The 1153433-nt window shown below is 47.4% G+C and overlaps 5 protein-coding genes and 2 long non-coding RNA genes across 22 annotated transcripts; 4 read left to right on the forward strand and 3 right to left on the reverse strand.

Annotated features, from left to right (window-relative positions):
* The first annotated feature begins 1813 nt into the window (after positions 1 to 1813).
* Positions 1814 to 136859, forward strand: SH3GL3 (SH3 domain containing GRB2 like 3, endophilin A3). 10 transcript variants are annotated; one of them, XM_047846692.1, is made up of 10 exons: positions 67170 to 67251; positions 85440 to 85508; positions 86796 to 86972; positions 91141 to 91213; positions 93924 to 94060; positions 98070 to 98203; positions 101807 to 101965; positions 108708 to 108811; positions 109960 to 110069; positions 136362 to 136859. In XM_047846692.1, exons 5-10 carry the CDS (start codon positions 93937 to 93939, stop codon positions 136565 to 136567), a joined length of 837 nt encoding a protein of 278 aa, XP_047702648.1. In that variant the 5' UTR covers positions 67170 to 67251; positions 85440 to 85508; positions 86796 to 86972; positions 91141 to 91213; positions 93924 to 93936; the 3' UTR covers positions 136568 to 136859. The 10 variants fall into 10 exon arrangements, with proteins under 10 accessions (XP_047702641.1, XP_047702642.1, XP_047702646.1 ...); XM_047846691.1 differs by having other exon boundaries at positions 67172 to 67251; positions 93917 to 94060; XM_047846685.1 differs by lacking the exons at positions 67170 to 67251; positions 86796 to 86972 and adding an exon at positions 1814 to 2020 and having other exon boundaries at positions 93917 to 94060.
* Positions 136860 to 154017: 17158 nt separating this feature from the next.
* Positions 154018 to 509465, forward strand: ADAMTSL3 (ADAMTS like 3). 3 transcript variants are annotated; one of them, XR_007149622.1, is made up of 31 exons: positions 154018 to 154148; positions 155574 to 155674; positions 201789 to 201908; positions 258051 to 258178; positions 285065 to 285110; positions 294166 to 294402; positions 307068 to 307194; positions 336074 to 336148; positions 343101 to 343258; positions 362161 to 362272; positions 367554 to 367692; positions 368781 to 368831; positions 369301 to 369505; positions 374150 to 374297; positions 375889 to 375973; positions 390426 to 390712; positions 402496 to 402625; positions 416746 to 416938; positions 417018 to 417197; positions 428559 to 428712; positions 438662 to 439733; positions 444734 to 444861; positions 446831 to 446959; positions 474693 to 474875; positions 478176 to 478292; positions 484669 to 484852; positions 488335 to 488539; positions 491266 to 491366; positions 496083 to 496297; positions 497871 to 499556; positions 509433 to 509465. XR_007149622.1 is itself a non-coding variant. In XM_047846695.1 (30 exons), the coding sequence occupies exons 2-30, from the start codon at positions 155606 to 155608 to the stop codon at positions 497975 to 497977; spliced, it is 5085 nt and encodes a 1694-aa protein (XP_047702651.1). In that variant the 5' UTR covers positions 154018 to 154148; positions 155574 to 155605; the 3' UTR covers positions 497978 to 499975. The 3 variants fall into 3 exon arrangements, 2 of the variants coding, with proteins under 2 accessions (XP_047702651.1, XP_047702652.1); XM_047846695.1 differs by lacking the exon at positions 509433 to 509465 and having other exon boundaries at positions 497871 to 499975; XM_047846696.1 differs by lacking the exons at positions 478176 to 478292; positions 484669 to 484852; positions 488335 to 488539; ... (2 more) ...; positions 497871 to 499556; positions 509433 to 509465 and having other exon boundaries at positions 446833 to 446959; positions 474693 to 474853.
* Positions 436068 to 437888, reverse strand: LOC125158977 (uncharacterized). Of its 2 annotated transcripts, XR_007149625.1 has the most exons (3): positions 437550 to 437888; positions 437406 to 437463; positions 436068 to 436376 (listed from the first exon to the last, which is right to left on the reverse strand). It is a non-coding gene; the product is annotated as an uncharacterized LOC125158977 (long non-coding RNA). The 2 variants fall into 2 exon arrangements; XR_007149624.1 differs by having other exon boundaries at positions 437406 to 437888.
* Positions 502108 to 520426, reverse strand: SAXO2 (stabilizer of axonemal microtubules 2). 3 transcript variants are annotated; one of them, XM_047846697.1, is made up of 4 exons: positions 520278 to 520426; positions 517415 to 517594; positions 512135 to 512337; positions 502108 to 504025 (listed from the first exon to the last, which is right to left on the reverse strand). In XM_047846697.1, exons 1-4 carry the CDS (start codon positions 520313 to 520315, stop codon positions 503082 to 503084), a joined length of 1365 nt encoding a protein of 454 aa, XP_047702653.1. In that variant the 5' UTR covers positions 520316 to 520426; the 3' UTR covers positions 502108 to 503081. The 3 variants fall into 3 exon arrangements, 2 of the variants coding, with proteins under 2 accessions (XP_047702653.1, XP_047702654.1); XM_047846698.1 differs by lacking the exon at positions 517415 to 517594; XR_007149623.1 differs by lacking the exons at positions 502108 to 504025; positions 512135 to 512337; positions 517415 to 517594 and adding an exon at positions 519373 to 519912 and having other exon boundaries at positions 520278 to 520415.
* A 38-nt stretch (positions 520427 to 520464) lies between these two features.
* Positions 520465 to 645311, forward strand: EFL1 (elongation factor like GTPase 1). Of its 2 annotated transcripts, none has more exons than XM_047846705.1 (20): positions 520465 to 520584; positions 521360 to 521469; positions 524326 to 524393; positions 525943 to 526027; positions 536502 to 536635; positions 538287 to 538424; positions 539918 to 540132; positions 549023 to 549146; positions 550417 to 550493; positions 551466 to 551602; positions 553301 to 553423; positions 555455 to 555554; positions 562346 to 562497; positions 562734 to 562900; positions 567876 to 568014; positions 615692 to 615823; positions 620252 to 620399; positions 629212 to 630194; positions 637645 to 637829; positions 644998 to 645311. In XM_047846705.1, the coding sequence occupies exons 2-20, from the start codon at positions 521379 to 521381 to the stop codon at positions 645184 to 645186; spliced, it is 3387 nt and encodes a 1128-aa protein (XP_047702661.1). In that variant the 5' UTR covers positions 520465 to 520584; positions 521360 to 521378; the 3' UTR covers positions 645187 to 645311. The 2 variants fall into 2 exon arrangements, with proteins under 2 accessions (XP_047702661.1, XP_047702662.1); XM_047846706.1 differs by lacking the exon at positions 520465 to 520584 and adding an exon at positions 521242 to 521261.
* A 58771-nt stretch (positions 645312 to 704082) lies between these two features.
* Positions 704083 to 709911, reverse strand: LOC125158986 (uncharacterized). The gene is made up of 3 exons (XR_007149631.1): positions 708948 to 709911; positions 708476 to 708834; positions 704083 to 705100 (listed from the first exon to the last, which is right to left on the reverse strand). It is a non-coding gene; the product is annotated as an uncharacterized LOC125158986 (long non-coding RNA).
* Positions 709912 to 711387: 1476 nt separating this feature from the next.
* MEX3B (mex-3 RNA binding family member B) lies at positions 711388 to 714370 on the forward strand. The gene is made up of 2 exons (XM_047846708.1): positions 711388 to 712029; positions 712886 to 714370. Exons 1-2 carry the CDS (start codon positions 711738 to 711740, stop codon positions 714331 to 714333), a joined length of 1740 nt encoding a protein of 579 aa, XP_047702664.1. The 5' UTR covers positions 711388 to 711737; the 3' UTR covers positions 714334 to 714370.
* Positions 714371 to 1153433: the final 439063 nt, after the last annotated feature.

Consider the following 1153433-nt stretch of genomic DNA (forward strand, 5'->3'; position numbering starts at 1 on the left):
CGCGGGGCTCGAACTCACGGACCGCGAGATCGTGACCTGGCTGAAGTCGGATGCTTAACCGACTGCGCCACCCAGGCGCCCTCGCAAATACTTTTACAAAGGAAAACACGTGCATGAAAGATTCTGACGTTGAAACATTATGAGAATATGATGTACAACTCTATACCTGATGAAATTAAGAGATAAATTACCAACATTAACTGGAGTAGGAAATGAATATACTATCAGCAGTGGAAGAAATGCCAAAAAAGTTGTTTTAAAAAATCACTCCCTTCCCAAACGGCCAGAGTTGGATTGGGTTAGGGTAAATTCCTTCAAATCTGTGTTATTTAAACCAGTCGGGGTCACGGAGAAAAAGGGCAGATGAGCATGCTCCCAGGCAGTCCTGAAGTAGCCCAGGACAAAGGGGACCCCGACGCCAGTCCCTGCCCCCAGCTGCCTTTGCCTCAGTGGGTGGAGCCTACTGTTGAGTGGGGTTCAACCCGCCGCGTAGACAGATCACCTTGCTATATTATTCTGATCCTGCTATGTTACTTGTCTGTGGCCGTAGGCCAGTGAAGCCTACGGCACTTACCTAAGTCATACTAAGTAATCCTTGGGATGGCCACCTTTATCTCCCGCACTAAGTTCGTTTTCTCCCGTATCAGAGAAAGGATGCTTCTGCTCACTCCTGTCCACACCCTCTAAGGGAAAGCGAGGAAACATTACCCACTAATCCTCACTGGCATGATGCCAGGGATAAATAAAGGAGTCGAGAGCTAATGGCAAAGGACTTTTTCCGGAGAAGCGCAGGACGCCCGCAGCGAACGCCAGGGCACAGCAGGTATAAACCAGGAGGGTCCTGGGCACACCATGGCTCTTGGTCATCCCAGGTGGGGCCTGTTGAGGGTTCAGAGAAGAGGAGCTCCTTTTTCTTAGGTGGAGCCTGGAGGGGGAAGATGTCTGTTTCATTCAGTGCTAAGCATGGCTGAGAGTTTGCACGTCTTGGGAGCCCCCGGGGGTCCTTTGGAGGCAGGGCTCAGCTCAGATGCCGGCCTGTTGGGGGGCAGCTCAGGCGCAAGAACCCACAGGACGCTCCAGGCCGCAGACTGGGCCTCAGCTGTGCAAAATGACGCTCAGTAACCGACGACACAACTGGTAGGAATCACGGAGGGGGATGGGTCCCGCGTGCGCTGCACTCCCGAGGGAGGGTACGGAGCGCGCTGTTCACAGCTCCCTGGAGACAGGCGCTCTTCTGCAGTTGACAGTGGGCTTGGCGCTCCGTAGACGCGAGCACCACATTTATTAGCAAATTACCCCAGTGTTGCCCCCCTGTTGGCCAGAGTCATGTGGGCGGACTGCACCCAGGGCACCGCGCGGGGAAAGAAGAGACAGCCCCGCCGCCCTCCTGCCGCAGGTCCGCCGTCTGGTCGCATTTCTGTCCCCCTAAGCTGACCTGGGAGCGTCCCTACCCAAATTGCGCCTGAGGGAGGCGATGTTGCCCGCGAGCAAAAGCAGGCTTCGCACCAAGTCCCAAAAGCGCGGAGAGGTGAACCCTCTCCCCGCACCCGTGGCCGCGGTACAGCCTCCACCCCGAAAGAGGCCCCGCGTGGGCCTGCCCCCCACGCACCCGGGAGCTCCGCACGCCCAGCCCCCCAGCCCCGGGCCCCGCTTCCCGGTGGCTCGGCCCCCGGGTCTCCACGCAACAATGAGGCGTGGGCGGCCCCGGCGGCCTCATTTGCATACCGCCTCGGCTCGGCCAATGGGCTGCGCAGGGGCTTTGGAACGCCGTGTTGCCATCTGCGTGCGCGCGTGTGTGCGAGTGTGACAGCGGCGGCGGCCGTGGCCCTGGCCGTGGGAGGCGGGCCCGGCGGAGCCCAGCCGCGCGGGGACCGGCCCCGGCGCCCGCTCCCTCAGCGCGTCGCGGCCGCGCTGACCGGACGAGCCCGGAGACCGCCCCCACCCCCGGCCCCGGCTCCGGCCGGGCGCAGTCGCGATGTCGGTGGCGGGGCTGAAGAAGCAGTTCCACAAAGCCAGCCAGGTAGGGAGGCACGGGGGAGGGCGGGAGCGGGGGGAACCCGGGGCTGCGGTCCCCCGAGGCTTCGGGGCTTCTGTTGGGAGCGCGGACGTGCAGTGGGGGCCGCCTGCTCCCCCCGCCGCCCCCCCCCGCGGCCCCCCGGCTGTCACTCGGAGGGCTTCCGGGGACCGGGGCAGCAGAGGTGGCGGGCCGAAGGGGCTCGCGCGCGGGAGAGGAGGCGTCCGGAGGCCTGCGCGCTGCGCTCGGCGCCGCCCCCCCCCCCCCCCCCGACCCGCGCTGGGCCGGGGCGCCCGGGCACCGCCGGTCGCCTACCTGGAGGTTGGGAGTCCCCCGGGGTGCGTCCTGCAGCCTCGCGGTGGGTCCGGCGATACTGGGCCCCGCGCGCTCCTGGAGGTGGACCCCGGCGGACCGCGCCGCGCTCCGGGGCTCCCCATGGCGGTGCCTCGCCCGCGCGCCGTCCTGGCGGCGCCCGCCCGGCTCCTGCCCCCGGAGAGCGGCGGTCTGGCGCGGAGACGCGGGCAGGCGCGTAAACAAACAGCGTGAGACGCACCTCCGCGCGCAGAGCGCGGCAGACAGCGCGGCGGGGGCGTCCGGGAAAGCTTCCCGGAGGAGGAGACGCGTGGTTTGCGAATTAAGCACGAGCAGGAATTGTGGTTGGGGGTGGGTGTGGGAGGGGAGGGGGAAGGGCGCTCTGAGCCGAGGAGACAGGGAAACAAGAAAACAAGCGGTGGGGGTTGGCGGGGAGGCACGAAATTGCTGTGTGTGCGTGCGTGCGTGTGTGTGTTGACAAGCACATTTGAATTCCAAGATTGCGGTCCCCTCCGGCCCCGAGAGAGCTCAGATCGTAGAACCTGTCCCCCACCTGCAGCCCTGGGTCTGTTGCTCTGTCCCTCCGTCCCCTCCAGGCCCCCAGTTTGGCAAGCACCAAGGTAGGCACATTTCATTCACGACCCACATTTATGAGGAGATCTCATCCTGCTCCTCCCACAGATTGACAAGCAGCTGAAATTAGAGCGTTCTCTCCTTCTAGCCTCAGTCCCAGGCTGAGGGCACTGCTGTCCCCTCACACCCCTCCCATGAAGAAACTGGGCGATGCGCTAATTCTGGTCGGGGACACTGGGTGAACAGTGGTGCTGTTCAGGGGGATAAGGAGCCCTAGGGGAGGGGTCAGCTGGGTGACTGGGGAGATGGTGTATTCCTCGCTGGCCATGGGCCCTTTGAGGGGTCTGTGTGACGTTGAGATGTCACTGGCCTGGGGGCAAGTGCATGTCCTGATCTGGGGCTCAGGGCATGAAGTCAAGATTGGAACTAGACTTTTGGGGTTGTAAGCCCTAAATGAACATGGAAACATGGAAGTACAAGAAAGTCAGTGCAGGATGAGCTAACTATAGACTCTAGGGAGCAGCCACATTTAGGGACAGTGTTTAACAGTGGCCACTCAATAAATATTTATTGAATAAAGGAAACTTTTGGGGTGGAGGAACACAGGAAGGAAAGAGCTGGTGGAAGGCAGGAGGGAGAAGAATGTCATGGAAACCGGCGGGGGGGGGGGTGCATTTAAAGGCAGGAGCTTTCAACAGGTGCTGCTGTGAGCTAAGAGCTAAAGCAAGCTCTCAGCCTAGGCAGCGGGAAGGCTGGGTGCTCCTGTGGGCAGACCAAGGCCAGAGTAGTCTCAGGCTGTGCCTCCTTCACTGCCTTCCTTAGCTCTGGCAAGGAACTGGCCTCCTTTTTTGAAGATTTTCATTTATATGGTATGAACTTCATAGGAGCGCATCTCAGAGATGATGGAGACATAAGCCCTAGGATGATTCAAGTTGGTTTTGGGTTTTTTTTTTTTTTAAGTTTATTTATTTATTTTGAAAGAGAGAGAGAGGGAGGGAGGGAGGAGCAGAGAGGGAGAGAGAGCATTCCAAGCAGGCTCTGCACTGTCAGTGCAGAGCCTGATGCAGGGCTCGATCTCACCAACCATGAGATCATGACCTGAGCCGAAATCAAGAGTCGGACGCTTAAACTGACTGAGCCGCTCAGGTGTCCCTCAAGTTGGTTTCTGACCACTAGCCAGAGTGAATGGTTGAAATCTTAGCAAGTTATTGGCATTGGAGAAATGTCATGCTAGTGATGAGGTCGTTTAGTTTCACCCCCTGTAAGCAGTCCATTAATAAAATGAGAGTGGGTCTAATTTAGGCTTTCTTTTTTTTTTTTTTGGCATGAACTGAGATCTTTTGTGCATTTATCTGAAAAGAAAGGCATCACAGATTCTCTGTGTGCTTTATAAAAACCACATTTTGTGGTCAGCGTGCCCAGTAGATACATTTTTAGCTGTTCTAGAAGTCTTTCTAAGAAATCTTGCAATGGGACAGATTTCATGGAGAAATTACACTGGGTTTAATATAAGACGGAGCACGACATTAAAACATGCCAGACATTCATCTCAGGCAGCGTCGTAACAGCAGGTTTTAATTCATGTAGAACATTCCCAGGGCAGGGGAAAGGAGTCCCAGATGATGTCAGTGGCTTGATAATTCCCAGGGGTCCAGGCCTTACTCTGCCACTGACCAGCTCTGTGACCTTGGGAACGTGACTTAACCCATCTAAACCTTCGTTTTGTCTGTACCTTGGATTAGAGGATTTGGAAGCTATGTCTCTTTTCTAAAATTGATGGCGGTTTTGATTGCGCAGCTCTGTGACTATTCCAAAACCATGCGATTGCATACTTCCAACGAGTGACGTGTATGGTATGTGAATTGCATCTCAATAAATACCTCCCAGTTATGAAGTTCTTTTTTTTTTTTTCCACGTTTTTATTTATTTTTGGGACAGAGAGAGACAGAGCATGAACGGGGGAGGGGCAGAGAGAGAGGGAGACACAGAATCGGAAACAGGCTGCAGGCTCTGAGCCATCAGCCCAGAGCCTGATGTGGGGCTCGAACTCACGGACCGCGAGATCGCGACCTGGCCGAAGTCGGACGCTTAACCGACTGCGCCACCCAGGCGCCCCCAGTTATGAAGTTCTTAATTCACGTAAAGTATGTCAGAGAAAGATGATAAAGTGGATATTTTACAAGTAAGAGAAGAAGGACCGTGGTGAATGGAGATGATTTTACTCAACAACAGGCAAGGTAAAATAACACATAGCCTCCTGATGAACTGATTCTTCCTTCTCGGTGCCTCACCTATCTCCGGGGGAGAAAACTTCCCCTCATTTTAGGATTAAGAACTGTAAACCCCAGGGATTATGCATCATTTTGGCAACACATGGAGACCAACAGGGAAGAAGGAGAAATAAATGGCAAGAGTTCCAGTCGAGTTGATCACAAAATGTAGTTAATTGTTTTCTTCAGCACTTGGGACTTAGAACCCAAGTGTCCCTAGTTCAGAATTAAATGCATTTCTCCTCTTGGAAGGATTTTTTAATTTGCCCTTCTGGTAGGGGTAGAGACTGAGTTATTAGAGAAAAATACAAATTGCTTAGAGATGGCCTTATGGTTTCTTATTAAGCATGGTGCCTGATTAATAAAAATGCAACTTAGAGTCCTTGCATTAGTGTTACCGCTGATTGACTTGTATCAATTATGTTTATTTCATGGTAGTTTTCCTGACAGTGGTTATTGTTTGTGCAGGATGCTCAGGCCTCACCTGTACTTCCTCTGGCCCAGACGCTGCGCGAATAGCCGTGTTCTTTCTCTTTCTGGACTTCAGAAGACTTGTTCCTCATCCAAGGAAAGTCTAGAGAGCAGGTTTTTTTTTTTTTTTTTAATGTTTATTTAATTTGGGGGGGAGGGGCAGAGAGAAAGGGAGACACAGAATCGGAAGCAGGCTCCAGACTCTGAGCTGTCAGCACAGAGCCGGATGCGGGGCTTGAACTCCGGATCATGAGATCATGACCTGAGCCCAAGTTGGACGCTTAACCAGCTGAGCCACCCAGATGCCCCCTAGAGAGCAGTTTCTCATTCCTCTTTTGCTGCTTCTCTCCTCAGATTAACCTTATAGTGATGACCCTGGATGGTGGTGAATTTACTTCTTCTTGCCCTTGTGTGGTGGTGCCCTTTAACCTTTGTCCTGTGACCCAGCGACAAGAGGGAATGTGTGGATGCAACACAGTGTTTTGGGGGTAACTCCCCCCTTTCTCTTTTAATGCATTAACCAGAAAAATGATGAGTGGTCATAAGGGGCCTAGACATTTTTCGTTTGACAACTAACTGCACATATTGGCCATTTATGGGTAAACCCTTCAGAGAAGGATAGTCTTTGTAAATTATGAGAATCTCCAGGGAGGCAATGAATGTCTCTTGTTTCACTGTCTCATTAGAGAGAGAGATAAAAATGCACTTTACAAAATCCATAATGATTTATTTTTTTCTCTTAGATGCATCAGAAAATATATTGAGCTAAAACATTCTTGCTCCTTTCCACATAGACCGCTTGATAAATTCATCTACAAATTTTTGCAGTTTTGTTTTTTTTTTTAAGTCAGGGTGCTAGAATAGATGTCCAAGCCAAATTGATTTTGATTTTTTTTAGACAATGTAATCCAAACATTTCTTACCTCTGGTGACTTTTTTCCCTTTAAGATAAACGTAATTTAGGATCTTACTTGGAATTTGGTTTAAAAAGGCACTTGCAAGCAGGGATCTATTTTGGCTGTTTTTTTCAGATTAATTTTTTAGCTTTATAAACAAATTGAATGTAAATTACATTTCTCAAAGTTAAGTGTGTGTGTTTTGGTGGCGGGGGGGGGGATCTTGTGTATTTGGGGGAACTGTTATTGGCATATTTTATTTTTTATTTTTTTTAGTGTTTTTATTTATTTTTGAGACAGAGAGAGACAGAGCATGAGCAGGGGAGGGGCAGAGAGAGAGGGAGACACAGAATCCGAAGCAGGCTCCAGGCTCCGAGCTATCAGCACAGAGCCTGATGTGGGCTTGAACTCACGAACCGTGAGATCGTGACCTGAGCCGAAGCTGGGTGCTCAACCGACTGAGCCACCCAGGCGCCCCCTTGGCATACTTTACCCAGGAAATAAAACTGCTGGTAAATAAACACTACTCCATTTGGCTAAATAATAGACAAATGTATCCTGGAGATTCTACATCAACAAAACATGGACAGTTGGATTTTGTTTTTCAGTAGAAACCCAGGAAAGTGTTGAGTTGGGGGAAGGGTCTGGGGGAAGCACTGGGGATGGCATTAGGGAGGTTTTATTGCAATTCTAACCATTCTACTTCTGTGAAACTTGCCTTCCCATGCAATTCCCAGGGTCTTCCCCACGTGTTTTTATCACCGCTCCATCGGCAGTGACCTTCCCGGGCCCGGTGTTGTTCCTTCCGGCTTTCTTTCTAGTCCATCAGATGGCAGCGCCTTGCCCCCTGGCCCTGGGTAAATCTTTCTCGACCGCTGATGCTCTCTTTGCCTGCTCAGAGCATTTGTCCCTGGCAGAAGCTGTTGTTGCTCCCGGCTGGATGATTTTCCTCTGGCCTCATCTTCCAGTCTCCACTGCTATTCTCATCCCCCTCTGGACATGCCCGAGGGCCCCAGGGCTCTGGCTGGGGCACCTCTCCTTTTCTTCAGCCTCCACTCTGCCAATGTGTCTTATCCAGTCCCTCAGATATATAGGCAATCTATATGCCGATCACTCTGTAAATTGCATTCTCGTCCGGATGCTCCTTCTGAATACAGACTCCTGGCAAACTCACACGTCTCACCACCTACATCACCTCCCCCTCCTTGCATATTTAAAAGGCTGTCGAGCTTAAGATATCCGCACTTGAACCCTTAATTTTCTCCACCCCAACTTGTTCTGCTGGCGGTCTCTCTCTCAGTAAACCACGCCAGTGCGTGTGTGCTCAGCTGCTCCAGTAGAACAAAAGGCAAACTGAGAGTCCTCTTTGATTATTTTTTCTTTCCCCCCTTGGAAAGGAAGTTCATCAGAAAGTCCTTTCTCTTGGTTCTGTGTTCAGAATATACCCTAGTCCATTCATCTTTCTCGTATCTCCGCTGCCACTCTCCCCTCCTGGTCCTGGCCCTGGCCTCCAGCCTTCCCGGCTGGAGCCTCCCGCCCAGCTCCCAGACCTTTATTCCTACCGGCTGCAATCCTACCCACCGTGGTCAGGATGCTCTTTTTAAATTGTGTCTCACACCATATCATTCTGCTTCTTGCAAATCTTTAGTCCTTCAGTGGCTTCCAGTTGCATTTAGAATAAAACCCAGACTTCCTCCTCTGGCCTGTGAAGCCACACACATCACCTGGCCTCCCGCTTCCTTCTCCTGCCGACGCTCAGACGCGCTGACCTCTCCGTTCCCTTAATGCGCTGAGGTTCTTCTGATCTTGGTGCTTCTGTGGGGTAGCTGTTTCCTCAACCTGGCATGCCTTTCCTTTTGTCTTTGCAAGGCATCTCCTTGTCACTGAGATCACAGCACAGATTACCGGTCTGCCTCATCACATGATTCTTCCCTGACCACCTGATTCAAATAGGTAATATACCTTTCCTATCACATCACCTGGGTTTGTTGTTGTTGTTTTAAAAACACGCATTACAAATATTTTAATGTTTTGACAGTTGAATTCAGTATGATTGGTTTTCATTATAATCCCGTTTATTTTTCAACTTTTTATTTTGAGATGGTTACATGTTTATAAGCAGTCATGAGAAATAATGCCCGTGTACCTTTACAGGTTTGTTTCCTCCCTAGGTGACATTTTGCAAAACTGTAGCACAGATTATAAGCAAGCTACTTACCCTGATACAGTCAGGCTGCAGAACAGATCTGTCACTTTGAAGATGATGGCCAGGGGCGCCTGGGTGGCGCAGTCGGTTGGGCGTCCGACTTCAGCCAGGTCACGATCTCGCGGTCCGTGAGTTCGAGCCCCGCGTCGGGCTCTGGGCTGATGGCTCAGAGCCTGGAGCCTGTTTCTGATTCTGTGTCTCCCTCTCTCTCTGCCCCTCCCCCGTTCATGCTCTGTCTCTCTCTGTCCCAAAAATAAATAAACGTTGAAGATGATGGCCAAACCCACTTCCCTCCTCATCTCGCTCCCCTTAATCCCCGGCAACCATTAATTTCTTCTCCTTACTTTAAATTTTGTCATTTTGGAGGTGAAATAAATGGAACCATGTGGTCTGTAACCTTTCAGGATTGGGTTTTATGTCAGCATAATTCTGTAATCTGGATTACATTAATTGACTTTTGAAAACTGAACCAACTCTGCATCCTTGGAATAAAATGCACCTGGTCATTGTGTGTATTTCTTTTTCATACATAGAATACATTTAGAGGAATACAAGAATTTATTTGCTCATATTTTGTCATGGAATTTTTGGGTCTGTATTCATGAGGGATATTGGTATTTTGGTATTTTTTGGTACTGTGTATATATATATACATACATATATATATATATATATATTTTTTTTTTTTTTTAATTAAGTAGGCCCTATGCCCAAGGTGGGGCTCGAACCCATGACCATGAGATCAAGAGTTGCATGCTATACTGAGCCAGCCGGGAGCCCCTGTCTGTGTAGTTTTGTATCAGGCACTGGCTTAATAAAGTTCCTGAATTGGCAAGTATTCTCTCCTATTCTGTTGTCTAGAGGAGACTGTGTAGAATCGGTGTTAATGTTTTTTTAGACTTTTGGTAGAATTTTCTAGTGAAACCATCTGGGATTAGAAATTTCTTATTTGGGGGTTTATTAGTTTGTGTTTTTCAAGGAGTTGGTCTGTTTTATTTAGGTTATCAGTTTTATGTGTGGAGAGTCAGTGTTCTTGTATTTTAATGTTTATTTTTGAGAGAGAGAGAGAGAGAGAGCGAGCATGAGCAGGGGAGGGGAAGAGAGAGAGGGAGACACAGAATCTGAAGCAGGTTCCAGTCTCGGAGGCATCAGCACAGAGCCTGACGCGGGGCCGGAACTCAGGAACCATGAGGTCATGACCGGAGCCGAAGTCAAGAGGTTTAACGGACCGAGCCACCTGGGCGCCCCTCCCGTATTATAATTTTGATGTCTGAAGGGTCCCTAGTAATACTAACATTGGTAGTATCTTCTCTCTTTTTCTACCAGAAGTTTGTCAGTTTTATTGATCTCTTCAAAGAACCAGGTCTTTGTTTTGTTTTCTCCATTGTTTGGCTGTTCTCCATTTCGTTGATTTTGACTTTTTATTTCCTTCCTCTGCTTGCTTTGGCTTATTTTGTTATTTATTTTATTTTTCTGTGTTCTTGAGGGAAATCGAGTCATTGATTTTGAGATTTTCCCTCTTTTCTAACATGCATCGGTGCTCCACATTTCCCCCTCGGCACGGCGTTAGCTGTATCTCACTAGCTTTGGCATGTTGTATTTTAACTTTCATGCAATTCAGCGTACTTTAAGTTTACTTTTTATTTCTTTTGAGAGAGAGAGAGATAGAGAGCAAGTGGGGGAGGGCCAGAGAGAGACGGAGAGAGAGAGAATCCCAAGGTGATAGCACAGAGCCTGACACGGGGCTTGAACTCGACGGAACCGTGAGATCATGACCTGAGCTGAAATCAAGAGTTGGATGCTTAGCTGACTGAGCCATCCAGGCGCCCCAGTTCAGTATACTTTTTGATTTCCCTTGAGACCTTCCCTTCAATCCGTTGGTTATTTAGAATCGCGCTTTTTAGTTCCTAAGTGCTTGGCATTTTCCTGTTGCATTCCTGTTCTTGATTCCCAGTTTGATTCCATTGTCATTAGAGAATGCACTCTGGGATTTCAACTTTTAAAAATTTGTTGAGGTTTATTTTCTGGCCCAGGATATGGTCCCTCTTAGTGTATGTTCTGTGGGCACTTGAAAATGACATGTATCTGCTCTTGTTGGGTGGAGTATTCTAAATATTGATTAGATCCCCTTGGTCAATAGTGTTGAGTTCTTCTATATCCTTATTGATTTTCTTTCAAGTTCTACTAATTGTTGAGAGAAGTCTCCTTGCACAGAAGTGTAGATTTGTCTTTTTCCTCTTTCACTGCCATCGGTTTTTGCTTTGTATAATTTGCATCTCCACTATTTGATATGTACACATTTAGGGTTGCTGTGCCTTCTGGGTGGATTTACCCTTTTAAATTGATTGTCACTATAAAATGCCCCTCTCTGTCTCTGGTAATATTCTTTGCCCTGAAGTTTCTTTTATCCGCTGTTAATGTAGCCATTTCTGCTTTCTTTTGATTAATGTTTGCATGATACAATTTTTTTCCATCCTTTTACTTTCAACCTGCCTATACTGCAATATTTGAAATGTTTCTTGCAGACACCATATAATTAGGCCATGCTTTTTTTTTTTTAATGTTCATTTATTTTTGAGAGAGAGAGACAGAGCACCAGCAGGGGAGGGGCAGAGAGAGTGGGAGACACAGACTCTGAACCAGGGCCATGCTTTTTAATCCCGTCTTCCAGTCTGTCTTTTAATTGGTGTATTTAGACCATTTACATTTAATGTAATTATTTATATGTTAGGGCTAACGGATACCATTTAATTGTTTTGTTTTTTTGTTTGTTCTGTCTTTTATTTCTTGACCTTTTCCCCCCCTGCCTTCCTTTGTGTTACTTGAAGATTTTTAGAATTTCATTCTGATTTATATACAGTTGACCCTTGAATAATGCTGGGGTTAGGGGTATCCTCACAGTTGAAAATCTGCATATACGTTTTGACTCCCCTAAAACTCAATTACCGATAGCTTGCTGTTTACCAGAAGCCTTACCAATAACATAAGTCGATTAACGTATAATTTGTATGTTACATGTATTATACACTGGAGTTTTACAAATAAAATAAGCTAGAGAAAAAAATGTGATGAAGAAAATCATGAAGAAGAGAAAATACGTTTATAGTACTGTATTTGTATTCACTGAAAAAAAATGTGTACAGGTAGGGGAGAGAGGTACACAGTGGTAGCAGGGACAGGTGCGATCCCAGGATGCTGGTCTTTCACAGCTTAGTGGCCTCAGCTAGGCAGTTGCAGCCCTGGGTGGCCCCTGTGCTGCATCATAGGGCTGGGGGTACAATACAGGAGTCCCATCTGCCTGGAGGTGTACCACTGGCTTGTGGCCACTGGCGGCTATGGGCATGCGCGAATGTGCCAGCCTGGGGAAGGTGACATGGCTGGTGGGAGTGGTCTGCACCTGATGGGGAGGGGCTGAGGTGTGTGGCTTCCCCGGTACAGCCCTGGAGCCCAAGTGTGTGCAGAACTCTGGTGGCAGGAAGGCCAGGGAACCTTCTGGACCCAATCACCCCCTCAGCACACCAGGGGACCTGTAGCCATGCCCGGTTCTAGATCCACAGGGGAGCTGTTAATGGCCTCCACCAGGTCCCCCTACACTTAGGGCAGCAGGACCGACCTCTGCTCAGTCTCTTTGTTTAGGTCCCATAGAGAGTGGGGTGGACAGTTCTCCGTAAACGTTCTGTGGCTTTTGCCGTCAACCCTTAAAAAAATCTGCATGTAAGTAGACCCCTTGCCGTTCAAGCCCGTGTTGTTCAAGAGTCAACTTTATAGTGTGTTTGAGTGTATCTCTTTGTATGGCGTTTTCAGTGGCTGCTCCTGGTATCATATTCTATCGACATAATTTATCACAGTCTCCTGGTGTCATCATTTTACCAGTTTTAGTGAAACGTAGACTTAGCTCCCTTTATGTCCCATGATCCTCCTCCATTTGTAATATAATTGTGTTAAATGTTTCCTCTGTGTTGACTGTTTCCTGTGTATGTTTGGACGCACATCAGTGTCCTGTGATTATGATTTAATTGTTGTGATGTAATGAGCATCAGTGATTGCTTTAATCGTCAGTTGTAATTTAGAAAACTCAAGAGGAGGAGCCTATTTACTCATATTTTTGCTTACTATGTTCTTCCCTCCTCCGTGATGTTCTAGGGTTACTTTTATCATTTCCTTTCTGTTTCGAGAAATTCCTGTAGCCATTCTTTTAGGATAGGTCTGCTGGCAACAAATTCTCTTAGTTTTTATTCATCTGAGGATGTCTTGATTTCCCCTTCATTCCTGAAGAATATTCCTCTGGTTATAGGATTCCTGGTTGACAGCTCCTTTTTGTGTCCAGCACTGAAAATTGTGCCACTTTCTTCTGACCTCTGGGATTTTTGATGAGAAATCTACAATTTGAATGTTTTTTTCTTCTATACATTAGGTGTCATCTCTTTCTCAATGCTTTTAGAATTCTTTCTCTTGTGGTTTTTAGAAGTTTGACCATGCTGTGTCTTAGAGTGGGTTTCTTTTGCTTTATCCTGCTTGGGGTTCGGTGAGCTTCTTGAATCTGTAGGTTTATGTCTTTTGCCAAATTTGGAAGTTTTCAGCCCTTATTTCTTCTAGTATGTGTGTGTTTTGTTTGTTTTGTTTGGTTTTCAGCTCTGCCCTCTTTCCTCTCTCCTTTTGGGATTCTGATGACATGAATGTTAGATCTTTTGTGATAGCCCCACCTGCCCCTGAGCTCTATTCTACCTCCCTCCACCCCTCCCCCCCCATTTATTTCCTCTCTTTTGTTCAGATTGGGTAATTTCTGTTCTACCTTACAGGTCACTGATCATCTTTCCCCTCACTCTGTGGTTGAGTTGAGGGTTGAATCTTTTTATTTTGGTCATTGTGTTTTTCAGTTCTACAATTTCTGTTTTGTTCTTCATCTGTTTCTTTGCTAAAACCATTTATTTTGAGAGAGACAGAGATGTCGTGAGTGGGGGAGGGGCAGATAGAGAGGGAGGGAGAGAATCTCAAGCAGGCTCCGTGCTGCTGGCACAGAGCCCGACCTGAGGCTTGAACTCACCAAACTGCAAGGCCAGGACCTGAGCTGAAGTCCAGTCGGGACACTTAACTGACTGAGCCACCCAGGCGCCCCTGCTGGAGCTTTCAATTTCTTTGCTGAGACTTTCCGTTTTTTCATTAGTTTCAAGCACTGTCTTAATTGCTTATTGGCTCTTTTAATACCTTTCTCACATAATTTTGATTGTTCTGTCATCTTGGTGGTGACATCTATCGATCGTCTTTTCTTACTCCGTTTGAAATCTTATTGGTTCTTGGCACAATGGTGATTGTTTTACATTGAAACCTGTGCATTTTAAGTACTATTTTATGCGCCTAGGTCTTATTTAAATTGTCTTTTGCTACTGGCTTTCTTTTCCACTGCTCCGGCAGGGGAAGATGGCGGCACTGCCTTGGTACCTCCAAGTGGGGGTGGATACCCTGGTTCCCCACTCAAACTCTTGATACTCAGTGTGAGGGCTCCTCCTTCCTGTTGAGCAGGAGTTGGAGTTCTGGCTCCCCACGGGGCCTCTCACTGTCACCTTCCTGGCTGGGACAGGTAGAAGGGCCTTGTGACTGCTCCCCAAGTGGCCTGAGCTAATGCCGTGAGAGTGGGTGGCCTCATTACCACTGGACGGTGGTGAAAGTCCTAACTCTCTACGGGTCTCCCAGCAGGGAGGGATGGGGCACCTCATTACCCCTTGGGGAAGTCGAGGCTCCCTTCATAGTCTACTGACACCAAAGGTGAGAGCAAAGTGGGAGCTGTTACTCCCTGGTGGAGATGAACGTCCCAGCTCTCTACTTGGTCGTATCTGGCATGACCCCAGAGTTAAGGATGGGGTGAGGGTTTGGTCACCTCATTACAGCCTGGCAAAGGTCGAGGCTTCCCACTCACCCTATACTGGTGTGGATGTTGCCAGGGTCCTGGTTCTTTCTGTGTGTTTGGAGTAGAGCTAGAATAGCACGGTTATTATCTAAACATTTTTTAAATGTTTATTTATTTATTTATTTTTGAGAGAGAGAAAGACAGAGTGGGAGCAGGGGAGGGGCAGAGAGAGAGAGAGAGAGAGAGAGGGAGACACAGAATCCGAAGCAGGCTCCAGGCTCCGAGCCGTCAGCACAGAGCCCGACGCGGGGCTCGAACTCACAGACCGTCGGACGCTCAACCGACTGAGCCACCCAGCCTCCCCAAGAACCAGATTTTGTATAAAATGTCCTACTTTTAAAATCTTGGCAATTTAAAAATTTAAAAAGCCGTGCAGGTCAAAAGGAAAATCACGTGTGTTGAATTAATTTGGTCTATTGCCAAACGGTTGGCAACTTTTCCTTAAAGGTCTTAGACCAGCGTATGTTGCTTGAAGGTTTCCTCTACAGGTCGGCTTTTTTCTCGTTTGACTGGGAGATGGGGTGATTCCTGGTTGCCCGTGCCGTTGCCGGGACTTGCTTAGGAGCTAAACGTGGTTTCTGTCAAGGCAGCTCTTGGCTTTTTGTCTGGGGATGTTCCTGGAAAGTTCGTTGGAAGGCGTATTGGGTGGAGCTGAACTCAGCATTTGCCCGTGTGCTGTCGTGTCAGGCTCTCCAAAGGAGCTTGGCTGGCATAGTGTGGGGACTGTGGAATGATCAGGTGCAAGGGCAGAGAGCTGTCGGGTCGTGGTACAGATTTGACAGTGCTGAGTGGGCAGGGTGGCAGAAGGCAGGCTCTGCAACGAGTGGGCAGCCTCACGCGGCTGTGCAAACGCTGGCAAGAGATGAGGAGGAGCCAGTGCCTTGCTTGGAGTGACCTATTTAGGAATATTTTGAGAAGAGGATGCGAGAGAAGGTAGTTTCTAGAACGTTCTAAGGCAGATAAGACCCCTTGTGTGGTGTCCTCGTTGAGCATTAGCGTGTCGTACGTAAAAGTCGTGTATCTCAGAACAGTGGTTCATACATGTTTTGTGACTCATAAAATTTGTTTTTAAAAAAGTTAACCAGCTGGGGCACCCGGGTGGCTCAGCCGGTTGAGCGTCCGACTTCGGCTCAGGTCGTGATCTCACAGCTTGTGAGTTCGAGCCCCACGTCCGGGCTCTGTGCTGACAGCTCAGAGCCTGGAGCCTGCTTTGCATTCTCTGTCTCCCTCTCTCTTTGCCCTGCTCAACGCTGTCTCTCTCTGTCTCTCAAAAAATAAAACGTGAAAAAAAAAATTTAAAAAAGTTAACCAACAGCCTTGAACTTTATCCATCCTTGGATCCCAACTATTCAGATTGATAACTTAGACCAAATGCTTTTTCCAAGTCTAAAACACACGATCATGTCTCATTAAGGGCTAATTTCTCAACATGATGGAATGACGTCTGGGCCATGAGTGATGTTGTGCAGTTAGCATAGAAGACATTTTGGACGGTAAGTAGCATATAAAAGCCCATAGTTTTGGGCATAAATAGCGAGGGTTTGGGCCCTTGGAAGCTCAAGAGCCAAGAATTCACTTCTTTTATTTCTCTTGCTTTTCAGCAGTGGCATCCTGTCCTGGGGACGGCGGGGGGTAGACCCAGCTTTGGGGACAGTGTGGGGAGACCCAGCTTTGCTCTGCCGGCGTAGTAGCGGGAGTGTGTGTGATTAGGAAAATAAAGGAATTTCTCTTTTCTTGCCTTTTTCCCCCTTGATGGCCATTGTTCAATCAAGCATATTAATTGTGCCTTTCATTCAACTACATGCTACAGCATTTGGGGGCTCACCTTCCAGGGCAGAGTCTATGTTGATGTTGGTGGAAAAGCTTGGACGTGCAGAGGCCGGGTGTGTGTGTGTGGGGGGGGGGTTCTGCCCTTGAGTAGCGGTTGTGCCAAGATGAAGGAGCTTCTGGCCCCCCCAGCCTGGGAACCCCGTGAGGGGCGTGGGCCAGAGGGCAGCTAGCAGGGAGCCCCCAAAGAGGGTGGGATTTGGGGGCAGAGGGAACGGGTTTCCCCTGTTTGCCCGGAAGTGTGACTTCAGGGGAGAGTAACTTAACTCCCCTGGGGGGTTGAAGCCCTCATCCCTGGAAGGGAATAATGAGACCCTCTCTCAGAGTCTGTTTATTGAGCGATTTTTGTTTGCACGGACTTTAGGTAGGTACTCGACACACATACATAAGGTTCACAGCAACCTGTTCGAGTGGTTGCTAGTTTCACCATGTTAACCAATGAGAAAAGATGAACATCCTCTCCAGCGCGCCTGGACCTCCTTCCTCCCTGCGTCCCCACGTCTGCCCCGGGGTCTCGTCCGCCTGCCTACCGGATGAGTGAGGAGCCCAGAGAGGCGGAGGCGTGTTCTCAGGCCCACAGAGCTGTCTCATCTCTGAGCAGGGGCTTGAACTCAGCACCTATGAAGGCCTCCGCGGGTGCTGCTTCTCTCCGTGTAAGGAATACGATCTCTTAAGAATGGATGAATTAATGCGCAGGCCCGATAAACGCGTTCTTCTGTGGGATAGGGAGAAAAGGTTTGCAGTATTTTTGTTTGCCGTCATAATTTTTTTGTTTATTAAAAAAAACCTTTTTAATATTTGTTTTTGAGAGAGAGAGACACAGAATGTGAGCAGGTTAGGGGCAGAGAGAGAGGGAGACACAGAATCCAAAGCAGGCTCCAGGCTCTGAGCTGTCAGCACAGAGCCCGACGTGGGGCTTGAACCCATGAACCGTGAGATCATGACCTGAGCCGAAGTCAGATGCTTAACTGACTGAGCCACCCAGGTGCCCCTGCCGTCATAATTTTTAAAGTAACAGGTTAAGGGGCTCCTGGGTGGCTCAGTTGTTTGAGCATCCCACTCTTGATTTCGGCTCAGGTCATGATCTCGCGGTTCATGAGATCGAGCCCCACATTGGGCTTTGTGCTGATAGTGCTGAGCCTGCTTGGGATTCTCTCTCTCTCTGTGTCTGTCTCTGTCTCTCTCGAATAACTAAACTAAACTAAAATAATGGGTTAAGTGAAAAATCGAATCATTTATATGCATTTTATTGTCTGTAGCAAGGTTCCCAGGAGCTACGTAAGGAGCGTGTAGGGCATATTCAGTGAGCGAGCGGTACGACAGGGCGTCCGTGAACCTGCTGCTTTGGCTGATGGCTGTTGTTTCCCACTTACCTGCACATGCCTGGGAGGTGTGGTCTACGTGTGTGTTTTCCTTGCCTCTTTTCTTCTTGTTCCTTGGGTGTTCCTGGCTTCGAAGCTGGCATCCATCAACCCCCTCCACCCTACCCTGACCGCACACACACACACACGCACACACACACAGTGATTATAGACCCGCAGAAAACGCCATCCGTCTCTTCTCTGTTACTTCCGTCTGGAACATTCCACTCCCATCTTTGTAGCCTGCATACCTTCACCTGGCCCGGCTTCCTCATACTCTTCTTTCGTCTCCAGAGCTCTTGCTTGCCTTTACGCTCCCCGAGCCCCGAGGCACGCTGCTCTGCTCCATAATGCCATGTTTATTGTGTTGAAAGTATTTTGGTTACTTGTTGGGCCCCCGTTCTAGATACTGTAAACTGCTCTCACACAGAATTCTTCGGAGGTGCTGGCTGAGTGAATAAATGATTACTTATGTTGCATTCTTTTTCCACGAGTTCGAGCTCACAACTTTTCCAGAAATCTGAGGTTTCTAGATTCCCGAGAGCTGGATAACGGAGGTGTTGTACCAAACCAGAACACCCTTGTATTGTATTACTTTTGTGTTGACCTCTGGCCATCTACTTTGTTTGGAGTTTTGGCTTTTATAAATTAGGAGTCGGGATTTCTAAAAATCTTACCTTCGTATCCAGGAAAAACGATTTGCAATCGACCAATCTAGCATCGCATGAGTATTATTGTAATGCTCATTGAGACTGGCTTTTCTTTGCAGAGGGGCTGGGTGCTGGGCACAGTATTTTTAGAGGCAGGATCTCACTTCATCGCTACTGTAACTCTGTCAAAAAGGTACTTTTGTTATCTCCCTTTTACACAGGAAGGAATGAAGGCTGGGCAAGTTTAAATAAAACTTGTTCAAGGTCACGCAGCTGGAAAGTGGTCCTTGCGGGCACTCAAGGTCAGGCCCGTGTGATTCCAAGACAGGACAGTATTTGTCACCATCATATGAGATAAATCCATTGGTGTCCTCCACCCTCTTCCTCGTGATTTTTAATATCTGCGTAAATTCAAGCTGTTGTCTTCATCCTTCATTTGAAATAGATGCTGTCTCTTTAGACCCTGTGGGCTCAGTACAGCCCATCACCTATTTTTTTGGACAGATTATGAACTAAGAATGCTTTTTATATTTTTGTCACAGCCGAAGAAAATAAAAAGCAAAACAGTATTCTGCGACCCACGATAATTACATGCAGTCCGGACTTCAGTGCCCACAAATAAAGTTTTATTGGCACACGGCCACCCTCCTTGCATGCGTGTTGCCTGTGATCACTTTTGCCCTCTCATGGCAGGGTGGGATAGTTGTGACTAGTGACAGCCCGCAGCAGAGAGCCTGAATTATTACTGTCTGGCCCTTTGCAGCAAAAGCTTGCCAACCTTGGCTCCGAACCGTTAAGTCTGGGGAATGTGCGTCTGCTGGTATGCATGTTTCTGAACACCTGGCCAGAGCATTAAAAACATTGTGTCCGCATCTGCAGTCGGGCTGTGCATCTGCAATGGGGCTGTGCGGGGGTTTTTTTGGTTGTTTTTTTTTTTTTTTGGAAGCTCTCCAAGCACTTAGCAATTCCGATTCATTCCCGCGACCTGGGAAGGGGCTTCGCTCTGGAAATATATACTTACTGTGTGATTCAGGAGGCTCCCGGACCCAGAAGTCACCTGTGCTAATGCCTCCCCTGGTGTCGCGCACCTCTCCCCAAAGTTGACGGCGCTGGAGAAGAATGACCACAGTATACCGGGACGGGGAAGCAGGGACCTCAACGTGTCTTCTGGTTACGGGTTGTTTGGCATTTTGTCGTGCAGCTCGTTGCGATTCCTCATACAGGGAGACTACGCTTGCTCCCCTGGCCGGGCTCCCTCCACTGCTATCATTTCCTTCTTGTTTTAATTATTCCGACTTTCTTTTGCTCCTCCTCTGGTTCGTTTTGAAAGAGACCCAATTTGCTTTTCTTGCTCTCTCCTGACTTCTCGGGCTCAAAAATGATTCTCGAGAGGGATGTCATTTCCATGTTTCTCTTTCTTCTCTAGCACGACTTTGATTAAACGTGTGTATTTTAATGGGTGAGCTGTGTTCTAAGGGAGTCGAACGCTGTATCTCCTCGCAGGGACCGTGGCCAGTCTTTGCCTCAGCTAACCTCGGTTGCTTTGTACAATAGCAGTGGAATGTTCTGGCTTCCGTTGCAGCAAGAGTGGATCATGTATGTTCCATAGGCTTTTCAGAAACCTCATGCAGAAATTATGTGAACCAGATGGTACCCTTTTGAGTTGCCAGACATGCATATTTTAAAGAAATAGGGTGTATTTATTCTCCTTGGGAGACTTGGTGGGGGGGTTCTTCGGAGATGGAAGTCAGCTAAAATTGCCATAATTGAAGAATTTTTGGAGCTTGTCATCAAAACGAGGAGTGTAGTAATATCAGGAGGCCAGCACAGATTGTTAGGAAACAAATATTATTGGATTTATTTAATTTACTTCTCAGAACGAAAGCCCCGTAGACTTAGATAAAAAAGGAGGGTTAATCCATGATGTTTTTTCTTTGAGAAGACAAATGATTTGCTCACTTTGAGCTCTTAGGGGGCTTTTGTGGGGGGGGCCCTGAGAGTAGGGGGTAGGAGGTGGGTTAGACTGTCCGGGTCCAGAGGGTAAGCGGGGAGGAAGGGCCAAGGCATTTAACTGCAAGCTAACGGGGCAGGGTGAGGAGAGGTCGCTCTGAGACAAGACTTGGGAGAACTTGCAGGTTATGGAAGGGGCAGAGCTGATGGGAGGCCCGCCGGGGGTTTCCCTGTGAGCTGGCAGGAGAGGCAGATCAACCGGAGCCCCCCCCCCCCCCCGAGCCCTGACTCTGAGCAGGGACCGCAGGGGGGGAAGCCGCATCCCTCTGCACACGGTATGAAGAGCTATGAAGAGCGTAGTGGCCCAGCCAGCGAGGGAGAGCACAGCCTCCCTGGCTCTCTGCACCAGCACCTGCTGGGGAAATGTTTCCTGGTGCCTCGGTCTTCTTGCCTGTAAAAGGCAGGTGATACTTGGTAGGGCCGATGTGTGTGTGAAGCTTACATTGTATCTGTTGTCATTCTAACTGGTAGGCTGTGGTGAGGCCCAGTCATTACTTATCTAAAGTACTTTGCATACAATACACGGTTCAATGGGAGGTGATTTTCTGATAATGATCACTGGGGCGGGGAGTTGTATAACCTATTGGTGACGAATTTGGGTTCAGAGTCAGGGAGGCCTGCTGGGCGTTCCAGCTCAGCCAGTTAGTAGCTGTCCCACCTTAGACCAGTCACTTCCCTTCCGCAAGCCTCAGTCTCCCTCTCTGTACAATGGGGTGAATAGCAGCTCCGGCCGGGAGGACTTGCTTAGAGGTGACCTAGTGACCTAGTGCACGTGGAGCGATGAGCACAGGGCTCGTACGCGATACACATGCCATGACACCAGCTGTGCGCTTTCTCTGCTGGCCTCTTGCCTGGGACCGAAAACCAAACTCCGCTCCTTCAAGCGAAGTTTGCCCAAGAGTCACCCTCGCAAGCTCCTTATCCCCCGCGAGAACCCTCTTCTGGGTTCTTGGGGAGCAGAAGACCTCCTTGGGTGACGACTCGGGGCTCTCCGCTCCTCCCAAGCCCTCCACGATGCCACAGGTTTCATACTGCGTGTATTGAGTCCCGCACTCACCAGTTTATGATTTAAGGGCTAGGTGCATACTTTTGGGGTCTTTCAAAGGTGAGCACATTTGAGATCGACACTGAAGGAGCACTCCCTGTTGCTTCATTTAAATCGTAGGCAGTGTAGCCTGATGGTTAGAGTATTTGGGGGGGGGGTGTTGGGGTAGTATATCGCTGGACTGTGTCTGTGGTTTCTCTTGGTTTGGAGGTCCCCAAAGGCAGACCTTGAGACCAACATTTCTGGAGAGGTCGTGTTTTTTTTTTTTTTTTTTTTGGTTGTTGTTGGTTTTGAGGTGATCCCAGGAAAGCCAGCGGGAGAGTGGGGAGGAGAGACCACGGGGATAAATGGCTTCCAGTAGGAAGCCACCAAGTTAGTTGCCTGTGAGGGCGCCTGGGCTCGGTCCTGCTGGGGAGGAGACTCCCAGAGACGGCGTGGAAGCCACCGGAGAGGTACCCAGCCAGAGGGAGGAGGCTGGGGGCCTCGATCCCCGACCTGCCCTGGCCACCATTGGCCGAGGGCTGCACGTGGGAGCATTGCCAGTTTGCCCGCCACGTGGGCTGATGCCGTTCACGTAGCTGGGAGAAAGCCCAACGAAAGCCAGCCGAAAAGTTGCAGGTGCTTAGGGGCGCCTGGGTGGCTTGGTCAGTTACGCGACCAACTCTTGGTTTCGGCTCAGGTCACGATCTCGCGGTTCCTGAGATCGAGCCCCGCATTGGGCTCTGTGCTGACAGTGTGGAGAGCCTGCTTGGGATTTTCTCTCTCTCCCTCTGTCTCTCTCTGCCCCTCCCCCGTTCACACTGTCTGTATTTCTCTCAAAGTAAACATTTTTTAAAAAGTTAAAAAAAATTCAGGTGCCTGCAGCAAACAGTCTGGAGCATCTAGAAGCGAGTCCTGGGACCGTGGGCAGGGCGCGCATGGCACAGCCCTCTGCCTGGGAGGCGGAATGTGCCTCTCCCAGCATCTGATCTTGGGTATGCTGTTGATTGTGCCTTGGTTTTTTCATCTGTGAAATGGGAGGTGGTAACAGTACCTCCTTCCTAGACTTGTGAAGAGAACTGATTGAATGGATATGTTCAAGGCGCTTGGTAGAATGCTTGCCATATAGTAATTGCTAATGAAATATTAGCTTGTATTATCGCATGATTTTTCTCCAGGTTTCTCTGGGTTGTTCGTCGGTGTAATTAAATTGGCCACGTTCACTGTGATGTAAGATGAACATCCTCTGAGGGAAAATTAATTTTTAGCTGCTTCCTTGGACATCTAAATAATTTCTCCAATTTTTATTTTAACACTATTGTAACACCAGTGAAAAAAATGTAAGGTTAAAAAAAAAAGCCTCTTTAATCCCATCACCCTTACGCTCCCATTTTTATCTTTCTGTTTCTCTGGAGTTTGTCAATATAAATCCACATATCTACACCATTGTAGCAATTAGGGACCCACTCCGTTTTTATCACTGATCTAATACTGAAATAACAACCATGTATTGGGCATACATTCCAGGCTTTATCTCATCAAGTTATAGCAACTCTATAAAGATGCCACCGCCCCCGTTTGACAGATGGGAAAACTGAGGCACACAGAGCTTATGCAGCTTTTTTCAAAACACACAGTTGGCACTTTGTGGGGCCCCTCATGTTGCGTGAAATAGAACCTACATTAGAAGTGTGTATTTGGGGCACCTGGGTGGCTCAGTTGGTTAAGTGTCTGACCCTTGATTTGACCTCGGGTTATGTCCCACAGTTCATGGGATTGAGCCCCACATTGGGCTCTGTGCTGGCAGCATGGAGCCTGCTTGGGATTTTCTCTCTCTCTCTAATAAATTTTTTTTTTTAATGTTTATTTATTTTTGAGACAGGGAGAGACAGAGCATGAACGGGGGAGGGTCAGAGAGAGAGAGGGAGACACAGAATCTGAAACAGGCTCCGGGCTCTGAGCTGTCAGCCCAGAGCCCGACGCGGGGCTCGAACTCACGGACCGCGAGATCATGACCTGAGCCGAAGTTGGACGCTTAACCGACTGAGCCACCCAGGCGCCCCTCAAATAAATATTAAAATAAAAAAGAAGAGATAGTCACTAGGGCATACTGCCTTTTGTGGTGCCTGTTTATTTGCTTGTTCTGTGTGGATTAAGGGAACGAATTCCTACCACAGAGAGTTGAAACACACTGAAATGACCTTTCAACAGCTGACTTTGCCCCTGACCGAGGCGACATGACACTAGGACGTTAGGTGGGCATTGGATTTCCAGTAACTGGTCCGTGTTGCCCCACTCAGGTGGAGCTGTATTTTGACCACCTTTGATATAGTTCATTTGAGAAATGGCTTAATTTGTTGAGTTCCATTCAACCAGGCAAGCATATTTTCTAAGAACAGAAATCTCAGGCTGGAAAAAGGGAACAGTGCAACATTTTTCTTGAATCACACATTTGAAAGAGCACAATAGTGCATTCTGACGGCAGAACTTCATATCCTAGAGCTGTGTGCTGGAAGGTTCTGGGAGACTCGGGTTGATCGTTTTTTTTTCTGAAGGAAATAACCTCCTTCGACTCTTGCAGAGAAATCTGTGGTTTGAAATATGCGCAAGGAAAGAAAGCTGTCCTTGCCAAATCTGTCTGGCAGGAGTGGTGCTCTCAGAGTTGCTGTTTTCTACATGAGACCATCTGTCTGAGAGACAACACTTGCCCTTGGAAAGGCTCTGGGGCCTGGGGTGGGGGAACCGCCCCCGGAGGGGCACTGGAATCCAGGGTGCGGAGAACCCCTGGAGGGGTGCCAGAGTCCGGGGTGGGGGAGCCCCCGGGAGGGGTGCCGGGGTCGGGGTTGGGGGGAGCCCCTGGAGGGGTCCTGGGGTCTGGAGGGGGGAAGCAGTCACTTTTCTTTTTTAAATTTTTTTTTTTTTTCCAACGTTTATTTATTTTTGGGACAAAGAGAGACAGAGCATGAACGGGGGAGGGGCAGAGAGAGAGGGAGACACAGAATCGGAAACAGGCTCCAGGCTCTGAGCCATCAGCCCAGAGCCTGACGCGGGTCTCGAACTCACGGACCCCGAGATCGTGACCTGGCTGAGGTCGGACGCTCAACCGACTGCGCCACCCAGGCGCCCCAATGTTTGTTTATTTTGAGACACTCCCATCATAAATCTTTAAAGTCAGATACTGGGGTGCCTGGGGGGCTCAGTCGGTTAAGCGTCCGACTTGGGCTCAGGTCACGATCTCACAGTCAGTGGATTCGAGCCCCGCCTCGGGCTCTGCGCTGACGGCTCAGAGCCCAGAGCCTGTTTCGGATTCTGTGTCTCCCTCTCTCTCTCTGCCCCTCCCCTGCTCATGCTCTGTCTCTCTCTCAAAAATGAATAAATGTTAAAAAAAATTTTTTTTTAAATAAATAAGTAAATAAAAAATAAAGTCGGATACTGTCAGTCCTCCAACTTTGTTCCCCTCCTTCAGTATTGTGTTGGCTCTTCGGGGTCCTTTGCCTTTCCAGAGAAAACGCTAGAATCCCTGGGTCGATATACCTCGGCCCCGTCACGTACAATTAACACCATTAACACTTTGCCATCTTGGCTTCGCTGCCTTTTTCTTTCCTGAGCTATTTTAACAAACATCCTAACATTCCATTCCCAAACCGTCCAGACTGCACGTCTCAGACGTTAGGGCATCTTTTCTGCTTAACTGCACAGTGCTTCTCCGTATCATCCGACGCCCAGCCTGCATTCAGACCTCCCTTTGTGTCCCCAAACGTCTTTTGGAGCGGGCCTGAACACACGGCAGTCTAATCAAGGACCGCGTATTGTGTCCAGTCGTCGTGCCTCTTAAATCTCTCTCTTTTTTTTTTTCAACATTTTTTTTTTAATTTTTGGGACAGAGAGAGACAGAGCATGAACAGGGGAGGGGCAGAGAGAGAGGGAGACACAGAATCGGAAACAGACTCCAGGATCCGGGCCATCAGCCCAGAGCCTGACACGGGGCTCGAACTCCCGGACCACGAGATCGTGACCTGGCTGAAGTCGGACGCTTAACCGACCGCGCCACCCAGGCGCCCCTAAATCTCTCTCTTGAAAAGAGTCGGGGTGAGATTCACGTGACACACTTCGCTGGCGTTCACTACCTTCACGGGGTTGTGTTCTGTCTGGTTCCCAAGCAGTTCCCTCCAAGATTCAGCTGCGTGCCCCCGAATGCCGTTACCCTCCAAGCCCTTCCTGCCCCTGGTCCCCGGTGACCACTGATCCGCTTGCTTTCCTTATGGATTTGCCTATTCTAGATACTTCACAAAAGTGGAATTTTCCAACACGTGACCTTTTGTGTCTTCTTTTATTTGCCGTGATATTTTTGAAGCTCATGGCACGTCGCATCAGGGCTTGATTCCGTTTTATGCCTGCACAGTGTTCCATGGTATGTATGTACGTTCGTTTATCCATTTGTTTGTTGATGGACATTTGGGTTTTTCCACCTTGGGCCATCGTGAGTAGTGCTGCTGTGGATCCTTCTCTTTGTTAGCTTGGGCTGCTGGAACTAGGTGCCATGGAGACTGGATGGTTTGTTTGTTTTTTTTTATAATTTTTGTCTGTTTGAGCGGGAAGGGTGGGAAGCAGGGGTGACAGGATCCGCCTTTTTAATTTTGTTTAATGTTTAGTTTTTTTTTTTTTTTTAACGTTTATTTATTTTTGGGACCGAGAGAGACAGAGCATGAACGGGGGAGGGACAGAGAGAGGGAGACACAGAATCGGAAACAGGCTCCAGGCTCTGAGCCATCAGCCCAGAGCCCGACGCGGGGCTCGAACTCACGGACCGCGAGATCGTGACCTGGCTGAAGTCGGACGCTTAACCGACTGCGCCACCCAGGCGCCCCTAATGTTTAGTTTTGAGAGAGAAAGAGAGAGAGTGAGAGCGCATGAACGGGCGAGTGGCAGGAAGAGAGGGAGACACGATCGGAAGCAGGCTCCAGGCTCTGAGCCGTCAGCAGAGCCCGACGTGGGGCTCAAACTCACGGACCGGCAGATCGTGACCTGAGCTGAAGTCAGATGCTTAGTTGACTGAGTCACCCATGCACCCCCTGAATGGTTTCAAGAACATTTATTTCTTACAGTTCTAGAGGCTGGGACACCCATGGTGCCAGCAGGTCTGGTTTCTGGTGAGACCCCTTTCCTTCTTGCTGTGTCCCCACATGGTGAAGAGCCCGAGCTCTGGTTTTCCTCTTCCTCTAAGGGCACCAATCCCATGAGGAGGGCCCCACCCTCATGACCTCGGATAAACCCAATTACTTCCCCAAAGTTCCACCTCCAGATACCATCACACTGGGACTGGTGCTTCTGCATACAAATTTGGGGGGAGATGCAAACATTCAGTCTGTAGCATTCAGCTCCCTTGTGCCCTAAAACTCGTGCCCCTTTGGTATGCAGAATCCATGCCATCACAACAGCCCCAGAAGGCTTCATTGCATCGTCAACAAGTCTATAAAGTCCAAAGTCTCACGTAAATATCCTCCAAATCAGGTGCGGGTGAGACTCCAGATACGAGTTATCTTGACGCAGAATTCCTTTCCAGCTGTGAGCCTCTGAAACCAGGTGCGTTGTGTGCTTCCAAGTTATGAAGTGACACAGAAGAGAGATTCCCAAAGGACGAGATCAGGAGGAGGGAGGGGGTGATGGGTCCCAAGCGTGTCCCAAACCTAGCGAGGCAAATACCATTATATCTTAAGCCTTAAAAATAAGTCTCTTTGGTTAAGTGCTCTGTCTTTGGAAGCCACTTGGGTGCTGATCCCACCTTCAAGACCCCCAGGGTGGCCCCATCTCCCTCCATCCCTCTGTCAGTTAGAGTTGTGCCCCCAAGGCTCCGGGGACTCCCCCCACCATCCCACCCCACGTGGAAACTGAGCACCCCGCCCTCATCACTCTGAATTGCCTTTGGAATCGTTCTTGGGTTGGCTTGCAGACCAGTGCATGTTCACAGCTAAATAGCTCTACGGTCCAGTCCTATAGGATCTAAGAAGCCCCTTCATTTTGACCTTACCCCACTTTGTTTCCAATTGGCGGTGCTCCTGCTGGGTGGCTGACTCGGTTCCTGGTTCACACCCACGCTGATCTCCTAATTAAATGGCTCGTCAGCCACACCGCTAGTGAGCTCTCAGAACGAGCTTTTTCTTTTCTCTTTTCTGTTCCTTTTCTTTTTCTGCTGCTTTTTCTTCTCTTCTCTTTTCTTTTTTCAGTATGGATAGGCTGAGAATTGCCCAAATCTTTAGGTTCTGGTTCCTTTTTTGCTTAACAATGCGTCCTTCAATCAATTTCTCTCTCCTCCCATTTTAACCATAAGCAGTCAGGAGAAACCAAGCTGCTCGTTCAATATTTTGCGTAGAAATGTCAGCCAAGAATCCGCTTTCTTCGCTTACGCGGGCTGCCTTCCACAAAACACTGGAACGTAGTTTCAGCCCCATTTCCTACCACTTTCCATCAAGGACCGCCTGTGCCCACTGCCCACGAACATGTTCCTTCTTTCCATCTGAGGCCTCCCCAGAGTGGCCTTTACTCTCGCTATTTCTGTCGACATTTTGTTCATGGTTATTTCTGTAGCTGTAAGAAGAAAGAACCATCTTTTCTTTCTGAGCTCTTACCAGAATTGCCCGTACGCCCGCATTTCAGTGGGCACCTCAGACTCCTTGAGCCTCGACCCGCCCAGTTCCAAACGTGCTTGCATGTCTCTAGGTATTTGTCACAGCAACACCCCACTTCTTGGTGCCACTGGCTTAGTCAGCTTGGGCCGCGTAACAAAATACCTGTCGACCCGATGGCTTAAACGTCCCTGGCTGGAAGTGCAAGACTCAGTTCCTGGTGGAAGCCCTGTACTGTTCGTCATCTAGCTGTGTCTTCAGACGGAGGAGAGATAGAGCTCTGGACTCTCTGCATCATATGAGGATACCAGTCCCATCTTGGGGAGGGGGTGTCTCACCCTCATGACTTTATCTCAGTGTAATTATCTCTCAAAGGCTCCACCTCCAAATACCATCATTTGGGGGTTAGTGCTTTTAGGTGTGAGTTTGGGTGCGGACAGAAACATTCAGGACACAACAGTACTCAAATGTACGATGTGTAAATGTTTGAGTACCTTTTCAGTTCTTTGGGTATACGCCTACGAGTGAATCGCTGGGTCATTCTTAAATCTCATGATCCAGAAGAGCTCCCTTCACTTGATTTCTTTCTTCCCTCCTCCCTTCTTTCTTTCCTTCCTTCCCTCTTTCCTCCCTCCCTCCCTTCCTTCCTTCCTTCCTTCCCTCTTCCCATCCTCCCTTCCTCCCTTCCTTCCTTCCTTCCCTCCCTCCCTCCTCCCTCCCTCCCTCCCTTCCTTCCTTCCTTCCTTCCCTCTTCCCATCCTCCCTTCCTCCCTTCCTTCCTTCCTTCCCTCCCTCCCTCCTCCCTTCCTCCCTCCCTTCCTTCCTTCCTTCCTTCCCTCTTCTCTTCCTTCTTTCCTTCCTTCCTTCCTGTCTCCTTCCTTCCTCTCTCTTTTACTCTCTCCATTCTTTCCTTCTTCTTTCCTTTTTTTTTTTTTTTTTGTTGCTTTTCTTTTTTCCCTGTGACCTCACTTAATGGAAACGACCAGGTCAGCTGTCCCACCTTTCACCCTGGTCTAATAGTTTCCTCATGCTGCTTTTCAGCGTGTTCCTTGGGCGTCACAATTTCCTGCTCTTTGACGACAGTGTTTTCATTTTCTCTGCCATCTCTGCTTTCCTCCCTCCATTCTGTTTGACAGACTTGCACCTTCTATTTTGTCCGGGGACCGTGTTTGGGGAGTGTGTCCTTGTTTCCTGCCGTGGACCCGGAGCAAATGCAGTAAAGCTCTGTGCAAGGGGGCTTTGCTCTCAGTCCTCGAGGGGCTATTTTTGTCCTCGTATGCTTCAGATTCTGGTCACAGGCCTCAGACTTGTGCTTGTATTGCTTACCCGTGAATAGGCCCAGTGTCGGCTCGGGAACGTGACACACCGTTGGCTCACAGCGCCTCCCCGTCCTCACGACAGGCCACAGGCCGGGGTCTCCAATGGGAGCATTCTGGTCTGCGACACGGCACGGGCAGGTCTTTCCTGGCTGACACGGTTTCTCTCACCGTCTGTTTTCTGACAAGTGATAACACGGATGTGGGCTGTGCGGGACCGGATGGGTCTTTCCTGCCGTGAAGATTTCCACCCGCTTGCAGGCACTCCTTCCGGTGCGGAGGCCCCACGCCCGCCCAGGAACGCAGCCGGCCTGGTCGCCTCCCTCCATGCTGCTCCCTCCACAAGAGCAATAGATTCAGGATGGACGAGGGGTACGAGTTATTGACGAGACAGGGGCTCAGCCTCTTTGGAAGGTGGTTCCCAGCGGTGCTGGCCTGGGGGCGTGGCTTGGATCGAATCCCTTGGGACTTCTGTGTAGCGGGCAGCCGGCGAGGTCGGATGCTAACCCAAGTGGTGCTCTTTTTTGTGAATTAGACCTCAAGACCCTTTACTGGCACGGACCGCCCGGCGTTGTCTGTGCTAGTAGGCGGGTGCTGAGTCGGTCGCTGGTCTGTTTCGTGGCTTAGGAAGTGCTGCTTTCCTCCCGAAACCGTTCTCCAGGCACACGTTACGTCCTGTATGACTCCCGGGAGCTGAGGCTGGCTTCTGAGCGGGTCTCCAGGAATCAGGCTCATCGGTCTACTTTCTCTGATTGTGACGATCCGTACTTACGCGTGAAGAAAATTGAAGCACACAGCGAAGCCGAAAGGAGAAGGCAAAAGACCACCTCAGATTTCCACCATCCAGGGTCCACTGCTGTTACCTGCATTTGCCCGTCTCTGCCGCGTTCCTTGTTTCCAGGATGACTCCCGCTTCCTGTGATGGGCTGAGGCCTTTTCCTAACCGCCCCCTCCCCAAGTCAGTGCCCGCTTTCCTCTCACCCGGGCCTTAGCTGGCGTTTGATGGCCCAGGGGCAACTTCGGGTGTTGGAATTTGCGATTCTCCCCCAGTCACAAACACAAGGCTCCTTTGATGTTGAGTGACTCAGTGGCCCTGGGGCACAACAGTGGTAGATGCCATTGCTGTGTGTTCTTGGGTGAGTCCCGTCACCTCTCTGGGTCTCCACCTCTCAAATGGAGAGGCTGCACCAAAATACCCTTTCCAGGCGAACTCAAGCAGGGAGTTAGGCCTGTTTGAGAGAGAACAGCCTGTGGGGCACATTTATTCCCATCGTCAGTGGAATCTGGTGGGAATTGTCTGAAGCCACGAGAGGGAGAGCTAGCTAGCTGGACAGACAGATCAAAGGGAACTGAACCGTGTCTCTGTGGCTTGGGCATTTCTTGACGGGCAGTGGGGATGGGATCACTGGGGACACGATCGTGTGGTTCACAGTCTGCTGAGATTACTGAGTCTGCTGAGACTGATGGCCTTGTGTGAGAAGCAACCTCCGGGAGAAGGACAAGGTCGGGCCTTCCGGAGGTCTCCCCGCTTGATATCTGGCCTGCCCTTCTCTGTGGGTCTAGGCTGCCTCCTGTCCACTGTGCTGTTATGTAAACACATGCCCGCTGGTGACCGCTGCATGCTTCTTTTGTTGCTGTTATCTTCAGAGGACCTTCCTTAGCGGCTGCTTTGCTCTGTACACATCCTGGGTGACTCTTTTCCTTTTTTTTTTTTTTAATTTTTTAAGTTTATTTATTTGGAGAGAGAAAGAGACAGTGTGAGCAGGGAAGGGGCGGAAAGAGAAAGAGAGAGAGAATCCCAAGCAGGTTCCACACTGTCAGCGCAGAGCTAGACTAGCAGGGCTCGAACTCACGAAACCGTGAGATCGTGACCTGAGCTGAAACGAAGAGCCGGATGTTTAACCGAATGAACCACCCGGGTGTCCCCTGGGTGACTGTTAACATACTGGTCACTGGTGGACAAAGTCTAGAAGGACCCCGGCCAGTCATCAGGCTGGTTCGGTCTCCACATGGAGAGGAAGCCAAGGATGTCTTTCAGGGAGTCTGTTGGGGATAACAGGTTTTTTTGCTTTTGTTTTTCCTGGTAAATGTATTGGGTAGAGAATGTAATTTATAGGTTCTGAAATATCCATAGGCATAGTAAGGAAGGGGACGGTGCTCTGGAGGCAAACAGGAAGCTAGTGGTCACTCCCTCAGCCCAGAAGTAATGCGCTGACTAACCCAGTTCTGCCTAAGGTAGCTGTGTATACGAGTGCCCCTGGGTGTCTCTCTAGGGGGGCTGGCGCCCAAATATCTCGGCAAACAGACCGAGCTCTCTTCAAGAGCAGTACCGGCCTCTGGAATTTGTTTGCCTTTAATTACACCTTAGCCAGGAGTCTTCATGTTAAGACGGCCATCTTCCCGGGAAGGGCAGTGTCATAATTGTGAAGGACTCTCTTGAATCAGACTGCGAACGAATGGACGACATCTCCACCGGGATAACGTGAGAACGGCTGGGCCTGCCGCCGGGTCACGAATGGGTGGACAGAGGTTGCGGGAGGTGTTGGGGAAGATGCATACCCTTCCAGAACCCATCTCGTCGGCCCAGAAGCACTGAAAGGAGAATGGACCTGCGGGCACACCTCACTTTCCCGTGCTCTGCCTCATTCTGCCGCACAGGCGTCGCGTGTCTTCCAGATCGTAGGTGTGCGGCCACCATGGCGTGAGCAAGGCTGTGGCGCCTCCTCTCACTTCCTGTCTCTGTCAGTGTCTAGTAATTCTTGCAATACTTCATACCTTCCCATCGTTAGTTGTTTTGGTAATCGGTGATTAGCGATTATGACTTGCCGAAAGCTCAGGTGATGTAGTTCGCATTTTTTTGTTTTTTGTTTTTTTTTTTTTTTTTAGCAAGAAGTGTCTTTTTTTTTTTAATTTTTTTCAACGTTTTTATTTATTTTTGGGATAGAGAGAGACAGAGCATGAACGGGGGAGGGGCAGAGAGAGAGGGAGACACAGAATCGGAAACACGCTCCAGGCTCCGAGCCATCAGCCCCCAGCCTGACGCGGGGCTCGAACTCACAGACCGCGAGATCGTGACCTGGCTGAAGCCGGACGCTCAACCGACTGCGCCACCCAGGCGCCCCAAGAAGTGTCTTTTAATCAAGTTTTGTACGTTGGTTTTTCAGATATAATGCCGTTGAGCACTTAATAAACCACAGGGTCGCGTAAACATAACTTTTATCTGCGCCGGGAAACCAAAATTCACGTTCGACCCGCTGTGTCGCAGTATTGGCGATATTGCGGTGGTCTGGAACGGTTAACCCGCCCCGTCACCAGGGTGTGCACCTGTCCCTGCAGGCCTGTGTGGTGAACGGGGGCAGCCCTACATTAGCAGGGAGTGATGACAGAGCGAGAACTTAGTGTGCTGGGGCCCAGGCCCGCTGGGGACCGAGGAGAGCGAGAGGTGGTACCTGCCCTTGAGAGGTCGCCGTGCGGCTGTCAGGAGACAAAACAGGAAGTGGGCAATTAGGGTGTGAGGGGAGTGCTGGGAGAAGATGGCAAGGGCCGTGGCGCTTGTCTAGAATGAGCCCCGCTGCACCTGGGAAGGGGCTGTGTTTTGTATAGCAAGGCTTCTCCGTGGCGTGACGTCCTTGGACGTTCTGTAGAAGATAAGCAACACCCAGAGTGTCTACAATAAAATAAAATAAGGAAGTGTTTGATCTTTGTCCCTGGTTCCTGACACACAGCTCCTAAAACCCTTGGAATTTCCTGAGTGACAAGTGTCTTTTATACGCACTTGGTGAGCGGGGGCTGGGAACCCCCGATAGCTTGAGGTGGGGCCGGTTGCCAGAAAGACCACGGTGTGATGACATGGTCGGGGCCTTGAGCCCTACCTTTGACTTTGGCAGGGAGGGGGACAGAGGGGCTGGGGATGGAGTCAATCACCCGTGGGCCACAATTTAATCAATCATGCCTACCTGATGAAGCCTCCATAAAAACCCTGAAATGAAGATGTTTGGAGAGCTTCTAGGTTGGGGAACACATCGGGGGTGGAGTGGTCTGCCCACAGAGGGCATGGATGCTTCCGCCCCACGTACCTTTCCAATCAGGCTGTTCCTAAAGTGTATCCCTTAGAATAAACTAGTTAGTAATAGTAAAGTGCCTTCCTGAGATCTGTGAGCCATTCTAGAATTATCATACCTGAGGAAGAGACTTTGGGGAACTCCCAACTTATACGTAGCCAGCTCGGGCTGAAGCATGGGTACCCCGGTACCTGGGACTGGTGTCTGAAGTGGGGGGCTGAGCCCTCCAACCATGGAGTCAGATGCTAACTCTAGGCCATTACTGTCAGAACTGGATGGAATTGTAGGACACTAGTTGGTGTTGGAATGTGGAGAAATGATTGGAGGAAAAACCCACACCTTTGGGGTCAGAGTGTTTTGAGTGAAAACAGATCAGTGTCTCTAATGGCTTTAAGACGTGGAGACTGGAACGCTGTTGGTCTGGGGTGACGTTGAAGGTGTTGGCCTCATCGGGGAGGTCAAGAAAAACTGTCCCACCAGAGGTCAGCATGGTTCCTAAGCTCATCAACACTTTAGTAGGTGTTTCTTGAATGAGTGAACTGGAGGCAGGTGGAAATGACGTTGGATCGTTAACCAAAGTACAGTGAAGATCCTTCCCAAACCTCAGTGGCTGTGGATATTCCGGATCTTTCACTTGTTAGGGTTGCATGAAGCACCGCATTGGACCAGATCATTCTCTGAATTTAACGTTTGCATTCCTTCAAGAGCCTTAGTCTGCTTCTTTAGTGCGCACTCTGTGGCGTTGCAATCAGCCGGGCAGACTTTCCTTGTGAAATACTGTAGATAAGATTGAGAGCTCGGACTGCCTCTGTGCTTCGGAATTTGTGGAAGCGACGGTGTAAACGGATTCACACGTCCCAGATTCAAAGTCAGAAATACGTACGGTGCTTGCACAGCTCTGGGGTGTGAATTGATCTCACCAGGAGCTTGATGTTTGAAAGGTGCTCTCAGGAGCGAGAGAATAAACGACGCCTTCAGGTGAACGTGCCAAGTCACGAGGACACCTGCTCGAAGTCCGCCCGCAAGGCATCTGGATGACGCCGGGCCTGATTTGTTCACTTTGGATTTGCCTGGCTTCCAGCACGGGGAGGTGGTTGGCCTGCTTGGGAATATGTCAAATGAACCAACCCTACCAACCAATGAAACAGGAGGCAAGCTCGTCTCAAGCAAGATGACATTTAATTGTTCGAGGACCTTCCTGGTGCCGTTGGAGGGAGGCAGCATCACCTATAGGTTTCCTCGTCAGAAGTTAGAATCAGGATCTGATCGACCTTGTAATTATTCAGTTTACGGTAAATACGCAAGGGGACGCATGGCAACCACGCCAGTCTGGGGGTGCAATCTGCCAAATGTAGACTGTGGAAATGATAAAGGATAGAGGACACATGTCTTCAGTAAGTGAGTGGCAGAGAGCCAGACGGGGAGGGAGATGGAGGGGAAGTCGACTTGCAGGACTTGGGCTCATGCAGCTGGTGCTGCCCCCCACTCTGCACCTGGACGGCCTGGGGGCCTGCTGGCTGGGGACATGGCGACCCTCTGCCTGAGGGCTGTTCTCCAGCCTGGCAGAGCATGCCTGGAAAGCAGAGCAGAGCACCAGAGAATTAATGGCCTGGAGAGTTAATGTCCCTCAGCCTCAGCCCATGGTGGACAGGGAGGTAGACAAATACCCCAGTGTCCTTCCCCCCTCCCGGGGTTGGGACACCCTCAGGGGCGCCCCACGCTTACTCCCGGACCTGTCCAGAGGAGCTGTGCTCCATTTGTCCCTGTGGCACACCCCCTTTGTCAGCCTCCTTTCCCTCCCTGGCTCATGTCCCTATTCTCCCACCAGTTTTGCTGGTGTCCCCTCCCAAATGGACTGTTTGCAACCTAAGCCATTGCCTCGGGGCCGTTTTCCACAGGAACCAAACTAGGACAGAGGCGTATCAATCCAGTGCGACTTGCAGACCTCATCTGCGCCCCACATTAAACAGACCATCTGTACAAAAGAGGAAATATGAACACCAACCCGGATGTCAGATGATATTAAGGAATTATGGTTGAATTCTTTTAGGTGTGAAAGTTATTTCTGCTGATGCTGAAAAAAAGAATACTTACCTCTTGGAGATACGGACTGAAGGATTTGCAAGTATTGGGATTTGCGCTGGAATAATCCAGTGGTGGAGGGAGGGGTACGGGGGGAGCTGGCGAAATAAAGAGCATTTCGAACAGTTGTTGAAGCTGAGCGAGGGCTCCGTGGCGGTTCATCACACTGGTCTGTCTGCTTTGGTGATACGTTCAAAAACTTCCAGCATAAAATGTGAGGGTGGAAGCGTGGGAACACCCTTGTGCCCCCCCCCCCCCTCTGTGGCAAGTTTATGCTCTTCCAGTCTTGGCTTTGGTTTGAGTGGGACGGGGGCTCATGAGCTCCCAGCATCTCTGTTCTAGGCCCTTCTCACGCTGGTGATGCTTTTTCCCTACTGCATTTCCGTAGCCAGAATAGAGACTGTGGCACCATCAGACCTGCTTTATTCTGAAATCTTAAATCCCTTCCTACGAGCTTCCGCTCGAAAATCAACCTATTCCTGGGGCGCCTGGGTGGCTTAGTCGGTTGGGCGTCCGACTTCGGCCCAGGTCACGGTCTCGTGGCTCATGGGTTCAAGCCCTGCCCTTGGGCTCTGTGCTGACAGCTCGGAGCCTGGAGCCTGCTTTGGATTCTGTGCACCCACCCCCCCAACCCCTCCCCTGCTCGTATTCTGTCTCTCTCTCAAAAATAAAACAATAAAAAAACTAAAATCAACACCCATCTCTCTGGTCCTGTTATGTCTGCTTTCCAATCTGCAGGGCCCTTTCCACCCCCGTGATGCGTGCGTCTTGACTGTTACATGCCAGAACTGACAGGGTAGGTGGTTGGGTGTGTGTCTGGGGCCTGGGGGGGTCAGGCCAGGTTGCAGGGCTTCTCCTTTAAGGTGTCGGTCAGTAACTCCAACGGGATGTCCGGGAGGATGTGATGAGTTTGACTTGGCAGTACTCCAGGAGAGTCATGGGGAGGGACAGAAAGGGGGATGTGGCACCATGATTCTAGGAGACAGGATGGAAACCCCAGAGGTGGAGAAAGCTAGGGTTGCAGCCGGGGTATTAGCCAAGTGGCCTGGACTTTTCCAGAATGAAATAGCACAATCAGGAAACTGAAGCAGAAGTCCGATCTTGAGGACTGAGCACATCGGTCAAGTGGCGTGTCTACTGCCCAGGGCTTGCCACAGGTAGTCTGTGCTTTGGGGAGCAAACAGAATGGTGGCACTCAGCCCCTGGACGGGTTGGTGCCAGTGCCCCATGGGGCTGGTTTCTGATGGGCTTGGTCACTGGAGCAGGTGCGTTGAGGGTGGCCACGGAGAACATACATGGAGGCTGAAGGCCCTTTATGTTTGTCTTATTTACGGAGAGGTCTCAGCTCTGTACGTAAATAGAAAGCAGCTTTATCTTTGTCCATCGCTGGTTTCTGCTGTGCTGAAGTGAATTCTTCTTTGCTTCTATGGAGGGACCCTGCGGATACCATGGACAGAGCCGTAGCTTTCCTGCAATGCTCAAGTTTTAAGACATTTTTCATTTCTGTAGTCGTGACTTAGCCTGGTTAGAGGCAGGCTCCCAGCTGCTAAGGTGGACGAGGGACCGTGGTTGGGCTTTCTGGTGCTGGGTGCAGGGGCACAGCTGGGAGGCCGAGTTCCCAGTGTCTCCCACCTGGGATGGTGTGTGTGCAGGGTCCCTGGCCTTGCCCTGGGTGAGTGGCTTTGCCCTATTTCCTCAATTGCTGACAGCCCCCTCCTCCAGAGTGATAGCTGTGTCTTCTCCCATTGGTCCCACCAGTGGTATATAATCCCCCCTCTTCTCTGGTTTCATGTCCCATCACTCATCCCTGAAACTACCTGGAGAGCCCCATGGCCCCCCTTCTGCTGCTCCCTGCCTTGTGCCTTCTTGCTGAGTCAAGGGAACTCCTAGAATCTTCTCTCATACCCTCCGAGGACCACAGAGAACAGTACTCCTTCTTTGAAGGCATCTGCTGTCTTTGCATGTGGTTTTCCTCTCCTGACTGGCTTTGGGGAGCGGAAGGTATTTCCATCAGGTTCCCACGAGAAGGGGAAGAAATAAGACAGTCAGCTAACACTTACGTAGTGTAATCGATTTAATCATTGTGACAACCATACTGAGTAGGCATTATTATCTCCATTTGATAGACGAGAAGTCTGAGGACCAGAGTGGATATGTAATGTCCTAGGTCACCCAGCTTATGAGTCGCAGTTCTGGGACTTGAACCCAGCTTGTCTTGCTTAGCTGTTACATGTTGCTCTCACCCTCAAGGGCCCTTCTCCCCACAAGGCCGGCCGCCCCCTTCCTCTTGTGTGTCCTCTCCCTAGATTGATTTGTGGAGTGTTTGGGTGGGAGGTGGGGCAGTTGTCGGGGATGGGGCCGGGGCTGGCATTGCTTGGTAAGTGTGGTGTGGAGGCTTCGCTTGTGGCTGGAAGCTTGTTGGTAATGCTCCGAATGGGGGATATTGTTAGCCTTTGATCTTCAGCTTTGACCTTAGCTGTGATTCCAGTCAATAGGAAAGTTCCACTCAGCTTGCCATTTCTGATTTATCTCAGCAGCATGATGGCCCCTGCTCTTTTCCTGGAGCTCTTTCCCCAGAGCTGGGTATCTTATGGCTTCTCTTCCTCTCCTGCCTGCTTAGCTGCCACGTGGGGCAGACCCCTCCACACACCCCTGCAAACCCCTCCCTGCATCCCCTTTCATGCTTCCTGCAACTCTTGAGCCCTGGAGCAGCCTGACATCTGTCTGCCCTCTTGCCAGGGGCTGCTGAACAGTGCCGGAGAGAATCTTGTAACCGTGCTGAGGTTCCAGACGTGTGGCTTCAACTTCAGGATGAGTCACTAATCCTTATTATGCCCCCGAATGGCTTCCTCTTCCGCTCTCCGTGGTGGCTCTTCCTGACCCCCTACAGCCCTGAGACCTGTGATCATCAGTCCTACCTCGCCTCCTCATCTTCACCCTCTACTTCACAACGCTTAGTCAACCCTTGCTTGACTTGGTCTCCCTCCAGCCCCTCCCAGCTCACTTCTTTCTTCATGCCAGACTTTTACAAAGTGGGTCTCCACCATTGTTTCCCCTTCCTTACCTTATTGTCACCATCAGCCCAGCGCAGTCCACCTTTCCTTCCATTCTCGCTGGAGAAATGCCTCGGTTAACGCTCACCACTGTCTCCCTAGGAGAACCCAGCAGTCATTTGTGTCTTTATCTTGTTTGCTTTATTGTGCACGTTGACGGCTTCCTCCTTGAAACACCTTCTGCTGTGGTTCCCACTGCACCACCCTGCCGGGTAGACTCTTCCTGCTCTGTCCACTGCATTTTGTGGTTCCTCTTTCTCCGTCCATCTCTTTAACCTCCGTGATCACTAGGAGTTGGCTCCTGGCCCTCTGTCCTCTCCCATGGGTGATCCCGCCTACTGTCAAGGTGATCCATGTGACCTCCTTCTGATAATTCCCAAATCTGTATGCCTCCTGACATTTCTCCTGAGCTATAGACAGCCTTCCTAAACATCTCTGCCTGGGAGCCCCACGCACATCTCAAACTGTCCAAAATTGTGCTTTTTTATTCTCCCCCCACCCAACCCTTTTCATCATTCCAGTTCTAGAAACCATGCAACTGTTGTTCCCCTTTGGAAGCTTGATTACCCAGGTTTCAATCCTTCCTTCTCTCTTGAGTGGCTGGGTGAGCTCAGGCAAGTAATATAACCTCCTTGTGTCTTGATTTCCTCAGCTACAAAATAAGCACAGTAAACATTAACCTGCCTCAGAGGATGCATGTAAAGATGAAATTAGGTAATAAAGGCAGACCTCTTGGCAAAGGTCTCAGTGTGTAGTGATGGCATGTTTTGTTATTGTCGCCATGATTCTATTCATCATTCGACATTTGTTGATTTTCCTTATTTACTTGGCACTGTGCGGGGCACCCACTTCACACCCGCATTTCTCCACACTGTCCCCCTCCCCCGCATGCTGTAGATTTTACTTCCTAAGTATTCTAAGATCTGTTAAGCCCTCTCTGTACCCATTACTGCCTTGCTGACTGTCACCTACATGGCTTATATACTTTGCTGTGTTTTCTTCTTCTCCAGACCATCTTCCTTCCCTATGCTTCCAGTAGGATCTTCTGAAAACACCAGTTATGCAATACACCACTAAAAATCCTCCAGTGGCCTCTCAGGGTAAACCTCTACTCCTTCCCATTGCTTCCAGGACTTGCCCACCCTCTACCTACATCTGCTGACCCAACTCTGGTCATCCAGAACCACTTGCGGCTGGGTTGAGTTACCACTTTGGACCATATCCATGCTCTTCTCTCTACTGATAGATGCTTCCCTTCATCTCCCTTCATTGTCTGCCTGGTGATTGTCTTCTCCCCTTTCAGGAACTTATGGAAGCATCACCTACTGTTTTTGTCATTTTTGCCTCTGTTTTCTGCCCCCTCCGTCACCCACTGGGGGAAGTTGGCTGCTCCATTACCAGTGTTCTTACAGCACACACATGTGTATAAATGGACACACCTGGCCTGTTGTGATCCAGGAGCTGTGACTTTCTTGTCCCTTGGTTTTTAATGTCTGAAGGTTCAGAAAGGGAGATTTATGCTGTCTGGTATTTTATCCAGTGTTTGATTCATAAATGTCATCAATGTAAAAACTGTACGTTAAACTTTTAAAAACAGCTTACAAATCCTGTAAATGCATTTGTAAACCTAGTAATATTTGTGTTAAAAAGAAAAGCACTCATTTTATTTGTTCTTTGAATAATGCTCAATTTATAAATTTAACCAATTAAGCCATTCAAACAATTAACACCATTTATATGTTCCATTGGTTAATTTAAACATTTTTTTTTAATTTAAAAAAAAATTTTTTTTTTCAACGTTTTTTATTTATTTCTGGGACAGAGAGAGACAGAGCATGAACGGGGGAGGGGCAGAGAGAGAGGGAGACACAGAATCGGAAACAGGCTCCAGGCTCTGAGCCATTAGCCCAGAGCCCGACGTGGGGCTCGAACTCACAGACCGCGAGATCGTGACCTGGCTGAAGTCGGACGCTTAACCGACTGCGCCACCCAGGCGCCCCTAAACATTTTACAGTATAGCTACAAGTTCAGTGTGTGTAACTTTCATAAGGCTTAAAACTCTGTGAAAGGTAGACACACATACATATATAAAAATGCCTGCAAACATTATTACTATTATTGTACCTTACTAATCATTATATCCGATTCAGAAGCATTCACGCTAGAGATTTCTTTCTTTTAAAAAAATATTTTATTTATGTTTGAGAGAGAGAGAGAGACAGAGAGAGCACCAGCAGGGGAGGAACAGAGAGAGAGGGAGACGCAGAATCCGAAGCAGGCTCCAGGTCCTGAGCTGTCAGCACAGAGCCCGACGTGGGACTTGAACTCACAAACCATGAGATCATGGCCTGAGCCAAAGTCAGACGCCCAACCGACTGAGCCACCCAGGCGCCCCTCCACCAGGGATTTCTTTATCCCAGTTGTGGCCCCCTGCATTTTGAACCCAAATGCAGTCAAGCTCCATGTTACCGGTTGGAGATTGGGGGTATCTGGCCAGAGATTGTGGGGTTTCCTTCTAGAAGGATTATCGAAGCTGGCATCTTTGCAGTGGGCGCCCCTCACTGGTGTCAAGTCAATATCAACAGTCGACAGGGCTTCCCCACCCTATTCCTGTCAGTGGGATCTTGTCCAATTTTATGTGTCAATTTTCAGCCAACGGTTACCTTTTCCTTAAATGACACATCTTCTAAATTATCAGGGACTTGCTAGGCTCTTGGATTCTTAATTTCATTTTCTAGAAGTTTTCTCAGATCTCCCCATTCTGTGCCCAGGCCCTGTTGTGTTGTATAGTTGTCGTGTATTTGTTTGCACCTAAAGCCCTGAATACTGATGGGGTTTCATGTATGTTACTCAGGTTGCAGTAACACTAGTTACAACACTGGCGATCGTTTGCTCAGGTTTATGGTCAGTATCATTCTCATTGTTTATTCTGTGGTCGTTTTATTGATTCTTAATCACCGAATCTCTGGGTCCAGAGCAGTGTCTAGAGCACCTGCTAGGCTTTCAGTCCACATTTGTCTAGGAATGACGTCATTCCTTGAGTCTACTCATTCCTTGAGTAGACTTGGATCTCTGTGAGGAGTGGAATTGTCTTATTGTTTTGCTGGAACCTGGTACAGACTGGGCTGGATCGTGGTAGCTCCTCATTACGTACACACACATGAACGAACGAGGCAGAACTTGCTGAGTGTGATTGCCGACAACATTAAAACAATAGGACAGGGGTGCCTGGGTGGCTCAGTCAGTTAAGCGTCCAACTTGGGCTCAGGTCATGATCTCATGGTTCGTGGGTTTGAGCCCCGCGTCGGACTCTGAGCCTGCTTCGGATTCTGTGTCTCCCTCTCTCTCTGCCCCTCCCCTGCTCTCACTCTGTCTCTCTCAAAAATAAACATTAAAAATTTTTTAAAAATAAATAAAACAATCGGACAGAGTTTTTTTTTTTTTTAATTTTTTTTCAACGTTTATTTATTTTTGGGACAGAGAGAGACAGAGCATGAACGGGGGAGGGGAAGAGAGAGAGGGAGACACAGAATCGGAAACTGGCTCCAGGCTCTGAGCCATCAGCCCAGAGCCTGACGCGGGGCTCGAACTCCCGGACCGGGAGATCGCGACCTGGCTGAAGTCGGACGCTTAACCGACTGCGCCACCCAGGCGCCCCCAGAGTTTTATTTTTTTTTGAAACACAGACCTCAAGCATCTCATGAGATTCTGTCCCTTGCTGACTCCTTTGACCCTCTCCTTCCGAGCACCTGACTGCTGCCTTGGCAGCCCCCTTACAGAGCTCTCAAAGCAGGCTGGCGAACGCAGGTGAAGCCCTGGGCCAGCGTGGCCTTTGGGCCCCACAGGCTGAGCTCTATCAAATGCCAAATCTCCCTCCACGTTTGGTCGTGGGTGAAATGCCACACTGCAGAACACGGGGCCTGCTTCTTGAGTGGCTGCTAATAAGGGCTGGATGGTGAAACCAAAAAGGTTGGGTCCTTGGCTTCCTGTGACGAGCTTCACCAATGGGACACACTCAGAGGGAGCTGCACAAATAAATTTTCCTTTCTTTCTCCCTCCTGTGGGCTACTCTGAGGTACAGCTTGTTCTTACAGCTCTTTATGGGAAAGTCTCAAGTACCAGGTGGATAATACACCTGCCCAGTGGCCTGCTGCCTCTTCCCGGCTTATCTGGGAGACACCCAGCACCATCACCTACTGCATTGCAGACCCCCTAGTATCTTCCCTGGTGACTCTCTCCCTTCTTCCTCAATCTCACAGTCCTGCGTTTGTGCCTCTCAAATAAACTTAACCCTTGCCTCAGGCTCTGCTTTCTGGAAGACACAAGCTAAGAGATACACTTTGGTAAAAGTTAATAGTCATGAATTTCAGAATATTTCCCTTTGCCTTCTCGCTGTCTCGGAAACTTAGCACTCTGGGCGACTGGTTAATGCAGTCAATGACGAGAAAATGTTACCTTTTTTGTTGTTTTCATCTGATTTGTTTTTCGATGTTCTGAAATTGTTATATGCCGATCAGAAACAGGCAGGAGCTCTGCAGTTCTTTGAAAGCCAACGGTTTTTTACTCTGTTGTGGCACAGTTAACAATTTTATGAAGTCTGTGAAAGTAAATTGAATAATTTGAAATTGATGAATGGATAAAGAAGATGTGTGTGTATATAAATATAAATATTTGCAATGTGGATGGAGTTAGAATGTATTAGGCTAAGTGGAATAAGTCAGGCGGAGAAAGACAAATGTCAGATTTCACTCATATGTTAAGAAACACAATAGATGAACATAAGGGAAGAGAAGGAAAAATAAGATAAAAACAGAGAGGGAAGCAAACCATAGGAGACTCTTCATGATGGCGAACAAACTGAGGGTTGCCCGAGGGGAGGTGAGGGCGGATGGGATAGATGGATGATGGGCATTGAGGAGGGCACCTGTTGGGATGAGCACTGGGCGTCGTGTGTAAGCGATGAATCACTGGGTTCTACTCCCAAAACCAATACTACATTGTATGTTAATTAACCTGAATTTAAATAAATAAATTTAAGATAAAAAACGAAATTATTTTCTGAAAAAAAAAAAAAAACCCTGTGGTTTTACATTCTATGAAACCTAACAGTGTAAGCAACCCAAGTTATAAAGGATATAGTTCACTTCTTGAGAAAAATTCTAACTTCATATTTGTAAAGTGCATCATAAGAGTACTTTTTGACCTAATAATTGTTTTCTCCTCCTGACCTACATACTAAAAATTAATTTTGCTAATCTTGATCCCGTTGAATATTCTTGGAACAGTTAGAGGTGGTATTCAGAGTAGGATTATTGGTCACAAGGGGAAGAGACATTCAAAGGTCGGTTTACTCATTTTCTTATTTGAGTGCAAGATCTCAATTACTCATCTGGACATGTGGGAATCTATTTTGCATTTAAGACTTAGCAGCCTCTTTCTGGACAGTTTGTAGGAGAGGAAGGAAGCCCAATGACTCATTAGAAAAATAGGGGTTTTATAAATCATGTTAATTGCAGTATTTCACATGCAGACAACTCCTATAGAGACCAAATTCCTCTCTAAGAATAGTATAAATTTCTCATCTGGAGAATGAGTTGACATCATCACCAGATGTGGTTAACTTTTTAGACGGAGTGACAACTATGTGTCTAAGTTGTAGCTGTCTCTCCTAGAGGCTAATTTACTGTTTCGGGATGACCTTCTCCCGGGTAGGAGACATCCCCTTCACCAGTGTGCAGAAGTGGAAAACCGATCAGAATTGCAGAGCTAAGGTTGTAGAGCCTTTCTAGGGCATGTGATGACCCTAGACAGGTCGTGGTGCTGCCTCAGAGGCGGTTCTGGTGCCCGGGGTGAGTGAGGTCTGTAACAGCTGCTGTTATCGGGAATCTAGGTATAAACCGGCAGGGGAGAGGGTGAAGCCATGACCTCTGTGTTCAGCCACACCTGCTTCCTGAATTCAGTTGGGGTTGATTTTTCTTCTCCATACGTCTGTCTCCTGCCCTGCTCAGGACCGGGGCTTAACCCTTTCTGCTTTGTCTCCTGGAGCACAGGGCTCTGCACACTGGAGGTGACCTGTACATGAATGAACGTGTGGGAACGATTGGGCCTGAGGTTCTCTTACAGGTTGACTTGCTAATTGTCATTCTCCTGGTATAACTCGTTCACGTTGTTTGCCTGTTCACCCGTTGAAGTCCTAAGCCAATTCGGATGAGCTCCCAATATACATATCAGAGGCTTCTGTGACCGGAGGCTGGCAGGAACCTAACCTCTATTTCCACTAGGAGCAATGGCCCGGTATTCCCTAATTAGGGTTGGAGCTGACTTTGTAGAACATGACTACTGAGAATAACTAGAATCCCCTGGGATTGGGCCTCAATGTCAGGGGCTGTGAGGGAGCCAAGGTTGTGTGAGATCCCACTGCTTCGATCAGTGGGCTGCGGTTAAATACATGTACTTAAAAAATGTGACCCTCTCTAACATGTGATGGGGCGCTGAAATTTTCAAACCTGTAGGTGACAACTTTATACCTCTTGGTTTTTCTGTGTGCAGCGTTTTGGATCTTTTAGTTTTTAAATTAATCATGTATTTCACACATATCTTGTTCATTGAAGAAAAATTGTAAAACACAAGGAGAAAAGAAGAAAAAAGGCATCCGCATCTCATTACCATGCATTTATGTTAATGTTCATATTTGGTGTATATTCCGTATGATTACGTTTACATTTGTTTGTGAAAATATAAAAATAACATATACCAGTTTTAAGCCTGTTTTTTTTTCTCTCACCTAACACGTTGTGACCATAGTTATACCCTGATAAGTACAGATCCACATTGTAATTTTTAGTAGCTGTGTAATAGGGATGTCCTATAATTTATTGAAGCAGTTTCTTATTGTTGGATAGTAACTTTGTTTCCAATGTTTTGCTGATAATCGAAGTTGAGTGTGGTGTCAGGTGATGAATTAGGATGTTGCTATGTGTTGCAACCTCACGAGACCAGAGCCGGAACCCCCCCCCCCCCCCCCCCCCCCCCCCCCAGCTAGGATGCTTCTGGATTCCTGAGCCTCAGAAACTTTGTGAGGTAATACCCATTTGCAGTGTTAGGTTGCTGAGTTTTGGAGTAATGTTACATAGCGATGGATAACAAATACAACTCTTCTGACTTTTTATACTAATGATTTCCTGGCTTATAGTTTTACCAGCTATGTGTGTGTGTAAACAATACAGTTTAGTGTGGCATACAACTTTTAATTTTTATGCATGGGACATACTGTGTGTGTGTGTGTGTGTGTGTGTGTGTGTGTGTGTGTGTGTGTAGTAATTTAATGTTTATTTAGTTTGAGAGAGAGTATGCAAGAGCAGGGGAGGGACAGAGAGGCGGAGAGAGAGGGAGACTGAGAGTGAGAGAGATTCTCAAGCAGGCTCCATGCTGTCAGTGCAGAGCCCAATGCAGGGCTTGGTCTCATGAACCGTGAGATCGTGGCCTGAGCCGAAATCAAGAGCTGGTTGTTTGAGCCACCCAGGTGCCCCTCATACTATATTTTTTAATTGGGTCTTCAATATTATGCATATATGTTTATCCACATAGTTTCATTATTTTTTAAAATTATTTTATCTGCAGCCAAGAAATCCACCGTATTTAGGTATCTTTTCTCCTGTTGATGTTCATTTACATTGCTTTCCAGGTTGGTGGGCTGTTATTAACAGTGTGGCGGTGAATATTCTGGACACATTTCCCATGGCACATTTCACAGGTTTTCCTGGTGGTACAATCGCTGGGCTGAAGGGTGTGGGTGCCTTCATGTTTCCTTTAACTTTCCCAGATAATGCCAGATTATTCTAATGCACACTCCCACCTTCAGGATGTGAGAGTTCCCATCGTTTCGTGTCCTTGGCCACACTTGGTATTGTGAGACTTTCAGATTTTTGCCCATCATGTAGTGATGACTCATTGGGATTGCAGTGTACATTTCCTTGGAAACCAAGAGGTTATAAACTCTATCGTTTATGTGGTGGCTACTTGAATTTTCTTTTTAGTGACCTGCTTGTTCAACTATTTTGTCCGTTTTAGAGTTGGCCGTCTTTTTCTCGTATGTGGCAGTTCTTTATAGATACTAGATACTAGTTCCTTCTGTTGTATGTTGTGCATATCTTTTCCTACTCCATAGCTTGCCTTTTCACTCTCCAAAGACAACGACGTCTTTTGCTAAAAACATTTTTTTATTTTAATGTAGTAGGATTTTTTGTACTCAATTTTATTAGTCTTTCCCATTATAGTTTCTGATTTTGAAATTATATTTAGAAAGGCCTTTCTGCTCAGATTACAGGATTACACAAATATTTACCTGTGTGTGGTGGTTTTATTTTTGTAGTTTCATTTAAAAAATGTTCACACCATCAGTTCACCAGGAATCTTTTTGATGCTGGGTTGATGGCAATGTTGTTTTTTCTTTTTTTTTTTTTTTTTCCTCCAGGGTCATGAACATGGTTAGTGAGGTTATAGACTAATTTGACCTCTTGCTACCAATCTTAAATGCTACTTGTATTGTAAAATTGCATCCTGGATGTATTGGCTTTATTTCTGAAGTTTCTGTTTTGTTTGTTGTCACTTTTGCTGACTTAGGCACTCTCTGCTTTTTAAAATTACTGTAGCTCTATGGTACATCTCTAGTAAAACCTGTTCCTATTCCTTGGTGTTGTTCTCCAGCATTCCTGACTTCTTTTTTTTTTTTTTTTTTTTTAACATACTTATTTTCAAGAAGAGTCCTAGGATCCTTTTGTCCATTTTCTCAAAATTTAACATCAGAATTATTGGGGTTGTGATAGATGTATCTGTGGGAAAACGGACTTGTTGGGGATTTTGAATCTTCCTGCTTATGAATGTGGCATGAATCACCATTTACTTTCAAATTCTTTTATGTCCCTCGGTATAAAATCTTGCAGGTTTTATTTCAACATGGGTCTGGCAAATTCTTCAGTATTCCAAGTATTCTTCAGTATTCTTAATATTTTCTGCTGCTGGCCTGAATAGCCCCTTTTCTTCTGAGTGTTTTATTTTTTTATTTTTTTTTAATGTTTATTTATTTTTGAGACAGAGAGAGACAGAGCCTGAACGGGGGAGGGTCAGAGAGAGGGGGAGACACAGAATCCGAAGCAGGCTCCAGGCTCTGAGCTGTCAGCACAGAGCCCGACACGTGGCTTGAACTCATGGACCGTGAGATCATGACCTGAACTGAAGTCGGACGCTTAACCGACTGGGCCACCCAGGCGCCCCTCTTCTGAGTGTTTGCTAATGCGTGGCTTTCCAACCCCTTCTCCCACCAAGACCAAGGGGTTCTGAGAACTGGCTGAGACGCCGGGCACCACCCCAGCTCTGCCCTTACCTGTTTGCCATAGTAGGTTTTATTTGTATAAACAATTCTGTTTAAAGCAATGTTTTCCTGACTGGTTATTGCTAATATTTTAAAATCTATTTTTGTGCATATTATTATTATTAATTTAAAGTTTATTTATTTACTTATTTTTAATTTTTTCATGTTTATTTTTTGAGAGAGAGAGCACGAGAAGGGGAGGGCCATAGAGACACAGAGACACAGAATCCAGAGCAGGCTCCAGGCTCTGAGCTGTCAGCACAGAGCCCGACGCGGGGCTTGACCCCACCACCCCTGAGATCATGACCTGAGCCGAAGGTGAATGCTTAACCGACTGACCCGTCCAGGTGCCCCACCTGTATATATATTATTTTTTAACAAATGACCCTTATTGATTTTATTTTTGTGTGTGTGTGACTCATCTTGGATATCTAGGTATTCATTCATTCATTCATTTGAAGTGTATTTATTGAGTACCCACTGTATACCAGTACTGTTTTAGGTGCTTGGAATGCATCTGTGAACAAGACAGATGAGTGTATTGTGTGGTAAGTTCAAAAGCGATAAGGACTGTGGACAAAAAGAAAACGGAGGGAAGATGGATAGGAGCGTTAGAGGCAACTGTGGGGCAGTCGTGTTTAAGATAGGGTGGTCAGCATAGGTCCCATTGACAAGGTGAGGTCTGAACAAAGACTTGGAGGGAGGAAGTTGGCTGTGCAGGTATCTGCCGGAAGGGTGCCCTAGGCAGAAGGAACAGCCTGAGTGAAGGCCTTGGGGCAGGCGCGTACCCAAGGAGTTTGAGGACCAGGAATGAGAGCCGCTGGAGGAGACCGGGTGACGGGAAGGAGGGTGGTCTGGGAGGATATGGGGGACTCTTCATGTGGGGCTCACTTTAAAGACTCTGATTTCACACTGAGCAGTAAGGGGAGGCTTCTGGAATATTGCAGGAACAAAGTAGATTGACATTTTAAAAAGATCATTCTGGGGTACGTGGGTGGCTCAGTCGTTAAGCATCTGACTTCGGCTCAGGTCGTGATCTCACAGTTCGCGAGTTCAAGTCCTACACCAGGTGAGCATGAGCCCTGCTTCCGGTAAAACACGAGTCCCAGGTGAGCCTCAGTTCTCTCTCTCTCTCTCTCTCTCTCTGCCCCTTGCTCACTTGCGCCCTCTCCTCTCTCTTTCTCAAAAAGATCATTCTGGTTCTTCCATGAAAACAGACTTTACTGGGGCAAAGGTAGAAGCCAGGAAGCTGTTAGGAGGCTGCTGTTGCAAAGACCCAGGATGTTCCTGTGAATCAAACACTTGGCGAGCCTTTATAGAATGAACACTTTGATTTTTTATACACATGGAGTATTTTAGTATGCTTTAAAAATGCCCACACATTAGGGGCGCCTGGGTGGCTCAGTCGGTTGAGCGACGGACTTCGGCTGAGGTCGTGATCTCACGGTTTGTGAGTTCGAGCCCTGCGTTGGGCTCTGTGATGACAGCTCGGAGCCTGGAGCCTGCTTTGGATTCTGTGTCTCCCTCTCTCTCTGCCCCTCCCTCACTCATGCTCTGTCTCCCTCTGTCTCAGAAATAAACATTAAAAATTTTTTTTTTTAAAAAAGCCCACACAGGGGCGCCTGGGTGGCTCAGTCAGTTAAGTGTCCAACTTCAGCTCAGGTCGTGATCTCGCAGTCCGTGAGTTCGAGCCCCGTGTCAGGCTCTGGGCTGATGGCTCAGAGCCTGGAGGCTGCTTTCGATTCTGTGTCTCCCTCTCTCTCTGCCCCTCCCCTGTTCATGCTGTGTCTCTCTCTGTCTCAAAAATAAATAAACTTAAAAAAAAAAAAGCTGCTGAGGATTCAACTCAGTTTAAAAAAAAATAAAAATAAAAAAGCCCACACATTTAAGAAATATACATTTTTCTTTGTAAAGTTTTTATTGATTGATTCTGAGAGAGAAAGAGAGAGGGTGAGCCGGGGAGGGGCAGAGAGAGGGGGAGAGAGAATCCCAAGCAGGCTCTGTGCTGTCAGCACAGAGCCCATCATGGGGCTCAGTCCCATGAACTGTGAGATCATGACCTGAACCGAAATCAAGAACCAGATGCTCAACTGACTGAGCCTCCCAGGTGCCCCAAGAAATACACATTTTTTTAAGGAAAGAGGTGGAACAGAAGAGTGAGGGTAGCAGGGTTGTCTGTGGAACAGGGCATCATGCTCGAGCCTTGTCTTGCATGGGGAACAGTAGGGAAGGGAGCTCGACAGGCATTGGAGGCCAGGAAGCAGGAGGTGTCCCCTGCATGTGCTGGGATCAGAGCCCGGGGATGTTACTGGGGTGAAGTCCCTGTCCCCAGCCCCTCCTGGGGCGTGCCAAGGACTTACTCTGAAGTCCGTGTTTTGCTACCAGATGATCCCTGGATATCAGCTTTAAATTAGTGTTTATTTTCTGCCGTCTCACTTGTCTCGAGCAATTCACCCAGGAGCTCCGAACAGCTCGGTAATTTGTTGCTCAAGAGTGGGAGTAATGAAGAACTTTGTTTTTAAGTTAGGACGCCCTATTTCAAATCCAGTTTTGTTCGTGTGATAAAGGTTAGTTTCTGTTAAATCCCAATAGTTTGGGTCCATGCTGGTGCCTGTTAAACTTAAGAACCGTGTTTACACTTTAAGAAGACGATTTAAACTTTTGGAGAAGGAAAGAGGGCCAACTTCTTTAAAGGAAATGCTGTTTTTATAATGCCTCTGAGATTATCAAGAAATATGAATAATTCAGGGGTTTAACCCTAGAAGGAGTAGAAACTAGCTTTCACCGTCTTAGAGGAGCTCATCATCACTTTGGGGAGCTCACACTTTCCGCCCTCACCTCCAATTTTATTTCACACCCTTGGAAGATACTCAACCAAGAACAGCCTAGAAACATTTGGGGTGCAGTTTCTTTGCCTTGGTCCTTTTGCTGTGGGCCCACACACACTTTCTCCACCCTTCTGGGGCATGCCCCGTGCTAGGCTCGAAGTGAATGCATATGACGTATGGGTTCGCCAATTGGCCTTATGTGGAAGGAAAGACAGAAGAGAGTGTCATGGAAGGCTTAAGGATTTCTTTTCTTCTTTGGTAGTACAAAGTGCTTTTTGTTGTTAATGCATGTGCAATCAGACAGCTTCATCCACAGTGCACAGCAATTCAGTAATATGGCTCTGCCTGGTGCAAAAATACCTCATTTTGTATAGAAATGCAGAATCGCTTCATGTAGATAGAATAGAATCTTTGCTTTATTCACATATGAATAAAACGTCTTTGTTCATGGGAAAGAAAAGTGCCTCTTATTGTTTAGAAGCTCTGTGAATTGTAAATTAAGCTGATGGCCCGCTATATTATATCTTGCAGGGAAAAAAATAGCTTTTCTTCATACGAGTTTGGGCCCTACTACCTAATATGGTGGCATAAAATGATTTTTGCTTTGCAGTTTGGTTATTACATAAAAAGAAAGGCCTTACGCTTGCCTCAGCTATCACCTCTCAGCGAATGGTTTTAGCAAAGTTTTATAATTTGGACTCAAAAGTTATTTTTGTTTATATTCTCTGTCCCACGTAGGATTTGAAGGAGCTTGTAAGAAATTTAAAAAGTAAAATGTTAACTAGAATGATGAATCATGATCAGGGAAACTGAAAATACATCGTGGTAAAGTCAAGGCTCGTGGGGGTCTGTGGGAGTCGATGTATATGTAAACACGTCTGTAAAGAGGTCAACAGAGTTGCTATCGTTGATGCTCAGATTTGATGTTGAGCTTCCTAGCAGCCAAAGGGAAAAGAGGGAAGCGGTCGGTTAATCCTCTCCCTGGCTCTGCAAAGGACTGCTTTCGAAGCATGCCCACCGCCCAGCAGGGGTAAGGCGTTCAGGCTTTCCCAGAAGGGAACTGGCCAATCAGAAGAGCAGAGTGCATAAAAGGATGCCTTGGGCGCTGGCACCCCAGGGTGCATGCCAGCCTTCCCCTCCATAGGAGGCATCTGCTCCGGAGAGCCCCCCGAAGGACTACAGGTAGAAACAGGGCTGGCATGAGTGCCTGGTACCCAGTCAGACGAACTCTCCGGCTCCACGTGTGGATTCCTGCTCTGAAGTGTTCACTGGTCCTCCGCAAAATGAGGAGTTAAAGACAAATACGGAAAAAAATGAGTTTCTGTTGAATCTGAATTTCCTTGATTTCGGAGATCATGATCTACTTATAATTTTAGTATTTAAAGGAAGCAGCAGTAGTTTTAAAAAAAGAAGCATTAAAGTAGCCTTTCCTTTTTTTAAATTTTTTTTAATGTTTATTTATTTTTGAGAGAGAGAGAGAGAGACAGAATATGAGTGGGGGAGGGGCAGAGAGAGAGGGAGACACAGAATCCGAAGCAGGCTCCAGGCTCTGAGCTGTCGGCACAGAGCCCGACACGGGGCTTGAACCCACGGACCGCGAGATCATGACCTGAGCTGAAGTCGGACGCTCAACCGACTGAGCCTTTCCTAAGAATGAATAGTTAGAAACACTTTGTTGTATGGAAACAATAATAGTAAATTATTAATAATTACTGTAATGTCAAATTTATTTATTCTATAAAATAAATACATATATATTTTATAGTACATATGTAATACATTTGTAATAATATATTTTTTATTATTCTTACGATTACTAGTACTACTGTTGTTATTTACTGCCTTTAAAATCCCAAAGTTTTGTGGGGCGCCTGGGTGGCTCAGTTGGTTGAGCATCTGACTCTTGACTTCGACTCGGGTCATGATCTCACGGTTCGTGAGTTCGAGCCCCAGGTCGGGCTCTGTACTAACAGCACGAAGCCTGCTTGGGATTCTCTCTGCCTTCTCTCTGCCCCTCCCCCCAACTCGCTTGCTGATGCTTCTCTCAAAGTAAATACACATTGAAAATGTTTGCGACATTTAAACATTTAAAAAGTTTGCAAACTCCTGTTCTCTTGGGCTGTGAGCATCCCTAACCACCTGCTGTAGTCTCCAGGGTCACGATGAAAGGGCTCCATTTTGCTCTCCCCAGGTGTTCTGCATGTGTGGTCTCCTCCCCACCCCCAATTCATGATGGCTCCTGAGAAGCCACACCCCCTTACCTTTGCCACCTGTCCTAGGATTTTCTCCTAGCACCCCCACCTCAGACCTGGCGGGTGTGGGGTAGTGCCTTTGCCTTAGGGTTGCATTTGGATAAGCTCACGGGGGTCCCAAGGCAAGAGGGGGCTTTGTCACTTGGGGCGATACTGGACCTAAAAGGGGCCAGGCCCTCGGATGGACAGTCACTCATCCTGTGGTTCTGTGTGGTGTCGGCAGGACAGACTCCCAGCCGTGGGAGGGTCACGTGGAAAAGCAGTGATACAGGATCTTCAGACCAGGTCCCACGAGGAGGTCTGGGATGTCCCTGATAGGTCCTCCCCAGGGAGGCAAATGCCACCTGTTCCTTAAGGGACGTGGCCCAGCCCTGCTGGGGGTTTTGAAAACTCCTCAAGAAATCTTACTGCCAGCGTTGGGGCTGTGGGTGAGGTTGCCTTCCTGGAATGAGGGACGTGGATATTAGCTCCGTACCAGCGTAAGAGACGGTCTGTATTTAAGGCAATTAAAAAAAACAACAACCAAAAAACCCACCTTGGGTAAAATGTATTTAATCTTTGCTTTCTTAACAATTCTCTGTTTATTTAATATGAATCTAATTTCTTGCCTTCTCTGAGGTCCCCTGACTCTTGGAGTCAGAAGGCTTCTGGGAGGGGCGCCTGGGTGGCTCTGTCAGTTAAGCATCTGACGTCGGCTCAGGTCACGATCTCGCGGTCCGTGAGATCGAGCCCCGCGTCGGGCTCTGGGCTGACGGCTCGGAGCCTGGAGCCTGTTTCCGATTCTGTGTCTCCCTCTCTCTCTGCCCCTCCCCCGTTCATGCTCTGTCTCTCTCTGTCCCAAAAATAAATAAACGTTAAAAAAAAAAAAAAAAAGAAGGCTTCTGGGAATTTAGGTTCCAAAAAATTTACTTCCAGCAGCACACAGAGCGTGAAAGCGTGGTGCTTTTCTTGTCCCCGATGTCAGCAAAGCTGCTTCTGGTTCTGATGGAAGCTGCTTCGGTTCGGTTTTCAAAACCTGCAGATTGGAATTAGGAAGGTCTTCTGTCTCTCCGTTCCCATGAGGGCAGCCAAACTGTGGTCCTGTGCTGGCCGTCTTCTCCCTGACCTTGGCCGTCTCCTCCCTGAGCTTCACGCCTCTCTCTCTCCCTCCCTCCCTCCCTCCCTCCCTCCCTCTCTCTCTCTCTCTCTCTCTCTCTCTCCCCCTCTCTCCCTCCCTCCCTCTCTCTCTCTCTCTCTCTCTCTCTCCCTCCCCATCTCTCCCTCTCTCCCTCTCCCTCTCCCTCCCTCTCACACACACGCACACCCCGCAATCCTCCTGCTCCCCCGCTTCTGTCTGGCTGTCACCCTGCTCCATTTCTCTCCCCACGAGCTCCCTCCAGACACGGTGTCCTTCTGCGTGAACCCTTAGAGAATACTCATTACCTACACGAAGGAGCCACCAGCAGCATCTTTAAAAAGGTTGTGTCTGGGGTTCCTGAGGGGCTCAGTCGGTTAAGCGTCCGACTTCGGCTCAGGGTGTGATCTCACGGTCCGTGAGTTCGAGCCCCGCGTCGGGCTCTGGGCTGATGGCTCGGAGCCTGGAGCCCGCTTCCGATTCTGTGTCTCCCTCTCTCTCTGCCCCTCCCCCGTTCATGCTCTGTCTCTCTCTGTCCCAAAAATAAATAAATGTTAAAAAAATAAATAAAAACAAAAAGATTGTGTCTTTCTTCCTTCCAGAGCAATGTGAAAACACTCCTCTTTAGAAAAACTTAGACACCACCGGGCCTTACGACACATCCACGTGCCCTTTCTCTCCAGTCAGGTCTCAATGGCCGTGTGATGAGGTAGAGTCCGCAGTACACAGAAGTTGTGCTTTTCCTGTCGTGTGTCTGTCTCCCTTCGAGGGGCGTGTTTGTGATGTCTTCCTTGGCCCACCTCCTCCCGGTGGTCCCTTAATCCCAGCAGAGTTCAGAGGCATGCAGTTGGAGGGAACTTGGAGAAGTTGTTTAACTGAGATACGATTAGGTCAAGGTTTTGAATTTTAAACTTGTAGGGTGTGAGGCACCTGGGCGGCTCAGTCGGTTAAGCGTCCGGCTGTTGGTTTCCGTGATCTCGCGGTTTTGTGAGTTCGAGCCCCATGTCAGGCTCTGCGTTGGTAGCACGGAGCCTGCTTGGGATTCTCTCTGTCCCTCTCACTCTGTCCCTCCCCCACTTGTGCTGTCTCTGTCTCTCACGAAATAAATACATGTGAAAAACCTTACAGGGTGTTAATTACTTGGTGATGGGAAGGACATTTCTTTTTCTGAGAGCACGATCGTGACTGTGGAATAAAGACCGTCAAGTAATACAACATGGCGTCACAACTTTCCTGATCTACCCAAGCCCTCCATTGTTGAGCCACATCGGGTGTGTCACCTTCTGTGCCTAGACACGCGGCACCTGCATCCCGTGGTGCGTTGGCTCATGCTTTCCCTTCACTGGGAATTCCCTTCCCCCTCCTCTCAGCCTCCCCAAACGGCGCTCGGTCTCCAGGGCCCAATGGCCATCCTGCTCCCGCCCAGAGCGCTTCCCTCCCCCTCTGCCCTAGACGTGACTTCCTGTCGCTGTGCTCTTTGGGGTTTGCACGTCTGTCTCTTCCAGTGTATGCTGACCCTGTGTTGATTCCTGCCTCCCACTCAACCCAGGGCACGATGAATCTTTGCCAACTGGAAGTTCTTCCGTGTCATCCCCAAAGTGACCAAGAGCAGAAACGGTAAATGAGTAAGGATCAGAAGGGGTGATCGTCATCGTACGTGGATGGTTATGAGACGGACAGGAAGTACGGAGCGCTGTAGACATGGTGGAATAGCTCTCATCCCAGAGGGGGTTTCCGTTTACTTAGGATTCGCACGTAGAGAAAATAACGTGAAACAACCCATCCCTGAGGGTTGTTTTCCGTTGCTGTTCCTTCTGTGCTGTTCGTAGGCGGCTTTGCTGAGCTCCTGGTAATGGAGGGAGACGGTGCACTGTAGGGACCTGCTCATGAGAGGTCTGGGGACCCAGGGCGTGGGATGAAATAATGGGAAAAATAACTTTTCCGTGATACAGTGAGGTGTGATGCTCCACTTTCCAGAACGATGGCTCATCTTCTTTGAATGTTGGGACCTAAAGAGACTATTTCTCTTGGAAAAGTTTTCCCACCGACATTTCAGCCCAGCAAACTCTTTTAAAAGCTAAAGTGCACAGGGATGTGTTTAGGGGCGAGGGGGGCATCACGTCTGCCTATGTGCTCAAAATGGCTTAGGGAAAAGAGAGAGGGAGGGAGACAGAGGGGCTTGGGGACTCAAAGGAAATGAAGTGACATTTGGGAATTGGTGAAGGGTATTGGAGAGCTCTGTAGCACGGGGGAGCTCTCTGTAAGAGTCTCGCAGCTTCCCTGTAAGCCAGACGTTTATTTTAAAAAAGCTATTTTTAAAAATTGTTTTAGCAAAGCAAAAGAGAGGGGCGCCCGGGTGGCTCTGTCGATTTTGCATCGGACTCTTGATTTGGGCTCGGGTCACGATCTCGCCGAGGTGAGATCGAGCCCCTTGGCGGGGGGCTCCATGCTGGATGTGGAACCTGCTTGGGATTCTCTCTCTCTTCCTCGCCCTCAGCTAAAGAAATAAAGAAATAAAGAAATAAATAAAAAAGCAAAAGAGAATTCTTTGAATTGTTTTCCAGTTAGAAAGAGTGTGGCAGTTGTAAAAATGGTGGTGGTTGTTGCTGTTGTTTTTAATCTACGGTAGTGCCTTGTAATTAAGATAGTTTTTCCAACATCACAAAGCGGTGAACTCAATTCTGACGCAGTCTACCTGCAGGCAGCGTCACACCCCACGGGTGAAGGGCTCCGGCTCACGTGACCGTCCCCTCGCTCCTACTTCTGCCTCCAACTGCAACTCCAGGCTGTCACCTGTGCTCCTGACTTACCAGCTGTACCTAGGAGGTTCCCACACCCCCTTCTTGGGCTCATCGATCTGCTAGAGCGGCTCACAGAACTCAGAGAAACTTTGTACTCACTAGATCACCGGCTCGTTCTGGAAGGATGTCACTCTGGAACGGCCAGATGGAAGAGATACTTGGGACAAGGTATATGGGGAGAGGAGAGGAGCTTCCGTGCTCTCTTCATGAGCCACTGTCCCCAAATCTCCACGTGTTCATCAACCCAGAAGCTCTCCGAACCCTGTTCTTTTGCGTTACTATGGAGGCTTCATTAAGCAGGCTCGACTGATCACATCATTGGCATTTTGGCAACTGATTCTCCCCTCCCCTGGAGGTTGGGATTTGGACTAAAAGTTCCAGCCGTCTGATCACTTGAGCTTTCTGGTGACCAGTCCCGTCCCAAGGCCCCCACCCTAAGTCCTTCATTGGCATAAACTCTGGTGTTGCTCTAGAGGCAGTCCTTATGAATGAATGACCAAAGATGCTCCTATCGCTCAGGAAATTCCGAAGGTTTTCAGAGCTCTCTGCAGAAACCTGGGAGGAAGACCACATACATTTCTTCTATCACAGTAGCTGAACATCTGTTTGTGCCTCTTGTTGTGTTTGTGCCTCTTGTGACCCTGTCTTGGGTCAGACCTCTGCTACCTGGGTGTGAGCCCCTAAAATGTCCGCATCCTAATCCCTGGAACCTGTGAATGTTACTGTATATGGCAGGGGAATTTTGCAGACACGATTAAATGAAATCAAATTAATTAAATTTAATTAAATCAAATCTTGAGAGATGGGGCGATTATCCCCATCTGATGTAGTCGGGGGTCTGATGTAGTCACAGGGTCGTTACAAAACACTGGAAGAACAGAGGAGAAAGTAATGTGAAGATAGAAACAAGAGGTTGGGGTGATGTGATTCAGGGGCCAGGGGCCAAGGGACGCGGTGGCTTCTAGAAGCTAGAAAAGGCAGGGAGAGGGATCGTCACCTGGAGCCTCCAGAAGGAACGAGAGGTGTGGACACCTTGATTTTCGCTCTGGGAGACACATTCAGACTTCTGACCTTTAGGACAGTAAGGAAATTCATTTGTGCTGGTTTGAGCTGCTAAATTGTGGTAATGTTTTATAGCAGCTGTAGAAAACAAGTATACCGGGTGAGGGCTTTTCTCCATGGGGCCATAATTAAGCCAGGAGGACGCCTAAATAGGAGCCTGAGCTCGGATAATCATCGTTAGCATTTCAAATACTCTGTTCTCACACTTCACTTACTCCCTGTGCCTTAATTCGGTCCCCAGCTTTGTGATCACCTGCATGACAAATGGAACTGGAATGAATTTCAGAGTCAACAGGCAGAGAGCCTGACATCACCACACGGAAATGATGCGGTTTATTTGGCAGGTGTTTTGCTTGGGAGGGCCTGGCTTTTGGTGGCAATTGTGGCCCCTGGGGACGACGTGGGGAAGGGGGAGGTGGCAGAGCGAAAGCTGATTCCCAGGCAGGGTTTCTCAAACCCGTGTGAAGGAGGGACCCGGCTTATAAGGAATTCCTGGTGTTGAGTTAAGTTTAGTTTTGTTACGAATATTGTTACTTAACTACGTGTAAACATAAAAGTGAGTGTGAACTTATACTTACGGCTTTAAGGCAACTATGGGGTCCAAAGTTGTTTCGAATTAAATGCAAATAAAACTGCCAACCCAATTTTGCATTTATTTTATTTGCTGAGTCTAAATGGATGCTCTCGACGTGACCTCGCACACACTTGTGAGGTTCTAGCACGCTATCGTCGTTCCAGCGGGACCACGTTTAATTCTCTACAAAGATACTATGTTGGAAGAAGCGTATGCGTCATGGTAATTCATTGATCCGTCGAGAGCAGTTTTCAAACCCAAATGCAAACATTGAATCGATTCCCATTTGTATACAGATCAAAACAGACTGAGGCGAACTGTCGTATTTGCTAGTGTCCACTTCGTGGGTAAAAGTCAGGAGAGTGGCCATCTTGGGGGGGGGGAGATGGTTGTACCGCAAAGGGGTGCGTGGGGACCTTCTGGGTTGCTGTTGGTGTTCCATGTCTTGACCTGGGGTATTGTTTCTTTAGTAGTTTTTTTTCCCCCCTATGCTATGTTTTTAGAGTATAAAACACACGTGTGCAGACCTTTGGATTATTATAAATTGAATAGTCAGAAATCAGAAATAGAACATTACAAGCACCCCCAGAAAGCATGTACTCTGTACTCCTTCTATTTATAGCCTCCTCATTCCCCCTAAAAGTAGCTCCCGTCCTGCCTTCAGTAGCGGTCACTGACTGCTTTTATTTATAGTTGTACAACCTAAGTGGGGACCCCCAAATACTATGGTTCCTTTTACCTAGTTTTGAACTTAAAGAAAACAAAGTCACGTTGTGGGCCGCAGGACAGCTGGCCGCTCCGAATCTGTGCTGTCTGTCTGTCTGTCCACGGTCTCTCAGGCGGTGTCGTACCCTGCGGAGGTGGGGCCGACGGGGCTCTGTGGATGGTGGGGGGAGGGGGGGTACCAAAGAGAGAGGGTCAGGAGGGGAGGAGTCGTCCTCTTCATCAGATCTTCAAATGTGTTGGTGTCCACCCAGAGAAAAAGCCACCATTTAAGACAGGCCCGCATTTCTCTTCACCTGTTAAATGTTCCGTATAAAGTTGACTTGAGAACCTGAAAGTTGAGTCATGGGGAGTGTGGGGCCCAGAATTAGCTGCCTGTCCGGCTGGCCTCTTTCTGAGGTTTTAGTTCCTTGTTACCGATACTGGTTCTTCCCTTTCCAGTCTGAAAACCAGTCTCCTTGGCAGAATAGATGGTAACCAAATGTCCAGACTTCTGCAGTGGAGAGTGAGGTTTTGTGAGTAAGACATGAAATCTGTAACGGGAGTAAACAGACGATCGAGCGAAAGAGATCGTGTATCATTAACTCACGGGGCAGGTAGGCTGTAGGAACCACGCTGAGTTTTTCACGTACGAGGGGTTTCTGCTCAAATGGGGGGTGGGGGTGAAGGAACCAGCATGGAAGCCGGAATCATCTAGAGGGTAGGAACTCAAGGAAGAGGCTGCTGCCTGCAGGGGTGCGGGGCAGAAGGAAGGGGCGGTACTAAAAGCCCCATGCGGTCAGAGGAGAGGAGGGGAGAGGCTGTCCTGGGCCGTGCCCACCTGCAGGGATGGTTTGAGCTGGGACACCAGGTGCCCGAGCTCCCGGAAGGGTGGAGGCGGGATGCAGTGACAGCACCCTTTTCTTCCCTCTGCCTTTGTTTCCGCTGTTGGAACATAACCAGAAGCCCGAGCGATGCAGATTTTGGAGTCCCGTCCCAGAGCCACCAAGCAGACGCAGAGGGTGGGGCTGGAGCGGAGACGAGGTCGTCGTCCTGCCTCAACACGAAGGCCGTAGTGCGCGTCGATTGCTGGTTCCAGAGCATGTGGCCTGGTGGCCAGCTCTCTGGTGTGTGCGCACCAAGTAGTGGCTCCTGGCAGGGGCCGTGTCCGCACTGAGGCCGGTCTCCCGTGGTCAGCAAGGGGGGCTCGGGGGCAACAGTTGCGTCTGATCATTTCCCGAAGGCAAGTTGGATTGGTTTGAGATTTTTGTGCCTTTTCCAGGTCAGAGCAACAGGTCACGACATCCGAGGTCTTGTTCTGGGTCCTCTCCCAGCCCCCTGGGTCTGTGTGGGTCTGGAGCTGTGTGGGCAAGGGGGCAGGGAGAACAGATGCCGGGTGGAAGGGGGGATGAGGGGTCTGGGGCATGTCGGCTTGGACATCCAGGAGGCAGCTGGGTGTGTGCATCTGGATCTCAGGAGAGTGATTTGGGGCTGGAGCTGCTAATTTGGGTGCTTGGTGGTAAGTGAACCTTTGAGAGTGTGCAGAAGTTTCCAGGAGTGTGAGAAGAGGTGAGGGGAAAGTTGAAACCCGACCTTGCAGGACCCCCAGCATTTTCTTTTTAAAAAACATTTTTTTAATGTTTATTTATTTTTGAGACAGAGAGAGACAGAGCATGAATGGGGGAGGGTCAGAGAGGGGGAGACACAGAATCCGAAGCAGGCTCCAGGCTCTGAGCTGTCAGCTCAGAGCCCGACGCGGGGCTCGAACTCACGAACCGTGAGATCATGACCTGAGCCAAAGTCGGACGCTTAACCGACTGAGCCACCCAGATGCCCTGAAAAACTATTTTTTACAGAGCTTAACTAATTACCTTTTTCCCTCAATCATAAGAGATGTTCAGCATTTTAAGAGAAGCTGATATACCCACATATGAATTTATATGACAAATAGAAGGGCGATTTTTGCACCATTAACACCCTTTCATTTTTTTTTAGCAAAGGATTCTTCGATGACACTTTTAAGCCTCTAAAGTAAATTTAAAATGTGTTTTGAATGATGAAAACCAGGTTTCCATGCAATTCAGGGACACATCCTGGAGAGGAAGTACAGTTGTGAAATGTTGAGCAAGGCCGCGGAAGTTTTCATAGGAAGGAAGAGAATGCAGTATTCATTTCTACCTTTCCTTTTCTCTTATCAGCATCTCAAAATAGACCGACCATACATTTTACTGTTACTGTTTCTTTGCTGCCACATCAATGACAGTTCACTTGATTTTAGCCTTGGGCTAAGATGACATCGTGAAAACAAATGAGTATTTATTTATTTATGTATATACTTATGTATTTATTTATAGAGCGTTTGTACACCCAGGAGCGGGGGAGGGGCAGAGAGAGAGGGAGAGAGAAAATCTCAAGCAGGCTCCAGGCTGTCAACGCGGAGCCTGATGTGGGGCTTGATCTCATGAACCGTGAAGTCATGAGCTCAGCCAAAACCAAGGGTCCGACGCTCAACTGACCGAGCCATCCAGGCGCACCCCCCCCCCCCCAACAAAGGAGTATTTTAAGGTGCCCGTCCTTGGAGGAGTTTGGAAGGGCAGGGCTCATGGGAGGGTTTGCTGAGAGGTGTGGGGTGGGTGCCCAGGAGAGTGGCAGAACATGTTGGAATAGAGTTGGGAAGGAAGGTCCCGAATGGCACATGGTAGGACCCTAACTGAGGGTGCCCTGTCATGGGTGTGGATCCCAAGCCATTCCAGACAGCGCTGTTTCCCAGCCCAAAGTTTGGAGTTAGGAATGAGTTCACATCCTCAGTTTTGGGGAAACTTCTACGAAATCCTGGAGATGTTTCTGGCCTTCCTCACTAGGTGCAGACCCAGCCTTAATTTATGCATCTGGGATGGCCCATGTTTTGTTTTTGCCATTATTCTTCTCATCCCTCACTGGCCTCAAATCTCCAAAAACAGCTGACTGTGAAGTCCGAAAAGATTGTCTTCCCGGCTACGAGAGCCACGTGCTGGCAAAAGCAACTGCGGCCCCCAGAGATCACCAGAACCCTCCGGCAGTGAACCGGGAAGGCCAGAGTTGGTGCCCAGCAGTGTTCAATGTAACCAAACAGCAGAGGTCGGAGGGCGTGACCAAGGCCATAGAAAGTGATCATACTACACAGATGATGTCTTCTCTGCCTGTTGGGAAGCTATACTTAAGTCTGCCTATTTTTTTTTTTTTTAATGTTTGTTTATTTTTGAGAGAGAGAGAGAGAGAGAGAGAGAGAGAGAGAGAGAGAGAGAGAGAGAATCCCAAGCAGGTGCTGCATTGTCCACCCAGGGCCCAACTCACGGGGCTCAAACTCACGAACCGTTGAGATCGTGAGCTGAGCCAAAGTCCGATGCTTCACTGACCGAGCCACCCACGTGCCCCAAGCCTGGCTTTTCTGAGAGTCTTGGGGAGTGAGGCAGGGGAAGGTGGCAGTGGGTCACATGCACCGATCGGGAGCTCTGAAGGGCCTCTGTGGCCCCAGAGGCTTTCATTTGCAAGGTGGTAGGTGAACCAGCTTTTTCCCCCCAAAGCTTCAACACGTCCAAGTTGCTTACCTACTGGCCGTTTTCTGTAAAAAAAAAAATCTGGGTTCTGTATTCTTTGTCGTTCCGTTACGGAGGATGTCTCTTCCCATGTCCAAAGAGAAATTGTGTAGCTACGTGCCTTTCACTGGTTATTTTTGTTCAGCTGTTTTCTTTTCATAGGAGGAATTTTTCAAAAAGCTTTTTGGGATTACATCCCATATAACTCGTGTATGCAGATAAAATCATAAATTACTAATTCTATGCTTTTTTCTTTTTTTTTTACTAAAGTTTACTAAACTAATAGGTTTGCTTTCCTTTAGTGAATAGTCATGATTTTCTCTTATTACCATCTAGCAACTCTGTGATGAGATTTTTTTTTTTTTTTTTAATAATCTTTTTAACTTCACTGAAGGTCTCCAGGCCAGGAGACCACATGCTTTAGAGATCTTATGGTTATTTCCTTGCTATCATTCAGGGCCCGATGTCCCTGGACTTTAATTGGAGACAAGTGTCACTAATAGAAATTCAAACAATATCGTTAATGTGCCCTTGAGTGCATTTGGGGGCAGTGGTCTGTGGTCAGGAGTCAGGACAGACCTGTCTGGTATGCACTCTTCTGGTGGTGGGGACACCATGACAAATTAGGCAGGCACGGTCTTGTTTCCAGGGATCTCAGAGGCCATTGCGAGAGGCTAGCACGTCATAAACTGCTGTGTGGGGTGATAAGGGGTGATAAGGGCTGCGTTAGCACTTACTGTATTTTGGTTTTGGTTTATTTAAATCCAAGTTAGTTAACATATAGTGTAATAATAGTTTCAGGAGTAGAATTTAGTGATTCGTCACTTCCATATAATACCCAGTGGGGCGTCTGAGTGGCCCAGTCGGTTAAGCGTCTGACTTTGGTTCAGGTCATGATCTCGCGGTTCGTGAGTTTGAGCCCCGTGTTGGGGTCTCTGCTGACAGCTCGGAGCCTAGAACCTGCTTCGGATTCTGGGTCTCCCTCTCTCTCTGCCTCTCCCCCACTTACGCTCTGTGTCTTTCTCTCTAACAAAATAAACATTAAAAAGTTTTTAACACCCGGTACTCCTCCTGACAGTTGCCCTCCTTAATGCCCATCCCCCAGCTAGCTCATCCCCCTACCCACCTCCCCTCCAGCAACCCTCTGTTTGTTCTGTTTGCCTCCCTCTCTGTTTTTATCTTATTTTTCCTTCCCTTCCCCTGCGTTTATCTGTTTTGTTTCCTAAATTCCACATATGAGTGAAGTCATATATTTGTCTTTCTCTGACTTATTTCACTTAGCATAACACACTCTGGTTCCATCCACATTGTTGAAATGGCAAGATCTCATTCTTTTTGATCGCTGAGTAGTATTCCATTGTGTATATACCACATTTTCTTTATCCGTTCGTCACTTGTTGGACATTTGGGCTCTTTCCACAATTTGGCTATTGTTGAGAGTGCTGCTAGAAACATTGGGGTGCATGTGCTCCCTTCGAATCAGCATTTTTGTATCCTTTGGATAAACACCTAGTAGTGCAATTGCTGGGTCATAGGGAGCCTTTATTGTATTAAGGGGACCCACAGGAGGGGCCCCCAGCTAGGTCTCAGTGATGCAAGCTGGCTCAGTCCAAGAGCCCTGGGCCCTCAGGACCAGCCAAGAGGGTTCTTGGCTTTGCACAGGATAGAAATAAAGTGTGAGCTGAGGGGAAGTGAGGACAGGTTATTGAAGTCATAGAGAGAGTGTAGATATAGACAGGGCATCCGGGAGACTCAGAAAGACCAGAAGAAGGAGTCTCATCTTTGTGTGGGCTCTGGAGTTTTTATTGAGGACGTGGTCCTTCTCAGGCATCCACGAACAAAGATGTCCTCCGTAAGTCACTTGTGCCCTGGAACCAGGGGTCTTGGTGAGTCGGTGGTCTTGGAAAACCAAGAGTCATCATGAAGTTCATGATGACTCTGCCCGGTCATTCCTTATATGTTACCTGTTGTGCTGGAGGACTGCAAAGAAGCTCCGTGACCTTTATGAGGAGGACATCCATATCTGTTCTATGCGGCATGTGTGTGGCAGGGGCATAGTCCTAGCAAGAACAGAGCAGGAAAAGGAGGAACAAAATCAGGTTTTCATGGGGTCCCTTTAGTTTTCCCTGTCTTATCAGGAGGCAGGCCACACATGGCAGTGACACTTGAGCTGAGCCTTGAAGGTTCGCTGGGTGGGAAAAGGCTTGTGGATAATGGAAGCAGCACGTACAAAGGCAGGAAACAACAGGCTACTTTGGGGCGCCAGGGTGGCTCGGTCGGTTGAGTGTCTGACTTTGGCTCAGGTCGTCCTCTTGCGGTTCATGAATTTGAGCCCTGAATCAGGCTCTGCCGCTGGTGGTGTGGAGCATGCTTGGGATTCTCTCTCTCTCTCTCTCTCTCCCTCTCTCTCTCTCCCTCTTCCCCTTCTTCTCTTGTGCCCTCTCTCTCTCTCTCTCTCTCTCCCTCTTCCCCTTCTTCGCTTGTGCCCTCTCTCTCGTTCTCTCTCAAACTTAAAAAGAACAGGGTGCTTCTATGTGACTCAGAGTTTAGGAATGGAGGAGTATGGGGTGCTTATGGGGAGTGGCAGTGAATGAGACTGGAGAGAGGTGGGTGGCGGCCAGATCACGGAGGTCATGGTATGGTGTGTTTAGGAGTGTGGGTTTTCTTTTAAAGGCAACAGGGGCCACTGAATCAGCCTGGGGGGTGACATTACCTGGTTGGTGTTTTGGATATCTCACTGGCAGCCGGTGGAGGGGAAATGGAGGAGCCCGTTAGAATAGTTTGGGGGTGAGGTGATGGTGGCCTGACTGAGGAGGCATTCAAGGGGATGGAGAGAAAGAAATGGAATTGGTGGCTGATTAAGCGGCAGGGTGGGGGGAGAAAGCGTGGGACAAGTGAGAGGGAAGACAGATGGGTAGCATTTCGGCAGCTGCTCACTTTCATTTCTATGAGACACATGCATGCGCGCACACACACGCACGCTCGTTTTTCTGGGAGTCCCTTAGAGTTTCTGTAAAGTCTATGACAACTTTATCAGATTCCAGACTTTATCAACTGTGTGAATGGTGGTTCCACCAGTTGAGAAAGGGACATGGGCCAAGAAGTCAATTTGAAGAACAGAATGATGAGTCTGTTAATTTTTAAATTGTGTGTTTGAGGTGTCTTTGGAATATCCAGAGAAAATGTCTGGCAGACACTTGGGGTGTGAAAAGAATTGAAGTTTAGGAAAGAAGTTTGGGCTGGAGATATAGATTTCCAAGTCAGCAGCATATATAGGCTGATCTAGATGGGTAAATCCATGGGAATGGGTTGAAATACCTGGGGAGATCCTGTAGGGCAAGAGAGAGAGGGAAGGCTGAGGCTGTCATCACGGTCGAGTAACACAAAATCATGAAAGTACTTAAGGAGTGTCTGGGGAGTAAGGGGAGAACACTTAGGCCACGGAGGCCAAGAAAAGGGAGACTTTCCAACAAAGAACGGTCAGTAGGGTCCGAATGAAGGCAGGCCATGTAAGCGAAGCGCTGAGATTTATTTGGGGGATTTGGAAATGAGAAGATCCCTGAAGAGAACAGTTTAACTGGAGCCAGATTGTAAACTGTACCGATTAGGAACAAGTTTGGCTGCAAGTAACCCCAACCACGTACAGATCTGGGTTCATTTTATTCCGATAACGCCAAGTCCAGAGGCGGGCGGCCGCTGGTGTGTGTGTTCAGCCACTTAATGATACCACGGCTGCACGGCTGCAGTTCTTAAAGCCTTTTCCTTGTAGTCCCTACTGGCTGCTGCAGCCTCGGACACCAGGGCTCACGCTCAAGGCCGGAAGAAGGAAGAGGGAGTGTCATCCCAACAGCTCACCTTTACACCAGAGTTTCCCGGAACAGCGCCCGCCCCCCCCCCCCCCCCCCCCCCCCCCCGCCAGCGCACGTCCGCTCGGGTCTCATTGGCCCCATCGGGTCACGTGATTAGCTGTGGTCGCGAGGGATGCTGGGAGAGCGGGGGGCCGGGACGGCACCTGCCGCCTAGCTATCCTCCTCCTGGTTGGGCGCATTGCCACCTGGAGCGAAGCCCGGGCGCCGCGGGCACCGGCGACGGATGGAACCGAGCGGGCGGCCGGCAGCGCGGTGCGGACGGGACCGGCCCGTGGGAAGACGGGGATGATCCGCGTGAAGGCTCCCGAAGAAGCGGTTCTGAGAAGGAAGGGCTAGGCCGGTGGCGTGCGGGGAATGCAGGGAAACGGTGCACGGTTCCGTGGTAGGACGCGAAAGGCGTGAGGACGGTGAACGTCGATTCCGGGGAGCGGGAGACGTTGAAGAGCCACGGTTGGTTTTCACAGCCTGGGCCGTCCGCCGTGAGATGGGGGTCGGGGGAGCCCGTCCTTTGCTTCGCCTTTGTCCGGGGGCCTCAGCGGCCTAGGAAGGAGTGCACACAGGTTGCGGGTGTGGACGTGTATCCCCCTAAAGCTGTCCACCCCCAGCCTCCACGTGTTCCCCTGTGAAGGCCGCTGCTTACGCGTGGCACACGGGGTCAGCCTGGCCGAGAGATCTTGCAGGCCCCTGCGAGCATCGCAGCCCGAAGGGTGCCTGGAGCTGGCTTCTCCCCTAGCCCGGCCGGGGCCGACCTCAGCCGGTCCACTGCCATCCGGGAGGGTGCGCCCCCGTTTTTCTCTCTGAGCCTCCTTCCCCAGAGCTGCTGGCCCCCAGGATTTGGAATGTGCGGTGGGAGAAGGGGACAGCGGGGCGGGGGAGCTTCTGGGTGTTGTGGACGATGCACATGCCTCTTGTTGGTCCCGGACGGGTGCTCAGAGAAGACTTCCTTCACTCCCGGGCCTCTCTGGTTGGTGTTTGCTTGACCCCTGCCAGGAATGCACTTTTTTAATGCTGGTGGCAGTAGCCCACTTTTTCAAGATCCTCATGGGGAGGGTCCCTTAAAAATATATTTTTTAATGTTTATTTATGTTTGAGAGAGATGGAGTGCAAGTGGGAGGCGCAGAGAGAGAAACACACACACACAGAATCCGAAGCAGGCTCCAGGCTCTGAGCTGTCAGCACAGAGCCTGACGTGGGGATTGAAGTCATGAACCGGGATATCATGACCGGAGCTGAAATCGGACGCTTAACCGACGACTGAGCCACCCAGGTGCCAGGGAGGGTCCCTTTAATACCACCGGCCCCACTTCTGGCCCCAGGGTGTGCTGACCTTTGATCTGCCCTGAGTTTGGGGGTTCGGTTACTTCCCAGAACAGCAGTATCTCTTCTCTCTTCCTCATGTTGGCACAGGACAAGGGACTCTGGACCTTTTCTTCTGTCTCTGGGTTTTTAAAAAATCCATAAATTAGTTGACCTGCTAATGCAACTCGCAGGGGCTCCATGAAAACTAAGAAAAACCAACGGGGAAAAGCCACTTGACTTTATAAAAAGAAATTAATTTTTTTTCCAGGATAAAGAGTTCTAAACATGAGTATCAGAAAAAATCCTTCCCTTAGTCTTTCCTCAGTAACGTTAAGTGCCAGAAAATACTATAGCTCGCAACATCTCCAAAGTATTGAGGAGGGAATAGATTGACCTCCAAATATTGTATGTAGCTTGGTGCCTAGCGGGCACTCCAGTGTTTTCTGTTGAATGAATTCCAGAATGCGAAGGTCTCTTCTTTGGGGTGGTTATAAATAAACATGTATAACTTATTGTTACTTTGGTAAATAGAAATGTGTGTGTGTGTGTGTGTGTGTGTGTGTGTGTGTTTAAATTAGGTAAGAGGTGGGAAAAACTATCCCTACTGTTAACAGTGATTATACCTGGGAGTAGGGGGACTTTTGCCCCTTAATTCTTGTACATAAGTCAGATTTCAATTGATAATGTTTTACATTTTGTATTTCTCATTATTTTAATTTTACAAAATGCCATCTACATAAAACAGCGCTATCATAGGTCAGGGCCTAGTTATGCAATTTTAAAATTCAAAACAAGGGGTTCCTACTTACTAAAAGAAACACACAGCTATATCATTTGTGCCAGAACTCTCTTTAGACCGACATTTATTGGTGAGCGTTAGGAATAAAACATTCTCAGCATCAACTTCCTACCTCCTTTTGAAGGTGGTGAAATTTTCCTAGGATGACCCAGGTGGCTTGATAAGAATGAAATACCTTTTTTTCCAGCCAGACTGTTTCATGTGGTTCAAAACGTATTATCTCATCTGATCTTTTGTAACTCCCCTCAAGAGCTATTTGATCCTGTCCTCATGAGGTCTTCGCCTACTTAGGTCAATGTAAAGGATTCGTAACAGAACAAATCAAAAGAAAGGAAAAAAGGAAAAGAGTAACTTCCTCCCGAAGTCCCAGTGGAACTCTGGGCTCCAAAGTGGGCCTGTCTGTGGTCTGGACCCCACGCACAGGGCCCCAGAAAGAGAGCAGCCTTCTTGATTAATTACATTCCTGAAAGACTCTGCCTTAACCGTGCAGGGTCTTTTACAAAGGAAATCCTGCAAGATCACGTTTTGCTCTGAAAGGGATCAAACACAGAATACAGGCTAGAATCCAACTTTTGAAAAGGTCAGACTCATAGAGTCCTATAGCTAATGATCATTGGATTGGGTACATGTGAGCAAACTTTTAAAGAAACATAATGACATTTATGGGGAAAAAATGTCAATCTCATCCATCAGTCCTAATTGAAAATGGCCAAAGAAATATAAAAATGGATGCAAACCGGCATCAGTGCTGGAAATAGAGAAGTCCTCCATTTATATGTCTTCAGCTTGGAGGAAATTATGCCCAACGGAATGCAGACTTTCTCGTTGGCCAAATCATAGCTGTCTCTTCTGAGAAAAAGCGAGGGTGTGCAGAAAATGAGTAGAAGAGATTCTAGTACACTCTGCTCTTAGTGATAGCCTCCAGTTTCTAGGTGTGGAGCTGACAGGGTCAGCCTCTGAACTTACTGGGACCATTTACTCCAGTCAGAACCCCTTTCCCCGTGGTGGGTCCACAATGTAGGATCAGCTTCTGTAGGGAGCCCAAAGTCAAGCCTGGCCCGAGGACAGCAGACCTTCCTGATAGAATGGCTGGGATGCCCAGAAGGGGGGTGGTCCTGGGCACACAGCTAAGAGGGGTCGAGCGAAACTCCTTTCTCCTTCCCATCTCTTGTTGGGTTTTGCTGTAGATTCTGGGACACATTTCCTTGACTCTGTCTTCCCAATAAGCAATTCATATTTCAGCTTTGTCTGTTCTGTGCTCACCCTTTTTTTTTTTTAGGTTTTTTTTTTACCCCATTTTAATAGCTCCTTTTTTCATTGGAGCCTTTTCTTGTTTTATGTATACAGCAACTTCTCAAATATCTCTGTGGGTGTTAATGAGAAGTTTTAGAAGTTCCCCTCTGCACCTTGATCATCTCTGCTTCCTTTGGGTCATAAACTTTCCTCTTTGACACTTCCCCTCATGCTCCTAGTTTTCCTTAAATTTCCATGATTCCTGGCCATTGGTTGATAAGAATGAGGGACGCTGTCCAACACTTAGGTAGTTGGCTTAAGTTTTGTCTATTTGTATATTGGCAGGCAGTGGAAGGACTGAGTGTTGGGTGGGTGTGGCACCAGTGGGCTTCATGCTAGAGTGAGGGCCACAGGACAGCAGACAAGAAGGCTGGAGAAAAGGGTTTTACCCTGGAAATGGAGTTCTTCTATTCTTGGGCAGTACTGCCTCTCCATGTTTCCCCTGGTATCTGTTGGGATGTTTGGAAGGATCTCTTGCATCTCTCAGGTCTTTATACCCACTTTGGGGCCCAACAATTAGAGCAGTCCACTCTCTTTAGGTTCCAGGTTCAGGACAAACACCCTAGCTGCCTGTTTCTCAGTGGTAATATTAATGGTTCATGTTTAAGGAGACTTAACAATGTCAGATGCTTCCCATACGTTAACCTTTATGAGATAGTTACTATTAGTATTTTATCCGTGTCTTGCAGATAAGGAACTGGAGACACGGAGAGCTTCCCTAATTTGCCTGGAGTTACCTCTCTAGTTAGCAATTTGAGCCAAGATGGTGTAACTTCAGATCCTGCCCTCGCGTATAGAGGTGGGCACAGAGATGGGGCTGGAGGGGCTCCATCGATCCTTAATGCTTTCTGTGCAGTTCTTTTATCGTGTCTCTTGCTGATCTCCCAGGGGCTCACTCTCTTCTTTTCATGTTTACGTTACTTAGAGTTGGAATTTCTCTGTACAGTAGTCCCCCTCCCTGCCCCCATCTGTCGTTTTACTTCCTGTGGTTTCAGTTACCCGTGGTTCGCCCTCCGTAATTTCAGTTACCCGCTGTTTCATTTATCCGTGGTCAGCCATGGTCCTCGAGCTGGTGATCCTCCTCCTGACATATTGTGAGCGGGTCACTAGTAGCCTGATGCTGCGTCAAGTGCCTACGTCATTCACCTCCCTTGATCTCATCGTGTAGGCATTGTATCCTCTCACGTCATCACAAGAAGGGTGAGTACAGAACAGTGAGATACTTTGAGACAGAGAGAGAAACCACATTCACATAACTTTCATTACAGCTTAGTGTACCTGTTCTGTCTTATTATTAGTTGTTGTTAATCTCTTACTGTGCCTAGCTTATGAATTACATTTTACTGTAGGTATATACGTATAGGAAAAAGAGTAACATATATAGGTTTTGGTACTGTCTGTGGTTTCAGGCATCCACTGGGGGTCTTGGAATGTACCCCTTCAGAGAAGGGGAGACGACTGCATGGGCTTTGGGCTTGGGAGCAGGTTTCTATGGCGTAGGTATTGCCCTGTTGCTTCCTAAGCTCTCTGGTCCCATCTGCTGTCTGTCTTCTGGGCATTTGTCACCATTTATGACCTACTGCTGGTACCGTTTTTGTTTCTCAGCCCTGTTATGTATGTGTCAGATGCCTCTCTCTCTTTCTGTATGTTTACAAGTTCACTTAAAGGTATTTGGTACAGGGGCGCCTGGGTGGCTCAGTCAGTTAAGCGTCCGACTTTGGATTAGGTCATGATCTCGCGGTTCGTGAGTTCGAGCCCCGCGTCAGGCTCTGCTGACAGCTCAGCCTGGAGCCTGCTTCAGATTCTGTGTCTCCCTCTCTCTCTGCCCCTCCCCTATTCATGCTCTGTCTCTGTCTCTCAAAAAGGAATAAACGTTTAAAAAAAAATTAAAAAAAAAAGTATTTGGTACAGTGGAGTGGAAGATGTATGTATTCAGTCCACGATCTTGATTCCATGTCTGATAGTTCCTTCCTGTATGTATTTTCTCTGCCTCCTTCCCCTTGGCGAGATGAATGAATTTCTTTATTATGCTGCCCTAATAATTAAATCTGAAGTAGCAGCATTTAGGGTACAGAGGACACAGTCACCATATAATAGTCCCTGGGGCTTTTTTTGTTCTTTTGAATATAGATTATTAGGTTCTGTATGGTTAAGTCATGATTTGACTGAGCAGAGACTTCCAGATGCGGATAGTCAGATGTGAATGTTATTTCTACTGGTCAGATGCAAGAGCACAAACAGGCCAGCGTTGTTTGTTAAGCTTCCTTAGAGACAAATAAATCATGGGAAGTGTGACGGGTGCACGCATTGAGAACACCGAATGCAGGGTTCACGGGAGGGTGTGCTTCAACATTTTCTACTGAAATAAAAACACATGCAGGGAAGTGACAGGTCCTGTGGGTGCCACTTGCTCTGTTGTGACAAAGTGAGCACATTCATGTAACCAGTTCTAGACACAGAATATTACTAGCACCCCAGGGAGCCCTCTTTTATCATAACTTAAAGGTAACTGCTACACTTTTATCACCACGAATCAGCCTTTTCTGTGTTTAAATTTTATATGAATGGCATGATACAGGAGGTTCCCTTTTATTTCTGAACGTTTCATAATCAGAATCACACGGCACGAGAGTGTTCCACGAGAGTGTTCCGTGTTCCGTCTGAAATCTACCTATGTGTCGCACGCGGAAGGAGTACTTTCTCCTTTTTAATTGCGATACCGTAATTGCATTTCTAGAAGTAGCTGTCATCTATTCACTCTACCGTCATTTCGGTGGTTTGGGGTTATTGTGAGTAATATTGCTTGTATCTGAATTTTGGTTACTTATAAGGTGTTTCTTTCGGGCCTTTACCTAGGAATGGAATCACTGAGTCATAAGAGTGTGGCTTTTTATATATTCAGTTATAGTAGACTATAGTAGACCGTTTTCCCAAGTCGCAATACCGATGTAAACTCCCTCCAATGGCGTAGGAGTGTTCCTTCCGGTTGCCCCGTTAACCCTTGGAAAAACTTGTATTATTGTTGTTTTAAAATAATTTTAGTTACTCCGGTAACGATGAAGTGTCATCTTCTTGTGGTTTAACTTGCATTTTCATGGATGATCGTGAGACGAAAATGTTTTCGTAGGCCTGTTGCCTGTTTGGATACCCCCCCCCCCTCCCCCGCCTTTGTGAAGTTGCTTCCACAAGGCTTTTTTTTTTTGCCCATGCTAAAAAACAGGAGTATGCTGCCTTCCTCTTAGGGACCCATAGGAGTTCTTTTTAATATCTGAATGTGATTCTTCGTCAGGTAGATTTATGGAAAATATCTTTTTCTACTCAGTGATTTGATTTTTCACTCTCTCAGTCTTGAACGGAGTCTGATATATCAGGCTTTTCTTTATAGTTAGCGTTTGGGAATTGGTCAAGCTGTCTCCTGTCCCAAGGTAATGTTATCTTACAGAATCTTTCAAGTCTTACCTTTTGCATTTAAGGTCAACAAGGAATTGTTTTTGATATATGGTGTAAGGTAGGGGTCTTAAATTATTTTTAAGAATATCATGGGATCCTGAAAGGAAAGAGTTTGAGAACTGGTGCTTTAGAGCTATAAGATCCCCTCTTAAGAAATAGCTCTAGGGGCGCCTGGGTGGCACAGTCGGTTCAGCGTCCGACTTCAGCCAGGTCACTATCTCGCGGTCCGTGAGTTTGAGCCCCGCGTCAGGCTCTGGGCTGATGGCTCGGAGCCTGGAGCCTGTTTCCGATTTTGTGTCTCCCTCTCTCTCTGCCCCTCCCCCGTTCATGCTCTGTCTCTCTCTGTCCCAAAAAGAAATAAACGTTGAAAAAAAAAAGAAAAAAAAAGAAATAGTTCTAGAGGGGCATCTGGGTGGCTCAGTTGGGTAAGTGTCTGGCTCTTGATTTTGGCTCAGGTCATGATCTCATAGTTCATGAGTTTGAGCTCCGAGTTGGACTCTGTGCTGACAGTGTGGAGCCTGCTTAAGATTCTCTCTCTCTGTCTCTCTGCCCCCCCCCCAACTTCATGCACACGCATGGATGTTCTCATTCTCAAAAATAAATAAACATTTAAGAAAAAAATAGAAACAGCTTTAGCTACATCCCACAGTCTTAAATACATCTCTATATTTGGTATTACTCACTTATAAATATTTTCTAACCTTCAAGGTGACTTCATATTTGATTCAGTTAATTTTGACATGTTTAATTTTCAGATAATTTTCGAAGTTTTTCAGGTATTGATTTCTGTGTTAATTTCACTGTGGCCAGAGATCATACTCTGAATGATTTTCGTCTTTGACATTGTTGGAGATGTGCTTCATGACTCAGTGTATGGTCTCTTTTGGCAAATGTGCCGTGTCTACTTTTGAAAACCATCGTCATCGGGGCATCTGGGTGGCTCAATCTGGTGGGCATCTGACTCTTGATTTCAGCTCGGGTCATAGTCTCACAGTTCATGGGTTCGAGCCTTGTGTCAACCGCCCTCCTCCCCTCTCAAGATAAATAAATAAACTTGAAGAAAAAAAGAAAAGAAAACCACCTTTATTCTGCCCTGTTTGCTGTAGTATTCTCCATATGTAAATTAAATTGTTCAAGTCGAGTCAATCTAACTGGTGGGTTTTTTTTGTGTTTTATGGGTTGCAGAGAGATGTATAGAAAAATTAAAATATTTGGAATCATTTATTTATAGTTTTAGTTTTGTAAGGTTTTCCTTTATACATTGAAGCTATGTGATTAAATGCATACAGATTTAGGATTCTTATTTCTTAATTTTGGATTGATCTTGTATCATTTAAAAATTTTTTTTAATATTTATTATTTATTTTTGAGAGAAAGAGACAGAGCACAAGTAGGGGAGGGGCAGAGAGAGAGGGAGACACAGAATCCAAAGCAAGCTCCAGGCTCTGAGCTGTCAGCACAGAGCCCGACGCGGGGCTAGAACTCACGGACCGCGAGATCATGACCTGAGCCGAAGTTGGACGTTTAACCGACTGAGCCACCCAGGCACCCCTACTTTTTATCATGTTTTAATGTCCTTCTTTATTCTAGTAATAATGTTTTTTGTCTAAAAGTATATTTTATATGTTAGTATGAGTTTCTCAGTTTTTTTGTTGTAGATGTTAGTGTTTGATACAGTCCATCTCTTTATTTTCTTATTGTGTCATATTTAATGTGCATCTCTTATTGGCAGAAAATAGTATAGTTTAGTATTTTATGATCTTGGCTGATGCTTTTTATTTTTTACTTGAAATATTTAGTCCATATACATTTAAAGTAATTACTGACATTTTTGCATTAAATCTGTTTTTTTATTTGTCCCGTTTATTCTTGTGTCTTCATTTCTCCTTTTTTTTTTTTTATTTTTATTATTTTTAAAAAAAAAATTTTTTTTTCAACATTTATTTATTTTTGGGACAGAGAGAGACAGAGCATGAACGGGGGAGGGGCAGAGAGAGAGGGAGACACAGAATCGGAAACAGGCTCCAGGCTCTGAGCCATCAGCCCAGAGCCTGACGCGGGGCTCGAACTCACGGGCCGCGAGATCGTGACCTGGCTGAAGTCGGAGGCTTAACCGACTGCGCCACCCAGGCGCCCCGATTTCTCCTTTTTTAAACTTTCTTTTGAATTAATCATTTTTATTATTCCATTTTATTCTCTAGTGTCTTGCCTGTTATATATTTATGATTATTTAAAAGCAACCCTAGAGATTACAACATGTATTTTTTATGTGGTGGAGTCTTTCTTAAATTAGTACCTTAAAACTTCCAAGCACTAAAAGACCCAGTAACAATTTATCTCTACCTCTTTAGTGGTGGCTTTTGTGTCATTGTTTTCATGTTTTAAAATTTTAGATATATTTAAAACCTCATAAGATAATTGTTTTAAGTTTTCAGTATTCATATAGATTCATCTTTCTGGTTCTCTTCATTTCTTGCCTTATTTCCTTGTTTCCATCAGGGATATTTTTCTTTTATTTGAAGAACTCCCTTGAGTGCTTCTTTTGGTGTGTGTCTGGGTCTGCCAATGAGAAATTGTCTCACTTTTGTCTGAATATTTTTATTTATTATTTTGTTAAGGTTTTTTTAAATGGTTTATTTTTGAGAGAGAAAGACAGAGACAGAGTGTGAGCAGAGAGGGGCAGAGAGAGAGGGAGACACAGAATCCGAAGCAGGCTCCAGGCTTCGAGCTGTTGGCACACAGCCCGATGCGGGGCTCGAACTCACAAACTACAAGATCGTGATCTGAGGCATAGTCGGACGCCCAACTGACTGAGCCACCCAGGCACCCTCTTGTCTGAATGTTTTTAAAATTTTGCCTTCATTTATGAAGGGTATATTCACTGAGAATGGCATTTTAAGTTGGCAGATGATTTCCGTCAACATGAAAAGATGTGATTTCATTGTCTTGTGGCCGCGCTGTGTGACCATTGTCAGCGCACAATCTTTTTGTTGCTTTTTTGGTGCATTTTTTTTTCTTTAAGTTTTCCTGTCTTTGGTCTTTGGTAAAAGACTTGTTCGGGGTATGTTTTTCTTCATATTTATCCTGCCTGAGAGTCATAGAAGAGCTTTAATTTGGAGCTGGATGTCTTTTGACAACATATATTGAGTAATTCTTGGCCATCTTCTCTTCAAATATTGCCTCTTCTCAATTATTCTGTCCTCTCATTCTGGAAATCAAAAATACACATATGTTAGGTGTTTCCACTGTGTGTTCTATGTTTATAATATTTTTTTTTGGTGTTTTTAATCGTCTTTCTCTTTATGTTTCAATTTAGATATTTTCCAGTGGTTTATCTTCCAGTGCCCACGTGCTCTCTTTGTCAGCATCTAATTGTTATTAAAGTTTGCTGTGGAACTCTGAACTTCAGTTATTGAATTCTTCAACTACAGTTTTCATTTGTTCTCTTGAAATGTTTTGCAGTGGTATTTTACATTGTCATCTATTTTTAAACTTAGTTTAAGGGGCATCTGGCTGGCTCAGTTGGTAGAGCATGTGATGCTTGATCTTGGGGTTGTGGGCTCAAGCCCCATGTTGGGCACAGAGGTTACATCAAAAAAACATAAAGAAAATTTAGTTTCAGATTTTGTTGTTGTTGTTGAGTCACCTGGTATACCAGATGGGTTTCTTAAATTATTATTTTAATGCCAGATACCTGTGTGCAAAGACTTGGCAGCAATTTAGGTGATGTCTCCCCCTAGGGAGGATTTAGTTTTATTCTGACAGATAACAAGGGGAAAGGCAGTCCTGAACTCCAGTTTTGTCTCTTGATCACTGTGATTTCTGCAGAAATCTCTGCTTAGATGTTTAGCCTTCTAGCAGCCTCCTCACACTGGTATCTTAGCATCCTGCCTCGCGTATGTGCAGCCTAGGAATTGTCAGAAACCTCTAAAGGAAGTTGCATGTAAACTGTCGTGTTCACTTCTTTATGGTCCTGGGATTTTGGCCTCTTAATGTCTTGGTTTCCTTGGTTACAGTGCACTCCAGTTTTCCTCTCCCCAGCCTAGGGAGACTTCTGCAAGTTCTAGGCTGGTGCTTTCTGCTCAGCTTGTATGTTCTGTGTTGTAAGGCAGAAATTTTTCCAGAAGGAAAAAGCAGCTGTAAGTGTCTGACTCTTCCCAGTGCATTTTTCTTCATCAGATCCTGACTGCCTTGTTTGCTCTCTGAAACCTTCAGAGATTAAAAAAAGAATTAATTTTGAAATAATTTAGACTCAGAAAAGTTACAAAACCAGTACAGAGAGCTCGCGTATACCCTTTTCTCATCTTCCCCTGATATTAAACTTACAAATAACAGTTCGTCATTGAGTAATGCCATATTTTCCAAGCTGATAAATTCAGAGCATGACTGCTAATTGTTTGAAAGAAAAAATAAAGGGAGCTAGAGGACAGGGTGACATTTTGGTGCAGGGCTTCTCAAAGTAGATTTCTCAGAAATCTTCTCTGAGATTTTTCCTTGTAAGAGACATCTCCAGTGACCAAACAAAGGTGGAGAATGCTACCTCTTATATGCCCCTCCCCTCCATGGAAATCCATGATGCCATTTTCATTTTAAAGCCTGTGAAAAATGTTTTGGTACAGAAATCTGCCAGTTCTGTTTATCCCAGCATTTCCAAACTAACATGACCAAGGAGTTCTTCTTTTGCTGTGCGCAGCCAGTGTTTTGTGGCCCACAAACTAGAAAGTACTGTCCTGGAGAAGTTTCTAATTTATCCTGGGGTATAGATTTGCTTTTTTACATTTTCTCCTAGGTTCTGGCTTTCTTGCTGTTTAATTTCCTGCTTCATTAAAGGGAAGAAGATGGAGAAGCCAAGAAGAAGGCGGCCAAGGCTGTGTTGACATTCACCACTGAAACCCCAGCGCATCTAGCTGGAAAACCAAATGCAAAAGCTTTGTGCTTCCCAAATACGCATCTTTTACATCAGTGCTGTTGCGGTCTCTGAAAACGCCTTTTGTTTTCCGATCATCGATGAAATTGGAGGCTGCCCGGAAGTAGAGGGCCAGTGAGGGTTCTCTCTGTGGCACGGAGGCACCGTGAGACAGGCCTCGTTTCCGGCATGATCTTTTTCACTGGGGCAAGACTACACGGGCCACACCGACCTGGCCACACGACCGTATTTTAAATTTGCAGCTTCTATCTGGCGAGCCCGGGTCAGACGCGACGTTTGCAATGGGGACGCTGAGTAGGCGAGGGCCGTTGGTGTTTGAAGTTGAAGAAGGTAGTTGGGAGAGTTTCAGAGTCGAATCTTGACACTCTTCCCTAGTCTGCCTAGTCCGCCCCTTCGTGTGGGCATCCCTGGTGATCCCCACATGGAATCTCCCCGTCCGCCCTCTGGTGGCTCTGCAGTGCCCTTCTCCTGTGGGCCACTGGCGTGATCTTCCCGGATGAAAGGCGGACCTATTTGTACCACCCACCTGCTTGAGCGTCTCCACGGCCTGCGTGATTGTGCGTTCGTGTTCTCCTGGGGTCAGTCTTTCGTATCAGTTACCCTTGTCAATTGCTGTTTCCCGAATGCCCTCATGTCTTGTGTCTGAGCTTATGCTGTTCTCTCTGCCAGAAATGCCACTCCTTCTCTGGTCTCCTGGGGCGCACACCATATATCCTTCTAGGCTCTGTTCTTGGCACCTTCTCGTCCATATGACTTGCCTCCTCTGTCTGAGTTCTAATAGCAAATTCCGCATCTGTGTTAAAGGAGGGTACTTCCCTCGTTGTGTTCTGGCCATCGGCTTCTGCTTCTCAGTGGCCCGTGAGCTCTGGCCTGGAGAGTGATCTTCGTATCTCTACCGCATGGATGTAGTCAGTGGACTTTCAGATATCCGTGGAATTGGATTGAATGGCATCGTGTCAGTTTGAGATGCTAAGCTGAAGTGGTTTTTTTGTTTTAATGAATTTAAAGTGATATGCTGATTTCTAAGTACTGACTTTGCTGTCTTCCCACACAGGTTTTGATGGATACGATTTTCATTGTTAAATTAAATAGTTTTTGAAATTTCTTCTAGGGCTTCCTCTTTTTTTTTTTTTTTTTTTTTAATGTTTATATTTGAGACAGACACAGAGAGAGAGCACAAGCAGGGGAGGGGCAGAGAGAGGGAGGGAGACACAGAATCCGAAGTGAGTTCCAGGCTCTGAGCTGTCAGCACAAAGCCTGATGTGGGGCTTGAACCCATGAACTGTGAGATCATGACCTGAGCCGAAGTCGGACGCTCAACGTACTGAGCCACCCGGGCACCCCCGATCTGTCAGTTTTCTGGTAGAGTGGTGGTGAAATCTATGATTGTGGACTTCACTGTTTTCTCTCAGTTTCTGTATTACTAGTTTTTTGAAGCTGTGCTGTTGGGTGCATCATTATTATAACAGAATTTTGGTGGAATGTCCCTTCTATTATTAGATCAATTCTCTATCCCTACTGATGTTTTGCCTTAAAGTCTTTTTGTCTGATGCTATTGTTATGAGCTTTTTTAAAAAATCAGTATTTCCCTAGTAGGTGTAATTTATCTCCTTATTTCCAGTTTTATTTTAGGTGTCTCTCTTAGAAGCTACATGTAGTTGGATTTAAAAAATCTACTCTGGGGGTGCCCGGCTGGCTCAGTCAGAAAAGCATGTGACCCTTGATCTTGGGGTTGTGAGTTTGAGCACCACATTGGCTGTAGAGATTACTAAAAAAAAAGAAAAAGAAAAAGAAAGTTAAAAAAAAAATCCACTCTGTCAATTCATCCTTTAACATTTTCAATTTCATCATTTACGTAGATAATAATTACTGATGTATGTGGACTTATTACCGTCTTATATTGTGGTTTCCATTTTTCATCCCTTTCGTTCTTCTCCCCCCACCCCCGCTTTGCCAAGCTTTTTTTTTTTTTTTTCTTGTTTTGTTTTATTTTGTTTGCCTGGATTGGAAAAACTCGATTTTCCACCAGTGTGCTAGTGTGCGTGCTGTGTTGTAACATGCCTAGCATACATAACCTATACGTGCATTATTGTTTTATACTTTTAGTCGTCACCATTAATTATGTAACCCAGACAATCCTCTATTATTTCAGCAACGTGCAAGTTTGTCCATTTCCCACCTTCGCCTGAACACGGGAGAAACACTCTAGTGCTCAGAGTATCCACTCAACACCCTCCTTCCCATCTTGTTATTACTTAAGGTTGTAATTTCACCCTTTTATAAACTCATATATTTGTTTTTATATATTTGTTTTAAGTAACAGTTGAGGGAGACCCAAAATTCTGGATTTTTCACATTTCTAAACACCTTTGAAACTGATCTCTGGTATCTGCTGTTGCTGAAGAGAAATCTGCTGTTAATTTTCTTGTGGTTTTATTCTCCTGTGGGAGTTTTAGAATTTTTTATTCTTGAAATCTCAACATGTGAATTAATACCTTGCTTAGCACTTGAATGTACTTCCAAACTGTGGGCTCATACCTTCCCTCAGTTGTATACAAGAACACCCCCCCCCCCCCAAAAAACCCCCCCAAAAAACAGAGCTATTAACTCTTAAAATACTGAGTCCCCTATATTCTGTCCTTTTTTCTAGAGTGCCTATCAGTTATAGCTCATCCTCTAAACTGTTTAACTGATATTTCATATTAAAAAAAAAAACCCTCTTTTTTTCCTTTAAATATTTTTGTTCTTTCAGTATATTCCTTAGTAATATTTTCTAGTTTACTGGTTCTTTCTCCAATTGTGCCCAGTCTGGAGTTGATTCCAATTATTGGATTTTTCATTTTCATTTTTGTGTGTGTTTTATTTCCAAGGTTTCTAAATTTTAATAGCAATTAAAAAATTTCCATTTTGTGTAATTATTTGCCTTTTATTCATAGAGGTTATTCCTTCATTTATCATATCGATAATATCCTAAGCATACATATAAAGTTTCTGTCCTATTGTTTCAGAAGGTTATTTTCACCAGAAGTGAATTCATGTTGCAATCTGTGATTTTGTTGGCTTTCTTACTTGGTCTTGCATTTAGTCATGTGCCTTGGAATTTAGATTTCTGGGATTAATTTTTATTGGGGAGGATGTTTTTTCTCTTTAAAAAAATTTTTAAAATTATTTACTTATTTGAAAAAAAATTCTTTTTAATGTTTATTTATTTTTGAGACAGAGACATAGCATGAGCTGGGGAGGGGCAGAGAGAGAGGGAGACACAGAATGGGAAGCAGGCTCCAGGCTCTGAGCTGTCAGCACAGAGCCCGACACGGGGCTCGAACTCACAGACTGTGAGATCGTGACTTGAGCTGAAGTCGGACACTTAACTGACTGAGCCACCCAGGCGCTCCACTGTTTACTTATTTTTGAGAGAGAAAGACAGACAGACACACACACCATATGAGCGGGGGAGGGGCAGAGAGAGAGGGAGACAGAATCCGAAGCAGGCTCCAGGCTCTGCACCATCAGCACAGAACCCAACACAGGGCTCGAACTCATGAACCGCGAGATCAACCTGAGCTGAAGCTGGATGCTTAACCGACTGAGACACCTAGGCGCCACTTCCAAAGGGGTATTTTAAAACAGGGATCTTACACGTGGGCTTCTGCAGAGGGTTTCAGTAGCCGTTAGAAATTACAGGCAACTGAATCAGTCAATTTTTTGCTATGTAACAAACCGCCTTAAACCATAGCGACTTACAATGAAAAACCATTGATTCACAATTTTGTGGGTTGGTACTTTGGGCGGGGCTCACTGGGCTGCAGGGCTCACTGAGCCCAGCTGCTTACTCATCTGTTGGTGGTGAGCTGCCGGGTGAGCTCAAGGCCTGGTGCTCTGAGATGAGTCACCTTGGAGGGTCATCTCTGCTCAGAGTGGGCATTCATCCTCCAACGTGGTAGCTCAGGCTAATTCATGTGGGGATGGTTACCAGTGGACCTCAGAGGGTAAAGTGTCTACACAGATACTTTGTAGCTATAAAGTATTTATAAGACCTGAACTCAGTACTCTCACAGTGTTGCTTGCATTCTGTTCTATTGATCAAAGCTAGTCCCTGGGGAGAAAAATAGACTGCGTGTCCTAGTGGGAGGAGCGGCAAGGCATTGTGGCCATTTTTGCAATTTACCATGCAACAAAATGAGTGTCCCCCCCCCCCCCCCGCCGCCCCCCCCCCCCGGGGTGTGGTTGTATAATTTTCATTAGATTCTCAGAATATCACCTCCAAAATTAAGAACTAATATTTTAAATTATTTCACATCCTATTTTGGCTCAGGTTGTGATCTCCGGTTTGTGAGTTTGAGTTCGAGCCCCGTGTAGGGCTCTGTGCTGACGGCTCGGAGATTCTGTGTCTCCCTCTCTCTCTGCCCCTCCCCTACTCACACTCAGTCTCTCTCTTCTCTCTCAAAAAATAAACATTAAAAAAATTAAAAAAAAATGATTTCACTATTTTTTAATGTTTATTTATTTTTGAGAGAGAGACAGCGTGCGAGCAGGGGAGGGGCAGAGAGAGAGGGAGACACAGAATCCGAAGCAGGCCCCAGGCTCCGAGCTATTGGCACAGAGCCTGATGTGGGGCTGGAGCTCACGAACCGTGAGATCATGACCTGAGCCGAAGTCGGACGCTCAACCGACTGAGCCACCCAGGCGCCCCAAAATGAGTTCACTATTGAACAAAAAGATATTTGGGGGACCTAACTGATGGATACTTCCATGTAAAGACCTTTGTGTATAGCGGTGGGATTACCAGTTGTTCCTGTTGAAGCTTATACCTTGTACCGAGGCCTTAGGACAGTCCTCTCTGACTTCTAGACAGAGCCTGAAAAACCAGAACTATTGTCTAGTGTATCAGCCAGCTTCTGTCGAGTAACAAAGCATTCCAGTGTTTAGCGTCAGACCACCACCATTTATTCGACTCATGTTTCCACGGGTGAGCGGATTAGGCCGGGGGCTTTCTCATGTGCCTGCAGTCCCTTGCAGGTCCTCTGGTCCTGGAGAGTGACTGGTTGTCCTGAAGGGGGTGTTTGGGCCACGTATCTCTCACCACCCAGCAAATCAGCCCAGGCCTGAATTCACTTGGGGGCAGCAGGGTTTCAAGAGAATGACTGAAAGCATGCAGAGTCTGCTAAGGCCTGGGCTTCCGTCTGTGGTTCAAAACAAGCATCAAGTCTGGCCCCGAATCGCTCAAGGGTAGACAGACTCCAGCTCTGGCCAGGAGGAACTACAGAGATCTAGCGACAAAGAGATAAAGAATCGTGGCCACTCTAGTCATCTCCCCCGTCTCCTCTCAATTCTCTCACCTCACATTTAAGTTAGATTCTCTACACCTGGATTCCTCCTATTGACTAGTAATTCTGTGTTTGCGATAGTTGTGGAAATAGTAGCAGAAAGTCACATTTAAAAGAACCTACAATTTTTTTTTTATTAATTGATGCTAACCGCCCCCCCCCCCTTACCACTGGTTTTTATGTTCATATAAGTATTTTATTTATTTATTTATTTTTTAATGTTTATTTTATTTTTGAGAGAGCGTGAGTGGGGGAGGGCAGAGAGAGAGAGAGAGAGGGAGGGACACACAGAATCTGAAGCAGGCTCCAGGCTCTGAGCTGTCAGCACAGAGCCCGACGCGGGGCTCGAACCCACGGACCGTGAGATCATGACCTGAGCCGAAGTCGGACGCTTAACCGACCGAGCCACCCAGGCGTCCCACACATAAATACTTTAAACATGTAAACAAATTATGTTGATGCGATTTTCTAAAGAAGACGATGTACTTTCCCCTTCCAGTCCTCTTCCGTGTTCTCTGATGCAACCCACTCTGCAGCCAGAGCTGCTTTGCTGAAGGTTTCTCTACACCGTGTTTGATAAGGGATCTTCAGGGGCTTCTCAGCCAGACCTGTTAGCTTGGCATTTGAGAATTTGTGTGATCTGGCCTCTCTCCCTTTCGGCTTTTATTTCCCCCCATTCTCCCTCGATCGCTGTTCATTACAGTTAAGGCGAAGGACGCGTTTGCCCTGCGCAGTGACTCCTAAGCGTCCAGAGACCTTTTGCGGTTGTCAGCGTGTGGGTGCCTGTGTGCTACTGACGTTCAGTGGGTGGAGGCCAGGGATGATGTTCAACATCCTACAGGGCACAGGACCGCCTCCCACAACAAAGGATTATCTAGTCTAAATATCAGAGAGGCAAGGTGGCAAAACCCCATCCTACACGTTGCTGTCTCGGGGGGGGTTTCTAAGATGTCTCATGCTGTAAGCAAGGCTCCTTCAGTGTTGCCTGTGGAAATGTCCCTTGTCCTTAAATGGGCAGCTCAAATACCAAGCCTTGTAGGAAACAGGTCCTGGGTGGGTCCTGGGTGTCTCCCCACCTCCCCTCCACTGCAGGCTCTCAGAATCATGTCTCTGAACCACTGAAATGTCTATTACTTGGTATGTTGACAGTCATTTGTATCCAGCACTATTTTGCTCGTATTTTTCCTCCCTTATATTGTAATCGAGTGTGTGTTTATTAACTCTTCTGCCGCGCTCTGGGTTCCCGGATGATAAGGATCTTATTTATCTGTGTTTCTGCTGGAGCACCTTCCATGTGCTTTACATACAGTAGTTGCATAATTAATACCTGTTGTGCAGGTGAAAAATGTGTATCTTCCCATGTCCTTTGATAGGGTTACTCCTTCCAACGATTTTCTTAAAGGACTTGGTAAAAAAAAAAAATGCAATGAGCTGAATGGAAGTTTTTTGTTGTTGTTGTTGTTGGTTTTGCTGGTAATAATTTGAGTCAGAAATTGTGGTAACAAATTATCATACAACGCAATTACTTTGTTTATTTCTGCAGCTATTTAGCGAAAAAATAAGTGGCGTTGAAGGAACGAAACTAGATGACGAATTTCTTGACATGGAGAGGGTAAGAGAGCACGCTGTTAATGTCAACTGTATTACAAACTTGATTTTCACTGTGATATGAGATGTACTGATACTGTAAAGGATATTAGAGCGGCAGCCAGGGATGTAAAGACCCGCTAAGGTGGCGATGGGATATGGGTAGTTGGTGCCCTCTAGTGGACAAAAGTCGGAATGCTCAAAAGACGGTAAATTTTGGCAAACCATTATTGCAAGGAAAAGACCGTAGTAATTGTGATGATTTTGATGATCTATCCTAGAAAATCAAAATATATTTCTGGGACGAGACCATTCAAATACATAAAGATTGATACACCCATGTGGTGTACCAGATTCTGACTCTGTTCCCATGTGTTGTAGTAGCTGTATAACAAATAACATTGATCTGGGTTCTGAGAACTGGCAGCGTGAACTTGGATAAGCTTTTTCCTCTTTTCTGACCAGTGACACAGGTGGATAATGTGTGCCCTGCTTGCCTTACATGGATTTGGGGATAATTATGCCTAAAAATTAATGAAAAATATGAAAGCACCTAGGAAATATGATGAGTTTGTTGCAGAAATGATTGTAACAGTCTCCAAAGGAAGGCTGTAGAATCTGTTGTCCTTTAACCTGTTTCCTGGTCAGCTGTGTGGAATAGCTCGGGTGGAGGTAGAACTGGGACCACTGATGGTTCAGCTTCCTCAGTTTCCTTCCCCTTCGTCTTGGGCCCTTTAACCGTAGCCTTGTTTTAATAACTAGACTCCCCAGATGAGAGAGGGCAGAGAGAAAGCGGAACATCTACCTTCAAGTGTAACATCAAGGATACAGGAGATTGAAGGTTGTAGAGCTATCAGCAGGTACAGGGGAAGAAGTCCAAGCCCAGGCTGTGGCTTGGGAGGTTCCTATCCTCCGGATACCTGGCCCTGGCCAGACCGTCCTCCAGGAAGCTCCTTACTTTCTGGATGAGCACTGCTAAGTTTCTAGAAGTGTTAGCACCTTGAGAGGAAAAAGCACGTTTTGTTTTGCTTTTGAAAAACATAATTTCTAAAAACTGAGAAACGTGGAAATAGTTTAACATCGTTGGCCTACCTGAAATGACTTTTAAAAATCCCTCGGTATGTAAAGATATTATAGGTAACTTTATTACTAAGAAAATGATTCAGTTTAAATGTTAAATTTATAAACACATTTTAGCAATTTCAGTTTCAGTTGATGGACTGAGATCTCTCTTGTTTACTTCCTTTCCCTCCTAAAGCCCCAATGAATGACAGAGGAAATATAAAAGTAATATCTATTTATTTCCTTACAGCAGTGAAAAGCAGGGAAATATCTAACATGTGACCAGAAGTTTTAAGGACTTTCTGGAAGAGATGAGTTAGATGGTATCAGATCCACCTAAAACATGACATGGAAATGACAAAGGAATGGAGATATTTCTTGACAAATCCTAAGCACACAGAAGTAGAGGACGAATAGTAATGTCAAGGTAAAATTTGATGCAAAAAACACTAAGTAGAAAAGGTTATAAAAAAGTTATTAAAAAGATGCAGTCATGCAGTCTGTCAGGAAATTGTAATGGTTATGAATCATTACGCACCATATAACATGGCATCTAAATACGTAAGGTAAAAGTTGTCCAAAATACATGGAAAATTGACAAAGTCCAGAGTAGAAGATTTCGCACACCTCTCATAAAATAACAGAGTAAGTTGACAATGGTAGATTGGCTCATAGATGATTAGTACAAAATATGATTAATAACTTTGTTTATAAATAGATACAGACCTCAAGTTGAGAATCTATATTCTTTTTAAGTCCATTTAGAACAATTAAAATAGTCAATCATACATTAGGCTCCAGAAAAACTAAAAAAATTCCCCAGTAAAAAATCCTAGCACACAGGATTACAAGGAAGGTATACTTTCCCAATTCTGGATGTTTGGAAATTGAAAAACATGTGATTATTCTTAGTTGAAAGAGGAAATGACAAGTAAAATCAAAGTTCATTTATTTGGTCATCAGAGACCAAATTCTGTATGTTAGAACGTGCGGTATATGGCTACATCTTACGTACATTTAATAGAAAATATATGTTTGAAGGAAATGAATAAATCATTTAATCCAGGAAGCTAGGAAAATAACAGCAAATGAAATCACTCTAGGTGGAAGGACAGAATTGTAGAGATCAATAAAATAGGAAACAGTAGCGACAAAACCAGGCACTATTTTGTTTTCAAAAAGCCACCTCTACCAAGTGTGACTAAGGAGCACAAACACATTACATAAGGAGTAAGAAGGAGACAATGACAGCTATGGATTCTTCTTTAAAAAATTTAAAAAGAAACCAGCATTGCTAGCAGCCCTCTAGCTGAGGCTGAGGTCCGGGATAGTCCGTGGCAGAGGATTTGGGGCACCGACATTTGAAGGAAATTCCAGATTTAATCAGCCAACAGAGATGCCTTCACACCAGGTAGACATCACAAAAATAATTTTTACCTCTGTACTCCCACCTGTCTGTCACGATGGTTTGCAGAAGCCATCACGTGGCATTTTGTCAGCTTGAACGACCCCCCCCCCCCCGACATTCTCAGTTATTCTGGGAGGGAAGTTTCTATTCATTCATTCATTCATTCACTCACTCATTCATTCATTCATTCATTCATTCATTTTTAAACCACATGGATTATTTTTCCAGTGTTCGTCTTGATGGCCCATGTTTGTCAAAGTGGTTAGTGGGTGTCCTTTATTTTCTCAAGTGTTCGTTTGCAGTTTTGATTGCTGGGCTGTCCTAGAAGCTGTTCCAGGATGGGCACATCAGGCTGTTAGTTTTTGGCCATTTGTTCCTTGGCTTTTTTTTTTTTTTTTTTTTTTTTTTTTTGCCCCCAAAGAGAAAAGGATCTGAAGTAGAAAGTACCCCTGCCCCAGATCTCACTGTCACCCTTCCGAGATGGCTCCTGGCTTCCTGGTACCTTTTCATGTCTGAAGAGGGTTGGATACATGGAAAGGAACACTTAATTCCTGCCGAATTTCTATAACTGTGGAAAGTTATCAACCTAAAACCTAGTTTTTCTTAGGCTTAAGCTGGACTTACGAATCTTATTTATAAATTTAGTAACTTCAACATAAAAATCATTTTCAGTTAATCTTCGTGTTAGTTTCCATTAAGTCATAGGCTTAACAGGTTAAATCCTTAAACATTTATCTCCAGTTACATAATTAGGCAAATTCCCTTAGACATTGCAAATTAGAATCACAAATGCAATGCATGGAACTCGCCCCAACGTCACATCAGATTTAGAAAAGCGTTTTCCAGAGCACTTAAATGTCTCGAGACTGTAATAATACAAACGTTTGGGTGATCATATTCTCTTAAACATTTCAAAAATCTTCATAAACAATCGAACACACTGAAGAGAGTTCAGAGCTTACAAAACTCGCTACAAGGCCCGGTGCACGTACGCACAGCTGGTGTGTGTGCATCAGTAATACAGGTGTGATTCCTTTCTTCATCATTTACGTGCTGTCTTTTTAAACCTTCCTGGGGCCCCGAATTTAGGCTCTCGGCTAATGGGAACAAATCCATTTTCAGGCTGGTTGAGCTCACTTGGTTGGAAGCTTCTGACCCTGACCAGATCATAGATTTTTGAATTACAAAAATGAATGTCTTGTATTATAAATCACTCTACAACTTGCTTTCTTTCCTTGACAGTGTGCTGTGGGCATCTTCCCAGTACGTATGGAGCTTCCCTTTTTTTTTTTTTTTTTTTAATCTTGTGATTCAAGAGAATTCCTTTATTTGGATGTCTCACAGTTTACCCAGCCAGTCTCTTATCGCTTATAATTCAAGTTGGTTTCAGTTTTTAATAGACATAGAATGGCCTGACATCCTTTTATGTCATTGCAATTGGCTGGTGTGTTTCCAGACGCTAGGTCCCTGGAGGTCTGCCCATTAATAGGTTCTTGTCCCTTGATCCGTTTTGCACTCACAGTGTGTGTGAAAGCGCCCATCCCTCCATACCTGTATGACACCTAATATTGAGTCGGATTAATAAAAAAAAATTTTTTTTTGTCAATCTGTGGAGTGGAAAGTATCTCCTTTTTGATTTATGGTCTTTCTGGATAGTTTGTCAACTGTTTGAACTTGTATTTTTCCCCGTTTGTTTTCTTGCCAGTTTATATTCTTGTCCTTTCCAATTGGGTTGTTTTATTTGCTGTTTTTTTTCTTAAATGGGAGTTTTGAGTATCATGGATGCTAAGCATGGGTCCTTCATACAGTTTCCTTTCTGTTTCATTTTGCCACTTTTGTCAAACTTGGTGTTATTACATCTATTCACTGTTCAGTCTTTAATTTTACAGGGTCAGAATTTTGGGTTTTGTGTTGTGCTTAGAAGATTCTTCCCACCCCTGTATTTCGGAATATTCTTTTGTGTAATTTAGTGCCTTTGTAGACTGTTTTTAGGTCTGTATTTGTGATCCAGTCTGTAGTATGAGGCGTGAACCTAAGTTTGATATTAATTTGCCAAATTGTAACCAAAAAAGAAAAAATTAAAAGGAACATAAGATTTGAATTAATTTTACATGTTGATTTGGGGGAGGACTTACATCTTTGCACATTTAAACTTTCCCGTGTAGGAACATGGCTCTTCAGATAGATGTTGTACATTTTCTCCTTATATTTATTCCTTATTGTTGTGTATTTTTATGTTGCTCTTATGAATGGGATCTCCTTTTCCTTTATATTTTCTTTTTTTTTTTTCAACTTTTTTTTTTTTTTTTTGGGACAGAGAGAGACAGAGCATGAACGGGGGAGGGGCAGAGAGAGAGGGAGACACAGAATCGGAAACAGGCTCCAGGCTCCGAGCCATCAGCCCAGAGCCTGACGCGGGGCTCGAACTCACGGACCGCGAGATCGTGACCTGGCTGAAGTCGGACGCTTAACCGACTGCGCCACCCAGGCGCCCCCCTTTACATTTTCTTTCAGGCTGTGATGGTATGAAATGAAGCTATTGAAACGTGCCTGTTTAACTTTATTGTATATTCGCACATTCGGTGTTGGGCTAACCAGTAGCCAGTGTCCAGAAATGGTTTTGTGGGGGGAAAGATTCAGTCTCAACATAGAAAACCTTTGATATTAACATCTGCCCACAGGACACTTGGGTGTCGATTGTGAGTGGTAATGTTAGGGAGAATGATTCTTTCGTTGTCGGTTTACTGCTGTAGTTTCTAATGTGAATTGCTATTAGGGAGTCCTTATAAGCAGAGACAGTCAAGTACGCCCAGCAAATAAGGAAAGTTGGGCTGAGACATGCCTGGTGTTGGCTGGAGAGGCCTTCAGGTATGGCCAGTAATCGAGTGGAGCATAGTAACTCGTCTGAGTTTTGTAAATAATACATGACCGCTCATTGTATGTTAAAAAGAAAATGAAATGAATGTTCTCCAACATCATGGGGAGGAAGAGCTGTCCCAAATCATACTGAGAAAAATAACTGCTTCTCCCCCAAAATGTTAAAATTCATTTGGATTAAAATCTGTTAATAGTATTATACATATTAAATTAACGCATATTACCTCTGTTTTCCTGTGAATTCGTTGTTTGTCATTTACCAACATTTTTATGTTTGTGTGTGTGTTGTTGTTGTTTTTTTTTTTTAAAGAAAATAGATGTTACCAATAAAGCTGTTGCAGAAATTCTTTCGAAAGCCACAGAGTATCTTCAGCCAAATCCAGGTAAAGTTAGAAAATGTCTTGACATAGTCTATTGTTCATTCGCTGTCATAGACTAACAACCCATGTTTGCTTGGCATATGGCTGACATAACTTAGAAACAGTGTTTTCCGTGTCCAAATAATGAATTTCAGTTTTTTAAAGTCAAGCCGCCAGCGACCGAAGGTAGTTTCAGGGAGTCCTAGCTGATGAGAAACAGAGCAGATAATCCCGTGGTCTATGGTGACATCATGTGGATAGAGACTTGGTCTTGGCAGCAAGGCGCTGCTCAATAAAGACACATTTTAGGAGACGCCTCAGAGACCCACTGAATGTTTGGTATGTTTTCTCATTCAGGCGTCTCCTCTTTTAGAAAAAAAATCTGTCATCCTGCTCTAAAGGTATAATTGAAATTGTAATTTCACATTGTAGCTCAGATGCTGAAGAAATGAGGCAGGAAGAGCAACATGAAAAGGTCCCTTGTTGCATCAGCTTCTCGACAGAAGGTTCTTAATTCCGTGGTTGTGAAGCAGCATCCCTTGATGGGTTTCTCCTGGGTTGTAAATGACAGAAACCAACAGGGGGCAGGGCACCCAAGCCTTGAATTCTGCAAATTTCCCAAACTGCCTTCCTTTTTAGGAACGTATTATTTGCAGGGAGTCGCTGTGACTCCCTTGGGCGTTAGGACTCCCCTACAGACCCAACCGCCTGAAAATCCAGACAGGAACAATTTCAAAACATAAATTTTATAAAAACTGCGTCCAGGGAGGTTGGCGGGTATAGAATTCTTTGGAACTGTGTAGAGGTTTGTAATTTCCAGGGCCGCACTCCTGCCTCTCTTCTCTGGCTCCTCAGTGTCTGAGATGAGCTATGTAAGTTCCTTTTCCCGATAAATCAGCGCAGATTTAGCGAGGGCTTCCTCTTGGCAGAGGGGCTTTCCCGGTTCCTGGGACCCAGATCCCATCCTCAAAGAACTGACGTTGGAATGGGGTAGGAGCGGGGTTGACCAGCAAGGACAGAGGCCTCTGGCCGTTGCCAGTTTAGTGGATGTCAGCCACATGCCTGCCACCTCCCAGTCCCCACCCTGGAAGTGGGAAGGAAGAGCCACGTTTGCATGTGGCTACTGGAGCACAGGGACCAGAAAGAAAACCGCTTTGAAGCTGAGGCAGGCAAGATTCAAACAGGCTGGCACCAGAAGTGTCTGAAGGCTTGCTCCTCAAAGTGTGGTCCGCGAACTAGCTGCCTCAGCCTCACCCGAGAGACTGGGAAACGCAGAGCCTTGAGCTCATCCCAAACAAACTGAACCAGACTTGGCGTTTTAACAGGATCCTCGGGTGATTTGTAGGCACCTTAAGAGTTTGAGAGGCACTGGCCTAGAACACATGAAAACAAGTGTGATTATTAAAGTAGAAGAAAATGAAAGCGTACCTCTTTACTTCCTGGAGTTATCAGAGACGCCACAAGCTGGTACGCGATTCGCTCTCTAGCCCGGGGAATGAAAGCCCAGGTTCTTAGCTTGGTATTCAGTTCATAGTCGTATTTTCCCATAGATCTCTCCTGATTCATCCTGGTTTGGTTTTGTTTTGTTTTGGGGGGGGGCACAAGTGAGCGAGGGGCAGACAGAGGAAGAGAGAGAGAAGCGAGGTTCACTTAAAGCAGGCTCGTGCTTCCCTGATGTGGGACTTGGACTCACGAACCGTGAGGTCATGACCTGAGCCGAAGTCAGATGCTTAACGACTGAGCACCCCCCCCCCCCCAGGCGCCCCCCGATTCATCCTGTTTTAATTTCAGCTTAGGTCAGACTGGCCTCCTCTTTATCTGTTGGTTCTGTACCATAAACATCCCACCTTCTATACTGTTGACATGATATCTGCACTTTGTAGGCACATCTTGCTATCTGTATTCAGCATATTGTTATGGTCACACCACGCTTTATTTGCCCGGTGCATCTCGTATATTCTGTCCCGCAGCGACTAGCTCTGTGCTCCTGTAGGGCAGCTGCTGTCCTGGGTCCCTCTGGAGTCCGGAAGAGTTAGCACTGTGTGTCACACAGAGCCGGGATCAGTAAGCACTGATGGCTTGAGTCGGGGAAGAGAAGTTGAGAAGCAGTGACCGCCCATCCTTTCCCTCGGGGCAGGGGACCTGACCTGCACCGAGGAGCATCAACACAGACTCCTGTTCACTCAGCAGGAGTTCGTCTCCTCCCGTTGGCTCTGCTTCCTCAACAGGAGTGCGCCAAAGCCCTTCATCAGGATATTGAATATAATCACTCCGAATAAATTCTTGGGACAGGGAGGGTGACAGGGGCCTTTTGGTGGTTTGAAACATCCACCTCAGCGATGCCGTCCTTGGTGTTCCGTTGGTCCCTGGGAAGGATCGCCTCCCCGGTACTGGCATCTGGCTCTGGGCGTGCGTGTTGCAGGCCCTGCTCGTGTGTCCCTGTGCAGCGGGGACACTTCTGATGTTCGGAGTCAACGGCGTGTGCATCATTTCCATTTTCCCCTGCTTAGCAACCCCCTCTTCCCCCCCACCGCCCGGCCACTTGGAAAAAGAATCTGGAAAATCATGTGAGAGGTGAAATAGGTCACACAGTCCCTTTCAGATGCTCCAGGTGTCCCACGTTTTGCCCACCGGGGTGACCTCAGTTTTGCCGTCATTTGTTAAATGCGATGTACCTGTCACTCCGCCTTGTCATTTTAAGGAATTACAAATGACAATGTTTTTAAGCATACAGAGCTAAGCTAGGGATGCTGAACACTGTGTCGAAGATCCGAGGACAGGTGAAGACCACCGGGTACCCGCAGACGGAAGGCTTGCTGGGCGACTGTATGCTCAAGTACGGGAGGGAGCTCGGGGAAGGCTCCACCTTCGGTGAGTGTTTGCAGATCGCCTGGAACGCTTTGTATGAGTGTGTGTGTGAGTGTGTGTGTGAATGAAGGGGGAGGGAAGGGGGGAGGGACGGGGAGGGACAAAGAGAGGAGTGGGGAGGCTCCACCTTGGGTGACTGTTTGAAGATTGCCTGGGAGCACTTTGTGTGTTGAGGGGGAGGGGGAGAGGCAAAGGGGGGAGGCTGCACCTTCGGTGACTGTTCACAGATCACCTGGGATCATTTTGCCCCGGGGGAGGGGGCAGGGAAAGGGGAGGGGCAGAGAGAGAAGGAGAGAGAGAAAGGGAAACCCAAGCAGGCTCTGTGTTGACAGCGGAGAGCCCGATGTGGGGCTTGAACCCACGACGCATGAGATCATGATCCAAGCTGAAATCAAGAGTCGGACACTCAACTGACTGAGCCACCCAAGCACCCCACAATACCTTCATGTTAACAAGCTTTATTATTATTATTTTTATATCACCCAAGTAATACACGTTCGTTGCAGAAGGCTTAGAAAATATAAGCTAGTGAAATACAAGAAAGGAAGTGCTGACATCACCCACAGTCACGTATCTGGTGATGGACCTTTTGTGTATTCTCATCCCTAGTCACGTACACCTTCACAGCCCTTTGTGTATTCTCATCCCTAGTCACATACACCTTCACAACGTTTATTCTCATCCCTAGTCACATACCCCTTCACAGCCCTTTGTGTATTCTCATCCCTAGTCACGTACACTTTCACAAGGTTTATTCTCATCCCTAGTCACGTACACCTTTACAAAATTAAAATGGAGTTATGGTATCTCTACCTTTATACCCTTTTGTAACTTGTTTATTTCTATCGACTGAATCAAGATCCATGTCATAAAATGATTAATCTTCTATGATACTGTTTTTTTTTTAACTTTTTTTTTTAACGTTTATTTATTTTTGAGACAGAGGGAGACAGAGCATGAATGGGGGAGGGACAGAGAGAGAGGGAGACACAGAATCGGAAGCAGGCTCCAGGCTCTGAGCCATCAGCCCAGAGCCCGACGCGGGGCTCGAACTCACCGCGAGATCGTGACCTGAGCTGAAGTCGGACGCTTAACCGACTGAGCCACCCAGGCGCCCCTATGATACTGTTTTTAACGGCTGTATAATAACCCGTGTTTCATGGCAGACTTTGTTCAGTCAACCCTAGTTATTGGATATTTAGATACTTTTTTCTGTACGTAAAAAAATTTTACATAGCGTTTATAAAACCATTCTCATAATCTTTAGGGATATCCAAGATTATGTTCGTGGATTGAAATCCCCGGTAGTGAAATTGTTGGGTTGAGAATATGCGTGTTTTTTTCAGATTTTTGAACCATATTCCCAAAGGGCCCTCCAGAAGGGGTGTGCCAGTTTGATACTCTCGCCAGGAGTATGCGAGAGTATGTTTCCCAGCACAGTTATTGATTGTGGGAATTACTTTTTTAGCTTACTTCTGAATCACAGGTACTTTGATACATAGCGTATAAAATTGATCTCTTAGTGCTGTGTTAACTTCACCTTTTGGATTATGTGTAAGGTAGATTTCTTTCCTCTTTGTCATCATTTTTGTGAAATGTATATTTGTATTTTTTGCCTATTTTTTCATTAATACGTTCATTTCCCCCCCTTACTGGTTGACGAGCTCTTTCAACGGTTAGGACATTTGCTCTTGGTCTGCCTTATATGTTAATGAAGTTACGCCCCACGTAGGCATTGGCCTTCTGACCTTGTGGACGGAGGCCACTGAAACGGAGGAGCTTTTGGTTTTCATATAGTGGGACTCCTAACTCTTCCTTTGTGGTTTATGGCCCTGTTGCTTTGTTTAGAAAAAACTTTTCCACCCACCCGCCCCCACAAATCGTGTCAATGTTTATTCATACTTTTCTTTCGAAACATGTTTCCTTTTCTTCCCTTTAAATTTCCAAGCTCCTGATTTTAACCGGCAGATACTGTGCAGTAGGGTCCTAATTTTGTTTTCTCCCAAGTAAGTAGCTGGTTGTCCTAATACTCCATTGAAAAGTTCAGCCTTTCCCCTCTGGAGAGAAACGTTTTGTTACAGACTAAATTTTTATATTTTAAGTTTGTTTCTGATCTTTTTTTTTTTTTTTCTCCTGGTCTGTACCTTGCTTTGCTCCAGTGTCGTATTTTAAGAATTGTAATTTACACGTATATTTCAATATGCCTAACTAAAATCTCCCTTGGTTATCTTATTGTAAACAATACACGGAGATGTTTCTGTCAAAGCCAAATTCGACACTCTGTGGCTTGGGCAGTGGTGGCCGAGGGTCAGAAACAGTACCCTCCATTTCGAACCAGTTGGGCAGGAAAGAGTCCCCAGGCTAGGAAGGGATGTCTCCTCTTTACCTTGGGATGATTTTAGAACCTGACAATGGAAAGCGAGTTAAGGAAACTTAGGAGGGATGAAGCTACCAGTGGAGTTCTGACCAGTGGTAATTTAGCGTAACTAAATTTCCACTTCTAGTTTTCTAGTTCATTTAAAAAAAAAAAAAGGGAGGTGAGGCTTCATCGCTATTGCTGTGTTACAGGTGAATAAACTATGCATGGCTGGACCAGTAGGTGTGATATCTGGAAGGTCAGAATTTGCTAGAAATGTGAATTCTTGGGCTGGCCCCTGAGGTCTTTTTCTAGCCTGGGAGTCGAGAGACCCCAAACCACATTTTCACGAGGTCCATTTGGAAAACTCCAAAACAGGAAAAATAGTTTGCCTTGGTGCCTCATGTCCCAGAGATGCCTCTTAGAGAAACGGCCTCTCGTTCTGCTCCGCTACCAGGATTCCTGCTTGCACATTACTGCGGGTCAGCTGACACTGAGATGCCAGAGTGCAGGCCAGCAACACCTGCCGGTCACAGCCCCCAAGGCCAAGCGCGGCTGGCTTGGGCCTCATCGCAAGAGCAGGCCTTGCCCGTCCCGCTGAAAGGCTGTCCCATGTGACACGGCCAGGCTTTCTTTGACATCAGAAAGGGTAAGGAGCCTCGGAGCCATCTGAAGGCTCTGGGGACTGACCTCAAGATCTCGGAGCTAGAAGCTGACAAGAGGTTTTGTTCCCTTATTTCTATTGTAATCTTTATTGCCTGACACTTAGCCCTGATGAATGAATCCTTTTTAGAGTTTACAAAGCGCGATTTTGTTCTCCAGCTTCTAAGGAACCCTAGGTGCCAGTTCACAAAACTACAGATTTCCCTGCTCTCCGAAAGTAGAGCATTGCCACCAAGCCTTTTGTAAACCGAAATGGCGTAAAGCAGAGAAGAAATTACCGTTAATTTATGTGGAAAATGTTTTGAGCGTGACCAGACCCCCCAAGATAGGCTCTCTTGCTCTTTTCTGACATCTTAGGATACATCTTACTAATGCGTGCACAGAATAAAATCGAGGCAAAGCGCAGATGCTCACGGACGCAGTTCAAGGCTGCCGGGACGGGGGGCTGATGCCAATGTTCTGTACACAGTTCAGTTCTCACTACTTGGGGTCCAGGCTGCCTCTAGTGGCTCACTGCAAACCAGGGGCTGAATGTTTTCTCATTTTCGCCTTTTTTTTTTCTTTTTTGGTGAAGACAGAAATCCTCTTTGGATTTCTTCCAGTTAGCAAAACCAGGTACTAGTTATTGTAGGTCTCTGGTAAACTGATGGGGGTGCGACACAGACCTTCGAAAAGCAGTGTGCCTGTCACCAGTTTGAGAAAGGAGCTTTATCCCCATCTAGTGGCCAAAAGGGTAAATGCTTCGGTCTGTCTGAGCCTCCTACCGTTATTTTGTAGCGCAGACTACAGAACGTAGAGAGGAAAATACAGAAAATAAGACGTTCAGAAAAAAAAAAAATTTTTTTTTCTCTGAGTCAGGATTCAGCAGTCTCAGGGTGATTCGCTTGTTTCCATGGCCCTCCACAAACGTTTGGGAAAGAATGAAGTCAATATCACCGCTAACCTCGAGGACCCTGCTGAAGACCCTTTTTTAATTTGTATTTTCTATTCAAGGTAGTGCATTAATAGAAGTTGGTGAATCCATGAAGCTAATGGCTGAGGTGAAAGACTCTCTTGACATTAACGTAAAGCAAACTTTTATTGATCCACTTCAGTTACTACAAGACAAAGATTTAAAAGAGATTGGGGTAAGTCTTGCGGGCTCTAAATCTACCTGTTGCTACTTAAAGTGAAGTTCATATTTAAAACCATCAGAGTGTTTCTAGGGATTCCGTGAAAGCATCGTCTTGTGGGTGGTGAAAAAAATAACTCCTATTTACCTGGCTCACTGGGAAAGAGACCCGGGGACCTCTTAGCTTTTTATTCTGTATCTTATTTTTTTTTAATTTTTTAGGGTTTTTATATATTTTTGAGAGAGAGAGGAAGAGAGAGAGAGAGAGAGAACATGAATGGGGAAAATGCAGAGAGGGAGAGAGACACAAAATCTGAAAGAAGCTCCGGGCTCCAAGCTGTCAGCACAGAGCCCGACGTGGGGCTTGAACCCACGAACAGTGAGATCATGACCTGAGCCGAAGCCGGACGCTTAACCGACTGAGCCACCCAGGCACCCCTGTTCTCTATCTTATTAAAGCCGGCTAGAAGCCAGGATAAAGGAGCACATTTCCACAGCCACTTCTCACATAGCAAAATGATCCCATCACTTTGTAGTGGATTTTTGATAATGAAAATCACAACTGTGTCAGTCATATCTTTTGATACTTGGCACCAGTAGTGATTATTTTGTGCTGCTTCTCAAGGAAACCAATAAACAGGAATTGACATTTCATGTTTGGAAAACTGTTAGAAGTGGCCTTCCAGAGGGTACATGTGAGCTCTCAGGGACCTGTAGGTGATCATGTGCCTCTTGCTTAGTGGTGTTTGTGCGTATGTGCACAAACAGCGTTGAGATTCCTGCCTCACCGGACTTCTACTCTGGCGGGGCAGCCTGTGTTGACTTTGCGCTGGCGGGGCAGCCAGCTGCCCCGAGGACTTGCCCCCAGGTATCTTCAAGAGTGATCTGAATGCAAGTCCAAGCCAGCTGGGAAGTCATTTGAACCTTGACATACCCCCTTCCTTCCTTCCTTCCTTCCTTCCTTCCTTCCTTCCTTCCTTTTTAATGTTTATTTGGGGGTTGGGGGGATGAGGGGCAGAGAGAGAGGGAGAGACAGAGAATCCCAAGCAGGCTCCGTGCTGTCAGCACAGAGCCCAACACAGGGCTGGATCTCACGAACCCTGAGATCATGACTTGAACTGAAATCGAGTCAGACGTCTTACCGAGTGAGCCACCCAGGTGCCCCGTCCGCTTTCCTCCCTCTCCTTTCTCTGGGCACGGCGCATCTCATGGGGTGGCCTCTGGACCGTCAGCATCAGCATCACATTAGAAAGGCAGATGCTGGGGCCCTGTTCTAGGTTTCCCAAACGGAGAGTCCTGGATGCCTGGAATTCAGGAAAGTTGAATGAAAAACGAAAGCAACCATTCAGGGACTCCCAAGAACATTCTGCTGCCCCCCCCCCCCTCCAGAATGCCCCCCTCAGCCCCTTACTCATGGTCTCTGTCCCATCCATGTCAGGGAAAGCAGTGTCCTTCCTGACCTCCGAGGTCTGTCCTCCACTGGACCCCGGAGTCTGTTGCCACATCCATTGTCCTCTCTCCTGAATCTCCATTCTCTCCCTTTCTATCACCTCCTCTCAGTTAACATCTGGACACATCCACACAGCAGCCCTTGACTCCCGGCACCACACCCAGAGCAGGCTTCCTGAGACGCAGACTGTCGGCAGCTGCCCGCAGGGGAGGGGGACTGAAGACCCACTCCAGCCTCTCCTGCCCTCTGGGGCCCGATTCTCTGGCCTCTCCTGCCCTTTGGGGCCTGACCTCGGCCCCTTCCTACTGTTACCTTTAGCCCCCCGGGGTGTTTTGCCGTGTTCTGTCCCTCTGTTCCTGGCCTTTCTCCCCCTCCCCTCCCCTCCTGGCTAAGTCATGTCACCTCTCGGATCTCAGACGCTCTTCCCTTTGGGAAGCCCCTGCCCTCCCCTCACAGAATCAGGGGCTCCTGCGCTCCCCACGTGATGGCACTAAGCGCCTCGGGGGTGAGGATCCTGCCTCGTCCACTTTTGTGGCCACGATGTCCAGCATGGCATCGTGCTTCCAAATTACTAAAGAACAGATGACTCTAGAGAAGGAGGGGTGTCCTGGGGACAGGGGGGACCAGAACAGCCTTTCCAAACGCCGAACCTTAAAACCAAATGCCCCCTTTGTTGAAAGACGTAATACGCCATTTCTTCTCGTGCTGTCGTCCTTGAGGAAAACCACAAGTCCGCCCCACAACGTAGGTCTTCCGTTTGACCTGCTTCAGAGCTGGCTGTGGACACAAATGTGGGTCGGACTTGTGTGCAAAATCCACCTGTACCTAAGTGTTGGCATTCCCCATGCAGCAAAATGGTACTCTAAATGGCTTCCTTGTTACTCAGCTGCCATCTGATACAGAAATGCTATAAAGCTACACTTAAATCCTAGAACGATCGAGAGTTAAGAGTTTGCTACTCAGAAGCCATTCATAGTCTCGACTGTGCTGCTGCGTCTCAGACCTCAGGAGTGGGGAACCTGCCCATTTAACACACGGCTGACTTCTACCTGTAGGGGGTTTTGTGGGTTCAGTTCTTGGCCCGTCAGCAGCCATCACACCTGTTTTACAGCCACACACGGAGGCACAGAGGGAGTCACAGATCTGCCCAGAGTCACGGAGCACATAGGAAAGATGCTTCTGGGTTTTTATCCCATATGCTCTCTTCACCTCTTCATTATGGAAGTGGAACCAGTGTGTTTCATTCACTAAAGTGCTAAGTGATGTTACCTGCATACTTCGCTGGGATGGCCTGTTCTTGTGTGTACGTTTGATGTCAGATACCTGTTTTCCAAGGATTGTAGGCATAATGCCTTGCCCCATACGGCTGTCCTGCCGACAGTATTTCTGACATGGGATCCCTCTGCTGGAATACAAACTGTGATGGGGGAACTTACTACCACACAAGGCAGCCCCTTCCGTGAATGCACACGTCTGATATTTACAGTTGTTACATTTTGTTAGAGATTCTTTTTTTTTTCTTTTTTTCTTTTCTTTTCTTTTTTTTAAAGAAATTTCACCGTTCCAGAGGTTGTGAGTGTCTGTTTCTCAGTGTGTACATGTTCACTGGTGGTATTTATTCAACTTGTTCTGTAATTGTTTGGGAACTTTATGGGAGACGCCTAAGTATTCTAGGGGCTACTAGAAATTTGTGCTTTTATAATCTCCTTTTTGGCAAGGACTTGACAGTTGTGCCAAAGGAAACATGCTTGTTTTTGGCAGAGTTAATTGGCTGGAAATTATCTGGATGTTTTATTAGAGAACTGAAGTGAGGGGCCCTATAGACAACTTTGGGAAATGGAATGTGAGTGCTGATACTGTGTCTTTATGTTCATATAGGTATTCATTCTGCCATCCATTTATCCATGCATCCATTCACCCACCCTTTCCTCCACCCACCTGTCCGTCCATCCATCCGTCCATCCGTCTAACCATTCCCCATGCCTTGAGGACCGTCAGTAAGGGTAGCCTCTAGTGGATGCTGGGGACACACAGACGTGTAAGATGCATCCCTGCCCCTAGAATTTAGGTCACCCGAAAGCAGTGGCTGTGATCATGGAAATAACAAAAGTTTCTTTGCCCCGTGTTTTGAATGTACAGTTCTCTGAAAGACTCTTTTGTCTTGTTCAGCACCACCTGAAAAAGCTGGAAGGCCGCCGCCTGGATTATGATTATAAAAAGAAGCGAGTAGGTAAGATACCAGACGAAGAAGTCAGACAAGCGGTAGAAAAATTTGAAGAGTCAAAGGAGTTGGCTGAAAGAAGCATGTTTAATTTTTTAGAAAATGATGTAAGTATTTAAACCAACCAGGAGACTTTAATGTGAATGAAAACATTGACCATATGAGTAGGATCAACATGTTGAGAAGCTCTGGAGCCTTAGTTTACGAGAGCTTCCAGAATTTTCCATAACCATTATGTCCTGCCTCAGAAATAGCTTCAGACATTTGGCAAGTCCCAACTCAGACCTCAGATCTCAAGAAGGCCTGTTTATCCCAGGACTGTTCGGAGACATGCTCCAGGTAGCCCCGGGGAGGGGGATGGTTTGGGGACTCGCATAGCAGACCGGCCCTTGTGTTTGGGGCCATAGCATTGTGACTTTGCAGTGGAACGCGGGGCCCACGTCATGCGTAACGTGCGCTTTTGCTAAGACTGAGAGAGGCGTGCTGTGAGGCAGGTGTGTGAGGAGGAGAGGCTCTCCGGTGCCCTGAGTTGTCATCGCGAGCATGCAGGATATAAAAGCGTGACCTGCGTTGTTCAGCTGTACCATAGCGGTGCCTGTGGACTCGGGAATGATGAAGGTCTGGACACACATCCCTCAGAGACGCGAATACCCCGTTGTGCTGTAATTGCCACCACCAGCTTTTATTTTATCTGTTCAAGTGAAGTTGGATTCGGCGTCCCTGAGGGGCATGGCGATCCCCACCGGGGCACCACGGAGGCCGAAGGCCTCCCTTCTTTGTCTCACTGACGAGTCCTTGGGCGTTTGTCGTTACTGCCTTTTTCCACCTGCTTCTGTGTGGCGTCCCTGCCCTGACGCTGGCCTTGCTGATGCCCTGAGCCGTTTTGGCCCAGCCTTAGCTTTGGGCCCCATTTGCTGAACTTTCAAACCCGTGGAGACGAGTCCGAGGATTTATTTATCTGCAAAACCATGTTCTACTTACAATAGTTTATCAAAAGGTACATCAAGGTCTTGCGCTTTTGAGTCAAGTCAGACAGAACGTACGGAGCATCTTTTTTATTTGCCGTGGTGACATGGGGGGCGGATTAGTATGTTCAGTATTAGCAAGACATTAGTCGCGGAGATAACAGTTTGAAAATCCCCGCGTCCATTAAACCCGAGTGCTGAAGAGCACCCTCTATTATGTTTCTCCTTTTAACATTTTATCAGGGCGCTTACATCTTACAGGAAGTGGGAAGAGGTCTACACAGTTGGCTGTTTTCCGTGTTTGTTTATTTTCCCTTAAAAGTAGAACTTGCCTCTTGAGATTGTCCCCAGGCAGTAGGCGATTTTGGTGTTGTCTCCGATTGCTGCATTTGATTCTTTGACGTGTTGAGAAAGTGGGTTTGAAGTGCGGCATGTCAGGTGCACGTCATCCTTACCAGGCGTTGCTGGCGTTGCCCTTCTGGTCCTGTGGCTGTTCGTGGCGGATTTGAACTCTGAAGTTGAGTCTCGTGCGTCAGACGTGCTGCTCCCTCAGCTCAGGGCTGGGTCCACACCTCTGCCGACGGGCTGTGCTGGCTCATTTCGGGGACGGCCTTGCGCCTTCTGGCCTGTCCTTTGACAAGAGCTCCTTGAAACTAGCCGCGGAAGTGGGAGGAGACCGAACTCCTTGGTAGCTGGGACTGTCCCGCCGCCTTGGGACTGGGCTCCTTCCTTTTCTCTGCCCTCCTGCCCATGGCTGCCTTTAGCTGCGGTGGTGAGCCGCGTGCTCTGGTTGCTGACTCTTGCGGGAGTGGCGGTGGTAGTGCCCAAGAGGTGGCTGGTGATGGCGATGCCGACAGTGGCAAGGGGGCCATTTCTTGAGCGCTCACGGTAGAGCGTGTGGGGTCCTAGGGGCGTCCCCTGTGTGACGACACCCCTGCTTTTTCCTTTCCCCTTCCCGGGGTTATAGTTGAGGAAACCCGCAAGTTACTGACCGTGTGAGCCCCAGAAGGCTGCCTTCCTTCTGTTCGTGGGGCACCAGCGGGCAGACCCAGAAGGGGACCGCCCTGTCCTTTTCCGTGTCCGTGTGTCTGGGCAGTCCCTTTGATGAGACGAGGCGTGGAAAATCTTCCCCAGTTCAGCCCTTGGACCTGCCCTGCTAACGCGGAGGTGGTTGTGTTTGGGGATCAACAGCGGGCGACTTGGTGGGGGAAGACGGGGAAACCAGTGCATGGAGGGAGGAGGCGTACGTACGCGGAGCTCTTGGCCCCGTCCTTGGCCCCTCTCTACCACCAGGCCAGGCCCAGCGGGTCTGCAGCCCTCAGGACCCTGACTTCCTGCTCTCTCTGGGTCACCAACCCCACGTCCAACCTTGCCACTTCGCCCTTCGTACCTGTGTCTGCTCATCCCGTAGGAGGTAGCGGGTTGTGCTAATAACGTCTCTGTGGTCAGATGAGTTTGGCGGACCATAGCGGAGACAAAATTCGCAGCCTTCTTTGTCACCAGACTTTTCAGAGTCTTTATATGATAATGTGAAAAGTTAATCTCTACGAGCTTGCTAAGGCAGGATACTCTGGGAAGTCTCTCAAACTTGTTTGGCCACAGAGCTTGTCCACAGCATCATCGTTATTGCTGTCATTTCAAGGGACGGGTGCCATGTGGCATAAGGTACATTAGGAAATTCCGGACTCGCTGAAAGAAAGCTCCCAGCCAGGAGTGGACGACCTGAAATCTGGTTCTGGTCTCACTTCTGCTCAGCTGTTTGCCCCTGGAGAGTTGCTTCGACCTACAGGTATCGGGCCCGACGTGAATAAGTGCAGGCAAGACACCCTTTGGAAATACGAAGTGGGGAACAGAAGTGTAAGAGGCTGTTATGTAGGCTACCGCTGTCATTGGCTTGCTCAGACTTTCTCAGAAACTCTGAATAAAGCTCTTGCCCCACTGGAAAGGGCATCTGTTTGTGATCAGACTCCTTCAGCTTCTCCGAGGAATCCAGAAAGAGTGGAGGTCTTTTTTTTTTTTTATTTAAAAAAAATTTTTTTTTTCAACGTTTATTTATTTTTGGGACAGAGAGAGAGCATGAACGGGGGAGGGGCAAAGAGAGAGGGAGACACAGAATCGGAAACCGGCTCCAGGCTCCGAGCCATCAGCCCAGAGCCCGACGCGGGGCTCGAACCCACAGACTGCGAGATCGTGACCTGGCTGAAGTCGGACGCTTAACCGACTGCGCCACCCAGGCGCCCCTAGAGTGGAGGTCTTTGAGACGACAGAGCAAGAAGTCACTTTGATGATAGCGATTCCTATCGAAGTTGGCCTCCCTTGGAAACGTGCCATTTCGGTCGTGAAAGGGGACGGCTTGTCACGTTCCAGAACAGGTGCCTTTCCCTCATTCAGGCATGCCAAGCACGCTGCAGACTCCAGAGATCTGGGCGCAGGGCATCACCTACTCATCCCCAGTATCTCTCCTCGTGCTGTGGCCCTCAGAACGTGCCTCTCGGCCCACCTACCTGGCTGCTGACCAGTCCTGGCAACTGACTTCTGAAGATTCTGAGGAGGACAGTTCACAGCCCTGCTTCCATACCACCCCCCTCCCCCAAGATAGAGAGCTGCCCTTATTACAGTCTGTAAGCCTTTGAGCCCTTCTTCCTTTGGGTTCAGCCCTAATCCTTTGCCCTTGGCCCACTGGCCAGCCAGTGGCTCAGAGCCCATTCAGGTTTCCACCACCCTGCCCCGCCCTGCCCCGCCCGGGAACCCCTGTATTCCCAGTGCGCAGTAGTATGGGGACGTCTACACTCTGCCTCCATCCCCACGGCTCAGAACCCCCAGCAGCCTCATTGGCTTATAACCGGCCACTGGTTTGCAGCTAAAGAGAGGGTTTTGAGGTAGAGTGCACCCCCGGGCGACACCCAGTCGATGCACGGCCTCTCGCCCCTGGGAAGAGAGCGAGGAACCACGGCGCGGGGTGGAGTCAGCCGTGAAGTCCCCAGGCTCAGCCACGCGGGCACGTTCCCCACGGAGTTGGGTTCCTGTAAGTCTCAAGGCAACGGCTCCCGTCCCCCGTGAACAGGGGACCCTGACCAGGGCTATTCCCATTGCTAGGTTTTGCTTCTTTGGAGAGGAGACTGGAGCAGCTCAGAAGTAGCAGTTTCCTCTTCCTCTTGTAACAGATCACCGCACACGTGTGCCTTCAAACAACACAGATCTACCGCCTTCCAGACGGGAGGTCAGAAGTCCTCACGTCACGACATTGGCAGGGCTGAGTTCTGCCTGGAGGGTGTAAGGGAACCCTCAGCCGTGTCTTTGCCTTTTCCACCCGCCAGAGGCACCTGCTTCTCCTTCAAAGCCCTCCGTTTGGCATCTTCACACCTCTTGCTCTCTTCCTCCCATCACCTTCTGTGACCCTCCTGCCTTCCTCTTCTAGGACCCTGTGATGCCACCGGGCCCACCCAGATAATCCAGCTAATCCCCTAGTTCAAGACCCTAGTTCCAGGCCATTTTCCTGTCCACCACAAGCTCTTCCTGGTTCTGTTCTGGTTCCCCTGGTTGCTCGTGTGGCCTCCTCCTCCCTCACTGTCAGCTTACTGGGAAGTCTGGTCGAGTTTCCTGCCTCAGGTGCCTCACATGTGCCCCCATCTGGACGGCCAGGGCGGTTTACTCTGAGACGGGAGTCAGCTGTCTGGCGGTTCTCCCTGTGTGTGTCGTGGGAACCCTTCCACGGGATGAGGTCACACCTTACTCGCACGGTGGTGCCAGCAAAGGGGTGGCACCGGTCTCAGCGGAAGCGGAATGAAACCTCTTTTCTCATCCCAGTGACCTTCCCCGAGTCAACAGATGGAGTGGTGTGGCCCGTGGAAGAAACGCTCTACCTTCTGGACAGGCCCTCACAGGGCCTGGCTTTATCGCTGCCATGTTTCTGCCTGTCCTGGTGTTTGATTCCAGCTGGGGATGGGAGGCAGAGGCCACCCGCAAAACACCTTGCCGCTTATGGCCTGGAATCCTCTCTGTTCTGGCATAAAGGGGCAGATGGTCCCCTTGTGACACCGCGTGGCTTCGCTGTCAGCCTGAGACTTTGCAGCGGAGTCCCAGCTCTGCAGGAGTTGTGTTGAGCAGGTGCCGTGCCGCACTGCGGTCCCTCCCGGGTTCTGAGGGGCCTTGGGGTTCCTTTCCTTCCCGGAGTCAGCCAGAGAATGAATAGTTCCAAAAGCACCTCTAGATCGCCCAACCTCTTTTAGCCAGCCAGACAGGACAGCTGGTAGTCTTTCCGTCTGCACCTCCCTGCTCCCCATCCCACCCCCCCCCCATTATGTTTCTAGGAATATTCACTTAGCTCTTTCGCTGTTCCTTTGAAAATGAGAAACGTCAAACGTATTTCAAAGTGGGGATTAAAATAGAAACTAACTTTACTGAAGACGGGGAGGTGTGGCCCAGATTGGACCCAGATCGCAGCTCTCCCACCGTCGGGGAGGAGAGTTCCTTCTGCCTCGCGTTCTCCTGTGGTCGAGTTAGAACGAGGCACTGGACTTGTTTAAACCTCAAAGCCAAAGAGGTGAAACTTAAGAGATCCGTAGGATTTTGTAGGGGCCCGGCTGTCTTTGTTTTGTTTTTTGGGTTTGGGGAAATTTAAGGCCTGGCTTGTTGCTTTTCTAGCCACAGGGCGTGGTATGGTCAGTGTAACGCAGCCGGATTTCCTCGTTCAGATGCTGATCACAGTGGGGCACAAGCGGAACGGATGGCTCAAGTGTGCATTTGAACCCATGTTTAAAATGCTGGGTGCGGGTAAGGAAAGTGAACGAATAGGCAGCTGAAGCTTGGTCTGGAACAACAGATGGGAGCAGCTGGGGTCTTTGAAGGTGAATGAATCCATGGCTGGTTTTATGGGGTGAGTATGTAGGGGTGAATGAGCAGGGCAGACTTTGCCCCAGAGCTACTTAGGACATGGAGGTGATACATCATTAGGCTTTGGGGAATCTTTGGAAGAGGGGGATTGATTTCGGTGTGTGTCCTTCTCTGGAGTTCATGGGACTCGTGCTGGGGTCCTCGTCACCTCAACCCAGAGGTCCTGCCTCTGAGGCTGGCCGACATCAGCCTAAGGAACCCTGCTTTTGCATAGCAGCTGCTCAGACACGTTGGGGAAGCAGGGAAGCTCCCAGGCCCCACAGGAGAAGTCTCTTCCTCGATTCATGCCTCCCCAGGTCTTCTGGGCTTTCTTACGTGACTTCGTTTTTTTGACATCCACTGTATTTTGGTCACTAACTTCACGAATGTCGTGATTCATGGGAACGAGAGATGCCAGAGGCTGTATGGTTCATTCCTTCTTGCTGTGTGTTTCAGGGCGATGATTTTGTGCTGATGGCGGAAAAAAAAAAAAAAAAAAAAAACATCTAGGGAGCGGGCAAGCCTTTGCCCTGGTGCACACTCTGTCGCTGATTTCACTTCTTACGTGAGAACAGTTTCATTTACTTAGTTTCTTGATTTGACTTAGCTAGAAAATGCCCGTAGAGACATTTCACTAAGAAAGCAGTTCGTTTACTAAATGTTGGCCTCACTCGTAATTGGAAAAGCTTTATCTCTCTGTTTTCAGATCCATGAACATTAGAGCGCAAAAATCTCCAGGGAGTATCATCTAATTGGAAAAAACAAGCTTTTATCGAGTTAAATCAAATTTTAATCATAAATAAATTTGAACATGGTTTTCCAGAATATATAGCTTTATACCGTGACCTGGGTGATTATTACGCGGGGCTCCGAGATAAAAATGAAATGAAATGAAATGGACCAGAGCCGGGGAGGACACAGGGCTTCCCTGCAAAGCTGGCTCTCTGTTGCTGGTTTCCCTTCTCTCTGAACACTACATAGGCTTTGGAATGATTTTCCACTTTCGCTGCAGGTAGAACAGGTCAGCCAGTTGGCTGTGTTTATAGAGGCGGCTTTAGACTATCACAAACAGTCCACAGAGATTCTGCAGGAGCTACAGAGCAAGCTACAGATGCGGTGAGAACCTTTGCGTTCGTTACAAGCCCGGGCTGCAAGGTTGGACCCCATCAGAATCAATCCCTCTGTCTGTCCGTTCTTCTGCTCCTTCCCACCACACCATCCTGTTTTGAACTTTCTTTAGCTGGCTTCCATGCTTGGGTGTGGGATAGCACTGAGAGAATACGGGGCTCTGGCCAATGGGACAGAGCCGGGAAGAGCAGTCTGGCAGGCTTTCTCCCTTTCCGTGTTTCTAAATCCCTTTTCTGTGACCTGTGTTCAGGGCACCCAGACACAGTTGCTCACCCTACAGAACCGTCCTGGCTTCATGGCTGACTTGGGAACTTAAGCTGGGGATGGCGATGGCTTATACCTCCTTGCCAACATCTAGGGATGTGGAGAAGCGTGACACGATACTCAGAAAATATGTAAAAAGATGTGTTTTTACCTCACCAGTACAGATGTGAGGCCAAGTTCATACTACTGACTCTTAGAGGCGTTGAAAGAGTCCAAAATAACCTTCTGAATGATCAAAGAAAGACTGCTGTTTCTCTTAGCCTTTAATGATGCTGTGTTCTATACTTCTCTGAAAATTAGTAGTATCATACGTCATGTGCCCAGTGACCCTATTAATTAAAGTAATGGGTTAACAAATCTACCCTTTTTCTTGACCGGGTTTTGTAACAGAATATTGTTTTTGTATGAGATTATGATAATGGGAGAACTGGGAGGGATGTTTGCTTAAATCAGTGCCAGAATTCTAGAGGGAAGACACAAGGTGGGGCTGGTCTCTGAAGCATCCAGTTCGGTAGGCGGGGCGTGCGCACCGCGCTCACGTGAGCGTGTTTGCGTAATCCCCTCTCTGTATGAGCAGAAGGAGAGAAAAGGCAACCAACGCTGTGGAGTGTCCAGTGTAACCCTGGCGCCTGACCGATGCCTCAGAGACCCTTACGAGAGACACGCTCTCGCAGATACAAAGTTGCAAAACTCCACTGGGCACCTACACCTATCGCTTTGAGCTACTCACGAATCAGTGCGTAAAAACCACCCCCGTCACGACTGCCACCCGTCACCCAAGTCTGTAGGCTCCTCAAGGCAGAGCAACTGTATGTCTGGAGACTCGGGCTTCTCCCTCGGAAGTCTGACCGGTCTCAAAATGCATATTTCAGAATATCGGCCGCATCCAGCGTTCCCAGACGAGAATATAAGCCCCGGCCCATAAAAAGGAGTCCTAGTGAACTCAATGGGGTGTCCACCACCTCGTCAGCGAGGACAACAGGTAAGATGACCATTGTGTGTTGCTGAGTGTGCTCTTCAAGGAGGTGCTGCCCGAAGCTTTTGCTTACTGCTTGTTGCTGTATTTGGCGTGACCCTGAATTTGACCCTGACTGTTTTTCATTGGCTGTCGGGTGAATCCCCTTTCCCACCCCATTAGTGCCCCTTTGCCTGCTTCCTGGTTTTGGATACTTCTGTCAAGTTTTGAAAACCAGCACCAGGAAGAATTCCATCACTTACTGCCTTCTAATACGTTAAAACCTTGGCCGTGGAACCTTCGTGCTAGATTGTCCTCTGTCTTTACATTTTTAACTCTTTCAAAATATTTCCCTAGTTTTTAGAAGAGTGTGAACATTTCTTGAGCTCCTGCTATAAGCTAGGCACTGTCTGTCTTAAGTGCTGCATCATTATTTTTTAATTAGACAAATGACACATATCTATTCTTGGCTGAAAGGATCCAACGGAGAAAAACAACGTTCAGGTGGTGTAAGTCATGCTGGAGGTCTTTTGGTCACCCCCTCCATCCCTGTCCCTTCCCTAGATGTAGCTGCTGCTAACAATTTGGTATGAGCACTGTCCTGTTGATGCGCACGTATACGCATACACCCGCACTATATACGCACGGTTTTAGATTATTTTCTGTTTCTCAAATACAAGATCTTACTAGGTGTATTCCTCTGCGTCTTGCTTTTGTAAATGCATCGCTATCTCTCGGAGTTATTACTGTGTCATGCGCGTAGATCTGTCTCTGTCCCACAATTTTGTAACGGCTTCCTAGTTTTCTGTTATATGTTACCATGTCCCTATTAGTGGACGCTAAGGTTGTTTCCAATTATTTGCTGAAAACAGTATACTTTCATCTGCCTCCCTGTGCTCATGGCAAGTCTTTCTTGGAAGTGGAATCCTGAGTTAGAGAGAATGCAAATTAGAAGTGATAGTAGCTATTGCCAAATTACCTTTCAGAATGGGCACAGTACTTTTGACGTAGTAATGCCTGTTGCCCCACACCCACATCATTCGACTTCCATTTTTGCCAACCATGCATGGGTAAAAAATTGTATTCTACCTTCCCTGTCGTAAATAGGGAAGTTGAACATTTTCTTCCTCTCTATATTTTAGTTTGCCATTTGTATTTTCTCATGTCTGAATTGTCTGTTCGTGTAATTTATTTGTTTTTTCTTTTAGGTCATTTACTTTGTCTTATTATTCATAAGAATCCCTTACATATGGGGATATTGATAGCTTTTTTTCTGTAGTTTGTTGTTGTGTATGTGTGTGTGTTTCATTTTTTGTTTTTTGTGTTTTGTGTTCTAGATTTTTAGTTTTATTTAAGTGATCTCTGTGCCCAACCTGGGCCTCAAACTCACGACCCCAAGATCAAGAGTCATATGCTATTCCTACTGGGGCCAGGTGCCCCAGAGTTGTGTTTTTAGAGTTCTTTATATATTGTAAACACAAGTCCTTTGACAAATACGTGGTTTGAAAATATTTTCTTTCACTCTGTAGCCTTTTATTCTCTTAATAGGGTTTTTGATAGATCAAAAGTTTTTAATTTTGTGCAGTCCAATTTCTCATTTCTTCCTTTTAGGATCATGCTTTTGGTGTGAAGTCTTAAGAATCCTTTGACTAGCCCAAGATCCTAAAGATGTTCTTCTGTGCTTTTTCCCCACAGTTTCACACTTGCACATTTCAGTCCATGGTCCACTTTGAGTTAGTTTTTGTATGACACTGTAGTTGAAGTCTCATTCGCCCATGAATTTCAAACTTCTCTGCAGCACATCTGCCCGTGGGAGCTACACGGTCTGGATTTTCTTCCAATGCTATCACTATCCTTTCAGATTTTTTTTTTTCAATTAAAAATTAAAAATGATGGGACTAATATGTGTATATAGTCCTAAAAAGAAAATGGTGCTACAAGGCCTTTAATGAAAAGCAGCTGTCTCCCTTTATGCCCTCTCCCCATCTTCATTTCCTGTTCTCGGAGGAAAGCACTTTCAGCTCTTTGTTGGGTATTTAGCTCCATTGTTCTAAATAATATGCTGTTCTTGATTTTTTTGGTTTGGGATAATATCTGTGGTTTCCTGATACGGCAGATGAGCTCTTTGCTCCCTGTCCTCGGCCTCCCATACACTTCCCCGTCCCACTTCCTCCTTCCTCCTTCCAGGTTACTCATAATCACCATTTTCATTGTAGAACCATCACTTTGATCATGCAGAACTCTTACCGTGCCTCCCCTCTGTGCCTCGTTGTTGTGTTCAGTGTGGTGGCCTCTGCTTCTTGAGGGAGACACGGGCGGGCCCGTGACATTTCTGGCTGCTCTTGGGTGACTCACTTGAGTGTGTGAATGCAGGCACACACAGCACTCAGAGCGCTGCCTCATGTAATAGTCACCGTGCCATCTGGATTTGAAGCTGGGCTTCCCCTTCTCAAGCTCTGGCCTGTTATAAGTGTGAAGATTGGTGTCAGGAAAGGGGTTGTAGTTGGCCTCTTCTCTCTTTTTCCGTCTACCACTTCTGTTCTTAAAGCTCCAGGGAGCATATTTCCAGCTCTCTTACAAGTCTTTTTAAATGTCTCTCTCCCTCGGGGTACCTGGTAGCTCAGTTGGTTGAGCGTCCCAACTCTTGATTTTGGCTCAGGTCATGGGATTGAGCCCTGCGTTGGGCTCCAACTGAGCATGGAGCCTGCTTGGGATTCTCTCTCTCTCTCTCTCTCTCTCTCTCTCTCTCTCTCTCTCTCTTCTCTCTTTCTCTCTGTCTCCCTCCCTCCCTCCCCTTCCTCTGCCCCTTTCCCCTGCTCGCACTCTCTCTAAAAAGAAAAAAATCTCTCTCCCATGACTTGTTGTGAAATAAGAAAAACATAAGACATTCCCCTCCTTCAAGCTCTCCAGAGATTTCTCTAAAAACCCTTTCTCATCTCCATCTCCTGACCCGTCTATCGCATAGATGAGTTTGGGGTCAAGAGTTGTGAAAACTGGTTTCCCATCTCTTCTGGTTTGGTTTGTGTGTTTGCAAGTTCTACGTGGCGGTCTCATGGGCATCCATTTTTCTTTTTTACATAGTTCTGGAGCCTTAGATACGACTTTGATTTTCATATCCTATAACCATTTATAATGTCACGAGCATAAAAATAATATTCACAGCAGTATCACATAGTGTTCTATCGTTACATTTCCATTGTCATTCGTATTTCTGTTGTCTTGCTCGCTCTGGCCTCATCGTAAGTCTTGAAGTAGGGCGGTGTTAATTCTCTAGCGTGGCTTCTCTTTCAAAGTGGTTGGGCTGTTCTAGTAGCATTTCCATGTGAATTTTAGCGTCCGCGTTTTCATTTTTACAAAACAAAGCATGCTCAGGTTTTGAATTGGTCGAGGTTGAACCTGTACATCAATTTAGGGGGAATTTACAACTTGACAACATGGGCCTTTCCAGTCTTGAACACAGCCTACTTTATTTTCCACTTATTTAAGTTTTCTTAATTTCTCCAGCCATGTTTTACTATTTTCAGCAGATAGGTCTGGCACATTTTTAAATCAATCTCTCAATACTTCAAAAATGTCATATGATTTTAAATAGCATTTTAATAAAATTTCAGGTTTTAACTTCTTATTGCTAGCGTATAGGTGTACAGGTGGTTTTTGTGGATTGGTCTCGTTTCCTGCCGTGTTGCTAAATTCACTTATTAGTTCCAGCAGCTTTTTTGTAGACCCTGTAGTTTTTCTATAAAGATGATCACGTCACCCACAAATAAAGGCAATTTTACTGGGTGTCAGGATGGCCTTTATTTGTTTTTCTTGCCTTTTTTGCACTTGCTAGAACCTCTGGTATCATGTTGACTAGGGGAGTTGGAGTGGACATGCTTGCCTTGTTCTTGATATGAGAGGAGTGGCATTCGGCATCTCCTAATTAAGTGTGATGTTAGCTGTAGATTTTTCATAGGTGTCTTTTTTCAGATTGAATTCCCTTCCAGGCATAGTTTGCTGGGAGTTTTTATCAGGAACGAATTTTAGATTTTGTCAAATGCCTTTTTTGGCATCTGTGGAGATGATAATATGTTTTTATTTTAGTTTGTTAGCATGGTGACTTCGGTTAAATTAATTAAAGCAGTCTTCTATTCACGGGATAAACCCTTTGTGAGAAAGGTTGGTTTTTTTTTAAAGTAAACTTAATTTTAGAATAGTTATGGGTTTATAGAAAAGTTGCAGAGACAGTACACAGCATTCCTATATACCCGTAACTGTTTCCCTTGATATTTTTCTCCCCTTATTATTAACATCTTACTAGTTTGGTAATCCAGTGAGACTGTATTGATACGTCATTAACTAAAGTCTGTACTTTATTCACATTTCCTTAGTTTTTACCTAATGTCCTTTTTCTGTTCCAAGATCTCCTCCAGGACACTACATTGTATTTAGTCATCATGTCTGTTTACAGACTCTTGACTGACATTTTCTAAGACTGTCTTTGTGTTTAATGAGCTTGGCAGTTTGGGGGAGTAGTGTTCAGATATTCTTTAGAATGTTCCTCAGTTGAGATTTGTCTCGTTTTTTTTTTCAGGATGAGACTGGGGATTTGGATGTGGAGTCAGGGCCACACCACAGAGGCCAGGTGCCATTCTCGGGGTATATTCCATCAACACGAATTATTTATTACTATTGATGTTAATTGTAATCGATGCTGTCGTTGACCCCCTGGCCAACCCAGTGTTTCTCAGCTTTCACTGTAAAGTTACTCTTTAAAATAAATGTTTCCCTGTGCAGAAGTTTTTTTAACCACAAATTAAATTTCCTTATAGGTCTCAGGCTATTGAGGGCATCTGTTTCTTCTGGAGTGAGCTCTGGTAGTTTGTGTCTTTCAAGGTATTCGTCCATTTCATCTAAGTTGCCAGATTTATTGGCATAAAGTTGTTCATATATTCCCGTATTTTCCTTGTAAGCTCTATAGAGTTTGTAGTGATCCCACTGCTCTCGTTTCTGATAGAGAATTTGTATCTTCTCTCTTTTTTTTCTTGATCAACCTGCCTATTGATGCCTCAGTTTTATTGCTGTTCTCAAAGAACCCGTTTTCTGTTGCATTGATTTCTCTCTTGCTTACTGTTTTCTAGCTCACTGAGCTCCACTTCGATCTTTGTTATTTCTTCTCTTTTGGATTTCATTTGCTCTTCTTCATGTAATTTCTTGAGGTAGAAGCTGAGGTCACTGCGTCCTTTCTTCCTTCCTAATCTGTGTGTTTAGTGCTGGTCTTTCCCTCGAAGTACCACCGTTAGCGGTAACCCGTAGCTCTTGGTATGTTGTCTTCATTTTCGTCCTCTTCGGAGTACTTTCTAGTTTCACATTTGATATCGTCTTTAACCCATGGTTTACTTCCCTACATTTGGAGGATTCTCCAGATACCTTTCTGTTTTAGATTTCTAATTCCATTTTGGTCGATGACGTAGTCCGTGTGAACTGTACCCTTTAACATTTTTTGAGACTTGCTTTATGGCCCAGAGTAGAATCCATCCTGGTAAATGTTCTTGACTTGAAATGCACGTGGATTCTATTCGTGTTGGGTAGAGTGTTCTACAAATGTCAATTAGGTCACGTTGCCTGATAACGTAGTTCAAGTCTCCTGTGTCCTTATGGATATTTTGTCTATTCTTTTCTATTAATTTTCAGGTGAAGGGTATTGGATGCCCGACCCTGGTTGTGAAGCTATCTTCTCCTCCTGGCAATTCTAGCAAAATTATGGGAAGATCGGTTATATTCCCCTGCTCGCCCTTAGTTCTCATTGACCCTTTAGATCTGATTATTCATATTGTTTTTATGACGGGAAAAAATCGTTAATGCTTTAAATATTCTTCTCTATTGTCTCTTGAGTTTTCCTTTTTAAAATCCTATTAGATGTTGAAACTTCTGGCTCTTCCTCTTTGCCTCATCGTTTCCTTCTTGCTTTCTCTATCCGTGTTGTTTTCACTCTGCCCTCTGGGGAAATTTCACCTTTTATATTTTGTTTCTTTGACTGTTCTGTACCCATTCATTTATTTAGCCCATCTACTGAATTTCTTTTTCCAAGTGAATTAGCTTCCTGCTGGTAACAAATTACCACACGTTGTATGGCTTGAAGTGACACACATTTATTCTCGGTCTTACAGTCTTACAGTTCTGGAGGTCAGAAGTCTTAAATCAAGGTGTCGGTGTTCCTGGCTCTGGGGGAGAATCTATTGTCTCTTCCACCTTCTAGAGGCTGTCTTGTAGCCTTGGCTTGTGGCCCCTTTTTTATGTTCAAAGCTGGCAGTTTACGATCTTCAAAACTGACTGACTTCTGCTTCCATTGAAGATATATCTCCTTCTCTGACTCTGACCCTCCCGCCTTCCTCTTATAAGGACCCTTACAAGTGATTATGTTGTGATAAAATTGGACTCGCCCTCATAATTCAGAGTTATCTTTCTGTCTCCAGACCTGTAACCACATCCTCAAATTCCCTTCTGCCATGTCAGGAAGAAATCTACAGGTTCTGGGGGATTAGGATGTAGACATCTTATGGGGTGGGGGTGAAATGGTTATTATTCTGCTTATCACCCCAATATTCAATTTTTTAATTTTAAGATTGAATTTTACAAGTAATTAGATTCTTCATATCCCTTTGAGAATATGAATTAAGCTTTTACAAGTCTGCATGTGATGTGTCTGTTAATTCTCATCTCTTTGTACGTTTCTTGGCGTCTGGTATCTATTTTACGATAGATACCATCGTCTCTCATCCGGCACGGATGTTCGTGCCTCTGTGCACAGCTTTTTATGTGGGATTTCATGTCGGTTTGCCCATAGTGCTGTGTCTGTGCCTGCTGGGTCTACTGAGTGAGGTGCACCGGTTTCGGGTTTTGTGGGTGTTTGCACCCTCAGGGCACTGCCCCGACTTCGTGTTCAGGTCCCTGCGCTCACTACTCCTTCCTGGGGGCAGATGCCTCGGCCCCCAGGTGCTTGGTACAAACCCAGAATGGGGGGGGGGGGGAGACTCCCCTGGCCGCTCTTCTCCCAGAAGGCCAGCCGGTCACCCAGCTTCCAGTAGGCACGGATTCTGCTCTTCGGGCGTCTTTGGGGCCCAGTCTGGAGCATCCCTGTTCGGGAACCGTTGTGAGTTTAATTTCTTGCATCCTCCACTTTCCCACTCTCAAAATATCCCTCGTGTTCTTCATCATTTTTGTTCTGCCAGTGGTGTTCATTCTTGTCTCCGAACTTCACTTGGAAACTTAAAACATACCTACTTTGTAATTGCTGGCGATTCGGCACTAAAGCCAGGCTGCAGCCTGTACTCAGTCTGCTGTATCAGCGCAGGCCTCTCTCGGGTTGTGCGGTGCCACACGTCCCCCTAGACGCGTCTTTCTGCTGCTTGTTGCCTAATGCCTGGCGCGGCTCTAGGTGCTGAGTGGTGCAGGCCTAAAGGACCTTGAGTGACACCGTAAGAAAAGCATCCTTCTCTCACTCCTTGACACCAGTTGGTCTTCTTGTTTTGTTTTATCTTGTTAAAAAAAAAAAGGACCCCAAAGTGCAGCCGGTGCTCAACAAAATGGGGTCTTCTCACTGATGCAGCAGCCTAGGAGAACACTCTTAGATGGGCTGTGTTCGCGTCGTCCGCGGAGCCCCCCACCCCCAGGCTGGGCTGATGGCCTCTCCGCCAGCCTCACCGCGTGGCTTCCGCACCGTCCTGGCCGTTGCCACGCCAGCCACCAGGCAGGGGAGAAGGAACAGGCTAGACACTGCCTCTCCAGCCAGCGAGGCGGGAGTGACACACACACCCGCGGTCCTGGGAGGAGACCTGGGTCGGACGCCCGCAGACGGTGGCAGAGCCGGGAGTGTGGTCTCTGGCTGGACAGCCACCCGGTTCCCATGGGAACATGCGGCAGACACTGGTCCTGAGGGATGCGGGGGGACAGGCGTTGCCGGCACCCCATCGCGTGGCCGTGGCCGAGGTCCCTTGATCAGACGCTGGTACTGCTCTCGGGAAGGAGCAGGGGACCTCCTTGGCCCGGGCCCTGTGGTCCCGAGATCTGCCCTCTCCGGGTCCTTCGTATCGTCCACACCCGCACTTCACGTCGGAAGCGGACCGTGGAGCCCGCCCCCTTGCAGAGTTGCGCTCCCTGTGCTTAGGGGCCTTGCGGGGGCCCTTCAGGCTTCAAGAGATGCAGACGTGTTCAGGTTCCACCTGCTGTCTTCCTTTCACGCTTGGTGCCTCCGGAAACTCTGCCTCCGGGCCAGTGACCACCCCTGCGCCCTGCCCTAGACGTAGCTCTGCGGGCCACCTTCTTTCCTCCTCTTCTTGTCGAGCCTTTTTTTTTTTTTTTTTTTTTAATTTAAATTCAAGTTATTGATTGATTGAGCACTGCGGCACCGGTTTCAGGAGCAGAACCCAGTGATTCTTTGCCCCCATCCAACACCCAGTGGTCCTCCCAGCAAGCGCCCTCCTCAGCGCCCATCCCCCATCTAGCCCCTTCCCCTGCTCCCCTCCCCTCCAGCAACCCCCAGTCTGGTCTCTGTATTTAAGAGTCTCTTAGGGTTTGCCTCCCTCTCTCTTTTTACCTTAGTTTTCCTTCCCTTTCCCTGTGTTTATCTGTTGTGTCTCTTAAGTTCCACATAGGAGTGAGATCATATGATATTTGTTAAATCAAATTTCTCTGACTTATTACTCAGGATAATACACTCCAGTTCCATCCACGTTGTCGCAAACGGCCAGATTTCATTCTTTTGGATTGCCGAGTAACATTTACAATGTATACATTTACCACATCTTTATCCATTCATTTGTCAGTGGACATTTGGGCTCTTTCCATACTTTGGCTATTGTCGATAGTGCTGCTATAAACATTGGGGTGCATGTGCTCCTTCGAACCAGCACACCTGTATCCCTTGGATAAATACCTAGTAGTGCAGTTGCTGGGTTGGAGGGTAGTTGTATTTTTAATTTTTTGAGGAACCTCCACGCTGTTCTCCAGAGCGGCTGTACCAGTTTGCATTCCCACCAACAGTGCGAGAGGGTTCCCGTTTCTCCACATCCCCTCCAGCCTCTGTAGTCTCCTGATTTGTTCATTTTAGCCACTCTGACACCGGTGTGAGGTGGCATCTGAGTGTGGTTTTGATTTGTAGTCCCCTGTTGATGAGTGATGTTGAGCATATTTTCACGTGTCTGTTAGCTCTCTGGGTGTCTTTGGAAAAGCATCTACTTATGTCTTCTGCCCATTTTTTCACTGGATTATTTGTTTTTTGGGTCTTGAGTTTGGTAAGTGCTAGCTAGATTTTGGATACTAACCCTTTATCGCACGTGTTGTTTGCAGATGTCTTCTCCCGTTCCGCTGGTTGCCCTTTAGCCTTTCTTAACCTGTGAAGGTTACCTTGAGGCTGTCTGAGTCAACAGGGGACTGGGAGTGGGGAGGCAATACTTTTAACTTAATCCTTGCCGCAGAACTGGGTCCTTCATTTGGTTTAGAGAAGTCTCAGAGTGATTTGGGATAACACCTTGCTCATCAAGCAGTTAGCTTTTCTTTTTTTTTTTTTTTCAACGTTTATTTATTTTTGGGACAGAGAGAGACAGAGCATGAACGGGGGAGGGGCAGAGAGAGCGGGAGACACAGAATCGGAAACAGGCTCCAGGCTCTGAGCCATCATCACAGAGCCCGACGGGGGGGCTCGAACTCACGCGAGATCACGCGAGATCTCGCGAGATCGTGACCTGAGCTGAAGTCGGAAGCTCAACGGACTGCGCCACCCAGGCGCCCCAAGCAGTTAGCTTTTCTAACGCACGGCAATCCAGCCTCGGCTCTTTTCTCTCCTCCCTCTTACTTTTGCTTGCAAACCGGGCAGTTCTTGTTGTCTCTCTTACAGCAATTTGTGGCAGCACCACGGAGCGGCGAACACGCACCAGCGTTCTGTTTTCTCCATCTTTTTTCTTTTGAGCTGCTGGCACGTGATACGCTCTCCGACTGGTCATAGGCCAAAGTGTCAGCAAACACTTTGCCACGACCCAGCGAGGTCGTGGCTTCACGCCTGTTACGCCCGCGTCTTCCTCATCGCCTCCTGCCCGCAGAGTCGGCACCACAAGTCTCGTGGTGGCAAGACCCCACGTCTGGCACCGTGTTGTGTCAGTTAGGTAGTAGTTGCTGTTGTGTGGACACTCCAGGAAGCAGGTGTTCAAAAAAGGTAGAAATTCAGACTGGGAGCCCAGGCCAGAGATTCCCCTTTAGGAAACGAGCCCCACATGGCTCACGTCTCTTCCACTCCCAGTCTGGCAGGAGCGGAGCCCGATAGCCTCACTTGGCTGCAGAGGCTGAGTTGGGGGCGGCGGGGGGGGGGGGGGGGGGTGTGTGTGGGGAGAGTCACATCCTACCTGTATTCGTATTCCTGGGGAAGAAGGGAAGAGTGGGTTTCGTGGTTAGCTCGTGGCTTGTACCACACTCACCGACCGCACACTCGTTGTGGAAGAAGACGTCTGTTCTGTCTCGCTGACCTCCCTGTAGGTCCCACATGATTCATTTCTGTGAGAGTGTGGTCCCGCGTCCGTGCCCACGCTGCTTGTGGGAAGGCGCATTAAGGTAAGCGAGAGCTGGCAGATGTCTTCCGTCGGGGGCCGAGTGGTAAATACTTTAGGCTTCGTGGGCCGTGCGGGCTCTGTTGTAACCACGTGACTTGGTTACAGTGGGAAGCGGCCGTAGACAGCGTGGAAATGAATGGGCAAGGCTGTGTTCCACTAAAACATTATTTGGCCTGCAGGCTATCATCCGTCGACCCCTGGGGTGACTCACTGGGAGATCAATTTAGCGGTATCTCTCAAAATTAACAAAAATGTTTATGCATTCTCAGTGGCTTCATGCCCGGACACGTGTCCTAAGGAAATAATTTAAGCAACAGCATATTCCCCGTTCTGTGACACCACTGTCTAGAGAAACAAAAAGTTATAAGTGAAAATAACCTAATGGCCAGCACTCGTTTATATATATTTGTCTGTAATAGGGCAACGGTACATCAGAGGGGTTGTTATGCAGCCACTTAGACTTGTTACTGTGGACGTTATGCAGATGCATAAGCCTGTGTATGGTCTGAAAACCGGGTGGAAAAGAGACGCAGACTTGCGAGTACCCTGTGATTGCAGTTCTGCTGTGAAGACCCGGTTAGATGGTGGTAGGATCACGGACGACATTTTCCCTTCTTTCCGAGATACTCTTTCCGTTGTGTTTTGATAAGAACATTCAAATAAGAACATTCGGATAAACCTCCAGGAAGCTCGGGGCCGGGCGTGAGCAGAGGATCATGGGGACCGTCAAGGCGACTGCATCTGGCTCACGTGCTTCTCCTCCCCTTGGGCCCCGGCAGCCCTGTGCCCTCATCCGCTCGGGACAGTCCCCGTAAACTGTCCCAAGACGGTCCCATCTCCGTCGCTCTAGCTCAGTTTGTAATAGCGCCCCGCTTTTACTCTCGGACGTTCTCCCGTTTGGATGACAATATATCGTTTCCCTAGTGTTTGTGGCTTTGCTTCTCTACCTCTGGTCCAGAAACACTAGATTCTGAATACGTATATTATTACAAGCCACTTCACAATTTCTGTTTGGAAAGAAGCGGGATATAAAAACCTAAAACCTTTGAAAGTGAGTTCGACCCCAGGCTGCCCATCACCCCGCTCCCCGCCCCCTGCACCGTATCGTGTCTGAGGGAAGCCCACTTAGCAGGAGCCAGGGGCCAGCTCCCAGGATGCCATGCCCTCATTTGCCGGGAGAGAAAACTCAGCTCTCCTTTGCGAGGGGGTGTCCTCGCCTACCCGGAGGATGCTAACTGGACCTCTCAGACTGACAGCGTGACAAGCACTGTACTCTGTGACAGTGAAGGTGGATTTTAACTAAAGCATCACTTGAGGCCATAAGGACGTAGCATTGGCGTGCCAGAAATATTTGACGCTTTATATACAGAACTCACTTCATGAGCGTAACAACATTTCAAGGAAGTGGTAATAGTAGAAAATAAGAGAGTAACAAATAATAATGTAACAACATAGCAGTTACACTTCCTGAGTACGTACTGTGGGTCAGGTAGTGTACGAAATACTTCATACACATTTCTTAGATTGTTGTTATGCACATTTTGCAGATGCGTAAGTGGAGGCTCAGAGGGGTTAAGTGAGAGCTTTCTCAAGGCCACAGAGCCAGTAAGTAGCGGTGCTGGGCACTTTCCCTCACAGATATTTCACTTTATATCATTAAGAAGGAATCCAGGGCAACGTTTAAAAACGTCCAAGAGCATTGGGGATGATTTATTTCCAAGACTCTTGATCGCAGGGACGCTGCAGCCAGCAGGTGGTCGCACAGGGAGTTGGTCGTATGCATCTGACCTGGAAGAAGAAAACGCGGATAGGACAGCGAGTTCCCTGGCTTTCTCGGCCAGACTGTGCACGTCAGTGCTTTCGTCCCCTCCTTCTTGGCCAGTAGCTAGGCCCCTGGGCAGATTCAGTTGTTAGAAGGGCAGTGGTCGGCCAGAGACCAGACCGCAGATGTGCAAGAGATGGTCTCTGGGAGGCTCCGGGTCCAGCCGCCGGATTCTCGGGTGCTGCAGGCTCCGAGTGCCACCGTTCGACACGTGCCTGTGCCTCCCCAGGCTGCCTCTCCGAAATCGCCCCTGGCAGGAGCCTGGGCCCCGGACTCCAGCATCGGGCTTCGGTGATTTGTGGGTGGAATCTGCGAGTGTAAGGGGGTCCTGTACTGTTTGTTTCTGGGGCACGGTTTCAAAAGAAAATGGCATTTTATAGCCTGTATCAATGGGAAATTACTTTCCATCAGGATTCTGGATGATTTGCACATAATGTTTATAAAGTGAAGGAAAAATGTCAAGCATTTCACTTAACAATTTAAAGCGAAGCTCGCAGGGCTCTGCCAGGAACGAATTCCAAGAACATTTTCTCCATCGTTTCTTTCTAAAGGAAAAGAGGGAGATGAAAAGGGTGCAGGTCAATTAGGCACAATCCATCGTGGGACTGAGATGGAATCTTTGATAACATCATTTCTCGATGCTTAAGAGAATCAGTAGAATGAGCCAGGAATGGAGAAGGGGGAGGGGGATGGTGGTGGAAGTCACAGGTTGAGATGATGAATTGCAGAGCCCCGCTGTCGCCCTGGCTTGGAGAAAGCACCGCCCGGCCGAGCCCGTGAGTGCAGGGTCACGACGCTTCACCGGCATGTGCTGCCCCTGCATCCCCAAAGACATGAGGCGGCCAAGAAAGGTCTCCAGGCTGAAACATGTGCCTGGGTTGTTCCCAGTAAACCCTGGGTTTTGCAGAAAATAGTGTAGGAGTTTGTAACCTGTGCTCAAGTATCTTCCTGGCTCATTTTTACCGGGCCCCACGTTGTCACTTAGTGTGTTACAAAGTATAGGGGCGCCTCGGTGGCTCCGTCGGTTGAGCGTCTGACTTGGGCTCAGGTCGTGATCTCGCGGTTCCCGAACTCGAGCCCTGCGTCGGGCTCTGTGCTGACAGCTCGGAGCCTGGAGCCTGCTTCGGGCTCTGCTTCTCCCTCTGTCTCTGCCCCTCCCCAACTTGTGCTCTCTCTCTCTCTCTCTCTCTCTCTCTCTCTCTTTCTCTCTTTCTCTCTCTCTCAAAAAAAAAAGCGTTAAAAAAAATTTAATAACCCTCTAAGTTACAGTAATACTTGGCTGTCCTATCTGTTGGGTATACTTTCTTCAGTTTGTTGTTTTTTCTTCTAAGTTCTCTTTAACATAAAGGTAAGAACGGGGCGCCTGGGTGGCTCGGTCGGTTTAGCGTCTGACTTTGGCTCAGGTCATGAGCTCGCGGTCCGTGAGTTCGAGCCCCCACGTCGGGCTCTGTGCTGACAGCTCGGAGCCTGGAGCCGGTTTCCGATTCTGTGTCTCCCTCTTTCTCTGCCCCTCTCCGGCTCATGCTCTTTCTCGCTCTCTCAAAAATAAGTAAAACATAAAAAAAAAAGACAAGGTATATTTTACGTTTTTTATCAACTCGATTATGTGTGGAGGGTTCCCCCTCCTACTTGGGTTCTTAAAGAGGGTGCTGCTTTACATACTCACGATTTAGGGTTAATATGCCCCGGCCTGAGATGGGCTGAGATCAGTGAACAAGTGTGGGCTGTGAGTGCATGCCGTAGGCGTTTCAGAGCAAGGCAGAATAAATCTCTCAAAGGGCCTATGTGAAGACAGTCCAACTCCCTTCAGGTATAAAGGAGACTTTTATAAAGTTCTTGACGCTTCTCAGAGGGGCTCGGAAATCCTGTCTCGAGTCTGAGTTGTTCCCCCTGTTGGGGCAGAATCTCTGGGATTACGTTAGAAAATAAACATTTCTTCCAAAGTAAAGTGTGAGGCTTGAAACTCGAAGAAGACGAGCACTTTGCAAATAGAAATATGTGCTTTTTTTTTTTAACCTAAATTTCCAAAGAGGAAATTAAAATGTCACTTAACAGCGACAGTGGTGATTGCTTCGTGGGCAGGTTGGTTTTTACTTTTTCTTCTTTCCCTCCCACAATTTTCTTGCTTGTTGCCCTCCCCACACATCCGTTTCTGTATACTATCAGCGGTGGGTCAGTCAGTGCTATTGACAGGAGAGAAATAAACAAGGAAGTGCAGGACTCCTGTATTGTAGCTCAGATCCATGAGCTGTGTGACTTTGGGTGAGTTTCTTAACATCTCTGGGCTGATTTGACCTTGTTCCTGAGTACAAAATGATCGGCTATAACACCTTCCAAGTTTCTTTCCCAGCTCACTCTGTGGCTGTAGTAATTATCTTTTATGAGCACCTAACATTCTTAAAAACTTGAGAAGTATACAGACTTGAACATTTTTGTATGTTCTGTGTTTAAAAAATATTTCTTTAAAAAGGTGAAATTGAACCATGATTCTTATTGTTGATCAGCAGCCATTGATTCGAGAAAGGAGAAAAGCCCTTCTCTTATTTTTCCTCCGAAGGAAGCTTTAGAGGGAAAGGCTCTCTCCCTGCAGGGAATGGTTTCCTGTAATTCTTCGAAAAAGTCTATGAAAAGAGGTTTCCAAAAGCTGTAAGATGTAACTTGTAACTTAGTTGTGGCAAGTTTAATACTACTTGGCTGACATGGTGATACGATTCTATTACCTCAAATGCTGCATATTTAAAAATGTCGACATTTTCCAAGGTGTTTAAGCTAAATTTTAAAATGTCATTATCTAAATATTAATATAGGTACTTATATATTTTTAAACGTTTATTTATTTTGAGACAGAGGGCTGGTGAGCAAGCTGGGGAGGGACAGAGAGAGGCAGAGAGAGAGAGAGAGAGAGAGAGAGAGAGTCCCAATCAGGCTCTGTGCTGTGAGCACAGAGCCCGACGTGGGGCTTGATCCCATGAACCACGAGATCGTGACCTCATGACCTGAGCTGAAATCAAGAGTCAGACACCCAACTGAGCTACCTGGGCACCCTGGTACTTACGTTAAAAAAAAAAGTGTAGAAGTAGATTGTGTCCCGGGTGACACATAGGGCACCCGTATAGCACAAATCCAGGGGACAGTACCTCGGAGTCCTGTCTGACGCCCCCTGGAATTATCCAGTGGGTGTGGCCCCAGGTGCAAATTCTAATGCCAGATTATGAGGATGAGACGCAGGGAAAGCGTAAGAAAACAGTGCCAGGCCGGTGATAAGTGGCTGACACCGGACCTCCAGGACAGGTGCACAAAGCGGGGAGGCGAGTCTAGTCACGGGGACGCCATTGGGCAGTAGCCACTGCTCGGTGCCCGGGGCTGTGGGCCCAGAACAGCCAGCCTTTCTGATTTTTTCAAGAGAAGCCAGAAATCATATATTTATGAGCAATCTCCTGATTTAAAAAAAAAAATTTTTTTTTTTTTAACATTTATTTATTTTTGAGACAGACAGAGAGAGAGAGCATGAACAGGGGAGGGTCAGAGGAAGAGGGAGACATAGAATCTGAAACAGGCTCCAGGCTCTGAGCTGTCAGCACAGAGCCCGACGCGGGGCTCGAACCCACGGACCGCGAGATCGTGACCCGAGCTGAAGTCGGACGCTCAACCGACTGAGCCACCCAGGCGCCCCAATCAATCTCCTGATTTTTAAGTGTTGGCATCTAATCCACACTATACAAAGCGAGGAGCAGAGCAAAGGAAACACATCTGCAGGCTTGGCCCCGTGCCGGCGGCCAGGAAGCCACCTGTGATTAAGGCCACCATTTGTTTTCTGCTTTCCCTTCACTCAGAGTGGTGAAGGGGACCCACAGACGCTGGGCCTGATGGTCACAGAGGGTCACCTCCCAGGCCTGGTTGTCACAGAGGGCCACCTCCCAGGAAGCTTCCATAAGTACAGGGGCCTCAACTTTTGAAATTACATCTCGGGACAAGCAAGGCTGTGCAGGGTGCAGGGCACACACTTTACTGGTCACACCGGGGTGTTGCAGTCTTCATCAGCTGGGGAGGACTGGTATTAAGGGTAAAAGAAATCACACATGCTCGTTTTTATAGACGAGAGTAGAATCATGAAGCTTGAGTTCCGCTGACCAGCAGTTTCAACAAGTCACATCTCCTGTGGATGAACACAGATGTCTTATTTCTAGAAAGACAGTTCATAGACTTCAGTAGATTTGTCTTAGCTAGCTGGGCATCTATCACAGAACACCACAGACCAGGGGCTCAACCAACACACTTATTTCCCACAGCACTGGAGGCTTGAGGTCCAAGGTCAAGGTGACAGCAGATTCCGTGGCCGGTGAGGGTCCGCTGCCTGGTTTTCAGACGGCTGTCTTCTTGTTGTGTCCCGACATGGTGGCTCGGTCCCATTCCTGCGGGTCCACCGTCGTGACCTAATCACCTCCCCAGAGTCCCACCTCCACTTACCACCGCACTGGGCACTAGGCTTCAGCGTATGCATTTGTTGGACATTCAGTCCGTAGCATTAACCACAGATTAAATTGAAAATCAGGGCCCAGAGGTGACCTAATCCAGAGCTAGAAACCAGGGATCTGAAGTCCCTGTCTAATTTATTACCAGCGGACAAAAATAGGATTTTATTTTATTTATTTATATTTTTAATGTTTATCTTATCTTTTGAGGGAGAGAGAGAGACAGAGTGTGAGTGGGTGGGGGGCAGAGAGAGAGAGAGAGACACAGAATCCGAAGCAGGCTCCAGGCTCCGAGCCGTCAGCACAGAGCCTGATGCAGGGCTCGAACCTACGAGCTGTAAGATCATGACCTAAGCCGAAGCTGGACATTCAGTCGACTGAGCCACCCAGGCGCCCCCAAAATAGTGTTTTAGAGATGCTAAACATAATTGGTTTTGTGGTATTTATCATAATCCTGCTGTGTCTGGGTCAGCTAAAGGGAAAGTGTTTAGCTTCCAAAGAATTTTTCTATAAGTGCTTGAGATTTTAGACTGATTAAAAGAAAAAGAAATTAAAACTTGCACCAAATATGCTCATTCTAATTCAAAAGAGGTGGCATCTCCTGGGTTGAGTGTGGTGTCTGGCCCGGAGTGCCTGAGAACGAGCCTGAACTGGAAATAAACTTGGAAGTTTGAAACCGGTTATGCGTCCCAGCCCGTCAAGAGCTGAGCTACCCCATCGTCCGATGGTGGGGCACAGCCACATCTCAGGGAGGTCCTGGTGTGCAGCTGAAACCCCCCAGAGGGGGTGAAGGGTCCCCCATTCCTGCTTGGGTTAACTCCGCCCATTGACAGGAAACTCCCTCTCTGCCCCTTAGCGGCCCCACCGGTAGTGTTGGTGATACGGAAACACCTCTGAGTTTCCAGACTTAAGACCAGGAAGGCGTCAGAAGCTGAGCCCACCCGGCTGCGATGGGTGTCCCCTGCAGTCCTCACTGTCAGATGGGCTCCGGAGCCACAGGAGTGCCCAGACCCTGGCTCTCACCCCGTGCCTCTGGGTCTCGGTTTCACGCTCAAAAGGATGGGAATTAGCACCCTGACCGCACAGGTTTATTTGAAGCTTGTGTAAATCGAGGTGCTGGGCATGCGTAGGGCTGCAGAGTAAGAGCCCACGACCCAGTGGCTGTTGATGTCACCTAATGGTCCTCTGATTTCCTAGCCTACAGCAGACTGGAAGCAGCAGATTAGAGAGGCCAAGGGACAGCTTCGGGAAGGCCCACTCACGGCAGGACAGTGACGGGTCGCGGCCCGACCACAAGGGAGGCAAGAGAGAGACTAAAAAAAAAAGCAGGAACAAAACACTCCAAAGGCACAGAAGTCTGGGGCATTTACTAAAAGACAAAGAACCCTCCTCAGGTCAGTAGCTTCTGGTAGATCCATCGTTCGCCAGTAGGCGCTCACGTCGGCAGCTGGTGTGCGAATCACTTCTCTCTCCCTCCCCTTTCCCCTCCAAACTATAGGAGTTGGGGGGTGGGGTCGTAGCTTGCCTTGCAGTTAGTTGGGGTGCTCTGCGGGGTGGGGGGTTCCGGGTAACGGGAGCCCCAGAGTCGGGGCCAGCAGAGGAGAGAGCAGTGGGGGCCACTGAGGGTCTGAAAACAACCCAGGTTTAAATGCGGCCCAAGATGGCGATGTTTTCGTGCCGCGGAGAGAAGGATGCCCCCCGCCCCGCTGACCGCTCGCTCCCCGTCCCCCTCCACCGCCGGCAGCGGCAGGGGCAGAGACACGGTCCTTGAGGGCAGGCCGGCAGATCCTGGCACGTGAGCAGGCCCGGCTGCAGAATGCCAGGGACATCTGACGCCACGTCCACTCTGGTGGCTGATCTGCCACCTGCGGTGGATGCCAGTGTTTGTTTTGTTTTTTAACTGAAGCCTGAGCTGCTCACTTAGAAGCAGAGGCTCAGGCAGAGGCAAGCGGGACAGAGAGTAAGTACCCAAAGGCCGTCCTTTGAGCATGACTGGCAAGGCGAGGTGGGACCTGGGTGGGCCTCGGAGGACCAGGGAGGGGTTTAGGGGGGACCGCTCCCCAGAGGGCATCCCGGGGCCTCGGAGCTCCCCCGAGCGCGCCAGGCCGAGGACACGTGGGCTCAGCGAGCCCAACGGATGGACCCCGCCCTCCCCGCACCCCAGCTGGGGGTTGGCTCAGAAATTAGGTGGGGATGGACCCACCAGCTGATGACTTTCGGATCGAGGGTGGGCTCCGGACCCAGATGGAGGCGTGCCGTGTTGAACCTGTGTATGCCTTGGTTTCTCCATCCATCCCACTGGGGGAAGTAATGGAACCAAAGTGGGCCCACTGGTACCAGCGAGGCACTTGGGATATTGCCCTGGCCCGTGGTAAACACATGTCACCCCTGTCGCCGACTGGGGCTGAGGACCAGGGAACCACCACTGGAGTAAGATGTGCTGGGCACCTCTGTGTGAGTCGCCCTCCGCGGCAGGGACTTGGGGGCACGAAGGGCTGGCTGGGGGAAGGGCACTCCCTGGAATTTTACTGTTGTTAAAATAATAAGGGGGGACCCAATATTGTTAGGAACTAGGCCAAATTATTGCCTGGAGGGAGGGAAACTTATTTTAGGGAGAACAGGAGCTCCCCACCTGTCGTGTGCTGCCGATAGGGTACTTACTGACCAGCCACCTTGAAGCTCTTGTGTTCCAGCCTCCTTTGTTTCTTTTTCGCCTAGTGGTGTGGATCAGGACGGGAATAATAAATATTTAACAGGGATACTCCCTTCTCTCTGTTAAAATAATCTTTGTTTCAGGGCTTTAACAAGGAAGACTGTGTTTTTCCCACCTCTGCTCTCGTGTTACGTTAAGCCAGGTCTCAGGAGTAAGAGAAAATAAACACAGGCCCCTGGGCCAGGGCGGGGGTGGGGGGAAGGCTGGGCGGTGGGGGGCTGGGGGGTCAGCTGCCTGCTGTGCAGCACACGTGTGCACATCGGCCAGCGAGGTACGCGAGAGCAGCTCCCCGAGGGTCCGGGGCCACTGCTGCGTGTGGGACAGCCGGCAGGTGGGCGTGGTCGAGGAGCACCAGTTGCCAGACTCCAGGGGACAAAAGGCACACGTCGTCCCCCGAGGATGGGACGCTGGGTACGACCCATCTTTTCTCACGCGAAGGTTTCAGCAAAGGTGCCGGCGTCTGACTGTGGGAAGTTGGGCATTCGGGCACCTTGCGGACGTTTGTGGCTGGTCCCGTTTGGGAGACCCCACTGAGGAAACGTGGTCTGTTCTGCCCGGGCCTTTGGGCTCCAGCCCTGGTGATTCTGACTCCTCTTTTGTGGAGAGGGAAAATTCATACATTATCACTTAGGTGGGCAGAAACTTTTATTTGTCTTTAAGTGAACTGAACCTGCCTCCATTTAGACCAGTGGCGGAAACAAGTTAATCTTTTTTCCATTTCTACTGTTGGCCAAAAAAAAAAAAAAAAAAAAAAATTAATCTTTTTTCCATCTCTTCTAATGGTGGAAAAAACCATAATCTTGCCATTTCAAGGTAACTCGGTCTCTTTCAATAGAAAGTAGACTATCCATTTATTACTTGGTCAATTTAGGACTTAAATTCACTTTAAGTCCCTGTCAGGGCTCTTGGTTTTCCACACCGGCCCTCTTCTCCCCACGTCTCGACCCCAAGATGTAGCCCGGATGCCAGGGGAAGGTCACTGGACATCGTGGTGGCCGGCGAGGAGCTTGTCTGGGCCTGACCTGCTCGCACTGTTGAGATGACTTATCACTACAGGCCCGGGCCTGGCTCTGTGGTCCAAGCCTCCGGCTCTGCTTTGTGGGGTCTCTGCATCCTGTGTGCCCACCCCCAGGCCACGCCCGGTCCAGCTGCCCCCCCCAGCACCTCCTTGCTTCCGGGGGGACTTGAGATTCGTCCGCGGGTCACAGGGAGCCAGAGGTGGCTTAATTACACCACCCCACCGTTACCACTGTTTGGCCCCCCACCCCCTGTGGGGCTAGAACACTTGGGGGGGGGTGCCCACCTTCTCCCAGAATTCCAGTGGGAAGTGGGGCCCGAGACCACCACCCCCTGCCCTGGATGGAATCTGGGGAGCATTTCAGCCTTCTTGCCCAGCCTCTTCTCTCTCCGGCCTCCAGAAAGAGCTTGTGTATCCCCTCTGGGTGGCAGGGAACAGCCCTTCCCTCTTCGCGGCTTGTAATAGGATCTCCTTGCTCTGAGTTCTTCACATCCTGGTTCCTTGGACCCCAGGAGTCAGCCTATCTGGCTGTCGGTCTCTCTCTCTGCCTCTTAAATCTCAGAAAAGCCTGCCTGGCGCCGGCATGAAAGCCGCTGCCCGCTGTTCCATAGCTGAAGTGGCATTATTTTGCAACTTAGAACTTGCCACATCGGCTGCACTGTCCACGTGCGGGCTCTCCCCTCTCCGTCAAGTTAGGGAGGCCACCGCCCCTTGGATTAAGGGCCCCAGACCGCGGACGCGAGCCAGCATGACAAGTGCGTGGGATGATCCTCCACAATATCGTCTGCTGCTCGTGTCAATCAGGACGGCCAGCCCAGCTCTAGCCGGGAGGTGTGGATTTACCTGGTGCCCACACTGCCGGAAGTGTGTTCGGGGCCGGGGGCGGCGTGGAGCTGGCCGGAGAGAGCCAGGTGTTCAGGCCTCACCTGAGTCAGGGAACTGGTGTCCAGGGGTCTCTCCACTCAGTGGTCTCAGCAGAGACGCCCTGTTTGGGGCTCATCTGCTGATGGAGTGTGATAGGAGTGCTGGTCGCTCTCCAGCTCTTAGAAAATCTAAGTGGGCAGCGTGGCAACGGCCCCTTGCCTAGAATAAATGAGGCGAGAAGTGAGTAATGTGTCTTTCCCCCGATGTGTTCGGTGTGTGTGCTGGGAGTGCACGCGTCTACACATGCAGCTGGTGGTCGGGGTCAGCGCGTACCTGCAGTTTAGCATTTATTTTAGTCATTGCAAGTAGCTTGCAGAGTAAACGGGAAGAAAAAATACATACACTTAGACCCGTGGTCAGGGTGGTAGCTCATAAAATGGCTTGGCCACCCTGAGTAGCGTCCTGGATCACGTAGGAGGTGACGTCAGTCGGGTAGGTCACAGGCTGGGGTCTGGAGCCCTGGCGTCTGGCCCTGGCGCTGCCATTAGCCCCGGGGCCAGCCTGTTGTTACCTCTTAGAGCCATCACTGTCTCTCCTTCGCAAAGAGAAGGGCCCATGGGAGGACCACCAAAATACCTTTCTAGCGCTGACGTTTCGCGTTCAAGGAAGTGCTTCCCGAGCCTACCTTGTGGTTTGGCAGCTGCCTCCGGCTCCCTCTTTATCGCACTGGTAGCGTGCTGGAAATGCTAAGAGGACGGTAATCACCTCCATAGACCACATTAAAGCACGTATCCATTAATAACGTTGACTGTGACTCAACGGCCCAAGTTGCCATAGATTTTCGGTGCCCCAGCTCACCAGCCAGGCTTTGCGTTTCCAGAGGAGAATGAAAGTTCTGCAGGCAAAACACTCCATTTCCCAGTGCTTTGAAGTAATTGCATGTTATCCTGTTCGAATTCAAGACGATGAGCCGGGCCTCCACATTGAAATCCTCCCAGCGCCATCATCGTGACAAAAGTTGGGGTGGCATGGAGGTCTGTCGTGGAAGAAGCCATCAGAAAGCTAGAAACATCAAGCACATTCTAGAGACCGTAGTGCAGGTGCATCCAGATGCTAAAAGGCTGGTCTACGTGTAAGTCACCACATGGGAAGGAGCTTCCTATCTGGAGAGGGAGAAGAGGATCCCGTTCCCTACCATGACCACTTTCCCTTTCCCCACCGGCTGAAATGCCATGACACTCCCAAGCTCTGGTTGACAAAAGCAGAGGGAGAGGGGAGGGCCATTAGGCTGATGATTTGTAGCCTCCCTTGAACATTGGAATCCCTGAGAAATTTTAAGAAGCCCTGATGTCCAGGCCCCACTGTCAGAGCTTCTGACTTAATCGGCCTAGGGTTCGGAGGGGCTGCGGGCATCCTAATGTGCCGCCGTATCGAGAGCCACGGTAACAGGAAGGCAGTGGGGTCCTGCTGAAGGAGGGCCGCGCCACCAGCCAGAGAAACGGGCAGCGCACGGTGAATTTGCTGCCTGGGACAGAGGGGCTTCTCATTTGGCCAGACACAGAAGCACCCAAATCTATATTCTCTTTATGTGGACGTAAAAGATTCGGTGAGGAAGGAACACAGTCGAGGCAGAAGTTGCCTCGACTCTCAGTTGAAGTGAGAGAAAGGAAACTGTTTCCTGATTATGGAAAAAAGGAAATCAAAACAGAAAGCATGAAAGAGGATGGCAGAAGTGAGATGATCTCGGCAGATATTTCCGTCACGTGCAGGGGTTAAGCTCTTGTGAAAGGACACAGACTGTGGATCCGGTGTGGTCTTGTCCTGGGACACTGCCTCCCGCCTTTGCAGACCTCCCTCTGCTCCTGTGACAAAAGGAAGCTGTGAGGAGTCAGCTGTCGATGGTGTGGAGTCCTCCCTGGTCTCCTTCTGGATGGCCTGCTCTGTCTTCTGGCGGTGGTCTCTGTCCACGGGGTGGTTACCATGTACACGGGGTGCGTGGTTTTCCCGGGGTGGGGCTCAGCTCCCTTCCAGCTCGTTCTTCACGGGGACAGTCACATCTGCTCTGCGTCCACCAGTGGTCCGTGAGCTTGACCCTCTGGTCAGGCGTCACCTCCCCTGGCCGGGGCAACCTCTCTGCTCCTGCTCACCCCCTTGGCTCAGCTCCTCCACAGGGAATCATGAGACTGGCTGAGGCCACGCGTCCCGTTAGAGGCTGTCGTGCCCTGGAGTGGGGCCACACACCTCCTTTGTGGACACTCTTATGTTACTGTCACAAACTATCCAAGAAAGCATTCTATGTTCAGAAACCCATTAGCCTAGATCACTGGGGGCAAACGTTTTCAAACATTCAAGACTGAATATTTTGGAGAATAGAAAACAAGTTTCTGGCATGTTCTGATACCAAAACCTGACCAGAATGGAAAAGGAGAGTAATTTCGCTTTTGAATAGAGATGCGAAAATCTTAGATAGTTAACAAACCCGGTCTCTCTGTCGGATGGAAGTTTAACACACGTGTAAGTGGTTCTTTCAGGGAACACAGATCATCGCTCATTAGAAAACCTCCTAAAACTAGTCTTAATACTTAAAAAAATATGATCCAGTTGCAATCAAAATGCAGTTCTTAAAAAGTAATCTCTCTGCCCAGCATGGGGCCTGACTCATGACCCTGAGATCGAGAGCCACATGCCGTACCGACTGAGCCAGCCAGGTGCCCCCAAAGTGGGATTTTTATTGGGGGGACAACACTCAATACATTGATAGTTAAGTTTGCCTGGTTGAATGATTTCATGAGAATAGGAGATTTTGAAAGATTAGAAAGCGATGAGGAATTTACCTAATTAGTAATTAACATTTACTTGAAAGCCACAACATTTAAAATGATGCGTCGTTGCAGGTGCCTAAATCGATCAATGGGAAAAAAATAGAAAATCCTGAAATACATCCAAGTGCACGTGATAATTAAATATATGGTAAAGGTAAAAGTAATGTTTGAAGTCAGTAGGGGACGAAAGGATCATTTAACAAATTGTGTTGAGATAACCCTTGAGCATTGTTAAAAGTAAATAACACCTCTATTAGCCAAAGTTCAATGGAGTTAAGAGTAAACATTTTCACGTGAAAAAGTTAAATCATTGCTGGGATTAATTTAGTTGAATATGTACATACGCACGTGGAGGAGGAACCTGGGATGCAAAGGTTGATGAACTTGACCTGTATGTATGCCAAAACCAAACAGACCCCCTTCCCTGCCCCACCCTCAGGACACATTCCAGAACAGATTGAAGAAAGCATGATACACTGGGAATAATGCTCACAGCAAAATGACAAAGTATAGTAATTAGTATAGTATAGTATAGTATAAAAGGGGGCTCCTAAAACTTTTAAGACCAAAAAACAGTAGACAAATAAATTGAAGAAAGGGGGAAAGAGGAAGGAAGGACCTTAACTATCCAGCAATAGGAGGTTAAAGAAGTCATGTCATTGGGGCGCCTGGGTGGTTGGTTAAGCCAGCTGGTTGAGCGTCCAACTTCGGCTCAGGTCATGATCTCCTGGTTCGTGGGTTTGAGCCCCGAGTCGGGCTCTGTGCTAACAGCTCAGAGCCTGGAACCTGCTTCAGATTCTGTGTCTCCTTCTCTCTCTCCCCCTCCCCCATTCACGCTCTGTCTCTCTGCCTTTCAAAAATGAATAAATGCTAAAAAAAATTTAAAAAAAAAACTTAAAAAAAAATCGGGACACCTGGGTGGCTCAGTCGGTTGAGCATCCCAACTTCGCCTCATGTCGTCATCTCATGGTTCGTGGGTTCGAGCCCCGCGTCGGGCTCTGTGCTGACAGCTCAGAGCCTGGAGCCTGCTTGGGATTCTGTGTCTCCCTCTCTCTCTGCCCCTCCCCAGCTCACACTCTTTCTCTCTTTCTCTCAAAAATAAACATTAAAAAAAAAATCATGTCATACTGATATAGTTGACAACTGCTCAGCAATTAAAAGTAATCTGGAGAAAAAGTCACAATAATACGTATAGGAATGTTCTTTCATGAACATATTTATGTAAATACATATGCAAATATATTCATAAACACATCTGGAAGCTTCTCCACCAAAACGTTAAATCTCATATTGGTTATTTCTGGGTTAGTGGGTTACAGCTGACTTTCCTCGATTTTGCATATTCTTCTCCCTCCCTCCCTCCCTCCTTCCTTTTCTTCTTCCTTTCTTACCATTGCCATGTTTTAGTTTAGAAATTAAAAAATAACTATTTGAAAACCATTCCGAGAACTTCCTATAATCAGCCCAGCACGTCAGGCTGGTCTGTGAATAGTCTGTTATCTCCAGCATCACATCCTGCCTCATTCCGGGTCCTGGTCACCAGCTCCGAGAAGATGTCCCGACCACACAGGCCTTTTCTGCTTCTTCCTTCTCTGAGCTTCTGAGCTATAAGTGACTCACCACCTCATCTTTGTCCTTCAAATGTTGCACGTGTATTGTCCGATCTTCACAAAGAAACCATAAGCTCCCTGAGGGCAGGGGTTGGGCCTTGTAGTTCTGTGTCTCCCTCGGGCTCCAGGCAGAACCAAGGAGCTGCTTCAGGAAGGTAGGCCGGGCCTGACTCCTCTGGATGGGGGTACCCAGGGGAGAAGCCGTGGGCCCAGGAGGTCTGCGAGGGCGTCATCTAGTGAGGGGCAGCCGGGACAGACCCCAAGAGCGCAGCATCGGTGGGCCGGGCTGAGCCAGCCTTTTGGGGAAGAAAGCAGATGACCTGGTGTTCATGACCCCTCCAGCTCTCCACCTTCCCCCTTCTCCAGAGATCATGTGCCCCATTAACCTGTACTTTTTGTCTCCGTATGACGTGGACAGGTTCTAACGTTCCCATGGACCAGCCCTGCTGTCGTGGTCTCTATGATTTTGAGCCAGAGAACCAAGGAGAACTAGGATTTAAAGAAGGAGACATCATTACGTTAACCAATCAGATAGATGAAAACTGGTATGAGGGAATGCTCCGCGGGGAATCTGGATTCTTCCCCATTAATTATGTTGAAGTGATCGTGCCTTTACCTCAGTAAATGTGTAACTCAAACTTTGGACCTTCTTTCATAACTGAAATGAATTCACTCACACCAGTGTTCTCTCCGTGTGGCGTTCTGTGACATCCTTGCTCTTTGACCCACTTAATGACTTTTGTATGTGTGTTCTCTTTATAATGTATTTTGTATCAATTTAATTTGTATAAATGATTTTCTTGTCTTAGCTACATGACAATATACTTTCCTTTTTCGCTTCGTGTTCTAAAAGTCTTCGGTTGAATAAATGTCCGTGCTTCTCGTTGCTAAGAATAAACCACACCCATCGCAGTTATGTTAATGAATTGCCTATATTCCTCAGCTGCAACGGAATGCAAAATTTGAAACTTAAGAAATGCTAAATATTTTGTTTCCTGACGTTACTGATGTCATCTGGTCTTTCCTTTCCTCCTGTTTTAGCTGACCTGTGAATAGCCCAATAAATATGACGCACCGTGTTGGCAAAAGGCCGTGGTTATTCTTAATGTTGAATTGGCTTTCAAGCGTGGCGGTCCAGCTGTAAACGCCCCCTGTGCCCCGTGGCTGACCGGGGGGCGCCGGCGGGGGGCGCAGTGTGGATGCGTGCATGCTTCTTCCAGACTAAGTCCGCAGGTCTGAGAGGGGGCTTTCACTGTCCCCCTGATTCAAACACAGCACACCCTCCTTCCAGTCCAGTTCAGGGATACGGGACTTTTCCATGCACTGTCAAGTTTATTTATAATAGAACCTAACACAAGCTTCTGCGGCTGCCAAATATCGGGTGGGTTTTTCAAGCAGGTCCCGTTGGAATGCTCCGGAAGGAGCAGAATGGGGAGTTGGGTTGAGTGCCAGTAACAAGATTGCGTAGTTTCAGAGAACCAGCCCCTGGCCTCACCCAGGGTATGCACTCGTCACGTACTTTGATCCAGGGGCGGCCACAGCTGTCCTGGGGGAGGGGGCAGGTATCCTTTCTCCTGCAGAGAGGGAGGCTCATTGGATGGCTTGCCCAGGATCAAACAACAGTGGTGTGAGAGGCAGAGTTTGAACTCAGATTATTCACTGAACCCCACGACTCACTGAAGTGCTCACCCAAGCCTTTTGCAGAGGCCAGGTTGGTCTAAGGTGACCAAAAGCAGATTTCTCAGTCTTCTGAGTCCGTGGTACATCAGAAAATTCCCAACATCCAGGATACTTTTCCTCCTTTCTTTTCCTACCAGCCCCTCTCCCCCACACCTTCTCGAAAACAGTTGTATCTATAGTGTCTGTAATAAAGTAATGGTAACGGCTTTTATTGAGTGCTTACTATGGGCCAGGTGCTACTCTAAGCATCTAAATGAAGTCACTTAATTTTCATAACAGTCCGTTTTGCAGATAAAAGAACGGAGATGTGGCAAGGCTAGGTAATCTGTCCGTAGTCACACGGTCTTTATGAAATGCCACAGCTGGGCTCCTAACCTAGGGAGTCTCCTTGCCTCTCCTGTGCTCCTCACCCCTGCCCACACCGCCTCTCCGACCGCGCGTTTTCCCACATACACTCACAAAGGAGCTTTTTGTACCCCATCAACTTTTCTTTTCCAGCTGCCATATTTGAAATGTATCACACAGAAGGAGAAGTCCAGAGTCATTCTCAATGCCTGTACTGTGCTTTGGCCTCTTGTTTGGGAAATAGGAATTGCAGCTACCCGAGAGCTGTAGACTGGGGGGCTCTTGTGAGGCTCCAGTAAATGGCTCTCCTCTTCCCCTTCTGAGTTCTACAGAAGCTGGGGCGTTAGTCAAGGGGGAAAGCAGAGGAGAACCAGTATGTAATTTGCATTGTAAAGGCCGTGTCAGAAGATGTAGCCGAGGATGAGAGCAAAGCATCTGCTGACTGAGCCCCGAAGGAGTCAGACACACCTGGTCTGGGGGGAGGTGGACCATCCTTACCTCCTCTTACGGCGACAGAGCCTTTAACACCGAGCTTACTGCAGAGCTGGCAGCAATCAAGAATGCACGTTCCTGGGCGTCCAGGCCGCTCAGTCAGTTCAGCGTCCGACTTCGGCTCAGGTCGTGACCTCGCGGTCCGTGGGTTCGAGCCCCGCGTCGGGCTCTGTGCTGACAGCTCGGAGCCTGGAATCTGCTTCGGATTCTGTGTCTTCCTCTCTCTCTGCCCCTCCCCTGCTCATGCTCTGTCTCTCTCTCTCTCTCTCAAAAATAAATAAACATTAAAAAAAAAAAAAAGAATGCACGTTCCCTGCCTGCAGGCCAGCTTCCAGGGAGACGGGGGGGGGGGGGGGCGGCTATGATACTCGTGCCCAGTTGCTAACCCGAACTCAGTTCACTTCCTCAACTAGCTAGGGCTACTTGGAGAAAATCCCTCCTCATGGAAACTGGGAGAATGGGAAAAAGGTATTGCCCTCTAACTCTGGGGAATGGAGATGGGAGCAGACCTCAAAGAAAACTCAAGTTGAGGTCCAGACACACCTATACGAAAGGGAAAAGGGAGACATGTGGAAGAAATACCCTTTATAACTTCTTTAAAAATGAGTGTATATCCGTGCAATAAGGCAAGGAAAACAAAAAAGTGGACTAAAGATTGAAAAGTAAGAAACACAGCTGTCTTTATTTGCAGAAAACAAGATTGAATATGTAGACAATTATTAAAGAAGCTATAAAAAAATCTAGAATATGTATATATACTAATGTATATACTAGTATATATGCTAATGTTTTTTATATATATATATATATACTGTAAGTTTGTCAAGATCCTGAGATAGTATACAAAAACCAATTATGTTTCTATATACTGGAAACAATTATTAAATATCAAATTAATCGTATAATAGTGAAAGGCAATGTCACTTGTAATAGCAGCAGAAAGTAAAAAATACTTAGAAAATATCTGAGCGAAAGATAAGCAAGACCTTGGCCCTGAGAACTACATAGCTTTGCATATAAAAATGGAAGACCTAATAAATGGAGAGAGATACTCAGTATTGTGAGAACGTTCTCCCCAAAGTGATCTATAAATTCAATGCGATTCTAATCAAAACCCCAACAGGCTTTTTGTTTAACTAGCTTCTAGATTCTAGAATTATATGGAAATGCAGTTAGCAAAACAGTATGGGATTAGCACAAGTTTGGGGAAGTAGGTCAATGGAACAGAACAAAACGTCTAGAAATAGGCTCTTGTAAATATATGGTCAATGTATTCTCAACAAAGGTGTTGAGATAATGCAGTGGGGAAAGGAAATCTCTTTTCAACAAAGTAAAAGAAACTTTGATCCTTACCTCACACCGTACATTAAAATCAGTTTTAAATGGGTCATAGACCTAACCATAAAAGCTAAGACCTTGAAGCTTTTACAAGAACACATAGGAAAAGGTCTTCATAACATAACCTTGAGGTAGGCATAATTTCTTAGGACACAAACAGCACTAGCCCCAAAAGACAAAATTGATAACTTAGACTTCATCAAAATTAAACATTTCTGCTCATCTAAGGACAGTATAAAAAAATAATAAAAAGACAAACCATAGGTGAAAGGATTCACAGAATGTATCTGGAAGAAAAAAATCACAATTCCTATCTCTCGACTATAGACGTATGCACAGAATATGTGAAGAATTCTCAAAATTCGATAATAAACAAATAACTAAGAAGCCCAAAGATTTGAAGACACACTTCACAAAACAAGCTATACAAATGCCCAATAAACACATGAAAAGATGCTCAAATCATTGGTTGTTATCAGGGACTGGTCCTTGGGTGGTACCAAAGAGGCTTGGAATTATAGCATACTACATAAGATACCCCCCAGTTGCCAGGCTAGCCCCATTCCCAGAGACATTAGCAAAGTGGCCCAGGGACTAAGACACTTACCACCTAATTTGTAGCAAATAGGTTCTAGCGGTCATTACTGAAAAAGAAACAGTAGTTTAGAGCTGCATACCTACAGGAACATAGGCAAAGGGCAGGGACTGTTGTGTCCTAAGGTTTCTAAATACCTGCCCAAGGTGATACCATCCATAGACGTAAGAGTGGAGCCACTGAAGATAGGCTGAGCGATAGAGTCGTCCAGAATGTTGAAGAAACTCCCGCTGAAGTCTACATCACTGGCACAACAGCAGAAACTGACTAGACATATATTTTAAATATTAAGAAAAGTAGAGGTTCTGGGTGGCTCAGTTGGTTGAGCATCAGTCAGATTCTTGGTTTTGGCTCAGGTCATGATCTCATGGTTCGTGAGTTCAAGCCCCGTGGTGGGCTCCACGCTGAAGGTGTGGGGCCAGCTTGGGATTCTCAGTCTCTCTCTGCCCCTTCCCCCCCCCCCTCTCTGAAAATAAATAAACTTTTTAAAAAAGTCTTTGATTAGCAAACTCCCATGAGGAAATGAATATATTGTGCCTGGGTCCTGATGCTGAACACATGAGCTGCTGGTGACTGCTGGTGGATCCGAAAACGTTACCAAGTCACCCTCACGGAAGCTGTGTTGCTCCCCTGAATACATGGTCAGCATCAACGATGACAACCATGGCCAATACCCCTCCTCCCTCTCAAAATGCAGACGCGCAGGCAGCCAGCTCTGCCTCTCCTGGGCTGATTTGTAGGGTCTGAGCTGGGCAGCTACTCCTGACCTCGTCCCTTCTGTGTTTTACCAGCCACATTTCCTGAAAACCCAACATTCCCGTTAAATTTTGAATTTCACTCCGTATATCTATGCTCTAGATCCCTCACAGTCTAGCACTGCTAACCAGGTGAGTTACGGCCTGCAGCGCAAGCACTCACGTGATGGACCCACGATACTCTCTTGCTTCTGGGATTCTGTGGTTGTCTCAAGGAAATCAATCTAGGGAGGATCTAAGGAAAAGAGTTCATCAGACGAAGTGGCTGCCGCTGACCTGCCCTTGTAAAACTCCCCTATCTGTAGCATGGGCAGATACAGGTGTTCTGCGCCTTAACTCAAGTACTGACCCCTAGGTGCCCGCCCATCGATAGCAGAAAGGACTTTTCCTGTAGTATGAGGAATGACAAGAGGCAAATAACCCAGGCTTCTCCTCTCTCTGATATGTTTGGTTAGGCCAACAATGTAATATAGGGGGTTTTGAGAGGTCAGAAGTACACCCAACATTAGGTGAGGCCAAAGCCGGTGCCCAGCCATGGCCACACGCAGTGTTTCCCACATCAGCCCGTGTCCCTCACGCCATGTCGGGCAACGTGTTCAGACGCAATTTCAGGTGGGACAGAGAATACAGAATATAGAGATTAAGCCTTGGTGGTGACAGTGGGCAGAATAATGGTCACCAAAAGGTATGTCCTAGTCCTAACCGCCCGGAGCCTGAGAATGTGACTTTAACTTGGAAATAGGGTCTTTTACGTGCAAGAAAGGGTCTTTTAAAGTCCAGGGTTTGGGGCGGGCCCTAAGTCTCATGATTGGTGTCCCTACGAGACAGATGCAGGGAGAAGGTCACGTGAAGATCACGTGGAGACAGAGGCAGAGATGTGGGGGGCACAACGGCAAGCCGAGGAAGACCCGATGCCACCAGAAGCTGGAAGAGGCAAGGAAGGATTCTCCCCTAGGGCCATCGGACGCAGCGCCGAATTGCCAACACCTTGGTTTCCGACGCGTGCCCTCCGGGACAGTGAGAGGCCACCTTTGTGTTGTTTTGAGCCACTCACTTGCGGTCATTGGGTATGGCCGCTCCGGGGAGGCTAACGTAGAGGCCTTGGAGTTCGTTCAGGTGTAGTATCATTCGAATTCCCGAGAGTCTTCCAGAAGAAACCGTGTGCTGCCCGTGGCAACACTGCAGCAATGGCCTCCTGAAGACAGGAAGGGGCTTTCTCTAAGCACGCCCCGGGAGTGCTGGGGTTGGGGCTGGTGGCCGATCCTTCTCTACTTCGGCATCTGTGCCACATACAGGCGGCTTTGCTACTTTGCTACGCTGCCCGGTCTGCACCCTCCAGTTCCTAAGTCCTGGGCCCAGAGGGCGACGGAATCAGCCGGTGACTTTGGAAAAGGGGACCGAGGGCCTGGGCAGGGGTCGCTAAGCCCCTCCCTTCCTCTTCTTGGGAGCAGCGCATCAGCAGAGAGCGGACAGATGCCCAGTCACCACGGAGACGCCGTGGTCTTCCCATGCGTTCCTCTTAATTGCTCAAGCTTTGGGCCGAGAGACGGGGGCTGCTCCCCGGTTCCTTTGAACGCGCGCCCTTGCCATAGCTCTTATTTCTGGCTTTAGGCTGGCTGATGCCTATTATCCTACCGTCCTGTCCTACTTCAGTCTACATGTATTCATTCAGTCTACATGGATGCGCTTATGATTGTCGGCACGAAGCCACAGGAGCCGTGAGAGATGAAATTATACGAGGACGCGAGGCTGCCTTGCTCTTGGCCGTCACGGACTCCGCCTCCTGGGTCTCCTGGAGTCTCTCCGACTTAGGAAATGACCCTTCTCCGAGGCCCAGTGACTCGTGAGGGGTCAAAGATGGAGGGGGTTGGCGCTGGGAAGATGACCCATCTTGGTCACCTTGAACCGAATATTTCTTTAAAACCATGGTCTCTGGTTTATATAGCCAAGAGGAAGGCAGAGGAGGAGGCTGGCAGGAAGCAGCTAGGAAGGTACCACACAGGGGAGAGCCCCGCATCACACACACACACACACACACACACACACACACACACACAGACTTCCCTTGTCATGTCGCAGGCCAGACGCGGTGAAGAATCAGTTGATGTTGAATCTCCCACAAGACACCCACGGAGAAGGCCAGCAGAGAGCATCGCTAGCCTGCCTCCTGGCGCTGGGTCGACACCAATCCGCTTCCAATCGACAGGTGCAAAGAAAACCGGGTCATGTGCTTGTGCCTAAGGCTCCCTATCGGCAGGATTTCACGTCCAGAAGTGAGCTACACAATGTGCATCTAGCATTCTTAAAGCTGTTCTGTCTCTCCCAAAGACCCAGTCGCCACATCCACCTTTCCTCGCATTTTCTCCTGATCTCTCAATCTCTGCCCACGGCTCTCCTTGTCTCTCCTCCTGGATCCTTTCTTCTCTGGGTCGGTCCACATAATTTGTTAGTAGAAATCCTTCGGCTTTTTTTCCAAGCCCAAGAGCAGTCTCACAGCTAACCGAGCAGGGAAAGAATCACTCCATCCTTGAAGGCAGAGCGGGGAAAGCAATGTCGCCGACCTGTATCATTTGCTTTTTTTCTTCTGTACTTGTCAAGAACAGTCTCCTTACCTTCCTGGCAGAGTCAAGGGAAGACATTCATGGCGCACGGCTCTCTTCCCGCATCACGAGGGCCGTCGTTGGCAGAGTTACGGCTACTCCTGTGTCTCATCAACCCTCTGCGCCTCAGCGGTGGGGATGATTTCCTTCCCCGGTTTCCAGCACTAATGTAGAATTTTTTTATCCTATCCATTTAGTGGCTTCAGTGGGGGAAGGCATGGTTTGAGGAAAAAATTTGAGCTCAAATCATCTTCTTGGATCAGAAGTCTCTGCCTGACCTGAAATTTCATGTCAGTATCAGTTTTTTATTTTAAATTTTCATTTCCATTTTCTTTATTTATACTTTGCAGAACACGGGACATTGTGTTCTCAATTTTCCCGACTACACACATGAATTTAGGAATATTTGTTTCATGCAGTCTTTTGGTTTCTTTCTTGGTTTTCAAAAACAACAATAAAAATACACTGTTCCAGCACATATTCAATGAAATAGCATTTAGCAATTTCATGGGGAATGCCGAGTAAGTCCCACTCTTGCTTTGATGGTAAACCAGGGACCCAGGTTAGGGTTGAATGTCATACTTGCCTTGGTGGATTCGGGGGCTTCTGGGTGTCTTTCAGGCTGATGTTTTCAATGGAAAAGCAAGAGAACGGAGTTGAGAGAACATCCTTCAGGCCTGAGCCTCTGAACCATATGAGCGAATGATGAAGATAAAGGCAGAAGTCAAAAGTGGCTCAAGATAATTGCTTCTTGGTTTTGTTGTGTGTGTGTGTGTGTGTGTGTGTGTGTGTGTGTGTGAAAAAGACGCAAAACTTGATATTTTCACTGTTTAGGGGAATTATATTATATGCACATTAGAGAATATTTAAAAACTTCTTTCCCCACAAACAGACATATGGACAGATGGTGGATGGGCAGATAGCTGTTTTCATGCACACTATCAACTCCCATGGCTTCAAGGGTTAACCATATGCTGACAAGTGTCAAGTCTGAGTCTCCAGCCCAGGTTGTCCTGATTCTAGGCCACAGGCATTTCTGGCTCAAACTCTTCCAAGTGAAGCCATTGTCTCCGTGCTGCCTCTTCCCACCCAATATGCTCCTTTTCTTATGTTCTCTGTGTTAGTGAATGACAACTGCCACTACCCAAGGCCAGTGTCAAAAACCGGGCGCTCGCCTTGACTCGTCCCTTCGTGGTACCCTACCTTTGAAGTCATTCGCCAAGCCTTATCAGCTCTAACAGCTCTCAAATACACCTGTTTCCTTCTGTCTCCACGACCACTTGGGCCAGGGTATGCCTACGTGAGCTCTTGCTTGGATCGTTGAACGTAACAGCCAGAGCCATCACTACTAAGATCCAATCTTCTCGTGCCATTTCTGTGCCAGATGTTATACTAAACAAGCCCCTGTGCTTAGGGTAAGTTCCAAAACCCCACAGCATGGCCTATGTGCCCTTCACAAACTCGCCCCCTGCCTACTCATCTGTCTATTTAACTTGGGCCAATCCCTGACGATTTTCACTCTGGGCCCCACATGTATTAGTCTGCATAGGCTGGTGAATGCTGATGTAACAAATAAGTAAAAGGCGTCAGAGGTTCAACAGAAAAAGGTGCTTTCTTGTCCGTGTGAGATCGAGCGTAGGTCGGTTGACTCTCCAAGCCAGCCGTCCTTCGTGGACCAGCCACCCGGGATCTTTTCATTTGTGGTGCTGCCGTAACAACACACAGCATCTATGTTCACTGCCCAACTTCTCCTGCGGACAAGCCACAGCAGCTTTCCACCGCCTCGACCAGGAAGAGATACGCCGCAACTCCAGTCTTATTTCACCGGCCAGAGCGAGTCACGTGGCTCTGCAAGAAGGCTGGGAATCGTAGCCTCCGAGAAGGAGGCGTAGGAGAAGGGATTCGGCCAACTGGCAGCCTTCTGTCCGCCACGCCAAACCTTTACAAAGCACGTGGCTGTTGAATTGGAACGTTCATCTTTGGGTCTTTGCACGTTTTCCTTTTTGTCTGGAATTCTTACTTCACACCCAAACCTTCTCATGAATAATTCCTGCCCAGAACTATTTCGGGGAGGAATGCATGGGAATGCCAGGCTAGAACCTCTTTCTCAGGATTATGAAAGCTGGGACAGTACTCTAGAAGCTGGCTTTTAGCTGGCATCCTTGAAGTGAGATATAAATTCTGTCCTTTTAAATTTGATTTTCAAATCAAATGGAAATGTTTATTTATACAGATTTTTCACATCTTCCTCTATGATATAAAGAAGTTATGCTCGATCTGATGTGTTATCCAGCCCCTGTCACACCTGATACCACTGAGAACATACTGGGAAAGAGACAAGAGGTGAACAAGGACCCTTAAGCTAAGGATCCTTAGCTCCTTGCCACACGAGTGTCTCTGTTATTGGCTCACATCATCACATCAGACAAGGGAGAGTCTTCCTGGCAGGAGGGAAGTGACAGTGTTACATCACTTACTCAAAGAAGTGCTGTCCCAATGACTTTGTGAAATTCTTTTTTGTTTAATTTTATGGTCCTATTAACACAAATACAACATGCACATAGACTGCCTGTTCATTTTCTTTGCTGCACAGCCTGGCGTTGGGACTGGGGACTCTGATGGCCGGCGGGGCTCCTCTTTCCACAATGGCTTTGTGGTTCTTGGAGGGGACGTGAGCAATCTCTGAGGCGCAGTACGATTTGTTGCACATCAGCAGCTCTGCAGACTCCTTGATATTGTGGACCAGGAACTTCTGGAAGCCACCGGGCAGCACGTGCTTTGTATCCTTGTCACTCCTGTATCCACTGTCGGGCAGCAAGACCGGGCCCTTCCACGCACCCCGTTGTCAATGCCTCGGGGTTCCCACTGGTTATGCCTGATTTTGATACGGTGTCTGGCTGGTGCTGGATGAACTTCTTTTTAACGATCCTGGGCTTCGTCGGAGGTCTGGGGGTGGCCACGATGCCTAGCAGGAGATGGCTGTCACTTCCGCAGGCAGCACCGAGGAAGAGAGTCCTTTGTCATATTCTATTGCTAGAAGTCACAGGTCCTGTCCACACTCGCAGGGAGGGGATTACACAATGGTGTGCATACCAGGAACAAGGATCATTGGGGGCCCCACTAGAATGTGCCTAGATACTCTACAATGTTCCCACGATTCCTAGTCTGAAGGTGCAGGCATATCACATGTGTGACCATGATGGGAGTGGTCACATAGGGTTTGTCCTAGAGCATGTGATGCATTGAGTCATTCTTTCCTAGATCTACACCCCTCACCCCAGCCATTTATATGGTTTAAAAATGTCTATTTGGAATAGTAGATTGTTTCTCATTGGAGGAGAAGCACAGAAGGAGAGTAGCTTTTTTATTTCATTTTATCTTAATTTTTTAAAGTTTATTTATTTTAAGACAGAGAGAGTGAGAGAGAGAATCCCAAGCAGGCTCCGCACCACCAGCACAGAGCCTGACATGGGGCTCTATCTCCTAAACTCTGAGATCATGACCTGAGCTGAAATCGAGAGTCGGACGCTTAACCAACTGGACCACCCAGGCCCCCCTGTTTTTATTTTAAACCAGAAGATACTGTGCCTGCCTTTAAACTTCAGTTCTCAGCTGAAATATCACCTCTCCTAAGAAATCTCTAACACCCCCATGACTGAATTAATTGCCATCCTACCCAATTCTTTTATAGCTCCCTGTTCTGACACCTCTGGGAACACGTATCCCACCGTATCTCATTTGCTTCCTCGGGGAAGAGGCAACGTCTTATCACACCATCGTGTTCTCAGGACCTAGCGCATGCCTGACACGAAGTAGGTCGTCGGCTAATATACACTGCATTTCACTGCATTGCACTGAAGTTTTCCTTAGGTTTGAAGCTGACCCATAGTGGATGGCGGGATCTGAAGGAAACTGGTTCTTCACCCTCATCCATAGAACGTTTTGGCCTGAGTCTTGGTAAAGAAGGGAGAAAAATGCCTAATTGGCTATCAACACCATCCCAAAGTTAAGTGTGTTTTGCAAAACAATGCTTTTTGTTGTTGTTGTTGAACTTATATGTGAAAAGAGACTTTCAAGTATTTCTCGGAGGCATTTCCAACCCAAATATTGCCAGGCCGGCACAGCAAGGGGCACGTAGGAAGCCGACTAAACAGGCAGGTAAGTGACAGGGGATGTGGCACCAGGAAATAAAGATCTTGAGGACTTGGAAGAAAACTGTTATCACAATGGTAAACAACAGTGCGTACAGAGTTCTTTGCACTCTGTTTTGTTTGTTGTTGTTGTTGTTGTTTTTGGGGCAAATCGATCAATGCTGGAATAAGACGTTGGTCTCCAAGAGTTGCCAGAGGTGATGTTCGAGCTGTGAATTTTTCAGAAGGCTGAGAGCAAAGAGGTAAAGGAATATATATTGCTTGGTTTTGTTTTCTTTTTCATAAATTGAACCTGTTTGTGAGTGAATGTCTTTCTAAAACGTTACACGTACTTCCATACATCCGTAAACAGAAGCTAATGAACAAATGCATTTATAAATAATCTGGACTCGTGGACACAGGACGGTGCCACGACATAGTGATTTTCTCGAGCCTTCTGAGGGGGAACAACACGGTCCCTGACTATGGTGTCTTTTTCACTTCTTTTGTGCCTTTTAAGGTTTTTCTGTAGTGACTTTGTTCATATCTCTTTTCTTAGCAGGCTTTCTTTTCCTTTCAAATTTACAGCTCTAAGTTACTCTTGAAAACTAGAACTATGTGCCGAGAAAGAGTCAATAGTCGAGCGAGACCTAAGTGTTTGCTCGTAGGCGATATGCTTAAATCTGACGCCAGTTGGATGTTCAGAGGCCTTTTCTTTTCTGGCTGTGGTTAGACCCACAGAGACTGCTACAGTGGAGTTCTAGATGGGGAAGGTGTTGCTCTATTATACAAGCAGAGTATGAAGACAATCCTGGAGAGGACAGTGGAAGGACCTGTTGTCCACAATATAATGGAGAAAGCTGGTGCTCAGAGAGGTGAAGCGATTTGCCTAGAACCCCCCAGTTTGTGGCCACAGTAGTGGATTTCCTGATGATAGCTCCATGTTCCCCACTCGGCCTGTGCCTCTAAGGAGAAGATAAGGGTTGTCAAGGGCGGAGTGAAATGGTTCAAAGGCACTAGCAAATCCATCCTTGCCTGGGAACCTGCGGTTTGCTCCCGTTCCACAGTGGACTCTATCGGCACATACATGTATGTGTGTGGGTGCAGATTATTAGAGTATGAGATGCCCACAAAACCGGGTCAGGTCAGCACCTTCCTAGCCCTGGAGGCCACATGGGAACCGGCCTTAGTTTGGGGCACGGAGAAACCCGGTTTGCCGGCCCTGGGAAGGGCCCCAGCACTGTTCCTTTGTAACACTTTGGGGCACCCTAGCCCTCCTTATCACACCCCTAAAGATTGGGAACTTTCTAGAAAAAGTCTGTCCGACGTCACCCACCTGACAGAGAGATCCTAACTGGCTCAGACCTCCAGAGCCGCAGCAGTCCTCATTCCTAAGCTCCTGATTTGCAATCATGGATCCGACTGTTCTAAGAAGTCATGAAATCATGGATCTGGCAACCCGAGGCGCTCCTTGGGGATCTCTGTGCAGGATGAGAGGAAAAACCAAGAATGAGGCTGTGCCAAGGCACACAGCGCCCCTCACCAAGTGGGACTGCCTCCTGTCCCCCTCCTCCCGAGGGCTTTTTTTTGCTTATGAGGCAGAAAACTTGAACACATCTTGTAAAGCAAGTTTCTCTTCCAAAGAAGGACTCCACCCCGCCCCCACCCCCGGCCCCAGGCAGAAAACTACAGCCCGTAGGTGAGCATGTTCCCCACGTGGGGCTAAGGAGACCCGAGAAACTGCGTAGAGCAGATGCTGTTGGTGCGGATGCCCCGTCAGACCCTCATCATTGGCAGGTGCGCCCATCCCTCAGTTTAAGAGAATGTGGCTGCCAAGGGCTCACACCTGACGGCTTCTCTGGAGGGCTGTCTGGTTTATGGGAGCTGCCTGGGGGTTACAGCACCCCGCAACTCTAGGGGAGGCAAAGCCTGACTGCACGTAGATGCCACAGCTCAGTCCTGTTGCCTTAAGACAAGGCACATCTTCGGGTGCCCGGGTGGCTCAGTCGATTAAGCGTCCGACTTCGGATCAGGTCATGATCTCGCGGTTCGTGGGTTCGAGCCCTGCATCGGGCTCTGTGGTGACAGCTCGGAGCCTGGAGCCTGCTTCGGATCCTGTGTCTCCCTCTCTCTCTGCCCCTCCCCCGCTTGTGCTCTGTGTCTCAAAAATAAATACACATTTAAAAAAAAAAAAAAAAAGAAGGCAAGGCACGTCTATGGTGGAGCTCCTGCTCTAGGGCGCCTGAAGTTCAGGCAAAGGTGAGACCGTACCTGGGGCACAGGCTTGCTCTCTGCTCTTACCTCTTCCCTGTCCTGCTCTCTACTCCCTTACAGTTTTTTAAATGTTTATTTTAATGTTTATGTTTGAGATGGGGGAGGGGCAGAGAGAGAGGGAGACACAGAATCTGAAGCAGGCTTCAGGCTCTGAGCTGACAGCACAGAGCCTGACACGGGGCTTGAACTTGCAAACCATGAGATCATGACCTGGGCTGAAGTCGGATGCTTAACTACTGAGCCATCCAGGTGCCCCCCCAGTTTTTTTTCTGTAAAAGCACCCCCTTAGCAGTCTTGCACCCCTAACACACCATGCTCACTTAGCACTCTTGGCCTCTTGTCTCCTGCTGGCTTTGGGTGACAGCATGTCCTTTGCACCTATTGTAGGCAACTGAAATTTCCATAGGATTTGTCCCCAGAAGCTCTTCCCTCCCAGCCTCCAACAGAGTCTTCTTAGGTGTGTTTCCTGTAGGCAGAGAGAGCATAAGTCCTGTAGGCAGAGAGAGCAATTGTCTCTCAAGATTGATGCCCTGAAGTGATTTCCTCTCTCTCCCTCTCTCTCTCAGGACAAAAAACACACATACTCCAACAGCGGCATCGCCAGGAGTAACCTCCCAGGTCCTCCCTGCACGCCTCGTAAACAAATGCTGCATTGTTGTGCTGGTCTGGTTGGGGTCAGCAGGCCAAGCTGGGAGTAGGGGCAGGAATCCCCAAAACTCTCCCAGGGAAGAAGCAGATCCTGTTACTGGGAATGGAAACCAGGAACTCTGGAATATGGATCATCAGGTGAAAACAGAACTTGGTTTCTTAGACCTCTCAGGGTTGGTGACATTGCTCTTGGCCTTAGGTGGTGGGGGATGTCTTGGGGGAGGTGGGGTAGTCCAAGGCCTGAACCCCCAGAAATACATTGGGTGGGCATCTGTGCCCGATGGCCCAATCCAACAGATTGACTTTCTTGGGGGTTCATTCTCTTCTGTTCTTCCCACTCCCCATTCCTCCCCCACCTCTGTGCCTTGGGCGATGTCTTATTGAAATGTTTTGGCCAGATCTCAGGGAATGTGGGTGGGCGACTGAGGGCAGGTTTGGGGTCTACACTTGGGCAGAGTGGTGAAGGAGAGTCCTAATGGGGGGTCAGGCAGGGAGTCTGGGGGCAGGACCTGCGAGGTCCAGCCAGCCCTCCCTGAATGGAGTGTACCTTCCATGGCTCTCTGTTATCCTAATGCACAGTGCCTGAGCCACAAACAGGATGGATTGCTTGATCTGTTCCTCCAGATCAAGGAGGAACTTCTCCATCAGGGTCTCGGTGATGTTTTGTCTTCTTTTCACTCCCAACCAACTGTTTCTTGAGGGGCCGGCCTGATAGGAGATGTAACCCGAGGGAGAGAGGCTCAGCCCTGGCCTCCACACCTGATGCAGGGCACTCCCTGGGGGGTGGCTCAGGAATCAAGAGTGCCTAAGGGAAAATGAGACAGGAGTCCTGCGGAGCCATTAATTCCAGGAGAGGAGCGGCTCAAGGGTTCCCAGCACACCTTCAGATCCAGAGACCTTCTCCGTGCCTTCCTGAACCGCAGGCACCGGGGGCTCAGCTCACCCCAGCTGCACGGGCATAATATCTCTTTGAATTCTCTATTTCATCTTGAATATTCATGTGATTTTTGCAACAGACTCCACGATACATCAGGGCTGGTTTTAGAATAGAACCATGGGACATTCTAGCTGCTAAGAACATGAGGTTAAACCTGTCCACCGTGGTCTCATTTGTAAAATGGAATAAAAACCATACCTACCCCACAGGCCACGGGGATGACGGAGCTAACGCAAGTCAAGTAAGTGCCTGGTGCTCCATAAATGTTCTGAAATGTTATTCTCCTATTGATAGCCTGATAATGAGAAGTGCATACAGTGGGTCCTCATCATTTGCAGATTCCACGTTTGCGAATTCACCTACCTGCTAAGATTTATTTGGGTCCATAAATCAGTGCTTGCAGCTCCTCTCGTGGTCATGTGGCAAAGGGGTGGAACCTGTGAATCGCCTGATCCATGGGACCGGGAGGCGTCCTGCTCTGCCTTCTTGTTTCATGGTCTGTTCAGTGCCACTTTCCATATTTTTGTCTTCTTTGTTGGGGATTTCGCTGTTGAAAATGGCCCCCGAGAGCAATGCTGGAGCGCAGGCTCACTGCTAAGCACAGGCTGTGACACGCCCTGCAGAGAAAAATCCTCGTGTTATATGAGCCTCATTCAGGCAGGTGTTGTACCGCTGGTGGCCGTGGATTCAGTGTCGGTGAATCAATGATACATGTTAAATAAAATGGTTTTAATGAGAACCACATATAAAATGAGGCTGTGCATTGGTTGGTTGATAGACGGGACCAGAAGCTGGCAGGAACCTAACTGTGTTTCAGGGGTTCAGTATTGGTTGTTCCCGTGGCTTCGTAAGAACAGAACTTTGTATGGCAAGTGACGAGAGCTGACGGTACATAGGTGCGTTCTTTGTGGTTCAGCCCGGCCCTCCCTGCCGCTGACTGACTCTTCCCCTGCTTCCTGCCCCTCTGCCCCCTTCACACTGAATGTCCTCTGCTCACTTTTCCACAAGATTCCAGCCCTTTCACATGGGGTGGACGGTCAGGAGAGCCAAAGGAGTCACCCGTCTAAGGAAGGTAAGGAGGGGAAGCAAGGCAGGCAGGGGGTCCACCTCTCTTGGTAAAGCTCTAACACCATCTGCAACGTACCCCCTACAGACAGGCAGGCAGCAGCTTTGGGGATGGACAACAGAGGGACTTTAGAGCGAAGGGTTACCAGCCCCAAACTTGGCTTCGCAACTCACCGTGTGCAACTTATTAATCTCCGGGGCCTCAGCTTCCCCACTGTGAAATGGGAATAACGATCCTAACCAACGCCATGGGGCCCGTGGTGGAGACCAGACGCACAGGAGGAGCTGGGCGCAGCGGCCGGCACACACGGGGCACCCAGGGACACGATGCGGGTGACCGTACTTAGGTGGGGGCATCAGGCCGACTTTGCAAGCAATTCCCCAGCCGCTGGCTTTCTACCGCCGAGGTTAGGCCCAAGCCGGGGACAAACGGTTCGTCTTAATCTCACAAGGAAAGTCACCCCAGTCCCCGGTCCTGACACCCCAACCCTACCCCTCGTCCGGGGCCTGGCACCCCATTACTTGGGCAGCGGCGGAGCTCTGTGCCCGAGCCCGGCTCCCACGAGGCGGCGGCCGGTACCTGGCGCGCAGGCGCCCCTACCCGGGCGCTCGCGGACCCCGCAGCCGGACGTCCGTGGGTGGGGTGAGCGAGCTCCGGGCCGCGGCACGGGGTCGGTCCCGAGCTCGGGACGTGTGGGCCGCCCGGGCCGGGGAGGCTCGCGGCGGCGGGTGGGGGGCGACGGCGGCCCTCCTCCCGGCTCCGGCCGAGGCGGGGCGCCCCGGGCTTGGCTCGCGAGGCCGCGGCCGCCTCTCCCCAGCGCGCCTGCCGGCGGCGGCGGCGGCGGCGGCGGCGGCGTCGGCAATCCCGGCTCTTGGCACCACGCCTGGCGGCCGGCCCAGGGCGAGGAGTGGCTTCCAGGAAGCGGGCGGAGGAGCGTTCCAGCCGCGTCTCGCCGTCGCCGAGGCCCCGCGCGCTCCGAGCGGCCCGCGCCCGGCCCCCTCACGCGCTGCCCCCGCGCCCCGGCGCCCCCCGGCTCGCGCGCAGGGCTGTGGCCGGCCGGCCGGGCGCGCCGTGCACTTGCCGGGCGGTGCAGGTGGCGGCGCGCGCCCTCCGCCGCTGGGCCCCGGGCCAGCGCCGCGCTGCGCGCCCGGAGGGGGCGGGAGAGGCGGGGCGGCCCCCGTCCCGGCCCCATTTAACTGCGCGGCGGCGGCGGCGGCGGCGCCGCGGGCTGGAGGCCGGCGTCGGGGAACGTCCTGGGCCCGGGCTCCGCACGAGGTGCCGCGGCCCGCCTCTCCGCCGCGCGCGCTGCCCGCGCCGCACGTCCCAGAAGCTTCTACGGCGCCAGGTGGGAGTTGCGAGCTCCGCGCGGGGGTCGAGGGGAGGCTGTCCCCGGGGGGCGGGCAGGGACACCCGGGGCAGTGGCCCCCGGGCAAGGTTGGAGGGGTTACCTCGCGGGTCCCGGGGCGGCCCGGAGACCTCGGGCCGGCACGCTCGGTGGGGTCCTGGAGGACCCGGACAGGGACGTTCGGGGCTGCCGGCGGGCGGGGATGGGGGCGCTCCTGAGGGCGGGGGCCCCTGTCCGCGAAGGCCGGGGGAGGGGGGCGGTCCTCGTGTTGGGGCTTCCCCGGCGGAAAACGGGCTGACAGCAGCCAGTGGCCTTGAGCGTCGGCGGGTCGCGAGCGCCTGAAGCGCGGGGTAGCGGGCTGGGGCGGCGCGGACGCGCGGGCGCGGGAGGAGCCTCCGCCGGGCGGCGGGCTCCGGCGGGGCGTGCGGCGGGGCGTGCGGCGGGGCGGCCGGTGCGAGCCGGCGAGGGGGGCGCGCGGTTCCCCGGGCCCGGCACTGGCCGCCTCCCTTCGGCCCAGAGTCGCCGCCTCAGGTCGGAAACAGCAGCACATTTGCGGATCGCATTAGGCCAGGCCCTTAATGCTTTCTCCAGATGGAGAGAAGCCACCGACCCGCCCCCGGACACCGGCTCCGCCAAGGCGCCCGCGAGGCGAAGTGAGAGGCGAGGCGAGTGTGACCTCGGCTTTTCCAGTCTCGGCTCGTACTGATTTCCCTGTAAATCGTCAGGGGGACTCTGCAGGCCCCCTCCCACCCCCCTCGCTGCCCTCCTGGGCTCAGGGGGCCTCTGCCCGTTTGCCCTCACCTACTTTTGGCAGACTGTGCCCGCCGGCGCTGAGGCCGTGCGCTCTGAACCTCCCTGAACTCAGCTCTCAGACCTCTCTGGCTGCAGGTCTGGGGCTTGGACAGTGGCATCTCCTGGGAGAAAAGCCTCAAACTGTTTGAGAACAGTCACCATCGTGCTGTGTGACCTTAGGCAGGTCCCTTCCCCTCGCTGGGCTGCCTTAGTTGGCCTCAGATTCATTTTTGCCTGAAGTCGAAGAAGCTGGCAGGTGCCCTAATCCTTGGCTCCATGCTGGCTTCCTGAGTCAGAAGCCAATCGCCACACCCTGCTGTTGACACATGAGCTGGAAAGTGGCTGGTGCAGAGATGTCTCAGCTTCTGGAGGACTGGCCGTGTGGGTTGCACATGGGAGCCAGGTCCAACTGCCCTCCTGACCTTGATGTGGACGCCTCTTAAAGATAGCCCTCCATGGCCTGTACCTTGAAATAGGCACCCCATCCTGAATCTACACAAACCTTTTCGAGACATTGTTGGCGGGGTGGGGGGTGGGGGGTTCAGGGACCCTCCCTCTGATGGGTCTCTTAAGTCATGGGTGCCGCCACTGGGGACAGAGCTGGTTGGAAACCAACTTTTTGCTCTCTTGTAGGCTCAAGAGAGACTCCCAGGAGACCGGACCCGATGGCTTCGTGGGAGAGTTCCTGGTGGCCGCTGATCTGGATGGCCGTCATGCACTCTGCCCTCCTACAGGTACTGTGCAGGGGAAGAAGGGTGGCAGGCTTCCCTCTGCTTGCTCACAAGCACTGTTCTAGATCACCTAAGATGTGGTATGTGCAGTGTTCATCCTATCCCAGAGAGAGTCTCATTTTCTCCCTTACCCCCGGCAAATGGCATTCTGGTTGACCTAGCTGTAAGAATGATCCAAATCCCTTGGGTCCTCGCGGAGCCCTGAGCAGGGCTCTGAGACCGCTTGGGTGCCATGTACCAGCAATGACTTGGGGGGCTGTCGTGGACCCTGTCTTTTCAGTCTAGAATGGCTGTCTGCATGTGCCCAGCGGAGGCTGGGCTGCTAAAGGCCAGGGCACAATGAAGGGGCCGAGCCCACTTTCTGACCTTCGCTCAGCCACGAAGTAAGTGTTCTGAGTTTACTTGTGTCAACACACATCACACTATTTTGCGGTTCTTTCTTAGGCTCCCGTCTCTCCCACTAGCCTGGGAGGGCCCAGCTCACCCCTTGCGTCCTCATTTGCCCACAGGGCAGACTGAAGTAAAGGTAGCATTGCCGGAGAGACGGGAGGGAGTGGCGGAGACAGTGACAAAGTGGATGGCTCATGCCCCATCTAGTGAGAACAGCCGCTGCCCCACTCCAGCGGAGCCAGGTGGGAACACAGGCCCAGAATTGCCATATCTTCTACTTTTTAAAAGAGGGCTGGATCGTTCAGACTTCCTAGGAAACCTCCCAGGTTTTAAAGCCATGAAAGCCAGACACCTATGTTTGCATCCTGGATTTCGCCTAGCAGTTTGGAGCCCATGGTCTAAAGGTGCAGCCCAAGTCTTAGTGTGATGTCCCCAGGGCCACTGTTAGCCTAGTACAGCACCTCATGTGGGTTGGAACAAGGCAGTCCCTCTCTTCAGGTATAACTTCTTGGGCATATGGCTCAGGGGCCTGTGTACCCTCCGGGTCTAGCAAAGGGCCTGGGCCTTTAGGAGGGCTTTAATGTCTTTTCAACGAGGTTGCACACTTGAATAAAGAGACACACTGTGGGACAGATTGATCAGGCTGAGTCTCAGTTCACTTTCTCGGACATGGTGTTTCCGAAGCCTCTTTCAGCCCCAGTGCCCCACGATTGCGGTGGCTCGTGGAAGCTGGCTGTCAAGGTACGGTTTCTCCCCCGTGATCCCCGTGTCATTGATGCTGTTCCGTAATCACATTCTAATAAATATGTTTCGTTAGCACAAAAATATATATATTTTTAAAATTTTTTTAACGTTTATTTATTTTTGAGACAGAGAGAGAGCATGAACGGGGGAGGGGCAGAGAGAGAGGGAGACACAGAATCTGAAACAGGCTCCAGGCTCTGAGCAGTCAGAACAGAGCTCGACGCGGGGCTCGAACTCATGGACCGCGAGATCATGACCTGAGCCGAAGTTGGACGCTTAACTGACTGAGCCACCCAGGCGCCCCAGCACAAAAATATTTTTAGGGTGATTTTAGGGTTCCTCTAGTCAGTGAAGTGTAGGGTGGTGGCGAATGGCAGAGACTCACTTTTCGGTCCGGTCAGCAGATCTGAAACAGGCTGTGAGAGCTTCGCATATTTCTTCCTGGCTAAATGGGGCTGAGGCTTCAAGGCACAGCGTTTCGTTTTGTCTTCTCGCACCCTATAAAAAATTTAAATGTGCTTTGAGGCAGTCTGCTGACCTTTGGCCAAGGGCAGCGTTTGCCCAGCTTGAATCGCTCAGTGACCTCTTTCGGATTTTTCCATATCTATGTGCCTCTGGCAGGGCTGTTTCCACGTATGGGGCGGCGGGTGCAGGAGGTCGTGGAAGGAGGGTTCAGACTACAGCGCCCTCCACTCAGTCCACCGCTCGAATCCCGGCTGCACTACCTCCTGACCCGTCCACCCAGACTCCTCCGCATCTGTTTCCACATCGGTAGAGAGGGGTGTCTACCTCAGAGAACCATTTGGAGGAGTTAATCCGCTGCAAGTGGAGAGAAGGAGCAGACAAAACAAAAACAGTGTCTGGCGTGTAATAAGTGTGCAATAAACGTGAGCTCTCTGCGGGGGCTGTTGCCTGGGAACACCAGGGTTTAAGGGGTGCCTGCAGTTTCCGCTGTGGTACTGTAGGGGGCGCTCAGGAGGCGTCAGCCGGAGAGAGAAGGTGCTGTACAGGCGGGGAGGAGGTGGGGCCGACCTTCTCAGGGGAGTCTCCCGGCAGGTGTGAGTGGGATTAGCCAGGGCAGTCTCGCTATGTGGGCGGTGGGAGAATGTTCTAGTGTAGGGTAGGTCAGTCCTGAGAATCTACTTGTGGGTTGGACGCTTGGCTGTCTGCCTAAGGTCAGCCTGGGTTTGATTCAAAGCTGCCGCTCTGGGATATCTTGAGAGTTTGGTTCGTGTTTGGGGGGCCTTGAGTGTTCTTCAGTATCTCCCCTTTCTTTGTTTTTGTTTTTGTTTTTGTTTTCTTTTTGAGAGAGAGAGATTGAGAGCGAGGGAAGGACTGGGGGAGAGGGAGAGAGACTCTTAGGCAGGGGCGCGACCCGGAGCTCCATCTCACCTGGGTGAGATCAAGACCTGAGCAGAAATCAAGAGTCGGACACTTAAAGACCCAAGACTGAGCCGCCCGGGCGCCCCTCCCCTTGCCTTGTCAGTGTGGCCGCTAGGTGGCTGGTAGGGAATTAAAAGATGCGAAGCCGAGCCACAAGGAGCAGGGGTGTGCCAACTCGTTTAATAAAAACTAGATTCCCTTTATTAAATCAGCAAAAACTTAACCTCTTATATTCACTGACCGCAAGCAGTTGTGACAGATCGCAGAGCAGACGCATGAGGTTGGCCGCCTTGTGTTTTTCTGACTTGTTCTTGAGTGTTTCTGGAGCCGCTTCCTGTTTCCCTCGCCCTTCTGGGTCAGGGGCCCCGGCCGCGTCCTGTCGCCCCAGGTCCTCTACTTGGGGACCCCGGTCTTCCCTGAGAAGTCAGCTGCCACCGCTCCAGTGCTCCCCTGCAGCCGCCTGCTTTGGGAAGGTCTTACACCCACGCAGGGGGTATAAACACACTGCCAGTCGCCGGCTCCAGCCACGCTTTGGCCCATCCCCCCCATGTCCATTCCTTAGTGACGTCTTGGGCAGATTTACTTTCATTTTTTTTTCATTTAAAAAAAGTCCAGTCCGATTTCAAATTTGGATTCCCCGCTTTGGTTTCAATGTCACCTCCCTTCTGTCTCGTGTAGGCTCCACACGTGGCTCCAGGCATGTGACGTGACGTCCTGCCGTGGTCTTTCTCGTCTCACCTCAGCCAGTGGTGAGGACTGGTTTGGGGATGCTTCTGCTGGGTCCAGCCTTCCTGGCACTGGAAATAAGGAGGGGGGACGGGGAGAAGAGCAGACAGCTTTCTGTGTAACTGGACACCTCTCTCTGGTAGTTGCCACTGCCTGTTGGGCTCTCGGCGACTCTCGTGTCCTCGGGTGGCTGGTGTGAGTTCTTCAGGGGGCTCGGCAGGGCCTTCCTTTCCTGGAGCAGGAGGCCCAGCATGCCCATTGCTGCTGAGTTCTCCTTGCCTAGCGGGCAGCTTCGTGGGGTGGGGTCCAGGCATGCAAGGCGTTGTAAACCCAGCTCCCTAGCAGAACACACGGACTCACCCCGTCACCATCTCGTCCACCTGCAACAGACGTCGCATTGTGTGTCAGCCACACTCCAGTTAAAGAGAGACACCCCAGCTCCCTTTGTCGTTGCCCGCTTGATCCGTAGGGAACGCACGCTTCCTTGCCGTGCAGACGGTGGAGGCATCGGATTCTCCACACCGCCTCCTCTCTCTGTCCTGCCAGCCGCCTTCGGTTCTCCACTTCTTGCTCGGGGAGGCCCAGGGACGTATCAGCAGAGCCAGTCTGAGCGGATGCACATCTGGGGAGTAGAAGGCCAGTCTCGCCTTGCAGCCCCCCCCCGCCCCCCGTGCGTTCTCTGTGAGTGATCTTTTTCTTCAGTGAATCTCAGTTGGGCTTAGAGAGTAGGGAGGTGATGCAGGACTTGGCCTTGCCCCTCCCTGCGAGCTCTGCGGCAGGTGTGTGCCTAATGTTAGCCCCTCTCTTTAGAATGTGAGGTCCTTACCTCCCCTTTGTCACCACTTTGGCCCTTAAGACCAATGTCTTAAGGTCTTGAGGTCGTTGGGAAAGGTCCCATTGAATGTCTTGACTCCAAAATTAGACACTGAGCTCTAGTTAGTGCGAGTCGTGGTGGCGGTGCTGGTCCCAGCGATTTGGGTTTCAGTGGTTCTGGTCTGAAGTTTTAAGGATTGTTCTTTCAGGTGGTTCTTGGCAGTTCTGGTCTCACTGATCCCCTCTGGTGTTATTTCTGGTCTTTGATCCTTCCTTCTGGCTCCATCAGTTCTGGAATCGAGAGGAGTTGTGATCTCAGAGACTCTGGATATTTTGGTGGTTCGGGTCTCAACAGCAGTTTTGTCTGGGTGGCCGTCACCTTGGTGGAGGCCTCGGCGTCTGTGGTGTTGGCTCTCATCTCGGTGTTGGCTCTGGCCATGATGGTGGCTCTTCCCTTCTCTCACCACAGACATTACACCATAATAATTAGACCGTTTGGCCTTCACCCCGTCCCTGTTGCATCAGAAGGCAGAATCCAAGCACAGGTGCAGAAATCCCTCTTCTCCTCAGAACCTGTCCCCTGACCCGGGAGAGGAGGGCGGCAGACTCAGCCGAGGTGACAGGTGTGTCGGTGTGCTCTTGATTGACTTGGGTCCTGCATGGGCAGTGGTTGTAGAGCCACGAACACCTACGCTCACCCTTCACAGTGGCTTCTTACGGCACCACGGAACCCCCAGTAGAACCATTTTCCATCTCTCTTACTCTCACCTGCCTGGTCCCCCACCTTCAGGACTTCCCGGCCAAGTTCTGGGGCACTTTTCCGGCCACTCCCCATCTAGAGAAGAGGTCTAAGAGAATGACAGTGATGAGTCCATTGAGCTCCTTGCCATAGCTTGACATCCTGTGTCGAGCGGCACTGACCGCTAGCGGGTAAGTTATGTGCATAAAAATTTAAGTTGTAGAAAAATAGTTGAGGTAGATAATGAAAGGAAAATCAAAGTAAAAAATCTGCCTTACCCCTACCACCCAGACAACTATCGATGTTTTCATGTGTGATCTTCCAGGCTTTGTCTATGCACCGATGTCATATAAATACACGTGTTATGTTTTGATTAGTGGGATCATGCTAAACACACTGTTAGGCATCATTGTTTTCAGTCAGTATATCATGAATATTTCTCCCTGTCGGTACGTATATGTCTGCGTTTCCATTTGGAATGGCGGTGTTCATTGCACTCATGGATATACCGTAATAATTTGTTTACACACGTTGTTTCTTTGTTGGACCTTTGGATTGTTTCCAAGATGGTTCGGTCGCCTGTGTTTGCCATCAGCTACCTGTAATGGACATCTTACGCTCACGTCTTTGCTTACTTATTTGAATATTCCTTAGAGTAATTTTTCCGTAGTTGAATGTGCTTTGCTACACATTTGGTACACCTCGTGGCGCTTTTTCTCTTCATCCTGTTTTATTCTGGGTGGAGTTCTTCCAGCACCCTGGGTTTTATGTCACACGTGCATTCCCTGAGTGACGTCCCCCCCCACAGTGATTTGGGATGCAGATTCCAAGCTGTGCCGATTGACACGACAGATCCTGAGCAGAAGGACTTAAGCTTGTCCTGGAGGCAGAGTCCGCCTTCTTACCAAGCTGCCCCCAAGGCCTGCACCTGCAGGATGGAGTCATTGGGTAGATCCCGTGAGAATCCAGTGGAAGAATGAAGGGGAGCCCTCTCCTCATTTGTCATTGTGACGCCTGATGCCTTTCTCTTTGTCTCTGTGTCCTTCCCATCTCTGGCTCTTTTTACAAGCTGCTCAGTTCCGGAGTTCTGCACATTGTCTCTTCTGTCTTCATAGGCTCTCCCCAGGCATCTTCCGTCAGTCACTCCTCTGGTTTTCTCTCCAGAGCCTCCTGCCTGGGGCTTATCACCAGGGGACCCAGATCTCAGAGTGATTCAGGCTTTCAAAAGTTCTCTTCAAGTAAGATTCTGCATACAATCAAAAGATAAAAAGGTATCTTCTATTTTACATTAACTTCTAAATGTAAACATTGGAAATAAAACACAAGTTTGGTGAGTCTCTTTTGGCTTTCCTTTCCTTTCCTTTCCTTTCCTCCTTCCTTCCTTCCTTCCTTCCTTCCCTTCCCTTCCCTTCCCTTCCCTTCCCTTCCCTTTCCTTTCGTTCCTTTTCCTGTCTTTTCTTTTCTTTTTCCTTTTTCTTTTCTTCCTTTCCTTTCCTTTCGTTCCTTTTCCTTTCTTTTCTTTTCTGTTTTCTTTTCTTTCCTTTTTTCCCTTTTTTTCTAAACTCAAACACTTCTCCAAAATGGAAGAGGCGCAACATCTCGGAGAGGCTTCTGACTGTCTCTTCCATGAACTGCACATCAATATCCATGAGCTACTAGTCAGCTCCCTAGGATATTCCCTGGGGGCCTTAAACATGATCCTTCTAAAGGGAAGTCCTCAGTGCCCTTCCCCCGCTGCCCCACCAACTCTGTCTCAGTGCTTAGATTCTCCATCATTTGGTCATTTGAGCCAGAATCTTGGGATCACCGTAGATGTGTTCTTTGCTGCCCTGCCCTGTACCCATTCTGCCACCAACTTCCATTTGTTCCATCTCAAAAATGCCTCTTAAATCAGTTTCCACCCCTCTGCTTCCATTGATACCATATGTTTGAAGAGTAGGGTACGTGGTGGCACCAGGTATAAACAAAGGCAGTTTGTGGTCATACTGGATAGGACCTTGCCGGGCAAGTTGAATAAGTCATTGATAAAGAGGGCTTTCTTTGGCGGGCAGCATGGAGTCCTGTGGGTGTTCAGGAGGTGATGGGAAGCACCATTAAGATTCCCTCGGACCACTGGTGACGCACATGAGCAGAGGGTACTCGTGAGGCAGCTGGCACCGGTCCAGGTTGGTAATGAGTCCTTCAACTCAGTTCACGAGAGTGTGTGGGTAGGAGTTAGCCATGGACAAGAGGGTGGGTATGGAAACATTTTAGAACCTGATGAGATAGATCCTGACAAGTGATCGTGTGGGATAGAGAGGGGCGGGGGAAGAATTGGAGATCTCTTCAGGTTTTGAACAAGTTTTAGGGGCACATGAAAATGAAAACTTACCCTGATCTTGTGAAATGGTTGGTGATGGCTGAAGGAATAGTTTCAGGGCAAGATGTCGATTGCAGAAGGTGAGGCACTGAATAAAGGACATGTGTGATGCTCTTTGAGAGGGAAGTAGGATCTGAGCAGAGTGAGCATTTCAGTATATATGTACTCCTCAGGGAAGCATCTAGGAGAAAAGAAGGGATTAAAGATACAAGAGGAAAAAAATTTTATGTAATTGTTTCATAACAGAAAAGTGGGCAGCGTTCCCCCACTACGTTGCTAATGGATCTGAAAGCACCAAAGCTGACATCTTATGGAAACCACATTGCAAGGTTTATGATTGTGATTGCTCTCAGTTTATTTGTACAAAGATGCTAATTTCCATAAATAGCATGGAAGCATAAAGCAATTTCCTCTCCAAGTATTTTATGCAATTACTTTCTGGAATTTGTCAGCACTGAACAGCTCCAGCCAATGTATGCTATAAATTATTGTGATCAAATACTCAGAAATGCATTTGTTCTCCAAGCCTTCGCTTATAAATATAATAGCCTTTTATTTTGAAAATACTTTTTAAAAAGGAAGAATACCTATTTTATTAATAAGAACTCATTTATGGTATTAAAGGACTTTAAATTCTCTTCACTCTTTTGAAATTTCCATTGTATTTTTTCCTGATTTAAAAATATAAAACATGTTTATTAGAAAAAATATGGAGAACACAGGGAAAGACAAAAATGCTAAAAATAACCATTAATTCTACCAATTATTAGGATTTTGTGGTATATATGTATAGCTAATATTCTTCCTGGAATATTAACATGTGTAAGCATCTTTTAAAAAGTGATTACACTGTATTTTGGTTATAACTTTTTAAATATTTAACAGTGTGAGGAATATTTCCATATGTCCTCAAATATTTTTCCTATAGTAGTATTTAATGTCTTCATAATACTGCATCATTTAGATGTCCTATATTTTATTAACTAATTCTTTACTGCTGAACCTTCAGGTTGATCAGCTTTTTGTTATTACAAATAATGCTGCTACAAAAACTCAAGCAGAACCATCCTTGCTCACATTTGTGATTATTTTCTTTGAATGCATTTCTGGAAAAATGTATTCGTTGAGACATAATTTGGGGGTCAAAAGCTATGTGCAGTTTTAAGACCTTAAACTTATATGATCAAATTGTCTTTTCAGAAAGCTTCTATCAATGTGTGTTCTTACTTTGCAAAAGTTAGCAATAGCAGACTTAATTAAGGAAATCTGAGTAATGAGAGATTCTCAACAATACTTTTGGGCTCTCCTTATTACCGGTTTCGTGTAAGGTTTCCTTAAGACGTTAGAAATAGTATAACAGATTTTATCTTCATATTTTTGCCTATATTTTTCTACTGAGAATTTCTTGTTAATTTGTAAGTGTTCTTTATATATAAAGTATATTAACCTCCTGTCTTTCACATGTTGCAAGTAATTTTCCCATTTTGTCATTAATTTTTATCTTTATATTTTGGATACACTGACATAATTTTCAAGTCGTATACTTTGCCTCTGCATCATGCTTGGAAATAACTGAGAGAAAATATATGCACGTCTGTCTTCTTCTAGTCTTTTTTTAAACATTAACATTTTAATTTTGGAATATATTTAGTTAATGAATCTGTCAGTGTCTTCCTGTGCTAATACCATATTTTTTAACAAACTATTTTACTATAGCTTTATGGTGTGTTAAGTATCTATTAAGTCAAGACCTGTCTTCATTATTATAGTTTTGACTAATCCAGAGGTCTTTCAAAGGATTTGGTCAAGTTCCAAGCACAAAAATTCTGCTGTTTTAAATGGGATTTGGTGTAATGGGGGAGTAACAAGGATTTTTTTCCCTCAAAACTGCACAAAACAGACACACAACAAAAAGAACAAAGTTTATCTTCAGTGTAACAAGGAAATGGAACTGGCCTCTCAGCACAAACCGTGAAGCATTTTTTCCTGAGTTCTGTGGATTCTAGACCTGAGTGAGAGAGGATCCTGGAGGTTGACATGTGTCTCCTTGGACTGTGAGCAGGACAGAGATTTCCCCAAGGGTGACTGTCACAAATTGTGCCTATCTAATAAACTTTTGGTAAGGACAGTGGCATTGGGAGCCTTGATGGGGCTCAAAAAGAAGTGGGTATTGTCCCCAAAGAGGCCTTACTTGACATCAAAAATGGCAAGTGACCCAGAGTTGAAGGGGAAAATTCTTGACACACATTTTTTTTTTGTCTAGATGTTCAAGGTGACCTTCTGCCCAGGGAGTCTGCTGAAGGGGAAAGGGAAAGGGGATGAGGTAGGGGGAGGGAGCCGCACTTCCCAGAACAAAGGGCTGTGGATTAGGGGCTCCTCCTAGACCTCACGGACCTTCCAGTGGTGACAGTAAAAGGAAGATATTGTTCTCGAGAAAAGGAGAGAGCTTAATTAGAGGATGAGCCAGACCGTAAAACAGAATTGAAGCACTGGATGGCTCATCCCTCACGTCCTCCCCTCCCTCCTCCCTGTGCTGCTCTTCAGCGGTGCTGACTCCATGAGGAAACAGGAACACAGTGGGTTAAGCAGCTGGGGATGTGCCAGATCAACAGGCGTTCTACACAATGGAATACGAACAAACGAATACGTGATAATAGAAAACTGATGAAAGAAGATCCAACATACGTATAGTTAATATATCTTAAAAAGAAGAAAAAAATCAACAAGTTAAAACATTTCTCACTTTTTTCCTGAGGTCTTTGTAAATATCGACTCCGGGCCTTTTGGCGTTGGATATTACTGAAGAGAACTGTGTGGCCAATCTGATTTTTTCCCCTTGTATGTGCCTTGGTTTGTCTGCCATGATAGCTACGTGATTTCTTTTCTGTTCTGAAGTCCTGTATTTTCATCTGGACATTATATAATTTTTATGTAAATAGTTTTTTTTTTAATCTTTATAAGTGTGTATTGTGTGTGCAGGAAAGGCTTTTTACTGTGATCTTCAAATTTGTAATGGTTTGGGGCACCTGGGTGGCTCATTCAGTTAAGCATCCGACTTTGGCTCAGGTCATGATCTCATGGTTCCTTTGGCGTCGGACCCTGCACTGACAGCTCAGAGCCTGGAGCCTGCTTTGGATTCTTTATCTTTCTCTCTCCCTCTGCTCCTCCTTTGCGCGCTCTCTCTCTCTCTCTCAAAAACAAATAAACTTTAAAAAAGACATATTTGTAACGTTTTTATTTTTTATTTTCACCATTCTTTTTCTAAGCTCACTTTTTCCACGATCTTAAATGTTTTCTTTAAACTTTCATATTTCCACTGAGCTTTTTAAAAGAGCGATCAGGTTGTCTATAATTTATCTGTGGCTGTTGTTCTGAGAAATTTATCTAGTGATACGTGTTCATTGACTACATTTTGCTTATGTTTCTATTTTAAAAAATTGTATTTGTTGACCTTGTGAGGGTTCTGTTCTGATGGGGATTTTTTAGAATGGGGGTCTGCTCCATGTGTCTCTTGTCCCCCCTTGGTGAGACCAGCAGGCTAGCCAGGGGTGTTCCTCTCTTGATGATAACAGACACACACAGGAATAAGTCTGAGTGCACAATGGTCTTTCTTGTGACTTCTACTGGAGCCATTTTTGCTAACATCCCATTGGCCAAAGCAACTCACATAGTAGAAGCCATAGTCAGGGAGTGGGGAGGTACCTTGACCCGCTATGAAGCCTGGGCAAGTTATAAAGCTAAGCCCCAATCACTAGGGTGGGCAGGTAAGCTCCTCCCATAGAGATTATGTGTGTATGAATGTGTGTGTGGTAGTGGGGGGTGAGGGGTAGGAGTGAATTTTTTTTTTTAATGTTTATTTTTGAGAGAGACAGAGACAGAGTGCAAGCAGGGAAGGGGCAGAGAGAGGAGACACAGAATCCGAAGCAGGTTCCAGGCTGTGAGCTGTCAGCACAGAGCCTGACATGAGGCTCGAACTCACGAACTGTGAGATCATGACCTGAGCCAAAGTTGGACGCTCAACTGACTGAGCCACCCAGGTGCTCTGTGAGTATTTTCAGCTAATCTAATCTAATCTGGTAAATCCAGGATTTTCTTTTTTCTTTTTTCTTTCAAAGTTTTTATTTTAACTCCAGGTAGTTAACATACAGTGTTAAATTAGTTTCAGGCATACAATATAGTGGTTCAATAATTCCATACATCACCCGGTGCTCTTTACGGCAGATATATTCCTTAATCCCCATCACTTATTTCCCCCACCCCCTCACCCACTTCCCCTCTGGTAACCATCAGTATGTTCTCTATAGTTAAGAATCCGTTTTGTGGCTTCTCTCTCTCTCTCTTTTTTCCCTTTGCTCATTTGTTTTGTTTCTCAAATTCCACATATGAGTGAAATCATATGGTATTTGTCTTTCTCTGACTGACTTATTTTGCTTAGCCTAATACACTCTAGCTCCATCCATGTCATTGCAAATGGCAAGATGTCATTCTTTCTTTATGGCTGAATAATATTCATTTGCGTGAGTGAGTGAGTGAGTGTGTGTGTGTGTGTGTGTGTGTGTGTGTGTATCACATCTTCTTTATCCATTCATCAACTGATAGACACAAAACCAGGCTTTTCAACGAGTGTAGATAGCTCTGGAGAGCACGCTTTAATCACCACATTTACACCATCATCATCAACTAATATCGCTGAACTGGGAAATTGTAGCAGTGTCTCACTTTGCGATGTAAAGTCAGCCAGGAAGAAGTATACTTTACATCATGACTCAATGCATGTATGTATATATGTGTTCATATTACTGGAACAAAAGTTTCAAGAAACAAGGCTTATTCTTTCTATGAAGCCTTCACGGTGACATTTGCTTTTTTACCCAGTCCATTCCACTTGATCCTATGGGGAAAAAATGGCTGGTTAAGACCTAACAAATTAAGTTCCTGACCCACTAACGGGCTTTGTTTACAGTTTGAGAAAACACCGCCCCGGTCAATAGACCCCATACTCTGCGTCCTTTTGTGTGTATTGATTGTCCTTGTCTGACATTTGGCTGGAGGGAGAGGGTTGATGAGTGAGGCATACTCCTAGTACAACTCCCAGGTCTGGTTACCCCTCACCCAGTGTAGCTCTGGTCTCCCCGGGGTGGTAGGTTCTTCTGCTGAACTGTTGCCAATGGTGTGCACGGAGAAGTGTCATTGCCAGCATGCATGTTATCAAGGCTCTTCAGAATGATCTAGATGCTCATATTCTTTTACTCCTCTGACCTACTAACACAATGAATCATATCAGTGAGCTCCCTAATATCGAATCATCTCTGTGCTCCTGGCATTAACTGAACTTGGCCATGATATATTGTCTTTTTAATATTCAGCTGGATTCGGTTTGCACATATTTTGTTGGAAAGTACGACATCTGTGTTCATAAGTAATGTTGGTTAGTATTATATTTTTCAGGTTTTTATACCAAGATTTTTGTTCACTTCATAAAAATGGGTTAGAGCATTTTCCATCATTTTTTTTTTCTTTTCTTGATCTGTTTAAATAGCACAGGAATAACCTGTTCCTTGAAGATTTGAAAGAACTTGATAGTAAATGGGGCACAGAACCTTTTTGGGAAAGTATTCTCTGAAGGCTTTTTAAAATTTTTATATGATTATTGGAATATTCAGGTTTTCTCTCTTTTTTAATTTTTTTTTTTTTAATTTTTTTTCAACGTTTTATTTTTTTATTTTTGGGACAGAGAGAGACAGAGCATGAACAGGAGAGGGGCAGAGAGAGAGGGAGACACAGAATCGGAAACAGGCTCCAGGCTCCGAGCCATCAGCCCAGAGCCTGACGCGGGGCTCGAACTCACGGACCGCGAGATCGTGACCTGGCTGAAGTCGGACGCTTAACCGACTGCGCCACCCAGGCGCCCCTTTAATTTTTTTTTAATGTTTGTTTTTGAGAGAGAGAGAGAGAGAGAGGTAGAGGTAGACCGTGAGTGGCGGAGGGGCAGAGAGAGAGGGAGACACGGAATCCAAAGCAAGCTCCAGGCTCTTAGCTGTCAGCACAGAGCCTGACGTGGGGCTCGAACTCGTGAACCGTAGTGAGATCATGACCTGAGTCGAAGTCGGACGCTTAACCGACTGAGCCACCCAAGCGCCCCATCAAAAAAAATTTTTTTTAAAGATTTATTAACTTCATCACCCTTAAATCTAGAGAGAAGCAACCGCCTTGGTTTTCAGAGCCTGGAATTCTGAGCGTTGGTGTAGCTCATTTAGGAGTATATTTTAAGCAATGCTATGAAACCGATTAACTATGACTTTATAATTTTATGAAAAAAAGAGGCCCATACATGTTAAAGTCCAAAAATACAGTGCCCGTCAGTTGGGGGAGGGGTGGGTAAAATTACAAGGAAACTTGCTGTTACTCAGTGGGATCTGGGAGACAGGGCTCCAGATGATTCTGGAAAGGAGAAAGCAGGCAGAATCTTCTGCTGGGGTGAAGGCAGGGCTTATGAAGACATCTTCTGCTTGTCTGGTTCGGCTCATTGGTTTGGATTCATGCCCGTTTGCTGGGACTGAGGGTTGGAGGTACCGATGGAAAGACGCCAGCCCGAAGGTGAAGGGCATGGCTGTCCTTCTCAAGGAAGGGTTGCCCATCTGTTAACAATAACTTGTGTTCATCCTTCGCTCGGGTTGGGAGGGAAGAGAAGAGGGGAATGTGTGCGATGGGCATGTTGAAGCGGGTCCAATGCCCTGTGGCTGCTTAAAACAAATTCCTTTCAATGCACTCTTTGCATTTAGAACACAGAGCCTCCTTTCCCCGGAGCGGTGGCCAGTGGAACAGTAGCTACTAATACTCCCTCCTTCACGGTCCTCTGATGAGAGAAGACCTTCCCAGACCCTGGCCAGGCCTTTGCCTCGTGCTTCAGGACGGGCTTTGTGGCCTTGCGTCCTGGCGGAAGCCCCGTGACTGTGAGCTGACCTCCAGGCCCTCCCTCCCATCCTTGGGAGGCCCAGCATGTGGCAGGCGTCACCGTTCATGGCTTCGAGGGGCAGAGGACTTGCACTGCAGGCTCTGTAAACCCTTTCTGGGATGCATCAGCAGCTTCCATTGTGAGAGCCAGGAGCGCATTTGGTGCGGGGAGTAGGGAAGGGACGCGTGGCGTGGCAGGTGGCCACGGTCTGGCGGGCTCCGTTCAGCCCCGGTGGGAGGCCGCTGTTCACCTGGGTGGTGCCCGCTGTGTACCGGGCTGCTGACTGCCGGTGGCTGGCACGTCCTTGGCAATGTACTTAGCGACCTGGCACTTTATTATTATTATTTTTTTTTAATTTTTTTTTCAACGTTTATTTATTTTTGGGACAGAGAGAGACAGAGCATGAACGGGGGAGGGGCAGAGAGAGAGGGAGACACAGAATCAGAAACAGGCTCCAGGCTCCGAGCCATCAGCCCAGAGCCTGACGCGGGGCTCGAACTCACGGACCTCGAGATCGTGACCTGGCTGAAGTCGGACGCTTAACCGACTGCGCCACCCAGGCGCCCCAGCAACCTGGCACTTTAGCAGACAACGGGAGGAGCCCAACGCAGGCTGCAGAACGAGCGAGCCACGGTTGATTATGTAGTTAATTGATGAAGCCAATAAATAGGCACCCGCACACATAGGGGCACACGGTGACACAGACGGTGTGCCGATGCAGGCTCCCGTCCTTCCTCAGTGGGGCATTGGCGAATCCCTTGGGAGTGACAGGCCACGTGTCTCCGTCCTTGTTGACCTCATTCTGGTTGTTTCCTGTGTCGTCCGCTGATCTGCTTTGGGGCCCACCCCAGGACACAGGTGTTTTGAGCAAGCCTTGGCTCCCAGGATTCTTCCTTGGCTAGCCCTTGAGTGGTTTCCTGGAGAGAGTTAACGGATTTTTCCAGTCTAGGAATAGCCAAGGAAGCTTGTCCTTCCAAAGGCACGTGGCACTTAGGACGTGGGCATCTTTCTGTAACTGCCATGTGGATGTACTCACTGAGCTCAGAGCTCTGTTTTGTATTCGAAGACAGTGGGGTTAGCACATAATTCTGAGATTCAATTAACAAGTCCATTGACTGACAGTCCCTGATGAGGTCAAGAAAGAAAGAGATCTTCGTGGAAACTAACAGGAGACCAGAGCTGGCAGTAGAAGTTCACAGGGCAGCCTAATCTGTGTTCCGCATTTAGAATTCAGATATCCTTCCCCGCTTTCTCTTTGATAGAATGGTCAGGATAACGAAGGCGACGTAGCTTCTCTGGTATGTTAGAATTCTCTCTTTGGGGTTGGCTGTTTGCAAGTATTTTTTCCTGGTCTGTAGCTTGATTTTTTAAAATCCTCTGACGTATGGTCTTTTGTAGACCAAAAGTTGTCAGTTTTGATGAAGTCAAGTTTATCCGTTTTTTTCTTTCTTTTTTCAATTGTTTTAATGTTTATTTATTTTTTATTTTTATTTTTTAAATTTAAAAAAAAATTTTTTTTTTGTTTATTTATTTTTTAGAGAGAGACAGAGACAGAGCACAAGTTGGGGAGGGTAAGAGAGAAAGGGAGACACAGAATCCGAAGCAGGTTCCAGGCTCTGAGCCGTCAGCACAGAGCCCGACGCAAGGCTCGAACTCATGAACTGTGAGATCATGACCTGAGCCGAAGTTAGATGCTTAACCAACTGAGCCACCCAGGTGCCCCTCATTTTGTTTTGTTTTGTATTTTTTTTTCATTTGTGAATCATGGTGTTTGTTGTCATGGCTAAGAACTCTGCCCAGCCTTAGGTCCTGAAGATTTTCTCCTATGCTTTCTTCTAAAAGTTTCATATTTTGTTATACTTTGTGTTTAAATTCGTGATTCATTTTGGCTTTTGTATAAGGTGTGAGGTTAAGGGTAAGACTTACTCTTGCCTGTAGATGTCCAAATGCTCCAGCGTCATTTGTTGAAAAAACTGTCCTTCTTCCAATGAATTACTTCTGCTCCTTTGTCTGAAATCCATTGGGAAAATACCTGTGGGGGTTTACTTCCGGACTCTACATTTTGTCCCATTGATCAATATGTCTATCCCTCCTCCACCATGACATCGTCTCTGTTACCGTAACTATAAAGTAAGTATTAAAGTGGAGTACAATGCTCCTTTCCTACTTTATTAACTTCTTTATCAAGATTACTTAAGCTATTCTAGTACCTTTGCATTTCCATATACTTTTTGAATAAGCTTGTATATATACAAAAAGTCTTCCTAGAATTTTGATAGGAATGATGTTGAACCTGTTGATAAGTTTGAGGGAGGATAAACATCTTAGGATATCTTGAGTCTTCCAATCCATGAACATGGTCTGACTTTTTATTATTTACATCAAATTCTGACTTCTTTTGTAAGTGTTTTGTAAAATCCTGAACATGTCTTTTAGATTTGTACCTACACGGTTCCTATTTTTTTGAATGGTTGTAAATGGTATTGGGGTTTGCATTTCATTATCCACATGTTAATTGCAAATGCATAGGAAACAATTGGTTTTTGGGTATTGCTCTTAGAGCCTACAACCTTTCTAAACTCATATATTGTTTCTAGGAGGTGTGTGTGTGTGTGTGTGTGTGTGTGTGTGTGTGCACGCGCGTGTGTGTATTCCTTAGGATTCTGTAAATAGATGATGTGGAGTAAGGTGTAAAATTAAGGCCCGATATTATGTGCTATGTTGATATCTGGGGAAACTGGGAGGGTCTAGAATGGTCTTACTATAGGTTCTCTTCCCCACTCTGCTCCCACAGATATGGTCCCCTAGACAAGCAACCTTCCTTATGTAGAGGGCCAGGCAAGATTCCTGCTTTTTTTTTTTTAATAAATTTTATTTTTGAGAGAGAGAGAGAGCATGAGTGGCAGAAGGGCAGAGAGAGAGGGAGACGTGGAATCTGAAGCAGGCTCCAGGCTCCGAGCTGTCAGCACAGAGCCTGATGTGGGGCTCGAACTCACAAACCGTGAGATCATGACCTGAGCTGAAGTTGGATGCTTAACCAACTGAGCCACCCAGATACCCCTATTCCTGCTTAGATCCGAGTAGTGGATTTCAGTTCCTTGCCAGACTACAGAATTACTCAAACAAGCCAATCACATCCCCCATAAGGAACCAAGAGGTCACGTCTTGATAATACCTGCCTGCCTGCCTCTGTCCCTGCTTGTTTATTCTGTTCCCCAGTGACACCCCCATGTGCCACTGCATGGCATGATGTGTCCTCTTCTCCCCGGGCTATGAGTATGTGATTAGCAATCCGTTGTCTGTCTCATTGGTCCAGTGTCAGCTGTCAGGTGTCTGGCCATTCCTATAACCCTGGAGGAGAATCGCTTCCTCTCCAGTTGGGCAAATTGGAAGTGATTAAACAGATAATCACGTCATCTCTTCCTTTCAATCTGTATGCTTTATTGAGGTTTGTTTTCAGTGTCCCAGAATGCGGTCTCTCTTGGTGAACGTTCCATTAGACGAAAGAATGTATATTCTGCTGTTGTTGGGTGGAGTGTTCGTTAAATATCAGTTACGTTTGGCTGGTCGACAGTATTGTTTACTTCTTCTCTATCCTTGCTCATTTCCTCACTAGTTATTCAGTCAATTACTGAGAGGAGGGTGTTGAAATCCCCATTGTGGATTTGTCTGTTTTTCCTTTCAGCTTTATCAGTTTTTGCTTCACGTGTTTTGAAGCTCTGTTGTTTGGCACATAAACATTTAAAATTCCTGTGTTTGCTTGGTGGACTATTCCTCTGGGCCCCTGGTAATTTTCTTTGCTCTGGAGTTCATCAGATATTAATGTAGTCTCTCCTTTGTAAAAATTGCTCTTAAACATAATACTAGCACAATATAAATTTTCCTTTTACTTAAGTATTCTTTCATTTTCAACTTATCTATATATACCGTTATATCTGAAGGGAGATTCTTATAGAGAGAATATGGTTGAGTTATCTGTCTAGTGCATTCTACCAGTCTTTATCTGGTATACCTGTGTGTTTGGTGTATTTCGATCATTTACATTTAATGTGTTTACTGATATGTTACAATTGTATGTTATGTTAGGACTTTAGCCTGCTGTTATTTTTCTTGTTTCCTCTGTTTCTCTCTCTTTTTAAAACAAAAATTTTTTTAACATTTTTTTTTTTTTTTTAAATTTTTTTTTTCAACGTTTATTTTATTTTTGGGACAGAGAGAGACAGAGCATGAACGGGGGAGGGTCAGAGAGAGAGGGAGACACAGAATCGGAAACAGGCTCCAGGCTCCGAGCCATCAGCCCAGAGCCCGATGCGGGGCTCGAACTCACGGACCGTGAGATCGTGACCTGGCTGAAGCCGGACGCTTAACCGACTGCGCCACCCAGGCGCCCCAACATTTTATTTTTTTTAAGAGACAGAGAGGGACAGAACACGAGCAGGCGAGGGTCAGAGAGAGAGGCAGACACAGAATCCAAAGAAGGCTCCAGGCTCTTAGAGCTGTCAGCACAGAGCCCGATGAGGGGCTCACACCCATGAAAGAGAGATCATGATCTGAGCCAAAGTCAGAAGCTTAACTGACTGAGCCACCCAGGTGTCCCTCTCTCTCTCTTTTTAAAAAATATTTAGTTTTGAGACAGAGAGAGACAGAGCATGAGTGGGGGAGGGGCAGAGAGAGAGGGAGACACAGGATCCAAGTCACATGGCCACACCTGACTTCCAGGGGATGGGAATGTGGACTCCTGCCATGGACCCAAGAAGGAAACTGGGTGTCTTTAGTGAACAAAACATCTGTTCTACCATAGTTCCCCCATTGTTTGCTTGGGTACCTTAGAAATCCATCTTTAAGATTGTCAGGAATGGATCTGGGAAGAGTTATGCAACTACTACCAGCCTGGCCGTAGCCGTAGTTACAGCTGACATCTGATTGGCTGGTGCCTGTGCCTTACTAGTTGTTAAATACTTTAAATACCGTTCTTGATCATATAGTTTCTTTTGTCACAGCTTTATTCATCCAGCACCATTAAGGGCTGACTGTGGGAGCTGGGAGCACAGACCCGTTTTGGTGTGGCTTCTCGCTTTCCCAGCTACCTTTGACTTTGAGCCATGGTTAGAGACTTCCAGTTAAGTTGTTCCTGCCTCCCCTGTCTTTGTTATGGTTCCCAGCTGTCATCCCTCCACATCTAGGAGTGATGTCATCCATCCACATCTAGATTTTGTTTACTTACTCCCATAATGTTCCTAGGCACCACTTCCCTAAGAACGGACGTTTAAAAACCTGCCCTGGGGGCCTGGGTGGCTCACTTGGTTGAACATCCGACTCTTGATTTTCGCTCAGGTCACGATCTCATAGTTGGTGGGATTGAGCCCCGCTCAGTGCAGAGCCTACATAAGATTCTCTCTCTCTCCCTCTGCCCTTATCCTGCATGCACCTACGCACACTCTCTCTCTGGAAAAAAAAAAAAAAAAAAGATTTTCTCTCTCTCCCTCTGCCTCTCTCCCCCACTCATGTGTGCTTTTTCTCTCTCTGTCTCTCTCTCTCTAAGAAAATAACAAAAATAGGGGCGCCTGGGTGGCGCAGTCGGTTAAGCGTCCGACTTCAGCCAGGTCACGATCTCGCGGCCCGTGAGTTCGAGCCCCACGTCGGGCTCTGTTCTGACTGCTCAGAGCCTGGAGCCTGTTTCTGATTCTGTGTCTCCCTCTCTCTCTGCCCCTCCCCCGTTCATGCTGTCTCTCTCTGTCCCAAAAATAAATAAACGTTGAAAAAAAAATTTAAAAAAAAAAAGAAGAAAATAACAAAAATAATAAAAATAAGGATCTGCCCTTAGTGACTTTTTCTTCATCTGGTCCTGCTTGCACTTGATAAAAAAAAATTTTCTTAGAATTTGTATCATATGATTAGCATCATTTCAAGTCTCTTATTCAAAACTATTGGTATTCCAAAGGTCTGTTTTTCTTGGGTCATTTGGGACAGTTTCTGGGTAGGGGAACTTGATCATGTCAGTTACCTGAATGCTGATGTTTTGACCCTCTGGCTCTTGGGGTGGGTTCAGCACGTAGCAGTTTTCTCTGCATGGTCTCTGGCATCATGTGGGGTAGACCAGTTGTGTTTAAAAACTCAGGATAGGAGGGGCGCCTGGATAGCTCAGTCAGTTGAATGTCTGACTCTTGATTTCGGTTCAGGTCATGATCTCAGGGTCATGGGATTGAGCCTGCTTGAGATTCAATCTGTCTCCTTGTGCCCCTCTCCCCCGCTTGCGTGCATGCGCTCTGTCTCTGTCTCTCTGTCTCTCTCTCTCTCCCTCTCTCTCTCTCTCTCTCAAAACAAACAAAACAAAACCCCCTCAGGGATAGGACAAACAGAACACCAAAGATCATGGAGCCCCCAAACCAACCTAACAAGGTCTCGGGACAGGCGAGGGTCAGAATGAAGCCTAGATCCTCTTCTCTAGTTCACTTGGTGTTTTGTACTAGACAACCTACGGCATCAGTGCCAGTGGCTCGTGGCTGAGTCACTCTACCTGGCACTCTCTAGGGCACGTTTTCCTTTGCGTCTTTTCTGTGCTTCCTCTTCCACCCATTTTATCCCTCTTCCCCCACGTATGTCAGGTCTGCCGAAGGAGCCCACCGGTAGAGCTCATCCTTGCTGTTGGCACTGGGTACCGAATAGATTACTATGTGTTGGAAGGAGGAGGCATTTGATGTCTAGTTGGAGAACGTTGGTGTGAAAGGGTAGGGAGATTCAGTATTTTGTTTATTGTACCAGGAAGCGTGATAGTGCTGTAGTCTAAATAATACTAATTGGGCTTTCTCTTGGCTTGGCCTGAATCATGCTGTTCTCCTTAAATTTTCCATCAGAGAGCAGATGTCATCCAATGCCTTTCCTACAACTGTTTGCTTTCTTAGAAGTCGGCTGTGTTTATTTCTGCAGTTACAAAAATGCGTTGTTTATAACTCGTCAAGAAATGTGAATGGATTCTGATTTGCTTCCCATCCGCTTTTCTCACTGGGTCATTGCCCGGCCCGTTGTCAGGTGGACCAACCAGGCTCCATGGTGTGGCGGTGGAGGGAGACATCCCAGGTAGGCCTTCAGAGTTGCCTCATTCATCAGAGGTTAAGGAGTAAAAGGAAGTTGACTGGGCAACACTTGGACTTAGGCCACGTAATCAGTTTCAGGTATTGGCTCAAAAAAACTGGTCATCCTTTGAACCAAGATGAAATCAATGGGAAGAATGAAAGTAAGTAGACAGTTGCTCACACCTTCTATTTGTGGTCATTGAGGAACTGTTGAGTTGTTACTCTGCCTTTGTATGTGGCTCACCATTTCTCCCAAATAGTTGGCTGGTCGTGTGTCCATGCCTCAGCCGAGCTGAACTCCTGTCGTGCACACTTTCTTCTGCTCATTCTCCCCCCTCAGTCCTTTCTCCACGTGCCCCTCTGTTCTTAATTCTGGCTATCTTTCAAGATTCAAGACTATCGCAGAGTCTTTCCCAACCCTCTCGCTTCCATAAATCTCTCCTTTCTCGTGTCCTACCTTGTCACTGAATTCTTTCTATACGTGTCTTTTCCTCCCATTGGACTTCACATTTGACTTTTCTCGCTCATTCCTTGGGGTCTGTGTCTGCTTTCCCTTTGGGCCTGAAGTCTAGCCAGATCCTTGGACATTGGGAGGACTCATTTAAGGACATGCTGTCTGCTTTGGAGGAAGTTCATGTTGAGTTGGGGAGAGACAAGTAGATGACGTGAGAAGCATAGAATGGGTCCTGATGTAGCTTTCCACCTTCCCGGTGTCTGATGCAGCCATGCCCCTGGGCCCTTGCCAAGTTTGGTAGAGTGTCCCTTGTTCCTCCCAGTCTGGGGCCTTTTCCGCATCTGCCCCATACTTTCAAAACTTGAGCCTCCCAGGTGCCTGGGTGGCTCCGTCGTTTAAGTGTCCAGCTTTGGCTCAGGTCATGATCTCACGGTTTGTGAGTTTGAGCCCTGCATTGGGCTCTGTGTTCATAGTGTGGAGCCTGCTTGGGATTCTCTCTCTCTCTCTCTCTCTCTCTCTCTCTCTCTCTCTCTCTGCCCTTCCCCTGCTTGCTCTTTCTCTCTCTCAAACTTAACAACAAAGCAAAACGAAAACAATGAAACTGAGCCAATCATATGGGGCAACCTTGGGCGTGAGACATCCCAAAGGCCTGGCTTAGCCTTTGACAGCCTGAGACCGTTTATTCTAACCTCTTTTGTTTGTATTTTCTCATTCTGCTGTTTGGAAAAACATTTAGAGTTTCTCCCTCATATAATAGTACTTTATGTCCCTGGCTGCATGCTTTATGCTGGTACTCGGATCTTAGGGCTTCCTGGTAGATTGCAAATTCAAAGCGAAGCTTACCTGTTTATGACTTGTCAAGACCAGCATTGATTTATCTTCTGAGAATCCTTGCTTATTTCTTGTAAGTATTGTGTTGTTTTTGAGATTGATGCTTAGTTTGCTAAGATCTTTCTATTGTGTAATAATTAAGAATTAGAAAGGATTAAATAGTAATAATACAGTGCATACTCACGTACCACCTTTTAGTGTAGGAAATAAAATATTGTCAATACAAAGACTATCTTTTTCTTTCCCTTTTGTCCCCACAGGTAATGACTCTTTGAATTTAAAAAAAAATTTTTTTTAATGTTTATTTATTTTTGAGAGAGAGATACAGCGTGTGAGCAGGGGAGGGGCAGAGAGAAAGGGAGACACAGAATCCAAAGTAGGCTCCAGGGTCTGAGCTGTCAGCCCAGAGCCCGACACAGGGCTTGAGTTCACGACCTGTGAGATCATGACCTGAGCCGAAGTCGGACGCTCAACCGACTGAGCCACCCAGGCTCCCCGACTCTTTTGAATTTTGAGTTTATAATTCCCTTCCTTTTCTTTATACTTTTCCTGAATAAGTAAAGGATGTGGTGGTGTTTTATACTTTTTAAGCTTAATATAAATGCAAAGAGACCTTGAGTGTTCCGTAGCTTGCTTTTCTTAGCAGTCTGAGCAGTGAGATTCACCGATGTTGTGAAATGTAGCTTTAATTCATTTATTTTTGTTGCTGAACAATTCTGTACATCTTCTTTTTGGAGATTAGTTTCTCTAAGGTCTATGCCTAGGAGTGGAATTTCTGGGTGAAATGAGGCATCCGTCTTCAACTTTACCAGCTACTGCCAAATTACATTCTCCAAAGTCATGGCACCTGTTTATGGTCTAGCCAAAAATCCAGGAATACGCACACCACAGTAGCTCCAGCCTGATGTGGTCAGGCTTTTTCATTTTTGTCAGTCTCTTGGTTGTTAAATGGCACCCTTTTGATGTTGTAATTCGTATTTTCTTGATTACTAGTAAAATGCTCACCTTTTCATATTTACTGGCATTTGGGTTTCCTCTTGAGAGTTGCTTATTCATGCTTTTTGCTCATGAGTTTTCCTGGTGTTTTGGTCTCACTTATTTGTAGATCGTAGCTCTGTAATCTAGACACTAATCCTTTGTCGCTCACATGTCTTTTCTCAGTCAGTGGCCTATATTTTCACCTTTTATGGGGAACAAAGGTGTCCGTGTGAATTTTAATGTAGCTTCTCCCTAGCGTTATACGCATATCCCTGGAGACTAGGGGTTTTGGTCTCTTTTGTGCGGCGATGTATCCCAAGTGCCTGGAGCAGTATATGGTCGGTGGCTGAGTTTCAGAAATATTAATTGAATAAAGGAGTGGATAAGCATTTATCCCTCTTGTCATTTATAGTTTGCCTTTTTTCTGGGTCTTTTTAGAGAAATCCCTTCTTGCCTCGATGCTGCACAGATACCCTTGCCACAGATCTATATTTTCCTCTCAGTGCTGAGCCTCGTTAATTTTTTTTTGCCCAAGGAAAAATTATTTTATATCCTGTACGGCTCTGTGAAGAGGAAATGAATGCGTTTTCCAGCGGGCTTTGCTGCTTATTAGCCATGAGGGTAGACAGCTCTCTTTACCTCGAGAACCTCAGTGTTGACCCCTTATTTGAGAAAGGGGGAATGATGTGAACTTGCCTTGCAGGGCTGATGTGAGGTTACCTTAGATAGACTGTGCCAAGCACCTGGTACATGCCTGGGACATAGTAGGCCTTCAGGAATGTGGCTGCCCGTTCCTGCTCTCTTGTTCCTTCACTGAGGACAGCAAGGCCCCCGGAACGTGAGACTGTCTTTCCCGGTGACTTCCCCGTGGACGTGTAGAAACCCCACGATGGGCTCTTTTCGGCCTCTTTTTGTCAGCTGGCCCCCTCCCCCCCCACCCCCCCCACCCCACTCCTTCCTCCTGGTCTGGCCTCATCTCCTCAGCCTGGGTTTCTGCCCTAAGCCAAGTAGCAGACGTCTCTCTTTTACAACCTGTCACGAACCCCTGAGTAGATGCAGGCAGGCCTTCGAGCCGCAACGCCGAGCTTCCCTCGAAAACACTTAAAGACATTTTTCATCAGAACAGAACTGTTTCAAAAAAAATTTTTTTTAATGTTTATTCATTTTTTGAGAGAGAGACAGAGAGAGAGAGAGAGAGACAACTGGGGGTGGGGCAGAGAGAGCGGGAAACACAGAATCCGAAGCAGGCTCCAGGCTCCGAGCTGTCAGCCCAGAGCCGGACGCGGGGCTTGAACCCACGAACCGCGAGATCATGACCTGAGCCGAAGTCGGACGCCTGACCGACTGAGCCACCCAGGCGCCCCTGTGCATCGCTTCTAACAGCGGGTGTGAGCTAGGCCGAGGAAAATCGGTGTAGCCACGCTGTTTGTGTCGTGTTCACATGCGGCTGCTGGGAACGGAAGGCGTGGAAGATGCTTCATGTTCTTACGTAGCACGCACCACCACAGTGGGGATGTTTGTGCTGTTTTACGGCTCCTTGCTCAAGAGCCATGTCGAATGTAGTTGTTCGGTTTCATTTTGGCATCAGCGTGCGGGACTTTTGAGGTGCCATCTTGCAGGTAGGCCTCTCACGCTGGTTTGTGTTTGATGGCCGTTCTCCTCAGAGCCAATAATTGAGGCGTGGGTGGAGACCCCTTAGCATGGAGCCTTCGACGCCAACAGGGCCTGATTATCCCTTTCTGAAGCCCCTCCAGGGGTCTCATGGTTAGTCATGGCCCCAACGCGGCCTCTTGGTGAGTAGGGGGCGCCAGAAACAGCCCCCTGTCTTGGGTCAGTGGGCTTTCTTCTCCTCAAAACTTTCGGGGAAGTAAGGACTACTCCAGGATCCTGTCTTGTGTCGTTCAGTAGAGACGTGATGCCAGTCACAGAGGTAACCCTCCACTTTTTAGTGGCCACATTAATAAGTGAAAAGAAACAAGATCGGTTTTCGCAGTATGTTTCGTTTTACCCCAAATACCCAAGTGTTATTTCAACATGTAATCAATACACAACTTCTTAATGTATTGATTTAGTTTTTTTTTTTTCCATCCTGAGTATTTGAAGCCAGGTGTTTATTTTCCACTGACAGCCCATGTCATTTCAGAATACATGAGTCCCCCTCTTATTCCTGGTCACATTTGCCACAGTTTCAGGTCCCTGGCCTCCGCTGCGGCCCTGAGGCAGATAATGCTCTTTCTGATGCGTCGTGAGGTCAGTAGCAGCCTCACGCTACGTCACGCGCCTCGCCTCACCTTGTCTCCTGCTCTCGCACGCGTTGTGTCTGTCACCTTGGCACAGGAAGGGTTATTAGCACAGACCGGGAGGATATTTGGAGAGAGAGATCACAGTCACATAACTTTGATTGCAGTGTATCGTTCCAGGTTCTATTTTATTATTGTTTTTTGTTGTTAATCTCGTACTGGGCCTAATTTGTACGTTAAACCTAATCATAGGTATGTACGTATAGAAAAAAAATAGTGTGTACAGGGTTTGGTGTAATCTGTGGTTTCAGGCATCTGTGGGGGTCTTGGAGCAGGTAAGGGGGGGATGACTGTAGTCATGTTTCAGATACTCAGTTGCCGTGTCGCCTAGTGGCTAGTGGTGTGTCGGACAGTGGGACTTCTCGGGAAGACGTGGGAATCGGCATTCCGTGCCCCGTGTCTCCTGCATCACTTCGACCGCAACCGGCTAATTTCCGGTGTCCTTTGCTCCTTGCAGGGAGATAACCGGGGTGGGGCCGGATCTTCCATGGGCTGGAGTAGGTAGAAGCCCCATTCCCCTTGCTTTTCCGCACCGATTAGCTACTTAGGACTTAAATGTGTTCCGGAAAGTTAATATTTACACACAAATAACTTTGAGTGTTGTTTCAGCACTCCCCAGTGTTAGTTTTTAGGTTGGGAGGTAAAGCAGGCATATAATTAGCATATTTTAAAATTGGCAAAATTTGCCCGAAATGCTCTTATGATAATTGCTTTAGAATATAAATTTCTTGAGGGGAGAATTGTGTCTGTGGCTCTTACTGTCATGTCCTCAGTGCCTCCCGCATGGCCTGGCACAGACCTGCTGCTCAAAAATACTGAAGGAATGCATCCGTGAATGTGCTAAGGTGCTTTATCTTCCCCGGTGTCCTATTTGTATTGTAGGTTTAGCTATGTTAGCTTTAAAAAAAAATTTTTTTTTAATCTTTATGTATTTTTGAGAGAGAGACAGAGTGTGAGCAGGGGAGGAGCAGAGAGAGAGGGGGACACAGAATCTGAAACAGGCTCTAGGCCCCGAGCTGTCAGCACAGAGCCCAAAGTGGGACTCGAACTCACGAACCGTGAGATCATGACCTGAGCCGAAGTCGGACGCTCAACCAACTGAGCCACCCTAGCTATGTTAGCTTTTAAACTTGGATTTGTTTTGAGATTGTATTGGGGATGCAGAATTTTTTTCTGCACATTAAAACATTTTTCTTAATGTTTATTTTTGAGAGACAGAAAGAGAGCACAAGAGGGGGGGAGGGACAGAGGGAGAGGGAGACACAGAATCTGAAGCAGGCTCCAGGCTCTGAGCTGTCAGCACAGAGCCTGATGCGGGGCTTAAACCCATGAACCGTGAGATCGTGACCAGAGCCGAAGTCAGACGCTTAACCAACTGAGCCACCAGGTCCCCCGAGTGCACATTTTTAAAGTTAGGATTGCAGTGTGTTCTTTATTTGAATTTAAACATTTGAAAGTCCAGTTTGTTATATTGTGTTTCAGACATGAACCTTGCCAGCAGTGGGTCGTATTTTAAAAAGTCTTTGCCAATCCGATAAGCATTTGGAATTTATTTTTTATTGCTGGTGACATTCGAACATAGCTATTCATTTCTTCTTTTATGGGTTTCCTATTCATGTTTTTGCCCATTTTTCTATTAAGCTATTCCTCATCTTCTTACTGATTTTTAAAAGTGATTTTAATTAATAGCTAATAGTTAATAACCTTTTCCCTGTTACTTATGTTTGAAATATCTTAATGTTTTATTTTTCACTTAGAAGTTTTTCTGAAAGGAATTTTTTTAAAGTTTTTATTTAAATCCCAGTTAGTTAACATACGGTGTAATATCAATTTCAGGTGTACAGTATAGTGATTCAACACTTCAGTACATCACCGGATACTCATCACAACAAGTACCCTCCCACCTCCCCTCTGGGGACCAGCAGGGTGTTCTCTATAGTGAAGAGTCTTTTTCTTGGTTTACCTCTCTCTTTTTTCCCCCTCTGCGTGTTTTTATATCTTAAATTCCACCTGTGAGTAAATTCATTGGTAATTATCTTTCTCTGAGTTATTTCACTTAGCATTATACTCTCTAGCTCCATCCGTGCTATTGCAAATGGCAAGATTTCATTCTTTTTTTATGGCTGAGTAATATTGTGTGTGTGTGTGTGTGTGTGTGTGTGTGTGTGTGTGTGGCTGCACCAGTTTGCATTCCCATCAGCAGTGTAAGAAGGTTCCCCTTTCTCCACATCCTCACCAACACCTGTTGTTTCCTGTGTTGTGTTGTTAATTTTAGCCATTCTGACAGGTGTGAGATGCTATCTCATTGTAGCTGTAATTTGCATTTCCCTGATGATGAGTGATGTTGCACATCTTTTCATGTGTATGTTGGCCATCTGTAGGTCTTCTTTGGAAAAGTGTCTATTCATGTCTTCTGCCCATTTCTTAATTGGGTTACTCCTTTTTTTGGTATTCACTTTTAAATTTTACCTAAAATTTTACTTTTGACATTAATTCAATACATATTTTTATGGTTTCTGCCTTTGGAGTGGTGTTTCTAAAGATTTTTCCCCCACACCAAGATTTTATAGGCATTAAACATATTTCATTCTGTCCAGTAGCTATACCAGAATCATTTAAGGTCATACAATCATATGGTGATAGCAGATTGAATTGGTTCATGTGACCCTCTCCTCTGAGGCCATTTAAGGCCATCCACCCCTCTGGCAAAGGGGTGATTCTGGGGCTGGTGGGCAGGCTGGTCTGGAAAGAGAGTCCAGGCTGTACCAGCTCCTAATGCAGACTGTGCATTAGGATACAGGCTCAGGGCTTTCTCCCGCTGGGAAGAGAAGGGGGCTCAGGGTCAGCGGCGACGTCTCCTTGTACCGTAGGAGACCTCCGAGTGGCCAGCTGGTTCTCTGGCGCCTTCAGGGACATCGGTTGTGTGTCCTCCTTGCCCTGGCTGGGATGGCAGCCTCTCGGAGCAGACTCGAGCAGCATCATGGATGCAAGAGCACAGAGGCCCCACATTTAATTCCAAAACCATCCAGGGTCCTTAAGGAGATTCCGCGCCAGCCCCGAATGGCTTTCTTAAACTGAAAATAACTGAGGCTTTCAAAGCGAAAATGCAGTGGGTGAGTTGAAGGAAATGCCAGGGGACGAAACGCTGTGTAACACAGTGGAAAACCACCAAGTGTCAACCGTGAGGGAAATGCTGAGAGCCTTGGAGAGCAGACCCCGACCGAGGATACCTGGTGTCCACACGACAGCCACAGCAGGAGAGAGAGGGAAGGATGGAGAAGAGGCCACAGTGAGGGGACTCGAGGGGAGAGCTTCCTAGAATGAGGAGAAGGCTGGAGCCTAGAGGGTTACAGTCAGGGCCGATGAGAAAAGACCCAAACGGAGACCTACCCGTATTCTGATAAAACGTTTGACTTCTAAAGATGCCGATGAGAAGCTTTCCAGAGATGCCCCATTATCATATTTAAAGTGTCTAGTTTTCAACAAAAATTTGCAACCCAAGCGAACAGGAAAGCATGGCCCACACACACGAACAGACAGCCATCAAATAGAAATGGTCTTTTTAGGAAGCCACATTCTTTGACAAATGCTTAAATCAGCTTTCATACATACGTTCAGAAATTCCAGATGAAAGAAGTAATTTACAATGGGAAGACAGTCAGATGGCTGTCAGACCTTTCTTTCATGATTCTTGATTCTAAAAAAAGGTATGTGTGTGTATATATATATATATATGTATGTATGGCAAGATATGTTTGATGTGATGTATTCTATATAATATAACGTATATATTTTAGCCATTATATTTTTCCACATGGAATTCATTTTGGTGCATTGATTGAGGACGAATCTGAGTTTGCCCTTTTTCCTCCTAATTTACCTATTGTCCTAAAGAATTTCTTGAATGAGCCACGACTTTCCCACGGATATAAGAGGCTGTGTGTATTTAGTGTTAAATATAAACATGCATATACTACAGGTCTAACGTAAAACTTATTCTATTATCTGTAAGTAAACACAGGTAATATATCTATAAAGCAACTTACGTAACGTGAGTTTTTCCAGTTTTATTCAGAGGTGATTGACATTCATCACCGTAAGGGTTTAAGATGTGCAGCATAATGGTTTGACTTACATATATTGTGCAATGATTACCACTCTAGGTTCATAACATGATTTTTACTTTATTTTATTTATTTTATTATGTATTTAGTTTTTATTTAATTCTGAGAGAGAGAGACAGAGAGGGAGAGAAGGGCACAGAGAGAGGGAGACCCAGAATCCGAAGCAGGCTCCAGGCTCCGAGCTGCCAGCACAGAGCCCGATGCAGGGCTTGAACTCGCAGACCGCGGGATCACGACCTGAGCCGAAGTCGGGCGCTTCACCAACTGAGCCGCCCAGGTGCCCCTAAGAGTCAGTCTTGATTGTTTAGATTTTTTTTTTTCTAAAATGTTTTTATGTCTCCTGATGTTTCGAACATATTGGCGTAATTTTTTCCTTGAGTTCTGAGACACGTTGTGGCTCAGTCCCCTCTCTGTTCTCATTGCCACCCCTGGTTCTCTAGCAGGTTCTCTGCCTGCTAGTCTCTCGGCCTTCTTCTGTCTGCCCCCCTCCTGTCTCGTCTCCATAGTCGTAGCCTCGCGTCCCTGCTCAGCGTCGGTCATGTGCTTCTGAAGGTTGAGCACTGACTTCTGGATCTGTCAGCGGACCCCCTTTGCCAGCCCACGCCTGTCTCTCCAGCTCTCCCTTGCTTCTCGCTCGTTCTGTGCCGGGCCCCTCGTCCAGCCTGCCCTCTTGTCTCCAGTCTCCTGTTTTGCCCACAGTGTTCGTCATGTCCGCGTTCTTCTAGAAGAGTCTGCTCCCCTCTCCTTCTCTCCATTTCCCCAATTCCTCCTCGTTCTTTACGTGGCAGCGTGGCGGCTCTGGTCTCCAGGATGCCTTCTGTGTGACCTCTGTCCTCGGCCTCATGCGCGTCCCTCTCGCGTGCTCCCGCGGCGTTCTGCTCCTCCTCTCCTGGGAGCCCTCCTTACGGGGCTTCAGGCAGCCTGTCCTGTCCCCACCCGGCCGCGGTGGTGCCCCGGAGGACGTGCCCTGTGCCTCGTGTGGCCTCTGATGGTAACACGGCACCCGCAGAGAGGAGGTCTGTGGAACGCTCGCATTAAACACGCGTTTTGGGGGCTTCGTGACGACAACGCTCATGCTGTCCTACACCGTGCAGCTTCTTAACAATTTAAAGAGCATGGCCATTTGCGTGATTCCATTAAACAGTCACAGCCGTTGGGGAGGTAGGAGGTTTTTACCGCCGCTTTACACATGAGGAAACGGAGTCTCCCTCCGACAGCACAAGTGCACCTTACGCGAGCTCTCTCCGTGGTGGGCGGGGGGGAAGACTGGACTGACGTCTGCAGCATGGGCTCTTTCATCCTGAAGATGTGTCGTGCTGGGTTTTTCTTTAAACGCCGGGCTTCGTGAGGCTGCATCTGAGGGGCCTTTGAGTCACTGAGGGGGGTCACCGTGCTGTTCTCTCCTGGGCCTGCTTTTGCTTTAAGAAAAATGCACTGACTCTTACCCATGAAAGATGCCAGAGTTTTACTTTGACTGCTGGGGATTTTTTTTTCTTTTTCTTTTCTTTTCTTTTCTTTTCTTTTTTGTTTTTGTTTTTTGTTTTTTGTTTTTAATATATGAAATTTATTGTCAAATTGGTTTTCATACAACACCCAGTGCTCATCCCAAAAGATGCCCTCTTCAGTACCCATCACCCCCCATCAGCCCTCAGTTTGTTCTCAGTTTTTAAGAGTCTCTTATGCTTTGACTCTCTCCCACTCTAACCTCTATTTTTTTTCCTTCCCCTCCCCCATGGGTTTCTGTTAAGTTTCTCAGGATCCACATAAGAATGAACACATATGGTTATCTGTCTTTCTCCGTATGGCTTATTTCACTTAGCATCACACTCTCCAGTTCCATCCATGTTGCTACAAAGGGCCATATTTCATTCTTTCTCATTGCCACGTAGTACTCCGTTGTGTATATAAACCACAATTTCTTTATCCATTCATCAGTTGATGGACATTTAGGCTCTTTCCATCATTTGGCTATTGTTGAGAGTGCTGCTAGAAACATTGGGTACAAGTGCCCCTATGCATCAGTACTCCTATATCCCTTGGAAAAATTCCTAGCAGTGCTACTGCTGGGTCATAGGGTAGGTCTATTTTTAATTTTTTGAGGAACCTCCACACTGCTTTCCAGAGCGGCTGCACCAATTTGCATTCCCACCAACAGTGCAAGAGGGTTCCCGTTTCTCCAATCCTCTCCAGCATCTATAGTCTCCTGATTTGTTCATTTTGGCCACTCTGACTGGCGTGAGGTGATATCTGAGTGTGGTTTTGATTTGTGTTTCCCTGATGAGGAGCGACGTTGGGCATCTTTTCATGTGCCTGTTGGCCATCTGGATGTCTTCTTTAGAGAAGTGTCCATTCATGTTTTCTGCCCATTTCTTCAGTGGATTATTTGTTTTTCGGGTGTGGAGTTTGGTGAGCTCTTTATAGATTCTGGATACTAGCCCTTTGTCCGATATGTCATTTGCAAATATCTTTTCCCATTCCGTTGGTTGCCTTTTAGTTTTGTTGATTGTTTCCTTGGCAGTGCAGAAGCTTTTTATCTTCATGAGGTCCCAATAGTTCATTTTTGCTTTTAATTCCCTTGCCTTTGGGGATGTGTCAAGTAAGAAATTGCTACGGCTAAGGTCAGAGAGGTCTTTTCCTGTTTTCTCCTCTAGGGTTTTGATGGTTTCCTGTCTCACATTCAGGTCCTTTATCCATTTTGGGTTTGTTTTTGTGAATGGTGTGAGAAAGTGGTCTAGTTTCAACCTTCTGCATGTCGCTGTCCAGTTCTCCCAGCACCATTTGTTAAAGAGGCTGTCTTTTTTCCATTGGATGTTCTTTCCTGCTTTGTCAAAGATGAGTTGGCCATACGTTTGTGGGTCTAGTTCTGGGGTTTCTATTCTATTCCATTGGTCTGTGTGTCTGTTTTTGTGCCAATACCATGCTGTCTTGATGATGACAGTTTTGTAGTAGAGGCTAAAGTCTGGGATTGTGATGCCTCCTGCTTTGGTCTTCTTCAAAATTACTTTGCCTATTCGGGGCCTTTTGTGGTTCCATATGAATTTTAGGATTGCTTGTTCTAGCTTCGAGAAGAATGCTGGTGCAGTTTTGATTGGGATTGCATTGAATGTGTAGATAGCTTTGGGTAGGATTGACATTTTGACAATATTTATTTTTCCAATCCATGAGCAGGGAATGTCTTTCCATTTCTTTAAATCTTCTTCAATTTCCTTCATAAGCTTTCTATAGTTTTCAGCATACAGATCCTTTACATCTTTGGTTAGATTTATTCCTAGGTATTCTATGCTTCTTGGTGCAATTGTGAATGGGATCAGTTTCTTTATTTGTCTTTCTGTTGCTTCATTGTTAGTGTATAAGAATGCAACTGATTTCTGTACATTGATTTTGTATCCTGCAACTTTGCTGAATTCCTGTATCAGTTCTAGCAGACTTTTGGTGGAGTCTATCGGATTTTCCATGTATAATATCATGTCATCTGCAAAAAGCGAAAGCTTGACTTCATCTTTGCCAATTTTGATGCCTTTGATTTCCTTTTGTTGTCTCATTGCTGATGCTAGAATTTCCAACACTATGTTAAACAACAGCGGTGAGAGTGGACATCCCTGTCGTGTTCCTGATCTCAGGGAAAAAGCTCTCAGTTTTTGCTCAGGAGACTTTTCCTAAATTCATACCAACAATACTCCTTTGATACTATAAAAAACGCAGTAACAGTAAAGAAACAAAATCACTACACCTACATCTTCTTGCCTGGTTTTCCTCCCGTCGTGGGGCATTTTGGAGCTCGCCGAGGCTGGTCCCTGTGTTTAATGATGTGGCGAGGAAGCCCTGGGGACGAGAAGGGTGTGTGGAGAACCACACGGTCTCCTGTGAAGGTGGGCGGGAGCCCGGAGCCCAGACTCCCAGCTGCAAATCCGGCTCCCTTTCTAAACTTGACCGTCTGTCACCAGTTGTAACAGGTGTTTGGTGTTTCCAAGTGTGGCTAGTGTATGAACGTGATCCTGCACGTATCCAGTACCATGAGTAAAACGAATCCTGTGTTTACTCAGGACTTAAAACTACATGCCATTTTCGTGTCAAACACATATGGAATGGTATGATGATGTTGTCATCCCTCAAAAGAAATGTGGCAACTTACACACGTAAACCTGTATCACGACCCACATCTCACTTGGATCAAAGGCTATAGTTTGTATCTCTGTCTGTCGCTTTCTTTTGTAACGAGAGGCAATGTGTTCGTAACGCTTTCTTCTGCTGATTTATGGTTCCAATATGGCTTTGTTACCATTGGGATTGATGTTAGCATCTTCATTTTATAAAAGTAGCACTTTTTGTTTCCAAGAAGTCCTTGGCATTTTATGTGACAGACCCCCCAGTTTTCACACAGTTTGTGGAAATTAGGGGGATGCCCTTTTATACACACGGACCAAAGACACCCTGCCTCTGAATCAGTCTCTTCCTGTGTCTTGCTTGTTTAAGAATTCCGAAAGACAGGAGCATCCCAACAGCGAACTTGGCCGCTCTGCTGACGTGTTAGCGCTGAAAACTTCCTGTCTTGCTAAGCTCAGAAAAACAAACCGGCTTATGATGAATATAAGTGTTTTTCCGAGTATGTGCAAACAGCACATTTCTGTCTTTTCCTTCTCTTGGAAGGCTGCATTTTGGAAGGCTGCATGGTTTCAGCCACACAGACGAGCTGTTTCCTGAAAGAAGTAAAGCCGTAGGGGTGAGAAAGATCTTGAATAAACACGAATATGTCCCTGGACTGTGTCAGGTTGGGTGGTGTCTCATTGCCAAATCAGGAAGAACTGGTAATGCTTTCTGCTTTTTTCTTTTCTTTCCTTTTCTTTCCCTTTCTTTTCTTCCTTCCTTCCTCCCTCCCTCCCTCCCTCCCTCCCTCCCTTCCTTCCTTCCTTTTTCCTTGCCTTGCCTTTCCTTTCCCTTTTCATTCTCCTTCCTTCTCTCTCTCCCTCTTCCTTCCTTCCTCCCTTTCTTTCTTTCCTTCCTTCCTTCCTTCCTTCCTTCCTTCCTTCCTTTTTCTCTTCTTTCTTTTTTTCATGGCTACTGAGTTAATGCAAATTCATACGTGAGGGATACGCACAGATTTGCTGATACTCAGTCATGGGCTCTGAGAGACACCAGGCCTGCTGAGTATTCCCTCATCTTCTAGGGCTGTTTTCTGCACACTTTTATGCCATGCTCGTGTTATTGGGGCCTGCTGCCGGCCGGGCTGTGGCTCGCTGGAGGCAGGAGACCTGGGAACAACCAGGGAGGAGCGCCAGGGCCCCGCCTGGCTGGAGTCGGATGCCTGTGGAGGCAGAGTGGCACTTGGGGCCAGGGAGTCCAGGGTCCCACCGCCGCTGTGGGCAGGAGCAGACGAGTCCCTGCGGATCCCCGCCAGGGTCCTGGAGAATGCAGACAGTTTGAAACCTCCAAGGAAAATGGCAGGTTCCAACTTGTCAGTTCAGAAAATTAGAAAATGAAAACAAGTGATTTCTCAAGGGCACCCTGACCGACCTTGGCCTGCCCTGACCATTCTGTTTGAACCTGCGGTTCGTACTTTTCTCCCGAATCTTTTCCCGCGTGACCTGATGGACACCTTACCTGTCTCTTTTGTTCATTTTCTGCTTCCCCTGGTTAAGTCTATAAGCTCCTTGGGAAAAGGGATTCTCGTCTGTTCCCTTGACTGCTGAACTCCCTGTGTCAACAACAGCCCCGGTCCATAGTAGGTGCTTATTAAACACGTGTGGACCGCGCGTCTGAACCAATGCCCTGGACCCAAGAATTGCTTGGATGTGCCATGCTTGGGGATTACCCCTCTCCGCCACTTTGGTAAAATAAAATACTTGTTCGTACTGTATTCAAAAAGCAAAAATGCCTTCTCTCTGCCAGAGAGATAATCATGTGTGTTAGTGGTGAAGAGGCTGTGGGAAAATGCACCCTCCACTTTCGGATCAAAGTGCAGATCCCACTGGCCACACTGGGCCTGAGGGTGCTGCTTCCTGAATGTCGAGGCCCCGTCACGGAGCAGGGAGTCCATGACCCCCTCATGGACGTGGCCCCAAAATACCAGTTTGCCACGGTCGTTCCCACATAGCACCCTCACCCCACAGTGGCTGCTCCTGGTCCTTAGAAACTGGGGGTCCCCTCCTCTGCTGACTTCTGGGGTGACTGGACCAGGGGGTGGGGTGGTGGGAGAGGGACGGCCTGGGTTAGCGAGTTCACAGTCTAGCCAGGTTTGAGATGACCATGCACCTGGTGTTTTTTTTTTTTTTTGCTTAAAAAAATTTTTTTTCATATTTTCGTTTATATTTGAGAGACAGAGACGGAGCCGAAGCAGGCTCCAGGCTCCATGCTGACAGCACAGATATGGGGCTCAAACCCACAAACCGTGAGATCATGACCTGAGCTAAAATCAAGAGTCAGACGCTCAACTGACTGAGCCACCCAGGCGCCCCATAACATCACTGATTTTTAATGTTTTATTTATTTTTGTGAGAGAGAGAGAGAGAACGAGAACAAGCGAGGGGGAGCAGAGGGCGAGGGAGACACAGAATCCGAAGCAGGCTCCAGGCTCTGAGCTGTCAGTGCAGAGCCCGACGCGGGGCTCGAACCCACGAACCATGAGATCATGACATGAGCCAAAGTCGGACGCTTAACCGACTGAGCCACCCAGGCGCCCCTAGTGTTTTTCTTTACCAGTAGAGCCCTGTTTGGGGGACACAATGTTCAGTGTTTTTCCCCTGAGGTATTTTAGGGCAGAGTTATTTCCATGCGACCTTTTGCTAATTGAAGCTGATTCCAGTGGGTCAGCTTACTTCAAGGTCTTGAAAAATGAACTCTTAAATAAAATTGTTTTGGGGGTGGGCTCCGGCAGAGGAGGATCTGGATTGTGTTTATTGGCAGGGCGAGGCTTTCCTTCCTCTCCAGGCTGAGAGTCATCGTGGAGCTCTGAAATAGCCCCTTGTGAAGGGCCAGCGTGGTATTCAGGCAGAGCATTTTGGTCTTTCTGTGGTGGAGAGAATATTCTGGCGTCAGTCATGCAGGGCCCTGCGGGGGCGGAGGGGGTGACCTGTGTGGCTTTGATTGGGAAAGAAAGTTAATTGTCGGATGTCTTCCGCGCACAAAGCCCAGCTCTGAGCACTCAAGACGGCTGAAAGATGGGGGGAGGGAGTAGGACTCCTCTGCCAGGTTTTCTCCTTTAAGGAGCCAGAGATGAAGTCTGTTCCAGCACGATCTTTTCACCCATGACTCTTGGTTCTGCTTTGTCAGTGCTGTTTAAGATGTGTTCGTCTTTGTGTGTGTGTGTGTGTGTGTGTGTGTGTGTGTGTGTGTGTGTGTGTGTCTGTGTAGGGGGAGAGGGGAGGGAAGGAGAGAAAGAGAAAATTAGAGAGTACATATTTAGAGGCACGATGACTAGTGCTGTGAATGATGTTTATCAGCTCCAAATTCCAGTTTGCTAACAAGAGTCTTAACGTGATAAATTCAGGGAAAGACCTTCTGTGTTTAGCAGCTCATTCTGAATATGCACGCCCAAAGGCACCCCCCTCCCCACTCACAGCTCCAGGAGGGATCCAGGAGGGTCTGCCGTTCAGATTTCTTTGGCAAACGTGACCCAGAGTGATGCTGAAGTTTGAAACTACGTGGCATTTTACCTCAGGTGTACTGAGATATTTATCCAAATGTCCAGTCTTTCAGCCCAGCGATATTAAGAGAACATATTAATTAGTTGCTGGTGAGCGGGGAAGACAAATCTTTTTAAATTTTTTTTTAAGTTTCATTTATTTATTTTGAGAGAGCATGTGCATGAGCAGGGGAGGGGCAGAGAAAGAGAGGGAGAGAGAGAATCTCACACCGACTCCACGCTGTGAGCCCAGAGCCCAACGTGGGGCTTGAACTCAAGAACCATGAGATCATGACCTGAGCTGAAATCAAGAGTCTGCCACTTAACCGACTGAGCCACCCAGGCACCCCGAGAAGACAGATCTTAAGTCCCTAGCATTAATTTGTAAAAACTAACAAAAAAAAAAAAAAACCCCACTAAAACAAATTTTCTTCAGCCCGCTTTTCCAATCCTGCCAAAGTAAATATTATCATATTTAATCAGGGAGCGTTGGGACACCTAAGAGTTTGAAGTCTTGGAATGATGACATCCTCCTTGAAAAAACAAAATGGAGGGCTAACCTTCAGGTTCAAGAAACAAAATGCACGGTGTGCTTTTTGGAATGAAACTGTAGTTGGTATGCTGAGCTTAAATAGTATTGGTTAACCTGATTTCCGCCTTCGTGGGCTTTGGAAGGTGCAAACTGTAAGGTCCTGTGCCATCCAGGCCGCTCCAGAGAACAGAGTCCCTGCAGACTGTCCCCGAGGTCTGGGGGTTCTGGCTGCCGCACCTGCAGGGCACTCTTCTGGACTCATCGAATGTTACCATTGAAAGGCGTGGTCCCAACCTCCCATCCAGGTAGTGAGCTCACACCCGCAGATCTTGGTTGCCATGAATAGAGATCGACTTCCTGTGCACTGATGTTCCAGACGGGAGCCTTGACGGTTTTCTGCTACGCGCTGGTGTCTTGAGGAACCGTCTGTCCTGCATTAGTGGCTCAGGGCTTTGCTTTCGAGGGGTTCGCTTCTGTCCCGAAGATCTGGTGGGATCTCGGCTCTCCCGTGTACCACCTTACTTCGTGGGCTGTATCACTGCGGATGTGAAGCATCTGGCAGGGTGTTTCTTGAATCCCTAAGCGGCCACCATGGAGACATCTGAAATGAAGGGACTGTCAGCCCGGAGACAGGTAAGGGGCCCGGGCACCGACCCTGTTCCTGCTCCGGGTGTGTTGCCGTCAGAAGGTTGCACAGAGGGCGTGCCGCTGAGATTTGGGCTGACACAAAGCCATGCGACAGCGACGTGGCTGTCGGTCAATGGAGCTGGGATCCAAAGCCTCGACGGGCCGGAGGGTCTTGAGAATGTGGACGGCGGGGAACGGTGCGGTCTGGCTGTCAGACTGCGGGGTCGTGGCTTCGCAGTGGCACGTGGCTCAGAGGCTTGGTGGCCTTCACTGAGCGTGAGTCTGTCGAGGTTAGCGGCGTGGCGTTCGGAGGGAGGGAGATGGATGTTCCGTGTCACATGTGTGCTCAGAACAAGCTGGGAGAGGTGCTTAAACAGGAGTCACACTGTGTAAAAGTCACTGCTTGACTTTTGAGGCACGTGGGGCCCCATTCTGTGCTGTAGGACATCCTCTTCCCCTTCTGGCTCTCTCTCCTTCTGGTATGTCAGCCAGACCTTTTGCTCAGTCCTGATAGGCATTCCCCATCCTTATGGAGTACAAACTGAGGCCTGGGACACTGAAATCTGGTTCTTGACTTGCCATCACATATTCAGTCCTTCCTGCCAGAGTCAGAGCCTTCAGCTGGAGGGGGACGGCGGGTGGGGGGGGGGGAACACAGCTGCATCCCCAGGTCTCAGATTCACAGTCCCTGGAGGGGCCATTTGGATTCCTCCTGACCCCGTCCCTGGTGACTCGGCAGCTGTGGACAGTGGCTGGGGATGATGCATTCTGGCAGCTTCTCTCTGGGCCCTGGATCTGTGCCCTGGGAAGATTGCACGCTTCCTGGCCCGGCTTCCCTCCCCCTGCCTTCCCTCTGACTCTCGCTACTTAAGGGCCTGACATCTAGGGTCACCTCGTCCCGCGAGGAGCCACGCACTGCCACCCCCCTGACACGTAGGAAGTCCTCTGCCTTCTGGGCGAGGATGTTGGTGCTGCAGCCGCCAGTGAACTCAACTGGTTCTCCCGAAGGAAGGCCCACTCTTCCGCAGACTGGTTTCCCCAGAGGGAGGCAGGGAAGCCAAGCAGAGGTGAACTTGCCCTTGGGAGCTGGGAGCTCATGTGCCCCCCTGCACAGACCACCTGTCCTCCCGTGTCTGGGTTTCTTCGGGTGAGATGAGGTGAATGGCACCCATGTTGCAGGGTGCATGTGAGGACACAATGAGACCGTCTACACAAACCCTGTCTGACAGCGATGCTCGGTAGGCTTGATTTCCTTCTTCCCCAGCCTTCTCTCCAGAGGGCCTCTAATGAATGCCTTGTTGGACAGTCGGAGATGCGGGCTGGGATTAAAGCATCTCTAAAGTTCCTCGCATTCTGTCATTCTGGCACTCCGATGCTCACTGTGTGCAGACTCTGGAACCCAGCTCAGCATGTGTGTGTTTGGAGGGGAGGTACAGGGGGCGGCTAGGGGAGAGGGCGGCCAGAGGGCAGTGCTGGTGGCCAGGGCACCTCATACCTCCACTGGGGAGCAGTGGACCTCTTCTGACCAGTTGGGCATCTGTGAGCTTGCTAGACTCTGACAGATCCCTGTTGCCTTGGTAGGGAGGGAGCTGCTCATCATGAGAGGTATTCAAGTAGAGGCTGCAGGGCGTCTGGCAGGATTTCTGAGGTAGACAGGCAGGATTAGATCACTGAGAAGGTCGTTTCAAGTGCTGGGCGTTCATAACCCTGGGATGACACAGTACAGCTCTTCAGATGTCAGGCAGCCATGGCCGTGCCCTGTGACCTTGGTGCGGCCTCGTTGCCATCCCAGGGAAGGGACTTGGGCTGTACCAAAGCTGTAGAATCAACTCCGGAATGATTGGAAATTTCCTCAGGAGTAAGGGACTTGATAAAAGGAGTCGAGTGCAGAGTCTTTTTAAAAAAAATTTTTTTAATGTTTATTTATTTTTTGAGAGAGAGAGAGAGAGAGAGACAGAGCGTGAGTGGGGGAGGGGCAGAGAGAGAGGGAGACACAGAATCCGAAGCAGGCTCCAGGCTCTGAGCTGTCAGCACAGAGCCCGACGCGGGGCTCGAACCCACGAGCTGTGAGATCACGACCTGAGCCGAAGCCGGACGCTTAACTGACTGAGCCCCCCCAGGCGCCCCAAGTGTAGTCTTCATTGTCAGTAACAAGGACTGGGATGCGGGTGTGGGTGTGGAGAAGGATCTGCCTGGCCCGGGGACCAGTGACCCTGAGCCCGCTTGGCCCGGGGACCAGTGATGCTGAGCGTCTACAGGTGGAGCTGGGGCTGCTGAGCAAGCCGACCCTGGCCTGCGGGGCTCAGGTCGTGCGGTCCGCCAGTCTTCCCTTCCCGCTGCCCACACACCTACCGTGGGGACACGGCAGACGTGGTAGAGACCCTGTTCCCAGCCTTAGGGAACTTCCCCCAGAATGCAGCACCAACGTGGTCCTGGCAGGAGAGGCAGAAGCCTGGGCAGGAATAACACGTGGTGCAAACATACCTCGTTTTACCCAACCCGAGCTTAAGGGGACAAAAAGAAAGCTCACGAAAGGAGCTTATGAAAGGTCTGTAGATGTTTTGAACAGTCTAGAAACACAGCGATGAATGCTCTGGCTACGGAGGACTGTCGTGGTGTTACAAAAGGAAGCTCAGAAGATTTCAGGGACGCCCGGCTCGGGACGGCCCCACCTTGCCAGCGAAGGCGGCCGGTGGGGAGGAAATGCGGGCCATGCATTCTTTCAGGTGGGGGACGGTTCCAGAGAGGCCCAGGAAACAGCAGCTCTGAGGCCAGAAAGCCTACTTGGGAAGCAGGGTGATAGAAACAGGTGCGTGATCTCAGGCCCCGTTAGAAGGGTGTCTAAGGAGTAAGCCCAGGGAAGACGGAGGGTCCAAGTCAGGAGTCCGCCAGTGCGTGTGGCGTGGGGTAGACTTAATTCGCCTTTATGACAGCCAAGCCTCTCCACGCACAGCGTGGACCCCATTCCTCCTATCTTCTCAAGGGCTTGGCACCTGCGGTGTCTCATCTCCTCCACAGTCCCTCTTACCGCTGGATGATTCCCATAACCCAACAGACGTGCTCTGGTTTCTCCCGTCTTTACCAGTTCTGCCCGTACCTGCGCGTTCCCTCTAGCCGTTGCCCGGTTCTAAGGGTCCCTGCAACTTCACTGTACCTCCTCTTGTCCAGGTCAACAATGACCTCCTTCTTGCCAGACCCAGTGGACCCATCTCTGGTCTCATCTTATTCAGTCTCCCAGGGCCGTTCAAGGTAGTCGGTTGCTCTATTTGATGCTGAACCCATCCATGGTCCAATGTTTGTCTTTTTTCCCCCTTTATTCCTCTCTAAATGATTACCAGTTTTAATCTCTTTGGCTGGCTCCTCCTCTACTCACGGCTAGACATTAGAATTGTGGAGGGTCCCAGACAAAGCCCTCTTGTCTCTTTTCTCTTTCAGGAGGTGTGTATATATGAAAACGTAAACAATGACTTCCAGATCTCTGGCTTCAGGCTGAGACTGCGTTTCTGAGCTCCAGACTTGCATATGACACAGCCAACCCAAGCTCTCCACTTGGATGCCACGAAGGCATCTCAGACGTCACGTGACTCAAACACAGCTATCACCTCTCTGCCCCTCTCTTCCTGCTGGGGCTGCCTATCTATGGTGTTCCTTTATGGCCTGCTGCTCAGGCCAAAACCCCAGAAATTATCTTTGATTCCTCCCTTCTTCTCACCCACCAGCAACTCTTGGAGGATCTACTTCTGGCCTATTCAGCTCTTCCTTCTCCACTGGCATCATTTCGTCCGGGGAGTCATCTCTTCTCACCTGGATTAGTGCAGCCGCCTCCCAGCTGGTCTTTATGGCTCCATTGCTGCCTCCTCTAACCCCTCCTCCATGAAGCAGTCAACCTTTGAGATACTCCTGGTGGTTCTCTAACCCCTTGCCTGGGCCCACAGTGCTCTGAATGTCCTGCCTCTTCCTTCCATTCTCTCTTGTCTCCCCTTCAGCTGCTCTCTTCCTCATCCACACGGGATCAGCCTGACTGACTCTTTCTGCAAACTCAACTTTATTCTCCTATCACCCTGTTTGCTTCCTTTGGAGCATGTAGAACTTTCTTCCTCTTGTTTATGGATTTGTTTACATACTAGGTGTCTTTTCGCCTTAGAAGGTAACCTCCATAAAAACAAGGACCTCCTCTTTCTTGTTCCTCAGTGTACCCAGAGCTCTTAGAATGGTTCCAGGCATATAGTAGGTGCTCAGTAAATACATGTGGAATGTATAGGTCACTAAATATAAATCACCATAGTAGGGGGCCCCTTGTATTCAGGGAGCTGTTTTCTGGTGATGCTCCCAGACACCTCCCAACGACCCCCCCCCCTTTTGGTAACTAGATCTGTGTCTTCACACATAGCTGCTCATGGGTTCTGGGCCTGGCTTCTGCTCTGTGGTGCCAGGCACACATGGCAAGTCTCCTTAGGCATTTAAAATTATCATTCTATGAACACTGAAGGCAAAAGAGCCAAATCACAACTACAGCAACTAATTCTCATGGACTATTCGCTAGGCATTTTAGTAATCAGGTTACCTGAACTGTCTTAAGATGAAATCCATCATTTTCTTGCAGTTATGCAAGATTTCTCCCGAGCTTTACCTAGATGTGTTTTTCTTTGGTGAGAATAATTGATCTTTGACACATATTCAGACTTCCCAGGAAACATACACAGAAGTAAGAAATTATATCATTAAATTCACCTCCTATTTCCACATGGACTTTTTTATTTCCATCTCACTGTTTTTTTAATTAAAAAAATTAATTAAAATTTCCATCTCACTGTTTTTTTTAATTAAAAAAAATAAAAATAAATAAAAAATTTTTAACCTTTATTTATTTTTGACAGAGACAGATTATGAGCAGGGGAGGGGCAGAGAGAGAGGGAGACACAGAATCTGAAGCAGGCTCCAGGCTCCAAGCTGTCAGCACAGAGCCTGAGGCGGGGCTCAAACTTGTGAACTGTGAGATCGTGACCTGAGTCAAAGTTGGACAGTTAACTGACTGAGCCACCCAGGCACCCCTCACTTTTGTTTTTTAAGCCTGATAAAATCGAAAGATTGGAAAAGCAGGTCAGAAAGCAGAAGGTAATCAGCCATAGCTATAATCAAGCTATTTTTTTTCCTATGCTAATAAATACCGAGGAGTGAAAACGTTAGTACTGGAGAGGTTTTTGCTTTTTCTAGTATTTCATGTTGAGAGTCATAAAAGAGCACTAAGATGTGTGAGAGCCATGTTGTCTCTGTGGGGTCTGTGGTATTAGCTCCTCTTCCTTTTCCTTCCCAGGCCACTTAGAGATAATGTCCAGCAGTGATCAGAATGCTGGCTGGCCGGGTGTGATAGATGCAGTCTGTACCTCTGGTGGGGCCTGGACAGACTTCCCTGCCAGACCTTTAACACCCTGGCTTTGCTGCAGGCTGCAAGTGACCCCATAACTTTGGTAACACAGCCTTCCCCACAGAAGCTGGCATAATAGAGAAAACCTGCCCAGAACACAGCAGTGGTCTGAACACTGAGGTGACAGGCCTGTGTCAAGGGAGGCTTTGCTGCTTAACAGAACTTTTACAGGTGATTTTCCTATTTTCCTCACTTCAGACTAGAGTAATCCAGACTCAAGCAAGCCACTCTGAGGGAAAGCAAGGGGGACGTGGGGATGCATGGCTCTGGGAAGATTCCTGTCACCCACTTGGTGCTGCAACCCTCGTGTGAATGAAATTTAATAAGAAAATCTTGAAATGTTTGTGAACAGTCTAGGGCTAACCAAAAGAGAGAATTATCTGTTCTATGTGCCTTCACAAAGGTATCACATACTGATTTCTCTCTCTTTTTTTTTTTTAAAGTTTATTTATTTTGAGAGAGAGAGAGAGCTTGTGAGTGAACACACAAGAAGGGCGGGGGCGGGGGGATCCCAAGCAGGCTCTGTGCCATCAGCACAGAGTCCAATGCGAGGCTCGAGTTCACGAACTGCGAGTTCATGGCCTGAGCTGAAACCAAGAGTCAGATGCTTGACCTGGCGCCACCCTGGCGCCCCTGGTGGTGTTCAAATGGATGTTTTGCTTTAACCAGAGTTCCTGCTTTAGTTTGAGAATGTGACCACTGGGGGAGCAGAGGTATTTGAGGGGTGCTTTTATTGCTCACTCTTCCTGTTTGCAGAGAGTGTTTTCCTCAGAGTAACACCTGTGGCCTCTTTCTTGGATTCTTAACTCCTGCCCAGACAGGGGGAGTGAGGTCCCCTGTGGGAGACGTAGTCCTTGATCGGTGTCCTTGGATCGGATGGGGCTGCACACTGGGGGGTCCCCACCTCCTGTGTCTCTTTCATCCGTTTTCAACAGTCAAGGCAGCGATCCTGGGAGACACCGTGTAGCCTCCAGCACCTTCTCGCTTGGGCTTCCCCAGGCTGGAGGTGATGACAAGTGATGGTAGCAAGTCCTCTGGGTCATTGTACCCAACCCATAGTGTCTAAGAGATGACGTCCTCCCTCCTGACTCCCCTCAACCCTGACGGTGGGGGCTTATGTCTAATGCTTCAGTCGCCAGCGTATGAGCTTTTCCTTGAACCAAATGGAGTCTTCTTGCACGAGCCATGTTTATTTCATCTTGGATTTTTACATAAACATACAAAGCATTAGGAGAAAGTAAAGTCTCAAAGGAAATATGCCAAAACAATTAAACGTGGTTATTATAGGTTGAAGGGATTACGGGGAGCTCTTTGTTTTCTTTTGTGTTCCTCCGTATCTTCAAAGGTTTCTTCGATGAATGTGGATTTCTTTTGTAGTAGGGAAGAAAATTTGTTTCTCACTCCTTCACCAGACAAACAAAACCAGGAAGGAAGGAAGGAAGACAGGAAGGGAGGAAGGAAGCAAAAGAAAGAAAGTCCTAGAAACAATGGATTTGTAACAACAACACTTAATAATCAAGTTAACCGCAGGGCGCCTGAGGGGCTCAGTCAGTTGAGCGTCCAACTTCAGCTCAGGTCATGATCTGTCGGTCTGTGAGTTTGAACCCTGCATCGGGCTCTGTGATCACAGCTCGGAGCCTGGAATCTGCTTTAGATTCTGTGTCTCCCTCTCTCTGCTCCTTCCCTGCTCATACCTCTCTCTCTCTCTCTCTCTCTCTCTCCTTCTCTTTCTCTCAAAAGTAAATAAACATTAAAATTTTTTTTTAAAAATAATCAAGTTAACCACACTGTAGCTGAATCATTGGAGGGTTGTGGGGAGGGGGCCGGTGTCGGGGAATAAATAACCGTGTGCGCCAGCTTGAGGTGAAGCTGTGTGATATCCTAGCCTACCAGTGCCTCAACACAGACACCTGGTGCGTCTCACCTTGGCCTTTACTAAGAGAGGTCACTTCCCTTTTCTTAGTACAGACTTTAGTGGGTACAATCACGGTTTTTCGGGGGTGCTCACTGGAGCCTCGTTTGTAACCAGGTGACCTTGCCTTTCAGACTGCAGCAGAGAAGTCTCCTGGAGCATATTTCCTTCCTGAGTTTGCACTTTCCCCTCAGGGAAGTTTCCTCGAAGACACGACCGGGGAGCAGTTCCTCACCTACCGCTATGATGACCAGGTAAGAACCTCACAAAAGACCTTACCTTTGGCTTTGCCATTTGCCGACGGGCAGGAAATGGTTTCTCAAAAATAACTTCAAAATAGTTGTATTTTCCCCCTTGGCACAGCTAACACAATAGGCCTTCGACTCTCTGGAGGGATCGATCCCCGAGACTGCTGGCCTGCCCGTGCTTGTATACAATTTCCTACGCAATGTGTGGCTCTTGCTCTGGTGGGGAGGTTGGCCTGAGTCACTTTTTCTTATTTTCATCAGAAATATACATGACGGCTTCGTTCATTTTACTCATCACCAAATTTATTATTCAGTTCTGAAGTTGTCCAACGGCACTGTTTTCTGTTTTCTTTCTTTTGGTTTTTTTAAATATAAATTATTGTCAAATTGGTTTCCATACAGCACCCAGTGCTCATCCCAACAAGTGCCCTCTCCCTGCCCATCACCCACTTTCCCCTCTCCCCCGCCCCCCGTCTACCCTCAGTTTGCTCTTAGTCCTTAAGGGTCTCTTATGGTTTGCCTGTCTCCCTCTCTGTAACTTTTTTTTTTTAACCTTCCCCTCCCCCGTGGTCTTCTGTTAAGTTTCTCAAAGAGCACTGTTTTCTGATTAGGCATTAATTTTTTCTCTCTCATAGCTTTTACTTCCTTTCTTTTGACTGTGCCGACATTGATTTTTTTTTTTCCTTCCCAAGCCCATTTTCCAGAAGGGAACAGGGTAGGGGTGGCTGTGTGTGTGTGTGTTTCAAAGACTTCCCGACGGCTCACTGCGGAACAAGGCTGTGCCTGGCGGAGGCGTGCGAGCTGGGCACTGGGCGCCGTGATTCTCTTCCACTCGCGGCTCACGTTGTCACCTTAACGGCGTTAAGGGTCATACACGTCTTTGAGGTCACTCACACCTTGTCTGCAGCAGCGTGGGTCAACTCTGCCAGATGAAGAGGGTTCTAGCCGGTAGGGCCTGAATTCACCGGGCGGTCGGGGAGGGTTTTGGAGGATTTGGTGGATCTTGGTACCCACAGGGCCGGGTGCAGATGCGGAATGGGGCTACACTGTGTTCTCAGGGCACACGATGGGATGGAAGAAGACGGGCCTATGACCGAGGTGTCCTCCTCTGTGTGGTCAAAGCTGGCAAGGTCGGGCTTGAGTGCAGCAGCTGGTTCGCAGGTGGAAGGTGCTCCTCAGGAGCAGAGGCTCTGGCAGCGTGGGCAGATGTGAGACGTGACAGCAGGGAGCGGTCCGGCTGTGGGCAGGCCGTTCCGATCCTCTAAGCTGCTGCTGAGTGTGGCCTGTGCTCGGGACATTTGGCCGTGGGGCTGGGGTTGGGGTGAGCCGCACGGGGACCCACCTGTGGGCAGGGAGCTACCTGGGGGCTCAGGGGCAGGAGTGAGATAAAGACTAATTGTTTTTTTAAGTCTGTTTGTTTTGAGAGAGAGAGAGAGAGCAGGGGAGGGACAGAGAGAGAGAGGGAGAGAGAGAATCCCAAGCAGGCTTCGCACTGTCAGTGCAGAGCATGATGTGGGGCCTCGAACCCTCACACCGTGAGATCATGACCTGACCTGAAACCAAGAGTTGGGTGTTTAACCGACTGAGCCACCTGGCTGCACCGAGACCAATTTTTAATAAAAAATTTCGACATACAATCAGGATTTTCAAGTGTCTCGAGAGATGAGTGTGTGAATAGTTACTGTGGGCAGCAGGGCTGGACAAGGGATGATCCCGTGTTCACATAATGGGGCCCAGTTAACACTTTGGATGGGCTTTGGGGCCTGGTTGCTACGTTCTCATTAAGTTGCTTTCTGCCCTTCTCCCCGGTGGATTTTTACAGGGCCTGTAATTTATGGCTCCTTGTAATCGAGAAATCAATGATCCAACAGGTTTTCATAGGAAAACTTCAGGGAACTAATTGAGAAGGCATTACGCGATAAAAGAGGGCATCTGGAAAACCATGAGCTATGTACTTTTTAAAGAGTGGTTAATGCCCGCTCCAGGTTCTACAGACATTATCCTTAATATAATAACAGTGTACAAGCTGGAGGAAAGTAAGTTCCCTCAGCCTTTTCAAAAGGCCTAAAGAAGACTCTAAAAAAATTTTTTTAATGTTTATTTTTGAGAGAGACAGAGACAGAGTGTGAGCAGGGGAGGGGCAGAGAGAGAGGGAGACACAGAATCGGAAGCAGGCTCCAGGCTCTGAGCTGTCAGCACAGAGCCCGATGCAGGGCTCGAACCCACGAGCCGTGAGATCATGACCTGAGCTGAAGTCGGACGCTCAACTCACTGAGCCACCAGGCACCCCAGGCCTAAAGAAGATCTTAAAAGTGTGTGGCGTACTGTAGAAATGTTGTCCCAAGACATGGTGTTCCAAAAAGCCCCAACGAATAGCATATGAAAACATTCTGTATTCTCCCCACCGTGTGTTTCCCTTAAGGGAAAGGAATAAGGTCACACTAGAACCAGTCGATAACAGCGCCTGCTTTCTGCTAACAAAGACCAAGCAAACAGGCTGCACAGGCCTTTGCACCAAACTCGGTGTATTTCCTGAATGAACTTCCAGAATGTTCTCAGCTAGAGACGATCCATCACCCCATGCCTTGGTTCCCTTTCCTCTTAACGCTGAGCGTGCTGGCCGCATCGTACTAGGGGGAGCCTCTCGGGCAGAGGGACGAGAGAATGAGTCCAACCACGCCCAGTGAGAGAACTCCCCTGGGTCTGCACCGTGCAGTGAAACATGAACGCCAATTAAGAGCATTGCTTTGGTTTTGAATCCCTGTTGTGACACGTGACCGCTTGACTTCCCTTGTGACTCTGGACCCGTTACTTCACTTCGCACGTCACACTTCCTGTGTGAAATGCAGACGTGGATGGTCTCTACCCTGTGGAAATGCATTAAGGCTGAATGGAGGTAATTCATACAGGTGTCTCTGCACAGGGCCTGCTGCATGTAAGCACTGAATGTACATACTGTTATTACTGATACGCTTCGCAGAGGCCCCATTCGGAGAATCTCAGATATGCTTATGCTGCAGAGGAGGAAGAGGCATATTCTCCATTGACATCGGGGGACCTTGAGCCATACTTAAATTAACTTATTAAGGCACGGCACGATATAGGCAAGTGCACGCGTATCTGAAGGGGAGAACTTGACGAGTTTTTAAATGTCTTTATACCTGTGTCGTCGCACCCAGATCAAGAAATGGAGCGTTTGCGACACCCTAGTTTCCTCCCGCTGAAGAAATAACGCCGTTCTGGCTTCTGTCACGATTATACTTTTGCTTTTTATTTGTAATTTTACATGGATGGAGTCGTATAGCACGTACCCGTACGTGTCTGGCCTCCCTCATACGGCATCATGTCGGAGAGATTTGACAAGTTGGCGGGCCCGACATAATTTAGGCTTTGACGTCCCTGTAAGTTGTATTCTTTGGAACAAGTTGTCCCGTACTGGGACACCACGGTGACTTCGGTGGCATGAGGCATTGTTCCTGGCTGAGAAATTCCCCAGCTGTCCCTAAAAGGTTTTCAGGGCTGTCCCTCCCTCACCGAGCCCACATCCGGAGGGTGGTGGGGGGCAGTTGTCTGGTGAACCTGTCACCTGCCTTCCGCCCCCCGCCCCCCATCACCTGCTGGCGTCGCCTGGCTAGGAACAGGTGCGGGTGGGTGCGAGTGGCCGTCCAGGCTGGTGTCTGTGCTGTCACACTTGCAGATTTGTGCAGACGCCCCTTTCTGCTGGGGCAGCGGCCTGAAGCCAGAGTGACACAGAGAGCTTCTGTCCTTGAGGCTGCAGCCTGCCTCTGGAAGTGATAGCATCGGGACTGGGTTCCCGAGGATTGTCCTACCCACAGAGCGCTCGTTTGATAAAATGGGAAGCGGGCAGATGGTAGATCGCTATTTGCCGTCTTCAACCATCCTCGTAGGGCTTTTTCGAGTATTTCATCCTGGCCTACTTTGCACGAAGACCTTTAAGGTCACCCTTCCAATGGCTCCTAGAGGAGGTGTCTGGAAAACGCATAACCCTGAGGCCAGTAAAGCACAGCTGTGATGTAGGCTGCGTTTAATGAGTCACATAAAAGGCGCACTGTGGATCATGCAGGGGCCGAGGCGGCTTCTGGTGCAGGAAAGCAGGGCCGAAGCCAACTGGGTAACCGTGTGGTTCGGGGCAGACCGGCTGGTAGTCAGGCAGCCCTCGTCTTGCTTCTGCTACGAATCAGCTCGTAAGTTAACGACGGTTTTCAGCATCTTTGCCGTCAGATTTCAGCGTCAGATTCTCCATTTGTTTTGAAAAACAAGGTGACTGTGTTGCATGATCCGCATGCCCTTCCACCTTGAAATTGGTGGGTTTTTTGTCCGTTTGTTTTGTTTTTTTAAACTACAGCTAGAATAGTCCACACTGCAGAGTGCTAATTGGATCATTCCGATTCTCAAGGTGGACCTGCCAGCAGCACAGTAAACTGTTACTTAGAGAATCATAGAATTTTACAGCTGCCGCGGACCTTGGCTCAATGCCTCGTTTTACGAGTCAAGGAAACAGAGACTCTGGATGTATAAGTGACCAACTCAAGGACACCCAGACAGGTGTTTGAAAAAACTAACACTACTGCGCTCCGATTTCAGGCTGCCCCTCTGAGATATAGCTGCCTGCTCCTTTCAAGAGAATCACCCAGAAAATGATCTCCTTTCCTCGTAATCCTGCTTCTGCTGTTAAACCTTAGCAGACCGTACTAGACCCAAGGGAATGACTTAATATCACTGAGTTGCTTCCTCAGCTCATTCTTAACTTAGCACCTTCAGGACTTAAGAATTAGCTATGCCGATGGCATTTATACACATGATTATTATCACACTAGGAACGGCATTTTTCCTTCAAAGTCCGGGCGGAACACGATAGCTGATGTTAAAATGGCACCGACTTCCCGTTTGGTGAGCATATCCTTGCAATGGAAGCATCCTGACATTTGGTTGCATCAGTCATACAAGGTGGTTAACCCGTGTTCGGTGAAGGGCTTGTGGTCCAGAAACTTGTTAGCCCGCCAGCCTCTGGGGTAGATTCTTTTGTTATTGCTCATGGTGGTTTTGGAGTTTATCCCAGGGAGGACCTGTTCACAGGCAAACGGCTGAAGGCCGGTCGGTTCTAGGAAGCGGAGTCTTGAATTGTGCAGTTTGTTCTTTCTCTGTGGCCGTTGTGGCGGTCAGTCACGTCGCCCGTGTCTCCTTCTGGGAAGGAGGAAGGCAGCCCTCACCATCCTCACCTGTAATGCACTGAAACTTTAAACTTGGGGCCTCCAAAGTTTATTATGGGGACAGATTTAAAAGTCTGTTCCAGGCTAGTCTTTCTTGGTGGGAAGTCATTTCTTTTTTTTTTTTTTTTTTAAGTTAGCGAAACTTGGGGCACCTGGAATGCTCAGTCCTCTAAGCGTCCGGCTTCGGCTCGGGTCATGATCTCACAGTTCGTGGGTTCGAGTCCTGCGTCAGGCTCTGTGCTGACAGCTCAGAGCCTGGAGCCTGCTTCGGACTCTCTGTCTCCGTCTCTCTCTCTCTGCTCCTCCCCGACTTGCACTTTGTCTCTCTCAAAATAAGTGGACGTCAAAAAAAAAAAAAAAATGGAGACTCTACATTGACAAGAAAAAGTTAGCGAAGCTCTTGGTCTTGCACAAAGTAGTCTTTTATTTTTGTGGGTTTTTGTTGTTGTTTTCGTTGTTGTGTGTGTGTGCGTTTAGCGTTTGTTAGGTGTAGGGAAATATGGAAGGTGTGTCTTCCCAGACCTTGTGGGTTTGCTGGAATATGCTTCCTCTTACTGGCAACCGTCGTGGGATAAAAGGAGGTTACGCACACTTAGGAATCAGCGCCCATGTTCGTTTTCCCGTGGCGCGTGGATGGTCTTCGCCTGCATACGTGCTGGTGTAACGTGTGCCTTGCCACCTTTCGAGGACGAGACACACAGAGGCAGAACAAAGCTTTAGTAACTTGGACTCCAGGCAGGCGGGACAAGGCTGGGTATTGAGTTAGTGGTGGGTTCTGACTTCCCCCAAATTAACCTAGGGTGAATTCCGATGTAAGCGGGTAGCCATGCAGAACACGCCTTGATTTCGTGTTGCAGAGGTCCTTGTGCACCTGTTTGTACCCATCATGCCTTCTCCTCTGTGACCGTCTCAATTAGGTTCAGTTACTACCTTCAGTTAGGTAAGGAGCCCCTAATTTGGCGTGTGTTTTGTCTCTTCACTGCCCACGTTTAAGTGGATTCAAGATTTTTTTTTTAAGTTAAAAATTCTGTTTCCTACACTCTGATCTATCACTTCCCTCAGTGACCAGTTGATTTTCAAATTCTTACTGTCTCTTGCTACTTTTCCCTATGCCCTTTAGCTCTTACAATCTGACTTCGCACACCTCCCTTGCCCTGCCCCAGCCTTGCCTTCGACGGGTGTCCTTTTTAAGAATTTGAGTTACGCTCCCGAAATCAAACCCAGGCTCTCACGTGACTCATTCCGTGTCTGTAAAATTGTGTACTTGTAAAATCCTAAGGCGTTATGATGCTATGGATGGGGTCACAGTTGACTCTTTCCTTTCTTGGACGCCATTGACCGCCTGTTGGTATGATTTCTCAGTTCAAAATGCCTCTCCAACTTGTGTTTTCTCTACTGTTTCCATTGCCGGGGAGGCAGAGGGCTGGGTCTGTGGCCCTGACAGGCATTTGGAATTATAGCAAGTCAGAGTGGGAAGGACATGTAGGGATTCTGTTTTTTCAGGTGAGGAGCCCCAGCCCCAGAGAGGAACAGGGTCTTACCCAAGATCACACAGCCAAGGAGGTAGCAAAGCCAAGTGCCTGTTCTTTGCCCTTAAGCTCAGTTAAGACATTTTTACATCTAATCTGTGGGAAGGAAAAGTATGAGAGAAATGTTTGAATGAATTTTTAATACTAGTAGTAATAATAATATATTAATAACGAAGTCTTTGTAGAGTTTCATTTCCAAACTTCTTTTAAAAGTCTTTTTTCTTAAACCCTTACGACAAACCTAATTTTCCTTCTCCTTAATGTAACTATTGACTTATGCATTTTTTTTTTCCTAAGGAGAAGAAATCTGTTTGCCGTGAGTACATCTTTCTCGAAGGAACTTCTTCTGAACTTTTCACGAATATCTTGGCGATGAGCTTCCTGGTGGTTCAGCTGTTGGCAGGCCTCAAGAAATATCACTTGACATTTCCAAGTTATTTATGTAATCGTTTGTAACTTGGGAAGTGTATACCAACTTCTGAAATTTCTGGTGGAGGAAAATAGACACAGCCCTCGCACGTATAGGGTATTTTCAGCTCCTTCCCCGGTCAAAATGAACGCTCGCGTATTCTCCAGATAGGAGAGTTTCCGTGTTGTTTCTGGCCTGTGTGGATAATGTTTTTAAGCAGCACGCCATTTGAGCTTGAATAGCTCATTCCTTTGTTAGTGAGTAATCTTGGTCAAATGCAGTTATGCTCCTTAAATATTCCAAAGATTTAGCGATCTAATGAGAAAGCGAGCTCATGGTCTGTGAGGAGAAGACAAGAATGTGTTAATTGGAATAACTTGTACTCTGTTCCCAGTCGAGGCACAGAGCAAATACATGAATGTTGTGCATGCGGCGGGACATGCTGTTCTGACCGGCTCTGGCACACGTGAACGCTGAATTTCATTATCATTGAGCTTTTTGCAAATCAGCTGTTTCTCAAGCATGAAAGAATGGGGTCTGTTATTGGAGACTCGGGCTCTGGCTTTTGAACTATGCAGACACTTTCCTCTTCTAACGCTGTCTTCCTAGACTCATTTGGAGAGGGGGTGGGTACTGTGTATTATTATTATTTTTTGTCCCTTTCACCAGGTAGGTTACATGGTGGGTATGGGTGCCGTAGAGGTCAAGACAGCCCCAAATGCAGCTTCCCCTACAAGTCACGAGTGCTGAGAGACGGGTCCCGTCCTGACAATGCCCTTGCTGTCTGTGCTCAGACATCCCTTCTCCCTGAGAGCAGGCTGGTCCCTGCTCAGAGATGCTCTGTCTTCAAGCACCGTGAGACTGGGTCACTTCAGGCAACTCCACTGCGTCACCCTCTCCGCTTGGAAGAAAGTAAGTGCGCTCACCTCTCAACCTCTCATCTCTGCCGCCGAACACGAGTTCCTCTGCAGGGGATGCCAGGGCTGGTATTCTGCTGTGGCAAAGGCAGAGGTCTCGTTCGTGTCTGCCATCTTGGAAAAATGCGGGACTTGGGACAAGGAGCTGTACCGGTAGCCTTCCTGTGAGGATGAAGTGGGGGCTAGAGGGAGCCTTCTCGTTTCTTTCTTTGGTCAAGGAGAAAAACCAGAGATCGAGAGAGCCACAAAAAAGAGGTGAGTTTATGTGCAGGCCAGGGGGGGGAGAGAGAGAGAGAGAGAGAGAGAGAGAGAGAGTGAGCGAGCCATGTCCGGCAAGAAAAGACATAGGGCTGGATGTGGAGGCAATAATGGAATTTATTCCCTATCATGAGGGATTTTAAGCATTATGTTTGGATTGGCTTATTTGGAGTTTGGAAATGTTTCCTTTTGTTGGGCCAATTCTGGCCTACATCGCAGAAGTGCAGGCATGGCTTGCAAAGAGGCTCCTGACGGACTAAGGCTCTGCGAGGCGCGGGTCATTCTGTGGACACACCGTATTTTCTTGGATCTGGATTGGGGGCGAGTCGAGGAATTCTTGAGGGCTTTTTTGGGTGGTGGGAAAATGGCTGTGCCAGGCGGATGCCTGGGGCCAGGTAGAGAAGTTTCTTGAAAGTGTCTGTTGTGTTGCTCTGTGTATTGAATTACTGTTTATAACGCTCTTCGTATGAGTTATGTAAGTTTCTGTAGGGCGGCCAACTGTCCCGGTTTTCTTGGGACCGAGATGGCCCAGGCAGACTGAACGCGTGGTCCTCCACCTTCACAGCCTGGACTTGACTGTCCCCTCTTGGGCTGCGGTTACCAAGTGGGATCTGTGGTCCCGGGGCGGGTGCTGCTGGCTGCTGTACTTGGTAGGACATTCCAAGGGCAAGTGGGGGACAAGCATGTGGCTGTTAGGGATGCCCCACGTGGATGTCCTCTGGGCACTGCCTCCCAGTGAATTTCCGGGCCTGGTTTTACCTACGAAGCTTCCCCGTGTCCTTTCTCGTGGCTCTTCTCCAATGGCAGACATTGCGCAAAGTGTCCCAGTTCTTGGACCATCGCCCTCTGCCTCTTATGCCCCGTGTCTCTCCCCTGTCATTCATGCGAGCCCTTGTTTATGTTCTAGTTCAGTCATTATGTCGTCGGGGGAGCCCCTGATGCTGTCCTTGCCTTCCCTTCCCACCCAGGTGAGACTTGGTGTGCTTGCTTGCTGGCTTCCTTCCTTTAGCATCTTAGGAATTATTTTCTTACAGCATTTCCTGCCTCCTGAGCGGACTTTGACCTTCCTGGGTGGTGGCGGGGGTGGTAGGGGGGCGGGGGCTGAGGAGAGGAGAAGGCGGCTGTGGTCCGAGAGGGCACTTGGGCAGTTTGAACTTCTAGTGCTCGTCTGGGTGGCTCGTTTATCCAAACAGCAAACCCCATGGGGATGCTGCATCACAAACGGTTCCAAGAAACCCAGTCCAGGATCTGAGGTTTGGAGCACTTTCTGCTGAGCCCCACGTCCCCGGGGTCAGCAATGATAGTCCTGGACAGTGACTGATGGCCTTTAATATTGCCTCTTCCCAGAAGTGATTCCAGTCTCTTCGTCATTCTGCACACGCGCAATTGTTTTGGACAGGTTTCCACTTCTGAAAGTTAATAACGTGTGGCTGCTTACATGAATACATTCGAGTTGTGTAGAAATTAACGAACATCACATAACGTACGCCTCCCTTCCCAGGGCTGGGTCTAGCTAATGAAGTACTTTCTCCATCAGTCTTCCCTCATCCCCTTGGAGGTTCTCCCATCGATTACTCATCCTCAGCCCCCAGCACGGCGATAATTTCCTCCCTTGACTCTCCCTCTAGGCTCTGAGCCCCTTAGGGGCAGGGGCTTCTGCGTCTTTTCACCATTATACTCTCAGATCTGACTCACAGCCTGGCACAGAGTAAATGCATAGCGGACATTTATTTGTTGAAGGTTCTATCCCTTGTCAGAAACCTTAAGTGGGCCCCATTTGTGCCCTCCTCTGAGAGTTCAACCCCTGAACAACATTGACGTCCTTATGTAGCTTGGCCTGGGCTACCTGGCTTCTCTTGTCCCTCATTTCTTTTTTTTTTTTTTTCAACTTTATTTATTTCGAGAGAGAGAGAGAGAAAGAGAATCTCAAGCAGGCTCCATGCGGTCAGCACAGAGCCTGGTGCAGGGCTCGATCCCACGTGAGATCGTGACCTGAGTGGAAATCAAGAGTCAGATGCTTAACTGACTGAGCCACCCAGGCGCTCCTCCCCCATTTCTCTCATGTGCCCAGTGCTGTAACCAAACCGGACCTGCCTTCTTGAACCTTTGCCTACGCCGGGCCCTTGGCATGCCAAGCTCATCGGTGAACATCTGTGACTCCTGCAATGCCCACCATAGGTACTGTCTCCTCCATCCGTCTCCAGGGAGGTCGTCAGCGTATAGTGTTTTTTTTTTTTTTTTCCTGCTTTTTGGTGAACAGCAGCTCATTCTTGCTTGGGACCCCAAGGCTTCATTTGGGTTTGTAATTATTTACATGGACATCTTCTTTCTTCTTCTGGATTGAGAGCAATTCTGGAGCAGGCCTGTGTGACTTCTCTGTGTCTCCTGTGGACACAGAGTGAATAGAAGGTCTATTTCCAGGGGTGACGAGACTTGACACAATTCTGATTATACCTTTGTTTCTGAGTTTTCTGTAAGGAATAAGAGAAATTCTTCAAAAATGTTCATTATCCTTTGTCATAACAGAGTCTATCCGGATTTCTTTCTTGTGTGTATGTGTGTTCAATCCTGTGTGTTCAATCCTGTTCTACCTGAAACTGAGGAAATAACTTCTTTCTTCCAAACACTGTTAGTCCAGAGGCTTGGTTGGAGAGTCACATCATTCTCTTTTTGGACACTGGCTGTTCGGCCTCTAATTCTCTGCTCTTTCCACATGGCAGGTCACCAAGGACAGTACTCCTAGTCCACTTAGATGATGCCTTCTCTTGATCCCTTCCCTCTGGCATTTAATGCTGACAAGCTTTTAATTCCGCCAAGTTCAAAATGGTTGAGCAGAGTTTCCTTTCTGATCAGGACAAGGCAAGGTTTTGGACTCAAAATTTTTGCTGTATATTAGGTTTACGCTACATTAAAATATACACGTATCGAATAGAGCAGTGATGTGTTAAATGTATGCATTAAATGCAACCATGCTCCATTTAAAAACCTAATCCCAAACACACTGTGCCCACGAAAAGATAAATGATGCTTTGCACTGTGGCCTTTGTGTTTGGCGTCCGTGCTGGCAGCTGCAGGAAGTCTAAGGAGAGTTATTCATTCAGGGACTCGTTCAGACGTTCCCTCAGCAAATATCGGGGGACTCTACAGCGTGCCAGACGCTGTGCTGGGTGTGGGATGAATAATAATGTGAGAAAGGATTGTCTCCAGGGTACCTCATGCAATTCCAGTTGAAGACTAGAGAAGTGGGGGCTTTTTCTTTTTTGGAGAAGATTATAAGATACAGATAAGATTCTAGTTGCCCTTCAGTAAGTGACCTCCATGTACAGGCATACTGCGTGTGCGTTATAGTTACAGCTACTTTGCAAAACAGTCGTCTGTGTTTGCTCCAGGAGCACATCTACTAAACCACCAACACAGAGAGTATTAGCATGGCCCCTGTAAGGTGAGATGAAATTTGTGGAGAGTTGAAAACAAAACAAAACAAGCCCAAGAGCTAATATATGGGAAGAGAGAGAATAAGGCATAGAGGAGAAGGATGGGAGCTAAACTGCTTCCTATTCATCTGTCTTAGACACTTTACTCTGGAATCTGCAGAAGTTTTTACAAAATTGTAAAATGACGTTAGATTTAAAACGTATAATCTCTACAAATCGAAAATAAAGAAACAAAGCTAAAGAAAAATCTGTGCTTTCAGTTGGTGGCATTAACCGCACAGAGAGAAGAATTGTTCCAAGACCTTAACACATATAAGTTTGACTCTATGTGAGTATATCCAAGGACAAAGAGAACTAAAAGCGATAAAACTTTTGACGGTAATCTTATTGTGGGTGGCAGCATTTGAAATGCTACCCGAGACCGCTGTGTGGGTATTGTGGGATAAAGCAAATGAACAATGCAAAAGTGATCATCCAATATATTTCTGGTATTCTTGAGAGCCCAGCTTCTTGGTGTGGGAGAAATGAGAGATGGGTGTAAAAGAGAAATGAAAACCTGGTAGTCCTAAAGTTGAACTGTAAGTATCTGGAAGAACCCCTGAGGAATTTGATCTTACACAAAAGTAACAAAATAGGATGTGTTTTCTAGCGCCATTCACTGAAAAGTCTTAGAAACAATGACCAAATGACCAGCTTACCTGCAATGGCACCCTTAGTGCCCAGATTATGGTCTCTAAATATCATTTCCCACTTAGCAGGACCTGGGACTCATGGGACAATGGCTCGGGGATGGAAATCTGCAAAATGAGACTGGAAACATTATGTAATTAACTCTGGTAATCAGGATTCCTAGAACTTCATCACAAGGACTCAGGAGCCAACTTAGCATAGGCTCTTACGAGCATAAAATGGGACAGTCTGGGCATCAATAAGAATAAAAACGACATGGCGGCGCCTGGGTGGCTCAGTCAGTTGAGCGTCCGACTTCGGCTCAGGTCATGATCTCACAGGTCGTGAGTTCGAGCCCCGCGTCGGGCTCTGTGCTGACAGCTCAGAGCCTGGAGCCTGCTTCCGCTTCTGTGTCTCCCTCTCTCTCTGCCCCTAACCCACTCGCATTCTGTCTCTGTCTCTGTCAAAAATAAATAAACATTAAAAAAAAAGAATGAAAACGACAAAGGATTTAAATATATGAACTGTGTTTAATTTCCTAAATTAATAATGATAGCGAAATGCATTAATCAGTGTTGGTGGGTGCAGTCGTACCACTGAGTGACCAGTGGTAAACGAGGAAAATATATCTTTACAGAAGTATTCCATCTATTAAAGAAGGGATGATAGAATGAGATGATCATTTTGCAACCGCCAAGGCACTGATGGTTCTAAGCGCAGTATATCAATACCTGCTAATGAGATCACAAAAAGAGACACCTAAACATTGTGTGTCTCTTGATGAAAAACACAATACCATCTATGAAGTACTCTTGCCCTCAGTGGTTCCTACCCCCCCACCCCCACCCCCGCCGCATGTGAAAATCATGGCTCCAGATCTAACATCCAGTTACAAGGAATCCAGCGTTCAGAGAAATGTGTTAAACCAAGCCATGGTTCTGCAACCACCAATATCCAGACAGTGGGAAACCTTACAGCACAAACAGCCCAGTTTCTTCAACAAATATATTTTAAAGGAAAAAAATAACACAGCAAAAAAAGAAAAGAGTAGATGGGGAACTGAAAAGATCAAATGAAACTTAAAAGATACATCAAGCATTTGCAATATATGGACCCTAGTTGGATCCTGACTTTAACTAACTAACTAACTAACTAACTAACTAACTAACTAACTAACAGGAGTTACAATACCATTGATGATATAAGAAGATTGGAAAATTAATATTTTATTGTCAATTGCTAATTTTTCAGTTGCGAAAACAGTATCATGATCGTGTTAAAGAAGAGAATCTTTTATAGATGCCTATGAAAATATTTGCTGATGCAATGACACGATGTTTTGTATTTGCTACAAAATAATGGGGGAAGGTGGGTAGTGGGTGAGTCAGGATTGGCTTTGGGTTGTTGATGGGGGTGCTGAGTGAGTGGCCCTTGGGGTTCCTTATACCATTCTATCTTTACACTTGAAAATGTCCAGAGTAAAAAGTAAAAAAAAAATTAGCAATTACAGAACAAACAACAAGAAAATAAACCCTATGTTTATTTATGAAACCCAACGTTCCTATGAGGTGGTGTCATTGCATTATTAGTAAGGAGCCTGCAGGTCTGGAGGAGGCAATGACCTCACCAAACCCAGGTCTTGCTCAAGGGAAAACATCTTTACTTCTCACTGCCCTAGATCACATACCTAAAATTAAACAATGCAATTTAAACTATATCAGATTCTCAAGAAAATCAATCAATTTAGCAGCAAAACATTTTATAATTAGTTGCCTCTTCTATAGGCGTTTCTTAAATGTGTGACCCCTGACCTCTGCCACACTGAAATATGAGAGAAAATAGTTCTCTGTTTTGTCCAACATTGCAAGTATCGTAAAGTAAAGTTTAATTTTATTCGTATTCCATTGGGCCTGGTAAAAGCATCCCATGATGGTTCACACATTCTGACACGAGCACATGTTTGAGAAGCATTGATTTAGGGGTTGGTGACAAAAGCTATTGGATTGTCAGCATTTACAAAGGTTAGAATGTGTCAGTGAGCCTTACACTCTGAATAGCTATGTTAAGCACTAAAATATTTTAATGACAGAAAATGTGCCCTGCTATTGGCAGTGAGACTGTGTTACCATTAGCATATTTTACAAGTTGAGTCTATTTTGTGTTCTGACTTGAAGCAGCTTCATTTCCTGCCCCATTACAGGATAGTGCTCTTATAACATCAAGTGAGTGTCCCGAATTCAGCCCATTTTAAGGCATGGATTTATAATGCCATGAACTTAGTGTAAACCTTTAGCTAAAATGTTTTAAAAGCATATTTTTTCCTCAGTGTTGAGTCTTACAATATTCTACTCATAGTTTTTAAGTTAAAAAAAAAAAGACATCATTAAACTTGCCAGATTTTATCGTAGAATATTAGAATAAGAGCCTGCAAAATAAATGCAAAAAACATTTGTTCTTTCCCAGGTTCAGATGAGTATAGAAAAATATTTCTGTACAGCTTAGTTAGTGATTTTTATATTTTCATTTTTTTAATTTTATTTATTTAAGTAAAAAAATTTTTTTTAATGTTTTTATTTTTGAGAGAGAGAGACAGAGACAGAGAGTGCAAGCTGGGGAGGCGCATAGAAAGAGGGAGACACAGAATCCGAAGCAGGCTCCAGGCTCCGAGCTGTCAGCATAGAGCCTGACACGGGGCTTGAACCCACAAATTATGGGATTGTGACCTGAGCTGAAGTTGGACGTTTAACCAACTGAGCCACCCAGGCTCCCCATAATGTTGTAATTTATTTAGATGCAGCATATTTATTCTTTAATGTAGCAAAGTGGACTGGACCCGGGATTGGAGCTATTTAGCATCACTGTGGGAGGTTGCCTTGAAGTTCAGTTTTGCCTGCCATGCGTGACCTTGTGGCTAGGCTCTACACCTGCTAGGGCCAACTGTTGCCACATGCCATAGGAAATCTTACTTTAAACAACCAGAGTTCATCTGATCAGCAATATCATTAAACACCTGGCAGGCCTTACCATTCGTGAGCATTTTGTGGTGTTGGACCCAACGGCCATGTTGTCTTATCTATATGTGCACACTGGTGATTCAGACTCACACATTCCTTAGTAAAGGATTTGGGTGAATAAGGTTCCTTGCCCCAGGGGTCTTTGAGAGATCTCCCTTCCCAACTCCTAATTCAGCCACTCGGTTATTACCCAGATCCAGATAGATCAGCCTCTCGAAGAAATATAAGCAAGGAATATCCCCGAACCTACAAAACGTTCTGCAGTTTGCGAGAAGGGGACCTCCACTTCTCTAAACGCTCCTAGATGTTGGCTTCCTGCAAAATAGGTGTACAGCCAGAAACCTAAGAAACATGGGACACTGACTTGTCTTTTTACAAGAGGTTGCCCCTGTGAAACTAGCTTAGACTAGTTTACTAGCTTAGACTAGACTAGGAGGCAGGGTGGCCTGAGGTGACTAAGGCTGGAAAGGGAGAGGCATGATTTCGGGTGAAATCAAGATGCAGGAGAAACGGAGCGTTCTGGAGTCAGCAAGACATCAAAGCTGTGGAGACAAGTGTCAGTAGTCCAGTCACACAAGAAAAGAACAGGGAGATAAAATTGATGACAAGGAGACTGTACCTATGTTGTAGAGATAACGGAGAGCCAACCGATGGACTCAAGAAAGAGGTGCGATGGAAGAGACGAAAAAATGAAGTAAAAGTCTTAAGACATCTTTGATTTACTAAGAGCTCGCGAGAAGAAGAATCCCCAGAACTCACTCACTGTGTTGATCGTGAGATGTATTGCATTGTGATTTCAAAAATTGAAGAAAAAAGAAAAAAACAACTATGAAAAGTGGCATTTTAGGATTTAGGAAACACAGAAATAGAAAAAAAATCAGATAAGGAAATTGACATAGGCCACATTGTCTGAGCCTAATGTGAATAGACATTAGGGGAGATATTTTGAGATACAAACTATAAACGTTTAGAAATCTTAAGATATTCTCTTAAAGCAATTATCGACCAAGGACAAAATAAAAACTACAGTGATACACTGTGTAGGAAATAACAAAAATGAGAATATCTCAAAAGTTATAATGTCACTGGAATCTCTGGTGGAGAAGTGAATATTTTACCTCAAATACTTTCAGTAAATGTGAGCACTTAATATATTCAACAAGTGGTATTGGAACAATTGGTTAACTATTTAGAGAAAGTTAATTTAAACCTTTGCCAGATGCCAAAATAAATTCCAGATGGATTGAAGAGTTAAATAAAAATTAAACCATAAAAATATAAAAAGGCCATAAAAGTAGATGTTTCTCAAATTTCTAAAAATTACAATAAGAAACTCACAATGAAGGGAAAACAAAATGTATTGATGGATTGGTCTACTTAGAAGGCTTAAAATGGGTATTTGTCGAAAAACATTCAGATGAAAAATTGAAGAAAAATGACGTGTCATGGAAGTGATGTGAAACTGCTCACTATACAAAATAAAGTTTTTTTCAGGTAGGCAAGAAAAATGGAAGGTAGTAGATGAATATTTTAAAGGAAAAGAATCCATTCTTCTGTTTGGAAAGCAAGTGGTTAGCAATCCCAAGGAGAGATCCAACTTATAAGCGATACGATGTAAATTCAAGCAGTGACCAAAGAGCATTTTTACCCGTAACATTAAAGAAAAGAAAAAGTATGAAAACCCCGTGGTGGAGTTTGCAGGGGCAGAGATTAGGTGTCTCGTGCTACTGAAATAAATACAGGGCTTTCGATAAGCAGCTTTGCAACATATCAAGACCCTCCAAACTATCTTTACTTTCGGATCCAGCAAATTGCCTTTCCTGGGACTTTTCTCAGGGGAATGTTCTAAGTGAAACAAAATGTTTTATGCAAAAATACATTAATATCATCGTTATTTATAACATGTGAAACTCAGAAACAGTCCAAATCTTTGTAAAGAAATGGCTGAGTAAATTATGGGATCTCTAAGATGGAATATTACAAATTTTTATTATATTTACACTTTTGAAATAACATGGGGAATGTTAATATTACATCCATAACTTAAAAGATCAGGTCATAAAATCTTACAGGTCTCCAATTTTATTCATAACATGAACAGAAAGAAAACATCAAGAGACACCTCAAAATGTTAACAGTGGTTGTCTTTGAATGGTGGAATTATGAATGTTTTAAATTTCCTTTTCAGTGGATTTCTCAGGTTTTCTGCAAGTGAGGATATAATACTTTGATCTGGAGCACATGATAAATACTCTTTCTAAGTGGTGATGAAGGAGCACTCCGGAGGAGTGACTAACCCCTGTGCAGGCTGGGGGCAATTTTCACAAACAGGAAGGATGGGGGAGTTGACCTCTAGGACTTAATACTTATTTAATAGTGTCTACCTTTTTCTGTTTTCCCTTCTAGTTTTTCTTTGAGGAACTTCACTAAGAGATGATGACAGAGCTTAACTTCCCATTTTTCTTTTATGGAGAAAACTCTGTTGTCTTGTGGAACCCCCCCCCGCCCTTTTTTAAAAATTCCTTTTTCAGAACAGGTAAGTCTACAGGATTCGTGCTTGGACAATGCATGTACTCAGGTGTTCATTTTCACCTGCACAAACCCACATGCGCCCATGCCCCTCCTTCTAACGTTTGGGTGAAACCTTTTAGTAAGGTCAATATGAATATTCATCCATCAATACAACACTGGTCAAGAGGTGGTTTGAAATCATAACTTGCTTTACTCCTTAAAGTTGCTCAGATCAAATCATTTAATGGAATATTTTTGTGACTAAAAAAGGTATTGGGGCGCCTGGGTGGCTGAGTCGGTTAAGCGTCCAACTTCAGCTCAGGTCATGATCTCACCGTTTGAGTTCAAGCCCCACGTGGGGCTCTGTGCTGACGGCTCAGAGCCTGGAGCCTGCTTCGGATTCTGTGTCTCCCACTCTCTCTGTCCCTCCCCCGCTTGTGCTCTGCCTCTCTCTCTCAAAAATAAATAAGCATTAAAAAAATTTAAAAAAAATTCACTGGGAATAAATACTGTACCCCTGTGGATCTCCATTTGAAAAAGACCACCCATGACTATGGTTTGGCTTTAATCTCTGAGGGACAGAATTGTCACAGAGCGGGGCACCTAGTGGCGTGGTTGGTACCTGACCTACAGGTCCTAGCCTTTTTCTTTAAGAGATGTATGATGTCTAAAAACCAGAGTTAAAAATCTAATGTTTAAAAATGATGTGGAACTTTGTAGAGGGTGCCGGGTTGCTTATGAGTGCTGACTGCCTGGAGGAGGGCTTGCTGATGAGGCCAAGAGCCCTGGCCACCCACGATGTGCCCAAACGATGGATTTTTCTAGGCGGGAACTCTATGCCTAAAGCCTGTAGGGTTGAATCTGAAATGACATCCAGAGCCTGCAGTGGTAAATCTCTTGAGAAGGATGGGCTGGAGAATCTTCTGTGGAGCGGGGCCCAGGTCACTCCGTGTGGCAAGGACAAAGGAAGGGGAAAAAGGCCATCGGAAGCTGGCATGGAGACTGGGGTAAAAGAAACTGTAGCACGGTTTCACAGCAAAGGAACAACCAACCTCAGGGACTCGGAAGCTTAGCAGTTGGGAACATTTAACAACACAACAAACTTACCCATTGCTTTTATAATAGTGAGTGTTCCCAGAAATGATCCTGAGCACCAAGAAGGTGTTAAATTATTGTCATCCCTGTCTAAAGGCTGTTACCTGTCCTTTCCATTTAAAAAGAGCTAAACTAAAAATGATATTTGGGAGAGCCACCGTCTATTACCTGGAAAATAACTCATTTTCCAACTGGTGTCAGATAAATTATCACTGTATTTTATCTAACAGATGCTTCCTCTGTCAGATCAAAACATACATGAGTCAAACTGGGATTCAAAAGAACAGGTTGGGGGCGCCTGGGTGGTTCCGTCGGTTCAGCGTCCGACTTCAGCTCAGGTCATGATCTCTTGGCTCATGAGTTCGAGCCCCGTGTCGGGCTCTGTGCCGACAGCTCAGAGTCTGGAGCCTGCTTGGGATTCTGTGTCTCCTTTTTTTTCTGCCTCTCCCTTGCTCACACTCTGTCTCTCTTTGTCTCTCTCTCTCTCTCAAAAATAAACGTTAAAAAAAAAAAAAAAAGAACAGGTTGGGATTGATGTTATTCCTTAGAGATGGATTTTCCCAGAAAATTCTGTTCTGTTTCAATAATAATGGGCAACAATAAGAAAGGGCCATTGCTTCTACATTTATTAACGAGTTTGGGTCACGAGAAATCTTCTCGGACTATATTAGAAGTTGTGTAAACAAAGTTCAGCTCTGTTTTACCCAGCTGATTATATTCCATAAAACCATCATTTGTATTCCACTGACATTTCATGGAATTTATTGACTTTTCCTCACTTGTACCAGATTATCTTCCCACTTCTCACGTATGGTTGGATTTTCATCAGAACATCACACATGCCTATTTCTCTCTCTTCGTGGGGAAGGGGTATGTTTCTTTAGAAACTGACAGCTTCAGAGACGGTGTTGCTCTGAATGTGATTCCCGTCAGGTGGCAGTGAGTGCAGGTAATGGATATTGTCATAAATGACATTTAGTTCATTGGAACCCGCCAAAATGCGCTGGAGAAATGATGGCCCCTGGAAAGAGCACAATACCGCATTGTATTGGGAAGCACACTCTTCAGGAATTCCTGCGCTGGCATTTATTACAACCCGCCACATCATTTCCATTTTCTGCGTTTCATTAAATTGACCGTCTGGGTGTAATCACAAGAGTGAAATGGGAAATGTAATGTAAAATGTCTCCTTACACCCTCCTGAACAGAAGTGAACGGCGTCTTTCACTCAATCAAGCAAGGTGAGCGCCTCCTAGGCCCCGGCTCGCAGGGGAAAAAACGAGTTAACAAGACAGGTTCTGTGTCTTAACTGGTCCTCAGCCCAGCAGGGAACCTGAGTGGACACAACCAGTGCTAATGTGATGCTGTGACAGAGGTGTTGATAGAGAGTATCACGGGGGCGAGGGGTGGAGGCAGGGATGTCTACGAACTAGGCACCCACGTGGGTGAGCAGAGACTGTGAGTCACGGCCTCTAAGTGCAATTACAGTTCTGGGGCTGGTGCGAAGTTCATTGTCTTTCGGCATTTTTGTGGGCTGCGCGCATTATACGGGTGGAATTTAATGTCGTTTTAACTCACCAGAGAAGGTTTGTGGGTCTAGAGGTTTGGAAGATAATTCGCTCGGCAATGTGCTCCATTTTCGTGCAAACCTTTCAAACGATTGCGCCGTGCTCGCTAAGCTTTGTCTGATGGAAGCTGTCTTGCTGTTTGGAGGAAACGGCGTTGATTAAATTTACAGGGGGATGACTTTATTTAAAAATCCCCTCTAGTTTGTTGACAGCACTCATGCTTCATAAAACAGGGTGCACGGTCCTGAATTTCATATGAGTAAAAATTTATTAATTTTGGCGTCTATTTTGAATGCTTTAGATCATTTACTTGGCTTAGCGCCCAGCAAAAGCAGGAGAGTGACTCCGACATCAACCGCAAAACAGCCCAGGGACTCCTTCCCACTGGATAGACATCTGGAATGGTACATGAGGAGTAGACATCGCAGGCGGACGCTTAATTAAAGGCTGGTATTCAGACGGAGGAAAGTGTGGTGAGCCTCCTAGCATAAAGGGAATAATGAGTCTCTGCAACAAAAATTAATTTTTTTTTTGTATTTTATACTAATGCTCTACAGCTTGAACCAGTTTCACTGTAAAATACAAACTATGAACTCATAACGACATCAAGTCCAGATAGTAATTTTTACGGCAACAATTTACGAGGCATCTGTGTGGGTTCCTTAAAGGGGAAAATGTCTTTGACGTGTATTTTGCAGTTTGTGTGCAAAAACAGAAAAATCCCCTCTTGGGCGTGGGATCTCTTTGGGATCTGAGTGAATACGGCAATTGTAAGGATTTTATGCAGTCATCTATTAGGCTAATCTGGATATCAGAATAACTGGTGGAGATTATTCCATAGATAATGACACAAGACTAATAATTTAAAACAATGACGTTTTGTTAATTTCTAAAAAAAAAAAATTCATCCTCAAGCTGTCACTAAGCTGGTATGGGCCTAACTGGGGCAGAGCTGGGAAAGTCAGGGACGGGAGTCCTAGCTCCCTGTTCCCGGAGCTGTTCATACAGGGGTCCCACGACCCCATAGCTGAAGCTGTTCAGCATCACAGCACCTGCACACCTGTCTTGTGATAAGCTGTCTCTGCTGACTTACACCTGCCCACTCAGGTACAGGTGTAACCACTTGGGGAGGGCGGATGCTCAGGAAATAGTCCCGTGGTTTCTAGATATGGGCACCAGGCATAAAGGAATTAGAACATCTCTCCTCTAAACCGTGCAGGCACAAGTCATCGTTGGAGCTAAGAAGAAGCGGGTCTCCTTTTCAGACTCCACGGGGCATTAGGCTCAGCCCTCCCCCAAACAATTCCCATCTCACCTTGGGAATGATGCGTCTTTTTTTCTGGCTCCTTCTCTGCTAGCGGGGTGGGCGAGAGGTGTCGTGCTCCATACTGCATCTCTGGTAGGAGGTCATCCATCCAGTGGGGCCTCTACTCCCACTATGGGTTTTCTGTTCGGATTATGCTGTGTTCCGAGCTCTGCTGGTAGTTATACAAGTCAGTTCATCTTTACGACAGTGAAACTCTATCCAGTAGCCTTGTTATGCAAATGTTTCAGAGTAAGAGTTTTTGTTGTTAAAAAGTTACGTCTGATTTTAAACAAGGCAGCCTATAAAGAGCTTGAAAATCTGATCAATACAGGGCACCTGGGTGGCTCAGCCGGTTGAGCGTGACTTAGGCTCAGGTCATGATCTTGCAGCTTGTGAGTTCAAGCCCCGAGTCGGGCTCTGTGCTGACAGCTCAGAGCCTGGAGCCTGTTTCAGATTCTGTGTCTCCCTCTCTCTGCCTCTCCCCTGATCGTGCTCTGTCTCTCAATAAATAAATAAATAAAATAATGTTAAAAAATTAAAAAAAACCACCAAAAACCTTTCTTTAGGAAAAAAACCTCTGATAAATAAACCAGAACTGGCTGCAAAGACAAGGTGAGAGGCACACGATTGAGCCAGGAATAAAATGCACGAAAGATGCACCCCACAGCGTCCCACATACCTGCTATAGGATGGGAGAAGGTTCCATTCTGAGCTTCCTAGCAGACGACGTGGAGAGAGAAACCCAATCAATTACATAATTGACAGAGTCCATAAGATAATAAACTAACAGTGTTTCTCAGGAGCAAAACCAACCGTTGTTTATTTTAAGATGGCAAAAGCTACTGATTTTATAAGCAAGTAGCCTCTAGTCCACAAAGATCAGGATACTTGGCTTTGAAAAAAAAATTCCCGTGATAGGCTTCCTTAACCTTGCTTACCAGATTCATAGCTTCAATAATTATGTTCTAGAAGCTTCTTCCATTAAGAATCTTATAAGTGTTTATAAGAACTTTTTTGGGGGAGATTTTTAATAAACTAAAACATGTTTTTATTTATTTTTGGCATCTCAACAACCTAAAGGTAGGTTGGTTGGTTTCACTACTAAGCGGTATTTGTGACACCAGCTGCTTCATACATTTACTTCATAAATTAAATTGGGTTTGGGTTTGCCGTGACCTGCTGGTGACAAGAAGAGAAGCTTCACCTTAATGTACCTCTACACACTATAGAAAATTGAGGGAGTCTTTGCCTAGAAAGTTTTAACAAGAAAGTTAAGGAGCGACACTTTTTAAAAATTTTAGTTAACCTACAGTGCACTGTTGGTTTCAGAAGTAGAATTCGTCGGTTAAATGCACCACCCCGTACTCATCACAAGTGCCCTCCTGAGTACCCATCACCCATCTAGACCATGTCCCACCCACATCCCTCCATCAACCCTCAGTTGTTTTCTCTGTCGTTAAGAGTCTTTTGTGGTTTGCTTGCCTTTCTTCTCTACGGCCCCCCCCTTCCCATATGTTCATCTTAAATTCCACATGTGAGTGAAATCATATTATTTGTCTTTCTCTGACTGACTTATTTCACTTAGCATAATACATTTTGGGTCCATCCATGTCATTGCAAATGGCGAGATTTCATTCTTGATGGCTGAGTAATATTCCATTATATATATATATATATATTCCATTATATATATATGTACACACATATACACATTATATATATATATATACATTGTGTGTATGTGTGTGTATATATATATATATATATATACACACACACACACACGCACACATATGCACACAGACCACATCTTCTTTATCATTCATCAGTTAGTGGACATTTGGGCTCTCTCCATAGTTTGGCCATTGTTGATACTGCTGCTGTGAACACTGGGGTGCAGGGACCCCTTCGAATCTGTATTTTTATATCCTTTGGGTAAATACCTAATAGTGCGATTGCTGGATCATAGGGTAGTTCTATTTTTAGGTTTCTGAGGAACTGTCACACTGTTTTCCACGGTGGCTGTACCAGTTTGCCCTCCCACCAGCAGTGCAAGAGGGTTCCCCTTTGTCCACATCCTCACCAACACCCGTTTCTTGCGTTGTTAATTTTAGCCATGCTGACAGGTGTGAGGTGGTAGCTCATTGTGGTTTTGATTTGTATTTCCCTAATGATGAGTGATGTTGAGGATATTTTCATGTATCTGTTAGCCATCTGGATGTCTTCTTTGGAAATGTGTCTGTTCATGTCTTCTGTCCATTTCTTAACTGGGTTGTTTGTTTTTTGGGTGTTGAATTTGTTACGTTCTTTGTAGATTTGGGATGCTAACCCTTTACCATCAGATATGTCATTTGCAAATGTCTTCTCCCGTTCCATAGGGTGCCTTTTAGTTTTGTTGATTGTTTACTTTGCTGTGCAGAAAATTTTTATCTTGATGAGGTCCCAATAGTCCATGTTTGCTTTTGTTTCCCTTACCTTCGGCGATGTGTCTAGAAGGACGTTGCTTTGGCCAAAGTCACAGAACTTACTGCCTGTGTTCTCTAGGATTTTGATGGTTTCCTGTCTCACATTTAGGTCTTTCATCCATTTTGAATTTATTTTTGTGTATGCTGTAAGAAAGTGGTCCAGGTTCATTCTTCTGCATGTTGCCACGTTAATAACAGAAAGGATAACAACCATATGATCCTGTCAGTAGATGCAGAAAAGGCATCTGACAAAATACAGCATCCATTCTTGATTAAAAACCCTCAACAAAGTAGGGATGATTGGAACATACCTCACCCTCATAAAGGTCGTAGATGAAAGACCCACAGCTAATACCATCCTCAATGAGGAAAAACGGAGAACCTGTATGGTCAGGAATAAGACAAGAATGCCCACTCTCACTTTTACTATTTAATACAGTACTGGAAGTCTTAGCCTCAGCAACCAGACAACAAAAAGAAATAAAGGGCATACAAATCAGCAAGGAAGAAGTCAAACTTTCACTATTTGCAGATGACATGGTACTCTATGTAGAAGACCCAAAAGACTCTACCAAACAATTGCTAGAACTAATACATGAATTCAGCAAAGTCGCAGGATATAAAATCAACATGCGGAAATCTGTTGCATTACTATACGCTAATGATGAAGTAGCAGAAAAAGAAATCAAGGAATTGATCCCATTTACAATTGTACCAAAAACAATAAGGTATCCAGGAATAGGGGCACCTGGGTGGCTCAGTTGGTTGAGTGGCCGCCTTTGGCTCAGGTCATGATCTCACAGTTTGTGAGTTCAAGACCCACACGAGGCTCACTGCTTTCAGTACAGAGCCCACTTTGGATCCTCTGTCCTTTACCCCTCCCCCACTTTCACTCTTTCTCGAATATAAATAAACATTAAAAGAAAGATAACTAGGAATAAACCTAACTAAAAGAGGTAAAATATCTGTATTCTGAAAATTATAGAAGGCTTATAAAAGGTATTGAAGAAGACACAAAGAAATGGAAAAACACTCCATGCTCATGGATAGGAGGAACAAACATTGTTAAAATGTCTATTCTGCCCAAAGCAATCTACACATTTAATGCAATCCCTATCAAAATACCACCAGCATTCTTTGCAGAGCTAGATCAAACCATCCTAAAATGTGTATGGAACCACAAAGACCCTGGATAGCCAAAGCAATCCTGACAAAGAAAAACAAAACTAGAGGCATCATGATTCCAGATTTCAAGCTATATTACAAAGCTGGACTCATTAAGACAGTATGGTACTGGCACAAAAACATACCCATAGATCAATGGGGATAGAATAGAAAATCCAGAAATGGATCCACAACTATATGGTCAACTCATCTTCGACAAAGCAGGAAAGACTATCCAAAGGAAAAAAGACAGTCTTTTCGACAAGCGTTGCTGGGCAAACAAGACATGACACTTTGGATCAAGATGGTGACCAATAATTTTGCATCTACTTTATTGCATATTGCAAATCTTTTGAAATGCCCTCAAAGATGTGTGAAGAACAAGAACTCAATGGCAACCCCAGAAAAGAAGAAAAAGTTGTGCCAACAAACCAGAAATTCTGGGCAATTACTAACATTAGAAGTAGGAGTTCTTCTAGACCCTAGGAAACTGTAGCCTGCAAAAATACTCAAGAGAAATTCTGTGGTGGAAGGCATTCTGTGGAAGTCCTAAGGCTAGAATTAGCAGATGAAAAGGGGGTGGAAGGAGAGTGTGATGTGGCTCTGTTTCAGCTGAGAAGTATACGGCAATAGTATTTTTTCTTACATAGCAGTAAGTGGAACACTGGGGCCGTAGAATCAGGCTCACGGTCCAGGAAGCCAGCGACCACTAGGAGAGAGGGGATGGGGAGCCCAAATCTAGAAGATAATTATCATTGTGCTCCACAGACCACACATCCTGTCCTAGGTATAATTAATACAAAGTTGAAAAATTAGATACAATGGATAATTTTAATATAAAACCCAAATTTCTACAATAAGTAATAGAAAACATAAACTATAGAAGAAGTTGAAAAAGTGACCGGCTGTCTCTTACTTAGAAAGACACCAGGCCAAGATATTTTTCCATATAAATTCTAACAGCCATTCAAGGAAGCATGTAGTTCCTATTATTATAAACTGTCTAGAGCATAGAAAGAGCTAGAAAGCTTTCTAAAAGGCTAGTATGTTATGGATACCAAAACAGCAAAGATAATCCAGAGAAGGAAAATTATACCCTAGTCTCATGAACCAAATGCTAAAATCCTAAATAAAGTATTAATTAGTGGAATCTAGAGGCTTTTTTTTTTCTTTTTAGGTTAATATATCACAACCAAGTGTGATTTTTTTCCCCCTAGGGATGAAGGAATAGTTTAAAGTTCAGTCATTTTAGATGAAAAATTCAATCATTAACAGATTATAGAATTGTCTCCATATGTTGTAAATATTCAACATAGAATACTAATAAGGACTTTTTTTTTTTAGCATAGTAGGACTATAAGGAACATGTCTTAGTATTATCAACCAGCATAATACCTGGTGTTAAAACATCCTATTGAAATGAGGAAGTGGATGATAGAATCATATAATGATATTAAGTATTAATTTGGAATCCCTGCCAAAGCACTAAGAAAAGGCAAGGCAAGGGATGCCTGGGTGGCTTAGTTGGTTAAGCGCGCCCAACTCTAGCTCTAACGAACTTACGGTTCGTTAGTTCAAGCCGCACATCAGACTCTCTGCTGTCAGCACAGAGCCCGCCTTAGATCCTCGGCCCCCAATCTCTCTGCCCCTCCCCGCTCCGTCTGTCAAAAAATAAAATAAACATTTGAAAAAAGGCAATAAGTAAAGACTTCAAAGAAAGAGACAGAACTATAATTATTCGAGGAAATTATGATCAATCTAAAAATTTAAGAAAACTCCGAAACTATTGGAAATGAAAGGTGAAATCAGGAGGGGGATATAAATTGAAATGAACTCAGCACATTTAATCTAACAGGTTTATACTGGGCTGTATGTTTTCCAAATACAAAATATGTTTTCCTTAAAAAAAAAAAAAAAGCAAATTATGGAAAGTTCCAAAAAATTACCATGTATTAGTTCATAGGGAAAAGTCAGTACGTTTTCCATATTAGAGACATATACCTCATTTCTTATCACAATGCAGTTAAAATCAGGCATGTGCAACAAAAGTAGAAATTTAAAAAAAAATTTTTTTTTCAACGTTTATTTATTTTTGGGACAGAGAGAGACAGAGCATGAACGGGGGAGGGTCAGAGAGAGAGGGAGACACAGAATCGGAAACAGGCTCCAGGCTCCGAGCCGTCAGCCCAGAGCCTGACGCGGGGCTTGAACTCACGGACCGCGAGATCGTGACCTGGCTGAAGTCGGACGCTTAACAGACTGCGCCACCCAGGCGCCCCATCAAAAGCAGAAATTAAATAGATGTAGCCATTTGTAAATTGATGTAAGCCTGTCTCTTAAGCCAGCAATTATTGGATCAAAGAGGAAATAAGATCTGCGATTATAAGTTATTTGGAAAATAATGAAAATGAAAAAAAAAAGCCTCACATTAGAACATACATTAGGAATAACAAAGTAAAATAACAGATAAAAATAATAAAATAGTCCGTGGCCACTATGATTTTTCGTAGCTTGTAACCATGTATGTTTTTCCTGTCTGGAAGCTTATGAGATTCGTTCTCAATCTCTTTATTGCCAAAATTTTGCCTGGATGTGCTATTGTGAGGGTGTCTTTTCAGTGATGTTGCCTGAAATGAACCTCTTCAGTCTCTGGGTGGAGATCTGACTTCAGCTCGGAAAACATTCTTCCTATCACCATCAGCAGCACTGGTTATTTGTTATGACATTGTTCTTTGATGGCCACAAGTATTATTTCCTGTCTTGTTTTAATTTGCTGATCCTTTCCATTAGCATTCTGAAAGAAGCCTTAATATTTGCCTGTTCTTTTGTGATTCAGATTGATGTATTTTATTTTCTGCTTGTTAGCACTTAGGTTCATCTTTAATTCTCCTGGCCTATTACGACTGTCCTTATATGTGAGCTTCATCTACATCCGCTCCCTTTGTTAACAGTTCGTTACCTAATCATTCCCTTTTTATTTCTTCTGCCATTGTGTCTATTTGCCTTGAATTAATTAACTAAATTCAGGTTCGTTAACATATAGTGTAGTAGTGGTTTCAGGAATAGAATTTAGTGATTCATCACTGACATATAACAGCTGGTGCTCATCCCAACAAGTGCCCTCCTTAATGCCCATCACCCATCTAACCCATTCCCTCGTCTCCCTCCCTCTGTCAACTCTTAGTTTGTTCTCTATATTTAAGAGTCTGTTATGGTTTGTCTCTCTCTTCGTTTTCATCTTATTTTATTTTTCCTTCCCTTCCCCTATGTTCATCTGTTTTTTTCTCCCCTAAATTCCACATATAAGTGAAATCATGATATTTGTCTTTCCCAGACTGACTTATTTCACTTAGCATAATACATTGTATTGCCATCCATGTCATTGCAAATGGCAAGATTTCATTCTTTTTGATTACCGAGTACTCTTCCATTGTGTGTGTGTGTGTGTGTGTGTGTGTGTGTGTGTGTGTGTGTATGTGTGTATCACATCTTGATCCACTCATCAGTCGATGGACGTTTGAGCTCTCTCCATAAACTGGCTGTTGTTGAAAATAGAACTACCCTATGACTTAGCAGCTGCACTACTAGGTATTTATCCAGAGGATACAAAAATGCTGATTTGAAGGGGCATGTGCACCCCAATGTTTAAGAGAAGCATTTGCCTTGAATTTAAATGAGAAAAAAGAGGAATCTGACATTACTTCTTTTGACTTTAACAGATGTTTTTAAAAATATGCTTTCCCTTGCCTTTTGAGTGGTATACTCTTTTGGTTTCCCTGCACAAGCATCTGTGTTTGTAATGGGTTTGACATTTATGAAATTTAATTTCTCTGCCTGCCATTGGGGGAGGGTGGGGAGACTAATAAAAGGTAGATGTGAGTTACTAGAGTCTAACATTGTGCCTCAAAATACAACAGATAGCTTATAACGGTTGTATGAGGAGGTTGAGTGAGAATATTATAAGTACTGAATTTTAATCTAGTGTCATAATTGATGTTTATAACAATAACAGATCTAACAAGAAATGTTTCTTCAATGCAAATAATACCTAAAGAGGCAAACTTCCTCTATGTGGAAAGTTCATTTATGTAGCACGGTTAGTTCTAATCATTCTAGAAAAGCAGAGCATTGCTGTATAAGAAAGATTAAACCACATCCATGACTTAATATTTGCCAAGAACACCAAAGATATTTTTGTTCAAATTTCCGTAGTTCAGATTCCACGATTTTCTCCATTTTTGTGTGAAGGAGAATCCTTTCCCCTTCCACCGGATATGAGAGGAAGAACTCCCCCACACTTCTCTCATGGCTGCTCAAGCAAAGGTGATCTCTGAGCATTAACTTTGAATCAGTGGTCTGTCTGCAAGACTTCAGTGCTTGAGATTTCCCACATACGCCTTTCTACAGAAGCCATTTGTAATGTCACAAGGGTGTGTTTGTTTATTATATAAAGTTATTGGCATTAATAAATGAAATGGAAATACATAGAGCGGGACTTGGTTTATGCCATTGGGCAGTATGTGCTATGGACAAATGTAATTTTTATGGTAGCCTACTGTCATGGAAGGAGGGCAAGCTTTGGAGTTGGACAAACCTGGATGTGCTAGGTGTTTTACCAAATGACTTTGATATAATATCTTTTTTCTCTCTCTACGATAATCCTATATCTCTTGAGTATTTTTAGCTGCAAGAACATAATGCCATACCAATAGTTACTTAAGTAAGGCTGGTACGATAGGTCAGTGACACCATCAGAGATCCAGTCTGCCTTTCTGTTTTCCGTACTCAGTGTGTTGTCTCTTCCCCTTGTCCCTGCAAGATGGCTATCGCAGCAGCAGGCACCACACTGAGGTCCTGGGAGGAAAGGAGGGAAGAGGAACGGGACCACTTACGTCCCATTAATCAAAAAAGCGATCTTTGCTCAGCACACCCAGGACAAATGTCTTCCTACGTATTGTTGCCTGGAACGGGGTCGTGTAGCCACCCAGCAAGGGACGCTGGAAAGTGGGAACGAGACTGTCACGTTGGGTTATGATTCGCCACCTGGGATTCTGTTAGCAAAAAAAGAAGGAAGGTGTGGATATTAAGGGTCAACTAGTCGTGTCTGACACAAATCCTCTATTTGTTGTACACATGGCAAAGTCCAGATTCAGATAGGATAGATGGGCGAAAATCACCAGCCTTTGGGTGATGGTAGATCAACAGGGGTCTATTTTACTGTTTAGCCCGTGCTTCTGACTATCATGCGGTAAACCAGGGCCATTTTACGCAGGACATCCGGGAATGTGCGTGATGTTCACGGTATCGGTCACGCGAGGAAGCTGGCCTTGGGTGAACACAGTAACATTTCAGCTTTGAAGTAGTTTTTCATTTTGTTCAACGTGAAGTAAAATAGGAAGTTTCCTTCCCTGTCATTCTGATGGAATGATTAATTTCCGGTAATGTAAGGCAAAGATTTTTGTCATAGATTTTCCGGGGGTGGGGGGGGTGGGGGCGGCGGGGAGTGGATCCAAGGACTCTGGTACTGCCTGAGAATTTCTCTCTGTTTGGACGCCAAGCAAATGGCCAAAGCTAACAGAAGGGACAGGTCAGATTGGGTTTCAAAGGACGCTGCCCAGACAGCGTGGTCTAGGCGTAATTCGGAAACTGCATTATATAAGGAAGTGTCGGGTGGCCCTCTTGCTGCGAGTGCCCGGAGTCCCCCTCAGCTCAGAGCCGGTTCTGACCGTGCCCAGGGTTTCCTGCTTCCTTGGCCCCCTCCCCTTGCGTCCTGTTCCCGTTTGACTTTCCCCTCTGTTCATATTGCACTTCCTCTTTCCTCACTTGGAGAAAGTATAGAAACCACATTTCATGACTTGGCCCCTCAAGGCGGTGGTGGTGTCCCCGCTTTGGACCGTGTCTGCCCTGGCAGAGAAGGAGAAGTGGTTTCGGTACATTTTTCCATCCCCCCCCCCCCAAGCTATCCCCCCCGAGCTGTCCTGGCCTGGCCAGATCTGTCCACACGTGGGAGACACGGGCCAGATGCCGCGCCTCTGGCCAGCTGGGAGCGCTGGTGGCAGTGCACCTTGCTGGAAGCCGGCGTCAGCTTTGGAGTCTCGCCCAGAGGCTGGGGCTTCACGTTCCTTTTCAGGCTGGGCTCGCGTGTCGCAGCATTCGGGCCTTGGCTCTCACTGCCCGAAGCAGGTCGTTGGTGAGTTTTGGTCTACTGCGTTAAGAGTTACCGTGATCCGGTTTTGTTTCAACAAAGACAGACCCTCGTCTCCCGAACACCTGTTGTCTTCCGTGAGAAGAAAACAAGAGGAACGGCTTGGCTTGGCTGTTCAAGGGTGGAGAGGCGGCTCCTCCTTCAGAGTGTGGATCATTCTAGGTGGACGAGGGCAGCTTGTGATGGCGGAGGCAGACTCACTGGCACCAGAGAGGCGGGCTCTCAGCAGGTGTCGACCCAGTGTCATCCAGAGTCGTTCAGGCCTGGGAGAAAGGCCTCGTACGACCTTCTTTCCGTGTCGTTCCCCTTAAACATTTCTCCTGCTTCCCTTTCTCTCCTCCCCTGCTCTGCTGTGGCTCAGAATACAGATGCAAAAGCACTCTCTTCAGCACCTGCTATAAAGAACCAGGGGGCGTCGCCTGGGGGGCTCAGTCAGTTGTGCGGCTGAGTTTGGCTCAGGTCATGAGCTGCTGGTTCGTGGGTTCGAGCCCCACGTCCGGCTCTGTGCTGACCGCTCGGAGCCTGGAACCTGCTTCGGATTCTGTGTCTCCCCCTCTCTCTGCCTCTCCCTGCTCTCTCTCTCTCTCTCTCTCAAAAATAAATAAACATTAAAATAAAATAAAAAAACAGAACCAGTGGGGATAGCAGTACTCTGCTCTCAGGCACCTGTAGTCGGGGCAGAAGAACGGCCCTGGAGTTGAAATGGATTGTCCATTCAGGATTTGTTAACGTCATCGTTATCGCCACCAATGTTACCACGCATCGGTCCTTCACGGTGTACGTGGCGTGGGGCTCGTTCTTGAGGATACAAGCAGGTGCAAAGCACAGTGGATGCTTTTGACACCACGGACCTATGAGGTCCTCAGCGGTAGGGGGCAGTGCCTATGAATGGGACGTAAGTGACAGGGTCTGTATGTGCTACAGAACTTGCGAAGAGTGGGGGCCTGGGGTGTAGACGTTGAAAGAGAACGGAAGCTGGCATTTTACAGCAGGGAGTGTCGCCTGCCGGGTTGTCCGGGGAGCAGGCTCTGAGGAGAGCCCAGCGTGCGAGATGTTTGTTTGGGAGTGACGCCCACGGAGGAAGGGATGGGAGGGAGGGGGGGAGGAGAAGGAGGACAGGCAGGGGGAGAGGTGGAGCTGTAACGCAGCCCACCCCGCAAGGAGCTCTGCAGCGAGGGAAGCCTTTAGAGTTGCCGCAAATTGCACTGAGATGGCCAAGGTCTCGGACCTGCCCTCGGATTAGTCACCGGCTGCAGACTGCCCCTGGGCATGACCCTAGAGAGACGCCTTTCTTCCGCATCTCTTCCAGAAAGGCCGATGGCTCTTTGATAACACACTCCTGCAGCCGAGGCAGTGAGCTTCATCGCTGGGGATCCTGGGCCCCCACTCACGCGTCCCCATAGGCAGAGGGCACAAGCGAATGCAGGCATAGCCTGTGTGATGATCGCTGAATGGTGCCGGCTGTCCCTGCAGTAGGAACAGAGCAGGAAGTCATGCTGATGTGTCGGCAGGAGGCAGCAGGTGGAGGTCTCGCCTGCCCGGGCCAGAGACTTCAAGTTAATCCTGTAGATGTTAGGAATGTACTGAATAGTTTGACCAGCGGGTGAGTGTGACAGATGGGAACCTGTTTTCAAGAGGACACATCCGGCTTAGACATGTAGGATAGATACTCGTGGCAGAAGGTGAAAGGCAGAAAGGCTGTAGATTAGCCGTTCTTGAAGGTGGGCATCTCGGTTGGTGAAGAGTCCCGCATTGCAGGCGGAGATCGGCAGTCCTCATGCGAGCCCGCTGGCACCCAGTTCACTGTGTAGCTTGTCTCTGGGCCTCTGTTTTACCACCTGTAAAAGTGATAAGCCTGGGAGTTCCTTGGCAGCTCTGACCACTTGTGATTCTACGTTAAAGTTACCTATGACTTTGTGTGCCTTAATTGTGTTTTTGAGAAAGATGCCACCAGCTAGTTTAATGCAAAGCCAGACTTCTGGAAGCTTTGGTTTGGATACTGAATGTTATTTGATTCCTTCACACTCATGGCCTTCCAAATACCACGATTTGTTTTTCTTTAAATGTGTATTTGTTTGTTTTGAGGGGGAGGGGGCAGAGAGAAGGAGAGGGAGAGAGAGAGAGAGAGAGAGAGAGAGAGAGAGAGAGAGAAAATATCCCATGCAGGCTCCATGCTATCAGCTCAGAGCCCAATGCGGGGCTCCAACTCACAACCCATGAGATCATGACCTGAGCTGAAATCAAGAGTTGGATGCTTAACCAACTGAGCCATCCAAATGCCTCTCAACTCCCTCTGTTTCTGCACACATTTTCGAAGCCAATGGATTATGGACTCAAGCTGAATCTGAATCCTGTATCTGCTGTTACAAGCCTGAGAGTTTTGTGTCTTAATCAATTATAACATATCCGGTAACTTAGCCCAACTCCACAGAAGACAGAATTAGCTTTCCTGGTTGTACAGAGATGTATGTGATGTCTTCACCTAAGCTTCTGCTTAAATAGCAATGAAAAAAAGAATTACCCTGGCAATTAAAAAAATGAGCCAGTTTGAGCCCACACTCGTTGAGGATTTAGGTAAGATCTGTTTCTTTCTCTCCCTTGTGGGTTCTGTGGCAAAGTTTGGTGTCATGACCAGAATCAAAAGGTCATTTAGAGAATGACAAAAACAAGACAATAAACAAAGATAAACTCACTGATCAGGACTCTGGCCCCGTTTGCCTTCAAAATGGTCCATAGAGAAAATTTTCTATATTGGAGAAATTTCAATTTCTTGGTTCGTTATCTCAAAACATGAATTTTTATCCCTACACATATATTATTGAAAGTATTAACTCTGCATGTGTTTGCCCATTAGCTAAATTACTAATTCATGCATTCCTTTAGTAAATATTTTTATTAAGAGCCTCTCGTATATCAGGTCGCATGTCAATGCTGGAGATATCCTGGCGGATAAAACTCGATCAAATACCGGATTTTATGGAGCTTGCAATCTAGTTGATGAGACAGACATTAACCAGATAATCACATGGTTTTCTTCTTTTTTTTTAAAATTTTTTAATGTTTATTTTTATTTTTGAAAGAGAGAGAGACAGAGCGTGAGTGTGGGAGGGGGAGAGAGAGAGGGAGACACAGAATCGGAAGCAGGCTCCAGGCTCTGAGCTGTCAGCAAGAGCCCGACGCGGGGCTCGAACTCATGAACCGTGAGATCATGACCTGAGCCGAAGTCAGCCTCCCAACCGACTGAGCCACCCAGGTGCCCCCACATGATTTTCTGTGTATAGTAAACTCCTCCCTTATCTATAGGGGATACATTCTAAGACTCAGCGGACACCTGAAACCAAGGATGGCGATTTATACCAAGCCCTGTCCATACTGTTTTCTTCCTATACATATATACCTGTGATAAAGTCTAATTTATAAATTAGGCACAGTAGGAAATTAATAATAACCAATAATAGAACAATTACAACAATATACTGTAATAAAAGGTATGTGAATGCGTTCTCCCTCTCAAATTACCTTATTCTGTACTCACCCTTGTGATGCGGATGTGAAGTGGTCCAATGCCCACGTGAGGAGAGGAAGGGAGGTGAGTGACCTTGACACGGTGACGTAGCGTTAGGCTGCTGCTGACCTTCTGACGCTGCATCAGAAGGAGCATGGCCTCCTTCCAGGCCACGGTTGAGCAGGGTCACTGAAACCTTGGGAAGCAAAGCTGCAGAGAAGGCGGGGAGACTAGTCGCAGGCTGAGGTCTGGTAGGATTCCTCCGAGGACACGAAATGGAGCTGAGCACTGGGGATGAAAGCTTGGTGGACCCAGGTGACCAGTCGAGGCGGGACTGAAGCTTAGAGTCACTGATGAATGTTTATGTCAAGGTCATTAAGGTTTCCGGCACTCTGTTATCATGGGAAAAAGAAAAGAAACACACTATGCTGATTTAACCAAGTGTTGGAAGTCATCCAGTAGTTTAGAAGCAGAGTCAGGTTTACCGTGGACTTGAAGTCATCTCCAGCGACAGGGAGACAGCCATGGTTCTGCTTGGAGCCTCATTGGCTGGTGCGGGTGAATGGTATTTGGAAGCTCCGGGTCCAGCCAGAATCAAGCACCGATGGGGCCACGCCAAACGTGAACCTGTGGGCATTTGTGATTTCTCCCAAGTAGATTTTTCCCCGACATGCTCAGGTCCTTTCTCAGGAGGTGAGGAGCCCTGCCAGGAAAATCACTGGTATGAACAGAAAAGTACACATGGAATTCTCATTCTTGGAGGCGGCATCCTTAGTAAATGCAGAGGAGAAATTGTAGAGGCGATATTGTCTCTTTGGCGTTAATTTCAGTCTTGAGTCACACAACCTGCCCCTCATTCATCGCCCAACCCTAGGTGTGAGGAATGCGCCTCTAGGGTCCAGATGGGAAGTGAGAATCGATCCGCCGAATGAGAGCCTGTCCTACAACATTTTGGGGCAAACACCAGCTCAGAACAGATCACTCCTTGTACAATGGATGACAACCAACAACAGTAACGTGAGAAATGTGAAAAGAAATATTTACGTATTGTGACCTAAAACTGTATCCTAAAAGAGGTAAAAAGGAATGTTTAGAAGGTAATTTATTGCAGGAAATAAATATGGCTTAAATTACGTTTGCTTTGGCAACAGATGAAATTGAAGAAAACATCAAGTATATGAAAATAACAAAATGAGATGAAAAAGGCTTAAAAGTTCAGACAGGTATGCAAACAAATGATGAAATAGCAGAGTTTTGATGGCGCGATAAAGGACAAAATTAGCATGGAAAAAACTGAATCCATGACAGAACATACAGAAATTAAAATGCTCATTTTTGTTTATGCCTACTCTCATTTCTGTTATTTTTTTTTTGCTTTATTCCTTTATCATGTTCATATTTTGGGGGTACGGCCCAATTTTTGGTACATTTCTTTATTTTTGGTACTTTTCTCTCCAGACCATAGTTTGCTTGAATTCATGGTCTCTGATGATTTTGAAAGTCTTAAGTTCTGTAATTAAAAATCCCCACTGGATATTTTTAAGTTAATCACACACATGATTAAGTAAAATAAATGATTGGCTTAATAGTGTAAGGTTGTATCATGCATGCATGCGCGTGTGTGTGTGTGTGTGTGTGTGTGTGTGTGTGTGTACATACTGACCTATACGCTTTGTTTTCCAAGAAAATTTTTGGCTTTGCTTTTAGATTTGTGACCATATTTCCAACAGTCATTTATACCATTGATGTCTAGCAGAACTTTCTGTAATTATGGAAGTTTTCTGCATTTGCACTAACGCAGTAGCCACACGTGTGCACAGCAAGCACTTGTAATGTGGCTGGTGTATTTCAGGTCCTATTTTGAAGTAGATAAAAATCTCACTTACATGATACAGAGCTCTACAAGTGACCATAGTCCTTTGATTACTCTATGTGCAACCCACTCAAATTTATACAAGTATCTCCTCCCTTCCCCACAAATTACAGAGACTCTTTGCTCAGATATTCACTGCGAGGGTTTCATAAACACCTCTTCATCCACCAAGATTCAGCCGGAGTGGCATCTTCTCAGGAAATGCTCCTGACTTCCCACGCTTGAGGGTATTTGTCTTTTGAGCACTCAGTACCTGCTTGAAATCATGTGCTTTCCTTTATCTTGTTACTAGATCAGTCTTCTTTAGGGCAATGACTAAATTAGGCTTGGTGAAGTTTAAGTTTGCTAAACCTGTGGAAACTCTGGCTAACTCTCCGGAAGACTCAATGGACCTGAACGTCAACCATTTAGCAGTGACCTAAACAAGGCCATTGTCATTTAACCCAGGGAGACTCTCCTACCATTTTTAGTCAAGGATTTGTGGCTTTGCCATGAACTCGTCCAGTCTCGGGATGTGCAGAATGTTCCGGTTTCTCTCTTTACCCGCAGTGACATGCCACGCAGGGGTGGCCCAGAGCTTGCAGACTGCCAGCCAATCCCAGAAGGAGAGGCATGAGATAAAAACAACATGCTGGCTTCTTTCATTACTTACTTTTGTAGCTGTCAAATAATATTTCTTGTGGGAGTTTGTTTAAAGCCTGTGCCCCTAAAATGTGGTCTGGGTAATATTCTCGATGAGTTGTTGGCACAAAACCTCTGTTTTTCTATGTGAAATGGCTAACCATGGATGGAAGTAAATCACTGAGAAAAGTCAAAAAAGAATTTTTTAAAAACTTGGTATCATTAAACTTGAAAATCTATGCTGCTTTTTTCCTGGGAAAGGAAAGTCCACTGCGGATTGTCAAGTATGAATGCTTTGAATATGGTTTGAGGTATGTTGAAATTAAGAGCTTCTTAAGGCCATTTTGTGGTTCTTAATGTAGGGAAGGAAAGTATATAAAGTAACCAGCACAAACCTACATTAAATAGGAAGAAGCATTATACAGACGCAGGGTGCGATTTTGTTCCGTGGCGGTGAGCGTAGGTAAAACCCTTTGCGTTGTCTCCGGACAGTGCCAAACGTTGACCGGGGTGGGGGACAAAACTGCCCAGTTTGAGAAGCATTGTTCTAGAACATTTGTTGCAATGTGTGGGGCTGGAAGTTAATAATCTGGAGCATCTGACTGCTGGCCTTTGTCCAGCAGCCTTGAGATGCCCTGAGGCAGTTTCCATAAATACCGCTTCCAGGAATGCCAGCCCCCAACATGGGCTTCTTGGCAAGCGTTCACCGGGGAGACCCTGGGTTTCGAAGCCACAGCGGGGTGACTTCTTTGGATGCAGGTTGGACTTGCTCATTTATCAGAATAATTGACATGTAAAAAAAAATGTTATGACTGCTCTTTAAAAAAAGTCCAGCAGTACAGAAAACTGCAAAGAAAGCTACAAATCACCCCTATCCCACTTTCTAGAAATAACTAGCGTTTGCATTTGGCAAATAGCGTTTCTGGACATTTTCAACACATTACACAAGGAAGACTTTGCATGGGATCAAGAAATTGACATAAGTCTATGAAAATGCTATCCCAGGATGTATGCCATTTTAAGTTAGAAATATTTAATTTCTGTGAATTTAGTAGATGATAAGGAAATTAAGGACTTGATAACCTCGGGATAAATGCTTCACAGGAAATAAATCATTTCCTTAGGGATGTCCCTAAGAACGAGATTATGAAAAACACAAGGAATTTGTGGTGAAATTTCAGATGATATTTACTTGACTTCCTTACGACTTTCCTCCATTCACCCCCCCCCCCGTTTTTGTTATATTTTTGCTCATTTAATATGTTCCGTCCTACAACCTTCATGGCTCCTGATGCTGATTCATGGTTCCATATTGATGTGGATTCAAGACTCACTGTCGTTCCTTTTGTACAACTTGTACAATCCCGTTCTTGACAATTTTGAATCCTCTCCTGGTTGACTAGACTCCTTCGTCAACTTTTTAAAGAAGGGCTCCGTTTTCTGAATTTTTTGCTTTCGTCATTTGAAAATGGTAGTGTTGCTTTTCTTCTTTCTATTTCATTCGGTTTTCCATTTCATGTGGTAAAACACACGTGACATAAAAGTCACCGTCTTAACCATCTGTAGGCGTGGCGTGCACTGGTGTTAAGTACATTCACACTGTTGTACAAACACCCCCACCGTCCATCTCCAGAGCTTTCTTCATCTCACGAAACTAAAAGTCTATGCACGTTAGACAACGATTCCCCATTCCTTCCTCCCCCCAGACCCTGCCAACCACTATTCCACTTTCTGTCGCAGTGAATTGTCTATTCTAGGTACTTCGTAAGTGGAATCATACGCTGTTTTTGTCCTTTTTTTTTTTTTTTTTTTCCGGTCTGGCGTCTTTCACTAAATATCATGATCTTCATGGTTTATCCATGTGGTAGCATGTGCCAGAACTTCATTCATTTTTCAGGCTGAATAATATCGTGTTGTTTGGATATATCACACTTTATTTATCCGGTCATCTGTCCCTGGACATTTGGGTTGTTTCTGTCTTCTGGCTATTTTGAATAAATGCCGCAGTGGACATGGGAGTACAAACATCTATTTGAGTCCCTGCTTTCAGTTCTTTTGGATATATACCCAGAAATAGAATTGCTGGATGACACAGGAATTGTATTTCATTTTTTGAGAAACCACCAGACTGTTTTCCACAGGAGCTGCACCATTTTACGTTCCCACCAGCAAAGTACAAGGCTTCTCATTTTTCCACATCCTCTTCAAAACTTTTTTTTTGTTTTGTTTTTTTCTGGTTTTGTAAAAAAAAATGAACAGTCATCCTGTGGGTCTGAGGGTGGTATCTCATTTTGGTTTTCCTTCACGATTCCCTAATGATTAGTGATGTTGAACATCTTTTCATGTGCTTACTGGCCATCTGTATGTCTTCTCTGGAAAAGTGTCTATTCATGTCCTTTACCCAGTTTTTAATTGGGTGTTTATTTTTTGGTTGTTGAGTTGTTCTCAATATATTCTGAATATCAGTCCCTTATATGATATATAACTTGTAAATATTTCCTCCCTTTCTATGGATTATCTTTTTACTGTTAATTGTGTCTATAGATGCACAAAAATTTTAAATTTTGATAAAGTGCCATTATTCTTGAATAGGTCTTGACTGAGTACAATATATTCTTGGATGGTACTATGTTTATTTATTTATTTATTTATTTTTTAGAATTTTGTACGCATTACTTCTGTGTCTTCTGCCTTAAATGTTGCTGTGGAGGGGCACCTGCTGGGTGGCTCAGTCAGTTAAGCGTCTGACTTCAGCTCAGATCATGATCTCACGGTCCGTGAGTTGGGCTCTGTGCTGACAGCTCGGAGCCTGGAGCCTGCTTCGGATTCTGTGTCTCCCTCTCTCTCTGCCCCTTCCCCACTTGCACTTTGTTGCTCGCTCTCTTTCAAAAATAAATAAACATTAAAAATTGTTTTTTAAATGTTGCTGTGGAGAAGGCAGACTTTTCCCCTTGCAAGTGACTTGCTTTTGCTGCATGAATATCTCACAATTTCTCCCTATCTACATTCTCCAAGGAGTGCTCCCCACCCCCTTTTTCAATTAGAAAAAAAAATCTAAAGTAAAAGAAAAATGCAGAGACTAGTGTAACAGACTCACGTACCCACCATCCAGAATTAATTAATACTAATGTTTTGTCATATTTGGGTCACAGCAATTTTTTTAATCAGTAGTTTACATGTATGTAGTTTAAGAAATTTATTGGGTTGGGTCCTGAGAGGCAGAGCTGAGATGATGAGGATTCATGTCCAAGTGACTTATGGGGGATGTATTTCCAATGGAGCCCAAGAGGAAGTGGGAAAAACGAGACAGGGGAGGGAAAAGGGAAGGAGCACAGCAGAGGTAGGATTTCAGGTGGAGTCCCAGCCTCTGCCTCGTCTTGCAGGGAGCTCTGGAGACCAGTCTGCCGAGTTGGTCTTATCTCAAGGCAAGGGAGCTGGGCCTGCCTCTCAATTTTGAAATATACTAGTATACAGATAACATCCCCCACCCTCTTGTTTTAGTACACAGCCTACGAGACACTCATTTTAGACCCAAGAGCACCTGCAGATTGAAAGTGAAGAGACGGAGAATTATCTATCATGCTGATGGACATCAAAAGAAAGCCAGCGTAGCCATGCTTATATCAGACAAACTAGATTTTGAAACAGAGACTGTAACAAGAGATGAACAGGGGCATTGTATCATAATTAAGGGGTATAGCCATCAAGAAGAGCTAACAATTATAAATATTTATGCCCCCAACTTGAAAGCACCCAAATATAAATCAGTTAATCACAATCATAAGCAAACTTATTGATAATACCGTAATTGTAGGAGACTTTAATACTCCACTTACAGAAATGAACAGATCATCTAAGCAGAAAATCAACAAGTGAACAGTGGCTCTGAATGACACATTGGGCAAGATGGACTTAGCAGATCTATTCAGAACATTTCATCCTAAAGCAGCAGAATGCACATTCTTCTCGAGTGCACATGGAATGTTCTCCAGAATAGATTTGGAGTCACACATCAGCCCTCAACGGGTGCAAAACGATTGAGACCATACCATGCATATTTTCAGATCACAATGCTATGAAACTTGAAATCAACTACAGGAAAAAATTTGGAAAGCCCCCAAATGCATGGAGGTTAAAGAAAATCCTACTAAAGAATGAATGGGTTGACCCAGAAATTAAAGAAGAAGTTAAGAAATAAACGGAAGCAAATGATAATGAAAACACGCAGTCCAAGCCCTTTGGGATGCAGCAAAGGCAGCCCTAAGAGGAAGAAAACATTGCAATTCAGGCCTATCTTAAGAAGCAAGAAAGGTCCCGAATACACAACATAACCTTACACCTAAAGGAGCTAGAAAAGGAGAAGTGCCTTCAGACTCTGTAGTGATGCTCCAGATTTCATTCTTGGAATTGATGTTGAGTGATTTTTCTCTCTCTTTTCTTCAATAGTCTTGCCAAGGAATTTTATCAATTTTATTAGTCTTTGTAACAAACAGTTTTCAGATTTGTTGGTCCTCTTTCTTCTATTTTTGTTTTCTGTTTTGTAATTGCTGTTCTCATCTTTATTATTTTCCTTACTTTCCATGAGTTTTATTTGCTGCTGTTTTCCTAATGTCTTGAAATAATTTGAGATTGTCGATTTGTTCAACTTTCTCCTTTTCAAAGATCTATATTTAAAACTAAAATTTCCTATGTTGTCTTCTAGGAGTTTTACGGTTTCAGGTCTCACATTGAGGTTTTTAATCCATTTTGAGTTTATTTTTGTGTTTTGTGTAAGAAAGTGGTTCAGTTTCATTCTTTCGCACGTTGCTGTCCAGTTTTCACAACACAATTTGTCAAAGACACTGCCTTTTTCCCATTAGCTATTCTTTCCTCCTTTGTCAGAGATTGATTGACCATATAGTTGTGGGTTTATTCCTGGGTTCTTTCTTCTTTTCCATTAATCTGTGTCTGTTTTTGTGCTGGTACCATACTGTTCTGATTACTGTAGCTTTGTAATGTATCTTGAAATCTGGGATTGTGATACCTCCAGATTTATTTTTCTTTCTTAACATTGTTTTGGCTACTGAGGGTCTCTTGTGGCTCCATACAGATTTTAGTATTATCTGTTCTGGTTCTGTGAAAAATGTTGTTAGATATGGTGTATACAAACACACATACACACAATGGAATATTACTCAACTGTAAAAATAATTAAATCTTATCATTTGCAAAAACATGGATAGAGCCAGAGGGTATAATGCTAAGTGAAATAAGTCAGAGAAAGAAAAATACTATATAATATCACTCGTATATGGAACTTAAGAAACAAAACAAATAGACAAAGGGAAAAAAAGAGACAAGCCAAGAAACAGACTCTTAATTACGGAGAATGAACAGATGGTTACCAGAGGGGAGGTGGGTGGAGGAGTGGCTGAAATAGGCCCTGAGAAATGTGTAGAATTGTTGAAATTCCATAACATTTGTAGTTGAATTGTGTCAGTATCCTATACTGTTACTGATTTGTCATCTGTTCAGTAAATTAATAAGAGAGTTGTGTTAAAATCTCCCACCATGATTGTGGATTTTTCTCTTCTTTAAAGAAAACAAAATTTTTTTGCATTTATTTATTTTTGAGAGACAGAGAGACATAGCATGAGCAGGGGAGGGACAGAGAGAGAGGGAGACACGGAGTCCGAAGCAGGCTCCAGGCTGAGGTGGGGCTTGAACCCACGAACCGTGAGGTCATGATCTGATCCGAAGTCAGATGCTTAACCGACTGAGCCACACAGGCACCCCATGGATTTTTCTATTTTGCTTTATACTTCTACAGTTTTTGATTTGTGTATTTTGAAGTTATGCAATTAGGTACTTTTAGAATTTTTGTTCTATCCCAGAGAATTCAAACTTCAAACATCATAAAGCCTCCCTGTTTGTCTCTTCCTCTTAAAGTTTGACTCTGTCAGGGCGCCTGGGTGGCTCAGTTGGTTCGACATCTGACTTCGGCTCAGGTCATGATCTTGTGGTCCGTGAGCTCAAGCCCTGTGTCGGGGGCTCTGTGCTGACAGCTCAGAGCCTGGAGCCTGCTTTGGATTCTCTGTTTCTCTCGCTCTCTCTCTCTCCCCCTCCCCCACTCATGCTCTGTCTCTCTCTCAAAAATAAACATTAAAAAAATAAAAATTAAAAAAATTAAAGTTGACTCTGCTTTGTGTAATTAGACTAAATTTATTTTGTTTAGTAGTCTTGTTGGGTCTCCTTTCTCAATCTTATTTTCAATCTTTGTGGTCATTATGTTTAAAGAATGTGTCTTTTTAAAAAGAATATAAAAGGGGCACTTGGGTGGCTCAGTTGGTTAAGCTTCTGACGTCAGCTCAGGTCATGATCTGGTGGTTTGTGAGTTCGAGCCCCACATCGGGCTCTGTGCTGACGGCTCAGAGCCTGGAGCCTGCTTCGGATTCTGCGTCTCCCTCTCTCTCTGCCCCTCCCCTGTTCGTGCTCTGTCTCTCTCAAAAATATATAAGCATTAAAAAAGTTAAGAAAGCATATAATTGAATTTTAAATTTCACCCTGATAATCTTTATCTTTTAATTGGTACATTTTATTTGATTTGGATTTAAAACAGTTGTTGATATATTTGCATTTAAATCTTACATTTTGCTCTGAGCTTTTTAAATGTATTCATCTTAGCTATGTTCTTCTCTCCGTTTTGCTTTCTCTTGGATTGATTCAGTACGTGCCCTTAATGTATGTTTTCCCATCTATTAATTTGGAAGTTATCATTCTTTTCTGTTCTTTTAGTGGTAATGCTAGAGATTAAAACATGTATCCTTGAGTTACCAAAATCAATTGTTAATTTGCCCTTTTATTGTCTTCCTAGATGATATTGACTTTCAGTATATTGACTGTTACCTACCGCTCTTGTGACGCATACGCCATTGTTATCACGTAGCCTGATTACATATAAATATTTTAAGCCCCATAAGCCATTATAATTGCTGTTTTATGCAGTTTCTCTCCATTTAGGTTTACTTACATGTTTGCCGTTCCGATTTTGATTCTTCATTTCTTTCTGCATTTCCGGGCTTCCTTTAACCCTAAAATCACCTTTTACTATTTCCTTTAAGACTGGTCTGATACTGATGATTCTGTTTTTGTCTGAAATGCCTTTATTTCATTCACAGAGAATATTTTTTCCTTTCTGGTTGCCATCAGTGGGATGTTGATCCACATTACCTAGCCCACCATGACTGTCCATCAGTCTTTTACAGTTGGCAGCATTAAGTGTTCTTTGCTGGTCAGTCTTACCGGATATTGTGCTGGACATGCCTCATGATGGTATCTTACTAAATCTTTCTCCACGTAAAGTACATTTGTATTTAGGAGTTTGTTTTTAACAAAAAATAAAACGAAAACAAACCAAAACAAAGCCGTCATAGTATTTGGGCATTTTTATTTATGTATCTTAACATAGTTGGAAAGGAACTGGTTACGGTTCTTTTCTAACTTGTCCAGTAGCCATGAAAATTGCACTTATGGTGAGAAACATTACCTAGATGTTTGCATCCACAATCTAGGATTGTGCAGGGGTTGTGATGGAGAGGTGGCCCTGGGTGATTCCTGCGCTTCCCGGGGACCGTGGTGTCTCATGTGTTGGTGCCAGCATAGTATCTTCCAAAATATTTGTCTACACTCTGGGAATTTTTATTTGGGCTCTTAAAATACACTAATATTTTGGGGGCACCTGGGGGGCTCAGTTGGTTAAGCATCCAAATTCAGCTCAGGTCATGATCTCATGGCTTGTGAGTTCGAGCCCCGTGTCGGGCTCTGTGCTGACAGTTCAGAGCCTGGAGCCTGCTTCTGATTCTGTCTCCCTATCTCTCTGCTCCTCCCCTGTTCACTCTCTCTCTCCCTCAAAAATTAATAAACATTAAAAAAAGTATAAAAAATACACTAATATTTTATATATAACTACCCCAGAGACAAATCCCTTAGGTGCAAGGGGAGTTAGAGTTTAGACAACGAGCATCATGGAATAACTTCTTACATTCTGCTTCTGTGCACCTTGCTGAACTCACTGTCCAGTGAAGATGAAAAAGTGCCCTTTGTTTTTATTTTAAAGTTATTTGTATCTGTGCTTTTTACTTGTGTTTCTTACTTGTTTCTTACTTTCTTATGTGGTGTTGTTCTGCAGCAAGATTGTAAAGAATCTGACATCAGTTATAAATACACATGCCTATTGATTACCTCCAAACCGACAGTCATTCGTCACCAACAAGCTCCCCATTTGGCCTCCAGGAGCCAAGAAGATAGTGTGAACCCTCATAGGGGCTGGGTGAGGTCTGTGCAAATTGGAAGTCATGGGCCCTTTAGAAATCATGTGGCCGTATCTTGGCTATTGTAAATAATGTTGCAATAAATATGGATGAATGGATAAAGATGATATGGCATATATATTACAGTGGGATATTTTGTTAAGTTTACTTTGAGAGATGGTGAGCATGAGGAAGGGAGGGTCAGAGAGAGTGGGAGAGAGAGAGAGAATCAGAAGCAGGCCCCATGCTGTCAGCGTGGAGCCTGACGTGGGACTTGATCTCACAAACCGTGAGATCATGACCTGAGCTGAAATCAAGAGTAGGACCCTTAACTGACTGAGCCACTCAGTCACCCATATATTACAGTGGCATGTTACTCAGCTATAAAAAAGAATGAAATCTTGCCATTTGCAATGACATGGAGGGAGCTAGTGAAATAAGTCAGTCAGAGAAAGACAGATACGTATGATTTCACTCATACATGGAATTTAAGAAACAAAGGAGCAAAGGAAAAAGAGAGCTAAGGACATACTAAGAAACAGACTCTTAACTACAGAGAACACACTGCTAGTCACCAGAGGGGAGGTGGGTGGGGAGATGGGTGAAATAGGTGATGGGGATTAAGGAGCCACTTGTAATGAGCAGAGGGTGGTGTATGGAAGGGTCGAATCATTATATTGTACACCTGAAACTATTATTACACTGTATGTTGATTATACTTGGGAAAAAAAAAACCCACGCGGCCATGCTTAGTTCAAATCGTTGCCATGCTGGGATGTGGGTCCTATATTGATTTCTTCTTTTCTTTCTCTGAGAAGTCGGAAGTATAGGTTTTTATGTAAAATCTCCATATTTTTAAACATTAGCCAATGAGTACTTTTTTTTTTTTTGGTAAGATACTCAATTACAGTTAAATAAATCACATCGCTTCTTGGCCTTTTGGCTAAGATCAAGTGTACAGTTAAATAAATCAGATATGCAGTCAGATTCCTCCTGGGACCACCGGTTCACTCCCTTTATCTTAGCCGTCATCCAGGCACTGCTTATGTTTTATGCACGAGGGCACTGAGAGTCTCACCTCAAGGGTGGGGTTGGAAGGTGGTTGTGAGGCCTGGAGACGTGTGAGATTCACATGTACCACAAGCCACTTAGTACGGAAGCCCAAGTCACCCTGGCACCCCTTTCTCCCTGCGGCTGGGCAGCTGACACGTCCTATTGATTCAAGCTCCTAAAAGCTTCATGTCTAAGAAAGTCGACCTTCAAAGTTCTCATCCCAAGAAAAATACATTTTGTCTCCTCTTCCCACGGTCCTCCCCCACATCCCTACCAGAGCAATTTTGCCAAAGCAACCATTTGCCGAAGTCTCTTCTCTATTCAAAATCATTCCAGTGAGTTGGGGCACCTGGGTGGCTCGGTCGGTTAAGCATTCGACTCTTGGTTTCGGCTCAGATCATGATCTTATGGTTTGTGAGTTCAAGCCCCTGCATCGGGCTCTGTGCTGACAGGGTGGAGCCTGCTTGGGATTCTCTCTCTCCTTCTCTCTCTCTCTCTCTCTGCCCCTCCCTTGCTTGCATTCTTTCTCTCAAAATAAATAAAATAAATTTTAAAAAGTGTTCCAGTGAGTCAGTAAATTACCGTGCTGGAAAGCCTCCCTCTGCCCTCCATGCCTTCTCTCTGCTGCTGGCCACCATGTGCCACACCCACCCAGGAGGCAGGCCTGTGGGGACCGCATCCATGGTCTCCCTCGCCCTCTGGCTCCTGGCCAGATCTGGCCGCCAGTTGGGTGAGGACTGCAGGGGATTAGCAAGAGGGAAGAGAGCCGTGTATCTGTTTCCTCAGCTCCTACCTTGTGGGGTTGATGTGGGCTGTAATTCTTTTTTTTTTTTTTTTTTTAATGTTTATTTATTTTAGAGAAGAGAGAGGGGGATACACAGAAGCCGAAGCGGGCTCCAGGCTCCGAGCTGTCAGCACAGAGCCCGACGCGGGGCTCGAATCCATGAACCGTGATATCGTGACCTGAGCCGAAGTCAGACGCTTAACTGACTGAGCCACCCGGGCGCCCCTTGTGGGCTGTAATTCTTAACCAAGGCCTTAGCCCCTCTCAGGCAGCCTTTGGGCCCAGCGTCCGCCCGCCCTCGCCCCATCTTTCACGCAAGGCCCAGGCAGATGACAAGAAGGGCATCATTCACAGAGCCGGCTCGGTACCGGCCCCCGGGGCGGAGGGGGGTGCTGCAACAGCTCTGGGGTTTCCCGGTGCCCTGTCCACACCTTCGTAAGCAGTGGGTTTTTAGGATGCTCCTCGAGTGAGCCCCATCTGAGAGTGGCCTCGGTGTCCCCGCTGGGACCTGGTCCTCCCACCTAACACAGGGGACTACACTGCTCTACTAGGGGCTGCCTCACTCTCGCGGGTCTGGACGTGCCCAGCGGGGGCTCCTTCGTCTGCACTTGGAGAAGCCTTGGCTGCCCTGATTGGGGAAGTCTTCCTAACATTTGTGGGAGACAGGAGGTCCAACCACCTCCCAAATTAGGAGTTTGGGGCGAGGGTGTGGACGAGGAGGTGGACCCCACAGAACCCGGCTGACTCGGGGGAGGGGCTAGATGAGGTGAGGAGTTCCAGGACGGGGGTGGTGCGCGGCCTCCCAGGTGCTGGGGCTGGCGGGAACCATCCAGGTAGCAAGGTGCTTCCTCAGAAGCTCTCCTGGACCGCACTGACCCCAGGCTCAGGGAAGACGGCCCGTCTGGCTCTCCGCTCACTGGTCTCCTGCAGAGAGGGCTGCCAGACGAGGAGGGTCTTTGTACCGCTTCGGAGTTGGCCACGGGACGCAGATGTGCTTGTGTCTGGGGAACAATGAGAGTTTTGGTGTGCTTGGATCTGGAATGTGGTGTGAGCCCGAGGCGTGGAAAGGGGGCTGGAGAAAGAGGTAGAGTGGGTCGCGGAGAGCCAGGAGATAGAGGACGTGTGTCCCGAGGGATCGGTGAAGGGTTTGAAGAAGGTGGTGAAATAATCAGGGCCACGTTGTTGGAAACGGTCAACCGAACCCCAGAGGTCGTTGACTGTCGGGGTCATGAGTTGTGGATATTCAGGAGTCTCCCCCCTCCAATCGTGGTTTCGGTCACTGGAGATCAACCACAGCATCACCCTGAGGGAGACGATCCTCCTTCTGACCCAACGCCAGAAGGCCAATAGCACCCCAAACTGCATCACACGCCCACATCTTTCACCTCCCTTCCTCTCCTCAGGTAGGCATCCTGTCATCTCACATCATCACAAGCAGAAAAGGGGAGCGAGAACAAGAAGATATTTTGAGAGAGGCTGCATTCACATAACTTTTATTACCGTGTATTGTTATAATCATTCTGTTTCATTACGAGTTATTGTTATTCATTTCTTACTGTGCCTAACTTATAAATTAAAATATCGTACATCGAGGGTTCAGTACTGTCTGTGGTTTGAGGCATCTACCTGGGGTCTTGAAACGTATCCCCCATGGATAAGGGGGGACTACTGGATACATTTTTCAGTAGAGGGTCCAAAGGGCTGAAAAGGGAGAGGGGAGATACAGGGTTATGGAGCGTTTCTCAATAGTGCCTCGCACACCGCTTTGGATGTGTCCATGTTTAATATATTCTGGCTGAATTGAATTGTTGAGTCTGTGTGACAGCTTGAGTGGCATTTTTATGTCATTTACCTAATTTATGTATTTTAAAGATTTTTGTTGTTAAAGACCTTAAGGTCACATTAACCTGAAAGAATGTATTTACTGTTAACAGAATCTGGGTCATTGGAGATCTCCTTAAATAACCTTTGTGGTCACATTGGAATGAACATTTATTTGATGTCTGGGAAGTAATATCCCAGTGGAACTTACTTTATTTTGGGTTGTTTTTAATATGGAGCTGTCAATATAGCATTTCCAATAAGTGACCTTATATGTGAAATCTGTGTTTAATTACTAACATTTTTGCAAGACTGGTTAGGACTGTACTGTTCATTATAACTCTCAGATTTAAGGACTTGTCAGGAAAATATTTTATGATTTGATTTATGCATGGAGATCCAAGAAAGGCAAGGAGTCCTCGAGTCTTTATGAGATTGTGAACACACTTATTCCTGCAATACTCTTGGCTTTTACCAGTCCTATTATATAATGAGTAAACAATATCTCTTTTGAATTTTTCATCCAAAAATATTCCCCAGCTATAGCTTCACGTAGGAAAATATGATTTCCTAAGAGATCTCTAAGCCTGATAGTTTTAACCAAACAGCACAAGGCACAGTTTACTTCTCTGGATGCGTTTCTATAGGTTTCCTTTTAGTGGTTCCCCCTCCACCTTAAAAAAAAAAAAGAACTTTTATTGGGTGTTTTATTGCATAAACTGTACATGTTCACTGTATAAAATGGGGAAACATAGATGAGCAGAAGGAAAAAAATCGGCAAGCATTGTAATTCTATCACAGTTCCAAAATAGAGATGAAATTAAGACCACACTTGCAATCATGTTGCAAGACAGAGGTGGAAGGGGTGCTTGGAACAGCAGAATTGGTGCATCCTTGGAAAGCGCATGTCCTTAACGGGGTAGCATTGCTTCTTCGTCAGTCTCCTCGCTCTGGGCTCCTGTGTCTGTCGCTGTCGAAGCCCGACGGCTGATTCTGCATCACCACGTCCCTCCGGGGTCTGTCACCTGCTGCCTGGCTGCCCTGTGACCCGTCCAGGCTGGTCCTCTGGGGACACCATGTCTCGAGCATCAGAAGCTTCCATCTCTGTTTGTGTGTGGGAAATTAACAAATGTGTCTGGGTCGTGAGCATGTTAAGAATGTGTGTCGCTCGTGAAATAACCTAGATACGATCAAATACGAGAAACAGAAGCACAGTTCTGCTCAAAACACAGAGGAAAAAAGAGAGTCTGCACTGAAATAGCAGGGGAGCTCTGTGGTCAGGTGGGGCCACAGCAGCAGGTCCGCCGCAGGGGAGTGCCGTGGTCAGGAGGGCCACCGCAGCAGGTGCTCTCACTGCGAGTGACGGTAGGGCGGCTGCTGGATTCATTGGGTTCCTGGTCACAAACGCAGCGGGGCATCCGTGAAGAACACGCAGGCTTGCCAGGGTCAAACAGAAGGGGGTTCCCCCTGGGCTCCGCCCGCGACACCCGACATGTGGTTCTCCAGGCCACAGTTGCTCACCTGTCAGAGGGGGCTGGTAGTACCCCCCTGGAGGGTTTGTGAGGTTACAAGGACTGCAGGGAAAGCACAGACAAGCAGTACTTTCTGGGGGTAGAAACCTATAGATAGGGTTCAGCCAATGGCTTGTAGCGTACTCGCAACATGGGCTTTAGATAATTAGGCAAGACAGTGTATGGAGATGTGGGGGGAGAGGCTGCCTCTTCGGGGTGACCGTCAGGCCAAACATGGATCTGCTCTCCAGCAGTCAGATTTTACCGTCACTGCGTCTCAGAGCTGGGGCTGACAAATGCCCCTTCTCTCGGGAGGCTCACCACCACACTCAGCCCAGGGACATGGGCCCCACCTGATCTAGGTCCCCTGATGGCAGGTTTCTTCCCTCCCCTCCCCTCCCCTTCTTCCGTCTCCTAATATTTGATCATGGCGATTGGTATTGTTTCGTATTTTCACTGTAACATTAAACTGTGTTCACAGATTCCAAGGCTGATTAGTTTGGCTGCTTACTTGGCATTATGGTCTGCTTACTGTTTAAAAAAAAAAGGCAGAAATATGCATTAGTGGAATTCTGTAAGATTAGGAAGCTATGGCCAGCACATTTATCGGGGACTTGGGCGGAACATGGAAGCTGCGAGGCTGAGCGAAATGGCTCAGAGACGGGTGACAGGATCAGGATTCCAACAGATCTCAACAGGCCGGTGTTCTGGGCCAAAAGCAACAAGAGGAAATTCAGCAGTGATTAATGTTAAGGCTTGCAGGAGTAAAAACGGGGGCGAGCTGGCCCTGCTGTGGCTGCTTTGAAAAAGATGTGCTTTTGCAGGATAACAGCTTACGTGTATCAGGACATTCACTTATTACGTTTATTGAGATGATGTGTGGTTCGTTATATATGTGCTATTTTATTTAAATCTTGCTGGGGTGAAGGTTATCATCTCCGTTTTATAGATGAGTTTTACAAGGGTTAAGAAACGGGTCCAAGATTGCACAGCTTTTAACCATTATGTGATACGGCCTCTTTGAGGAGATCCAAGAAGCGGTGTGACTGAAGAAGGAAGGAAGGAGGGAGGTAAGGAAGGAAGAAGAAGGAAGAAAGGAAGGAAGGAATGAAGGGAGGGAAGGAAGGAAAAAGAAGGAAAGAGGAGGGAAGGAAGGAGGAAGGGAGGGAGGGAAGGAATGAAGGAAGAGGGGAGGGAAGGAAGGAAGGAAGGAAGGAAGGAAGGAAGGAACTCAGATTTTACTGGAAGAAAGCTGGAGAGTGGGGCAGTGCTTAGTCTGTGTTATTTTCAGATACAGTGCTGTATTCTGGACTCTGCATTTTAAGACTGAAAATGTACAAACGTAAGTGTGTGCGGAGAAAATATCGACGGAAGAGCTGGGGTGGTTGAAGGCACGAGATGGCTTGAGAACAGTTGGGGAGGGCTGTTGTGTGGAGGTGGGTGGGGGCCCTCTGTCCCCTGCTCTGGGAGGCCATGGGGTCCAGGAAAGAGGTTCGGTGTTGCTGTGAGGACGAACACACGGACGTAAATGTTCAGGAAGGACCCAGGTGGCCTTTGTCCTGCCACAACAGGGCTTTTTTCCGAACGTTTGTGCTGTCTTCATGCTCCCAGCATCAGTGGGGAGTGGCGGGATCCAGGTAGAAATAGGGATGCTCTTGCTGCTGTCTGGGTCAGAACGAGTACTTGAACAGGGAAGACTGGCTAGCCGGCTGGGCGCTGGGGTTTCAGAGCAAAATCCCAACTTCATCTTCACAGTCAAGGACAGGAGAAAAACTCAAGGACCCCTCTTGACATGTGATTTTCTGTTTTCTTAGGGGGAAAATCTCTTACCCAACCAGAGAAACCGAATGCCTGCATTTATAACATGTCTATTTTAGTTATTCTAGAATCCAGATTTTTTTTTTCTTGTAAGTAAAGGTGGAGAAGTTATGGAAACAAACCGGACTCTTAACTATAAACCGAACAGATGGGATGGTGGGAATAAAAACAAATTAAAACAATATTGCAAAGAACTCTCAACTTTCATTTAAAAATATATATGATGATGTTTTTCAACTTTTCACATTCAACCTATCGGTAGATCGAGTGACAAAATGAAAAATCAATTTCAGCTGTGTGTATTTTAAACGCTTGCCTAAATGGTTTGGACTCACCAACCTAAACGTCCAGATGAATGCATTAAACTGACTGTGTTTTTTATGAATTAAAACTTTATTTTATGTTATGTTACAGACAGGACACAGCTCCATTTGGTGACGTTTAGTGTAGAAAATTGAACTGAACAGTGATCTAATTAGAACAGTAAATAGTATGGGTTTAATTAGCCCTTATTCGTGATGACAGATTTGATCAGTTGCCAGATATATATTCTTTCCTTTCACTTGACTGTTCCTGAAATATTGCCTCTAGTAGGGCTTCTTGCTGTGCTATAAATAGGTAGCTTGGCAGAAAGCCATGAAATCCACTGACTGGTGAGTCTTCGGTGGAAGTTATTGGGAACCCCTCCTCCCACCTTGCTTCATTATTTCATTTCAGTTTTGAAAGTCCTTTCTACAGATCCCCCTCTTAATTTAAAAAAATTTTTTTTCTGGTCGGATGAGGTCATGTGGCCTAAGGGCTTGAGGAAGCCTGGGCAGTGTCTCGTTCAGCTGTACGCTGTGGTTTATTAGCATTAGGGTTGCCTTCATAAGTGTTCATTGACTGTGACTTAGGGCTTCCCTGTTAAATTCCCCCTGACTTGAACTTTTCTGCCTGTCAGCAGGATGTGTTCTTTGTTCGTTTGACTGCCTGCATTTAATTCAAGTTTGAAAGTGTTTGCTTTAAAAAAATTTTCTTTTGTTTTTTTGTTTGCAAAATGCAGAGAAATAAAAACTAAAGAGGACAAAATCCTCCAGAGTCCTTGATCCCGGAAGTAGCCACGGCGAACATTTTAATTAACTCACTTCTTTCTCAATGCAGGTACCTGGTTACCTGTATGAAGAGTGACAGAGACTTACACTGTGCTCTGAGGATTATCTTTTACCCCCTCCATTAAAAAAAAAATTTTTTTTTAAAAAGGTATTTCAAAAAAAAATTGCAAGTTCAGATACAGCTAATATCTGTTATAACACTACGTGGCTTCATCAGATGTAAGGTTTTGTCATATTGGCTTCAGATCTTTTATGAGGGTGTAGGGGATAGAAGACATTCAGTCAGCATCCCTTCTGTGTCTTCCGTGAACAGCCTTGGCTCCTAGCCCCACATTCTCCATTCTCAGAGGCAGGTGACTGTCTTTCTTGCAGCCCGTATACTTGTACTTTATGCATTTTGTGGGCGTGCTCACATACACGCACCTTTATCTGAAGGTGAAGAGACAGGAAAGGCCTTGTGTGTTCGCATTTTAGTGTGATTAAACCTTCCTGCCTTTTCCTTTGTGGTTTCTACTTTTGTTGACCTATCTAGGATGGTCTTGCCTACGTCAAGTCTCTACGACTGTTAATCTATAATATTTCTAGTATTTTATAGTCCGAGTGTTTTTAATAAAAATTTCTCATATATCTGGAAGTCATTTTTGGGTATTTTGTGAATGAGTCATCTATGGTTTTTGTGTTGTTTTTAAATACCTTCACGTTGACGTGTGGTCCCATCCTATGTCCTTCTATTTGAGTCTGCTTCTGGACGCCCTCACCACCCCCCCCCCCAACCCTTTTTTTAATTTAATAGATTTCAAATGCTTATTGCTATGCCAGTTCTCTACTCTTAATTGAGGCAATTTCCCTCCAATTTCCCTTCTTTTACAGTTTTTGTCTTGGCTCGTATAGACATTTATTCCACTAGATGAACTTTGGAATCATTTTGGTGGGTTCCAAGAAGGTTCTCTTGGGGATTTTGATTGGAGTTGTTATACATTTATAGATTAATTTGGAGAGAATTAACATTTCACAGTACCAAGTTTATCCATTTAGGACCACGGTACATTTCTCCGCTTATTCTGTGGAGCCTACCGTAGGCCCTTTAGTAAAGTTTTGTAACTTTATGTAAGCATTGCACATCATTTCTTTTCACAGCTACATTTACGTATGTCTATATATTTTTAACTTCTAACTCTCCTCTTTTCTCCAGAGTATTCCAATATAAGTCAACAATGGCAATTCCAGAAGACTAATTAAACCAAAATGTATTCATAATGGGCCCTTCTCTGTTTTCTTGGATCCCCAAGGCTTTGTTTACTTTGTTTTCTTGGGATGGAGCCCTTTTCGGGAGAGAGAGTCCACGAATCCTTGTGCAGAAGCATTTCCTTGGAGCTGGTGCCCGTCTGTCTGATGGATAGGCAACTCAGAATTTCAGTGGTGAGAAAGTGTTAGGTGCAAGGTGTGACCCTGCTGTGTAGGTTATAAAACATGATTTAATCTATTTAAATTTTCGAATGATAAAATTTCAGACTTAAAACTGAGCTTAGAGAGGCACCTGGGTAGCTCAGTTGGTGGAGCATCCGACCCTTGATGACAGCTCAGGTCGTGATCCCATGGTCATGGGATTGAGCCCTGCATCAGGCTCTGTACTGAGTGTGGAGGCTGCTTGAGATTCTCTCTCTCTCCCTCTCTCTGCCCCTGCCCTGCTCATGCGTGCATGTGCGTGCACACTTTCTCTCTCTCTCTAAAAATAAACAAACATTAAAAAAAATAAAACTGAGCTTAGAAGCTTCCTGGACCAAACCTTCATAAGGTGGAAAAATACTCACATGCCACTAGTTTCCATATAAAACTACCATGTGTGTGTGTGTGTGTGTGTTAATGTAGTCATCAAGGCAAAGCATCTTTAGGCAAATTTGGTCTCTGTGAACAGCTTAGAATAAGACTCTGGGAAAACTGGGGAAACTTTGGAATATTTCTAGCATATTTGTCTACAGTGTATCGTGTTTTTTTTTTCACGTTCTAGACCTCAAGAAATGCTCGGGCCGAGGAAGACAAAGACACCAACTGGGATGCTTGGGGCAGCTGGAGTGACTGCTCCCGGACTTGTGGGGGAGGGGCATCATACTCTCTGCGGAGGTGTCTGACGGGGAGGTAAGTGGGGGCTGGTTGTGGGATGTCAGGGTCTTTGAAGGGTGGGGCTGGCGAGACAGCTCGGCTTCCGGCCTCGGAAGGTACTTTGATGGTGATGTGATATCTGCTGTGTGTAAATATTAGTTATCCTCAAGTTACCATAGTTAAATAGTAATGGTCCCATTTTCACGAGTGTGGCCATAGTCCATCCACGTGAGACCCCCAGCTCAAAGGAGCCTGGGGCACTAGGCGCTTTAAGCTTTGCAGGAGGGAAGGCCTGGCGTGTTAAGTTACTGGCCCCACATTGTCAAGATTAGGGATAATGGCTCGAGTCTTTTGGGTGCCACCCTTGAGTTATTTCACTTTTAATTCATTTCTTGTTCACTTTCTCTGAGCATCCCATCCATTAAAGAGGTAAAGCAAGTTCTGTTTTCACACCGTAGGTATGCTTATATTAAATAACGTGTTAAAATATAAGATTGGCTTCTTAAAAAAAAAACACATAAAGTTTGTAAGAAGCCCATAGTCATCACTGCGTCTGAGACAATTTGAGGTAACCCTTCATAGGGCAGTTTAAGTCCCAGCCAAGAATTCATCTCGGCTCTCAGAGAAGACAGAGCCCCAGGTTGATGGAACCTGATGTCCTGGTCCTAGACCAAAGGAAGGCTCCAGGATTATGGCAGCCATCATCAGATTTGGGATATTGTCAGGCAGAGGGGTAACTTGACGTTCCCTGAATAGTGTCAAGGTGTAGATCAGAAATGCAGGGAGAGCATCCTGTGTCTGGCTCAAGCAGGGTTTTGTTGATGTTGCTGTTTTATGGGATATTAAAGAGTGACCACATACGTCCTGCAGTTTTCTTGAGACAGTGCACAGCGGGGCAACTGGGAGATTGTGATGTGGCCTTGGAGAAGGAGGATGCTTAGTCCACCGTCGGACAGCAGGGGAAGGCTATTGGAGGCACTGTCGGTGTCACTGCCCCCAGGCTGAGTTCCCGCTCCGAGCATTGACCCTAAGTGCGTGGTTGCAGGACTAAAATCTAGGGATTAGTCTTGCACAGACAGATGGGCTTACCTACACCCCCTTGCTGTTGACGTGGGGAGGAAACGAAGGCTCTGTTACTCTGAGTGCGTCGTGCACTGTGCAGGGATGGTAGGGTATGTGCTGTTTGGCGCGTATTGATGCCGGTGAGGTCTGCAGCAGGAGGGCCGTAGGCCTGTGGGCAGGGGTCAGGGAGGGACTTCTCATGTGTGGGATAAGATTTTTCCCACTGCCGTTCAGTCACCTGGGGGAGAAGTTTCCAGCCTAGAGTCTGATGTGTGGAAGGTAGGACTTTGGCTCCACTCTGTGGCCTCCAAATCTGGGGGTCTGAATAATTTGCATTCAGTGGTGGGGTTTGGATGGGAAAGGAGTGGGGGTTATTTGTGTTTGTCCTTTTTAAAAAAAAATTTTTTTAATGTTTATTTATTTTTGAGAGAGAGAGAGCAGGGGAAGGGCAGAGAGAGAGGGAGACACAGAATCCGAAGCAGGTTCCAGGCTCCGAGCTGTCAGCACAGAGCCTGACGCGGGGCTCGAACTCATGAGGCATGAGATCATGACCTGAGCCGAAGTCAGATGCTTAACCAACTGAGCCACCCAGGTGCCCCTGTCCTTTTTTTTTTTTTTTAAATGCACTTTTGTTTGTTAAAAACAATTGGGGGAATATATTAACGACCATGAATGACCACTTTAATTCTATTGTCATACAACCAAAATGCTCATTTATTCGTTGATTATTTTATTAATTAAAAAATAACCTTGACTTGGGAATATAATTTTGGTAATTGATCTATCTCCGTGTGTGTGGATTTGCATCTTCCCTCTCCTAACTGGGGCCAGCTGATCATTGAACGCGTCAGATAAGGAAGGGAGGTGGCCGAGTTTCTTCTGTCTTTTCTGCACCTTCCAGGAAGGGAAATTTGGGATGAGGACAGCAACAGGAGAGGAGAGGTCTGCCTTGACTGTAGCGAGCGGGCCTCGGTGCTCTCTGCTTCTGCAGGTGTTTAAAGCTGGCTGCTTCTGTTGTGAACACTTGGATGGATTTCTCTGAGACGCCGTGTCCCCTTTGCCCCCAGTCCCTTGGCCTGTCTTGGCAGCAGTTCCCTCCAGATGTGTGTTCACAACCCCGTCTTGCTAATACTGCTCCTTCTTCGGCTCTTGGACAGCTGGGCACCCTCCAGGCTTCTTCCTGTTGATGTCTATCCTCACCCCTTGGCGGCCATCTTGGTAGGTTCCTGAGACAGCGCCATGCTGCCTGTGTCGCACGCGGCCCGCGTCTGGCTCACCTGAAACCGTCTTGCCAACTTCGCTAAATGAACTCTCGAAGCTCAGTGAGCCGGTGCGGCAACAGCTACTCTCCGTACACAGGTGCTGCGGCCAGTCTCTCTGCCCTTAAATTTCTCAGGTATGGATTAGCCACCAACCAACGGCCGGAGGTACAGATTGAACTCTGTAAGTGCTGTCCCTAACATTTCTCCCCCTTGATTTGGGGTTAGCAGATTGAAGGCCTCATCCCTTCTCTTTCTTGGTGGGGCAGAGGGAAAGGTAGGATTTCTCAACGCTTCAGAAATCTTTCCACTCTATCTATAATCCTCCACTGATCTTTCTGTCTCCAAGCACCGGACCCTTTTAAAAATTTATCTGTCTGCATATCTGTCTAAATTCCAGTTAGCTAACGTATAGTTGTATTAGTTTAGAGGTACAGTATAGGGACTCAGCAATTCTGTACATTACTTAGTGCTCATCAGGGTAAGTGTGTTCTTAATCGCCTTGACTTATTTCCCCCAACCCCCATCCACCTCTGGTGGTCACCTCTATAGTTAAGAGTCTGGGTTTTGGTTTGTTTCTTAAACGGTATTTGTCTTTCTCTGACGGACTTATTTCACTTAACATCATACCCTCTAGATCCATCCCTGCTGTTCCAAATGGGAAGAATCTCATCCTTCTCGATGGATGAGTACTATTCCAGTGTGTGTGTGTGTGTGTGTGTGTGTGTGTGTGTGTGTACCAAATCTTCTTTATCTGCTCATCCCTCAATGGACACTTGGGCTGCTTCCATAATTTGGCTATTGTAAATACTGCAGTAAACATAGGGGTGCATATGTACCTTTTCAAATTAGTATTAGTATTTTCATTTCTTTGGGTAAATACCCAGCATGGAATGACCAGATACTATGGTAGTTCTATTTTACATTTTTTACAATTTTTTGAGGAGCCTCCACACTGTTTTCCACAGCGGCTGCACCAGTTTGCATTCCCACCAACAGTGCACAAGTGTTCCTTTTTCTCCACATTCTTGCCAACACTTGTTGTTTCCTGTGTTGTTGATTTTAGGCATTCTGAAAGGTGTGAGGTGGTATCTATTGTGGTTTTGATTTGCATTTCCCTGATGATGAGCGATGTTGAACTTCTTTCCACGTGTCCGTTGGCCATCTGGATGTCTTCTATGAAGAAATATCTGTTCGTGTCTTCTGCCCATTTTTAACTGGATTATTTGGGTTTTATTGGTGTTGTGTAAGTTTTTATATGTTTTGGATGTTCACCCTTTTATTGATGTGTCATTTGCAAATATCTTCTGCCCAGACCCTTTTTATATCTTGACGTACGCAAGGAGTTTAACAATTGTGAAGGACGCTAACACAAAGTCTGCCCTCATTGTTCTCATAGGGGAGGGATATGGAACAAAATATTCAAAGGGTGGGAGCAGCATGTGTAAAAATGCTGGAGCAGGAGATGAAAAGAGGCTTTTATGCTTGGAGAACAATAGAGAAAGGAGAAAACAGAAGGGGCCAGTATTGAAGAAGGAGGTAGATCTGTAGGCCAGGATTCAGAATCTGGTTCTCAGACTTTTGAATTTCAGACACTTGTAAAATTTCACAAGAAGCGTATTTGGAATTGATATAGGTTGTCAATTTTTTATTTCATTAAATAAGGACAAAAACAACAAGGAACAAACAGAACGCAGCCATGGTCTTCCATCACAGCCTTTTCAAAAAAGAATTACAATCAGGGTCTTTTCATTTTAGCATCTAAAAGCAGGGCATACTCTTAGATTTAAAAAACCTGCCTTTAAATTGAATTCACTCAGCTTTCTGAAAATCCACTGTTTATCTCTTATTTGTCTCACTTCACTTTGGACTAATATAAACTATCGCAGGTATTAACAGCTCAGCGATGGGCAATAGGGAAGCAGAAATTGAGAAGTAAACATAGGCATGGACTCAGAACTTGAGATTCTAAGATCCCTAAAGGAAGCAATATGCAGAAAAGTGACTTTATCTGAGCCATATTTTTCATCCACGCATTCACTGATTCTTAAGCAATGAGAGGTAGAAAAGCCAAGCAGAAGGCAGTTACAAAGAGGCTGAGAGGGTAAGCAGATTTATTGACAGTCTCATGGTCCTGGGACATAAAAATTGGGGTTCAAAGCCCTGGTAGACACTTCAGTGATAAGCTGGTATCCCTGAAGCACTGTACCCTAAAAGTAAGGGGAAAAACCAGTTCTAATTAGACTAGATGTTGCTAAGACTAAAACTTAGTCTTGAATGATCTCAACCCCAATTTGAGTGATAAAATTTGTCACTATTCCACCTGCCTCCAAGAAGCTTTAAAAAAGACCCTAAAATACCCTGGAGATTACACGGATTTTCATAGATCATGCCCATAATGTAATAAAATTACCAGTCTTACCATGAGACAGGATCAAGATGAAAAAGAGAATAGAAACAGGTACTGGAGCTGTTGGATCTAAGTGTTGAAAAACACGACAAAACAAAAATGCTGTAATAAATGTGTTTGGTACGAACAGATGACAAAATACAGGATCTTACCAGAGAACTGGGATCCATGAAATAGCATCAAATGGAAATTCGAGAACATAAGCATATGATAACTAAAATTGTGAACTTGGGGTGCCTGGGTGGCACAGTCGGTTAAGCGTCCGACTTCAGCCAGGTCACGATCTCGCGGTCCGTGAGTTCGAGCCCCGCGTCGGGCTCTGGGCTGATGGCTCAGAGCCTGGAGCCTGTTTCCGATTCTGTGTCTCCCTCTCTCTCTGCCCCTCCCCCGTTCATGCTCTGTCTCTCTCTGTCCCAAAAATAAATAAAAGTTGAACGAAAAAAATTAAAAAAAAAATAAAATAAAATTGTGAACTTAACCACAGATTAGAAATAACAGAAAAGAGGGGCGCCTGGGTGGTTCAGTCGGTTGAACGTCCGACTTCGGCTCAGGTCACGATCTCGCGGTCCGGGAGTTCAAGCCCCGTGTCGGGCTCTGTGCTGACGGCTCCTGGACGTCCAGGCTGACGGAGCCTGGAGCCTGCTTCGGATTCTGTGTCTCTCTCCCTCTCTCTGCCCTTCCCCTGCTCGCTCTCTCTCAAAAACAAACATTAAAAAAATTTAAACAAGCAAATTTTAAAAAATAAGGATATATGTATATGCGTGCGTGTGTGTTTTATTTCTGAGTCCCTCTACTCCAAATAACAGGGATCTGGATTTTTGGTCAGAATGTGATCAAGTCCCTAGTTAATTCAGTTCTGGATCGCCATGGGAAAAATGCCCTTCTGTCTGGGTAAGAATCACTGTTCTAGATGTACTGCATCTTTGGGTCAGTATCTCCATACTGAAAGATCAACAGGAAGCGTGGTTGGACGGCATTCATGGGAAGGAATATTGCCTTTCTGCTAAATGAATTTCTTTTCTATGATTTTCGTGGCTTGCTTTTATTTGGAGATAGTATTTGTGGTACCTATACTTTATGTAACCTTTCCAGAGTACCCTAGCCCGTGTAGGCACTGAGATATCACAGGGACCTCCATCTAGTGGGATCTTAGGTGTCTTTTGCTAGTTACCCCCATCCTGTTATTTGCAAGGAATTCTGGCTACATCGTCCACTTTAATTTAGTGGGTAAAGGTAGGTTCTCACTTAGCCTCACTTTTATGTACAGTGAATGGTATATTTGTGCACCCCCTTTAAATTGTTAATTTTTTTAATGTTTATTTATTTTTGAGAGAGAGAGAGAGATAGAGCATGAGTGGTGGAGGGAGCAGAGAGAGAGGGAGACACAGAAGCTAAAGCAGGCTCTAGGCTCTGAGCTGTCAGCACAGAGCCCAACGTGGGGCTCGAACTCATGAACCATGAGACCATCATCTGAGTTGAAGTCAGATGCTTAACCGACTGAGCCACCCAGGCACCCCCACCCCCTTTAATTCAGACTTGCTTACATTATATCTTGAAGTTCCTGGTTTGTGTACAGCCTCTGTGAATTTCCACGTATAATATAGAGATGTCCACTTATTAATGTACTAAGGTGGTCATTTCACTAGGCATTTGTAAGGAAAGGAATTCAATATATGTGCTCAGATTACTATTTCTATTTAAAATCTTTCTCTTTTTTCCTTATGTTTTTGTCTGAAATTTAACCAGAGGTTAAATTTCAGACAAAAACATAAGGAAAAAAGAGAAAGATTTTAAATAGAAATAGTAATATATTTAAATAGAAATATATATATATATTTCTATATATAAATAGAAATATATATATATTATATATATATTGCTGCCGATGAAATTGAAGATGTTTGAAAGCCATATTTTAATAATTACTTTATAGCTACCAGTGCCAATGCCAACAATAAAATAGGTTTTTTTCTGATTTCTCCCTGTACAGACGATGAATATTTTATGCTTTTCCTCTTCACTTCCACCTCTTGGGTTTTGTTGTTATTATTTGAGATTTGACGTTTCAGTGTATTGGCACCAGTATTTTGCTTTATAGCTTTTCTTTTATGATCATATTTCAGACCTTTGTTGAAACTTAATTGTGTGTGCGTGCGTACATTATTTCAGTGCTCATTATCTGTCTTTGTAGTTTCTTCATTTTGAATCATCACTTTGTTGGCAGGGATGTGTTTTGAGCAGTGCTTCTGGAATTTTAATGTGCATATGAATCACCTAGGGATCTTGTTAAAATATAAACTTTGATTCAGTAGGTCTGGAGTGGGGCCCAAGAGCTTTCATTTCTAACAAATTCCCAGGCGATGTCAATGCTGCTTGTCCATAGACCACACTTCAAGCAACAGGGCTTTATAGCCTTTTTAATTTCGGGACAAAGCTGTGGGTCTTATACTTTACGAGTCCTGATGTATCTGAAAATGTCTTTTTCCTGCTTTCACACATAAACAGTGAATGGCTTATTTGGGTATAAAATACCCAAGACACAAATTTCCCTTCTCAAGGCCCAGAGTTCTTTTTCCATAATGTTTGGTGTCCGTGTTGCTGCTCATAGACCCCTCAGGCCAGCTTGGTTGTTTTTGTTGTTGTTGGTCTTTGTAGATAACCTATTTGTTCTGTTTGGCAGCCTAGAAAAGACTTAGGGTTTTTTTTTTCCTTCATAAAGTCAAGAATTTTATAAGATTGTGTCTAGCTCTCACTCTTTTGAAATTCATTTCTCCTTGGCACATAATAGCTACTTGTGCAGATTTTCATCCTTATTTATTGGAGGAAAATTTTTCTTCTATTATATCATTCACTGTTGGTTCTTGCCCCTTTGTCCTGGCCTTCATGACCATCAGTTGTTTCTGTCTGTGTTCCACTTTTATTGTGTTCTCACCAATCACTTTTCATTGCTTTTTTCTTTAAAAAAATTTTTTAATGTTTATTTTTGAGAGAGAGAGAGAAAGAGACAGAGACAGAGACAGAGAGACAGAGCATGAGCAGGGGAAGGGCAGAGAGAGGGGGAGACACAGAATCTGAAGCAAGCTCCAGGCTCTGAGCTGTCACCACAGAGCCCGACGTGGAGCTCAAACTCATGAACCGTGAGACCGTGACCTGAGCCAAAGTTGGTCGCTTAACTAAGCCACGCAGGTGCCCCACTTTTTTCTTTTTCTGTATATTTGAGAGCGATTTTTCAAGATCCTTGCCACTTGAATTTGTGTGTGTGTGTGTGTGTGTGTGTGTGTGTGTGTGTGTGTGAGAGAGAGAGAGAGAGGGAGAGAGAGACAGAGACAGAGACAGACACAGAGAGAGAGACAGAGATCTGTTGACTTCTTTTTTTTTTATTTTTGGGACAGAGAGAGACAGAGCATGAACGGGGGAGGGGCAGAGAGAGAGGGAGACACAGAATCAGAAACAGGCTCCAGGCTCCGAGCCATCAGCCCAGAGCCTGACGCGGGGCTCGAACTCACGGGCCGCGAGATCGTGACCTGGCTGAAGTCGGACGCTTAACCGACTGCGCCACCCAGGCGCCCCAGAGATCTGTTGACTTCTAATGAAGTTTTAAAATGCTCCTGTGGCATATTTCTTACCTTACACTCTTTCCTTCACATTAAACCTGGTCCTTTTGTGTATCAGTTGCCTTAATCACTTGCATCGCATCAGGCAGACTTTTGTCTTTTTTTTTAAGTATGATATCTGGCTAGTTCATACTTAGTGTTCAGGGTCATCCTCATTTAGGAAGTCTATTTTGATGCCTTGCTGTAGCTTTGATGTTTGTCTTTTGTGCCTTTTAAATTGTTGGCAAAAAGGATTCCTTTTAGGGAAGGGTCAAACACTTCCCCACTCCAACGCCTAACGTAGTATCTGACATAATATTGGGACCCAAACAGTGCTAACTGAATGGGTGGGTGAATGTGAGCTCACTATCAACTTTTTTGTTTTTTTTGGTCAATGCTCCTTCTTTCTGACTAAAGCATCTTTTTCTCCTTTTCCTGGTTGACACATAGCCGACCTTGAAAACGCCTTTGAATCCTCGTTTCTTCCGTTAAGCATTCGTTGGCAATCCCTACCCTTTCCTGGGTTATGTGCACCTCTTCTGTGCTTCCTTGGGATCTTGTGAGTGTTTTTATGAGAGTGTTTCTTCCACCGTGTTGTTTTATTTTTCTGTTCTCCACAGTCGAGACTAAACTGACGTGGTGTGGATTGTTTCTTTCAGCCCTTTACTTTATGTTCCGTGTTACTGCTGACATATATTGGAAATTTAGTAAATTTTATTTTACAAATAAATAACTGAATTAATAAATCCCAGGGCTGATTTAGAAAAAAGCCTGTTTGACTATAGTGCAGGTCTGTGGGATGGGGAAGCGTGGTTCATTTGGTGAAGAATATTGACAGCTGTGTTGGGGAATATGGACTTTTTACAGTGAGATTTGTAAAAAAGCTTATACATGTTTATTTATTTTTTCAGAGATGTACAGGAATATAGTTTAAACAGCCAAATAGCTCATCTAGGCTTGAGGTGAAAAGCAACAATCTCCTGGTCCCCTTCCTGCCGTTGTTTGATTCCCCAGGGGCGGCTGATTATTTTTATATTTATTCTCAATTCCTAACGCTTCTTTTGCAACTTCTTGATTGTTCAGTTGTGGGCATTATCTCTTAGCTTCTTATTTCAGAAGATGCGGAATTTAGCAATGTTTCACATTTCTTGTTCCCGGACTGTGCATGTACATACGTTCGCATGCACACACACACGTGCAAATACTCTCTTTTAGTTCCTCGTCTCAGTGTCATGTGCAGCTTTGGCTAGACCACTGTTCAGGGTTTAAATTATTACAACTTATGGGGCACCTGGGTGGCTCAGTCGGTTGAGCGTCTGACGTCAGCTCAGGTCATGATCTCACAGTTCATGGGTTCAAGCCCTGCAACAGGCTCAGAACTGACAGCTCAGAGCCTGGAGCCTGCTACGGATTCTGTGTGTGTGTGTGTGTGTGTGTGTGTGTGTGTGTGTGTGTGTCTCTCTGTCTCTGCCCCTCCCCTGCTCACACTCTCTCTGTCTCTCAAAGGAAAAAAAAACCAAAAAAACGCTAAATAAAATAAATTATTACAACTGTGATCTTTCTACTACTCACAGCTGAGTGATGTAAAATAGCATGGCTATTTTTCCTTTCCAGAGTGTATTTTTCTTTTCTCTAGAATCCAAAATTGGCTCATTTGTTTTCTTAGTTTTGTACATTTTTATCACTAATTAAAAAAAAATAGTTATTCGGATTTTCACTCATTTTTCTAATTTTCATTCTCCTTCATCTTCTTTCTCTTGGATTTCCCTCCTGGAGAGTTCCTAACAGCTTTTTAAGCTGAGCTAGTTGCCTCTATAGCTAGGAGCTCAGGGTGTCCTGCGTTTCATCGTACTGTCATCCCGGGAACGCCATCTACCTCTCTCCTGGGTTAGATCTCCTGTTCCCCCATCACTTCTCTCTCTTTTTCTCTCTTTTTTCCCCCTTAACTTCCTCGTTCTTTTTAATTAGTACATTTTTCAGGAGCTCCCTGGATATTTGAAAATGTCTTTATTTTACTCTCAAAGTTGAAGGATGATTTTCGAGAAATAGGATTATATAAAAATTATTTTCCCTTAGAAACTCGAAGGCATTGCTTCACCGTCTTCCAATATACAGTGGTGATATTGTGACATCCGAAGGCATCCTGATTTCCTGTTCTTTTTTCCTCCTCTCTGGATGTGTAGAGAAGCATTTGTCTCCTAGTTCTCTGAAATGTTATCATGCTGTATCTTGATGTGGGTCTGTTTTGGTCCGTTGTATGTACTCACCATGGATTCTTTCACTATGAAAATTTATTCCTTTCAGTCTTGAATTATTTCTTTGATGATTTCTCCTCTTCATTTTTTTCTGTTCTCTCTTGTTGAAACTCCTATTATTCAGATATTAGATTTTTTATTTTCTTCTCTTTGTTCATTTGCCCTATTTTCTGGGAAATTTACCTAAACTTATTTTCCAGCTTGACAAGTATTCTAAATGTATATGTATATGTGTGTGTATACACACACACACACACACACACACACACGTATATATATATATATTCTAGAATATTCTATATATTATATATAGAATATATGTTCTATATTTTATATATATACATATATATATGTATACACACACATATTCTCTCTCTGTTTTCTTTTTCTGAGATATTTTTTGTTCCTCGAGTTAAAAAGAATATAGCATTCTGTCCCTGATTTCCAGATGCAATATATTTTCTTTTGTTTCTGAGTATATAAATAGACTTTTTGAGGACAAAGTTTTCTTCTCACATAGCCTTAGTTCCTTCCAAATCACAGTTTTCTATTTCATGTATGTCATTGTGGTTCATGTTAGAGACTTTTGTAAGATTTCCGGTGATCCTTATTTGTTCATATTTAAGAAAAATAATTGTGAGCTTGATTGTAGGGGGTGTGGCTAATCTATCTTATTACCTAATGATGCTCTAGGTGTTTTATTTTGGGCTGGTCTGTCTTGTCAGATAAGGATCTTTTTTTAAAATGTTTATTATTTTGAGAGAGAGAGAGAGAGATCATGAATCCCAAGCTGTTAGCACAGAGCCTGAAATGGGGCTTGATCTCATGAATAATGAGATCGTGACCTGAGCCAAAACCAAGAGTTGGACCCTTAACTGACTGAGCCACCCAGATGCCCCCAGACAGGGATCTCTTGATTCCAATAGTCTGGAAACCAGTGGAGCTGAAAACTATGGTCTTAGCACTAAATAGATGAATTTTTAAATTTAATCCTTGTTTTCAGTATGGTTACCTTTGCCCTTAATTGAACCCAGTTATCTCTCAGTCTGGAAAACTTTTTGTTTTACTGTCTTTAGATAATAACATGCAGCATTTTGCCAAAGGAAGGAAGGAGAGCTGGGAGTCTAACTGCTCCTTGGGCAGACTTTCAACGAGTTTTACTGTTTTTGGCCCCAACTTTATCCCACTTCCAGAAATATCTGATGTGCCTTTTCTGGAGCCTTTTGTGAATTCTGCAGAGCAAATTGAATTGCTTTTAAAAATTCCCCACTGCTGTCTTTGGATTTTCTTTCTTCAGTCTGTGAAATCCAAACATATCCTTAATATGAAGGAATATGTAGCTCCATAGCTATTATGGAAATTGAATTCATAATGTAAAAACTATGTACCCCCAAAAAGTCTCCAGGCCAAGATTGTTTCACTGATGAATTCTACCAAGTGTTTAAGAGGAATTTACACCAATTCCACACATTTTTTTCCAGAAAACAGAAGAGGAGAGAATACCTCCCAATTCATTTTATGAATATAGTATCACTCTGATATCAAAACCAGGTAAAGACGATACAAAAAAATAAAGCTACAGACCAATATTCCACATAAATATAGGTGTAAAAATTATTTAAAAAATACTATCAAATAATATTTAGAAATGTATAAAAAGAATTATACACTATGACCAAGTGGGGTTAATTTCAAGGATGTATGGCTGGTTCAGTATTTGAAAGTCAGTCATTGTAACCAACTTAGTTATCAAGCTAATGAAGAAACATTCAAGGTGCCTAGGTGGTTCAGTCGATTAAGCATCTGACTTTGGCTCAGGTCACAATCTCATGGTTCGTGGGTTTGAGCCCCACGTCAGGCTCTGTGCTGACAGCTCAGAGTCTGGAGCCTGCTTCAGATTCTGTTTCCCTCACTCTCTCTACCCCTCCCCTGCTCTCTCTCTCTTTCTCTCTCTCTCAAAAATAAATGAACGTTAAAATTTTTTTTAAAAAAGAAGAAAAACTTCATAGAAGCATATCAGTTGATGCAGAAAAAGTATTTGATAAAAGTCAACACCAGTTCATGATAAGGAACTCTCAGAAAAATAGGAATGGAGGGAGCTTCCTCAACTTGATAAAAAAGTATCTAAAAATTATACTTAATACTGTATATTATGATTGATGGTAAAGACTCTCTAAGATCAAGAATAAGGCAAGAGAGTCTATTTTCACCACTCTGGTTCAACCCAGTACAATAAGGGAAGAAAATAAAAGATGTATCAGTCCAAAAGAAGAAAATGAAACTGTTCTTATTTGTCTATGTAGAAAATCTCAAGGAATCTACAAAATAATTCCTAGAACTAAAAAAGTGAGTTTGTCAAGGTCAGAGGATGCCAAATAAACATACAAAAATCTATTTTATTTTTCTTGTTAGTGATGAGTACATAAAAAGTGAAATTAAAAATATAATACTATTTACAATCACTCAAAAAAAAAAGTTAAATGCTTAGTTGTAAATCTAACAGAATATGTACAGGACTCGTATGCTGAGCACTGCAGAGTTCTGAGGAAAGAAATCAAAGATCCAAACTAATGGAGAGGTTATGTTCATGGGTTGGAAGATTCAACGTAGGAAAGATGTCAGTTCTCCCCAGATTGATTTACAGGTTTAACCTAATTTCTCTCAAAATTCTGGGAGGATTTTTTGTAGATTATTCTAAAATAATTATTCCAAAACAACATTATTCTAAAATTTATATGGGAAGGCATAGGCCCTGGAATAGCTAAAACAATTTTGGAGAAAAGAAAAAAACAGAGTAGGAGGATTCAGTCCACCTGATGTAAAGTCTTATTATATAGCTACTAATTAAAGCTGTGATATTGTCAGAGGGATAAACATATAGATCAGTGAGAGAAAATATTTGCAAACCACCTATCTGACAAAGGACTAGTAATCTAACTTAAGAACTCTTAAAAATCAATGATTAAAAAAAACACACAATCCAATTAGAAAATGAACAAAGACACAAACAGATGTTTCACCAAAGAGGATGCATGTATAGCAAATAAGGACATGAAAAGATGCTTACCATCACTGTCTATTAGGGAAATGCAAATTAAAACCACAATGAGATATCATTACATATGTAGCTTGGCTAAGAAAAATAGTGACATCTTGAGATGCTGGCAAGGATACAGAGAAACCATATCACTGATACATTGGTGATGGGAAAGTAAAATGGTATAGTCACTGTGAAAAACAGTTTCTTTAAAAAGTAAACATACAACCCATCAGGAGTACTCCTGGGCATTTTTAGCAGAGAAGTGAATACTGTGTTCACACAAAAACTTGTACATGAATTTTTTTTTTAATTTTTTTTCAACGTTTATTTATTTTTGGGACAGAGAGAGACAGAGCATGAATGGGGGAGGGGCAGAGAGAGAGGGAGACACAGAATCGGAAACAGGCTCCAGGCTCTGAGCCATCAGCCCAGAGCCCAACGCGGGGGCCGAACTCACGGACCGCGAGATCGTGACCTGGCTGAGGTCGGACGCTCAACCGACTGGGCCACCCAGGCGCCCCAGTACATGAATATTTATAGCAGCTTTACTCATCCCAAAAGAGGAAATAACTCAGATGCCCTTCAGTGAGTGAATAGTTAGAGCGGGGTGCTTTCACACCATGGAATACTATGCAGCAATAAAAACAAATGAGCCAGTGATACATGCGACAACCAGAATGAATTAACACAGAAATTGCTGAGGTAAAAAAGCCATTCTCCAAATGTTGCAAACTATGTAGTATTCTTAAAATAACAACAACAACAACAACAAATAGAAACAGAGAACAGATTAGTAGTTGCCAGGTATTAAGGAGGAGGTAAACATGAGAAGAAAGAAAGTACTACAGTTATTAAAGACAACTTGAAGGATCCTTGTGGTGATACAAACGTTCTTTATTTTGACTGTATAAATGTCGGTATCCTGATTATGTTATTGTTCTATACTTTTGCAAGATGTTAACATCGAGGGAAATAAGGTCAACTGTACGTGGGATCTCTTTTCATTATTTCTTACAAATGCATGTGATTTACACTTATTTTTAAATAAAAGATTTAATTTAGTTAGAAAAAAAAACTCCTGGAAATGCCAGGTAAAATAGAATATAAATCTTTTAAAAAAATAATAAAACCGAATGAAGAGTTATTCCATGTTCATGGATAGAAAGACTTAATAATGTGAAGATGTCAGTTCCTCCCAACCTGGTCTATAGATTCAGTGCAATCCCAATCAGAATCCCAGCAAGTTATTTTGTAAGATATTGACAAACTGATTTTAAAATGTATGTGGAGAGGCAGACCCAGAATAGCCAACAAAATATTGAAGCCGAAGGACAGTGTCGGAGGATTGACACTATCTGATGTCTAGATTTACTCTAAAGCTGCCATAATCAAGACAATATGGTATTGGTGAAAGAATAAACAAATAGGTCAGTGGAACAGGATAGAGAGCCCAGAAATAGATCCACATAAATATAGTTAAGTGATCTTTGACAAAGGAGCAAAGGCAGTACAATGGAGCAAAGATAGTCTCTTCAAAATATGGTGTGGAACGACTGGACATTTTCATACAAAAAAAACAGAATTTAGACACATATTTGCATCATTCATAAAAGTTAACTCAAAATGGATCATCCTATACATAAATATAACACAGAACTATATTCTAGAAGATAGCATAGGAGAATATAAGGATGACCGTCAGTATGGCAATGACAATGACTTTAGATACACTACCATAGGCACTTCATTGAAATTAAAACATTCTGCTCTGCAAAAGACAATGCCAAGAGAATGAGAAGGGAAACCTCAGACTGGGAGAAAATATTTGCAAAAGACACATCTGATAAAGAAATATACAAAGATCTGTAAAAAGATTTTCTTCAACGATAAGAAAATGGACAACCTAATTGAAAAATGGGCCAAATTCCTTCATAGGCACTGCACCAAAGAAGATATGCAGATGGCAAATAAACATGTGGAAAAATACCACCCATTGTATGTCATCAGAGAAATGCAAATTAAGCAACAGTGAATCACCACTACACATCTATTAGGTGGCTAAAATCTGAAACACTGACAACACCACACGCTGGCGAGGATGTGGGACAACAGGAACAACACGGTGGCTGGTGGGAATGCAAAATGGTGCAGCCACCTTTGAAGGTGGTTTAGCAGTTTCTTGCAAAACTAGACATACTTTTACCACTCTATTGGTATTTACCAAAAGAGTTGAAAGCTGATAGCTACTCAAAAACCTTGGTATTTACCAAAAGAGTTGAAAGCTGATAGCTACTCAAAAACCTGCACACGGATGTCTGTAGCAGCTTTATTCATAATTACCAAAACGTGGAAGCAACCAAAATGCTCTTCAGGAGAGGAATGGATAAACAAACTGTGGTCCATCCAGACAATGGAATGTTATTTATTGCTAAAAAGAAATGGGCTATTAAGCCATGGAAAGACATGTAGGAACCTTAAATGCATACTCCTAAGTGCAGGCAGCCAATCTGGAAGGCTTCATACTGTGGTTCTAACTGTATGACATTGTGGAAAAGGCAAAACTATGGAGACTGTGGTTGTAAGGTGTTGGGGGTGGGGGAGGGATGAATTGGCAAGGCACAGAGGATTTTTATGGCAGTGAAAATGTTCTCTGTGATGCCATAATGATGGATACATGTTGATATACTTATGTTCAAACCTAAACCTACTGGATAAACCTCAAGAATTAACCATAACATAACCTATGGACTTCGGGTGATTATAATGTGTCATTGTAGATTCATCAGTTGTAAAGAAGGTACCACTCTGGTTGGGGATGTTGATAATCGGGAAGCTATGCTTCTATAGGGGCAGAGAGATGAGTATGGGAACTCTCTGAACCTTCCCCTCAATTTGCTGTGAACCTAAAACTGCTTTAAAAAATAAAGCCTTCTCACCAACAGTGCTTGAAGTTTCCTTTTTCTCCACATCTTCGCCAACACTTGTTACTACTTGTATTTTGATTTCAGCCATCCTGACAGGTGTAGAGTGATATCTCATTGTGGTTTTAATTTGCATTCCCCTCACGATTAGCCGTGTTGAGCATCTACTTAATGTGTCAGCCATCTGTGTGTCTTCTCTGGAAAAATGTCTATTCAGGTCCTCTGCCAATTTTTAATTGGATTATTTCTTTTTTTGGTGTTGAGTTGTGTAAACTCTTTATATATTTTTGGAATAAGCCTCTTCTTGGGTATATCATTTGCAAATATGTTCTCTTATTAAATAGATACCCTTTTTGTTTTTTGTTGATGGTTTCCTTTGCAAAAGCTTTTTAGTTTTTTGCGGTCCCAGGAGTTTAGTTTTGCTTTTGTTTCTCTTTCCAGAGGAGACATATCTAGAAAAATATTTCTATGGCTGATGTGGAATGCTAACTGTGCAGTTACTGTAGAAAACAGTGTGGATGTTCCTCAAAAAAATTAAAAATAGAATTACCATATGATCCAGTAATTCCATACTGAGTGATTTACCCAAAGAAAATGAAAACACTAAAAATACTCCTCTGTTTGTTTCAGCATTACTTATAATAGCTAAAATATGGAAGCCACCCAAGTGTCCATCTATAGATGAATGGCTAAAAAAGATGTGGTACATATAAAAATAGAATAGTACTCAACCATGAAAAAGAATGAAATCTTGCCATTTTCAACAACATGGATGGAGCAGGAGGGTATAATGCTAAGTGAAATATGTCCATCAGAGAAAGACAAATAGCATAATATTTCATTCGTGTGTGGAATTTAAGAAATATAACAGAGGAAAAAGACAAAAACAAAACAAAACAAAACAGACTCTTAAGTACAGAGAACAAACTGGTGGTTGCCAGAAGTGAGGAGAGTGGGGGATGGGTAAAATAGATAATGTGCTCCTCCTGGTAACCATTGAGTAATGTATAGAATTGTTGAATCGCTCTATTGTATACCCAAAACTAATCTAATGTTGTATGTCAATCATACTTGGATTTAAAAAAAAACATAACATTAAAAGTTTTAATGAAAAAGTGAAGGTGAACCTACAAGAAATAAAGGAAATCAACAGAACCAAAAAAAACATAGAGGTACCTGAATGCCAGACCAGTCAGTGCATACCTGATTCTATGCCTACGTGAAAATGGAGAGGGGTTCTGTTGGTCTCCAGAACTCAGGCTGTTGAGTTTTAATTCCTTCATTTTCACAAGAGATCAGGTCTTGAGTGTATATGAGGCACAGTGTAGGAACTCCAACCATAATATAAAGGCAGGACTTTTGAAGTACATATGTTTACTAAAAAGATGGACTAGGACCCCCCCAGCCCTGCAAAAAAAAGGGGGAGCCATATGCCAGCAGAGAGAATTTTAGATTCTTGGTTTCAACACTGAATTTAAAAAAGTTTCCACTTTGGAACAATAGACCTGTTCTTCCAAGAGTTTGAGGTACATGCATATTGATTTACATATATCGGGTATATTGAATTAATGAATATATCCCATATTATTGTGGAAGCTTTGAGGTGAGAAATTAATGTGAAAAGTGGTCTTGTAACCCTTGATAGTATGAAGCTACTAGCAGTAGTAAAAGATATGGAGGGACAGACCACCAAGGCAGACCATATGGGATTCCTATTCCTATCAGTAGATCCCTTATTTAAGATTAGCTTGCAATCCTAAAATACATAATACAAAAGGAAACATTTGCCATGAGTAAGCACCATCAAGCACAGCATTGATGATATAAGAGAAAAATTACAGTTATCTAAATCCATGCAACTTTTTTAATAATTGAGAAGAAAAATTTAGCAAAGTAGAAATAGAGGTGTGCTCTTTTGGTCTATGGTAAATATCCTCCTTCCGAATAAAATGTTACTGTACTTTCTCTGATATTAGGTATAAAATAAGGATGCTTGGCTGTCATTGTTTATATTTGTTATTGTATTTGGGGTCCTAGTCAGTGTAATAAGGCAAGAAAAAGAAATACAAAGTATTGGAAATACTTATTAGTATAAGAATTAGAAAGGAAGAAATAAAGTTCTCATGATTCAGAGACTACCTGATTGTCTAAGAGAACATCTAAGAATATCTCCACATTAAAAAAATAGGACTAATAAGGGTCCCATTACTGGAAACAAGATTAATGTACACATAACAACTGTATTCTTGTACAGTAGCAAGAACCAAGAAAGCAAAATTTCAAAAAGATGCCATTTATACTACTAACAAAATATAAGGTACCTTGTAAAATATTCAGTAGATGTACAAGACCTTTTTGAAAAAGTTAAAATCTCATCTAAATAAATGGTGAGATGTAATATGTTCATAAATAGAAAGTCACATCATAAAAATGCCAACTTTCCCCCTAAAATTAATCTTTAAATTAAGTGTAATACCAATTCTAAGAATCAAATGGAGGGGCGCCTGGGTGGCTCAGTCAGTTGGGCGTCTGACTTCGGCCCAGGTCATGATCTCGTGGTTCACGGGTTCAAGCTCCACATCGGGCTCTGTGCTGACAACTCGGAGCCTGGAGCCTGCTTTGGATTCTGTGTCTACCTCTCTCTCTGACTCTCTTCTGTTTGCGCTCTGTTTCTCAAAAATGAATAAATGTTTAAAAAATTTAAAAAAAAGAATCAAATGGAAATGCAAAGGTAATGAAAACAGTTTTTCAAACAACACAATGAGCAACTTGCCCCGATACTAAAATTTAAAATATTTAACTACAGTAGTAGCCAAGGCACAAATAATAGCAAAATGTAATGAAATATAGCAAAATGGAGATGCAAGAAACAAAAACATGCATATATAGAAGTTTGCTATATATTAGAGGTGGCATTAAAAATTTGTGGAGAAAGGGTGGATATTCAATATATGGGGATCACCTATGATTATTGATATACAAAGTGAAAATATTAGAAAATGTCAATGCACATAAAAAATACATTCTAGGTTTGTTAGAGTCTACGTATGAAAAGCAAAGCTTGAAAATATTTAGAAGAAAATACCAGAGAATGTCTTTATGATCTCTGGGTAGTGAATTATTCCTTAATTAAGATACAAAGAGTTTAAGTTACAAAGGAAAATATTGATAAATTCAAGCACACTACACAAGCACTTCTGTATCATAAAAATGTACTATAAGCCAAAAGAAAAGCCTAGAGTAGGAGGCTCTTGACAGTGAATATAGCCAATAAGGGACTGGTGTCTGAAATATTTAAATAACTTCTACTTAACAGTAAACCGAAACCAAAGCTGTAGAAAACTGAAGAAAGGATGTGAATGGGAAACTCTGCATCGTCAAAAACAAATGACAAAATTAACCTCATTACCAAAAAGATGCAAAAGAATACAAAGTGAGATATTTTATGTTCTTCGTATTGGGAAAAACTTTATAAGTTTTTAAATGCCAAATATTGGGGTGCCTAGGTGGCTTTAATTGATTAAGCATCTGATTCTTGAGTTTGGCTCAGGTCATGATCTCATGGTTTGTGAGTTCAAGCCCTGCATTGGACTCTGTGCTGACAGTGCGGAGCCTGCTTGGGATTCTGTCTCCCTCTCTTCTTGTCCCTCCCCTGCTTGCTCTCTCTCTCTCTCTCTCAAAATAAATTAAGATAAAATAAAATAAAATGCTGAATATTGACCTAGGCATGTAAAAGCTAGAACCTTTCTGTGCTACAAACTGGGGTGAAAATTAGTATTCTCACTTTAAAGAGCAAGTTGTCAATATCTAGTAGCAGTGAAGCTGTAAATGCCCACAACAGGGCGGTCCCACGCAGGTATATATCCCAGAGAAATACGTGCAGATATGCCTAAGGTGGTTGTGTGAGATTGCTTATTGCAGAATCTTCAAAAACTTTAGGAAAATTGATCAATAGAAAATAAAAAGAATTGATAAATTAATGGTGGTGTATTTATACATTGGGTTACTATGGAACCATAAAAACAAATAAATTAGAGTTGCATCTATCCACGTGGATATTTTCAAAAACATAGTGTCTATACAAATTTTAAAAATCAAGCTGTGGAAGATTATGCACACTGTGATACCATTTAATTAGTTGTCTCTGCAGAGGGAGGCAGGGAAATAGGATTGAGGAGGATTGGCAGAGAGCATCTCCCATATTTGTAATGATAGATTTCTCAAAAATAAATCCAAAGAGAGACGCCTGGGTGGCTCAGTCAGCTGAGCGTCTGACTCTTGATCTCAGCTCAGGTCTTGATCTCAGGGTTGTAAATTCAAGTCCCTCGTTGGGCTCCACACTGGGCATGAAGCCTACTTTAAACTAAGATAGATAGGTAGGTAGGTAGGTAGGTAGGTAGATAGATAGATAGATAGATAGATAGATAGATAGATAGATAGATAGATGATAGATGCCTACTATAGATAGATTAGATAGATAAGATGGATGGATGATAGATACCTACTATAGATAGATTAGATAGATAGATAAATAAGTGATAAGTAAATCTGAAGAACACTTTAAGAAATGATGAAGCTTGCTGGTGTATGTATGAGTTTGTATCATTCTTTTATTGTGGGCTTAAAACATTTCATAATAAAATACTTGTAAGAACACAAAACAATTCAACCCTAAATATTGCTACTATGTTTTGAGTGCCCATCTCCAAAGTAGTACTTACTTATTTTTTTTCATTTTTTTAAGGATTTTAATTTTTTTTTTTTTAGTTTATTTATGCACAAATCTTAGGCTGTATTCTGAAACTTGCTCTTAGGCCTGAGAATCTCCACATTTGTTTATTCCCTGAGCTCATCTAATTTGAAAAAAATAGGTCAGGCTAGAAAAGATCCTAATCAAATATTAAAAAAATTAAATGGGGGGGCGCCTGGGTGACTCAGTTGGTTAAGCACCCAACTCTTGATTTTGGCTCAGGTCATGATCTCAGAGTTTGTGGGTTCAAGCCCCATGTCGGGCTCTGTGCTGATGGCACAGAGCCTGCTTCTCTCTCTGTCGGCCCCTCCCTCTGTCTCTCTTAAAACAACAACAACAGGGGCGCCTGGGTGGCGCAGTCTGCTAAGCGTCCGACTTCAGCCAGGTCATGATCTCGCGGTCCGGGAGTTCGAGCCCCGCCGTCAGGCTCTGGGCTGATGGCTCGGAGCCTGGAGCTTGTTTCCGATTCTGTGTCTTCCTCTCTCTCTGCCCCTCCCCCGTTCATGCTCTGTCTCTCTCTGTCCCAAAAATAAACGTTGAAAAAAAAAATTAAAAACAACAACAAACAACAACAACAACAACCAAACTTTAGAAAAACATAAAAAAGTTAAATGAGAGAATTAAATATAAGATAAATGCATGGCAATATATGTCCTGTTCCAGCTTGGTTCCTGGTATGGGGGCAGGCCGATGGCACACCCACTCGCTCCGTGTCTTCCATAAGAACTGGGGACAGCAACGTTATTTCTCTGCATAAAAATTAAATTTGCAGCGGATTTGTTACTAGTTCACTCATCCCTGCTCCCCGTCTTTCAGGCAGCATCAAACTAATCACTCGTGACCCACTCACATATTAAGAACTTTTACTGTCGTTTTGAAAGTACTCCGAGGTGATTGAGAAGGAAACCTCCTTCCCTTGGAAAGCTTATCAGGTCTTTTTAGCCTAGAACAGCCTTAGAGAGTTGTTAAGTCTTCATGAATATTGAGCTCTGTGGTCAGTTTTTCTTGGAAAAGGAATATGGAGGTGGTTACATACAAAATCAAACAAAAAGCCATCCCAAAGCTTTTGAAAGCATTTCAGTGCCCTCTGTTGTTATCGGGGCACTTATTGAAGTGAATTAAATTCATGATTTAGGGAAGGGGATGAATGTGGCTCTTTTGCTCATTTATTTTTTGTGGATAATTTTTTTTTCAGACTTTGATTATATTTAAATACACAGTCATTTCTTTTGCACTGCAAAGCGTGCCCCAGCCAGAATGTCTGTCTTGCAGAAATTTGTAACTTGATATTCTAGTCAACTGCCAGCCATGGGGAGCACAGATTTAAGTTAACTACTATTTAAAAAATTAATATATTTTTATTCTTCAGACACATGCTTCTCAGTCTTTAAGACACTAGTGTTTGAGTCAATATATCATCAAATGAATGTAATAAATTATCCTGCTATAAACTCCGGGGAAATTTTATTAATGTTTTTAATGTATCCTCCTGTGGAATCAACATATGTTTTTTATATATTCATAAATTTATGGCTTCAAAAATCTCCAATTTCAGGGTGTTATGAATGTTGTAATGGATAGAAAATACATAATTGTGAAATGATGTTCTTGAATTTTCATATACTCCTGATAACCATTAGCTCTTGCATATAATAATTAGAATGAAATTAAAAACTTGGAAGCAATATTTCTGTAGCTCAGTTGCTGCAGGACAAAGGAATTATTTCCAGAATAAGCTGGCAGGTTCCTGCTTGGGGAATTAGGACTCCAGTGTCCTTAACTTTAAAATAACTTGCATTTCATGTTATGCCTGTTTCATAAAATGGTGATTCATTTTCATGCTAAATTGTAACCAAAGCCACATCAATAGAGACCAGTCAGCGAGTTTACTGTGTGCTAGGTAGAACATTAAAAATGTTGGCCAGATGGTTGGGTTAAAAAAAAAAAAAAAATATATATATATATATATATATATATATATATATATATATATATATATAAAACTACTGGGTTAAAATATATATATATATGTATATATATTTTAACCCAGTAGTTTTATATATATATATATATATATATATGTATATATATATATATATATATATTTTAACCCAGTAGTTATATATATATATATATATTTTTTTTAACCCAGTAGTTATATATATATATTTTTTTTATATATATATATACATATATATATACATATACATATGTACATACATACATATATATACATATATACAAAATATATATATATTTTTATATATATATATATACATATATATATATGTATATATATATATAACTACTGATGTGTTAGGGGAATTGAGAGATAGTGTCCCTGAATCTTTATATCCACATCCTGGTACATAGTACTTCCTGGTAAGAAGTTGCTGGAGAAGGATGAATCCGGAATGGTCCTTTATATTTTGAGAATTCATGCGGTAAAATGCTGTTTCCATACCATTTTGCTGCTGTTGTGGTGGGATTTGTAGTGGAGATACACTGATGTTTCACATGTAGGTTTTCAGGCTCACCAGTTGGGGTACAAGTTCATGCCTCCTGGATGCTAGGCTTATAATCGGGACCGTGGGGTGTGGACCATGACTATATGGGCCACACAGCAGACCTGAGACACAATCATCAGCTGTTTTCACCTCATAGGCTCTTTCCTTTTAGTTTTAAACTTCTTCTCAAAGTAATTTTGTTTTTCATTTAGATGGCTGAAGTCAAGCAGTTGGGAAAAATGCATCTGGGATAATTTTTTTGAAGTCCCAAAACGCTTTTAGAGAAAACTCCATGCTTCCTAAGTTTTGACATTTTTTGGATATCAGTATTTAGATCAATTCAGATACTCTCTTAAAATGTGTCTTTGCCATTTTCCTGCTCTCTGGAAATGAGAATTAAAAGCTTTTTAGGGTTCCAAGTCAGCATGGTTCAAAAGTTTTGGTTATCACTTCCCTAATCTATTAGCTGCTTTCCTCATTCGGGGCCTTTCCAAAATAAACAGAGTACTTTAAATTACCCTTTCACTTTCTCTGTAATTTATTTTCTTCTTTTTTTCCACACATAAAAAGCACAATGAAATAAGTTATGTAAGTACATGACCTTGTCCACTGGCATAGCTGTTGTCTCCCAGGAGAATGGCGTCACTTCCCCTTGACCAAGAGAGAGCCTTCTCCACCCTAATACTGTTTTCCCGCCAGCCTCCCAGTGTGGTGCTTCTTGAATATTTAAAGTTTGATGTAGCCTCACTGAAGGTTTAATAAATTTCAGAGCCATATACCTATGACAAGACACACAAAAAAAGGATATAGGAAGTGTTACAAAATACCAAGACCGGATCAGCCTTTTACAGTAACATCTGGGAAGGTGTTCTCATCCCAAAGTCATGAGAATTACATTAACAAGGGGCAACTAATCGGATACCTTGTCTGCCTTCAAGTTCAGAAATTTAACTATCATGTAGATAATGCTTTCGGAGGCAGCTATGATGCTTTTATTTTTTCACCCCCAGACTTCCTCCCGTATGCCTTCTCACTTCCATGAGGGGTACATTCTGCAAATGCAACAGAAAGGAACATGAATATGATATGAGACATAAGTGGGGAAGGGGCAGTTTGAGAAGGATGGCAAAGGAAGGAGAAGTGAAACGCGGGATCAAAACTCAGGAGACATAATAAAATACAAAGTAATCGCTACGTGAAAAGCAAACGAGTCGGGGGAGGGTGGATTTGTAAAACCTCATAAAATTGTACACCGCCCCCCCGCCAAAGTGAATTTCACCGTATGTAAATTTAAAAACTACGGGGGGAAAAGGAGGCAGCATAAATAACCATGAAAGGTAATGTTTGTATTACAATATGGATATACTTAATGCTGAGTTGTAGACCTAAAAATGGTTAAGACGTAAATTTGTGTTATGTGGATTTTACCACAGTGAAGAAAACTTTAAATTCAAAACTATAAAAAGTGTGATGTCTGCATAATGGACTTTTATGTAGTTCTTAAAAGAATTTCTTCAAAGAATTAGTAGTAAAGCGGGAGGAATGTTTGCTATCTTAGATCAAAACTAATACAAAGTTGAATTAGTAGTATGCTTTCACATCTGTCAGTAAATCATGCAGAAACACTGGATGATTGGATGCCAAAATATGGAGAGTATAAATCTTGGTGATGGGATTTGGAAAGATCGATCATCCTCCTTTATACTTCTTGGCATGTTATTAGTGTTCACTTACTCTTTTTGTAATCAATAAAAATAGAATCGTCAGCGTGTGCCGTGAATTGTATATTGCCGAAACAGATTGTGAATCATTTCATATAGGCTCTTATTTAAGCCATACCAGCAAAAAATCAGATCCACTTGGTAAAGATTTCTCTTCTTCTAGGGCTAAATATTTTAAAACAATTGAAATAGTATCAGTTGACTTTTAACACAAGGTGATGAGTGAAGCCTGTGGTTAGCTTTCTTTGCTGCAAATCTGCCATTGAACTGACCAGGAATACCAGAGGTAAAAACACGTTAACTGAAAAGTTGGGAGAGGTGCCATTAGTGGATCGGATAACTTTAAGGAGTTAATAATATAAACTATAGACCAGCGAGCGCTGACTGGGGAAAGTTCCTGCCACAGGGAACTTCAAACATCCAAGGAAAAATCTGCTCAGAGAATGAGTGGCAAAGTTCTAGAACCAGTGCCTGGAGGGGAGGATACGGTACGCGGTGATCCTTTCTAGAGGATTCTCAAACCTGTATGTGACTTCAGACCCTACGGTACTGGTTTCCCGAGAAAGCCCCCCCGGACCCTATTTCGTAGTATCCATTTGGTAAGGCCAGTAGTCGAAATCAGAAGTGGACGCATCGCCTCAAGCAGATTTCTCGCCGAGATCATCGTATTGATTAGAGAAGGAGGTCACGGAATGCGCGGCTGACTGAGGTTGCTTCAGTGAGTGGGGGGCGTGGTGCCCAAATGCTTCTACCCGTAGTTCAAGTATGCACACACGTTCATTTCAGTGGTCATATGGATCCCAGAGTAAACACTGCACATAAGTAATTTCATTACATTAATTCAGCTCAAGAATTCACTCTCTTTAAAAAAAATTTTTTTTTTCAACGTTTATTTATTTTTGGGACAGAGAGAGACAGAGCATGAACGGGGGAGGGGCAGAGAGAGAGGGAGACACAGAATCGGAAACAGGCTCCAGGCTCTGAGCCATCAGCCCAGAGCCTGATGCGGGGCTCGAACTCCCGGACCGCGAGATCGTGACCTGGCTGAAGTCGGACGCTCAACCGACTGCGCCACCCAGGCGCCCCAAGAATTCACTCTCTTTAAAGTGACACTTTCATGAGACTTTTTTTGCCCTCCTGATTTCTGAAAGTTATTTCTTAGAATTTAAACTTTGAATCTCTGAGGTGACACGAACAATAAAAGTTTTATCGGTATCACCTTGTATTTATTGTTCTTCCTCCCTCCCTCCCTCCCTTCCTTCTCCGTCCTTCTTTTCTTTTTTTTAATCTTTCCTTTCCTTCCCTTCCCTTCCCTTCCCTTCCCTGCCCTTCCCTTCCCTTTTTTTCTTTTGTGCTGCTTGCCACTTCTATGAAATCATTTCTTTGTCCCCTTTTTTCCTCTAGGAATTGCGAAGGGCAGAATATTCGATACAAGACGTGCAGCAACCATGTAAGTTCTATAACACAAATGTATAATCCAATAAAATAAGTTCATGTTTTAAGTTAGAATATTATAATGTGTACTATAAAGCTAATGGCTTCTTGGTACCCTTTGTGGAAAATTTAAGTATTTTTTAATTGGCAACAGATTTTTGTATATCTCGTGCTTTCCATTTCTACTACCTTTTGAGGCCATTTCAAATGTATAAACTTATTTGGCAATTATTTAATAATTTCTGAATTCATCGAAACAATACCTAATACCTGTAAAACACCTTCAGAGTTCAAAGTGCTCTTAGGTACGGTATGTCATTGGACCTTCACACGGTCTCTGAGATGTAGGCAGATGAGGTGTGGTTATTTCTTTTTTGCAAATGAGGGGGCCTGGGGCTGAGAGAAGTAAGATTATTTTCCAAGGGTGTCAGAGGAAGAGCACAGACTTGAACTGGTCTCTGCTTCCTTTCCCTGCTCCAAACCACCTGTCCCGCCCACTGCAAAATGTGTTAAGAGCGCTCTATAGGTGATGCAAGAAAATCCCACATAGGGATGGGTTTAGAAACCTCACTCTTATTCTTCAACGCTGAGCACTTAAAAACAAAATGCAGACATTTTGCTTGACAGATCTGAAAATGCAAAATAGATATCAGAAGGAACCAATCCTATTTCCACTTAAAACATTTCCCTTGTTAGCGACGTGTACCCAAATCAAAATGAAGGGAAATAAAAGGAAACTATGAGAATCTGGAAATCTAAGTGAGATTTAGATTTTCTGTAAGTCCATTTTCCTCCCTTGGTTGTGATTAATTTATTTAAAAAATTTTACTCACTGGGGCTTTGTCCCTGTCTCTCCCTTCTCTGTCCTGGGCCAGTGTGAGACAGAAGTCTTGTCTGAGTGCTTGTCTTCCGCAGACCAAAACTTTTCCTGGGGGAGCAGCCCTGGGCACACAGTGTGAGCGAGACCTTCTGGCTGCGGGGCTCAGCCGTGTTTGCGGTTTTTATCAGTGACCAAGCAGAAGTGTTTTTCTTTCTCTTACAGCTGGTTTCAAATTTAAGTGGGTAACATGGGCACTTATTTATTGGGCAAACTCCAATATCACTCAGGCCTTGGGCGGCCAGATTGGTGTCCATTATATCCTCGGAGAAATTTTGGGTGACAAGGCAAATAGATTTCACATGTCCTACGACCAGATAGAGGTCCAAGGAATCGGAACACACACGTGTGCATGATGCTTAATTCAATGAGCTGAGGTCCAGGTTGGGGCACCAAAGGCAGAGAGATTGACCTCGGCACAAAGGTGGGCACGTGGATGCAAACCCAGTCTAGCATTGTCTCCTATACAAGCACGTGAATTCATTAACAACCTAAGGGTTTTATCTAAGAGGCAGTTAGGTCTACTGCCTTTTGCCTGGGTGCCTATTTTTTTAAATTGTTTTTTATATTTAGGTTTTTTTTTTTTTTTGAGAGAGAGAGAGAGAGAGAGAGAGAATCTTAAGTAGGCTCTACACTAAGTGCAGAGACCGATGTGGGGCTCAATCCTGCAACCCTGGGATCATGACATGATCTGAAATCAAGTGTTGGGCGCTCAACCAACTGAGCCATCTAGGCGCCCCTAGGAGAATTCATTTTAAATGCCCAGATCAAGGTGTGGCAGTTTGAGGTTTCATTCTTGGGTCTCTGTGTGCGTGCGTGTCTGTGTGTGCTCTGTGCTCTCGCGAATTCCAGGAAGGCATCTTCTTCAACACAAGTGTTACGAGGGTCTGGGAGTGTCGGTCATACAATGTGGGCACACAACGTAATCTACTACAGCCTACCACATCTCAGGTACAAGGGCTAGGACTTTGGTGCACTCGAGTGAAGATCCCATGCCCCTGAGGCTCCGTGGGACTTGGGGCCCCTCAGTGGTCTCTAACTGAGGGCCCCTCTGGGAGGATCCTGCAGGAACCTTTACCAGCTTCTAGGCTGGGGAGAAATACATGTGTAGAAGGTGGTGACCAGCAGAGAGGAGAGCAGTGTGAATGTTGCTCCTTGTAGTTCTCAGCGTTGGAGTCCTTACAGAGATTTCATAAGAATGTGGTGTTGATCTCCATGCCTGCCATCGCAAGCTCAGAGTTTTTCCACCGAATTCCTTTTAGGCAAGGAAGGGGGGTTGTGGCAAGTCCTTCACGGCCGTGGGGTGCAGTCGTGCGTGCTCAAGTCCTCCTGCAGACCAGAGGGGGTCCGTGCAGCCCCAGCTGCTGGGGATCTCTGAGGAGTCTGTTCTTTTGCGGGAGAGATATACAGTACGTTCCTGGGAATATACATAGAAACGTCACAAGGAGGTCAAGTGCCATAAGTGAAGTAACCCCATGAACTCGGGGCACAAAGATAGTCACGTCTTTTCTGGAGTTGCTTCCTGCTTTATTATTTTTTTATGTTTATTTATTTATTTTGAGAGAGACGGTGAGAGCACCAGTAGGGAAGAGGCAGAGAGAGGGAGAGACGGAATCCCGAGCAGGCTCCGTGCTGTCAGCGCAGAGCCCAGTGTGGGGCGCGATCCCATGAACTGTGAGATCGTGACCTGAGCCGAAACCAAGAGTTGGATGCTTGACTGCCCGAACCACTCAGGTGCCCTGCCTCCTGCTTTGTTAATTGGGGTTTAGAATCTCCCTTTTGAAATCGCCACTTCTGTGTCGCGCAGGGTGGTGCAGAGGGCAGGAGGGGGACCAGTCTATGACCTACCTCCAGGAGAGAGGGAACCGGGCTCCCATCAGTGCACCCCAGCTTCTCGCTGTCATTCAGTGTCCCGGCTGAAGGCGGGCCATGCTGGCACGGCAGCCAGTGGCTTCCCGTGTCCCTGGAGATGGGGCCCGTCACCCACTTTTCTGAAGGAAGCTGCCTTTTGTGATTCCATGATAAAGCCCTCTTATGAGGGAGATTTGCCTTGTGGTTCAGAGATGTCCACACCTATAGCTCTGGGGCCTGAGAGCCTATCCCATCGGGCCGCGAAACCTCCCATTCCCACCAGAGGGAACTCACCATCTCAGTGATCAGGGAGGCTGCCTCCGTGGAGGATCAGAGGTCACTGCCAGTGAGCCCCAGGGACCTACTGTTCCATCCCATCCCGGAGATGGCTCGTACTTCTGTTCCTCCTTGTCTGAAGCCTCAAGCTCTCAGCCTCAGAACCACAGAGTTTGTCATCTATGTGCAGAAGCTTTTTAACTGTTAGCAAAAATCACTAATGATAATGATAATGATAATAATAGATCACACTTATTAAGTACTTCCTAAGTGCAGGCATTACTCTAAGTGCCCGACCACGAACAAACCCATGATAGTCCTCATAGCATCTCTACAAAGTAGGTATTATTTTTATATCCACTCATACACAGGGGGAGATTTAGGTAACCTGCCCAAGGCCACAGAGCTGAATTAAAGCCCAGGCAGTCCACCCCCAGGCTCTGGGGTGCCAGCGTTAAGCACTCTGCTACACCAGCCTGCCTCTTGGAAAGGAGCCTGAAAGGTCTTGAGCTTTGTTAGGGGATGGGATAACACTACGGACGGTGGTTTAAGACATGGCTGCTCTTCCCGACCCACTAACACATGACTGACTGGCAGGGGCGGTTGCCAGAACGTTCCCCTTTCAGACACTGTTACAGAAGCTGCAGGAGAGACCTCCTGAAGATTCACAGTCGGCCAGGGACAGAGATCAGGGAACAGCAGAGAAAGGACGAGGAGAAGCAGCTGAGGGAAGTCATGGAAATGAAGCCCTCCGTGGCATGGGCTTTCCACTTCAGTGGCCCAGGGGGTCCCCGGCACAGGGGAGGATCTGGCTTGATGCGGACGGACCCCGACAGCCGCGTTCCTGACTTGTGCCCACTTCAGTAGAAGATATCTGAGAACGACAGGCTCCAGGCGCTCGAAGATCGAATATCCTTTCGTTATGAAGTGTGGATGCATTCGGCACACACATCAGAGGCCCTAGAAGGAGAGATTCCACTCCCCGTGTACAGGAACAGGAGGCATGGCCAGGAAACGAGGACCACGCTGCCCTCCCTGAAAAATCAGGCTGTGGTTCTGCGGCTCTCCCTGGCTTCATTCTGTCAGGGAACATGGTGCTTTGGGCTGAGGGCCTGTAGGATTAGGGGAGCATCCCCTAATCCCAGCTACCTGCTGTCTTCATAGATAACCCTCCAGTCGTGCTCAGCAAAGACCCTCACAGCCAGGGCCAGGCCCCTGGGGCCTCGGGAGAGAGTTTTCCTTATCAGGCGTATCCCAGAACCAGTGGAGACTTTCCAAAGGAAGTCATATGCGTCAGCAAGGAGTTCTAATGCTTGAATTTGACTACTCGTTTTTTATTAGTATGGTACCAAAGGCAATGCTGGAAGAGGGCAAAGGGAAAATACCTTTAAAAATGAGTCTATCATAATTGGCTGAGAGTGGTTTTGCAAGCATGAGCGCATTTTTCTGTGAGCGCAGATGGGGAGAAATGGTTAACTCAGCACCGTGGGGTCCCTGGTGGCTTTCTAGACGAGGCAACATTTGATGTGACCCTCGAGAGACTCTTCCTACCATGGGTCCTATGGATGGCTAATTCCTGGCGGTTTCCCCTGAGAGGTGTTCTTTGCTTTCTATTGTCGCGGCTCCTACCCCCGTCCATCGGCCATCACACCGGCCCTCCTAAAATGCCGTGTTTTCTGTGCCAGTCCCCTCCGTGAATCCTTATTGCTTTTAATTCCCCTCACTTGCTTTCAGGGACTTCCGGAAACTGGTTAGACTTTTCCGTATTGAGCTCGTCACTTCTACCCTCACTGGACAAGTCCCTTCCCTGTCCCTCATAGCCACTAAATGTATTTCTGCTGTTTCTCTGTCGCTTTTGTAGTTTCCCGCGTGTTGTCCCATTCACATCATGCCATCCCTTAAATCTCATCTGAAATATCATTTTTCCATGATGCGTCATTTGCTAACTGCGGCTTTTTATAACGGTCACTCGCAGTAATTTATTTCCGGGCTGGAAATTTTGGCATCAGTTATATAACAGGATCCCCAAATTTACCTCCTAGTACAGCTAGTACAGCTTGGATATGAAGACAAAATAAAATTTTAGAATTTGCTTACAACAGAAATCGCATTTCCCCTAAGTCCCTACTCACTGGTTATCTGGGAAGAATTACCTAAATATATAATCCAAATTAAAGCTTGGTTCAGTCCTATTATATAAATCATCCCCTAGGTAATGGTCTATCTCTTTTGCATAGAAATGCTGTGTGTCTTAGGTAATCTCCCTGTCTTGGCGTTTCTCCCTCAGTTGTCCATGAGAATGGTTTATGCATTTTCATAGCTTTAGGAGGGAGAAGCGATCTCTGTCTTTAGGATGGTCCTTGAATGGGTGCTAGTTGTTACCCGTTTTGTCCTCCATTCCTCTCCTTCTTCCTCTTCTCCTCCTAATCTCTGTCCTCCTGCTCCCCGTTTTCTGTGCTTTTCAGTCTGGCTGCCTACTCCTGTTGGAGTCAAGTCTTCCCAATGTAGGATCTCTTCTTTACTTATTCCACTCAGTCAAGTTTTCATTTAACACTTGGACAGCAATTTTATTGCTTTCATTGCAAAGCTGTACTTATGAATCTATAAATACAAACAATGCACCAGTGTATTTCATGCATGTGGATGCTACATCTCCAAGATTACAAGCTCTCTAAATGACAACGGTGGGTTATTGTTTTATGTTGTCCATGGCATGTAACATATGCAAAACCCATAAAGTATACTTAATAAACACGTTGTCTTAACTGATAGGGAGAAATGCTTCTTAGGGAAATCCCTAAGAATGTTTAGCATTCAAGCTTCCTAAAGGTCAGCTAAACTACTGAAGACACAAGAATCCCTACGTTGTCTTGCACCAGGCAGGGAACCCAGCTGAAGCCGACCAGACAGGCTTACTGTGGACACTGGAAGAATGCCAAGTAAAAGGAAGCATTTAATGTAAATCCTCAATGTCTCCCAAGATTACCAGAAAGTGGTATCATATAATGGAATGCTTGTTACGTTGGGAATCAGTCTTGGCCGTGTCATATTCTAGCTGTGTGTCTTTGGACTAGTGACCGAAAACTTCTTAGATCACAGTTTTCTCCATTTCTAAAATGAAGGAAATGATAATTCTGACCCACCTCCGTCAAAGGGGGGTGGTAAAGAAAGAATGTCAGTGATGATCCCTGATAAACTAGAGAGCGCGACGCAGATACAAGGGTGTCTTTCTTCATCAGGATCATCATTTGCCAGGAACGGAGGCCACTCTAGCTCAAGAAAAATGGGATTCACTGGATGGATGTGCGGATATTTACTGGAATTTGGGTATCAGCACACCTTGAGGGCCTGGCGCCAGGAATCAGACAGTGAGAAACCCAGGTTATGTACTCCTGGTGAAATACCTGGTTTGTCAGCCTTCCTTCTTTCGTGTCTGGTGCATTCTTCTTTGCTGTGGGAACTGGCTGGCTTCACTTCAGCAGGCATCTCAGGAAAGAGACGGCTAGCCCCGCCCCACAGCCATGGGAGTCCTCAGCTCTGGCTCTTCTGTTGCCATCCCAAATTCCTGGCCTGGACCAGGTGTTTGCCTCCGATAATCAGCTGTGGCCAAGGAGGCTGGGTCCCTTGTCCGAACCTGGTCACCCTTTCACCAAGGACTAACTGTAGGCTGGCATCTTAGGCTGTCTGTTAATTAAGCCTTGTGAATTTGGGGAAACTTCATTGGTTTATGGTGTCGAAGGCAGTCAGGAGTCAGACAGCAAGAAATTTCAGTCCCTAAAGCATGCTTGCCACACCAGTGAGCCTAATGCAAGGGAAATCATTTTCACTCTGCTCTCTTATACCCTTTGGCATGGGTTTCGAAGAGTCAGATACAGAGAAGACTGGCCATGGTTAGGCAGAAGGGAGGCCATATAATTTTATCAACTGATTATCTTCCCTGGGGCCAGCTAGAAAACACGTTTCAAGAGAGAAAGGTCAACCGCGTCCAGTCTTCAGTTTGACTCTTCCATCCGTGTGACCTGTGTTAAGGTTTAATCTTGCTGAAACAGGAAAAATGTGGATACTCTACATTCCAGGATTTTGGAATGATTCACAGCAAACTAATACAACCAAGCCCAGGGGAAGTTTATTTATTATATTTTATTTATTCCCTACCTACTTCCAAAAAGGATTTGAAGCAGATTATGAAGGCCAAAAGCATAAACACCGTAAGACACAAAAGTCAAGTAGTAAAAGGGGGAGAAATGAAAGAAGTCATATTTTAAGATCCTGCCTGATAATTTATTAATAACTGTTTGTAGAAAAAATAAAGTTAGGTTTCTACCTTACACCATCCATCAAAGGAAATTCCAGACGTAACAAAGAGTTAAATATCATTGCTAAACTAGAAAGGAACTAGAAACATGCATTTCAGTATTTATCTGTTCTTAGGCGGGGGGTGGGAAGCATTTCTGAACTCACGAATGAGGGAAGAAGATGTAGAGGGAAATATTAATAGAACTGACTACATGCAACATAGAGTTTCTTGACTTATAAAGCACCAACACCAAAATCAAATGGGAAAAATATTTCCAGTGTAAGATGATGGAGTTGATAACCTCATTAGGAAAGTTGATAGTTTTATCTGTTAAAAATAATAAAAAGGCAAACATTCCACTAGATAAATGAAGGCGAGAAAACAAGAAATGTTTGAAGAATGAATACAAAAGGCAAATAAACATGAAAGCTATCAGACCTAAATAATGAGAGGAAATGCAAATTCAAGCAATGAAATGCTATTGAACACGGACGATTGGAAAATGTTTAGAAAATGGTAATATCCAAGCTGAGAAGAGAGACAGAGAAAAAGGGAATTTATGGATCCTGGTGATAATAAGGAGGGAAATTCCTGGAGGCCAATTTGGCCATATTTTGAAAAGCTCATGAAACACACCCTTTTTCTCAGAAATTTTATTTCCAGAAGTTTGTTTCTGGGGAATCATCAAGGATTTGTGTAAAGATTTAGGTACAAGAAACTTTGTTATTTATGTTTTGTTTTTCCATAAAAACTATTTGTCAAAAGTTTTTATAAGGGCCATTGATTACTTTTGTAACAAGAAAAAAATATATAAAATAATGCCTTTCTGTGTCTGTTCTTTTTTAATTGGGAAATTAGTATAGGATTAATTAATTCCCATCAATTGGGAAGTTTATGCTCAGCTTTGAAGATTAAAGTAACATTTTGTCAGCCAGCATCTGGCTTTGGAAATAGCAGATGGGAGGGATTAGTAATTAAGTGAAAAGATTTCTGAGTCATCAAGCCTTGCCCAGACACTTTTTACTATTATTAGGAGAGCTCCCCGGAGCATTTACTTAGAATTTCCTTGCTGTTGTTGTAGACAGAAATTGAAAAGGCTGTGTTTATCTTTCCATCGTAGATCCAGTTGAAGGCAGGCACCAGGTTCTAGAGAAGAGCAGTGACTGCCCACCCCCTGCCCCCTTCCCCCCAAAAGGGAAGAAAGGCACATGAATTAAACGACAATCACAACAAGCAGAAACAAAGAAACAAACACAAATTCTCACAAAACACAAGGCTTTGGGGGCCAGTTAAAGTAAGGGCCAAGTAATCCTTCATGCTGAAATGGTTCTTGAGGGCACGGATGATAATTAATGTTCCCTATAAAGACCTTGAGTCACCTGGAAGAATTAAAAGCGTTACGCGTCCCTTGTTTCAAGAAGAAGATGACCGTGTAACGCGTTTAAAAACTTATACCCGAGGTGGTTAAAACAGAGCAAAATTTGGCATTTAAATATGATGGGCTTTATTTAATTATTTGGGGGAAAAAAATACCTGGGTGGAAGAGCGATCAGAATAAATATTGTCTCCATTATCACGGAGCTCCTAGTAGAACTCCACGGCTATAGATTCGGTCTTGAATTCGGAAGGACAACGGAAGAAATGACGGGACTCCAAGGTGAGAGGCACACGGTAGGATCTGGGCTCGTGAGACTTCTTGGAAACTCGTTCAGCCCCTGTTGGCTTATCTCCCTGAGTGATGTGCACGTGGCCTTTCTTCTCTGCTTCCAGGACTGCCCTCCTGATGCAGAAGACTTCAGAGCCCAGCAATGCTCCGCCTACAATGACGTCCAGTACCAGGGGCGTTATTATGAATGGCTTCCACGATACAACGATCCTGCTGCCCCCTGCGCGCTCAAGTGTCACGCACGGGGACAGAACTTGGTAGTGGAGCTGGCACCCAAGGTACTGGATGGAACTCGCTGCAACACGGACTCTCTGGACATGTGTATCAGCGGTATTTGCCAGGTAAGCCGCACCTGCTGCCAGGAGGGGCCACGCCCACTCTCAAGACAGAGACTCGTTTCTTTACTTTTGTTCATGCAGGTGGAATAGTGTCTTTGATAATTTTCACGCAAAAAACATTTGAGAGAGGATTACTTGCCTTTAGATTATGTGGTACTTACTGAAAAGAGTGTAGACCTTGTCCACGTAGAATCAAAAGATTGCAATATATGACATCTTACAACTCCTCTAGGTCAGTGGTTTCTCCAACTAGAAAATGCGTCAGAATCACCCTGAAGAACTTGTTAAAACACAGGGTGCTGGGCCCCTGCCCAGAGTTTCTGACCCAGTAGTTCTGGGCTGGAGACTGATAATTTGCATTTCTAGTAAGTTCACAGGGAGATGCTGATGATGCTGGTCCAGGGATCCCATGTTGAGAACCTTTACCTTGGAAGGGTAACCTCGGTAGGTTCTTAGAGCCTTTTAACTCATTGTTTTCTTAAAGTTAATTTATTGTCAGGGCACCTGGATGGCTCAGTCGGTTGAGCGTCCGACTTCAGCTCAGGTCATGATCTCACCGTCTGTGAGTTCGAGCCCCACGTCAGGCTCTGTGCTGACAGCTCAGAGCCTAGAGCCTGCTTCCCATTTTGTGTCTCCCTCTCTCTCAGCCCCTCCCCCGCTCATGCTCTGTCTCTCTCTCTCTCTCTCTGTCAAAAATAAATAAACATTAAAAAAAATTTTTTTAAGTTAATTTATTGTCTTGGGTCTTTGGGAGCGTGATTTATCTCCTGCAAATTTAGCATGAATGCATTCCAGCAGGTTTTTCAGAGTAGAGTTCGCAAAGCTGTGATGCATGGAACTGACACCTATCCCCTCCTCAGCTTCCAGGCTGTTCTCTTAATCTCTGGAAAAATATTTTAAAATAATGCATGTGTAGTATTCCATCTACCCTATTATGTTTGTAACAAAAACAATATTAATAACAGCAAATGAGCAGCCTAACCACCCACCAAGTGTAGACACTACCAGCCCTCTCAGACATCACAGAGACGAACCATGATCTTGCTATTCAAAGTAGCTTCTCTTTCCTCCATCCGCTTATCTAGAAATTGGCCTCCGCAAAATGTGGAGTCATTCTTGATTCTCCTCTTCCAACACACGCATCTCATCCGTTGTCATTCTGCCTTCAATGTCTTTTTTTGAATCCCCCATCCCTGCCTGCATGACTTCTTTCTTAGTCTAAGCCTCTGTCACCTCTGACCTCAGCTATCACCGGCCTTCTCTCCTGATCTCCCAGCTTCTACCACAGTCCCCCTCAGGTCCATTATCCACACAGCAGCCCAAGTGATTGCTTTGAAAGGTAAGACAGTTTCATTTTAAGAACTTGTCACTCACCGACTGAAATCCCTCAATGACTTATCATTGCATTGATGTTGAAATCCATGATCCTGGCTTGCCTTTTTGTTAGGGAGTACATTTATTTTCACGAGAAATGTTGGCCTGTGGTTTTCTTGTAACATCTTTGTCTGGTTTTGGCATTCATGGTAATGCTATCCACGTAGAATGAGTTAAAAAATACTCTCTCTTCTTCTATTTTCTGGAAGAGATTGTAGAGATTTGGTATAATTTCTTTCTTAAATTCTTGGTGGAATTCACCAATAAACCCATCTGTGTCTGGTGCTTTTTGCTTTATTAATTATCGATTAAATATCTTTAATAGATAGAGACTGATTCAGATTGTCTTTTTCTCCTTGTGTGAGTTTTGGCTGATTGTGTCTTTCAAGGAATTGTGTCTTTCAAGCCCGATGCGGGACTCGAACTCACAAACTGTGAGATCATGACCTGAGCTGAAATCAAGACTGGGATGCTTAACTGACTGAGCCACCCAAGCACCCCTCTTTATTATCTTTTCAATATCCATGAGGTCTGTAGTGATGTCGCCTCTTACATTTCTTCCAAGAGTAATTTGTATCTTCTCTTTTTTCTTAGTTAGCCTCGTTAGAGATTTATGAATTTATTGATCTTTTTAAAAACCAACTTTTGGTTTCATTGATTTTCTTTATTGATTTCCTGTTTTCAATTTCACTCATTTCTGTCTGCCCGTAGTCTTTGTTATTTCTCTTCTTATGATTATTTTGGATTTAATTTGTTCTTCATCTAATTGCCTAAGGTGGAAGCTTAGATGACTGATTATAGATTTTTCTTTTTTTCTTATATATGCATGAAATGCTATAAATTTCCCTGTAAGCACTGCTTTTACTGCATCCCACATATTTTGGTAAATATTATTAATTTCATTTTCCTCAAAATATCTTAAAATTTCTCTTGATGTCTCCTTTGACTCATGTTGTTTAGAAGTAAGTTGTTTAATATCCAAGTATTTTGGAATTTTCCAGCTGTATTTCTGATAATTGATTTCTAGTTTAATTCCAATGTGGTCTGAGAGTAGATGGTGTATGATTCCATTTGTTTTTTTTTAAGATTTGTTAAGGTGTGTTTTATGTTCCAGAATGTGGTCTGTCTTGGTGAATGTTCCATGTGAACTTAAGAAGAAAGTGTATCTTGTAGTTCTTAGAAATAGTCAAGAGATGGGGCGCCTGGGTGGCTTAGTCAGTTGAGCGGCCAACTTCGGCTCAGGTCATGATCTCACGATCCGTGAGTTCGAGCCCCGTGTCGGGCTCTGTGCTGACAGCTCAGAGCCTGGAACCTATTTCAGATTCTGTGTCTCCCTCTCTCTGACCCTCCCCCGTTCATGCTCTGTCTCTCTCTGTCTTAAAAATAAATAAACGTTAAAAAAAATTTTTTTAAATAAAAAAAAAAAAGAAATAGTCAAGAGATATCAATTATATCCAGTTCTTTTGATGATGCTGTTGAGTTCAACTGTGTTTTTACTGATTTCTCCCTGCTGGATCTGTGCATTTCGAATAGAGGGGTGTTGAATTCTCCTTACTCTGGTAGTGGATTCATCTATTTTTCCTTGCTGTTCTATCAGTTTTGTCTCATTTTTTTTTTTGGACATTCTCTTGTTAGGCACGTACACATTAAGGATTGTTAATGTCTTATTGGAGTATTGATCCCTTTATCATTACATGAATGCCCCTCTTAAACCTGATAACTTCCCTTGCTCTGAAGTCTGCTCTGTCTGAAATTAATATTCTTTTTCCTGTTTTATTTTGTTTAATGTTAGAATGCCCTATCATTTGCCATCCTTTTACCTTTAATTTATTTATGTCTTCAAAAGAGGGTTCTTGTAGACATTGGATAATTGGATCTTGTTTTTTTGATCCACTCTGACAGTCTTTGCTTTTAATTGGTACATTTAGATCCGTGGTGTTTAAAGTGATTATTAATATGGTTGGATTAATATATACCATGTTTGTTCCTGTCTTCTATTTGTTACTCCTGTTCTGTATTTCTATTTTTCCTCCACTGTTTTTCTTCATTTTACAGTTTTTGTTTTAAATTTTATTTTAGAGAGAGAGTGTGTGTGAGTGGGGGAGACAGGCAGAGGGAGACAGAGAGAGAATCCGACGTGGGGCTCAGTCTCACGACTGTGAGATCATGACCTGAGCCGAAATCAAGAGTCAGACGCTCATCTGACTGAAACACCCAGGAGCCCCATGCGTTTTGCAGTTTTAAATGAGCATTTTATGATTGAATTTTCTTTCCTTATGTGATACATCAGTTATAATTCTTTTTTTAGTAGTTACCCTATAGATTGTAGTATACATTTACAACTAATCCAAATTTACTTTCGAATAACGCTTGACTTCTTCACTATAACCAAAAAATTCTGATTACTCCCTGCATCCCTTTTATCACTGCTATCATTCATTTCACTAATGCATAAACACATACACACACACACACACACACACACACACACACACACATACAAGCATACACAATTGAGCGCATTGTTGCTGTTACCATTTTGATAAACCATCATCTTTTAGACCTGTTAACAATGAGAAAAACTAATGTTTTTATTTTACTTGCCTTTATGCATTCTCTGATGCACTTCCTTTCTTTATATAGATCCAGTATTCTGACCTATATCATTTTCATACTCTGAAGAACTAGGTCTGCCAGCAAAAAAAAATTCCCTCAGTTTTTGTTTGCCCGAGGAAGTCTTTATTTCTCATTCACTTTTAAAGGATAATTTCCTAGGGTACAGAATTCCAGGCGGGTGTTTTCATTCTCTCGGCACTTGACGTCTGTCCCTGCACTGTCTTCGTGCTTGCATGTTTTCTAAGGGTAAGTCAGATGTAGTTCTTATCTTTGCTCCTCTGTAGGTAAGGTGTTTTATTCCCTCTGGCTTCTTTCGAGACTTTTTCTTTATCTTTGATTTTTTTTTTTTTTTTTTTTTTTGCAATTTCAATACGATATGCCTATGTGTTGTCTTCTTTTGGCAGTTGTCTTTCTGGGTGTGCTTTGAGCCTCCCGGAACCATGGTTTTGTGTCTGACATTACTTTGGGGGAAATTCTCAGTTGTTATTGCTTGAAATACTTCTTCTATTCCTTTCTCTCTGCTCCTTCCGGTATTCCCACTATGCTCACGCCACACCTTTTGTAGTTGTCCCACAGTCCTTGGATGCTCTGGTTTTTATTTTTTCAGTCTTTTTTCTTTTTGCTTTTTTATTTGGGACGCTTCTACTGACCTCTCCTCTAGCTCAGAGACTCCACTCTTCTCCCTTTTGTGCTGCCTTTCCAATTCTGCCAAAGGGGCGGAAAGCTCCTACACATGCTGTCCCTACCTCCTTCTACCTTTGCTCCTGGCTGCTCTTATTATCTTCATGGTGTCAGCTTAATATCACTTCCTTCAGAGGTCCGCAGGGATTACTCTACCTAAATTAGGCCTCCTTTTCTATTTCGATACCTTTTCATTGCACTGATGCTGTTCCATAAGGACACATTTCTTTGTGTGATCATTTGATCCTGACATTCTTCCACACCAGAATGTAAGTCCTTTGAGGACAGGAATCACACGTATCGTGCTTTCCGCCACGCCCCACAATGCCTACGCTGTCTGGCCTCTGCCTACCCTGCTGCATGAATGAGTCTTATCCACGTGCAAATTCAGAGGTTATTCATGTATCTCGGTCTCTCTCCTTTATTTCTCTCTCAATTTTCAATCCTGCATTTCTAGCTCAGTTTGAAGTCCATTGTTGGAGATTCCACAGATTGCTTCAATTCAGATGCCCCCTCCTCTGCTCCACATGAACTAGTATTGTTCTTCCCAGATCTACTAGTTATCCTAACTGCTATGCCTACTCGTTTCTGTTTCTGGCTCCACAATTCTCAACCTTGCCTTCCCGAATTCATATTTGAGTTAATGTATTTGCTCACATGTGCTCTCTATCCTGCTACTTCTATTAGCTATCTCACGTTTTACTGTTTTTTCCCCCTTCCCCCTTTTTACCCCTCCAGTTCATTTTTGGGCTCTTTCTCTAAATGCCAAGAGAAGCTAATCCCTCATCAGCAGAATTATTCTTTTTCATTCTCCAAGTTTTTGACAATGAGTATGTGTTGCTTTCATAACTAAAAAGAATTGTTATTAAAAGTAATTTAGGGGGCGCCTGGGTGGCGCAGTCGGTTAAGCGTCCGACTTCAGCCAGGTCACGATCTCGCGGTCCGTGAGTTCGAGCCCCGCGTCGGGCTCTGGGCTGATGGCTCGGAGCCTGGAGCCTGTTTCCGATTCTGTGTCTCCCTCTCTCTCTGCCCCTTCCCCGTTCATGCTCTGTCTCTCTCTGTCCCAAAAATAAAATAAACGTTGAAAAAAAAAAAGTAATTTAGCTTGAGCTGAAGAATACTCTGGACAAGGTAACGTTTTGACATTGAGGTCTTGAAAAGTTGAACAGTACTTATGTAAACCGAGGTGAGAAAGGGAATCACAAGCAGAGTGAATAGCACTGGAGAGATATAATAATAGTAGGTACATTTAAGGACCAGCGACTCATTCTGTAGAGTTGAGATGGAAAATACCTGTGCAACAATGCTAAAAGTTGAGGTTATGGGCATCGGTGGAAACCAGTCATGAACATTCTGAAAGTTACAATAGGAGTCAATGAAGAATCTTAAAAGGAGTAGCTCAGTTGGGATTGTCTTTAGAAAGGTCACTCAAGTGGCCACATGGCAGATTATTTGGAGAGGGCACGGTCTGGCCAAACAACAGAAGGTCAAGTGTGGGATAACCGGAGCTTAGGGTAATCCAGAGGGAGGCTGAATGGAGAAGATAACAGCGAATTGTAAAGACTAACGAAGGAATCTTTTCAGACTGGGTGTGTTACTGGATGTGGGGAATGAGAGGGAAGCTTAGCAAGATGTCTGGATTTCTGACAGGATGATGAAGTAGATGATGAGGCCATTCCTCAAGACAGAAAATATTGGGTGATATATGAATTTAGAGCTTAGGAGAGAATTCCAAATGAGAAACATAGATCTGGGAGTCTGTGGGTCACAGGGTTAAAGCTCATGTATGTCCTTGGAGTCTGAATAAGAGAAACAGGTTTCCAATGACGGAGTCCTGGCCGCCTCATTTTAGGAGGAAGCCTTGGAAGGGGTACACTTGATGGGGCAGAATTTCTTTGTAAGTTTTGGGTGGTTGAGTGTTTAAGAAGAAAAGTTAGCAGCGTCCAATACCGCAGAGATATCAAGAGAGATAAGGACAGAGAGATGCTTGCTTCATTTGGACCAGACAGATACATACTGGTGATCTCAGCTTGGGGGAAGGGGGGTCTCAGTGACACGGTTGGAGTCGACGCTGGTGGCAGAATGTGCTCATTTACTGTGGCCGCTTACCATAGCTGAGCTTTGGTCTTTTCAGTATGAAAGAGGAGGTATTATTCTCGATGTAGGTCCTATTTTAAACTCGTTCCTTCACAAACGCATTCCAGGAGCCCAGCCCAGAAACAGTCAGGCAGGAGGCCTGCAGTCAGCACAGGCTGCCTCTCCCTGCCTCCCCCCTTGGGCTCACTGACCAAGGCCCCCTCTTCATAATAGTTGTCTCAGATGCATAATTTGCTCCAGTGATTTCCCAGGCTTGTAGGGGCTTGCAGGAGAAATGTGATTTTCTACACCCAATTAGTTCATCTTCAAAGCGCGCTTCCCATCACGTTTTTGTGATGCTGATGGGGAAGCCGATGCCTCAGGATACCCTGGTTGCCGAAAGCTGAGTGCTCTTTGGGCAAGCCTATTTGGAAGAAAAGGATTTGTATGCAGTCTCTTCAGAAGTGACTGAGACACTCTCAGGAGAATTCAGATCTTTCCCTCAACAGGATAAAGTTGACCTGCATTCCCTTTCTTGGACGATGTGGCCGTGGCCTTCAGTGATAGCTAGGACCAGAGAGAAGAAACTGTGTGTGTGATTCGTGCCGCTTGCCTGAGGATAAGCAGACTGAGCCCTGATGTTTCCTTGGCACGGACTACAAATAACCTGTGTGAGTGTGTTTACAGCAGGCTCATTTAAATGAGCACATCACTGTGCTCCTGGGAACAACCTGTTGGGAATCTGAGCCCCACAGACAGCGGGAGACAACTACGCTCCCTGAGTGAAATTACCTTCCGTTTTGCAGGTCTGAATTTTATGGGAAACGGGACCTGGTTCCAACCAGTCTGACTTACCGTTCATGTTTATTGAATTCCCTGACAGCTGGGTGGATGAAGAAACCACTTGTAGTTACAGTGAAACTAATAGCCACGAACATTCACTGGGTTCTTGATAGGCATCGTCTAAAGCACTTGGCTGTGTCAGCTCGTCACACGTATGAGGCGGGTAGTCATTAGCCCCACTTGGTTCGCGAGGAAACTGGGTGTAACGGGGCTAAGGAACTTCCCCCAGGTTGCATAGCTAGAAATGGGGATAGCTAGACTTGGACCCATGCACCGAATTCCAGAATCTGTTTCTTTAACCGTCACACTATACTGGTGGTATTTGTACTTTTTGTATTGCCCAAAGTATAGCTGAAGTTTGTAATGGGAAATAAGATGTGGTCTGGTAAAGGATGGCCGGCACAACAGGGGCTTATGTGCAGACAGCAGTCACGTGTAGACAGACTCAAGTATCTCCACACCTGTCCCAGACAGAAAGTAATCGGGTGGAGTCATGCTGAGCCCGAGGGCTGTTGAGACCTGGAGAATTGCTCCTTGTGAAGGGGGCAGCTACGTCTAAACACACCAGAGTCTGTTTGTCAACGGGAGCCAGAAATCTGGATTAAAAAAATTTTTTTTGAATGTTTTTATTTATTTTTGAGAGAGAACAAGACAGGGACAGAGAGAGAGAGGGAGACACAGAATCCGAAGCAGGCTCCAGGTTCGGAGCTGTCAGCACAGAGCCCTACGTGGGCCTCGAACTCACGAACCGTGAGATCGTCAGATGCTTAACCAACTGAACCACCCACACACCCCTAGAAGTCTGGATTTTAGTGTGAAATGTCCAATTTGAAATAACACCTTGCTGTTAATGACCTTCCTGTGTCCATTAATGGTTAAATTGTGACGACCTTCCTCTTTACAACACTGGCTAGGCTTTCCTGCAGTAACTAGCCGCCGAAGCTGAGTGTCTTACAACAATGGAAGATGACTTCTTGTTAACGCGCCCTGTCTGACACAGGGTCCACGGGGGTCTCTGCTCTTGGAACGTCCCAGTGATCAGACTGAGGGGGGCTCTATTAGAGCACAGGTGTTACATAATAACTATAGTAGTAAGAAGGGGAGCATGTGACTCATTCACTGACCCTTAAAGCTTCTCACAGAAGTGACACCAGCACTTAGACTCCTATTTGATTGGCCCAAGACAGTCAAGACCACACTCACCTTCTAAGGGGGTGGGAAGTACCGTCTTCCATGGGCTGAAGGAGAAGTCCCATAGTTTAGAATATCTCTAATGACTACCGTAGCTCCATGCACTCAGGTTTTCTAGGCAGGAATCTAGAAGTTTTTCTAAGGTAGAATCCAGTTGTCGGGGATCTCAAACAGAAGTTGACTCAAAAAATTGGCCGTTGAAAGAGTAAATTAGACTCACCTAAAACGATTCAGATGTGGCTTCATATGGAGGAATGCCGCTTAATTCCAATACTATCTTCTTTTAGTTGGTTAGGAAGTCGTGTGCAGAAACTGTGACATAATCCTTAGCTGAAGTGATGATTTATGCAGGAGAATTTCTCCCCGGAAGCGCTGCTCATATACTTTAAATATTTGTTTAAATCAGATATCTTGTGTAATTTGTCTCATTAACTGCACTGTAGGATATGAATCTTGTTAAATTATTCCCCGTGGTGCCTGGCTCTACAAAAGTTGGTTATTTAATAGATGTTAATTTATTGATATGTTTTCTCAGTTAGTGGTTTATTAAATCATTACGATTAGAGGTCTTGACCTCAGGAGATGTCACCGAGGTTGAAAACACCCCAGGCAGTTTTTCAAAAGTTGCTTATTATTGGTTTGGATGAGATCTGAGAGCCCAAATTTAGTAGTCCCTTACTTTCTTCTTTTTTTTCTTAAAATAATTTTGTTTTTAAAATTTTTGAGAGAGTGAGCAGAGGAGGGGCAGAGAGAGAGCGAGATCCAGAATCCAAAGCAGGCTCCAGGCTCTGAGCTGTCAGCACAGAGGCCTACGCGGGGCTCGAACTCACAAACCACAAGATCATGACCTGAACCGAAGTCGGACGCTTAACGGACTGAGCCACCCAGGCGCCCCAGTAGTCCCTTACTTTCAGGGGCAGTTCTGACTTATACCCCATGAATCATAAGGCAACCAGACTTTCTTTTCAGGTATTTTTTTTTTCTGTGATGTTTTCACATGCTTTTTTTTTTGGCTGTAAGTTTTGGATGAACTGTCACTTGAAAGAAAATTCTAAAACGAATGTAAGTGCTCAGGGAGGTACTTGCTCGCCTAAGATCTTACAAGGCGCTAAACACTCTTCAAAACAAGCACATCCTAGCTCCTAAACCCACACCCTTTCTGGATGACCAGATAGAGAGTGGTGGTCATTCTCATGAAATGCAGGGTGCTCAGGGACATGAATTGTGAGGACAGAGCTTGGCTCGGAAACAGTGTTTCTATAACTTCATGGTAGAATTATTCCCCTTGGAGAACGTTGCATGAACACAAGTTACTCATTGATTGAATCCCAACCACGCAAGTGCGTTTCCAAAATCAATCACCCTTAATTCGTTCCACATGTACTTGTAAATATTCATATAATTGCCTGTGTGACTCAGTTCATTGTGGTCCGTCTGTCGGTGTAAAGATGGGGAAGGTGTGGCATGGTGTGAAGATTCTGGGATCAGTCGACCTGGTTTTCAGGCTCTTCCTGATGATGCTATTTACCAGCTGTGTGATACTGAAAGGCCAGTTGACCTCAGTAACATTCAGATGCCTTATTTGGAAAATAGGGGTAGAAGACATCACCCGAGTCATCAGGTTGCTGTCAAGATTTAATGAAATAATACACGTACGGTGCTTGGCATGATGCCGGACATGTGGCAGGCATTCGATAAAAATCAAATATTACCATCATTCTTTCATTATTAGCCTGAGAAAATCATCTAATCAGGATGAGAGGATCTCAAAAGTCTTTGGAGTTAGCTACTCCTCGGATAATTTAATCCCCGCACCAGTTTTCCCATCCTGCCTAGCTCCCGGTTGAATACCTGTTCTTGGAGAACCCTGGCTTCTCAAACTTTCCGATATTGAACTAAACTTAGACTTAAACCTGTAGCTTCCACCGTTTGGAAACACAAAGAACAGATGTAAACCCTTGCCTCGTGACAGCCCTTTGTGAATTTAAAAATATCTTTAATCATGGGCTTTTCCTTAAACTTCCTTGGAACTTTTCCTACCTCTCCCTGAAATTTTATTTGATCTTTCTCCTTCCCTTCAGCACCGAAACTTTGGAAGGAATCATCCATAGATGTGGTTTCAACTCCCTCCAGTTTTATTTTGTCTTCAACACCTTGGATACAGTGTCTGATTCAGCAGCTCCCCATGCTGGTGGGGGGGGGGGGGGGGGCGACATGCCCAGGAGTCAAAACGAAATGAAAGCCAGAGAAATGATAGAAGGGACCCTTTTTTATTGAGCCTTTTGAAATGTTCTAATCCCTGTACTGAGAGTTTGTACATACATTTTCTCATTGTATCCTTACCAGACCCTATGTGAAGTATGTATTATTATCTGTATATTACTACTCATTTATTTTTTTATTTTTATTTTTTTATTCTTGAGAGAGAGAGAGGGAGGGGCAGAGAGAGAGAGAGAGAGGGAGAGAGAGCAATTCCCAAGCAGGCTCCACACTCAGCACAGAGCCTGATGTGGGGCTTGATCCCATGACCCTGGGGATCATGACCTGAGCCGAAATCAAAAGTCAGACGTTCAAATGACTGAGCCACCCAGACGTCCCTCTTATCTCTATATTACTCTTGAGGAAAATGGGTCTCTTTGAATTGTTGGTCATCCTGCATCTTGAAAGCATTGGTGGGGCTGGGCAGGGAGCTGTCTGCCTCCAGAGCCCCTGCATAAACACCAGGTATAGAAATACAAATAAAGTTGAGTGAGTGTAAGGAGGGTAGAGATAAAATCTCTCACTAGGTAATATCAGCGGGCACATACTATGTAGAAGATGTATTTGTAAATTAAAAAGAGACGTGGCGTAGCCCTTCGCCTCATATACAGAAGCTCACAATCGGGTAAAGCCCCACACATGCACGCACACACAAATTGCCCACAAAAATAATAAGTCACAATTATGAGTAAGGACTAAAAGGTAGCAGTATAGGCATATGCGGTGAGACATCTCTCCCATTCATTCCTTTCTTGCATTTAAAAATGGTTTATAGGGGCGCCTGGGTGGCTCAGTCGGTTAAGCCTCTGACTTCGGCTCAGGTCACGATCTCAAGGTTTGTTGAGTTCAAGCCCAGTGTCGGGCTCTGTGCTGACAGCTCACAGCCTGGGGCCCGCTTCAGGTTCTGTCTCCCCTGCTCTCTCTGCCTCTCCCATGCTCACACTCTGTCTCTGTCTCTCAAAAATAAAGAAACATTAAAATAAATAAATAAAAATGGTTTATAAAGATACGTACGTGGGTATAACGGCAGAGGAAGGACCCAAGGTGTGGGTATAAGTAACGATAAACAGAAGGAGATGTAAAGATATACAATAGAGCGATGGGTATGTATTGATGTTGAGATAGTGTGGAAATGGAGATAAGAACAAAGAAAAAAGTGTTCAAAGCAAAACGGTGGCCCAGAAGGATATAGCGGACTTCAGGATGGCAGTCGTTTTGGGGAGAAAAGGAGAGAAAAGGACCAGAGTAGGGTCAGAGGAGAGAGGGGAGGGGTGGGGAGCCGGGTACCCAGCGGAAACAGTATCTCTAGCGTTCCGTTCAGTTTATATACGTACAAGTCTATGACTCAAATTAAAAATATACATTAAAAAAAATGAGTAACAATGTGCAGGGAGGGGCCGCGTCGGTTCCCCCCTTTCCATTAGATGGGGGCGCGTAAGAGCCCCCCCCCCAGCCCCCCAAGCGATATCCTGCAAGGCTTTACGGCTTGCATAGTTTGCAAACTCTGTCCTCGTGGAAGAGAGCCCCCTCCTGAATCCAGGAAGGCTCCCACCGGGAGGATGCTTCTGGAAGCGTCTAGAGCTGCAGCCCCGCGTTCTCACGCTCCCGTCGCCCGCTTCTGTCCGCAGGCGGTGGGCTGCGACCGGCACCTGGGGAGCGGCGCCCGCGAGGACAGCTGCGGCGTGTGCGCCGGCAATGGCTCCACCTGCAGGCTCGTGCGGGGACAGTCCAAGGCGCACGTTTCTCCGGAGAAAAGTAGGTCTGACCCCCCGCGCCGCTGCACCGCCCCTTGCCGGACACCTTTTCCTATGGCGGAGAGCGCTTCCGACCCGTGCTCCGCAAGTCCCATTTCTTCGGGAAGGTGTCTGTCACATTCTCGGTTCGGTGAACTTCTCTGAGACCCCCGGTTGCTTTGAATCTTTACCGAGACAGGTTTTTTTTTTTTTTTCAAGATTTGCCATTGTTTTAAGGTAAAGCATGAAGTAGTAATTTTTTTATTTGCCTCCCATGCTTGCTAACAAGGTAGAGAACACCGCCTTGTATTTCTTACCCCATCTTTCCAGACCTTCTCCTCTTTCAATGAACCACAAAAGTCACCTGTGCGTTTTTCCGGTTGGATGTTGGTCTCTTCCGCCAGGGTTTGTTACGTCACGAGTATGAACCGCTTGCCTGTTAACTTTCAATTTTTTGGTGATACCTATTTTGTTTTATTTTTATATTAAATATAATTTATTGTCGCATTGGTTTCCGTACAACACCCAGTGCTCGTCCCAGCAGGTGCCCTCCTCCGTGCCCATCACGCACTTCCGTGACACCTATTTTAAGTATTGGCTTCGGTTTGTCGTTTGGCTTTCAATATTGTTTGTGTTTTCGATAGTTTCTAAGTTTTACGTCCTCAGAAATTTTCATCTTTTTTTTTTTTTTAATCTCAGTGATGTCTGCCTTTTGTAATCCCACGATTTGGGGGTCAGTAAGCATTTTGGGTAAAGGGCCAGGTAGGGTTTTAGGGCTCAGCAGGGCGTATATGTTCTGTCTCAACTACTTAGCACTGCTGTTGCAGCACCCCCCCCCCCCCCCCGCACCCCCAGACAAGGCCGAAGCACAGAGCATGGCTGTGTTCCGATAAAGCTTTATGTGCAGGGGTAGCAGTTCAAGCTAGACTTGCTGTAGAAGTCAGCCATGGAAACTGGGCGTAGCGGGAAGTACCCCAAGGCCCAAAGACGACCATGGCAGCAAGCGACAGTGATGGGAAAGGGCCCGAGGCCGAGTGGCCTGCCACCTGTTACTGACTGCAGGAGGTGGGGAAGCCGGCGCCTTGAAGGAGGTGCGGCTGGTGACCCACGGGCCAGTCTGTCACATCCCTGCCTCCTTAGCGCGCATCCCGGCGGGGAAGAGGTTCCGCCAGACAAGCTGGTGCCGAAGCAAGTGAAAGCTTTGAGGGCGGAGGCCACTCTTCTGATGCCAGAGAGACGCTAAAGCCGGACTGCTCGGCCGGTGTGCATCCAGGGACCTCAGCCCTGAACGTACTAGCAAGGACCCTTCCCAGAATACCACGCGCAAGAATTGCGGGTCGCCCTGGACAGCCCCCATCGTGGGTGCCGTTATCCTAGGTTTCCCGCATCTTATGGAGGGGACCTTGTTGAAGTCTGGAGGGGTAACCTGCCCGCCCCCCTCAGCGGTGACTGTTTCGGAGGCCGCAGTGATGTCCTCCTCTCAGATCCTGCTGGGTGTGTTCTTCCTGCTTTGGCACCCACGTGGTGGGACAGCCATCCAGCCCAGGCCTGGGGCCACGCCCTCCACCTCCCAGAGCCTTCCTCCCAGAGCACCTGCTCACTGTTTTGTGTCCTCCCCAGCGTTTCCTAGCTTCTAGTTTCCATGAGCACCTTTATGTTGCAAAACCATCTTTTTTTAAATTTGAGAGAGAGAGAGAGAGAGCACGCACACACAAGTGGTGGAGGGGCGGAGAGAGAGGGAGAGAGAAAATCCCAAGCAGGCTCCGTGCTGTCAGCACAGAGCCCAACACGGAGCTGGATCTCATGAACCCTGAGATCACGTCCTGAACTGAAATCAAGAGTCAGATGCTCAAGCGACTGAACCACTCAGGTGCCCCTCAAAATCTTCTCTTATAATTACAGTCCTTATGTCCAAGTGACATTATCCTTTGGTAAAAAGGCTTGCTTTTCAATACTTTGAATGCACATTAGACATTCATAACAAAGCAGCACACTTTGGTTTTAAAGCTTTTCTTTTTCCATTTTTAAGTAAATCTGTATCTATATAACAGATAATATAGATAATAGATATAGATATTTATTTCTGATCAAAAAAACTAGACTTGTTATACATTCAGGAGATTAAGTATCATCTGTCTGGTATTTAAGCAATGTCTAAACATCTAAAAGAAATATATAAGCATATATCCAAATATATAGAAAAAAATGAAAATGAAATCAAAATGGCTTATAAAAAATTAGTTAAACTCAAAACAGGGTAGTAATGGAGGGGAAAAATACAAGGCATGCAGAAATTTTATTTATTTTTATTTTTACTTTAAGTTTATTTATTTATTTTGAGAGAGACAAAGAGAGAGAGAGAATCCCAAGCGGGCTCTCTACTGGCAGCACGGAGCCTGACGTGGGGCTCGAACTCGTGAACCATGAGATCATGACCTGAGCCAAAATCAAGAGTTGGACACTTAACCAACTGAGCCACCCAGGTGCCCCCAAGGCATACAGAAATTAAAAAAAAAAAAAAAAGAGGAAACAGACCTTATTTACAAAAATAGGCAGCAGGCTGAATTTGACCCCTAGATTGTAATTTGTAAACCACTGCCTTAAAAGGAAAAAATCTATTCCTGTGTATTTTCTGCCAGCACCCCTATGGTTCTGTTTTCCTCACGTAAAACCTTCCGTTCATTTGAATTCATTTTGATGTAACTTATGATATAGGGATTTTACTTGTTCTCCCCAGGTGGGAGAACACCATGGGAGGGTGTAGGGTGGGGAAGGTTTTCCAGGTGGAGGAAACCCAAAGTTGGTGCCATGATGCTCACGAAAAGCCGAGGCGTTCTTGAGAAACTGTTAACATGTTGCTCAGGCCTGAGTCCTGTTCCGCACTGGACGGGATGAAGGAGGAGACAGATGGCATTCAGGAGGCAATCATAAGGGCCTTCCTTGTCGTGCCCCACACGTCACTTAGGTGGAAGTTAGGCAGGGGAGTGACGTGGTTAGATTTGTGTTTTAATAAAATAATCTTAGCAGCATGTCGAGGCTGGACTACCTGTGAGGGGAGCCCGGAGGCAAGGAGTCCGTCTGGGAAGCTTTTTGTAAATGCTTCAAAACTACTTTTGGTAAACAGAGGGTGTTTGAGATAATGAGGCCTTAGTCCAAGGAAGTGTGATGGGAGACAGACCAGAGAGATCTTTAGGACATAGAATTTGCAGAGTCCGATAATCCTCGGAATGAAGACCACAAGAGAGAAGAAGAAGCGAGGCTGATTCCAGCTCCCAGCCTGAGCAGAAGGGTGGATATGCTCGCTGTTCGCTTGGGTGAGGGATTCACGCAGAGGAGTCCCATACCGACAGTAAAGCTCACCTCCTCGGATTTTCCTTCTCTTGGGAGATTTGGCCCCATGAGTAATAAATACGTCAGAATCTTTCTGGTACCTTCAAAGAGATGTTGATTGTATTTTGTTTGGGGTTAAAGGATTGATCTGAAATACTCCAGTCCAGGGGCATCTGGGTGGCTCAGTCGGTTGGGTGTCCAACTTTGGCTCAGGTCGTGATCTCGTAGTTCACGGGTTCAAGCCCCACACTGGGCTCTGTACTGACAGCTCAGAGCCTGGAGCCTGCTTTGGATTCTGTGTCTCCCTTTCTCCCTGCCTGCCTCTCCCACCCCTGCCCTGCACTCATCTTCTGTGTCTCAAAAATGAATAAATGTTACAAAAACTAAAAAATGAAATACGCCAGTCCATTGTTGTCTGGTAGCAAAATCCCCTTATTGGTGATAAATAAATTAGGTAAGTCCACCCAAAGAGAGTATATAGAATATATCCCGAGGCTAAGAATTGCATCCTGGGGAGCACCTGAGGTCAAGGCGTTTAGCCAGCAAAGAACTTTAAAGGAACCTGAATGAGAGAAGATAGAAAGAATAGGTAAATGCAGGACTTGGCAAAAGCAGTATCATGGACGCCAAAGGACTGAGTATTTCCAAAAAGGAGGTGACGGTCAACCATGTTAACCGCTGCTGTGATACCAACTGGAATAGGAGTCCAACATGTGCTCTTTGGCAATTCAAAGACCACCCGTGACCTTAGCAAGAGTGGTCTCAATGAATTTCAACAGAAGCCAAAGCCTGACTGCAGTGGGTTGAGGAGTGAACAGAAGTGACCAGAGATTATATAGACAGAGGATTTACCCGGGACAAAAGGAGGGTGCACACCCGTGCCATGTCAGGAGCTGGATAACTATACAGGCAGGGAACATGGACAGGAATTAGCAGTATTCTAGAATATTGGATTTTTTTTTTTTTTTTTGGTACTGTTCATTAAGAGGTGAGAGCTCTGGAAGAGCGAGGGCTCTCAGAGACTTGAGAGTGTTCCCATCAAAGAAAGGAGGGGAAGGAACTTACCAAAGACAGTAAAAAGCTAGAGTGATCTCTGTGAGGGCTCCCTGAGATGGGGGACCATGAATTCGTAGAGGTTCCCACCGGTGGACGTCATGAAGGAGCTGGCTTTGAGCGCTGGTGCACCAGTGAGGAAGGCTTTATCCTACATCCCATGGAAAACCCAACTTACAAATACAGGATGGTCTGCAGTAGACAGCCAAGGTTGGAGAAGCCGTTCTACTGTGTCTTCAAGGAACCAGACTCGTCTCTGTCTCCTTCATCGTCATCATCTGCATCATCATCCTTAGAGTGTGGCTTTCGTCTCTGTCAGTGCAAAGTCACTGTTCAACATTCACACCCATCCACACCCAGACAATAAAGGAGGTAGTGCAAAAACCATTCCTCGAATGCAGTACCCTTTGTTCAGGAAGGGAAGTCCTCCCTGGGGAGGGCTGCCTCATCACCCAGAACTGTGGCCTGCACGCACACTGGCTTCTACAGAGCTGGGAAACCACAGATACAGCTTTCTACCCATTCCGTTATTACTGACATTGATACAGTGCTTTCGAATGCCCGGAATTGTCCTCAAGCATGGCGTCCCACTTAGTTCCACTACCCCCCTTACGTGATAGTTTTGATATCGTCAAACCCACCTCACCGATGAAGAGACTAAGGACCAGAGATGTTAAGGACCATCTCTCATAACTAACTACGAAAGACACTGCGGGGAAGTGGCTAAGAAGTTGGGTTCTGGGGTCCAGACAGCCTGGGTTTAAATCCTGGGTTCGTTGCTTACTACTGTGTATTTGGTTTTCTCATTTTAAACTGGAAACAGCAATAATACTGCCTTTGTAGAGGTGATGTCAGGATTAAGTGAATCAATCGTGCTGAGCATTGCAAATAGTGTCTGGCACCTGGAGAGTGCCCAGTGAATGCTGGCAGTGTTTTTATTAGAAACGTGACTCATTTGGGTACCAAAAGATGTCACACCTCTCACGTACATTAAATGTAAATGTGAATATTTATAAACAGACGTCCCAATCAGCAGTCAGTCGGTCTGAGTGGTGTTGTTGTTTTTTTAATTTTTTTTTTTTTTTTTTACATTTACTTATTTTTAAGAAACAGAGTGAGACAAAGCGTTGAGCGGTGGAGGGCAGAGAGGGAAGGAGACACAGACTCCGAAGCGGGCTCCAGGCTCTGGGCAAGCAGTCAGCACAGAGCCCGACGCGGCGCTCGAACTCACGAACTGTGAGATCATGACCTGAGCCGAAGTCGGACGCTCAACCGACCGCGCCACCCAGGCGCCCCAAGCACTGGCTTTGAAGAGCCTGGAAGTCTCAGCAGAAAGAGACGCCATCTTGTCAGGGTCCAAGAGTGATTAGAAATCGCGGTAATTCTAATTGAACCAGGGTAGACGCTGAGTGAAATTGGGTCAAGAAACCAGTCTTTTGGAGACATGAGCCGAGGAGGCTGTGAAATGCGAACGGATGGGATGGGGTACAGTTTCTCACTCTTGGTAAAGGTAGAACAGATTCTCTCTGTCTCTCTCTCTCTCACATTGATTTTGGTTTGTGGATTAGGGATCCCTATGAGACTGTATTGGAAATTGTGTAGTTTTTTCTCCAGGAAAATGCACTTGTAACCCCAACCCCCAAATTTGCCATTCTAGTTTGTTTTGGGGGGGGGGGGGTGTCTCAGACCCCTGTGCCAGTTCAGGACATTCCGGGTCAAAAGCCCCTAAAAATCTAACCGTTTTGATTAGTTTCTACAAAGAAAGGGCAACCGGCATGTAGGGACAGATTGTCCAGCACGGCGGGTGAGGTGACGTGCTAAAGGCAGGGGCAGCCGGGATGTCACCCAGCTCTGTATGTTTGTGCCTGGGCTGCGGGGAAAGTGAGCAGATTCCTGCCTGCGTGAAAACATGCTGCTTCTCGTCCTTGACTTTCATTACAGCCCCTTCAAGTCTGTTACTGCTCTGAAACTGGCCAGCTGAAGCCGTTCTTGGCCGGGATTTTCCGTGGGCCATATGGAAGCACTTCCCTATAATCATGCTTTGTGTGAAAGAAATGTGGGGAGTGAAGCCATGTCTCTCCCCAAGTGTGCATCTCCGGGCCTGCGGAGTCCACGAAGTTCCTCCGTCCTCCCCTTGCCAAGCAATCATTCCTGTCTTCCTTGGGAGCCCCACCGAGCGGTGGGGGGAACACGGCCGTGAGACGCCATTGGCACAGCCTCACTCTGGACAGAGTGCTCAAGGTTGCTCGCACACTGTCGTTTCCACCAGGCAGCGAGGCAGATTCAAGGTCGAAGCTCCCAGGGCCAAGACTTTCGCTATGAGAAAAATCCGAAATCAGTCCAGGTCCAACACATACGTTTCCTGTTCCGCGGGGCAAGGGGAGACGCTCAACTAACGATGGCACAGAGAGCTTTGGAGGTTGGAACAGGGAGGCAGAGGCCACTCGGTGTCAAAAGAGAGGAAACTCCGTACACAGAGGAGCAAGCACGTCTATTTGGAGTCTTGGTTTGGACTCGGGGGGCTCCGTTGTGTTTCCAGATTCGTCCATGATTTGGGTCTTGTCCACATAAAGGCACACGTGGCCTAAAGGGGAGTAAATAAGCTTAGCTTGTCCCGACTGGGCTCTTTGTACGTTTTTACCTGGTGCATCTAAGCCTCTTGACACAGGGATGTCCGAGGCCGACCTGGAACACCAGCATTTCGCTGAACTTTTGATGTCAGGCCAATAACCGCACCCTCTTGCCAAACATCCTGTGCTTGATCCTGTTAAGCACATCCTATCTCCTGATGGAAGTAGAATCCTGGACCTGGCTTCTTATTACGAGGACATTTTCCCTTTGACTGTCGCTTCCTAAGATAACCTAGAAACCGAACTCAGTCCGTAACAGGGAAGACCGCATCAGCTGTGACGTGGTAAACAGACCGTCTGCTCACATCTCTCTTTCTGCCTCCCCATTCGTCTTCCCAGGGCAAGATGCTGACCGATAGTGTTCCTGTACCAGAGCTGTGTGTGGCTGAAGGAATATTTCAATCTAGCCCCCGACCGTTGTCATGGGATATTGCCCCCCATTTATTTATTTTGAGAGAGGCGGGGAGGGGCAGAGAAGGAGGGAGAACGAGAATCCCAAGCAGGCTCTTGCACGGTCAGTGGGGCTCCATCTCACGAACCATGAGACCGTGACCTGAGCTGAAATCAAGAGTCAGACGCTTAACCGACTGAGTCCCCCAGGCGCCCCCTCCCCATTTAATTCAACGAGAGACGGCATGGAGTGGTAAATGGATCCTGAGACTGAACACCTGGGGCCCGAACTTCCCGCTGCTCCTGGCTCTGTCACGCATGTGTTTGTGTGTGTTCTGTGTCCTCTGCATGAGGAGAAGCAAGGGCAAAATGATATGCAGCCTCCGTTGAGAAGTGCTGTCAATTCTGCTTTTCACGGAGCGCTCAGACCGACCGTGAATCCCCCAGCCTAAAACCTCCCCATGGATTGCCTTCCCACTTAGGCTAAAATGCATACCTTTCCATGACCTTCAGAGTCTTGCACGGCTGCCTCTGTGTCATGTCACGTGTGCCCTTTGGCCCCTCATGCACGAGGCTCCAGTCTTACTGTCTGGAAGATTCTAGAGTGCCGAGTGCCCTTCCTGTCACGGGCTTTTGCACTGGCCAGTCCCTGGGCCTAGCATACACTTCCCCTGGCTCTTAACATGGTTGCCTCTTTCTCCACCTTGAGCTCAAGGGTCAGCTCCTCAAGGAGCTTTCTCTGACCAATCTACCAGTCTGCCAAGCTCTTCTCTATTTACTTCCTGTTTGGCCTTTATGAAGCATGTCCTAGGAGCTCAATACATGTTGAGCTAACAAACACAGGCACTTTGCTAGAGACGATTCGGCTTTCCGTTATGGTTTCAGTGGGACTCAATAATTGTGCAACAGAACTGGCCTGGAAGCCAGAGACTGGGTAATAACCTCAGCTTGGTTGCTCACTCTCTGTGATCTTAGGCAGAACCACAGGGCCCTTGGCTTTTTCATCTGTATACTGAGAGCCTCAGCACAGATGATTTCCAAGACCTCTTCTAGCTCTGGGAGTCTATTAAGTATATCTGTAATTTATTTCTTGTTTTAAGAAAAAGCAGATCTTGGGTTGGAATGGAGATCATAGAAATAGACCCGGGATCTTATAGGAAGACATGTTCCAAAGCTTTAACGAAAAGGTTCAACAGAGGTGGCTTACGTTTATTCTTAAAGGGCCCAGGAAGTTTTCCATACGCGAGGGAAGTGAGTTGGTTTGAAGTCTCCTCGAATCTCCCGTGAACCACTGCTTGGGAACCTTTTACATGCTACCATCACGACCTGCGTGGGAGGGATTTTGTGTACGCGCTGAGCCCCTCACTGGCATGTGAGCTCATCGAGGGCCTTTCACGCCTGGCCCAGTACCTGGCACCTGATGTGTTTGCTATAAGGGTGTATTGGCTTGCCTGGAACAGGATTGCATAACCCACTTAGACCAGCTGCCCACGTGAATGGAAAGCGGAAGTAGCCTGTTGGTGGCCAAGCCCTGTCACACCTGGCGTCACCCAGGAGAACTGACATCCACTAACCATGGAGTGCTCTGGGATCATTAAGAATAATAATAATTATCGGGACGGTAATAATAACAGGGGCCTCCATAGGCTGTACACTTATCTGTGGGTGCTGTGCTGAGTACTTTTATGTATGATACGGTTTATACCTCACCATAACCCTACAGAGTAGGTACTATTTACAGCCTCCCCTTTGACAAACATGGACAGTGACCCAGGGGCTCAGTGAAATGCAATGCCTTGTTCAAAGTCTCACCCCAACAAGTCAGTGCCCCAGCGGGTCTGACTTCAGAGTTCATGTGCTCCCCAGCCTCCTGAGAGGTCTTCCCAGATGAGCAAGAAACGTGCACTGAGGTCTAGAGGGATGGGGTCGGAACACAATTAGCACAAAAATGGAAGCAGAAGTGGAGCAAAGGCTGCCTCAGCCAACCTGCCCATCGTCCCCCCATCAGAGCCCGCCCCCCCATCAGAGCCCGCCCCCCCATCAGAGCCCGCCCCGTGGCTCGTACTGCTGCATGCACATCAGGACCCTCTGGGGAACTTGGTCCGTGTTCTAGCCCTCAGGCCCTACCCTAGAGTTTTGGGGGATAAATCTGGACAGTTCCATGTTGCCAGAGTCTCCAGGTAGTGACTCTCATCTGTGCCTCTGGTTAATGCCTCTGCTTTTCAGCCTCTGACGTCCCTGCAGTGCAGGAGAGATCATCTTCCCTCTACCCTTCCAGGTTCTTGGTTCACAGCCCCTAGTAATAAGAAGACAGAGTAACAGGAGAAAAAGAAATCTAATTACGTGCGTACATATGGGAGCCCCACAGAGACAGGAGACTCAAAGAAGTGGCCAAAGCGGGAAGCTCTTCTACCTTTTAAACAAAGGAATGATAGATTCGTGGAGCATTGACAAGACAAGGGGATTGGGCTGTGGTAGTAAATGGTGAAGTAGTTACAAGGTTTACCCATGAAGCCTCCTCAGTCCTCAGTTCCCTGTCTCTGGAGAGAAAGCTGCTTCTAACCCCCTGGTCCAGGGAGGAGACCTTTCTCACAGGAGATTTATTTTGTGCATTCAAGAGGACAGAGGAGGGGCAGAGCGTCCCTCCTGCACCTGCTACTTCGCATGTACCTTTAAATCAAAGTAATCAGTATGCCGGGGCGCCCGGGTGGCTCAGTCGGTTGAGCGTCCGACTTCAGCTCAGGTCATGATCTCACAGCTCGTGAGTTCGAGCCCTGCGTTGGGCTCTGTGCTGACAGCTCGGAGCCTGGAGCCTGCTTCGGATTCGTGTCTCCCTCTCTCTCTACCCCTTCCCCGCTCACGCTCTGTCTCTCTCAAAGATAAGTCAACATTAAAAAATTTTTTTTAAATAATCAGTATGCCGAAGTGGCGTATTTGGGGTGACATATCCTGCATCCCGACATCCCACCAGAATCAGGAGGCAAATGACCATCTAACCCCCACCAGGCTCTTGATTTCTTAGATGCAGTATAAAGGGCAGAGGGGAAAGTTATGCCAGGTTGCTGGGCAGCATCTGGACAGAAGGTTGTTGCCTGCTGCTTATGCGTAACGTAGCCCCCGCCCCCGCCGCGGCATGCCGTTCAGAGTGAGTCCTGGAAGTGAGCACGGGAGGGGACACTCGCAGGCACCCTGCCTGTCACCACGCTCTTTTGAGGGAAAGCCGTCTGAGGCCAGGAAAGAAGCGCAGCTCCAGGTTGGGAGCTGATGGTTGTGCATAGACACAGGGGCTGACGGCCGAGGACGCTCAGGTGCAGGTGCAGGGATACTAGACTCCCGTGATGGAGCATGGAGTTAGCTCACGGCAGGACCAGGGATGTCATAGCAGGGCAGGTGTGGGTACGAGAGGCCGTTTATCAGCTTGCAGCTGGTTGTTCTTGCCAAATCAAGTCTCCAGCGTGTCCCTTCTCTACATTTATTTATTAATTTGTTTATTTAAGTTGATTTATTTTTGAGAAAGAGACAGAGCATGAGCTGGGGAGGGGCAGGGAGAGAGGGAGACACAGAATCGGAAGCAGGCTCCAGGCTCCGAGCTGTCAGCACAGAGCCCGACGCGGGGCTCGAACTCACGGACCGCGAGATCATGACCTGAGCCGAAGTCGGATGCCCAACCGACTGAGCCACCCGGTCGCCCTTCCTCTCTACTTTTAAAAAGTGGTTGTTGATTTCTGAGTTTGACTTTCCCCTGTCTTTGCTCCTGGCATGTCTCATTTGTCCCACCTCGAGCTACAAAAGGCAGCCTGGATGGCGGTCCAGCTGCAGGACCGGTGTCTCCACACGCTGACTTTCCGGTCATCTGCCTCCTACAGCCCTCTACTGCACACACAGAGCGGCAGGTGAACTTGAATCAAACCCGACTCCCTGACTTTGGAAAGTTATCGTCCCCTGCTCTGCACAGCGTCACACGACTACCCCCTTCTAGTGTAAAAGACACCAAGCAGCGATCCGTACGTGAGAGCGTTCACAAGCACCATCGTTTCTCAGTTTACAGAATGCTTTCACGGCCACTGTCTCTTTCGAAAGAAAAATAGGTATTCTTTCCAATTTTTCCATAAGGTTGTTGTTATAATTTGCCTTAGCATTTATTGGGATGCCTTTCTTCCTTTTTAAAAACACTCCTTTGTTCCTTGGGAATGGAGACTGGGGGCAGGATGTGTGTGTCAGTTTTAGCCCAAAGAAATAGCTCTAGAGGGGCACCTGGGTGGCTCAGTTGGGTAAGTGTCTGGCTCTTGATTTTGGCTCAGGTCATGATCTCACAGTGCATGGGTTCGAGCCCCACGTCGGACTCCGCACTGACAGCGTAGAACCTGCTTGGGATTCTCTGTCTCCCCCTCTCTCTGCCCCACCCCTCAAAATAAATAAATAAACATTAAAAAAAAAAGAACAGAAGGAGACATAAATGTGCAAGGTCCAGAAAAGTAACAAGTAAAATACCTGACAAAAAGTTTTGTCCAGCAGAAAAGCCAACCCACCAAATTAAGAAAATAAAAAAACAAAACAAAAAACCGGGAGTGGGAGTGAGGTTGTCAAAGCGAACATAAAACTTCTTCTCTTTTCCCATATTACCGTGGAACGGATAGTTTAGGTTGGTGCAGTTCTAGTTGGACTTCACTGTGAAATAAACAATCTGCTATAAATTACAGTCCTTCTGGGCTGACCCTGATGTTTATTGATTAGTTAATATTGTGTGGACAGTTTATTTCCCGTACATCTTGCTACTTAGTGGAACTGCGATCTGTAGCAGGAAATGAGACATACAAAAAATATGATGGAACAGCTGGGGTTGAGCACTTATGTGTGGGAGGGAAATCCGTGGAAGCAAATTTAATGGATCCTTAGGTCAGCCCCGAGATTGCAAAACAAGTGAAACCCATGAAACAGAAAGTCTGTGCTGCACAGGCTTCTGACGAGTGAGTTTGGGTTTACACAATTATACTTTGGTCTCACAGTAGAAGAGTTAAGAGTAACTTTTGGTTCTGACCTCAGCCCAAGTGCCTTGGAAATCTGTGATCTTGGCAAAGTCATTTCAACCTGAAAAAAAAAAATCCAGTTCTCTGAACTGTAGAAAAGTTAATAAAAATTTTATTGTAACTGTATTAGAATAAAGGAGGTAATTTATCTCAAGTTACCTGGCATTCTGCCTGGGGACGTAGTAAGTGCTCAGCGAAGTTTGAATAACTTACCCTTCCCCAGCCCTTCTGGTGGTTAGGTTCTCTTCTAAGCCCTGCGCGTAACTTACCTCATTGAACCTCCTCAAAACTCCCTTGAAACAAGTATGCTTATTATCCGTATTTTACAGATGCCTCTGAGGCTCAGAGAAGGCAGGAAACTTGCCCCAGGTCACACGGCAGTCCCAAGTGGCAGCACTGGTATTCCAACCCAGGTCGTGTGGCCCCAGCACCTGTGACCCTGACCCCCATCCAGATGGCCTTTCCCGATAGTTTGTAGAGTAAACATAATGCAGGTGACATTTAATGTGTGACAAGAAGCAGCCCTGGGAAATGGCCCAGTGAGTAGCAGTGTGAAGGATCTTCTACTCCAAATTTAAGAGACACATATCCCGATTTCACTCATATGTGGAATTTGAGGCCCACGACAGATGAACATAGGGGAAAGGAAGCAAAAATAAGATAGAGACAGAGAGGGAGGCAAACCATAAGAGCCTCTCAAAGACAGAGAACAAACTGAGGGTTGCTGGAGGGGAGGTGGGTGGGGGATGGGCTAAATGGGGGATGGGCGTTGAGGAGGGCACCTGTTGGGACGAGCACTGGGTGTCACAGGTAAGCGATGGATCACTGGGTTCAACCCTTGAAGCCAAGACGACACTGTACGTTAACTAACTTGAATTTAAATGTGAAACACGTTTTGGAATAGTTCAAACACTGAAAACGCTCAGCCAGAACCGGTAATCTGTCACCACCACCGCCGTCCCCACCACCACCAAATCTGAGTGCTCCCAGACGTGGACCTATTGCCATCATATTGTAGGATGGGACAGAGAAGGAGTCTTCCCTCCGTGCGCTACGTTCTCAACCATTGGATCCTATGCCATTAGAAGGTGTATGTTAAAGCGGCCTCCGAGTCAGATCTGATTGGTGGTCTCTTTTGCAAACTTGTGATAAGACACGTTAAATGGTCTGTATGTAGCGTGCCCGGAAACACGAGGATCAGCTTGCTCCCACTGTACTTAGCCTCCTCCCTGCTGCACGATCTCCAGCTCTGGGTGGCTCCAGACTGAAGGGGAATTGACCAGGAGGACTGTGATAGACCAGACAGACAAAGCATGATTGCCGTATTTATATCAGAGCGAGTAGAATTTCAGGCAAAAAAGAAAATAACAAAGGTGAGTACTTTAGATCCATCGGTAATCAAAAATCAGTTTTCAAAATTGCAAACAAATTGCAATCAAATTGCAAAATTGCAAACAAATTGCAAACAAATGCCGTTCCGTCAAAATATATAAAGAAGAAAAAAAACCCTTTAAATGTGTAAGAAGAAATTGGAAGAAGTAACTACTGTGAGAAACTTTGACACACAATGTAATTATTGTTACACGAACGGGTATTTCTGGACATTGCATTTGGAGGGAATATACTGTCTTTTCAAGCAGTTATGGGCCATTTAGAAAAACTGATTGTATGCTAGACTCCAGAGAAGATTGTGAAGAACAGAAACCACCCGAAGAGACCTCGCCCTGCAGCTGTGTGCAATCATGCCTTGCTGCCTCCTGTTCTAGAAGCACAAGGGTCTTTCTCTCCAGGGCTAATTAATCTCTCCATCTGTGTTCTGGATTCCAGCCCCTCTGCTTCCTCAGAGATCTCACGCCGCCCCTGATCTCCTCTCTCTCCTCTATCTTCCCTCTCTTCCTTTCCCATCAGGGTTAAAAGAGACCCCAGATTTCTCCCACTTTAAATGCAAGTATAATTTTTTATCCAATTAACACAAAGTGGTATATTTCAGGTGTACAATATAGCGATTCAACAATTCTGTACACTTCTCAGTGCTCATCACGACAGGTGCACTCCGGGTCCCCATACCCTAGTTCACCCACCCACCCCCGCCTCCCTCCCCTCCGGTGGCCATCAGCATGTTCGCTGTGTTTTCGAATCTGGGTTATTTGTTTGTTTTGGTCCCTTTTCTTTGTTCGTTTGTTTTTCTTGAATTCTTGAATTCTTACATATGAATGAGATCATATGGTATTTGTCTTTCTCTGTCTGACTTGTTTTCATTTAGCGTGGCACTCTCCAGCTCCATCCACATGGTTGCAAATGGCAACATTTCATTCGTTTTTATGGCTGAGTAATATTCCATTGTATATACATCGCCTCTTCTTTATCCATTCATCAATCAATGGACGCTTGGGCTGTTTCCATATCTTGGCTATTGTAAACAGTGCCGCAGTAAACATAGGGGTGCGTATATCTTTGCACATTAGTGTTTTCACTTCCTTTGGGTAAATACCCAGGAGTGGAATTAGTGAATTATATGGTAATTCTATTTTTAATGTTTGAGGAACCTCCACGCTGTTTTCCACAGTGCCTGCACCAGTTTGCATTCCCACCAACAGTTCACGAGGGTTCCTCCTTCTCCATACCCTCCCCGGTACTTGAGATTTCTTGTTTTTGATTTTCGCTGTTCTGACAGGTGCACAATCGTCTCTCACTGTGGGTTTAATTTGCATTTCCCTGAGGATGAGTGATGTCAAGCAAGTATAATTTTAACGATTGTGTGTGCATCACATATAAAAATACAGGTATTTTAAATTCTCCACATCTTCCGCTGCTACCCTAACCCTTCACCTACCTTTACTGACAGCTTTTGGCAAAACTGCTTATACTTCTGCTCTGCTCTTTCATTGTCGCTTCACTTCTCAAACCACAGCCTCCTGTGCCCGCTACTAATTGAAACTGCTTTTACAAAGCCCATTGACATTTTTTTTTTCCTAGTGCTATGGACGTACTATTGTACTGTTGGTACCTCCCTCCTCAAAGTCCTCTATCTTACTAGACTTCTCGCTGCATTTCTGGTCAAAGGTAGAGCTCTGCCATTTCTGCAGGAAAGGTGAAGCCATGCTGACAAGTTTGTGACCGTGGCACAGGCCTCCCTTACTGTCATCAGGACCGGCGTCTCCCCTCTCTCCGCCCCATATCAGTGCTACGCACAGCAGGGCTCACAAGCGTGCAGAATCGGCACCCCTGGGAGGCTGCGAGATGGGCACATTCTTGAGTTCCACCCTTTGCTTCTGGGTGAGGATTTCAATGGCTGGGGCAGGAATCTGTGCTTTAACAAGTCCTCCAGGTGCTTCTGGGAGGTACAACCCTATAAAAGTATCATCGAGACTTCCTCAGATGTATCGCGCTGTCCTGGAGAGTTACAGAAATGATAGGAGATTGCCCCTTGGGAGAAGGTGTTTAACACTGGAAGTACAGGTTTCTTTTCCCGTAATTCTAGGGACCTTAAGTCCTTAACACTGGATTATAGGTTGTCCCCCATCCCTACCTGTCCCCTGTCCCGGCTGCCCTACAATGCCCGCTTCTCTCCAAGGTTAGTACTGTGAACAACTGGGGATTCGTTGCCTTCTATGCAGCAGAACATTTGTTCCCAGGTTTGAGCTCTTCTGGCTAAAATCACATGCCACGGGTTCTGGTCTGAAAGGTTTCACTTGAGTGTGTAACAGTCAGTGGGTGGTGGTTAGAGCACGCACGCACACACATGACGAATATCAGTAGTGCCAGCCCCTAAAGAATGGAATTGCTTTGGAGTTGGTGAGGTCATAGAGGGTGACTTACCTTCCAGAGTTTCTCCTTCTGTCCCTTTTCATATTTTTAGAAAAAAATATTCCTTAATGTTTTAACTAATTAATTAAATGATACCATAATATTAATTAATGTTACCATGAGTTATTAATATATATTATACATAGTCACCAATTTCCCAGCACCCCAAGAAGAATACACAATAATATGGTAACATATCGGTGTTGTGACTGATTCATGACATGCTTACTTCCTTTGCCTGGATGCTGTAAATTTTGTACAGTACACAGATAGCACATTTTATATGCAATAAAAGTTTGTTCTGAAAATGCATGTAAATTAGAAGGCTTTCCCCGAGCTGACAGAAACCTATTCGGGCACATCACTTGGGCTGAGCACTCTTGCAAAATCTTTACGAGCTTAGGCTGTTGTGTCTTATGAGTCGTGTTTGTCCTGTGTGAATAACATAACACAGACCTTCACACACGTATGCATTTGAGAGCCATACAGAACCGATCATTAAATATAATTTTTTTTACAACTGAATTTTATCACTGAGGTTTTTCCTATTAGTTCTCAAAAGTCTGCTTTATCTTTTTAAAGTGATGGCCTAGGAAGACGTGCCATGATCTTTTTAACCAGACTCGTATTAATGAACATTTAGGGTTTTTTCTTGGTTTTGCTATGCTTGTTCACCTTTGTACAAGTGTATCTTTGATTATATGTTTTTATTTTTCAAAGACACTGCTAATTTTTCCTCCCATAGGATTTACCATCATCCTCACAAACAGATTAAAATTTTCGAGAGCATTTCACTTTTACTAATGGGATAAGTGAAATGTATCTTGTTTTCAGTTTGCATTTCTGTGATTACCAGTGAGTTGGGAATCTTTTCATAATCTTCTGGTCATTTTAATTCTTGGGGCACCTGGGGTGGCTCAGTCGGTTAAGCGTCTGACTTCAGCTCAGGTCACGATCTCATCGGTTCGTGAGTTCGAGCCCAGTGTCGGGCTCTGTGCTGACAGCTCAGTCTGGAGCCTGCTTCAGATTCTGTGTCTCCCTTTTTCTGTCCCTCCCCTGCTAACACTCTGTCTTTCTCTCAAAAATGAATAAACATTAAAAAATTTTTGTTTTAAAGAATCAAAAGATATGGGGCACCTCCATGGTTCAGTCGGTTGAGTGTCCCGAGTCTAGGTCCTTTCTCAGGTCATGATCTCAGGGTTGTGCGTTCAAGCCCCACGTTGTGTATTATTGTCTTATTATTAATAGGCATTTTCTCCTATTTCTCCTTATGTTCCTATAGATTTTGCTTCATATATTTCAGTACCATTTATCTAAAGCACATATGAAGGTCATGATAGCTGAATTATTCCCTAGATTATTATGAAGTGCTCTTCCTTTAAATATTTAATGTGTTTTTCCCAGTTAAACTTTGTCTGACAATCATATCATGATTTCTGTTTTATTTTTTTATATATTTTCCAGGGTATTAAGTTTAAATTTTTTTTTTCAACGTTTATTTATTTTTGGGACAGAGAGAGACAGAGCATGAACGGGGGAGGGGCAGAGAGAGAGGGAGACACAGAATCGGAAACAGGCTCCAGGCTCTGAGCTGTCAGCCCAGAGCCCGACGCGGGGCTTGAACTCACAGACCGCGAGATCGTGACCTGGCTGAAGTCGGACGCTTAACCGACTGCGCCACCCAGGCGCCCCTAAATTAGGACTCTTTAAAAACGTAATCACAAAGCCATTATTATATCTAAAAATTAACACTAACTAATCCCTTAATATCATCAAATATCCAGTCTGTGTTCACTTTTCTCAGATCATCTCATAAATATTATAGTTTACTTGTTCAGTTTAAATATGATTTCCTTTAGTTCTTTGAGCATATTTAAAATAGCTTGTTTAAGGTTTTTGTCTAAAATTCCAACTCTGGGCTTATATAGATACAGTTCCTATTGGTTGCTTTTTTTTAATTTAAAAAAAAAATTTTTTTTTGTTTTTTTTCAACGTTTATTTATTTTTGGGACAGAGAGAGACAGAGCATGAATGGGGGAGGGGCAGAGAGAGAGGGAGACACAGAATCGGAAACAGGCTCCAGGCTCCGAGCCATCAGCCCAGAGCCCGACGCGGGGCTCGAACCCACGGACCACGAGATCGTGACCTGGCTGAAGTCGGACGCTTAACCGACGGCGCCACCCAGGCGCCCCTCCTATTGGTTGCTTTTATTTTTCCTGTGTATGAGCCATACTTTCTTATTTTTTTTTTTGTAGGTCTTGTAACTTTTTGTTGGAAAGTAGACATCTTCAATATAATGTTGCATATCTGGAAATCAAATTCTCCCCGCCCCACCCCACCCCAAGTGTGTCACTCTTGGTGGCTACTGTTTGTTTAGTGATTTTCTCGGACCCAATTTTGTGAGGTCTGTATCCTTTGTCCCATGTAGCTACTGAAGACTGTGCTCAGTTGGTTTAGTGGTCAACTAGTGATTGGATAGAGACTTAAAATGTCTGAAATCAACAAGTCTTTGCTGAAGGGCTCTGTGTTATGTGTGGAGGCACAGTTCAACACTCAGCCAGACATCTGACAACTCTGTTATAACCTACACTTCCTTCTTGTCGCAGAGCCTCAAGGTCAGCCAGGGGTGAGAACGTAGGGCCTTTTCAGGTCTTTTCTGAGTATACTCACAGCCCTGACGTGCACATAGCCCAGCCTGTATGTGTGGCCTTCTAGATTCCCAGGAATATGATGGAGCTTTCCAAAGCCCCCTGTGGACATCTCTATTTCTCCAGATTTCCCCTTGAAGCTTTTTGGATAGCTTATGGTTTTTTTCAGCTGTTATCTACCACCTTGGGCAGCCTCAATGTTAACAAATTGCCTCTGATTGTTTTGGACAAGCGCCCCTCAGGAAAAGGCTTTTTGTACTGGGCAGGCCCCTAGGTACGTAAAATAAAGACAGCTTTGTGAGTGAGGCCCTCCAGGGAACCACTGTGCAAGTCAAGCAATGACAGTTGAGAATTGGGGCTTTGAAGGAGCTCCAACCATATTCTGCCCCTGCAGCATCTTCCGGCATCTTCTGGGCTGCTGATTTTCACAGTGATAATGCTGTTGGTCTTTAAGGTTACAACAGAGGCTGAGAATGGGGAATATGGGAACAGACTATTGAAAATGCCACAGAATTTGTGGTTCTTATCAGGGGATTTTCTTTAATCAATTTTTCTCAGATTTGAGCTCAGGCTTTGCTCTACAAGCCTTAAGTTACTTTCCAGAATTTTGAAACGGTGAATTCTGACAGTTTTTTCCTAGTATTTTCATGAAAGAGTGGCTTTCCGAGTCCTTACTCCATCATTTTTGCTTACTTATTCAAGTTAGTCTCTATATAAGGTCTGTATGTTCATTTGGATGTTATGTCTCTATGTTATTTTTTAATTAGAAGTATGTTCTTCTCTCTTTTTATTCTTAATTATGTTTAATTCATTTTTCATTATAAGCACACCCTTCTATTTTTTTCCCTTGAGATTTATTTGTTAAGGAAACTGTTTATTTGTCTAACAGGTTTTCCCATAATCTATATTTTTCTCATTACATTTCCATGATGTGGTATATTATGTTCCTTTGCACTATACATTTCATGTGAATAGGTAGTTAGATGTAAAGGCTTGATCATATTCCGATGTATTTGCTTGTTCTGGTAAGAATAGTTTAAAGCTGGTGTTATGCATTTCCTATCACATCATATTAGGAGGCACATGACGTATGGTTTTCTGTCTTATTGTGATGCTATAGCCATCAGTGATAATTAATGTATAAATGATAATATTATGTAAGTGCTTCATTTATCAGCTTGGATACTTCTATAAAGAAAAACTATACCTCATAAACTATTTGGTTTCCCTGAAGTGTAATTTGTGTGGAAAGGCATGGTAAATGCATTATTCTTTTGTCTTTATTTACCATTTTTCAAAATAATGAGTTGGCTTGTAGCATCCTCAAAATGTGACCAGTGATTTTTTTCCAGTGTTAGTATGAGCTTAAGGATTTAAACATATTTCATGTGATCCGCTCCATTGCAGTTATTATTCTTATTAATGTTCAAATTGTCACATTTTTGCCCAGTTGGATACTCTCATGTTGACTCCCTTTCATGTAATTCCAGTTCAGTTCACATGACTCATGTCTTTGAGAGCTCCCATACTTTTGTTATTCCATAGTGTTCTAGGATTATCTAGTTCATTTTCTGAGCCAGACCTGGACGGAACCATTTCTTTAAAGACGCGCTGGTTCTTTTTAGTGGGAAATGGTATTTGGAGACACCATATGGATGCATGGGTGTTCATTGCTACTGAGTTGGTTAATATTTTTTGGATTTTCAGGAGACAGACTAGGAATAAATACTGGAGTGTATGTATATATATGTAATATTGTATATTAATATATTAACCTTTTAATAAGTATAATATATATTATCTATAAAATATCATTATAGTATATAATTAAATATTAATTGAAATGCAGGAAAACAGTTTATTTAATATCAATACTTTCTGAATTTTGGGGGAGTTATAGTGTTTTTCCCCAGTTGTATTGAAAAGTAAATGGCAAACATCACTGTATAGGTTTGAACCATACAACATGACTTACATATTTTGTGAAATGATTACCATAGAGGTTTAGCTAACATTCATCTTCTCATATGGACACAATAAAAAGAAAAGAAATAAGAAAAGGAAAAAGGAAAAAAAAATTCTCCTTGTGATGAGAAAATTTCTCCTATATGTTCTATATCACGGTTAGCTATCGTCATCATGCTGTACATTACATCCCTAGTCTTAAATTTCTTGGAAATGGAAGCTTGTACCTTTTGATCACTTTCTTCCAATTCCCCCTCCCCTCTCCCTCTGTCTCTGGTAATCACAAGTTGGATCTCTTTGTCTATGGATTTGTTTTTTGTTTTGTTTTGTTTTTAGACTCCGCATATGAGTGGAATCATACAGTATTTTTTCCCCATCTGACTTATTTCACTTAGCATTATGCCTTCAGGGTCCACCCATATTCTTGCAGATGGTAGGATTTCCACATTTTTTATGGCTGAATAATATTCCAGTGTGTGTATGTGTGTGTGTACACATACATTTATATAGACATAGACATAGACATAGGCATAGATTGACTTATATCTGCTCATCTATTGATTTCCATGTTTGAATTTTGTAAATAATGCTGCAGTGCTCATGCAGGTGCAGATATCTTTCTGGGTTAGTGTTTTCATTTCCTTTGGATATGTTCCCAGAAGTGGAGTTGCTAGATCATATAATTGTTCTAGTTTTAGTTTTTTGAGGATCCTTCATACTGTTTTCCATGGTAGGTGTTACAATTTATAATCCCACCAACAGTGCAGAAGGGTTTCCTTTTATCCACATCTGTGCCAGCATTTGTTATCTCTTGTCTTTTTGATTCTGGCCATTCTGAAAGGCATGAGGCGATGGCTCATTGTAGTTTTAATTTGTATTTTTCTGATGGCCAGGAGTGTTGAGAATCTTTTCAAGTACCTATTGGTCTTTCATATATCTTCTTTGGAGATACGACTATTCATGTCTTTTGCCCATTTTAAAATTGGGTTTTTGTTTGTTTGTTTTGCTATTGAGTTGTATGAATTCATTATAGCTTTTGGATATTAACCCCTTATCAGATATATGGTTTACAAGTGTATTTCCCATTCCATAGGTTGTCTTTTCACTTTGATGATGGTTTCTTTTGCTATGCAAAACCTTTTTAGTTTGATGTAGTCCCATTTGTTTATATTTTATTTTATTGCTTGTGCAATAAAAATGTTGACAAGACCCATGTCAAGGAGCATCTATTCCTATGTTTTTTTCCAGAATTTCCTGGTTTCCCATTTAAATCTCTTACATTTAAATCTCTAATTCATTTCAGGTTAATTAAAAAAAATAATGTTTATTTTTGAGAGAGAGACAGAGATCAAGCAGGGGAGGGACAGAGAGAAAGGTGGGGAGACACAGAATCCGAAGCAGGCCCCAGGCTCTGAGCTGTCAGCACAGAGCCTGAGGCGGGGCTCGAACTCACAATCTGTGAGATCATGACTTGAACTGAAGTTGGATACTTAGCCAACTGAGCCACCCAGGTGTCCCATTTCAGGTTAATTTTTGTTAATGGTGTAAGATATCGGTCCAGTTTCATTCTTTTATGTGTAAAAATCCCATTATTCCAACACGTTTATTGAAGAGACCATCTTTGCTCTGTTGAGTATCCTGGGCTCCATTGTCAAGTATTAGTTGACTGTATGTGCTTGGGTTTATTTCTGGGCTCTTAATACTTTTTGTTGGTCTGTTTGTGTTGTTGTTATTATATACCACACTGTTTTAATAAGTGTAGCCTTTTAAGTCTAGCTTTGAAATCCATAAGTTTGTTGCCTCCTGCTATGTTCTTCCTTCTCAGGATTTCTTTGGCTATTTACGGTCTTTTGTGGTTCCATGTAAATTTTAGGACTATTTTTTCTACTCGTGTAAAAAATGCTGTTGGAATCTTTTTTTTTTTTTTTAATTTTTTTTTTCAACGTTTATTCATTTTTGGGACAGAGAGAGACAGAGCATGAACAGGGGAGGGGCAGAGAGAGAGGGAGACACAGAATCGGAAACAGGCTCCAGGCTCTGAGCCATCAGCCCAGAGCCCGACACGGGGCTCGAACTCACGGACCGCGAGATCGTGACCTGGCTGAAGTCGGACGCCTAACCAACTGCGCCACCCAGGCGCCCCATGGAATCTTAAAGGGATTGTATCAAATCTATAGATGGCCTTTGGTCGTATTGACATCTTAACAACACTAATTCTTCCAGCCCATGAACTTAAGATGCCTTTAGATGTATATGTATCTTCAGTTTCTTTCACCATGGTCTCACAGTTTTCAGAGTAGAGATCTTTCACCTCCTTAGTTAAATTGATTCCTAAGTATTGTTTTTGATGCTATGGTAAATGAGATCAATTTCTTTACTTTTTTTCAGATTTACTTTTAGTGTATAGAAATGCTATTGATTTTTGTATGCTAATTTTGTATATTGCAACTCTACTGAATTTGTTATTAGATCAACATGTTTTTGGTCATGTCTTTGGATTTTCGAGATAGTTGACACTTGAACAGCAATGGGTTTGAACGGCATGGGTCCACTTATATGTGCATTTTTGTTTTGATAAATACAGTCCAGTCCTGTAAATGTATTTCCTCTTGCTATGATTTTCTTAATATTTTCTTTTCTTGAGCTTACTTTATTGTAAGAATGTAGTGTATAATACATGTATCATACAAAATATGCATTCATCAACTGTTTATGTTTTTGGTAAGGCTTCTGGTCAAGAGTAGGCTATTAGCAGTTAAGTTTTTGAGGAAGTTATAGGCAGATTTTTGATGGCGTGAGTGATTGGTGTCCCTAATCTCTGCATTGTTCAAGGGTCTTTATATAAAATCATGTCACTTGCAAATAGAGACAATTTTACTTCTTCTTTTCCAATTGTGATACCTGTTATCTCTTTCTTGCCTTGCTACTCCAGCTAGCACTTCCAGTGCTGTGTTGAATACAAGTGGTGAGAATGGGAATGTCTGTGTTGTTCCTGATCTTAGAGGAAAAGCTTTCAACCTTTCACCATTGAATGTGATGCTAGCTGTGGGCTTGTCATATATTGCCTTTAATATGTTGAGATATGTCCCTTCTATCCCTAATTTGTTAAGAGTTTTTATCATGAGTGGATGTTGAATTTGTTAGATGCATTTTCTCTGTTTCTATTGAGATGATCATATGATTCTTTTCGTTTATTCTGTTAATGTGATGTATCACATTGATTGTATATCGAACCATCCTTGCATCCTAGGAAAATAAATCCCACGTGATTTTGGTGAATGATCATTTTAACGTGCTGCTGAATGTGGTATGCTAGTATTTTGTTGACAATTTTTTCATCTATATTCTTCAGGAATATTGACCTGTAATGGATTTTTCTTCTTGAATTTTTACTTAGACAATTTATAAATAATGGCATTAAAAATTTTTCTTTCCAATATATATTTTTATATGTTATTTGTTTTCTAATTACATTGAGTAAGAAAGTGATCCCCAGAAGAGTATGTGGAAAAAAATGGTGACGATAATCCTCATTTTGTTCCTGACTACATGGAAATAATTCTAATGTTTCACCACTAAGTCTGCTCATGCTTCTGATTCTTTATTAAATTAAGGATGCTTCCTTCTATTCCTGGCTTTAGTAGGAATCTTATAATGTATGCTGAATTTCATCAGATACCTTCTTATATTCATTTAATGATCATAACATTTAACTTTTTTGATCTCTTAATATAACCAATTATATTAACAAGTTTTTATCATGTTAAATCAATGGTTTTCAGCATATATTCTGTTTAGTCATGGTACATAATTCTTGTGATACAATCTGTAATTAATTTGCTTTGTTTTAGTTTTTATTTTTATATCTATGATCATAAATAAGATTTGGTTCATCTGTTTATTTTTGTGCTGTGTTTGGTTTGGGTATCTGAGTTATTTTAGTTATATATTACTGAGAACCTTTCCATCTTCTTTTTTTTTTTAATTTTTTTAACGTTTATTTATTATTGAGAGACAGAGAGAGACAGAGCATGAACATGGGAGGGACAGTGAGAGGGGAAGACACAGAATCTAAAGCAAGCCCCAGGCTCTGAGCTGTCAGCATAGAGCCCGGTGCAGGACTCGAACCCACAAACTGCGAGATCATGACCTGAGCTGAAGTCAGATGCCCAACAGACTCCACCCAGGTGCCCCTCAGTCTTCTTTTTATGTGCAATGTACCTATTTACTTAAGGTTTTCCAAAACTCATCCGGTAAAACTTTTTGGCCCTGGTCCTTTTTTTTCCTTTCCAGTTTCTAATCTTCTTTTGTAAAAAATGTTACTAGCTTTATAATATTGTATTTGAAAAGTAACTCTTCAGTACATTGCCATTATACAAAAGTAAAAAAATACAGAACTATGGTCTTCTTCAGTAATTTCTGGAACTTTCATCCCTTTCCCCAGTTAACCACTGTCAAACAGTTTGGTGAAAACTCTTCCATGAATTTAAAGGATTAAATAATTAAAATCGCACTCTGTTATTTTCTGATATGCAATTGCACAGTGCTATGCATTCTCATATTATTATGTTTATACCATGTTATTCCATGTATCCATATACAACACAATGTATTATAATATATACATGTATATATTGCTATAAGTTACATATACACGGGGGCGCCCGTGGGTGGCTCAGTTGGTTGCGTGTCTGACTTTGGCTCAGGTCATGATCTCACAGTTTGTGCGTTTGAGCCCCACATCGGGCTCTGTGCTGACAGCTCAGCCTGGAACTGTTTCCGATTCTGCGTCTCTCTCTCTCTCTCTCTCTGCCCCTCCCCTGCTCATGCTCTGTCTCTCTCAAAAATAAATAAACATTAAAAAATTAAAAAAAATTACATATACATGAGAATGCAATACTTAAACACAGGTACTTTATAATGAGTTTGTGTCTTACACATTTTTAATGTGGTAAATTATGCATAACCTACAATTGATCATGTTAATCACTTTTTAATTTTTTTTAATGTTTACTTATTTTTGACACAGAAAGAGACAGAGCGTGAGTGGGGGAAGGGCAGAGAGAGAGGGAGACACAGAAGCAGAAGCAGTCTCCACGCTCTGAGCCATCAGCACAGAGCCTGATGCAGGGCTTGAACCCACAAGCTGTGAGATCATGACCTGAGCAGAAGTTGGATGCTTAACCAACTGAGCCACCCAGGCTCCCCAGTCATGTTAATCATTTTTAAGCGTATCGTTCAGTGGCATTAAATACGTTCACGTTGGTGTGTAACCATTATTACCACCATCTGTCTCCAGCCTTTTTTATCTTGCAAAACTGAAAGTCTGTACCCACTAAACAAACAAGAACTCTCCATTGTCTCCTACCCCAACTCCTGACACCCACCATTCTCCTTTCTGTCTCTGTGAACTTGCCTACTCATACGAATGGAATTATACAATATTTATCCTTTTGTGACTGGCTTATTTCACGTAGCATAACATCTTTGTGGTTCATCCGTGTTACACAGCATGTGTCAGAATTGCCCCCTTTAAGAACGAATACTATTCCATTATATGTATTTACCACGTGGTGTCTTTCCACTCATCTGTGGATGGACACTTGGGTTGCTTCCGCCTTTGACTATTGTAAATAATTTTGTAAACACGGGTATGCAAGTCTCTGTCTGAATCCCTGCTTTCAGTTCTTTGGGGTTTGAACCCAGACATGGAATTGCTGTATCATGTGGTTGTTCTGTATATAATATTTTGAGGAACTGTTCCTTCTGGTGGTAGAACCATTTTATATTCCCACCAATGGTTCATGGGTATTCCGATTTCTCCTCATCCTAAGGATTATTTTCTGGTTTTATTTTATGTTTTTTTTTTTATAATGGCCATCCTAATAGGTATGAAGTGGGATCTCATTGTGGTTTTGCTTTGCATTTCCCTAAAGAGTAGTGATGTTGAGCATGTTTTTATGCACTTAATGGCCATGTGTATATTCTCTTTGGAGAAATGTCTGTTCCAGTCCTTTGCTCGTTTTTACGTTGGGTTGGTTGTTCATTGTTGAATTGTACAAGTTCTTCATATGTTCTGGATATTAACCCCTTATCTGATATGTGATTTGTAAATATTTTCTCCCGTTCCGTTTTTACTCTTGTTCATAGTATCCTCTGATGCACAAAAGTTTAATTGTGATATAGTCCAATTTATTTGTTTTTATTTGTTGCCTGTGCTTTTGGTGTCTTATCCAAGAAATCATTGCCCACATATATTGTTTTTTAGCTTCCCTTTTTTAGTCATCAGTATTTATGTTGGCTTTAATTCCACATCAAGTCCTATAGCTTCTTATCTTTACTTTTATCAGGTGTAGAGTATTCCTGAGTATGTGTGTATCACTGTTTGTTTCACCTCTCCCCTTAATAGTGGACATTTAAATAGTGTTCATTGTTTTGTTTTGTTTTGTTTTGTTTTGCACCTATGTATATTAGGAACAAACAAACAAAATCTGGAAAGAATATTTATCCAAGTGTTAGAGGTGATAATCTCTGGGCAGCAGGATTAGAAATGGTTTTATCTCCTTACTTGTTTGCATTTTTTTCAATTTTCCGTAATAAACAGGTATTTTTATGTAATGAAAACTTACAGACAAGTCAGCAAACATAGTAACATCCTTTGATCCAACCGTTTTGTCCCAGCATTTATCAAAAAAAACAAATGTGTTCTCTGGAAGTTACACAAAAACAGTATGTGCTCCAAGTAATTCATATCAATGATAACAGGCTAATATCGTGGAGTAACAGACTTAATGTTCAAATGGGGGACTGCTGGGGTAAAATTTTATACATGAGCCCAGATTATCATGTAGCCGTGAGAATTAATTTCAGAGTGCGTAACAGCATGGAAGAAAAGAACATCTCTAAAGACTGGGATAAAGACACAAGGTGATTACCTAGGCGAGGGATCTTCAGACTTTTTTCTGTGAAGGGCTAGATAGTAGAGAGATTAGGCCTGTGAGCCTTGCTCTCTCGCTTACAACCACCCAATCCTGCCTTTGTGGGTAAAGGACATAAGTGAATGAGTGTGGCCAGGCTTAGCCCGAGGGCCCTAGTGTGTGGGCCACCCCCCATCAGAGCACTTGAATGAGGCCTGGAGATGGAGGCTGAACAGGTGGTACCATTGATTTTAAACTTTAATTTAGTCTTTTAAAAATGCATTTAAGGGGCACCTGGGGGGCTCAGTTTGTTCAGCATCCAACTTCGGCTCAGGTCATGATCTCGTGGTTCTTGGGTCTGGGCCCTGTTTTGGGCTTTGTGCTGACGGCTCAGAGCCTGAAGCCTGTTTTGGATTCTGTGTCTCCCTCTCTCTCTCTGCCCCTCCCCTGCCTGTGCTCTTTCTCTTTCCCCCTCAAAAATAAATAAACATTAAAAAAAAGTTTTAGGGATGCCTGGGTAGCTCAGTCGGTTAAGTGTCCGACTTCAGATCAGGTCATGATCTCACAGTTCGTGAGTTCAAGCCCTGCCTTGGGCTCCACACTGGATGGTGCAGAGCCTGCTTGGGATTCTCTCTCTCTCCTCTCTCTCTCTCTCTCTCAAAATAAATAAATAATAACTTAAAAAAATTCTTAATGCATTTAGATAAAATTATGAGTAGTATTTTTTTTTTTTAAATCTTTTTTTTTTCAACATTTATTTATTTTTGGGACAGAGAGAGACAGAGCATGAACGGGGGAGGGGCAGAGAGAGAGGGAGACACAGAATCGGAAACAGGCTCCAGGCTCCGAGCCATCAGCCCAGAGCCCGACGCGGGGCTCGAACCCACGGACCGCGAGATCGTGACCTGGCTGAAGTCGGACGCTCAACCGACTGCGCCACCCAGGCGCCCCAAAATTATGAGTAGTATTAATATGCCTTCCACACAGTAAGTGCTTTCCAGAGATTGCTTGATAATAAGACAAAAGTGCGGTTGAAGAACCCTTTGCAAATACCCCCAGTTTTCACTGACTTGCTTATGTTGTTAGGCCTTCCACGCACAAGGTTTACTGTATCTGTCTTGTGCTCTTTCCCAGGGGAAGAAAATGTGATTGCTGTTCCTTTAGGCAGTCGAAGTATAAGAATTACACTGAAAGGACCGGCCCATCTTTGTAAGTGCGATTTAATCTTGACATGTTTTTATTTCCTGACAGTTTATGTAGCCAAAACAAAAATCTTCCATTGTGTTCTCAGGTAGGTAGGCAAACGTCTCAAGGATTTTGCCAACCACTCTGAAATCGTCTCCATCACTAGGGAATGATCAATACCCTGAATTTTTCTGTTCTCCTGCCCCAGTGCACGGAAATATACCAGCCGGAATTAATCCCCTTGTGGGAGAAGAAATGGAGCTACAATGAGGATCAACTATTTTTACATGGAGATCAGAATGGGGTTCAAGAGTTTTCTAGAGATTTCAACAGTTTGGGACAAAAAGAATTTTTTTAAACACAGAACCATGTCAGTGATTATGGCTGAAAAGTATAAGCTTTGTTGCTAGCGCATCACAACATCGGGTCCAGGGGCTGCGAGAGTAAACACTGGTTTCCCAGAATACTGAGTTTGAAATGATAGAAGATGGCCGCTATATTGTTTCTTTGGCCAAAGTCAGATGGCATCTCCTCTGTCTTTGTCTTCTGTTCTCTTAGGACCTCAAAGAACAGGAAATACCAAAGTTTGCTTCTTTCCCAAGGTCTCCTTGTGGCCAGAGGCAGGACTTCCTCAGTCTTATTCTCAGGAGAATGGGTTTGTGCCAAGACTGGCTCCCTGGCCTTGAGGAAGCTTACTGAGTTCAGCAATCTCTTTCCTTAAAAGTACAAACCAGTATTTATAACTATTTTGAAGGTACACAAATCAAGGTCCACTGGATCCAAGTGCTACACAGTTTTTGCCATTTTTCTTCCGAGCCGCTGTCCTAGATTTTTGATTATAAAATTTTCTCTGGGCCACAAGCATCTTACATCTTTGGTAGCTTTTAAATGTGTGTGTGTGTGTGTGTGTGTGTGTGTGTGTGTGTGTGTGTGTGTGTATTTTGAATTCATTCAAACCAGAAATGTTCTCTGAGAAAAGGTGATGTCAAAATGTTTAAGTAAACATGTTTAAGATCACCAGTAATATAGATTAAAATCTTGAAAAGAAAAAAACCCAAGAAATTCTGCAGTACATTATGATCTAAATCAGAGAAGCAACAGAATGTCTTTGGGGCAGTAAGGGTGAAAAATTGTTTGAAAGGGTTTTTTTTTTTTACCCTTAACTTCATTTTATGAATTATGGCCAGAAGAGTGTGACCAATATTTTTTAACTAAAATACCAAAATGTTTACAGTCATATAATGGTTACCTTATTCAAGGCTTTCTCTGCAAGGAAGCATCACAACATTCTCTCAGCTTCTTTTTAAAATGGCTTACAGCCTAGAGCTCTTGATGAGAGTAAATCTTCATCCTCACAAATGTGAACTTGGTTTTTTGAAAACAGGTAAAAATCGTTCAGATCCAAGTTTTGTGGATCATTTGAGGGATCCCATTGTGACATACAATTCTGGATTCAAAACTACAAAGTGCTGAGTGTTAATAGTAGCGTTATTCATAATAACCATAAAGTGAAACCAGCCCAAATGTCCATCACCTGATGGATGGATAAATAAAATGTGGCGTATGCAGAACATTACTTTGCTGTAGCAGACAACGAAGGACCGACCTGTGCTACAATGTGGATGGCTGTTGAAAACATGTGAAAGAAGCCAGATGCTAAGGGCCACATATTATATGATTCCATTTATGTCTAATGTCCACAATAAGCAAATCTATGGAGACAGAAAGGAGACTGATGGTTGCCTGGGGCGTGGGGGAGTCAGATTCGTGGGGACATGGGGGCATGACTGCTCGTGGGTACAGGATTTCCTTTGGGATGACAAAAAATGTTCTAAACTTAGATCATGGTGATGTTTTCACAACTCTGTGAATGTACTGAAATCGTTAAACTACAGTTTAAATGGGCAGATTTTATGGCATGTGGATTTTATGGCGTATCAAAAAGATGTTTAAAAAATCTTCAGCAACTGGGCCCAATTTTCTCATGATGCTCAAGGCAGTTCCCCAAAATTCAGCTGCGAAAAGCAAAAATGGGTTTGTAACTTCCAAAACCAGAATAGGTAGATGGTAAACAGAATAAGTAAAAATGAATACTTTGAGGGAAAATATTCATTTACATGCAAATATGTTTCTGGCATACTAAATATAACTTTATACTCAAAACTGGCACTGTTCCAAGAACAGGGCTCAAAAATGTTCCCATTTCTCCCAAGGTGACAGAGCTGTTGTTTGGAACATTTCTCCTTCTGAACAGTCTTGCAATTGACTCTGGAAGGGTTTCTGAAAGTTCTCGTTCTCTGCTGACGATTAGAACTGGCTTCGTTTACAAAGGATTTAGTTAGCATTTCTGAACAGCTAAATATAGAAGTGGTTTTATTTTCTTGATTTATACAACTGTTTTCTTAATTTTTTATTTGAAACAAAGATACATTCCTGAAATAAAGCTTACTTTGCTGAAATAAATCATTCTTTGAAGATCTGCATTAACTACAACCTTCCAAAAGGCTACATCATTAAGAACTGAGAACACTCAGTAATGTTACTGTCAGTCTCTTTGCTGTGGAATGGAATTTAATTACAGAATGTCTGCCTTACCTACTGCCTAGAGGTGTTCAGATCCTAAATTTCCAGTCCTGTCCAAAGCCTGGCCCCAACATAGTCCCCCATTTCCCTAAAACATCAAAAATGGAAGCAATAAAAGGATTCCTGGGAAGGAGATTTTATTATAGCAAAGCTTTGGCATTAAATGTGTTTGACTAGCAGTAAATGTGAGAAGGCATGGTGCCATAAACTGAAAACCTGCATTATTGGTAAAAAGAATCATTTTTGACCATGTGTAGACATGTACAGTTGACCTTGAACAATGTGGGGGTTAAGGGCACCAACCCCTGCACAGTGGAGAATCTGCGTAAAACTTTTGACTCCCCCCGGATTGAACCACCAACAGCCTATTGTTGAGCAGAAGCCCTACTGGCAACTTAAATAGTCAGTTAACACATATTTTATATATTATCTGTTTTATATACAGTATTCTTACAATAAGGTCAGCCAGAGAGAAGAAAATGTGATTAAGAAAGTCTTAAGGAAGAGAAAACACATGGACAGTACTGGGACTGTGTTTCTTGAAAATAAATCCCTGTTATCAGTGGACCTGTGCGGTTCAAACCCGTGTTGTTAAAGGGTCGACTCTAAAAATACAAGCGTAGATGCATAGTGACCAAAGGAAACGACTAGTGAGTCTGGTCGCATGTACTCTGAATGCAGCACTACTCGAAACCTAAGTTTGATGTATTTCTGACTGCCATAGCTGTGTGAACGCTCAGTATGTTTACCTAACAGGACTTTAGTGGCCTTGGAATTTAAGGAGACCTTTTGAGGATGGTTAGCAGAAGGCTAACCTCTTTTGAAAGAGAGATGCCTGGACTGGTGCTTCTCCGTGCACACCCTTCCGCTGGAAGCAGCTAGAAGCTTCCATCATCTTTGTAGATATCTCTCTGATAAACAACTGGAATGAATCAGAATATTTATTTATTTATTTATTTATTATTTTTTAGATGTTTATTTATTTTGAGAGAGAGACAGTGTGAACAGGGGAAGGGCAGAGAGAGAGAAAGAGAGAGAGAGAGAGAGAGAGAGAGAGAGAGAGAGAGAGAGAGGGAGAGAGAGAGAATCGGAAGCAGGCTCCAGGCTCCGAGCTGTCAGCACAGAGCCTGACATGGGGCTGGAACTCACGAACCAGGAGATCATGACCTGAGCCAAAGTCAGATGCTTCACCAGCTGAGCCACCCAGGTGCCCTGGATCAGAATATTTAAAGGCACCATCATAGACTTGAGCTGTGAAGATTTGGGGAATTTGAAAGCATCTTGACTTCTGATTCTACTTTTATCTGTTGGAGACCGCACATCATCTTTTTCTTCACTCTTCTCTGCAACCCCCCACCGTTTTAAGCCTGAGGAGGAGAAAGAAGTCAGCGGTAGACAGCAGGGCTGAAGGCACACACCCTCTGCCTTTAGTGGTGGGTATGTTTAGGGGCTTCCTGGTCTCCACCCAGGACAAGCCCTCTTGCTGCAGAAACCACGGAGGGTTCCGGAAAAGCTCTATCAGCTGAAGGGCCGTGTGCGTTTCTTAGTAGCCACGAATCGTACATCATCACAACATAGGGCTGCAGTCAAATACAGCAGAATGCTCAAACTTAATAAACACTTAAAAATGGATGTATAAGTCAACACATCATCTGAATTGTTGCTTTCCACCGGTCTCCACCTCGCCTGTGGATTCATCACAGTGGCTCTGTTAGTCCATATGATCTGAATCACTTGTATCCATGATCTCCACTTTCATGAAATCCCTTCCGCTGTCTTTAGTCGCCCACTTTTGACTCCTACACAGTAGCGATCGGAGAACCTGCCTTCCACAGGCAGTCCTACCTATGCAGCCAGCATTTGCAACCTGGAGAGCTGGAAACCTTCTGGAAAAAAATGCCATAAAGACAGTTTTTTCATTAGCATATATGTGTCAGTGGAGGGAAAGAGTGGTTTGGGTAATTCACCTGCCCTTGAAAAAAGGGAAAAAAGAGTGGGTTTGCTCCCTGAAGTTCTCATGCCCTTGCCACTAATAGTCCTGGACACCGTCCAAGTAATGGAATAGATTTGAGAGCAAAAAAACCCAAAACACCAGAACCAGACGAACAGAAACGCTGGCCTTTGGTTTTCAAGGCTGGATGTCCGACCGGCCTTCCCCTTCCTCCCAGATTCCGGCATCTCTGCTGTGACTCCGCATCCCGATGACACTTAGGAAGCTGTGATCCTAGCAGAGGCTAACGCAGTGCTGAAGCAACCCCCGCACAGCCGTGGAAGCCGCTGAACACTATCTGCATTTAACCTCAACTCATTTCAGGCTGAACCTCCGTCTAGAAGCTCGGTGTCTTTCAAGCCCTCCGTGTGGATGGATTTTGTCCAGTTTCGCTGTGTGTTTTGATGTTTCCAGAATGCTCATTGTTGCTCCTCCTTTACTGCAGAGGGATAATCCACGCAGTGTGGGGCCTTCTTACTATCTCTAGTGTCCCATCTTTGTTTTTCTGACAGCTCACTTTGTAACAGTTTTATGTCTTCATTGGAACCAGGAACTGAATTTAATCCCACGCTTTCCAAAAATCCACTGCGGTCGTAGCGATCAGGGCCAGCGTGGTTGGGGTTTTGTGTGCCTGAAAGTAGCCGGCAGTGTTCTTCGACCGCTAATGACTCCTGTAGATCAAAGAGCTCTGAATTTTCCCAGAAAAGTTCCCAGCCTGCCTGTCAGGCATGATCAGGGACGTCTCCTAATGCGTGTCATGCAGTCTGTCCAGGGCTCTTGGATTCCCACAGATGCTCCAGAGAGCAGAGAGAAATCAAAGGAAAGCAGCCAAACACAGCCGCGTGCAGATAGCAGCCCCCCATGCCAGACAGTTTTGTTGTGTTTTCTCAGCTTTCCTGGGGCTCGGGTTCTGTCGTGTCCTTGGTTCAAGGTGGTCGAAGGGCCATTGAATATGCATGAATCAAGTATAGCTTTCAGAGCAGAAGATGTGATATTGTCTGTTCTGACTCCACATTTTAGAAACAAGACAGTGAAAACCCAAGGCAGAGACGGAAAGAGAGCTGGGGTCAGAAATGCATGTGTCCCGGTCCCTGGCCACACATTTTAAAAAAATTTTTAGCATTTATTCATTTTTGAGAGACAGAGAGAGACAGAGCATGAGCAGGGAAGGGACAGAGAGAGGGAGACACAGAATCCGGAACAGGCTCCAGGCTCTGAGCTGTCAGCACAGAGCCCGACGCGGGGCTCGAACTCATGGACCGCGAGATCATGACCTGAGGTGAAGTCGATGCTCACCCGACCAAGCCACCCAGGCGCCCCTGAATTTTTTTTTTTTAACCTTAGACCAGAAAGAAATATCCTTTACAAAAAGTAGAAATGCTGTTTGGTTCAACTGTTGACATTTTTCTGTAGGAGGTCTAAAAGCCCTTCTGTTCATATAAAAGCAAATGTGAATGAAGAGATAACATGCGGGGGAGAGATCTTTGTGGTGATGAAATAGTGCTGTGTCCCCATCCCGGTGATGTGTGAAAAAATGGCATAGGAATGCACGCATTTTACCGATGTCGATTTCCTGGTGTTCATACTGCAATGTAGTTATTATATAAGATGTAACTGTTCCCTTGGGTAAAATGGTGCCTAGGACCTCTCTGGTATTTTTGCAACTTCCTGTGAATCTATATTTCAATATGAAAAGTTTACTTGAAAAAAGAAAAAAGCAAGTTCAAAATTCACGGTGGTTTTGTCCAAATGAAAGACTGGGCTTAAGATCTTCTCAATGGATGATCAAATGAGTAACATATCTTTACTTTGAATAATAGCGACATCATGAAAAAGTAGGAAGGAAGAGATGTTTCCTCTTTCCCCTTATCGCGGGAATGGCTCCAAATTGTTGCATAGACCCAATTGGACCTCACACCTTTGTGGATGACTAAAAAGCTTGCATATGTATCCCACCAATCTGAGTCCATGTAAGCTAAGTGGCTATGTTGATATTGGGTTGATATCATTGTGGTAGGGTCCCCTCCCTAAGGAAAAAACAAAAACTCAAGGCAGCCTGGCTATACGTGTATGTGACAACATCCCTCACGACCTTGTAACATGAGACCGCTTAATCAGACTGCATGTTTGTGTGTTATCATCTATGGGAGACAAAGAAAGAGAAAAAGTATAAGAACCTCTGCCTCGTGGCGTTCGGGGCTCAGTTCTTCAGGTATGAACTCAACTGAGAGGTGCTGGCACAAATAAAGTTAATTCCTGGAAAGAAAGGCCTCGCTGTCACGACTCTCGGTGCGAGAATCCTGCTACTTCCTATGCTGGTATACGTGTAGTGAAATAATTTTTGAAATAGAACGAATGCTTTCAAGATAGTTCTCTCATTTCACTTCTGTTTTTAAATTTTAGTTATCGAATCAAAAACACTTCAAGGAAGCAAAAGAGAACACAGCTTTAACAGCCCTGGAGTTTTTGTTGTAGAAAACACCACAGTTGAATTTCAGAGGGGCTCGGAGAGGCAGACCTTTAAGATCCCAGGACCTTTGATGGCTGATTTCATTTTCAAGGTACGATGCGCCTTTTCTCAAATGTCCTGCATCTGAAGCTCCTCACATCTTGAATTTTTGAAACGCTGCGTTTGTTTACCAGGAAGTCATCAGTGATTGTTTCTACACTGAGCGCGTATCATGAGTCTTTCCATCTTGGCAGCGGCTTCCTAAAAATTGTTCATCTCCCTCTAGTTTCTGCTCCTCAACCCCACCAGTTAAGAACAGACCTCACTTTTTTTAGGGGAGGGATTGTTTTTGCATTTATAGACTCTGGTTGTGTTCAGTTTCAAACCTCTAGGCGGAGTTTCGTGAAAATGGCCAACGGTTCAATGCTGCATGTCCTAATGTGTTGTGCGTGCTGTCTCCTTGCAGAGAAAATGGGGGCTCATCCCTTTCCTTCCTGGTTTGTTTCCTCAGTTGTATCTCATCACATGCGCTCGTTGGGCACGTCATAGGGGTCCTTCTAAGAACTCTTCTTGTTTCTAACCCTGAGCCTCTGTCCCCTCTCTGGGCGAATCAGGGTGCATCTTTCCTCAGTCAGAGGATATGAAATAGAGTGGCCAATATATTTCCAAGGTAACACAGTGTGAAAATTCTTCTGATGAAACTGAAAATACCCAAGACATGAAGAAAAGAAAGGGCATTTCCGTGGGTGGTTTTGTCCCAACCCTTTTCAGAAACTCATTCCAAACGAAAATGGAGAAAAGCAAGTAACGGCCCGGAAGGGCTTTCCCCGTGCACTCAATGCCTTCGAAAGACCTGTCCGTGTACCACATAATTATCTGTCACAGAATGTTCCTGGTTGCACACCGGTGTCCTGTGCTCCAGATTCAGCCTGCAGTGTGGCCAGCCAGGCGTTGAACTGCACAGTGTTGTTTCTTTGAGACGGAGTTGTGCATAGTCGCCATTTAAAAATCAAGGACTTTAACATAAAACTATCAGCTATTTTTATGCTTCTCTTTAAAATGGGAAGATGGAGCTCCTAGTTGACATTTGGTCCTAGCAAGAACTGGCTGCAGCAGGTTACCAGGGGCGTTCCCATCAGGGCACACTCTGTCCGCGCCGTGGTCCCCGCTGCTCCCTGTTGCGTTCCTGACTTTGAAGGCATGAGCGTCGGTTCACAGACATGTAGGTTGCCTTTCACAGACACTCCTTGCTGTTCACAGATGTGTGAGTGACTTCTGTGTCAGACCCTTAAAGCATTAAGCCTGTGTTAGTTTTGGACAATCGCATTTTTAAAAGGCTTTTGGGAAGTATGATTGTCATGTTCCTTTCCTTCTATTCTTTCTCTCGGGCGTATTGTTATGCCAAAGTTCTGTGCTGCTTTCGCCCCTGAGGGTTTTCCCAGTTGATTCTCAAGTAGTTAAAGTACACCCTTGCATGCACGCGCACACACGCACACGCACACACGCACACATCTGCACACACGTGCATGAACACACATGCATGCACACATCCACACACATGCATTCACACATGCACCCACATGCGCTCACATCTGCACACACATCTGCACACACATGCATGCACACATGCACGCACACATCCACACACGCATGCACTCACACATGCACACATGCACACACATAGGCACCTTTTCTTTTTTTAGTCCTGTTTTCATTCCTTCTTAGACAACGTGTGTTCTTCTCAGGTCATCTTGGAGATCTCTGCGTGGGAGGTCCTTGTAAAATGATGGAATGGAAGGAATAGCCACAAAGGTCACCCTTTCCAGATATTGTTTGGTTGCAGCATCAGCATGGAAAATATACTTTTTATTGTCACCATGCATAAAAAAACAACATACACATAAACCATATATTTCTACAGGTTGGTGTGTGTACATTTTTTTTTTAAGATTTGAGAGGATGTGGGGCACCTGGGTGGCTCAGTTGGTTAAGCGTCAAACTCTTGATTTTGGCTCAGGTCATGATCTCATGGTTCATGAGATCAAGCCCCACGTCAGGCTGTGTGCTGACAATGCAGAGTCAGTTTGGGATTCTCTCTGCCCCTCTCTCTCTGCCTTTCCTCCCCACTCTCAAAATAAGTAAACATTAAAAAAAAAAGATTTGAGAGGATACTGAAAACATAAAAAAACTGAAAACATAAACGATGGCTATTTTATTTTATTTTTTATATTACCGTTTTTGTCATTTATTTCTTTTTTAAATATGAAATTTATTGTCAGGAAGTTTATCCTGAGAAACGATGGTTATTTTATTTATTTTTTTCAACATATGAAGTTTATTGTCAAATTGGTTTCCATACAACACCCAGTGCTCATCCCAAAAGGTGCCCTCCTCAATACCCATCACCCATCCCCCCCTCCCTCCCACCCCCCATCAACCCTCAGTTTGCCTTTTTTTTTTAAATTTTTTTTTACATTTATTTATTTTTGAGAGATAGAGTGAGACAAAGTGAGAGCGGGGGAGGGGCAGAGAGAGAGGGAGACACAGGATCAGAAGCAGGCTCCAGGCTCTGAGCTGTCAGCACAGAGCCCGACGCGGGGCTCGAACTCACAGACCGTGAGATCATGACCTGAGCCGAAGTCTGACGCTCAACCGACTGAGCCACCCAGGCACCCCTTACCTCTTTTTTTTTCCTTCCCCTCCTCCATGGGTTTCTGTTAAGTTTCTCAGGATCCACATAAGAGTGAAACCATATGGTATCTGTCTTTCTCCGTATGGCTTATTTCACTTAGTATCACACTCTCCAGTTCCATCCATGTTGCTACAAAGGGCCATATTTCATTCTTTCTCATTGCCACGTAGTACTCCGTTGTGCATATAAACCACAATTTCTTTATCCATTCATCAGTTGATGGACATTTAGGCTCTTTCCATCATTTGGCTATTGTTGAGAGTGCTGCTAGAAACATTGGGTACAAGTGCCCCTATGCATCAGTACTCCTATATCCCTTGGAAAAATTCCTAGCAGTGCTACTGCTGGGTCATAGGGTAGGTCTATTTTTAATTTTTTGAGGAACCTCCACACTGCTTTCCAGAGTGGCTGCACCAATTTGCATTCCCACCAACAGTGCAAGAGGGTTCCCGTTTCTCCACATCCTCTCCAGCATCTATAGTCTCCTGATTTGTTCATTTTGGCCACTCTGACTGGCATGAGGTGATATCTGAGTGTGGTTTTGATTTGTATTTCCCTGATGAGGAGCGACGTTGAGCATCTTTTCATGTGCCTGTTGGCCGTCTGGATGTCTTCTTTAGAGAAGTGTCCATTCATGTTTTCTGCCCATTTCTTCAGTGGATTATTTGTTTTTCGGGTGTGGAGTTTGGTGAGCTCTTTATAGATTCTGGATACTAGCCCTTTGTCCGATATGTCATTTGCAAATATCTTTTCCCATTCCGTTGGTTGCCTTTTAGTTTTGTTGATTGTTTCCTTGGCAGTGCAGAAGCTTTTTATCTTCATGAGGTCCCAATAGTTCATTTTTGCTTTTAATTCCCTTGCCTTTGGGGATGTGTCAAGTAAGAAATTGCTACGGCTGAGGTCAGAGAGGTCTTTTCCTGTTTTCTCCTCTAGGGTTTTGATGGTTTCCTGTCTCACATTCAGGTCCTTTATCCATTTTGGGTTTATTTTTGTGAATGGTGTGAGAAAGTGGTCTAGTTTCAACCTTCTGCATGTCGCTGTCCAGTTCTCCCAGCACCATTTGTTAAAGAGACTGTCTTTTTTCCATTGGATGTTCTTTCCTGCTTTGTCAAAGATGAGTTGGCCATACGTTTGTGGGTCTAGTTCTGGGGTTTCTATTCTATTCCATTGGTCTGTGTGTCTGTTTTTGTGCCAATACCGTGCTGTCTTGATGATGACAGTTTTGTAGTAGAGGCTAAAGTCTGGGATTGTGATGCCTCCTGCTTTGGTCTTCTTCTTTAAAATTACTTTGGCTATTCGGGGCCTTTTGTGGTTCCATATGAATTTTAGGATTGCTTGTTCTAGCTTCGAGAAGAATGCTGGTGCAATTTTGATTGGGATTGCATTGAATGTGTAGCTTGTTTGGGGCAGTATTGACATTTTGACAATATTTATTCTTCCAACCCATGAGCATGGAATGTTTTTCCATTTCTTTATATCTTCTTCAATTTCCTTAATAAGCTTTCTATAGTTTTCAGCATACAGATCTTTTACATCTTTGGTTAGGTTTATTCCTAGGTATTTTATGCTTCTTGGTGCAATTGTGAATGGGATAAGTTTCTTTGTTTGTCTTTCTGTTGCTTCATTATTAGTGTATAAGAATGAAACTGATTTCTGTACATTGATTTTGTATCCTGCAACTTTGCTAAATTCATGTATCAGTTCTAGCAGACTTCTGGTGGAGTCTGTCGGATTTTCCATGTATAATATCATGTCATCTGCAAAAAGTGAAAGCTTAACTTCATCTTTGCCAGTTTTGATGCCTTTGATTTCCTTCTGTTGTCTGCTGATGCTAGAACTTCTAACACTATGTTAAACAACAGCGGTGAGAGTGGACATCCCTGTCGTGTTCCTGGTCTCAGGGAAAAAGCTCTCAGTTTTTCCCCGTTGAGGATGATGTTAGCTGTGGGCTTTTCATAAATGGCTTTTATGATCTTTAAGTATGTTCCTTCTATCCCGACTTTCTTGAGGGTTTTTATTAAGAAAGTTTGCTGAATTTTGTCAAAGGCCTTTTCTGCATCGATTGACAGGATCATATGGTTCTTATCTTTTCTTTTATTAATGTGATGTATCACATTGATTGATTTGCGAATGTTGAACCAGCCCTGCACCCAAAACGATGGTTATTTTAGAAGGGATAGGTGCTTTGGGGGGAGTGATCTTAGCTTTATTTACAGTATTCTGATACTTAAAACAATTCTTTTTAATACAACTTTTTAAAATGTTTTTATTTTTATTTTTGAGACAGAGAGAGAGAGAGAACATGAGCAGGGGAGGGGAAGAGAGAGAGGGAGACACAGAATCCGAAGCAGGCTCCGGGCCCTAAGCTGTCAGCACAGAGCCTGACGCGGGGCTCGAACCCACAGACTGCGAGATCATGACCTGAGCCGAAGTCAGATGCTCAACCGACTGAGCCACCCAGGCGCCCCTAAAACAATTCTTAACGAGAAGAACACAGTCATATATCACTTGCATAATTAAAAATTCTTTTACACCTTCTGGCCCAAATTCTGTGTTCACCCCCTAATAGAATATATTTCAGTGACATGTTGCCCCAGTCTGATTTTAGTACTATTTTCTGTTTTCCTCTCTGGGTTCTGGTTTTCTCAGATTTAATAAACAATTCTGGGCTTTAACTTCAACTCCTGGAAAGCTTTTGATCTCTCTTGACGGAAAGGTTTTTAAATATATATATATATTTATATATATATGGATATATATATATATATATCCATCAAAGAAGGTGTTGCATACAGCTGTCTGAGTCACACATAACTGGAGCCTGAATTTCGTGCCTGTGGCCATTTTCTTTCATAAATGTGGCGTGCGCTTGGTGGGAGAGAATTTGGCAAAATCAGACACCGTGATGAAGCAGTATGACTCTGGTGTTGTTTTTTCCCTGACTTATAAGCTTGTCCAAATAATGTGGGTTTCTAGGAAATATACTTTTCCATCGGTTACTTTTTCTATTCTTTTTTTCCCCCTTTTTTCTTTCTTCTTCTTCTTTTTTTTTTTTTTCCTGGGAACACTGTACTTTTACCCAGCCTGTGTTGTCGCTAAGCGGGGGGAGCTCTGGTTCCGCTCACATCTTCGCGGCTCATCATACCATCGGGTGTGGCTGCAGTTGGGGAAGCTGAAAGTGCGCATGAGGTCGCCAGCGATGGGCGGCAATGTGTTTTGCTGTATCTCTTCCCATTCCCATCAACCGAGAGCAGCTGGTCTAAAAATGGAACATCTGACTTCAACCCAGGCTGTAGAGAGGAGACCGGCTCTGCCCGCTCAGTGCCAACAGAGCACAGTCATGGGTGCGCCCGGGGATACTGAGGCACACTCTTTCATACGGGCACAGATTAGACCTTACTTCTTGGACTGGTAATAAACAGACTGTTAGAAACCATTATATTCTGACATCACGAGTAACCTCTGAAGGCCTCGGTGGGATGTCAGATTCTTCTGTGGCTCTTGTTCAGATTGTAAAGCCTAGCAATCCACTGCACCAGTGAGACCAAAAAAAAAAAAAAAAATGTCTTTCTCCTTTTTCAGAAGCTATATTTTCATGATTGGACCATTCTTGAAAATGACACTTTTTTTTCTTTCCCAGTGGATTTATGTATTTTTGTTTTCCTGAATGACCTTTTTCTCATGGATGACCTTCATCACGGCGCTACTGGGTCACAGTATTTTGTGTTAGCGCCCCTCAAGTGTTCGTACTTCGCTTTTCGAATGTGTGTATGCTGCCACCAGGTAGCAGTAGAGAGTCCTGATCGGGTACTTCATGTCTAGGCCGTGTTGATTGGAGGGTACCGTAGGCACTATCTGTTCCGGGAGGACTTTCTGAACAGTTGCCTCTGTGAGTAGATGTTTGTGAATATCAATTTCAGGAGTATGCCCATGAGAACAAAACGAAATGGTTTTGGTAAAGACCTCTCTTTCCATGGTTCACCACTTTGTGCTGGTGGCTTCCCTCTCTTTTGCAACATATCCATCTTAAGGGAGGGGAAAAAAAAGCTCTTCTTCCTTGTGGTCTGCAACCTTCCTCTTTATTCCAGATACCTGTCATCTTTCTCCCACTCAGATATTTTGTGTGTCTGCGGGAAAAGGTTTTCTGATATCTCTTCCCACTCATTTTCAGCCAGGCAAGCCTCTGCCGTCAGTTTCCCCCAGCCTCAGCTCTAGATACATGTTGTGTTCTCTCCTTACACTGTCTCTCCTTTCTTTATGGGCAGTTATGAAAGCACCTCTGCGTGATCCAAGGATGCAAAGATTTGAAACTGTCTGTCCTCCTTTATTGCAAAGAGCAGGTATCTTCAGTGTGGTGCAGACAGTGACTGAATTTGCACATTCACAGGTATTTCAGAACACAGCAAGACACAGTTGTGAGGGTCAGTGCCTGTGCTAGGTTCCCGAGGCTCTTGTGAAAGCACCTTTGTAAACTGGGTGGCTTGAAGGACAACAGATAGTCATTGACTCCCAGTTCTGAAGGCTACACGTCCAAGATCAGGGTGTGGGAGGATTGATTCCTTCTGAGGGCTGAGGGAGAGTCTGTTTCATGCCTCTCCCCAGCTGCTTCTGTCCTCGAGCATTCTCCCTTGGCCTTCTCTGTCTGGGCATGTCTGCCTCTGCACCCACATTTCCCCTTTCTCTGAGGACACCAGACATTTTGGATTGGACCCACCCTAACGACCTCACATTCACTTTACTAGATCTGCAACGACCCTACTTATTTCTAAATAAGATGTATTCTGAGGTACCATGGGTTAAAACTTACACGTATCTTTTTGTGGGGGAACCCAATTCAGCCCATACTAGTGCCCAACAGAAAAGAAAATTTACCTATTTTCATCATGTCCATCGATCAGAATTCCCTCTCGACCTGAGCATTTGCCGTTAACCACAGAGGCAGAGACTTGAAATCTCACCTGATGTTTGCCGTCATGTGATCTGTTGAGAGAAATTTCTCGGTGAAAGCAGTTCAAATACTGTTCCAGTAGTTACCAGAATTCACAGCTAAATTATATGCGTAAACTGGATACACACATTTAAGAAAGAAAGAAAGAAAGAAAGAAAGAAAGAAAGAAAGAAAGAAAGAAAAAGAAAGCAAGCAGAGTTTTGTATAAATAGCTAGTCTGTAAATTTTGGAAATTAATTTGAAGTGGCCAAGTAAGGTAGTTGAATCTGAGTTTATTTTTCTTACCATTGTTAGAAAATCATTTTCTTGTTTTATTTTTTTTTCAACGTTTATTTATTTTTTGGGATAGAGAGAGACAGAGCATGAACGGGGGAGGGGCAGAGAGAGAGGGAGACACAGAATCGGAAACAGGCTCCAGGCTCCGAGCCATCAGCCCAGAGCCCGACGCGGGGCTCAAACTCACGGACCGCGAGATCGTGACCTGGCTGAAGTCGGATGCTCAACCGACTGCGCCACCCAGGCGCCCCTGGAAAATCATTTTCTTAATGAAACGCAAGTAATATACTTCTGCACATGTTAATAGGCACTTCTTCATTGCTGTTCTGTGTACTTGACCGTGTGCCTCGTCAGCAGAGCAATCGGCCCTGGGGGTTCGAAAGTGGCAGTTGGTGATTCGGGTTTGTTAGCAGGAATGCAGAGAACGAGCATTGATGTTCAACTTTCTATTATTAAGGTAGGATCTGGCAGGGATGTGCAAAGAGACAGGCTGGAGGAGGTGAGGCCAGGAGACATGTCATGACGGCGGTCACTGTCCAGAGCAGGGAAGCATCTTAACTGGGTTTCAAAGCAAAGGCAGAAAGGGAGCTTATGCTCCACTGTTCATCTAGAAGCCCCAGAGGAGGAGGCCCCGTAAGGTATTTACTTCTGTCAGCAACAACCTGGGGGGGGGGGGGGGAGTCCCGTTGGAACAGAATTGGCATGAGTGTGAGTTGAGCTCCCTGGAGGCTTCCTCGGCCCCCACGTGGCATGGAAGGGACCTGGGACATTCCCTGTACCCTTGACTGGGCAACCTTGGAGGGGCTGACACAGTGGGGGCAAAATGACCCTGCGGCCGAGGGGTAAAGGTAGAGCTTCCGTGCCTCTTACTTTGTTCAGGAAAGACCCAGTTTGTGCCTGTGGCTCTGGCTTAATTCTCAGTGGCCCTTCCTTTCACTCTCAGAATCGTCCTGGCTCAGGCAGTAAAGCGTATAGTGTCCTAGGTAAGGGGCTCGAGGCCAGGCCAGGGACTGGGCGGGAGTGGCAGCCACACCACTGACAACCTGCCGCACAAGAAGGGCGTGGACCAGGCAGGTCACCAGAGGAGTCCACCATCCCGTGGCCAGGAAACAACACAGCCGAGGCCACTGGGTCTGCAGCTCCCTGCGGTCCTCCCAGTGGCCAGAGGACCCGGCGACAGGACGAGGACCTTCACACACGGATCCAAGCTGTCCCTCCTTTCCCGACTCGGGCGTCCCAAGTGGAAAAGCACCATGGAGGCGGTCGGTCTGAAGGACAGGACAGTCGAGAGGCGGGCCACTTCCCCGCCTGACATGACAGGGCGTGGCCTAAAGAGACGCAATGTCAGGTGTCAACTTCTAAACAAATGAACTGGCTTGTAATTGCCCTGCATTCAGACTGGAAAGCCGACGTGCAGAGAAGGCCTTGTCCAGACGCTCAGGAGGGTTTTTTATTTCTTGTGAACCTACTCAGCAGGGAGAACTTTTCTCAAGAGCTCTGCAACAGACCTGTTACCCGTCTCGTTGACAAGACTTGGGTCATGTGCTCGCTCTCAGCCTTTCCCTGGGCGTTAGTCCTTCTGGGTTCATCAAGAAGCAGATGCCCTCTTGAAACCAATGTTGCACTGTATGTTAAATAACTAAAATTTGTTATTAAAAATTAATATTTGTTTATTATTTTTTTATTAAAAAAATTTTTTTAACATTTATTTGACACAGAGAGAGACAGAGCATGAATGGGGGAGGGTCAGAGGGAGGGAGACACAGAATCTGAAACAGGCTCCAGGCCCCGAGCTGTCAGCACAGAGCCTGATGCGGGGCTCGAACTCACGGACTGTGAGCTCATGACCTGAGCCGAAGTCGGACGCTTAACCGACTGAGCCACCCAGGCACCCCGATGTCTATTTATTTATTTATTTATTTATTTTTTAATTTTTTTTTTCAACGTTTATTTATTTTTGGGACAGAGAGAGACAGAGCATGAACGGGGGAGGGGCAGAGAGAGAGGGAGACACAGAATCGGAAACTGGCTCCAGGCTCTGAGCCATCAGCCCAGAGCCTGACGCAGGGCTCAAACTCACAGACCGCGAGATCGTGACCTGGCTGAAGTCGGACGCTTAACCGACTGCGCCACCCAGGCACCCCTATTTATTTTTGAGAGCGAGAGAGATTGAGCAGGGGAGGAACAGAGAGAGAGAGGGAGACACAGAATCTGAAGCAGGCTCCAGGCTCCAAGCTGTCAGCCCAGCTCGAACAGGCTCCAGCTGTCAGCTGGGCTCGAACTCAGGAACTGTGAGGTCATGACCTGAGCCAAAGTCACATACTTCACGGACTGAGCCACTCAAGTGCCCGACTAACTAAAATTTAAACTAAAAAAAGAAAAGAAATGGCTTCAAAACAAATAAATAAAAAAATAAATAAAAATTTAAAAAAAATGTACCAGTATTGATTCATCAATAGTAACAAATGGACCGCACCAATGCAAGATGTTAATAATAAGGAAACCGGTGTGTGTTGGTTTTATTAGAAGTGCTGTACTTTCTGCTCAGTTTTTCAGTAAATCTAAAATTGCTCAAAGAAGGAGGAGGAGGAGGAGGAGGCCGAGGGGGAGGGAGAGGGAGAGGAGGAGGAGATGCCAAGACAGGACTAGATGTGCAAGACGTTTATGAGCGGGATACCCACGAGGAAGAGGCAAGATGGCACCAAGAGAGGCCAGGAGAGCTGTCCGGCGGTAGTGAAGATCTGACTTCAGAAGCAGAGGAGAGAGGGAAGGAGAGAAAGTCGGGTGGGAGCATCTTAAACTGAAGGGTGGTCCTGGGGGATTCAGCAAGGCTGCAGGGGAGGCCCTGAGCCAGAGTCCTCTATCACATGGTGCAGTGTCTCCCAGGAAATGGCCTGCTTCGGACCATGGGGTGGGAGCAGCCCACGGGGACCTTGACCTGCCACAGGCGCTGCCGAGCCGTTACAGTCTGCAGTTGTGCGAGGGAGAGGCGCATTCTCATGGGTCCCACACCTGCTAAGGCAGCTGTGACCGCCATGGTCACATGGGACAGTCAGGCGCTAAGACACATGGGGGAGGAATGAACACCGGAACAGGCGTGAGCCTTTGGCGGATGGGAAGGGGAAGTGGATATTGGTCAGCAATTAAATGCATCTGCTCCAGTAAGGGCGTCATCTCTTTATGGAGAACATCTGGGTTTAATGCCTTTTCTGTCTTTTTCTTCCTCTTTTTTTTCTTTTTCTTTTGGTGATAATGGTTGGGACTCAGAAAACTATTTTAGTCCCTCTTAGGCATATTGATTTATTTAGGGTTCTGTTTTTGAGCCAAGTTTGAAATTTATATTTTGCTAGAGAAATATCCAGTTCGTCCAAGTCTTCCAACTCTTCAAAGGTAATCATGCTGCGTTCCCTTATCATTAAAAAACATCTCCATTGTACCTGTAACCATGTCTCTTTCATTCCTAAACTTGTTCACTGGTTCCTTATCTAATTTTCATTTCATTCAGATCATCCAAAGATTTGTCTCTGAGACAGCCAAGAACCAGATTTTACTTTTCCTGATTAACTCAGAGTGTTACAAATATTCAATTTATGTAAACTTTCATTTTTCTTTCTTTTATCTTTACATTAATTTATTTTGGTATTGTATTTTTAGCTTCTGGAGCTCAATTCTTAATTCATTTTATTTTCAAACTTCTTTTTTCTCTATTACATGTATTTAGGGCATTCAGTTTTCCTGTTCAGAAGCTCTTAATTTTGTTGTAGTGCAAGCTATAGATTTTTAGCTTCATGATTGGACCATTTGTATTTTGGTTAGGAAATCTTTGCCTCGTTCAGGATCAAGGGTTATGAAACTATTCTTCTGTGTTTTTTTCTGGAAGCCTTATTGTTTTACTTGTCATATTAAGAGCTGTAATCCACCTAAAATTGATTTTTGCACATGTTGTGAACTATAGTCATTATCTTTTAGCACATCTATCCACTGACCCAGAACCATTAGGTGAAAAGATGGTCCTTTCTCCATTTGTCTTAAATTCAAAACTATATGTGTGTGGGGGTCTGTTTCTGGAGTCTGTTGTGTTTCATTGATGTGTCTGTGGGTACCATTGTGACTTAATTACTGTAGCTTTGAAACAAGTCTTGATATTTGCTAGTGTGTGTTCTTCCACTTTGTTCTTTTAATTTTTTTTTTAATGTTCATTCACTTTTTTGAGAGAGAGAGACAGAGCGTGAGCAGGGGAGAGGAAGAGAGAGAGGGAGACAGAGAAACCAAAGCAGGCTCCAGGCTCTGAGCTGTTAGCACAGAGCCTGACGTGGGGCTTGAGCTCACGAGCTGTGAGATCATGACCTGAGCTGAAGTCGGACACTTAACCGACTGAGTCACCCAGGTGCCTCTCCCACTTTGTTCTTAAAGATGATCTTTGATCTTCTTGACTCCTTGCACTTCCATAACAATTTTTAAGTACGCCTGTCAAATTTTATAAGATTCTTTTGGATTTCAATTAGAATTGCATTGAATCTATGTGTCAATTTGGAGAAAACAGAAAACTTTCCCATCCCAATTTTTCCAATCCATAAATATGGTATCCCCATCCATTTATTTAATTTAAAATTTTTTCTCTCAATAACATTCATAATTTTCAGTGTGTAAGTCATATATTCTAAGTTATTCCCAGTTGTTTGCTATTTTGGTGTTATTATAAATGAATTTTTAAATTTTTCTATTTATTTGTACTAAAGTTATGGAAATCTAACTGATTTTTGTATATTGGCACTGTATTCTTGCTATATTAACACTTATTAATTCTAATAGTTTATAGATTCTTTTGGATTAGGTATACGCAATTCTGATACCTGTAATGATGATAATTTTGTTTCTTCTTTTCCAACCCGTGTATATTTTATTTATTTTTCTTGCTGTATTGTACCACTTAGGACATTTGGTATGATATTGAGTAGATTTAGGGACAGCAACTATTTTGTCGTGCTTCTCATTCAGAGGCAAAGGGCTCTGTAATTTTTCATCATGTTTGATGTTTGCCCTGAGGTTTTGATAGTTTATCTGATGAAAGAAATCTTTTTCTAATTTGCTTCCATTGTCACATACAAGCGTGGAATTTTTTCAAATGCATTTTCTACATCTTTTGAAGTGATCGTATATTTTTTCCTTTAAGATAGTGAACTGTTGATGTTTAAATGTTAAACCCATCTTACCTTCCTGTAATAAACTTCACTTGATTATTATCATTAGTATAATTTATTAGTAGCATTTACTTATATTTATTGTTTTATTATTAATAAAAAGGATTATCCTTTTATGTATCACTGGGTATAATTTTAAATTATTGTATTTATGATTTTTTTGGTGGCTTTGTTCTGGAAGAGGTTTTCTTTCTAATACTGTATTCGTGTCAGGTCTTGGGTATTAATTTATACTGGCTTTACAAAACAAGTTTAGAAATATTTCCTCAGTTTTCATTCTTTGCAATGGTTTGTTTAAAATTAGTGTCATTTCTTCTTTAAATATTTGGAGATATTAAAGCAGTAAATTTTTAGAAGTATGCATTCAGTGTCTTTAAAATATACACAACTATTCATACTTTTAGTTTCCTTTTGTGTCAGTTTTATTTCAAGGACTTTGTCTACGGGTGCACCGTATTTTATTGCACTTTGTAGATTTTCTTTTTTCTTTTTTTTCTTTCCTTTTCTTCTTCTTCTTCTTTTTTTTTTTTACAAATTGCCACAAAGATTTATGACATTCCTGAGTTGAACAAGTGTAGAGGTGCAATTTTTCCAACATTTGCTCATTTTGTGTTTCTGTGTCACATTTTGGTACTTCTCACAGTATTTCAAACTTTTTTATTATTACTATATTTGGGATGGCGATTTATGATCAGCGATTACAAGCCGCTGAAAGCTCAGATGGTTGTTAGCATTTTTTAGCAACAAAGTATTTTTAAACTAAGGTACACACGTTGTTTTCTTAGATCTAATGGTACAGCACACTTAATAGACTACAGTGTAGTGTAAACATAACTGGGAAACCAAAAACTTCATTTGACTCGCTTTGCTGTGGTATTTGCTCTGCTGGTCTGGAAGAGAACCCACAATATCTCCAAAGTTCAACTAACTTTTTTTTTTTAATTTTTTTTTTCAATGTTTATTTATTTTTGGGACAGAGAGAGACAGAGCATGAACGGGGGAGGGGCAGAGAGAGAGGGAGACACAGAATCGGAAACTGGCTCCAGGCTCTGAGCCATCAGCCCAGAGCCTGACGCGGGGCTCGAACTCCCGGACCGCGAGATCGTGACCTGGCTGAAGTCGGACGCTTAACCGACTGCGCCACCCAGGCGCCCCTATCAACTAACTTTTTAAAGGTTATTGGCAGAGATCTTTTCATATTATCTTCTTACTGTTTCTTCATTGTCTCCAGGATCTGTAGTGAGTCATTTTTTCTCATTCCTGAGACCGATTATTTGTCCCTACTTTCTTTTTAACTTGATCAGTCACTTTGGAGGGCTATCACTTTAATTAGACTTTTCACAGAAACACCTTTTCATTTACGTTATTTACATTTTAGTGTAGTTTCCTTTCCATATCATTAATATCCAGTCTCATCTTTGTTCTCTCCGTCCTTCTTCTGTCTCTGGATTTAATAAGCTGTTACCTTTTTATCTTTTCTAGTTGGATGTCAGGTCATTGATTTTCATCCTTTTTTCCCCCATAACACATGTATTTAAGGCTATGAATTTCACTCCAATCATTCCTTATATTTTATGATGCAAATGTTGATATGAAATCTTTTCCATCATCATTCAAATTGTATTGTAGTTTTCATAGTGATATATTCCTTGACTTAAAGAATATTTAGAAGTGTACTCTCCAAGTATGTAGGAATTTTGCAGTAATCTCATTCTTATTTCATTTTATTTTAGAGAGCATGAGCATGGACAAGGGAGAGGGCAAAGGGGGAGAGAGAAAGACAGAGAGAGAATCTTAAGAAGGCTCCATGATCAGCGAAAAGCCTGACGTAGGGCTCAATCTCGTGACCCTGAGATTATGACCTGAGCCGAAATCAAGAGTTGGACTGAGCCACCGAGGCACCCCACTCATTATTACTTTACCGCTTCATTCTACTATAGTCAAAGAACATATTCTATATTATGTCAACTTTTTTGAAATCTGTTAAAACTTAATTTGTGGCTCAGAACATAGCAAATATTAGAAGATATGATGTGTGGTCTCCTGTTGTTGGGCACAGTGTCCATACGTCAATGTGGTCATGTTTATTAATGGTTTTACTAAAAATTGTAACCTTACTGGTTTTTGTCTGCTCATTCTGTTAGTTACCACAAGACATATGGTAAAACTACCACTGTGACTGTTACCTTTATCTAATTTTTTTTCTATTCTTGTTAATTTCAAATTATTTATCTTTGAGGCTAGGTTGTTAGGTCCGTTCACATGTAGAGTCATTACCTCTTCTAGTGACTTGACCACCTTACCATCACGAAACTATTTTCTATTAGTGCACTGTCTTCTGGCTTCCACTTACTCTTAAGAAGCCAGCTGTCAGTCTTATTTTTGTGCCTTAGAAGGTAATGTGTCTTTCTCCCTGTCTGCTTTTCAGTGTTTGCTCTTTGGTTTTCATCAATTTTTAAAGATTGTTTATTTATTTATGTATGTATTTATTTATTTAGCAAGCACACACACAAGCTGGGGAGGGGCAGAGAGAAAGGGAGAGAAAGAATCCTAAGCAGATTCCATGCTGTCAGCACAGAGCCTAATGTGGGGCTCGATCCTGTGAACCATGAGATCATGACCTGAGCTGAAATCAAGAGTCGGACGCTCAACTGACTGAGCCTCCCGGGTGCCCCTGGTTTCCATCAGTCTGACTGTGATGTAATTGGTGACTTTCTTCTGCTTGAGGTTTGTAGAGCTTCACAGCCATGGCTTGATATCCACCATCGGTTTTGGAAGATTCTCATTGATTACCTCTGCAGATATAGTTTCTATGCCATTCTCTGCGTTCACTTTCTCTGGGACTATACTTACACCTTCACCTGTCATGTCTACTTTCCGCTTCCTTCTTCCGTGTCTGTTTACTGATTCTCTCTTTAATTGTATGCAATCCAGGGGTCAGCAGATCCTGGCCAGCACGCAGAGTGGAGTGTTACCAGAACACAGCCACAGCCATTTGTTTACAGGTTGTCTGTGGCTGCCTTTTCCCTGTGCCAGCCAAGTCAAATCACTGTAATGGGGACTGTATGGCCTGAAAACTATGTCTGCCTTCTGATTCTTTACGAAAATATTTGCCGAGCCCCAGTCTGGTCCATTGTCAAGTCTGTCCATTGTGATACTGATTTAAGTTACTGTGCCTCGTTCTCCTAGAATTGCCATTTTATTTTTGTGGCCTCTCTGTTTCTAGTGAAATTCTCCGTCTTGTCACTTAACTTCTTAAGCATTTTCACCATCCTATCTTCGTCTAGACTTTCTAAAAAACAAGAGCCCAAGGAGGGAGCCGTGTGCTAACGCTGAGCTTTTAAGACCCTGGCACCGTATGGGGTATTGTGAAACACGACCTGAAGCCAAAGCTAGAATTTCAGGGGTTGGTAGCTGTATAACTAGGTGTTTAAGTTTCTATCTGGTGATGCCACTATTTGGATATTCTGTAATTCCATTTATAGCATATTCCACCTTTTCTGTTGGTTGTTAAATCTTATTTTTTGTGTGTGCCTGGTTATTTTTAAGTTTTTCTATATATAGTGGGTGAAAGATTATAGATACGATCTGAGACTGGATTAATTTCTGCTTCTGGAAGACAGGTTAGCAGCCAGGTACCTTCAGCCAACAAGCGATTGAAATAATTGGAACCTGGCGTTCATTCCCTTTGAAAAGTGGCCTGCTTCCAGTTCATGCTTCTTACTAGGATACAGCTTTCTGGGCCTCCCAGTTGGGCACGTGAAGCATTTACTGGTACCCCCCTCGGCTTGGTGGGCCTCGAGCTCCAGTGTTTGTTCTCAGACTCATGAGTCTGATGACAGCTCTGCTCAGCTTCTCAGCCACTCAGTCACCACTTGCACGATGGAAAATGCCGGGAGCAGAAATGTGGTGCCAGGGGTGGTGCCAATGTCACGCTCGCCTCTCTGGGCTTCCTTTGTGTCTGGGGTCTTGTCCCTGCAAACGCTCACTGGCGTGGTCGTTCTCTGATGCCTTCAGATACATCAGAAATACATTTTAGGCGGAGCTCTCACTCTCTCTGGCAGGATTCATCAGAGACCAGCCATTCTTCCACAGCCAGAGCACAACCCTTTCGAAGTGTTTCGTGCCTCTGTGACGCTGTGCATCCTGCCCTCCCTCCCCCCACCTCTCCTCCCCCCCACCTCTCCTCCCTCCCACCTCTCCCCCCCCACCTCTCCTCCTCCCCCACCTCTCCTCCCCGACAGCGTCTCTTGCTAGAGTGTTTTACCGTTTTATGATCAAACACATCCAAATATTATCTTTTAGTCAACTCTTACTTATGTTTATGAATCAGCTTTACTGACTGATTTCATCATTACTGCTGCTTGCATCTACTCCCTCCTGCTTTTATATTCGCTCTTGTTCAATACCTTTTCATAGTTTTTTCCTTTTTTTTTTTTTCCAGTGAGGGTCTCAAGTGGTACCGTTTCAGTCGTTCTGTGTCTGAAGATATCTCTGTTTCCCTGGTTCTGATAGATAATTTGATCATCGCTTGCTCACAGATTGACCATTGATCTTTGATTGTTTTTTTTTTTAATTTTTTTTTCAACGTTTATTTATTTTTGGGACAGAGAGAGACAGAGCATGAACGGGGGAGGGGCAGAGAGAGAGGGAGACACAGACTCGGAAACAGGCTCCAGGCTCCGAGCCATCAGCCCAGAGCCTGACGCGGGGCTCGAACTCACTGGCCGCGAGATCGTGACCTGGCTGAAGTCGGATGCTTAACCGACTGCGCCACCCAGGCGCCCCTGATCTTTGATTGCTGATTGACAGTTTAGTTACAAAATTCTAGACAAAAAGTTATCGTTGCTCGGCACTTTGAAGGTGTGATTTTGCTTTCTTGCATCCGGTATTGCCTATGAGAAATCGGATGCCAGTGTGATTCTCACTGTTTCATAGGTAATCATTTTTTTTTCCTTTCTGACAACTTTTAAGATTTTTCTTTATCCTGGTTGTTGCACTTTTTAAAAATGCCTGCCCAGAACATTTTTAAACTGAGTACACCTGTCTTTCTCAAGGTCTAGGAAATTCTCCGCAATTATATCATCCAACATTGGCTTTTCGTTATGTCCTCTATTGGGTCCCCCGCTTGAAGTCCCCATGGGCTTTGGCATTTCTGGACGGATCCTGCGTGAACTCTATTTCTTTTTCTCCTCTCCTTGCATTCTGGGAGTTTCCCTTGGTTCACTCATTTGTTCAGTCGGGAGGGCAGAAAAGAAAAAAGGAGGAGAACGTGCTCATTGAGTGTCATCCCTCAACAGTATCTTCCCTCTTCCATCCGCTGGCTCACGCACGGTTGTACCCCTTCTCTTTAGTTAGATGCTGGGACGCTCGAGTATGAACACCACGTATTTGTGTGCATTTGCGTTTCTCCAGTTGTGCTTTCCAGAAGGCCTTTTCAGAGGGATTTGCGTAAAGATGAAAGTGTAAGAATTATTGCAACTGTAAGAACTCCAGGCATGTGGCATGGTGCAAAGAAACCCAGACTGTCTCAGCCCCTGCTCTCATGGAAATTAAACTCAGATGTATCAGGTAGAAAAAAAAAACAGAAGTTACGCGAACAAACAAAAAAAGGCCACCTACACATTTGAGAACTCCCTTCCAGGCATGGAGTTGTCTGGAAAAATGACTCTGGGGAGCCTGGTTGAAGGTCTTCTGAGCCCCCCTCTGTGGCAACCCCGAGTGAAGTGTTATCACATGTTAGAATTTTTGGAAACTTCATGTGCCGGAGTTGGTTGTGAAAGATCTGAAGATCTGAGATTGCATACCTCAGTGAAGTACATTGATCTCCTTCGGAAAGCCGTGGGAAGTGTTCAACCGTTGCATGTAGATGCGTCACCATGGTTCTCTGTGTCCAGACCAGGTACACGGTGGCCAAGGACAGTGTGGCCCAATTCTTCTTCTATCAGCCGATCAGTCATCAGTGGAGACAAACCGACTTCTTCCCCTGCACTGTGACATGTGGAGGAGGTGAGGCACAGACTTCGTTCCTGAATGTTCCGAGCTCAGAGTTAGAAAAATGACGTACCTGTGTTTTTTTTGAAGCTGACTGTAACGTTGGTGTGGTGACGGGTGATGAGTGATCACGCGGCATCCTGCCCAGCAGCCTGGACCGCAGTGGTGTGAATGGATGTGTGTTTGCCTTTATTCTTGGAGACAGGTGCAACAGTCTAGACAGACTTCTAGCAAAAAGCTGGAGACCTGTTTATGTGTGTCCTTGCGTTTCTTGTCTTAAGTGTCTGTAAAGCATGCATTATTTTTTTTTTTTAATTTTTTTTTCAACGTTTTTATTTTTATTTTTGGGACAGAGAGAGACAGAGCATGAACGGGGGAGGGGCAGAGAGAGAGGGAGACACAGAATCGGAAACAGGCTCCAGGCTCTGAGCCATCAGCCCAGAGCCCGACGCGGGGCTCGAACTCACGGACCGCGAGGTCGTGACCTGGCTGAAGTCGGACGCTTAACCGACTGCGCCACCCAGGCGCCCCAAGCATGCATTATTTTTAATTTTCCATGGGAAACCTGAAAAACAGACCAAGCAGCTTGGTGAAGGGGTCGCGTTGGTTCTAACATTTAGATTTCCACCCCGTCCTCCCTCAAGGTAGGTGCCTTAGCGTAAATTACCAAAAGGAGAAAGGGTAGCCGCTGAGTGGTAAGGGGAAACTCTTGCCCGCTGCTCGCTTAGTTCAAGGATTTCACAGACAGTGAAGGGAGGTTCTGGGCTCCACACACGTGCTACACGTATTTACAGGCTCGGGTGGCGGGAAACCGGCTGTTTAACATGGAGAAAGCGTCTGCCTGGAGGAAAGGAGGCCGCCAGAGCCTCCATTGTAAGTCTCTTTTAATAAACTGAACTTTAAAATTGAAGAATAAATGGTTCTGAGCTCGTGCCAACACATGAACCGTGGTTCCTTGAATTGCTAGAGGGCCTTATGTGGATAACTTCCCCTAAAAGCACCAGGCAGCAGTGTTGGGCATTTTCATGTATCAAGCCACGTGGTGGGGTGTTCATCTTCACATTTATTCTTGCAAACAACCTTAAGAAAGGTCTCTTTGCGTGGCTGTATTATGTGTGAGCAAACAGAAACATATTAGATGTAAAGGACGTACCCCCGTTTGCTCAGCTGGTGAACAGCTCCCTCTGAGCCCCCAGCTGAGTGTCCCCAGTCACTTCTGCCTTTCCTCCTTTAAACTCCAGGCTTCGGGTATCAGGGACGCCTTCGGGTTCCCGGGAATCTGTATCTCAGGACTCTCTCCTGTGGGATTTAGGCTCCCTGTGAAAACAGCAGGCAGGTGCTTTTGTGGGGAGCACTTAGCCCAGACCCCAGAAGGAGCTTGTGTTGCCGAGAAGGAAAGAGAAACGGTCTAAGGGTTGAATGGGGCTCTGGAAACCAGCTAGAAAGTTAGTCTTCCCAGTTACTTCTTCCTAGACTTGGCTTGAGCAATAGACCACTAGATTATGATTCTACAGCAGTGGTTCTCAAAGTGGGGTCCCCGGGCCAACAGTATCAGCATCACGTGAGAACTTGGTGGAAATGCAGATTCTTGGGCCCCACCCTGGACCTACTGAATGAGAAACTCTGGGAATGGGGCCCATTAATCCTTTTCAACAGTCCCCCCCAGGAAATTAGGGTACACATTCAAATTTAAGAATCTTTGGATATCAGCTGTAGCCATATTAATTACTGCTTTTGCCATATCTGTGTTACCCCTGCACTATTATTTACTTCAGGTTTTTTCTTTAAATGGATGTTTTAAGAAATTTAAATGGAGGCATCTGGGTGGCTCAGCTGGTTAAGTGCCCAACTTCAGCTCACGTCGTGTTCTAATGGTTTGTGGGTTCGAGCCCCGCGTTGGGCTTTGCACTGACAGTGTGGAGCCTGCTTGGGCTCTCTCTCTTTCCTCTCTCTCTCTGCCCCTCCCCCTCTTGCTCTTTCCCAAAATAAACAAAAAATAAATAAACTTTAAAAATGTTTAAATAAACATGTTCACAAAAACAATTTAATTTTACCTCGAGGAGGCAAACTGATCTCCTGCCGTAAATAGAACACGATCACAAAAATAAATACGACTTAAACACAATGCCGGAGATCATCTTTAAGTCCCTGCCAGTGCTAACATTCTCTCGGTTTTTCTCGATTCCACCGAAAGTGAAAATGTATTTTGCTGAACATTACAAGCACTGTTCCGAGGCAGAAGCTCCTTCAGGGCTTTGAGTCACCGACCTTGCGTCAGTGACCGCCAAGGAAACTCTTAAAACACATTTGATCTCGTTGAAAGCTGATTGAGGGAAAACCGTGTTGGGAGTTGAGACCGTGATCTGCATAAATTCAGCGAGTCTCTCCAAACCCGGGCCTCAGACTCACTTTGGCCAAACTCGTTCTCCGAAAATGGCATGACGACATTTCCGTCAAGAGGCAGGGTGGCCACAGAGCTGAAGTTCAGGGACTTGGACTCACTTCTTGGCTTTGCCACTGCTTAGCTCTGTGCCATCTTTGAAGCTCAGTCCGCTCGTCCATAAAACAGGACGATGCCCCTTGCAGTACTGTTGGGGAACAACACGAGAGGACACAGGTCAAGGAGCCTAATACAGTGTCTGGCAGGTAGTGGGTGCTCCGGAAATACCTGTTATGTCCGATTCTAAAGAAACCTGAATTTTGTTAAAAATCCAGCATAATCTCCAGGGTTGTGGCCGCCCCCCCTCCTGGCATTCTCCGGTGGTGGGTTATGAGATACATACATGACTCAGTGCTCTCAGGGTGAGTGGGACATACCCACAGATTCCCTACCTGCATGTGTTATATCCAGAAGCAGAATCCCACCACCTTTGAGTCAAGTGGACCATGGTTCCAGAGATGACCATCTCCCATGGACCCCCAAATAAAAGCAAAGAGCGGGCAGCGGTGGGGGGCGGTGTTATTCTTACTCAGCAAGTGGACAAAGATCTCTTTCTTTTTAATGTCTCCCCTCTCCCACCTGATCACTCAGAGAGACATTCCCATTCAGGCACATGAGAAAAACGAGGAGGTTTTTCACTCTGGGAGGGACATTGGGAAAGGGACTCGGCTTAGTCGGTTGGTTACATTCTTGGGAGGGAAACAGATGTGCCTCATACTCAGGTGCGGAAGGAAAGACAGCCCTGCTGGAGCCATAAATGGGAGCACTCTGGCGGAAACTGTCCGCCAGAGACAGCAGTGGCTGTAAGAACAGAAGGGAAACTTTGGGCTGCTCTTGGGGTTCCCTCTACGGCCTGCCATTTTCTGCACACAGACAGAATTTCAATACATTGGTTCATAACGTAGGAAGGCAACCTGCCTTATTTCCTTCGTTTTCGGTTATCTCTCTACCTCCCTCAAATTAAATTAATTGTCTCTCCTTAAATTGTATGCTTTTTGTCTCCTAGAAGTATGTTTCCATTTAGAACAGAGGTGTCCCTTTGCTTCGAGGAGGTATAGTCTCGTTCTGTACTTGTTTTGGAGGAAATAAACACAACACACATGAAACCCACAAGGAAAGCATTACCAGAGTGTAGTTGCATTACTAATCAAGTCGCCATGATTTGTGTAAATGCCATTTCTGAGTTGTTGGGTCACCAGGCAGGTCAGTTCTCTGCTCCCTAAGGTACTGGGATGCCAGGCTTTTCTGGCTTGCCTGTAATCATCTACGCGGGACTCTGAAGATCAGTCTGGAGAAAGTACTGGACAGATGGCCCCTGCCATCTGATATCGTAGACTTTCTGGCAGATATTGGCACCCGAGTAGCATTTTATTGACTCCATTTGGATTTTCAGTCTTGCGGTTTCAACCTTGCTTTTCATAACGCATACCAGTCTGTCCTTCCCCACGCCGTGTACGTCCAAGCCATGGCTTGCGGAATGCTGTCTAGTGGTTTATAAAATCAGATTCCTCTCGGCAATCAGGCCCTTAAATGTATTTTTAGACCTTTAGACCAACTGGCTGAGGCTGAGAGCTTAGCTTTGAGCCTTTTTTTTTTTTTTCCTGAAGAGCTCATTCTGCTTTTGAAAAATTGCCTTTTTTTTTTTTTCCTTTTAAACTTAGCATGACACTTATGTAGTGACAGGAAGCCTGGGATCAGATCTTTCAGGAAGTAGAAGCATCATTTTGTGAGTTGTTTTTTTAAATCTACGGCACTCATCCATTTGGAACGCTCACTTTCCTCAGAGACTGTGCAATTTGAAAGTCACAGAATCGAGAGTGAGTTTTCATCCCTTCTGCTCCGAAGGATTTTGAGGCAGGGGGCGGTGTAGGGGATGGGCTTTGTTCCTCCCAGTATGGACAGTGCTTACTTCCCCAGTTAGAGAAGTTCGTTGGCATCCGAGGTGCCCCAGGTGCCCCCGGACAGCAAACAAGGAAAACGCAGTGTCCCCAAGCAACAGGATATTGTGCCGTGGAAGGAGGCACCGGCCGGGGCATGTGGGTGGCTCTTAACAGTGTCGTGCTGAGTGAGAAAAGTAGACAATAGAACAAGATTTAAAGTACCTATCTAGTTACAACAGGTGCACACAAGCAACATTGCATAAGGCACAGGCGGATTTGAGAACATGTAAACAAGAAATAGGGGTCTCTGGGGGAGTCAGGATGGGAATAGTAAAAACAGAGTATGGGGAAACAGGGGGCCCATGGCGCAGGGCTGTGGGGACATTCGGGAGACCGGCCAGCAAGTGACCTTCCGCTCCGAGGTCTGAGCATTCCGTAAAGGAGTCCCTTGCCACTTTCTCATTAAAAGTGCTAAGACAGGGCGCCTGGGTGGTGCAGTTGGTTAAGCATCCGACTCTTGATCTCAGCTCAGGTCATGATCTCACAGTTTGTGAGTTCGAGTCCCACATCGGGCTCTGCACTGATGTTGCAGAGACTGCTTGGGATTATGTCTCTTCTTCTCTCTGACCCTCCCCCTGCTTGTGCGTGCTCGCTGTCTCTCTCTCTCTCTCTCTCTCTCTCTCTCTCTCTCAGCCACACATCTTCATCATCTTACAAGAACCTGAAGATCATTAGAGCACACAAACCAACCCATTTCCCGGACTGAGCCACCCAATGTTTCTGCCTCAGTTGGACCGTGTAAGGACCCGGGCACTGCTGTGTGCTAGAAGCTCCCAGCGGTTCCCCTGCATAGTCAGGGATGAGAACCACGGAGTTAAGTTTCTTCTGGGGGAGGAAGAGTCTGTGCCAAGGGATCACTGCCACGGGAAAACGACACAGTGCGATATTCACAGGTGCCTTTTCTTTTTCCCATTAGGCTATCAGCTCAACTCGGCCGAATGTGTGGATATCCGCTTGAAGAGGGTAGTTCCTGACCATTACTGCCATTACTACCCCGAAAATGTGAAACCCAAGCCCAAACTGAAGGAGTGCAGCATGGATCCTTGCCCCTCGAGGTCTGCGTCATTGCCCTTAGTGTTTACTCTAAAAAGAAATCAGCCAACCGCCACCAAGACCAGTCCATCTTTGCAGAGTGACATTTGCATTGTGCGACCTTGAACACACGCAGGTGGCAGCTACCCGCGTTCGTAGCCCCGCTCAGCGGGGACGAGGCTCGCCAGCGCACACAGCCCTGCACTCTCCTGTCTGGCTGTGCGTGCATGTGCCCTGATATTCACCCCTCTGTAAGGACCCTCAGTGAGCATCTACACACACAACAGGGAAGCTCTCTCCATCCAAGTACGATGTCTTGTCCATCTGCCAGTCATAAAAATCTTGAACTCACCGTTTTCACTTTTAAACTGGGCCACCCGTCACCCCGTGCTGACTTTCGAAGCGTTTGCATTAAGTTCAGTATAAATAATGCATTGCTCAAGCAAGTAAGAAGTTTCAATGCCAAGGCAGAAAAGCGATGCATAAACTATCCCGTTGCATAATTTAGTACCTGCTGACTTGGACTGCCTGGGGAAGTTTCCTGGCTTTCCTATAGTATCTTAAAATAACAGCCACAATATCAAGTCCTAGAATCCCCCAGACAGCTGCCAGCTGGCTGAGGCAGAAGTGTGCAAATGGAAAAGGAAGCATTCTCAGTGGATTTCATTTCCTGTCACTGAACTACCCATTTCCTGGAATCCCAGGTGAACATAATTATGAATAGAGACCTTTTCAAAGGACAGCTTCTATGAAACAAAATGTCTTTCTAAAGAGTCTACTAAGATGATAAAATGTTAATATCATCAACATACCAGAATAACCTTCTTAGATGATGAAAAGTAGGTTTATCTGAATGAAGAGACACTCTTCCCTTTGATTAACTCATACCACTGGTTTCTGTAGTTGCGTGTAACTGGAGATGGCGTGTGCCCCGGCTGTTCCCGAAAACCAAAAAAGATGGTGGGAAGTTTTGGGGAAGGGTTCACGGCACTTGTCATGTTTCGTCTTCAGTCTGAAAGGGCTCTGTCTTTTGGGATGTCAAATCTGTATGGGTTAAATTAATATGTCGATTGATTTAGAAATGACACTGTCACCGTGATTTCATTTGTAGCGACGGATTTAAAGAGATCATGCCCTACGACCACTTCCAACCTCTCCCTCGGTGAGTTACGTGTTTCCGTTTTCCACTCTGTAATTTGCTCTAAGTAGTTTGCAAGGAACTGTAGTATCTGTAGCAACAGCCCAAAATATAAGAGGGACAGATACTAGATCCTTTACGGGGAGCTACGGGAAAACAGACTTCAACTCCGTAAGGAAGATGTGTCAAAGAATCGGATGGAATACACTGCCTCAAACGGCCACGTCTCCCGTCACTGGGGACGTCCGACCATTAGAGAGGGAGCTCAGGCCTTGCAGTTGGTCAGAAATTTGAGTCCCCCTTTTATACCTGGATGACTAGTTTCCGACTTTGAGATTCTCCGGTTCTCTAGTAATATTGTCCTTTAGTATTGATGGTCTAGAGACAGCTCAAGGAACGCTTCCGGAAGTACTTTTCGCTGTCGCGTTTGCAAGCTTGAAACAGACAAGCCAATGACAAATAAATAATGTGTTTTTATTTGTTCGCTTTTGAGCTGGGAACATAACCCTTGGACTGCGTGCTCGGTGTCCTGCGGGGGCGGGATTCAGAGGCGGAGCTTCGTGTGTGTGGAGGAGTCCATGCACGGAGAGATACTACAGGTAGAGGAGTGGAAGTGCATGTACGCGCCCAAACCCAAGGTCATGCAGACCTGCAACCTGTTCGACTGCCCCAAGTGGATTGCCATGGAGTGGTCTCAGGTAAGATTCCAGACCGGACACTTTGCTTTTCATTTTTATCTTATTTTATTTTTTTAATTTATTGAGATATAGTTTGTTGTTGTTTTTTTTTTTTTTTAAGCAGTCTCCCTGCCCGGCGCAGAGCCCAATGCAGGGCTTGAACTCACGACCCTGAGATCAAGACCTGAGCTGAAATCAAGGGTCTGACTCGTAACCGACTAAGCCACCCAGGCACCCTAAGGACAGGACACTTTCACTGAAAGCTCAGAGTTGAACGAACATTGACTAGGGGCTATCGATCCTTTTGTCACATACCCCCTAAAAGGTGCTCGCAAAATTAAATACCCCGTCACCTCTATTTAGGTTGACGCCTAAAAGTCTTGATTGTAAGTTTGAGTAAAAAGTATCAAAGAGTGTCATTTCTAACATGTGAATGCTGACATTTTAAAATAAAAGTGTTACAGCATTTAAAGAAAAAAAATGTGTTCAGCCGAATGGAAATGCCATGATGATTTCTGTCTTTGCCATCTTTCCCTTAAAAAGCACACAAAGAGGTCCTTCTTGAACAGTTTGTGGATAGTTTGCATTTTTCCCCCTTGAGCTCACGTTCTGAATCCACTCTCCCCACAGAAATTTATCCCAGCATACTGTACCTTTATGCCGTAGTCTTTTATTGATTACACTATTCTACTTTTTCCAAGAATATATGTATAGCAATTGAAATCGTTATATTTTATTTGAAATTAATTTATTTCAATTTCCTGTGGCCATAGGCTCTAAGTATTAGGAATGTTCCCCCTCCCCTGGATTGTTATTATCACAACGATATAAATATATTTCAAATTTTGGTAAACACTTATTACACATAAAAAGTAAATTTTTTAAATATAAAATTTATTGTCAAATTAGTTTCCATACCACACCCAGTGCTGATCCCAACAGGTGCCTTCCTCAATGTCCATCACCCACCCTCCCCTCCCTCCCACCCTCCATCAACCCTCAGTTTATTCTCAGTCTTTAAGAGTCTCCAATGGTTTGGCTCCCTCCCTCTCTAACTTTTTTTTTCCTTCCCCTCCCCCATGGTCTTCTGTTAAGTTTCTCAAGATCCACATAAGAGTGAAAACATAAGGTATCTGTCCTTTTCTGTGTGACTTATTGCACTTAGCATAACACTCTCCAGTTCCATCCACGTTGCTACAAAAGGCCAGATTTCATTCTTTCTCATTGCACGTAGTATTCCATTATGTATATAAACCACATCTTCTTTATCCATTTGTCAGTGGATGGACATTTAGGCTCTTTCCATCATTTGGCTATTGTTGAGAGTGCTGCTAGAAACATTGGGGTACGAATGCCCCTTACGCATCAGCGGTCCTGTATCCCTTGGGTAAATTCCTAGCAGTGCTATTGCTGGGTCATAGGGTAGATCTATGTTTAATTTTTTGAGGAACCTCCACCCTGTTTTCCATAGTGGCTGCACCAGTTTGCATTCCCACCAACAGTGCAAGAGGGTTCCCGTTTCTCCACATTCCTCTCCAGCATCTATAGTCTCCTGATTTGTTCATTTTAGCCACTTTGATTGGCGTGAGGTGGTATCTGAGTGTGGTTTTGATTTGTGTTTCCCTGATGAGGAGCGACGTTGAGCATCTTTTCATGTGCCTATTGGCCGTCTGGATGTCTTCTTTAGAGAAGTGTCTATTTATGTCTTCTGCCCATTTCTTTACTGGATTATTTGTTTTTCGGGTGTGGAGTTTGGTGAGTTCTTTATAGATTTTGGATACTACCCCTTTGTCCAACATGTCATTTGCAAACATCTTTTCCCATTCTGTCGGTTGCCTTTTAGTTTTGTTGATTGTTTCCTTGGCAGTGCAGAAGCTTTTTATCTTCATGAGGTCCCAGTAGTTCATTTTTGCTTTTAATTCCCTTGCCTTGGGGATGTGTCAAGTAAGAAATTGCTACGGCTAAGGTCAGAGAGGTCTTTTCCTGTTTTCTCCTCTAGGGTTTTGATGGTTTCCTGTCTCTTTCAGTTGGAATCAATCCAGAAAATGAGGGTGGGTGGCTTAAAAAATTGTCCACTCCCAGAATGGGTTCAGACCTTCTTACAGCAAGGCCATTCCGTTCTTGAACTCCTGACCTATGTGCCAAAAGTCACGCTGTGATCTATCATCAGAAATCAACATTTTTACCTCTATAACCTGCAGAGCTCATTTTCAGCTCTTAGAAGAGTCCCATCCGTATGTTTTGTGTTGGCTTTAGAACTTTCATACCACGACCCCACATCCTCATCAATATCGTGACTTTATCATCACTCACGGTATCAAAAGGGGGGTTGCTAACCGAATCATCTCATTTACCTTTCTCAGCTCTTAATACTTTTCATTTGTTTGCAAACATCAAATACATCCTCAGTAACGAGAATTCGTTATCATCAAGGATATATTCCTCCTCCAAAGAGGAGTTCTGGAAATTGTAAATACCGACAGCATTATTAGGGTAAGTGTCCAGCTTCCCGGGGGGGAAGGGGGTGCTATGTGAGAGGAGACAATACTCCTTTGGATTGACCAGTCCTGGTGTGGTTATACCTTATCATCCATCGTACTGTTTTCTTTCTCTTTGGGCAGAGTTCTTGTTTCTTTCTTGGCCGATACGCAACAGCCTCTGACAGTCACATATATTTCAAGTTGATAAATCTTGGGGTAGGGGAATCGATTTCCCAGAAATAGCGTCTAATCTCAAGCCTCACTCAGTTCATTAGAATATTTGTTCAATGGCAAGAGGAAATCAGATAGGTTTCCTGATAGCCTTTTTTTTTTTAACTCCCTATTTTTAAAAGCTCCAGTAGAGTTAACATAGTGTTATATTAGTTTCAGTTGTATGGTGGTTCAGTGGTTCCACATCACTTACTCCCTTTTCCTTATTTCATCCATCCCCTCCCCCCACCGCCCCTCTGGTAACCATCTGTTTGGTCTCTGATGATACCTTCCCTTTTTGGAGAAGTGAGTATGTTAAAAAAAAAGGCCTTCCTGTCCTGTGAAACTTGTCTGTGACCGTGTAGGAAACATCTACAGACTTAAGAAAGAGTCCTTGAGCTCGATGAGTCGGTGGCAAAGTCATGGTTTTGGCAACGAGAGGCTCCAGGATGGGTCCGCTATGCCCCTTGGGAACTGTGTGACCTTGAGCAAGGTCCTTTGGTGGTGGGCTATTTGCTCATCTGTCGAATGGGAATGAGGCTACTGACCTGAAGGTGCGTTGGGACATGAGTACGATAACCCCCACGGGCCGCACCTGTTCATAGTGGATGTCCTAGGACTTTCAGCCCCTCCCTCGGGTGGATCCCAGAATTGGGAAGGCCTGAAGTGTATACAGTTTGGACTTTGAAGAAGAAAGGATGCAAAATACAAAGATCAGGCACCTCAGTGAATTTTTACTCAGAATAAGCGAAGCAATTGCAAAATTTTAAAAAACTGACAATGACCCCCAACGTGAACTCTGAACTTTAGTTAAAACAATACAGCAGCATTGGTTCCTCCGTTGTAATAGTTGTACCACACTCACACAAGATGTCAGTAATAAGGGAGGCTATGGGGGTGAGTGGGGGCAAAGCAGAACTCTGGACTGTCTGCTCAGGTTTTCTCTAAACATAAAATGGTCCTAAAAAATAAAGTCTGTTAATTAAAAAAACCACATACTTATACACATACGTACTCCCCAACATATGTACATAAATTGAAATGATATCCGAGACTTTCATGACAGGAAAATACTCCATTTGTCAGTAAGAGAACCTTCCAAATCATAAATAAATAATTCAAGGGAAAAAACACAGCACAAACCATGAAAATTCAGACAAAATAGCAAAATGTTTATTTAGAAAAGTTTTTTTAATATATTTATTTTTGAAAGAGTGAGACAGCATGAGCCAGGTCGGGGGGGTGGGGTGTGGGTACAGAGAGAGGGAGACACAGAATGGGAAGCAGGCTCCAGGCTCCGAGCTGTCAGCACAGAGCCCGACGCGGGGCTCGAACCCACGAGCCGTGAGACCCTGACCTGAGCCAAAGTCGGAGACTTAACCGACTGAGCCACCCAGGTGCCTTGCAAAATGTTTTTATTAATTTTAACTGCTTGATATTTCTACAGTATTTTTCCTGAGCTTTGTGGTTGAATGCTCTACGATGGCCTCTTCGTGTGATCGCAGTTTTGCAAGATTGATTTCTGTAGACAGAATGGGAAGAAAATCCTTTAGTGTGACTGATCAGAATTTGATTGTTTAACTAATAGTTTAAAAAAGTTTCTTTTTCCCGTGTTCTCAAGTTGTTTTGGATAATGTCATTACAAATTTAATCAAACTTGAGCAAACCTATATCAAGTCTCTTTCATATCGAACAGAAAATTTTCGGGTCGTTTCAGTTTTTCTTGTGCTGTGGCCTCATCTGAAATACTTCTCAGGTTGAGAACTGGACGGAGACCTGGCAAAGGGAGGGGCCCTGAAACGTACGAATCAGGGAAAGCCAGCCTCTATCCCCTTCTTTACCTACTGGTTGTCTAATGGTCTTTTGTGTTTAATACTCCCGTAGATCAGGGGCTCTCCTTGGCTTGAGTCATTCATGCCTTTGTGGATCTCCTCGTGGACAAGAATTTCACTGGCTTCTTGTTTCTTCTTTGAAGTGCACGGTGACTTGTGGCCGAGGGTTACGTTACCGCGTCGTTCTGTGTATCAACCACCGCGGGCAGCACGTTGGTGGCTGCAACCCACAGCTGAAGTTACACATCAAAGAAGAATGTATCATCCCCATCCCTTGCTACAAACCGAAAGGTAAGTTTGTGGTGCATGTTAAAGTTAAATCAAGAGGTGTTTTCCAGCTCTCATTCGAATATCGCAGGATTTACATTTCGACTTAACCGTCTCAGGAAAACCGTCTTACCCACAGATGGCAGTTAGACTGTCCGCCAGGTAAAGAAGCTGGACCCACTTGATACATTGATCTGGGGGGGAAGCTGGGTGCTTATCGACTCAGTACGTTTAGAGTGGCTCCTATCTGTCTGGGCTCACACCGACATTTCTCGCTGGACACGGAATAATCTGATGGAATCCCTGCTTTGAAGAAAAAGAAGGATGAGGAGAAAGAGAAAAAGGGGAAAAGCCAAGGAGAAGGATAAAGAGAAAGAGGAGGAGGAAATTTCCCCCAGGGTTCTCATTCTCTCCCCCGCAGTATTTTCCCCTGGAGTGTATGTCTCTTGAGGGAGGGACAACATCATCTTTATCACGTGTCCTGGTGCCTGCCTACCGTGGAGTAGATGAAGACTTTCGGCTCCCAATGCAGATCTCTGGATGCTTTTTGAATTTCTTCTATTATTCCTATTTGTTCCCCAGGAATGAGCAGAAATGGGTAGCATCCACGGGCAGGAAGTCTTGGCATCATCTCTCGGATACACATTCCTTTCCATACGTGGTTATTTCCATGTACTTGAGTGAGGTATTACCAACCCTTATGACAAGTATTTCCTTTCTGGAAATGGAAAAAGGATTATCCTCACTGGTTGGTCCCGAGAAGTCTTCCTTAGTCCTTTAGAAAGGATGGTACAATTCTCCTTCATTATTTCTGAGTTCATTATCCATACATGGAGCCTTAGAGTCAACCGTTTCACAAATACTTACTTACTCTGTCCGCCCTTCAGAAAAGCCACGTGGTTGCCCCACGAGGTGCAAGTAATGGCCGTCTAACGTCGTCGGTGAAGTCTTTCCTCCTGCCTTGTGCCCTTGATAGTTCTTTCACGGCCACCGCCTCAGGGTCTGTGATTTCCCTGAAGCAGCCCAAAATTTCCTTTCTCATTTCATAACCTAGTGCGTTCCTTTCTTCATGTCTTACGAGGCTTAAAAGCACAGAAAGGAGCACGCATCTTGCTCCCGCGTGATGGGTGTAATCGGCAATCAGCTCCCGCGACAACTACACCAATGAAAGTTTGAGTAAAACCTCTTCCCAGTTTTCTAAACATCTACGTTATTTGATTTTCTCCATCGATCTCTTTATTCTTGGGCAAGGGGGATTTGTGGCAAAAGAGAGCAAGCTGGTACGGTTGAAGTAAGAGCTTTAATGTGTAAACAACAGAGATTGGTATTGGTTTATACAAGGCATTTTTTTTATATAAGAGGCATTTTTATGCTCGCTTGGAGAACATCTTCAACTGTGCTATGGGATCATCTGGTTGCACTGGGATAATGTGTTAATGAAAACAATACACGACAGAAATGTTTGGTTCACTCCAGAAGCCTCTTCAGGTCCTGTGATAAAAAGACTCCACTTTGCATTCGAAAAGCGTGACTGCTTTATTGATGAAACCTTTCGCAAATAACGATCATGTATCCAGCTGCTTTAAGCTTGTTGTTTGTGTTCCCTTTTTCTTAGAAAAAAGCCCAGTGGAAGCTAAATTACCGTGGCTGAAACAAGCCCAGGAACTAGAAGAGCCCAGAAGAGCAACCGAAGAACCATCGTGAGTCCAGAGCCTTTTATGGGTGTAATCAGGGCATAGCCAGTTAACATGATCTATGTAAGTTTTGTACTTATTGGAATACAATGGTACATTTCAAATCCAAATGACCTGAATTTTCAGACTCTAGAGAGCTCGAGCTGGCTGGAAGTCTTCTTTATTTCACAATTCAGCAGTTCTACTTTGGCATTATCTGTGAGAAGCACATAAAAGAACAGTGTGTGTTAACTCAAAGCAGACCCAGTGGTCTGTTACGATTAAGAGATTGGGGGTAATTCCTAGATCTAGATTAACACGTATGATTTGACCAAGGACCATGACAACCTTGTACAGATCAATCAATCATTCCATGGGTAAGTCATGGCCAACCTCTATAAAACCAATTTACTTGAAATGTATCAGGGTGGCCCACGTGATTATAAGGAGAAATCCTGGAGCCGCTGTGGGAAGGAGCAGTGGAAAGAATATGGCACTCTGCATCTTGGAGCCTAGAACCACCACTTTGAACTGTGTGACCGTAGACAAGTCTTTAATTTTTCTGCGTCTCATTCTCCTTACCTATGAAAGGAGCAGGCTGAATTCGATCTCTCCAGGGTCCATTCCTACTTAAAAATCTAATGACTTCTATCCACATGTGATTTGGCAAGTCTGGGGTGGAATGGTGTCAGTGGAAATGGAGAATTAGGAGTAAACCAGAGACATCTTCCGGAAGCCGAGGGTACGGACCTAAAGAGAGCAAGGAATCAAAGACACCCTGAGATTTTTCGTCCAGGAGTCTAGAAGAGCAGCAGGACCAATGACAGACTCGAGTAATTGGACAGGACAGCTGAGTCCCTGTCACATACGTGAAGTCTGTGGAACTGACAGCCTGTTTACCAAGGGGGCAATCCCTAGAGTGTTCTAGGAAAAGGGATCTCAATATGGCTGGTCTCCAGCTCAGAGCAGGTATTTCTTCCTCAGCACCTTCAGCAACAGGCAGAGCTCCCTGCATTGAGAGACAGCTCATCCTTCTGTTGAACCTCAGGAGTTATAAGCAAGAGTTTTTTGCCCCTGTTGAGCTAAATATACCTCCTTCAAATTTCGGATTTCTGAAACAGGAAAACAACCCACAAAAACCCACATCTATGCCCCATCCCACGTGACGGGTTTTCACAAATTTGAAGAAAGCTGGATCACAAGAGTGCAGCCTTTCCCGGGCTCATCACTCTTAGCGTTTTCCAGTGGTTTTCATGTGTTGTTTTTAGATCCCTTACCAACCTCATTGCTGTTTTCAGAACACGCTCATTTATCAATGTCCTTTCCAACTGGGGACCAGCCCAGTGAGCCCCTGAGGAATGTGGATTACTTCTCTACGAGAAGGCACCATGCCTCTAGCAATGCGGGCCAAGAGAACTGGCACATCCCACTTAGGACATGCGCAGAAAGAACTTTTCCACGTGGACTACTGTCGGGCCTGGAAGTGAACCCAGTGGTTTCTTCTGAATGACCCCAGAGTAACTAACTGAAGAGAGAGGGGTTCTGGGCTCATGACTGAAGCTTGGTGATCTAGAGGAAGGGGGGGGGGTGGTCACAAGAAGTAGGTAATGCAGGAGAAGGAGTAATGAGAAGAGGAAGGAGGGGACACAAGGAAGGACCACAGTTGTAAAGACCAAGGCAGTATAGGGTTCAAGGAGAGTCGCAGATCTCATAGAGAGCCAAGGAGAAGCTATGTGGACTGAGGAAATACTATTTAGATGGACAAGAGTCTTTTCCAGTTAATGGTAGGGTAGGATCACTGAAAGGGTAGAGAAGTAATCATTGCAGAGATTTAAGAAACGAATTCCCAGTCAGAAGGAAGTGGGTATTTGACGACTGAAGAACGAGTAAAGATTGGTAGTCAAGTTGACGGAAAGAAGTCGTTATATGTATGTTTGATTTTTAATTGTTTTTATTTGAAGCTAGGATGACCTTAAATATAGTAACAAGGTAATAAGGATCGTACGCAAGTCAGTTAACATGTCTGCGCCTCCCAGCTGTACAAGAAGGCTCAGCGTTACTGGAACCTTCTCCCCACTCCAATCTCCTGTGATTCTGTAAGCGAAGGAAAGAGAGAGATTTGAGACACTCAAAAGGGAGCGTGGTTGTCATGCCGGGAAGGCTATAGAGTTGTCAGACTGGGGTGACACATCCTACCAGGTTCTTCTGTCCCCAGAACACAACGAGATCATGATGGCTACTCCTGTGTGTCCTCTCTTGGCTAATGGGATTGCTGTCCAGTTCCCCAAGCCGCAAGCTTGGAGTCATTCTTGCCTGTCTCTCGTTCTTCCCTTATATGTCGTTAACCACTGGCTGTGCCAGTCATAGCCACCAAAATCTGTCTCCATTCCAGCTCCTTCCCTCCCACCATCCTCTCCAGGTCCTGAACTCACCCTTCCAACAGCCTCCCGATTCACTTCCCCCTCAGTCCCTTCGAACCTACCCATTCCACAGCTCTTGGACTAGACCAGCCAAGGCACAAATCTGATTCTTTCCTTCCAATGTTGCGAATACCCCAGAGGTTCCCCATCACCCAAATATTTACACTCGTTCACAAGGCCAACCAGACTTAGCAGGGGCCATCCCCCTTCCTGGCTCCCGGCCTCATCCCTCACCACTTTCTTGCTTTGCCTTGAGTGGGACGTTCCAGCCACATGGAGCTGCTGGTCGTGCCTGGCCTTCGGGAAGCTGCCACTCACGTCCACGCTCCCCTTGTACTAATTTTCTTATTCGAGTGTAGGTGACGCGCTTTCATCAGAACCACTTGTGGTGCTACGTAATTGCAGATTTCTGGGCCCCGCGTGGCAGACGCTGGGGGGTGGGGCTTAGTCACTAGAACGTTTTCGGCTCTGCCAGATACCTTTTGGTGTGTGTGTGGTAAAACATGCATGACAAAATAGGTGCAAGGGATGAAGAGGTGCAAACTTCCAGCTATAAAATAAACAAGCCACGGGGATGAACAGGGAACAGAGTCCATCGTCGTTCGTAACTCTGCGTGGTGACCGACAGTGCTGATGCCCATCGTGGGCCTCGTTTCGTAACGTGTAAAAATATCAGCCCGCCCTGATGCACTCCGGAAGCAGCTAGAATGTCGTATGTCAGCCGCACTTCAATTTTAAAAATTACCTCTTTAACCATTTCTAAGGGTACGGTTTAGCGGCCTTAAACTACACTGATGCCGTTGTGTGACCAGCCCCACCACCCACCTCCAGAACCGCTTCATCTCCCCCAACATACACTCTGTACCCGTTAAGTGCTAACTCCCCATATCCCCCTACTGCCCCCCCCCCAGCCCCCAGCACCTCGATTCGACTTTCCGTCTCTATGAATCTGCCACCAGCGTTTTTAGCAAGCACCCCAAGTGACTGGGGAGGGAGCATCCGAGTTTGGGAACCACTAGATCAGAGAGTCCGAAGGGTCCCTTTCAAGGTCTGAAAATCCCATCCATTTTCTTCTTTTCTAAATTTTTTATTTTTATTTATTTATGTTTAATGTTTATGATGTATTTATTTATTTATTTTTGAGAGAGAGAGAGAGAGAGAGAGAGAGAGAGAGAGAGAGAGAGAGCGCAAACAGGGGAGGGGCAGAGAGAGAGGGAGGCACAGAATGAGAAACAGGCTCCAGGCTCTGAGCTGTCAGCACAGAGCCTGACGCGGGGCTCGAACCCACAAGCTGTGAGATCATGACCTGAGCAGAAACCAAGAGTCGGACACGCAGCCACCTGAGTCACCCAGGAACCCCCCCCCTCCCCCCCTCCGCCCCGGTCTACCGCCGTTCACTTTATTGGAAGGGGCAATACCATGTAAGCTCCAGGAGGTCCGGGCCTCGTATTCATTCCAAGCTGCTTATCCATCAGTCCGCCTGCCTTTGCTGGTGGTGCCCTCCTCCCCTGACTCCCTGAGCAGAGCTCATGTGCCCTTTCCTGCAGAAAGACCCCACTTGTGTCTCTCCAGCATGGAAGAATGAGCCTGCACGCACCTGTTCCCGGCCTCCTCCCCACTTCCTCTCTCTCTCTCTGTCTCTCCCTCCCTCCCTCCCTCTGTGGTCGCTATGCAATTTTCCTTTATAATTCACGCTGCTGGCAGGTTCTGGCGTGTTCCTGGCTGTCTAGTGCGAAGTTTATAGTTTCCTCCCTCCCACCACTTCTGACTCTGTCCATTCCCTCCATTTCCAAACAGGACCGCAGCATTCCTCAGCTTCCAGTTCATCCCTTTATAACCACTATCCTTTGTGGTTTGGGGATGCTCCCTTGTTGACAACGGAGGGGAAGGCGAACGCAGCTATATTTCAGATCCCTCGAGCAAAGCCTGCCAAACCCGCCTGGAGAAGATAAATATTTCTGCCTCTGTGGTTTTCCGTGGCCTGGGCTCTGAATTTACACAGGGAGTGGATGTTCTAAAGCTTTATTTTATTTTTTTTTTAATTAGGAAAATAAAAATTACAGCTTATAAAGCTAAGCCAGGGGAACTACAGTTTTTTTTTTTTTCAACGTTTATTTTTTATTTTTGGGACAGAGAGAGACAGAGCATGAACGGGGGAGGGGCAGAGAGAGAGGGAGACACAGAATCGGAAACAGGCTCCAGGCTCTGAGCCATCAGCCCAGAGCCCGACGCGGGGCTCGAACTCAGGGACCGCGAGATCGTGACCTGGCTGAAGTCGGACGCTTAACCGACTGCGCCACCCAGGCGCCCCAACAGTTTTGACCTTCTTAGCTTTCCGCTGGGGAACGTGTTGACAGTCGATACGGTTATCCTTGTTCTCAAAGGCCTTCCCGGGAGGCCTGCGACTTTCTTTGGGGTTCGCGATGCTTCGCAGCTGGGTCGCCCCATTCTCCCATTTTTCATAGACGGAAACCAAGGAAACAGGGCGGGTTTGGAGCGCTTTGGGTGTTTTCCTCACTGCTGTGTTCGCTTCTCCATTTGTGGAAGCTCTATCTGCTACCATCCAAGTATGTCTTCTTTGAGACATCTGGTTTTCCCGTAAGAGCAATAACGGCTAATATTGAGGACGTCGTTTGTGCCAGGTGCCTATGTGGCGGGTTAGCTCACTTAATTCCAACAATGTCCCCACGAAGAGGTGTAATTATTACCCTCGCTTTAGCGGCGAAGAAAGCAAGGCACAGAAGAGGTTAGGGAGTTGCCCAGCCCTTCAGGGCTGTTAAGTGGTAGACGGTGATTCTCTGCCCTGTGATTTTAGGAAGCGCTTTAGTTTGCCTTACGTGACCTGACTCCAAGCTGCACGCATCCGTAGGTTGGTCCGAGGACCTGCCTTCAGGACCTACGCGAACTTGAGATGGTCTTGAGATGCACACGGGCATCCGAAGAGCCGCACGTCAAGTACGTGGGATTGTGTGCAGGCCGGCTGGCCACGCCTGGATGCTGACGTCCGGAGTGTGGGGAGGGGCCGGTGGGGGAGAGAGGCTGGTAATGGCAGCAAGGATACAGCGGGGAGCTTAAGCAGGTCTTGGAAAACTTCTCAGTTCACTAAGGAACTGGGACTTCGTTTGGAGAAAGTGGGAGGTTTTCACAAGTGAGGCCATCATGATTACACCCTATTTTATTTATTTATTTTTTAATTTTATTTAAATCCAGACTCGTTAACATATAGTGTAATAATGGTTTCAGGAATAGGATTTAGTGGTTCATCGCTTACATACAACACCCAGTGCGCGTCCCAACGAGTGCCCTCCTCGATGCCCATCATCTGTCTAGCCCATCCCCCCCACCCAACACCCCTCGAGCAACCTTCAGTTTGTTTTCTGGATTTAAGAGTCACTTATGGTTTGCCTCCCTCTCTGTTTTTATCTTAGTTTTCCTTTCCTTCTGTGTTCATCGGTGGTGTTTCTTAAATTCCACGCGTGAGTGAAATCATATGGTATCTGTCTTTCTCTGACTGACTTATTTCGCTTAGCATAATACACTCTAGTTCCATCCATGTTGTTGCTAATGGCAAGATTGCATTCTTTTTTTAATGTTTATTTATTTAATGTTTATTTTCATTTATTTCATTTTATGTTCATTTATTTCAGTTTATGTTCATTTATTTAATGTTTATTTATTTTGAGAGAGAGTCAGAGAGTGTGAGTGGAAGAGGGGCAGAGAGACACAGAATCCGAAGCAGGCTCCAGGCTCTGAGCTGTAAGTGCAGAGCCTGATGTGGGGCTTGAACCCATGAACCATGAGATCATGACCTGAGCTGAAGTTGGACGCTTAACCGACTGAGCCACCCAGGTGCCCCACAAGATTTCACTCTTTTTGATGGCTGAGTAATATTCCATTTGTGTATGTATGTGTGTATATATGTGTGTGTGTGTGCGCACGCACCGGATCTTCCTTATCCGTTCACCATCATGATTACATTTTAGAAAGATCTTTCTGGCTGTCTGCAACTTGTTTCTAATCATTCACTATGATAAAAAAGGAACTGTGGAAAATGTCAAATTACACATCTCTGTGTAGACTGGACACATTTGTTGGGGTGGAATTTCTGGGCCAGAAGGCACATCGAAGGCATTGAATTTCTTTGGTCAAATTGCATTTCAGAAATTCAGTACTGATTTGCCATCCAAAGCAGTCCTGAAGCCCACCCTCTTTCCCACACCTCCATCAAAATGAGGAAGTTACCTGTTTTCAAAAAAAAAAATGCTATTTTCTAGTACAGTTGACTCTTGAACAACATGGGTTTGAGCTATGTGGGTCGACTTACATGTGGATTTTTGCAGTGTGGCACTGTAAATGTATTTTTTTCCTGATGATTTTCTTTCCTTTTCTTTTTTTTTAGAGAGAGAGAACACACATGTGTGCACACACATGCATGAGCAGGGAAGGGACAGAGGGAGATGGAGAGAGAATCCCAAACCAGCACAGAGCCCAGTGTGGGGCTTGATCCCAGACCATGAAATCATGACCTGAGCTGAAATTAAGACACAGATGCTTAACTGACTAAGGCACTTAGGCACCCCCCCCTTATGATTTTTTTAATAGCATTTCTTTCCTCTAGCTTACTTTATTATGAGAAGACAGTACATAATACATAGGACATATAAAATATGTGTAATTGACTGTTTATGTTATGGGTAAGGGTCCATTGGTTAAGTGTTTGGGGAGTGAGAAGTTGTATGTCGATTTTTGACTGTAGGCAGAGGGATGAGGAGAGGGTCAGTGTCCCTAACCCCCGAGTTGTTCAAGGGTCAGCTGTATTTTCTTTTTAATTTTTTTTTTAACGTTTATTTATTCTTGAGATAGAGACAGAGCATGAGTGGGGGAGGGGCAGAAAGAGAAAGAGAGAGAGAGAGAGAGAGAGGGAGAGAGAGAGAGGGAGAGGGAGACACAGAATCCGAAGCAGGCTGCAGGCTCCGAGCCATCAGCACAGAGCCTGACGCGGGGCTCGAACCAACGGACCGCGAGATCATGACCTGAGCCGAAGTCGGACGCTCAACCGACTAAGCCCCCCAGGCGCCCCAAGGGTCAGCTGTATTTAAAAAAAATTTTTTTTGGGGGGCGCCTGGGTGGCGCAGTCGGTTAAGCGGCCGACTTCAGCCAGGTCACGATCTCGCGGTCCGTGAGTCGAGCCCCGCATCGGGCTCTGGGCTGATGGCTCAGAGCCTAGAGCCTGTTTCCGATTCTGTGTCTCCCTCTCTCTCTGCCCTTCCCCCTCATGCTCTGTCTCTCTCTGTCCCAAAAATAAATAAACGTTGAAAAAAAAATTTTTTTTTTTTAAATTTTTTTTTAATGTTTATTTTTGAGAGACAGAGACAGAGAGAGGCAGAGCATGAGCGGGCGAAGGGCAGAGGGAGAGGGAGACACTGAGTCTGAAGCAGGACCCAGGCTCTGAGCTGTCAGCACAGAGCCCAATGTGGGGCTCGAACTCACGAACCGTGAGATCATGACCTGAGCCAAAATCGGACGCTTAACCGACTGAGCCACCCAGGCGCCCCAAGGTCAGCTGTATTTTTAACGTTTTCGTGGTTTACCTTTAACTTTGACCCATGGAGAATTTACTCTGACGTGTGGTGTGTGGTGTTTGTCTAACTTAATTCTCCCTTGAATAATTAACAAGCTGCCCCGCACCATCTAGTGAATAATCTAGTGTGCACGTTGAGGTCACAATACCTTCATTGTGTAAATGGACCACTCCATCGTCAGTGCCAGAGTACAGGAATTACTGCAACTTTTTAGAACGTTTTTCTATCAGGCTCTGCGAGGGCTGTCTCATTGTTATTCCTTTTAAACGGCTCATGACGGTCCTCAACTAACCTCCCATAAAACCTTAGAGTTGTCTTGTCTGTCTCCAGCCTCCTTCCCCCTAAATCGGATCGGAACTGCGTTCATTTGCTAAATCAGTTAACGGGGGACGCACATCTTTAGTGTTGAGTCTTCCCATTCAGAGGCATGTGCTGTTCTGTCCAGTGAATCAGATCTCTGAGGTCAGAACCCCTTCAGTATTTTGTGGTTTTAATCATACCAGCCCTGTGCTTTTTTTTATAGAGTTTTTATTCACAAGCTCCTGTGTTAAGCCTCAGTCTTTTTCATCTGTAAAATCAGGAAAATAACAGTACTTGTTCATAAGGTTGTTGTGAAAATTACATTAAATGATAAATGGAATATTCTTTGCACGGTGCCTGGCAATGAACGCCAGCAGCAAATGTTGGTTGAATTTTGAGAAACCTGGTAGTTTTAGGATAGATGGATAGGGACTTTGTTTTTTATTATTATTTAAGAGAGAGAGAGAGAGAGAGAGAGGGCGCACACAAGTGGGGGGGGGCATAAGAGGGAAAGAGAGAACTTTAAGCATGCTTCACACTCGATGTGGAGCCCAACTCAGGGCTTCCTCTCAAAACCCTGGGATTATGACATGAGCTGAAATTAGGAGTCAGGTGCTTAATTGACTGAGCCCCCCAGATGCCCCATACATAGGCACTGTTTCATTGAACTCGTATTTTTTTTCTAAAAATTTTCAATGAACTATACTGTTTTCCATAGTTATATCATCGTTAAAGAATCACTTCATCTTCTTTCCTAAAATTTGTACCTTTTACCTTTCCTTATCTCATTTTGTTATTCCTTATACTTTTTACATTTCTGAAGAGATTGCGTTTGTATCCCGTATAGATTTTGAAATTAGAGTCGTTGTATTTTAATAGGAGAGTTTAATTCAGTTAAATTTATTATGATTGCCGATAGTTCTGGCCTCCATTTTTTTCTTTTTTTCTCTTAAGGTTTATTTATTTTTGAGAGAGAGAGAGAGCACGTGCGAGAGGGAGAGCATGAGCAGGGGAGGGGCAGAGAGAGACACACAGAATCCAAAGCAGGCTCCAGGCTCCCAGCTGTCAGCACAGAGCCCGACGCGGGGCTCGAACCCACGAACCGTGAGATCATGACCTGAGCTGAAATCAGATGCTTAACTGACTGCGCCATCCAGGCACCCCATTCTGGCCTCCATTTTAAGTTATCTCCTTGTTTCTCATAATTTTCTAGATGATGCGTGTTTTCCGGATTCATTTTCTCCAGTAACTGGAGATCAATCCTTTGTAATTTCATCTTTTTCTGTGTGGTTTTTTTTTTATCACCAACATTCCTTTTCTATTGACTTCTCCATCTTTAAAATGAGTTAAGTTGACATAGCTGGCTTTCTTACCAACCTATTTCAAAGCTCCTGGTTTCTAAAAAGAAGTTTTTAGCCAGGTGTTTTCCTTTTCTATGGCCGCAGGAGCAATTTACCACACACCTAGTGGCTTAATAAACATTTGCTATCTCAGTTCTGTAAGTCAGGAGCCCAGTAGATTGAAGTGGTTCCTCTGCGCTGGGTCCCACGAAGCCAAAATCGAGGTGTCTCTCAGCCTGAGCACCTGTCTGGGGCCCTGGGGGAGAATGTGCTTCCGGTCCTATTCAGGTAGTTGGCAGAATTCAGTTCCATGCAGTTGTAGAATCAAAACTGCCATTTCCTTGCTGGCTGTCGGCCAGTTGTTCTCAACTTCAAGGGGTCGCCTGCACTCCTTGGCTCCTGGCCCCTCCCGTCTCCCGGCCAGCAGCAGCCGGGGTACCTCTCGTGCTCTGAATCTCTCGCGCTCTTTTCCTGCATCTCTCTGACTTCAGCCAAAGAAATTTCTGTTTTTCAGGACCTGTGATTAGATTATCCTGCTAGGATAATCTCCTTATCTCGAGGCCCATAACCTTAACCATATCTGCAGAATTCCTTTTGCCATGCAATATAACATATTCATACATTCTAGAGACTAGGGTGTGGGCATCTTTGGGGTGGCCATTATTCTGCCTAAAACACATAAGTTGTTTTTTTTTTTTAATTTTTGTAATGTTTATTTATTTTTGAGACAGAGAGAGACAGAGCATGAATGGGGGAGGGGCAGAGAGAGAAGGAGACAGAATCTGAAGCAGGCTCCAGGTTCTGAGCTGTCAGCACAGAGCCAGACACAAGGCTTATACCCAGGAACCACAAGATCATGACCTGAGCCGAAGTCGGATGCTCAACCGACCGAGCCACCCAGGTGCCCCTAAAACTCTTTAAGTTTTTATGTTCATCATTTTTTATCACTTTTTCCTGGGAGATAGTGTGCCTTTCCAAGCTGTATTGTAGGCACTTTTTTTTTTTTAACATGTTTTATTTCTGAACACTTTGTCTGTTTGTCTTGTGTTAGAACCTCTACTTGAAGAATCCAGGCATCTTCAATATCGGATTATTTCAGTTTTCTCTCATTTTGTCTCTAAAAACTGCCAGGGTGCCTGGGTGACTCAGTCAGTTGAGGGTCCAGCTTCAGCTCAGGTCATGATCTCACAGTTTGTGGGTTCGAGCCTCACGTCACGCTCTGTGCTGACAGCTCAGAGCCTGGAACTATTTTGGATCCTGGTCTCCCTCTCTTTCTGCCCCTCCCCTGCTTGCATTCTGTGTATCTCTCTCTCTCTCTCAAAAAAAAATTAAATAAATAAATAAACTTAAAAATAAAAACTGCCAGTTAAAAAAAATCCGTTTTGAAGAGGTAGAATTTACATACAGTAAGTGGTGTCTATTTAAAGTGATGAGTTTTAACAGGTGTAAACAGCCACCCAGCCCCAGCCTCAGGCAGGATACCGAACACTCCCATCACCCCCAGAAGGTCTCCTTTGCAGACTGTTCCTCCCTCCCCCTGCTCCAAGTGCTTCAAAAGCTCCCCTCAGGGCGCCTGCGGGGCTCACTCAGTTAAGCCTCTGACTCTGCATTCCGGTCCTAATCTCCGGTTCAGGTCCTAATCTCACATTTGGTGAGTTCGAGCTCCGCATGTACTGACAGCACAGAGCTTGCTTGGAATTCTCTCTCTCTCTCTCTCTGTCTCTCCCCCCACCCCGTCCCCTCCCTGCTCATGTGCTCGCTCGCTCTCTGTCTCTCAAAAAAAAAAAAAATCTTTGCTTCAGTAAGCAATAATGAGGCACCTGGGTGGCTCAGTCAGTTGAGCATCCAACTCGTGAGTTCAGCTCAGGTCATGATCTCATGGTTCATCAGATCGAGCCCCATGTCGGGCTCTGCACTGACAGTGTGGAGCCGGCTTGGGATTTTCTCTCTCCCTTCCTCTGCCCCTCCCCTGCTTGTGCACGTACTCTCATGCTGTCTCTCTCGAGATAAATAAATAAACATTAAAAAAATAAATAAATAAACAATACTAATAATCCATAAAAAATTGAAAAAAATCCACAAAGACCATCATGCTACTTTATACATAAAGTTTCTGTTGCCATAGCTTCCCTCCCCCCCCCCCCCCTTTCAAACCACTCATGGCTAATTTGGACGGTTCTCACATCTGGTTTTTAAGAGGACCCCTAAAAGGGTCTCTGAAAGCCAACTTGAAAGGTCCAGGACACCTTAGGAAAACACTGGATGTGACCATCACTTGCCACGTTGGGAACTGAGGTGAGCCTTTCCTCCAGCCCCATCTTCTAATGGGGCTCTGAATCACAACAGACACAGGGGTTCCCTGTGAATGAAAAGAATCTACATCTCAATTTTCAGTTTTTATCACTAAGGAGAGAGGAGGGGAAAAGAAGAGTGACCTTAAACGTGCAGTGTGCACAGGGGTGCCTGGGTGGCTCAGTCGGTTAAGCGTCCGACTTCAGCTCAGGTCATGATCTCGCGGTCTGTGAGTTCAAGACCCCGCGTCGGCTCTGTGCTGACAGCTGGGAGCCTGGAGCCTGCTTCAGATTCTGTGTCTCCCTCTCTCTCTGCCCCTCCCCTGCTCGTGCTCTGTCTCTCTGTATCTCAAAAATGAATAAACGTTAAAAAATTTAAAAAAAATACAGTATGCACATGGTTAGAAAATGCAAGCCTTTTAAAGCTATAAACAGAAAGTGGAAGCTCCCACTCCACACTCTGGCACGCGCGATCGATCACTTCCAGAAAAGAGACATTGTACACTGTACGTCAATCAGGTACGGGTATGTGTGCTGTAAATGTTATAATTAAATAACATATACACTACATATACATATGCATGCCTTTCTGTGTGTATTTAGACAAAAGATCCCGGTATATGAGCCCTCCCACACTTACTTCATTTAACTCTCTCCAAGAGGAGACTATTCCTTCTGAATTAATAACAGACACACCTCCTTCTTTTAATTGACCTCATATTATTACGTTGTATGTATATTGCATTGTATCGGTGCCTCGTCTTGAATTTAATCAGGCTTTTTCTTTCCAGTTCTACTGGGGAAAACAGCAAGGAGAGAAAAGAGCATGTTCAAATATTATGCCAATACTCCTCTCTGCTGGGAGGTTGGGCGAGCCCTCTCCTGGCCTAGGGGAGGGGAGGGAGTTCTCCACCAAAAGTTTTCAATGCAGTAAATAGAATTTGGAGGGTTTACTGTTTGCATGGCTCTTTACGGGGCTCATGTATCTTAATGGTGTTTCCTCCTGCTGATTGGATTGTGGACAACGGTGATGAAGTCTTGTCCAGGGAGAGAAGGTTGGAGGACTCTGAGAGACCCTTACTACCCGTTCTGAGATTTTGAACATGAACCCTTGGAACTATATCTTAGCCGTTTTCTGAAGTGACTTACAGTACGTTATCCTGTGAACAGAGATCTGCGTTCACTTAAACTCAGGAAATGATGCACGCCATATTCCCCTCTTAGGCATTTATAGTATGCATTCATGTATCGTGGTCTTTGGAAAAGTTTCGCAGTAATTAAACCTGTGGAGCACTCTTGCACCCGTGGTTTCCCCAACTTACATTCGCTGGGCTCTTCCTTGCCTGTCACTTGTGAATATCTCACAATGCAAGTGTTGCTTCGGGATGACTTAACTAAGTATGTCCCTGCTGAGTCTCTGCTTTTCAGTTCAGTGCAGGAATCCGTAAACGTCTTCTGCAAAGGCCCAGATAGTAAAGATTTTAGGCTCTGTGGGCCAAATAGTCTCTGTGGCAAATCCTCAGCTCTGCCATGTAGCATAAAAGCAGTCATGAACAAGAAGTGAGCAAGTGACCATGGCCATATTCCAATAAAACTATAATTATGGATACTTTAATTCAATGTCGTGTCATTCAGAAAATATTACCCTTCTTTTCCACCCCCAACCATTTAAAACTATAAAAGTCATTCTGTAGTCTGTAGAGAAACAGGTGGGCTGGACTTGACCTGTAGGCTGCAGGTTGACAACCTCTGATTTAGTGGATAATAATTCAGAATCAGAAATAAATACTTTATTCAGCCATATTGTGTCTAAGATATTTTCAAGAAGATGAAATTCAGTGTAGTGTAGTTGAGGACAGAATACGAAAGCTTCATCTACCCTGCAGAAAACATTTATTATCTTAAATATTGAGAGGTTAATAAAGTCCTACCTGTTAAAGGATAAGCCTGATAAAGATTCATTGAATAAATATTGATGAAAATTCTCCGTATTATAAAAGAACTCAGATTAGAAATTATCACTACATAATGGTTTATTATGACCAAATTTTTGAAGAGCCTAATTTTAATGATGTTATACAAAGGTGATAGCACAGCATTTGAGTTTTAAAATGGAGGCAAACTTTTGGGGCACCTGGGTGGTTCAGTCAGTTAAGTGTCTGACTCTTGATTTCGGCTCAGGTCATGATCTCATGATTTGTGAGTTTGAGCCCTGCATCGGGCTCTGCACTGTCAGACTTGGGTCTCTCTCTCTCTCTCTCTCTCTCTCTCTCTCTCTGCCCCACCCCTGCTCTCTAAATAAGTAAATAAATAAGCAAACAAATAAATGAAATGGGTGCAAACGTTCACTAGATCTCCAGTGAAAAATCCTTTCTGTTGCTAATAAGATTGGACAATTTGTTCATGACCTAGTTGAGCACCAGGAAAAATAAACAGCGTTTCCAATGTCCCGAATTCCCTCTGAGCGAAGTTATCTCTTCCCTTCAGGGAAGGCCTGTCGCTCCTGCGGGGCCGGCATATAACGGGGACTCCTGGGTCTTCTGTAGGTTCATCCCGGAGCCCTGGTCGGCCTGCAGCACCACGTGCGGGCCGGGCGTCCAGGTCCGGGAGGTGAAGTGCCGTGTGCTCCTGACGTTCACGCAGACGGAGACCGAGCTGCCTGAGGAAGAGTGCGAGGGCCCCCAGCTGCCCACCGAGCGGCCCTGCCTCCTCAACCCCTGCGACGAGAGCCCTGCCTCCCGCCAGCCCGACGCCTCTCCCCAGGAGGACAGCACGATGACCTACCACTGGGAGTACGCTGGCTTCACCCCTTGCACGGCCACATGCTTGGGAGGTATGGGACTCTCTCGGGGGGGGGGGGGGGGGGTACAGCGGCGTCTTGTGTTGCTAATAGTTTGAGAAACCACTGACTTGGCTCAGCCAAACATGCAACTTAGAAAAACCTAAAGGAGGTAAAGTCATTCGAATAACTGAAAACTATGCCTTCTCTGTCCTTATTTTCCATTTCTTCCAGGAAGATAAAGGATAGTGCGGCAGTATATCCTGACCCCCCTCCCCCCCCCCAAAAAATGCTATGCTCCTTTGGCCTCGGCAAATGTATAAATGAGGTGGGGAAAGAGGCCACTGCTTAATATGGAATAAGTAGGGGAATGCAGAACTGGTAAGTCGAGGCAATCTCGCCCTTGAGTCAGTGTTACAAACTGAGGTGGCCTGGGATTGCCATTTCTGATGGGACTCTGTCAGGAGTCACCCTCATACCTGCACGTTGGGCTGGAGGCCAGGGAAGAGCACACTGGTCACTCTGGTGTATGTGCGTGCACCTACGTGTGTGTAATGTGCATAGCCAGTGGGCCTGTTAGGATTAGGAAGTGCTAATATGGCCAGGTGGCCTCAATAGGGTGCAAGTTGGCACCAAGATTATTAAGCCCTCCAGGATCCAAAAGAGAGTTGATGAGCAGAGAGCAGGGGCTCAGATCGTCATTCTCCAGGGCTCTCTTTTTTGGAAAGAAAAGATAGAAATAGTTGGAAAGCTAGCTCTTCTGCCGACGTGAAGGAGACTCATCTGATCAGGACTCCAGGACCCCTGACACCCTGACCCTGGATTCCAGCACTTGTGGCAAACCCTGGTGGCTAAATGTGCTCTGATTTCAGGGGCACCTGGGGGACTTGGTCAGTTAAGCGTCCGATTCTTGATTTCAGCTCGGATGATGATTTCACGGTTTGTGAGTTCGAGCCCCACGTCGGGTTCTGTACTGACAGTGCAGAACCTGCTTGCATTTCTCTCTCTCTCTGTCTCTGTCTCTCTCTCTCTCTCTCTCTCTGCCCCTCCTGCATGAGTTCTTTCTTCTCTCTCTCTTTCCCTCTTCCAGATAAATAGATAAACTTTAAAAAAAGTGCTCTGACTTCAGTCCCAGCCAATGGTGAGAAGAATACAGGAGCTACTGCCTTAGAAGGTGGTTAGTTCAAGTGCATGCTCCAGCCCTCCTGGTGCCCCTGAGCCCATTACTTGGAGCTCCCTATCAGGTATTAGAGCTTGTGATCCTGTCACTGTACCTGAGCCCCTCCCTCTTTGTCCTCCGGGCCCTTAAGTGAATTCCCAGTCCTTCCCATCCAGTCTCCATGACTTGGTGGTATTTGTCTTTGTCCTGTCCTAATTCAACCTCTAAACCCACCTATCCTGACACAGACACCTGTTCTCTGACATTGCCAGCCTGCAGTAGACCCAGAGGAAGTGGCATATGTTTTAGCCCCAGCCTTCAGCTAAGCTACTACCTTTCACATGGAGTTATGCACGTAGGATTTAGAACAGGACACTTGGCTACTCCCAGATTCTCTCTGCTCTCTTACTTGCTTCTCCCTGGTTTTTAGAAGCCCACCCAACTGACTAGGAGCTCAGATTTTCTTACTCACCTGGACCTCAACTGGCTGCTGTGTCTCTTGCCTCCAGGGCACATAGTCTCAGCCCCAAGTCCACTGCACACCTATGCTGCCGCTCAGAACTTAACTCCTGCTCTGAGTTCAGCACCCTGGACACCACCCTTGTTATAGCTTGGAAACCTTCACGTGAACATGCCCTTGGAGAGAATAGGAACTAGTACTTTCCTGATGAGTCTTGAGGACCCCTCCAGAGGTAGTGGCCGAGATGCAAAAATGGTCCCCCATTCAACTGCCGTTATAGATGGCTGGAACTTCCTATGACACTCCTGGAAAGTATCAGCTATCTCCACCACTTCTGAGCCAGCACGTTCCTACAGTATCACCAGGGGCCTGGAGCTGTGTCTTTTATTATGAAAGCAGAAACAAATCCTGCTGTTGCTTGCACAGCCTCAAATCTCTTAGTCTCTAAACTCTTGAACGTTGCCTTTGGTAGAATTACTATTTCATCTAGTACTCTGCTATCCTTGAGTTTAGTTTTTTTTCCCTGACTGGGAAGGCCCCTCGATTTGGGGAAGCATGGCACGTTGGGTCCTCGGAACTAAGAGAGCGTTTGGAGTTGCCCAAGGAAAGAGGACCAGGCGAATTCTGATTCAGTTGGCGGAGTCTGTTGGACCTCATCTTTGATAGATAGATAGATAGATTGATTGATTTTGAGGGGGCGGGGAAGGGAGAGACGGAGAGAGAGAGAGAATCTCAAGCGGGCTCCATGTTATCAGCACAGAGCCCGACGCAAGGCTCAATCTCATGAGCCATGAGATCATGACCTGAGCCGAAATCAAGAGTCAAACGCTTAATTGACTGAGCCATCCAGGCGGCACTAGACCTCATCTTTGAAGCTTGGTACCAAGGTGTTAGAATCTGCTATTGTGCTGTCTACTGAGGTAGCTCTAGGAGGCACCTCCAGGATGGCTGAGCCTATGGGAATGCCTTTCTTTTTTTATTTGCGAATAGTTTTATTGAGATGTAATTCACATCCCATACAATTTATGCATTTGAAGTCTTTATTCAATTTGGTGGGTTTTAGTATATTCACAAGGTTGTGCAAACATCCTCATAATCAGCGTCACAGCACTTTACCCCCACAGAACCCTGTACCCTTAAGCAGGTCACTCCCCATTTTTCCTCAAACCCCCATTTTCCCTGCCAGTGGCAGCCCCTGGAAACCACTGATCTATTTTCTGTCTATTCTGGACATTTCGTATAAGATGAATCACATAATATGGGGTCCTTCGTGACTTTTACTTAGTATAATGTTTCCAGTTGAGGTCCATCCATGTTGTAGCATGAATCAGAACTTCATTCCTTTTTATGACTAATACTCTTCCATTGTAGGGATAAACCACATTTTGCTTATCCATTCATCAGTTAGAAATTTGGATTCTTTGCATGTCTTGGGTGTTATGAATAATCCTACTATGGCCATTCAGGTACATGTTTTTATATGGACATACTTTTTCATGTTTCTTGGGTATGTACCTTGGAGTAGTAGAATGACCTTTGAATCCACTTAAAACATACAAATTTGGGACGCCTGGGTGGCTCAGTCAGTTGGGCATCCTACTCTTGGTTCTGGCTGAGGTTGTGATCTCACGGTTGTGGGATCAAGCCCCATGTCAGTCTCTATGCCAAGTGTGGAGCCCGCTTGGGATTTTCTCGCCCCCCCACTTCTTTCTCTGCTCTTCCCCTGTTCATATGCATGCATGCATGCTCTCTCTCTCTCAAAATAAATAAATAAACAAACTTTAAAAAATACAAGTTTTGCGAAACCTGGCTAATTGAGTTTATCCTTATTGGCCCTGTGGACCTTTGGGCTGACTGTGAGAAGACAGAGCACCTTGAACATGTCAGAAGTGCAGCTCACTGTGCAGATAGTTGATGTGGCGTGCCCGTTTATTGTCTGGCATCCTCTTGTGAACTTGGAACACATTTTACAAGTTTTAACAGAGATCAACTTGGAACTCTTTCAATACTCAGTTAAACAGCAATTTCGCCTTGTGAGAGTGCATTGTATTGTGTAATCCTAGAATAATACCATTTAAGTGAACCTTGGATACCCACTAACCCAAATTTTACAGTTAGGGAAACCGAGGCTCAGAGGCCATCATGCAGTCCCAAGCAGAAAGCAGTTCTCATCTTTTAGAGAGAGCTGGCCATATAATGGGTGCATATAATAAGTCTTTTAACTTGGCAAAAAATAATATTTTCAACTTTGGGGGTTCAAGCTTAAATTTTGCTTTTAAATAAGTAAATTCTGTGAAACGTAAAGGGGAATGCTTGAAACCTGGATCCTCAATAAAGACAGGGAAGCTCATGCGTGCTCTGTGCTAGACTTCATGGCTCTGGGTTCTGGGCTCAAATCGGGATATAAAATGAGTAGCACACAGTCCTTCCTTGACTTGATGGTGCACAGCTTTTGGTTATCTTGCCTTTATCGTCTTGACTGTACTAGCTACATACAGTGACACTTGCCTCTCGGTGATCCATTTTAATGTGGTTTTGGAGGCTCAGCCTCTACAAGTCCACTTCTGTGTGATTAGGAATGTCGGTTTGAACCCTCCCCCTGCACGCGAGGAGAGTGGGTCTGCCATAACTGAAGACCACAGGAAGATAGCATTTCCACAGGCACACAACCGTGTCTCCAGCTTCCTATTTCTGGTAGAAAAAATAATAGATGCAAATGACAGATTCCTGCAAAGATCGTATCCTGATCCTCTGTGTACTTGTATTTTCCAACTAATCTTCATATCATACGAGAAATAAAAATACATCTGTTCGTTGTAATTGTTGGTACTTAGGAATCTTTCCTAAGTGGGCTTTCATTTTGGAGTGGCAACAGAGAGTTCTTTTTTAGTTCCTGGAAACATGAAGAATTCAGACATTGGATTTCCAGCTTCCACAGCGTATATACGTATGCGTGCAGCATAGTATGTGTGCACGTGCGTGCGTATATACGTAGACCTCCCGGAAGATGTGCCTGCCTTTGTAACACCCCCCGTTAAGGTTTTGTAATTTCGTACATCATCAACATTCCTCACCAGAATTTTTCTTTGTATTTTATGTTATTTGTTGCATTTAGGCCCTTTCGTTTTTACTTTTGTATTTTTAAAACAATTGCTTAATGTTTATCTTGGAGGGAGAGAGACAGACAGATACAGAGACAGAGTGTGAGCAGGGGAGGGGCCGAGAAAGAGGGAGACACAGAATCCGAAGCAGGCTCCGGGCTGTCAGCACAGAGCCCCATGCGGGGCTCGAACCCATGAACCGTGGGATCATGACCTGAGCCGAAGTCGGATGCTTAACCCACTGAGCCACCCAGGCGCCCTTACCTTTGTATTTTCTAACAGCACAGGCTAGGAGCAGGTTCATTGACTTTGACGCCTGACCCCACTTTGAACCCTAGCCCTGCCACTCTCTTTGGGCTGTTATAGAAGTTTGTAGAGGCTCATTTTTGCAAAATGAGAGGAGCCATACCTCCTTCGTGAGGATTAATGAGGCGATTAAGTGTCCTCATGTAACAGGATGACGTTGGAGAACTTCTTAATCACAGTGCCTGGCACATGGTATAGAATAAGTGTTAGGGGGATGATTAATTTATAATATAATAACAGCAGGGTGTTCTTTTTATAATGCCGCCATTTTTTCTCTTTAAAAAATCTGATTAAATTGCTGAACCCCCTTTTATTTCTTTTTTTTTTTTTAAGGTTTATTTATTTTGAAATAGAGAACACAAGCAGGGGAGGGGCAGAGAGAGAGAGTCCCAAGCAGGCTCCACACTGTCAGCACAGAGCCTGACGTGGGGCTCAAACTCACAGACTGGGAGATCGTGACCTGAGCCGAAACCAAGAGTCAGATGCTTAACCAGCTGAGCCCCCCAGGTGTGCCAAATTGCTGAGCTCCTTAATGCATCTACCGGTTTTAAGTTCATTCTTACCAATTCTCTTAAGTAAAATAACCATCTCTAATTCATGATGATTTTATTTTTCCCTTTCAAATAGTTATTTATCTTATTTGAGCTTTTTAAATCTTATTTCTTTGTCTAGAATTTCAAGAACAATAATAAATAATGTGGGCAGCGCCAGCCCTGCCACCTCGCCTTTGTCCTGACAGTTAGCAGGCACCTCCCCGTTGTTTCATTTAAAAACATTCTTGGGGCGCCCGGGTGGCTCAGTCGGTTGAACGTCCAACTTCGGCTCAGGTCACGATCTCACGGTTTGTGGGTTCGAGCCCCGCGTCGGGCTCTGTGCTGACAGCTCAGAGCCTGGAGCCTGCTTCGGATTCTGTCTCCTTCTCTCTCTGCCCCTCCCCACTTGTGCTCTGTCTCTCAAAAATAAATGAATGTAAAAAAAATTAAAACAAAATTTCTACAGATATCTATTGCACGTTTCTTTGTGGTAGGCACCGGGCTGGGTGACAGTGACTCTAACTAGTTCCTGCTTTTGGAACTCAAGTCTAGTGGGGAAAATGCACTGATCACATAATCACCCACATGTGTAAATCACAGCTGGTTATAGCAAAATAAATGCATGGTGCTAGGAAAACATATAATAGGAGGAACTTGACCTAATTAGGGAAGTAAGGGAAACCCTCCCTAAAAACAACTACACTTGAACTTAAATATGAAAGATGGGGAATTGCTGAAGCAAAAGAGGCCGTTGGAGGGGGTGGCCCGGAAAGAGTTCCCAGCAGAAAAAAAAAAAGGCAGGTACAAAGTCCCTGGGTGCCAGGAGGGTTCATGGTCCATCCCCAGAGTGACGAAGGCAGGTGCGGCTGGAGTGGTGAGAAAGACAGCGAGGTGATGCTAGAGAAGAAGGCAGGGGCCAGACAATGAATGCCTTGTGGGCAAAGCTGATTTGGCTCTTTGTCCCAAGATCAGCGGGAGACCATTCAAAGAATCAAAGCGGGGGATGCATGATCCAATTTTTCTCTATCTCAGAAAGGTGAGTCGAGCCGTATCGTAAAGAAACAGGTTTGGGAGGGATAAGAGCAGATGTGAGGGAGGCCGTCTACAAAGCTGTTGCCTCGTCCAGGCAGGGACTTGTTCTTGAGCAGTAATGACAGCAGAGGTGGAGGGCAGTGGATAACTCTGAGAAATATGTAGAAGGTGAAAGTCTGTTGGTGGAGGCGTGAGTGCAGGGGAGGTGTCAAAGCTGAGTCCCAGGGCCCTTTTCCGAGATGACGCGTGCTCGGTGGAGGTCCAGCTGGGCACGAGGACATCATGAGTTCCGTTTGTGGACGCGACGACTTAACGTGCCTGCGGACTTGCGAACGGAGATGCTAAGTAGGCTTTGTGAGTGTGTGAATCTGAAGCAAAGCACAAAGATCCAGAATTGAAGTATACGTTTGTGAGTCTTCCGTGTGCGGAGAGGATCGAAGCCAGGGTAGTGGCTCAATCTCCAGGAAGAGAATGGGTGGCCATCGGTGACTCGGAGTCAATTCAGTGGAGTGTTGGACACAGAAGTCGGATTTGCAAGAATGGAGGAAAGGGTGGCAGGTGACAAAATGGAGGTGAATGGATTTTTTTGTGGCAAAATTTATGATAAAGAATGCAGAGAGAGGGAAAAGGCTAGAAGGCGTCATGGATTGACGGAGAGCTGGGTACGTGTTATTTCTTCATGACTGAGTGGCTTGGGTACATTCACAAGGCAGCAACAAAGCTCTCGGATAAAAGCGAAGGGAGAGGTAATCAAATTTCCTGGGAAGGTGGAAGGGAGTGAAATCCAGCAAACTCCTAATTGAAAGAAATAGACAAGGAAAAGGCCAGGATGCTTGTGAGATGGTGGGTCTGTATGCCCGAGGGCAGGAAGTTCCTGGTTGTTTCGTGTTTTGTGTGTGTGTGTGTGTGTGTGTGTGTGTGAATGATTTGGTGAGTGAAGCGATAGATGGTTGAGGTCACAGTGTAATGTTCTTTCGTTGTCCTGCCGACTACCGGGTGTTAGTATTTGATTTAGGGTTTCGCATAGATATATGCAAACCATAAATGAAATACATAGAAATGCTGTTGATGCACGGAAGTATTGTCCACATAGCATGGGGGAGTCCAAGCATGCGTTCCCATGAAAGGGAATGTGGGACTGAAAGCTGAATTGGCCCACCATGGGCTCACACTGGAGTACTCCCTGTGGACATGTGTTCCCGCCACGAAATGTTAGCGGTCCCTATTTCGTTCTCTGCAGGTCCCTTCAAGTCATGACAGGCCCCTAGCCGTACTTTCTCCTTGACACATTCAGTCACTTCCTCTCAGGCTCCAGTGACATCCAGTGATCCCCTTCCTGCGGCCACATGGTTTCAACAGTCCTTAATCTTTACCGGCGGTCTCCTCAAGTCGTTGCTAAAAGGAACCCACCTATTTGCAGTGCGTAAAACTCGGCATTTTAACACCACGGATGATACTGTTCTCCACAGTTCTCCCAGCCCAGAACGTACTCTGCTTCCTCTCCTTCTCGTTCCCTGGGACTTTAGAGTGGCATCCACTCGTTCGCAGTGGCCAGTCAGCTGAGAGAGCAAAAAAAAAAAACATGTATTAACTCTTCTTTTCAATATGGCCCTGGGCTTGTGTGTGGAATACAACACACACTCCTGGTTGCCTCACAAGGCAACACCACACGAGGGAGGTGTGTTCATTTATTTTCTTTTATAGATCCCGACATCAGGGTTACCATCCTTTTGTAAATGTGAGTTGGAGTCTTTTGTACCTTTCAACCATCTTCAGTAGTTTATGTCATGGATATTATCCATCCAAGAAGCTTGAAAGCACTGGTTCCTGCAAGTATCTGAATCTCATTCTTATTTTTCCCTCCCGGGGGCGGGATTGAGGGGAGAGGCATCATGGCTGGATCTTTAACATCATTTCCAGTACCCCCCCTACACCCCCTGCTTATTGTCATATTCAAGATTTTAATTTTTAAGTAAATTCCTCAATTTAGGTTTTCTTGGAGGGAAAAAGTCATCCTTTTCATGACAATATTGAAATTATCATTGGGTGGTTCATCCGGGGGCACCTGGGTGTTTCACTTGGTTAAATGTCTGACTCTTGATTTCAGCTCAGGTCATGATCTCATGGTTCATGGGATTGAGCCCCACGTTGGGATCTGTGTTGACTGCACGGAGCCTGCTTGGCATTCTTCCTCCCCTTCTCTCTCTCTCCCCGCCCCCTCTGTCTAAGTAAATAAATACAAACAAACATACATTAAAAAACAAAAAAGAGTTGTTCATCTGGTCTCAGGTTGCTTTAAGCCTCTCTCCTCTCTTTTTTCTGGTCAAAGATTATGTGTAATCCATTCTGTCTTTCTGACCTAGCAGTTATATAGGGACTGACTTTTGGAAAATTCTAATGGTTGGATTTGAGCGGTCAATTGGCTCCTATTCATTTATCGCTGGACTCTGTTGCGGTCAGAGAATGTTACCTGCTTCTGGCTTTTGGAACTCACTGCAGTTTGCCTTATAATCTGACGTAGGACCAGTTTTTGTTAATGTTCCATTGGTGCTTCAAAAGAGCATATTACATCTATTTCTAGGGCCCAGGGCTACTTGGTTATTGAATTAGCATACTTTTCTTACTCATTTTTTCATATTTATTTTACAACTTGATGTATCAAATACTGCATAGTAATTGAAAGGTTCTGACTAGATTTCTTCATTGTTCTTGGTATTTCTTAGAGAGAGAGAGAGAGAGAGAGAGAAAGAAGGATATAGAGAGAGAGAGAGTGAATAGATTTCTTCATTGTTCTTGGTATTTCTTAGAAAGAGGGAGAGGAAGAGAGAGAGAGAAAAAGAGGGAGGGAGAGAGAGAGAGAGAGAGAGAGAATGACTAGGTTTCTTCAGTTTTCTTGGTATTTCTTAGAGAAAGAAAGAAAGAGGGATAGAGAGAGAGAGTGACTATATTTCTTCATTGTTCTTGGCATTTCTTAGAAAGAGGGAGAGGGGGAGAGAGAGAGAGAAAAAGAGGGATAGAGAGAGAGAGAGAATGACCAGATTTCTTCATTGTTGTTGGTATTTCTTAGAGAGAGAGAGAAAGAAAGAGGGATAGAGAGAGAGTGACTAGATTTCTTCATTGTTCTTGGTATTTCTTCTTCTTCTTCTTCTTCTTCTTCTTCTTCTTCTTCTTCTTCTTCTTCTTCTAGAGAGAGAGGTAGAGGGAGAGAGAGAGAGAATTATGTTATTTGGCATGTTGAATCAGTCAAGACTTGTGAACAAGGAGCCCAACTCACTCTAACCTTCAACAGAAGGAAATGTGTCAGTTCATTCATTGGCTCCATTTCTCTTTTTAGAGTCCCTTTCCCCCCCTCGTCATTAATTCATTTCTTGACGAAGGCTTTGAATATTATTTCTGCTCCAAAAAGACCCTCTCTTCATGATGCTGTAGAAGGTCAAGTGTGAATTGAAGGGTGTTGCTTCATGCTTCCAAAAGGATTTGTTAGGAAAATTACACCATGATTTCAACACTTTGTTTTATAGCTTCTAAACACATCACGATTGTCACCCAAATTTTGCCAAGTAAAAGCTGAAGCAAACTTATATGTTTTTATGTTTACTTTTGAAGGTAAAGGTTTTATCAAGCCTCTTGAAATGAAAAGCCTTTAGGTCGAGTATGCGGGATAGAAGATACTCTTGTGGCTGCCCTTGGAAAACACATTTTTCTAGCCGTGTCCCTTTGTATCTCAAGTTAGCCAGTATTTATTAAAAAGTAGTTCATGGGAGATCCTTGGAGGTTTAAGACTGCATCCTGCCATGGCCGGAAACATAAGATTACAACTATAGAAAGGAGAAAACATAGCAGAAAGCACTGCACATCACACATGTATATTTTATATATTCTTTTGGCCTATTCTGCATTCTGTAAAATATTGTAAGACGGATGAATTGAGACGTGGCATTTGGAAGGAGAACCACAGTCTTCAAACATAATGGAACACACATTCTTGCATGAAACTGAATACATTTGCATATTTCAAATAGTATAGTCCGTTGCTGTTGCAATTTTCATTTGATTTTTTTTTTTCATCAAAACTTTGATTTATATTTCGTTCTCAGTTCTGATTTTTCAGTGATTCTTTTTGTGTCAACAGACAAAGAATAGTGGTTGGGATGCGGGCTTTGGGGTCGGACAGAGCTGGCTGGCCTCCAAGGAAAAACATGCCTGCGGGGGTTCCTATTTGCACAGTCTCTGCCTTGACCGGTTGACTGTATTGTATTTTGGAATCCCTGGAGTACAGAGAAAGAGCACTCACGGAGGAGATAGGAAATCTAACTTTTTTTAATGTTTATTTATTTTTGAGAGACAGAGAGACAGAGCGCAAGCAGGGGAGGGGCAGAGAGAGAGGGAGACACAGAATCCGAAGCAGGCCCCAGGCTCCGAGCTGTCAGCACAGAGCCCGACGCGGGGCTCGAACTCACGAACTGTGAGATCATGGCCTGAACCGAAGTCGGACGTTTAACTGACGGAGCCCCCCACGCACCCCTCTAATTTTTAGTTTTGAGTGTACCATTTTTTGCTGCCTTAATTTCTCTCTAGGCTTCAGTTTTCCTTATTATTAAATTAATGAGATGGAGATAATGATACCGTTCTTTGGACCTCCCAAGATTCCCATGGGCCCAAACGGTGCCCGCGAAAGCACTTCATACACGCCAGAGCGCTTTCCCGATGGGAGGTATTACTGTTGTTTCTGCCGGCAACGGCAATATCACGAAGTATAGTAATAGCGAACAGGAGTTCAGACCATAATGAACGCTGGAGTAAGGATTGTCCATCAAAGTTAGCACGTATGCAGTGACATAGAAAAAATGTCACTCTTTCGTGGCTGACGTGAAAATCCCTCTCTCCGGGAACTACTAGTGTGTGGTTTGGAGAACACTTGGGTGGTTCGGTTGAGGGGACTTGGACTGGGAACACAGGTAAGTCTGCAGGTAGACGGGGAGTCGGGATGTCCTTTCATGTGTCAAGGTGAGTATATTTGGGCGGAGAGGGTAGTGGTGCTGAGTTGAAAAGGTGAGTGAGAGAATATTAAAGACTGGAAGCCTTTGAAAGATGCCCAGTCTGCACGCACACCCTGAAATGCAGCCCACAGCCAAGCGATATACTCAAAAGGCAATGGCTAAAGAAGTCCCAAGACCCTGTTTTCCCCCCCACAGTGAGTTATTCTAAGTCACTTGCATTTTTTTTTTCCTCTTCCCAACCTCCAGGCCATCAAGAAGCGATAGCCGTGTGCTTACACACCCAGACCCAGCAGACAGTCAGTGACACCTTGTGTGATATGGTCCACCGCCCTCCTCCGATGAGCCAGGCTTGCAACCCGGAACCCTGCCCACCCAGGTACGTGCTGCCCTGCGCTCCTGGGACACTGCGCCGAAGGGAACGCCCTCTCCTGCAGAGACCCCCACGTGTGCACAGGGGCTTGTAGGTGCACCCGAGGTAGGTCACCTAGCCTACGTTCTGTATTCGTTGAATGACTGAGTGATCCCCTACTCGTTACCTAGAACTCACCCCACGTTGGTCATTATCCTTCCCACTGACTTGCCTTAGATCGTAGGTTGTGGGGTGTGATCTTGTAAGCCCCAAAGAATAGGAGAGGTTGTCTTATTTTTGGTTTCCTTGGTCTGAAAGGTTGACCCTGAAAGTTAATCTTCTTCCTTGCTTAAGTCTGTAGAAGATCCTGGGGAGGTTTCTTGGAAGGGAGGGTAGATTTTCCTCATGTTGCGCTCTCCCCGGGTGTTGCTGGCTGCAGAGGATTTTGACTCAGCAGCATTAGTTTCTCGCACAAGAACTTCCAGGATCCAACCCCCAGTTTTTTCCTTCTTCTCTCCTAACCCTTTGTTGTCTTGGTCATACTTCCATGATAAGAATCAGTTGCCCAAAATATCTATATTTTAGACAATAAAATAGGGATAAGAGTAATATCTTATTCCCAGGCAGCTCCCCTCCCTCTTTGCCAGATTCTCTGAACCACCTCTTGGTACGTGTCGCCCATCTAATGAGGCACCTTTAGCCCCCAAAGTCAAGTTTGCTACGTCTAGGACTCTAAGTGACTGAAGAAGGTCATTGTGTTCCTCCGGCCATACTGGCTGGCGTAAGGACAGGTGTATTTTATGTCTATTCAGGAAATAAGTCTTATTCTGGAATTCTCTTGACCCTTCTCATATTGATCCCATGAAATGTGTTGGCTGTGATGTAAAAACTCCTGCCTTGATGGTCTGAGGGTGATGGGGTAGGGACGGAATAAGCCAGTGCTCCCTAGGAATCCAGCTCTCCCCATCCTACGGGTGGGCCCTTTCCTTCTGAATCTGCGTCTCCGACCTGCACGCTCTCAGAAGGAGGGCCTGCCCCTGTGTGCGTTTCATCTTCGGTGAGGACACCCCTGCGAAGAGCCAGGCACAGCGTTTCGTACCCATTACCGTATTTCTGACTTCCGTCGTAGGCCGAGGAGATGCCAGGGACTTCCTGACTTGTGTTCCAGCCATCTTGCTGTGCTCTGCTGTGCTCCGCTGGGAAGCAGTTAGGGCCTGGGCCCAGAAACAGCACAGGGAAATCTGCTTCCCCTCTCTCCCCCACCCCTGCCCACCCTGGGCTTCCCGCGTTGTAGGACCATCCAAGATTGCAGAAGAGACGTACAGGAGGGGTTTGGGAAAGGTCTGCTCTAACCGCTCAGGGTGCCCACTTGGCAAAGTGTGTCCAGAGCTTTCCAAGGGCATCGAGCACATCAAGTGGATGTGCCGTTCTGAGCGCACATCCACTTCTATGGCACTTACGCTATTTGTATAAACCCTCAACATCCAAATCACCTGTCCAGGGTTCTCAGCCGTTGGAACCAGTGACTCAGACAGTCTTGGAAAAGCCAGGGATTCTTTTTTCCTTCCCTGACACATCCCTCCCCTGAGGCTCTGTAGGTGGAAGCGGATGGCTGTCTGTCTGACCTGGAGTAAGGGACAAGGGGAAACAGTGAGGGGAAGAAGCGTACTTCACTCTCCCGACATGTTTTCCCCTGAGGCTGGAATCAGGCGCGAGCTCCCCTTTCTCTGCACCAGCCATCTTTCTGGAAAGAGGACTATAAACGAAGTGATTTGGAATTTATACCAGGTTTAAATGGCGAGCGCAGTTTGGCGAATTACACGGCTTCACAGCCATAAACAGAGAAGGGTAAAAAGAAGAAAATATCACCCCCCAGATTTGGAGTGTGCCTCGTTTCTGGTTTCAAGTCTCATTCTGTATCAACATAAGGTTAGTCTTCACCCAGTTGTGTCTTTTCTTTCTAGGCCCAGTCATTGGCAGGTGAGGCCATGGGCACAAGTGGACAGGTGGACAGTTAAGCAGAAAATGGAAACAGGAGGGGTTTGCACAGCACAGAGTCGGGGGCGGGGCTGAGGCCACCGTTGTTGAAACCGGCTGTAAAAACAACCCGGTTCCCGATCTTGCTCTCAAAGTGAAGACAGCCCTGGTGGGTCCTCGTACAAGTTTTTTAGGGGGAAAAAATGAAAATACAGAACAATCCATTCTGTCTTCATTCTACAAATGAGTCTGCCCAACTGCAGTCGCCACCTACATTTGGTTCAGTGTTAGGTAAAAAGTCGATTCCTGACGTATTAGTGTGATTTTTAAAGACTAAATCCAAATCAAACATTTCCCTCTATTTATTCTATTTTATCCTAAAATTTGAGGTCCTTCTTAAAGTGGCTTCACGTTAAGTGGCCTTTTCTGGTTTCATTTCTCCTCTGGTGACACGGACATGATTCATGCTGATTTATCTCCTAACATCTCATAAACTTGTCCTGTCCATTCCTCACTGCCCCTGCCCTCATTCAGCTGTGTTTTGCGTGATCTGTTTCAGTAGTTTCTGCATAAACTCCTGCCTCTCGTGTTTCCTGCTCTGGTCCACGGGCCCGTGTATGACCTTGAAGGATCTTTCTAAGTCGTGGTGACCGTGTCAAGCCCCCAGGTGAAACCCTTGAGCACCTTTCCTCACCTGGGGATTAAAAATCCACACTCTTTACTTTGGCATATGGAGGAGTCTCCTGGGACTACCTCAGACTAGGGGGCTTAATCGGCAGGAACGTATTGTCTCAGTCCTGGAGGCTGGGGAGTCTGAGATCAAGTGCTGGCAGGGTCGACTCCTGCTGAGGCTGGGAGGGAGAACCTGGTCCAGGTCTCTCTCCTGGCTCTTGGTAGCCGCCGGCGTTCCTTGGCTCACAGATGCTGTTCTCCCTGTGTTTCCGTGTTGTCTTCCTCCTGTTTGTCTCTTTGTCCAAATGTCCCCTTTTTATTGGGACAGCCCTCATATTGGATCGGGGCCCATTCTAATGACATCATCTAAGTTGATCATTGGCAAAGACCCTCTTTCCAAATAAGGTCACATTTACAGGTACTAGGATTCAAAGCTTCGACAACTTTTAGGGGGAAGCAATCCAATCCGCTGCAGCCTATAAAGTCCTTTGTGACCCTGGTTTTAGGTTTGAACCCTGTCTCCCGTCACTACCACCCTCATTGCGGGCGTGTGCACACACACGCACATGCGCACACATGCAGAGGAACTTCCTCAGCAGCCATGGTGAATTTTCACCATGACCCACGCTCATGTTTGTTCATGCCTTCAGACCTTTGCACGTGCCAGGCCCACTGTCTGGAGCCCTTTTCTACCATGAAACAAGTTTATCCTCTCCCCGGGGAAGTGATCGCTTCTCACTGGTATAATGAAGTCCAATAGAATGAGAGGTGGGACCCTCATCTGAGACCCTTGTTAGAGGGGAGCTCTTAGGAGTGGAGAGAGGACCGGGGGTGGGTCAGGGGCGGCACCCCCGCTCGACCCCCTCCGGCAGTTTCAGAAGGTGCCTAGCCCTCCGGGCTGAGCTTCTCCATCTGAGTAACGATGGGAGATGCTGCGCATTGTGACCCCCAAGGCCCTTTCAGTGCCAGCCTTTCACTGTAGAGGGCGCTTTCAGGTTGCGTTTTTCGCTCACATCTTCAGAACTATGCCTAGACCCTTGGGTCTACTCATGAGCAGTTGGAAATGCTCAGGGCTCATTTTAGTTCTAAGAACACCAGCCTTCCCTTGACCTGCCCAGGAGGTCACGGCAGGGTTGAGCTCAGTCTGCGGTACTGCTCTTTCTTTGCTCACCGAGCCAGAGCAGGATTTAGGAACAAGTCCGGGCCTTGTTTCTTAAGGCTGCTGAGGGACGCACGCTGGTGTGCCCTGTGTGCAGAGAGCCTCTGTCCCCTCTTTGCTGGGCCTCAGCAACAATGATTGCACGTTATCTTCTCCAGCCACTTCTTGCCCACAGAGCTTCCAAGCTAGGAATAATAGAGCACACGATATGTCTTGGCCTCTTTGCAAAATTAAGAGTCTGTTTTTATGTGGAGGGAAACACTCTTCCTCGCTTCAAAATTGCAAATTTAATAAACTTTTCGAGCGTTGAGAATTATGTTGGAAAAAGCCCAGCAGAGACAAAGGGTCGGTGCCAAAGTAAAGGTAAGTTTACAAAAATGTTTTAGGTTCTAGAAACCAGTGGTGTAGGAATAACAGGAACAGGGTGTTGCGTAATATTTTCCACACAAATATTTACTGACTCCAAGGGCAATAGCAGTAAAATATCACCCCAGGGTGGAACTTACCACTGAGATTGGGTTGGACAGTCAGTGGATCTTTATTTACCCAAAGGCAAATGCATTTGATGTATTTGCCTAGACTCTCCAAGGTGGGGTGTTGTATGTTTATTTGCTCTTATGGGGTTACTCCCCCTGGTCTATGCTATAACTGCTGAGTGTCTGCTATTTATGGAGTTTCCTTTTTCCAGGAGCGAGCCAGCAGCTTGCAGAAACAGGCAAGGTTACATAATGGTCCCACTCATCTGAGGAAGGCTTTCTTCTCTGACAGCAGTCAGCACTGCTAGGGAGGGAGGTCAGAAAGCAAGAGGCAAGAGGAATGTGTTCCTCCACCTACTTGTTACCCAGTTCTTGAGCTTGAAAAAATTCTGTATTTAGCCCATTGTCTGTTAAGAAGAAACCGCTACCCATTTCTTGATTAACAGTGGTTTCATTTCCAGTCCCTTGTGCCTCTGGTGGCTTCTTCTAGCTCCATACTTTCTTGAAAGATGAATATCCGAAGTCACTCCAAATAAGTTATACATCTAAGCCGAATTATAGTGAGACAATGTCCTTTTAGTTACTCACCCATGTGGCTCAATTATCATCAAAATGTGATGTATATATCTACTGTTGGTGATTGCCCTCACCTCGAAAGCTACTGGAAATTTATAGCTAAACTCACATTCTAATTAATAGGTTTCCAACGGAGATGGTGTTTTAATTTTACATTCTGTTCCAAATACAGATTGATGATCGATGCTGTATAAGAACAGGGAAATTAAAACAATATACCCAGGGGAAAGTCATGAAAAGAACTATCTGGGCCAGGAAAGGGACGGAAGTGTGAAGTGATGAGTGGAAACAGACCTGTGGTTCTTGAGGGCTTGAGGCCCCAAAGCCGTTGGGGTACGTGAGAATTCAGTGCCTATGGAGAGGAGGGACTGAATACCTTCCTTTTGATTGATTAAGAAGGAACCACCTCCACTGTTTCTTTGCAGGAAAAAGGTGCTGCCGAGCACAGCCTGAAGCCATTGTGTGAAGGCTGTGTGCTTGGGGAGACAGAGGACAGACACAATGATACAAGCCCAGATTACATGTTAGCTCAGTGGTTGGACCCCCAGCACCCTTGCTGTGCTTTTGTGGCATGTTGTCCACGCAAGACTTGGTTCCAGACTGGAGATCCTGGAGGGCTAGATGGAGACAAGCAAAACTGTAGACAGAGAAGGGTCAAGGGTCAGAGAAAAGGATAAAGGGAGATGAGGAAAGAGAAACCTTCCTCCACGTTGAGCCTGCAAAATGAAATTCCAAAGCACATGAAGAAATCTAATGCTAATGAAGATAGTCACTGGCATCAGCAGCTGAAAGGTGAATTCACTCCAGAAGAAATCAAGATACCAGAACAATCCAAAAAAGATTTTAAGTATTACTAAGGTCTTTGGGATATAAATTGGTAAATAACATCCATGTGAAGAACTGGAAATTACAAAATAGACATAGGCAGAAATGTGGTAAGAATAGGTGAGGCTTAAAAAGAACCAATTAGAGGCATGCCTGGCTGGCTTAGTTGGTTAAGCGGCCAACCTTGGCGAGGGTCATGATCTCTCAGTATGTAAGTTCCAGCCCCACATTGGGCTCTGTGTTGACAGCTCAGAGCCTGGAGCCTGCTTCAGATTCCATGTCTCCCTTTCTCTCTGCCCCTCCCCTACTTGTGCTCACTCTCTCTCAAAAATAAATAAACATTAAAGAAGAACCAATGAGATAACCTAGAATTAATTCTTTTTTATTTATTTTGAGATATAGAGCGTGAGCAGCAGAGAGGCAGAGAGAGAGGGAAAGAGAATCCCAAGCAGACTCCATACTGTCAGCGCAGAGCCCCACATGGGGCTCAATCTCACAGTATGTCCACTTCATTATAAGCAGCTCGAGTCATATGCTTATCTGTTGGATCATGGTCAGATGTTCCACCATAGTGAGGCTTTTAGTATCTAAAAGGGCCCAGGACTAGGCAGGATCTGTTTCTTAAAAGGAACTTTGCAACATTATAAAAAGGTAAAGTTTAAGTTATATAAAGTATATCTCAATAAAGCTGTTCTTAAAAAAGGGAGAATGAAACATTTAATACTTTACTATGGTTGCATTTTCATTTTTGTTTTCTCTGGAGTTTATAATTGCCTTCATTTTTTTTTGTTTTCTTAGTTCCTATGATCCTACCATTAATTTACTCTCAAAATATCTACCAGGGTTTAACTATCCTTGCAGTGCATTCAAATACCTCATGTATTCTGTTACATCATTTTCTTGGGGATATCCCTCTCAGAGCACTTCTTCTTCCTGCTCCAAATTGGACTGGTTGCTCCTTCCTAAACAGTTTTTGTGTCCTTTCACTCTCATATTGAGGGTTCCTTGCATCTCTTTTACATTGGATTCTTTGTTTTCCACCCTTCATGTTCCATGCTTTCCTCTTTCTTAGGCTGTTCACTGTTTTTTGTTGGAGCACATAAATCCAGGAGCTTCCCAAGAAAGCTAGGGATTAAATTTTTGCTCTTGAATATCTGGAAATGTTCTATTACACCTTAATCTTTTGCCTGGGTGTAGATTTCAAAGTTGCATATCACTTCCTCTCAAAAAAAATTTTTTTTGAGACACAGAGAGAGAGAGCAAGAGAGCACATGTGTGTGAGAAATTAGGGGAGGGGTAGAGAGAGAGGGAGAGAGAGAAGATCAAGCATTCTCCATGCCCAATACTGAGCCTGACTCGAGGCTGGATGCCAAGACTCTGAGATCATGACCTGAGCTGAAATCCAGAGTCGGACACTTAGCTGACTGAGCCCAGGTGTCCTCCAAACAATTTCTTGAAGCATTGCTCCATTCACTGAGTTCTAACATCCAGTGCTGCTTTGAGAACTGCTTTGCCACGTAGATCCCTCATCATCCACGCAGACCTGTTTTATTACCTCTGGAAGACAGTGGAACAATGTCATATGCTTTGGCGTAGCTCATTGTTATCTTTTGTGCTGGGACATTGGGAGGGGCTTTAAAATCCTAATACTTCTTTCCATTTTGGGAAATTTTCTCGAGTTATTCTTTTCTTCTGCTTTTTAAATGAACCTCCCATTGTATAATGTTGGACTTTCTGAACTGACCCAACTTTGCATTTCTTCTATTCCTACTTTTTGAGAGTTATCTTTACTTCTATTTCTCAATTGATTGGTTACATTTTTATTTAGTTATTTTTAATTTACACAGGTCTTTTTGGTTCTCTTTAGGTTCCTAGTACCTTTTTCAACAACATCCTGTTTTCATTTCGTGAATACAGTATCTTTTGTTTCTTGAGAATATGAATTATGAAGTTTTTATTTTATATTAGTTTTGTTTTCTTTTGTACCTTGCATTCTGTCTGTTTTCTCCTGTATGCCTATTTTGGTTTCTTTTTTCTTAGATGTTTTAATTAAATATTTTATGTTCCTTGACTGTTCATTTAAGTATGATGTATTAAAAAAGGCAGATTGGAAGCCCTGTGTATATGGACAGAATTTGTTGAGTGGTAGGCTTCACTCTAGGGTGATCTAGATGGGCTGCTTCATAGGGAGACCTTCTGAATTTGATTTTTGCTCTCAAGCTAGTTAATGTTTCTTTTTTTTCTTTTTTTATTGAATATCTTTTAATTTATTTATTTTTTAAATTTACATCCAAGTTAGTTAGCATATAGTGCAACAATGATTTCAGGAGTAGACTCCTTAGTGCCCCTTCCCCATTTAGCCCATCCCCCCCTCTCACAACCCCTCCAGTAACCATCTGTTTGTTCTCCATATTTAAGAGTCTCTTATGTTTTATCCCACTCCCTGTTTTTATATTACTTTTGCTTCCCTTCCCTTATGTTCCTCTGTTTTGTATCTTAAAGTCCTCATATGAGTGAAGTCATAGGATTTTTGTCTTTCTCTGACTAATTTCACTTAGCATAATACCCACTAGTTCCATCCACGTAGTTGCAATGGTAGGATTTCGGTCTTTTTGATTGTCGAGGAATACTCCATTGTGTGTGTGTGCGCGTGTGTGTGTGTGTGTGTGTGTGTGTATAGTGCTGCTATAAACATTGGGGTGCATGTGTCCCTTCGAAACAGCACACCTGTATCGCATGGATAAATACCTAGTAATGCAATTGCTGGGTCATAGGGTAGTTTAATTTTTTGAGGAATCTCCATACGGTTTTCCAGAGTGGATACACCAGTTTGCATTCCCACCAGTGGTGCAAAAGAGATCCACTTTCTCTGCATCCTCACCAACCTCTGTTGTTGCCAGAGTTGTTAATGTTAGCCATTCTGACAGGTATGAGGTGGTGTCTCATTGTGATTTTGATTTGTGTTTTCATGATGATGAGTGATGTTGAGTATTTTTTCATGTGTTGGTTGGCCATCTGGATGTCTTCTTTGGAGAAGTGTCTATTCATGTCTCTTGCCCATTTCTTCACTGGATTATTTGTTTTTTGGGTGTTAAGTTCTTTATAGATTTTGGATACTAAAGCTTTATCTGATATGTCATTTGCAAGTATCTTCTCCCATTCTGTCAGTTGCCTTTTAGTTTTGCTCATTGCTTCCTTCACTGTGCAGAAGCTTTTTATTTTGATGAGGTCCCAATGGTTCATTTTTGCTTTTGTTTCCCTTGCCTCCGGAGACATGTTGAGTAAGAAGTTCCTGCAGCCAAGGTCAAAGAGGTTTTTACCTGCTTTCTCCTCGAGGATTTTGATGGCTTCCTGTCTTACATTTAGGTCTTTCATCCATTTTGAGTTTGTTTTTGTGTAGCCGGTTAATGTTTCTAGTGATGATTTCTCCAACCTTTTGTCGCGTGGGAAAAGGATACAAGTCTGACTGGAAGTATTTTTTCTGAGCCAAGACAGAAGAACTCTAATGGTCTCACCTGGCAATACGTAGATCCTCACTTATTCCTCATTCTTAGTACAGTCCCCCCCTTTTTGCTCTTTGCCAAGTCCTTAAGTAAGTCCCTCGACCTTCTGTCAGGTGTGGGAGAATAAATCGCCTTCATGCCTCAGACATGCAAAAGGATTTCAGGTTTATATAGACTTTAAGTGAATCACTTTCAGTGAATTTTAGCTTCAGCTATGCCCCAGTTTTAGACATGTGTTGTGTCTGATCTTCTCATGGCTTCTTGCTTTTGGACTTTCCCACAAATACCGGCTTAGTTTTCAGAGTTCTCCAGGCTGCTAAGTTAAACATCACTTTCCATCTTCTCGCCAGCTTACAAAATGTTTCAAATGCATCTCTGATAGTCTCTTTGTCTTTGTGGTTATATGCCTTTGTTTGACACCACTTTTATCGCTTTGCTCTCTTTTTAGTGGGTATTTTTGGGAGTGTGGGTGGAAGGAAACAGAAGGAAGCATATGCAATCAGTCTGCTATTTCCTGGATCATTATTAGCCCCTAAGAATAAAAAAGAAAAAAACCCAACATAGTTACATTAAAGTTTTTTAAGACACTATAAAGATAAAGTGAGTATTATATTAAAACCAAATGTGGGAAATAGTACATGCTATACAAGTAGTGCTATTGTTATTTCTATTTCTTTAGGGGAGAATTCTGTCATCTGTTGAGTGTGTCTGCTCGCTTTCATGTCATTAATTTTTTTTCTCCTTGGACCTTTTGGTTTGCAAGCTCATATTGAATGGGAGTTACGTGTTCTTCTCTGGAGTTTTTGGCTTACCTGAATAAATACCTCTCCCCAAGAGCCTCAGATCAGAACCAGGTCTCATATTGCTTCCTTTAGGTTCTGATCCCAGGTGAGATTTTGCAGAACCCTTCCCAGATTATATGACAGTTTGGCGCAATAACCAGGCTCCAGTTATCTCCCTTCTTTTATGTTATCCCAGACAGCTGATCAATTTCAACCACACACACAGGCTACTTTTCTTCAGCCTTCAGTTATGGGTCAGGGAGTCTTGCCCACTGTGTTTCTAGAAACGAGCCTAGCTTCAGTCACCCCCCTCACTGTGGTGCCAGGTGTTTACTTTCCCCGTAGAAATTGGACTCCCAGCTGTTATGGCAAGCTTTCAATTCTGGCATCCACTAAACCTGGATAACCTTAGTCCACTTCAGCACTGTTTCCATTTGATTTATGGTCTACTGAGATGTTTCTTTTGTATGGGAAATTAGCTTGAGCCTTATGTCTTTCATTAACTGTTACTGCCTTTTTTTTTTAAAGAGAGAAGGATACAGATATCTTGCTCTATTCTCCTCCGCTGCCCCCACCACTACCATTAGCTTTTTTGGATGCACTTATTCAGATTAAGAAAGTTCTCAATCATGAATATTGGTGCAATTATCAACTGTTTTTCACCCTCTATTGAAACGATCGCATGATTTCTCTCCTATGTTTTGTTAATATCAAAAACACTGATTGATTTGCCAAGATGGAAGCCACTTTGCCTTCCAGGAATAATCCCAACTTGGTCACGATGTAATATTTATTTATCATTTCATTGGTAATATTTTGTTTAGGATTTATACATCTGTGTTTATGAGTGACATTGACCTAAATGAGTCAGGAAGTTTTCCCTCTTTTTCTGTTTCTGGAGAATTTATATAAGGTTGGAATATTTATGCATTAAATGTTTAGTAGAATTTCTCCAAGGAAGCTGACACTTGAGCTTCTTTTTTAAGTATTTTAAATTACAAATTTAACCTAATAGATATAGAACTATTCATATTTCTCTCCATTTATGTGTTAGTTTGGTAAGTCGGTTTTTGTAGGAATATTTTCAGTCTATGTAAGTTTTTTAATTTATTGACATATAGTGTTTTCCATTACACACTTATTCTCTTTATTTCTATTTTATTTTTTAATGTTTATTTATTTTTGAGAGAGGGATAAAGAGACAGACAGACAGAGAGACAGAGGATCCAAAGCAGGCTCTGCACTGTCAGTGCCGAGCCTGATACGGGGCTCAACCTCATGAATCATGAGATCGTGCCCTGAGCTGAAGTCAGACACTTAACTGATTGAGCCACCCACGTGCCCTGTACTCTTTATTTTTAATGCCTTTGAGATCCCCTCTTAAATTCCTTTCGTTGGTAATTATGGATTATCTTTTTGTTCTTCCTAAATCACCACGAGTTTATCAATTTTATTAGTCTTTTGAAGGGGTAACTTTTGTTTTCTGGTCCATTCGTATCTGTTCTCATGTATTTTGTACCTCTCTTCTACTTTTTGGGGGGGGGGGTTTAATTTACTGTTTTTTTTAACTTCTTTGGAATGGATACTTAGGTTATGATTTTAAGCCTTTCTTTTTAATATATTCATTTAAGGCTATTGATTTTCTTCTAATCATGGCTTTAGCTGCATTCCACAGGTTTTAGCACTTTGTATTTTTATTAGCAAGTATCTAAAACATACTGTCTAATTTCCATTATGATTTCTTCTTTGATCCATGAGTAATTTAGATGATTATTTCTAAGTATTGGGATTGTCTCATATGGTTCCACTGTGGTCAAAAAAACATGCTATATTAATCAGCCCAAGCTGTGATAACAAAATGTCATAGATTGGATAGATTAAGCAAAAAATTATTTTCTCACAGTTCTGGAGGTTGGAAAGTCTAAGATCAAGATGCTGGAAAGGGCACAGTTCTGATGAGAGCTCTCTTCTTGGCTTGAAGACACCTGCCTTTTTTCTGTGTCCTCCTGTTGGAGAGAGAGAAAGAGAGAGAGAGAGAGAGAGAGAGAGAGAGAGAGAGAGAGAGAGAACACTCTGGTTTCTCTTCTGATAAGGCCACTGATCCCATCATGAGGCCCCCACCTCATGACCTCATCTAACTCTGATTACCTCCTAAAGTCCCAGTCTCAACTACCATCACATTAAAATTGAGGACTTCAAATAATTTGGGGGAGGGATACAACCATTCAGTCCACAGTGTGTACTGTTAGTATTGTAATCCTTTGATTAACTTCCCTTTTACTTGGGATTTGTACTTCTCTTTTATTTAGGATTTAGAATACATCATTACATGTAAAACTCTTTATGTATATTTGCAGATTTTGTGCTCAAGCTTTTTCCTAGCTTTGTGATGCATGAGAATATTTTAATCTTCTTTTTTACTTTGGAACTTTTAAAATAACATGGGAATTCTCCTGTTTCTTGAAAATTTGTAGAAACTCAACCACAAAATTAACAGGATCTAGTCCCAATCTTGAATAAAACTTTTTGTAATTTCCCCAAAAGTTACCTACGTCATCAAGCCTTCGAAATGTGTCACTAAATTTACTATATTCTTATTTAAAGTTTGCCTTCTTGATATACCAGGGGCTTAGAGAAGTATTTTATAGCTTTTAAAATTTTTTATTACTTATGCTTCTATTTTCCTTATATCTAACAGCTGTACTTTATATGTATATTTATACTTTTTATTCAGTCTTCATACTTTTATGAGTATTATATCTTCATTGTGAACTTTGCCTTCATAAATGAAAGTTTTCATCTTTTTGTCCCATTTCATTTGTTTCACATACTTTTCATTTTGTATTTTTCCTCTTATTTGCATAAGTAAAACATATTTATTATAGAAAATTAGAAATCAGAAAAACTGAAAGTCACCCTTAGATAAACACTATTTTTTTTCGAAGAACTAACTTCTTTTTTCTAACAATGAATGTTTATTTTAAGGAAAATCAGGGGAAATACTGGCAAGAATAAAGAAAATAAAAATCCTATCATTTAGACCTCATCACTGTTAACATTTTGATGGGTAATTATCCAGGCTTTTTTTCTGCGTGCATTTATAAATGCATAAAACAATATGATTATACAGTATTTTTGACCTGTTTTCTAATAAACATGTATCATGAATTTATTTCAATGTCCAGAAGTATACTTTGTTTTTAAATGGCTGCTAGCATTGTGCTGCATGAATATACAGTTACTTAGTTTACCCTTTATTGTTAAACATTTAGATCGTCTCATTCATTCCATTTTATAAAATTTAATTAAATTGGCTTTTTGTTTTTTGTTTTTTTGCTATTACCCACCACCTAGGAGCAAACATCCTTTTATGTCAATTGTAAGCATTTTAAAATTGTTTCCTTATGATATGTCTCCACTGGTTAAAAATTTGCGTTCGCTGATCATTAAATATCCCCAAATTAAGATAACTATAACGTCCAGTCGTTCACCCATCAGGTGGGCAGGGATGCTGTCCGGTGTGGGTGACAGAAACCACGCTCTCTCACATGCTTCTAGCGGGAGTGTGAATCGAGATTCAAGAGAATCTTCCTTGAATGCAGTTTGGAAATATGTATCAAAAAGCAGCTGCCCTGGGTTTTCATTTTTACAGATGTTTCATGAGAAAACCTGATTTTTCCAAGATCTTATTGGAAAGGAATATACGTACGTGTCGTAAATCCAATCCTAACAGAGAAGAATTTTCTTAGGGATATTCCAAATAATGAATCCAGGTGCCCTGAAAATTTCCTGAAGTGTGCTTTTAAGCATTTAAAATTTCTTCTGACACCCGTATAAATCATGCTTGCCTTGGGGCTCTATTCAAAACAAAACCAAGATTTTATTATTCATATATGGTGGCATGTTAAGAACGGGGAGCGATCTGCTCCTTTTGTCCTCTGGGCTTTCCCAAGTGGGTAAAAAATCTTTAAACACCTTGCCCGCGTTTCTTGCCTGTGCATATTATATGTCTGTATTTTAACCGCCATCTGTCGGTGGGGATGCTGTGGTCTCGGGTCTGCGCGTGGAGTGTGAAATCTGGGCGCCCAGAGAAGAACTTGAAATCGTTGATGCTCGGACCGTTGCACGTGGTCTCACCGGCCACTTCAACTCCCCCGTCCCTTGTGTTTTGGTACAGGTGGCACACCGGCTCTTGGGGGCCCTGCTCGGCTACCTGTGGCGTCGGAATCCAGACCCGGGAGGTGCACTGCCTCTACCCGGGGGAGTCCCCGGCCCCCGCCGAGGAATGCAGGGATGAGAAGCCCCACGCTTTACAAGCCTGCAGTCAGTTTGATTGCCCTCCTAGCTGGCACATCGAGGAATGGCAGCAGGTACAGCAGACCGGGGACCCCACGGTCCGCCACGCCCGTGGCCGTTCAAGCCCCGACCCACCTGCTTCCGTCTCCTCAGTGTTCCAGGACCTGTGGCGGGGGGACTCAGAACCGAAGAGTCGCCTGCCGGCAGCTGTTAACGGACGGCGGCTTCTTGAATCTCTCCGATGAGTTGTGCCAAGGACCCAAGGCGTCTTCTCACAAGTCCTGCGCCCGAACAGACTGTCCTCCACATTTGACGGTGGGAGACTGGTCGAAGGTAAGGGCTGTCCCCAACCTTACTTCCTTTTCGCCCCCTTTTTTGTTTCAGCCTCTAATTATTTCCCCCACAAGATTCTGCGGCATGCGTTTGGGGGGGTGTGTCCTGGGGCCTCCAGTGGGGGTAGAGAGGCCTTCTGACATCAGACTCCATCTCAACAAATAAGAAAGGGCAGTCCCTGACCCGGCTGAGCTTCCCTGAGTCCTCAATCCCATGCCGGGCTCAAAGCCTGTTACAGTCCTCTGGTCGTACCATCCCACGACGGTGCAGGAAGCGGACGTCCCCTCCATCTCTGTGGACGAGGACACAGAGGCGCATTTGGATTGAGTGACTTTCCCAAGGGTAGAGCTAGGATCCGAGGCCACGTTTGTGCAATCCAAGGTTCGTACGAGGGCGTACGTCTTTCATGCAAGAGCGAGGGGTTTTGCTCCAGACGCACCCACGATGGATTCCCAGCTCTGTTGCCTGGACACTGGGCGTCCTTGTTCAGCGTGCTTAAGCTGTCTGAGCCCCATTTCCCGTTACTTAAATGCAGTGGTTGCCGTGAGCTTAACATGAGATATTAGGACAGAAGCACCTGGCAGAGTGGAGCCTTCTCATCTTCCCGAGGGAGAGCGCACATTGTTCTGGCCTAGGGTGGGTTCGCAGTGCCTCTGCCTGCTTGTTCTCCGGCTTTGTGTGTTCCTTGTTTTAGCGGGCTAGCTCAATTAAGTGCCAGTATTCAAACACTATCTTAATTGACAAGCTACCACTTATTGTCCTCATCTGGGCCACTGACAGTCGTCGATACATGTTTCCCTAAACCCTCAGAAAATGCTCAAGAAACAAACCCGTCCCTCCAGGGTCTGCGGGAGGAGCCCCAGGATCCAGCGACCGTGCTCACTCTGTCCAACTCCCAAGGAGCCAGAGCCAACGGGTGGCCGATACTCTCCCCCATGAATTGCTAGGTTGCAGGTCAGAAACACGAGGGGCAGGAAAACCGTTTCCTCCTACAGTCAGGGTCTGGATGGACAGAGGTGGCTGCTAGAGGCGAGGCATCTTTCCGAGGCTAGCGACGGGGAAGGACAGGTAGGAATCTGCCCTGGGGATCTTCATCTGTAAAAGCTGGCTTGCTTTGTTTCCCCTCCTCTGGCCCCAAGAAACAGTGGAAGTATTCCTTTGAGACTGGGTCAGGCGGGGGGAAGTGGGCTAAGGTGTTGGTGTCTAGGGAGGCTGGTGGGCAGACAGTATTGATGGCAGTCACCCAGCTGAGCCCCAGGTGTGAAGACCTGCTGCTCCCCCTTGGAGGAGGTCAAGGGCCCAGTTACCATCTCCACGAGGTTAGGGGTAGAGCTGCAGGGGGCAGAAGGGCCGGGCACTTGTGCGGAGAGCTCTCAGCGCCGCGTGATGCTTCGTCTCCTGGCTACACTAAGGGTGCCCAGATCCGACCACGCGGCCATCTCTTGACAAGCTGGGAGCTCCTGAGAAATGAAGAATCTTGAGCCCCCCCACCCCCACCCCCGGCCCCCAGGCCAGCCCTCAGGATCCGAATCTGCATCTCAACAAGCTCTCCAGGTGTTGTAAAGCACATCAGAGCTTGAGAAGCATTTCCCTACCTGCCCCTCATCCTTATCAGGGTTGCGCAGCCCTCGAGTTTGTGTCCAAAGTGGGAATGGCTCTGGGTAATAGTCTCTCTGGGCAAGTGCTTCCTAACCTGAGGGGAAAAGGCAGGAAGGGAAGGGCAGGAAGTGAGCAGAGGTCACGGAGAAAACAGGCACCTTGTTTTGGATGCAGCCAGGGAGGACCTAGAACCCCTCCCATGCTCTAAAATACGCCTTTCTGCTTCTCTCTTTTCTCCTTTTCCCTAAGAACAGACAGCCCTTGTCAGTTCCATCTTGTGTTCTAGAACAAACTCTTCTCATTGGCCTTTTAGAGTGGAGACTGGGCGTGTGTCCCTCTCCTGTCCATTCTCGATGTGAGCAGTGAATTTGCTGCTCCCGGTTCTGCATCACTGAAGTAACACTGTTATTATGTCCAGTCGTGCTTCCCGTTGGGTCCTTGCTTTTGTCCTCACTCTCAAATCGTGGATCCAGGCCCGAGCTTCCCTCTTCTGTGAAGTCTTCCGCCCCTGAAATCGCACAGCACTTCCCAGCTTGAACTCACAATGACCCAAGGTTTTATGGCATTTCCCTGGGGAGCTACTTCCTGAGCGTGCATATGTTTTCCCGTCTGGCCTACAGTGTCCTTGTGGCCAGTGACCATGAGACCCGTGAGGTCCTGGGGCCCAGCAAGCTCTGAACAGGTAAATACCCTTCCCCGAGAGTCTTTGCAAAGTCAGGGGGAAACGCGGAGTTCTGTTGAAGTGATGACCTTTCGAAAAGCTCAAGCCTGCTAATGAAGACAAGCAAATCTTTCATCGGGAGGCTTGTTGCTGGGAGGAAAGGGAGACAGGAGAGAAGGCTACCCACGCGAGCTGGCTGGGACCTGAGGCTCGTCAGTTTCCTAGGCAACCCCTGGGCAGGGTGAGGGCAGGCTGATGGTCACCGCAAGAGATCAGCGCAGGCACAGGCAAGACCTGGTCCCGCTCCCAGCCAAAGCTGCATCTCTAGAAGTCTTCCCTGCGAGAGCGAGGGTGGGTGTGCTCACATGCCCGGGAAGGCAGAGCCGGCCTCGGGCTCTGAAACCAAAAGCCAGCATCCAGACTCGGGCCCAGTCAGGCGCACGTGTTGGGTTTCCTGCGGGGTTCAGCTTGTCTCCCGTTAGTAGACATTCCCTCTCATCTCAGACTTGCTTTGTTTTGGCAGAGAGTGATGCCAAAATCGCCACCCTCCCCAAAGGTTTCTGCCAGACCAGTCCTTGTGCCACAGGCTGGCTCACTCGGGGGCAGCCATCCATCTTGTGGTTCTGGATAAGGCCTTTCTGCGTTGAAACTGGCCACTAACCCTGGACACAGAAAGGCTCAGGAGCCATGCCAGGATTTCCATCTCTCACCGAGCCAGACCTCTCGGCCTGCAGCCGGAACAGCCCTCTCTCCTGACACTAGCTCTATTCATGGCTGCTGGGGCTTTGTTCGTTCGTTGGCTTGTTGGTTTTTAGATCTGAACTACACGTCAGGCAGAAAGAAGCCTTCGACTCTTACACTGCATTCCCAGTTGTAAGAAGGGAGCATTGACTCCTGCGTGGGGCAGTCTTCCCAAACGGCGGATTTCTGTGATCCGCGGACCCCTTGCTGAAATCCGTTCCTTGACTGAAATCCAGAAACCGTTCCTCATTGTGTACCCTCTATATCTTGATGGAGCGTTTGACCATTTTGTCTGCCTTCATCATTCTCCTTCATGATGTTTCTTGGTGGTTTTTTTTTTCATTTTTCCTGTTTACCTAACTACATCTTGTCTACTGGTTTGTCTTCCTCCAAGTCTCCAAAAAGCTCAACATTTGATCAGATACTTAATGCATATCAGTGCATTTTTCCTCCAGAGCTGATTCTGTGTCCTGACCTCGTCTCTGGCTTCTATAAATAAATTCCCTATCTCCAGGAACAGTCTCTAACCCTCTGTTCAGTATGGTGTCTGCAGGTGTCCAAATAGGATGTGCCTTCATCCTGGGAAAGCAAAGAGACAGCCACTTAATTCCCAACCGCCTCCCCACCTTGCTTCTGTCTCTTGTTAGTATATCACCACCTTTCCAACACTTGTGATCGTCTCTGACTTCTTCAGCTCCTGTGTTCAGCCACCAACGTCTGCTAGCTCTTTAATTCTTGAAATACAGCCATATGCCAAGTATAAAGGAGATCTCTTTAATGAGAACTTTCACAAAGAACAGCTCAAGATATGTCCTGGACACATGGGTTTATAAATACGGCATTCTAATTTTTAATAGACTCATTAACTGTGACTCATGAGAGCAGTGGTGTGTTGGGGCCCATCCATTCCAGCTTGTGAGAACCAGCTGTCATCTCTTAACTCGTTCTCGATTGATAGCTTGAAATCAGCCATGGTGGAAGCATTCACGCACAGAAGTCGGCACACGTTATAGTCAGTGCTGTCTCCCCAAGAACTTGTGAAGCATTTAGCAGCACACAACTGTATGAGAGGGTTACACACACACACACATGCACACACACACACACTTCTCATTAATGAGACACTTTCAGCTTATTGATAGTTACTTGGGATGGTAGTGATCTCAAGAAGTTCCAATGTCTGGGGGCATCTGGGTGGCTCAGTTAAGCATCTGACCTCAGCTCAGGTCATGATCTCACTGTTCGTGGGTTCGAGCCCCACATCGGGCTCTGTGCTGACAGCTCGGAGCCTGGAGCCTGCTTCAGATTCTGTGTCTCCCTCTCTCTGACCCTCCCCCATTCATGCTCTGTCTCTGTCTCAAAAATAAATAAACATTAAAAAAATTAAAAAAGAAATGAAAGAAGTTCCAATGTCTGGACTCTTTCAAAAAGTTTAAGAACCTTTTGGGCTTCTCTAAGGTGTTCTTTATTTTTATCTTCATAATTGGTGTTTGGTAAAGCTAGTTAATATCTTATCTCTAGATGGAAATCCATTCTGTCAGTCCTATCCTTCAGGATTAGTTTGATCTTGATCCAAGGTGATTAATCTAAATACATTAGGTATTCCTTCTATGAATAGAAGAATATTCCAGCTTACAAGGTTTATTCTAAAATCTTCCTTTTCCTCTTTTTATTATGTAGTATTCATTATATGTTTCTTAATATTAATAATTTTGTACATCACCACTCTTCTACTTGAATAGTAATATCTTTTTAGACTTAATATGGTAGTTTGTTCTTACATTTTGACCCACTTGAAATATACCCAGTGCATTCAAGTCCATACACTTCTCTCTGTTCTATTTATGTTAATTAATACACACACACACACACACACACACACTCCTGAATATGCCTTATTTTCTTGACTAGGTTGTAGATGCCAGAGGGGAAGGACCATCTCTGCATATATGTGTCCCACCTGGTGCTTGGTAAATACTTGTTGACTAAAATAAAGAGATTTATAAAAGCTTCTTCTAAATTGAACAGGCCTGATCGGTTCACCAGCAGACATTGACCACACCCTGCTGTATCGATTGCCCTGGGCACTGGGGACCTGGGGCAGCCAAGAAGGAGGTCTTCATGAGCTCACAGTTGAATGAGGCAGATACAAAAAATTGTGACTGACAAGCCAGTGAAGGGCTCCCATCTACAGGACTGTGTGAAGAATGGAGGGGAAACATCCGGGTCTGCGTGGGTCCCGGGAAAGTGTTGCAGAAGTTGCAGGTGTAAAACTGGGTCTTAGAGGCTGAGCGCAGGCCGGGTGGAAATGAGACAAAGGGGGTCCAGGCAGTGGCAGGAGTGCACACAAAGGCACAGGTTATGAGCTTGGCGGTCTTACGTGGCTTGAGATTAGGTTGTAGCAAAGAAATGGAAGAAGGTGAGACAGGCGGAGAGGAGAGGTTGCCACCAGACCGGGGAGGACCTCGGTGTGTGTGGTTGTCTCTGTGGTCATTGAGGGCACGGAGAAGGGTTCTGAATAGGGGAGTGAAACGCAAGGCTTTCAGGCATGTGGTTCTGGCAGCAGTGTGAACAGCTCGTTGGGGGAGAAGGAACCAGAGCCTAGGAGACCTTGTTAGATGGGTTGGAATAAAACCAATGAGAATAAGGAAGCAGTCAGGCAGAGAACAACAGTAGATAGTGTTGGGAGATGTTTCTTTAGCAGATAGAGTGGGCAGATTTGGTGACTGAACTGGTAAGATTTGAGCGGAAAAGAGGGGTGTGGTCAAGGGATGAGAGATGGCATTAAGTTTAAAGTTAATTGGGGAAGGAAAAAGACATTTGGGAGATGACCCGAAAGGGAGACAAAATGAGTTTATTTTGAAATGTGTGTAGTTTGAGGGTCTGTCAAGGCACCAGTAAAGATTTGCAGCTCAAGAGAGATCTGCAGGATGGTTATAATTGGGGGAAGCATCCACGTTTAAGGGGTAGTTGAAGCCATGGACAAATGGATACTGTGACACGTCAGCATATATTGTCCATGGCAGTTCCTCTGAAAATAGTTAGAAAATAGTGAAGAAAAACCACAATGGCAGCACAGCTGTTTAATATCCCCAGATCCCTCGTGGCGAGGGGAATGAAGAGGTACAGACCTCCAGGCACAAAGAAAAGAAGTCACAGTGGTGAGAAGCACAGCCCAGGGAATGGCATCAGCAATGTCGTAATAACTTCGTCTGGTGACAGAGGTGACTCCACGTACTGTGGTGAGCATTTCTTAATGCATGGAGAGTTGTGAAATCGCTAAGTTGGACACCTGAAATGAATATAATACCGTGTGTCAACTATACTTCAATTTAGGGGCTCCTAGGGGTTCAGTCGGTTGAGCGTCTGACCTCGGCTCAGGTCATGATCTCACAGTCCATGAGTTCAAGCCCCGTGTCGGGCTCTGTGCTGACAGCTCGGAGCCTGGAGCCTGCTTCCGATTCTGTGTCTCCCTCTCTCTCTGCCCCTCCCCTGCTCTTGCTCTGTCTCTCTCTGTCTCAAAACTAAATTTAAAAAACATTAAAAAAAAAAACTATACTTCAATTTAAAAAACAACACAGAAAACAGAGCAATGAGAACTGCTAAAGGAAAGAAAAAAAACACAGATGGTCACGTTAACACAAGTGCTATACGTGGGTGAGGCCAAACCATACCCAATAGTGGAGACTGTGCAGGAGCTGTAAGTTTAACAGCTAGACCGACATGGAGACGATAAGAGGCACGGAAGTCAACCATATGTGACCCCTCGGGGTCTGAGACCAGTAAGTGATGGGAGAGGACTCCAGGGCCAGGCTGTGGCTGAGTGCAGGGGACACACGCACACCTACGCGGGCCTTAAGAGGGCTGGAGAGCACGAGGGAAACACACCCCCTTAAGAGTGCGAAGAAATACCCAGCAAACCTGCCGCGATTGTAATCCAAGCTGAGACAGGACACAAAGCGGAAGTGATGGACGCCCGGACCCCTGGGCGTGGAGGAGTCCAGAAGATAGGAATCTCAGGACTGTGGCCACACTGTTGACTACGTCTCCTTAACACCACAAGAGGGAATAGTAAGGACCCTGAAACACTCCCACCCCGTTACACTCTCCTAAAAGTACAGAAAAAAAAAGATCTCATTTAAATAGGGGTGTCAGCACACCCCATACAAAGATGCTGTAAAAGTGTCAGTAACATAGCAACATCATGGAAATGCGGCCTTGATGCAGATGAAAATATAACTTACTATTTTGAAGCGAGCTAAGAGAAGTTAAGAAATACACAGGAACAGATCGGAAATAGAAAAGCCCGGAAATGAGCTGAATAAATAACCGGGGTGTGAAGGAAAGGAGCTAACGTGGTCCAGGAGTGAACCAGAAAACTTAAGGGGAGGGTTCCAGAAATGGAGAGTAAACTAGAAAGAAGCGTAGTAAGAGAAGTGATAGAAAGGAGGGAATTGAAAATAATCAAAGAGAAATAGGAAGAATCCAAGCAAAAAAATATTAGATGGAAGGGAGGGGAAAAAATCCAACGTGTAAGTATTTGCTAGAGTTCCAAGAAAATGAAACCAAAACAACAGGACAAAACTATAAAGAAAATCACCATGTAACACAAATCGCGGTATTGAAAGGGCACACCACGCCCCTAGGAGAAGTGACCTAGTACCGCCAACATCAAGACATCTTCTGCTAAAAGTGCCGGAGTTTAAAGATGAAGAAAAATGTTATTTGTATATCCAGGCGAAAAGGCCAAGTCACTTACTAGGGAAAGAAAGTCGGGTTAACATCAGACTTCTCACCAATGCCACTTCACAGGGGAAAACATTGGAACAACATGTTTAACAAACGAAGAGAAGGGAAATGTGAGGCGAGGATTCTCTAGCCTCCCAAGGTGACCTCCAAGTGTAAAGGTCACAGGTACTTACAAAGTTGTAAGAACTCAGGGTGTGTTGTTCCCATGAGCTCTTCCAAAGGAATCTACCAGATTTCTGTGGCATAAATAGTAGAAGCTTTGGCATATGGTTGCTGCTCTGTGAACTGTAATTTATTGCACTGATTCTGTCACTTTCTCTCTCTCTGAGTTGGGAACATTCTCTAATGGCACCCTAACTTTGAACTTAGCAGACACGAGGTCACATCAGACCTCCATCCCGAAGAGGGGTTTGCAAAGGATGCTCCCATTCATGATGAGGAGGGGGAAATAATCCTGTATTTATCATTAGAAATGGCTTATGAGTGGAGACTGGCAGTGATGTTACTCACTGTTACATGAACCAAAATTTAAAAGTTGACGTTAATTTGTTATTATATGGGAGACTCCTAGATGATGATGTGACTTGGTTAAAAAAAAACAAACAAATCATAACGTGGCAAATGGCAGTGTTAAGTTATTTATTCAAAAGCATACGAAAAGCTTTTCTCTGTACTGAAAATATTAATAGTTTAGGGCTTTCTGTTAAAGAGGACACTCAAGGATTTTAATTTTTTTTTAATGTTTATTTATTTTTGAGACAGAGAGAGAGCATGAACAGGGGAGGGGCAGAGAGAGAGGGAGACACAGAATCCGAAACAGGATCCAGGCTCTGAGCGGTCAGCACAGAGCCCGACACGGGGCTCGAACTCACGGACCGTGAGATCATGATCTGAGCTGAAGTCGGACGCTTAACCGACCAAGCCACCCAGGCGCCCCATCAAGGATTTTAAAAGAAAATTGCATTCCCCTCCTTTGAAACTAACATAAAACCCACAAAGAGAATGGAAGAGAGGGAACACTCCGTCTTCAGTGAACAATGAAGTGGCCACAATCCCAAACTGTAAATCATGGAACGCACCTGCCAAAGACCGTAACATCTGGCCCCAAACGAGAAGGGAGCCTGGCAGAAATCCCTCAGGCGCCGAGTGCAGTGTAGACCACCCCCCCCCCCCCCCGGGAGGACGCGGGACAGCCCTCCAAGGCCCGTTCAACAGTCCTTCGACTACAGAGAACAGACGAGGGCTAGACCCGGAGCTGCCCTTGTGTCCCTGCGGAACCATGGGCCGGGTGGCGCAGAAGGACACGCGGCATTGTAGGCCTCCCAACCCAGGAGGGCGGCCGGAGATGAGGTGGCATGTGGTGGCCGTGTTGTCACACAGGGAGCCGGTCATCGAAGAGACGGTTCTCGGCGTCCCGCCAGCCACTCGAATGCCAAGAGCTGAACAGGCACGCGGGCAGCAGAAATGAAATTGTGGTGCCAGAGCGTCACACACAAGTGAGGTAAACTGCTCATCCCCTGCCCTTGTTGTTCCCAAACAGCTGCACTCATGACTCCAGCCTAAAACCTAGGCATCCCCATCGGGGGATGGGGGGCGAGGAATTGAAGGCGAAGGAGGAAATCAGGTCTCCGGGAAGGGAACAGAAAGCAGCGGTCACGTGAACGGTGGTAGCATCTTTGGGATGTTCCAACAAGTAGAGTTCCAACAAGTAGAGTCTATGTTCCCAAGAAAATTACAGTCATGGCGTCCGGGGCGGAAGGTGGCTTTAAAGTTAGGTTTGAGCTCGAAAGGAGATGGTAGGTCAACAAAAGGAGAAGGAAAGATAACTGGAACATTCATGGGGGGAGGGGTGGGGAACAACAGAAAAGAAAAATTAAGAAGAGCAGAAATACAAGGTTACCTTACAAGCAACAACAAAATTAAAGTGAAAACCGAGATACCGCGTGCAGGCTGGAAGGACTCACGTACAGGGATAGGAGAAAGAGTACAGATGTGAAGTTGGTTTTCAGAGGCAGTGATGGATGTGGGAGACAGAGAGGAGATCACACCCAAGCCCACTGGAATTCCTGAAAAGAGCAGAACAAATGGAACAGAAAATGAAAGAGAATGGGGCACCTGGGTGGCTCAGTCGGTGAAGCGTCAGACTCTTGATTTTGGCTCAGGTCATGATCTCATGGTTTGTGGGTTTGAGTCCCACGTCAGGCTCCGCACTGACAGTGGGGAGCCTGCTTGGGGTTCTCTCTCCCTCTCTGCCCCTCCCTGTGTCACACGTGCTCTCTCTCAAAAATAAACATCAAAAAAAAAAAAAAAAAAGAACAGTCAGCAATGACATCTCAGAACAGAATGTACATATCAGAAACCCTGACGTTACCTGGGCAGCATCATGAATGCTACCTGGAGGTTTGGAAGGAAGAGGTGGCAGGAATGAACGGGTTTATTTCCTCATCTTTCCTAGCCAGTAGATACTCTCCTAAGTCCAAACGTGTCATTAAAAACAATCATCGAAATATCTTGTTGGTTTCTACAATTTTTGTTTTTTTAATTTTCTTTCTTAACATTAGAGGGTTCTTTTTGGGAATTCATTGCCAGGGTGAAAAAAAAAAAGGTCAGACATTCACCTTTTTTTTTAAGAAATTAATTTTATAAAAAAAATGTTTTTAGGTTTACTTATTTTGAGAGAGTGTGCAAGAGGGGGAGGGGCAGAGAGAGTGGAAGAGAGAGAATCCCAAGCAGGCTCCACACTGTCAGCACAGAACCCGACTGGGGGCTCGACCCCATGAACCATGAAATCATGACCTGACCTGAAATCAAGAGTCAGATGCTTACCTGACTGAGCCACCCAGGCGTCCCTCAACATCTCTTTTAATTCTACTTTAGTTCCCTTTTTTTCTAATACACCTAACGAAACTGCATTACATTTTTCAATTAAAATTGCATGTACACACAGTGATTATCAAATATCAATGTTATACACACATGGATGACCAAATATTAATGTGACTTTATGTGAAGCAGTTGGAGCGGGTTTTTTTTTTTTAAAAAAAACACAAACTTTCCTTTTGTGTTTATTTCTTGAAGTCTTGGTTGTGGGTATGTATCTTTTTTTTAAAAGCACAATTATCTTACTTTATAAATAAATAGCTAAAAAATAAGTCAGATATCAATCACAATGCCAAAAAATCCTCATGACGGGAGATTACTGGAAATTAATTGCCATCTCAGGAGGAAGGAAGGAAGAAGAGGAGGAAACTTCCCACATTATAAAAGATAAGTCAAAAAAAAATAGTGGGGATGAAAATATGGCGTAGGGAATGCAGTCAGTGATACCATGAGAACATTGTGTGGTGACAGCAGGGGACAGCACTTGCCGTGGTGGGCACGGAGTACTGGATCGACTCGTCCAATCGCCGTGTTGTACCCCTGAAGCTCATGTAACATTGTGTGCCACGTATACCTGAGTTAAATAACAGAGAAATAAAAAAGAGGAGGCGTTCGCGCCCAGCAACCGGCAGCCGCACGTACAGCCCCCCTTGTTGTCCCAGTGGAGACGTGGCTGTTGGCTGCGTCGTCGGCCGACGCTCCATGTGACCGGTGCACGCTTCTCCTTGCAGTGTTCCGTCAGCTGTGGCGTTGGAACCCAGCGAAGAAAGCAGGTGTGTCAGAGGCTGACCGCCAAGGGCCGGCGCGTCCCCCTCAGCGAGGTGATGTGCAGAGATCTCCCAGGGCCCCCTCTCGTAAGATCTTGCCAGATGCCCGCCTGCAGTAGTAAGTATGGAATGGCCACACTCCGCTGGGTGTGCCCGTGCTGTTCCTCTCGTCCCGATGGCTTCCTTTCCCGTGAAGCAGCACATTTCTGATCTGTGGGTAAAGCAGACCAAGCAGAACTCAGAATTGCTGTGAGCAGCAGCCGGTGCAGTGTTGAGCAGGAGATACAGTTGTAAGGCAAGCCGGCCTTAATATGTCCACCCACCTTGACAGACGGCCTCTGTTCTGTGGCCTCGCTTGGATTTATACTGCCTTCTTCCTTCGCTTGACCACGGTTTCTTCCACTTATGATTAATTCATGAGTATTCCTTGTAGAAGTGAAGCCAAACTAGTCTCCGGTTTCCTTCGCCAAGGATGCGTTCGGATCCATTCTAGTGAGAGTGGAACAGCTAAGTAGGTTTAGGTATTCAAGCATCTCTTCTTGTGTATACAGTAAAACCTTGGACCTCGGTGAGTAACTTGTTCTCCGAGGGTTCCGCAAGACGAGCAAACATTTGTAGTAAATGTTAACTTGATAAACGAGCGTTGTCTTACAATACGAGTAGGACGTGATGCCGAATGTCACGTGATTTATACCTGAGCCAATGGCTCTTGAGTTTTGCTTTGATTATACAAGTGCTTTTGACGACAGGCATGTTTCTGGAGTGAATTATGCTCGCAAACCAAGGTTTTACTGTAATCTGAAACCAGCAAGGAAAACATGAAACACTGCTTCAATTCTAAATGATAAGCTCAGCTTCAGGACTTAATAAGGTAGCTTCATTATATCCAAAAGCTAATATGCATATGTCACATTCCTCTGTATTTTCAGTGTAGATGAGAGAATGTTTACACATGCCTCTGTGGGTTCCAGGTAGGACGATGGGTGGTAACAAGTGAGTTGGGGGCTGGCCCTACAGCAAATGAAAATAACCACCCCAGGAGAGGTGGAGTTCGGAGCTAGGGGGAAAGCCATACCAGGACTGTGCAGCTTCTGGGTCTGTTTCTTGCTTTGTTTTTCACTGTGATCAATGACTCACCTGTAAAGTAATATTAATTACCTCAGGTACCCTCCTGAGCTTATGGTAAGAAAAAAAAAATCAGAAATTAACTATTATGTTCATGCTGCTTAAGGGGAAAAAAAAAAAAAACCTTAGATATAAAATCCAAATTTACCCACAACTTTCTGGGAGAAACTCATAAAACAAAGTTTAAAAAAAACAGTTACAAGTTAAAAAAAAGAAGCGGAGGCTCTTTTTGGCTGTTAATTGAGCATTTATTGGTTGGAACTCCTCGCATGCACTAAGCCATTCAGCCCCCAGCAATTTGTGAGACACATATTATTCCCATTTAGAGATGAGGAACCCAAGACTTAGAGAACGTATGAGGCTTGACCGAAGACCCGTAGCTGCCGGTTGGACGCCTTGGCCTGTTTGACCACAGGTCTGTGTGATTCCTGAGTCCACACCCTTAGCTGCCTCTTTATGCTGATTGATAGACAACGTTAACTTTTTCCCTTGGGAATTCCTTGAGACCAGATTTTCAAACTCTTGAGACTCCAAGTTCCATGGTGTCCTGGAATTTAAGAATGCCTGGGGCCTAGGGCACAGGGTCGTCCTTCAAAGTGCTTATCGACTTGGTTTTTAGTAATTGTGGACAGTTGCACGTGGCGGTGCGCTTAGACCGCAAGCTGCCTTCGAGGAGAGTGAACTTCAAGGCGTCCAGGCGCTTCCTCGAAGATCATCGCAGCATGTGGCGTGCCACGTGGTGCAGGTGAACTTAGAAACTGTCACGGCGTGCAACACAGAGCAGGGTAAAATTACAAGTTTTAGAGAGAGCGAAAAAAGCAAGCAAAAGGACGGTGATACGTCTCTTTCCCCACCCCATTCCCTGGCTTGCCAAACGCATGGGGCATGGAAAGCAGAGAAGGGAGGGGAACGCCCGCTCCCAGCCTCACCCCAGCGGGGCCTCCGCTTCCTCCGTGGCCTGGCTCCCGCCATCACCTGTGCTCAGTGGCCTTTGCTTGCTGAAATCTGGCTTCTCCCTTTGCACCGTGATGGGGCATCCTCTTCTTCCCGGAGCCAGGAGGTGCGCTCAGGGGCTCACGGGTCCTCCGGACCCCTGCGGTCTGGCGCCTTCCCTGCTTCTCCCCCCCCCCCCCCCCCCCCCCGCCCGCCACCCTGAGCTCAGCGCCACCTCTGCCCTTGACGTAGCTTCCAGGGCATCACGTGCAGCGGTTAAAGCCTCACTGCAGTTTTCTTGCTCGCTCTGCACCCCCCGCCTCGATCACCTGCTCACTTCAACCCCGGCTTTACTTTTCAGGTGATATTTGTTTGGCTTTGGGTTCCCCGGTCTGAGCTACTAGGATTTGCTGAAGGAAATAGCATCACGTTCTTCGTGCTCATGCTGATTTACCTGGGCATCGAGTGTTTTTCTTTTCCCCCGTGTTTCCTAAGAATTCCTTAGACATTCACCATAGAAGCTATTGTTAACTACTGCGTTTCCCATTTCTCTGTTAACTACCCCAACTCCTAATTTCCCACTTCTCTGTTGACGGACTCGTCTTTTACTCCACTGGGAATAGCAAGGCCTATCTGCCATAGTGTCCTCTGACTTTCCGCCCCCCTTCACCTCATTTCTGCCCCATCTGCCCCCTGAGATTGGAAATGTGTGGCCTTCTTTGTGGGCCCGACCCCTGCATGATTGGAAGGGGCCTGAAGACGAGAAAGACCGAGTCCACCTGTGCTGTGGTCTTTATTCTCTTTCAAGCCCCCACCTCTCGCTAAGCATCCTAACTGGTGCCTCCAGTTTAAGTAAAACCCATCCTCTTTGTTTATTTTTTTTTAACTATTATTTTTTTTTAATTTTTTAACGTTTATTTATTATTGAGAGACAGAGAGACACAGAGCGTGAGCAGGGGAGGGGCAGAGAGAGAGGGAGACACAGAATCCGCAGCAGGCTCCAGGCTCCGAGCTGTCAGCACGGAACCCGCCTCGGGGCTCGAACTCACGAACTGTGAGATCATGACCTGAGCCGAAGTCGGTCGCTCAACCGACTGAGCCACCCAGGCACCCCATTAACTATTATTTTTGAGACAGGGAGAGAGACAGACAGACAGCGTCAGCTGGGGAGGGGCAGAGAGAAAGGGAGAGAGAGAAACCCAAGCAGGATCTGTGCTGTCGGAGCAGAGCCTGATGCGGGATTGAGGCCACGAAGCGTGATCGCGACCTAAGTCATGATCAAGAATCCAATGCTCAACCACCTAGCCCCCCAGGCATCCCCAACCCATTCTCTTTGGGTGAATGAATTTTGTTGATCTTCATTTTGACCATGTTCATGGGCAGTTGGGTGGAGGGCGGGTGGGAGAGATTTCTTGAGCACCACACGGTCCGGTTATACCCCTGCCTGGGTCCCCCCTACATTCCCTGCCTCCCCCCACTCCAGACTTTGATCGTTTCTCGAATTCTTTCTCCCGCCATATCTAGCAACTGACATTCTTCTTATTCCTGAAAGACCAACACAAACCCTGCCTTCCCCCACGATCTTTCTCAGTGGAACCTTCTCTGGAAGGTAATATAACCCCCCGAGTTACTATCCCAGCCGTTGCCTCGCCCTGTGACATCAGGCAAGTTACCTAATCTCTGCCAGGCTCTATGTTCTCATCTGCAAAATGAGAATAGTAAATTGCATCTACCTTGTACGATTGCTCTGAGACGTAATACCTATAAAGTGCTTAGAAGCAATGCCAAACACTGACTGAAGGCTCAAAATATTAGTTATTTTTAATGCATCCCTTTAATTCCTGTCACAGCTTTGAAGACAGGACACGTTGTGACAGAGCAACTTGTGTCTTCTGTCCCAGGAGGGTGCAGGGTGCTTGTGTGGGGCAGGTACACAGTAGCCCTGGACTTCTCCATCGAGGCCCCCCCAAAGTGCTTATCATGACTTCTACCCGTAGAGACGCTTTTCAAATATCTCGGACTTGGATTCTCTTCATATTGCCATTCGAAGTCTTGTCTTCTAATTAGGGATCCGAAGGGGGGAGAAACATAACGGAAATGTAGTATTTGATTTTAGACTTTTTAAATTTTATTTCGACATTCTTTATTTTTGAGACAGAGAGAAAGCACGAGCTGGGGAGGGGCAGAAAGAGAGCGAGACGGGAACCGAAGCAGGCTCCGGCTGTCAGTGCAGAGCCCGACGCGGGGCTCGAACCCACGAACCGCGAGATCACGACCTGAGCAGAAGTCGGATGCCGGAGCCGACCAAGCCACCCAGGCGCCCTGATTTTAGATGTTTTTTTTTTTTTTTTAATTATGGCTCCAGGTTTCTAGGGTTCCTGAGTTTTGGTGAAACAGATTCGTATTTGTTGTCAAAGTACTGAGATCAGGATGGTTGGGGCAGGGGGAGACAGCCAGGCTGACAGCGTATACACCCATCCCTTCCCAGGGCTGTCTCGAACACACTCATTTCTCTGCAGCTCAGGGTCTCTCCCTGAGACCCTCTCTCCCTCTCCCAAGGCTCTGCCTTGTTAGCTCTCCCGCCTCCCACACACACCTTGGACTCTAGCATAGAACACACGACAGCATTTCCTTATTCTTTATGCAGCCATTCACCAAGTGCTGCTGTGTCTCAGATGTTATGATACAAAGCGGAAGGCACATTCTCTTGTGATTAAGAGCTCATGGTCCAGTGGGAGAGAAATCTGCGTAGAGAAATGAGACCAGGAAAGTGCCATGGGTGCCGTGATAGAATGCGGAAGGCCAATGCCAACCGGGGGGGGGGGGGGGGGGAGGTCAGGAAAGGTTTCACGGAGGAGGCTCCCTTGGGCAGAGTTCTGAAAGATGGGCGTCCATTCTCCAGACCCACACTGGGGAGGACACAGGAGAATGTGGGAGAAGAGAGCAGTGTGGACAAAGGTAGGGGGTGTCAAATGGACTTGTATGTCCGGGGAAACCGTAAGAAATACCGTGAGATTAGAACATAGGTTCAAGGCTATGACAAAAGAGAAAGCTTGAGAACGTAGCTGTAGAGGGTGTTGGGACTCTATGGTAAGAAGTTTAGATTTTATCCAAGAAGGAGATGAGGCGGTCAGGTTTTATTTTGGTTCATTTACTCCAACAGCTATGTGGATACATTGGATAAATACGAGGGTGCAGGCTGGGAGTCTGGGGGTGGGACTCTGGCAGTTTCTAGGTGAGAGAGTGCCAGGGTGGAGCCCCACGATGCCGCAGACATCCCGCCCTAGTACCTGGGGCTGGGGGCCACGGCCCAAGGGCGGGGGAGTGCTTGTATGCATTTAATGGCCAGCTCTGGGGCAGAGGGTGGTGAGGAGGGAGGGTAGCAACCCTTTGTTACCTTTGCTGATTTCTGCCCAGCGAGGACTACCATCGTGGTTGGCTTCCGGCTGCTGATGTGATATGGTTGAATGCAGAGTTGGGGACAGGTAGCAACAAGCTCGCTGACCTGAGAGCCCGTGAGAGGTAGGGCCAGCACGCCGCTGGGCAGGGAGGCATCACACTGACTTTCTGGTTTCTGACTTGGGGTAACTGGGGGAAAGTGATGCCATTCACTCAGGGAGCACAGGAAGAGGAGGGTACTGGGATGGGATGGGAAGCAGACATAATGAGTTTTGATTCTAATGTTTTAAACTCGAGGGCGGCTTAGTCGGTGAAGCGTCCAACCTTGGCTCAAGTCATGAACTCGCAGTCTGTGGGTTTGAGCCCCGTGTTGGTCTCTGTGCTGACAGCTTGGGGCCTGGAGCCTGCGTGGGATTCTGTGTCTCCCTTTCTCTCCGCCCCTCCCCTGATCATGTTCTGTCTGTCTCTGTCTCTCAAAAATAAATAAACGTTAAAAAAAAATTTTTAACTTGAGGTACCAGGAAGAGATTTCTGGGAAGCAGTGAATAGAGGTCCAGGCTAGACAGATAAACTAAACCTGATAATCTAGAACTGACAAACTAGGGCTGATACACTAGGCCTCCATAAACTAGACAGATAGGCCTGATAGACTAGATGTGATCAACTAGACCAGATAAACGAGACCTGACAGATAGAGTGCACAAACCAGAGCAGCTAGACTAGACAGCCCAAAGTTGCTCATTGCATCCGTAGGGTCACCGAAGGAAAAGCTTAGAGAGGGAAGAGAAAGCCACTCTCTGCACAGCAGGTGAGGCTCATACCTGATCAGGCTGGGCCAGACTTGTAGTTCAGGGGTGTGTCCAGGGGCAGGAGGATGCAGTCGCCCAAGGCCAGACCAGTTCTTGCCCAGACGCCGTGTCCGATGATGTCATGCTCCAGGCACTTCTCCAGAGGAACTCACGGGAGTCCCAACAGGAGAGTAGGTCCAGGCTGTGGAACCCGGCAGCCTGGCAGGGCCCGAACCCCGGGTCGCTCCCCAGGCACACCTGCTCCTAATATGCTCTGTACCCAGCGTGAGCCCTTGCCACAGCAGGGTTAGGATGGGACCGGCTGGGGCCACACCACCTACCTTCCAGCAGATGGGCAGGCAGCCAGAGGGAGCAGTTGGCCCTCATGTGGCTCACCCGCCACTTGGGTGGTTTCCTCACCAATGCCGAATGCCGCCTACCACCTACAGGCTCCCCAGGCTGTCTTAGAAGGAGTCAGGGCCCCATCTAGTTTAAGCCTCGGGCTCAGCTGAGGGACATCTGGCCACCAGTGGACCTAAAGGTGCTTAGAACCCCCGTCCATGCTTGCTTCTAGAGCATCGGGGTTCTGTGTGGGTTTATACCAGCCTCAGATCATCCCTTCAGACCACCATTCAGCTACACGGATGTGCTTCCTTTCCACGTGGCCTTCTGCGTCCCAGGAAGCACAGGAATGTCCAAGCTATGACCTCATCCTTAGCAGCACGCTACCCCCCAAATAGTCTCCTCACATGCCTCCGGTGCCTGAATTTAAAAACCTGACTCTAGGGGTGCCTGGGTGGCTCAGTCGGTTGAATGTCCAACTCTTGATCTAGCTCAGGCCTTAATCTCAGGGTTGGGAGCTCAAGCCCCACATTGGGCTCCTTGCTGGGCGTGGAGCCTACTTAAAAAAACGAAACAAGACAAAAACCCTGACTTTGACCCAGTTTGTGTTGTGACTTTGAAGCCATCCATGTGCACATCCATCTTTTCCACTGTCCACCTCCAAGGGACCAGGGACCAGACAGGGTGTTCAAATAGGCCTTTAAAATAATTGTAAGAGCTCTGTATAGGTAGATATACAGATATATATGCAGACATGCACACATATACATACCCGGCCTTGTGACAACAATAGGCCACTGTTACGTATTTATAAAACATGACCAGATAAGTAAAACTAGAAGCATCTAAGGAATAAGAAAGGAAGACAAGGCTAATACATGATTAGGGCTTGAACTGGACTCTCCTGTTAATGCACGAGCACAGATTTGGCTCTATACTTGTCGCCATAACAGCAATCTTGAAAAAGCAGGCTGGTCCACGACACCGTTCTGCATTCACTGGACAGGACACGAACTAATCCCTCAGAGTTAAGTGTGATGATTCCTGAGGCTGAGGCCAGAGAGGAATCCTCCTACAGTCTTCTTCCAGAAGGCTCCGCATGTCGTAAAGACTTTGGCAGGGTTCACGCAGAAAACATGGCTGCTGCCTCTTATCTCTCCTTCCCTCTTGACCAGCACCATCCCATCACATTGTCCTTCAATAAAAGAAGTGGGGTCAGGAACACCTTTCTCTGCTGCCTTGCTTTCACCCAGTGGTAGGCGTGGGGGCAGTGGTTCTCAAACTTTGCTGCACCTTTCAGGCACCTGGAGAGCTTAAAAAAATTCGTAGGGCCCAGGCTGTTCCCCATAGGTCAGAAGTTCTGGGGATGGGTCCCAGGGCATCGAGATTAAAAATAATAATAATAATGGATGTTTCTAGCAGGCTGCAAAGTTTGAGGGCTCCGCAGGCAGGAGCCACCTGACCTCCCCATAATCTAACTATGACGGAGGGGACACTCTGAGAGTAGTGTGACAGCGGGACCCCGCTCCAGCGCTACAGCCGCCGTCGCTTCTGGTTGGTGGCACCCTTGCTGTGCACACTGTTGAGTTTTGGACAGCATCTCTGCCTGTAATAATGGATGAGCTGTAAATGTGAATCCATACATTTTTTTTTTTTTTGCCTGGTTTTGATCGCGGTTGAACAACAGTACGTTCAAAATTCTGTGCTACCACCTGAAAGAACACCTGTGTGCCTCAAGTGGCTGGGGTGAACTTGACACCCTCTGTGGAGATTGTATCCGGTGGGGAAGGCGGGGTGCGTGGCAGGTCGTCCAGTTCCACTTAGACCCGAGCTGACGATCATCCACGGGCAGAGCCCTGGACAAGTCCTCACCTGCTGACTCCATCTCTGTGGGGTTCGCACGCAAGCTCATTATGCCTGTCCCTCACCAAGGACATCCTCTGCCACAGAAATTGTGGGTCCACCCCTGTTGTTTTCCTGATCGCACTGGTCCCACCGCAGCCCAGCCGGCAGCTAGGCCCTCACGGGGCTCATGAGCCACCCAGGAGGACTCCAAGAGTTATTCTGGAAAACTAGGGTCAGGCCTGAGAGGGCCATCTAAGTGGAGACCTACTCTGACTTTTCTCCTAGTGTTTCCTTGCCAGTGCCTCAGCCAGGAGGACCCCTAACCGGGATCCTTCAAGGTAATGAGGCCCCCAATCCCATGTCCTGAATCCAGCAATACCTCTGACCAGAGTCCAGTCTCTTCTATCACTCCCTGGTGCTCCCAATCCTCTGTGTGCCTGTGGACCTAAGTACATCATCAAAGAGGCCCCAGACTTCCCCCCACATCACCCCTCCCTCACTTCCAAGCCATCCCAGGGCACACCGAGGCCTTTCTGTGGGCTCTTCTTCCAAAGGAGAGACCTAAGGTGCCTCCTCTTTGGCTCACGGCCATTAACTGGAGGCCACATCCAGGAACAAGCTAGAGCCAGCCCTATGTCTCATCCCCTCTGGCACTGCCCTGCTGCTTTCTGGCCACACCTCCCATTGTCAGGTGTCAGGGCCACAGTGGTCGTATGTGAGAGTATATTGTGTGCCCACTACTGTGCACGCATTTGGTGTGAATGCCCAACCATACTTTCACACGCCTCTGATGAAGGCACTGGCACTAGTCACGTTTTCTGAATTGTTTTTAATGTTTATTTTTGAGAGAGGCAGAGCATGAGCAGGGGAGGGGCAGAGAGAGAGAAAGGGAGACAAAATTCGAAGCAGGCTCCAGGCTCTGAGCTGTCAGCACAGAGCCCAACGCAGGGCTCGAACTCAAGAACCTCGAGATCGTGACCTGAGCTGAAGTCAGACGCTTAACCGGCTGAGCCCCCCAGGCCCCCTGCCCACGTTTTCTAGGCAAGAAAATTGAGGATCACAGAGATCTAATGACTTGTCCGAGTGGCAGAGCTAAGATCCAAACTCAGTGCCCATTCTCTCTTTTCTTCTTAGACCACGTGCTTCTTCGGGCCCTGCTAGTTTAATGGACCCTCTCGGGTCATCAGCCATTGGCCAGCCTCATAGTCACCTTAAGATCTTTCGGATGCTTTCTCTCACTTCTCCACTCTCCCTTTCTCTCCCATAGCTGACGTGTCTCTGGCCAAGCCATATATTAACTCCCCAAAGGCTCATACCTACCGGGTGGTGATGGCCCAAAATATCAGACATCCCCTTATCAATGGAAACATTTAACATCACAGCTCCCCAAACCAGGGCTTTGCAAAATAATTTACGTGTTTTCATGCCCTTCATCCAAACTTGTGTTCCTTGCTGCTCCAGCACTGCATGTTTGTGCATACTGTTATTTGTGTTGTACTTGTCAGATGTTTTAAAAGAGGAAAGAAAATACAACATTGACTCGTATCAGGCTTGGAAGATTGCTGTCAGAAAGCTTTTATTATTGAGATGTTTGTTCGTATTTTCTTTTCTTTCTTTTTTTTTTTTCCCCTGCAGAAATGAAACCAGAGGCGGAGACAAAACCTGGTGAGCAGGGGCCCCAGATCCTTGGTGTCCAGAGAGTCTATATTCAGACGAGAGAGGAGAAGCGCATTAACCTGACCGTTGGGAGCAGGGCCTACTTGCTGCCCAACACGTCTGTGATTATCAAATGCCCAGTACGACGATTCCAGAAATCTCTGATCCAGTGGGAGAAGGATGGCCGTTGTCTGCAGAACTCCAAGAGGCTCGGCATCACCAAGTCAGGCTCACTAAAAATCCACAGCCTCGCGGCCCCCGACATCGGCATGTACCAGTGCATCGCAGGTCCTGTCCGAGAAACCATTGTTCTGAAGGTCATCGGTGCCGACAACAGGCTGGTGGCGCCCCCGGCCCTCGGAGGGCATGTGAGGGACCAGCCTGGGACGGACCACAACGACGCCAATAGCTTGGGCACCACCTGGCAGAAAATGAGGCAATTGTGGGGTCACACAAATGAGCCTTATCCGGACAACGGCCGAGCTGACAACCAGCCTTTCCTGAGAGCGCTGTTGGGCCACTGTGGCACTTCTGCGGGGAACCGCCACTCCTGGGAGTTTAAGGATAAGCAGCTTGAAGCGGCCGTTAAGCAGGGAGCATACAGCATGGAGACCGCCCAGTTTGACGAACTGATAAGGAACATGAGTCAGCTCATGGAAACCGAGGAGGTCAGTGGTGACCTTGCGTCCCAGGTGATCTATCAGCTGGTGGCCGAGCTCGCTAAGGCACAGCCAGGGCATCCGCCATGGAGGGACGTCCAGGAAGGGGTGCCTCCCGCAGCTCAGCTGAGGGGAACAACAGGAAGTGTGCCCCAAGGCTCGAATGCAGGAAACTCAGGCAAGCTGACATTCCAGCCAAAGGGACCTGTCCTCCTGAGGCAAAGGCAGCCCACCTCGGTTTCATTTAATAAAACGGTAAACTCGAGGATTGGAAATACAGTATACATTACAAAAAGGACGGAGGTCATCAACATCCTGTGTGAGCCCGTCACCCCCACTCAGGCCACATATACATGGACCAAGGATGGGGCGTTGTTAAAACCCTCAGAAAAGTAAGTAAAAGAATACAGCGTTCCGTTTGTCATACCTTCTTAATGGGCATCCCAGTTTTCTTGAAAAGGTTTTCAAATTCCTTCTCCTGAGAATGTGTGTCCAACAGGATTCTTTAGGAAAGAAACTTAAAAAAAAAAAATGTTAGGATGTGCTTTTCACATATAGGCTGGAATTTTAAAAATTAAGCCGTACTATCCCAATCATTGTCATGTAGGGGTGATACAAGACTGGGTAGGGTCAGACTGAAGTTCGGCACGTATAGACTCTCTCTTTGCAGAGCACCGAATGTTTAAAAATAAAATCAATATGGGGCGCCTGGTGGCACTGTGGCAACTCTTGATTTTGGCTCAGGTAATGATATCAAGGTTTCATGAGTTTGAGCCCTGCGTTGGGCTCTGTGCTCATGGCGTGGAGTCTGCTTGGGATTCTCTCTCTCCGTCCCTCCCCCGCTCGTGTGCTCGCGCTCTCTCTCTTTCTCAAAATAAATAAACTCTAAAAAGGAAATAAAATCGATAGAAGGCCTCAAAAAAGTAATCACCCCTGCAGGAACCCCGCACTACGTAGGCACTGCAAAGTGTATCCTTCACTGTCTCTAAGTCTTGCTGTTTGTACACAGGACGGGGGACATTTTGCTTTCCCTTTATTTGCATTCAGAGAGCCCAAGCTGCCTCTGGGGATTGTTGAAACAAAACAGCAGATGTTAAATTGTTTTGCAGACCCAGAAGGTACCTTAAAAATGCAGACTTTATTTTTATCGTGTCTTTTAGTGTGTTGAGCCTAAAATGTGAAACATCAGAAAAAAATCTAGGTAAAACTGAAGTTTTTATAATAAATTACTAGGCTGTCTCTTAGAATGAAAAGGTAGAGCAAATCTAACTTCTTCATTTTCCCCCCCTGGAACTCTGGACACAAGAGCGTTAAGGAAGTTTTCGAAGTGGAATAAACTTTGCAGATCAACTAACTAGCTTGGCAGTTCACAAATCTTTTGGCCTTCGGACCCTTTTGAACCTAAAGAACTTTAAAAACTTCTCTGAGAAGCCCAGAGAGTTTCTGTTAATGTGAGTTACAGCTATCGATATTTACCATATTAGAAATTAAAACGAAACATTTAAAGTGTCTGTTTATTAATCCATTTAGAAATAACCTTAAGGGGGCGGCACCTGGGTGGTTCAGTCGGTTGAGCGTCCAACTCTGGCTCAGGTCATGATCTCATGGTTCATGAGTTTGAGCCCCACATCGGGCTCTGTGTTGTCAGCTCAGAGCCTGCTTCGGACCCTCTGTCCCCCTTTCTCTCTGCCCCGCCCCCACTCATGGTCTCTCTCAAAAATAAGTAAACATTAAAAAATAAAATAAAAATCAGAGGAAAAAAATAAAAGAAATAACAGTAAGGAGTCCATTATGTGTTCACATAAACAACAATTTTACACAAATACAAGCAGTATTTTAAAAAAAATTACTGATAACAATGGCATTGTTTTATATCTTTGCAAATCTCTAATGTCTGGTTTAATAGAACACAGCTGGAGTCTCCTAAATGCTTCTCCATTAAATCTGTTGTGATATGTTGTTTTAATTAACGTTTATAGAGAAAATTTGGCCTCATAAAGACATGTTAGTTGGAAAAAGAAGGAAATTTTTATAGCCTTTTCAGATCATTGTGGCTATTCTTTAACGCTACACTAAAACTGGACAAGGGGTTGTTTCTTAAATGTCAGTTGCCTGAGGAATCTAAAACCATATCAATGAAATTTTGTTACTGTGTTACAATGGAATAATGGCTTATCTTGCACTTAAAAAAATGTTTTTGCATTAATTTTTTTGAGAGACAGAGTGAAAGTGCGAGTGGGGGAGGGGCAGAGAGAGAAGGAGACAGAATCCGAAGCAGGCTCCAGGCTCTGAGGCATCAGCACAGAGCCTGACATGGGGCTCGAACTCACACACTGTGAGATCATGACCTGAGCCGAAGTTGGACGCTCAGCCAACTGAGGCACCCAGGCACCCCTTATCTTGCACTTTTAATGGATCTTTTACCTACACATGATTTTCTATAATATCACACATTAGTCATTCGGAAAATATTGGCTCACCAGTTTATAGAGGTCTTTCAGATGTTGACGCATTTCCTTGTACAATGTAAAAAGTATACATTTTCTGCAGTATCACTACTCATCCCATCAGAGAAGTCTTTGAGTTTTGGGAAAGTGTCAAGTTCACAGTGGAGGATACTAATTTTCCAAAATTTTAATTTTCACCTGAAAGTTCGAATTTGATCATTGCCAACAAATACTGTCAGTTGTTTTCCTTGACTTGGCCAGCTCAATTTAGTTAAATTGTTAAAAATAGCTGCCACATACTCAAGTCTGAATAATCAGTTTGTCTGAGAGCCGTTAAGTAAAAATGGGGTTCCATGAAAAAAAGTGGCTAGTTTAGCTAGGAATTGAAACACGCAGAAGTGTTTGTGTGTACTTCCCGTTTTGTATACAGAATGTTAAAAATAGACATACTTGAGGGGTGAAATTTTGTAAAATTAGTAAGTCTCCCTGCTTCCATTCAGGACATTCTTTTTTTTAAATTTTTTTTTTTTAGTGTTTATTTATTTTTGAGAGAGGGAGAGAGACAAAGCATGAGCGGGTGAGGGGCAGCGAAAGAGGGAGACACAGAATCCGAAGCACGCTGCAGGCTCCGAGCTGACAGCACAGAACCCAATGGGGAGCTTGAATTCATGAACTGTTAAGATCATGACCTGACCCGAAATTGGAGACTGAACCGACTGAGCCACCCAGGCGCCCCTCCATTCAGACATTCTTAAGGGAAACTGTCATTTTTGTTTTTGTGTTAAGTGTGTGTTAGTCAAGAGCTCAGGGACGAATGGCATACCCTGGTGCCAGGATCGTATCCACCACTGTGTTTACTAAGCAGTGAAAATGTCAACACAGCAAAAAAAAAAAGGTTCATTTTACACCTTGTAAGGAAGCAGCGGCTGAGAGAGTTGAAGGGACCGATTCACCTATGGCCACACATGTCCTTCAGGGATGCGGTAGAGCGTGGCCAGTTCAAGTAAATGTTTGTTGAGTTGATTTTAAGTAGTGTGACTTGATCACATAGAATCAGCATGAGCTTCTGAGTCTGAGACTCCCGGAGGTCACCGGAAGAAAGGTTTTGACATGGCACTTCCAGCTCCAATGTATTTCTGCATACTTTAAGGATCAGCTGTTTGATACAGAAGCAATTCCATATGGCTATTAAAAGTTTTTAAGTTTTTTTAAAAATTTTTTTTAATGTTTATTTATTTTTGAGACAGAGAGAGAGCATGAATGGGGGAGGGGCAGAGAGAGAGGGAGACACAGAATCGGAAGCAGGCTCCAGGCTCTGAGCCATCAGCCCAGAGCCTGACGCGGCGCTCGAACTCACAAACCGTGAGATCGTGACCTGAGCTGAAGTCGGACGCTCAACTGACTGAGCCACCCAGGCGCCCCAAAAGTTTTTAAGTTTTTAACAGAATAAACTAGTAAGATCCATTCTTTCTTCCATGTTCTTCCTCAAACTTACCCGATTAATTTGCTCAACTTGCATTTAATTCCCTTTATGTAACAAAGGCTCTCACCTTCGGATATATTTTTCGGAATCTCGCTTTTCAGTTGAAGGAACTCAGAAATGGAATTATATTTTTGAGAGCTGCTCTCCAATGAGAGGAAAGAAAGCGTGTAGGCATTTGGATGCACAGTGTGTGCCATTGTGCTGTTGTATCGTGACCGTTGATACATTCGGTCATCGGAGGCTTCTGAGAACTTGCTGTACAACTGTCACTGTGTCAAGCTCTGAAGATGCACAGCTGTGAATAAGATTTGGTCCCTGCTCTTGAAAAGATCACAATCTGGTGGAAAGAAATAGATATTTCATCAAATAAATATATGAACCAGAGCAGAAGGAGCCCGGAGGGGGAGAAGCTAACTCTAGGAGTATTGGGGAAAGCTTTACAGGGAAAATTATATTTGATCCAGGATTCAGTGGGTAAGTTGGAGTTTGCCAGAAGGAGGGGGTGGGGAAAGGGTACCCTGAATACGGTGAACAACGTACGCAAAAGCTCGGGGTGATGAAAGATCATGGAATGTTCTGGAAACTGTTAGAGGTTCATTATGGCTGGAGCAAAGGGTAAGCACCATGAAATGAGAGGAAATGGAGAAGTGGCCCAGCTCAGCTCATGAAGAAACACAGCATTTAGCGGTCAGAACAGCCCGTATTGCTAAGATCTGGAAAGTGGGAGGGTGCAGGGAAAAAACAGCTCATGGACTACCGATCCAGGTGATCTAGAAGCAGCTTCAAGTCATTAAGAAAAAATTAAAATAAAGCAGAACAGGCACCATTCTCCATTCCCTGAATAATCCCCTTATCGGTCAGGATACACCTGACCCATTTGGGTCCTCGTGGTATTACCTGCAGGTGTTTATGGGTACCAGTAATTGGGAAACCATATGGCGCTCACGCAGTGTAGACCTGATTCTTAACAGCATGCTCAAAGTCCAGGATAACGCGGCCTTAGCATTGCCGCTTCCCCTGACTTCTTCCTACGGCGGTAGTGAGGTAGCAGTTAGAGCCAAGCAGCGTTAACCAACAGCCTGCTCCCTTCCGGGGTGCAAATCCAAGCCGAAAAATCCACACCTGCGGTTCCACGAGGAAGGATTTGGGCCCAAAATGAGGGTTTAACATCCTGCCAACTGAGGCTTGCTAGTTCGTCTTTCTGCAAACGTGGTGGGTCAAGCATTGTGTCCTTCCTCCAAAGTCCACACTCATGCAGAGTGAGACAGGAAGACCGGCTGTCCAAGCACCATCCGGCTGAGTTCCATCAAGCCCACGAGGAAGCCTTTTCCACCCTCCAGTCTCACGGGCGGGATCCTTGCCAGCCCAAAGTCTGATGTCATAGTCTTTCCCTGCGACGTGCCGGGGTCCTGGGGCCGTGAGGTACATTAAATGAATGCACCCCTTCCTAACTGTTCTGCAGGATCATCTTGGATGGAATGGGGAAAATGCAGATACGGAACCCGACAAAGAAAGAACAAGGGATGTATGGATGCTCCGTAGCTAATCGTCTGGGTTCCGACGTGGAGAGGTCTTCTGTGTTATATGCAGGTAATGCCCGTTGTTCAAACCCGAGCTTGGGGTTTTCTTTCCGTTTTTAACATAAAACTGTAGAGCAGCAGTTCTCAAAGGTCAGCAGGAGCACCTGAGGGCAGGTGGTTTGTCAGAACACAGAGTTTCAGGACCCCACCCCCATTCCTGGAGGTTCTGACGCCATAGGTCTTGGATGGGGTCCAAGAGCTTATATTTTTAACACGGTCCCAAGTTATACGGATGCTGCCGGCTTGTGGACCAAGTCTTGAAAATGGCTCCTTTCGAGCTCGCCTTCCGAGAACTGGGAATGAGAATTTAATTAGCAGTGTGGATAGTAGGGCCTTGTCATTTTTTTAAATGCCACCAGCCAGTGAAAGAGAACAATTATCCTTTGAAGATGACCGTGGACCTCCAAAGGCATAGCTCCCAAACCTTAGAAACGGTTTCGGGAAGTCGTAACCATAAATTAGTGTCTTGTCTTCGCGGGAGGCAGACAGTGTCGTTTTAGTATGAAAACGTGCTCAATTGTAAAGGAACACTCTTGGGTGGTAAGTCGTAAGCAGGGCTTCCTTGCGGCGAGCTCCTGTTCTGGGATTAAAAATGGAACGAGACCCGTCCTCCAGCCCTCTGCCCTATGGGCTCTGGTATCTGTGGCTCACAGGGACTGAGCGGAGGAGAGGAGCAGTAGCAGGCATTAGAATCCAGCATGCAGACCGCTAGGCATTGAGCGCGGTAGCAGGTGCACCATAGCTCCACACGGAGAAGGTCGGACCACTTGATTTTAAAAGCTCCTTGAAGCAGAAGGCCTGACTTCCTCCGCTGGCTACATTCCCAAGGCAGGGACTTCAGTCCTCGATTCTCTGCCCCACCCTCCTGGGTTGTTCTCTCCTGTGAGCATCAGCTTCTTCCCAGAAAGCGTCTGTCCCCAGGTTCTGGAATTCCTGGGAGGAATGACAGTCCCCCTTGTGGCTGACAGGTCTCCCCTTAAGCCCGTCCCAGGACGATCCAGTTTCCTGAGAGAGCATGTCCCCTGGATCCTGAACATGTGGTGACCAAACAGTCCACCAAAATGCCATTCTTGAGGGCACCAGGCACAGGTGACAAAACAGGTGAAGCAGACACACCCTCGCCTCCAGCAGCTCACACGCTAATGGCGGAGTAGAGAAGGCACTCGTGGCGGTCGTTCTCCAGGAGAGGGACGCTCTGTCAACACCCCCTCTGGGCTGTTGTCTTCCCTGACCCTCGCAGGCTCCCGAGAGGCGCCTGGGCAACCGGCACCTTCTTCCATCTCAACAGCCAGCACCCTGTCCTCTTGTTTCGCTCAGACGCAAAGTGTATCTCCTGAGTGAGTTAAGGAATGAAGCTGTTAAAAGTCCATGCTTCTCAAAATTCAGGGAAATAAAAGCCTTTGAGCAGGTTCTTGGTTCTTGGCGACCTTGTCTTTGCTTCTTTTTCCATGCAAGTTTTATGCAAGTTTTTTTCTCCCAAGTTTTCCTTCCAGAGAACGAGTCACCTGGTCGCAAGCGCTGGTGTGTTTGACCAGCTGTGCTTCATCCTGCACGTCGGAGACGTGTCCCTGCCCTGCCACGCCTTCCTGGCTTCTTAGGAACTTCTGAGTTCCTTGTCTTTCAATTTGTTGAAGAGGCATTTATCCTCAATTTTGCTTATAAAACCAGAATAGCCTCATAGCATATATATGGTTGTGGCAGTGCACCTGTGGGTACCTCTTTGAGTGCCTTCATCCATCCATCCATCCCTCTGCCTGTCCATCTGTGCATTAAGCACCCCCAGGCTGTGTGTGTGTGTGTGTGTGTGTGTGTGTGTGTGTGTGTGTGTGCGCAAGTCCTAAGGGGACACCATGAGGGATATAGAGAGAGCTGGATTCTGCCCCTGATCTCAAAGAGCTCAACCCAGTTTACCCAACGCTGCACGCTTTCCCAGAGCAGAGCCTGAACCTAACACCGTTTCCCGCTCCCTTTGAATTAAGAGGCGCCTGCCATCTTGGCTATTGCGAGAAATACCAGCAGACGGGAGCACAGCCATCTGTCCGTTGTGGTTGGAGGCACCGTAGAGGCACCCCTGCAAGCAAACGTGACAATCCGCTGTCCTGTGAAAGGCAAGTGTGGGCATTTCCGTTGGGGGCTGGGGGGTGCCCATGGCCAGCCCAGTGTTGCCGGGAGGTGCCAACTGGCAATTTGGCATCTTCGACCTCAGCCTGAGTGGCTCAGAGGTCTGCTTTTCCAGGACACCGACAGGAGATATCTCAAGGGCGAGACCAACCAGGAGCCCGGTGTGTAAAACGGAATGCCCGTTAACCGGTTTCCAGGGAGGACTGTGCCTCCCTGGCACACTGACATGTTCCCACTGGCAAGACCGGAACACAGGACCTACACGGGAGGCCAGCTTCTAGTCGTGGGGCTGCTGGGTGAGCGTAGCGTCAGTGAGGGGACTTGTTGGAAATTGTCAGATGTATCCTCCAGCTAGGCAAGGCCAGGCCTGGGGGTGGGAATGTCAAGGTCCCCTGGCCGACGCTCTCTGTTGTGGACTGTCCTAACGCGAGCGTGAACCAGTCTAATGCCTCGGTGGCCCCTTGCGCTTTGTTTGAGCTGGCAGATGAGCCCTCTTTCTAACCGACTGACTCATTCGTTCCTTAATAGAAATAACACTTTCGGTCTGACCTTGCCTTGATGTCTTTTAATTCTTGCTCTTTAAATCCCAGATTTTTGGGTCTTAACCTGGGCCCATGCATCCCCAAACCGAGACGAGCATTCTGTACGACACCCGTGTCCATTTGAGGGGGTCAGTGTGGATAACTTTGATCAGTTTCTCAGGGAGACCTGTGAACCCTTTACAATTAAGATCTGTTTTAAGATGGCTTAGCATGAGCTTGGGCATCGAGTCACTGCCAGGACGACCGTATTTCCCTTGTTTCCAGCTTCTTCCAGGTTCTTTCCAGGTTCTCGTCAGGTACAGCCACTCGGGATGAGTCTTACTAGGCCGCCGGCCCCGATAGGCAGGGTGACCCGGGGAGTCCTTGCGCTGTCCTGGGTAACACAGTGACCGCGCATGGAGGGAAGGGAGCCTAGGACACACGCGTCCACCTCCCTCCCTCCCTGTAATGGCCCCTTCCTTGCCATGTTTCCAGACCTGCATACTTGGCTCCACAAGCGGTGGAAATTTGCTAACCCCCAAGGTATTATTTTTCACCCCTTGGAAGTCCCTGCGGTGTTTGGCCTTACACAGACTTGAAAACTCCCTCCAGCCTCCCAACTGACTCCACCCACAAATATGTGAGTGTTCTGGCAAAGCGCGGCCACCAGTTACACAATGGGCCGGCGCTCTCTGGCCTCGGCGAGGAGAAAAGCAGAACGAACTTTGCAGTTGCCAAGCCGCAAACGGCTCGAGTTTCTACAGCCCTGCACCTGCAGAAGGTTCTGCAAAATAGATCTGACTTCTATTAAGAGAAACCTCAACGTTTAACATTATTCCTAAATGTCTTACTTCCATAATAGTTTAAAGTCAGGCATCCGGGGGGATGAGCCGTTAAAAGTCGTCGTGGCGGATTATTTGCTGTCGGAAGTCAGGGGCTGGGTCCAGCGGCAAGTGTCTTTGCGAAGGCCATTTACTCCAGGGGGGTTTTATTCTCTGGGCCAGGCACCATCGGCACGTGGGCCATCTCTGACCTGCCCCCGACCCCGCAGCCCCTCTGCCTCTCCCTGCTGCACCCGCTGGGGCGAGGCTCCGTGCTGGGAGCACCCCTCCACCTCCCCGCTCCCTGCTTCCCCCTTCTGGGAGCTGCCTCATTTGGTCTTTTTTACCGGGCAGCCTTCCCCTGTGGACTGGACCCCAGGGACTCCTCGGGAGTCCTTTCCTTCTCCAAATAAAACCGCCTCTTTGTGAGCCATGTGCCATTGCAAATAAACCTGAAGGGAGTTTACCGTGTTTTCTTAAGGGCAGAAGCCATACTAACTGAGCCTTTTATGGAGAGCCGTCTTTTGAAAGACCGATGGGGGAGTTGGTGAAGGGTCAGAAAACTTGGGCTTTCCAGGCAGTTCCGTCACCAGTTTGTATGGGACCTTCCTACCCTCGTCTCCACGGTAGGAAATATACCATGTTAGTGGAAGGAGGGACTTTGGGCTGCGTCGCGTCTAGCCCCTCATTTTAGAGATGAGGGCAGTAGCGTACTTGCAGACTTGAACCCTGCTTCACAAAATTACCTTTTCCTATTGCAAACTGAGACTGATTCCGTGAACCGGTGGCAGGTATAAATTTTCCTTTTGTTTTTCAGTTGCCCTTAAAATATTTTCCGCTAATTATAATGAGCCCACCTCTTTGTACCTTTCAGACAGATTGATAGTCTTTTGTTAAATCCTAGTATGTTTTATTTAATTCATGTATATAGACATCAAAAGTCATGGTCTCTGTTCTTTCTTAGGTGATGTTTCTAATAACTGTATGAAATACTAGAACCTCAAATCTGGATGTTTAAAAGTTAGGCTTTTTTTTTTTAAATGTTTACTTCATTTTGAGAGGGAGAGACAGAGCACGAGCAGGGGAAGGGCAGAGAGAGAGGGAGACACAGAATGCAAAGCAGGCTCCAGGCTCTGAGCTGTCAGCACAGAGCCCAACACGGGGCTCGAACTCACGAACCGTGAGATTGTGACCTGAGCCGAAGTCGGACACTCAACCGACTGAGCCACCCAGGCGCCCCCAAAAGTTAACTGTTGAAACCCGGAAATCTGGATGTTTAAAAGTTAGATGTTTTAAGTCGCAAGAGTTATTCTTCTTGCTCTTAAAAATTTTTTTTTTCTTCTAAAACATGGAGCAAGAATTGAAAGTGTGTCCTCTCTGCCACCTTCTGGTAAGAAAGGAAAAGCTCATCTGAGAAAAATGACCCGTAAATCGTAATAGCTGGGTAGCTTTTTCTTCTAGTCTCCATGCTTAGTGACGACATCCTTTATCTTATGATTTCCTGTGCATTCTGTGTTGCTTGTTTTTCTCTCTCATCAAGCGCATCAGAAGGTGCAGCTAAGCCGAGTGTCTGCTCTCACGTCTTCTTGTGTGTCAGGTTCCTCGTGACACCCCACACTGGAAATTCTTTCTTTTTTTTTTAAATTTTTTTTAATGTTTGTTTATTTTTTTGAGAGAGACAGAGACAGAATGCAAATGGGTTAGGGGCAGAGGGAGAGGGAGACACAGAATCCGAAGCAGGCTCCAGGCTCTGAGCCATCAGCACAGAGCCCGACGCGGGGCTCGAACCCACGAACCGTGAGATCACGACCTGAGCCAAAGTCGGATGCTCAACAGACTGAGCCACCCAGGCGCCCCCCCACACCGGAAATTCTACTTATGAGGGTGGCCCTCTTATCAAGGCAGAGACACAGTTAATAGAATGTATGATGCAGCTTTGTTTGTAATAATAAAGAGCAAAGGGGAGAGGGAGAGATTAAAAGTGAGAGGAAAAAAAAACGTGAAAGAAACAACCTAAATCCCTCTCAGCAGGAGAAAGAGTCCATGAAAATATATTCATCTCCTTGAATTCTATACAGTAGTAAAATGAATAAATTACAGCTACTGGTGTCAACATTGATAAATCTTTAAAATGTAATCTTTCAAGGGGCGCCTGGGTGGCTCAGTCAGTTGAGCATCTGACTTTGGCTCAGGTCAGGATCTCGTGGTTTGTGAGTTTGAGCCCCGCGTGGGGTCTGTGCTGACAGCTCGGAGCCTGGAGCCCGCTTCGGATTCTGTGTCTCCCTCTCTCTCTGCCCCTCCCCTGCTCATGCTCTCTTTCTCTTTATCTCACTCTTGAAAATAAATAAACATTTAAAAAATTTAAATTATAAAGCATAATCTTTCAAGAAGGATACTAAAAAGACTCGAGGGGGGAGAGCATCATCTTTTCCACAAACGGGCTAGTTCTACTGGACATCTGCTTGTGAAAAAATGTGGTGGAAATCCTACCTCAGGTCATATACAAAACATAACTCACAGTGAATTGAAAACCTAAATTTAGGGGCGCCTGGGTGGCACCGTCGGTTAAGCGTCCGACTTTAGCCAGGTCACGATCTCGCGGTCCGTGAGTTCGAGCCCCGCATCAGGCTCTGGGCTGATGGCTCAGAGCCTGGAGCCTGTTTCCGATTCTGTGTCTCCCTCTCTCTCTGCCCCTCCCCCGTTCATGCTCTGTCTCTCTCTGTCCCAAAAATAAATAAACGTTGAAAACCTAAATTTAAAAGCTAACGCTATGAAACCCTCAGCATAAAAACAGGCACAATTCTTTGTCACCTTGGGTTAGGCGGTAATTTCTCGGAACGCAAGTACCAACCGGAATGAGTAGATAAATGGGTTTCTTCAAACTGAAAAACTTTCAAGCTGCAAAGGACATTCTCAGGAAAGCGTCAGGACATCCCACGGAATGAGTGAAAATGTCCGCAAGTCATGTATTTGGTAAGAGAGTGTCCAGAATATAAAAGGGACTCCTGTACCTCAGCAATAAAAAAGACAACCCCATGTAAAATGGACAAATGATCCAAATGGACATCTCTCCAAAAATGTGCAGATGACCAATAAGCACATAAAAAGATGCTCGTTGTCATTAGTCATCATGAAGATGTAAGTCAAAACCACAACGAGATGCCACAGTCCACACCGTGACGGCTGTAATCAGAAAGACAGATGCCCAAAGTGTGGAGAATGTGGAGCGGTCAGATCCCTGTTGCCCCGCGGGTGGGAATTTAAAATCACGCAGCTGCTTTGGAAGACGGTCTGGAAGTTCCCCCAAAAGTTAAACCCAGAAATTCCAGCCCTAGGGGTATATACACCCAAGACCAGTGAAAACACACATCCCCATGAAAACTCGTGCATGGGCGTTGACAGCAACAGGTAGGAGTAACTTCGATGTCCGTCAGCTAACGAATGGATCAACAACATGGAGTATATCCATCCGATGGAATTTTCTTTGGCCATAGAGAGGGATGAAGGACTGATACATGCTGAAACACGGATGGGTCTGGAGAAATAATGGTAAGTGAAAGAAGCCAGACACAGAGATCACATATTGTGTAATTACATTTCCATGAAATGTCTAGAACAGGCAAATCCTTAGAGACAGATAAGAGGCTGCCAATGACTTTCCAGAGACTGGAAAATGGGGAGTGATGACTAACAGGCACGCGTTTCTTTGGGGGGATGAGAATGTTCCGGAATGATAGGTTAGTGATGGTTGCACAGCTTTATGAGGATGCTAAAGAAATCACTGAATTGAACACGTGAAGGGTGAATTTTATAGTCTATAAACCGTATCGCATCAAAACCGTCATTATAATACCCACACTATGATAGAACTACGAAGTTTTAAACCCTACAGCACAATCATGCTATTTATCAGCATATGAGCATATGGCAAAAATGCACAGATATTCGTGGGAAGGACATACTCTAGTGTCAGGATTTTTGGTACTCCTGGGAGAAAAGAAGGAAAAAGTTTGGGGAAGGAAATTTAGCCCGGCTCTAGGGCCTTATTGCTTAACCAAGAACTAAAGCAAATACTAAAGCTCGTCCAATGGGACCATACACTCATTTTGCATACTAGACCTGTGGTTCTCTGTTCTACTGGTACTTTGGATTCCCCTCCCAGCCCTGCCTCTGCCGTGCTGTGAGACATCCAGGCCTGTCACCTACTCACCCTGGCCCGTGGTTTTCTGTTACAGAATAAGGGATTAGGGCATATGATCAGCGAGACCCCTTCCCGCCCTAAAATCCTATCCTGGACCCCTGGTCTTTTGCAAGAATCTGGGACAAGTGGAAGGAAAAATAGGAAGAATGCTTGAACTAAGATGCCTGCCCAGGTAGGGCTTAGCGCTGAGTGCCAACAAGTGTCCTCACCCAGTTTTGGGAAGACGGAGGAGGGAACCCAGTAAGGAAATCTCTCTCTGAATAGCCAAAGGGGAGATGGCGGGGGCATGGGTGACATGGGCGAAGGGGATGAAGACGTACGACTTCCAGTTCATGGGGATGAGAAGTACAGTCGATAATATTGTGATGGGTTTATTGTCCTGAGCATTTCCTAACGTGCATAATTGTTGAACCACCAGGATGTACACCTGAAACTAACTTAATGTTATATATCAACTATATTTCAATTACAACTTTTTTTTTAATGAGAATAAAAGAGGTAGATACGATGTCCCTGTCAAGGACCTCCTTGGGCTGGAGAGCACCAGCCCAAGGAAAACACATGTACCTCTATTATGACTCAGAAGCTATGATTGTGATGAAAAGGAAGGAACCGAATAACGTAAGAATCTGTGGCCTGGTGAAACCAGAATTTGATCATTTGAAAAACGTCTTTCATTTACTTACAAGCTGATGTTTAGGGCAAAACAAGTTAACTAGAGGACAGTTAGTACAGAGGGTGATTTGAAGCAACTTGGGTGGAAACCAGTCAGGCCTTGGTCTCCAGAGCTAAATATGGAGGGACCTTGGAAGCCTGGAATCCAGCCCTTATGTTTTGAAACAAGACCCAGAGAGGAGAGACCTGGTCAAAGTAATGAATCCAGTCCACGGAAGGGTCTCGGTGAGAACCCTAGCACTGCCTCTGAGGCTGCCGCTGCTTCTGCTCTGAACCCGTCCCCTGGTTTGTGTTTTCTGGCCTCATTATAAAAAGTGACACATGCTGGGGCACCTGGGTGGCTCAGTCGGTTAAGCGTCTGACTTCAGCTCAGGTCATGATCTCGCGGTTCCCGGGTCTAAGCCCCGCGTCGGGCTCTGTGCTGACAGCTCAGAGCCTGGAGCCTGCTTCGGATTCTGTGCCTCCCTCTCTCTGCCCCACCCCTGCTCTCTTGCGCGCTCTCTCTCTCTCTCAAAAATAGATCAACGTTACCAAAATCAAAAAAAAAGTAACGCATTCTAGAATAATTAGAAAGCATAACCAAGTATTAAGAAGCAAAGAAACTCCTGTAATCTTATCACCAAGACACAACCATCATTTCCCCTTCGTTACGTTCCCATAACCCTTTCTCATTAAGTCAAAGAAAGTTCTCATGACACTGAGAGAAAATCCCAAGTATCATTTAGTTGCTGCACCACTGAATGTAGCATGATTAAGCCAGTCCCTTATTTAGGGAAACTTAAGCAGCTCATCCGCTTTATGGTTACGTGCAGTGATGTGAGCAACATTTTTGTGTCATTGAGATGAATTTTTTATTTATCTTTTATTTTTTTTAACATTTATTTACTTGTTTTGAGAGAGAGAGACAGAGACAGAGACAGAGACAGAGCTTGAGCAGGGGAGAGGCAGAAGGAGGGAGAGGGAGAATCCCAAGCAGGCTCTGCACTATCAGCACGGAGCCTAACGCGGGGCTCGAATCCACACACCGTAAGATCATGACCTGAGCTGAAACCAAGAGTCAGACGCTCAACCCACTGAGCCACCCAGGTGCCCCAAGATTATTTTTTTTAAACAGATGAACAGGATTGGAATTACTAGGTCGCAGGGCATTCAACATTTTTATAACATCATAAAGCATGACAATTTCTGTAACTCAGAATGCATGTGACACATTGCCTTCTAGAAAGTGAAACCTGCCGGTGATGAGGGTTTAAGCCCTACATCCTTATCACCGTTAGACAGGAGAGGGTAGGGAAGAACATAGGCAGAAGTTACAGAATTAACCCCTCACAGTGTTAGGTACAAGCAGGTGGCGGGACCCTCCGGTGTGACAGGGGCGGGGGAAGGGGGTGCCGGTGGGGTGCTTGGTGCTCCGTAACATGAGTAGGGGGGAAGGATAGCTTCTCGCATCTAAGCAATCGTGGCCAATTTCAGAAGAAACCTATTACATACGTGGGAAGTGTTTTCTTAATCGTGGGATTTTTTTAGGGTTAAAATGGTATGGAGTATCCCTAAAGTTTTGTCGAGTCTAACAGAATTCCTAGCCTTCTTTACCAGGCTTCATAGTTTCCTTTACGGGGGAGGATCTTGAGAAAATTTTTGTGGTGCAGCCAGATTATGTGGTTAAATTCCTATATGTAGTCTCATCTCCCTGATAATTATTTTCCCCCATCAGCCACCGGCTTATATTATACAGTGTGGAATTAAGTGGTAATGATGTAACATCTTTAAATCATAAATCCCTTTGATCCTCTCCAGAAAGAGAACCATCGCTCCAGAAAAAGACATTTACTGACCCAGTTTTGCATATAATTTTCACAATTCTTAAAAAGAAAACCCGAGGATCGTCTGCTTGCTCCTGTTTTAGGAAATGAACATTTTCTTGCTTCTTGTGGTTTTCGAAATGTACTCCCTCTTCTGTATTATGTTGACCTCTTTTTCAAACCATGTACAACTCTTGAAATAGCTAAAGTTATTTGTAAGTGTATTTAAAATCATTTGTCCCACTCAGAAGGGCTAGCCACCCCTTGCTTTTTCCACTTCTGCCTGTGATTCAGAAGTGTTCCCAACACCCTCCTCTCTTAATGCCATATTCAATCAAACAATCAGTCATAGGTGGCGGGAAATTCCATGCATTCTTCCATCCATTCAGCAAGCATTGACTAGGCGTCTACTAAGCCCAATCTAGTTCGTTAACGTACAGACATGAATAATACCTGGTGTCTGCAGCTTTATAGACAAGGAAACTATGATACAAGAAATGCCAACAGCTAAGCGTTTATGAAGTGCATCAGACACCTACAGGAGAGAATAGTTAAAGCTTCTAAAGGATCAGAGGTTTTTACAGAACAGATGGCATTACAACCGAGCCATTTGGAACAAAAAGGAAGGCCGTTTGAATCAGAAGAAACAGCCTATGTGCAAAAGCCTGGAAACACGAAAGCTTCTGGCTTATTTGCAAAACCACAGGCAGAGGCATGGGACTTAAGACAGAGGGTGTGCAGGAGAGTGGGAAGGGGAAGCTCTGGAAATGTAAGTGGGGACCCGATTGTGAAGGACGTTTAATATCAAGCTAAAACCCTTGCACTTCATTTCACTGGCAGTGGGGAGACAAAGTTTGAAGCAGGGCAGTGGCGTGAGCCAATCTGTGTTTTAGAAAGAGTATTCTGCTTCCAGATGAAAAGCTAGAGGGGAAAGAAACCGCATAAAGCCATAAATTGAAATCAGTGGAATTGTATTAGGGTCATTGATTGGATTGTTGGACCAGTGACTGAAGATATTAAATTAAGATTCCATGGTTCTGATTTATCCAAGAGGGAGAGCAGGCGTATCTGGCATCTAGCAATGGATGTGTCATTAATTGAAGATCTGGGACATAGGTGTCCCCAGGCCAGCCCTGGAGTGTTGGCACATAGCAGTTGAGTCAAACACAGAGAGACGCTACCACGCAAAGAGCTAAGGAGTGTGTGCTGACAGACAGCCTCTCATAAGGAGCATATTGAAAATCCATCAAAACTCATCATCAAAAATAAGAATAACTTGGGGCGCCTGGATGGCTCAGTGGGTTCAGCATCCGACTCTTGATTTCAGCTCAGGTCATGATCTCATGGTTCATGAGTTTGAGCCCCTCATGGGGCTCCCCACTGACAGTGCAGAGCCTGCTTGGGATTCTTTCTCTCCCTCTCTCTCTCTGTCTCTCTGTCCCTCCCCTGTTTGTGCTGTCTCTTGCAAAACGAAGTAAAAATTTTTTTCAACTAAAAAAAAAAAAAGAATATCTTGATGTGTTAAAGTGTTAAAGTCTGAACAGCTTATAAAGTGGATATTATTCTATTTGTTTTGCTAACGAGTCAATAGCCTCAGCATAGCCACTTGCCCCAATCTATATACCTAACCAGGGGATGAGCTAGGATTTAATCCCAAGTCCGTGTGACTCCAAGGGAACTGGATGGAGAAGAATCTGGACTTGAGACAAAAGAATGATCCCAGAGTGCTAACCAGAGAGAGGGAGGTCAAAAAAAAAGGCCTGAGGGAGGAATTAGGGAGTGCCACACCTTAGGGACAAAGGTTAGAGGCTCAGGCATAGGGGACAAGCAGGGCCTGAGGTCACCTGGGGAACTGCCCCACAGTGTGAGATCTAGGGTCCAGGGAGGGTACGCTGAGAGGCTGGCTCTTGCTGGCGGGATGCCGGCCGGCGTTGGGTCAGCACCCAGCTGAGGGAGGCCGCCACCCAGACACCCCACCATTACTGCAGCAACCAGAAAGGGATGTGGCAAATTGTGGGCTGCGTGGTAATGATTCTCCAGTCCCTCACCTAACCCTTGGTAGACCTGCCCCAGATCTCTTTGTGTTCGTATTTGGGTTATTGATTAGTGGATTGAAAAGACTCATTTGTAAAACCATTTTCTATTCTTTGAAGATCTGCTGAATCTCTATTCTGAATCCTTCTTGAGCGATGATTTTCTTCTCATCTTTCATCCACATCAGTTTCCCATGTGGAGCAAACATGAGTCTACACAATCCAGAAGGAGCGAGAAATGCTAGAAGAAGGTAGCTGAATATGCACAATGAAAAACAGAAAGGGCTATTCGAGAACCGAACAAATTTCATACTTACTGCTGAAAGCCTCGTGCTTGGGAGTATGTATGTCTGCAAATACTGAGTCATGCCATGTCTTGAAGCCGCCAGACCACAGCTCTTGTGGTCTGGTTCTGTTATCAACAACACCGTTCTCACCATCAAGTGTCTACACCCCGCTTCTGTCTTCTGGCCCTCCAATATGTTTCTGTGCCCTGAAAATGTCACCGACGTCCAGCCCCACGTTAACCTTCCCTTCTTTGCATGGTAAAAACAGACTGAGCCATAAGGCCTTTTATCACATAATTTCTCCTCCTGTGCCCATCCTTTCCCTGTCTGCAAAAAATCTTTCTTCTGTGCCCCATCTGTAGACCAGTGGATCGGCCAGTGGTTTTCCAGCTGTCAATTTCATGGAGCCTGGTCAGGGACCCCACTCTTACCTTTCTATCCTGCCTACCCTCTCCCCCAGTATACAGTTAGCTAAAGGACCTCCATGTTTTAGAGTTTTATAAATTGGACTTTCTTCATCAAAAAAATTTTTTTTAATTGGTTCTGCTAGCAGTGTGTGAGAGCCACTGGTTGGAAGGCTAGAGGAGGGCCTATGACCCATGGCAAATTTCTGCTCCCGAAATAACACACAGCTTCTCCACAATCGTATCTTATTTCAGATTTGAAATAGCTTTCACCTCATGGTTTTTTCAATACCGTATTTCTGATACGAAGACTCATGAAGCCCATCTAAATTTTAATGTTAATATAATTTGCAATTTGTAAAACACATGGAACTGGTGAAAGCCATCTAATGACCCATCCATCTGCGCACATTCCTTTGTCCCAACTGTGCCTTCCTAGAGTACAGCCCACATGACCCGCACCGGGTGGGAACTGAAGGAGAGAAAATCGTGTTGGAATTCAACCCCTAGAAATAAAAAAGCATGAGGGCTTCTTGGTATCTTCTGCAAAAGACATTTAGGACTTGGTGATGGAGGAAAAATAGTCATTGTGGGGAAAACACCATGGGAGCTGAACAGAATTTCAGCATCTCTGCTAACATCCCAGCACAGGTATCCCTCTGTTTTCGCTTATCTTTTCATTTATGTCATTTATCTTTTCATTTATTCCTCCTGGTTATATACTTGATAACACAGCAGTTATATATTCATTTGACACATAATATACTAAAATAATTTTATTATCAGGGATAGTGTCAGTTCAGGTCTAGAATCACCTCCCTCCCCACCCGCCCTACCCCAGAGAGTATGATTTAATGTGTCTGTAGTATGGCCTGAGAATGGGTTTGTTTTTTCAAGTTCCCAAGGCAATTCTTTGTTTTGTAAATTTTTTTAAATGTTTGTTTATTTTTGAGAGAGAGAGAGAGAGAGAGCATGGGGTGGGGGTGGGGGTTGGGGAGCAGAGAGAGAGAGAGGGTGATACAGAATCCAAAGCAGGCTCCAGGCTCTGAGCTGTCAGCACAGAGCCTGACGTGGAGCTTGAACTCCTGAGCTGTGAGATCATGACCTGAGCAGAAGTCGGGTGCTTAACTAACTAAGCCACACAGGCGCCCCTAACTTCCCAAGGTGATTCTAATGCACGTCCAAGGTTAAGAACCAATGCGTTAGCCAGTAAATGGGGCCAAAGAGTCTCCTGGGACTTCTCTTGACTGTTACTGCAAAATGAGAGATATCCTTTGGAAACAGTGGGTAACAAGGAGTGAAGCAGAAGCTGGGCTACACGGCAGGGCCTTGCGTCCATGCTCTGGGCTCATTCCGAAGGTGGATTCAGATGTGTCAACAGCTGAGACCTCAGTGTTCAAAGGGCCACAGAGGAGGCATCAGCTTCAGCCTCAAGGAGAGTCAGAGAAGAGAGGGCCTATGATGGATCTGTAAGAATGAGCAGAAATTTTCCAAGCGGTAAAGAAGAGTACCCAGTAGAGATAACAATCCCCAGTGGAGAGAGGAGCCCACAGAAAATCTTAGCATTACACCCAGTGAGGCATGTTTGGAGAACAGTGAGGCCCCCAGGGCTAGGGGGCTAGCTCTTGTTAGCAGTTGGGACCCATGAATTGAAAGGGCTTTCGTGCCTTTATCCTCCAAGAAGAGGACATATTGTGGAGCTGGGAAAAATGAATCTTACTCCCCACCAGTCCTAGGGAGAAAGGAGCCACTTTATAGAGAAAGTGGGGGCAGCCCAGAAAAACAAGAGAAGAGCAGGATCCTTGAGGGAGGTAGACAGGGAGCCTTGAGGAATCAGCCCAGCCTTGAGATGTCCCCCGAGGAGCTCCCCTTATGGTTTGAATTTGGTGGTGATAGCAGCAGGACCAACTTCATGGTCATGGCGCGTGGCTTCCAAATGAGCAGTACTTTCCATGTACCCTTTAGGGACCTTGTCCTAGCTATTTATTCATCCACATCCGGATGTTACATTGATAGACATTGAAACTTGCTGTTCATCAGGAAGGGCCTCCGGAATGTCCGAGGTTCGTCCCCATCTGAGCTGTAGTTCTGGAATTCTCTGTATCGAAGTGGGTAACTTACACCACTCGTGTATCTTCGGTGTGCATCCTGCACTTGATTTGCACCAATGCTGAGTCTTTTTCTTCAAGGAACCACTGGAGGGTTTCGATCTTGAGATACTATGTGGAACAACTCTCATGGGCCTTGGCTGGCCCATAAACAAGACCCTGGAGGACAGCATCCAGTGGTGGACTGTAGCACTCATGGGATATGACTGGTAAACTTAAAGAGATCTGTCCAGTCCCAAGCAAAGCAGGGCTCCTAAGAGGCCCGGGATGTTGATACCTTCCCTCCATGTTAGAAGGAACATATTTTAAAAGCCTCTGGGGAAAGACGCTTGAATATGGAAATGGGGACAGATGCCGTGACCCACGTTGTTTCTAATTCCTCAGATCAAGTTGCTTGGGGACCTGGTGTTGTCAATCCGTTGACATCATTTTGCTGGAGAAGAGAAAGTGCTTCGGCAGCTACTCAGGAGAGTTTTGTGATGGGTAAAAGCCATAGCCTCTCATTTGTCAGAAGTTCTGGGTATGGCATCAGTGATGGCTCGTCCTTTACATCCAAAAAGCATGGATTACGTATTGCCAAAAAGAACAGAAGAGTGTGCAGTTAACTCAAAATGGGAGCATTTCTTACCATATTTACTACATTGTGAACACTGGCCCCACATTCAAGAAGAGTATATATACTATTTGTGCTGGTCGTGTTGAGGTGTTTGTCTCTGACACGGGGACGGTGAGCTCTTTCCTGTTTCCTCTATTAGTAATGTCTCCCCTTGTGGTTTGTCTATGCTGTGTTCAATTTGCCTCTTATCCTATGAATTGACAATACAACTTCTTCATAGCCCCCCAGAGGTCACCAACGGTAGTTGAAATTTCCCGTCATCACGTGTGAAAAAAAGCCAGAACATTGTCTAAGTGTTGAGTAGCTTGGGGAAATCAAGAAATGAACAAAACCCTACAGGTATAATATCTGTGATACATTGATATAAAAATCTAGCATTTTAGAGCCGTCCGAACAGGCCAAGGATTTTGTAGTGTGGAATGTTCCGTGGGCCTTTCAAGGACGAGGGATATTTGTTTTTAAACAGTGACTATTTTTAAAGACACCCAGAGGTTCAGACTTGCTGCAAACACGTGTTTTACAAACCCTCTGGAGCTGAACTTTTTTTTTACCACCACATTTGCCTTCCAAGAACGATTCCAGCATTGTGGAAACAGAACACGAAGTATCTCAGGGCTGCGTGTCTTAGGGGAATAGCCTGTCTTTGAGGTTAGGTAAATAAGTTTAAACTATTTCTGACATTCTGTCGCTGTTTCAACAGAGCACACATTTGTTATTTTGAAAGACCGTCAAGAGCAGTGGTCAGAAGCATCTCGTCTGAGTTTCCTCCTGCCTCTTCCGTTCTTTGAACGTGTTCACACGGGTAACGACGCTTCTAGGTGCTGAGTTGCAGGGGGTCGGTTTCTTTTTTATCCACCCTGGAGACCTACGTGTCTCCTTTTGCATCTCAAAACCGGCCGGGTTCTGCTTTGCAATCTGAAACTGCTGGCTCAGGGAGAATATCCCTGTGTGTGCAAACCCAGTATCATACCCTTGCTGTTCTGAGGTTGCTCGTGGAGTTGTCTCTGACTCCTGTCAGTTGCAGAGGCTGGAAATTCGGGAGCCTTCTGGAACTGACTTCTGGCAGTTATGGGGGCTTACACTGGGCTGGACCCTCTGCCTCTGGCTTCTTCTTGTACTCACCTACTATGTGCACTCGCTCCCTCGCTCTCTCTCGCTCTCTCCCTCTCCCTCCCTCGCGCGCGCACGCACCCTCCCATCAACCAGGATACAAAACTCAGTTCCTTGACTGCTTTCTACTCATAGCAAGACCTCCATTGTTACCAAGCACTTGACAACCTCTTAAAGCAAGGCTGAGGCTTGAGAGATCATGGCAAAGGCATCCTATCCCCTTGCCCCTCTGCTCCCTATTCTCTCTCATCCCCCCCTCTGCTTTCCCCAACCCCTAGGATTGCTGTAGGGACTCTAAGTTCTTCTCTCCCTGTTATGTGGCCCTTGCCTACAGATGCATGCATCGAAATCTTGCAAGATGTCCTGAAGGAAGAGTATCCACCCTCTTTAGAAGACAGCCGGAGGGGCACCGGGGTGGTTCAGTCGGTTAAGCGTCCGACTTCGGATCAGGTCATGATCTCACAGTTTGTGAGTTGGAGCTCCACGTCGGGCTCTGTGATGACAGCTTGGAGCCTAAGTCTACTTCTAACTCTGTCTCCTTCTCTCTCTGCCCCTCCTCCGCTTAAGCGCTCGCTCTCTCTCTCTCTCTCTCTCTCTCAAAAGTAAATAAACATTAAAAAAAAAAGTTGGAATTATATACAGAAGAAAACAATGTCTCCAGCCTGTAGTCAGTTCTATTGAATTTATTTATTTATTTTTAAGTTTATTTATTTATTTATTTGGAGAGAGATGGAGTGCAAGCCGGGGAGGGGCAGAGAGAGGGAGAGAGAGAATCACAAGCAGGCTCTGCACTGTCAGCACGGAGCCTGAAGCAGGGTTCGAGCTCACCCAGTGTGGGGCTCAAACTCACGAACCGTGAGATCATGACCTGAACTGAAGTCAGATGCTTAACCGACTGAGCCCAACAGACGCCCCTCTTTTTTCCCTCTGTTCATTTGTTTCTTAAATTCCACATATGAGTGAAATCATATGGTATTTGTCTTTCTCTGACTGGCATTTCACTTAGCATAATATACTCTATATCTGTCCACATCATTGCAAATGGCAAGATTTCATTCTTCTTGATCACCAAGTAATATTCCAGTGTGTGTGTGTGTGTGTGTGTGTGAGACACCTTCTTTATCCATTCATCTATTGATGGACACTTGGACTGCTTCTGTAATTTGGCTATTGTAGATAATGCTTCTGTAAACATCGGGATGCCTGTATCCCTTTGGAATTAGTGTTTTCCTATTGTTTGGGTAAATACCCTCTACTGGAATTATTGGATCATAGGGTAGTTCTATCTTCAATTTTTTTTAGGTTTATTTATCTACTTAGAGACAGAGCACGCAAGTGAGGCAGGCTCAAAGCCTTTAGGATAAAAGCCAAATCTTCACTATGACCTGCAGTGCTGTGATCTGAGCCCCCTCCCCACCTGCCACTTCTCTGCCCTTGTCTCCCCCATGTACCTTCCTCGGTCACACCTCTGCAGCCACAGTGTTCTTTCCTGCTCCTCCAAAGTAGGAGTGTACCCTGAACTCCAGGCTGATAAAGCCTATGGGGCTGCTTCTCAGAATAGCATTCTCAAAAGCAGAAAATAAATACTTGGTATTCTAAAGAAAGCCAGTTCTAACCAAAATCTCAAATAAATAGTAAATCAGAAGTGGCATATGATGATATAAGTGCTTTTTCCTGATGCGCTCAATTCCAAGTCTAGCATTGGATCCAATAATTGCCATGATTTCAAAGTAGTGATGGCATACGAGATATTTTGAGAGCTCTGTAACAACCGTAACGTGACACGAAAGTGTTTACCTGTGGTTTCCGTTAGCTGCGTAGTTGGAGATCCTGCCACCTTGTTTTGTTGGCCATGTTCATAGTTGCTGGAAATTCTAAATGTCAGCTAGAGTTAGTGAAAAGGCCATGGAACCTTGACTTCCATCTATGCACCCAGGTGGGGTTAAGGGACTCCATGTGAGGAACGCTGCTTCAGGGCTGAGGCACGTGCTGTTCCTTCTGCCTGAAGTTAGACCTCTACATGTCTCGTCTAGCCTGGCTGAAGGCCTTCAGTAAACCTCTTTTATGTTAGACTTTACAACACTGTTGTTTACACGTTTCTTACCATGGAGGCGTGACAAATAAGCCAATGCATCTGAAACTCTTCAGGGTCTCTCCCCATGAGAGGTTTTATAACTTGAGAAAAACTCCATTTATTTAGACTAATTGTAGGAGACATGTCACAACTAATGGAGATTCTTGAATTGTTATGTTTTCAAACTCACGTCTCTTTCAAAAATGTGTGGTCACTTAAGAATTACTCAATAGGGGATCTTAAAGGACTCTCCTTTAATTAGTAAAATAATTAAATTCACGTGTATGGAAGCTGGTGAAATGTTTGAAGAGGTTTTTTATATGGTTTGCCCTTTTTTAATCAAAATATTGAAGAAGATTATTTGCTTCCTGGCAAGTACAGACCTTCCCTAAATTACCCGGGATTCCAAAATAGTTGTGTCTGAAGGTGTGAGGACTTACCACAGAGTCTGCATTTTACTATCTTCTCTGTTTGGAAGAGAACATTGCCATGAATAACCAAAGTCACGCAGTGATATCTTTGAGATACAATGATTTTCTTCCAGAAGATCTCCTCCCTGTTCATGTATGCATTCAGCAAATATTTATATGTCTGCTCTTTGCCAGACACTGTCCCCACAGCTTACTGGAGAGGCCTGAGATTAATGTGGTAGTGATTCTCTAGGAGAGTGCTGGCCATAGAAAGCACATAAGAAAAATGAGTTGAGGGGCGCCTGGGTGGCTCAGTCAGTTAAGCGTCCGACTTCAGCTCAGGTCAAGATCTCCTGGTTTGTGAGTTCGATCCCCGCGTCGGGCTCTGCGATGACAGCTTGGAGCCTAGAGCCTACTTTGGATTCTGTGTCTCTGGCTCTCTCTGCCTGTCCCCTGCTCACACTCTGTCTCTCTCTGCCTCAAAGATAAATAAACACTAAAAATTTTTAAAAAGAAGTAAATGTTAGTGTAAGTGTTATGTCTCCCCTTGCCCCCCCCCAAAATTCTAGAAAAGCAAGATGAAATCAAAGAGAAATTTAAAAAAATAAGACTGTTAATTTGTTAGTTTATTTAACTGAAAGTTGCTGAGAGAGTAGATCTTAGATGCGCTTACCTCAAAAAAGAAATGGTAACTCTGTGACATGATGCAGGTGTTGGGTAATGAACGGGATGGTGGTAGTCATTTCGCAATCTACAGGTGCATCAAACCAATGTGTTGCACACCTTAAACATACACAATGCTCTGTGTCAATCATATCTCAGTAAAGCTGGGGGTAAAGCCACTAAAAGAGAGGCAGAAATAAAAATCATGCTGGAAAGAATGTTAAAAGCCAATCACAAATAAAGCCAACATTAGAAGCAGGAAATAAAATGCTCCAAGTAAAATGAGGAAAATTCTGAGGCAAGCTCAGAATTTCTTGCAAAATGCAGAGAAAAAGAACAGAGAGCTAAAAACAATGATACCTAGGGCAATGGGCATGGAGAAGAAAGACTAATAATCACATGATTGGTGTTCCTGAGCAAGAGAAGGAAAAGGAGTAGACATAGAATTTAAGACTTAAAGATAGACAGACAGCCGGAGGGATAGATAGATGGATAGGTAGATAGACGGGTAGATGGGTGGTTGGATGGATGGTTGGATGGAGAGAGATAGATATATGATTGATAGATACATAGATGATAGATAAATAGATAATTGACAGATTCATAGGTGATAGATGTATAGATAATTGATAGATTCATAGATGATAGATAGATCATTGATAGATTCAGAGATGATAGACAGATGATAGGTAGATGGTAAATAGATGATGGATAGATGAGAGAGAGAGAGAGAGAGAGGGATAGAGAGAGAAAAGGAGGAGAAGGAAGGAAGGGAGGGGAGAAAAAAAGTTTTACTGAATGGAAGCAGTGACTATAGTTTGTAGATTAAATGCTCAGAGTGTTCCAGGCAGAACTGACGAGCAAGTAATACTATCTCTTGATCGTATCCTGGCAAAGTTTTCGAAAATTTTAGATCACAGAATCCTGCAGGAATCCAAAAAGAAAAAAAGAAATAACGACAACAGATTACCTAAAAGGGAATAAAAAAATAGGCCTGCCTCGGACTTCTTCAAACTATGAAAGCCCCACGTGACAAGGGTCGGCATGAGCGGTGTGGAGGAAATCGCATTACGGCACTCCAGTTCTGTGGCCAGCTGAGCTGTTTCTTAGTGAGGAGAAGAGAAGACGTTCCTGCACACTCCAGGATTCATAATCTGTCCTACCCACTGCCTTCCTACCTTTGTGGGAAAAATACTCCCAAAAGCCTGCCCTGTCAAGCAAGACATGAAGCTTAATTATGATCATGGAGACATTGCAATATTAAGGGAGTCATAATAAACATTGAAACAACTTAAATATAGAATTTAAGAATTTATTTTAGTGACTTAAAAATAGATTGCAAATCTATGGGGCGCCTGAGTGGCTCAGTCAGTTAAGCGTCCGACTTCAGCTCTGGTCATGATCTCGTAGTTCATGAGTTTGAGCCCCACATCAGGCTCTGTGCTGACAGCTCAGAGCCTGGAGCCTGCTTCGGATTCTGTCTCCGTCCCTCTCTGCCCCTCCCCCATATTGATGTTCTGTCTCCCTCTCTCTCAAATATAAATAAACGTTAACAATTTTTAAAAAATAGATGGCAAATGTCAAAAAAATTTAAAGAAGATATCTGATGAAAAATAAAAATGTAAAATGATCAGAATTTCAATCCTATATTCTGTAAGAAGAAAGAAAGGATGAAGAGGAAGGAAAACTTCACATTTTCTCATCCTAGAAGGAAAATTGGAGATCTAGGAGATATGGTTTGAATTTTTTCAACTTTTTAAAATGTGAAGGTAGGTGAGGCATTAAGCAGACATCATATGATGAAAAGTCTTGCTCTCACCTCTGTTCCTGCCCCCTTTGCACCTGTGCCAGGGTATCAACTTTGTTAGATTCTTCTGTCTCTTTGCAAAGATTCTCTATGCAAGCACGAAGACTTATTTTTTCCTCTTTTTTATGTAAAAGCCTATTCAACACAGCATTCTACACCTTGCAGTTTTCAGTTGAGAACATTTCTTTTTTTAAAAAGTGTTACTGAAATATGATTGAGATACAAAAAATTGTGTATGCCTAATATACACAATTTGATGAGGTTGGATACATGCATATACCCATTAACCATCATCCCAGTCAAGGTAATCCACATATCTGTCACCTCCAAAACTTAACTTGTATACTCCTTTTTTGTGATCAGTTGGCCATATTTGCATGGGTCTAATTCTGGGCTCTTTATTCTGTTACATTGGTCTATGTGCCTGTTAGTTTTTTAAAAAATTTTAATGTTTATTTATTTTTCAGAGAGAGAGAGGGTAAGAGGGAGGGACAGAAAAAGAGAGAGACAGAATCTGAAGCAGGCTCTTTGCTGCCATGCAAAGCCCAATGTGGGGCTCAAATCCACGTACTGTGAGATCATGACCTGAGCCAAAGTCAGAAGCTCAACTGTCTGAGCCACCTCAGGCACCCCTATGTCCCTGTTTTTAATGCCACTACCGTTCTGTTTTGATTGCTATAGCTTTGTAATATATTTTGAAATCAGGAAGTGTGATACCTTTAGCTTTGTTCTTTTTCTCTTAATATTGCTTTGGCTCTTTGGTGCCTTCATTGGTTCCATATGAATTTTAGGATTGTTTTCTCTATTTCTGTAAAAAAAAAAATGCCATTGGAATTTTCATGGGTATAGCATCGAACCTGTAGATTGCTTTGTGTAGTATGGACATTTTAAATATTAAGTCTTCCTGTCCATGAAAATGGGATGCCTTTCCATTTATTTGTATCTTCTTTACTTATTTGCATGGATGCTTTGTACTTATCTCTGTGTACATCTTCCGCCTTCTATGTTAAGTTTATTTCTAAGTTTGTATTCTTTCTGATGCTATTATAAATGAGATTACTTTCTTCATTTCCTTTTAGATATTTCATTGTTAGTATACAGAAATGCAACTGATTTTTGTATGTTAATTTTGTACCCTTCAACCTTACTGATTTTGTTTATTTGGGGTGTGTGTGTGTATGTGTGTGTAGTCTTTAGGATTTTTTACATAAAAGATTATGTCATCTGAAAGCAGAAATAATTTTACTTTCTTCCGACCCAATGCCTTTAATTTCTTCTTCTTGCCTAAGTACTCTGAGTAGGACTCCCAGAACCATTTTGAATATAGGTTTCAAGAGTGGGCATATTTGTTTTTCTTTCTGATCTTAGAGGAAAAGCTTTCACTTTTTCATCATTGAATATGATAAGGGTGATAAGCTATGAGCTTATCATATATGGATTTTATTATGTTGAAGTAAGTTCCTGCAATATCTAACTTGTTGAGGTTTTTTACCATGAAAAGAGTGTTAGATTTTGCTGAATACTTTTTCTGCATTTATTGAGATGATTATGTGTTTTTTATCCTTCATTCTGTTCATACGATCTGTATCACATTAATTAATTTGCATGTATGTTATAAGATCCTTTTAATGTGCTATTGAATTCAGTTTGCTGGTATTTTTTTGAAGATTTTTACATCTGTGTTCATCAGGAATGTTGGCCTGTAGTTTTCTTTTCTTGTAGTGTTTTTGTCTGCCTTTGGTATCAGGGCAATGTTGGCCTCATAAAATGAGTTTAGAAGTGTTTCTTCCTAGGGGCACCTGGGTGACTCAATTGGTTGAGTGTCCAGCTTCGGCTCAGGTCGTGATCTCACAGTTTGTGAGTTTGAGCCCTGCATTGGGTTCTCTGCTGTCAGCGCAGAGCCTACTTCAGATCCTTTGTCCCCCTCTCTTTCTACCCCACTAAAAAATAAAAAATAAACATTAAAAAAGAAGTGTTTCTTCCTCTTAAATGTTTCAGAAGAATTTGGAAGGATTGTATTAAATCTTCTTTAACTGTTTGGTATAATTCATCAGTGAAGCCATCTGGTCTTGGACTTTTGTTTGTTGGGAGGCCTCAGATTACTGATTCAGTTTCCTTATACATTAGTCACACCTGTTGAAGTTGTCTGTTTCTTCATGATTCAGTCTTGGTAGTTTGTATGTTTCTATGAATGTATCATTTCCTCTAGGTTTGGTGTATAATTATTCAAATTATGAATAATTTGTGATCCTTTTGGTTTCTATGTCACCAGTTTTCATGTCTCCTTTTTCATTTTTTATCTTACTTATTTGAACCCTTTTATTATTTTTAGTAAGGATGGATAAGGGTTTGTCAGCTTACTTTCTTTTTTCAAAAACAACTCTTATTTTTGTTAATATTTTCTATTGCTTTTCTATTCCTTATTTTGCCTACTTGTGCTCCAATGCCTGTGTTTTTTATCTTCCTTCTGCTAATGTGGGGCTTAGTTTGTTGTTCTTTTTCTAGGTCCTTGAAGGATAAAGTTAGGTTGTTTGAGATATGTCTTCTTTTTAAAAATTTTCTTTTAATTTTTTTTAACGTTTATTTATTTTTGAGACAGACAGAGACAGAGCATGAACAGGGGAGGGGCAGAGAGAGAGGGAGACACAGAATCTGAAACAGGCTCCAGGCTCTGAGCTGTCAGCACAGAGCCTGACGCGGGGCTCGAACTCACGGACCGCGAGATCATGACCAGAGCCGAAGTCAGACGCCCAACCGACTGAGCCACCCACGCGCCCCTTTTTAAAAATTTTTAAATGTTTATTTATTATTGAGAGAGAGAGCACATGCAAACAGGGGAGGGGTAGAAAGAGAGGGAGACAGAATCCAAAGCAGGCTCCAGGCTCTGAGCTGTCAGCACAGAGTCCAAAATGGGGCTTGAACTCAAAAACAGCGAGATCACGACCTGAACTTAAGTCAGATGCTTAACCGACTGAGCCACCCAGGTGCCCCAGATCTTTCTTCTTTTGTAATCCAGGCATTTATTGCTATAAACTTCCTTCCTACTACTGCTTTTCTTGCATCCCACAGATTTTGTTAGGTCCTATGTTTATTTTCTTTCATATTAGGTATTTTCTAATTTCCCTTTTGATTTCTTCTTTGACAATGGTTGCTCAAGAGCATCTGGGTTAATTTCCACATGTTTGAATTTTCCAATTTTCCTTCTGGTACCAATTCCTAGTTTTTTTTCCAGCGCGGTTAGAAAAGATACTTGGTGTGGTTTCAGTCTTCTTAAATTTGTTAAGACTTGTATTCTGGCCTAACATGTGATCTGTCTTGAAGAATGTTTCATGTACACTTGAGAAGAATGTATATTCTGCTATTGTTGGGTGGAATATTCTGTGTCTTTCTGATAGGTCCATTTGGTTAATAGTGTAGTTTAAGTCTACTGTTTCCTTGTTAATTTTCTGTCTGGAAATCCTATCCATTGTTGAAAGTGGGATATTGAAGTCCTCTACAATTACTGTATTGCTATCTATTTCTCTTTACAGATCTGTCAATGTTTGCCTTGTATATTTAGGTGCTCTGATATTGGATGCATAAATATTTATAGTTATTATAGCTTCCTGATAAATTGACCCTGTTATCAATATATACTGACCTTTGTATCTTATAGCAGTTTTTGACTTAATGTTGTCTAATATAAGTACAGACACCCTGCTCTCATTTGGTTACCATTTACATGGAATATCTTTTTCCATTCCTTCACTTTCAGTCAATGTGTATTTGTAATTCTAAAGAGAGTCTCTTTCAGGCAGCATATGGTTAGAGCTTCTCTTTAAATCAATTCAGCCACTGTGCCTTTTGGTTGAAGAGTTTAATCCATTTACATTTAAAGTAATTATTGATAGGTAAGGACTTAGAATTGCCATTTTGTTAATTGTTTTTCTGTCTTATTTGTGGTTCTTTTGTCTCTCTTTTCCTCTATGTCCAACTTCCTTTATGATTTGCTGATTTATTAATACTGGCATGCTTTGCTTTCATTTTTCTTTTCTTTTTCTTTTGTGTATCTACTAAAGGTATATTTGGTGTGTGATTACTGTGAGGGGTTACATAAAATATCTAATAGTTATAATTGATTATTTTAAGGTGATAACAATGTAACTTCAATCTAATACAAAAAACTCTACACTTTTACCTCTCTGTCTTCCTACTTTATGTTACTGATGTCACACTTTACATGTTTTTACATTGAGTATTCTTTTTTAAAAAATTTTTTTTAACGTTTATTTATTTTCAAGACAGAGACAGAGCATGAACGGGGGAGGGTCAGAGAGAGGGGGACACAGAATCTGAAACAGGCTCCAGGCTCCGAGCTGTCAGCACAGAGCCCGACGCGGGGCTCGAACCCACGGACTGCGAGATCATGACCTGAGCCGAAGTCGGCTGCTTAACCGACTGAGCCACCCAGGAGCCCCTACATTGAGTATTCTTAACAAATTTTCATATTCGAAGTCTTACTTCTTTTTGTCTTTTATTTCTTTTGCTTTTAATAATCTATTTATTTAAAATATCCCAGAGTATCACAGAATAATTACATCTTTATTATATTCTTATGTTCACCTAATACATTCAACAGCATATAAAAATAATTATTCAGGGGCACCTGGGTGGCTCAGTCGGTTGAGCATCCGACTTCGGCTCAGGTCACGATCTTGCGGTCCGTGAGTTCGAGCCCCGCATCGGGCTCTGGGCTGATGGCTCAGAGCCTGGAGCCTACTTCCGATTCTGTGTCTCCCTCTCTCTCTGCCCATCCCCTGCTCATGTTCTCTCTCTCTCTGTCTCAAAAATAAATAAAATGTTAAAAAAATTTAAAAAAAAATAATAATTATTCACCATGATCAAGTGGGATTCATTCCTGGGCTGCAGGGCTGGTTCAATATTCACAAATCAATCAGTGTGAGACATCACATTAATAAAAGAAAAGATAAGAACCATATGATCCTGTCTATTTATACAGAAAAAGCATTTGACAAAATTTAGCATCCTTTCTTAATAAAAACCCTCGAGAAAGTCGGGATAGAAGGAACATGCTTAAACATCATAAAAGCCATTTATTAAAAGCCCACAGCTAATATCATCCTCAATGGGGAAAAACTGAGAGCTTTCCCTCTGAGATCAGGAACACGACAGGGATGTCCACTCTCACCGCTGTTGTTTAACATAGTGTTGGAAGTGCTAGCATCAGCAATCAGACAACAAAAGGAAATCAAAGTCATCAAAATTGGCAAAGATGAAGTCAAGCTTTCACTTTTTGCAGATGACATGATATTATACATGGAAAACCCTATAGACTCCACCAAAAGTCTGCTAGAACTGGTACATGAATTCAGCATGGCCGCAGAATACAAAATCAATGTACAGAAATCAGTTGCATTCCTATACACTAATAATGAAGCAACAGAAAGACAAATTAAGAAACTGATCCCATTCACAATTGCACCAAGAAGCATAAAATACCTAGGAATAAACCTAACCAAAGATGTAAAAGATCTGTATGCTGAAAACTATCGAAAGCTTATGAAGGAAATTGAAGAAGATACAAAGAAATGGAAAAACATTCTGTGCTCATGGATTGGAAGAATAAATATTGTCAAAATGTCAATACTACCCAAAGCTATCTACACATTCAATGCAACCCCAATCAAAATTGCACCAGCATTCTTCTCGAAGCTAGAACAAGCAATCCTAAAATTCATATGGAACCACAAAAGGCCCCGAATAGCCAAAGTAATATTGAAGAAGAAGACCAAAGCAGGAGGCATCACAATCCCAGACTTTAGCCTCTACTACAAAGCTGTCATCATCAAGACAGCATGGTATTGGCACAAAAACAGACACAGAGACCAATGGAATAGAACAGAGACTCCAGAATTGGACCCACAAAAGTATGGCCAGCTAATCTTTGACAAAGCAGGAAAGAATGTCCAATGGAAAAAAGACATCTCTTTAACAAATGGTGCTGGGAAAACTGGACAGCAACATGCAGAAGAATGAAACTAGACCACTTTCTTACACCATTCTTTTTGTCTTTTAACTTTTATATTGGAGTTAAGAGTGATTTATACAGACCCATTACAGTATTAGAGTGTTCTATATTTGTGTATATATTTAGCTTTTCTGGTGAGTTTATACTTTCATATGCTTTTGTGTTTTTGTTTTGTGTCCTTTCATTTCAACTTGCAGAACTCTCCAGCATTTTTTATGAGGCAGGTCTGATGATGATGAACTCACTCGACTTTCATTTGTCTGGAAAAGTCTTTATTTTTCTTTCATTTCCAAAGGACATTTTTTGCTGGGTATATTATTGGTTGACTGTTTTTTGTTCTTTTGGTAATTTTGCATATATCAATATTTCATTACAGTGCTATACTACAAGTTAGTTAATGGGTCCCTGTTGGGTACGTGACTTGTTTCCAATCTTTTGCTTTTATATAACTGCATAAATACAGCATTTTTTATGCAGGTATGTTGGTAGCATTAATTCCCAGAAAGGGGGATTATGAGATTCAAGGATCAATGTGATTGTAATGTTGAAAGATCTGGTCAAATTAATGCCAACTAGTTTTTTTTTTTTTTTAAGTAAATTGTAACATTATTGGAACTTTAAACACAGCGTTTAGTTTCCACTTTACAAGACAAAAGGGAACAAAGAAAGGATAAGCAAAAGTCAAAGGCCCATAAAATCAGAAGGTCTAGAACAATGACATGTAAACCTAAACATATGTGTAATCACAATAAATTGGTAATAGGGTTAATGCTGCAAAGACTCTTAGATTGGGTTTCCAAATAAAACCTAATGATATACAATTACACGAGACATTGCTGGAATAGAATTATACAGAAAGTTGTAAAAATTGGACAAAAGTATATTAGGTAGAAGAAAACAAAATAACCAAGAGTGATAATAGTAAAATCAGACAAGATAGGATTTAAACCCTAAAAAAGGATAAAAAGACATCCATTTAAAAAAAAAAAAAGAAAGTAAAATCCACAGTAAAGTGGAGGCAACATGAACTGTCATGTGCTGGATAAGATAGAATACATAACAACAAAAATGGGGAAAACATAAGAAGTGTGGTAAACATAGTAGACGGGAGCGCTTTTTCTGGACGTGAGCTCTCAAGGAGAAGCAGGTTAATAAGGACACATACTAAAAGAAAAGAATAAAATTTCATTCTTGTAAATATTTGAACTTTACACCCTAAAAAGAAATAGCATACTTTCTTTTCAAGTATGCATAGAACATTTGCAAAAAAAAACAAAAACAAAAACAAAAAAACAACGAAATGATTGTGTTAGGCCATAAATGTGCCTTAGAGATTTCAAGAAACAGTTGTACAGATTACCTTTTCTTTTTTTTTTAATTTTTTTTAAATGTTTATTTTTGACAGAGAGAGAGAGCGCGTGCGCGCGCGCGCGCGCGCGCGCACACACACACACACACACACACACACACACACACACACACACATATATGAGCAGGGGAGGGGCAGAGAGAGAGGGAGACACAGAATCCGAAGCAGGCTCCAGGCTCCGAGCCGTCAGCACAGAGCCTGACGCGGGGCTCGATCCCACGAACCGTGAGATCATGAGCTGAAGTTGGGCGCTTAACCGACTGAGCCACCCAGGCGCCCCTCCCTGAAGATTTCATATTTTTTTTCTAAAGGAGGAGCATTTTGTTGGCTGCGTGCAGCAAACAACCTAAAGATTCACATTAGTATTTTTGTTTTCCGGAGACTCCTCTGTGTTAACCCACCTCTGGGAATGTCTCTGTCTCTACCTCCAGCTCCACCAACCCCTCTTCTCCCACCACCCCACTCACCGTCACATTTCTTTCCTTTCCTGATACAGAGCAATCCCGCCCTCTTCGGTTCCCATTGAGTCGCATCCATAAACCAGTCAGGTACACAGTAGCCCAAAGCCCTTTGCTTTAACAGGACCCCCTCCCTGCCGTGGAGGAGCTCCAGACCTAGCAATAAATAGCCATCTCTCCAGACCTAGAAATAAATAGCCATCTCTCATACTTTATGTAATTCAGCCCGTTCGCTGCCGTGTGGTCAGAATGCTAAACGGTATCTGTCCTCTGGTTCTGTGGCCCTATTCTTAAAGGAATTTGCTTTTTGTCATATTTGTTTTTATTCCAAAGGTGTCCCTCAGCCTAATATAACTTGGTTGAAGAGAGGAGGACCTCTGAGTGACAATATTTCCTTGCTTTTCAATGGATCCCTGTTGTTGCAGAACGTTTCCCTTGAAAATGAAGGAACCTATGTCTGCACAGCCACCAATGCTCTAGGAAAAGCTACGGCAGCATCTACACTCCACCTGCTGGGTAAGTGTCGGGTGCTTCCGGTTCAAGTGCTTCCTGTCATACGTACAGAGCAGGACCCGGTTTCTTCCGTCCTGGAGTCGTGGAGGAAACGGGATGGACGTTAAGTGGTTGTAACCCTGGCTTGTCTCCGCCCGCTCACACGCTGCGCACTGCATCTGGCACTTTGTCTTACCAGGTCTTCTCTTAGAAGGCTGTCACTTTCCTGCTGCTACTTCCGTGGCACACAGTTTCCTGCCCAGAATCCAGACCCTTCGCGTTCTGCCTGTGTATTTGCTCATCTGCTGACCCGACCCCCCTTCCAGGCCAGCAGCGAGCTCCGTTCTAGTCGGTGTGGTTTCCTGCGCCATGATCCGCTGGAACCCCCCACCCACACGTGGTTTCCCTGGAAGTACGGCTTCCGGGAGCGCTGCTCTCCCAGGAAGAGGTGTCCGTCACTGCCCTTGTCACTGGATAGATGCAGGGCCAACTTCTGTCACTTACACAGGGATTCCTGTCTCCCGTGTGACTCTGATTTCATTTGACCTCTTTTGCCTGGTCTTACCGTTTGGTATCTGATTAAGTCCTAACACACGTTGCTCTCCAACTGTTTTCCTCTTTCATTTACGTTTCCTCAATTAAATTGCAGGTCCTTTCATGATAGAGACCATGTCTGATACCTTATCTTTGCAGCCCTGAGGATATAATATAGTCTGGGGGCGCACAGTAGGTTCTCAGTAAATACAGATCACTTGAGTCTTAAGACACCTTACCATTGGGTCCATATTGTAATTTGGAGATGCTCATCACAACGCGCCCCTCGACACAGGATGACAATCGGGGATGATATCTGGAGTTCATTCCCTTCCCCTGCGTTCATCTCTTTTGTTTCTCAAATTCCACATGGGAGTCGAATCGTGGTATTTGTCTTTCTCTGACCGACTTATTTCGCTCAGCATAATACACGTTGTTGCAAATGGCAAGATTTCATTCTTTTTGATCCCCGAGTAAGGGAAGGAAAAATAAGATACAGACAGAGGGGGAGGCAAACCATAAGAGTCCTTTAAAGACAGAGAACAAACGGAGGGCTGCTGGAGAGGAGGTGGGTGGGGGATGGGCTGGATGGGGGATGGGCATTGAGGAGGGCACTTGTTGGGAGGAGCACTGGGTGTTGGATGGAAGCAAGGAGTCACTGGGTTCTTCTCCCGAAACAAATACTACACTGTATGTCATCTAATTTGAGTTTAAATAAATAAATTAAAAATATATATTTGGAGTTCAGCGAATTCTTGTCACCAAAATGGGCTTTAAATTGTTGAGATCTGGGGCCCCTGGGTAGCTCCATTGGTTTAGCACCGACTCGAGCTCAGGTCATGGTCTCACGGTTCGTGGGTCCGAGCTCCGTGCCGGGCTCTGTGCTGACAGCTCAGAGCCTGGAGCCTGCTTCAGATTCTGCGTCTCCCTCTCTCTCTCTTCCCCTCCCCTGCTCACACTCTGCCCCTCAAAAATAAACATTTAGGGGAGCCTGGGTGGCTCAGTCGGTGAAGCGTCCGACTTCGGCTCAGGTCACGATCTCGCGGTCCGTGAGTTCGAGCCCCGCATCGGGCTCCGTGCCGACAGCTCAGGGCCTGGAGCCTGCTTCGGATTCTGTGTCTCCCTCTCTCTCTGACCCTCCCCTGTTCATGCTCTGTCTCTCTCTGTCTCAAAAATAAATAAATAAATAAATAAATAAATTAATTAATTAATTAATTAAATAAAAATTAAAAAATTTAAACTGTTGAGGTTTTAGGACTCAATAAATAATACTCCTCTCTCCCGCCAGGGTCTGGAACCAAGTGAGAGTTGCTCACAGAAGTCAGTCAGATGGACTTTAGGGATCGTTCGATAATCCTGTCTGTAGCTCCAGCACCTACCACAGGTGTAGTAAGAGCTAAATACGTGTTTCACAAATGAATGGAATTGAGTCATTGGTGGACATGGTATGAGATTACAATAGGTTCCACTGCTGAACCAAGAGGATGATGGGAAAGAACCTTCTCCATGGTTTTTCTTGTTGGCAGTTCGAGGAGTCCAGGGTCATAATAGGTGGGAGGTGCCCATGTGGGGATTGGAACCACTGTCGGGCACGAAGCACTTGGGTGTTCACTCACTCCTCTGACACAGTAGCACAGGGTTGGGGCAGTCATTTTTTTCTTTCTTTCTTTTTTTTGGGGGGGAGGGGGCGGCGGTCATTTTTAATTCTGGTACATACATGAGGAGACCCAAGAAACTCACAGAAAGTTTTCCTAAAGCCCAAATATATATCCTTCTCTTTTATTTTATTTTTTTTTAGACTTCCTAATATTTATTTATTTTTGAGAGGCATAGAATTCAAGCAGGGGAGGGGCAGATGGAGACAGAGAACCTGCTTCCATGTTCTGAACTGTCATCACAGAGCCCGATGTGTGTCTCAAACTCATGGACCGTGAGATCATGGCCTTAGCTGAAGTCGGATGCTTAACTGACTGAGCCACCCAGGCGCCCCTATAGCCTTCTCTTTGAGCATTCTTCATACTACCCCTCTTGGACTGGCCGTGCTGATCAGGAAGGCACTGGTGTACCTCCCTGTGGCCCTTCCCAAAGACCCCTGTGGTCTTCTAGGATCTTGGAATGGAAGATTCTCAACCGATGGGCTTGACCAAGCCTGTCTGATTGCTGAATGCCTTCCCCATGCTCTGAGAAGCGCCAGCCTTATCCCTCACTTCTGCTCCTCTCCACTCCTGGACCTGCATGGCTGCCTCAGCTCCACCCTGCACACCTCTTCCCTTAGGGGTTCCTCCTGCTGAGCAGCTCATGACTTGGCTGAGGAATCAAGAACATCTTACATTGCCAACACATGGCGTCCCTCTGCCACCCTGCCCTCATGCTCGAGTTTCACTGCCTTTCAGAAAGGCCATCTCCCCCATGTGAAGTCCCCTATAAAACGTCACCCATTCTCCTGCTGCTGAGGTGTCCCTCAAGAGGAGGGGTTTTGCTGTTCTTAGATGCTTCTTCCAGTCCCTTTTGGCATTAGGGGGACTCCATTTTTTCCATCGTCTTAGGCTATAAACCCTGAAAACATGCAGACACCACGTTTTAGCACAGCTGTTCTAACTGAACACCGATAGCACCCCACACACCCCCACAGAACCCCCAGATCTGTGTGGGCCTGAGCATCCGGGACAGAACATTTCATCGGCAGGAGCTGACTTCCTAGCGGCTGTCTTCTTTAAGAACACCCAAGCTGGAGTAAGAGGCAGATAATGTTTAACTGGTAAACAAGTGCCCCTTCTGTCTCTCTTTCAGAACAAAGACGGTTGGACAGTAAACGTGGATTTCCCAAGGACCAGAAAAAGCATAGGCTCCAGGCATCTGACACAGAAACCAGCAGCAGTGACCCAACAGGAGAAGCCCTACCTTCAGGTCGGAGATTTTGACTTCTTAAGGATTTGCCATTCGAGAGGCATGTGCGAGGAAAAGGATTTAGCTACAGGATGCTCCGTATCTTGCCCTTCTCGATAAGTAAAATTATTCCTAGGCACTTGGCCGGCTTTTCCCTTGCCCTCAGGCTTCTGTAGCTCAACTCATTCCTTCCATATCGAAACAGTTTTGAAAAAGAAATCGCTCCCGGGGAAGCCCGCAGGCCTCATGTCCCAGATGTGCATCATTATTTGTGATAAAACAGGTGTTGGTTTTCCAGTTTCTAAACGATGGCCAACTTGGTAAAATATTCACCGAGGGGAGATTTGCTAGGAATTCTGGAAATGATTCCTTCATTCTTCCCTTTTTATAAATTCTTCCCTAGACTTACTAACTTTGTTAGGCATCGGTGTTCGGTCAGGAGAACCTGATCTCAGTATTCCAAGCTTGCAAAACTCTTCAGGAGGCCGAGAGAGAGAGAGGTAGGGTTAAGAAAGTCAGAAATTCCGAAAGCACAGAAGACCAGTACTGATGATCTCAGAGTCTTGTGGCTCAAAAATGGGTAAATCACAGAAGGACACAGAGAAGCTCCTGTTATACTTCATGCTTTAGTTTCTACAGGAACAGTACTGGCTGCTTCATTTCACCCTTTTAAATCTTGAACGAGTGCCTCTCCTTTGCAGAAAGTATCCCAAAGAATAACTGTGTACATAGGGATGCTAAGAATGTAGTTCCCAGGCTCCCACCTTCTCGGATGCAGGAAGGGCCTGGAAGAAGAGAATAGTGCTGGGCCACCCATCAAACAGGCCAGCTCATGTTATTCATGTTATTTATGACATCATTCTCCAGGAGTATTTATATATTCTTCTCGTCTTTCAGGAATACTACCACCATTAGGAAATGCACCATTATCCATTCATGCAACATTTGTCTTAGTCTGTTTGAGCTGCTATAACAAAAACCACAGACCGGTGGCTCATAAGCAACAGACATCTATTTCTTACAGTTCTGGAGGCTGGGAAGTCCAAGATCGAGGCACCCGCAGATCTGATGTCTGGTGAGGACTTCCTGGTTCACAGCCATCTTTTCGCTGTGTCCTCCCATGGCAGGAGGAGTGAAGAAGCTCCCTGGGGTCTTTTTTATAAGGACTCTAGTCCCAATCATGGGGGCTCCTCCCTCATGACCCCGCCCCCTCCCGTGGGCGCCCCCTCCTATGACCATCACATTGGATGTTAGGGTTTGTCATCTGAGTTTGGGGGAGACACACACATTCAGTCTACAGCATTCTGCAAGTGTCTGCCCAGCGCTGGGGGAAAGAGAAGACTCTTCCCCTAGGAAGCTCTTGCCAGGCTGGGGAAAAGAGAGGACCTAGCCCCTGGGAAGCTCACGGTTTGAAGAGGGAGGCAGTCATGTGAACAGGTGTTCTGAAGCGGTGTGACATGTGCTCTAATGGAAGGATGGCCGGGTCCACTGGCAGCACTGAGGAAGGGGCCCTAACTCCCCCTGGAGGAAACAACCAAGTCCTCACGCGGGCCTCAGGGCTGGTCCTGGGAAGAGGAAGGACAGCATTCCAGGCAGAGACACGGGAGGTGCAAAGGCAGATGGGGTTCCATGCAGCAGGGCACATGAGCCTAAGGAACTCCCTCGAATCAATGACTTTAAAAATTGGATATCATGAGTCTGAAACCACTGGGACAGTTGAAGCCTTTGGAATATTTCAACATTGGCTTCACCAATGGCACCTATCTCGTCTGACCACCTGCTACACGCACATACCTACATGCACATAACACAAATACACATCCACGTCTTCACCAACTGGAATATGCCAGCCCTTCGGTGGATCCCTACTTCAGCGTTTCAGAGAGACTCATTTATTAATTTAACGAAGACTGGTTGAGCACCTAATATATAACGTGCCCTGTCCTGGTGGTGAACAGGACAGAAGAGCTCCCCACGGAGTTGGCGCTCTAGTCAGGGAGGCGGACGACGAACAAGGAAACACACACAAGATATTTCTCTGTGGTGAGTGCTATGAAGGAAACAAAATAGGATGATAGCACAGCAATTGCACATGGCCATTTTGGTGAAGAAAGTCACGACCAGCCTCCCAAGGAGGTGATAGTTGAGCCCAGGTCTAGATGATGACATAGAGCCAGCCATTCATGCATAGGGATGAGGGAGGAGCCTCTCCCGCAGAGGGAAGTGAGCGCAAGACCATTAACTGGGAACAAGCTTAATGTGGTCAGGAAACACAAAGAGGGACACCTGGGCGGCTCAGTCAGTTAAGTGTCGAACTTCGGCTCAGGTCATGATCTCGCTGTTCGTGAGTTCAAGCCCCGCGTTAGGCTCTGTGCTGACAGCTCCGAGCCTGGAGCCTGCTTCGGATTCTGTGTCTCCCTCTCTCTCTGCCCCTCCCTAACTCGTGCTCTTTTCTCTCTCAAAAAATAAATAAACATTAAAAAAAAACTTTAAAAAGAAAAGAAACACAAAGAAAACTCACATGATGGGGACACAGGTGGGGGGGAGAGGAAAGGGTGGATGAAACGAAGTTGGAGGGTTGCTGAGGACCAAATCATTCAGGGCTTTGAAGGTCAAGGTAAAGACTAGAATTTATTCCTGTTTTCCCAGCACCATTTGTTGAAGAGACTATCTTTTCCTCATTGTATATTCTGTCCTCCTTTGATCCTGATGTCTGTTTATGTGCCAGTACCTTACACACAAAGAATGAAACCGGACTACGTATACATATACATATACATATACATATACATATACATATACACATACACATACACATACATATACATATACATATACATGCTGTATATGTAAACAGCATATACAAAAATAAACTCAAAATGGATTAAAGATCTAAATGTGAGACCTGAAATGATAAAAATCCTAGAAGAGAGCATAGGTAGTAATATCTCTGACATTGGTCATAAAAACATTTTCCTAGATATGTATTCTCAGAAAAGGGAAACCAAAGCAAAAATTAACAAATTGAACTACATCAAGAGAAAAAGCTTCTGCACAGGGAAGGAAACAATCACCAAAACAAAAGACAGCCTACTGAACAGGAGACATACCTGATAAGGGGTAATATACGAAATACATGAAGAACGTAGGCAGCTCAACATCAAAATAACCTATAGTCTGCCTAAAATGGGCAGAGGACCTGAACAGACATTTTTCCAAGGAAGACATACAAATGGCCAACAGACACATGAGATGTTCAACATCACTCATTATTAGGGAAATGCAAATCAAAACCATGATGAGATATCACCTCACACCTGTCAGAATAGCTAGAATCAAAAAGACAAGAAAACAGCAAGTGTTGGTGAGGATGTGGAGAAAATGGAACCCTTGGGCACCATTGGTGTGAATATTGGTAAATTGGTGCGGCTGCTGTGGAAGACACTTTGGAGGTTTCTCAAAAGCTTAAAAATAGAACTACCAGATGGCCCAGTAATTCCACTATTGGGTATTTAGCCAAAGAAAATGAAAACACTAATTTGAAAAGGTATATGCACCCCTGTGTTTATAGCAGCATTATTTAACAATAGCCAAGATAGGGAAGCAATCCAAGTGTCCATCGGTAGATGAATGGATAAAGAAGATTTGCTGTATATATACACAATGGAGTATTAGCCATAAAAAAACCCACAAAATCTCACCACTTGCAACAACATGGATGGAGCTAGAGGGTATAACGCTAAGGGAAATAAGTCAGAGAAAGACAAAACCATATGATCTCACTCGCATATAGAATTTAAGAAACATAAACAAAGGAAAAAAGAGATTAAAAAAACACTCTTAAATACAGAAAACTAACTGATGGTGGCCAGAGGGGAGATGAGTGAGGAGATGGGTGAAATAGGTGATGAAGATTGAGTACATTTATCTTGATGAGCACTGAATAATGTACAGAACTGTTGAATCACTAGATTGTACACCTGAAACTACTGTAACACTGTGTTAATTATACTTCAATTTAAAAAAATTCTAGAGCTTATTCCTAAAACACACGAAGCTATTGAGAAGTCTTACATGAGAGTGAATGTGATCTTTTCAAATGCTCTTGTATCCAAAATCATTAACCGTAAACCAAAAAACAATTATCAATTGGAACCTCATCAAGATTATTAAAATCTGGTCATCAAGGGCACCATTAAGAATATGGATAAGTCATAGATTGGGAAGAAAGATTGGCAGCACGTATGTCTGATGAGGAATTCCTATCTAGAATATATAAAGAACTCCTACAAGATAATCATGAACCCTCCCATCCCCCAAAAGAGACAATGGGCAAAACACTTGCACAGACGGTTCACAAAAGAAGATATACAGTGGCATGGAAACCCAGGGAAATGACAATTAAAACCACTACTGGAAGAGTGAAAACAAAAACACCGACAGTGCCAGATTTTGGCAAGGATGTGAAGCTGCCGAAACTCTTATACATTGGTGGTTAGTACGTAATCTGGTACAGCCCCTCTGGAAAACCGTGTTGGTGGTTTCTGATAAAGCTAACCACACACCTACCTTTGACCCAGCAATTCCGCTCGCAGATATTTATGCAAGAAACGTGAAGACATGGTCACAACAAAATGTGGCCAAGAATGCTCATAGCAGCCTTCCCTTCATGATGACCATCACAAGGAGAATGGATAAACAAAGCATGGCATATTCAGACACTGGAATATTATTTAGCAATAAAAGAGAAGGGACTACTGATACGCACATCAATACGAGTGAATCTCAGAAATGTTATGCTAAGCAAAAGAAGCCAAATGCAAAAGACTGCATGCATGAAGTCCCAGAACAGGGACACGAATAATGGATACTGATGGAGATGAATTAGTAATTGCCTGGTGGGGGAGGGGAATTGATGAAAATAATTCAGATTAAAATAATCGATTAAAATAACCTAATTAATCATTAACACTGATTCAATTAAGAGGAAACTTTTTGGGTGATGAAGCGTGTTATGCCTTGTTTTGGATCACAGTTACAAATGTACATACAATTGGGAAAACTCATAAAACAGCACATCTGATTTCCGAGCATTTTATTGTATGTGAATTACACCTAAATGCAAAAAAAAAAAAAAAAAAAAAACCCACAAAAACAAAAACCCACGTTTTTAAAGAAATGCACGTGTCCTGCCCTGAAGTGCCAAGGTGTGTTTGTGAAGTATGAACATAGTAGAAAAAGTTAGATGTGGGGTCAGACACACGTGGAGGTCCTTCCTTCTGGTTGTTCCTTCTGGAGGAAGGACCTTGTGCAAAGTCACTTGGCTTTTTTCCCCACTTTGGCAAATAAAACCGACCTAATTCACAAGATGGCCACAAGGATAAGTGAAAAATTGATGGCCAAGTATCTAATTCCATACTCGTCACCTGGGAGGTTCTCCATAAACCCAGCTATTTTTAAAAAACTGTTTTAAATAACTGTGATCCTGGAGGCCCAACTAAAAATATGTCCTGTTCTGTTTTGCCAATGATGCCATATGCAACTTAAGACAAAAATTCAAAAATCAGCAGGAAAATCTGGAAAACAATAAGTTACAGAAATCGCTCTGCTCTGTGAGGGAGTCTGTGGACACAGCTGGTAGCCATCAATTACTTGTGATTGTGACAGGAAAATTTGGCACCTTCTGTGGTCGCACACACGTCTTTCATCATCGTATTGTACCTCATCTTTTTACCGAGCGTCCAAAGGGAAGGGAAAGGCCGTTTGGAACGAGGACTGAAATTAATAAGCCACAACTCCTGGAGGTGGTCAGCCTCAACTTTGCTAAAGGGAACTCCCATTTTTACCTTTCCAGATGTCTCCGTGACAAATTGTTTATGCAGTTCCAGGAGTAAGCTGAGGTTTAGATTAGGAATTAATGGAAAAGTAAGAATGGAACGAAGTGCATTTTTAACCTTACTGCTTAATCCAAGGTCCCGCTAAATGGCCTTCCATTTCTCTGCCTGATCCGCTTTTGAGACACAGAACTGGTGAGAGCAGCCCCTGGAGACCTCCTCCCTCCTGTCCTCTTGGCTCTGCTTGGAGAATGCCGAAGAGGCAGCCCGCTGCCCAGAACACCTCCTCCCTCTCTCTGGGATGCTTCTGGCAGGTCCAGCTGGTCTCCAAGAGCCTCTCTTCCAGCCTGTGGCCCAAGGGGCCCTCGCCGGCCACGGCTCCCACCAGTTATTACAATCAGTCAGTGGAGGGAAAATGGAATGCACTGTGTGATGGGTTTACTCTCTCTGTGCTCCTCAAAGAACCAGACCGGCAGCCCCTGCTGATCTTCGGCCGCGTCCCCTCCAGCCTCATCATCATATCTCATTCGGGGCTGTCGTGACATGTCATTTCCTTTCTGCAGAGCCTTTTTGGGAGCTCGGTAACTGGACGCATTGTTCCGCCAGCTGCGGGCACTTGGGAGCCCGAGTTCGGAGACCCCGGTGTGTGACGGCCAACGGGCAGGAAGTGAGTGAGGCCCTTTGCCATCACCTCCAGAAGCCGCTGGCTGGGTTTCAGCCCTGTAACATCCGGGACTGCCCCTCGAGGTAGGTGTCATTGCTCTTACCAGTACCAGCTTTTTGCTTGTGTTCGAAGGCTCGCTAATTTGGATTTACCGCCGCGATCGCGGAGATGCGTTTAGCTGGTACTCGGTACCAGGCATTCCGCTAAGTGCTTCGTGTGGCTCATTTTGCAGGCACCTCGTTAGTTTCCTGTTTTGTAGGTGGGAAGGTTGCCCCAAGGCCACACAGCTGCAAAGGCCAGAGTTCAAACGGAGAAGGTAATCTGTGTTCAGAGCCTTCGCCCTTGATCGCTGCTCAGGTCTGCTCCCTTGCACCCACAGTGCTACCTCGTCCTTAGTGGAGCTGGTTCTGTGGGTCGAGCCTCGGAGATCGCGTGGAGGTCCTGTTCAGAGTGCCCATCCCTAGATTCCACCCTGGCGGTGAAGACCACTAATGACCTTTCTATGTAATGGATGACAGAAATCAGCAATTTTTGAACATCCAAAATCCAACTGCTGATCTCCACCGAGCCCGTCCCGCCACTAGGCTTCTGGATTCAGTGACTGTGCCCCAGGCCCCCCGCTTTCTCCCACCTGCATCTGTTCTTGTCCATTTCCACGGTTCGTGCGGGAGCTCACACCATCAATGCCCCTCACGTGGACTGCTCCAGGAGCCTCCTGATTCTTATCCCCCACCCCCCCCCACCCCCCCACCCCCCACCCCCCCCCCCCCCGCCCAGAGGGCTCTTCCCACTGTAAGCAGAATCGTCTTTAAAACAAACACTTCTCGTCATTCTTAGGGCAAATGCCGAAATCCCTAGCGCTGGGTCATGTCTGTCTTATGCATTTTTTCACCTTGTGTCTAAAATAGTGCTTTACGTGGGGCACCTGGGGGCTCAGCCGGTTAAGCCTCTGACTTCAGCTCAGGTCACGATCTTGTGATTCGTGGGTTTAAGCCCCACGTCGGGCTCTGTGCTGACAGCTGGGAGCCTGGAGCCTGCTTCGGATTCTGTGTCTCCCTCCCTCTCTCTGCCCCGTCCCCGCTCACGGTCTGTCTGCCTCTGTCTCTGTCTCTCTCTCAAAAGTAAACAGACATTAACAATCTCTTAAAATAGTGTCTAACACACACACTTGCTGCCCGACTGATGGCGTGCGGCCAAGAACAGAAGCCCCTCCGTGCTTGGGTCTCGGGCTGCCACTCCGTGTCACTGCTGGTCTCATCCGGCCTGGTTACCTGACCTCCACTCCACGCCATTTTCTTGGCTCTCAGATGCGCCATTCTCCTGACTCAGAGTCTTTGCACATGCCGCTCCCGCTACCTAGAACGCTGTTCCCTCTCTTTGCACTTAGACGTTTCCGTTTGTCTATTTTCAGGGAGACCGTCCCTGACCTTCCCCTCCGAGCACAGCCAGGGCCCCGTGCTGCTTGGGTCTCCTGCTTCTTTATCATCTGTCTTTATCGCTCTTCCCACAGTCCGTCTCGTTGTCCCGCTAGACTGTCTGCCCTACAGTAAATCCACAGCTGTTTGCGGGACACTTTATCCCAGCACTTAGCACAACGTCCGCCCCATTATGCACCCTCCACAGGTATGCGTGAAGTGAATGAATGGTTTCATTGAATCACATAGTCCCTAGCAGAGAACTGAGCAAATAGCACCAAAGTCTCCAGGAAAATAAAATAATAATAATAATAATAATAACAACAGTAGCATTTATTGAGCACAACTATGCGGCAGATACTATTACCAACCTCATTTTACTGAGGAGAAAATGGAGGCGGTGCAAACGTTAGAGAGTCTGTTGCCCTTGTGCGAATGCCCACGCCGGATCCGCTGACCTGGGCCTTGGAGGAGGTGGGGGGCAGGTCACACCGGGAGGACGTTCTCAGAGGGCCATGGCTGTTGGAGGCCCCCTGGCCGATGTGTCTCCCGGTGCCCGTCATTGGAAGGTCTCTTGGCTGAGTCACCGCTCCCTCAGGAAACAGCCATGTGATGCCGCAGGAAGGTGCGGGGGCTGGGTTGTGTCACCTCTTGATTCTTACAACGTGAAAAGAAATTTATCAGCAGCCTCATTTATTAACTGTTCTCAAGCTTTTGCACATCCCTAGAGTACACACACAGTCATACACTTTCACACCTACAAGAGACAGACAGAAGTCACCCCACTCTGGGGCCCTTCACGTCGAGAGTCCTTTGTCTTTCTGTGCCGTGGATGCCTCTGGGTTGCCTGGAGAAGCCTGTGGCTCCCTTCTCAGAGCAAGGGGTTTTGTTTGTTTGTTTGTTTGTTTGTTTGTTTTAAGATTTTTGAACATCTGTTTATTTTTGAGAGACAGAGCATGAGTGGGGGAAGGGTAGAGAGGAAAGAGACATAGAATCCGAAGCGGGTTCCAGGCTCCATGCTGTCAGCACAGAGCCCGATGCAGGGCTTGAACTCACGAACCGTGAGATGGTAACCTGAGTCCAAGTCGGATGTTTAACCCACTGAGACACCCACGCGCCCCGAGCAAGGGTTTTAAATCTGTAAAACAGAATATATTTGATCACAAAGGAAACCAATTATGCTGAAATACAGTACTAAAATATTTAAAAATTATGATACAATAATAGGTTTGCTTCTCCATTAATACACTAAATGGTAAGATCTGGCGGTACATTAGTTTTGCAGCGGTGATGAATATACATGGTATTTTGAGATGCCTGCTACAATTGTAATGTCATGTAAAAATATCTGTGGTTTCCATCGGTAACAAAATCACACAGGTATCGCTAAAACTACTGTATTTTGCAGCTGAAATTCTTATAACTGAAGGAGGACTCAAATTATATCTCAGTGACAGTGAAGATGTAATTCTTTGCCCATCCAGGCTCGTGGTCCCTTGGAGAGCCACAGGGCTCAGGTTAGGAACCCGTGCTCTGCGGTAAACCAGCCAAACTTCAACATATTTAGTGACACAGCACTCCATCTCAGACACGTCCCGTTCCAAGTGTCCTGTGTCATTAAAGTGTGAAGTTTAGGGTCAGATAAACCTAGAATCCAATCCAGCTCTGTTGGCATGTAGTTTTCTGCGACCACGACCAAGTTATTTACCCCTTTGGACGTTGGTTTCTTCCCTCCAAGAATAGGGATAACATGTAAATCTGTCAGAGCAAACAGCACATCGGTGCTTTGAAAATATTTTCTTCCCTTTGGTTTCAATGAATTGAAACCCACTTTTTTGTTTTTAATTTCCACCTCATTTTGCCCCAGCTCTACTCTCTGGAGCCGTGCAAGTGCTCTTATATACTTGGAGACGGCCCCACCCCACCCCTGTGTTCCTCGTCGCCACCTGCTAATTCCAGTTGCTCCCCTGAATAAAAGAAAAGCTGGGAATAGAGCTGGGAGTTCTCTGTGGTGCTGTCCATCCCCCCAGAGAAGTGTATGGCCCCCAAACGGTCGCAGTGTTAGCATTGTTTTTTTTTTCTTTTCGAGACACTCCCTGTGGTGTCTGACATCCCTGTCCTTCCTAAGCTGCCATAGTTTTTGTTCCCAGGTGGCTCACAGGTGCCTGGTCGGAGTGCTCTGTGTCTTGTGGGGAAGGATTCCGCAGTCGCCAAGTGACGTGCGTGCACACCAGAGCCAACGGAGCCACACAGGTGACGTCTCCGAGGGCCTGCGCTCCCAAAGACAGGCCTCTGGGAGGAAGGCCGTGCTCCAGTCACCCGTGCGGCCAGTGGGTCGTTGGACCGGGGGGCCAGGTAAAGCTGGACGAATCTAGTGTTTTCAGGGTACCGGAATCATCACTTTCCTTCTAATGCATTATTTTCGATTTGGGGGGGCGGGTGGTCTGATTGATCTCTAAAACGAATGTAGGTGCCTGACCTCCAGGATTAGAGCTGGAGTGTCTCTGTGTCTTCTGATACAAAGGCAAATCACAGTCGGGTTCTTAGAATGCAGCCGTACAGGAACAAGCTCCCAGGCTGACGAGCAGCCTCCAAGAAAAGGAGCAGAGGGACATTAGTAATAAGGGCACAAAAGTCTCATAACCCTCCCCCAATACCACCTGGAACAACAGTATAAATAAAAAAATATTCGGGAAAACAATTCTAAAGAAATGTGTAGGAACCTCATTAGCCTGCTACGGCTGCTGAAACAGAATACCACGCACTGGGTGCCTTCAAGAGCAGAAGTTTATTTTCTCACAATTCTGGACGCTGGAAATCCAAGATCGAGTTCTGTCAGAGTTGGTTTCGGTGAGACCTCTCTTTCCGGCTTAGACAGTCACCTTCTCACTGTGTCCTCATGTGACCTCTTCTCTGGAGAGAGAGAGACAGAGAGAGAGAGAGAAAGAGATTTCTGGGGCCTCTTCCTCTTCTTATTCTTTATTATAAGGAATTACCTCATGCAGTTATGGAGATTGGCAAGTCCCAAGAGCTGCAGACAGCTGCTATTGTCATTCTAGCCCAAAGGCCAGCAGGCTAGAGACCCAGGAAGAGCCAGTGCTTCGGTTCAAGTCCAGAAGCAGGAAAAAGCCGATATCCCAGTTCAAAGACAGTCTGAGTCAGGACGAGTTCTTTCTTACTTGAGGGGGAGGGCCAGTCTTTGTGTTCTCTCCAGCCCTTCAACTGATTGGGTGGCGCCCACCCACGTTAGAGGGAACAATCTGCTTTCCCCTGACTACTGATTTCAATGTTCATCTGATCTAAAAACACCCTCCCAGAAGCACCCAGAATCGTGCTTGGCCAAATATCCGGGCACACCGTGGCCCAGCCAAGCTGACACATAAAATTAACCAATAAAGAAAATTATCCCATGAAGACAAATAGAAGACATGGTTGAAAACATTGTTGAAAAGTAGGCCGAATAAAGGAACCCTCTAAACTGTAAAGGTGTCTGCTTCCTTAAATGAGCCGAAACATGTGATATAATTTCAGCTAAGACTACGGCAGAACGCTTTTGGGGAACTTAAGATAATTTTGACATTCACACGGGAGAACAAATGAGCACAGGAAATTTTGGGGAAAATCCACTCACTAGAGGTGCGGAGAGACCTTCTGAATGTGGTGTTTCAGCTGCCGCGAAGCAGTTGTAAGTGAGACAGGACAGCATCAGTGCGGGACAGTAGCCCCGAGTTGCGCAGTGTAATGGTACGACACACGCAGACCCATGTTAAGCGGGTTCAATGTTCAAAGGTAATTAATCACAGGGGAAGAATTGCTTAAAAAGCTATTGTTAAACTGCCAAGGTTTTTTTTAAAGAAAATTAAAGAAGATCTAAATAAATGGAAAGGCATCCCATATTTATGGATCAGAATACTTAACGTGAAGCTGAGAACACTTTCCACATTGATCGACGGATTCAACACAATCCCCGTAAAATCTCCCAGCTGGCTTCTCTGCAGATACTGACGAGCTAATCCCTAAAATTCATATGGAAATAGAAAGGACCCGGAATCACCAAAACCATCTTGAGAAAAGAACAAGGTTGGAGGGCTCAGACTTCTTAGTTTCAAAACTTAGCACAGAGCTGTAGTCATCCAGGCAGTGTGGGTAGACAGGGGATAGATCTAGAGATCGCTAGAATAGACTTTAGCTTAAGGTCGAGAGATAAATTTCTGTATCAGTGTCGGTTGGCTTCCTACAAGGGGGACGAGACCATTCAGTGGAGAAAGAATAACCTCTCTGGCAAATGGTTCCAGACAACTGGATACCCGCGCGCACAGAAGAATGAAGTTGGACCCCTAGCTTATACCGTATGCAAGAGATTAACTCCAAGTGTATCAGAGACCTAAATTCAAGAGCTGAAACTACAGAGGTCTTGGAAGAAATGTAGACATGAATCTTCATGCTTTGGGTTAGCAAGTGGATTTTTAGGTACGATACCGAAAACGATGACAACGTAGTTGGGCTACGTGAAAATTAAACACCCTTGTGCTACAAAGGGCATGACTGAGAAGGTGAACAGGAATAGAATCGGCATGAGGTCAAGGCCTTTGCAAGGAGAAAACAAAGTATAAGGAAAAAGTAATATGCATTAGGACATGAAAATTTAAGAATTGCACGTCAAAAAACTTCTTTTTTTTCTATAACTGAACTCACCTTAACACAGAAGCCTCCGCTTTTGCACAGGGCAGGAAAACCCAAACTTGACAGTTGCCTATGCTTTTAAGCACAGTCCTATCAGGACCTAAGCCCTGTCGATTACAGATTGGCCCTGTTCTTTTCCCTTCTCCCCAGAGATGGTCTACGTTTCCGGGCGGGGGAGGGGGAAAGTGGAGGTGGAAGGTCCTCGGGTGTCTTCTTGGCCCTGAAGGAGGGCTGCCTGGTCCTCAGAGCTGCACCCCCACCCTCCCTGACCTCCCCTGGGGACAGCTGGTTCCCTGTAGCCGACCTTCCCCCGGCAGTGCCCCTCCGTACATGACCTTGGTACCACAGCATGCCTGAGCTCACAAGGTCGTCCGTGCTGCACTCTGCTTTCGTTACAGTGCCCTGCGCGTTGCCTGGGTCGCACAGCGAGGATGCCACAGCATCGCGCAGCTTGTCAAGGCCACAACAGCTCTGACTCGGGCTGTGACGACCGAAGCAGGTACTGGCCCTGCCCTCGGGCGACGCGAAACCTCTCCCGCCTCGGTCAGTGGCTGTGGCCGCCTGGGAATGGAATGATGTCTCCTGTCTACTCCCTTCTCATAATTGACGATTCCTATACCGCCATCCCGGGCAGTATGCATTATACTGAAATATCAGTCATCACGTACTATTACAGTTACAAATCATTTGAACGTTAAACGGGTAGAGAGATACCCCAAAGAGGGGAACAAAATAGAGTAGCAGTGAGAATAGATATTTTTCCTTCCGTACACAAAGTTGGTAAAGCCTAATAACACTGAAGTTCACAGATTAAATCTTCCTCGTGTTTTCAGTGAACTACTTACTGTATTCCTCCGCTTAGAAACTATTTTGATAGTTTTGTTTTGTTGAACTATTTTGGCACAGTGGTTTAGCAGAGAATGACAAAGGCGTTTGCCTTGTTAAGGGGCTTAAACCAGAAAGGACTCTGCTTTCCTCTTAGTAGAAGTCTAAGCTGGTGGATGGCTTGGGGTAGAAGGTGTTGTTCCATGAGGTCACGCAGAGACCCAGACTCCTTCCCCCCCATACCGTCCCAGAGAGGTGAGCCCCAGCCAGCCCAGAGTGAGGGAGAGAGCCGAAAGCACGTGAATGAGAGACTTTGGACTTCTCCCACTCTCGCGTTGTGTGATGGGGGTTACCTGGCCTCCTCGTGTGCGGGAGGGAGCGTTACCACCCGTGTACAATTACAGTTGGGAGGTTTTGAGTAGCTGCTCTAATGTAAAGTACCTAAGAAGCCTGGATCATCGAGATGCTCCACATATGGCTCCTTTTCCCTCCTTCCGCCCTGAGTGTTGCTGGCAAAAATGAGATGACCTTGAAAGCTGGCTCACTTTCCATCTTGAGCCTTCAGTAAGGCTTGGCGACGTAGTATCAGCTGTGGTTCCTATTCCCTGCAACACAACTCAGGCCAGAACTATTTTCCTCAAATGGAAAATGTTTGGAACAGCTGCCCTCCTTCTCAACAGGCAACCTAGTTCTGTCTTTTGCTGAGAAGACAGAGACCACACACAGATTGATATCAATTATCCCAAATGTTTTACTTTGCATTCTCAAAGGAACACTTACAACACAGACACTTAACTGCATGGATTGAGCTTTCTGGGTGTATTTTCCTGACACTTGTTTTTTTTTTCTCCTTATCGATACGTCTTCCCCATCTTAGTACATAAGATTCACTTTGTTCTTTCTCGTTGTTGTGTTTCACATTACCTCATTCCATTGCTGATGGACATTTGATTGTTTGGGGTTTTTTTGTTGTTGTTGTTGTTTGTGTGTGTGTTTGTTTTTGCTATTACAAATACTGCCGTAGGCATTTCAGGACTGCAGTAGGCATATATCTTTCTGCACGAAGGGTTGTATTCTTGGAGGATAGTTTTTGGTATGGAACGGGATTGACAGGGCTGTTCATTCTGATACTAAGTTACCATCAAAATTGCCTATTCCGGGAGTATATGAGAGTTCCCCCCTTTTCATGAACATTTTAATAGGTTTTCAGTCTTTGTAAAAATTTTTGTCAATCTGGCGGGTGAAAAATCACATCTTACTGTAATTCATACTTTTCTGATTACTTTTTATATGCCTTTTGGCACTTTGTATTTTTTTCGCAAACCCATCCACTTTTTTCCATCCCTCCCACGATTACCGGCAGCCAGGCCGTCCAACTGGTCACCCTCCACCTGCTGCTCCTTTCCAGCCTCCACACTGCAGCCTGAGCAATCCTTTCCAGAACCACGTCTGATCGCACCTCCACGACACCCCACCGCCCTGTGGGATTCAAGTCCCGCTAGAGGCTTCCCTTGCTCTGAGTAGGAAGGGTGGCCAAAGTATGCAACGTGGCCTAGAGAACACTGCACAGTCAACTCTTCCCTGCCCTCACCGCCTCATCCCAGACCTCACACACCCGCACTGTTGGCGCTGCAGCCACGTTGTCTTTCCTCCAGGACACGTGCTAGATTCGCCACGCGCTCTCCAACCAATGGCAGCGAAAATAAGATGCCAAGACATACTAGAGAGGATCAAAGGCATGGGGGGGGGTCTATCAGGAGGCTCAGTTGTGTGACAAAGTGGGGTTTTAGGAAAAGAGTTGTGGAGATGAACCGAAACGGTGGAAGCATTTAGAAGAAAGAATAGAAGAAAAATTTCTGGAGCTGGGGGGAGGCGAGGAGGGGTCAAGTTGCCTTTCGTTTTCTCCGTCATCTCTGCTTCCTCCAGGCTTGGCCGCCCTGCTGTTCCATCCCGGTGCTTTTCTCTCGCGCTGTTAGCTTTGCAAAGTTGAGACATTGAGGAGGACGCGTAGAAACAGGGTTGCTTTGCGATTTTTAGCACCATTTCTACTCTCCTGTTTTCTACAGGGAAGCACAGGTGTGTGTAGCACCCATGCCCAGACCGTGTCCCCCTCGCTCAGATGTCCCCCCGTCCCCATCCCCAGTCCTGTCCCCGGCTGGGAGGAGGTGAGATCTCTGTGCTGGACCAACCTTAGGTTCTTTCTCTGGGTCCTCAGTCAATGCCCAGCCTCCAGAACTTCTGCTTCTGTGTTGGTCCCTAGCTCCCCATGTCCTCCCATCTGTCATGGGCTCTGTGGCTCCTCCTGCCCGCCCCTTCCGCTCCCCACCCCGGGACCTGCCTTCCATCAGAGCGGAGATTGGCCCCGTCAGTTTGGGTCCTTCGGGCGCCTGAAACAACAAAAGTCAGCTCGGAATGATTTATGCAGAAAAGGTGGGAGATTTCTCATTAAGACAGGACCGGGGCGCCTGGGTGGCGCAGTCGGTTAAGCGTCCGACTTCAGCCAGGTCACGATCTCGCGGTCCGTGAGTTCGAGCCCCGCGTCGGGCTCTGGGCTGATGGCTCAGAGCCTGGAGCCTGTTTCCGATTCTGTGTCTCCCTCTCTCTCTGCCCCTCCCCCATTCATGCTCTGTCTCTCTCTGTCCCAAAAATAAGTAAAAAACGTTGAAAAAAAAATTAAAAAAAAAAAAAAAAAAAGACAGGACCGCCCAGCACTTGGGCGCAACAGTTTGGTCTCCTTTTAAAACACATGTTTTTGTGCGTATTCGGTGAGTATTTGTTCCACCTTTTTTCAGTAGTAAAAGCTCATCTGTGCGTGGTATGGCCGAGCGGTGCTGGGTCTATGCCCAGTTGTCTGAAACAACTACGATTCATAACCACTGGGGAAAATAAAAGCCCTGTAATTAATAGGATAGCCTCCTCCTCTTCCCATGTAAAATCTTAAAGAGTTTGAGGGGATGGTGTTGTTTAAGTAAAAACATTTTGATGGAGTCTCCCCCTCCTGGCTAATCAAAGTACTGCTTTCAACTACATGTAACATTCTCTCCCCTGGAGATGATCAGGTTATCACAATTTTCTCCATCTTCCTCCATGTCCAGTGGTGTTTCTACTCTCCTTATGGATCATGTGCCCTGGTAAGGAGCCTTTTTAAAACATTTTTTAAATGCTTATTTACTTTTGAGAGAGATAGAGCGCGAGCAGGGGAGGGGCAGAGAGAGACACAGAATCCGAAGCAGGCTCCAGGCTCCGAGCTGTCAGCACAGAGCCCGACGTGGGGCTCGAACTCCCAAACTGTGAGACCATGAGCTGAGCTGAAGTCGGGTGCTTAACAGACTGAGCCACCCAGGCACCCCTGGTAAGGAGCCTTTTATGGGAATATACAGACGTGTCTCAAGAATCCAAAGGGAGAGAACGCCGTCAGACCACAGGAAGGACCGTGACCAAGAAATGAGAAGTTCCTGGGGGTTTTCCCCCTTTGTCTCTGCCGCTTGCTGTGTTTCTGCTTCATTCTTTGTCTCTTCTGAATTTTTTTTTTCCTATTTCTCTGGCCTGTGTGGCACAACATGGCCACCATTGCTCCAGCCTTCAGGTTTATAGGTCTTATTCCAGAAACTTCCAGGCTCACGGAGGAAAGACAGTTCTTGAACCGGCTCAGCCAAGCTAGGGCTGTCTTCCAGTCACCTGTGGGGTGGGAGACATTCCCGTGTAGCGCAAAGATACCTCCCAGGAGCCCTGGCTCGGGGAGCAAGCGCGGGCCCTCTAGGGTGGCTCTGCCCTCTGGGTAAATGTCCTCAAAAACCAGAGGGTACCAACCTTCTGTTCTGTCCTAAAGGGTAAGGAGCCACAGACGGATCCCTCTCCCCAGATGGTCTTTGCTAACTCTGAGCACGAGGCCTGGTGTGGCCATATTGTAAATGGAAGAGTGAGTGCCGTCTCGTAGCAGACAAGGTTGCTCGCACAGATTCGCACTCATGCCCGGACATACCTCCAGGGCTCAGATAAACAAAACTCAGCTTGCCAGCAAAGTGGAGGAAGCATACAGACCGTGAGCCATGCCCGCTTCCTTGCCTAGACTGACCCGCTCTGGCTTTCTCTGGACAGTGTGTCTTTTGGGGGCGGTGGGGGGAGGTGTCTTAACTTGGTGTTAGAAGTGAGCAGAAACACGTGTGTGCTCGCCTCTCACTGTCACGACGGGGCCACCACCTTCCTCATCAGCCAGCCGTGCCCAACACAAGTCGGCTTCCTGGCCAGCAGGGTCCGGATCGGCGAACCTCGAGGACGCGGAAAATAATGGCACGGGAAAAGGCTTGATCTCAGCACGAAGTGACACCCTGCTTCTCCCATTTTCCATTTTTTTTTCCCTTTTTCTTTTCCTTTTTTCCCCCTCTTTCAGACCCACCTTGAAGGGGAACTGCTCATCCGGGGCGTGTGACGCGTGCTGGCGCCCCGGCCCCTGGAGGCCCTGCACGGCGGCCTGCGGCAGGGGCTTCCAGTCCCGGAGGGTCGACTGCGTCCACACCAGGAGCTGCTGGCCCGTGGCCGAGAGACACTGCGTGCAGAAAAAGAAACCGGCTTCCTGGCGGCACTGCGTGGGGCCTTCCTGCCATAGTACGTACCCCTGTCGGGCCCGCCAGCACCCCAGCCTTGTCCCGGCAAGACCCGGGGGTGCCTCCCTCGCCAGTGGCTGGTGGCACGGCCCACGGGCCATCCGGGGTGCAGGTGGCATCTTGGGGCACTGGGAGATTAGCCCCTTGGATGCGGGTACAGCTCGGTGTCCTTTCGGGAAGAGCCGTCGAACCAGCTGGATGTCCGCGGCCTTGGCTCCCACTGCCTCCTCCCGCCTCTGTCAGCCTCACCGCACCCCCTCCTGCCTGCGGCTCGCATCTGCTGGGACAGCGATTCTTAAAGATTTGACCTGTTTGTACGATTATATGTTCACGTAGGCATATATTTTTATGTTATTCGTATATTATAGTTATTATATTATTTTTGCAAAATGTAATCATAAATATACGTAGCCAGGGAGCAGGCTCCTAGCTTGTATCGGTTTGCCAAGGGGTCCACACCCCTGCCGTTCCAAGCACTGAGAGGAAAGACGGAGGCCAGGAGGGCGGCGAGGCCCTGGAGAGCGGCGTGAGGCCGCGCGGCCGGCTAAGTGGGGAGCCCACTGTGCTTCTGAGCCTAGTGCAGAGTCGTGGCTCTAACCCCAGCCTCGTGGGGGCTTTCTCCGCTTTTTAAAATTTGGGTCCAGCTGACACACAGCGCTGCATTAGTTTCTGGCGCAAGACATAACTATGGGACATTTTTGTTTAAAACTTATTCTCAAGTTAGTTAACATAGAGTGTCGTCTCGGCTCCAGGAGTAGAACAGAGTGATTCATCTCTTACCTGTAACACCCAGTGCTCTCGTCCCAACAGGTGCCCTCCTCTACGCCCATCCCCCGTTTAGCCCATCCCCCCTCCCACCTCCCCTCCAGCGGCCCCCGCTTTGTTCTCTGTCTTTAAGAGTCTCTTATGGTTTGCCTCCCTCTCTGTCTTTATCTTATTTTTCTCAAAAGATTTTTTTAATGTGTATTTATTTTTGAGAGAGAGAGCTAGAGAGTGTAAGTGGCACAGGTGTGGAGAGAGAGGGGGAGAGAGAGAATCCCAGGCAGACTCCATGCTGTCAGCACAGAACCCTACGTGGGGCTCGCACTCACAAACCGCGAGACCATGACCTGAGCTGAAGTCGGACGCCCAACCGACTGAGCCACCCAGGCGCCCCTCAGAGGATTTTTTTTAAAACTACATCTCAGGGCTCCTGGGTGACTCAGTTGGTTAAGCATCCGATTTCAGCTCAGGTCATGATCTCCTATGGGTTCGAACCCTGTGTCGGGCTCTGTGCTGACAGCTCGGAGCCTGGACCCTGCTTTGGATTCCGTGCGTGTGTGTCTCCCTCTCTCTCTGCCCCTCCCCTGCTCGTGCTCTGTCTCTCTCTGTCTCTCAAAAATGAATAAACGCTACAAAACCATTAAGGGGTGCCTGGGTGGCTCAGTCCCTCTCTCTCTGCCCCTCCCCTGCTCGTGCTGTCTGTCTTTCTCTCTCAAAAATAAAATAAAAACATAAAAAGAAACCACAGCATTTAAGCTGCGTCGCCCACGAGCTCTGCGTTCCACGGATATCTGGTTTTTTCTTCCCTGCAGGAGCCTGCATGGACACCACCCACTACTGTATGTTTGTAAAGCATCTCAACTTGTGTTCGCTCGATGTCTACAAACAAAGGTGCTGCTGGACGTGTCTGGAAGGGTAAACCTGTGGAAGGGTCGTAGCGCTGCTGTGAAGAAGAGACCAGAAGTGTAGAAGCTCTTTCCCCCACGTAGCCGGTTCAAAAACATGTTATTTCTTTTTTAAAAAAACACAAAAAACACTCTAGATTCTGCATGCAAACAGGTCGATGCAAACTCACCGCTGGTGGCGTTTTGTGCTGTCGTTTTCACCACGGCCGGTCTTTAATTCCAGCTCTTTGAAGCGATGCATCCGGGACCAACGAGCGTACCGTGGCAGGCGTGCCATGGCACGTGGGACCTCCCCGTGTCCTCCTCATCAGGAAATCGCCCAGGTCCCCAGGGCGTGGTCGCATGCTTCCTCCCGTGACGTGTAGGCTAATAGCATACGGCGTCCCGAAGTCTTGAGGGACACACGGCAACCGATGACTTCCTCTTCTCCCAAGCTTTAGGGTTTCAACAGGTTTATAAAGCGTTTACACTCTGGAAGCCCTGGCCAGTCGCCATTGAGATGGCGTGATTGGTGCTAGTGGCATTTTGATGGGTCCCGAAGCCCAGGCTGTGAACGAGAGGCAGTCGCACCGACTGATCCGAGGATCCTGGGGGCGGGGAGCTGTGTCTTGCCCTTACGCTTAGAGAACCGGTGGAAGAAACCACAGAGGAAACCTTGCTGCCAACTTCACGACCATGGAGCTCTATCTGTGACCAAATGAGGCATCTCGGAAATCAAAGGAGAGGGGGAATTCACCTTTTCTGCTGATTTTGAAGTGCCGTCAAAGCTTTCTTTTAAGAGCTGTGAATGAGACTTCTTCTGAGCACTATTCTCTTGCACACAAACAGAAAATCAAAGCCTTATTACGCCTAATTTATGCACACGATAGTATTCCTGAGGGTTCTTATTTCGGGAAGATGATAAGAAAGTAATCTAAGTATGAAACACGGTGGTTGGAAAGACTTGTTTATAGTAAAGCATTGTTTTCCTTCAGACTGATTTGTCGGTAAATCCAAAGTGAATTTGGGTGAGGCTAGAAGTTACAGTTGGGGCTAGAGGTCAGAGTTAGGATTTGGTGAGTAAGTGTAGGGTTCGTGTTAGTTTTAGGATCGGGTTAGCTGAGAATGGAAATTATAGTAGGGTGAAGGCTGGAGTTGGCTTTGGGGGTTGAGGTTAGGGTCGGGACCAGGACGGGTTGTGTTGGGTTGCGTTCGAACTGGGGCCAGTGCTGGTGTTGGTGACAGTGTCAGGCTGGAGGGTAAACCTGGAGTAAGTGTTTCTGCGGAAGTAGTCTGGGGCTAGCATGAAAGTTCGAAAGCCAATTTGGTTATGGCGCCCCTTCCCTTATATCCTGCCAATTACTGCTTTAGATGGCACACAAGCCCAAGTCAGTGGCCGTCCGTGCTTACGTGGCGACCCAGCCACCCGCACCCGTGTGCTGCCCCCAGCGCACCGGCCACGACATCCCCCGAAGCAGGTGGCTCTGGACCTGATCACAAAGACGTGAGCAGCGCGTTTGGTCTTTGGACGTGTCTGTGGACGAGCTCGCTGAGTCTCTCGACCACATTCTGAGCACCAGCCCTCGTGTTCTGACTTTAGCCTCACGGACACTGGTGACAAACACTACTGTACGTGGAGGGTTTGGTGGCCGGGATGGATGGGGATGGGGAAGGGCACACACACCAGCCCGTGGGTTGTTAATCATCAATCACCCTTGATTGTTGAAGGATTTTAAATTAAAAGAAAGATCATTTGTAAAATACTCTTTGTATATATTTATTATATGACTTAAAGGTGCAATATTTTATTTTGTACAGTATGTAATAAAGACATGGGACATATATTTTTCTTATTAACAAAATTTCTTATTAAATTGCTTCACCTTTGTATTTAAAGTCGCTAATTTTCTTGTACTTTTGTTACCATTCAAACGATGTTCCTGTGTACTGTATTTTACTACTGTTTCTATAACATAAGAGTTAATGTTTCTTTCATGACCCTTAAGTGATTCAGAAATAAATTTGATTATTCAGTGGCATCCTTAGACACGTGAGTGGCTTGTTTGTATTGTTTTCTGATTTTGTCGCCTGGGTCAGCCTTCTTGTGGGTCTGGGAGCGGACCTGATGGGTTCACAGGCCTGGATCGTCTTGTGAAATGGGGGTTAGAGGATTCAGGGCGGATCACATAGAAATTCAACTCTCACTCCCTCCCCCCGTCGTTGATACCCTGCGCATTAGAGTGAAAACGATGTCAAGGGCAGAAAGGGTGGAAAGAAGTCCCAAATGGACAGCCTGAGACAGGTTTAGAAGTAGGTGGTGGTAGGAAACCAAGAAGTACTAATCATCTTTGATTTGGGATCATTAAGAGGGTTATAGGGACCGACCGACCGTGTCTGCACCTAAAGACTTTTTGGCCGCGGTTGGTGAGGAATCAAAGTCCCTCGTTTAACACTAGGATTCACTCTTAGCGCTGCCCGAGCAGTTCTTACAAACCACAAGGCCTTTCTTCCTAGTCTCTGGGTCTGTGGGCTCATTTTCCACAACAAGGATCTGCAGGGAGACCCGTGGAGATGGGATGGGGTGAGGCTGGAAATTTCCTACTGCCCCTTCTCTCTGGATTGTCCTCCTTTCTTCATTGGATTCGTCCAAGTTTGGCCTAGTGAGAACTCCTTCTAGAATGTGGCAGGCTGTTAAATATTACAGGTTTCTGGGGGCGCCTGGGTGGCACAGTCGGTTAAGCGACCGACTTCAGCCAGGTCACGATCTGGCGGTCCGTGAGTTCGAGCCCCGCGTCGGGCTCTGGGCTGACGGCTCGGAGCCTGGAGCCTGTTTCCGATGCTGTGTCTCCCTCTCTCTGCCCTTCCCCCGTTCATGCTCTGTCTCTCTCTGTCCCAAAAATAAATAAAAACGTTGAAAAAAAAATTTTTTAAATAAAAAATAAAAAATATTACAGGTTTCTGGTGCTGTTACAATGGGGTTTGTGTGTGTGTCCCTGCACAGCACATATTTCAAGGAGACCTTAAGGCGATGGCAGGTCAGGTGACTCCAGCTTTCCACCACCACATTTGGAACTCTCTCTTGCACAGACTCTGGAGATCACTCTGTACCTGCGTTCATGCTGTTCCCGCTGTCCCGCTTTTCCTGACCTGGCAAGTTCCCACTCACCATTCCAGATTCAGCTCAGCTGTCCTCTCCTTAAAGAAGCTTTCCCCGAATTCCCCGGGCTAAGTGGCCCATGTGTACTCTCTTCCAATGTCTTATTCACGCCTATTATATTGGGTGTTAGATCATGGGGAGACACCATTATTCAGCTCTGTGTCCTCAGCCCAAGTCACATTGCCACGGGAAACCCCAGGGTAAGTTTACTATGGGGAGCCTTTGTCCAGGGAAGAGACCACCCCCATTCGATTACAGAGGGATTTGCATGTCCAGCATCAGAAAATGGGCCAGGATGAGAGTGCTATCATATTTTCTAATTTTTCATTTTGAGTATATAATCATGTTTTTTTATTACAAAGGTAAGAATATCTAGTTATGTACAGGTTAACCTAGGTAAGAGTTCATGACAAAGGCCTCTTTTCCAGAGAAAATTTTGTGCAGAAATGACTTCATGAAAATGCATTTTATTGATGCTTTATTAATGTTGCATAAATACAGAATTCTACAGGTCATAATTTTCACTAATCAATACAAACGTACATACACACGAGCTACTTTCAAATAAACATTTTAACCAAACCAAATAGGTGGACCTATTCTCAAGCACATAGTTTGAAAGAATTCTAAAGCTACAAAAGACTACACTTCATGATAAATCATACTCTCCCCTAATGCAATCACCCAGCAAGGAAAAAATAAAAACAGGAGTTTAATTCGTTAGGAAATTTTCAGCATTTATAAATGCAATATGTTCTTTCTGCTTCACTCACTGACATCATTCTTTCCGTCCCTTCTTAGCGCTTAGCTCACGCTGGAGAAGAAGGACATAATTATGCCCCAGACCGAGCCTGCTGCTTCTTCTGAACCATGACTCCAGGCATGGCAATTAGGTACGTCATGACCCGGGGTTACCCTGAAGATTCTTCAGAGCCATCGGTCATTCCTAAAACTACTCGAACACACAGTGTTTTCCTTCCTACAAACACTGTCTTTCAAACCACGTGACTCTCCTAGTCCAAGCTCTCTATGCTCTGTAACGGGTTCTCAGGCGCTTGATTGAGGACAAGACTCAGAAAGCTTACTCCTCATAAGCCCAAAGCAAATTTGGTCATTTTCCAATCCTTGCCTCCGGCCAGAAAGTGAGTGTTGAGGAGGTAATGGCCCTCGTTTGGAAAAGGAGAAAACAGGTTCAAAAGAGAGACTGAGGGACTTCGTAACAATCTCTGACACTTGTTTGGCGCTTTGACTTTTGGGTTTCGATGAACCATCTGCCCTGATGCTCGAAACGATGTTTGTGAGCTGAGCACAGCAAATGTCCTTTTACACATGGGGACACTGGGGCTCAGAGACACCCGTCACTGGCCTAGGGTGATGCAAATAGAAACTGTTGTCACTGGAACCCGAACTCAGAGCCTTGATTCCCCGCGCGCAGAGCCGTTGTTGGTCACACGGCGGCTCCTCTTACGAACTTGAACATGGTGAGGAGCGGTGCAGTCACCCCTGGCACCGCTAACCACGGTGCAGGGTGTCCACGCCCTGAAGTCTGAGATGAAGACCGTCGTCCCGGATGAGGAATCCACGTGTCGTGGTCAGAGGTGTGCTGGACAGTCCCAGTGCACTTGACACATGATAACCAGGTTGTGAGTGACCATGTAATTGTCGTGATTAAAAGCATAAGTATAAAGGGTAATCGATCAGAGACAAGCGACCAAACGGTAGGTTGGGGATCAAAATAGTTCAGGTGGGAACGCCCGTTATTCAATTTTCAGAATAGCAGAGTAGAGAACAATCTTGGTGAGAGATCAATACAAAATAGATTTTAAGGTCCTCACTTCCAAAGTAATTTTCCAATTTTCTTGTTTAAAATTTTAAAATGATTTCTTTTACCTCTCCCCTCAATTATTTTCACTACCAAAAAATTGGCTTTGCCTTTAGAAAACCAATATCCTGTTAGCTTCCTTTCAAACGTGATTTGATGATTAGGAGGCCTCCACCGTGGGTGTGATCTTGCGGAAGAAGTGATGACCTCGAGAATTTGTATTTTCAAAGACATAACCGGGAGGAGAGGGAAAGCTAGCGGGGCAGATTTCCCGTTTCTTTGGTGTGTACTCTAGACAGTACATGGTTGTGTCATCGAATGGAGCAGAACTCTTCACGGGAGCGTGCACGGGTTTGCAGCTCTGTGTTGGATTCAGCTCATGTGGCACATAGTGAGACCTGAAAGTGGTCCAACCATCAAATTTTCCAGATGGGTTGGGAATCTGCTGCTGCTTCTTAATAAGTCCTTGACGACAGCTTTCCCAGGCTGGAAAATCTTCCTTTGTGGTGCTTTTTCCTTGAAAAGGAAAGTTGTTATTTCTTTTCTGAGAAACTGGCCTGATGGGAACAACACGTTTGGTCTGATAGGGAACGTAGTCAAGATGGCTTGTGCTGTTTAACTGCATGGTGCCTGTGGGAGGGACATACTCTGGTGTTTTCTTGACTGCAGGCGGTGGGATTTCCCAAGGTTGAAAGCTTTCGCGGAATTCGGTGCTTCCTTCAAAATGAGTATTTTGGGTCACTCTGGTGTATGGAGGTCTGCAGAGTTTTGCAGATTCGCCAACAAGGCCCTGAAAGTCATACCGGTGAGTTGTGAGATCCTCAAAGGGTTGGGTGGTTGGCTTGTAAACCTCTTTTGGCCTTGAAAACTTGAATTCTAGCTGATAAGGTACATAGTCCAGGCGGTGACTTGTGTCACCATTAAAAGGGACAGTAGAACGTTTGATCACAGGGCTGGGTTTAAAGCTTTGCCGAGGCTGTATCTCCCGAGGAACATAATCGTCCTGAAATGTAGTTGAATTTCCAAATTTCACGGCGGGGGGATGATAAGTTTGCTCTGGTTTATAAAGGTCCATTTTCTGAATGTCCCAAGCTCTGTAATCATCTTGAAAATAAAAAAGAGAGCATCTTAAAATACTGAAGAAAACAACCATCTTCTAAAAATCATGGCTCACTTACTTCTCTCATTGCCAAACATCTTTTCATTTCCTTCATAAATCTGGACAATAATCGAGTATGAAGTTGCTCAGGTTCCCCTGGTTTGTCTCTTCTTCATGTTCACCTGTCTCTTCTATCATCCCACTTTAGTACATATAACTTTCTACTTCTAGACTTACCTGAATACGCAAAAAGGGAATGGAACATCTGAGCTGGATTGTTGACAGTTTTTGAAAGCCTGTGTTTTGGATAAAGGCAGAGTTTAGGAGATTATGGTTGTGTTTTCCAGGAACTGCTTGGGGTTTTCACTATAACTCAAGAAATGCTAAAGGAAACCATAAAATCTAGGGATTAACATGAAATCAAAGGCCCCGATGTGTGGGCAAAAGTGATGTGGGTGTTATTCCTTGGTTTCAGAGGGACTCCTCAAAGGAGAGAGAATTTCAATTCCATTATACTTTAGGAACAGGACTCCCTGAGCAAAGATACAGAATAACTTGTACTATCGCAGAAAGTTCATTGGATTCAACTTTAACTTCTCAGAAAATGGACTTCACGTCATTCCCCAAAGATAGGGGGCCATCTAGAGGCCAGAGGCCTGAAATGAGTGCTTTCAAACATGTCAGAAATTGTATGTAGAATTTACAAGTGAACCTCAGAGCTAAGTCTGAGATTTAGCATTAAATACCTAAATTCTGCTTCTTCAGCCTACCTAGACCATGGATGGGAAACTGAAGTACTTATATTTCAACTGAGGGTTATTTAGTTTTTCTATTTCTAGATGAGAAACGTAGTAAGATAAGAAATACTGTGGAAAATGGGGTGCGTGGGTGGCTCAGTCGGTTGAACGTCCGACTTCAGCTCAGGCCATGATCTCACAGCTCATGAGTTCAAGCCCCGCGTTGGGCTCTGTGCTGACAGCTCAGAGCCTGGAGCCTGCTTTGGATTCTGTGTCTTCCTCTCTCTGCCTCTCCCCTGCTCATGCTCTGTCTCTGTCTCTCAAAAATAAACCGTAAAAAAAAGAAATACTGTGGAATTGACTTTACCCAAAAAAGATGTACACTGAAGACTAATTTATAAAAGACAGCAGTCATACAAGATAACATATAAGAGTCTAGGCCACAGTCCATGCAGTGTCTATCGGAAAGGCCAAAACTCAAATGCTTTTTATGGGGATACCTCCTTTGGAGAGAAGAATTCCTCATTCACAAACAGTTCTGCCACAGTGGCCAACTTTGGGACCAAACGATCACTTCCATCTCATCAAGTACTGGTGTTTGGATGAGAGTGGATGCCTGGCCTGAGAGCAGATCATCTGTAGGCTAGTAGGGATCTACAAAACAGCCTGGCAAGAAGAGACGAGCTGGGTAAGCAATTCTTGTCCTTGTGAACCCAAATTTGAAAACAGGGAGCCAGATAAAAGCGAGAGATGAATCTACAAGGATGCCATGTAGTGGATAGAATTGGAGAGCTATGGTAAGCCGAAGACTTCAAAATCCACCTGTAGGGCAACAGAATTGATAAGTAGACAGAGGAGCCCAGGTAGTAGAGTGGCAGTCAGACCAGATGCATGCAGAGAAGTGAAGAGGCTGGAATAGAACCCATGGGGCTCTGGCAGAGAGGTGGGGAGGGAGGGAGTAGCTCCGCCCTCTAGCTTCCTCTGTACCCGATGGCTTTCCACTACCAGGTCACGGGAAACTCTCTTTTTCTTGAGGCACCATGAACAAATCTCTGTTGTTTGCAATGTCAAGTATAAAATTACAACACTTTTTCACAAACTAGAAGGAAATCGTAGGGTGCTATTGAAGGTCTGTAGTCCGGCCTTGCTGCCAAAATGACCGAGAAAAAGATGTTAATTTCAAAAAAAAAAAAAGAAACTAAATAGAAGAGGGTAGTTCTCCCTTGCCAAACGAGCTTCAGTTTTCAAAAGGTAGGCAAGAATTTGGAGACCGAAACACAAGACTTCACAGCACACATTACCATGGATATCGGTTGCAGATAACTGCAGAAAATTGATTTTCCTTTTATACGTATGCCTATGCTCATATGCATGGAATATTGATTGTTCATTCTGTGTATTTATTGATAATGTTCAAGCAACACCTTTAAAACGTAATATTTATTAATATAATCTATTTTTTGTGTCTTGTGACACTGATAGAAAGGACAAATGTAGTGCCATGCATATCTAACAGTGCAGTCTGGTCCTTTGGCAACTGTGGTTTTGCCCTGGTTAGATAAGGGAAATTCTGTTTCCTCTGCTCATTCTTTTGATTTCTAGCCACTTTCTCTCTTCTGATCAGCTTTACATCCATGTGTTTGCTCACCATCAATGTTTGAATGTAGAGCTCCATCCCCATCCTTATATAATGAGCTGTTCTAGGTTCCTCTTTGAGAACAAAAGTCCTGAGTTGCACATGCTAGTTCTTTTCCTTGGTACTTTGGAACCTGTTCCCTGTGGCATCTTATTGCACCAAGGACTTGGAAACAACTTTTACAAAGCCAGGGAGCTCCATCCTGAGCATTTCTTTCTCAATTTGTATATCATCAAAGAAGTCCCATGGTTTTAATACTACCTGGAAGCTGATGATTTCCAGAAGTGAATCTCCATTCCAGACTTCCTTTCGAACACCAAACCCACATATACATCTTCCTACTAGATATCCCTATTTCAAGAGGTAAACTGAAACTTAGTATGCTCAAACTGAAAAATCAATCTTGAAGTGTTAATTGAAATTTTATTTCATTTACATTTAATGTAATGAATGGTGTAGTTGAGTTTAAGTTGACTATATTGTTGTTTGCTTTTGATTGTTCCCACATGTCCTTTGTTCCCTTACCCCTTATTTTCTGCCTTGTTTTAGATAAAGGGTATTTTTATTATTCCATTTTCTCCATTAGCACTTTAATTATAACTTCGCGTATTTTTAAAAAATTTTTTAATGTTTATTTTTTGAGAGAGAGAGAGAGAGAGAGGGAGAGAGAGAGAGACAGAGTGTGAGTGGGGAGGGGCAGAGAGACAGAGGGAGACACACAATCCAAAGCAGCCTCCAGGCTCTCAGCTGTCAGCACAGAGCCTGACGTGGGGCTCAGACTTACGAGCAGTGAGATGATGACCTGGGCCAAAGTCAGACCCTTAACCGATTGAGTCACCCAGGTGTCCCAAACTTCACATATTTTTAGAATGAAAATGCATTTTTTTCCTATTAGGGGATCTTTTGGACCTACTTGAACTTAAATTGATATTTTTACCCCTTCTAGAACAGTGGAAGAAACGTTCAACAGTTTAATGCCATTTACACCCTCATGCTGTATTTTGTGCTATATTTTACTTCCATATTTATATAAAAATACATAACATAAATATTATTGTGACTTTGAGAGGTCGGTATTCCTTTATATTTACCCACATAGTTAACCTTTCTGTGTGTTTCATATCATCGTGCATTTCATGCTGCCCTCTAGAATCATTTGCCTTCCACCCGAAGACATTCCTTTACTACTTTTTCTAGTATGGGTCTGTTACTAACAGATTCTGTGAGTTTTTTGTTGTTGTTGTTGTTTTCCAAAAACATTTTTATTTTGCCATATTTTTTGAAAGATATTTTCATTAGATGTGAAAATCTGGGATTCATTGGGTTTAAAGTTCTTGGTTCTTTTTTTCCTTCCAACACTTTAAAGATGTCATCCCATTATCTTCTGGATTCCATAGCTTCAGATGAAAAGTTAGGTATGTTTCTGATTTTTCTTTTTGTGAATAATGTGTAGTTTTGCTACTTTTGAGAATTCATCTTCACTTCATTTTCAGAAGTTTGATGATAATTGCCTAGCTGTGGTATTCTTTGTATTTATCTTTTTGGGGATTTGTTGAGCTTCTTGAATCTGTGGCTTGGTTCTTTCATCAATTTTGAAAATTTCTTGACCATCTCTCCAAATATATTCTGGTTCTTCTTAGGTCTCATATTTTACCAAGTGCTAGATGTCACATATAAGAAAGCCATAGACATTGAAATCAATGTTATTTTCAACAGGAGAAAGCTTGCTTTTTTCAGTGTTATGCCGATCGCCTTGATCCAATCAGGAACTGAGCTAGGTTGGTGCTCAGAGGCACTTTTAGTTAGACATGGTCTTCCTTTAGATACAAGTGTGTCAAGGACAAGAACTGTGGTGTGTTTGTGGTAGAGCCCTCATTCTGTGGGACTTTGTTTCCTAAGCACCTACTCCCAAATACAACTGTGGGATACTTCTGTGGGATTCTTTCTGCCCTAGTCTCCTAGCCCACCATGCCCCCGAAACACTGCAAACACTCCACAAGGAAAACCAGCCATACATCTGGAGGACTTATAGATTCCAGCTTGTCATATCAAGCCCACATATCAGGCGCTCCACTGGATTCCCTTCTCCCGGTAGAGTCTTTCTGCTTATGCCAAGCCCAGTCTTCAGCCTTGGCCTGGATTTGACAAATGGTCCAAGGGATGTAAACAGCTCTCTTAGTTCACCTAGGAAGGCATCCACCATCTCTGGAATTTTAGTTCTTTCCTTCCACAGCTGTCTAATGCCATTTAAAAAAAGTTTTTTTCCAGTTAAAAAATTTATACATGGGGGGCCTGGGTGGCTCAGTTGTTTAAGAGTCTGACTTCAGCTCAGGTATGATCTTATGACTTGTGAGTTCGAGCCCCATGTTGGGCTCTGTGCTGACAGCTCAGAGCTTGGAGTCTGCTTCAGATTCTGTCTCCGTCTCTCTCTGCCCCTCCGTTGCTTGCACTCTGTCTCTCTCTCTCTCAAAAATAAACATTAAAAATAATAGTAACAGGGGCACCTGGGTGGCTCAGTCAGTTAAGTGTCCAACTTCGGCTCGGGTCATGATCTCAAGATTTGTGGGTTCAAGCCCTGCGTCGGGCTCTGTGCTGACAGCTCAGAGCCTGGAGCCTGCTTTGGATTCTGTGTCTCCCTCGCTCTCTGCCCCTCCCCTGCTCGCACTCTGTCTCTGTCTCTCTCAAGAATAAACAAACATTTATAAATAAATAAACAAATAAATAAATAAATAAATAGTTTATACAGATCTTTAGCTGTTGCAGTGGAAATGATGCGGTCTGCCATTCACTATAGCCTACCTGGAAACAGAACTCACCCACTTTTAGTAGCTATGATAAAAATGTTAAGCACCTCAGTCTGTGATCAAGGCTTCACAATCTGATCTCCATCTCCATTTCTAGAATTAGACCCCAATCTCGCATTTCCTCCTCTGATGTTTACCCAACAACCATGGTATTTTTCTGGCTTTCTGCGTTTTTGCTCATTTCACCCTAGTTTTTGTGATGTCCTTCCCTTTCCTGTAGACCAGTACTTACTAGTCTCTGATACATTCCTGGGCTGGCCCGAAGTGTGATGTTGCTCAGTCTAAATTTTTGAAGCATGAGTTGTTCCATCAATTTTCCAGTGAATTATCCTCCTCCCTAGTAATAACACATACATTTTTTTAAGTTTATTTATTTTGAGGGGGTGGGGAGAGAGAGAGAGAATCCCAAGTAGGCTTCGTGCTGTCAACACAGAGCCCAACACCGGGCTTGAAGTCACGAACCATGAGATCATGACCTGAGACAAGTTCAAGAGTCAGACACTCAGCCAAATGAGCTGCCCCAGCACCCCAATAACACATATTATTTATTTCTACTAAAGCTATTTAATTTTTTATGCTACTATTGCTTTTTTTCCTCAACCATAAAGTTTCTACTTGTCAACAACTATGTTTGATTCGGATCTCTGTATTCCCTACAGTGGCTAGCACAGAGCAGAGAAATCCTGAAAACATTTATCAAATCAAACACTGGCCTATTTTCATCATCTATGTTTTAATATGAATGACCTTCTAAAGTGAGGCTTCTGGGGGCAGATGCATTTCTGAGAGTAGCCTGTCTCATAGAACTACATCTCCAGAACTAGATGTTACCCTTCTCGCCACCACCTACAGGGTTTTTTCTTCCTTTCTCTTTATCGTATCCCACTTCTGTCTTTCCTCTGTTGTCTGATTCTCGATGAATAGCGAGAGGGTCTCTTGTCATTGTGATTTCTTGTCAGCTACACACCTCTCCCTAAATAGGTGTCTGTAAAACCTGCAATACAATCATCACACAGAATGATGAGTTCTGCCTCGGCCCTTAATATTTATGGTCTCATGCTCCCAAGCCTGGAAATACAAAAATAACCTCTCCGCACTAGGAAAGATCAGAAGTGAGAAAACCAGAGGGACCCCAGGAATCCTCAACATTGGCTTATGGGGGTGAAAGTATGGAAATGTACAGGAAACCCAGGTAATGAGAAGCTAGAACCAGTGTGTGTGTGAGAGTGTGTGTGTGTGTGTGTGTGTGTGTGTGTTATGTGTAATAGTAACAACCTCAGGGAATATCAATATTAGTGATATTTTTCCATCGATCTTGTAGGAAAAAGAAAAGAAAATCTTACCGTGGTTGTTAAAAGACCCACTCATTTTCATCAAGTACCTTCTACATCACCTTGTTATACAGCACGTGACCTCCACTGCATACCAGTAAATTCAGATCTGCAATCGCTAAATGCTATATTGCATTATAACAATATACTTATTCACCATACACATTGTCTTAAAACTTCGTTTTAATGTTTGGGTAGCATCTTATGTGATCGCAGCTTAAAAGACAGAAAGCACGTTGCCCCCGACCTCCCTACACATAGATCCTAGAGTACTGATAACAGGCACTTACCTACGCATCGAACTGGTGAGGGGGATATTTGAAGAACACATAGACCTTCAGCTATTGCCCATTTATACTATAAGCCGTTGCTTTCATTGTGGGTGACATCACTGTTACAAAGGGGTTTTATCTGAGGACATACCATTCAGCTATATCACCTAACTAACGAAAAAGATATCAGCCTAAAAATGCAATTACGTTATCAAGAAAAAATATGGAAAGAATGTGTACTAACAAGACAGGCTTTAAAAAGAAAGACCCCGTTCCCCACAAGCAATAGAGTATTTTAAAATCAACTTGGTTTTTGGAAAGAAACTAGCCATACACTGTCCAGCCTCTTACTCTTCTAAGTCAGTGGCCCACAGAGAGAAGGTGTCATCACACTTTGTCCCCGCTAGAAGCCTTAGAGGAGTAAGTTCCCTAAGCGGTGCACCACCATTGTCCCCGGATGGATAAGCCGATTTTGTTCTGAGTTCAGTATCAGGAGGCATCTGTGCCCAGATCTAAGCCTTGTTCTTCACCCTAGCCCTTGCCACTCGAAAGGGAATATTTGGTTCTGCATCTGCTCTTTTGCTTTCAGTGGGCTCAGAACTTAAGTGGTGAAGGGCGTCGCTCTTTACTTGACCTTCCCAAAGACTCCAGTCCGCTCGGTAGAGTTTCAGCTCATTCTGGAATTGCAGGAAAGGAACGGTGCCAAGTAACCGTGGCCCAATGCGACAAGGATGGTACAATGCTTGTTCACTGGCAGCCTTTGCTTTTACGCTTGACCCTTGAACAACACGGGTGTTAGGGGCACTGACCCCCCCTGCACAGTCAAAACTCTGCACATAACTTTGACTCCCAGAACAACTAATGGCCTACTGTTGGCCGGAAACCTTAACGACGGTTAACAATAGTTAAGGTTCCTATACATCCACAGTCAATGTATATTTTGTGTGTCACATGTATTCTGTGTTATGCTCTTACAATGAAGTATAAGCCGGAGAAAAAGTGTGATTCAAAGAATCATAAGGAAGGGATAATACGTTTGCAGGGCTGGGCTGGACTGTATTTCTGGAGAAGAATCCACACATACGGGGACCTGGCTCAACTGTATGTGTTTTTAGACAGAGAACGTGAATTAAGTGGCTACATTTGGAAAGAAACCCAGGTCTTTTAACTCTCAATGAGGCAAATGGTCTTTCTTCACTATACAGTGCTGCTCTGACCAAAGCCAAAAAAGGTTCTCCTGAGTCGTGGGAGCTAAGTTTGGCCACACGCCAAATTATGATTTGACGAGTGAGTTTAGGTTTTTTGGCTCCTTCATTTTTGAAATGCCAAGTTACCTTTATAGGTTGGGACAGTGTCCAACTTTCCTTGTTTAGCTTGTTGTCTCTCCAAAGGCCGGACGATGGCCACAGGCTGCACTTTGTAAGAATTGAAATCCCGTTTGTACGTAGTGCCAAGATCAATCTCCCCCTGTTTTGGTTTATATTCTTCTGGTACCTGGCGAGGCTGTTTGACTATTTCGTAAGGACGATAATCCGATCTGAAACATATAAATTTGAAACATAGCCTCACAGTTTCTTAATTAGAAATAATCATTATCTCGATGCAGTATTGAAATTTTCAATGTTTTTTTTTTCATTTGAAAAGTCTAAGAAGATATTAAAATGGTGGCAGCTGATAAACTACTTGAGAGAAATAATTCCTTTATGTCCTATCCAGTGACTAAATATGTTAAGAAAAAATATGTCAAAAATCCTGGTTTTCAAAACATCATTACAATGGATCTTCAGTTGACTGGATCTTACATAAATAAAATCTTTAAGTAACAGAATTTTTTTCTAACCTAGAAGGAAATTTTCGGATCTCATGAATCTAAAATCTACCCCCGGGGTCCACTTTTTCCAAATCCTTATTCGTCCTACTTGAAGACTAAGCTATTTGGGCATGCTTTCTTCTAGATCATAAGATCTTCCTGCTTACTATTGAATCATCAGTTACGTGGATAATTAACACCCGAACTCTGGACTTCAGCCTTAAACCGCATTCATAGTATGGATGTGATTCTGTCTCATCACTGGACCTCCCAGAAGCCCTTGCCACAGATGGGAGCTGTGTGGCGATGCGGCCACCCTGGGCATCACGTAACCTCATGGGGCAGAAGGAGAGCTGCAGACACTTGGGTTGGCTGCGTGGAAGGGAGGTGACAGACCCAGCGTGATCAGACTCCCTGGGTCCGAATCCTGGCTCTGTCGTTCACGAGATGCGTGACCTCGGACGACTCGGTTAACCCGCCTGTGCCCCAGTTTCCTGACATATAAAATGGGCCGATCTTGCCATGTACCTCACAGGGTTATTTCAGAACTGGCACATGTACAGGCGTGCACGCACACATATTTACGAGAGCTTGGTGCCCAGTGAGGGCAATACGTTAGCCACTACTATTTATTATTACTACAAGTCTTCAAAATTGCTTTCTTCTCTTCTGGACTCCCCTGTGTCACTCATTTTAGTTGTTTAAACCATCGTGTACTAATCACTACTTTCTGTGTGTGTCCATAAGCAACACTGAACGCTTGTTCCCTATTTAGCGAAAGGCATCCCGGCGACTCGAGCTGCACAGTCGGAAAGCCAGGACTCACCGTCAGGCCTCAGCTGTCCTGTCAGCGCGGCCTCCGAATCTCTTGCAGACCCCACCATTTCCTCCTCCGTGGCGCTACCGGAACGGCCCAAGCTTTCCTAATCCCTGTTCAAACCTATTAGCTTCTCTCCAGTCTGGTCTCACGTTGCACCCAAAGGAATCCTCTCACTTGTAAGTTTGATCAGGTCATTCCCACCGGTCTCTCCCTCACCCCCTCCAAATGCAAACAGGGGGGTGGACAAGAGAAGAAACTTTCAGCGGCTTCGTGTGGCTCCAAGGACACGGCAAAAACCGCCGGGGGCCTCCTCCGCTAGCCTCAGCACCTGCTTCCTCCTGCAGGGGGAGGAGGCCTTCTCCGGGAATTGCCTTCTCTCCCCTCCCCTGCCCTCCCCTGCCCGCCATCTTTGCCGGGAATGCACTTCCTTACCTACTTAATTCAGTCAGTTGCTTCACACCTGTCAGGATTTAGCTCCCTCTTCTCTTCTCCCTGATAAAGTCAAACCTTTTATTCTGGCTCTCAAGTCACCTTGTGCCTGTCCTTCACGCACGTGATCACTGCTGCGATTTTGTACTTCTTCCCAGTGATGTGTTGCTACCTTCGCTGGACTGCAGAGTCTGTGAGCACAGAGATCATGGCCGGAACCCCATGCTCACCGCTGTGTGCCAGGGACTTAGCGTAGGGCCCGACACCTAACAAATGCTTAGTAAATATTATTTAGTGGATAAGTGGTAGAAATCACATACCTCTTACTCTCAAGACATCGGAGTTGTTCTTTGCTCTTCCCAAATGCCAGCTAGAGGGGAACGGGCTAAAATGCGATCAGGCAGTGGAGGAATCAGGGAGATGACAGAGAGAAAGCGTAGAAGTCTTAGTTCCTCTAGGTGGATTCGCTAAGTGTTAGAAAGTATACCTCCAAACCCAAAGCAGCGGTCTATGGAGACGTGGTAGTGGGTAAATGCACTCTCGGCCATCGGATTGGCCCCATACGACGTGTCTACAATCATACTTCGGGGCGGGCTTCCTAGCTACCCTGGCAGACATCTAGCTGTCCTGCAGCTGTGACGTTGTATAAAGCATCGAAAATCTTAGACACAAGTCTAGACATCTGCTCGTTACAGTCCCGTCCTGTGTTACAGAGAAGTACAGAATGACCCTTTATTGTTCGTACCGGCCCATCAGCTGTTGCTGCTTAGTGGACAGTCAACATGAGGGAGCTGAGGAAGGGTTCTGAACCCCTCGCCTGCGGCCCTCGGAAGTGCTGCTATTCCCAGTCAAGATACCAAGAAAAGATCCAATGTTTTACTAAGTGTACAGACGGTGATTTAAAAAACGGAAATTATAGTTGCCTGGGCATATTTGGAACTTCTGGGAGCTGGGACAGTTTCTTTTTCTTTCTTTTGTCTTTCTGGTTGGTTGGTTGTTGTGTTTTGTTTCGTTTTTACCATTAAGGGATGCTTGATCAAGTCAACTGACAAAACCAGAATTATGAAACAATTGCCTTTTTAAAGGAAGGTATGGCACGGGGCGCCTGGGTGGCTCAGTCAGCGAAGCGTCTGACTCTTGGTTTCGGCTCAGGTCATAACCTCACAGTTCCCGAGTTCGAGCTCCATGTCAGGTGCTACACTGACGGGGGTGGAGCCTGCTTGGGATTCTCCCTCCCTCCCTCTCTCTCTCTCTCTCCCTGCCCTTCCCCCCACTCCTGCTCTCTCTCTCTTTCTCTCAAAATAAATAAAAACTGAAAGATATGGCATGTCATTCTTTCCCAATTTTAACATTTAGAACTAGTCAAATGCGAAACCTTTATTCAACAAATATGCATATTGTGACACTTATTTCAGATCTCCGTTATGAATCATTAAGGCATCAAGGAAGAATGTTAAGGTGCAGAAAAAAATGAGCAACATTCCCATTTGCTCTCTCTCAACTGTTCTATTTCTTCACCTCATTTTCAATAGTTATAGCTTGTTTATTTACTTGAGTTTTTGTTTCTTGACTGCTATCCTCACAAGGCTGTAAGCAACACAGGGGCCAAGTCCCTCATGGCCCACGTCACACTCAGGGACGCCGTAGTACTTGACCCACTGCACTGAATCTGTGGCAACAGACTGAGCAGCAGTGCTGGTTAAAGATGCAGATTCCTGGGACCTGTGGTTTCAGGTGGAACGCTGGAATCTGCAATTTTAACCCTTCTGGATGATTCTAAAGCACACCATATCTGAGGACTATGGAAGATCTTCAAATCTGTGGACGAGCCACACGTCTACAGAAGTCGAGTGCAATCACCAAAGCAGTGCTACCTCAAGGGCGGCCCGAAATGTTAGAGGGACGAGTACTGGCCTGAGAGTTCGAAGGTTTCAACCCTGGCTTATGCAAGGAGAATGGGCTCTAAAATGAGAAGAAAACGGGTAACACTGCAGATTAAAGTGGTTACGGAGCATTTTTAAAACCCCAAGTTACAGAAATCTGATGTGTGTGTTTCCTGACACCAGAAACTTCTATTTATTGATTTTTATACTTAACACCTAAGATTGTGCCTTGAATATGGTGTGCACATTAACATAATAAAGACAAGAATTAACTCACTGACAAAGGTACAAAACAAGTTAAAAAAAAAAAAAAGCTAAGTCTGGGGCGTCTCGGTGACTCAGTCAGTTGAGAGTCCGATTCTGGATTTCGGCTCAGGTCAGAATCTCACAGTTTATGGGATCGAGCCCCGCATGGGGCTCTGTGCTGACAGCATGGAGCCTTCTTGGGATTCTCTCTCTCTCTCTCTCTCTCTCTCTCTCCCTCCCCCACTCCTGCACTTTCTCTCTGTGAAAAATAAATTAACTTAAAAAAACAAAACCAACTAAGTCCCAATGGAAAGTTCAGGGTCAGGAAGACTTCTTTTTGTCTATCCAACACTGAATAAACATGGAGTGTCTACTCTGTGCCAGCAGGCCTCCCACTAGGTTCCTGGAAATAGAACGCGAGGATGAGAATAGACAGTTCCTGCCTGTGTGGGCCTCTGAAATGGAGTTAATGATAAATAACTAAGATGCTTTGAGGCCTTACATAGGGGACTTTTACCCAGCCTGCAAACTGGGTACAGTGTCAGAGTGATAACTGGGTTGAGACGTACAGGCTAAGTGGGCATTAACTGGGGTAAAAGGGAGGGAAATTTCCAGGCAAGTGAAATAATATACTGGAAGGCTCTGTGGCAAGGGAGACCTGAGATTTCTCAAGAAATGAAAAGTGTCTTGTGGGATGTGACATTAAAAGAGCACGGTGAAAATAAATTAGAGAAGCAAGTACAGACCAAACCATAAAGGGATTTTGGTGGCTATTAAATAAAATGGGAAAGCGTAAGTATTTTAAGCAAGGAGGTGATAGGATTAGAACTGCATTTTATTAAAAAAATTTTTTTTACGTTTATTTATTTTTGAGAGAGAGAGAGAGAGAGTGACAGAGTGTGAGTGGGGGAAGGGCAGAGAGGGAGACATAGGATCCGAAGCAGGCTCCAGGCTCCGAGCTGTCAGCACAGAGCCTGTGGCGGGGCTCGAACCCACGGACTGCGGGATCACGACCTGAGCCGAAGTTGGACGTTTAACCGACTGAGCCACCCCGGGCCCCTAGAACTGGATTTTAAAGAGGTCATGTCTGCAGGGTAAAGTAGAGGGAACAGATCAGAGATGTAAACACTAGAAGAGATACAGAAAATACAGGAAGCTACTGCATTCCTCTAGTTGGGAGACAGTGGAAAGCAGCAGATGTTAGAAGAGATTTTAAGTGGTGAAAACAATAAAGCTTTTTGTTGCCCCTTTTCCTTCTCACTGTTTGCCATTCTAACCTAACCTCAAGTTGCGACTCAACTGGTTCCTTGCTTCTGGGGTTGGTTCAACTTCAATCAACTTCATAGTTCAATTTAAAGAATAAAACAACTTTATTAAGCCCAGAAGACTTGGAGAAAAGTAAAGCAAATAGTTTCTGAATATTTACTTAAATGTCGTTATCCCTTCCATTTTACCACGGCATGCTCGAAATTCTGGCTTGGGCTTCAGACTCTGAGGTGGAGGAACATTGCCATATGTAGGATATTTTTCCAAATATTCAGTTGTGGGGCAGGATGTGCCAGAATTTTCATAAATCCTTGTGGTTCCGTGTGGACAATGATGCCGCCTGTGCAAACATAAATAAACTGAAAGATGATTTTGGCTTTCAAAAATATTTTATATAACTGCATCTTAATCAGAGAACTTCGATAAACACACAATCTCTAAATTTAAAAGAAGCTTTACTAATACACACACACACACACACACACACAAAAACCTGTTTATTCTGCAATGGTGTTTACAAAAATAATGAATAAATTATGGTATATCCTTCATGGTGGAAAAAAGTATGGTATTTCCTCTGACAATGATTTAGAGTGTCTTTTTTATTTTACTTTGTTAATGTTTACTTATTTCCGAGAGACAGAGCACGAGCAGGAGAGGGGCAGAGAGAGAGGGAGACGCTATATCTGAAGCAGGCTCTGGGCTCGGAGCTGTCAGTGGAGAGCCGGATGCGGGGCTTGAACTCACCAACGGTGAGATCCTGACCTGAAGTGAAGTCAGACGCTTAACTGACCGAGCCACCCAGGTGCCCCTGGAGTGTCTTCTTATACTAAGAAGCTGAAAAGCTAACATTTCCCAGGCTCTTGGCAGGCAGGCCCCATGTACAATTTAGCTTTCAACTGTTGGGTGTGCTCAGCTGATGCTCTCAGAGAGCACTACGCAGGGAGGCAGGGAGAGAGGCTTGCAGGGTTGTGGTAGAGGCACAGAGAGGCTGGAGCAGGCAGGCGTCAGGCAGCCTTCTGGTTTGCAAGGTGGCTTCCTGTCTGGCAGCTTCAGCAGGAAAGGGTGGTTCGGCAGGAGGAGTGGTTCTGAAGCTCTGTTGCTGTTTCCCGGGTATTGGCAGGGGCAGTGGCTCCCTTGGCAGCCCAGTTCTGAGGTTTTTGGGAATTTTTCCTGAAAAGCTTACTTTGAAAACTGTTTCTTCCGTTCTTCCAACAATTCTGTGAGCTGCATATACTCCTTAATAAATTCTTTTATGCCTCGACTAGGCAAGAGTAGATTATATTGTCCATGACTAATAACCCTGACCAATATATCATATAAGCTAATAGCAGGTAGTTGTTAAAGAGAATAGGGTTGATCTTAAGGCGTGGCCGTTGCCAGACGCGGAGATTGTAAACAGTGAAAAAGTGGGTTGCGGAACAGTATGTATAATACACTCTATTTCTCTTTCCTTCTAAAGAATGCAAAAACAAGTCTTGAAGAACATTTATTATTTCTAGGACTAGGATGATGAGGGATTTTCACTATATTCTAGATTTTTTGCCTTGCATGTTCATACAGTGCCTCATGTATATTCATTTCATTATCAGAAAAAAAACAAAGATAAAGCTCTTAACAAAACAAACATAAAAATCCAAGCAAACAAAAAAGAAAAATCAGCTCCTCGGGTCTCATATCATTTCGGGCTCCGGGCTATGTGTGAGGACTACTAATCCAAGCCCAGGTAAGGTTGAAGAAAATGCATACACTCTGTAGATGAGTCAGAACCGGCGAGGATATCTAGACTCAGTGAACCCCCGGGGAAGAACATAAGAGAGATCAGCTGTTTTGCATGGAGGTTGCTGGACAGCAGGAAGGATTGCAGTGTGCGGAAGGGTGGAGAGGTGGTGTCATGGGCTATTCAAAATTCAAAGTCAGAGGAGTGGAGAGATTCGAGATGACTGGCTGACAGTGGAGGCTTCGGGAAAGTCCTAACGTGATTTAGGACCACAGATGGTCTCTTGGAACAATCAGGGACGGGGAACATAGGTCATGCATAGAGGTTCTGATACAGGTGCACTGAGTTACAAGAATCAAGTCCAAGCTCTGGAATTTCTTATTCTTAGTTTTATTTCTCATGCAAGGCATACATTCACATTGTAACAAAACAAGCTGAAGAGCTTATAAAGGAAACCGGAAAAGCCCGTTCTCCCAACGTTTCCAGTCTCTAGAAACTACTTTCTGACGATCATCTCTGCTTTTTAGTTTTTCTGGAGGCTACATCTGCGTTTTCATTTTTTCTTTTCTTTCTTTTTATTTTTTTAAATGAGCTTTTAACATCTTGATTTATCCGCTTAGATTTACTAACTTTCAAATCCCAACACAGAAAGATTTAATTTATACCGCTCCACTCACTTCCTGTTACATGGTCACTCATGGATTCCGTGGAATCCACATGCTCATAATGTTTCTTTAGCAAACAGTGATCGAATCCTTGGGGCCAACAGTGACTCCGCGTTAGAAGACTGTGTTTACAGGGGATGGGAGGTTGTCACGCAGGGACCCACAGAGCAATTCTGGGTTTCGGGGTGCAGGCTGCTCCCATCTCGGTCGGTCAGATCCCCAAGGGGCACTGCTTGGAGGGGAATGGGGCTACAGCCAGGCTTGGATGGAAAGCTGGAGATGGAAGAAAGCGTGGCGCGGGCTGAGAGTTCATGGACTTGCAGATCGTCCTATTCCTATTCCTTCCTTCCCCCTAAGATGTTGGGGGCGTGCACTCTCCCAGCGGGATCTGATCGCACCCCTTAGCAGGCTCTGGACCCGCCGCTCCCGCGCAAGCGTCCTCCGCCCAGCCGGCCGGCCGGCGTTCAGTGTGCACCTGGCCAGCGAGTCTAAGAGCAGAACTGTTTCACCCGGGAGCCGGCCGGTGCAGACCCGGGGAGTGCGGTCGCCGCTTCCACGTCCCTTCACCTCCGGGGGGCGGCCACCACGGGGCTCCGGCCACCCGCGCCCCGCCCGCCGCCACGCTGCGCGTTCCTTACCCGCAGGTGCAGATCTGACACAGACACCAGCTCCTCATGCTCGCGGCTGGCCGCTGCCGCCCCGCCGGCCGCTCCGCACCTGCAGCTACGGCCCCGCCGCGGCGCCCGCGGTCGTCAGGGCAACCGCGGGGCCAGGGAGACCGACGCGGAGCCGGCTTCCGGCGCGCGCGGGTCAGAGGTCGTGCGCCCGGGAGCCCCGCCCCTAGCGTGCGCGCGCGTCCGGGACCGCAGGGCAGTCGTCGCCGGAGACGCGCGTGGTGTGGCGGGGCCGGTGGCCGAGCGGGGCTGAGCCGGGCGGCCGCAGCTGGTGAGTGCGGGCCTGCGTTGGCTGCCGGCGTCCTCCTCGGCCGGCGGGGGCCCCGGGGGCCGGGGGGCCGGGGCTAGCGTGGCTGGGAGCGGCCGCCTCCCGCAGCCTTGGGCGCCCCCCACCTCCGCCCACGCCGGGGCCGCCGCCTCCCCGAGCCCGCGGACCCGCGATCCTGGAGACCACGAACGCGGGGCCCCAGGGAAGGGAAGGGAAAGTGGACGGGGTGGGGGGGGGTGGGGGCTTTTTCTTTTGAGAGCAAGGAGAGACTCCAGTGCACCTGTGGGGCCAGCGAGCGTGCGACCCGAAACTTTGTTCGGGCTGGGTAGGCGGTCACACAGCCGGTGCTTTGGTGTCGGGTGAAAGCGAGCGGGGGTGCTGGGACGAGGGGCTCGGAGAAGGACCGTGGAGCGGAAGGGGCAGGTGGCCGCGTCTCCCCTCCCTCCCGCAGGCGCGCATTCCCCGCGTAGGGTCTGCCTCTGGGCAGTTAACTGCTGTCACCGCCCCGGCGAGCTGCGTGACTCCTCGCGGCGGTCCAGCCCCGGAAGGGTGAGCCACCTCCGTCCCACAGGCGTGCTGTGGCCTTCGCTCAGAGGCTCGGAGTGGACTTGGATCTGGCCGGGCGAATCCCTTCAACAGGCGTTCACCGGGCGCCTGGATTAAGGGACCTGGGAACTCTTGTCAGTTCCCAACATTACGGGGGGGGGGGGGGGGGGGGGGGATGTGAGGCTTTGGTGTTTAGCCCATGTGCCATTTGTAACACATCCCTAATTTTTAGTCCCAGGAAAGAAAGGACCATGGTGCTCAATAGTCTGGATAAGATGATCCAGCTGCAGAAAAACACAGCTAACATCAGGAATATCTGCATTCTGGCTCATGTCGACCATGGTAAGACTCATTGAGGAACGGCTTATTTTCAGTCGTTAGGGGGGTGTGTCTGCACATGTGTCAGAGCGGGGAGGGGACGCTGTGGGCTGTTGAGCCTGAGGCTTGCGGAGAAGCAAGTATTCCTTTGGAAGGTTGATGTCCGCGGCGCCGGCCATAAAAGCGTTTGAAATGAACACGGGGAACTAGTGATTAGCATTCTTCAGTGGGGTGTATTTCATTGTGTGTTTTTTTTATTTTTTTTAACGTTTATTTATTTTTGAGACAGAGAGAGAGAGAGACAAAGCATGAATGGGGGAGGGTCAGAGAGAGGGAGACACAGAATCTGAAACAGGCTCCAGGCTCTGAGCTGTCACCACAGAGCCCGACGCAGGGCTCGAACTCACAAACCGCGAGATCATGACCTGGGCCGAAGTCGGACGCTTAACCGACTGAGCCACCCAGGCAGGCGCCCCTCATTGTGTGTTTTTTTAAAACGAGACCTTGAGGTTTTGTTGTTGTTGTTGTTGAAATAAGCGTTTTTTTTCTTTGTTTTTTTTTTTTTTTTTTTTTTTCTTGAAATGGCTTTGTAATCTAAAAAAGTCTAGTCTGGACACGGTGTCTCAGAGCCTGTGTGATGTGATTCTGCTTGACTCGTCGGGTGTTTCTTGAACGTCTGCTAGATTCGGGGGGTTTTGCTGCCTGTGTGGGAAGGGCAGAAACTTGTGACCGGGGCAGCAGTGGAGGCCTGGAGGAGATCTGGGGGTCGAGGCAGCACGAGGTGAGGGGCAGAGGTCGGACCCCGCGGGTCTGGAGGGCTGGGAGGGCAGGGATGGGTTAAGAGGTTTCACAACGTAGTTGGTGTTAAAGGTGACCCTCGCAGGGGGACTCAAGATGGCAGGTGGGGACGCACGTTCCAAGTGGGGACGGCGTCAGTAGGCGAGAAGGGAACGCGTGTGACCGAAGCGCAGGACGCGGGCAGCGCAGAGGTAGCTAGGGGATGATGGTGCGCTGCGGACAGATCCTGTCCTTGCATCGCCGCGTTGCTTCCTGCTAAGCGTGCTCTCCCTTTCGCACCCCTTCCTCCTGCCGTAGCCGCAGCCGGCTCAGGGGAGTGGGTGTGGTGGTGAGGGGGTGAGAGGGGAACGTGACCAGGCCGCCTGGGCCGTAGCTCACAGAGCGCTTCGTGCCGCCTAGGACTGGGATCCGGGTGAGCGCCACCCCGCCCTGGAGTGAGACAGCCCGGGGTCGGAACTCCCTTTCAAGTCACCTCGCCCTTGGGAGCGTCAGCACGCAGCGTCTAGACTGGGAAGACTGTGCCTGCCTTACGGGGCGGAGGGGGTCACCTGGGACGCTGGCCAGGAACCCTCGGCAGGTGCGCGCCCTGTCGTGACTCTGGTGGTTAACGTTTGCCGTTGGGTAGCAGGGAGCCACCGGGAGAGCAGAATAAAGCAGGGGTGTTGTAATCAACACCGTGGGAAGATTGGTCCGGCGGGAGCGTTCAGTGTGGATGGAAGGCAGAGAGGTCCGTTAGGTGTCCTTCGCTGTGGGCGGAACAGCCGCAGCGGAGTGACGCCCGCCCACGGGTTTGTGTAGTTATGCTGCCCCCATTGCAAAGACCTGAGCTTTGACCGAAGTGTGGGTGTGTGTCCACGTCTGTGTATTTGCTTCGTGAATTAAAGCACGTGGCAGGTCAGTGGTGTGTGGTCCCAGGGATACAGCCAAAGTGCTGAAACTCGGTGCTTTCTCAGCACCTGACGTCCTCGAGGAAATCTGCCTGCCAGACCTAGAGTGGTACCCGCTGGACGGCGGGGGAGTGACGCCCCAGGCCTGTGCGAACACACAGTATTTACGCGCCACACGGAGAACGCGGCACGTGTGTTCTTCGGTGCTCCCGCTGACTGCTGTCTGGTTTGTACGGTTACCCATTCCATGGCTTTGCTAAAATTCTTAGAGTGTACCAGGGACTTGGTTGTCCTAAGAAGAGACCCTCCGTTTGTCACTTCAGCCCAGCATTCTTTAAACAGTTATCTGTTTGTTGCACTTCAGACTGTGTAGTCTTTGTAAAATCTTGCGTGAAACTCAGTGTGTGCCCGAGTCCAGACTTTACCCCGGAGGAGACCCTGGGGTGTGCGTCCCGGATCTGGGTGGCCTCGGTCGTAGCTGCGCTGTGGCCGATGTTGTCCGCAGGCTTGCCCTCCGCGGGAGGCAAGGGTGAGCTTCTTGGATTGCTTTGCTCATAAGTGTTTCCCGAAGACAGTTTAACTGGCAAGTGCCAGCTCGGTCCATCCTTGGGGACATGTGGCAGGTTATATTGTTGTCCCTTGGTGACGTCGTATGCCGTGTACCGTCCAGAGACGGACATGAGTCTTCTGCCGTCGTGTTGTTCTGGCCACCGAGAGCTTCAGTTTGTGGCATGGCCGTTAGGGCTGTCACACGATGAATGTAGCAGTACTTGATCGAGTTCTCGTAGGACAGGGTTTAGGAGCCACGTGGACGCTGCGCGTCACACGTTCTCTCTTGTCGCCGGCATGGTAGTGTGTCTCGTCACTGAAGAGTCTGCATTTTACTCTGTCGGTTATGCTTCAGTTAAAAAAAAGTTGCTCGATGACTTTTTGGGGGAGGGTGATGAGATCCATGGGTTGGAGCTACAGATTGCCAGCCCTCTGGAGCGTTAGGGTCTGTGTCCTTCCAGGTGACACTCCGTGCAGACAAACTCTTTGAAATGCTTATTATGTCTTAACTTCATTCAGTACAGGTAACTGGGAAATCTTGGCTTAACCAGTTCTTAAGGTCAGAAATTAATTCTGTAGATATGATACATCACCCTTCCTCTTTGGGAAAAGAAATAGATTTGAATTACTGTTGTTATTTTAACAGGAAAAACTACTCTGGCCGACTGTCTTATATCTAGCAATGGGATCATCTCCAGCCGCTTGGCAGGCAAGGTAAGTAGTTGCATTCGATGAAGTCTTGTTGCCTTTCAGTAGGTAGCAGCTGTCCGAGGTGTGATGTATTCGTAGACATCCAGGAAGAGTGCAAAGCCCAGTTTATGTGTCTGAGAAGCTGCTCGTCTATTTAGCAAGATAATATACATGTTGAGAAAGGTATTTTATGTTGCTGTATAGTAATATGTCCTAAATGCAGAAATGAGTTTTTGTAACAAGTCCGGTGACGGCTGGCCCAGCTGTGGAAGCTCTCACAGAGTGCGAGGTTCTGTGGAGGACGAGTGTGTGGTTTGGGGAGATGCCGGCAGGTGGAGGAGCACAGTGGACAAAGGGGATTGGGGCTGATTTGGGTGCTGTCCTCGATTCGGGGGGAGCATTTGCCTGGAGGCCCCGGGAGAGGAAAAGTCCTGGTGGAGAGAATGCCGGATTCCGGAAGAACTTGAAGGCAGCTGGAGTCTGAGGGTCATGATGAAAATAGTGTCTTAGGAAATGAAATTAAAGAGATCTTTGTTTCTAGCTGCGAGTGTAAGTTACTCGCAGTAGAAAAATAGAGCAGTTCCTTCCCCCAGTGAGTTGAGGATATGATCAGTGGAGTTGATCACAGAGCTGGCATTTCCGATCTGTAGAGAAGAGACGAGCCTCTCCACGCATTGTCCTCGGACAGTTGGTTATCTGCGGGGAAAATAAATAAAATTGGACTTCTCCTTAACACCGCACACAGAAATCAGCATGTAATTGAAACAGTCGTATGTGAGAAGCAAAATTATAAAACTTGGGAAAAGAATATAGGAAAGTACTTCTGTGACCTCAAGAGAAGGTTTCGTCAATGAGACGAAGAAGTACGTCCCATTATGTAGGTTTGATCAACTCAAGTACATTGCAACTAAGAACATCTGTTCATCAGGAAATGCCATAAAAAGAGTGAGAAGACAAGCCTGGTAAGTGGGAGAAAATAGTAATAACACATAATTGACAAAGGTCTAATATTCAGGGACTGTAAATAGCTTCTATCCGGAACAGAACAAATCTGTAATATAACCATTAAAAAGATGGACAAAAATCTTGAACAGGAAACTCCCAGAAGAGGAATGCCACATGGCCAGTGTGGCAAACTAGGATACTCAACCCCACTGACAGTTGGAGAGATGTAAATTAAAAAAATAATCATTTATCATCGTTTATCAGTATTTGTTTATCATTGATCATGGAAAAAGGAGTGAAGGCTCCTGATGCTTCTAGAGATCTTCGGTTTCAGTGTTTGCCCAGACTTCGTCAGACAGCCTAGGAGCAGGGAGAGAACGACCGGCCCCCGCGTGCTACATGCCGGGGAGGGCGTGTGGAACCGGAATGCGTGCGGAACGTGGTGCTGTCTCTCGGGGCGTCCGCTCTCTTCCCTTGGCAGCTCACCTTCCTCACCCCCTCCCCATATTAAAAAACTACGAAGGGCTTTTAGTTTAAAAATGATGTGTTTAAAGCAAAAGTCCAGCTCAGGCCGTCTTAGTGTCAACATTTCACTGGGAAGTAAGGATGCGTATGTTGCATTTTACAGTTAAGGTACATGGACAGCAGAGAAGACGAACAGGTTCGAGGGATCACTATGAAGTCGAGTGCCATTTCCCTACATTATGCCAAAGGTAAATCAATCTGTGTTTTTATTTTTAATTTTTTTTTTTTAACGTTTATTTTTGAGACAGAGAGAGACAGAGCGTGAACGGGGGAGGGTCAGAGAGAGGGAGACACAGAATCTGAAGCAGGCTCCAGGCTCTGAGCTGTCATCAGAGAGCCCGACGCGGGGCTCGAACTCATGGACCGTGCGAGATCATGACCTGAGCCGAAGTCGGCCGCTTAACCGACTGAGCCACCCAGGCGCCCCAATCAATCTGTGTTTTAAAGAAAAATAGTTTGTTTCTTCAGTGTCCTCCTTTCTGTTTCCGGATTAAGTGTATGCTTCCGTTTCCATGCTTTGTACTCCGCGAATTTCCTTCTGGCCTCTGATGATCTGATGCCAGAGTCAGGCTGTCCAGACTCAGATGCAGATGGGGACCTCTGACCGGCCTGAGGGTGAAGAGCTGGCAGTTCACACCTGCCCACGTCCCCCCAGGTGATCGTATGGATTTCTCCACCAGGAGGGTCGCAAGGCCTTAGCCTTCCATTCCTGGCTGGATCCTTCTTCTGTCCTATGGCCTCAGTACTGGCTTTAGAATCTTACTCACTCGGGTTGCCACGTTCGTTACAGTTTGCTCTCCCCTAAATCGGGATGTCGTTTTGACAGTAACACTTGCAGAACTGATGTGACAGGAGTAGTCATACAAGTATATGACATATCTGTGAATACTCACCAAAAAGCCTGGGTTAGTAAAAATAATGCCGACAACCTTCGTGTCTGCCTTTGGAAAATGGCCAAGTAAACTGATACATCCGTGCTGTGAAACGCACGCAGCTGTTCAAACCACTGTTTGATCTGTATGTTATCGTGTAGAAAAAATGTGTTGACAAAAGCAAGTTGCAGAGTAAATATGTGTAAGATGGGAGTGTGTTGTGGGAATAAAATACCAAGTGTGCAGATAAAGATGTCTGGAAGGCAACGTACCGAAGCCTTAACGCCAGTATCCGCGATATGTGAAACTTAGTTTTCAAAACATTTACTTTTGTACCATTTGGAAATTTTACACAAAATGTGTATTTTTTTAATTAGAAGAAAATAATAAAGTTCTGTTTCATTTCCCTAATGGATCTGTGGTTCGTCTTCCGCAGTGTTCTATGTCTGACACTGACTCCCAGGAATATTCTGGGAGGTGTGACTGTATTGTCTTTGATGCCGGTCTTTAAAATATTTTTGTGCTAAACCAGCCTTGAAGCTCTTGGGTATTCTTGGTGAATTCCACGTGTTTAATATTTAAAGTAATGCCTTCTGTTTTTAAAACTACCTCTCACGTTTTAAAAGGTATGTCCTCATTCTGTGAGCCAGCCAGTGGGGCAGCGCTCCGTTTATTTGCCACCTCCCCTTATTTTTATAGACCTCACGAGCTTTGCAGCCTGCCTTTTTCCACACTCAGACCGTTAGTCTCTCTTTGTTGGATGATTCCTCTAGGGTCAGCTTCTGGATTCTGTCTCCAGGTCCTCCACCCCCTTTTGCAAGCATGACGGTTTACTTTCTATCGATACCACTCGCCCATTCCAGTGCACTGGTCTCTCTGGTTTAGCGCGGGAGGAGCCCGGCTCTAGGGCCCTGGAGGTTGAATGGTCTGCCCTCCGTTTTGTTCAGCTCTGACCTTGGGCGCCTCACTCCCAGACTGTTTTAGATGCGCTCCCTTGACCACACAGAACCGAGGCTTAAGCCCGCATGTGCTGCGGAGGGTCGGCTTATTGAAAGAATGTGTGTGCTGTGACATTGGAGAAATGTTCCTGGAAACCGAAAACCAGGAGTGTTCGTGGGAGTGACGGCTCATAGAGATTGAAGGCAGACGTTGATTCTGGATCCCAGACGGCCCCGGGTACCGTTGGGACAAGTTAAGGGTCTTCCTTCTGCAGCCCCACCGTGAGGTGCCCTTGGGCTTTGTTCTCCGTCTTTGTCTCTGTTACCCTGTGAGTCTTTTCTCTGTCACAGCTTTTGCCTCCTCTCGGTGTCCCCGTCTGCAGAAACTCCCCTCGGCCTGAACTCTGTTTTTTCACCCTGTTTCCGTTGCTTACCGCTGCTTTCTCTGGTGTTTCCGGTCGCACATTCTCAGGAGCAAGATGTGGCCGGGCTTATCTGTTCTGCCAGGCCCGGGCAGAGGTGGCACCTGTGGATGGGCCGCCCGCGGGTCGGACGGCCGCCTCCTAGTCTGACTAGTGCCGATGGGAGTGCGGAGTCGTAAGGTGTCAGCTGTGTCTCTCTGGGAGCGTGACTGCCTGGCGGGGGCTCTGGCGTAGACATTTGTCACACCTGACGGCTGGTGCGCAGTCTCCTCTCCACACACACAAAGAGTGGGGCACGTGCCCTCAGACACCTCGGACACGAGATACGCTCCTGTCTGCGTCTCAGTCCTGATTCTCTGCATGAGGGTGTTCCCGCCGCGAACGTGGGGCCATCCGAGGGGGACCTCCTCCCGGAGGAGGGAAACCTGATGGTGAAGAAACTCCACGGGTGGTTTTTGTTTCCTGTGTCTGCCCCTTCTTCCTGCCCCCCTCCAAATAACCTCTTAATTAACGTTTAGCACAGAGATTCTTTTCTAAGTGCTTTCTGGTTCTGACACTTGATCTAACCGGCTTTCAAAAATTTTTTCAAATCCTTATTTGGATCGAAAGAGTATTTTTCTAGTTTAAAGTAAATAAATAGGCTTACAAAACCCAGGCATGTATTAGAAATGCTGTTGAAAACCCAAGCATGTTCTAGAAGGTGATACAGTATCACCTTCTATATCGTCCTCCGGGGACCCAATTCTTCCTTGAGAAGAAGATGGAGCCTCCTGTCTTTACCTTTGTCACCAAAGTTTGCTTCAAGGGTCGGGACCATGTTGTTAAACCTTGTTACTTTCCTGTTTTGTACCTCTCTCTGTGTCCTTCCCACAGGGATATCGTACATTTACCCGGTCAAGAGTTAGGACATACTCCTGGCAACGTACTTTCTATAAAAAAAAAATTCTAAGGGGATGTAATTCCTTTGAATCGTTTAGCCTAGAGTTCAGATAAAGATGGGAGAGAGGTCTTTAAGTGGGTCAGATAATTTGAAATTCATGGACTGTTCTTTGAAGAGTCTCAAGGCATTTTTGCTTTCATTTCTGTTCTATAGCCATTCTTTATACCGGTTCATAAATATTGCTGTCCTAGAACTTCTGAAATGAAGTGTTCATTCTAATTCATCTTTTTAAAAATTCTAAATAAATTGGGGTGCCTGGGTGGCTCAGTTGGTTAAGCCTCCGACCATTGATCTGTGCTCAGGTCATGATCTCATGGTTCGTGGGATCGAGCCCCGAGTGGGGCTTTGTGCTGACAGTGCAGAGCCTGCTTGGGATTCTCTCTCTCTCCCTCTGTCTCTGCCCCTCCTCCGTGCTCTCTCTCGCTCGCTCTCTCAGAATGATAAACTTTAAAAAGAAAATTCTAAATAAATTCACACGTTTCACATTTGCGTGTATTATAGAAAATTCTATACATTATGGAACACCCGAATGAAATAAAAATCACTCCAGTTTTACCATGTCATGTTTTCACATTTTACGTCTAATCCAGCCGTACTGGTGTGTGTGTGCATGCGTGCATATATGCACATGCAAGCTGTGAGGTCTCTCACTAAATTTCCCCCCCAAATAATGAACTACTAACTACAGTACCAGACAGATGTGATTATCACTGTATTCCTGGTTCTTGATGTGGTGTTGGTGCGGACACCTCTACGTGAGCAAGGCCATTCGGGTAGGCCCATTAAGGGCTAGAGAGTGAATTGTACCCACCCGTGAATTACCCCGTAACCTCCAGGCGGGGACGGATGCCATTCAGCCGCAGCAACTGATGCTCTGTGGGAATCTTTTTCAAGAAAAGGTGGCATTGAGATTTTGGTAAAATTTTCCAATTTTTAAACTACTGGCAACTTAAAATTTTTTTAAACACCATGTAGAACAAATTGTAGTGGACTTTAATTCTTAGGCTTTCTGTTTGTAATGTGAGGCATACGCTAGCCAACAACCTGGTTCGGTGGGACTTTCCGGATCCAGCCGGGAGGCAGCCACGTGTGGCTCGGAGGCCAAGAATAGGCAGGGCGTTGTGCGGGCTCACCTGCTCTTAATCTCCAGAGACCAGGCCAGGGGAGGGGACTCGTGCCACCCACATTCACATGAGGCCAGCATGCACCAGAAGGTTCTTCTCACTCAGACGCAGTAGCTTCCCTTTCCTTTCGGAAATGTGGACAATAACCCACAGTCCCGATGGTTGTCCTAGCTGTGGGACGGAGGCTGGGAGGGACGGGCTCCGTTGTCCCTCGTTTGACTGCAGGTCAAACATTTTCCTCCTAAGATAACGCTTTTCTTTGTGAAGCATTCCGTTGGTGGCAGGCGTAAGAAAATGGGATCCTGGGCCGGGAGCCTCAGATATGGGATTCTGTGTGATCGTCACGGTGGCTCTGGAGACGCGTACCACCCTCATGTTACATACGTACCGAGTGGGGTTCGTGGAGTTTCAGGAACTTTCCCGGGGAGAGAGTGGCTAGCATGGGGCAGTGGTCCTGGGAACCACGTGCTTATGCCCCCAGCTCGCTCAGCTGGGCCCGGGTCTGGAGGAGGCGGGTCAGTGCAGACCGTGGCCGGCGGCCCCCGAGGCCGGCGGCTCCCGTCCACGAGGGATCGCGGGGGCTACGTACAGATGTCTGGGGCCAGCGTCAACCACGTGCCCGCTGCGCTCGGTCACTGCCCTCCATGGAAGCCCCTCCAGCGTCTCTTCCCCCCGGTCCTGTGGCTTTACCGCCCTCCGTCAGCCTCCCTCCGCTCCTCTCCTTCCCGAAACTTACACGCTGCAGACGTTCCAAGGGAAACCGGCATCCCTGCCTCCTTGCCGTCTTGTCGTTGCCATTCTCTCCGCCGCTTCCAGGCTGTTTTCCCAGGACGCTGCTCTGCCCGTCCTCCTTTCCGGTGAACGCTGCTCCTTCCTCCCACATCTGTCTCTGGGGTGAGACGCGGGGTTGCCATTCTCTTCGTTCCCTGGTCCTAGTTCAAAGCTTAATTCTTGCAGCCTTGTTTTAACACCCCATCTCTTTTGAGACCCATCCCGTCTAACTGCTCTCGTCTTTCTTGTCCTAGTCGGCTCCTGATGACGGTGCCTGCTTGTTAGTGACTTTGGGGCCTGGCTCATAATTTCCCTTTTTACCCAAATCTGCCGAGTTCGCCTTCACCGTGCCCGACAGTGGCGTCTCCGGCAGCGTGGGCTCCTGCTTCTCCACCCGCTCGCTGTCGGGGCTCCTTTCTGGATTGTAGCCTTGCCTGGAACTGCCCATGGTGACGTTTCAGGATCGAAGGCTCCCTTGCCCCCAGTCCTGATTCTCTCCCGCTCTCACCTGTGTGGTCAAGCACCCATTCTCTGACTTGATGATGTTCACGAGTGCCCTTCATTCACTCCCGGCCTCTGACAGCCCGGATTTGTCATTCTGCCGGCAGTCTCTCCAAGGCCCTCGGTGTCTTTGCTCCCTCGGGCTCCAGTCTTATTTCTCCTGGCAAAACTCTGATCCTTGACGCAGCCCGCTCTACACCTTTTCCTCCCATCCCGGCTGGGGTCCCGGCCGGTCTGCGGGGCTGTGGCACTTCCCTCTCTCCTCTGCCGGGTCTCGTGCGTTCTCTCCAGCGGGCCATTTGAACCTCCTTCTGGACCCCCGCCCACCTCCCTTCCCCTCCCTCAACCTCAGCTGGCATCCTTACCTGCTGGGTCCCACAAATGGAAAAGATTCAGCTGCTTGCCAGCTGAAATTTGCCACACCTCAAAACGTAATGGTAGTAGTTTTTTTTTTTTTTTTAATGTTTATTTATTTTTGAGAGAGAGAGAGAGAGAGAGACAGACACAGAATCCAAAGCAGGCTCCAGGCTCTGAGCTGTCAGCACAGAACCTGACGCAGGGCTTGAACCCACAGACCACGAGATCATGACCTGAGCCGAAGTTGGACGCTCAACCGACTGAGCCACCCAGGTGCCCCAAAATGTAACGGTATTAGTATCTTTGCTGACTCTTCTCCTGTTACCACGAAAGGGCCGTGCTCTGGACTTGTGTCCTATGGAGTGTCTTCTCTCCTGTAACTTCATCCTCTCTGCTTCTAAGGATGCTCAAGGCTGCCTCACCTTTAGAAAGATGACGTTCATACACCCTTCTAGCCCCATGTCCCCTGTGCTGTCCTGGTCAAAGGTGTGCTGCTGTCACTCAGCTTCTTGACCCTGGGACCCGCACCTTATTCATGGCACATACGACCAGTAAAATTGAGTAAGAGGCCATGGTCCCTGACCTTCCCTCCAGGGTGAAGTAAACAGATTCCAAGCAAGTTGCCAAGTTTGGAACCCTTACGTAGGTTCCGAGAAACGAACGTCGACCTTTTTCTTATGCAAGGCTTCTTTATCCTGGTTCCTACTCATACGTCCTTTTGAGCGAAAATGCCGGTGATGGACGAATCAAGACGGCGTGGACGTGTCGTTACTAGATTTACTCCCCACGCAGCAGGGTTTCAAAGGCGGAGAAGCTCTCCGTGATGTCAGTTCAGGATGTGGCCACGGGCTGAGCTGCGGTGTCGGTGGGCACACGCAGAGCCCAGGGCCGGTGAGGTAAAGCGTAGCCAGGGGAGGCCCACGTGTGGTCTGACCTGTTTCGTGCTGGGAGGAGTCTGGAGAGGACTTCGGGATGGGCCGTGCGGCAAGAAGCCTCATTTGTTGGCCATTCAGGGTTGCATGTGGATCACTGTTTCCTCCCTCCTCCCTAAACCACCTCACGTTTGACATTTTTGCTGGCGGGGTCAACCACCCATGATCTCTTCCTGTAACAGCCTTCTCATGAGCACACGCTCAGTTCTCCTGCTGGCACCTGTTCCCTGTGTCAGCAGATGGGAGAGAAAATGCATCACGTGGTTCCGTGAAATAAGCCATCTTGGTTGATCTTACATGATTTTATACATTAATTTAAGATATAAAAAGGGACGACAGTGGGATCTCCTGTGGAAGCCTGTGGCTGCCATATAGTTGGGGTAAATTCATGTCCGTGAGTGTTCCGTGTTCTAGGCGATGTCCTCAGAAACACGGTCTCATGGTCCCGGTTCTGCCTGTATTCCCGACACTTCTGTTGTGGGAAGTGGCATTCTCCCGGTGTGCTGGGGCATAAAGACGCCTGTGTGATGCGCACATCACCGTCCACGAGAGGAGTGTGTCTCTTCCTTCGTTTGAAGCACGTTTTCTCTCCTCAGCTTTCCGTGTGTGTGTTGGCGAACATCTCCAGTGTTTTGTGGATTGAATGTGACCTTATGGGAAGTTTCCCTCTTCGCAGGGATCTTTGGCAGGTGCTCGTGACAGATGTGCATCTTCAAATGAAACGATAATCCATGGTGCTTTAAAAGTGGAGGACTCACGGGCAAGGGAGACATTATTTTCCCATAACTCCCTAATGGAAGAAATTTTGTGGAAGGTGCCTCCCATGATTAACTTCAGGTCTTCCAACTTTTTCTTTTCCCCAGTTGCCTGGAACATTAAAAAAAAAAAAAAAAAAAAAAAAAAAAAAAAAAAAAAAAAAAAAAGATTGGTGCTCTGCTGATTAGACCAGTGCCTGAAATGAAGGAGCATATTTTGGAAGGCCTGGGATGGATGGTTTAATGCTTTAGCAGGAGTCTGTCCTGTGCACAGCTCCAGGAGTGAGGGACAAATCAGAAAGATCATTTAGGAGGTGCCTGGGTGGCTCAGTCGGGCATCTGACTTCAGCTCAGGTCATGATACCACATTCCATGAGTTCGAGCCCCGCGTCGGGCTCTGTGCTGACAGCTCGGAGCCTGGGGCCTGCTTCGGATTCCGTGTCTCCCTCTCTCTGCCCCTTTTCTGCTCAGGGAAACAAGTCAGGGAGGCACAGTGTGGCTGAAGACAGCAGACCAGTTGTGCTTACTGGCTTTCTTCCTCTGAGGGACATTGGATTTCTTTTCCCTACTTTTGACATTGAGTTTGAAGGTATTGGGAAAGAGTTAAGATGAAAATAGTTGTTGCGAGTCAGAGACCGGCCCTGTGCTGAGCTCGGCACTCGTCAGCCACGTGACTGAGAAGGGCTCTGGTCTTCTCCCATCAGACACACTGGGGAGGTCGGACAGGCTTCTGTGTTACAGGGCTTCTCGAGCCTTTACTAGGGTGTATGTGCGTGGTGAGCCTCTTCCTCACCCCTCCACCTCGCCAGTGCATTTCCCAAAGGGTTTTGATCACGCACTCTTTTTCCCACGTATGCAAGTGAAAACCCTTGGTGTATCCCTAGCTTTCTGTTGCTTTCTAGATCTGGACTTGCTGTCCCTGAGTGAGTTTCAGGGGGTCTGGATTTAGATGCCTCGTTAGAGGAGTATAGACAGACAGATGGCTAGTAGATAGGTATGTTTGTTTTTTCTGGGTGTTACCTCGAGGTTCTGTAACCCCAGTAAAAGGCAAGAGCCCGAGGAAGGAAGCCCGAGGTTTCTCTGGGAGTGCATTTTTAAATTCTGTAAAGAACCTGACAGCAGACACGGTCTCTGCAAGTTCTGGATCCGGTCCGGGTATTCCCGGGCTTCAGGGTGCTTACGGTTGTCCCACACTGGAGTCTGGAGTTCATCCAAATGAACGAGCCAGGGTTCCGCAGCTGCACAACATAAAGGAGTCAAGACCTCCGTGTCAGACAGACCTGGGCGTGTTTCTGGCCAGCTACTCAGTGACCTTGGGTACCTCTCCTCCCTTTGGGGGCGTGCTTATCTAGGAAATGAAGGGTTAGGCTAGGACAATGCAGAGAGATTCTAGGCGTCTCACGGCTTCCGTTTCACGTGACGGGAGCTGATAGGACCCTGGACTCCCTTGCCGCTGCTCATTTTCCTCTGGCTTATTCTGTAGAGGGCATGGGCTTATCCCAGAGGGTGCTGTGAGTCCTGACAGTAAGGCCCCACTGAGGCCCGGGGGCCACTGCCCCAGGGCCCGGGGTCTTTGACAGCTTTGGTCTTCTTTGGAGCTGTCCAGGTCCTCTGTCTGCTTGGAGCCCTCCCCCGTGGGGGCAGCGGAGCCAGAAATCCGTGTAAAGCAATTTGCACAAGAAGACTGGGAACACGTTGCGGGTGGGGATGTGTAAGAAGCAGCCTGTTGCTTGATGGTGGTCTCTCCCACTGAGCCCCAGTGCACCTTGGAGTCCTTAACCCGGTGCTCAGAAGTCCCTGACCGGTGGGGTCTGGGCAGGAGAGATGACCTTGGTGCCGTCCTGAGTGGGGTGGTTAAAGTATGTGTTTGGAGTCTGCCAGGCTTAACTGCCACACGACCATTTGAAACTCTTTGATCTCAGGCGGTTTACCTTGGATTGCATTCTACCTAGAAGTCCTTGAGAAGGACGCTTAGCTCTTCTGTGCCCGAGTTTCCCGCTCTGTGTCGCTCGTGGTAGCGACAACCTCAAAGGGCGGTGGGCTGGTAAACGCAGGACAGTGTGTGTAGAATGCTTGGGGCGGAGCCAGGCCCTGAGAGTCCAAGGACATGGGCCCTGGCTGTGCCCCTTGTGGTGGTGGTCACTCTTAGCCCCGTCCCCTGGGGCGCAAGGCACGTCGTCAGGGTGTTCCAGCTGGATGGGGGGGAAACGGGTCTAAATGGCCTTCCAGGTGTAAGTCCGGCCCTTGGGTTCCGGAGTAGTTCTGGAGCCTGTGGTTTCTCTAATTGTGATCTGGCGTGACATGTCTGTGCCCTGGGGTGACTCATCGTCCTGGCCTGTCTGGCACTGACTTAGGGGTGTTAATGGGATGTGGGACTGACTTGGGGTTTGATAGAACAGGGACTTTCAGGGCTTGGGACAAATCGCATGGTCATCACTCTCCTAAAAGCTGAATGGTCTTCTTCCTTGTGAGGCCTCAAGGGGGTGATCCGCATGTGCACGTGGCACGTAGCGCACCGCTCGGCGCGTAGTGACTCCCCGGATTTGCGTGTCTAAGTCTCAGATTCACACCCTGCTCTCTGCGAGCTTGTAGGGAAGCAGTGGCCACGTGCTTTGTGTCTTTTTGAGTCGGCATTTCCTGTTTGGGCCCCTCTTGACCAGCTTTTACACCCAGGCGTTGTTTTCTGCCGGTCTCCACTTCCAACCTGTAGAGTGAATGTGGTAATGTTCACCTCATGGGGCCCTGCTGAGGGTTCGGTAACGTGGGATTGCGCGTCCTGAGGCACGTCTAGCACAGTGCCTGGCTCACAGAAGCCCTTAGTAAGTGGCCCCTTCTAGAAGAACGAAGTCCGGCAACGTTAGGGAGAGATGCCCCTTGGGGTCGGAGGTCCGTCGGTGGGAACCCCCACGTCGGGGCGACGGTGGCGGGTCGACCTGTTTGGCTTCTTTAGCTCTTTTGTGTCTCCCGGCCTCTTTCTCATTGTGAATGCCTGGGAGGGAGTGCTGTGTGCCCGCACGACGGAAAATGTGTGTTTTCTGGCTCTGTTGTAGGTGGTGAGGACTACCTGATTAACCTCATAGACTCTCCAGGACACGTGGACTTCTCCTCCGAGGTGTCCACGGCCGTGCGCGTGTGTGACGGGTGCATCATCGTGGTCGATGCTGTGGAAGGAGTCTGCCCACAGGTAGGAGGTCCTGATGTGGGGATCTGTCACTGGGTGAGGAGGGCGGGGACGGGGGGGAGGGACTCCGCACGGACGGCTCTGTGCCATTCTGGACATTCTGCTGACGGAAAGTTGGCTGTACGTTTTATTCAAGAACGTTCTGTGATGGAGTCGGTCACCCACATCTTGAAGGGATCATAGTGACGATGACCGTCCCTTTCAGTACTTGGCAGTGTCTACGATGCCCTCTCAGAGAGGATCCAGCCAAGTCTGGGGGTGTCGAACTTGAGGAGGATTCTCATGAGAGGTCGTTGATGGCAAGAGGCCAATCCAGTTGTCCCCCGCGTGAGATTCTCTTCTGTGGGCTTCTTGGGCGTGGTTCCATCCCCGCCACCCCCCCCCCCCCGCCCCCCTCCCTCTCCCCCTGCCTCAGTGGGAAAGGAGGGGGTGTGTGGTGGGACACCTGGCCTTTACGGTAGCTCTCTAGGCTCGGTTCTTACAAGGCCTTGTTTGGAGGCCTTACGTTTCTTATCTTATAAAACGCCGTCACCTTTGTATCCTACTTCTTAACATACCCTCGTACGTTTTACTATTAAAAAATTTTTGGGGCGCCTGGGTGGCTCAGTCGGTTGAGCGTCCGACTTCGGCTGAGGTCACGATCTTGTGGTCTGTGAGTTCAAGCCCCTCGTTGGGCCCTGTGCTTACAGCTCGGAGCCTGGAACCTGCTTCGGATTCTGTGTCTCCCTCTCTCTCTGCCCCTCCCCTGCTCATGCTCTGTCTCTGTCTGTCACAAAAATAAATAAAACATTAAAAAAAATTAAAAAAAATTTTTTTTAAGTTTATTATTTTTTGAGACAGTGTGCAAGCGGGGGAGGGGTGGAGAGAGGGAGACACAGAATCCGAGGAGGCTCCAGGCTCTGAGCTGTCAGCACAGATCCCGACGTGGGGCTCGAACTCACAGACCGTGAGATCGTGACCTGAGCCCAAGTCAGACGCTTAACCGACTGAGCCATCCAGGCACCCCAATATTTAAAAAAAAAATATTTTAAAAATATTTTTAAAAAAGGATAATAAAAGGTTTAAATTACTCAGATGGAGGAGATTTGATAATTGCAAGAAGTTGTGCTGTAATTGTCCTGTTGCTTCCCCTCCGAGCCCTGAGGGCTCAGGTCCCCCGACTTGCGAGACAGAGCCTTCGTCTCTGTCCTGAAAGGATAGTGGTGTTAATGCACCTGACTTCAGAATAGCAGAGCAGCGGTTTGCTCTGAGAGGGGATGGTGGGCAGGGAGGTGTGCGTGGGCCTTCTGGGGGAAGGCTCTGTTTTTGGGGGCCTGTGTGTTGGCAACATGAGCATTTGTTTTCTAGTTGTTCAGAAAAGTGTGTGTGTGTGTATAATTCCACCAAACTCTGCTATTTTCTGCACAACTTACCCTTCTTAAATAACTTGTCAGTTCCGCAAAGGCAAAGACAGTTTCTTGTCTGTAGCTCTTTCCTTCTGTGTCACAGACACCAGAGTCCGTGCTACGTGCTTAGTGAGCGCTCCTGTGTGAACGGTGTTGTCTGAGTTGTGATAAAGGAGTATGCAAATGAGCTGATTGTTAATCAGGGTCTTTTAAGGTGCTTTAATTATTTCGAATCGTGAGTTTCACACTTTCTTTTCTGTTTTCACCAGACACAAGCTGTTCTGCGACAAGCCTGGCTTGAGAACATCCGTCCGGTTTTAGTGATTAATAAGATAGATCGCCTGATAGTGGAGCTGAAATTCACCCCCCAGGAGGCCTATTCTCACCTCAAGAATATTCTAGAACAGGTATTTCATCCTTCCCTTCCATACTTTAAAACTCGGGGCTCGAAGAAGAGTTGTAAGGAAGTTGGTAAGTTGAGGGTAACGCGTTGCCACAGAGCTTCACTTTTACGCAGCGTTTCCACCTGAGATCCCCATGTGTTGGAGTCCTCGTGCTGCAACAGGGGACACGGGACACGCTTCCCCTCGGGAGCCCCTCCGTCTCCTGGAGGCGTCCTCGGGTACAAAGCGTGGATGGTAGGATTAGTGCTGTCCTTTAAAATCTTGTAGTTTGGTTCCAAACTGAAGCAGTATTAGGAGGCTTTTCTTTTTTTGTTTGTTTGTTTTTTTAGCATCTATTTTTCGATAACATTTTACCCAGTCATTCATTTATTTCCCCAGCCGACATTTACATAGCTGCGTGTTGAACAGTGAATTCTGGGATGTCCTTTGTGTGATAGGGGTGCGAATGTGACTACAGGTCAGAATCCCTGTTTTCGAAGATCTCACAGCGGTGGGGAGGCTTTAAGGAGAACTTTGGAGACCATGCGAAGCCCCAGGCGTGGTTTTGAGGGCCACCACACCCAGACTGGGTCAGGAGCGGGGAGAGTTAGGCAGAGTGGCAGCAGAAGCTTCAAGATGGAAAAAGGTGGGGATATGGCCGGGGCCTTTAGGAAAGAGGGGATGAGATGTGCAAGGTCGTAAACGCCAGAAAGAGCACGATACGCTGCAAATGGCTGGTCCTACCTGGAGAATGAGGTCACGTGCGGCAGAGGCAGGAGGTGGGAGTCGGAAGGAATCTGGGGTTTAGATTATGGCGACCCTCGTGTGCCAGGCGTGACGCTTTGAACTTTGTTCAAGACGGTGGGGCACCCCTGAGGAGGCCAACTGAGAATATTTCTTGGCCGGAGGGAGGAGACGATCAGAGCAGAGCGGCGCAGAAGAGTGGGTCAGTGGATCCGGTGCCCCGTAGAGGCGGACTGGCGTGGCCCCGGGCCAGTGGCGTTTGCAGCCATGAACGGGCTGGCAGGTTGGAATTGGGTAGCTTGCAGGACTTCTGAATAAAATGTTCCATTTTCTCTCTGCGGTAGGAAATGAGGTGGTGACTTGGGAGGGAAAGAGTCGAGGACTGGTGGCCGGGAAGGGGGCCTGACAAGAGTGGAGAAAAGTCCAGGTGTGAGAACTGGCCGGGGAGCGGGGGCTCAGCCTCTGAACTAGCCTGTGAACTCACTAGGGACCGTGAGTCCCTAGTGACGCCAGGCCCGGCGCTAGAGACAGGCCGCAGGTACTGCCCACCGCCCCCTCGTGTCGGCATGACATTCCCAGTCACAGAGGTGACCTTTCCGAAGCTTCCGGTTTAGTCTCGCTGGGTTCGGAAGGAGAGGGCTGTAAGTTAGTCACTGTTGTGCGCCTCACCTCCGCCCGTGGGTGCTTCCCGGGAGCCCAGCGTGACTGCTGATCCTCGACCGCGCGTCTCCTACGCCTCCGAGTGACGTTCCGCCTTTCACCGTCTCTCCTAGATTAACGCGCTCACGGGAGCTCTTTTTACTTCGAAAGTCCTAGAAGAGAGAGCAGAGAGAGAGACTGAGTCCCAAGTGAATCCAGGTTCTGAGCGAGGAGAGCAAGTGTATGACTGGAGCGCTGGCTTGGAGGACACGGACGATTCTCACCTCTACTTCTCTCCGGATCAGGGTGGTGTGGTGTTTGCAAGTGCGGTAGACGGCTGGGGCTTCGGGTAAGTGTCCGAGCCTCCCGAGCTCTCCTCGGGGACTGTGTGCAAGGCTGGTCTTCTCCGTGGAGCTTCTTGTTTGGCCACGATCACCGGCGCGTATGTAGTTGCAAGAAAGGCTAGAGCCCTCCTGTACCCAGGACCCAGTACCCGCCGCCCCGCCCCTGCCCAGCGCTGATGTTGACGTCGATACAGTGCATCACAGCAAAGACCCCCTCACGTACCCACACCCGCTTCCTCGCACCCCCGGCCCCACCTTCACCCTCGCAGTCGCCAAATGTCTTCCATCTTTGTAAGTGTCGTTTCAAGGATGTCATAGAACCAGAATCAAACACTCTGCCACCTTCCAACAATTGGCTTTGTCACTTGGTGTAATTCTCCAGACTTAACTAGGTTGTTGCACGTGTCGGCAGTCGGTTCCTTTTTATTGCTTAGTAGCGTTCCCCGGTGTGGACCTACCACCGTTTAACTGTTCACACTTTGGAGGACACCTGGCTCTTTTCCAGTTTGGGGCCGTTCTGCGGGAAGCTGCCACAAGCGTGCCCGAACGCCCGGGTAGGTAGGTGTTTCGGGGACACGAGTTCTCATTTCCCTGGGGTGAACGCGCGGGAGTGCTTTTGCTAGGTCGTGTGGCAGCCGAGTGTTGTGTGCCTAGCGTCGAGCTGTTTTCCCGAGGGGGCGAACCATTTCACGTCCCTGCCGGCAGCGTCTGAGTGACTGGTCTGGATTCTCCACGTGTCACCACCGTTTGGCGTGGTCACTTTTTTTTTTTTTTTTTTTTTTTAAGCCATCCTGATGGGTGTGTATTGGAACGTGACCGCGGTCTTCATCGTGTTTTCCTGACCGCCGGTCTGGTGGCACATCGTTCCGTGTGCCGATGTGTTGCCGATTTGTCACCCGGGTATCCGTGGGAGAGATGTCTCTTCGTGGCCTTTGCTCGTTTTCTTCTCTGTTTTCTTTCTTTTTTAATTGCGATATAAATGACATACAACATCATATTAGTTGAATGTGTCTCTATTTGTATATACTGTGAAATGTAAGTCTCGATAAGTGTAGTTATCTGTACGTAGTTACAGAACAGGATTGTTGTCTTGCGATCGGACTTTTAAGGTTTACTCTCTTAGGAGCTTTAAAATCTGCAGTGCAGGGGGCGCCTGGGTGGCTCAGTCGGTTAAGCATCTGACTTTGGCTCAGGTGATGATCTCACGGTTCGTGATTTCAAGCCCCACATTGGGCTCTGTGCTGACAGCAAGGAGCCTTCTTGGGATTCATTCTCTCTCTCTCTCTCTCTCTCTCTCTCTCTCTCTCTCTCTCTTTCCCTCCCTCTCCCTCTCCCTCTCCCTCTCCCTCTCCCTCTCCCTCTCCCTCTCCCTCTCCCTCTCCCTCTCCCTCCCCCCACCCTTGCTCTCTCTCTCTCCTTCTCTCTCCCTCCCTCTCTCCCCCCCTTCTTGCTTGCTCGCTCTCTCTCTCCCTCTCCCTCCCCCCCCTTCTTGCTTGCTCTCTCTCTCTCAAAATAAATTAACATTAAAAGTCAAGTCTGAGAACTCTGCATGGCCCCTAGATCCTGAAGATTTTCTCTCAGTTTTTTCTAAAAGTTTTATGGTTTTACTTTCTGCATTTAAGTCTGTGATCCATTCCGAGTTAATTTTCTGTGTAAGATGTGAGACTAGGGTCCAAGTTCTTTGTTTCTGGCTATGGATGTCTGAGTACTCCAGCACCCTTATGCCTCCTCCATTGAATTGTTTTTGTACCTTTGTCAAAATCGGTTGGACATACTTGTGTGGCTGTTTCTGAGTGTTCCGTTTCATTGATGTGTATGTCTGTCTTTCCACCAGTAGCACCTAATCTCGATTACTGTAAGTACCTAGTTAAGTCTCGAAATTGGGTAGATTGTGTCTGCTCACACTCCGCTTTTTGGAAGTGGTTTCTGCTGTTTGAGGATCTGTGCCTTTCCATATGCATTTTATAATAATCTTTGCCTGTATCTGCAAAAAACTTTTGTTAGGATTTATATTGAAAATGCACAGGGAAACCTCTATATCAATTTGAGGAGAAGTGACATCTTTACGACGTTGTCTCTTCTAATGCAGGAACACTCATTTTGTTTTTAGATTTTCTTTGACTTCTTTTGTTAGCATTTTGTACTTTTCATCATATGAGGCTTGTACGTGTTGTATTGGTTCTGCACCTAAGTTTTCATTGTTTTTGAGCGATTATAAATGGTATTATGTTTTTAATTTTGGTGTTCACCTATTCATCCCTACTTTTTGGAAATACAGTTCATTGATTTTTGTATGCTAATCTTGTATACCGTGACCTTGCTAAACTCACATACTGGAATTTTCCCTAGGTTCCTTGGGACTTTCTACAAGACCATCACCTCGTCTGCAAATAGGGACTGCTTTGTTTCCTCCTTCACCGTGCTGCTTTCTTCTTTCCTTGCCTTACTGCGTTGGCAAGAGCTTCCAGGACTGTTGGAAGAGTGGGGAGACTAGACATCCTTGCCTTGTTCTGATCTTAGCGGAAACGCGCTCAGTCTTTCACCATTTCGTAGGTTATTTTTAAATGTTCTTTAGAAAAATTTTGTTTTTAAAAAAGGGGGGGTGCGCCTGGGTGGCTCTGTCAGTTAAGCGTCCGGCTTCGGCTCCCATCTTGATGTCACGGTTCATGGGTTCAAGACCCCCCATTGGGCTCTGTGCTGACAGCTCAGAGCCTGGAGCCTGTTTCAGATTCTGCGTCTCCCTCTCTCTCTGCCCCCTCCCCTGCTCATGCTCTGTCTCTGTCTCTCAAAAATAAATAAATGTTAATTTTTTTTTTTTTAATCTCATGTCTTTGCCTCTTCCTCTAAAGAGGAAAATTCTAGGGGTGTCTGGGTGGCTCAGTCGGTAAGTATCCGACTTTGGCTCAGTTCATGATCTCACGGTTCGTGAGTTCAAGCCCCCTGGAGGGCTCTGCGCTGACAGCTTGGAGCCTGGAGCCCGCTTCGGATTCTGTGTCTCCCTCTCTCTCTGCCCCTCCCCTGCTTGTTCTCTCTCTGTCTCTCAAAAATAAAAGTCAGAAAAAAAATTTAAACGTTCTTTATCAAGTTGAGGAAGTTCCCCTGTATTCCTTTTTTCTCAGTCATCTTTACGGATGTGTGTCAAATTTTGTCAAATGCTTTGTAGCAATTAATATAATCCTATGATTTTTCCTCTTTAACTTGTTAATATAGTGGATTACATTGATTTTTGAATATTGAACCAGTTTTGCATCTCTTTGTGGGTTTTAAGTACAAGTGATTTTTTTGGAACTCTATTCTTTGAATATATTTTAAAATTCCTAAGGTACAAAAATGTGTACATGGGAGATCATGAAAAGTCTCCCACCCTGTCCCTTAGGATTTCATTTCATTTCCCCACAAGAAATTAGCGCCCTGACAGTTTCTGGTATATCCTCTGGAGGTTATTTATGAGCAAATACATTCAGTGTAACGCATATTCCACATGAACTCTGCACTAGCAGGAGTTCATGTGGAAAGAAGCCAACTCTGTTGAGAATGTGCACATGCTCGATGTTGACCGAGTAATTTTGCTTAAATTATTTCATTGAATTCTTAGGATGATCCTTTTCAATAGACGTTATGATTTATTGCCTATGACTAAAAGACATCCAGCAATCGTTTGACCTCACTCAGCCACTAAGTGGAAGAACCGATTGATACCAAAGTTTATGCTTTCTTACTTCCGTGGGCTCTCGGTCCTTCTGAAGGCCCCTTCTGGATAGGTACACACAGGAGCCATGGCATAGTGACGTCAGTTTTAGATTGTGGGAGGCAATAGATAATGTTTCTTAACCGCAACCATTACTGACTCGTGGAATCCAAAAATCCAAACATTAAAGAATTACTACTTGGAGAGAAATGTCTGCGCTTGAGTCAACAGCTGTGGGACCGCACTGAGGTTCACTCTAGTCGTGGGCTCCGTCTTGCACGTACCGCAGGATGACAGAAGCAGACGCAGTGCGCCAGGTGAGAACAGAGCCCATCGCCAAACGTGTCGGTTTGGAAATGGGAGGGAAGAAGGGATCAGAAATGGACCAGAGCGCACGGCTTGGGAGGAGCCCAGCCAACGTTGGCTGTTCTGTCCTCCTTTTCATAGGAACTTGCCCTCCACTCCCTTTTGACAGAACAGATTTTGCCGTGACAGTGAAATCAGGTCTAATACCATGATTTTTCCTGGTTGGTTTACCAGCGGTTGTAGATACCATAGTCCGCTCAGTGCCTGTAAAGGTCATAAGAAAATTCAGAGAATGGATACGACAGACCCGCTGAGAATGTGTACTTTTCACACACGGTTGAGGACTTGGTAGCATCGTCACTTTGGGCCTCAGTTTCCTCTTCTGAAACATAAGAATATTGGGCTCAGATGATTTCTGAAAACTTTTTGAGCTAAAAAGTACAGTGATTGATTCGGTCACATAACCAGTCAGACCTGTTAGTTTCCTGATTCGTAAGCGTTTTGCTAGTGAGCCACAGGGTGGGGGGCTCCTCCTTTCCTTGGAGTGATTTCCATAAATAGTGTTAATGTTTTATGCAAATTTTAGTCTGAATCTCAGAAACTGGCGGAAGCCTACTGTGGAAGGAGAGGGGGTGGAGAGAGGCTCGCGTGGATGGAGGGGGATGGCTGCTGTGTCCCTCACGACCTTGGACATTTTCACGTGCTCTCCGTCAGTGAGCGGGTCGCCCTGTGTTAGGCTGGGTCACCTGCAGACGTCTGTCCGTGCCCGCCGTCGGCAAGCGGATGTGTCGATTTATATAGGAAGCTGGTGGTGGAATGAAGGCACTCGAGATGCTTTCCTGTGGACGTTCCTGCCGCGTGCCAGCGACTAGGGGAGGCGGGCCACCTGGTGTGTCACTGGAGGTGGGGACTGAGCACGTTTCAGAATGGGGAGGTTGACTCTGCAGACTGTCAGGGGCGGGCCAGGATCAAGTGTGACTAGAAGCCGAGCCTGGGCGAGCGGCCTCAGCCTGTCCCGAGACAGACGTGGATCCGGAAGAACACTTTGTGCGGACACAGAGACACTATGGCCGGCATGGGCCGGAATCCGGCTCCGGTTTTAGACAAGTAGAACTGAGGCCCCAACCCTGTAAAACAGGGACAGGAGAGAAGGGCCAGTAAGACGTCCTCCCTAAAGCAGTTTTGTCTGTCCTTGGACACCGGTGTTTTCAGATCCTGCAGCTGAGATCAACCCTCAGGGCGGCTTGACGCAAAAGGGTGTGTGACCCGGTAGTTAGCTCACCAGTTGGCCGTGCTGCCGTGCAGGGGGACGGGCGGGAGATGGGGAGGTCCCGGCAGGCCCCCAGGTCTCTCCCGGAGCTTCGTCTGGAGGTGCTCGGTGGAGGAAGTGAATTAAAATAGAGTCCAAGGATGGAGAAATTGTCATCACTTTAAAATGACGAGTATCTAGGGGCGCCTGGGTGGCGCAGTCGGTTAAGCGTCCGACTTCAGCCAGGTCATGATCTCGCGGTCCGTGAGTTCGAGCCCCGCGTCGGGCCCTGGGCTGATGGCTCAGAGCCTGGAGCCTGTTTCCGATTCTGTGCCTCCCTCTCTCTCTGACCCTCCCCCGTTCATGCTCTGTCTCTCTCTGTCCCAAAAATAAATAAATGTTGAAAAAAAAAAATTAAAAAAAAAAAAAAAAAAAAAATGACGAGTATCTAATGACACATGAATAAAAGCACAAAGCACTAATGGGAGAAGCGGTGATGTTAAGCAGATCTGATGGTAACTATGGGATGAAAAAGAATGGGAAGGATGAGAACCAGGATTTCGAAGGATTTCTGTGCCTGTGTGTAAAGGAACGTGGCCTAGGAAAGGAGTTGAGGACAGTGCTGTACTTGATGATTCCTGTGCTGTACTTGATGATTCTGGTAGAGGTCTGAGGGTGTGGAAGCTTTAAGTTTACCACTTTTCAAGTGGAAAGCAGGACACGTCTCTGACACAGGGTTGGACAAGATAAAGAAGATACAGAAGTCTGGGTACCACAAATCAACATTTTAAAAGAATCCCAGGAGCACGAACAGAAATCACACTAGAGATCCCCCTGATCACAACAGTTAGGACACTAAATGCATGAAATCCCCCACCGAGGAGAGCTTTTGAAAAGAAAGAGATTCAGGGGTGCCTGGGTGGCTGAGTCACGGAAGAGGCCAAGTCTTGATTTCGGCTCTGGTCGTGATGTTACAGCCCTGAGGTCGAGCCTCACATCAAACTCCGCATTGAGCATGGAGCCTGCTTGAATCTCCCTCCCCCTCTCTCCCTTTCTCTCCCCCACTCTTCCCTCTCTGTCCCTCCCCTCTTCCCTCTCTGTCCCTCCCCTCTTCCCTCTCTGTCCCTTCCCTCTCCCTGTCTCTCCCTCCCCTCTCCCTGTCTCTCCCTCCCCTCTCCCTCCCCTCTCCCTCTCTCTCTCTCTCCCCCCTCCCTTCCTCCCTTCTCTCCCCTCTCCCGTCTCCCCTCTCTCCCTCTTCTCCCTCTCCCCCACTCTTTCTCTCTCTCCACCCCCACTCAAAAAATAAAAAATAAGCAAAGGAGATTCCATTTAAAAAAAATCCAAAGGTTTGCTACACAAAATAGATAAACAGCATAGTTGACAGAGGATAAATACCAAAAGTTTTGGTTCAATATGTCAATCAAATGTGAGCAGAAAGAAAGTTCAGCAGTTTTGATGAACAACGCAGAATTTATAACAAATGTATCGTGGCATAAGGATCCTTTTTATGTGGTTAATGGACAGTTTTCAGTAGTGAAGAGGTTCACTCTCTGTCAGTGATCACAGCAACAGAGTGCATGAGACAAAAACAGAAGTGAAGTAGAAATGTGTATGGCTTCGGGAAGATTTTATATCGCAGACTGTTAACAGGTCCAGAGAAACATAAACCATGTGAATCGCATAATAACTGAAGTCAGAACTCAAGTGTCTGTGAAGAATATACAAAAATCGGTCCTGTATCAGGCAAGAGAAAAAAAAAAAAAACACGCAGTTTTGAAAATACTGAAAGTTCACCGTGTTAGTCACACGGTCATTACCTTCAGTTTTAACCACGTAAGAATAGACCCAGGTTGCCAGCATGGGATCACAGGGCGCGCTTTATCCATTGAGGCCCTGACAGGCATCACCATCACCGTAAAGGTTAGGGCTCTCGACTGGAGTCGGGTTGGAGGCCGTGCTGGGACCTCAGCGGTCTCCCTCCTGGGGGTTCCAGAACGGGGCTGCACGTCTGCGTGGAGGTTTGCGCCGTACCCGGCAGGGTCAGGTGTTGATAAGCAGAAAGCCAGGGGAGGTAGGGTCTGCCGACCTGTGTCTGGAAGGGGGGTTCTGTGCCTTGCTCTAGGCGTGCTTAACCACAGGAAGCTGGGGAGGGGGTCCCTGGAGCGGGCAGCAGGACAGAGTCTGTTTCTGTTTGGAGGCTTGGGAACTGCGTGCATTCGGCCCCTGGCCGCCTCATATGTGGAGTAGCCCCTGCTACTGCGAGAGAGGCCACTGCTGCTCCTTCCAGCCTTCCGTGGCGGGAAAGCTGTCGGTCTGTGCCGTGAGGCACAAATTTATGGAGAGGAGGGTTCCCTCCTTCAAAAATAAAAAAAATTGTAATAGTGTGGCAATGATAATATGGAGCGTATGTCTAGAGCGTAGGCAGTTTATAGATATAATAAATGTAAATAACATGACAATAGAAACTAAAGTTTTGGAAAATTTTTTAAAAACTTCAGCCGAACAAATAGCTGTTGGATGAAGCGGGAAATGAAGTTTCTAATCGCCAATTTCTTTGAGGTCGTGGCCCGTCGAGGCCAACTCCGGAGCGTCGGCGGCCTGTAACCGTAGAGCTTGAAGTTTGATTCCCAGTTGGGTATTTTCTCTCCCTTCGCCCCCAGGGAGGGGGGACACTGGGTGTTTATCTTCAGATTCTGTAGCACGTGCTTTTGCTTCTAAGCTGCAGCCTGACCCTCGTCACACTGCCGGCTCCGACCGTAATTAGTAACCGTAATTAGGTCCCCTCTGGCCACCTCCTGCTCGTCCCAGGCCTCCGCTGTCGCCGGAGAGTGTCAGCTAACAGGACAAGGTTGCGGTTAACCCCTGGTTCTGGCACGACCGCGGCTGCTGGCGGATGCGGAAAGATTTGTCCGGAGTGTGTTGCCTTTGGACTCCTTGTGCGGCGAGAGAACGGCAGGCATCTTCCAAGATGCTGGTACTTTGAGAGTTGGACTCACAGCTCACGCTCAATAGGCTGCTCCCCGCAGAGAAGAGATTTTTTTTCCCTAGGTCTTCCGTCCGGATGGCACAGACCTTATATACGGTGCCCTTAATTGTCTGGTTATTGCTCTCACGTGGCCGGGGAGCGAAGCTGGTGCCAACTGGTTTCGCCGCGGGCCCAGGAGAGTTGAGTACTTGTGCATGTGTTTAACCCAGGATGCCAAAAAGCCTTTTCTGGCCGGCTCTGGCGGTTTCCCTTTGTGAGCAACAGGCAGCCCAGAGCCGGGAGGGGCTGAGACAGAGCTTAACGCTACCGCAGCTGCAGGGGGCAGCTGGGGCCCTGTCTCCTCGGCCCCTGTGCCTCTTGCCTGCTTTCACACGTGCGGACGTAAGACGGGGAGCGGCTGCACGCCTTCTGATTCCTGCGAACGAGCGCAGAGCGAGTGCCCGGGGGCGTGGGCAGCCGCGTCGGGTGGTACCTGCCTGGGATCTCGGTGCCACCGCCTTTCCCGTAAAACGCGGGGGTGCCGGTACCAGCTTGTCGGACGGTGGAAACGACTGCGTCCGCGGTGCGTTTAGAGTCCGCTGAACCTGCCTCGGAAACGCTCCAGTGTCAGCTGCGCTCGGACTTGATTATTGTTATCAGTGACAAGAACACTTGATTTCCTTCCAGGATCGAGCACTTTGCCAGAATCTACAGTCAGAAAATTGGCATCAGGAAAGAAGTCCTTATGAAAACCCTGTGGGGAGATTATTATATAAATATGAAGGCCAAGAAGATTATGAAGGTTGATCAGGTGATGTGGCACATGTCCCTCGCGTTCTCGCCCTGTTGATTCTTGCGCGGTAACACCTTTACTGTCCTTGGTTCACGTGGGTCAGTCCACGAGGGGCTTTTTCCTGTACACATTTGGTTAAGGCTCATGTGTCTCATTTCCAAGTGCTGTTCTTTAAATACCAGCTGTTTAAAGAGACGCGCTCTCGGAGCCTGCTGTACCCCGAGGCTCTGCCGAGGCCTCTCTCCCGCCGAGCGCTGGTCACCGCGTGTGCTGACGGGGAGAGGTGGCTACTGCCCAGCCCTTCCTTCTGTAGGCAGAGGGGATGCCGAGTCACGGAGCCTCGAAGGATACTTCCTTACGGCCGGGTTGTTGTTTTAATGTAAAATTCAAGATTTTATAAATTCATTCTCACGGAAGAGCACGTATGTTCCTTTTAGAAAATGCTTGTGAATATAAAGCCACAAGAAAAAGAAAAAAACAGAAGCCAACACTGCTAATGCTGTGGTTTTAATTTTGTGCGTTCTCATAGGATAGAGACATACGTCCCTCAGTTGATTCTGTTATTTACATAACGGAGCTGGTGGTTTGCTTCACATCATACTGTGACCATCTCCCCTTGCCATTAAAAGCTTTTCATAAACAGTATATTTTAAAAAGGAGCCGGCGTGGCGAGGTGGGTCGAGAGTCCGAGTCTGTGGCTGAGTCTCGGCTCTGTGGCCTCTGTCTCTGTTCTTTCCTCTGTGAAATGGGGACAGTAGTTCTTACCTCCTCGAGCAAGGGGGCGTCCGTTTATGTTCCGTCTCCTGTGTGTGTGAGGGCATCCTCCTCCTGGTGCTCTTGCCATTATTTTGCATAGACTTTGTTTGGTAGGGCTTTTTGTTTTTCTGTTACCCTCTTCCTTGAAGTTTAGCGTTTTCCATGTTTAAGAACGTTGTTCGGAAGAAGTTCGTGGAAGGACCTGCACACGCGGAGTGAATTTTCAGCTCCCGGTGTGGGCATCGCGTGTCCCCTGATGGCAGTGGGGGGAGGCGGCGGTCCCAGCGACTTGACCCCCAGCCGGTCTCGTCGTTTGTCGAGTCTCTGGTTCCCAGAGGAAGAGAACAGTGGTTGTTACTGACTGCAGATTATTGGCTGTTTAGTGCATATTTATAACTGCTTTCTGCCACTTTACTGCTAAGTAAACATCTTCTAGTAGAAACGAGACATGTTAATACAACACGTCGAGAATGAATATGTAGGCTGCCTGTTGAATATTGGGAAACTTAAGTACGTGTGTTCTTTTTTACAGGCGAAAGGAAAGAAACCTTTATTTGTACAGTTGATCCTGGAGAATATATGGAGTTTGTATGATGCGGTCTTGAAAAGGTAAGACTGCTATAGCGCTGGGTCTTTGGGCCTGTGATTTGCCTCCCTTCCAGCGTGATGGGTGTCGCTTCACAGAGCTGGGCTGGACGGAGCAAGGGAATGGACCCTCCACAGATGGGCTGGTCCCAGGGTCCAAGGTGGAAGGGCATGTGGTGCAGGTAAAGGTGGTGGGAGGGACTGAGGAGCAGTCTGTGCTTCTGGAGGGCTGAGACGAGGATATAGACGAGATGGGTGGAGGGAAACACTGGACCTTTGTTTGTATAAACCCAGTTTGAGATGAAATCGTATTTGTAGTGGAAAGGGTGTTTGACATCTAGGATCATTCACAGGGAACTTGGGAACCGACTTGCCTGATACAAGTAGAAAGAAGGTTTGCTTTAGTAAATTTTCATTCAGAGTTATCTGGAGTTGGAACTGTGACTTCCAGCACTCGGACATAAAACTGCCTCTCCAATCACCATCGCTCGCTAAGGGGATTGGGCTCGTGCTCCAAGGGGCTCTGAAGAAGGGGTCATTGGAAGGAACGGAGTAGAGATTGAGCCGTCCTCCACTGTGGCTGGAGCCCCTTCCGGGTGTGTCTAGTTTCTTGTAGGAGGAGTACGTTGGGAGGAAGCGTGTCTAGTTCTTTTTTTATTAAAAAAAAAAAATTTTTTTTTAATGTTTATTTTTGAGAGACAGAGCATGAGCAGGGGAGGGGCAGAGAGAGAGGGAGACACAGAATCTGAAGCAGGCTCCAGGCTCCGAGCTGTCTGCACAGAGCCCGACACAGGGCTCGAACTCACGAACCGTGAGATCATGACCTGAGCCGAAGTCGGACGCTCAACCGACTGAGCCCCCCCGGGCGCCCCGGAAGTGTGCCTAGTTCTTGTGGAAGGAGTGTGTCTGGAGGAAGTGTGTCACAATGTGGCATTCCTTTTCCTCTGTGCCCCTTGGTGTCTCTCTGTGACCTCCCTGTTTGTATGTTTCCTACAGGGACAAAGAAAAAATTGATAGGATCGTGACTTCTTTAGGATTGAAGATTGGAGCCCGGGAGGCACGACATTCTGATCCTAAAGTTCAGATCAATGCCATTTGCAGCCAGTGGCTGCCCATTTCCCATGCTGTGCTTGGTATCCTTTGTCCTGATGGTTTTTAATGAAGTGATAGTTTTGACAAAACAGGAAAAACATGTGACTCGCAAACAGGAAATCCTTTGGAAGTAACACATGTCAATCCAGAGTAAGTCTTCTGTGGGGCGCCTGGGTGGCTCAGTCGGTTGAGCGTCCGCCTTCGGCTCAGGTCATGGTCTTGCAGTTTGTGAATTTGAGCCCCGCGTCGGGCTCTGTGCTGACGGCTCAGAGCCTGGAGCCTGCTTTGGATTGTGTGTGTGTGTGTGTGTGTGTGTGTGTCTCTGCCCCTCCCCCACTCACGCTTGCGCGCGCTCTCTCTCTCTCTCTCTCTCTGCCCCTCCTCCACTCACGCTCTCTCTCTCTCCTTTGGAAAAAAATAAACATTAAAAAAAATCAAAGTAAGTCTTCTGTGGTTATTTCATATTCCACCACGAAACTGTATTTAATGCTTTTAAAAATGAATATTCTGATGCTAATTTTTATTCTTACTAATACCAATTCAAATGAATGTTCTTTCAGGAAGATGTGTCTTTTTGTTTAGTAGACTGTGACAACAAAAAATTTTATTTTACTAACATTTATGTGTAACTAGATAGTTTAGATGTGTATGTCAGATCAGTGTTTCATTTTAGTGCCATATTTTCTTAGCATATTGGTATTTGTTATATTACTGATTCGAGGAAGACTTGATTTGAGATACATTTGAGTAATTAAAACAATTTTTTTTACATTCATTTATTTTTGAGAGAGAGAGAGAGAGACAGAGCATGAGTGGGGGAGGGGCAGAGAGAGAGGGAGACACAGAATCCGAAAGAGGCTCCAGGCTCCGAGCTGTCAGCACAGAGCCTGATGCGGGGTTTGAACCCATGAACCGTGAGATCACGACCTGAGCCGAAGTCAGAGGCTTAAACTGACTGAGCCACCCAGGTGTCCCAACTAAAGTAATTTTATAGGTAAACTATCTTCTTTTCATTGATCTGCGTGTCCCAAGCAGCCCCCGGTGGGCTGTGGTACAGTGTCCCGGGCGTGGGCCAGCAGTGGCACCTCAGCCCGGAGCTGGGATGGACCCACACCTGCAGTGACACTGGCTCGGGGAGGGGACTTTCTCGTGTCATAGCCGGCGGCTGATGTTGTTTCATAAAAGTTTGTAGAGACTGAAACCACGTGAAAAAATTTTAGGACAAGCTACTGAGCTCTCCTCACTTGTTCCGTGGGCTGTCAGTGTATTAGGATGTCTGTCTTCAGAGTCCTTCCTGGGACGGGGCGCCTGGTGGCTCAGCCGGTTAAGCGCCTGACTTTGGCTCAGGTCACGATCTCTCAGTTCGTGGGTTCGAGCCCCGCATCGGGCCCTGTGCTGACAGCTCAGAGCCTGGAACCTGCTTTGGATTCTGTGTCTCCCAATCTCTCTCTGCGCCCCCCCCCCCCCCCCCACTGGTGCTCTGTATCTCTCACTCTCAAAAATAAATATACATTAAAAAAAATTTAAAAAAAAAAAAAAAGAATCCTCCCGGGCTTGAGAGAGTCCATGAACTCCCTGAACTTGTGTCTGTATTTTGAGACGTGACGCGCGATGTTTGACAACCGGGCGTTTTGTGCGTGGCTGTCCACTGCTGCCTCAGGAGTCGGCGTGTGCTGTGAGTCTGTGCCTGGGTGGGGGGCACTTGTTCACAACTGTGAGTCCTTAACCGCAGACTTCAGCGATGGTGTGTCAGAAACTTCCTAGCCCCCTGGACATTACGGCCGAGCGGGTGGAGAAGCTGATGTGCGCGGGATCACAGACGTTTGACTCTCTTCCCCCAGAAACCCAGGCCCTGAAAGCAGGTGAGCCGAAGGTGGACGCGGCAGGGGCTTGGTTGAGCGTCCCAAGCCCAGGCTGCGCTAGACCAGTTAGCCAGGTGGCCGATTCCACGGGCAGTTCCACAGAAGGCCCTGTTGCCAGTTTTCTTTTCCTGCCGAAGTCGGAGTTTTGCCACGGCCGTTTTGTCCTCGCTGGGCTGGGAGAGCGGAGGCTCTGAGACGCCTCCCTTCTGCCCCGGTCTCGTCTCCTGATCTCCTGGTGACCCTGTCTCCCGGTCCCTGGACGAGCAATGGTGTGTCCCTGAGCTGCTCTGCCGCCACCATGGCTGGGTCCCTGGGGGCCGCGGAAGGGGTTCCAGGGCCGGGCCTCTCTTTGGCCCCCGCAAGAGGGGACCCGCCGGTCCCAGGCTCCGTCAGGCTCCATGACCGGCAGCTGCAAGGACTCGCGGCCTCCACTTTCCCTCCGATTAGAGGTGCAGCCTCCAGCCCAGAACCACTCGGCTGCTGTTCTCGGGGCCCCTCTTGAGTGTCCTCGTTAAATCCTCTGACCGGATCCGTCACGAGTGTCTGACGGCGTAGATCACTCCTCCCCCCAGGAGACACCGTCTTCTTGTGACTTCGGGCTTCCCCCTGCTTGTGCTTGTCTCCCTGGCCGCCCATCCTTCGCGTCTTTCCTGGCTCCCTGCCCTGACTTTTCCGGGGTGGGACGCCCCAAGCAAGGCTCAGCCTTCAGACCCCATCCGTTCCCTCCCTGCATCCGGTCCCCTGGCGACCTCCTCCACCTCAGGGCTGTCCGCGACAGCACACTCACCGTTGCCACCCACCTGTGCGGCTGCAGCGCGCGTCTGCCCCCCGCCCCACCGCGCTCCCATCGCGGCACCCCACCGCCCACCCCCTCTCCGCTCACCTGCCCGAGGCGCTCACCCCCCTCCCCCCGGCACCTCCCACGCGGGGCTTCTTCCCGCCGCCCGAAGCCTGCCTCCCCGAGTTCCGCCCCACGAGGTCCCTTCATTCGCCCGCCCGCCCACTCCCACACGTGGCCGTCATCCGGGCTCTGTGTGATTCCGCACCCTGCGTGGCCTTGCTCCGCAGTCCGTCCAGAGCGGGGCATTCGGCATTTCTGCGTCTGCCTCCCTGGGCCGCACGGTGATGATCTCTCACCTGCTTGAGAGGACAGCCTTTCGCCCGGGGTCCCTGCTTCTGCCTTGGGTTCCCTTCAGTGTTGTCCTGGTGCGGCGGGGGGCCAGACCCGCCACCCTGCTCCTCCCAGCTGTGCCCCGGTGCCCTAGGCGACACGCCTGGTGTGTGTTCACTTCTGACTTCCTGTGGCTTTGTTCTTGCTTGAAGTTTACTGTCGGCTTCTTTCACTGACGTGCACATTATTTTGGTGTGGGGTGATTTTCTTTCTTTCTTTCTTTTTTTTTTTTAAAGTTAATCAGGGCACCCGGGTGACTCAGTTAAGTATCCCGGGTGACACTTGATTATGGCTCAGGTCATGATCTCACGGTTTGTGGGTTTGACCCCACATTGGGTTCTGTGCTGACAGTGTGGAGCCTGCTTGGTGTTCTCTCTCTCTCTCTCTCTCTCTCTCTCTCTCTCTCTCTCTCTCCCCCTCCCTCCCGCTTGTGCACCCCCCCATGCACCTTCTCTCAAAATAAATATAAGCATTAAAAAAATTAATCAGTGGTTTTATGCCTCTAAGAGGTAAAGAAAGGTGTCAATACGTTGATAGGAAATTGTGTTAGGTTGTATAGGTTTAGGGGAAATTAACATTGTTATACTACTGAGTATTTCTAAGGGTTTTGTTACTGCCATGAAGATAGTCCCTTCCGTTTTCTAACTTGTGTAAGCTGTGTGTATTTTATTAATGAGCTACCTTGTTGACTTTTGACACGTGGGAACATTCCTCAGTGTTCCCCCTTGCTCCCTGGGTCTAGGGAAGAATTTGTGAGGCTTATGGTATGGGGCGGGGGAGGGGGGGGGTGCTTTGCTGGCTTCAGCTCCGTGTATGGTTGACGGGAAAAAGAGTGACATTTTCACTCCCTGTTTGTGTAGCTTTCCTGAAATGTGGGAGTGAAGACACTGCTCCCGTTATCATCTTTGTTTCCAAAATGTTTGCCGTTGATGCCAAGGCTTTGCCGCAGAACAAGCCCAGGTAAGGATGGGGGGGGGGGGGGGGCGGGGCGGGGGGTTGTCACGTTCCCAGGGTGGCGCAGAGGGGGTGTGGGCAGAGCGCGCTGCTGCTTTTCCTCCCCAGCCCCGGACTGCTGGTGAGCCTCCCCTGTGGAAACATACGGTGTGCACCCTGCAAGGTGAAATCAGCTCCGGGACAGTTGGTGTGCATTGATGTGAAGTCTGAAGGAGAATATAGTAACAGTCGTAGCCACGGGTAATTTTTAGGGAGCATCCGGCAAGTTCTCCAAGCCTGGCTGGCGACCTCAGTGGAGATTTATAAGCGCGTGAGCATCTCTGCTGATCTGCGTGGAGGTGGGGCGTTGGCGCCTCCGGAGATGGATGATTTCGCACGGTCCCCGAGTCTTGGAGAATCTGTTCTACAGCATCCGGGTTTTTCCTTCCCGGCCCCGCTCCCTCCCCCTGTAGTTCAGATCCTGGTCCGTTCTTGGGGGGATTACTGGCGCCTCCCGGCCAGCTCCCCTGCCCCGGGCTCTATCGTGTGATGTCGGGGTCTGGAACGAAAACTTGACCTGGGTGCCTGGAGCCCCTCTTGTGTAGTACCCGCATCTCCTCTGGCCATTCTTTGCAGGCATTTTTCCAGTAACCCGAGAGAAGTACCATAAACATGACGTCCTAAGAACGTCCAGTACACCGGGGAGCATCTTAAGTCTGGTTCTTGTGTGCTATAAATAACGACGCTCCCCTCACTGACTGCACGCACCGAGCTCTCCCAGTACTCGCGCCCCACCGCTGACGGGCCGTGCGGACCTGACAGCAGGTTTCCCGTGGGAGAAGTTAGTGTTTCTCTTGTACCTGCAAGAGAAGCCAGGCTCCTTAAGAAGACTGAGTTCCATGCTCAAGGTCACAGAGCTGGAAGGAGGCCACAACAGTGTCTGAGTCCAGGTGTGTCCGCTTTAAAGGCGACAGCCTTTCACTCCCTGGGTGGAGTCTGGCCTGACTCATCCACTGTGGCTTTTCTTTCTTTTCTTTTCAAGCACTTACATTTAAAAAAAAAAATTTGTTTTCATGTTTATTTATATGTGAGAGAGAGAGAAAGCATGCGAGCAGGGGAGGGGCAGAGAGGGAGAAACAGAGACAGAATCCGAAGCAGGCTCCGGGCTCCGAGCTGTCAGCACAGAGCCCTACGCGGGGCTTAAGCACACGAACCAAGAGATCATGACCTGAGCCGAAGTCGGACCCTTAACCGACTGAGCCACGCAGGTGCCCCTCAAGCACTTACATTTGAGTGTGTTCTTCGTTTAACTTTGAAAATGCTGCTGTAGTCAAATATTGAGCCAAAAGCAGCGGTGAGTAGTGAGCTGTGACTCTCCCCTCTCCGCGTGCTGTCTGCACGGGACCCCGGCAGTGAGTGCTGTCCCCTGGCCCCGTGGGAGGTCAGGCAGGGGCCGTCCCAGGATGGTGCCCCTCAGCCTCGCTTCGGGATTTGCGTCACAGGCCACCGGCTCTGCCTGGTGCGTGTCTTCAGCCTCGTCTGCTTCCTTCCAGCAAAGAGTTTGTCAGGAGAGAAGAAGCCAGTTGACCTTAAATTCAGTGATCAGGTGACCCTTTTCCCGTGGACTACGGTAAATTGGCAGGACTTCATTTGTCACACATGTGACGTGTCTGTGCTTGACGGCGGCCCGGGTGAGAGGCCAGGACGGTGGTTCAGTTGTCACGAGCAGACGCTGGCTTTGAGAGCCGCACAGCGTGTCAGCCAGCTGCGCATCCCCACACGAGAAGGCGTCCTCGCGGAGCAGAAACTGCATGGTCCTTGTGGTCTAAAACCATGGTAACGTCTCCTGGCTCCAGTCTTGGTTCTTGGTCCCCTTCGCCATGGAATGTTACCCTCCGGCTGTCCTCATAACCTTTGCAGTGAGAACTTCTAGAATCTTCTCTCGAGCCGTCTTCCTTCCGTTGCCGCTTTCACATCCGTCTAGGGCGGATCCATGCCCCACGGCCCCGGCACCGCACCACGCGCCCCGAGTGTACTGAGCCGCTCCGGGCTCCCTCTTCTGGGTCCTTGCCTGCGTTCCAGGTCCTCCACAGTCGGGCCGCACACCGCCGCGCCTTCTGTCCAGCCGGCCCCACGTTTGTTCTTTGGCAGAGCTGGCGCTCTCATACCGTCACGTCACTCTTCTGAGATACCTGGGAGCGGATGCGTGTCTTTACCTCTCCTTCCTGCCATCGCCCTTCCTCCTCCCCCCGGAAAGATGTCCCTGGGAGACCGAAGCCCTCAGCTGCACCTTCCTTAGTTGCTGTTCTCCTCTGTCCTGCAAGTCTCTCTCTGTAGCAGAGAGCACTTTGCTCTGCCGAAGTTTGAGAAACCTGTGTAAACTTCCGTCCGTCATCTGATTCTTACCAGGGTGGTGCTTCAGGGCCCGTTTCTTATAATTCTTCCCAGTGGCGTTGGGTTTGACCTCCAAAACATCATAGTAAGTGGTTTCTTCCACCATTTTGTGCAGCCGGTGAGCAGGCCCAGGCCAGAGTGAGGAGCGGGAAGGAGGAGCGCGTTGCTGGGCACAGTCCTCGGCTTCTCCCTGAGTGTTCTGGAAAGTTCCGCCTAGTGTGGCTTTTCACCCTTCACTCCTAAATCTAAGCTGGAGGCCATCCAGCTTCCCTGCCCTTTTCCCTTTTAGATTCTGGGCCTTTGTTTTTGCTGTTCCCAGCCGTAGTCTATCACAAGTTCTTACTAACACGTACATGGTCTACATGTGTGCTCAGGAACACTTTACTGGGAATTTTTTATGCCGTTCTTCTCCCCCTGAATGTCTGCATCTGTTGCTTTTGCCTCTTTCTTGAGAAGCAGCTCTTTCTGTAACAAGATGCTGTCTTCAAACAGAAGTCACTCTTTTCTTTTTTTAAAAAAAATATTTATTCATTTTTTGAGAGAGACAGAGTATGAGCGCAGATGGGGCAGAGAGAGAGGGAGACACAGAATCTGAAACAGGTTCCAGGCTCTGAACTGTCAGCACAGAGCCCGGTGCGGGGCTTGAACTCACAAACTGTGAGATCATGACCTGAGCCGAAGTCGGATGCTTAACCGACTGAGCCACCCAGGTGCCCCCAGAAGCCCCTCTTCTGGGTTTGTCGCTTCACATCCTCTCAGCTGCCTCTGTCCCAGCTGCAGCGGCCTTCCAGCCTGTTCTCGGACACCCCAGCCCCCTCTTGACCAGGGTCACAGAGGCCAGAGCAGGAGCATTCTGCTTGGAATCTGGAGGGTGGATGGATTTGTGTTTCTGCCTCTTCCCTTCCCCGCCCCCCCACCAGTTCACCTGCCCAACCTTTGGGTCAACGTGCTCACCTCCGCTCTCTTCCATCTCATGTTAGTAACTGCTGTCCCTTCAGGAAGAGTCAGCCACGGTTAGTCAACTACAGCCTGAATAACTCATCGCCCGCGGCTGTTCCTTGGCTGGTAGAACTCAGCTTTCTTGCGGATAAATTCCTCTTTGTTCTCAACAAACGCTGGATACGCAGTGGGTGCTGGGTGTAGTCCTTGCTGATTTCTGTCTGGCTCTCTGCTGTTGCCCTGCACGCCGGTCCCGGCCCACAGCAGTGCCGGGCACGGAGCAGGTGTTCCCTGGACGGGCAGATACGAGGGCAGATGGGAGCAAGCGTCCATACGTTTGGCTCTAACTTGATAAACGTAAATGCTAACGCTCCCCGACCGTGTCGTGAATTGAGATAGAATGAGGATGTAACTTACGTGAATGGATGTTTCTTTTGACCCAAAGCTAACATCATCTGCTTAATGCGATGATGATTTTATCCTCTTTAATTCCTTCTGAAGGGGAGACATCCTGGGGATAAGGAGCACAGGGTTTGGAGTCCGAGCTGGATTTGAATTTCGGCTCCTCCCTCTATTTTCTGTGTGACTTTGGGTCACGTTAAATTTCCTGAGCCTCTGCTGTATCAGCTGTAAACCGGAGATGATGGTGTCTGTTTCATTTAGTTGTTGTAATAAATATGTACTGTCGTACATGTAGGGGGATTAAGACGATGTCGAGATTCTGGTGATAAGCCCATTGAAACAGACTGTGTCTCTTCACCTGCAAACAGGTGTCTCATATTTTTTTCCTCCCTGTTCTAACAATAACGTTATATTTTGCATTTCTTTTTTAACTCAGATACTCTTGTAAGAGGTTTTAGCAAAAGTCTAGAAACACAGTAAGTCATCCTGGGGCTGACTGAAGAAACAGCTGGAGGGTTTGGCTTGCAGCGGAGCAGGGGGAGAGGGGCCCGAGTGCAGGCCCCCCCGAAAGGAAAGGGGGAGCGGATTTGTTGGATGTCGCTCCGGAGCACAGGACTGCAGCCGCGGCTAGAAGTTGTAAGGAAGGAGAGTCCATCCTGTACTTGAACAGGCTTCTCACTCGTGGAGCTCCCGGGAAAGAGAGGCTGGTCTCTTGCAGGGGAAGCAAGCCTCCAGCACCAGTTCTGGCTGCCTCGTGACCCCTGATCACGCCGCTCTCGGCCGCTCATGTTTTTGTGACCTGTGACACAGCCCCACAGGGACATGGGTCTGACCGAAAGGGGACAGCTCCTAGAACCAGACTCATCCATTTTGAGGGGGAGGTGCAAAGGGAGGTAGGACTAGTGCCCAGTCCTGGTGGGAGACCTTGTCTAGCAGGTGGGAATCTTTCTGCACAGCACTGGACAGTCAGTGATGTAAGCGGTCCCCTCCCCGACTGGCCCGCAGCGGGGATGTAGGCGGTCCCTATCCAGGCTGGCCCACATGAAGTAAGAAGGAGGAAGAGGTTTTAGGCCCCTGGTATAGGAGCTCCGAGAGTATGTGGCCATGTGGAATGCACATGAACGGTGCACTTTCAGAACGGATATCTGAACGGGTTCCAGAGCTTAGGGGAGCGGAGGGGAGAGTGGCATGGCAGTGTGGGGATGAGACCACCTGTCAGGTGTCAGGACAGCAGTCAGGGAGAAAAGCAGAAATCATGGGGAGGAACGGCAGAAGGGAGGCGCAGAGGGACAGGACCACACACAGGAGGGAGGCGCAGAGGGACAGGACCACACAGAGTGGGCAGCTTCCAGAGTTGGAGTGTCCGGTTAGGACCAGAGCACCAGCCCGAGTGTCTGGACGCTCAGTCCCGGAGTCCGGGGCTAAGACACTGTAGTCCCGCCGGCTTCAGGGAGGCGGTTGGTCTTGCCTTGTGCCGGGGCTGAGGGTGCAGGCGGGTCTGCACAGGCCCACACGCGGGCGAGGAGCCTCGTTCTGGGAATCCGTGCACCTGCTTGGCTTCTGCCTTCCAAACTGAAGCTCCCCAACAGTGCCCATTTTTATTCAACTTAGCGCTCCCTTTTCTAAGACCCTCTCTGTGGCCTGATAGACATGAGGGTAACTCTTTAGGAAAATAGCTCGTTCCCCTTCCCCCAACCAAGACTAACCCCCAACAGACAGATAGCCACACACCGCCACTCTGTGCTGGTACTTGGGTCTAACGCAACGGCTGATAATCACAATTTGACCTTTCAGTCCAGCTGAATTTCCAGCGTTCAGCTTGACCTTAAACCCTTCCTCTTGGACCCAGGTTCTTTGTGAACATGTATTCTTTTTTTATATATATTAAATGTAATTTATTGTCAAATTGGTTTCCATACAGCACCCAGTGCTCATCCCAACAAGTGCCCTCTCCCTGCCCATCACCCACTTTCCCCTCTCCCCCACCCCCTGTCTACCCTTAGTACGTTCTCAGTCCTTAGGGGTCTCTTAGGGTTTGCTTCCCTCCCTCTCCGTAACTTTTTTTCCCCCCTCCCCTCCCCCCTGGTCTTCTGTTGAGTTTCTCAAAATCTACATATGAATGAAAACATATATATCAGTCTTTCTCTGCCTGACTTATTTCACTCAGCAGAATACCCTCCAGTTCCATCCACATTGCTACAAATGGCAGGATTTCATTCTTTCTCATTGCCAAGTAGTATTCCATTGTATATGTAAACCACATCTTTATCCATTCGTCAGTTGATGGACATGTAGGCTCTTTCCATCATTTGGCTATTGTTGAAAGTGCTGCTCTAAACATTGGGGTACAAGTGCCCCTATGCGTCAGCACTCCTGTATCCCTTGGGTAAATTCCTAGCAGTGCTATTGCTGGGTCATAGGGTAGGTCTATTTTAAAAGTTTTGAGGAACCTCCACACTCGTGAACATATATTCTTAGGCATTTGTGGGGAAAACCTCAATTTTTTAAAAAAATATTTATTTTTGAGAGAGAGAGTGCATGAGTTGGGGAGGGGCAGAGAGAGAGGGAGACAGAGGATTCAAAGCAGGCACTGCACCAATAGCATAGAACCCGATGTGGGGCTTGAACTCATGAACTGCGAGATCGTGACCTGAGCCAAAGTCAGAAGCTCAACGGACTGAGCCACCTGGGTGCCCCCACACCTCCATTTTTTGCCAAGGCCTTATGCTTGCTTCTCAGCACGGGTGTTCTGAGCCCAGGTATCTCACTCGTTTCCGGCCTGTCCTTGTTGTTTGCCTCACAGAAGAAGGTGGGCATCAGGGTCAGGCTCCGTGCCGTGGCGTGTGGCCGTGTGTGGGGCCGTGGACTCTTGCGTGTCTGTTCGTAAGCTCAGAGTAGCTCACGCGGCATTGTAGAGAAGACATCGCTACTGCGGGGGGAGAGCTCGCAGAGACCGTGCCTGGCAGGGGCTTGGGACCCGTCGCCGTCTTATCCGGCCCCGCTGACCGTTGCCCTTTCCCTGCGCGAGCGGACCCAGAGGTGCTGATGTTGCCAGGTGTTAACCTGTCTATGACCTCCTGTAGACCTCTCACGCAAGAAGAAATTGCGCAGCGGCGTGAGCGTGCAAGACAGAGGCATGCAGAGAAGCTCGCAGCGACGCAGGGGCCGGCGTCCGTGGAGCCCCCGGAAGACGGCGGTGCCCCGGAAACAAGTCCAAAGGGAGAAGAGACGAAAGGTACGGCTGTCCCTAAGTAGGTTTGGTGCGAAACAGGTGTTTTAACTTGGGACGCTCCTCCCCTGACTCTGGAGCTTGGCTTTAACTGTAGCTTTAATCAGTGTTCTGTCATTCTTGGTGCTTCTTTCCTGAAACTGGGCCACATGTCTCCTATTCACCGTCTGCTCTGTGTTTTTAGGCATCTCCTGGACTGGAGGGGGCACTCGTGGCACTCATTGTCCTCTCGTTTCTGGCAGGTGATGAGCACCAGGTGGAGGGCAAGACCCTGAAACCTCAGCCCGAAGAAGGAAGCAACCACGAGTCTTTCGTTGCTTTTGCTCGAGTGTTCAGTGGTGTGGCTCGAAGAGGAAAGAAAATGTTTGTCTTGGGACCCAAATACAGCCCCGTTGAGTTTTTGCGGCGGGTAAGAATTAGAAATAAAATGTCACTGTAAATGTTTTTTGTTTTAAGTTTATTTATTTTGAGAGAGAGAGTGTGTGAGCAGGAGGGGCAGAGAGAGAGGGAGTGTGAGGAGCCCCACGCGAGGCTCGAACTCACGAACCGTGAGATGGTGACCTGAGATGAAATCAAGTCAGGCACTTAACCGACTGAGCCACCCTCGCGCCCTCAAGACGTTAGTGCATTGTTTCACGGTTCTTACATGTTTCCGTATCGGTTGAGATTACCTGATTGGTAGGTTTATTTTGTCTCTAGAAAGGCACGTTCAGATGAATCCATATATCTCCTCTTAATATTGCTTTGGTAACATTTGGTAAATCTGTCTCAGTGGCATTTGGAAAACTGAACCAGTATGTGAACTCAGTTTTCAGGCCTTACTTAATTGTGAGGCTTTCCAAGGCCAGAGGAAAGGGCTGGTTAAGAACAGCTGTCATGCGGGGGCCACGGCAGCGGCAGGACTTCATGAAATACGGAGATCCAAAAACGAGGGGGCTCAGGCCAAGGGGAGGGGCAGTGAGCAGGTGACGGGCCGCGGTCACGGTCACGGCACGGCACGGCACGGCACGTGGAGCCCAGAAATTGATCAGGAAGGTCTGTAAGCAGGTGAACAGCCAGCATCCAGTTATGTACACCTGAGCCGAAGGGCAGAAAACCCCACAGGCTTGAGCGACCTCAGGTCACTTTTGGACGTAAGCAGAGCGTAGACATCGTAGTTAAATCGTGAAGGTCGCAGGATGATGAGGATGCCAGAGGTGCAGGCGGTGAGTCAGGATCAGCAAGAAGCCGCGAGAGCTTGTAAGAGTCGCTGCCTCACGAGCAGAAGAGCGCACGGTCCTCTCCTTGCGGGGAGAGCAGGGAAGCTGCGGACTCGGCTGCGGCAGAGACAGAGGGGCAGGGGGAGGGTCTGCCGTCAACTTGCCTTGCCCAGAGTGCTCTGTTCTGTCAGTTTTAGCTGTTTAATCCTTGGCGAAGACTCTGCTGAGCGGCCCTCGGCGGGCTGTGGCCTGTCGTGCTTTGGCGAGAGGGAGCGTGGCAGCGGGCGTGGGGACGGGGGGGCTCGTGTGTTCACAAACCCGTTTACGCTCGTTGACGCGCTGCTTTAGACATAGTTGATGGTTTGTTACTCACCAGTAAGGCTCGAGTGGTGGCCCGTCTTCTTCCTTCTTTGTTCTCTGTACCGTCAAGGTGAGGAAGAAACTGTTGTTACCTGGCGTGGCACGGAGTTAGTGGGCTTTACGAAGTCCACGGGCCCTCCAGTGTATCTTCTCTGTGGAGCGCAGCTCTGCTCTCGAGGGGCTGGCGGCTGAAATCCACTCGTCCTGTGCCACCACCCGAGGGGCAGTGACGGAACGAGTTGACCGCACGGAGGACTCCGAACTCCGGTAGCCGGAGCCCCGGAAGGTCTCCTTCCCACCTGCTTTTCTAAACTGTCACGGGTATCGCACACCCAGAGATAGACCTCACGTGGACTTGGGGTCCTGTCCGCCGGGTAGCCTGCCTGTTACAGACTACCGCAGATGGAGCAAATCCACGGTCTCCGTGTTTCTATGGAGCGGGAGTCCACGCCGGAGTGTAGACCAGACTGTGTCCTCCGGAGGCTCAACCGGGAAGGGGTCTGCCCCGGGGTGGCTCGGGTTGCTGGCCGAGTCGCATCCCGGTACCTGGAGGGCTGAGGGCTCCACGTTCTTCCTGGCCTAGAGGCCGCCTGCGGTTTCCCGTCATTTGGCCTTTCCCGGCTTGGCGGTGCCCCTTCCAGCTGGCGAGGAGAGTCTAGGCTGAATTTATCAGCAAGACGGTCTCGTGTGATGTTACGCAAGCATGAGAGTGGTGTCCCGCCGCCTTTGCCGAACGCTGTTGGTGAGGAGCAAGCCACCGGCCCCGGTCACGCCCAGGGGAGGGGGTTGCGTGAAGGCGTGAACACCAGGCGGCAGGAGTCATGGGGAGACCACTGTCAGGCTGTCTGCTACTCTTTTGCCTTTTTTTCTTTTTTTTGTAGTTTTACGACCTGTATATGCACTGAGAAAAATCTCTTCTTTTTGAACCTTGTATAGATGGAATCTTACTGTCAGTATTCTTCTACAGCTCAGTTTTTTTTACCTAACATTGTGAGGTTGATCTAAGTCGACACCTGTTCCTGTACTTTGTTCATTGTTCGTTGCCGCATAGTATTCCATTGTGTAGACAAACGGTTTATGTTTCCATTTTCCAGTTACCGTGTATTTGGGCTGCGTTCATTTTTGGCTCATCTAAACAATGCTACCTTGAATATTTTTGTACAGATTTCCTTAGGCACATTTGCGAGAAGTTCTCGGTAATACACCCTTAGAGGGATCCTCTGGGTGACAGGATCTGTACATCTCCAGCTACCTGGTTAATTCCAGATCGTCCTCCAGAGGAGCGTCCCGTGTGTCACCAGCTCCATTTCCACACCATCCCCAAAATGTGCTGTTGTCAGGGTCTTAATTTTTGCCAGTCAGATGTAGATGACCTGGTCTGTTCAAGTGGTTTTAATTCACATTTTCTTCATTACCCTTTTAATATGTTTATTGGTCATTTGTGCCTTTTCCTGTGGAGATATCTTTGGGTCATTTGCATATTTTTCACTCGTGCTGGATATAATTTTAATACTGGTTTTTAGATGTTCTTTGTAGAAGCTGAATGCTAATTTCTTGTCAGTTCTAAGTTTTGCAGATTTCTTCTCCAGCTCGGGACTTGTCACACATTCTATTAGTACATTTTAATGTAAAGAAGTTCTTAGTTTTAACGTGGTGGAATTTACCAGTCTTTTCCATTATCAGTTTTGGTTTTTGTATCTTGTTCAAGAAAATTTAAATTATGACCACACGGAAGCCCAAATTTTTGCCTGTGTTTCCTTCTAAGGTTTATGTTTTGCCTTTCACGCTTAAATGTTTGGTTCAGTATTTATATATTCTATGAGGAAGGCATCCAGTTTTGTTTTTGTCCCCATACAAACACCAGTTGTCCTAATACGATTCATGAATGTCCATCTCGACCCACCACTCTGCCATCTGTCCTAAGTCGTGTTTCGTTTGCACCTTGGTCTGTTTCTGGACGAACAGACTTCATTTTTTCTGTTTGTGTGTCACCGTGTCTGTTGAGTGCTGACTTCACTTCTAAATGTTTTGATCTATCAAAGGCTGTGCCCTCTACCGTGTCTGTCTTTGTGAGTGCCTCGCTTATTGCTAACTCTTTACTCTTCCATATAAAGTTGATGGTCGGCTTGACAGGTTCCATGAAAAGCTCCTTTGAGAGACCGATTGCTTTAAATCAGTACATGTGTTTGGTACGAGTCAACAGTTTGTAATATAGAATCTATCTGTGAATCTATCAGGCATACCTACCTGTTTATTTAGGTTATTTTAAATGTTTTTCGTTAAAGTTTTACAATTTTATCCATAAAGATACCTAATCACTTTGTTAGACTTCTTCCCAGCTATCTTATATTTTGTTGCCGTTCTAAAAGTTACTGTTTAAAAAAATGTATTTTTTCTCTTGCTGACGTAGGGACAGCTAACTTTCGTATAATGATCTTGTGTCTAGCCACCTTGCTTACAGTGTCTTACTAATTATCATTTATCTGTAGCTGGTTCTAACTGGATGATTGTATTATCTATAGATATTTTTTTTTTGTCTTCCAATTTAATCCTTTTTAAAATTTCTTTCCCATTTGTCTTTAGAGCTATCCTGCAGACCTGTCATTGAATCAGAACATGTACGTTTAAACGTAGCATGCGCCCAAAAGGCCCACATTTTCATGGGGTTTCCAAGTTCACCCTAATGTAATAGCTTCTCCCTCCTCTGAGTGTCTGTGAATTTACTTGCCTGTAGTGCTTTTTTGTCACTCACTCTGTTTGTGATGTTAGTTATCTTTATATATGCTGTAACTTAACATTTTTTCTTTTCATAGACAGCAGTAGCACGGTGCCTTGGGCCTGTGGGTACCAAAGGTTAGTTGGTTGATTTAAAGGCCTTTAGGGTACTTGCATTTATATGGAGGTCGCTGAATGATACTGTCTTGAATACTGAATAATTCTTGATGAAACTTAAGATCAAATATGATATGAGGTGAGCACATAAATCTGTTATCCCTGCAGCATATCCCTGCGGTAACTTGCAATGTCTTCTCATCAGTGTCCCCAGTATTCACGGCCTTCCAGATTAACAGCATAGCATGTAATAGCCATGTTTGGCCATTTTCGTGGCATTTTATCACTGGCTGCTGTCCCGCTTGGTCATTTCCTTGTGTAACTCAGTACCAGCACCTGTTCTTTCTGAGTGCTTGCAGGGCATTATGATGAGATTAAAACAATTAAAACAATTTTTTTAATGTTTATTTTATTTTTGAGAGACAGAGACAGAGCACGAGCCAGGGAGGGGCAGAGAGAGAGGGAGACACAGAACCCGAAGCAGGCTCCAGGCTCTGAGCCGTCCGCACAGAGCCCGACGCGGGGCTCGAACTCACAGACCGCGAGACTGTGACTTGAGCCGAAGTCAGATGCTCAACCGACTGAGCCACCCAGGTGCCCTTAGATTAAAACAATTTTAAGTGATAAAAAGTGTGGAAGTAATAGCACAGTGGTACCAGGACTGGTGTGTGGCACGGTTCCCGTAAATACTGGCCAGGGGCTGTGGGGATTTTTGTGTTTTGGCTAATATGGCGGTACTAGGTCACAGAATTTATATTACTTAGTCGTAAAACCGATGACTGTGTCCCTTTCTTGACAGGTTTTAAATACTTGAGAAATTTAGATTTTTTCATAAAGCGTGGCATACTTTCTGTCACTTCAGATTTCCGGGCTTCAGGTTGACGTGACGTGACCGCACCATGTCCCCTGTGGATCAACATAACCTTATCGACACGAACTAACGTTTCTACTTGACGTCTCCTAACTTCTCTCCAATCGTTTCTCTTTGGCCAGGTGCCGTCAGGCTTCTCCACCCCACTGGACGACCTCCCCCCGGTCCCCCACATGGCGTGCTGCACTCTGGAAAACCTGTATCTCCTGATGGGGAGGGAGCTGGAAGGCCTAGTGGAGGTGCCTCCAGGAAACGTGCTAGGTAAGGCGGCGCTGCGGGCCCGTCGCGAGCCTCGAGCCTCGTCTACGCTCCATTCTGAGAGGTCGCCCCGCCCTACCTGCCGCACAGACTTGTGAAATTTTGAAGGAAATGGCTTTGATCTCTTTTTCACTTTGGTTATTTTTTTTTTCTGGCGACCTGAGCCTTTGAGTTTGTGCGTTTGAGCAGTTAGCATGTGGATCCGTAACTTGCTGTGGGTTCTGGAAGTTCTGTTCTTAAAAGTACTGCCTGAGTAATTGGCGAATGCCCTGTTTTAAGCTGGGGCTCCGTTTGGTTGGGAGCAAGAAGGGGGATTCCTGCTCACTTAAAAGTCAGTCTGGTTGAGGGAGGCACTTCTGGTTCTCAGTTATTGGAAACTATTCTGATGTAAAGTTCTATTTAACTCATTTCCTCTGTTCCAGTATTTTTTATCCATTAAATGTTGCTTTACTAATAGTAGTTATCAGGGCAGCTGGGTGGTTCAGTCGGTTAAGCATCTGACTCTTGATTATGGCTTGGGTCACGATCTCACGGTTTGTGAGATCAAACCCCGTGTCAGGCTCTATGCTGACAGCACGGAGCCTGCTTGGGATTCTCTTTCTGCCCTTCCCCCACTCATGCGCACGCGCTCTCTCTCTCTCTCTCTCTCTCTCTCCCTCCCTCCCTCCCTCCCTCTCACACACACATACACACACAAAATAAATAACCTTTAAAAAAAAAAGAGAGAGAGAGAAAGAGGGGTTCCTGGGGGCTCAGTCAGTTAAGCGTCTGACTCTTGATCTCGGCTCAAGTCATGATCTCCTGGTTCATGAGATTGAGCCCCACGTCGGGCTCTGCACTGACAGCACAGATCCTGCTTCGGATTCTCTCTCTCCCTCTCTGTCTCTGCCCTTCCCATGCACACGTGCACACGTGCTCACTCTCTCTCAAAAATAAAATAACTTAAAAAAGGGGCGCCTGGGTGGCGCAGTCGGTTGAGCGTCCGACTTCAGCCAGGCCACGATCTCGCGGTCCGGGAGTTCGAGCCCCGCGTCGGGCTCTGGGCTGATGGCTCAGAGCCTGGAGCCTGTTTCCGATTCTGTGTCTCCCTCTCTCTCTCTGCCCCTCCCCCGTTCATGCTCTGTCTCTCTCTGTCCCAAAAATAAATAAACGTTGAAAAAAAAAAACTTAAAAAAAAAAAAAAAACTAATAGCGTTTATCCGTTTATATCCATAAATACTGTTTGTCAACCCTGCAGTGTTTCTTATATACTTGGCTTCTGCTTCTGTGGGCAGAATTCACGTTTTGAGGTCCTTGGTGAACCCTGAAGTCTCGGATTGAGGGACTTTCCTCGGAGCATCACGGCACCTGAGTGTGTGAAATGCTCTATGTCATGTACTGCTGCTTTCTGAGCCCGTAGGGTGCTTGTCGGCCATAAAGCTGTGTACTGGGTGATTGCTCGGCTGGGAATTCTCTTTATGTTTTAGAGAAATGGTCTAGACTGCGGGTCCACAACAGCTAATGATTGATCTGGATTTTGTGAACTTGAGACCAAGAAACTTGCCTGAGCATTTTGCCACTCCTTCACAGAGACCCATTCTTCTCTTTATGCTTGAATTCTTTTCTTGTGGAGGGGCATGAAATTAGTGGAATTCCTAGCTTCTCATCGAGTGTTCCCCATTCTCTTCCAACCCTTTGGAAAATGCCAGCGGACCTTGACGGTTGGTATGTTTGTGAGCTGCCGTAGCCAGCAAAGTACCGTATCAGGAAGGACATGGGAAGAAGAATGAATAATACTCTGTCTTTGTTTCTTTTTTATTTTTTATTTTTTTCAACGTTTTTATTTATTTTTGGGACAGAGAGAGACAGAGCATGAACGGGGGAGGGGCAGAGAGAGAGAGGGAGACACAGAATCGGAAACAGGCTCCAGGCTCTGAGCCATCAGCCCAGAGCCCGACGCGGGGCTCCAACTCACGGACCGCGAGATCGTGACCTGGCTGAAGTCGGACGCTTAACCGACTGCGCCACCCAGGCGCCCCTCTGTCTTTGTTTATAAGCCTTCCTTGGGTGGCCGTGTTGCTCAAATTCAGCCCATTTTGTTTCTTCAGTGAAAGGTAAGGCGGAGGATCTTGGACCTAACGCTCAGGGCAAGAGAAGGGATTTGTAGAGCGAATGGTATTTGCCATGTCTCCTCCCGTTAAGGCCCGGCATTTGTAGTCTCTGCCTGGTCGAGGTTGGGAACTTGACGGGCAGTCATTCTCTCTTCTGGATTTCCATCTGCCGTCCGGGACTGAGGTTCTGCAGCTGATAAGGAGGGACGCCATCTCTCTCTCATCTGCTTCTCCAGGCAGCCCTCCCCTGCCATCTGCGGCAGGAGACCTACTGTGAGCTAGAACTTTCTTTCTCTTGGAGAAGAGACATGTGCCCCCTTCTCTTCTGATATTTCAGAATGATTGCGAGGTGATGGTGAAGGTGCGTAAACATTTGCTCACCAGATGTAGCGATCTGGAAATAACACAGACGGACGCACCACTTTGGGTCAAAACGCGTGGAGGGGGAAGCCGGATTAATTTTGCCGAAGAGCTAAGCTTGTGCGTAGCTGCAGGTAACCGAAACCCAAACGCACGCTTGTGACGAATTTCACTCACCAGGAAGCCTGAGCACAGACAGTCCGGGGCCGGGGTGACGGCTCTCCTGTGTCCTCAGCGAGCCAGGTTCCTTCTGTCGGCCTGTTTGCAATCCTAGATTGCGCCCCCAGGGAACCAAGGTGGCTCTGGCATCTCCAGGAATCACAGCCACGTTCCTGGCAGGAAGAGGACACTAGGGCCAAAGGCCTTCTCACAGCGCGGTTTTCATTGGGGAAGAGATGCCCGCTTAGTGACTTCTCTGTAGTCTCATTTTTTGTGGCTTTTGTCACGTGGCCGCCCCTAGCCGCAGTAGGTGCAAGGCGCTGGTATCTTACTCTGACAGCCTCCGCAGTTAAGACAAGGAGTTTGGCTTGTGAGTGGCTTTTGACCAGCCGGTCCACACGGCCGCCCGCTTTCCCCCACACTTGTCTAGCGCTGCCTGCGGCCCCTCTGTCAGGATTCTGTTTCTTTGCATTCAGGAGGGCCGTGCACCAGAAGGGTTATGAATGTGGCATTGAAGGAGCTGGAATCCAGCCAGCCACTCTGACTTGCCTTCTGAATGGAAACTAAAATAATTGTTTTCCTTTTATTAATCCAAATCTGACTGAGCCCCGTGCAGGACTAGAAAACACGAGGATACAAAAATTCTGGTCATGGTTTTGCTGGTTATTAGCCTTAGTTATATGGCCGCAGGCCAGTTGTATGACCTTTCTGGACTTGAGTTTCCCCAAATGATTTAGACCAGAGCAGTGATTGCTAACGTTTCGTGTGGTAAAAATAGACTAGCCACTTTAAATTTGTTTTAAGAAGACTACTTGTGGGTTCCCAGGACTTTTATTATATTTCTCGCATACTGTTACACTCACCATACATTCTAAACGCTAAGGACAGAATATTAAATAGCATAGTGTGGCGTACTTTCTTTGGTCTAGCTATAAAATATACACAGAATTACATTTTGTTTGTAAAATACGCACAACGTTGAAGTTTAAAATGGCCAATTATTATGGTAGGTTGACATTTCCGTAAGGACGGGGGGAGGTACAAATTCTTAGTACGTACGTATGTCATGAAAATCTAGAGTGGGTTATATCAGTTTTCCACTGATGAAAAAAAAGTCCAAACTACATTCTCTCTCAGGGCCCGGCTTTAACTTTTCAGGCTTGTGTTTCTTAGAGAAGAACCTTCAGATCATTAGGAATTAGGGTATCTCCCTCCCTGGTGCTCCTTTGGAAGAATACTGGTTACTTGGTTGGGTCAATAACCCATTTAAGTGGCCCCATCGGAACCTCTTGAACCTGGTTACCAGCCTTGGAGTCAGAGTGACCCTTGTCGGCAAAAGCCACTTGCTAATTGGTTACAAAACTGGAGCACTTGTCATAGGAGCAGCAGTTTCAGCAGCCACGTGTTTACTAAGGAACTTTCCAAAGCTGGGAGGAGGTTCAGGGAGGAACAGAGGAGCAGGCCTAGGCCTGCGACGGGTTGAGTGGGGAGAAGCCCTCTGCCAGGAATGGATAGGACAGCCCAGGGGAATGGGATCTGGGCCGCCAGCCCCGAGGCTGCTGGGCCGGGTCAGCTGAGCGCGCAGCGGGGGGTCAGCACCGGTGGGTTTGCTGTGTTAATTGGTTGTGTTTTTCTTTCATTTTTTTTTTAAATGTTTATTCATCTTTGAGAGACAGAGAGCATGAACAGGGAAGGGGTAGAGAGAGGGAGACACAGAATCTGACGCAGGCTCCAGGCTCTGAGCTGTCAGCAGAGAGCCCGACGCGGGGCTTGAAGCCACAGACCGCGAGATCATGACCTGAGCCGAAGTCGGACGCTCAACCGACTGAGCCACCCATGTGCCCTGATTTTTATTTTTTTAATGTTGATTTATTTTTGAGAGAGAGCACATGCAGGGGAGGGGCAGAGAGAGAGGGAGACACGGAATCCGAAGCAGGCTCCAGGCTCCGAGCTGTCAGCACAGAGCCCGATGCGGGGCTCAAACTCACGAACTGTGAGATCATGGCCTGAGCCGAAGTCGGACGCTCAACCGGCTGAGCCACCCGGGCGCCCCTGTTGGTTGACTGTTTAACTTAAAACAAGTTTGTCTTCTTGGGAGATTTCAAGTTAAAAAAAAAATAAGATGGGCAGCTGAATTTGGTGGAAGTAACATACACGTTCCGGTTACCTGTTGCTGCATAATGAAGCGGCCAAAGCCTGAGAGCTTAAAACGAAGTCGGCTGTTATTTTTTCACAGATCTGCAGTTTGGGCATGGCTTAGCGGACAGCTTGTCTGTCTTTGCCAAGGTGTCCGTGGGGCTGCCCCTGGCCTGGGCGCGAGCGTCCCTCACTGGCTGGGGGCTGGTGCGGGCTGGCTGGGACCTTGGCTGGGGCGTGGGACTGGGCCTGAACGCGTAGCCTCCCCCAGGGCTCCTGGCCTCCTCACAGCGTGGTTCTGGGCTCTGCAGAAGCTGTATCAGCGTTCGTGACCTAGCCTCACTGGCTTTGACCTCACTCCACACTGGAAGCGAGTCACCACGACTGGCCCATCTTCAGAGAGAGGAGACTGACTGGCAGACATGCCATAGAATTTGTGAACCTGTTTTAAAGTGACCGCACCACGAACCGCAGATAACTCCTTGTTGTCTTTCATATTTTAGCAGGCCCATGACAGGGCGCGTATCGCAAATTAAGATGTGGCGATGTTTATGGCGATCGGGGCAGGCCTATAAATTGCGTCTATTTTGCTCTTGTTAACTTAGAGAAAAGGTTGTAATTCCTACTTAATAAGAAAGTAACAGAGAATGATATGCCTTATGTCCATATGCTTTTCATCAGAAATGATACTGAGTAGGATTTATCAAATGCAGATGAAAATTTTTGTTGGAGAAGGAAATGAAAAGTCATATGGCATTTTTGCACAATTCAGGGTATATAGTCAAAGTCCAAAGGAAAGTTCCTTTATTGGCACTTGAAAAATGCAGATTTCACATTTGAACTCGGCTATAACTCACTTGGAGAACTTGCATTGACTGATAAGTGCGGAATAGATTTTGTGGTCTGGAAATAGTTGATTTAGAGTCTCAAATGATTTAATTCCAACCTGATGTCTAAAAAACTCAGATAGATGGGACCGCAGAGACCTCCCCATGTTTAACACACAATGGCCTTTTGTTCGGTCCCCTACCAAGAAAGTCTCTGAAAATAAATGTTTGCTACAGGCTCCTATTAAAATGTGAGGGGAAATTGAATTAGGATTCCAAATCTTTAGCCTTGTCTTCTACACTTTCAGATCTCTTCCATATGGCTAAATCTTTAAAATTTCAAGGCCATGTTCTAAGAGGAAATGTGATATTCCTCCTGTCACAACAGGAGGAAAAGAATATTAATTAGCTTTTTTTCTGAACTGACTTTAGTTCTTCATGGTTCGTCGCTGGGTGATAGGAAGTCAGTGAAAAGTGAAAGCTGAACGAAGGGTGTGCGTGTCTGTCCGTCTGCCTCTGAGTCTGTCCGTCTGTAGTCAAGTGGAGCAGTTGAGGAGCCAGATCCTTCCAAGGGCACTACACGCAGATTTGATGTTGTTATTTCAAAGGAAATCTCAACACTCTGTGACTCTTAAGTCTTTGTGGTATTTTTTGTGATACATTAAATTCACTTACTAGTGAATTTCTTTTAAATACACCTTGTTATCAACATTGCTTCACTTGGAAAGAGTCTGTTTTAATCAGTAAATGACCGGAGCCTTACTTAGTGTTAAAAGTTTCAGCTGGTTTTCCTAATTTTCCTTTTACAGATGATAGCGATTTTATTGTTTCCTTATCATGTGTCTTGTTTCTTATTTTTATATCTGCCTGTAAAAATATGATAGGTAACAATGACCGCTGCTGTACTCTGATATTCTGTCTGGTTCTTCCCTAACTTTAATGAAAGTACCCATTTTAGTCTCAGGTTTTGCTGGTACCCATTGATTCATGTCTCTTACTTACCATGCCATCAAGTATGCTTTTCTTTTCCAACCGAGAATAGATACTAAATTTTATGGGTGTGTTCTCAGCAGCTTTTCTAGTCGCCGTAATTGATGTCGTGGATCATATTTAATTATTTCCTGATTATTCTTCATTGTGCTTGCATTCCTGGGGGGGGGGGGGGGAAGAAAAGCAGCCCCTGATCATTGCACGTTCTTGTCACACACCGTTCTGTTCGGCTAACTAGCATTTCGTCCAGATTTTTCTTGGACGGTAAGTAAGTTTGGCTCTTATTTTCTTGGTATTTCCAAAGCAGGAAACTTCATCTCTTACCCCCTCTAGAGCTGCTCCGTGTGATGGCAGTCAGTAGCCTTATGTGCTTTTTAAAATTTAAATAGGTTGGGGGCGCCTGGGTGGCGCAGTCGGTTAAGCGTCCGACTTCAGCCAGGTCACGATCTCGCGGTCCGTGAGTTCGAGCCCCGCGTCGGGCTCTGGGCTGATGGCTCAGAGCCTGGAGCCTGTTTCCGATTCTGTGTCTCCCTCTCTCTCTGCCCCTCCCCCGTTCATGCTCTGTCTCTCTCTGTCCCAAAAATAAATAAACGTTGAAAAAAAAAATTAAAAAAAAAAAATTTAAATAGGTTGGGCTCAAGTAACATTAAAGGTTCCCTCCATCAGATGCACTAGAAACCACGCATCCCTCCTGGCTACCGAACTGGATGTTGTTGTTCTAGGGAAATGTCTGTAGAAGGTGAGAATTATCTTTCGTTTGAAGGTTTGGAAGTAGTTCACATGTAAAATCATCTGGACTCGGTACCTAAAATGTTTGATTCTTTGAGTCTGGTCTGTTGTCTTTCTCCTGACCCGTTCTGTGTGTGCGTTCTCTTTATTTCTTTATTATGTAAGTTTGTCTTTGTATTTTGATGTTTGAGCTCATATGTGAATTCTAAGGGTTATGTTTTAAGTTCTCTGTAGAGGTCGTTTTCAGTATCGTGTAGGCCAAAATATACTAGGTCCATTTGAAATATGCAGATGATGAATGAGCGTTCTCTGCTAGGAGAGGGAATAACCACCAGGCTCTTAATATCCACATATGAACGTTCGTTTCTTAAAATTGTGGTAACAAACATAATGTAACATTTATCATCTTAACCACTGTTACGTGTGCGGTTGAATCGTGTATTTTTGATGTAAAATTAATCACGCTTTCTGTTTAAAACCTGTACGTATATCTTTCAGAGATGATCTTCTCTCATATTCATAGCTTCTTGTGTCAGTATGTTTGCTGTAACTCCCAGGACAGGGATGCACGGGGGTGCAGTAGTGGTGTCTCATTCCTGACGGTGTAGGAGGCCTCAGGTACATTATGCTGTGTTTCCACGGGATTTCATCTGCACAGTCTTTATAATGATACAGTGACTGCCATCACTGTTTCTGTTTACTAGAGTAACTTTTTAAATGTGGGGGTGCCCAGATGGCTGCTCTGTTTGGTGGCTGCCTTCAGCTCGGTCATGACCTCACGGTTAGTGAGTTTGAGCCCCGCATCAGGCTCCCTGCTATCAGTGCAGAGCCTACTTTGGATCCTGTCCACCCCCCCCCAACCGCCCCTCTGCGTGCTCACGCTCTCTCTCTTTCTCAAAAATAATCATTAAAAGATTTTTTTTAATGTACATAGATGTTGACATTTATCAAATGGTCTTTTCTACACCTTTCAGGTGATGTTTTCTCTTTCTTGAGCCACTGACGCCATGAATCACAGTAGTAACACATTTCTTACTATCAAATGAGTCACGTATTCCTGGAATAAGCTATTTGTTGAATGTATTTCAATACGTTAATAAAGCAATGAATTCAATTTGTTGCTGGTTTTTTTCTGTGTAACGTGTTTATGTTTGTAAGTTGGGCTGACCCATATTTTTTATTTATTTATTTTTAATCTTTACTTTTGAGAGAGAGAGAGACAGAGTGTGAACAGGGGAGGGGCAGAGAGAGAGGGAGACACAGAATCTGAAGCAGGCTCCAGGCTCCGAGCGGTCAGCACAGAGCCCAACGCAGGGCTCGAGCTCACCAACTGTGAGATATGACCTGAACTGAAGTCGGATGCTCAACCGACTGAGCCACCCAGGCACCCCTGGCTGACCTGTATTCTTATACATTCTTATATATATTCTTGTATAAGAATATTATGTATATTCTTATACATTCTTATATATTCTTATATATATATACACACACACACACACACACAATATATGTGTGTGTATATATATACACACACATATATTATATATATATGTATTTATTTATTTTAAGTTTATGGAGTTTACATAAGAGCATCATACGAGCTGCATGAGGCAAATTACAAATGAGGGATAGTTTTCACTGCGTTTTATTTTATGGAATAGTTTAAATGGCACAAGGATTTTCTGGTCCTCAAACAGTTTTGACGGTAACACCCGTGAAACCACCTACACCTGGTTGGTCGTCAGTGTACAGATTTGATAATTTTATCAGTTGTTATTCTCCCTTTCAGGTTCTTTTTACCGTTCCTTGTGCTGGCTTTTGTACTTCATGCTCTCGTATTATTTCAGATTGATTATTTAGTTCATTTGCATGGATACTGGCATTAATATTGATTATAATGATGACATCCCGAGTTAGCATCTGTTAGTGCTTACCACGTGCCAGAACCTCCTGTGTCTTCAGGGCTGAGTATCTGATTTCCTCAGGGCCAAGGGCAGTAGATACATTTTATGGTGGGGAAAACTGAAGTTCACAAAGGTCACGTAATAATATACATAGAAAGCTGGGATTTTGTCTGCCTCCGTATCTGTAGTTATCTAACCTTCTTTGTTTCTATATTGATTTTTGTTTCCCTTTCCTTTGATCAGTCTTATTGGGTTGTTTGTTATATTGTATTTTTACTTCTATTCTTAATTCCTCATCTATTATAGGTTTATTTTTATTTTTTTAAGTTTATTTATTTATTTTTGAGAGAGAGACAGAGAGCGAGCAGGGGAGGGACAGAGAGAGGGGGAGAGAGAATCCCAAGCAGACCGCACTGTGAGCACAGAGCTCAATGTGGGGCTCAAACTCACCAACCGTGAGATCATGACCTGAGTCGAAACCAGTAGTCAGACACTTAACCAACCGCCTGAGCCACCCAGGTGCACCTGTTTTTTTTTCCTCAAATGTTTTTATTTATCTTTGAGAGAGAGAGCAGGGGAGGGGCAGAGAGAGAGGGAGGCAGGGGATCCGAAGCGGGCTCTGTGCTGACAGTAGAGAGCCCGACCCGGGGCTCAAACTCACCAACCGTGAGATCATGACCTGAGCCTAAGTTGGACGCTTAACCCGCTGAACCACCCAGGCGCCCCTGTTACAGTTTTTAATACATTAATGTAGCACCTTTATGAAGCCTTACCTCCTATTTATCACTAATTCTCTCGTTTTATTACTATTTTTGAGAAGATTTGGTTCATGTTTTTCCTCCTCTTCAAATGAATGTGTTCATGGCCTGAATCTTAGTATAACCTTGGCTAGATTTCTTCAGTTTTATACATTGTTCTCTTTATCACTGCATTTGTCTGCGTGCCTCCCGGCCTGTGGCCATAGCTGCACTTTACAAATGGAACCAGCTGTGGGTCCCTTCTGCTCCCAAAGCACCGGGCTGTGCGGTGGCTGGAATCCCCTTGTCTGTGACCTCAGGTGAATTGTTGGCATATGGTTTGGCAAAATGCTTGTTCCCCGGGTTAAGGGGTGTCCGCTGATCCTTTTTTCATGGACCGAAGCAGTTGGCTGTAACTGTAACTTCTTTTGAACACATAGGTTATCACAGGTTTATAACCTAAGGATTGTCTGTCAATAAGGTCATTGCCTTTCTAGACATTATTTGAGAGCAAAGGATTATTTGATGGAAATTTCCTTCCCCACCGTCTCGAAGTAGTACATTCTTCTTTTACTCTTAGGTGGCACCTACCAGGTGGAGAGCAGATCTGACCTCTTTTCTTGGTATTTTTCCACGCGTGACGGAATGGGCAAATGACGTGACTTTTGTAAATGGTTTAACGAAGGTTGGGAAGATGTCCTTGTTGATTGGTGTAATAGTCTTCTCGTTGACCAAGCGAGGTTTGGTTTTTTCCCCAGCGGACAGACAATGGGCCAGTTGCCAGAAGGCTCAAAAAACACGCTCTCGTGCCCCTCTGTTGACTGCGTGACTCCAAGGTGCGGCGAGCCCGCTTGCAGGCAGGCGTGTGTATCAGAGAAGCTTTCACGTCGGCTCCAAACGAGGAGACGTGGACAGGCGTGTACTGTTTAGGAGAGCAAAGACAAACAAACCAAAATGGCAACACCGTGAATGTCCGCGGATGGAAGGGTGAGGAAGTAAAATGTGGTACGGTCACGAGGAAACAAATACCATCCCAAGTGAGAGTGAATGACGCTGGGCACCGGCTGGAGTCAGTCTCACGGATACGGCGCATTTGAAAAGCAAGTTGCCGAGCGTTTATGTGGAGGTTAAAAACCTGTAAATAGCAACAGATACATGCATAACAAATGATACACGGAAAGGCAAACCGCAAATTCAAGGCAGTAGCTCCCTGGAGAGAGGGTTTGGTTGAGGAAGGGGGCGCACAAAGACGGGAAATGTCCTTGTTCTTCCCGTGACTCGTAGGCTTGTGTTGCCTGTTCTGATTCGCCTTCTGAGTTTTTCACACCTTGAGTGTCATCAGCTTTACTTTTTTAGGTTAGGAAGGAAGGCAGTGTTAATATCTTTACTTGACATCATTGGTGCCGCCTTGGAGAATTTGTCCCCGCGGGTTGAGCTGAGAGGTGGCCTGGAGTCAGGATGCTTCGGGTCACGCTGCAGCTGAGCGGCGTTTACTTTGTAGTCTTAGGCGAGGCGCTTACCCGCTCTGATCCTGCGTCCTACCTTGCAGATGACGATAACGGAAGGCTGTGGGGTGGCGACCCTTCTTTTGTTTCTAAAAACAGCAAACGGCAAAATGTTAAGCAAGGAGCTTATTGCTGTTAATTTCCATGGGAAATGTCGTTAGTTGACTGCCAGAAGTCACACATGTAAAGACCATAAATCACAAGTGAAGCCCTTAAATATGAAGATTAAAGAACACTTTTCCAATTGAATGTGGCATCTGTTTGAGTGCACTTCCTTTTCTCTAAGGAAAGATGTCCAGGTAGGCCGTCGTAAGCATTTTGATGCTTCCCTCGTTCTGGGGAAGCCCACCTGAAGAATGTTCCAGCGGTCCGTGTAGAAGTCAGAGGCCCTGGCTGTTTCTGAAACTATTTCTTGGCTCCCACTCTTCTTCCTAGGTATTCAGTTACAGAGAATCAAAACTTCTGTCAGCTTCTTCAGGAGAAAACACAGGCTGGCACAGATGACAGGAAGCAAGACGAAGGCACTATCCTTGCGACTCCTGATTGTCCACATTGCCTTCGGACCCCCGCTCCAAACTTGGCATCGGAGCCGGACTCCAGAAGTAGGCTTCTGGGAGAAGGAGGAGTGGCTGACGGGCAGAAGGCTGTGGCTTGCGCCTTGAGGGAGGTGGAGACTTTTCTACCGAGAGGCAGGTGCGCAAGCTTGAACACAGGGTGCGGAAGGAACAGATTCTTCCGTGAGCGACCAGGCCATGTGCCCGGACAGCAAGGCCTTGAGCTGTTGAGGGTGGATTCAGAGTTAAGGTGTGAAATATTTTTTTTTTTTTTTTTTTGCGCAAGACGTTATTAACTATAAACACGGGCATATATTCTTCTAAAGTACTATTCTGAAAAAACCGGGATTCACAACACAGATATAAAGCACACCACAGGAACTGCAGTATAGTTTGTTTCCTGAAAAGGAAGTGCGTTAGGTTTTTAAGCTGTTAATTGCAAGGGAAATCCTTGGTCAGATGTCTGTAATTAGCAGCAGGAGCTGCGAGTACACGGGTTCTGCCTGGAATAAAATAGACTGTGGCCCGCTTCCAGTTTTGTAGCCGGCGAGGAGAGTCACCGCACCTTCAGCAGGGCGTGAAGCCCCTCCGTCCTGGGCAGGTGGGCACCCAGCTCATTCCATCCTGAGACTTCACACAAGCTGATGTGGGGAGGGAGTCCCTTAAGGGGAAGACATCTCTTTAGAATAGTGGACACCTTTTCTTTCCAGTGTAAATATTCTGGAATTTTGTAGCTGAGAGCGAAATCCTTTCCTTGGTCCGAACATTCCTCCTTAAAGGGTATTGGGGTAGTAGCGTTTCGTTTCAATGTGATAGGATTTTTCAGGACCCTGGAGCCACGTCGTCACTTGGCAATCCTTTGTCCCTCCTGCAGTGCGCTGAGTCGAGCTGCGTTTTGCTCCCCTCGGTGCGACCAGGCGTTCTGGGAGGCTCACAGGTGCATCCTAGGCTGGAAAGCACAGGATGTTAGGGAAACAGAGACGTTCTGAGCGTCCGCTCTTTTTTCTGCCTCGGTCCAGTCGAGAGAAGAGCACCGTTCTGCGCTTTGTGAGGCCGCTGTTGGCCCCGGGAGCCATTTGAAGCCCCTTTCCTGTCTCCCGAGCTGAGGGTGCCCCCACCCCCCCACTCCAGCCCCAGGCAGGCAGAACCCAGGAGCTCGTTGTCCAGAGAGCTGCTCTGTCCCCAGTTTGCGCGCCGTTCTCAGAGCTGTGGCCGACGGAGACCCAAGGCCCACTGGTACTTTCCTGTTCTCTCCCCTTTTTAGTCCTCGTGGTCTCCTCCAGATACTTTGTTCTGTTTCTTACTCTGCTCTTATGTTATATAAACCCCATGTGCTCATGTAAGTTCTTCTAGGCACGGACTGGCTTACCCGTAAGCTCCTCAGCCTTACTTTTGTTCCCAGAGGCAAGGCTCTTGGGTCAGCACTTTTATCGTTCAGTTTCCTCCGATGCTGTGATCTCTTATCGGGCTCTGTTTGCGGTTCTGATATATTGTCAGTCTGTAGTGTTTGGTTTTCATGGTTTCAGTAGTTTGTTTTTTAATCTCACTTTATCACTATTTATTCCAGTGGGTTTTTGGCTATCCTTGGACATTTATTTATTCTTCCTTGTGAACTTCAGATCATTTTATTACATTCCAGTACATTAAGTATTTATAGTATGATGTTTTATTTACAGAGGTAAATCACGATCACCTTTCTTTTACTGTAAATAAAGCTCAGTAATATAGAAGACCTCGGCAGTGTGATGTCTTGTAAACATGCATCCGTACGTACACGTGCTCCCGTGAAAGGAAATAACGTTGTGCGAATCTGTAAGTACATTTGGGGAGAATTGGCATCTGTATCCCGTGGAGCCATTTCTCATGACGGGGAGCTCAGGAGGGGGGCGTGACTCACACCCAGCACGACATTGTACCGGCCTCCTAACTTGATTACCACATCACGGAAACAATGAAAATTGTACCGGTGCTGATGTCTTCGGGGAAGAAGCCCTTTCCATTTTTATACAGGGTCTGAGCTGTGGGCCCCAGGCCTGCCTGTGTGCCCCTGAGCCAGCCGGCAGCTGCCAGAATGACTTCTTCTGCCGCAGGGTCTTACCTGAAACGGGTTCCTGGATATTGGGGAGGTCCAGGGTCTCTTATTTTTAACTTCTGGAGAGAGCAGCTTCTCTCTTGGTGGCATAAATTAATTCTGGCAGGCCTGGGTGACCTGTAATCTAGTTCTGGTTTTCAAAGTTTGGATTTGGATTGGACCAAGCATTTGGATGAGATCTTTCTCTGAGCTGACATAGATTTTCCGTACTTTTTCCCTTTCTTCGGGCATTTGAGATTTGAGGGTGGGGGGATTTGGGGAAAGGAGGAGGGGACATCAGTGTGTCTGATGAGCCTCTCTCAGGATCCAAAGTCTCTTAAAAGAAAAATGAGACCTAATTTTTTTTTTAGCAGGTAGTGAGCTGTTGTTTGCTTTAAAAAGACAAACTTTTGTTTGCTTAGTTTATAGACGAATTACTATCTTACATTCATGTATTTTGTGTGTATTATGTATTTGGCTCTGTCCTAGGTTGGGTTTTTCATGCTGGGTGCTTAAATTTAGTCTTCCCAATTATTTACAGATCTTTCACAGATTTGATCCCAAACCAGCCAGTAAGGCAACCTGTGTGTTACGTGAGAGACAACCCTGGTTGGCCGATGGAGACCTCCGGCCAGTCGGCCACTTTGGTGGAAGTCAGGTTGTGTCCGTATGAAGTCAGGTTGTGTCGGGTGATGTCTTATGGCCTTTCCTTCTCTCTTGGTTGGCTTTCCAAGAACCCTCCTACACCTGCCTGGGTTCTCTGACGTCTCTTAGTGGCTCTGCTGTTCTCAGCAGCCTCCCTGCCCTCCTCTCTCTCTGCATTGCTCTAGGTGACATTCAGAAAGCCAGGGTCCAGAGGCCATTTGGCAGTCAGGATAGGAATTTCCCCCCCTAGAGACACTTCTCACCACCAGGAGCTTTAGAAGAGCCGTCGTCACCCTGATTGGATGCATGGGGACCAGGCTGCACGTGGCTGTGCCCAGGAGAGGTCCAGGATGCTCTCTAGGACTTGAGCCATCTCAGAAGCTCTGGCACTTTCTCTGATCCTTATTCACACCAGCCTTGATTTCTGGGCAGGGGCTGCATGGGGCACGTCTGCTCTCAGAAGCCATCCGTCCCCCTGGGATGGTGGACGTGGTTCCAGCTCTTAGCGGGCTGCAGCTACTCCGAGATGAGCACAAGGGGGCGGCCTTTTCCACCGGTTCTCCGAGTATCAGAGGAGAGAGGAACAAAGGCAGGCGACTGTGAACGCCTGCAGGAGCCCTGCCCTGCCCGAGCCGCGTGTGAAACTTGGAACCGTGAACCGTGTGTACGAAGAGTGCTGAGCTGTCTGGTGAGGGGACTGAAGCTCGTTGACCCAGCCGGGGTTCCGGCGTGGCTGCTGTGAACCACACCCTCTTGCCCAGCCCAGGGCCCTGCACGTGGCACGAGGGCACTTTGGACAACTGCAGGTTTACAGGTGTCTGTCACCAAAGCAGGAAACTCAGCCGTGGTTTCCGCTTGGTGTTCGAGCCTGAAACAATCTTATAGCTGCCATTTAAATTTATTTTGGTCCTTCCTCCTTCTCTCCCTTCCTTCCTGCCCTCCTGCCCTCCTCCCCTCCTGCCCTCCTCCCCTCCTGCCCTCCTGCCCTCCTCCCCTCCTCCCCTCCTGCCCTCCTCCCCTCCTCCCCTCCTGCCCTCCTCCCCTCCTGCCCTCCTGCCCTCCTCCCCTCCTCCCCTCCTGCCCTCCTCCCCTCCTCCCCTCCTGCCCTCCTCCCCTCCTGCCCTCCTCCCCTCCTCCCCTCCTCCCCTCCTGCCCTCCTCCCCTCCTGCCCTCCTCCCCTCCTGCCCTCCTGCCCTCCTCCCCTCCTGCCCTCCTCCCCTCCTCCCCTCCTCCCTCCTCCCCTCCTCCCCTCCTCCCCTCCTGCCCTCCTCCCCTCCTCCCCTCCTGCCCTCCTCCCCTCCTCCCCTCCTCCCCTCCTCCACTCCTCCACTCCTGCCCTCCTGCCCTCCTCCCCTCCTGCCCTCCTGCCCTCCTGCCCTCCTCCCCTCCTGCCCTCCTGCCCTCCTCCCCTCCTCCCCTCCTGCCCTCCTCCCCTCCTCCCCTCCTCCCCTCCTGCCCTCCTCCCCTCCTCCCCTCCTCCCCTCCTCCCCTCCTGCCCTCCTCCCCTCCTCCCCTCCTGCCCTCCTCCCCTCCTGCCCTCCTGCCCTCCTCCCCTCCTGCCCTCCTCCCCTCCTCCCCTCCTCCCCTCCTGCCCTCCTCCCCTCCTGCCCTCCTCCCCTCCTGCCCTCCTGCCCTCCTCCCCTCCTGCCCTCCTCCCCTCCTCCCCTCCTGCCCTCCTCCCCTCCTCCCCTCCTGCCCTCCTGCCCTCCTCCCCTCCTGCCCTCCTGCCCTCCTCCCCTCCTCCCCTCCTGCCCTCCTGCCCTCCTCCCCTCCTCCCCTCCTCCCCTCCTGCCCTCCTCCCCTCCTGCCCTCCTGCCCTCCTGCCCTCCTCCCCTCCTGCCCTCCTGCCCTCCTCCCCTCCTCCCCTCCTGCCCTCCTGCCCTCCTCCCCTCCTCCCCTCCTCCCCTCCTGCCCTCCTCCCCTCCTCCCCTCCTCCCCTCCCTCCCCTCCTGCCCTCCTCCCCTCCTCCCCTCCTGCCCTCCTCCCCTCCTGCCCTCCTGCCCTCCTCCCCTCCTGCCCTCCTCCCCTCCTCCCCTCCTCCCCTCCTGCCCTCCTCCCCTCCTGCCCTCCTCCCCTCCTGCCCTCCTGCCCTCCTCCCCTCCTGCCCTCCTCCCCTCCTCCCCTCCTGCCCTCCTCCCCTCCTCCCCTCCTGCCCTCCTGCCCTCCTCCCCTCCTGCCCTCCTGCCCTCCTCCCCTCCTCCCCTCCTGCCCTCCTGCCCTCCTCCCCTCCTCCCCTCCTCCCCTCCTGCCCTCCTCCCCTCCTCCCCTCCTCCCCTCCTCCCCTCCTGCCCTCCTCCCCTCCTCCCCTCCTGCCCTCCTCCCCTCCTGCCCTCCTGCCCTCCTCCCCTCCTGCCCTCCTCCCCTCCTCCCCTCCTCCCCTCCTGCCCTCCTCCCCTCCTGCCCTCCTCCCCTCCTGCCCTCCTGCCCTCCTCCCCTCCTGCCCTCCTCCCCTCCTCCCCTCCTGCCCTCCTCCCCTCCTCCCCTCCTCCCCTCCTCCCCTCCTGCCCTCCTCCCCTCCTCCTGGCCCTCCCACCTCTGTTCCAGGCACTAAAGCCATCGTTTTAGCTGTATGTTTTTTCCCTTCGGTTTTCTCTTCATCTTAGAAACTGAGTTGTGACTCCTTGCATTGTTTCTACTTGGAAAAAGCATTACTATGAAAATATATGCTGGTTCGTAGGCAATGAAGCAGAATATAAAACCTCACTAATATCCATCTCCCATGCAATTAGAAGCACATTGTCACCGGTTTTGTTTTATGTTCCCCAGATGACTGTTTGTTAATTTACAGCGGTTCGGTCATATTTCAAAGGATTCGGGTCTGTTGGTTCAAGCGCAGATTTGAAGCAAGAGTTGCTATTCCTTCACCGTCGTCGTCGTCGTGTGGGAATCCGTCTTACCATTTGAGTCTGGAAAGGCTGCAGGAAATCAGATATGCTTTGAAAATCAAAGGCAAAGCCCCGTCCCCCTGGGGGCGGGAATGCAATAGGCGCATGTTTTCCTTTAGGTTTCTACAGAAGCAGCAATTAGTAGATATATTGTGTAATAATTGTTTTTCTTCAAAGCCACAAGCCTTCAATTTTTCCCAAATGACCATTGTCATTTCATTTTCTCAGCAGTCCACATTTGCATATCTTTTGTTGACCGAGGAGGGAAGCCACATTTGTGAGTGCTGTTGAAGGACACATCAGGCCACCCGACCAGCACTCACTGAGCACCTAGTGCATGCTGGGTGTTAAGTGAGTCACCTCCGTGTAGGTTTGTTCCCAGCAGCCTCACCGGACACCCGAGGGGCACATTTGCCATCTTTGTTTGCCCCTGGGAAGTCGGAGACCGGGGAGGTTTCAGTCACAGAAGAGGACTGTCCTGGCCGCCCCTTTTGAGCTGGATTTCGTTTCCCGCACAGTGAGTTGTGTGGCCGAGATTACGTTAAATACTTCTGCCCCTGGCCCTCCTTGCTTTGTCCGATCTTCTGATCTTTGAGATGCTGTTATGCTGTGATTTGGGAGCTCGGGCCTGCAGAGTCCTTGAAGTTCATCCTTCCCATAGTGCAGTCCTTGCTTCCTGTAAAAAGGGAACCTAAGCCTCGGAGAGACACCGTCTTTTCTCAGCTTGGTTGATGAGCGTGGAAGGTGGAACCCAGGTCTTTCCTTGATAAGGGAGAAAACCGGGGGAAGGACTGGAGGAGGAATCACTGGGCTGCTCCCCAAAGGGAGAAGAGAGAAGCAGACCACTGAGAAGTTGTCAGTTTTCCCTGGTTTAGAAAGAGGCACGGGGCACCGGGGTGGCTCAGTCGGTTAAGCGTCCGACTTCAGCTCAGGTCATGATCTCGCGGTCCGTGAGTTCGAGCCCTGTGTCGGGCTCTGGGCTGACGGCTCGGAGCCTGGAGCCCGCTTCGGATTCTGTCTCCCTCTCTCTTCGCCCCTGCCCTGCTCATGCTCTGTCTCTCTCTGTCTCAAAAATAAATAAAAAACATTAAAAAAAAAGAAAAGAAAGAGGCACTGTATACAGAGGTGAGGTAGTGAGACTCCCGTCCCCGAGGAGATGTCTTTTCCAGTGGCCCATGTACTTCTTCACTGCTGATACCACACCCCAGCGGCCTTGACTTGTCCTGTGTGTGGACCTTACAGAGCCTGCGCCCTCCACTGCACCACACCCCCCCCCCCCCCCCCCCCCCCCCCGCCCAGCCCTGGTGCTGTAGCTCTCACCACTCTTGAATACATCAGGGTTTTTAAGAGTTTATTTTTATTGAGATGTAAGTATAACACTGTCCGAAGTTCATGTGTGCATTGTGTCCATCTGCATCATTTGGATCCCACGGTACGATTCCCCTGTGGCGTTAGCTTCTGCCCGTATCACGTCACGTGATCGTTTCTTTTCTGCGGCGAGAACACATCAGATCTGGTCTCAGGACTTATTTTATCTGCTGGTTGCAAGTCTGTCCGTGAAAACAACATCTCCCCTACTTCCCCCGCCCCCCAGCCTCTGCTGGGCCTCATTTTACTCTCTGTTTCTGAGTGAGGCTTTTTCAGATTCCGCATGTAAGAGAGATCATACGGTATTTGTCTTTCCCTGTCTGACTTGCCTCACTTAGCTTGGTGCCCTCAAGGTCCACCATCCACATTACGGTGAATGGCAGGATTTCCGTCCTTCTTAGAGCTGAATAATATTCCATTATTATTCCGTTATAGTATGACACACGCCACGACTTCTTTGTCCATCCCCCCGTTGATGGACACGTGGGATGTTTCCTACCTTAGCTGCTGTGAATAAGGGGGTGCAGATATCCTGTTCTCGTTTCTTCTGGATCTATACCCAGAAGTGGGATTGGCGAATCACGTGCTAGCTGTGTTCGTGTGTTTTGAGACTCTCCGTGTTGTCCTATGGCGGCCGCCCGTTCGCATCACCACCAGCAGCGTCTGCGTCGGATATTCCTACGTGTGTGTTTCGGCCCGTGCCGTCTCTTCTCCCCTGGGTTCTCTTCTCCTTTGCTGCTGATGAACTCAGACGCACATCCCAGCCCACAAGCCACTTCTCTGAAGCGTTCTCCCGCCGCTCCTGCGCACACACCTGGCCCCTTCCTTTGAATTCCTGTGTCTCTTTTAATACGTCGGTCGTAGAGCAGTAATTGCATGCCATGGTTCATGTTTTCAGTTGGTGTCTCTGAGCTCCTGGGGCAAGGATCCCCCCATCCTGGGGCCTGCTCCCCGTGGTGGTGCGTGACCCGGCCGGTGCGGTTGACCAGACAGCCGCAGACTGGCCCTCCGCGTGCCCTTCTGAGCGCAGGGACGGGATGCAGTTTTGAGCCAGAGGACGAGAGTCTGTGGAAAGCCTGGGAGATGTCATTATAGTCCTTCATTAGTTTGCTGGCATTTCCCTCCAGAGCACGAATGGGAAGACCGAGGTCCTCTACATCAGAAAGGGCGGTGGGGCCCTGCTGACTAGGCGCTCGGTTCCCGCCGGTGACCCCTGGCCACACCCTCTGCTCTGCTTCCCTGTCGCTTCTCGGGTTCAGTGTGTTCACCAGAAGGCGGTTTGTCCCGAGAGTTGACGTCACAGGACGTGCGGTCAGGTAGGCTGGGTGTGGCACACGTGCGACGGTGTCTCTCCTGCGCGGAAATACTCCTGTGCCCAGATGTGAGATGCCTTGAGGCTGTTCGCGGCCTGAAGTCTCATAGCTGTGAGACTACAAGTCATGTAACGGAGGTCGGACCTACATCTTTCTGAATAGTCTCACTTTTTGAGTAACTTTTTTGGATTTGTTTGTGCCATAGAAGTCTAATGTGTTCCTGGTTACTTACAGTAAACTTGGAAAACAGTTCCCCTCACGAGGTTAGACAAGTTTACAACTGAAACAGGTGTGTTAACCTGCTTTGTGTTAAAATACAAAATTGTCATTAAAGACAAAAGCCCAGTGTTTCCAAAACTCAAGTTATGACCAAATTTAAGTGTATGAAGAAAATTTTTGTTTAATGTTTATTTTCGAAAGAGAGTGTGAGGGGGAGGGACAGGGAGAGGCTCCAGGCTCCGAGCTGTCAGCACAGAGCCCGACACGGGGCTTGAACCCACAAACCGCGAGATATGACCCGAGCCAGAGTCAGACATTTAACCTACTGAACCACCCAGGTGCTGTCCCCCCACCCCCCCCCCCCCGCCTTTTTAAAATCTTTCTTTTTTTTTTTTTTTAATTTTTTTTTTCAACGTTTTTATTTATTTTTGGGACAGAGAGAGACAGAGCATGAACGGGGGAGGGGCAGAGAGAGAGGGAGACACAGAATCGGAAACAGGCTCCAGGCTCCGAGCCATCAGCCCAGAGCCCAACGCGGGGCTCGAACTCACGGACTGCGAGATCGTGACCTGGCTGAAGTCGGACGCTTAACCGACTGCGCCACCCAGGCGCCCCTAAAATCTTTCTTAATGTTTTACATTTATTTTTAAATGTAACAAGTTTGTAGTTATGTTCTTTGCAAACAGCACAGAGTATGTGTGTGTGTGAATCCTTGCTTGTTTGCCATTTTCTTCAGTATGCCCACTGACCTTCAGACCCTGAAAACAGGACCGTGGTGGGGAGGGGTATGGGCGGGAGGGGTGAGCCCCAGAGCCCACGACTGCATCTCCGTTCCGTGGGAAAGTGGGCCGTTTATCTTCATACCAAGGGAGACCCCCCCAGCCTGGCCTGTGTGGGTTGTTTGCTTTATGCCTGTTGTCTTGGAGATGTTGTTGTGGCCCCTTTCCCTCCTGAAAATCCTAGTTTGGATGATGGATTGTGTGGTCCACTCCAGTTATGATCGAAATATTTGTACTTGATTATTTTATTTTATGCTTTGATCTTAATGGTTTTTTTCCTGCATTTTTTTATACTATACTTTTGCGTACTGTTGGATTCCTTAATGTTTTAGAAGGCATGTCCTATTTTTAATTGTATGAATTGTTGTCTTTGATTTTTCAAATCATTGTTTCAAGTTAAGAGTCGACACTGAAATGCTGTCCTCTGTATCCCACCGATTTAAGGCTGAGACTATAAATTCCTTCAGGATGGTACCTGACTCCTCTTTGTGATTGACGGGGCCTAGGAATGTGCTTTGAACTAGGTAAGAGCTCACCAGGTGTGTCTGGAATGAATCTTGGGAAGCGGTTTGGGCATGTGGAGTGAAGGCTGAAGTCCAATGGGTCTGAGATCGGAGGGACGTCCCGCCGATGGAGGAGCCAGGTTGAGCTGGGGCTGAGGAGTCCGCGAGCCCCAAGGCACCACTGACCGAACCCGGTTTCGGAAGAGATGCCGTTTATCTTGTTCTGTTCGCCGGGGCCCCCCAAGAAGTTCCCCGTGAACTCTTTTTCAGTTGGACTTGTTTCTCAGAGGTTCCACTGGTGCTAAATAGAAGGACGAAGGAGTTTTCCCTTGCCCAAGCAGAGAGCAGCAGCTCGATGTGGCCAGCGGGACTGTCCGCGAGGACACAGACCGCCGTGAGGACGAGGAGTGTGGGGGGACGGTCACTGCAGAGCCTCGCAAGGAGACCACGGAAGAGGCCAGAGATTTCTCTGCGCATATTCCGCCGATTGAGCCGTGGGTACTTGTTAGGAAAAGCCTCAGCTTCCTAATTTGAAAGCAAGGTGTATGTAGTAACCCTCACTCAGGTTTGAGCCAGAGGAGGGAAGGATGCCCTTTCTCAGAACTTAATTTGTAAAATATGGCTTGTACTTTAATGGGCATTTTATAACACCAGAAAAAGATGAGTCCTTTTAAAGGCTTTGCCAAATTTTACTCTAGCCAAGTGCCTTCAAGTTTAGGCAGGATATAGACAAACCTGTTTACCTGTAATACTATAGACTGTCATGAATAAAAACCTTTGACAATGACAAAGGACAGTAATCTTTGACTTTGTGTGGAGTGTAGCGGTCGCTTATCTGCAAAGCTACAAGGGGATATAACTGAAGGGATGGGTGTGGATAAATTGGGTACAAACGTTCTGTAAGTCCCAAGTTATTAGGTAGCTGTTTACAACATGATTGATGCTCAGCAGATGTAGATATCGTTGAATATTGTTTTCCTCCAGCAAGTGTGTGTATTTGCTCATTGAGTTCACTGTTTCATTTTCAGGATCCACTGGTCACAAACCAGAGCATAATCCTCGGGTGTTTTCATTTTTTTTCAGTGTGTGTGTGCGTGTGTGTGTGTGTGTGTGTATGTGCACACACACGCGGGTGTGCTTAAGATTTGAGTCGTTTTCTATACCTGCCTCTTCTTTGTTGGCAGATGTTACTGGGAGGCTTTCGTTTTGATTTCACTCGTTTGGATTTCAGAGGTTGCACGTGCTGATAGTTAATATCTGGACAAATACTGAGATGTCACAAAAGTAACAGTCTCGCCTCTGCCACCAATTCTTTGTTGTTACCACCAGTAACACATTGGTGTGTGTTCTTCCGTGGGTGTTCCCCATACAGTAACACTCTCTCTCTCTCTCTCTCTCTCTCTGTCTCTGTCTCTTTCCTCTGTTCTCCGGAACTGGTACTCAATATATCATCATTCCGGTGCAGTTCAGCAGACCCGCCTCGCACCCTCGCTCCCCGGGTTGGGAGGGATGTTGCGCGACAGGTGACAGGTGTGTATAACCTGTCCTGTGCATGTATCACGTTCTTCTGACATGGCTTCACGTTCATTACTGCCATCAATTTCTTTATCGATTCACATGAGGACTTTGCACCTTACCGAGCGGTGGAATCCACACGCGAGATGTTTGTTAGAACGCCCCGTCAGGCCTAGAGCAGTAAGGTCTGACCACGAGGGCTGCTGAGCATCATTTATGAATAATTCTAGCTTCTGTAATTCATAAAGGACAAACTGGTACATCCACTTGTGTTTTAACTATTTTAGTAGGTTCTAGACGTTTCCACACCTGGTCTTAGTGCATTTGTTACTTGCAGACCCAGTGTGCCTGGCCTTCTCTGCCCCAGCAGTTGTTTAAAAAAAAAAAAAGAAAAAAATCCCCTTAGCTGTGTCTTTAGCAATTCTTTACTTCCGTATTTGTGGCTGGCTCTTGGCCACATATTCCTGAGTGGATGAGCATAACTCTATAAATGTCTTTCGACCAACACGTGTGTGTTCGAGTCTGAGATTTCTCATGGTTGGTATTCCGTGTCCATTTTCCTGGTGGTGATTTTATCACCAACCAATTAGCTACAGCCAGAGATTGCCACTTTGCCACCAATACAGAGCTCTTTGTCAGAAAGACCACCCACAGCTCCTGAAGACCGGCTTTCACACTGGATCACACAGTTTGCAAAAAGTTTTCCAAGGGAGTGAGCATGATGGGTTCGAGGGCAAGCCTGGGGCGCTTGACCAAAACCCCTGTTTGTGCCCGGTCACATATGGACGGGGTGTGATCGTATGAAGGTGCCTGGCCTGAGGCGCCCCCGGTGCGATGCCGAGCCAGACCTGGAGTAGAGTCTCACTGCTGTGTGCCCACGTCCAAGGTTGAAGGGCGGCGTCCACCTGAATGATTTCCGTTTGGGATTTCACGTCCAAATCCACTTCTAATATGATCGCCTTATGTTTTTATAGCATTATACGCTTTTCAGAATGCTTTGATCTGTCCAGTCTGCTCTTAGCTTCTATATTTCAAAGGCCAGTAATGGTCTGGTTGGAAGTAATACCTATTAGCAGGGTGACTTGGAAAACTTTGAAATCATTTCCAGGTGCGTTCCACAGGCTGCGTTTGAATGATGAAACCGTAAACTTGCTTTCCTGTAAAAGAAAACTTTGCTGCTTTAAGTGATCTTTGAAATTAGCAGCCTCCCAGGTTTCCGTCTTCTTGTTGTTTTCCTCCGTCTTTGTAAGGAATGGATCCAGTTGACGTGGAGAATGAGTAGCTTGTGCGGGGAAGCTGAGGATGTGACCGAGGGGAAATACGGGGCCGAGAAAACTGCCCATTTTCCCTAAATACCTACGGTGCTGGAAATGCATTGTAAATAATTTTCATTGTAGAAAATCCCTCTCACTTTTGGTTTTTGTTTTTTTTTTTTTTATTTTTTTTTTTCAACGTTTATTTATTTTGGGGACAGAGAGAGACAGAGCATGAACGGGGGAGGGGCAGAGAGAGAGGGAGACAGAATCGGAAACAGGCTCCAGGCTCTGAGCCATCAGCCCAGAGCCCGACGCGGGGCTCGAACTCACGGACCGCGAGATCGTGACCTGGCTGAAGTCGGACGCTTAACCGACTGCGCCACCCAGGCGCCCCTGGTTTTTGTTTTTTTGATCACCGTAGGGATACAGACTAGGATGGAGAAAACCCAAGGAGAATCAGAAAATAAAACAATAGCTGGGCAGTATGTTTATCAGGGGACTTTATTCAGATTTTACCTGTGACCCAACGTCCCTTTTTATTTTTATTTATTTATTTATTTTAATGTTTATTTATTTTTGAGACAGAGACAGAGCATGAATGGGGGAGGGTCAGAGAGAGGGAGACACAGAATCCGAAGCAGGCTCCAGGCTCCGAGCTGTCGGCACAGAGCCCAACGCGGGGCTCGAACTCACAGACCGCAAGATCATGACCTGAGCCGAAGTTGGATGCTTAACCGGCTGAGCCACCCAGGCACCCCACCAACGTCCCTTTTTAAAGCGTTCCACAGACTTTAAAGATAGGGTGTGTGCCCACACACACACCCCTGATGTTACTCAGGACGCGAACGAGTTATCATTCGGCACAACAGTAGGACGCCTGTGCTCGCCAGCCCCGTCCGTACCTACAGACGATTGCCTCACCGAGCTGGCACGGTGAGTCTCAGGCCTCCCCTCTTCTCCTGAGGACCCAGGAGTCCCACGGAAGCCCGAGTCCTCTGGTGCAGACGATCCCCCTCCGGAGCGGACACGGAAGAGTCGGTGGACCTGTGGAGAGACGGAACGTTCCACGGAAGAGACCGGTTTGACCAGCGAAAGCGATGGGACCATCTGAAAGGGACTCCTTGTAAGAAACCGGGGAGAACCTAGGAAAATAAACGATCGTCCCGAGGTGAGACTAGCAGGGTGAGGCGCTGGCGTAAACCAGAGCAGATACTCAAGAAAAACAAATGAACTGAGGACAGAAAAATAACTGATAGGGCTGTGGGGTTTTCAAACAGAGCAGTGGAGGGGCCGCTCCAAGACCGAGGAGGCCTGAGTCAGCGCACGAGGAGAAGGCCCTGCAGAAATGCAGAGTGAAGAGCTGGGATGTGGGGAACAGACACCGCGGACTCGATGCACGGCCGTGTGTACCAACGTGCGTTCGCTGTCACACCAGAAAGAAATCCTGGAAGAAGAGTTTCCGGGGACAGAGCACGGAAGGGAGAGACACATTGGAGGCTGGGGCAGGAGCGCACGAGAAGAGACCCCAGGGAAATCTCGAGAATTTCAAGAATAAAAAAAATATATAGGGGTCCCTGGGTGGCTCAGTCGGTTGAGCGTCTGACTTCGGCTCAGGTCAGGATCTCTCGGTCCGTGGGTTCGAGCCCCGCGTCGGGCTCTGTGCTGACACCTCGGAGCCTGGAACCTGCTTCCGATTCTGTGTCTCCCTGTCCTTCTGCCCGTCCCCTGCTCGCACTCTCTCTCTGTCTCAAAAATAAATAAAAACATTAAAAATTTTTTTTCTTAATTAAAAAAAAAAAAGAATCAGGGGGAATTTGGTGGAAGAAAAACTAGTATTAGAACGATGACAAGACTGATTCAGGGGCGCCTGGGTGGCTCAGTCGGTTGAGCGTCCGACTTCAGCTCAGGTCATGATCTCGCAGTCTGTGGGTTCGAGCCCCGCATCGGGCTCTGGGCTGACGGCTCGGAGCCTGGAGCCTGCTTCCGATTCTGTGTCTCCCTCTCTTTCCGCCCCTCCCCTGCTCATGCTCTGTCTCTCTGTGTCTCAAAAATAAATAAAAACATTTTAAAAAATTAAAAAAATATATATATATGTATATATTCCAGAACATCCACATAGTTTAAAGCAGGGATAGATACCCATGAGAAAAAGAAAAAATTAGGTCAGCATCAGGCTTCTCTTCTGGTCCCCAGAATTCAGAGGGGGGGAAACCGTGATTCGTGAATTCTCTGTCCTCCCGGGTCCATCTCAGTCCCTTGTTAGAACATGAGCTTAATTCAGTAGGTGTATATCCTCCCTTTCTGTGTGTGAATTAAATGTAAAAACTGGATTCTAGACTTCAAGCAAAATCCCAAGTCTGCAGAATAGAAACCGCAGAGGCTGTTATATCATAAAATAAACTAAAAACAAAAGTCAGTAATAAAATCTTAATTCAAAATTATTCTCGCCAGTTAGACATTAAAATACCACCTCTTAAGTCACTTTTAGAGCAAAGTGGAGATTAAGTTTGCATCTACAGGGTGTAGTAATCCCTTGATTTGAAGCACTTGAATTTCATGGTAACCAAACGGTGTTAGTGGAAGTTCCTCCCATCTTACAGTAATTTTTTTCCACCACCAGAAGTAGAAAGTGAAAGTGGAAGTTTGACCGTGTATCCCGGCCTTGGCTCCCCTGCTCACTGGCAGGTGCTCCCCCGCAGGAAACTACTGCAGAGACAGCCGGGTTGGGTACCCCCGCCAGCTTCCTTTGTAAGGTGGTGTGTGACCGAGAGCATCTGTGAGATGGCGCTAAAAACAGATCAAAAACAGCTTACGCAAGAAAGTTCAACAAAATATCCAAGGGGTGCGGTGATCAGGAAGCTCAGGGTTCAGGGGAACGGTGAACAATCCAGCTCCAGAAAGTAGCTGACGGCCCTGCAGGCCGAGGTCCCAGTGGGGAGGAGCTCAGCAGAGGACCTGTGTGAGCCCCCGAATTACTGGGACCGGTCCCACAGCGCCGCAGGGGAGAGCAGCGTGAGCCCCCGCCGTCAGAGAGGACCCGATGAGCCCCCGCCGTCAGAGAGGACGCAAGCCCCGGGAATGCTGTTCCTGCAGGAACAGGAGCAGAGCCACGTCATGTCAACAGCCCCCTCCAGCAAGCTGCAGGGGCAGCTCGCGTCTGGAAGAGCTGTCCTGGTCCCTGCAGGGCAGGGAAGAGGGCGCTGCGGGGCTCACGAGAGCCAGGTGTTCAGTTCTCAGGAATTTTGCTAACCAGTTATTACACTCAGCCGTGATTATAAAGTAAATTATATAATTTGTAAGTAAGCTAAATTCTCAAAACTGAAGGTAATAAGTATTCGAAAAAGGATCCAGAAATAAGCTTCTGGTGCTTCTGGCAAAAAACAGTGAAGCCGGAACATCTAACGTTCAGAAATGGTTCCGTTCAGCCCGATCCAGTGTTCGACTACTCAAGCAGCCATTTCCGTTTATTTTTTATGTAAAGAGAGTATATTCCATGCTGGGCCTTACCAGAGAGGCAGACAACGCGGCAAGTACTTTGGAATATTTTTGTGTTATGTTAATGGCCTTTCCCCCTAGTGCCCGGTGCCTGGCATTTTATGGATATTATTTATTTATTTATTTTAATTTTTTTTTAATGTTTATTTATTTTTGAGACAGAGACAAAGCATGAATGGGGGAGGGTCAGAGAGAGGGAGGCACAGAATCCGAAACAGGCTCTAGGCTCTGAGCTGTCGGCACAGAGCCCGACGCGGGGCTCGAACTCACGGACCGCGAGATCATGACCCGGGCCGAAGTCGGCCACTTAACCGACTGAGCCACCCAGGTGCCCCAATTTATGGATGTTATTTAAAGGTAAAAAGGAGAGTACCTACTTGGATTTTGAAATCGACATAAGTAAGATTCTACATATCAAACCCTACAGATGTGGTTCTGAAACCCTGAGTATAAAAAACTACCTTCTGCTTTTATTTATAAGCCAAAAATATCAGTAACTGATTCCACTGAAGAAAGGAGAGAAAGAACCGGTACCAGTATATACATAAATAAGAAAATGGGAAGATATCAATACATCAGAGCTGATAAAGAGCACATAAGTTTGAAAAGATCAGTGTGAGGATGCATTTCTTATTGAGGAGAGGGGGAACATGCGTTAGGAATGGGTGGGAATAGAGTGATACACTTACAGAGACCTAAATTGTGAGGGGATACTGTATCCTTTCCTAGGCCGAGAGTAGTAGGACATTTAGAGCCCTGTACGTGTCAATACCAAATGGTACGGAGTTTTCATTTAAATTTGCATTTATTTTCTTATTAATGAGATGGAGCGCTCCATATCTGTTGGCCCCTTGTGTTACCTTTTTGGAATTGTTTCTTTGTGTCTTTGGCTACGTTTTTAAATTGGGCTGTGTTCATTTTCTCATTTCTTTTTATACGTGGAGGCTACTAATCTTTGTTCTGAGACACACTTTCCGTGGTTTTTGTGTACTTTTTGGTTTGCCTTTTAACTTTCATTTTGCCACGGAGGAATTTTTAAAACGTCTAGGCAAAGGTGAGATTTTTCTTTTCTTTTTTTTTCTCCTTAATTTCTCTTAGGAATTTAGAAGTTGAAATTTGTTTGCTGGTGTTATCTAGCTTTCCGTACTTTATTTTTTCTTTCCTTTTAAGAAGACACACACTGTGGGGCGCCTGGGTGGCTCAGTCAGTTGGGCGTCCGACTTCGGCTCAGGTCACGATCTTGCGGTTTGTGAGTTCGAGCCCCGCATCGGGCTCTGTGCTGACAGCTCAGAGCCTGGAGCCTGCTTCAGAATCTGTGTCTCCTCCTCTCTCTGCCCCTCCCATGCTCATGTTCTGTCTCTCTCTGTCTCTCAATAATAAATAAACATTAAAAAAAAAAATTAAAAAAAAAAAAAGAAGACACACTGTAACAAATTAATAAAGCAGTGGCGTGTCGAGAAGAGTGCTGGTCTCCCCCGCTCTCTGGTGAACATCCCCATTGGCTAGCGTTTGGCGTGGGGGTTGTAGGAGCAAGAACGAGTTCATGTCTCACTCCCTCATCCACCTGGTTTTTACCTTGGCCCGCCGTGTGAGGGGGTGTAATTTTAACTTGGAGTCTTTAGTTTTGAAACTAGTGGTCTGACGTCCTGACCGGGTGGAGGGACGGAGGCCAGAGACAGGCACTGGGCACTCCCGGGGGGGTCACACGTCCTCTGCGCGGCCGGCCGCACGTGTCCCGGGAGTCCCTGTGCGGGCCGCCCCGAGGTGTCGTCCTGCCCGGACCTGAAGACAGGTGTCTTGGTCCTTCCCTGAGGCACCTGCTTGTGTCCGCACAGTCCGGGGAGTCGGGTCTCCTGACTTTGTAGCCACTTGGCGGGCTTCTCATCCACCTGACTCTGCCTTGTTCTTGTCCCAGGGCCTCACGTGAAAAAATTGCATTTCCCTGTTTTCATGATACATGTATTTTGGCGGTGGACCGTTTCACCTCGTTTCATCCAAAAATCCTTTATCTGTCAACCCCCGAGGAATTTGGGAGTCGGGAATTTTCATCTTCTCCCTTACAATCCACCTGGCTTCCATTTTCTTCTAGAAGGTGGCGGGGGGGGGTGCAGGGGGATTCCCCCAACAACAGGAGGGGCACGCAGGGCTGGAGGAGGTGCTGGGGGGGGGGTGTGCACCACCCCACGTCAGTTGCTGTCAGGGCGGGTCTGGCTGGGCCCCGATTTGAGGTGCGGTGCCTCCGACTGGAGGAGGTTGCCGGCACTCAGGAAGCCCACCGGCCCGGAGGTGGGTGCGAGCTCAGCGCTTCCCACGCCAGCCTCATCATCGCAGGCACTCGTCTGGCCCGGTGTTTGATAACTTGGTTGAAACTAACGCGCCTCCGTCACTCTGTGAGGTTCCCGGGAGTGGTGCAGTCCTGGCTGGAACTTTCCGGAGCCCTGCTCCTGTGGGTCCCGGGACCTGGGGTGGCCGCGCACAGCCCCGTCTGCGTGTCTCCACCGTAGACCTTCCGCGTGGCCGTGCAGCAGCTGGCCTTTGCAGGGCAGGCGTTTATAACGACCCTTTGCTAACGGTGTCGAAGGCGAAGTCTCAAGATTCAAAAGGATTGTTAAGCACTGGTGATAATGACAGTGGGGACCCCGAGTGCCTGTTCTTGGCCTCCGTTCTGGCCTCGTTCACGTGTCCCGTCACCTCGGAGCCCTGCAGCGCCACAGCCCCACGGAAAGTAGCCGGGACCCGGGGCGGGACCGCAGGGCCGCTTCCCCCCGAAAGGTGAGCCCCTCGTTAATAACGTGTCCTCCCGGGCTCCTGACGTGACCTGACGTTCTCCCTCTGGGCGGGTGTCCCGGCGCTGTGCACTTTTTCGGGAACCCTGTGCTCGGTTTTGTTTCAGCCTTGGCTTCAGTCACTGCCTCAGAAGTGGGGCCAGCTGCCAGCTGACCCTGGCCACAAACAGAGAACAAGGGGCCTATTGTAAACCAGTGATCATACTCGCAAGACTAGAGATGCAGTGCCTCCGAGCCGCAGAGTACGTTTTCCTGGACCGTCCTTGGAGCGTTGTTATTACTGCGTTTCTTCCAGCTCCTTCTATCAGATTTAGGGAGGGCGGGTGCGGCTCCGCCACACCCGTTCTCCTCAGCTGGCCTCCGGGCCGTCCGTGGGGCGGGGGAGCGGGGACGGGACCCGGGGGCAGTGACCGCTAACAGCGAGGGGCCCCCGGGGGGGAGGGGGATGACCCCACAGCATAAGGAGATCAGCTGACTGAAGGAGCCGTGAGAGCGGCTTCCCAAGAAAGCAACCTCATGGCCACCTCGACTCTTACCGCCATCCCCGCTGCCTGGACAGGTGGGCGGACCCCCGGGCGTGGGCAGCGCCTGCAGTTAGGAAGGAAACCAAGCTTGTGTTAAGGACAAAATCATTACAAAATGTGCTTCTCAGCCTTTCTTTCTCCCCACATTTGAGAAATCGATGCTCCTGGCTCCTTAGTATTCAGCCCGAGGGCGTGTGCGGTAGAATGCCCGGGACAGGTCCTCAGCTCAGCCGTTGCCCCCACAGACCCGGGCCTCCCATGGGCCATCACCGCCAGCCCTCTTTCCTGCTGTGGGACCCCTCCCTCCTGCGGACCTCATCATTGCCTCTGTGTCCAGTGCCTTTGGAAAGATGCCCTCGGGGCGCCTGGGCGGCTCAGTCGGTTGAGCGTCCGACTTCGGCTCAGGTCATGATCTCACGGGTCATGATCTCACGGTTCGTGGGTTCGAGCCCCGCGTCGGGCTCTGTGCTGTCAGCATGGAGCCTGCTTGGGATTCTCCCTCCCTCCCTCCCTCTCTCTCCCTCTCTCTGTCTCTCTTTCTCAAAATGAGTAAATAAACGTAAAGAAAAATGCCCCGTGCCGGAGGGGCTCGGCTCGGACATACAGGGGAACCCGGCCTCCCTCCCGCTTGCTTGTCTGCAAGCTCACTTCACCCCACGTTCTGGCTCCTTGTCCTTTGTCCCCGTAAAATGTGACTTCCCGGCAGCTGGCCGTCCCCTCCTCCCTCTGGACGCACTCAGTTTGTCTCACCTTTCTTAATGGAATGATGCGTCACCTGCGGGTGGCCATCGTGGGGACCCGTGACTTGGTGAGCCGGCATCGTGCTTCGCCGAAGGAAACCTGAGGGGGAGGGAGCAGCTTCCTCAGACTCCGGCTCACAGCGGCCCCGCGGGCGGCACCAGCCGGACACCTCTGTCACGCAGCTAACTGCGGGGCCTGTACCCGGAGGAGGGAGCTGGAAGTTTCTAGGGGTTTCCGTGGAAACAGAAGTGTTGGGGAAGACGTGGTAGCGAAAGGCTTGTGTTCTTCCAGCAAGTGAGAGCGGAGGCAGTGGTGTCCCTCGGAAGAAGGTGACGGAATCCAGCACAGGCCAGCCAGCAGGGGCCTGACGGGAGGCGACGTACGAACGCCCCCCGTAGATGTTCGCGATGAAGGAGTGAGTCCCCACACACGCTCACACAGCCAGAGGCCCCTCGTCAGGGAGGTGGGCTGCTGTGACCTGTCATCTCAGATGACAGTCAGAGGCTTTAAAAACTGTCTTCCTGGGGCACCTGGGTGGCTCAGTCGGTTGAGCGTCCGAGTTCGGCTCAGGTCATGATCTCACAGTTCGTGGGTTCGAGCCCCACATCAGGCCCTGTGCTGACAGCTCAGAGCCTGGAACCTGCTTCGGATTCTGTGTCTCCCCCTCTCTCTGCCCCTCCCCTATTCATGATGTCTCTTTCTCTCTCTCTCTCTCTCTCAAAAATAAATAAACATAAAAAAATTTTTTTTTAATAATAAAAATTGTTTTCCTGGACTTGTGTGCAAAATGCAGAAGCAAATTAAGTCAGGTCTTACTAGTCACCTGGTCACTTTATCACAGTCCGTTAAATCCGGGACCGAATCCTGTAGTGAGTCTCTGTAGAGTGAGCTGTTTGTGAACGGAACGGAAACGTGCTGATGGAATCGTAAGACCCTGGGTGTCGAGAGCTGCCTGAACTTGGGATATCATTTTGTGCACTCCGTATTCTTTGGGAAGGGCCGACTGTAGGAATCTTGTTGTTTTTATGTTTATTCTTTTGAGAGAGAGAGTGGGGGGTGGAAAGGGCGGGGGGAGAGAGAGAGAGAGAGAGAGAGAGAGAGAGAGAGAGAGATCTTAGGCATGTCATGCAGAGCCCGAGATGGGGCTCGATCTCATGATCCTGGGATCATGACTTGAGCCAAAATGAAGAGTCGGACGCTCAACCGACGGAGCCCCCCAGGCACCCCTCGTTGATGTCCTCGACAGTCCGGTGTGCCCGTGTACCGTGTGTATCTTCTTCGTGCATACACCCGCGTGTTGCAGGCGAATCTCCCCGAGTCTCGTGATTCATGGTGTTCTACTCTAGTCCGTTGTTTTATCAGCATATATGCTTGGATGTTTTATTAGTGCTGTATCCCAGAATCTGTTCTCACCTTCCGATTTACTATATTCTTTTCACGGCTCAATAAACTCTATGAATGGACCTCAAGTTTTTTAAACCATTCCCTTTCTGATGGGTAATGGATCATGGCTTTTCCTGTTTCAAAGAATGCTGTACTGACCATCACTGCATTTATGTTGTGTTATTGTTGTTGTTTTTTTGTTTGTTTGTTTTGCCAGTTTAATCAGTTACCGCTTCATTTTAATCAACATTTAACACAAATGCTCATTCGTTTATTTAGCAGATATCTGCTGAGGGCCTGCTGGGTGCCAGGCGTGGCCCTTCTGGTGTGTGTCCAGGTAGAGAGGCAGTGAGGCTATAGTTGGGGGGGTGGGGGGGAGATGGGAGCCGGGAATAGCGGTCCCAGCACAACCAAGTGGTGTTCGATGCGCCTGAGCTGGTGGTGTTGCCTGTGGAGGGTGTGAGCTGTTGGGGGGAGACGGGGCTGGTGTTCTCTCCCGGTTTCTATCCCTGATCAGGCTTCAGTTGTCAAGGCCCTTCTCCCCTCCAAGGTTTCAGCTGATGTTCGTGTTAAAGCAGCTTCATGTGTATGAAGCTGTTTGCAGACAGGGCCTTTGTCCAGCCCTCTGCTCCCTAAGGACGGTCCTGGGTGTAGACACCGGCGTCTCTGGGCGTGACCGCTTCACCCCCTCCGCCCCGCGTACCGCGTTCCCGACCCTGTGTGCTCCCGGTCGTGCGGGAGGGTGGGTGGCCCCCTGCCTCGTCCTCTCCACCATCTCCCTCCTTTCTTCTCCTGCTCTACCAGAGTGGTCATTTTTACTCTTCCTTCGGTGGAGGAAACTACAGGAGCAAGGTTTTCAGTGATTCTGGAAAGGAGCAGAGATGTTATGACTATTTATTGTCCTTGGAACAATAGAGCTCATCTGTCCGAATACATTGCAGAACGAGGGCACAGAGGGAAAAGCCATGGCCTGGGTCGGGAAGCTCGGGCTGTCACCAGGACTGTACCTTGGGATCGGCCTTCCTCCGCTGTGCCCCTCAGATTCCTCGTCTGTAAAACGGATGGGCTCTGAGAACTTGCTGGAGTTGACAGTTTATGTTAAGTCAAGGGCATTGCTGCTTTATAAGCAAGCCATGAAGGTTTGCAGAACTTTAAGGAAGGCCCTGATATCTGAAGCGGTGACGGTTTTGCCGACGAGATGCCTTTACCGGCCCGGACTGGTGATATTGGGTCCGGAAACCTGGCTGTTCCCGGATGCCCTGCTGCCCTCCTTCCTGCCACCTGAGCTGAATATCGTGAGCCCTTTTCTTCGTGTAGGACAGTAACTCGGGTAGTGAACTGCCAGGGTCAGCCTCAGCACGGACCGCGTTGTCTTCTGGGGTTCGGATGTGTTCGGATGTGGGTCATTTCCAAGTGGCTGGTAGAACGGGCCCTTGAGGATGACTGAGGTGCTTCCTGGAAGGAAACCCTCCTAAGGAACAGGAAAGTACACACAACAGAGAATCTAGGAACGAAGCCTTAGTCTCTGGAGGGAGGAACCTTTCGGCCCAGGCCCGTTGCTCCCGTGACCACAACCTTTGGAACGCAAGGGTACAAGCTGCAAGAGTTGACCTCTGTGAGACGTTCGGTCGCGGGTGGCGTCTCAAAGCACCTAGCAGAGCAGAGCGCCCAGAGAGCCCCGCACAGTCTTGGCACTTTCACAGCGCCAGTGCCTGAGTGTCTGTGGCAAGTGTGAGCTCTCGGGCCCTTGAGGGACAGCCCCAGAGAGGCGGGCGGACAGGTCCCAAAGGAGGCCCTGTCGCGACCGGTGGACAGGGAGCCGGCGGGAACTGGCTGTGGCTAATCTGGCCTCCCTGGTAGGCCTGGCTGGGAAGCCCTGAGAGAATGGTTTGCACGGGTCCGTCCTCTGACGCCTCCTTCGTAGACGCTGCATCAGCACTTCTGCTCTGTGCAGTTCTTTGGCTTGCGACAGGTTTCGCTAGGGACAGGGCCTGGTGGTACGTGCGGAAGGGTACTTGTGGCCGTCTGAGGAGACGCACCAAGCGCTCCGGTAGAGTAAAGGTTTTCCTGACATCCCTTTTTAGGGGTCTCCCGTTTGGGGCCAGTTAGAAGTGACAGTCTCACCTCCCAGCATATTTCTGGGGTCTTTGTGAAGAGGCTCCCATACCCAAGGCCACTGTGGACCGTATTATGGAAATAATCGACTCGAAACGACTGTCGCGTTATTTTGCCGACCTACTTTTCACAGCACTCTTTCTCTTTTCCTTAGAACTGGCGTGCACTCCCCATGATGTAAGTGGGATCATTTTACTCTAATGGTGGTTAGATTTCAGCGCTGCTAGTTGGTAAGGGCGGAAGCAGGCTCTCAGAAATTCTTTGTGTGATGTGTTGGATGTTTTCTGTAGATCAGGGCAGCGGTGGAGAATTATGTGATGTTTGCTAGAACTGTTTTGTTTCCCTGAAAAGTGAAGCAGCCCAAAAACCAAAGAATAGTTTTCAAAACCATTTTGAGCATCTTCCAGTGGGGATTTAAAAGGACCCACCTCTAAACAAACCGCAGAGTGGCAGGAACCAGAGGACAGACAGATGCCAGCAGCCAGGAGGGGACGGGCTGCACCGTTTGGGGTCAGGGCGTGATTTGTCACGGACAGACAGTGTTCAGAAGAGTCCACGTAAGATCGCTGCTGTGGAAGACACATTTCATCAGTCACCGGACCACGTGGCGGGAAGACACAAGGAGACCAGCCACGTGTTCTTTCCTTTGCTGCCAATTCCGCCTTGAAGGCTCGGAAACGGTTTACCTTTATTACCTGCAGGTAACCGCGCCTCTCAAAGACTCGGGAGCACTTGAGGTGGCCACATAGCCGTGTAATTTGTGTCGGGTAACGTTTTTAAGTACATCTCGTTTGATGCGTAGCAGACGTATGCCAGCCTTAAACCACAGGTTGGCAGATTTTCCCACACTGAACACGCGCCAGTGTCCCCGGCCTCTGGATTTGGAAACACAGCATAACTGGCATCCCTCCACTTCTTGCCCTCCCCCCTTCTCCCCCCCCTCCCCAAGGGTGGCCCCCACCCTGGCTTCTGATGTCACGGATCTGCTGTACCTGTCCTCAAGCTTGATATAAGCCGAATCACGGAGAGTGTACTCGTGGGTCAGGCTTCTCTCGTTCAGCGTCCCGGCCGTGAGACTCCCCCACGTCACTGCGTGGTCGTGACCTGTTCGTTCTCTTCGCCGTCCCGTGTGTCCACCACCCCTTCTCCGCTCTTCCGGTGGGGGACGCGGAGTTTGTTGCCAGCGTTTGGCTGTTACGAATGTTGTTGCCTTGAGGATTCCCGTGCACGTCTTGTCCTGCGTATTTGAACACAGGAAACGTGTGCTGGAAGAGGAGCTGCTGTGTCGTAGGGTAGGCGTTTGTACAGCCTTAGCGAGCGGACCGATTCGTGCCTCCCCAGGAGTTTGCTAAAAATTCCGGCTGCTCCGTATCTTGGCCAGCGTTTATTTTTGTTTTTCTTTTATTTGAGCCTTTCTGGTGTGTGTGGAGTAGTATCTTGTATTGGTTTCCCTGATGACCCGCGGCATTCAGCTCCCTTTCATTTATTTATTGACCACTGATTTTTGCCCATCTATGAAATGCCTGTTAAGTGTTTACCCACTCTTTCTAAAGTTCTCTGACTTCTTTTACATTGATTTGTAGGCATACTTTATATATTCTGCATTCAAGTCCCTGGTTGGATGCATTGACTGGAGATATTTTCTCTGACTTAGAGAGTTACCTTCTGCTCTCTAACGGTGTCTTTTGATGAACCGCAGCTCTTAATTTTAATATAGTGTGATATTTATTAATTTTTCACGACCAGTGCTTTTTCTGTCCTGTTTAAGAAATCTGCTTACTCCAAAGTCATGAAGACTGTGGCATTCTTCTGTAAGCTTTTCAGTTTTATTTATGATATTTAGATTCGTGATCCTCTTGAAATTGGCCTTTGTGAGATGGTGTGGGTGGGACTCAGATTTTCTGTGGAAACAGTGGCAACTCCACTCTACTGGACCCTCCGCGCATGTGCTGCCCCCTGTGCCGTAAGTCCGATTATACGGCTTACGTTCATTTGATCCTGTTAATGGCAGCTCTTTAAAAACAAAAACAAAAACGAAAAATCCTCAGAAGTTCTTGTAGCTTGTGTCTAACAACTTTTCATGGTAAAAGTTATGTTTTTTATTTAAAAATGGCCACACGTAATTTCAAGCCTAATACCATTACAGTTTTCATTTTTACTTATCTTTCTCTTGATTTAACATCTTGATTTGCATATCATCTTTTCCTCGTAGAATTTTATATTCTGCTTTATCTGTGTCTAAGTAAGTAGGTCTTCGGAAGTTCGGTTTGTAGCAGCCGTGTGGTATCTTACCGACAGGGACAGTGTGTTAGCCTGCTGCCTGCAGTTTAGGGCACTCTTACTTAGAGCGATGACAGCTGTCCCCGTAGACGTCTTACTGAGCTGTCATTGCACAAGGGGGCCGCAAATGAGAATCAATGGACCGTCTTGGGCCCCATCCTTACTTTCACTTCTAAAGCTGAGTCTCCACTACTCCAGCCTCTGTTCCAGACACCTTGGTCCTTTTTAAGGGGTCGATACGGTACTAACCTATTGCTTTCATTTATTATAAAACTAAAACCCCGTAACTACTACAACGTAAGCCTCGCTGATATTTAAAGTGATATATTCTTACCTCATTCATCCATGATCAGTCCCTAGTAACAACTCCTTTGAGAGCCGTAGGAGCTGGCCAGGGTACTGGCTTGGATTAAAATGACCTGCGTTTGCTTCAAGTCTAGTTAACATTCTGATACTGTTTCTTTCTCCTCTTCCGAATTACATTTCATCCGTAGGCTCTGGTATGAAGCGAGTTGTATCTATGCGCTGGTAACTGTGCCGCATCAGGATGCTACTACGGACCAGTAGTCTCAAACAGCTCAAGCTCCAAGGCTCAGGGTTTGGAATAAACTACCAGCAGTCATGTGGCCGACTTTTCCAAATGCTCCCAGGGCGCTCACGGTAACAAAGTGCGAGAAACTTGAATGTGGGGTCTCGGGCTTCGTTTCCTTCTCCTCCATGGTGCTCAGCACCGACCTCTAAACCTAAGCAGTCAGTAGATCGTTGATGACCTCGATCTAAGAAGCACAGGAATTATAGGGAACGTTCCTTCAGCAACTGTTTTGAGCTCTACTCTTAAATAAACCCCAGTATATTAGGTTGTAAGGTTCCATAGGCCCGTCCAGATTCTGTAATTGCTGCATTGACTTTGAAGAAAATACTAACCATTAATAGGCCATCATTACATATGGTAGAGGACACAGGGGTCCTGTCAGGCGACGTGGGCCCACATCTAGTGCCAGGATGGCCTGTGAGGGGATCTTCCGTGGAACTGAGAGTGAACGGGGCCTTCAGTCTAAGGCTGGCAGGGCCCTCACTCTCAGAACCTCGGTCAACCTCAAGAAACATTCCGGCTCCCTGTCAGATAGGAATCCAAGAATCCCTCTGCGGACACCAGGCACCAGAGAATTCCAAGTGTGGCGGTCCAGAGGTGAGGGCACAGTTCCAGCTTCTAGGGCCCAAATGGACCCGTGCAGGTATAATACACGTGCGGGATAACGCCAGCGTTCATTGCTGTGTGGTCATTCCAGCAGTGCAGGCGTCCAGGCACAGAAGGAACCGAAAGGCTTGAAAATGCTCCCGTTTGGCTATACTGACGGCATAATCAAGTCAGCCCCTTGCAGTCGCCGTGGACGTGAGCCTGCAGATGTGGCTCCATGCAGATGGATGGCACCGACGGCTCAGGGGCCGTGAGCGGCTGTCACAGTAAAGTGGCGAACAGCTCATTTGCAGAGCAGGCTTCCTGGAAATTCAGTGTATGTGAAATTGTGAAGAAAGTACTTCATCATTAAAACGGAGTTAGGTTTCAGCTCGGATCCTTGTAAATAGTCTCGTCCAGCAGAGTGCGCAGAAGCCGCATGACCCGGGGAAACTCTACGCGGGAGACTTTTCTACACGTTGCAAGTCCCTGGTCCCTGGCCCTGCCCGCCGAATGCCAGCGGCAGGCCCCAGCTAGACACGCCCCCTCTGGTGACCGGATTGCCTTGATTTGTAGCACTGCTTTGTGGGATGCTGTCAGTACATCCGTGCCCGTGGTCAACACCGTTCGGGACACGTGACTGGAAATCACACCGGCGGGTTGCACTGGCTGAGCGTGCAGAATTGTTCTCCTGCGTGCTCGTGACAATCCTGCCATCTCCAGGGCAGGACACCTTTGCCAGTCCGTGGCTTTTTCAGACAAACACCAATTCTGTTGGTGCGAAAAACTATCTCATTGTTTTGATTTCCATTTACGTGGTTAATTTTTTAGGTTAAGGTTCTTTTTTATATGTTTTCTGACTACTTAGGGCTTCCTTTCCTTTCAGTGTCTTTTCTTAGAACTGCCTATGTTCTTCACTTGTGTTGCTCAGTGGGTTGCCTGTTTTTCTCATTGATCTGTACCAGCTCTTTATATAATGCTTGCTGATCCTTTGTCTGCTTTAAACATTGAGAACATCTGTTTTGTAACTTTTTTTTTTTTTTCCAGGTAGGCTTCATGCCCAGCAACAGGGCTCGAACTCACAATCCTGTGATCAACAGTCAAGTGCTTACCTGACTGAGCCGCTCAGGTGGCCCCTGTCGCTTTTAATCTTGTGCCATATTTGTGATACAGTTTCTATCATATAGTAGGAAGAAGTTACCGGCCTTTAGTGTAGCATCCTGTGACTTGTGCTTTCAACTTGTATGTTTCACGTTTAGGGCTTTGATCCATGTGAAATTTATTTTTCTACGTGGCGTGTGACAGACGGACATGTATTATTTTTCCACTTCATCAGCTGGTTGTTGCAGTGGCGTTCGCCCAGTAGTCCCTCCCTTCCCCTACGGTTGTCCCTTGCTCACGTCCGGGTTCCCACATAGGCGTTTCTGGGCTCTCCATTCATTGTCACTGGTGTGGAATCAGACACCCAGAATGGCTGTGCTGTCTGCACACTTGTTACTTTCTCAAGGAAGGAGGTAGGAACCGACCCTTGTGAATTTGTCTTTAACCCCACCCACAGTGCATGGCTCGGGGCGCTCTGCTCTGGTTTCACGGCACATTCTGGTTGTCCTTCCCTCTCCTTCTCTGATCACTTCAGTCAGAATCTGCTGTGCACTCGCGATGAAGGTGCCATTTCACACAGAAATGACTCCTCTTCCTCTTCCTGCTCTTAATTGGAAATATTTCGAGTTGAAAAGTAAGAGAAATCCGGTCATAACTTCCTGGTTGTAGAAAGCCGTATCTCTTTCCTTTCTTTTTTTTTTTTTTTTTAACCTTAAGACAAATTTCCAGCATTGTTTTAAACTGTACAAGGCATTTTATGCTTCTCCTGTGGCAACCTTTGTTTCCCCATTTAATTAAATCATTTGAGTGGGAATGCGTATCTTGGAGCATCACATAAAACTGTGTATACTGTGTAAATTTAGGTCAGTGGGACAGGAGACAGAGCTCATGCATGGATCTAATTACGAATACAAATTTATGCTTTAAAGGAAGTTATTACAGCCTTCTTTACAATTGACTAGTTAATGGTGTGTATATAAAATTAAATAACAATTCATATCATACACCAGGAAAAACCCTAAACTGATTAACAACTTCTAATAAAAAAGCAGTACAGCCGTGCCCGTGGTAACCACGGCTGCCCATGCTTGCACTGGCCGCGTGCTGACTCTGTGCCTGGGACTCGGACACTCTGCTTCTCAGGCTCACATGTCCCCGTACCCGCACGTGCTGCGTGTGTGTGGTGTGCGTGTGGAAACTAAGACTTGGGAGAACTTAGGTGGCTGGAATAAGGCTTGAGCCAGAGGTAAACTTCCGTGCCTCCGATTCGGGATCCGACGTAACAGGACCGCGTGCTGACCGGACAGAAGAACCAGTGGCAGGTGCAGGGTCCCAGAGAAGTGGAAGTAACGGGGGGACACGTCTCTGCAGTCGTGCTTGCCCCGCCAGGGCCGCTGCGGGTCGTGACCGGTCCCTCACCGGCCTCCGCTGGTGCCCTTCTCCCACCCCCATGCCAGCCTCTGTGTCTTCCGGGAACAGACCTCGTGTTTACTAGGTACGACGTTTATCGCAGCGTATGGTCACACGGGTCCTCCTGTGTCCCCCTCCGCAGTCTCAGCTCTGAGGACAGCAGCGCGCTCGTGTTGACTCGTTCATTGAAGGCACTTGATGAAGTGTCTGTGGGTGCCCCCGCCCTCAAACTGGAATCAGTGAAGAACCAACAGAAGGTTGAAGAAATATTTATCAGTCCTTTGAAAGCACAGCTTTGTAAGCTTTCAAGCCTACACACCAAACAGGAAAGGCTCAGGAAAGGTACTAGAGAGGAAAAGTAGACGCAGAATAAAAGGAGCAGCTCCAGTCCGGAGGAAGGACTGTGAGTTAAAGTGTGTAGGACATAAAGAACGAACACGGCAATGGGAACAGTGAGGCCGAGAGAAGGGCTCACAAGTGCTCTGAACAGGAATCACAGCGTCGTCGTCCATGGCCGAGATGGGGATCCTCGCCTCGCCTCCCCCCGCTTCCCCCTCGTCCCCTCCTCCTGGCTCCGAAGTGGCCGCCAGGGCTCGCAGCTCTGCCTCAGTTCTCACCCTTGCGCGGCCATCCCCGGAAAGTCCACGGCACGGTGACCACGTCCCCTGATGCTCTGTCTCTGTTACGTCCAGCCTCACGCACGTTTGGCCCCGCTGTGCCGTTACCCCGTGCGGCGGGTGGTCCAAAGCCCCTGGGCCCCCAAGCTCTGCGGCCCTCTGTGCTGGGTCCCCCCACCATCCCTTTCTCATCTATTTCTGCTCCACTAGAAAACGTTATTTTATTATTTTTAAATTAATTTATTAAGTGCTACCTCCTTTCCCCCGGGCTGGCCTCTGGAAACCCTTCGGTTTACTTGCTTTGAGGTGGGACCTGGGGCAGCACCGAGTGCCCGGGTCGGTTTCCAGGCCCGAGATGGAATCTCTTCCACTATTTCGATCCTAGACCTCCCGGCCGTGGGAGTTCCCTGAGCCCGCGGGAGTGGGGGCGATCTGGCTCCCTGAGGACTCTTTCTTGGGGCATAAATCGAGACTGCACAGTGTCACCTTTACCTGGTGCAGGACACTGCAGGACAGGTTCCTCCCTGTTCCCTAATACAAAGGCAGCAAGCCTACACATCTCAAAAAATATGTATTACTTTGTCTCCTTACTGTAGTCTCTCCCGAGAAAGGGCCCCAGGTTTTAGTACAACCTGCCTGAGAACTAGTATTAACTGATTATGAGCTCCATCTGTCCTCTGAGAAGGAAACCGTTCTGACCCGGTGGTGTCACTGCTGGAAGGCTCTTCCCCAGGGCCTCCTCTGACACCGGGAAGCTAAGGGGCATTGATCTGACGGACTTGTTGAGCACACTGGAGAAACTCGGCCGTTCCCCCGGATACCTTCGCCAGGCAATATTGGTCTACTTTGGAGCTGTTTATTAGCCAAACAAGCCTGGAAAAGGCCTAGATTATATTTTATATTTATGTTTTACACTCATGTACCTACCTGCGTCCGTGACAAGTTACGAAGCGCGTGGATCCCCTGGGGTACCCTCCGTAGTTGAGTCCAAGGGCGGCAGAATCTGAGTTTGCGGTAAGATACAGAATAAGAACCGAAAACTTTAGGTCGAGGCTATGGGCTGCTTTGGTAATCCAGAGGCAGAAGGACCTAGATTTGAAGGTGTCTTCCAAAACCAGTGGTTCTCTAGATTTGCACCACCCTGGGAACCCGTCCTTTAAAAGCAAATGTTTTTATCCAGGTGATCCTTGAACAACACACGTATGAACCGCGTGGGTCCGCCTATACGTGGATTTTTTTCAGTCAGTGAAGTCCAGTACTGACAATATGTTTTCTTTTCCTCATGATTTTCTTAATAGCGTTTTATTTCTCTAGCTTACTGTACTGTACGAATGCAGTATGGAATACGTGTGACACACAGAATCCATGTAAATCAGCTATGTTATCGGGAAGGCTTCCAGTTAACAGCAGGAGTTAACAGTTAGGAGTTAAGTTTTGGGGGAATCAAAGTGAATTTTCAACTGCACGGGGTCAGTGCCCCTGAACCCCGTGTTCAAGCATCAGCGGCTCTTGTCTGAATCCTCATGTCCCTTCTGAGGTCGTGTTCACTGCTCACACAGGCCTGAGGCTCCGTGGGCGTACGTGGTGTGTAGCTGGCATCCACTGTGAAGATTTAAAGGGATCTGTTAACTCAGCTGTATTAAACAGATTAAGAGGAACCAGTTGATGGTTCTTGAGAAGTAATATTAAAGTTGGCTTGGAACGTTGGCAGTTAGGGACCATACTCCAGCTAGAGCACTAACATTTTGCCACGTTGTTATTGTTCTCTTGTATTCAGATACTAATTTTTATACCAGTGTAGAAAGCGCACTTTCAGAATCCAGATGTCCCTGAAGATAGTAATGCTGTCCTCCGTCCAGACAGCAACGGGCCGTCCGCAGGAAGCAGTGTTAGAATTAAGTGACGGTTTCACCGTCTTCCTGCTGCCAGTGTGAGCTCATCCTGGAGCCATTCAGCCTGTGCACTGGGAGCTGGTCAGAATAGAAGAACGTCGTCCACAGGGGGCCGGTCCATCTCTCAGGCCCCACGGAGTATTTCCGGTGTCAGATCGTAAAAGAGGACACGTAAACGATGCTCCTCAATATTGTTTCTGGAATACTGTTTAAAGGGAAGCCTTAGAGACAGCCTGGAAAAAAGCTGGGGCTTGACAGCACTTGTAACATGCTGATTTTTTGAGTAAGAAGAATTTGAAGGGAGTGGCACGCAGCCTGGCACGGGCCTGGGACGCGGTGCAGGAGGGCCGCGTGTCCCCCGCCCCGCAGCCAGCGGCCACACGCTCGCGCATCTGAGTGCACTTGTACAGAGAGGAATTAGGACCAGAGAGGACTTGGATCGTTGATGTTCAGCCACACAGCAGTTACCGGTGTTTGCACAGAACTGAGCTAGAATTTTGGGTGTTTAGTGCATTGCTTTTACCCCATATTCCTGTTTCCTCAGCCTATTTTCTCTCTTTTGCTTACATCACGTGCCCTTTTTTGATAAACATTAAAAAAAAAAAAAAAAGCTTGTACTCTCTCCAGTCCTTCAACCAAATCAATGCCATGCTAATTTCTGATTTTGTTTTTCTGAACTGTCACTTCTGTCCCAGAAATTCTGAGATGATTCTCTTGAGTGAACATGTCCCTTACTGATCCCCCCCCCACCACACACACACAGACACACACACACACACACACACACACACACACACACACACACACACCCCGCCAGGCTATAAAGTGCTTTAGCATATGTGCTTTCTGTGAAGGAGCTGTTCCCCCATGATTGTCATTGTGACTAAAGCAACCAGAGTAGAAGTTAGCAGATAAAAAGTTACGGACATTATAGCAGTAAGTTATGTGTGCCTGTGGAAGGGGTGGGGGGGCGGGGAGGGAGAAATCTAGCGAAGTGAAAACAGTGACAGTCTTACGATGGCGTGACTCTGGGTACACTTGTCCTTTTTCAGAATTATACTTGATATCATTTTAAAACAGGAAAGTTTTTAAAACTTGTGTTTTGTATGAGTACCCAGTCATACACTTACTAATTATCTGATAGTATTTCAGGAAATTCTCAAAGTGATTTTTTTTTTAAATCATTTCTTTGTGATTCACCCAAGTAACCTTAATGGTCCCTTTCCTGGATTTCGAGATTATATATGTGTTTTTTAATATTTATTTATTCTTGAGAGAGAGAAAGAGAGACAGAGCATGAGCGAGGGAGGGGCAGAGAGAGAGAGACGAACACAGAATCCGAAGCAGGTTCCAGGTTCTGAGCTGTCAGCACAGAGCCCAACGTGGGGCTCGAACTCACGAGCCATGAGATCATGACCTGAGCTGAAGCCAGACGCTCAACCGACTGAGCCACCCAGACACCCCAAGATTATATTTTAAAACAAGTAATAATGGTGTCATGTACAGGTGGTGGATTTTTGACTGTCTTTAGAGCATTGCTTTTTCTATAAATTCTTTTTTTTAAGTGTTTGTTTATTTTTGAGAGAGAGAGAGAGAGAGTGGGGGAGGGAATGAGCAGGGGAGGGGCAGAGAGAGGGGAAGACACAGCATCCAAAGCAGGCTCCAGGCTCCGAGCTGTCAGCACAGAGCCCGGCGCGGGGCTTGAACTCATAAACTGTGAGATCGTGACCTGAGCCGAAGTCAGATGCTTAAGTGACTGAACCACCCAGATGCCCCTATAGAAATTATATAATTATAATCCTATTCACAAATCTGGACATACCTAAGTAGCAAGAGTAGATTTGGTAATTCGAATAGCAAAATGTCGAGCAGAAGTTCAGTGTTCACAGTGTGCTGACCACGTGCAGCCTGCATCCTCGTGATGCACAGGAAGGAGCGGGATCTGCCTTTTCGGTGAAGGCACGTGCTGTGCGTGCAGGCAGGACACGTGCACTGGTCAGAGGTCAAAAGCAGGATGGGTGAGGTTTGAGAGGGAATATTTGCTTGGGGGGGGGGAAGTCTCCCAACCCCTGGCCCCGTGGGAGATGATGTTATTTCTAGTAGACTTGGTGGGAACTCGGCCAGACCCACATCGGTGGGTCTTACCAGTGGGGGAGGGCAGCAAAGCTGTGGCCGGTGTAGACCTTTCTCTGTGCTGGGCCAAGAAGCACAGTAATGAGAAATGGATACCTTGACTGAATAAATGCACGGGATGCACAGGGACTAGACATAGTACCTTGGAAACGTCAGTGTGGAGAGGGTCCCCTGCACACGCAAGGTCTAGAAATCATGTCATGAGCTGAACAGTTAGAGGAGCTAGTGATGTTTAGCGTGAGGCAGAAAAGGCTTCAGAGGGTCTGACAAATGCCGTCAAAGTCCCAGGGGTGCCTGGTGAAAGTGGAAGCAGGTCTTGTGTGCACCCCGGGCACTGTCCTAACGCATCTGGAGGTTGGAGATCGGGGGTAGATGGGTTGGAGCTCTCCCTTGAGGCAGGGAGGGGTGGGTGAGTTCTGGATGCTTTCAGCAGGGGCGGGGGGTGGGGGGGCGTTGCCCAGGCTTCCCCACCATGTGCTCACACTACGAGACCTCTCAGCTGCCTTTAGGTTGTGTGCCAGAAGCTTCTGTGTCAGTTCGCCTCCACCAGGCTGAGCGTCCGGTCGTGCGGTGTCCCGTCCCCCGGTGCCTACCTGACGTCCGTGTGTCGGCCCAAGGAGCAGTGCCGTTTCCTGTCCTCAGTGGTTTCTGAGCCCAGCATAAAGTGCTGGTCAGGGGTCCCTGCCCCCGTCTCCTGTGCCACCTTCCCCTTGAGCGACAGCCTCCCCTCCCGTGCCCTCCTCCATCTTTAACCCCAAAACATGGAAACGGCCCTTGTGCGTGTCCCTTAATTCATTCCAAAGTGTTGTCTGTTCTTCCTCTGGACGTGAGCCTTCGTGCGCCCCCTTTAACCCTCCCGTGGGGCATTCTCCCCCATCTGCTCGAAGACAGATACCCCCCTGGGCAGTCTTATGCAGCCACCCCTGGGAGCCTGCAGTGGGACGGGGACAGGAGAAGGGGCAGGTGGGGGGAACCGATGTCCCCTTCTAAAACTGGGGTACTGTGAAGGGTGGTTTGGGTCAGGAACGCCACAGCAAGCTCAAACTTTGAAGTCTCTAAACGCCCTTGACCCCTGTGTAAGTATTTGGGAAAAGAGAGGATTCCAGTAGAGACCCCTCTTCGTCAAATCAACGTATTTTGAAAACCAGGAGTTATGAGAAATAATTAGTATTTTCAGACACACGTATCTGGACATGATCGCTTCTGGGGTCAGAGTACCTATGTGTTAGCCCAGTTTGCAGTGACCGCACGAGCTGTGCATCTGGAAAACAGGAACCAGCAGAACGCCCGTATTCCTCACGGACAACCAGATAGCATCCAGAGGTGCAAAACCTCCGTGAGGCTCTGCCTCGTTCCCTGCGACATTTCTGAGTGTTTCCCTCTGTGACCTACGTTCTGGGTCGATGTTCTTATTTTTCTAGCGTAAATTCAGAATTTATCATCCTTCGTTGACCGCGTGCATCTTTTCCTCCCTGCAGGAATAGGAGGCCTTCAGGACTTTGTGCTGAAGTCGGCAACACTGTGTAGCTCGCCGTCCTGCCCACCATTCGTTCCGCTCAACTTCGAAGCCACGCCTATCGTGAGGGTCGCCGTGGAGCCCAAGCACCCAAGTAAGAGGACCTCGTTTTTAAAAGCCCGTGACGTCCTTCCCGCTTTCGAAGTGCGTGTATTTCACGCTTGATTCCTCACGATTTGTGTCAACAGTGCTGTGGATTTTCATTCCGGGTGTGTAACAGAAGAGAGCTTCCCAGGCCGGAGGCCCTCGCAGACCAGCTGCTTTTCCAAGGGGGTCGAACCTCCGTCCTGGGAACACGGTGTATTTAGGCTCCTTTGCCTTCCGGGGAAACCGTGTCCTTTGTGGCAGAGATGAGGTCATCTCCTTCCCCCCCGTGACCCTGGCACAGGCTCAGCGGAGCTCATGTTTTATGTGATTGGTTAGGATCTTAGACTCCTCCCCCAAACTTCTTGGTTCCAAATCCATCATACTCTCTTGGCTCTAGGTTCGCTAGATTATCTGGACACCGGGCGTGTCCTGTCTCTTTGGAAAGCACTTCCTGCCCCACCCGGTATGCCGGACGGTGTCTTTACTAGTGTTTAGTCTTTGGTTTGTGCCATTTGCCTGAGCAGGCCTCGTTAACTCTTGTATTTTGCTTCCCGTGACATCGCTAAGCCCGCATTCCCTGTGACTTTGGTGTTCCCAGGGCGTAGTGGTCGTCCGGGGAGAATCTCCTGCGTGCTCTAAGGGGAGCGCAGGGCGGGTGTCGTAACATGGTGGTTCTCTGCGGACATCTGTGGCGCCCTCGTTGCCCCTGCCCGTCTACACCCCATCTCGCCCCACAGCCGGGGCCTCCCGCAGGCTTGTCTCTGCCTCAAGTTCTAAGAGACCTCCTTAGCGTCGAGGGTCCCTGGGAGCCTAGAGCAGACACTCGGAGGACGGCATCTCTGACCTGTGGGCTCAGTCCCGGTAAGCAGCCATCTTGGCTGGGCCCCAGAGACAGGCCCTCTTCCCGGCCGTCACCGCAGACCGCCAGTGCTGGCTCGCTGCGCGGACTGACCCTGTTCTCGATGAGGCCTGCTTCCTCTCCAGGGGCTCGGCCAGGCCCTGGCCCCTCACGGTCGGCTCTTCTCTTGGGCCGGCGTGGCTCCGGCCGTCGCCGGCTGCCTCCGGCCCTGAGAAGTACGCACAGTACGAGAAAGTTCCGTTTTACTGCAGTCGTGACACTCGAGTCTGGCAACTGCGGTTTCTTCTTCGGCATTTCTAGTATGTCTGGCTTCTTCTCTGTCCCATTTAGACCTAAATTTTTAAACCCGAGATCAAAGAAATAATTGCTAATCGAAACCATAATGTTTCTGTAGAGATTTATCATTTTTGGGGTGTGCCTGTCGGCCGCGGGCCGCCCTGGGCTGGAATCCCCGCCGGGGAGCGGCCGGGCCGGAGGGGGGGCCCAGCCGGCTTCCTTCCCGTCCCGCGGCCGACTGTCCGGTCTCCTGCCCGTGGGCGAGGCCCTCCGGTGACGGTGACGGGAGACGCGGGAGGGCCGCGCCGAGGCCCGTTTTCCTCGCGTGCTCCGTCGCGAGTTCCTCAGCCGTGTGGGAAACAAACCAGCGTGGGCGCCTGGGCGGCTCAGTCGGTTAAGCAGCGACTTCGGCTCAGGTCATGATCTCGCGGTCCGTGAGTTCGAGCCCCGCGTCGGGCTCTGGGCTGGCAGCTCGGAGCCTGCGTCGGATTCTGTGTCTCCCTCTCTCTCTGCCCCTCCCCCCACTGGCCCTCTGTGTGTGTCTCTCTCTCTCTCAAATATAAGTAGACGTTGAAAAAAATTTAAAGAAAAACAAACTGACACGGTTAGAAGGGACAGCGGTTTTCTTCATAATTTTAGGAAGTGTGGCTCCTTTCCCACCCGAGTGTGCAGCCTGTGCCGGACTCACGTGCACGCGCCGGGCCAGGTGGCCACAGCGCCAGCGCCCGGTGTCGGAGTTGCCCCCTCGTTCCGTCCGGCACCTCCGTGTGCGCGGGGGATGCCTGGGGTGCTTCTCGGAACCGTGTCCTCGTTCCCGCCAGCCCCCGTGAGCCCGGGGGGCGGTTACTGTGCGGCCCCTCCCCCCGCGGGTCCCGGGCCAGCGGACTGCGGGCAGAGCGCCCTCCTGTGGCCGGATTTCCTGGCCCCGCCCCCGTGAGCGCACCCTGTGCCCCGCGCCCTCTTCACCCCCTCGCGCCGCGGCCCCGGCCGGCTCGCCTGCAGCACCCCCCTTGCTCAGCTTGCGGTGTGAACACACGCCTTTCCACTTGGCTCTCATTTCCGAGACCGGGGTCACAGTACCATGGTGGCCGCCCCTCTGTTCTGTGTCCCCGGGACAGAGAAGCGGAGGTGTCCCAAAGCCGGGATTGCTTCCCTCATCATAGATCCTTGCCACACACTAAGGATTTCACGTTGATTGGTTTATTTAATCCCCTCACTAGCCTTATGCAGTTTTTTATCCTCATCTTCTCAGAGGTAAACTGAGGCTTAGAGAAGATAATGCTTGCCCAAGGCCTGCAGTTAGCGGTCGGTGTCCCGCAGCGTACCGCCAGTCCAGGACACCGAGCGGCTCCTGTGGCCCGGCCTGGGGAGTCACACAGCACTGGGCTTGCTCTGCTGTCTACACGCCCCACCCCCACCCCGGCCAGACCGCCAGGAGGGCACTGCCCCAGGGGGTGTGCATGCCAGGAGGGAGGTCGTCCGGCCCTCCCTCTGGAGGTGGCTGCCGTGGTAACACTTCATTGTGTTGGCAAGTTTTCTCCTACCGGTCGGTGGTGCAGCCGTCCAAGGTGTGCATGTAGTGTCCCTTGACCAGTGGCTCTTCCCCTGGGAAGGGCACCTGACAGACCGTGTGGCCCAAATGGGACAGGTACATCGTGGGCCGCCTTTGCTCGGTCACCGTGTCCACGTAAAACCCCCATTTAGCAGTTGATACAGAAGGGTTTTGTTGAAACCCAGATAGTGAATATTTTTCATGATCTCACTTTTTTTAGATTAATTAAAAGATGTTGACTTTTTTTCATCTTTAATAGATCATTTGGAAGATTTTTAAACAGGAAAATCAGCGTCCAGATTTTAAGAGGTTTAATAGATGCCGTTTCTGGCGACAAAATGACTATCATCGTAAATAAACATTTTCGAACATCCGATTTCAAAATGTCTCCACATTCCAAATTTTGTTTGGAAAAACTTTCTTCTTTGCTCGTTGTTCGGCTCTCGCCTTTACCATGGAGAGAGAGAGATTTTAACGGTGTGTGCCTTTTTTGTTATTTTTAAGGAATTTGTAATTGAGCCAAGGGGGAGCTGGCAAAAAGCTTTTTCCTTTATTATTTTTATTGTTCTCTCTGTGCCATATGTTATTCATGTTATCAGTGGTCTTTTTGCAGGAATCTTTTCAAACCAGGTGAAGTTAGTTAACATGGATAATCTCTGTAAACCCACTTAATTAGGCAGAGGAGAACCACAGGATGCCGGAAAGGAACAGAAAAGACGGCCTGTCAACCCACGCTCAGTGGGGTCCCACTCTGTCTTCCCTCCGAGTCCACGCACCCACATGTGGCTCGTCACTGCCTGACGCGTGCGGGTGCTGGCACCCTCCTGCAGGCTTCAAACCAGTGACTTTGACACAAGCTCTTGGCTTCTCTACCCGCCTCCTCCTCTTTAAAACAAGAACGGTACTCATCCCGGCCACACAGTTAATGAACTCATACCTGTGAAGTACTTGTTGGCACGTGGTTAGCTAATATGAAGTGTTACCACTAGAAAAGTTTTATTTCAAAACTAAGTAGACGTGGAAAAGTAAATCGATACGGAACAGACATACTAAACACCACTGATGGTAGAAAGTTCCCGTGGTTTTGTTTGTCTGGCCTGTTGAAAACCGGGCACGGAGGGGTTGCCGAGCCCCTCCTTCAAACGGAGAAGTGAAGCAGTGACGGGAGACTTCTTCTGCCTCAAATGACAGTTGCCGCTGACTACACGGGATGGGGTGGAAAGGCAGTTAGACCAAGACGGGCATCAGAATCCCGTCCGTGCCCGCAGCTCCGGTGGGCGGTCAGGACACGCGGTCAGGGGCAGAGACACGGGCAGGAAGGGCGTGTAGAAGGCGCCCGGGGCTCGCTGGGCACAGAGGGCAGCTCTGTTCTAAAACCCAGGGTCCTGTCGAGCGTGTCGCCGTAATCGTCTCTTGACTTGAACACCACGTGAGGTGTTTCTCTGTTGGTGATTGTAACTCTTCTCTGGGGAAGAGTTCTGTTGCACATGTAGGTGTATAATACGTGCGTTTGTAATAGCACGTAGGTGGATGCACACGCACAGCGGTGGGCGTTTGTGTTTGCCGAGGATTTGGATCGCTCAGCTTTGCGGGTCCTGATGGTAACAGGTGTCTTGTGGGAGCTGTTTGCCGCATTATCTGCAAGAAAAGTAAACGGGTACTTTTCCCTTCAGTAGCCACGGGCATCGTCTTGCGGTTCGATGAGTCCTTAGTCCGTACTGAATCAGTGTTTCGTTCTGTTCGCCTAGGTGAGATGCCTCAGCTTGTCCGGGGAATGAAGCTGCTAAACCAGGCCGATCCCTGTGTCCAGATCTTAATTCAGGAGACGGGGGAGCACGTTTTGGTCACAGCGGGAGAAGTCCACCTCCAGCGGTGCCTGGATGACTTGAGAGAAAGGTGAGGCGGTGACGGTCGTGGAGCGGTGGTGGCCCCCAACTCGGGGCGGGGGGAGGGGGGGGCCGGTGTGCCCCAAACCAGTTGAACTCAGACAAAAATGAAGTGCCCTCTATTCAAACATGAACTGCTATGGTGTCGCCGACCGTAGATTTCATTTTTAATAACTGGCAGCATCCACTTCTGCACTTGAGTAAGTTTACATTTTCAAGCTCAGGTCATAAAGTATTTTCACACGTAGGTCTTTTCCTTTACGCGTATACACACGCAGCACGTCACAGCAGCCAGACCCTAGTCCTGTGCTGTGAGCTTCGGCTGGGACGGGCCAGACTTCTGTCCTCGTTGATGGAGCGTCCGCGGGGGACGCCTGCAGGGCATCCCGCGGTGTCTCCAGACCACGCTGGTGACGGTGCCGTCATAAAACACGCGTCCCAGGTCACTTTCTGTAAATGCTCCGTAGCTAATGTAAGTTTGGCGGAGCAGTCAGGAAGACACAGCGGGGGGAGAGGCACCGCTGGCTCCCCGCGCACAGGTGACCTCCGGCGGGCCGGGGCTCCTGCCCGGCCTGCTCCGTGCGCCGCGGCCCGTGTCCGCTGCTACCTGCTTGGGCGGCTCTGGTGTTTGGTCGACGTGAACTCCTGGAGGTGGTGTTCCCGCCCCGAAAGTGACTGCCAGCCTCTGCGCTCAGCACGGTTTGTCTCGTTTAATCCTTATGACGGTACGGCGCCGGGCCGCGGTTACTCACTGCATCACCACAGTACTCCCGCCCCCCCCCCCCCCCCGCCGCAGTACTCCTTCCATCACCGCAGTACTCCCGCCCCCCCCCCCCGCTGCAGTACTCCCGCCCCCGCCACAGTACCCCTGCCCCCACCACAGTACTCCCGCCCCCCCCCCCCCCCGCCGCAGTACTCATTCCATCACCGCAGTACTCCCGCCCCCGCCACAGTACCCCTGCCCCCACCGCAGTACTCCCGCCCCCGCCACAGTACCCCTGCTACTGCCGATGATAGAATAGGGCGAGAACGGGTGCGCCTGCGGCACCATCCCCGGGGACCTTGCGGAAGCTCCTGATGGAAAGGGGGCGCGTTCTCAGCTTCGTTTCTCGGTTTAAAATGGCGTTGTGGCTTTTTCCTCCCTTAAGTGTTGTTATAGCCATAATTAGCACAAAACTGGAAGGCACGCCTTCCCTCTCTTCAGTGTTTGTTACCGTTTTCTTATAATTTCTGAAGAATATAACATTGGCTAGAGAATAATGCTAATTCGATAAATTTTAAGGTATGTTTTAAAATAACAAATCTCAAGAAGGCTTTTTAAAAAACCATTGAAATGTCATGTTAGTTTTTGGGGTCTTTGAACTGAATTATTTTCTCTTTTTTAATACTCTGCTACCAATTAAAATCCATGTTAAATAACCGTAGGGGCGCCTGGGTGGCGCAGTCGGTTAAGCGTCCGACTTCAGCCAGGTCACGATCTCACGGTCCGTGAGTTCGAGCCCCGCGTCGGGCTCTGGGCTGACGGCTCAGAGCCTGGAGCCTGTTTCTGATTCTGTGTCTCCCTCTCTCTCTGCCCCTCCCCCGTTCATGCTCTGTCTCTCTCTGTCCCAAAAATAAATAAACGTTAAAAAAAAAAAAAAAAAAAAAAGATAAATAACCGTATGGGGCGCCAGGGCGGCTCAGTCGGTTGAGCGTCCGACTTCGGCTCAGGTCGTGATCTCCCGGTTCGTGGGTTCGAGCCCCACGTCTGGCTCAGTGCTGACAGCTCAGAGCCTGGAGCCTGCTTCGCATTCTGTGTCTCCGTCTCTCTGCTTCTCTCTCTCTCTCTCAAATATAAATAAACATTTAAAAAAATGTTTTTAAATAACCTTACATTTCTCAGGCCATTAACTCTTCTTTTAAAAAATGTCTTTGGGCACTTAGAGTTATATTTCAAATATTTTCCCGTAAACCTAAAATGGATTCTAATTAATGATTACTTTTTTGTTTCTTTTTGAGTCTTTTCATTTTTACCTCCTGGTTTTCATTATGTGTACTTTTTAATCTCAGGAGGAAAACCTAGTTTATAATAAAAGAATTAGTTTCTTAGAAATATGCCCTTAACGTAGCATTAAAATATTTTAATAAATCAGTGTATTTGGGCAGCTACTCTGTGTAAACCTTTTCAGAAAATATCCTCATCCAAATACCTGACAACAATGTACACTTACATTGAATGAGGCTAACAAAACCCAAAACATATCTGCTTTTCAAAATACATATACTGCTTTGATACAATACTTTCTCAACTCTGAAGTGTTTATCTGCTTTTCCTAAAAATTCCAGTTTCTGAAAATGATGACACCTTCCCCTCCCTTTGTGTGTGGCCCTGGTGTGACAGATAAATCCCGTCGAGCTCCGGCTTCTTGTCGTCTGTCGCTCCTCAGAGCGGAAACCTGGGCCCGAGTGGAAGGAGTCTTCTCTTGCACTTGTGTGCTTCGTTAGCAGGGGAGTTGCTAGACCAGGGGTAGGAGAGGACGACAGACAGATGGCTGCATCGGGACCCAGGCAGGCAGCATTTCATGTCACGTGCGACATGGGGACCCCGAGGGAGCTGCCTCAGCAGGTGTTGACAGAGGCCGTTGCCTCCTCATGGCTCCCCAACAGCATGTCGGAGTTCAGGGCACCTTAGGGAATTGGGGGCTGGGTCCCTCATCCTGGGCTAAGAAGCCTAAGAACATTATGAGCAGTTTTATACCAATAATTTTGTTTGTTTGTTCACCTATTTATTTTGAGAGAGGGGATGTGAGCAGGGGAGAGGCAGAAAGGGAGAGAGAGAATCCCAGGCAGGCTCTGTGCTGACAGATGCAGGGCTCGATCTCACGAACCGTGAGATGATGACCCAAGCCGAAACCAAGAGTCGGACGCTCGACCGACTGAGCCGCCAAGGCGCCCCCCACTAAATTTTAAAGGAAATGGGCAAATTCCTGGAAAAATCTGACCCATAAAAAAGTAGAAAGCCTGATAGTCATAACTATCAAAAGAATTCAGAGTTGGAATAACATTAAAAGTATCAATCAATGTGTATTTATTTGCCAGATTAACAGAAAAAAATCATCTCAGTGGACAAAGGAAAAGCATTTAATAAAATTCAGCATTCACACATGCCCAGAGCTCTCAGCAAACCAGGAATAGAAGGAATGTGCTTAAAACTGATGAGAAATATCCTCAGAGTAACTAGGGCACACATGTACTTACTGTCTTTGGGGGTCAGAACTGAAACAAGGGTACCCCCTGTAACAAGGGCTGTTTCAGATCGTACTGTCGGTCTTGGGCCGCGTTGTGAAGAATAAAACATAAAGGATACGGGACTCGAAAAGGGACAGCTGCCACTGCCACCGTTCGCACACGGCATGACGGAGTGCCAGTAATCCCGAAGACGCGGGGAAGTGTTAGGATTAGTAAGTAAACCCAGCAAGGTTGCTCTAGTCAAGATTAACATGCAGAATTGATTGCGTTTCTATATACTGTTAATAAACAGAAAAAGGAAATTATCTTAAGGTTACCATTTACAGTAACAAAAATGTCAAATGCCTAGGAATAAAACGGACTCAAATTCCAGGCTGTCTGCAAAAACTGTAACACACAAAAGAAGGTGTCTGCCACCTTTATGGCTTAAAAAAAATTGTATTATGATGATGTCAGCTTTTCCCAAACTGATCATACATTCAGAGCAGCCCCAGTCACAACCCTGTTCACCGCATGTGTTTGCAGAACTTGACGAGTTGATTCTAAAATTTGTGTGGAAATGCGAAGGGCCAGTAAGGACCAAAACCCTTTAAGCAAGTAGGACAAGGTGGAAGTTCTCACTGCTCTGGAAATCGAAACTTATTTGAAAACTGCAGAAGTTGACTTTGTGCCGTTGACACAAGGATAGACGGACGGACGGGAGGACGAGGGCAGTGAGCGTGGAAGGGGCAGGGTGGAACAGTGGGGGCACCCGCCTCTCCGCAGACGGTGCCGGCAGCTTGGACCTCTGTCTGGGAAAACCTCTGCCTCATCCTGAACTCAGAAACCTATTCCGGGTCTGTTGTGGGTTGAAGTGTAAAAGGCAAAGTCATAAAGTACCTGGAAGATAACACAGAGTATCTTCGAGACCTCGGGATAGGGAAAAGCTTCTTAAATAAGACGTTAAAAACACAAATGACAGAGTAAAGTTTGGTGGTCAGAAGACACGATGAAGTGTAAGAAGGCAAACCCTAGGGTTAGAGAACACATTTGTAATATGCACAGTAAACACGGGACTTCAAGCCCCAGTATATAAAGAATTCCTTCCGGTTGATGAGAGAGGCAGCAACCCCTAGACGGTGGAACAAAGGCTTGAACAGGTGCTTCACATCCCCAAAGTCTAAAGACCAAGAAACATGAAAAGATATTCAGCTCCCTATTAATTACTGGAAGGAAGTTAAAACCAAAGTGGGATACGTCTGCATACCCACCAGAGGGGTTGAAATTTGCAGGTGGCCGTATCAGATGGCGCCAGAGATGGGCAGTAGGAATCCCCCTCCGTGACTGGGGACACTGGGAGTTGGTATGACTTCGGAATACACTTTGGTATTACCTTCGGAGGGAGGAGGTGGGTGCTTGTTACGGCTTCTGGTCTGAGCCTGGCAAGTGTGCATTATGAACGTTCGTGGCAACAAACATTTAAAATTTTTTTTTTTACATTTATTTATTTTTGATAGAGACAGAGCACAAGCGGGGGAGGGTCAGAGAGAGAAGGAGACACAGAATCCGAAGCAGGCTCCAGGCTCCGAGCAGTCAGCACAGAGCCCGATGCGGGGCTCGAACTCACGGACCGCGAGATCATGACCTGAGCCGAAGTCGGCCACTCAACCGACTGAGCCACTCAGGCGCCCCAACAAACGTTTTAATAGTCCCCAAACTGGAGACAACTCCCAACAGTGCAGTGGACAAATAAATCATGATACCTTCTTAGCGTGAAATTCTGTATAGTAACCTCAGTGAACAAGCTATTCGAACATGGATGGATATGTCACAGCATAATACTGAGCCAGAGAACCCAACTGGAAAAAAAAAAAAAGATTTGATCCTGTTTATATATACATGTACAGTATTAAAAGCGCGCCAGATGGGGCGCCTGGGTGGTGCAGTCGGTTGAGCGTCCGACTTCAGCCAGGTCACGATCTCGCGTTCCGTGAGTTCGAGCCCCGCGTCAGGCTCAGGGCTGATGGCTCAGAGCCTGGAGCCTGTTTCCGATCCTGTGTCTCCCTCTCTCTCTGCCCCTCCCCTGTTCATGCTCTGTCTCTCTCTGTCCCAAAAATAAATAAACGTTGAAAAAAAAATTTTTTAAAAAGCGCGCCAGACTGAACTATAGCGGGTAGGGGTTACATGCGGGTTACATGTTCAGGCGGTAAGAATTTTCAAGAAGGGACTAGAGTAAAACCCGGGATAGTGGTTCTATTCTTGGGGTTGGGGGAAGGCATGAGGGTCCTTGGGCTGCTAACGTTCTGTCTCTCGACTCGAGTGGTAGTTTCCGTGGGTGTTTACTTTGTGGTCACTGACAGATCTGTACATTATTGTTTTGTCACCTGTTCCATAGGACTATAAAATTTTACAGTTGTACCTACGTTAGGAGTATACATAAAACTCTAGCGTCTTTTAGCTCTCATAGGACAGAACCTACCTTCTAATACATGAGCTCCCTTTTCGACTTTGACACACATCTTCAGACATACATTACGTGCAGGAGCGGGAGACAGGGGACACCCTGTCGTGTCCGGGCCAGAGAAACCGTCACGGTTCTTAGCAACCAGATCTCAGGAACTCAGAGATGGCAACATCTCCAGGTGGTGGTGATCAGAGACGGCAGGAAGTTGCGGGCGGTCAGAGCCTACTGTGTTCCCGTGGAGGCAGGGGCCGGCTCCGCGTTGCCCGGATTTGGAGGGCCTCTGGCCCCGAGGTGCTCTGCAGGTGGCACAGGATGTGCACCCCCCCTTCGTGGCGTGGAGTGGTTCTCAGCAATCTCAGAGGTGATTACCGCAAGGGGCTTCTTGGGACCCCCGGAAACCGAAGGCCTGATGAGACTCCCAGCCCTTCCTACGTTACAGCACGAGGAAAAAATGTGTTTGCTGTCAGGGTTGCGGTAGCTGTCGCAGTTCAGTTCTAAGAATAAGACCATATTTTCTCTAAATAATGATAATGTTAAGAATATCGTCCTGTGTCTGAGATTTCTACGTGCTTTCATTTTTTTTTTTTTAAGTGAGGAATGGGTATTCAATTTAATTGAATGCGAATTTAGCATTTTTACAGATGGTTCCTTAGATTGGTTACTCTATTTGACGTTTTCAATATGCTGTATCATTTTAACAGATCTCCTAATACAAATAAATTTTTATGCCCTATGATAAAAGCTACTTCGTGTCATGGTGAAGTATTCCTTTAATGTGCTGTTTACTTTGTCACTACAGCATTAACTGGGAAGAGCATGGGTTCTGGGGTCAGACCTAGCTTCGCCACCGACTAGCTCTGTGACTTCGGGCGAGTGACTTCGTCTTTCTTACTTGGTTTTCTCCTCTAGACACGGAGGATACTAATAGACCTACTAAAGATAAACTACCTGTAAAACAGCACACTGTGTCATATGGGATAAGTGATTAGTGAAAAGAAACAGTGCACATACATCCTTTCTCCCCCCTTGTTATTTCAGATCTTATATCTGAATTCTTAGGTGAGATTTAACTGCGGGTTTGTGTATGCTGTCTTTGTCAGGTTCGAACAGGAAAATATATTTTATTTCATTTCTTTAATACGTGAAAATGTGTAGGGCACATCCTGGTTTGCATAGGAAGCACCAAATACGTGTTGTTGTGACTTTAGCTATCGTTTTTATGAGTAGGCACAGCATCTTGAATAAAGTGGTACTTTTTTCTATTAAGTTTTGTGTTTTAATTCCAGCGTAGTTAGCGCACAACGTTACGCTAGTTTCAGGTGTACCATATAGCGATTCAGCTATCACTTTTGTTACTCAGTGCGCTCATCATGACAGGTGCACTCTTAATCCCCATCACACATTTCACAAAGATATTTCAGTACGATGTCAGGAAGACATCCATCCCGTATCTTCTGTAACGATAAGAGCATTGAAATGAGCTAATCCTTGACAGTGAACATGCTCATTGGCAAAACCAAAACCTTTCTCGGGAATAACTTTTTTCACATTGTTATTTTCCTCCACACATTCTGGTCCATTCAGGTTTCCTATTCTAAAATCAATTAGAGGGGCGCCTGGGTGGCGCAGTTGGTTAAGTGTCCGACTTCAGCCAGGTCACGATCTCGCGGTCCGGGAGTTCGAGCCCCGCGTCAGGCTCTGGGCTGATGGCTCGGAGCCTGGAGCCTGTTTCCGATTCTGTGTCTCCCTCTCTCTCTGCCCCTCCCCCGTTCGTGCTCTGTCTCTCTCTGTCCCAAAAATAAATTAAAAACGTTGAAAAAAAATTTTTAAATCAATTAGATTTGGTTGTACCTATTTTGGTAACATACTGTTTTTAGAAAACCATCCATCTATTGAGTTTTAAAATTTAATCAAAAAGAATAAAATCAAATAAACCAGATACCTACCCCAGATCCCCAGAATGTTCTACAGAAACCAGAAACAAATCTAGAATCAAATGCGACCATTTCAGAAACTCTTAGTATTTAGTTGCCTTACTGCATAACATTTCCCAGAGAAAAGCATTGGTCCACGATCCCAAGATTTCATATGACATGTATGTGTGAACAGACACACATACTTGCACATGCGTTTATGCACACATCCATCCACACTGCCAGTGGCAGGTAGAGACCAGCCCAGAGCCTTAGTGTTACCTGGGAATGAAATAGACACAAAATAAAGAAAGATTGGGTGGTTTCATTGTTTTCCGAATCAATCCACGCCTATTTCCAGAATCTGCCCACCGTGAACTTATAACTCATTTGGAAGAAAATGCGGCATGAAACTAAACTTGATAGCATGTGGAAAAAGGGCTTTCTGAATTTGGTACTGGACCGAGGTGCAAGACTCTGTGGCCAATACAGTCGTCCCTGGCCACACGTGGCCATTTAAAATTAAAGCTAAGTGAAATTAAAACTTCGGTTCCTCAGTCACACAGCCGCGTATCGAATGCTCCGTAGCTACGTGTGGCTATTTAAATGTAATTTAATTAAATAAAAAGAAAACTTCATTTCCCCGGTTATAGTAGCCACATTTCAGCTGTCCAGTCATCACAGTGCAGATACGGAACATTTGCATCGCTGCAGAAAGTTCTTGTTCAAAGCGTCTCTCTAGACAAACTCCTGGGTCACGCCAGCCTGGCTGTGAGCATTTATCAAAGCCAGATCCATTGTCAGGAATTGACTAGGTGTCCTCAAGTTCTGTGATTCCTTGTTTAGAGTTGTACTCCTCGAGCTTTTCTTCTCCCGGTTTTTAAATTGGCAAATCATATTGTAAAGAATTCATATGTCAAATCTTACAAAACTAGTTATTTTCCGCTCAAAACCATATTGTCTAAATAGATGGTTGATTTGTTTTGAGAGCGAACAAAGCGGTGAAATTCTAATGTATGCAAAGAACTCCCTGAAGGTCTGTTCCCGTTGGAGGTGGTCCTTTCAATCCGAAATGCAAGTGGTGTTTGAATTTTGATAGAATGTAAAGGAGCGATCTTTCCTAGTAAAATAATTTTCATGTTTCTGTGCTTCTTCAGAATCTTTATTGTGTCACAGTTCTGCATGGAAGTTTTGATGCCATTTTTATTGTGACCTTGTCATGTCTCTTGAATTTGTAGGTTTGCGAAGATTCAGATCAGCGTGTCTGAACCGATTATTCCATTCAGGGAAACAATCACAAAACCGCCCAAAGTCGACATGGTCAATGAAGAAATAGGCAAACAACAAAAAGTTGCAGTTATCCACCAAACAAAAGAAGACCAGAGCAAAATCCCGGAAGGAATCCAAGTTGACTCTGATGGGCTCATCACCCTAACGACCCCCAACAAGCTCGCCGTGCTCAGTGTTCGAGCCATGCCCCTTCCAGAAGAAGTCACACGGATCCTGGAAGAAAATAGCGATCTGATTCGTTCTATGGAGCAGTTGGCATCCTCTTTGAATGAGGGCAGAAATACTCAGACGATCCACCAGAAGACCCAAGAGAAAATTTGTGAATTCAAAAGAAAACTAGAGCAGCACCTGACAGGGAGAAAATGGAGGAACGTTGTTGACCAAATCTGGTCATTTGGGCCAAGAAAATGCGGGCCCAACATACTCGTAAATAGAAGCGAAGACTTCCAGAACTCAGTATGGACAGGCTCAGGCGTCAAAGCCTCCAAAGAGGCCAGTAGATACCGAGATTTGGGCAACAGCATCGTGAGTGGTTTCCAGCTAGCAACCCTCTCTGGCCCCATGTGTGAGGAGCCTCTCATGGGCGTCTGTTTCATTCTGGAAAAATGGGACCTAAGTAAATGTGAAGAACAAGGGGCAAGTGACAAACATAATCAAGAGCGAAGGGACGTGGTACAGGAGGCCCAGGCGGAAGGTGAAGCCTGTCCCAGCAGAGGCGGAAAGGGGGGGCCGCAAGATGGCGGCTCTGAGCCCTCGGAGCAGAAGACATCCCAGAGAGGAGAGTCTTCACTCACTGACTGCTACGGACCCTTCTCCGGACAGCTCATTGCCACCATGAAAGAAGCTTGTCGCTATGCCCTGCAGGTGAAGCCTCAGCGTCTGATGGCAGCCATGTACACGTGTGACATCATGGCCACCGGTGACGTTCTTGGTAAGGAAAAGAGGGTGAGGACCGAGAGGTCTCTGTGGTCAGAAAACTCAAACTCACTTAATTTTTGTTTTTGCAGAAGCTGCATCGTCATCTGGGTCACTAAAGCACTAAGGGCTCTGAAAGCCTTAAATAGTGAAATGGCGATGGGGGAGGAAACGCGATTACCAAAGATCTTTTCGTTTGCAGCAGTCAGGCTCCTTCCTGTCCCGACGGTCTCAGGCGTAAGGTTTGACGTGCAGCGGTGTTCCCGAGTGAGTGGCCCTGTCGGTCCAGGTAGGCAGAGTCTCTCTGGAAACCATTAGAGAGTGAGGTGACATTTGTGCACACCTAAGGCAAAAGGCCGTCTGGAAGTGCCGGGTCCTTTCGGGAGAAGAAGAGCATCGGGGGCTTTGTTCACCACTGACCATTCCGTCAGATCCTCCTCCCGATTTTTCTGTCTCTGGAACGTCTCTGGGATCCTTGGAGACACACAGCCCTGGCATTTAGTAGCTGCTTTGACTTTTGACTATTACTTCACGGAGACTTTGTTCACCTGTAAAAAGGAAGATAACCGACCAGAGGCTGTGAAGATTAACCCAAGAACACAAGTCCGTGCTTTAGAGGGGTGCCTGGCCTGCGGCAGCTCTCCCGTGAGAGAGGCGGTCCTAGAACCGTCTTCAGGGGCCAGGACGGCGCTGGGGAGCTTGTAGGTTCCCTCTGAGGCCCTTCGAGTCAGTGTGTGCTTAGTTTACATTCTTTTTAGTAAGGTTCTTCTGCTGATCAGCTCCTAAAAACAGGCATCTAACTCGTCAGGGTATTTTTTCTCTAAAGAAATTTGGGCTTGCATCCACAGTAGGGTTCCTATGAGACGGGCCAAGCATCCAAAGCAGCATTTCAGAAGCAGCGGGGTTGAACAGTTGCAGGGGGTTGGCCCCGCAGGACCGCCCGCCTGGAGCCCGTGTGTGCCACACACGCGTGCATGGTGTCTGCAGGGTGACAGGGAGCACGCGATGTGTCTCGGCCCCGTTTGGGCCAGCGTATCGTTACGAGCTCATGGGATCCGTGCGTTGGTGGAGGAACACCAGTCGAGACCATTCCCGGACGTTATTCTTCTTTTTCACCAAGAGCTTTCTTGATTTGCGGAGGTGGAGGTGGAGGTGGAATGGGGGAGCCATGCAGGAGACCTGGCTGCTCCGGTTACCCCAGCCCTGCCACGAACCACCGCCACCTGAATGCTTGCCTCGACGGGCAGCTCACAGCCTGTCCCGCGAGGAAGCATCGTCTTCCCTCTGTGGTGGCCTGCTGGTCTGCGGCCACGTGCACCGCCACGCGCCCCCCACGCGAGCACTTCATGCGCCCGAGGAGCATGTGAGTTTTCTGCTCTATGTCCCTGAGAAAACTCTCCGGAGCCTTCCACTGATTTTTCACGGTGGGATTTTTGGTGCCCTTTCACCGTTCCCGGGGCTGTCCTTTGGGGCACCCCTCACTTGCTCCACACCCGCCAGAGAGCAGCCGTTCGTGCCGACCGGCGTGGGCGCCACACGGCCCCCGGCGCGGTAGCGATCTTTCAGTGGGATTTAGCCACCGCCCCCTGTCGTGAACCCCTGGGAAGCCAGCGTGAGCCTCGTTCCCGTTTCAAGATAAGTCACGTCTTCCCACCCGTTCCCCAGAAAGCAGAATCCGAAGTTTGGCAACTGACCAGACCGTAGAGATGACGGAGTCCCGCGAACACGTGTGTTTCCGTGAGCACCGCACACATCTGGACAGTGCAGTTTTCCTCGGGCTTCTCACACACCCAGCAGTACAGGGAGGATTCTGGGAAGTGCCGGCACCACAGCTGTAACACACTGATTGTGTTTTCACGTGTCTGCTCTCGTGAGAACCGAAACTCAGTAAGGGGTGAACTGAGTGGGTGGGTGGAGTGAGGCTCCTTCGTGTCTGTAGGTTCCTCCGATGGTCACCTTGCCAACCGTATGGAAGAAGTAAGCTGAGGTTGGTGAGGTTTTGTGTCAGAAAGTCCATGCGTCTCCAGACGCAAGTAACTCCTACTCGCAGAAATATGTACAAAGCTCTATGATGTTTTCTTAAAACACTGCGGGGAATTGGCATGTGGCTTCCTAGTCTGCAGTTTATAGAATCAGTGTTTTTATCCCCCCAGAAGTTCATTTGTTCCTTACCTTTCGCCTGTACTTCAGCACACCTCCCGTCTCGATAATTTCTCAAAAAAGACAAGTTCTTTAGGGCTGTGAGATGTGACCCTGGCCCCGGAGACGGAACCCATTCAAGAAGGCCAGCTGCCTGCTCGTCAGATTCCCGGGGCTCCTGGGCCCCGGTGCGCTCTCTGCTGTGATTGTTCGCCCGGCCCGTTTGACCCCTGTTCTCCCCAGCGAAGAGAATGCAGGAGACGTGGACACCAGGACGCCCTGCTTTCCGGCGCTTCTCTGTTGACGCCACACTCATTTCTCCACGCTGTGGGCACGTCTCGGCCTTATTTCGAAACTAACGCAGCAGACCGCACTTGGTGGCGTTGGTTGGACCTTTTATTTGGCGGGCTCAGCTGGCTCTGGTTTTAACAGCCCTCCTTCGTCCGTCGTGCGCACCTTCCTACAATAGGCCAGGAGGGCGCAGCAACCTGCCCGCCTTGACCCGACACATTTATTTTGGAGCCACTGTTGTATTTTGGGGTGGGGAGGATCTCTCCTCCTCTTTCTGTCATTGGGATCATTCATGGTTGGTATTTCTCTCTCATTACTCCTGCAAGGAATTTTATCTTAGGACTTGTTATCCCAAAACTTGTTCTCCTTCTCCTCCTTGGTGCATTTGAAATGACCCACCTGGAAGTGTAGGGTCCACGCACATCTGTGCCTATCCCTCCGCCTTCCGGACTCCTGGGGTGATAATAGGAATGCACAGTTCCTCCCCAGATTGCCGTCTCTCCTACATTATCTGTTTGGAGTGGCATCTGTCCGTTGCTTTCTGGCCAGGCAGATTTTCCCACCTAACACCTGAAGCCAGAATCCGTGTTGGCGTTCGTCCACTGAAATTCCAGGCAGACCGTCACGTCTTCCCTGTCGAGCCCACGCTCTGTGCCCGCTTTCCCGTTTCCATTAGGAGTTCACAGGACCCTGCACGTGACCAGGCAGCCCCAGGCCTGTCTTCCTCCTGGCCCTGTCCACCTGGCCGTCAGACTGCGTCCCGGCACTTGGTAGGAGGAGACGTACCTTGATCGTCCGCAGGGTGACTTGCCCCCCTTCTCTCTCAGGAGCGGAGTTAGTCTTTGTCTGGCCGCCTCCAGGTCACTGTCCACTGTGCTGTAGGTCCTTCTGGTCCCTCCGAGGTGGCACCCTTTGCGTGGACTGCTTAGTCCCGGGCTCTCTGTCCCAGGCGCTCTGGCTGGCGTGATACATTTATCCCCAACCAGCTGGCTGCCACCTTACAGAGACCCCGTGTTTCGATTTGGTCTGGAGTCATTTCCTCCAGAGTCAGTTGGAGGCCCTGCTGCTCAGAGTTGAGGGTCTTCTCTTAAGCCCATTTTGGGTTGCTTCAAGGGGTCCTTTGGTAACGATAGCCACTTTCTTGTACCCAAGGTCAGTATAGCCTCCTGCTCGCTTTCTGCGCTTTTCTTTTTCTTTCTAAATCACCTCCTTCATCCGGAACAAGAAATGAGGAGACCTTGGTGACCCTAAGGCCTTTGCTTCCTGCCCAGATACTCAGACATCTCCCAGACTTTGTTGACGGAGGCTTTAATTCTCTAAGAATTAGCACAACTTGAAAGACAAATTCAGGTCTTTCTTATTAAGCAAAATAGTCTCTCTTGAAAACTGAGTTCTTTCTACACAAGGTGGTTAAAGCGAGACATCGTCTATAGGTGGTCAGAGTAGGGCGTTCTGTAGGACAGAGGCCTGTCCTAGATCCCTTCATCGGGGGAAATGGGCCTCTTCACTTACAAACTCTACTTTCTCAAAGGCCCGGTTCTGTTCTCATTTTTCACCCATGAAAAGTGCCCTTCACTTAGCGGACGTTAGAATTGGCTTGTGTTTTTGTCACGTTCATATTTCTTCTTCTGACCTGTTAGCTTCTTTCATTCTTGGCTCCTCACTGTTTTTATCTGGCGGTGACATCACACGTTCCTGCTGGTGTTGGAGTTTCCGCCTTCTGTTTTCAGCTGTAGGGTATGCACGCGCTCATGTTGCGAGAACGTACGTGCCTTGAGGTGTCAGGGACAGTCTTAGTAAGTGCCACTGTTGGCTTTTAAAAGCCTCCTCTGTTCCAGACTTGGGGTCCCTTTTCCATTTCATCAGCCTTTCCTAATTCACTTCAGCAAAACGTACTGACGTGTGTACGTGCCTACACCGTGTCGAAGCACGATCCCTGCTCGGAGAGAGGCGTTAGGCGACAAAGCCTCATTATATGAAACAGCACGGCTGAATTTAGTGAATAAATGTGGTCTTCCAGCGAAATTTTATGAGAAATTGGGATTAGCAGAATTCGAAACAGGGTAGACTTTTCTAAAGTGATAGTTCTTTGAAACGGGCTTTGATGGGTGGAATAATTTTGAGTTGAGCAGCTGAGTGTGAAATTGGCCTTCTTTGTACCACGGCACTGCAGACTGCCACGGAGCTTGGAGGGAACCCGCTCCGACCCGGTTTTATGGGCACTTCTGTTCCGCATTACCATGCCAACGCTGGCCGGTTGGGTGGTTGAAGCCAATGGTAGTAATACTTTGCGTTAACCCACACGGACCTGTGTCTTGTTACATTTGGGTCCTCACCCGGTCACCCTGATGCTGCCAAAGTATTTATTAGCCTTCCGGACCCTTACGTTGCTGGTGACCGTCGTGAGGACACGCAGCCACAGTCAGAACACGGACGCCCGCCTCAGGACATCTTGCCAGGGTGGGCATAACTTGTTGACGTGCGTTTCCTGTAAACTCGTGGCTGGATTCATCTGCACAAGAGCGGCCGGCCCGCCTCCCCCACTCTGTCCACAGTACACTGTAGCTCACGTTTGGTCAAAGCCCATCTGTATCCTGTCGACCACACGTGCCTGATTTAGCAGTCTGGTCGCTCTGTAACAAAAGGAAGAGAGGTTAGCGCGACCTGGTTTATAAGAAGTGCCCACCAATTTCTTTGTGTGTTTTAATTGAAGTTACACCGCAAGGGCCACCAACGATAACAGAAACCACAACATAAAAGAAGAATCTTCCTCCTTGAAAGTCAACCTGTCATTTTCCACTCTTTTACAGTCTTTGTCTGTAATAGTATGTTTCGCATAGCTGTAACCTTATGGTGGAAGCAGTTTAATGTTTTGCTTTTTGCATTTATTACTTCTTTTAAAAGCGTGCTTCCATTTGGCCACTTAGTATTCACAATTTTCATTTTAATCTATGCATAATATCCTATCAACTTGTTATGCTATAATTTACTTCCCATCATCCCCAGATTGGAAATCCGCATTGTTTCCTGTTTGTTTACCATAAGAGAAAACATTGCTGTGAACAGCTGCTCCCGTTCCTCAATTTTGGAAAAACGAAACGAAACATACCTTTAATTGCCGAGCTCCCAGCTCTAAGGATTGTAGAGTCTCCAGACCAATCTTGCTGCCCATCGGAGAAGAAAATATACAGACGGGAATATGTAGTGCCATGAAAGAGATTAGGTTCAATGGAGCCCACATGGCGAAGAGACCGTTTTGATCTTAGGGTACCACAGGAGACTCGGACCAGGTGGTTCCAGATGGACTCTAACTCCGTGGAGTTGGCCGAGATGCACCCTAGATTGGAGAACTGTGCCCACAGCGTGTGCCGTGGCAGCGAGTGCCCTACCCCGGCTTAGGGCAGAGGGTCCGCCCCGCATGCCATGGAGTCTGCGGTCCCCGTGGAGGGTCCGCCCCGTGTGCTGTGGGGTCTGCGGTCTCAGTGGAGGGTCTGCAGCTGTGGGATCTGCGGGCCCCAGAGCTTGAAGTGAGGGGTTGCTGCCGGGTCACAAAAGGCCTTGAATTTGGGTCCAGACGTTTATCTGTTTATCTGGTAGTCCAAGTCCCTCCCTGATCAAAACTTCGCATCGATTAGACTTTTTGTTGCCATCTTTTCCCCAGTGGATGCTTGTGTCTTGGTGCCTTCACGCAGCAGGTGCACCGTGACTTTTTGTCGAGTGCAAGGACAGGTGACCAATAGTGGAGCAGGTGCCCGGTGGAGGGGAGGCCATGTGCTGAGGCCGCAGGATTACGGGTCCTCCTGGATGTGGCTACCATAATTTCCCCGCTGGAACAGTGGCCAGTTTGGAGGGTCTCCGAATGCATCCAAGCATCGGACACAGCTGTTGTGAAAGCCAAGTGCGTTCGGAAGGGTCTCTTTTTAGCGGATTTCCTTTGCTCGGTGATCCATTCCTAGGCCTCAGTTTGGGGATTTCGTTTGAGTGGAATTAAAACCGAATGGCTGAGAATTACACGATGAATGACGTTCGGTCTCCGTTGCAGTACCTGGCCGGAGGCCCCTGGCCTGACCCACGCAGGAAGGGAGGGGCTGCGGGCCTCCATGGTGGGGGCTTACGCCTGGAGGAGACGGGCCGTCTTTCCTCTTCTCCTCGGCCAGCAGGGCAGCCGAGACTCCTTTTTCCAAGTGGCAGGTGAGCGGAGGCCTCAGGGGACGTGCCTGCCGGCCCCGCAGGTTCCTCACAACTGTGTGTGGTTTTCAGTTGTCCGTTCTTAGCAGAGTCGGACCCCCTCATGGCTAAAAGGATTCTTGGAGCACCGGAGGGACCCTTCCAGAAGCCGGCCTCTGTAGCGGGGAGACCTCTCCCTCCCGAGTGGGAGGCGGCATCGGGCCTGACTGCGAAAATGTAGTTAGCCAAGAGAATGTGCGGGCATTCTTGTGATCTGGGTAGACCTTGTCATCAGACGGGAAAGATGCCACACACGGTTTCCAGGGGAAAAGAAATACTTACACCGCTTACGTGTTAACCATTTTTTAAAAACGTGACCAGACATCTCTGTGTGTTGTTTTCATTTGTAGTATCAAAATGTTACTGTGTCTGTTCCTTGCTTACTGGGCCCAAATAGCCTCACGCTGTTCTCATCAAATCAATAATGTCTCATAATTACGAGTATTTCAGTGTGTACAAAGCCCAGGCACGCTCGTCCCCTTGGGTTTCACACCCGGAGACTGACCGTCATGGGGGATGTTGCATCAAAAGGTCCTTTTCAAAGCCGCCCGCTTCTCAGGCTGTGTGAGGGGTCTGCCCTTCGGGCAGTGCGGTTTGGGGTGGTTTCGCCTTTCGTCTCCCGATTTTTTTTTTTGTCGCGTTACTTTTAAACACTTAAGAAAAAAGTTTTCATGCTTGTGTAAACCAGAATCCTCGGGAGCGCTGTTTCTCACAGGTGGACTGTTACAGGGAGCGTGAGCGGTCGCGTGTCTGTGTGGCTCGGGACGTGTCACCGGTCAGTGAATTTAAGAGCCGTGTTGCTTTCGCAGGTCGGGTCTACGCGGTCTTGTCCAAGAGAGAAGGTCGAGTGCTTCAAGAAGAAATGAAAGAAGGGACGGACATGTTCATCATCAAGGCGGTGCTGCCCGTCGCCGAGAGCTTCGGCTTTGCTGACGAGATCAGGAAGAGGACGAGCGGCCTGGCCAGCCCGCAGCTGGTGTTCAGCCACTGGGAGGTAACAGCCCAGCCCCGTCCCGCCTCCTCAGGCGCCGGCGTGCTCCCTGCAGATGACCCCGAGGGTGGCAGCCACCGCCGGGCCTCCGCGGGGCCTCCGCTCAGTCCCTCGCCCGGGAGAAGGCACGGGGCTGTTCTTCTCCAGATGGAAGGGTCCTGAGGTTACGTGGGGCCTGTGACGCACACATACACACACTCATTCTTCACTTTTGTTTGATGCAAAAGTTAAGACGCAGAACGTTCGATCCTGCGTTTCCCTCTGAAGATAGCGGTTAGAATTTTAAGGGAAAAATCACAGACGTGTTGAAAGTGAAGCTCTCGGGAACTTTTCTTCCAGGGGGGAAATACTTCGGGCGTTTAGAGGGGAACGGTCGTGTTGGCAAGGAGCAGCTCTAAGCTTCCGTGCGTTCTGTGGCCCTCAGTCCCCGCCGCAGACTCTGCGGGTTTCCGCGACTTCCTAACCCTAACCCTAACCTTACCCGCACTTAAAACTGCAAACGTGGGTCCGCGTTGTTGGGGGAGAGGAAAAGATGGTGAAGACATTGTTTTTTCACTTTGGGGGTTGGGCCGGGAGGGTACTGACACGGAGTAGGGAGGTCAGACCAGCCTCCCTGATCAGGTCCTGGAGGGAGAGCCAGCCGGGCACCGAGGAGGCGGGCGCCGCGGGACAGGCGGGCGAAGGAGAGCGGAAAAGTCTGGTCACCTTCCAGACCCGTCTCGGGTCAGGAGGAGGGTTTGGAAGCTACGGGATGTAGGAAGAAGGGCTGTTGTGGGAAACCAGCGTTTGTTGTCCCTTTGCAGGGAACAGAAAGCCCGGCCCATGGCTCCCTCTCCCGGGGAGGCCCGTGCCTAGTGGGACCAGCGCTGGCTGTGCTGCCACAGGTTCGGGTTGCAGAGACCCCCTCTGCCGCGTGCTTGGGCAGGCCGGGGGGCCCCCCGAGTGCGTCCCGCCCCTGGGATGGCGTGCTGACCGTGCAGCCTGGTGCCCGACCGCGGGAGGCTCCCGGTGGTGTGGACGCGCTCGGGGCTCTCTCCGCTAGCCCTGCCGAATCACGACGGTTTACTTCCGGTGCCAGGTCGTCCCTTTTCTCACTTTCTGTAGCCAGACGGGCCCCTTTCTCCAGAGCAGGATTGAAAGAAACCGTTGAAGTGCGGGTAAGAAAGGGGAATGTGGTAAGTGAGGGAGAACTTCCTTTTTAAAGTGAATTTTGTAGTCAAGGAAATCAGCACTTCAGAAAGCCGGACTTTGACGGCAAATCTAGTTTTAATCGGGCGGTTCCTGTCACCTAAACGGACACCAGGGAAGTGACTGTCCAGAACTGGCGGTTGTGTCTGCTTTTCTAAAAAAAAAAACAAAAAAACGCACATCTGTAACGCTCGAAAGAACCACGGTTAATGTTCTGGTGTAGTCTCCTTTTTTTTGTTTTAATCAGTATAGTCTTCATCTTAACAGGGATTTACTATGAAATTTTTCTTCATTTTGTCTCTTTGTCTAGAAACTAAATGAAGTTTTGGTGGTTTTATCGGTTTATATCAAAATAGGTATCATTCATTCCATGTTTCACCATGTAGAAAACAGGAGGTCCAAAACATTTATTTATTTTTTTTTAATTTTTTTTTTTAACGTTTATATATTTTTGAGACAGAGACAGAGCATGAATGGGGGAGGGTCAGAGAGAGAGGGAGACACAGAATCCGAAACAGGCTCCAGGCTCTGAGTGGTCAGCACAGAGCCCGACGCGGGGCTCGAACTCACGGACCGCGAGATCGTGACCTGAGCCGAAGTTGGACGTTTAACTGACTGAGCCACCCAGGCACCCCCCAAAACATTTATTTGTTAATTTCTGAACTTAAGTGGGTAGTAATTTCCCACTTACCCAAACTTGGACCTTTTCAGCTTTGGTTTCGGCACTCGATTATTACAGAGGAATAAACACCAGTGAGGGATACAAAGAACGGATTTGTTCAAGCAGCTTCTGAAGAACTACGTCTGTAGTGAGTCTATTAGGGATGATCTTACTGGAACGGTCTCCAGAGTCCTCCCCCGTGTGTTTTAGGGACTAGGCGTGATTACAGGGCAGTGCAGCTGACATTTAGAACCGAAGGGGGGTTTATCCAACTTAGAGCAGTGACCTCGAGAGGGCAAAGCACTGTCTTCATCGGTGCTGCCGTTCCGAGAACCTCCCCAGAACTTGGAGCTCACCCGTCCGAACATCTTGCCGATGACAAGGTGTCCGTCTCAGGAAGGTGGCCTTGATCCCACCAGTGACAAGGCCGGGTTCTGGCATGTTTGACGAGAACAGACAGAGTGCAAGTTCGTGATCCCCGGGGGTCCCGTGTGCGGACAGATCCAAAGCAGGGATTCAGAGCTGTCGTAGGAGCATCATGATTGGAGGAACTGGGTTTCTGAATTCACATATCCTGTTTGCTAAAAATAAGTGATCATTTCACAGTCGGCCTTATCCCTGAAAGTGGTTTTATAAAGCACATTTTTAAAACTCTAGGAAGTTTTCATTGTTTCTTAATTGGCAAGTAAGCAGGTAAGACTGTTCTGTGAAAACCTTCTCAGAGTAGATTGTCTTCTTCTGGGGCGGGGGCCTGGGCGGAGGGGACTCCCTGGTGGGGGGGGGGGGGTTGTGGGGGCTCGCTTGCAGGGGCTCACTGGTGGGGGCGGTGGGGACTCACTGGTGGGGGTGGCAGGGGCGGTGGGGGCTCATGCTGGGCTGGCGGAAGGCGGGGGCGGGGGCCCAGGCTGCTCCAACTCCTTTGTCAGCACGTGGCTTCTGCTGAGGGTCCAGAGTGGCTGCTCTCCCTCGCACCACACGTCCGCATCCCAGGCGGGAAGAACAGGGAGTGGGAGAATGGGAAGAGGAGGGCGCGTGCCCTCCCTGCAGGGACGTGAATGTCCCAGTGCCCACAGCCAGTCGCGTGGCCACATGTCACAGCACCCCCCTAACCAGGAGGTTGGGAAATGGAGCCTGACTAATCAGGAGTCAGCAGACGATGGCCCGTCACCTGTTCCGGTGAACGAAGTTTCCCGGAACACGGTCGTACCCATTCTTAGACGTGTTTTCTGTAGGTCCTGTCCAGAGACCGTGTGGCCTGCACTCTGGTTCTTTACAGAAAGAGTGTGCCTCCCCTCATCCCGAGCCTGAAATACCTGTTAGCAAAGAAAACAGGAGAAGAGATACTTAGGAACAGCAGGTTCTTACCAAATAGGCAATTTCTGTTAATGTGAAAACCACGATGACTTTTCCATCTGCTTTTTCTCTCACTCACAAAAGGCCAGAAATCTTACGTACTTAATAGTAGTTGTTTTGTTTTGTTTTGTTTTGAAATACTAGTTTCTGTCTTAGTTGGTTATTAAAAGTCAGTCTCTTGGTAAATTTAGAGACGAGTGCGGTCGAGAAGAGCCCGCTCCAGTTTTGTACCACCGTCTGCCGGCCCCCTGCCACCTGTCCTAGTCCCCACTCCCGACAGCTTCAAATCTGTGAAAGTCTTGAAAACGACGTTATAATTAAATGTCATTGATGTGATCGTTTTTGGCTGTCTTCGTCCTCCCCCCTGGTTGGGTTTAGAAATAACGCAGTCGTTGAGCTCTGGCTTCTCGCTCCAAGCCACTTTCTTCCATTTGTGTTCTATCACACCATATAATTTACAATCAAGAGCTTTTGAGAGAAAGTGCTTCAAAAAATAGAGAAAATAAAATTACAGGCATTTTCCATGAGGAAACCTTTGAAGTCAGCAATCTCATAATTTCTGTGTTTTACCCCTTCTGTGAAAAGGGAAGAAAAGGAGCTAATAACAGGCACAGAGAGAAAAATATTCCCACCCAGTGGAGTTCTACACGCATGTCAGCACAACCTCAAGCCTGGCTGCTCGATGCCGAGACCACGCGGGGGGCGGGCTGGAGTTCACCCGGGGTGAGGAGGCCGCGGCTCTGAGCACAGTAGCGCTGAAGAAGTTCATTCCGGACGCGGTGTCTCCCACCCGCCAGCCACGGTCCTCGCGAGAGCTGGGCACCGACCTGAGACAGGGCTCCCCACGCGCTTCCCTTCTGGGCTGTTGTCCCCTTTCCTCCTCCTCTTCCTCTTTTTGTTTTTAATGCCCAGGACAGCAGCTGGCACTTGGGAGCCTTCCTTCCCGTGAGCTAGAAAATGCCGTCCCCTCCAGGCTGTGGGGCTGCAAAACAACGTTCTCGCTGTGGGCAGATGAATTCTGGGTGAACCAGTTAGAAAATAGCACCTTTTCTTCCAAACTGATGCGAGCTCTGCCCTGTGGCCTCGAGGGTGCCGTTCTGTAGCGCACGGCACGGTCTAGGCACCCGAGCCCCCCGGCGAGGGGCGGTCTGGAGCGGGACTCCAGAGGACCCCAGGACGGAGGTGAGTGCAGAAGGTAGGCTTCGAGTCTACCCTGGAATCTGTGCGGAGGGCCACACGGAATGGGACCTTTTGAAACTCCTGGTCTTACCGGTTTTGAGACAAGGACCGGTCTGAGTCTGGTGTCTCTCAACTAGCATAGTTCACTTGCTGCTCTATATAAAACGCGTCACTTTAGGGGCGCCTGGGTGGCCCAGTCGGTTAAGCGTCCGACTTGGGCTCAGGTCGTGATCTCACGGTCCGTGGGTTCGAGCCCCGCACCGGGCTCTGTGCCGACCGCTTGGAGCCTGGATCCTGCTTCCGATCCTGTGTCTCCCTCTCTCTCTGCCCCTCCCCCACTAACACTCTGTCTCTCTCTCTCTCTCTCTCTCAAAAATAAATAAACATTTATAAAAATGCGTCACTTTGTAAACAGGATTAACAGCCTCTTCACCGCTACTCCCCAGACCTGCTGAGAACATGCAGCTTCTTTATATGCTCTGATGGGCTTATGTGATGTGAGGGGAGGACGCCAGTAACCAGCTTAAAACTAGTCTCCCGCAGCGTAGACGGTCTGTGGACGACTGCCCGGGGGACGTTCCGCTTCCCGGCTGTCTCCCCAAGGAGAGGGCTTCTGTGGCCGCGTGGTGCGAGGGAGAAGGGGGTCTTCGGGAAGCGCCACCGGGGCCGGCGTGGGGCACCGGCTCCTCACCAGACACTTTTTTCCGTGTTTGGTAGAAGTCGCCCTCGTGCGCGAGCTGGAGCCTCATCGTGGTTTTGATGTGCGTCTCCCTCGTGACTAATGACCGACGTCTCTTCGTGGCCTGCTGGCCATTCACACATCTTCTTTGGAGAAGGATCCCTTCGAGTCCTCCGCCCGTCTTTCCATTGGGCTGCTCATCTTTTCTGCTGGGTTGTAGGAGTTCTTTATCCTGGACGTCGAGTCTGTTCATTTAGGGGGTCTTCTCAGCGGTTCGCTATTTAACCTGCCTGCCGAGGTTCTTTCTTTTGCATCCTTCCGTCTGAATTTATTTCTAGGATTTCTAGCTCTTACTTTTTTACAGCTGCCTCATGTTTTATGGATGCAGTGTCCCCACACGCCCCTTATTTCTTGGAGAATTTTTAAGTGAACTCCGTAACCCTCGGTCACTCCGTCACCTCTCTTACTTGGTTACGAGTGCTCCCTCTGTTGAGTCTGGTTACTGTTGATTGGGGTGGGGGTTCCTGTCGTGCCCTGTGCGAAGCCGTCTTCAGTCGGGTCTTCTCCCCCGCGTCACCCTGGGGCATCTCCGAGTCACCTGTCCCTCCCGAGCGCCACAGCTCTGCAGCTGCTCAGCTCGGCGCCTTCACCAGGGCGGATGGCGCAGGACCGCGGACACGGGCCCAGTACGATCCGTCCCGCCCTCTGTCCCCCCTGGTAGCCACGACCCAGGGCACACGTGGTTCTTCCAGCTCCAGAGAGAGGGCCTGGGCTGTGTGGCTGGGGCCTATCCTGAGCGGGCAGCGGACCCGGCCTGGCGCCCTGTGGGACGCGGACAGGGGTTTTACCCCCATTTACTACTGTGGGCTCCCCTCCTCCCCCTCCCGGTTCACAGACCAGACCCTTCCATTTCTGGTGCTGAAGAGCATCTACTTCCTTTTCCGCCATTTCTAGATTTTAAATTGAAAAGTGTTAGGATTTGAGGCCACTGAGTAAATACCACCCCTTTCTTTCCCGAATGGAGAAATGAGAGAAAACGACAAACCGGATAAGGTGTGTGAAGGCCAGACTCTCACCTTCATTACCTGTCAGGCTGACCTTGGAGAGTGTGGTCTCGACCGTGGAGGGTACGGAGCCCCTGCCGCCACGTTCCAGAACGAGACCAGCCAGGCCGCGGGGCTCCTGCCGCAGGGCCGGGTCAGGGCGGCTTCCGTAAGTGACGCGGAGGGACGGGGCGGACTGTGCACTTCTAGTGGAGAGGGGAAGAAGACCCTTGTCCCCTGGTTCTCTCTCTTCACACACTTACCTGTCACATCCTGGGGGAACCCTTGGCGAGGAGGCAGAGACAGGCCACGAGTGTGCGGCTCGTGGAACCTTCTCTGCCTGCAGGAAACTGTCCGCCCCCTCTGTCCTGGACCTCAGGGAAGTCTGTGTCCAGTGTCGCCATCGCTGTGGGCCTCGTGACCCGGCAGCTGCTCATCCCAGAGGGGCTGGGCACCCCCACGTCACTACTTACAGACCAGCCCCGCCCCCGCCGCCCCCCTCCCCGGGGCCCAGGCTCTGCCCTCTCCCTCCCGTCAGGAGGAGGCTCCCCTGGACGTGTCTCCCTCACCGTGAGGGCGCCAGCAGGCGGGGGCCCAGACCAAAGAGGGAGGAGGGCAGTGCTGACTGCCGCTCGTCCCGACAGAACATGGGCCAAGCGGCCCGGCTCACCGGTCACACCACGGAGTTTGGGAGCAAAAGCTTGGGTGACCAGAAGTGGGCTTACGGGCATTGGTCTTTGCTGGGGACGAGGGCAAAGTGGATGAAAAGACCCCGCTGGTACCCAGATGCATCCGAGCGAGAGGGGGAGCTTTTCCGTCACGATATTCAAAGTTCAGAGTCGCCCTTGTGCCTCGGGGTGACGTCGTGCACCTTACAGGTTTGTGGAAGCTGCTTCCCTCTGTTCACGCGTCCTGTGATCCCTCACGACTGTTCCTTGCCCTTCCCAGCAACTGGCTGTTCGTGGCTTCACTTTGGTTCTTCAGCCTCACGCCAGGAATCTGGCAAGGCTGTTTGAAATCCAAGTATGCTTGCCTGACCTGGCACGTTCTGTCCCCTTCTCTCGCCAGGTCATCCCCAGCGACCCCTTCTGGGTACCAACCACCGAGGAGGAGTACTTACACTTCGGGGAGAAGGCGGATTCTGAGAACCAGGCCCGGAAGTACATGGACGCCGTGCGTAAGCGGAAGGGTCTTTACGTGGAGGAGAAGGTGGTGGCGCACGCGGAGAAGCAGAGAACCCTCAGCAAAAATAAGTAACCCCGCCCCCGGCAGGGCCTCCTCTTTGGAACGGAGGCGCCACCCCAGGCCAGATGCTGGGAAAACCTCTCTGAGCTCACTGTCAATAAATCTGATGCTTATAAGTATTTTAAAGAGGTGCGAGAGAACGTGTTTCCCGAGTGGTTTTGTTGACCCATTCTGGCGCGAGGCGAGAAGTTCCCGGCGTCCCGCGCCCGGGAGAGTTCGCCCCGGCGTGGTCCTAACTGATTCCCAAGTCAGGCCGCGTCCTCGAGAGGCCACTTGCAGTCCGACCCGGTCGTAGCTGACCCTCGCCCTGCTGGTCTGTGCGGCCACACTGTCCCGTCCAACTGGCGCTGGCCTCAAACCTGCTTTCGCACTCCCTCGTAAATCACATCGCTCGTGTTCAGATAGGTGTTGGTGAGAGTTAGGCCGTAGGCCTGTTCTTTAGAAAAATAACCTCTGTAACTTCCTCGGTGGTTTCCTGTTAATCTTCAGGGACGTTAGCTAACGTGACGAGATTATTTCCTTTATTGCCAACACTCTTAAACCTCCTCGGTTGCGCCCTTCGGGGAGATCTCCTGGAAGGAGTCAATGCGATCCGGCCAGAAATAGCTTTTGTAATTTTTGAGGATGCACTAATAATTTTTATAGCCACTTAAACGAAGGATTCTCTTTCAAAACACGTACGACAATCAGATCAGACTTTGTTTTTGAGAGGCTTTCAATGGGCTTTCTTCCTACACACTAGGTCAATAAATGAGGTCCTCATACTAGTTATGGAGACATTATCTCTGTTCGTTGGAGTTACGGAGACATTATCTCTGTTCGTTGGAGCCATGGTCTAGCTGGTCGACTCTAACTGACCCCGACTTTGGCGACAGTGTGGCTCCGTAAGTCACCGTCAGTTTAAGCTTACCAGGTACAGATACTTGAGTTAACTCAGGAGAGTTATTCTGGGCATCGGTTTATCTTGAAAACTTTGATAGGGAGGAAAAGCTGGCGCGTCGATTGGCAGCCTTCGCAAACAGCACCCTTCCGAGCGCCCACACGTGCCGTGAGAAGTACTCTGGGACTCTGCCCCTTCCCGGCACTCGCTCATTTCGCAAGGAGGCGCAGCCCCAGACTTGGAGCTCTCTCGCAGTCCCGTGGGGCCCTACCAGACGCGCCGGCACGGGGGAGGTGACGCGGCACCGTCCCCACGTTGAGGGAGACGGTCACGAGTGGTCAAGTGACCCCGGAGAAGCCGGCCGGGGGGTGCGGCCAGCCCCCCGTGTGAGTCGTCCACCCCACGTGCGCGCCGTGGTGCCCCCCCCCCCCCCCCACTCAGGAACCACGTCCCTGTGCGGCAGGTGTGGGTACTGAGACCGTGTCTTTGCTCGCTCGTGCCCCGGGGCCGTGCCCAAAGCCTAGCCTCACTGGCAGCGGGAGTGTTCCTGTTCTCACGCAGGCGGGGTGTCTGTAGTCAGTTACGGGCAGGCCTCGGGCAGCGGGGGGCCACCAACCCAGGACCCTCGCTCCTGGAGGACTTGGCATTGATGTCTGGGGACAGCCTTCCTGCTCTGGGACGGGCACTGGACAACATGGCTGTAATGCCTTTTCCCCATGACCCTGGAGCACGGGCGGGCCAGGGGCTGGGGCGGGGAGAGGGGCAGAGGGACGAGCTGCTTGGGTCAGTGTCCATAGACGTGAGGGGAGATACCCAAGTCCTGTTGTGATCCCTAGGACACCACACACACACACACACACACGCGCGCGCGCACACGTATACAACAGTACGTGCAAGTGTGTGCGTGCCAGGTAGTAGCTAAGTTCACAGCCCACAGCCCGGGGTCCCGTTTCTCATCCAGTTAACATCTCTTAGTAAGCCCTGTTCCAGGCGCATCACGAAAAGTTCCCAAGGATTATTGCCTGATCTGTGTTAGGACCATCGACAGGAGCTGGGTCCTCACTATGGCAGAGGGAAAGACTTGGGGCATCTTTATATCTATATTTATATTCTGTGTCTCCAGCCCAGTAGGCAGAGCTACTAACAGTAATGGTGTCCAAGTTTCAGAAATATATAATGGCTCCGTTTCTGGCTGGTAAGTTTAGAAAATAATTGATTTCAGAAATTAGGCCAGCCTGTGCACCTGGCACGGAGAGTCGGGCACTGGGTAGGGAATACCCCTTCTCTCCTGTCTGACAACGACCAAAGAAGGCTTGGGGCCTTAGGCAGCTTGTCACAGAGCAGGAGCCCTCCAGGTGAGTATGTTGTTAAATCTGCAAATTAGAAGGTGTTCATTGTGAAACAGTCAAACCCTTTCTTTTCTTTTTTTTTTTTTTTTAATTTTTTTAACGTTTATTTATTATCAAGAGACAGAGACAGAGACAGAGCATGAGCATGGGAGGGACAGAGAAAGAGAGAGGCATAGAATCCAAAGCAGGCTCCAGGCTCTGAGCTGTCAGCACCGAGCCCAGTGCAGGGCTCGAACTCACGAACTGCGAGATCGTGGCTTGAGCCAAAGTCAGACGCTTAACCGACTGAGCCACCCAGGCGTCCCTCAAACCCTTTCTTTTTAAGGCAGAGAGCATTTTAAGCTTTCTAGGATAGAAAAGAAATTGATAAAAGTAACAATAAAAGCCAAGCATTTAGATCAGATTCTAAAAACAAGATTATGAATGTCGACCAAAACACAGGAACCAGACCGCAGAGGTGCTAACACTTTCCTTTGATCCTGCCGGTGGTCACAGAGCCTGCAGCACAGAGAGCGTCTCCTAGTGGCCTGGGAATGAGAAGAGGGAAGAGACCACCCTGCGGTGTATCTGCCCTCTGGTTATGAGCAGAGCCCCGTGCAGCAGGCTCTAGAGAGAGGCAGAGCGGTTCCGACCAGACAAGACGAGCAGGAAGGGAGTGAGGGGGCCGAACAAGTAAGGGTTCCCAGAAGGGCTGGAGTGAAGGGTCCAGGCCTTTCCCAACTTGGGCAGTCGTGGCCCAGGGCTGGAAGGCCAGAGGCTTGAGTAGCGGGATGGGGTTTCTTCCAATGCACATCCCCTTCCTCTGGGCCCGGCTTGATAAGGACATTCCAGAGGGCCAGGCAACTCTCTCTATCCCACACCTCGGTCCCTCCCCCGGCAGGGCTAGAGCGTTCGGTTTGGGGGTTACTTCATTACCCTCTTTGTTGATTTTGCACGTCCCTCCCGGGTCTTGGGTCTGGCTGAGAGTATTTTCTACCTTATAGTAGATAGAGAAACCCTTAAGACTTCAAAAAAATAATAATAACAAATCAAAAATAGAGGTACAGAGGGGGGAAAATCCTTTTCTCGGTGATTAGTTGTAGAAAACTTATAGGCTGAGTTTCTGATGTAATAAAATCCTAACGATCACTTTTTTTAATCACTAAGCCTTTCCACGTGCGTACGCCGTTATTTTAGGCTCGGGAAAGTAAGGGTCATTGGACAGAACACTGATGGACGGAGGAAGGAGGCATTTGCCTGTGAGACCCAGTAGGAGCCAAGGAAGGGAGGGGCAAGCTGTAGGCTCTGGGGCACCGATAAATGGGCCGTTAAGGGAAGAAGGCTGGATCACACCGGACAGCCTTGTTTGAACGTCAGATTTAGATGTTTCTTTTTTTATTTGTCCGAACTCAGAAAAAGTGACCTTATGAGGTCTAGTTTTGAATGTTTACTTCTCTCTCTTTTTTTTTTTAAGTACATCTGGAAAATTCAGAGCTTGTGGACTCCTGTTCTGCTATCAGATGAGATCATTGGAAATACACACTTTTCATCTCATATGCTCCCTTTTCCAAAGACATTTTCTCTCACTAACACAACTTCACTTTTAGGGGCGCCCGGGTGTCCAGCTCTTGGTTTCCGCTTGGGTCGTGATTTCCCACTTTGTGGGTTCGGGCCCCGGGTCGGGATTCTCTCTCTCCCTGTCTCTCCGCCCCATCCCCTGCTTGCTCTCCCTCTGTCTCTCTCGAGGGTAAATAAACTTGGAAAAAATTGTTTAGGAAACTTCCCTTTTGAGAATGTCACTTGGAGGTGAAGTCATTTGGCCGCTTCACGGCGGCCTCGGAGTGTTTTTAAAATTGCCCCCCATTGGGGCGCCTGGGTGGCGCAGTCGGTTAAGCGTCCGACTTCAGCCAGGTCACGATCTCGCGGCCCGTGAGTTTGAGCCCCGCGTCGGGCTCTGGGCTGATGGCTCAGAGCCTGGAGCCTGTTTCCGATTCTGTGTCTCCCTCTCTCTCTGCCCCTCCCCCGTTCATGCTCTGTCTCTCTCTGTCCCAAAAATAAATAAATGTTGAAAAAAAAAATTAAAAAAAAATAAATAAATAAAATAAAATTGCCCCCCACCAAGTAAGCAGCATTTGTTAGCTCCCAGATGCGTAGCACTGAGCGTTTGGAAAGGGTTGGATCCAGACGGAAAAAGCGGTGCTTACCGGTCACATGGTTCTCCGAAGGAGGCAGAAGCCCCCGAGGTCTGAGACCACCCGCAGCCTCCTCTCTCAGAGAGCTGCTTCCCTTCCCCGGACAGGGCTGGCGTTTCTCAGGTGATGTGCACGGAGCCTTCCTCGCGGACCCGGCGTCTGCCCTGCCCGAAGGGAGCCCTGCGCCCATGGCCTGGTGGCCCGGGTCACACCGCTGCTTCCCCCTCGGGACCGCTGGCTCGGGGGGGGGGGGGGGGGGGGGGGGGGGCGTGTCTCACCCGGGCCCGGGGTCAGATCCACGCTCTGCGGGGCGTGACCTCCTCGTCCTCTTCACCACTGCCCCCCCCCCCCGCCCCGCCCCTGCCGGCCGCCACCACGTTCCCTGAGCCGAGCTCCCGCCAGAGCCGTCGAGCTGGATTTTGTTTCTTTCTTCTCTCTCCCTCTTGGTGTTGTCGGAGGGGCCTCGGGGCAGCGGGCCTTTACGTCCCGGGCTTTGTGGCGTCTTGAGCAAGTCAGCCCCTTGGCAACCCGCCTCCCACACGAACAGACAGGTGCCCCCGGGCGTCCCCAGGCTTGGGGATGGATTCAAGCGGCCGTCACTAGTGCGCTCGAGATTATTACCTCCTTCTGTGACTCAGCCAACCGTGTCTGCTGCCTTCCTTTCACGGTATGTTTCCCTCCCAGAAGGTTGTTCAGAATCCCCTACAGATGGGGGCGGGGGGGCGGGGATGGCCAGCCCCTGGCAGCTGCGGGCCGGCCCGGACAAGCAGCTTTGCGTAGTGGTCTCTCCCCAGCTTGGCCGTGCGTGCTAGAATGTACGGTGGTCATACGTGCACCCTGGGCATCTTTCTAGAAACCCCTCCCACGGAAGCATCACACAAACGCACAGAGGTATCCGCACGGGGCCGTGTGGAACGGCCCCCACCGGGAAGGCTCCGAACGTCCATCCGGAAAGAGCTGCCGGCTCCGCGGCTGGTTGAGGGCTGGAAGCTCCTGAAGGGTACGGAATCCCAAGATGCTATACTTGGCCTGAATCCGTTTTTACCACGTACTTAAAACGTGCGTGTACGTCGTTATCCCGCGCTCCGTAGAAACCCGGAGACCTGGCTACGGACCTGTGAAATTTCTTATCGCCGGGGGCGTAATTAACAGAGCGGTTTCCTTTCTGCATTGTTTTTCTGTAAAGTTTTTCCTTTGCGAATCCAGCGTGTAGTACTTTGATGATCAGAAAAAGGCGATTCCCTGGGATGGAAAAGCTAACAAAGGGGTCCCGCACCGCCGCCCGGTTGCCGAGGGCCCGAGGGGCTATGGGTCCACAGTGAGGCGGGTGGTGGTGGGTGGGGACGCGCTTGGTGCCGCGCTGAGAGCCTCGCGGGCCGAGTCGAATGCACCAGACAGGCCAGCACGATGCCGGCCCTGACTTCGGGAGGGCCGGCAGATGCCCGGTCGACCCACAGACAGGGCAGCCCCCGTGTCTGCACCCCCCACGCCCCCCATACAGCGTCTTCGGAGGGGAAGGGCGCGGGATGCTCCTGTCCCAGGAGTGGGCATGTTCTGAACCACGTGGCTACACCCGCAGGTCAGAGATCCAGGCACACTGATGATGGGTCTCAGGAACTTGAATAGGCAATCGGGATCATGAGCCAGCTGGGAGAGGAAGAGGAAGGGAAAGAGAAGACCTCGAGGGGCACCTGGGGGGCTCAGCTGAGAGGTTTTGAGAGAGAGAGAGAGAGAGAGAATCCCAAGCAGGCTCTGTAACCGGATGAGCCACCCACCCAGGTGCCCCAAGCACTCTTGATTTCAGCTCAGGTCATGATCTCAGAGTTTGTGGGATTGAGCCCCACATTGGGCTCTGCACTGACAGTGTGGAGCCTGCTTGGGATTCTCTCTCTGCCTCCCTCTCCCCCGTCTCATGCTCTGTCTCGTTCTCTCAAAATACATACATAAACATTTAAAAGAAAAAAAGACAGAGGTGCCCGTGAGAGGCCTTGGAGGTGGCGGGGTGGTGAGTCACCAGAAGCCCTGTGCTCGGCTCCTGGGACTGGGACCTCGGGCCGCTCAGACCCTAACCACACGTCCCCTCTGCCTCCCTGCGCGGTCCTGAGGCCTGGTCCCCTGGGAACCTCGGGACAGCCGCCCAGCTGATAACCTGTCTGACTTCCCCGGCAAAGCCCTCCTCCGTAGGGAAACCCGAGGGGGGTCTGCTCCCCCCTAAAATGGGTGCACATGGAGTCCACCCACCCCTGGAGCCCCCAGAGTCCCTTCTGGCTGGAGTGCATTCTCCGTGAGAAACCCAGTGTGGAAGTTCCAGTGTAAAAACAATCCAAGTGCAGCCACCCCGTTGGGAGCAGGGGGGAGGGGGGAGGGGAGCCTCAGACCCGGCCCCAGGTGCAGGTGGCAGCTCCCCGAGGCCCCATGGGAATTCCCGGGGGTCTACAGAGCGCATCTGAACACCCACAGCTGTGGGTCCCGCTCCCAAGACGTGCCCGGCATCCCTCTTTGCACGCCCACCCCTTCGCTGGGGCCCCAGAATCGCACATCCATGCACCGTGGCCACGTCCACTGCCACTGGTTGTAGGGCACGGCCCCCAGGTCAGGGGCCGCCGGCTGGTCACCAAGCTCTCGACATCTGCAAACCCCGGGGGGAATTTGGGCGATCAGGTGCACACGTCCCAGGGGTCAGTGGTTCTCAGAGAATCCGCCCCAGACCAGCAGCACCAACCTGACCCGAGAGCCGGTCGGAAATGCCAATTCTCAGGCCCACCCGACACCTACTGAATCAGAAGGAGGGGGTGGTGACCCCCTTCATCTTCCCGGCAGTCCTCACTTCACACACCGGGGGGGCCTGAGAACCGCCACCCCAGACAGTGGCAGGAGAACAGCTCTGAGTTCACCTGCTCTGGAGATTTGTCTCCGTGGGAGGAAGCAAAGCAAAGCCCCCGCCCGGAACACACCTTGGTCTCAGCGCACGGGGCTCCAGAGGACACGGCTTCCTTTCATACGTTGGGCGCCCCACCTCAGAGATGCTCCCAGGGAACTTCAGGGACAAAATCGGGGCCCCTTTCCAAGGGGCAAAAGTCACTGCAGCAGACAGATTGCCCTGCGTCTGTTTCTCCACACTGGTTTGGCTGGCAAAGCTCCCCTTGACATAAATGGTACCTTTTCTGAGTCTTACAGGCTCTGGAAACTCACACACACACACACACACACACACGCTGATTACTAATTCTTTCGTCGACTGGAGCAACCCCTGGTCACCTTCCCTCTGGGTTTTTACATTATTTATGTGCGAGAAATACAGGTCACAGGGCGCAGACGCCCTCACACAGTTCTTAGCTCTGGACAGGGTCACTTAGCATCACAGGGATTCCTTCCGAGATGGGTGCTGGTCTCATACATCACATGCTTACGCTGCCCATGACCATTCAGCATTTTTCTAACAACACCAGTCGTCATGATAACACTCTTTCGGAGCCCCCACCGTGTGCCAGGCTCCACCCCAGCAAGTTGTGTGATTACCCCGGTAAACACCACCGTGATTCCCCGATAGCCCCTTCTGATAGATGAGAAAACCGAGCAGATTGGTTAGAGACCTTTTGCTCAAACATCACACAGCTGTTGGCACACGGTCCATTAAGCTGGGGATCAGAGGGAAGTTTCCTCCGTTCTGCTCTTCTGTCAAGGAAGGCGCTGTGAGCTTCTCAGGTGCCCGATGCTAACTGTTGTCAACCGGATTCTGCTCTCCTAGCGTCTCAAGTCACGGATGCGATGGGGAGCGGGGGCGGGGGGTGGGGACAGGTGTGGCACGAGTGGTCCAGGGCGGGGGGCCTCAGCTCCACACGGCCTGGCCTCGGACACCCCCTTTCCCTGCGGGTCATGACTCGAGGGCCACCACGTCTCACCAAAGAGGAAAGCGGTCCCAACCTGCCTGTAACTTCCAACTTCTCACTGTCAACTGAAAAGTACACTCCCGCTTTGAGTCGAGGACAGGCCAGCGTTATTGACTATTTCACTACTGCTTTTTCTCCGTTTATCTCCAGCTGTGCGGTTGCACTTTTCAAACTGGAGTGAGAAATAGTAACTCCTGCGCAAACCCTGGGTCTCCCGTTCGGCCGCCTGGAATCTTGCACGTACCTGTGGTGGAGGCAGCTAGATCAAGGGGCTGAGGAGGTGAAGACCGGGTTGAGTGGGACGAAAAATTACACCACCACCCGTGGCACGAACAGGTTGACTCGGAGAGCCCCGGCTGCCCTAGCTCTCGGCCAATCAGAGAACTCGTTACAATAATAGCAGAGGCCGTGCGCTGAGCCCTTAGGTGCTGGGCGCCGTGCCCAGCAATTTACAATTAATCCTCCAGAAGCGTTAATATTTTACTCTGTGCCAGGCATTCGCACGCCTCCTGACACTTGTCTAAGGCGTCTACTCATCTTACAGATGAGGAAACTAGATGCGGGGAGATGAAGCCAGCCGCCCAAGGCCCCGCAGCCAGCAGGGGGTGGCGCTGAGATTTGAACCCGGGCACCAGACCCCAAGCTTGCAAACGCCAGGCGAGCCCGCCGCCTGATGGGACAAAGTACGTACTGGTTATATTTCCCATTTACAGACGCCGCCCGAAGCATCGGCGGAGCGTGGGGCTAATCCCTGAGCGGCTGTGCTCACCCGGCACCGCACGGGCGTCTGCGTGCGGTTTCCCTGGCGGGGTCAGGAGGGCCGGAAAATGCACAGAAGCACGGCTAGCCGGGCGCCTTCCGCCAGACCAGGAAGACCAGGCTGCGGAGAAACAGGACACTTTGTCCTCCTTCATCAGAAACACATTGCTTCCAGGAAACTCACCCAATCTGGTTTCGGCAGAAGGACGCGCTATACCCGCCCTGGGATCTGCCCCGGGTGGCCCCGGGTGTTCCCGGGGCGGCCCCGGTGGCCACGGAGGGACCGGTGCCCGTTTCCACCGTGAGAGGCCAGCCGGGTGTGTGCTGAAGGGGACTGAGCTCCAAGGAGTCGCCTCTAAAGGACTCCAGGCTGTGGGCTGTGGGCCGAGAGGGAGAGGGAGGGGGTCCAGTGAGAGTGAAGGATCGGGAGGGAGATCCCTTCAACAAAGAAACATTTTCTGAGCTCCAGCCCCGGGCCGGGTGCCTGGCAGTGAAACAGAACGTCCCCGAACAGGGAGGAAGACGGTCCAGCCATCGAGGGGTAAGTGCCTTTGAGGAAAAGACTTCAGGCCCAAGGCCCTGACCTACTGGGGGTCAGAAAAGCCTCCACTGAGACTGGGGCCCTTGGGCATGTCCAGGCCGGGACGGGTGAGCCCTCTGCTCTGCAGGCCACCAGGGCCTCTACCTGCTCCCCCAGCAGAGTGACCCAAGCTGCTTGCACTTGACCTCCTCAGAGTTTCCCCTGGTCCCTCCAGGCTCGTCCTTTCATTGTCTCCCCTCCTCCTTCTCCTCCTCCTCCTTCTTCTTCTTAAGTTTATTTTGAGAGAGAGAGAGAGAGAGAGAGAAAGAATCCCGAGCAGGCTCCGCTCTGTCAGCACAGAACCTGACGCTGGGCGCGAACTCATGAGCCCTGAGATCATGACGTGAGCCCAAATCAAAAGAGGGAGGCTTCACCAACTGAACCCCCCAGGTGCCCCACCACGCCTTCTTCTTACAGGTGGGCTGTCCGCCCCCCCCCCCCGCTCCCCCTGGTCCCTTAGTCACCACCCTGGGGGGGTGGTGAACAGGAAGGAGGAGGGGGAGATCCCACTGGGCCCCTCGAGGGCACCTGCGGGCACCGGGCACCACACCTGCGCTGCCGGGAGGAAACGGCCCCGTCAGGCGTCTCCACCACAGTGTCCCTTCCCGCGGCCCGTGAGGCCAGGGTCTGGCGCAGCCTCCCCGGCACGATGGTGGGACACCGTGGGACACGGGAGGGACCTGGCCGCTGGGCGTCTCTCTCTGCACCCGCGAGCAGGCGCTCTCGCAGGCACCGCCGAAACGCCTGGTTTGAGGTTCTCCCCAAGCTTGAAACTCTTAGCGGGTGTACATGGTTCGGGAACTTTCCCGACTTTTCAAACCAGTGTCTTGTGGGAGGACCTAGCACAGGACTCCACGGAGGATGATGGGGCCCAGTGCGTGGAGACGCTCCTGTCGTCTGGCAGGTGGAGGCTGGGGATCAGGGGGCAGGCCCCACAACAGTGAAGTGTGCGGACCCCAGTGGGGTCCTGTGATCCACGGTCCTATTTGTCCCAAGACAAGACAACGTGAAGACCACAACATTCCCATCGAGATAAACAGACAAAGTCACGCATGTGCCCCAGGCGCTCCCCCTGAGCACTTTGGTGACGTGTGCCTCTTGCATTGTGGCCAAGAGTCCAGGACGGATTTCGCCGCCCAAGTGGATGGCTTTTCCAGGGCCACCTCGGGGCTGCCTCCTGAGACCCGCCGGAGACAGTGCCCAGCGTCCTGAGCGGTGGCAGAATTTCCCGGCAGGCTTGGCAATGTTGAGAGAAGGCAAATACTTTCCCTGTGGCTCATCGTCTGCTCGTCCGAAGCACGTGGCCTCACCCCCTCGTGGGGCTGCCTTGGGCTTCTGGAACGTACGGGGAGCCCACGTCCGCAGGGCTATTCGTTCCTGGACGCACGCGCCGTCCAGGGCGAGGCAGCTGTGGACAGGACCGAGGGTGCCCGGCGTGAACGGGAGGCGGCCGGCGCTCCCCACGCTCCCCACGCTCCCCGCGGCTAAACACGTGGTCTGAATGAGGCCGTTCGAGATGGTTTTCAAACCACGCCGCTCCGTGCGCAGACTCCGATTGGATCCTGGATCCAGGAGACCAAGCGCAGGACACGTGCTGGAGACTCCAGGGGAAGCCCGGGCGCAGCCGGCGTATCAGGGGATGAAGAAGTCGGCGCTCGTCTTGTGTGCTGTGGTGACAGGGTTTTGGCTTCAGCAGGGCCGTGGCCTTGTTTCCTAGACGTGCAAATCGCAGTGTCTGACTCGAGATCGGCGTGGCCAACTGTGGTTTATCCTCTCCGCAGTGTATTGTCCTGCCCTTCCTCATCTGCTGAACATTTGCATAATGGAAAGTAAAGAACCAGACCAAGGTCCCGTGAAAAAGGAAAAGAAAATGCTCCCACGACGTTGAGGTCAAGGAAAAGCAAGTGTGATGTGGGGAGAGGTCCAGGTCCTTCAGTGAGGGCAGCACCCGCTCCCCTGACCTTCGGGGCTGGACGCGGCTTCCTTCCTGCCTCGGACTCTTCTCCTGAACGTGGAGACCCTGTTGCCGCAGAGACAAACTCCGGCGGGTCCTTCCTCCATCCTCTCGTTGGGCAGTTGGTTCGTTTATCCAGTCATTCAAGTACGCTGGTTTGCTGCTGTCTGTGCTGGGTGCTGGGCGTGCAGTGACGGTGGAAACAGTCCCTTCCTCTCTGGAGCTCCTAATCTGTGGGGGAGGCAGGTGTCAGTCCGAAAGCTGCCAGGATGAGTGTAAGATGACAAGCAAACCAAATGACAAGTGCTATAAACGAGAGTATGGAAGAGGGGCGGGTGGCCGAGCCAGGAAGACCCAACAAACCGAGTTTGAAGGGAAGACAGGGGATGTGCAAAGGCCCTGTGGCTCGGCTGGAGGCAACATGGCCGCCGTGAGGGAGGACGGGGGTACCCGAGAATCGGAGAGGACAGTAGCAGCGCAGGTGGGGATGCTTGGTCTGCGGGCTACTTCGGCTTCTGTCTCCCAGCTTTGGCGATTCACTTCAAGTTTGTCTTCTGTTTTGGTCGCTGACTTGCCCCTACCCCAACTCTCCGTGGTTCTGCACGGCTTCTGAGCATCAGACACACCCTCCACCTGGCCCCTACTAAGATGTGCGCTCTGTGGCCTCTGTGGTGGGGTCCCCTCGCCCCTTACCAGGCCAGGTTGCTGGGTCTCAACCCGAGGTTCTCATCCGCTGGCACTGTGGTCGTCTGTAGGCTGGGGGAGAGCCGGGCAGCCCCACCTCAGGCCTCGTCTCTACCTTACCCCACCGCCCTGTGTTTTCACTCGGCCTGACTGTTCCATGTAAACGTGACAGGTTCCCCGCAAGGGACACTGTCCCCAGAGCTGCAGCCCCAAAGGCAGAGCGCGCCAGCCTCAGCCCATTTCAACACCGACCCTGCCACACCCTGGGGTTAGGCTGGAGCCGGGAAGCCATGGCTTCTCCTCTGTCTCCCTTCCTTCCCGGGCCTATCAAGTGTCTTCTTCCTGTCTGGAAGTTTCCTGGCATACCATCTCCTCGTCCCTGCCCGGGTCCCACACCCCATGACTACTAGGGGTATCTTCCCCACATTCCAGAACACATTCTGTGGACCTCAATCTACAGGTTTGGCTCTAGATATTTCCACAAATAAGAGAGTATTGGTTTGGGGCGCCTGGGTGGCTCAGTCGGTTGAGCGTCCGACTTTGGCTCAGGTCATGATCTCGCGGTTTGTGGGTTCAAGCCCCGCGTCGGGCTCTGTGCTGACAGCTCGGAGCCTGGAGTCTGCTTCGGATTCTGTGTCTCTCCATCTCTCGGCCCCTCCCCTGCTCATGCTCTGTGTCTGTCTCTCAATAATAAATAAACATTAAAAAATTAAAAAAAAAAGAGAGAGTATTGGTTTAAGGTCCCCCAAACCACATCCTCTTAATAGCAGCACATTCAGTGAGTAGCACCGGTTAGGATCAGGCCCCCTCTGGAAGGTTCCTTCTGGACTCCATAGAGCTACTTCCTTTTTGACCTTAGAGCCATCCTGGGCTCGTCCTCACCTAGATGTCTGCCTCTGGAGTCTTCAGTCTGGTGGCACCAGCTCCTGACTCGTGACAGAGCCCGGAAGGGTCTCGCAGAGCCTCTGTGTGCCCCTTGGGTGTTCCTGCTCCGGTGGGCAGGCATGCCGACCCATCCCAGGCCGGGCCCTGGATCCCGGCTCTCTGTCCCCCTCTGGTGGTGCCCTGCCATATTGCCCTGCCTGCCCTGACTTGGCCCTTGCGGGCGGGGCACCAGCGGCCAGCCCCAGCCATTTGGCCCCATGGGAGAGGCGTGAGCGTGGTTAAGACCCCATCAAGGTGGCCCTCGTCGTATGAAACGGTGTTTCCCCCGCTAACTTGTTGCCAGGATAAAAATCAGGGAAGGGTAAAAGCCAAATACTCACGGAGTCCCTGGCACCCGCCAGGCCTTTAGTGACCACGTGCGTGTGTTCCGCAGGAGCGCGATGAGGCCGGTGCCGGTGTGGGCGGAGCCGAGCCGGGAAAGGAGCGTTCCAGGGGCTTGTCTGAGTCAGAACGTGCGTGAGAGGCAGAGCCGGGATACAGGACCACGGCCCGGAGCAAAAAGATGACAGGGAGGGCGCGGACTTCTCCTGCTCTTCGTCCCGAAGGAGGCAGGACGGCAGAATGTCACAGGCTTCCTTCCGACGGGGCGGCCTCCTCCAGCTCGCCCCTCCCCCCACCTGCCCCACGCGCAGAAATCCGCATCCGTCCAGGCCCGGCCCCGCCAGCGAACAGTCACGGCTGTGCTTCCCTGTGTGGGTCCCACGTCCCGAGTCATACCATCCCAGGGCTTCAGTGGGACGCCACCTTGTCCCTCATCCAAGTGTTTTGACTTTTTACCATCCGTTTGCTAGTGAGAACTGGACTTAATGAGGCAGATCTGGACTTCAATCCTGACTCTGCCTTTTACCAGCTACGGGAGCCTGCGACGCTTCACCCGACCTCCGAGCAGTTCGGTTCGACATCTGTGCAAATGGAAATCATGAGCGTGTCGCTCACGTGCTGTCGTGGGGATTAAATGAGATAAAATATACCAAGGGCTTAGCACAGCTCCGGGCACATAGTAAGGGCCCGGTAAACGGTAGAAGGTAGTGTTAGAATAAAGACCACTTCTCTCTCTCTCTCTCTCGAGCTTCAGTTGTGTTTTTGGTTTTTTGTTTTGTTTTTCCGGTCATATTTGCAAGAATTGCATAGATTTGAACCCATAACCACTCCTTTTTCTTAAGTTATTTATTTATTTTGAGAGAGACAGGGTGCACACACAAGCAGGGGAGAGGCACAGAGAGAGAGAGGAGAGAGAATCCCAAGCAGGTTCTATGCAGTCAACACAGAGCCCAACGTGGGGTTCAGTCTCATGAAGTGTGAGATCATGACCTGAGCTGAAATCAAAGGGTTGGAGGCTTCACCGACTGAGCCACCCAGGTGCCCTGAATCCAAAATCACTTCTAATGTAAATATGTTTTGCAATCAACTTTCTCCCTTTACATTTAGTTTGGTTAGATTTCGCTTCTAAAAGATTAACATCTCTGCTGTTAATTCTGTTCGTGTTTTCTTTGATTACTTGAAACCTGAGAAAATTCAGGGCACCTGGGTGGCTCAGTCAGTTGAGCATCCAACTCTGGATTTGGGCTCAGGTCACGATCCCAGGGTCCTGGAATCCAGCCCCGGTTCGGGCTCCAGGCTGAGCACGGAGTCTGCTTAAGATTCTCTCTCTCTCTCTCTCTCTCTCTCTCTCTCTCTCTCTCTCTCCCCCCTGTTTGCATTCTCTCTCTCTCTGAAATTAAAATTAAATAAAGCCTGAGAAAATTCTCATTCCTCCATATGTCTGATACATCACTCTTTTTTTAAATAAATTTATTTATTTATTTTGAGAGAGAGAGAGAGAGAGAGAGAGAGAGAGAGAGAGCTGGGGAGGGACAGAGAGAGAGGGGACAGAGAATCTGAAGCAGGCTCTGAGCTGTCAGCACAGAGCCTGATGCTGGGCTCAAACTCACGAACTGTGAGATCATGACCTGAGCTGAAGTCGGACGCTTAACTGACTGAGCCACCCAAGCACCCCCATCCCTCTTTTATACTCCTTGTCGTGATAAAGCGATATATAAGTGAGCAGTCAGGGAGTGGAGCTGGGAAATACATGAGCTGGTTTCCCCAGACGTATCATGGGGGCCTCCCCTGCCAAGGAGGTGACGGAGATTGATAATGGAGAGGAGGCCCTGGGGCAGGTTTCCAGCTCAGCACTGGAGACATTTGGGGGCCAGATGACTCTTTGTTGTGGTGGTGGGGGGGGGGGGAGCATCTATCCTATCCATGGTAGGATGAAGATACTCACCATCCTGGCCTCTGCCCACTAGATCCCTCAGTGTGCCAACCAAAAATGTCTCCAGACATCGTCAAATGTTCCCTGGGCGGCAAAATCACCCTGGATGGGACCCGGCCAGGCTGACCGTTGCCCTGAGGCCTCAGTCTTAGTGTGGCAGTGCCTCAGGGCACCCAGGTTATCACAACCATAAAATCAGCTGGATGCAGCCGTTGACGGAGCAGAAGGCCTGCTGTGGGCACAGGTGAGTGATGGGGCCGGGGTCTGACTGAGGGAGGATCTCATCGAACATTGCTCGTTAGAAAGTAAATATTGATCTTTTGGGGCAAACTGCTTTCAGGAATTTTTCTCGGTGGTCAGTGTGTTCAGGTGATGCCAATCCTGAAGACGGCTGCCTCGGGAGGTCTAGAAACACAGTGAACCAGGCAGAGGCAGGCCTGGCTGGGGTGGGATGTGGTCTCTGAAGACAGGCTCCCCCCTCCGCCCCTGCCGGCCGCCTGCTTGCTCTCCCCTCCCACTACATGTGGTTTCAGCCATGTCCTGTTGTCCAACACTCTCCACTCTACCTCCAACGGTGACCATTAAACAGACTCGTCCTTTGGAGAATGAGCTCCCTGCCTCTGCTCTCTCCAGCTTAGGCCATGCTCTCTGGATGCCCAGGGCCTCGGGACCATAGCCCATTCCCACGGCTGCTGGTCCCACGCTGGACCTCGGAAGAAAGGTGGAAAGTCACAGTTCAGTGTTGGAGATTCTTGAACCGGTCCCAGCCCCAGGGTTCCTGACTCAGTGAGTCTGGGGTGGGGTCAGGGGATTTGCGTTCCTAACGACTCCCCAGACACTCCACTTTCTTTGATAACCACTACCTGAGAAACGCGAAGAACACGACGAAACTGGGGACAGCTGGGTGATGCGCCAAGCTAGGCGGAAGATCTGGCCCAGGAGGCCCAGTCCGTCTCTGGCCTGAGGGCGCTGCAGGGCCCTAGGGGCAGCTTCTGGCGTCAGGATTCCCATGTGCCGGCGCAGGGGTGCAAGCACCTGCCTTCCAGGCCGGGAGAGCCCAGGGCCCGCGTCCTGACCTGCAGGACGCGGGACTTCAGTGTCACATCTGGGAAAATTCGGGACATACCACCCCGCAGGCGGCTGCCATGGGGTGGGGCTCCACGATGCCCTGCCCATTTGGTGGGCGTGTCGATCCCACAACCACGCCCCTCCCTGCCCCTCCAATCAAAGCTCTTGAGCCTTGGGCCAGCCTCTCAGGGAGGGGCCGGAAGAGGAGGGTGCAGCGACACAGCAGCCAATGGGAAGCCAAGAGGTAGGGATGCTCGGTCAAACTCCTCCAATCACCTGCGGCGTAAGCTCGGGGTTTCACCCACGATTGCAAAGCCGCGAACCTGGGCATCCTCCTCTGTCCCACCCGGACGTGGATGCAGGGCCGGGCTGTTGGGTGTCAGAGTGATTAGTACCGGACCCTGGGGTCGGAGAGCTCAGCGTCCGGGTCCTGAGGCGGCCGTTTGCGAGCTGGATGGGCTTGGGGCACGTGACCTCCCTGGTAGGTAAAAGGCGGTCGTACGCCGGGTCCGCGGCGTGGCGTCGGGGGCACGCGGAGCCGCAAGCGCAGGCCCAGCGCGCTGTCGGGGCTCTTCCCTCCCCCCGCGCTCACCGAGGGCCACCTCCGCCTGTATAGACGACGCGGAGCGTGCTGTGCCCCCAGAGTCCCAGGTTGAAACCTACTTCCCGGTGGGGTGGTTCCGAGGTGGCGCCCAGGGAGGACATGGGGTCACATGGGTGGAGCCTGCGGGACTGGGGTTAGTGCCCTTCTAATAGAGACCCCAGAGAGCCCGGGGAGGGGGGCAGGGTCCCACGTGGGGGCACAGCCAGAGGGGCGGCGAGCGGGACTCAGCAGACACCTTATCCCGGACCTCCCGGCTTCCAGAACCCGGAGGTGCCAGCTGTCACTCGCGGAACCCCGAGGTGTAGACTGTTACCTGAGCCCCCTGCCTGTGGTGTTCCGTCCCAGCAGCCGCGGTGGACTTAACACAACCTCCCCCCGGCCATTGCACCTCCAGCCCAATGCCACAAAACCCCGGGTCACTCCTGAAGAGACGGTGGCCCCGATGGCCCCGGGGACTGATGTGGGAGTGCCTTCCAGGAGCTCGGACATGGAGGTCACCAGGACGTCCTTTCGTAGACTTCCTGGAGGTGGTTTGTGATGAGGGTCCTGAACCAGAAACAGATATTGGGGAACGAGGGGTCAAGTTTCGAAAGGTGTCCCCAGATCTTCCCTGGGGTCCTTGGAAGGTGGTCGAGGAGAACCTGCCACCTCCCCTCCCGGCTCCCTCTCCCCATTACCTCTGCTCTTTCCAGCTCTCACGTCCCCAGGCTACGCAGGAGCCCGGTGTTTGTCTCTGTCCCTCAGGTCAGCACCCACCGAAGAAGGCTGTCTCTGAATCCAGCTCTGGATGGGCCTTTGGGTCCCTCGCCCCTCCCCCTCTTTCAGGTCTCTTCCTTTTGTCTCTGCCCCTTTTCCACCTCGGTTCGGCTCCCTCAGTTTCCCCTCTTCAAGATCCGGTCGGGTTTTGTTAGGAGAGGAGCTGGGGAACCACAAGATGGGGGACCCGGGATGGCCCACAGCTGGAGGGGACGCTGGGCCAGGGATGGGAACTGTGTCATTAGGCTGTAGGGTTAAGACGTTTTTCCTTTCTAGGCTTTCTGACCAACTTTTTTTTTTTTTTTTTTTTTTTATGATTTGTCATTGTTGAGAAGGGACAAAAGTCACATTCAGACTACGTCACATGTCGGTGGTGTTGAGAGGCAAGCCATCCCAGCAAGAGGGGATCCCTCGTTCCCTCGTCCCAAATTTCTTCTCCTTTGCTCGTCACCGTGCCCTGCAGTCTCTGTTCCACCGTCCTGTCCGTGCGTCCCGGGAATAAAAGGAATGACCAGTAAAACCCCGGCTGGCGGGGAGCAGGGCGATAGTGTTTCCGTGTGTGGTGTCGGGCAGGGAGGGTGACGGTAGCTCCCAGATCCTGGACAGGAAATACCACAAGGTTTTGTCCCTTCCGGGCACTGGGCGCATCCTGCTGCCCACAGGGGTGACGAGGGACACGGACCCAGCGGAGCACTGCCCAGGCACAAATGCCATTCTTAGGAAGTAAGTGTCCTTTGTGCCAGGCCGGCCGGGCTGAGGCCTCTGCCAGATGCTCGAAGTGGGACGTCAGTGGTGTCCTGGGAATCTAACGATTGAAGCTGGACTCTGTTACCGTTGCAGCCCCACAGCGGACGAGATGTTCACTGACCTCACGGCCACGGCGGACACGCGGAGGCTGTGTGCGAGCTTCTGGACGCACGGAGTGGCGGGCAGAATGGGAGACCAGGTGAGCAGGGCCCCGTACTTGTTGGTGAGGACGGACACCAAAGGCAGGGGTACGTTTTGAGGAGGACGTTGTTGCTGATGCCCCTGTAAGGCGGGCAGAGGGGGAAGTGGGGCCGCTGGCGGCTCCTGGGGGTTCGTCTGAGAAACTGGGGCGGCCTGGGCCGGTGTCCAGCCGTGGTCTGGGCAGAAGGCTCGTCTCTTGACTCTTTAGCGTGTCTGGGACCAGAAGAGAGCTTCTCTGTTGCCTCTCTTCTACATCAAAATACAGGATCGTGGCTAGGTAATTAGAAACTTGGGGTTTCTTTCCCCTGCTGGACCGCAGGACCAAATTCCTCCCATTCTTAGTGTGGGCCGCTGCTGGGCCATTTTCCCGAGTTCTGAAATGTTACATATTTGTCCTTGCGACGGTACCGTTTGTGGTGGTGAATGTGCAGTTATCCAGGAAGGTCTCGCATTGTTTTCTTTGGCTTTCCATCGCGAGGCTGGGAGGAACTCGGCCCCTCCTACCAAGAGCTGCGCAGTTGGTCTGACAAGTAATTAGCCCGTAGAAGTGAGTAAGAAGCCTGCCTTCCAGGGGCCACAGACAGATTGGAGCGCCCCCGGGGGCACTTGGCTGGGCGGGAGCACCTGGAAAGCAGGTCAGATTATGAGAGGTAAAAGGGTTGGGAGCCCTTCCCGACACCCCTGAGCATTCCTTCTTTGGGCACCTGCTGTCTCGTGTTTTGGTCCCTGTGGGGGTACAGATGTCTGAAGAGTGAGCTTTCAGAGATGAGCAATGATGCCAGATTCCATGTGATAGAATTACAGGCTGTCCGAGGTGGAGGGGCCCTTTGAGAGCAAGCTGACCCCCACACCAGAAGTCCCAGGTACCCAGCTTGCTTGGTGCCATAGCCGGGTGGTGAGCAGAACCAAACGTACCAGCCTGCCAGCTCGTGCTTCTTTCCCACCATCTGCTGTGTCCGTGAGGAGTCGGGGGAGCAGGGGAGGGATGCTCACCCGTACTGTGTGCCGGGCACGGGGCTCAGCGTCGTCCAAGTTCATCGTTCGCTCGGTGCTTCGGGAGTACTTCTTGACCCAGGTTTAAGCTCCAGGCCGGTGGCCTGCAAGTATACATCTAGGGACCTTAGGTGGCTGTTGAATGTCACTCAGGGACTGACGTCTGTGCACCGTGGAAGAGGGAACCCGTGGAAGCACGGTCAGACGCCTGCTCTTCGGGTCCTCTTCTTCCGTCCTGGAGGCTCGGGCCCAAACGTGGTCCTCGGGAGCCCGGGCCACAGTAACAAAACAGCCACGGAGACCAGCACCTCCCGAGCGCCAAGGGGCAGGCGCTGGGCACAGCGTCCCAGTCTGTCCTCACCTCAGCCCTGTTATCATGTCCTCGTTTCCAGAGGGCAAGATCAAGGGCCCACCCAAAGTCACCCGGCGGAGACAGGCTGAACACCACGTCGGCCCGACCCCAACACCGGCGGTCCGCACCACTGACCCGTGCTCTCAGCAGACCGTGCCTTTTCACCGCAACACGGAACACCACAAATTAATTACCAACAGAGCAATTATAGACGTGTTCAAACAAATTGCAAATATGAGTACAAGTGCACTCTATTTACAAAGCCCTGGAAATGCTGTTTGGGAGTTTAGAAAAACACACACTAAGGGGGGAAAAAAAAACAAGGGAGAATTCAAAACCAAATTTACAAATCGTTTGTACAATAATGAGAACTATGTATTATAAACAAAAGATAAAAACTCAGCAGAAAAAGTAGCAAAGGATGTGATTAGGAAGCTAAAGAAAAGAAGTTGCATACATGGCCCAAAATAAATGGAGAAAAGTTCACATTTTTTGACTAAAGAAACAGAAACTGAAGAAAGAAAAGATTTTGGAAAATGACAAAACCCGGTGTGGGGGATGCTGTAGGGAGACAGACGGTGAGGACGACACTTTCCTGTGCTGTAATGGGGAGTGTCAGTGCTTTTGAGGACAAGGACCCTTCAGTGGCAATTTTAGCCTTAAAAATATGTATAACCCTTGACTGTCATTTCCGCTTCTAGGGATTTACCCTCAGGAAATAATCTTTAACGTATATAAAGAATTTCCTATTAAATGTTCACCACATTGCTAATGTCAGCAAAAATTTGGCAAAACGTTGAAATTTGGCAAAACAGTAGGAATTGTTATAAGTAAATATACTGTGCGTATAACGGGAAACTAAGTTATCTATTAAAATGGTGCCATGTAAGAATATTCAAGGCATTCCAAACACCTGTAATAGGTTGTTCAGTGAAAACACAGTTTAAAAACAGCAATGCGGTGTAACCCCCATTCTAAAGCACTCCTGACCTTCCCCAGGTGATGAATGGTAACATCACCGAGGGGGGATAAGCCCATTTCGTGTGCATCAGGAAAGGGTGTACTGGGAACACGCATTCCCCCCTGGGGCATGTGTACCCCAGAATGCATAACCTGAATCATTAACATGACCGTTAACATGATCATGATGGGTGACACCCCCCCCCCCCCCCCCCCCCGCCCTGCCAGCTGCGGGACACCTATGAAATCACTGACCGCTGGCCTGGCTGCTGAGTCAGGAAAACAAGTTACTGTGGAGAACAGTTTTAGGACGATTGACGTCGTCTGAATATGGACTGTGGGCTAGATATCGAGAGATTGGTGTCGATGTTGGCACTATGGTCACCTAAGAGAACTACCTTATTCTTGGGAAACAGACCCTGAAACATTCAGGGGCTAAGGGGCCTCCCGCTTAATTGCAAACGGTCCAGAAAATAAATATCTGTCTATGTTAGAGTAGTGTGTTGTTAGAATCGTCATTTTAATGTTCGCGACCACACGGAATACACTTAACGTGACCGCAACGATATCTGTGGGTCTGTCTCCATTCCTAGGGAGACAGAGAAGAGGGAGCGTAGGTCCGGGTGAGGCGCCCGGGGAGCCCCTTGTACCGTCGTTGGGACGTCTCTGCAAGTTTGAAGCGACGGCAGGACTCACGGTGACAAGAGGCACATTAGCAACGGCACCGTTACTCACCCAAGCGGCAAGAATACTTTCTCCTTGGTGGTGGGATCGCGCTCGGCGTTTATTTCCGTCTCTCTGCAGACACGTGTTTTCGAACATTGTCCGCAGCAAGCGTGTAGAACTGCGTTTAGCTGGTTCACCGAGCAGTCTCAACTCTGGGGGCGTCGCTGGAACTGCCTTAGAAAGAAAACCCCCCGGTCGCAGCCGCGTGCGTTCTCTTCGGGTCCTGGATGGCATCTCATAAACATCTATAAGCTCCACAGTCACTGTGCTTTTTAAAGGACTCTGGCACAGGTCACACCGTCTGTCCCCTGTCCCCCTGAGAGCTCGTATCCTCTTGCCCCAACGCTGGTCTGGCCTCAGCCTGAGGGAGGAGGGGGCATCTCCCTCCACTGCCCCGGTCACCCTCCACTCTGGTCTCCGGCGTCGGGACCCTTCTGGCCGCGTCTCCCAAGGGTCCCTTGTGGGAGCTCTTCGGGAGGCCTTGAAGGGGCTTCCTACCATGGCTGCTGTGCGCAGCCCGTCACTGCTCTGGGTCCCTCAGCCAGCGGGCAGTTCATCCCAGTACCTACCGGAAGGCCCACAGGGTCAAAGTGTCCCCAGCTGACCGGCACCCCCACCCCAAGCTGGGTCCTCCTCTGGCCTTTCCCACCTCGCTGCAGGCTACCACCCTCCACCCAAGTGATCCCTCCGTCCTCACTCGCTTCCTCACCCATGCAGCGTACCCACCACGTCTTGTCTGCTCTGTTCCTGAGTATTTCCCCAAACCACTCAGTTTTCCCGCCTTCTTTTCAGGTCACGCTTCGGTCACACCCCCTTAGTCCTGGTGCCCACAACCTGCGGTGACCTCTGGGCTCCAGCTCTTTAGACGTACCCTCGTCTCTTCCTCTCTGTCCCTCCCAGCCCCCTGGCCCTCTGTCCGTGGCCTGCTTGCCTCCTCTGAAGCTTCTGGTCCCGTGAGCGCACGGCTGGGATGGAGAAGGCCCTCAGGGGCACGGGTCGTGCAGATGGGGTTCCGAGTCCATGGGCGGTCCTGGATGAAGACGGGAAACCATCCCTACCCGCCCCAGTTGGAGGGAAGGGATTTAGGGTGGGTGTGCGGACCGGCTGCTCCCGGGCACGGGGGTCACTGAGCTGCTCCCTCGGTGTCCACAGCCCTGTCTGGATTTGCCCAGGCTCCTCGGTACCTCGTCCCAAAGACAGTCGCATGTGGGGATTCGTGAGTCGGTCGGAGATGCTTTTGGAACTTCTGAGATTCAGCTCCTGCACGTGGTTACTGGTCAGCAGAGGCAGACAGAGCTTAGTGGGGTCTGCAGCTCATGCTTGAGGGGTCCCCCAAGAAAACACAAATTTTCACATCCACGGTGCAGAGCCGTGGGGGACCCCGCAAGCCTAGTTGCCTTAGCTTCCGGGTCAGTTGGCCTTTCTGGTCCGAGGCTACAGCTGAGGACAGCGACAGCAGGGCCACGGGACCCCTGTGGTCAGGGCGGTGCTGAGGTCGCGACAGGCCACAGTTGCGCCAGGACCTCCGACTCGGGTCGGGCAGGCTCGGGGTGCGGTCTAGGCTTTGTGTGTGTCATTAGCTGCGCGGCCGTGGAAGATTGTTTCAACTCGGCACCTCGGGTTCCTCTTCTGAAACTAAGTGGGGTCACTGTTCTAAAAGATTCCCCATTCCCCTTCCAGAAACGCATTCTTACAGCTGAATTCAAATGACTCCAGCCCGTTTTGTGCCAGTGAGGAAAGAACCAAGTGCTTGTAGTGATGATGACCTGGGGGGCCCTGGGTGGCTCAGTTGAGCATCCGATTTTGGCTCAGGTCATGATCTCACAGTTTGTGGGTTCGAGCCCCACGTCGGCCTCTGTGCTGACAGGAGCCTGCCCCTGTCAGAGATTCTGTGTTTCCTCACTCTCTCTCTCTCTCTCTCTCTGTCCCTCTCCTGCTCACGCTCGCTCTCTCTCTCCTTCAAATACAAACATTAAAAAAAACTTTTTTAATTTTTTTTTTAAATCTGTAGCTTAACTATCCCAGGCATGAAAGGCATGGCGTAACCCTCGCTCCCGCCCCACTTGGGAAAAGAGCACTTCGTCGTGGGCTGGGGACTCCCTCTGCTTATCTCGGGAGAGTTCCTGGCCACCGCACTCGCCCTGAGGGCGAGGGCTGCCTCCCCCCCCCCCAGTCTCTCTCAGACCAGCCGGACTGGAGTCCAGCCTCGTTCTTCTGCCTGCAAATGACCAGGTTCCCAGCGCCAGTTATCGAAGAGACTGTCTGTTCCCCCCGAATATTCTTGGCTCCCTTGACAAGCATCAGGTGGCCACTCAGGCACGAGTTTCTTTCCGGGCCCCCCATCCTGTTCCCTGGTCTGGGTGTCTGTTTCTGTGCCAGGTTCTTACCATTTCGATTACCAGAGCTTTGTAATATATTTTGAAATCAGGAAGTGTGATGCTTGGTACCTTCTCAAGACTGCTTGTGACGCTTCCACGGTCTTCTGTGGTTCCATAGAGGTTTTGGGATTGTTTGTTCTATTTGTGTGGAAAATGCCATTGGAATTTAAAAACAAAATTTTTTTTAATGTTTATTTATGTTTGAGAGAGACAGAGACAGAGTGTGAGCGGGACGGGGGCAGAGAGAGAGGGAGACAGAATCCCAAGCAGGCTCCAGGCCCTGAGCAAGCCGTCAGCACAGAGCCCGACGCGGGGCTCGAACTCACAAACCGCGAGATCATGACCTGAGCTGAAGTTGGAGGCTCGACCGACTGAGCCACCCAGGCGCCCCTGGGGTTTTGATCACGATGCATCAGGTCTATAGGTGACATTGGGTAGGGTGGACATTCTAACAATATTAACTCTTCCAGTCCGTGTAGACTGGCTATCTTTCCATTTGTGTCTTTGTCAGTTTTTTTCATCACTGTCTTATGGAGGTCAGTGTAGAGATCTCTAACTTTTGTTTTTAAAGTTTTTAATTACTTATTTTGATAGAGACAGAGACAGTGCAATGAGGGAGGGGCAGAGAGAGGAGACGGGGGGGCGGGGAGAGAGAATCCCAAGCAGGCTCCACCCTATCAGCGCAGAGCCCGACTCAGAGCCTGAACCCATGAAACCGTGAGATCACGACCTGAGCCGAAACGAAGAGTCTGACGCTCAGCCGACTGAGGCACCCAGGGGCCCCGAGATCTCTCACTTTTTGGTTAAATTTGTTCCTAAGGATGTTATCGTTTTTGGTGCTGTCGTAAATGGCATTGGTTTCTTTATTTCTTTTTCGGGTAGTTCACTGTTGGTGGGTAGAAACACAGCTGATTGTTGTGTGTGGATGTCGTGCCCTCGCCGCTTCGCCGCATTTATCCGTCCTGACGGTTACCGGGTGGAGTCTTCAGGATTTTCCTCACGTAAGATCACGTCATCGGCAAACAGATGACTTTCCTTCTTCCTCTCTGGTCTCCGGTCCGTCCTTTCTCTACCCACTTTGTTGAGAGTTTTTATCCTGAAAGGACGTTCAGTCTCGCCAGATGCTGTTTCTGCTTCAACTGAGATGATTGTGTGATCTTTATCTTTCGTTCTGTTACCATGGTGTCCTACACCACTCACAAACAATTAACTTGAACTGGATTAAGGGGTTAAATGTAGGACTTGAAAGTGTAAAACTCCTAGAAGAAGACATAGGAAGAAAGCTCCTTGACCCTGGTCTTGGCCAGGATGGTTTGGAAAGGGCACAGAAAGCACGTGAAACAAAAGCAAAACCGAGTAAGTGCTGCTGGGTGAGACTAGAAAGTTTCTACACAGCAAAGGAAACCATCAACGAAACGAAAGGGCAGCCTACCAAGCAGGACACAGTGTGTGCAAACCATCTATCTGATCAGAGGTTGATTTCCAGAATATATGAGGAACTCCTACAGCTCCATCGTGGAAAGATAAAAATCGGACTTCAAAATGGGCAAAGGATCTGAACAGACCTTTTCCCAAAGAAAGTATGCAAATGATCACCAAAAGCCCAAAAAGGTGCTCGACAACACCAGTCAGAGAAATGCAAATCGAAACCACAATGGGGTGTCACCCTGTACCCCTTAGGAAGGTAGAATCCGAACAAGAGACAGCAAGTGCCGGCGAGGACGCGAGGACGCGGAGAAAGGTGAGCCTCCTGGCTGTGGGTGGGAATGCGAACCGGGGCAGCCGCCCCGGAGCACAGGATGCAGGTGCCTCAAGAAATTAAAAACAGAACTGCCCTCATGATCCAGCAGCCACACTTCTGGGTATTTACTTGAAGAAAATGACATCACCAATTGCAGAGAATATGTGCACCCCCATGTCCGTTGCAGCTCTGTTTTCAGTAGCTGAGATATGGAGACAAGTTAGGGAAGGACCCTAAATGCGCACCCAGGAGCGGATGGGCGAAGAAACGCGAGATACGTTACCTATTATTGTGTGTCATCAAGGAGGAGATCCTGCCATTTGTCGACGTGGATGGACTTCGAGGGCATTGAGTTTCCGGGAATAAGGCAGACAAAGACAGATCCCGTAGGATTGAATGTGTGTGTGGAAGCTAGAGGTGCTGACCTCCCCGAAGCAGGGAGTGGACTGATCGTTGGTCACTGCTGGGGGCGGGGGGCAGATAAGAAGACGTGGGTCAAAGGGTACCGGCTTCCAGTGTCAGATGAGTAAGTTCCGGGGAGCTGACGCACAGCATGGTGACGGGGGCGAACACTACTGTGTTGTGCGCTCGAAAGTGGCTAAGAGGGTAGATTTGAAATGTTCTCGCCACCACAACAGAATGGAGATCATTTGAGGTGAGGGATGTGCTAACTACCCCTTTTGTGGCAAAGATTTTATAACACGCGTGTATTATCGAGTCCTCATATCGCACCCCTTCAACTCACACGGTGTTGTGTGTCAGTTATACCTCAGTGGAGCTGGGGAAAGACAGACGTGGGGTCGGGGGCTGAGAGGAAAGAAAGACAAGAGGAACATGAGGAGAGTCCCCTTTTCCATCCCGGGTTCATATGTGACCCACAAAGTCAAGCGTTGATGTAAGCACAATGGGTCTTGACCCCCTCCCTGTGTGCTTCTTTCTTTCTGGGGCCCCTGCCCTCGGTCCCAGAGGCTTCACATTAACCCCCCATGACCGCCTGGGCCTCCCTGACCACGCACGGTGGCCCTTGTCCCTGTTGCATCCCACACGCGCCCTCCCCGGCCCTCAGTCCCTGTGACGGCAGCTGAGCCGGTTGAAGTAGGGGTTTCATTCTCGGGCACCTTATCCCCGGGGAGTAAGTAGCACTTCTGTGACCCATCTACATGGGTCCCTACTTGTGGGGATATCGGACAGAATAAGGAAACGAATGTGAAAGTGGGCTGAGTGGACGAAGACCGTTTCTGGAAAGGAGGGTCAGGTGCCCCCCTAGAGATGACTTGTATTCATGGCGCCTCCCCTCCACCCCTCAGATCCTCTCGTTCTCTGAGTATTCCAGGCCTCTCCCCAGATGGAGGGGGGCGGCAGGGTCTGGGTGGGGAGGAGGGGGGCAGAGGCTGTTCACAGGTGCGGTTCGTCTGCAGGCTGGATGCCCCCTCGTGAGATGCGGGTCTCGGGGACGGAGGCAGGAGGGCTGGAGGGGGGGAGGCTGAAAGGGCCGGAGAGCCCAGAGCCTTGCTGCCTGGAGGTGACTTCGAAAGCTCTACTGGCCTAGAGCCATGGTGTGAGCTGTTAGAAGTTGCTTTTAAGGGGGCACCTGGGTGGCTCAGTCGGTTGAGCGTCCGACTCCTGATTTCGGCTCAGGTCATGGTCCCAGGGTCATGAGTTCAAGCCCCCTGTTGGGTTCTGTGCTGACCGTTGAGCCTGCTTGGGATTCTCTCTCTGCCCCTCTGCCCCTCCCCTGCTCTCTCTCTCTCTCTCTCTCTCTCTAAAAAAAAAGAAACTTTTAAGAAGGATCCACTTGCTGGGGATCAGGTCTGACTGCCCAACTCAGGGAAGGGAGAGTCACAGCTCTGAGGGTGGTTGTCCCAGGAAAGCAGACGTGGCCAGGGAACACTGGTGCCTTCCCGGGAGACACTGGTGTTTGGAGGGTGGGGAAGAACATTAGGATTCTCGTAATATTGGCAATGGTCTGAGGACTAAGGCTGTCCTCGGCAGGGACGGGCGCAGGCCGACAGGGCGGGGGGCGGGGGAACCACGTAGCCAACAGCTCAAGGGACCCTACGGCACACTCTGCTTGTCACTCACACGTTCCGTGGTGGGTCTGTGTTCATACGGGCACACCCGTGTGTGAATGTTTCCTTCGGGTAATTTCTGAAAAGTGGGGTTAGAGTATCAAAGGGTATGTGCCTTACTGACCTTGGCAAGACCCTGGAAGCATGCTGGAATGAGAAACCGCATTTGATGAGAGTGGGGAGAAGCAGGCATTCCCTGTCGCCGGTGGGATTGGAAGATGCCCCCTTTGTGGAAAGGAACGTAGCAGTCCGGCAGGCTTTGACATCTAGCGCGATCCGCGTGCCTGTCCGGTGTTTCCGTTTGGAGTCCGTCCCAAGGAAGTAAAGTAAAGATGGGCAAAGACGTTTTTGCTAGGCTCTGGGCAGCACTGTATGTGGTGGTGAGAAATGAGCGAACCCCCCCCCCCCACCAAGTCGTGGTGTCAGGGGACTGGTGGAGTAACACAGGACACGTCTGGGCACTAGAGTGCCGTTCCTTCAACGTCGTGCTGTTCAAGTGTGTTTACGGACGTCGGTGGTCTCCACACAGCGCGTGCGCGTCGAGGCTCCTGGGGCTGAGATGTGCCCGCCGCCCTCAGCTCTGGGCCCCCATTTCCTTTCTGAGTCAAGGTCGGTGGTGGGGCTCCACGGGGTCCCTGCGGCCCCTCCCCGGGCCGGATCGGCCTCCACGAGGGCTGATTGAGGGCTGGGTGGGGTACCTGTCTGCTGGGCTCCCTCTCCCTGGGTTTTGGGGAAATAGGGACACTTTCCCCTAGCCGTTCGCAGCACTAACACGCAGTGTCCACCGTTCATCCATGTGGACATCTGGGTCCCGGGGGAGGAGAGACCCGAGGCTCCGGGCTCAGAGCGGTGTGCGGGAAGGCATGCGGGGGCTCCTGGCAGCGTGGGCACTGGCTTCCACGGGCACTTCTGCGCCCCCACCCCCTCGCCGGGACTGATGGACACTCAGCGGTCACAATTTTATCCCTATGTTCTTATCTCCTCTGTACTTTTTCTAACCTCAGGATTGGGGTCGTCTCTAACCCTCCCCGCCCTTTTTTTTTTTTTTTTTTTTTTTGCTTCTGAGAACGTCTCGATGTTTTCCCTTGAAATCTAAGGAAATCGGTGGTGCCCAGTGCCCACACTCCACAGCGTTGGAGGAATTCTAGGACCCGTGGAGCTTCAGGGGCGTGTGGGGGCGTGAGACCGGGACGTCCAGCGGGACCGGGCCTGTGGGCTGTGGCTTCAGTCCCCGCACATCCTTCCCACTGAGGGAGCGAGGGCTGGGCCGGGCGGTGACCAGGCACGCCTCGGTTGGCCGGGACTCGCTGATCTGCGTGCGGAACGTCTTTCCCAGCAGCACCCGTTAGTAGACCGGACGGCAAGGTGCGATTCCTCTTGTTCTAGGACAACTGATTGCGAAGACAGGTGGAATAATGTGTTTGATAATTTGAATTAAAGTAATAACAATAATACTAATAGCCATGACCGTTTGTTGAGAAACATAACATACTGTATGTTACCTGTCAGACACCATATGTTATGCGTTCTGTGCTACATACACGTTAACATCGTTACACCTTACGTGTTACTTTATTATTTAGAATATATCGTGGCCAGAGACTAGCAATTGTATCCCTCCTGCCTGAGCTTTCCTCATTGCTAACTCAAATCCAAATGTGAGTGGTTGGGTCTTGGGGGGCGGTGACGGTGGCCGGCAAAACCCTAGCCGTCAATTTCTGATGATCCGTTAGGGTTTTGTGTTTTCAGGATGGGGAAGGCAGGGAAGTGGCCTGAACCCTGGGCCTGGGAAGAGTAATGAGGCGGAGTTATTGGGCTGGTGGGGACTCTCTGGGTCGGGGGCTGGGAGGGGCACTGTGCGTGCAGGTTGGTGGACCCTCCGGGGTGGGGGGGGGCTGGGACGGCCGCTGTGCGTGCAGGTGAGGTCTGGACAGGGGCTGTAAGTGGCCTTGCTGAGAACTGCGAGGAGCAGGGGACAGGGGGCCAGTGCTCACCAACCAGCAGCCAACGTGGGAGCCCAGGGCCCCTCCTTGCTTGGGAGTTGGAAGTTGGGGCACTTCTTGAGGGGTTATTGTAGGGTTCGCTTTGACTGTCGGTTCGGTTTCCCTGAGGGCCAGGTGAGATATGCGATGACAGAATTAGGGTTCAGGAGAGACCTCAGTGGGCCTGACTGCTGACAGCCGTGTGGCTCCCAGAACCAGGTCCCGGCCAGGCGTCCCGTGCAGCCATGAGAGGGAGCCGGAGAGTGTCCCACTGGAGAGGAGACGGGGCCTGAGCGTCAGGGCGACCCAGATACTGGCCCATGGGGCGTGTCCGGGGCTGGTGAGACCACACCTGGATTTGTCCTTGGCTCCGAGCTCCCCAGATGCCCCCTTTCTCAGCCCCCCGGGGACCCTCTCCCCTAAGCCCTGCCCTCTTTCCTTCCCTCCCCACCTGGGTGGCCCTGAGCCTCCTCAGCCTCCTTGTCCTGCCTCCAGCCCCTGGAGCCCAGCCGGGAGGCTCCACGACCCCCTCCTCCCCAGAGCCCCCCTGCCGGCCTTCACCCCACCGCCAGATGAGTCTCCCTCCGCGGGAGCATCAGTGGATGTGCGGCCCTGCGTCTCCCACCCCCGCCAGCTCTCCGTGAAAGCCTGGCCTGTGCGGGCCGTTCTGAGCCAGGCAGGGAGGTGCGGGCGGAGCGGAGACCGCACGTAGGGCTGTGGCTGCCTCCCCTGCGTGCCACTCCCGGCCCGCCAGCATGCACACGCTCCGTGGACCTTCGCACTGATTTCCAGGCCCGAGTACCCGCCGGAAGGAGACAAACAGCTGTTTTCCGAGGGTGCTCATGAGCGGCTGCTGTGCTCGTGGTCACCCAGGAGACACGACTGTCCGCAGCAGGGCCCACGCACCCCCGGATAGAGGGCACGGCGTGGCCCCGTGGGCTGGCATGCTCTTCCGGGCCGGCTGTCCTGTGGGAGGAACCAGCTGTGCTGAGGGCCTGGGCCGCGCAGCCCCTGTGTCGAGAACTCGAGTGTCCGCGAGCTCCGGACACCTGTCTTCCCGGGGGGGAGGGGGGGGCCCTGGGCGCGCTTCCTCGGACCTGGTGCACCTGGTCCCCGCTGGTCGCAGGGACCGGGTCACCTCTGCGAGCCTCTCCTGGCCCCTGGCATCCCCTAGGACATGCAGGCTCCCACGCCTGTTCCACGCAGACCCTCCAGGAAGGACACGTGGAAGTCTCCACGCTCCCCAGACGCCCGAGACCCCGAGGGGGCCTCCCTCCCCACAGCCGGCTGCCCACGCCGACCGAAGCTCCGTCTCCCGCTCTGTGCCCCGCAGGTGCTCCCATATACCCGCCGGAGTGATCCCCAGGCACACGCGTAGCCTGGTTTGTCTGCCAGTGGCGCGGCCCAGGACGTCCCGGGCCATCACGTATCAGCGGAGCTTCTTTGGGGAGCTGTGGGCCACCCAGCGGTTCCTGCAGGGGGCCACACGCGGACAACTTACAGCCTCCCCTGTGACGTTCCAGTTGGCCAACCTGCCGGGAGGGCTGTCCCCGGCCCTTCGGCCCTTCCGCCCACGCAGCCCTCAGCCTCAGCCACTTTGCTGATTCGCTTCCCTCTCTCTCCCAGTCACCCCTTCTCAACTCCGCTCCTGCGTATCTGCGGCCGTAGAAGTGGCTGGAGGACAGAGGGTCTTGGAGGACCGGCTGCCTCTTCCTCAGAAGGCTACTGTGGTTATAAAAGGCAAAGAAGTCGCCTTCCGTTACAGAGTCAAGTTTAACGAGCCAGGGATTCCCCATCTCGCAGGTTGACGTTGTACACGAGGGGCACCGACACGGTGTGCACGTGGGTCGCTGCGTGGGCTCCTTTCCTGGACTCCCCCCGGGAGTTTGCTCGCTTCCCCACAAGCCTCGGAGCGTGAGGGTGCCTCATTGCCCCCAGCGGGGTCCCCCCCACCTTGTGTGCTGACCGTGCCCTCCCTCAGCTCAACCCTTCATGGAGGCACTAAGGATTCTCTCTTCTTTGTTTTTGTTTTTTTAAATGTTTATTTATTTTCAAGAGAGAGAGAGAGAGAGACATATCGTGAGCTGGGGAGGGTCAGAGAGAGAGGGAGACACAGAATCTGAAACAGGCTCCAGGCTCTGAGCTGTCAGCACAGAGCCCGACGCGGGGCTCGAACTCACAGACTACGAGATCGTGACCCGAGCCGAAGTCAGACACTTAACTGACTGAGCCCCCAGGCGCCCCGAGAATGCTCTTTTGTCCTCCTCCTCCACCTTCCTTGTTAAATTAATGGACTGTATTTTTTTTTTTAACGGAATGGTTTTATATTTACAGAAGTGAGTGAACAGAACGGAGAGCTCCCGGGCACCCCCCTGCTGCCCCACAGACTGCCCCTTCTGGTCATCATCGGCTTGCCTCAGCATCGCGGTACATGTGTTAGAATTCGTGGAACAATTCTGGCACGTTATTATTGACTGAAGTCCAAGTTTACGGGCAGGATTTCCCCTGGCGTCTCTTCTCTGCTCCAGACCCCATCCAGGACACCACATTACAGTCCTTAGTCCTCGGGTCTCCTCAGGCTCCTCCTGGTGGTGACAGTTCCCCGGACTCTCCTTGTTTTTGGTGAGCTCGGCGGGTCCGCTCTTGTGCAGCATATGGCCCTCTGCCGGAATCTACCGGACGCATTCTGCACCATCAGACCAGGGCTCTGGGCTCTGCGAGGAAGGTCACGGGCACCGTCGCACTGTCTTCAGATGCCATCGGCGTCAGTGGCACACGGGCTGCCGACCCTGGCCGGGCCACCCGGCCGAGGAGAGCTGGCAGGCCGCCCTGGGAGGTCGCTCCTTCCTGCCCCTCCGCCCGCCGTGGCGTTTGAGGGGGGAGCACGCAGCCGCCATCAGGGGCCTGGGACCGAGGGTCCTGTCCACCTGCCTGAGGGCAGGGAAGGCACACGAAGCGTTCGCAGCCCTTCCGCGTGGGACACTTGTCTCTTCTCTCATGTATTGCTTTATCCCGTCACTTATTTACAGCAGGATGGACTCAGCGGTATTTATTTTACGCCCCGGCGTCTAATCCGATACTGCTTCGCTGACTTTGTTGCTCAGGTTGTCGGCGCTCCGGCTACGGGGGCTCTCTCAGTCGGTCTCCCGGCCCTTTGACGATCCCGCGTCCGCGCCCTGCGTGTGTCCTCACTTTCCTCGTGGGGCGAGCTGCTCCCTTCGCTTTTTTTCATCCCTGGCCCTGTTCTCAGCTCTCTGTTTTCACAGCGAAACATGCCTCAGCTTCCCCGGGGCCCAGAGCAGGTCCAGCCCTCTCCCGTGGCCGCCCGGTGGCTCTGAGCAGGAGTCACTCACTCCTCCTCGTCACTGCACAGGGACTTGGACAGGGGGAGTCGGCAGAGGACCGGAGTCCGAGCCTTCCCCTGCGGGGTGCGGCCACTTCCTTGCAAGTGGGGGGGGAAGGGGGGTGCCTCCTTAGCCCCCATCTGGAGCAGCCCCCCGCACTACGCTGCCCCCCGAGGGAAGGCGGCCGTGGCCCCTCGGCCCGTCCCGCCAGGACACCGCCCGGCCTCCGGCTCGGCTTGGGCTGTCGGCAGTGCCCCTCCCCACCAGGTAACAGAAACACGCCCTTGGGGGTAACTCCCCAGCAGCCAGCCGTGGCCCCGCGGGCAGCTCTGAGCTCCGCTCCCCCCACCCCCCACCATGGAAAATTGTCCGCTGCGGCCAGGGGGAGGTGTGACCCGTGTCGAGTCGAGGTTACTCACCACAGGATGGCTTTGGGCAGGGGGGGTTTCAGTGACATTCAGCAATGGGAAAAGACACAAGCCTCAACTGCTCTATTTTTATGAGAGGGCGTGCATATTTATATATCGGCCTCATATTTAAATGTTCCAGTTTGGGCTATGGTTTTTTGAAAAAGTACTATTTTTTTTTCCTTTTTATAGAAACAGAGTTCACTTTGAATTGTGGCAGGTTTTTTTGTTTGTTTGTTTTTCAAAGAGAAGTCCGCGTTTGAACTGCACGACAACCACACGAACAGGATTTCAAGAAATCCTACGGGACCCCACCAGAAAGGGAACGGAGGGGTTGTCTGCTGTGTTGCTCACGGCCAAACGTCATTGTCACTGGGGCCTGTGGTCCCGACCACAAACATGTGACCGAGGACACGGATGGGGAGGCTGAGCTGAGTCAGATCTTCCGCTCGCCTTAGCGTTGGCTCTGCAGAGGGCAGCGTGGGCCCCACTCCCGGGCCTGACTCCCCGGGGTCTGACTCCCGGGGCCGGGGAGTGTGGGCCGCGCGTCGCTGAGCCCACCAGGAGGGTGGGCGTTAAACGCTTCTGCGGCCCCAGTGGGGGGCCAGACCCTCGCTCGCGTTGAGCTCGGGAGGGAGGATGAACTCGGGTCTTTGGATGCTGGGGCGAAGAAAACCACCCCGTGGAAGTCCACGTTCCACGGACCGGCTCCCTGACGTCCGGGCCCCACGTCCCGCGCTCACACTCGCCACGGGATGGGCCCGCGGTCGCCCTACCAAGTGCCCAGGGTTGCGGTGTGGCTCCGCGTGCCGGGCACCGTGTCAAGTACGCCGCGGGTTTGTGTGACCCCACTGGAGCCTCGTCCCCGCGTCCCCGTGTCCCCGCGAGCAGGTGACATCGCGCTCCTCCGTCCATAGACCACCGAGCAGGGGCTCGGGGAGGTCGGTGAGCCGTGGGGCTGGGGTCAGAGCCTTCACCTGCCCCCCTGTAACCACGGGTCCCGGCGCAGGAACCAGAAGACCTAGAGCCCGGTTCCGTGTCTGCCCCTAACTGGCCGGCTCGGCGGGAGCAAAGCCACTGGCCACGTGTGACCCCCCGATGCCCTGCGGGTCACAGGGAGCCGACTGCCCCTGCCCCGTGCCCGTCAGGCTGCTCTGGAAAACACACGTGTGTGCACGTGACGTGTCCCCGCTGCCAGTGGTGACGGGCCTCCGTCAAAATGTCCCCTCTGGAGGCACGTCCTGCTCTCCAGGGGACGCTCCCACGTACCGTCCCCGGGGCAGGCCTGCGGGCGCAGCAGGAGAGGCGGCACCTGCTTTGGGCGCCGCCGGGCCCTCGTGCCCCGGAGCTGGTCGGGGGAGGCTCCGTGGCTCATCCTCCGGACCTCACCCCCGGTCAGACTCTGAACTTGCCCTCCTCCCAGCGGGACGAGACTGGGATGAGCCCACCCAGTCCCCGAAGTAGGCTGTCCTCCTCTCCCACCCTCCCCGGCAGGAGTTCGTATCTCCGGCAGCCTGTGTCCCCGCCACGGGGCCAGTGCCCACTGTGCCCTCGCCAAGCCACCCTCCACCCGGCCACGTAGACCCCTGCCCGTCCCCGTCTGTGGCCCACCCCCTTGCAGGGCAGCCCCGTCACCCTGGCTGCCGCCTTCCCCAGCCTCACCTCGCCCCTGCCCCCGCCAGCCTCGCTCAGGGGCTCAGGGGGGCTCAGGGGGCCCCCGCCAGCCTCGCTCAGGGGCTCAGGGGGGGCTCAGGGGGCCCCCGCCAGCCTCGCTCCCTGCTCCGCCTACCCTGACCCTCCCCTGGAGCTCTGCTCCGTTGACGCTCTTCCAGAAAAACCTCTGTTCCCATCACCCCTACTAGGGGCTTCTCCTGGAGCTCCCCCTCCGCCCCTCTTGGACTTTGTACTTCTCCCCTCCATGAGGGCAGGGACTTGAATGGACAGGTCCTCGTGCCTGGTTAACGCCGGCAGAAGGGATGTTCTCGGCTGGGTGGGTGACCGCGGGGCCGGGCACGTGGTGGCTGGGCCTCTGGTTGGACCCTGCTCGTGCTCCCCGAGGCCGTGTGGGGTGCTCCACCCCCTCTCGGGGCCACCCGCGCCCTGACCCTCCCGCCCGTCACCGAGCCTGCAGGCTGGCCCTACGCAGCAGCGCGAGCACAGGCAGGGCCCGCGAGCAGCAGAGGTGAAAGGTGCCAGAGTGGGTGCCCGCTGGCCCCGCGGGTCGGGCTCGGGGAGGAGTCTGAGCGGCTCTCCTCCTTTCCTGGCCGACTCGGGGTAAATCCCCATCGCTGGCCGGCATACAGATAGAAGAAACCAGCTGAAAATCCACCCGCTCCCCTGAGGCAGAAAACCATCGGACTTTACCACATTCACTTGAGCGAAGAAAACGTCAGATTTGCTCAGAACAGGATAGAAAAGTGCGTCCCCTCCCGTGTGTGCAGTTGCAGCCACGTAATGCGTGATCTCCTGTCTTGGGGCAGATTCCTCCCTTAACACAGGTGCCACGGAGGAAGAGCCACGGCCGTGGTACCCGCAGCCTGCATTCTACTGGGACAGGCCTGAGGGCGACGGGCGAGGACAGACGGGACAAGGCCTCCTGCGCCTCCTGCCCGAGACACTCCGTGGGCACTTGCTGTGAGCGGTAACCTCTCTCGTGTCTTGCCACGGACCTGTGAGGAATATAAATGCTGGTGGATGGGAGCAGGGCCCAAGCGGACTTCGTGGACAGAAATGCAACTCTTATGGAATGCAAACCAACAAACAAACTCAGCAAAATTCTCCGCAGTCTAGAATCTTCTGGGAAAGTGTTGCCCTAAATTACGGAGTCTGTTCGTCGAGATGAAAGTCTGTGTCTCAGGACATAATTATTATTTTAACCATTTTGGAAGGAAATGATTCTCCCTGAAGGCTGAGCTCCTTGAAGGCAGGGTTGTGTCTGACTCCCCACATCAGCCGTGGGGCCCGGCTGTCGGGATTGTCTTGCTGGCACCTCTTTCTCGTTTTCTTCCTTTCTCCCAGAACCTCCGCGCTGTTGGGGGCTTTCCTGGGACCCTTCCTTTCCCCCTTCTCCTTGCATATTGAAACGGTCAGGGAGATATGAGCAAGATTAGGTAAACCTTCCACGAGAGCTGTTTCAAAGAGGTCAATTCGGATGGGAAGTATGCCTCCCTGCCCCCAACACTTCCCTTTCCTCCTCCCTGATGACTGGAATTTAGATGTGATGACTGGAATTGCAGCAGCCATCTTGTGATCACGAGGTGACTTTGAGGCTGGAAGCCACGTGCTAAGAATGGTGAACAAGAAAGATAGAAGGTTACCGATGAGATCAAGAGCCACCCCAGTCTTGGACTCCCTACCTCCAGGTTTCCTGTTATGTTGAAGAAACTGCCCCCCGCCCCCACCCTGCCAGGCTTGGTTCAACCGCTTTTGTTTGGGGTCCCTGCAACTAGTGGCCAAAGCAATGGCTAACTAATGTGCTCGCAAAGAGCCTGACGTAGAGGAGGGACTTGGTAAAAGACAGGATGGGCCCATGGTATGGTCTTGTAACGAGCCCTCAAGACCTTGAGGGATGCGAGGCTATTTGTCTTGTAACGTGATGGCCCAGATTTCGCACTGACTCCTCGTTCATGATCCTTCCCGTCGGGACTTTCCGGCATGTTGGGTGCCACTTTCCAGCCTGTGCTGTTGGCACATTCCTCCGTCCGCTTCTAGTTTGTTCCTTCTGATCTGCTATGAGTGTAGAAACCCTCCCTCTGATTGTGTTAGAGCTGCACGTTGAGTAAGAGCACAGGGGCTCTGAGCGAGGTGGACCGAGAGGCTGGCCTTTGAATATGGGTGAGGAGAATGCTCCTGTGGGTGAACTGTGTTTTCGTTTGGGCTGCTCAGAAGCCTTTGTAGTCATTTCTCCCTTTGGCCACATTTCAGGCCTGCCAGTTTGCTGCAGAGGTGGCTCTAGAAGGGTGTGAATCCTGAGAGCTGCAGCCCAAGCTTCTGAGAGCCCGTGCACAGGGAGGGCGGGGTCAGCGTCGTGAACAAATAAATACTCAGTGAGGCTTCGAGCTCCCGTCAGCCGGGCTGACTTTGGAACTAGATCGAAGTTCTAACGAGATAGGTGACTTAAGTCACTGGTGGTTTTCAGGCCTTTCTTCTTTGTGTGCTTTGAAGGGTCCTGCTGAATTGTTCGCTAAAAACAGTTCCAGGGCAGAGACGGATCTAGAAAGAGGCACGGACAGGAGGTGTTGACACAGGAGAGTTAAGAGTGAATGAAGCAGAGACACGAAGACTAACGTGGACATTTCCTAATTGGTCCCAAGTGTGCTTCCACTGACCCCTCCCATTTAGCCCCGAGGGCTCCAGTAAGGAGACCCGTGCAGACAGGGCCCTCCTGCACAGGCGGGGCCGAAGGAGTCCCAGGCCCACGCTAAGGAGGCCCGTGTGCTTGCGGGAGGAAGCCGAAGATGCGGTGTTGTCGGGAGATGCCTGGGCACTTCTTACGGGGTGGAGACAGGTAGTGACCCGTGCCGGGCGGGTCACGAGGCGTGTGCTTGGCATAGCGCGAGCGCCTGTGTCCTCTGCACGTTTCAGTAATGCTGGGGTTCTAGACGCCGATGCCGATAGGGGTCCGTGTGCGGCGTCAGAAGGGGGAAGCAGGGCCCCAAGAATGATACGGGCCAGAGACACAGGGAGACTCCTGCTCAGCACGTGGGACGTGTGCGTGCGCATGCACACGTGTGTGCACGTGGATGGGTGCGTGTGCGTGTGCATACATGTGAGTGTGTGTGTATGCTTGAACACAGTCGGTGACGTGGACCCGGGCCGGGAAAGGGATCAGACGCGATTCCTGAGTGGGACAATCAGATCTCTCGGGGTGGGGATCTTGGGGCCTAAAACTTCAGACTTTGGCCCACTCACCACTCACTGCAGGCCAGCAGCGGGAGGTACCGGAGCGTGGCCTCACCTGCTGTGGCTCCTGCCTGCACATGTGTCCCTTTGGTTGGAGGCCCTGTGGAGGAGGAGAGGAGCAGGTATTTGATTAGATTTTACTTCATCTAATTATAGGCCAGTGTCTTCTTGGTAATCGTTTCATTCAAAAATTAAGACAAATTAAAAAAAATTTTTAATGTTTATTTATTTTTGAGAGAGAGAGAAAGAGCACGAATGGGAGAGGGGCAGAGAGAGAAGGAGACACAGAATCGGAAGCAGGCTCCAGGCTCCGAGCTGTCAGCACAGAGCCTGACGCGGGGCTCGAACTCACAAACTGAACTGCGAGATCATGACCTGGGCCGACGGACACTCAACCGACTGAGCCACCCGGGCGCCCCATCATTCAAAAATGTTTAAATTACAGAGGTTTTCATGTGTGATGCAAACCTTTTAAGCAATCCAGAAGCTAGTGCAGTAAACAGTGAAAATCTCCTGTTTCTCCTCTACTCCCCTTCCCGGTGCAGAGTGAACCCTTATGTGGAGTCAGACCTACACTTCCAGACCTTTCCCTGGGCAAACACACACACACACACACACACACACACACACACACGGACGCAGTGAGATGATCCTGTATGTATCCTAACCTACAACTGAAGAAACCTCAGTCTATCGTGGTTCTCTTTCCGCGTCGATACATGTATATTTAATTCATTCCTTTCTTACCTGCTCTGTCCTGGTCCATTGTGTGGATCGTCGGTAATTTGTCGAGTCACCCCTTATCAGAAGGCACTAGATGGTCTCCGGTGTTCTGCTGTTAGAGACATATTAACGAGGGCATGAGCAGTGAGGTGAGCGACCGGCACTTCGTAGGACACGGTCCTGGAGGAGGGTCACCGGATCAGAGGGTGTCCCGGCCACGGCCGGTCGACAGGCACCGTCGCAGTTCCCGCCCCACAGCGTCTGTGCCCTTGTTCCAACGAGCAAGCGTAGTGAGTAGCAAGCCCGAGCGCGAGCCCCACGCTGAATGCCCGTCCCCTCTCCTTCCCCACGCTCCTTGTTGGCCGACAGTTTGACCTTTGCCGTCACCACCAGCAGCAGCCAGCCCCGCGTGTCGACACGTCTGGGAGTGCAGGCTCCGTGCCCGGGGTTCCGCACGCTCTGTGTCCCAAGGGAGTCTGCCCCACGTGGCCTGCCCCTCGTGTTCCTCCGGACGCCGTCCTTGACGTGCCCGCAGACCCCGCTGCCCCCCACCCCTGCTTCCACCGCGGCACCCACCACGCCCGAAGCCGTTCGTTGGGGTCTTTACCTGTTTCTCCCAGGAAGTCGGGGACGGAGTGCCGGCCCCCCGAGTGTGGCGCACGCTGTCGGACGATCCGATGATGACTTCCGGGTACTTCTCGGTTCACATGGGTGTCTGTTTTCCGGGCGCCCCCAGCCCACCCTGAGGCTGGTGGGTGTTCGGGCCAGGCCGGTTGATCGGCTCAGTCGTTCTCAGGAACGTGAGCCAGAACGGGCAGCCCAGCGGCACGCGGGGGCGAAGAGGTGGCCGTGGGGGCTGGGCAGGGGTCAGCTAGTGTTGTGGGCGCAGACGAAAGTCGAAACCGTGTGGGTTCTTTGGGGAGTGAAGAGAAGAGTTCACAGGGAGCGACCTGACAGGAAAGGCCAGATGCCAGGGGGCTCCTGGCATCGTCAGGGGGACTTCCAGGAGGAAGGGGACTCGGGCGTCAGGCAGGTGCAGGTTTGAGTCCCAGCTCTGCCACTTATAAGCTGCGCGCCCCTGAGCCTGATATTTAATAAGCAGTGCCCCCCCCGCCCCCTGCGCTCCAGGTATGGCGCACTGGGCGCTGAGCAAAGAGTGGGAGTGTGTCTCTGCTCTGCTCAGCACCCTTCAAACAATTAGCCGTGTAAATAGAATTGCTTATCTACTCTCTCCTCTAGAAGGGACCCTAAAAGACTGGCAGAGAGGCATCGGCACTCCTGAAACTCCTTCTCCAGACCCAGCACGCCCGGCGCCCGTCTCCCGGTCCTCCGACCCCGTCTCCCGGTGGTCCCCGGAGGGCGGCCCTGGGGTCCAGTGTCGTGCGGGTGCAGCTGACGAGCCCAGGCACAGAGGGCCCTGCCAGCCCCTCCTACTCACCCCTCGTCGTTAGTGAGCATTGACAGTCTTGCTTTTAATATTCTGGCCGAGCTGGTTGCCTTATAGTGAGCTCGTAGAGGTCAGAAACCCTTACGTACTTACTCTGACAACGTTTTTGCTCCTAGAGAAATCCTTTGCTGCCACGTCCCATCTCGATTGGGTGAGATCCTCCTGGTCGTCGTCTCAGCTTGGTGGGATATCTTGGGTCCTCGTTCCTCTGTCCGGAGATGCCTCCTCGAAGGTGGTGGCTGCGGCCGAGACGATGGTTCCTCACCGTCTTTGCCCCCTTCCTCAGGACGGGAGGACCCCCCCCAGGGCCCCCCCAGCATGCCCCCCCCACGCCTACTGTGTGCTCTTCCCGATGCCTAAGCAGAGTGAGATGCTCTCAGGAGGTGGCCGTTCCTCTTTACTTGTCCAGCCTGAGACTGTGGCCCTTCTTGGCTTCCGCGGTATCTGCTCTCGAGCGGAGTTGCAAGATCTTTCTCCACGTGAAATCTTCCATTCGCAGAGGCTGCCGTCCGGAAGGCCATGGGCCGCCTGGAATGTTTACTGACAGTCAGTCATTTGCCCCAAGGGTGGCCCGAGCACACGCACAACCACGGCTTGTCGTTTCCAAAGTGGAAGCGGGGGAGTCGGGCAGCGTCAGAGCACAGCCCTCCCCGGCTCAGGGGGTGGAGGCGGAGAGATCTCTCAGTCTCTCTGACTGCGGAGCGGAGCTCAGCCTCAAGCCCCAGGGACAGAAACGCAGCGCACTCGCAAAGGTCTGAGCAAACGCGGTCCAACAAAGAGCGTTCCGGAATCGGCAGGAAACGCTTTTGCTCCAGGAGCACCCGTCCTCCGGGCAGGCGTTTGTGGTTCTCACACGCTGCTCGCTGACCGTTCGCTTTTGGCCCCTTCCCAGCCCTGCGTAAATAAAGACGATTTATCGCGTGAGACGCAGGACTTTCCCTTCATAAATCGCAAGAACGGAGTAACGGGAACGACGAGAGGCCGATTGTCTGGGAGAGGCATGGAGTCACCTAACAGCACGGCCGCGAGCCGTAAAGGGAGGAGTTGGCATCAGAACTGTCTGAGGGCACGCTCTGGGGTGATGGAAATGTCCTGTGATGTATGCTGTCCGGTGTGGTGGCCGTCGAGCAGCTGAGAGGCGGCCAGCGCGACACAGGCCCTGAGTTTTTGACTGCGTGGCCTGTTGGTGAATCTTAAGTGGCTGCACGTGGCCAGACGGCGTGGCTCCGAGCCACGGAGCTGCAGTGTCGCTCCCTCAGCTGTTACTCAGGGGAAGTTCTCTGAGCAGCCTCCACCTGCCCCATGGGAGCTGACCGCGTGCGCCTGGTGCGGGTCACAGGCCACGGTCCCGCTGTGCAGAGAGGTTAAAGTGTCTGGGGGCCGAAGGACGAGGAAAGAGACGGGCTGGTGAGTGTGGAAAGTACCAGAACACCGGTGCGCGCACAGCAGGACCCTGAGGGTGTCTGAGGGGCGCCAGGAGGGCTGCACAGAAGCGTGATGTGTAACCTCGTGTTTGGGAAGTGCTCCTGGAGTCCTGGGCCTGGTGCTCGCGGTCCGAAGGGACCCGGAAGCTGCGGCTGTAGCCCTCCCCCCTTTGACCCGCTTTGTGACTTTACATCAGCGTCTGCACACCATACAAACAAACACTTTTGTCTGTTTTGGTGTCGTCCACAAGCCCATTAACCCAATACCGACAGGAGGCGCGCTTTTCCCGCCGTGAGCCCCCGCGCACCCAGTGTCTCCTGGTCAGCAAGAAGGCCCAGGGGGCAAAGTGGTGTCACTGGGAACGCAGATGGGGTCTCCAAAGCAGGGTGTGAGTGGGTGGGCTTCAACAGAGAACAGATGCAGGGCGGCACACGGCGTCGGTTCCCTCCACCCGGCGCGTCCAGGGCAGGCGCATCCGCGGAGGTTTCGGGGGTTGGGAGTGGGGGCTGGGGGAGAGCAAGAGGCAGAGAGGAGGGTCCGAATGGGGTAGGCAGGTTTTCTGCACTGATTATTCCTCTGACTGTCCTCACCTCTAGAACAGGGACCCTACACGTGCCTACTTCAGAGGGTCGCAGGGAGGAATAAATGAGAAAATGCAGAGTGTTTCATCACAGTGCCTGGCATACAGTAAGGGCTCGATGCAGGGTGGTTTTATTATTATTCTTGCAGGTGCTGAGGGAAATGCAGCATAAAACAGTGTTGGCGGATCGCTCCACGCCTGCCGAATAGACACCTGGGACCCCTGCTGCCCAGCACACGCGCAGATCGTAACCCAGTGTGCTTTGCGCGAAGAGCAGCGTGGCAGCGCAGAAGGGCCAGAGCCAGCAAACACGGTGACGAGCTCCGAGCCAGGACTCCCGAGGACGCCCAGGGTCCCAAGTGAGATGGGGCCTCACCCGCCAGGTGCCTCCGTAGTTTAGAGTCAGAAGCAGGCTTACCAACTGTCAGATGAGACGTGTTCCGCCCTCCCTCCTGACAGACTTGTCCAGCACTTAGAAGGCCAGGCTCGGGTGTGAAGTTCTCAGACTCTGGCCCCCAGGCCCGTCCTGTCCCCGGCTCCTGGGTCACCTGGCATTGGGAGCGACCTCGTGTGGCTGCGTGTGGGCAGCCCGGCTCCCACGTGCGGACTCGGTCCGCTGACCCAGGGCGCCTCGGCCACCCCTCACGTCCACGTCTGTGCCTACCGCTGGCGAGAATGGACCTCAGGAGGAGAGATCCAGAACGCACATCTGGAGATGAGCTGGGGGCCACTGGGGCAGGGGCTCCTGGGAGGGTCCCAGGTCCCTGGAAGAAGGGCTGTGGACTTGAAGTGGGCAGGCTCCTTTGGGGACTCGTCATCACGTGGGGAGAGACGCGGCCAGAAGGGGCCGGGGGAACGGTCTTGCCTGATCTGAGTGTGGCTTTGCTTTGATCATTTCCTTAGAACGTCTCTGAGGAAGATAAAGGGGAAGAGTTTGGCAGGATTGAAGAACCCAGGGCACTGCCATATATCTGACATTGGGGAAAACACACAAACAAAAACAACCCAGTGCCCGAAAGGAGGACGTGTTAAGACAGCAGACATGGGGAAGCTATTCAGGGAGATCGTCCACTACCAGTGCCATCGGGGAGCACCCACACGGCAACATGGGGTGATGTACGTGCAGGTGTAAGACAGCTGTGGTACAGGTACACAGCTGCCCACAGGAGGGTCTAGGAGATTTCTTCCCCGGGCTGTCGGCTGTGGCTGGGGAGAGGCAAGGACTTCGGGGTCTGGCAGGTGGGGCCCCGTGGGCAGGAGCCAGCCGGGTGCGGGGTTCGGTGGCTGGTTGTTGGGTCCTGCGGGTGGATGTGGGTTTCGGCGGCCGGTTGCAGGGTCCTGCGGCCGGTTGGGGGGTCCGGCGGCTGGTTGTTGGGTTCTATGGCTGGATGCGGGGTCCGGCGGGCTGGAGCGGCTGGTTGCATCGCTGGTTTTGCGCACTCTGCTCACGGCTGCCGGGATGCACAGACAAGCGTCTGTTGGCAGCCACTCGGGAGCCGAGGAAGCACTTCAGGCCTTCGGCCCACTGGGCGCAGGGGGAGGCGTCGTGAGTCCCCCGGGGACCCCGTTCGGCCCCGCGCCTCCCCCAGATGCCGGCCCGCGCCACCAGCCGTGCCTTCGAGCCTGCCGTGGAGGCTCACGCTGCTCCCTGCCGCACTTACTGAGCGCTTACCGTGCGCCGGTCCGAATGTGCCCGTGTCAGAGCCCCGGCAGCCGTGGTGAGAGCGAGCCTGGGCACCGCAGGCCGGCGGGGAGCAGCGGCCCCACGTCGCACACCTGGGAGGGAGAAGGGGACTTGGAACTGCAGGTTCCAGCTGTGCGCATTCACCCGGAAACCAAAAGGCAGATGCCCCAGCGCCCCTTCGTCCGGAGGCTGGAGGCGGTCGGGGCTCACCCCCCGCGCCGCGTCTCCGCGGACCTCAGACGGGTCAGGCGGTTAAACGCGAAACCCACCGGGCGCCTGGGCGGCTCAGTCGGTTGAGCGTCTGACTTCAGCTCGGGTCACGATCTCAGTTTGTGGGATCGAGCCCCGCGTCTGGCTCTGTGCCGACAGCTTTGCACCCTCTCTCTCCCTGTCTCTCTGCCCCCCTCAAAATAAACACTAAATGCGAAACCCACCAAGCAAACCATGGAACAAGTAAAGAAAAAGCAAAGGCCTGCCCACTCTTGGGCGGGGCCTCTTCCTGCAACCCCGTCTTCTGCACACCTTCCCCTGTCGGTGTCCCGGGACACCAAGGCTGCCGGCCTGCCTCCTACATCTGCGGCCAGCCTCCCAGGCCAGCCCCCTGTGCCCGGCCTCTGCATGATGGAGCCCTGGGGCCTCAGTTTCTCACTTCTTCTCTTTCGTGCTTTCTTCCTATGTGGTCCTCGGGGCTCTGGCCTTTGTCATTATTACTGCTGCCAGCGCCTCCCCCCAGTGCCTGTGACTCCAGCCCTGACCGCCAGCCTGCAGACACTTAACTATTCTCCATGGAGAGACAGGAGGAGTGACAGAGGAAAGGAGGATAAGGTGTGTGTGTGAGTCCGTGTGCCTGTGCAGCTCCTGTGTTTGGAAATAACTCAAAGTTGGGGCGCCTGGGTGGCTCAGTTGGTTGAACCTCTGACTTCGGCTCAGGTCGTGATCTCACGGTTCATGGGTTTGAGTCCTGTGTTGGGCTCTGTGCTGACAGCTCAGAGCCCGGAGCCTGCTTCAGATTCTGTGTCTCTTTCTCTCTCTGCCCCTCCCCTGCTCGCTCTCTCTCTCTCTCTCTCTCAAAAATAAACAAACATTAAAAAATTTTTTAAATTAAAAAAGAAAAAGAAAATTCTCAGAGGAGAAAATGTGATTAGTAATCAAACACAGGAAGACGTTCAGTCTCAGCCAGAATCAAAGCAGCAGGAAACAAGACGAGGAGATACAGAGTCACCTACAAGGTGGGCAGAGACCCCGGAGGGCGAGGGAGGCCCTGGGGGAGGCCAAGTGCAGCAGGTGGCTTCCCAGCTGGAAGCCGTGTGCAGCCTTTGGCCCAGAAATACACCTGTGACACGCTCAACAGAAATCCTACTGTCCACCCAAAAGCAGGTTTTCTAGAAATCACCCAATTTAGAAGCAGGCTAAATTAATCCCTGATAAATTTGTTAGAATTTGGAATTTCCCTGATGACGATAACAGCCACTCAGGCACTTGCTATGTGGCTCCTCCTGCAGATTGGGGCCCCGTCCCTGGGAAATCCTGGTGCGGTCGGGCTGCGGTGGTGCCCAGGAATCTGTATTTCAGAAAGACGCTTCAGGCGATTCTTATCTTCAGGCCACTTTGGAAAATACAGAGGAAATAAAGTGATGTCATTAAAACTGACGTTTACCCAGGGGCGCCTGGGCGGCTCAGTCGGTTAAGCGTCTGACTTCGGCTCAGGTCATGATCTCATGGTTCGTGAGTTCGAGCCCCTCTGTGCTGACAGCTCAGAGCCCAGAGCCTGCTTCAGATTCTGTGTCTCCCTCTCTCTCTGCCCCTCCCCTGCTTACGCTCTGTCTCTCTCTGTCTCTCTCTCAAAGGTAAATAAACATTAAAGAAAAATTGAAATAAACCGAAGAAGATGTAATTAGACTGAGAAATACTTGTGACATAAGCACAAAGAATGACAAGTGTGCGAAATATTTGTCTGTTGGACGAGTACGCATCGAACACCTACTATGTGCTAGGAGGGGAGGAGACAGAACGAAACCAACACCGTCCATCTTCATGGAGCTTTGAGTCTGACGGGGAGATGAACAGTGAAGGTAAGGAAAAAAGAAACTGAGAGGTTCTGCTGTCATCTAACTGTGGTGCGATCTAGCCGTCACACGCGTGTCTCCCTGGCTCGGCCGGGAGCTCCCGGAGAGCCGCTCAGCTCCTCTCTGTGTCTCCATCGCCTGGCCCGTGCTTACTGCTCTGAGGTTTTGGAGGAAAGAGTGTGTCCCATGGAGCGGGCAGGAGGGTAAGAACAACCAGGCAGGAGCAGAATGTCCAGAGCAATTGCCGAATTCTGCAGCGGGGGGCAGAGGAGAGTTCTCTTACGGGGCCCTCCAGGCACCTGCAGACCAAGGTGGGCAGGCCCAGCGGGTGGACAGCAGCCCTAGTCTGGAGAGACCACGAGGGGCCCCAGAAGCCGGTGTCCTGCGTGAGAGGTACAGCACCTGCCCACATCCAGGACCGGTACAGATCTAGGACCAGCCCAGCCGCCCGCAGGGGTAGAGGGCCGCGAGCGGCGGCCTCCCGTTCAGGAAGTGCCTCAAATTTAGACTTGGGGTTGTCTCTCAACGAGGTTATAAATCCGGACACGGAGAAACACCAGTGGGATTGGAGAAAAAAAAGCTTAATGGTTTCGTGCCTGTGTATCATGACCAGACTATATTGCTTCCCACGTATTGTGACACTTTTGTAAATAAATCCTGTCGTTGTCTGGGAGTTACCGTGATCCAGTCGCACTGTCGTTGATTGATGCAAAACGTTGAATGTAGATGTTCTTTTCTTGTATCAAAAAACATACTGGAGTCCTCAAACACGAGTCCGGTTTAAGTCTCTCTTGATTCTGATTGCACGTTCCAGGGCAAGAAGGCTGCCCGGGGCCCTCAAAACTCTGAAGAAGAGGGGCGCATGCTTATTTCCTTCGGGTCAGCTTTGTGTAGGTCGTCTCTGGTGTTAATTTGGCCCTTGTCGACTTCCCAAATTATTAAGGGTGCTATTAAGAAGAGAAGTTGCTGAGTGGGGGAGAACCTTGGGGTCACGCCCCCAGTGTCCCCCCAGGGACCGTGCCTGAGGGGTCAGATTACAGGATGTCGCAGAGCTGGGATGTAGGGGGAGTGCCAGCCCTTGAGTGATCTCCGCCTTCCGACCGTTTCCTCACCCCGGCCCTTCCCACTGGAGATTCCGGAAGGGAGGTTTATGGGCCTGGGGTGGGTGGTCGAGGTCTTGAGACCTGCTGGTCCTGCTGGGGGAGGGAGGTGGGGACTGGCTGGACGCTCTCGGTGACCCCCCCCCCCCCCACACACACACACACACATGTGCAACAGGGAAGATGCCCTGGTCGTCTGTAGCGGCCTGGGCAGCCGGGCATTCCGCTTTGCAGAAAGTCGCCCCGTCCCCACACCGGCCCGTCTCCCTGTTGATGTGTTTCCAAGTGCTCTTTCCGTTTGTTGGGTCCCCGGGGCCTTCATGTTACGTGCAGTTTCCTTCCAGACTCTCGTTCCCACCGGGAACGTACTTCTGTAATCCTGAAGCACGAGTCGAACAGAGTGGCAGACGCCCGTATTCTCGGAGCAGAGCCCCAAGTGGAGACCGTTGTTCACCGTAGTGCTTCCAGAAACTAGGAAGAACTTCGGGAGGGTCTCGTGGGGGCACGCTGTGCCCGGCCGGGGGCGGTCCTGTGAATAGGAACTTCAGTGCAAGTGCGTCTCCAGCTGCTGGGACGGCCGAATCCCCGCTGGTGGTGAGACACACACCTTTCCCGGACATGCAGAGTCCCCGCAGCCCGGTGGCCCCGTGCCTCAGCAGACAGGGACTGGGCCTACAGCACTCTATACAGTGCTATAGACACTCTAGTCAAAACAAAATACCGACACTCGGTGGAAGCCAGTGCACCGGTTGGCCCTGCAAACTTAGTTCTAGTCGCCTGTGTGTTAACTTCGGCCGGATCTGCCCATTGGCCTGGCCCTGCCCTAGCCCTCCCACAGCCGCGGTCCCCCTCGAAGGGAGAGGGTCTCTAGGACCAAGGAACACAACGCCTGAGCCCTGCGCGCCCTCTCCCGCATTTTAGGCCACGTTCTGGGTGCCCGTGATGCAGGAAGTCTCTGTCCGAGTGCCCGAGGCCTGTCGTGAGGACTTGCCCAGCCTCTTCTCCTGAGTCCGTCCTCCTGAGGGCAGAGCCTGAGTGGTGAAGAAGGGGCAGCGTCAGAATGGGGGGGGGGGGGGCAGCGGAGCTCGGATGCGTGGGGGCCGAGATGCTCACCGCTTGTGTGAGGCGTCTCTCCGGGCAGGATGGAGCCGGACAGGAAGGGAAGGGGAAGGGAGGTGGGTCCCCGCTGGCGGCTGGCCCTCCCGCGCCCTCAGGGAGAATTCCAAGCCGCGGAGGATCCCGCACTTGATCCTGGCCTTCTAGGTCGAAAACGAAGATCGCGTATGTCACAGTGGAAGCATGGAAGCACGGGATACGCCGTCTTTAATAGTTTGTGAGCTCGATTGGCACCTTGTGAACGTTTGGACACGTGGCGTGGACCCCCACTTGCACGCTTGCTCTGGGCTGCGAAGTTCGGGCTCGGTCCCCAAGGCCTGGAGCTCCTGCCAGCAACCAAGCCCTGGGCCTCACGCGCTCTCCTGGCTTTCCAGCTCTTGCATCGTGTGAGTGTTGGCTGACGGGGCCGAAACCGACCAAGAACGATGAAAGTAGTTTCTTTCCATTGGGTTGTAGGTTCGACCCCTCTGGCTGCAGAAGGGACAAACTGGCTGAAGCCAAGAAACTGGCTTAGCAGAAGAAAGACTCTCGGGGTCCACTTGCTTCACATGTGTTCGGATTGAGCTGCTCAAACCGCGGCGTCCGTCGATTGTCGATTGTCCTGTTTCTCGGCTCTGCTTTTCGTCTGTGCTGCCTTCATTTTGGGGCAACCACGACGGCCATGGGCAACTCCAGTGGAAAGAGAAAACCCCTTTCCTGACAGGTCCACCGAAAGTCCTGGCTGAGCCTCTCCTGGGCCCCGTGTGGGTCACATGCTCACCCCCTGAACCCGAGTCACAGGGACCCAGTGTCCAGGCAGGTGGGCGGAGTGGAGTGCCGCAGCCTGAGCTGAGCCGCGCGGACAGTGTGGGGCGAGGGGGGCTTCCAGAAGGTGAAGGGGATTCTGAAGCTGGAAGGAGGAGCCGCCGATGATGCCGGGCAGGCAAAAACAGGAGATTCGTCCAACGATGCCTGCCACTTGGGCCCGGAGGACAGAGGGGGGCAGGGACGTGTGCCTGTTTATGAAGGACAGAGCCGGGCAGGGAAGCGACACGGTGGGGGTGCGTGGCCGCGGGGCAGGGGGTCAGGAGCCCCACACTTTGCTACGGCTAACGGGCGGGACTCGAGCTGGACAAAGCAGATGGTCGCTGCAAGAAACTTTGCGACTCAGAGACTCTGGGAGCCCCCGTTAGGTATTTGGGCTGGGGAACCAGGTGGACATAAGCAGAGGAAGGTGGTTTGTGAGAGAAAGAAACAGAGATGTGCAGCGAACGCCGGGGACCAGCAGCCCCAGGGAGACAAGAGTTGAGCGGTCCCTCTCTCCTCCTGCCACCTGGCGGTCCAGCCCCCTGCGGACAAGACTGCACTTCCTGCGCTTGGCCAAGATTCAGGGTCCTTCCGGCAGGTTCCCCTGTGGGGGAGGGGCTGTGAGGGTGTGGGTGTGTTTTAAAGCTGGATTAAGTCTTTTGCTGCTCCACACACACCACACACACACACACAACAAACAGAACAAACACACAAAGGCAGGGAAAGAAGCAAGTCTTCCCTCCTAACTCCACTGAAGAACACAGTCCGGTGTTTCCCAAGAATGTGTTGGTTTTTATCCTCGTTTTCCACAGACCTCAGGAGGAAGGGGCACCAGCAAGGCCTGGCCGTGTTCAAGGTCTGGGACAAGAGGCGGGGAAGGGGGGGACGCACCGGGCAGAGCATCAGGTGGGGGTCTTGGGGACCCTCAGGCCACCGCTGTGGGAGCTGCGCCCTCCCCTGCACGATCTGCGTGCTCCCAAGGTTTCTGTCAAACCCACGGTCATACGCTGAAATCAGATTTCCAGCTCTGAAATCTGAAATTAGATTTCCTACCCTCTGCTGGTAAGTCCTCTTAGAAGCCCTTTGTGAAGCGAAGCACGACCCCTTCCTTGGCATTTGTATAAGATTTTTTTAAGTTTTTTTTTTTTTTAATTTATTTTGAGACAGAGGGAGGGGCAGAGAGAGGGAGAGCAAGAATCCCAAGCAGGCTCCACGCTCCCAGCACACAGCCCCGTGCAGGCGTCGATCCCACGAACCCTGAGATCACGACCTGAGCCGAGACCAAGAGTCGGGCGCTCCACCGACTGAGCCCCCCGGGCGCCCCAAGATACTATTTTTTAAACCAGAAAAAAACGGAGACGTTATTTTTCCTAAAAAGGCAAAGTTAACAGGCCAGGTCCTCTGGAGGCGTCAGACGTCTGCTCCGCGCCGTTTTCCGTGTCGCTGCCGTCGGAGCCACGTTGAGGCCACGTTATGGAGCCCGTGGTTCATGTCACTTAGCAGATCTGTTCCCTGGAAGACTGGGAGCCGGCACTTACTTTTTGAAGGTAAAGTGTGTCTTTAAAGCTCCAGGGGGCTGTGCTATTTAAAGGCACAGGGGGTGAGTGGAGCTCTAACGAGGGGCCCCACTCGGGGCTTTGGCACAAGCAGCTCCCTCTGGGGGCCTTCCCCGGGGCTCGAGGGGAACAAAGACCCTCTGATGGAGACGCTCTTAACCAGTGTCACCTGGGGAGCTGTGGGCCCTGCCTCCCCACCCCTGCTCCAAAAGCAGCATGGGAGAGGTGAGGGGGTGGCCCTGAAGCTCAAAGAGCTCCTGGTGATTCTGCTGCAGCTTCGGCTCAGAAGCCCCCCCCCCCCCCCCCCCGACATGGGGTCTTATTTCAAAGCTTGGGGTTTTACATTCAGCAAAATCCACCGCTTTCAAAGCGGGCCACCCTGGGGCCTGGGGGAGTTGCACACCACAGCAGGACGCTTCCCCGCCCCGCCCCTTGGTGAGCTGGGACTTTGCGGGGGGGGGGGGGGGGGGGGCTTCTCCTGGTGCTAACAGGTTATAGGAGGGAAGGTGGAAGGGGGTGCTGCGTGGGGTCCCTTGACCTGACACCCAGCTGACCAGCCTTTGAGTTCATTTGTTAGGCCAGGTAACAAAGCTCTCACCGAGGGAGAGTTTCTTCACTGAAAAGAGAAGAAGAGAGACTTGAAAACCAGTACTCCCGGCATCATCTGCGCCGAGCGTTATTAATTTTACAGTCAGGAAACGCGTCTGGGTATTTGGGCTACGAGGAAGGAGGGGTGGGCCGGGCTGGGCGTGGGGGTTCAGCTTGCCCTGTTCTGGCCTCAGCGGCCGGCCTGCCCCTGCCAGCGCGCCAGTGGCGGGAGGTGCTGTGTCCTGCGCGGTTGTTCACGGCCATCGCACCTGCAAATCGCTCGCGTCCTTGCCTCCCTGCCATCTGCCAGCCTCACCCCCTCCTGGCCCAGCGCTCCGCGGGCTCCGAGGCCGGCGCGGTGAAGTCTCACCTAGTCTCCCGGTCGCCCGTGCTCTGCACGTGCAGTTTCCTCTGCGCGGAAGATGGACAGGAGCCTCTCCTTCCCTCCCTTTCCTGCGGCCCCGGACTCCCTCCAGTCAGCGGATCAGTCACCCTCCCATTCTTAGTCCAGTGCCTCGTCTCAAGACCGCTCTGGCCCCACTTGGAAGACAGCCTCCACCTCGGGGGATCCCTGGGGGCCCTCGCCTGCCATCATAGCAATCCAGGGGATCGCGTCAGAATTGCCTGTTTCCGCGTCTTTGCGCCCTCAGGGTGCTGGTGGGGGCCTACTGAGTTCTTCCGCGCACCGGGCACCGTGCCAGTGCTGGACAGACGTTCTCAGCCTTCGCCGGTACCCCCATTGTACAGCTCGAGAAACTGAGGCTCAGAGCCCGGTAACCGGCTCTCGTCTCGTAAAGAGAACCCAGGGTCATCCTGCCTCCCGGTCTGAGCCCACAGCGGCAGAGGAGGCCAGGGTGGGGCAGAGATGAGCTTCTGTGTTTGTACCCTCAACGGCCAGCCTAGGGGACGGGCTCCGGGCGACTTGCTAAAAGAAGGAATCGGGCTGCGGGCGCGGCCTCGGCAGAGTCTACCCCGCGCGTCATGCCCCGAGGCCTTAGTTACCTGCCGGCTCCCTTCCTAGGACACCTGGGACGCGGGCCTACGCAGGACTTGGAAGGTTTTCACCGAGGTAACGGGAACCCGAAAGGTTAAAGCAAACCGAGGTGGGCTGCCTAGAGCACCGTCAGCTGTGTGTGTGTGTTTGAAAACTGACTCCAAAAGCTGAGGATTTTAAAATAAATAGGACTCGGGGCGCCTGGATGGCGCAGTCGGTGAAGCGTCCGACTTCAGCCAGGTCACGATCTCGCGGTCCGTGAGTTCGAGCCCCGCGTCGGGCTCTGGGCTGATGGCTCGGAGCCTGGAGCCTGTTTCCGATTCTGTGTCTCCCTCTCTCTCTGCCCCTCCCCCGTTCATGCTCTGTCTCTCTCTGTCCCAAAAATAAACAAACGTTGGAAAAAAAAAATTAAAAAAAAATAAATAAATAGGACTCTACTCCGTCTCTCTGAGCTCTGCTTCTTTTGGATTCCTTCCTCTTTTTGGACTTAAAAGGTGCAGGGGGTGCCTGGGTGGCTCAGTCGGGTAAGCGTCTGACTTGGGCTCAGGTCATGATCTCGCGGTCTGTGGGTTCGAGCCCTGCATCAGGCTCTGGGCGGACAGCTCCGAGCCTGGAGCTGCTTCGGATTCTGTGTCTCCCTCTCTCTCCGCCCCTCCCTGCTTGTGCTCTCTCTCAAAAATGAAGAAACGTTAAAAAAAATTTTGTGTTTTAAAAAGGTGCTGACCCTGTCTGACAACATTGGAATAGGACAGCTGACGTGACGAGAGTGTCATCTGCGTGGGTCACCGCGGTGGGGTCTGCGGGACAGGAACGCTGTTCTCAGCAGGTGCATGACGACGGGTTTAGGGCAGGAGGGCCACGGCCAGCTCGCGGGGTCTCAAGGTGTCAGAAACTAAGCGTGTGTGAGGTGTATACACGTAACACCCGCGGGGAGGGCGGGAGGGGAGACGGCGGTGAGGCCGAGCGGGTACGCGTTACCCACAGACGAGTCTGGGTAAAGAATCTACGTGCGTTCCTTGTACTATTCTTGTGTTTGCCCTTGCCTGGAAGTCTGAAAGTTAAAACAAACAAACAAAAAAAAGACAGTTGCTGACCTGGGAGCAAAGGGACGCCCCAGGGAAGAGGGAGTCGTGCACGTCTTGTGTCCGAAGCGCAGAGCGCAGGGGCCGGGGATCCCGCCGACTGAGCCGCTGGGTGGCCGGCTTCCCTTCCCGGGTCGTGCGTCTCGAGTCCGCCCAGCGCTCCGCCGTCCCCACGTGCACGCTGCACGCACGGCCGTGGCCCCGTGATCCACGTTCTCCACGTTCTCCACGGGTGGCGACGGGCGCGGAGAGGAAGTGGTTTCTGAGGACACAGGAAGGGTGCAGCCGGGAGCGTCGGGGAAGCCGCGGCTTAGCGGGGCTGGGGTGGGGGGTGGGGGGTGGGGGGCGCAGGGAGGTGGAAAGAGCCACAAAGAACACGGACGCGGGGCTGAGGGCGCGGGAGACCCCGACTCGCGGCCGGCCGGAAGGCGACAGGGGTCGGCGCGGGGGGCGTGGCTGGAGAGGTGGCTTCTGGGTGGGGCCTCGTGGGACGAGAAAAATGATGCAGAGAAAACAGTTTTTAAGAGGCGGGCGTCGGGGCGGAGGCGCTGGCGGAAAACGGCGGGCGCTGAGGTGGGGACGGCCGGGCACTGTCCCGGGCACCGTGTCCGCCCGTTTAGGGCAACGGCCTTTCCCTCCCTCGTTCTAGAAACGAGTAAACGGAGCCTGTGCGGGAGGCTGCGCACATTAGTGTGGCAGGCAAGCCCACCGGCTTGAAAAGTGCTTCGTGAGGATAGCTGTAGATGATAATGTGATTGGAGGAGGGGGAGAGGGAGGAGGACGAAGAGGGGGAGAAAGGGAGGAGGGAGAGGAGAGGGAGGAGGGGGAGGAGAGGGAGGAGGGGGAGGAGAGGGAGGAGGGGGAGGAGAGGGAGGAGGAGGGGGAGAGGGAGGAGGAGGGGGAGAGGGAGGAGGAGGAGGAGGGGGAGAGGGAGGAGGAGGGGGAGAGGGAGGAGGGGGAGGGAGAGGAGAGGGAAGAGAGGGAGGAGGAAGAAGAGAGGGAAGAGAGGGAGGAGGGAGAGGAGAGGGAGGAGGGAGAGGAGAGGGAGGAGGAGGAGGAGAGGGAGGAGGAGGGGGAGCGGGAGGAGGGGGAGGGAGAGGAGAGGGAAGAGAGGGAGAGGGAGGAGGAGGGGGGAAGATACTCTGCTTTTACCTCTTGGGGAATATTTGTCTAATTGACCCTTGAGTATGGTAAGGATACAGTGGTTCCTTTCCCAAGGAAAATTTCACAGGGACTTATTTATTCCTCGCGGGAAACCATGAAAACCGTGAGTGAAACGCTCCGAGATCCACAGGCGATCAGAAATCCACGCTGCTGGTGTTCACGGCACAAGTGGATCTTCCTTCGAGGATTCTGTCCCCCGGTGCAAAGCCACTTAGAGATGACCCGTGTCTGGGTCTTCTGTGCCTCAGTCCCACAAAAGGAAGGAGCTGCAGCCTACCCCCCTCCTGCTTTCCACTTGTTGTGAAGTGACCGCTGCCCGCCCCACACCTCAAGGGCTCGCCCACTAGGAACCATCTAGAGTAGGGGACTTGAAAGAACAGCGGCGAAACTCCAGGCGTTATTCATCCCCCCTCTTCCATTTTGTGGTGCAGGGACATCAGGAGCGAACACGAAGGGCTTGGAGACCCCTCGTCCAGCCAACCTTCTGCGTTTCCGTAAGACTCTGGCAGGGGGGTCTCTAGTAAACCTCCCCCCCCACCCCCAGTTGGACGGTTGGCTTTGTGACGCCACGGGCATGTTCGCCTCGGAAAGTTTTGGTAACGTTTTACTGCCGCCATAAAGTAGCAGAGTTGATTTAATGAGCTTCTATGCTCGTAGGAAGCGTCCCCGATTCTGGTTAGCCGTATGAGACGCATCCATTTTGAAGGTTTGTGAAAACACGTAAGGCCCCTGGCCTTAAGAGAAAACCAGATTTACACTCCTCCCTGTCTCAGCAGGGAACCTTAAATCAAAGGCAACCCGCAAATCAACACATGCTTATCTGTCAGTGTGCTTGTCCCAGTTTGTAATTAGACGTGTATTTGTGTGGATCGATGCTGGTCTCCTCATTACGCTGCAGACTGCCCGGGAGCATCTGGCCCGGTTACCCTTGGACCCCTGGGCCCAGGCAGTGCCTGGCACAGGGGCGTCTGAGTGTCCGGAAGGAAAGGAGGGAAGGAAGAGAGGAAGGCAGGCAGGCAGGGGGAGGAAGGAGAAGGGGAGGAAGCCAGGAGAGAGGCAGCGAGGGAGCCGGTCACGGATGGAAGGATTCCTTACAGCCATCCTGTCCGCCGCGCGAGGCTCACTTGTTTTTCCCCCCAGATATAAAATGGAAAGAATAAAGTACTATTTTCAACTGCTACTGTATAACTCAAATAGTTATATGTATATATTTTAAGTAGTCTTATTATATATATATATATATTTTTTTTTTTAAGTGGTTTTAGGTGTCGGACAAGACAGGCCCCATGCTTTCGAGGGTCCCCACTCTTGCTGCCTGCCCTCTGGCTGTGTCTCTCCCCACGATAGGTCACAGCAGGACCTCCATGCCCAGAAGGCCCCACCCCCTTCTCAGGGTCTGGGGGCCTCTCCCCGGACAGTTCCTCCCGTCTCCCACCAGAAATGTGCCCAAGGTGTGTCAAAGGGTGTGGCTGTTGGCAGGGACAGAGCGTGGACGGAGCTGGGGCTCCACACGTGCTCGAGACCCCCTTGTGGTGCGGGACGGGAGGCACGGATCACGGCCAAGGCCAGCTCTCCCCGTGTGGCCAAGGACTGGGGCAGAACCGCACAGAGGCTGGGGGCTCTGAATTCTAACCTGGCCTTCCAGATCATTATGAAGGTCTATTTGTCTAGGTAGGAGGTTACAACATATTATGTACAGCAGGTGATACCTCGACTCATAACTTTTAAATATGTAGCGATATGGTGTGGGAGCAAATGTTCGCGTGTGTGTATAGTTGTAAAATTTTGCTGGCGTCACATCATGATTAAGTGGGAGAAAAGTTTTTTTTAATGTTTATTTTTGAGGGGGGAGGGGAAGGGGCAGAGAGAGAGGGAGACCCAGAATCCGAATCTGAGCTGTCAGCATAGAGCCCGACGCGGGGCTCGAACTCACAGACCTCAAGAGATGGTTAACTGACTGAGCCACCCGGGTGCCCCGGAAGAAATATTTTTTAAGTTCTTTGCCCATTTTTCCATTGGGTTATTGTGTATTTGTTTCGTTTTTGTTTTTGATATTTGGTATTGTATGATTTCCTTATATAGTTTGGATATTAACCTCTCATCAGGCATGTGGTTTGCAAACATCTCCTCTCATGCCGCCTTCTCGTTCTGTTGGTGGTCCCCTTTGCGGTGCAGAAGCCTTTAGTTTGATGTAGCCCCGCTTGTTTGTTGCTGCTTTTGTTGACTCTGCTTTTGGTGTCCTATCCGTGCCTTCGTTGCCAAGACCAGATGAAAAAAAAAAGGGGGGGCTAATGACTCGAATAGACATTTCTCCAAAAACGACACACAGATGGCCAGCAGACACGTGAAAAGATGCTCGACGTGACTCATCGCCAGGGAGATGCAAATGAAAACCACCATGAGATACCCAGTCATGCCTGCGAGGACGGCTCTTCTAAAACAAACAAAGCAAAACAGAAGAAAGTTCTGGCAATTCTATGGCGAGAAAATGTGGCATGCACGTAAATTAGAGCATCGGTCAGGCTTAAGAAAGGAAGGAAATCCGTTTGTGACGACGCGGCTGAATGTGGAGGACGCTGCACTAAGTGAAATGAGTCCATCACAGAGGAGGGAATACTGCGTGGTTCCCCCTGGAGGACTCTGCCAGGGTCAGACTCAGAAGCAGAGAGCGAAACGGAGGTTACCGGGGTCCGGGAGGAGGAGAAGATGGGGAGATGTCCAACGGGCACAAGTTCCAGTTATGCAAGATGAACCCGTTCTAGATTTCTGCCGTGCCCCACGGCACCTGTGGGGAACAACACGGTGTCGTGCGCTCAGAAACTTCAGGGGCTGGATCTCATGCTGTTCTCACCACAGACAAAAGGGACAGCAGGAAACTTCTGGGGGCGACGGATACATCCATCGTCAGGACCGCGGGGACAGTGTCACAGGTGCGTGGACACGTGCAAAGCCATCAAATCGTACACCGCACACGTGTCCCGGTTTCTGTGTCTCCGTTATTTCTCACCAAAGGGGTTTTTAAAAAAGCAAGAGAGCTCGCGCTTGGACGGCTGGGTGTGCCTGCCGCTGGCCAGCTCGGGCTGTTTCCTCTGGGCCAAAGTAGAAGTAAGTTAGTCCCCATTTCACTGGATTATTGACATTATTGAATGACAGCACCAGCATCATCCTAGTATGTAATAAGTGCTCAAAAATATCACATCTTATTCTGCCTTAGTTTACTTCGTGCATGAAAACATCTTCTCAGCTCGTCAGTTATGTACTTTGAGGCCACAGATGAAGTCCTCCGCGTAGCAAGAATTGCGGGTCCCCACTTTGCAAGTTGCTTGCACCACGGTCTGTCCTCCGTGGCTGTTGTCAGAGTCGTGATGTGACACAAACGCCTGTCGGTCGGCTCGTCAACGTGCTGTTCCCTTGCAGATGCCCCACCCTGGGTCACCCCGCTGTGTTCCCCGTCCCCCAGCCCGGTGCCCGTGGGACAGACACGCCGGTATCCGCCGCAGCCTCATACCGTCTCGCACCGGCTTCTGGACGTCCTCTCCTCGGAACGGATGACACACTCTTGTCCATCCGCGGTCGTAAGAGGGGCTAACGTCTGGTGTCGTGACAGCTGCTCCTAGCCCCCCTTCGTTCTTCTGTGATCTTTCAGATGAACTTCCGAAAGATTCCGTGCCCCCCACCTCCCAAAACGGTTGTCTTTTGACTACTGTATAAACTTCTAATTATAGGGGCGCCTGGGTGGCTCAGTCGGTTGAGCGTCCGACTTCGGCTCAGGTCATGACCTCGCGGTTTATGAGTTCGAGCTCCGCGTCGGGCTCTGTGCTGACAGCTGGGAGCCTGGAGCCTGCTTCGGATTCTGTGCCTCCCCCTCTCTCTGCTCCTCCCCGACTCATGCTCTATCTCTCTCTGTCAAAAATAAATAAACACTTAAAAAAATTAAAAAAAAATTTAATTCTAACGATAAATTAATCCTTAAAGAATTAGCCTAATTAGAACATCTTCCCATCCGTCGTTTGTCTCCAGTCTCATTCACTCACATAACCTCTGCATTGTACAGTTTACCACATCTGAGCACCAACTGTAATGTTATTCACCTAACAGTTTTGCTCAGATTGACTTCCTTTCAAAACATACATACCAACTTCCGCTTCTCCTTGCCTTGATCACTGAATTCCAAGGTTTCATATACTAAATATGATTTTGTAACGCAATTAAGATGAACCTATAATAGTTAAAACAGACCCATCTGTGTGCCCCCCAAGGTCACCACTGGCCCGCCTCACACCGGCCAGTCCCGCCCCGGAGACCATGGCCAGGGCCTCGGCAAGGTCAAGTTCTCCCTGAGAACCCCTCCCCATCTCTTTGCAGCGGGCCGAGCAGCCTCCTTGTCTCTCTTCCTTCTGACCTGTCGGTATTTGTTTTATTTGGTTGTTATATACTTTTTGTATGCTTTGTCGTGTTTGGTTTCACGCTTTCCACTTAACGATGCTTCTTAACACGTTCCTGCTTGGAGACCCCATCTTCTTTCTTTTCTTCGGAGTCGTGGAATTTACATCATGGCCTCCGTGTTACTTCTTCTGTTAGGTTGGTGCTCACGCCTCCCGAAAGGCATTCTCGCATTTGTGTTTCTTTGCTTGTTAGAGCCCATGAATCTCCGTATCCTCGAGTATACGTTTTACTACAATGACAGCTGTGGAATTTAAATAAAGCTGTAGATTTGCTTTATCAGCATAACAAAAACGATTCTATTATTAGCTACAATTTTAATAGCTCTGCTGACATAATTTTTATCTTTTGAACTGAAATGCGCAGGGAAGAAATCATTTTAGCATGAAGCTAAGCTGGCTAGTCATTCGGAGTTAGTTGTGAGACGGTCACAGCGGCGTTTCAACTGATTGGCATCTCGACTTGTCACGGTGATGCTGAAAAGGCAAAAATTCTTCAGGTTATAAAGGTATTTCTTTTTTTTTTTTTTTTAAGTAATGAGAACAGAGAAGGTGGGGTCATACAAAATGCTGGAAAAGATTAGAGCTTTAAATCCTTTTCTGCTCTGTGTTCTGTCACTTTAGAAGAGGACGAACATGGAACCCTCGTCCCTCAAGTGTGTCGCCATCCCACTGGCGAGAAAGAAGGGTAGCCCGCCTTTGTTGCCTCAGTAAGGACTAATATTCCTATGTTACAGATGAGAAAACCAAAGCTAAGAGACTAGCTGACCAGTCGAAGGTCAACAGACTGAGGAAAACTCAAAACGTCACCCCTGATCCGGTGCACCCGTCTACGCAGCCAGTGCGTGCAGCCGTTGTAGACGTCCCTGATTAAGTGGTCCTCGCGTTTCTGGGAGGCGGCCCGCCCCATCTGCAGGCAGCTCCCAGCTCAAGGCGGCTCCTGTCCTCTGCTGGTATCTGCCTTCCAGAAGCATCTACCCTTGTCTCCCCCACCCCCCACTGTACTTTCACAGAAGAAGCCTCCCATTGAGAAAAGTTCCTAAGTATCGGAGAACTATTGGTCCCTCCACGTTCAGGGCTTTCCCACTTTTGATCTTTCAAACTCCATTTCCTGAGCACTCAGGATCGTGACCCGCTTCAACTTTTATTTAATTTGGTGTTATTGTTTTCTATCTGTCATCCTCAAGTCTGATGAATAACTACTTTTAGCCCCGAGACTTTCCTCTGTGGCCAGAGGCCTGGCATTTGGTTCGTTGGTTGGTTGCAGTTGGGGGTCTGGGGTCGCTGGGTTCCAATCCTAGTTCCCAGAATGGGACCTTTCTGGAACAGAAACGGCCATCGCAGCTTATCAGTACACCGTGAGAGCTGACACTGTCCGGGTGTTCAGCATGGTGACTGACTCGTGCCATATGTCAACACGTGGTGTTTTATTTTGTTTTTACTTCCATGGCACGGAAGTCCTGCTAGGAGCTTCGTGCGGGGCTGGGGCCACGGAGCTGTGGCTGCCTCACCACCTCCCCCACACAGGGTCCGGCAGCTCCCGGAGCCTTCACCTCGGGGCCCGTTTAGTTCAGGGAAAGGGGGCTGGGAGCGAGGGGGCTGAGACCGCCTTCCTGCAGATGCCTCGCAGGACGGCCCCCACCTGGACTTGGGAGGCAGCTGTCCTGTTCCTCATAGGTTTGACAACAGCAAATGTGACTGAGCCTACCCCACGCCGGCCCAGGACACGCAGAGGGGTGAGCTAGGGGCAGCCTCGATTTCCTTGAGTTACTTGAGAAAGAATGAGCACTTCATGTGGGAAGTGAGGGCTCCGGGTCCCCAGTCCAGACCCACACTGTCAACGAGCCTGTGAGTCTGGGCCAGCCGCTTCCCATTCCTCCGCTCCCTGCCACATAAAAGTTTGGGACCACACACTTGCTGGCATCCTGAGGTTCTAACCACCTGCTAGAATTCATCAGTTCATAGAAAGGGGTTCCACCTGAGAGTCTGGGGTCAAGTGGAGGATTCCACGGGTCCATTTCATCCCCGCTCAGGAAGAAGGGCACCTCCTTCCCGAAGGTCGGCGGGCCTCCGGGCTCCCGGAGTTCCTGTGTATCTTCAAGGTTTTAAAATTACCACCTCTGGTTCCTATTCCTCTTCGACATTGCAGAATGGTTATTACTGATGATTAACCAAACGAACGTTTAAATTTTAGAAGTCAAGCCACTTTTAAAGGCCCATTTTATACAATTTATGACACTTTCTCCCTCTCTACCCTCATAATTCCGAAAGCTTTTATAAGTATAAATGTGTGCTAGGATTCGCTTTAGGTTTTTCCCTTCTATTTACAGCAGGTACGGGTGCTTTTGGTTTTATTAAGCATTTTAGCGCTGTTTAACTTTTAAACTAAGCATGTATCGCTTTTACTTTAAAAAAATTTTTTTTTTTCCAACGTTTTTGTTTTTTATTTTTGGGACAGAGAGAGACAGAGCATGAACAGGGGAGGGGCAGGGAGAGAGGGAGACACAGAATCGGAAACAGGCTCCAGGCTCTGAGCCATCAGCCCAGAGCCCGACACGGGGCTCGAACTCACGGACCGCGAGATCGTGACCTGGCTGAAGTCGGACGCCTAACCGACTGCACCACCCAGGCGCCCCAGCATGTATCGCTTTTAAAAACTAATCCAATAAAGACGCTCAGAACTTGAGACATGAAAATAAAACGTGATCCCGCTATTTAAAGAACCATCATGAAAATGCCGACGTATTGCTTCCCGGCCTGTTCGTCTGCCTCTCCTGATGCTTCCTGCAGATTTAGTAACATACGCGCCTCTTATCTCTTTCTGTTCGTCCAACCCAAGGACAGCATTTCCCATATTATCAAAACATTCTTCAAAAACGTTGTGTCCATGTTACATACATGTTAACAACAGGACATCAAAAACCAAAATGCTTTCAGGCGCCCTCACCCACGTGGGCGGTACAGTCCCGTGAGGGACGCAAGGCTCGAAGTGTTTCCCACCTCCAGTTGAGGATCCACAGCTCAGAGGTGGGACGGAACTTGGGTGGTTCCGCTCACAGGCTCGGGTACCATTTATCAGCTGTGTGACCTGGAGCCCAACAGAGAATCTGAGATTTATTGAGTCTAAAGGTCACGTCACCATAGGGGTCCTGCTTAAGGAAAAGAATAAAGACCTCACTCTTGAAAACTTTACTAAAACGTGATCCTGTGAATAAATTGCTTTCACCCCTCCCATGGCCATGCAAAGGCCCCGTGCACGCGAAGAGCCCAGAGCTCAGGCTTCACTTGCTTCAAGATAAATAAATCTGCCTCCGCCTGGGCAAGAGACTTAACCTACCTTCATCTGCAAAATGGAGACAACAGAAGTGACTTTACCTTTTCTTAATTTGGGACAACTGAAATTCTCGATTACATTACCAGACCACACTCTGCACTCTGCAAGCTCCTTTCTTTTGCTAATAATAATAATAAAACAAAACAAAACAAAACAAAACAAAACCATGGCCACCTCGGGAAGTTCTTGGGGAAAGCGTCCTGTATCGGGAAAAGTAATTAAGCTCTGGGGTCCTAAAGGAGCCTGGGAAAGTCTAGCCAAAAACTAGGGAGGTGGGTCTATTTAAAAACAGAACTGGACTTTGCAAGTTTTATCATGTCTTGGCTTATTAAATCCACTAATTGAGAATTAAATTTTCCAGATTGTTACTTTTATAACAGCACTCGAGTGTCAGAAAATCCCCTGACCCGTCAGCACAGGATACAAGTAGAGAAGATACGAAGTGACTGTGGGTTAAGCACCACCCCACCCCAAACTAAGTACGTTTGCTTAGTGCTTTGTAATTTACAGCGAGTTACCTTTCACCGTCATTATCCATCGGCTCAAACAACCCCCCGAAGGCAGGTGGGACGCTGGATACTAGCCTCTTCTCAGAGACCAGCGTGCTGAAGCTGAGCTCGGCTGGGGGGTCGGGTCTGTCAAACATCACCCTCCTAGACTCTCAGGAGGCCCTTCGATTTTGTGGGCGTCTTCAGAAAACCACCCGATCTTTGCACAGGTGTTCCTGAAGCACTCTGGTCTACGGAGGGCGGCCCGGGCTGCACCTGACCACAGGCAGCTCTCCATGCATCCGTCGGGTCGGAGTTTGAGCTGATCCTCCAAGTGGGCTCAGATGTGTGACTTCATGGAACACCTGCAGTTACGGCCGGGTGCAGATCTGCTGGGGGAGAAGGACACCTGTCAGTTCCACAAAGTGTCACACACACCGTCCTGGGAATGACCCAAGGACCCCAGGGACTCTCAACAACATGGGTTTCTGATTTAACCCACCTGAAATCTTAACACTGCAGGTAGGAAGGCAGGATGTGTGCAGGCCTGTCCCCCTGCAGGAGCAACCCTGGGTGGGGGAGCCCCCATTTACCTGTGTGCGGGCCTCACTAGCAGTGGACGCTGAGGAACAACTTTACTTTTCATGGTGTTGTTTGAAAAAGGAAACCCCACTTGGCCCAATCGGGAGGTTATTAAATTCCTGGAAACGGAGCTGAGAGGCCAGCAAAAAAGCCTGTGGTGTTGGCAACATGTAAACGCGGAGGCCCTGGGAGTCCTTTCCCTGTCTGCCCTGGCCTTTATAGGCCCTGCGCAAGGCCATTCCCGGCCAGGACCCTCTCCACGGAGAACCTCCTTCCTCCGGGCACCCCCTCCTCATCCACAGATGAGTGGGACAGGAGCCCACAAACCAGGTTGAAAAAGACAAGAATTCACTAGAGTACTAGGCGGTGGCTCTCCAGAGGACTTGCCACCGCCTCTGCCCCATCTCTTTCCCTCTCTCTGTCTCACGCACACCCCGGACTCAGGGAAGCAGACACAAACATCCTGACGAAATAACCACTCTGAGCGCCTTCTAAGCCTCATTTCCCCGAGGAAATAATCAGCACCTCTTCTCCAAGACAGCTCCAGGTGAGCAAGAAGGGAACACCTTCCCGTGCTCAAAAGTAAAGGCGTTTGCGGCACTGCCCACTGATTCCCGAGCGCGCTCGCATCTACTGTCACAGTTAATTCTCCGAACCCACGAGGTGGCCGGGGCAGGTACGACCTGCCCCCTCCTTTCACGCATGGCACCCCGGGGCCCGGGCGCTCGCGCTCCTCCCGGGCTCACGCAGGGAGAGAACACCCGGGAGCCTCCGCCTGTGCGCCCTGAGCTCGCCCCGCGGCACCGGCAGGCCCCCCGCGTGGGCCCGTCCGCGGTGGCGGCCACATGGCCGCATTGTCCCGCGCGCGCGTCCCGCCGAGCCGCGCGGACGCCGGCGCTCTCCGCCAACCGCAGCCCCCGGCCGCCCTGCCGAACCGCAGCCCCCGGCCGGCCGGGCGCGGGGACGAGGCGAGCCCGGGGGCGCCGGGAACCACGAAGAGGGGCGCGCGCGGGGCCCGAGGGGGCGTCGGCGCCCGTGCCTGCGCAGGGGGCGGACCGGGCGGCGGCCGGCGGGCAGGCGGTGAGCCCCGGCCCGGCCCCCAAAGCCTTCTTTCTTCCCTCGCGCTCGGAGGCGGCCGCGGGAGCTCCGGAAGGGGGCGCAGCTCGCCGTCCCCCTCCGGCCGGTCCGGGCGCGCCCTCCCTCCGCCGCCAACTCCACCCCGAGAAGCGCACAAAGAACGGCGGGGCGGCGGGCGCACACCTCCCGTCGGGGCGGGGCCGCGGGAGGGGCCGGCGCACGCTCCGCCGCGCCCGCCTTAAAGGGCCCGCCCGCTCCTCGCGCGCACCGCGCATGCCCGGCCGCGGGGCGGGGAGGGACCCGAGAGCGGCGCGCGCACGCCCGCGCCGCCCGCCGGAGCCATGGCCGGCGTCCCCGCGGTGGCGGCGCGGCGCTCGTGCACGCGTCGGCGCCCGCGGGGGCTCGGCCGGCGCGCGGGGCGTGTGCAGGACCCCCGCCCGCGCCTTCCGGAGGTCGCCGGCCGCAGGGCGGGCCAGGCCCGCGCTGCGGCGGGGTTCCGGCTCTCCGATCCGCAGTTTCGGGGCCACTTGGACGGAGTGCTGCCCGGGGGGACCGAACTGCGGGCGCGCGCGCGAGGAGCGATGCGGGCGGGCCTATGCCTTTGTGTCTCCTGCGCTCCCGCGCAGGTGGGCAACCCGCGCCAGGAGCCACTTTGCCAGTGCGCACCGGGACCCCGAGTCCCGCTTTCCGTGTCCGAGGACTCGGACCGCCCTTTGGGGCGGACAATAGACCCTTCTCCCAGTGGCACCGTGGGCTCTAGGGGTGGCTTATTTGGGGACGCTAACGGGACTTTCGCAGGACCGCTCGCTCAGAGCCCGGCCGCTGGCAGCAGAGTTGGGCGCGTTTTCCTTTCTCAATCGCGCGAGGGAGGAGATCTGGGGACAGACTGTCCTCGGCCGATAGGTACGCGCGAGTGTCCCGAGCCTGCCGGTCCCGCATTAGACAACAAAGAGAGGCGTTAGCGGCGGCGGGGGAGGGGCGCGGCCGGGAGGAGGACGGGGCGGGCTGCGGCGAGCGCGGGGGTGGGGGGCGCTCGCTCTCCGCTCGCCCTGACCGCGGCCTCCGCCCGCCCCCGGCCCGGCGCGCGCCAATCGCCTCCCCCAGCGATAGTGTCAGTAGCATTGTAGTGTCAGCTCCCGCCGGTGACGTTGCGCCTCCCTCGTCCCCCTCCGGAGCCGTCTGGCTGCAGAGGCTCAGTCAAGAGGCGGGGAGGAGAGGAGGAAAAAGCGCTGAGTGAGGGCGGGCGGGCGGGCGGGAGGGAGGGAGTGGAGGAGCCGGGGAGGGGCTCCTTAAAGAAACGCTGCTGTCGCTCGCCTGCTCGCTCCTCGCTCGGCATTGTGGCCAGCCAGCCGGGCACTCGGGGGGTACGCGCGGCCGCCGCTCGAGCTTTGCCCCCACCCCACCCGCCGGCAGATCTGGGGTGGGGACCCAGGCGGGGGCTCCTGCAGCCACTGCCCGGCGCGGACCGCACCGAGCGCCCCACTCCTCCCGGCGCCGAGAAAGGAGCAACGGAGCCCTCTGCAGCCGGCCGGCCTCCCCGCCCCTGACCACTCGCTTCCCGGCTGCCTTTGTGGCCGCAGCTTCTCGCCGCCGAGCCGAGGGCCGGCGGGGGCGCGGCGCGCACGGCCGAGCGATGCCCAGCTCCCTGTTTGCAGAGCTGGAGCGCAACGGCAGCGGCGGCGGAGGGGGAGGCGGCGGCGGCGGCGGCGGCGGTGGCGGCGGCGGCGGCGGCGGCGGCGGGGGAGAGACCCTGGATGACCAAAGAGCCCTGCAGCTCGCGCTCGATCAGCTCTCCCTGCTGGGGCTGGACAGTGACGAGGGCGCCTCTCTGTACGACAGTGAGCCGCGCAAGAAGAGCGTGAACATGACCGAGTGCGTGCCGGTGCCCAGTTCCGAGCACGTCGCCGAGATCGTGGGGCGGCAAGGTGGGTCCGGCAGGGATGGGGAGCTGGGGGGGGGGTGGGGGTGGGGGAGAGGGTCTCGGGCCACCGCCCCGCGGGGAGGGCGCGGGAGGGCTCGGGATCCGCGGCGCCCGCGAGCCTTGACGAGAGAGGAAGAGCCGCGCGAGGGGCCGGCGCCCCAGACAAAGAAAGTGCAGGCAGGCTGTCTCCCGGAGCCGCGCCGCTGCCACGGCGGGATGCACTTCATCCTGCTAAAATCACTGCCTTCTCCCCTAGCGCCCCCCACCCAACCCACCCCGGGAAATAGAATTTAAATATAAGATGCTTGGGGGAGGGGGCCTTTGATGGGTCCTTTGGGAGGGGGAGGAGGAGGAGTGAGCATCGGATGGGAGGAGGATTCTGGATTTCTGCAAAGCGGAATGGAGCCCAGAGGAGGAACAATGGGTCCCGGGACTGCCCCCCCCCTCCCATCAGTCCCCCAGCTCTGGTGGTGGGGGGGGGGGCGGATCGCGGCTCCGGCCCTCTTCCCCGGACCCCTTCGCCTCGTCTTCAGGGCGGACGGCGCGCCCCGCTGGATCCTAGCGGCATCTCCCCAGCTGACTTTTTCTGGGATTCTCGGGTTTGCTCGGGACGACTGCAGTCACCGGGGGAGGGCTGGGCAGCCAATGGGCTGTTCCTCGAGCGCCTCGCGGGTGGAACCCGCTTCCCAGCCGGTGGCGTGGCCCGGGGTCAGTGAGGGAGCCGCCCCCTTTCCGCCCAAAGCGTGTCCTGCCGTCCCGCAGCCCTGGGCGCGGGCGGTCCCAGGTCTCCGCGGTTACCCCGGGATAATGGGCGTGTCTGTCTCTCTCTCCCACTCCCTCCCCTGCACCCTGGCTCCCAGGTTGTAAAATCAAAGCGCTGCGGGCGAAGACCAATACTTACATCAAGACCCCGGTTCGCGGGGAGGAGCCTGTCTTTGTTGTGACGGGCAGGAAGGAGGATGTGGCCATGGCTCGGAGGGAGATCATCTCTGCCGCGGAGCACTTCTCCATGATCCGCGCCTCGCGGAATAAGAACACGGCGCTCAACGGCGCAGTGCCCGGGCCGCCCAACCTGCCTGGACAGACCACCATCCAGGTGCGGGTGCCCTATCGCGTGGTGGGGCTCGTGGTGGGGCCCAAGGGCGCCACGATCAAGCGCATCCAGCAGCAGACGCACACGTACATCGTGACGCCCAGCCGAGACAAGGAGCCGGTGTTCGAGGTGACCGGCATGCCTGAGAACGTGGACCGAGCTCGCGAGGAGATCGAGGCGCACATCGCCCTGCGCACGGGCGGTATCATTGAGCTCACGGATGAGAACGACTTCCACGCCAACGGCACGGATGTGGGCTTTGATCTGCATCACGGGTCCGGCGGGTCCGGCCCGGGCAGCCTCTGGAGCAAGCCCACCCCCAGCATCACGCCCACCCCCGGCCGCAAGCCCTTCTCTAGCTACCGCAACGACAGCTCCAGCTCGCTCGGCAGCGCCTCCACAGACTCTTACTTCGGCGGGGGGACCGGCGGCAGCACAGCCGCCACCCCGCGCCTAGCGGACTACAGCCCCCCCAGCCCCGCGCTCAGCTTCGCCCACAACGGGAACAACAACAACGGCAATGGATACACCTACGCGGCGGGGGAAGCTTCCGTGCCTTCCCCCGACGGCTGTCCCGAGCTACCGCCCACCTTCGACCCGGCCCCCGCCCCCCCGCCTGGGGCGCCCCTGCTCTGGGCTCAGTTCGAGCGGTCCCCGGGGGGCGGACCTGCGGCGCCCGTCTCCTCTTCCTGCTCTTCCTCCGCGTCTTCTTCCGCTTCGTCCTCCTCGGTGGTCTTTCCCGGGGGCGGCGCCAGCGCGCCCTCCAATGCCAACCTGGGGCTGCTGGTGCACCGCCGGCTGCACCCGGGCACCAGCTGCCCGCGCCTCTCCCCGCCCTTGCACATGGCGCCGGGGACGGGCGAGCACCACCTGGCGCGCCGGGTGCGCAGCGACCCGGGCGGAGGGGGCCTGACCTACGCCGCCTATGCCAACGGGCTGGGGGCGCAGCTGCCGGGCCTGCAGCCGTCGGACACCTCCGGCTCGTCGTCGTCGTCCAGCTCCTCCTCCAGCTCCTCCTCCTCGTCGTCGGGGCTGCGGCGGAAGGGCAGCCGCGACTGCTCCGTGTGCTTCGAGAGCGAGGTGATCGCCGCGCTCGTGCCCTGCGGCCACAACCTCTTCTGCATGGAGTGCGCCAACCGCATCTGCGAGAAGAGCGAGCCCGAGTGCCCGGTCTGCCACACCGCGGTCACTCAGGCCATCCGCATCTTCTCCTGAAGGCGGCGCGCGCCTGCGCGCACCCCGCGGGGAGGGGGGGGGGAGAAGGGGGGGACCCCCCCCTCCCCTCCCCTCCCCTCCGGCCTCACTCCCCCCACCCCCACCCTGTCCGCGCCCACCCGCCGCCTTGGTGCCCCACCTTCCCCCCCCCCCCCCCCCCCCCCCCCCCCCGCCCTGCTCTCACTCTGAGGTCCAGAGGAGCTTGGAAAGCTGTAGTATCCGCTCATTTTTAAAATGTAATTTTTAAACAAAGGAACTTGCCAGGATATCTGCATCAAGAGTACTGTAGCCTGGGAAGCCTCTGATCTGAACCACCTGAAATGCATGCTCTATAAATAATAGGAACGGCGACATTCTAGTCATGATAGTTTTTACACTGTACTTAATAGGAAGCTTCCAGAAGAAGAAGACCCCACAAGTTTTCCATTTTTCTTAAAGTAGGAGAAAAAAAAAAAAAGAACAATAATTATTATGATTAAGATGGTAATAATAGTGCTTATGGGATGTGTGGACTGTTTTACGTGTGTTCCCCTCTGTGGCTGGGTTCCTCCGATGCTTATTCTAGAACACAGTGGATCCTTTTTGAATGTTGTGGAAGGGCCAGGAGTTCCTGTGAATCCAGGATACTGCAGCTTTATAAAAGTTAAACAAACTGTAACATATCTCTTATATATTAAAAACGTTTAAAAGTTTTAAAGAGAAATTGCATTAATACAGATTGAAGTATTTTATTCTTTTTTGACTTGAAAAATTATATTTCATATTGCAAAGATGTTTACAAGTATTTTAATTTAAGTTCAGTGAACTTTTTTGTAGCTGGGTTAAATCTTTTTATTTTAGTATGGCCTTATGGCAAAGAACACTGTATTATTTTAATAACCACACAATTGTGACGAAATTACAAAACCATAAAATGTGTAATGTTTTGAACAGTATTCTGTTGGGATGGAGATTTTATAGGTTCAGACAAATCTTCTAGATTTGCTTCACCCAGCATATTTTCTATTCAGTGATATAAAGCATATTTTATTCTATATTATTACAAAAAAAAAAAAAACGGAAACGTATAAACACGTCAAAAGGAACTGTGGATGCTTTCTAACATTTGTATAAATAGAATTCCGTGCAAGCTACGAAAATTCTGTTGGGCCACTATAGTTTTAGTATTCCTATTTTAATACATTTGTTTACCACCTGTTTATGTATATGTAGGTGACGTTACTTGAGCTTAAATGTACTTTACTGAGCAAAGTTTAAAAAGCAAAGTATATTTTATTTTATGATAAAGGGCCTTTAACCTCATGGTCAAATACTAATATTATATTTGCTGAGACAAGATTTGAAATTGTATCAAGAGTTTTATTTTTCTGACATTTAAAGTTCTACATAATAAAGGTAAGACTTAAGTAATGGTGCTACTTTGTTTTTTAAGTATTTCTATATAAATAAAATATTGAAGAAAATCTATCTTGTGTGGCGGCTTGGTGTTGTTTTGTTTTTGTTTTTGTTTGCTTGTCTGTTTCTAAGCCCCTTGGAGCCCACCTGTGTAAATCACTTTTAAGTGGCTGGTGAAAATGTATTCATTCCAGGCATATGATGTCAGTATTTTGTCAATAGAATGGGCTTTCAAGACAGGCCAGAGTTGTGACGAGCTGAACGTATAGACTGTGGGTAACTGGATTTATTTTTTTTTATAATTGCACGCTTCTACTGAGTCAGGGCTCACTTCCCCATTAGACATAGCAGGCACGGTGCCTAGGGCCCACGACACTTTTCAGGGGCCCAGCAAAAAATGTTTGATTGCTTTCAAAATCAGAAGAGAGAAAACCCAAAAGCGATGAAATTCTTCAAAGGAAACGTTTGAATTTTCAGGTCCAGGAGAACCTATTAAATTTTTCTGAAACACGAAGGAAATAAAATGTTAAAAGTATTTAAAGTTACATCAAAGATACACTTTAATGTTGATATTATTATGCAGGAAGGAGCCCAGGACACAAGAGTGCTTGGAGCCTGGCAAAGCTATAATCCCGCCCTGCCTGGCCCCTTCCGGGTACAGGGAGCCTAAGGGCTGTGTTTGCTGTTGGAAGTTTCCATGGAGGGTCGCTTCTTGGGGGCAGCTGCACAATGACGGTTTCTGCTTGCAGAGGACCCCGCTGAATGACGGTTTCTGCTTGCAGAGGACCCCGCTGAATGACGGTTTCCGCTTGCAGAGGACCCCGCTGGATTTGAGGACTGGTCTTAAGAGGCTTCTGCTGGAAAGACAAACTAATTGGTGTTGACAGGCTGAGGGGGTTAACTGTTTGTTGTTGTTTGAGAGAAGTTTTTTTGTTTGTTTTTAGCAGACTTATACCTGCTGCCTGGCTGTGGGGCTTTGTCAAATGATGGGGCCACCGTGTTTCACTTGACCTGAGCTCTGTCTTCTAGAGAGTATTCAGACATGACCAGACCGTGCCCCTGAATTCCCAGCAAACTTTCCAGCGGATCCGCTGCCCCCGGAGAACCGTGTCTGCCCATACTGTGGCAGGCTTCTTTCTCTTTCCATCTGTGCGGATGGGTAACATTCAGCAGGTGAGTCCAGACCGTGGGCTACAATATATATTCAGTGGGGGTTCCTCTTTTCCCTTTGTATTCATTTCTATCTGTCCATAAATTTAGCAACGGCCTTGTCCATCGTCGCTCCTGATTTGTTTGGTTCAAATGCTGCCGTGTAAAGGCAGGAGGCTGGAATTTGGGGTGGGAAGGGAAAAAGGAGTGGCCCGGCTTGGGAAATTTCTGGCATCATCTCCAGCCTCTGGAACGTGCCCAGATGGTGTTTACCCCCTGGCCGAGGCCTGGCGAGAAGCAGTGTTACAGTGTTTCCCACCTTTCCTGTTAACTGTTCAGAAATGCCTAGAACAGAACCAAGGTTCCTTTTATACTTACCTCTTCGGCCATGTAACTGCTTTTCTGCTCCAGCAGAGTGATTACAGGGAGGACAAGGAAAACACAAAAAGCCTTGACAGAATTTCTCATGGGCTCTTCCTCACACGTGGAGATTTTCTTGGGGTCCATATGCTGCTTTGGAAAATAAAAAAAGATCAGGTCTTGAGGCTGCTGACATACGCTTTGAGTGGCCCACATACCTTGGTGGGGAGAGGTTCCCCTTGGTTGACATGGAGTTTGGGGATGTATTATTAATAAATGTTGGTTTCTCGGGAGAAAGAACTTTCTCTCTTTTAACCCATTGGTTTCCCCTGCGGGGCAGGCCCTGGTCACCGGCACAGGGCGTGGAAAAGGCTAGTGGGATCAGACTGGCATTAGCTTTTGATCCGAGGCAAGCCTTCTGTCCCATTCCCCAGATCCCCCAGATGATGACCCTGAAGGTGGCCACGGGCTGCGCAGGTGACCGTCCTCCAGCTGGAGAGGCGAGAGAGGCTATATTGGTGCCCCCTCTGAAATCTCTCTGGTCTCTGAAATTCCAGCTGACAGACAGCTTTCCCACGCTATTTCTTTATCTACTGCTCAGGAGGGGTGGGTTTTGCACCCCCCCCCCCATTTAGGCAGTCTCGGGGGACATTTTTGGGTGTGACAGTTGGGGCTAGTGCTCCTGGCATCTAGTGGGCAGTGGTCAGGGATGCCGTGAAATGTCCCACGAGGCACAGCAAGGAATCATGCAGCTCAGGGTTTCAGAAACCCTGGTAGAGACAAAGCAAATGTATCTTTCCTGCTGTTTATTCACCCACCGCCTTGAAATTGGCGATACTGTCCTGGTGTTTGAATGCATCTGGGATTCTCCGCTAGCCAGGGTCGCTCTTGCGGTGTCCGGAATGTGGTGGGGGAGCACTGGGCGTCAACGCGAAGGAACTCTGACCCGCCAGCGTGGTAGATTGCACCCAATTAATAATAATAACGCTCACACGGGATGTTCAAAAGCCCTGTTACCTCCATTCTCTCCCGTGGATCTTACCACAGCGCGGAGGAGGCGCCATTGACATTTTGCAGTGCCTATTTGCGGTAAAATGCAAATACTCGAAATGCAGTCTGCACAAACACAATCCTGGGTTTTCTCACCCGGGCTCACGCTCTTCCTGCCTCGTCAGGCTGAAGTCATTTTATGGAGAATTCTGGGAACGGATCTGTTGTCAGCAGCCTTTCCCCTTTCCCTGCAGCTTGGGTCCCGAGTCGCCTCTCGGGAAAAGCTTCTTTATCTTCGGTGAATTTCAGACACGAGGTAAGCCAGACCTCGTATCTCGAAAGCCTGATCTTTCCAAGAAATATGAACAAGTTTGCCCCCTCTCAATGGGGTTCTAAGCCCGCTGGGCCGCACAGCGCTGGACGTAGTTGTCTGTAAAGCTTTCGGGGGACAAGGTAACTCGGGAAGAGGTGGATGGCTGGGGTCACTGTCACCTTCAGAAGGTCATTTCCTCGCCCGCTAGGGAGCAAGGGCCCTTCAGGTGCTGAATGTTGCCTACCTTTGCCTGCCTCCCTCCCCTGATCTGGTCACAACCTGGCCCTGCCCCCTTACTAAGGGCTCATCCCCCACTGTTAAGGCTTTCCAGAAGGGAGGAAGTGGGGGGGGGTAGTTAAGCACCCCCTACAGGATTGTGACAGTCTATTGAGCCCTCACTCTGAACTCTGCTTGGCGCTCACCCAGCCCAGTGGGATGTATGTGAGTAAACCCATTTCAGAGATAAGGAGACTGAGTTGTCGAGCAGTTCAATGACCTACCTAGGGCCAATAATCCCTGGACCAGGATTCCACCCTGGATCCATCTGAGTCCAAAGCTCCTATCTATACCGCTACAAAAAAATGGCTTTTCCAGGAGAGCACTCATCCATCACATAATAGTCAAGCATGGGAATGATGGTTCTTTCTTTCTTTCTTTCTTTCATTCTTCTTTCTTTCTTTCTTTCTTTCTTATGTTTATTCATTTTTGAGAAAGAGAGAAACAGAGTGCGAGCAGGCGAGGGGCAGAGAGAGAGAGAGGGAGACACAGAATCGGAAGCAGGCTCCAGGCTCTGAGCCGTCAGCCCTCAAGTCCGACGCGGGGCTTAAACTCACGAACCGCGGGATCGTGACCTGAGCCGAAGTCGGACGCTCAACCGACTGAGTCCCCCAGGTGCCCCCAGGTGACATTTTTATGGAGTTTTTTGTTTGTTTTAGACAGGATATTCTGCACTCATTTTATTCTCGTCAAAGACATATTTTTCAGTGTTCCTGTGATGAACGTATTACAGAATTGGCTTCACGTCCACTGTTCGGCTGGTCACAAAACAGCCAGGAAATAACAAGGCTTTGGGAAACACGGCATAGAAACGTCCCCGTGCTCACGAGGGGCTGATCGTGTTCTTGGTCCTCCTCGGCAAGTCTGTGTCTGGCCTGGTGTCATGACAGCAGCTGGGCCCTTTCCCCACTTCTCAAATCAATAAAAGCACTGATCATCAAGAAAGAACCATCATTCCCACGGGGCGCTGGGGGGCTCCATCGGTCAACCTCCAACTTCGGCTCAGGTCACGACCTCGCGGTTCGCGAGTTCGAGCCCCGCGTCGGGCTCTGCGCCGGCAGCTCGGGGCCTGGAGCCTGCTGGGGATTCTGGGTCCCCCTCTTTCTCTGCCCCTCCCCTGCTCGCCCTCTGTTTCTCTCTCCCTCTCAAAAATAAACATTAAAAAAAAGTTTAACAAAAAACGTCCCCTGAACTAACTTAGTGACAGACAGTTGCCCGAACCCTGACTGAAGAGTAAAACGTAAGCAGTTGTTAGCCTCCAGAACGTGAAGCTCTTCGTTTGCTCCCTCCCATTGGCTCCCTTTCCTAGGGCATTTGTTAGGCCTGTGGGGTCTGGGCATGGCCTGAAAATGCTGTGAGGGGTACTGCCCACCCCGTGAGCCCGTGGGTCCCCTTCCATCAGGAATACCTGTCTTCACAGGAGGGTGGGCGGGACAAATGGCAGGTCTGTGACTCAGTTTGCTTGTCCGTGGAAAGAGAGCCGGCTCTCCCTTCCTTCCGGAAGTGTCGGCCGTGCTCAGGTCTCCTTTTGGGCTTAAGGACACCGTGTACCCCCCTCCACGGCAGCACTCGCCGTGCTTTTCACGGTTGTTTCCTTGTCTTTTCTGGCCCCGAGTCTGAGAACGTCTTGTCCTTTCAACTCTGAGCCCCCAACGCCTAATACAGAGCCCACAAGGGTACTCAGCACGCACATTTCGAAAATCAGTGAACAAGTCTCTTTTCCTCGCAATAACCTGCATGCCCATCGCGGGGGGACCTGTTTATCAAGTTCCGAAACCTGCACACGGTGCAATTCTACGCGTCATAGCAAACAGAGGTCCCGCTGGTGTCTGTACAGGCGAAACGCAGAAGACAGGCTTTTCGCACCAAGTGCTGGATGCGTAGAACAGTTTCAGAGGCTGATTCGATGGGCGGCGGCCTTGGAGCGGGTTCATCCCGCCTCCTGGTGGTCAGGCCCAGGGAGGCCCCTCCCCTTGAGGGGGGCTTGCACGTGGTGACTTGCTTCCAATGAACAGGACGCGCACACGGGACGGGATGTCGCTTCTGAAGTGAGGTCATAAGGAGGCTGTGGCTTCTGTGTCCGTCGGACCAGCTGTGTGAGAGGCCCCGGGGACCAGGGACGGGGCAGGGGGGTCTCTGGCTGCGAGGAACTGAGGGGCTCAGCCGAGTGGCCCGTAAGGATTGCGACCTGCCGACAAGGAGAATGAGCGGACACGCCCTAGGCTGGATCTTCGGATGAGACCGCAGCCCCGGCCGGCGTGTGGACTGCAACCTTGCGGAGACCTGGGCAGAGACGCCCAGCTGCCGAGTGTCTAAGTTTTGGGGCGACCTGTTAGGCAGAAATAAAGATGATACAGACGTGCAATTAACTGTTGAAGACTGGTCGCCCCTGGAGAATGATGGAGAAAGTTACTAGCTGGGTCACTGGGGAAAATTGCTGAGCTTTCTCTGTGCCTCAGTTTTATCACCTACGAAATGGGGACGATAATGGGGATATCAGTATTATCCTGATTTTACAGCCCAAGAAACGGAGCTTAAGTGCCTTGCCCGGCAGGGAGTCACTGGTGAAGGGGGGACTAGAGATGTCTGGAAACCAAGATCCTTCCAACTGCACCCGGTGCAGACACGCGGAAAACACCTGCTTTTACGGAACAGCCAGAAATGACTCCAATGCATTATGAGGACATTTAATATATTGCTTACTGAAAATATCTAACCCTCCCACCTATGGATTTAGAGCCCAGTAAAACCCATCTCTCATTAAGACCACGGTGGCCGTGGCTTAACATTCCTTCAGTAATAACTCAGGAGGCACTTCAACAACAGCGCACTGCAAGAAAGCTATACCCCTGAGAACCTCTCAGGACTCTGATAGGTGGGGTTACTTCTCATAGCCACACGGGCGGTATGGGGTACCCCCCGGGTGGGTCACTCATTCACCCACGTTTCCTGCTTTGTAAATTGCTTTGTCCCCTGAGATGCCCCCATGAGAGGAACCTGGAAAAGTTGCGTGAGATCAGACTTCCTGGATCTACCCTCGGAAATCAACACCTGAGGGGGAGCCTGGGAATCTGCAGTTTAACACACTCCCTACATCCCTCAGTAGAGGGTGGTTAGTTCAAGATGTACATGCATACCTTAGGCAACTCTGCAGGATCCTGTGAAAAAGAAGGCAGCCCTCCTAGTTTGTACGGATGTTAAACCAGGATGTACGATTAAGGGAAAAACTTCAGAGGTACCATCGCACCTATAGTATGAATTAAAAAAAACTCACGTATGAATGAATGTATAGAGCTGGATTCACGGAGTCAAAGGTCCCGGGATTCTGCCGGCGAAGCCTCGCGTGGGCCACCGGGCTGGGTGAGCTCCAGGGCCCCTTCCGGAGACGGGTCCAGCTGAACTGGGCAGGGGAAGGTAACTCTGCAAAAGCGGCTGAGACGTGGATCGCGGAGGGCCCGGAAGGCTTGGTTGAGAGCTCCGGGGTGCGTGTTGCAGGCATCCCGGGGACGCAGATTCCATATTGTGTTTTGGTAGCTGGGAGCCGCCTGGCCTGGGCCGGCGCCAGGACGGGCTGGGGGCCCTGGTCCTGGAGGCAGATGGCTCAGGGTGAGAGCAGGCAGAGCATCTGGGATAATGAGAGGAGAGGAGGAGAGGGTTGAAAGGACCCCGCCAAGGTGTTAGACCGTCATGTGACATCTCTGACGTGGGACATTTTGGAGCCACCACAATGGCAGTGTCACATGATTCCACCTCCTAGAATTGACAGTGTGGTGGCAGAGGGGATTCCTGGGAGGGAGGACGGGCAGGGGGATGTGGGGACTTGACATCTCCATGGCTCGGTCACCGTTATTTAAAAATAGAGGAGCAAAGCTGTTTGAGGGGTGACTGGATGGCGGGTCATAGGGTTTTGGAGCAAAAGCCTTTGCTTTCTGCTTCATGAACACATCTTGTGTGTTTGCAGATTGGTGCCTTTGCCTGGACCATTCGTTCCCTCTGCCTAGGAAATGCGTTATTTTAAACTTTTTTTTAAAAAAAATGGTTATTTATTTTTGAGAGAGAGAGTGAGCAGGGGAGGGACAGAGAGAGAGACAGACAGACAGAATCCTAAATAGGATCCAGGCCCTGAGCTGTCAGCACAGAGCCCCGTGTGGGACTTGAACGCACGAACCGTGAGATCATGGCCTGAGCTGAAGTTGGCTGCTTAACCGACTGGGCCACCCAGATGCTCCACGAAATGCATTATGGGAAAAAACAAAGATCCCAGTGGAAGTCTGGTGGGCCAGAGGAAAGGAAGGTCTACCCGAGTAGGTTTATGAAGTCAGTGCGCAGGGAGAGAGGTTCTCAAGGATTTCAAAGGTGGAGAGAGGCATTCTCGTTGGACGTGGTTGGGAATGGGCCTTGGAACAGAGCAGCTCCCTAAGGAACACGCTGTTTTAGGAACACGACCGCGCTGGTCATAGCCAGGACTGGAAAGAGAGATCAGGGGCCCAGGACTGAGGCGGGGAGGGTCCCAGGCCAGGGAGACCGCAGCTGGGTCGGGAGGGCAGGGGAAAGAGACGAAGGGCTTCAGGGCTTAGCAGAATCTCGTGCAAGAAGGAACATCAATGTAGTCTGGTTCCAACGGTACGTCCGCGGATGCTGACGTCGTCTCCTCCACCCACCATGTCTTTGATGAGTTCTGGGGCCGAGGAAGGGCATCCCTCTTGTGCCTTTGGGCAGGTCCACGTGGGACAAAGCTGGTCCTTGCCTGGAGCCAACAGCCAAAACGTCACCCGGCAGCTTTCGCTTTACGGATCGAGTCAGATTTCTCTCCTGCCTGACGACCTGCCCGTCAGAGGTGAAGATACTGACCACGACAGCCCAGATCTTCTCACTTCCATGATACCCCTCTCGAGGGCTCTGGCTTTTCGGGAAGTGTTGTGCTTTGGGCAGGCTCACCCTTAACTCCAGTGATTCAGAGCAGGGGCACCCGCTCTCCATACATTCACTTTCTTGCCGGCCCGGTTGCACCACTGGCCCGTTTCCAAGTCAGTGCCGTCGCAGACCGTGACTCTTGCTGGGGGCGCGTGGCCAAGTTTGGGGAGGACTGGACACCCCCCCCCCCCACCTTGGAGAGGCTCTGTCCTGGGGTCTGGCCATGGGCCAGCTGGCGAGGTGGTCAGGAGGGCCCACATCCGGGGTCCGAACACCTCAGGCCCTGTTGGGGATGAGTAGGGCAGAGGCTGGAAACCACAAATAGACTGCAAGTCCAGAAGAGGCTGTTGAACGCATTTTTTGGAAACCACTCTACTGAGGTCTGATGGACATAAAATGCAGTGCATATTTAATGTACGGATTTATAGACATTTTTATATACACATTTAATGTGTTTCCTTCAATGAGTTTGGGGATAAGTATATGCCTGTGAAACCGTCACCACCATTAAGACCATAAACAGACCCATCACCTCCCAAAGTTTCCTCCTGCCTCTATTATTATTATTATTATTGGTGAGAACATGATAGAAAATCAAACCTCTTACAGAATTTGAAGTATACAATATAGTAGTGTTAGCTATAGACAGCGTGCTGTATAGCAGGTCTCCAGAACTTACTTACCTTGAATAACTGAATTTCTCTACCACTTGACCATCCCCTACCCATCTCTCCTTCCCCCTACTTTTTTAAAAATGTTTTCTTATTTATTTATTTATTTATTTATTTATTTATTTATTTTTCAGAGGAAGAGAGAGAGAGGAGAGAGAGATCCCCTTACTTCTTTTTTTAAAAAACGTTTACTTATTTATTTGTTTGTTTGCTTGTTAATTTATTTTTTAGGGAAAGAGAGAAGAGAGAGAGAGAGAATGAGCAGGGGAGGGACGGAGAGAGAGAGAGAGGGAGATACAGAATCCCAAGTAGGCTCTGCACTGTCAGCACAGAGCCCAAGGTGGGGCTCGAACTCATGAACCACAAGATCAGGACTTGAGCCAAAGTCGGACACTTCACTGAGCCACCCGGGTGACCCCCTCCTGTCCCCCTAATTCCTATTCTACTCTCTGCTTCTAGAAGTCTGACTGTCTCAGATTGCACATATAAGTGAGACCGTGCGGTATTTGTCCATCTGTGTCCGGCTTATGTCACTCAGCACGATGTCCCCCAGGCCCATCCATTTCGTTGCCAATGACAGGATTTCCTTCTTTTATGAGGCTGAATGATATTCCATTGCATACACCTGCACTACATTTTCTTTATCCTTCCACGCGAGGATGGACACTCAGGTCGTTTCCACGTCTTGATTGTTGTGAACGATGCTGCAGGGAGCACGGGGGTGTGGGTGTTGGACACTTCTCGAATTTTCTCATGGAGTCTCCTTCACTTCGTACAGAGACCACCTCAGGTGGGTGTGCAGATTTCCCTCCGCCGTCCTGGCCTCCTCCCTCTTCCTTCTCTGCCATGATCCTCTTGACATTCCCTACAGAGTCGCCCTCCCACAAGGGTTTCCACCCCATCCCAGAGGAGGGATGCGAAGTCCTCACAGTTCTTGTTCTTTTCTCAATGACTTTTACTTACTTATTCGTTCCTTTTATTTTAATTCCAGTTAGTTCACAGACAGCGATTCGACACATCGTGCGTCACCTGGTGCTGATCACAACGGGTGCCCTCCTTAGTCCCCGCCCCCTATTTCACCCATCCCCCCACCCCCTTTCCCTCTGGTAGCCAGAAATGTGTTCTCTAGTCAAGAGTCTGTTTCTTGGTTTGTGTCTCTCTCTGTTTTTTTTTTTTTTCCCTTTGCTCATTTGTTTCTTAAATTCCACATATGAGTGAAATCGTATGGTATTTGTCTTTCTCTGACTGGTTTATTTCACTTAGCATGGTACTCTGTAGCTCCGTCTATGTCATTGCAAATGGCAAGATTTCATTCTTTTTGACGGCTTTGTAATATTCCATTAGAGATCTACATCTATATCTATATCTATGGATATAGATATAGATATACCACATCATCAGTCAGTGGACCCTAGGGCTGCTTCCATAGTTTGACTATTATAGATGGCGATGCTGTGAACGTTAGGGTGCATGTATCCCTTCGAATTAGTGTTTTTGTATACTCTGGGTAAATACCCAGTAGTGCGATTACTGGATCATAGGGCAGTTCTATTTTTAACTTTTTGGGGACCCTCCACACTGCTTTCCAGAGCGGCTGCACCAGTTTGCATTCCCAGCAGCAGCACACGAGGGTTCCCCTCTCTCTACGTCCCCACTGACATCTGTTGTTTCCCGTGTCGTTGATTTTAGCCATGCTGACATGGGTGAGGTTGTATAGTTCATCGCGGTTTTGATTTGTATTTCCCCGATGACGAGCGACGTTGAGCATCTTTTCGTGTGTCTGTTGGCCATCTGGATGTCTTCTGTGGAGAAATGTCTCTTCCTGTCTTCTGCCCATTTTTAAGTGAGATTGTTTGCGTTTGGGGTCTTGAGTTTTGTACGTTCTTTACATGTTTTGGATTCCAGTCCTTGGTCGGGTACATCATTGGCAAATATCTTCTCCCATTCGGTAGGTCATCTTTTAGATCTGTTGGTTGTTTCCTCCACGGTGCAGAAGCCTGAAGTCCTTGCAGCTCTAATACCCCCTACTGGTGGGAGGCACATTTGTGCGGCACTCTAGGAGAGCGTGTCTGAGTCTACAGAGAGCAACGTCGACAAGACCGCCAAACCTTCTAACACTGTCTCAGAGCATAATGTCTAGGTGTTATTTTACTAACATGTCCCCCTGTTTAACAAAGTGACTGTGTTAAAATATGCACAGCACCAAACTTACCATTTTAACCATGTTTTAGCGTACGAGGCAGTGGCGTTAAGTACATTCACAGTGTTGTGCGACCACCCCCACCATCATCGCCAGAACTTTGTCACCTGCCCACATGGAAACTCCGTATTACTTCCCTCCCCCGCTCCTGGTGACCACTCTCCTACTTTCTGTCTCTATGAACCGGGCTATTCGAAGTCATGTCCCTCTTTTTTTTTTTTTTAATACATTTTTGTCCATCACAGAATTTTTTTCTCACCAGGGGAGGGTAGATAGGAAAAAAAGCCAGTCCAGGAAAAAGAAGCTTTTGTGCCTGTGCCCAGTAATATTCTGACTGATAATCAAACCTTCTGAGGCTCACCTCCTGGGCTCTCACGGGAGCTCGAGGAAAAACCCCAGGGAATGGCTGAGTGCGTTGTGGGTGAACTTCAAATAAGGAAAGAGCTGCTCTTCAAGAGGAAGACGGGGACGTGGTTTGTACACAACTTGAAACAATGTGCTTTAGGTTCATCTTGATTACATTACAAAGCCCCTTTCCAAGGGGCAAATTATGCATTTGGAAGCAAAGCTAAGACAGCCAGACAGTCTTATAAACAGGTGAGTGTCCAGAATGAGACTCAAAGTGCTTGCATTTTTCATTCAAAGTTGCGTGCGCGCCCGCGCATGTGTGTGTAGCTTGAAAATGTTTCCTAGCTTTCTTCTGAGTGTGGCGTTTACATAATTGTTCCAACCAATGAGTATACAAGTAGATTATCTGAAAATCTCCATTGTCGACTTATACATATACTGATCCTAATGAGTGACAGGCAAACATTCTGTTTGTGTGTTTTCTGAGGGTTCACTTGCTTCACTTTTTTTTTTTGAAATTAAGTTTAGAAATTCCACATTTCAGGTTAAACATTTGCCACCTATTCTAAAATCACTACAGAGAATCAGAGTGTGTTTTTTCTTTTAATTTTTAATGGTTATTTATTTTTTAAAAAAAAATTTTTTTTTTCAACGTTTATTTATTTTTGGGACAGAGAGAGACAGAGCATGAACGGGGGAGGGGCAGAGAGAGAGGGAGACACAGCATCGGAAACAGGCTCCAGGCTCCGAGCCATCAGCCCAGAGCCCGACGCGGGGCTCGAACTCACGGACCGCGAGATCGTGACCTGGCTGAAGTCGGACGCTTAACCGACTGTGCCACCCAGGCGCCCCATTTAATGGTTATTTATTGATGAAAGAGAAAGAGAGAGACAGAGCACAAGCAGGGGAGGGGCAGAGAGGGAGACACAGAATCGGAAGCAGGTTCCAGGCTCCCAGCTGTCAGCACAGAGCCTGACGCAGGGCTCCAGCTCATGGACCGTGAGATCACGACTTGAGCCAAAGTCGGACGCTTAACTGACTGAGCCACGCAGGTGCCCCAGAGTGCTTTTTTTTTTTTTTTAATACAAATCTTGTGTTTCTGAGCATTGATGTACGCCGTCGAAGGCTGAAGATTTTTAAGAAGCGTGGAACTGTAGCTTCTGAAAATTGGCCTGAAAGTTTTCTGACGACAGCTAAGCTGTGGAAGCCGGGGGAAAAATAATGGTGACACTTTAGAAGAGAATTCGAAGATGAGAAGGAAGATTAAATGCCAAAGCGTAAGAGACGCAAATAATCAGCAAACAATAATTAACAAGGAAGAGCAAAACTAGGTAGCCCTGAAATACAAGACGTTGGGAACAAGAGGCAGACACGTTGAACGCATTCCCCAAACGCTGCACGATGGATAGGCTTGGTCTAGACCCTGAAGTGTGTCAGGGTAAGGACCACTCACAAGGTAACGTGTAAGTGGGTTTATCCACCAAAGCACAGGAAGCCATGCTGTGCATCTATTGGGAGCACATTTGACCCCCAGACTCAGGAAATGTGATAACCGAGAACAAAAACGCATTGCTAACTGCATCTAAATGACGGCAAAGAATAAATAAACACATGACTATTTTATTAGTAACTATTAGGACTTGCTAAACAGCCTATGTTATACTGGATCTGGCTGGGGTTAATTAAATATCAAAGACCGACAGTTGTTACCAGGAAGCTTTTAAGATCCATGCATTATGAGTAGCAGTATTTTAGATCTTCTCTTGTAGGAGCTTGTACATCAGTGTGTTATTGTCATAAAAGTTTAATTTCAAGAGCTCAGTCTTCATTAATACACAGCTGGGATGGCGTGCCAGTCGGATTCCAAACCCCGCTCCGAAGCCAAGATCAAAATGAATGAAAACCTCCAATCCATATTTCCCTTTTAGGGAGAAAAACCACCTTAAATTTCCCTCAAAAATTTATGAGAAGTTGGGGACGGAGTAAATGCTGGGAGGCATGGGATTTCGGATTTACTGCCACAATACCTTGCCCTCTGCTTGGTAAGGCCGGGCCCTGCCAGCTAGCTCACTACAAGAGTGGGTAGGCCAGGAGTGCGAGTTCTCGGTAGAACTCGGCCACATATTGAATTTGGAAACCAGAACCAAGTCCCTTCCAGGGCAACCCAATTAATCCTTCCTTAATGGTTGGAATTGCATCCAAACCAACCTCCAAAGGTAATCAGTCAAACTTAGGAGCTTCTTGAAATAGAGAAGTCTGCAGGGTTTTGGCGCACGGGATGGGAAGGATGAAGAAACACATCCCCCTGGGCCGCTTATCAAATCAGGTTCTGAGAGCTTCACGGCCACGGGCAGTCACGGCCACGGGCAGTCCGCTCAACCACAGGCAGGTTGAGCCGTTAAGAACGGGATGCCCCCAGGGGCCTGCGTGGCTCAGTCGGTTAAGCGTCCGACCCTTTGTTTAGACTCAGATCAGGATCTCATGGTTTCGTGAGTTCGAGCCGCGCATTGGGCTGCATGCCGGCAACATGAAGCCTGCTTAGGATTCTCTCTCTCTCCCTATCTCTCCTCCCCTCCCAACTCTCGCTCTCAAATAAGTAAATAAACTAAAAAAAAAAAAAAGGGGGGGGGATGCCCCCACATGAGAGGAAGGAAGCAAACCCCTGCCTCCTGCTAAGGCCTCTGAGAATCTCCCTGGTTGTCCCGAGGTTCTCGATGGCTCTTCAAGTTTGAATACAATGTAGTGGCTACGTGTGCAGCTCACTGAACAGCCACCCGGACCAGGGAGAGTTTTCCAAACGCTGGATCATATCAGATGACTGTGGAGGTCACCTGTGGGGTGATGCGGGGGAGGGGCGGAGCCGGAGGCTGTCTGGCCGCGTCCTCGGGGACACGTCCAGTTTCAAATAACACAAAACCCTCCTGTATCCCTTTGCCCGGGTGGACAAAGGACCTCAGGCTGAGGGGCTTACATAACAGGAACGTGCCGTCTCCCGATTCTGGAGGCGAGAAGTCAGGCCCGGTTCCTCCTGACGGCTGGGAGGGAGGACCCGTTCCAAGCCTCTGTCCTCGCAGATGGACGGCTGTCTTCTCCTGCCGTTCTTGTCATCGTCTTCCCTCTCCGTGTGTCTCTGCACTCAAATTTCCCCCTTTTATAAGGACACCAGTCATACTGGACTAGGGCCCACCCTGATGACCTCATTTTAACTTGACCTCTGTAAAGACCCTGTCTCGGAATAAGGTCACATTCTGAGATACTGGGAGTTAGGACCACAATACATGTTGTTTCAGGGGACGGAGTTCAGCCTCTAAGACTCCCATAGCGGCTGAAGCAGAGTTTGGATTTACGTATGGATGGCCCCAGAGTAGGCAGGTCCGGGCTGGTCTGGGGGCTCAGAGACATAACCAGGGGCTACAGCTATTTCCACCAAGTTATGTGATTGGTGCCTCAGGGTCCCGAGCTGGCTTCTCAACCCCCCAGGCTGCTTTTCTGTAGTCCTTGCGTGAAGAGAGGGGTGAGGCCCAGGGGAAGGGTCGAGGGGACCACAAAGAGGCACTTTCCCACTGAGCTTTTGCCTTTTCACTCAGGGACCACCTCTCGCTGGCCAGACCCGTCCGCGTGGTGGGGAAACCAAACTTTATTAGCTGTGCTTGGTGTCATCTTGAACAAAAGATAAAGGACGAAGGGGGGGGGGTTGGTAAATGTTGCAAACATAGCAGAACTATTTCAACAGCTGAGCCCGGGGGGCGCCTGGGTGGCTCAGTAGGTTACACGTCCGACTTTTGATTGATCTCAGGTCAAGATCTACAGTCGTGAGATCAAGCCCCGTGTTGGGCTCCACATTGAGCGTGGATCCTAGTTGGGACCCTCTCTCTGGCCCTCTCCCGCTCAGGGTCCCTCTCTTTCTCTCTCTCTGCCCCCCCCCCAATAAATAAATAAACATTAAAAAAAATAGATCCGTCTGAGCTGAGTAAGGACTGGTCTGTGACGGGAAATGGGACCCTGAAGCCCAGAGAGAGGATGAGTAGCCGACCCTTTGAGGACGGAAGGGTTCAAAATAGTCACCTTGCCACTGCGTCCTGTTGGTCTCCTCAAGGAAGAGGGTCCATCCCTACGCTTAGTGCTGAGCTCTGTTGACGCGGGTTGGACATTCAGAGGTGGCCACGACGAGACCGGCCATGGTCAGTGGGAGTCCAGGCAGATGGGCCCATGAAGAGCCTCCGCCGCTCCATTCCATCACTCACTGTGCCAGTTTTGAGGTGGCCGATGACGAAGGCTGGCTAGAGCCAACTGGCCCAGTCGTTTCGTCTAGCTGGTTGCTGTCCACCTCTTCCACGGTGGACGCTCTCTGGTGGGCACTCCTGGGCGATAAAAAATCACCGCGTATTTCGCCCATTTCCATGTTCATCTACTACGCGCCTCTCTGCCAAGACTTCTCGGGCTCCAACCTTCCAACCCTCCTCCTTTTGGGCCCTGTGGCGGCGAGACGGACCGCTGGCCCCTGCTCAGGAGTTTGGATGTTTTCCTCTTGGCCACTGCCCCCTCCACCTTGCCTTTCAGGACCACCCCTGCATGTGGCTCTCATGTGGCAGCTGTCCATTTTCAGCTTGTGTCCCCACACCAAGCTGACCCAGCAGTGAACCAAGCTTAGACCTTTTCTCCCCCTTCAGTTGGTCATATGGGTCCCCTATGAGCTGAGAAAATTGTGGTGGGGGGCTTGGGCACCTGGGCTCCCCACTCATGCACCTGTCTCGCGCCCCTTGGTCCTGTCAGACACAGTCTTGGGTCGGTCATTTTCGACTACCATTGAACTACTGCTGAGCACATCTGATTTTATGACTTGGAGAACCCACCTCGTAACGGACAGCTATGGACACATGTTCACCTGATGTTCCATAATCAAGCACTCTTTGTCTACCAGGGTCCAATTATACATCGTGAGCTTTTCTCGAAAGTCCAGTACCCCTGAGACCCGCTTATGATTTTTCCAATGGGCCTTTGCCATGAACCCCACGCTGTGCTTTCTGCTCCCCCAGACACGTCCAACATCATACGGTCTGCCAGATTGGCCCGCGTGGCAGGACGGCCCAAAGCTCTTTTCCGCTCTGAGTTGCACTTGACGCGGTGACCTTCTGCGTCAACCAGTACGCAGTGGACCAGAGCAGTGTCCCTAGATGTGGCACCCCAAAAGGTCTACCTTCCTTCTTTAGGTGGCTAATATAAGATGTAGCCATCTGTCTTTTACTTTGGAGGTAAAATCCCAGTATTTCCTTGGCATCTTGACTCCAAAAAATTTATCAAAAGAGCAGGTACCTGAATCTTTGTAGGATTTGTCTCCCACCCTGGGATTGCAAGGCTCTTACTAAGGCTCCAGAGTACTCACCCGTTTTGTTCATCCGTTTTGATCATCCGTTTGATCAGCATGGTGTCATCAATGTAATGGGCCAGGGTGGTGTTCCATGGGACGCCCAGGTTCTTCGGATCTCTTAAGACTACATGGCAATAGAGAGCAGGAGAGTTAACATGGCCCTGAGGCAAACTGTAAATTAATACCGTTGTCTGATCCTTGGGAATGCAAACTGTTTTGGATGTTTGTTTCTGGTTGGAATAGAAAAAAATGAATTTGCCAAATCAATGACAGCATACCTTGAACCCAAAGCTTTATTAATTTGTTCTAGCAATAATGCCTCAATCTGCAGGGCAGATGCAACCAAGGTTAGTACTTCATTGAGCTTGTGGGAGTCTATAGTCGTTCCCTAGGATCTGTCTAGATTTTGGAAGGTCCGTGCTGGTGAATTAAGCCTAGATATGATAAGGTCTCCAACCCTGTTGCCCTGAGATCTCTGGAATTGTCCCTGGATCCAATACTGTTTTTGATGAACTGCTAAGGGAACAATTTCAGAGGGTTCTACTTGACCCTCTTCACCATGACAGCACTTGCTCTACAGGCTAGGGACTCAGGGTTGGGGGATGCCAGGCAGAAAGGTGGTTCCTTGAAGATGTTCATATCTTAATCCTCAGAATTTAGGATGATGTTACCTTACAAGGCAAAAGGGACTTTGCAGATGTGACTGAGTTCAGACCCCTGAGGAGGGGAGATTACCCTAGACTCTCTGGGTGGACCCAATATAATCATAAGGGTCTTTATGAGGAAAGTAGGAAGCAGGAGAGTTAGAGAAGGAGGGGCAGTGACCAAGGGGAGGCTGGAGGGATGCACCTTCTGGCGTTGAGGATGAGGAAGGAGTCGTAGGCCAAGGAATGTGGGTGGTTTCTGGGAGCTAAAAAGGGCAAGGAAATGGATTCTTTTCCAGAGACTTCAGAAGCAACACAGCACTGCCGACGTCTTGATTTTGGCCCAGCGAGACCCATTTTGGACAGCTGACCTCCAGAACTATAACATAATGCATTTTTGTCATTTTAAGCTATTTTTCTGGTGGCAATTTGTTACAGCAGCAAAAGGAGACTAATACAGGTGACTCACACTGACAAGTATATTGGTCCCAACTGTGATCTCCGGGACTGGGAAAATGACCACCACATGTGTCCACTGTTCAGCAGACCAGCTTTAAGGTGGACTTCAGCCAGAGTTCCACTGGTTACGTGGTCCCTGTGAGCCCATACCATAACAGTGAGGTCCTGATGAAGCTTCCGGCGTCCAAGTATCAGTGACAACTCAAATCCTGTGTCCACCACCACTTGCAAGGTGTGGGCATTCCCCTCTGGCCAGTGAACGGTGACTGGAGTATTGCTCATAGGTCTTTGGGGGAGGACTGAAGGGATCATTACAATACATACTAGCCGTGGTGTGCAAGGTCCCTTCTCCAGTCCTTGGGCTCTGGGTCTGAAAGTCGGTTCCGGTCTCGGAACTGGAAGAAGGATCATGACTTTTTTATTTGGGTGATCTCTGGCGACCTCTTACTCTTTCGTTCTTGCCTTCTGTTGATTGTAGACGTCTGGCAGACCCATCATTGGCTGCTGATCTGTTCTGCTCCTCAGGGCGCGATGCCCTGTGAGCCAGCTCCACAGCTCCCCGTGGGTCAAGGCCCCTTTGGCCTTGCGGATTGCCGTAACTGTGGCATATCCTGGGAGGCACTACCACCTGGCCTCTGTTCTTTTGGGCCTCCATCATACAGATCTCCTTTAACGAGACCAGCTCTGTGAGCGCCTCACCTGTGGTCAGCTCGGGCCATGGAGAAGAGCCACCAGTGATCGTTTCCTGTCGGTGCCTCTGCCATCAACTTATTCCCGGTGATCTCGGTGAATCGTGGGCCCACCGGGCCTTCCGATGGAACCCACTCCTCGGGGGGGCCTTTCTCTTTGTATACTCTGTCTCCTCCAGCACACCCACTGCCCTGAGCATTCTGTCTCCCTTCCTCTACTGTTCACCAAAGCAACTCAGGCATATCCCCGTCGTTCAGCATGCTAAACATGGGCCATCTCGTTCTGTGGGCTTCTAGCAGCCACCGTAACATCTAGAAAGCGCCCCCCACTGAGACATTTTCTCAGATTACCACCCGCGAAATCGTTACCAGTTAGGCAGCCACCTTGAGCTAGTCCTGTGTCCACACGTCCCTGGAGATGGGGTCCTCCGTGCCAGCCTGGGCGTGCATCATCCAGCCCCAAGACCCCATCTTCTTGTCTGCCTCCTTGGGTCACTCCCGGTAGTCACTGTGTCAGTTTGGACCCTCTAAGAAGCGGACAGTAAGACGGAATTAGACGGGCAAGATATTTACTGAGGGAAAGTCCTGTGAAGGATGAAGGAGAGAGGGAGCAGGCTCAGTGGGCAGCGTAGAGACCCCAGTGCTGACTTGACCCCTGCGGAGGTGGGGGAAGAAGGAAGGAGACTGCTGGAGAGAGGTGTAGCAAAGATTTCCTATCAGAGGGGGCTCGCGTCGGGCGGGAATAACAAGGCTGTAGCACCTCCGCGACACTGGCCCGGGACAGCCCGGGCCTCGGCAGGGATGTTGCAATAGATCCCCAGAATGTGGTAGCTGGAGGCGATCAGCTACCTTTACTGCCCGTGCCAAGTAGCCTCTGGAAGGGACATGCGCGTGCCCGTCTCCCAGGACTGCACATCAGTAAGCGTTTGGACGGAGACTGTCCCGGGGAGGGCCCTGGGCAGGGGCTGGGCCCCCAGGACGATGGGGCAGAGCCGCATGGACTAGAAGTGGGTTAGTGAGGAGGTATTCTGCAAGGGCCTTTTCAGGTCTCTTACGAGCGTGCGGCCAAGCAACAGCAGGCTGCGTAGCTTCTAACCGTTAGTCTATACCCGTGATGCTGATGTGAGAATAAGTAAACAAGTGCAGCGATGAATTTCACCACGAGTCTAAGACACAATTAGCACAGGCCTGTTCCTCAGTGGCCCGTGCACGGGGACCAGCTCTACGCCAAAAAAGGCCCAGACGGGCCCACCGTGTGACACGACTCTCCCCCAATTTATGCTGGTTAAGTACTTTCGCACCTGTATTCTCATTATAAACTTCCACTGTGGAAAAAGGGGGGGAGGAGAAAAATCGGGGACTAAGGAGTGTGGCTTGGGCAGGCGCGATCAAAGACGAGCTCTTAAAGAGCTGGTTGCTGGCTGGCTGCAAGCAAAGCGGCAGAGAGGGGAGAGAAGGCGGGAAGGGCTGGGCGCCCGGGGTGAAGGAAGCCACAGGACCGACTGATCTGCCGGGGGTCTGTCGCAGGAACCTCTTCTTGGGGGTTTACCGTGACGGGGATTCTGTGGCCCAAAGGAGACTCCTCAGATGGTGATGGGTCACGAAGAATCAGAAACCGGAGGGAAGAGGGTTTTATGGGCCCCTAGCGTCTCCCATTCCAGGAGGGAAAGAGAACCCCGTGGTGGCTGGTGCCTGGGGAGGCGGAGACCGAGTGTCTTGGAGAAAAAGCCTGGGGTGAACCAGCGGGGCAAAGGAGCTGAGAGTCAGGGCGTGTTTGGCGGTGGGCAAGATGGCGGCATGGGAGCCCCATAGGAAGAAGTTCTTAGGGGCTGAGGGATCTGACCTCAATGTGAGCACCCAAGGAACCCAGCAGTTCATGGGGATGGGGGGGCAAGGGGGTGGGGCTCCTCAGACACAACCCGGAGGGGCCCTGCTGCTGGGGGCCAGGGTCCTAACCCTGCTGCAGGGAGGACGCGCTTGGGCCCAACAATGCGCTTTTGCGGCCCTCACGCCCTGCTCCCCGTGTCTCCACCTTTCTGGCTTGCCCATCGGTCCCGCACTCGGGGATCAAGAAACTTGCAAGGAAGAGATTCATAGCTTCTCTTATTTAAAGTTTTGCTTTGCAGAAGTCAAGAGTGTGGAATTGCTCGTGCCACACGCACGTCTTCCGGGCCCCTCACCCCGCTCCCCTGTGCTGCCCTCTCTCTTCCTCCACCCCCTCCTCTGCCTTTCTGTCCTCCGGCTGGTCACAGCTCCTCTTTCACCATTGTCTTTCCCTTCCGGCTTATTTGCTTTCCCCTTCCTTCCCCTCCCGATGGATCCCCCCACTTCCTGCGGCCACCCACCCTCCTGACACACCCACATTCGCGTACAAGGCCATCACGCTCACACACGCACACTTTCCTGACCTCTTCTTCCCTTTGGGCTGCCTGGGCCCTGCGTTTGGCTGAGGAATTGGCTTCTGACTTCCAAGTTTTCAGATGTCGATTATCTGACTTCGCTCTAGAGGTTAATCTGGATTCAAGGATTTCGAGTGGAGAGGCAAAGGTGTAGAGAAAGGCAATTTGATTACTTTCAAGTCTGTAGATAACCAGCTGCGTCGCCAAGGGGAGAGGAGAGCACCTCTCTATCGGGAAATCTTGTAAAAGCCTTCACGGGGAGATAAGGTTCATTTTCGTTCCTTAAATACATTTGCTGATGTAAAATGCCTTACCTTTAAAGAGGTCAATATTTCCTCTACTTGAAGTACATAGTACTAAAGAAAATCACATGTTCCTCCGTGGAGATATAACTGTATGATGGAGGTTTGGTAAAGACGTTTTTTCTAAGCTGCTCGGGACTTCTTCACCCAGCAGTCCACAAATGTTTGAAAAACGAAATGCCCCCAGCAAGTTCTATAATACAACTGGAGAGACTAAAAAAAAAAAAAAACCAAAAACAAAAAACACAAATTGAATTGACAGGTGCCCTCCAAATACAAAACACACAACATATGCCACAATATGTATAAATGAGTTATCTTTTTCTTTAAGGTGAATGCAAATTTTTCCTTAGGTATTACTATTCTGAGTCTGTCTGAAATTACACACTTGACTGGATAATCAACCCCAAGCACTTGAGACTGAGAACTTGAAATCAGGAAGGGTAAGGGGAGAGGTTGATAGGGTCTCGCAGACTGCTAGGCTGGAGAGAACCTTATGGATCCCTTGACACCGAAGTCCTTAGGGCGAGAACACTCAAACTGGCCACTACTGACATCTTGGGACAGGCCGTCTTTGTTGAGGAGGCCGCCTGGGCGCTGTGGGATGTTTAGTGGCATTCCCACCCACGACAAGCCAGTAGCATCCCCCCACCCTATGCGACAACCGAGACTGTCTCCAGACATTGCCAAATGTTCCTTGGTGGCGTGTGCATGCGTGTGTGTGTGTGCGTGCACGCACGCGCGTGTGTGTAAAAATTGCTCCCGGATGAGAATTCCTTAGGTTACAGACAAGGCAGGGATCCAGAAACCTCATGATTTCCATCAGCGGGAGGGGCAAGATACTCTTGGCCGGACCCTTCAAACAAAGAATCCCACCAGGTCCAGGGAAGGCCAGTGGGGGGCTGGGGAGGGGGTCCCCCTCCAGGTCAACAAGCCGAACCCGTGGGGGCATTGGAGAAGCCGGTAGAAAACCCTAAGGGAGAAAGCCACTGAATGGGAAACAGAGACCGTGTTTTTTCCTTACGCAGACCCCCCCTCCCCATCCAAGTCTTCGAGCTTGCCTCCCAGAGAAGGATTTGTTCTCCACTGGGCAAAATTAACACAAGAGCCCAGGCGGTTCCCATGGGAGCCTTGAAGATGAGACAGAAGCTGAAATGGCAGAGCTTGTCCCTGAGGTGGCGGAGGAGGAAAGGCCCCGGGCAGTGACCCCGGCTGGAGTAGCCGGCGACTGCTGCTGGCTTCTGTGGCTTGGCCTGCTGCCACGAGGGAAGAGAAAGCAAAGAAAGAAACATGTCCGGTCCCGCAAAAGCAGTTGGGTTGGACAGACGGCAGCTGCACAGGCTGGAAAAACAGCTGGACGGGAGGCAGGGAACAGGGGGCGTGCAAGGAAGAGGAGGAAACCCTGCCCCTAAGATGAGACTAAGGGTCCTCAGCCTGGGGAGAGACATCGGCGAAGCGGGACCTTTCGTCCTCTCTTCTGAGGCTTCTCATTGGAGGCATTTGGACCCGCTGCCCATCCCCCACTCCCGGTTGCCCAGCAGGACTGGCCCCAGTGGCAGGTGCTCTGCCGGAGGCTCAGAATAGCTGACCTTAGAGCGACACCCGCGCCCAGGAGAAGAGAGGTGGCAGAGGGGCCTGATCTGGAAAACAGGGCCCCGCACCTGCTGTGAACCTCACTATGACTCGGGAGAGGAGACGTTTCCGAGGCTGGTGGGACAGCTTCCAGGCACAATGGCAGGGTGTCCGTCCTCGGGTGTGACACCGACCTTTGACCCAGGTCTCTGCAGGGTGGGGAACCAGAACTGCCACCAGGCTGTGTAGACACTTGCGGGGCGGGAGATACGAGTTCACCTCCCCTTCCTTCCTGGCAACCCCTCAGCAGGGAGCAGAACGTGCCTCCTGAGATCCGTGCCAAGGGTTGAGGAGGGCCCGTGATTCATGAAGAAACTTGAACGAGCAGAATCCAAGGCCATTTGGTTTGAAGGGGGTTGATTTTACATCTCCTCCACCCATACCTCCGGGAGAGAAAATCCACTACAATGTCGATCTCTGACTCGTGCCCAGCGCACTGTTTCCGCAAAGGGATTATGCTGGAACGGACCAAGACACTCCCGGTAGGGAAATCCCCTGGGATGAGGTCTGGGACGAGAGACCATGAGTCATCTTGGCCCCACGGTCCAGCAAGGGAGCTGGCGGAGCGAAGGCATCAGCATATGTTTCTAGACGGGGCTGGTGAATGAGCTGATTAACTGCAGGGTGAATGGCTCTTTGCACATGGGAGCCCTGCCGGGCTCCATCCGGGTTCTCTTGCTGGCTTCTGGGCGCTGCAGGTGCCAGATATGGGGCAGCAGGGACCGTGCAGGAGGCTGACTGCAGGGATCCTGCGACGAGGCCAAGGTGAGCCCCAGAGGGAAGGAGCTTGGAGAGCAGATCCAGAGACACATGAATGGGCTCGGCCTGTCACCCAAAAAACCCAGGGACAGCAGGCAAAGGAGGAACCTCCTCCTATCACATCCTCAGTCCCTGGGCTGCCCCGCAGGGAACCCCAAGGAGCTTCGGGGACCGAAGGGTCTGGGTCTAGGCACCAAGGGGATCATATCTGCGGCCGCCCTTTTCATTTGGGGTGACTTGATCAGTTCCGAGGTGTGGTGTCTGGCCCGAAACACACGGTGCCCCGAAGAAATGGGAGAGAGGGGTTGGTTGGGCCCCGGGGCAAGGGGACCATGTGGAGCTTAAAGGAAGGGGTAGGGACGCGCATCCCCTTCAGCGGGCTGCAGCCCAGCAGGTGGTAACGGACGCCCAGGTCACGGCTGTCAGGTGCACCGGGGAGCCCCGTGGCTCTCCTTGTCGGCGACCCTGGCCTTGGGAACGCAGTCTCAGGTGGCCTGGGGAAACCACCGCGGGAGGCACTGGTTTCTGAGGAGCCCGGGAGGAGTGAGCAGAAGGAAACCGCCGAGCGGTCGTCTGCCTGCTGATGACTTCGAACCCGTTGTCGCGCTGAAGGTCAAGCAGGAGAGCCCCGAGGCCCAGAAGTACGGGGGGGGGGCGGGGGGAGCCTGGTGCTTCCGGGGCAGGCAGAGGGTGCCCTGGAAACTGAGGCTGTTCAGCCAGAGTGCCTTCCTCTGGGCGGACAGCTGGCCTCCGTCAAAGCGACGGCCTCTGCGACTCACACTCACCACATGTTCGTCACCAATACTATGATCATACAAGGTGCATCAATAGAATCATTACATATACACTACTTATATATATATATACTGATAATATTATACTTATAATATATAATAAATGTAATATATAATATAATACTTATATATATGTGTGTGTATATATATATATCATACAGTTGTTATAATAATCTCTGTTATTCTGCAGAGATGGGGGAGTTGATTTGCTCCAACACCCAGGGGCACGTCACCTAATACAAGATGAAAGGGAAGATGTACGTTTTCACCCTATTCACTCTGACTCTCTGCTCCTCTGAGAACCGCCCCCCCCTTCCATTCACGAACGGACCCCAGCTCTCCCCCGTAACCCTCACGGGGTTTGGAAGGTCGTCGGTCAGGGCCTCGGGAGATCTGGCTGCGGCCCCGGTCCTGGCCCGTGTCCCAGGCGATGTGACTTTCAGTTAATTTTCAACCCAGTTTACTCATTCTTTTCCCACCGGGGTATTAATAGATGACCCGCTTGTTTCGCTAGGTAAGCGGCGAAACCAAAAGACAGAAGATGCGTCAGGTCGTTTTCGGACTCTGAGAGCGCCGTGCGATTCTTCTGCTTTTGTCGTTGTTTGGCATGAGGACTTTCTAGATGCAGCAACACCACTCTGTGTTGGGCCACGAAGAAAATGGCCTAATCTCCTTCAGGGTTATATTTCCCATCCGTGACAGAAGGACAGATAACCTCGTGGTTACGGATTCAGCGAAGTAACATGCGCCGGGTGCCCGGCAGAGGGAGTGGCCCATAGTAGCTGCTCAGTTAAATGCCAGTTTTGGAATGATCGGTCTTGTTCTGTTCTGTGCAGGACGTTTATTGGCACCTGCTACGTGGATGATGATGTATAGGACACTGTCCCTGTGTCAAGGGATACTTGGAAGCGGAAACAGGGAGCTGAGTGTCCAGGCCCCTCCCCACATACCCGTTCCTCCGTCCTTCCCTGTGCTCCGACCCGGACTGGGGAGTGACTTTTGCTGCAGCCTCCCCTCGGCCAGCTTCGTCCGCGGATGTCCCTCTCCACGTGTGTACTTCTCCCCTCGCTTCGATTTCCCTTTCCCTTTCCCCAAGCTGCCACCCTGCCTCGACACGGACTCTGTCATCCTGGATTTGTCCCCTTCTTTCCTTCCGGTCCGTGCTCCCCCCTGCCGCCCCAGAAAGGCGCTTCCTGCTCCCTACCTGCTGTTTTGGACGATGGGACCAGCCTCCGGCTTCTCCCGTGCTGCGCCCGTCTGTCTGCCTTGATGGAGGAGATCCTTCCGAAACCCAGCAGGTGAATGCATCACTTTTCACACATCCACGGAGCGGTGGCCTTGCGGTTCATCGAGAGGGGAAACAGCTTTCTTATGACTAATTTCGTAAGAGCCCTAACAAAAATATTATCTCTAGTGCTTAAATATAAATCCTGGGGTGTCTGGGTGGCTCAGTCGGTTAACCATCCGACTTCAGCTCAGGTCATGATCTCACGGTTCGTGGGTTCGAGCCCCACATCGGGCTCTGTGCTGACGGCTCAGAGCCCGGAGCCTGCTTCGGATTCTGTGGCTCCTTCTCTCTCTGCCCCTCCCCTGCGCACGGTCTGTCTGTCTCTGTCTCTCAAAAACGAATAAACGTTAAAAAATTTTAAAAACAAATCCTGCTGTACGACGCTATCCCTTACCAACTACGTACGTGCTTTTTGCTCGGCTGTGATTTACTTAGAAAAATCTTAGAATCATCAAGAGAAGTAAAATCCCATTTTGATCATCCCGTTGGCAATTATTTCCAAATTCCGTTACACATACCAGATCAAGGCATCAACTAGCCAGCATTTACGCAAAGAGGAAGGTGAACAGTACAGAGGCCTCGTCCCCAACAGCTCACAGTCTGTTTTACAAATCTGGCTCCAATCAGATTTAATTACCAGAGCCTCTCAATGCCACACTTGAGTCTGCGTAGAGAAAATAACGAAGTTTTATCCCGTTTATTTTGTAAATCGGGGAGGACGGATCGTAACGCGATTCTCCGTTCCTTACTCTGCCGCAAAGCAGCAATTAACTTCCATTTTTCCGTCTTTCTCTTTTTAATCTCTCAGCGCATTCTAATTCTGGGTGGAACAGCAGTTTTATCACATGTCTATAAAAACATATACATATTCTCCATATTACCAGACCTCCATTCTATTCTGATCGAAAATCCAAAAGGGTGCACAGATGAGGGGAAGTCTGCCTCGGAGAAGAGGGCACCCGCAGGCCACGCTCTGGGGGGGCTTGCGCCCGGGCCAGTCCAGAGGGCTCCAGACAGAAGGGGGACACTGACGTCTCGCCTGCGGCTGCCCTTCAGAGAAGCGGGGGGCGCTGAAGGACACAAGCTAACAACCTGGTCTGGAAAGCAGGACGGGCGGCGGGACAGAGTGGAGGGTCGCTCCCGGACCCCCTTTTCCTACTGGACTGCCAGCAGCTGAGCAACCGAGTGACCTATGGCTTCACCCAACTCACAAGGAGCTGCAGCCAGGGGGGAGGCAGGGGACAGCTACACTGTGCATCTGGGAGAGAGGCTGGGGCTGAGCGTAGCTTGTGTCCTTTGGGCTAGATGGTGGGCTCCACGAGAGCGGGGACGGCGTCTGTGTCCTCACCGCGTCCTCTGCCTCTCTGTCGAACGTGCGCCATAGACGCCCGTGGACGGGACGTGAGACCGCCCGATTGCAGCCAGCCTGTTGCCCTCTGCACTGCGGGTTTCCAGGTCTGGGGCATTAGTGGCCCGGGGGACAGGCCTTCCTCGCTCTGCTGGGTGGGACCTACTGTTTTGTGACTCTCATTTCCTCCGACCAATCAGCTGCTTGAACTCCTGAAGGCACTGTCCATCGAAAGGACGGGGGTGTTCAGGGCGCCTGGCGGGTTGAGCCGGTGGAGCGAGTGATTATTGATCTCGGGGTTGTGGGTTCGGGCCTCAGGCTGGGTGAAGAGATCGCTTAAAAACAAAATCCTAAAAAAAAAAAAAAAGAACAGGAGTTCTATTGTCATAGGTCACCTGGGATCACGGATGAGGATCTTGTTGAAATTTTATTTCATTTTAAGTCGCCTGCTTTTCTTTCTTTGGACTGTAGGAGTCTTAGAGTCACTGCTTCATTCTAATAATCTGACAGCTCTCAGAGACATGTCTGGGTGTGGGTCATTTCTCCAGCATCCAGCACTTTCTGGGGTCTTTTCATATTAAAAAAAAATTTTTTTTAATGCTTATTTTTGAGAGAGACAGAGATAGAGTGCGAGTGGGTTAGGGGCAGAGAGAGGGAGACACAGAATCGGAAGCAGCCTCCAGGCTCTGAGCTGCCAGCACAGAGCCCGACACGGGGCTCGAACCCACGAACCGCAAGGTCATGACCTGAGCCGAAGTCGGACCCTTCACTGACTGAGCCATCCAGGCGCCCCATGTGGGGCCTTTTACTTTGAAGGCCAGCGTTTCCCTTAAGCTGGGGAAATTTTCTCTCATTTTTGAATAGGATTCTCCCCGTGCTAATACATCTTTCCGGAGCTTACATTTCGATCGTCTCTGACCTTCTAGATTTGGTGCGTACATCTAGGAGAGTTTCTTACTTGTCTCTTCCCATCCTTCCATCTTAAAAACTTAAAAAAACACATTTTGGCGGTCGGATATTTTATACTCTGAATCGTGCTCTCATTTGTCCACTGTCGTTCTCTGTCAATTCCATTTCGAGGCGGAGGCGGTGGCTGAAACAGGTGCGCTTGTCCGTAAGGAAGGAAAAGGCCGAGACCCCGGGGGTGGCTGCGTGGTTCCACCCAAAGGCCATCCCGGAGCTCGCGGGGGTCAGGTGAAGGACGGCGGGGGTCGGGTGAAGGACAGTTTCAGCTGCCGAATCTCCTTCAAGGAGGGGCTCAGATCGAGACTTTGTCTCAGAACTTAGAGCTCAAACAGAAAGAAAGTATCGGAGGTGGCAGTTCCACAGGCAGCCGGGCTGAGAGAGCTGGTCGCCAGAAGAGACGGGAGCAAGAAGAAAGTAGGCCACGCAGGACAGCCTTGCGGAGGCGGAGACACGAGGTAGCCGGTTCTTAAGGACGACTCTCACAGACCCCTCCACGTGCAGAGAAAACCATAGACACTGGGCTTCGTAGCGGTCTCCATCCGTTGGCACTGAAGACATGTCAATACACCGTCTTCCTCATCGACCCAGATGAGGCACCGACAGTGGGGGGCTCAGGAGAAGGGGCATAGGGAAAAGACAGAACAGCTGACCTCCGAGACCAGGACGGGTCTGGAGAAGGGAGGGGAGCCGGGACCTCACCTGCGGGTTAACGTCAAAGGAGGGTAAGTGTAGACATGCTGTGGGTTTGGAGAGGGGCGGGATTCCGATGGGCAATGGGAGGCTGGCTGGACGAAGGCTCCGGAAAGGCAGTCTTGTCTCTGGTGGGGGGAAGGTGGTGGTGGAGGGACTGGGACCAGGGTGAGGGATCAGAGCCGACAGAGGGCATGGGGGGATTTGAAGGGATGTAAGAAATGGGGAAAATACCTTTAACCAGGTGTTTCCATGTTGCCCTTTCTTCCAAGAAATCCACACATGGAATTATTCGCAGCCACGGAGAAGAGAAGACCTGCAAAATAGTGGAGAGTCTCTTATTCAGAAACAAACAACGCTCAAGGCAATCAGGGTCTGAGGCAACAGGTTCTGCTTTCGAGATCTTACGGATTATCTTCTCGAGCTACAGCCAATGCTCTGGGAAGGGGGCAAAGAGACTATGTTCTAGATGTGGGAATGTTCCAGAACAGGAATTGATAGGAAACTACCTTGGGTGTTTCTCTCTGAGAGGACATTACAGTGATTTGAGGGGTTAAAAGAATATGAGCCAGTTTGGATGAGAGAGAAGAGAGGCTTGGAGATTAGCTGAAGAAGGATGCAGGGCGTATAAGCCTCCTATCGCTGCTGTAACAAATTGCAGAAACTCAGTGGCGGAAAACAACCAAAAAATTATTATCTTACCGTTGTGGAGGTTAGAAGTTGGAAAACAGGTCTTATGGGCAAAAGTCAAGATGTTGGCAGGACTCCACTCCTTTTGAAGACTATGGAGAGTGTTTTCCTTGCCTCTAACCTTGTAGAGATTGTATTCTTTGACTCATGCTTCTCTTCCACCAGTGGCATCACTTTGACCTATGTTTCTGCCATCATATCTCCTTCCCTTGCTCTGACCCTTCTGCCTTCCTCTTATAAGGACCCTTGTGATTACCTTGGGTCCACTCAGATAATCCAGAATCATCTCCCCATCTCAAGATACTTAACTTATTCACATCTGCAAACATCTCTTTTGCCACGTAAAGGATCATATGCACATGTTCCCAGGATTAGAATGTGGACGTGCTCAAGGTAGACGGGGTGTTATTCTATCTACCACACAAGGTCAAGGTAGGAATTTTGAAAAAGAATGGGAGAGACAAGCAGGCTTATTTACTAAAGGGAAAGTGCCAGGAGAGAGAGGGAGAGAGTTCAGATCCAGGGCAGGGAGGTAAAGAAGGATGAAAAATGTTTTCCAAGGAGGTGGAGGGGGTGATGTCAAAGGCACGGGTGTGGGCAATACTCGTGAACAGGAAGAACGAAATGGAGTAACGATGCACAATGGGTACGGAAATAATGTGATTGGTGGTTGGGTGGAAGGGGGCAATTTTCTTGATGGAATTGGAGATGAGGTTCTCAGAGGGGGCGGGGCAGAGTTAAGGATGAAGGTTGAGGCTGGAGAACTCATGAGTAGTATGTAGGGGGATCAAGCACTCCGAGCGCCTCACAGAGGAACATGAGATGGTGATTCCCAATTGTCTCCACCTCGATTCATGGTCATCCATTGTCTGTACTGCAGAGGAACCCAGAGGTTGGGAGCCCAAACTGAATCCAGTCTGCTGTGGATAGAAGAGGAGTCTGATGGGTCAGAGCATAGGAAACTCTGCCTGTTCCTTGCTCCTGGAGAAGCTGGATGGGGATATCTCTCCTTGCTGACTCAGTCTTTCTAGACCTGGGAACCAGTATAGGAAGGCTGGCTCTAGGAGGGGGTACCTCCCTGGTGCGTGCTTGAACTCTCTTCATGGCTCTCATAGGGCTCTCTGACTGCCTCTGAGATTTGAACTTGGAAGATGGGGACCCAGCAGCGGTTCAAGCGGGAAAGCCATGAAACCAGAAGACCCAAGACAGAAGACTACTCGGGCATCAGGAATTTGGGGGCTGAGTCGGCTTACAGGGCAGAGAGGGCATCTCAGGCCACTGCTGTAGCATAAAGTCAGAGGCTCTGGGTGGCCTCGGGGTACCAGGGTCAGTGACCTCCTTCTTCTGCCTGAGAGTTAAGGTGACTCAGGAAAGCCCCATAGCTACACCCACGAAGGGATAGATAGGGGTTCTAGAATGGAACGTTTGTCCACCTGATGGCGTTTTCTGTTTTGTTTTGTTTGTGGGGGGACAGGCGGATGAGAGTTATAGACTCTCCTGTGGCAGGAGAGAGGAGGAAGGAAAGGGAAGGCCTCCAGAAGAGTCCATGCAGGCTCTGGTATACAAAAGAGCCTGGAATTGTGAGGGTGGACAAGGGTTGTCTTGGGAACTCTGGTGGGGGCATCGGGCCAAATCCTATAATGTCTATTTTTTCCGGTAAGGCTGGACCATTCATTAATGCGCTCTACTTTTCAATCGTGGGATAAGGAGTAGGATACAAGAGTGTCTATTTTCCAGCAGGGGCGGTTCCAGAAAGAACTTTGGTAGGAGCACATCTGTTACAATTATTCTTGCTATATGACATCTACCATACGGCCTCGCCCATATGCTTACGGCATCGCTGAAGATTTATTAAGTGCGGCACAATTATTTTTGGTAATTGAGTGTTTCAGGAACCGTACGTTGTCATTTTAAAGGGGCCAAAAGTTTGACATGCTGAAGCATCTGTCTTTCAAGACATCTGGAGTTGGGATAGCAGGCAGGGGAGAACAGGCACTTACGATTGGACGTTAAGAGAATAATCACAGTGTTTCGAACAAAACAAAACAAAACTTCCACGAGGTATTCTCTGTTTGGTTTTCCTCGTCCCCCTCCGCCCCCCTCGCTCCCCACCTTCGGATGCTTGCTCACCACCAGAGATCTCCCTTCTTTGCTGTCAACTTTAAACAGACACGGCTCCCAGATTATCTCTGGCCAGATTATTTTAACAACCTACGAGGGGCCAGCGGATGAAGGTGTGGTGGATAGCCAGGGGCATTCAGAGCCGGAAGATTTGCACTCATGTTCCAGATCTTTTTCTTCTGCTCTGGGGACTTGGATAATCTATAATCTAAGACACGTTTTCTTCCTCTGTGCACCGCAGGTCATAATTACACTCTCTTCCGGAAGCAGTGCACGTGATAGCCCTTAGCGAGCTGTACAGGGCTGTGTGCATGCCTGTGATGGGTTTTCCAGGGATGTCTCTAAAACTGCTTGAGCTGCGCACATTCACAGCCTCTGTAAATATTCTCTTGGGTTGAAACGTCTCTTTCAAGCTACAAGGAGGGCGTCCCAAATCCTGAGCCTCTAAGCTTCAATACAATGGTCTTCGTTAAGGGAGTGACTCTTGTGCACGTATAAGTACATAAAAACCTTTCAAATGCTAAATTAGCAGGAAACTAAAACTCTTCAGAAGCCCAAAGACAAGAATATGTGGGAAGTAAGAGCGATCAGGGCAAGGGCGCCTGGGTGGCTCAGTTGGTTGAGCATAGGACTTCAGCTCAGGTCATGATCTCCCACTCTGTGGTTCGAGCCCCGCCTCGAGCTCTGTGCTGAGTTTGGAGGCTGGAGCCTGCTTGGGATTCTGTGTCTCCCTCTTTCTGTGCCCCTCCCCTGCTCACACTCTGTCTCTCTTCCTCAAAATAAACATTAAAAAAAAATAGAGTGATCGGGGCAAAACACACATTAACCATTTAACTAAAATGACACCTGGTTTAAATAAAGATGAAACCAAAATACCGGTCACAAACTGAGTTAGCCCGGATGGGATTAACCAGAGTTAAAATACACCTCGATCTCTCAAGAGGCGGGATATTGATTAACGTAAGATTTTACTAAGTTACAGGCAACTGTAACTACAGTTGTAGTTATTTACTAAATTACAGGCAATTTTACTAAGTTACAGGCAACTCTCTGCAACTTGTAGAGAAACCACGGCCAGGTAGGAATTGAGCACAGAGCTTTCAAAGTAGTAAAGACAAGACAAAAGAAAAAAAGAAACTCGAGTATTCTACAACGCGCCAAGAAAGGAATCATAATAACAAATAAACACAAACAGTGAGGAAACAGGAAAAGTAAAAAGCACACAAAATCAAAAGGTAGAAAGAAGTCTTCATCTATCATTAGTTTTATTATATGTGGAAGACATAAACCATCCAGTTACATGATAAATGCTGTCCCCCAGGATTTAAAAAAACAGACCAGCCATATTTTGCTTAAAAGACACAGCGAAACTACGTGTTGAAACAGCGAAACCTACAGTTGAAAAGTAACAGCATGGAAAAAGATACGGCAGGGAAACACGAACCACATATCAGTGCAGCAATATTGGACAGACCACACGCGGGTGTAACCGTATCAGACGAAATAAGACTTTCAGGTAAAAAACATTGTGAGAGACACGCAAGATCAATACATCATGATAAAATAGGTCAAGTCACCAGCAAGATGTCACAATTCTGATCTCGCTCGCCCGTAACGACGTAACCTTAAAACATGTAAAACAAAACTTGACAGAATTGCGTGGAGAGGTAAACAGACTCTTCATCACAGTGGGAGGTTTTAGCGCACTTCTCCAGGTTTTTGTTTTATTTTATTTTTTTCACGTTTTATCTAGTTTTGAGAGAGAAAGATAGAGCATGAGTGGGGGGGGGGGTGCTGGCAGAGAGCAAGGGAGACACAGAATCCGAAGCAGGCTTCAAGTTCTGAGCCGTCAGCCCAGAGCCCGACGCGGGGCTCGAACCCACAAACCGAGAGATCGCAACCTGAGCCAAAGTCGGACGCTCAACCGACTGAGCCGCCCAGGTGCCCCTGCACTTCTCCAGATTTAAAATTCAGGGGGGTGTGGAAGAGTCAAACAACACAACTGGTCTAACTTGTGCGTGTAAGACCCTGTACCCAACACCTGCACAATACGTAGCTTCCTCCAACACAAACGAGGTATTTATGAGACCTGACCCCACTCCAGAGCAGGGTGGCTCAGTGCAGCTTCGCGCAGTGACGGAGGTCTGACGTTGAGACCACGGTGCAACTCGAATATGAGGACTGCGCCGAGGAAACCGAATTTGAAATTTCATTCAATTTTAATTAATTTATATTTAAATAGCCATTGTGGCTAGTGGTTACTGTATTGGACAGTGTAATACTGGGTCATAAGTCTTAGCACATTTTTAAGGATTGGTACCATAAGATCATGTTCCCTGACAATAACAAAAAGTTAGTGCCACAATCAGTATTGAAAGATAACTAAAAAAATCTTATCCATTTGGAAATCAGAACCACTTCTAACTAGGGGCGCCTGGGTGGCTCAATCGGTTAAGCGTCCCACTTGGGCTCAGATCGGGACCTCACGGTTAGTGAGTTCGAGCTCCGCGTGGGGGTCTGTGCTGACAGCTCAGAGCCTGGAGCCTGCTTCGGATTCTGTGTCTCCCTCTCTCTGTCCCTTCCCTTCTCACACTCGGTCTCTTTCTCTCACTCTCTCAAAAATAAATAAACATTTAAAAAATTAAAAAAAAAACCACTTGTAAATAATTCAGAGGTCAAAGCGGACGTCATAATGGAAAACCGAATGTATTTGGGGTTGGACAGTAACAAAAATGTAGAAGATGTGAACTTGTGTCACAGCTAAATTTGGTAGAGGGAAACGTAATGTCTTGAATACTTATACAAGAAAAGAAGGCCCAAGTCATGACCCAAGTAATTCTAAGTAGATTAACAAAATATAAACAAAATAACCCCCAAACCCAAAGGAAATATTAAAGGTAAGATAAACATTATTTCAATAGAAGAGGAAGGGACAATCCAGAGGATAAACAGAGTTTGTTGTTTGAAAAGATTAATAATATTGATAAACCATTGGCAATATTTATCAAGAAAATAAAGCTCAGATAAATGATACTAGCAAGAAAAAGGCGACCTAGCTGCATGAATGGCAGAGATTAACATGTGATGAGGTACTGTGACAAATAACTTTATGCCCCATGTTTTAAAACTTAGGAATAAATGGACAAATTCCTAGAAAAACATAACTTATCAAAGTTGACTCGAGAAAAATGGAAGGCATTGATTGTTCTGTAACCATTAAAGAAAGGAATCTGTGCTTAAAAGCTTTCCCCAAAAGAAATACTGAAGTCTAGAGTCTTTATAGGCGGGTTCTAACAAACAATGAAAGGATATACAGTTTTAGACTCACACAAAATATTCCACAAAATGGAGAAAAAAAGGAATTTCCTCCCACTGACTTAATAAGGCGAGTATAACCTCGCTGGCGAAACAAGACAAGGAGAGTAAGAAAAGAGAAAACTTCTGGCCGGTTTCGGTCATGAACAGACGAACAGAAAATTAGCAAGCTGGGTCCAGCAACGTGTAGAAGCGACGATACGTCGTGACCAGTGTGTCGCCGTATCTCAGGAACGTTACGAATAGTTTAACACTAGAAAATCTGTTTGTGCCCCTTCCATCCTCATTGATTAAGCAGAAAAGCACATGCTCGAGTCAACAGATGCAGGAAAAACGTGCAAAGAATCACTCATTTATGGTAAACGTTTAACAAATTCGGAATGAAAGGAAACTTTTTTCAGCCTGTTAAAGATTCTCCACAAAATACCTACTGCAAAGGTGAGTAAGATAAAATTCCTACCCTCAAACGGCTCACGATCCGGGTTGGAGGGGCACAGACACAGTGACAACTATGAACCATGTAATTATTTTTTGAGTCCTCATAACAGACAGGAAAGTAAGATTCACGTCAATGAAATCAGCCTGTACGTTTTAATTTCTTTTGATGTAATCATATTGGTCAAACATTCTCTTTTCTTTTTTTTTTTTTTTAATTTTTTTTCAACGTTTTTATTTATTTTTGGGACAGAGAGAGACAGAGCATGAACGGGGGAGGGGCAGAGAGAGAGGGAGACACAGAATCGGAAACAGGCTCCAGGCTCTGAGCCGTCAGCCCAGAGCCTGACGCGGGGCTCGAACTCCCGGACCGCGAGATCGTGACCTGGCTGAAGTCGGACGCTTAACCGACTGCGCCACCCAGGCGCCCCTTGACATGGCTTTAAAACCGTAAGAATTTTTTTTTTATCATTACGTATCATGCGTACATATAACTTAGCTGCAGCCATGGTTTTAACCATCCCTGTGCTTCAAGGGGACTGGAGGCTTATGAACAGTACAGACACGCAGTGAAGGTCAAGAATGGGTTGGGGGGATGTGTAGGATTAAATAGGGTAAGATGTCTGACTTTACTGAGCAACAAACAGCTTGGCAGCTGAATGTTCTTTGGTCTAAAGGTCAATTGATAAGTACAAAACTCTGATTTCCGGAGCCTCATTGCATTCTGGGGTACAACATCTCCAGAAAACTGGGTGAGGCTTAGGGATGAGGGGACGGTCTCGAATACGCTACTTGATAATAACATGCTTCGAGTTTTGGGGATGACTTTTAAAAATTATATGTTTATATTCAATCATTTTATTGTAATTTCAAAAATATCAGTCCCCAGTTGATTTAGTGGGGGGGGGGGTGGTGGAGAGAAAGGTCTTTCACCCCAGATAGTTTGAGAGACCCGGAAACGGACTCCATTAAAATCAAGAAATGCTACTCAGAAAAAGGCACTGTAAAGACTAAAAGACAAACTACACAGTGGAAGAAAATGTTGGCAACGCATGTAACTGACAAAGACCTAGTATCTAAAACGTATAAAGAACTCATTCAAATCAATTAGGAAAATGGGCACAATCTTGATGAGGCACTTCATATAAAAAGAAAGCCTAATGTCCAATAAACATATTAAAAGGCCTCCACCTCATTAGTCATCAGAGAAAGGAAAATTAAAACCACAGTGAAAACCACATACACAGTCAACAGATTGGCAGAGACTTGAAAGCTTCACGAGCCTAAATGTTGGTGGGGAGGCTGTGCATTACAAGAACTCTCAAGTATTTATTGCTCCTGAGAGTGTAAATTAGTTAAAACTACTCTGGAAAACTTCTTGGCAGCATCCCTAACAATCTCCTGACAACAATACGTGCCACACGACCCGGCAGTTCCTAGGGACCCAACAGACACGCGTTGCGTTATGTGAAAGCACGATGTGTACAGATCGTGAAAAGAACCCAGATGTCCATCAGCAGGAGATGGGACACCTGAATTGCGGGATAGCCACACAACGGAATACTCTCTGGTAGTGGTTCTCAAAACACGGACCATGCGTCGGCCGCAGAACCACCTGGGTACTTGTTAGCATTGCAAAATTCTTGGGTCTCGCTTCAGAGCTAGCCGACCAGAAACTCTGGAGGTCGGGCTCAGTGCTTGTTTCAACAAGCCTTTCAGATAACTTGGATACATGTTAAAGATGGAGAACCACTGGTCTACAGCAAGAAAAATGAATAGCTTATAACGTGGGGCAGCAACCGGAATGAGTTGCACAAACATGGACTGTTTTCCTAGGTTTTTCATGGTTACCCTCAGGGATCAGCAGGCCATTTCAGTGGGTAGACTCTTCTATAAATTCAGAATGGTTTCCCTGTGCCCGTGATAGTTCTCATCCAGATAGTTGGCCCCAACCTGGGGCCAAAGTCTCATGATGGAGAGGGGTAGGTATAGACATAGAGGTCACTGAAGGGGTCTGGAGCTGAAGAAGGGTGCCCTTTGGGCCCAAGGCAACGTTCCACCGCTGACGTGAAGTTCATGGTCAAGCCGGGAGCTGAGGTTGCCAGAAACTTTGCTGGAGTTCTGTGCTAGGACCTCCCGGGCCTGGCTGTGGTTGGAGAAAACAATTCTGCCGATGAACATCGCCAAGGGTCTGAATGGAGGAGGTGTCTGGAGACCAGATATCCCTAGACTGAGAGAGTGGAGGAGGCAGAGGCTCTGGGGAATGTTCTTGGCTCACCCCTGGCTCCGCATCTCTGGCCCTTGGTCATTACTATCGTTGCTGCTGCCCAGACAACTTGGAGCCACACCTGTTGGAGAGGTTCCCCAACTCTGGTTACCATGTCCTGCTGTGGACGGTGTGTTCGGATGTTGCCTCTTTGGGGGCCACGTGAATTCCTGAGGTTCTTGCACCCTTCACTCCTACCCTGTTTTCTCCAGATGGTCCTTAAAGTTTAACAATTCCTTTTAAGGATCACGAGGCAGATGTAAAAGTCAAATGTTCCAAGGTGTCAAGACAATCTCATCAGAGCATTATGTTCTTGTGTGGCTCCTGGCCAAAGGGGAGCTCATGACAAACATATGGTTCTTTGAACTTACCCATCCCTACGGGTGGTGATACACTCTATACACGACTGACTCCCAAATTGATGTCCCTTGCCTGGTCCTCGTGTCTAACCTCCAGATGATGCCAACTGTTCATGTGACATTTTCCCTTTAACCTAAGCAGACTCTCTCTCCATCCACTTTTCACCGTCTCCACTTGGCAAAGCCGCTCCTGCCCCAGCTCGTCACTCACTCAACACCCGGGGCCCGGTACCTCCCTGGCTCCTCAACTTCCCTCCTCGGCCACATCCAATCTACTGGCACATTCTTTTGGTTCTGCCTTTGAAATATGTAGTTTATCCAACCGTGACTTGTATTCTCTCTACTTCTTCTGCCCAAGAACAGACCACAACCACCCCTCTCCTACATTTCTGCGCACGTGTTTTCACGGGTCTCTTTTGTCTATTCTTGTCCCCTTCAACCCACTCTGCGAATAGCATCCAGCATGATTTTTTACAATATGTAACCCGGACAACTTAAATCCCTTAGTTAAATCCACGCTATCGTTTCCCATTGCACTTGAATAGGATCCATATTTCTTGACATACCTAGGACGCGATCTAGTCCCCGCTACGTCTTCAACCTCATCTCTGGCTCCTTTTCTCCCAGTTAGTGGTGCCTTAGCCATGTTGCCCCTCTCGTTCTTCCTCCTGCTGGATGCAATCATTCCTAACTCAGGGCCGTTACCTTCACTTTTGCTTCCTTCTGGAATGTTCCCCCCACTTCCCAGGTGGTCACATAGTTCTCGCCTCATCATTTGTGCCTCTGCTCATAGACATCTTTGGCTGTTTTATCTGTAATATAACTGCTTGTCTCAGTCCTCTTGTTACACGTTATTTTCCTCATAGCATTTACCATCCAAAATTTAATCATTATATTATTGAGTGCTTAGTTGAAAGATGATAGGGCTGGCAAGAATATAAAGCAAAGGAAGAAACACATGGAACAAAGCAATTGGCTTCAACCGAATATGCCCCAGCACCAACTGTGAGCCAGGCACGATAGCAGGCGACAGAGTTAGAAATACGAATTAGATGGGACCTGACCCTCGTGAATCTCAGGGTTTAGGGTGACCAGAGGCATGTTCAAGAAAGCTTGGCAGCACAATGAGTCATGGGCGTTGGGAGTACGTATGGAGGACAATACAGAGAGTTTCAGTGTTTGACGCGTAATTAGGTTTGGGGAGGAGGGACATGGGAATCGACTCGGGTTCTGAGCCTGGAAAGCTCCGTGAGAGTAGTAAAACCAGCAGTTTATGATCAGAGTGGAAAAGGTTGTCTCCGACAATCCCTGATACCTTCGGGAACCCCCTGGCTGGAATCCACGGTGGTCAAAAGCCAACTGTGGTTGTGCTGAGGATGTAGCTGATGTTAAGGAAGCAGCGGCAGGGGAGGTAGTCAGTCGGAGGGTTTGTGGTTAGGATGGCTCTGAAAAGAGAGAGAAGCAGACTGGCTCCTAGGAGGACCTAGATCCCTGGGCGGTCCTTTTTGGATCCAAGCCCTCTTGGGCTCTTTTCTGTAGTGACCTCCTAGGACATAGAAATCTGTCTCTTTCTCTAGAGTCCCAAAGCTGGAGCTCCGAGTTGACTCACTAGAATACATTATGACCTATAGTCTTGAGTGTTGGCCACACTACTTTTCAAGCTATTGTTTGCTTTATTTCACTGAATGCTTACGCTTTCTATCTAGGAGTTCCTGGAAGCCAATGAGTTTTGTACACGCAGGCTTCCGATCTTGGGAAAAGGCTGGACTCACCTGGTACGGGGCGTGCACACACATCTTGGCTCCATCCAAACCCTGGAAAGTTGGTTTCTGAAGCTGTTGTCTACAGCTGCCTCATTGTGTGGATGCTGCGGGCATAAGGTGCACGTTCTAACTCCTAGTCCTCAGCCTCACCTTTCATGCGGAGTTTCTAGCAAAAATAGGCCAATTGGAGTGGTGACTGCTGTACGTAATTCAGGCTCACATTATGGCTCTTTCTGCAAATAGGGTTTTGCCCTAAACCCATCGGCCATCACTGGGGATGATCTGAGTCAAAAGTTCATTTCCGTGATGTGTAACTGGGAAACTTTCCATCTTAAGCAAGATGGTGTTTGTAGTGTCTCAGAAATATTTGACAATAATATGTTCTTCAGTTAAGCAGAAAATCTAAGAGAGACGCTCAGCAAACACTTTTATTCCATCCATGTTGGCCAATTATGACCTGGTTTCCTAGAGAAGAACTATGTTTACTGCCTGCTAAAGAGGGTGCACGACTCAGCTTTTGAAATATTAACCTACTAAACAAAGTGTTAAAACTGCTTTGCATTCTCAAGTTCTCATTCTCACTCCGATCCCCGAAGCCTACATGTTAGCTTAACCCCAGATTATTCTGGATTTTTGCTGCCAGGGATGTGTAACATTTGGTTTCTTTTCTTTACTTACCCACCGGTAATGAGTGGTTGATGGTCTGGAGGAGAGGTCAGCCAGCTTCAATGAAGAGATAACGCTGTTCATGGGGCACGCTGTATAATCTTCCTGAGCACATATACGTGTTCTAGAGAACAAATTACTGAACAAAGGCACCATTGGAAAAGTAGCTTGAAAACACAAGGTCGGTTGATTTGTATTTACACAAGGGATATAAAACACAGGGAGCAGTGACTACCTACTCAGTTATTTTCAGAAGCGTTGCCACCGTGCTTTGCTGGAGGGTGACCGCCCCTTTTCAGAGGGATGATTGGCCCGAAGACGTCGGGTAGACGAAGGAGGAAGCAGCAACGTGAGATGCCGTCTCATAGTGTCGTTCCCTGACATTCTCCCCACCCATCAGTAGATGTTGAAGAAGTCCTTGGAAAAGGGCTTTTGTAGTCCACTAAGTGTGGGAAATGCTGTGTACTTTGTCTCCCGTCCGGAAATTCACAGGGTAAGTAAGAGAGCATTATCAGGACTCCGGGAAAATCTTCAACCAAGAAAACCGACTTCGTTTCAGGGGACCTTAGAAAGCATTTTGGGGGGAAGGGCCCACATTGATGTCGTACGATCGAGGTCTGAGTTCATTAAATCAGAGTCCAGGCGCTATGTGTTTTCCCCACGATTCAGGGGCTCTGAGGTACAGGGCCCCCGTCGCCGGACAGGGGAGGCTGACACCGAGTTTCAGATGGGTGTTAGGAATTATTATTTTTTAAGTTTGTTTATTTATTTTTGTGGGGTGAGGGGAGGGCAGAGAGAAAGGAAGACGCAGAATCCCAAGCAGGCTCTGCACTGTCAGCACAGAGCCCGACACGGGGCTCAGACCCATGAACCATGAGATCATGACCTGAGTCAAAATCAAGAGTCGGATGCTTAACCGACTGAGCCACCCAGATGCTCAGATGGGTGACTATCAGTCAGAACTGAGTGGAGGGACCAGAGACCCACAGTCAGGGCCAGAGGATGGGGGCGGGGGGACAAGTAAGTGGCCCTCACACATGTCCCTCTAGTGTCTAATCACCTCTCCAGTAGGACAGTTCATCAGACACCAGCCTTACTTTATGCTTCCCGTCCCTGCTTGCCTGGCAGTGAGAAAAACAGAAAAAGAGAGAATGACGTTGTGGTAAAGATTGCCACGTGACATGCCACGACTGTTTATTCTTCTCTATGGAGTGTGCCAGCATGAGATACAAAGACGCTGAGTTGGTACATCAGGCGAAGATGTTTTGATTAAAATCAAATTACGGTTAAATTAGCAATCCTGCCTCCGAGAACACATTTCAAGGGAACAAACCTAAACAGGAAGAAAAACGTGCAATGAGATACTCCTCTATTAGCAAAAATACCAGGTACCTAAAGTTTCAATGATAGGGGAATAATTAAATAATCATGGTATACCGATCTGATGGAATGTTATTTAGCTGTTAAGATAATAATTATAGAAATTTTACGGGGCGCCTGGGTGGCTCAGTCAGTTGAGCGTCTGACTTTGGCTCAGGTCATGATCTCACAGTTCGTGGGTTCGAGCCCCGCGTCGGGCGTGCTGACGGCTCGGAGCCTGGAGCCTCCTCCGGATTCTGTGTCTCCCTCTCTCTCTGCCCCTCCTCTGCTCACGCTCTGTCTCTCTCTGTCTCAAAAATAAATAAAACACATTAAAAAAATTAAAAAAATAATTATAGAAATTTTATAATAACGTGGAAATACTCTATTAAGGGATATGAATTTACACATCAAATATAATTCAGGCTATCTAACACAAGCAGGAAATCTGTGCAGAGAAGTAAACATTAAAGCAACCATATCAACACGAACATGGTTGTTACTTGGGTGTTGGGCGAAAGACAGCTTTTTTCTACTTTTGCGTATTTTAAAAAATTCTCTAAAATGAAACTGAATTACCTTTAAAATGAGACATGCCTAACAAACTTCAAACCCATAGAGTTTAAGCTATCACTCAGAGGATTTGGCTAAATCAGGTACCCCAAATCCAATTTACTTGTTTGGAGAGATTACGTATAAAATACTCTATATATTTTCATCGTCTGGATTTAGACGCAGGTGTGATTTTAAGGCACATGTACATTTAATAGCAGATTAAGATATTCCCAGAGCTACTTTTGCAGCTTCATCAAGGATCTTACGTACTTAAGGCGCGTACTTACCTACCGTATTGACCGCAGCTAACCGCGTGAACAATCCATTTTGGCAATAGTCATGGATCTCAGGGCAGAAATTTTACGGTGACGAGTAGACCCGCCTCCTGGAAGCTACCACTCGGGCCTTTGCATTTAACATTAAAAATACTGAATCCCTTGAAAACCTCTCCCTTCCTTGCCCTCCTCAGAACTCAACCAAACCGAAGCAAGGTTCATGACGCAGGCGACGCTCTTGAAGTTGGCGATCCCAAAGCTTCAGTTCTGGAGTGCGGGCTCCAGGATGAAACGTCATCAGGGAAAAATAATTCAAAAATCTGATTCTTCACTCCGCCATACATTAAAGGGATCAGAGTTGTGACCCCCGGTTTTGTCTTCACCTTCGGTCCCCTGTTCTCTTAGGCTCCATGCTCTGGATTCTCTTCTCGGGTCTCTGAAAGTTCTCTGGTGCCATCAGGTCTGTTGCTCCTCTGCCTCTCCTTCCGAATCTGATCAGACGGACACGGGAACGCACACACGTGAGCACCCATGCATCCACAGCCCTCCGTGGAAAGCAGGGAAGGGGACGAAGTTCAAGGGACAAAGCAGACAGTAGCTGGTGCGGAGGGCGGACAGCTGTCTTCGTAGGGTCCACGCTGGTGTTGTCCGTGTGCACCCCCTTTCCACCCGCACGCACCCAGCCGGCCGCAGGTCCTGCTGAGCATGTACATCTTTGGGCCACCTGCCTGCTCGTCCACTTACCCTGGCCCCATTCTCACTCCCTCCCGCCTACGAGGTTTCTACAGGCCCCTGACATGATTCCTACTCTTCTGGTTTAGCCTTCATTCAATGGACATTCTCCCAATTGACCTTCTTGGAGTCCGTGGCACTCCTGTGCCCCCAAGTCATCCACACTTGGGTCTCACGGTAAAGCCCAGCACCTCACAATGACATTCAACTTCCTCCAGGACCTGGTCTGACCCATGTTTCACCCTTCGACTCTCTTCAGACAACTTCCTGAGTATGTCTTTTCTCTCTGTTTCCCACCTGAGCTCCAACCGACACCCACCCTGTGTCTCCACCTGGCACGCCAGTCCCCACCTGATTTGAAGTCTTTCTTACTCTTCAAGCTCAGTTCACAATATTACTTTGTCCATGAAGCCCCCCGGTCCTTCCAGCCAGAGGGACCTTTGTCCTTCCTGTAACCGGATAGCCCTGTTGCCTTCACTTTTACCTTTTAAAAAAAAATGTTTACCTATTTATTTTGAGACAGAGCACACATGAGCAGGAGAGGGGCAGAGAGAGAGGAAGAGGGAATCCCAAGCAGACTCTGAACTGGCAGCACAGAGCCCGACCCAAGGCTCGAACTCATGAACTGTGAGATCAGGACCTGAGTGGAATTCAAGGGTCGGATGCTTAACCGACTGAGCCACCCAGGCGCCCCCTCCGTTGTACTTCTTTTTATCTTGGTTTAGTGATTTGCACCTTTATTTCATCGCCGTGGAGAAAGGATATTTTGTGCGTCTTGCTATCCCCATAGAGCTCAGAACGCTGTCCTGCGCACAGCGGGCACTCGCTTCTTCATTTTTGCAAAATTAAATCCAAAGAGCTGAGAAGCCTTTCTGTTTACGAGAAATACTTACGCTCTGGATATTTGCCCTCAACGATAATCTCGCCCGTTTTGGTCAGCAAAAGGGTACATTTCAATGCAAGCTTCTTAATTTAAAAGCGAGTGTTTTGAGAGCAAAAAGAGTAAAGCTCGGGTAACATGGTACGATAAAGCATTGCATGTTCAGTGAGTCTGGTTTTTACATTCTGTTCTCATTTATCTGCTCTCTGAGAGGGGATGACGAGAGACTGAGACTAGTTTCTCTGCATCTAAATGCCTGACAAATGATCAATTTAGAATTAGGCTACAGCTCTCTGGAATCCATCCATGTGGTTAAGTCTCTCTGGGAACCTCTAAAATTCAGACATTTACTACGGCCCGTGGACTGTTGTTTATTATTATACAAATATTGAAACAATCGCTGTGTGTGTGTATATATATATCTCTCTAATTACGCGGTAATTATACATCCTAGTGGAAAAGCATCCTTCTTATTCTTCATCTTTAGTAATCTTGCAGTAGAACTATTTGCGATATAACTTAACGAAGTAAAAATAGAGTTTAATTTTTAAAGTCCGTTCGACAAAAACTGAACATTATTTTTATCCATTGTGGTGTTGGGAAAACTTTAATTGGTAACAGATTAGCAGGTGCATCCTGCATGTCTGGCCTATGTTGGTCTTGAGTATGTTTTTAGTATGTGATCCGGGGCTGTGGTACCAGACTTCAGAGAACAATACATAATTCATCACCATCGTCATTCTCACAGAGCAGTATTTATGAAGCTTTTCCTTGGGCTTGGGGCCATCTTGGCTGTTTCAGAATTTTGGTGAGCAGATTGAGTGATAATTTTAGGCTTCTAAAATCAGTCTGTGTCCCCTCCGTCACATGATGCCATAAGCAGCTGGTGTTGCCTTGGCAACTTTACAGAATAAAAGTGCTGCTTTTGGTAAAACTTCGAGTCACGTGACCTAGCTCTGTCGCTGGGGAAGACGACACAAAATTATTACTTACTTCTCCACCAAAACAAACCCAGATTCGCAGAGGAGAAAAACAAATCCAGAACTCAAAGTCCCGTGTGAATTAATTACCCGCCTTGCCGACATCTGAAAGCCAAGTTTCTTTGACTTTGTAATTTCAGCATGCTCTGCCCCTTGTGATACTTTGAGGCTCGTCTGTTCCTTTCCCAATCCTCCCTGTGCCACAGGAAGGTGATCCGTTTCTCGGGAATTAGCATGGCCAAGAGAACAGTGACAGACCACGTCGATCCAGAGGGTTCTGGCACCTAACCTTTAGTGCGGTCTTGCGTCATCGCACCAGAGTCCCTTGCTGTGTTGAGTTCAAGCACTGCTGTCACTTTGCTGTAGGATTTGGAGACAGCAGATTCATCTCCTGGGTAGGTCCCTCCTTTTGGGGCCTACTGCCAAAAAATCATGGCATCACTCGGTGAACAGACAAATCAGTCATCCACGAAATACAAACAGCCGACAGTAATCATGTAGATGTCCGCTTTGCATAGCTCTTTAAAGCGATAAAAGGACTTTATGTTTCATTTTTTAGAAGTCCCAGCTTTTAAGAGAATCTGGGAAAGTAGAAAATATATAAAGAAACAGAGTAAAAATTACATAATTCTGGCATTCAGAGGACATCCCTGTTAACATTTTAGAAATTTTCCTCCCTTCCATTTTAATTTTTTTTTCAACATTTATTTATTTTTGGGACAGAGAGAGACAGAGCATGAACGGGGGAGGGGCAGAGAGAGAGGGAGACACAGAATCGGAAACAGGCTCCAGGCTCTGAGCCGTCCGCCCAGAGCCCGACGCGGGGCTCAAACTCCCGGACCGCGAGATCGTGAGCTGGCTGAAGTCGGACGCTTAACCGACTGCTCCACCCAGGCGCCCCAATGACTCTTGTTTTTTTATTTCATCATTTCCATGTTGTTTGGCTTTTCTAATATTGTGCTATTACATGTGATATGGCAAGAAAAAATCTTTGCGCTTAATATAGAGCATCAAATGTGAGAATACGATATCAAAATTTGTGTAAAAAGTCTTCAGCCTGTATACATATTGAAAATTTACTTTCCCGGCAAAGTTGTATCCTTCGCTCCTTCATCAGTAATGGATCAAAATGCCAGTTTTTGCAACACATCCTTCACAGCACTGAATCACGTCAGATTTTTTTTTTTTTAAAGTAATTAACACCTAGTGTCTGAATCTTGGTTTTGAAGTCAGTTCTCCAACTAAAGGAACCAAGGATTGGAGAAGTGACTGATTTTAGGTCTGGCACAGGAAATACGGAAGATGAGCCCAGAGCATCGTGAAGTGACAGAGAGTAAGGAAGTCCTCGGAAAAGAAAGTGATGGAGAACGCCCAAGGGTGGCGGGAACCATTGAAGAGCTCCCGATGGCCAACGTTGGAACGATCTGAACAACTAAATGCATGAGAGTAGCATTTAGATTATAAGCCCAAGTATAAAATAAATATCCACAAGTCCATACTGATATAAATAACGATTGAATAAATAAATAAATGGAGGAGAGTAGACAGATCTCCCACGCAGAATTCCAAACAAGTCATGTGGAAACTCTGCCCTCAGGAGGTGGAGCCTGACTCCCCACTCCTTGAATGTGACCGCTGGAGTGACTTCTTTCCAAAGAGTCCAGCCTGGACACAGGAAAAAGGAGTAACCTGACGGTGGGGGAAACTGACAACCATACCTCGGCCAGGTGACCCCGGTTAGCGTGGGAAGTCCTGCTGACAGGATGTCACGACTTGGAGTGATGCGGAGTCACGGGCACTTCTCGTCTGCGCTCTCCGTCAACGAGGAAAACCAGTCTACTTGTGAGGGTAACAAATCGAAGGGTATTGTACCAAAGAGCTGACTAGCATTTCCCAAAACCGTCAAAGTCATCAAAAGCAAGGATGATCTGAGAAACTGTTAACAGCCAACAGGAGCCCAAGGAAATACGTCAATTACATGTACTGTGGTAATTGTCATTCTCTTGCCTGATCCCTTTTCTTTGGAGACTTAACAAATTCAGACTCTTGGGTGGTATTTTACTTTATTTTATTATTTCATTTCATTTTATTATTATTTTATTTTATTTTTTATTAAAAACTTTTAATGTTCATTTATTTATTTTGGAGAGAGAGAGAGAGAGATAGCGAGCGAGCAGGGGAGGGGCAGAGAGAGGGAGACAGAACCCCAAGCAGGCTCCATGCCATCAGCACAGAGCCCAATGCAGGGCTTGAACCCACGAACCATGAGACCATGACCTAAGCCGAAACTAAGAGTTGGACGCTCAACTGACTGAGCCGCCCGGGCACCCCTATTATCATTATTATCTTAAAACAAATCTGGGATTACAATTGATGTTGGGTGCTTTTTTCAAGGGCTGAAAATTCAGGTAATAAATTTGTCCCCCTCCCCAAAGCAATGGCAAAGCCATGCCTCACACTGACATTTTCAATTAAGTTGAACTTATTTTGGTGTAAGACTTCAGGTACGGGAATGACTGAATTTTCACCCAAGATTACTTGTTATACAATTTATTCTTTCTTCACTGATTTGAAACACTATTATTTCTCATGTCGTCAATTTCTGCGCATGTTTGGGTCCGTGCCGGAGGACTTCTTCCTGTCCCGTACCTCAAGTTAATTCTCTCCATTCTGTCTGTCACCTTGGCTGGACACGCCGTCACTGTTTTCTTCCTGTGTCATTTCAGTAACCCAACTATCCCCTGTGCCCTACTGCTTTTTACCCACCATCTGGTTTTTGCCAGCAACTAGCCTGATGCTTCAAGAACGTGCATCTCATCATGCTATCTCGTATTGCAAATCTGTCCTTTTCATCCGTATAAAATGTAATCCTTACCCGATTACCTTACTGCGCTAACATTACCCCTTGTCAAAATAAAATCCAAACTCCTTCCCATGGCCTGAAGTCTCTTGGTGACCTAACCTCCGTGGTCAGCTCTCCACCCCTCACCTCTGGCCGGCTGTCACGCAAACTCCCCTGAACCCCCTGAACCAATGTTTTCCCTGTTTCAGGGCTTTTGTGCACACTGTTCCCCTTAGGGGGACCCTCTCAGGACGCTTTCCCCACAACTGGCTTCTCCTTCTAAATCTCACCTGTAACTTTATCTCCTTCTAGTTCCTTGACGATCTTTCCTGGCAGGATGGTCCCTGTGTGGTCAGCACCCCTCCTTTTATCCCGTGGATTTCCTCGGCAGGGCTCCTGCAATACAGCCCCACCCTCGGTGTCAGAATATGCCACCCCACGTATCCACGTTAGCACGAAGGTTATTTTGAGCTGAAGGTGACTGAGAAGAAGCAGACACAAGAAAAGCTCTGTGTCCCCTCCTTGCCTCAAAGCGGGGTATGAATTTGCAAAGGTGTCTCCCTTCCTGCAGCGGGAAGAGCAGAGCTCCCCAGGACTCTGGACACTTATTAGCCCAGAGCATGGAGAAGAGTCCACATAACAAACCTCACTAACGCAACCCTCACCTTCCATTGGTGTCCCCCATATGTTTACCTTCCCACAGTGTGCCGCCTCTAAAAGCCTAGACCCCTTCCCCTGGTCTTGCCCCTTCTCTGCAAATTTATTGTTCTTTGTTAAAATGACACGTAAACCCCAAGCGGTAGCCACCCCTCAGAGTTGCTCGGCACGGAGTGGGCCCGCGTGTCTGCACGATGCGCATGTTGTGTTTTTTTCTCTCGTCCGTTTGTCTGTTTTCAGTCGAAGCTGCAGAGCCACAGCCCGCGGAACTAAGACAGGTGGAGGAAAAAGAGATCAGTGTTTTCTGGCCTCCACTCTCTCTTTCCTGCTTGCCCCAGATTTGCTGGATGCCCCCCCCCCCCCCCCGCTGCCCATGAGGGCAGGGACCTTGTGTCCTGTTCACCACCGTATCCTAGCACTTGGCACATCGCCCACGCTACATGCTTCGGATCACATAAATACGAAATGAATTGGCCAACGGGCACGTCTTAGTACTAGTAACATATTTTAGATGGTTGTACCTTTTTTTCCCCCTAGTGGTTTTAATACATTTCTTCCTCCAGAAGAATGTGTGGATTTCTTTTGTTGTCAAGGTAAAAATTCTGATATTTAGTTGTATTTCTAGATTAATTTGGTGATAACCAACATATTTATAATATCAAGCCCTCCCATGCAGAGATACACCTGTCCATTTTTGAGATGTTCTTTTTAAGTCATCCAATAAAACGTATAGCTTTCTTTCTACAGGATGTCTTAGGTTTTTTTTTTTTCTAAGTGTTTTATATTTTTAACTTCAAAAATCAGAATCTTTTGTTTTCATACATTTTATAATTATTATAAATTATACTTCCTAAGTGAATTTGTAAGTACTTCTTACTGGTGTATAGGAAGTTATTGGACTTTTTTCGTAATTAGCCTCTCTATTAAACTCTAGTGTGTTGTAGGAATTTTTCCGTTTATTTTCCTTTATTTTCCAGGCAAACTAATCTACCAGCTTAAGACAATAAATACAATTTTTCTTTTTCTAGATTTAATTTCTCCTTCCATTTTTTATCGTGGCATAATATGCGTAACATAAAATTTGCCATTTAAACCACGCTTAAGTGTATAATTCAGTGACGTTAAGTACATTCACGGGATCATGCAACCACCACCGCTCTACGTTTCCAGAACTTTCTTGTCATCCCAAACAGAAATACTATGCCCACTAAACAGTAAGTCCCAATTTCTCCTTCCCACCAACAGCTGGTCACCTCTATATTCTCTCATGTCCCCGTGCCTTTGCCCTCTCCGGGTACGTCACACGGGCGGAATCACAATTATTGGCCATTTTTGTCCGGTTTGCTTTATTTTGCATGATGTTGTCAAGGTTCACCCGTGTCGTAGCGTGTATGAGAATCTCATCCCTTTCTATGGCTGTGTCTGTACAGACGACGTCTTGCTTAGCTCTTCATCGGTTGATACACCCTTGGGTTGTTCATACCTTTTGGACTTTGTGAGAAATTGGTATATGGTATATTGTGATTCCCGTGTGTGTGTCTAGAGGTGGAACTGCTGGGTCATATAACAAGTATATTTACTTTTTATATGCTTTTCTTGGCATGAATAGGCAAAATCTCTTTGGGGGGATAATGCATATACTTGTCTTGGCCTTCACTTTTCCAGAGTTTTGCCATAAATTGTGATATTTTTTCTTGCATTACTGTGGGCATTTAAAAATGTTAATAAACCTTTCCTTAATTTACTAGCAATACGTATAGATGTACATGTATATATGTATATATTAATGTTTATGTTTGAGAGAGAGACAGAGTGTGAGCTGGGGAGGGGCAGAGAGAGAGAGGGGGACACAGGATCCGAAGCAGGCTCCAGGCTCTGAGCTGTCAGCACAGAGCCCGACGTGGGCCTCGAACTCACTGATCATGAGATCATGACCTGAGCCAAAGTCGGACGCCCAGCCGACTGAGCCACCCAGGAGCCCCTCAAATTTCCCCTTTTAAAAATGAATTTTTAATCTCATGGAAGCTTTATATACAAATATGGCCCATATAACTTCTTCTGTCTGAAATTTATTGAACTTATTTTTCTGCCAATTATATATGATCAATTTGATGCTTCATGAATTTTAGATAAGATATAGTCTGAGTATCAAATTCTTTTGTTCTTTTACATATTAATTTAAAAATTTAATATTAATTTAAAAATTAAATTTAATACTAATTTAAAAAATTCATTTTAAAACTCTATTCCTATTTCTATATTCTTATTCAGTTTCTACCTTCCTGATCTGTCATGGCCTGACAATTATTTTCCTATCATTTTTATTGGTAGTCATGTTTCCTTTTACATTATACCTTCTATACATACACGGGTGCGAGGTTATTCAACACATAAAAATTCCTTGTGGTTACTTTTCTTTTCTTTCTTTTTCATTATGGTTACTTTTTCATTGTATATTGTGTTTTTCGTAAGGAAAAAGAACCATCTTTGTGGTCTATAATGTCTTTTTAAAAATTTCCTTGAACTTTATTTTGTAAACTAAACTGATTGGCTTTCTTTTTGCTTGATACTTTTACTTTTTTCTACCACGTTTTAGGACTGCCTTTTATAAACAGCACTTCTAATTTCCCATTATGGAATCACTCCCATTTCAGAAGAGAGTTTGGCTTAGTTTCAAACATCATCATAATTGATAATATCTGGCCCTCCCTTTTTTTGTGTGCTGTTTTAAAGCTTTTCTTTTCCTTCCTTATAAATGGCTTTATTATTTTTATGTGTTATATCATTTGAAAAAAATATTTATTGTTCTATGGATATCTATATTTATATCTATAATTTGGGTTTCTGTTACTAATTAAGATTAAATTTTTTAAAACTTTCCAGGCACCTGAGTGGCTCAGTTGGTTAAGCATCTGATTCTGGGTTTCGGCTCAGGTCGTGAGCCCGTGGCTTCGTGGGTTCAAGCCCTGCATTGGGCTCTGTGCTGGCAGCTCGGATCCCGCTTGATATTCTCTCTTTCTCTCCTCTCTCTCCGCCCCATCCCCACTTGCACTGTCTTGCTCAAATAAATAAACTTAAACAACAACAACAACAAAACCTTTCCACTTATATTTCACCAATTATCAAATTCAAGAAGGAAGTAATCTCTCGTTTCGGAAATAGAAATTTAACAACTTTATCTCTGCTTTTTTATCTGAAGTTCTAGATCTTGATCGATATTATTACTTTTTTTACCTTTTATATCCTATGTCCTCTGCAAAAAATAATCTTCTTTATTTGCCTTCCATTTTATCATTCGATTTATGACAAGTGCTTAGTCTTATCTCTGTTGAAGTGGGTTTAGGTTTCACCACCACTTCATCCAGGGCACGGTTTTCCCATTCCTTCTCTCTTAATGCTGCTCCTCTCTTTGGAAGTTGGAAAATGCCTTTCAGATTGCCTTCAGGGGTGGTGTATTTTGGGGTCCTTAAACATCTCATATGGCTTTCTGTTACCCTGAAATCCGACCAATACAATTCTTGGGTCACATCGTTTTCCCCTTAAATCTCTGTAGCTATTAATCCATTGTTTTTTGGCAGCTGAAGTGGCCGAGACGATTGAAGCCAGTTTGACTTTGTTTCTTTTTATAGGCACCCTTTTTTCTCTCTGTATGCACACTGGCCTGGTTTTCTTCACTTCTGACATTGGAGCTGTATCCGCAGGGTGGGGGTTCTTTCGCTTGACTTTTGTCTGAGATGTGGTGTCATATACTCGACGACAAGTCGTTGTATTTGGTGCCCACGCAAGAAGACTTGTCTGCCTTTCTCAGTTGGGTCAAGTGCATCCCTGTGACTTATCTCAAGGACTCATGTCCTTTCCAGGTAGAAGTTGAGACCAGCTCATGGTTTGCCAGGCCCCCTTTTCCCTCTGTCACGATGACCAGAAGTTTCCCAACCAGCCTCTGTGTCATCATAAACCTACGGTGTGATTTTGGAGGCTTCTGTTCCCACAGCACGGCCCAAATGATTCTGGGTCACAGAAAATGAACCTTCAGTCAGGCACACACACACATGTTCCTCATCTAAGGCTGTTCCCAAACTTACTGGTCTCAGATTTAACAATTTTTGAGGACCATCTCCTGCAAATTTGTGTTTGTGTGGGATAGATTTACCAATGATTTGCCATATTACAAATGAAAAAATGTAGAATTAGACATATTTTTCTTAATTAATCTAAAATATAATTATTAACTCATTAAATCTTAGCATAAACAGCACATTTTTTTATGAAGACTATATTTTCCAGAACAAAATACAATTCAATGAGTGGCATGGCTTTATAGTTTTGCAAGTCTCTTTACAAGGGGCTAACCAAAAAATAGGCAAATTCTCAGACCTGCTTCTTCATCCACTTTGCTGCATTATGTTTTTTCTTATCAAAAAAAATTTTTTTTAATGTCTATTTATTTTTGAGAGACAGAGAGAGTCAGAGCACAAGTAGGGGAAGGATAGAATCTGAAGCAGGCTCCAGGCTCCGAGCTCTCAGCACAGAGCCCGACGCGGGGCTCAAACCCACAAACCATGAGATCATGACCTGAGCTGAAGCCGGACACCTAACTGACCGAGCCCCCCAGGTGCCCTTGTATTATGATATTTTGATTAAAGTAGATGAAGAAAATCCAGCAACACATGGTTATGTATTAAATATCACAGGGGTGGCTAGGTGGCTCCATCGGTTAAGCGCCTACTTGATTTTGGCTCAGGTCACGATCTCACGGTTTGTGAGTCTGAGCCCTGCGTTGGGCTCTGCTCTGACATCTCAGAGCCTGCTTGGGATTCTCTCTCTCCCTCTCTCTCTGCCCCTCCCCTGCTTGCACTCTGTCTCTCTCTCAGAAAAATAAATAAATAAATAAGCATTAAAAATATTTTTAAAAATCACGTCAGTTCACTCATCAGACACTATCTCATCAGAAAAGCCTCGATGTGTTGGAAAACTGTCAGACTCATGGTGGCAAATCTTAAAAATTATAAGATTTTTAAATCTTAAAACATTTGAATTTCCTTTGAAAAGTCCAAATTTTACCATTAGCAACAGATGCTGTCGGTTGTCCTTGAAGTGACATGTTAGCTTTGCTCATTTTTGAGAAAAAGCCTGCCACGTGTCTGCCCCTGAGTAACTGTAGGGTATCAGTCACTCATTCGGTAAAAATGCTATTTCATGAGAAGAAGTGGCTATTTCATGAAAAGAATTGCCAGCAATTCTCTTGGAACAATCATTGTACTTCTCTGGGTGGGACAGGGCTTCCTGCTTATCTACGAGGGTATACCAAATTATTCCCGAAGTTAGCAGCTTAACACAAACACAGACATCTATCATCTCGCACGGTTGCCGTGGGTCAGGAACCTGGGACAAGCTGCGCTCAGTGATTCTGGCTCAGGGTCTCTCAGGAAGTCCCATTCGAGATGTTGGCTGGGGCTGCATCATCTGAAGGCCTGACTGGGGCTGGAAGATCCACTTCCAAGATGGCGCACTCACGTGCCTGGCACGTTCATGCTGGTTATTGGCAGTAGACTTCGATTCCTTTCCATGAGGACCTCTCCAGAGGGCTTCTTGAGTAGCTTCATAACATGACAGCTGCCTCCCCAGAGGGAGGCATCTAGGACACAAGAAGGAAGGCACGATATCTTCATGACTTAGCCTCAGAAGTTATACTCCGTTATTTCTTCAATATTCTTTTGGTTACATAGGTTACCCCTATTCAATGTGGGAGACTACACGAAAGTGGGACCGTGAGAGATGCATACCACTGGGATGTCTTGGGGGCCCAGTACCATAGTGTAACGCTCCAAATATGAAAAGGCCAAGATTTCATAATGTAAGTACTTGTACTATTACAGCAAGGACATTGTTCAACAAAACTGGCAGTTTAATTTTATTTTTTATTTTTTTTTAAAGTTTATTTATTTTGAGAGAGAGAGGGAGAGTGAGTGGGGGAGGACCAGAGAGAGCGGGAGAGACAGAATCCCAAGCAGGCTCCATGCTGTCAGCACAGAGCCCAATGCAGGGCTTGAAGTCATGAACCGTGATGTCAGGACTTGAGCCGAAATCAAGAGTTGGACACTTAACCAACAGAACCACCCTGGCACCCCCAAAACCGGCATTTTTAAAAACCAACTACATGGGGGTAGAGAATACGATGGCTAGTAATACAGTTTTGTGCCAAGGCTTTGTCTTGAGCTTAGGGGCTAGAATCTTACCCACTCTTGATTTTGTGCTGCAAGTAACAACTCTGTGGAAATGGGCATATAACATCACTGTACTGTTATGAAAATAGTTTCGAGTTTGTGGATTCTCCGAAAGTATCCTGGGACCCCCGAAGGTTTGCAGACCACATTTCAAGAATGACCGACCAACGAGAACCTGTCCTTTACTATATTTTAGGTAATTATTCTCTTATTTAGGGGGGCACGTTATTCAGGAATCTCAATCACGTATACATTGGAGCGTTGTTCCGTTATCTTCGACACATCATTTTATCGTTTATCCCGTTAGTCTCTTCATCCCTGTCTTTTACATCTGTGAATAATTCTCTAGTTTTTTTCCCACTTTACGGATTCAATTTTCTGCACCATCCATTTTTGGGGTTTATTCTCTCCACTGAGGATTTTTATTCTTATGGTTTTTTTCCCCTTTATTTCACCTCTTCCCCCCTTTCTTTGCTTGTTTCAACTCTCTGTTGAGACACAGTGATCTCTATGCTCTGATATGCTGAACTAGTAGAGGATAGGAAACACAACAGCCACGTGTGGATTTCTCTGGTTTTCCCGTGGAAGGACCCCTCGTGGGGACTCCTCCACACCAGACTGGGCGGTGGTGGTGTTCATGTTCTAGTGGCCACCACGAAAACGCTCCCCGAGCACTGCCTAATTGTGGGTTTGGTATAGACCCTGTCTCTTTGAGTCAGACAATGGGAGAAGTAAGACATCACCGCTGCGGTGATATGGGCCACCTGATTAGATGCATGAGAAGAATCCTGGGCTTCCTGTGCGGCGAGATGGTATTTTTCTCAGTTCACCCCCCTCTGCCTCGTGGTCGTCGGAGACCTCTCTCACGCTCCAGCCTGGGCGTGTTTGTTAGACCTTGGTTTTGGGCATCGAGGAATCGTACGTGTTTCTTTATTGAGGTTATAGTGTGGAGGAGAGCTACTATAAACAGGTGTAAAAGTTCATTTTTAAAAATGTTTTGCTCCTCAAAGAACTTGAAAGATTATTGAGATCATTGGGAATTACAAAAGCGATGTAACAGTTACAACATATTTTAAAATGGATGATTCAGAGGCTGCAGCAGTCAAAAGCCCACCGCCTGGTCTGTTCCGGCTCTCCGGAACATTTCATTCCTTTTGTTTTCTTTGATATCAGTTTTTAAAACTTCATTGTAAATGTAACTTAAGGATACAACCCCTGCCCCACATCGTCAATTTAGGGTCTGTGCTGGGCACTCTAAAGTTTTAAGTCCCTTGAACACTTTATAATAAAAAGGTCCGCGGAACGCTGGCAGAAGATGCATTCACATATTAATTGCAGATCTTTCTGAGCAAAAGAATTAAATTTAATTTTCTATGTTATGTGTTTGGTTGTTTCCAGAAATCTCACAAAGTTAGCGGGCTACTTGTTTTATTTTTAATGACACAAGGAATACAGAAAGCCATGTTGGCTGCAAAAAAAAAAATTCAAACAATAGAGAAGAAATCAATTGCCGAAATTTCAATTATTTTTCCAATCTCTTTGTCCTTGACAATTATCAATGGGGTATGAACCCTTTCGATCCTTTTCTGATACAGTCATGCTCTTTATTTTTAATGTTTATTTATTTTTAGAGAAAGAGAGCAGGGGGAGGGACGGAGAGAGAGGGAGAGAGAGAGAATCCCAAGCAGGCTCCCCGTTGTCAGGGCAGAGCCCAACACGGGGCTTGAACTTGCAAACTCTGAGATCGTGACCTGAGCCAAAATCAAGAGTCAGACGCTCAACCCACTGAGCCACCCAGGTGTACTCTTCATTCACCTTCTTAAATGAATAAATGTGTGTTTTGAATAAACTAAATCTCACTGTACGCATGTTTCCGCAGCTTGATTTTTTCCTTTGTTGATATGTCTCGGAAAGCTTTCCATGTGAGTATACGTAGATCGAGATCATTCTTTTTAAATTTCTACCGTACTTCATAATATGGATACAACATAATTTGGCTGATTATCTCCGTATAGATTTTTTTCTGTTTTTGTACAAACAATGGTGCAAACAGACATCTTCATATATGAATTATTTTGCATGGACACAAATATTTTTCTAAGACAAGTAACTAGACTAGGAACAATGGGTCAAAAGACACGGGCATTTCAACAGATGTAAATTGTACAGTCTTGGATTTGGGTGTCAAGAATGCACCTCTAAGCTCTCGTTTCAGCCCTTGGCAGAAAACCTAATGCCCCCAAGTGTGATAGCGTGCATAATGAAAGTGACGGAGGAATACAGAGCCCTTTCTGCAATGGTTATGTCGTCTACACCTGCTGACGGATGGAGGCAGCAGCTTCGGATGGATTTGCTGTTTTCTTTCAGCCCTGGTGCCCCAGAACTCTGCTAAGGCCCTGACCCGTAATTGCCCCCCGATAAAGGAGGGGTGGTGACGGTCTTCTTGGACACACACACACATGGGCTTTAGAAGTACTTCCTTTCCTTTCCTTTCCTTTCCTTTTCTTTTTTCTTTTATTTCCTTTTCTTTCCTCTTTCTTTCTTTCTTTCTTTCTCTTCCTCTTTCTTCTTTTTCTTCCACATTTCTTCCAGGTAGATCAAAACTCTGGAGGGCAGGAAGGCCGGACAGATTGACAGAGAACCAGAGGGCTCTGGTTTCATAGTTACAGTTTTTGTCCACGTAACATGTGATAGAAAACATGGAACAGATCATCATGACTTTTGATGTTCGATATCACGGGCTTACACATTAAAATCAATGCTTGGTATAGAGTGTTGCCTATTCTTTTCCTTCTGGTTTTAAATGAGTAATAGAGCGGTTGATAAATGTCATTGTAGTTTCTAGTAATGAAGATTGACACCCTTATTTTTACAAAGACCTGCCTCGTCCATAAGGTCCTCCACTCCGAACTGACATAGATACAGCCCAGAGGATCTTCACCCCTTTGTTCTTTTCGCTCTTCCTGTTCTTTCCAGGTGTCCTTGAGTCGAACCAAATGAAGTCAGCGGATCTTTGCAGGTTTATATTGGGTGACCTCTTCACCTTGAATTCTCCCCTGTCCATCTTTTTGTGGATAGCATTTTGTCGATCTCTCTTGGTCGCTGGTGATTGCACTCTTCCCTATGGTAAGTTATTAAATTCTTATTATTTTAACAGATACAGTGTCTGCACATAGTACAAACAGCAAAAAGCATAAAAGTGTAGAATGAAAAGTTGAATGCCTTCCCGTCTCTGTCAGTATCTGTATGTATGAATGTATGTATGTATCTATCTATTATCTATCTATTATCTATCTATCTATCTATCATCTCTCCATCCATCCATCCATTCACCTATCTATCATCTCTCTATATATCTGTTTTTCACACATGGCACATACTATCTTTCACTTTGCTTTTTCCTTTATTTTATATATATATATATATATATATATATATATACATTTTACATATATTCTGAAAATTATGTAGAAATGGCTTCTTCTTCTTTTTTTTTTACATAGCAGCTTTGTTGAGAAATAACTCACTTACCATAAAGTTCACCCTTTTCACGTGTTCACCCCACTGGCTTCATATCTAGCCACCAAGTTGTGTGACTACCAACACGCTGTAATTCCAGAACGTTTTCATCACCCCAAAAAGAGTCCCTATTCCCTCCAGCCGTGGCTCCCTACTCCTTCCCCGTCTTGGGCCCCGGCGGTGACGAATACCCTCTCTGTCTCTTTGGATTTGCCTCTTCTGGGTATTTCATAGAAAGGAAATCCCACCCAATGTGGGTTTTTGCATCGAGCTCCCGTCATTTACCATAATGTTTTCAGGGTTTATCCATGTTGTTGTGCCTATCAGTCCTGCATTTCTTTTTATGTCTGGACAATAGTCCACTCTATGGACTCGGCACATTTTGTCAGTTCCTCAGGTGATTGGAATTTGAGTAATCTTCACTTTGTTGGCTGTTAGGAATAATGCCACCATTAACATTTCTGTACAAGTTTCAGCAGGACATATGATTTTGTTTCTCTTGGATATATACCTAGGGGTAGAACTACTAGGTCAAATGATAACTCTATATTTAACTTTTTGAGGAACTGCCAACCTCTTTTTCAAAGTGGCAGCACCATTTTACATTCCCATCAGCAATGTCGGAGGGTTTCGATTTCTCCACATCCTTGCCAACAGTTGTTATTGTCAATCTTTTCGATTCAAGCCATCCCAGTGGGCATGAAGTGGCATCTCATTGTGGCTTTGATTTGCATTTCCCCAATGACTAATGGCACAGAGCATCTTTTCGTGTGTCATCTGTAGATCTTCTTTGAAGAAACGTTTATTCAAATGTTAAATCATCTGCCTATTTAAGAATGCGGGTTGTCTTTTTATTGTTCAGTTGTAAGAGTGCCTTACACATTCTTGATACAAGTCCCTGAACGGATATTTACAAACATTTGCAAATACTTTCTCCCATTCTGTGCATTACCTTTTCACTTTCTTGATGTTGTCTTGTGAAGCACAATTTTTTTTCACTTAGATGAAGTCAAATTTATCTATTTTTCTTTTGTGTCTTGTGTTTTTGGTGTCATATCTAAGAAACCATTGCCTAACCCAAGGTCACAAAGGTTTACCTATGCTTTTTTTTTTTTTAAATCTCAGAGTGTTTATTGTTTTCACTCTTAGATTTAGGTCTGACCCATTTTCAGTTTTTTTTGTACATGGTGTGAGGTAGGGGTCCAACTTAATTTATTTGCATGTAGATATACAGTTGGTCACAGCACCATTTGTTGAAAAGATTATTCTTTCCCCATTGAATTGTTTTGACACCACTTCCAAAAATCACTTGATCATAAAACTGATCAGTGGTGGGTGATTTCTGGACTGCTGATTTTATTTCACTGATATTTATTTCTATCTTTAGGGCAGTATCACACTCTGTTGATTATAATAAGTTTTGAAATCAGGAACTGTGAGTCCTTGAATTTTGTTCTTTTTCTTTTCTTTCTTTCTTTCTTTCTTTCTTTCTTTCTTCTTTCTTTTCAAGATTGGTTTGGCTATTCTGGGTCCCTTACATTTCCGTATCAATTTTTTAGGGTCACCTTGTCAATTTTTGCAAAAAGGGCAGCTGGAATTGTGAAGGTGCTTTGTTCTTTTTAACCATTTTGCAGATGCTCCCTTGTTTGGCTCTTTTTTTTTGCATAAGTATATTTTACCAAATCATTACTAAAATCGCAGACAGAAGACTTTGACTTGTTTTGTCATAATATTATATGTTAATTTCTGTTTTTAATGCTGTTTGAAAAACTATTTTCCCATATAACCTCTGTGGGTAAATTATCTATAGTTATTATTTTTGTTCGATGTTTGTATTTTTTCCTCAGAATTTGGAAGTTTTATACTTGTGTTCTCTAGTTGTTACTTTCCAATGCTAATCTCCAATTTTCAATTTTTATGAGCAATATTGAAATCAGTATATTTCTTCTTATTTTTTCCATCCTCTTCCCCATCTAGTTTTATTGGATTATGGTATTTTATTTTTATAGCTTTATATAGACTTATAACTCTAGTAGCATTATTTCTTGACTTTCCAGCTTATAACTGATGAGGAAAATTAGTATATTCTGTAACCTCCTTTCTTTTGTCCTTCTCCAGATCTCATGGCTTTCTTGTCTTTTATATTGTCAGGGCGTGTACCATTTACATATGTTTATGGAGCCATAATCTCTATATTTTCTTTAGTTGTAGTCGAACATTTAAATGGAGTAAATGTCCAACACCTGCTATTTCAATGTGGTTCCTCCATTTGTCACTTGACTCTTCTAGTAGTTTCCTCAGGAAGGCCTCATGGGAAATACACTCATCTATAGCTTTTACGTGTGAATGACAGTTTGGCTGGGTTTCACCTTCTTGCCCCACATTTCATTCCTTGACCGCTTTGTAGGCATTATTTTATTATGGTTCTTCATAGGTTGAGTATCGCTGTAGGGAAATCTGAGGACACCTGATTTGTCCTCTCTCCCTAATAGGTGATTCAGTCTTTTTATCAGGCTGGCAAGATGGTGATTTGTCTATAAAATCAACTGATTTTACTAGAATTGTGTGTTGATGTTCATTTTGTACCACTTGACTCCTGCCTGCCTTTATCCAGGCTAGGAAATAATACATCTTTCCAATAGTAGTTGATTCAAGGCTTCTTCTGTTTATATCTTTAAATATACTTTTCATGTGGTTCCTTATTTACGTCTTCCGCTTCTGTGGCAATTTTAACCATATCATATGTGCTTTGTCAGTTTTTCAGTTAAAATTAAAATATTGTTTCAACTTTTTGATTGTTTTCATTTCTCAGAATGCATGTTTTCCTCGCTGGTGTGCTTTCCATGCATCACTGAGTTTCCAGCAGTTTCTACCGCTTCTACTATAATCTTCAGGTGGATAATGGTTTCCTTTTCTGTTTTACTTCTTTCCTGAGTTCTACCGATTACTGTCTTATTTTCTTACACGTTTTTTTTGTGTGGCTTTTCTAGTTCTTTGTTCCTGCTTTGTGATCTTGTTTGATAGTTCTGATTGTTCCGAGTTTTGAAAATTCATGACAATATGTTGGGCCACAATTTTCACCTGCTTACGGCACCATTTTTTTCAAGTGAGCATTTTTTTGGGTCATTTATCTTCCTACTTTCTTTACTCATTTTTTGGTGGCATCTTTGCATAAATTAAAAAAAACATTCCTGCTCAGTTTTGAATATGATGAGTTTTTTCCTGAACCAGCTATTTTCAGAAAATTTTAGTGGGGGAGGATCCAGGACGGTTTCAGGCTGGCAGGGACTGTCCCTAGTTCCTCATTTCTCGGGCTTGTACATGTGAATGAGTTCTTTTAGGATTCAAAGTTTTACCTGGTCAACCGAGCTTGGCAGAAATAGGCTGCTTCTAATGCAGATTATTTTTCCTTCACTCTTCTTCAACAATGAACGGCTTCCTGCAAATACATTGCACCTGTGTGTGTGTGTTGTGTGTGCACGTGTGTATGTGTGATTACCATTTTATTCTCGCCTCCTTAGCTTCGCTTCTGCCCTAAATCCAGAGAGGTGCCTAGGACTGGGCCTCGCACTGGACACATCCTTTCAGCCAAGAGCATCTAGGTCATGCCATTTATTTTGGAGGATTCTGTTTTGATGGCTCTTTTCTGAGGTCTGCAGTTTTTGATTTCCTCCTGTACCTCTGGACTTTGACTTGACGTTTACGTTTTCTTTGCTGTCCTGAGTGATTTCAAAGAGATCGAAGGGGCAGAACTATCGTTATCCTGCCATTTAAAAACTGAATGTCCACGGTACTCATTTACGTCAATATCTTCTCCCTCCTATTAACTACTGAAGGGCAGGGGCCATATTTAGTGCATTCCTAATCTTCTGCTTTGTACATAGCAACCATAGTCATGTTTGCTTTATAATGATATAAATATAGAATCCATATGGAGTTAAGTCAGTCACGTGTGTATTATTTGACTCCCCCAGTGTTACTTGGGAGGATCACCAATCATCTTCAGACAAGTAAACCTCTGCTGTACCTTACCTGTATTGGGTTACGTTGAGCTACTCACGGAGAAAGAGCTTCGTTGCAAATCAGTTCTTGAAGTTTGGAACTCATACACGAAGCTTTCTGTCTCCCAGGATCCGCGTGTATTTTTATTTCTCAAGTGGCAGGTACTAGGACATTCTGTTGAACCTTGGGGTTAGCCGGCTCGGGAGACGACCTATCTCACAACTGACCCATACTCACAAGCCACTCAAGTACATTTCAAGGGTGCCACGTACTCCATATTGTGCAGTTGACCACTCCCAACATTCTGTCTTCAATTTGTTGAAAATCTGTCCCGTCTGGTAGGATACAAAAGGCACAGACAGATGGAAAATTTATTTCAGGTATATAGATGAATACTGGAAACAAGACGCCAGTACAGTTGGAAAGCAATGAAATAAAGACTTGTTGGGAGCATCTGCTGGGCAGAGAGGGCCTCCCTGGGGACCGAGCTCAAATGAGAGCATGCATTTCATCACTCGGTTTTTAGCCGGGTAGTTCCAGAATATATGGTGCTCAGTAAATGTTTATTGAAGTAATGACCGAGTGCCATCAAGTAGATCGAGTTGTCTGGAGTGACTTTTTCAGTGACCAGACTTACAGGGTGCTCATGTACAACTCAGAAGGCACATTTTCACGTCGGAAAATTCAGGTACAGGAAAAAAATTTCAACTCACGCTTCTGTGAAATTATGAAGATGAACTTAGAGCACTTAGACTATTTCAGCTGAAGGGACTTTGGAGGACTTACATCTTGACCAAGTGTATAGCCGGGAAACTGAGTCCAGAGAAGGGAAGGGACTTGCCTGGCTTATGCTTAGAAACCCGTTCCCCAGCCTGCAAACCTGCCTGAGCCTTAACCAAAATGTGGCGACCAGTGGCATCTCTTTTCCTCCCTCTTGGATAAAATCCCTTGTTTACTTCCTGCATGTAAACACTTAAATAGGTTTGAAACACGATCCTTTTTGAGTTAACCCTTATATAAAAGAGGATTGCATTTATTTAAATCTCCGACGTTTCTTCTTCTCAGCCATATTCACCCACCCCCTGACAAAGGAACACTGTATCTACCATTCATAAGCATTGCTTCCCTCCTACATTTAAAATACCAAATCTAAAATAAACCTAAAAGTCTTGGTTGAGAGTTTATGGAACTCACACATCTGAAGTTCAGCATCGCTGTGAAACTTACAGGTTCTTCCCTCACCGGCTGGAAATTCACTTGGACCGACATACTCCAGGTCTGCCTCTCTTACCTGGGGCATTTGGGCATTTAGCATTTATAACTTCATCTTTATTCACATTGGCCAAGCTTTTCAGCGTCCTACCATCGCGGTCATTAACAGCAAGGTGGATGTGTTTATTTACACTTGGACGGGAAACGTCCTGAAGTTTCCTGGTGGTCTGGGTCTCACTCCAACACCTCCACTATACTCACCTTAATTAGACTTCACAGATCTGAAGCTTTCTTTTCTTCCCTTTCAGGGGTATTTCTGGAAAGCGCACCAATAGAATTAAGTCATTATAAAAAGAAGACGAAACTCAATTTGTTGTGCTTATAGGTTACTGACTTTTTTTTTCCCAAGGAAAATGTGTTTTGATGATACGCTGCAGCCCTGAACTACAGTGCAGAAAATGACTTTACTCGGCCGCATTCATGGTAAGGAGAAATTAATAATTCCAATAATGAAATAAACATGACTTCTCCAATGTTCGTTTAAAGTCTACAGAGCAGCAAATAAATGACCATGGTGAATGAAAGGAGTAGAACACTTAAGTTGTTATTTTATTTACATATTTAAATGTTTTTCACGTTCACTTATTTATTTTGAGAGAGAGGGGGTGGAGAGAGAGCGAGAGCAGGGGAGGGACAGAGAGTGAGAGAGAACCAAGCAGGCTCTGCGCTGTCAGCACAGAGCCCAGTGCGGGGCTCAGTCTCACGAACCCTGAGATTATGACCTGAGCCGAGGTCAAGAGTCAGACGTTTAACAGACTGAGTCACCCAGGCGCCCCTTAAATTGTTATTTCAAACTGCAGTGAAACACTAGTACCTGGGCTGGAAACAACGCTCAGTGAAAACTAAAGGTCATTCTTAGTTCTTATGTGAATTTTCTAATTTGAAGCCTCTCTTTCGCATCCCGCGTGAGGTCCTTCTCCATGTGAAGCCCTCAAATACTGTAACTGAAGTAACCTGAGAGTCATTAATAAGCCAGGAAGGGTCCTGGAAGATGAAGGCAGCACCATGTATCTCTGGTTCATTTTTAAAAAAAAATTTTTTTTTCAACGTTTATTTATTTTTGGGACAGAGAGAGACAGAGCATGAACGGCGGAGGGGCAGAGAGAGAGGGAGACACAGAATCGGAAACAGGCTCCAGGCTCTGAGCCATCAGCCCAGAGCCCGACGCGGGGCTCGAACTCACGGACCGCGAGATCGTGACCTGGCTGAAGTCGGACGCTTAACCGACTGTGCCACCCAGGCGCCCCTGGTTTATTTTTTTTTTAATAGCAGTTGGAGAAACTAAAAAAGCAAGGAGATTTCTCCAGGGTCACATGGCTAATGTGTGACAGAGCTGTGACTGGAAACACGTTTCCAGACGTCGGGTTCACGCCCTCTGCACTGTCGCCCGCTGTGACCAGAACTCTGCTTTCCTCTCCAGTTTTATTCTTTGCTCTCATGAATCTGGCAGCTGGCCTCTTTCTAGGTTTGTAGGAACCACTTGACTTCTGGTACCGAGCACCCACGCAGCATGCTGAAGACATGGTGGGGTGTGCAAAGCAGAAGAAAAAAAGATCATATTTTATTTTATTTTTTATAGGGAAAAAAGATCATATTGTAGATAAACGTGAAGCACAAAAAGCAGGAGCAAGTATGTTGGGCTTCTGATTATCCTTTTCATTTAGCCATCCATCTGTCCATCCATCCATGTATCTGTCCATCTGTCCATCCATCTGTCCATCCATCTGACCATCCATCCATCATCCATCTGTCTGTCCATGTGTCCATTGTCTGTCCATATGTCCATTCATCTGACTATCCATCCATCTATCCATCCATCCATCACCTATCTATCCATCCACCCATCCATCCATCCATCCATCCACCTATCTGTCCATCCATCAATCCATCTATCCATCCATCCATCCAGCCAGCCAGCCAGCCAACAGACATCAATGAGTGTCAGTTATTTGTCAGGATTTGTGCTGGTCAAAGGAGGAAGCAACAGTGAACAAAACAGGTATGACTGGTGTCTTCAAGGAACTCGCTGACCGGCGAGAGATACAGACATCAGTCAAAGTGTGAATCAGATGCCCGAGTGAGATCAGTGCCAGGAAGAGAACCCACAGGTCCGGGGCAGGGAGTTTTCTCCAAAACAATGCATTTGGTAAGAGGTCTGCAGAATGGGTCGATGTTAACGAGGTAGGGCGAGGGGGGTAAAGAACATTCTAGGCAGAGAGAAGAGCCTGGGGAAAGAAGGAAGAAGCGGGATGCATCTGAGGAACTGACAAAACAACAGGACTGCAGCCATCAGAACAAGAAGGGAAGGCCCGTGGGTGGTACCTCGCTACATACCTGAGGGCTGCGGTGTGGGCTCCCAGGAGTGTGAATGGCGCTCAGTAGGAATCCGGTCTTTATTCTCAGTGCAGTGGGAAGACAGGAAAGGTCTAGGTGATGGGAGTTTGAAAGTGTCCTTTTGGCAGCAGCGTGGGGGATGTGTCGGAAATGAGCGGGACGTGATAGAGGAGGACGGACAGGCCGTGGCGGGCATGTCAGCGAGAAGTAATGGCAGGTGGAAAGAGAGAGGTGGCCACGGAGACAGAGAGTGGAGAAAACGGACATCTATTTAGAAGCAGAAATGTCCAGAGCTGGATGGTGAACTGGTCAGGGTGTTATGGGGGGTGGGGGGTGGTGGTGGTGACATTTCCCTGGTTTCTGGTGTCACAATTATGTACACAGTGGCTTCGACACTTATTAACAGTGAAATAATCTAACTTGTTGGTTCCTTAGTTTCTTTATTTGTAAAATACAGCTAATCATGTACCGACCTTTAGAATTCTTGCGTCAAGTGAGAGATTTACCTACGTCATTTTTAATATGGGCAGATGGCATGGAAAACAGAGACTGTATGTTTGCTCTCATCCTTTTCCCTCTTATTTTATAAATGTTTATTTATTTATTTTGAGACAGAGAGGAGGGAGAGGGCGTGAGTGGGGGAGGGGCAGAGAGAGAGGGAGACACAGAATCCCAAGCAGGCTCCAGGCTCAGCACCGAGCCCAACGTGGGGCTCGATCCCGCCACCCTGAGACCATGACCTGAGCCGAAATCAAGAGTTGGACACTTAATTGACTGAGCCACCCCGGCACCCTGTCATTCTTATTATTTTTGATGTTTACTGAGAGCAGGAACATTTGAAGGGGAGATAACATGTCCAGTTGGGGACATACTGAATCTGAACGATCCTTGAGATATGCGAGCGGGGATTCCAAGTGTTACAATCAGAAAGGCTCTTCTGAGCTCTGAGGAGAGCGCCGACATTTGGATGGGAGCAGGGCCTTGTGCACTGATCCAGTCCCCCGGGGAGGGCCACAGGGTAGTAAGTGGGGAGCCCAGTAGTGAGTCCTGGAGGAAAAATAAAGTGTAGAGTCATGGAAGCCTGCCCAGAGGGAGGGAAGGTGCGGCCAGGGCACCAGGACAGGTACTGAAGGCAGCGGGGCATCATGGGAGCCAAGGGGTGGACACAAGGAGCATCACCAGTCCTGAAGGCCGCTGGGGTCCTCTTAGATGAGGACCCGCTATCAGTGGGGTTTGTGGACATCAGTGTTGGAATGACGGGCCCACAGACCAGTGTAGGGGGTTTGGGAGGGAAGCACAGAGGAGGAAATGTTGCAAAGGAGAAGACAGATGGCTCATCCGACCCCTCCCCGAGCGATGGTCCTTGGTCCCTGGCTCGGTCCCTCCCAATGACTTCAAATAACCATGCACTCTTACAAGTGACATTCTCTTATTGTCTGATGAGTAGTCGTATTTTCCGGTCTGGGAGTATAAGACACTTGAAATGACAATAACCAAAGAGGCCAACTGGGTCTGGACCCACGTGGGTTTGCGGGGAGCCCGCTGCTTCCTGACAAGTGTAGGGGAATCTCGCCCCTTCTGACCTTTTAGGCTGCGCGATCCGCCTTCCGAGCCATTCCTGAGATTGGTCGTGGGGGCCCCAACGACAAGAAGGAACATTTGTCTTATGGGCGCGTGGCACAAACACATCGCTTAACTAACATTTGCCTGGATCTTGTGTTCTTAGAACTATGGGCTCCGGGATGGGGGTCCCACCGAAGCCAGTGTGTTTTGTATCTATAACCTCGCTATAACTGGGGACCCTGTGCTCTTATCTTTGTATGGAGTCAACTAAAAGAATTAAAAGTCCCTTGGAATAACAGCATGGAAAACACTGCCAGTTTTCAATTAGTCTCTTGAAAAATGTCCGAGGGCAGGACGGGAGGCGGGAGCGGGGAATGCTGCTAATGACAGCAACACTTCTTAAAATCCCTCCCACCGTGTCCGCGTCTCCCTCCTGAGAGGCCCCCGCAGAGCCTGCAACCGCTCCCGTGAACCACTCCCTGGACGGTGCCCCATTCGGCACAGACATGCTTGCTACTCATGAGCCGCCCCCCTGGCTGCCAGGACCCCCCCCTTATCATCCATTTGAACTGCTTTCCTCTCAATAACCAGCACTTCTCGCCTCACTCCCTAAGTTCTGATAAATGGAAGATTTATCTTTGGTTATCTCTGCCAAGATCTAGGAGACCTCTAACCTATTGCCTCGAAGAGTAGAACTCCTATGCTGCCCTCAGCAGCCTTGGGAATATATACGAGAGCCTCCCATTTATAGGGAAGAGTATTTGGGGTAAAGAGGGAGCAAAAGAACAAAGATTTTAATCCTGAGCCGTTGCTTCCGTTTGGGGGCCAGGAGCACAAAGCTGGATTCGGACTCATGGGTCTTGATGGATTATTTGCAAGGCTGCTTGCTTGCAGGGACTGCAGGGAAAGAGGAAGGGCGTCTCATGACTGCGCCTAATTGGTACCAGCAGCTGGGATTCTGCACCAAGTCCAGTGACTTCTGCCCCGCAGCTAGCTTGCCTCTTTTCACAGGACACTCGGCCAGGCTGGCTACGTCCCCCGAAGCGCCTCCAGACGCGGACGAGGACTGGGGAGGCCCTGCTCCGTGTCCCAGGTGGCCTGGCTTGCTGGGACAGCCCTGAGGCTCTTTGCCCCTTTCTGTCTCCGGTGGGAGGTTCTAGAGGCACATCTGGGCAGAGGTCATTCATGGAAGCCCTTTTTTCTCTCTCTCTCTCTCCCTGACTAATTAGGGACCTAAATTCCCCAGTCCCCCTCTGCTTTCCAGGAAAGGCTTGGCTCAAACCATACCTGGTTATTTGGCCAAAATTATTACGCAGCAAGCACCGTTCCAAGTACTTTACAAATACTAACGTATTCAATTCGTATTAACAAGCCTGCAAGGTAGGTATGGGTAGGACCCACATTTTGCGGGAGGGCGAAACTGAGGCACAGAGAGGCTAAGTGGTCAGCCTGAGATCACTCAGCCGGTAAACGAGAGAGCCAGCTTCCAGACCTCTCTTTCCATGTGTATTCTGTTGGTCACCACCTGTCACTGCCTGTCAGAGGAAAGCTTTCTCGACCCTCAGATGAGGCGTGAATGAGAGGCATGAAGGAAGCTCATATGGCAGGTGTAATCACAGGACCTGTCTCCCGGGACGAAGTGAGGATCATCAGTATAAACACTCTGCACACTCCTGGGCATATTCTCATTTCTCCATGGCCATTGTTATTATTACTGATTTAGAAACCTGGGGTCCGGGGCGTCTGGGTGGCTCCGTGGGTTAAACGTCCGACTTTGGCTCAGGCCACGATCTTGCAGTCTGCGAGTTCGAGCCCCACGTCGGGCTCTGTGTTGACAGCTCGAAGCCTGGAGCTTGCTTCGGATTCTGTGTCTCCCTCTCTCTGCCCCTCCCCTGCTTGTGCTCTGTCTCTCTCTCTCTCTCTCTCTCTCCCTCTCTCAAAAATAAATAAACATTAAAAAAAAAAAAAGGAAAAAAGAAACCTGGGGCCCACAGGGGCAAAGTGACTCATTCAAGGTCATGGGAATAGTTGGTGACCACCTGGGATAAAGCACTGTTTCCCGGGAGAGCCTGTCTCACAGTCACTCCCTCCATCACTTCCCTCAGGATGTTTAAGTAAAGTCATTCAGCGAAATGCCACCAGATCTCTGAGCCTGCCTGTCCGGTAGCAGGAATGAATTGCAGCGGGCCCCGTGATTATCGCGGTCACCGACGGCAACACGCGGTTTGGTTCGCGTGCACACAGCCCGCGAGGCTCGGGCACACCCGCCTTCTTATTTAATATGTAAAGAATTTTCTGGGACTTAATGCCGCCAGAATGTCAGAAGAGTTAATGGCAGATGTGGTTGTGGAAAACGTTCTGTATTTTTAGACAACCTTTAATTAAAACACTTTGTATGTCTCAGGGACCAAATCATATGCTGCCACTTGAAAGCTGTCAGAAGGGGAAAAAGTATACAAAGCTTCTAGAAGCAGCTTTGCTTATTTTTATCTGTGATGGAGTGAGGGAGCCTTTGCAGGGACAAAGCTATCTCTTGCCGCAAAATTACATGAATGTAATACACAGGGCCCGTAGGCGAACCTCTGAACCTCGGACACATTGTGCTTCATTCGCTACATGTTGTGCTTCATTTGCTACAGTCCTCGGGGTCAGATTGAGGGCAGTGAACTCCACTTTGGACCCTCAAACGCTCCTGACCCCGCAGGACCGTCCCAATAAGCGGATGCAATCGCTTATTGGCCTTGAGCACCCAGACGCCAGGTGACTTGCAAGCCTGAGCTCGAGCACAAGGCAGATTTGCAGGAGTCGCCAGCGGTCATGAACACAGACGTGCGGCCCAAGGAGTGGGCGTCTGGAGGCGGCGAAACGTTTGGAAGCAAGCGCCTTAGAATGTGAAGCTAGTGTCTTCGGGGCCAAGCAATGAGCACTGCAAACTTTGCCGCTGTGGCTCCACTCCTGAACCCCACCCGCTCGGGGGTGGCTTGGATGCACGCGATTTCTTGGATAAGCCTGCTTCCAGAGGTGCCGTCTGATTCCCAGGCCCCCTCCCTTGGGGTGTGGGCTGGACGCGGGGCTCCTCCCCAAGGGGATTAAGAGGAAAGGGCGTGCGACAGAATCGAGGTGGCTGTTTCCGGTCACTGGGGTCCGGGGCCACTTTGCACGCAGCGATAGGCAGCCAGCGTGCATCCCCGACGCCCGGCCTGCCTTCACTTTGGTGCGGCCTGTCGCCCTGAGCCCCGTACCTTCCTCATCATCTCCCGGCCAGCACGGCCACGTCCCCGGCCTCACCCACACTCCAGCAAATGAAACTGCAGCCTGGGGCGGTGGCGGGGGTGGGGTCAGAAACCTGAGGGCCTTCCTTTCCCACAGACTTCGGCAATAGTAACTTTTTTGGTAGACAGACGGCAGGTTTGAAATGTGTTTTAGGGATTTTCACAGTGTAGCCCGGGGGTGGGGGTGGGGCATCAGGCCTCCTGCTTTTCCTGTGATGTCGGTAGGGTAGGCAGGGTGTGAGCTCAGTGCGTGGAGGGAGCTCCGATAATCGTCGTCCTCCCGATCGGTGGCTTTTCTGGGCAGTTTGTCCCTGCCTTAATGGCACCAAGTGGCCATTCTCCACTCTGGACTACAAAATGAGCAGCCTTCCCCCGGGGGAGGGGGAGGGGTGGCCAGGAACGTCCTGAAGATGTTTAAGCCAGAATCCTAAAGTATCTGGTGTCCTCTTCCCCGGTGTTTAGGGTGCAGGGAGGGGGAGATGAGACACAGACTTTGCACCGTGACTGTTTCTTGCCATTGTCCCCCCCCCCCCCCCCCCCAGAGCTGGCTGGTGCCAGGTCATCAGAGGGCCGCACCGAGGGGAGGACTTTCCATGGCTTCGCGGGATGCGACTGGGCACACGTTCCTTGGGAAAGTCCTGTTCCCAAGACAAAGTCCGGTCACACTTGATAGCGAAGAGAAGCCATTTAAAAAGAACACATAAAGGACATGGGGAAGTCTTTGACAGGACGCCAATGATCCCCACATCAAGAAGCAAAGGCTCCCAGACTCCTAGGTTTTTTTGCAGAGGATTTGCATCAGGAAAAACAGAGCCAGCTGAACTGAACTGGGTGCGGGCTTTGAAGCCAACTGAGTTTATTGCCGATTTCTTCCTCGAGGTGAATGGCAGGATAACAGGCGGCAACTGGCTTGGAGCCATCACTCCTGGCGTTTTATAGATGCAGGTAGAGTTAAAAAAAAAATGAACAGATTGATCTGCAGTGAAGGAGGGGTGTCAGAAGTAGGAATCTGAAATACGATCGTAGAGACATAACTTGAGAAAGATACAGTGAGAGGATCAAAGGGTTTTTTTTTTTTTCCGATTTATAAATTTAGTTGATTGGATTTGGCCTCAGAAACGGGTTTCTCTTTTTCAGTTTTCAGCTCAGTTCTCAAGGCAGAGTGGAGTTCATTTCGTGGGCTAATTCAGGGAGCATTGTAGGACGCGCCGGGCAAGCCGCACGAAGACGATTCTGGAATTCATGAAGCGGGAAGAGAACCAAGTCTCCAGGGGAGCGTCGCACGTCTGGTGGGGCAGGTGCCAGGAGAGGGTGAGGCTGTGACAGTCCGGAGCACGGAGAGCATTCCCGGCATGTGTGCGTGAGGGCTGGGGCTGGAGTTTCCCCAAGGCGGAGGGGCCGAATGTCGCTTCGTGTGGGAGTTGGTACTGTAATTCAAGACGTGGTCATGGGACCTTTGTCCTCAGGCCAGCCTAGAACTCAGGGAGCCCCAGTATACACGGAGCGCGGGCGCCTGGCCCTGCCCTCAAGGTTACGATGGGGTGTGTCTGCGGAGGGAATGACAGCTGCTTAAGGACTGGCTTTCTAGGTTGAGGAGGGTGGCTGGACGTTGCTTCTTTTTCCTCTAAACCAGCGGGTCCCCAGAGAGAACACAGACTCACGGAGTGGGGCTGGGAACATAGGACGAGCTTAATGCCACCCCCGTCTTCCCCGGCCCTGGTGGGGAAGAAAGAGGGGGCTCCTGGTGGTGTCCCCCAGCCCCCCAGGGGACCCCCAGGAAACCAGCTCTTTCTCATCGACTCTTGTCTCTCATCGACTCTCTACTCTTGTCACTGGATCTTGGTGGGTGTCAGACAAGTAGCAGTCACCGAACGAGCCTCCGAGCCTCCGCTTTTACAGAATAAGTGGGTGCTGCCCTTGCTGTATTGAGAAGGGGCACGTGCTGTGGTGCTGGGTGGCCCAGCCACAGGGGGGCACCTGTTCTTCGTGGATACCTAACTGAACCCAGTTTACGGTTTACGTATTTCTATTTCAAATAAAGCTTTGAGGACCAAATTTGAAGTAATACATCGGAATCATCCAGCTTTATACTGAAGATCTGTGGACACCAGTGACTAAGGTGAGCTGACAAGAAAGAAAGGCTTCTTATAGGTGGTCCTCCCCTGGGGGGGGCACAAGGGCCCAGGTGGGGGGCACCCTCCGGGGATGTGTTACCAAGACCTAAGGCGATCTTGTGGAAGGAAGAGCCGGAAGAGATAGACAGAGGTGTGGGGGGCGAGATGAGGTGGACCGCGGGCCTTTGGCAATTTGGCTGAAGTTTGGGCTGGGCTGAGAACGTGGTAAGAAAGACAGGGACCCGGGAAAGCTACTGGGCGGCTGCAGAGCATTTGAGACCCCGACAAAGGGGTCTGGATGTCATTCCTGAGGCCTTTGAGGAAGGGCGTGGAATGAGGGTAGTTCTAGAACAGCAACCAGGGGAGGGAAGCTGGAGGCAGCCGGCCACGGGGGTCCCACCCGTGCGCGACGTAAGAATGACGAGTCGCCAAGGCGGGGCCTGTTCGTTTGGGGGAAAAGTGAGTCAAAGGGAGACTCCCGAGTCCCTGGCCTGGGCGACCAGAAGTTGGGTGTGCGTCATGCATGGAAACAAGGATATTGCAACTCAAGCAGATTTGGGGGCAGAGGAGGGTTCCGCTTGGCATGCGGGGAGTCTGAGACACTGGCGAGGCATCGGGGTGACGGTGCTTGGCAGGTCAGGCGCAAGTCAGGACGAGGGAGGGGAAGGCCTGGGAATGTGAATTCAGGAGGCATCTGTGTAAAGCGATAGATGGAGGTCAGTGACTGGCTGGCCTGGTGACCACCTGAGCCAAGGAGCGTCATCGGCGATCTGAGGCGCCCTGCCAGGCCCTGTGCGAGACCCGATTATCCTCGTCGGGAGGCCCGGGGCTGCGCTGGCCCTGAAGATCAGGTCTGTACGACTCCAGGAACCCTCATGTTCCACATCCAGCCTTCCACAAACTAGAAATCATTTTATTTTTAAAAAATGTTTACTTATTTATTTTGAGAGAGAGAGCACGAGCGAGAGAGGGGCAGAGGAGAGAGAGAGAGAGAGAGAGAGACAGAGAATCCCGAGCAGGCTCCACACTGTCAACGCAGCTCCCGACACGGGGCTCGATCCCACCAACCGTGAGGTCACGATCGGAGCCGAAATCAAGAGTCGAACCCTTAACCGGCTGAGCCGCTCGCACGCCCCTAGAAATAATTTTAAAACCAAAATATAGGAAGGACAAAGGAAAACCAAAATAGTGGGCATGTGGCTAGCGGCATTCATTAAATCACCCGAATCTCGATTTTCTCTTATGAAAATGGTAACAGATGAGAGGCCGTGAATGAGCCATGTAACAGGTAGCCGTGCTCAGCAAATGTCTGTATTCTCTCTCCTTCTTCACCTTTTCTGCTAGCGGCGGGGGAGGGGGGGCGGTCAGGGTCCAAGTACTTATCCCTTATTCCAAGGGCACCCGCCCTTCGGGCCCTTTGTGGGTTAATGGGAGGTGATAGGTATGAAGAAGCAGAATTCTGTGTTATTGGGGTGGTAGGCAGAATAATGAGGCCCCCCCCCCCCGCCCCCGAGAGGCCGGTGTCCTAATCCCCAGGGTCTGTGACTGTGATGAGGTAAGTGGCAAAGGGGGGTTAAGGTTGCAGGCGGAAGTAAGCTGACCTTCGTGGAATCCAACGACCTTACGACAGGGAGATTATCCTGCGTCATCCGGGGGGGCCCAAAGCAGTCACGGGAGTCCACGGAAAGGAAGTGCAAGGAGAGACCCAGAGGGATGGCCGTGCGAGGAGGACGCAGCCCGGCATTGCTGGAAGAAGGAGGGAGAGTAAGGAACGTGGGGGCCCCTAGAAGCTGGGAAAGGGAAACAAACCGATTCTCCCCTGGAGCCTGCAGGAGGGGCACGGCCTCGCCAAGTTCACGTGAGCCCGGCGAGACCCAGTTTGGACTTCTGGCCTGCAAAAAGGAACGCGTTTGCAGGGGAACACATCTGCGTTGCTATAAATGTAGCATCGAAGGTAATTTGCTATAGCAGTGCTAGGAAACTCTAACAAACGGCATGCTGGAAGGGACCATGCGAACGGACCTGCCCGGAGTGGCCGACGCGCCCCGTGTGGACGCGCAGGAAGGGATAACCGCGCTGGGCGAGGCCGTGCTTACCTGGTCTGCCCTCCCCGGCTGTGCCTGTCAGTGCGGTGGTGTTCTGATGGTTCCTAGGATCTTCCTGACCACTGACCCCTGAAGGCAGAGCGCGGGTGAAGCCCTCCCCCAGAATAACTGCGCACAGCACCTGCAGGGGTAAGCTAGGTGTGCCTGCCCCAGAATAACTGCGCACAGCACCTGCAGGGGTAAGCTAGGTGTGCCGGTCCTCGCGGAGTCTCCTTTCCCCACGGGTGGGTCTGGAGCTCAGAGCTTTCTTAGGGACTGGCCGGCAGGTGCCGCGGCCTCACCCAGAGCCCTCTGTTTCTCATCTCTCGGAAGCAGCCTTGTTCCGCTTCAGTCTCTCACCCCTTCCACACACTCCCCCCGCTTCCCGTGGGCCACCCACCCTGTTTCTGAACGGTGCGCCCTGGTCCCTCGGCTTCTAGACTCGGCTTTCGGGCTTTTTGCCTGCAGAAGTTCCAACTTTATCTCACGTACAAAATCTTTACTAGCTATATATATATATATATATATATGTATATTTTATACATACATGTTTTATAAACGTAGCTCTTCAGTTTCTGATATGCTACTTCTAGTTCTGTGCACGCCTGAAATTTTGAGGACGTGGGGATGCTTTTCTCTCTCTGCAAAATACTGGCCCCGAGCGGCCCGGGAGAGGCCCCTCCCCCTGACCTGTGTACCCCTCTGCCAGAGGCAGCAGCAGGGACCAAGGGACTCGCGAGCTTAAGACCTGCCTAAACCCTCGTCCGGGCCCGGGACCAACCTCCCGAGTTGTCCGCATGAGCCGTCCGAGCTGGCTCCGTCCACTGGGCTTCCGCCGTGTGGCTGATAGCTCGGTAACCAGGACGAGCATCCTACAAAAGGACCTGCTTCGGCTTCTGCAGAACATTGACTTCTAAGGCCTCTTCCGGTTCGAAATGCCTCATTTCTTGGACAGCCATCCTGCCCCCCCGCCTTCTAACGGAGAGGATGACGCTGGACCGTAACACCAAGGTGAGGAAGGGGCTTTAGACCTTCCGAGGCCTTGGACGCAGCACCTGCCTCCTTGGGGATCAAGCTCGCTCCTGAGAATTGTTTCGACTGTCCCGTTGTGAAAAGTCAGTGCTTCCCCATCGCCAGATTCCCAGCAATGAAATTTTCCCCAACAAAACCATAACACCTCCTGCTCCCCCAAAGCCCAAATGGTTTTATTTAAAAAAAAAAAAAAGGGGCGCCTGGGTGGCGCAGTCGGTTAAGCGTCCGACTTCAGCCAGGTCACGATCTCATGGTTCGTGAGTTTGAGCCCCACGTCAGGCTCTGGGCTGGTGGCTCGGAGCCTGGAGCCTGTTTCTGATTCTGTGTCTCCCTCTCTCTCTGCCCCTCCCCCGTTCATGCTCTGTCTCTCTCTGTCCCAAAAATAAATAAACGTTGAAAAAAAAAAATTAAAAAAAAAAAAAAAAAAAAAAAAAAGACATAAAGAGCAGAAGGAAGTGAAGAAATTTAATCAGATGTCAGAGGAATGAAGACTTTTCATTATATACGGTTTTAATAACAAACATGATATGTTAGAATATCAGTTTTAAAGGTGTCGAGCCAAAAGCCCTGAAGAGTTTTCCATTTGCTTGCCTGTCTTTAAAAAAAAAAAAAAAAGTTATTGTGTTTGTATCAGTATTACATGGTTTTGGTTTAAATTGATGTTCATTCTAAAGATGCTGCATTTTGGGGCGCCCGGGTGGCTCAGTCAGTTAAGCGCCCGACTTCAGCTCAGGTCACGATCTCACGGTCCGTGGGTTCGAGCCCCGCATTGGGCTCTGTGCTGACGGCTCGGAGCCTGGAGCCTGCTTCGGACTCTGTGTCTCCCTCTCTCTCTGCTCTCTCCTGCTCACACTCTCTCCCTCTCTCAAAAATAAATAAGCGTTAAAAAAAAAGTTAAGATGCTGTATTCCTTCCTCCAGCCCTTTCACTCGTGACCCTGTATCCACGTGCTTCTTGGATGTACAGGTGCCTGCCCGCTGGCGTTGGTGATGCGAATCTGGGCTGCAATTCTGCGTCGCGGCTAAGGTCAGTTTATTGCCCCTCGGGAATAGAGTCCCTTCCCTACCTTTCCTGCTCCGCATGAAAGCCACCCTCCCTGCGCTGCTGGGCTGGGGACAGGGGTCCGGGACATTTCTGCCTCTCTTATCCCACGGTGGTAGCTTCTCATCATCGAGGCGCCACGTGGGGTGGGCAGGGGCTCCGGCAGACTCCTCATGGTGGGCGACCCTTCGCGTTCATTTCTGCCCCTTGGCCTCTGGCCCAGAAGGCGGTGAAATAAATAGTTCAGCTTCCCCGCAGGAGCAGGTGGCCAGTGAGGCTGGCTCACCTCACTGGATCCTTGTCCTCTTCTCAGTTTGGGGCTGTTACTTATCGGGTGAATCCTGGGGAAGCGTTTGGAGGGGGGCTGGGGCATTATTCGAAGCAGAAAGAAGGAAGGGTATTCCACGTAATAATGGCTGTTGTGGGTGGAACTGCGTCTCCCCAAATGTGTCACAGTCCTACCCCACGGTACCTGTGAACGTGACCCGGTTTGGAAAGAGGGTCTTTGCAGATCATCAGGTGAAAAGGGTAAGTTAAGGTCGTCGGGGTGGGTCCTGATCCGATATGGCCACACCCTTGTAATAAGGGGCAACGTGGGCACAGAGGGGCGCATGGGTAGAGGAGGAGCACGTGACACAAGCTCACTACCCACAAGCCGAGGGATGGCTGGGAGAGAGGAACAGAACAGCTTCCGCTGTGCCGTTCCTGCGGACCCCTTGGTCTTGGACTTGTGGTCTCCAGAAAGGAGAAAGATGGTCAGTGTCATGTGTTTGAGCCACGCGGTTCGTCGCGCTCTGCGCTGGCAGCCCCAGGACACTTGTACGGTCTTGAGATTGAGACGCAAAGGGTCAGTAGAAATATTCTAAGCAAATAAGGAGGAAAAACACCTGGTCAAGGGAGGCCTCTCGGGCCAAGCTTGGGAGGTGGGAGTGAGTCCAAAGCAGGACAGCCCAAGGAGCTTTGAGATGGGACTGATAGGAGCTGGGAAGGGGAGACTGAAGACCAGGGCCCTTATGTGGAGGCTAAGTTTTGGCCCTGCAGGAGGAAAGGACAAGGGCCTGAACTAAGGCAGGGGTGGTGGGGTAAGCGGGTGCAAATATAACCTAGAGAAGAATAAGAAGGTGGTTACCAGGTATCTGGCTTGGGATTTTGCAGGAAGCGTGGCACCATTCAGAAAAAAAAGGGGGGGGACAAGCTTTAGGGGAACAGGGCTGATGCTGAGTTCTGTGTGCACATGTTGAATTCCAGGTGCCTTTGGACATTGGAAAGAAATAGTCACAGTTAGAGGTCTGGAATTCAGGGACAGATCTGGGTTGGAAATAGAGTCATCGCTCGAAGGGGGTAATTAAAGTCAGGAATGTGCCTCTGTCAACCGAAGAAAGTAGGGTGGAAACAGACGAGAGCCGAGGATGTAATCTAGGGAAAGAACAAAACTTGGGTGATGGATAGAGGAAAGGGAGCCAAGCGAAGGACCCCAAGGAGGGGCCAGCAGGGAGGAAGAAGGAGGCCAGGAGAGGACCCTGGATGGAAATGTAGGAGAGAGCGCTGGCCGACGGGAGCAAATGCAACGGAAAAGCCCAACAGGCACAAGACCCAAAGTACGGTCGGGTTGGGCAACTCGGAGGTTGCTGGTGGCTGGGAGGAGGGCGTCTTCGGAATGGAGTGTAGGACACGGCCAGGTCTGGGGTGGTTGGGGGACAGCGTGGGAAAGGAGAACACGGAGCCATCTTATGGAGACTGCCCATCAAGGAACTTGGCCACGAAGGAAGAGAAGGAAGTCAGATGGCAGCTGGAAGGGGCACAGGAGGCAGCCCACCCATAGAAGGAGAAGGTGAGGTCAGTGCCCAGGGAGAGGCAGAATCCCAAAGTGTGGAGAAAGTGCGGTTGCCACGCTCCAACTGGTCCACCTCACTGGTGTGAGTGCAAACGTTTCCTCTACCAGCCCTGTATCATCGGCATTATTTGGTCACACAAGGTTAGATCTCTGTCATAGGAAGTTTGTAGACAGGGTCCGTGAAAGGCACCTTGGTGACTGGGTTTTGTGGAATGAGGGCTGACCCTGCAAAACAAAGATTTTCAAATTCGAAGCTGAACTTTTAAAAAGTCGTCTTCCCACGAATTATTCAAATACCGAACTGTGTGTTTCGGAATTTGATAGCATTAAACCTTGCAGAGAGGGGGCTATTTTGTCTTAACCTTCCGCCGGCCCCTGCATTTTAGTTTCCAACAGAAGAGGGAACCAAGCCTGTGCCGAAGGCCTGAAATTTGCTACGTGCCATACTAAGGGCATTGACATGGGTTGTGTCATCTGATCATCAAACTATGTTTGCAATAGAGATAGCTTCATCCCATTTTTTTTTTCACGTGAGGAAGTGCTAATGACTTGAGGGAGCTTGGATTCAAACTCAGCTCAGTCTCCATCCATTCCCCACCACCACCCCCTCAACCTTGTTCAGCGGCTTGGAAGCCAAGACCCATGCAAGGTGTCTAAGAAAGGACACCTCAGCAATGCAAAAATATTTCTTGTGCATGAAGAGCAATCTGTTGCAGCATAACCTGACTTCCTTTGATATAGAGGAGGTTCCTGGCAATTTTTGTGTTTGAGGAGCAAACTATGTGGCTCCCATTGCAAGTCCTGCAGAAATTCAGATGTAGGAGAGATCTCCGTGGGCTACTCTAGTCAAAATGACTTCCTGAGAAAAATGAAGCTGGAACTTGGCTTTGGAGGAGGACAGAGAGTTTGGGAAGGTAATAGGCCACTTTATATCAAAGAACAGTATATGCAAATTCAAAGATGGGGGTTAGTAAAAGGTTTCTACAAGATGCTTAGGACACTGACTGGACATCAGTGAAGGTTAAACCATGACGTGGGTTTGGTCTGTTAAGGCAATCAAGCTTAGCTAGCCCCAATATGGCAGACAAGTGGGTGCTCATGCAAAATTTGAGCAGGGGGTACTTTCATTCCTTCCTTCCCTCCATCCAACCATTCATCCACCCACCCACCCATCCATCCATCCATTCATCCACCCATCTGTCCACTCACCCATTCATCTGTCCAACCCATAAGCACTCAAATGAGGATTGCTTATGAGCCTGTCTATTTGGAAGGTAGAGATAAAAACACACATGGCTGAAGTTCTCAGAAGAACATGAGCAAGGCAACTAGAAGGGCAAGATTCTACAGAGAAAGGAAACAATTTCTTATTCGTCTGTTGAACTTCACCATTCACCCTTTATGGTCTGTCTCCTCCCACAGCTGATTCGTCAATGAGAATTACTTTTGAAGACGTCCCATGTCGTTAGCTGGGCTATGAACTCAGAAAAGGCAGAAAATGGATCTTGTTCATCTTGTAAATGCGAACAATTTGCAAATCCCTATGTCCGATAACTAAACTTTGAAGATCTGTTATGCGTCAAGAATGATGCCACTTGCCAGGGGCACATAGTTTTTTATGGAACGGAATTGATATAAAGAGAGGGAGCTCGATGTCTTGAAGGTCCATTCCTACTGCAGCATGCATAGCTTTATGGGTCACTGTTGGGCAAGGGAGAGAGAAACCTTCTAGGCTTGGAGCGGGCACTGAGGAGGCCCAGCAGCCCTGGGGAGCTAGATGATACTTGGAAGGGTGTGTTGACTGTTCGGGTGGGCGTGGGCAGCAGCAGCAAGACTAAAATGGGGAGAGGAGCCCCCGGGCCACACTGGGAGGCACCAACACCCAGGTCTGTTGGGTGCATGCACCGTTTCGCCTTCTTACCGCGCTGCAGTCCCTTCCTCTGTGGATGTGTCATGCACATGGCCCTTTGCATGCGGGGAACCCGCTGGGGTGGGTTGCATCAGTCCCGGCAAGGCTGCGATCCCTTGATTTCTTGCAACGCTCTCTTGGTTTCGAAAGCACCAGCGAACGGTATTCCCTAAGATGCTTAGTCTCTGAATTTATTCTTAGCTCGCACACCAATAAATTCTTGCTTAATGACTGAAAAATAGCAGCAACAACTCTGCAGAGATAGAGGAAGTAAGACAGGACAGAAGAGCATCTCTCTGGGGCATCTTTCTCATGGTGCAATGCCTTACCTCCATTATTTTATTCATTTTAGGTTAGCTATTGAAATGGTAATAGAAAGAACCAGATTTCCCAGTCACTAGCCGTCTGTCGCAGTCGTAAATTCTGAAATCAACATCATGGGATTGAAATCTGCTGGGATGGATCTAACCTGTCACAATTCAGAAACACTTCAAGAAATTAATGTGACCCAGAATATTACGTTTTGTATTTGCATGAGCCAACGTGATTTTATTTTATTTTATTTTATTTTATTTTATCTTATTATCTTATTTTATTATTTTATTTTATTTTGTTATTTTATTTTATTTTGTTATTTTATTTTGTTATTTTATTTTATTATTTTATTTTATTATTTTATTTTATTATTTTATTTTATTATTTTATTTTATTTTATTATTTTATTTTATTATTTTATTATTTTATTTTATTATTTTATTTTATTATTTTACTTTATTTTATTATTTTACTTTATTATTTTATTTTACTTTATTATTTTATTTGGAAAAACAGGCATGTTGAATGGGAGCGTGCATGTCTCTCTACTTGAATGCCAGACCAGTTTCATGTATTATTCTTAAATGTTGCTAATCCTGTAGATATTTCACATCAGCAGATTACATAAATGCACCTCTGCTGAATGACTATATTAACTCAGGTTTCATTATAAAGCCCCTTTATCTGACAATTGCACCTGTCACAGAGTGTCCTCAATTTGCTTAATTGAAAATATTTTTCTGAGGTCATTTGTTTTTCTTTCTAGGGTTAAAGGTTCTGCACAATTTTCCTTTTTACTCACATCTGCAGAGGTTCTCAGAATGCCTGAGAATGAACACTACATGCTCTGTTTTAGAGTCTTAGGTGATTTTCCCCATGGGGCGTATACATTTACTTCTTAAGGTCTTGTAATTCACTTGAAAATGTACATTTACTCACACTAATAAAATTTTCTTCCAGCTATATATTTTCCTGCATTACATCATCTCATTAAGCACTAGAATCCCTCAAGCCTGGATTTCCCCCAAAGATTGTGAGAAATTTGTGACTGGCTCCATGAAATGAGCTCTTATTCTGTGATGGTCTAAAAATAGTTGTACCAAACTGCAAAAACATATTGCAAGTGACTCAGACTAATGCTTTTCTTCTGTGTTCAGGAGCTATTAGGTGATGGGATGGGAAGAAACCCGAGATCATCTGGGCAAGACTTTTAGTTTGCAGATAAGAAAACAGAGTTTCTGAGACGTAAAGTGATTTGCTCATGGTCCTTGAGCCCTGGAATACTCGTCTCTGGATTCCCTACTGTGAAGAGAAAATGTCCAATTTGCATGCTTGGAAAATAGGAGAGTGGGACATCTGGAATCCTACAGACTTGGATTAAAATCTCAACTTGAGGGGCACATGGGTGGCTCAGTCAGTTGAGCGCCTGCTTCTTGATTTCGGCTCAGGTCCTGATCTCACGGTCTGTGGATTTGAGCCCCACGTCTGGCTCTGTGCTGATAGCTTAGAGCCTGGAGTCTGCTTCAGATTCTGTGTCTCCCCCTGTCTCTGGCCCTCGCCTGCTCATGCTCTCTCTTTCAAAAACGAACCTTGAAAAAAATGTTTAAGAATCTAAAATCTTAACTTGATTATTTAGGATCTTTGTTGGCCTTGGGAAATCTCAGTATGTCTCAGTTTACTCATTTCTAAAATGGGTGTAATAGTAGCAGACTTCTCATTGTCATTGCCATGACAAGTAAGTGACGTATATCCATGCAAAGAGACCGACACAATGTCTGGCAGGTAGTAACAGTCCAACAACTGATAGGTAAAATTCCTATTATTTTTATGAGTATAGAATAAAGATTGACTATTTATACTGATAGAATGAAGTGATATGAAAAAAGTGATTGATTTCCATAAATAATCGCTTGAGGGAGAGAATACTGGGTGTGTGGGGGAGACTGAACAACTTCTTGCTGTCATCCTGCTGTTCTGAATTGACGGTAGACGCTCGGAAGTTGAGTCCCGTCCAAAATATCTGCTCCTGCAATTAGGGGAAGGTGCCACTAGGTGGCAGTGGTTTCTCAGTCATGGTTCTGTGATTTTGGTCACCAAATGGATGATTACAGGAGATATATTTTTTTTAAGTTTATTAATTTATTTTGGGTCGGGGGGGAGGAAGAGCAGAGAGGGGGAGATAGAATCCCAAGCAGGCTCTGCATTGCCAGCCTAGAGCCCATAGCATGGCTCGAACTCATGGACTGTGAAATCACGACCTGAGCCGAAATCTGAACCAAAATCAAGAGTCGGTCGCCCAACCAACTGAGCCACCCAGGTGTCTCAAGGAGAGATCATTTGAACATTTTCCTATCTGTATCCATTTTGAAGTAGACCTCCGGATCACCACTATATATCAAAATAGTGTAATCGACAGGACATTGAAGTCAGATATACTCAGGTTTGAAATCATGGACATCATTTGACCACTTCCTGGATCAATTGGCAAGCCCTTGTGTAACCAGTACCCAGATCAAGAAATAGAACATTACCAGCATCCCAGGTGCCTTCTTTGTGACTTCATCAAGATATTTTACCCCTTGGGCCGCCTGGGTGTCTCAGTCGGTTGAGCGTCCGACTTTGGCTCAGGTCATAATCTCACAGCTCATGAGTTCAAGCCCCGAGTCGGGCTCTGTGCTGACAGCTCAGAGCCTGAAGCCTGCTTCTGCTTCTGTGTCTCCCTCTCTCTGCCCCTAACCCACTCGCATTCTGTCTCTGTCTCTCTCAAAAATAAATAAACATTAAAAAAAATTAAAAAAAGATATTTTACCCCTCAAGGTAAACACCATTCTGACTTCTCTCATCATACATTAGTTCTGCCTGTGTTTGAACTTATTATAAATGGAATCTTATAGTATACTCTCTTGTGTTCCTGTTCAAGACTGTTATCTGGGGTGGACTGTTTTCTCTGTTTTAAAATTGATATATAAGTGTTCTTTATATATGCTGGGTAAAAACCCTCTTCTCCCACTCATTGGCTTGACTGTCACTCTTTAACAGTGTCTTTTGATAAATAGAAATTCTTAATTTAATGAAGTTCAATTAATCATTCTTTCTCTTTGTTTGTTTGTTTGTTTGTTTTTTTTTGTGGGAGGAGTGGGGTGTGTTTTTAAAGAAAGATTAGCCTACCACAAAGTCCTGCAGACCGTATGTTCTTCCATGTTACTGTCTAGAAGCTTTACTGTTTTACCTGTTACATTTGGGTCTATGATCCCTGTGGAATTGATATTTGTGTAGGGTTAAGAATTCAGATATTGTTATTTTTCTGGATATTGTATTGATTGACCCAGCACCATTTATTGAAAAAAAAAAAAAAAAAGACAACCATTCTTTCTTCAATGTGCTCCAAGATTGTCTTTGTCATAACTCATGTGAACTTGTATATGTATTTCTGGACTCTCAATTCAGTTCCATTAATTGTTGTTTTTTTGGTTTGTTTTTGTTTTTGTTTGTTGGTTTGTTTAGCTTCGTGTCAGCACAACAGTCTTAATTACTGGAGGTTTATAATAAGTGATCCTGTCTGCAAGCGTAAATCACTTAAACTTGTTTTTGAATGTTGGTGACCCTTTCAAAGGTTCATGTCAATTTTAAAATCAGCTCATCAACTTCTATATGAAGATCTGCAAGATGAACAGACATCCTTATAATAGCGAGTCTTCACGTCAGTGGATGCGGCGGATGCCTTCAGTGAGTTAGGTCTTCCTGAAATTCCTCTCAGTAACATTTTATTGTTTTCTGTACAAAGGGCTTTCACTTCTTATCTGTACATTATTTGGATGTTACATCATGTGTGCATAGTGATAATTATTTCCAAATGTTCCTCAATACTTTGAACTTCCGTTCAGTTTGTCTTGCTTTATTCACTTGTGTTAGTTAACTAGGATCTCCAGTATAATGTTGGATATAGTGGTGGTGGTGGCATCTCTGTCACTCTCAAACTTAGGCACGTGCATTTCTGTATTTCACCACTAATTAGGTTTACTGTAGGGGCACCTGCGTGGCTTAGTCTGTTGAACATTCAACTTTGGTTCAGGTCGTGATCTCATGGTTTGTGAGTTCGAGCGCCGCATCACGCTCTCTGCTATCAGCACAGAGCCCACTTTGGCTCCTTTGTCGCCACCCCCTCTCCCTCTGCCCCTCCCCTGCTCACACACTCTCTCTCTCTCTTAAATATAAATAAACATTAAAAAAATTATGTTTACCGTATATTTATTTTGGAAGTTCCTCTTATCATGTTCAAGAAGTTCCCTTTTATTCCCAATTTGTTAAAGGATTTTTTTTTTTTAATAGTGAATGGGTGATTCGTTTCCCAAATGTGTTTTTTGCATTTATTGGAGAAAAAGGGTTTCCTCCATATTTATGTTCATCTGATGGTTAAGTTTTATTTTTTTTTTATTTTATTTATTCATTTTATTTTTTTTTTTTTGATGGTTAAGTTTTAAATGTTAAACCAAGTTGCATTTGTGAAATAAATCCGACTTGGTTGACCCTGATTAATTTTCTAACATATTACTGGATTTGATTTCCTACTATTTTGTTTTTGATTTTCTTGATTTATGTTCATGAGGGGGATTGGGCTAGACTTTTCTTTTTGTATATACTATTTAAGGTTTTGGAATCAAAGATTTGCTGGATTGAGAATAAAAGAGATGGAAAGTATTCTTGCTTTTTCTTATTCTCTGGAAAAGTTTGTGTAAAATAGAAGTTCTTTTAAAAATATTTGGAAGAATTCACTGTTGCAGCTGAGACTGGAGCTTTCTTTGTGGGAGGGTTTTAAATTATGGATTCAACTTCTTCCATAGATACGGGAATGTTTTAATTTTCCATTTCTTCTTAGCGCCAGCTTCGATAAGTTGTATTTTTTCCAAGAATCTAAGGCTTTTCATTGATATCCGTGGTTTTCCACAAGTGTCATCCTTTATATCATCAAGGCCAATTGGCGATGTAACAGTTAAAAAAAAAACAACCTGGGGCGCCTGGGTGGCGTAGTCGGTTAAGCGTCCGACTTCAGCCAGGTCACGATCTCGCGGCCCGTGAGTTCGAGCCCCGCGTCAGGCTCTGGGCTGATGGCTCGGAGCCTGTTTCCGTTTCTGTGTCTCCCTCTCTCTCTGCCCCTCGCCCGTTCATGCTGTCTCTCTCTGTCCCAAAAAATAAATAAATGTTGAAAAAAAAAATTAAAAAAAAAAAAAACAAAAAAAAAAAAACAACCAACATACGCCACAACTATCTTTATGATTCTTCTCCACGTTGTTGCCCGCCCTCTGCTGAATCTCCAGGTTTTTATGTTGTCCCTTCTCGATTTGAGTTAACTCATGACGTCACATTTTCTTGAACTGAATCATGTCACTGAAGTTAATCAGATTCTATTCAATGTCTGCAGGGAGTTTGCAACGTTCAACACCGCAACTGTAGTCCCACACATGTGTTGGCTGGTTGTGTTGGTCTTACTACGCTCTGAAGATTTGACAACTTCTTACCACCTCCGGTTGTGTCACTTGGGCGCGTAGTTCGACTAATGAGCAGACTCAGTCGAAGCAAAGACAGTATGAATAGTTGCAACCAAATTTGGGCATGTGCTTCGAAACTACGGCGTGTCTGAAAATGATTTCAGGATGTCATCAACCCCAAGTTCAGGGCTGTTTAACAGTTAAAAAATATAACCTGTTGGGATGAGCACTGGGTGTTGTATGGAAACCAATTTGACAATAAGTTTCTTGTTTAATTAAAAAAAAGTTAAAAAATGTATACAACAGAAGAAATATAACAGTTTTTTTAAAACATACTTGTGCTTATCAGTCTTTTCAATTTTCTCTTAGCATATCTTCGTTTTCTCTTATATTTAAAGGAGCTTTTATCCATTAGAAGAATGGAAAAATATAGGCTCTGATTTTATGTTTTCCCAAGTAGTTGTCATAGAGTCTATCACAAAACGCTGAACTACGGATGCCACTGTTCCACGTGTATCAGATATGCCACTTGTTATTTTAATGGGGGTCTAGTTGCCCAAGGTATATGGAAAAGGAAAGAGCAGTTCATTCACATTTCCATACCGCCAGGAAGTTTCCGAATGGTCATTTCTTCTGAGAGTTCCCATCACGATCTTACTCACCCCGTATGCCCCCGGAGCCTAGAATTGACCCTAACTCATGCTGCCACTGAAACTTTCTCTCATGTTCCCTATGGTTCATTGGAAACTCCTGTGGGGCAGGCGAGTAGGAATTGTTACCATCCACAACCACACAAGCTAGAAAATGGTCAAGCGAGGCCATGACTAGAACCAAGCCTCCTGACCACGTATCTCCTGCCATCTCCCACGAAGCCCTCCTTGGTGGCCACGTCACTAGTCTGGGTTGGTCATTTCTTGTTCCTTTCTTCTCACAACACCTGTGCAATAAAGCCTATGCTCTGTGGACAATTAATTCGGCGAACTTTTAGCAGGTAACTGAGGGCATGGAAAGAGGGGTTATTTGTATAGTTGGGCCGAGTTCAGTGATTTTCCAGAAGGCCAAGTTTCCTGTGCCGTCCTTCATAAAACATTTGGAGTGCAGTTGGTGAGTCAGGCCCTGTGATCAGCGCTGGGGACACAGAGAGCGATTACACACGCAGTTCCCGTAGTCCTATAGGAAGTTTTTACTTATCAGATCACTTACCTCATTTTCTGTGAATCGACCCAATTTCCCACCAGCGATGCTCTGGAGGGAACGGTCAAAAATAGGACAGTGCTCTTGCTTTCAGAGTGACTATGGTCTCGACCGATCATGCCATTTGTGCCCCCAAATAAAAGCCCACCGTGATTTCGTTGGTCACGAGGCCATCCGCTGAGTGGGGCGGATGATCTATCACCTGGTGTTGACTTCCAAAGCTGGCTTCTCTGAGCCATTTGGGCATTTGCTTCCTTTAAGGCCAATGACTTGGGAAACTGATGGAGCGGAACAGCTGAGGTCATGTCTGAGGGAAGAGACCTCGGGGCGAACATGACCCCCGATCCCTGACTTAGTTGGGATTCTTTGTTTGGAGATAACGGAAAAACCAACTCAAACTGGCTTCAACGACAACAACCCATGGTTCTCGGTTCACCAGCAAAAGATTTCAAAGGTAGGGTGATTTGAGGATGGGATTAATTCAGTCCCTTAAGTTTCTCAAGGGCCCGGCCCCTTTTCTTGTTTCTGCCCAGCTTTTTGTTGTTTCACGTTTGACTTTGGGGTGACTTCTTCACGTTTAGCAACGTTGCGCTCACTGTCCCAGGCTTGATATCGGTGACCGTGATGCTGAGGAGACAAGCATCTCTTTCCTGGAATTTTTCAGCAAACTCCTCTCACATCTCACTGGGTCTGCTAAGTTTAGGCCAGTGGCTGAGGCTGGGGAAAGCCAGATGCTGGTTAATTTAGGCCACTTCCCCGAATTAACCCCGTGGCACATGGGATGACTCTGGAGTAGACTAATCAGGATCCACCCAGGGCACTGAGGATGGGGTCAGCTTTCCTCAGAGTACAAGGGCTTTGTAAAGATGCCAAGAGCATAGCCAGAATTGGGTGCTGTTAGGGTGCGGCAGAGGTGAGTGGATCCTGGGTAGCTGATCATCAAAAGCCTCTGGCAATGACGCGCACCAAACAGATTATAGAGTCCAGTGGGGAGATCAAATAAATGACCCGTAATCACTGCTGTGAGGAACACTCCAGAAATTGGTAGACCACTTTTTACATGTTTAAAGAATGTTTATTTATTTTTGAGAGAGAAAGATCGTGAGCGGGGGAAGGGCAGAGAGAGAGGTAGACACAGAATCCGAAGCGGGCTCCGGGCTCCGAGCTGTCGGCCCAGAGCCCGACGCGGGGCTCGAACCCACGGACCGCGAGATCGTGACCCGAGCCGAAGTTGGACGCTCAACCGACTGAGCCACCCGGGTGCCGCGACATCGCAGAAATCCGTAAACTCTCCGATTTTAAATTCTGTTGCGTTTCTGTTTCTGTTTGCAATGGACACGTGTCCATCCCTTGGTCGTGTCACCACCTCGTGTCTTGTACCCACGTGCACGTGTCCACATTCCGTGTGTAAACACACAGGTATGCACACACATACACACCCGTCCTCTCCGTCTTGTTCCTACCAAAGGGACACATTTCACTCCCAGCACTAGCAATCGTGCTGAGTGACTTCAGGGAAGATGGCAGGCTGGGGCCGTGGCCTGACGTACTTGAGTTACCCTGTGGGTTTGTGGGTTTTGACAGTTTGAAACTGGACACTCTTCCCTTACCGTCCCCCCACCTGACATAATGGTCAAAATACAGAAGGGGATTCAGATTTCCACCAAAGTTGGAAACCAGAAATATCATTTAATGGCTTACTGGGAGCCAGGAGAAAACGTCTGCCTCGCAGCACTCAGAGGAAGCCCCAAGGAACCGAGTAAGGCCACGTACGGGAAAAGAGGTCATGGGAAATTCTTGGTCCATCCTGGCCCCTCTCTCTCTGCAGCTCCCTACTGGGCTACTATCCTGATGTGTGAAGGGGGAAATGTGAATTCGGCACAGAGTGGAGACAGAAGGCTCTGTTCTCCGTTCGGTGTCTTTGACGGGGAAAGAAGGATGTGTCACTTCAGACGAGAAGCTGGCCAGGCGGCCCCTTCCTTAGGCTGGGTAAATTGCAGATCGCGGGAGAGTTTGGCCGGGCGTGGGCAGTGATGTGAAGTTCCACGTCGGGCAGAGAGGTGGGGAGTGGGGGGACCAAAGCAAAAACCACCCGCACTTTTTATGAACAAGCATCAAGCCCGAGATCTCTCCCTGATCAAAGGGTCGAACGAGGAAGAGAGAGAACACGGGACTCGAGAGGCCGAGGAACGGGGCACTTCGGAAAAAAATTTATTATGGGAAAGAGCGGAAACCTTGTAGGAAATATCTGACTTGAGCTCAATAAACCTCAGGAAGCCAAGGATGAGACGAGAGCGCAATAAGCTTTCATGAAAAGGGAGATCGTTGTGATAAGGAAAGCTTTTAAGAACACCGACATTTAATTACTTTTTAAAACGTGGTTGATAACAGATCTGGATGCAAAAACCAACAACAAAAAAATGCAGAGAATAGTACATTCCTTTTCAATTTATGTGGTTCCCAGGGCTGAGCCCACATCCTGCACCCCTCCCGCCTCTGGACAGATGTGAAATTTGTTTTTTTTTTTAAATGTCTATTTAGCCTTTCTTAGCGAGAAAGAAAATTATAAATTAAGTTCTTTCTTCACTGTTTTGGCTCTTCAAAGAGACCTACCGTCAATGAATGCCAAATGTGCTAGTAAGACTTCTCCAAATGTTAATAGATCTTCTTTGAAAATTGTTGGCCTGTGTTGCCGATTAAATGTGGAGCTCAAGCTTGGTGAAGTTACAGGTGTGCACAGGGGTTGGGGGTCACAGCTTGAGGACGTTTAGAAGGACCCTCACGAACAGCATAAATGATTTTTGCATTAAAAATGAAATCGCGGAATCCAAACCGACAGTGGAAGTGCTAAAGAAGCAAGCTGACACGGCAGAAACTTTAATGGGAAATGCAGAGCCGTGTTTTTCAAACTGAACACGTTATAGGCCCACGGGAGCGTCCCAGAGGCCGGCGTAAAGGGGTGAACGGGTTCGAGGGATCGGGGCCCAGGGCCCCGGAGGCTCCCGCCAACCAGAGCAGCGAATTTGGGTCCTCTTTTTCCTTTAAAATAATTCTGTATAATGTGGGCCCTTGAGGTTCTGTCTGAAATTGTTTTCCATGGCTAGAACCATTTGGAAAGGGATGAATCAAATCGAGGAAAGCTCTCAGAATCTGGAAAAGAGGTACAAGGAAATACAGACGGCAGCAAAGGGGACACAGAGCACAAAGTTGAGCGGGAGCCGTGGGTGAGTAAGGGGACACCCGCGGGTGGAACCTACGGGAGAACCCAGCCCGAGGAAGGGAAAGCAGCGATAAGGAACACGAGGAAGAAGACGTCTGAGGCTGAGTAAGCAGGTGTCAGGGACAATTAAAAAGAAGAAAGACGCGGAAAGATCAGCACATCACCTGTTGTGGTGGCTTCCCATATTCCTACAGTCACCTAGGTAGGGAGTAAGGACACAAACAGAAGTTCATTTTATGTGTATTCAGGCTTGTAGACTTCTCCCAATTAGCGTTTTGAAAGAAAAATATGTTGGCCTCCGAATTTTGTGTTAGCAAAAGTTTTCACAGATGAAGGGCATCCACGAGACCTTACGTGTTCTCTTTTTGGGGGGGCAGGGGAAGGAGACTGGAAGGTGCCATAAGGCGAAGTGAGTCTATGGTCTCTTTGAGGAATATTGCTACACAAAGCAGTTATGTTGGCCAAGAAACGAATCAAGAGGAGTAAAAGTGGGGTTGTGTCTGTACGAAAGCAGGGACTTGGAGAATGAAGTTAGTTGGGTGGGGTCGTGTTCGCTTTACGTACGCTTTGCAAACTCCGTGCATGAAGACAGAACAAATACAAAATAAAAACTGTAACTTAACTGTAACGTGTTTCCGAAAATCCCAAATATAATTTAACAAAACCGGGAAGAAGGGAGGCGAGTCTGACAAAGAACGAAAGCGTGAACTAGATGTGAGATCTCACACAGGAGTCGGACAGAGAGATTTTTATTTTTGGTTTCGATCATTAGAGAAATATATTTTCCAGATGATTTTATAAGACTCCAGGGTAATCACTAGCGTAAGTTTTAAAAATGACCGATTTTTCTTTCACCACAGAAGACCAAATAAATGAAACAGGATGTGAAACTATAAGAAAACACACACACACACACACACAACAATTAAAATTCTCTCAGACCCCAAAAGCATGACATCAATACAATCAAACATACTATCCATGATGGTACATATAAGTACCTTGAGATATTCAAGCAGAAAATTAATCTTCACTTGGGATGAAAAAAAATTAGCCAACAAAATCTTATTATGTTATTCGTAAAAGACTATCTAAGAAAGGAAAGAAGTAAAAAAAAGAAAACGGCAAGATTAAAACAAAAATCTTGAGCTAACAGGTACAGGCAGATAAAAAAGCAGAAATCTTGAATAAAAGACTCCTGTATTCGTACGATATAATTAAGAATTAAAAGGGGGCACCTGGGTGGCTCAGTCGGTTAAGCGTCCGACTTCAGCTCAGGTCATGATCTCACAGTTAGTGAGTTCGAGTTTCTTCTGTTTCTTTCGGAGGTGTAGGAGACTGCTAAAGTCTCTCTCCTCTTCTAGGCTTTCTGCTTTTTCTTCTTGGGTAACTTCTAGAAAGATACCTTGCCATGTGGGTCAATGACATGTTGCTCATTACAAGTATATTCTGATCCTAATGACCAGAGGACACCCTGTTCGTTCTGTCAGAATAAAATGATTGCCATCAATTTTAATGCTTTTATACTTTTAATTTTTTTTTTTATTTATTTTTGGGACAGAGAGAGACAGAGCATGAACGGGGGAGGGGCAGAGAGAGAGGGAGACACAGAATCGGAAACAGGCTCCAGGCTCTGAGCCATCAGCCCAGAGCCTGACACGGGGCTCGAACTCACGAGTCGCAAGATCGTGACCTGGCTGAAGTCGGACGCTTAACCGACTGCGCCACCCAGGCGCCCCTGTTTTATTTTTTAAAAATGTTTATTTATATTTTGAGAGAGAGAGAGAAAGAGAGAGAGAGAGAAAGCACGAGCAAGGGAGGGGCAGAGAGAGGGGGAGACACAGAATCGGAACCAGGATCCAGGCTCTGAGCTGTCAGCACAGAGCCCGACGCGGGGCTGGAACCCACGAACCGTGAGATCATGACCGGAGTTGAGTCGGCCTCTAAACCCACTGAGCCCCCGCAGGTGCCCTTCTCTATGTATTTTACATATGAATCCTGTATCATTTAGTTCATTTGACTAAATGAAATGGGTCATTTAATTTACGGCATTTTTTTGGTAGCTTTGTTGTGTTTTTGATTAATGGAAGTTCTTACCTTAAAAATATTTTGTTCAAGGAAATTTCAGTCGCAGACAAAAACAGAAGTCCTTAATTTTGATGTAGCTGAATGGTAAATATTTTACGTCTCCCTTTGTGAGTTTTATGTTTGAAGAAACCCTTCTTTATCCCCAAGTCACAAAGATATTTGTGTATGTTGTCTTCTAAAAGTTTTATAATTTTCCTCCTGTAATCACCCAGAATTGTTTTTAGTGCACTCAGAGTTGATTTTTGTTAGCCTACTTGGAGTTGAGTTTCCCATAGGTGTGGATCTATCTCTAGACTCTCTAGTATTTTCTATTTATTTCCTTGACTCTTCTGACTGGCTCCCTACTGTTTTCATTACTCGGGTTAATGATATGTGTTGATACAAGGCCTGTTGGCTTGGGTTTCTTCTTCAGTAGTGTTCTGCCTCTTCCTTGACCTTTAACTTTTCCACATAAGGTTTTTATTTTTAATTTTTGAAACCTTTATTCATTTTTGAGAGACACAGTGTGAGTGGGAGAGGGGCAGAGAGGGAGAGGGAGACACAGAATCCGAAGCTGGCTCCAGGCTCCGAGCTGTCAGTACAGAGCTCGACACAATGCAGGGCTCAAACCCACCTGCATGATCATGACCCGAGCCAAAGTCGGACGCCCTACCGACTGAGCCACCCAGGCACCCTTCCATATGAGTTTTAAAATCAGCTCTCTCTCTCTCTCTCTCTCTCTCTCTATATATATATATATATCTGCCTGGATTTTGGTTGTGGACTGCATTGACTCTATAGATAACTTGGGGGAGAACTGATATTTAAAACACTGCCTTCCTATCCAAGAATATGGTGTATTTCTCCAATGATTAAGCTTTAGAAAAAAATCTTCCATTAAAGCCCTCAAACTTACCCCATCAAGGGCTTGCTCATTTTTTGCTAGAATTGTTCCTACGTTCTTATAGTGTTAGCTGCTATTGTAAGGGACATCTTTTTGCTTTTAACCTTACTATATCTTTAGTGTTAGATGTCTCCCACGAAGAGCCAGATAGTTGGGTGTTTTTAATCAGTAATCTTTGTCCCTCTCCTTACATTCCTGGTTGTCTTGAATGGTGTATTGGTCACCTTCCTTGCAATGTCATCGGTGGCGTTCCCTGAGGCTTAGCATAGATGTGCACTCCCCCAGAGGCGTTCATTCACCTATAAAGCACGGAGGGCGTCAGAGCGGTTAATCTCTTAATCACCTATCATTTTGTTTACCGTGAGTGATGCTTTTAGTTTCGAAGTCAATTTTGTCAATCTCCTTTTGGTTAACGTTTTCTTCTTTTGTCTTTTTTTCGTCTTTTTATTCCCCCAAACTTTCAGGGTCCTCATGTTTAAGACCTACATCTCCTGAGCAACATGCAGCTGATTTTTTTTTTTTATCTTTCCTTCCTGAATTTAGTCCATTTACACTGTTTGTGATTATCGACGTGTGTATTCAATTGTATCAGTCCCTTTATTATATATTTACTGTGTGTATGTCTCTGTTTTTTTCCCCGTTCCTTCCTTCCCTTTTACTAGTTAGGAAGTTATAACCTCGTTGTCCCTTAGCCAAGAGGTGATCCATTCATAATACAAGTCAGAACACATCATTCCTGTGCTCAAACCTGTCAATGGCTTCCCTTTCTCTCAGAACAAAAGCTAAAGTTCTTTTGAAAGCTTATAAGGCCTCTATAATCTGGCCTCTCACTCTTCTCTGACCACTGTCTTTCTTGCCCTGTTTGTCCCAGATACCCTGGCTTCCTTGATTTTTTTTTTTTTTTTGAACACCCATGACATACTCCCGTGTGCAGGACCTTTGCACCTGCTGTCCCCTCTATCCGAGCCTTCTTCTCTCTGGCATCTTTGTGGCTCACTGCTTATAATATCAGATCTCTCGTCATTTTCCACCTTACCATTGAGGCCTTTCCCGATCACTCTACATAGGACAACAACCCCACACACTCCCAATGCTCCTCCTAGGCATTTGTCACCCTCTGTTACATGTTATATATTCTTTCCCTTTCTTTCTTTCTTTCTTTCTTTCTTTCTTTCTTCCTTTTTTCTTTCTCTCTCTCTCTCTCTTTCTTTCTTTCTTTCTCTTTCTCTTCCTTTCTTCTTTCTTTCTCTCTTTCTTTCTTTCCTTCTTTCTTTCTTTCTCTTTCTCTTCCTTTCTTCTTTCTTTCTCTCTTTCTTTCCTTTTCTTTCTCTTTCTCTTCCTTTCTTCTTTCTTTCTCTCTTTCTTTCTTTCCTTCTTTCTTTCTTTCTCTTTCTCTTCCTTTCTTCTTTCTTTCTCTATGTGTGTCTTACCCAATAGAATGCAAGATCTGTGAGTGCAGGCTTTTTGCTCATGTGGTTCACCGCTGTATTTCCAGTCTCTGCAGCCTTGTTTTGCAAGGGGTAGGAGTTTAGTATTTGTAGAATGAATGGATTAATCCCACTTGGAAAGTGTGCCGTCATTCAGATTTTGTCTCTCTCCCCTTGCTTGTCCCCTAAATGATCTGGGCCTTCAGTGAGGGTGTTACAAACATCTGTGTGAGTACAGAACCTTGTGCTGACTTTTGTGTCCTGACTGCTCCCCGTTGGGTGTCTGGCCCCGTCCTCCACCTGGATCACTGCACAGTGTCTGCTCAGAAGTGCTGGGCCTGTGGAACTCTGAAAATTTGCGTGAGCACCCAATGCTGAAGACCGGTCTGGGCCATTTTCCTTTGATCCTGATGCCCGTCTTCTGTAGTCTCTGTTCTGGATCTCTCTGGAACCTTCTCTGAGGCACGTGGAACTTGCAGATCGCCATCACGGTTGGGAAATTAGAGGCCTTGATGGCTGCCTTGCTTAGGACTGTCTCCCCATTCTGTGCACGTCAGGTCTAAACGTGGGGCTGTCTGTCTGTCTGGCTAAACGTGGGGCTTTTCCTAGCTCTGCAGCCTTCCCCAGGCTATGTTCCCAGAAGAGGACCCCCAGGCCCCGGGAGCTTGAATTCCTCCAACCCCATCTGAAGACTTTGTCCCTCTACCTCCAGGTTTCATCCTTGGGGAAGTTGGTGAGTTCTTCGGCATCCTTTTTTTTTTTTTTTTTTTAATTTTTTTTCAACGTTTTTTATTTTATTTTTGGGACAGAGAGAGACAGAGCATGAACGGGGGAGGGGCAGAGAGAGAGGGAGACACAGAATCGGAAACAGGCTCCAGGCTCCGAGCCATCAGCCCAGAGCCCGACGCGGGGCTCGAACTCATGGACCGCGAGATCGTGACCTGGCTGAAGTCGGACGCTTAACCGACTGCGCCACCCAGGCGCCCCATCTTCGGCATCCTTGATTCGCCCTTTGGCCCATCCCTCTGCTTCCCACATTCCACAGGCAGAAGGGGTAGGATTCCCCCCTTGGAGATTCCTCCCACTTCATATCCGAGTTCCGTGGTTTATGGTAAAGTGCTACGGGCTGCAAGTTGGCTGGGCTTGCCTCTGCTAAGTCAATAAGTGTTTGGAGTTAAGGCTCTTTATTTATCTCCCCTGCTTCATGTATTTAAAGCCTGGCTTTTGAAACCATTGTCTTGCTGTAGGATCAAAAACTGTTTTAGCTTTTTTTTTTTTTTCTCTTGGCCTTCCTTCTTGTGACAGGGTCCGTAAATACAAATTGACACAAACATGCATGAGCAGAAAATGAATGGAGGAACTAAGAACTTCTGGTGTGAACTCAATTATGTGCAATATAAGTATCTGATACCTACCTGCTCAGACTGATGCTTTAAATCAATGAATGAGGTTTAAATGACACGATGACCTCAACACAATTATCATGGGCCTTGACATGTGTCAAGGTGTGCTTTGTAGGTATGGCTGTTATCTCAATGTTTCTAAAGCCTCCCCAAGTGATGTCCTTATTTGGAAGGTGAGATTTTGCCTTCACCCCTCATGAGACACTTAACTGCACATTGGTTGGCGTCCCTTCTGAACTCTTGGCTGGTGTTACCTCTAACCTGAATTTAACTCCAAGTTCCTTGAGAGCGGATGCCATGACTCACGTCTTCTTGTCTGCTGGTGCATAGTAGGTCCATTCATCCCACATTGTTTGTCTATCCTGAGCCAGGATCAGGCTGCGTGCTGGGAAAGAGGACTGAAATACTCATCAGCTCCTGCCAGATGGAGACCAGTAAGTGTACCCAAGAGTTATGGCTGCTATGATCCAATGCCAAGGCGGCCAGGAAACACTCCACGGAAAAGTGACTGTAAAACTGTGTTTCAAAAGACGGGTAGTGTTTGCCAGGTGGACCAAGCACGGCAGGACTTCCCAGGAGGGGGAGCTGTGTGGACAAAACACCGAGGCACGAAATAAAAAAAGCCAAACTCAGGGAACCACAAACAGTTCAGCGCGCTGAGCGTGTGGCTGAAGCCTTGAAAGATGGCAAGAGTGTTCAGGAAGCTGACAGGGGCTAGCTCAGGGACCCGGGCAGGGGGGAGGCATGGTCAGATTTGCTTTTCAGAAAGACTCCCTTAGCTTGGAGGTGGATGATGGGTTGGAAGGATCCGAGACGGGAGAAGGGAGACCACTTAAAAGACTATGAAACAAAGATGAGTAAAAGGGAAAACAGAAGAATGTAGAATCCATGGAGCATGATTGATTCCCTGGGAAATGTTTGTTTTGAAGGAATGATGGCCGCAATAATAATAATAATAATAGAGCACCTAATATGGGTTGGGGATTCTGATCATCTTTACACACGACAGTTTAACAGTTAATCCTTCCAACTATTCTCTTAGATCAGGACTCTTACGATCTTCATCTTACTGAAGGCACAGAGAAGACAAATAAATTCCTCATCGGCACCCAGCTAGTGAGTGGCAGAGCTGGGATTCAAACCAAGGCAACCCGCTTCCAAGAGCCAGTTCTAGCTCCTTAACAACATATTCCACAGAGAATGAACCTTGGTAAAATGGAGGCGGGGGTGGGGGTGGGGGGTTGGGGAAAGACTTTCAAGGGTTAATACTTCTCAGTAATGAAATCCAGCATAAGACGGAACATAGAAGGAGAAAATGACATTGTGGGAGGGTATCGAATTAGGTTCATAAGCTCTGTGAGTTTGGCCAACACCATTTTATTTTATAGGGGTGAAATAACGTAACAGAAATTTTATCATCTTGCTCACTTTTAAGTGCGCAGTTCAGTGGACTTCAGTACATTCAGATTGTTTTGCAACCAAAATGGAACTCGACACCCATTAAACACAAGCTCCCCACTCCTTCTCCCCCTCCCACCCCCCCACCCCCGCCCAGTCCTTGGAAATCACCATCCCACTTCCTGTCTGTATGCATTTGACCGTTCTATGTACTTCAGATATGTGGAATCATACAGTAGTTGGTTTTCTTGTGACTGGCTTACTCACTTAGCGTAATGTCCTCAAGGTTCATTCATGGTGTAGCATGTGGCAGCATTTCCTTCCTTTTTAAGGTTGAAAATATTCCATTGTACGTACGTACCATATTTTGTTTACCCATTCGTCTGTTGGTGGAAACTGGATCGCGTCCACCATTTGGCTATTGTGAAGAATGCTGCTAGGAACGTGGGTGTGCAAAAAACTCTTCGAGACCCTGCTTTCGATTCTTTTGGGTGTATATGCAGAAGTGGAGTTGCTGCTTCGTATGGTAATTCTATTTTTAACTTTTTGAGGTTTCTGTTTTCCCCTGTGATTTCTTCTCTGACCCATTTGTTGTTTAAGAGCGTGTTGTTTAATCTCCACAAATTTGTGAATTTTCCAGTTGTCCTTCTGTTCTTGATTTCCAGCTTCACCTTATTGTGGTTGGAGAAAATCCTTTGTATAGTGTTTACCTTTTTACTCGTATTGAGACTTATTTCGTGGCTTAACATAATGTCCTGTGTGCACTTGAGAGGAATGTGTGTGTCACCCATGGGCAGAGTGCTGTGCACACGTCTGTCAGATCTTGTTGGTTTACAGTGTTGTGTGAGTCCTCTGTTTCCTTACTTATTGTCTGGCTGGCTGTTCTGTCCATTATTGTGAGTGGGGATTGAAATCTCCAACGGTTACTGTAAAATGATTTTTCCCTTCAAATCTGTCCATTTTCTTGTTCAAATATTTTGGTGCTCTGTTACTAGGGGCATAAATAACTGTTGTGTTGTCTCAATGTATTGAAACTTTTATTAATATATAATGGCTTTCGTTGCTTCTTGTTACCTTTTTTGTGATTTAAAGTCTATTACGTCTGATATTAGTATAGCTATTTCTGCTTTCTTTAGGTTACTATTTGCATGGAATATTTTCTCCCCATCCTTCCAGTTTCAACCTCTTTGTGTCTTTGGACCTAGAATGAGTCTCTTAGAGACAACATATTGTTGGATCATTTTTTCTTTCTTTTCTTTTTTTTATTATTCATTCTTTCAGTCTCAGCCTTTTGATTGGAGACTTCAACCCATTACATTTAAAGTAATTACTGATAAGAAGAGACTTTTGTCGGGGCGCCTGGGTGGCGCAGTCGGTTGAGCGTCCGACTTCAGCCAGGTCACGATCTCGCGGTCCGGGAGTTCGAGCCCCGCGTCGGGCTCTGGGCTGATGGCTCAGAGCCTGGAGCCTGTTTCCGATTCTGTGTCTCCCTCTCTCTCTGCCCCTCCCCCGTTCATGCTCTGTCTCTCTCTGTCCCAAAAATAAATAAACGTTGAAAAAAAATTAAAAAAAAAAGAAGAGACTTTTGTCATTTTGCTATTTGTTTTCTATATGCCTTATCACTTTTTAAAAAAAAACAATACTAGTTTTCATAATGGCCCACGTATTTACCTCTACTAAAATCTTTATCTCTTTGTATAGCTTCAAGTTACTGTCTAGTATCCTTCCATTTCACCTTGCTGAACTTCCTTTCTTGCAGAGCAGACCTGGTGGTAACAAACTCTTTCAGCTTTTGGGAGTTATCTAGAAATGTCTTAATTTCTCCCTCACTTTTTTCAATGTTTGTTTATTTGTGAGAGAGAGAGCGCAGGTGAGGGGCAGAGAGAGAGGGAGACACAGAGTCCAACCTCCGAGCTGTGAGCACAGAGCTCGACACGGGGCCCGAACCTGCAAACTGTACTATCGTGACCTGAGCCGAAGTAGGACGCTCAAACAACTGAGCCACCCAGGCTCTCCAGCTCCTTTACTTTGGAAAGAAAGTTTTGCCAGATATAAGATTCTTGGTTGACAGTTTTTTTTTCTATTAGCACCTTGAAAACATTGGCCCACTGCATTTTACCTCAAACATTTCTGATTAGGAAATCTGCACATAATCTTGATTGTATATTCATATACTTAATGAAACTTGGAAGGTTTTTGGCTATTTTCAAGGAATCTCTCTGCCCATTTTTCTCTCATTTCCTTCTGGGACTCCTGCAATGCATATGTTGGCCCATTTGAAGGCATCCCACAGGACTCCTAGGTTCTGTTTACTTTTCTCCAATCCTGTTTCCTTCTGATCCTCAGACTCAATAGTTTCAATTGTTCTGTTTTAAGTTCACTGGTTCTTTCTTCTTCCTGCTCAACTCTGCCTTTGAATCCCTGTAGTGAATTTTTCTTAAAAAAATTTTTTTTGACATTTACTTATTTTTGAGAGACAGAGAGAGATAGGGCACAAGCAGGGGAGGAACAGAGAGAGAGAGGGAGACACAGAATCTGAAGGAGGCTCCAGGTTCTGAGCTGTCTGCACAGAGCCCAACGCAGGGCTTGAACTCATGGACTGAGAAATCATGACCTGAGCTGAAGTCAGCTGCTGAACCAACTGAGCCACCCAGGTACCACCCCCCCCCCCAGTGAATTTTTCATTTCAGTTCTTGTACTTTTTCGTGCTAGACTTTCTAGACATTCTCTTTTCATTTCTTTGTAGATTTTCAATCTCTATCAATATTTCCATTTGTTCATACATAATTTTCTTGATTTTCTCCACATTTTCCTGTAGCTCTTTAAGACGGTTGTTTTAGGGGCGCCTGGGTGGCGCAGTCGGTTGGGCGTCCGACTTCAGCCAGGTCACGATCTCACGGTCCGTGAGTTCGAGCCCCGCGTCGGGCTCTGGGCTGATGGCTCAGAGCCTGGAGCCTGTTTCTGATTCTGTGTCTCCCTCTCTCTGCCCCTCCCCGTTCATGCTCTGTCTCTCTCTGTCCCAAAAATAAATAAACGTTGAAAAAAAAAATTAAGACGGTTGTTTTAAATCTTTGCTTGGCGAATCATCTGGTGTTTCTCTGAAACGGTTTCTTATGGTTTATTTTTTTTCTTTGAATGTTTTTTTTTTTTTGTATGCCTTCTGGCATACCTTTTTGTATGCCTTTTGTTGTTGTTGTTGAAAACTTGGCATTTGAATCTAATAATGTGGTAACTCTGGGAGTACAATAGATCCTTCCTCTGCCTCAGAGTTTTCTTTTCTTTTCTTTTCTTTCCTTTTCTTTTCTTTTCTTTTCTCTTCTTTTCTTTTTTTCTTTTTTTGGTCTTTTTTGTTTGTTTTTTGATTGTTGTGGGTTCTGTGGTAAGGATCCGCCTATGTGTAAACCTCAGGTCTTCCTGGGTCTTTCTAGCCTAAACATTTCCCTGGCCATGCGAGGTGATATAATTCCCTCTGTATATGCAGTTGCTTTTGAACGACCTGCCCTTTGATGCCTAGTTCCTTAAATCTTCTGGAAGTCACTTTGGCTGGAGGGGAAGGGGCTTGCACAATGATTAGGGTGGGGGGAGTGTAAAAATGGCCACCCGCTTCTGTGTCTGCACCTCCATGACCAGAAGCAGCATTCAGCGATCAGAACATAGACACCTGATTTTTGGAGGACTGGTCCTTTTGTCCACCCAAGTGCTCCAGAAACAGGTGCACAGCCGTGTGCCCTGGGGTGGGGTGGGGGCGATGGGTAAGTGCTGAGGAACTGAGAGCTGAAACTGGCAGAAATCACCCACATATTACCGTCCAAACCTTCTTCCGGCAGTTGCAAGACATCAGTAAATTCCAGAGTTCCAAAATCATTCAGACAGATTCTGCCAGTGCAGTTGGCTAGGTGAGGAGACAGATTCCCGGTGCTTCCTTCTCTGCTGTCTTCTTAGTCTCCAGGAAACCTGCACTTTTGTCCGTCACTCTTGAACATCACGTGGAGGAAAATGACGAAGGCACTAGAAGAGGCTTAGGCTGTAACAGAGGCAGGCTCGTGCAGACTAGAAGAGGATGTTTGAAGGGTTATTATTATTTTTCAGCTCATCCTGTCGACACGTTGGTGTTTCGTGCTGACTTACTTGAAGTTTGGCGTAATTGCTTTGTGATGTTGGGAAAATTTTGATTTGTTGCCATAAGAGCAGACTGAGATGAAACACATGCGTGATCTCAATGAATCCTGCATAAGTCCTCTTTTTTTCTAACTCATATTCTTTCCAACAGAATATATATATATATATATATATATATATATATATATATATAACAGGTTTCTGAATGCATATTTTCCTCCGTCTTCTTCACAGTCATCGTGTTCAAAACCTAATTCTGAATTCTTAAAACATGCAGTGAGCCAATTACCTCAGATTACTTATTTTTTTTTTCTCCCTTCCTCCCTTGGAAGGGAGAGTTAGCCAAACCTCTGTGCATGGTTCTGCTTTCCACCATGGGAGGTGCTATACGGGTTATTTGGTTCCCGGGCAGTTCCTGCTGGGGTGTTTGTACTTTGAGCTCAGCCAACTCACCTCGTGAGTGGTAGAGAGAAGGTTTTGAGACTCAAGGCACCTTTAAAGGCTTCATACCTTGCAAAACCTAATTACTATTTAGAGTGAATGGTGGTGTTAAATATAGTTGTTCCTCTATAAAAGGTCTAGAAACATCCCTTAATTGGAATTGAATGCAGGCTCCAAAAAAATGCATCTTGATTAGAGGGGGGACAGAAAAGCAAATGAGACTAGTTTTTTTTTGTTGTTTTAGTCTGTTGATATAAGTTTATATCTGTATGCATAGCTGCACATGTAGATACACACACATCTCTAGACGTATTGTTTATGTAAGTCAGAGAAGGGATGTTTCTAATGATGATGCAATTGGCTGCCTTCTTGCAATTGCTAATCAGAGAGAAGATAGTAACACAGCCTCAGACGTTGTATTTCGCTCTGCTGTGGATGTTCGGGTCTCTCAACACAAATGGGAACGCGACTCGGGCTCCGTGGAGTTGGAAGGGAGCTTCGAGTGACGAAGGTCCCGTGCTCCCTTCTGCGAAGGATGTTGCACTGAACCACGTATATGCACTACCTCCCGGGGCAATCCTCTCCCTTCCCTGCCTCTCTTTGCAGGTTGGATGCTGTCTCCAAGAAAGATAGCTGCAGTTGGAGTGTGTGTTGCTGGATGGATGGCTTTTCTTGGGATGAATGTCTTCCCAGTGATGTCATCTAATTTTAGACTGCTGCAGATGGAAATGAGGCACCAGACTCACACTCAGGAAGCAGATGTCACAGAATCTGCTTACTCACACTCTGAAACAAAGCTCAGAGCACCACGGAGAGGGATTTCGCGGGGACAAGGAAGGTTCAGAAAGGTGCAAAAGGCACAAAGCCCCACCCGGAGGGAGTGTGGAGCCGGCAGAACCGACCTGGGGCAGCCTCCGCCAGTCCAAGTAACGCTGGGAGCACCTGGGGAAGTGTCAGTACATTCCTGTTCAAATCCCACAGCGACACAGATTCAGTTAGCCTGTCAATACCAAATATCGTTTGAGCATTCATATTGCTAGGTGTAGGTTAAAAAAAAAAACAACAAGAGAGAGAATTGGCTGTGGAAAGGAAGAATTTTATTTAATTTCAATGACTTTGTTAAGTTTAAATATGAAAAAGACCAACCTGGAGACTGCACTGGGTGATTCTGATGCCCAGGAGCATCATTACAATTTTTCTGGAAAATATTTTTGTTAAGAAATGGCGTCCTCGCTCACTTTGATGTGAGAAGCCACCCATAGTTTGTCACTAGTTTTCAAAGTGTGTGTCAGTGGGGTTTTTTCCCCCTATCCTATCCCTCCCGGGGCTCTTTCTCCTTCTCCCTTTTCCTGTCCCCACAGAATCATGACCCCCCCCCCCCCCCGAGGCACAGGTGGCCTCGACTCTGTGTTTCCTCCCAAACGTTACTGTTCTTCAAAACACTGTAAGTGTTAAAGAAAATCAAAAAGAAAAGTAATCATCTACCTACCATGCTTAGTTTCCCATTTTTCTTTCTCTGGAAGGCATGTTTAAAAAAATTTTTTTTAAATGTTTTATTTAGTTTTGGGACAGAGAGAGACAGAGCATGAGCAGGGGAGGGGCAGAGAGAGGGGGAGACACAGAATCTGAAGCAGGTTCCAGGCTCTGAGCTGTCAGCACAGAGTCCGACCCTTGGTCCCTGTAGCCTGTCCTGACCACAGACTCCGCCAGGTCCTGAGACTCTCCAGAGACTCAGAGTGACACCAAGTGTCTCCACGTGGGGAACAGTGGTGTGCCATTCCTGGTGTGAGCAGCTCCCCTTCTCGGTCCACTCCCCTCCCCCCAGACCCCCACACCCTCACATCTCCATCCTGCTGCCCTATTTCCCTGCTGCCCTGTTAACAGGTCCCCTGGAAGTCAGATGACTGGCCACGAGGTCTCAAACCTAACCGAACCCAACTCATCCAGAACTGAGCCGTTGGCTTTATTCCAAGCTTCCTCTTCTGTTGTTTCCCGTCTCGCTGCAGGACCCACCCCCTTTCCAGTTACATAAGCTCAAAACCTACCAGTAATTCTTGTCTCCCTCACCTCTGAGTTCATGACAATCCTGGCCATGAGCTGTGACCTTCACTCCCACAGTCTCTCCAATGAACCCACTTCTCTCCATTTCCATCATTAGCCTGGTCCTCACCCTGCACCTGGACCACTGTGTATAAGCCTTTGTAATTGGTCTGCAGTTCAACTCCCATCCACTCTCCGGCCTGCAGCAGAAAGATCTTTCTGAACATAAACCCCAGGTATGTCACCATCTTGACCATAACCCTTTGGTGGTCATCCAGTTCTCCTGGAGTAAGGTCGAAATTCCACACCGTGGCCTTTGAGGTCCTGCATGGGGTGCCTCAGCTCTTGTCTTGTGCCGTGCCCCCCATTCTCTTGTTGCATTTCCCCCTTCTTCCGGTATGTAAAGTAAATTATAACTTTGTTAGCTGAGTCATTTTTGTACGTTGGTTTAGTTTTTCCTGTGGCTAAATTAGTCTTACGTGTTATGGCTTATGGATCTCTTTGCCATCTGGAGAAGGCGTTCTCCAACTTCAGATGACACAAGTATTCTTGTACGTTTTCTTTCCTAGCTTTGATTTTTGCCCTTGATTTATGACTCCATCTTTGGTCTTATGTATGGTGTGAGGTAAGGTTGAATTCGTGTGTTTTCCCATCTGGAATCGATGATTTCACCTGCCATCTCTAACCCCTTCACTCTCCGGGAAGGGTCGTAAACTAAGTTCCTACATTGTCGCATCTCTGGAGCCACCATTTTGTTCTGCTAATCTCCTTGGTTTTTGCTGCTGACACAAAAAGAAAAGACACCCATGACTAGAACTTCACAATGTGTTTCAAATTCTGATAGAATGACCTCTGCCAAATGGTTCTTACTTTCAAGACTTTCATCATTATTTGTGTGTATTTTTTCTTCACTATGGATTTTAGGTTTCTATGGACTTTCATAGAATTGTCAAATAACCCCAATTCCATGATAAGTCTTGGTGGTGACTTTTATTGGGATTGAATTGAACTCATGGATTAATTTAGGAGATACATTACCATCTTATTATTGCTGATTCTTCCCACTTAAGAACAATGAAGTATTCTTTTGTTTCTTCAAAGTATTGTGGTTTTCATCAGAGTCTTGGTGTGGTTCTCAGTCAGTGTTAATTCCTAAGTACTTAGATTTTTGTTGCTTTGGGGAGGCAATCTCTATTACGTTCTCTATTTGATTATTGCCTGCATATGGGACAGATAGGGAATTCTGTTATTTCTTTATCGTGCGTCTGACGTATTATCGAACTCTCTTTCTAACGTAATGGCTAAGTGGCTGGCTGTGGAGTACACAGTCCTGTCATATGAAAACAATGACTTTTTTTCCCTCTTCTTTTCCAATACTCGTGTCTTTTAATATCTTATTTCTTGTTTCGTTTTATTGTACTGGAGGTTGGAGAGAGCAGTAACTAATAGTGTGTGCAAGAAAAGAAAGTATGTGGGCTAGTTTGATGGATGAAAAGCTGACCTAGGGAGGGATGAACAGGGGAAGGGAGGAAAACAAAGGACTGGCACAGCTTGGAAGCTCATCCCCTGGCTTCCCTTGCAGGAAAGGGAGAAGAGGACCGTGCTACTCCAGTTCTGGGAAAATGAACAGGAAGAGTGTGACGCCCGAATGCAAAGGGAGGAGAACATTCAGATGTTGGGAGAGGAAAGAATGAGTTCGATTCTAGGCGGGTGGAGTTGATGGCCCACGGGACCTTCGAGTGGAGAGTCCACGAGGCATCTGGGTATTTAGGGATCAGCATGGATCCTTATTTCAGATGAACAGCGGCTCCCACTGAAACCATCTGGGTTTGCCCCCCCCCCCCCCCGGCCTCAGGTCTGGGTTGGCTCAGACGGGGCGTCAGATCAGGTGGGGCGCGGGAGCTCTGCAGGGAACATCTTGGCCATCGGGAGGGGGTCACGCAGGCTCACTTGGAGCTGGGGATTTTCGGCGAGTGAGGGCAGGTGTGCACGCCAGCCCGACCCCAGCCGCGTCAGCCCCTGGGATAATCTCAGGACTTAGGTTCTGGATGGGAGCTGGTCAGTGAGCTGGTGATGCACATGCATTTGTATTTCTTATTTGCAAACATCCACGATGTTATTAAACTGCATTTGTAAAAAAAAGCTGGGTGATTTTTTTCAAGTCTAGGAAGGGCTGGTGAGTGCCGATGGTGGGGCAGGAGAAGGAGTGTTTAAGTCCCCTGTGTGTCTGGAGATGAGGCCGAACTTGAATTTTGATGGGAACTGGTCTCGTCCCCTCTGCCACCAGGTAGTGATTTATCTGCACTGTGTTTGGACCTCGGGCCGTCATTATCTCTGATGTGGCTGTTGCAGATCAAAGAGGGAGGCGGTGGGCAGCCGTGTCACCACCCCACTGTCACCTGCACGGGGACCTTCGCGCTGACTTCCAGGGTGCCGGGCTGGGGTCCTGCACATCAGATTAATGAGGACAGATGGGTTTTTGTATAATCGGCCTTGCTGTGCTACAAGTCGCATTGGGTCGCCAGGTGGAATGTTTCAGTAATGAATTCTTACAAATATAGCAACCAAGTCTGACTTAGGAAAAAAAGGAGCTCCGGGGTGCTAGCGGGTGGGTAATAGGGAGGCCCTGTGTTATTTTACGTGAGGTTTGCCAGAGGGCTCAAGACCGGCAGCCTACGGTTTCCGTCCCCTTACTAACAGGTAACAAGGGACGACGTGGGGCCTCGCCCTTCCCTGCTCTCACCGCCTCCTCTTCTTCAGTCTTTCTCGGCGTCCCAGGCTGTCCGGTGGTTACAGCACAGCCACCCCGGGTACTTCCGCGGGCTCCTTGAGCAAAACGGGCGGTACCCAAGCGTGGGGCAATTGAGAAGAGGGGCTGGATGCAGGACCGGGCTGGGGAGAGGTGGGCCTGGCGGAGGGCGGCGAGGGCCGGGGGGCGGGACACCTGCCAGCTCCAGGGGCGTGGCCAGAGCGCCAGCTGGCAGGTGCACCCGTCCATGCTCCGGCGTCTGAGCACCCACCAACTGTAGGTGGGTTTTGTTTGTTTGCTTGTTTGCCTTATTTTGTTTTGTGTTGTTAAGAAATGAGGCCAGGGGGGCGCCTGGGTGGCTCAGTCGGTTAAGCGTCCGACTTCAGCCAGGTCACGATCTCGCGGTCGGTGAGTTCGAGCCCCGCGTCAGGCTCTGGGCTGATGGCTCGGAGCCTGGAGCCTGTTTCCGATTCTGTGTCTCCCTCTCTCTCTGCCCCTCCCCCGTTCATGCTCTGTCTCTCTCTGTCCCAAAAAGAAATAAACGCTAAAAAAAAAATTAAAAAAAAAAAAAAAAAAGAAATGAGGCCAGGGATATCAAGAGAAGCTACCAATTTGCCAAAGGAGGTGTTCAACCTTCCCTATGCTTTTCCTGGTTGCCAGCAAAATCACCCCTTCCCAGCTGTTTCCTTTTTCTATGAATTTGCCTCATTCAAAATAAAAGGAGGCATCTCCCCGCACAAACCCCATCTCCTCACTGCATTTATCGAGTTTACGATGGACTTGTTGTTGTTGTTGTTTTTTTTCTTTCTACCCAGCAATCTGTATGTGCCCGCATGTGAAAAAAAGTGGAATGCAGCCGCTGCCATTTTTTTTTTAAAAGCTTGTGGGTGTGAATATTCATAAGAGTATTATTGATAATGGCTCCAGATGGAAATAATTCAAATGTGTAGCAACCGGAGTATCACTCAGCACTAAAAAGGAATGTGCTACAGATACCCGCTCGGAGGGGGCGAGTCTCGAAAACATGCTCAGCGAGAACAGCCGGACACAAAAGGCCTCCTACTGAAGGATTCCGTGTATAGGAAACCTTCATACCAGCCACATCCGAAGAGAGGGAGGTAGATCAGTGGGGCCGCGGGGAGGGAGCGTGCAGGGCGACTGCTGGGGTGCGGGGTTTTCGTTTGGGCACCGGGATGAAGGCATTCTGAAATTGCAGTCTGGCCTGAACAATCCCGCGAGAACAGTGCGCTTTAAACGGGTGAATCGTGTGACACGCGAATTACATCTCAATAAAACTCCTATACGTGCGTATGGTGACACGTTGGTATGTGTATAATGGTTTTTCCTAATAAGATATATAAGAAATTGTAAACAGGGGTGACCGGTGGCCAAAAGGAGTAGGAGGAGAAAACTCATACTTCCCGTTTGATATCTGTCCATAATGGGAAAGGGTTGTTGTAAATAATTTTTCACACGTTTGTTTATTTTTGAGAGAGACAGAGCGTGAGCGAGGGAGGGGCAGAGAGAGAGGGAGACACAGAATCGGAAACAGGCTCCAGGCTCTGAGCCATCAGCCCAGAGCCCGACGCGGGGCTCGAACCCACAAACCGCGAGATCATGACCTGAGCCAAAGTTGGACCCTTAACTGACTGAGACACCCAGGCACCCCTTAAAGTGTTTTCTTTTTCATTTGAGAGAGAGAGAGAGAAAGAGAAAGAGAAGCAGGGGAGAGGGGCAGAGGGGGAGAATCCCAAGCAGGCTCCACACTCAATGTGGAGCCTGACACAGGACTCGATCCCACGACCCTGAGATCAATGACCTGAGCTGAAATCAAGAGTCTGAACTCGCAACTGACTGAGCCATCCAGGCGCCCCCCACCCCCAGTGTTACAGTGTTTAAGCCACTCACTATATTACTTTTATTTATAAATAAAAACTCACAAATATCTACACTGCTTCTCTTAGCATGTTGCATAATAAATTTTAGGACTCAACTTTTTCCTAAATGTTAGTTTGTTTTCCTTCATGAGATCGTAACATGCCTAAGGACAGGACTGTGCATTCATCTTGTAGAATGTCCTCAAGGTCAAAAGTGGTGGAGAGTGGGCATGTGATAAATGCGTGCTGCCTTTCAAAATATGTTCCCTTGACCCAGAAATTTTTTTGAAAATGAAAGAAGAGATTACCCACAGGAAAAGATTGGGATTTTTATCATTTCCCAGAACCGATATTTACTGAGTATATACTATGGCCATGCATTGTGCAAAAACGTGCTATATCATCTGATATAACATCATATCCAACATATAGTAAACGTAGTAAGCGCTCATCAGTGTGGCCTATAATGAGCAAGAATCTGGAAATTAATGGGCTCAGGGTTGGCTCAGCAGCTTAAAGATCCCCTCAAGAACCCGAGTCCTTTTTGTCTTTCCATTCTGCCGTCTTCAGGGAGTCCGTATTGGATGGCCTCATGGTCGTAAAGTGGCTGCCGCAGCTCCAGCATTATGTCTCCACAGAACAGCATTCCAAGCGGGAAAGAAGAGGAAAATGGGACACGGAAACAGACCTCTCCTTTGGGAAGTTCTCATCATTGATTAAGGATGAACATCTTTCCTAGAAGGCCCCACCAGACTTTCTCTTTATAGAATTGTGTCTTGTGTCCTTCCCCAGACCGAAGCAGTTTCTGGCAAAAAGGGATGTGACTGAGTTTGGCCAATTATGATCCATATTGTGGGGTGGGGCACAAAACTGATGTTCTGTTGCAGGGGTCCAGGGGGAGGACCACCAGTCTCCACTACAAATGAGGTAAGGTAGGGTACTGTTACTGTCCCTGTTTTATAGGGGGATAAAACTCTAGCAAGAGGGTAATTTCTCCATGGTCACACACACACACACACACACACACACACACACACACATCTCTCCAAGCAGCCAGGATTCCAACAGCTGACTTTTGAGCTCTAGCCATCAGGTCTTTGCCATTGCATTATGGTGCCTTCCTCAAAAACCCACCCTGGCCAAGAACCCAGATTGACCTAGAATATAAAAGTTTAGGCGTGCCTGAGTGGCTCAGTCGGTTAACCGTCTGACTTCGGCTCAGGTCACGATCTCACCGTTCATGGGTTCGAGCCCCGCGTCGGGCTCTGTGCTGACAGCTCAGAGCCTGGAGCCTGCTCCGGATTCCGTGTCTCCCTCTCTCTCTCTGTTCCTCCCCTGATCATTCTCTCTCTCTCTCTCTCTCTCTCTCAAAAATGAATAAACATTTTTAAAAAAATTTTAAAAGAATATTAAAATTTAAATGCATAAGATGTAAGTATTTAAAATAGAACGGCATGAAATATAAATACATAAAATAGATAGTATTTGCATTGGGAGGGACATTAAGATTCAATCAAGTGCCGCCTCGACCAGCAATGTCAGCACCACCTGGGAGCTTCTTAGAAGCGCAGATTCTCAGGCCTCACCCCAGACCTCCTGCATTAACACTTCTGTGGGTGGAGCCCAGAAATCTGTGTTTCAGAGCTGACACCTGCTAAAGTTTGAGAACCACGGACCTGTTCCAACCCCTTCGCTTTAGAGCCTGATCCAGTTTCTTCAGCTAGTAAGGGGCAGACGCGGAATTGTAGGTGGGCCTGAATTCTGAGACCGACATTGGGATTCTAGATTCTCCCCAAGCCTGCACGTGGGCAGAGACGTCGCATTTTTTAACAGCCTCAGATGCACACGTCTCATTGACAACGGCGCTAATAAGCAGCCGGCACCACGCGGAGGCATTGTGCTATGCCCTCACCGGGGCTCATCAGGTCCTCCAGCGACCCGGTGACGTGGGCGTTCTGACCTCCGTTTGGCAGATGAGGGAACTGAGCCACAGAGGAGCGAGGCAGACCCTCATTGTCCTCCAGCCGGAAAGCGGGAGGACCGAGGTTCAGATGCATCTCCTCCAGACGCAGGTGTGCGTGTGACCAAGCAGGTGAGCAGGTGGAATCCGAATCTGAGCCTCAGCCTCCCCGTCCCCGCCCTGCCCATGCAGGAGAGAAGCCACCGCCGGGGCGAGGGGGGGGCCCTGTCCTCAGCCAGGCTTCCAGCCGAGGGCAACAGGCAGGGAGTCTGGCCGTCGTGGAGGTTTCCGGAAGCTGTGCGGGCTGTGTGGGCTGCAGCTGTGAGCAGGGCGCTGGCCCAGCTCCCTCCTCCCGCCCTGGGCTGCAGTGGCTCTTTCCGGCCACCCTCGGGAAGCCTCCTGTCTCTCTCCCGCTTTGCCAAAGCTCCGCAGGCCGTGAGGAACTTGGCTTTGGCTTGGGGGCCTGGTACACTGCATCGGGGAGGAGAGAGGAGGAGCCCCCAGCCGCCAGCATCTGGCCAGCTGCTGTCCCTCAGCTGGAATGCCAGCCCGAGCGTCCCTGGGGGCTGGTCCCTGGAGTGTCACGGTGCCAGGCTGTGCCGGAGGGAAATCCTACGACGGCCTGCGCCTGCGCCCCCCCCCCCCCACCTGGTGCCAGCAGTTACTGATCAGAGCGGGTTGTCACAGGATGATGGGCGGTCACAGCCGGAGGGGACTGGAGAGGCCACAGGGCCCAGTGGCTTTCACACTCTTTAACACGGCAGAGCCTTTGCTTCAAAGGAACTCGTAGGCAATGAAAAACCAATACAGAGAGCTGGAGGGTGGAGGCCGCTCAGAGCCCGGGGAGCTCCGTCCACGGGGCCCTGTGGCAGCTGGACCAGCACCCGTTTCACACAGACAGAAACTGAGGACAGACGGTGCGTGGGATCCCAACCTGTGGGGCAGGGCCACGGCCCCAAGCCCGGGATCTCGGACTCCCAGAGATCAGACACGGGACCACACGGGTGTGGTCCAGACACGGGAGCCCCTCGGGGGCGGGACACGGCTGTGCCGGCCGTGGGGCTGCTAGTCTGTCCCGAGATGCCGTGGGGAAGCCTTGTCCGGTCACAGTGGAGAATCTGTGACATTTAGGGGAGAGGGGGGGCCTCCTCCCAAAGGCTGGAGAGGTTTGAGCCAAGACCCCGAGGGTCGCCCCAGGTCACGGAGCCAGGAGGCCTGAGGTCAGCTGGGGTCAGCGTTCTGTATAAAGAAACTTCGGGAATGGAGTGAGGGCTTCTTACAGACATGCCCTTGGCAGAGGTCAAACGTGAACCTTTCAAAGACTGGCTGAAGAGTCTTGGGGGAAGACTGATGGAGGGGCAGCCCCAGGGACGGCCTGGTGCCCTCGGCCCATGGGGAAGTTGTCAGAGGAACCGAGGGGTTGTTCCTGGGGGGGGGGGGGGGGTGTGGTGCTTAGGTGGTGCCAGGCCAGGAGAGGGGAACGAGCCAGAGCCGTGGGGACCACGGTCCTCCAGAAACGCTCCCCAGCTGCTCCCCAGAGGAGACCAGACCTGTACTTGGGTCTAGACTTCACCCAACACCACGAGTCTTCAGGTTTTCTCCAGACTCACCAGTGCCTGGCCCCCAGCTGCCTTTCCGGGCTTTCCATGGACCCCGGACGGACACACCTCGGACCAGGGCTCGGCCGCACGGGACACGCCATGCCCGGCCCTGTTTATCGGATTCTTCCAGTTCTCAAAGCACACGGACCTTCACCCGATGCCATGGACTTTATGTAGCTGCAGGTTTGGGGGTTTGTTTCAGACCGAAGACTTCCTCCCGCCCCCCACCCCACTGAGCTCAGCTCACCGAGCCCAGCCTGCCTGCTCGGCTTTCACCAGGCGTCCGATCCAGCCTGCTGTGTGGCTGGGCTCTCGGCAAACCCTGCGTAAGTCAGTCCTACCGCGATAGACCTTCACGTAGCCATTTAAACTACCCCAGCGTGTGCTTTCCTTACAGACTTTGTGGGACACCTGTTTCTACGTTTCCTGGGTTGCTTCTTATGAATTAGAGGAGGGTTGGTATCCACCCCCCCACCCCCACCCCCGGCATGGGCTCTGGAGTCAGGCAGCCTTCAGCTTTGCAGAAAATAATACCCGCTGGTGACTTCGGGCGAGAGAACTTAACCTCTCTGAGCCTCATTTCCATCATTTGTAAATGCCGCCGCGAGAGAGGTCATGCATATAAAATGCTTCGCACGGCGCCTCGCACACAGCAACACGCGGAGGGCACGGGTGTCAGCGGAAGCCTCGCCGTGAACGGAGCTTGGAAAAGCAGGGTTAAGGGCTCGCGCTGGGCAGGGGGTGAAGGGAGAAATAAAAAGTTGGGTAACTTTCGAACACGAAATTGCTACCTTTGTCTAAGAAGAAATGAGACATACAGCTGTAAACTTATGTAAAACCCCATCGCCTGGCACCTCGGAGGCGAGTCTAGTGGGGACGGTGGCCCCCTGAAAACCACTCCATCTCGCCACAGCTCCTGGGGGGGGCAGGGGCACCTCAGCCAGCAGGGCGGCCTCTTGAGGATGCCCCCCTGGCCCGTCACGGGGGTCCCGAGACGTTCCCCGAGCACCCTGGCTCTGACCCAGCCACACGCTCGCCCTGAGCTGAGCCACGTCTTGGGTTTCTTCTCGCTCACGTGTGTCACCTGCTCTGGAGCCCACGGCCGCTGGCTGGAGGGTCTCAGGGGTGAGGGGAGGGTGTGAGGCTGGGGGTCCTTGCAGAAGGCCGTGGGTCCTGGCAAGGCTTCCAGAACGGGGAGGGCCGGCGTGGGATGGTTACATCACCCGCTAGTGGTTACCTGAGGCTGCCTCTTCTGAGGGTGAAGCAAGAAAGAATTTGCATGAAGTAGTTGTGTGCATTGTGTGCATGAGTGTGCACATGCGTGTGTATATGTGTGTGCCCGTGTGGGCATGTGCGAGAAAAGGACAGAACGATCACTGGACCTGATGGGGCCTCACCAGCGTTATTCTCCTCGAATGCCCTAAATCTTAGAAACGCCGCCCTTCCGCGGGAGCCCCCCACTCGCCCAAACTGGACTCTGCCTCGCCTGCAAAGTCCTCCCTGGAGCTGCCTCAAGGTCCTGGCCGTGACAGGCTAAGATTAATGACACTGGTAATGATAAGCCATCGGTGAGCTCTTATTGTAAGTAGGCAGCGTGCACGCGTGCTTGACCTCTGCAACAGCCCTGAAAAGCAGGCAGTGATTTGAACTTGACAGGTTTGGCAACAGAGGCGCTGGGAGCCGAGGTGGCTCGCCCAAGATCACCCTGGGACTTTGGGTGGTGCTGCAAACCCGCCTGTCCCGGGCCCCCGCGGCAGCGGACCTCCCCAGCACCAGCACGGACGTCCTCTGTCCTGCGCCCACGTCCTTCAGAAGACGGTCCACACTCCACTCTGGCGCAGTGATGCAACACGTGGGGACCGCGTTCCCAGCTCCCATCTGACCTTCCGGCAGCCCGTCCCTCCCCGCTCTTTCTTTGTCCCTTTCTCTCGCTGGGTCGCTCCTTAATTTTGATCTTCCGGCGTTGACCCCTGCTTCTCGAATGGGGCTTTTCCAAGGCCTCGGGCTCGCTCGGTGTGTTCGACACGGGTTGAGCTCGCGCTATTGAAGAAAGCCCCGACTGTGACGATGGGCAAGCATGCCACTTCCCTTTTGCTGCCCGGGTCACGCGTTTTATTTTATTGTCATAATAAGCCTCTGCCTCTTGTCCGCACGGTGCACTAATTGCCTGTTCTCCTAGGAAGAATGCCAGCTACGCTTTGCCGAAACCAAGCAAAATCGTGCAGTAATGATCTGCTAATTTCCTCCAAACCATTATTTATTTATTTGCCTACTTTTCTCTTTATGATGGTGAAGAGACTGAGGGGGTGGGGAAGAAGAGGGAGAGTTTAATTCTCCCAGAGACAATCGCGTTCTCCCAGAGAGACCCTACAAATTCCCACAGGACGTCGTGTCTAACTTTTCATCCCTCCCCTGTTTCGAAACTAGATCCCTCTTTCAGGAAGTTGATACCCAGCTTGGGGTCAGAGCAGGGACCGGCCTGTTCTAGGAGGAGCCTGCGGAGGCAGGGGGGCTTGGGGCCGCCTTCCCCGCCAGGCAGGGGGAGGCACAGTGCCTAGGACACACAAGAGGCCCTCGGAAATGTCCTAATTTCATTTGAACTTAGAATAAAGGCAACGAACGTACTCGAAGCTAGATTATATTTGCCTTTATGTCAACGCAGTTGTAAAATATAATTTAAAAAAATTTTTAATGTTTATTTATTTTTGAGAGAGTGGGGTGAGGCGGGGCAGAGAGAGAGAGAGACACGGAATCCGAAGGAGGGTCCAGGCTCTGAGCCATCATCACAGAGCCCGACGGGGGGGCTCGAACTCACGCGAGATCACGCGAGATCTCGCGAGATCGTGACCTGAGCCGAAGTCGGACGCTCAACCGACTGAGCCCCCCAGGCGCCCATACAATGTAATTCTGAATCTCGTTTTCTGGCGGACGGGGGCCACGGGAGTCATAATTCGGCCTCACGTTCTCTGGTCGCCAGAGGTGGCAGGCTCACTCTCTTCTCCCTGCCTCCTTCCCCCTCTCTCACCCTCTCCTTGCTCATTTCTCGGCGGCCTTCTCGGGATCCGTGTTTCACCCCCAAACAGCAGGTGCCGACCTTCCCGAGGAGACAGACTGCTGATGAGACAGCAGCGCTGACCTGCCCAGGGTCTGGGGTGATGCTACTCGTGTGGCCCTGGACCCTCCCCCGCCCCGACCCTGGATCACCTCGCGGTCACCCCACTGCTGACAACCACCGAATGACAGAAGAGAAAGGGACGCGAAAATCAAGTACAGTAAGTTTCCAAACCATTTTTCAGCGGCAGAACATTACAAAGCATGACACGAAAGCATTTACAGGATCACACACACACACACACACACACACACACACGCTGTGTCAACCACGCAGGAGCTGCCCAAGTGAAGGGACGACCCCCACCTCAGCACCCCCGGGGGCCCCTGGAAGTCTGGGCACGTGTAGGGCCTCCTGTCGCCGCCCCGGCCCAACACGGCCCACCCGGCCCGCACCTCTTCATGTCAGGGGAGACGGGGGTCCCCGGAAGGCTGACTGACGTCTTGCCCAAAGCCCCTGGGCTTGTTAGTGGCTGAGGCCTCGTGAGCCCCGGGTGCCCTTCCGACCTTCCTGTTCCTGGACCACACGCCAGGGACCTTTCCTTTCGTTTGGCTGTAAGGACCCTTCGATGCCCCTTTAGGAAACACAGGTTAACACGGAGAGGAATGTGGGGGCACAGGAAACACCAGAAGTCCAAAACCACACTCCTGGAAACTCGTCTCCACCACAGGACACTGTGAAACAGGCCTCACTTACGGGGTACACGCCGCCAGGAGCCGCGCCCCAGTCCTTCCATATGCTTTGCTTCCTCCGTAGGGAGAGGTGAGCCCTCCTCTGTCCCCTGCAGATGTGACCCCTCCTCTGTCCCCTCCAGGTCCCCCAGCCTGACAGGAGCCTGCCCTTCGGTCCTCGGGAAGCCCATCCTCAATACTAACTGACGAACAGAAGGGCCGATCGTGCCTTTAAAGTCCTGCAAGAATGTTTTCAGTCATAATTCACAGGACTTGGGCTCCGCTCCCAGCAGAGCCAGCAGGAGGCCTAGCCGAGGCAGGAAGGGGGGAGGGCGGTGTGGAGGGACGGCAGCTTCTTTCCAAACCTTTGTCCTGCAGATACGACTCCGCTACAAACACTGCAGGACCTAAGCCACAGGACAGAAGCCGTGCAAAGGCACCGCGGCCTTACGCACCGTGCCTTTGCACGTCTGTATGTGTGTGTGTTTGCCGTACCCTCACCTTGTAAACGTTGCCTTTATAGAAGTGGGGACACATTTACACACTTTTGCGTCACCTGCTTTGCAACTTTCCCACCCTTTATTCGCAACTGTTTCTTGGGGCGCCTGGGTGGCTCGGTCGGCGAAGCGACCAACTTCGGCTCAGGTCACGATCTCCCGGTTTGTGGGATGGAGCCCCACGTCGGGCTCTGTGCCGACAGCTCGGATCCTGGAGCCTGCTTCGGATCCTGTGTCTCCCTCTCTCTGCCCTTCCCCTAGTCCCCTGTCTCTCTGAAAAATAAATAGACGTTAGTTTTTTTTAACGTAACATTTTCCTATTGTGAAAGCTTCTCTATCAGCGTTCTAATCCCCGCATGGTGGTCCTTGCGCCGGATACGCTGTAGTGAACGGAACAGCCTCACATTGTAAATTGTTAGTTTCTTCCCAGCAGCTTTGCTGCCCTGGAGGTGCGGAGTGGTTTGCAAAAGGAGAATCCGGTGTTTCACCTTGGTAGGAGAACATGAAGGGAGGACGGTTCTTTGTGTCTCTTCTCCCCCCTCTGTGCTCTCCCTTCTTTTTAAAAGGAAGCCAAAAGCCTGAGCTGCTTTGCGGCAGGGGCGTGAAGGCACTTTTGTTTGGATAAGTTTCAGTTGATTGAGAGGATTAGGCAAAGTGGCTTTGTCTGGGGAGGAGTTTGGGGTTATGAATGGTGGAGGGGGGTGGCAGGGTGCGTGTGTGTGCACGGGCTGGGCACCGGGAATGCCTGCGGAGGGCGGGCGGTGGGCAGGGATCGCCAGCCAGGCATGGGAGGAGGCAGGGGGCATGGCCAGAGGAGGCCTGGCGGGCTGGGGAAAAGAAACCTTCCATATCTACCCAGACTGGACGCCGTGGGAGATTCCTGATTCCTTTGACTGGAGACCCTGGGAGGAGAGGGGTCTCCCCAGACAGCCAAGACTCCTTTCCTGACACAGTTGGGGGGCGATGCTGCTACCTCTATTTTGATCGAAACGTTCTAAAGTCATACGGTTATTTCTTGCACATCCGAATCCGCACCGTAAGGAATTTACTCCGTGACTAAAGTTTCAGTGCCTGTCTTTGCACCGATCTGCAATCATCCCCGAGAGACTCAAACCTAAACGTGGAAGAACTGGGGTAAAAAGGATACGCAGTTTTTAAAAAATGTTTTTATTGTATTTTTGAGACAGAGAGAGAGACAGGGTGCGAGCAGGAAAGGGGCAGACAGAGAGGGAGACACGGAATCCGAAGCAGGCTCCAGGCTCCGAGCCATCAGCCCAGAGCCCGACACGGCGCTCGAACTCATAAGCAGTGAGATTTCCACACTGCATCTTCTGGGCCCTGTCAGTGATCGAATCCCAAAGCCTTTGGCCGTGAAGCAAGCTTTCTCAGTGGCTCTATTTTCCAGAAGGAACTCCCTGAAGCCCTTTCCCGACTGGGGTCCCATGAGGCAATAAAGCCATACAGAAAATGATGCCAGGGATGATTCCCACTCTCCCAAGGTTGGTACGTAGCTACAACTGTTCTAGATTCCTGGGGAAGAAGTTAATTTGGTGCTGACAAGGGATGTCTTGGAGCTTCAGGGCTTAGTTCTGCCCTGGGGTGGGGGGGGAGCCCAGTTGGGAGAAGCTGCTGGAATCTTGCCAGCCATGGCTCCTAGTTGTACCTTCTGGAAGACTCTTCCTTGAAGGTCCCGGAGGCTGGCGTGGAGACGATCACCTTCTTTGGGACCTTCTCCTGCCCTTTGTCCTAGAAGCACACGTTTTACGGTGAACAGTCAAAAGTCTTTTTTTTATTTTTTTATTTTTTTCATTTTCGACCCTGGGATCATGACCCGAGCTGAAATCAAGAGTCGGACACTCAACCGACTGAGCCACCCAGGAGCCATGCTTTTTCTTTCTAACTGAGTTTCTTTAGCAATTTATAATTCCCTTTAAAACTCGGAAGACTTCCGGGGCACCTGGGTGGCTCAGTCGGTTAAGCGTCCGACTTCAACTCAGGTCACGATCTCACGGTCCGAGAGTTCGAGCCCCGCGTCGGGCTCTGGGCTGACGGCTCGGAGCCCGGAGCCTGCTTCTGATTCTGTGTCTCCCTCTCTCTCTCTGCCCCTCCCCCGTTCATGCTCTGTCTCTCTCTGTCTCAAAAATAAATAAACGCTAAAAAAAAATAAAAAAATAAAACTTGGAAGACTTCCGATTTCTTTTCTTTTCATTGAATGCTGTGTGTCAGCAGCTCTCTCTCTCTCCCCTCAATTTCCATCCTGGTTTCCTTGCTCCCCGCATGCAACGATTCTGGCAGCCACGGTGGAAAGCCACGCTTGAGGAGGACACGCCCTCAAGGCACAGTGCCTGGGGCCACTCGGGTCCCCTGAGCCGTCTCACTGGGTTTTTGCCACTCAGAGCGTCTTGTGCTACTCGGGGTCTAGAAGGATTTGGCTTTTGCAAATACCTTCCCTCCCTCCCTCCCTTCTCTCTCTCTCTCTCTTCCAGCTGATAGAAACTGGCTTTCAGGCCATTTGAACTGAAACAGACAGGGTGTTCTAGCCCTCACCTTTAGTGTGCGACCTGGACAAGCCATCTCTTCTCCCACAGCCTCAGTTTCCCCGTTTGTCAAACGAGAGTTGACAGCAGGCGTTCTGTAATATTCCCCACCAACCCTCCAACAGGGAAGGGCACTATGATTCTAGGAATAGGATCTCTTGTCTTTCTCTTTTCCTCTCCTCTCGATCCTAGAAGGACGCCTGGCATTCTGAGAAAGAATTAGAAAAGGTGAAAGCGATGAAGGCTGGATTCTGCCATGGCTGCAGCCTCCTGCTGTCCGCGGTATACACGGGAGGGGGGCTGGACACATACCGCACTCCGATCTGTAAGAACAGCTGTAAATCCTTGCCCTGGATTCTGAGCCGAGCGTGGATATGAAAGTCAGACCAGCTCCCGGCCTGCGCAAGCTGTTGTGTATCAGCTTGTAAAGCAAGTTGCGTCTCGTGTTTATTTTACCACGCCTTCAGTGGCAGGCAGTCCCGTGTGTAAAAATGAGATGTGTTAGGGGCGCCTGGGTGGCTCAGTGGGTTGAGCGTCCGACTTCGGCTCAGGTCACGATCTCACGGTGTGTGAGTTCGAGCCCCGCCTCGGGCTCTGCGCTGACAGCTCAGAGCCTGGAGCCTGCTTCGGATTCTGTGTCTCCCTCTCTCTCTGCCCCTCCCTGCTCATGCTCTGTCTCTCTCTGTCTCAGAAATAAATAAACATAAAAAAAAAAAAAAAAGAGATGTGTTACCCACCCAGAAATTTGCTCCATTGCTTGAAAAGTGAGTGATTGTGTACCTGTCTTACCTCTAATACCAAAGGGTCAACCCCCTGAGAGCAGAGAGTATAATTTTCACCCTCCCTGGGACCTGCGATGGGGGGACAGCCTGGGGACGTCACTGTTAAGGACGAAGCCTGGTTGGGTCGGCCTGTGGTTTTCCCTGGCTTCTCTTTATTCAGTCTGCACGTCCTTGACTCTCTCCAACTCTTTCCCAACGACACACCTCGTGGGAGATGTCTAATGTGGGAACAACGTAGGGGTCTGAAGATCATGAGTATGATGGCCCAGGCATGGAACTGAGGAGAGCATGCTTAAGAGGCCATGATATTGCGACCTCCTTGTGGTACCCGGACAAGAGTAGCATCACGGTACGTGAGTCTGAGTGGAAGGAATGATGACTTTCTGTACGAGTTGAGAAGATGATGAAAAGGTGCCAGCTGGGAAGATGCCAGAAAGTTGGGCCATTTATAGATAAATACTAGCTCTCGCCTTCTTTACTGCTGGCAGGTCAATCAAGGATCCTCATGTAGGCCTCCGCTACTGTTGAGTATCTTATGAAGGCATCTTCACAGACAAAACAACTTCTGGTGCTTCCAGGGTCAGCTAGGTCTAAGTTTGGGTCTTGGCTGCGCCTTTGCTGACGAGCGTGAACCTGGACAAGTCACGTTGTCTTTCTGAATCTCTGTTTCCTCACCGGCAAAGTGGAGATAGGAGGACTGTTGTAGGAAGTAAAATGTATTTAAAGTACTTAGCTTAGGGGCTCCTGGGTGGTTCGGTCGGTCGGTTGAGTGTCTGACTTCGGCTCAGGTCATGATCTCACAGTTCATGGGTTAGAGGTCTGCGTCGGGCTCTGTGCCGACAGCTCGGAGCCTGGAGTCTGCTTTGGATTCTGTCTCCCTCTCTCTCTGCCCCTTTCCTGCTCGTGCCCTCTCTCTCTCTCAAAAATAAAAAAACATTAAAAAAATAAAGTACTTAGCTCAATATCTGGAACAATGGAAGGTCAGGTATTAAGGTTCCTCTTAAGAACCTGAGAAAACATGAATGTCCAGGGTTTTTAGACAGTAAGAAATCCCTACGGGAGTACAACGCTTTCCAGCTTACAATATGCTCTCACTTTCATGGGCTCTGCTGATCCCCATGAAAGCCTTCTAATTAGGGCTGGCGTGAATTTAAGGAGTTTGGGTGGCTTACCTGGCATTATTCACCACGTAGGAATGCGTCAGGAACCAGAACCAGAACCAGATTTTCTGACGACTTCCCTGTCCTCATCAGTCCCTGGAAGTCATGATGTCCAGATTGTACGTGTAATTTAATTTCAGCCTGTTTTTCAGCCTCAGATTTGAAAAATGTTCTACTTCTCGAGATGATGACAGAAGCCTGTAAAAGCCAGCTGGCCAAATTATAAAATTACATTTGTGTTTCATCACTAATAGTTATCAAATTTTTTTGGTTATTTATTCTATAGGAGCTGTGCGTATAATTTATTCCATCTGGTTGACCACCAGATGCTTCCGTAGTGAGAATTTTTAGAATTTGTCCATGTTCCCCCCTACATGCCTTCGATCAGAGGTAGAGAAACTCCATACTTAGTTCAATCTCGTTTGGTTACAGACCAGTTTTCAAAACCAATGTTCTACCTCTCATGCTCCGGTTCAATTATCCTCAGGAAACATAATCATATCTGCATCTGAAAGAAACTTCCCTGGCCTGAGAAGGGACAAGCATCCAAATTGATGGTATTGGAGGGATATGGAAGGTCATCTATCTTAGTTGTCTGTTCTACGCTTGGTGGCCCGGGGGCCCAGAGAGGGGATGACCGTTCCAGAACTCCTGACTCCCATTTCTGTGTTATTTCCACCACAACAAGCTCTCGACTCCTCCGAGGTCTTCAGCCAGAGATGGAAACTTGGGAGAGATGCTTAAGAGTCGGGGGCAGATCGGGAAGACAGTAGACAGGAAGGTTGAGAAGGCTGTTCCCAGCTGAAAGGTTGACCCCAGGAGCCAGGGAAGACGTTCTGAGGGTTATTTGGAATAATGGCTCGTCAAAGTCCTGGGCACCAGCAAAGGAATGTGGAAGGGAAGTCACCATTTTTTTCTTCCTTTTAATGGTTCATGGAGAGCTTAAGAAAACAAAACCAACATGTTCCTTTTTCATCCATCTCAGCACGTCAGGTTCTCTGGTGCAAGGATGTCGGGTTCCTGGTCCAGCTCGGCATATGGCACATCTCAAGAACTCAGGAATGCTTGTAGCCTGAATATAGTCTCTTCGCAAGCAGGACTCACCATGGCCTCTGAGGTTCCTCCAAAGGGAACGACAGTCATATTAATGTGATTAGATAAGTTGAAACGCTTCACAGCCGCATGAATTTGTCTGGCTGACTCATAGCCTAGGGCTTCTATGTTAATTGTTTGTATCCCCTGGAATAAAAGCCCCAGCCAAGATGGTTCAAGACATTTCTGGGGGTGCCTGGGTGGCTCAGTCGGTTGAGCGTCCGACTTGGGCGCAGGTCACGATCTCACGGTTCGTGAGTTCGAGCCCCAGGTCAGGCTCTGTGCTGACGGCTCAGAGCCTGGAGCCTGCTTCGGATTCTGTGTCTCCCTCTCTCTGCTCACGCTCTGTCTCTTTCTGTCTCTCAAAAAATAAATAAACGTTGAAATATTTACAAAAAATGGTCACAGAACCTCCAGAAGGAAAATGCAAGGGTCACAGGCCTGTGGTTCCCAGTCTCCTTCCCCTGGAGGCTGTGTGTGGACCACTCTGTGTCACGTTGGCTGAGAAATGGTGGCTTGAAGGCTGAACTGTTTAGTAAAGGAAGGGACATGCGGACGTGCATTTCAGTTCGTAGAGATCAGTGGTCATGATGAAACCCACATAAAAGAATCGCAGTCTGTAGAAATATTAACAAAAGCTTTCGGGCACAAATTACACCCTATGCAATAATCTAGTAGAGACTTTTAAATTGAATCCTGTCATTGTTACAAGAGCACAGTTCCTGCGCACAGAATCAGATATGGTGGGATATTCCCAATTAATGCAGGGACGAAAGAATATAGCCTGGGTGCATGGAATTGAAGTAACGTGCCAAATAAGTAACATTTCATACCAATAATTGATATAAGAACTAAAACATTAAATACATAGTTTAAAACATTTAAATACATCAAGGTGACATGTGATCATTTTCAGGCGTTTTGTTAAAACTGGTTTTAACTTTGACTCTGTCTTTCAAAGTTTTCACTTTATCTTTTTTTTTTTCAACGTTTATTTATTTTTGAGACAGAGAGAGACAGAGCATGAACGGGGGAGGGTCAGAGAGAGAGGGAGACACAGAATCTGAGCTGTCAGCACAGAGCCCGACGCGGGGCTCGAACTCACGGACCGCGAGATCATGACCCGAGCCGAAGTCGGACGCTTAACCGACTGAGCCACCCAGGCGCCCCTAAAGTTTTCACTTTAAATGGTAATAACGAAACGCTACGATGCGTCGGACCAAAGGCTGAACCGTGGTCGGTGACTCATATACCGTAGCAATGGCCAAGTCGTAAGGAGTTAACACGGAAGTGTAACCAATTTCAGATTTTCTTCTTCCGCTGCTATGGCATAAAATGCTCGCCGGAACCGTTTTCCGCTACTGTGTTCGTTGCCAGAGAAGTGCTTCGGCCCACTCATTTCAGCCACACGCTGTCGACTCCTTCTGTGATGCCTACCACGTCTTCACGGGTAGACTCTAGAACTCTCTGGTCTGTCCATCCGGATCGGAGGTGTGAGCCACGTTTTGTTTGTTGTGTGTTTAGTGGAACAAGTGCTTCTGTTGTCCGGTCAGAAATCTTACCTAGCAGCAGTGGTTCCGGGTGGGCCTGCGGGGTGGACAGGGAGACCGTGGGGGTGGGCCTACACGTGGGTCTGTGCCTTTGCTCTTGGACTCGTGAGCTCCGGGTCTCGGGCAGGAGAGCTCGCTCTCTGAGTTCCCACCTTCGTCCTTCCTCTACCGCGGGGCGGTCTTACGGAGATCCCTTGGCGGCTTTGACGCTCACTTTCCCCACCTGTGAAAGGGGTGAATGTTCGTGCTCTGCTCCCTGAGCTGTCGCAGGGGCAGAAGACACAGCACCCGGAAAACTCACAGTGCCCGCCCGCTTTCCTCCGTCCCCAGGGGGTGGGCCCGGCTCCCTCTTCTCTTCATTTCTAAGCTCACCGACTAGTAACCACATTGGGTTTCCCCTTTCCCAGGACTGGCCCACTCGCCGGAGACTTCTGCTGGGGTCCTGGACACCCGTGGGCTTGAGCGGCCCCCTCTTTGGCCATCTCTGTTCCAGTCTTTCCCAGCCATCTTGGGGCTGCAAGAGCGGGAGTCTGGGGAACAGGTGGGGAGTGGGGCCGCACAAGGCTGAGGAGGCGCCCTCTCCTGGGCATTTGCACCCTGAAGGAGGACCCTTGGAGCCTCTTCATTCACAGGAGTGTCCCTTCCCCTACATTCCCGTCAAGGCTGCCGGCTCTGCAGTGCTTCTCTGACTTGCACTTGAAGTGACGTAGCCAGAATCAGGCCTCCAGCTCCTCTGCTCGTAGCATTACCGTCCAGGGGAGACAAGCGTCTGACCGGCTGGCCCTCCCCCCCCGGCAGGACCACCGACGCCGGACGACCAGAGGGAGGCGGGAAGGCCCCTGGCCCCTCAAATCCAGCAGCGGCCATTTTCCCTTCCAGAAGCCTCTCTCCGCCTACCCGTCTTTCTAGTCTTCTTTTACTTTCTGCAGAGAAACGCTTGCCCGTTTCCCTCCTTTATGAACCTCTCCCCCTGCGGCACCTCTCTGCCCTCCCTCTCGGATTACAAGCACCACGTCTTGGAAGTACATATTTCTCGGGGCGCCTGGGTGGCTCGGTCAGCTAAGCATCAACTCTTGGTTTCTGCTCAGGTCACGATCTCACTGTCCCCGAGTTCGAGCCCCGTACCGAGCTCCGTGCTGACAGTGCGGGGCCTGCTAGGGGTCCTCTCTCTCCCTCTCTCTCTGTCCCTCCCCCACGTGCTCTCTCTCAAGGTAAATGAATAAAACTTAAAAAAAAAAAAAGAAATGCATATTTCTTGAAATAAAACTTTTGAAGGCACATTAACACAGAACCTAATGAAGCTAGGTTCCCCGTGAAACATCTTCACTGTTTTCTTTATTATCGTCAGACATGTTTTTTTCTCGAGTGAGCAGCCTTCTTGCTCTGAGCCCCAGCTCCTCTGCTCCTGGAATGGAGCGTCACGCCATGAAACCTCAGCCTGGAACCATGGGCCGCCTTCTGTTCTGAGAAGCCTTCGGCTGTATTCTCACTGGCCGCCCAGCCTCCACGCTTTGGTCCATCAGGGGTTACGAAGGGCACCTTTTTGTTTGTTTGTTTTGTTTGAGTGACGTGCCATTGTGTGCGTCTCGCACAGTGGGAAGTTTCTGGCCCCTGCCTCCGCCATCCCTCCTTCTCCAGCCACGTTGGCTTGTGACCTCATTCCCCGCGAAAGGATGCCGTCGAAGGCACGTTCGTTGGTTTGAGTGCGTGTGATCGACGTCACTTTGGAAAAAGGAGGTTCGTTACGGCGTCCGCTCTCGTGGAAAACACACAGCATATTATGGCAATTTCAAAAAGCCTTTTTATGTTTCCCCTGAAATTTTAACCCGTTACAGCTTGCTTAAAATCGGTAATTCAAATACCGGTGTGCAAGGGAAGGAACTCCAATCTTCACGGTCTTTTCCTACAGAGACCACGTATCGATACTCATCCATCACCACTCAGTCTCGAGGGGGTAATTTGTTTGCGTATTATTATCCCCATAAAGGATTAGGGGCCACCTGTGTGCACTCACAGCAAGCACCAGAGGAAGGGGCCAAAGATGCGTGAAACACGGTCACTCTGGTGCGCCGAGTAGAGCAGTCAGCCGTAAACACGTTTTGCAAGAGGTTTCTAGAAGACTCTAGATTGTTCCGAACCAATCACAAACCCCGTTGTCCCTCTGCTTCCTCTGCTCAGGATGCTATGGAGCCGAAACGTTTCCCCAGTGGCCCGTGTGCCAGGAAGGGCTACATGTCCCGCTCCGGCCAGGGAGACGTCTTCGGCTGGGACTTCCCGTTTCTTTGCTGATGTGTGTTCATAACCAGTGGAAGCATTTTGATCATGCTTTAAAGTCTCTGTCAGAGACTCCTGACATCTCTCCCGTGTCAGTGTCGGCATCTATCGATTGTCTGCTTGTTTGTGTTTTTGTCAATTCACGTTGAGATATTCCCGGGTGATGGTGTGACGAATGACCTGTGATTAAATCCTGGGCATTTTTGCCTAACGATGTAAGGCATTGGATTGTATTTAATTCTACTTCAGTGGTTTTTTTCTCTTGACACTACTGTAGCAGGAGGGGGCCTCTTTGTTACAGTCAGGTGAATGTTGGGACTCACGTCCCCCCCACCTGTGATGACACCCCCATGGTTGTAGAGGGCTCCTTTTTACTGCTGGCTGAAGATGTCCGTTCTGGGTCCTCTGAGGCCGTGGGGTGGGAGCGTATGACCAGCCAGCAGTGATGAAGGTTGTGTCTTTTCACTTGGCCTTCTCTGACACCATCTGGGGTGTGTGCGTGTGTGAGTGTTTGTGTGTTGGGGTGCCTTGTGACAACCTTGGGGGGGGGTGTCACAGATTTTTCTACGGTATTTGGCTGGAGTAGACGGGTTACTTTCTCAAAGATTTCTGTTCTTCTAAGCTGCTGCTTTCCCGATCCTCTGTCAAGAGAGAAAAGGCTTTCTTATCTGTGCCTTTTGGAGCCTCCTGGTTGCCAACCTCTTTGGTTCCAAATCTAGAATACATAAGGCTAACAGAAAACCCAGGGCACTTACCACTGTTTTTTTGATCTTTGATCTTCAACCATTGATCTTTGACTCTTGAGGTCTCTAGCTGGTCTGTCCTCTTCTGTCCGTGTTTCAGGGTCCTCTTATATTTGTTTTAGATATAATGGCTGGGGTTTTTCGTTGTACTTAGCAGGAGACAGAGGGAGAAGTGCATCTACGTCCTGAAAGCAAAAGTCCACAGATTGTGTTCTGAGGCCACAGGGTGGGCTTCTTTCTCAAGGGGAGAGTTCAGGTGGGAGGAACCTTGGCTTTTGCCCTCTGCACTTCCTTGAAACTGATGCCGATGTTGGAGAGGGTCACAGCCGTCCTGTGACCCTGAGTGTGAAAGGCAGGTGGTCACAGGTGGTATAGCTAGAACACACAGGCGTCTGAGTGGCCATCTCCCGGGTAGCTTGCCAATTCTTGTTCCAAGAAAAAAGCAAATCCCTGTGTGCTTCTCATCGATCACAACCTAATTTAATTCCATCAGAAACAAAGCTCATTTGTTACAGGAGTTGGTCAACCAGTAAGTAGTAATTATCCTGGGGACCTGTACGGTCTCTCTACTCTTCTCCCCTTACCACAAGTACCCGTAATTTGTCCCTGGGCTCGACACCATAGGGATATGCTTGAGTTTTGCCAAAATATGCACCCTTTGGTACATTTCCCTTCCTTACTTTGTTTCAGTCCATAGGATAAGTCATTATAGATGATCTGAAAATAAAAATAATACTTTCTATTACTTTCAAAAAGAGAGCGTGGGCAAAATGGGTGAAGGGGGTCGGAAGGTGCAAACCTTGCAGTTATTAACTAAACAAGTCAAGAGGATGTAATGTAATGTCATGTCGCATGGTGACTACAGTTAATGCTGCATTGCATGTTTGTTAACAGAGTAGATCTTAAAAGTTCTCATCACATGGGGCGCCTGGGTGGCGCAGTCGGTTGAGCGTCCGACTTCAGCCAGGTCACAATCTCGCGGTCCGGGAGTTCGAGCCCCGCGTCAGGCTCTGGGCTGATGGCTCGGAGCCTGGAGCCTGTTTCGGATTCTGTGTCTCCCTCTCTCTCTGCCCCTCCCCCGTTCATGCTCTGTCTCTCTCTGTCCCAAAAATAAATAAACGTTGAAAAAAAAAATTAAAAAAAAAAAAAGTTCTCATCACGGGGAAAAATTGTGACCATGTATGGTGATGGGTGTTAATGAGATCACTGGGATGATCATTTTGCAACATATACAAATATTGAATCATTATATTATACAGCTGAAACTAATATAATGCTATATGTCAATTATACCTCAATTTAGAATTACTTAAACATAGGATATATTTCAAAAAAAAATGAACAGGGGGGCCTGGGTGGCTCAGTCAGTTGAGCACCTGGCTCTTGATTTTGGCTCAGGTCATGATCCCAGGGTTGTGGGATTGAGCCCCACTTTGGGCCCCTTGATGAGTGTGGAGCCTGCTTAAGATTCTCTCCCTCTCTCTCTCCCTCTGCCCCTCCCCCATCTAACAAAATAAAAATAAAAAATAGATTAAAAAGTAAAAGAAATGGACAAGTGTTGGGGCACCTGGGTAGCTCAATCAGTTGAGCAGCCGACTCTTGATTTTGGCTCAGGTCATGATCTTGCAGTTGTGGGATCGAGCTAAGCATGGAACTTGCTTGGGATTCTCTTTCTCCTTCTCTCTGCCGCTCCCCCACTCACTCGTGTGTGTGTGTGTGTGTGTGTGTGTGCTGCGCTCTCTAAATAAATAAACTTTAAAATATGGGGAAGTGTAAAAAATGTCACTTTGGATTCAATATTCAATATTATGAGTAAAAATACCTTTATAGGTTATAAAAAGCTTTATATATAAATATTATGTATATAGAAATATAATATAAATTAATATAAATGTAATATAAATAACATGTATTTATATAAACATAATATATTTATATTATTTATTTAATGTAAAACATTTGTATTTTAATATATTTATATTATTTATTTAATATAAACATAAATATATTATGTTTCTATAAATATATAGATATCTATATATATTTACATCTATATCTAGATTTATATCTATATCTAGATAAATATATTTCTATAAATATAATTTCTAGGTTATAAAATACACACATGTATGTGTGTCTCTATCTATATCTATAACTATCTCTATCTCTATCATCTCTCTCTCTCTCTCTCTCTCTCTATATATATATATCTAGTTAAAAAGAAACAATAGATCTCAAATGAAGTCACTTGTGCAAAACCTCACATCACCAAACCAAGACTTACTACTTAACCTAACTGCAGTTTCCACCCTCCCCAGGAATGTAGTCTTAACCAGTCTGGAATTTCCTGGTCAGCACCTGCGAGGTAATCCACCCGATAGACCGTTTTGTCTCCCAAAGGAAGATGACCTTGTCCAAAAGAATCCCTCTTTTCTTTGTTTATGACTTCCACGTCCCACCCTCTCTCTGTCTTCAAAAACCTTCCATTTTCTTCCGGCTCATCCTTTCTCCTAGCTACATGGCACGCCACACAATTCACCAATTGCTGAATAAAGCCAGTCGGATCGGGGCGCCTGGGTGGCTCAGTCGGTTGGGCGTCCAACTTCGGCTCAGGTCACGATCTCGCGGTCCGTGAGTTCGAGCCCTGCGTCGGGCTCTGGGCTGACAGCTCAGAGCCTGGAGCCTGTTTTGGATTCTGTGTCTCCCTCTCTCTCTGACCCTCCCCTGCTCATGCTCTGTCTCTGTCTCAAAAATAAATAAATGTTAAAAAAAAAAAAAGCCAGTCAGATCTTCAGATGTACTCAGCTCTATTTTTGTGACTTCAATATACATATTTTATTATATATATATTTTATATCATTTTATTATCATTTTTATATATAAACTCATTGTCTCCTCGCCGCAGCCCTATGAGGTGGTCACTGATACTTTGCCCACTTCATAGGTGAGAAAACTCTGATCCCCGCAAGGAGAGCACTTTGCCCCACGTCTGACAGCTCACGGGTGAGGCAGGCGCTGAGTCTCACACTCCGGTCCTGACCACGAGGTGCACTGTTTCTAAGTATCACCCTTTGCGATATTTGAGGAGAGGTGTTCTGACAGACAAGGGAGAATCTGAAGTGTACAAATACAGTCGGAGCCTCGAAAAGACGCTTGATAAATCAGTACTGAGCTGTAATCGAGAGCGGGGTTGGCAAACTCTTTCTGTGAGGGGCCAGGCAGTGAGTGCCTTAGGCTCTGCGGGCCATACGGTCTCTGTTGCGTATTTGTCTGTTTTTATTTATTCATGTTTTTAACCAACCGTTGAAGAAAGGTAAAAATCGTCTTTAGCTCACAGGCCATGTGGATGGATTTGGCTGGGGGTCTGTCGGCTAGGCCACTGAGTGATCACAGACAGAAGAGCCTGTCCATCCTGGCTTCGCGCAGTAAGAGTTTCCCCAGCTGGGATGGCCCGTGGGACTTCGCTCCATTGGAAAACAGTCCTTCCCGTCTCTTCTCTGCATGGAGGAGGTCAGGGGTCTAATGTGGGGTGCATGAATAAGTGTTGAGCAGGCCCCTGAGCGTGGGGCTTTGGCCAACTCACTCCACGTTTGCACCGACCACCTGTTGGCGAAACACAATCTCGTCGTATATTATCCTAACACGTGGACTAATGATTTCCGGCCTTTCTTCACGAGGGCACGTAGCTCCCCCCCCCCCATATAGGCCCCTTAGGTCGTTACTAGATGTGAGAACTGGGCAATCTCTAGGAATGCTTTCCCATCTGGCGGCGGAGGAAGGCGGCATGGCGTGGGGTTCGCTTGTGCGGTGGCCCGAGTTCTGCACTTACTGACCGGGTAACTGGTGGTTCCTTGGATTCTCTTGTCTGCAGTCAGCTCACCTGCAAAAATGAGAATGTGGAGCTGGGTCATCTCTAGGCTCTCCCCCACAGCGACGCTAGCCTGATGCTGGTGGCCACAGGGAAAATGGCGTCCTGTACAACCTCCGAGTTGTTCAGAATTCAGTAACTGGGCACTGCACTCTATCTCCTCAGGACTAGGGACTCCACAAAGTGGCTGGATGTCTTCATTTATAACTTTGTTTTTGTTTTTTTTTACTTTAGGACAAAAACATAGAAAACAGTAGTTCTGTGCTCTTGGGATCACGTTTGGAAATGCAGCGTGGAGAATTAAGAAAATATTCAGACAACTCCATTTTAGTTTTCTTTCCATTTTTTCTGGATAATTCTTGCTAGCTGCAGTTACCATTATTTTCCATTTCCTTTGCGATGGAGAGGGGAACGTGAACTTTATGCCCAAATATGAATCTTTCATTAAACGAAGTCAAACTTGGGGTATTTCTTCCCATTTCTGCTGGCCAATAAGAGACGTTATCAGCATCACTGGGAAATGTAAGGGGAACCTTTTTGGGAAATAATTGAGCAACATTATTGAATACTGAGTCTTAAAAATGTTCCTACCTTTTGACCCTGTAAGTCCCCATCTATTAATCTATTTTAAGGACGTAGTAGTCAATGCTGACAAATTTACGCACAGATATACACATTATAGCTTCGGTTACATAGGTATTGGGAAAATCTTTAACAGAGAGGAAATGGCTAAAGCATTATGATACTTCTCCTCAGCGAACATTATGGTACAAAGACGTGCAAAGCCACCGATATGCTTTTAATGCACAGATGACGATGAGCTGACGACAAAAACTGAGCGCACCTGTTTGGGTACGAAAGGAAACGTCCTACTGTTTGGTATGCATTCGGTGATATGCTACGTGCTTTCTAATTATTCCACTAAGTACAGCCACCCGGAAGGGGGTACCATTATACCCATTCTCCAGTTGAAGAAACCGAAGCTTAGAAACGCTGAGTAACTTGTTAAGTTCACAGAGACAGGAAGAGGCAGAATGTGGATCTGAACTCCAGTCGCTCTCGGATTCCAAAGCTTTGGTTATGTGACCTCTTACGAGCTACTTTCAAATGTCATGAAAATTAACGACCGCCACATCGAAGGGGCTGTGCGTGAGCTCCTCCAGCTGTGCTGAAATGCCCCTGACTTTCAAGGCTGGTTGAATGGCTCAGGGATTGTGGGGTCCTCGTGGCGCAATCCCAGGGCCCCCGGTCCACTCGACGGGGAGAGAGCTTCCCCCGGCCCTTCTGCAAAGAGCAACGGCGTCCCGCCCCCAGGAAGAGATGGGGTGGCTGACTCCGTGACCACAGTGGGAACACATTGCTAGTCTTTGGACAGCTCTTGGCCTTGAAGGGTCACGGGGGAAGGGAGCAGTTCCAGCTTTAACACTTACACCAGAGCGCCTCGCCGTGCCCCTTTGTTCCTTTCTTCTTTTCCTTAACATGTGCATGTGGATGTAATAAAAGTGTGCTGGGTCGCTTGGCTCTCGGAGAAGAGGAAGAGCGTGATGGTGTAATTGAACTGTTACTGCCTGCCTCTCCGACGCGCATTAGCTGAGTAAAACACACAGTCAATAAAACACGACAAAACAATAAAACTAAGCCCTTCGGTGCTCTCTTATGGGGTGTTACGCAACCCAGAAACCTCTGGCCATAAAACGGAGAATGAGGCAAACTTTACACTTTCGAGAACAAAGACGCTCAGGCACTAGGTTGCAAACGGCTCGCCCGGCCCGAGCCCTGTTCTCTGAGCACCTGGAAGCAGTTAGCTTTGAAAGCCTCGCAGACACTGGCTGCTTCAAGTTCACAGGCCCTCCGTGAGCCCTTGTTAGGAGCACGGATGGGAATGTGCTTTTCATTAGGGAAGCCATTGATCCTACCAACAAAGATACGTTTCTTTTCGATGATAAGTTTATTAGCCCTGGGCAGAGAGATGGCTTGCCAGCCTTCCTCTTTGGGGATGCTGCTGGAGGGGGGGCGGGGCGGAGGGACTCAGAGCATGGGACCATAGGTGCCAATGCCTCCAGGCTCTGGTTGAAGAGAGCGGTGGTCTCTTTTGGCCGGTGGAAGATTGCGGACCACATCTCAACACTTCCCAGGTCTGGTTAAGACCAAAAGAAAACTGGAAGCTTCTATGGTCGGTAACTTGCTGGGACTTGCTGAAAAGTAGGCCAGTGCAATTTGTCTATTTTGGGTTTCAGAAACATTTGTTCTCCCCGCAAGAGGTATTTTAAATACCTTCAGGACTGCGATTGCAGCCGCAAACAATTCATTAATTTTTTTTTTTTTTTTTTTTTTTGCCTAATTTTAAAGCATGTGTTGAAGATGACGCTGACGATGGATGGTAGGCTGGGCTCGGAGCCTGGGTGGCGCCCGTCAGCAGAGTTCAGACGCGCCCCTGTTGGTGCGAGGGCTGTGGGGTACGCCTGCCAGGAGCTGATGTGTGTGAGGCCCTGAGGGGCCCCCCGGCGCAGAACGCACCCTCAAAGGAGGAGAATCAGACTTAAAGAAAGAGAACAGTCTTGGCCAAGCAACAAAACCTGAGTCATCGGCAAGGAAGGGCCATTCTGAGTCAAGCCTGCTGCATTTTTACTTAGACCTGCCCCCCAGCCTCTACTGAATTCACTCAATGGGGTGCTGGGTAGCACGTGGGGCACAGGGCTGGTTCAGGCCAAACCCCACAAGACACCGGAGTGCAGCACGGTCCGGGGGAGAGAGCATGCATCGTCTTGGGCGCCTGTGTATCTGGATACGCTCAGCAGATAGCACATGGCGACATATGGGATGTTCCGTAAATACATGTGATAAACTTCCAGGGTTCCCCCCAAATCAATTGGGCGTGTTTGGGTGTGTGGATGTATGTCTGATGTTTGTGGGGGTGGGGTGGGTGGACCCCCATGGCTACTATCCCCCATCAGCGGGGGAGGCTGAGAAGAGGGAAGAACTTTTTTTTTCCCTCTAACATTAGTCTCATTTAGAATTGTAGGCACTTGGAAAAGAGACATGTGGGTATTTCACAAAGGGGTGAAAATAACGTAAGCGTGGATAGATAAATAGGCTGTGGTAGTTGTCGAGCCTGTTTAGCCATGGGATAAACAGGGACTGATGTAGCCACAGTCCCCAAATGGTGTTAAAGGAATAGCTTCTCCACGTTCCTGTGCCACAGGATCGTGTGCAGAATGTCTCCGGCACGTAAGAAGGACCAAAGTATTTGAGCTATTTCATCATACAGAGAGCTGTTGGTCACCTACAGACTTCCATTTCACACACACGTGAGTTGTGAATTATGCCCCCCCCCCCCCCATAGTACCTGATCAGGTAGGGAAGTTGTCACTTTGGAGTAATTTCTCCTGATGTTTTCCCTGGTCTACTCTGAAAGGAGACACAGTTGGTCTTCTCGTACAGGTCGGTGAAGTGTTTCTGGAGGTCCTTTCCCCGTAGGGCTTGCAGAGACAGTCTGTTACTACATCAACAAACTGTTTGGTAGAAATGGTCCTGTCGCACATGCAGGCGAGGGCGGTGCAGCCTGCCAGCCAGTTTATTTATTCTCAGCATTCTGAACTCCTGAGTCCCAGTCTGCATTGTGTGTCTTGTAAGCCTCCCCTGGTTCAGTCCTAAGTGCATTGTTGCACACGGGAAAATCTTAGTTTTACCTCTAAACATTTTCCATCCACCCATCCACCCATCATCCATCCATCCATCATTCATCCATCCACCCATCCATCGTCCGTCATCCATCCACCCATCCACCCATCCATCCATTATCCATCCATCCATCCATCCATCTACCCATCCATATGTGTTTTCTACCTTCCTTCAATAACTGATGAGCTACCATGAACTGGTAGTTTAGGATTATATTCCTGTCTTTACTACTCACCCCCCACCCCAGCATTATTGAGATAGAATTGACATATAACATTAAGCTTGAGGTATACAGTGTGATGATTTGACGCACATATTTTGTAAAATGGTGACCACAATAAGGCTAGTAACACTTCCATCACCTACCTTAATTACCCTTTTTTTTTTTAAATGATAAGAACATTTAAGATCTACTCTCTTAGCAACTTTTGAGGATATTAATACAGGGTTGGTGATGACAGTCGCCATGCTGTACTCTACTCTTTTTTTCCTACCCAAAATGAGAATCCAAGTTTGTGAAATACAACTGATGATGTCGTCTGAGTGAGCTTTATGAAGCAAAATGAAGTGATCACGCAAATTCTGCCTTCTTGAACTTGGAGAGTGAGTTACACATGTTCCATCTCCCCCTGTCCCTCCTGGCTTCCCACACTGAGGCATTATGGACAAAGCTCTGAATGGTAGAAAGACTGTCTATAGTCATACCCCATGGTAGTTTACAGGGACAAACGTTGAAAAATATAACTCCAAAATAAGTGTAGGAGATGTCTTTGTATCTACTGAGAGCAGGTAGTGAGAATCAAAGCTCAGGATATATTAATGGAGGCCTCTGGAGCTGCAAGGTATTCATCTCTGTGACATCTAGTGGGTACTCCACATGTGCTAGAAGCCTGGGGACCACAGCTCTGTAGGAGAGTATGAGCCCTTCTGAACCCTTGACCCATATTGTTTCTTTTAGTCCTCGTGAGTCAACATGCTATTATCATTCCATTTTTCAGAGAGAACCCAAAGCTTAGAGAGGTTAAGCAATTTGACCAAAATTACACAGGAAATTGGAGAGTGGAGGTTCAATCCCATGCTTGTAGATATTAAAATGGCCAAACCCTCAGAGAACTATGAAGCTGTAGATGCCAAAAGGTCCTTTTCAACCTGTGGAAAACTCCTGTCTGTGTAAGACTGGTCTTGTACAAAAGCGGTTCCAAAGGGGAGACTGTTGATCTAGGGTCGATGTGGCCGGGCACAGCCCAGCCTGGGTCCACGGCCCGTGGAGCGGGGTCAGTCCTCGTCCAGGCGTGTGTGGTAGATTTTTGGCTTCCTTAGACTCGAGCAAAGTGGCCCCATCCTGTTAGGATAATGGAGGTTTTGCCTACTAAGTGGAGCCTGTGCTCTGTGCGTCCTTGGGAATTCAGCATCCCTGGCATGAATTGTGCACTTGGCAGCTGCCTCTATTTAGACACCAATCAGCTTTCATCTTTTGGACCGGGTCTGCTCCCTTTCTACAGATTTCTCAGCAAGCTACAGATCTTCTTTGTATCACTCAGCGGGCGGACATTTATTTAATTCTGTATTATTCTTTGTTTAATAGCTGCCTTCTCTGCTGAATTTCTTGAAGGCAAAGATCACATTTTTTACTCTATTTATTTATTTTTTTTTCATTTGCATCCAAGTTGCTTAGCAACTAGTGCAATAATGATTTCAGGACTAGAATCCAAGGATTCATCCCCTACGTATGACACCCAGTGCTCATCCCAACAAGTGTCCTCCTCAATGCCCTTTGCGCATTTAGCCCATCCCTCCACCCAGAACCCCTCCAGCAATCCTCAGTTTGTTCTCTATGTTTGAGTCTCATGTTTTGTCCCCCTCCCTGTTTTCATATTACTTTTGCTTCCCTTCCCTTATGTTCATCTGTTTTGTATCTTAAGTTCCACACATGAGCGAAGTCATATGATACTTGTCTTTCTCTGACTGGCTGATTTCGCTTCGCACAATACCCTCCAGTTCCATCCACGTAGTTGCAAATGGCAAGATTTCATTCTTTTTGATTGCTGAGTAATACTCCATGGTGTATATATACCACCTCTTCTTTATCCGTTCATCCGTCAATGGACCTTTGGACTCTTTCCATATTTTGGCTATTGTCGATAGTGCTGCTATCAACACGGGGGTGCATGTGTCCCTTCGAAACAGCACACCTGTTTCCCGTGGATGAATGCCTAATAGTGCAATTGCTGGGTCGTAGGGTAGTTCTACGTTTAATTTTTTGCCAAACCTCCATGTTGTTTTCCAAAGTGGCTGCACCGGTTTGCTTTCCCACCAACAACGCAAGAGGGTTCCCCTTTCTCCGCATCCTCGCCAACATCTGTTGTTGCCTGGGTTGTTAATTTTAGCCATTCTGACTGGTGTGAGGTGGTGTCTCATTGTGGCTTTGATTTGTATTTCCCTGATGATGAGTGAAGTTGAGCATCTTTTCATGGGTCAGTTGGCCATCCGGATGGCTTCTTTGGAAAAGTGTCTACTCATGTCTTGTGCCCATTTCTTTACTGGATTATTTGTTCTTTGGGTACCGAGTTTGAGAAGTTCTTTATAGATTTTGGATACTAACCCTTAATCTGATATGTCATTTGCAAATATCTTCTCCCATTCTGTCGGTTGCCTTTGCTTTTGCTGTTTGTTTCCTTCACCGTGCAGAAGCTTTTTATGTTGATGAGGTCCCAATAGTTCATTTTTGCTTTTGTTTCCCTTGCCTCCGGAGACATGTGGAGTAAGACGTTGCTGTGGCATAGATCAAAGAGGTTTTTGCCTGCTTTCTCCTCTAAGATTTAATGGCTTCCTGTTTTATGTTTCGGTCTTTCATCCATTTTGAGTTTATTTTTGTGTGTGGCGTAAGAAAGGTTCATTCTTCTGCATGTCGCTGTCCAGTTTTCCCAACACCGTTTGCTGAAGAGCCTGTCTATTCCATCGGATATTCTTTCCTGCTTTGTCAGAGATAAGTTGGCCATATGTTTGCGGGCCCATTTCTGGGTTCTCTATTCTGTTCCACTGATCGAAGTGTCTGTTTTTGTGCCAGTACCATACTGTCTTGATGATTATAAGATAATACATCTTGAAGTCACATTTTTTATATTACTGGCTAATCACGGTGGTAGGCACAGATACCAGCGAATAAAGGCCAACATGGTCCTCAACTCTGATGGAATTTACAGGATAGTGGAAAACATACATATTAATCAAATAATCACACTAGGAATATGAAATTTTAGCTGTGACAAGGGAGCTGCGGGGGTTTCTTCTAGGTCTATGGTGAACGAGATACTCTGAAAGCCTCTATCATCACATTATAGTTAGATGGCCAGGAGTTACAGCAAACATAAATTTAAAGATTGCTAAGCCAGAAATAAAACGAAGGAACGCTGCCAAGGGCAATGCAAATTTGGAAAGCTGTGTTGCTCAAAAAAATTTTTTTCTATTTAGTTAATTGATCAAATCTTGTTGTGGTAAATTTCTTTGATTTTTCTCCACTTGTTTGAAAGGTATACTCTTAAAAATGATGTTGGGGGTTCTGATCCATTTCTGCTTTATATGTTTTGAGGCTTTTTTACTTGGTGCATTTAAATTGTAAAATCCTTCTGGTGGGCTGGCTCTTTTCTCATTATGAAATGCTCCCTCTTTATTTCTAATCATGCTTTCTGCCTTAAAGTCTACTTGGTCTGATTTTTTTTTAAATTTTTTTTTAACGTTTATTTTTGAGACAGAGAGAGACAGAGCATGAACGGGGGAGGGTCAGAGAGAGAGGGAGACACAGAATCGGAAGCAGGCTCCAGGCTCTGAGCCATCAGCCCAGAGCGCGACGTGGGGCTCGAACTCACGGACCGCGAGATCGTGACCTGAGCCGAAGTCGGCCGCTTAACCGACTGAGCCACCCAGGCGCCCCTACTTGGTCTGATATTAATATAGCTATGAGAGCATCTCGTGGGTTAGTATTTGCATGACATATCTTTTTATATCTTTTACTTTTAACCTTCTGTATCTGTATTTTAAAGCCTCTTATAAGCAGCACATAACTGGGTTTAAAAAAAAAACTAGTCTGGAAATATTTGTCTTTAAAAAAAATAGATTTTATTTTTTAGAGCAGTTTTAGGTTCACAGCAAAATTGGGCGGAAAGTACAGAGATTTTGCCGGGTACCCCCTGCTCCTGCCCGCCACAGCCTTCCCCCTGATCAACATCCCCCACCACAGGGCACGTTTGTTGCAAATGATGAACATACATGGACACGTCATTATCGCCCAAGTCCATGGCTTACATTAGGGTTCACTCGCAGTGTTGTGCCTTCTGTGGCTTTGGACAAACGTATAATGACATGCGTCCACTATTAGTGTGTCACAGGGAGCAGTTTTTCCTAAAAACCCTCTGTGCTCCCCTACTCATTCTCCACTCCCCTCAACCCCCTGCCAACCACTGATTCCTGTAAAGCCGGCGGGGGTGGGGCGGGAAGCCGACAATAAAAATACATAGCCAGATGAAAAAATAATAGTAAAAATTAAAAAAAAAATGATCAAGCCACAGAAAGACATGCATGAACCTTAAACGGACATTATTCAGCGAAAGAAGCCAGTCTGAAAAGGCTCCATGTGTATGTTTCCAATTACGTAACATCTAGAAAAGGCAAAAAGAAAGCAGTAATAAAGGTCAGTACACAAGACAGCTGCAAAAATCAGGAAACTTACATTACAGGAAATAGCCATTCCTCCGATCTAATCATCAGAGCCCGTATGGTTCCATCAATTATCCCAATTAGGTCCCTTATAAGAAAACGTTCCAGTCCAGAATGACCCTTATGTTCCGTAACGTTTGCCACAGCTCCTTAGATTTCTGCGGAGCGGTTCCTCCGTCTCTCTCGACAAATTTGCATTCACTTCAAGTTTCCTCGTTAGACTCAGGTTGTGCATTTCTGATAAGGTTGTGGTAATAGCGATGCTATGCTCATTTCCCCGCATCCTATCAGGCGCCACCCCATTTGAACCTGTCCGTTTACGGATTATGTTTACTTGAGTCGCTTAATGAAGGCGGTGTCTGCCGCAACTGTAGACCAGACGGAAAAGTTAGTCTTGTCCTCTCCGTGATGCCAAAGTGTCTTGAGGGGTGGTCCTCGGCAGCCATGTTTCATTCCTTCGCAAACTCAGTTCATTCCGTGACTCATTTATATCCGTGTGGCCTCACGGTTTCCTGTTTTATTTCAAAACTTTTATTTTCTTCGTTACTCTCATGGCTTATTTTGACGGCGAAATGCTGTCCTTTTGGGGCAGTGGGAGCCCCTGCAAGCGGATTTCTGTGTCCCTTTGACATGTCCCCATTATTCTGTGAGCGCTTCCTTATCGCCCAGCATTAAGGACATGCTGCGGGCTCCTGGTATGTGTCCTGCCTCCGTCATGAAATCTGTCGTTTCTCCAAGGAGCCTTTGCTATTGGGGTTTCTGCTGGGGGATAGATAGATACAGATACGGACGCAGATCTCCATAAACGTTTCCATTTCTAGTTATTTCTCTGCCTATTTACGTACAGTGAAAAGCACGAGTTCACACCGGTACCTTCAATCCCAACCCCACACGGCATGACAGGATTTATTCTAGTTTCGTTCTTTTTCCGTCTGATTTACTTGCTTCTTTATTTATGCAAAGTACACTTGACCCCCAGTGTTGCCCATCACAGGTTCTCTCCTTTCGTACTTACGGATTCCTTTCCTGCTGTGAGCAACGGGGCTCCCATCACCCTCGACGCATTGACTTGTTTGAGGGACTGGCTCTGCGTGCAACTGACCATCCCCATCATCACCCCTTCCCTGCCGGGCTCTTCCCTTTGCTTCTGGCCCTCGTGTGCTGGCCTCTCCACGCTGGGAGCTCCTTGCCCTGCTTGTGTTCCGCTGTGGACGTTCTCCTTGCCCCTTCGATGGGGTTGTGTCTTGTTTTGAAGGCTGGTGTTGAGAAGGGGGTTTAGGTTCCGTTTGCTCTCGTTTGTGCTGTTCGCGCTCTCCTGTGCGGTGAATGGTCTTGGCGTACGTCTTCTGCCGTCCGTGGCCCCGGGTCCCCGGCCCCCGGCCTCCGGGCTCCTGGTGTGATGCCATCTCATTCTGGCTCCGAGGCTCCGGCTCAGTTGTGTCACCACGGACACCACAGCCCCGGACACACAGCCCGAGGTGTCTGCCCCCATTCATTGTGCCCAGACCCCCGCAGCCCCACCACTTCCCATGAAACGACAGCTTTTGGAGAAAAGTCACTTGCCATTTTTTCCACTCTCCTGTGCAGTGCGGTGGGAAGCCCTTACCTTCACACAATCCCTTGACTCTCTCTTATCTCATTAAAAAAAAATTATTTTAGAGAGTTGCGGGGGGGGGGGGGAGGGCTGGGGGCAAGAGAACTTTTTTTTTTTAATTTAAATGTTTATTTATTTTGGGGGGAGAGAGAGAGGCGGGGAGAGGGTCCCAAGCAGGCTCTGAGCTGTCAGCACAGAGCCCGATGCGGGGCTCAAGCCCATGAGCCATGAGATCGTGACCTGAGCCAAAATCAAGAGTGGGATACCCAACTGACTGAGCCACCCAGGCGCCCCTGTTATATCATTCCTTACGGAAACTTCTTATTCCTGTCACCCCCGCCGTGGGCTGAGCTCCCAGACACCTCCCTCTTCCTTTGGATTCCAAACTGAGCAGTTCCTGTGACCCAGTTCATGACTTTGGGGTTCCGTTTGCAGAGTTGTGTTTCCCTTTGACCTGCGTGGCATCGTCTGGCTCACCTATTTCTCCGCTTTATCTCCACGAGGTGTTTGGAGTAGAGCGAGCGTGTTGAGGTACTTCTCCAGCACTAGTCACTGTTAGCCTGGCCCTGAGTCCTTATGTTGGTTTCTATTCGTACTTGACCTTCCATTGACTTAAAAAATGTATCCCTACTCCACCCTTAAAGAAAAATCATTTCTGGGAAACGAGCCAACCATTTGGACGGTGACAGCGGTCTGCGTCACGGGATTACCATGGAGGTTCAAGTCGCCAGAGGGAGGCTAGCTTTTAAATTCTCTCTGCGGCAAGCCTGCAGGGCAGAGCGAAATGTGCAGATGGGGCTCACGGGGCCTCAGCTGTGGGAAGAAAAAAATGAGTATCGAAATTGGACCTGTGTCTCCCGGTGTCTTGGAGGAGAAGTTGGGAACCATGGCCTGTCTGAGAAAGTGGTGATAATCAGACCTCGCCCTGTTCTGGCCTTCCTCATCTTCCCTTTCATTCCTCTTCGCTTCCGAATTTATTGTGTTTTGAAACCCGTGGGCTGGGGGATTGCTTTTCAGAAAGACGCATTCCTCTCATGGCCGTCCCGTCTCCATGTATGAAATGTGCTTCCCTGCCCTTTCATGTTGGGTGTGGCCGTCACTTTCCCGGGCCAGTGGGCATTGCTGTGCCAAAATCTTAAAATGTACTTCTGCAGTTGGGCTTGCTTCTTGGTATGTCTCGTTCCCTGTGAAGAGAACATGCCTGGGCTAGCCCATTGGTGCAGGGGGATGGGGACATGTGGAGAAGAACAACACCAGCCCAACACCCAAGCAGAGCCCAGTCCATGTGAGTAATCCCCAGCTGATCTGCACCTGTGTGAAGGGCCTCCCCAAACCCGGGAGAGCCACCCAGCCCAGACCAGCTGACATCAGTTGACTTTTGGTCGGTCTGTGTGTGTGTGTGTGTGTGTGTGTGTGTGTGAGTTACATAAATGTGTGCTTTTCTATGCTGCTGAGTTTTTTTGTTGTTTCTTACACAAAAAATAACTGAAATATTTAAGGCAGATGAAGGGTAGCACATAAGCCACCCCACAATATGTCACTTTGGCAGAAGGATTCTTTTGAGCTGAAGGTAACTGAGAAGAAGCAGACACAAGAAAAGCTCCCTGTCCTTTTCCTGTTTTCCTCGAAGCAAAGCTGTCGCTCTTCCCCTCTCACTCAGGGAAGATAAAAGCTCATCACTGGAGACAACTTCAGACCTTGTCAACCTGGAGATGGGATCCACGTAACAAATTTCACCCAGCAGCCTTTATCTCCATACTTGGAAGCCTAAAACTGCTTTCCTTTGTCCTGTTGTTGCTCCACAAATTTAAAGTTCTTGGTTGAAGATGTTATGCAAGCCAGAGTTCTAAGCTGCTGCTTTGAGTTACTTCTTTGTCTTTGGGTGTCTCCCATGTGCACGTGAGGCATACATGTCAATAGACTTCTGTTTCCTTTTCTCTTGTTAATATTTTATTACAGGGATCGCAGCCAAGAATTCAGGTGGGTAGGGAGGAAATTATTTTTCCTTTCCTACACAAATGACACACTTTCCATTACCCGCCAGAACATGGCATCCCATTTTGGGTCCCCAGTCTTTCCCTTGTCTTATCTTAGTTCTCATCAGCACCATTTTCTCTCAGTATCTTTTTCTGTTTTCTATTCAGGACCCCTGCCTTGCCTCTCTGTGTCTAATTAGAACTGGGGTCTTGCCTTGTCTCCTTCAATTTTCCTCCTCTGGATTAAGGCTATGCCCAACCCTAAGCCCATTGGCTGAAACCTTGTCTGTTGATATTAGATTTTGCATTAACTTGAACATCTTTTGGGATATCTTGCTTTTGGGCTCCACCCATCTGTCATCATCGAATTTTTCTTCCTGTGCCACTGCATGCCAAACCCTTTCTAAACAGCTTCCTGGACCTTTATTTTATTGGCTTTTTGCTTGCCATGCTTTTAAACACTGTGAGTTTTTTTTTTTTTTAAACTAAGTGTCACAGTAATGCTTGGAATGTGTAGAAAACAATCAGAGTCGTGCATGGGATTACTGCTGTTAATATTGTGATGTATTTTATCCCAGTGCCACGGTGGGTCTAGACCTTGGCCGTGCCTCTGCTTTTCTTCTCCGTTCCATTGTGAGTACTTGGCCAAGATGCACCCCATCGTGAGTCGTATCTCCAGAATGACATAATGTGGATTTACGGCAACGGATTGGGTGAGGTGGGTGGGCAGGAGCTCTAGAGGGAAAAGAAGAGCCATCACTTCTCAGAGATGAGGCAGAGAAGCAAGAGGAATGAGACTGAGCTATGTGGCCGTCCAGACCTGTGCCAGTAACGCGGCACATCTCTTTGCTGGGGTTTGTGTGAGTGGATTCTGGTCCATTGGTCTCTCAACCCGGAAGCCAGGATGTGTGGTCTTGGACCAACCCACACCTTGCTGTTCTTGGGCCCCCTTTTCATCTGGATGCTGTCCACTCCCCTCCGTTCGCATGGTGTTCCTACAGCAGGAGACATTGCCAGCCTCCTTGGATATCAATTACTCCTGCCTCCCTGACAGCACCCTCCGGTGCCCTGCCTGGACTTGGGTTTTCCTGGTTGGCTTATCCACTACATCTTACAGACCATCTCTTGTCTGTGAATTGCTCCTGTTTGAGGCTGTATAAAAAACACTGAGTCCGTTCTTCTAACGGTGGCCATCAGGGGTCACCTTCTTTCCAAGTCCTGTGGGCATCTCCTGTACCTCTCTGCATGTTGTCTACACAACCACCAAATCTGATTTATGCATTCACTTCCTTTCAGGGCTGTCTAACAGCCACTGGCCGGGGTATTCGACTTGGCCAACACCGGGACGGAATGTGTGGCTATACGCAGGTAGTGATAAATGCCGTCCTCTCAATGGAAAATGTGAATTGGTGATGGGTCACCCAACGCTTCTTGCTTACTTTAAATTGAAACATTCTACTGAACTCACCCTAACTGCAGAATTCTTATAAATAAACAACCCTTCTTGGATTTTATGACTGTGGGCTCACCGCCAAGTGCAAACATCCCTAGTCTGCGGCATGAAGATCCAGTGAAATAGAACAGGAAAGGTAGCCGAGGGATAGAGGGATAGGGAGAAGGGGGGGGGGGAGCGATGTGATAGAGGTCCTGTCTTGAAAGGCCTGTGGTTGATTTTGCAAAGTGCTGGACATCCAGAGGCGGGGTGGGGGGCGGTGGGGGGGGTGCTCTGTTAAGCAGCTTGCCAACCGTGGCAGAAGCTGTTGTGAGAGGGAGGTCCCTGCCCGGCACAGCTGGTGTTGGATGCTGTCACTCACCCCTCTCTGGCTGCCACTTTTGAAGAATAGTGACTTTATTTCTATTTTGAATATCAATGTGTGAAGTCAACTGTCCTCCAATCTATACCCACTGCTGGGACAGTTCCAGGGTTTTGGATTAAATACCCCAGCGCAAATCTCTTTAAACCTTTCCTAAATAAGAAATTATGCGAGGCTCTCTCCTGAAAGATTCCGGCTCCCAGGGAATTAAAACCTTCAGCTCTGTTTGCTCTGTGGAGAACAAAGTGGCTGGGGGAAGCCTTCTCCTAATTGGCTGATGTCCTTCCGTCCCGCTGAGAAGCTGCAGGCATGGCCTTACACCCTTTCTGCAGCTCTCGGTGGCTGCTGGCTTCCACACTGGGCTCAGGGGTTATTTATTTTTTTTTCTGTTTGCATTATTCATCTGGAGGGCTGCACCAAAATTATCACAAAACGAAAGCTTCACTCCAAGCAAAGTCAAATAGAATTATTGGACCCTTTGCTGCATTGCCTTCTGACAATTGTCCCTTGCCTGGCAGCGTTAAGTGTGTTTTTATTTGTTGGATTTCCCCTCTCTTTTTGATTTGTTATGCATTTTCTCTCCCAGACCCAGTAAAGGTGAAATCATCTATGTTGGTGCCGTTACGGTTTGGGCTCGATATTAGAGATCGGATTTGCTCAGGCCTATGTCAAAGCACGAAATCACTGCAGAATGACTAGGAGACATTTAGGGAAACATCACCGCATGCGTGACACCTCACTGTGTCTCCAGGTGAGGGTAAATACGTGTTTAAAACTCCCAGCTTCCCGCAGTCATTGCTTACAGTTTTCAAAGAGACTTGCCTTTTTACAGACCCCTGCAGAGACAGAAATTTCTGTCTTCTACCCCCAGCCCGTGGAGATGTTTTGACCCAGGGGATTGAAATGGCCAGAGTGTCATTTTTGAAATACATCTTTGCTGACAAGGGAGGGAGGGCTGCGGGGTGAGGCAGTGAGCCAAGGAGCTGTGTGAGAATAGGGGTTCGGAAGGGGGTCTGGGTCCGGGGGCCACATCTCTGAGGGGAAACGGCCTGGGCTTCCAGGTAGGGGAGGGAGCGTGAGGGGTCACGGGTCAAGGTCAGCCCTGCCCTAAAGGAAATAGAGAATGGGGAGGCAGGTGCATCAGACATCATCCTGGTGGAACAGACAACACACACACTGACCGGCGAGAGAAGACAAGACAGGGAGGCTGTTTGGATGGTGTAGACAGACACCCGGAGACCAAGAGCTGCCCTGGGGCTACATCAGCAGAGAAGTTACTGGAATCCAGGGAAGGTCTGCCTGAGGGCTTCCTGGCAGGGGCTGTGACCCTCCGTAGGGCTGTGACTCTCCATAGGGGGACACAGACAGCCCAGGTGGCCACAGCAGGAGGCCCCTCAGGAAACAATACCTTTCCCTCTCTGCTCTCTGGGGCTTTCTGCCAGGGCCTGCACTGGCCGAGCCGGCTAGAAGCCAGAGGCTTGGGGCACAGAGCAGGGGGCCGGGGGAAGAGTCGCAGGGGGGTCTGGGTGGGCAGGCGGGGACTTCGTCGAGGTCTGCTTGGACCAGGACGGCCTCGCGGTGCCTGTCCCTGGGCTGGTCGAGGGCTCTGAAGGAGAGCCCGAGTCGGATTCACAGCTGGGAAAACATCAGCCAAAGCGCCCAGGGAGAACTTCGCACGGGGCCTGGCACAGGGGGGACGCTCAGGAGACGGTCACTGCTGCCGGGAGTGTGACCGAGGGACACTGCCCAGAGAGGGGATGTCCGGGGTCAGAGCAGCCAGTGTGACACCTGCAGGGGGTGGAGGAGAGGAAGGGGGCAGAGAGGGGAGGCAGGGGAGTAGTGAGGGGTGGGCAGGGGTAAGGTTGAGGGAAGGCGTTGTTTCCCGGGGCGTGGGGCGTGACCCAGTGTATTTATGAGGACACGGAGGGCGTCAGTAGAGAGTCAGCCAAAGATACAGGCAAGAGGGAGCAGGGGGCTGGTGGAGTGAGGGCTGAAAGGAGGAGGAAGGGGGAGGAGGGGGAGGGGAGAGGGGAGGAGGAATAGTAGGGGAAGAGGAGGAGGGAAGGGGGGAGAATGGGGGGGGAGGAGAGAGGGGGAGGAGGGGAAGGGGAGGGAGGAGAGGAGGGGGAGGGGAAGGAAGAGAGGAGGAGGGGGAGGGGGAGGGGAGGGAAGAGGGGGAAGGGAAGGAGGAGGAGGGAGGGAGGAGAGCGAGGGGAGGAAGGAGAGGAGGAGGGGGAGGAGGAGATATGGGGTGAAGGCACAGGGGAGGCTCACTGTTTTGTGACCCAAGTGAAGATGGGAATAGGTGTTGCCCCAAAGGGGGAGGGGGAAGAAATTCAGGAGTTCTTATCAGACAGTCCCTTTTCCTGTCTAATACAGGGGGAGAGGGGGCGATGGGAAGATGCGCCCTATTATTGTGCCCATTTTCCAGTGGGGACACTGAGGTGGGAAAGGGATTTACGGAATACCGGCAGAGGGGTGAGAAGGAACTCACGGTTCTGCTGGAGCAGAGAAGATGAGAAAGCGGTCCCTCTGCCAGCCGCCCCCTCTGCCCCCCAGCAGGTGCCACATCCCCACTGTGCCCGGGGAGGCACCCGGATCATCCCAGAAGCACGCTCTAGGCAGTCACCGGCTGGCGGGGACTGGTGCCCTGAACTCGGCCTGCCCCCCGGGAGGAGGAGGTCCCCGAGGGACTGCGGGCAGCAGGTGGCTTAGGGGTGCGTGGGGCAGGCGTGGAGGGGGAGGGCGTTCGTCGTGCACACCTCACCTTCCTCCTCTCTGGCTCGACCTGTCCCGTCCCCTCTCCTTCCCTCCTTGGATCACTGAGCGTGGTTCTCCTGTCACCTCTCACGGGGCCGTCGAGGGCTCACTCAGACCCCTCAGTCGTCTTCAACTCCAAACACTTACCAAGACTTTTCCCTCGGGTGGGCGGTGGTGGGGGGGAGGCTGCTGTCTTCCTAAGGGAAACGCTGGAGCCCGACGTTACTTTGACACCCTCCCCGCCCCCACTTTAGGACACCTGTTTCTTCCTGTTCATTGGACGCGTGAGGATTAGACAGGTGACCTCTCGGGTCCTGGCCTTGCCTCTGGGACCTGGACTCCCCCGTGTTGAACTGACAAGTCAGGCCCCCCCGGGCACGTTGGCAGAGGGTCTAGGCCAAGGCCAGACTTCTAGCAGCGGGGGTCTGTCTCCTTTCTGGGACCTGCGTGTTGTGTGCACCCCCTGATGACAGCTGCTCAGTCTCCAGAATTCGCTCCAGCGTGGCAAAGGGGGGCACGGGCTTGCACGTGACCTGCGCATCTTCAAGCCGAGTTTACCCCTCTCGCTTCTGCCGTCGATTTTCATTCTTCCCTGTGCGCCAACCTTCTCAACGGGGAGCCCGAGAGGCCCGCGGACGGCACATCAAGGTTTTTGTAACCCACGCCGTGCCACGGCTTGGGACGTGTTCCCCCAGTGTGTTCCAGTGATGGCAGGCGAGACGATTCTAGGCTGTACGTGGACGTGTGGTCTTTATTTTCATATTTACTTTCCATTTAAGAGAAAGGATACCAGTTTGCATGCATGGCAGGAGGATGGGAAAGTTTCTTTTTGTTTATTTTTTTAATATTTATTTATTTTTGAGAGAGAGAGAGAGAGAGACAGAGCGTGAGTGGGGAGGGGCAGAGAGAGAGGGAGACACGGAATCTGAAGCGGGCTCCAGGCTCCGAGCGGTCAGCACGGAGCCCGACGCGGGGCTCGGACCCACGAACCGCGAGATCACGACCTGAGCTGAAGTCGGACGCTTAACCAACGGGCCACACTGACTTTCCTGGTCAGGGGTTTTCCTCAGTGATTCCCCAAGGACAACAGCTGTGGAAAGAATAAAAGCTCGGAGTTGGACATAGAAGGAGCAGTTCCCTTCCCTGCACCAAACACGGGCGTGACCTGGACAAGCCGTGTAGCTTCTCCGGAGGTCAGCTCCCTCTCTGAAGAGTCAAGCTGACTGGGGGTCCGTGATCCCTGAGGCTCCCTGTCCTGCCTCCGTCCGACTGGACATCCTTCCAGGCGCAACTGCTGTTCCGGGTCTGGGCAGACACAACCCGGAGGGGCGACGACGCGCTGGCTCCCATTTCCCTGCTCGAGGTGCCGTGTGTGGGGAAGTCTTCCCGAGGAGGTGCCTTGCAGACTCTGGGGCTAGGTTGGGGCTATCGAAGACGACGAGATCGGTGGGGAGTAGAGAGCCGCGGTATTTATTTTTTTTAATGTCATTGGAGTCCCCTTTGGTGCCGGAGATCTCGAACTTTCCCTTTTCCCATAGTAACAGGTGCGTGGCTGGGCACGTGGCTGCCTCGGCGACGGCCACACTCCCCCAGAGCCCCTCACGCCCAGGGGAGGCCTCTTTGCTCCGGTCCTCTCCCAAGGCATGTGAGCCGAGGCGCTGTCGCACTTCTGGAAGGAGGGGCCAGGACAGCCCCTTGGGCCCGCTGGATCCTGGACGGGTCTACGCACCTTGGGCCAGGTGGGTGTGGAAAACACGCCTGCGAGGCGTGGCCGCTGGAGCAGGGGCGTCGGAAGTGCTCACCGGCGGCCACGAGGGAGAGAGAACATAACTTTACTGTTCCCTACACCCACGGATTTGGGGGGGTGGTCACCTTATTCCAGCAGCTTGCTCCCTCATACCTAATACCCTCTCTCAACGCCACGCAAATGTTGTGCTTTTCAGTTAGGCGCACCTCTTCCGTGTCGTAGTTTTTAAACGTAAAAATACTTTCAAGAGCTGCTTGAGAGTCCCAGCGAAATCAAACAGAAAGTGCAGAGATCTCCCACATCCACCCCTCCCCTGCCCCTCCAGAGTGGTGCTTCTGTTACAACTGACGAATCTCCGTTGGCACATCGTTACCACCCAAAGTCCGCACCTTACGCCGAGGAGGGCTCACTCTTGCTGTTGAACGTTCTCGGAGTTTGGACGGGTCCACAGCGAAGCATGTCCAGGACCGTAGTGTCATACGGAATAGTTTCCCTGCTGAAGTCTGCTGTGCTCTGTTCGTGCCTCTCTCTCTCTCTCTCTCTCTCTGCCCCTTTTCACCGGAGATTTGTCTTTCCCGGAATGTCACGCAGGTGGAATCGTGCAGTGTGCTTTTTCAGACTGGCCCCTTCCAGTTATAATATGCATTTAAGTTTCTTTCTGCGGCTCGAGACCCATTTCTTTTTTTGTTGTTGTTGCTGAATAATATTCTGTGGTCTGGATGGCCGCAGCGTCTTTTATATAGCGGCTCACCTATGGAAGGCCATCTTGCCGGCCCCCAAGTTTGGGCGATTATGAATAAAGCTGCTAGAAGCACCCGTGTGCAGGTTTTTGTGTGAACCCAAGTTTTCAGCTCCTTTGGGTCAAGACCCAGGAGCGTGACTGTCGACCATCTGGCAAGGGAATGTTCAGTTTTGTAAAAAAAAAAAACAAAAACAACAACAACCCACCAAACCGCTTTCCAACGTGGCCGTGGCCGTGGCCGCACCGTTTTGCATTCTCACCAGCGAGGATCGAGGATCCCTGCTGCCCCCTGTCCTCACTGGCACGGGGCGTGGCACCCTTCTCTTCACACCTAGCAATTTCCACCCCAGTCTCTACCTCTTATCACAACCTCTGGCAGCAAGGTTATTGAAGGCAGAGTCCGTGAATCGTGAATCGTCCGCATTCTCATCGTCAGGAACACGCAGAGGTTGTCTGTAAACAGTGAAATGAGAGTAGGAATATGCATGTTGTCAGAAGGAATCGGCTAGCCCGTCATTCAGCCTGCGTGGGGCCTGGGGGTGCGAACCCCGGAGGCTGAGTCGGGAGCGTTGCGTTTCTAGTTGAAGGTCCCGGCTCTGGCGATTTCATGCAGGGCAATGCCTGCTGGAAACTTAGCCCTCCTACATTTAAAATGAAGACATCATGTTAACAGGTATCCCAGGTCCTGTCGGCCTCTGGCTCTCTGTGGTTTGAGGCTCCCGCTGCCTGGAGCCCTCCACCTCCTCCCGGCCACTTAGCTGTGAGGGTAGGAGTTACTCTCCCTTCTGGGTTCGGCCTAGAGATCCCGGCCTCCACAGAACCTTCCTGCCTTTCCTCACTTCCCCTGGAAGATTGATGCCTCTTCTGAGGTCCTGTCTGAACTGCTTGCATTATCTCCCCTGTCCCTGTCTGGCCCAAAGTAGCAGCTTACTAAATATTTTTATCATGAATAATCAATGAGTGAATGAAGGAATAAATGGGTCAAGAATTTCCTTTTTTCTCTACTTAATAAAAACATTCTTCCCACACTGCGTATTTATTTTCTTAGTCTCTTGGACTTGAGCTGTATTTTCTTTATACTATTGTGGGGTAATTTGCATAGGCGCGGATAAAAATACAATATATGCAAAGCCGGGGTAAGTTTCTATTTTTCGGGCTGCATCTGTGTTTCCAACATCTAGAGGGCAAGTTTAGCCTTACCGCAGAGTTATCACAACACGCCATGTGCCTCTAGGCAGTTGACGAGGAAGATAATACAAACTAATAATCATTAAAATTATCCAAAGACTATTTAGACTTATTCCTGAGTCCATGCTTCAGAGATTCGCTTAAAAGGCAGGAAATGAGAACTCAGCTGATATCTCAAATCCTTTCCTAAGAGAATTAACTCCCTAGACTCTCCATCAAGCCACTAGACTCAGGCTTCTGCGTGCATGCAGATTTCACCGCTGTGTAGACAGGTCGAGTTACCGAGATGGAAACAGTAGAGAGGAGACACGTTTGAGCCCAAATCCACGTTAACTGGGACGGTGTCGCGTTGGGAAACGCTTGTCGTCTGCTTTAAAAACTGGGGATGTGTGCCTAGTTGCATTTGCAAAGGTCACGTCCAGGAAGTAAATGCTAGGTTGTCTTTAGAAGCCGTTAGTGTCAAGCTGGGTAGGTGTAGGTTGACCCTTCCCAAGGGGTTACAGCTGAGAGATGCACCCAGTATTGTGCCCTTGACAAAATACTTGACGGGAAGAGAGAAGAACCTGATTTCAACACCGCGCTTGTCTTCCTGGAAAGTACAGTCGCATGGACTTACGGCCCCGTTAGCATCTACTCGCCCCTTCCTTTCTTTTTCCCGTTTTTGATGGGGCCAGAGCCAAAGGCCATTACCAAAGGTAATGAGGATGGCAAAGAGACGTCTCGAAAAGGTTTTCAAGTCAAAAGGAGGCTGATAAAGGAGCCCGATAAAGGTCTACGCGGGTGATGTCGATCGCGGGCACTTTGCCTTCTTCCCGGGGGCATCGGGTAATGTCCAAAGGCACCTCATCGCGCTATTGGCATCTGCTGGGTGCGGGACAGGAATGGGGCGAAGCAGCCCACAGGGCTCGGGGCAGACCCCACAACAAAGAATTATCTGGCCCCCGATAGCAGTAATGCTCTTCTGCTGAGAAGTCTGGTCTGCTGTGGCAGAAAAACAAAACCAAAGCCTCCAGCGTCTCCTTGGCACGTCTGTTCTGGAGCACAGACTTGCTGGTGGGTGGGTTCAGGCAGTCCACAGGTGGAGTGAGACCCCAGCAAAGAGGCAGTCAGGAGGGAGTAACCCAGTCCTGGTCTGGGGCTGATGGCCCTGCCCTGATGCTGGTCCCTGTGTTGGTGATCAACTCTGTAGTGTGCAACGTCCTGAGGACTCTGGTTAGTACCAGAAGGCTTACTGTCTGTTGGAAAGGTTGGATTCAGTGGGTACCACATGGAAGAATGTTGTAGGAAGAATCGTGACTTTGGAATCTGATACGACTGGATTTGCATCCCACGTTCCCACTAGCTGTGTGACCTAGAGTCTGCCCCCCTCCCAGTTCCCCATCCCCCAAATAAACATCGCCTATTTCATCATCTCTAAGACTTTCCCCCCACCCCACGTTTCAGAATTTCTGATATTGGGATGTCTCTTAAAATTGAAGGCATCTCGTAGCTTAATGGGAAGTGATTTTTTTTTTTACACCTTAAACTGAGATAGAAAATAATGATACTTACTTCCAGCTGTAGTGTCTTATATTCTATGAAGTGTGGCTGTGCTAACGCTCAGCCGTGGGCAGCCCCCAATCAGAAGCTTAGCCAACCCAGGCTTCCCACCCCAGAGGAGGCAGAGTGGAGACCGCCTCTGCTCACGTCTCTTTAGAAAAATTACTTCATTTCTGGGGCGCCTGGGGGGCTCAGTCGGTTGAGCATCCGACTCTTGATTTCAGCCCAGGTCATGATCTCAAGGTTCTTGGAGTCGCGCCCTGCACTGGGTGTCAGTGTGGAACCTGCATGGGATTGTCTCTCTCTCTCTCTCTCTCTCTCTCTGCCCCTCCCCTGCTCACAGTCTCTCTCTCTCTCTCTTTCAAAATAAATAAACATTTAAATGAATACACAAATAATTTAAAAACGAATTATCTCGTCCCTCCCATTCATCCTGGGGAAGGAAATGGCGCCCCATTTGGGTGTCCTACTCAATTCTCCATACATTCTGGCCCCAGTCCTCTGAAGTGCAGGTGCACACGGGTGCTCGCATGTCTCTACAGCAGGACAACTTGGCACGCCACCTCCAAGGAGACAGCCAGGCTCCCGGACACCATTGCCTTCAGTCGAGCCTGGCTCAGGGCACGGGCTGTGCGGAAGCTGTCCGGGCAAAAGGCTTTCCGCTCCTATCTGGTTTGCAGCCGGGCAGGAAACAAGGCCAACAAACGCGGCCACGGCCAGCGCTGTGCACACACCCCCGACAGGTGTTGCCCCCGGAAGACTGTTCTCTAGTTTAGTGCCCAAGACGGTCAAGGACGGAGTGAATGCTGGTTGCTGGGAGTTGAAAATTAATATGGAAATGATTAAATGGTGTGTTTTCCTCTAAATTTTGATTCCATTTCTGGACAGACAGAGCCATAGAAGTTAACAATAGCTACGCTCTACTGTTAAAATAGAGCTGTTGACAATGATCGTGAACGGGACACGGGAGGACCTGCCCTCCTCTGCCGTGTGGTTCTTCTCCGGTGACCACAGTGCACCCGGTGGTGGCTCCCGCACTGGGCAGCCCACGCCTGCACAGCCAGAAATAGCTCCTCTTGAGATGAATCGCTGACTAATTTTGTCTCTGTCCCCAGCAGGGCACAGGAATGGCATGTCTAAGGTTGGCGGGATCTGATCAGCGCTGGAGACAAGGCTCACCCCTGCAGGAGAATGAACCCAGCGTGGTGGGGCCGGATGGGACAGAGGAGGGAGTCGGTCTCGCCCTAAGCCCGACTCTGTCAGCCCCCGGGCGACCTCGGGTGGTTTCTTTAACGACCCCAAGTTTCCGCAACTGTACCCCGGGGGGACACCTACCTTTCTCCCCACCGCCAGCCTCGTGAGAATCGGATAAGAGAAGATGAATAAAAGTATTTAATACAGATAAAAGTATCTAAGAAAACCCAGACATGGCCTCTCTTCCACGTGGCATGCTAGAAATTCTACTTGTCATTGGTTCTTGCTTATAAAGATCTAGATTTTTTTTCCCCACGTGGCCCTTCTGTCTCTTTTGGCCCACATCACACGTTAAGTCCGCCTTCCACAAAGCAGCAAAAGTGTGACCGAATTGTCCAGACCGGTGTTGGGAGAGTTCGGCAGATCTCGCGGCATGGGTGTGGCGTTTGTGACTTTTTCCAGAGAGCGGCCCGTGGGAGCTCCCGTGTGTTTGCAGCCCGCTGTCAGCGGACACTCCTATCTACAAACAAATACCCTTGACCTCAGAAGAACTCTAAGAGGGCTGTTGCATTTTCTCTGCTGGGAGCCTCATGCGTGGAGGGCTTGGTGCGACTGGGGGAAAATCTGGGCTTAGGGTTCACGGGCCGTTATCCATTAGGCAGCCTGGATCGGAGCTCGGGAGGAAGGGGTGGGGTAGGAGAGGGGGATGGAAGACAGAGGGCTGGCTGGGGGCTCAAGCTGGAGACTGACAGCAGAATTGCCCCGTGGCCCTTCCAAATGAGATAGCCCGATGCTATTTCCAAATAGGAGGAGAATCTAATGAGAAAGTGATTTTTTTTCCCCCTGCCTGCCTATAATGTCATTTCCTTAAAAATAATTTCAGGAGGTTAGCTTTCTGGATTTATAGCCTTGATAGCATTATTAAAGTCTGAGGATGATAGTTGTTGCCCTGGAGGACGTCACTATGTACCCCTAGGCCTCAGGTTCCCCACCTACAAAATGTCAGACTCAGGCAGGCGTGTGTTCAGTGTCGCCCCGGTTCCAAAAACTGGGTAACCTTGCCGCTTCTTTTGTTTTTCTCTCTACCCTTTCTGTTAGCAGCGGACTCATTCTCACGGGACAACCAGGCTCTATTTGTCTTTGCTGTTTTTCACAGCATCGCCACTGTAGAAATCTCGCCCCCAGTGAATGCTCTCAGTTTTTGTTTTCCTTCCTCTCTTGGGATACTGGTTTCTGTTATTCTCCTATGGAAATGGTTTTAACTCACTCGTTTATTCACTCAACAAACACGCGAGCGTCTACTACGTGCAAGGCACTGGGCTCCTTGCTGTGAAGGTTACAGATACACCAGAGAGGGCTCTGTCTTAAGGAGCCTACCCCCCCCCCCCCCCGGTAGTGGAGGGAAGACAGGTGTGTTCACACAGAGCACGAAAGGGCAAGGGAGAGGTGTTCGGGAAAGGCGAGGATGATGGGTTGCACGAGTCCAGAAGGAGAGGGAGCGCAGGGTCACATTGGAGGATGTAATGAGTAAGTATCACCTTTCTACTGCCTTCCGCCGGTGTCTCCAAAGCGTGTTAGACCTTTCATCCTGTGCGACAGTCCTCGAGAAAAGGGTCCCGTTGTCAAACATGGTTGACCGAGGTTGCGTTCTATTACCTCCCGGGGAGATTCATCATGATTATTAGAGTGAAAAGTATCAGTACTATTAATATTAATTAATTGATTAATTATACAAATCATTACTGTCAGTTAAGCAATAATACTCATAAATGTTCATTATTAATGATTACATAATAACTAATAATATATAACTAATAATTGATTAGTAGTTATGTAATAATAAATACATATAATTGATTCTTAGTTATATAATGATTGATTAATAATATTCTTTTTTCGGTCGCAAATCTTTGTTTATCTATTTACTTGTATTTTTATATTAAATATAACTTATTGTCAAATTGGTTTCCATACCACACCCAGTGCTCATCCCAGCAGGTGCCCTCCTCCCTGCCCATCCCCCACTTTCCCCTCTCCCCCACCCCCTGTCTACCCTTAGTACGTTCTCAGTCCTTAGGGGTCTCTTAGGGTTTGCCTCCCTCCCTCTCTGTGACTTTTTCCCCCCTCCCCTCCCCCCTGGTCTTCTGTTAAGTTTCTCAGGATCCACATATGAGTGAAAACATACGGTATCTGTTCTTCTCTGCCTGGCTTATTTCACTTAGCATCACACTCTCCAGTGCCATCCACGTTGCTGCAAATGGCAGATTTCATTCTTTCTCGTTGCCAAATAGTATTCCATTGTGTATATAAACCACATCTTCTTTATCCATTCGTCGGTTGATGGACATTTAGGCTCTTTCCATAATTTCGCTATTGTTGAGAGTGCTGCTATGAACATTGGGGTACAAGTGGCCCTATGCATCAGCACTCCTGTATCCCTTGGGTCAATTCCTAGCAGTGCTATTGCTGGCTCATAGGGCAGATCTAGTTTTAATTTGGGGGGGGAACCTCCACACTGTTTTCCAGAGCGGCTGCACCAGTTTGCATTCCCACCAGCAGTGCAAGATTAATAGTATTATTCAGAGCAAAGGCCCTGAAAAGACTGACAATAAAGGGGCCTGCTAAGCTGTAAGCCCCACCCACATCTCCTTGTCACATGTTGGCGAAATACTTATTAATGTCTTCTAGAAACAAGGACTACGAGAAATGCTACGGGGGTGGATAAAGCCTGAGCCTCAGGGTCACCAAGCCTGGGTGTACCTCCCAGCCTTCTTAAGGCTCCTCCCTGGAGATTCCGCTTCCCACCCGTCTCCCCCTTGACGGGAATGTTCGTCCTATTAAACTCCGAGCAAGTATGGTTACGAGTCCTTACTCACCAGCAGTATGCTCTTAGGCGACTTTCTTCACTTTTTTTGTGCCTCAGTTTGGTCCTCAGTAAAGCAGGCAAAATAACAGTGGCTTCGTTGCAGGGCTGTAACCAGGCGCGAGAGAATAAATATTTGCAAAGCGCTTAGAACAATGTCTGGCAATAGTAGATGCTCCCCCAAATACTTGTTAAGTGAAATAAACAGGGGGTCCTGCATCCAGTGGTGAAGCAAACCTCTCACCTGGACTTTGGGTCCGACCATGTCTTCTATGTACATTTCTGAATCTGGGGCCCCACAGGGACGCGCACTGTGCTGCTCCAGATGGGTGCGTCTGGCACGGAGTCTCTTTCGAAACTGCCTATTGACAGCCTCCATCAGCACAGCGTTGGTACAGGTAGGACGTCGGAGAAGGGACACGCCTGGAGCTCGTGCAGACCAATCTTCCCGATTTACCGAACCCAAAAAGGGGAGGAATTTCCCCCAGGTTCGATCGCTCATGTCTGCAGAGCCAAGGAAGTAAGAGAAGGGGCCTCCGACTGGAGTCATTTCCAACACATGGCTCTTGGTCCTTTGACAAGAGTGTGACACGAGTCTGCCTCGGGACTCTGGCAGGATCTGAGGTCGAAGCCTCCCAGGCGGGCTCTCCGGAGCCCCGGTCCACAAAGGTGAACGGGACCCCAAGCCAGGCCAGTCAGGAGCTCCACCTGATTAAGCCTGACCCCCCTGACTAAGCCCGTTCATGGCGCCCGTTCGTGGGCCTGGGGGACCTCAGCGGTAAGCACGGTCGAGGGAATGATCTGGCGAGGCTGGTCCAGAGCTCCAACATTTGTTCAGACAAGGCACCTGACACACGCTAATTTAGTTACAACCGGGAGGAAAGGGAGGAGGGAGAGGAAGGGGCAGGCTAAGTGGGGGAGGGAACTTTGCCCGTCCGTCTCTTCAATGAGCTCCTTCTCTGAGCACGTGGGATGAGAAATGTGACTCGTCTGCCCTCTCTGCCCATCTAATCTCTGGGGGCTGGGACTTTGAGCGTCTCAGCTCTCTGGGTGTGATTCTGGTGTCTGAAGATGTGTGCTTTTTGGACAACGCGGACCAAAATACCAGCTAACGGTTACAACCGGGTCCCCGCTGGGGAGACTCCAGCCTGTTCCAACCCTAAGAAAACAAGTTGCACGTGTTAGATCTGTCCAGCCGAGGCGGGCCGGGCGAACGTTGACGCTATGTGGTTTTTGCCTTTTGTGGGGACTCTGAAATCGAGTGAGCTGGGATCCCCCTATGCTGGCGGGGATTCTGGAGTTTGACAGCCTTGGAAGCTGGTTACGGAGCAGACGGGCACCCACTTCAGGGAAGGTCCTGGCATTCCGTCTGAGAATAAGGCCCCAGCCGGCTTATCTGTCCCTCCGGCCTCCTGGGTCCTTCGTCTCCCTTCTGGGAGAGCATGCGGTCCCTGGACCCCTTTCTCATAGCTGCCGAGCCGTGTGCATGGATGACCCCGAAACCTGTGGCTCGGACTCCTACACTCTTTCGGAAGACCTCCACCATCACGCTCCTGGTCACAACGGGTAACACCTGTCAATATTCACTGCTTGTTTCATGCTTGTTTGACGGGCATTTCTCCCTCAACCCTGTGGGCCGGGCTGGGCGGGTGGGATCGGCTCATTCATCTTGGGAAGCAGCCGGAGCTTCGCTGAGCAAAGGGCAGGGAGGTCTGAGCTCGGAGCCTGACCCTCTGATCCCACATCCTGGAACCCTCCCCAGACCCTCACTGCTCCTGGGGGGAAATTCTCTCCCGGGGCTGTCAGGTAGTGGCAGAAAGCCCACGCCTGGGCTGACCTCCAGAAGGCAGCTCTCCTGCAGAAGTTACAGTAAAAACGAGTCAGGCCCAGAGACACACACGGCTCCGAGGACTCGCAAGGAAGGCGGACAGCGGGCCGTCAGCGGAGACTGGAACCTCCCATCTCTGGACCTCAGTTTCTTCCAGGCCCCAGTGTCCACGGCTCGAGGGACCCGTTTGTGAAAGAGCCCACTTGGAAGGCGGCCCTTCGTCTCTGTCCTTGGCTCTTTTCCACTCTTGTCTCTCGCTTCTGAGAATATAAACACCCATCCACATTCCTGAGACGTATTCGATTTTCTCATTTCTTTGCCTCTTTCCCTCACTCTCTTTCCCTCTTTTCTGTCCGTAGGGCCCTTCAGTCCGATCGCGTTATCTACTCCTGAAAATAATTACCAAGTTTATGTAACCTCCTAGGAAGCAACTCCTAATTTATGCGGGGAGTCTGCCGTAGCCCTCTTCTGGAAATTACAGGGTGCTGTGGAATCATACTGAAAACACTGCATTGGCTGAGAAAACGGATTGCCCCGAAAACGAATTGGAGTGGCTAATGCAGAAGTGTATGTTTAAATGTGAGGCCTCGGAGCAAAGAGCCCTGCTCAGTGTTAAGTGCAAGGTGAACCACTCTTTGTAGGGAGGCCCCTCGCCCCCCCGCCCCCCCCCCCCCAGCTGCCTCTTGGGTCCTATTTGGGCCTGAGGCCAAAGGGATGCTTTTCTGACCAGCCAATGCCTGATAATGAGACTCTGAGATTTTCACTCCCCCAGAAAAGCCAAGAGGAAAGCCCAGTTTGTTCTAAACTGCCTCTGGTCCTCCCCTTCCTCGAAGCCTTCTCAGGAAACCTCGCTCCCTCCTCCCGGTCCGGTCTGGCCGCATGAAAACTAACAGCACAGAGAAGGGCTGACCTCACAGCCTGCCTGTCACGCTTCCAAATATCTCAGGAAAACTGGAGGAAAGGACCCTGAAGTCTTCAGTGCGGCGTTTCCTGTGAACTGCCCGGAAGACGCACTCCTGCTCCTGGCGATGCTCACGAGGGTGAGCGCGGCGTTGACCTTGCCCTTTGCGGGCTCTCGCCTCGGCAGGGGGCAGCCTTCCTGCAGATGCCCGGATGGAGCAGAGGGCCGAGGGCCCGCAGACGGCCTCCTCTGCTCGGAGAGGCCTGCGACGGGCCGCGGGCAGGGTCAGGACGCACCGTGCAGTGGGGGCCGGCAGCGCTCGAGCCACAGAGGGACAAGCACAGGGAGGTTCAGTGCCCCTGGTTCTGGGGGCGGGGGACGGGGGTGGCCGGTGCAGGCTGAGAGCAGAAGAGAGAGCACCGCCCCGTGGAAGGATCCGGAACAAGCACCGCTTACAGAAAGGAGGTTTGCAGAGTGGCTTTGTGTCCTCATAGGGCGGGGGGCGGCGCTGTGGTCGTGTGGGTGGGGGGAGGTGGAGCCGTGTCACGTCTGGGTCCACGTGGGGGCAGCCTAGAAAGGGCGCGTGGAGCCCGAACCCGGGGGAGCAGGTGGCCCTCCTGGGCTTGCAGAGGACTGCTTGAGATTTCCCGCAAGCCTCTCGCTGTGACGTTCTGTAACAATTTCTCCCGTGTTTTGAGGAAAGAGGAGCCCCCCTTGCATCTGGGCCGTACCCACCTCTGCTATGGTCCTGCTAAACTCTGGCAGGAGAGGATTGCTGACCAGCGCTAAGGTCTCGGCGGGGGGTGACCCCCGCTTACGGGTGTCTTTTCCCCAAAGCCACCCTTCCCGCCTCCCGCCTGAGGATGCCCCCTCCGCTGATCGCTGCCTTTCTCGGTGGCGGCTCCCCGGGGTTGGGCCCCCGGACCCCGCGTGTCCTGCGTTCCTACCCGGCCACCTTGCCTGTTTGCACAGAGCGCAGCGCGTCCTGCCCTGGGTGCTGGGGGTCCAAACAGAAAAAAAAGGCATGTTCTTGCCCTCCGGGAGCTCACGGTCCTTTGAGAAGGCTGGACACCAAAGTCAATCATTACAAGAAGGCACCCTGAGTTCTGAAAGAGACTTTTGGACAAGGTGCTGTCACAGGGGAACGAGAGGCACTTCTTCTGTGTGGGGGAGAATCGACAGGTCTTCACTTCCCTGCTGCTCCAAGGAGAAGGGTCCCTGGAGCTCATGTGCATTTGGCTCCGATGGAGGGCCACGCTTCTGTCACGTCCCCAGTGACAGAATGCTCTGTTCGCAGTGGTTGCTTCCCGCCTGCTTGGGGCCGATGCAGACGAAGTGTCCCACGGCGTGAACGAGTGACCTGTAGACAAGTCGGCAGTGACAGAGCCTCTAACCAGAGGGGCATTTCCAGCTGGCGATCCCGGGGCCCGTTTCTTCCCTCTTCGCCTCCTTCCTGTTTTCTATAACAGATGCGAGATGGAGGCCTGGGGCAGGAGTGGCTCGTGCACGGTCCCCTATTGCAGGCAGGGACCAAGGCCGGGCCTCCTGACGCCCAGGTCCCCGCAAGCAGTGAGCCAGCCTGGAGGAAAGAAGTTCGCCGCCCCAGACGCGCTGTGACTTACCTGCGTTCGCAGAGTCCTGGGGAAATGGCCCGCCGGCTGCAGAACATCAAGTTGAGACCCTGGACACTGAAAATTGAAACTTGAGCTAAGAAGCAAGGAAATGGAGAAAAAGGAAAAAAAAAAAAAAAAAGAAAGGAAAAGGACAACAGAAAAAAAAAAGATCAAAATGTGTTTCGTGTCTTAGGGGCTTTAATGGCGAGTCTAGGAATGCTTATTCTTAGAGACTGGTAAGGAATCCTTTGAGAAGGGAAAAGATATTGGACAGATGGCACTCTCCAAGGAGAGTTGGAGAGTGGAAAAAACAGGGCTTCCGGAACTGTGATGTGGAATCCCCGGATCTCCTGTCTCGTGCGGGCTTTCTCTGCGAAATACCGGTGAGGAGGTGACTTAATGGGTCGGCACTCTTTGCCTTTCGTCTTTGCTGCAAGATGGCAGTCGGTGTACGGAGTGGATTAGGGGGGTCACTCAGAGCCCTTGGTCTTGTCTCTGCCCTCGCGACTTGCCCGGAACAGCCTTTCACGGGATGCAGGTACTTAGATCCGAATGTACACGACGTACCCAAGAGGATGTCATCATCGTGAATGCCTCCCGTAAATGAACCATTTTCAGCCTGGAAGGGATCATTTTATTCGATCACTTCAGATGAGGAGACCGACCGGCCCAGAGGGGAAAAGTGATTTTTCCCAAGTCACGTAGCTAAATAGACTTAGAACGGGGGGCTAGTTCTCCTAACATCACCCGTGACCTTACTTGGAAATCTCCGACTCTTTTCTCATGGAGGTTTTATTTTTCAGAGGAGCCGAGGTATTTTACAAAAGTGGACTCTGTGCCTTGGGCTTATGAGCCTTTGTGCCCACCTAAACCTTACACGAATCCTCAACATGTCTTTAAGGGGCTACCGCATGACCGATTCAGAAATCGAACTCCCCGATCTCCTACTGTTGCACGCTGAAAATTGTCCACCCTTCCCCATTACAATAACTCTTGTGACAATCCTTTTAGTCCATTTCTAGGATGACGCCTTTTGCATAATTAACTCAGAAGTCAAAGTATCAATTGAATCCTAAGTCTTTGGGGAAGTATTAACAAATTTATCTCTGCAAAAATCAGCCCAGATTATACTTTCCTCTTTAGGGGAAGATGACACGATGACTGTGCAGGTGAGTGGAGTCACACGAAGTGAAGCAGTCCCGCTGGAAAGACATCAAGGTCATGGTTTGGCCTTAGCCCCAAACGCCCTGAAATCCACGGTGAGTTCCCACCGCGCCCCTAAATGAGTATACTGCAGGCTAAGATAGTATGTGTATTAGGGCCAAATTAAAAAAAAAAAAAAAAAAAGTCTGTCCTTACCAACTGCTGATATAAAGGACGTAGACTCTTCTGGACTGCTGGGGGAAGCGTAAAACCCCGGAAAGCCCTACAGCCGTTTCAGAAGACAGGCTTCAACTCTAGAGCGTCAGCATTGCTAACGTATATTGGGGATTAACGATATTGTTGCAAGTTTCACCAGCTGTGTAACGATAGAGCTCATCATTCCCTCTTTGCTGTGTGTGTGTGTGTGTGTGTGCACCCTGCATGGGGACACTTGGATTTTGTTCTTGCTTTCATTTGGCTTTTGAAGTTGATCGAGTGTATTCATCGTGCCATTATGTCCTTCTTTTCAGTAACGAAGGCACTTAAGGCTATTGGCGTTGGGATTGCAATCTTAGCCGCGCCACTGGCTTTGATATGCCCTGTGTCTCTACGTCACTGCTGATATTTCTTTTTTCCTTTTTCCCTAAACAACATGTAATTGCAGTGTAGGTTTCTCTCAGGAATGGTTTTTAAATTTCCAAGGGGTTGCTTTCCAAATATTAATTGCTAATTTTGCTGCACTATGGGGAGAGAACGAATCCTGTAGAGTTTTTTACTTTGGGGAATTTATTGTAGTTTTCATTGTGCCCAAGAAGGCAATTTTTTTTTTTTTTTTTTTTTTGGTGAACGTTCCACATTGATTTGAAAGGGATGAATAGGGCACAAGTTATAAAGTTTATTATTCTCTGTGTATAATACTTTAAGTTTTACTGTTTAATTTCTTTCTTTCTTTCTTGTGTTTTTATTCTCCGTTAAAAAGAAGTCTCGTTAGGGGCGCCTGGTTGAGCGTCTGACTTCGGCTCAGGTCATGATCTCACGGTTCGTGGGTTCGAGCCCCGTGTCGGGCTCTGTGCTGACGGCTCGGAGCCTGGGGCCTGCTTCCGATTCTGTGTCGCCTTCTCTCTCTCTGCCCCTCCTCCGCTCGCTCTCTCTCTCTCTCTCTCTCAAAAATAAATAAACATTAAAAAACAGAAGTATATTTGGATTTCCCTTTGTGATTTTAGCTTTGCCAACTTCTCTCCATACTTTTGAGTTTTTAGGTTCCATATGCTTTAGGCTGTGATACTTGGTATAAAGTTTCAAGATAATTGTATATTAATTCTGCAAGATATCTTTCTTCAGCACAAAATAACCTGCTTTATCCGGTTAGAAGTTTTTGCCGGGGATTGTAATTTGTGCGCTGTTGTGACTCCCTTGTCTTTTGCTTGCTCTCTTGGCATTATCTCATGCCCTCCATTCTTTTAGGAAGATACGCATTTTACATCTATTTGTGTGTTTATTTGAAATTCAATTTAAATGAATAGTCAACAGACGCACAGGTCAAAACACTCAAGAGGCACAAAATTATACAACGAAAACTCTTTCTGTCCCCCTGGATCCTCCAATATCTCCTCTAGAGATAGTCCTTCCTACTAGTTTATTTTATATTTGACTACATAGTTGGAGACGGTCTCTCATATTTTCATATAGTGCCTTCTTTATAAACACTGCCCAGTGTTCCCCTGGGAGGCCGTATCGTGACTTAGTCATCGATCACCAGTCTGATGGACATGGAAGTTTTTTTTTTCCTTAAAAAAATTTTTTTTTAATGTTTATTTATTTTTGAGGAAAAACGAGAAAGCTGGAACGTGAGCAGGGGAGGAGCACTGCCAAGCTGGGTAACGCTGACACGGTAAGATGTAGACGTCTCCGGGGGACTCTGGTTCTGCCTGCCAGACTTCATATTCAACACTCTCTGTTTCCGAAAGTGCTGTGGGAGGTCGGCTTATGTTAGAAACGTTTTCACCCCCAAAGCCCTTCAAAATCTGGTCCGTAAGAACGGTTAGATGCATTTACCTGGAAGATTGTCTTTTGGGCGAATGGTGGTGTTGAAAATAAGGCAGCAAAGTGCCCTGACCCTGAAATTAAAAATCTCAGCTGTGCTCCCCGCCGCTCTGCTGGGATGGGGGGGGGGGCCCATGTCTGGCGGGGGGTGTGGGGAGGAGGTCGCGGCTTCCTGGTGGCCTTGGGCGAGCTACCTCATCTTCCTGTGTCTCGGTAGGTCACCTCTGCGTAAAGTCAAGGGGGAAAGAGAAAATCCCAAACAGGTGAGCCTCGAGCCCACGAAACGTGAGATCATGACCTGAGCCAAAATCAAGAGTCAGATGTTTGACTGACTGACCCACCCAGGTGCCCCCATATTTATTATTCTAAATTAGTCTACACTAACCTAAAAGTTTTGTTTCTATTAAGAATCTCAATGATCTGACGGTCACATATCGATTGGAAGGTATACAGTTTTTGGTGTATAAAGAAACATGTCTTTTTTTTTTTTTAATGCTTATTTACTTTCGGGAGAGAGAGAGAGCATGCGAGCAGGTGGAGGTGAGCAGAGAGAGAGGGAGACAGAATCCCAAGCAGGCTCTGTGCTGTCAGTGCAGAGTTCGATAAGGGGCTTGAACTCACGAACCGTGAGATCCTGACCTGGGCTGAAATCAAGGGTCGGACGCTTCACCGACTGAGCCACCCAGGTGCCCCTCATCAAAGCTTTTTTTTTTTTTTTTTTTCTTTTTTAAAAAAATTTTTTTTTCAATGTTTATTTATTTTTGGGACAGAGAGAGACAGAGCATGAACGGGGGAGGGACAGAGAGAGAGGGAGACACAGAATCGGAAACAGGCTCCAGGCTCCGAGCCATCAGCCCAGAGCCCGACGCGGGGCTCGAACTCACGGACCGCGAGATCGTGACCTGGCTGAAGTCGGACGCTTCACCGACTGCGCCACCCAGGCGCCCCTCATCAAGGCTTTTTAAGAAAATTGCTCAACCCCGTCCCAATTCATTGCAAAGTGCAACTGTAGGAGCACAAAAGAGTCATATCACCAAGAGGGCCCCTGCTCCCCCATTACACACAGGGGGCACCAGCTCGGGCTGCCTCTGTTTTCTTCCTTGCCGATGGAATCTGGTTTCACCTCTTAGTTGACTTTGTAAGCCATTCTCTCAGGTCACACAGCGCTGCCTTCTTTTGGTTTAAACCTGGACACTTTTTCATGACTACTCTTATGCTACGGAATAGTGATTTATAACTGGCAGGTTGTAACAATTACCGGAATCGGAAATGCCATTAGCCACGCCTGTTCTTTTGGCCGAATTAAAGGCCATTTGAGAGACTCCGTGTGGACCGGGTTTCTCACCTGGCGCACACTGGTGTTATGATACGTGGATGTGTTCGCTGCATCTTCTGCTTGCCTCTGACTGTAGCAATTTACTGACTTGCCGGGGTTTGGTAGGGTGACGAGCGTGCAGGGCAGAAGGCGGGCTCCCTTGACCACGATCGTAGGAGAACATCCACACTTGCCACGTTTCACGTTCTGGAAATGGCTGGGTCAGACTCATTTCAAAATAATTGAACATGAATTCGCAAGACATAACCTACCGAATTGAAAAGAAAGAAAAGAAACACCCGCCGCAGAAGGCAATTTGCACACGAGGCGTGACGATTGTGTACTTTGGATTTTTATCTTTTCATCGGGGTAGGGGTGTAGGAGACAGAATATCCGGTCTGTCTCCCATGCTGCTAAATGTGCAGAAAAAAAAAAATCATGGAGAGGGAGGGCCTGAACCAATCTTGGCACAGCCGTACTGTTGTCTCGGTCGGGGTCTTTTCCTTCTGTTTGGCTGATCTTCTGCAGGGTTCACACTGCCTGTGTCCTCTCCTGCAGTGGTCTCAGACTTTGGTGCGCACAGAGCCCCCAGGAGAGCTGTTACAACCCAGACGCCTCGGTTAATCATGAGAGGAGGTCATAGACAGGAAGTCTGGACCCAGGCCCTAGAATTCCCACCTTTAACAGGTTCCCCAGAAATGCTTTTGCGGATGGTCTGTGGACACCACAGCGCTGAGTAAATATTTAATGAATAAATTCAGGAATAAGGCATCGACCTCACGGTCTTGGCAATTTCTATAGCCTTCTCTGTTTGCTGTTCGTTCTTTGGAGGTACTTTCTTTTTGGGCTGCTGTTCTCTTGAAAGAGGCAGGAACTTCCTGGTTGGAAGTGAATTTGAAGGAGCCAGGAGACATTCTCCAAAAGTGGAACAGGAAGCCCAGTGTATTTTGATATTTTCTGAGCCCCTGGAAGCCATGAACTCGGTGCTGCATGACTGTAGGGGAACCGTGACGAGGAAGAGTCCCTGTCCGACAGACTCACTGTGTTGGAGAGCTTAGACTAGGTCACACGTGTGACACGCAAGTCTACCTCTCTCCGGGGGTCAGCAAACCCTCAGCCAGAGGCTGCTGTCATTCTCCTGGGAACTTTCCACTTCCTCACTCTTATTATCTCTGGGAAGCTTGGACTTTGTCCTTCAAAGTTACCCAGCGTCCTGGGGAAGGTCCAGAAGACAAAACGTCTGCGTTCTGTTCCGGGTTTGCTGCGAGCTACCCCTATGACCTCTGGCTAGCCCATTCCCCCTTTTTGGGCCTTGGTTTTCTTATTGGTGTCATGACGCCCCTCCGGTTCTAATAGCCATGATCGCGACTCACAATCAAGACTCTACGGGATCTGGGCCGGGTGGGCTGTGATTGCAAACAAACCAAAAATAAGTAAAGCGAAGCAAAACAGGAAGCAAGTGGCCAGGAGCAGGGCAGGCAGAGGGGAGGACTGGTCAACCTGCGGAACCACCCCCCCCACCCGACCCCTACTTACTGCGGCAAGGAGGGCCTGGATGATGGCCTGGATGCTGGTCAGCTGCTGTGGCCTGGTCCATCGGAAGGCCTATTGTTTCTTGAGTAGCTTGACTCGACTCAAATGATTAACTGTCTTCCCCTATGCTCGTATCATATGGGGAGATCCTTTGAAATATGAAAACGATCCCATTATTCATTAAGCTTTCACCTGCTAGTTTTAGCCTACGTTGATGGCTTTTTGATGGAACCCACTATCACGTAAGATTTGCCAAAGGATGCTTTTCTAGAATATAACTCTTAAGAGTTTAGTCTTTTGGATGAACTTAGAACAACTTTATTAAATATTTACTAAGAAAAACACAAGACACAAAAAACCCTTATTGGGTATATGAGTCAGCTTAGGCCACCATAACAGAATACCACGGACTGGCTGGCTTAAACACGGGTATTTATTTTCTCATGGTTCTGGGAGCTGGAAGTCCAAGATCAAGTCCAAAATGGTTGGTTTGGTGAGGACCCTCTTTCTGGCTTGCAGACAGGGGAGAGAGAGAGAGAGAGAGAGAGAGAGAGAGGGAGAGAGAGAAGGAGAGAGAGAGAATCTCTCTTCCTTGTTAAGGCTTCAACATAATGAATTTTTGGAGGAAACAATTTAGAGCATAGCATTGGGGTTATAACTGGAATTTTGTCACCTGTATCACCTGATCTAGGGAAGTTAATATCTTTGCAATATGGAAACTTCACATCCAGGGGTCTGGGATATGTCTTAATTTTTCAAGTGTTACTGTATGTTATTAAATAAAAATCTGAGGCTTTCTTCACTTGTGCACAGCATACGTATTGTTCTGTTTATTTCTAAGCATTTATATTTTTTCTTGCTTTTCCAAGGGGAATCTATGTTTCACTGTGTTTTCTAACTAAAATTTTCTGGAGTAGAAAAGCTTTGTCGGAGGTATTATTTATTTCGTATTTGCCTACGTGTTTCCAGTTGGTTATCCTGAATTTCCTAGAAAATTATTATTTCTTTAAATTTTCAAATAATGATAATTTGGTAAGCTCCCTTCCAGTATTTATATGTGTTTTTTTTCATTTTTTTTCCTCATGTTATGTAGCAATTAGAGCTTTTGGATCGATATTGAATAGCTGTGATGATGGAGACAATTTAGATGTGGTCCCAGGGCTGATGATAAATTCTGAATCTCGCTATCGGTGAGTATAACAGGGAGGAAGCACAGCACTCGTGGAGAGACAGACCTGGGAGCCAAACTACCTGTGTTCCAGTCCCAGCACATTTACCGGTTAGCTGGGTGAACTCGGGCAAGTCACTTAACCTCTCTGTTCTTGGTTCCAGCACCTGTAAGTTGGGGACGATAATGGTAGGCTCTTCATGGAACTGTCAGAAAATCAAATGCATTTGTATATGTACTTGAATAGAGACTGGCAGGTCATAGAGTCTATCTAAGCACTTGCCCCTATGCGTAAATAAGGTGTCTGCTAGCTTGAAATAGTTTTAAAAAATCATTTTAACACAATATCACCTTTTTCCTAGTTGACTGCGAGCTTTTTCAGGAGTGGATGCTTGATATTCTCAAATGCCCTTTTGTCCCTCCCTTTGATGCGATGATAAACTGGAGAAATAGATTTCTTAATATTGAACTATTTTTGAATGTGATGGGATCACTCTACTTTGATATGGTGTGCAAGTCTGCTCAAAAAGTCATTTTATGGGGCGCCTGGGTGGCTCAGTTGTTTGCACGTCTGACTCTTGATTTCGGCTCAGATCATGATCTCCTAGTTCGTGGGTTTGAGCCCTGCGTCAGGGTCTGTGCTGACAGTGTGGTGCCTCCTTGAGATTCTCTCTCTCTCTCTCTCTCTGCCCCTCCTCTGCTCCCTCTTTCTTTATCTCTCAAAATAAACAAACGAACATTAACAAAAACTTTACAAATTTTACACTCGTATTCTTAAGTGAGATTGACCTAGCTTCCATGTGTGTGTGATGTAGTGGGTAAAGTTATTTGGCTTTTGGGTTTTTTGAAACAAAATTATATCTGCATCGCAGAACAAAAATTATGTTTTTGTATCGTCCACCTAAATTTTCTCTCAAATTTCCTTTTACCCTTGCCCTTCTGGGACTCAGTCCATTCATGGCTACGGCTTTAAAAGCCTGCAGCCTCAGGAAAGGGGTAATACAGTAAAAGATAGAAAATGAAAGCGACCCTGTGAGGCTGGAGGGTCCAAGCAAGAGTTTTGAAAGCATACGTAAAGAGCTAAGCTTACAAAATAAATCGACTCTGACCTGGGGGTGGGGGAGGAGGGGGAGAAAATGGTAAAGTTAGTTTCAGTAAGTGTTGAGAAGAAAACATGTCCTTTGTCTTCCGCCCCGGGACCCCAGGCAGGCAGGGAGGGGAGACTGAGAACCCAGGTAATGAAGGGTGCTGGCCGGAGAGAGACCCCAGCTCTGGTCGCCAGGGAGGGCGCATAACAGTAGGAGCCCAGCCCAGGTGCTGCTGGTACATAAGGTGCTTCTTGCAATTAGAAAAAGGGTCATTTCAGAGTGGGGACCATGACTTCTTCCATACCAACGCTATTTTTAGAAGTATTTTTAAATTCCCAAGTGTTTGGATTTCTCGGGATACGCCTTTGTTCTCAACTTCTTTGTACAAAGGGGTATTTCAAAAATTGCCACCAAAAACTGCCATGGGTAATTATTGTTTTTTGCAGTCGTTGAGTCTGTGCTCTGACACGAAATCGATTTTTGCGAATACGCTAGAAATATTTGCGAAGAATGTGTAATCCGTGTGGGAATGCCAGAGTTTAAACATTTGCGGCTATTGGAGAAGCTCATTGGTTTTATTACCAGAATGTTCTCTATCATCACCTAAGTCTGATCAACTTGACCTTCAAATATGAGAGATTTGGATTAAACTCCTCCACCGTGGTCGTCATTCTGTAAACTTATTCCTCTATTTCTAGTAGGTTGGCTTTATCTACTTTCATGATAATTAGAGCATCAGATGTTTTCATTGTTACACATTCATTGTGGTTTCCATCGATCATTATGAAATGTTCTTTGTTTAGGATTTTTCTTAGTTTGATCTAATATTGCTTTCCTTTTTAAATTTTCCCTGGTATCTATTCACTAATCCTTTTATTTTTATCCAATGTATGTTATTTTAGATAAGATTGTCTTTTCCAAACAGCAGTGTTGAACTTTATTATTTGACTCAATATTAGAGACGTTGACTTTAAAAAAAATTTTTTTTTTTTACATTTATTTTTGAGAGAGAGAGAGAGAAAGAGAGCGCACACAAGCAGGGGAGGGGCAGAGAGAGAAGGAGACACAGAATCCGAAGCAGGCTCCAGGCTCTGAGCTGGCAGCACGCAGCCGAATGCGGGGCTTGAACTCACAAACCACAAGATCATGACCTGCGCCCAAGTTGGACACTCCACCGACTGAGCCACCCAGGCACCCCGAGACATTGACTTTTTAATTGCACTCAGTGTGTTCCTCTTTACTTTGGTCATAGATGTGCTTGGTTTTAATTATTTTGAATTTTTTATTTTTGTTTCCTTCATTTCTTTATTATGCTTTTCCCTACCTCTTGCACGGGCATTTTGTTCAAATTTTATTAATCTTTTTTCTTTCTAGATTTCAGAAAATATACAATTGTTTTTACTCTAGTCTAGTTGCTTTAAGATGAAAATATATTGAACTGATATCTTTCTATCAAAAACAAGAAAAACGAGAATCTCTCCACTGGGGAGAAATTTATCATTCCTTCGCTTCATCTTTGCCCTTTATGTAACTACTTTATTTTGATAATATGTTTTGTGTGTGCGTATGTGAGAGAGAATACCTACGACTTTAGACTAATTAGTAAGTTAAATAATAAAGTAAATTAAATAATATAAATCAAATCAATATTGATATTTAAATGATGAACCCTTTTTCTGAAGATGTTTTTTGACATTTGCACTAAATTTGATGGTCACATTAACAATTATTTAGATGTCACCACAAGTGTTCCTAACACCGTTGGTGTTGAATGATATTGTCTCCATTTTGGTATTCTTTATTTTGGTACTCTTTTTTTTTTGCCAGTTGGGCTACTTACTCAAGAATTAGTTTTTCTTCAAGAAGTTACATGGATGTTACTTGCATATTTTAGGTTTCTTCCCTTATTTCACATTTTATAACATCAAAAGAACATTTGGGCCAATATTTTGCTATAACAAGTTTAGAAAAGTAGACAGTTAAATGCTTGTTTTCAGATCAACTTTGTTGAACTTGAAGCATGTCTATATCTCTTGGGTTCTGGGGCCTCTGTGTTTTTTTTTTTTAAGTTTATTTTGAGAGACAGAGCAGAGGAGGGGAAGACAGAGAGGGAGAGAGAGAATCTCAGTAGGCTCTGACAGAGCCTGATGTGGGGCTTGAGCTCACGAGCCATGAGATCATGACTTGAGCTGAAACCAAGAGTCAGACACTTAACCAACGGAGCCACCCAGGTGCCCCTGGAGCCTCTGTTTTTAACACGCCAATCTGAGGTATGGAATTCTGATGTAGTTAATAGACTAAATAGCAAAGATGATGTTTTTTTTAATTTTTATATTTTATTTTATATTTTAGAGAGAGAGAGAGAGAGAGAGAGCAAGTGGAAGCAGGGGAGGGGGCAGAGAGACAGAGACAGAATCCAAAGTAGGCTCTAGGCTCCAAGCTGTCACCACAGAGCCCGATGTGGGGCTTGAACTTACAAGCAGTGAGATCAGTACCTGACCCAAAGTCAGACGCTTAACTAACTGAGCCACTCAGGCGCCCCTCAAAGGTGATATTTTTAAAGAGTAATTCTAGGAAGTATCTACAGTTTTATGGCACTACGTCGGGTCCCAAACACATAATGCTTTGCTGTTCCCTGAGTAAGTAATGGTGATAAACATCCATGCACAGTACCCTTCATGACTATTGGACAACTCCTAACCTTGAATTACTCATTAATTGGTGTCCCTATTTAAGTCCCGTGCACATGTGACAAGGGAATAGGATTGATATTAATTGGGCACTTGATTCTTCAGGTACTGTGCTTAGTCCTTCAAATACCTTGTCCTAGTTTGTTCTAATCAGACTTCTAAGAGCTAGGTTGCATCACTACAATCTTCCATTTGGGAAAACCCGAGAGTGGGTTCCTGTTGTGTGGTGTAATCCCAAACTGGTTAGGTGGCATTCATGCCTAAGTTTGCCAGAATCTGGTACTTGTCTGTGCACCATGCTGTACTACCTTAGAAACGATACGTGGCTGACCCGGTACAGCTCACGTGTCCTGTGCAAGGGCGAGGATGTTTGAGTTTTTCTGGTGATTGAACCCATTGTGATAGGATGTCAGCTTTCTTTTATTGTTGCTTCCCTTCCAGGCTATTTTCAAATCTAACTAATCCATCTTCACCGAAGGGTCGCTTCCAATGATCAACTGATTGAGAAGTCACAGCCTTTACCAACAAAACCCTGGGAGGCAAAAGTTTCTTCTTCTAGACTCTACCTTTTGCTTCAGCCATAGCATCACCTACAGAATCAATTAATCAACAAACAGAATTAAAATAATACTAATCTTTTTAAACATAATGTTTATATAATCTCACGTATACCGAAGAGCTTTTGACGATGGTCTCGCCGTTCTATTTATGCAGAACACTACACTTTGCGAAGCTCATCCATTTTCGTGTTCCTCAATTAAAGTAACCTTTGCTGAGAACCTACCAGGTGCTGGGTATGGTGATAGGTCTTGGGGAATCAAAGGTCAAGAAGATAAAGTCACAGTTCTTGAAAACTCATTGTCTAGTAGCAAGGTGTTATACAAAGAGATGTATCATCATATAATGTAGGAATTGCTATAGCGAAGATGTAAATAAAGCGAGTGGTGACTATAAGTCAATGACAGAGAGCAGTGAGGTGAGGTAGATAGACTTTTGAGTTTAACATGCCACGATCCAAAAATTCTATCCACAGCTGAATTTGTGAGTACAGACAAAAGAAAGATGTCAGATTTGCGAGCTCTTAAAAAAATATACTGCCCCCATATTCTTCCTCAAAATCTTTACTTAAAGACATATACCAGGCAATTGTGAAATAAATCAAAACAAAGAACTCAAGCATGGAGAAGTCATGGCGTAAAGGGAACATAATATCATGCTACAGTAAGTAAACTGAAAGAAAACTGAAATATAAGCCCTTGTCAAGTTTTGAAACTTTTTTCTACATTGACACATGGGGAAAAATCAGTGAAAAATATGGCCTAGGAAACTATAATCAAGCACAAAAATAAAAAAATATAGACAGCAGAAGGAAGGCCACCTATATCCACTATAAAGCAAAATGTAATTGGGTTGGATACATTAAAGACAAGATAAATCAATAAAGAATGCAATTCAATTATATGCTGTTTCTGGGAGACACATCCAAACCAAAGTACTTCAAATCGAAAAATAAAAAAGTGAGGGACTCATCTTACATTAAAAAATGAATCAATGTAGTGAGGTAAACGTAGCATTCCACTGCTATATGAAAAGTGTGGTATGACCATCGCTAAGTAGAGTTGACTTCGGAAATGCAAGGACGGTTCAATTGTAGGAAATACAGCCATAAAATTAATGTGTTAGTAGACTAGAGGAGAAAAACTATGATCGTTATAATACCCCGAAGCGCCACTGGTAAAATTAGGTAACAATTCAAACACAAATATTTTGCATTGACTAGAAGTTGAAAGGTCTCATGCTTAACGTGGAGACACAAGGAGAGACTTCCATGAAAGTGAGGAAAAGTAAGGGGCGAAAGCATAGACTGGAGAGCTACAGACACAGGCCTACGTCTCAATTCCAGCACTTCCTAGCCGGGTGGATCTCCATTCCTTCAAGTCTCATGTTCCTGTTCCGTCTGGAAAATGATTGTAAAATAACAATAGTCATGATGATGAGATACTGCCTATCCCAACAGGAGCTTGCTGTGTGAGAAGTGGAGCGAGTGTCTTGTAGCCAATCAGTCTCTACAACAACCCTGCGGTGTGGATGCCCTGGTGTCCCCGTTGTGCTGATGGAGAAAGTGAGGCTAGGAGGCCAACTATCTTCTCCTACTACCTCTTAATGTTATGTTGAAGGATTGATAAAATAAGGCATGTGTTTTAGCCAGTCCCGGCTACTACAACAAAAACACCATAGACTGGGGCTCCTGGGTGGCTCAGTCGGTTAAGCGTAACACTTCGGCTCAGGTCACGATCTCGTGGTTCGTGGGTTCGAGCCCCGCGTCGGGCTCTGTGCTGACAGCTCGGAGCCTGGAGCCTGTTTCGGATTCAGTGTCTCCCTCCCTGTCTACCCTTCCCGTGCTCGTACTCTGTATTTCTTTTTTCAAAAATAAACATTAAAAAAAATAAAAAAACCAAAACACCATGGATTGAGTGGCTCACACAAAAAACATTTATTCCTCTCAGTTCTGGAGGTTGGAAAGTCCAAGTGAAGGTGCCAGCACACCAGGTGTCTGGTAAGAGTCCATTTCCTGGTTCATAGCCAGCCTTCGTCTCACTGGGTCCTCACGGGTGGAAGGGGTGAGGGAGCTCCCTTGGGGTCTCTCTTATCAGACCACTAATCCTCGTCAACTCAGGCTCTACCCTCATGGCCTAGTCAGTCACCTCCCACAAGTCCCACCTCCCAATTCTATCACATGGGAGTTAGGATTTCAACATAGGATTTTTGGGGAACGCAAACATTCAGTCCAGAACAGCATGCCAACTGCTTTGCAGAGTGTAGTGCATACTAATTATGGTAACACTTCTTAAATGCCAGCGAAAAATACCACTATTGACACTGTTTTTCAATATTACTATGGATATGTTTGTTGGGGAAGTACAAATGGAAGAAGGGACAGATATTGAAGATGGAGAGGCAAAATTATTATTTGTAGATGATGCTTTCTATCTCTGGGAAGACCCAAGTAAATAACTTGAAAAAGTATCCAAAATAAAAGAGTTAGTAAGAGGGTTGATTTTAAAATAAAAATGCTGTTGATACCTTTCCTGTCTACTGGAAATAACTAGTTTAAATATATAAAGGAGAAATTCTCATTTGAAATGGCAAGAGTAAAAAAATATATACAGAAGAGTAAATTAAATAAGAAATAAGCTGCATTTATTTAAAGAAAAGTATGAACCTTTGATGAAGGACATAAAAGAATTCTTCTTTAATTGGAGGGAATATTTGCTAAACACTTGGGAAGGCTGTGATATGCCCGTAATCCCCAGATAAATCTATAAATTTGTGTTACCCACGGAAATCTCAAAGGTAAATTCTGGGAATATGGTTGCATGATTACAAAGTTCATCTGACAAAATAAACCAGTAAGAAGACAAAAAATACTGTGAAAAGGGATTAATGATGGAGAGGTTTCTCTACAAGTATGAACATGTATTTTATTTTATGTTTTAAAGGTTATTTATTTTGAGAGAGAGTGAAAAGGGGAGAAGGGGAGGGCAAGAGAATAAGGGAGAGAGAGAATCCCCAGCAGGCTCTGTGCTGTCAGCGCAAAGCTCAATGAAGAGCTTGAACTCACGAATTGTGAGATCCTGGCTTGAGCCGAAATCAAGAGTTAGGCGCTTAACGGACTGAGCCACCCTGGCTCAGCATGTATTTTAAAGTGTATTAGAACATGTATTTTAAAGTGATGGTAATTTGGGAGGTGGGTGAAGTAGGTGATGGGGATTGAGGCGTGAGCTTGTTGTGATGAGCACTGGGTGATGTATGTGGGTGATAATCACCAGGTTCTTCACCTGAAATGATTCCACTCTATGTTAACTAACTGGAATTTAAATAAAAACTTGGAAAGGAAAACAAATGACAATGATTTGACAATGCGGTTCTTTCAAAAGAGTGTGTGAACAAAGAGATGAGGAAGAGTTTAAAAAATCCAGAAATCGATTCCATTGGTCTATGTGTCTTTTTGTGCCAATGCCATGCTGTCTTAATGATGACAGCTTTGTAGTAGAGGCTAAAGTCTGGGATTGTGATGCCTCCTGCTTTGGTCTTCTTCTTCAAAATTACTTTGGCTATTCGGGGTCTTTGGTGGTTCCATACAAATTTTAGGATTGCTTGTTCTAGCTTCGAGAAGAATGCTGGTGCAATTTTGATTGGGATTGCATTGAGACGGAATGTTTTTCCATTTCTTTATATCTTCTTCAATTACCTTCATAAGCTTTCTATAGTTTTCAGCATACAGATCTTTTGTATCTTTGGTTAGATTTATTCCTAGGTATTTTACGCTTCTTGGTGCAATTGTGAATGGGATCAGTTTCTTTATTTGTCTTTCTGTTGCTTCATTATTAGTGTATAAGAATGCAACTGATTTCTGTACATTGATTTTGTATTCTGTGACTTTGCTGAATTCATGTATCAGTTCTAGAAGACTTTTGGTGGAGTCTATCGGGTTTTCCATGTATAATATCATGTCATCTGCAAAAAGTGAAAGCTTGACTTCATCTTTGCCAATTAAGTGGCTAAAATGAACAAATCAGGAGACTATAGATGCTGGTGAGGATGTGGAGAAACGGGAACCCTCTTGCATTGTTGGTGGGAATGCAAACTGGTGCAGCTGTTCTGGAAAACAGTGTGGAGGTTCCCCCCCCCAAATTAAAAATAGACCTACCCTATGACCCAGCAATAGCACTGCTAGGAATTTACCCAAGGGATACAGGAGTGCTGATGCATAGGGGCACTTGTACCTCAATGTTTCTAGCAGCACTTTCAACAATAGCCAAATTATGGGAAGAGCCTACATGTCCATCAACTGACGAATGGATAAAGAAGATGTGGTTTATATACACAATGGAATACTACGTGGCAATGAGAAAGAATGAAATATGGCCCTTTGTAGCAACGTGGATGGAACTGGAGAGTGTGATGCTAAGTGAAATAAGTCATACAGAGAAGGACAGATACCGTATGTTTTCACTCTTATGTGGATCCTGAGAAACTTAACAGAAACCCATGGGGGAGGGGAAGGAAAAAAAAAGGTTAGAGAGGGAGGGAGCCAAACCAGAAGAGACTCTTAAAAACTGAGAACAATCTGAGGATCGGTGGGGGGTGGGAGGGAGGGTGGGTGGGTGATGGGCATTGAGGAGGTCACCTGTTGGGATGAGCACTGGGAGTTGTATGAAAAGTAATTTGACAATAAATTTCATCCTAAAAAAATTATTATCAGTTGCCTGTAAAGTTGGAGATTTAATACAAAATAAGTTAAAAATCTGTGCCAGCTATATTGTAACAAAAGAAATAAAGTTAAAGTAGAACATTAACATATATATAAATAAATAAAAAAATCCAGAAATCGATCCAAATATATCTGAAAGACTTTACTGTATGATACAGGTGATAACTTCAAATCTTGGTGGAAAACAGGACCTTCGGGTAAAGAGTACAAAAACGGAAGACTCACCAAACGGAAATAAGTGGAAGCAAATTGTGTTAGCATTCTCCGGAGAAACAGTACAGCTGTCAGCATGGTGATTTTGTAGTGTACGGAGGTTTGGGATGTTTAAATAAACGTTTTTTCTTTTTATGTTTTATTTATTTTTGAGAGCAAGAGAGACAGAGCGTGAGTGGGGGTGGGGCAGAGAGAGAGAGGGAGACACAGAATCCGAAGCAGGCTCCAGGCTCCGAGCCATCAGCACAGAGCCCGACGCGGGGCTCGAACCCACCAACTGCGAGATCACGACCTGAACTGAAGTCAGACGCTCAACCGACTGAGCCACCCAGGCGCCCCTGTAAAAGTTTTATATAGTCAGTTTCTCAGGTATCTTTTGGCCCATAGCAAAAACCACCCTAAATAACGGCATGAAATAAACACCATTTAATGGAGCCCATGGATTCTGGGTGCTCAGGATTTGCACGGCTCTGTGTCAACAGTGGAGGCACCTGCCACCTTCTCCGTGGCTGCGACACAACCGTTGAAGCTCACACATCTCAGCAAGCCAGGAAACCAGCCCGCTTCATCTTGGCGATGCTTTCACGGGAGGGGAGGACAGACCGTCCGGTGCTCAGTTATGGAACCAGGGACAGGTGCACGTCCGTGGTCACAGCGTGGAAGGCAGCCGGGCGGAGACCTCGGGGTCTGAATACGTGGGTCAGGGGGCTCCCTGTGACACCCCTCTGCCACCAGACGGTTCTGCCGGCTTTTGGAGGTGAAGAACAGAGCTGGGGAAGGTACAGCAACGATTGGGAAGACGGTCAGGACGGCTGTTGGTCTCACCAAGCTGGTCTCCGCCACCAAGAGTCGTGACATGAACCGGATGGGAGCTGGTTCTTCACGGTCAGACGCTCAGGCCCTCGGCTGCCCCTTAGGTGACACGCAGAGGACACAGAGGCTCCGTAGGAAAGCAGCTTCCCCCAGAGGATGCATTTCCATAGACTCCTCTGCCTGCTCAGACTCCTTCTGGGTGAAGTCTGGGGTACGGGGGGGGGTGAGTTTGGGGGACACCCTCCACGGAAAGCCTGGTCTGTGCGATGCCACTCGTGATGGACACTGACTGGTTCCCAGAACGCGGTGGCGGTGGCTGACTCTTTCCGGACCGCTCTGCGTTGGTCTGGCGGTCCAGACGCGAGGTTGATGAGCCGCCCTGTGGCCACTCGGGACAGGCCGAGTTCCTTCTCACGCCGATGGGGCAGATGAGACAAATCTTCAGATGACTCTAGCGGGGCCCGTTCCTCCCACGTCGCGGGGAACTGGAAGCCGGGCTCTCACTGCGCACAGGTGCCCGCTCTTCCTACGGGCAAGGCGGTTTTGGTCTGGCTTTACCACTGAGCTCAGCCAGCAGGAGACAGCACAGCCCCCCAAGAGCATCTGTGCAACACCCCCGTCCGTGTCTTCGGTGCTCCTGTCACTGAAGCCTGTTCACCTTCTGAGCTGCGGAGTTTGGGACAAGAACAACACAAAGCTGAATGACGAGTGCGCTGCCTGGGCACTGTGCAGCACACTGCTCCCTGATCTGTCACTCGGAGGACACAGATCAAGGAACAGAGAAGTCATCACCTCTTAGCCTCACTCCCTTCCATGGAGGCTCCCTCCTGCACCCGATCAAGACAGGCAGGCAGGTGCCAGGTGGAAATCTAACTGGGGCCAAGTGTCAGTGTCCTGACACCGTATCTATCTTCTGACCTGTTCCAGAAGTTTCTTTAACAACCGTGAATCCTCCCACGGGGTCATTAGGACAGCCTGAGAAGAGCCCATGTGTCCCACACCTTACAGGGACACAGGGACCTGGGCTTCCTTGATCTGGTCGCCTCGGGTTGGTGACCTGACGGCTTTGCGCCTCTGTTTCCTAATCCAGAAAATGGGTTGCAGATGGCATTTTCCAGAGCCCTCCTTTCCCCCGAGGTCCTGCAGCTGCTGGGGGAGGCTGAGGGCATGAGCTCCACTGAATGTCCCCCCATCCCATTTCCTTGACCCCCCCATCTCCCTTACCCCTGCTCACTTCATCAGATTAGCCCGATTTTTCCCAGTTTTACATATTGAAATGCCGCCACGATCTGACCTCCATCCACAGCCTTCCCCACCCTTTGGGATCTAGTTTTGAAATGGGGTTGGGTCCCTTCACTTTGCCACCCAGTGAAAACCCAAACTTTCCTCCCTATTTCTGTTCAGTCCAAGAGAGGCTGATGTTACCATCAGCCGTGATACAAAAAAGGCCCCTGGGCTTCTACAACAACAATTTCCTATCTACGAGACATCCCTGAGCTTAATAGACTTTTCTGGAGGATTGTTGCAGGGAAGGGGTGCGTCCTGCCACGCAAAATCCTCTGCCATCTTGCGGCTCCCTGCCCCTGACCCCGGTCCCTTCCACGGGACTTCCAAGTTCTCTCCCTTCTGTTGTGTAGAACGGTCTTGTCTGCCTCCCAAGCTTGGAGCCAGGCCTTGGAGAGTCTCACCCTCTACTCCGGGCACCAACGAAAGCTTCCCAAGAACCACCGCTCCCTCCCTGAGGAAGAGCCTGCCGTCATTATTGAGGTTGTCACACTTTCACTTTTTTCTTGCATTTACTTTGTCGAAAGGGTTTCCCGGCTAAGCAGAGTTTGAAAACCACTGCACATCACTGTGTTTGGACTGAGCCTGCTATGAACTTAGATACTGCATCATCAATACTCCTGGCAGATAAATCACTGCTTTCATCCAATTAAAGTATTTGCCAGCGCTGATATTTTTTAAAATGTAAAATATCTCAACCATGCAAAACTATGAGCTGGTGTTTTTTGAACTGCAGGTAACATTTTTTTTTGAGAGAGAGAGAACAAACAGAATGAAAGAGAGTGGAAAATAGAAGAGCGTTATCAACTTAATAAATATAAACATTTCTTCATAAACATTTGGTTCCAGATCTCTGCGTGTGCATGTACGTGTGTGTATGTGGGTGTGGGTGTGTCACAATGGAAGATAATCTTTTTCTCACTGTGGGTCACAAAGTTTGGCCATCACCGGATAGACAGGGCTGTGACGAACGCCAGACTACTCCCGGCTCAGTTCCGTGTCACTCGGTTCTAGGACGCACACTGTGTCACTGTAGGGTTTTTTGCTGCCGGTCTGTTTGTTGTTAAATCAAAACATTACAGTTGGAATTGGAGCTGAGCCCTCCCCTCCCCCTGACCTTCCCCTCCTTGATTCCGTTCCTTTCCTTCTGCCCCATGGACACTTCATAATGGAGCCGATCTTGTCCATGCGTGTTTTTTTGCTCTTACTACATATTAAACATATGGAATTGTTTCGTGCATTTTATGCCAGTACTCATAGCGGTTTTTAAAAAATATATCATTCTGAATCTTTTTCTTTTCTCTCAACACGGTAATTTGCAGATATCCCTTGCTGATACGCGTGGTTCCAGTTCAGTTACGTTCATGGTTGTATAAATAGACTGAAGTTTATTTGCTCATTTTATGCTTAAGGGACATTTCGTTTACTATTATGAAAAATATTGCAGTGAACATTCTTGTGTATCTACTTGTCCACATGTGACAAAAAACGGTGATGAAACGATTTTATAAGCCAGAGAAGGTGATTTGAGTATAAAGCCAAGCCATAGCCATATAGGCAGTGTCAACATCTCCAAATCAATAAAGTTGGGTTCTTTCCTCATACCTTAAAAAAAATCAATTATAGGGTGAATTAGAGACCCGAGTGTGTAAAAAAGAGCTAAAAATAAATGCAGAAAAATATTTTTGATATTGGAGGGGAAAGGATTTCTTAAATAAGCTAAAGGAAAGTAAAAACAATAAAGGAAAAGATTGAAACTTTCTACCATACTAACACTTCATATTTCTCTTTATTAGAAGGTACTAGGGGGCGCCCAGGGGGCTCAGTCAGTTGAGCATCTGACTTCGGCTCAGGTCATGATCTCACGTTCATGAGTTTGAATCCCGCATCGGGCTCTGTGCTGACCCGCTCAGAGCCTGGAGGCTGCTTCGGATTCCGTGTCTCCCTCTCTCTCTCTGCCCCTCCCCAGTTTGTGCTGTCTCTCTCTCTCAAAAAATAAATTAATTAAAAAAAAATAAGGTACTAATATAAAAGTTAAAATACAATCCACAACTTTGGAGAAGGTATTTGTAATGTACAGAAGCTAATCTACAAAGAATGGTAATATTTTTTTAAAAAACCATGACACCCAAAAAAACGTCCTTGTCTGCCTAGCCAAAAGGCCCACGTTTAAGGATCATTTTCTTGCTTATCTCTTATTTCCTGGATGACTAAGTCTGCTGTTACACATTGGCTGATGTCGTTGTCTTTTTGCAAAAAGGTCTGGCCCTGCCTACATTTCCCTCCCGAAATTTAGCTAATCTTTCAGGCCGAGATTAACCGTGCCTCTTGCAGAGTTACATACGTGACTTTGAAGACTTGCCTTCAAAGCAGTTTATTTAATTTTTTTCTTTTGAAATATACCAGTCAGCTTTTTAATGAACTCACGCTTGTGTCAAAGGTTGAACGTAGAGTTGGAGAACTATATAACCCTATAGCTTGTCATGGGCTAAACTGTATCCTCCAAAAACTCATATCTACTCTGAACCTCCGAAGGTGATCTTACGTACAAACAGGGTCTCTACCGATATTATTAGTTAAAGATTGAGATGAGGTCGTACTGGGTGACAGTGGGCTCTGAATCTCAGGACTCGTGTCCTTACAGGAAGACAAGGCACATGGCACACAGAGCGGGCAGTGTGAAGGTGGAGGGAGAGTGGAGAGTGATGTAGCTGCATTAGCCAAAGATACTAGTGATTTCCAGGAGCCAGCAGAAGCTAGGAGAGATCAAGGATGGGATCTTCCTTAGAGACACTGAAGAGAACATGGTCCGCTGATACTTTGATATTGGAATTCTAGACCCCAGAATAGGAGGGAACAAATTTCCATTGTGCTGATCCATTCAATTGGTGGTAATTTGTAATTACACAAGGAATATGTTACAAACTAATACAAAGCCAGCATATAAGTTTAGATACTGGTCTGGCCAATACGCTGCCAAGTTTCTGCCATAGAGTGACCTGAAGCACATTTTTATTTCGTGTATCACCTTGACCTGTGCCAATATGCCTTGACTGAAACCAAGCCAGCCATGTTGGCTATGGTGATCGTGCCAGGGACCGGTGTGTAGCTAAAGGCAACAGGTAAGCACAAGGAGGGTCAACCTTTGAGGTGAATGGACACCAACTTTGTCCAATAGAGGCACTCTGTATGAGAGAACAGCAGTCTGATGCAATCTGATCTTATATCTTTGGAAAGCCTAGATATAAGCGAAACCCAAAAAGGTTGCTCAGTTAAACTTTGGTCATTATCCTAATAGTGCTGCTTTGCCTTGTCAGGTCTTTGTGATATCGGAGTATGTCTCAAGCCCAGACACACTGGAGCAGAGAATGTCCGTGCAGCGACAAGGTGGCTCCCCGTGTGAGTCCACATCTTCGTGGGCCCACAACATAATACTTCATCATTGGTTCTGGTTCAAGATGGCAGTGTAGGAAGATTCTAAAGTCACCTCCTCCGTGGAACAGCAAATTGCACCTATTGGTAGAACATTTCCTCCTGAAGAAGAACTGAGGGGGGACTGACGGCTACTGGACAACCAAAGACAGAGAGAATGGCAAGAGAACAGTAAAAGAGGCAGAGATGCGAAGGGAGCTCCCACCTTTGACCCTACCAGTGAAAGTGCGGATGGTACTGAGGGACTAGGGAGAGGTCCCTCTGTCCTTGGACACAGAAAAAACCTACAGCTAGCATACAGAAGAGACACTAGAACTTTGCCAAGCAGTAGAGGAGGCACGGAATGCTCTCCGAGTTAGAGAGACTGGAGACTGAAAGGGTTCACGTTCTCATCTCACCTCGGACACCTGGGCTGGAGCAGGGTCCGGACACCATGATGCGTGGATCTAGTCACCTCAGTGAGCTCACGACTCCAGCGGGCCCAGGGTCCTGAAGCCCACATCCACCCTGGTTGCACTGGGGCACAGAAAAAATGTTGTGGTTTGAAAGGGCCAAGGAACTTCTGGAACATTCTCTTCCCCTCCACCTTGAAAGCCCAGACCCAAGCAGGGTCTGGCTCATGGTGATCTTGCGACCTCAGTGAGCCTAGGGTTCACAAGCCCAGACCTGCCGCCCTGTGGTGCTGGCACACAGACAATAAGCTGAGGTTTTGTTTTTTTGATGTTTACTGATTTATCATGTTTTATTTACTTTAAAAGATTTGCCCATGTTTTAATTTTTTTCTTTTTAGTTTTCATCTTTTGTTTCTTGTTCTCTCTCTTTTCCATTTCTTCTTCTCATCCTTCTTTCCTTCTCTTTTTCCTTCCTTAGTCTCTTTTTTCTTTTCTCTTCTTTTTTCTTTTATTATTTTCTTTTATTATTTCTGTAAAAAGCTGTGGTTTAAAAGAGAAACTGGCATATACAACCACAGGACCGGTCAGTCACCGGTCAGTCACCAAGTCACCAAGCACAGAGGGTCTACATGGGGGACATCATATACAAGACCACTCTTTCAGCTTTGGGAGAAGTAGCCATGTCACCTAATCCACAGAAACAAATACAGAAGTCAAGCAAAATGGGGAGATAGGGGAATATGGTCCACAAGAGAGAAGAAGAAACATCAGAAAAAGGACTAAATGACACAGAGAAAAGCAAAATGCCTGATAAAGAATTGAAAATAGTGATCGTCAAGGTGTTCAGTTGGCGGGAGAAAGACTGGAAGAACTTGGTGAGACCTTCAATCAAGAGACAGAAAATATTAAAAACAATCAATCAGGGGCGCCTGGGTGGCGCAGTCGGTTAAGCGTCCGACTTCAGCCAGGTCACGATCTCGCGCTCCGTGAGTTCGAGCCCCGCGTCGGGCTCTGGGCTGATGGCTCGGAGCCTGGAGCCTGTTTCCGATTCTGTGTCTCCCTCTCTCTCTGCCCCTCCCCCGTTCATGCTCTGTCTCTCTCTGTCCCAAAAATAAATAAACGTTGAAAAAAAAAAAACAAAAAAAACAATCAATCAGAGCTTCAGAACACAATAACTGAAATATAAAACACCCCAGAGGGAATCAATGGTGGATTAGAAGAGGCAGAAGAATGTATTAGTGATCTGGAAGACGGCATAATGGAAAACACACAAGCTGAACAGCAAAAGGAGAAAAGAATTTTTTTAAAAGTGAGGATGGATTAAGAAATCTCTTGGACAACACCAAGCAAACAAACATTAGCATTACAGGGGTCCCAGAAGAAGAGAAAGAAAGGTGTAGAAAACTTACTTGAAGAAATAATAACTGAAAACTTCCCTAACCAAGGGAGGGAAATAGACATCTAAGTCCAAGAAGCACAGAGAGTTCCAAACAAGAGGAACCCAAGGAGGTCCACATCATGGCACATAATAATTAAAATGTCAAGGGTTAAAGATAACGAGAGAATCCTAAAAGCAGCAAAGGAAAACAAAAGTTACGTACAAGGGAAAACCGATAAGGCTATCGGCTGGCTGATTTTTCAGCAGAAACCTTGCAGGCCAGAGGGAATGACATGATATGTTCAAAGAGCTGAAAGGAAAAAAACAAAAAGCAAAAAACCTACAACCAAGAATACTTTACCAGGCAACGTTATCATTCAAATTTGAAGGAGAGATAGTTTCCCAAGCAAAAGATAAAGGAGTTTGTCACCCCTAAACCAACCGTATAAGAAATGCTAAAATCCTAAAAGTGCGCACAGGCAGTAATTTCTCTGACATCAGCCATAGCAACATTTTTCTAGATACGTCTCCTCTGGCAAGGGAAACAAAAGCAAAAATAAACTATTGGGACAAGATCAAAATAAAAAAATCCTGCAACCACAAAACAAAAAGACAACCTACTGAATGGAAGAAGATATTTGCAAATGACAAATCCAATAAGGGGTCAATATCCAAAATATATAAAGAACTCACACAGGCCAAAACAGAAAAAACAAGTAATCCAATTAAAATGTGCAAAGGACCCGAATAGACATTTCTCCAAAGAAGACATCCAGATGGCCAACAGACACATGAAAAGATGCTCAACATCACTCATCATCAGGGACATGCAAATCAAAACCACAATGAGAAATCACCTCACACCTGTCAGAATGATGAAACAAAAACCACAAGAAACAACAAGTGTTGTCAGGATGTGGAGAGACAGGAACCCTTGTGCACTGTTGGTGGGAATGCGAACTGATGCAGCCGCTGTGGAAAACAGCGTGGAGGTTCCTCAAAGAGTTAAAAATAGAACTATCGTATCATCCAGCTATCGCGCTACTGGGTATTTACCCAAAGAATACAAAAGCACTAATATGAAGGGATACACACACCCCTCTGTTTAAAGCAGCATTATTTACAATAGCCGAGACATGGAAGCAATCCAAGGGTCCACCGATCGATGAGTGCATAAAGACAAAGTGGCATACGTGAAATATTACTCAGTCACGAAAAAGAACGAGTTCTTGCCCTGTGTGACAGCACAGACAGCTGTAGCAGGCATTACACCTAGTGAAATCAGTCCGATTGAGAAAGACAGATACCATATGATTCCCCTCATAAATGGAATCTAAAAAAAAAAAAAGAATCGGGGCACCTGGGTGGCTCAGTCGGTTGGGCGTCCGACTTCGGTTCAGGTCATGATCTCGCAGTCCGTGAGTTTGAGCCCCGCGTTGGGCTCTGTGCTGACAGCTCAGAGCCTGGAGCCTGTTTCAGATTCTGTGTCTCCCTCTCTCTCTGACCTTCCCCCATTCATGCTCTGTCTCTCTCTGTTTCAAAAATGAATAAACGTTAAAAAAATTTAAAAAAAATAAAAATAAAAAAAAAGAATAAACAAAAACCACAATCAGAGCCATAAATACAGAGAACAAACTGACGACTCCCAGAGGACAGGGTGGTGGGAAGGTTGGGCAAAATGGGCGAAGGGGCGAGGAAGACACAGGCCTCCAGTTACGGGATGAATAAGTCACGGGAATAAAAAGCAGAGCATCAGGAATACAGTCATTGTAATAACGATGTTAACGGGACAGATAGAGCTGTACCTGCGGCCAACACGCCATCATGTGTGAACTTGTCAAATCACCAAGCTGTAGACCTGCAACTAATATAACATTGTGTGTCCACTGTACTCAAATAAAATAATAATAATGCTCTATAATTGGTAGACACATTTTCTCAACTGTCTTTCAGTTTCCAAGAAGTATCAAAAATGACTTTAGAGTAGTATCTGAACAGTTTATCGTTAAAGGCCGGTTACGGTACATTCACCTCCTCTGAGCAGCATCGTATAGTTCTCTGAGGCAATGTTAGACTCTCCCTCCAGCTTCTCTGCCACAGGACAAAGCATATTGTACAGATCATTTGTGTTCACATGTCTGTCGCCCCAAAAGACTGTGAGTCCCTGCAGGGCACCGTGAGACACTCCTCCGTCTCTGGGCTCTGTGCTCTGTGTATGTATATCATGCCGACTCTGTTAGATTGGAAAAAGCAACTATCTTGCTCCCCCCGTAGTGAATGGGAAGCTTGAGGAAAGAGATTTTGTTTGGTTTGTTTCTCAGACACATCGTAGGTGATCATTTTACTCATGTGTGGCATTTAAGAAACAAGGTACATGAACAAAAGAAAAGAAAAAAAGGGAGACAAACCCCAAAAGGACTCTTATAAGGGATGCACTGATGGTCACCAGAGGGGAGGATGGTGGGGGGTGGGGGAAATAGATGAAGGGGAAGGGATCACGAGTACACTTCTCATGATGAGCACTGAGAAATGTGCAGACTTGGGTATCACTATACTGCACACCTGAAACTAAGATGACATTGTGTGTTGCCGACACTGGATTAAAAAGAGAAGTTCTAGTAGAGCTGAGCGGCAATATGAGACTTCGCCGATAGGTGTCGCTGTGCTTTCAAAAGTCACCATTAGGGTAAGTACCGAGTTCCCACATTTAATCTTCCTCAAAACTGCATCTTGTAGGCGAGGAAACAGAAGCCCAGAGAAGTCATGTTGCCTGATCATGCTCCCTCAGCCACCAGTTTGGGAAGCAGTATTCAAAGTGAGGTTTATCTCCTTCCCGAGTGGGCTAAGTCAGCAGGCTGTTCTCTGGCCTGAAAATTCTTAATTTCCAGACATCAAGTGACATGAGGACGTGTAAATCACCAGCATAATCTACTAAATCAGTTGTCTAGATTTAAAAAAAATTTAATGTTTTGCTTGTTTTTGAGAGAGCACAAGAGAGAGAGGGAGACACAGAATCCGAAGCAGGCTCCAGGCTCCGAGCTGTCGGCACAGAGCCCGACGTGGGGCTCGAACTCACAGACCGCGAGGTCATGACCTGAGTCAAAGTCGGATGCTTAACCAACGGAGCCGCCCAGGTGCCTCGTTAGTTACCCAAATTTTAGATTCCTTTCTTAGTTTTGCCAGATAAGTGATTGGTTCACAAGTAGGGTCAGTTTGCCCCCAGGTTATATGTGACAATATCTGGAAAATGTTTTTGGCTGTCATTCCTGGAGAGTGGGGTGTCATTTGGCATCCAGCCGGTAGAGCCCAGGGAGCCTGCTAAACACCGTACATCGCCCAGGACAGCCTGCACGGCAAAGAATTATCCAGGCCAGATGGTCAGTGGTCCTGAGGCTGAGAAACCCTGCTTTGCAAGGATAGCTTTACTGCGTTGGTAACCTGTATTTTCCTTTTCCAATTCAGAGGATGGGTATAACGGTCTCTGTGTTGCCGACGAAGACAGAGCACAGAGGTGGTGATTTGTTGACGACAGAACCGAGTCTGGGATGGAGCCTCATTGGAAGGCTGACACCTTCTTCTCCGCTTTGCCACCTCGGGTCTCAGAGTGCGGCTTTTCTGGGACAGAGATCTTTGTTGATGAGTCCCAAATCCAAATTACAGGATTTCGGGAGGAGAGTGGGTGGTCAGTGATTCAGGGAAGAGCGGTCCGTGGCGAGGACGCCTCATTTTTTTCCGGATATGAGCAGAAGCTCTACGCTTACTAAACCGCAGAGTTAAGGCCGAGAGAGGCTGCAGGGACCATTCAGCCCCCGCACAACAGGACGAGCCGGGGCTCCAAGAAGTGGAGCCGTGTGCTCAGCGTTATCCAGTGACGGGTCCTGGTGGAGCGAGGTCTCCCGCCGTTAGCTCGGGGCTCTCTATCCTATGCTGTCGTTCTAAACTGATGGCCAAGAGAGATTTTGCCGTTTCAGGCAAATCTCAGGTTCTCCTTCTGTGAGCCAGGGCAATGGAGCATAGTCGGGCTCAAAATTGCCAGGATTTAGGTGTCAAGGATTTTAGGCACTCCGTCGGGGTGGGATGGTGTCTGGACCTGCGACCCACTTAAAAATGGAAGCCAGTGTTTCCGCAGAAATCTGGAGGCTTCCTCTCGGCATTATAAGGCGACAGACTGGGGAGGTCCTGATCCCAGCAGAGTGACTCACGGGGGCCTTAATGGAGGTGAACTCCACCGCAGCTGAAGTGTGAGTACAGCTTGTGATCCCAGTGACATCCCGTCTTACGGGGAAGCTGAGAGACAGCAGATCCCACGAGGGCTCTGGATTTGGCCGAGATTCATGATCCAAATGGAAGCGCCAGCAGGGTGGACAGATGAGAGCCCAGCTGCCCGTGGGAAGCATGTCGTGGAGACAGACGCCGCAGGGCGACAGGCACGGGCTCCTTCAAAATCAGGCAGCGTGGCCAGCGGTCAATTCTCAAAAACCCAATTAGTCCCAAGTCCACCCGTCGGATAACCAACGCATCCGACGTAGCACGTGCATCAACTGTAGGCGTGCCCTTTAAGAGCTCTCACGTGACTGTTTTAATGGCTCTGGCAGAAATGTCCCTTTGGGGGTAGTGGTTCCATGATAAGATTTTCGCATTGTGAACTGATCTAAAGTCGCTCCCCTGTCCCTCCCACCCTGAGAAACTAGCAAACGAATTCTCAAGTTCTAAAAGTCTGGGCAAAGAGAAGTCACTAGAAGTGAACATTTCCCATATAAATTTTTCCGTCACTCAGACTTCTGTATCGTCAATGCGATAGGATTTTCTTTGTTACTCCTGATTGCTCTCCGGTAGGTTTCACTGCAGTTTTCCTTTTCTTTTTAAAGTGTTTTAATGTTTTGTTTATTTTTGAGACAGAGACACAGAGAGAGAGAGAGGACAAGTGGGAGAGGGGCAGAGAGAGGGAGACCCAGAAGCGGAAGCAGGCTCCAGGCTCCGAGCTGTCGGCACAGAGCCCGACGCGGGGCTCGAACCCACGCGCCGTGAGATCGTGACCTGAGCTGAAGTCGGATGCTCAGCTGACTGAGCCATCCCGGCACCCCTGAATGCATTTTTCTATTTCTAGAAAGCGTCACAGTATAAGTATCGTTTTGCCAATCCCTCAAGTCAGCCTTGTATGTATTCCTAGCAGTTAAATTTTTAAGGATGAGCTAAATGAAAAAAAAAAAAAGTGTTAAAGAAATCAGAATGAACTGCAAACATGTTGCCAAATATTTGCATTTTCATTTCTAATAAGGAAAGACTTGGATGTGTTGACTTGTTAATAGTTTGCAGGAAAATTAGACAATACTCAGATCGGGGTGGGGGAAAGAATGCAAATTCTCAGGGAAAAGACTGTCACAGGCCGCACGTTTGTACCTCAAATTCCGCATCTGTTCACAAGTGTGACAAGAGAAAGAGGAAGAAGGATTAAAAAACGCTGAAAGATTTGTACAAACAACAAGAAAGAGACATTAACCAGGATTTCAGATCGCCTCTAAGAGTATCGACTGGAAAGTTCTCACACAAAATGCTGCAGGTGGGGGTTCTGCTCGTGAACTATTGACTGGTTAGAAAATTGTATTTCGTTATCAGGAATAAAGAACGAGCACTCTCACAGCTGTTCTTGGTCACTGTTGACGTGGTCAAAAGCATCACTGAGAAACCGGGGAATGTGGTCAGCGTACCCCAGGCGACGAGTGAGTGATGTGCATGTGGGCACAGTACCTCCTGGCGGGCTGGTTCCCAGCTCGGCGCACGCAGGGACCCTGCAGTCGTGGGGACAGACAGAAGCTGTGTGTCCAGGGGCCTCCGATTACTCTGCATCGAGGGAGAGTGATGTCATCTGCTGTGAGACAAGGCAGCCAGCTGGCCTGGGGTTCCTGGGGTCGGGAAAGATCCAGAAGGATGGCTGTGAGGCCTGAGTCCAGCAGCCCCCCGGGGATCTGTGGTGACGCGGTTCAGGGGGTACCAGCATCCAGTGCAGATCTGTGAGCGCCCAACTGTGCCAGCCCTGTCCCCCGGGCCACTTGGTCACCTCCTTGCCCTAGCCGTCCAGAAGGCATCCCGGGCTCGCGGCAGATGTGCGTAGGGTCGCGTCCCCCATCGCCCCTGCCTCCCTGCTGAGCGTGACTGCTTTTCACTGGGCTGACCATGTCTGGTAGTGCCTGTCCGTCTGTCCTCGCTGGATCGCTCGCTGTGCAAGTCGGGCCTGGTGTTCCCCGCTCACCGCTGCCCTCCCGGTGCCCAGAGCAGTGCCGGGCACTGAGAGCGTGAGCGAGAAATGTGTACGGAGTGAGTGAGCGGGTGGAGGACCTCCGCGATAAAGCCCTGGTGTCTCTGTCACCTGCTCCTGTTGTCTTCTCCTGGGTCCTGTCCTCCAGCCAACCCCTCTTCCCTGGGAGAACTCTCTTTCTAACCTGCCTTGTAGTTTTAAAAATGTGCCGCTCCCTCTGCTTTGCCCACGCTGCGGACCCCTGCTCACCACTTGGCTCATCCCTGGAGACTTCTCCGTGTCCCCAGGAGCAGCTGACCGTGCGGCTGCCTCATTACTTGGGAGGTCTCTCCACAGCACTTGTGTGGATCGCCCTGGAGTGTAAGTATCTGTGCATACGTCTCCGTCCGCACCAGGCTATGTGCTGTCTGACATCAGGGTTGTTCCCTGATCACCTTGATGTCCCCAGCACCCGTCACCGGGCCCAATACAGCCTTGCTGACTGTGGCTCTATGACTGGAAACTGGTCGCGTTTGTGAGTTGAGACCCCGAGATGCAGCTATGCAGGACACGACCCACCCGTATCGGGCCAGGCCCAGGCACGACAGATGGCTCAGGGGACGGAAGCTCGTGGTCCCTGGGGCAACTGGAGAACATGGAGTCCTTGACCCTGGTTGCTTATCCTCCCCAGAGAGAGCGAGGGAGGGCGCGGAGAGCGGCAGTGCCCTGAGCCCCATGCTGCACAGTCCCCGATTCTCCGCCAGGTGAGGGCAGGAAAGCGAACCGGACCGAAGACGGACAACAAGCATGTCAGACTCGCCCCCCTTCGTACGACCTGCCCGTTGAGGGAACCAGCCGTGAAACTGTCCGGTTAACCCTCCGATGGACGGCAGCAGAGGGAGACTAAAGGCAAACGAGAAAAAGAAAAGGTTTCTGTCACAGCTTCAGTAACTTAGTAAGTGACTATATTTCTAAATACAGAACTGGAAAAACATCATCCCATGTGCTCCCTCGGCTTTTGTCGCTTCTCGTTTTGAAAATTCAGATTCCGTGACTTTCTGGATCTACAGCCTCTCTAATTCTCTTCTTGGACACCATCATCCGAAAGCAGATGCAACTCGGGGACATGCATGGAAATAATTACAGAAAAATGTCTCCAAGAGGCACTGGCCAAACAATAAATGACAAGATGCCTTTGGGTATAAATCTAGAAAGGGCACATGTGAATTATAAATGACACCACCGTTTCTTCTCTCTCTCTCTTTTTTTTTTCCGAATACAGTTTCGGCTGCTTGACGCTTTGGGAGTTTAGGTGGCCATCTCTGTAATTTTCATCAGATTGAACACACTTTGAAATAGAACCAACATTGTTAGCACAGCTTGGGAGCCGCTCTCTATTTTTTTCCCACTCGAATACCAGCCTCACCAGAGAGAGTTTCCATTTTAGATATGTTCACTCCCTGAGCAAAAATCCCATGGAAAATGATTCTTGGGAGGACATGCAAATGTGCCAGTGACCTACATACGGAGCCTATAAGCCCATCGGATCGCTTCTGCCACTTGAAACTTGGGGGAAAATGGAAAAATGGAATCGCATTTTGTACGGTGTGCTCCAAAAAGCACTAAGATTTTTCCAGGGCTGGTTTCTAACAGATTGTTCTTTGTCTTTGTGACTTTGCCAAACAACACATTTAGACTGGATGTGGTTATCTGTAGACTAATGAAGGTGTGACGTTATTGTTTCTGGCGTTTTAGTTTAGCACCAGGAGCCGCTCACAACCTATGGCGTCGGGAGCTTTCAAATCACCGAGGTGGTGGGATTTCATAGCTGGTGTAGACAACGCGTGTGCACAATTTGCCCTGGCTACTTTCCGTAGGCTGGGCAGACGGCTCAGTCCCCCTGAATGTTTCCAGAGCTTCTTCCGGATTGATAAAGCTGATTCGTCTGTGGGAATTGGGGGATGTGGCATTTGCTGTCAGGAGGTCTGTGTTGGGTTGAGACACAGCGGAGTGGGGCTTATTTCTCTCTGGCGACGTTGGGGGCTTGCCGTTTTTGGCTGGTTTGCCCCTGTGCGCTTGGACACCGCCCCACAAAAAGATAGGACAATTGGATACGGCCCCTGGACTGCATTTCTTGGGAAATACAGCGTGAGTGGGTTTGATGTTTGCCACGAGAGCCGAGGAGACCCAAAAGATGTGGACGAGCCCAAGGCACATGGAGGCCGACAGAAAGTCCCAACAGTGGAAGTTTTGTGCCATGAAGGGAACCGAGGCTTTGAGGAGTAATTGGAGATACGTTTCGGGAACCGGAAGAGCAAGGATGAACAAGGAGTGATTACAGGACTCAGGACACTTTTAGGCTCAAATGCTAAAAGCTACTTCCAACTGGGTTGGAAATTAAAAAAAAAATTAAAAAACAATCGGCTGGTCGTGGTGGGTCAACTGGGAAATCTATGGGAGGCATAGGGCAGATGAACGAAAACAAAGACAGGGGACACAGAGTAATTTTCTACCCTCCGTGTGTCTGCTTTGAGCGGGCCCTCATTTTCACCTATCTTTCTCCATGGGGCCGAGAAAATGCCCCTCGACAGCCTTGCGTCTACAATCCTGAGAATTCTAGGTCCGCAGGTCAAGAGAACAAAAGTCGCCAGTTGTCTCCCATTTGCGAAGGTCTTGGATTGGCTCTTTCTGGGCCACGTTGTCAAGGGGGTAGAGTGCGTGATACGTCTCCTCTTGGTCACACGCCACCTCTGCGGGCCGGGGAGGACAGGCTGGAGCACTTGGCCAGCAGCTCCGCCGGGATTCTTGGAAGGTGGGGAGGAAATTCCCCACGTGGAAAGTGTTCCGTGATCAGCGTCTGGGAACGGGAGCCCGCCGGACAAATAGTAAAGCTGTCGTTCCAAACCACCCATTTTGTCCCTTCCTTTCTCACCGGCTGCCTTGCGGCTGAGGCCGCTGATCTACTCCACCATGGCGGCAGGGGGGTGGGTAATTGTAGAGGCGGGTGCGGAAGTCATGGCGGCCACTTCACCCAAGAGGAAGCAGACCCAGAACGTGACGTTTCTGAGGCTATTAAGTCGGTAAGTCGCAGAGCTAGAACTAGAACCCCCAAGAATTTGGAAGCAGTAGGTAATAGACGAGGCTGTCGGAGGTTGTCCTAGTGAGGCCTCCCAGTGGCCAGGTCTGATTCCTCTTCCTCCATGTCTCTTATAGGTTGGGAGTGGCAGGAATTTTGTGAGGATCGTGGCCCTGATTGATCTGAACTGGCTCTAGTCCAACCAGAAGCAATGCCTGGATGTAGGTACCTGGGGGCCCCCAGAGGAGAGCGTTGGCTCGGTGAATTCCCCGGCACCGAGAGCTCACGCAAAGGACACCGGAACCCGGGCTGGAAAGACCCCATCTGTGGGTGCTGGGCCAGCATCTCACTGGCTCAGGGACTGGGAAGGGCCACGCGTCCACATTGAAGACAGACGGGATCAGATGATGAGGTACCGAGAGTCCAGCAGCATCGAGATAGGACCAGCGGGAAAAGGGGAAGGACACGAGGTCACAGAGTCTCACTTATCCAGCCTGCGCTTTTCTTGGAAGCAGTGCCACGCAGAAGCTGGCACTCTGGGTCCTTCCCGCTTGGATCCTAAGTGACTTGCTCGTGGGCCCCTGAGGAAGACGGTGACCGGGATCTTCACGCCTCGAGGACCAGGCTAGAGCGGCTACACTGGCTTCCCAGGCCCCACAGAAACCCGCCCCCCCCCCTTTCCCAAGGCTGTGTTCCAAAGACCGAAATTGCCAGTTAATAGATTCAGCTATTTCAAACTCCCGTGACTGCTGTGGGCACGGACCCTGTTCTCCCATTTCCTCTTGGAAGCTTTGTACTTCTGGAACCTAACTTCTCTGCCTCCTTCCCACATTGTTTTCCGGCAACCACATTTCATTGTCCTTAATTAACCCGGAGGCATGACTGCTGAGTCCACAGATTAGAGAAGCCGTCGTTTCTGAAATGAAATTTCACTTTTTTCCCCCTTCTAGGAAAGGTTGGGGCAGCCGAGAACATATAGGTCATGTTTCCAATTATAAAACGCCAGTGATGCCGTTTTTTTTCTCCCGCACTCCCAAAAATAGAAACGGGGAAGGCCGACTGAGCCCACTGTGTGAAGTCAGCTGTCCCCAGCATGGCCGCTGCACCCGCCAGTTGCTCACCACCCACTGGTGTGGCTCGCGCGACAGGAGGCAATGGGGCCGGGCCGAGGATTTTCCCCAGCTGCGTCGCTAGGTGGCGCTGTCAATAAGGAAGGACCAAAGGCGCTCCTGGCCGGCTCACCTGCCGAAAGCGAAGAATTGAGCACTTAACGTGCACTGCGACCATTGGGGTCTTAGCCCGGGACACAGAGCGCGATTCGGCACGTTGTTCCAAACCGCTGCATTCCTGCAGAGTCAATGCTGGGGGGCGGGAAGGTGACGGTGGGTGTTCTATCCCGGGGGGACGGGGGGACAGAGCAATGTTTTATTTGTAGGAGTTTGAGCTCAACATGGTATGGCTTTGGCTTCTATGGGAACAGAGGAGGGTGTAGGGTTAAGAGCGAAGAAGGCTGTGGGGTAAGAACAGAGGAGGGTGTGGGGCTGGGAACGGCGGGGGGCGGGATATAAGGTCGGGGAGGGAGAGAGGGGCTTGACGGAGAGGGGGAGGGGATTTCTTGCTAAGGAATGTAGCAAGAGAGACCCAGAGATGATGGAAGCCTCCGGTGAGGGACAGGATCTGTAGGTTACGGGGCTGATGTGACAGTCACAGGGGAGAGCCCGGCAGGGGCCCCGCTGACACCCTGACACGGGGGATAGAACGTGGCCCGTGGGAGGCGTCTGGCAGGACCCTCTCGTGGATGGGGGCCCCGCGAGCTGCCCGCTCCCTAACAACACCTGCGGGGTTCCCCGAACCCCGAGATTCACCTACCGCCCAAGATCGACGTTCGACCTCACTGAAAGAGTGGCCGCCAGTTTCTGCTGGAGAGGACGGGTCGGTGGGTTGTGGGCCCGGGGAATGGCGGGAAGTCCTGTCCGTCGTGCTTGCCTCCGCTGCCTGCCCGGCTCTCACTGCAGCCCGTGCCGCCCGTGTCCCCCCTGGCTCTGCAGCGTCTTTCAGCCACCGAGGAACAGGGACAAGGGGCTCACCCTCCCGGGAGCAGCTCCTGTGTGACCGCCTCCCCAGATCCCCTCCCAAAGAGGGGTAACGCCGAGGCCTGTGTGGTTTCCCAGTTCTCCCGCAGGGTTAGGCTTTAGACGCCCTCTGTGGTCAGCGGCCTCCCTGAGTAACCCTCTGTCGCTTCCTTCCCTTCCTTGGCTCGCTTCCCGACCCCCCCACCGACGTCGGCCGGGATCCTCCCTTGCTCTGCTTTCGCGCTAACCTTTTTTTTTTTTTTGTCTCAGGAGATCCCAAAGTGACATATCGTTGCACGAGCCCCTGTTCTGCCTTCTGGAGAATGCAGCCCACCGGCTCAGCCGGGGCAGCCGATTTTGCCAGAAGCAGCACCATCTGGTAACTCACCAGAAATGCAGATCCTCGGGCCAACAGCAGACCAAGCGGTCAGAAACTCTGAGGACGGTGTTGGCAATCCACGGTTCAACAGATCCTCCCGGGGCTCTGATTCGGGCTCAGCTGGTCTGACAATGACCTCTCTAGAGAATCCCGGTGTTCAGGGTCTCTGAATGCTCCTTGTCTCTTTGGCCGCCCTCCTCTGGAGGCGTCTTGGCTCCCCGACGTCACTGAGGACGGGTCCCGGGTCCCAGGTCGGATCAACCCACCGGTCGACAAGTCCAGCGGCAAACGCCGCTTGGTCCTCGGCCGGCGATCGAACTCTCAGCTAAGTGTTCCAGCCCTTGCAGAATTCATGCCCCTGATCTGTGTGCAGCTACTGGAGGCAGCCCCCCGACAGGGAGGATGCTGTGGCAGTGGGGCTCCCCTGTGCACATCCCCGTGTGGCTTCTGTAAGACGTCGTTAGGAGGAGCCGGGTGAAGGTGGTGGGGCCGCGGAGGAGGGCGCCACCTGGTTTCTCAGGTGCGTACCCATGGCTCACCCCGCCTCTGGCTCTGGAGGCTGTGAAGAGAAGCTGTGAACACCCCCAGGCCCTCGCAAGATCACGCCACAATCTCCGGGAGTCCGTGCCAACTTGTATCGATTTTGGTACCTTGGTCCGATTCTTTGCTAGCTTTTTCTGTTGAGTGACCTTGGTGCTTTCCTCAACAGACGTGAGGTCCTTCGAGATGCCACCTCCCTGATTTATGATGGCTTCTGGTGCCTCCAGTATGAATGATCTATCCGTTCGGTCCTACCTCCCTTCCACTCCCTCCTCCCTTATATCCTAGGTATTTAGGCAACATCCACTCTCCAGGACGTGAGCCAATGCCATCAGCGCTGTGGAACTGATCTTGGGGCCTATGACAGATGGTGCTGGGCTTGGCAGGCAGCATATTTTTTTTTTTTTTTTTCAGGAAACAGTCAGGGTCCCGTGTGTTCTTCAGTCCTGAGGCAGGGGAGGGGAAGAGAGTGAGGTGGGTAGCCAAATGGCTTTCTCACTCTGGAGGGAGTCTTGACACCATGCTCTCTCCGCCAGATTCTCACTTTCAGCCCAGCTGCTCCTGCCCACTCTTTGTCCCTCTCCTCCTGCAGCCCAAGGACCGTGCAGAGCCAGCTAGATAGGGTGGGACACCGGGTGTGAGGGAAGACGTGGAGACCAAGAATGAGAGGTGACAAGCAAACCATGGGTCTCTTCAATTACTTAAATGATGGGACTTTGCCCGTGTCCAGGGGCCAAGGTTCTGCCGCAGCAGAGGCGGGAGGCACCGTCACTCCCTGGCTCCGTCTGGAAAGTGCCGGAAGACCAGTGCCAAGGAACCCGGGTACGGGAAACCGATGGCTCTGCCATCTCCCCCACTGATGAGTCCCTGGATGGTTGGCAGGAAGGGCGCGCACCTGTACTCGGCAACCACCAAGCTTCACCTCCATGCCTGTGGTTCCACTGAGCCCACGTACCTTCCGAGACCCTCGTGTGCCGCGTCCTCAGAGGCCTCCATTCGCTCGCCTTCGGGAACTGTCCTTCATCAGCACCTGCTCTTGAAACATGAGCTCTAGAATGGAGCTGGATTCTGATGCCGATGGGGCAGGAGATATGGTCCCATAGCTCTAGGGACCATGTCACAATCTCGGCTCCAATCTGTTCGTTTAAGCTCACGTGAGTTTCCTTAGTTTTAGCCTTCTCAATTGCAAGGAAAAATTGTGGTCAGAATATAAAGAAGATGTGAGAGATAGAGATCTCTATCTGTATCTATCTATCATCTATCTATCTATCTGATGGAATATTACTCAGTCATCAAAAACAATGAAATCTTGCCACGTGCAATGATGTGGATGGAACTAGAATGTATTACGCTAAGTGAACTAAGTCAGTCAGAGAAAGACAAACACCATCTGATTTCACTTATGTGTGGGATTTAAGAAACAAAGCAGATGAACATAAGGGAAGGGGAAAAAGAGAGAGAAGCAGACTACAAGAAACTCGTAGCGATAGAGGAGAGGGTTCAAGGAGAGAGGTGGGTGGGGGATGGGCGTTGAGGCGGGCACCTGTTGGGAGGCGCACCGGGCGTTGTATGTAAGTGGTGAACCGCTGAATTCTCCTCCTGAAGCCAATATTACACGATACGTTAAGTAGAATTCAAATACACGCTTGAAAAAAACGTAACTCTGTCACGTCCTCTTGGAAATCGTTTTGTTTACTTCTAATTGCAAATGTGTTTTTCCACGTCTGAACTTCCCCTTGCCACTAGACCCTGGGAATCAGGTTGTACCCCCAGTGCCCAGGACAGCGCTTGGCAGGTAGGAAAACCTCCTTTCTATATGCATAGGATTCTTTCTGGGCGCTCTATTTTATTCCACTAATGTATGTTCCATTTGTAATGGCAGTCCTGTTCTGTTCGGGTTATTATAGCTTTGTAGTATACCTTGAAATCTACGATTGTGATATCTCCAGTTTTGTTCTTTTTTCTGAAGATTGTCTGGCTAGTGGGGGTCCTTTTGTGGTTCCATACCAACTTTAGGATTGTTTCTTCTATTTCTGTAAAAAATGCCACTGGGATTTTGATAGGTGTTGCATGAAATCTGTCAATCGTTTTGGGTAGTGTGAACACTTTAACAATAATTCTTCTAGCACGCGAGCGTGGCATCTCTCTCCATCGACACGTGTTTCCTTTCACTCCTGTCACCCGTGTCTTACAGTTTTCAGCACAGAGGTCTTTCGCCTCCTTGGTTAAATTTATTCCTAAGTAGCCCATCCCTCTTTTTGATGCAACTGTAAATGATGCTGTTTCTATAATTTCTATGTCTGACAACTTGTCGTTAATGTGTAGAAATGCAAATGATGTTTATACTGATTGTGTGCCCTGTAACGTTACTTGATCTGTTTATTAGTTCTAACAGTTGTGTTCCTCTGTTTTTAATGCCTAGGAAGACACGTTCTTACCCCTTTCCAGCTATGTGAGCTTCATCGACTACTCACTTCTGCTTTGACCTTTCAGGTCTTACACACTCTTTCGGGTGATTGTTCTCCAGGACAATCAACCTTCCCGTCTTCACTCACCATAGATTCCACAGATATCTACTATAAGGATGGGATCTTGTTTGGGGCGCCTGGGTGGCTCAGTTGGTTGAGCGTCTGACTTCGGCTCAGGTCACGATCTCGCGGTTCATGAGTTCGAGCCCCACGTCGGGCTCTGTGCTGACGGCTCACAGCCTGGAGCCTGCTTCGGATTCTGTGTCTCCCCCTCTCTCTGCCCCTTCCCTACTTGTGCTCTGTCTCTCTCTCTCTCTCTCTCTCAAAAAAATAAATAAATGTAAAAAAAGAAGTAAAAAGAAAGGATCTTGTTTGACTCACTTGTGCCTTGATGGCTGCTCGGTGTGCTTTCTTCCATTCCCAGCCGCCAAGCTTTGCCCCACAATGGGGCCTCCAGTCCCTCCTCGCCCACCCTTAGTCTGGGTCTCAGGCTCTTTCTGGCGGCACAAAACCCTGCCAGTGTGTTCTGTGGCCAAAGCATTGCATCGGGATAGTTGCCTGCTTGTCAAGGATACGTGGGAGTGTGGCAGAAAAGCCTCTAAGACCCCTTCGAGTCCCAAATTCTAGGATTCTGTCGTTCGTGCCTTATGTTTCAGTTAAATGCAAGTTGCCCACGCCAAAATAGAAATTGACCTGTGGCTTTTAACACCAGGGCCTCTGTGACTCTTTATATAACGATGCGATAGATTTGCAGCCAAAATGATGCCCTTGCTTTGCTAATAAAGCAGCCGGTTGGAGTTCAGAAAGAGGAAATCTCAGTCGTATTATTAGACCTGGACAAGTATCCTTTCTGACAACCTGCACTGTCCCATCAAGGCCTCTGTCGTTCCTTAGGGTTTTTTTGGGGGGGGGGTTGTTTGTTTTAAACTAACGTCTTCCCCTCACGTCACCTCTGAGTAAATCAGTCAAAACATTGAAGGGCTGGGGAGGCTGGGTGGGGGGTCCTGAAAATGACAATAAGGAAAGTGGCATAAAATTATTCTTATAAATAAGAAATCAGTAATTATTAGAACGCAGACATTTATGCTAAATGGATGGCAAAGTACTGGAATATGTTATAAAGTGTCTGCTTTAATATCTATATCCTGGTGGTTGCTAGGTTACACGGGTACTTTTAACTTCTTTCCCCATTGAAATTATTACTGGCAAGAAAAAGGACATATTGCTGGCTAGTGCAGTGGGGTATTATAAGCTCTCTGTTGCTCGTTAAAATGCATATGAGTTGTTCATATTATTACTGGTTCGGTTTAGAGTTTTCCTTCAAAACAGTGAAACCTTGGGATAACGTTACTTGCATTGAGGGATCTGGGTGGTGGATGCCTCTGTATCCCGGAAACGTAACCCTATCCAATTCCATTCAATAGTACTCCATTCCGTTTGATCCAAAAGACCTTTACTGAGCACCTAGTATGTGCTGAGCACTGTGTTTGGACAGTCGGGGTGTGCAGGTGAATGAAAGCGTGTACGTTTCCTTTTCGTTCCTTGTGTATCAACTGCAGAGCCGGGATTTGCCCGTGGCCCTTCGTGGAGGGGAAGCCCTCTCTGGGAAAGCTGCATGAAGCAGTTAATTTAAATAAAATGCCGCGATGGCTCTAATTGGGTCTGGATAAATCTCCTGGGAGCACAAACTGATTAATTTTAACTCAGAAAATAGGAAAAGGAAAAAGCTCTAAACACTTCAAATGGTGATATTTGAGCTGGGATTTGAGAGAAAACAAGGGATTTTGAGACGGGAAAGGCCGGAGGAGCTTTTGCCGCAAAGAGGAGGGTCAGCTTCGTGGGAAACGTGGACACTCGTTCTGGATCGCGAACACCAACGAGCCCGCGCTCAGGGCTGGACAGTCACCGAAGCGCTGTGCCTGAATCAAGTCAATGCGCATAACAACCGTCCGAGGTAGACCCTGTGACCGGTCCGTTTTAGGAATGTGGGAATACTGACCAGAGACGGTCAGTAACTGCATAAGGTGGAACAGCCACTATAGGTCAGGAAGCCGGGCTTCTGACACAGGCAAACCGAATTTGGAGCCTGAACCCTCATCCATATTCCACTCCTCCCCGGTGTGCGTAGCCCCGGGGGGCCAACACCTCGGCGAGATGGGGGTCGGTGGGGGGACAGAGGGTGCTGGGTGGGTTAGCTTTCAAGGACATGTTTAAAGTGTTTGTACCTTTTCCTTAATATGATGGGCAGCTGATGAAGGCTTCCAACAGGGATAGGTCCAGATTTTAGGAAGATAATTCCACTGGGCTTACGGGGACCGGATGGGCCCGGACGTTACAACTGGACATTAAAGCAAATTCGTTAAGAGACTATTGCAAAGGTCCAGATGAGAAAATTAGCCGAATAAATACATTTGCAGCACCTAAGACACGATCCGTAGAAACTCGGGTCCTTCCCAAATTTTATTTTATTTTATTTTATTTTATTTTATTTTATTTTATTTTATTATTTTATTTTATTAATTTAACTTAATTTTATTTTAGTTTATTTTATTAAAAAATGTTTATTTATTTTGAGACAGAGAGAGAGAGCTCTCATATAAGCAGACGAGGGGCAGAGAGAGAGGGAGAGAGAGAGAGAATCCCAAGCAGGTTCCGCACCATCAGCGCAGAGCCCGATGTGGGGCTCAAACTCACGAGCTATGAGATCACGACCTGAGCAGAGACCGAAAGGTAGACGGCTAACCGACTGAGCCTGCCAGGCACCCCCACCCCACCCCACCCCGAAATAAAATACTAACCACTGATGTTTCATGAGCACGAGCCTTGCTAATCCTATGGTTTAGCTCTGGCCACCATCCAAAACCTGAGCCTTCCCACTTCCTCCCTTGACTCTTCCCTGCAGAACCTTCCAGTCCTATCTGCTGTACTCTCTGGCACTCCCGTCTCTGTGAGGACTTTTTCTACTAAAATTACAGCTTCCTCAGCAGATGTTCTCTCCCTCTTCGCCCTCAGCGGCGACCGGAGCCACCCTAAGAATATTACTTGCTCAGCCGCTGTGCCCCATCTGGAATATCTGTTCTTCTGTCCACGCCCTGAGTAGCAGACCCGTGTCCACCCTCCCTTCCGGCTCAGTGACACGCATACCAGCCCCGTCTCCACTCCAGGGCCCCCAACCCTCTGGCCTTCTAACCTGTCACCTCTCCCTGCCTCCTGTCATCGTCTCTGTGGCCCGCCATCGCCTGCGCATCTCTGTTACAGGGAAACCACCAACCAGGGGCGGCCGGTGCCTCCGGGTGACCCTAGAGGGACCACCCAGCACATACAGCCAGTGTCTCATCCCGTTCACCTGCTTGCACGTGTGGTTCACGCCCTGTCTTCATTTTCTTATTTTCCACTCTCCCACTTATTTCGGGGTCTCCCGAAATGCGTCCTCTGCTCCCACCACAAGCCGGAGCAATCACGACCGAGGCCATCGTCGTCATCATTGCTGTTAAAGCCACCGGCAACTCCCAACCCTCTCGGAGGCACGTGGCACGTATATGGGTTGCCCCCTAACTTAACAGTTCTGTCTTTCTTTGGGCGTGACACCACCGAGGGGTGGCGGAGAGAGGGGGACTCTGGTGTAACTTTTCCACTAAAGTTCAGAGGGAAGCGTGTGTACGTAACTGCCGTGCTTGCTTGTGGGATACAGACCTGCTGCGATTTATTCTAAAACTTTCCCTTCAGCCTGTGAAGTCTACCTGCTACCCTACATGCTTCGTAGGAGGAGAAACTGAGATCCAATTTCCCTCTGTCCTTCCTTCTTCCCCTCCTTCCTTCTTCCCTTCCTCCATCCCTTTCTTCCTTCCTTCTTTCCTTCCTTCCTTCCTTCTTCCTTCCTTCCTTCCTTCCTTCCTTCCTTCCTTCCTTCCCTCCTTCCCTCCCTCCCTTCCTCCCTCCTATCCTTCCTTTCATTTCTTCGTTTCATTGTTTCTTTCCTTTTAGGAATTGTTCAGATATTTATCTCTCCCTCGTTTAGCCCTCACCTTGAATGAAATCCATGAGCTTTGTTTGTGTGTGTTGGGGGTCGAGGCTGCTTGCTTCGGGGTAATTAACCGTTGATCTTAGAGTCACATGCAGTTTCTGACTGTTGGACACAACCAGAATATTCCTCAACCCATGAGCAAAAAGCCTTGGTTCTTTGCAAGGGAGCCGAGCCTGTCGTGGGGGTGGAGGGAGTCCCGGTGACTGGTTAGGTGGCCTCTCTGGACCCAAGCCGTGGCTCTGCAGCCCGCACACTTTGTGGATTTCTTCCGACCTTTACACTGCCTCGGTTTCCAAGGTGGACCTGGGGGGCATTCTTGTACCAAAATCCCTCCTCGTCTCTCAAATCCTTTCTGTTACATCCAAATTCCCATTTCTCATGATAACTTCTCCGCAGCAACCCTCCACTGTTATCAGTCTGAGGTTTCTGCCTGCCAGACGGTGACTCGCCAAACGGGGCGCCTCCCCTCAGGCCACCAGACTGCCCGCAGGCGGAACCCCCCTCGGTCAGTGAGAGCACCTGTCGTCTGTGACCAGCCTTGCCCAGCTAGCCTGCTCAGACGTTGACGAGTGCAGACCAAACTCCCATTGCGCCGAGTGAGCTCAGGTGAATAGTTTTTCACATCACGCTTACTGGTTTTTTGGGTTCATCGGCAGGAGACTCTAAAGAAGGAAGAGTGGGAAACAGATAATAGTACAAAAAGCGAATAGAGCCATTTTCAACCCCACCTTCTGAACATAACGGCCGTGGCACCTGGTGGCTTCTCACCGAGTCTGTTTTCTGTGCCTGCGTGGGGAGCCCCATGTCCAGCAGCATGGCAAACCCCAAAGATCCTTGTAGACCAAATGTTGTGACTGGATGCTTTTTTCCAAAGTTTACGTTTCTAGAAGTGGAGCCGGGGGACCAAACGATACAATTTTCTCAAGCCTTGATGTGCGTTGCCCAAAAGCCAGCATGGAAATGACCATTTCCCACATCTTTCCCAGCACTGAGTAATACAGTTTTGTTTGTTTTTTTAATATTTACTTATTTTGGGGGCGCCTGGGCGGCTCAGTCAGGGAAGCGTCCAACGTCGGCCGGGTCGTGATCTCACGGTTCACAAGTTCGAGCCCAACGTCGGGCTCTGTGTTGTGTCAGGCTCAAATTCTGTGTCTCCCTCTCTCTCTGCCCCTCCCCTGCTCACACTCTGTCTCTCTGTCTCAACAAATGAATAAACACTAAAAAATTTTTTTTAATATTTACTTATTTTTTGAGAGAGAGAGAGAGAGAGAGAGAGACAAAGCATGAGCGGGGGAGGGGCAGAGAGAGAGGGAGCCACAGAATCCGAAGCAGGTTCCAGGCTCCGAGCTGTCGGCACAGAGCCCAGTGCAGGGCTTGAACCCGTGAACCACGAGATCATGACCTGAGCCGAAGCTGGACGCTTAACCGACGGACCCTCCCCAGTAATACGGTTTATTAATAAATTCTAATTTGATGGCTTAAAATGGTTTATTGTTGTTTCACTTTGCAGGTATTTGCATACTGGCAAAATGAGACCCTTAAAGATACTTTGGGCTATTTTGTTTTATTACTTCAGGAGTTGTCAATGTGTGTCCCTTGCCAATCTTTCAACCATAGCTTAGTTCCCCTTCCTGTGTGTCACTTAGCCCCTCCTCAAATGTCACCCCTTAGGAAAGCCCTTCGCTGACTCCTCCACTCAACCTTGTGCCTCCCATGAACCCGCCTGACTGGCTTTCATGACACTCATCAGCTGTCCCCCCACAGGGCAGGGCTCCGTGTGCTCTGTCCCCCCCGAGTGTCCAGTGCGCCCCAAAGTGTCCACCATAGTGGGCCTTCAACACGGTCAGTCATACGAGGGAGTGAGACTGTGCACCTCCCTGTGTGCACTGTCCTCAACTGTCCCCATTCTTTCCGTGCTCTTCTGGCAAAGAGAAGGTCGCTTTCCCCACTCTCTTTGGCGTGAACAGCAACCTTCAGCCTCCTAGACTCATGACTTCTAGAAGGCACCGTTACAACCTCTCAGTGGTATTTACGTGTAACTGTTTCACTTCTAAAATTTTTTTAATGTTTCTTTATTTTTGAGAGAGAGAGAGAGAGAGAGAGAGAGAGACAGAGCATGAGTGGGGGAGGGGCAGAGAGAGAGGGAGACACAGCATCCAAAGCAGGTTCCAGGCTCTGAGCCATCAGCACAGAGCCCGACGAGGGGCTCGAACCCACGAACTGTGAGATCATGACCTGAGCCGAAGTCGGTTGCTGAACCGACAGAGCCACCCAGGCGTCCCTGCTTTCTTTTATTGTGATAAAATACAGATAAATTAATATCGACCACTTAAAGCATTTTAGACAGGTTTTTTTTTAGTTTATTTATTTATTTGAGAAAGAGACAGAGAGAGAGAGAGAGAGAGAGAGAACAAGCAAGTGAGGAAGGGGCAGAGAGAGAGGGAGAGAGAGAATCCCAAGCAGCCTCTGCACTGACACCACAGAGCCTGACTCGGGGTTCAATCTCATGACCCTGAGATCACGGGCTGAGCTGAAATCGAGAGTCTGGTGCTTAACTGACTGAGCCAGCCCGGCGCCCCAACCATGTAAATCATTTTAAGCATTTGGTGGTGCAGCCATCACCGCCACCTGGTCCCAGTACGTGTCACCCCAGAGGGAACCCCGGCCCGTATGCAGTCACCCCACCCCGTGCCCCTGCTCTCGGCCCCCCCGCACCCACAGACCTACTAGACTGTATTCATTGCCCCTTGACTTTGGGTACAAAGAGAAAAAAAAATGTCATGAAATCACCTCCATCCAGTTTCTCCGGGTCTGTTGTCAACTGCTCAGCCTTCCAACTTTTTGAATGATTCCCGACAAGCCCGGAATATGAATTCGGGGGATTTCTCACGATTTCAGCAGGAGGCGTAGCCCGAGACTACAGTAGCCGGGCCCTGCTCTCTCTCTCTCTCTCCTGAAATCCCATTTTTTCTGTCGGACACCTTGCCACTCTTCTCCACAGGGCGTGGGCCAGAGGAGCAGTGAGGGGGTCCCCGATGGATTCCCGAAAAGCCGGGGCCGCCATTGAAGGAACTCTCAGAGCCAGGCCCCTTGGGGTCATGTTCACCTGAGGGTCTACTGAGGTCCGCCCTGGTCTAGATCCGGGGGACCTGCCTAGTGCTGGGGGATATGTTCCATCCCAACCCCTGGAACTGACGAATATCAACTCACACGGCCAAAGGTGGGATTAAATGAAAGATGTTGAGAGGAGTGCTTATCCTGGATTATCTGGGGGGGGGGGGGGGGTCCGGAAGATAATCCCAAGGATCCTTATGCAGCACCCTGCCTCGAGAGACAGCCAGAGGACTGCAGGGACAGACACACAGGAGAAGACGAGACGGCAAGATGGGGGAGGATGTGCCCATGAGCCAGGGGATGCCAGGGGCCACCAGAAGCTGGACGATGGACAGATTCTGCCCTAGAGCCTGCAGAGGGAGAGAGAGGCTAACACCCGGATCTCACACTCCCCACCCCGCCCCCCCCCCCCCCCCCCCCCCCCCCCGCCCCAGGACTGTGAGACAATAATACACTTTGGTTGTTGCAAGCCAGCCAGTCCGGGTAATCTGCTAAGAAGCTCTACAGAGGGTGACGGAGGCGGGTTACCACGGCCTTTCCAGCAGCCACAGAGCGGGTCCCATGGCCACTTTTGTTGATGGCCACCACTGCTGAAACAAATGGCCCCAAGTGTAGTGGCTTACAGCAACGCCAACTTTTCTTAACAGTTCTGGAGGTCAGGCTCGGCATGAGCCGTACGGGGCTAAAATCAAAGAGTCAGCAGGGCCGGGTACCTTCTGGAGGCTGCCTGTCTCTAGAGGCACGGCCACACATCACTCCCGCCCTGTGCTCTGTCATCACATCTCTCTCGGCCTCTGACTCTCCTGTGTCCCTCTTATAAGGACTCTTGTGTTTCCATCATGTGCCCACGCAGATAATCCTTATTAAGATCCCTGATTTGCCTTCCGTGTAAGGTAACTTATTCACGGGTCCTGAGGATCAGGGTGTGGGCACCTTTGGGGCACCGTCACTTGGCCTTGCTCTGAGATCCTGGGGGACAACACTTGAGCTGCCCTTTTGCTGATACAAGCATTCTTAGCTCCTAGGTATTAGGGTTCCGTTGCAGAAAGCAGAACGTACCCGAGCTGGTTTAAGCAGAAGGAAGTAAACTCAAGGCAGCACACGGCTTGCCAGATACTGGAAGGACTTCGGGAACAGACTGGAGACTGAGCGTCCAGAGCGGTCTCCTAGGGCCACACCGTGGCACGGAGGTCCTTCCTGCTCATTGAAAGCCACCGCGAGCCGTCCTTCCCCAGGACCCGGTGGTCACCATCCACGAGAGCAGGGTGGATGCCTCCCTGGTCCTCCTGCCCGCTCGCCCCTCTGTGTCACTCCTCCTTGACCTGGTCTTCAGGTCAGCTCTTGCCCTAGTGTCTATCTAGGTGGGGCATACCTGTGGAAGCCTGGCTGCGAGGGGAGACGGGGACTCCTTTCAGCTTTCCAGCCCCTGCGGTCCGGGAAGACACATGGAAGGCAGTTGGAGCCAGCTTAGTAAGACATCTGCCACCGGGTCCCCCAAGACTCCGCAGTGTTGGCTATTCAGAGTCCCTTCTTATCTCCCAGTCAATGCAATAACTGTCAGCCTTCTGGAACTTTCTGGGCTTTAGAACCATTGCCCATGGACTTTGGAAATGTCTGGAAAGCTGGGCTCAGGCTGCCAACTTGCCCAGAAAGAAGACCAACCCCACCCCCAGGCCCAGACACCTGTCCCTCCCCAACCCGCTCCCCCCACTGCCCATTGTTTCATGGCTTTGTTGTTACGTGTGTGCATTTAAGACGCCAAGTTCCTGAAAGCAAGAATCATACACTCTCATTTTGATTCCTTTCTTCCCTCGGCTGCCCTTTATGAACTGGACGTAAATTCTAACCGAGCTGGAGGGTCACCGTCCCCCAGAAAAAAACCCTGCCGGGTCTGTCCCTTATTCTCCCTTCCAGCTCTGCATCCTTCGGGGCTCCGCACAGACTCTCTATTCTCTTGGAAACAGTCCCTTCACTCTGGCCAAGAGCTGTATTTCCACAGCCCGTGAACATTCTCTGTGGCTGTTGACAGTGTGTGATGCTTTCACTTTCCTACCTGCGACGACTCCCACCCCAGCTCTCCCTGCTGTGGGTCCTGTGGGGCAGGGATGGCTCCCGTCCGTCTTTGCGATGCTCCGGAGACAAGCACAGGGCCAGTTCAGAAACTCCCGTAAGTGTTTCCTGAGTCAGTCCCTTTCTCCGTTTAGAAATTAGGGGAGGGATATGATAACAGATCAAGTGACAGGAATGTCTGGAGAGCCTACCATGAATGAAAAAAAGATGTCTACCAGGAGGCCAGAGATGGCTTATGAAAGGTGACAACTTGGCCATGTTAGGTACTTTTTCTGCTTATGCAATGTTGGCATGCCTCCTGAGCCATATGCCTGGAAGGCTTGCACGGACGGAATGGTGGCCAGGACGCGTCTGGCCTGGGGACGAGTCTGCCTTCCAGGCGTCTCTCTCCAGATGGGGCACAGCGGCTAACTAATGTCTCTGTTCCTTTCTTTCTTTCTTTTTTAAAATATAATTTATTGTCAAGGTAGCTAACATACAGTGCATAGAGTGTGCTCTTGGCTTCAGGAGTGGATACCCGTGATTCATCACTGACATACAACACCCAGGGCTCATCCCGACAAGTGCCCTCCTCAATGCCCATCACCCACTTTCCCTGCCCCCCCCGCCATCAACCCTCAGTTTGTTCTCTGTGTTTAAGAGTCTCTTTGGGTTTGCCTCCCTTTACAACCCAGCAATAGCACGGCTAGGAATTTACCCAAGGGCTCCAGGAGTGCTGATGCATAGGGCACGTGCACCCCAATGTTTCTAGCAGCACTGTCAACAATAGCCAAATGATGGAAAGAGCCTACATGTCCATCAACTGACGAATGGATAAAGATGTGGTTTACATATACAATGGAATACTACTTGGCAATGAGAAAGAATGAAATCCTGCCATTTGCAGTAACGTGGATGGAACTGGGGGGTATTAGGCTGAGTGAAATAAGTCAGGCAGAGAAAGACAGATATCATATGTTCTCATTCATACGTGGAATTTGAGAAACTTAACAGAAGACCATGGGGAAAGGGAAGGGGAAAAAGAGTCCCTTTCTTACTCCAGTTGGGAAATTAGGGCTCAGATAATTAACTTCTGGTGCCTCTTAGACCCGTCAGACGAGGGGTCGTGTGAGCAGACTGAGTTTGCTTTTCCTGGTCTGGCATGTTCAGAAAACCTCTATTGCTGGCCAACTTGGCAGGTGCTCTGGAACAGAAGCGCTGGCTGCTAAGTGACAAATAGAACCTTCTATGGGTATGGTGTTGCCAACTGGCTCTCTTCCTGGCCGGTCCTCCCAGGGAGCACGTCTGTCCTCTGGGGCAAGATCTGGGGAGGGCTCCGGTGGCGAGAATGCCCCTAGGGCAGAACGGAAAGGATCGAGACTGTTCTGTATGTGACATTTCCTATTCCTCTTGTCACCTTTCCTGGAGCCCTCTAGGGTTAGAGGCTACAATGGACATATCCAGTCCAGTGGGTCATGGGAAGTGGTTACATTGGGAAGGATGCCCCATGTCATTCACATGACCCACTCTGAGCATGCTAGGGGAGACCTGAGCCAGCTGTCCACGCTTTCTTTGTTGTCACCATTGCTGGTACCCAGCGTGACCCACAGGTGACTGCTACCTCCCACTGTGGGGTCATCAGGACTCTAAACAGGTGAGTCACCCCTGTCCACCTTGAATAGTCAAAGGGACTGACTGGTGTACTGGAAACTCAGTCCTGGCCTCCGTGCAAGGCAGAATAATGGTCCCCAAAGTTGTCCATACCCTAATCCCTGGAACCTGTGAATATGTTACCTTTTACTGGATGGAGCATTTTGCATGCCTGGGAGAGCCCAGGTCACAAAGGAAGTAGGAGAGGTTGAGAGGTGACCACAGAAGCAGAGGCCAGAGTGACGTGCATCATGGTGCAGGCAATGGACTCAGCCTCTAGAAGCTGGAAAAGGCAAGAAAGCAGATTGTCCCCTTGATCTTCTAAAAGGAAGGCAGTCCTGATAGCACTTTGATTTTGGGCCAGCGAGAGCCATGTGAGAATTCTGACATCCAGAACTACAAGGTGATAAATTGTGTTGATTTAAGCCACCGAGTTTGTGGTAATTTGTTACAGCAGCGATAGGAAACTAATACGGCCATGTTGGGAGGTCGCTGCCCTCTGCCAGCAGGGCAGCTGAGGGTCGCCCGCCTCAGGCTGGCAGCCATCCTGTTTTTATCTACTCTTGAGGGCTGAAGAACAAGGGAGTGGTGGTGACATGATGGACTCTCCTGTTGCCACCTTATGTTCTGAAGGAGGAGGCGCTGGGCTTTGAAAACCCCAGGACACAGGGAAGACATCCATTTGTGGCAACACCCTGCCACCCAATATGGTGGAGAGATTCTACCCCAAGTCGGTGTTCCCCCTGCCGTGTGCCCTGCCACGAGCCGCCCAGACTCTTCCTTTGTTCTCTGCTCCCACCTGCCCCCTGGGAACGTCTCTTGGTTACAGTGCTTTCCTCAGCTGCGTCCGCCCCGCTCCCGTCCGTGGAACTTCAGCTTCGGGTGACTCAGATGCAGATCTGGTTCCACACCCGCCACGGTGGCTCCTGAAGGACAGGGGAAGAGCTTGCTGTGGTGTGCCCTCCAGGGCCACACTTGGACCATCACTCCGATGCACGGTGGCTTTGCGACCCTCCTTCCTGCCACTCACGTTCACGTCCACATCTTTGCGTAATCTCATGTCACGTTCCAGGCTCAACTTCTCTTCGCTCTCGGTACCAGTCCCTGAACACCGTCATTCTTGCTGTCTTGTGGGGCAATTCTATGGGCAGCCTGTGTCTTCCGAGGCTAGTTCTCTTATATCCCGTTCCTCCAGCCCTAGTAGAGTCCAGAAAACTGCCCGTCTTCTTTACAGCTATGCCACCGTCCGATTTCCCCTGCCACTTTCTTTTTTTAAATTTTTTTTTCAACATTTATTTATTTTTGGGACAGAGAGAGACAGAGCATGAACGGGGGAGGGGCAGAGAGAGGGAGACACAGAATCGGAAACAGGCTCCAGGCTCTGAGCCATCAGCCCAGAGCCTGACTCGGGGCTCGAACCCACGGACCGCGAGATCGTGACCTGGCTGAAGTCGGACACTTAACCGACTGAGCCACCCAGGCGCCCCTCCCCTGCCACTTTCTATGCCTGCCCCAGGATTAGCTATGGACTGGATATATCAGGCCAGCCCAGTCCAAAGCAAAACCACATCACTCGTTTTAACAGAGAAAGTCTTATACGAAGAATTGCTCATTAGTTACTAAAGAACCAAAAAGGCCAGAATAAAATACACAGGCCATTTAAATTTTTTTTCATGTTTATTTATTTATTTTGAGAGAGAGAGCGAGCATGTGAGCACATGACTGGGGAAGGGGCAGAGGAGAGGGAGAGAGAATCCCAACAGGGTCCATGCTGTTAGCACACAGCCGGATGCAGGGCTGTGTTCCACACCCCCGGATCATGACCAGAGCCCAAACCAAGAGTCAGACGCTCACCCAGGAGCCCCCAAGATACGCAGATCTTAAGAAGTGGCAACTAGCATCCTTCAGGCTAGGGGGACCAAGGAAAGAAGTGGTCATTGTCTCTGAGTTAAAGCAGATTTCTGTGAAGGGGGCACTGCTCGACTGAGGCCAGAGTCTCTGAACTTGGAGGAGGGTCTGGGATGCTGGGGCCCAGACTTCGGGGGAGGGGACCCTGGCAGTTGGTGCTGGCATCACTGAGTCTGCTTCTGCAAACAAGGGCTGGACAAATCGCCCGGTGGGTTCAGTTGCTTCTCCCAGAACATGCCGTGGCCACCGGGGAGGAACCGGAATTACTACATACTTTCTCCGAGGATTGTCGGATTTAGCAAATAAAAATGCAGAACGCCCAGTTACACTTCAATCGCAGATCAACGACGGATACTTTTTTGGTATATCTCATGCAAGACTGGGCACATGCTTATACTAAACACATACCTGTTATTGAGCTGAAATTCTCACTGGGTGCCCCGTATCTTACTGGTCAACCGTCCTCGCTCCTGCAGCATTCCCCCAGCCTCCCTCCTGCACCCCTACTGCCAGACCACGGCAGTAGGCAGCCGTGAGCAGAGCAGGAAACACGGTCCTCAGAGGGCTGCTGCAGCATCCTGAGGACAAACACAGAGCTTCACAACTGGCACGGCGAGGTATTGTCACCTCAGCTCCTGCCTCCTGCAAAGTCTCTTGGACACTTATCTGACTGCTTGTAGCCATAGGCCAACTGTTGCTCGTGTGGACAGTTAACACTGGGAAAGTCTAAAGATGGCAGAAATCGGAAGCTATGAATGACACACACAGACCTGCCTTCTTCCTGTGCCTTGGGACACGGGCCAGGCCCTCGCTCTCCTGTGACTTTGCTTCCTCGGCTCTTTCTGCCTTGGCCTTGAGGAGCCATGAGCAGAACGGGATGAGGGAAAGCGTAGGATGATCTGGGAGCCCAGACACATGTGCGGAAGTGCCCGCGCCCTTGGTGAAATGGCACCAACATCTCCACTTGTATTTTCTTTTCTGTCCTGGAAAAAAAAATATGTATATATATATATATATATATATATATATATATATGACTTTTTCTTGTTCTCTGTCACAGAATGAGTAACATTCTGTAAACAAGCATGAACAGACAGGCACCTTAACTTACGCGGCTGATTTCACAGCTCTTGGCGGGTCTCTGGCTTTTCCAATGGCTACGCGAGGTCCCCCGGGATGCTGTTGGAGGAAAGTCAAGATGTGCTGGGTCACTTGCCTCGGTGGCTCCATTAATCCCCTTCCCCTCCAGGGTTCCTCCTTCAGTACCTTTGTGTTCAAGGGTCTGCTCACCTGACATCCATCCACCCGCTTTGACCATCTTACGTTTCATTTCAACGCCAGCCCCATCCCTACTCTTCCGAAAGGAAAACACACTCTCGCCCAAACAGATAAGCTTGTTTTATTGAGAAGTGCATACTTAGGGGATTACAGTCATCCCTTAACAACAGCTGAATGTGAGTAAGCCCTCGAATGGCCAGATAATTCTCCCGGAGATCTTATCGATGTACTTTTTGTTTTCCAAAATGGAAGCAGCTTCTCTGTTTCTGGTTTTATGTGCGTCCTGTAGAAAGTTCAAGAAAAAAAAATATACAGATTAAATTACAACTATGGCAACAGATCACCCCAGCGAAAGTCGCAATTTAAAGTTGGGAATACATAAAAAAGAGGTTAGAGTGGGAGAGAGCCAAAGCATAAGAGACTCTTAAAAACTGAGAACAAACTGAGGGTTGATGGGGGGTGGGAGGGAGGGGAGGGTGGATGATGGGTATTGAGGAGGGCACCTTTTGGGATGAGCACTGGGTGTTGTATGGAAACCAATCTGACAATAAATTTCATATATTGAAAAAAAAAAGATTTAAAAGAAAATAAAGTTGGGAATACCGTTTTCCAGATATTTCACCAAGCACATTTACATAGCACCCCGCACATTCCTTCTGTTGTGATTTTATTTAAAAAAAAATAGCGTATTACTCATGTTAGCTAAGTTTTACTGCAGCAATAAATTAACTCTGGATTCTCAGTGGCTTAATAAAACAAAGATTTATTCCTCATGCTTTTCCAACGCAGATTGGCAGCGGCTCTGCTCTGCTCAGCCATTCTCGGAGCCAAGCTACCGGAGACTCTTGTCTTGTGACCACACTGTCTGGACCGCGTGGCCTTCTCGGTTGCTGCGGGAGGGGGTAAAGGGACTGGACAGTCAGGCATTGGCGTTTTCCTGCCTCGGCCCAGAAATGAAACAAGTCACTCCTGTACGTGTTTTGTTGGCCAGAACTAGTCCTATGATTCCACTTAACTTCAATGAAACTGAAAAGTATGACTTTCCACACGCCCAGAAGAGGAGGAAGGCCACATACTGGTGAATGCTGGCGAAGTCCCCCACTCATGGGTTCGTACTATACGTATTAATTTATAATCTACTGTTTTCAGCCAACGGTTTGTCACGGGCATCTTTCCACGGGTCCTTGTCATTGTTAGTGACTGCACAGTATGTTATGGTGAGATTACATCAGCTCTTATTGCCATGACCCCGTATTAATGGTTGACTATTAGGTTGGTTTTAATTTTTCCCTAGTAAAAACAATGTTGGAAAGAGCATTCCTCTACAGTCTGTGTGCATTTGCTGGATTCTGTTGCCAGGCTGAACTCTCCAAAATGAAAGTTCCTGGTCAAGAAATATGCACATTTTAAGATGATTTGCTACATCTTGACCGAGAGTTTTTCAGAAAAGATGAATCCATTAAGTCCGGAGAATAATGATCAAAGTGCTGATGTCCCCAGATCGTTTCCAGGGCTAGAGAGTAAAATTCTCTGCTAATACAATCAACCAAAATGGTATTTGATTTGAAATATGCTATTTCTTTGCTGCGAATGAGAACAACATTGTTTCATGCATTTGTCAGGGCTTCGCGTAACTTCTTCGGTGAATTACCCCATTACCCTCTTAATCTTGTGAGTCTCTTTTTGCTTATTAATTATTGGGAGCTCTTTACGTATTCATTAGATTATCAACCTTTGAGAAAACACATTACAAATATTTTCTCAACATTTTATTTTTGTCTTGTAACTTTTTATGGGATTTAGAACTTATAAACACTTATTACACAATCTTTCCCTCCATCCCCCCGATTTGAAATGCTTCTCATCTGTACACTGGAGGTTTGCATACATTCTGGACCAAGGGTGTGTTTTCTGTTGCCAGCCTCACACTGTTGCTTTCTATTATAATGCGGTTTAAAATCGACCAGGGAACATTCCTCTTTCTTACTCTTCCTTTTCAAAAACGTCTTGACTATTCTAGGGCATTTACTCTTTCAGATCAATGGTTCTTAAAATTGCCGGTTTCAAGACTCCTTTGCATTTTTGAGCCTTCGTGAAGACTTCAAGGAAGTCTTGCTTTATGTGTGTTCTACCTACTGATATTAGAAATTAATACTGAGAACTGTTTGAAATATTTCGTTACCAAATCATTGAAAAATAAACGCCATGTAACTATTACATGTTAACACGAATGATACATTTTCTATAAAAAAAAGCGCTCCATTTTCCAAAATGAATTATTGAAAAGGAGAGAGGTATTGTTTTACATTTTTGCAAGCCTCAATCGGTCTCTGTCTCTCTCTCTCTCTCTCTCTCTCTCTCTCTCTCTTTTCCCTCTTTGGTGGTATAGCCCTGGTTACACAGTGGGGTCAGGGGGAAAGGGTACAGGACTCATGTGATCCACTTGGGTACCTCCTGGTGCTACCTTGACCAGTTGTGACTGTGGACAAATACGGGCAGCCACCCCGTCTGAGAAGTGTGATTATCGAGGGCTCAGACTTCTCAGGAGCAGGGGGTTGGGTCACCGCACTAGACAAGTCATGGAGACCAACGGAGGTGATATCTGAGGGCAGAGTCTCCCAAGAAGTGAGAGAACAAGTGTTAGGGCCTCGATCCCACGACCCTGGGATCATGACCTGAGCCGAAATCGAGTCGGATGCTCAACTGAGCCACCTAGGCGCCCCTAGAATTTGTGTGTTTGTTTGTTTTTTTAAATCAAATGCTAAAAGTTAATTCTGCTGTAAATTTGGATGGAATGGACTTAACTGGGCAGAGAATTAATTACTGGCTGAGGCTTTATATCTTAAATTTCTTTTATGTCCTTTCGCAAATTTTTATAATGTTTTCTATGACACGTTCTCAACGTTTTGTTAAGTGTATTACGAGGTATTTTATATTTTTGTTGTGTCTCAAGACTCTTCTCTCACTTTTTCAAAGAAATTCTCTTTAGGTGAGCTTATCCATTGCCACAGCCTCAGTTAAAATTAAAAAAAATATATATATATTTATATATATGTATATGTATATTTATGTATATATAAAAATATATATATTTATATATGTATATGTATATTTATGTACATATAAAAATATATATATTTATGTATATGTATATTTATATTTATGTATATATAAAAATATATATATTTATATATGTATATGTATATTTATATTTATGTACATATAAAAATATATATATTTATATATATGTATATGTATATTTATATTTATGTACATATAAAAATATATATATTTATATATGTATATGTATATTTATATTTATGTATATATAAAAATATATATATTTATATATATGTATATGTATATGTATATTTATGTATATATAAAAATATATATATTTATATATATGTATATGTATATTTATGTATATATAAAAATATATATGTATATGTATATTTATATTTATGTATATATAAAATATCTATATCTATATCTATATCCATATATCCATATATATATATATATCCGTATATATATATATATTTGGATGATTCCAAAACCTGTGTCTCTCTATGCCTGATCATTTCCTGAGCTTCTCACACATATATCCGACCCTCTGTTTAATTTTTTTCTCATAATAAAGAATTCTAATATTACAGGAAAGAGCACATTCATCTCAAGTAAAGCAGAAGACTGACTCTGGCAAAATCCATTGGTTTTCATGAGAACGTGAATTCCACTAAGTGGTCCCCAACACGTTCTGCCCCGCCTACAGGATAAAGCCAAGCTCTTTGCTGTGACCCTTGAGACCCCTTCGCCTACCAGCCCCTCCCCGGCTCCTCTCCTGGACAGCCGGAGCCCAAGACATGTCAAACTTCCAGACCACGCCAGCCCGTCCTCCATGTTTTTTCTCCTCAGCTCAAATGCTGTCCAATCTTCAAATCTTTCTCAGCAACCCCCAAGCTCCGGGCAGAGTTGGTTGTCATTGTTTCTGAGGTACAGGGTCCCTTGGTACGCACCTGTCAGAACAAGTATCTCACTGCGTTGCACTCAGTGTATGTGTCTGTCCATTTTTCTAGACTGCAAGCTCTTTCGGGCTGTGTTCATTGTTGTGATTCTCTCACTAACCCTGGTTATCTGGCACAGAGTGGACCCCAACTGTTGAATTGACCACTGAGTGAATGAATGAATGAATCAATCAATCAATCAATGAAACAGCATTTGCATGCTGAACTTTCAAACTGAACCTATAGAGTGATGGGAAATATCACACACATGAATGGAAAAAAAAATGGCCTCAGGCGTCCAGGTTTCATCGAACATCTCATGCAGTTTGACTTGGACTGATTACAACTTTGGAGAACGCAGAGCCAAGGGGAGCTTTAGAAAACCACGGGCCGTAACTAAGGCAGCGGATGACCTCTCTTGGGTGGGTGGGTGGCAGGCGAGCGTCCCTGTCCTCAGCCTGCTGTGCCCCAAAAAGTGCCATCAGAGCAGCCCAGGGACGGCATTAGCCTTTTCAAACTTTCAACAAGGCAGCTCCCAGCGATCAGATTTTAACAGGCGATGAATCTCTGGACGGTGTTTGTGCCGCACTGAGTGTGTTGCAGTAAGGAGCTCTATAGGATCCTATAGGATCAGACCGGCTGCTTGTGTCATGTTCCGATTGGAAACCCAGTCACAGGGAGGCCTTAACGTGGCTCCCCATCCTGGGAAAGACCTTCCCTTTCCCCAGGGCCGTGCTCACCATGATCCTGTCCAGTTGCCTCTGCTGGGAACGTATAGCCCAGGATTTCCCCCTTCGCCGCCTGCCCCTTGACTCCTTCTGTGCTCTGGTGCTGACCCGCAATCTTTCCTGGAGTTGTATCATATCAAGGTCAACCTCGGCTCTCCCTTGGTCAGAAGCTCCAGGCTTTTCTGCGTCCGAACTCTGGCAGCGAAGCACACCCAGTGGGGGTTACGCTTTCAGGGGCTGGGAGGTGGCTTCAGTGGGGAAGCCCCATGCAGCCCACGGAAAAGTAAGCACGCAGAGCAGGGGGAGGAGAGGTAGACAACAGGGGCCGTGTGGGACCAGGAGGTGCATCCAGTAAGGAGGCCAGGGACATGTGGAGCCTGGACATTCTGGAACTGTGTTCAGAGATGGAATTTGGAAAGGGACACATTTTAGAATGCATGTTCAGGGGTTGAGCTTAGGAACCCAACAAATAAAAATTAAATCGAGGGGCACCTGGGTGGCTCAGTCAGTTGGGCGTCCGACTTCGGCTGTGGTCACGATCTCACGGCTCATGGGTTCGAGCTCCACGTCGGGCTCTGTGCCGACAGCTCAGAGCCTGGAGCCTGCTTCGGATTCTGGGTCTCCCTCTCTCTCTGTGTTCTTCCCCTGCTCACACTCTGTCTCTCAAAAATAAAGATGAAAAAAAAAACCTTAAAAAAATCAAATCGAATCTGGACAAGACACATGGGATAACCTTAGGTAAGAAACTTAGGCCGCAGAGTCGCTGGCATTTTAGGGCCCAAATTCCCGAGGTACACCTCTTTGCTCTCTCCCTCTGTCTCTTCCTTCTTTCCTTATTTGCACAGCGACTGAGGCCCGCTGTGTGCCACACGCTGGTCTGTGCATGACGGGCCATGCAGCTCAGCACTAGTCCTGCCACCCAGGCCTGTCAAAGTGCCTGCATTTTATGTCTGTGAAGCTCCCAGACTCTCTGAGGTTGGACATTTTTTTCAGTGCCTTGGGAAAGGAAACACTTAAGGCTCGCCAACTTCTTCACCGGGTATCTGTGCAGAGCCTGAAGGTTACTGCTGTTATAGGCAGTATGGCGACCGTGGAGATGTCCCGCTTGATACTCTGTTAGTGTTTTATGACTCCTGTAGCAAATTAACACAAACTTGGCAGCTTAAAGCCACACAAACTTATTATCTTACTGTTCTGAGTATCAGAAGACTAAAAAAGGTATACAGGGCTGGGTTCTTTCTGGAGGCTGTGGAAATGGAGAGAATCTATTTCCTTGTTTTTCCCAGTTTCTAGAAGCCACCTGCTTTCTTTGGCTCATGGCCCCTTCTTTCATTCCAAAAGCAGCAGCATCATAGCATCCTAATCTCTCTCTCATCCTCTCTCTCTCTCTGACCTCTGCTTGCATCATCACATCCTCTCCGGCTCTGACCTTCCTGCCTCCCTCTCATAAGGACGCTTGTGATTACCCAGGACCCACTTGGACAATCCGAGATAATGTCCCCATCTCGAGATCCTTAACTTAGATTTGCAAAGTCTCTTTCAGCATGGAGGAAAGCATATTCCCTGGGGATTAGGACGTGTACAGCTGTGGGGGCAGACGGGAGAGCATTATTCCCCCCTCCAAGACAGGACCTGGCTGGGCGGAGACTTTGTTGGACCTGTATCACTGGCTCAGACTTTCCTGGCCCAGCCCCACTTCTCTCATAGAGTGACTGTCTTGTGAAGGTGTCACTCCACCTCCCCATTAATGTCTGCTTTCTGGAAGACTGGAAACGTCACAGCTCACACAGCGTGGACGGCCCTGATGTATGAATAAGCCAATGGAAGCCCATATAGCACGCTCACATTGAAGTTTATCCTTTAATATTGGGTCATTGACGTTGGATGGGGCTGATGTGGTTCCTCTGTGTTCCTTCGCAGATGAATCCTGGGGCGTGTCCAAAGTCTCTCAGCAGAGGAGGAAAGAATGGGGTAGGGCAACCTTCACACCATCTTTGGGGTGCAAAAAAGGATACCATAAGAACAGAAGATCTCCACCCTTTCCTCAGTCATTATTTTTCATCTGCAAAACTACTCAGAGGCAAGAGCCCTTACGCAGACTGTGGTTCGCAAACTATGTCTACATCCATTACTCCCTAGTTCCCCTACTCAGCCCCGTACTCTCATCCCCACTTGACTGACAAGGAAAGTGACAAGTGCACGAGTCCCAGAATTAGCGAGGGTGGAGGCAGGGGCGGGGGGCAGGCAGGCATGCCCTCGCGCGGGTCTCCGAGAGCCTGGAGAGCAGAGAGGAGAGGTCTGATCACGTACATTTCATGGAGGAGAAGCATGAGGCTCAGAGATGCTGAGGGAGCTGTCCCGGGCGCCACGGCTGAGATGCCACGCCAAGGCTAGTGTCCCTGCTGATATATGGTGCTGTCACTTAGACAGCGATGCTGCTAATTATGCACTAATAGCTAGTAATTAATTAGGGAGAATCAGAGCGGGGGCCTGAGAGTTTGGAGAAAAATGGGAATCAGTAAAGAGTAGACCCAGTGCCTTCACTGACTTCGTTTCATGTTTATTTCCCGTTCATGTGCCACTCAGTGTGTCTCATATATTTTTAATGAGAACATTCTACTAATGCCAATGGGATTGATTTTTGAGGGAGCATTAGGAGCGTAAGACATGGTTGCCGTGTGTCATTGACTAAGACCAATTATCCAACCACGTCTCCTCTGACCTTGACACTGGCCAACAAAAAAGAAACAGGACCCTAGCGTGTTTGAGGAACCCATGTCCCAGAATGGAATGTTCCTTCCGAATGGCCTCGCGTGAAGAGTGGGCCACAGAGCCAGCCCGTGTCTGGATGGAGCGAGGAGTCGGAGGGGCTGCTTGGCCCCACACACTCCTCCCCTCTCCCCTCTGGGCTCAGCATCCTGCAAGGCTCACAGGGCACGCACAGAGCCTCTGAACGGACTCCAGCTCCGGTGATCTTTGTTCCTCAGTCTCCCTACCTGTATACTGGGTATAATTCTCATACTTAATTCGTACGCTTCCAGTGACGATTGAGTGAGTTAGTAAATGGGAAATGCTTAGAGCACTCCCTGGCATGTAATACGAGCCATTGAAGAGCTGGCTAATAGTATTGTGATTGCTGCTGCTGTTTGTGTCACAACTAGAAGAAGGAAAACATTATCAGGTCTCCATCTAGAAGGAAAACATTATCAGATCCAGCAGAAGCATCGTACGGATTCTACACGTGGTGCCTGAGGTGTGTGAGGAAGGCATCTACTCAGATAATCTTCCGAGACGGGAGCTTATGATGAGGTGTATGTAGAACATCTTCTTCACCAGAATTCTTTGGACCGCCCTCTGTTTGTCCAGAAGCATCAGCGATAACCTCCATCGTGAAGGGTGCCACCCAGCGGGTGCTGGTCTGTTGCCAACCGCCCTCTGTGTTTGCTGGTTCTTTTACCTCTGGGGCATTTGCACCTGTGTGGCGTTGAGCAAAGCTGAGTTGTTGTGGGTGATAAACGCCCGAGGAACTTGAGGTCCCACGGACAAGAGAAAGATGGCAGTAAGGAGGTGTCACCCAGGGGGGTGAGGGGGGTGGCGAGGTGTCGGAAGGAACAAAAGAGCAAAGATAAAACATACAGGTAGTGGGGAGCCCAAGGAAGAGATTTGGACAGAATGCTTTCATGTCTAACGTGGGATTCGGAGTGGTTTGAAGTAGAATTTGGGGCATAAACCCCCTCCTCTGTCCTTTCCGTGAAGCCACTGATACTAAAATTCATTTAGGGAAAATGCTTGCTTTTAATAGTAATCAAAGAGATTCGGGTGAAAGTAACGATCAATAATGTGATCCCCTGAAGGACGTAAAAGCAATGGCACGGTCGTGACGAAATAATGACTCTGACACTGCTTGTCCCAAGGTCACGGGGGCCCCCCTTCGGGTAATCAGCCATCTATATCAAAGCCATATACACACGTACGTCCTTGAACTCGATTCTATTTCTGGGGTTTCGTCCCAAGGAAATCATTTAGACGAAAAAAAATTCTGAATTCTGGAAGATCTTGAATGTTAATTGCAGAATTAACTTTAATAGGGAAAAAAGAAAAAGACTAGATCTTAGGAAAACAGTTAAGTAAGGAATTTTATAACCGCTCTATGGAAGCTTAGGTGGTCATTAAAATGGTAATTTTTAAAGCAAAGTGGAAAATGCTCATGATAGGACATTAACTATGGAAAAGGCGGACACATCGTTGTATTTATACCTTAATAAGCATGCAAGCTATGTTTGTGCATAACAAGGATTAGACGGGAATACAGACAAATGAAGCTAGTTGATGTGTGGAGGGGTGGCATTGTGTGCCTGGGGGTCACGTTTTTCAGATCCTTTATTCTGGTTCAAGTTTACCGAGCCTGTGTCCCCCGTCCCCAGCAAGGGGCTGGTGTAGCACACAGCGCTCGGGCTCTGGTGGGGCTCGAGAGCCAGGGTGAGGGGCTGAGATCAGGCAAACATTCGTGGGACGGGATTAAGACGCTCCTTGGCCTCTGTAGCTGGGCCAGCGTGGTTGCAAAGTTGGGGGCATGGTCAACTCTGCACCATCAGCTCTGAGAATCCAGACAAGGTGAAATACACATGACAATACTCTCAGAGGCAAAGACATGGTTGGGGCCTTTTAGAGGACACCCATCTAATGGGAAGGGCCTGAGCGGGACACAAATCAGGGAGGACTCCATGGTGCTCAGGTCTGAGTTTCCCCAGGTGGGGAAGGGTGGGGGGGTGACCCCCTGCCTGGTGGAATTATGGAGGTAAAAGTCGGGTTCCCCTGGCTTCTCTCTGCGTTGTGTCTTTCCCAGGTGAATGGATCCTAGAGTTACCCATGGCGTTGCCACAAGCCCGGAGTCTCTCTACAATAGCTGCAGGTTACCGGGGAGACGGCCAGAGGTTCAAGTGGATGGTGCACTCTCCATGCAAAGGGCGGGACAGCTGACATAAAACAAGGTGGGCTCTTCTGGGACAGACACCTGGGGTCAAAGGCCACTAGGCTGAGGACTTCTAATTCCGAGGAAGAATGTCTGGGGAAGGGAGCAAAAGGGTACTCCAGAAGCAATGGGATGCTGGTGCGGTTATCTCCTCAGAGTCTTATTCAAATGTCCGGAGAGCGGTAGCTGCCATACCTCCCAAAGAGCTTTACTCTTTCCTCTCCGTTTCTTCTTCTTTTTTTAATGTTTATTTATTTCTGAGACAGAGCGGGGCATGAGTGGGGGAGGGGCAGGGAGAGAGGGGGCACAGAGGATCCGAAGCGGGCTCTGTGCTGACAGCAGAGAGCCCGATGTGGGGCTCGAACTCACGGACCGCTGGATCACGACCTGAGCCGAAGTCGGCCGCTCAGCTGAGCGCCACCCAGGCGCCCCTTTCCTCCCCTCTTCTTTCACCTCTTGGGAGGACAAAGGTTGCCCTTTAGGCCACTGGTGGTCAATCAGGGGTGATTTTACCCCTAAGGGATATTTGGAAACGTCTGGAAGCATTTTTGTGTCACAACTGAAAGGCGTGCTACGGGCATCTGGGTTAGGCGGTTGCTGAACATCTTACAACGCCCAGGACAGGACCCCACGGCAGCCCAGAATGTGGGTATTGCCCGGGAGGAGAAGCTCTACTCTACACCCATCCTACTTACTGGGGTGCCCGCCACTGGCCACCAGTGGCCAAGCTGGTGCCGATGATGGTGGTGGTGGTGGTGGTGAGGCTGGTGTCATCCCAGACTTTTAACGCACATGTAGTTTGCATACATTTAATTCATCAGATCCTTCCAACCCAACAAGGTGGGCAGAGGTTATCATTCCTATTCTGGAGGTGAGACCGGGTAGGTGGACAGAGGGCAATACTCTGTCCGAGGTCGCACGGAGAGCGTCAGCATCAAGCAGAACTGGTTTCGAAGCCTTGGTGTCTCGTGCCTTCTAATCGTATCCTTTTTCCACTGCACTGGTTGGATTCTGTGAATATAAAAAGAAGGAAAGCCTCACCACCGCTCTGAAAGCCTGAATTTGTCCCAGGCTTTACACATTAGTGCTGGAGCCAGGATTCCTCATTCCCAGACTATTATAAACAAACACACCTACAAGACACACAGAGACTTTTAGGGACTGGCGGGGTGTGTGGTCCTCCTATGACTGACACCATGGTGAAGCTGGGGATTTGGCTGCTTATCTACGTCTCCCGTGTTATCTTAGGTCAGTTAGAAAGCCACATGCCAAGAGCGACACCCGCTAACTTCTCTTTTTCTTGTAGTAGATGCTCCATAGTAACTATTGGTAACTACAAGTTTTATCGACTTTTTCCTCAGAGCTAAGTATGAATTAAGTGTAAGCTTCCTTGGTATTTTCTTTATCCCCATCCGCCTCCCCCCCACTCCCCACCGTCCTAAAAAAGACTCGACTGAGTCCTGGGCATTTGCATGGAATTGATATCCACAAGTTTTCACGACGCCTCACACCCCCAGTTGTGTTTTTCCTGAAAAACACCAAGCAGGATGCCCCCAGCCCTCCTTGCGCAGGTGCATCGCCCTCCCTTCCTTTAAGAGTGTCACCGACAAAGGTTGGAAACCCAACTGCTTAATAACTGGCTGGAATATAAAGTCGGCATTATAAAATTGGCAGAGCTAGAATCATCAAGAATGGCTTCCAAATAGCTGGCCCAGATGGCCAAGTTAAACCATCCAGCGTTTTAGAGCCAGAGCATAGAGGAGTCTGAGCAGGACACGGTGGTGGGAACAGGCGAAGGCTGGCTCAGTGATTCTGGGGGAGCCGTGGTGCTCGGGGTGTGGAATACTCCTCTGAGGATTGTCTTACAGTGTCTTTTTTCTTTTTTTAATTTAATTTAATTTAATTTTATTTTATTTTATTTTTGGGACAGAGAGAGACAGAGCATGAATGGGGGAGGGGCAGAGAGAGAGGGAGACACAGAATCGGAAACAGGCTCCAGGCCCCGAGCCATCAGCCCAGAGCCTGACGCGGGGCTCGAACTCACGGGCCGCGAGATCGTGACCTGGCTGAAGTCGGATGCTTAACCGACTGCGCCACCCAGGCGCCCCTTACAGTGTCTTTTTAAGAAATTGATACAGGGGAGCTTGGGTAGCTCAGTCGGTTGAACGTCCGACTCTTGGTTTCAACTCGGGTCGTGATCCTGGGGTCATGAGATAGAGCCCCATGTTGGGCTCTGTGCTGACCGTGTGGAGCCTGCTTAGGATTCTCTCTCTCTCTCTCTCTCTCTCTCTCTCCCTCTCCCTCTCCCTCTCCCTCTCCCTCTCCCTCTCTCTCTCCCTCTCCCTCTCCCTCTCCCTCTCCCTCTCCCTCTCCCTCTCTCTCTCCCTCTCCCTCTCTCACCCTCTCCCTTCCCCTCTCCTACACACACGCATGGGCACATGCTCTCTCTCTCTCTCTCTCTCTCTCTCCGTCTCTCAAAAATTTTAATTTTTTTTTCAACGTTTATTTATTTTTGGGACAGAGAGAGACAGAGCATGAACGGGGGAGGGGCAGAGAGAGAGGGAGACACAGAATCGGAAACAGGCTCCAGGCTCTGAGCCATCAGCCCAGAGCCTGACGCGGGGCTCGAACCCACGGACCGTGAGATCGTGACCTGGCTGAAGTCGGACGCTTAACCGACTGCGCCACCCAGGCGCCCCAAAAATTTTAAAAATTGATCTATAATTGACATATGACATTAAGTGAGCTTAAGATATACAAAATGATGGTGCAATGCGATTGCCACTGTAATTAGGCTCCACATTCTTGCCAACACGTGTTATCTTTTGTCTTCTTGACGATAGGCATTGTACCAGGTGTGAGGTGACGTCTCATGGTGGTTTTGATTTGCATTTCCCTGATGTTCGTGATAATGATCATCTTTCGGTGAGCCTGTTGGCCATTTGTACATCTGCTTTGGAGAAATGTCTGTTCAGTCCCTTTGTTTAACGGAATTGTTTGTGTTTTTGTTACTAAGTTGTATGAGTTCTTTATATATTTTGGATAGTCACTCTTTTAAAGATTTTTTTAAAAATGTTTATTTATTTTTGGAGAGAGAGAAAGAGATAGAGCACAAACGGAGGAGGGGCAGAGAGAGAGAGGGAAACACAGAATCCGAACAGGCTCCAGGCTCTGAGCTGTCAGCACAGAGCCCGATGCAGGGCTCGAACTCCCAGATTGCAAGATCATGACCTGAGCTGAAGTCGGGTGCTCAACCGACTGAGCCACCCAGACACCCCTAATGTTTATTTATTTATTTTTGAGAGAGAGAGAGAGAGAGAGAGAGAGTGCGTGCACACAGGAGGGGCAGAGAGAGAGGGAGACACAGAATCTGAAGCAGGCTCCAGGCTCTGAGCCATCAGCACAGAGCCCGACGTGGGGCTCAAACGTATGACCCATGAAATCAGGACCTGGGCTGAAGTTGGACGCTTAACAGACTAAGCCACCTAGTCGCCCCTGGATATTTACCCTTTAAGCACAAGTGACAAAAGCAAAAATCAGCAAGAGAAACTCCATCAAACATAAAGAAACAATCAACAAAATGAAAAGGCAGCATACAGAAGGAGAGAAAATATTTGCAAACCATAGATCTGTGTTGTAGTGTCTTGAGTCAGGGTTTGGTTATTCTGTACCAGCTATTTTAATAGGATCATTCTTCACCCTGAAGACATTAAAATGCTACTTTTTTTTTTTTTTTTTAATCACCACTAGCGCGTACTAGGATCTCAGGAGCTAGAGGTGGGGCTGGGATGGGACGAAGGGTGGGTTACCATATGTGTCGGGAACAGCTAGTGGAAAAAAGGCTGCTGGGGGCCCTCCTCTTGACATTTTCCCTCTTCTTGGCTTTGCTCTGTCAGCAGCACTCAACGCACCTGCGCTAGAAGCTTCTGCACCTCGCATCTCAAAATGTTACCCCCCGTCTGCCCATAGCGGGATTGACTCTCCTGATTCTGGGTCTACTGAGGAAAGACCCAAGAAGGTAGACCCTAATTAGCTGCATGAGAGGGCCACCCAGCCTCTAGGTCATCAGCTGTGGCCAAGGCGGTGGGTGCGATGATAGGTTGTCCCTTCCAGAGTAAAAATAACAACACAGCACTTCCTCCGGGGCTGATAATGTTCCAGACGTTTACTCGTATGAGCTTTTACTCATGACACCGGGACATCATCCGTGACCGAGGTACTCTTCTGATCATCCTTATCCTAGGGATGCACAACAAAGGCACAGAAAGGTTGAGTGACATGTCCAAGGTCACATAGCCAGTAAGGTGCAAAGTTGGAATTAGCATCCAGGCAATTGACCAAAAATGACCCAAAGCTGTGCTTTGAACCACTAGTCCGTAGCTGGTCTTACCACATGTTGGAGGGGTGAGGGACAGAGCCTGCCCCGAAGGGGGTAGATATCATGAGAAGAAAGGAAACGTAGGTGGGCAGCCTGGAACTTTACATCTCTCAGTGTGACTGGGCATCACACGAGGGTGGTACCTGCTTTGTGTGGTCATGAGATGATCGTGGTCAAGGATGACGTGAGAAAACGCACAGGACAGGCAAGCAGCGTCCCTGGCGGCCGGGATAATCTTGTAAGTATAGTGGTTGTGGCTTCTGCATCATCCATACTGGTCCTAATATCCTTCTCTCTTGGTGTTTGAATAGCCCCTTTGAAAACCCCGAGCATCCGTGCTAAGCAGAAGCAGAGAGGCGGCTGTGTCCGGGCTCAGGTAGGGGAAGCCGTGTCTGGAGGTGGCGGCCTGAACGCGGGAGCAGAGCCCCCCCCCCCCCCCCCAGGAGGAGATCACATGCCGGAGCAACATTCGAGCTTTTAGGCAAGGCCACAGCCCCCCCACGTGGAGACTGACTTCTGAGCACGCCAACCTTGGGGACGCCGCGTTTTGTCTTTTGAGGAAGCTGAGACCCCTTAGAAGGTCATAAGGGGGCTTTGCGTGGCCCCACAGCTTGGCTGGGTGCCGGCCCCAGACTGAAGCAGGTCCCAGGGTAGTGGGATGTGATGGATGTGCTTAAATGGGAGAGAGTGAAAGCCTGGGGGCAGGGCACACCTCCCTTCGGAGGAGAAGGGAAGTTGGAACCAGCCTGGAGTCGGCAAGCCTTCCAGAAGGGGCAGACTGCTGCCCAGACTCCCACAGCCACCCCCCTGCAGCCGCCCTCAGCCCTGCCCAGCACCACCGTCGTCTCTGAGCACACTTCGCCCCACAAGGAGGCTCTGGCAGCTGCATGCAGGGGGATGAAAGGTAGTTTCGATGCCAGTTGAGGAAAGGAAGTGGGGAGAGGAGTCGAATATTCCTGCCAGAATTCTCCATAAGATCAAATTTCTGCTTTTTTCTTTTCTTTCTTTTCTTTTCTTTTCTTCTTTTCTTTTCTCTTTTCTCTTCTCCTCTCCTCTCCTCTCCTCTCCCCTCCCCTCCCCTCCCTTCCCCTCTCCTCTCCCCTTCTTTCCTTTTCTTTTTTACTTAATAGAGTTGGACTCGCTCCACGGAAACAAGTCATGAAACGGCCACGCTCACTGCTGTTGAGAAGCAGGGGCTGCACTTCAACTTTGACGGGAGGTTAACAGAACTTATTCCCGTTGATGGTTCCTCTCCGTAGATCAAAACACAGAAACACAAGCCGCAGCCTCTTCTGACATTTGCCTGTTTCGAGCATGGTGCTTTGCCTAGACTCAGATCTCCATTCCCTCAGGCGACTTCAGGTGGGAGCTAAAAAGATATTAGGGAGAACTCGCTCTTTTTATTTCTAAATGTCTCTTGAGTGATTGGAAAAGAGTGCTCCCTTGGTTCACATGTTCAGAACCGCCAGCTGGAGGCTCATGGTTACTGGGGAGGAAACTGGGGAGCCGTGGGTCGATCATCCACCCCTTGATTTCGTTAAACTCCGCCTCCCTTCTCTCATCTCGAGCTTAAGGGCGCTGGCCTCCACCGCCAGGTTTGGGTAAGAAACAGTGAGGTCCTACCCACTGGAAAACAATGCTTTGATTTGTGATAGGCTTTTCTTGATCTGACTGGGGGGCTCATAAACATCGATTAAGCAGCTACCGTGTGCCAGGGCAAGTGGAGATGAATCTGGTTCAGTCCCGGCCCTCCGGGAACCCACATTCCCAGAGACAAACAGCTAGCTGGTTAATGACAGTGCTGCTTCATAAACGCCTCACACTCGTGGGACGTACGCAGCAGGGAGCACTAATTCTGACCTGGAGCTCAGAGGAGCTGTCTTGAAGGACGCGTACGACTTCCAAGATCAAAGGGATGGAGAAGTGGCTTGTGAGGGACGGAGAGAGCAGAAGGTGAGGGACCATTGGGGGAACACACAGCAGCTTCGGGTGGTGGGGTGAGGAGAGTGGTGGAGGGCGTAGACAGGATGGCCAGGCAGCCGATGAGCTCACAGCATTAGGAGGGGGGAGCCGGAGATGGGTCCCGGCAGTCTTGAAAGTCACGCCAAGGAGTTAGGCTCCATTTCATAAGAACAGAGACCCATCAAGGCATTTGGGAAGCACGTGACCATTTGTCAGCAGGAAGACTTCTCAGAATCTACGGTCCAGATGATGAGTCCGGAGACCTTCAAACTGGCGGCTGAACTGAGACTAGAGACGAGGGGTCAGATGCTACAAATGTTTTGAAGACCCTTTGGGAGAAAAGCAAGATTAAAATAAAAATCTGAGTTTCACAATTAGGTTTACTGCTTCCTGGCTGATTGATATTGGCCAAGACACTCTCTATGATTCGATGTTCATGACCTCTAAACTATGGGGAGTAATCATAATCTCCCCTCCATAGACTGAGGATTGTATGGAGGCCATGAGAAAGCACCCCAGAGACTATCACCTTAGCCAAGGGCCTCAGCTGCTGGGCTCTGATGTCGTTGCTGGTTGGTGCCCAGCCTTGCCTTGCTTGGGCTCTCCCCGGGGGCCGCAGGTGAGCCTGTTCATGGGCAACGGCAGCCCCGGACAGCCGACTGTGACTCGTAGACTCTCTGATGGCCTTGCTGAGTCTCCCTTGGATTGGCTGGTGCCTAGGACATTTCCAGGCACCCTGCTACCTCTCCCTTCCAGGTGGATCAGGCTCGCACGGCAGTCCCCGGCCTTCCCCGCTTTCCCTCATAGGTGGCTTAACGTAATCCACAAATATTTAATATTTGATCCCATTGTGGCACCTGTCTCTCAGAGGACGCGGACCGAGATAGTGATCGTAAATTCTAAAAGTCTATGCAGAGCAGCCCAGATACCCACAGACGGACGAGTGCACGGCTCTGATGTCTTGTGTCTACAAAACAGAATTATTGTTCATTCGTAAAAAAGACATGACGTACTGATACACGCTACAACGTGGATTGACCTGAAGGAACGAGAAGTCTTACGCTAAGTGGCAGACGTCAGCCACGCGTTACCCCGTCACGTTGACACGAGACATTCAGAACAGGCAAACTCATAGAAACACAAAGAAGGCGAGTGGTTTCCAGGGGCCGGCAAGGTTGGGAGGAAGGTGGAGGGACCCCATAATGAGTGTGCAGTTTATTTGGGGGACTGGAGGTTTATTGAAGTTCATCTTGGCTCTGGAAGCAGGGGTGGTGATGGGGCCACATGGTAAGTGTCCCCAATACCACTGATTTGTGTCCTTTAAGACGGTTCAAGTGGCGACTTTCATGTTATGCGTATGCTTTCACAATTAAAAAGCCCTCCGTGTGGGGATTAGGGACATCATTATTACAAAAGTTGTTCTTCTCCATTGGCTTTCCCCATCTCCCAGCCTCTGGATCCTTTCTCTGCTGGCTTCCTCTCCCCACCATCCGCTGGAACTCTTTCGCTAAGTTTCCCAACCCCCTGGTTACTCCCACACCGGTCTGACAGAAGTGGTCTTGTCTGTTGCCTCCGACAATCCCTCCTCCCTTCTCTCCGGGGTGTCCGAGGGGCGCCCTTTCACTCGGTCCCTACTCCCTGGAAACCTCGTTGGTCTGCATCCGTTCTCAAGAAATGGTGACAGCTCCCAAAAGCACGACTCACCCTCACGTGTTCACTCCAGTCCCAGCCTCCTTCCCAGAGCAGAGCCCACTCAGAATCTTCGGGGCTCCTGCCCATCCATCCCGGTGAGTGTCACCCCCCTACACGCACTGGGTTTCGCTTGTGACTCGTCCCTCTCTCTCTCAGTGCCCAAATGGACTCCGCCCAAGTCCTGTCAAAGCGATCATTTTCATGGCGTTTCAGGTCCCCGCCCTACGACCCGTCTAACCTGGACCACACAGCAGCCTCTCGCTGGTCTTTCTTTAGTCCTTCCTTTCCTCCTCTTTCCAAAGCATCCTCTTTGTCGCCGTTCACGTGATATTCTTAAAGGGAACTGTGACTGCATCGCTGCCCAGCGTAGAGCCCTTCAGGGTCTCCGTGCGCCTCTTCCATAACGTGACTCTGGGGTCACTGGGCTGGTCCTCCCCCTCCCGCTATGGGTCTCCTTGCAGACGGCCCTGCTATTCCTTGCGAAGGGTGGAGAGACCCCGGGTCCCCAAGCTGCAGAGTGGAAGGAACCAAGGGAGGCAGCCTCCCATCCCCCGGCAAACATTCTTGGAGGCACCCCCCCCCCCCGGGGCCTGCTGAAATGAAAACATCCCTCCTTCTTACCTGCTGGAGAGAGGAATAGGCCGAGGGGCCTGCCCCCTGGAGCAGCGAGTGGGGCCAAGAATGGTGGCCTGGACCCGGCAGGTGGCCGGCCCACTCGCCCTCCCCTCAGCCCCCACCCACCTGACCTAGCTCGTTGGCTGCGGCAACAGAACATCACAGACTGGCTGCGGTAGAGACGGCCTCACGCCGGGAGCTGGAAGCCGGGGGTCCAGGTGGGGACACGGCTGGTTTCTTCTGGGGGCCGCGAGAAAGACTGTGCTGAGCCCCTCCTGCCTCCTGCCCTTCGGGGGCCATATTTTGGCAGTCTTGGCCCGTGGTCGTGCTGGCGTTCCTTAGCTAGTGGGCACATCGCCCCGATCTCCGCTTTTGTTGTCACATGTCCTTCCCCCTGGTGCCCGTCCCCATCCAAATTTCCACATTCCGGTCACACTGCCTCAAGAGTCCAACCAGCTCCAGGATGAGCTCATCTTAACTAACTGCTTCTGTAATGACCTTGTTTCCAAATAAGGACACGAGTCAGCCCGTCTCACCGCACAGAGACAGGCAGGCCAAAGGCTCCCCTGACTGATGCCTGCAAAGAGGCGGCAACATCTTTAAAACTGGGCCCGGGCCGTCCCCCGCGCCTGCCCATCCAAAGCGACTCGAGCCCAAGACGAGAAATGAGAAAGAGACCACGTCTGACCACATCCCAATCCCCTACCCTGCCTTCATTGCCTTTTACCCCTTCAAATCTCGTTCGCGTCCCCGACCCCAATCGCCAACGGGAACCCTTGCTTTTATTCAACTTACTGTGGGCCTCGTTACGGGGCCGATGTATATTCTCGTCGGACACTGAGAAACTGACCTCAAAGCCCTTTTTATGGACGTTGATGGTTCATTATTCGAGTCTGGTTCACAAGAGTAGCTTAGAAGAGACTGGGGGGACCGGCGGTTTAGTGAAGGGTTAAGATAGCCAATGAAAGGACACCCGGGCGGCTCAGCCAGTTAGGCGTCCCACCCTTGATTTTGGCTCCAGTCGAGATCTTACGGTTTCCTGAGTTCAAGCCCCTGCACCGGGCTTTGCGCCCACAGTGCGCAGGGCCCGCTTGGGATGCTCTCTCCTTCTCTCTGCCCTTCCCCTGCTCCTGCTTTCTCTCTCTCTCTCTCTCTCAAAATAAATACATAAACTTAATTCTAAAAATTAAAAAAATAGCAAACCGCATTTGGAGCAGCCGCACTGAAAGTCAGTCGACTGAAGACACAGAACAAATTCTCCTGTCCCGCCTGCCTGCCTCTCTTTCTTCCCCGTCTTCAGGGTGTGCAGGAGAGTTCCGCCGTCCCCATCTGCCACACGGGCCTTCTTCTCGGCCTGGACGCCGTGACCCTCTTTGTTGAGGGGCTGTGCTCTGCGCTTGGGACACGTTGCAGCATCCCCGCTCTCTTCCCAAGAGATGCCAGTCGTGTCCAGATGCTGCCCAATGTTCCCCGATGGGCAAAATCACCCCCGGTTGAGAACCACTGTCTTAAACTTACAAAAGGCACGTGGTAACTCTGAGATGCTGTGCGGTGTGTGGGAATATTTCATTTATCACTTCTAGCGGCTGAGCGGTTCGTTCTCCTCCCCCGCTGATGGGTGGGGAAATAGGGCGGGTGGTCCAACGCCCTGCCTTGGGTCACGCCGCACATCTGTCACCGACGCTGTGATCACCCCAAGCTTCTCGTCTAAATGGTGTCCATGGCTCTGTCCTAAAGGAGAGGGTGTTGTCCCCACGTCACCACCAGAGGTTGTCTCTGCGGGTCCCCCCTGCTCACTGCTGGCCTCGCGAGAGCCTGGGTCCCCCATTGGCTGTTCGTCCAGCCGCTGCCAGCGTGGACCTCGCATCCTTGCAAACGCAGCCCCGGTAGGACTCTGGGGCGAGCTCCCGTGCTCGGCAAGGAGACGTGCACGTCCCTCCCGGTGAGTGTTTACATCAGGTCACCTTCTCCCTGCAGGGCCCCGCACAGCTACCGAGGACTGGATCCCCGCGTTCAAATGCCGGGAAACGCAGCGTGAGAATGAGATGCCCCTCCCCCTACGCCTGCCGTGGCCACCGGCGCTGATCTCATTCCGCCTGCCGATCGAGGGAGCCTTCGTTAATCTCATTAAACGAAGCCAGTGCCCCCCCCCCCCCCCCCCCCGCCACCACCTCCATCAGGGAACGGTTTTAATGGCCCAACAAAGGGTTCAGCCCCGTGCACCGTGGACTTGAGATAATGTCCCGTGTGGGGTTAACCGAACTCTCCTGCCGGCAGTGCTGAAGCCATCTGCCCATTTATTGACAGCCTTGTCAGCAAAAATCTGGAGTCTGAGGCTTGGCGGGCGGCCAGTCCGCCTTCCACTGTCTCTCCAGTGTCTCGGTAACAGATGCTGTGCCTCATGCCTGGGGCTGCTGTTGGCAAATCACTGCTTCTTATGTTATTTATCAGGGGGTGGAGGGAGGGCAGGAAGGGATACGTGTTTTCCAGGAAGGACTTGGCGTTTCTTTCCAGGTTCTCTTTTTGCAGATGAAAAAAAAAAATCATTTGACACTGACTTTTGGAAAGGTGAAATAATCGGCTTATGGTTCAACCCCCCAAAAAAAGAGAGAACGAAGAAAGAGAGAAAGAAAGAAAGAAAGAAAGAAAGAAAGGAAGAAAGAAAGAAAGAAAGAAAGGAAGGAAGAAAGAAAGGAAGAAAGAAAGAAAGAAGGAAAGAAAGAAGAAAGAAAGAAAGAAGGAAAGAAGAAAGAAAGAAAGAAACGAACTTATTCCAAACCCTGGAACCCTTCAAGGTGCCAAATTACAAGTTGTCCACGTTACGTGGGCTTGAGCACAAGCCACACAGTCCATTCCCCTTAGAAGGTGCTTTTTAGTTAAACGGTTACAAAAAACCCAACTGACTTAGGAGGATTTTTCACCAATAATAGCTGGATCATCATGAGTTCTTATCCCCCCATCAATGGAAATCGATCAGGGTGCTGTTGCTGAATGAATCGCGAGTCAAGTATGACTCAGGGAAGAGGCGATTGGTACGTCCTCGTTAGAAGACGTTTTCCTGGTGGTACCTTTCCCTTTAAAGGAGGAAACAAGGGGACTGGACTAGGAAATGATTGATTGCAGGGGCTCCCAGGTAGCACAGTCGGTGAAGCATCTGACTCTCCATCTCGGCTCAGGTCACAGTCTCACGGTTCATGGGTTCGAGGCCCACATCGGGCTCAGTGTTGATGGCGCGGAAGCTGCTTGGGGCCCCGTCTCTCCTTCTCTCTGGCCCTTGCCTGCTTGTGCTCTCTCGCTTTCTCTCTCCAAATAAAGAAATAAACTTAAAAAATTAAAAAAAAAAAAAAAGAAATGATTGATTGCAGCTTCTCTGTGGAGCTTTGCACACACGTCCCGAGCAGGCATTCCCAGCTGGACGCCCCTCTTTGGAGAGTCTTATACAAGCAGTTGTCAGAGGACTTTTTCCCTTTACGTGCGGGACCCTCGACCGCTGGTTCACATGGGCTCTGTTTGCTCCCTCAGCCATAACAAAGGGAGTCTTGGATCAGGAGAGAAAAATAGCGCACGGGCACCCAGGAAAGAGAACCACTGCCCTGGGGAGGTGGGGGGTGGGGGACGGGTGGCCTGGTGGGGCCCCTCCGCAGCTCCCTGAGCCGCACGGAAGGTGTTTCTCTGTCGGTTAGTCCTCGCTGCTGTGCACATTGAAAAGGCCAAGCTCCTGACTATAGGAATCGGAGAACTTGGCAGTGGATGGGCCCAGGAGAGGACCCCTCTTCCAGCACAGGGGACTGAGCGTATCCGAGGCCAGCGGGACTCGGGTGGCCCTTGGGAGGCCCCAGAAGCCTCACACACTCCTGGATACCTGTAGGCACGCGGCAGGAGCGTGCAAACCGCTGTCTCGTGTCTGGTGCCCCCTCTGCGTCTCTGACGCAAATGTCAGTGCCTTCCAACGAGCTGGTCTCCGGCATAAATAAGGCGAGGAGAGCCTGATGCAAATGAGTGCCGAGTGCATAGGGCCGTAAGCCCCAATCCGGCTGGAGAACGCACGATTTACGTTTTCGGCTCTAGCTCCAAGGCCACAGTACCACTAATCGCGTTTGGCGTTCCTAGTGGCTTTACGGTTGAAACGTCGGTTCCAAATGCGTCTTCTGGGCCACCGGAAGGCTGCCTTCCTTGCCGGTGTCCGGGCTGGACTGTGCAGTCAGGTCAGGGCAGTGGCGTGGTTATCTGCTGGCGGGAACGCACGGGGGGCAGTGGGATGAGACCCGGCGCTGGGCCAGCACGGGTGACCTGGGGAGGGGTGGGTCCCGGGAGCCGACGGCCTTCCGAGTCCGAGATGGTTTGCGTCACAGCTGGGGACACCCGTTTGTGTGACAGATGAGACCTGCGCTTTGGGCCGGAAGGGCTCCAAGACGCGTTGTGCTTCGTGTGCAACCAAAGGGGGGCCTCTAGGACTCGGCTGAGGGCAAGGCCACGGGGACTGCCCAAGGGCCGACATTGACCGTGAGGGCGCTGGCAGCACTGGGGGCATTCCCATAGAGCGGAGCTGCGACCAGGCCTGGGTCGTGCAGGGTGCATGGGGCCCAGGGGTGACAAGTGAGTGATTTCTGCCCTAAACGTATGCGAATAAAACTACCCACAAACCCCTTTGGGGCCTGGTGGGGGTCATGGAGCTGTGCCTGGGGGCTGTGCTCCGGGGACTCCTTCTCAAGGGTTCCGGGCTCCTCTGAGGGTCGCGTTTTGGTTTGTGCTCTTGGGGGCTAGCTGAGGTCTTTCGGGACAGCTACCACCAGAGGGAAGCTAAACTGTGAGTAATTTAAGCCCAGCCTTGCAGGGTTTAGTGTCTGAGCTAAGTGTACCCGTTTTCTATGCTGTGCAGCAAATTGCCATAAACTTCGAAGCTTAAAACAAGGCACATCTGTTGTTACACGGCCTGTGGATCCGCAGCTTGGCACAGGTCAGCCGAGTCCATGGCTCAGGGTCTCAGCGGAACTGGGACAGGGCTGCAGGCTCATTTGAGGCTCAGGGCCCTCTTGGAAGCTCCCGCGGGCCGTTGGCAAGATTGATTTCTTTGTGGTTGTAGAGTTGAGGGCCTCAGCTCCTTTGAGAAAGTTCTCTGCCGTGTGGCCCTGTCTGCAACACGGTAGTATTTCTTCAAGGCCAATAAGAGGATCTCTCTTGCTTTGAATCTCTGATTTCATTTAGGACTCACCTGATTAGGTCAGTCCCACCCATGGTAGTCTCCCTCTTAATGAACTCACAATCAACTACCTAGAGACCTTAATTACATGTGAGAAATTCCTTTGCCTTTGCCCCTTGTATAGCATAGCCTAACCGCCCCCCCCACCACCACCAAAAAAAAGTGCAATCCATCGTGGTAATAGTCCCACCCACACTCAGGGGAGAGGATGTCATGTACACCAGGGGGCGGGAATCTGGGGGATCGTGTCAGAATTCTGCCTACCGCAGTCGGAAAAACTCCTCTTCTCTCTGGCTTTTAATCATCCGTTAACTTAAACTTACGCTAGATGATTTTTTTTACGTCAGCTTTTTAGATCTAAAACGTGAGCGTGATCTCGAAGGGCAGACTGGACGCTGAAGCTGCTATATTTTCCACTGGCAGGGCCGCAGAGACAAATTGGGGTTCCCACGTGAATTCTGAAACAAACAATCCTGTTTCACTCAACGATTGATGTTTTGCTCAGTTCTTGGGCGGGGGGAATTTAAGGCCCGCCGAAGGTGCACAAATACCCAGGCACTAGAGGCATCCTCCTGGTCTGTATGGATCCAGATCACTAAGACTTGGTTTTTCGTCACGAACAGAGATTCAGCTAGATCATAAACCTGATTGCTTCCGGGTCAGGGTCGGTTTAACGACCGTGAACGCCTCTCGTGAGAACGCTGGATTGCATCCCGAAACCCGAGGCCGCCTTCCCGTGTGTCTCAGGCTGTCTTCCTCCTGGAAGAAGGAACAGAAGCTGCGGACCCGGGAGGCTCGCCCGTCCTGGCCCTGCGTCTTGCGGTCCGCGCTCTCCCCACCCGGTCCATCTCCCTGGCTGCTCAGAAGGAGCCGCGCAAGAGCGTGTCTCCTGTCCGAAGAGGAAGGAACACAGCGCCCCGTCGGCGTCCTCAGGAAGATGTTCTCCCAGGCCCCGGGCTCAACAATCCACCTGTCAGCCGCCCGATTTCTGTACGAAAGGCTCGGGACTCATTTCTGAAGAGCCAAGCAAGTCTGGGACTTCTGCTGTCTGCCGTCCCACATCAGAAGAGGGGGGACAGCCTTGCCGAAAGTCTTCTGCTAGAAGAGTACCGACCTTTCAATCCTTCTGCCGCTTCTCTCATGTTTATTTGTTTTGGAAAGAGACAGAGACAGAGCGTGAGCAGGGGAGGGGCAGAGAGAGAGAGGGAGGCACAGAACCCGACGCGGGACTTGAACTCACCGACCGTGAGACCGTGACCCGAGCCGAAGTCGGAAGCCCAACCGACTGAGCCTGTCAACCCTTCGATTTCTAAAAGAAAGGGCTCAAGATCCAGGAAAGTCCATCGCCCTAAAATCTGCAGGCTGCTGTGAAGAACTTCCGTAGTAGAAAGAAACACTTGGGAATCTTCTAGAAGGGTTTGCTAACTGCATAAGGCAAAACGCCCTTTTGGGAATTAAAAAAAACAAAAACAAAAACAGACAATTGGCTGTTCTTTCCCTCTGCTGTATTTGTCTGTGCCTCCTCCTGAATTTGTTGGGAATGACGTGCAGTTTCTGTAAGACAGCTACTGGATGGGCTCTTTCACGTGAATCAGGAAAACGTTGCAGATGAAAACAAACAATCCTGGAAACACGAAAACAGAAACATCAACAACACATACAATAACAAGACCCTGTCTTTCCTCCCAAACTCTCCTCCCATCTTCTGTCCTGACGGGGCCTTAGAGCCAGCCCAGTGACTGGGGCTGACAGCGAATCTTTGCCAACGTGCTTTCGACATCGATGAAGTCAGAGGATATGAATTAGTGGCCTGAGTCTTCTCCAGGCACAAGTGAATTAACAGTGCCGTTGCATTCTCTATAATTATAAGCTTTGCCTGAGTCTCCACATTTTAAGTATATAAAGATATACTTAGTCTGATGCACTATCACGTAATGGAGAGGAGCTCTCTTCTGATGGACGGAGCCCCGGACAAGTCAGCGACACTGTGCTCTGTGCGGTCAGATGCTGCGTGCGGTATGACCAGGCTCCTGCCTGAACGAGTCCTGACCTCATTTTCAATATCTGTAAATAAAATAAAATAAAATAAAATAAAATAAAATAAAATAAAAAGGGACTTGTGGGGCGCCTGGGGTGGCTCAGTCGGTTAAGCGTCTGACTTCGGCTCAGGTCATGATCTCACGGTTAGAGGGTTCGAGCCCCGCGTCGGGCTCTGTGCTGACAGCTCGGAGCCTGGAGCCTGTTTTGGGCCCTGTGTCTCCCCCTCTCTCTGCCTCTCCCCTGCTTGCACTCTGTTTCTCTATCTCAAAAATAAATGCACATTTATTTATTTTTTTAACCTTTTTTTAATGTTTATTTACTTTTGAGAGAGAGACACACACACAGAGCACTAGCAGGGGAGGGGCAGAGAGAGAGGGAGACCCAGAATCCGAAGCGGGCTCCAGGCTCCGAGCTGTCAGCACAGAGCCCACCTCGGGGCTCGAACCCACGAACTATGAGATCATGACTTGAGCAGATCCAGAGTTGGAAGCTTAACTGACTGAGCCTCCCAGGCACCCCTAGATTTCCTTTTCTAAATGCTTCTTCCAGGGGCACCTGGGTGGCTCAGTCGGTGAAGCATCGGACATTGGCTCAGTTTATGATCTCACTGTTCATGAGATCAAGCCCTGCGTGGGGCTCTGTGCTGATGGCTCGGAGCCTGGAGCCCGCTTCGGATTCTGTGTCTCCCTCTCTCTCTGCCCCTCCCTGGCTTGTGCTCTCTCTCTCTCTCTCTCTCTCTCTCTCAAAAATAAATAAACATTAAACAATATTTTAATGCTTCTTCCGGCTCTGATGTCTCACAAGTCCATATATTGTCATCTCGTCCACAAGGGCTTTTCTATAGATTTGGAGACCAGAGCCAGAGCTTGGAGGCAGCTCAGGGCTGGTCACATGCACAGTGTGCAGTGAAGTCTGACCCGAGTGGGCGAGCCCGCAGCCCGGCCACCAGGTGCCATGGCTCAGTCCTGGCACGGACACCCGGCCCCTTGTTCCCTCCCAGACGGGCAGTCAGCCTTGCCAACAGACCTTTGCCGGCTACACGGCAGGCTGTGCACTTTTCTGACCATTATTCTCTCCTCAAAGGTTAACCTTTCTGCGTCCTATTTAATCGGGGTCCTAAAAGATGAGCTGCAATCGTATCTAGTAAATAAATCGAGGCCAAAGTTTTAAAGGTAATGCCAGGGAAGACGTTCACTTCCCCGGATTTACGGTGTTTTGGTCCAAAGAAATGAATAATGGCGGTGTCCCAGACACCATGGGAAGCCTGTTTTTATTTCTGTACCAATTTAAAGCACTGGTCCTGGTGGGTCACCTCCACGCCCCCCATTCTGCCCTCCTCCTACTCCAGCCCCTGCGAGGCCATTCGCCTCCGGGACGTGCTCCACAGACAGCTGGTTCCACAAGTTACTGCCTAAAAATACTCACGCTCCGTGGCCGATAACTTCCTCTCAAATGACCCCCGTTTCCTCATCAGAGACAAGAGTAGATTGGATTAGATGAGTGTTTTTCTTCCTTCCCTACTTCCTTCCCTATCTCACTTTAGCGTATTCTTTTTTTAAGCATGTTCTTAAATTATTATAATCATAAGACATTTTGAATATATAAATATGCACAAAGAATTATTTAACGATCTTTTACATCCACCAGTCAGATCGAACAGATGTTAATTTATTTCTTCATATTTGCTCTGGGTCTTTTCATGTAAGTCACGAACCAGTTCTGAAAATGTTAAAAAATATGAGAAAATGACCCTTTTAAAACCAAGGAATTATGGTAAGTTAAGGAGGAAAGCAAATATTATGTTAATAAATAATTATGAAAATTAGAACACTGCGTATGAAAATCAGTGGAAGTGTGTCGAATCTATAATCTGCAAAAAATAATACTAATTTTAAATGCCTTCCTCATTTACCAAGCAAAGACAAGGCACTCTAGAAAAGAAAAGAATAATCAAAGAGCCACGAGGAGAGACAACAAAGGAATTAATACAGATAAACCCAGAAATGAACAAATCAGGAACAGGATAATACACGTCCTAAGAAGAGATTATATACAATGAATGAACTGACCCAGAGTATTAAAACATGTGGGCATCTGCCCAGGTATGAAGCAAACCAAACTGTGACACCAATTCCTACCAAAGATAACAACCAGAAGGCTGGTGGGAAGGTGGTGAGCATGGCGGTCTTCCAAAGCAAACAACCCAAAGACACCTGTTGCAAAGCAAACTCATAATGTTTAGATAGAGTCAATATAGCCCTATCGGATTCAACAATGTGTGAAAAGAATACCGTGACCAAGAAGGGATCCATCCATAAATGGAAGCCAAATAGTTAGGGAATATATCACTAAATGTGTAATAATAGATGATGTAAGAAAAACAATTGTCTCGGGATGCCTGGGGGGGCTCGGTCAATGGGGCACCTGGCTCTTGATTTCAGCTCAGGTCACGATCCCAGGGTCCTGGGATCAAGCCCTGTGTCGGGCTCTGCGCTGAGCATGGGGCCCGCTTAAGATTCTCTCTCCCTCTGCCCCTACCCCACTTGCACTCATGGTCTCTCTCTCTCTCTCTCTCTCAAATAAAAATAAATTAAAAAAAAAGAAAAGAAAAACAATCATCTCAACATATTCCCAAAATGTACTGACCATCACATGGATGAACTAGGGTGACAGCATGCTATCAAATCAAAAAGGACAAATATCGCATGATTCCACTTAAATGGGGTCCCAAGAGCATCAAATTCAGAAACAGGAGGCAGAAGGGTGGTTGCAGGGTTGAGGAGAGGAGGGAATGTCTGCTGTTCAATGGGGACAGAGTTTCAGTTTTGCAAGATGGGAAGGGTTCTGGAGAAGGGCTCCGCAAATGTGTGGGTGTGCTCGACGTGACCGAACCGTCCATTTCAAAATAGTTAAAACGATAAACTTTTATATTTTGTGTATTTTACTACAATTACACGAACGGAAGCATAAGTCAGAATGTCCGTCTTTCTGCAAAATTACAAAAAGGATCTAATGTCAAGTTCTGACCCCAATCTACATATACTTAATTTGCTTGTCCTAAAAATCCTTAAAAAAATGTTATTAAAGTAGTGGTTCATTTTACGTCTGACGGAAATCAGAAAAATCAGAAATCAGAAAAAATCAGAGATCAGAAACAAATGCTGATACTTATTTAATAGAATTGTTCAATTTGCAAATGATAGCAGAGTTCTTTTTCTGTCTGATATTTTTACTAACAGCACCTAATTATTAGTTTTTGTTAAAGAATGTGATATCTGTTATTTCTGCTTCTTACGCGTGTGGTTTCTTTTGTGATCAAAATGAAATCTTTAAGCACCCCCTAGATCCTGCGTTAGAATGCGTGCTGTCGGTTTTAAAAACGTAGATTTTCATCTGTGTTTCCTTAATCCTACACTAGCAATTGCAGAGCTTAAATTCTTCCTACCTCTTTTTTTGTTTGTTTGCTTGCTTGTTTGTTTCTGTGCACTTGCTGTCATAAACCGAGATTGGTGCATTGAAGTAATTCACTATAATTACATTTTTTCTTCTTCTCCTAACAGTTTTTCAATTTTCAAACCAATTCCTGTTGTCAAAATGCTCCACACTCTTGTTTCTTCAGTGTGCATGATCATGTGTTCACCAACAGGAAGGGACTGTCTCTGTAGGTTGGCAGAGATGGGACCAGGAGTCCAGCATCTCTGGGGACGCTGAGTAGCGCTGGGAGTGCCGTGATCTGGGGAGCCACCAGTCATTGGAACCGGGCCTCTGGCTTCCCTGGGGTCCAGGGACGCTCAGTTTAGCAGGCAGTCGCACTGGTGAGAAGACTCAATATGACCACACCATACACCTGGCGTGGAGGTGACGGTAAGCGGACATCACAGAAATGGGAAGCTTGGAGACAAAGGTCCTCCCTCAGCCAGAGCCCATCTGCGTGTCTGGGGAGGCAGCATCAGACGTGCCGACAAAAGGCCAGTGAAGCTTGGGGTCACTCCATAAGCATCTTCTACATGATTTCTGAACAAAGAGTGGTCAGGGATACATCCTTCCTTTTCCTCATTCAAGAGAAACAAACAGTTAAAACACAGGGTTTCGATGTGAAAAGAATCTATACCATCCAGTTTGAGATGATTATCGAACTCATCTTTAATTCCTTGCCCTCTTGTTTTCCCCAACATCAACAAACTATAAGGGAGAAAAAAAAAGTCTACATAAACGTTGGAAAATAGGAAGGAGAGCCACGGCAACTGTAGAGACAGACTGAGGATCTCCTCGAAGGGTACATCCTCCCCTCTAAGAAATTCCAGTCAGACTATGGTTCAATGGACGTGAATTGGACAGTGTCCCATCAGAACTATCAAAAAAAATCTCTTCAAAATGAAGAGAGGCAAGGGCTTGAGGTTCTAGCCATGGAAAAGTCAACTGAGTCCGGGTCAATGCCATGAGTGTCCCTAGGGAGTGGACCGGTTTGGGCAAACAGAGCTGCTGAGCACGACGCTCCATTCTGGAATCCGAGCAGTGAGGATGGTGTGCGAAATGAAGGAGGCAAGGTCACGGTGAAGAAGGGGCTATGCTATCACTCATTTCAGGCTTTCACTCCGAACACATGGAGAACTGCCCCAGCAGTCCGCTCTCTGCTATGCAGTCCTAATAGGTCCCATATGAGCTCCTCTGCTGAGATGTTGCCTCCTTCAGATAAGTAAGACTCGCTCCCTAAGGTGTTGTGTTTCTATTTTTGAGGGCATTGGTGATTTGGGGAACAGATTTATTCTTCCTTGACCCCAGATATCCTTTCCATGTTTATTCATTTGTTGTCTTCAGTTTCAATCTCCTGATCTTCGCTGAGAGCCAAGTGGCTTTTTATTTCTATGGAAAGAAATGATCTTTTCTACTCGTGGAAACATTAGTCACCACGCGTCCTCATTTAAAAACTTTCTTTTCTTGAGAAGGTGCCAATACCAAGGGTGCACACTCACTCGTTTCTCCAGGGATCACTACCGGGATTGTTTTCTGGAGCCATTGTTTCTTTAAATTGAATCTTGATACTTAGCAGCCTGTGATTTTAAGGAAAATTAAGGCCTAATGGATGGCTTACGGTATCATTCTGCATTTCCAGAGATTCCATTTACAATAGTATCAATTGCACTGAGATGAATGGGTTTCACCCTTCCCTGGAAACTGGGAAAAGCAGAGCCGAGTTGACTTTTAGATACGTATTAATAGCGATTGCTGAAACGCAAAGGTCAAGAAACAATGCTCAAATACTTGTCTTTACTAAAACACTTAAATTATGGAGCACTTGAAAATCTCCTTCCATTTTTTTTAAGTGAGCACATTAATCTTCTAAGCAATGAAAGAAGCAGTCATGAATGGAGGGAGTGAGAATAATTTAGATCTGACGCCATCGTTCCTTTGGAACCAGATTAAGGAGGAGAGCAGTCAGAGGGTTGATAGGGCCCTTTTCTAGGAAAGGGTACCAAGAGCCCAGCGTGGCCCCAGTTACTGATGGGTTTATGTTCACGTCTGTAATCGTCTCCCCTTGAGTGCAGGAGGGGGGGGCTGTGATTTGCCTCAGTCCAATAGACTACCGCTTGGTACGAAACTGTCAGCAGCCTCAAGGATGTGCAAGAGTCCCGTGGCCAATGGCCAGCAAGCAAACAGGGGCCTCAGTCCTACAGCCAGGAGATGAATTCTGCCAACAACCTGAGGGATCTTCAAAGTGGCCCTTTCCCCAGTCCAGCCTCTGGAGGGACCCCAGTCCCGGCTGACACTTGGCTTTACCACCTGGAGTAGAGTTCAACGACACCGTGCCTGGATTCCTAACCGACAGAAAACTGTGACAGCACAAATGCACGGTGCTCTAAGCCTCTGAGTTTGCAGCGATTTGCCAGGTGGTCATGGAGAAAGAATACAACCACGAACACGTGACACAGGTGGGGACAGTTGTATGTGCCCGGAGTCCATGCAAACGAGGGCAGCAAGTGTGGTGGGAAGAAAGAATGTCATGAGTGACTTAGGTTAAGAAGCAAGTTAATTTATTGTCTTATAAGGTGGATTGGCCTGAAGTCAGAAGTAAATTACTCAGAACGATCAAGAGCTTGTTTGTTGCCTGCCGCCCACAGATTTCTCTACCCTTGTCCTGCAGTGCTCAGACCCTACACAAACGGACGGAAGACAAAATTTAAAGTACCCTATTCCTGCAAGGTGACAAAATGTTATCCCCAGGCACCCACATGGTTTAGTCTGGCTAAATCCATTATTAAGGTTGCAAGATGCACTCACAGACACTCCTGAATTTGGCAACCAAAGACTCAAGAGAGTTTACCTGGGTCACACTAAGATCCCATCTCCCAAAGGGCTGGGGTGAGTCGGGGGAAAGCTTGATTCTCTGAAGGAGGGCTTCGGTGGGTTTTCTGAGATCCTGTCTCTGGGAGCCTCCTGTCTCACGCTGTTTTTGAAACAGGGGGCTTTCCCCAAGCACTAACTGAGGCGTCTGAGAAGGAGCTACATGGTGGTTTCATTGCCTCCAGAATCCAGAAGAGGTTTAATTGTAAGGTGCTGAAGCTGTCTGGTCTTCCTGGAGACACAGAGTCTCTTTTCCCAAGTAGCCCCGACTCATGCGCTCCCAGCGACCACCTCCTCTGAGCCTGTCCACAACATTTCTTCCTCACTGACCTGAAACTCTTTTTATATTCACTCGTATTGTTTTATTTCACATTGCAATAGTTCCCATACTTTGGGCAACACAATTCAATCAATACAGACGTAAATGTAAAAGCTCCCATTCATATCCTACAGTCTCAGTGAATCCCACTGCTGTATCCAGAGATGACCATTATTAAAGTGTGTGTGTGTGTGTGTGTGTGTGTGTGTGTATACACGCTCAAGGAGAGGTTTTATGTATAAAATGGGGACCATTGTTTATACACACTGTTCTGTCACCTCTTCATCGCTCAGTGAAACGTCGTAGATGTCCCAATGCCCACTCATATGACTCCGCCTCATTATATTTCGTATCTGTAGAGTATTCCGCTTTAAGAATACATCAATATTTGTATCCCAATTTCTTTATTTTTGGACATTCAGCTTTTTTGTTTGTTTGTTTCCCCCCAATCCAGAAATGGGGGAATCTTTATACATCTTTATACACATATGCAAATATTTTCGAGGCTAGTTTCCTTAGTCGAACTGTTGGATCACTAGGACACGTGTGTTTTACCTTTTGAGAGACAGCCGCTAAGTTCTCTTCACGAAGACGGGACCAACATACACTCACTCATTAGAGTATGAAGGTACCCATTCCCCACAAGCTTGTCTCTACTGGATGCCACCAATGTTTTAAAATTTTGCCAGCATGGGTGAAAAACGAAATCAGCAACTTGGCCTTTCCTTTTTAAGTTTCCCAGAGGGACGATGGACTTTCTGTCCCTCTCCTCTCCTGCTCCAAAGAGAACAGGTCTGATATAACTCTTGTGTGTAAATTTACGTTTAAATTTTATTACTAGACTTCCTCATTTCGAATCATTCTTGTATTCTGGGGTGTTACACTTTGCAGTATTTTTTTTTAATTTTTTTTTCAACGTTTATTTATCTTTGGGACAGAGAGAGACAGAGCATGAATGGGGGAGGGGGCAGAGAGAGAGGGAGACACAGAATCGGAAACAGGCTCCAGGCTCCGAGCCATCAGCCCAGAGCCTGACACGGGGCTCGAACTCACAGACCGAGAGATGGTGACCTGGCTGAAGTCGGAAGCTTAACCGACTGCGCCACTCAGGCGCCCCACACTTTGCAGTATTTTTAATTTGCTGCTGGGTTTGGTTCGATAGCATTTTATTTAGAATATTTACCGTTGTAAATGAAGCCTTTACAACCTTCCTTTTTTAGTTATTCTTGTCTGGTTTGTTATAAAGGTTTTGCTAGACTAGTAAAACTAAATTGGGAGAGTTTTCCATTCTTTTCTGTGCTGTGGGACCTTATCTGCATAGCAATTGTTTTGTATCCTAGAAAGTTTTGTCGAACTTGATGGTCAAACTTTCTGATCTATGTGGCTTTAAGATCGAGAATTTAAAATGGAGACAAAGACTGTATCCCACAATTATGGATAAAAACAGTTAGAAATATCTGAGCCCCACCCACTATCATGTACAATCTATCAACAAGACTACATATAGTGTCTTTCTAGTTTGTATCGGTGGAAGGAATTAGAGAAGAAGCTATAAAATCCACCACGAGGGAAAAAAACAGAAAGGCTCGAAGAGAAGTAGCTGGCCACGACACTCGTTGGATGGCGTTGACCTCTTTGAATCATGAAGATAACACAGAAGCTCTGCTCCACTGGGTTGTCATGCGACTCGACTTCTCGGCTTGATTTAGAGTTTTTAAGCATGCCTCACTTGGTCATGAAAAACTTCTCTTCCCAGAGGGCTCACAGACCAAGGGATCATTTTACTTTGCAAATATGCAAAGAGTTTTTAGCACGGGGTCTGGTTCATGGTAGGCATTCAATAAAAGTTGGTTTCCTTGTCCCAGACCCATTAAAAACCTCTGCTTCGTTTAAATGTATACGCTTCTGTTCTCTTAGAAGGAAAGGTAGCAGGTAGGGGTGTTATTTAGCTTAGTAGCTGGAAATGAATGCCAGCTGTGTGAACTTCAGATGCAATCAGAATTCCAGGGTCTCAACGAAATCTGGATGTGAAAAAAATAATAAAATAAAGTGATTTTGTGAAGGCGCAGCAAATCCAGTTGGCCAAACCTCATCCTTGGAAAACGTTTGGGTTTTCAATCAGCTTCCGTATATATCAGAGACTCCTTTCCTTATGATTTGGCAATTTCCAGTCCCAAGATGTGTGGAGGTAGACGAGCATGACTAACCCCGGGCTTTCAAAAGTAATTAATGGGTCCACCTTCCACTGGTAGAAATTCCCGCTTTGGCGCCTAGATCAGAACAATTCTTACTATATCGCACATAAAACAAAACCATTCTTTCTTACTTTCATAGATCATTCCGTACATTCTTCCCGTGTTTTGGCACAAATCACTGGCTCTAATATGAGGCATGCCTTGTACTTCATTTTAATTCAGTAACCCGGAGAGCTGTGGCTTGAAGGATGGCTGGGCTAAAATCAGCACGTACAGAGTGGGGCTCCAACATGCCAAACATCTGTTGGATGTGAACATATTTCAGATGGCTTTAATGCAGCTGAATGTTTGATATCACACAGAAACAGACACTCTGTGATCAGAATCCCTATGTAACAGCTACAGATAGCTGTAGACAAACATGTCTCTGAGCTCTCCCTTGGAAATGATACATATATGGCCGACCTCTCTAGTTGTCTACCCTATTTCCACTCTCCCTTTTTTTCCTTACTAGTAGGAGGCCAATTTTGTGATACATCCAGCTAAGACACTAATTTTTCCAATTTATGGTGAAGTTAGGGATGGCTGTATGATAGAATTCTGGATAATAAGATATACGCAGAAGTTAGCTAAGCATTTCTGGTAAATGTTTTAGTCTTCTTCTTTTTCCTTTCATTTTTTTCTCTTCCCTCCATTGCATTTTACTTTCCTGCCTGGAACGCAGTATTGAGGCCAGAGTTGGAGGAACCCTCTTTTGACCATGAGGCAACACACATTAAAATAAAAGCAGGTCCAAGGGGCTCCTGGGTGGCTCAGTTAGTTAAGTATCCGACTCTTCCAAAAAAATTTTTTTGATTTTATTTATTTTTGATAGAGAGAGACAGAGCACAAGTGGGGAGGGGCAGAGAGAGAAGGAGACACAGAATCCGAAGCAGACTCCAGGCTCCGAGCTGTCAGCACGGAGCCCGACACAGGGCTCGAACCCACAGACCATGAGATCATGACCTGAGCCGAAGTCGGACGCTCAACCGACTGAGCCACCCAGGCGCCCCTAAGCATCTGACTTTTGATCTTGGCTCAGGTTACCATCTCACAATTTTGAGATCAAGCCTCACATCGGGCTCTGCACTGACCTCAAGGAGCCTGCTTGGGATTCTCTCTCTCCCTCTCCCTCTGCCCCTCCCCTGCTCATTCTCTCTTGCTCTCTCTCTCTCTCTCTCTCTCTGTCTCTCAAAATAAATAAATAAATGGAGAAAAGCACATCTTAAAGATGGTGGGAGTGAACAGAGAGATAGCTCCTATAATGTTGCCAAATAGGACCACTTATCATGTGAGAAAACTAAACCCTATAACTAGAGTTATACTTATTATTTACAGTTGAACACAATCCAGATTGGAATCACACAGACGTTGTTTTTTCTTTTTCTAAGTTTTAATGATTATTTCCTCATTTTACCTCTTTCTTATGGAAAAGCTGGATTCACATGAAGAGTGTACGTACATAAGAAACCTCAGACACTCGTATTTCCCTCACACTGAGTTTATAATTTCTTTCAGAGGTAGCCATCTCCATCCGTGTAAGCATGATTATTTGGACAAAAGGACACAGGTTTTTATAACCAGTGGAGAGGCAGGATCGAGGTGATGCCCAGGTCTTTTGCTGTAGACTTCTGTAAAAAGTTATACTGTGCGCGCGCGCGCGCACACACACACACACACACACACACACACACACACGCGCGCGCGCCTTTTGCAGGGACTAGGAGTTCCCAGAGACATGGGACCATCACCTCTTATGGTTCAACAGCTTTCTTCTCCTAGAAGGGGATCCCATAGGTTCAGGAATGTCCAGAATTACTGATGGTATATTTGGTGTATTTTCAGAATCGACAATACGGCCAACCATCCAGTACAGAAGGATTCTAGTAGAATTTGTGTGTGGTTCATGCACAGATGAGAAGTTCATATAGCCTGGCTGTCATTGTGCCATACATCATACCGTACGATCATACATCAAGTTCACGTAATCATGGCACACCCTTGACTTTCCTGAGGCTTCAGCTTCCTGCTGCTTCTTTGTGAGGGGAGAATGTCCTGCCCAGGGACAGGGTGATTATCAGGGTCCTCACTCCTATTCTTTCTTTACTTGCCTTTGTGCTTGAGCCCTTTATGGTCTGTCGATACCTCTAGTGATACTGAGTGTGTGGGGACGAGGAGGAAAGGACGTAATCCACAGAGTCAGACTTGCCACTCGGTCCTGGAGTTGAGTAAGAAATTGCAGGAAGCATTGCCACTAGATAGCTCTGATTCATGGTCCTCCCCGCCCTCCCATTTCACCCATTTCCATGGAAAATTAAAAATTGTTTACAGAAACAAATCAAAGGGACAGGAGGAATGTTGACAACATTCGTCATCTATGTGTCTTAACCATGTGGCTTTAATAGAACTACTGTGACAAAAACTCCCAAATAGTTTACCATAGAAAAAAACCTGCACCAACTAAAAACAGTATTGTTTTGATTAGCTGTGTTAAAATATTTAGAGAAAGTAAAAGATGTTTGGAACCCGTAGAATTTCTGGACGGCCGGTGCAGAAGGTCACGTTGTGGAGGGACACAGCCATGTGTCTCCATCAGGGGCGAGCCTCCTGGAGGATGAGAAATGAGGCATGGGGGCCAAGGGTCACTGGGATCCAGCCTGCAAAGTCATTTGCAAGGAGGACTGTGGAAAGACAATACAGGAGAGTTCTAGAAGGGAGAAAGTTGTCCCAGATATAAAATGATTGAGAATAGCCCCAGTGAGAGCCATCAAGACGGGCAAAAGCCTATACAGGTTGGCAGGTGGGGTGAGTAGGGGCCGGACCAGTGATGCCCTCGCTCAGCCAACTGACTGCTCTGCCTGCAAGAAGGGATAGCTGGCTGTGCAAGTCCAGTGCTCAGGGAGGCAGAAAAAGTGCTCAACGAACAGATTTTGTGGCTCGATAAGTGAGACAGACCTGGCTGGAGACGCAAACTGAACCAGCATGTGAGGCCAAGTAGAAGGAAAGGAGTAGGGTAAGATGAACGCGGGAGTTGGCAGCCTTCTGTGAAGTCCACAGAGGGCCGTGAGCCTCTATCGCAACTACTCAGCTTGGCCGTTGTGGCACAAGACAGCCAATAAGTAAGGTTGGATTAGAACCCAGCCTCGCCCATTTGTCGAATATTGTCTGGGGCCCCCAATCTAAATTTGACAGTTTTCACATGTCACAAGATAATTTTCTGTCCTCCCCTCACCCGCTTTCCCCAACCATTGAAAAGTTGTAGAAGCTATTCTTAGCTTGTGGGATGTGCAAAACCAGGCAGTGGGCGGGGGCCATGTTTTGCCAATTCCCGTGTTAAACAAATAAAAGCCCAAGGGTGGGGACTGGGGGGGGGGGTGGAGAATGAAGGAAGCAGGAGATGGTGAAAAGGGGTAGAAGTAAATGTATGAGGTAAGAACATCAGATTTAATTTTTTTTTAATGTTTATTTAGTTTTGAGAGAGAGACAGAGCGTGAGCAGGGAAGGGGCAGAGAGAGAGGGAGACACAGAATCCGAAGCAGGCTCCAGGCTCCGAGCCATCAGCACAGAACCCGATGCGGGGCTCGAACTCACAAACCATGAGATCAACCTGAGCCAAAGTCAGATGCTCAACTGACAGAGCCCACCACGTGCCCCCCAATTTATTTCTATTTTAAAAGAAGGAGCTATTAAACAAAAATAAAGGCATTTGTTGTTGCCTTTCCTTCCTCTCTTGGGTTTTTGACATCTGGGAGCAGGTTATGTCGTCCCCGTACCTGCTGCTGGCTTCTGGGGCTCCTGTCTAGTAGCCCTGCTCCTTAGAATTTTTTTTTTAAGTTTTAGAATATTATCTCTGAAATCCACACCTTCATTAGGTGACAGATCTATGAGGAGCGTGATTTTATTTGGAATATTTGTTCTTTCTTTCTTTCTTCCCTTTTTTTTTTTTTTTTTTTTTTGGAGCCACAGACTGTTAAATTGAGGGCTTTCCCACAGAATCTGCCGCAGCCAACCTTCCAGGAGCATCTTTTACGGCGTCCCTCCATGGGAATTTGTACTTAGTTGGAATAGGCACAGAGATCATTTAATTTGATTGAAAATGATTCCAACTGCCGAGTAACTAATTTGGAAGCTTTTTGAAGCCGGACAGCCCATCAGGCCACCTCTGTTCCCTTTCCCTGCGTTCCCTCCGGACGACACTTGGGGCATAAGACAGGCTCACAGAGTGTTTGCTGATTGAGCGAATGAGCCGGCGAACGAGTGGTTGCCATGGTCATGTCAGTCAGTGGGAGATCAATAGACATTGCGGAACAGAAGATGTTTACCGCAGCTGTGCTACAGGTGTCGATGCTTCTAGAATTATGGGAAAGTCGCTGGAGAGTGTATTTCCTGGTTAGTGGGCTCTGATTTCTTTCCTTCAAATCAGGGGCTCTGAATTCTGTCAATTTGGATGGGGTATCATTTGCCTATGACTACACAGCTGTGGTTATTGTTGGAGCCAGTTCTTGGCCATGATTTGCTTTGTGAAGTGTTTGCTCTGAAATGCGGCTGGACAGGAACCAGAATCCAAGACATTTCAGTGGTTATGGGACATGCTGGAGGATGTTGTGGAGATCGAGGGCCATTTGGGGATGTGGTAAAAGGTCATTAGGAATGAAGAGCTATGATAACCGAGGAAATATGGTGCCTTATTCATTTTTAACCCAAGATTAGACGAAGAGAAAAGCATGGGAGAACTGCCCTTTGGCCCGACTTGGTGAAGCAACAGTAACCATAACTCCCTTCTTCTGGTCTCTTGGTTTGTGTTGTTGTGTAAACAGCTTCACTGGTATGGGACCAATGGGAATCTTCCTTCTGGTTCTTGCCTTCAAACGAAACGAAACGAAACGCAACAGCTAAGAAGCAAAGGTAGTGTGCAATTCTGTCATAGACGAATGGGGGCACAATTTAGGGCAACAGGATTAAATGTGGGCACATAAAAGTTTCAGGTGGAAACTTTTTTTTTATTTCAGGTGGAAAGGGCAATGGCGAAGGAGCCAAGGTCACACTGTCCAGGGAAATGGCCATGCGTCCCCATCTGGATGACGCATGTCTGGGTGACACAACGTTTACCTTGTGATCCTGGCCTAAGCATAGTGCCCCTCCCCTTCATGGGGGAGCCCGGGATCCAGATTCTGGGTCAGGTGGGACAAGTTTCCACGTGGGGCTTACACAGCCTCGGCCTTCCCCGGCTTCAGCGTGTCGGGGTCCAGGCAGGCCAACACTCTTCTCTCTTCAGTCATCATGGGGACAAATAATAATTGCACATATGGTCCCTGAAATCTGTTTGCCTTTCAAAGTGCCCACTGTCTGGCTGGAACAATGTTGGGATTTTGCAGACTGGCACTCGGGCAACTGCTTGCTCACGCTCAAGTGTCAGAGCATTGAAGATCAGCCCATAATCCTTCCTTGGCCCTCGACTTCCAGAGTTATTACAAACAGTAATTGCAGGACAGGATTGCAGGCCGCTCACGTGGCCGCAACATTTTCTTGACAAGCTCGTACAGAACGTCAGGAGGAACATTGAGTTTGCATTTTTATGGGCAGCGTAAAGAATGCTTTGTAAATATCTTAAAACTGAAAAAAAGAAAAAAAAAAGCCCCACTAACCCCAACTGAAAACACACACACACACTGCACATCAACTCTAAGAAAGCTCGTTTCTGCTAATCACAACATCAGGTATCTAGTGATCAAGCAATTTCCTGGCAAGAAATACTGTCAGACTAGTCTGGAAGGGTTTTACAAATGTCGACTAGCTCGTGAACCGCAGCCCATACCAAGCTTTTACAGAATGTTAGGTGCAGAGCAATTTCACATGCTCTCTGGGACTGCTTTGTTCTGCAATAAAACCTGGGAACAAAACAGCCGTAGAGTAATTTGAGTCTAAATAGAAAATGGAACCATATGTGGGACACGTTGCTGGAAAGAAACTGAACATTTGATAAATGTTAATAATGATTCAAAGGATATTTAGCTTCTCTCTTGGTTGACCTCGAATACGGTGAGATGACCCATGTGTTGGGCACACAACCAAATACAACAGAATGGCTGTGGCAAGAGACTGGATTTGGGAGATCTAGTAATTAGGGAGTGTCTTCGGTAAGTTGTAGCTGTCCCGCACTGACTAATGCGGGGTGGACCGTTGTAAACCTACTGCATTTACTAATACAGAGCACACGACCAGACCGGGGAGAGATTTTCGTGTATCCGCCTTTGGAATCCATAAGGTATTACCTAAGCTACCGACTTGCAATAACTTATCGCTGCATTTCCTGGAATCACTGAATCAGAACCGAGAGGTCCCGAGAGGTCACCTAGTCTCGATTCCCTCCAGGGAAGAGCTCCTCTTTGAAAAGCAGCAGCGTTTTCGGCTCTCGGCGTTCAATTAAGTGTTTCTAGGGGCAGGAGGCTCATCACTAACAGAGTTCTTGTGTTGGATACTTCTCTTTGTAATAACTTTTTTTTTTTATTTTGAGCCTCCCTATAATTTTTACCATTTGCCTTGCTCACCTTCTGAAGCCTCACAAAACAAGTCAAATCCCTAATCCCCATGCCAGCCCCTTAGATCCTTTTTTTTTTTAATTTTTTTAAACGTTTTATTTATTTTTGAGACAGAGAGAGACAGAGCATGAACGGGGAAGGGGCAGAGAGAGAGGGAGACACAGAATCGGAAGCAGGCTCCAGGCTCTGAGCCATCAGCCCAGAGCCCGACGCGGGGCTTGAACTCACAGACCGTGAGATCGTGACCTGGCTGAAGTCGGCTGCTTAACCAACTGAGCCACCCAGGCGCCCCCCAGCCCCGTAGATCCTTAAAGGCAGCTCTCAGGCCAGTTCTGGGTCTTCCAATTGGTAAAAGGGAAACCCTGAGCCAGATGGCTAAGGGAAGTCCAAGCACCAGTAATCACAGTGACTGTGACCTATGACCTTACAGCCCCTTGGGTAAAGCTCCAGGGCAACAATGGTGGTACCAGAAACCAGTGACGATTTGTCTCTTCCAATGTTTACACCTCTTACTTCGTTGTGTGATTGCATTGGATGACCCATCGGTCCATCTGTGATCCTGTATCCAAACAGTATGTACATTTTCCTTTGCCCCCCATAGTTCTATTACCCCCATCTTGGTCTAGGCCACTGTATTAGTTTCCTGGATGCGGAAACAAGGTGCCATCTGGGTGCGAGGGGGCTCAAACAACAAACATTTAGTGTCTCATCGTTCTGGAGGCGGAAAGTCCCAGACCAAGGTGTCTGCAGGGGTCCCCTCTGAGGGCTGTGAGGGAAGGATTTCTCCAGGCGTCCCTCCTAGGCTTGTGCCTGGCCGTCCTCTCCCTGCTCCTTGTCTTTCCTCTTCATGGGGAATGTCCAAATTTCCTCTTCTTATAGGGGACACTGGTCACATTGAATGAGACCCCCCCCTTAATGACCTCATTTTCACTTAATTGCCTTTCCAGCACTGTATCTCCAAATAGAGTGGGGTTCTGAGGTTCTGGGGGTTAGGGCTTCGACCTCTGAGTTTGGGTGGGGGGACACGATCCAGCCCATACCAGCCGCCATCATCCCTCATCTGGGTGGCTCGCAACTGTGTCTACACTGGAGTCACGATGTCCTCCATCCCGTTTCCGACGAGTAGCAAGAGTGACGCTCCTAAACCGGGAAGAGTGTCCTGTCGTTCCCCAACTTAGTCCTGCAACCGCTGTCAGTGCAATTAGCATCCCAACTCCTATAAGACATACGGGCCACCGATGACCCGGTGCCTTCCTATCGTGACCAATTCCGCGGGATATCTCCTAGTCCGCGGTGTTTCGGCTGCCTTAATCTTTGAATAGTGAAACCCCTTCTGTCCTCTGGGCATTTTCCTCTGCCCGGAACATTTGCTGCCCTCTCCCCCCGCCAGAACCTTCTACTTCTTAGCTCTTAGCTTAAGTATCTCTTAATAGAGACTTTCTGGCTCCACCTCGCTGGAGAAAAGTGCCCCTTTGCTCTAGCTCACAACCTTTGGAATAACTTGCAGTTAGTTTCAATTAACTGTTTTGTTTTTTTCTACTCGAGGGCAGAATCTGAGATTCACTGATTATTGTATTTCTTCTACCTAAAACAATACCAGGCGAAGAGTAGGCACTCAAATAACATTGAATACATTGGTAGGGTCTCTAACACGATGTTGAACACCGATGATACCACCAGCCCCATCTTGTTCCTGACTCCAAGAGGCATACTTTTAATTTCCCAGCATTTATTCATCTATTAAACACACTATTTATCTCAGGTTTCTGATCGAGATCTCTAACAGACACTCTGGCTCCCTAACTAACATACTTATTTATTTTCAACAGAAGGAGGATTTTGTTTGGGGCCCCACACAGCTCCACGTGGCCATATCTTCTCGGTCACCGGCGATTGGTCTGAGAACGAGCCTGTGACGACATTCTGGCTAAGGAGACCAAAAGGGCTCCTGGAGGGGCTTCTAGAAAAGGTTCCTGTTGTACACGCAGCCAGAAAAGATAGTGCTTCTTCTAGGGAAAATTGCTATTTTTACAGAGTAATGGTATAACTGGAGAATGCCAGTAGTGTGAGGATGTCAGAGCGGAACTAGGGAGAGAAACTGTATTCTGGATGATTCTGAGCTACATACTAACTACCCTGGGGGCGTCTTACCTCAAGACTTCTTATGGTTTAGGCCGTTGGTCTGGGGATTACTGATATGTATAACTAAGACTATTTTCTGCAATACTGCTTAGTTTCTTGTATGTCTAGTTTACTAAGATGATTTTTTTTAAATCAGTGCTTTCTTTTTTTGTCACATCAGGAACAACCTCAGATAGTTTTCTTTGTCCTCTTTTGAGGCAGAGGTGGGACTTTTCTAATCGGTTAATATGGTAAATATCTTCAGTATATTCCCTAAGGTTGAAACACCTGTGCCTTCCGGGGATACACGGAGCTTGGTTGTGAAGGAGTATTCACTTTACTATTGGACTGGACTCAATTAATCATTACGTATTTTTTGTGGTGTGTGCATCTATTTTCAAAAGTGACACACCTATAGTTCTATTATTTGCTTCTGTCGTCGTCCATTTTCCATAGTTGGTTATGCCGATTTCCCATGATGAATTGGGAAGGTTTTCAATCTCCCTATGCTCTGGAGCTGTTTCTTAAAAATGGAATTTTCTTTTTCCTAAAGACTCAGTAAATTTTTTTTTCTGTAAAACAATCTGAGTAGACCTTTTAGTAGCTTTTCAGAAGTAGATATTCTAGTAGCTTTGCAATCTTTTTTTGAGTCTATTTAAGTTTTTCCCTTCTTCCTGAGTTGATTTTGGTAATTAATCTGTTCCTGGGAATTAATTCACTTTACCTATATTTTCAGATGTATTTCATAAGAGTGAACGTAATATTCTCATATAGTATTTAGATAACCCTTGTACCTGTAGACATACAATTTTCTCTATTCTTCAGGTTGCACACTTGTTCTTTCTCTAGCTTTAAAAAATGATATTTACCAGAATTGGTCCATTTAACCTCTTTTAAAAACTGATTTTTATTGATCACGTCTATTGGGATTTTTGTTTGTTTGTATCACATTGATACCCAAGTATATCTGTCTCAATTCTTTCTTTTTTCTTTCTTTCTTTCGTTCTTTCTTTCTTTCCTTCTTTCTTTTGTTTTCTTTCTTTCTTTCTTTCTTTCTTTCTTTCTTTCTTTTCCTTCCTTCCTTCCTTCTTCCCTACCTTTCCTCCCCTCCCCTTCACTCCCCTCCCAACCCCGAATGGTGTTATGTCTCAGGGTTTCGTCTGCAGACCTCTTTCCTTTATCTTCCTGAACTCTTTAGGCGATCTCATCCAAAGAGTCCAAATGAACAACGGTTCTGGGTATGGGAACCAGATGTAACGTGCTTAGAACCTCACCCAACTCTGTCGCTTAGTAGCCTTGAAGCATGGGAAACTTAAGTTTCTTTGTGCCTCAAATTTCTGAGATATTGAAATATTTTTATTGCATTAATTGTGTATTTAACTTATTTGTCTGCCTCTGAGAGCCATTGTGAATGTGGATTTGAGTTAATACATTAAAAAAATAAACCCATGGAACAATGGAATACAGTTAAGTGCTCTATAAATATTAGTTATTATTACCAGTATTCAGCTCCGTGCTTTCCCATCATGAATAAGCTGACCAGCTTCCCCTGTGCCCCACCCCCCTCCAGTGAGTGGCACCACCACTCACTCAGGTGGAAACAACCTGACTTTTACTTCTCTCGTCCACTGACGTCTCTCCAGCACCTTGGAAGTCTCTGGGAGCATGGCAGGTGCTCAGTAAATACGAGCATGTAACAACCTGCGAACGTGATTTTGTCTACAACCCACTAATCTAGTGCGATTATTCCCCAAAAGTGTAATACTTCAGTTTTATTAGTAGAGTCATAGACACAAGAGATGGTAAAGGAAAGGTAACCAATAACGGAACAGGAAACACAGCAGACATTTTCCGATTCAAAAGGTAAAAGTAACAGAACCAATACTTTTCTGATCAAACCCACAAATATAAGTAAAAGAAAAAATACACTTATGCAAAATGTGTAACACACATAAAGGAAGACGGAGGGAGTGCAGCTGAATAGCTCACCAATTGCAACAAGTTGGAGCGGACTGAATTCTTTTATGAAAATAAATATAGACTGATTTTTTACTTTATTTATTATTTATTTTGAGCAAGAGAGAGATCAGGGGAGGGGCAGAGAGAGAGGGAGAGAGGATCCCAAGCAGGCTCTGCACTGTCAGCACAGAGTCTGACTCGGGGCTTGAACTCAGGAACCACGAGATTATGACCTGAGCCGAAATCAAGAGTCAGGTGCTCAACCGACTGAGCCACCCAGGTGCCCCTGAAGTTACTAGTCTTAATCCCCCTTCCCAAAGAAAGCCGGTACACAGTATAGCACCAAATAATATAGCAGATAAAAAAGTGAAAACTCTTTCAAATGCAAAGAAAGCTTCATCAAAATATAATTAGAGTCAAACATTTTGGCATCTCTCAGGTTTGGATGGATCTGTTAGACAAAAAGAAGTAACAATATCAGGCCACCTGGGTGGTTCAGTCGGTTGAGCGTCTGACTTCAGCTCAGGTCACGATCTCACGGTCCGTGAGTTCGAGCCCCACGCCGGGCTCTGGGCTGATGGCTCAGAGCCTGGAGCCTGCTTCAGATTCTATGTCTCCCTCTCTCTCTGCCCCTCCCCTGCTCATTCTCTGTCTCTCTCTGTCTCAAAAATAAACATTAAAAAAAAATATATATATATATGATTCAATTATTGCAAGACAAACATAACTCCCTCAAACAAAAAACTGTATGTGTCTTTGTGTATATAAATAGAATTATGTGTATATACAGAAATGTATATATTCAAACGAATAGATAAGCTTTAAGTCTTATTATAGTAAAGTAAGTATATATAGGATTAAATATATGTTCGAGTTGGTATCCAGGCATATGTAAACATATGATTAAATATACACTTGTGTATGTGCACAGAGAACTAAGTGTATGCATGGCTATATAGAGAGAAATAGGATGATGTTAATTTATAAAGGAGTGATAATACATGATCAGGTTACGGGTATCATTGGGTTGATATATACATGTGTGTGTGGATTAGGATTGGGACAGAATGCAAATTGGGGAAGAGCTGTGGTTAGGGCTGTGATTTTGGCTGTAGGTGGGAAAAGAGTTAAAGCTGTGTGCCTGTATGAGGTTGGGGACCAGGGCACGGGCAGGATTAAGGGCATAAACCTCGATCCAAGTTTGGATCTGGGCGGGATTATGATCTATTTTCTACACAATTATATGATTTTATAGATGTATCTTCAATGGATTATGAATATAGATTTTCTGACTGTATAGGATTATTAATTGAATTTTTTATCTGTGCCAGGATAGGATTTTGATTCCACATCTGTTTAAGATCATGCTTAAGTATTTATGTAACTGTGTAAACCTATATGTGTGCAGGGATGTATATATTTACATATATGTATAAATAAATGCATATATAAAGATATATGTGTCTCTTGCATCATTAAATTATGAAGATTCATCTCTATCTTTAATATCTAGTAGTTTATAAATATATCTGTCTAGAAATTCCTAGGTGGACTTGGGTAAATATACACCTATCTGTACAGGAATATATAGACATATACACATGAGTCTACTCCTGTAATGGGTTATGTAAATATATCTGTATCTTCATAAGGGATTAGGCAAATGTATTGTTTACAACATGGGATTACGTGCAATGGTCATTTTGTTAAGGTTATGCAAATATATCCATTTTTTTTACATGATGTTCCAAATCTTTCTTTCTCTGAGTCTGTTTCAGATTATATAATGGATTATGTATCTATGCCAAATTGTATAGCTTGACCCATAGAACAGTAATACATTTAGTGTTCTGTAAATGTACGGGTATCTGTTTAGTATTACAAAAATGATGCTCTATTGGTACCTCTATCTGTTTAGAGTACCTAATGAAATATATCTGGACAAGATTATGTGTGTCAATTCTTATCTATTACTCGGTAGTTTAGCATATAGTGTCGCAGTAAGTCTCAGTACATACTACCTCAGTATGGGATTAGTTAATGTATTAGCTTTGGTCCCTTAATAGGATCATGAAAGTATCTGGGTCACTATTGATAAAGGATTATGTAAATAGAGCTCCCGTGTGTTTATATAAATCTATCTATCTATCTATCTATCTATCTATATCTCATAGATATCTGATATATCTATAAGATTAAATGTAAAGACATATATTTGACACTATATGGGATTATATACATGTGTCTAGATATAAGCCATGTTCAAAATTATGCAAATGTATCTGTATATCTACCTGTGCGGGATTGTGTAAATTTAATTATGTATATATTTGTATTTGTGTATGTATATGGTATCTGTTATTGCTAAGAATGTGCAACCATCAGTATCTGCATAGCCCCCCCCCAAGTGTCATATGTTTCTATTTCTAACTCTTTAAGGATAAGGTATAGGTTTCTGCAGTCAATGTTTATGAAAATAAATCTATACTTTTATTTACAAAGTATTTTTTAAATATGTCTTCCTAGAAGTATATAAAAGGGTTTTAATCTAAATCTCTATAAGACTAGGTAACTGTTTCTTGAGCGATTTTACATTAAATAATTTTATTTATTTTTTCATTGAAGTATAAATAAATAAATAAATAAATAATTTTATTTATTTTTTCATTGAAGTATAATTAACATACAATATCATATTAATTTCAGGTGGACGGCACATTGATTTAACAGCTCTATACACTACTCAGCAGTCAACATGAAAAATGGAGTCACCACCTGTCAGCAAACAGCATCACAAAATTATCGACTATATTCCCTATGCTGTACTTTTCACCTCTGTGATTTATTTATTTTGTAACTGGGAGTTTGTATCCCTTCATCCTCTACTTTAAATAATTTTACATCGTTAAGGTCAAGATGAGGACACACACTAATACACATCAATGTAAATATATCTGTATCTATATCTGAACACAAAACTTTATATTTAGGACATCACTTAAATCTTCGTTATTGTCAACATGTAACAAATACAAAACTATATATATAAGTATATAAGTAACAGACATATATTGTGAAATGTAGTAATTACAGGGATATCTGTGAAATCACAGCACGGAATACGAAATTAGATATTACTAGAACCACGTGCACCTGCTATACCCCTTCTTGCCTGTGCCTCTCCTCCAGAGCTGACCACAATTGTAACAATTTCTTTGCTTTTTAGAGCAGTGTCCCGCATATATACACATCCCCCAGCGATATATTGTTTATTTTTTTTTAAGTTACCTATCTTTGTGGTTTTCTGTGGTTTGTTTTATTTTTTCACCAAAAATTATACTCTAAAATGTCCCCGTGTGGTTATCCACACCTGTAATTGATTCAATTCACTGCTATATAGTTTATCATATAAATCAATGATAATCTAACGTGCTGACTGCAGATATACACGTCAGCATCACCCGAGAGCTTGTTAGAAACACAGACTCTCAGTCCCCATCCCAGAGCCAGCTTCCAGTTAAGACAAGATTCCCAGGGGACGTGGGCTGGTTTGTTTGTTTGTTTGTTTATGATTTATTTATTTGTTTGTTTTGTATCATTTATAGGATTCTCTGTTCTGGTTAGGCATTCAAGTATTGTACTTTGCAAATATAGTTTTCCACTTTGTTACGTATTTTGGACTCTAATTATGATGACATCTTAATATTAGTGCAATTGAACTTATGAACTATTTTGAAGGTTAATGCTTTGGTTTCTTGTTTAAATCGATCTTGTAGGGGTGCCTGTGGCTCAGTCGATTGAGTGTCCGACTCGATTCAGGCTCAGGTCACGATTCCAGGGTCCTGGAATCAAGCCCCATGTCAGGTTCTGCATGGAGCATGGAGCCTGCTTGAGATTCTTTCTCTCTCTCTATCTGTCCCTCTCTCTCTCTCTCTCTCTGCCCCTTCCCCCCACTCACACGCTCTCTCAAATAAAATTAAATAAAATAGATCTTCTGTTTCCTAAGATCATAAGAATATTCACTTATGTCTTCTTTTTTTTTAATTTTTAAAAAATGTTTATTCATTTTTGAGGGACAGAGAGCGAGCAGAGGAGGGGCTGAGGGAGAGGGAGACACAGAATCCGAAACAGGCTTCAGGCTCCGAGCTGTCAGCACAGAGCCTGACGCGGGGCTGGAACTCACGAACCGTGAGGTCATGACCTGAGCCAAAGTTGGCACTTAACTGACTGAGCCACCCAGGTGCCCCTCACTTATGTCTTCTTTTAAGAGTGTTGTACATTTTTAAAAAATTTTTTTAAATGTTTATTTATTTTTGAGACAGAGAGAGACAGGACATGAGCAGAGGAGGGGAAGAGAGAGAGGGGGAAACACAGAATCCGAAGCGGGCTCCAGGCTCTGAGCCATCAGCCCAGAGCCCGACGCGGGGATCGAACTCACAGACCGTGAGATCGTGACCTGAGCTGAAGTCGGAGGCTTAACCGACCGAGCCACCCAGGCGCCCCTTGACTTTGTTTTTAATGTGGTTGAGACTTTATTTCTAATTCTTCTTCTTGGAATCGATATTACATATTTTACTTCTATTTTTAATAGTTATCCTTAAGAACATATGATGAGTAATTAATAAAGTCTAAAATTAATTTATTTTAAAAATTCACAATCTGAGGATATTACAACACTTTAATTATTATCATTCCTATATCCGTCAGCCTAGGGTGTCATTCTGTGATAACAAGAAATTGCAAAGTCTCTGTTTTATAATTTCCAAAGTTTACTTCTTTCTCAAATGACGTATCTGTCAAGATGTGTCTGGGGACTGTCCTATGTCTTGTTTACACACTTCTACTCAGACTGATGGAACAATTTCTACCGGGGATCCTGGGTTTGTCTGATTGTGTAATCCTTATACTGTTAATGCATTTTTTTCACAGAAAGGAATGCTGTATACATGATGTTGAGTCTTTCTTTTTTCTTTTTTAATGTTTATTTATTTTTGAGGGAAAGAGAGAGAGAGAGAGAGAGAACATAGGGGAGAGGAGAAGAGAGAGGGAGACACAGAATCTGAAGCAAGCTCTAGGCTCTGAGCCGTCAGCACAGAGCCCGATGAGGGGCTCAAACTCATGAACTGTGAGATCCTGACCCGAGCTGAAGTCGGACTTAACCGACTGAGCCACCGAGGCGCCCCGATGTTGAGTCTTTCCCCAAGTTACTACATGTGCTCATTGTCACTGGATGAGGCTAAATATTAGTTGGTCTTTATTGTTCAAAACTCTGGAGATGAGGAACGGTTGTATCTTCATTTTTCAATCCAGGAATCTCTAGACATCAGTCCCTTTAATCTCTTTAAACGCGCAATCTTTGTGTGAGTTTATCAAATACAGCCAATAACAACCAGGGCTTGCTGCTAGCATTCTGTTTCCCAATCTCTTTGCCTCAAGTCATCAGCTCATTTGGTATATTATCTCCTTCCCAAGTTATCATAGAAACAAATTGACCAGATGTTTCACCACTGTGTGATGCGGGTTACTATCTCTTCAGCCTCGATATATCACTCGCCACTCTCTGGCCCTGAAGCCAAAGCCGTATATCTTATGTTCAGTCGTACTGGTAGCAATCTGTTTCTGCTGCCAGTATCTAAGTCACCTTAGGCTAAGATACGCTGTCGTGTGAAATTGGACAATTGTATGCGCTACTTACGGGTTTGCAAATTGGCACAGGATAGAGACTATAGAAATAAGAGGAGGACATTAAGACTCTATAAAAAGTTAAGTTTCTATATCATTCTAAAAAGCAATTCTGCTACTCGGAATCTGTCCGGTAAGAAATATTTGAACGTACGTACAAAGATGCACAAACAAGTATGTTTATTTTAGCATTGTTTACAAGAGTGAAAAACTGGAAACCGCTTACATGACTATCCATAGGGGAATGTTAAATAGATTACAATGCAGTTGTACTATGGAATACTTCGACAGCCATTAATTAGAACGAGGTTTCCCTATAAGTTGTACCACAGCATCATCTCTAAAACAAGTGTTCAGCGGAAATACATAAAGGAGCGGAAATATATAAACCTGTAATGTAACTCCATTTATCTTAGACATGGTTCCATTGTTTAAATTTTTATAAAGATAGATTATTGTAGGGGCTCCTGGGGGCTCAGTCGGTGAAGCGTCCGACTTCGGCTCAGGTCATGATCTCGCGGTCTGTGGGTTCAAGCCCCGCGTCGGGCTCTGTGCTGACGGCTCAGAGCCTGCTTCAAATTCTGTGTCTCCCTCTCTCTCTGCTTCTCCCCCGCTCCCACCCTGTCTCTCTTTCAAAAATAAATAAACATTAAAAAAAATTTTAATAGATTATTATATTACTTTTGTAAGTTAATTATTGGATAAATAACGTAATTTTAACTAAAGGGCATGGCAGACATTTAAAGGCAATGAGGTGAGGAAGAATGATGGGTGATGGGAACAGTATTCATGATCATTGTCACCGAATACTGAAGTGTTTCTCAAGGTGAAAAAGTTCTACATTTATTTTGGGTGCTCCCCAGAGAGCAGAAGGCTGGCAAATTTAAACGCCAGCTCATCTCCCAAAGCGGTCTACACCTGGGGCAGACTACTTGTGGGATATAATGGAAGTCCTGGCCTCAGGGATTTTGAGGAGTAAATCCAAGCCCTAACGAGCTTCGACTAAAAGACATTTAAGCTAGATGGGTTTTCATCTAGAAGTTTCTTGGGCAGCCCTAATTTCAATTGTGATTGATTTCCCCTAGAAACCATCCAGGCATCCCAAAATGGGTCGTTTTTGAGTTGAGCGTTGGCTCCCCCAGGGGATCATGGGAACACATAGGTCCTGACTACAGGTGCACTCCGCATGAGTAAATCTACTCTTGGCACCAAATTCCCCAAGAGTTCCTTTAACAGGAAAACCTCAGTTGCACCCCCAACATGCCACCTTCTGCAAGAGTAGAGTTACCCCTCCGCCTCTCCAACCGAGTTTCAGCCCAGGTGCTTCCTGTTCTGGTTCCCAGGAAAATCGTGAGAAACCACCGAGTATTCAGTTTAAAATGCTTTCAGGTCTTCTATCTAGAAGCAAGCACACAAGATCTGTCCTACCTCCACCCACATTTTGTTGGCCAACGTAATATCTCACGGAGATGTTTCCTAATGGCATGCGCTTGACCAAGAAGATAAGACAACTGTCGGAATTTTCAAGTCAAAGAAGACCTTAAAAAGTGTGGATCATTGCCTCCTCGTTTTCCCAACTGGTGTGCCACGCACAGGGGACCCAGAGCGTTTCTCGGCCGTGCTGGACACTCGCATCTCACGTGTCCCCTTCTCGCAGAAGTCAGATGCTTCGGAAATGAGTGTCAGGGGTGGACCAGAGGAGCGCAGACTCATGGGCTGTGGCTCATGAATCGAAACATCCGCTCGCGTCCTGTTTACTGAGATGTGGGGAAAACGGGCAGGGACGTCCATACGGCGTGCTTACCTGGATGTCACAGCATGGGACCCAGCTCACGTGCTGCCAGATGTGTCTCTTTTGAGGGTGGCGATGAACAGATGTCGATGTCGATGCAGCTACAGATCCATTTTCTCATAAGAGTCTCACCTGGAGAGAACCACCCTTTCTTTGTGTGTTTAAGGATCTCTGCACACTTTAAAATTGCGTCGAAACACCCTCGTCCTGTTCATTAGCGCCCGTCCAGGGTAACGTTCAGTTCAGCCATGCAGCCTCCCCGCACTTGACTTTATTTTTGCAGAGACAGCTCACGCCTCCCTGCGTCAGCCATAATCCTTCTCAGATGTTGGGGTGAAGTCTGTCCAAGAGAGCTGATCATCTATCATAATAGATTTAAACACTTGTCTTCCATTATCCCATTTAGAGAGACAAGTTTATGTTTTTATAAATATCTAGTGTCTCACTTGCCACAGAGGATCAAGTTCCCTTTATTATACTGCAGAGAGAATTAAAATTATTGAAAGACACCACATTACGTTTGGCAATAGCACCTGACTCTAGAAACTACCTTGATGAACGGTCTTCACTCTTGTTTTGGAAACGGAGACCTAATTTCTCCCCTGCACAGTAAGAAAGATCTGTGGTTTTACAAACATATGCCTATTTGCTTCGATAAAAGATATAAATTTACCCAAATGTATGCAACACAATAATGATAAATTCAAAGAACCAGTAGTTTTAAGATCCTAAAAATAAAGTTATCCCACCAGGAAATGACACAGGAACGTATCTGTCTGATCGCCGTGCCCTCTTTGAACTGCATTGGGTTTTTTCAAATGACATAAATTTCCACTTCAGTTTAGAAGAAGCTTGGCTTTACAGGAGTTGGTTTTTTTTTTTTTTTAATGTAAAGCAGGTTGTGATTTTTTGAAATCAATATTTCATTTATGATTCATGTTTTGCAAAAGTGGGTAATGTAGTGCCTTAATGGATGGAAAAGGATCGTGGCACGGAGGTCAGAAAGCAATTACTGCCATTAATAATACACGTTCTGCGAGGTAATTGACAGAGGGGAGGGGCATCTTCAGAATATTCCTGCAGGGGTTTGGTGCATAGGATGGATACAAAAATAGCAGCTGACTTTAAGAACAAACAGCGTATGTCAGAGAAGCACACGCTTTCGTGTGAACGTTATCTCGCCTTCAGCAGATAGTTTTTCTACGCATACAGTAGTCGGTTAATTACAGAACTGCAAATGATTAGAACAATCAGGAAAAATAAAATGCGCTGGAAGTCCTAATCGCAGGAGGCCCCGGGCGTGACACGCCTTGGCTAGATGACTCATCATCTGTATTTTCCTAGTTTCCTGCTCACAATTCAGGCACTTGATTCTTTACCTTTTTGACAAGGCTCCAGAGCCCAACTTTGAGAAACGTCTCCTGACTAGACAGGATGAGTTCCGAGAGGTTCGTTCCTAAATGTGCACGGCACCTCCACACAGGCCAGCGTTCCGTCCTCGGGTCAACCCTGGAAGGAGGCGCGGTAGCTGGGGTTGTGCTCATTTCATAGATAAGGCAACTGAGGCACGGCCTGGTGCTACGATTGCCACAAGACCTCAGAACTCCGTGGTTGGCTTGGGCCATAGGGTTTTCGGACTCCAAACCCTTTTTTTCTCTCTCTATTCTTGGATGTAGCAACATGGGTTGGGGGTGCGGAGTGAGAGAGAAAGAGGTCCTGTCACCAGTATGGTGCCTTTTACCTTAAAGCTGCATTTATTTTAACGATTTTCTTTTCAGGGGCGTGTGCTCGAGCCACCGAAGCCTGGTCTCAACGTTCAAGGACGTGCGGGCGTTGAAACTGGCCACGACCGAGGTGTTCCCACTGTGGGGACTGGCAAAGGCTACACATCAGGGCTTTTGTCTACAGACCGTAGCTGCCAAACATTTACCTGCAAAGCACTATTTTGAATGTATTTTTCATCTTCAGACCAGTTATCGCTGTGCCCTTGGACGTCTACATCTTTCCTAAAATGGAGGCTGAAAGTTAAGTTGCTGTTTTGAGTTAGTCAAGCTCTTAACTGAGCTACGTGTAGAGCAAGGGACCCAGAGAAGCACCTTCTTTTCCGATCTGCTCTACTGAAAGCAATGATTTCCAAACACCTCCTCGGGCTTCTCCCCCAAGCATGAAAAATATTTACGTATACAACACACACCCCACGCACATGTGTGTACGTATATGTATGTAAATATATATATATATGCATGTACTGTATATTATTATGTATATACACATTGAGGTTGTGCGTGTATACAATTGTATATGTAACTATGTGTTTATATATGCTTGTAAATGACACGCGTTACTTTACTAATAGATGTCAAATTATATGTCAATTATACGTCCAAGAAATTTTTACAGGATGACGGAAAGATTTATTTTTAAATCTGTACATTATTTTTAACTCTTAAAATAATTTTGCACTTACACAACTTAACCTCGCTCCGTATCTTTGGCTAAAGCTGAGTGGCTCAGGTTCAATGCCAGCCACTCACCAATTATACACAGTACTTGGTCGAATGTGGTCAGAACATTTCCCTCTTTCCTCATGGGAATCAGGTGCTTTTGCAAACTCCTCACACGAGTGTGTGGTGTTTGCATAGTTTTAACAGATGGGTTCAAAACCCATTGAAGCTATTTAGTGTTTAAACAGTAAATTCCACTTCTGTGTTTTTAGAGCTTGCGGATTTGGATGTTGTTATCGGTAACACTCTTAGACCATATTTAGGAACAGAACTACATAACGGTGGGAATTATTCCAAACGTCATACGCGTATCAGAGTGCACTCTCCATTATGCGGGTTTCTTCCGAAAAGCAGTTACCTTCTCGATCACTGTCAAAACCATTTCCACTTTGAAGGAGCAGATTGCACATCTGTAATACCTACAGAAAGAGGTTCCGAGAATCATTTGTCATCACAGAAAGTTAGAAAATTCGCAATATCCATCTCCTTAAAAGTAAAAATTTGCAAGCATCTTTAATTTTGAAAACTTTCCGAGTATATTCCAAGCAGGGCAATCAAAGAACCTCTCTGAGGTTACAGAATATTTGGGGTAGACACAGACATACATACATAAGCGTTTGCATATATACATAATTATATCCAGAAACATTTTCTTATAGAACATCTTCTGATCACAACGTACGGATATACAAAATAATACGTATGCAATATTGGCACGTATGATACTTTATATGGACACCTACATTATGCGTATGTCTATATACACACATACTTATGAAGTCATCTGTGTGTCCACGAAACACGACTCTAAACATGCTTACAATCTTACCATGATCAGAATTATATACATAACTGCATCATGCACAAAATTTTGAACATGATTTTATACCTCTAAGTATTTGTAACACTCGATATATCCCTACAGATACACGTGATCCTTTACATAATGTTCTACTTACGCACACGCGTTTACATCACTCCGTGTAAAATTCAGTCCTACAAGTAACCTTATACTGACTCTGTGTGTGTACACGTGTGCACAGGCACCACGTGAGATCACGATCCCCAAGCTCGTTTGGCAGGGACACACATAAAGTGCACATAGGAAGCCGGCTGGCCAGCACAGCCCCTCCCCACGGTGGACCTCCCGTCTCACGCTCAGGGTTCTTCACGTACGGGACGGGTTAGCATGTGGCCAGCTGTGAATGCCAGGATCTGTGCTTAAACAGTAGTCTGGCTTAGCCTTTTAATTCCCCTAAATTAAAAAGTAAGTCGAGGGAGACACAGAATCGGAAGCAGGCTCCAGGCTCTGAGCTGTCAGCACAGAGCCCGAGGAGGGGCTGGAACTCATGCACCGCGAGATCACGACCTGAGCCAAAGTCGGATGCTTAACCGACTGAGCCACCCAGGCGTCCCCACTCCTGACATTTTAAATAAGAGCTCGATACTTTCAGCTCAAAGAACCCACCGTCAAGGGGGAAAATGGGCATGATCAGGCAGTGTGAATCACGGCGGACAGGGATGGCCAAATGACGGAACCTGGAAGGTTTACCGAAACTGCAGTAGCTATCCTTACTGACAGCCCCTTACTATGTTCAGATTTTCACAAAAGGCCCGCCAGGCCGGTGTCATCTTCCAGATGTCACTGGCGAGGGAAGTGAGGCATGGGGTAAGTTAAATGATTTATCTACGGACCACACACCCATCAAGTACCCGTTCACATCGAGGTCTCCGGCAAACCTTATTACAAACCATACAATGTTGCAAATGGCTTTTGTCAACCACGGGAATCGAACGGATTATCAAATGATGCTGGGTTTTTGCCTTAGGATATAACATACTCATGAAAAAGATGTTTCCAGCAAACGTCAAACACTCAGGTTATCGCGCTCGGCGAGATAAAACGGAATAAAATGTACAGGGGGATTCATCGCAACGTCTACACCCGTATTTGTATCTCTAGATCTAATCTATGACCTGGAAACCTACTATGGTGACAACCGAGCGATTTCTTTGTCTTAGTTTTGATCGACTCTATAGTAAATATATAATCTGAGAAAACGAAATATGTTTTAGTTAAAAAACAAGATTGTGGGCTTAGAGTCAGCAAGGTCAAGGTTGCAGCACTGACACACGGATTCAAAGTGACTGGCACTCCTCTCTTTCTCTGGCACCTGGGGGTCACCGCCCTTCCTTAGGGACTCGGTCTTCTGGTACAGAGTAAGGGTCTCTAATACACGCTGGTTTGTCCTCTGTGTTCCTTTAGCAGGATGCTTAGTAGGGCACTGAGTTTCTCAGGGCCCTCTCATGACCCACAGATGTCCCCTTACAGAGTGGGAAACACCCAACGACCCATTAGTCCACCATCCACTTAAAACAACAAACTAAGGGGGTAAGAATCAAAATGCCCAAACCCAGAAACTGAACTCGTGGACCCTCTTTTCACTCAGGTGTAAATAACGTAAGGCCGTGGGCCAGATTGCCTAGAGCAGCTTGTAGTTCTCAATCTTTGGGGGGGTCCTGAATATACTGAAGAATCATTCAAAACTTATCCCTTTCCCATACATGCCCAATTTTGCGAATGATGTCTGAGGATTCACAGGTGCCCTGGGGGGGCTCCGGTTGCAAAGCGGGAAGAGGCGGGATGAGAGGTGAGGGGTTGCAGGGAGAGCGATGTGCCCCTTCCTCGGAGGAAGAAGGGGAGTACCCAGTGACCAAGGATCACGCCTGCCATGGTCATCAAGGTGTCAGTCCCTCCAGCCTCGACACGTCCTGTGCCATAGACTCGGGGCTCATTCTTCCTGGGACAGGCGTGATGCACATCGAACCACCCCTGCTGTGCACCCCACTTCGAACAAAACCCACAGATCATTCTGGAAGCGGCGTTGCTCTCTGAAAGTCAAATGCACGCAAGTATTCCTAGGAGCCCCACGCAGATACACACGGGTCATCCAATCTGAGTTCCAAAGACGTAAAAGCCCTGACCTAAACCCGGGTGTCGTCTCTTCCGGCACGAGCTCCGGGTGGAAGGTTACGGAAGCTGGCTCAGCGCACGCTCACGGCCCCTGTAGCAGAGCGGTTCAGGGCGGGGCCTGGCAGGTTCCTTCTGGGAAGGGCCAGCGAGTAAACACTGCGGGCTGTGTGGACCATGCACAGCCTCTAGCATGGGTTACTCTTTGTTTTTGTTCGCACGAGCCCTTGAAAATTCACAAAACACTCTGCACGCAGACTGTGCAAAAGCAGCCCTGTGGTTAAAAGGGAAAACTCGGAAGTTCTACCGGTGTGGGTTCAAACTCTGACTGGCAGGCCCAGCTTTGTTATCTTGGGATGCTTGCTCCAAGGCCCCGGGTCCCAGGACAGTGGGGGTGGGGGTCACCAGAGCACTTTCCCTGAGCTGTGCTGGGGAGTCAGGACCTAGTGCAAAGGAAACACCCCAGAGAGCAATGGTCCCGGCGCCCCAACCGCGGCCCCAGCTCTTACCAACAGGTTCGGCCGGGAGGGTCGGGTGGTGATGCTTTTCCCCAAGTTACCCAGGGTCCCTCATTTCCGCGGGAGGCCACTGCCAAGGTCATCCAGCTGGGATTTTCCTGTGGCACAATTTGCATGAGGAAGGGTAAAGACTGAGCACTCAGAACTATTAAAATAGTTCCTATATGCAAAGTGGGATAAAAATAGCTTTTACCTTACAGAGTTGGTTTGCCAAGGAATATGGTTTGTTCGTTAGAATGTATAGCTCCGAGTTTCTAGCGGAAAACACTTGATTACAAGGACTAATTTACAGGCGAGTTTGTCGCAAAAACTTTCTCTGGGTGATACCCCTGATGTAATACATTCTACGCGTGTTCGGTTGACACGTGTTTCTCCCATTTCCACCTTAGGGTCTACGCCCCCAAGCCAAGACTCCGCTGTATGTTAACCAACTTGAAAATAAATTAATGAAAGAGAAAAGTAAACGATTTTAAAAGTACACTCCAGGGGCGCCTGGGTGGCTCAGTCGGTTAAGCGTCCGACTTGGGCTCAGGTCATGGCTCAGGTCATGATCTCGTGGTTCACGGGTTCGAGCCCCGCGTCGGGCTCTGTGCTGATGGCTCGGAGCCCGGAGCCTGCTTCGGATTCTGTGTCTCCCCTCCTCTCTGCCCCTCCCCTGCTCACGCTCTGTCTCTGTCTCTCTCAAAGATAAATAAAAAACATTAAAAATAAAAATGAAAGTACACCCCAGCCTCACTAGGGAAAACTGAAAAAACCCACAAGGAAGAAAACATGCAGTCCTGCCGCGTGACACCCTTCCGGACGTCCCTCTATGCGCACAGGGGTTGTTCACGAAGCACCGATCCTTCGGCGAGTCTTGTATTGCGGGTGGAACGTACGTTGGCATCCCTGAGCAGGGGTAGAAGGAACAGAAATGTGTGAAGTCAGAATTCAGGGGAACACGCGTGGACCGCTGACACCTTGTGGAGGAACGGGAAACGCGACGTTGCCATTTGTTGATGGGGCTCCAAGGGTGTGAGGCAGAGAAAGGCACAGAGTGGCCCAGGGACCCCCGCTGCACACGGGCCCCTCTGCTCGCCTCCTGGTGCCCCTTTTAAGGTAAGGGAGTCACAGTGACAAGAGGCAGGTACCGATGAACAGCGTGTCCCAGGACGGGTGTTGGGCAGACAACAGAAGTAGAGGAAAGCGTCAGAATCGTACAAACAACCCTTCGCACAAACCTGGAAAACCCAGATCCTGCGCCTGTGGGAACTTGGGCCAGTTCTGATTCTATATTTCCTGGGAAAATTGTCTATCTCAACTCTGCCTTCAGATTTGTCATGGAGTTTTTCATAGGATCCCGTGACACTTTTCAAACACTTACTCTACCCGGGTGTCGATTTGTTCGTTTGGCTTTTAATGTTAGTTGTGCCTCGTCTTTCCTGATCCTGTTTGCCGAAGGTTTATCTGTCTTCTTAGTCATTTCGAAGAACAAGCTTCGGGTTTTTGCCGATCAGATCATTTCTGGGAGAAGGAAATCTTCTCCGTTATTTCCAGCTTTGATCTTCCTATTTTTTTTCTGAGTTTCTTTGGGTTTTATTTTCTTGCACTGCATCTCCTTGCCCGGTAATGAGATTTTGGATTGCTTCTCCGCCTTGCCCGCGCATTGCCTGGAGGCAGCAAAGCACACAGGGTTAACGCCAGAAATAATAACGATGGATGAGAGAGGGGCCCAGCCCCAGGTAGCCCAGGGGAGGCTTCTCAGAGAAAGAAGCAGGAGGACGTCAGAGGGACCGGGGAACATCTTGTCCTGGAAGGAGCCACTGAGGGCAGGACTGGCCCTGAGATCCCAGGTTTGAGCAGAGGTGTTCACAAGCGAGCTAGATCGTCGTAGCCCACGGTTAGACCACGAAGAAGGGAACATTTGTGGCTTCTGTGCTAAGACATCCCTGCCCCTGTGCTCTCCAGGGGAGTCTTAATATCGATTATTTTAATTCTCCTGTCCACTGGTAATGCTTCTGTGTTACAAGTGGAATTGCATTTCCAAGAGCTCCAGAGATGAGACCGAGAGATCAAGTTAGTAATTCTGAGCACCAAGAGATTTACCCTCAGTCAGTCCAACCAGCCTGTTTTCCCTGGTTTAGTCCCAGTTGATCTGCTTTTAAAATGCTCATTTCTGGGGTACCAGGGGGGCTCAGTCGGTAGAGCACCTGACTTTGGCTCAGGTCGTGATCTCACGGTGTGTGAGTTCGAGCCCCGCGTCGGGCTCTGTGCTGACAGCTCGGAGCCTGGAGCTGCTTCGGATTCTGTCTCTCCCTCTCTCTCTGCCCCTCCCCTGCTCACGCTCTGTCTCTCTCTCTCTCAAAAATAAAATAAAACATTAAAAATTAAAAATAAATAAATAAAATGCCCCTTTCTACTCTCTCTCCAAGAAGCGCCGTGAGCCTTTCTCCATGTTCTTAGTTTAAGAATTTGAGGCTCTGTCCCCCAGAGAAAGGCACTCGAGAGAGCGCAAATACAAGATCTCAAAGGCAATTTACCTTTTCAAATAGGAAAGAAACATTGGCATCGAAACAGGCAAATGGCCCCACTCCCTGCTAAGGGAATCGCCCCTCTGACTTCGGGCTCCTCGTTCCCAGTGGACCGCGCGTCTGTTGTCACCGTGCGGCACCGGGCCGTTCCCCTCGGGTCCCCCGCACGACCCCCGGAAGAGCCTTCGTCAGTTCTGCTACCTCCTTCTGCCATCAGCCTTTTTGCTCAGTGGCCTGCTTTTCGCATCAGCGTGTTTTTATAGCACACAGTGGTTTCCTCAGTTACACAACAGACCCAGTGCCAATAAACCCTCTTCTAGGTAACGTAAAGCATATTTGAGCGCAAGAATGATTACATTTTCGTAAGCTAAAAATAAGCCCTTGTTTTTAATTTTCCACGAGCACGCGGCCCCTCGGCCCCAGGAGCCACCTCCTACCTGGCGAGCCCTTTTTGCTAAAGTCATCGTCAGCACGCGGCCGGGAAGGTGGAATTCAGATTTTCATTATGAAACACATGCGGAAAAGCCCGTATGCAAATCTGTCTTTAATCCCACCATATCCCTGCCTGTTCAGAGTGCTTTAAAGAGCGAGACTATCTCAAATATACTTCGACCTGGAAGCAAATCCCACCAGAGCCAATCTACGTGGAAAGAATATCTTTATTTCGTGGAATGCAGACAATAGGTAGCATTACCGTCTCCTCGTGGCCGCATTATGGAGTCGGTGATATTATACCCGCGAAAGGATGCCAACCATGTCTCCGTTTTGCCCAGATGCCGCAAGCTGACTGTGCAGCATCGGTTTTGCTTATCGGAGGAAGTTTCTTTTCTTCCGTGTGGTTTTGACTGTGAAGATGTCCTGTCCCAGCCACAAACTGCTGATCAACTCTAGAGGGGCGTTTGTAAGCCATCAACAGCTACGTTTGACTTACTGTTGTCAGACACAACATTTTTCCTCTCAAGATGAGAATTTGCGGGTCTTCCTTACGTCTGTCGAGGGCTGGGATATAGCTGTGGGGTAGAACCCCACCTAAGAAGGCCTCTCTTTCAAATGATACGATTGCAGACGCTTAGAAAAGATGTCTTTAAAAAATGACCCAAGAGGACCAGTGGGTTAAGAGTGAGGGTGCTCGAGGGGCACCTGGGTGGCTCAGTTGGTTGAGTGTCCAAGTTGGTCATGATCGCACGGTTCGTGAGTTCGAGCCCCGCGTCGGGCTCTGTGCTGACAGCTCGGAGCCTGGAGCCTGCTTCAGATTCTGTGTCTCCCTCTCCCTATGGCCCTCCCCAGCTTGTACTCTGTCTCTCTCTCTTTCTCAAAAATGAGTAAACATTACAAAAAAATCATAAAACAAAGTGACAGCACTTGAGCCAGACAAACCTGGCTGAAAACCATTAGTCAAGAAATGCAAGCTCTTACTGTCACCGTCCACAAATGTCCCCTGTGCGTTCTGCTAATCCCAAAGATCTGACGATCTACACCATCACTTAACAGGTCACTGGCTCAGACAAAGACTCCACCCCCAGTCTCTAATAAAGGCAAAAGGAGCCACATCACGAAGCGCATTCGGTATGCCTGGTGTTGTTGCCAGAACCTTAAAATGTGGCAGCTAATGGAACCCTTTGAACCTTCTTCGAGGGTAGGTGTTACCTTAACTTTTCATTTTCATTTGAGTGGAGTGTCTTGCTTAAGGTAGTATTTATATCTGTGTGTGAGAAAGGTCGTTGGAGCTGAGTGACCATGGAATTACAGATCCTTGGTCCTCGAAGTACGGTTCACGACCATCAGAGAAATCACTGGCCCATCGACGAGAGCTAGTTTCTAATTCTTCCTGTCTGTAAATACCGCAGGGAACGTTTTTAGCTCAACGTATTTCCTTCTATGTCAGTTTATTTCAAATGATGGAAAATTGGATGTGTTCTTTGGAATAATTAGTACTTTGGAAGCTCAGGACGCTATACTCTCACCCTAATTCTACCGTAACTTTGCTCAGACCACACTCTTCATCCAGACCGGTCTACGTTCTGACCCATCCAGGGCTGCTGCCTTCCGGTAGGTGTGCAGCCGGGCTGCGTGCAAAGGCGTGACTACTAACAACAGGTAGACTGGGTGCACATCTGCAAATTATTGGCAGCAAGAGCCCGGGTTCTCAGTCCTGAATGATTTTTTTTTAATGTTTATTTATTTTTGAGACAGAGAGAGACAGAGCATGAATGGGGGAGGGTCACAGAGAGAGAGGGAGACCCAGAATCCGAAACAGGCTCCAGGCTCTGAGCTGTCACCACAGAGCCCGACACGGGGCTCGAACTCACGGACCGCGAGATCGTGACCTGAGCCAAAGTCGGACGCTTAACCGACTGAGCCACCCAGGCGCCCCCTCAGTCCTGAATGAAATAAGGGTGCGGTTCATTCACATTCACTGCTGGCTGTAGAGTCTGTCATCCGGTCTGTTAAAACTTCCCCGATTCGTCAGTAAGAAAGGTCTCACGTAAACACACACACACACACACACACACGCACACGCACACGCACACACACACTTGTATTTTTGGAAACTTGCAATAAAAATTCCATGGAGGGTTTTTTTTTTCCCCTTGCCATTTTAATTATTGCTATTTTATCTTAAGTTTCATTAGAGTTTCCAGAAAAACAATTTTGTTTTAATTTTCCCCAAACAGAGGTTGTATGAAAAACATGCTTTCAGTTACCAGCCATCCCCTAAGTTTTGTCCCTACTTCTTTATCCTTCACAAGTCTTTAAAAAAATAATGTAAGAAGGGGCACCCGGGTGGCTCAGTTGGTTAAGCGGCCGACGTCGGCTCAGGTCATGATCTCACGGTCTGTGAGTTCGAGCCCCACGTCGGGCTCTGTGCTGACAACTCAGAGCCTGGAGCCTATTTCGGATTCTATGTCTCCCTCTCTCTCTGACCCTCCCCCGTTCATGCTCTCTCTCTGTCTCAAAAATAAATAAATGTTTAAAAAAAAATAATATAAGAAACGCATGTTTATTGCAGGAAACAAAAAGGTAAGCATTGATAATGGGATAAAACACCACAACACTATTAACAGTTTAGAAATAAACTGGGTGGCTCAGTTGGCTGAGTGTCCAACTTTGGCTCAGGTTATGATCTCACAGTTTGTGAGTTCGAACCCCACATCGGGCTCACTGCTGTCAGCATGGAGCCTGCTTCGGATCCTCTGTCCTCTCTCTCTTCCCCTCCCCCGCTCAAACTATCTCAAAAATAAGAATAAACATTTTTTTAAAAAAGAAAGCAGTTAAAATCATACCGTGTAAATATCAAATGTATTTAACATAATTTTTTATAATTGATCAATATATATTTTGGATATATATTGACCCACAAAAATATTTTCACAACAGTTACATGTCTACCCATAAAACAGGTTTTTACAAGTTTATCACACACTTGATACTTGTAAATACTTGGCGAACTAGTGTAAAAATGAATAAAATTAGGATGATCCTGTAGATTCCAGATTGTAACCCAGTATTTTTACTTAAAAGTAACTTTGGCATCTATCCATGTTAATAATTTTTACCCACAACATTTTTATAATGACTGAATAGAATCTATACTATACGGAAGGAACCCTTTTGGAAATAAAAATAGCAGCACAATTAAACTGAAACATATGCCAAAGCTAAAGTCATTGAAAAATTTAGAGCATTTACCATAGTCATTATAAAATAAAAAAGGAATTGGAATAATTGAAATTGGTACTTAGTACAAAAAGTCAGAGAATGCATAATTAAATAAACACATGGGGAAAGAAGCAAGGAATTAATAGCAACATAGATTTTAATGAACTGGAAAATTGATTTCGAGTGTATCCGTTCGAGAGCCGTCTCTTTGGGGAAAAATACAAGAACAAATCCATCCCGCCCTGAAATGAATAGAAGAATTAGAAGAATACAACCATTCTGAATTCTCAGTTCTAATAAAAATTTAGGAAGGAAACACAAGCGTACAACGTCACTAAATAGCCATTAACTGTAGATGCCGATGGCATTCTAAAATATTAAGAGACAACCACATGAACATAAATCCGAATGAATTGGATGGTTTGTAAAGGACGCGATCTTCAAGGAGAGGACCGTGTCCTAAAGTTGATTGATAAGGAAGAACAGGAGTTCAGACCAATAACCTCGAAAATTTGAAGAGTTCATCATAGATGCAATTCTTTACTAAAAAGAAAACTTGAGACTCCGATAGCTTCACAAGTGCATATTTCAAATGCCCGCAAAACAAACGATTTCTCTGCTCTCTGAACTCCCGCAGAGAGCAGCGAAGCAGATGACCATGATCGCGTTGCGCAGTTGACATTGCCGTTGTAGAGAGATTTGAAAAAGAACCCTCAAGAAAACCACAGATCAGGTTAACTTATGAGTGTAAACACACGAACCACAGGTAAAATGTTATTCGAACCCACTGGTAATGCGTGCTGTGTGGTCTATGTTGTGATGATAATGGAGGAAAAGAATATTGACTGTACTTCACTGGGAGATTTTCGTTCTCCTTCACTAAGGTTTGGTCAAAAACAATGTCAAAGGCAGCTTTTGGTTCCTATAGTGATGGAACAGCTTTTCTGGACAACAGTCCTTCTGACAGGTAACAGTGATAAACTCTGGACAAAATCTCTTCTAGAAAACAGTTATTTGTAGACACTGGATAATGACAAAAAGTGGCCAGAAACTGACATGGCCAGAACTCTTGAAATAATTGAACGCCCCTCAGGGGCTTAAGGGCATCATTAGATGGATCTCTCAACTATTTAGAGGTAAAGCGTCAAGATGTTTCCCTTAACGAATTAGTCAGAAAAGAAGAAGCTAATGATGATGAACTATTTAACTATCACCATGACTAACTGCTGACTCATGATTCGAGAAAGGATAATACGTAGATACATATGCATCCAGATATGGTAGTAAATACAGGTAGTCAGAAAAAAGGACAAAGCCAATAGGGCAAAATGTAAACTTTTGGTGAATAATTAATATAAAAGGTGTGCAAGAATTCTTTGCACTATTTCTTGCAAGTTCTTGGAAGTATAAAATTACATCAAAACGCAACACAAAGTTATAAAACACTCCACGTTCAGGAATTACAGCAATAAATAATAGGATCCTCAGGTCCATACAAACTCTTAAGCCATTACTGGAAGCATCTCATCTCTGAACCGGTAAACTCTGGAAAACAGAAATGTTGAAATCAAGTTAAATATATAACTTGCCAAATGATCCAGGAATTCTTCTCTTAGATATTTTCCCAAGAGGAATGAAAACATATGTTCACAGAAAGACTTGTACAGAAATATGCCTACCAACTATATTCCTAGGAGTGGAAAAAAAACAAAACAAAAACAAAAACTGAAAACAACCCAAATGTCTACCCACAGAAGAATGGATAAACACACAGTCCGCTCGTAAAATGGAACACTACTCGCTAATAAAGAAGAATGCACCACTGACATGTAGAGCAGTGTGCTTGAATCTCAAAATCTGTGTTTTGCAGAGAAGCTGAGCACGAAAGAGGACCTACTGTATGATCCCAGGAAAGGACACAGGGAGAACTTTCTGGGCGGAGGGACAAGCTCTATGTCTTGATTTGAGTGGTGGTCGCATGGATACACACAGCTCATGGAATTCTAGAACTAAGGTCTCTGCAGTTCGACAGAAATTTTACTTCTGTTTCCATACATACTCTGGAAATCTAGCACATTCCATATTCAGGGAATCCAGCAAGTAAGGAGGTGGGCATCCTCCAGTCAGGACATATTCTTAAGATATTACTGGACGTGTCTAGTGTCTGAATTTTTGGACTTCTGTCAGGACTTCAAAGCAATTCTAATTTCGAAGAGTGAGGGTGGTCCCCAGAGCGTTAACAGGAAAGAAAAAGGCACAAGAATAGTGATTGGGCATGATTCCTGGAAAACAAACAGAGAATCAATTGAAAAACTGCTAACCGTGACAATTTACAAAACCAGCTACAAAATGAAGTTTTGAAAAAAAAAAAAGCAGTATCTTTCCTATTGAGCATAAGCTATTAAAACATTAGGGGAAAATATTTTAGTAACACCAAAAATACAAAAAATCTGACAGTAAATTTAAGGAAACACATAGAATATATATTTTAAAAGCCCTCCTAACCTATACTCAGAGGCGCAAAAAAATATTGGAGAAACATGTAATGTTTCTGGATGAAAAAACTCATTACAAAAACATCAATTCCCTCTACACTAACATAAGAAATATCCTCCCTGATCTGCACTCCTGGTGGTTTTTCTTTGACCTTGACACAGTTATTATCAGTAATAAAAAAGCTTCGAGGCTGTCACTAGGATATACGGGCCAATACAAGAAAATAGAAATCCCAGAAACAGAAACAATTCTAACTATGTATTTAGATTTAGAATATAATGATTCTGATATTCCAAAAATTGGCGAAAGGATAGAAGTTATCCCGTCTATGTTGCTGAAACAGCAGGACAGCTATTCGTGAAGAAAATAGGGGCGCTTGTACCCCAATGTTTCTAGCAGCACTTTCAACAATAGCCAAATGATGGAAAGAGCTTAAATGTCCATCAACTGACGAGTGGATAAAGAAGATGTGGTTTATATACACAATGGAATACTACTTGGCAATGAGAAAGAATGAAATTTGGCCCTTTGTAGCAACGTGGATGGAACTGGAGAGTGTGATGCTAAGTGAAATAAGCCAGGCAGAGAAAGACAGATACCATATGTTTTCACTCATATGTGGATCCTGAGAAACTTAACAGAAGACCATGGGGGAGGGAAGGGAAAAAAAAAGTTAGAGGGAGGGAGGCAAACCATAAGAGACTCTTCAAGACTGAGAATAAACTGAGGGTTGATGGGGGGTGTGGGAGAGGGGAAAATGGGTGATGGGCATGGCGGAGGGCACCTGCTGGGATGAGCACTGGGTGCTGTATGGAAACCAATCTGACAATAAATTTCATGTTTAAAAAAAAAACAAACTAAAAAAAAAAAAGAAAACACTAATTTGAGACTCCTCCACGCTACTTTACCGCAAAGTAAATTTCAGATCGCTAAAAATAAATGATAAAACTGTGAAAACTTCAAAACAGTAGGTGAATATTTGTGTACTTGTAGTTTAGGAAAACTACAATATCAAAAACAGAAATTGTGTTTTCTGCCATAACCCCCCAATTGATAGATGGAAATATACAAAAATTATATTTTCGTGGACCTAAAACTACAATTAAATAAAAGATAAATAGATATGGGGAGGTTTTGCAACATATGTAATCAGAGAAAAGTATGTTAATGGTCTTAATATATAAAGAGCTTTTCCAAATCAATGAAAATATATATATACATCGAGAACATGGTTTCTCAACCTCAGCACTATTGACACTTTGGGCCAGATAATTCTTTTTTTTTCGGGCCCCCCACTGTTGCCCTGGGACCCCACAGTCCTCTCCAAGGAGAGCAGCTACAAGCCACTGTCCCCGGCAGGGCTGGAGCTGGGTGGGGGGGAGTCTGCCAGGAAATGATCCTCTGATCATTTCCAAGGGGCCTTTTCTGGAAGGAAGGGGTTACAAGGGGGGGTGAACACAGAGAGGAGCTCGCCTTCAGGGGACGGCGGAGAGGCTAGTCCTTAGGGAGAGGAAGTGACCCTGAGGACAAGAGCTCTGGGCGTCGGGAGCTCCCAGGAAAAGGGTGACGCAGGCCATACTCCACCTCTGCCACCGAGACCGCCCTCTTGTACTGCCTGCAACATTACGGGGACAAACAAAAATCTGAAAGTAGATGAAGAGGCTGAAGATGTCAAAAGGTTGCAGGTACCAAGAAGAAACCTCATTTCTTTCTTTCTTTCTTTAATTTTTTTTTAAGTTTATTTATTTCTGAGAGAGAGACAGAGACAGAGCACGAGCCGGGGAGGGGCAGAGAGGGAGGTGGGGAGACACAGAATCCGAACCAGGCTCCAGGCCGTCAACGCAGAGCCCGCCGCGGGGCTTGAACCCGCCAACTGTGATATCAAGACCTGAGCCGAAGTCAGACGCTTAACCGACTGGGCCACCCAGGCGCCCCAAGAAACCTCCCTTCTAAAGTCAAGCGGGTCCACCGATCCTGCAGCCCGAGAGCACAGTCCGTCTCACGTTACAGAAAACCGCGATCACTTGTTTCCAGTCCTGTATTCGTGCTAGACTCCCACCCGCCTCTGGGTCAACGGCGGCTGCCACCCTGTGGCCACGGGGACGTGCTTGAGTCGCCGGGGGAGTTGGCGGAGAAGGCGCCGCCATCCAGGCAGGCCAAAGGACAGACCAAAGAGGTGAGAAAGAAAGAGCACGTCCAGACGGAGGGCCACCGAGTGGTGCGGGCTGGTTACCAGCAGGTGCATTTTGATGGAGCTGTGACAGATGATTCCGGAGAGGCAGGCGGAGGCCAGAACGTGACGGACCTGTGGGTTTGCCCTGCCCAGGACAGGAAGTAACAGAAGGGTTCGGAGGAGAAGAAGAACAAAGAGAGGCCACCCTGGGGGTGGCAGGGGGGTGTGCTGGACCTGCCCGAGGTTCCCGAGCAAAGATAGCAGAACCCAGAGTGGAACTCAGCTCGCTGCCCCTCACGGGCTCGTCTTCCTCCCGTGCCTTGAACTGTGCGTAGGCATGTGTGTGCGTGGGTGTGCACGGGTGTGTGGGCGTGTGTGCGTGCCCTCGAGGGCGTGTGCGGGCGCATGGGTGCCCATGTGCGTGTTGAGAGAGAAGGGGCAAGGCCGGCAAAGGTGGGACACAGGCTGTGCTCCTTAATTAATTCAACGAGCATTTGCCGCTGGGCCGAGCCAATTTAGAGGTGATAACGCGAGGGGCAAAAGTCTGGGAAAGAGAATCCGCCTCTGGTGTATTGGTTTTGATTATTCCTCAGCTACATAAACGTCCAAAGAGATGACCTCATGTGTTCCACAGGCATGACCAAAGATTATGGCACCGATGTTCTGAAATAAACACTGTTAGTGCGACCACAGAGCTTCGCAGCCCTGTAACGGCCCCAAGAAGAGCTCTGTGCTTTTGCTTTTCTTTTTTTTTTTTTTTAATGTTTTATATAAACCACAAGTTAAAGCTACATCAGAAGGAAAACAGAAACCGTTCTTCATTTGCTCTGTTCTTGGTCTCGTGGTTTATAGACGGAGGGTCTCTGCGCGCCCGCCTCTACTCTGGAAGGTGGAAGGAACATTTCTCCTGTTGACGGGATTCTGCTGAGAATTGAATTTTCTGCCATATTCGTTACTCTTTCCTAGATGTTCCACGGTTCTGCTTTTTACAGTCAGGTTTCCATTGGTACGGGTTATAGCTACGCTAAAAGGAGCATCTGCGCCCCCACAGCCTATAAACTGTATATTTTTGACTCTGAGATTTTTCCTGGACTTCACCGAGGATGAAGATTATGTCCTGTTTTTCCAAAACCTCCCACGGCGCCCAGTTCATGCCATGGCACTTAGTAGGTGCTTTGTTCTCCGCCACGTCTCTTGCCGAACAAGATGCCCGAGGTGCTGGCCGCAGAAGTGAGTGGACAGGACAGAATTTGCCAAGGCAGACAAGACCCCAGTCTGGACTTGTGTCGTACTGTCATTCAGGTTGGTGAGCACTCAGCATAAAATTGAAAATTGTTTTAAATGTTCGTTTATTTTTGAGAGAGAGAGTATGTGCACAGGGAAGGCGCAGAGAGAGAGGGAGACACAGAATCGGAAGCAGGCTCCAGGCTCCGAGCTGTCAGCACAGAGCCCGACGCGGGCCTCGAACCCACAAACTGTGAGATCATGACTTGAGCCGAAGTCAGACGCTTAACCGACTGAGCCACCCAGGAGCCCCTACTTTATTTTAGTTTTTAAGTAATCTCTTCACCCAACGTGAGGCTTGAACTCACGACCCCGAGATCAAGAGTTTCACGTTCCACCGACTGAGCCAGCCAGGCGCCCCAAATTTAAATTATATATATAAACAGCAACAAGAAATGTTTTATCTGAGAACAAATTCATACCTCCAGCAGCTAAGAATGCAGTTTGTACCATAACCTACTGGGATAAGCTGAGATCTGCACGGTCTTCTCAGAGTGGAGACCTTAGTTACGTAAACAACTTTATTCACCCAAGGAAAATGTTCTCCACAGTATTTAATATAATTCACATAATTTGTAGGGAGCTAGAGTTACAAAATGTTTTCTTAGTTTAGACTATTATACTATGCAATGGTGGGATTTTGGACGATTATATTTTTCCCAGAACTGGCTCCAGGGAAAATAGTTTTATTACCTGATTTTAGACTAAGGTATTTCTGCAGAACATTTTAATATAGCTATTTTTCAATAGGTGCATAAAATTGTATTCATTTATATAGTAATAAAGAGCACACAAAGACCGTAAAAATAGAAGGGCAGATTCTAAATAGTTTACTGTTAAAATAAAGCAGATGTAACTTCACGTCTATGAGCATGGGCATCACAGAGTAGACTTCAGCTTGTGGGCAGAGCAGTAAAATATCCCGACATAGAAACAATAGCTTCGTGCACGTATAACTTTTATCTTAATACTGTCCACGTTCACGGGCAAGTCCGTTTGTTTATTTATTGTACAAACATGTATGTGACAACCAAAATGATCTGGACGTGTGGCTCTGAGATAAAGTGCAGTCCTTACCTTTGAGTAAGTCATGTGGGAACAGAGGAGGAGAAAGGAACATTTATACGGTACCTGCAACTTAAGTCTCCTCCTCAGAAAGGCACGATCCACACTGTTCCAAAGGCGAAGCAGGTGTAGCTCAGAGATGTTAAATCACTTGTGCAAGGAAACTTTTACCAGGCAATGAATCTAGATAAAAATCCATCACTGAAAACGTAACTCATCAAAAGTTGGAATGCAAAGGAAAAAAAAAGGCTACATGCATTAATGAGAAAGAAACGAGACACTTACTAAAAAGTACATTCTTCCCTCCATTCTCTCCCTTTCCTTCCCCAACTACCTCGCTTCCATCCCGGGTTTTAGGACGGGATGTTTTTCTAGGTGAACTCTTTTTCCCACTTAAGAAACAGAGATTCCATTTCCAGGAACGGTAGCATGGTTTCTATTGGATAAAACCTCTCCAGGGAACAGCTGTCACCTTTGGACAGAATGTTTTTAAAAAAATTTTTTTAACGTTTATTTATTGTTGAGAGACAGAGAGACACAGAGCGTGAGCAGGGGAGGGGCAGAGAGAGGGGGAGACCCAGAATCCGAAGCAGGCGCCAGGCTCCCAGCTGTCAGCACAGAGCCCGACGCGGGGCTCGAACCCACGAACTGCGAGATCATGACCTGAGCCGGAGTCGGTCGCTTAACCGACTGAGCCACCCCGGTGCCCCTGGACAGAATTTTTTAAAACAACTTCTCGAAGGTACAGGGAGAAGCTGTGGGAGAGTGGCTGCTTGGAGTTGTGGGTGTTTTCCATTTTTACTGCTCTTTGCCTCTGGGCAGACTTTGTCAGAATCATGTGAGGCTGTTAAGACTCGGATAGAAACTCGGAGTCTTAGAATAGAAAACCTCATTTTACTGGCTGGAATGGAAGAACTAGGGTGTGAGCGCCACAGATCAGCGTTGTCCTAACAAAGAAAGAACTGGAAAAGAGGAGTCACAATTTTTTTTTTTTTGTATAAACCTTTAAACTACATGAAAGAGATATCTTAACTGCCTCTCACCAGGAAAGAAAGAGTTTGGAATTTGTGTCCAGACAAAATAAATGCCTGCCAAAACAAAGCATGATAAAATAAAATAAGATAAGATAAGATAAAATAAAATAAGATAAATAAAATAAAATAGAACAATTAAAAGCTCTTTACAGGAGTATAACAGAATATGCAGTCTTAAAATACATCATCATAATGTTCAGTAAACTATACAAGATTACTAGACATGCAGAGAAAAGGGAAAATGTGACCCATATGGGCAAGAAAGGGCAATCGCCAGAGACTAAACCTGAGATGAGCCAGATGTTGGATATCAGACAAGAATTTCAAAGTAGCCATTGTAAGTCTTCTCAAGGATGTAAAGGGAAAAATGCTTAGAATGAATCCACAAATAGGAAGTCACTGCAAATAACGAGAAACTGTCAAAATAGGGTAAAGAGAATCCAGAACTTGTCGCATTCAAAAATCAAACTTCTCAGCCTTTCCAAAACCTAGGATGGGCATGAGGTAGTTTGGGGAGGAAAGGGCAAGAATGGGGAGAATAATGCCATTTTTGGAAAAATGCCTCAGTTTCTTCATCATTCGTAAGCATAGGTTTTCGGAGTTTGGTGTCTGATGATTTATATGTTGTCAGTCATGGATTTTTATCTGTCTTCTCCACCTGATCCTGTTTTTTCTAACAAAAGTCTCTCAAAGTAGGGAATGATGTGTGTAGCTATAAGACCCTTTGCCGTAAAAATTTTTTTTAAAATTTTTTTAATGTTTATTTTTGAGAGAGAGACAGAGACGGAGCAGGGGACGGGCAGAGAGAGAGGGAGACACAGAATCCAAAGCAGGCTCCAGGCTCCCAGCTGTCAGCACGGAGCCCGACACGGGGCTGGAACCCACAAACCACGAGATCATGACCTGAGCTGAAGTCAGGCACTTAACTGCCTGAGCCACCCAGGCGCCCTATGCTGTAGCGAATTTAAGGTAAATTCTTCATTGGCCATTTTATCTAGACAAAAGGGCTTCCGAGAGCCTCCTGGGCTACCACCTGGTTAAGCCTACTGCCAATAGCGCCGTAAGCATTGATCACTTGGACTGAACGCGACAGAGATGCTCACAAGGGCAGAAAGCAGACCACGAAAGCTACTCAGCCACAAAAATAGGCCTTTTCATGGAAAAAGAAGGATGAACCAGAAGGAGGAACCAAATATTTGTGGAAAAGAGCAAAAAGGCCCAGGGAAATACCTCCCAGGGAAGATGACTGAGTCTAACAGAGAAACTGGACCGCGAACCCAGCTGGATCTCCGAAATGCGAAGCGTCCGTGATTGCACGAGCCCCCCCTGTTTTTCCCCGTTCGAATAGCATGTGTCCTCTGCCCTTTTCCCGTCCCTGCCTCGTCCCTGAATACTGAGGTTTTGGGTGAGCAGAGAATGTACATGTTTCGCTCCGTCTTTTATATTAAGATGGGTTCCGTCACGGAACCTTAGCTCTACCTGATTGAATGAGACGCCACCGGCCTGGATTTCAGGTCTCAGCCTGACGCCTTACTAGGATTAGACTTTCCGGGTCCTAGGAGGTGAGTATAATTTGTACGTGGGGGCAACATGAATCATTAGGGAAGAATGCAGCCAACTGATACTTGGGAGGTCTCAAGTGCCCCTCACTTCATGGTATTCACTCTTCGGTAGGCCCACATGGACAGTAGGCCTGGCCAATAGGACATTAGCACGCCTGCTGCCAGCAGGAACATGGAAGAAATATGCTTGCACGTTGAGATCTCCTCTTGGGATACTTTCCATTGGAAGCCAACCGCCATGCTGTGAGGAAGCACAAGCTGGTCAGGTGGGGAAGCTGCTGGAGGAGAGGAAGAAATCCCATGTCATCCCCAGATGAGGTGCCAAGACTTGTGCCAAGACATCCTTGCAGATGCAACACGGAACGGATATGAACCGTAACTTCCACCTCTACCCACACTGAAGAATTATGAGCCCACGAAGTATCGTCGCTATTTTAAGCCATTTGTGTCAGAGCAGCTTTTAGGCAGCTATACATAAAAAAAATCCTAATGAGATGTTTGTGAGTTGAATTTAACAGTACTTTAAAAAGGACTAACCCATCACGGGTAAGGCAGAGTGATCCGGCAATAGACCAGTTACCGAATAAGTAAGCAACAACAACGAATAAGTCGAGATATAATGAATAACACGAACAGTGTAAATTAGAAAAAAAAAATTTAATCTCAGTAGGTAATTAGTTTTTAGAAGAAATTCAATTCTTAATTAAAAAAATATTAGGATAACAGACACTCCCGATCCACAGATTTTCTTTGCCGGGACAGTGACGAACCCCTCAGTTGCCATGTTAAGTCCTCAAAGCTCATAGCTACGATTTATCGAGGAAACCACACTCGGCAGAACAGGAATTGCGTTATCTTGGCCTCAGGTGGCCTACGGCCAATGACTGCCTGACAGAAGACTACAAAAGATAGACCCCCTTGCCTTGGGGGCGGGCTGACCCTGTGGAACATTCCATGCTCAGATTAAAGCTAGACTCCAGTTGGCGAGGCATCTCTGTTGAACCACACGTGCTGCCTTACTCTACTTCCCTCCCCCAATTTTCTTGAGATCACTTTCTCAGCAGATTGCCTGAACCCAAGTCCCTAGCTCCAGCAGTATTTCCGGCCTCGGAGTGCCATGAAGGAAATAGTAATTATGTCTTTGGAACTGAGCCGTCAACGTTGAACGCCATTGATGTTCTAAGAGAACAAATGGCAAGTATGGCATAACCAACCACCAACTCAAAGCAAAGCGTGGAGAGCCTCTTTGGGCCTCTTCAGCGGCACGCAAAGCCATCTCTTCTAGAGCTGAGGTGAAGGTGGGACCAAACTGAGAAAGGAGATGTTGTTGTAAGAGGAGAGAAACTTCAGAGAACATTGCCTAACAGAATGAAGCCTCAGTTGGCACAGGTCCCTCCGAAGACAACGCTTACCTTCCTCGGGATCTTTGGCCTCCAGACCAACACTTAACTTAGGGTCATTTCCAGCAAAAGTCCACTGAGATAGTAATGGCAGGCCTGACGCGTAGACTCAGACCACATAACCCCAGGACCCATGTTCTTACCCATTTCACTGTTCTGCCTCAAACGGTCTTCTTGCAAAGCATCAATAATCACTTAGAACTACGTGTTTCCATATTGCAGCCTCCAGCCAGATGTGGCTATTTAGATTTACATCAATTAAAATAAAATAAAATGCAAAAATTCAGGGCCTCAAAGACTCTAACTCCGTCCCAAGTGTTCAGTGGCCACATAGGGCTGGTGGCGGTCATATTGGTCAATGCAAATAGAGAGCATCTCTGTTATCACAGAAAGTTCTACCAGAGAGCACTGAGTTAGAACACATAATGGCCAAAAATAAAATCACGCTCAAGTATATTCGCAATGATGTGTAACATACTTGCCAAAAAACTTAAAAGGAAACTCAACTACAAGGTCCATAGGAAGGAAAACAGTCAAAGCTTTATTATGTGATGTAACAGAAGAATAACCAAGAAGTCTCTACTGCTCTCAGTTCCTTTATGCATTTAACATTATTGTAAGTAACATCAGAATAGGATTTTATTTTTCATCACACTGTGACAACTTGATTCTAAAATTACTCTGGAGAAAATATTGAAAGTGAATAAAGAATGAATATTTTCATTTCTGAATATCTGTCCGCTGTAGGAGTTTCTTGGAGCTGCTGACCACAGACGTTGTGTCTTTTTTTTTTAATTTTTTTTTTTAACGTTTATTTATTTTTGAGACAGAGAGAGACAGAGCATGAACGGGGGAGGGTCAGAGAGAGAGAGGGAGACACAGAATCTGAAACAGGCTCCAAGCTGTCAGCACAGAGCCCAACGTGGGGCCCGAACCCATGAACCGTGAGATCGTGACCTGAGCCGAAGTCGGACGCTTAACTGACTGAGCCACCCAGGCGCCACTGTCTTTAAACAAAGGAAATTTATTCCTTTGCCGTTCTGGAGACCAAAAGTCTGAAATCCAGGAGGGCTGTGCTGTCTGCAGGGAAGGGCGCTCAGAACCGGCCCCTGGCCTTCTTCGGCTCTCCCTTCACTTGAGAACAGAGAAAAGTGCCCTTTATTTCCCAGGTCGCTTCTGTTTTCTTAGGATTGAAAAACAGAATTATAAATCCCCACGATGCATAAGATCTCTTGCCTCCGCAAAAATATAAAGTACCTATGTATACATATGTATGTATGTATAAAATACGTAATATATATAATTTTTCCAATCAGGAAAATTTTCTTTTTGTCTGACCTATTTTCCTTGCTCTATTTTGTCATATCGGAGCTCAGAGCCAGCATTGTAAAGGATCCTTACAGAGATTTGGTTCTATTCTAATGACCTGTGGTCAATTTCCAGCAGGTTAAAAACTTTCTTGCGTAACAGACATTTAGAGGACCAGTAAGCTTCCTCCAAACACTTTAAAAATATTCACACAAAAAGATGGTTTGTGTACATGTTTGTACCTTACTTTACTTGGATGATATCTATTTCATGCTGGGTCTCCTTAATATTTGTGCCTTGTCATATTTGTTAAGAACTGTATTTATGTGTAGTAAAGAACAGTGGGTGTGGTAGCATGTGCCCCCTGCAAAGCCATGGCTGAGTCATGGCAAGACCTCCTGGCTTTCTACTAGAAACTTCTTTCCCACTTTTATCACACTCCCTGTTCTCCATACCTGCCCACACTTCCCTCCCGTACCTCATTCATAAGAAACTTTAAATCATAACAAGTCATGGACCTGAAACAGATCTGAGATCACTGTTGTATTTTCATTGTTTCATGGAAATAAATACAAATAATAAATGGTTTCAATTATGTTACTAACACGTAAAAAATGACAATAGTAAGACCGCTTACAGTTCTGTGAAACTCAAAGTTGCCTTAGTAGAGTCTCAACAATCTAGAATACTGAGTTTATCCACACATATGCACACAACCAAGAGATCCTTTAAATACAGTAAAACCTTGGTTTGCGAGCATCATTCCAGAAACGTGCTTGTGATCCAAAGCACTTGTATATCGAAGCAAGTTTCCCCATAAGAAACAGTGGAAACTCAGATGATTCATCCCACAATCCAAAAATACTCAAATAAATGATTACAATACTGTACTACAATACAAAATAATAAAGAAAATATAAGATATAAATAAAAATAAACAAATTAACCAGCACTTACCTTCGAAAACCTTTGTGGCTGGTGTGAACGAGACAAGAGAGAGAGGAGGGTTACTGTGGAGGACGACTTTCACCGTCACTAACGGCTGTTGACTACAGTACAGTATTACTAAACTCTTGTCATAGACTCTATCGAATATAACTGGCAATAAGGCAGCAGAGGAAAGGGTCTCTATCAGCAGGCAGCCTGACCTGGAATGAACAAAGCGTTCCTAAGCTCACTCTTGGATGCAAAAGCAAAGGACTGTCCACAGGTGCTTTGAAGTGACAAAAAATACACGAGTGCCAGTTGCGGGCACCTTCCAACGTGCTGGAAAATCACAGATTTCTGCCAAACGCCACGACCTGAGACCGAGCATCCGAGCACGGGATACGATCACCCACAATCCCACAGTGAGAGAGAAAGAGAGAGAAGAACCATTCGCTCCGTTGTGATCATGTGACATTCGGCATCACGTCCTACTCGTATTGCAAGACATCGCTCGTTGATCAAGTTAAAATGTATTAGAAATGTTTGCTCGTCTTGCGGAACACTCGCAGAACAAGTTACTCACAATCCAAGGTTTTACTGTATATTGTGGGGAATCACGGATTTAACAGTAGGCTCCCTTCTGGCACATTTCCGGGGAGTGGAGTTCTACTCAGTGATAAGAGGCTAAGTTCTTAGTATATTTAATACGCTTCTTTGAATTCGGTTTGGAGAGCCCTCCTGTCACAACCAACCATGACGGTAGGGAAATAAAACACATGCAGTGATTCCCAAAGACTTGAAATCTTCTGGGTTTGGTTTCTCGGGCTTCCACGACCCCTCTTCATTGTCCCTGAGTCACCCGAACCACGGTGTGTGCAGTGGCGACAGGGGAACCAGAACCATGCCACGAGAAGAATTCCAGCAACAACACCCATCCCTGAACCTGTATCCTCATTTGCCTTTCTGTCCCAGGATGCACTGCGGGTGACTTTAAACAGCAGGTGCGTAATCACTTTGCATGGATCGATATTCTTGATAAGTGCTTCTGCTGCTTCCATAAAGGTTGGATTTTAAGCATGATGACACATGAACCCTGCAAAGGTGTCATGTGCTCGTTTTAGAAACGAGCTCTCTATGCTCTCTATGACTCCCATTCCAAACATGACCATTAGCGTCCCCGGGCACTGGTGTCCCTTGGCATATACAATTGGAAAGACAAAGAAGACAAAGACAAAGAAGACAAAGACAAAGAAGAAATGAAACTCCCCACTCTCGTGGTCACTGCCTCACTATTCACGGTGGCCAAGATACAGAAACAACTTAAGTGTTTGTCATCAGAGGCGTGGAAAAAGAAAATCTCTACACAATGGCATCTCTACACAATGGGATATCATTCAGCCTCAAAAAAAAGAAGGAAATCCTGATATTTATGACCACGTGGGTGAACCTGGAGGACATTATTTTTTTTTAATGTTTATTCATTTTGAGAGAGTGGGGGAGGGGCAGAGAGAGAAGGAGAGAGGGAATCTGAGTCTCATGAGCTCGTGAGATCACGACCTGAACCAAAATCAAGAGTAGGATGCTTAACCAGCTGAGCCACTCAGGGTCCCCTAGACAAAATGTAAAAAAAAAATTTTTTTTTTAATATCCATCTATTTTTGAGAGAGAGAAACAGAGACAGAGAGACAGAGCATGAGTGGGGGAGGGCCAGAGAGAGAGAGGGTAACACAGAATCCGCAGCAGGCTCCAGGCTCTGAGCTGTCAGCACACAGCCCGACGTGGGGCTCAAACTCATGAACCGTGAGATCATGACCTGAGCCGAAGTCAGATGCTTAACCGACTGAGCCACCCAGGCGCCCAGCAAAATTTTTAGAGTCGGTTCATGCCCCGTGCAAGGCTTGAACTCACAACCCTGAGATCAAGAGCTGAGATCAAGAGTCGGATGCCCACCCGCTGAGACACTCAGGCCCCCAAGAGAGTGGATCTTGTGTTCTCACCACGCACAGTCCTAAGAAAGGTGACTGTATGACCTAATGGATGTGTTCATTTCACAAGCGTCTGTGTATCGAACCATCACGTTGTGCACCTCAGATACACGTAATTCTTATTATCAATCGTATTTCAATAAAGCTGGGGAGGGTAGAGAGGGCTTGGGGTACCTAAAAGAAGGAAAAAAGAAAGCAAGGAAGGGGAGCTCTTTCACGGAACAGTGGTGGAAAGAGGAAAGCCTGGAAGAGTAATCTCACTATCAAAAAGAGTGAGTCGTTTACCGGGTGGTTCATCGGGATTATTTTGAGCCAGGAAAGCATTGCATGGACCTCAACGGACACTTTGAAATCAGTCCCCTGGCCATAAGGATCAGGTGAGGACAGTCACATGTGGGAAGAGTGGTGATTTTCTTGGTACACCTGTGGTCATTCAGGAAGACGAGTGATAGGATGAAAACATTTTTTACAACTCGGGAAGGCTTTAAACATGTCTCATGTAATTCCCTCATTGTAATCTAAAGTGCACTTCGGCCCAGAAGGGGTTTATTTATTTGCTTATTTATTTTTGGCAAAATGACTTAGAGCCTATGAATGCCTTTTTGTCTTTAAAATGTATATTTTTGGGGGCGCCTGGGTGGCTCAGTCGGTTGAGCGTCCGACTTTGGCTCAGGTCACGCTCTCGCGGTTCGTGGGTTCGGGCCCCGCGTCGGGCTCTGGGCTGACGGCTCGGAGCCTGGAGCCTGCTTCCGATCCTGTGTCGCCCTCTCTCTCTCTCTCTCTCTGCCCCTCCCGCACTTGTGCTCTGTCTCTCTGTCTCTGTTTCTCTCTCTCAAAAACAAATGGATATTAAAAAAAAATTATTTATTTATTTTTTAAAATAAATATTTTATAATTTTATAAAATAAATATTTTTAAAGTAAATATTTTATAATTTTATAAAATAAAAATTATTTATTTATTTATTTTTTTAATTAAAATTTTTTCCCTCTCTGACCCTCTCCCACTCGTGCTCTGTGTCTCTCTCTCCCCAAAGTAAATAAACACTAAAAAAAAAAACCTTTAAAAATAGATATATACTTCTGACAAAATATCTGCAAACAGAGTTCATTACTAGAATCATGAAGCAGACGTCAGGAAATGAACATTCGAAGCAAAAACTCCGCTTCATTTGGGAGAAAGGGGCAATGGCTTGCAAAAGACTTGCCACCTTTTCTGGTTCCCAGATATAAAGACCAAAGAAACACGGTTGTGAAGTCTCAGTTCTCACCTCCTTTTGACCTGGGCTTTTTCTTCCCCCCACTGGCAAAGAAGTCACACCAGTTGTGCAAAAAAAAAAAACCCACAAAAACCCTGCCGTTATTATCTGTGACTTTTTAAAACTTCAGACATGCCTTTTCACATCCAGAGTGACTTAATGGAGCCTAACCACCAATTAATGGCTTTAAAACCAGCGGGGATCCTGTTCTGCCCCATCACCTAAGATGAATTATTGATAGACGCTTTCAGCCCTGTGTCCTGTCGGATATTTCAAAGTCAACGTCAGCCTCTGCATTTTCTCATTCATTCATTACCGAGGTCAAGATTTGTGTGGCGGTGCTCTCCCAGAAGAAAAAAAGGGAAGAGGAGGAAGGAGAAAAATCCAGCTCCCCGCCAAGGATGAAACCAGACACAATCGTCTTCTGTTCCGACCAGATCTCCGTAAGATGCTCGCGGCCTCCAGGCGCGTTAGTGGGATCAGGGCCATGGTTCCCTCAAAGCAGGTGGAAACCCGCACATCTTGAAGGGAAGGACACTAAGTGAACTTATAATTACGACAACAGCTTTCCACGGAGGCTTCCCTTTGCTTACATTGGAGTCTTGGAACAAAATCTTGCGAGGTGAGCGGGGCAGGCATTATCGCTCCCGACACCGAGAAGGGAAAAACCTGAAACCCTGACTGTGGTTCTCCCTTCTCCTGCTTCTCCTCCGCCTCCGTCTTTATTAAATGTGTGTAACAGTCGCGCAATTGTTGTAAGTCTGCTTGACGAGAGGCGACTCAAAAAAGGGGACTTTTAATGACCCAGATTTAATGTCACTCTGCTTCCTCTGAATCAGCCACTTCTTAGCAAAATAATTAGCACATTATTACAGTTCCTTTTAAATGTTTTAAACTGACTGGTGGCTTCATGATAAGAACATGATAAAATATAATGGGTACATGCGTGATAGATAATAGCCCTTAGTAAACTTCCAAATAAAAGGGACATGGGGTCACGAAAATATTTTATACACACGGTTAAAAACTTTGAAACATCTCTCATGAAAGCAATCTCCTGAAAAGAAACACGAATTAATCACTGCTAACTACCCGTATGTGTATATGCCCCCTGCATATGTGTTATTATAGTGTTTCATTTTGCTGTTTAAAATTAATTGCGCCCATAATATAGTTTCTGAAACACCACATACTCTTCGTAATTACAATTTTAATGAGTAAATATTATTCCATTTAGGTCATTTCCCAACATCAATTACTCATTTCCTTATTATCGGCCACTAAGGTTCTCGCCGGTTTTTCTCCGTGACAAGTAATGCGAAAGAGACTCTTTTCACACTCACGAAACATTCGTTTATTCGAAGTATTTCCCTTAACACCTACCGGGAGTCATGTGGCAGGATCAAAGACTCGTCTACTTTCCTGGGTTTGCCTGTGTTTCCCGCAAGGGTCCTTCCCCGTCCAGGGCGGTAGCACCAGCAGAGTGTGTGAGGCCACACCACCTCAGTAGAACTAACATCACTCGTTGTCATGCTTATCTTTTGAAACAACACCTACCACACCGTGTGCAGGATTCTTAATCGGCATCAAAAACGAAGACATATCATCTAACCGTTGATAGAACATGAAGACGCAGTTTAGGGAGCCAAAATAGGAAGTCCAGAAACAGACAAAAGATAGAACAGATTTTATTTCATATGGAGGAACCTCAAGGGGAAAAATTTGCTCATTCAGTAGGGAAGACAATGGGAGTTATTTTATAAATTCAGAATAATAAGTATTTTAAAGGTACGATTTTGAACAGAGAAGCCGTAAGGTAAATCTAAGTGCCTACAGATACAAAATCTCTGCCCGGTAAAAAACCACTAGAGGCAAAATGAAAAGGTAGGTAAAAATAGGAGGGAAATTTATTGCAAATGATGTTACACACACCAAGCTCCCCACTGATTTCCCCAATGCATGACTAGCTCATTCAAATTCACAACTAATGAACCAAAATCTCAATTAAAAGATGGACAATGGATATAAAAAGACTGTCTGCCAACAATAAATAGAATTGAAAAGGGATATAAGAAAACTCTCTGTCCTATCTTTAAATTTTTTTTCTGTACCTCTAGAACTGTTCTAAAAAATAAAGTTTATTTTTGAAAAGTTACTTAAGAAGGGCCAAACTTGCAGCCAGTGTAAGCTGGCCTCCATATTAGAATCTTTACGGCCAGTGTCCTGGTCAAATATGAGGTATGGATTTATACCTATAGATACATCAAAATCCATATCTATATTTGTAGCCCTTTGGCTCTGTTTCTCTGAAGTACCCTGATTAATGTAGATTAAGTCCAGACGGAGATGTCCATTATCACCAATTCTATTTGACATTGAATTTGAGGGACTAGTTAGTACCGAAAAAGAAAAAGAAGAAGAAAATTAAATAGGGATAAGAATTGGAAAGAAAGCTATGAAACTGTCGTTCTCAACCAGAAGAGTCTACGGTACAAAAGCAGAGCTCTGCGACCAGGTATTGTGGGCTTGGATCTCAACTTCCTCATCCTCCAGCTGTGTGACTCTGGGAAAGTTACTTAACCAGCCTGGGCCACATTTCTTCATGTGTGAAAGGAAACAATAACTCAGTGCCTGAGAGGGTTATTGAAATGATTCCAGAAGGTCATACATGTAAAGCATGGTCTAAGTTTGTGATAAATGTCTTGGGTTTTTTAATGTTTACTTTTATAAATGTATTTTTCAGAGAGAGAGAGAGAGAGAGAACATGCCAGCAGGGGAGGGGCAGAGAGAGGGAGACAGAGGATCCAAAGCGGGTTCTCTGCTGTCAGCACACAGTCCAATGCGGGGCTCGAACTCACGAACCAACAGATCATGACCTGAGCCGAAGTCGGACAGTTAACCGACTGAGCCACCCCGGTGCCCCTCGAGAAATATTTTTTATTATCCAGTATTATAGCTTTAAATATTGACCCTCTATTTTTGTTGTTTAAATACGGATCCTCTGGTTCCTCTGTCAATTTGATTTCATCTCCTTTTTGTTTTACTTTCCGAGACTACAATTTTTGGCCCAAGCACGGCACTCCTCCCGTTTTCTGTGTGGCCGGAAATTGTTCACATAGCTTTTCAGTGACTGATAGGCTCCCAGGGGCGGTCACTTGCTCTGCTATACATTTCTTAACTGACCTTTTTAACGTTTTCGGAGAGTCTCTCATTTTTCTAGAGAGAAAAGGAAAGCCTCACATGGTTGAAGACTCCGACGACAAAAAATTTGCAGAAATATTCCTCTTGGCTTACGATCAACCTACTGAGTGTAGATAGTTTATTGACTCAGACAAGGTCTGGTAAATAACATTTGACTCTTCTCTTTATCTGACTTTGAAAAAATAACTCACGAATCGTAATTTCAAGAAGTAGCAACAATTCTTTTTTTTTTTTATTTTATTTTTTATTTTTTAAAATTTATATCCAAATTAGTTAGCATATAGTGCAACAATGATTTCAGGAGTAGATTCCTTAGTGCCCCTCCCCCATTTAGCCCATCCCCCCGCCTGCAACCCCTCCCGTAACCCTCTGTTTGTTCTCCATATTTATGAGTCTCTTCTGTTTTGTCCCCCTCCCTGTTTTTATATTATTTTTGTTTCCCTTCCCTTAGGTTCATCTGTTTTGTCTCTTAAAGTCCTCCTATGAGTGAAGTCATACGATATTTGTCTTTCTCCGACTAATTTCGCTTAGCATAATACCCTCCAGTTCCATCCACGTGGTTGCGAATGGCAAGATTTCATTGTTTTTTTTTTTAACGTTTATTTATTTTTGAGACAGAGAGAGACAGAGCATGAACGGGGGAGGGGCAGAGAGAGAGGGAGACACAGAATCGGAAACAGGTTCCAGGCTCCGAGCCATCAGCCCAGAGCCCGATGCGGGGCTCGAACTCACAGAGCGCGAGATCGTGACCTGGCTGAAGTCGGACGCTTAACCGACTGCGCCACCCAGGCGCCCCAAGATTTTATTGGTTTTGATTGCCAAGTAATACTCCATTGTATGTATGTGTGTATATATATATATATCACATCTTCTTTTTCCGTTCATCCCTCGATGGACATTTGGGTTCTTTCCATCCTTTGGCTATTGTGGATAGCGCTCTTGTAAACACTGGGGGGCATGTGTCCCTTCGAAAGAGCACACCTGTATCCCTTGGATGAATGCCGAGTAGTGTGATTGCTGGGTCGTAGGGTAGCTCCATTTTTAGTTTTTTGAGGAACCTCCATACTGTTTTCCAGACAACAATTCTTATAGTAGGAAAATAGGAAAGACTTCATCAGGGAGTAAGGACACTGTGGACTGTCGGGCAAGTCCCCTGGCAGCGGATCCCACGGGATTGCTGAGCAATCCATCACGTAGAACCACCACGTAGACCCCGGGCTGCCCACAGACCCTCTATCCTCAGACTGTTGAAGGTTGTTTATATCTAAGAGGGCTACGCAGGCAGCATGTGGCTTCACGTCTCTGACTGAGTGACAGGGTCCGCCAGCCGGGAGTCAGGATTTTCAACAAGTGTCTCACTGGGTAAGTGCCCCCCTACCTCAGGGATAGTGGAGCCCAGGGTCCGGCATCTGGACCCCAGATAGCTCAGAGACAACCCTTTATCAAAGGACCCACCAGCAAAGTCCAGGGGGCTGTGTGATAGACACTTAAATCAATATTATTTATTCTTCAAATTCGTTAGAGGGTTTTGTGTGTGTGAGTGAGTGTTTGTTTCTGTTGTGTTTTCTCCCCCCAGACTCAGCACTAGAGACTTCTTTTTACGCCCATGAAACAGCCAGAGAGAGTAGAACTTGGGCCACACCTAGCCTGGAACAAAAGGTCGTCCTCCCAGCGGGCTGGTCTTTAGAAGGGTCCCTGAGAGCCAAGCCGGGGGTCAGAGTGGGGGGCGCCTCACAGGACACAGGACAAGCGCAGAGCAGAGAGGGCCGCTCTCGCTGGCGGTGCTGGCTCTCGGAGGGGCCTGCCCTGGGGCCGAGCTTGCCAGCGGGAGGGAGCAGAAAGCCACCATCCGTGGTCTAGATGTTGAGGAGCCCGTGGCAGACACAGGAGAGACCCCCGTGTGCCAAATCGGACAGCTCAGCGGGGGCTGCTTTGAGGCAGGAGCGCTGAGTCGGGGGACCGAGGCCAGAGAAACAGGCGATGTCCCCGTGCACGGTGACCCCCAGGAGGGGGACCGGGTGCATGGACACCACGCAGGAGCTTGAACCGACCAGACGAAGAGAGCGGTTGCCGTCCAGAGAAATAGTCCCGAGCCCCCAACAGATGCGTTAATGTTCTCTTGAGAGAAAACAGCAGCTGTTTGCTAAGCTGAAAAAGATCGCTTAGAAGACGCAGTGGTTGAGATAAAGGACAGAAGGGACAGAGTCAGAGACCAAGCTAACAGAGTGCGTGTTTAAGCCAAATATAGTCCCCGGAATGCAAGGGAAAGGGACAGGGGCATAGAAGAAGTCCTGTAGAGGGCACATTCAGAAGTCTCAAGATCCACCTGATACGATTTCCTGAAAGAAACCCGGGAGGCCTGCAGGGGGAAAAAATATTCAAAGAGATAACGACAGGCAGAATTTAATCTCCAGGAAAGCTTCTGATGATTCTCAGCTCTCTGCCTTTCGATTACTCAGCCCGAGGACCCAAAGCGGAAAGCTGATTTGCAAGGAGCCCAGAGCCTCCCCGTCTCGGGTTACTGACCTGTGGGCGCGGACGCTCGGCAACAGAAGGGCCTTCCGGGAAGCACCTGCTCACCTGCGGGCCGGCACGGAGCAGGGGAAGGAGGGCAGAGGCCGCGGGCAGCATGCTAAATCGCCATCTGCTCGGGCATCTATTCACCCCGCAAATGCTTCTTTAGTGCCCGCGGTGCGCCAGGCTCTGCGTTTGGCAGGGCCAACGGTGGGAAGTTGGGTCAATTCTTTGCTCTCGCGGGGTTCACTTTCTAGCAGGACAGACCAGCAGTGAACAAAGGGATGTGATGTCATTTCAAGCAGTGAAGCCCGCCTTGCAGAGAAACCAAGAGGAGTCAGGGGCTGGGGGCGCGAACTGGGAGGCTCTGTGAGTCTCAGCGTCCGGAAAACCTCCCCAGGACAAACTTGACCACAGGCCTGAGGCATGTGAACGGTTGTGCCGGTAAAGGTCTGGGGAGGGGGGGTTGTTGGAGCAAAAAAGGACAGTAATGCCGCGTGGCGATGGGGTGAGAGCCCCCTTCACGTGTCTGAGGAACGGTTAGGGGCTCCCGGCCTCAGTTTCTTCATCTGTAAAGATGTGGATGATACGGGCACCTAACTCTTAAGGCTTCCTGAGGATTAAAAATTAAAAGGCGTGATCCATGCAAAGCCAATGGCCCAGGGCCTGGCACGTAAACGTTTTCTAATAAACATGGACTTGTATCTCCGTGATCTCTGGGAGCCTTGCCTTGAATAGTTTGTAAATTAGCTCTGAGCCACAAAATACTCCTTTATGCTTAATTTCTCCAAGGCTGCCTTGTTAAGAATATGCAAATCATGCCATTAATAGGCTCTCCTCCCTCCAGGGAGCTGGTCTTCAAACAGTTCCTTGCTTTTGACCGACAGCTGCACCTGCCCCTCTGGGCTCGAGGGTTCGGGCTCCCCGGGGTGTGGCCTCGGCAGCCACCTGATGTGGGGCGAGCCGGGCCGGCTCTACCCGAAGTCGGTGCTGCTCGCATAAGCTCCTTTCGTTTCTGGAGACTCCGGTCTGGGCAGTACGAGACCCAGACCCCGGTCCCCATTCTTCATCTCTCCGGACTTCCTTGGATTTCTGCGATTGCCAAGTAAACCACCAAGGTGGGTGGTGGCCTCGAGGAACGGCTGGAAAACGACAAAAGCACCGAAGTGCTTTGTAGTGAAGTATCGACCCCGCCAGGGCAACTGCGTGGGGACGTCTCCGTGCCAATAGCCACAGAGCGCGTCTGTTCCTGAGACGGGCCGCTCGGCACCATGTCACTGACTTTCCAGACTCATTCGCCCCCCCAGACCACACCACTTACAAGGCGCCCCGTTCCGCGCTGTGCCCTGGCGGGGTGTGGGGGGGAGCTTTTCCCTCCTACCTTCGTGTTTCCAGGAGGGAACGTGGCCTCCCAGAATGGAGAGCTTTAAGATAACATCTACCATTTTCTTTTTACCAAGTTCGTGCCCTTCCAGTGGTGACAGCAGAAAGTGTGTGTGTGTGTGTGTGTGTGTGTGTGCGGTGTGACGGTTCTTCAGGCCTCTTTCCTATCTCAGCCTGTCTGCAGGACACAGCCCTTCCCATGACGGTCACTGACCCAGCAGCGGTGGCCAGGAGGCAGGAAGCCAGGAGCTCTGGGGGGGTGTCCTCAGGCTCCATCACCTGGCAAATGCAGGAACCAGCACCCAGCCCTGATGTCACCCAGTCCTGGCTGTCCCTCCACTGCCAAAGAGCCTTGAAATAACCGCACAAAAGTACCTGGTGGGGGATGTCACCACCTCCAGGGTACGGAAGAGAAAACCGGGGCTCCGAGCTGCGACATAACTTGTTCACGGTCCCCGAGTTAGTGGGACAAATGCCCTGATCTTGCCTGGCCCCAAAGCTTACACCCTACATCGTTCCAAAGCCCGGGTTCCTGGCCTCTCGGAGGGGAGCCATGGGGCCCAGGAGACCTTGGTTACAGGCCACTTTTGTCCCACCACCTGCAAGTCATTTCTTCTCCTGGGGGTCTAATGTCAAATCTGGGGTTTGTCACTTCCTAGCTCCACACATTCCCAGCTGGGAGGCCGGAGGCGAATTGTCTGAGCCTCAGTTTGCTGAGCATGAAACGGGAACAACTGAAGGTCCCAGGCTGTTAAGATTGCTGTGAAGGTCATGGGCGCTGATCCACGTGAGCACGCGACAGAGGGCTCAGTAAGCAGTTCCCAGTAAACCCCGGCTGTCGCGAGGGGCGGGGGGGGGACACAGCAGCAGGAACAGTGGCGTTTGCCCTGGGTGCCCTCCGGGTGCCCTGTCATGGCTAAGACAGAACAGTGTCCCCAGGGAAAGATCCTTCCGGAACGGCAGTCCTCCAGTTCTATGGCTCATCCAGCCTGAAAGGCAGCATTTCTTCTGCAATTAAATTTAGGGCACGGCTTCCATTCTGTTTCTCATTTCAGGGTTTGATGCTCCGGAACCCTGCAGAGCCGCTCACCCGCGGCTCGCGGTGCCGAGCAGGGGTCACAGCCCGTTTTGGGGCGTTCTTGTCAAGGGGACCAACTCCCTCCATCAGGCAGGAGGGCTCTCGAGCTCCCGGGACACACATCCAAGCTGGGAGGCCTGGCCGCCTCTGCCCTGTCCTTCGTCCCCAGGGCAGCCTGCAAGGTCCCCGGCCAGTGGCTTCCTGAGCACAGACCCAGGGACTCGCCAGACTTGGTGCTGAGGGGAGGCCCCCCCCCCCCGCCCCGGCAGGCATCGAGTCTGCAGGGCGACCCTGTCCGAGTCGATGGCCTGATGCTCTCGGCCTGAGTCGGTGTCTGTGACAGCCAGTAATGACAGGGCCTGCCAGCCTCCGAAGGGAGCTCCAGAGATTCGAGGGGAGGAGACACTCACCTCTCCGAGGGCAGCCAAGGGCAGACACACGGTGCGTCACGCCCGGAGCCCTGGAACCGGCAGGTCACTGGACAGAGAGGACTGTCCCCCCGGGGCCCCGATGCCTGGCTGGTCATAAGAGGAAGTCAGACATGCGTGCATTCTGACCTAATAGAGCCACGTGGCCCCCACTCGTGTCTCATCACAGAAAACACCAGAATCAAAGCTAAGAGTAGGAAGGAATAGAAACTGAGCGAACGTTGAGCCCCCCCCCCCCCCATCTCACAGGGGGGAAAACAGGCTCCGTGCTGCTCAGTCCCATGCCCTTGGCGATACAGCAGCCGTCTGCAGTGCCGACCCCGAGGCCCCACTCTCCAAACCCACCCAGTGTCCTTCCAGCAGAGGGAAGAATGCCCATCAGGACTCAATTCCCACGGAGGGGGCTGACCCCACGGAGGGTTCCCCCAGCATCGCATGTCCAAACACCTAACTTCTTCCAGTCCTTGAGATGCTAGTTTGGGGATTGCATGGAAATGTTGCAAAGGGGGCCTGCATTTGTTTGTCTGCTTCCTGGAAACAGAAGCCTCAGCAAAACAGAATCAAAATGACAGAACCATGAAACGCCTGTCACCGAACCATAAAACTTTGGGGCAGCCGGTTGTGCCAAAGGCAGCGAGGCTGGGTCCCCGGAAACCTGAGCTCCTGGCGGGGCCTGCGTAGACTTCGGCCAGTTCCTACCCTTCTCCTGTCCAGCCACACCTGTCGCTCAGGCGTGGTCCGTGCATGACCCGGTGTGCCTGAGCCCAAGGGAACGTGGGAAAGCGTGTGCAGGCATGTGTGTGCCTGTGCATGTGTGTGTGTGTGTCGGGGGTCCCTGGGAATCCCGTGGAGGGTGCCATCTTTCCATAGCAAGCTGAGAGCTGGGATTCGATTCTTTCGCTTCTGCGGGCACCGGAAACCGGCATTTCGAACTGGGCGGCAGCCCTTCAGGAATGATCTGTGTCAAATGGATGAGACCAAAGATGGGCATCAGGAAAAGGTGTTTCGAAGGTTGGTGTGGGGCCGCCGTAAAGGTTTGAGCGAGGACAGTGGTGTCCAGACCCTGAAGAGAGACCAGGAGACAGCAGCTAAGGAGCAGTTTGCCTGCGGACGAGGGGAGAGGAGAGGGACAGCAGATCGCGCTGGTGCTGGGGTGCCGGGAGGCGGGACGCACCTGAAGCTCGGGACCAGGGAGCCCCAGAGCGTCCCTTCGGGGCTCGATGGGTGCATTCCAGGATTCATCCGCGTCTTCCTTTCCCTCCAGACTATGACTTTTTTCTTCTATTTTAGAGAGAGAGAGATGGAAAGAGAGCAAGCGAGCAGGGGAGACGGGGAGAAGGACCTAGAGAGGGGTTAGAGAGAATCCCAAGCAGGCTGCATGCTCAGCATGGAGCCCATCACGGGCTTAAGCCCAAGACCCTGGGATTGTGACCTGAGCTGAAATCAAGAGTCCAGGCTTCACAACTGAGCCACCCAGGTGCCCCAGACTATGAGCTTTTGGAGGTAGGCACGGAGCCATCTTGTTTTTGTCTCACCCAAACCAAAGTGCCACGTAGTCAGTGTTTGAACAAGAAAGTGTCAGATGGATGAGTCATGAAGAGCTCGGGTCTCCATATTGTATTTGAAATAGAGGCAGCGTGTCTCCACAGGGAGGGGTCCGGCAGGCAGGCGGGGACTCGGCAATCCTCAGCGGAGAGATCAGCGTGCGCGTAAAATAGACATTATATCTGGACTTGATTTCCTGTATGCAGATTTACCGAGAAGACACACCATGTGGGGAGACGAGGGAGTGAAGGCTATAACATGCGTCATGGAAGAGGCAAAACGGATGCACCGGGAGGAAAAACAGAGCAAGCGTGCAACTAAGTGGAAAGAAAATCAGGAGCAGGTGCCTGTCGTTGCTTGAAGGAGAGCGCGCAGGGAGGTGTACCCCCGGCGAGGGGTGATTAGCAACTTTTCCGGGGCACCGGGGCAGCTCCAATTCTTGATTTCAGCTCAGGTCATGACCCCGGCGTCGTGCGACTGAGCCCCGCCTCAGGCTCTGCAACGACAGCACGGAGTCTGCTTGCGATTCTTTCTGTCCCTCAGCCCTTGGTGCGCGCACGCTCTCTCTCGCTCTCTCGCTCTCTTTGTCAAATAAAAAGAAAAAACTTGAGATTTATCAGTTTATCAACTTTTAAAATAAATGTTTGGCATTGCCATTGGTTTCTCTTATCAGTCTTCAACATTGTGTTCTGGACTCCTAAAAAATGTCATTATTCTCTGCTTTCAAAGCTGAATGGCTTTTTAAATGGGTCGATTGTCTCATCACCCTTGGTCTTCTCTAGAAGGAAACTTAAGTTGGCCAAGTGCTCTCGCCATAAGGAGCACGTGAAAGGGGAATGCAGAACCGATGAAAAGGGGTGAGGCAGAAAGCCATCGAGGCGCCTTTGCAGCAAAGCCCCCCATGTGCCTTCCCCGCACTTACCAAAGTTTTAAGGGCGCGCTTACAACTTTTCCGCTCACCTTTTGGTAACTGCAGCATTGTCCTATGGCCCCCTGGGAGTTTTGCTTAACAGCAGATTAGAACTTCTCTTTTGCTCAATCAATTCTCCAGTAGATGTTTGCCGCTGGTGAAAAATTTAAAAATCACTCACAAGAGTTTTCCACTATGACGGTAATGCAAGATAATGGCACTCTGATCGTTCTTTAAATCCTACACGTGGAATAAACTCTACAAGAATGGTTTCTTTCTTTGATTTACAATTTCATGACCATGTTTTCAATTAATTCAATTAATTTTAATTAACAAATGCTTCAATTAGTTCCTCGTAAGTCGTTCTGAATGCATAAGTCAATTGTTTTTCATCTTTCCGTATCTGAGTGCCAACACAGAAACCAGTTGGAGATGCTCGTTAAATTGTCATTATTCCAAGAAGACCACTTCATTTCTTGGTTTTTGAAAGGTAAGTCTCCTTCATGCAAAAATGTAATGGCAATTGCCCTATTTTCAGAGCTTCAAAATAACATTTATATATTCTTAAGGAGATTGATCGGTTCCATTTTTACGTGATCTACGTGTAACGCAAAAAACATCGCCTTCTTACACTCTCTGAGGCCATCATGACTCTTGAGGGTTTCAATACATTTCAGCAATCTGAAAGCCTGAGATTAGCAATGTCTGTCATGTCAAAACTGATCTGAAATACCTCAAAGCACTCAAACTTTGATCAGGTTGGATGACGATGAATATTAAATTTTCCCCTTCAAAACATGTTAGAAAGGTTTATTTTGTTCAATGCATATTTTGTTTGATTCTCTATTGCTATTATTGCATTGTAGTTTTGAAAACAAAATGAAAGCACGTTTCATCAAACAGAATGGAATGAGATACGGCTTATCATATCCGATCATAATGAAAGAATCATTACTGAATCATATCGAGTCAAGTAATTCATCAAAATGAAGTTGCTGTTGACCTTTGCGTACGCTCTGTTGACCCCACGGACTATGCTTTTATTTCCTATTACGTTTATCTTCCTTCTGCTTTTTCATTTTGTTTGAGACTATTCTCCTAATCTTCCTGATCTCGTCCGTTGGCTGTTTTCATTATCCACATTTTCTTGGCTATCGTAATTCTTTTCCTTACCATTGTAACTTTGACCATCAGTTTTAGAATTTTGCTTTTTATTGAGAGATAATAAGAGGTAAATTGTTTTCGGACATTTTGAAGCTTCTTCGAGTTTTTCATATTTTTACATTATTGACTTCCAGTAAGGTACTTTCTCTCATTATATTTGAATTTTGGTATAATCAATCACTAAATGCACCAAAATCAATCTAAGATTAAAGATACACAAGAATGATCCCTGTGCACTTTAAAATCGCTGCTATGCTGTAGTGAGATGCACAAATGTGCGATCAAATTAATACCACATGCACCGACTCTGGATGAATATGTGTAGGCATTTTGTCCCAGGGGCATATATGTTCCTCGCTGAACAGGGGGGTCATTTGGAGTGCAGCTCCATGGAATCACTGGACTTTGGGTAAGAAATGTCAGATACCTTAAAAGGAGTTCTCTTAAGACGGGAGGTATAAAATGTGACTTCCCACCAAGATTCCTCACTGTCTGTAGTATGTTCCATGTTTATGCCCTACAAATGGAAACTCTGATAAATTTTGCTTCAAGTGGTATCCATCCAAAAAGAAAATAATATATGTGGGATGTTAACGTTGTTAGAATTGCCAGGTCAAAATTCTATCATGAGAATGGAATCGGCTACTTAGAGAGTTAATGATTGGAACCTTTTTCTAAGGGTAACTTTGGTTCTGTACATTTGACATCTTATTTCTCGCGGAGCCCGCACACTTTTAGCTCTGGACACCAAAAGACGCTTTCACAGCACGATACACCCGTTGGCCCCACCCCTTTGTGTTAGGATGCTGAGTGAATGAGCACAGTAGTAGGAGGAATACTCCTGGAAGCCCTTCTACCCCAGCAATGGCTAAATATTTTCCCACTATTTTCCATCGAGTTTCAACCTTCTGTATACCTAGGTTTTCGGTAACTCATAAAAACGGTAGGGTGTTTTTTGTCTCTTTTTATGGGATACATCTAGACTAAAGCTATCACCTTACTAAATGCACACTATTTGTCCCTCCTACGTACACTCCGTTTATGCTCTTTCAGTGCCCTCCCTTCAATGGAATTGTTTTTGTTTTTTAAATATTTTCTCTCTAGTGGTGTAGACACCATGATCTCTTTTACTGTCAGTAATGCACTTTGTGGTTACTCTAGAAATTATAGTATCATGTTTTGACTTTTTCCAGCTTAACATAAACTGTAATTTTTGTATGTTCCTCCCTAATAATATAACCTAGAGCCTAGACCTATAACCTATAACCTAGCACCCGCGAACCTTAAAATATTTTAGCTCCATTTTTCCTGGTCCCACCTACACACTGGTATGTTTTCCCATTATTTTACCTGAAAGACACCATTATTCTTGCTCTGCGTAGTAAAAGATTATTTGGATTTCATTTTAGTTGTTATTTTCATTGATCTTCATTCTTTTTCGTGTCTCCAACATTTCCGCCAACTGGGAGCATGTTCCTTGTATCCTAATTATACCCTTTGGACTTTCTCACAATGTTGGTATGTGGGTGCAAAGTTGTTTCTCCTTTCTCTTTTTTCAAGATTGATTTATTTTTCTCTCGTTCTTTTCTTTAAAATTTTTTAATGTCTATTTATTTTTGAGAGAGAGACAGAGAGAAACAGAGCGTGAGCAGGGGGGTGGGGCAGAGGGAGAGAGGGAGACACAGAATCCGAAGCGGGCTCCAGGCTCTGAGCTGACGCGGGGCTCGAACCCGCTAACCGTGAGATGATGCCCTGAGCTGAGGTTGGACGCTTACCCCACTGAGCCACCTGGGCGCCCCTATTTTGCTCTCACTCTTGAGGGAAGTATTCACTGGGTATCTATAGGACTACTGTTACTTTTCTTCTGCCGATTCAACTTCTCTTTCCATCATTTCTGGCTTCCATTACTGTCATTGAGAAGTGAGCTGTCTCATTTTTGAAACTGAAGGTAATCTGTCTTTACGGGCTCTTGTCTTTTTGGTGCCTGGGTTTCGATTTATTTTTGTTTCTCCTACTGCAGATTTGTTGGGTTTCTTGAATCTATGAACTACCGTGTTTCAGTACTTCTGAAAACCGTTATTCCTTAAATAATGCTTCTTACCCATTCTCTCTCTTCCTTCTGGGAGTCCAGTTCAACACATTGGGAGAGTTCCCACTGTCTGACGCAACTTCCTCCATGGTCTTTTTCATTATGGGACTTTCTGTGCTTTCTTCTGGGTAGTTTCTTTGACCTCTCTTCCAGTTCTAATTCTCTTTTCAGCAGTGTCTAATCTGCCCTTAAACCCACGTGAGAAATTTGAGTTATTGTACTTTTCAGTTCTGGAATTTGCTCTTTGTTGTTTTCAAAATTTGTTATGTCAATGGCCAGTTTCCTACTCTTTACAGAAATCTGCAGATTTGACTTTTCTCAGTTACATTGTAAGACATACCTGATTGGTCTAGTATCTGGAGTCCACATAGGTCTATCCTACCTTTGTTTTACTCCGTAGGTGTCGTTCATGTTATATGATCTTCCTGTGTTCCTGGTCGCCTTTGATTCTATCCTGGATATTGCATGGGTAAAACTACGTTAGAAAGTAGTTTTCCGCGGCCTAGAGTGAGGTGATCTTCACCTGGAGAGGATTCCGTTGGCTTTACCAGGTGTTTGTAGGGCACTCAAAGCGTGGGAAATTTGCCATAATGTTAGGTGAAAACGGTAAGATCCCATAGCTATCCCTACATTTGACTTTTTTTTAAATCAGGAAAAACACTGGCTAAATATTTATCTCCATTAAATTTCTTAGAAAATGCAGATCAAGGAAAAGTTCAAACACTCACAGTTGTGTTATGAATAACAGCCATTAAACATTGAAGTAGATATCTTATTAAATGTTGTATTTAACTGATAACAAAGGGAATTAAGAGTTAGCTTACAGTTATACCACTAGACAGGTGTATAAGCATATGAGGCACCTGGATCTGTCCCTCGTGCATTATTATTGTCCTCATGATGCGAAACTACCTCTGCTCTAAAGATGGGTGAGAAATGTACCAACGTGTATATAGCGTTGGGTTTCTTTTGATCTACAAAGTTCTCTATTTTCCTGTCTGGAACCCATGTCTGTGCACACCCAGGTCATTTTGAGACATTATCTAGACTTTCTTTTCTTCCCCGTATGCTTTTTAATACTATTTCCTTTTGCTCACTAGTCAGGGGGCTGTGATAAACTTGCTGTGTGAAGTAAGCGGGCTGGAAAGATAGAGCGGAGGCCCCAGGACAACAGACATCAGTGAGGTCACCGAGTGGATTTGTCAAACTCAAGCCAAGGTTTTCAATTGCAGAATACAAGTCTTTTGTTTGACTATTTGGTTTTGAGAGAGAGAGGAGGTCTTTTGAGACTAAATAGACTAAGAGCTCTGAAGGAGGAAGGTATAAAGTGTCTATAAAAAAACACAGTCGTTTGGAAAGAGAATGCATGCTGTTATAAGATCTAGTTCTTGTCCAAAAGGAAATAAAAATTCAACCCTGTGTCAGGAGGGGAAAAGCTTCTGCCCAGATGGGTCTGGCAAGGAGCTCCAGAGGGTTGTAGGGAGCACCTAAGAACAGTGGCATTTGTGTCTTTCTTTGAGGGTGACATCTGTGAACTTCTCACAGAGGCCCTGAATTCCTCCTAAAAACAGGGGTGTGGAGTAGAAATGACTGGGAAAGGTGGTCAGGGCGGTGGGGCAGAGGCACCTCCAGGGTCCTACGCACACAGGACTGAATCATAGCACCCACTGAGGTGGGGCTCAAGGTGAGGGGCACTGTGGGTGGCATTGGCTGTTAAAAGCCATGGCAGAACGGTGCACATCAAAAGGGAATGCTATAGACAAAAAGATGAATGGAACAGAACAGGGACCCCAGAAATAGCCCCACATAAATACAGTGAACGGATCTTTGACAAAGAAGCAAAGGCACTACAATGGAGAAAAGCTAGTCTATTCAACACAGGCTGCTGGCACAACTGGACCGCCACGTGCAAAAAACGAATCCAAACGCAGACCTTACATCCTTTCCAAAAACCGATGCAAAAATGGACCCTGGAGACAGAATGTAAAATGCAGAACGAGGGAAGTTCTAGAAGGTAACATGGGAGGAAATCCAAATGATCGCGGGTTAGCTGTGACTTCTTAGGTACAACACCAAAGGCATGATCCGTGAAGGAAAGAATTGATCAGCCAGACTTCATTAGAATTAGAAATTTCAGCTCTGCGAAAGATGCTGTCAAGAGAAGGAGAAGACAAGCCACAGGCTAGGAGAGAGTATTTGCAAAAGACGCGTCTGATAAAGGACCGTTACCCGCGCTAGGCAACGAACCCTTAAAACCCAACAGAACAGAACAAACAACCCCATTAAAAAATGGATGAAAGGCTTGAACAGATGTCTCACCAGAGAAGGCACGCAGATGACAAATCAGTATGTTGAAAAAAAAAAAAAAAGGAGTCCACATCACATGTCATCAGGGAAACGCAAATGAAAACAAGAATGAGATACGAACCTATTAGAGTCCCCAAACTCTAGAAACCCGACGACGCCACACACAGCTGGGGGTGTGGACTAGCAGAGGCTCTCCTTCGCTGGTGGGAATGCCTCACGGTGTGGCCGCCTTAGCAGTAAGCTTGGCAGTTTCTTACAAAACTGAGCATCCTCCTACCATAAGATCCAGCAATCGCTTGCCTTGGTGTTTGCCCAAGTGAGTTGAAAACTTAGGTCCGGGCAGAAACCTGCACGAGGATGCTTTGAGCAGCTTTCCTCATCATTACCCAAAAGTGGAGGCAACCAAGGTGGTCCTCCGTAGGGGAACGGGTTAACCAGCCGTGGCGCATCCGGACAGTGGAATAGTATTCAGCGCTGAAGACACGTGGGCCGTCTCGCCGCGAAAAGACGTGGAGGAAGCTTAAATACGTGGTACAAAGTGAGAGAAGTCCATCTGAAAAGGCAGCGTGCTGTACGACTCCGAATACATGGCAATCTGGAACGGCAAAATTTTGGAGACGGCAAAGAGATCGGTGGTCGCCACCGGCTGGGTGGAGAGGAGGGGTGGGTAGGTGGGGCAGAGAGGGTTTTTTCGCAGTGAGACCATTCCATGATACAAAAATGATAGATCCGTGTCATTACACATTTGGCCGAACCCATAAAAGGTACAATACCAAGAGCGACCCCTCACGTAAATACTGACTTGGGGTGATAATGATGTGTGAGTCCGTCCGTTCTAACAGATGTCCCACTCTGATGGGGCGTGTTCAAAGCAGGCAAGGCAGTGTGTGGGAGGGGGGACAGGAGGGGGAACTCTATTGGCTTTCCACTCCACTTTGCCGTGAACCTGAAAGCGCTCCTAAAAAACCCAAATGCCATTAAAAAAAATAGTGGATGGTTATGGGTCACCAGAGACTAAGATAAGAAACACTTGATTTGAGGCCAACGTGAAGGGAAGACTGTGGATCCAAAGGCCCCCTTTACTCTGATGTCAAAATCCTTTCTCCTTCCTCACCCTCAACCCCAGAAACTTAGATCATCTCCACGGAGAAAGGAAGAAGAGACAGGAGCTGAATTCTGCGATCTCCCAAATGAGTGGATGGTTGCCCAGCGGACGGATTCTCAAGCTGAAGGTGCCTGAGTTGTACCCTGAGTTGGAAAAATCAACTTCTGCGACGTCAGCAACATTGAACAACTTGAGGACCAAAATAACTGGTTAGAGTTCAATTATAGAGAGAAACAAAGAACGTCACACACCCGGGTTTTGGCACTCGGCGCATTCAAATCCCCTCCACGTACCTTACGAAGTTAGATGTGCAAGTCTGATCTTAAAAGAGAATTCCTGAGAAAAACGCACTCGGCTTACAGACAGCACCAGCCAAGGGGCATCTGATGGGTGAGACACAGCATTCCTCAGGGCTGGCATCTTCCCCACGCCCCGGGGTGAATTCACCCCTTACCCATTGAACCTGCCATTCTAGTGCACAGAGGGGACACAGACCTCCCCAGGGAGGCTTCCTAGAGTCAGACACCCAACACGGCCAGGCATCTTGCAGCCAGCCAGGCCAGAGGTGGAAAAACTCAGGCAGGAGCTAGAGACTGTCAGACTCACTGCTCAGAGAGACCAGAGGCAGGCTGCGCATGGCCAGTGGGAGACCAGTGAACCGAAGCCGGTTTCTTTCTGCCTTTGCCCGGAGACAGGATGGTGATAAACCAGGGGCCACAGTCTTCCTCCCTTCCTGTTTGTGCTCAACCCAGAGACTCGCGTTTCAGGTGTTTGGACAATAAAAAGGTCTTTGGATTAGATCTGTCTGAACCAGGGCAGGAAGGTGGGCTTAAGTCTTTAAAAAGCAGGAACCCAGGGGCATCTGGGTGGCTCAGTCAGTTAAGCGTCCCACTTCAGCTCAGGTCATGATCTCACGGTTCGTGGGTTCGAGCCCCACGTCGGGCTCTGTGCTGATGGCTCAGAGCCTGGAGCCTGCTTCGGATTCTGTGTCTCCCTCTCTCTCTGCCCCTCCCCTGCTCATGTACACACATACACACACTCTCTCTCTCTCTCTCAAAAATAAATAGACATTAAAAAAATTTGTTTAGGGGCGCCTGGGTGGCGCAGTCGGTTAAGCGTCCGACTTCAGCCAGGTCACGATCTCGCGGCCCGTGAGTTCGAGCCCCGCATCAGGCTCTGGGCTGATGGCTCAGAGCCTGGAGCCTGTTTCCGATTCTGTGTCTCCCTCTCTCTCTGCCCCTCCCCCGTTCATGCTCTGTCTCTCTGTCCCCAAAATAAATAAACGTTGAAAAAAAAAAATTAAAAAAAAAATTTGTTTAAAAAAAGCAGGAGTCTGAATTGTTGTTTCTAACTGAAAATTTAAATACATAAGGAAACTCACTTCAATATTTGCAGACTGGAAGAAGGAAGGAGGAATTGGGAAAACTCACACAGGTTGGCAAAAAAAGAAAGACCCAGGAAAGAACTCGGGCGGGGGGGGCATTCACCATCCCTGAATTTTCCCTGTCAAACAACAACCCATCCAAACTAGCTACATGCTGGGCCAGCGTCATGGAGCTACAAGAGGTGAGGTCGTGTTGAATGCAAGACTAGGTTTCACTCCTGGCTAAAGAAACTCCTTTTTCTAGAATCTTACTGTAGGGTACATGTCCTCTTAGTGCAGGAAGGGTTAGCAGTGGACAAAAGAATCTCACTGGGGCACCTGGGTGGCTCAGTCGGTTCAGAAGGAGTCTGACTCTTGATTTCAGCTCAGGTCATGATCTCAAGGTTTGTAGGCTCGAGCCTCGCCTCGGGATCTGTGCAGAGTGTGGGGCCTGCTTGGGATTCTCTCTCTTCCTGTCTCTCTGCCCCTCCCTCTCTCCCTCTCTCTCTCTCTCAAAAGAAATAAATAAACTTAACACAAAAAAATCTCGTGCTAAGGCACAACCCGTGGGGTGGCTGGAATTGGACTTGGCAGGCTGATCTTCAAATGGGGGTGACGTACCAAAGGGGTATAATAACATGGAAGGTTAGGCAAATGTTAGTAGTGAGGAAAGCTACAAACGTATAGTAGACGGTTGAGTACAATTTGAGAGAGATTTAAAAAGAGAGAGATGCCGTGGAGACTCGGATCCTGTGCAGCTCATCAGATCAAAGGTTCTGGTGAAATTTTCCCTAAAAATAAACATCAGATAAGCACGAACCGGGTGGGCATCTGGGTGACTCCATGAGTTGAGCGTCTGACTCTTGACCTCAGCTCAGGTCATGATCTCGGGGTCGTACGTTCGAGCCCTGCATTGGCATGGAGCCTACTTAAAAACTCTTAAAAATGTTGGGCGCCTGGGTGGCTCGGTCGGTTAAGCGTCCGACTTCGGCTCAGGTCGTGATCTCGCGGTCCGTGAGTTCGAGCCCCGCGTCGGGCTCTGTGTTGACCGCTCAGAGCCTGGAGCCTGTTTCAGATTCTGTGTCTCCCTCTCTCTCTCTCTGCCCTTCCCCTGGTCATGCTCTGTCTCTCTCTCTGTCTCAAACATAAATAAACGTTAAAAACATTTTTTTTAATTAAAAAAAAAACTCTTAAAAATGTTTTAACTTAAAAAAAAAAAGAACGAGCAGGGGCGTAAGATGTGGTAGTGATGCAGGGCTGTGTCAGGACCAGCGGTGAGTCCGTTACCGCTTGACAAAAGGAGATCAGGTAAGGGAAGGGAGGGATGAAGGGGGATGTCTGGGTGGATATCAGGGACGGGGCTCAAAGCGACAGGAGAAAGACAGTTGGCTACAATTAGAAGGGACTTGCACAGAAAGCGGAGCGTGAGGTTGGTGAACACACGGATATCCAGTCTGCACAGACTTGAATGATGACAGAGATTCCGAAGAGAATTATTAACCACAATAATTTTAATCAAAGGCAAGCGAAAAGGACTGTAGAAACAAGATGCCCAATAAGGCACACGTGATGAAGGGGAGCGGGGTGGTGGGGCTCTGGTGGAGGAGGGGGGAGGGCTGAGGACACGGAGGCAGCATCTGTGGGTTTGTAGCTCGTGCCTGATGACCCCCAGGCACAGCCCTTCCGGGGAGAGCCCTGCCCAACGCAGAGAGGCACGGAGATGTTGTCCCACCGCAGACCCGTCTCCATCTGGGGCAACGTGGGAGACCTCGGAGCATGGCCTGAGCCAACCAGGATTATCAGTAAAATGTATAAAGGCAGCCAGGCGAAAAAACCCGTGTAGATACCGGTGCTTATGTGGTCTTTGGGGTCATACGGATCACACACGGGGGCGGTACTTCTGTGAGTTATGAGAGCCGTCTAGAACACCGCCGGAGCTTCTGAACCGTGGGTGCCTGCCCTCACTGTGTGTGTGCCCCGAGGGGCGACCGTTTCTCCCTCAGTCCTGCAAGTGGCTAAGAGCCAAAGTGTGAGAATTGCACTCGGGCACAAGAAACACCGAGAGGGCTTTTCCTCTGTGGAAAAAGGGCCCGTGACAAACGCTGACCGGGGAAGCATTGCCTCAGGGAGCATCGCTCCCGTCCGTTTGGACGGTACCACGCTCTCCAACATGACACCCGGCCGACCCCGCAGGTGTCTCAGAGGGCCATGGCGATGACCAGCTCGTCGTTGAACTCCAGCCGACCTTTGCACAGTGGAGGCTGCGAGCCTCCCAGCCGGTGCTCGGATTAGATTATGCTCTGGAGGGAAGCGTCAGCAGTGTCTCATTACCTAACAAAAGTCAAGGGAACTGATGAGGGGACTCATCATCCAGGTTCCTCGTCCACCGGCCTCTGGTGGATCGACCAATGGGAGGCACCATCAAGAGACAGGGGTGGGGGTGGGGGGCTGGAGGACAGAGGGACCAGCGTGTTTCTCCCCCACTTGCTTCCTACTGAGACATGGAGGCCGTGTCCCTCAGCAGCCGAGGCCCCCCGCTGGGGCCCATCCTCCTCAGGTCGAGCTCTCCCGGGCTTTGAGAACATGGCCCCACCCCTAGCCCAGTGCCATACTCTTCCGGAACTGGGCGGCCATGATGGGGCTAGGGGTGGGGGGGATGGCTCCCTGCTGGTTCTGTCCCACTCTCTGTTCTCACGAGAGCCCTCTGGCGCTTCGGAAGCTTTGACCCAAACGCGTCCCAGCCCCGGTGACAGAAGATATATCACAAGAGCCTGGCAGCCTGCAATGGAGAGGCTGTTGTTGCCAGTGAGCTCGGCTACCAACCTGTGTTCCTTCCTGTTGCCCAGAGCGGACCCTCTGCCACTCTCTGTGAAAGAAAGAGAAAGACGAGAGCTTCTGGAGACTGTTGATTGGTTTGGAATGCTCTATGACTTCTCTTGACCTCTTTTTCCCCCCGGGGACCGATAAGACCGGTATCAAGAAGAAAATATTCAAAGAAACCTGTTTAATCTGTTTTTAATCTTATTTTTCAAGAGCTATAAGAACTTTCGAAGGAAAAACAATTCCTCGCCAATTAGATTTCGACCAAACCTTACGGTAAAAGCCCCTGCGTAATTTTCAAGGGACCACTTAATGGCAATTTCACAGGGCAGAGCGGAGATTATGAACATGTGCCTGACACATCAATTCGGATGTTTTCGGAAAAATTATTTTATTATGGGCTTTAGAGACTTTGTACCTTCGTCCCACACCCTCAATGCTTTTCTACATTTTCTTCCAATCATTGTTAATAATGCACATTTGGGGCGCCTGGGTGGCGCAGTCGGTTGGGCGTCCGACTTCAGCCAGGTCACGATCTCGCGGTCGGTGAGTTCACGATCTCGCGAGATCTCGAGTGATCTCGCGTGAGTTCGAGCCCCGCGTCAGGCTCTGGGCTGATGGCTCGGAGCCTGGAGCCTGTTTCCCATTCTGTGTCTCCCTCTCTCTCTGCCCCTCCCCCGTTCATGCTCTATCTCTCTCTGTCCCCCCCAAAAAATAAATAAACGTTGAAAAAAAAATTAAAAAAAAAATAATGCACATTTACTTTTGGCGGGTTATAGGCTCCCTCTGTGGACATATGAATTTCCATTCTGCTTTTTTTGTGTGTGGAATCTTATTTTTTACAGACAGTTTCTGGTATCATTTACTCGTGATCTTTCGTAGTTCCACAATATTCTGTCACGTACCGTTGTTTGCTAGCTAATGCCTGTTCGTGGTTATTCACGTTGTTTCCAATCAACAGGCTGTGATAGTTAATTTTATGCATCAACACAGATGCCCAGATACTCAGTGAAACATTATTCTGGGTGAGAGAATCTTTGGGTGAAATTAGCGTTTTAATGAGTGGGCTTTGAGTGAAGTAGGCGGCCCTCCACAATGTGGGTGAGCCTCATCTTATCAGTTGAAGATGTAACCAGAACAAAGGACTGACCCTTCCCCAAGAGAGATTTTTTTTTCCCCAGGCGAGGCCTTCGGACTTGAACTGGAACATCCATTTCTCCTACCTGCAGACACAAATAGAAAGATCGGCTCTTCCTGGACCACTAGCCTGCTGACCACCAGCCATTGTCTCGCCTGCCTCTCCAGCTTCACAGCCCACCCTGCAGATACAGGGACCTTCCAGCCAATTCCTTCTAATAATCTCCATCTGTACGTACACATTCTATTAGTTCTATTTCTCCAGAAAACTCTCACTAATGCCCAGGTGATCCCTAGACATAGATTCTTGAGGGAACCAATAGAATTATATTTGCTGCGTTTGTGAATTTGCAAACTTTCTCGGCCAGGGACACCATGGGGTGACACTTAGGGTGACTGTTCTCTTGCACATGAAGAAGTGTCCCTTTGTGGCTTATATTAAATCCATCGGAACTGAATTCAGGCGTTTTATATGATAACGTAACGTTATGTTATGACCCAGTGCTTTCTATCTCCTTGAGCATCCTGCTTCAACTTTGCTTATTCGGATAATAAATTATTAAAATGTAATTGCAGTTTGAAAGTAAGAAGAAATGAAAAACAATGCTGTTCTGAGACTGGGTGTATTAAAAAAGGAGGAAAGAGTTTGTTCTTCAGGAACTTGGAGACATCCAGTGATCAGGGTGAGGGTGGGGTTTTGGTGGGAGAAGAGATAGACAGCATCGGTTAACAATTTAAAGAAATGAGGAATTGAGAGAGAAAACGAGCAAAGAAGTAAGAGCAAACGCCTTGCAATTCGGCCTTGAACAAGACAAAGGCACTCACTATACGTCACTCTGATAGTGAGGAGGAAGCCAACACCTGGCTGGTAAAGGAGAGGGCGTGGAGACAGGACGGTTAAAAAAGCGGAGGAGTTTTAACCAGGAAAAACTCTGGGCTGACGTGACCCTTGCCTTCAGATATCCGAGGACTCGCCATATGGCCAATGGCTAGAATTCACAGAGAAACAGATTTTGGCTCAATATAAGGGACATTTTCTAATAATTAAAGCTGTCACACAATGGAATGGATAATCTGGGGAATGCTGAGACCCCTACACACTGGAAGTGTTCAGGCTGGCTACCATCTGTCAGAGATTCTAACCAGACGACTCACTTTGAAAAATAACGCTTCGTAATAACGATTCGAAGGAATATGGCCACAGAGGACTATTTGAAACATAAAGCGTTAAGAAGGAAAGACGCGTCCCTAACCCTGCCGTCTATAGTTGACTTCGGTAAACAGTTTGATGTGTTTCCATTTGGTACTTTTTTCTATATGATAAAGATCGACATTAAGTGCTTTGTAAAAGCACACATATCTTATACACCATATGGTTTTCACGAGATACATATGTATTACCCATACAACTGTGTGCCTTATTTTCTGTAACTCCCATGAGACTTTTCTGTGCTATTAAATAGTCTTCAGAAACATTACTTAATGTAGTGCGTAACTTACTTCTTTGGATGGAAGTGTCCTTCTAATGGTCTTCATACAAATAATCTCCCACAACGGAACATCTTCTCCCCTACACACACACTCGTTTGTGTGTGCGTGTGCACATTTTATTGGTCGGGTGGTGGGGGGGGGGATCTCAGAAATATTGAATCAGAAAACATGGACGTTTCTGAGTCTCTTGACTCAGGCTTCCAGAAGCCTGAAGACAGGCTCTCTCTCTTACCCAGAAGACAGGCTTCCAGAAAATATATGTCAATGTACAATGTCAAAAGTTTATGGGGACTCTGTTTTTATGACAGTCCTACCAGCAAAAAATCATATCATGTTTTAACATATTGCCAACTTGATAGCCAAAATTTCACTTTATTTTTTCATAGAATGAATTTCTGTTATTAGCAGACTGCATGATCTGTAGCTTTTTCTTATTTATCTGTATTTCCTCTTTAGCTTCTTAACTCTTTTTTAATTTTTTTTTCAACGTTTATTTATTTTTTGGGGGACAGAGAGAGAGCATGAACGGGGGAGGGGCAGAGAGAGAGGGAGACACAGAATCGGAAACAGGCTCCAGGCTCTGAGCCATCAGCCCAGAGCCTGACGCGGGGCTCGAACTCACGGACCGCAAGATCGTGACCTGGTTGAAGTCGGACGCTCAACCGACTGCGCCACCCAGGCGCCCCGCTTCTTAACTCTTAAATTGAAGGGTCACATTTTTTTCTATTGATTTATAAAATGTTTTTATATATCTTTGTCCTAATGTGTTAGTAGTTAAATATCTTAATACTTGATCATGTTATGACAAATATTTCTGTGTGTAGCACTAAAATTTAAGTTTGTTTGAATTTTTTTTTTTTCAACATTTATTTATTTTTGGGACAGAGAGAGACAGAGCATGATCGGGGGAGGGGCAGAGAGAGAGGGAGACACAGAATCGGAAATAGGCTCCAGGCTCTGAGCCATCAGCCCAGAGCCCGACGCGGGGCTCGAACTCACGGGCCGCGAGATCGTGACCTGGCCGAAGTCGGACGCTTAACCTACTGCGCCACCCAGGCGCCCCTGTTTGAATTTTTTGATAGCCAGATAAATGATCTATTTATTTTGTTTTGTTTTGTTTTGTTTTGTTTTGTTTTGTTTTAGAGAGAAAAAGCGAGGGGCTCAACCCCATGTCCATGAGATCATGACCTTGGCTGAAATCAGGACTCAGATGTTTAACCACCTGAGCCACCCAGATGCCCCTGTATTATTTTAACATTTGCATCTTGTTGATTTGTCAAAGATTAGGAGAAGTGAGGCCAAGTATCTCAATGTAATTGTCTGCTTCCTCCTATGTCTCACAATGTTAATTTCAGATATCATCATTTCATTGATATACCACTCGAGTCTCACTGAAACTAGAATATACTTTTTCCGTATCCTTACAGTAACTCTATTTCATAGGAACAATTTTCAGGATTACTCACACCAGCCACCCACACTTCCCTTCTCTTAGCCACTGAACATTTTCATATATTGTGTGATTTTTCCCTGTTGGGTAATTCTTAGATTTTAATAATACGTAAGAGGGTGTGAACTCTGCCAGGGCAGAGATCACAAACCGTCTCATTCATAATTATGCTCCTTGCTCCTGAAATATCACTTAAGGCACAGTCAGGTTTGATAATGGGGTTGCCATTATGAAGCACCTTCACTGAAAATTTATATATCCCACAATTACATTTATTTCTACATTTTCTACACTAAACTACCTTTTCAAACATTGTAAAATGTGTCAGTCTGAGGACAAATGAATATTCCTTGCACCATAAATAAGTTCTCAAAACACCGGGACTTAAATATTTTATCTTTTCTCCCATTATTTGTAACGGTATCTTTATACCAAATCTGCTTCGATGGTCTGTGTGCTTGTTCTTGACCCACTGTTCTTTTTTTTATAACTATTATTTCTTATATATAATTTATTGTCATGTTGGCTAACATATAGTGTGTACCCTGTGCTCTTGGCTTTGGGAGTAGATTCCCGTGATTCATCGCTTACATGCGACACCCAGTGCTCATCCCAACAAGTGTCCTCTTCAATGCCCATCTCCCATTTTCCCTGCTCCCCAACCCCCCACCCCCCATGAACCCTCAGTTTGTTCTCTGTATTTAAGAGTCTCTTGTGGTTTGCCTCCCTCTCTATTTGTAACTATTTTTTCTTTCCCCTCCCCCATGGTCTTCTGTTAAGTTTCTCGAATTCCATATGTGAGGGAAAACATATGATATCTCTTTCTCTGACTGACTTATTTCACTTAGCATAATACCCTCCAGTTCCACCCATGTTATCGCAAATGGGAAGATTTCATTCTTTTTCATTGCTCAGTAGTATTCCATTGTATATACGTACCACATCTTCTTTATCCATTCATCAGCTGGTGGACATTTGGGCCCTTTCCATACTTGGCTATTGTTGAAAGTGCTGCTATAAACATTGGGGTGCATGTGCCCCTACGAATCAGCACTCCTGTATCCTTTGGATAGATTCCTAGTAGTGCAATTGCTGAGTCATAGGGTAATTCTATTTTTAATTTTTTAAGGAACCTCCACACTGTTTTCCAGAACGGCTGCACCAGTCTGCATTCCCACCAACAGTGCAAGAGGGTTCCCCTTTCTCCACATCCTTGCCAACATCTGTTGTTTCCTGAGTTGTTAATTGTAGTCATTCTGACAGGTATGAGGTGATATCTCTTGTGGTCTTGATTTGCATCTCCCTGATGATGAGCGATGTTGAGCACCTTTTCATGTTTCTGTTGGCCATCTGGATGTCTTCTTTGGAGAAGTGTCTATTCATGTCTTCTGCCCATTTATTCACTGGATTATTTGTTTTTTGGGTGTTGAATTTGCTAAGTCCTTTATAGATTTTGGATACTAACTCTTTGTCCGACATGTCATTTGCAAGTATCTTCTCCCATTCCATTGGTTGCCTTTTAGTTTTGTTGATTGTTTCCTTTGCTGTGCAGAATATATCTTGATGAGGTCCCAATAGTTCATTTTTGCTTTTATTTCCCTTGCCTTCAGAGATGTGTCAAGTAAGAAGTTGCTGCAGCCGAGGTCAAAGAGGTTGTTGCCTGTTTTCTCCTTTAGGATTTTGATGGATTCCTGTCTCGCATTTAGGTCTTTCATCCATTTTGAGATTATTTTTGTGTGTGGTGTAAGAAAGTGGTCCAGGTTCATTTTTCTGCATGTTGCTGTCCAGTTCTCCCAGCACCATTTGCTGAAGAGACTGTCTTTTTTCCATTGGATATTCTTTCCTGTTCTGTTGAAGATTAGTAGGCCTTAAGCGTCCTTTTAATTGTTAGAACTTTATAGCATCTTTTCATTTTGGATTGGCAAGTAACCCCTCATTATATGTTTGATTCAGAAAGTTTATTGACAGCTGACTTGACCTTTCTTCCACATTTGTTTGTCCACACGATGTTAGGTTTTTTGTTTTTTTGTCAAGACAAGTTGTGTGATTTTTGGTTGATATTCTCTTATAGATTTATTTCTTGACAGATCACTGAATGTCCATAAAGTAATCATGACCGAATCGTGTGAGAAGAATTACATCCAGAATATTCATCTTGCAAGGATGAGGGAAACTGAGAAACATTCTCAAATATACAAAAATTCAGAGGCACCTGGGTGGTTCAGTCAGTTAAGCGTCCAACTTCGGCTCAGGTCATGATCTCACGGTTCATGAGTTCGAGCCCCGCGTCGGGTTCTGTGCTGACAGCTCAGAGCCTGGAGCCTGCTTCGGATTCTGTGTTTCCCTGTCTCCCTGCTCCTCCCCTGCTTGTACTCTGTCCCTCAAAAATAAATAAACATTTAAAAAATTTAAAAAAAAAGAATTTAAAACTTTAGGTTCTATGAGCCAAGACAGACGGGTGGGAGAGAGGCGCATAGGAAAACAGGAGCGTGAACAATCACCATTCTTAAATAAGAGAAACACAAAATCCAGACAAGTCAGCTGAAAGTGTTTTCAAAAGTTTTAAATCGTTAGTAAATATAATTTTGAAAACACTGCCAGAGAAAAGAGTTTTGTTGGAAGAAGATGGAAACATCTAGAAACAACACCTAGAAAAAACCCAATGTGGATGGAACCAGAAAATAAAAGTCAGTATTCAAATAGATGATGTGCTCAAACACCGTATATTTTAGTCATGAAACTACTTGACATGGGTTGGGGCTTCCTGTTGAAAGACAACTAACTTCTCGTAGAGATGACGGAAAAACTATCTCGTCTAACTGTGTATGCACTTCATAAGAAAGACACCTAAAACAAAGACACAGGGGGGAAGTAAAATGCAAGGGTAAGTAAGGGTTTTAAACAAGTAAACATAAAACGAATAGACTTGCAACCACAGCAATGTGGAATTAAAACAAAGACTATTATATAAGGCAAAGATGGTCATTTTATTTATTTTTTTTAAATTTTTTTAACGTTTATTTATTTTTGAGACAGAGAGAGACAGAGCATGAACGGGGGTGGGTCAGAGAGAGAGGGAGACACAGAATCGAAACAGGCTCCAGGCTCTGAGCCGTCAGCCCAGAGCCCGACGCGGGGCTCGAACTCACATACCGCGAGATCGTGACCTGAGCCGAAGTCGGACGCTTAACCGACTGAGCCACCCAGGCGCCCCAAGATGGTCATTTTATATTGATGTAGGTTAATCTACTCCATAAAAGGAAGAAGAAGGTGGATGGATTGATAAGTTATGGAAATCCCCAGGGGAGACCCAGGGGTTGTGAAGACCAGAACAGAAGGGCGTCTAGAGACACGGAACAGGCATGGAAGAGAATTTGGGGGATCTTTACTCTCTCAGACATACCCTGAAGAAGCCATTGCCCCAGGAGACAGAAAAACAGCAGGGCAAGCCCAGGACCCCACAAAACCAGGTGATTGCCACCAAGGGAGAGAGATCAGAGAGCATTTCAGTCTGGGAAAGGGCGGAGAGGGGAAGGTATATGACAAGGAGGGGGGTCTAGAATGACACAACATGGTCACACTCACAATTTCCTCTCTAAGCCCATCACCCAAACTTTCCTGCCTGAGGGTTTTGCCCCTGGGCACACGTGATCTGCCAAGATAGCTGCTATCTTTAGGAAAATAGGAACTCAGGGAGAAAAATGTCAAGATATCTGAGCCAATCTGCATATAAGAAAGACCATAATCTGTCGAGATTTTATGGAGAGGAGAAAAGCAGGAATGTAAAATAAATGTAGAAATTGGTCTTAACCAACTGGGGAGATTTTGGGTAGCATGAAATGGAAAACACCCAATTGTAAGAAAGAATCGATTACCAATACTGGATGTGAAACACAGAAGAATTGGGATAAAGAACACAATGGATGAGCCGAATAGCAAAATAGGTACAGCTGAGGAATGAATTAGTAGGCAGAGCAGGTTAAGACACTGTCTCAAAGGCATTGGCAAAGGGTAGAGCAACAGAAAATAGCAAGAGAAAAGTTGACAGAAGGAGGATACTGTAGAAATGTCAACATCTGCATAATAGAATTACAAAGAGGAGGGGAAATGTAAGCCAAAGAGGGAACACTTGAGAAATATTTGAAAGAATTTCTCAAAATCAGAAAAAAAAAATGGGGAAAATAAAACCCCTTTCATTGAAAAATCTAATGGGAGGGGAGAATAGTTACAGGTTTAAAAATATTTAAGAGCTATATCAGCCAATGCAATGTTTTAATTTTGTTTGTATCCTATTTTGAACAAAACAATTGTAAAAAAAAAAATATCTTTGAAACAATCAGAAAAATTTAACACAGATTAGATATTAAATGATGTTAAGGAATCAGTGGAGTGTTTTTAGGTGTAATATTACTATTGTAGGTATGTTAAAAAAATGAGGTTTTTTTCTCAATTTAAAGATATTGAATTTGTGGGATGGCTGACTGGCTCAGTTGGTAGAGCAGACATCTCCTGATCTCAGGGTCATGGGTTCAAGCCCCACGTTGGGTGTGGAGCCTATTTAAAAATTTAAAAATATATTTTGGGGTGCCTGGGTGGCTCATCTGGTTAAGCGTCCAACTTCAGCTCAGGTCATGATCTCACAGCTCTTGGGTTCGAGCCCCGTGTCAGACTCTGTGCTGACAGCTCGAAGCCTGGATGGAGCCTGCTTCTGATTCTGTGTCTCCCTCTCTCTCTATCCCTCTCCTGCTCGGGCTCTCTCTCTCTCTCTCTCTCTCTCTCTCTAACAATAAATAAATAAACATTAAAAATTTTTTTTAATTAAAAAAAATATTTTTAAAAAGATACTGATTTTATTATGAACGAAAAACTATGATGCCTGGCATTTGCTTTAAACGGATGATGTGGTGATGGTGGGGGTGGTGAAGTAGGAAAATAAAAATGAAATAAAATTGGCTGTTGACATTTGTTCACACTGGATGATGAATACATGGGAACTCATTGTAATAGCGTCTCTATTTTGTGTAAGGGAAAATTCCTACAAGGAATATGGTTTTTTTTTAATTTTTTTAAATGTTTATTCATTTTTGAGAGAGAGACAGAGCACGAGCAGGGGAGGAGCAGAGAGAGAGGGAGACACAGAATCGGAAGCAGGCTCCAGGCTCCGAGCCGTCGGCACAGAGCCCGACACGGGGCTCTAACTCGAGAACGGCGAGATCATGACCCGAGCCAAAGTCGGACGCTTAACCAGCTGAGCCACCCAGACGCCCCAAGAAATATGTTGTAAAATGGATTTTAAAAAGAAATGTCTTGTAGCATGAGTCCCAGAATGAATGAGAACACGCCCTAAGGGACGTGGTGGAGGCCTTCTCAGAGCACAGAAACGCAACGTGGCCCAATCAACGCCTACACACACAATGCCTAGCTCTGACATGACTCTAACTTGGACTGTGTCCCATCAGACCACATGTGTCACCACGTATGGGAGACAGAGAAGTAGAAAAGCATAAAAGGCTACACCCTGATGCACTCAGGGCCCAGTCTTTTGGGATCTTAGCCCACTGAGCCCGTGCCGACGTGAATAAAGATGCTCTCTAGAAAGAAAGACCCCAGTGTCCCGTCCCTCTTGTGTGAGAATCCTGCTACAAACATACACACAGAGACACGTGTACGCACAACCTCACAACTACTCACAATGTAGTGACATTCAATGTTAAGGTCAGACAAAATTCTAGAGGGTCCCGGAGAGAACGAGAAGATTACCTACGAAGGACGAAGACTGGATTGACTTCCAACTTTACCAACAGCGATGTCAGATGCCCGAAGGCAACGGAATCGTGTCTTTCAGTTGTGGACTCATGATAACCCAGAGCTTAGAGTCATATATCAAACCAAGGTATCTTTTAAATGTAAGGACCAAATAAAGATACTTTTAGACAGAAAAAACTTTAGAAAGTTTCCCAAAGACACTCTTTGAAAATTCATTGGAATGAATACGTTAACAAAAGGAAAACTAAATTTGAGACCCCATGAGATATATGTAAAGGAAGAGTAAGTTTACCCTGGTCTAAATAAATAATTATTCCACCCCACCAAGTTAATCATGATAGATAATCAATAAGATTAAAACTAACTATATGGCTTGGGGTTTGGGGTGGGGCAGTAGGCAGAAAAGGGAGAAACCAGAGGGAGATAAGAGCTTACTAAGGTATTTTTTTTTCTTATTTGAGGGAAATATTTGAAAATTTGCAAATATTTGAAAAATATTTACCTACTGGTGAGCCTTTAGGAATAGATTGGGGAAAAATAAGTATGAATTTTAATGCCTGGTGAGAAAGCACCAGAACGATAGAAATTTGTAACTTTCAAACTAATGGAAAGCAGAAAAAGAACATAAAAGAACTAAAAAGACACTGTGATGGCAGAAAAAAAATTTTTTTTTAAATTTTTTTTTAACCTTTATTTATTTTTGAGACAGAGAGAGACAGAGCATGAACGGGGGAGGGGCAGAGAGAGAGGGAGACACAGAATCGGAAACAGGCTCCAGGCTCTGAGCCATCAGCCCAGAGCCCGACGCGGGGCTCGAACTCACGGGCCGCGAGATCGTGACCTGGCTGAAGTCGGACCCTTAACCGACTGCGCCACCCAGGCGCCCCCATATCCAATTTTTGAATTATCACATGACATCTGCAAATTTCAAATCTAGGTGGATTCAGAAAAACTATAGACATTGATTTTTTTTTTTACCTTTATAGGGTAAAGGACTTCTCAAGCTTCCAAAAACACAAAAATTTAGAAGGCAAAATTTTATATATGACTACATCAAAATTAAGGATTTCAGGTTAATAAAGGACACCACACATAAGGTTACCAGAGAGCTGACTGGGAGGGTGCATCCACCCTGGGAAGAGGCAAAGGTGAGACACACAATAGGAAAGCAAACATGACAAGATATTCCACAGACCAGGACTGGAAACGCAGCTTGCATACGAAGCGAATTTTATCAGTCAGTGAGGTTCCACATTAGAGCCACCAGATTAGACCAACAAGAAGGTTTGAGTGCTATCTTTTGTTGGCAGAAACGCTGAGAATAAGAACCTCTCCCTGCCGTGGGGAGCAGGGTGACCACACTTGATGACGTTATGCAGCTACAGTAACCCACCAGTCACCTTCTTGAATATGTTCCCTAGAGTGGCAGCCCAAACTAGAGCGGTTTTGGCCCCCAGGAGCCATCTAGCAATGTCTGGAGATTTATTTGGGTATCACAGTTTGGAAGATGCTCCTGGCTTCCGGTAGGGAGAGGCCAGGGAAGCCGCTGGGAGCATCCTTGCACAGGACAGCCCCACATAGCAGAGAACACCCAGCCCCAGGTGTTAGTAGTTGTCCTGCAGGAGCCCTTCCCCAGGTGTACAGGGGGCTCATGCGAGGTCTTGTGTCCCAGTGCTGTTTGCAGAAGTGGGGAAGACTAAATACAATATGGATGGTATTCTTTTACAAGACGCCGGATGCACACTGCAGGGGTAGCAGTGATGGGAAAAAGCACAATATGGATAGATCTTAAAAGGCAGTGTTGAGGGGGGAAAGGTAAGAGCTGAAATTAAGTCCGCGGCATAGTAAGATTTACATAACCAAGAAACACATACACAAAGCAACATCAGCGTTTACGATGGTGCATCATTTCAGAAGACATTAGCAAATGCATTAGAGAAACTCTCTGTGGATGAAGAGAGGAATGCATGTGGGGGGTGGTGGGAGGAAATAAAACAGATTAAAGCAAGTCAACTTAAAGAAAAAAGAATCCTTGGGGCGCCTGGGTGGCTCAGTCAGTTAAGCGTCTGACTTGGGCTCCGGTCACGATCTCGCTGTCTGTTGAGTTCGAGCCCCGCGTCGGGCTCTGGGCTGGCTCGGAGCCTGGAGCCTGTTTCAGATTCTGTGTCTCCCTCTCTCGCTGACCCTCCCTCGTTCATGCTCTGTCTCTCTCTGTCTCAAAAATAAATAAACGTTAAAAAAAATTAAAAAAGAAAAAAGAAAAAAGAACCCTTAAAGAAAAAAGAAAGATGATGCTGTGTCATGAGCAGAACAATGTGGCTAATTTGCCCCTCTGAAGCCGAGCGAAGACAAACGAATAACCAATAAACACCTTAGTAAAGGTTTTACTCTCTATGGAATATACCTGTTCCAGTGCCCATGGACCGTTTCTAAAGAACTGATGACGTATTATGCCGGGAAGGAAACCTCAATACTTTTCAAGAATCAGAATTTGTAAAGACCACATTTGTAGCCATCACGTGAAGAATTTTCAAAAATAGTTTAAATAGAGGTCCCATTGGCTTTCAGATACAAAGGCTCTCTCAAGCAACTCTTGGGTCAGAAAGAAAAAACGGGAGCAAAACACAGGCCATAGGACAGAGGCAATTACGTATCCACACTCATCACAGCTCCTCAACGTTTTATTCAGTAGGAAACTCCTAAGGCCTCTCTGGCTCTTATTATTAAACAAGAAAGAATATAAATATATGATGGGACCATTCACCTCAAAATGTTATTTAAAAACATCGCAATCAACCCGAGGAAAGTAGGAAGAAAGGGTCTATGGTAACAAATTTAATATGAAAGCACCAGAAAAGAACTGGTTCTTTGAAAATTAAGAAGAAAGAGAGAAGGAAGAAGGAAAAGAAGGAAGAGGAGGAGGAAGAGGGGAGTTGAGTGCCGGCTGTGCGTGCCTGGGGTCCTGTCCGGTGTCACCTGTCCTCTGGAGTCCCCTTTGGCTCCTCCTGTTCTGAGCTACTGACTCCCGGGCCACGAGACTCCCACCACCTCCAGCTTTCTGCCTTCGTGGTCTTGGGTGCCCTCCTTGTGGGTTCCAGCCACGTTTCAGAGCGAAACGATCCCCGCGCGTATATCCGTGATAAGAGCCTCTCAGCCTGACTGGGCGTTGCCTCCACGGCCCAGGGTCCCCTCCCACTCTCAAGATTGGAGCCCCCACCCCAATCTCAGAGGACAACACGGGGTGTCCTTCAGACCGGTCCCACAGGCACGGCTGGACCACCTCCCTTGCAGACGGCTGCGTATGAATGACCTTGTCCCCTGGGGCTCGGTGCCGGGCAGGTGTCTCTTCATTTGTTCACGACTGTGATCATCTCCCATCGGTGTCTAGGAAGGGCAACCACAAGTAGACGCTGCACGTCCCGTCGCCTTCGTCCTCTAAGGGTCTTCCGATTTTCCATAAAGCAACCCGCTGCCAGGACTCCTGAGCAAGCCAAAACATACAACCTCCCGCCACTTATTTGCACAGAGGTTTTTTGTGTTTTTCAAATTAGTAGCAGCCAGGTGTTCAAGGACAAGTAGAAAAAAAAATGCCATCAATTTTCTTAAAAAAATCATACCTCACCTGTTTAACTACAAAAATAATGCATCCTTACTGTAAAAAGCCAACACCGGGGAGATATTTATGGAAAAGAGAGTGCTTTCTTCCACTTGTTCTCCAATTCCATCCACTGCCTTCTCTCATACGAGAGCAAATGTTAACAATTTGGAGTATATGAGTCCGCAGTTCCCTCTCCGTCTGTTCCTATGTACTGTTGGTTGATGTTGAATATTTAAACATATATGACTTCATCTTGATGGACTGACAGAAAACCACAGCCCCCTTGGTTTCACAGTTACTTTTAGTGGTAAAGTAGGGAGTGAACGCCCAAAAGAATGAATGGCCAAACGACCCACAGAACTGAACCCCTGGACCATGTCCCGAAGAGCTCATCCCTCTTTGGTTTTCATTTAGGGTTTTCATTTAGTTAGCAGAATTAGCTGGACTGGTGGCTCAACATCTTTGGCTCTAGAAAACAGATCAAGTGAGAAGATTCTGAGCAAAACTCGCTAGGCTACCAACACCCCCCGTGAATTAAGAGAAGAACTTCTCTTAAGACGCTAGTTACGTGATCTCTGGTTTCCAATCACCATGAAATCGTAAGCAAAATGTTCACTGTCATAACCTTGCCACACGTTGAACATTTGCAGCACTGGTGTGAATGATCCTACAGGCCACCCCCACCTCTTTGGAACCTTCCCCCTGCCAGGAGAAGCACAGAGAGACGTGACTCTCAATCAGGTGGGAGAGAATCGAGTACAATCTGATTACAAGGACCAGTCTTCACTCCTGTTCTTCCGGCCACTTCAAATTTTTTTTTTTCAAAGTTTATTTATTTTTGGGACAGAGAGAGACAAAGCATGAATGGGGGAGGGGCAGAGAGAGAGGGAGACCCAGAATCGGAAACAGGCTCCAGGCTCCGAGCCATCAGCCCAGAGCCCGACTCGGGGCTCAAACTCACAGACCGCGAGATCGTGACCTGGCTGAAGTCGGACGCTTAACCGACTGCGCCACCCAGGCACCCCACCTTCCGGCCACTTCAGTTTGATTGCCCCAATGCAGGCCTTGATATTTGCTGAAGCTTACTTATTCCCCCCAGCGTGAAACCAACCTGCAGAGAGATGGTTTCCCTCCACGCTGGTCTGGACAGGTACAAATATTTGCAGGGTCCTTTGAACGTCGTTTCCTTGCACATGAAATAGATGTGGGCTTGTGGGGTTTGGAAATGTCAATGAGTAGAATTGTCTGATCACCCAAAGGACTTGCCTCGTGGGCGTGTTTAGAAGTGGAGAGGTGCGGTGTGACTTATCACACAGGGGAGTGTCCATGGCAACCAGCCCTGGGTTTCCTTGGAGATACTGTGCTTTGGCGGGAAGCCAGTGCGAAGACTGCATTGGAATGGAGCCCAGGCAAGAACAATGAGACAACCTTTGCACAGGGACCGATTGCCCCAGACACGCATTTCGCACCATAAATGGATGCGAGGCTCCACAGATGGGACGCGTGCCACACGCACATCAGAACTGCGGTTTCTAAAAAGGAGAGCCTTGAAACAGAATCTGTGCTGAGTGGCCCTAATCTCAATGGAGCAAAGGAAGCTATGTGATTAAGCCTTTTAAGCAATCCCTCCGAAGATCACCACTCGCCAACGAAACAAATAAAAATGTTTCCAAAAAATAAAAACGTGAAATATGAACCCCAAACTAGAAAGCCCAAAAGAAATGAACATGAAGACGTTGACATTGAAGCTTGTAGATTCCACTAGGTCTCCTTCTTCTCTAAGGAAGGCAGCTGTTTACATTCTTGGGTATCTTTTATTTTTCTTGTCTTTACCTCCGACAGCTCCCATACTTAGAAAGAAAAGAGGAGAGAGAGGTTGAGGTTTGAGGTATTGGAACAGTGGAAGAGGCTCTGGGGAATATCCACCAAGATCCCAGATGAGAACTGGAAAGCAATGTACGGTTAGCCCGGATACTCAATGCACCCCATAATTCTCACGACTAGTAGTGGTGTCAGGCTAAGCCCATGTTTCTACCGTGCAAATGTTTCAGGAAGACTCATGGGCAAATTCCGTTTCGTAGGCCTGCAGCCCCATTGACACTCAGTGTATATTCTGTGCCTCCGCGTGTGTTTCCTCTCGTCGGAAGACAAAAAAGCAAATTTTGGCTGTCAGCTATTTTTCTCAACTTCAAGAAAACTTGAAGCAGCTGAAAACGTTTCTGGAAGGAAACTGTTCAAACCGTGTACCAGCTCGCTGTTTCCTACAGCTCCTAAAGAAGAGGAAGAGACCTGCCCGTTAACGTCACTTTGAGGAGGGAATAATGCGCTGGCTCAGCGGTATCGCTCGCCATCATTGGTTTGGTGTTCTAATCAGATTGCATCACAGCCCATCATTTCTGCCTCCAGAGGGGTGTGAGGAGGAAAAGAACTTCTCGTCTTGGAGTGCAGATGACCTAAGTCCTCTGTCTCTGTCCCACCCACAAAAAGAGGAGGTTTTAGCTCCGCTCCGATATAGGGACTGAGAAATGATCTCAAAAACGGGGGGCTAAACACCGAGGCAGAAGAGTATCTGACACCTTAAGGGGTGTGGGCGTGTGTGTGCTGTCTATTGAAAACAAATGAGAAGTTCTGTAACCATTTGATTAGTCTCTAAGCGTCTTGGCATCTTGAAATTTTGCCTCGTTGCTCATTAAAATAGTCAAATATGTCTAGTCTACTGAAGGAAGTCCCTTCTGATTTTGTCAAGCACCTAAATATAATAAGCATTCATAGAGCAGGGCAGTATTCCAAATTCTCTCTTGGTTAACCAAACACGTGAAGATTAGGTTACTCAGAGTTTTAGGCTATGGCTTTAAACTCCCCAGGGGAACGCGCCAATGTCCAAGCCTGCTTCATTGGTATGCTGGTAAATGTTTAATAGTAAGCTCTCCTGGGGGCCAATTTCCATGGTGTAAAACTTCCACGATGGCTGATTTCAAGCTACTGAGGCTTTAACAAACGGCTTGCAGAATTCCTGAAAAGACGACATTCGACTCTTGCAAACTGGCATGCGTGTGGCTCCAATATGCCACTGTACATGGGCTCCCAGATGACTGCCAAAGTAACGACAGTGTCTTCTAATTGCAGACAAATTGACCCAATGCAACAAGAAAGAAATTTCCTCTTAGAGCTGGAACTTCAGTCCGAAATTGAAACGACCTTTTGTAGACCCGGACTCCACAAAAGGTCCAAAGTTTGTGAAGAGCCGTTCTATTTTAGTTAACATTTTGTTTTCAGTCAAGAAAGAAATAGCATGCTCATTATAAAACAACCGGAAAATGCGGAAAATCATTTTCTCTGGAAGCCCGTAGCAAGGTCCCTTGGGAACTAATTCGGAAGTCACTGACAGGGTCCAAGAAATGACCCAGAAGTGGAAAAGCCAGTGCACATTTTCTGATCTGTCCCATACACTGTCAATTGATCACACCGACCCTTCTTGTCTTAGGTATTGGTTTGCCTCTAATATGGGGATAAAAACCTTTGTGCCTCAGAGAATGTATCGGAATCCTCACGAAGCGTTTCTTCATGACCGGGAGGAAAGACGAGGTATAATGAAGTGTGACCCTCTCCCGGCCTCATGTTCATGGTCACCCATTTAAGAAACAAAGGAGTTCCTGCAGATGATGAACAATGAAACTGGTAACACACAGATACAGGTTCAAATCACTGCTCGTACGATTACACAAATTAATATCGAAGATACACGTTACTCGTTTATTCAATTTTTTTTCTTTATGTTTTGGAGATAAAATGGTCACCAAAACACTGTCTCTGCCCACATGAAATTTACAAGCTCGTCTGCAAGCCAGCATATAATTTCCCACAAAGATGTAATTATGAATTCTACTAAACGCCATAATCGAGAAAGGACAAAGTATTATCAGTGTGTGGCGCCTGGGTGGCTCAGTAGGTTGGGCGTCTGACTTGGGCTCAGGTCATGATCTTGCCCTCTGGGCATTCAAGCCCCGCATCGGGCTCTGTGCTGACAGGTCGGAGCCTGGAGCCTGCTTCAGATTCTGTGTCCCCCTCTCTCTCTGCCCCTCCCCCACTCATGCTGTGTGTCTCTCTCTGTATCAAAAATAAATGAACGGGGCGCCTGGGTGGCGCAGTCGGTTAAGCGTCCGACTTCAGCCAGGTCCCGATCTCGCGGTCCGTGAGTTCGAGCCCCGCATCGGGCTCTGGGCTGACGGCTCAGAGCCTGGAGCCTGTTTCCGATTCTGTGTCTCCCTCTCTCTCTGCCCCTCCCCCGTTCATGCTCTGTCTCTCTCTGTCCCAAAAATAAATAAACGTTGAAAAAAAAATAAAAAAAAAAATAAATGAACATTTAAAAATGTTTAAAAAAAATTGTTATCAGGGTATGTAAGGGTGATGCTCGACTTGAGATAGGAAGGATGAGTGGGAATTTAACGAGAAGGGGATGGAAGGCTTACACACGCAGAGAGCACTGTGTAAGCAAAGCACCCTGAGGCGGGAGAGCGACACAGCACCTGTCTGGAACCGGCCATCGGCTGGTGTGGTTGGAGACTGAGTGCCTCTGGGAGAGCAGGACAGAGCAGAGCAGGTGGAGGCAGGCATCTGGTCAGGGGGCACGGGGTGGGGGGTCTTGAAATTTGAAATGAAAGCCTCAGACGTCAAAATGAAGTTAATTTTAATCAGAGAGAGAGAGATCTAGATTTAGATTTACATACTATGGCCACAAACTCTGCAGTGTAGAGCGAAGGTAAGACAGACGGGGGTAAAATTCTGCTTAATGCTTCACATTTAGAGCAGGATCAACAGATACTAATTAATTTCTGACATTAATTTAAAAGCGGGTTTTTTTTTCATTTTAATTACTAGCGGTAACCACTTTAATAGAAATAAAATGTGTAATATACCAATGTGCAAGAAAAAAAGAGAAATTGATCCAGAAAATGATATAAAGACAAATAAATGAGAAAGCAGCCATTCTTGTCTTCCTCGTGACCTAAGGTGCTATATCTTTAAATAGAGTGTCACCTTCTGGGCTGGCATTTTTCAAATTAAACATAATAGAAATGTGTTTCTCATCTTGGCTTTAAATTTAGGGAGAGGTTGAGTTTTGTTAAATGCTTCTCTGTCAATTGCTAGTTTTCTACGACCTACCAACGTGACTGAATGTGTTAATAAATCTTATGACATTGAATTAACTTTGCATTCCTGCTACTGGTGATTTTCTTATAATGTACTTTCTGGTAGGACTAAAAATACTTATTTTACTGAAGAAGCTCACCAGATAACAGATAAAAAGTAAATGAAATAGAGATGTGGTATTAACACAGATCATGGGAGTACGTATTTGGCCGAAAGAGACAAAATGATCAACAACAACAAAAAAAGTCATTGCACGAAAAAACAAATTTAATTGGCCTAGAAAGGAAAAAGATAATAAAGTTCATCAGGTGTAATACCTATGCAAGAATGCCTCTTTGTGTCTGTCTCTGTCTCTCTCTCTCAGCATGGGATGGACTTGATCTATTGGATTTTTGAATAAGCTTAGAGACAATTGGGTAATCACATATTCAGACAAGTTAGCTCTGGACCTCAACTCAATCCCTAAAACAAATCCCAAATGGTTTAGAGGCAAATGTTAAAATGGAATCACAAATGAATGAGAAGAAAGCATAAGCCCGTGTATATACATGTGTATATATACATATACACATATATATATGAAAGGTTTTCTGACATAAATATCGGAAAGCATTTCAGGAAAACTGATTGATTTGATTTGATGATATAAAACCAAAAATTTGCATCCATTTAAAAAAATGTCATACACTACTGAAGGGCAGAGAAAGATTGAGGGAAGTTTTACAATATTACAAATATATGCAATGAGTGTAAATTCATGTCCAGAAAGCCCAAAGAGTTCTAAATAAGATGAACCCAGAGAGATCCACACCAAGACATATTGTAATTAAAATGGTAAAAGTTAAGGATAAAGAGAGAATCGTGAAGGCTCCAAGAGAAAAACAACTTGTATGTACAAGAGAACCCCCAGAAGGGTATCTGCAGATTTTTCAGTAGAAACTTTACAAGCCAGAAGGGAGTGGCATGATATATTCCAAGTAATGAAAGAAAAAAAATCTTCCAACCAAGCATTTTCTACTCAGCAGGGTTATTTTGAGAATTTATGAAGAGATAACGAGCTTCCCAGATAAGAAAAAAAAAAATCTCATTTGCAATTGCATCAAAAAGAATAAAATCCTTGGGAATAAATTTAACCAAGGAGGTGAAAAACCTATACCCTGAAAACTATAAGACATTGGTGAAAGAAAGTGAAGAAGACACAAATAAATGGAGAGATATTCCATGCTCGTGGACTTGAAGAATTAATATTGTTAAAATCCCCATACTGCTCAAAGCGATCTATAGATTCAATGCAATACCTGTCAAATTCCAGTGACACACTTCATAGAGCTGGAATAAATAATTCTAAAATTATTACAGAACCACAAAAGACCCCAAATAGCCAATCTTGAGAAAGAAGAACAAAGCTGGAGGTTATCATCCTCCCTCAAACTACAGTCCTAGAGCAATAGTAATCGAAACAGTGTGCTGTTGCTGTCAATACAGACACGTAGATCAATGGGGAAAAAATTCAGAGCTCAGAAATAAACCTGCACATCTATGGATGATTAATGTGCGACAAAGGAGCCGAGACTGTACAATGGAGAAGGGACAGTCTCTCCAATACATAGCGTTGGAAAAATTGGAAAATCACAGGCAAAAGGATGCAACTAGAATATTACCTTACACCAGACACAAAAATTAACTCAAAATGCATTAAATACTTGAATGTAAGACCTGAAACCATAAAATTCCAGGGCACCTGGGTGGCTCAGTCGGTTGAGCGTCCGACTTCGCCTCAGGTCAGGATCTCACGGTTCATGAGTTCGAGGCCCGTGTCGGCCTAGGTGCTGACAGCTTGGAGCCTGGAGCCCGCTTCGGATCCTGGGTCTCCCTCTCTCTCTGCCCCTCCCCTGCTTGTGCTCTTCCTCTCTCTCTCTCAAAAATTAATAAACGTTAAAAAAAATTTGAAGCCATAAAATTGCTACCAGAAAACCTGGGTGGTAAGCTCCTTGACATCAGTTTCCGTGATATCTTTGTGGATCTGACTCAAAAGGCAAGGCAACAGAAGCAAAACTAAACAAAATAAAAATAAATAAATAAAAAATAAATTAATTAAAAAATTAATTAATTAATTAATTAATTTTAAAAAACCTAAACAAAATAAAAACCAAAGTAACCAAGAGGGACTACATCAGACTTAAAAGCTTCTGCCCAGCAAAGGAAACTGTCATCAAACAGAAAAGGCAACCTACTGAACGGGAGAAGATATTTTCAAACCATGTATCTGATAAGGGGGTTAATCCCGAAGACACATAGAGAACTCCTACAACTCAACAATAAAAGACCCAAACAACCTGATTGAAGAATGGGCTGAGGGTCCGAAGAGACATTTCTCCGAAGACGTACGGGCAGATGAAAAGATGTTTAGCATCCCTCATCTTCAGGAAATGCACGTCAAAACCACAGTGAGCCTTCACCTCGCACCCGTTAGGATGGCTGGTATCGAAAAGTCAAGGAACAAATGGTTAGCACTCTGGACTCTGCAAAGGCAAGGAACAGCAGGGGAGTGTGAAACAGAGGCCCAAGGACTGAGTCCCAGAGCACTCCCTTATTGGAAGTCAGGAAACGCAGAATAAGGTAGAACAGGGACTCAGAAGCCAAATGGGGACAGGACAGCAAGAGAAGGACATGATTAATTGTGTCTAAGTCTGCCAGCAAGTCAAAAAGAGAGGGGCCAAGAAGTGACCCTGGTATTTAACAATGTGGAGGTTTGCCAGTGACCTTGACTGAGACCGTTAGGTGTTGTTGATCAGAAGACGCAGAAGATTGGCACCATTAAGGTAAAAGTGATTATTCCAAGTCTGTGGTTCTCAAAGTGGGGTCCCAGGACCAGCAGCGTCACCAAAGACCACATTAGAAATGCAGCTTGTGGGGCTCTACTCCTATCAATGATGCAGAAACTCAGGGGTGTGAGGCCCAGCACCCTGTGTTTTAATAAGCCCCACAGGTGATTCTGATGCAGGGTCAAGTTAGAGAACCATCACTCTAGGTGAGAGGATGATTACAGATTTTTACTTTCTTCTTTTATTTTCCAATTAACCATATATATTTGGGGCCTGTGTGTAAATTATCCACAATAATGGCCTCCATTGTTTAATTTGTTTTTAATGTTTATTTTACTTATCAGAGAGAGAGACACAGAGCACCAGTTGAGGAGGGGAGGAGAGACAGAGGGAGGCACAGAATCCAAAGGAGGCTCCAGGCTCTGAGCTGTCAACACAGAGCCCGACGACGCGGGGCTCGAACCCACGAAGCGTCCGAGGTCGGACGCTTAACCGACTGAGCCACCCAAGCGCCCCCTGGCCTCCATTTTTAAATTTTTTTTTTCAACGTTTATTTATTTTTTTTTGGGGGGGGGGACAGAGAGAGACAGAGCATGAACGAGATCGTGACCTGGCTGAAGTCGGACGCTTAACCGACTGCGCCACCCAGGCGCCCCTGGCCTCCATTTTTAAAGGTCCAATATTTCTGTTGAAATTTCTGAATGGTACAGTTGAAGTATTGACATAAATGAGCTGAGTTATTGAAACCAGTTAATTCTCTATTTCATTAAAGTACTCACATGAGGGCTGAAGGCCTTCCTCAGATCACCACGTCCATGTTCTAGAATTCACCCTTCCGTCAACAGCGTGTGAATATTGCTGAAGAACGTTCAGAATGATACCCGACACACGTGAAGTCACTAGCAGAAAGGGCAAATGTGATTTTTAAGTGGCTTTGCCGTCTTCTGTGTGTCCATGAGTCTGTCATGAGGAAATCCGCAAAGCTTAAGACATAGAGGTCTATGCGAAGCAAGGCATCTTTGCAACGCCATACTGTTTTCGTTGAGTGCAGGCCTCTCGGGCTCCGGGTACTATTCCACATTTTGGTGGCCTCTCAGGCTCTGAGACATTTGTCTCAAAATGTGAGACCGCATTTCGGTTTTGTAGCTCATTCATCGTGAACTTCTAAAAAGCCATCCAGGAGCTCTGATTTTTATTACGGAAACCATACGGGAATGTTAAAACTCCAAGACATCACTTCTGGGCCTCCTTCCAGCCTCCCCGCTCCCAAAGAGAAATAGCGAAGAAATGGCTTGAGTTTTAGCAACACTAAAAACATTTGTTTTCCTCCACCGGATTTTAAAAAAACAAAACAAAACGGATTTGGGTTCAGATTCTTCTTTTGTAAGGTTTTATTTACTCTTAGTTATGATTACATGGGACTCTGATGAGGAAAAAAAAAAAAGAAAGAAACAATACATATCTAACAAGGTAACAGATTCTTTCTTTTATAAACTGGAGAGAGAGAGACTGTCCAGGGCTGAGTAGTGCTTCTGGAAGCAAGATCCCAGGCTTCTTTCTTGTGTCCTACTGGGCAAGGCCTCCTGTCCCAGGACCTCCCTGTGGCCCCAAGTGCCGGTTGCGATTCCAGCCATGGAATCATGGAAATTTAAGAACGCTTTTCAGAGTCATTCAAACTATTTCCACTTAGATGCCATTGGCAGACCTCATTCACAGGCCCCATGTGGCTGCCGGAGAGGCTGGGAAATCTCCTCTTCATTGAGGGTGGCCACAAGCCCAGCTTACCCTGGGGGTGAGGTCCGTTGCTCTAAGAGAAGGAGAAACAGATCTTCGGGGATATCGAGTTGTCTCTGCCATAATAGCCATTTAACTCTTTATTACCGATTGAAATATCCAGGAAAAATGCTTAATATTTCAGTTCAGGCTGTACAGTATGGTAAAAGGCTTTACTCGACTAGACGTCAAAAGAACGGAGTTGAGTTACACTACTTACAACAGGTGGTGCGAGCCCGGGGAATTATAGCCAACGGCACTGTGCCCGGAGACACAAGACTGGATTTGAATTCTGGCTCCGTGACTCAGAGACGTGTGACTTTGCAGTCTTCGTCCATAAAGTAGAAATAACAATACCTACCTCATATAATTGGTGGCAGGATTAGATAATGGGTGTATGTCAGACACATAATTGTGATGTAATCAGTATTAGTTTCATTATCTTCTTGTCTGAAGCAGGCTCCAGGCTCCGAGCTGTCCGCACAGAGCCTGACGTGGGGCTCCAACTCACAGACCGCGAGATCATGACCAGAGCCAAAGTGGGACGCTCAACCGACTGAGCCACCCAGGCGCCCCTACCTTCTTGAGCTTCTGATTCATCATTGATGAGACCCTTTCATTATAAATCGCCATAAAAATAGAAAACAGTCGTATAACAAATGTGAAAAGTGCTTATAAAGAAAACCTAGAAGGTTGGGGATCTCCAAGAAAGCCAAACCCAAATGGGAGACGGACAGTGAACATAGACCTTGTCTTACCTCTGTTTTCCTTCTTAAGAAGAGAAGCCCACCCTGTTACTGCTGACACATGGGCAGAACCTTGAGCTATGTGTTTAGTTCTCTCTGCTCATCTTCTTAAGGTACGTAAGAAATCGTTCCCAGCTTCATGATACAATTGAGGGCACTCCATGATGGAGACAGTTCAAAGGCTCCAACAGGTCAGGAGAAAGGCTAGCTCTGGTCATGTGTATAAGCGGAAAATGTACCAGGTTAGGAGAAGATTTCAGGTCACTCACTACATGTGACACTGACAAAGGTAAAAGTATCCGTGTCTTATACTTGTAAAGAATTTTATTTAAAACTTTCACATTGGGGCGCCTGGGTGGCGGCTCAGGTCATGATCTCACAGCTCGTGAGTTCGAGCCCAGCATCCGGCTCTGCTGACCGCTCGGAGCCTGGAGCCTGCTTCCGATTCTGTGTCTCCCTCTCTCTCTGCCCCTAACCCACTCGCATTCTGTCTCTGTCTCTCTCAAGAATAAATAAACATTTTAAAAAAAATTTAAATTTTCACGTAATAATACAGCTGACCCTTGACCAACATGGGGGTTGTGGCAGCGACCTTCTACATGGTCAAAAATCCACATATAACTTTTGACTTCCCAAAACCTTAACTACAAATGGAAGCCTTACCAACAATACAAACCGGCGATCAACACATATCTGTATGCGCCCTGTATTATACACTGTATTCTTACAATATAGTAAGCTAGAGAGAAGAAAACATCATTGAGAAAATCATAAAAAGGAGACAATACAGTAGCATTACTGGACAATCTTTATTGAAGAAAATCTGTGTATAGTTGGACCCACCCAGTTCAAACTCATTTTGTTCAAGGGTCTACTGTGTTCATCCACTTAATCTCAGAGATGTATCAGATAGGGCCATTTGATGAAACCACTTTGAAAAATATGTATCATTTCCACAATATTGAGGACTAGAGGCTTACACATTCCTCTTGTTTGTAAAACTCTTATAATTTGGGAGAAAGCTATAGTGTCCTCCGATATTGGACTATCCAAATAGGAAAGATAAATAGGGGTGCCTGGGGGGCTCCATCGGTTAAGTGTCCGACTCTTGATTTCAGCTCAGGTCATGATCTCATGGGTCGTGAGATCAAGATCCAAGTCAGTTTCCATGCTGGGCATGAAACCTGCCTAATATTCTCTCTCCCTCTCCCTCTGTCCCTCCCCTGCTCTCAATCTCTCTCTCTCTCTCTGTCTCTCAAAACAGAAAGAAAGAAAGTATGAAAGAAAGAAAGAAAGGTGATTGCAGAAAGAAAGAAAGAAAGAAAGAAAGAAAGAAAGAAAGGGAAAGAAAGGAAGAAAGAAGGAAAGAAGGAAAGAAAGAATAAAGAAAAGAAAAGATACCTATGGGGATGCTTGGCTGGCTCAGTAGATCATGTGACCCCTGATCTTGGGGTCATGAGTTCAAGCCCCACATTGCATGTGAAGCCTACTTAATAAAAACAAAAATTTTATATAAAAAAAGAAAAAATAAATGTACTTAATGATTTTAAACAAAAAAGTTAGCATTAAACATAAAGGGAAATATTTAAAACTCTAAGCCTAGCTAGTCTTATCGACAACTTCTATTAAATATTTAAGGGCTAGTTATTTTTCAACTTATAAGCCATTCCAGGAAATAGAAAAGAAGGAATACCCTTCAACTGCTTTTTGAGGCTAGCTTGACCAAAACCTAAGAAGGCCAGAATGAAAAAAAGGATAATCACAGGCCTACCTCCTTCACAAACACAGATACAAAAGTCCTAAATAAAATATTAGCAAGCCAGATCCACCAACATATTAAAAAAAAAATAGAGCGTTGGTATCTTGGGTTTATTCCAGCAATGCAAGGTGGGATTAACATAAAAAATATCTAATTTAACATACTGACATTAAAAGATCTATTTTAAGGTAGTGATGTAATTCACTATCTTAGGAAATGTAATTTACTTCTTAGAGGAGAAGAAAAAACACCATATGATCATTTCAACTAATGCAGGGGAAAAAAGCATTCAATGAAATTGAACATTGAGTCCGGACTTAAAATCTTTTAAAACACACACACACACACACACACACACACACACACTTAGAAATTTAGGAATAGAGGGAAATTTCTTACCTCCATAAAGAGTATGTAAAGGAAAAAAAAAACTATAGTAAACATTAGTATTAATGGAAAAACTTAAACCATGTTTTTACAATCAGGGAAAAATAAAATAAAAACACCCATCACCATTTCTACTCAAAAAACGTACTGGCGACACAGTAAGAAAAGAAGACAAAAATTAGAAACAAAGAAAGCAAATAATCACTATGAACAAATGATACAATTACCTCGTAAAAAGCCCTTTGGAATATTTAGATTCTTTCTCATTATAGAAAAAGATTTAAAAAGTACAACTGCATTGAAATGTAAAACTCTTTTGATCGAAGACGTCCTAAGATTAACTTTTTAAAGTTACAAATAGTGAGCAGATGTTCACAAAACATGACAGGAAACTGATGAAGTGTGGGGATGAAATACTAAATTGATAAGAAAAACGGTGATTGCAGAACCGAGCGAGTGACACAATCAGACGTTTTGCAAAAGAAAACACATGAATGGACAATACGTACATCAAAAGATGCTCCATTTTATCAGTAGTCAAGGCAATGCGGATTAAAATCACAGTAAGACACCGTTTCACACCGAATAAATCGCCCAAAATCTTCAGGTCCCATGACCCGGAACCAGCAGGCTGGGGGCTGGAGGAGGCACCAGGAACCAGAAGAGCAGTGTGGGTGATGGTGGGAGCTTGGCCACCCAGCAACTCCTCCCTCTGGAGCACCCTCCCCTGGTAGGTCATCCACGTCCTGGGAGACACGGTCCAGAATGTGCCAGCCTGATGGGCAGGCTGAGGGATGTCCAGATCGCTGGTAGAGTGTTATTTCTGGGGCGCCTCGGGGGCTCAGTCATTAAGCATCTGACTTTGGCTCAGGTCATGGTCTCATGGTTGATATGTTCGAGCCCCACATCAGGTGAGCTCAAGCCCTGCTTCAGGTGAGCCCTGCTTCTCTCTCTCCCTCTCTCTCTCTCTCTCTCTCTCTGCCCCTCCTGGGATTGTTTCACTCTGTCTCTCTCTGCACCTCACTCACTTGCGCCCTCTCTCTCTCTCTCTCTCTAAAAAAAAATAAAAGAACATTGTTTCTGGGTGTGTCCATGAAGGTGTTCCAGAAGAGGTGAGCATTTACATCAGTAGACTGAGCAAAGATCACCCTCACGATTGGTGGGCATCATCCAGTCCGTTGAGGGCGCAGACAGAACGAGAAGGCAGAGAAAGGGCGAATTTGCTCTCCGTGCTCCAGCTGGGACGTTCTCCCGCCCAGACGCACTGGTGCTGTGAGTTCTTGAGGACTCCGGCTGTGACTTACACCGTCGGGTCCCCTGGTGCCCAGGCCTTAGACTCAGACTGAAGTCCACCACCAGTTTTCACAGTCTCCAGCTTGTACAAGGTGGGTCGTGGGAATTCTCAGTCTCTCCAACTGCATGAGCCAAGTCCTGTGATAATGCGTCTCTCTGTCTCTCTCTCTCCCTCTCTGTCTCTGTCCCTCTTTCTATAGACAGATACAGATAGATAGATGATAGATAGATATAGATATGTAGATATATAGGTATATAGATATAGATATAGAGTTGAAGGGACTCCAATATACATACGTATACGGAAGGAAGGCATCTATACATGTATAATGTATTCTGTTCGGTCCAGTTATGTTTCACTGGAGAACCTTGACTGCTACATGATACCATCTTGGTGTTTTTATTGTAGCAAACCCACATGGGCCAGACCTTAATATTTGACAGGAAAAACGGGGAAGCAGACTTTGGTCTATTCACAAAATGGAACATCACAGAGCGGTGAAAATAGAGGATTGTCAGCCGCATGAATCAAAATGGATCATGCCAACAAAGTGGGAAAACGAAGTCACAGGACGATATACACCCCACGTACCACAGGCAGGTGCTCAGAGCATGTCTATAGAGTTCACACTCAGGCAAAACTAAAATATACTGTTTATCAATATGCACCTGTGCGTGTGAAGATTTAACGAGAGGCAAAGGAATTATAAATATGAGGTTCAGGCCAGAGGTTAACTCGGGGTTAGGGCAGTAAGGCTGCATAGGAGTCCTCAGAACTAGGAGCAAAGTTCTCGTTACTTCGCCACGTAGGGGCCCGTGAATGTATCCTTTACACCTTTTGCACACCTGTACATATGCCTGATACGCTCTGATGTACCTAATAGTTCCTAAAAAAAATAAATAAATAATAACGCATAACGTAGAGAGAGTTGAATGCAGATGACTGTTTCGTCCACACGACCAGTCCTTACCAAGAACCGTTTTAGACATCCAACGACGTCTTACCCGAATCTCATCTATCGCGTTTGGTGCTATGCCCCCTCCTTTGCGAAGCATTTCGCAGACAGAGAGAGCACTTGTGTCTGGGGACAGCCTGGTGTGCGATGATAACAGGGGAAGTGTCTCCAGGCTTCCTCTTTCCTATGAAGATGCTCCAGTCTGATTCTCCTGGAGCCAGCTGCCCCCCCGGAGCCAAGCAACCCGCTTTGAAGGCGTTACTTTTTATTTGCAAAAGCATCTACAGGCGTCAGTGACAGGGTTCAGCAACTCCCCTTCCCCAGTCCTCCCAGACCGCTCTCAACCCTTCGAGCTCAGATCTGGCCCCGAAACAAAATTCTCCCCGACTAAGCGCTCACCTTTATTCCTTCTCCTCTTCCTCAGTGTTTCCTTTTCATGCAAGCAGTCCTCCCCGCCCTCCTCCCCCTTTAACTAGAAACAGAGTGAACCAGTCTCCTTCCTGGTGGTTACTCAGCTCTGTCTATTCCCAGATTCTATTCAACCAAAGCATAGAAACTGGGCCAGAACCCAGACTACAAACCGATGAAAGTGTTGCATCGCCAAAAATATAATTTTTCTTTAGCAGCATTGCTCTTTAACAGGATTTTCTTTTAGGAAAAAATTTAACCGTATCAGTATCCTTTTAGGCAAAAATCACCTTCACGGTATGGTGCTCAGACTGTGTTCTTTAGAATCTGGCAGACCGGGATTAAATCTGGGTAAATTATTTCACATCTTGGCACCTCATTTAACTCGCCTTCATCAAAGAGAGAGATTCTTAAATACGGGAAAACCTTGAAAATACATTGCCTTGTGTACCCTTCGTGAAAACCTGACGCAAAACACAAGGCAGTTACCTGAGCTGTCATGAAACTGTGAAACCCAAGGCACCGGGGCGTGGCTGCGTAGCCTGCCCTGTGGGGTTTCCTTGTTCTTGAATACTAGGTTTGTTTTGTTTTGTTTTCTAAATAATTTGTAATCCCTAACAAAAACAATAGCAATGTAGCATGTGTTGGAATCATTCTAGGAAAATTATTTGAGAAAACCCAGCAATGTGGCACAGAGTCACTAGAATCCTGGGACTTGACATAGTTGTGAAAACCAGGGCTGCCTGGGTGGCTCAGTCAGTTAAGCACCGTTTTCGGCTCAGGTCAGGATCTCGGGTCCGTGAGTTCGAGCCTCGAGCCAGGCTCTGTGCTGACAGCTCGGAGCCTGGAACCTGCTTTGGATTCTGTGTCTCCTTCTCTCTCTGCGCTCCCCTTCCCCCACCCCTCTCTCTCTCAAAAATAAATACGCATTAAGAATTTTTTTAAAAACATATGAAATCGCCATGTCATTTTGAAAGAAATAGAAACTCATAAAAATAATGGCAGATTTTGACTTTCATCCTTCACCTAGTGCTTCCCGACATTTCCTTGTACTTAAAAATCAGTGGGTGCATTTTGTTTTCACCTAGAGAAAATCACAAGAGAAAAAAATACAAGAAAATGAGGAAGGTGGGAACCTGGGTAATTTGTTAATTTTTTCTTTATGATCTTTATTTCCCCCCCGAATTTTCAGCCCTCAACTAGTACATATTACACTGAATACACACTATCTTGGTGGTCATAAAAATGATACTAAAATCAATATATGCAATTAGATATATGCCGTAGGATGAGCACCACGTGAACAATGTCCTAAAAAAAAAATTCCTGAAAGTGGATATGGCCACAGCCAACCACAGAGTCTTCTGGGTTGTAGCACTATGGGGGGTTGTTTTAATCTCCACCCCCCCGCCTAATTTTTCTGTGTTTCGCAAATGTTCCACCGTGACTGTATGATATTTTTTAAGTGGGAAATATAACCACAGTAAGATAAGTTAAGATAAAGTAAAATCATATGAAATAAAATAAAATAAAATAAGATAAAATAAGATAAAATAAAATAAAATAAATCAATAAAATAAAATAAAATAATAAAATAAAATAAAATAATAAAATAAAATAAAATAAAATAAAATAAAATAAAATAAAATAAAACGATACGATACAATACGATACCATATGACACGATACAATACTAAAACCAGGGGTCCTCGCCCAGCAGGGCAGAGCAGGACAGAGCACAGAGAGCGGTTCCAGCTTTGAAGCTGAGAGAGGCTCATGGGGAATTTCTGAACACCCCCCCTGCCCCAGTCCTCCAGTTGCCATGACGGCCACAGGCACCTTCCTGCTGTTCCTGAGAGCACGTTTGTGTATACATATGTTTTATGTTTGTATACATACAGGGTATAATTTTGTGTATGTGATATATAATACATATCATAGATACTTACATTAGTAATACACAAATATAATCTCAGTGCAAACCCTCAGGCAGTACAGAAGAAACTAAAATCTCTCTGGACCTCCAGCCCCAATCCTTGCCTCCAGTGCAGAGGTTTAACGGTCACATGTTACAGGTGCAAATTTGCCCGTGTGCTCACGGCCAACCCCAACGCGTTCAGACCTTTTTATCTGCGGTTACACAGACACACGTCCACACAGAGCGTTCTAATCTGGATCCGTGTGCTCGTGTTTGCAAAAACGGTCTTCTGCCCTACGCGTCGTCTGCTCGGCGCCGTCTGAGGGGGAAGCTTCTCTGCCAGTCCCTGTAACTCTATCCTTGTATTTTCACAAGGTGTGAGTAGCAAGGAAGCGAACGGTAGTAGGTTATTTTTTTAATTAAAAGAATTTGTTTTACTTTAGACGTCTGAGCATTGGTGCCAATTTTTCACTGCAGTAAAAAACAAACAACAACAAAAAACAACTTTAGCAATAAATAGGCTTCCTTGCAACAAAGCCGTTCTCTCCAGAGATTTAGCAAAATAAAGGGATATGGGACGCATGTATTTTTAATTTAACAGACACACCCTGTAACGCCTTGACAATAGGTCCTCTCATCTAGCAGCGTGCAACAAATACTTGTATTTCCTCCCACACTGGGTAGTATCAGTTGGGTGTTTTTCGCCGACCTCGTTCTGTTGGATGAAATACTCCCTTACTGTTATAATTTGCATGTTCCCAATGACCCAGTAAGGTTGCGTCTGAATTTTTGGCCCTTTAGACTTTTATTTATTTTTTCAAGTTTATTTAGAGAGAAAGAGAGAGAGGGCACACGCAAGGGGAGGGGCAGAGAGGGAGAGAGGGAATCCCAAGCAGGCTCCACACTGTCAGCACACAGCCCAACACGGTGCTCGAACTCACGAACCACGAGATCGTGACCTGAGCCAAAGTCAAGAGACAGATGCTCAACTGACTGAGCCACCCAGGCGGCCCTGATCTTTTAAATGACTTTTAGTCTCTCCTACGTCACCTTTCCACTTGCTCCGTCATCTTGACTCCTGTTAACGAGGTTGATAAACCAGCTGGCTAGTCCGGACGCTGTGGAAACAAAAGAACAAACAGAAACTTCTGGAGTCACTTGTACTTGGCCACGTACAGCAGGAACAGTGCATGGCTGTTGATTTCCAGCCCGTCCCTTCTGGCCCCTTCTTCAGTAGTCACTTCTGCAGCAGAAGGTCTACTGGAGTGATCGTCAGAAGATTCGGGGGCAAGTGCGGTTAGGGCCACTTTTTGACCCTATGTCTTTGGTGAACTTTCTTTAATTGTTTGGCTTCAGATTCATCACTTATTAAGAGGAGTGGACAGGGACACCTGAGTGGCTTGGTCGATTGAGCATCCAACTCTTGATTTCAGCTCAGGTCATGTTCTCATGGTTCATGAGTTCAAGCCCGGCATGGGGCACTGAGCTAAAGCGCAGAGCCTGCGTGGGATCCTCTCTCTCCCTCTCTCTCCACCCCTCCCCTGCCTGCTTCTCTCTCAAAATAAATAAGCAATCTTAAAAAAAAAAAGAAGAGTGGATAATAGATATTATACCTACTTTATAGATGTAAATGTGCCCTCCATGTGTGCACGCGTGTTCTCCATTACCCAACCTCACAGAATTCATTCAATTCCAGCTCGTGCGAATGTTTTTCTTCCTCATCCCAGTCCCGCGGATGTTGTCCGTATTTCCCACCTGATGTTAACAGAACTCAAACAGGCCTAGACTGTTGGTCACTGAGTTGTCTACAGACAACTGGTCAGCACGGGGGCTCACACTTAAGACAGCTCAGCACTAAGGCCCCTTGACTCCATTTCTTGGCTTTCCTGAACAAAGACCCTTTATCGCCTGCCTGAGTCAAAGGTTCTGCTCTTTCTACACCTTCTGTCCTGTCCAAGTTTCCTTCTGCCCCTTCACTGTTTCTTCCCATCTCTAGTCTTATCCAGCTTGAGGCCTGGAAAACGGATAACTCTGCGATGAGACTTGCTTCTGGTTCTGTGTGGGATGGTGGTGGAGAAAGGGAGCAGAGAGAGAGGGAAATACACACAAAACATGTACACGCAAACACACATGCACCCGCACGCACGTGTGCACCTTCACACACGTGCGCATATATGCACATAAGCAAATACGCCTGAGCTACAACCCTGCTGTCTAGGGCGAGTGTAAAGGACCCAGGGAGATAGTATACATGCATGGGCTTTGTACACTACAGAACCCCATACAGTTAAAGGAGTCATTGCTCTGAAGTGTTCCCGGTGAAATAGGTACTTGTTTGTTTTGAAATCTTGCAATATTTTCACCTTCCAAGCAGGAGTGACCTACCCCTCTCACTAGTCAATGTGAGCCCCGTGCTCCTGAGTTCCTGGGCACAGGCTGACCAACGGGGCTGAGCCACACCAGACCCACCTGAATCTTGGAGTCTTCCCTAGAAGGGGACCCTCCTCTCCTTCTACTGTACTGTCCCTGCAACAGCCTCTCCATCTCGTTGTCATCAGGGAAGGGCCGTGAGATGCATTTTAGTCACAGCGAGCGGCTGATAACACACGATCCTTGGGGATCGACTCCACCCTCCGACGGGGCTCTGTGCTCAGAGGAAGTATACAGTTTCCACGTGTTCTTCTGGCCTGAACGGCCATACGCTTTGCTCACAGGCTGTTGAGGCATAAAAGTTCAGCCACCTGGGGGCAGATTTTGGTGGGAGTCAAGAAGAATAAGGTTAATTTGGGTGGGAAGCAAAGCCAGAGGTGGAGAGGCAAGGGCAGGGCGCAGTCCAGCCTGGGGAGGGCATGGGATGTTTGAGACACCAGGGCCCAGGTAGAAAGTTTCGGGGGTTCAGAGAATGGGGTGGGAGGGACAAGAGGCTCCCGTTCTGAATGCTCATAAAGGCCACGTGAAGAATTTGGACTCTATCCTTACAAGGGGCGGAGGCAACGGAGGTCTTGAAGCAGAGGTCTGACGTTGTTAGGTTTGGTTCTCAGGGAATATCCCTAGAATCCAAGCTCTCGCACCACTGGTTGAGAAGCAGAACTAAAGCCGAAGCAGCATGAGCTAGGAGCTGGGATTAGATTAAGGACCACGTGGCAAGATTTAGAAATGGATTGCATAGGGAAGATGGGGTGAGACCCTCTTCCACTGTAGAGTAGTCAAGAACAAGAGGCCGTCTGGGAAGGGTTTCCTCTGGGAGGCAGGAGGTTTCGGGCACGTGCGGGACACTCCCCAGACACAGTCTCGTCAGCTTCCAATGCCGAGCGCTCCATGGCATTCCAAAAGGAAAACAGTAGGCAAGACAATGGGGCCCCGCTTTCACGCAGCACGCACGCCAGTGGCGGAGACAGACAACACACGGGTTAGGTAGGTAAACCAAGTAACAGATTGGGATGAGTACGAGGAGGGACACAAAGAAGAGGGTAGGAAGAAGGTAGATGGTATAAAATTAAAATTTCAAGTGGACTGTTCAAGAGGGGTAGCGAAGCGAGGAATAAAGGGGTGAAGTCGTTACTACGCATGTTGACAGTTTGGCTGTCACGGACCCTTTGACGAAGTGTTGGGAGTCATGTGCCCTGTCTCCAGAAGACACACAAACTCATGATCAATCCATTGAGGAATTTGAAATTGTTAGAGTAAAAACATACACTTTTCCCCCCCACTCTTGTCTTTTACTTCATGCTTTCTTCCTCCTTAATGATACCTTGCATAGATTCTGTAATCTGTTACCCATCTTTGCTTTAAGGAACTAGCTCAGATCGATTTAAAATGTGGACAGTGTAGGGTGCCTGAGGGGCTCGGTCAGTTGAGCATTTGACTCTTGATGTCGGCTCAGTTTGGGACCCCAGGGTGGTGGGATCAGGCCCCATGTAGGGCTGTGCCCTGAGCACAGAGCCTGTTTGGGATTCTCTCTCTCTCTCTCTCTCTCTCTCTCTCTCTCTCTCCCTCTCTGCCCATCTCCCTTGCTCACTCTCTGTCTCTCAAAATAAAGTTTTTAAGTGTGGATGGTGGACAGCGTATCTGAAACCAGGCTGCCCGCAGCCCCAGCATCAGCCTCTCTTTCTGTTGGGGGCATGGCCAAAGGATGTGCTGCTCTTCCCTTTCTCTGACCTCCTCTTCCGGGAAGGGTATAGACGTGGAAGATCGGGGCACAGTCACCGGCCTCTCCTCTTTGTTGTCATTGTGTCTTGGGCCACGCCAACTGGCCATGAAGCTCTCAGGCTGTGTATGTGTACTTTTTAGGGTCCCCGGGGTCTCCCTCCTGCCTGGTGCCCTCACCAGCTGGCTGGGGTTCTGACAGGATAGCTACACAGTCATCTTGACTATTTGCACTTGACTTACAGGACCTTCCTGTAGCCTTGGCTACAAAGAAGTTGAGGGTGTTCCTGGGCCCTCTGGCCCTCACTTTCAGCCCTACCATTTCTGTCCTGTTATCCCTTTTGGTGTAGGTACAATGTCATATCAGCAGTTCCTCTGCCTTGGCTGACATCCATCAAAGGGGAATACGTGCCAGTCTTCATTTCTTACACATCCATCTCAGCTTTGCAAACCATTTTCTCATAGTCTTACCTCGTACCAGGGAGGGGAAATGTCCTCTCCGCATGCACCATGCTTCTCATGGTAAAGGGCACCCCTTTTCCCTCATGCCCTTGTTAGACAGGCTGGGCGCCTGGTGGATGATGCTGAGGCATGGTCTGCTGCCTCTAAAGAAGCCCTCGGGAAGCCCTGAGAGCTGGCTGATTCCCACTGCAGGCAGATCTCAGAGACTGTCTTCAGAATGTAGGTTACTTAACACTCCCTCTTTCCCTGGATGCCTTAGCAGCAATGCCAGGATAACAGGAGGAGTACCCACTGGTGCCCTATAACAAGATTTAACTAGGGAAAGAGAAACTACCTCAACATGTATCCACCAAGAAATTTGAATACAGGCAATACTTACGTGAACGCTGGAGGGACCAAGTAGCCCAACAGAGTGGGTGAGAATGACAGAGTGGAGCTGGTGTTACTGGAACACAGGAGCTGAGGTTTATCAGACAGCAGACCTGTCCTGCAGAAACTGAAGGCCTAGAGGAGAGACCCTACCAGAGAAGTCACCTGAGGAGAGTCAGTAGCCTGACTTCTCCAGCCTTGATCTCCAGTCTGTAGCCAGTAGTCTATCTACAGATAGATAGTCAGACTATAGACAGTCTGTAGTCTATCTCACTAGACAAGGCTAGGGGGGACGTCAGCTGACATGTAGACCTGGAACCAGATCCTGCAGGGCTGCAGTCAGTCCCTCTGCTTTAGATAGAAGAACCAGGAAAGAGCAAGGAATGGGATCTGGCGGGGGCAAGGTGCAAACAGATAGTTCACATACAAATTATTGAATACAGTCTCAGAAAGACTACTGACTTTTGATGGTTCCCCTACTCAAGCGTAAGTAGGACTCTCTGATGTGGGGGGTATGAAGGCATGTCATGATGAAATTATCCAGAACAACCCCACGTTGACTGGAATTGAACTGGTGCGTCTTCGGGAGCTGAGAAACATAATGACACATTCACCGTGGAACCGGTAAACAGGAATCAATTTTTGAGAAGGCTTTCTCTCCTCTATATTGCAATGCCTTTCACGGTAGCCTTGTGATAGAATCCATATGTCCTACAAAAATAGTTCATTTGCCTTCACTCCTTTTGGAAGCCATGTTTAGTAAAGGGACAGAATCTAAAAGTTTACTACAAACCCAAGCTAAAGTTGAAGAACTGTCTTGGACAAAGCAGAACTAAGATGGAAACCTTCCCGGGGATGGGAGCATCCTGACTTCTTGTTCAACTTGAACATTTTTTAAGCCATAGGAAATTGTCTGGCAGTTGTATATAAGGTTAAGTTCACTAAGCTGAATCAAATTTTAGAACAAAAATGACATAATGCACTCAACACTCTATTATCTATTCTCAGATAACCCCCAAATCTTTGATATGGAATGCATTTTCCATTTTTGGCAGAAGCTTTTTCATCATAATTATGCTTGGCTTTGAATAAGGTTTCAATTAGTTTACGGGAGAAGACAGCAGTGGTGCCAACATGTTCCTTCCTGCAGATCTCTTTAGAATACCAAAAGGTCATTGAAAAACAAAACATTTTTCAGCAGTAGCAACAAGAGTTTCAGATCTTACCTTCTGAAAATCCTGGCATTAATTCCCTCTCCTAATTCATGCAGCAGAAAAAAAATATATACGTAGATGGGTCATTCAAGCAGCAGGCCCCCCACCTTCCCATGTTTACCTACCCAGAATTCATCCTCTCCATAAAACACAGCCATTGAAAGTGTAGACTCTGGAAAAAGACTGGCTGAGTTCTGGTCCTAATTCTCAATTTGAAAGCTGTGTGATCTTGGGGTAAGTCACTTGTCTTTTCTTAACCTCTTTCTCCAAATATGGAAAGTATTTAATCTTTCTAGTAATTAAAAAAAAAATGTCAACAGCACTTAGGCTTCCAGCTGAGATGGAAAAGCTCATATGAGATTGAACCTCCCACAGGGAACAAATATAAATTTCAGGTATTACGCAGAAGCGAATAAACAACAACAACAAAAGCTGCTTGCAGGTGTTGGAAAACAATCAGAGCATATGGAACTTGAGGGGGCCAAGATGGCAAACAGAAGGGAACACATTGAGGTGAGCAGGGCCTTCTCTACTGCTTTTTAACATTTCTGAAAATCAGTTTTATTCGGGTGTAAGTGACATACATTAAAATGGATCCTCTTAAAAGTATGTTTGGTGAGTTTTGGCAAATGTATAAACCGGTGTAACCACCATCACATGGAAGCCACAGAATACTTCCATTGCCCAGAAAAGTTCCCTCGTGTACCTTCGCTTTCAGGGACCAGCAACATGCACTGCCTTAGGTAGCCACTGATTGGATGTCTATGACTATGACTTAATTTGTCTGCTATAGGATTTCGTATAAATAAAATCATCAGCATATAAAGTATTGTATCTGCTCCTTTCACTCTGTGTGTTGTTCATTGTGACATTCATCCATATTTTGGGGTTTAACAGTAGGTCATCTCTGTTGATGGTACTTCATGTATTTTGAAGGTCTGTTATTAGGTAACACACCTGTAGAAAGAATCATTAGGTCTTCTTCATAAAGTAACTTCTCACCATTATGACGAGATTTATCATCTTGAAGTCTATTTTCCTGGGATTAATATGCATAAGCTTTTTTATGCTTATGATTTGTGTAGTATGTATTTTTCTAACCCACTGTTTTCAAATTTAAGTTCAAAGTGCAACTCGCTGTAAACAAACATGGAACTGGATCTTGCTTTTTATCCAATCTGAAAATCTCTGTCTTTTAATGAGAGTGTTTAATCCATTTACATTTAATGTCATTATCATACTGTTGGGCTTAAGTCTATCATCTTTTTATTTATTTCCTATTTATTCACTCTACTCTTTGTTCCTTATTTCACAAATACAGTTTTAGAATTCTATTGCATCTTTTCTATTATTTTTAACTACCTCTATTATACTTTAGTAATTGCCTTCACTGTTTACCAATACTACAATGGAGACATAAAATGTAATATATCTGTACCATGGAGTAAACCAGCTACTGTTATATGCAACATGGATTTCATAAAGACAATGAGCGATTTCATCCAAAAAAAAAAAAAAAAAAAAAAAGGACATGTTATATAATGGTATTCATAAAAATTTCAAAACTGACAAAATTAACCTATGGTGATAGAAGTTAAAATGCTTGGCCATGAGGTAAAGGCAGGAGTTATGGCATAACTTATAGAATGCTGATATGATAATATTCTATCATTTTATGGGTATGTTCACCTTATAAAAATATGTTGTGCTACACACTCTGATTTTAGTGTTTCTGTATATAAATTATATTTCAATTTAATAAATTACTCAAAAATTCACAGCACAGGTCACCAGTTAATACCTCGTCAATTTGCAGAATATGAAAAATATAAATAATATCGTGAGATTTCAGTGACATTCATGCTCTCACATATTGCTGGTAGCAATATAAATTTCTACGATTTTGAAACGTAATTTGGCCATAAGGCAAATCAAATTCCGGTAAAGGCCTACCACATCATAGTTTTCTGGTTAGACGTTTTCACAACCAATCACACCGTATCCTCACGATAAGTACGGAGAGCAGGCATTATTATCAACATCATACAGGGGAACAAACTGGTTCTGAACCTTTAAATGCCTGTTGAATGTCATAGGACTGGTAAGCAAGTAAGCAGAAAGTCTTACCCAGTACTACTATAACTAGGAGAAACTTCTGAGAGTAAAAGGAGGCTCATCAAAATTACCCGGGCGGGGGGGGAGTGAAAATAGGGGGTTGTCACTATGAGAAAAGAGCTGGAGGCAAGGAGACCCATATTACTGCTTTACTTTTAATATGGAAAACCGAAAGCCTACACACCCAATAAAAGAGGATGCTTCAATAAATGATGCTTCTTAATGGCATAGTATGGGGATATTATGTAGCCTTTAAAAAAAAGTCATTATTAAATTTAAGAAACAGAACAAACGAGCAAACAAAGAAAAAAAGAGACAAACAGAAACCCAGGCTCTGAACACGGAGAACAAACTCCTGGTCACTGGAGGGGAGGTGGGTGGGGGGATGGGTGAAATGGGTGATGGGGACTAAGGAGGACGCTTGTGATAAGCACCGGGTGACGTATGGAACTGTTGAATCACTCTATCGTACGCCTGCAGCTAATATCTCACTGGATGTTAACTATCCTGGAACTTAAAAATAAATAAACGAATAGCATAGTTACGATTTTTTATAATAACTGACTCATAGGAGCCCATAGAAGAGAGATGGCCGAATGAATGAATTTTCCAGCAACACAGGAAATGCTTAGGATGTAATATTAAGTGAAAGGCACAATAAATTCCACTGAGACTCTGAGTAGAACTATGTAAAACTTATGTGCGCACACATGAGCACTTGGTGAATAGATTCCCAGACGGGGAGAAAATGATGCACAAGGACGATGGGAACTTCAGGGAAATTTAAACATCTTTTTCCTGCTCTTTCATTGCTGCCCCAATAGTATTTATGCAGTATGCTAAAATGTAAAAATAAGAAACCAGCCGGTAAGCAAAAGTGAGCAGTCCAGGCTATCGGAGGTATGGCAGGTTTTTACAAGGCGTGTGATCTGACGAGAGTGCACTGGGGTAGCAGATTCCTAAGTGTTTTAGAGAATAAAGGAACTTGGGCGGAGAGGAATTAGAAAGGGTAAGTGGTTTTCCTGAGGTCACTTCGCGGATTACTAGCAGTCAAGATCTTTACTTGTACTTTTAAGTACTTATATTTACCACTTGGACAGTTTAAACAGTAACAGTTCTTAAAAACAAACAAACGAACGACCACCAGCAACAAAAGTAAAACTTGGCTAGGAACAAATCATTAAATCGATGACTTATAGTTAAGGGATGTAAGACATACACCGCATATCTAATTTATCTTATGGCTGAAGGAATCTTAGCATTCTTAACCTTCCGCTACGTGGTCATGACTAAATCATGCTATGGAAGTGCTTAAACGTGTAACTCAGTGTCAGTCTCATTCCTCAGGTTCAGAACATGCTTCTTACACATCTTGTTCCTCCTGCTGGCCTTTATTAGTCTCCGTCTTTAAACTCAAACACGTGGCATCATTTTAACGGTGTCACCCACAAAATCACTTCCATTTGCTTTGGGTCATGGGAATTAAGAGACAAACCCACCTCCTTCCTGTCTGCAACTAAGTTTAATGAGAGTAGGAGAAGCTAAAAAATAATAATGGAAGCACAAAGAGCATCATTTTCATTTATAGCAGCGCTTACCTTCTGCAGGACCGAAAGGGAGTCGGGACAAGCCCTCATTAGAAGAGCAGTGGACACATTGGAGAGAAAATTGGGGGGCGTTTTGGAAAAAGGTGATTAAAAGTTAGATTTCCATGTGCTGTGCCAGCGGGTGCCGAGGGAGGAGGGGGCTCAGGGGGTGCGGTGGCCAGACAGACCATTAAATTGGTATTAAACACTTTTCCATATGAAGGAAGTGTCCTCCTGCCAAGAGCCAGGAGTCGAGAGATCGGTTTCCACGCAAATGCTCCGTGAGAGAACTAAGTAAACGGGGAAAGATCAGGAGGTTAGCGGGGTGAGAACCCCGGACGCGGAGCTATGTCTGGCTGCACTTCCTCGCAGACTCGGGGAACTTGGCACAAATCAGCGGGATAAAGGGCCTGTATAAACACACAAACCCACTGACTGGTTTTTTCCATAGAATTAACTCAACCAGAAATATATTACAAAAATAGAACAAAGCTGGAGTCCGTCAGCCCTCGCCGCACCAGCCCGTAAAGGATTTCTTGCACCTTGTCCAAAGCAAAGTGGGGGAGTGACAGCTCCGGGCCCAAGCCTCACAGCGGTGGTTCCCGCAGCTGACCACTGCCTGACCCCCTTCCAGAGCCGAGCCGTAACAAAGACCCCATTGAGTGAAATGCCGCCCATACGCGGCAGGAGGGTCTCCCAGACCCACTTCCTCCACTAAAATCCTCAAAGCGATTCGTTTGCAAAATCTGTCTAATAAGTACCACGTGGGTTCCCGGAGACTCCTGGGAGCTTGGTAAGAATTTCTGTGTGGCGCTCAGACCCTGACCTGTCTTAAGTAACCCTAGCTATGAAGCAGCAGCATTAGCCTAGCACGACAACTTTGGGCTGTCTGAAACAAAGAATGTTAGAAGCATTTGGAAGTCCTTTCGAGATTGGTCTCCAACCCCCTTCGCTTTTCCAGTTCTGGCAAATGCATTAGGTTTAGCGTGGAAGGTATCAGCTGTGGGATCAGACCGGCCGGGACGATCTCGTCCATTACTGGAGGGGGACCTTCCCAAGCTACGCCAACTGTGCTGGCCTCAGTGTCTTTATTAGAACAATGAGAACAATCCCTACTTTCGAGGCTTGTGGAGAGAAGTCGACAAGAGAAATAAATCTGGTGTTGGACACGCGCAAGGGCAACGGATGTGAGCTCTCTTCTCTCCCACACAGAATCTGACCTCGCTTGAATGACTGTTCGGCAGGGCGCCGTGAAGATGAGCGAGTGGTGGGGGCATCGTCTGGGGATTATAAATAGCGGTTTTTTGTGTTTTCTTTTTTATAATTTTTTTTTAACCTTTATTTATTTTTGAGACAGAGAGAGAGCATGAACGGGGGAGGGTCAGAGAGAGGGAGACACAGAACCTGAAACAGGCTCCAGGCTCTAAGCTGTCAGCACAGAGCCTGACGCGGGGCTCGAACCCACAGACCGCGAGATCACGACCTGAGCTGAAGTCGAACGCTCAACCGACTGAGCCACGCAGGCATCCCATGAATAGTGGTTTGAAGCCACGGTCAGAAATTCCTTACGGGACTGGTGTTGTAAGATGTCTTCGGCCTAAGGCTACACAAGCAATCCAAACCCTGTCTTTGTCTCGAGGCCTTTACGAGCAGGCCGAAGCCGAGGCCGAAGCCGAGGTGCAGGCCGAAGCCGAGGTTAACCCAGGAAAGCCAAAGTGAAACCATCGTGTGCTACAAGCAGGGAGATGCTTTGCAAAGAAAGACACTGGATGCACCATCAAATCGACGACTTCTGCACAGAGCATGGCTTTTCACATTGAACTCTGCCCAGAATCTGTTGTCTTCTCACAGAAGATAGGGTTTATAGGCACATAAAATGGCTGCGGCTGCCAGAGCACGGCCCGGAGGAAGACAAAGTGTGGCTTGAAGAGCATGCAGACCAGAGCAGAGACGTGGCTTCCGGAGGGAGGTCAGGCCTCTGCTAACCACGTCCGCGGCCATCTGTTTTGAAGCACGCACGTCACAAGCTCTGGGGTTTGCGGAGATCTGTCAAGCTCCTGTCTCAAAAAATGGGACCCCGAAAGAGAAAGAACAGTATAAGACTATGCACTTGAAAGTGACAGGCGTTGGGCCACTGACGACGGAGAACCTGAGTCCGTCGTTTGGGAACACCAGAGGGTGGCCGTGTGATGACAGTGCACACGGGAGCTGTGGGGGGACAGAGGACATTCCAGGGATACGCACAACTGGAAGCTGAAGAAAGACGGCCTCCTGCACCAGAGCCAGAGCAAAAACATTTCTCTCAGCCACATCTGGGGCGGGAATTCGCCAGCTCCCCAGGGAGAACAGGTCAGGAGTTAGTGCCAGAATCGTATTTTACGGGCTTTGTCGCTGCAATTAATTCTTCAGATCAAGTGTGTGAGTGGTTCCGTCCATGACAAGGCGGCTGCCTTCTCACCTAAGCTTCCCGGCTTTTGTGCGGAAGGGACTCCCTTGGGAACTGTTGAAGATCTTGATCTGAAATCAGGAGGTGGAAGAAATCACTTCGATCGGAGACCTTGTGTTAAGAGCTAAAGATGGGCCCTCAGACGTCCCGGGCCTGCCCCACGGGAACGTGCACTCCGTTGTCCACACAGCCTCAAAATGTCCACAGGATACAGGACCTGCTTGGGGGAATTCTTTTAAGACAAAAACCAAAACAAAACAAAACAAAAAAACCCACTGTTTTTTCCTTAAGCATTATTCCAGACATCTTTCTACACATATAATTAGACTGATAAAGTCAGTCACGTAAAAAAGGTGGAAAGTAAAGACCAGGAGATGGGTGGGTCCATGAGGATGCCGAGAGCCACCTCTTCCGTTGCAGGGAGGTGACACCACCCAAAATGGAAATAGGTGATTTAGAAGACACAACAATCGCTCTTACGGTGTGGCTGGGGTTCGGGGGCCGCACCATCCAGTGACGCACAAGAATCCTTTGTTCTTTATTCAGTCACCATGTGGGAGAGTTCATGGCTTTAGATGAATCTTTCTACCTTTTCTTGGATTGATGACTGTCGGTGAGTTTTGTGGCTGTTGTGAGAAACTTACATTCATCTCCTTATGTGTTAGGAGACAGCTTTATTGATATTATTAATTGCTATGTATGTTCACTCCAGTCTCTTAATTTGTATCTCACCAGTGTTTTGTTCGTTGGGTTGGTTGGTTGGTTGGTTGGTTTTTGGTACCTTTGATGACAGTTCGAGTCACACGTGCAGGTTGCATGTGGATGGAGGTTAACTCTCCTACCTATGTGTCCATGATATCACGCGTGGTCTGTAATTAGCCAAACACCATGCTCTGTGCTCATTACTCAAGAAGGAGGTCATCCTGGTAGGGATGATCCTATGAGGGGGGAGTGGGAACCCAGTAAGTCCCAGGTGAACCAAACAAAACTGGCTCCCCCAGGCCTGGGCCGTAGCCCCTCATGTCCCGTGGTCCACATTGGCAGGGGCAGCTTGCTGGAGAATGAACCAGACATCTTTTGATAGCCACACGCCCTGTGATAAAACTCATTCAGAGCAATGCTGTTTCTAATCCCAATACTCCACGCCCAAACTCTATCTCGGATGTTTCTACTTACGACCACAAGCTTCCCAAGATCTGCAGGCGGCAAACAAAATAGAGCAAAAAATAACCATCAACATCCGAACGACCACATTTTCCGCCTCCCCCAAAAGTTGCAAGAGGTGTCCAAAGTTTTGTTTCGGAAAATAGCCACCATGTCTCTGAAGGGCAGTAAGGCTATGGCACAGCCATAGTCAGGAAGAGTCCTTGGCTTGCTGTTTTCAGCAATTTCTTTAAAAATTGTTAGAGACGACGAACACAGTTTAAAGATTGAAAACTCCCCCTCGAACTTGGGGGGGGGGGTAGGAAAAGAAGATTCTTAAAAATTATGGAGCACAAGAAAGGCAATTGTCATGGTTGGTGGCCTGAACACAGTTGGTGGCCTGATCTACTTTTGGGGGGGGGGGGACACTTAGCGACATCTCCTCAAATTGAAGATACGCATCGCCTCTGGTGGTTCTTCATCTAGAAATAGGAAGTATTCTCACAAGTGAAAGTGCTAGAATGTATGCACGCGAAGATGACCAGGGCAGTGGCGTCTGTTTCACTGAACATCTAAGAACAACTCAAATCTCTACCCACAGAAGAGTGGCTGCGTTAATCGTGATTTATCCACCTTGGGTCCACCGTGCGACCATCACAAAGAAGCGAGCGTAGACCCGGGAAGATCTCTAAGAAAAAGTTGTCATGAGAAACAAATCAGTCAATCCGAAATATGTCAAAACACAAGACCAGTATGAATGGATGATAACATTACTAAGGATCAGAACCAGCCTTTACTAAGAGTTTACTCGGAGTCAGGTCAGCTCTCCGTGTTTCCTGTGAATGGCCTCCTTCCGTCCTCACAAAAGTCCCTGGAGGTAGTCGCTGTTGTCTTTGCTATTTTGCAAATACAAAGGCTCAAGCACAGAGACAAAAAATAACCTGTCCAAAGTCACACAGACGCAAAGGGAAAAAGAGTCTTCCGAGCGGAGGGAGGAAGAACCGGAAAATAAGGACAGAACTCCCATTTTAGTCCATTTATTTTATACTATTTAATTAAAAATTTTTTTTTTAATTTTTTTTTTCAACGTTTATTTATTTTTGGGACAGAGAGAGACAGAGCATGAACGGGGGAGGGGCAGAGAGAGAGGGAGACACAGAGTCGGAAACAGGCTCCAGGCTCCGAGCCATCAGCCCAGAGCCGACGGGGGGCTCGAACTCACGCGAGATCACTCGAGATCTCGCGAGATCGTGAACTCACCGACCGCGAGATCGTGACCTGGCTGACGTCGGACGCTTAACCGACTGCGCCACCCAGGCGCCCCTAATTAAAAATTTTTTAAGTCTATTTATTTTGAGGGAGAGAGAGAGCACGGGGTAGGGCAGAGAGAGAGGGAGAGAGAAAGAGAGAGAGAGAATCCCAAGCAGGGTCCCCACTGTCAAAGTGGAGCACAATATGGGGCTCGAACTCACGAACCGCGAGATCCTGACCTGAGCCCAAACCAAGAGTCGGACGCTTAACCCACTGAGGCACCCAGGTGTCCTATATTATTTAATTCTCTGATGAGAGTAAGTATTCCCGTATTGTAAAAATCGTGTCGTTGCTTCAACGTCAGCGACATAAGAGATAATCCCAGGAATTGCAACGGACTCGGAACCAATGTGAGTCATGTCACTGCGTCTGGGTACAAGTTAAATCGCATTTCTTTTATTTTTTGAATTATGGCCCCCACCTCCATCCCCCAGTCCTTTGGCTCCTAACCCCCAGCGGGGAGAGGAAGAGAAGGAGAGTGAGGACAGCCACCAGGAACCCCTTTTCCCATCGGACTCCCTTGGTCTGGAGGAGTTTTGCCCTGTCCCGAGAGCAGCAGATTCCCAGACAGGCTGGAGTAACTGAGGTTTATCCTAACAGACCGCTCGCTCCTGGGTGTATTGGCCACTCCGAGGCCATCCTCTGGGCTTCGCAGAAAACCGGTAAGGCTTTGGTGGCTACAGCACACACAGCACACAGCACACTACACGCAGCTCCGCGATGGTGCGAACTGCTTTCCTGCTCAATGTGTTTCTTTGTGGTTTTTTATCCCCAGTCCTTGGCACACACGTCCCGGAATGGGTTCCACGTGTGCGAGTACAAATATTGGTCCCTCTAAATATCCTCTTGGCACAACACGGGCTGTCTGCGAAGATAAAGAGGTTCCAGGCTTAGCTCAGGGAGGAGGGAAATGAAAAAGCAGAGAACCCACAGTGCCAAAAAAATGAAAATCAACGGGTGCCCAGGAGACAACAGAGACAGAAGGGAGAGAACTAATAGATACTGGAATTTGGGATTTTCTTGAAACGCTCCCACACGTCTTCGTTTCTATGAGCCGAGACAAAGACATCCTTCCTACCTCTGTGTCCCACCTTTTCAATATATTTTCACTCATTAAAAAAAAACTAATTTAATTGTTAATTTCTCTGTTAGAATTAATTTTAGGACCAAATTTCATCTTTTACAGACGCTGGAGTCGGCACAGATCCTTATTAGCTAAGTGTTGCCTCACCCTAAATTCCCAAAAGCCAGGGAAGAATGTCAGAAAACGCAATGAAATTAATAATGGTAATTGCTGGAGAAATATGCCAAATACTACAATGTTAAAAAAAAAAATCCTGGCTCATGTTGGTAAATTTTTTTCGGCCCGTATCGTTTTCTCAGTGTTTTCTCACTACCATGAGATTCAACTCACAAGTAAGTACGCCAGCTTGCAGTCAGGTCATGGTATTGCATTGAAACAAATATGTAAAATATGGTCCTTCGAGTAAAATTAAAGCAAGGACTAAATGATGTAATTTTTTAAAATTTATTTATTTATTGTGAAAGAAAGAGAACGGGGAAGGGGGAGGGGGGGGGGAGAGAGAAAATCTCAAGCAGGCTCCATGCTGTCAGCACAGAGCCCGATGTGGGGCTCGAACTCACCGACCTATGAGATCATGACCTGAGCTGACATCAAGAGTCGGATGCTTGGGACGCCTGGGTGGTTCAGTCTCTTAAGCGTCTGACTTCGGCGCAGGTCATGATCTCGCAGTTTGTGAGGTCAAGCCCCGCTACAGGCTCCGTGCTAACAGCTTGGAGCTTGGAGCCTGCTTCTGATTCTGTGTCTCCCTCTCTCTCTCTGCCCCTCCACCACTCACGCTCTGTCCCTCTCTCAAAAATAAAAAAAAAAAAAAATTTTTTTTAATTAAAAAAAAAGAGTCGGTGCGTAAACGACCAAGCCACTAGGGAGTCCCTACAAGATGTGATATTTTAAAAGCAATATTCATGACTTCCAAATAATGAAACAAAATAAAAGACTAAGAATATAAAAATCCATCGAGAAAGGAGAAAAAGAAACAAATCCATTAAGGAATATTGTAAGTCAGACATATTTTTTTTTTAATCTCTCGGAGTCATCTTTCAAAACAAAAACCCATGAAATTATCCTGATGGTATTTATTGAGTATCTACTATGCATCAGGCATTGTGCAAGACCTTGAAGATCGTGAATAAGAACGACAAGTTCAAAAGGAAGGCAGAAAGCAGGCAAATGCAAACAAATTTGGGAGGACAGTATTAGAACAAAGTAGTAACGGGGGAGAAAAGAAAGAAACACGATAAAAAGGTATGTTTCGAATCACTAAAGGATAAATACATAGAAAATGCAAGGAAGCAATCAGAAAGTTTTTAGAAACCAAGTGACATAGACAAAAAATATACGAAACAAGATTTAAAGGCGTGGAAGGTCACACTTGTTTGGAGACACACGAACACACCTCTCAGCCTTTCTACCCGTCAAGTACACAAAACTTAGGCAAGGGGTTCACTTAAGACTTTCGTCAAAGTGATAGAAATGTAAGACAAAGGGGGATTTATGGGTTGACATGAGAAGACTTCTTCCAGTCTTTTATTTTGTCTCCTTATCTGGAAGTAATGAGTAAGATGTTGTTTAGTCCTTGTTTCAATTTTGTTAAGGACCACGTTTTACTTTGCCTGTACCTCCGATGGTAGCCCTGATGTCAGGGGCAGAGACAATGGACAAAGACGTGGTTTCTGATCCCCTCTCGGCCCTGCTTCTCCCCGCATTGACTCCGTTTTCAGACGGCCGCTTCCTACACGGTCTCACGGTGGCCAAGCTCTGTGGCACCAGATGATGAGGGGAAGAGTGGCTTCCCTGATCCCTCCAGCACAGGCCGCGGGAGTGAGACGTGTCGGCTCTGAGTGGCCCTTCCTGAAACAAATCTGTGGCCAGGAGAATGGATGGGGAGGTGTGACGGACTTAGGTGGGAGTCACAGGCTCCAGGCTTGGAGACGGGCGAGACGTGAGCCTGGCCAGAAGCATACGAGGAACGATAACGACAGAGGCAGCTGGGGCCTTGGTCGGAGCCCTTCTTCCTGCCCTTCCTTGTTCTTGCAGAAAGTCCCTGTGCCACTGGAGGCATCTCAGTGCACCCTGCTTTGGAGATGAAAAACACAAGTTCCGGCATCCCTTCCAGATGGGCGCGGTCGACCAGATACAAGTGGCAGTTTTCAGGTACACCTTTTGGAAAACCTGTTGTAAAGCTGGGAGGTGACCCGTTTGCCCTGTCTTTTCCTTCCTTCTTCGTTCCCGTTTCTAGAAGATGCTGGTTTCGGCAGCAAAGCCCAACTCGACACTACAAGGTTATCTGGGCGGTAGATCCCACGTGCTAACCTGACCTGCAAGAAAGCTGGCCTCTGCCTTGTGTACCTGCAATATTATGAGAATATAAATAATAAGCCTCCCTCGGAGCTGGACCACTGTGATTTGTTTCTACTATGAAATTTAGTGACATACAGTGCTTCCTCCAAAGTCAAGTCATGTTTTGGGGCAGAGAGTGGCTATGGGACAAGGAGGTTTGAGCAAAAAGGGGCTCAAACGTACTCTGTGGGTCTTAGAAGTGCTCTGTGTTTTGTTTTATTTTTTTTTTCACTTTTTGAATGTTTATTATTCATGTTTGAGAGAGAGACACACACAGAGCACGAGCAGGGAGGAGCAGAGAGAGAGGGAGACACAGAATCCGAAGCAGGCTCCAGGCTCTGAGCTGTCAGCACACAGCCCGATGCGGGGCTCAAACTCCCAAACCGCGAGATCATGACCTGAGAAGAAGCCAGCTGCTTAACCCACTGAGCCACCCAGGCGCCTCTGCATTTTGTTTCAGATAGTGGTGATGTGCGTGTATACGCTTGCCAAAATTCATCAAACCCGGTGCTTAACATCCAGTCGCTTCATTGTAAATGAATAATAATCTCAATTAAAAAAAAAAACTCAACTGTGGCCTCAGAACAGGTGGATGCTGGGCATCAGAAACAAACAAAAACCCTCTATAATAAGAAAATATGGGAACTTCACAATCTAATGAATAAAATGGACATATATACACGAGCTTTGATTCTATAAATAATGAAACATGCACATTTTTTTCTTTTTTTTTTTTTTTTAGAGAGAGAGAGAGCACACAACAGGGGAGGGGAAGAGAGAGAGAGAGAGAGAGAGAGACAGAATCCTAAGCAGGCTCCATGCTCAGTGTGGATTCTGACATGGGGCTCGATCCCACAACCGATCCCTGGAATCACGACCTGAGCCGAAATCAAGAGTCGTATGCTCAACTGCCTGAGCCACCCAATTTTAAAAGATGGCCCCCCACCTTTTAAAATTCCTATGAAATGTGTACAAAAGCAATTGCAAACTAGGCCTCAAAGAAAATCTAAATAATGGAAATGGAAAAGACTATATTCTTTGGCCATAGTGTGATGAAAGGACATATTTAATTTAAAACCAAACCAAACAAATACCATGCAAGGAAACCGTTTGAAATTTAAACGTGAAATTCACCTACGGGGCTCCTGAGTCAGAGAATCAATCAACATTGTTTTCTAAATAATCTCTAGTTATAACAACCGGAACTCCAGACCAAGGAAAATATTACGTATCTTAGCTTTAGCCTAATGGTAGAAGCCAAATCTGTACTTAAAAGGAAACTCATAGCTTAATTTGCTTGAATATCAACTAGTTAAAACAAATGACTGTGACTTTTGTAAGCATTTAATGAAAAGTTAGAAAGAGGACAACATAATGGACCCAATGAAGACAAGAGAGAGAATTGTCATGAAATTTATAATAAGACACGAACGAATTTGAAAACGAGAAAAAAGACAGAATTGATTAAAATTCTGATTTTTTTTTTTTTTTATATCCCATCAAGGCCTTTATGTGGTCAGTGATCAAGATGCACACTTTTTTTTTTTTTTTTGGCTTTGGGAACTGAGCTCATCACATGAAACATTTTCTGGCTCTCGCCTAACTCAGCCCTTCAGAAGATAAATTTTGTGTTCTTTCCATACATGTTCATTTACACAGGTGGTAGTTTTCCTAACTTCTAGGCCTAGAAGCATTTCTAGTGCCCGCTGCCTTCTACAAACAAAGATGCATTCACCGCACAGAGTGAACAGAAAGGAAAAAGGGGCCAGCTCCCCTTGTCCCGCCCCTGACCCCTTGTCCCGCGAGCACTCCCATGCTCAGGACGGATGGAACCGGAAAACCGTGCAATGGCTGGGATCGTCTTGCTCGCGGACTTAACCGCCCTGGGTCCTCGCCGAGGCCCGGCCAGCCAAAGATGACGAATTTGGGTTCGGTGCCCGAGCATTATCTGAAAAGAAAGTATGTGCAAACTGTAACAGCCGTCTTCTTTTACCGGGGCCAGCTCTCTTCCAGAACATCCTTCCGTCCAAGAGCAAAACCATCCAAGTCACAGCGGCAATGAAGGTGAAGATCATTCTCCTTTACGGCTCTCAATGAGAAGTACAGAAATATCTGATCTGTTTTCTGGTTCCGACTAAAACCTACCCCACAGTGGGCCCCCAAGTTCCTCCCCGAGTGCACCATGCTGGTATGGGCGCGTGCCTTTTCCAAGGCTGTGGAACCATCACATGAGTCTGGAAAATTGTCTACATTCATTCCAAAACTTGCTTTTTTTTTTTTTTCCATCCACTTTTCCTTAAGGCTCATCTTGGGGAGGGTCACAGAGGGAGCTTTCAGAATTGACCTGGAAGGGGCACCTGGGGGGCTCAGCCGGCTGAGCGTCCGACTTCCGCTCAGGTCATGATCTCGCGGTTCGTGGGTTCCAGCCCCGCGTCGGGCTCTGTGCTGACGGCTCGGAGCCTGGAGCCTGCTTCGGATTCTGGGTCTCCCTCTCTCTGCCCTCCCCCACTTGTCTCTGTCTCTGTCTTTCTCTCTCTCAAAAATAAATAAACATTAAAAAAAGAATTTATCTTTATTGTAAATTATTTTGGTTAATAGCCTCTTTTTCGTTAAGTGGTCCCAAAGTCTTATAATTTTCATTAGCATTTAGAAAAACATTACCTTTTTTTTCTTAATGCGGCCCCAGATACTTCGATATCTAATAGCATTTGTAGCCACTTCGGTCGGCTACTCTCGAATGGAAAGCTGGGGTTCTCCCATCTGGGGACTCTCACTCTGACAGCCCATGCTCTGAGTCACTACCTCCAATCCCTCACCCCTCCCAAGTCCTGTCTGCGATTCCCCATGTGCCTGGCGGGGGTCCCCTGTCTCCATCCCTCACCCCAGACTTTCCAGCCTGGGCTCTGCACCCCCTCCCCTGATCCAATGTCCCCCAGGACTCGAAATGCCTTGCACGCCTGGTGATCCTGTAGGACAGGTGCAGCCGGTCTGCTGGCCCAGCCTCTCCGCTCACATGTCAGGGCAGTGGGGGGAACAGACCGCTACATCGTGCACCCGGACCTCCAGCCTCTGCACGGTTCTCAGCGCTGTTCCGTTGGCCTCGGTCAGTCTTTGCTCGTCGTCGGTCATTGTCCCCTCTTCAGCTCCTGCTGCAATGCCTCAGTTTTCTCCAGCCCCCCAACCCGCCTCATCCACCCACGGTCACGGGCTGAATTGTGCCCCTGCCACACTGGTATGTTGAAGCCCTCGGCCCCAGTGTGATTGCATTAGGAGATGCAACCTTTCAGGAGGCAACCAAGGTTCGATGAAGTCTCAAGACTGGAGCCCTCATCCAGTCGGACTGGTGCCTCTCCAAGAGGAAGAGTCTCCGGGTGTGCGTGCACCCCGAGGAGAGGCCGTGTAACACCCAGTGAGAAGGTGGCCTCGGGAGACACCAGGTCTGTCAGCGCCTTCGGCGTGGACGTCCGGCCTCCAAAACCAAGAGAAAATGAATCTCTGTTGCCTGAGCCCCCCAGTCTGTGGTAACGCATTATGGCGGCCCCGGAAGACGAACGCACCCATAGCAATGACTTAACCTCACGCTTCATAAAGAAGATTGAGGTCTTCTGATGGGGACCCATTCAACTTCCTGCCCTCCTGCGAACCGGTGTGCGTCTACCCCTTCCTCGATGTCTTCCCACATGCATGAGAGATTGAGTTCCTCCCCTTCTGTCCAAATCCAGATTGTGTCCTCAGCAGCATGGAGAGAAGAAAATGAAAGGGGCCAGACCATCTCTTCCTTCTGGGTCTGTCCGGCAGAGTCCTGGACATAATCTCCTGCCGAAAATCTGACGTGTCTCTTTTTTCTCCCAAATCACTGAAAGCGTTGCTGTCGGACTCTCCACACGACTGAGATCTCTAGCTAAGAGACCACGCTTGACTGGTGGTCTCTCTCTTCCCCCTTGGGCTGCATTTGGTATCTTTTCTCTTGTACCTGTTTGGAATATTCTTCCTTTGATTCCCATGAGATACTAATTATGGCATTACTCCCACTCGACGGACTCCTTAAGGTTTGGTGACTTATTCGCCTTTGAACGCTTAGTGTCTCACACAGGATTTTGCGCATTGATGACCCTCCACCAGCATTTATTGGATGGATGCATGGTATTCCCACTTTCTGCTGTATCTTTAGCTTCCGCGTGGTGAAGGTGACGGGTGGCATTTGATACTCACTTTTCTTCCCTCTGGCCCAAAGTAAATAACCGAACACGTGTACTATTGTTCCCGAAGAGTGGCTGAGTGAACACTTGTTTCCATTAACGGCATTCTTTAGGTAGCATAGCCAGGGAGGCCAATTGTTCTGGAAACACGAGGAAGTTTCTCTCTGCCTCTCCCTTGCTTTTCAGGTGGACAGTCTTAAAGGGAAAAAAAAAATGTTACTAAGTTAGCGCATTGAAGCAAGCTTTAAGGAAGCAGCCAAGACTCATTGGCAGCCGTCGGTGCTCTTGGAATCTTTCTCCATCTGGTTTCACATCTCGTGTTAGATCAGGTTTCCTTGACCTTTCCTATCACCTGGGGCCGATTTTCTGCTCTGTAATTCCTTCCCTTTGTCTTAGTCATTGAAACTCTGCGGGCTTTGTTGAATTCAGAGGCTCCTCCCTGCCTCTGGGGAACGACGATAAATCTCAGGGATCAACTGCTTCTGCTGTTTCATTCAAGATGTTCCTCTGCTGCACCATCACCTGTGCTGTCCCAGGTTCTGGATCTTCTCTCGAGCCCGCCCTTCTACTAGAACTCTCGGGCCAGCATGGATTTTAACGTCATCGATTGCAAACGCATTCTCTCAAAAAATGGCATTTCCACTCCTTATAATTTTCTTTCCAGAGATTTTCCTAAATTTTCTTTTTCGAACTCCCTTTAGGAGTGAAATCACACGTCCCATCCATCTCTGTACATTTCTAGAGGGAAAAAAAAAACATTATTTTCATTTATAACTGGGACACGTTTTTCTTTTTCTGGCAGACATAATTTCTCAGTCTCATTTTTACCTTTTCAAATATGCCATATCCCCCTGGACGATTTTGTCCACAATTTGACTTTGTGGGCCCACACTATTTCCTTGTTCAGTCCCCGCTGTTCCTAAAAACGTTGGGAAGAGCAGTAGGGGTCATCTAAAGAGCCTCGGCACCGACTGGCTGACCTCCCTCTCAGCACCGAAAACCTTCTCTAAAACTTGCTGCTTTAAAGAAGGTGAGCAGGGGGGCGCCTGGGTGGTGCAGTCGGTTAAGCGTCCGACTTCAGCCAGGTCACGATCTCGCGGTCCGGGAGTTCGAGCCCCGCGTCGGGCTCTGGGCTGATGATGGCTCAGAGCCTGGAGCCTGTTTCCGATTCTGTGACTCCCTCTCTCTCTGCCCCTCCCCCGTTCATGCTCTGTCTCTCTCTGTCCCAAAAATAAATAAACGTTGAAAAAAAAAATTTTATAAAAAAAAAAAAAAGAAGGTGAGCAGGGACAGGTGAGAAATCACCCGAGCAGGTCTGCTGTGAACAGCACACTAATTCTGCTCCTTAAGTTGAGCTTGAAAAGCCCAGGATGTGAACCTTGCTTCCCGATCTCAGCCAGCCCAGCCCGGGAAAGGACTGGCTCCCCAACTCACTTTCCGCGAGCCAGACTGGGGTCACCCTGGCTCTGATGTCACGTTTTCCACGCGAGATCTCTTGAACGTCTGCTCTCGGCTTTCCTCCTACTAATTCAGTCTTACCCTCAACAACCCTTGAGTCTTGAAAAATGTCTCAAGCATGCTATCCTCCTTGGGAGGCCTTCTTCCTTCCTCCCAAACCAAAGGGCAGGGCTCCTCTCTGGGTCGTTTTCTGTCTGCCCAACAGGTAGATCGTGGTTTGCAAGGACAGCTATGTCCCTGTCTTCTGTCCTCGGTAGAGACTAGGGTAGCAGGGACCAATACCCGGCTGGCCGCTGGAACCCCATGGGTGGCTTTTAAAGATAATGGGAGGGAAAGGGGTGGGGGAGATTTTCATCAGACATCTACTGGATGTGGCTTTCTGGTATGAGTCCCAAGAATCTTTATCATTAAAAAGCTTATCCGGTAATTTTAACGATTACTTTGTAGGCGGATCGTGGGCATGTTTCGGAGCTCAGACCATTAGCCATCAACCCTCGAGTGAGCGACGTAAATATTCTGGGTCATCTTCAGATTATTCATGAGCTTGTGATGAGCTGAGAGTCTCATCCTCCTGGAAGAGAAGTGAGTATTCAAGAGCCCTAGGAATGGACAGCAGTGAGTGGCCAGGAAAGCGAGCCACGTGGCGGGCAGGGCCAGCCGGCGAGTGTCCCCAGGAGTACTCGGGAGATGATTCTTGTGACAAAGTTTGCTGCTTTGCGGCCCAGGACCTGCCCTCTACCCCCAGCGTTTCCGTGGATTCGGTACACTAGTAACTTTCAAATAAATCTCTTTCCTGTTTTTGTTTTTCTGCTTCTCCCATAGTTTAAAGGCATACGATCTATTTTAAATTCTACAGGTTTACATTTTCAAAGGCAAAACTTTACCTGTAAGCTATATTCTCCGTCAGTTATTCAATACTACTGCAAACAGTGAAAGGGTCCCTTTTGTTTGTCGTGTCAGGTTCTACACATTCTCCTTTTTTATCTGTCCTGTTATCTGTCCCTGTTTTTTCCTTTCCCGGGTTCTTAATATTCTCTAGAATTTTGGATTGTTGTTTTTATTGTACACGTCTCCTTTTAAAGAGTAAAATTTGAATAATGTATGTTTCTTAATTGTAGCAATAAGCTATTTTGGTTTAGCTTTATTGAATTGATCCCAGTGGCCAATATCAGACTTTTTATGCTCTGGTAGTCTGCTTCTGAAATTCAGAGATTTGATTCATCTCTTTGCAAGGATTACCTGTTAAAATAAAATCTTCAAGTGAGATGCATGATGCATTTTGTGATCCCTTACCTGGCTGGGGGTGTCTATTCCCACCAACCGTGAGCACAGGAAAGATACTGAATGGATATACTGAAATATCACAACCTTTTCTTTCTCTTCCGGGACACCTAGAATTGCTGTTTTGTTTCTAAGATTATCATTGCACTAGAGAAGGATGGGACAGCCTAATTTATGTGACCAAGCAAGTAATAACTTATTTTATTTCTGCCCAGATGTTAGTTGAAATTTTACTTTGTCCTTTATTTTATTTTATTTTATTTTTTAATTTTTTTTTTCAACGTTTATTTATTTTGGGGACAGAGAGAGACAGAGCATGAACGGGGGAGGGGCAGAGAGAGAGAGGGAGACACAGAATCGGAAACAGGCTCCAGGCTCTGAGCCATCAGCCCAGAGCCCGACGCGGGGCTCGAACTCCTGATCCGCGAGATCGTGACCTGGCTGAAGTCGGACGCTTAACCGACTGCGCCACCCAGGCGCCCCTACTTTGTCCTTTAAATTGCACCGGCATTCTTCTCAAAGCTAGAACAGACGGTCCTAAAATTTGTATGGAATCACAAAAGACCACAAGTAGCCAAAGTTATGTTGAAAAAGAAAACCAAAGCGGGAGGCATCACAATCCCAGACTTTAGCCTCTACTACAAAGCTATAATCATCAAGACAGCGTGGTTTTGGCACAAAAACAGACACATAGACCAATGGAATAGAATAGAGAACCCAGAGTTGGACCCACAAATGCATGGCCAACTGATCTTTGACAAAGCAAGAAAGAGTATCAAATGGAAAAAAGACAGTTTTTTCACCAAATGGTGTTGGGAAAACTGGGCGACAACATGCAGAAGAATGAACCTGGACCACTTTTTCACACCAGACACAAAAATAAACTCAAAATGGATGAAAGACCTAAACGTGAGACAGGAAACCATCAAAATCCTAGAAGAGAAAACAGGCAACAACTTCTTTGACCTCAGCCACAGCAATTTCTTGCTCGACACTTTTCCAAAGGCAAGGGAAATAAAAGCAAAAATGAACTATTGGGACCTCATCAAGATAAAAAGCTTCTACACTGCAAAGGGAACAATCAACAAAACTAAAAGGCAACCAACGGAATGGGAAAAGGTATTTGCAAATGACGTATTGGATAAAGGGCTAGTATCCAAAATCTATAAAGAACTTACTGGGGCACCTGAGTGGCTCGATCAATTGGGCGTCTGACTTCGGCTCAGGTCATGATATCACAGCTCGTGAGTTCGAACCCCGTCTTGGGCTCTGTGCTGACAGCTCAGAGCCTGGAGCCTGTTTCGAATCCTGTGTCTTCCTCTCTCTCTCTATCCCTCCGCTGCTTATGCTCTCTCTCTCTCTCTCTCTCTCTCTCGAAAATAAATAAACATTTTTAAAAAATTAAAAAAAAAGAGCTTACCAAACTCAACACCCAAAAAACAAATAATCCAGTGAAGAAATGGGCAAAAGACACGAACACACACTTTTCCAAAGAAGATGTCCAGATGGCCAACCAACATGTGACAAAATGCTCAGCATCACTCCTCATCAGGGAAGTACAAATCAAAACCACACTGAGATACCACCTCACACCGGTCAGAGTGGCTAGAATTAACAACTCAGGAAACAATAGATGTTGGCAAGGGTGCGGAGAAACGGAACCCTCTTGCACCGTTGGTGGGAATGCAAACTGGTGCAGCCGCTCTGGAAAACAATATGGAAGTTTCTCAAAAGAATAAAAATAGAATTACCCTATGACCTAGCAATAGTGCTACTAGGAATCTATCCAAAGGATACAGGAGTGCTGATTCGGAGGGGCACATGCACCCCAATGTTTACAGCAGCAATGTCAACGAGAGCCAAATTACGGAAAGAGCCCAAATGTCTGTCAACTGATGAATGCATAAGGAAGATGTGGTTTATATATACAATAGACTACTACTTGGCAATGAGAAAGAATGAAATCATGCCACGTGCAACAACGTAGATGGAACTGGAAGGTATTCTGCTAAGTGAAATAAGTCCGTCAGAGAAAGACAGAGATCATATGTTTTCACTCATATGTGGAATTCAAGAAACTTAACCGAAGATCATAGGGGAAGGGAAGTATCTTTGTACTTAAAAAATTTAATCTCACCTGAACCCAAGAGAGTCTTCCTTTGCATTGAATTGCCCGAATGTGAACAAACTTGTTTTCTTCTTGAAATTTCTACTGTATCTTTCATTATGTTCCTGCTTTTATTCCTAAAATTGCTTATTGTGCCTTTTTATTTCAGACCAGAAACAGAACTGTTGCATTACTCTTTTTGTAACTGTATTTATTACAGAAATTCTATTACTATTTTATCTTCTTTCTAATTTTTCGTATTTCCCATTTTTACAATTAAAAAAAAATTTTTTAATGTTTACTTATTTTTGACAGAGAGAGAGAGAGAGAGAGAGAGAGAGAGAGACACAGAGCATGAGTGGGAGAGGGGCAGAGAGAGAGGGAGACCCAGAATCCAAAGCAGGCTCCAGGCTCTGAGCTGTCAGCACAGAGCCCAACGCGGGGCTCGAACTCACGGACTGCGAGATCGTGACCTCAGCCGAAGTCGGATGCTCAACTGACTGAGCCACCCTGGTGCCCCTACAATTTTTTTATCTCAGCAATTTCTTTTATTCTGCTTTCTAAGGGATATCAGCGTATATGGTTCATTCCATCCACTTTAGTTGAATTCTTATTTATTTTCTTCAGTTCAGAAAAAAAGTGTCTCCTATTATATCCGCGGATTTCTTATCTTCTACCTTCTAGTGCCTTCTTTGGAAGTAATCTTCTGTCTGCTGAGGATGCTTTTGCTGTCACTCATATTTAGAACTTTCTCTCTCGTGATTTCCCATCTCTGCCGTGTCCCCTAAAATCTGAGACAGCAAGTTACAAAATTGTGTTCCACTTGACTCATTTACTTGGTATCTCAATCATTAATGCCGCCAACGTTGCACGGATAGTCTTGGGTTGTGACCCTCTTTTCCTCTCCCTCATATTCATGTCCTGTATTTCCATCTTTCTGTTTCAGCCCATTACGATTTTATATCAGAGTATCTATATCTGCTTAAATTCTTTGCATAGTGTGAAAAGCTTCTAGAATTCTCCTCTTAAATGCCAAAGTAAATCGCGATAGCAGGCTTCCTATGCATCTTGTGAACGTATCTTCCTTTTCCTTGCTCTGCTATGCATTTTCATAGGTCCCTTCTTGGTTTTCTCCTCTCCATTTACCCACAGATACCAAGAGAATTTTGTTTCCAGACTTGGAAGTGAAGTCTGTTAATGGACCACATCAGCTCATTTCCATGTGTCCCTCTCTGCCCACTGGTGCCACCTATCGTTTTGGTTCTCGTTCACCACCGTCCTAAGTCCTGATCTCCTGGAGTCGCTCTCCTGGTGTATTGCCCAAAAGCTGGGGTAGGGGTCTGCAGTTCCGAACTAAGGAAATCATTTTTAAAAAGTATTCCTAATACGAACCCCGTCAACTCCTTCCTACAGAACTTCATTTGAAAGGCAGGGTCTTCAGAACATGTGCCGGGCCTGTGCTCCCTGCTGCCTGACTGCTGTCCTGACACCTTGAAGAATGACAGCCGTTAGCAGGCGGGTCTTTCGGGACAGAAGGACATCGGCGAGTGGTGTGGAGGCATCGCGTTTGGTTCCGCCTCTCTTTGGTTTTTTTTCACGCGTGCACAACTCTTGGTTTTGGAGAAGGTAAATGAAACCTTCCCGACTTTTTAGAAAATATATATTTGCAGTTGCAAGACACGAAAGCCAATGGTACTGTGCAAATATAGAGAGGTTACTTGTTTCAACTCCATATGCTGTGCTGTCGGTGTCCGGGTCCCCCAGGAACCAGAGACTGCCTCTTCTCCATACGTGCTGCTCTCTCTCTCTCTCTCTCTCTCTCTCTCTGGATTCTTCTCTTATGGACGTTGGATCTTTCACACAAAATTCCACATGTCTTCTCTTCTGGTTATTTTCGTCCCTTTATGTTCCCCCCGAGCCCTGGAGAATTTAATAATGATGTGTTTTAATTCACTGATTTATTTCTTTGGATTTCACCAAGTAGCAGCCCGCGGTAAATATCGGTTAGGGTAGAAACACTAGAACCTATTACACTTATTCTCGCCGTCTTAGGAACTTCTCAATCTCACGTCGTGCTGGTATGACTGTTGCTCACGGTACCAAACTCCACTCCCAGACCCAGGAATGTGCATTTGACGATCTGTGCCTCATCCCAGCGGATACAGGGATATTTTCAGACAGGGGTACGTGACATTTTTCCCAGGCCAGAGTTTTCCCTGGGATATTTGGGGGGAACTTGACTTTTTTTTCTTTTCTTTTCTTTTAGGATTATGAGCTGAAAACATAATAGGCCTGGGACTTCTGATGAGTGTCTTTCCAGATACTTTGAAAGGCTGCCTAGCCTAGGAAAGATTTGGGGCCAAAGTAAAAGAAAAGCAGAGACCGAGTAACGTTGCAGAATAGATCGAGTTCATGACGTCATTTGGGCTTCCACATCAGCCCATGCCTGAAGCTAGACCCATTCCACGGGAATAGGCAGTTGTGTGAACCAATAAATTCTTTGGGTTCATCTATTCTATCTTGTGAAAATAGGGAACACTGATTATTACCTTTAATTTGCCATCACTGCCTGTTATAGTCTATTTAATGAGACATTTTTCCGTTTCCACTGTGAGCACCTTCCTGGTCCTATTCGCTTCCTTCTGCGTGACTCTCTGTGGTAGTTTTATACACGAAATGAGAGATTTTTAAGCATTTTCTTTCAGGTTACAGTCTTCCAAAAAAAAAAAAAAAAGTCTTTCTCTGAAATATCAGCTAGCTCTTTTCCTCATTATTGAATCTTTTCAAATGTCTCTTCATAGAGATGTTTTGTTGTGAATACTTATTCAAAACTAGTGAATATTGCATATCAGGGTTAATAGAGTTTGGGGAGAGGCATAGATAGTACACGATAACCCAGAGTTACCTGGGTCACTGCTCCGACCCCTCAAGCTATCAGAATGCTTGCATCGTAACTGATTATTCTCCAGCTTTATTCAGCATTTTGTCTATACAAACTATCAGCCGAAATCAAGCACTATACACGTATTCCTATTTTTGCGGAATTTGGTTCTAGGTATCAGATCTGCGTTCTCTCTCCGCACCTGCTTAGAGGCCGTCATCATGGCTCGTCCTGGCTGCCCTAAGAAAGGGACATTAGGGGCGCCTGGGTGGCTCAGTCGGTTAAGCGTCTCACTTCGGCTCAGGTCATGATGTCGCGGTTCATGAGTTCCAGCCCCGCTTCCGGCTCTGGAGCCTGCTTGGGCTTCTGTGTCTCCCTCTCTCTCTCTGCCGCTCCCCCACTCACCCTCTGTCTCTTTCTCTCCCTAAAAAGTAAATAAACATTAAAAAATTTTTTGTTTCAAAGAAAGGGACGTTGGTGGGCAGCTACTGAGAGCCGCCATTCATCCACAGTTCACACCCTGGAATTGTAAGTGTTCTCAGCTGGTCCTCCCTGAGTGCATCCTTGGTGGTATTCCATTCATGGGGACATTTTCTGACTTTCTGGTTTACACATTGTAGCGTTTCCTAGAATTGAGTCTCAGAGTAAACGCTTTCCTATTTCTTCATTAGAGGAAGAAAAAAGAGGAGGAGGAGAAGGAGGAGGAAAGGGGGAGGAAGAGGAAGAAGGGAAAAGGGGGGAAGAGAAAGAAAGGGGAGGAAGGGGAGGAGGCGGGCAAGAAGGGAAACCTCTCCGTGGAAAGTTCAGAGAACAATAGTAGCTAAACGTATTTGCATAGATTGCCATCCGAAACCCGACGTGGTGCATCAGATTCCCGGGAATGGCACTGACAATGTTGTAGCATACAACAACACGGTTTACTTGGTAGATTGCTGTGAGTCACCTCTCCTTTTCATAATCCAAGGCTTGCATTTAAAACATAGGTCTTCTGGTGGCTTAGATAAAACCATGCGTCTTCTCTCTCCCCCCTTTCATTGTTCCCCTTTGTGAAGGCAAGTATTTGCGTTATTAGTCATCAGGCTTTCATCACAAAATGTGACATGATTGGCGATTCATTGAAGACGTGGGAATTTTCTCTTGTCTGCGGAGTGATCGTTTCTTCTAACAAGAAACATATGTGCAGAGTTTTTTTTTTTTAAACTGTGTCTAGACTTGGGATCTTTCCCAAGAGAGTTTCCAGGTGTTTATCTAAGCATAACGGGCCAAATTACTACATTGTAGAGGCTGGGAAATAGGAATGCATAACAGAAGTCTAACCGTGACTGGACGGCCTTGTAATTCTAACGTTGATTTGGAAACCGGAGAACCTTGAATGAAATTCATATGCCGGAGTTGGGGGATTGAATTTCATGTGAATTTCTTCTTTTTTTTTTCTAATGTTTTTATTTATTTTCGAGACAGAGAGAGACAGAGCATGAGCAGGGGAGGGGCGGAGAGAGAGGGAGACACAGAATCGGAAACAGGCTCCAGGCTCTGGGCCATCAGCACGGAGCTTGATGTGGGGCTCGAACTCACGGACGGTGAGATCATGACCTGAGCTGGAGTCGGGCGCTTAACCGACTGAGCCACCCAGGTGCCCCGAATTTCATGTGAATTTTTATTTGTTAATCTCAGCTGATGATGACCTTGCTCTCCGTCCTCTTCCACTTTGGGCTCTTCCTTGTCACTTGTAAAATGGAAGTTTCCCTAACTCCGTGCCCATGTTCACAGTAGGCCTGTGTCTTCAAATCCCCCATCACTTAACACGGTTGCACTCATTCAATGGTAAACTCAAATCCGTAATACTCACTGAGATCCTAATTCAGAAAAACCCAAACAGTACCCATGTGACTTGACTGCAGAAAGCTTATTCATAAATTCCTTTTTTCTTCCTTGAATGAACAAACTAAATTCTTCACGATTCCCCAAAGAAAATGGGCTGTGGCAGTCACTTACCTATAATCTTTTGCCAAATTCAATCTTCTATGCAGTATCTTGAGATTGGAAGTGTTGGGGTATGTTTGTTTGCCGAGTGACTGTGTGTTACGTTCTGCCAGCAGGGAGGCCTGGGGGGTATTGGAAGGAGGGAGGAGGGAGGAGGGAGGAGGGAGGAGGGAGAAGAGAGGAAAGAGCTTCCTTCTTCTCTCCTGCAGGCTGTAGCTGGTCACCTCAGTGGGGCACTTCTCCCCAACAGCAGAAATTCATTCTAGATTCCAACTCCCTTCAATACTCCTGAACCTTTATCATCATGGACCTTCACAGTTATTTCAGCTCCACCAATAAAATAAAATAAAATAAAATAAAATAAAATAAAATCCCCTTCTCAAGGGTCTAAGTTCAAACCCCATGGGGTCCTGCCTCCAAAATTATATATTCTGATAACCTCAAATGATTTCCTTCCTTCCCTTTCCCCCTCACACTAATGGATGATAACTACTTTGTGTGTGTTGTGTGTGTGTGTGTGTGTGTGTGTGCACGTGTTCTGGGCTAGCTACTTGTTTCTTCTCTGTTCTTTTTTTTTTTTAAATTTGTTAGTGTTTATTTAGTTTTGAGAGACAGTGTGAGCAGCGGAGGGGCAAAGAGAGAGAGGAAGACACAGAATCCCAAGCGGGCTCCAGGCTCTGAGCTGTCAGCACAGAGCCCGATGCGGGCCTCGAACTCACGAAGTTCGGGATCATGACCTGAGCCGAAGTTAGATGCTTGACCGACTGAGCCACCCAGGTGCCCCTCTTCTCTTTTCATTCAGCATGCCAATTGTGGTGTAGCCAATTCCTATATTAAATCCCCTCAGTTGAAAATACCCATTACGGTTTCTACTTTTATGACTGAACCCTCAAAAATACACTATTTAGTAAAAATCCTAGGACACAGATCCTCAAGGATGAAATGCTGGTTCACAACTATCGCTCTGTAAAATAATTTCCATCCAATATCAGTCTACAAGAACCACCAGAAGTTTTCTTTCCTCTGGTAGAAAGAGAGTATATATTCGCAGTCTTGCCTCAAAGGGATCTCAAATCTCCCAAAACTGTCACGATAAGTCTTCAGAGCTCCTAATCCTGTTCACATCCCACAATTGTGACACTGGCCCACGGCTACGATGACGTCACACTGATGGCACATGATGACTAACAATTAATAAGTGCTTCAGATGTCTTGGTACAAAGCACGCAAGCCAGAGGGTGGAAGATGAAACCATGCATGTTCAAATGCCTGTCACCTCAGTGGAATTACTCAAAGTACCTCACACAGAACATGATGTCCTTTGGAGTCTCTTGCAAGCCACTCTAGGAGAATCACAGTGAAGATTATTGAAGATTTTGGATCAAGGCCGTGCCCTCTTTCGTAGACTCAAGAATTAGAATCGTATTTCCCCTTCTATGCTTAGGTGGCCTTGAAGTTCTAGAAGGTGCCCTGCCGAATGGAAGTCTTTCCCCTTCCCTTTTTCAAAAGTAGGAGTTTCTCTTATAGGCATTTTGTGAACAACCCAAATGAGTGTGTATCCCTTGCTGTATACTTGTGAGAAAGAACTTCTCTTGACTGAGGAGTGATCGTTTGCCATATCTCAGCAAGTGGGCACATCCCTTTACATCCAGACAAGGTTCACCATCGGGACCTGGTCAACACAAAATATACATCCTGACTTTCCTCTGGAGCATCCAGATTTTTTATCCCAACAGTTGCTGGTGTTTTTGTGGGGCTTTTCCTGTTTGGTGTTTTTGTGAGTAATTTAATGGAAACTGTAAAATGGAATTTGAGGGGCACCTGGGCGGCTCAGTTGGTTAACCATCCGACTCTTGGTTTTGGCTCAGCTCATGATCTCATGGGTCGTGAGTTTGAGCTGCACGTCCAGCTCCCCACTGATAGCATGGAGCCTGCTTGGGATCCTCTCTCCCTCTCTCTCTGCCCCTCTCCCACTCTTGCTTGCGTTCTCTCACTCTCTCTCTCAAAATAAATAAACTGGAAAAAATAAATAAAAACAAAATGGAATTTGAACTGTTTTACTTTGATTTGCGATCTTCTCCGAAGTGTATGTGTGTTTTACCAGGAGGAAAACCATGGGCTAAGATTGGGCTGCATGGGTTCGGCCAACGATACATTCATTGGATCATGTAAAATCACAAGCAATTCGTATAATAGTGACAAAGCAGAGGTAAGAAAAAGCTGTTTTTGAAACAAATATATGAAGTCTCAAGGCGTAGGCGTCAACTTGTCTATGTCTTGAGAAGGTAACGAACGCTGAAAATGTTATTTTTTTTTACTTTTCAAAAGGTAATTACCAATTGCGACCAATCATTACCAATCAGCATGCCCATGCAAAATCCGACCGTTCTGCCACTGCCTAATACCGGCCTAGAAATGTTAAAGATGTAACACCTGGTTTTCTGTCACTGCTTCCCTTGGGTGACTTTAAACAATTCGCTTTGGGTCTCCCCACCAACAGTTGCATTGTTAAAATAAAATGAATTTGACTTGGATGGACTTTATTTGGATTCAGTTCTATGGATCAAGCTCTACTCCCGGGGGTCTGTTTCGTTCAAGCATCCGTCACAAGCAGGGAATGGACAAGTGATGTGCGGAGCCACCAGATCAGTGGTTGTGGCTGGTTAGTTTCTTCTCAGAACCGATACAATGGATGGGCCGTGGGTGGACCAACCTTTGTTTTTCCTAAGGTCAACGCATCCATAGATCAGTAAGCCCTCAACTAGAAGCTGTGTGTCCTCACCAGTGTTTGGGGTACTTTGAAGAGCACCAAACACTTATAAGAGTCCATTTTACTCTCAAGAAGGTCCTGAGCTAGCCAGGAAGAAACAAGTAGGGACAAATAGGGCACGCACATTTAAGAGACACATGACGTGATGCTGATTGCCAAGTTCTCAAGTCTTCTTTCCTGCAGGTTCCCACTGTTGCGTCTCTCCTAAGTCCCACCTAAAAAGGCCTTGGGATTCAACTCTTCTCAATATCTCCAGGCCCCTCCTAAGCACTTGGAAATAGTTCTGCTATTCCGACAGCCCTCTGAGAACCTGAGAACCTTCTTCAGCTCTGTCTCAGTGTAAGGCACTCATCACAGAGAGTCACCAACTAGACCAGGGATACAGGGCTTCCTTCCCCCAAATGCACCAGAATTCAAGCCCTAACTCCTCTTAAAACTCACCTCTCAGCCCTGCAATACAAGGACAGTTCTCTGGTCTCAGTGAGCAGGGAGTCACGTTATGACCCGCCCAGTAGTCCTTATGCCAATAATTTGTAAGTTGCTTCTCACATGAACGCACACACTTACCAAGCAAAGGCGTGCTTGGCCAAAATTCATATGTTCGTTTACACTCCCACCACCATCACTGGGTGCGACCTCGAGGAATTAGACATATTTAGTGTGAGGTTCATCGTTCACGGTGGTGGGTTTCAATCCGTATTTCTAACCATTTTAACGATTTCAAGACTGAGGGCGGATGAGATTGTCATTTTTAAACTCATGAGGTAGCTGACAATTCACTTTGGGATTGATGTGTCAGCTCTGGTGTCGTGTTTCTGTCTTGTGCATATATTAGGGTACTGTTGTGGAATCAAAGTTCCTTCCAGAAATCTTTTAAAGCCACCTGTGCATTTTTTTTGAGGGTTGATTTAGTGACATTGAAGAAATATAACTTAAATGACCAAATAACCGGGAACACAGAAATTACAAAGCACACATCCCGTGAAAGAAAGAGTGAGGTTGTTAGATCCCCGCTGATGTGAAGATCCCCCCCACTCCCTCAGGGGACCCCACTGACTGATCATGAGGTCATACATCAGTCCCTTCATCTGAGCAAAGCTAATACTTTCTTTTTTCTTTTTCTCTTTTAATGTTTTATTTATTTTTGAGAGAGAAAGAGAGCGTGAGCAGGAAAGGGGCAGAGAGAGAGGGAGACACAGGATCCGAAGCAGGCTCCAGGCTCCGAGCTGTCAGCCCAGAGCCCGACGCCGGGCTTGAACTCACAGCCTGCGAAATCGTGACCTGAGCCGAAGTCGGTCGCTTAACCAACTGAGCCACTCAGGTGCCCCGAAAGCTAGGACTTTCTTCTCAGGTCTCACTTGTCCACTCGTCTTTAGAGACCACTGTTCTCCGCTAGGAGAACCCTTTAAGGCTTAAGCATTTGAAATGCAGGGTCCTATTCTCTGCAGAGAATATCCTTGCCATCAAGTGGCAGATGGGGGAAGGGTCACGAGATAAGAAGTTGTGGGAAGAGAGAAGACACAACCATGTATATAAGTGTGCTTTCTCACCTTTCCAGGATTGGGATGCATGACCAAAGGCTTTCTAGAGGGGAGGACCCGTAGACAAGTGCTGGACTGGGGGTCATGGGGGGTAAGGAAAGGATGGGCTTCCGGGGGGGGGGGGCACAGTAAGACCCTTCGGGTAAGGAAGTGCCACTCATGGAGGGGCGCCTGGGGGCTCCGTCGGTTAATCGTCCGACTTCAGCTAAGGTCTTGATCTCACAGTTCGTGAGTTCGAGCCCCGCATCAGGCTCTGTGATGACAGCTCGGAGCCTGGAGCCTGCTGCGGATTCTGTGTCTCCCTCCCTCTCTCTACCCTTCCCCGTTCACCCTCTGTCTCTCTCTCAAAAATAAATAAGCGTTAAAAAAAATTTTTTTTAAAGAAATAGCCCCAAAACAAATATTTTCGCAGGAGAATCTGCAAGTGGTCCGATGCGGTCTGTCCCTTCGGTGGAGGTGGTGGTTGGGGTGATGGGAAAAACCTCAGCTATACAGGCAGCCCCCCGCCTCATGTAAACATCCCTGTGAGAATCCGGTGTCTACATTATTCAGAGAACAGGTGGGCTCTTTGAATTCCGATTCAGTCCCTCTCCTCTAAATTAACATGGCCAGTTCTGAGTTTCTAAGATAGTTCTTTTCTTCAAGAATTAATCTGAGTTTTCTAAAAGTAGTTAGATTTTGATACATAGTAATTAAAAGTAGCTACAGGTTAATGAATATATATATGTATATGTATACATAGATATGGTAATTATAAACATAAAGTCATTAGACATTGGGACTCATTAACAAAGGACAATTCATAAGTGAAGGTGACTAAATGATTACTAGAATTAACGTAGGCACGATGATCAGCATCGATTTGCTATTTCAATAGCTAAAGCACATGAGACCTATCGGTTGATACCCAGAGCCAAGAAATCGTGGCCGCGGGTCAGGAAAGATATGGGCAGCAGGTGATACCAACGAGGAACATTTCCGCACGCTGTGTTACAACACGACTTTGCCAGAGCTCAAAAATATTTGAAAGGTTTGAAAATATATCACTACATATTCAATTTTCTTGTCAAAATGACTCTCAGTGATCACTTTAAAAAAGAGACTTACTTTTTAAAAGCTTTGCCCAAAGAATCACGTCTGTTAAAGGAGACATGACAATTTGTCTTTTCACTCTGCGCGAAGCATGACTCAAGGCAGGAAATGTGAAAACTTATTCTATCCAAGGGGCTCGCCTAACCTCCGGTGCTGTCGCATCAAGAGCTTTGGTGGATACGTTCCTTAAGACAGAACTCGGGCAAAATAAAGTTTGTTACAAACAGTGTGGGTAATTGCACATCACCCTTCAAGACCCACTCGATCACCGATCTTACTGGTATCCCCAGTGGCGTGTTTGGTAAATGTGTGTTAACGAGCTTTCTGAAAAGGAAGTCTTCATTTACAGAAGTTGCCAGCGTGCTTGGTGCAAATACTCCGAATGTGGTTGATTCTGAGCCAGCAGCTCGATGTCATGGGAGAGCGACGCCCACAATCGGCTCCCGTGAGCTAGAGCGTCTCCAACACACCGCTAACTCTTCGTTCTAAAGAGTGAAGAGTGAACCAAACGTTCACGGGAAGCGCTGCAAACGAAACCCAGAATTACCATGAAACATGCTCTTGCTGGATAAAATCAGCATAGTTTGGGGGCGCCTGGGTGGCGCAGTCGGTTAAGCGTCCGACTTCAGCCAGGTCACAATCTCGCGGTCCGTGAGTTCGAGCCCCGCGTCGGGCTCTGGGCTGATGGCTCAGAGCCTGGAGCCTGTTTCCGATTCTGTGTCTCCCTCTCTCTGCCCCTCCCCCATTCATGCTCTGTCTCTCTCTGTCCCAAAAATAAATAAACGTTGAAAAAAAATTAAAAAAAAAATCAGCATAGTTTGTATTAGGAATCCATGATATGTCACGTGTAACAATCATGAAACATCTCTCTGGTCACAAAAGTCAATATATTCGTTGAAACAGTTAATTCCGGGGGCACCTGGGTGGCTCAGTCGGTTAAGCGTCCGACTTCAGCTCAGGTCATGATCTCGCGATCCGTGAGTTCGAGCCCCGGGTCGGGCTCTGTGCCGACAGCCTGGAGCCTGCTTCCGATTCTGTGTCTCCTTCTCTCTCTGACTCTCCCCTGCTGGCAGTCTGTCTCTCTCTTTCTCTCTCAAAAATAAATAAACATTAAGAAAAAGTTTTTAAATAAACATTAAAAAATGTTTTTAAATAAAGAAAGAAATAGAAAGGTAATAGGGGAGATCTTAAACACTGACAGCTGGACTACATGTCGATAACACATCTGACTTTTTGAAATTTAATGTAGATATAATTTTAATAAAATTTCTTTTTTAATGTTTATTTATTTACTTATTTATCTATTTAGAGAGAGAGAGAGAGAGAGCAAGTGGGAGAGGGACAGAGAGAGAGGAAGAGAGAATCCCAAGCAGGCTCCGCACTGTCAGCACAGAGTCTGGTGTGGGGCTCGAGCTCACAAACTGCAAGATCATGACCTGAGCCAAACTCGAGAGTCAGATGCTTAACCAAATGAGCCACCCAGACACTTCAGATAACATTTACTTTTTATAACTTTAATAGTTTAACTTTTAAATTAAGTGTATTACTCCATGTTGCCGTGTTCCTTTTCCCCCAAATGGAGAGGAACAGTGCCTTGTATAAATAGTCACATTTACGCCAATATTCAGAATATACACACAACAAATTCACGCTTTGCTGACTCAGTGTTCTCCAATTAAGGAAGAAAACTGAAGGAAAAAATATTTATTGCATTTTGAATCAGCTTCAGCAAGTCAATGAGAGTTAGATTTTTGAGTCTTCTGGAAACCATCCGATGGCCACAGACCCCTAAGAGGCCAAGGTATTCTGTTTGAGAATCCCTATGTCTTAGAATGCTTTTTATCCACAAACGACAACAGATACCATATTGGTATCGGTACATTTCTTTAATGTTTATTTCTTTTTCAGAGAGAGAGAGCACTAGTGGGAGCGCAGAGAGAGGGAGACACAGAATCTGAAGCAGGTTCCAGGCTCTGAGCTGTCAGCACAGAGCCCGACGTGGGGCTCGAACCCATGAACCATGATGAGATCATGACCTGAGATTTAACAGACTGAGCCCCCCACGCGCCCCGGTATCGGTACATTTCTTACGTAAAAAAAAAAATAGTCTTTCTTATTCACGTTTGAATACACTTTCTTTTTTTTTTTTTTAATTTTTTTTTCAACGTTTTTTATTTATTTTTGGGACAGAGAGAGACAGAGCATGAACGGGGGAGGGGCAGAGAGAGAGGGAGACACAGAATCGGGAACAGGCTCCAGGCTCTGAGCCATCAGCCCAGAGCCCGACGCGGGGCTCGAACTCACGGACCGCGAGATCGTGACCTGGCTGAAGTCGGACGCTTAACCAACTGCGCCACCCAGGCGCCCCTAAATACACTTTCTAATGTACCGCTGTGGGACTTTAAACACACTTTGAACACCTCTCTTAATTTTTTCTTTTTTTACGTTTCAGTGGAAAATAAGTCCTTGAGGGGCGCCTGGGTGGCGCAGTCGGTTAAGCGTCTGACTTCAGCCAGGTCACGATCTCGAGGTCCGTGAGTTTGAGCCCCGCGTCAGGCTCTGGGCTGATAGCTCAGAGCCTGGAGCCTGTTTCGGATTCTGTGTCTCCCTCTCTCTGGCCCTCCCCTGTTCATGCTCTGTCTCTCTCTGTCTCAAAAATAAATAAACGTTGAAAAAAAAAATTAAAAAAAAGAAAATAAGTCCTTGAGTAGACTTTGCCTGAGGAAAAAAGGAATTTTAAAAACGTGCTTCCTATAGGTCATTTACGTACTCGTCAGCCCGTAAACACAGTTATGACTCACATGTCTGTCCTTCCAGGGAGGAGTCACGGAGCCACTGCAAGGAGCCCGCCCTGGAGATGCGGGGGGCCGAACCCCCGCCCCGGGGGTGCCCACAGACCAGCAGGAAGCCAGGCGTTAAACAGAGAGGGGTCATCGGGGGCTCATCTGGAAGAGGGACCACAGAGCGCCAAGGGGATGTGCGCTCCTGGAGTCTGGCGTCCTCGGGTGGAGGCAGGGAGGCCTCACTGGAGCAGGTCCTACGAAGCTGCCCCGGGAAGGACAATACTTGGACACGAAAGTCGTTTCCTTCAATCCCGTTTCCACTGGAGCTTCCCAGGGAAGCCGGCAAGGGCACAGGAGCACTGAGGGGCAGACAGGCCCTCGACATTTGAATGATGATAACATCCGTGTGCTGGAAACAGGGGGCCTGCGCAAGTCCCCCCCACTTTTAGCCAATAGGGACTGTGGGCTTGCCGAGCGATTTGTGTTGATCGACGGCTCTCGAAAGTCAGAGGGGCCGTCAGCGACCATCGAAATGATTTTGTGAAAACCTCTCTTGACGATTCAGATAGATTGCTTGGAGTCATTTAAAGGCATGTTTAGAGAAGCTGAGATCCACGAAGATTTGTTGAACAGGATGAATTTTCCCAACAACACTGTCATCAGATTCAGAAATAGGCAGTGAGCTTTCTCCTTGTTATGAAGGCAATGTTTTAATGAAAGACAGACAGAAAGACAGGTGGAAGGAAGGAAGGAAGGAAGGAAGGAAGGAAGGGAGTCAAGAAGGGAGGGAGGGAGGGGGGAAGGAAGGGAGGAAGGAAGGAAGTCAGGAAGGGTGGGAGTAAGGGAGGGAGAGAGGGAAGGATGGAGGGAGGGAGGAAGGAAGGAAGGAAAGAAGGGAGGGAGGGAGGAAGGGAGGGAGGGAGGGAGGGAGGAAGGAAGGAGGGAAGACAGGACCCGAGGGCAGGAAGAGCTGCACTGGGGTTGGAGGAGAGACTGGTTACATACTTGGGGGACTGGGGGGAAGGGAAAGGCAAGAGGAAGCTTCCAGAAGGACTTCCATATGCTAAGAAGGACTCACAAGGTCCAGGAGGCCTGGCGATTGTCAAGCTAAGGCTGTTTCTCCCTCTAGCAAAGCAGTAACATGAGGACAGCAGGAAGTTCCCGGAGGAATGTTCTACTCTGCCCGCCTCAAGTATTTGTCAGCGGGCTGCAGGTTATAAGGAAATTTCATTTCATCTCCTTTCCTTTTTGCCTTTGTTCCCCACATCATCGTGATCAGCATTAAAAAGGAAGCTGAGGGGCTCAGGTGGTTAAGCGTCCAACTCTGGCTCAGGTCACGATCTCGCGTCGGGCTCTGTGCCGACACCACGGAGCCGGCTTGGGATTCTCTCTCTCCCTCTCTCTCTCTTTCCCTCCCCCACTCTCTCTCTCTCTCTCAAAATAAATAAATAAAAACTTTTTTAAAAAGAGATGAGACAAGGCGGTAGGGATTTCATCAAACTCCTGTCCAATGGAGAAAAAAATGAAACAGTAGGAGACAGAGCAGGAGACAGTCAGAACTCTCCGGAAGTTTCACTGCAAGTGCATATGCGTGTGGGATGGGGGCTGTGCACTGCGTCGCCAATATATTTCTCAGGGAGCGTCCCCACCAGCGACGCGTGAGAAGTACGGCTCAAACTCACCACACAGCCTCTGCCTGGGACCCGCTTCTGCTCTCTTGGCACCCAGTGCCCCACGGACGCCTCCCCACACGGTCCAAAATCTTCCGTTCCGTTTTAACGGCTGCGTAGTATTTACTTATACGAATAGAGCTTAAGTCATTTGATCAGGACCCTAACATTTTGGTCCAACGAGGGATCTTTTTTTAACAGAGAAGGTTTCAAATGATTTACAGGCTCTGTGGTCTTTCAAAGGACACTTCAGGGGCGCCTGGGTGGCTCCGTCAGTTGAGCGTCCGACTTCGGCTCAGGTCACGATCTCGCGGTCCGTGAGTTCGAGCCGCACGTCAGGCTCTGGGTTGATGGCTCAGAGCCTGGAGCCTGTTTCAGATTCCGTGTCTCCCTCTCTCTGACCCTCCCCCGTTCATGCTCTGTCTCTGTCTGCCTCAAAAATAAATAAAGGTTAAAAAAAATACATAAATACAAGGACACTTCACCACGTGAATCACTATACAAGATTTTAAGTTGGGTACTTCGGAGGGTACTGTTTCAAGAACTTTGCAGATCAGGAAAAAGACGTATTTCTTACACCATTTCTTTTTTCCATTGTGACTCCAGAGGCTCAGAATAAATAGGATGGTTAAGATGGTGTGGGGGGGGGGGGCGGGTAAGGTTTGGCAAGCTTTCGGGTCAGAACACAATGACTTCTTGCAGCTTTGGCCTCATCCACATTTGGATGCCTCTTCTGTGTAGACGGAGGTAGTTACACAGGCAACTCAGCTTGGCTTCAATGTGCTTTCTTTTCCCCTCTTTTCTCCTTCTCCTCCTCCTCCTCCCCCTCCTCCTCCCCCTTTTCCTTTCCCTCCCCCTCCCCCTCTCCTCCTCCTTCTTCTCTTCCTCCTCCTCCCCCTCCTTCCCTCTCCTCTCCCCTCCCCCCCCTCTTACCCCCTCTCTTTCTCTCTCTCTCCCCACCTCCCACCTTTAAAAGTGTATTTACAGAGGGACAGTCCCTTCTCTGCCCCTTGGACGAACATGCCAGCAGTCTGGAGACTTTTCTGCTCACGCTAAGATAAAAACCAATCAAACAACAAAAGCCAACAAAATCTTGTGATGCCTCATGATCCCGAACACAGTCTTAGTTTACTGGTCACGGTGCCTCTTCTTTGGTGAGAATCAACACGGCACACTTGAGCCGGAGTCCCACCTTCCCCGGCCCCCTGAGCTGCTCTGCACCGGCCAGCTGCAGAGGAGGAGGGGGGACAGCCGTGTCCTCTTTGGCCACCGGGCCTTGCCGAGACCCTGACTTCAGCTTCAGTTTTAAGGAAGCTTAGGGATTAAGCTGAGACCCTCTCTGCAGGGATGCTAGTCTTGTGTTTAAGAATAATGACCCCTCTCTTTAAGACCACGTAGACCTCTGAGGCGACTAACCCACCCTGTTGTGTTTCTGATCACTGGCATCTTGGCACAGGAGTTCTGGCCTCTGTGGACCTCTGTGGACACTCCTCTGTCTACCAAGTTCAGATGATGATAGCCACTTCCCGCTCATCTTACAAGGATGCTAGAAACACGTACGAGATCACGTCTCTGAACGGAGCTCCAGGAGTGAAGATCAGAGCCCGTCCCCGCCTCCCTTTCTTCCCCACCGGCCCCGACCTCTTTTGCCCACTTCTGCGCACAGAATTCCCTTCCTAGAGAGAAGAAAAGTCCCCGGAGGCCGTCTCGGAAGGCTCCCACTGGGCATCTACCGTGCAAGTTCCCGGGGACTTGTTCGTCATAATCCAAAGACGCACCCAAAGTCGTGTGCGGGCACCAGCACACATGTTGGCACTGAATCGGGGGAACTTTTGTCCTTAGAGCCCAGCAAGCACGGGCATTGCTGAAATGTTGTTTAATTGCAACGTGAGGCCATGCCGCCTTCGCTGGGATGACCCCCTGCTTCTCTCTGGACTCTTCGCAAAACGAATGCTCTTTCCTCCTAGTTTTCCCCAGTCCTTCTGTTTCTCCACCCAAAGTCCCCCTGGTGACACCGCTTCCTTCGAAACCTCTCCATCGGGACCGGCGTGTTGCTCGTTCTGCGGAACACCCCATCCCTGGTCCTGTGGGAAGGGCCCCCGGGACTCCCTCCTGCGGCAACCTCGTGCCTCTGTCTCCCTCTTTCCTCACCACCCCCTCTCTCCCGACACTGAAGCCGTCTTGTGCATTTTCTCCGAGGCCACCCATCTGGTTGTGCCTTTGATTCTAACTGGGACATCCCTAAATACACTGTGTCCTACATTCTTGGAATTTTAACCCCTAGCCCTCCCCACCGGAGCCTCCAGTCGGCGTACAAGGAAGCTACAGGCACGGAACGTATCTGTGCTTACACTGTTCCCACGTCTACGCCTACATCAGGATCTTGTGGAAGTTTCCAAAGTTGATTTAGGAAAACCATGTAAAGACGTATTCAAAAATTGAAAAGGAAGTACCTTTGAGGCTGATCGTACTACTAGATATAAACATCTGTTCTAAGCCTGTAACAATCGTCTAATAAAATAACCATATAGCCCAGCAAAACTTTCAGTAAGTTATGTTGAGTGAATAAATGAATACCCATTAATACAATATAACAAATTTAAAAAAGAACAGGCATCGAATGCGTTCTGTGAAACGATTAAGACAGCTGGATAAACTTAGCTCCGCATCTCACAGCACGCAAGATAAATTCCAAATGTGTTGAAGAGATGAAGTCTCAAGATGAAATGATAGAAAGCAGAATATTTGAGAACTTGGGGAAAAAATCGAACTGACCGTCAGGTTTCTGGAAACAACAGACAAGTCACAAAGCTAGAGCTCTGCGAGTTATGTTTACATGAAGCTAAACTATTTTACAGCAGACACGATGGGAAGCCAAAGGAAAATTAAAATAAATTATTACAATTAAACAATATAATAATTAAAATGAATATAAGACATGTACCCAACATGACAAATGTAACAGAGCCATTTTCTGCCGTATATGTTATAAATACACTTTTTATTTTTTCAGTTAAAATCATTTTTACGCTTCTTTAAATGTTTATGAGATATACATCTATCAGTCATTTTCTGTATGATTTCTGCCTTTACTCCCATGCTTAGAAAGGCCTGCCCTACCTCATTATCACTTGCCTAATAATTCACCTATGTTTTATGATTTGGCCTAAATATTACTTGTAAATACTGTACTGTATTTTATATTTACTACGCTGTACTTTATTTTCTCCGGTGGCAATGTCGAAGAGACGTCTTGCTCGTTCTCCCCCTCCCGTTATTGTCCTGGCATTTGTTTCCGACTCATCTACCTGTACCCCACCGCTGGGAAAATTCTGTCTTTAGTGCATGTTCGATTTTAGCAGACATGTGCCCATAAACACTCAGACGAGTCTGACTGTTCGGGCTTTCCGCTCTGATCGATTGATTCTGGGGTGGGCACCGTTTTCGGATTGTCTGAAGCGAGGTCATAAATTCTAACACCCCCTCAGGGAAAGGTCTACTCTACCCTGAACATTCGTACACGCTTACTTACGCAGTTTTAGGCTCGTTGTGTAAAATCCCTCCAAATCTTCCTTTAGGATTTTGAATGGGATCATGCTGAATTAACAGGTCAAACAGGGGCAGAATTGGAAAGAATTGAGCACGTTTGTATGTTCCTGTGAGTGTAGGGCTGGCTCACTTTCTGGAGTCGTGGTTGACACTGGGTTCGACCTGACGGTCCGGCTCCGCCCGGTACGACCGGAACAAACTTCTGAGCAGAAGCTGGCCCCGTCCTCGTTCTCTCTCCCCTTCCGTGAGCCCAGCTTGCCTGCAGGGACAGACCTCGAATGGCATCTTCAGGTGTCTGACAGAAAAGTGAGCTTCTGGAAATTTCGGGTTTAATACTGACCCTCACAACCTCCCCCCACTCTCCACCACAGATGACCTTGCCCTCTTCCCTCCACCCTGCTGACCTTACTCCCTGATGAGCCGGCCCAGGAATAGGGTGGGATCTGTCCAGAGATCTGGCAGGGAGGGGGTCCCTTCTGCCCTCACAGATGAGCTCCGGGGTGGCTGTCCTGAGAAGCTCGTGCAGGGGCCACAGGAAATGATCATGCCCTCACCTCCTGCGACGTGGGGTTGCACTGTTCTCCTGACACACTCAGTCACACGCTGGACCACAGATGCCGGGAAGGAGAGGCCTGGCCCCTTCCCCGAGCGCTGCCCGGGAAAGGTAATAGTGGCGTTGGGGTGGAGGAGAGAGGGCTCCTTCCACAGCGGGAGCAGAGCAGCCCTACCCGTGTGACCGAAATAAACCCTGGTCTGCTTCGCCCGACCCAGCAGGCGTCCTGCTTCTCCTGATCAAGGCCCCAGCAGGAAACAGAAAAATATTGAGAAGGCACAAAATTATCTTTTGAACACAGGCTGCGTTTTTTCATGTCGTACCTTTAAAAAAAATTTTTTTTTTTTAATGTTTACCCATTTTTGAGAGAGGCGCAGAGAGACATTGTAAGCGGGGGAGGGGCAGAGAGAGAGGGAGATCCAGAATCCAAAGCCGTCAGCGCAGAGCCCGACGCGGGGCTCGAACCCACGAACCGTGAGATCACGACCTGAGCCGAAGTCAGACGCTCAACGAACTGAGCCACCCGGGCGCCCCAGCATGTTGTGCCTTCAAAACCCATGAGTGGCCGGCCATTGCTCTTAGCAAGGTGTGTTATCTCAGGTAAAAGATCACGGCCGCACGGGAGACTCCAGAAATTTATTGCTGATTTCCTTGCCGGGTCTGGCAAGGAAAAGTTCAAGTTCTGCCCAGTGTAGGAAAAGAACTCGAAAAGTCCTCACTCGTCTTCAGGGACTTTTCTTCAGGAACTCTATATGGGATCCCACCGTTCTTTTGCTTAATTAACCAAGTAACACAAAACCCACACGGCACCCTCCCCCACTCGTGAGCTCTCCGTGTCCCCCACACCCTAGGTCACGAGAAGCTCCTGGAATGACTCCTTTGGAAGCTCTCAGGGAGCCAACAACCACCAGTGTATCCTGGGCACTGCCTGGGGGGGTTAACCTCATGTGTCAAGTCAGCGGGGCCACAGTGCTAGGCCCTTTGCCCAATGGTATTTTGCCTTTTCTGTGCAAGTGTTCTTTGGGTGAGATTAACATGTGCATCAGTGCTCTTGAGTAAAGCCGACTGGCCTCCCGAACGCGGGTGGGCCTCGTCCAATCAGTTGAAGGTTTCCATAGAACACTGAAGTCCCCCGAGAAAGAAGAAATTCTGCCAGCACGTGGCCACTGGACTTGGTCTGTAACATCAGCTCTTTCCTGGGCCTCCAGCCTGCTGGCTTACCCTGCAGATTTGAGATTTGTGCCCCGGGAATCATGTCAATCAATTCTTGAAAAGGTCCCCCACGCCCGCCACCTCTCTGTCACTATCCTGTTGGTTCCGTTTCTCTGCAAAGTTTTTGTAAAAATGGCATGCACATTTGTCATAAAGAATTAAGGGGGCGCCTGGGTGGCGCAGTCGGTTAAGCGTCCGACTTCAGCCAGGTCACGATCTCGCGGTCCGTGAGTTCGAGCCCCGAGTCGGGCTCTGGGCTGATGGCTCAGAGCCTGGAGCCTGTTTCCGATTCTGTGTCTCCCTCTCTCTCTGCCCCTCCCCCGTTCATGCTCTGTCTCTCTCTGTCCCAAAAATAAATAAACGTTGGAAAAAAAAAAAGAAAAAAAAAAAAGAATTAAGGCCACGGGGGCGCCTGGGTGACTCAGCTGGTTTAGCAGATCATGACTTTGGCTCAGGTCACGATCTCACGATTCGTGGGCTCAAGTCCCACTTTGGGTGAGTTTGAGCCCCAAATCAGGCAAGCAGGAGCTCTGCTTGGGGCGGGTCCTACTTCTCCGTCTTCCCCTCGCCCTCTCGTGCCCTCTCTCAAAATAAAAACTAAAAAATTAAAAAGGTGAAACGAATTAGGACAACACATGAAATGAAAAGGAAAACATCGCAGAGATGTGTTAAATCGGGGGAGCATTGATTCAGAGCAGTCTGTGGGGGGACATGCCCTCATTCACACACACACACACACACACACACACACACAGACAGCTATTCAAAGGTATCAGTATGTTAGTGCTATTCTATAAATTGTCTGTTGCACTGAATATCTGAGACCCTCACCATGATACGTGTTACTTTTTACTAAATGGTTCCTATATTCCGTTATTTATTTGAGTTCTTTTAAAAGCACAGAGATCTTTTCCCCTGAACTTTCAACTATTAAAATAGAACTCTGTGATGACTGGCGGCTCACATATGCCTCTCACATTTGTGTGCTTGTGCGCATAGGGGAGGTTCCTTCAAGGGGGTTGGTGGTCACAGCAGAAGCGCCTACATTTTTTGTTCTGATGCACGGTGGCAAACCGCCCAGGAAAAAAAAAAAAAGTGATGATTTACATCCACAAAGCGTACGGAATGCCTGGTTTGCCCACACGCTTTCTCACGCTGGAGCCCCGGGCTCTGATAAACCAGGTGGAGGCCATAAATCGTCCCAGCATTGCTGCGTGGACAGTGAGCCTCTCTCGTGCCCCGCCCTGCCCCTCCACCAGTCACCGAGCACCTCTGCTCTCAGCCTCAGCCCCTCTGCCTCCTTCCCAGTGGAACAAGCCTGCCCCGTTCATCCTTCCTGGATGTGCCTGCTTGCTCCTGTCTTTGCTGTTCTCGCCGCTTCAAGATCTGCCCCTCACTTCCAGGCCCCCAGGGTCAAGGACGGCTCACAGGGCGTCTCCACGTTGCCTCGGGATTGGCTGGCTCTCCACTGGGCCCAGCAGCACGCTCCGTCTGTGTCCTGGGTTTACAGCCTCGTCCTGAAGACTCCCGGAGGGCAGAAACCCGTCTCAGGGGTCCAGGCGCTCTGCCACAGCTCCTCCCGGGGCCAGGGGACCAATAAATACTCAATGACTCGTTCTGATGGATGCCTGTCACCGGCAGCCCATGCAGGCATGTGACGGCTGCTCGGCAGCCTGCAGCGTTTTCCCCGGTGGGAAGAGGTGGAAGGCTTGGGTTGGGGAGGGCACAGCTAGGTGTGCTCTCGGGAGGGCGGAACCCCGTTGTGACCTTCTTCCCTTGGCCACCACCCTGCACATCCCTCGCCAAATCCCCAGTCTCCAGACGCTTGGTCCACCCGGGAGATCCGGTTTGGACTCGGTCTGTGGCCTGCACGGGCGTGCTAGAACCACCTGACGGGTAGCGCTGAGTCTGGGACGGCTTCCCAGGAGCCCAGCACCTCCTTGACTTCCAGACCCCTTTCGGAAAACCACCGGTGAAGATGACCACTCAAGTTGAGAGCTGGAATTCCTGCAGATGCGTCCGTCGGTGTTTAAGGGATGGGCCAAGGGAAAAATAAGCGATCGGTGAATGAGGCAACACATACTAAATCCTCACCAAAGACCTCAAACCGCAGCCAGGAAGCGCTCAGCAGTTAAGACAAATCTCGCACCACCTGGAAGAACCCTGGAAAGCTACGGGCGGTGTGAGAGGTGCTCCCTCTGGCTGGACCGGACGCTCGGGGCCGCCTGGGGCCGGTGTCCCCTCCCGTGCAGCTGTGGCGCCGCCACGGGGGCCCGCCCCTCCCGGCACACCGCCGTCTCCACCTGCTCAGGTCATCGTCCCCGGCAGAGCCGGACGGACGCAGGCTTCCAATTGCCGATTTTGCAAGTGGGGCCCCAGTTCTGCTTCTGGCCGCGCTGACAGTTGACCATGCAAGTGCTGCCCCCTGGTGGGGATTTGTCACAACACGCCACAAACCTCCCACCTTGGGGTTTCCTCTGGAATCCGGTCCAACCCTGTCATCGCGGAGGTGACGGAACCGAAGCCCAAGAGAAGAAAAGTGACCATCCCAGGTCTCACCCTAAAGGGCATATTGGGGACTCACCCCGAGACCTTAGGTGCCGCCTTGTAACCTCTAATGCCGCGGGTCACGACGGACTAAAATACTCTGAGAAAACCCGCACATTTACGCTCTAGAAAAGACCATGCTCTTTCCTTTCGCCAGATCTCAGATGGAACCCTTTGGGGTTTTTTGCTTTTTTGTTTGTCTGTTCTTGTGCGTGAGGGCTTCAGGTACAAATTCTACCAGTGAATGCCACTGTGCCTTTTGCTGTGTTCTTTATGTGCACGGCCAATTTTTTTTACAATGATAATTACCATGTTTACCAAAGCCACGGACAGGTTTCCAAAAACGAAGCCACGCCGAGCAAAAGGAGCCTCTGTCACTTCAAACCTCTGATTTGTGAAAATCACTGTTCTTTAGTGTCTAAAATCTGGGATTCTGCCAGGGACATCGGAAACAAGAAAAGTCAATCCCAAGTTTACTCCGTACTTTTTTCTTTCACCTCTCTCCTTTTTTTTTTCCCCATCACATTTTTTAAAGTTTTATGTATTTATTTCAAGAGAGAGAGAGACAGAGAGAGACAGACAGACAGAGAATGCCAGGCAGGCTCCAGGCTGTCAGTGCTGAGCCCGATGCGGGGCTCAAACCCGTGAACCGCGAGATCACGATCTGAGCTGAAGTCAGGAGGCGGATGCTTAACCGACGGAGGTGCCCAGCCTCTCCTTTCCCATCACATCTGGGGAAAAATGAACAAAAGACCAGGTTTGGGGGCCCCTTATCCTTCCACATGAGTGGTAGCACTGGAACAGAGGGAGAGAGAACTCACTTGTGCTGGGGCCGGAGTGGTAACCACAAGGAAGGGGAGAGCTGCTTGCTCAGAACGCTTTCTGTCTCTGCCTGGTGGGCCCGGGTCCCAGCTCCGGGGCCCCCTCCCCAGGTCAGCAGGACTTAAGTCACCGACCCGAGACCGCACAGCCAAGGAAATAGAGCCCCGTCCTAAACCTTATCCCCCAATCTGGCCAGTGTGCTTGCCCCTTGGTTCCCATTCTGGCTCTTCTTTCCATTTCCCAGCCCCGCACCGAACCGCAGCTCAGCTCTCCCTTCAGGATTAACAAACCGCTCTGTGAATAAACGTGGAAAAGTGGAGAAGCTCGAGTGGCTTGACCTCACTGCAGAAAAACCAAGGAAAACTCTTCTGTACCCTTAGGAAGCTTTCGTACAAGATTAGCTCATGGTAACGATGTGTTATTCTCCCATTATTGTTTGCCCGCGTTTGGTTAGCATTTTATAGTTTACCAAGTGCTTTCGCATGCGACCAGCCATGCCTGCTTTCGCCGTTGGTTCTGTGACAGTCGCTCAGGTCCCGTCCATAAAGCAGCGTCACCGGCCCCCTTTTAGGGACCACGGGGAGTGTGTTAGTAGCTGGGCAAACCACATCACAAGTGGGTGGAGCCTGAGATTCCCTCCAGGACCATCTGCCCGCCCCCTTTCCTCCTGCTCACCCAGCTGAGTCTGTCCTGAGCCAGAGGGACGGAAGGCAGTGGAAGGATGTCACTATTTCTCCTCCACACACTGGGAAACGGATGCTCAGAGAAGCTAAGAGGACCTACAGTCAGGCCCCCGACTCCTGTGGGGAACAAAGGCAGAAATAAATGTGGATACAATTAAATTTTCCGATAACCTGAAGCCCAAGGTGGAGGCAGGCAGAATAGAACATTCCTCCAGGAGCTCCCACCTGTCGTTAAGGCCAGTGCTTCGCTGGAGGGAGAAACGGCCTTAGCTTGACAACAGCCAGGCCTCCAGGATCCGGAGTCTCCTTGAGCAGATGAAAGTCCTTCTGGAAACTTCCTCTTGTGTTTACCTCCCCCAAGCCCAGTGCTGCTCTTTTCCACTGCCCCCTTGCTTCAATAAAGCCAACTTTTTGCACTGAAGACATCTCAAGAATTCTTCCTTGGCTCCAAATCCCCCAATGTTGTCCCATCAGCCGTTACAGCAAGCATCGCGATGACCATCCTTGCGGTAAGATCTTTATGCCCAGACCATTCGCGCAGGAAAAAGGTTGACACGTGAAATCTGTGTTCTCACGGGGTGAACTCAAAGGCCAAAAAGGATGAGAGTTTAATATATTTGAATACAAACGAAATCTAAAGAAACCAAAACTAAAGAAAAAGTTTGATGCCAATGACTACGTAAAGATAAAAAAAAATATCTTGGGGCGCCTGGGCGGCTCCGTCGGTGAAGCGTCCGACTTCGGCTCAAGTCACGATCTCGCGGTTCGTGGGTTCGAGCCCCGCGTCGGGCTCTGGGCTGACAGCTCAGGGCCTGGAGCCCGTTTCGGATTCTGTGTTTCCTTCTCTCTCTCTGACCCTCCCCCATTCATGCTCTGTCTCTCTCTCTCTCTCTCAAAAATAAATACGCGTGAAAAAAAGATAAAAATGTCTATACATAAAAAGCATACAATTTAAGGGCAAGCAACACCATGGGAAAATACTGACAAGGTCAAATGGGGGTCAGCGACCACAGTGTGAGGTCTAATCCTGCCTGCCTTCTCTTTTTATAATAAAGTTGTCCTGGAACACAGCCACCCCCGCTTTATGTGTTGTCTACACTGCCTCACACCGAGATAACGTCTTGTCTTCCTTTGTTTTCAATTTCCAAAATCATTCTATCCAAATTGTTAAAATTGTATTCAAATAATGGATTTATTTGGACCGAGACCTTGATATGATCCTTCTCAGGCAAAACTTCCATTCTGTCTCATCTCTTTTTACATTCCTTGGTGAATTTTTTTTTTTCGTAAAAGCCCTACAGTTTTCTGTCAATGTGGCTACAAGACGAGGGGTTTTATTACGCGTCTGCAAATGGAATCATGATTCCATTGCACTTTTCAGTTGCGTATTCGCAACGGGTAGTAAGTATATTCTTTTTGTACCTTCCTTTTTGTTTGTTTTATAAGTTTTCCTCTATTGATATTTTCGTCGGGTCCGATTTGGTATCAATTATTTTTTGTTTTCTACACCAATAAGAACGCCATCTACAAACGTGTAATTTTTCGCTTATTATTTCGTTTATTATTTTCGTAAATTTCGTTTATTAAATATTTTGTATGATTCCTTTTGACCACAAGGGGCTAAAATTCCAAACGAGTGTTAAATTATAATGGCAACAGGAGATATTTATAACTTGTTCTTAATTTCAATGGTAACCCCTTGTGGCTCTCACTATCAAACAGGGGGTTGACTCAATTTAAGTCAGACCTCATTTATGCTATTATAGGAGTTTCTTTCCATTCCTAGCTTACCAAGAACTTTCCATCAAAATGAACGTTGCATTTTATCCAGTAATTTGGGGGGGGGGGGAGAGGTGGCATACCTGTCAGGTTAATGGTATTACCGTATGTCCGTGACCTTCTCATCTGACCCATCGTATTCACTTACTGAAGCACGTTTAAAATTTCCCGTCTTCATAAAATAAAACTTACTTTGTCACGGTTTCTTTTTCTTTTAATGAACTCTGAATTCTATATGATAATATTTTTTAAAGTTTATTTATTTTGAGAGAGAGAGAGAGAGAGAGAGAGAGATTGAACAGGGAAGGGGCAGAGAAAGAGAGGGAGAGAGAATCCCAAGCTGTCAGCACAGAGCCTGGCAAGGGGCTCGATCCCAGGACGTTGGGATTGTGACCTGAGGTGAAGCCAAGAGCCGGACGCTTAACCAACTGAGCCACCCAGGTGCCCTGTGATTATATTTTATTTAGAATAGTCTTACATTACTCTTTTATTTATTTATTTATTTTTTACATTTCAACCTTTAATCCATTTGGAATTTAGTGTAAGGAATGTAGTAGAAAACAAAAAGAACTTTGTTTTTTTGTAATAAAAATGTTTAGTCAACTGTCCAAATGCCATTACTAAATAATCCACACTTTTGAAATGCCAGATTCTCACTGAGTAACAATATAGTTGTTTGGTCACTTTGGGCTGCTGTGATAAATACTGTAGACTCTGGGGCTGAAACAGCACAGGTTTATTTTCTTATGGTTCTGGAGACCAGAAATCTAAGACAGAAGGGCCAACACGACTCGGTTCTGGAGAGACCCCTCTTCCTGGCTTGTATGTGTCCACCTTCTCACCACGTCCTCCCATAACAGAGAGAGAGAAAGAGAGAAAGAGAGAGAGAGAAAGGGAGAGGGAAATAGCTCTCTCTCTTCCTCTTCTTAGAAGGCCACAGTTCTCTTAGACTAGGCCCTACCCTTATGACCTCATTTAAACCTTTTTTGCAAATTACTTATTCATTTAAAAAAATTTTTTTAATGTTTAAATTTTTGAGAGAGACAGAGAAAGAGAGAGAGAACGAGTGGGGAAGAGGGAGACACAGAATCCGAAGCGGGCTCCAGACTCCGAGCTGTCAGCACAGAGCCCGACGCGGGGCTCAAACTCATGAACCGTGAGATCATGACCTGAGTCGACGTCGGCCGCTTAACCGACTGAGCCACCCAGGCGCCCCATCGTTGCTTACTTTTGGCACCAAATCCCAACTCCCAAAGACACACAAGCTAATTTGTTTGACTCATTTATCCGATGTGTACTCTTTTTTTAAAATATATATATAATACAAGTGTCTCTTACTATTATTATTTAACAGTGGTTTGGGATTTTAGCTCCTTATGATTAGACAAGGAAAATAAGTAAGAGGCAAAATACTTAAGAGATGAAAACATTATCAATTTTGCATATATTATCATCTACATGTTGGTTGGGTATGAAAGATATATAAACATAGACACATCAAAGGCACTACATATCTTTATATGTGTTAGATTACTTACATTTAAATGAGCTTCTAATTAATGTATACAAATGGCATTAGATTGTAGATCTTATTATGTTCCTTGTCTTTAAAATCAACATTAGGTTATCCAGATCTTTCCATTTCAGGGGCAGCTGGGTGGCTCTGTTGGTCAAGCCTCCTACTCTTGATTTGGGCTTGGGTCATGATCTCACAGTTTGTGGGACTGAGCCCCGCGTTGGGCCCTGTGCTCACAATGTGGAACCTGCTTGGGATTCTCTCTTTTCCTCTCTTTCTGTCCCTCCCCACTCTAAAAAGTAAAAAAAAAAAAACAACAAACAAACAAAAAACTTAAAAATAAAGATGTTTCCATTTAAATAAACCCAACTCCCAACAAGGAGTTAAATTTGACATATAGCATTGTAATGTTTGTTGTTATCCAAAAAAAAAGGTCAAGGAAAAAGAAAATAAAGAAGTATATCCATATTAACTTGGAGTTAAAATCAACTATCAACCACGATAGCCATTAACCACATAGAGTCGTTTCAACATAAATAAAATAAAATCTTGCATTCAGTTCCTCAGTCACACCAGCCACATTTCAAGCGCTCACTAACCACATAAGGCCAGTAGCTGCTACACCGGAGAGCACAGAGCTAAGCCATTCCTTCATCACTAAGCATTCCAGTAGAGAGTGCTTTTCCTAGACAAGATCAATGCCATGGAGATGGGGAGGAGGAGGGTGTGGAGAAAAAGTGATTCGTTTTCAGAGATCCAATGTCTTCTGACCCCCATTTTAAACGAAGAAAAACTAGAGAATTTCTGAAGTTTGACTTTGTATCTTTAGAGTTCGTTTGCTGAGTTTCCAATTACACCTTTATTTATTGATCCACTCAGGGCAAATATTCGGGTTCCCGCTAATTCGAGGTCTTTTTCTGAGTGAAGGAGTCAGGGAAAAAAGTCCTCTCTATTTGAGGCTTATATTCTCCTGAGAGGAAATAGGCGACAGACAGGCAAACAAATAAACAAAAGACAGAGTAACTTTAGATAGTGATTAGATGCAGTGAAAGTTCATGGAGGGTCAGTTGACGCAGGGGAGGCGTATGGGGTGAGACGGTCTCTCATGGTCTGGGGCAGGAGGGGAGGGTCTCCCTGCAATGATATGTCCAATGAAACATGAGTGACAACAAGGGGTCTGCGGGTGCAGGACCGCAGGGGATTTTTCTAGGCAAAGGGAGTGGAAAGTGAAGGGCTCCGAGTGATAACGAAGTGTGTGCTACCAGGGGTCAACAGCGTCCAGAGAGGCTCGAGCTCAGTGAGAACTGAGGACACCAGCCGCCGGTCACACAGGGTCTTGGAAGTCGTCGGGGGGAGTACGGATAAGTTCTTAATGGATAAAATTCCTGTAGGAAGTTAACAAAATCTCATATAGAATCCCTTCCGTTTGGATTAACAAAATAATCTTGACGCTTAAGTCGAAAACGAAATGATTTCAAACAAGTTAACATGGCAATGAAAACGACGTTTGGTCATATACTTTTTAAACTATTGGGGCGCCTGGGTGGCGCAGTCGGTTAAGTGTCTGACTTCAGCCAGGTCACGATCTCGCGGCCCGTGAGTTCGAGCCCCGCGTCGGGCTCTGGGCTGATGGCTCAGAGCCTGGAGCCTGTTTCCGATTCTGTGTCTCCCTCTCTCTCTGCCCCTCCCCCGTTCATGCTCTGTCTCTCTCTGTCCCAAAAATAAATAAACGTTGGAAAAAAAAAAATTAAAAAAAAAAAAAACTATGAAAATACTGAGACGCAGTTAAAGAGTTCACTATTACAAAATCTTAGACTAAAACGTGGCTTGACCTTCTCCTCTGATAAAAGCGTGCATAACCGTGGAGACGATCTGAGCTCCCACGACCAGAAAATGCTTGGGAGATGTCATTAATTCAAAGGATATCTGTTCTGTTGTACCAGATGGTCTCCGAAGGGAGTGACGACCGCTAGGAGGTCTCGCTCTTACGGAACTCTACATTCTAATGGTTAACGATGAAACATGGCGATGACGACGAAATGTGGCAGTCTCACCGAACACCTCAGGAAAGGGATGCTACTTTAGACTGGGTGGTCGAGAAAAGCCTCTCTGAGCACGTGGCATTTCGTTGAGACCAGAGGGATGAAGGAAACTAGCTGAGCAAACACACGAAGGAGAAGGGAGAGTAGAGCCAAGTGCCAGGCCACGAATGGGGCCCCCGTGCTTCGCAAAAGAGAGGAAGGCAAAAAGAGAGACCCCATCTTGTCAGGGGTCGATACAGCAAACAGTGTTTGCTCTTGGTAGACCACAGTTTCTCAAACTTGAACCATTAGCATTTTGAGGCAGATAGTTCTTTGTCGGTGGAGAGGAATGTCATGTGAATTTTAGGGTATTTTGCCGTATCCCTGGCCTCTACCCTCCACATTCCAGTAGCATCCCCCCTGTGGCAGCCCCAAATTATCTCCAAATATCCCCTGGGGACCAAGCCACCCTTGGTCGAGAACCACTGTGCTGTAGTGTTTTACTCTTTACCTTCAAGGTCATGACGTAAGTCCGCAACACTCTATCATCCCACTGTCAGCAAAGCCAATGGCCCACTGTCCCTGTGGCCAGTGGTTGACTTTATGTGTTCTATTTCCCTTACCTATAGCTGGGGGTCAATTATACCACAGGCTCATCGCAAGCAATGAATCGGGGCTGGTAATCTTCCATTTTACCAGAAACCATAAAACTGACCCACACGAAGAATCTACAGACGTAGACACCCGAGTCCGAGACCCTAATCCGCACCGTCAGAAGCCCGTTGTGGCTTCCCTTTCATGGCCACGCTGTTGGAACCCTCGCATCAGGGGCACCTGGCTGGCTCAGTGGGGGAAGCCTGTGACTCTTCGTCACGGGGTCATGAGTTTGAGCCCTGCATTGGGTGGGGAGTTGACTTAAAAAATAAACAAAGTCTAAAAAAGAAAAGAGAAACCTTGCATCGGGTTAACACAGAAGCGCATCAATAGCAAGACGAGAAAAGGGCAGAGGGTGAGGCCCCTCTCAGGCTGGTCCCTTGTGCTTCTGGTAGAAACCAGTCCTATTCTATTTATTTGACATGTGGCCAGCGTGATGTCGGTTTATGTGGCAACCTGACTAGGTCGCCAGGTGCGCAGACATTTGGTCGGACGTGATTCTGGCCGTGACTGTGAGGGTGTTTCTGCACGAGATTAACATCTGTGTCACTAGACTGAGTACAGAAGGTCACCCTCCCCAGTGAGGGTGGGCCCCATTCAATCAGTTGAAGGCTCGATAGAACAAAAAGGCTCTCCTACAAGTAGAGAAAAACTCTCCTCCTGACTGTCCTTGAGCTGGGACATCAGTCTCTCCTGCTTCAGACCCAGACTCAGGTTGGAACTTATACCAAGAGCTCTCTTGGTTCTCACGCCTCCAGCCCGGACTGGAATTAACTACACCGTCTTTTTTCTTGTGTCTCCAGCTTGCCAGCCTAGGTCTTGGGACTCCTCAGCCTCTATCCTCTCTTTATTATATATATACATACTATACATCCATATATACACCTATATAATAAATCTATTATATATAACATATTAAGTGAATGTAATATATAATATCCATACTATGTAAACTACAATGTATATTTATTTTTATGCTGCTATATTGTATGAATATCATAATACTTATTTAGTATGTTATAGGCAAATATTATATAATATTTATTAACATATTATACTTCGTTTATTAATATAATTATTTTAATCTAATTTCTTGATAGAATTAATTTACCAATATAGTATAAATGATGTATTTATATATAACACATAAATATCATGTGTATAATACATTACATACATGATATTTATATATAACAGATTGTGGAGGCTGAGCGATCCTAAAATCTGCAGTTGTCAAGCTGGCGTCCCAGGAAAGAAGATAGTTATGATATATGTTATGTATCAAATATTGTATATGATATATATACAATAAAGAGATTTATTAAAAATGTTTGGCTACTGCTTCTGTTTCTCTGGAGAACCTAGATGTAGACGGGATTAAAATTCAGGCTTTGAAACCCATAAAAAGCAACACAAAGGGGTACCTGGGCGGCTCAGTCAATTAAGCATCCGACTTCGCTCAGGTCATGATCTCGCGGTTCGTGAGTTCCAACCCTGTGTCTCGCTCTGTGCTGACAGCTCAGAGCCTGGAGCCCGCTTCGGATTCTGGGTCTCCCTCTCTCTCTGCCCCTCCCCTACTCACGCTCTGCCTCTCTCTGTCTCTCAAAAATAAATAAATGTTAAAAAAAATTTTTTTTAAAGCAACATAAGGGACAGAATAGATCAAACTTGTGGCAGAATGCTATTTTGGGAATATTACCCATGTGTCCCTGCCCTGCCAATACTCACTGCATCTTTATGTTTCACCCCCAACCGCTTCTATACAAGAGCTGGACCATTCTCCGCTTATTATTTCCGAATGAGGATGTGGCAGCTGAAAGAGAGAGAGAGATGTGGCTGCTACCTGGCTTTGATATCAAAAACACGGGTCGTGGGAGAAGAGGGAAAGAATGAAAGATGAGACAAAAGCATCAGGAAAAGCAGGATCGTACAGGAAAGGAAGCTCTCTCCCCCCCGTCCACACCCACGACACGCACACACACACACACACACACGCCCCGCCCGCGATAGATGGGAGAGCCAGAGGCAGAGGAGGCAGGGTCTGGGACAAGGGGCACTCTAACCATAGAAACTGGGTCACATTTACAGATTGCTTGACCCGCATGTAAGCAAAGAGCCCAACCACGGTGTGAGCCCACAGGCAATGAATGCCCACTGCCTTCGCAAAAGGGGTCCCTCTGAAGCAGCCAACACTTTGTTCGTCGGTTGTCCGGCGAGAAGGATGCCCTTTAAACCCGCTCCTTCCAAACCCCTGGCGACTTCACGGAACACGCGTATGCCCACCAAAGCCCGCGACTCGCGCCCAGGTTCAGTGAGGTTTGCGCTGGCTACACAACTCACCCCAGGGCAAGAAGTGGGAGCGATCGCTCCTTCTAGGGTCCCAGATGGCTGTTCGCAGCCGTCTACGCTTTCCGTAAACGAGAAGCCCAGCTACGAATGACCTTCTGCTTCCTGTCGGCACTGAGCATTTGGGTGAGGTACTCAGCTTATCCCGCCACGGCCCCCCCAGCCCCTGGCCCCCATCATCGCTGTCTAGGCCGCTGTGAACTTGAGCCTGCTGCAGGTGCAAGGTGGCTGTTTCTCCCTCAACCTGATCCCATGTGTGTTTATCCTGTGGAATTTGCCTACAGTTTCTGGCACACGATGACATTTTCCCTTTGTAAGGACTTAGACTGGTTTTTCCCCTCCCGTTTTCGTATTTCTTTGGTCATTTCAGTGGAAATTTGGAAGGGAGAGGCTTTACCCAGGTGGACGAAATTACCTCTCTTGAAATTCTCTGCATTACCTTTCCCCAATGTCATCTCAACTTCACTAAGTTAGTAAAAAGGTTTTGAGGTTTCTAGAATTCCAGTGATGGTGCAAACCTTTGCTCATCTATGGTCTTTTTAAGAGGAATGTGTGAGAAGAATATATTTGTGAATCTATGGCTTCCAATCGCCATGTTTTTCCCAGATTCCATAGATTTTCTTTTTTCCTTTTTTAAGTCCAGCTCCAAGTTGACGAGGGGTACAAAACATCTGTTCTGGGATTATTTCTGCTGTTTTAGGTAAGACTCATAGATGCTTTATGGATATTTTTGATGTTGATAGAGAAAGAAAGAAAGAAAGAAAGAAGAAAGAAGGAAGGAAGGAAAGAAAGAAAGAAAGAAAGAAAGAAAGAAAGAAAGAAAATGTAGAGAGTTAAGAATGCACTTAAGGATCTTTTCCTCTGCCAAATTTGCTTGCGAATTTTGCTCCCGCTGGAGGATAAAATGGAACCGTCTTGACATTGCTGATGCTCCTGACTGTAAGATCACTTAAGATATTACTTTCCGACTTTAGCGATCCCTGAAAGTCTTTCGCCTCCATGATTTGAAACAGACCTTTGCCAACGTGCTCTCTCTTTTTTTTCACTTTTAACATAGTCGCATGCAACATACAAATGCCCGCGTGCAAATCACCCAGAATTATTCTCGTGTCCTAAAATAAAAATTCCTCCCCCCCACCCTCTCCCCGTGAGATCGTGAAGCTGAACGCAAAGTTTAGGAGAAACAGGAAAACAACCAACCAACCAACCAAACCCAAATGGATTGTTTTCATTCATCCCCCGTAGCTTCCTAGTACGAGTACCTTGATTCAGTGGTAAGACAGGCAGGTTGACCTTGGGCAGGACACTCAGAGGGTCACTTCTAAATGTTGGCATGAGTGGCTGAGATGCCGATCACGAGTTCGGTTGTTAGGGTGGCTGTTCCTTCCTACTCCCTGACAGGAAGAAGTCCCAAAGGAGACTAAAGAGACTCTTAGCGGGTTGAGGGGGTGGGGAATTGGGAACCTCAATAGGGCCGACTGCCACTGGGGGTGTAGGGGGAGGGGACACCGGCAGAGCCTGGTGCCCACCTCTGAGTGTCTCAGAATCTGAGGCAGACACGGGAGGCTCAGACCTGGAAAAGCTCAAAGGCAAGAGCCAAGAGCAAGAGGTCCGAGGTTATGGCCTTCCCACTGGGGTCAGTTCTCTGCCCCCCAAAACTCCCATGCAGTCCTAGGTCAGCTCAGCCCCAGACTCTACTGAGCCAAAAACGTAAGTCGTGGCTGCCTTCCTATGGACCCTGTCTTTCTTCTCTTTTCTTTCCTCGTCGTATAGTTTCCAAGATTCATCGCTCCGGGCTTATCATAAGCTGTTGTTGAGAGCTGACCTCCGTCGGGCGCTGTGCTAATTACTTACATTCCTGATCTCATCCGATTCTCACAAAAGACCCCAACCCCAGGGACCTTCGCTGCTCCCACATTACAAGTGGGGACCGTCGGAGACACGTCCCGCAGCCAGGGTCCCTGACCGGGGAGGAGAGAGCTCCGCCTGAGCCCTAAGCTTCCTGGCTTCTTCGTGGTGTCGACGAACACGTTTCTCTGAAAGGTGCCTTCGTGGGTTCTATCTCATTGTAACCTTTTTCGCTTTCAGGATTTCGGCATCCTTTCTGTCTCTCATTTTTCTCTCATAAATCTCTCATAAAATCATTTCAAATTTGTGTCCATTTGTTCCTTAAATATTTTAGATCTTATTATTTACCTTTGAATAATTTAACACAGGCATACTTTTCACCTCCTTTGATGTTGGAGCGCTAATTACCAGGAACGAGCACTTTTCCCCGCACAGAAAGATCCGCGTTAACACTTTTTGCATAATGAGTGACCTTCTGGCTTTCCTAGTTTTGATTTGTTGATCTGCTTTATAAGTGGCCTTTTAATTATTTATCTTCTTCTCATTCTTATTAGTCACCCTTTCGTAGTTGAACTTCTGACGTAATTAGGTCACAGTAAGTTCTGAGCTAGTGCGTTGATCTATTATGATTGGTTTAATGTGTCTGTGAATTGTCCATATGTTTTAAAATTTCCTGGGGCGCCTGGGTGGCGCAGTCGGTTAAGCGTCCGACTTCAGCCAGGTCACGATCTCGCGGTCCGTGAGTTCGAGCCCCGAGTCGGGCTCTGGGCTGATGGCTCAGAGCCTGGAGCCTGTTTCCGATTCTGTGTCTCCCTCTCTCTCTGCCCCTCCCCCGTTCATGCTCTGTCTCTCTCTGTCCCAAAAATAAATAAAAAACGTTGAAAAAAAAATTTAAAAAAAAAAATGTCCATTTTACCTTTCCAGGTGCTGACGGATATTTCTTTTGCTTTAGTCTGCCTCTACTTAACCTCTAAATTCTTAAATTTCTGGTTTTCTTAAACTGTCGGTTTCTTTCTTTTTCCGGGTTACCATGCATACGTCTCATCTTTTTATGTACTCATTTTTCACTGATAGTTGCAATTATTTCGCTCCGAATACGGCCTTTCAGGTCATAATTTAAGGTAGAGTGGGAGATGAAATGTAAGACCTTTTCAAGATCTTTTTCGTACATTCTCCCAGCCCCTTGAATTCTACTGAATCAAAAAGGAAAGAGGGAAGAAAGGAAGGAAGAGAGGGAGAGAGGGAAGAAGGAAGGGAGGGAGGGAGGGAGGAAGGAAGGGAGGGAGAGAAGGAGGGAGGGAAGAAACAGAAGGAATTATAATAACAAAAGAATAAGGAGACAACAAATATATCCATATTAGGATGAATATTAAACTCACTACCTATCAGACTAGACTCTAGCACCGTGCTGGTGTCTGCTCCCCACCTGCCAGGCTGCCCTGATGGGAACTGGCGGCCATTCAGGGACATGGGATCTGACTCAGTATACCAGGTGCATGTGCGTTCTTAATATATTATTTAGTGTTTCCACTTTAAAAACAACTGTTTGGGGGCGCCTGGGTGGCACAGTCGGTTAAGCGTCCGACTTCAGCCAGGTCATGATCTCGCGGTCCGTGAGTTCGAGCCCCTCGTGAGGCTCTGGGCTGATGGCTCAGAGCCTGGAGCCGGTTTCCGATTCTGTGTCTCCCTCTCTCTGCCCCCTCCCCCATTCACGCTCTGTCTCTCTCTGTCCCAAAAATAAATAAACGTTGAAAAAAAAATTTAAAAAAAATAAAAAATAAAAAATAAAAAATAAAAACAACTGTTTGTAAATGGATTTATAGTCTACACATTTTCTGACTACCTTTAATTGACCAAGACCAAGACATCCTTGTTCCTGCCCATAGCTGTGGTTTATATCTGTTTATTGCTGGGTCGTATTTCCCACTGTGCCCCTACTCGACCGTATATTTACCCAGTCTGTTTGTAATGTGTGTATGGATTTTCCTCAGTATTTTTTTTTTTTTGCTAAGTTATGAACATTCTGATTCTTGCGTCCTGATGCCCGATCTCGAGGGTGTCTTTCTCATTGCCTAACTAAACAACCGGAAATGGAGACAGAATGCCAAATTGTGTTCACATTGTGTGACACCGATTTACACGTCCTCCAGCGCAGCAAACAGTTCCCATTTTCCCGTGTCCACGTCGACATTTGATTTTACACATTTAAATATTTTTGCCGGCGCGATGGGGGGAAAAATGAGACATCATAGTTTTGCTTCACTTTTCCTGACGTACAAATAATATCGGGCATCTGTTCGTAAGACTTGCTGTTCATTCATTTTCTTCTTCTACACGATGCCTGTTCACGAATTTTGCCTAGTTTTCTATTGAGCCATTTTCTTTTTATGAGTCATCTGTTAAAATTATGTATATATTCAGTATATTATACATTGCCTCTTCACTTTATTTATGGGCCTTTTGTGAAACATAAATTCTTACGTAACGCAGTGAAATTTATCAGTCTTAGTCTCTGGAGTATGCTGTATGTGTCTTGCTTAAACATTCCCTCCATATGCCCCAGTCGTGAGTATATTTTACACCTTCCTCTAAAAGTTTTGTAATTTTGCCTTCCACATTTAAGACTTCATCCATGCAAGATCTAACTTTTGACCTTGTTCATCGCCTCTATCATATGCTTTATTTCTACTACGCGAAACTCCCCTTATCTGGTAAAGAGACTGATAATCCTAACATATTTAGGTAAAGTGAGCATGTGCGTGCATAGAAATTCTTTTTCCAACCTCCCAGTAGTCGTTTGTTAGAAGACATAAGAAGGCTTGTCTTAACACACATATGCACGTAGGTGACACATCTGTCTTAATTCTTCAGACCTCAGGAAACTCTCCAAACCTATCAAAGCTTTTGATGGTCAGAACCATGGCTGACGTAGGTGAGATCATGGAATTCTGGATGATGTCGCCGACAAGAGGAATCCCAGAAGAGGGGTTAGCCGGGTCTTACCGGGCGTGGGGGATGCCAGAGAAGTGTCTAGGGTCAGTGTTCAGTTTCAACCTTACGTGGTTAGTGACTATCAACTGAGATAGGGAGGCTTATGGGCTGAATGTTTGTGTCACTTTCAAAATCCATGTGGAAACCCTGTCCCCAGGGGGACGGTATTTGAAAGTGGGACCTTTGGGGTGCTTAGGTCACGAGGGCAAAAGGGATTTGTGCGTTATGAAAGACACCCCAGCGAGTTCCCTGGTCCCCTCTGCCCCACGAAGACACGGTGAGAAGTCAGCCCACCTATCTCATCAGACCCCAGATCGGCCAACATGTTGGTTTGGGGCTTCCCAGCCTCCAGAATGGGAGAAATAAATGTCTGATGCTCATACTAGTCAGTCGGTGGGACTTTTGCCACAGCGGCCAGAAGGGACTGATAAGTGGACGTACAGTGATAAACACAGGCTCCGGGGTTGAGGATGGGGGTGGGCCAGTCGGGATCCCAGTAGGAAAAGAAGACACACAAACCGGCTAATTCGGGGAATCCGGGGAGAGCTGGGTCTGGCGAAGGCCGCCTGGCCGGAGCCATAACTCTGGCGACGGGACGTGGCCAACCCACCGGGACCCGACAGTTGCAGCTAAGGAGATACATTTCCAACCTCCCTCTTCTCCCTCCTTCCCAGCTCTGGCTAATGCTCGCCGAAGTTTGCCAAATGCAGTTGGAAGCCAGAAGCCTAAACCCAGCCTCCTCGGACCCCTGGCCGAGAGCTGGAAGTTAGCGAGTGCTTTGGCAGAAGCAAACAGATGATAGGCAGCACCAGAGGGCAAGTTCGGGGGAAGGAAACAGGATGGAAACGTGAAGGGAACAGTTTGGCGAGACGTTTGAAGCCACAGGGTGAGCTCTTCCCCAGAGCTCCCGAGGCCATACCCCTCTCTCGGCACTCTCGTGTGGGTTTGAAACTTTTAGAGCCGAAAAAGTAAAGGAAGAAGGAGAGGAAGAGGAGGAGGAGGAGGGCGCTGGCATCCTAGAGGTGCCAGTCGAAGCTAAGCCTTACAGCGAAGTCATACGCGTGTTGCTTTCTTGTCGTGGGAAGCTCCGATTAGAGCACAATAGAGGGGCCGTAATAGCAGTGAAGACAAGAACCCTGCTCAGAAAAAAGGGGCGGGGAAGCAGAGACACAGCAGAAGCCCGCCCGCGAGGCCGCTGGCCAGCAGGCAGGGGCAGAGACGCCCGCGCAGGGGTGGGGATGACGAGCAGCCCCCCTGAGCGGCCGGCCACAGTGACTGCCAGGGCAGGGAAGAGGGGAGGAGTAGCAGCCACAAAAGGCACCCTCCAGCGCTCCGAGGGGAGAGGTCCTGTGACCCTGGAGCCACAGTCCCTCTGGTAAGACTCCCCAGTGTTTCCTGCCTCCTCCAAGCCCCTGATACCCTCACAGGGGGAGCCTGGAGCATCCTGGACTATGCCATCATTTGACATTTCAATTTTTTTTTTTTTAACTAATATCTCCAGTGATCATTCAGTTAGTACATTTGGGGACTGTAGTTTAAGCCTGGGTCTGTTTGATTCCGAAACAGTTGGGAATTTTCACATCCTGGGGCTGACTTGTGTTTCAGACGACCCAGAGAATTTCCGTCTGAATAAAACACAGCGCCTAGATACGGGTCAAGTTCTTAGGCATTAAGTTCAATGTCTGCCTGTGTATTATTAGCTTTGCTGCTTTGGTAAGATAATAAAGACATGTATTGTTAAAGTAAAAGTGGGAAATTGGGCAGCGAGAAGAAACATATCATGGACTAATAAACAGGTTGAGTGAATCTAAACTTAATTCTTCAAAATATATTCTTACAAATTTTCCATAGTTTTTCTTTTTTCCCCCATAGTTAAAAAAAATAAGTTCATGTATTTATTTTGAGAGAGAGAGAGAGTACGAATGACAGAGGGGCAGAGAGAGAGGGAGAGAGAACTCCAAGCAGGCTCCACACTCCCAGTGCAGAGCCTGAGGCGGGGATCGAACTCACGAACCGTGAGATCATGACCTGAACTGAGATCAAGAGTCAGACGCTTAATTTAAATCCGCCGATCTAGCTGATCTTCGAACAGTTGCACGAAATATCATCTGAGGGAGAGTGGAATCTCTCTGGTGGGTAAAGGAGCTCGGAACGCATCACGGGCACACTTTTTCCCAAGCCAGCATCATCTGCGAGTTGTTGAACATACTCTAAATTGGGCCAAAGTCAAAGGAGACCCCCCCCCCCGCCCCCGGCGTGAATGTCCCCGTCACAGGCAGCCCAGCAGCTCTATCCCAGCGCCCTTCAGTCCTCTGCCTCCTCCCCGGGGGCCAGCCAAGCTTGCTAATAAGCACTTTCGACTTTATTAAGAAGTGTCACTTACCAAACAAAAGCTTTTCAAAAGCAGGAAAATCAGGGGCTTTGCTTCGCTCTGACTCCTGCAGGCTGACGAAAGTGGACCCTGACTAATTACGTTTCTCCCACGTGTGTTTCTTGGAAACTTCGGCAGGGGTGTGTCAGATTTATAATGGCTATTAACAAGAGTGAGGGCCCGTGTCCATCCGCATACATAATTTATGCTAATGGACGCATTTTCTGTGCTTGCAACTTCAAGTTCGTCATCGAAAGCACCCAACTACCTGACAAGGACTGAATGCACGCTAAGGTTGCAGAGCTAATTGCTTTTACATTTCCTCTGCTATTCGCCAGCATAGACTTCTTTATACGTGGATTTCTTACCAAATGGCTTCCAAATGAGTATTTAAAGTCACCGTGTGGGATGAACTCCGAGCTCCCACTTTGATGCGGTCAGGAGATTCTGGGACATTTTCTGCCTGCTTGTTTCCCCCCGGTCCGTCCGTCCCTGACTGATCGCTTTGGAAAATACAGCAAAAGTAAATTATTGCAGGTATGAAATTTCCAAAACACAAAACATAGTCGGTAGGATTCTTTAACATGTTTAGACTAGACACACATAAAATTACTCACTGTCAGGTCCCTGTACAAGCTCTAACTCCCGGGGCGCCTGGGTGGCTCAGTCGGTTAAGCAACTGACTTTGGCTCAGGTCACGATCTCACGGTTTGTGGGTTCGAGCCGCGCATCGGGCTCTGTGCTAACAGCTTGGAGCCCGGAGCCTGCTTCAGATTCTGTGTCTCCCTCTCTCTCTCTGTCTCTCAAAAATAAACATCAAAAACAAATTTTTTTTTTAAAGCTCTCTCAATTCCTTTTTGTATGTCGTTGCAGACCAGTGACAAATAGTTCAGGAGGAAGGAACCCCTCTTCACAGGCCCATCCGGAGTGTCACTGCCCCAGACAACAATTCATAAAGAAACGTGTGCCACTTTCAAGTTCGAAGATGCCTAGAAAGTTAATGAAAGTGTACCCTGACTTTGCCTAAACTGCGTGGGTTTATGGAAGCTGCTAACGTGCCCTAGATTTTATACCCGAAGAGCTGGCCCAGAGCAGAGGACCCATGAGCCCCGGATTTTCTTTTGAATCACATTTGGTTAATCACTGGACCATGTGGCTAAATGTCTTTAAGACCTTGTTAAAAAATCAGAATTTAGGAAGTAGCTTCCTGAGGACGGGTGCTGCCCGGGTGCCTGAAGGACTTCACTCTGGCCTCTTCGCCGCCTCCCCGCTGCCATCACTGGTCTAAACCGGCACCTTCGTGCTGTCATCCAAACTTCTGCAAAAACTCTACCCGCGGTTCCTCTCTGCTTCCTTCCCCCTCACCCTGTGCTCAGGTCCCTTCCATGGCTCACCACCACCTTCGGGACCCCGAGGCGGCTCACCATGGCATGAAGGTCTCATCTCCCCAGCATCTTTGTTTCACTCTCTCAACCCTCCCTGAACACACAGTCGTGTCGGAAAAACTCCGAAGTCTGAGCAACCCTAGATCCACGCAGGCCAGACATCTTTAAACCCAATACTTTCAAAAAGCATCGGTCGTCTTGGGCAGAAGCTAGGGAGCAACTCATCATTCTGCAAATCCGTAAGGAAAGGGAAGACAGGCATTTATTCCCCCTTGGCTGTACGGAGCTACACCTCAGGACCATCCAACAGTTGATGGGGGACGGGGTGGGGGAGCTTCTTTAAAGAATTATTCCAACCAATGGACAAAGAAAATGCCATCTGCTCGCAACCCCCCAGTGGCGTAAGGGCTCTCGGCCATAGTCAGCACTGGGAGTATCTCACCACCTGAATCTGAGCAAGCTTCTAGATCCGGCTACGTGTTCCAGAAAGTCCGCCAGGTGGTGAAGTATCCTCTGCACGCCCCGAGGGTGCAGCTGGCAAAATCGAGACCATGGGGACTCTGCCACATTCCAATTTCTCCCCAGATAAAGGGCCGGGGGGAAAAAAGAGACAGGGAGACGCAAACCCATAGACGAACGTGCATGTAAATGGCGTATCGACCGGATGTCGTCTGTAGACTGTGTTTGGCTTTCGACTTGGATTCACCAAGCTACCTCCCTACCCATCTACGAATGAGACAATTGAGACAGTTTGGACCTTTAACATCGGGGTTAAGTTGTGCTGACCACCGTATTAGTTGGATAGTGGTACTGTGGCCAGTGTTTTAAGAGCTTCTCTCCTTTGGAGACGCATAATCAAAGGCTGCAAATGAAATTATGCAGTGCCTATGTTTAATTCAAAATACACTGGTTGGGGAAGAATATAGATAAAACCAGATTAAGAGTTAATAACTGACACTGGGTCCTTTGTTCTGTTCTTTATAATACTATGTTTGAATTTTCATAATAAAATTTTTTTTTAATTTTTTAATCTTTATTTTTGCGAGAGAGAGAGAGAGAGAGACAGTGTGTGAGCGGGGGAGGGGCAGAGAGAGAGGGAGACGCAGAATCCAGGCTCACAGAAAGCAGGCTCCAGGCTCCGAGCTGTCAGCACAGAGCCCGACGCGGGGCTCAAATTCATGAATTGTGAGATCACAACCTGAGCTGAAGTTGGATACTTAATCGACTGAGCCACCCAGGCGTCCCGAATGTTTATTTATTTTTGAGAGAGAGAGTGTGAGTAGGGAGGGGCAGAGAGAGGGAGACACAGAATCCAAGGAGGCTCCAGGCTCCAAGCTGTCAGCACAGAGCCCGATGCGGGGCTCGAACTCACAGACCATGAGATCATGACCTGAGCCAAAGTCAGACGCTTAACCGACTGAGCCACCCAGGCACCCCTAAAATATTTTTTTAATCACCTATAATTTCAGGATCTAGAAGAATCACCCCTTATAACTTTTTAGCCAGTATTTTTCTATGAATATGTATAAATATATGCATATAATACATCCATATAATTCATATCTAATTTGACTTTAAAAAGAGGCAATTTTATACCTATGCTTCTAGTCTACCATTGGCACACAACAGGACATCAAGAGAATTTTTCATATCATTAAATATTCTTCTACAATATTATTTTAATGACTTCAAAGGGTCCTGTTACACACAATAATTTTTTACTATGTGTACTCTATATTTTTTATCATTTATATTATTTCTCCTATGTTGTTATTATAAATAATGCCACATAGAACTTCCTTGTTTGTTGCCTGTTGGCTTTTAAAAACATTTTCTTAACATTTATTCATTTTTGAGAGTAAGAGACAGAGCATGAGCAGGGGAGGGGCAGAGAGAGAGAGGGAGACACAGAATCCGAAGCAGGTTCCAGGCTCCCAGCTGTCAGCACAGAGCCCGACACAGGGCTCGAACCCACGAACCGTGAGATCATGACCTGAGCCGAAGTGGGACGCTCAACCGACTGAGCCCCCCAGGCGCCCCTGTTGACTTTGTTTTTAATTATCAGTTTTCTCAGGAAACAGTTCAGGTCGAGCGAAATGAAAGGCACAAAGGTTTGCAGACTCCGCGCACGGGTTTCTGCTTCGCCCCGGTGCTCATGCACGTGTGCCCATGTTGTCCACCACACGCCCACCCACCTCCTCCCTCCTCCCTGCGCAGTGGATACTCTCAACGTTACGAAAGTGGATGAAAGCCTTTTTACACTGAATTTTCATCTTAATCCAGGGCAGCGCATCACCAGTGAGCAACCTTCCTTCTAGAAGGGGGGATGTCGGTGGCCAACTGTTCTCAAAGCCGACCTTGCCACGCAGAAACTGTTGGGCCACGCGCCCTGGAGCGCAGAGAAGTAAGTGAAACGTCCGAATAACCCGTCGCGTGCCACCGACCGTGACACATGTCCTGATATCTGAGGCCAAACATGTGGCCGTTGTCGCGTCTTACATTTCAGGAGAGTTCGGGGTCTGCTTCCTCTCCTTAACGTATTTACTTAGCCACCTACTCAGTATGTCATTTCCTCATTTGGAAATATTTTTCCAACCGCCTAATATTCAAGGCGCTCTTGGGAACTGACTTGTAAATTTGAAATGAGAATGGATCCGGCCTTCGGAAAAGCTGGGTGTAGATCTGTGTAGCCAGCCACACCACCTGTATCTTCATGCTAATCAGAGGGACACAGGAGACGCTACAGGGACAGAGAGATGCGCACAATTGGTACTTTTCTGGGGAGATTGGAAAGCATTAGTGAAGGGCATGCAAACCCCACGCCCGTGAAGTAAGAGTCTATTTGCCCCAGGGTGGATGGAAGCAGATGTGCAAAGGCCCTGTGGTCCCAGCTCCGGTCACCTGCTCCCTTCACAGACGTGTGCCTCCGTCAGGTGGGGTAGTGAGGGCTACACTTCGGTCTTGTTTCCAAAAATTGCAGAAGCAGGTTTTTTAAAAGGCTTCTGAGGAATTCTGGACGGCAGTGGGTTGTCTCTGATGCCGGAGACAGAACCCAAAATCAGTGCAAAGGTTTGAAAAAGAAAAAGTGTGTAGCTAAATCTGCCCTGGGGGAGAAAATTACATCTTTTTTTTTTTTTTTTAATGACCAGGAGGATTTGGGCCCTTGAAATTCCAAAGACATGACTTTTTTCCTTCATTGTTCTATACGTTTAAAGTGACGGCTTTCTTTTCCTTCTGGCATTTGAGGAAGAGTCCTTGGGAAGGGCAAATGAGAAGATAAAAGGCCTCTCTGTGTCTCTGTCTCTTCTCTCTCTGTCTCTCTTTGTCTCTCTGTCTCTCTGTCTCTGTCTCTCTCTGCCTCCGCAGTCTCATGGTTGAATTTGCCCGAGTGAGATGCGCAAATATGATTCCAGTCCAATCACCTGCAGAATTTAAGGCAAGTAATAATTTAAAACGCTTAAAAGCTAGACAGCAAGTAATCCTTGGAGACGACAAGTAAAAATAAAAACCCATGAACCGCAAGTCAAGCCAACAAGAACCCTGAAACAATAGCCGTAAAGCAAAGGAAAGATACATTCGAAACAAACAAAGAACAAGATGAAAACTTAAACCAAGTGTCTGTTTTAAGTAATTGCTGAGCTGGAAGCTGGAAGCCCTGCTTTGAAAATATTCAGGTGATACAATGTTGAATTCAGTTAAAAATGCACATTCCTGAGGGGCGCCTGGCTGGCTCAGTCGGCAGAGCATATGCCTCTTGATCTTGGGGTCAAGAGTTCGAGCCCCACGTTGGGGGTAGACGTTTAATTAATAAATAAAGGGGGGCATTTAAAAAAAAACTGTAGGGGCGCCTGGGTGGCTGAGTCGGTTAAGCGTCCGACTTCAGCTCAGGTCATGATCTCACGCTTTGTGGGTTTGAGCCCTGCATGGGGCTCTGTGCCGACAGCTCGGAGCCTGGAGCCTGTTCCGGGTTCTGTGTCTCCCTCTCTCTCTGCCCCTCCCCTGCTCACGCGCTCTCTCTCTCTCCCTCTCTCAAAAATAAATAAATGTTAAAGAAACAAAAAAAGAACGTTCCTGCATTCCTTTCCGTAGACACAAGCACCGTGAACAATGCTTGGCATGTATGTAAGAGCATTTAAATGTACTGACATGCGTTCCCCTGTTATATTTCCTCTCGTGTGACTGCCCGCCTTTCTCCGGGGGAATCAGGATTTTCACAAAACGGGCCGGGAGAGCACGTATCCCCCCCTGCAAGCACGAGGAATCGGGGCAGGGTTTTGAGTCTGCAGCAAGATAAAGGTTTTGAAAGCCTGAGTTTGTCATTAGAGAAAGTATTTTCTCAATTAAAAAAAAATGTAGGTGTGGCCTACTGATTTGGCAGTTAAGCGTTCTAGAACAGAAAGGAAACACAGGCGGGTGTGCACGTGGCGGAGGCCCTTGCCCACACCCGCCTGCAAAACCCTCTTTTCTCTTCCCAGAGGAGAGAGCTCAAAACTCCTTCCCGTGGTCCCTCGGTCCCTCCCGGGGGACGAAGACTTGCGGGCTGGGTCACACACCGTGGCCACAGAACGTGGGAATCTAAGGAAAGTGAGGCTGATACCCCATCTCCGTGGCCCCGTTCACGAGTGTCACTGGGCTTACAGTCACATCCCAAACCCCCCCGGGGGGCGTTACTAACACCGCACAGCCAGGCCAGGCCTACACGTCAGGGGAAGGCAACTAGTGACTTCCTTGTGACCTGGCCTGGGGATTCTGCCAAGGGGCCAAAGAAGCCACAGGGTTAGGGGTTGTATGGAAGGACGTCACTGGCCAGAGTGGTGCTAGGCCTGGGATGAGGGGCCGGTGTCCCGTGCGGCCCGCACATCTGGGGAACTTGGGGCAGGCCTTCTAGAAGACGGACGGCAAGCTCGTGGAATGAGTCAGACCAGCACATCACAGCCTCTCCAGGAACCCGGGGTCCCGTCGTTCCCCTGATCCCACAGAGGCTGCCTCCTACAGCCCCTGATGGCTCACTCGGGTCCTGAAGACAGGGTGGCCCAGGTGACATGCGGTGTCCCCCTCCTGGGAGCCGTGAGCGTATGCGATCAGTAGACCACCGTTGGCAACCTCTGCAGGCCGTCGAGTATATGTATTCGGCCAAGACGGGATGTTGAAACGGCCCAGACGGTTTCTTCAGCACAACGGCCTTAAAAGGACTCCACGCCAGGCTCGGGAACTCTCTCTTGCCCGCCCAGAAGCCACCGCAAGAATCTGAGGATAGTCCTGTCCGTGAGGTCATAGACCCCCTTCTCCCAGAGCTGCGCAGGGAGCTGGGGAGGCGTTCTGTACCCCCGGTACTGAGTGAGTGGGTCAATGATACAAAGACCAAAGAAGACACATTTCTGCGCTGCAAATCTGAGTGTCCTCGAGGAATGTCGAGACCGAATTCACACAGAGGCCTACCTAGCCAACCTTTTAAAAAATTTCAGAATGACAAATGTAAATGGATGAAGTTTTCCGTGAAAGACTTAACCTCATGGAGTGGGCAAAACAAAAACAAAAAAAAGTCCAAGTTGAGGCTCTTTAAAAATGAATGGGGGGGGGGCCTCTGGGGGGCTCAGTCGGCTGAACGTCCAAGGAACTCACAGTTCGTGATATCGAGCCCTGCGTCAGGCTCTGTGCTGTTAGCACGGGGCTTCTCTGTGTCCCTCTGTCTCTCTGCCCCTTCCCTGCTCTCTCTCTCTCTCTCTCTCTCTTTCAAAATAAACTTTTAGGGGAAAAAAAACTAACAAAAAATAAAAATAAAAAATGAATTTTTAAAACCAAGCAAGATGAAACAATTTAGGTTAGACACGGGTGTATTGCATTTGACAATTGATGTGAAAAATATTGAACAACACAAAATGAAGTCACATTTACAAAATGGAACTATTGGCATGAGGAACTATTGTCACAGACCTTTATGTGATGAATGATATATTCTCAAAATTAAAAAAAGCAAAAATTTTTTTTTTCATTTTATGAAAAATTCACAGCAAAATTTAATGTCTTGATTTTACTTTTCTTCCCGGGGGGAAAAAAAATCCCCAAGTATGTTTCTTTCCTGACATTTGCATGTTGTGTGTATGTTTACGTCCTGGTATGTTTTTGTCATTGCCATGTTCTGTTCTGAAATGTGTTCAGCCTTCGATCCGAGGCCAGGATTTTCTCGAGGAACAGGTGCATCACTTAAGCACAGTTGGTGATCTCTGGGCTCGGTGCCATCTGACTAACGCAAGGGAAGGAGAGGGAGCCGGCACGTGGGGAGATGTCACCAGCAGCAACTCTTTGGGGGCAGTTTCGCCTCCCTTTTGTGCTACCCTTGGAGTGGCCAGGCCCCCTCGGTGCAGGAATAATCTCCCTTCATCTTGGACCTGTGCCCCCAGGTGCCAAGCTTTGCAGCAAAATGTCTCCTAAGTGTCTGTCCATTGATGGATGAAAATGTGAGACACACACACACACACACACACACACACAGGAATATTGTTCAGCCATAAAAAAGAGGGAACTCTGGCCGAGTGCCACAACCTGGATGGACCTTGAAGGCACCGAAATAAGACAGAAAAAGACCAATGCCATATGATCTCACTTATGTGTAGATCTATATGTAGATTAAAAAAAAGATGAAAACAAACAAAAACTGAACCCACAGATACAAGAACAGATGGGTGGTTCCCCGAGGTGGGAGGCAGGGGTGTGTGAAATAAATAGAGGGGGTCAGAAGATACAAACCTTCGGTTCGAAGATCGACAAAACCTGGGGGCGTAACTCCCGGGGGAGATTATAGTTAATAATACTGTCTCGTGAGTACTGAAAGTTGCTAAGAGAGCGGATCTTGAAAGTTCTTACCACAAGAAGAAAGTTTTCATGCGTGTGTGAAGTGAGATGCCAACTTAGACCCACCGTGGTGGTCATTTGGCAGTAGAAGCCAACCCTGAATCATGACGCCGTATGCCAACACTAGGATAGCATTATATGTCAACTATATCTTAATGAAATAAACAAATAAAATAAAATGCCAGGATCCCCAACCCCAGGAATTCTGATTCCAGAAGGGGCTGAAGACGCGGCATTTTTGATAACCACCCTAGGGTCTAAGCCTCTCAGATACTGCTCCTCAGCCCGGGCTACACATCGGGATCAGCTGGGAAAGTCTGGGGGAATTTTTACCGCCTGTGTCCTTGTCCCAGACATGCTGACGTATCCGTGTGCTTGTGTGGCCCGGACACTGGGCGTTTTACAAGTTTCTGGGTGAGACTGATGTGCAGTCAGGGGCTGCACAGCCCGGCAGTAAGCCAGTGTTTCTCAGAGTGTGGTCCAGGGACCCACAGCACCAGCATCCCCGGGAACTTGCTGGAAATTAAAAAAAAAAAAAAAAAGAAGAATAAAACAAAGCAAAACAAACCTGAGTCTCCTTGGAAACCATTCTCGGGAACCACTGCTTTGGCTTTGACTAGTTCTGTGCTATTACTGAAGTCAGAGTCCTTTGACCCCGCCCACAGCAGCAAATGTCAAAGATCAAAGATTCCATGTAAAATACAGAACCTCACAGAATTTAAGAGTCATACAAGATTTAAGGGGAAAAAAATTAAGCCTTTTACTGGAGGACATAAAAAAAGATGGGTGGCAGGGAGAAAGGAAGGATTTTGATATGGATATAGAAAAACACACCATAATCCTAGGTGGGGCTAGCCAATATTTTTAATCAATTCCCATTAAAAAAAAAATCTATCAGGGCGCCTGGGTGGCTCAGTCTGTTAAGCATCCTACTTCGGCTCAGGTCATGATCTTGCAGTTCGTGGGTTCGAGCCCCGCGTCGGGCTCCGTGCTGACAGCTCAGAGCCTGGCGCCTGCTTCGGATTCCGTGTCTCCCTCTCCTCTGCCCCTCGCCCTCTCTCTCTCTCTCTCTCTCTCAAAAATAAATAAACATTAAAAATTTTTTTAATCTATCAATTAATGCAACTCCGATTCTATTCACAGGTATAATTTCTTTGGAGGGTAAGGAGATAAAGGAGAGAATGTAGGGAGGTTGAACACAAAAGTTTTTACAAGTGATGAATCACGGGAACCTACTCCCAGAACTAAGAGCACACTGTATACATTGTATGTTAGCCAACTTGACAATAAATTGTATATTTAAAAAAAAAATGGTTTTAAGTTAAAAAAAACCGAAAGCTTTTATAAAAAGCAAAAATAATTATAGAACTGTTAACCAGGCAACGAAAAGAGTGTAGAAATTTTAAATTAAAGGAATTGGGAAAGCTATAACAAGCAAACACAAGGAAGAGAATAAGGCTAGCAGGGGGTAAAAAAGATTTCAAGAGAATTTAATTTCCTGAGATACACTTGCAGTTGCAAACGTGCTCTTTACGAATCTTTGAATTAAATGGACTCCCTCTCAAGTGCTCGCTCCTTGAGATTGCTCCCCAGTCATGGCGGTCCCAGCTGTGGGTGTGTGGCGAATTTCGGGCACGCGGTCACAGGCAGGCTTGGGCTTCAATCCCCTCGCTGACTAGCGATGGCGGGTACAGGTGGGCTTTTGACCGGTTCGTATCCAGGTGTTGGAGACGACGCCCCATTTTCTCTTCCGGTTCCAGACAACAGGTGTCGAAGTATCTGGGTGTTTTCAGAACCACATTGCCCTAGTGGAATGGATCGGTCAGTCAGTCGATCAATAACCGATCTTCGAATAGCATAAACCCAGGCTGTGTGGCCCCTACGTTGTTGTTCTGAGTGGGAAGAGAGGAAGCCACAAAGAGGACGTGTTACAATTCACTTTCCCGGCTCCACGGTCAGGGCCGCGCTGAGAGGGGCCGGAGGGAGTCCAAGAGAGAAAGAACAAAGAATTATCTTGGATTCATTGGGGGATGGGGGGCCGGTTGCAGGCAGCTGGGTCGACTGTGCAGAAGACAAACACTGTCTTTAGCAATGGCCACAAACAGTCCTCTTTTGCGTGATGGAAACACACTCACACCGTTGTTATTGCTGAAGTATTTTACAACAGCGGGCGAAAATTCCTCCAGGGAACATAAGCCTGAAAAGGGAACAAAACCCACCATATCTAGGTTAGGTGATCACTTAGTTTTTCAGCACACAAAAAAATTCAGAACAGTGAAAAAGAATCATGCTGGTCTTTTCATCCGTTTTCTCCCTTGTGTTGATTCCGCCAGCTCGAAGAGTTATTTTGAGAACTGTTTTCACACATCCACTGATTTTGTTTCTTTTTTTAAGCTTTCTAGCGGCAAAACCCAAGCTGTCGATTGCAGCTATGGAGATAAACAGAGATCTGAAAGCCATCATTTTGAAGTCTTCTTCTCTTTTACCTTTTCCTCACAGGATGAAGCTACCCTAAGTGCACGATAGATCACCTGGGGAGCTTTTCAAAAACTCCCGATGCTCGGGACACATCCAAGGCCAATTAAATGTGAACCTTGTGAGGCGTGCACCAGGCATGGCAGAAAGGGAATGCCTCCTGGCAGCAACATTGTCTTGGGACCCAGATTCGTGGGTATTTTCTAGGTCATCATAATAAGGCTTTATGCTGAAATAGCTTTTCCTTCTCTCGCCCATATTATCTCATTTGGTCCTCACCGGAAGCTGTGCGGTGGGCTTTGTTCTCTCTGTTTTACAGACGAGGACACTAAAGTTCCAAGGCACTGGTAAATGCCAGACCCAAGTGTATTGCCCAATGACCTGAATCCAAGGGAGAAGTAGATCTCTCTGACCTAGACCCTTCACCAGTCTCCCCGGTGACCTAACTCTCTTTGCAGAAATCCTGTAGAAGAGAATGGCTGGGTCCGAGGAGCACCGGTGAAGGCCCCCTTGCCATCCGTATCATTCTTCTTCTTCGGAGAGTCCTGTAGCTGGCGGTGAGTGTTGAATTCTTAGCACGATTATAATTCTTCACACAGTGGGAATTGCATGGGAAATTGTATAGGAAACACACAGACTCGCACAATCCTATGAGATGCTAGAAAATGTGTATCGATTTCCGCCCCTGGCTCCTGACCTGGCGCTCCGAAAGCCCCTGTCATTTGCCGGGTGACAGGGACATCTTTGATTGTAGAGCGGTGACTCTGGGTGGCTCCCAGGCGGCTCCTGGATGGGAACCGGTCACGGGCAGACCCAGCCCTGATCAGAAACTTGGAGTGTCCAATTCTACCTTCCATTCTCTTAAGAAGGGAGAGTGGCTGGAAACGGAGTTCATGACTGATCGTGCCTCCGTAGAAATCCGTCATCCAGCCTCCATAAAAAGCCGCCAAGTACAGTACGCCCTTCCCCACACCTCGCCCTACGCACCTCTCCCATCTGATGTTCATCTGTATCCCTCATCATATCCTTTAATAAACTGGTAAATGTGAGTGAGTGTTTCCCTGAGTTTTGGGCCACTTTAGCAAATTAGTCACCTGGAGGGGCTCTTTGGAACCTCTGGTCTATACCTAGCTCAGGTGACAATCTGGCTCCGGGTAGACAAGTGTCAGGATCGAGTTAAATTATAGGACACCCAGCGTGTATGGCGGAGAGTGGCTAGGAGGGGGGAAAAGCCCACACACGTTGGGGAACCAGAAGTGCCAGAAACGAGGTATGGATGTAAAATTAAAGGTGACATAGGAAAGAAACGTGGGTGGAAAAACTTGGGTAAGTTTTTCCTTAACAAACCCATAATTTGGGGGGGGAGGGAAACACTCACAAAACTGGGGCGGTCTTCAAATCATCACGTGGTTAGACAGGGTCTCGGTGATGTGCATCACTACCTCTTATGATAAAGCAATATGAGCCCGATAGTGTTTGGTCTATTTCAGAAGCTATGAAACACGGTTAACTTCATTATGATAATAGGTGTGGAAATTACCTGGAGAGGGTATCCACTCTTTCTTTCATTGTCAGCATTGATTCCATGATTGGCCGGACGGGGGGAACTTTTCTGCATAACCAAGTGCCTAGCTGCAGGATAGAAGAGTGTGCCCTGGGTAGAAAAGGACAGTTCATTGGGCCAGAATGTTAAGATTGAAAGCGATCAAAAACCGTGATGACTCGTAGAATTAGGATATTAAGACACGAGCGGGAACGGGGTCCTCTGAAAATCCTCGCCCTGAAAGGCAAAGGCAGTATTGACAAAATGGCAAAGTCAACTTCTTCGAAACTCTAGAAATTAACCAAAGGCTTGCAATGGACCGTTGACGCAAGAAAAATGGCGGATGGATGTTACACTGAATGTTAACTAATCGGAATTCAAAATAAAACTTAAAAAACAATTTTTTTTAACTTTTTGGTAGAATGGTGGTTATGTGGTGGAATCGTGATCAAAAATAGTGAGCTTTGTGACATTTTAATTGGCCCTATTACTATGACATTTGCCCTATTACCGTGATCTCCTAAACTCCGTGGTACCCTTGAAAACGAGCACCCCGCAATCACAGCGAGACAAACAGCCTAATCAGGCACTAGAAGGGTGGAATCTCTTTCAAACACCATTCTCAGAGAACTATCACTACTTGACCCAACTGGAAAACAGCACACGCAAGGCTTGTCTTTACTTGACCTGGCTCAGCGGTCACCCAGTGCTAATAACCTTGTACCCAGTGGCGTTTATTTTTTTTAATAAAAGCAACAATTGTTTAATATTGCTGCTAATTGTTTAACATTATTATGGCCTCGGGGGGCAATAAAAACTAAAGCAAACAATAAGCAGGCCAAATTTTTGAAAGGAAAAGCTAAGGAGTAAGAGATTTTCATAGGATGCTTTGAAACGCTGCATCACATTCCTGGGAATCTGGAAAGCGACACCTACATGTAGGGCTGTGCCCGAGCCCACAGCGTGCACCTGCTCAGGAAAGACCTAAGAAGGTTTTGGGGCGCCTGGGTGGCTCAGACGGTTAAGCGTCTGACTTCAGCTAAGGAGATGATCTCGCACTTCGTGGGTTCGAGCCCCGCGTTGGACTCTGTGCTGACAGCTCAGAGCCTGGAGCCTGCTTCAGATTCTGCGTCTCCCTCTCTCTCTGCCCCTCCCCTGCACATGGTCTGTCTGTCTCTCTCTCAGTCTCTCTCTCTCTCTCTCTCTCTCTCTCTCAACAATAAATAAATGTTTTTTAAAAAAAAATTTGAAAGAAGGTTTTAAGCTCTCGCATCTGGCTTAAATTGAGGCTGTATGCAAATAGGAGAGAAGACTAAGGCAGTTGTGAGCTATGTGGTTGCCCTGACATACACACAGAGCTCACAGCAAAGACAGGGACACTTACTAACTCTTGGAATTTGAGGAAATCTGTGTCCAATCACTAGCCGAACACTACATTAACTAAGCAAAGATGTCAGTGGTCACACATGAGAAAGCACACAGACTTTACAGAATTAATTCAGGAAAGAGATTTAAACACACACACACACACACACACACGCACCCATGTCAACAACAACAAACAGCAACAATAATAAATACACAGAAGAGGAGATTCTCTTTTCAAGAGTTGCCACATTATATCATTTAAAACGTCCAGTTTTCAACAACCAAAAATATGAGATATACAAAGACACAAGAAAGTGTGACCCATACAGAGGGAAAAGAAAAGTCGATGGAAATGGTTCTTGAGAAAGTCCATATGTTGGACTTACTAATCACGTTAAATATTTTATTTGAAATGCATTAAAAAACTAGAGGTCAAAAAAAAGCACAATCTATCAAAGAAGAAAAAAGTCGATACATTGGACTTTGTTACAATTAAAACCTCCTCCTTGGGGCGCCTGGGTGGCGCAGTCAGTTAAGCGTCCGACTTCAGCCAGGTCACGATCTCGCGGTCCGTGAGTTCGAGCCCCGCGTCGAGCTCTGGGCTGATGGCTCGGAGCCTGGAGCCTGTTTCCGATTCTGTGTCTCCCTCTCTGCCCCTCCCCCGTTCATGCTCTGTCTCTCTCTGTCCCAAAAATAAATAAACGTTGAAAAAAAAATTTAAAAACCTCCTCTGTAAAATACATTTTTGAGAAAAAGAAAAGACACATCACAGACTGAGGAAAATATTTGTAAACTACATATCTGCTAAAGGACTGGTGTTCAAGATACAAAGTGATTCTTAAAACCCAACAGCAAGAACACCCAATTAAAAATGGGCAAAAGATATGAACAGACACCTCACCAGAGAAAACACACAGATGGCAAATAAGCATATAAAAACATCATATGTCACAACACCGAGATACCATTGCACAGCTAATATCACACTTATGGCGAAAAGCTAATACGCTCCTAGTAAGATTACAAACAGGACAAGGATGCCTGTTCTCACCGCTACTCAACATTGGGCAGAGTCTCTAGCCAGGGCAGTTAGGCAAGGAAAAGAAGTAGAAGGCATTCGGATTGTAACAAAAGAAGCAAGCCTACCGCTGAGATGACAGAATTTTGTTTGTAGAAAATCCTAAAGAATCAAGAAAAAATATGCTAGAGCTAATAAATACATTCAACAGGCTGAAGTTACAAATCAATATACAAAAATCAAATGTCCTTCAATACACTAGCAACAAATAATTCAAAAATAAAACAGAAAGCAGTTCCATCTAGAATAGCATCACAAAGAATAAAATAATTTATAATGAATTTTTTAAAGGTGTATTACTTACACTCTAAAAACTGTAAAATATCATTGAAAGAAATTAAAGACCTACATAAATGGGAAGCTATCTCACATTCATGGATCTGAAGATTTATTATTATTAAGATGGTAATACTCCTCAAATTGATCTACAGATTCAAGCCCTATCAGAATTCCAGCTGTCTTTCTTACAAAAAGTGACAGGGTGATAACAAAATTCACATGGAAATTCAAGGGACTCAGAGTAGTCAAAACAATCTTGAAATAAATACAAGGATAAATTTGGAGGACTTCCTGTTCCATATTTCAAAACTTACTGCAAACTGACAGTTAAACAAGACTGTGCCACTGGCATAAGAATAAACATATAAATCAATAAGGTAGAATTGGGAATCCAGAAGTAAACCTTTATATTTATGGTACATTGATTTTTGATAAAGGTACCAAGACAGTCCAATGAGGAAAAATTCAACAAAAGTTTCTAGGTTAACATGCAAGTGCGTAAGTTGGATCCCTACCTCACACCATGTACAAAAATGAACTCAAAATAGGTTTAAAAAAAAAATGTAAGAGCTAAAACTACAAAAATCTTAGAAAAAACATAGGTGTAAATCTTCACGACCTTACATTAGACAAATGGTTCCTTAGATATGATACCAAAAGCATGAACAACAGAAGGGGAAAAAAAGATAAATTGGACTCCAATTGGACTTCTTTTTTTAACTGAGTTTTACACTTTACAAGAATTAATTATATGGTACATAGATTGTTTCCCAATTAATTAAAAAAGAAAAAAATTATACTGTTGACCAGAAGAAGCCAAACCTGAGACTTCCATTTGTGTAAATTTCAAAAGGCAAAACTAAACTATAAGTGCCCAGGATATATACTTAGTTGGTAAGACTACTACCAAAACACTTGTGTTTCAGAGGGCATTATCAACAAAATGAAAAGACAACGCACTGAATCGGAGAAAAGTATTTGCAAATCATATATCTGATAGGGGACTACGACCCAAAATATACAAATAACTCTTACAATTCAACAATAAAAAGACAACCCAATAAGAAATGGACAAAGAATTCAAATAGACATGTCTCCAAAGATGACATACAAATGGCCAACAAGTACACGAAGAGACACTCAACCTCATTAGCCATCAGAGAAAGGCGAATCAACTACAACCGTGAGTTACCGCTTCACACCCGCCAGAATGGTTATGATCGAAACGATAGACAATAATAGGTGTGAGCAAGGATGTGAAGAAGTTGGAACTATCACACCTCACTACCCAAAATGGGGTATAAAACGGTGCAGTTGCTTGGATAAACAGTTTGGCAGTTCTTCAAATGGTTAAGCATAGGGTTACCATACGGTCCAGCCATAGACACGTTGGTTTACATCTAAGAGAAACGTGAACACATATGCATCCAAACACTTACATGCAAACGTTCACAGCAGGATAATTTTCAACAGCCAAAAAGTGGACACAGCCCAACCGTCCCTTGCCTCATGAAGGGATGAGGAAAACGTGACTCACCTTGACACTGAAATGTTAGTTCGTCGTAAAAAGAAATGAAGTTCTAATACATGCTTACTACATGGATGACCTTGAAAACAGTATGTTTCATGAAAGAAACCAGACGTGAAAGCTACGTGTCGTATGATCCCACTTACATGAAATAGCCAGAAGAGACAAATTCGTAGGGACAGAAAGTCGATCAGCAACTGCCAGGGGTCAGAGGAAGGAAGGAATGGGGAGTGACCGCCAATGGGACAGGGCTTCCTTTTGGAGAAATAAAAATGTTCTGGAATTAGACAGTGGGGATGGTGCACAACTCTGGGCAGATACTAAAAACCACTCAATTGTACACTTTAAATGGGTTAGTTTTGTGGCATGGGTATTATTTTTCAACTTTTTCAAAAAAGGAAAAAAACAACAACAACCATGTTGAGCCAAAGGAGGCAAACACAAGAATTCCACTTATATAAATTTCAGAAGACCAACCTTCACTACGCGTCTCAGGATGCATGCTTAGGCTATAACAAAGATTTTAAGTGATTATTATAATATCTAGGATAATGATTACTTTGGGGGTCTGGGGTTTGAAGGGAACCCACAAAGAGAGCTAAGGGTTGTGGGTAATGCTTTATTTTGGGGGGTGGGTGGTGGTGATCTGGCTGTTCGCTTTATGATGGTTTCATAAGTTGTACATTACGCAGCGTGCACGTTCCTATTGTACGCTATATATGTAATAAGTGTTCTTTTACTTTACTAGGAAAAAAACCCATGAATTAGATGCACTACAATTTACTTAATCATCCCCATATTGTCGACATTTCGATTGCTTCCAATTTTTCATTATTCGTAGCAACATTGCAATTAACATTTTTGTGCAAAAATCTCTTTCCATGTTTTTATTAACTCAGAATAGATTTACATGGGGGGGTGCTCAGAGTCGAGGGATTCCAATATTTTGTCATTCATACGCATATTTGAGCCATCAAATACAGTTTGTTTTGTTACATGTGGTTTATTTCAACCCAATGTTCCAGTTTTCCAGGTCCTTTCTGGGTTCTAATTCTGTCTCTGGATGTGTTAGCTATCCCCGAGCCCTCTGAGACTTCTTCCTCTCAGTCAGGCTCACCGGTCTCTCGCTGCAAGCCTGGATTTGTGCAGTGAGCCTTGCTCTGCTTCTTCGCGGATACCCCATCAATGTCCGGCACCGTGTTGAGAGCCCTCATGATAAGGAAGGAGTTGCTGGGCTGGAGATTTGTAGCCTGTGGCTGCCAGGCTCTGCTCGGCATCACACTCCTGATGCAACGCGTCCCCACTGGCAAGTAGGTGTTCGTGACTCTCGCGCAAACGCAAATGAACTCGTGCCAAATATTTTATTCAACTCCATTAAAGGGGGATCAGTAGGATGGTCACAGGGGTTCAGAGGACACCCGAACGTGTCATTTGCATCAGGTGAAGACGTGTTTAACATAAAGCTATTCCACCCTGATGGTAGATTTCGCTCTCCTGTGTGCGCTGTGAAATAAGTCCGAAATCCGACTCGCGGCAGCACCAAGCCCGCGGGGCGTCACAGGTGTAATAATCAGCACTGTCATTTGTTCAGTCCTCAACAAATACCACGAGCCAAACCAGTAAAGGCCACTTTCAACTCACCAATTTCACTCCAGTGAGAGATGGAGGTTCCTGGTTGCCGAAAGTCTCGTGTCCACGAAAGGCTTTATATTTAAATACACCCTGAGATGCTATTTTTACCAGAATATTTTTTCCTTATTTGAATAAGAGGTCGCAGGGGACAAGGAGAGATAACAGAGACAAAAAGCCAGATTTGCGAACTTCTCTCCAGCGATAGATAAATAACATTTCACAGTTTACTAATGGATGCTGTTTACCGAACACTTACTACACGGCGATCACGTGCCGTAAGCCTTACAGATACCTGTTCAGGTAAGAACACTGACATGAGCTCTACCTTTTTGGCAAATTTCTAAGTACGTAAAACAGTATCAGTAACTACGAGTGCTGTGCCCTACAGTAAACCTCTAGAATTTGTTCATCTTAACGTAACCGAAAATCTCTACTCTTTGACTAATACTCCCTTGGCCCCTGGCATCCGCCATTTTACTCTCAGCATCTCCGAGCTTGACTATTTTGGATTTCTCATGTAAGTGCGATCGAGCAGTATTTTCGTCCTCCTGTGTCTGGCTTCTTTCACTCAGCTTAACACCCTCAAGGGCGATCCGGGTTGTCACACGTGGCAAGATTTCCTTCTTTTTTAAGTATTCCATTGTATGTACGCATGTACCACATTTTCTTTACCCAATGGTGCATCCATGGACATTTAGGTTGTTTCCACATCTTGGCTATCGTGAATAATGCTGAAGTCAACATGGGAGTATGGATATGTCTTTGAGATCCTGATTTCAACCCTTTGGATGTACACCCAGAAGGAGGATTGTTGGAACACATAGTAGGCCTAAGTTTTTGAGGAACCTCCATACTGTTTTCCATAATGGCCGCACCAATTTATACTCGTCTCAGCAGTGCACAAGGGTTCCCTTTTCTCCACGTCTTTGCCAGTGCTTGCTATCTTTCAGATTTTGGTTAATAGTCATCCTAAAAGGTATGAGGTGATACTTCCTAATGGTGGTTTTTTGATTTCCATTTCTCTGATGATTAGCGATGTGGGGCACCTTTTCATATAACTGTTGGTCATTTGTATGTCTCCTTTGGACATATGTCTATCTCATTTCTTTGCTCATTTCGAATTGGGTTATTTTATTTTAAGTGAATTGAATTTTATTTTATGTTTGCTATTGAGTTGTAGGAGTTCCCCCATATATTTCGGATATTGACTCTTTATCAGAGTTTTGCTCTGGTTTATTTTTATATGGTTTGCCAATATTTTCTCTTATCCTGTGGGTTGTCTTTTCATGCTGTTGGTTTCTATTTTTGATTGTGCAGAACCTTCTTTCGTTTGATGTAGTTCCACTTGCCTATTTCTGCGTTTATTGTATGTGCTTTTGATGTCATATGCAAGAAACCGTTGCCAAAGCCAACGTCAAGAAGCTTTTCCCCTGTGTTTTCTTCTAGGAGTTTTGCTTTTTTAGATCTTGCGTTTGAGTCTCTAATCCATTTGCAGCTAATTTTTGTGTATGATGTAAGATAAGGGCCCAGTTTCATTCTTTTGCACATGGCTGGCCAGTTTTCCCAACACCATGTATTGAAGAGGTTGTCTTTTCTGCGTTGGGTTATCCTTGGCACCCTTGAATATCGGATGCACGCTTGTCAACACACATTTGCATATTTAATTTTAGAACCTGAAACAAGCCTTGGAGAAAACAGGCTAATAGAATACAGAGGTAACCAGAGTGAGCTGGGGCAGGGCTATTTTGGCCAGATGGCCGAAGGTGTCTCCAAGGCAGCCCCACGAGGAGGCCTGGGGAAGAATTTTCTGAGCAAGCCTTTGAGGTTGAGTGGAGTTTGGCATGTTTGAGAGGCTCCGAAAGAAGACCAGGGGTCATATTGGATGAGGACAAAGATGGGAAGCAAGGAAGAGGCCGTTTCAGGGTTTAAGTAGGAGAATAACGTCTCTGATTCATTTTTCAAAGATCATTCTGGAAGGATCGGAGAGGAATGTTGAAGCCACATAGAACCTCTGTTCTCTCTTAACCCCTTTCCCAGAATGGAAAAGTGGGCAGAAGATGATATCAAAAATTCACCGTACCAGCCAATCAAGTGTCCCAAGACACTTGACTTGCCCAGACTTGTCGCAGACTTGCCTCTGGTCATGGTCTTTTTGTGATTTAAGTGGGAATGTTTGAGCGGTAGACTTAATTCACTGAGCCCAGATCACATGTGAATGCATTAGTAGCTGGGCATCCCATATCGGCCAGATTCCCTCACACCAGCAGGAGGAGAACAGAGGAGGCACCGTCTAGGTTACGGAGACTCGAGAACGTCAGAGCGCCATTTTAGGGGAGTCGGGTACCCTTGGTTTTGCCACTCTCTCTGGGTTATCTCACTAAACCCGGGTGCCTTTTTCTCTAAATATGCATAAGGCTAAGACACTAATCAAGCAAAAGCCACGTTAGCAAAATTTCCTGTCACAATGGCCACATTTAGCCAGTTACAGGAGCACAGGGACAGCTGAGTAGTTGATATCCAAACAAAGACCAAACAACAAAGACCAAATTTTCAACCCATTTCGGAGACACAGTCAGACTTCCAGGATTGTGAATGTTACGTTAGGAAGTTTTCCCAAAGGCTGTCACATTCAGTGACTCCGATCATCACTGTACCGATTTGCCAATTTTATTTAATTCTACTTTATTGAAGTCCTTTATGGAAGACGTTGCTCGCGTGAGTGTTGTGTCCCTTGCGGTGGTTGTGTGGTTTTTGGAAGAGAAGCAGCCTTACGGAGAGGTGGTCGCTGCGGGGCGATTTAATCAGCAATCTCATAAATTACAGGTGTCTTCTGTCTGATTTGCATAGAAGGAAAAGTCTTAGGGCAGAAAAAGTGTCTTCCATAGTTTAATTTGATTTCCAGGCCTAATTGCATTTGCTTAAACTCAACACGCTTGTGATTTTACAAGGAGGACGATGTTTCGTGATACTATTTCAGCTTTTTGAAATGTCTAAAGTTGGTTCCCTTTCCTGAAAATTAAGCCCCCCCTGCAGTCTAAAGACACAAGCGTCCACGAGACGCTTAAAGAGACGATTGAATGTAAAGTTGATACATTCACGAAAGCTTCTGCAAAAAAAACTGATCGTGTAAAAGGTAGCTAGAAGAATTATCAGAGAGCAAAGGGGTACAAAGGTGCCCTCTGTCGATTCTTCCAGATGTGCGAGCTCACCCAGCTCCCTAAATGCACCAGCTGTACCAAAACAGGTTCTCAAATCCTGTCTGGTTTTTTTTTAACGCTTTACACAATTTTCTAGACCAAACTTAAGTCCTTTTTTTGGACGAGTCTGAAATATCACAGTATCTCTCTCCCTCTCTCTCCCTCTCTCTCGTCTGCCATCTACTGATCTCTTCAACACCCAGCTGTCACTTTTATTATATAAAATACCAAATTGAAATATTCACAATTATCTCTTCAAACTCAAACCCTCTTCAAACGCTTAGACTGATAGGAACTTAAAAATAACAATAACAATAATTATATATTAATAGTGGCTAATTTTTACTGATCACTTATGTTCCAGACACTTATCTAGATGTGTCGCCTGGATGTAACTTTCTAGCTCTCACAGTAACCCCACGGGGTGGGCGAGACGGTGACCTATTTGCCAGACATGGGGACAGAGGGCAGAGGTTGAACTAGAGGACGCAGGCCAGCACTGTGTGGGAGTTTCAGGCACTGGAATTCTGGGCGAAAGCTGGGGAGTGAGACCGAAGGAGGGAGCCTGGGTGCTTAGGGCCACACGTTGTCACCCAAGTACTTAGTGTGGGCGGTTGTTGAAGGAGAAGCCAGTGGATAGTGCTAGAGAAGCTTTCAGAGTCTTTATTATAAAACGTTTTTTTAACATTTATTTATTTTTGAGAGACAGAGCATGAGCAGAGGAGGGGCGGAGATAGAGGGAGACACAGAATCCGAAACCGGCCTCACGACGGAGCGGACACTGAGCCGCGCAAAGGGAAGGAATGGAAGAAATCCACGCCCGCGAGCATGTTTTCCAGGCCAAGAATGTTCTGCACCCTCACCGTTTCTCCAAAAGACAGACTTGTGGATTCACTGTCGTGGAAACGGACGTCTAATTTTAAAACTTCTAACAAGAAAATGATAATAGTACTACAAAAGTTGTGTGCAAAGCCATAACAGGGTGACCGTACTGTGATTTTACACAGTATAGGATATAATGGGGTTTCATACCTATGTTGTGCATGTTGCTGACAACCCAATTCCGGCATCTACTAGCTGTTAATTTTTTTTTTGAATTTTTTCCAGTTTTTATTCTAAAATTCCAGTTCGTTCACATACGGTCTTCTATGAGTTTCAGGTGTGCAATCCAGAGATTCAACACTCCCCTGCGACATCCCAGATTTAAAGTAAAGATAATAGCTCTGACTTGTGATCAGCTGCAATGCTACGTGTCCAGACCACTTAAACTTTTAAAAACGGTTTTATACACACGCATTTATTGGCTGACTGTCTCACGGCCAGAGCCGTTCGTGGTAAAAAACGAGGAACCGAATGTATCCCTGGCAGAGTGAGTGAAAAAGAGGATGTAATCGTTGCTAGGTTATTCTGCGGTTTTAAACGTGGGCTGTTGGGGCGCCTGGGTGGCGCAGTCGGTTAAGCATCCGACTTCAGCCAGGTCACGATCTCGCAGTCCGTGAGTTCGAGCCCTGCGTCGGGCTCTGGGCTGATGGCTCGGAGCCTGGAGCCTGTTTCTGATTCTGTGTCTCCCTCTCTCTCTGCCCCTCCCCCATTCGTGCTCTGTCTCTCTGTGTCCCAAAAAAAATAAATAAACGTTGAAAAAAAAATAAAAAATAAAATAAAATAAATAAACGTGGGCTGTTTAGTACCTCCATTTTTATCTACCTGAAACGGGTCATCTCTTTTCATGAGTGTCTGTGAGGACCGACCCCCAAGTTTGGAGGGTTTGTAAGGATCTGAGTCAATGTTTCCATCTGAGCTTTCTAGCATGGCGGTGAAGAGACAAGCCCGTTTGTTCCTTAC

Source organism: Prionailurus viverrinus, unplaced genomic scaffold, assembly GCF_022837055.1.
Source record: "Prionailurus viverrinus isolate Anna unplaced genomic scaffold, UM_Priviv_1.0 scaffold_40, whole genome shotgun sequence".
Classification (NCBI taxonomy): Eukaryota; Metazoa; Chordata; class Mammalia; order Carnivora; family Felidae; genus Prionailurus; species Prionailurus viverrinus.

What these genes read in the sequence shown, in the direction of transcription:
- SH3GL3 (XM_047846685.1), top strand. Translation starts at nt 1,976, where the DNA reads ATGTCGGTGGCGGGGCTGAAGAAGCAGTTCCACAAAGCCAGCCAG. An exon ending in AGTTCCACAAAGCCAGCCAG is followed by an intron (nt 2,021 to 85,439) that starts GTAGGGAGGCAC and finishes TTATTTCTGCAG; the next exon opens with CTATTTAGCGAAAAAATAAG. An exon ending in CAGAGCAAGCTACAGATGCG is followed by an intron (nt 108,812 to 109,959) that starts GTGAGAACCTTT and finishes TGCATATTTCAG; the next exon opens with AATATCGGCCGCATCCAGCG.
- ADAMTSL3 (XM_047846695.1), top strand. Translation starts at nt 155,606, where the DNA reads ATGGCTTCGTGGGAGAGTTCCTGGTGGCCGCTGATCTGGATGGCCGTC. An exon ending in ACAAGACGTGCAGCAACCAT is followed by an intron (nt 285,111 to 294,165) that starts GTAAGTTCTATA and finishes CTCTGCTTCCAG; the next exon opens with GACTGCCCTCCTGATGCAGA. An exon ending in AGGAGAAGCCCTACCTTCAG is followed by an intron (nt 478,293 to 484,668) that starts GTCGGAGATTTT and finishes TCCTTTCTGCAG; the next exon opens with AGCCTTTTTGGGAGCTCGGT.
- SAXO2 (XM_047846697.1), bottom strand. Translation starts at nt 520,315, where the DNA reads ATGAGGAGCTGGTGTCTGTGTCAGATCTGCACCTGCGG. An exon ending in TGTCAGATCTGCACCTGCGG is followed by an intron (nt 517,595 to 520,277) that starts GTAAGGAACGCG and finishes ATGTTTGCACAG; the next exon opens with GCGGCATCATTGTCCACACG. An exon ending in GAAGGGATAACGACATTTAA is followed by an intron (nt 512,338 to 517,414) that starts GTAAATATTCAG and finishes TATATGTTTCAG; the next exon opens with ATCGGATTATCGTCCTTACG.
- EFL1 (XM_047846705.1), top strand. Translation starts at nt 521,379, where the DNA reads ATGGTGCTCAATAGTCTGGATAAGATGATCCAGCTGCAGAAAAACACA. An exon ending in CATTTCCCATGCTGTGCTTG is followed by an intron (nt 551,603 to 553,300) that starts GTATCCTTTGTC and finishes CGCAGACTTCAG; the next exon opens with CGATGGTGTGTCAGAAACTT. An exon ending in GGCCACCGGTGACGTTCTTG is followed by an intron (nt 630,195 to 637,644) that starts GTAAGGAAAAGA and finishes TTGCTTTCGCAG; the next exon opens with GTCGGGTCTACGCGGTCTTG.
- MEX3B (XM_047846708.1), top strand. Translation starts at nt 711,738, where the DNA reads ATGCCCAGCTCCCTGTTTGCAGAGCTGGAGCGCAACGGCAGCGGCGGC. An exon ending in CGAGATCGTGGGGCGGCAAG is followed by an intron (nt 712,030 to 712,885) that starts GTGGGTCCGGCA and finishes CCTGGCTCCCAG; the next exon opens with GTTGTAAAATCAAAGCGCTG.